We start from the raw sequence: 1153433 nt of genomic DNA, 5'->3' as shown, positions 1-1153433 counted from the left end.
TAATACGAAAAAATACAGTTCGCAGTCATTGTGAGAAGAACGAGTTTCGTGCCGAAAGAAAACAGTTACAGACGGAAATCAATATAATTTCTAATATCTCGGAGTTATAATAAGAGTACTTTGTTGAAATTGTGTATTGAACTTTGTAAAATACGAAAAACATGTCAGAAACCTATTTCGAAGAATAGAAGGTCTTACATTTGTCCAGAGGAAAAAAATACAAGCTTCTAAAACCCCTTGACTGCTTCACAGAACGTACTGTTGCTAGTCGTCTTCAGGCCCAGTTCGACGAGGACTCCGCCACCCCTCATTTTCCGTGTGGGAGACACCTCTGCTCCGTTGTCTTCACGTTTCATCCTGAAGCGGATTTCACTAAGGACTTCCACAAATGTGTTGCCTTCTCTGCTTGGCTCTGCTCATTAAGCCGACTGTCTAAACCTTCTTCGTCTCCTCGTCTTTTCTGTTACTGGGTTTTTGGTTTGTGGCGGTGAAGCCAGTTTTTTCCTTTTAACCTTCTTCGGCTTCCTTTTTGGGGCCCTGAAAAATACTGCTTCACAACTGCCCCGCATTTGCTGATGAGGCTTTCCTCTTCTGCTCTAACTGGGATGATCGACTGTACTTCTATTCGATTCGTCTCCGAGTCTACCTGCTTAGGACTAGTGATTCTGACTGGGCTTTTTTTCGGAACAGGGGCACTATAGGGTTTTGGAGTTCCTTGGATCCTCACACCGTCAGTCGCGCTACTTGGTAAGACTTCCTCTTTATATGAGCGTCCCGGTGTCACATCGGGTATTTTAGCCCTCGCTACTTCTTTCGCTGATCACTGCGGTGAATGACTCATTTGTGTGCTGCGCCCAAACGCAGTTAACTCTTCCTCCTTCCCGGTTATTTCGTCATTTTTTTGTGGGCACCTGATGAGATCGGGGGTGGTTTTTAGTTGGGATTAGAGTGCGTCCGTTCTAGCTCAGACTCTCTTGTGGCTGACCTGGAGCGGACGTGTTTCTCTAAGATTTTTACACCCTCGTTTACACAGCAAAAAGGACTTCTTGACCTTGAACTGAGACTTTTGCAAAATTGAAAACTTTACTAAACGGAAAATAGAGTCTACCATTTAATTTATTCGCTTAAGACGCCATAAACACTAACCATTTTAAACAAAACCGCCATTTTCCCTCCTTAAATCTGTAATAAGCACGTTACACCTTAATGAATCTATTTTCGGTACATTGCCCCGCAAGGCACCGTAAAACTTTCCCACATCCCCGACTACTGGATAGATTTACTTGTCGGTGAGTACGCAGCCACCTTGCCCACCTACCCAAGCAATTTCTCAATTCGTCAAAATGTGTCACTGTTATTGGCACTTAGTAAATTTATAGCCCTCGACGATCTGTAGCAAGTTATTAAAGTTTCTAATACCTTTTCAGATAGAGAGAATTACGTGAAAAAGGTTTTACACTTTATTGGTTTCTTTAATAAATCATTTTGGAAATTGTCTTGCTGAACAGGCTTCTCGCCGCGCCTGAACTCCTCCTGATGAATCCAGGAACCTGCGGAATACAGACGCACATAAGTATACCAAGGCCACATAAAAGAAGCTATTAAGTAAATTTGAAGGATAAAAAGTTTTTTATATTTTAATATAAAATTTTCAGGGAAATAACGCAAAGCCATTCTGATATTATTCGCCAGTTCCTGGGAACCAGAAGCGGTGGGCGAATGATCCCCTTTCAACACGGCGCGTTTCCGTCCCGACGTCACTTAGCATCCATCTATCCATCGACAGGTAAGCAATAAAATCAGTGTAAAAGGTGGCACTCTGAGAGCCGTTCGATTTATGAAACCGTCTTAACCGCCTGTTCTTATGATATGCCATTAAATACAAAATTATTTTCCCGGAAAATTTCTCATTTTCTCCGCCAATTTCCGTGAGTATCGGTATGATCGTATTCATAAAATTTCATTGTGTAGACGACAACAGTTGAGGGTTGGAACTGAATAAATTAGTAGGTGAATTTCGGATATTCGCAGTAAATCGCATAACAAGATTTCCGGGGTTCCTTCTTCCTGAAAGGATTTTTAATATTTAATTGGATTTGCAAGGAAAGTACGGAAAACCGCGTATGAAAACTGCACGCCTTCTTTCCCACCGAGAATGGAAATTTATTGAACAATAAGCACAAATTGGACATTTAGTCTTGAACTTAATTCTCCGGAAAGTACTTCGAATTATCATAAAGTTTTTAGCTGTCCGGCTTTTGATGGCGCGTAATCTTCTTGGAAGTGAAAGAAATGAACATAAATCAGAAGTGAATGGATGAAGTTAAGCCATTCTTGACAGAATAGTTCTAGTTAAGCGTGCCTTAAAGAATATCCCACTGAAGGCTCCGCTATCTTTAAAAAGATCCTCGCAACCAAGATGGGGGAGAACAGAAAAAAGTCCAACTTTCAGTGCACTTTACTTGGTGAAATTTACTACCCCATCAATAGCCTCCCTCCTTAAATATTTAATGAGCTCTGGAACATTCTTGCAGTACTACGCAATTTTTACAAACCTTAAATGCCACAACGCGCCCGTACCTATGGTGTTTTATTTAATTTAAGGACGCATTCCTCTTTGAAGGAGCTTCTTCCCTAGCCCTAAACAGAAGCACATTCGCCACTAGATGCGGTTGGGTGCGTTTTTCCAGTGGATCGTACGGTACCCCAACGTATGAATCAACGTTTCCTCCGAAGCTAGTGGAGTTCACCAGGATTCTCATGAATCATTGAGTGAATGCTATAAAACAAAAAGGTGTTGCGCTTATAGGATTTCGGCTCTCTTTGCTTTGACGGATAGTAACTCCTGCCCTTCACTTCAAGATATTAATTCGAAATCGAATAACTAATTCATGACTAGTGCAATTTTTGAGGGGAAGATGTTTTCCGAAGTGATACAAATCTCTGAACGCTTTCAATGACAGACATTTTGGTAAATATATTTTTCCGGTAGTATCCACAAGGGTGTCGTTTGACACTTTTTCAATTTATGTTGAATATTTGATGAAGATGGAGTCGTTTAGATGGGTAGAGTCTTAAAGGGAAGTCTATAGTCTCTACTGAATGAATTCACGTGGGATTGCCTAATTAGTTTTGTGCGAACAAAGCAGTTCTAAAATATAAGGGATGTATTGCCAAGAGTCTCCCTTGAATTTTCCATGAACTTCGAGCTCCGTAATATGTTACGGTGGGATACCTAAAGTATAACGCCAAATTTTTCTAGGGGTTAAGCAGTGAGCTACCGGATGGACTGATACAGAATACAGTCTCCTAGGAGCCAACCAATCTCTCTCTTTGGGGTTGATATACCTCTCGCCTAACAAGACCATCAGCGGATGGTGGTAGCCATACCCTGTGCGAAGTGAACCTACTATTAACAAAAGGCTATGGATCTAGACTGAGGAGTTGAAAAACACCTCTCTTAATCGAAGCTGGTATGCGAACCGTACAGTTTACAGTCGTGGGTAACTGACCGTATTTGAACGGAGCCGCGCTACAGGGGGCTATTACACGAGCCTCCTCCTGTGGTATTCAAATGAGTCCATCTGTAATAAAGAATTTGTTTGAAAAAACATAATAACTAACAAGCGGCGCCCAGTATGGAACATTTCCGTAACACTGAGAGCCTGGTGACTACACCGAAGGAGCGCGACGTTGAGGAATCAATCAGTGACTTCAAAGTCAACATTGGCCTAATGAGAACTCCGCTCAAAAAGCAAAGACGAGGAGGCATACGTCTGGGATCAGCGTATCAGACGTCATGAAGAAAGCAGGCCTCAGTGTTACCGGTGGTAAATGGGCTATTTGAAGGAAGGCCTGAAACCACCAGTTTTCAGCACCCGAACCAGAAAGAACAGCCCGCAAGAGGGGAATGTACCGAAAAAACACAAATCTCGGAGAGGTCAGGTTAAGGTAGGAGTCAGGCGACCCGGCGTTAGGTATACTAATGTTATAAATAGCATTCGACTGATCATATTGCCAACTCACTCATGAGGAGCAGTAAAAACTTATATGAGGGTTGGAGTAATGAGCTCGTTTTCACGCTTTCGACTAGGTTTTATAATGGTAGACTGCTCTACGAAGAACATGGCGAATTACCTTAGGACTATAGCCCCTACACTGCCAGGATGGAAAGGAACGGGGAATAATATACCAGAGGCACTCATAGTAATCGTCTGCTTTCGGTTAAAATGAGGAAGCTTTTACGCCTCCTCATCACTCAAAACATTGATCTCCAGATAGGGTTATGGAAAGTTTTTAGAAGCAAGGGAGAAAGCAAAGGCAAATTCCTCAAATTCGGAACGGATGACGGATTCTTAGAGGCAATTAAAGATTCATAACTGCCTCATCATTTATAGATTTGGTGACATACTAGTGCACGTGCGCAGGAAAAACAAGTCGGGAAACCGGAAGCTCAGCGCTTCAGGTATGAAAGGTTTTGTGTATTTCTTTTATAAAAAGATTTGAGTGTGCATTTGTCTCATTAGCATGTAGCACGTACAATATGCATATATTATGTGAAAATTTCCACTTTCAAGTAATATTTACATTCATAGTCTTGAATTTGCAGAGAAGCGACAGTTTTGACCTAGTATAACTTTGTTAGTAATAGTGTGATTTTCACCAAATTTGCTCTATGCTGTAGCCTACTTCTGCCCCTGCAAAACTTTGTGATTCTAGAGTGAACCTAAGGGTGGTTTTCCTGTCAATTACTAAAAATTATAGTAATGTATTATATTATTATTATTAACTTTATTTTAACAGGTATCGATATGGAGGGTATTTCGGAGCCTAGGCACCATTTAATAGCAGCCCCTTATATTTTTTAAAATTTTTCGGTTGGGTGGTTCTGAGAATGAGTTCGTTAAAAAAATGATCACTTTGAACCCCCCGCACTCCTCACCTTTTCAACAATGTCATCGGAAAGTACTAATCGAGACCTTTCCCAAAACCTTAAAAAGGAGGGATACTTCGGAGGACCAACCGGCTGAAAAGCCTAACAAAGTGTCCAAGGAATCGCGGAAGCCATAAACGTTGAAAGGGCGGAATCGGGCAATAAAGCGGACCTGCTACCATAAAAGAGGAGATAGTCGATCATCAAAACCCAATGCGCCCAAAGGAGGATAATACTCCGCTATTGGAGAAGAGCTGTATCTACGGGAATTGCGAGGATAAGTACCAAGGATAACATTGAAATAGTGCTGGTTCAAGAACCTTGGGTGTACCGGTGGCAGATTCGCGGTCTGCAAGGAGGAGGCATGCAAGTAATTTGTGACTCCTCTTATGAAAAACCAAGAGCTCGAATCATTCTCCAAAGAAACTTAAAGTACATATATCTTTCTGAGCCACTAACTGCAGATATTCGTAAGTTCAAGTATTACTGGAAGCCGGATAAAGAACTCGAGAAGCAGTCGTGGCATCAGGATACTTTCTAGGAGACGACACCCAGATCTCATCCAAATTAGACGTTAGATTGATGAAGATCTGCAAGAGGAAGCGTTACTTCTTCTATTCGGCCGCATTTCTAACGCCAACGAAGAGATCTGGTTACGCCCTTCGTGGTTGAACGTGAGTACCTGTCGAACTGACTTAACACCACGGTTCTTAAGACACAGATTAATTTGAGTGCATGGCTCAGCATCCATACTGTTCGATGCAAGACATACCTAATCTCCACCAAACTAAGAAGTACGGCACCCGTGTTCAAACGCAACACCTCGTTTGAGGCCCGAAAGTCTCTGTCCACTTGGACGTAACCACAAACGCCATGAAATTCTACTATAATCGCATTGGAAGCACTTGAACCAAGCATTCTCCTGAGATATGTGAATTTGGGGGCTATTCCGATACTCCAAAGTCGCAGAGAAGTATTCGACGGAATACACGATCTTGAGCACCCAGGCATCAGGACGACGAACTAGATAGTCACTGAAAATTCTTCTGGTTGTCCATGGATAAGCACGTGCGAAAGGAAATGGGTGTATTCCCTACGTCAACCAAATGCTTCCACGTCATCTATCTCGACATCATTGGCCCTTTGCGAAACTCGCACGTATACAAGTATTGCCTCACAATCATTCGCTTGTTTACGCGGTGTCTGAAGCAAACCTCTGTATCGAGGCGAGCAACGTCCGAGATGGGCCCAAGTGGATCTCCTTGTCGAGGCTGAACACGAACTGACGAAACCGTCAGTTGAATTTTTGATTTTTTCAATTCTTAATGCTTGGGGTGCTACGTTCCAATACTAGGGATCCATGGACTAAAAAAACGAGGAAGTAAGTTGCTCCTCATTTAGTCCGGTCCACCATCAAGTGGATGGAGACTTAGGATCCCGCAGATCCTAAACAACAACCTAGCTTTAGTCTAGCTTAGACTACAACGACTGGTGTTTTAAGTCCAATATAACTCGCAACCTTGTCGTGTTTTTGCGATGATAAAAGGGAGCGTCTTTCCACCTGTTGGCACTTTCGGTCACGCTGCTCCCAGGGCAGAGGTGAGGCAGCGTCTGATGAGTTGCCTCTGCCCTGGACGAAACCGTCAGTCGAATTTTTGATTTTTTCAATTCTTGAGGCTGAACACGTTCGATGAGCCGGCGACGCTTCAAGAAAGTGACCGCGAAGCATCAGATTCGTTCAGTGACCCCATGAGCGGGATCACGTGGTCAGTTTACTCCACTGAACCCATGCGGTTTCAACTGGACGCGGAGTAATCTGGCGGCCCACCTGAGGCACGAACCTGAACACCATCATAAATTCGCCTCTGCCGCCGCATTGAATGGCCGTGGAAACAACCGATGGCCTGACAAGAGCTTCGGGTGGCAAATGTCAGCAATGGCATTTTGTCACAAAGACACTCTAATCTTGTCCGTCGATCAGGGAAAAGCCATTCTTTCGAAAGGTCCAAAAAGTGAACGAATTGTAACGAATTTAGCAAACTGTAATGAATTTAACATTTCGGTAATCTTAGAGGCATCTGTGATAGTTTTACGGATAATTGTCCAATAAAGTGTATGATCGACGAAGAAAACGGATTTTTTAATATATTGGGGAAACCGGATTTCCAAACTTTGGGACTGTTGATAATTTCTCCTACCAAGGGTCGAAAATCACAACTGCTAACAGCTACGACGATGAAATCCGCGCACGTTTGTTGGCAGCCAACAGAGCCTATTTCAGTCTCGAAACGTCTCACCACAGGGTCAAAGCTCTTACAGTACAAGACTCTTGCCAGCCCTCATGTATTCCTCGGAGACTTGGGTTCTTAGTAAGAAAAATTGCAAACTCTTGGCCGCGTTCGAGAGAAGAAGAGAGAAGAATTTTTGGTCCCCTACATGAGGATGGACGAATCCGTAACTTACATAACGACGAAATCTATGAGCGATACAATGACCGTCTGGTTGTGGATAAAATCCGCCTGAATAGATTAATCCGTATGGACGAGGATGATCCCACCCGGAAAGTCTATAAGGGAATATCTATGGTAGAAAAAGAAGACGAGCCAGACCCTGTCTAAGATGGAGCGATGGCGTAGATCAGGACGCCAGATAGCTTTTAGGGATATCGAATTGGTGAACCTCGGCGCAAAACCGGGATGTCTGGAGTTCCTTATTAAGGCAGGCCTAGACCGGATGCTGTTTGCTGCACCTTTGGCCATGATGATGATGAATCGCGAATCGCCAGTACCCATGCGGTTTTTGTAAATCTAATACACTTTTTCTAGAATTCTAGAATCAGTTCATCTCTTAGCAGCTAGCACCAAAACCAGCAACCTTTCCAGACTCCAATTCCCCGGACGATAAGCTGGGTAAGGTACTATGTCAGTGGGTTGTTAGGTACTTCGCAGTTATACTGACAAAATCATACAAAATTTAGAAAAATTCACGTTGTTGATTATGGCGTTTGTCATGATAATTAGAAACTCTCATGCACCTAGCAATGAAAAATCGCTGAAATCCTTGGTAAGTAAAGTTTACATTTCACTTTTCAGGCAAACCCCGTCTATCGTAATTTATACTTTCTAAACTGACAAACTGCGTTCAGGTGAGCATTTCATTACATCGTTACGTGAAAGTGAAAATTTTCTGTCAACTCCGTATCCTGGCTGCGAAGCCATTTCAAGGATAACAAAATTTTCCCGAAAAAGAGTTTCAATGGCGGTTTGGATGTCTAGTCTTACGTGTTTAAAATTACGTATAAAGGGAGAGCATCTCCTTAGTCTGGTTCGATCCCGTACTGCTACGTCTGGAGGTCGGATGCGGACCGATAATCAAAGGTGAAGGGTTAATACAATTTTGTATCAAATTCACGTCATGACTTTTCAACTTTTACTCAAGATTTTTTTCCTTTTTATCTCGATTCAAAATTCAGAGCGAATCATCATCATCAGTCCATCGTTGTCGCTGTTCTCCCCTTAACAGTCTTTTATTGTGAGTCAATAGGGAAAACTTAGTTTTTACTTTTTTCCTATCCTTGTGAAAAGTTTAAGTAGATAAAATTATGTCTTAGAAAGTTTTGGAATTTTCGTTTATGTGTGGAACATTCTTAGAGGGAAGTGTCAGGTTCATATGTGTTTGTTGCTAGAATCAATCCGCTTTTTAGACATACCTAAATCATTAATCGATTAAAGGGAAATTATCTTTTTCCGTGTGTCCGGATAGCTGAGTGGTTAGAGCGCAAGGCTGTCGTACGGAGGGTCACGGTTCAAATCTCACTGGTGGCAGTGGGATTTGTATCGTGATTTGACGTCGGATACCAGTCGACTCAGCTGTGAATGAGTACCTGAGTCAAATCAGGGTAATAATCTCGGGCGAGCGCAATGCTGACCACATTGCCTCCTAGTGTACCGTTACGGTCTTGAATGAAGTGCTCTAACACACTTCAAGGCCCTGATCCAACATGGATTGTTGCGCCAACGATTATTATTATTATTATTATCTTTTTTTAGAATTGGGGGTCCTAAGTCCATATCAACTTGGACCAGACCAAATGAGAAGCAACTTTTTGGAGAATTGGTCACGCGGCTCCCAGGACAGAGGTGAGGCAGCATCTGACGATTTGCCTCTGCCCTGATAAGAAGCGACTGTGTTTCCAAAAGTCGATCTTCTGAGGGCATTCCCCGAAGAAGACATCCCCAAAACATCGGTGACAACACCTAACTGGTCGTATGGATCTACCGTGGCGACATTTGCACTTAGAAATGCCGACCGAAGCTTCCAGCGGTTTATGGACGAAGTCCTCAAAGGACTTGATTTCTGGACATGCTATTTGGACGAGTAATTTTGATACAACAAAGTGCATTTTCTGTGTCCCCAACTTAAAATATGTCGGACACATCATGGTCGAAAGAAAAAAGAATTTCCTTGGCGCATTAAACTTCTGTCGTCATTTCATTCGGAATTCTGCCAAAATGTATGCACCTCTGAACAAGTATTTGTCAGACGTTAAGAAGAGGGACAAAGCTCATATAGAATTGATCACTGAGGCAAGAGAAGCGTTTGAAAATAGTGAAAATAGTAGAAACAGTCTAGCTGAGGAAAGACTACCACGATGCAGCTTGTCGCTAGTCACCAATATATCTGACCTGGCCATCGGCTCAGTCTTGCAACTGAAACAGCATGGCCATTGGCCAGAACACGCATATTTCCAAAGCAGGCTCAGTCAAACCGAAGCTGTTAGCAGTGCATATCATGACGACCTTTGATTGGGCAAACTTTCACGTCGAGATGAATCATAAGTCTTGGTTTATGTTTTCCAGCTCCAGCTCGTCACGTCAACTCAGTTTCGTTTCACAATTTTCAACAGACATAAGACAACTGTGTTACAGACACTTTGTTCCGCGTGGATGCCGTATCGATGCCAACTTTCGTTGAACTTGTAAACCAACAAACTAATGAGCCTGAACTTCGAATTTTACTGGCTGCAGGCGGTAAAACTAGGCTATTTTGCGACGTCTCCAATGATCGTATTCGCCCCTTCATTCATGCTCATCTACGAAAAAAGATATTCCATACTTTTCACGACTGGTAGCATCCTCTTCTTCTTTTTCTTCAGCCTTTGTCCCGTTCACAAGCGGGGTCGGCTCGTCGTGATCGGCTTCGCCATTTGGCTTTATCGAATGCCTGATCTGGGTGCAATCTCGAGGCTTTCAAATCCCCATCCAGCGTATCAAGCCATCGTTGCTTAGGTCTGCCTTTTGGTCGTTTACCAGCGACTTCGATGTTCAGACCAATCTTTGCAAGTGAATTCTCGTTTGCACGAATTGCGTGACCATACCATCGAAGACGCCACTCTCGCAACTTTTCCACGATCGGTGCAACCTCATAACGATCGCGGATATCCTCATTTCGGATGTGATCTAAACGTGTGACGTCACTAGTCCAACGTAGCATCTTCGTCTCCATTACCGGGAGACGCCATTCATTGTCTTTTATGGTCGGCCAACACTCAGGACCATAGAGAGCGACTGGACGGACGACATTGCGGTAAATTTTAGATTTGAGACGTTCGTTGATACATCGATCACAAAGGACACCAGTTGTGGAACGCCACTTCATCCAGGTTGCGTTAATGCGTGAAGCAATTTCATAACGCAGCTCTCCATTGGCTGAAAGCGTTGACCCGAGGTATTTAAATCGCTCAGTTCTGGGCAGATCACTGCCGCTGACAGTGATTGTGCCTGTTTCATGGGGATCGGTCGTCAAAAATTCAGTTTTGTTTAAATTCAATCTGAGACCGTGTTGCATGAGGCGATCATTCCATTTTTGAACAAGTTGCTCGAGATCATTTTTGCTACCAGATGCTAGGAAAACATCATCTGCATAAAGCAGTGTGTAGGGCGCTGGACGTTGGATATCCCGTGTGACGGTGTCCATAACAAGGACAAAGAGGAGTGGTGAGAGGGCACTTCCTTGATGAACTCCAACAGAGACACGAAACGGTTTTGATACACCCGCCATACTTCGAACTTTACTTTTCGGATCGTGATAGAGCAATTGAACCCAGCGCACGAGTTCTTCTGGCACGAAGTGTTGTCGTAAAGCATACCAGATGAGTTCGTGTGGTACACGGCCGAACGCTTTCTCTAGATTCAGAAAGGCAATGTAAAGAGGGCGATGCTTCTCACGGTGTTTCTCCATGAGTAACCGCCCAGCGTGTATTGCGTCAGTAGTTCCGCAGTTCTTGACAAATCCGGCTTGATTCACGGTTATTTCAACGATTTCGCGAATACGGTTGTCAAGAATGCGTTCAAAAATCTTCATGGTATGGGAAAGTAACCGGATCGGACGGTAATTTGAACATTCTGCTGGGCTACCTTTCTTTTTCCATATTGGAACAGTGGTACTTTCTTGCCAGTCAGATGGTGTTCTTCCTTCCTGAATAACCCGGTTAAAGAATTCACTGAGCCACAGTGTTGGGTCCCAGCTCTTCGCTTTCCAGAGCTCAAATGCGATGTCGTCAGGTCCTGTTGCTTTCCCCGATTTCATTTGTTTTATTGCCTCCTCGACTTCAGTTGCGCTGACTGGTGGAACTGCTCCAAATGTCGGCAATGATTGTGGAAGTGGAGGATGGGCAAATTCTTCAGTTGAAATCTGCTCGAAGTATTCTCGCCATCTATCCGTTGCGGCTCGACGGTTGGTGAGCAAAGTACCGTTCTTGTCATTAACACAACAGAAGTGTGCGTTCATCACGGCTTTTAGGAAGTCGATACAGGTCTCTCTCGCCATCCCGAGTGTCCAGTTTATCGTAAAGATTTTTGAAATGGTTCGCTCGGGTGACAGCGACCGCTTTCTTTGCTTCCCGGTTGGCATTCTTATAAATTTGCCAATTAGCAGGCGTTTTATCGTCGAGAAATTTGTGGTAGAGGCGTTTGTTTTCACGAACCTTCATTTCAACATCATCATTCCAAAGCCAAGTATCTCGGTTGATGTACCGCTTACCCGGCTTGGTGACCCCGAGGGTTGCAGAGGCCGCTTTGTGGATCGTGTCTTTCATTTGGTTCCACGATTCTTCCACATTCGTAATGGTTGGCAATCGTATGAGTGAGACCGTTTCTTCTTTCTTCTCACCAAATCGCTACCATTTAATGCGCGGCAGGCCAGTGCGTTCCTCACGCCGTTTTATCGGTGGTTTAATTCGCAGGATAGCAATCAACGGCCGATGTTGAGGTGCGATGGTCTCATAAGGAACGACTTTGCAATCAGTGACAGTGGCAAAATGTTGGCGTCTTATGAGAATATAGTCGATTTGCGTTTTATTGTTCCCACTATAAAATGTGGGAAGATGAGACAATCGTTTGATGAACCATGTATTCATAAGTACAAGGTCATGGGTGTCCGCAAAATCGATTATACGCTCGCCACCTTCGTTGCGCGCTCCGAACCCCTTTCCCCCATGGCACCTGTTACCGTCTGCCTTTTCACCCACATGACCATTAAGGTCCCCGACAATGATTATGAATCGTCAGCAGGCACGTGACAAGTCTTTTCATCGAGAAGTTGCCAGAAGGCATCTTTCTCGGCATCAGGTCGGCCTGTCTGTGGTGCATACGCGGTGAAGAAGTGAATAGTGCGATCAGCTGACATAATGGTGAGCTTCATCAGCCGATCATCAAATCGTTCGACTTCTTTAATGGCATCACGGAAACCCTCTGAGATGGCAATGCCAACACCATATTGAGTGTGTGGGTTACCAAAATAGAGAAGTTTGTAGCCGTTTTTACCGCGTTCGCGTTCAATGTCGCAGCTTTTGGAACCAGACCATCGGGTTTCTTGCAGAGCGCAGATGTCAATGCACCTTTTCCGAAGGGCTCTTGCGAGTTCCTCGGTCTTTCCAGTTAGGGTACCAGCATTTAGCGTGCAGACACGTATTTGTTTTGTTCGTTGTGTGCGGACTAACTTGCTTACGTCCTGACGCCGTCCATGCGTCAAGAACCCTTGCCCATTTCTCGATAGGACCGGGGCCCGTTCTGCCGCGTCGACTGAGGTGGACGCCCTAGCATTTCTCCGAGGCCTGTGACTTAATCCGATCATCATGTTTGTAACGACATTCTATGCATTTTCTTGGTCGACCTGTCGCGGGGCCTCTCACCAAGAGAGATCAGGTAGAATTTAGCATAGTAGAATAACTCCAACTATACTCTATTTATCTCTTTCCCTGATCTCAGCATTTTATTTTTGTTTTACTGAGGATAGTACAGAGTACGTTGCCTCAAACCCTCCTCCTTTACCTGGGCTTGGGACCGGCATACTATGTTAATAGACTGATAGCATCCTAGTGGGCGATATCTCCAAAATTCGTCTATACTGAGATGCTAAAAGCTATCGGCAACTAGGCGGGTTCTTGTGTTGCATACCAACGTTCTAAAGTCATCCAGCATCAATGAAATGACTGTCAGTGGTTCATACTGCCGTCAGCGACGTTTGATGTTGTCCATCCTAACATCCTTGACTCCCTTGCTCGTTCACAAGGTACAAATACTGCCTTGCGATAGATCGATTTAAAAGATGGCCCGAAGCAATTCCATTGATCGCCAAGGCATTTTAAAACAGCTAGTGCGAATCTCAGTTCATTAAGCACTTAACAACGTTCATCGGTTGCACTCAAAATCGAACATCCTCTTACCACCCGGCCTTCAACGGCCTGGTAGAACGTTGGCACGATTGTTGAAGGAGGCGGCGGTGATTGGATTGGGTAGACGTTATCTCTACGGTGATACTCGGTGTTCGCGATGAGTTAATTTATGGCACTACACTTACCTTACCAAGAGAATTCCTTGTGCCTACTTAAAACAACGTAGAACCAAACATTTCCCTGGCGAGATGATGAAGATCGTCTGACGAGCCATGAGACCAATTCAGGTAACGCCAACTAACCACCATAGGTTGCGAACTATAATACTTTCATCAAAAAAGGTCTTGGAACATGCTCTAATGTTTTCTTACCCATTTACGCCATGCGCTTATCTAACCGTTTTCGGGACCTCACAGGATAATCAAACGAATTACTGGCAAACTTTATGCTATCAACGTCAATAGTCGGATTGCGGAAACCGGATAGCACATTCAATCAACCAGGGGATAGTACCAGAACTAACCAAAGCATCGATATAACTCCCAACACACCGCCAACGCAAAGTTAGCCGTCAGTCAAAGTTGACAGCAGCGAGACAAAAAAGCTACCTTTAGTCCTTTTCAAACCCGAGAAGTCCTTCCCTCCTCCCAAATTTTGAAAGTAAAAACCGAAAAAAAGTAACTTTATTACTTCGAAAAAGATCACGTACTTTCCTTAAAATAACTTTCCTGAACCATTTTCATTCCATTGGAATTTTAAGTCCCAAGAAGCGGGAATCGTTAAATATAGCGGAATTAACATTCTTTCAAGGTAAGTCCAATTGGCCGATGCCGTTTCCCAATCGTGGAACACCTGCTAAAAACGACACCCCTCACATCAATATTTGGCAAGTTTTGATTACTCGTAAAACAAGACATTCCCGCACCGGCGACTGGTCTCACCAAACAGGACGCTATATCGTTGAGTGCTTTGACTTAAATTTAATTAGCTTCCAATACGTCACGTAGCGTACGAAGGGAAACGGACTAGAAAAGTTCGGGAGCTGAAAACGGATCAGTGCAGGAATAGAAATATATAAACATTTACAGGCGTTAAGGGAAGAAAGTAAAGTCTAGGGATTAACTATGAATCCATTTGTCCCAAATAAGGATTTAAGCAATAAATGGGAAGTCCAGCAAACTACTCTGAACCTTGCATCATATATAACAAAACCAAAGAAAGACACCTTTCATGACCCCCTATTACCGATTTCATGTTTCTAGAAAGGTTCCTCTTCCTTCGAATGATTACACCTCGACCAACGGGAAGCAAAATTAGTAAAAACCTTGTGGACCTCCACAAATCCTCCGCACTGTACATGAGAATTTCCCATTCAGAAATAAGAACGGAATCATCAAACTAACACACTTTCATATGAAATGTTCACCAACCCACAACAAGGACGAATAACGCAATAGCCGTGAATCTACCCTGAAAGGTGATTTTCTTTTTGGTAGTCATGTCGTCCGCACCAGTTTGGCGGAATCGTCTAGGATTCGTCCTAGTCCATCAGAGCAAATTAGACAGCTAACGGAAGAAGCCGAACAAATAAAAGTGATATACGTTCTACACCGAATGAATATTAATGGAAATTGAAGATGGAAAACAATAATTTCAGTCGGACTAAATTTGAGGGGTGGCAAAGGTATGTCGAGGAAAATATGCTGAGGAACTAGGCACTGAGCAATCTTGTATTGATTAAAGGTATGATTGAAATCTTTTATTCCGAGGGTAGAATTTTTGTTGGGGATTTCTACGTTTACGAGCGGAAATAGATTCGAATAATCCAAATTTTACGAAGATTATTTTCAGTTGATAAATCTATAAATAGAAATGTATCTTTCCATTGGTTTGTCTATAGTTATGGTAATAGTTAAAGCAAATCATTCTCACTGCAAAGTGTGCGCCATATTCCTTTCCGATTTTAACTATGGAAACTACTCGCAAGCCTCACCGAAAAATGGGGGACAGAAGTCAGGCATTTGCGAACCTGAGAACATACCGCGGTTTTTTAATCTTAGATGAGGAGCTTCCTCATCTAAGATTGTGAGATGCATATGAAGTGCAGGGCCGTCTCTTCGTCTTCGTCATAATGGCTATATATTTTCCAGACCATGGCTCCAATTTTTCCATGTGGGGGTTTAAGAAGCATTGTCCTACTGGGGTTTTCATGTTCCACTTCTTAAGGGGCAACAAAAATTGGTTCCATTGGTCCTAAGTTCTTCCAAGTTTCTCTATTCGGATGCATAAATCCTTGCGATTTCACCTATCAGAGTAGACGCGAAAGGGGATGGCCAAATACCGAGCGCAGGGCCCACCATTGACCATACAGACTCTTCACGAGCGGCCTATTAAATACCAGTGATGTTCGAGTGCCTTGGCACCCACATCATTAATGTTTCTTTCAGTCAGCGAAATACCCCCAACTCTACACTAACTAGATTGATATGTGGTTGATATTTAGTGCTGATAATACTGCCCGACTGCCGGGGCAAAACCAAACCGTGCAAATTAGCTATTCTTACCGAAAAGATTCTTTTGCTGTCTGGACTATGGTCGTCACTTTTCTGAAATGTCAGGTCATTCCCATGATCGGATTTTCCAAGAGCCCAGCCCAATAGTGTATTCCATGACTGAACCCCCTGTGAAGATTAATAAAGCTATAATCTCAAAACATTGAAATACAGGTACAGCGTTGCGCTGTTGACATTGTCCATTGTCGGAATCCGAGTTGGACTGTGAATCACTAATAACTGGTACAGGAAGGCGGGGCTGTGTATAACTCTGGCTATGGCTAAAAAAACACCCTTCGCTAGGAAGGGTAACCTCAATCACTGGAGAGCCATTAGGTTACGTGGCATGACGTGAAACGCGCTACAAAACTCAAATATTTGGAAATCACACTGAGCCAAAGCTACTCTGGGAGGCACATGTTGAAAACAAATGTCGGACCGCTACAAGGACCCTGGAGACTTGTAGGTCCGTAGCAGAGAAAAAATAGCGACGCACCCCCAGGCCAATAATTACCTATGGGGCGATAATCCGAACAGACAACATGGAACTCAGTACAACAGCTGGGGAGTTACACAAACTTCAAAGACTAGCTCTTGTGTGTATCAATGGGGCGCCGAGAAGACGCTCAACGGCATTCCTGGAGGTCTTTCTGGGGTTGACTCCTTTCCATCTGTACATATAGGCGCAAGCAAGGAGGGCTTAGCTAAATATGTAAGGGCCATACTGTGGAGTCAGAAAATGAGTTCATGGCTACTACGTTCAAAGAGCAAGGGGAACACTGCTAAGGGAACTATATTGTGTGATCCCACTGGGAATGGAATAACTCCGGGTGATAATGTGGCTATACGAACCTAAGAGCTCGAAAGGTTGTTTGAGCCTCCCCAAGAAGAGTCTCATCAGAGTGGGAATACTCACTGGTCACAGCAAGCAAACTATCATATGGAGAAGCTAGGGACATCTAGAAACGCTGTCTGCAGATTCAGTAAGTGAAGAAAAAGTTCTTGGACACTGTCCTGCACTACCTCCAAAGTAAAATGAGGCAACTGGAAGAATGCTTAATACCAGATTCCAGCTTGAAATTCTTGGGAGCAGCCAATATGAGACAGAAAAGAACAGCACGGATCTATTAGCTGACTGAAAAGAATGAAAAAGGATTGCTTAGAAGCGGTGAATCTGCACAATGGCCAGGAAGTGAAATAACTTGAAGGAGTCTTGAGTCATCAATTTGAGATTGAGATTTTCTTCTTTCAGCTTAGGCCTGAATCGTGTTAGGCAATTTCTGTCCTGGATACAATGCATGCCCAAGACGTGTTTATCAATTTATATAAGGTAGGAAATAGTACCTTGTAGCCGCTGCTCGCAAATTTTGAAATTCTATTCTCGATTCTCAAAACTAATTCGGTTGAAAGCTGGACGAGCCAGGCGAATGTTACATAAAATACGCTAAGAGCAACTATTCTAAATCCACGAAATGAATTGAACTACTATACGAAATTTGGTTCAAATTTTGCTTATAAGAGCAAACACGTAATATGTGGTTGCCAGGATATAGTGCGCCAACAATACCTAGGCGCCATCATTTGCGGTTACCTGAAATGCGCTTCAGCTCTCTCCGTGGCTTCGGAGACGCTCACACTCCTCCTCTATTCTGCTGGGCCAAGTGCCCTTAGGGTGACCCACCCATCTTGGAAGAGCGGATTCCGCAGCTAAAGGTAGCCACCTCCACCTTCCGATCATATTGCGTATGGGGACAGTCTGTATACTGACCAAGTTCTTCATTTGTCGTACAAGTAGTTTCCGGACAGCGTATTTCAATGATACGACGCAGATAGGTGTTCACGAGGGCTTGGATCCTTTGCAATGAAATTCACTTTCCATGTGCTACTTCTTTATAGTAACACAGCAAGAACGTTAGCACAAAAGAGTCTCAGCTTGACCTTAGTATTCAGCTAGCTGCACTTCCAGATTTTAGACAAGGCAGTGAAAGCGATTCTAGCACTGTTAACGCGTGGGACAACATCCAGTCTGGTTTTACTGACGGCAGGAGCCAGGCTTCATATATACGCAAAGTGACCGACATTTTCAATACTCTGCCCATTAATGCAGATAGGGAGAGTGCGTTGTGCCGTCAGACTGAGAGCCATGGTTTTGTTTGCCTCTCTTTCGAAATCCAGAAGCATTTGGTCAAGGTCCACGACCCGAAGAGAGAGCAAACAGATGTCATGAGCGTAGTAGAGATGCTTATGGAAGAATGTCACCATCTCCCGCCATATATTCCGGACAAGGCAGCATGAAGAACATTACCGATAACAAGAGGAAATAATATTAGTGGCAGGATCCAACCCTGGCAGACTCCGCTTTCGACCTCAAAATCCTCCGAAATGTTACCTCGGTGCAGCACGTTGCATTTTGCGCCATTATATGTCGCTTTTATAATGGCTGTTTGTTTCACTGGAATGCCGTTCGTGTGTAGAGCACTCCAGATATACTTCCTATTCATGCTATCGGAATGGAGACCAGCCTGCACTCTCTACTCTATGTCGATCAAGCCTTCGAAATGTACTCTGATACGTTTCAGTTATTATCTTTGCAAAGGCAGGGAACACACGTGTGGCGTTTTTGCTCTTAATGATCATCTTCTTCTTCCATTCTCTGGGAGAGCTCTTGTATTCCTAAGATTTCAGTAGTGTATTCTGTCACTTCAGGTGAAGCGATACATAGCTCCGCGTCAAGCCCAAGGCTTTACTCAGTCTGAGTGCATTAATGGCCCAGATGATTTTTCTTCTTCTTGGATAAACAGTCCGTATCCTCCATTTCATCCCCAACATGAGAACATCACCGAATGTAATACGGTTAAGAACCGTGGTGAAGTCGACCGTTACTGTCGTTCAGAGAACCATCGAAAGTTTTGCGACCACATGCAAGCTCTTTCGTAATGCGCCTCCCTAACCAGCACAAAAGCAATTTCTCATTTGTCATGGCGTACACTACGCTGAACTTCTCGGCATTTCGCTTGGTATCGCAGTTAGAACGCGTTATGTCCCCCATCACTCGTAGCGGTCCACAGAGCTTTCAACTCCTTCCGTTCTTTCGATCCGTTTGAAACGAGTGCTTCAAAATGCGCTCCTGCAATCCTGGCCACACCACTAGTAGCAGGGAACAGCCATTCACCGCTATTGGAATCAGGTTGAAGAGATTCATAACACCATTTGGGAGGCATCAGATGATGCAGAGACAATTAGATACAACTTTGATTCTTATCTCCAACTAGAGCAGCAAGTTCAACTCACGCTCGTCGTGATAACAGAGACAATTCGCTGTCGACAGACCAGCCCGTTGCTAGCGACATATCAGGTGATATGTTGGCTTCAATAGCTTAAATCAAAACACAAATGATAACGGATTGCGGATTATTCAATTAAAAGTGTCACACGAAATGGTTGTCGGAAGTATCTTGTTTGCGCAGAAAACGGTCCATAAACATACGTGGGCCTCTCCAGATGGTACCACTTTCAACCAAATTGACCACGTGTTCATCGAACGCCGTCACCTCTCAGTCTTGATGAATGTCATAACATATAGACTCGGATCACTATCTCGTTGGCATGGTGCTCCAATTTCTCCTATCTAGAGTCGAAAATCACAACCGATAACAACTACGATGACGAAATCCCCGCACGGTTGTTGTCGGCCAACAGAGCCTATTTCAGCTTACAAAAACTGTTCCGCTCGAAACGTCTCACCATTGGGTCAAAGCTGTTACTGTATAAGACAATGACCTTGCCTATCCTCATGTATTCTTCGGAGGCGTTCGAGAGAAGAATCCTCCGAAGAATTTTTGGCCCCCTACATGAGGATGGACGATTCCGTAGCGTACATAACGACGAAATCTATGAGCAATACCACGACCGTCTGATTGTGAATATAATCCGGCTCCTCAGGTATGGATGAGGATGATCAGGTCAGGACGCCAGACAGCTTTTAGGGATATCGAATTGGTGGACCTTGGCACAAGACCGGGAAGTCTGGAGTTCCTTATTAAGGCAGGCCTAGACTGGATACTGGTTGTTGCGCCGTTGATCATGATGATGATGGATAAAGTGTAAAACCTTTTTCACGTAATTCTCTCTATCTGGAAAGGCATTAGAAAATTTAGTAACTTGCTACAGATCGTCGGAGGCTATAAATTTACTGAGGCTGCTAAGGGCAATTCATTAAGCTGTAACGTGCTTATTACATATTTAAAGAGGGAAAATGGCGGTTTGGTTTAAAATGATTAGGGCTCTAAAAAGATACGTCCGCTCCTAGTCTGCCTCGCGAACGTCTGAGTTAAAGTAGGCACGTGTGGGATTCGTACCAATTAAAAACCATCACGGATCTCTCCTGTCTCCACCCCAGCCCCACAGGACCACCGTTTAGGTATTACTTTGTGTACTGGGTATGACCGCCACTCACCACGGTGTCAAAATGGCCGCATATATCTCTAAAAAAGTCGCGTTCCTTTCCAGCGCTTGATTCAGGTTTTTCCTCTCTATTGTGAACATTGGGCAGTAAAACATCGTACAGGACAATTCGGCCAATCATCCAGGTCAAAGCGGTATAGTTATTGCTTCTAGCAACTACTGTCTCCCGCGACGAACTGGGTAACTGTGCACAACCACCTGAAACCCACAAGGAGGCTAAACGATGATAGCCGGGCCGAGAACATGTTTCCTAGGAATTCTCTCGGAAAATACGTATTCAGACGGTTACGCCGGTTCCCATGATATCAGATAACTTGAGGTGAGGCTTCATTGTAAGTGGTACTTGAAATGATCGATCTCCTTGTGCAGGGGGGGATTCGATAACTTTTGCATGGTACAGCACACTCATCATCAGCAGTAAGGCAGAATGGATCCCACCACTTCGGCGCGAATCAATCTCCGACAGTGTTTCACCTCACTAATGTTCGCAGCTTTTTTGTAAGTGCCTTGGTGGCGGTACCTTCCTTATGACAAGCATACTCTAGATGCTCCCTGAAGCTCAGTTTGGTGTAAATTATGACCCCCTGGTATTTGCTAATCGGCTTAGGAGCGAATGTACGTCCACCGACTTCGAAAGTGTTTTTCTTTCTTGTGTGTTCTGAGTTAATCCTGCCGGATGAGAAAATGGAATCGGTCTTAAGAAGGAACTATGGAGACCAATTTCGTGTTCTAATCCGCTAGTGTGGAACCAAATTTTTCTATCTAGGTCTTTACCCTTTTCACCGGCTTCAGCTTGTAGACCTCTGCATCCTTTGGGTACATTGTAATAACTACAGCCAAATTATTGACAAAGCCGACAATCATAGCTTCATCTGGGACGGTAAAAAGGAGCAGTCCATAATATAAAGTATCTCACTATAGGGGGCACAGTACCGCCACTACCACAATGTACTCTGTAGGGATCTTTTCCTTCCCGTGCAAGAGAAAGTACTCTCTTTGACAGATACCAGAATTAGTCTCCCCAAAGATCCAGGAACACCTATATCAGCTAATACGCCGATGAGCCATTTCCGACGATTCATAACAATCTATTATACATGACCGCATCTTCTCCCCCATTGGACCTAATAGACAAATCGACCGTTCTTTAGTTGGCTTAGTCAGTTTGAGAGGCGTCATCAACTTCTGCTTTCTCACTGTGGAGGGAAAACTTCTTCGTTTAGGCACGCCTCGAAGGTATAGGCAAACAATTTGTCTTCACTGCCAACTGCAAGGCTTTCCTGGGGATGTCATCCGAATCTGGGGTCTTATTATTTCTAATACTTCATATTTAACGCGATTGTTCTCCGATAACTGAAGACACCATGCACTCTTTGTGTTAAACCACCTTTTATCTTTCGCTGTTTTGATAATGAGGAAACAGAGTGGGATCAATTTCCTTCAAAAAATGCAAGCACGTTACCTGAGGAGATTCTTCCAGCCTTGCCATTGCCACGATTGTCTGAAACAGATCCTTCTGTTTTTGCCAATCGCATCCTTTACGGTGGAAGACGCGTCAGCAACCCTGTCGTCTGGACCAAAATCAAATGGCCGAGGAGAACCTCCACGTGGTGGCACCACGATACGCTGTACTCACTACGGTTTGATGGCCGTGATGCAGTAGCAAATATTCCAAAGCCCTCAGACCCGAGATTGCACGGGGACTTATCTGACGTGGCTTCGATCACGAAACCTTCAAAGGGGTGCACCGGGGGAACCGGGATAGCCCCTAAATTCGTATCTCTCAGGAGAATCCCCGTTTTATGTGAGTTCAGCTCGGTTATGGTGGTTGGCCCCCTAGTAGAAGTTTTTTGAGGGTTGTGGGTACGTTCAAGCGGACAAAGTCGTTCAACATGGGTGCAGTACTCCTTAGTTCGGCAAAGATTTAAATAGGTCTTGCATCCATTAATATAAATAAACTTCGCCGTGCACTCTATATAGACGTTGTGCTTGTCTCAGCAGGTCGTAGTGATTGTGCCTTTAGAAAACCGTGGGGTTAAGTCCACTTGACAGGTACTCATGAAACACCACAGGTGTAACTGCCCCTTAAGCTGTCCAGTCATGGATATTGTTGGATGATGCAATGCGAGTGGTCACACTCCTATTGAGGTCGTGCTGGTCGATAAGGGTGTGAATTTAAGTGATACTCCTACACTCACGTCAACTAGTTGGAATACGAATGGGTGTAACTTTGCAGAATATATTGCTCTCTCTCAGCCGCTCTCCCCTTTCTGAGTTTGTGAACCAACGGATGAGAAGGTTGAATTGCTAAATGATTGGATGTATTCCGTCAATGATCATATGCTGGTGAAGCCCTAACGGATGGCTCCAAAGCATGCCAAGTGGTGGACAGATGCTCCTCGCATTAAGCTACTCCAAAAAGCACGTCGTCAATCTGAAGTTGATACTCTTGTTGATGTTGACCAATTTAGGTTTGCTTTCAGGTCAGGTGTATCACCTTATAAGGAGTTTTTGTGGCAGTCTAAGGAAAGTGACTGGACGCGTTTCGTCGGCGAGCAAACCGATGGTGCTCGGGGAGGGGTCAACTAGATATGCAAAGGGAAATGAAGTCATGGCATTGCCGGTAGCAAGGTGGATGGTGAGCGCTGCGTGATAGTGTTTGCAAATTTGCTGAGTGGATTATTACCGAGATGCGAGCCTTGCGTATGTCTCGACGATCGCGCCAAAGGGGGCAAGGAATTCCATTCTTAAGGTGTTGTTAGATGGTAGAGAGGGAGGCGAGGCTCAGGTCTCAGAATTCGCCTGGTTGGGATGGGATGACTGGCGAGATGTGCAAAGGCATATGGCGTGCCGCCTCATCCCGTGTCCAGTGTCTCTATGATACGCCGAATTACTGGTCTAATAATCATCCTAGACCCTTTTCAGCTGGGAATAATTTGTTATAAATTATTAACTCCTCCTCTGCAAGTCTATAGTAAGATGGTTGTTGTTTCCATACTCCAGGAAAGATCACATCCAATAAGCATGCCAGGCTCAATTTATCAGCCAGAGAGAAATATTCCAAATATAACCCGAATACGGTCATTACTGTGAGTATTACAATCGCATTTAAAGGTCCCTGGAGACTTTTACCGCGGCTCCTAACCTGAGAAACAAACCCCCCAATAATTCTCAATAGGACATTGGGAGATATTCTCTGGTCACTCGATTGGCCCGATGCCACGGCGACCAAAGATCATACAGTTCAGCATGAGTTAGGTCTTCGACGATGGAAATTATAATGTATGAATTATAAGGGTGAATTATATGCCATCGCAATGCACACCTCCCTCTCCTTCTCCGAGGGTATTTCTGATATAGTGTCCTTGTCTATTTGTCCATCTATTTTTGTGTCCCATGCACTCTTATCGGACACTGTTACTGTCACTGAAACTCCGCGGATGGAGTTAGTGTCGTCGTTCTGTATAGAATTTTGGAGGAGGGTGTCCCGTCCCCGTGAGAGAATGTATCATTTCGGCAACTGTAGACATGTGGCATACAAAACGAAAAGTCGTAATTAGCATCTTCCGAAGCGGGTTATCATTTTTGCCGTCACATGTAAAGGTGAGAATGCGAGGGCTAAAAAGTGAGAAAAAGATCCCTTTTTCCACAGACCCATCCTCAAAGAGTGTCCCACCGAAAAATCTGAAAAAGATTATAATACTGCCCTTTACGATGTCTAGCCCTCAAAATACCCTCTGTGTCAATGCCTGCTTCAACAAATAATGCTAATAGCATATTGTCAGTTTTGAAATTGACTGTGTTGAGCTTCCTGTTTTCGGCCTTTTCTCCGGTAATGCGGGATGTAAAGTTTCTCTTTTCCATATTTGGAATGACTAATAAAATACCCATCTAAAGTAGGTAAAACAAATTTGGATTTCCCCAAACTATTAGACTTCTACCCCTGAAGCATTCTAGACGCACTTTAAGTACGTCAGCTGCCAAAACTTCCTTATTTTCGATTCATATCCTTGTTGGCATATGTTCAAATCTTCCAACCCGTCATTACATTCTACAGCTTCCCTGCTGTAAATGGCCAGATGCTCCTTGCACAGACCAAGGAAACGGTTCCATGGGTCTCTTCCTCTTTCAGATCCAGGAAAAATTAGACGAAATTAAAATTCAATTAGCGACAACAATTATTCCTTGAGCAGACGACAATTATCGGCAATTACTGGCTTAACTCTCAATTAACATCTTCCGGTTGGCTGCCTGAGTCCTTGCTGATTCCCTGATTCCCGGGCTCTGTGCTTTTCTTTCACCAACTACGCTCCACGTTCAGTGCTTCACGATATGCCTCTTGAAATTCAATTTGAGCTTGTGATTTGCAATTAATTATGGTACTAAATGCGGATTTTAAATGCTGTTTAGACTTTTTCCATCCTAAATCTGAATTTCCAAGCGATAAAGTGATTAGCCGAGAAATGAATTAGATGAATGTTTTGGTTTCGTGGTGAGTTTGATAGTTGGGATCTGTTTGTTGGGGGAAAAGTAGATAGGAAAATGGGCAATACAAACAAGAAAAATTTGGGCAAGGATATATTTTTAGTCCGGTACTATGACTTAGAGCGTTTCGAGATAAGGGCGAAATTATGAAATGTTATATCTATAATTAACTAGGTATATTGCATTAATCTGGATTAGTTTTTTCAAAGAACGTTGGTAGCCCCTAAAACTGAAATTAATACTGGAAAAGAAGAAAAAATTCTCCCTTACTTAGTAATAAAACAAAGGTAGAATAGATACTCTAACTTGGATGATTGAAAAACTCGGAAGAACAGAAATAGATGGAAATCAAATTTAGGCACATAAGCCGGACTCTCTCTACACTTCTACATTGTAATTGCCCTCATGGCAAAGTTACTTCCGGGTGGGCAATTATTTCTTGGCCAACAACCTGAATGTTTTCGAATGTAAGGATAATTGAAATGATACACATGCTTTCGATAAGAACAGATTTTCTGGTTAGAATTTTCCTCGAAAGAAGTGAATTTTACTACCGGAATAATGATATATTTCTTTATAAAGGCATCGAGGATCCTTGCAATTTTTGCCTTCTTCTATTTGGCTGGAAAGTCTTAGAATATCGGTTGGATATGAAAGGAAAATTTAAGTATCTTTGACCGGGCACATTTAAGACTTCCCCGCGAAAATTGGGAGAAATTATCTCAACTGATCTCCCAAAGTGAGAATTCGCATAGGGAATACGACTCGGACTCATTATGAAACAAATGTGACCACCTCCAGACGGGACCACTTCTTTCCAACGAATTGACTATGCGATAATCGACAGTTGCCACCTATCAGCCTTCATGAATGCTGGAATATATAAAAGAGTCAATATAAACTCGGATCACAATTGCAATGGAATGTCGCTCTGGGGCCAAATAACACCACACTCTCTGACAATCAGAATTGAAATGATCCAGAGTCAAGGCTTCCGTAACAATTGCAAAGCACTGACACTCATATAACGTTAATTTTGTTACCGCTGTGTGTGTATACTCAGAACGACTGGTTCAATAATAAGGTTAGGCTATTAATAGAACGGAAGAAAACTATGTACTGGGTAACGTAACAATATCAAAAACGTGACTATGGACAGAGACTTACTACGAAATTCTCCCTCGACGATTACCAACCTTGTCGTGGTGAGAGCTCAGTAAGGAAGATCCTCCAGGAAACGAGAGGTGACGTCTGAAACCAAGCGGTAATCAAAACCCCAAGCCAGGGTGTGACTACCGTGCCGAGGCCTGAATGGTCCCAGGGGTTAAGATGTGGCCGTAAGTGGTGAACTCTGGGTACCAGGCGACCCCCGATTTCAACTAGTCTTGTCTCTCCAAAATGGGGCTCTGACGAGATCTACTTACTTTCCCCAATAAAACTGGGAAAATAGAAAACAAAATTTTTTTAAAATACACAATTAAATCTCGATGGCGATGATCCAACCCCGAGTGAAGGGGCAACGTTTAGAGAGCCTGAGTTTACACTCTCCAGTTACTCAGGTGGGAACCAATCTAATTCTTAACGCAAACTGCCTCCGAACAAGCCGCCTCCGGGCGAATCAAAATTCGCGGGTTGTGCCTAGGTTGAGAAGAAAGGATCGTTCGGGGCACCTGTGGAGACTGAAGCGGCAGCGGTCCTCGGACGATCCCAACTCTTTGACACAAAAGGCAGCAAAGAGGGCGGCAACGGCCAGGCTTTCATTTGCCGCCAAGGCTACTGAAGCCGATGGGTCTTGTATGGCGACTCTAATCAATCTAGTTACGATACTGAGCAGTGCGAACAGCTTACGAAGAAACTCCTTCTAACTGCAAGGACTGCATCCTCGCAAGGTATTGAGCTTTGCTTTGAGTGGGTAGGTGTATACCGTAAAATGTTACGGCTAAACCTTGCTGACGAAGACATGGACAAGTGGCTCAGATAGTACTGCTGCTGCCTCAACGGTGTGTGGGAGGGTGCGCGACTAACGCAGAAAAGGGTCTCTGAGCTGCCATCGTTAAAAAAGTGCTTCCTCTGACTTCCACAAGAAGAGCGGAATGGCGCTAAAGTACTGGAACAACTTGGTGTGCAGAATAACCTCAGCACTTCCATCTGGATGCTGCTAGGCAGCAAAACAAGAGAGAGAGCCGATAGCCCGGGAATTTTTCTAGCATCTAAAATCGAATCTCGGGGCCGGCAGGTGCATAGAAACGAGAGACCGGAATCTGGCATGCAAAGTAGTATCACTGGAGCGAGTAAATTGGGCATTTAACTCGTTCCATAGATACAAGTCTGCAGTTTCGGATCGCATCATTCCTGCGCTAGTAATAGAAAGAATGTATTCCCTGGGTATATACATATTTGGAATATGTATCGTGCTGCCTACCACACGCTTATATTCCAATCAACTGGCGTGATCTGAAGGTGATATTTATCTCCAAATCAGGAAAACTCACCTACACAGACGCAAAAGCTTTCGGTCTAACGTCCATTCTACTAAAGAACTAGAGAAACTAGCAGATCGGTTCATAAGGGATACACTGATTCCTAAGTGGCCACTTCACCATAGGCAACAGGCCTACCAGAAATACAAATCCACTGTGGCAGCACTTCATGAACTTACAGAAAAAATTTAAAAGGCGATGTCCGAAAATAATACGCCTCAGGCGCATTGATGGACATCGAAGATGCCTTCAGTTATGCCTCATTTGCGGCAATTTATGATACGGCAAGCACAGCATGGAATCGAACTACAGTAAATCATTTGGATCCTTCACATGTTAGAGTGGCGAAAAATTCAGGAGGAACTTTCACCAAAACGAATACACTGGATGTATATATCCATAATAAACTCTATTTTGATATATGCATGCATCGTCTGGTGGCTGAGGCTGACTTTTGCTAACACAAGGAAACTGCTAACGCAGATTCGGAGGCTTGGTTGCCTAAGTGTTACTGTTATCCTAAATCTACCCCCATCCACTTGGAGGTGAAAGGGAAATTAGCCAACGACGCATATAGACTCGATACACTGAAGCGTGGAAAGGCGGTCATGCGCGTATCTGGAAATTCCTTGACAAACATCCGGTAGTTCTGATGTCAGCCGATCATATGGTTTCCAGATTCAGAAAAGACATACATTGTCGTAATCATTGGCAACAGAAGAGTGTCTGCGACAAAAATGGGGGATCGCACCATTCGAATCTGTTCCGACAGTCAGACAGTATTATCAGCACCAAAGAGCAGCGACATAGTAAGCCAGCTGGTGTAGAGTTGTCATCAGGTCCTGCCGAAACTTGAACGAAACACTCCTAAAGTGGGTGCCGGGGTACTCAAACATCGCTGGTAATAAGGAGGCTGACTGACTGGCTCGCCGAGGGTCTGAATCCACAATGGTGGCCCAGTACCAGCTCTTGGAATCCGGCCATCCACTGTCAAGTTTACTGTGAAGGGTGAAATTGCAAAGATTCCCGCAACCGAGTGGAAAAATGTTAACTCTTGCCAGCAGACGAAAGTGCTTATGAAAGAACCGGGGGTCCCCAAAGCGGCATTTTTATTGTCCCTTAAGAAGTGGAACATGAAAACCCTAGTGAGCTCTTAACGGGACACTGCTCCTTAAACTACCATATGGAAAAGATTGGGGTGGTGGTTTCGGCTATGTGCAGCCAATGTGTGGAGGAGGAGGAGGAGACGGCCCTGTACTTTTTATGCAGCTGTCCGGCCTCCTCAGATCTCAGACGAAGACATCTTTTCTTCAATGAAGAATCTGCACACTCTCTGCCTTTGGAGGCTGTTCTCATATTCGCTTAAGCCTACGAACACTGGCCTGAATGCTCGGCTGCGGCTCTCCCAGTAAACTAAACTAAATTAAACTACTGCGCCATATGAAGAAGCACAGACAACAATCCGAACTGTTAAAGTCAACTGAAGACAATGGTCAAATACCCTACCAGAAGCACTGGTTAATTGCAAGCAGTGAAGGTAACAGATTAAAACTTTGAAATCATTCGAAATGGCTGACATCATAACCGTTCTACTTGACATGTCAATAACTTTGTCAGCTCTCTTGTATTCGTCGAGAACTTGGGCGCTCAGCAGAATTTCGAGCCGCAGTCCAGAGGACAATCATTTGGAAAATTTAAAGCCCTTTGGCGCGCGTCATTCACTTTTACATCCCTTTAACTAAATTTTGGGCAACAGAGCAAAAACGAAGGGAATTCAATTTCCTTATCCCTTATCTTAACAACTATTCACAAGACTCAAGCGGAGCAAAATCATCGCCTTTGAGGGTCCTCTGGCAGAATCATTTCTTGCACTTCTGATAGTCTCTACAAGGTTTGTCATTCCATTTATTCAAAAGGCTTGGTAATTTTGGGGTTTTTGACAGGAATTGGAGGGAGGGGACGATTTGGAAAAGGGCACCCGTCTTAAGTGCAGTAATTGGAAGAGTGTTTGCGTACTTTCTGGCATGGAAAAGATTAATTATAGCTTAAAGAACGCTGGAACGCGTCAAGAAATACCAAGAAATCCAGCCTGATTACCGCTCTAAATTCTCCTATACTGATAATAATATCCGGCGGATCATTGTATCTAGAGTTTAGATGCCCGCTTTGATTGCTCTTCATCGATCTCAATTCAAGAATTCAAAGTTCAGATCTTAGTTCAAAAAGGGTTGCTTTCACCATGTCGGGAGCAACAATAACACCCCTGGGTGAGGAGAAGGTGGAGAGGGAGTCGGTATGAGGATAAACCCCAACAAAACCAAGGTTCTAAATCGGATGGGTTCCCACTCTTTCTATCCATATAGACAGGGAGACGGATAGACGGAATAGACAGTAAACCGATTCCAATGAAGTTTTGTTTTGAACAAAATCTTAGAAATGAGGCCCAAAAGGTTATTGTTTGGACCGCTATTTGTTGAGACCGTCCTTCGATACCCGTCCGTCCGCACCTTTATATATATATATATATTCTTCACTGCTTCACTTTCGGGTTTATTGAAATTCTTCCTAACTTCTTTGCGACAACGACCTTCATTCTTTACGAAAATCACACTATATTGCAATCGCTTAGTCTTTTCTAGTAATTTGTTGGCATTCTTCGGCACCACTCAATCAAATGATTCTTTACTGAGGAGAACAATCAAGGTCAAGTTTGCAAACGGTTCATCTGAAGTAGGTCTTGCTAGGAAGTCTCACCAGAGCAGCCCATATCGCGGGTAGGGCTTTTTCTCGGCTCAAGTGTGGAGTGGTGCTGTACAACTTGGACGCCATACCCCTTAGTTGCGACAGAGGTGTTAGAGAGGCCTGAGATTGTGCCTACAAGACAGGCAATCGCGCTAAACCCCGCGGACCTTCATGCACTTCTACAGGTTTTCCTATTTAAGAAACTAATTTCTTAACTCCTCTTTATGGGTTGGGCTAGTTTTGAAAGTCTTCCCTCAATCGCAGCTTTGGGGCAGCTTTTATAGGGAAGTGTTAAAAAATCCTGGCTACCTGAAATCATTGGCAGGCAGTGCAAGAGTAAAAACTGGGAATAAACGGAAAAATCCCCAAGAAAGGTGGCTGCCTTGAGTGTGATTATTGGAGGATTGTTTGTTTAATCATCGTTGTCGCAAAAGTAATACCTAAATTACTCCTTGAATGCATCAGGAAGCCTTTTGAAACTATATTTAAATCCCCGCTTGTCAGCTTATCATCAATTTCAAAAAAAATCAGCGTTCAACTGGATTGCCGATACAGTGCGTCTTTTTAAGGTTTTATGTGAAACAGAACCTTACTAGAATCTATTTAATGTCTGTCTGTCCGTCTCTTTTTGTTTTTTTGATTGAGGGAAATCCATCATGGATAGTCATTGGGAATCTAGGACACGCATGTCGGACTCTTACCGACTAAAATTTCCCATATTTTTTCCACATTCTCTCCGTGGGACCACCGTTTTAACATTGCTTCGCGGCGCTGTTCAGTTCTTAGATGTTAAGTCTAAATGAACTGCTAACGCTTTGTGTGGCGTTAATTGCAGTAACTTCCCTTCTATGTCTCCGTTGCGCTTTTGTTTCCTTCAGCTGCTGGTGGATCCGTTTCACCATTGTAACTACCGCGTCCCATGCCGTATTTGATTGCACTAGATCAGATTTTCCACTGTTAAACAAGTATTTAGCTCTGTTTCTTTTTGAGCTTTTAAATCTTGGGCAGGTGAAGAATTCGTGTTCCGCATCTTCGGCTGCACGTGTCACACGTAGGACAATTGGGCGATTCATGGAGACCAAACCTATAGAGGTACTTCCTGTACCCACCGCGTCCGGTTAAGAATCGAGTCAGATCGTAACTCGTTTCACTGGGGTTCCGCATAGTCACATGCAGTACTTATGCTCAGGATAAGCTTATATGTCCACCGGCCATTCTCCCCGTGGTCCCATGCTGTTTGCCATGCAGCCAATGACCTCATTCGTTCACTTCACTTTTTTAGGCTGGCTTCCTGATTCTCGTACAAATGGCTTCCCTCACCTGCTAGAGTTCCAGTGGGATCATCTCCACAATCATGCATACTGGATCATAAAATGTTGTTCGGTAGGCTCCTCATGTTCAGGGAGCGCTTAGCCGATATGCAGATTGAAGCTTGCGATGAAGGTAATGGTCGGCTGTGTTTTGGGGTCGTCTATATTCTGAAGCATTTTTGCCAGTGTTGTGTGGCTGATAGTCGCCGCTTTCAGTCCATTAAACTTTTAGTGGGGTTTAAAACTCAACTTGAAGCCGAATGTTACTCCCAGTTATTAGCTGAGAGCGAATAACATGCCCTCCGAAACAAATTTTAATAGTTTTCTGTTTCCGCCGCTTTGTAAAGAATACCAATTCCGTCTTGTTTTCGGAAAGCTCCAGCCCACAGTCTTTAAGCTACGTGGGAAGTTTGAAGGAAATCCATATTATTAATAAAGTTATAGAAGGTGAAACTTTCACATTTTATGTGAATTTCTGACTTTCTAATGTTTAATGTCCCATTTCCTTTTTGTTAATCTATCTCAATTTCGTTAGCAAGCCGCGACCACATTGGAAACGCCAGTGGGAAATGCTGTACTATACCTTTCCTTAATCCGACAATCCTGCCATTTTGGAAATATCATAATATACGCCTAATTGTCGATTCGGCGGCGCTAAATGCTCCTATAAATCAGGTTTCATCGTGGATATTTCAAAAGATTTCGTCTCTGTATCTAGCAAGCGATTATCGACAAACAATCTTCTCCCCTACCCCCTCCACATCTCTGAAATTTCGGCAGTCAAAATGTTGACTTTACAGAATATTACTGACTTTAACAAGCCTCGAATAAAACCAAGTTAGAAACCGGGTGGTCAGGTTTCAATGATTTTACATACGACGTTCCACTTATGTCTTGGGGTGCAGTAAAGCTATGCGAGAAGGCAAAATTTCGCGTACTATAATTTTGTTAATAATAGAACGGTTTACACAAAATGTTCCAGAATTGTGCTTCATATTATAAACGGGGTCGACAGTGAATTTTCGATAATAAATAAATTTATTTTAGCAGATCCAGTATATCGGTATCATTGTGGTTACCCAGATTTTTCGATGAGCCCTTGACTTAACTGTGCACTCGGTCACTACAAAGGAAATATAAATTTGAATGAAGTTAGGAAAATATCTTTACAGGGTTCCTAGCCCCCTAAGCTCTTGGTTTCTTAGATTGAACCCAACACAATCTACCAATGAGCAAAGAATGAATGAAACTCGTTCGTATCAATACAACAAATTCACTTTCTGTTTCAAGTTTAATGGTGGCGCCGTTAATCCGCATGACTACATTCTAAACAAAATCCACAACTTCTTATAAAAGTTGGGAAAGTAGGTTACGACATACTTATTTGCATAACCGGAAAACTTCACTTCACTTCCCGGAACATTAAACAGGCGAAATGTCATTAAATGTGTACAAAAAGGACGAGAACAAATCCTAGAATGCAAGGATGAACGTGGAGTCCTTTCACAATTTACAGCGTTAACAATGATTTCGTGGAAATGCGAGACGAATTGTGCAGATGCGGAAAAATGAATTAGATAAAATGAGAGAAGAAATGTGCCATGGTGGCACAGAGAACGGACGCAAGTTGTACTTGGTGCTCAAATTGACGAACACCTTGAAAAGCTTTCACCAGGAATGAGTGATCATAAAAGGAATTTCTTAATAATGGACTTCACAGTCAACTTCAGACTATGGAAGATGCAATCAAAAATGCTTGTGAAGATAGCATAGACTCTCGTTAACATATACGGTTTGGGCCTATTGTCGTTACATTTGGAGGAAGTATATGAACCCAGGTATTTCATAGGCATATAGTAAACATATAGTATACAGTGCGCGCAATTTCCCATATATTGCTCGTTGTGACTATATAGAAGCCTTGAGAAATATAAAATTTATATGATAGTAAATGTATCTTTATTTAAGTTCAATGTTCAATGAATGGAGTAGATACGAACTGATATGTACATTTTAAGCTAGGAACGATATTTTTTGCCAGTCGTCCCTAACAGTGTCTATGCTGGAGCTGGATCTGATCTTCCTACATTTCTCTTTAATTATTAGCATTTGGAATGTCACCACCAGAAGTTCCATACGTCAAGACGGTACAGTTTGTTATTACCAACATTACCTTGGCATCTTAGCAAATGCAACACTTCATCTACAGCAGGGCATTCCTTTTATTTCTAAGTATAGGCTTTCTGAAGAGGGTCTACCTGGTTCTTTCAGGTAAAGTCATCGGCCCATCGCAACCTTTTGAGTCTGAAGTATATCTGATGTGTGATGCTACCATTGGTGGGGAACTCACATAGAGAGTGTTCCGTGGATTCCGCTTCTTCAATAACAGGATGGGTACGTATCTTTTTGTAACCCTATTTCTGTCGTCAGATAGCGACATCATCTACTATAGCCCCTAGCAACTACTACGTTATAGTAGCGTTAATCCACTTAACTAAAGCAGCATCAACACTCTCAGGCAGCCCCACAAAACTTACGGAAGGTCATACGATGAAAAGCCTACTCAATGCCGACGAACTCTCCATTGCTTACTCGTCTTTTAGAGGTGTCTGACTAGGTACCCAGCTCAAAGTAAAACATGTTAGAAAGGTATTTCCAAGAAATCGCTATAGGTGCACTATGCTTTTAAATAATATCGGTGGACAATAGCCGTTCATGAAGGTGCTTTACTGTCCTTAAAAATTCAGCTGCTTCACTAGTAACTTCTCCTTTCGTTGGTCAGAATCTTTTGCAAAACATTCGCGTTGAAAAGCGCTACAGAAGCCATCAATTCACTCTTTTTCAACCCAACAACAACGAAATGAACCTGTTCTCCCGGATGATGAACTTCCAAGAAATTCTGGACTGATTTAAGTCTAGACATTATGAAAATACCATCCAATTTTCTAACAGATTTCAACTTGGCCGATTCATCTAGTTTAAGGAGCGTTGAAGTTTCTCTTTCACTTTCCAGTTCCTAGCAGTATATTCTCAAGCAACCTCGTTTCGAACTTGTAACGAATCTCTTTTCTTCCGAAGGTTTCCTTCACATCCTACTGCCAAAGACCTCGTTTTCTTATGATCGATTTCTCCCAGAATATTTAGTGGTGCAGCCATGTTCATTTCTGCATTCTCAAAATCTTTTATCTTCGTGGCAGCAAATTCTTTGTTGGCCCGCACTTATGGCTACAGGCAAGTAGACATAACTATAGCGGTTATCAGCACTTCAATATCTGGCGCAGACTTCCTATGCTAATTGTTCCTACTCTTCTCACCGCCCAAGCATTGGATGCTTGAAAAATGGACACTGAAAGACCAAGATGACTCTTCTCGAAGGGGCAATTGTAAAGAATTTGCTGCTTGTCTCGCGGAGCTGGTATACGGGGAGAAATTGAGACTCCCCAGTGACCCAGTATCCGACATTGAGGACTACGAACGAGGCCCACATCATTCAGTTTCGACGTTGGAGAGACGCTCCGTTTTAACTTGCGGCAGCCGAGCTGAGAGAGCCATATGGCGGATTGTTCCCAGAAACTCCTTTGGTTTCAGCTGGGAGGGGGGGGGAGTGCTTTGATGGGCCGGACAATTTGTGTGACAAGTGCACTCAGCGGTAAGCCCTAAAGAGAGTCGACCATGACTTTGTAAAAAAATGTGTTTGACAGTTTGTCATTAATAGAGTTTCCAAAAAACCTCGGCAAGGTTCCGCAAAATTTTCAAAGATTTGTTGTGTCTACATCAGAAGCTTTTTTTCGTTTTTCCTAATAGCGGTAGAAAAGAAGGTTTTGATAGGTAGGATTTAGTCTATAGGCCTACCTTCTTAATAATTGAAGTTTCGTTCTGACGTGATTCCCTCTAGCGTCTTTTAAACGATTTGGGAAATAAGGCCACACGCTGACCGTTGTCGGGTGTTCAATTCCCCCCACCGCCAGATTTCTCCATGCCTTCGACAAATTCCTCTATAGGGGGACATGCATCTGTTAAGACTTCTAAAACCCGCGGATTGGCTGCGACATGATTTTCTTACCACCAGGAGAGTCAGTATCCCCAGATTTCATATTCATGTTTCTGACATTCTTGGTATGGTAATAAGCTTCTACAAGTTACCCTACCATGTCGTGGTAGTGCCCAAGGATTGGAAGCTATGAGTGTATATTCTTAGTAAAATATATGAGCCAGGGGTGAAATGACAATCGAGGAGCAATAGACAGTGTTTATGAACACCATTTGCATATACACTGGATGAAACCTTTGTTGCATCGACAGCTACCAGAGAAAGCGATATCGCACCCGGTATTCCCATTAAATAATTCAAAATCACCCCTCCTACAGCCAACGATGCAAGCGGGAGTGAAGACACTGTTCGCTGTCATTTACAGGAAACAGCCTGCACTTTGAAAGGAGTATTTGTTACTATAAAGAACCCTTTCTGAGAAAGGAGAACACTTCTCTATAATACAGTCGAGATCGACCGAACGATGCCTCATATTCAAGTTCCACCAAGTCACATTGAGACTCTTCTCTCCACCGTACTTCCCCAAAGTGGATTCCAACATGTGGACCGCTTCCTCAATGGCATCAATTGTGGATCACCCCGCTCTAAGACTATATTGTATTGGTGAGTAGTCTCCCGTAGTACATATTGAGTCAGTCAATCCTGGCTTGATAAGCTTCTCCGGCTGTTTTCCCACTGCGACCAAAATACTGAGCGGGACGGAAAAATACCAGCTGTCAAACCATCGTTTAATGCCCAAGTAGCAAGTACGGCTTGTATTTACATACGAGTTTCAACACTTTGCTAGGAATACTCTTCGATCCTGTTGCTTTTTTGTCCTTTATGGACAGGACCGCCTTCTTTAGTTGCTTTGCAGTGAAAAGTGGGCATTTCTCAGTACTCACCCCTCCATCGATAGCGTCAATTCGGATGTGGTGGACAGGAAACAAGGACTGCACAATTTCTTCCGTCTTCGCTGCCGATTGGCGCCGAGTTTTTGGAAACCAGCTTATATCCGAGGCCCCATGGCTCTATGTTTACGTCGTTGATTACCTCTTGGCGTAACGGAGTTCCTTTTTTCCACTCTTATTTTCTGCGGTTCTAAGCATCACCTCATCTTGATCTCTTGCGCGCTGAAAAATCCGCCGAAGTCTGATGCAATACCCTCGAAGACTTTCAGTTTCAGCCGTCTCTCAGTACACGGGTAATTTCCTGCAACCCAGTTTCCTTTTGGGAGTTAATGCATTACAAGATGGGGTAATAAGGCTCATTGTTGAATGAATCAGCGAATCAGTTACAGTTCTTCTGTAGGTACCGGGGTCTTGCCGCAGATTTACCCCTTCTGAGAGAGCTTCGTCGAATTTTTTCACGTCGATTTTTCCAATGTTCCACGCGGTAGGTGTTTGCAATGCCAGATATATCGACATAGCACGATAGTGAGTTTTTTTATTGGTACTATTCACTGTGAAGCAACAAGTGAACTTTTCTTTCTAGCATCATCTGCCCATCGGATCGTGAACAGTTGCACTCCTATGCATGTTAGCTTGCAGGATGTAATCTTTCACATTCTGTAACTCTTCCTTGAAGACTTAATGACGGCTAGAACTGGGAATATGAGCCATATCTTCTTTTTTCCAGATCGCGGTCCTTGTGAAAGGACAACAGGACAGCACTTTGCCGAAGTCTTCGCTTTGTACCCGGGTTCGCGAAACTTGTAAGACAAAGTGGTTGTCTCCTGCCGCTTACAAGCCCCTGCTATATGTCCGTATGCTCAGCACTTAAAGCAGCGTATTGGAGCTTCCCTTCGTCTTATTCTGCAAATAATTCACCCGATCTTGATTTTTCCCGTAATGGAGAAGTTGGCTGAATTTGTTTTCTCCAGAGTTGATAGACGTAACTCCCCTCTTAAGGTTGTCCACATTCGAGTAATCGCTTTTTACCGCCTCCTTCACATTAGTGAAACAATCCAGATCCCTTATTTCAAGGGTGCACATGGGTTCTATGCTGGAAATCACTATCTTCGTGCCTAGGATACTCTGGACTGTGTCGTAGAACGTTCTCTTCTTTTCGGTCTTAAACCCAAGCTTTACAAGTATATCGGGTAGTTTGAGTCCGCTGGACAGATTTAACATCTACCCCAGCGTCTTGCGGTTTGGCGTTGTTGTGATCTTCTCGAACAACTTCCATGAAAGATCTCCCTTCGTTCGTCTTAATGAGAATGGTCTCTGACCGTTGTTTGCCCCTTCCCTTTTTCTTTAACGACGATATCGTAATCGACTTCGCCTTTGCTACAGTGGAACCACTGATGTTCCTATTCAACTTAGGTTGTTGTTGCTGAATTTTCCTTTGTTTTCGACGCTGCTTGGTCTGCTTGATTACCACCTCGCGCAATTCTTACTGCTGCGTCCTGGTCGGCAGATCCACGCTGCTTTTCCCTCGCGTCCTTTTGTGGACTTTCCGTTCCCCTTTTATGGGACTGAGGTCACTGCGGTTTGCGCGACTATAGGTTGCACTGCGCGTTTTCCTCAGCTCCTCTTCGGCTGTGTTCCAGGAGTTTCTTTGATGTGCAGGAAGGTCCAGCAGCCCTTCCGTCTCCATTATACCATTTTTGGCAGCCATTATGATGTTTCGCTTCATTTTCCGTAGGAACACCCCGCACGGCTTGAGTAGTTTCTCTTCCTGTACCCTTGTCTTTTCTTAATCCCCCCTATTAGCCTCTACGGCATCACTCCCTTTTTCACTTCCAGTTGCCTCCATCATAGGGATACTACTTTTTTAGTAGGCCATCGTCTTAACTTGGCGCTTCCTGCAAAGAGATTGGCGGTTGTGTTGTCATTTTAATTTGGGTCCCGGTTGCAAGAATGCAGAATGTCACAACTGTCAACTCATGCGCAACCTATTCCGAATGGTTTGCTAAATCATAAGTCAACACTGTGCCAGATTGTCGTCGTTGCCGCTGCTCACATTAGTTCACCATCAGATTGGCCAGTGGTTATCCGGAGCTACCAACTGGGAGGTGTGAGCAGCAGCTTTGTCCTGCCTACCTGAACCCATTTAATCCTCAACGTGAATGAAGTAGTAAACGGATGTTAATCGCTTCCTTATATGAATTCAGGAACACAATATAAAAGCGAATTATAGCCAAGGCAAAAGTCAGGCTGTTCCGCCCTAAGCTCAATTGGAGAAGTGAGGTCCTAAATTTGCATCCTTTATATCTGATCAGACCAAGTGAAGAAAATATTATTCTTTCTAAGATGGAGGAACTAATACAGTCAATTGCTAGAACCGCAGCCGAGACATTTCATCTTAAAAAGATAGCACCACGTCCAGTTTTAGTTCTTGCCTATTACGATACTCTGGTTATATATATACCTTCCTATTAGAGAGGAGTCACCATCTTTCAAGGCTAGGCTTAAAATTTTAGTCCAAAGTAAGTTTAGTTAAGGCTTTCAAGACAACTACCATTTTCTATCTTGATTCAGACAGTGCCAGCTCCCACTCGTTTCAACTTATTTCCTACAAAACACGTTAATGACGAAGGAGTACTCGTTCATGACAGCAGTGTCCATCATTGATTCCTCCTTAAGTAAAATCTGTTAGCATGACGTGCCTCAAGGGTAGCCCCATCCCATCTCTCCGGATACTTCCATTGGCTAAAAATGCGCTTGGTTTTGTTCGTTGTGAAATTATCTCTCGCCTTTGAAGTTTATTAGAAATTCAATTTTAAGTTGTTCCGAAGTTATATATATGTATGTACATGTAACGGCGTGGTATTCGCATGAATATTAATGAAGTCGCTTTGATTACAAGCGAAAAATTGCCAGCCATGTTGCTGGCGACGTTGCTCCTGCTCTTTTATGAAAAAGAACCGACGAGAGTGGCTTTATTACAGACAAACTGGCTGACGAACAGCTTGAGGCCATTCTACGAGTTGTTGCCTTTGAGTTGAAAATCCTTTTCGCACTCGAAATTAATAGAGAAAATTTTTTCCTGGTCTATTACTTGTTCTTTGTTTTTTCATTCCTTCGTTGCTTCTTTTCTTGTTGTTAATCTCAATGAAGAGGATAATCAAGTGAAAAGGTGGTGAAGTTTTGATTAGCTGGGATTAAATGGCTAAGACTATGAGCAAAGGACTTTGTCATAATTTTGAGAGGATATCTTGAGGGTTTTCAGGCATTTTCATAATGCTATGGTGTGGAGATACTTTTCAAATGACAACTGATGTGGAAGAAACTTCAAATGCTGGCACAATGATTTTATATCCCACCAAAAGGCAACTGTCAGCTATCATTCCGTATAAAGCGAACATTTTCCCCAAATAACTCTCATCATAAACCATTTCCTTGTCATCGTAACAGTTTGCTCCTTGAGCCTACGTGCCACTAAGTTTCACCTTTGTTGTTCCTTTAATGGGAGCCAGAGCACATTTTCGTGCATAATAAATTTATGCAATCTTTTTTCCAGAATGAGCAATTTGCCTTCGAAATGATCCCTTTTGAAGTACAATATTTTGCCCCTTTAAGTGTCCTTTATGGCCATTTCTGCAGTTGTCACTTCGGATACCCGTGTTACGACAAGTCCCATGTGCCGTCTCCGCTCTTGTACTTTTCACCTTAAAATCTTGCCGTCAAATAAAAGTGATGAATTTTTCATTTTTGATAGTCGTCCTGAAACGGGTTGAGGTCCAGGAGTTTTCCAACTTATTTCATTTTACTGCGATGTCCCTGTTGTGACTTGTTGGATTACTTTGCAGGCGGAACAGATGCTGAGAATTACAATTAGATGGGAGTTAATGGCTGCCTTTCAGTTATATTTGGAACGGGGGGTTTGTAGAGGCTAATTATGAAAGTGGACAGGGAACTTCCTTGTCCTAATAACTCTGTAAAGAATGCGAAGGCTGATGCCTATATTTACACCGTTGACGAAGAAATGGATAAATTCAAGTGAAGTGGAAAAAGGAGCATCTCAAAAAAAAGTTCAATACTTAATTAAATGATGAAATTTATTTTGAATTTTTAATTCTTCACTGATTCACATTTTTAGGCTCATTATCAAACAAATTCTCTGAAGATAGCTGCAATCCCTATTCTGACTAAGATACCTATTTTAGTTAGATGCAATGGCCCACCGTTGGCTCTAGTTCGAATTTCATTCGTCATGGATGTTTGTGATCGTTTGCTATGTATCGTTCCCTCCTGCTATAAAATGGCAACGTTGTGGTTGTATCAAATATTCGTCCATGATTTTCCACAACATGAGTACGAGGCTCTGAAACGCATTACAGACATCGACACAATCGAGAATGCTTCAAAGAATTTTGCACGGATGCAGACCAAAGACCCTGGGGAACGACGTACAGGGTGGTTATGAAGGAGATCAGATTGCGAACACCACAACTGAGCTGCCTGGATAAAGAGGAGCGCAAAAATGTTTAACAAAAGTTGAATGTCTACACCATAGCTCGCAGAGATTTGGCGGAGAATAGGTGATAATAAAGCTCCCGGCTTGGATGCTGTTCCTAGGAGAGCCCTTAATCTCATTGTTAGGACAAGACCCGACTGCATTACCAGCGGGTTTGAAACATGCATGGTAGAAGGAGTTTTCCTCGCGAATTCGAATAAGCAACCATCATCATACCGCCCGATTTGCATTATCGGAAATGTAGGAAAAATGCTCGAAGGGGCCATCTACAATAGACCTTTCCTTATCATAGAATATAAAGATGGTCTATCAGAGCAAAAATTTTGAACTTCGACAAGCCCCGAGACGCGATGTCTTCTAAAAAATGCTGTGGCGTGGTGACATTGAAGGCCAAAAAAAAGGTTCAATTCAGCCAGATGGGAGGGGATAAAAAGCTCATTGGCTAGAACGGATGTCCCTAATTACTTGACTAAGGTACGATTTGGATGATGGACATAAACAGTACACCGTCACAGCAGGATTACCACAGGGTTCTGTGTTTTCTCATCTCCTGTCGAACGTGGTGTACAATGAAGTCCCTGTTCTTCCAGGACCACGGTAATTGGTTTCGTTGATAGTCATGGTTGTTGTCACGAAATAGTCTGAAAAGGTTGAAGTGTACGCTAATGAAATCATTAGCGCTATTAACACGTGGCTGTAGATGCTTCAGCTTGACCTAGCGGTAAAAAAGACGGAGGCGGGCTTGAACCAACCGTATTCGTGTTAGTGGCCACAGCATCACTTCAATGCCGGTTATCAAATACTTGACGCAAAGATTAATTTCAAGGGACACCTGTTCGTATGGAAACGGCAAATACAAAGGTATCGCTAGCGCAGATGATGCCTAAAATTGGAGGCCCAAGATGCAGTCGCAGATTACTTGTAGCGGAATGGTTCCCTCAACACTATTATATGCGGCACCAGTTCGGGAAGAAGCACTAGCGTCTGAGAGCAATTGGAAACATGACTTATCGCTTAGCGGCGCTAAGGCTGTGCAGAGTCTTCAAAAGAACCACAGACGAGGCAGCGTGGGTTATTGCGGAAATAGTCCCGGTGCATATTCTGGCAAGCCAAGCATGCTGTCTGTATGAGAAAAAAGAAGAATGAATTTACCTGAAAGGAATTCAGAATACCGAAAGGCGGCAATGCAGGAGTCGCCGAAAAAAGTGGTAGCAACAGTGGGATGACTTGCGGAGGGATCGCTAGACCTACATTTTGATTTTCCGCATTAAGGACGCAGAAGGTCGCGGTCTTAGTGGGTGAGAATCACACATACTGTTTTGCGGCAGTGCCCTTTTAAGATTTACACCTCCATCCATAAAGAAAGCAAAAAAGGCAGATGGTAAACCGATTTTAATAAGGTTTTACTTTACACAAAACCAAATCTGAATCATTATGCCCATTACTTTTACAGAGTGTTTAAAATGGAGTCCTAAGAGTAAAAGAACCTTAAAGAAGTGTTGGGTAGTAATAATGGAGCTCGATAAGGAATATTTAAATTAGCTATATTCTACAGAAAAACGAGGTTCAAATTTGAATCGGTAAAGGTTGACCTAGAAACTTTAAGGCGGAGAAAAGGGCCGCTGCCCTCTCTTCAGCACCGATGAAGACTCGTAGTAGTCATCATCATCAACGGCGCAACAACCGGTATCCGGTTTAGGCCTGCCTTAATAAGGAACTCCAGACATCCCGGCTTTGCGCCGAGGTCCACCAATTCGATATCCCTAAAACCTGTCTGGCGTTCTGATAGATATTGCCCTTATAGACTTTCCGGGTGCGATCATCCTCAATCAATCCAATCATCAATTCATATGGATTAACTGACACGCCCACCGTAACCTATTGAGCCGGATTTTATCCACAACCGGACGGTCATGGTATCGCTCATAGATTTCGTCATTGTGTAGGCTACGTAATCCTCCATCCTCATGTAGAGGGTCAAAACTTCTTCGGAGGATTCTTCTCTTGAACGCGGCCAAGAGTTCACAATTTTTCTTGCTAAGAACCCAAGTTTCTAAGGAATGCATGAGGACTGGCAAGATCATAGTCTTGTAGAGTAAGAGCTTTGACCCTGTGGTGAGATGTTTGGAGCGTTTTTTTGTAAGCTGAAATAGGCTCTGTTGGCTGACAACAACCGTGCGCAGATTTCATAATCGTAGTTGTTATCGGTTGTGATTTTCGACCCTAGATAGGAGAAATTGTCAACGGTCTCAAAGTTGTATTTTTCTATACTTATTCTTCTTCGTGTTTGACCAGTGCGGTGACGTTGTTGGTTGATTCGTCTTCGGTGCTGACGTTCCCACCATATATTTTGTATTCCCTTCATTGATGTGCAGCCCAAGATCTCGCGCCGATTACTGCCTACTCGATCTGGATGAAGGCAATTCGTATGTCTCGGGTGGTTCTTCCCATGATGTCGATATCGTCAGCATAGGCCAGTAGTTGGGTGGACTTGAAGAGGATCGTACCTCTTGCATTTACATCAGCATCATGGATCACTTTCTCGAGGGCCAAGTTAAAGAGGACGCATGATAGGGCATCCCCTTATCGTAGACCGTTGTTGATGTCGAATGGTCTTGAGAGTGATCCTGCTGCTTTTATCCGGCCTCGCACATTGGTCAGGGTCAGTCTAGTCAATCTTACTAATTTCTTCGGGATACCGAATTCTCTCATGGCCCTGTACAGTTTTACCCTGGCTATGCTATCATAGGCGGCTTTAAAGTCGATGAACAGATGGTGTAACTGTTGTCCATATTCCAACAGTTTTTCCATCGCTTGCTGCAGAGAGAAAATCTGATCTGTTGATGATTTGCCTGGAGTGAAGCCTCTTTGGTATGGGCCAATGATGTTCTGGGCGTATGGGGCTATCCGGCCTAGCAAGATAGTGGAGAATATCTTATAGATGGTACTCAGCAACGTGATACCTCTATAATTGCTGCACTGTGTGATATCTCCTTTTTTATGTCTGAGACAGATAATGCCTCGTTGCCAATCGTCAAGCATTGATTCGCTGTCCCATACCTTGAGCACAAGTTGACGAACCACTTGGTGTAACTGGTCGCCGCCATATTTAACCAATTCGGCTGTAATTCCATCGGCTCCTGGGCGTAGTAGTCACCTGGTTAAAAAGCTAAGACCCCTCAAGTGGGGTTTTCTGACATCGTTATGGTATGGTTCAACCTCTCCCTTTGAGGGGGGATATGTAGGAAAAAGACGAAGGTCCCCCTTTCTCATCCCATTAAATAATTGTTCCTCTCACCGTGTTCCCCTGTATATTCACTGATCCTGCTGTCGCCAGTCTTTTAGTTTGTCCAACGTAGACCTGGTCGTATTCCGGACAGTCAATTTTGTAGATCCCACCCCTCTCATTATTTGGCAAGCGGTCTTTTGGGGAACCCAGTTTTTGTTTTAGCGCTTGTTTTCTACTTGTAGGCACCGGCAACAGGTTTGTTTTCTCCATTAATTTTTTAATGTTAAGAGGAGTCTACTTCTGTCCTCTGTTTTTGTTATAGTACGGTCAGGTGCGTTAGTTCCCTCCTCTCTAATTGCTTCTCCTTTCGTTTCATTGGATGCTTCACTGTTTATTTCTTGCAGCCGTTGATCTTAGCGGTGCTGAGGGTGCATTTTGTCTCCTTTTCGTAGTTTTCCTCATTTAGCGTGACCATATACATTTGGTGGATCATGAAGTTGAAGAGACCCGTTTTCTGACTTGATGAATAGTTAGAGGATATCGAGATGGTTCGTTGGGTGTGAGTGCTTTTTCTGTGGATGTTAAACTTCACCTTCATGTCCCTGTTTATTATTTTGACATAAAAAAGGCAGGTTGTTATCCACTTTCGTCTCCATTGGGTGTTTGTGGATAATGTTGAAACTTGCCACCACGGAGGTTGCCTCCTGCCTCTTGGCCACGACAAGAACATCCACATATCCTACGCAAAAGTGGGGAATATTCCCTTTATTTCTCTCCTCTCTTTTATTTTGCATGAAGATTTCTCTAGGTAGTAATGGCAGGAGGTTACCCATTTCAACTCCAGGGGTTGTCTTGTAGAAACTACCCCAGAAGGTGAAATAGGTTCCGCTCATACAGAGTGAAGCCAGTCTTATATATTGGTTCTTTCGTCCACTCAGCGTACCTTCTTACTTGAGAAGGCCTTCTTCTAGGTAGCAGAGCGCCTCCTTTATGGCTTTTTCCACCTGTTTAATCGATACTGGTAGGGTAGTTCATGGAAGTTACCATTGTTCAATTTTATCGTCACCGTGTCATCATACTCCTCCTTGTCCATGATTGCAATCGCATTTCCCTTGTGTACATTTTTATGCAAAAGACTGATCTTTCTTGAGACCCCTGACAATGGTGGCTTCTTTGTTCCTTTTTTTGTTCTTCTTGTCTTGGGCCTTTTCTTCATCATCATCACCATCATCATCAACGGCGCAACAACTGGTATCCGGTCTAGACCTGCCTTAATAAGGAACTCCAGACATCCAGGTTTTGCGTCGAAGTCCACCACTTCGATATCCCTAAAAGTTGTCTGGTGTCCTGACCTACGCCATCGCTCCATCGACTGTATTCGCCGAGGGACTGCCAAGAGCAGAGCCTTGCCTGGCCAATCCGTCAGCCGGCTCATTGCCCTCTATGTTCCTAGGGACAACCCTATTGTATTTATTTGCAGATATTTAGGGAGCCAATTGCTCCCTCCCTCAGTGCTTGATGCCATGTTTTTTTATGCACTCGTTTGAATATATCAATTAGGCTCTATGTAGGGACGAAGTGATCAGGTAGATTATCGTATCGCGTTAAGGGTCAATTCTAGCGCAACATTGCACCCCATGACTACCTTAACTGACTAAGGAGACGTTCAAGTTATTATCCTCCAAGAAAATAAACAATTATCCAAAAATTCCACACTCTATAGATGCGCCCTCATCGTATGCGAAAAGGTGTTCAACCTAAAATAATCGGCTTCCACTTAAACCCTCTGAACGGTATTCACCCTCGCTTTAATGCTAGCATGTGTAGATAACATGACACCATCCAGGAATTGGTTTCTGCGAAATAAAACACGACACGATTTCTTGGAAGTGTCCCCCGTTTCACACCTTCCTGCACGTATTGTTGGGCGACAAATTGCAGAAGTGTTTTATAATTATGCGGCTGAACGTAATCCTTGCAATTCCCGTTTCACACCTGCCAAGCACACAGTCCACTTCTGCGTTTTTCGTTTCAATGTCAAGTGAAGTGAATTGGCGCACCAGCCACCGACATTCCGAGGACAAGGCACTAGGACAAAACCACTGCGAAACGGGACAGATTCCAAGTGCTCGGTTCCACTTCAGGATCATGTAGTCGTGTTAATACGTTGCGTATACATGCATGTAAACGCGAAAAGAAACGGGAGAAGGACAATTCGCTCGAGCTTTGGAGCCTTTTTTTCCTTTTTCCCTTTTTTTGCGTGTAACTAAGGTGTAAAACTGCAATATAATATGCCGTCGGCGGACGCAACTTGAGACTTTTGTTTGAATTGTTGCTGCAATTTGTCCTGTATGCATATAGCCTTCACGAAAGTGTGAAGGATAACGGATACGAAGTGTGGAAAAAAATGTAAAATGCATAAACCTAAGAATTGAGATCAGCCATCCGGAGCGTGGTAAAGAGGACTCTTCTAGTCTAAGTGGTTAATGTCGGCTTATATCGAGACGTACTTTCAAGGATTATGGCACAGGTGGAATATTATTCCACGGACGCAAGTGCGACGAAAGGCAATTCTCATTGAAGGAAACGACTATGATGGGATCAATGTCAACAAATGAAATCTTTCCTACTTTGTTCGGGAGTATGCTTGGATGCTTCTTGTCTTCGTTGTCTTGGAATTCACTATGTCTTGACAAAATAAGCATAGATAGTAGATTCCAAAATTACTGAAACCTTTTCTTGTACAATCTACTATGAAATTCAGATCGGGTGACCATATACATATTTGGGGCTTAATAATTCGCTTAGCTCTCGGTTCTCTCATTGACTCTTTTCGTAGCTGTCAATTTGTGATTTGGTTTGGCCAAAATATCTTGCATATGCAAAAGTGTCTAGACAATTGTTCACGAATAGTTCCAGTTTTTAATGATCTTCTTAGTGAACCCGGATTTCGCTACCCCATAACCGCAGTGATTTGAACCAAGGGTTTAACGACTTTGCGATGGCCGAGATGGTTGGGGCGTTAGTTTCACTGGTTCCGCTGGTTCATCATCATCAACGGCGCAACAACCGGTATCCGATCTAGGCCTGCCTTAATAAGGAACTCCAGACATCCCGGTTTTGAGCCGAGGTCCACCAATTCGATATCCCTAAAAGCTGTCTGGCATCCTAAACTACGCCATTGCTCCATCTTAGGAAGGGTCTGCCTCGTCTTCTTTTTCTACCATAGATATTGCCCTTATAGACTTTCTGGGCTGGATCATCCTCATCCATACGGATTAAATGGCCCGCCCAGCGTAACCTATTGAGCCGGATTTTATCCACAACCGGACGGTCATGGTATCGCTCATAGATTTCGTCGTTATGTAGGCTACGGAATCATCCATCCTCCGCTGGTTCGCTGGAGTTATATTCATGAATGTTTGTGATTGTCTAAAAGGGTTAGTACAATGGGCCTACTAAGGGCCTGGGTGCTGGAACTACGGTTCCTCCTTTTTTTTGTGAAAAGAATTTAATTTCGAGGGGTTATAATCAGACTCTTCAAACGTAATTCCAGCTAGGTTCTGACTATCCTATCCTATGGTGTCCATGTCGATGTCAACTCTACCAGTTATAGGAATGATTCTTAGCAGGTATTTAAGTTCTCCTATTCTGTTCATTGTTATTGGGCTCATACATCAATTGTTAGGAATTTACATAGGTTCTCCCATGTCCACTCAGAGCCCAGCTCTTTCTATATGTTTAGCCTACAAATCTTATCTCTCATGTCTTCCAGAACGTTTTCATCACTTCAGAATGTGTTATATTTGGCTGCGCGCAGGACTCGCCTTGGAAAAACACATCCCTGTCATCAGAGATGTAAACTGGAACCGCTAGATACATTACTTCTGGTTAGCTTTTCCCTCTCCCGGCTTTGGTAGCCTTTAAGTTAGGGAATTTCTTTCACCAACGGGTGGGAAAGAAGGAAGTTGCTAATTCAAGAAACCCTTTGCCATCTGGTCCCTCCATTGGTCGAACTCAATCTTCTTCGCAATAAGAATCACCAGCACGGTCGGTTCTGAGACAGAGCGATAGGTAGGCACCATTCGCTAAGGTGCCAGCCTCTATACTTAACCAAGCCGCTTACGGTGCACCTTCTTATCAAGGCCATCAGCCCACATCGCCGGGCTATAGAACAGGAAGGACTGCACTGCACCCATAAGAAGACGTCTTTTAGCAGATATAGGGTCCCCGACATTAGCTATTAACCGACTCAAGGCCGAGATTCCAGCTGCAGGCCCTGTTCGCTGATGCTTTGATTTGCTCGAAGAAACTCATTTTCGCGTCGAGGATTAAACCGAGGAATTTAACGACAGGTTTGACTCTATAGTCAGCCCGCCGATCGATTTGGAACGCAGAGTGGGGATTGTCTTTCTGGTCAACTTAAATTTTTCAGGGCAACGCTGAAGCCATGAGCAGTCCGCTTACCTCTCGGATCAATCTTTCCAACAATGCGTCTGGTAATAAGTGCCATAACGTCGTCTGCATAACCGACCAAGCGTGACTCTTCTGGCATGTCGAGTCTTAGCAGACTATTCTTGAAGGTTTTCAGAGGTCCGGCCCTAGAATGGATCCCTGTGCTACTTTCGATGTTATCTCCATCCTCTTTGGGCCTTTAGCATCTTATAGAGCAGAGACCGGTTTCCCGGATAATCTCTCAATATTCTCAAGAGTTAAGTTAGCACATGGAATGAGTTTTCTAATGTACCCAGCACATTCGTCCCCCCAACGGAATTGAAAGCATTTCTGACAGTAAGCACTATGACTAGCACTATTCGTCGAGATACGCGGTCGTGTGCGGCTCCTTGACCCTTAGTCTGATCGATAGCCATTTAGTCTGGTCGATGGTGGCTTGTAAACTTTCACCGGGATGGCATCCGGACCTGGCGATGTCTTGTTTTTTGTGGTGAGAACTGCTTCTTCGAGCTCTCTTATTGTGAAAAGAGGGCGATCATCGACACTTTCCGCGTTGTTGGCATCAACTCGAACTGGATGTCTGGGGAATAATGCCCGTACAATACATCTGGTCGGGAGTTAGTATGCAGGACTTCGCAGAGCCTCAATTTTCCGGCCTGACAATTTTACAACCAAGTCTCCGCGGGTCCATATTTATCTTGTTCACCAGGTTCTGCTAGTTGCTTTTATTTATCGTGCTGCAGAATCTCCCTATACTCTCCCTTTATGGTGCATGCTTACTCGCGGGCTTGTAAACGTTGTACAAACGGTGAGGCTTATCACACTCCTTCCGAAGTACATCCTAGTACATGGAAGACTTGTCAAGTGTGGGGCATGGAAGGCGTATCAGTTTCATCACTGAGTTTACGACAATATCAGCTCCAACGCTACCAGCTCCCAAGGTGACCTCCAGTGCGACTCTACGTGATCCAGGAGCTTCGACGAACTTTCCGATGTTCACCCTCGCAGTATTCCAAACTTCCCCTACGGTGCACACCGATAAGTAGCCTTAAACACTTCGAATACGATGTATGGATTCAAGATGGCGTTGATATTCGAGCCCAGCGCACAATGCCAACGAGATAGCGATATGAGTCTATCTTAGCCAACCTTTATCTTCTAACATTCATTAAGGTTAAGAAGTGGTAGCGTTCGATTAGTCCGTGGTCAATTTGGTTGAACTTTTTTCGGCGCAAACCAAATACTGATAGTTAAATAATCGCCAGTCCGTAGGTTTAATGCGTTATTGTGGGAATCGGCGCCTGAATACTACGTAACCTTTAAAATTCCCCAGTATTATTTTGGTTACCTACTTAGAGCTGGCTTCGCTGCCTCGTTTGAGGTACCCTTCACGGAATCGGCAATATCCTCTGTATATTTCGCTGTTCGCTTATATTTTCAAAGCCTATGACAACAGGCTTCATTTCTAAAATAACTAGAGAGCGTACTACGAGCGCGTGGTTGGCTGCATGGTCATGGTGGTAATACTGTGTGCCTTTACTTCAGGAAACAGGTCCTTGTCCTGGTACTAGCCGTACTAGAAATATGAAAATATATTGTTGATTTGCATGGCCAGATCCGTCGTTGTAACATCAATTCGGTGCGAGGGCCTGTAACAAATTGTTGAGATTCGAACGCAGAGTAGCGAAATTGGGAGGCTGACACTCTACTCCTTCAACCATCGCGCAATCTGACTGTGTGGATATAATATACTCCACCGAGGAGTGAAGAGGCAACACTAACGTCAATTTTGCTGTGAAACGCTACGGAAACATCATTTGCATAGAATAGTGCGCAGTGTGATTATCCTTGAATATATGCGCGACAGCGTTTATAACAAATGTGAAGAGGAACAGCACTAGGTTGTTTCCTCGATGAAGAGATGAACAGTTTTAATGTATGCGCTATATTTTAAAATTTGGAATCGCAGTATAGCAGCTTAGCCTAACTTATGAGTCCCTGTGGGACGACATGTCCGGTTCGTGATGAAAATCCTTCACTTGACGAAGAGCACACTGAAGGGAGGTTTGTCTTCTTCTATGGAAATTCGAGTGGTGTTCACGTAGGTTGAATGCTTTCATGGGCAATCGAGCGGTGTATATATCTGCATAACCTCGGCTTGATTCTTGGTAACTTCAGCGATGTTCTCTCTAAAATTTATATCATATGGAATACCTATCAAATTGAACGGTAATTTGAACATTCCGCGGAACTGTTGTTCGAATCGGTATTGGTGAGGCCATGAATAACTCGTAAAAGTGACACTTACGAGCTTGTTCGTAGGTATCGATTCACCACGAGTATAGAATGGCGTCATTCGGTCTGAAGAGAACACATCGTATGATCAGAAGAAAATGACTACGATGGGATTGCCAGAGGCAACAGGGGTTTTTCCAAGGTGGAGTAGCATTCAATATCATCGGCAACGCGTCAAACAATCACGCTGAGTTGGGATATTGACCGATTTTTTTAAAACGACCTGAAAGCAGAAGGAGGCGATATATTAGAGCGTCAACCAACTCTTTCGCGAATGGCTGTCGGAAAATATGGAAATGTAACCTCAATATTAGGATACGCAATCCACCAGCGTCTCCATTGTCCTCCTTTGATTATTACGTACCCCAGGGGTATAGTTTGGCTTCCAAAGGGAGTTGACAGTTAAACCTTCCTCCTTCCCTTCACCTTTTTGCAGAGCAGTTACCAAAAATCGTCGTCCTTGGCATTGAGTCGACCACCTCTTATCAAATCTCTTACTTTCCTTAAAAAGATCTCAAGAACTCATGGAAATGTCAATACTGACATTATATTGCAGGTGTGGACTAGCAGAGTAGAGAAGCTTATAGAGGTTTTTGAAATTTTTACCGTTTGGTATCTCATAGCACCGTGCCGAAGAGAAGAGGCTAGATAGCATTTCGAACTGAAGAGTTATGCCGTTTTTTACGTCCTTCGCTGGTTTCAGTAATTCCTCTGCTGTTTACACCAGGATTATGTGGCCACTGAGTATAAAGTTTCAATGGGCGCCAGACTGTTGACCAGAAGGACTATGTTACGCTTAGGGCTTGGATCATGCCCTAGCCATCAACAGGCTACCGGTATTTCCAGTACCCGTACTTGGAATACACAGGTAAGTCTTGGAAAACCAGACGACTCGGTTTCACTAAGTGTATCCGGGAAAACCCACGGAACGACTCCACAAACGGTCTTAGATCCGTCAATGAAGAATACTGTGTCATAAATTTGCAACACCTCGCCGGTCCTCCACTGTGCCCTCGTTGGAAAGCCCACACCAAAGCTCCTCGTCAAGCCCGGCTTACGTATAGCGTAGTTCATAGAGAATGCCCAGAGTTCCAGAGGTATTTTGACTAAGATGTTACTATGACCGTAAAGCTTCGCTATCCAACATTTAGACTCACGTTGTCTAACAGCAACGCTGAGCGCCTTCTACCATACAATAGAGCCGTACATCGCTATCAATCAGAGCACCGGAGAGATAGTACCACCCCCGCCGTTCCTTTGCTCACAGTTTTAGTCAAGTAACTACCGTCCATTTTGGAGTATCTTGGACCCTTCTAATCCTATTCTAGTTGGAATTTCCTTGATGGATTCGGTACTAACGTTAATGAATACTCGCCCTATATACAAGAAGGCAGCTAGGGTATATTGCTTGAGGTAGGCATGCTGGGGCTTGAAGGAGGGCGTCCTCTCCATGATAGACCAGAATGGATGTCCACAATGCGGTCTAGGGTTTTCACCAGGAAAGTAGTGAGGCCGTTAGGCCGAAAGTCCTTCGTGGATTCATGGCACCCCTTCCTATCGGAGAATGATGGATATTTTCCGTCGGTAATTTTTAATCTATAGAACAGTTCTTCTCTTGTCTTGCATCCTATTCAGTTTTCGAACCTCGTCTACCATGCGTTCTTTCAACTTTTTCAAACAATTAATTCATCCAGAACCGAGCTTATCACTGAAAGCGTTTCAAATAGGTACACATGAAAGGTATACTGCACTTCTGAACATACTCATATAATTCCTTTTCATTAATGTACTCGCACCACTTATGCCAACGCCAACGGTCTACTGCATTGCTAATTATGTCTGAAAGCTACCAACTTCTGAAGTGAATTCCATCGCCCGCCTCTTGCCTGCTTCCCTCCATTATCCTTTAAAATCCTTCATGTCAGTTTGCCAGCAGAACCTCAAAAGATTACATCGAACAAGGAAATATTTCACAAGTTCCGCTTTTCTTTAGAATACCTCTCGTGCCTGAAGTAGAAACGGAGGTTTTTCCCTTTCACTGTAAAATGTCTTATTCACTGAATGAGAAATATATCAGAAGATTTTTTGGGGAAAAATTTCATTCTTGGCAATACTCACGTGGTGCCGTTTTTCACATGAAGCTTGAAGATGTTTTACTAGTGTTCCGGAATACCCCGCACCGCCAACAGTGTAACATGTGTGCATATGTCGGACGATTTAGTTGTATCTGTGTTCTCATTCGGTGCATGCTTACATCCTTACGCGCTCGCAGATGTACATCTATCTTCACAGCATATAAGATAGGACAGATTTACACTTCTACTTAAAGACATAAATTTCCTAATGTTACACTGAGTTTCCGCTCGCTCCCTTAAGGTTTTCTGTCTGTGGCTGGTTAGCGCTCAGGCTAGATCTCAGGGGGTGGGTGTAATGCTTCAAAGTGCTATGGCGTTGCAACCATATGCGAAATGTTGGTAGCACATTATCTCGAAGAAAGCATGAGTATATGAGAGCTCTGCACAATCTCTTGTTTTAGGCACGCTCTATATACCAAGATGAGATTAACAAGTAATCTCGAATATGTACCAGTGAGAAAGTACTTGCGGAAGGATATCTTGCAAAGTAGGTTGATAATATGGGCTAATGTATTGTAATTCCTTAAATAGAATGAGAATTTTGAAAATAGTAAAAAGCTTAGCTTTGGCTTGAATGAAATGCCTCACCAACAACGAGAGGCATCATATTGTCTCAATTATTAAAAGGTATTTTGGAAGAGGAAGTCATCCATCACTTCCCAACTAAATATTACTCCTCGGATACCTCGGATACCACTCTATCGTGGTGGGGGAGCCTGATACACTAAGGGTATTCAAATCACATGAAGATGGAAGCAATGGGTTGTAGCTCCCCAGGTAAGGAGTCACACACTTCGAATCCACCCTCCAATTTAAAAAATCAGGTCACAAGATTCATATTCCCCCATGGAGAAATCTGTGAAAAACGTGCTCTCCACTTCAGTCGAAAACCAGCACCCAGTGTCTCTTGCGCGGTCAGGCAGAAAGGATAGTACAGCAACTACGTTAATGAGAAGAAATGGAAACCTGACTACGTCGAGACTGTTGCCTAATTCTTCCATAAAATAGAAGAGGAAAGTTCGGCTGAAGGAAATTTCAGTCGGAAGGGAGAGAGAACTACAGGCTTGCCTATCAGAACCTTTTCTTCTGCTTTTTCCAGGCAAGCGGTCATGCGGACACAACTGATCTAATATCGGTATATGAAAACAGATCCATTCAGCCTGGACACCGTGAACCTGGAAAGGCCCCTAGCCGGCCTGCAAAAGAAGACGAAGTATCATGAGAAAGAGGACATGGGCGCCCCAAATGTGGCAATATGCAGAGAAATCAGACGCATGGAAGCAGCACTTTCGACGGATGGTGTGGGCAAGCGGGTGACCCCAGTGAGACCCATAGTGGACGCAGCAGACTTTTCAATTAGTGGCGGTTTTCACAAAACACTACACTTATACCTACAAACATAAGAGTTGGTCAAATTAACCTGCAGCACGCCAAAGCCTCTTTATTTATACTGGCAACAAGGCTGGCTCAGTTACAGGACGGTCATTATATGTTTCTGGTACAAACGCAATGAGTTAACAAAGTCTATGGAATTAGATCAGAAAAAAGTGACTTGGATCTTCTTCGACGAGAGACCCGCGAAACCGATACTCGCGTCATGTCACACGATGTCGACATTGTCAAAGGCAACCATAATGAGACAATTCTATTCACAGGACCTAGTTGGAGTCAACTTACCATTTTATATCAAGTTAATAGCAAGATGGTAAACGACCAAAAGGCAGACCTAAGCAACGGTGGCTTGATACGCTGGATGGGGATTTGAAAGCCTCGAGATTGCACCCAGATCAGGCATTCGATAGAGCCAAATGGCGAAGCCGATCACGACGAGCCGACCCCGCTTGTGAACGGGACAAAGGCTGAAGAAAAAGAAGAAGAATAGCAAGATGAGAAACATCATAGTTGCCTCTATTCACTAATCCTAGGAAAAAGGATTGGATACAGTATAATAAACTGTTGGCAACAAAGTGGAACTCCTTAGAGGCTTGTCCTATTTCGTGAGGCCAATGTGGTAAACGGTTCCACGGTGGAATGGAGAACTGTACAGACTCAGGAAATCAACCAGTCGACTTCTAAATCGTGTTTCCAAAAGCAGTAAAGATGAAGACTGAATTAACTTCCGAAACTCACAACGTGAATATAAGAGGCTTGTAAAACGTTCCAGACGAGATTCCTTAAGGGCGTACTGTGAGGATGTTAAGACGGTTTGGTCGCGTTACAAGTGTCGGTTCCTAAAGCCATTGAAAGAGACGTGCATAGGTGAGGTTAAATGTTTCTCAAAATTTGCAGCATTGTAAAGCAGCAAGTGCACTTACCAGTCGTCGGATCAATAACTAAAAGATATTTATATACCTCATACCTTTTTGTGAGGAAGTCACAGTTAGTGGATGAGGTGTATACCAGTGGAAGCGATAGACCCCGTTCCTGCATTCTGATTTTAAAAGATGTGGTGGCGACACCACAATGATGAAATTGACCGCTTTTTATGGTCAACAGTTTTTCTGCGTTTCCACATCTTCTGCTACATTCCATATCCGTCTATTATACGAAATCCCATCCAGGGGCTTCTCTAGCTCCATCAGCTTGCTTTTCACCCCTTTTCTGTTTATCTGTAGGAACATTGCAGGCGGCATGCGCTCCACAATTGCCGCACATTTCTTGACAAGCGTTTCCTCATCGGCTTTCACCAGAGTAGCGACCGGGCTCCCACTTGACTTATATTGGAAGCCAACTGGTTAATGACAGTAGTTTTCGGTGTGCCTCTTTCCGCGACAACAGCTCTACATGGTACTATCTGGGTTACCGTTTTCAACGCAGGTCTCCCTTGTTTGCGTATCTCGATGTCTCGCCGGACATTTCACCCCTTACTGCATCGTTCCTTGAGCGCTGGGGCGAGCGTCACATTTTTATACGTAGCTAACTCATTCTCCACTCCCACTAATACCTCATTTATGTTTCCTTTATTTGTATTTAAATCGCGCATCGTGATCAGGGGAACGGGCTGCTATAGTCAGGAAAGGGTATACCTACGGGGACAAAGCCCTTACCCCAGTTCCTGAGGCCTCATCTATGTTTAATCAACACTCGCTCGTCGCAACGCGGTATACTATCACCGCTTCAACGCACACTAGCAGACCAGTGCCTCGAAGGGTTAGCGGTTCCCCGCAGTAAGCAAAACTAACTTCCCTTACCTGCCACCGAACGATACACTGTGTAAAACAGAACCTTATTGAAATCCATTCACTGTCTGTCTGCCTGTCTGTCACATGCACTTTTCTTCAAAGCGGCTAAACCGATCCGAACGAAATTTGGGGGCATATGGGAACTATGAGATCCCACGCATACTGTGAGTGACATAAATTTACGTGCAGTTTAAAGGGGGCTCCCCATACATGTAAAGGGAGGATGTACAAATTTTTTTCATCGAACATAGTAATGGAGGGTATCAAAGGAAAGGTCTCAAGTAGTACTTTCCGAATCTGATATTAGTTTTGATGTGAATTGCAAAGTGCGGAATAAGGAATCAAAATGTACACACTTAAAGTGAGACAGGGCTCATTTTCGGAAACTACCCAAACCAAAAATCCAGGAAAAACCAGAAAGGTGCACTTAGATTATATCTAGGCCTCGAAATATGTCCCATTTTGATATCTGCTCAAATTGACTAAAAAACCTCCCTTAAATTCATCCTCGGACTACTACGCACCAGCATAGAGGACAATATTCCGTATATACATGCCAAATTTCATGGAAATATGATTATTAATACCAAAGTTATAACAGTTCAAACTTAGCAATTTACTGTTTCGCAAAACACGCAAATAAGATGATCACGTCATAATTAAGGACAATGTTTGGATATGAAATATTAAAATTCCATTCAGGAAGAATCTCTTTCTCCCCAGCCCTTTTTAAGGTTTTGTGTAAAACATGTGACATGAGTCCACGAGGAGAGATCCTGTGGGTTGAGTTGCTCTTTCCACGCGGGATGCTAGGGCGACGTAAGCATATATTGCTTCACGGTTTGAAGGATTAGTTCGAGAACTATTTCCTGCGCTTTGAGACTCGAGACTTAGGACGCGAACACACACTCAGTGGATCAGGCAGCTCAACATCAGCCTGCTTCAACTTGTGTAGTACATTTTGAGGACAGACGTGATGATGTACTGAATAGAGACAATTTTTACAGACATGACGATAGACATAATGGAGATTTTTACACGTGATGACAGGCCTGGCTCCGAGAACTTTCACGGACATGACAACAAATCCGGACTCGACTATATGTACGATTGTAACGACTCTGACGATGACGATTTGCCTTATGGATGCCATGAGTGACCGCTTAATACCACGTCAGCGTATCGTGTTTACACAATTTTGGCATCCTGGGACACACTTTTTTTCAGAGACAGAGCAGCAGATTGATACTGGGACTACCACCCGTCTGTCGGACGAATCAAGTGGACCTCTTTTCAATAGGCTCTTCGCCAACAGTTTAAGGATTCTCTAGATGACCGGGATATCCTTGAATTGATTCATGACCGCATGCAAGGTAAATCTGAAGATTTCGGCAGTTACTATAAAGCTGTTCATTCGCTAGCCAATAGGCTACGTCGTGGACTGAGACCAGACGTTCAGAGGCAACTTCCCTATTTTCCGGCTAGTACGGTTCACGAGCTGCGCAAGTTAGCGCAGGAGAACGAAATTTTAGAGGAGCGTCTCTCAATCAGACTCTCTAACCAATTGTGCAGCTATTCTGCTGAATATGAAGGGGTATTTACTTAAAGAACATCTCAGGAAATCCTCAGCCGGAAATCGAAGATCGTGATTTAGACTTGCTCTGCTGGAATTGTCGGTAGATGAGACATTTGTTTGAAGACTGTTGGAAGGATCCCAAAGTCTTTTGTTTCGGTTGGGGGCGCCCGAACACTCGTAAGTCCTTATGTCTAAAATGTCGAATTCCAGAGCCCAGCCCCAGTCACCAGGGCGTTCCTGCATCAGGCGGTCGTGACTACGCAGGCATTGTGACAAAGTCTTCCACAGTAACTACGAAAGTTAGATGTAACTTGCCCGGATTTAACTCCACCACCAATTATTTCGCGAAAATCGACGCTTTCGGTTCTGAGGCCGTTGCACGTAATGCTGCAACAATATCAAGCGGCCAGAAAACAGATCTTCGGAGTGGCAGAGATGACGGCGAGTAAGCCTAAGCGCTCAACACTTCGCTTACATCAATATTGGCGGCGAATAATACGCAAACGACGTCTCTACTACTCTGCCATTTTCACAATTCGCCCCAGCAATGATATTCGCCCGTATGTGGATATTACAGTCTTGGGCGAACGTGTTTCAGGACCGATTGATATCGGAGCCACTGTAAATTGCTTGGTTTCGGATTTCGCCCCGAAAATTATTAACGACGATCGGTACAAGTGACAGAGATGACGCATCGATCTCAGGACAACCGATGGGACCAGCCATTCAACATTAGGCAGTGTCGGCTGACATCACGTTTCGTGATTGGACGGAATCGATTTCGTTTCTCGGGGCTTGGGGTTGATTTTGTGTGCAAGTTCGGACTCGCACAGGACCTATTTGCATCTTCCACATATTCCATCGAAAATTTCGAGAACGTCAACACGAGTTGACGACACATCAGTGAGCAAGGCTCGAGGCTGTCATTGGCAATTTTCCGTCGGAGAGTCGGAGGGCTTAGGACGTACAGGTCTAACTACACACGTCATCGATTTCGGGAGTAATAAACCAATTAAACGGAGGCATTTCTCTGTCTCTCTCGCCATCGAAAAGCTCCTCTACGAAGAGATTGATCAGATGCTGGCTTTGGGAGCCATTGAAGAATCGCAAAGCGTCTGGTCTTCGTCAGTCACCCTTGCGGTGAAACCTGGAAAAGTACGACTTTGCCTTAATGCGCGTAAGGTGTAATCGTGAAAGACACTTATCCTTTACCTCTCATCGAGGGGATTTTCAGTTGTTTCCTCAAGCCTAGATTCATCACGAGTCTCGATTTGAAGGATGTGTTTTGACAAATTCCTCTGGATGATGCGTCTAACGATAAAACTGCTTTCACCGTTCCTGGGCGGCCGCTCTATCAGTTCGTGAACATGTTGTTATTCGATATATCTCCCTGCTTTGCTATCATGTTTAGCTCGCTCCTTGTGTGAAACAGCCACCTCTTCACGCGCATATATCCAATTTCAATTGTGGACCAGCCGATCGATTAAATATCATTTGGGCATCGCAAGCTTCCACTCTAAATTTTTCGCCAAACTCGCTGAATCGACAGGACTGTTTTGACTTCTCAACGTTCACCTTACCAACTTGCTGTCTTTGGCTACAATTAACATGGCAATTTAATTTTTTTTGTCTTTTTCGCTAACCTCAACTCCCAACTCCTCCAACTCTCCCACTTTAAGCCGGAAACGTATCTTCACTACTGCTTGACTCCGCACTGAAAAACTTTATTCAAAATTTCTAGCCAGTACGGTTGAGATTTCAGACTCCATACACAGCCTCACTCCATTTTCTCTTGCGAATTACTAAAACAACAACAGACTTCCTCTCTCAAAGTGTAAAACTTTGGCAATCAGCCACTCGTTTTAGAAACCCGGTAATCCCGGTCACGGAAAAAAATGCCACGCGAATCAAGCAGTTTCACAGCATTAAATGAAAATCTATCTATTGCCTGCACCTATCCGCTGTGTGGAAATACACTTGATGTCATGTTAGCATAGGCATGGGCAGCATAGTGATGTTATTTATCCGAAAAATGATCATTGTGATATTCGAAAGTATATGACTACAAAATACATAGCTAAATCGAAGGGTTTGAAAGGGGCAGGTTTTTTGGAGACTTCAGTTAGTTAGGTAAAGAAAATAGTGAGACAAAACGATTGGCATAAGATGAAATCGGCTATAATATCGACCGGAAAGTGGGAAATTGTAATGTAAGGCCTTTCGCAACTCATACAGGTAACAAAAAAGGAGTCTCACAGTTTTTCAAATTTAAAACCTGTGACATACAGGAATGACTTTGATTTGAACTTGACACTGCTAACTTGAATACTCAAACTTCGTAGCTGGTGCTCCTCCAAAGTATTAAATAATGAACTGAAACCCTTCATTTAAGTGGAAATAAATACAAAAAGGAGGCAACTATTCGCACAATTCATTTCCTTATAAATTGTTTCCAATTGAAAATGTCACTCCAATGTCACATTAGTTTCCCTCTCAAGACGGAAACCTTCTAGCCTGTTATTACGAAAGAACACCAGCCGAACGCGGCTCATACCGCCCGCCCTTCAGATGCATACTTCATTACATTAACGGTATAATTGCGAATTTAATTTCTTCTCCCGTCGGATAACGAACCTGACGAGGAAAGGCATCATGATTCCACCCACCCCTAATAGAAATGTTATAAATAAACTACGAGTCAGAACCGTCATCATTTAAAATCGTAATGTTTCTTGGAATTAAATTAGCTAGAAAATCTGGAAGTCTTTGAAGATTCCAACGTTGGCTACTCCCCTGACTCGGGGCTGAAGTTAATTTCGTGACGTGCTCCTAAAATCCAACGAGGAACATATGACACACAACCAACGCTCAGAGGAAGGAAACTTCAAGCAAGTTAGCGTTGGATCCCATCGCAGTCTTTATGAAGCTTCATCAAATATTAACCGTATGATTGTGTAATCATGGGGCTAAACTAACGAGGGTGGATTAGTGAGCGGTATTACTGCGAGGACAACAGATAGCGTTCAATCGATTGGCATTACATCGAACGAGGAAATTGCCTAGAATAAATGCGCTTTGGCCATTTGGAAGCCAAAACAAATGATCACTTGTGGTAGTGGTGACTGGGGCCCGTTTTCAGCTCCCAGTGCCAGATGTTAACATCCCTTAGTCTGTGCTTGGTGAAATTGATTTAGAAAATTTCGAAATACTCCGTATGTTTCCTATCATTATTCACGCAAAGCAGAGATGCACCAACTATTAAATTCTGCTTTTTAAGGAAGCACATATGTTCGTCAATTCCTACTTCAAAGAGAAATTATTCCCAGCATGGTCTGCCACAATTACCCTTTTGACCAATTAATCTTAAATTAGTCCCGCTCTTCCTCTACATATTTCCCTTTATTACTATTACCGACGCCACGCAAGAGCACAGACAATACCGCAGAGAATTTCGTTCACATGTGACATTCCTGGATTATATGTCCTTGGGGATTAGCGGTGTGCCGAAACAGAATACGTCCATTTGGGATGAACATGATACAAAATTCATGTCCCGAATCTTGTACTTCCTCTTAAATTGATATTTATGTCATTCGGGGCTTCCAGTGTCTGCCGTATTAGCATTGGCTCGTCTCACCTGACGCTGGAAGGACCCTGACGATGCTGGAGAGGGGGTAGTCTGCCGAGAGTGCCATTTCGAAGTGTTTTCCGTGCAATATTTTTACGTGCCGCTCTCGTAAAACTAAAAAGTATATGATGTAAGTGCATAAAGCACATTCTGTCATGATATCGGCGAAGGACAAATATGACGAGGTAAGGAGCACTCCATCCCGGTACCACCCTCCCTGGTTATGTAAATGCTCTAAAATCCTGTCAAGTTGAGAAAGATGGAAGAGATTTGACGCTTTACGCAATGTAATAATTTTCTTACTAAACTTGTAGTGACACTTTGCTGGGCGTGTGGGGAACTGATCTGAACTGTGCCGTGTTCACATGGCAGGGTAGGAGTGTAATATGTATATCCTTTTTAAACCCTCATGTGAATTATTAAAAATGAATGAAAAATGGCTTCATAGTTTTATGCGCCTTATGGATGGAAGCGGAGAAGCATGAGAAATTGGTAAATGGATAATATGGATGACTTACGATTTTTCCAAGTAATCCATTTGGATTTTGGGAATTGGTGGGAAATGTAATTCGGGAATGTATGATTTGCGACAAGAGTTTCGAGCGTTTCTTTACTGCCAGTGAACTTGAAGTTTAACGCTATTCACTTTTTAATGAATTTACTGATTTAAATGGACCACTGTGGAATTAATCCAAAATCGTATTCTAGTCAGAAGGAAGAAGAAAGAAAAATTCCGTGGGCACTATTCCCGGACAAAACAAATGACAGGTTTCATGACGCTTCTTAAATTTGCAGAAAATTAAGATAGTTTGCAGTGGTAATAAAATAGGGCAAAGGATATTTAAATTGGCAGAAAACAACTCTCCTTCAGATACTATAAGACAATATATGGGCATAGAACTTAGCCGACCCCTTCTACATTGAACTGATTTTGGGTCCATCTGAACTAATGAATTTTCCGAATCTAATTTCGGTATTCAAATCCGGAGCCATTTTATCAGTATGACATATTTCCTGTCATACGCTTCCTTTTGTTACAATTTCAATCAGTGAACCGTAACTGTTTTCTGAAATAATGTTTTGGGGAGATATGGCAAAGGATATATTCTATTTTGATTTTCGAAGAACCTAATGAATCGATAACAATAATAGTGTCAAGAGAAGTTGCCCCACATCCTAGAAGGCCTTCAGTGGTTATATTAACTTTAGTATTACGATCAATCTTACCACCGGCAGATGTTCCGTATTTCTAGGTGTTTCAGTTTGACATTTGTACTATGTACAAGTATCGGACAGTGTACCAGAACATGTTTCGTCACTCTCCTCACTGAATTTGTAGACAGTGCCCTAAGATATTCCTAGCTTCCCCAGGATATAATTTAGTCTATAATTACCAATGAATATACCAACTATAATCATAAGACTCTTCTTGGAGAAGTTTAGACAATCCTTCAAGAGCTCGCGTTCATTGTTAATTTTCTTCCGGTTTAGACATCGCGCCAGTCTTGCGAGTTTGTGCAACTCCCTAGTTGCTGCATAAACTCAGTGGCCGCTCCGAGGAGCTGTGATGCGCCGTTTGATGCCAAAAACTCCTAACACCTCTGTTATGAGAGAAGTCAGAGTCCAGCCGATTCAGATCTTCAGAGTCAGCCCGTAACATTCTCGAATAGAAGATGCCTCTCCTACCCTGAAGTTAGAAATCTCTCTGAGGTCCCGAAAGAATGGTTTCTCCAGTGTCCGTAGTCTGACTCTAGCTAGAACTCGGCAAGCGGGGAGGAAGTGCCTGAAAGCGAGGAGGAAGCTTCTCCACAGCTTCGGGAATGCGAATTCTAGGGTATGCCGAGGTTGGCGGCAGATCGCCGTAATCTGCTGCTTGGTGTGCGGTTGCTAATTGGTGCGAGTAGATTTCGCCTTTGACAGTCGCCAGTGTGCTATGAATGCCAAAGGACTGCTAAGAGCAGAGTTCCGCCTGGCTAATTCGTCAGTCCGCTCGTTCCCCTCTAAGTTCCTATGACCGGGGACCCTGAGAAGGGTGATCTTGAACGTGCCGCCTAGACTGTTAAGCGCGTTTTTTTACTGCCCTATCAGTTTGGAGGATATCGTTGCTGAATACAAGGCCTTACTCATCGCCTGGGTTTTGGGTCTCGAATCATGGTCCAGCCATCGACAGGATTCCACTATCACCCGTACTTCCGCTTGGAATACACTGCTGAAACCTGGTGGGAGAGACCATACAACTCGGACTCGAGAAAACCCCCGGACTGAATCCACAAACCCTCCTTGATCCGTCTGTGAAGAATATTGTGTCATAGCCTCGGAACACACCGCCGGTCTACAACTCCGCCCTGGTTGGAAAGTCCACAGCAAAGTTTGTCGTGAAGTGATACATTCCACCGGAAAAGGCCACATTTCCCGACGTACTTCGTACTTAATGTGGAGGTCTAGGAGAAAAAGATGCAAAAGTATAATAAGTTCTGTCGGTTTTCACAATAGATGGCGTAGCTTGTTTTTTATTCCATTGATCCACATTTCCAAACATTCATCGGAAAGCTACTGTCAATAGGCACAAACGTCAGTATAAATTATTTAATTGAAGTGTAAACAACAATACTTTTTTCATCAACGAAAATGGCCAATTTTGTACCAAATAATGTGTTTTTGCGGGGAGTTCTACTTCACTATTTCAATATGAAGAAAAAAGCAACCGAAAGTCATCGCATTTTGGTGGAAGTTTATGGTGACCATGCTCTATCTGAGCGAACGTGTCAGAGGTGGTTTGGACGGTTTAAAAGTGGCGATTTTGACTTGAAAGGCGAAGAGAGCGCCAGACGGCCAACAATTTTTGAAGATGAAGAATTAGAGGCATTGCTCGACCAAGATCCATCGCAAACGCAAGAAGAACTTGGAAAAACACTTGGAGTCACTAAGCAAGCCATTTCCCACCGTTTAAAAGCAATGGGAATGATCCGAAAGATCGGAAATTGGGTTCCGTATGAACTGAAGCCAAGAGACATCGAACGCCGTTTTTTCACGTGCGAACAACGGCTCCAACGACAAGAAAGGAAGGGTTTTCTGCATCGAATAGTTACTGGCGATGAAAAGTGGATCCATTACGATAATCCCAAGCGTCGGGCAACGTGGGGATACCCCGGCCATGCCTCATCATCGACGGCCAAAGCGAATATTCATGGTGAGAAGATCATGCTGTGTATATGGTGGGACCAGCTGGGTGTGGTATACTATGAGCTCCTAAAACCGAACGAAACGGTCACGGGCAACCTCTACCGACGTCAAATGATGCGTTTGAGTCGCGGACTCAAGAAAAAACGGCCGCAATACCAGCAAAGGCATGATAAAGTTATTTTGCAACATGACAATGCTCGTCCACATGTTGCACAGCCCGTTAAAACATATCTAGAAACGTTGAAATGGGAAGTCCTACCCCACCCGCCGTACTCCCCAGACATTGCTCCTTCTGATTACTATTTGTTCCGGTCGCTGCAGCCTGGCCTGGCTGACCAGCACTTCTCCAATTACGAGGAACTCAAAAAATGGCTCGATGAGTGCCTAGCGGCCAAGCCGGCCAATTTTCGGTGCGATGGTATCTATGAATTGCCTGAAAGATGGAAGAAAGTTGTGGCTAGCGATGGGCAATACTTTTAACAATGAATGTATAACCAATTTTTCACAATAAAGCTTCAAATTTAACAAAAAAACCGACAGAACTTATTTGTAGGCCCTATACATTGAGAGCATCTGCAGAACCCCGATTACACCTGCACACGTGGTTCATTGAGTCATATTAAGCTTCGGTCTATTGTACTTTTTCCCAAAGCCTACCACCATACAATAGAGCCGTACGTTAGGATGGGACGCTGCAGGCATAGAAGACCATCCTCAGTCGGATACCCCATTTCTTTGCAAAAATTCTCTTGCAGGCATAGAAGACTACACAGGCCTTCTTAACCCTCAGTTCTATGTTCAATCTCCAGGATTACACCCAGATACTTTACATTGGAGAGCAGAAACACTCTTTGTTCATTCAGCCGCGGTAAGTGAATAGCATCAGTTCCGTTTTGGTTGGGTTTATGCCGATTCTCCATCATGTAGCCAACAGGCTTACCTTTCCCAACGCTCCTTCTATGACGCATAATGGAGAGAAACCAGTTTTTAGTATGGATATAATCCAATGCGTAACATACCCTCCAAACTAATACTGGTCAAAGCTCCCTAAATACCAAAGCTCCCAAAGCTGCGGTAAATATCAACAAGCCAAAACACAACCCTTTCCTGCTACTTCTGTAGTATGACTGGCATTATGCTATCTGGACCCGGAGATTTATATGCGGAGAAACTTTTTATAGCCCAGTCGGTCTTTAAGACGATTTGATAGTCTCGCATGGCTGGGGAGGCTGCAAACCCTCCAAACAAGGCTCTGACTCACAGTCCTCCTCGCTCTCGGGAAAGCGTGTCGGAATCAGCAGCTCCCAGGTTTCACCAGAACATTTCGTCCAGGAGCTTTACGACTTTATAGGAATGGATGGGCTCCCATGTTCTCTAGACAGAATCTTGCTGAGCCTTGTGCATTCGCTGGTGGTTTCAATGTTCTCACAATAGTCCAACCAAGAGAGCCTCTTGTCGGTCTTGATGACCGACTTGTACTTCTTCAGGGAGGTCTTGTATGGCTGCCAATATTTATGCGTGTAGCAGATGTTGAAGATCTCCCTGATCCTCTTGAAGCTTGACAAATATTCATTACACCACGATGACAGTGTCTTCTTGTTGTATTTAGCGGAGACAAAACTTTAAAGGTGAATGCCCTTCCAGAGCCCCGACCTTTGACTCCAGTTCATCTGTTACGCCCGTCTTGCCAGTTTGTGCACCGAGTAGTTTGTTCTTGTTAACTTGACTAAACTTCTTCCACTTGATCTATCTGGTGTCTCTGGAGGGATTGAAGACCTCTGCCGTCAGATCTAGACTGCAAAATATGCAACTATGATCTAAAAAGGATCTCTGGACAGGTACTCTCTAGTTCCCCAACCTAAGAATTCCATTGTCGGTTAGTACGGTGATATCAAGGACCTCCTCCGAGCCGTCATAGTTTTCCGAGCCGTGAAAATAGAAGGCTGGTATACCGCTCCTGTTGCATACCGATATATTTGTATTAATAATAGAATGAAAGAATGACTTACCTATTTCGTTGCCCCAAAGCGTATGTCTTGGTTTGGTGCCGCAGCATACCAGGAGGTTTGTCTTCTTTGTTGCTTTGCTGGTCGTCAAATGTTGTAGTTCTTCTGGCGGAGCTAATTAGTAGTGAGCCATGTAAGCCGATGAATTATGCATATTCTCTGGCCCGCCTGCTACAATTTGAAAACGACTAGGTCGCGAAAACGCAGGTTCGGAGGCAGAAAAGCGTGCAGATTTTTTCTGGTAAGGATGAATTTTCTAGGTCTGTCCTGATTAGCGCCTCCTGTGCTGTGGAATAAATGATAATATTTGCTTTCGAGTCCTTTGATGGTTCCGTCGCCTCTGATCCAAGGTTCCTGCACTAATCCGATGTCGATATCTTCCCCTAGAAGGAAGATATTAGCCAAGATGCACTTCGAGTGCTGTACATTTATCTGAGTTGCCTTCAGCATGATCTGCTTGCGTAGGGGGTTCGTCAGAGTATTCTCTCTAATATTGGTCACTGGTTACTAATGATACCTCTTCGGTTGGTGTTCGGTTGGTGCCGCAACTTCCCTAGATTTAATGATGGGCATTCGCACTGCAGCCGAGGAGAAGTAGTTGCAGTTACTTTCACCAGTCTAGCGACTAATTGCTGTGGAATCCGGATGTCTTTTTTAGGGAAGTAGCCCAATACCGCAACAGCATCCCAGGTTCTCTCCCGGGCTTCCAATGAAACATTAGCAGTCACAGGGTTAAAATGGCGTTAAAAATAGTGCAAGTTAGCTGAGTCCCGGTACGGTCTTCGAGTCAGCACTTAGTAGCGCCGATTGGCTCCTTACATGCTTCAAGTTTTTCTTGAATGGCGGAATATTCTCCTTCGACATGGCACCTCCCTTTGTTTCGCTGACCACCTTGAGCCACGAAAGAATCAGGTCCAAGTCGTCCAGCTTTTCTTTCTCAGTCAGCAAGAGGTCCACTTTCCTGCTCGACCCTGCCCTGCGGGGATTTTGGTAGACTTTCCACCCGATGTAATTTCCGAAGTATATTTCCTTGGTTGTTGCCAAATTCATGGTTGATAAGTCCAGAATTGACCCAAAGGCAGACCTAAACAACGGTGGCTTGATACGCTGGATGGGGATTTGAAAGCCTCGAGATTGCACCCAGATCAGGCATTCGATAGAGCCAAATGGCGAAGCCGATCAGGACGAGCCGACCCCGCTTGTGAACGGGACAAAGGCTGAAGAAAAAGAGGAAGAAAGAAGAAGAATTGCCCCTAGGCATCGGTCATCAAGTTTATCTTTGCACTTTGCTTCGAAAGACTTTTAATAACCGCGAGTATGGATCTTTAATCAGAGCAATCAGGTGGCTCAAAGGATTTTTTGTCATTTGAGACTGAGGTCTTCAGGGGTACCACCGTGTCTTGCCTCGAACGAATAAAACATGGTCGAAATCCTATGCCGGTGGACACGAGCTCTGCATTACATCATTAGCACACCTGCATGACCACAAGGTCTTTCCTGCTTCCTACGAGGGAATATTTGCTCCGAAATAGTTCCGGCATTGTAGCCAGTTCGATGCCCTTCACCACACTAGTATAACTGACAATCTTTCTAGCTTCTACCTTCCTCCCTCTTGGTTTCGGTTTTGGCGTTTTTGGGACCACTCTCCATATATCATAGCATACACAGCGGTCGATATCCAGACGGCAGCTTGGGGTCACTTCCTCCTTTGCTGGTTAGCGCTCGTCACCTTCCAGTAACAAGGAAAAATATCCTCCTCCAAGAAAGCGTTGAACCCCCCCCGAGCAGCAAGTCTGGCCGTTGGCGAAATGCTTGTTTGTAAGCTTTCACTGGGATACCATCAGGACCTGGCGCCTTCTTATTTTTTCATGGTGGGAACTACCCCTTTGAACTCTTTCATGGTGAAAAAAGGATGGTTCTCGACGCCTTCCGAGCAGTCCACATCAACCAGTACCGAATGTCTTGAAGAGAATGCGGTCTATCTAGTCGGCACTTAGTGAGCAGGGTTTCCGAAGAACCCCGATTTTCGGGGTTAGAAGTTTATAGCCAAGTCCCCAAGGATCCCATTTACCTCATTGGCTGAATTTAGAACAATGTTAGCAGCAACGCTGCCATTTTCTAACTATACCTGTTCTTGCTTGCAAACTGACAAATAGCGTCAATATATCAAACGCGATGTTCTGGTGGTCATTTGCCTTCCACCGTCGGTGTCAGTGATTCCAACGCAAGATTTACTTTAGGGATGCTTCTTCGCAGCTTGGGTCTAGTTCCTACCGCCATTTCCAGAAGCTGTTCCTCTTTAGAGTCTGGGTGAGGCTTGCCAAATTCAAGCACCTTAGTATTAAAGTCGCCTTTTACCAGGGTTTGCTCCCTCCCCGTTCCCAAAACGGCGTCCGCAAGAGCATTTAGTCAGCTCGAAAGTTCGGCATCATTTCACTCGGGGTTAGATAAACGCTGAAAGTCATTATCCCTAACCACTGAATCCAGACAAAGCTACTCCCGCCGCGCCGAATCCAGATGGCAGCGGTGTCCGATAGATCGAATCGCCATGAAGCCGAGCCCGTGTTACAGTATTGCAGCTCTAGCATCAGCTTTTACCTCCGCAGTGAGCCACCAACGTCAATTTGTAGGATGTGGGTAATACTAATCTCGTTTTAAACCTTCTTAGTTCCGCCTTGAAAACTGGATACCGCTCCGAACCAGCAGTGTGTGCAACGCTTTCACCAGACCTGCCAAGATCCTTACGGAGAACACTTTCGTTGCAGTTTTTTACTATTGACATACCTGACCGCATCTGCGGCATGCTGCGCTCCTTTCGGGTCGCTGGCAAGTGGCTGACATGTGTCCATAGTCGTGACAAGAGGGGTTAACCGCATTCGTGGCCTACATACTACCCATCCAATTTTGTGTTGTCGTCAGGCCTACTTCAACGAGCACTCCGCACTCTGGGTTTTCCGTATGGAAGATACTTCTGCTCCACTGCGTAGCGGATTTCACTAAGAACTTGCGCAAATGTCTTGTCTTCCATCGTCTTAATTAGCAGAGCCAACGGTCAAGGCCTTCTTCGTTTTCTCGTGTTTTCTGTTTTCTATTTGTAGCCTCCTTGTCTTGGACAGACGGACTTCTGACGGCGGAGCGGGTTCTTTCCTTTTGTCCGTCTTTTCGCGTCTTCCACTGCTGTCCATATTCACCCGTAGAAGGATTTGCGATCGAATTCTTCCTCCAGTTCCATTGGCCCGTTTTTCATGCATTTGTTGACATTCTTCTGGAGGAATGTTGCCGACCGGGTATCTTTCACTACCTTCGTACATTTCCTGATTAGCCTGTCGACTCTAACTAGTCCGATCGACAGCATTTCCTTTCGGTTAGGGTCCGAATTTACCTGTTCAGGTCTAGCAATTTTGACTGGACTTTTTTCCATAATAGAAACACTACAGGGTACTGAAGTTGTCGTCGCGCTCCGGTAGCCACGTCACTTTCCAAGACTTGTTCTTTATGGGGGCGTCCCGTTTTAGCGCTAGCAGCCTGAGTGGTCCATTCTCTTGTTGGTCACAAACGCAGTCAACTCTTCCTACTTTTCTGTTATCATCGTTTCTCTTTTGACAAAATCAACCAATTAGAGGAAACTGAAATGATAGAGCTGAAATTTGGGGTATCTTCCAGGATGACCAAGGTAAGGAAATGGAGTTCCTCTGGAATCTAGTTATGTTCATCAAGTTTCATAAAGTTACGCCCACTACCAGATCAAAGCTAAAAGTAGTATCACCCCCTGTAAGCAGATAGAGTTACAAAAAATTCAGGGTTCAGAAAACGCAATTTCGAAAGAATATTTCTTTATGAAACTACTCCCCTTTGAGGTAGAGGTAATATTTATTCAATAAAAATCACATAGACTACTCCTCATCCTACCCCTTCCCGCATTCACTTTTGATCCTAAATATTATACTTACCTCCTTTGTTCAGATATCGAGAAATAATTTCACATGAAATTGATGACAAGCGGTTGGGTTCTTTATACGAGTATCTTGTGCCGATATACTTTATAAAGAAGGGTGCCGAAAATATTTTCAGGTGAACCTCCATGTGTACTTTTAACCCTTGCCGGAATTCAACCCCTTTCCGCGTGTTCTCCGAAGCAATATACATGTACGAGATAACAAAGGAAAAAACACGGACTACGCGACCCTCTTGTCGTAGATTTATTACATTCCATACTATGACTCGTGTTCAAGTTGAAGGTGTCTCCCACTCTCAGTCCGGATTTAATGTCAGAATGCACGATAAGCAGGAAAAAATTCAATTAACGTGTGGAGAGTCCGGTCAAGGTGTAGTGAAGTCCTTTTAATTGAATCAACGCAAAGGCAGGAAACTGCAGAAAGCATTGGAAAACTGTTGGACATGCTGAAGAACAATCATGGTGACCACCCCCATTTCAGAGATTTTCAAGTTATGCAACCTGCATGAAGAATACTATGACCCTTGAGAGGTACGGATGGCTTGAAAAATGGTAGTATTGAAATTAACTTAGCTCTGCACTGTTGGAGTTGTTAACTAATGTTTTAATAATGAATTTCCTGAAACCTTTTCCTGACAATACAAAACAAGCAAGCTCTTTCGGAATACACCAACAATCTTCAGTGTGCACAGGATCTATTCAGAAACAGAGCTAAGTCTAATCCTCCACCTCGAACTTGTCACGCAGGAACCTTTTTTCCCTCGTATTGCATACACAATCCGTTTGCTTTGACACCGACAGGATTTCAGACAAATTGTGCGGGGCAGCACTTGGTCACGCAACGACAACTTCCATTGACCAAAACACCCCGGGGTTGGAAACAATACGCTGATGGTGCTTTGAAGGATTATTTCCTTGAATACGGAACTGAATTGACAACTTCGAAAATGGATTAGAGTGTCTCGCTGGGAACTAAATTAATTATATTTTTAAGAAACTATGCTCACCTGATTAACTTCCCTTAGAGTGCTCCTTTAAAAGCGCATTTAAGGTTATTCAATCCAAGGATTCTAAAGGGAGCCAACGAAGACAGCGCTGTACTAATCATTATTTTCGCGACCACAGTATAGCAAAAGAGTCCATCCCATTTAATACAAACCCTCTCCCCTTCTTGTCAACTTTATTTATCTTATTCTCTTCGGAAAATTGTCCTAAATCCTTTCTGCAATCAAATTGCTCGCAAAATGTAAACTTTACCCTCTCACTTTATTTTCCTTTAATCTTTCTCATCATATGAAACTTCTCATAAAAGTGCAAGATATTCCCTACTTCGTTTTCATATTTTAAATATGCACACGACAAATAATAAGAAAACCTTTTACAAGTGATACACTTTCCTGTGCAAGCTAGTCGCTGTTTTCTCTTGGCACTTGGGAGTGAGGAAAATTCTGTTCCTTCTCTCTGTGATCCCAGCCCCTCTCCATAGTCACGACTCCTCGCTTTCATTTCTAAACGGAAAGTTATTAAAAGTTTAATATAGGGCATAGAGTTCTCGCTGGAGAGTAATACTGCATGGAGTGGAGAATATCCTGGCCCGTGCAGCCTTTGTTTCAGATAGTAATATCATTTGGAGCCTTTTGTAGTAAACAGAGGAACGAGGATGCAGCAAAGTGAAACCAAGTGAATGCAGTCGTTTTTCGTCGAGCAAATGTTTACATTCCTAAGGTAAATTTTCTTTATAATTTCGCTTTTTGGGGAAATATGGAAGCACAGGATATCTTAGAATTTTAAATTGTAAGTAGAATTTCGGCGCTTTGAATATTTTCCCTCGGATGAAGGTGAATACGATAGTGGAATTATCTGTCACGAGCCTTTGCGAATTCATAAAACCTATCTGGAAAAATTACTTGAAGAAAAAGGAGTTTTCATATAGAACACGCTAGAAACCGCAAAAGATACTTTTTCTATCTGGAGAAAAAAAGTAATAACGATAAACGCTGGGATCAAGCAGTGAACTAGAGGATAAATGGGTGCCGAATGTAACTCTCTGGGAGCCAACCTACCTCTTTCTGGGACTGGTAAGTGATTCATTTGGAGCCATGCTTCTCATCTTCCCAGACCGTCAGTGGGTGGCGATAGCCATACTATGCGCGAGGTGATCCCACTATTAAAAAAACACCACAAATCTAGACCGAGTAGTCCAAAAGCCCCTCCCTCAACTCAGAATGGCCTCACTGATTCATGATTGCTTGATGAATAAGGACCGTACCACGGATAATTATGGCACGGCCAACTTCCATTAGTTAGTTAGTTTAGTAAGGGGAGCCGCACCCCTAAGCACTCAGACCTTTGCTAGACCCATGGTACTATCCCCTGAGATCGCATATTCATCGGCTTGTGGTACTTTAAGGGGCAGTGGCCCGTTAAAATTCCTACTAGGGTTTTCATGTCTAACTTCATAAGGGACCACAAAACTGCCATTCTAGCGGCCCCAGGTTCCTTTACAAAGATTTTCGCCTGCCGGCAGAAGTCCAAATTGTTCTATTCGGCTACGGGAATCCTTGCCATTTCCCCCGTAGACAATAGACGTCGGATGCCAAAAGCTGGTTCTAGCTCCATCATTGTGAGTTCAGAACCTTGGGGAACCAGTCTGTTAGCTTCCTCATTATCAGCGATGTTTCGTTCAGTCGGCCAGAAGCATCTGATGGAAACTCCACACCAAATGCCTTGATATGTCGTTACTGTTTAGTGCTCATAATGGTGCCTGACTGTCGGACAGATTCGAATGATAGGACCCCTCAATTTTTCCGCCGCGCCTGGAATATGGTCGTCATTTTACCAAGAGATTGAGCCAGTTCAATAATCGGATTTCCCGAGAAAATCCCTGCGCCCGATCCGTTTACCATGACTGACCCGTCAGTGAATCACAAAATATTCTTGGCCATTTATCGATCATTCTTCTCTTTCGGCGATTACTACGGAGTATGTCTTTTCGAAGACGAATCTGAAGACCATATGATCGGCAGACATCAGAGCCACCTAATGTTTGCCAATAAATTCGAAGTTGTACAGTATCAAACCTATATGCGTCGGTAGCTGCTTTCCGGTTTACCTCCAAATGGAATGGTGGTAAATGTAAAATAGCTTCGATTACCACGGTCGGCGTACTACTTGTTACTCCAGTAATACTTGGGCAACCAAGCCCGCAAACTGTAAATAATTATTACGGCTAGATCGTCCCCAAATTCTTGTGTGAAGACCTTTGTACCGTCCATTACCAGTAGCCATAACAGAGGAGAGAGAATCCCTCCCTATGTGCAGGCATAATTGAAGGTGCCTTCGATGTCCATAAATGCGCTTAAGGCATATTCTTTACGGGATATTGCCTTCTCAATTTTTGCCGTTAGTTCATGGAGTGCCGTATGAATCGAGCTACTAGTCTGTCCAGTCCTTTTAGCATAAAAAAGTTAGACTGATCGGTCGGAAGCTCTTTTCGTCTGTGTAGATGGGTTCCCTTGTTTGGAAATAAATATTATCTTCACATTGCGCCAGCTGGATGAAATTGAAACTACACTACTCCCATCAAACTACTTTGCATACCAGAGCCAAATCTTCCGGTTGAGGGCCGAGTTGAGATTTTGGATACTGCCTGGGGGATGCACTTCAAGCACATGGTTTGTCGTTTCCTCACCGCTTTCTGTGTATCTCTCGCTCCGTACACGTCGATAATCTGAATGCTGACTACGTTCTCTGCCAAGGATCCGCTTTTGAGGTTGGCTTAAGAGAATTAGTCTCTTCACTAAAGCATCTCTATGATGGTCGTTAAGCCAACCATATGCTCGTCTTTAGCGCTTTTTAAGCCTCTTTGCACTGAATCCAGCAAGCAGCTGAATCAAACTTTAGAGCTCGGTTGGAGATCACCCTTGTCGTTCCTTTCCTTTTCGTAACGTCGTAAGGTAACTCGGGTGCTCAGTTCTGTTTTGTACGTCATCCAATTTGCCTTACGTAGATTCCGAAACGGAGTGGGTGAAGGTGGATCTATGCCTATTACGAAATCAATGCGCCTGTGATCCGAGGGTGTGATATCGTTTGATACTTTCCACTCTCCGACAAGAACCGCAATTTCAGGGGATACCACCGTGATGTCGATGATGTCTTGCCTGACCACGTTGAAGAAAGTGGGTTCATTACCCAAATTGAGGATCTGCAATTCGTTGCCTACCAAATACTCCAACAGTCTTGATCTTTTTGCGTTGATGTTGGAACTTCCCCAGCATATATGGTGGGCGTTAACGTCACATCCTGCTATTATTCCCATGCAATTACTTTCAGCATATTGGTTGAGTCTGAGGAAAATAAGCAGAGCAGCGCAGAATCTCCTTATATCCCTATGGGCTTTTTAAGATCAATTTGATCGTTGCAGTGTCGCCTTCACATAGGCCGCTAACCAAGATAACATGAACGTCTTTTGAAACCACCATGCAAGAACGGGAGCTATCACTTTCATTGGCATACAACAAGTCAACATGTCAGATGTATGAACCCATAATTTCCCTACAAACAACCCATGTTTCTTGCATGAGGTATATACATGTCTTGCAGCTATTGATCCGCCTACTGATAACTTCAGCAGCCGCTTTACAATGACGCAAATTTATCTAAGAGGTGTGGTACCTCATCTACGGTTCAGATTAAAGTGCCGTGGGTTGCACACGACATTTGTAATTTGACTGTCCTAAGCCCGTAGTACAGCCAGTAGCCTGTTTGTTCCCTAATCTTCTCCATATCCGTTTTAGGAACGCCGATAGTGAGAAAAGTTCCCAACCTATCGGCTTTTCCCCCTGATTTGCTACTTACTAGAATCCAGTTGGGGGGTTGAGGTCATTCTGGACTTCAAGTTATTCCAGGACCTCAGCACCATTACGCTCCTCTTCTGGTAGCCAGAGAAAGCACACTCTTCAGAGTCAATCACGCATCCTGCCACACATCTTTGGAGGACGAGCAGTGCTGTCTAAGTCACTCATCCCTTCCTTCTTCCGCAAAGTTTATCCGTAACATTTTACGATATACACCTACCGACTCAAAGCGTAGCATAATCCCTTGTAAGGATGCAGTTCTTACAGCTAAGGAGAATTTCCTCCTAAGCTGCTCATACTGCTCTGTATCGAAACCCGTCGTCATACAAGACTCGTTCGTCGGGTTCGAAAGCCTTGGCTGCAAATGAAGGCTTAGCCGTTGCGGGCCGAGCGTTCTTTGCAGCCTTTTAAGCCGAAGAGTAGCGATCGTCAGAAGACCACTACCACTTTGGTTCGCCTTTAGCCGCAGATGCCGCAGACGATCCTTTTCCTTCAACATAGGCACAGCCCGGGGGTTGTGTTTCTCAGAGGCAGTTTTCCCGGAGGCCGTTTGCTCGGAGGCGGTTTGCCCGAATGCTTTTTCCCGGGAGACATCGTTTTACCCCAAGGCTACTTGCCCGGAGGCTCTTTACTGAACGAAGGCAGATGCTTAGCCGTAGGTAAGACTATAGCCTCAGCAGGTGACGCTGATTGAAGCCCGGGGTTAGGAATTCTGGCAAAAGGTGACTGCTTCGGCTCGTTCGTTAAGGACTGAATTCCAATAAGGTTCGTTCCCAGTTTAATGGCGAATCTGAGTCTAGACTCTGATTCTTCATCGAAGAGCTCAGGGTTGGATCGTCATAATCAAAGTGCTGTTGATTTCTTTGGTTTTTAAAATTTTTAGTTTCTTCATAGTTGGCTGCCATGGCCTTTATTTGGCATAGTCCCTTTTGCCGAGACAAAGCTACCTGAAACTGGGGGGTTGCCTGGTACCCAGAGTTCACCGTTCATGGCTGCATCTTAACCCCAGTGACTCGGCCCGGTTGTCATACCTTGGCTTGGGATTTCGATAACCGCTTAGCTTAAAGTGTCACCTCTAGTTTCCCAGTTCCTTGCTGAGCTCCCTCACCACGACATGATAGGTAATGTCGGATTTGTCCTAACTCCCATACTCGTCAGATTCAGATGAGTAGACCTGGTGTAAAAAAGGCAATATTGAAAAATCGGGCAACAAACATGCAGGAACTGGTACCGCACACAAATTGGCCCATCAAGTGAAGGAATATCTTAGCCAGGTGGCTACCCCAAAGATGGGAAAAGCTGGGGTGTCAGACAATGGAGCCAAGATTAATATTGACTTACTGCGAGGACCGCAAACAACAATGGTCCCCGCTCAAAAAACAAAGACGAGGAGGGTAGGTCTGCATTTCGGACATCAGGAAGGAGACAGTCCCCCGTTAGCAGCAGTTTCCAAATAGTATTTGCACTATCAGAAGGCCTAAAACTCGAAGAGGCCATCAAGAGGATTTAGGGCAGACTTAAGCCTTCAGCATCGGAGCCAAGAAAGCGAGGAGCAGTGATGACCAGCCCGCAAGAAAAGAATGCTTCCAAAAACCCAAACCCGAGCCCAAGAGATAAGGACTACTGCTGAAAGTACTTCCGAAATAAACATCGTTATGTAGATATGTGAGGAATGAAAAAAGGAGCTCGTCTTCACCTGCATACGCGTTCGACCACCTTCTATGCTAGTAAACTGCGCGACCGAAGACAAGGGCAGCCTTAGGACTATAATCCTTAAATTGGCAGGATGGAGGGAAATGGAAGTATCGACATGAGCTTGGTATGATATACCACGGACACACCTGGTGACATTCTGCCTCTTCAAAGCCGCAGCGATCGAGACGGGGTAGAGTCTGCTCGAACTGATCACTGAAAACACCTCTGTTTCGGTTATTTTTAGAAGCAAGGAGGTGGAAAAAGGCAAACTTCTTACAATCAGGGTACCTGATAGATCCTAGAAGGCAAGTAAACGTCGCAATTGCGCCATAAATTACAGATTTGGTAGCATATCTGTGCACGCGCATAGTGAGAAACAAAACAAGGATACTTCGGAGAATACATGAGATAGAAACCTGCCGAAGTCCCAGAAAAAAATTGCAGAGGCCATAGAGTCTGAAAATTTAGGCCCCAGCAATGAAGTCGACTTGCTGCCCACAGAAGAGAAGAAACTGAACGACTTGGATTAAACTCGGATAGCGAAACGCAAGGAAGTGTTATGTCTTCTTCTTTTTCTTCAGCCTTTGTTGCGTTCACAAGCGGGGTCGGGTTTAGATTTGAGAGGTTCGTTCATACAGATATCACAAAGAACACCAGTTGTGAACCGCCAGTTCATCCAGGTTGCGTTAATGCATGAAGCAATTTCATAACGCAGTTGTCCATTGGCTGATAGCGTTGACCCGAAGTGTTTAAATCGCTCAGTTCTAGCCAAGCCACTGCCGTTATCAGTAATTGTGTCTGTTTCTTGTGGATCGCTCGTCAAAAACTCAGTTTTATTCAGATTCAATCAATATGTTGCTTGAGGCGTGTTGGACAAGATGCTAGAGATCATCTTTGCTATAAGATTAGGAAAATATTAACTGTATAAAGCAGTGTGTCCATAAAAAAACAAAGAGGAGTCGTGAGAGGAAGCTTCCTTGATGAACACCAACAGAGACACGTTCTTCTGGCACTAAGTGTTGTCGGAAAGCATACCAGATGAGTTCGCGAGGCACACAGTCAAACGTTTTCTCCAGATCCAGAAATGCACTGTAAAGAGAGCGGTGGTTCTCACGGTGTCCGGGACAAGGCGTACCTCACGCTGTTTTATCGGTGGAGTAATTCGCAGGACGACAATCAACGGCCGATGTTAAGGTGCGATAGTTTCATAGGGAACGGATTTGCAATCAGCGACGGAGGTAAAATGTCGGCGTCTTATGAGAATATAGTCGATTTGCGTTTTACTGTTCCCACTATAAAATGTAGGAAAATGAGATAACCATGTATTCATAAGTGCAAAGCCATTGGAGTTCGCAAAATCGATTATAAGCTCGCCACCCTCATTGCGCGCTCCAAACTGCTTTAGCCATGGCACCTGCTACCGTCTGCCTTTTCACCCATATGATCATTCAGGTCGCCGGCAATGATGATATAATCGTCCTGGGGCACGTTGCAGGGGTTTTCATCGAGAAGTTGCCAGATTTTTCTCAGGTCGACCTGTCTGTGGTGCGTACGCGGTGAAGAAGTGAATAGTGCGATCAGCTGATATAATGATGAGCTTCATCAGCCGCTTATCAAATCGTTCGACTTCTTTAATGGCATCACGGAAACCCTCTGAGATGGCAATGCCAACACCATATTAAGTGTGTGGGTTACCAAAATAGAGAAGTTTATAGCCATTTTACTGCGTTCGCGTTCAATGTCGTAGCTTTTGGCACGAGACCATCGGGTTTCTTGCAGAGCGCAGATATTAATGCACATTTTTCGAATATTTAGCGTGCAGACACGTATTTGTTTTGTTCGTTTTGTTCGAACTAACTTGCTTACGTCCTGACGCCGTCCATGCGTCAAGAATCTTTGCCTATTTATCGACAGGACCGGGGCCCGTCCTGCCGCGTCGACTGAGGTAGACGCCCTAGCATTTCTCCGAGGCTTGTGACTCAATCCGATCATCATGTTTGTAACGACATTGTATGCATTTTCTTGGTCGACCTGTCGTGGGACCTGTCACCAAGAGAGATCAGGTAGGATTTTGCATAGCGGGATAACTCCAACTATACTTTATTTATCTCTTTCTCTGATCTCAGCATTTTATTCTTCTTTTTTTACCTGTTTTACTCTGTACTTTACAGAGTACGTTGCCTCAAACCCTCCTCCTCTACCAGGGCTTGGGACCAGCATACTATATTAATAGCATGGCGGATTTGTATGGTGGTTTTGAGCAAAAAGCACAATAGAATCAAGCTTAAGGGGATTTAAAGAACCGCTTGTACAAGCGCTACCGGGCTCTGCATTCCTGCGCGGCAGAAGCTCTCAATATACTCCAGCATCTCCTTCCCCTAGAGCTCCACATTAAATACGCTATAACGTGCAGTACTGTCAGACTACGTGAGTCCGGATGCTAGACAGCGAAGTTCTACGGCCATAGTAATGTCCTAGACGAATCAGCTCGCGAAATCTGGGTATGCTCTACCGACTATGTCACACGCAAGCTGAATTTCAGCAGAAACTTTGCTGTGGACTGGTCTGTGGAGTCGGTGCGGGGGTTTTCCAGGATTCATACAGTGTACTCGAATAGTATGGTCTCCCAAGTTTGGCTAGTGTATTTCAAGCGGAAACACTGCCGTTACTGGAAGACTGCCGATGATTGGGACATGATCCGGGCGCGTAACATAGCCATTCTGACCGACATCAAGCGGCTATTAAGGTCTTGCACTCGGCGAAGCAGTGCAGAAATGTGCTAAACCGTTTGGGTGGCACGCTCAAGGTCACCCTTCTTTGGGATCCCGGTCATAGGAACATAGAGGGAAAGGAGCAAGATGACGGATTGGTCAGGCGGGGCTTTGCTCTTGGCAGTCCTTTGGGGGGTACAGTTGGAATCCTCCGGGCCACTGTTGCGAACAGCAGTATGCCACGGGCTGGGTCTGAAGATTTAAGCCAGTTGGACTCTGCCTCCTTGCTCCCATAACAGGAATCACGGTATTAGGAGTTTGTGGCATCAAAACGGCACACCGCAGCACTAATTGGGCTCGGAACGGTCACTGACACCTACCTATCCCAATGTCATTTCAATGGTATGTTGTGTTATCTGGGAATGGTCGAAATTTTGTCGTTCGCTGCTCCTGTCCTGACTTTGATAAAAGGATCATTCAATGGTAAGAGTATCTTCTTTATGTAAGCAGTTTGCGTACAGAGAAAAGGCCACCAATATTTTGGACCGCACACCTTGATGTTGGTCTTGTCTGAAACTGGTATCTTTTATGACCATTTATTTGGGAAATTCTAAACAAAATGTTTGTCGAACCGAGCGTAAATTATCTTTCGCCATTCCATTTTGTTTCCAATTATTCTAAAATGCAGTTGCAACATGGGTTCCATATTGAAAGCTAGACTACTACAAACTATTCGTAGGACAATAACGCTATGAATTCATTTTCGTGCAATTTCATTGAAACATGTGCTAATCCAATTTACGATCTAATGAAGCATTCTTATGGGAATTATTCGCCAGCAATAACAAATTCATGCATAAATAAAATATGATACGAGCCTGACGGGATGAAAACGGTGAATGCGCTTCATCCCCCCCCCTCTGCTCGCATTGTATTAGTTTCACTTTGAAATGCATACCTACGGCTAGAGGGTAGTGTTCAACCCCATTTTCGATTTCAAACGACAATTTACATTAGAAGAAAGAAATTATAAAATAGGGTTTCCCCTCTCGACGGCCATGCAAAGTGTGCCGACGTTACCTTTGTATCTTCATCCTGTCATCCACGACAACTACATTTCAGCTTCTGGATCAGGCACGGGATATCCGACCGGGTTATTGCCTCAAGTTATTGCATATCAAGTGGATAGATGTCACATTATGTCGTATAAATAAATGTCCGCCAAGGACGGTTGAAGTGAGTGGGAATTACGCGGGGATGAAATCTTTCGAAGAAAGACGCGGTGTCCTAATGATGACATTTTTAAGGGACTTTAAAGATTTAAGAGTGGCAGAAAGTAAACTGTCTATTCTAGCATTTCAGGTTTTCTTCTGTTCCTGTTTTGGTCTAGTATCGAAAAGGGACGAATTTTTCATTCATCATTCAAAATTACAAGTCTCATTCCCCTTGGTCCAATTCCAAACTATGCATAACTAAATAGCTTGAACAGCGAACTTCGGAGGGTTGATTTCAAGAAATGGGGACATGTGGAAATTCACTTTGAACCAGGAGGAACTGGTATTAAAAATTTGGCTGTCAGCAAAATGCATTTCCATATCGAGGATGACCCGTCATACATTGGTTCCTTAGATTCGCTATTAGGCGGTTGTTAAAATAAGAGTTCACTCACCCTTATTTTCGGGGGATATTCTGAGTATCAAAAAGCATCAATTGAGCCCTTCCTGTTCATAGCTTCAATGGCCATATTCTGTGAAAGAAGATTTGCACTACCTGGAAAGAATTTCTCAGATCGCGAATTAAAAAAGTCTGACTTCAAGAAGGGGAAAGTATTCAACTCGAAGCAATAAATGGTAACTTGAAGAGATAAGTTACGCCACTGTGGATTTACGTGAGTACCTGTCGAATTGACTTAACCCCACCATCTCGTTAAGATGCGGATTGATTTAATGACCACAATCAGTGCCCCGCTGAGACAAACACAACGGTACCAGTCTATACTGAGTGCATGGCTCAGAATTGGTGGATCCAAGGCCTACCTAAATCTCTATCGAACTAAAAGTATGGCACCCGCGTTGAAATGCAACGCCCGAAGGTCTCTGTTCGCTTGAACGTAGCCACAATCCCCATGGAGCTCCCACTAGGGGGCCAACTGCAACAACCGAGCTGAATGCATATGAAACAGGAATTTTCGTTAAATATGTGAATTCCGATGCTATCCCGGTACCATGGTGTCAGTAAGGTTGTATGTATGGTGTTGGTAAGGTTTCGTGACCTTCAGAAGAATCCCCGGGCGGACCGGGTCTGATCACCCTGATTAGGCCTTTGGAGTATTCGCCAACTGCATCACTGCCAGCAAATTATGGAGGTTCTCCTCGGCCACTTGGTTCAGTTTGGCCGACAGGGTCACTGCCCGTCTTACTCACCGCAACCATTGAGCACCACTTGAAGAGACCAAAAACAATGGAACAATAGAGTAAAACGTTTACAAGAATGCTGGAACCTCTTATTCCCAAAAAATACATCGCGTATGTTATATGTCTATGCCAATATTCACATATTCCCAAAATCGCAAATCCAACTACTAGAGGAACTTGGAACTATCAAAAAGCATTTGGGAGTGCCTGTTGACCAAAAGAAGAAACAAACTTTGGAAAACTACATCAGAGTATGAACGACTTTTTGGCCATAAAAGACCTCATATAAGTTCTTATGGACTATCGTAAAACGTAGGCACGATATGAAGCCAATGAGCTTTCCTAACTCCGCGAAAAGAGTAGATTCGAATTACATTCCCTGGTTCGTAATGATTACGGCTGGAACACCAAAGCGCGGAATCCACTCTCGACAGAGGGTCTCGGTACATGATTGTGCCGTAATGTCAGATAGAGGTATTGCCTCAGGGCACCGCGTAAACCTGTCAATGATTGTGAGGCAATACTTGAATCCACGCGAGTCTCGCAAAGGGCCAATGATGTCGAGATGAATGGCATGGAAGCCTTTGGTTTACCTAGGAAATACACCTACTTTTTTCCGTACGTGCTTGTTGACCTTCCACTTCTGGCATTTGATGCACTGTCTACGTCCTTGTTCATGGATGGACAGATTGTGTATTGCGTAAAATACTTCCCTTCGAAAATCTGAGGTCTCGCAGAGTAAGTAAGAGTTTGAGCCGAAAATAGGAAACTCCTTGAACTTGTGTTTGGAGTCTACCTTTAGGCTTTGAAGCGGTGATTATTATGATTATTATAAGCGAACGCGGCGGGGACTGTGACCTCCGAGATTCGAGACAAAGCGTCTGCAACAGCAGTGTTTTTTCCAGACAAGTGTTGGATATCGGAAGTGAACTGGCTGATATAAATCAAGTGCCGAAGTTGGCGAGGGGACGCTTTGTTGGACTTTTATCTAAAGGTAGAAATTAAGGGGCTTGTGGTCTGTGAACACGGTGAACGGCCTGCCCGCAAGGGCGAAACGGAAGTATTTTATAACGATGTACGCGGCGAGTAGCTCACGATCGTAGGCGCTATAGTTGCGTTGCGCTGGGTTGAGCTGTTTGAAAGAAGCTCAACAGTTGCCTCATTTTATTTCACCCATTGTTGGCTGAGGCATCGACGAACAGGGATAGGGGTGCATATGGCTAAGGAAATGTCAGTAGTGTTCCATCAACAAGCAGCTCTTCGACTGTCTCAAACGCGTCGATATCCTCAGCAGACCACGAAACCTCGCGGGGGAGTTTAGTTTTGGGCCCAGAAGAGTAGGCGCGATCTGACGTTGTTGGGAATGAAATAGCAACTCCTACCGACCAGATAATATACTGCAGGCAATTTCTTCCTACATGCCTTAATATTAAGAGCTTTCGTTCAAACTGGTGCTCCTCGACAATGTTAACACTGAGATATTTGATGAATGGCTATATTATATGCTATCCCGCAGGAAACTTTAGAACTTCTCTCAACGCACGACTGCTGGCTAATATAGCGTCGCTAGCTTGTTAACTGATGTTATACAAGTCATACATTGATCAGCCATCAGATTGTCCCATATTCTAGCCAACAACATCACGGGTGTTTATCTACAATCACAGCAATGACGTCAGCGTAACTTAACATTAAAGGGTAGGCTGCCCCGACGGTTTGATGCATAGCGCAGGCCATACACCACGTTCCAGAGTAATGGGCCTAGCGCCAATTTTTGAGGCATTCCGCCGGCTACCAAATATTTAACTATCGGTATCATAAAAGAGCTTTCTATCCAAGAAATAGTCCCTGATGATAAGCTGAATATACGTGGGCACATTCCGTTGGCTTAGTGATCTTATTGCATGCTGGTATTGCGCTGAGTTGAAAGCATTACTCACACCGAGGGTTATAACAACATTGCAATTCCATCCTTTGCCAGGTTGACCACTGCGTTGATAGCATCCACTGTTGATTGACCAGCCCGGGGGGATATGCCTCCTGCTTCCCCTACAATTGGGAGTAGCCTTTTGCATATAATGCGTTCCAACAGCTTTTCTATATTGTCCAGGGCCGCGGGGCACTGTCTGGCCCAGGAGTTTGCGTCCTTTTTTATGGACGGCCAGAAGTATTTTCCGGTGACTATCCAAGAGAATCGGCTACACTAAATGGCATAGGTTCCTTGTCTGAGGTCTCACAGAGTAAGCATGAGTTTGAGTTCAAGATAAGAAACTCCGGGAACTTGTATTTAGAGTTTGCCATCAGACTCTGAAGGTCTGCGTTGTCTTTCTGCGCTTTCTGCGCCAATTGCCGTATAATCGACCACGCTGGAACTGTGACCTGTAAGATTCATGACAAAGTGTCTGCAACGCGTTGCTGGGCTTTTGTTTAAGCGCGAAAGTAAAGGGCTTGTGGTGCATGCACACGGTGGACGGCCTGCCCTCAAGGGAGAAACGAAAGTATTTATGGAGAGGTACACGCATGGCTTCCATTCGATGTTTGACTTAGAAATAATATGGAGTAGAAGTGACTAGCAGCTATAGGAGAGATTAACGAACCCTTTCTTTGCAACAGCTAGCTGGAGTGATAGAGGACGCACCTTTGAGAAGATGGGGGAGCTAGTAGTGTTAATGTGGTACGGCATGTCGTGCCTAACCGGCTGAGAGAAACTACCTCAGAATTTTGGGACGTGTCCGCGAATGTGATGGTCGCAATGTCCTCGGAAACAATGGAAAGAGTGTCGCTTGAGTAGGTGGACTTTCTTGACGACTTAAAGGGGTTGCGGGGTCTATTAAGGCTTTACTCTGAAGGCCACTAACAGCCCACTCTGAGTCGTCGCCAAGGTATCCAGCGAGTTTATATTTTTACTGCATTGAAATTGCATCCGGTGGTGCATTTAGTCGCTTGCACTTCGAATTTACGTTGGTACCAGGAAATTTTCGGGGCAGAGAGGGTCCCGGGTTGCAACCACACGATCGCCCATTTTGGAAAGCAGACCTCGATCGTGGCTGCGATCAAGATCTATCTCCTGAACGCAAACTACCTACCGCCGCCGTCAGTTTGGAGACCGCGTCCGCAAGTGTGGTCACAATTGACCTAAGGTCTTCCACCTCCAGACGTGTATGTCTCTAGACACTCCTGCGACCATGGAGTGCGCATACACCTCGTGGACTTTGTCGGCTATTGCGGATAGCACCTCCAGCGACCCCGAGTCCATGCGGAAGCCGCTGCAAGGATTTCGTTTTCAAGAGATCTAAGCCGACCCTATCCCCATCCGGCGAGACATATTAGGTGTGAGTGAGGTGAAGGCGAACCTGACGACCGAAGCGAAAATTGAGGCAGAGGAGAAAAGAAAAGGTATTAAATTACGCCCCGCCGAAGCAATGGAACAATGCAGCCATACAAAAAACGACTCCAGCGGAGACCGGGGTGAAACCTTTCTCTTCCAAAAAGCTTGGGCTGGTTCTTACGCCGATTGTATACTTGGGCTTCTTTCGTTTGATGTAATTTTTTGGCTTTACAACTGCCCAAATATTTGCTATCATCTTTTTGTATTTCATTTGTGAACCTGGTTTGGAACCTAGACTTTGCAGTCCTCTCATTGCTGATTTTTTAAGCTTCTGTTTTTTTTTGGCTTTGGAAATTTAGCTGTACCCCAATGTCCTCCGACTCCCTTCAGCCCCTCTTATTGCCCGCAAAAGCTTCTCGCTGTGTCTGGATGACTCGCTAAATCTTTTTGGTAATACTAGGTACCCGCCACAATGAGGTTACCGCAGAAGTTTTTAACAGTGCTGTATTCGTAGAACTTGTTTTTTTAAGTAGTTTTCCACAGTAAATACTTTCGCTAGCATTGCATTATTTCGTCCTTGGTGTAAACCATTTCTTCCTTACAGTGCCCGGTACAGCCATTGCCTTTCAATGGTCTCCCATGAATCTGCACAAGTCTGGGTGGAGAACGTAGCATTTTACTACTTCAGGTGCATACGTAATACTTAAGTGAAAACACATTATATTGCTGGCGGACCTGTATAACCGCTTTTCGCTATTCTCACCAGTTTAGGTAGTGTCTCTGCTCGTAGCTGGTTTAAGTCAGCAGGAAGTCAGGTCCTGGCCATCCTCTATCATCAGCGATCATAACATCTTTATTCGGGCGATTCATCTAATCCAAGTCTATAGAGGTAATACCTGTATCTACCGTGACCGATTAAGCACCGAGTCAGATCGTAACTCACCTGCTTTCGCAGTCGGAAGTAATCAAAGATTATATTTAATATAAAAAATTTGGCGTTTGTGCTGCGATAAGCGCTTCGATGATATGGTTCCATCTGCCAGAATTGAATGTGTTCTTGATATCAAGAGTCACCAGTGCGCAGTATTTTCCTTCGTCGTAGGCTTTTCTGACTAGTTCAAAAAGCAGTTTGGTATCATCAACCGTTGACCGAGCCTTTTGGATGCCAAACTGCCTATTTGATAAATAACCACCACTATCAATTATTGAAGATAGCTGGTTATAGATTACCCGCTCGTGGACCTTGCCTATTGTATTCAGAAGGCAGATAGGTCTATAGGATGTTGGTTCACCTATTGGCTTACCTGTTTTCGGGATCAATACAAGCTTTTGTATTTTCCACTCTGCGGGAAAGGACCCTTCTTTTAGGCAGTCTGTAAAATCAGTGCGAACATGCTTGGTGACATTCTCATTCCCAGTTTCAGCGCCTTGCTGGGGATTCGACCAATGCCGGGAACTGCTGTATTCCGGACCCTTTTCAGACTTCGTCTTTGGTTAGTAGAGATATGTCTTCGGCGCTCATTGGTATCATTTGGGAGATTGTTGCCGGATGTTGGAGGAAAAATGTGGAAACTATCTGCCACAATAATCCAAGGCGCATAATAGGAGCGGACCTTTTGCCTTTTATTATCGACGTAACCGACTTGTACGCTCCTCTCCATGGATCCCAGTCTGCTTCATCACAGAGTCGCTTGACGCTTTTCGTGATGCCCACTGCAACATTTTGCATGCCTGTTTATATTCGAAGTACCTTTGTTCATACTCTGGCATATTTCTTCGGCATTGACTCCGCCTTCTGGCGTTCAAGCATTCCGGACGACACTACGCTATTTCAGTGTTCCACCAGTAGTTCGGGTCGAGCTTCCGGAAGTGTGCACGTCTTGGCATGGAAGCGTCACATGCTCGGTGAATCTGTTGGGTCAGCTGCGATGCTTTTTCTATTGGCGTTCTAGTAAACTCGGTGTTCCACTGCAATACCTCCAGTAATGTATCCTCATCAAGTGCCCTTGATAACCAACCTGTTTCTGGTTTCTTCAGGTGTTCTGGGTCCTTCATCAATAGTAATATATTTCGCCTGGTGGCCGCTATGTGTGTATTCTTCGCTAACATGCCAATGTAGACTCGTGACCAGCGAATCACTTACGAAAGTAACATCTACAATGGAGCCTAGCTCTCCAGGCCTAAAAGTGTTTACATTTCCGGTGTTAGTCAGGCTGACGTTTGGCAGGAGAAAACGTCCAGTAGGATTTTTCCCTTTCATTTGTTTTCTGACTTCAATAATTTTGGGGTTGCGATCTTTGGACTCTCTCCCCAGTCTATCTAGCATGTTACAATACTCTGGTATTGTCATACTTGGGGCGGTATAACAGCTGTATGTAGAGGTCATCGATCTTAATCCTTACAGAAGCGTGTTCGTGGTGCTTCATTGCTTGCTGTAAGGCTCGATTACTGCAAACCCACACGGCAGCCTTTCCAATTATGTCTGTTTCTCAAATGCCGTGACGGAGGCTTTTGTCCACAGACAATAGCAACATCGATTTGCTCTTCATATACTTTCTGTGGTAGCAGGTCCTGAGCGGTCTGGCAGTGTCTGTCTGTTTGTCTGTCGGTTTCACTCACGTTTCTCAGAAACGGCTGCACCGATTGACTCGAAAAGAGATGGTTCTTATGATGCAAGCGCCAATACAACGCTAACTCAATGATGCAATAATGACATCCCATCCATTCAGGCTCATCTGACACTTGTCAAAAGGAAGAATCAGGTCCAGCAGGATGAGGAAGAAAATCGGGAATCTCCCCTTAAGCCGGAGTTATCTCGGTGGCCTGGAATAGATAAACTAACAAAAATGATTTTCGCCTTAGATCGCTTTTCCCTCCTTACGACCCTGACAAAGGATTCAAAAGAATGGCGGACGCATCGGGAAAAATACTTCTGATCGGAAAAGGATTTGTGTTGAAAAAGGCAACAAAAGTGTAGAAAAGCTGTCACCTTTGTATTCTTTGGAACTACCGCAATACGCGGATTTTTATGTATGAATCCAAAGATATTGTTGCAACTTTCCATAGCACAAATGCTATATTTTGCAAATTGACGGCGAAGGACATGCAACCTTCTCTGATATGATACAATGACTTCTAATTGAAGCCAAATATTTTTTTTATGGGAATAGTATTCGCGTTACCTACATCTCTACTGGACTTCTCACAGAAAGGAAGGAAGAATTGGCCGCGTGAGGAAGCAATGCATGAATATTTAGGAGGAGATGTCATGCATATGGAACTTGGAAGAACTAAAATACTTTGTCAACTCTCCACACTTGGCCTTGTAGCAGGAGAAGATGAGAAGTTCCTGACTGCGCAGGATCAGATCCAGTCTGATTTCTCCTTTCTCGTACATGGGATTACCCTGGCAAGAATGGTTTGATTTTAGTACAACCCCGACTATGGGCTGACTTGCGCGGAAAATTCAATTTAGGTCTACCCCATTTGGAGATAAAGTGCCGGATTTAGTGAACGACTGGACGTTGTCGGCTTTTGTCGTGCGATTTTGGAAGCTCCCGCTTTGTATATTTCGTACGTACTTTGCACATTGAAGTTTCGAGGCGCGAGTTACATATACCCTTTGATAATCTGCTTAGCTAAAAACCCGTGCAATGGGAATGGTTCTATGCAATTCAAGCTCTCCTTGGTGAAGTGTCCATTGCTGAGTAATTGTGCGCAAGTGGTCAAGAAGTGAATATAACCAGATTTTTATATTCTTCGATAGTATACTGTACGTGTTTTCCCATCCTTAATGTGGACTTCATTTCCAATGATGGAATATTAGTTGTTGGCCTGTGTAGCAGATTGACTTGACCAGCAAATTGTTCAGCTCACGTTCGAAGGATTCATTTGTCTTCACTCCCAACTTGGTCCTGGAGCTGAAACAACTCAACTTTATTGTTTCGTTCTTGGCCCGGTTCCTTGTTGATTATTCTATAGTTCCATACGGTCCATATTTCTGGCACAATGTCCTAAACAAAGTTAGTTTGTAGATTGTTGGAAAATTTCAGTCTCTTTTTGCACTCAAACTTTCTCTGCACTGGACTTTTTAAGGATAGGCTCTTTGCTAAGCAAGATTAATGCCAGGCTGGCCATAAAATGATACCAAGTCGAGGCTATGCGGTGGCACCAGGTCATATCTTATGTATGAGGGAGTGAATGAAAGGGTACGAAAGCCGGTAAGATCGATGGCAGGAGAAGTTCCAGGATGTTTTGTTCTAATAAAACCATTTACTGGGACAGACCAGGCATGAAGAATGCTGAAGAAAACCGACACCACCTTCTTGTAGGATACGTCCCGGCCTTATAGAGTATTTGGTCAATTTGCGGATGATAGGACAGAAAGTCGCCTGTTGGTATTTTAAGGGAATTATTTTCATTATTGCATTCTTGCTTTACAATACATAGTTTTGGCATAATAATGACGATGATAAAGTCATTTGACGTAAGCGACGATGATGGCCGTGGGGAGGAATTTTGATGACGATAATATTTTTGTTCTCTAAGAACTTGTCAAATTCTTTAGCTTGAAATAGTGGAAGGACAATGGGGAAAATATTTTTGAGTTCTGTAAGGTGTGATGAAGGATTTCCTGGGGCCTTTTGACAACCCGATCATAGAGAGGGAGTAGAAATAAATCGAAATATTGGAGGTTCTTATCAGAGATAGAACCCAATATTTTCCTTGAGTTTTTAAGAAATAGTTTGAGTTTTAATCCGCGGGAAAGCTCATTATTGAAAAAGGATATGGTATGACCTACTTATGGTTAGGATGTTTTCAAATAGCTCTGGTATATAAATAGCTAGACTGTGTTTTGAGAGAGGAGGAACAGGGTCTTGATAATAACCCTGCCTTCAAGATAGTCCTTGAAATCAAAGTAATAGCCGCTGGTATGATTTGATTAGTATACCTCTGAGGGAAAAGGCCTACCTTTGGTATTCCCACTCGCTTTCTGGGTAATCCTTCCCTTCTCTGTTAATAAGATGGAAATGCCAGGCTAATCTTGTTGTGGTCAATTATTCATGTAATGTCCCTAATAACAAATAAATTTCATGACATTTACTGCAATCATCCCTAATCTTATTTAATTTGACAAAGTAAATTGTTGACATCTAATTCAAGAGATTTCAGCCCCATATGCTTACCAGGAACATTAGTTGACATGAATGGGTCATGTCCCTATACTCCGTATTGTATCCAAATTATGTGTACATTGCGTTCATGATTCAGAATTTATGAGTGGAATTACATATGAACTAAATCCACTCTGATAATGTAGGTTAACGGTAGATCTCAAGTTATAATTTATTGATTTGTTATTACGGGAAATCCACTATTTCAATGAATTACCTCCATGCAGGATTGCATAATTATTCCATGATGTTTCAATTGATGAAAGGAATTGTAGGGAATAATCAATTCAAGTGAGTGCAGAGTTGGCTAGGCACTATGGAAAGGACTAATTGAGCTGTAAGTTAAATGCTAAATTGACAAATGTGCTTGTTCCACTTAGTGATACGTGTAAGGACTTAAGCAAAGTAAAAGACGTTCACAGGAAGTGATGTGATTTCAAAGAAATTGATAGGTCGTGATTAAGGGACATTTTTGATACATCCTGGAGGTTTGTCTATATGCACTTTCCTCTGTCTTGAAAATTACGCATGCATAATTGAAACGTTTCATCGTTTTCCAAAGTTTCAAACTTGCTTTTCATAGATGCACTCAGGCAAGTTGTTTGGTTGGTAAGTAGTGGAACCAGATGCATCAGGAGGTTCGCTTTAGGCAGGACTGTCCTATGTTGCCCTAAATCTGTTCAGGCTTTGATTTGAATTCAAATAATATTGCATTATAGGGGTGAACTAATATGTACAGATCCATCAGGATATACATGGCCCCAAAATGCTATTATCAGGAGAAATGAAAGTTGAAGTTATTGGATTTAAACCTCGTTTGGCTCTATGTCCTCCAGAAACTGCTGGATAAGCAATCAATATTTGAAACTGATGTCTGAAAGCAGAAATTGGTGTTAACTTGAATGGTTTATCTAAATGACGTGTAATGCAACATTTTGTAGACAGTAGTCACCAGGACCATGCTGAAGTTTATGCCTACGCTAGTGAAAGTGTTTCCTTTGTATTCAACGACCACTAATTGCAGTAAGAACTTCCAAACTAAATATCGATTTTTTAAACAAGTAAAAGTGAAGTATGACCCTCGAAAAGGAGGTTTAATTAGAACCTCTAATTTAATTAATAACATATAACTATAATTTAAATAAATTGCGTACATTACTCTCTGTAAACTTATCCTCAAAAAGGGTATTCTCCTTCAAAAAATATGTAGTGACCGCCTCCTCCTCATTCGCATAGGATACCCTGAAGCACCGCATCCATCCTTTCTCGGCGGATCAACATAATTTTCTTTCTTTTGATACCCTCCTCTTACCAATCTTATTTTCATGTTTGTTACAAGTATGCCAATTGATTTGAAAAGGATTTTCCTATTGATTTTCATGTTCTACAGGACTAAAGGAAATATATTAATAATTTGAATTTTATGACCATGTTAAATTAAAAGATTTACTGTGAGAATATTTCCCAAAATGCCTGCTTTATCCCTAGGCAATTTATTACTTCTTCGGGGTGGACACACTTGAACAAGAAGGGGATGGTAAAATTTAAGATAGGATTTTTTGAAGATTTACGTATGATTTATGCGAGGCACACGAATTGAAAGTGTAAATAATTCTTATACCTTCACCTTTAACCTTTGGATTATTTTGAACTTTCCATTCACAATGCAGCTTTGGCTCTACAGATTAGCTTAGCTTTCCAAATATATATCTTACAATTGTTTTGACAACCTTAAAAGTCACCTAATATCGGCAGGGTCCTTCCGGTTTCTCAATAGCTTTTTCCCTAGTTGGCTTTTTCAAGGCGTCCCTTTCGGAATTCGACCTTCCACGCATTGGTTTTAGATGAATGACCTGTTTACTGCAATTTGCGGTATCCATGTTAAGGTAGACTTGGTAGCGGGTCGTCCAACAATTAGCGCAACTCGTGGTTGAGTAGACGGCCCAATGACTGACTTGCTCCTGGGCTCTAATCCTAATTCGTCAAGGGTGTTTATGTTTGCGTTTGTGCTAGTCTGCTGCTGTAGGCTTATCACTCGCACGACGTTGAGGGGGCATGTTAATAAAGCTGAAGCACGGTCATATTGAAAATGAATTGCTAAAGAAAAATAAATACCAATAAAATATTGGGAGCTATGCCCTCAACAAAGAACTGGAAAGAAAATATTCAGAGCGGTATCAAGTTGATCATACCACTGCCATCTTAATTGCACCGAATTTTTCGCTTAGATGCGTCGAACCCCTTTTTTTGACGTATGGATTAACATCCACGCCTCCGATCCTTGTAGCAACATAGAGTGTATACATATGATAGTATAGCCATAAGTTTTGTCAGTTATACAAATCTTTATTTCTCACGAAGTCATAAATCCAATCAATCGAAAGGTACACCATTAGAAAAGGGAAACATAGAGCTTCCAAACGAAAAAAAAATGGACGCTGGTAGCAGCTACAGTGGCCCGAAGTCTATGAGGCCATGCATCGATAGCTTCACGGTCGGTATAAAGCGGCATTTCGCGAGCTGCACGCACGATGCTGGCCTTCAAACTCTCCAAATATAAAAATGTAAATGTAAATTCGATCGGAGGTAGTCTCCTTTAACTTAGCCCAAAGGCTGTAGTCCAGAGGATTTAAATTTGGACTGCCTGAGGCCCATTCGTTCGCGGTTATGAAGTCAGGAACATGCGCTGCTAACCATAGCTGAGTTAACTTGGCTTTCTGAGCGGGGGCCGAGTCCTGCTGGAAGCACCACGGCTTTCCAGTGAAAAAAGATTGGCTTGGTGGCTCGACTACATCCTCTAACATCTTTCGTACGCGCTCGCATTGGTTTTGACGCCGTTCTCGCAGAAATGAATATCAGTTACTCCGTGATATGAGACACCCCACCATACCATGACAGAAGTTGGAAGGTGACGACGTTGGACTCGCGGAGCATTTTCTTTGGCTTCACAATCATTGTGAGCATATACTCGATCATTTTGTTGTTTGAGTTTTTCTTCGATGATAAAAATTTTTTCATCAGAAAATAGAATTTAGCGATATTTTTTACCGGGGAATCGTTACAGAAGAGCAGCACACCGAGTTTGCCGTATTTCCTTCAGGTTTCGCGTTAACATATGGCTAACGCACCGCCAGTACGCACCGAGACCGAGATCTTCTCGAAAAATATGACTCATACTTCTAGTTGAAGTGCCCTTTTTGCGCCGACATTCGTTTCTGCTTGCGGAGGAGATTGCGATGAACACGCACAGCATGCACGTTATTCGGGCGACGTACGGAATGCAGGCGCCCATCCCGCAGCCTGTCAGTCACATCAGCTGTTTAGCGGTATCGAGCTAATGTCCGAAAAAAGAATCGTTCGTTTACCGGCAGCTTTCTTAACAAACTATGAATCTTTTTCGGCGTATTCCCACATTGGTGCAACGTAATAATTGCGATTCCTTTTTCACTTCATCGTGCTGTCGTTCACGCGCTACTGGCCTACAGAACCTAAAAGTCTGACGGAACTGGGGTATGGTTAGATACTCTCCGCGCGCAGTGTTACCAGTTTCTGCGGCCTAACATTTTTCGCTATACACATCGACTGACAGAACTTATGGCTATACTATGTAAACTTTTGTTGCGACCCTTGGTGATTTAGCTGATCAAAACTGCATTCACCCATTGTAATCATCGTTTTCCAAGGTTAAGAGCTCAACTGCCAGAGGCAACGAATGGCCTACAAAAAGCTCTAAACGATAACTATAGAATATGCGAAATTGCCTCAGAGGTTCAACTTCGGCAACCGACATTGACTATTCTCTTTGGAAATTTTATAGAAATCTGAAAGGATCGAAACAAAATTCACCTGGCTTGTGCCTAGGAAATAGTGACTGGGCCCCAAGTGATGCAGAAAAAAGTGCTACACTTGCGACTCATTTAGAGAATATTTCCACACCAGTGAAAAATAAAATTCAACTTCCCTTGTGCTCACCCTCATTTGCCAAAACAAACTTCCGCTTCTGAGTTAAAATGCTGTTCTCATCATCAGAGAGCTCGGTTAAAAAAAAGCATATCGCCTTAACAGAGAGAAACATGGCAAAACAGAACAGGTTCATCCTACCGTTTCGGCAATAAGGCAAACTTTCAAGCAAGAAACATATTTTTGCCAGTCTGTCTCGATATTGCGCAGGCTCTCGATACAGAGCTATTGTACAAGATTAAAAAAAATCTACCGGAAACTATGTATGATATCTTCGAGTCCAATATAAATGGTCGTTCGTTCCGACTAAGATACCAAAGCTTCACATTCAAAGATCATCCTTTCAAAGCAGGTGTCCTCCAGACAAGCGTACTAGGGCCATTATTGCATCAGATCTATTATATGTTTGCGATCTGCCAGATGACGATAATCTGATTATGTCTACATTCGCTGACGACATGGAAATCCTCCGCTTTCACCCTAAGGATACCTCCAAATCCCGGGAAATTCGGGAATAGTTACTAACGGTGCAAAGAATCCGCGTGAACGGGAGCAAAAACTGTCACGTTACATTTATTCTGAATCAGAAGACATGCCCGCCCATTTGGTTAAATGGAGTGATGGATGATGGACATCTTACTTGGAGAAGACACATCGAAGCTAAACAAATGCAAATCTGACTAAAACTAAAAAGTATTTTCTGGTTCATCATCAACGGCGCAACAACCGGTATCCCGTCTTCGCCTGGGTTAATAAGGAATTCGAGACATCCTGGTTTTGCATCGAAGTTCACCAATTCGATATCCCTAAAAGCTGTCTGGGGTCCTAACCTAAGCCATCGCTGCATCTCAGGCAGACTCTGCCTAATTTCTACCTTAGATATTGTCCTTATAAACGGGCTGGATCATCCTCATCAGTCCTCTTACAGTGATTTACTATGGTCGATCGCGGTTGTAAAGCTATATCAAAGCCAAAAATTGTGAAAGTTGACCATGCAGGCACATAGTGAAGTGTTCTGTCAACATTCGTTTGCATAATTCCAAGATAGCCAGTCGCGGGAAGGTTAGAGGGTCGTTTCCAGACATTTTGGTCCTTCTCATGTTAAGTGAAAATTTTCAAACGGTTACATGGTCATCATGGTATACCGGGATTGAACCAGGACTCCTTATTACTGAGCAAAAGAAGGAACAAGTCAGGAAACCGGAAGCTGGGCATTTCAGGTCTGAAAGGTTTTATGTATCTCTTTTATAAAAACATTTCAGTGGACATTTGTCTCATCAGAATCTAGAACGTAATCTTCTTTTTCTTCAGCCTTTGTCCCGTTCACAAGCAGGGTCGGCTCGTCGTGATCGGTTTCGCCATTTGGCGCTATCAAATGCCTGATCTGGATGCAATTGAGGAGTCTCTCACGCAATTTTTCCACGATCGGTGCAACCCCATATCGATCGCGGATATCCTCATTTAGGATGCGATCAAAACGTGTCACGCCACTAGTCCAACGCAATATCTTCGTCTCCATTACCGCAAGATTCCGTTCATTGCCTTTTATAGTTGGCCAACACTCAGAACTATAGAGGGCGACAGGACGGACGACATTGCGGTAAATTTTAGATTTGAGACGTTCATTGATCGTCGATTACAAAGAACACTAGTTTTGAAATGCCAGTTCATCGAGGTTGCGTTAATGCGTGAGGCGATTTCAAAGCGCAGTTCTCCATTAGCTGATAGCGTTGCCCCGAGGTATTTAAATCGCTCGTTCCTGTTTCATGGGGATCGGTCGTCAAAAATTCAGTTTTATTCAGATTCAATCTGAGACCGTGTTGCATGAGTCGGGGGCCTTCGTATGGGGGCTGCAGCGACTTCCGGACAGCTGATTGTCTCTCAGCAAATTGCATTCCCTGGTCGGTGATGGTCACTGCAGGGACGCCAAAGCGAGGGATCCATTCTCGACAGAGGGCTTCGGTACAATATTGCGCAGTAATGTCCTTCAGAGGTATTGCTTCAGGCTACCGCATAAACCTGTCGATGATTGCAAGGCAATACTTGTAACCGTGCGAGTCTCGCAAAGGGCCTACGATGTCGAGGTGTATGGTATGGAACCGCTTGGTAGTGCGGGGAAATGAGCCGACTTCTTTTCTTACAAGCCTGGTTACCTTAGACTTTTAGCATGCGATGCACTTTCTAGCCCAGGAGTTAATGTCCTTATTCATGGAGGGCCAGAAGTATTTCTTGGTGACTGACATAATCCCTATTAGAACTTGTGGCTATTGGGCTTTGTACCATCCTTATTACATGCATAATAAAAACCATTCAACGTTAGTATCGAGCATTGTGCTTAACGCTCCAAAAACTCAGATGACATTGTATTGCACTAAGCCTAGTGGCGTGGGTGCCAACAACAGAATCCACCCTTTTTCTGCTGAATGAAATATCCAATTTTCCAGGTATGGTTTGAAAATTCGGCCTAGCTTTTATCGTTTAATTTAAAATTTATTTTAAAAGCCAATTCTATCAGATCCTGGGTTACCTGAAAAAAATGGTCAAACCACAAAAATAAAATTTAACAGCATAGCATTTTGTATTTTGGTCGACCGTTCGACAAAATTTGCGTCGCCGAAACATGAAATTGATATCCCAAATGAGATATGTCCTAGCACTTCAGAGAAAAAGCATGAAGCTGAGAAATTTTCCTCATAAGGATCTATCCGACCCACGGAAAACCTTTCTCTTCAAAAGTTTGTCAAGTACTGCTTGATTTTTTGAAAGTGAAAGAGCTTAAATGAAGGAAAATTTCTTGGGGAAGGGTGCATTTGGACTTCTTCGCCATTTTTAAGGTTTTGTGTAAACACAAAACCTTATTAAAATCGGTTTACTGTCTGTCTGTCTTTTTTTTTTTTTTCCCCGATGGAAGGTGGAAAACTTCAAAAGCTACCTCAGGCTCCTGCCACACGGTTATGTGGGACTCTTACCCACTAAAACCACCTCCTTCTCCTTCCACTCTCCCCGCGGGACTCCCATTTGGTATTACGTCGCGGGGCTGGATCAGAATTTATTCTGCGCTCATGTCAACATTCGTGTTCCTCTCGCGTTGATTTTTTCGGCTGACTTCCTCCTGCCTAAGCTTCTTTCCGATGGCTGTAATCACTTTTTCAACTTCGGTCCATATCCCTTTGGCTTTCACCATAAGCTCCATGATATTTTCGGGTGTAAAGTGCTCCCCGGTTGTAGCTTCTAATGTACCTCTTTGGGTTTCGAATCTGGGGCAGTGAAAAAAGACGTGTTCTGCGTCCTCTGGAATGTTTGCACACTGTGGGCAATATGGCGAATCATCACGCCCAAATCGATACAGATATGCTCGATAGCCTCCGTGCCCGCTCAAGAATTGAGTTAGGTCGAAACCTACTTCGCCGTGAGGTCGCTCGATCCATTTCCGGATATCCCATATGATTTTGTGAGTCCAACGGCCTTTTTCTGACTCGTCGCACTTCTCTTGCCATTCCGCGACAGTTTCAGCTCGTGCGAACTGTCGCCGACGGGCAGGAGATTCTCCGGTGAGGTACGTTCGATCGTAAAGTCGTTGTATTTCTTTCGCCAGAATCTCAATCGGGATCATTCCTGCTATCACGCAAGCTGCTTCATTAGAAATTGTTCTGTAAGCGCAACATGTTCGGAGTACACTTATGCGATACGCAGCTCCAATCTTTCTTTCTGTCTGTCTGTCTGTCTGTCCGTCACAGGCATTTTTCTCGGAGACCGTTGTAGCGATTGGCACCAAATTTTGTAGAAAGGTGGGAACTGTGAACGCTCATGCATATAGTGAGTTACATCCTTTTACGTCGAATTTAAGGGGGGGCGGGTCCTCATACATGCAAAAGATGGGTGTAAATTTTTTTTTCATCAAATATAGTCATGTGGGGTATCAAATAAAAGGTCTCAGTTAGTACTTTCTGAAGCCGGCCTTAGTTTTGACATTTGTTGAAAAGGTGGGGAGTGCGGGGGGTTGAAAGTGATCATTTTTTCAACGAACCCATTCTCAGAAACTACCCAACCGAAAAATCTGAAAAAAATCAGGGAGCTGCCACCATATGGTGCCTAGGCTCCGAAATACCTTTCATACCGATACCTGTTAAAATAAAGTTAATAATAGTGCATTACTATAATTTTCAGTAATTGACAGGAGAACCCCCCCTTAAGGCCGCTTTTGTATCGTGTCTTTTATGTGGTTCCATGATTCTTCCACATTCGCAATGGTTGGCAATCGTATGAGTGAGACCGTTTCTTCTTGCTTCTCACCAAATCGCCACCATTTAATGCGCGGCGGGCCAGTGCGTTCCTCACGCCGTTTTATCGGTGGCTTAACTCGCAGGACAGCAATCAACGGCCGATGTTGAGGTGCGATGGTCTCATAGGGAACGACTATGCAATCAGCGACAGTGGTAAAATGTTGGCGTCTTATGAGAATATAGTCGATTTGCGTCTTATTGTTCCCACTATAAAATGTGGGAAGATGAGACAATCGTTTGATGAACCATGTATTCATAAATACAAGGTCATGGGTCTCCGCAAAATCGATGATACGCTCGCCACCTTCATTGCGCGCTCCGAACCCCTTTCTCCCATGGCACCTGTTACCGTCTGCCTTTTCACCCACATGACCATTAAGGTCGCCGGCAATGATTATGTAATCGTCAGCAGGCACGTGACAAGTCTTTTCATCGAGAAGTTGCCAGAATGCATCTTTCTCGGCATCAAGTCGGCCTGTCTGTGGTGCATACGCGGTGAAGAAGTGAATAGTGCGATCAGCTGATATAATGGTGAGCTTCATCAGCCGATCATCAAATCGTTCGACTTCTTTAATGGCATCACGGAAACCCTCTGAGATGGCAATGCCAACACCATATTGAGTATGTGGGTTACCAAAATAGAGAAGTTTGTAGCCATTTTTACCGCGTTCGCGCTCAATGTCGCAGCTTTTGGAACGAGACCATCGGGTTTCTTGCAGAGCGCAGATGTCAATGCACCTTTTCCGAAGGGCTCTTGCGAGTTCCTCCATCTCTCCAGTTAGGGTACCAACATTTAGCGTGCAGACACGTATTTGTTTTGTTCGTTGTGTGCGGACTAACTTGCTTACGTCCTGACGCCGTCCATGCGTCAAGAACCCTTGCCCATTTCTCGACAGGACCGGGGCCCGTCCTGCCGCGTCGACTGAGGTGGACGCCCTAGCATTTCTCCGAGGCCTGTGACTTAATCCGATCATCATGTTTGTAACGACATTCTATGCATTTTCTTGGTCGACCTGTCGCGGGGCCTGTCACCAAGAGAAATCAGGTAGGATTTAGCATAGTAGAATAACTCCAACTATACTCTATTTATCTCTTTCCCTGATCTCAGCATTTTATTTTTGTTTTACTGAGGATAGTACAGAGTACGTTGCCTCAAACCCTCCTCCTTTACCTGGGCTTGGGACCAGCATACTATATTAATAGCATGGCGGAGTTTTAGAAATCATTCTTTTACAACTTTTAAATATGCTAACATTTCAAAAAACATTTCGTGCAGAATAGAGATAACACATCAGGCACTGCCTCATCCCTCGGGCCTAGTTGCCGTGTGACTGAGGACATGGGTGGGAATTTGGGGATTTTGGCGTATGTAAGTTCGCCAAAGTAAATTGCTCAAGAATTGGGGAGGTCCTTGAATCCTTATCCATTTTATGATGGACCGGACCATTTAAAAAGCAACTGGGCTCCACTTTTTGGGTCCAAACAACTCTGACTTTAGGTAATGTCGCCAGTTTTTTTTTAAATGCTGACTTGCAAACTGAATTTTTATCCAAGGACACAGATTTTCACCTTCGACTCATATTTATCTCAGGAGAACGTATGATCCACTTTGGTACTCTTCAATGACTCAAAAAATGTCAGAGTTTAATTTTTTGACGAAATGACTCAGCAAAATGTCAAAATTAAAACAATAAAAAACCTAGAAGAAAAATAAAACACTGTCTTCGTTCTTCACCTTAAACACCCTCGTGGTAACAAAATAACCCTGAAAAAAAGTATGCAAAAAATAAAGATAAAAGATGAAAATAAAGCAAAAAAAAAATGAGTCAACATCCTGACCAAAATGTTGATTGCTGGAAATTCGTTACACTTGTATGTGATTAAGTGAATGGACCGAAAATCCCCACATTTCCTGCAAAAATAATTCAGAAGAAACCTTGGCATACTCAGACAAGGAATCTAAGAATTTATGTCAAAGGTTGAAGCGTTTTTCATATGAGAAGGAGAAGCTGTTTTCAACATTTTGTGAAATTTTTCAAAATTGAAATTGCTTTCAAATTCGGCAGCACCCTTTGCACTTTTAAAAAAATATTTATAAAGAGAAAGCTTGGAAGTCCGCGAAGCAATAGCAAGAAATAAAATGGTTCGAAACTTAACATTTTCCTATGAACATTTTTCCACAAACTTCTTTAATGAAAAGAATAGAGATACCAACCTCACTCTAATCTTAGATTGAAATTGAACCAAACTCAAAACTCAAACATGAATTTCTGGAACTTTCTTGAATCCTTAATGCTAAACACTTTAGGACTAGACAAAAGAATCTCAAATTATTGAAAATTTTCCATATTTGAACTTAGTTCGACAACCTCGGGAGAGAAGAAAAGAAAATTAGCATTCCAAGATTCTATAAAGAAAATGTTCGCTTCTGTTGGAAATTATTGATTTTCTATTTAAGGATTATATTCTATGGTAGAATGCGAAATTGTCTCGACATTTTCAATGAAATTTTCTTTTTGGTTCTCATTTGAATATTCAGGGGTTGTTATATTTGATATCATTGAATGTCGTGGGATATCAAAATTCCGTACCAAGAATAAAGCCTTCATGCACAGGCTCAGGTTATTGTCATTATCTCGCTCGTATGTTGTTTTTTTAAATGTCTGCCAAGTAATTTAAAATGCGTGTATGATAGATACTCTTGAGAATATTCTAGGCAACTCAAAATTAAAGTTCGGTGAACTCCAGTGAAGGTTGTCTTACAATGATGGGGTGACGTTTATGAAATTTACATTGAAAACCAATTCCTTTATAATTTTTGGGAAAAACCCAGGGTCTTCCTTCTGTTATTGCCAAAAATATGTTTTGTGTACCTTTAATTTTCAATTCTTCACCAACGGGTTAGTCATGGAGGGCGGATCGGCCGCATGGGTGTTCTCGGGGAATCCGATTATTTAACTGCCCCGACCCCTCGGAAAAATGACGATCATATTCCTCGGGGAGACATATGCCATTTCATTGGCAACAGAAGAATGTCTTCGACAAAACTGGAGGGGTCGTAACTTTCGACTCTGTTCCGACAGTCGGGCGGCAATATCAACACTAAATACGAACGACATATCAAACCAGTTGGTGTGGAGTTGTCATCAGGTGCTACTGAAACTTGGCCGACTGAACGAAACATTCCTGATATGGATGCCGGGGCACTCTAACATCGCTGGTAATGACGAGGCTGACAGACTGGCTCCCCGAGGGTCTGGATCCACAATGGTGGGGCCAGTACCAGCTCTTGGAATCCCACCATCTAATGTCAAGTCTACTCTGAAGGGTGAAATTGCAAGAATTCATACAGCCGAGTAGAGAAATTTGAACTCTCGCCGGCAGGCGAAAATCCTGATGAAAGAGCCTAGGGTCACTAGAGCGGCATTTTTTTTGTCCCTTAAGAAGTGGAACCTGAAAACCCTAGTAGGGTTTTTAACGGGACACTGCTCCATAAACTACCATATGGAAAAGATTGGGGTAGTGGTTTCGGCTATGTACAGCCAATGTGACGAGGAGGAGGAGACGGCCCTGCACTTTTTATGCAGGTGCCCGGCCTCCTCAGATCTCAGACGAAGACACCTTGGCAACGGTTTCTTCAATGAAGAATCGGTACACTCCCTGCTTCTGGAGAATGTGCTCAGATTCGCTAAAGCCTTCGAACGTCGTAGGCAGGAAGCCGTTGAATAGGTGATTTACAGGCATAGTACAATGGGGCTAACAATGGCCTGAGTGCTCGGAACTGCGGCTCCCCTAGTAAACTAAACTAACCAACTGATTTGCACTAGATATATGTATAGGGGAGATTAAGGACTCGTAATACGGAATTTGATGAAGGGCTATAAATACCATTAAAAAAATTGCCTTTCCATTTAAATGTAGAGAAAGATTAGTTTGACTGCTAGCACAACATCTGGTATGAGAAGTTGCTTCAAATTCATTATGGTTCAACACATTTTGCTTGCTTTACCAAAAGGGGTCATTTTCCAGGGCGCGAAATGAAAAAAATATATATATTTTAGCGGAAAATCTTCATGAAAATTGAAAAATAGATTGTAATAATTCATTTTTATTGAAAGTAAACAAATTGTAAAAAGGATATATACATATGTGAAAAAAAGGAAACTGTGCTTGAAAGTATATTTGACAGTGCTTTCCTAATACCGCCTAAACTTTCATATCTCGCTTTTGGGATAAAAGTCTATTATCATACATAATCTTGACTGACGGTTTCTCCAGGGAAGAGGCAACTCATAAGATGCTGCCTCACCTCTGCGCAGAGAGCGTGACCAAAAGTAACGACAGGTGGTAATCGCTCCATTTATATATAATTGCAAACACGACATGAGTGCAAATTATATTGAAGCGAAGAGTTCAAACCCCCAGGCCGAAGTGTTTGTTTTGCTTTTTGTTGTGGATGCTGGGAGTCCTGAGTCCGCGTCCACTTTATGACGGACCGGACGACTTTCACTGGTGAAGCAGCATCTGATGAATTGCCTATGTCCTGGACGAAACCGTCAGTCAAGATTTTTGATAAACTTACGTGTTTAACCCAAAAAGAGAAGTCCGTGGACCACAAGAGAGGAAGTAAGTTGCTTCCCAAATGGTCCGGTCCGTCATCAAGTGGATGCGGACTCAGGACTCCCAGCATCCTCAACAAGAAAAACCAAAAGACTTTAAAAGGTTACTCTCTGTTAACAGTGTACGCTCCCGATGTTTTTGGTATCAATGATGTGCTAGTCGTTGACAATCCTTTCCGGTTGATGCTTTCTGCCCGACTATTCTTTCCTTTGTACAATTTTGGTGGACGCAGTCTGACAGCTGATTCCAAATTCACTGCGGTTCAAAATTCATACCTCGTAAAAAACTGAATTGTGAAGGTCACCGGCAAATGCTATCTGTTCTGGTGTTTTTAGAGAAAGATTTCTATGGCGATGATTGAATACATAATATATATCAGTCTTCCGACGCTTCGTCGTTTTCCTTCCAGGCTTCCGGGTATTTGATGGCAATTTTCTTTACGAACTGGTAAACCAATAGGGACTACGAGGAAATGTTTGGAAAGAAAACATTGAGGTAACGTAAGAACTAATTTGAATGGACGCAACAGAAGACAACAGTTGATCTCGTGATACGAGTCTTGGAACTGCGATTCCATCTTATTTGTCTAACTTTACCTAGTCTGCATCCTGCACAATTTTAGTATGAAAGATTTGTAATAAATTTGGAATTTCTAAATAGGCTTGATTAGAACATTAACTAATTTTAGACGTAATACTGAAGGAACAATGTACGCAAAGTTTCAAAAGAACTCGTGAGCCTTCTCAATACTGCAAGTTTGACCGCAAGATAGTCGAAGGGATAAAACGCCATCCTATCAATTTTAGTTGTCAAGGATCTTTGATTGCAATGTAAATAAGTATCGCTAATGCTAATGCCTCCCAACTCATCAGACCTGGGAGCAAATGTCAAATTGTAACCACTTCGGTCATGCTGCTCCCAGGGCAAAGGTGAGGCAGCGTCTGATAAGTTGTCTCTGCCTTGAACGAAACCGCAAGTCATATATTTTGCAACTTGGGTGCTTCCCCAAAGATGACTGTTTGGTGGACCACAACCAAGAAAGTATGTTGGTTTCCAACTGGTCCGGTAAACCATTAAGTGGACTTAGGAATCCCTCGGTTCCTTAAACAAAAATTTTTAGCCACAGCAATGATGTATGGGCCGCTACGTTTTCATGATAAAAAAAGATTTTATTTTTTCAAAAAATGCGGTAAAATTTGAACCTCGTTCTTCAAACTTCAGAACCACTCCGCTTTGTATTCACCAGTGATGCTTTTGCCCTTCTAAAGGTCCCAAATCAGAGTCGCATAACTTCATTCAGCGAAAAATCAGTTTTGCTTTCTGTTACCTGCCTACATTCAAGAGGATTACGTGGGATACTTAGGAAGCTAACTGGTATGTTTGTCAATGCCGCCTAGATGGTTTTCTTGTCAACGTTTCCCCATCCCATGCATCACATATGCGACACCTACACCGGAAAAAAATTCACAGAATTTTTCACTCGGAGGTGATTGAGGAACGTCTAATATGCGCAATGCTTTTCGTCATCATACAAATTCAAGCAATGCGCCGATAGTTGAATCTTCTGTATATACTCTTCTATCTGGTCCAATCCTTTGTTTTGATGTTGTTTGGTTTTGAGAGTGTAATAGTAAAATCAAGTTTCATCCATAGTTGTAAACCAACGCAAAAATTCGTCAGGATTTCGATTTTAGAGTGCCAAATTCGACAGCGAAATAATTTCCCGGTTCCACTTCTGAATGGATATTCACAAAAGCGGTACTCAACTGGCAGAGAGCTTCTCACTGAGTTTTGTCTATTTTTGGAAGTAACTAGAAATCACATGATGCAAGATTAATGGAGTATATCGCTTCCACGAATTCCTTTAATGCCTGATAACTCAATAAAATTATTTTTTCAGCAATGTGAGTTGGTCCATTGTCATAGTTTAGAAAGTAGCGTCACAGTACCATTTTTGGCTTGCCAGCAAAACAAATTTTCGAAAACTTGTGGTAAGCATGTTTTTGTGTATCACTTTACTGCGTTACTGTTTGTTTTCAAAAGAAGTTTCCAGAAGAATAGCAACTACAATCCTGGCCCTGATGAAATAAACTGATCATCTCGTTTGTAGCGGGCTTTTTTTGCCTTGCTTTTTACCAGTTGATTGCATACGCTAGGCAGTTAAACGAACAAATGTACAGCCAAAAAGGCGGCCAAACACACAGAATAAATGAGGAAGGGTTTTAGATATTATTTTAGACAAAACCTTAAAAACTTCAAATTAGTTCTCCTTTGGTTTTGTCTCCTCCAGCAGCAATTTCGCTACTTTCCTCAGACATATGCTTACTCTGGAAGAGCCATTATTGTTTCGGTCGGGCTTTGAGTCATTTCCCATCTACTTCGATGTTGAGACCCACTTTAACAAATGACTTTCATTAACGCGTATTACAGGTGCTTGCTTTCTCCAACTTGAGCGGGAATTCCAGCGATATAAACCACATTCTGAGCCTAAGCGAAGCACGATGGTGGGACTCGGAGGAGTACTCCTGCTCCTCTTGCGGCAATGTGTTTTTATAATCTGGAAAGCCAGGTGGTAGCAGACGCGAGTCCGGTGTCGGGTTGTTTCTGCCGGCTACGGCAAGACGCGCTCTCTTGACCTTGGAGCCGGTTTCTGACAGTATTCATGCAAAATTCCTGTTCAGATTGAGCATTATCACAATTGTCTAGTGCTACGTACTAGGAAAGACTTCCGATGCAGTAGAAAAGGAGGCTTTCTACGAACAATTACACGTAGTTCAGATGAAGGCTTTCTAAAGGTGACATTGTGATTGTGATGAATGATTTAAATGCCAAAGTCCGCTCTGACAACACCTTACTCGAAGATATGATGGGAAAACACGATCTTGATGAACGCAATGATAAGAGTGGGAGGTTTGTCAATTTCTGCAACTTCCACCGGCTCATCATTGGTGGTACATTGTTGGAGCACGGAGCCCGCCATAAGGTCAGTTGGGTTTCAACTGTTCGACGCCGCACGAACAATCAGATCTAACACTAGATTTAGGAGTTGCTTGTTGGATGTGCGTAACAAAAGAGGCGCTGACATCGGTGTGATAGTCGCTTAGGTTCAATTGCGTATTGGGTTCGTCACTTTTAGCAGAGAGCTGCGATCCCCTAAGTTCAACATTGACTGCTTGTAGGATGCAGCTCTGGCTCGTCATTAAGAGCGTTGTTTTGCTGATCGGACGACAGACATATTGAGTAACCCGCCTGAGAATATCGACCAGCGTTGGAGCGCCACCAAAAGCGATCTTTTCTCGGGTGCTACAAAGGCCGTCGGCCACGACCCGGCTTTCGCTCGACATTGAGTGGGTTATTTTGCTGATCGGACGACAGATATACTGAGTAACCCGCCTGAGAATATCGATCAGCTTTTTGCCGCTATTAAAAATACTCTTTTCTCGGATGCTACGCAGGCCACGTCCAGAAAGGGTGTCATAAGATCTGGTTGACTGCAGGGTCGTGAAAGCGAATTAATGAACGAAAGGGGTTGAAAGCCCAACTGACCACGGCGAGTGATGACGGGTGTGATACGCTTGAACGCCAATACCAAGCGAAATCCTGAGAAGTTCAGCATAGTGAAAGCCTTAAAAAAAAAGGGAATTTGGTAGATGCCGCAGATTGCAATGATCTCAGAACTGTATACCGTGTCATGAAAGGGCTCGCCTGTGGTCAAAAATCGTTCGATGGTCCTGTGAAGGACATCAACGGTTGACTTCTCATCCAAGATGATGAACAACTCAAGAAGTGGAAAGAGCATTTCAAGACGGCTCTGAACCGTACCACATCCGGTAAAGTTCCCACTCTTGTGGATGAAATGGCTAGTCACCGTGACATGCGGATACGGTCTGCATATAGGAGCAGAAGAGAAATCATTTCGACCATCAATGCGACAATTGCATTGCGAGCTAAGCCATGCAGTGGAATCACTCTCCCAAGATGGCCGAGCAGTGAGTCGCCCCAAGGGCACTTGGCGGAGAACAGTAGAGAAGGAGTGTTAACTTCTCGAGAAGTCGTGGGGGAGCAGAAGGACATTTCAGGTACCTGCGAACGTTGCCCGTGGGTGTGGTTGATGCGCTAAACCCCAGCAAGGGGTGAATGACAACCATATATAATATCATTTCTCTATGATGGGTAGACTACGTCGTTCCACCATTTTGGAATATTCTTTTGTCTTTGCGGTCAAAGCTTCTGGCTTACCATACATTTCATACAGCTCGACTCATTTCTGATCTGATCTGCTGCCAATATTGTCCGCCGGACCTTCTTTTCGAAGGAATTCAGTATTTTTATTCCTGCCTGAGTTAAGGTCCTTATTTAGCAGCCATAACATAGGATAAGTCTACTGATTATTTTTCCAGATGAGTAGTTTCATTTTCCTGTGTTTGCAATTCCTCACTATGGGGGACAACCGGATGAATTCTTGTCTTTATTTCGTCAATTTCTTTCGCTTATTTTGATAGCTTACTTCACAGGCATGCAAAATTGGAACCAACGGCCATTGGCGCAGAACAGTAGAACAGAAGTCATTTGGGGTGCTGAAGGGCATTTCAGGTATCTGCGAACGATGGCACTTCGGTGTAGTCTACGCCCTATACCCCACCAAGGGGCGAATGGCAACCACATATATGTATATGTTACGTCCTTTTTAAGGTTTTGTGTAAACACAAAACCTTATTAAAATCGGTTTACCGTCTGTCTGTCTGTCTGTCTGTCTGTCTGTCTGTCTGTCCGTCTGTCTGTCTGTCAGTCTGTCTGTCTGTCTGTCTGTCTGTCCGTCACACGCATTTTTCTCGGAAACGGTTACAGCGATTGACACCAAATTTGGTAGAAAGGTGGGAGCTGTGAACGCTCACGCATACAGTGAGTTACATCCTCTTACGTCGAATTTAAGGGGGGGTCCCCATACATGCAAAAGGGGGGTGTAATTTTTTTTTTCATCGAATATAGTCATGTGGGGTATCAAATTAAAGGTCTCAGTTAGTACTTTTCGAAAACGGTCTTAGTTTTGACATTTGTTGGAAAGGTGGGGAGTGCGGGGGGTTGAAAGTGACCATTCCTTTACGGGGGCCATTCTCAGAAACTACCGAACCGAAAAATCTGAAAAAAATCAAGAGGCTGCCACTATATGGTGCCTGGGCTCCGAAATACCTTCCACACTGATATCTGCACAAATAAAGTTAATAATAGTATATTACTGTAATTTTTAGTAATTCGCTGCAAAACCCCCCTTAAGTTCATGCTAGGACCACGAAATTTGGCAACAATATAGGGTGTAATATAGACCATGAGGTTACTAGGTTTGGTGGAAATCGCACTATTGCTAACAAAGTTATAATACGTCAAAGTTGTCGCTTCTTTGCAAATTCAAGGCTATAAATGTCAATATCATCTGAAAGTGGATATTCTCACATAATATTGTATATGCATATATTACGTGCTACGTACTAAGAAATGCACAAAACCTTTCGTACCTGAAGCGTCCAGCTTCCGGTTTCCCGACTTGTTTGGTTTGCTTTCATTTATCCAAATTTCGATTTGCTTCATTAGCAGGTCAAGGCCCAACAGCGTCTCTTTCGGAGAGAGAAAAGTTCGGGACAATATATTAACATCGACAGGGTATGACACTATCTGGTTGGACTTAAACAGTAGCGTCCTTTCTGGCGTTAGTGCACAGCTTTCTGATTACATGCTCCAATGCCAAATTAATAGCCCGTCTCGTTGTTTTAACCCGACTTGTTTGACGAATCAGTCAGAATTTGTTCTCTGAAAGGTTCAATGGTGTTCAAGGTGTTCAATGATCAGCTTTCTTGTAGTATACAAATATTTGCTTGCGGTCTGCAAATATTTACTTCGTACTTCACTGTCCTTGGTATGGTATAGCACATCAACCACATCTACGCGTCATCGCTTGCGGTTACTTGAAATGCTCTTAAGCACCTCCATGACTTTCCGAGACGCTCGCACTCATCCTCTACTATTTTGTGTGAAGTGCTCTTGCCGTAAAGTCGCCAATCATGTTTTCTGCCTAAGATCTAAGTCTGCAGTGCATGGTACCGCGATGCCTCTGTGGTTTTCGCAAACCATTTTTTCGCTTTTTCTTTAGGCAGGATGGATGATGCTTTCACACCACTCATCCAGCAGTTTCACTTTGTTCCTTATTTGCTGGATTAACATATGGACACAGCTACCACTACCGTTCCGGAGATCTGCGTATATGTTATCAATACCCAGCGGTTTCTTTCACGTTCACATAAAAAAATCCCTCGGCTGTTGCTGATAAACTGAAATGGCTCAAAAATTCTGAGAAGTAGGAAGTCCAACTTTTGCTTATTAAATTACTGCCACTGAATATGTCTTCCTTGAAAATCATTTTTAAATGCTCATCTGATGTTGTTTATCGGAAAAATATTGTCAATGCTCCGCAAGGTCTCGCCAAAATGTCTTCTCTTCTTATGTCTAAGCAATCGATTGGCTCTCCGTCATCGTGTTTGTCTTTCTTCTCCCTGGAAGGTCTTTCTTTTTCCTTCTAGTGCTACTTTACATTCGTCGTTGATTCCTGATTAATCTGTCTTAATGTCTATTCCATTTGGCTCATAGGAGGCAAACACATAGGTCCCCAAAAATAGAATTCAAATCCAAAAGATCAGAAGGCCGTCTCTACCTCACATGGTTACGACCCAACACGAAAATCGATATCTTGATAAAACAAAAACATTAGCCTTCATCAATAAGTCTTTCAGTCCTTAATGAAAATATAATACAAGCTACCGTGACTGCCTCCTGGTTTTTACTTTGTTGACAATTTTAAACCTTTCGTCTTGCTACATACCAGTGTCTCTATAATTTCGTCTGCAACCAAATGACTTCATTATTAAACAATGTACGAATGTTCGGCTATACCATGCATATATCCTGTAGAATTTCTGGTCAGGACAAATAGCATAGTACAACCTAGAATTATTCCCCAAATGACAATGTGCGCCCCATTGGCTTAAGGATGGAGATGTTTATATTGACCACACATATACGAACACCTTAGTCAAAACCAACCATAATTATGGTTAAAAAGGACATCCAATTTACAAACGTGATAATTTAGCGGTATCGTTATTGATTTTAAAACTATCAGTTTGGAGGAGTCGTTGTACTGAGCACAGGAATATTGGAACGAAGGAGCCTATGGGAATCCTAGTACAAGAAACTGCTATTAAGATAAATTAAATTAATTCTAGGCCATTAAAATACCGCATTGGACCTCGATGTCCTTGCTAGTATACATGTAGATTTGGGGGTTTCTCCCGCATAGTACCGCTAGGAGTGGAAGGTCGACAAGGTCGACCATCTTCACTTAAATTCTTTATGAAGTTTTCGTTCTGAATGCTAAGCTATTATCCTGGGTAAATTGCGAGGCAAGTTCGAATATAAAATAAAACCTTGAAATTCCATGCGTTCATTCAATTCCGTCGATTTTATATCTCCCATTTTGAACTGAATGTTGACATTAAGGGTGCTATATAATAATTTTGGTTCATATGATTCTTTGACAGCTCAGGAGTTCTCCTGGGGTACATAGAGACAATGCATCCTATACATTGCCATAAAGCATAGGTTTAGCCTAGAGCATAGTGCGTTAGTCTTGTTTATTGATTGTACCTTCATCTGAGCCAAGAATTCCAGAGAGAAGTGCCCTATGTTTAAAGGTTTATGAAAGTTCGGATCTTTTAAGCAGCAATGTTCGCGCTTAGGACATTGGTTAAAAAAATTTTGACAGTAAAGGAAAGGCAGACTGGCTTGCTGACATTGAACTAGTTATCACCGACAGCCGAATTAATGCTACAACTGTTTTTGCTCAACGTGTTCTGGCCATGGAAGGGTGAAACTGTCAGACAGGCTTGGAACTGTCAGCCTGACAGATAGGCTTCGTTGAAATATATTCAAAAGTATTACACCAAATTTTATTATTGCCCAGTTGGTTCGGTTTGTCTTCCAACGAATGCCCACTCAGAAGTCCTTCAATCCCCGAACAATATCTAATATTCCCAGTTTCGCAGAAAGTTTAGATAAGTTTGGACAACGAGGATATGTCAAGGGTGAGGTGGGGACCTTGATATATACTGAAACTTTTGACACAGTTAATCAAAATAAAATAAAATTGTTCATTCCGATAGCTTAATTCTGAAACAATTCCATGCTCACCTTCCATATATTCCCTTCCAACAAATTATCTGCAACATTTCGCATAAAGAGGGTCCTTTTTGTTTTCCACTCTACTCTTTCAAACTCCCAGCAATATTTCCTTTTCTTCAAAATACATCGATTTCCATTCGATAGGTTTATCATCACTACAACTGTCTATTCGATAACATTCTCTCAAACGACCCTCTTGTAAAAGCATTTCCATTTCACTGTGACAAATCGAAATCCCATTTCAGAGCCCTCCCTAACATATGTATGTATGTCCATATGCATATGCCACCTCTGCCACTAAACTACCCCCGTCTTCTCATGTTTTTTTCCAAGAAAAACAAACTCACTTGTTCGTATCATTCACCCTCTTCAATTCTATGCCGCCACTTGTTGTCATTTTACTGGAAATCGTCCCCCTTCATCAATACCATGTTGTTCCCGATATAATTGAAGTAGAAAAAGGAAACTTCTCATTTCAGAAGCTTAAGTATAAATCCTTACCCTTAATTATAGAATGGTAAGCCCATCATTTGGCCTGGCCATCAAAGACCCGTTTGGGTGCTCTGGATAAAACAACATTGGAAAGTTGGACGCATGTATAATTTCTATTTGCCAAAAAGATTGTCGTCAACTGGTAGAAGAATTAACCGAATCACCCCTTTTTATGTTTTTTGAGCCCTTGGTTAACGGGCGGATTGCTACTGAGCCGAATCATTCACACTCATGTTCCCGATTGTGGCCGGTGGAGAGGTGGCCGACAACCCTTTGAGGGTAAGGGACATAGGGTTGCGAAGTGTGCCTTAGAAAAAATGTACACATTGGAATGGTTTTCAAATAGATGTCCTGATAATACGAAATCGGATTGTTAATGGTAATATATGTAGAGAACTTTTATAGTAGGAGGCACGCTTTTATATTTTTGAGATATGAAATCGTAAGAGGAGAAAGCAGGACATCTGTGGTCTGGTTTGACTGACATAAACACGTATGATTCCTCGCTTTTCTAGCACCCATTGCATCTACTAAACGAAGGCATACTCTACCTCAAATTTGTACTTCAGCATAAGATTTGTTCAGCACATTTGTTTACCTCATTCCCCGCCTGAAAACTGGTCTGTTCAAGCAGCCACAATAATCCAAAATATCCGGCGGACGGTTGGAGCAAGAGTTTGAGGTGCATTTGAGCATTGTACGGTGTAGAGTAAATCAGGATTTTAATGGATTCTCTGTATCAGATGCAGCGGTGTTGAACTGCTTGTTGTTTTCTGCTATATTCAAAAATGTTACAGCTTCTAAGCATACAAACTAAACTAATTTCATTTCTATATGACTCCTCCTCTCCATTTGGTACTGCATTACAATTTTTTGATAGTGCGATGGCCGTGTCGGTTGAAGGTGAGCCTCCCGATCTATTTATGCCAAGTTGGAATACTGGTTCATTATAGATGTTTGTGTTCGTCTTTGCGTTGTCCTGTTATTGTAAGCTTATCACTTGCATCGCATTAAGTGTGATAGTAGTGAAACTCATCAAATGCTGCCACTTATCACATTGTTCCGTAGTGAGGCAGTGTCTGACCAGCTGCTTCTGCTCTGAATGCAACCACAGTTCGTTGCGTTTTGGAAGGAAGGGGGCGGGGTACACAAAAAAAAAGCGGGGGAAAGTTCTTCCAAAGTGGTCCGATCCGCCATAAAGTGGATGGAGGACTCAGTGCTCCTACAAATTCAAACAAACATTTACAGCAAGAACTTCTGAAGAAGCACGCGAAGCTAAAATTGGAAAGAAAACAAGAAAAAAGAAGTATCATGACCTCCCGCGCTGGTAAATTTGCCGTCATTAAGACCTCCGAAGCAACGTTTCCCCTGGCTCCAGTTTAGATGGAGGGCAGCAGTGAGAGTCCTTTTAATGCTTCGGCAAATCTCGTCGAAATTGTAAGTGGAGACATCCCTTTGTGTGATATGAGTTTTGCAGGGGGTTAGAAGAAGGCAGTGGGCAAGGAACTTCAAATTAAAGAACTGACATCATCAGTCAAGAACTGACATCACCAGTCCGGGATTGGCCCAGAAGGAGGCCCCAGCAGCAACACTTCCCAAAGTTTTCAAACTAACGCGCAGTGGAATCTGCTTACCAACATCAACAGCACAGCGGTATCCACCCTATGCCTGTCTTAATAAGAAATTCCAGACATCCCGGGTTTACGCTGAGGTCCACCAACTTGATACCCCTAAAAGCTGTCTGGTGTCCTGGTGTACGGTCTGCTTCGTCTTCTTTTTCATTTCCTCATTTACGAATTGCTCCCTGTGCAAGTTCACAGACCTGTTGGTTCTCCCAGGCTCCCTTCTTCCGTCTATGAATTAGCTTCTCCAATAACTGAAATAATAAAAACTTGTTTGCACTGATGAAGGGAACAAGTGGTTCCCGAAATATCGGTATTTGCAAGAATAAATACCCACACCAACGAAAAAGAAACAACAAGTTTTTATTATTTCAATTAATTAATCGTTGGAAACACCGCATAATTTCACTCTGATTCTCCAATAAGTCCCTGCGCGTGCCCGCGTTCTTCGAGAATGCAACATTACTTGGCATGCAGTATTCTTTCGTTCCGTGGTTAGTTTACATTCATCGTTCTTGTGGCCGAATCAATGATAACGTTCTTCAGGTGATTGGAAGGGTCATTTTTAGATGTTTCATCTCCAGGATCGGTCTTCACTGCGGTTATTATGGCATCCATTTCGTCCTTATAGATATTAGGGAGGGCTGTGCTGTTGTAGTTAACAACTACTACTCAGGTGTTGTTAGGGATTCTGGGTGGTGTTGTTATTCTAGCTCGGGGTTCCATTCCAGCGAGATAGTGATCCCAGTCTATATTGGCCCCCCTTTATGTTCTGACATTCATCAAAGCTGAGAGGTGGCGTCGTTCGATCAGCACGTGGTACGTTTTCCGTACAAATCAGGTACTTTTAACAAGCATTTCGTGTGACACTGCTAACTGAATAATCCGCAGTTCATTATCATTCGTATCCTTATATAAGCTACAGGAGCCAACGCTTCACCTGAATATTTGCGGGGGTATGATTTTGATATCATTCCTGTGGTAGGCTTCGAGGGTTCATTCTAACGCCTCGTAAATGGTATCCTCCAACTCTGCAGTCTCCTCAGTAGGGGCGTAAACGTTAATGAGGCTTTCGTTTACATAATTTCACGTAACCTCTTTCCAGTACACTGAGAAATCAGCAGAACGAATGTAAAGAGCCTAGCATGACCGTCATGTTGTGGATAAAAACTGGCTGAATAGGTTGCGGTGGGTGGGTCACTTAATCCATATGAATGAGGTTGATCCAGCCCGAAAAGTTCATAAAGGCAATATTTATGGTAGAAAAGGAAGAAGAGGCAGACGCTGCTTAAGATGGAACGATGAGGTAGGCCAGGACATCAGATAGATTCTAGGATATCGAATTGGTGGACCTCGGCTCAAAACCAGGATGTCTGGAGTTTCTTATTAAAGTAGGCTTAGATCGGATACCGGTTGTTGCGTTGGTGATGATGAATGTAGTATAATATCAAGGAAATAAAAATTTAACACCAAGTAAATTCCATCCATGATTCAACCTCAAATTGTCTTGAAAATAATCCTTGCAATGAGCTTGTAAAATACAATGAAATCAGTATTAAATTAGGCGCAGCTTTTCAGCACTAAAGTTTATGCATCTTTTCCTTTTCTTCTCCATTGTCAAAATTGTTCCGAACAAACTCAGCCGTGACATATACTGAACCACCAAATATGAGAATGATGCAGATTCTGGCGTCAGATATTAAGGCCCCCTCCGGTGCGAATGAATGCCAAAGAATTCATGCTAGTGGCTTCAGTTTTCGCATATGCCAAATCATTCAGCTACTCAGTGATCCACTGATGTTTTGTCCCCTTATCGTAACCTGGCTTTCAATTTTCTGGCCCAGGTCCATTGTGAGCTGTATGAGCAATGTTTCCATTCCCAGCAATACAAATTTAATAATGAATCCTGGCAAATAGAGAAATTTAGGTAGGCAGTTTCTCGAGCCTAACAAGTTTAAATGTATTAACCAAAATAAAGCAATCAAGAGGGTTATTATTGACAAAAGGGGAATATGAGAACACCTGTAACCACTAAGGTCTTACATTCGCAACTCCCATAATCCCGCCCAGTTCGCTCCCACTCACTCAAATTCGCTGGCACTCTGCTAAATCGCCGCTCTTTTTCCACAGTATAATATGTTCCCTCTGCTACCTTTTCTTCTCTCCGAAGAGTCAATGCAGCCTGCTCCGATGTCTTACTCACTTAAATTTTTATCCAGTTCTACTCTTCCTATTCTTTTCAAATCAGAGACGACAAGTTTTAAGACAAACCCAAAAATTCAACCTATTAAGAATGCTGAGCAAGTTCTTGGAGGTAGGACTCTACCCTATGAAGTAGGATGGAAATGTGGCTAAGCAACATTTGCTTCGTGTGGAAACAGTTTAGAAGACAAAATCAAAATTACGTGGAGCCTGTCTGGCAACAAATTTGAGAAACTGCCCATTCGGCAAACCAAAAGAAGCCAGGAACCGATAAAAGTTATCTTCACCAGGCTCCATTAGGTCCCACGTTGGGGGCCATTTGTAGCGAGCACGGAGGTCGGGGATGGCCAAAATGATTGTATCAGGACTTATTTCTTAGTATGCAAGTTTAACGTATGAGATTAGCGACCGTTTTTAAGAGATATCCCACTGTCGTTGCTATCTCATGTACAGCACGTTCGTAGAGGCTTTTCGGAAATCTGCCATTTCTTCACACAAATTTATTTTCTTTTCTGGTAGGAACAGCCTACCTTATTCGCTACGAGGTTTATTGGGACCATTCAGCGATTATACATACTGGTTCATCCGGCGCTATCCTGAATGCGCTGTAAATTCTTAGTATAATTGGTCGAGATCCGAAGCTCAGCTTTCTCCAATTCACCCGCTCCATTTGCAGATTTTGGATATATAATACTTTTGTCTCCGTGACATCAATTTGGGTAATGGTGAACTAGTCCTAACTGCTTTCCTTCGTTTCATAGTCTAAGTGCCTCTTGAAAATCAATTTGTCGTTTATCACTTAATAGGTGACTTCTTAATCATTCACCTAGATATTGCCAGTATTTTTTTCTTGCAACCGCCAACCAGGTTTAGTTAAAGCGCTTTAACTGCTGTTGGCCGAAGTAAGTGCACTTTTGTGCGACTTAGTATTACCACTGTCTAGCACTTGCCAACTAAGCGAGATCTGCAATCATTGATGTGGTTCTATTTCATCTTTTCCAACATCTTTTGCATTGATTGCAAACATGCCAATGAACCACTGGACCTGATTGAGGCTTGATATCTCCGATGCTTCGAATTCTTTCCCCATAAGGAGTACTTTTGTTCAGTGTGTATCAATCAGCTGGGGAAGAAAGAAGGCCTTTGAAGTAACTGTTCCATTTTACGCCTTTGGTTAGACACTAATAGAGCACACAACCAGGCGCCGAACAATACACCTAATCGTAAATAGTTTTCACTAAATGGAACTACAGGCAGGAAAAGTTTGTGTGTTTCCAGCAACATTTAGGCTCCGCTACCTGCCATTGTAGGAATCTTGTTCCCAGTTTATGAAAACAGCCTTAGCCCATGTTACTGATACCGATAAATTTCAACCTGTCTAGGAAAAGTGGAGCACTGTTCCTAAGCACATGCAAACTCTTTTGGTCTAGTTCGAACAGCAAGCTCAAACCCTCCACGTTTGTAGATTTGTCCTTCCTGGTATTCATGAACTTTGCCCTCCAGTGTCCGAAGTCCATACCCGGGATCGTTCTGTTCACCGAACATGCGGATAATGTCCCTGCCTTCATTCGAGGGCCCGGTGTCCAACATCCGACATGACAAAAGTGAACTTGGACCAACCGCCAGAAATCAATGCCGAGATTACCTGCTGAAGCCACTTTAAGGCACCCTCATCTGTTCACTCCAAATGAAGAAGCCCATCGCGAAAATCTTCATTGGTAAATCTTGGCTTCGTTCCAGGCTTCAGCATTTTTTCCACAGGCATTAACGGAGGACGATAAATTGTCTTCTTTTCCGCCTTCGTGTCTGTATTCCTATGTGAGGAACTAGCTTCGTTTAGATCTCGCTCGCTGATTTGTTCACCTCCCAGCACACCAGTCCTAATCCTCGCAGGGCGCGCGAATGTAGGTCCTGGTACGAAGCACAATATACCATTGTCCGTCACATATGTGATGATCTTACGCTTCTTGCGCGCATTACCCCTGGTGCATCCAGTGTGGGTCTCGCCGGGTGACCAACTTGTCCTTAACTTCCGCCGACCTAAAACTTGTAATGTCCACGTCACCAATTTCCCTTTTTCCGCTCTTCCTGGTAAGGGTGAAGGAGAAGGCAGGATTCAACCTATAGTTCTCCCGCCTTAGTGAATGAAGTTCCCTTCAAAGGAGTTGTCTGATGGGGAGGCAAAAGCCCTTACTTTTTTTCCACTATTTCGCTTGCTGAGATACTCAGCTTCCTTATGTTTCGTTCCATTACCGCACATCCCGCTGTGTGAGCAATGAGCCTACAACAGCCGGACAAGCACAAAGATAATCACAAATATCCATGACGCAATCAATATTCGCACCCTGCATGTAAGTTCGACAGGTTTCGCTTGATATTCTCGGCTAATGCAGCTCAACGTACCAAAATAGCGAAACACAGTAACACTTTTAAAAGTTTAGACATACGGTGCCTTACAATTTCCTTCATAATCGAATTTTCTTAGTAACTCCTTGGAGACATTCTGAAATAACCAACGTGCTGACAGGAGCATTGTTTGCACATTTACTTAACTGTGATGCTATCGTTGAATGTCATTTCAACTCAGATACAATTTTATCCCATTGTATCTTTATCTATAAGTGTTGTGTTTATAGCAGACTTTGTTGTACTAATTTTAATACAATATCTTGGGCTGAATCTATCATATATTTAGATACATTTATTTTTCGGCAGTCAGTCAAGGACATTCGTGTATCATGTTTCGGAAAAATACTACGCCTCCGACATACAAACCCATATTGAGTCGATTTTAATTTGTTTTGTAAATGTCACAAAGGATTACGATAAATGTCACGAAGTACTAAGGGTTCGATTAATCCTGTATTTTGTCTGAAAGGTCTTTATAAATTCACGGAAAGGTAATAAAATTTAGAAAGGATTGATTTGACAATATCCTTGAAACTAAACTCTAAGCCCTCCCTGGCATATTTTTAGGTTTAGTGCGAGGTTGGATGATGTGATTTTTTAAAGTTTCGTCCTTTAGAGTATATTGAAGTACCCTGTCTAGCAGGTGAGGTATATTTAGATCCATGTTAGGCTAATCGGGTTCAATTTATTACTTCTAGTAGAAGATGAAAGTACTATCATAAGAAAAGGTTTGACTTACCTACGAATTGGATCTCCAACTCTTCATCCTTCTCAAATTCAAATGGCACTCGACTGGCAAACAGTTCTCCCAATTTCGTCCGCCCAAAATCACAGTTTAGTGGCACTAATCCTATCATCATCACTACAACGAGCTGAGTGTGGTGAAATGCAGAACTACATGTTGGCCACCATCGATATCGTGTGCCCAACCACCACCAAAGTGCTTTCATTATTTTTATGCACCGGTGGACATTCCTCATTCAAACAGCGAGACGCGACGGTTGTGATGACGATGATGTGGCGCAACTTGAGGGCAGACAGACGCGAAGGCAAAAAGGACTCGATCCGGTATACTGATTCCTATTCCCGCATCGCATCGCGAAGGATGGTAAAGGAAGAGGTGTTCCTGCTTATGGTGGAGACAATACTGTAGCACCCTTAGAGCGTTATTTCCTTGTTCCGAAATCCTGAAATCCCGAGTACCGTCCGAAAGGTGACCCGACCGAAATGAATCCTTCGAACGCGACGAACGAACACAAACAACAAGGTCAAGCGCAGGCGTGTAGTCAGTTCGAAATGAAGTTCCACACTCTCTCGAACTTGGGGAGAGAATCTCAATCCTTAACCTTTTGTTCTCTTAATTCTCATTTCTAGGTACAGCGAGGATAAATGGGGTGAAAGTGGGTAATTATTGACAAAAAGGAGAAGGGTGAGAAGTTTTGTGTGAATTTCACCGGAGCCGAAACGAGAAGTTCTCTGTAGGTACAAGACACTATCAGGGGAGTGAGTGGGTGGGGTGTGGAACGCCTAGTGGGTTGCAGCCCACAGTGGACTGAATTCGTGGACAAGGACTCGCGACTCGTTGAACAGATGACTGGGAAAGTGTTTAATAACAAGTGATTCAAATGTGATTCAGTCAGTTGCAAAGCGAACTCGATGCGAGACGGAAAGTGTGTTACTAAAATGACGACGGTATCGAACGAGAACAGGTGGTAACTTACGAGAATAATTGAAATCCTGCCGATTGTCGTTCCTATTAAATCCCGTGAAATATCTTAGTTTTGCCGACTTATTCAACCTGTGAAGAATGACTCCTTTTATTAAGTGCTACCAAACTGAATCCTGCTTGATAATAGGTGAATATGTGAAAGGTGTCCCGAGCTCAGCACTAGTTATATCAGGAAACACATAAATCCCTGTGAACATCAATATAGTGAATTATATGAGATAATTTCCTGATTGAGGAAAAATGTTTCTCTACGGTTTTCGAGGAAAAATGAGCCCCGGCTGGGATGGTTGATATAATAACGTTTGTCCGTTTGAGTTTCAAGCCGGAAGTATTTGTGAATGCCCACCTTCAGTGCAGATAAATTGGAAGAAATTCTGAATAAAATAAGAAAAGGAAGAAAGGATTGAATTCATTCCTCGTGTTTTCAATACTAATGTAATAAATATCTTATGCGAAAATGTGCAAAAACGTGGTTAATTATTTGTGTGCATTTTTGGCGGTAACATTCATGGATAAGGCATCGTGTGACTACGAGAACACTTGGAATTTATACTACGAGCAACCATGCTGCGGTGGAACTGCAACTGGACAACATCACATCAGACATCATCGAGGTGAGTGCAATATTCATACTTCGTATACAGGATAACCAGCAGAACTCGTTTCTACCTTGACAACTCAAGAGTAGTAATTCTTTCCGCAAACTTATGACTATCTGCCTTTATGAGCAGTTTTGCCGGATTTGGTAATCCTTTTTCATTTTACTTTCGTAGCATTTCTCACCTGTGAGTCTCTCGAAATGAATAGTAGATGCTTCCCAACTGCATAGTTAATTCATCCAAAAGGACGAAAAACCTTGACGACCATTTTTCGTCCCCATTTTCCAGGCTTTTGTTTCCTTCCTAGGAAAGAGCAGTTTCGAGAGAAAAGGGCGAAAGGGTTAGTTCAGGAGTCAAGAGAATTCTTATTATTTTCAGCTTTTTTGAATGTCCAAGTTTGCGGTGAAAGTTTGTCCCGTTTAAGCTAGCAGGCCAGACACAGGAAGCGCTTGGAAAGAAAGACGAAGTTTTGAAGTTACTTTTTGATTATGATTATATTATTGCGAACGGATGATGGGAATGTAGGAGCCTTTTTTGCCCTTCATGGTCCGAACTATGAAAATTTGAGTTATTATGGGGGGTTGTGCAGTTGTAGAATTGTCTGGCTGTCATGTCATTTTCAATTGAAATTCCCGTCTAGGACACTAGCATCGAAATTAAAACCATTTTTTCGCAAGTACGAGAGCCTTTCTAGGTCTGGTCGACCTCCTTTTTGGATACCATTTTCAAATTATGGAACTCCGACTATATATAAGGTTGTAGTGGGGCTCAAAATCGCAAACAAAATAAATTAGGATCATGCAGGACTTTGGGATGTTTTTAATTTTAAAGGAATCTGTACTGTGAGAGCAATTTATCAAATCAATACAAGGCAATGTATCTTATTCTTGTGGAAATTTGAGGTAATTTGAAATAATGAAGAACTATGTCAGCGATTAAGTCCTTTTTAAAATGCTGGAGTGAGAGTAAATCCTGCTTCATTCTGATTGCAGATGAAGAGTTACTTTAATAATGACATTTTGGCATAGAAAACTCCCTTGAGTCTGGGAGGATTTATAAGAAAACTAGTAGAATTTCAAGAAAATAACTTTCTTGAAAAACAACGAAAAAGCTGACTGAAGGTTTCATCCAGGGCAGAGGCAACTCATCAGACGCTGCCTCACCTCCACCCTGGGAGCAGCGTGACCGAAAGTAACGACAGGTGGAAATAGCTCCACTAAATATAATCGTTACTTTCTGTCACGCTGCTCCCAGGGCAGAGGTGAGGTAGCGTCTGATGAGTTGCCTCTGCCCTGGACGAAACCGTCCGTTGAAAACTTGGGTTTTATCTCAAAAAAGAGGAGTCCGTAGACTACAAAAGGGGAGGTAAGTTGCTTCCCAAGTGGTCCGGTCCGTCACCAAGTTGCTGCCAACTCAGGATTCCCACCATCCTCAACAATAACTCTCTTGCCTGTAATAGTGACGCGAACAATATAGTGACTTCTCTGTTACTGATGATACCAGAATTTGCAAAGAATCTGAAATTTAGATACAGATGGGACAAAGTGCATTTGAATTTGTAGCTGAAAATGTCGGTTTTCCTTAGAATGTTAGTTTGAAAATTGACTGAAATTGGTACGGATCGAATTATTAAGTGTACATTGAAAAGAAAAACCTAAGAAACGTAGGCCCAGAACACAGGTCAGCTTGACTAACCTAGCAAGGATTCAGAGTGAATTTTGTTGAGGATGCTGGGAATCCTGAGTCCAACTTACTTCCTCTTTTGCACTCCACGGACTCCTCTTTTTTGAGTCAAACCGAAGTTTTCAAAAAAGAACGAAAAAGTTGACTGACGGTTTCGTCCAGGGCAGAGGCCTGGTTTAAGTCTGGAATTATGACGGAGTTCACTTGAATATAATTCGTAACCATTATGTGTTCGCGATTATATTTAAGTCGAGCGATTTCTATCTGTCGTTCCTTTCGGAACTCTGCCCTGGACGAAACCGTCAGTCAGCTTTTTTGATCCAGAGTGGTTAACACGCTAGCGAGATAAGTAATTTTATATTACCTACGGAAATGTCCATGTCCATGTTCCTGAATTCCAAGCACTATTGAGAGCTTTTGCTGATTGCAACACAATTACTTGCAGATGATTTTGTAAAACTTGGATGAAGTCATTTTTTAGTACCCACTTCGTAAAAATCTTCAGGATTACATGGTTTGAGCAGAAAGAATGGGCCCTTTGAGAAGCACTGCGGAATGGCATGAGTATCTTGTTGAAGTTTTAAAAAAAACGAAAAAAAATCTAGAAAATATATACTTGGGTGTTCCAAGCTATCAGGATAGAAAAATACGATAGTTTCGCTGTATCCTATTGAGGAGGGTTTTCCTTTACTGGTTAAGATTATTTATTAGAAATAAAAAATTCTGAATTTCAGGAAGCAACTCCCAGTATTTGTGATTTTGTTTAACCAATAACTAACAAATAACCTCCGAACCACAACTATATCCAATATTTATTTTCCGCAAAAAAAAAAAACAAATTTCGGAAATAAGCTACTTGTCAGTGGTGAGCGTTTCCCAAAATAGGGATCTCCTATTTTGGCTACAATTGCTTTATTAAAACAAATATCGTATGATCAAAAGGGAGGAAGGAACAAAATTGCGAAGTGAAATAAGTAGGAACTGATTCCCGGTATTACGGTTTTTGTTTTAATAAAGAAAATTATAGCCGGAAATGGAAACCCTTCCCTTTTCTTTACGCTGGACTGGCTAGCAAAGTCACTCCGAAAATGGCTAATTTCTCCAAATTCTCAAGTGAAGACCTCTTTACTTCCTAAGGAAGGAAAATAAGGAACTTATTTTATGAACCAATTTTCAAAGTGAAAGTGCTTGCCCTCTTACTGGACCTGTGCTTAAAAGATTTTTAATTTTCGTAAACAACGTATTTCGGGAACGAGTTATTCTTTTCTCAATATGAAATTTAAAGAAGTCGGGAAACCGGAAGCTTGACACTTAAGGTAGAAAAGGTTTTGTGTTTCTCTATGTGAGGAGCAGAACACAGTTCTCCATTGGCTGATAGCATTGACTTGAGATATTTAAATCGTTCAGTTCTGTCCATGGTAGTAACCTGCCCAGAACTGAGCCATTTAAATATCCCGTGTCAATGCTTTCAGCCAATGGAGAACTGCGTAATGAAATTGGTTCACGCGTTAACACAATCTGGAAGAAGTGGCATTCCACTTCCACTGTTCTTTGTGATCGATGTATCAGCGCACGTCTCAAGTCTAAAATTTACTACAATGTCATCCATCTGCCGCTCTCTATAGCTCTGAGTGTTGGCCGACTATAAAAGATAATGAACCGCGTCTTGCAGTGATGGAGACGAAGATGTTACATTGCACTGGTGGCGTGACACGTTTTTGATCACGTCCGAAACGAGAATATCTGCAATCGATATGGGGTTGCACCGATCGTGGAAAAATTCCGAGAGAGACTCGTCTTCGATGGTATGGTCTTGCAATTTGTGCTAATGAGAAGTCACTTGTCAAGATTGGTCTGAACATCGAAGTCGATGGTAAACGACCAAAAGGCAGGCCGAAACAACGGTGGCTTGATACACTGGATCGAGATTTAAAAGCCTCGAGATTGCAACTAGATCAGGCATTCGATAAAGCCAAATGGCGAAACCGATCACGACGAGCCGACCCCGCTTGTGAACGGGACAAGGGCATTAAAAAAAAAAAGGAAGATGTGAGGAGCGATGTGTGCATGAGAGCTCCGTGTCATGCAGCTAAAAATTCCATTGCCCTCTATTCTTTAAAAAGCTATTTAAATAAATCCTTTGTTGGAAAGCCCTGTGTTGATAATGTGAATATATTTGAGTGCAGAACTATCCAATTTGTACCTAGCCCGTTATCTATATGCATTTAGCATGTCAGACTACTCACTTTAGTGTGATATTGATATTTAGTTGCAGCAAATTAACACGGTTAAGTCAATTTTGAGCTACTGTAACTTTGTTAGTAATAGTATGATTTTAATTAAACTTGGGACTAACATGCTTCATAGTAGAATCTATATTACTACAAATTTTTATAACTCTAGGATCAACCTAATGAGGGTTTTTACTCAGTTTCACCATAAATATGGTAATATACTATTATTAACTTATTTTGAGGAGATATCGACATGAACAGTATTTTGAGGCCTATATGGTATAGAGGAAGTTTCATGATTTTTTCAGATTTTTCGATTGGGTAGTTTCTCAGAATGGGTTCGTTAAAGAGACCATCACTTTCCACCCCTCCCACTCCCCGTCTTTTTAAAAGAATGTCGAAACTATGACCGACATCAGAAAGTACTAATCGAGACCTTTCATTTGATTCCCAACATGACTATATTCGGTGCAAAAAAAATGTTATATCCTCCTTTTACATGTATGGGGACCCCCCCCCCCCCTTAATCTCAACGTAAAAGGATATCACTCACTGCATGTCTGGGCGTTCACACCTTCTCACCAAGTTTCGTGTCAATCTGTATAGCCGTTTCTGAGAAAAGTGCGTGTAACATACAGACAGATATTGAACCGATTTTAATAAGGTTTTGTTTTGCAAACAAACCCGGGCCGGGGGGAAGTAAATTCTTCATGAATGGAATTTTAATATTTCATTTGAATCCTATTAGTCTCGTTAATTATGACATCAGCATCTTATTTGTATGGCCTAGGATGCGGTAAATTCGCACGAAATGGGTGAGTTTGAACTGCTATAACTTTGACACTAATAGCTGGATTTTCATAGAACTTGGCATGTGTATGCACGAGACTGTCCTCTATGCCGGTCCAATTTAGTACACCTAGGATGAACTTAAGGGGAGTTTTTTAGTCAATTTCTAAAAGTTGGCAATATACTATTAGTAAGTTTATTTGAGCAGATATCTGCATGGGACATATCTTGAGGCCTACATTTCATCTAAGCACACCACCCTGATTTTTTTCGGATTTATGAGTTGGGTAGTTTCCGAAAATGAGTTCTGTCTCATTTTAAGTGTGGACATTTTGACTCCTTACTCATGCACTTTGCAATTCACGTCAAAACTAGTATCAGATTCGGAAAGTACTAATTGAGATCTTTCACTCGGTACTTTATACTGCGAAAAGTTTTGCAACAACAGAGACAAGTGATAATTGGAGGGTGCTAGGTCTGGGGAGTATGGTGGATATGACAGAATTTTCCAGCCTAGCTCTGCGATTTTCTGACGAGTAGCTAAAACAACATGCGGTCTAGCATATCATGATGCTATATAACATGCTTCCGGGGGCCTCGAGTCTCTTATCGCTTTATTTAGATCATCCATTTTCTCACAGGATCTCTCCAAATTGAGCTTTTCACTAGGTTTCAAAAGCTCATAATGGTTTGGTCGTTGGATATCCCACCATATACGCAACATTCTCTTCTTCAGGATCAAGCTCGGCTTAGAAGTGGAGGGGGAGGCTGTCCAGGCTTGTAATATCCTCTTTTCCTCATGATCTTTTCGCACCCATCTAGAACATTTATAGATCAATCCTAGCTTCTGAGTATGGTCAGAAATGGTTTGGTGAGTTGAACTCAGCTTCTCTGCATTCTCCGATGTTGTCAAAAAGGGAGCTTGCCCTATCATGATAATGTCATCATCGATCAAAGATGGCCGCCCTGTACGTGGCTTGTCACTAAGGTCGAAATCACCTGCTTTAAATTTTTCAATCCATCTTCTGCACGTTCTACCAGAAACTGCACCTGCACCAAAAACTTTCACTAAATTTCGACACGCTTTTGCAGCATTTTTCGCTAACGGTCCAAGGTTGTCGTTCGGTTTATATGACGCAAGAGCTCAAGTTTTTCCCTCTGAACGGTATGGGCTTCTTCGACTATGTGCGCTGTCGTTGATGATCTAAAGCCAGACTTTTGTTTCCGAACACTACTTACCGCTTCCTTAATGTGCTCATTAAATCTAGTCGTTATCAGGGGTTTAGTTGTCCTATGTATAATTTATTACAGTCACTGCGCGTTATTGGGTAGATCCCGCTTTTTTCCTCCGCGCCAAAGGATCCTTGATGCTTCCCAATAAATTCCGTAAGCTGGACGATCGACTCGAACCTACGACTTCCAGTTGAAATTTTTTTATCCAATTCCTGATGTTGTTAAATAGGTAGGAATACGGGATACTTATCCGTTTGGTGGTTGCCTTCTTCTACTGCGAGAATAGTGTTATATAAGCATGCCTATTGTGTTGCTTGATTTTCCTTCCGATCAGTGTCTCAATAGTCTGACGGTTATAGCCATTCTTAATGGCGGTTTCAATAATAAGCTGTCGCTCCTTATTGAAACCGGTGTGACGTTGCTGGTATCGTTCTTTACGTTCCTGTAGGCTTACGGTATATCTCGAATTTAAGCTTCCCGCTAAAGTTAACGATATTTAGATCTAGGAAAGGTAGAGCCCCATCCTTTTCTACTCAGAACACGTGGTTTACTGGATGGCCACCATAATATACGGTGTAGTGGCTCTTCTCCAGGAAACAAGCGTATCCAGCGAATTTCTTCCAATGTTATTACATCAGCCTTATATTGGTACAGGGTATCGGCTGTCTGCTCAGCAGCGTTCCATGAAAAAATGCGCAAATCCTTAATCCGTAGTCGCTGCCGGGTTCGTCGTTGTAAAATCCATCCTGTCCGAGGCTCCTTTCGTGGCTTCGTAACATCGGTTTTCCGTGTAGGGTTGTCAGCCCTACCCAACCCCCAACCTGGAGGACATTGGTTGGTACATTTTGTCCCGCTTTTAGTCGCGGGAGACTCGCCTGCATCCTTCTCCGTCTGCATTTTTTCATTAAGAAAGAACTTCCAGCAATTACCACCTAGAGGTGGAGATAGGGTTTGGTAGCAGAGCTGTCGGCGTTGGTTCAGCTGGCATTTTCTAGGTTTTAAGCTCCATTGTGGATACCAATCTATGTTTCGCCCATTGCTAACAATAAATCGCCATTTCTATTGACAGTTTTCTACTAATTCTTGCTCATACACTGATGCGAATCACCGCCACATCATTTTCCGTTGACGGGCAATCTTTTGTTTTTACCATTTTCCCAGTTATAAGGAGCGAATTGCGTTGGGGACTTAATGGCTACTTCTTTTCCCACTTTTTGCTGTTTGGGATCAATCTTTTCTTGAATAGCCCAGCCCCGATCAGATGATTGCATACAATTTTTGCATCAAAAATTTGGTTATAGTGAATTAACTGGGTAAAACTTTATGCACGGGCACATCCCTAAAGGTTGAGCTGTGAAGAATATACTAAGGTGCATAGAAGAATCTTTCATCCTTGTTAAAATATGCTCATTTCATCGTTGTGGATAGTCAGACGAATCATCTGTAAAAATAACTTTAGCCCTGTGGTGATCAATTAATCTTGAAGGTAAGCTGTCGTCTATCTTGTACTTGTCTTTTCAAGAGTAAAGGTTTTCTAATAGATCTTTAGGGACCATATTGTTTTCAAGGTGCTGATATTTTGTTGTATTCAGGCATAGATCGTCACCAAATTTTGACAGAATGTCACTGAGAACCTGGTGCTTTTCAGTTCAACAATAGATGGCAACTATAACTTTTTCGTATTGTTGATGGAACCTTTGCCCTAACTCCTTTATAGACTGGCAATACATCAAATATAATTCTCTCAGCTTCATTATTTGTAACGTCCCTACCGAATTTCATCATTTCACCATTGCATTGTTAAAGTAAACAGTTCTTGCCCCATTATGAAAGAACTCACACGTTGTTAGGTGTCTCATCCACGAAGTTGAGCAGTTAAAGGGGTAGAAGGAGCACCTGGGGATGATATTTCAAGCCACAATAACATGAAGATACGGAAGCGAAATTGGTTTTTTCCATCAACGAACCCAATCGGAGTGAAATTACCAGCCCTGCCCTAGTGGACGCCCCCTCATCCAGCGTTGCTGGGATTCTGAGATGTTTGCCAGTGAGAGTCGTTCTCCATCTTGAATGGCGCCACTGAAGGGCTATTTGAATACTAACAGCTGATGCAAAGATATAAGCTAAAATCATCCTGAGATGTATCGAAGAACTACTCGAAAGAATGAACAACAGAGAGTGGGCAGGTTTTTGCTCTGGACTTTCCTGTGCCGGCCAGATTACGTTTCCGATCATAGTAAAACCGTTCGCACAGTTCAGTTTACTTCCACCTATTTAACATTGAATGAAAAGACTTTCAATAATTTCAAGAGAAAGTGTATCTGGATTGCTATTCGCAGGAGCAGGATTTTTGAGAAACTGATAGCTTTTACCTGAGCGACTTATATGATGGCGCAAAATACCATATCCTCCATCGTGGTAAAATCTCAGGGGAATTCTAAGTCCAAAGCGAAACTTCCAGAGTTGCATTTTTCACCGGTGCATTTTCGTCTGACCTTCTTCTTTACCAAAAGAGAGAACATTGAGGAAGCGCTCTTTCGACCGACGACGGCGGATCATAAAGTACAATTTTGTTGCATCCACTCACTGAATGTAGAATCTTTAATAGATATTTCAGGTAGTTTTGTTGTCCAATAAATTTGACAACCAAGATTATGGAAGGGACGCATTCGTATCTGAACGGCCATGGTTCCAATAGAAAGACCATCGTGCTGAAATAGACAATATCGACGCAGATTATCATTCCATCGCTTGGTCCTTGTGAACTTGGTTGGTTTTTGTTTTAAAAGAACCTTATTAAAATCGATTCACTACCTGTCTGTCCGTCTAATCGTCTGTCTGTCTGTCACAGCACTTTCCCCAGAAAACACTTTGACAACTGACACGAAATTTGGTGTGAAGGTGGGAACTCTGTACACCATGCATTCGGTGAATGCGGTGTATTGAACTTGAGAGAGGGTCAGTTTTTTTTCACTTATTATAGTCATTTGGGGTATCAAATGAAAGGCCTTGATTAGTAGTAGTTAAATAGAAAGTGAACGTCAAATCGATTGATAAAAAGCGTTAAGGGAGGAAGGGAAAATAGAGTATCCAACCAATAATGTGAAATTCAAAACATATAAACGCGAAGAAAAATTGTGGAAATGTCCCAAAAACGATATATATCCAACTATCATTTGCCACAAAGAACCTTAATCCCTAAACGCTTTCAGTATTTTGTAAGTTGCTGACATAATTCATCAGAAACATTCAGTGAACCTTAAAGTCTGCAATAAATCTCTCATTTTATGAGCACGGAAATACGTAAAAATATATTTATTTACCGACAATACATATACGAGTACGTACATCCAGGATTGGCGTCGTCCCTAAACTCAGTGCGCGCTCCTTGGCTCATGCTTAGTGCAATATTTTTACTTCTCCATAGATCAGACCGCCATCCGTATGATTTTTTACAAACGAAATAACACAGAAAGCAAGGAGCAAGGAAACCGAGCTGGAATACCATGTCGGCGGAACATTATTCCCAGCACAATGTTAGGATTACCATCCCCAGCCATTGTTTGTACTCCTCTGTAACTCGCTAACAAGTCATATTTATGGTAATTTATGACACAAATCGTATCTTGACAATAGCGATGACGAAGGGGAATAAAGTAACGAACTAGTTGAGGAACAAACGCACATGGAGGAGATCCTTGTCTACGACGGCATGAATAGCGAGAACAGAAAAAAAAACCTCGAAAGTGTGCGAAATGGAAGCAACGACAGGGAAATGAAGCCTTCTGTTTTATTAGGTTCCTTGATTTCAGGTTCTGCTCTCGAGAACGGCTCTACTCTCACCACACCACCACCCTCTTGGCTGCCAAAAAGAAAACATGAGCACCACCTTCTCATTTACAAAATGTAATGAAATACAATATACAATTCGTGGTCTTCGCAATATTTGTAAATTTGTTGAACCCCTGGAAAATGATTGCTGGCGGCGCCGAAGGAACGCACGACGAATCCATTCCAATTTCTTGATACTTTGTTATGTTCTGTGAAAAGTTCATGAAGTGAGTGATGGATTGTTATTAGGACGGTGTGTTGACAGAAGTCGGTGTAATTGTAACACGCAATTCTTTGTCATTTCCAAACAATAGGCCATTTTTCAATGTGAAGATATGAGTATCCTTTTTGAGAGCAGTGGGTGGTTTGGTTCTGTTTAGTTAGCTGTTATCCGTATTCCGTATTTGTTTAGAATGGAGGGCGAGGGAAGCTCGAATATCATACTGTTAACCCATTTAATTTTATGCAATTCCTTTCTGCACATCTTTAACCATTTTGACAGTTATTTAGCCTTTGTTGCTTTTTGTGAGAATTTCAAACCTCTAACACTACCCCCACTTTCTCCTTTTTCCTTCCCGTGGAACCGCTGCAAAGCATTTCTTCGCGAAGAGGATTGCACTATAAGCGACAAAGCCTTTCGGTCTTTGTGTCTATTTTGCGAGCTCGGCCTTGCCTGGTTCCGACTATAACCTTTGACAATGTTCTGCGTCGATAGTTTTCCAAGGTCCCCTTTCTGAGTGAAATCATGGACATTAGGACATGATATCCTTCGAGTCCTCAGGCGTAGAACCACATTCAAGACGAACGGGAGAATTCTCCAACCTGCTGTAACCATTATATCCTGTCAAGAATTGCGCTGGTACCAGTTAATTTCACCTTGCAGTCACTGAATTCAATCCTTAATACGGTTAATGTCGAATCGATGAGTAGGTCTAGCGACCCCTCTGCGAATCACCAAACCATTTCTTTTTATTTGACTTTCGCCTTGCGGTATTTCGTATCCTCTCCAGATAGACCCGTTCTTCTTTTCTGCTACAAACAGCGTGCGTCGCACATGCTCAACCTCTTCCAATTGCTGTCACGCGTCAGTGATTGACCCCGGCGTATTGCCAATCATTCTGGCCGCATGTAATCATCGGTGTTAGATATATGTTGATATTTACCGCTTTCCCACAAAGATAAGTCCACATTTCCCCTGAAATTGATCTGAGTACTGAGCCCTGTGGTACTTCTGCCGTGATGACGTACTGCTTATGTCTTAATCTGTATCGTACTCAAGAGTCCTTTTGGAGAAGTAACTTTCGATAAGCTTTGTTAAGATACTATAGACACCAAATGAATTTCTAATCCATTCCCAGCTGGCTGAATTGAACGCATTTTGACGTCCAACGTAACCAAGACGTACCATTTATTGGAGAATACCGCGTCCTGAGCCAGTTTCAATACCTTGGTTATGGCGTCAATTGTAAGATGAGCTTGACGAAACCAAACTGTTGTTAGATGAGGCCATTCCTAATTTTTTTGATAAGGAAAAGTCTATTATAAATGACCCTTTCCAGGATCTACCAGCAAATCGAATGACATGGTTATTGGTTTCCTGGTGGCTTATTGCGTTTCGGTATCAAAACTTCCTTCTGCCTCCCCTATTCTGCGGAAAACTTCCTTCTACCGCGCACGCTTCACATACCCTGATAAGCTAGTTTGGTCTGACCTTAATAGTAAGATACTTTATCTTAGGTACGGCTTCCAAACCGGAAAATTCTCTGTCCCCCATTCACCGGTGAATCTCCACAAGTTCCTCTTCAGTTACCGAAAGTATGGTGAAGATGACTAACACTTATTTATACTTTTTTCGCCTCTTAGAGTGCTGTCACCATATTGAGAGGAAATTCTGCCGTAAGGTCAGTTTTAAGGTTCGCTTCTTTATAACAGCCCTGTAAGTTGTTTCCCAATACCTTTGCACAAACTTCTTCAAAGGGTTCCTGCTTACTGGAGAGTATAACTCCCTTAAGCCCACCTCGAAGGTTTGAAGGATAAAAGCAGACATTTTAGAAGCTCTATTGATGATATCAACCAAATTGGAATTGAAGCGAAGTTTGTCGTCGAATAATATACCCAGGTCTTTCAAGGAGGTCAGTAGTGAAAGGGGTTATCCACTGAGAAAAGGAAAAGGATGTTGGGGAGGGTTCAAGCGAATAGCACATCCAGTGGCATTTGTTGGCATTCAGTGTTAGCTTCTTGACCGAACACCAACGGACTAAATTATCAAGGTTGGACTGTAAGTGAGTACAGTCCAGAGGAGGCGAGACAGAGAGCAAATAATTTAAGGTCGTTTGCGTAAAGTAAATACGGACAGGTGAGGATGGAGGCGAGATCATTGACAAAAAACAGGAAGAATAGCGGGCCTAGAATAGAGCCTTGGGGAATACCAGAGGAAGGGAGGGAAGGAACAAGGTGAGTAACCATGAAACGAAACTTTGCAGGAACGGTATGAGAGATAGGAGGAAAGCCGGGAGATGACTGAGGGGGGGAAGTCTAGTAATGAAAGTTTAGAGGAGAATGTTATGGTCAAGGGTATCAACGGCTTTGCAGAAATCGGTATAAATAGCATGTACCTCCTGTCGTGAATTAAAGCATTCAGCAAGAAAGTTGATAAAGACCAGAAAGTTTGAAGCCGTAGACCTATGTTTCATGAAACCATGCTACTCTTTAACAATGAGGTGACCGAAGTCCGCGGTCAACCGCGGGGGGGAGGGATTCTGTTTTCTATAGTTAAGGAGAAAGGGGTTAGGAAGCACATTGGGGCCGCGTTCGACATTGGGGACAAGATTATCAATGAGGAACTCAACCAAGGAAGACGTAAGGAGAAGAATGGCCAGAGATTCGGAGCCGTCTGCAGTTATGAGGGGTGTAGAGGGTGGAGGGCTCGAGGCAGAAAACACTGAAGAGAAGTAGGTGCAGAGAAGATCACAGGATTGTTGTGGGGAGTTGGCAGTGGAGCCAACAAAACTGATAGGAGAAGGTAGAGATTAAGTGGGATTACGAGAATTGCGAGCATGAGACCAAAAGGGTTTTAAGTTACTGCGGGCAAGGGCAGCTTCCACGCTCAATAGGTACCTTTTACGCGCTTTTCTAAACATTGACTTCACAGTACAGCTTTATGTGTTTGGAAGCACCAAATCTAATTTCGCAAAACCGTGAGCAGGACACAATCTCTATTGTAAGTATTTCGACTACCCCAATTCACAGTCCACACATTGATACATTCATCAGCTTTGATTTTACACCCAATATTTCCCTAACTTTGTCTCGCTTGGTGCAGCATTTTTGCCTTGACGAATCCGACTTCTGAAAAATCCATCATTCTTGGATGACATAGTTTCCGCGCGCCCATATTGTCTCTTTGCCAGTTACATCCTGTGCCCGGTCCCCACTATCACTCTTACGATAAGGCTCCTTGATAGTGACCTTTTTGACTAGCTTTTCATAGATGGTCTGAGAGCGCCCAATAGCAATTTGAACCGACCTCATTTCTTCGTTGCGTACAAAACTCGCCAAATACTGGGCATCTGCTGCTGCCTGCGGCATGGCAATGCACGCTTCCTTTGCACCCCTTGACTATATTGAACTTTTAACTTAGTGCAGTTAACGCCTCTATCTGGCCAAATTAAAGGCGTTTGCAGCATCGTTGGAAGAATATTAGATCAGCAAATGACCTATCGAATTTCCACACTGCACAGGCAGCAGTTTGAGCGCGAAAAGTTGATATTCGCCGTTTGCATGTATACTTATGCTTTGCTGAGTCCCTTGTTTGCAGATTCCTGCAGAAAAAGTGATTTTGATGGTTTTCTTATCCTTGTTTCGTCTTAACTTCTTCAAGGTTTTTACATTGTTTGGTAAGTTATTGTTTCCTGTGTACCTATCATCGACCATGGCATTGGAGGAGATCGCAGCATGGTCGAGTTTTTCGAAATGGGTCCAGCACTAATTCAAGCAATGTCTCCCGACCATGACCAGCCTCCATTATCTGAGCTGACGAATGCCAGTGAGCCGTTTTCCCCGTAAAGCGCTTGGGCGAAATTTAGGATGTGCCAAAATAGGTTCCTATCGACCACTATTGAGTGTTGTTCCTTTTAGGTGTTCTATGGAAGGGTGCTGCTCAAGGACTATTTGATCGACACAATGATTCGAGCTGCATCATGGTGTCACATCATGTTCCGGTTCCGGTTGTCTGTTGTTTTTGTTAATTCGGTGATCCGCCATTCTTCTGGCTTCATCCGGGCAAGATATTTCCAGAAACTTTTGCAGAATAAGATGACATGGGGTTCCTCCTCCTCAATGATCGGATTGTTGATTCTAGATCTTCCGCTTGATAGGCAAACTGAGTTGTTGAATCTCGGAGACGACCGTCCTGAAGGTTTCAATCAAGTCCGCAGTCGGCTAAGCAATTTCTAGGTCTATGGGTTTAAGCACGTCTACTATTACATTTCTTCAAGCGAAATCATCAAAAGTCGAGGTTGAGTATGAGGCTGGCGATTCCGTGGGTGGCAATCGCTGTCCCACTGGAAGCTGAAAGCCCCCATCGCGCCTTCATCGATTGCCTTTGAAATTGGGGGCACGGATAAATACATATATCATCACTCATATCTATGAAGAAACACGTTTTCGTATTTTTGTTGAACATGAACAGGCGGCATGAAAAGGATACAGTGAGGTCGTTCACGACTTCCGGTGGCATTTCCCTAAGCTACACAGTTGCACGGTTTCGTGCATTTGTTGGCATCGGCATTAAATCTTAAGTGGCGTAGCATTCACGAAGAAAAGCAGCTTTTCCAACCGTTTACCACCTGGCCGTAGCCTGGAATTAGCTAGAGCTATTCAACCGTAAAGGAAGTGCCTGAGGGCTTTCCCCTCTTCTCTGTAGCTTCATCAATGCGAATTGTACGGTTCACACCATCGGACTTTGTTATTAGCGGGCCAAATCCTTCTTAACTTGGCTTATGGAGTGAGCCGTCGCCATCTGGGGTCAGCGGCTGCTAAGTAGGGCGGATAGATTCGACCATTCATAGTACCACCGGGATACACACTGCATCCGCCGAAGGACTGCCAAGAGGGGAGCCCCGCCTAGCCAGTATGTTCCTATAACCGGAAACCCAGAGGAGGGTGACGTAGAACGTGCCACCCAGACCATTTAGCGCGTTTCTTGACCGCTTCAGCCTGGAGGATATCCTCGGTGAGTACAAGGCTTTAAGCATCTGAGCTTATGTTACACTTGGGTTCCAAATCACGTCCCAGCCATCAACAGGCTTCCAGCATCGCCAGTTCTTCCATTTAGAATAGACTGGAGAAACTTGGAAGACTGTACGACTCGGATACACTGTGTATCCGAGGAAACTCTTGCGCTCACTCCGCAGACCATCTTCGATCCGTCGATGAAGAATACTATGTCGCTGCCTCGCAACACCGCCGGTCTTCCATTCCACAGTAAAGTTTCTGGTGAAGTTCGTCTTGCGTGTGGCGTAGTCCGTGGGGAATGCCTAGATTTCCGGAGGTACTTCATGGAAAATGTTACTATGACCGTAGGGCTTCGCTGTCCAGCATCCGGATCCACGTAGTCTGACAACACGAGACTTTGAAGGTGGTTTCGAATGCCTTTTCCAGAGTCCCCACCTTTGACTCCAGATCTTCTGTCGTTTGTTTTTGATAACTTGAGCCTCTATGCCGAGATCCAGACTAAAAAGTATCCAACTATGAACTGGAGAGGATTTATGGTCACCCTAAGAATACCATTGTGGGTAAATAGGGTGACATGAGGGACATTCTCTCTTCTACGAGCCAAGAAAATGGAAGTTTGGTGTACTGCCTCCATTGCACACCAAAAGGTTTGTATTATTATATTAAAAAAACCAAAGAATGACGCACTTTCTTCATTGATTTCTGAGCTGTTCCAAGACGTTAGCATTGGCATTGTAGCCTATCAACACGGTGGCCTGCTTTGCTGCTATGGTGGACATCAAATGTCACAGTTCTTCTGATGGAGCTGGTCGCTTATGAGCCATGAGACCCGAGGAAACATACACGTTTTTCGTTCTCTCCTGCTCCAGTTTGACAATGAGTAAATCGCGAGAACTCCCATCCGAACACAAAATAGCGCCCAGACTCTTCCTCTTAAAGATACATGTTTTACGTCTGTCCCGATCAACGTCTCTTTTTGCGGGATAATAAATTATAATATGTATTTGCTTTGGAGCCCTTTCATGGTTCGTTCGTTGATGTTTTCCTCTAGGAGGGAAACGAGCAGATTAGCCGAGGCACACTTCGAGTGCTGATGCGGATGATGATTTGTCAGCCCTCGTTGGATCGTCGATCCTCATCTCTTCCAACAGCTCGTTAGCGGCGTCAACTGAATCCAGGTCTTCGTCACGTTTCGCTGAGCGGAACACTTTCGCCTTTGCATTCCTGACTTCGAACCGCAAATTGTAGTGTGCCTTTTCCAGTGCCTCCAGGCATTCTCCGTTTATAAAGAGCAGAAAAGGTCGTCCATAGAAGTCCTAGCAGTGGAATTTGTATCGTGATTTAACGTCGGACACCAGTCGACTCAGCTGTGAATGACTACCTGAGTGAAATCAGGGTAATAATCTCGGGCGAGCGCAATGCTGACCACATTGCCTCCTAGTGTACCGTTACGGTCTTTAATGAAGTGCTCTAACACACTTCAAGGCCCTGATCCAACATGGATTGTTGCGCCAACGATTATTATTATTATTATAGAAGTCCTTCGGTTTTGAAGGTGCAAGGATTATCGTTATCCGTCGGCCGAAAAAGTTCCTGTAGAATTAGTTTTCGCATGCTACAACGGACCACCTGAGAGGAATCGAAGCAAGGAATCCGGTGTGTTCGCCTTTGTCGTCCCGAAGATGCTCGGTTGTCATCTGAGACAGCCGGTCCTAAAGATTGGTCCACACCTCTAGCGCTAGTTTGTCACTGGCAGAAATACCATCCGCCAGCCCAACACGTAAGTAACTACTGGCTACGTCGCTGAAAGTTTTCGCAGTTCGTTACTACTCGGCTGGATGTTGCTGCTTATCTGTTTGCAGCGGTTGCTCAGCGTCTGCTCCGCTCAGGTTTTTGTTCGACCTCCTCTTGAGATCGATTGCGTTTGAAAGCAGTAGACTTCACCTTCTACTCCTCTTCCAGGCGTTTCCTGTTATATATATATATATTTTTCAACAATTGCCTGGTATAAAGCGAAGCCCTTTTCATCCCCCTCGTCGGTAGTGCAGGCGTCCAAATTCTTTGCAATCTTGCTCAGAATATGTACGTCCTTTTTGTGCTAACTCTTGAAGAGGACACCAGTAAGTCTCGCTTCTTAGTTGGCATCGGGTGACATTCTTGCTAGTCGTTGCTGCTAATAGGGCCGCCGATGTCAACGGTTTCCGATTAGCAGAACTGTGGCTGATACCCGTTAAACCTAGCTCGACGGCAATGCATTCCAAGCTGGAAACTACAAGTCTGTCTCGGAAAGGTCCCTGGTACGACTGGCAGTGGCTGAACTTTCCTTTACGACAACTGTCTCCTGCCATCACTGCTTCTTCTTCTATCATCTGTTTTCTTTGTTTCTTGTCTGAGTCCATGTCTTGATCCCATGAGCAGTCCGGAGGAATGTTCACCCTAGCTAGCTTGGCCACCAGGTGAAGGGCCATATTTGAAACCGAAAATTTTCAAGGTATTCAAATTTCATATACTAAAGACCAAGCTCTCCATTGGCTACGCAACTCTTGGCATATGCTGTTCCATCTTGGCTTGGAGTCCTGTCAGCACCTTCACCAGTGCAAGGAGGACGATCCCCGGGCTGTTCCTCTGGTTCCCCCGCCAAATCCGCTTTCCCCTAACATATGAACAAGTCCAATTGCAGTTTCCAGCGGCCATCGAGAAAAGGTTGTGTGAGGACTTCCCGGATTATGCAACCTTAACCTTAAACTTAATCAGATCAGACTATTTTATCTCAGGCATCCATAGAAACATTGAATGCCTTTAAAAGGAGGGAGCCATTGCAAAATATTAGTAGCAGTTGGTCTTCATTGGCCTGGCTGAAAGGAAGGGATGGAAAATGCGAGAAGGGTAAAATTGAGGAAGAAGGCTAGTCCGAAAACCGAGGAAATTCGACCCCGAAAATGAAATTCTATCAGAGGTAAGAAATCGTGCGCATGGTCACTGGACCTAGTCAGTTGAAGCAAATGTTGAAGGAAGCCACCGCCGAATTGGGCTGTAGTATTGTGGAGAAGGGGAAGAAAGGAACAAGAGTGACAATTTCGAAATAGTGCCAGCACCAGCCAACAACTACCGCGGAAAAAAAGTTAGATGTTAGCATGCCCTTATTACCGGTGTATATGTATAATCTCATTTTATGGTACCACCGAGCAACTGATTCTTTCGTGGAAGGCATAGGTATCGGGCTTTTTATTATGTGATTCCCAACCTAGCACACAACTCGGGCCAATAAAATCCAACATAAAAAGGGGGTCATTAATCAAAATGCAGTGCACGCTTGAACCAAAACTTTTATTACAACTTGTTGGGTAACTGTTCAAAGACTTTTCAACTTATTTTTGAATAATCGATTCCACCCGGCAAAAGGTATACCAGTTTACAACGAGGGTCGTTCGCTCCCCTACTAAAAAGCTCAACTACCCCCATAAATGAATGACACGCATCTATCTAATATTAACACTACAGTAAAAACTTTAAGAACATAAATTCATTTTTATTGCTCCTAATTACACACGCTGCCTAGTATTAAGACCGACATGACTCCGCACTTAGGCGTGATTAAAATGAGAGCTCGTTGGGAGTCCTCATGCAATTTTTAACACATAATGAGCGCGTTTGTACCAGTCAATTGGTAGTTCGATATCAAACATGTATCCAAGTTTTTGTTTCTTCGAACGTCAGGCGTTGGGAGCTGTGCATTTGATGCGGTGAACCAATAGTTTCCCAACTATATTTAGGATCATGAATAATCTGTTTACGAAACATTACCCTAGCTTTGTGCCTAATGGATAAGTCCGTCGACCGACATGTCCAGGAAATTCATGAAAAATGCAAAATCTAAAGTACGCAACAGACAATTAGTTGGAAAGGACCTTTCGTGGACACCGGACTTTTTCATATTTCAACAATTCTGGTCGAAGCTCGACTTTTGATCGCCATTAAAGCGATGAAGTAATTTCGTGACGACTCTTGAAACTTTCATGAGATTATATAACTGGGTATCAAATGACATGAATAGTGGCGATGATTTTGAATATTTAATTTTAAATTTTATAGAGCACTCCTGGCATGCGAACCCACGCTATTTGGGATAGGTGTCAGCACAAGTTACATACTTTGCATAAGTCAATGTGTATGAATCCATGCGATCGGGTACATACTCCTCCATATTCCTCTCAAAACTCACAACTCAGACTCAGGTCAAGACGGTTAGAGGCCACCATGCTGAGACAGTTCTCTTTCCAGGACTTAGTTACGGTCATCATACAATACCAGATAAATGGCGAGATGAAAAACACCATAGTTGCCTCCGCCTATTTACCCTATGATTTTTTGTATCCTCCACTGACGCAAGAGCTTAGGGATCTGGTGGCGTATGCAGAATCAAGTGGTCTCGAACTCTCTCGAATGTTCAACATATTTGTTGGGGCAGTAGCAAATGCAATCCACGAGAAGAGAAGCTATTTGATTTCATCACTTCAGCTGGTCTTGTGACTGCAAACGTAGGGTGCGCCTCAAAAGCGTTAGAGTTGATTACACACTGGTGCTGGTGCTAGACAAGATCTCACTCTCAAATCACCGATACCTAGAATTCAATCTGAAAATTACGGGCGAACAGTCTGCAGTACAAAGACGGAACCCTAGGAAAACGGATTGGACCAAGTTCAATGAACTTCTTGGCAATAAAGCACAGTTCCCTAGGCGACTAAGGACTCCTTTGGCGCTGGAAGATGAATTGAAAACTCTGAACTGCACACCTTTAGAGTGCTATAAAAAGACTTCTCCTATTTCGCTAAGCCAAAGCGGTAAAACGGTTCCTTGGTGGAACCGGGAACTGTAAAAACTCAGGAAATCAACCAGGCGACTTCTGAACCGTCCTTGCAAAAATAATAAGAACGAAGATTGGTTACATTTCAGGATCTCACAGCTTGAATATAAGAGGCTCGTTAGGTGCTCGAAACGAGACTCCTTTAGAGCCTACTGTGAGGAACTGGAAGGCGAAAGAGAGACTTCAAGGCTATGCAGAGTCCTCAAAAGGGATGAGTCGGCCAAGTTGGATTCTCTTAGAAAACCCGACGGTGTTTTCAATTACTCCAGACTGGATTCAGAACAGACCCTCCTGGAAGTACACCACCTGGGAGAACGGGTGAGGCAAGTGGCAGAGGGAGAGTTGGCGGTTCCTGCAATCCTTTCAACACGCAAGTGCTGCAAGGGGAACTGGAACACTGTGAAAGCGGTTGTTACCCATGAAAAGGTGAGAGCTGCCATTCTGTCCTTTGAACATTTCAAAGCACCTGGCATGGACGGCATCTATCCGGCAATGCTAAAGAAGGGTATGGCACACTTAGAGCAACCTCTAAGAAATATTTTTCGAGGATGTCTTGCTTTGGGCTACGTGTCTTCCTCTCGGCAAAAGGTTAAGGTAGTTTTCATACCGAAACGTGGGAAAAATGACTATTCTAATCCAAAGAACTTCAGACTTCTATCCCTCAACTCTCCGAAGAAGTGAAATATCTGGGAGTCGCTCTAGATAAAAAAACTTCTTTGGAACAAACATGTAGAGGTGAAGATGCAACGAGCTCTCACAGCTTATGGGCTGTGCACAGGGATCTTTGCCTCGATATGGGATTCAGGCCTCATGTGGTAATGTGGATATACGTTGCCATCATTAGACCGATGTTCGTATATGCACCCGTAGTGTGGTGGCGTAAGCTGAGACAAAAAGGGTTTCACCGTAAATTAGCCGCATTGCAAAGAACTGTGCGTCTGGGTATCACTGGTGCCATGAGCACGACATCCGGCGCAGCTCTGAATACACTACTCAGTTTGCAGCCACTGGATATATTTATTCAAAGCATTGCAATGGGAGCAGCTCATAGACTAATTCGAATAGATCTATGGAGAAACAACGGATGTGGGAAGCACAGGGCATTGGAAGAGTTACTGGGAGGACGGAATATAGTTCTTACAATGCCTTTCGATTCTCGTGTCCCCATAAATCTGTCTGGCAGAAGATATGAAGTTTTCCTGAGGCGTAGAGAGGACTGGGAAGATCCAAAGGAATGCGTGGTGGGATATACCGAAGTCTTCAACACCGATGGCTCAAAAACAGAAGAGGGTTCTGGAGCTGGAGTCTACCTCTCGAATAAAAACGTTGGGACAATATGCAACGGTTTTTCAAGCTGAAGTTTATGCGACCCGAAGGGCGGCAGACTGGGTGATTGACGAGCGGTTGAAGGGCAGGCGCATCGTAATCTGCAGTGACAGCCAAGCTGCATTGAGGGCGTTGAGTAGCCCTTTGATCACCTTGAAAATCGTTCAGGAATGTAGTAACCGTTTGAACTCTCTAGATTCAATACGGTGGAACTACTCTGGGTACCTGGTCATTGTGGTGCAAAGGGAAATGAAATGTTGGATACTTTAGCGAAATAAGGGGGAGGGGGGGGGGGAAGCCGGAACCAGCAATTGGAGTATCAGCAAAATCTGTTTTCAAAAACTGGGAAGAAGCTTCCCACACTGACAGGTGGCAGAGCGTACATGCTGCTCGACACACCAAATTTTTCCTGCCAGAACCAAACATGCATGCCCCAAAGTTTGTCCTGTCGAAAAGCAGGAGGACTTGCAGGTGTATTGTGGGCATTCTGACAGGCCATAATTCACTAGGTGGGCAGATGTTCAGAACAGGAATTACTCAAGCTGATACGTGTCCCTCCTGTAATGAGGAAGTGGAATCCACGGAGCATTTCCTATTTGAATTCCCCGCCTATGGACGCATTGGGCATCAGATCTTTGATGCCGATGTTCTTCAGTTGCGACGGGTAGCATCGCATCCACTAACGGAGATCCTGCGATACGTTAACGAATCCGGGATATTCCGTTAGACGGGGGTGGCGAGAACAATGGGCCAAAACGGCCTGAGTGCTTAGAAGCTGTAGCTTCTCCCCACCACACACACACACAGGTTCCCAGCCAAAGAAGCCTTTGGTCTCAAATTCCCAACATCGAGAGAATTGCCAATTCTGCCCCAACTTTTACTTTATGTAATATTCAGACAGATTATCCCTGTCTCGCCTTATTAATCTATTGACTGGGCCAAATCCCCATGAAAGCAATTTACAATATTATTCACTTCACCGGATTCACCCCGAACAGAATACAAGAAAAATTCAAAAACTGGAAATGTCAACTGAAATAATACAAGGTACGGCCTAGACCCCGATCTAAGGCGAGCATTTTCATCCCCGTCTTTTTCAAACAATCTATCTCGCAAGTCACATCTCCTTTCTCTCTATCTTTGCAATAACCCCAAACAAGTAAGAAACGGAAAAGTAAAATTTATCTTTTAACTTATTTAAAATTGCTTGGACTACAAATCTGCTTCTTGTTCGTATCTTCGTACTTCGCGTGTAGCCGAGTATCTGTATCTTACAATTCCCCACAAGCTTTGAGAAAACTTTTAAGTAGGTACAGTGTAAGGGAATATTGGTGACCCGTTCCGGTAATCTCTCGTACTTTACTTTCCCCCCTCCCTCCGTATTTATTTCGTACCCCGAGTGTATCTTTCTCAAATGCATTCCGCACAAGTAATGGCATTATTGTCGTCGAAAGAAAAGAAAACCAACAATCCGCCATGGAACTTTGCTGATCATTTGAACCATGAAATCTGAGCTCTCTACTGAAATGCTTGGAAAGGAAAAACGTTCGTTTCCTGTTTTCCACTTCTTTTGCATTTTATGGCGATTTCTTGTCATGCATGAGTTGACGAGAATAGTTTTCCATTTTGGTCCCTTCTTCAAGTTGTTTCTTCAAGATTTCAAATGAATCTTTCCAATGAAATGAATATCTGCAGACAGTGATGAATTTAAAACTCTAAGGATATCTGAAGGAGTTTATATACTTAAGCACTGCTGTTACTAGAAAACCATTCAAATGTAATTTGACGAAATATTTCTGTAGTTGAAGAATTGAATCGCATTTCTCCTTAGCGAAAGATTTATCAGTTGAGTTTAAAGATTAGGTAGATACAAGATTGAAACTGTTCCGTCTTTTTACGATGCAGGGTTTCGGAAATTCAACCCAACTGGTTTTGTGAGTTGCGAAGCTCCCTTAGCAATGAGAGACTTGGCTATGGTGTACTTAGCGCTACAAAGAATAATGATGACGTGGAAATAACATCCTCACCCCTTCCTTTTAGGATGAGCTCCAAGCCTAGAATCTCACCGTCGAAAACAGTGGTTGAGATTCTGGAGGAACCTTGGAGGACAATGCGAGTAATCTCTGGGTTGACACTAATATTTTTGGTGCAAAGGGTGGAAGCAGTAGGGAAGAAATCGGAAAAGAAGTTATAAACTTGGGGAATACACAAATGAACTGTGTGAATCCAAGGATAGGAGGGGCAACCATCAAAATATCTGCGCTTCGATAAGGGACCATAAGTTTGAGCAAGAAAACGTCCAAATGTCAAGTCACGCAGAGAACATTGACACCTCCTCTAGATAAACTAGTCAAAATCGAAAGTTCTGTTTTACTTTGTCCAGTGTGCCTTTGTCGATGTTAGCAATAGCAGTGCGAATATACGTCTTCAGCATACCCAGGATACTTGGACGATTAGTATACACCAAGCATTTTGATTATTCCCATAAAAAAATCACATGGATAAGGCGTTCAGGAAAATGTTCGCCCAAGAGAACCATTGATGTTCGTACCGTGTGAGCTGTGGAACCATACATTCCTCAGATTCATTTCTTCAGGTTCGGGAAGAAAAAATTCTTCAATCATCTGGATATAACAGTCAAGGGTAGCTGTAATTGCCTTGTCGTTTTCTTTAAAAAATTAGGGTCCGAAAATGTCTGCTTTTGATAATGCACACTAAATAGTCCCACGTTCTGCATGTAGGGGCTGCTCGTGAAGTTCTCCGGAATTTGTGTCACTCTAATTTCGCACGTTTTTTTTAACACATCCTGACAGATGAAAAGGTGCCTCATCGCCAATGAACAATCAATTTTCAGTCAGGAACAGGACCTACAGGCGCGATTTTAATTTTTTTCCAAATGCATACTGTGTTGCGAAAAGTAAGTTGCCACGGCCAACGCACGCTCTTTTCTTGTCCACTACTAAACTAATTATACAAAAAACATTAGAGTGCGTCCTTTTGAATGGGCAGACGTCCATTCCCGTAAGATGAATGGCCACTGTGTGGGCTGCAATTCAAATAAGGAAGTTTCCGCATTGCACCCTGAAGGAAAAATTTTAACGAGCTCTTGAGGACTCACCAAAAATAAAACCCCTTTTTACCAACAAAATTTGGGCCTCCAAAAAATACCCACAAAAGCTGGCACTTTTTCGGTTGCGCCCTCAGCAGGGATAAAAGGGTAAGACTTGAATCCTGAATAACGCATCAGTGTGAGTAAAAATAGGCGAATAGGCACAAAAAATCGGCCTGGAAATAAGATTTACTCCCAGAAAAGGAAATATGCCACACGGAAATACATCTCCTGGTACTCATCGAGTGTCCTGGAATAGCGAGTTCCATTGCATGGGATAGCCTTTCTCAACATGTGACCTAGCCGCTGTCACCTCCGCCTTCTGATCAATACATAGGTGACAGAGTCAGAGGTAAGGAGGGTAAAGGGTGTGACAAGAGGAAACTGAGCTTGACTTCGACATCACGGGTAATAATCCGACGTAAGTTCCTAGTTGCGTTAAAATTGCAATTTTCTCAATATAAAACAAAACCAGCCAAAGGATATATTTTTTGTTTCGCATACGGAGGCGGAAAATCTTTGAAAGACACGTTTCTAGCTCCATCTCGCGAACGTCGGAGTAAGACCGGGTGCATGTGGAATTCATACCCACCAAAAACCACACCCGGTCTCTCCAGCCACAGCCCGCGGGACCACTATTTATGTATTACTTCACGGAGTGGGTTTGCCCTCGGGAACTTGTGCTTCTACTCCTTCCTCCTTTTTCTTTCTGCAGTAACTACTGTGTTTTTACGATTAAGGAGAACACCGTAAGTCAGTTTATATTCCTCCACTCCACAGCGAACCTTGAGCAAGGAAACATAACAGTCTCTGAATCCTCTAGTGTGCTACTGACTCTAGGTCAATTTGGTGAATCACCCAATCTAAAGCAATGCAGACACTGCCCGTGTGACAGTTAATTTCCCCATATTTCCTTTTAAGTCACACCCTAATGTTGGGAATGAGCCTGTATGTCCAGCGGTTTTTCACAAACTCGTCCTTTGTGGGTTGCAGGAGATCATTCGATTCGGACACTGTCGCATTCCTACCTTCTGTGTACTCTTCGAAATGTCTTGGGTGGTACAGCACGTCCTACATTGGCTCTGGTTGCACGTCGGATATATTGTCTGTAGGCTTCGTTCTTTGCGTCGAGTGATATTCTGCATTCATCATTAAACCAGTCCATTCGCATTCATCGGGATTTGTATATCACGATCTTCTCTGCGAGTTCCTTGATGCTGTCTTTAAGTTCTTCCCAGAAACTATACACATATGTGTTGCTAATGTGTCTATGCTACACGGGTGATAGTTTTTCCTCCAGGCGGCTGTATATATCTACGCCGTAACATCGCTCAGGAGTTTATCAGCTGCGAAAATTTTGGTAGGGCTGACTCCCGATTGGTGCCTTCGCCAAGTGGTGGTCTGAATCACACGCGCTGGTGTGAGAAGCATGTGCAGCTTACGACAAAATTTCTATTGCTGGCAAAAAGTCAATTGATCGGTGACCGTTATGACTGCATTCCTGTGTCCTCCAGTGGTTCCCCGATGCCAGCTTTCGTTTCGGATTTTCACAGTAAAGTCTCCCAATAGTATTCTGACCTCGTTTATTGGCAGAGAGTCAAGCAGTGTCTTGAGACGTTCATAAAACTCGTCTTTCACTGAATCTTCCTTGACTTCAGTCAGGGTTTGCACGTTAATGAGCCAGTGGTTGAAAAAACGAGTGTTAATCCGAATCGCACACAACCTTTCGTTGATAGGTTTAAAGTCGGCTTGAGCTGTTTGCTCACCATAAAACAACTCCAAAATTATTGTGACCCGATGGTGTCCCACTTTTAAAAATTGTCTAAGACAGGTGAGGCGTACAGCAGAAAGGATCGCAACACTTTCGCGAGTAGCAGCCTCCGACATTTTTTCGGCCCATCAAAATTCGGCAATATTTTTACAAGTGGGCTGTGATAACGGAGATATGCATACTCTAGTTGCTTCCTAACGTTAAGTTTGGCGTGAATCTTCATCCCCGGATATTTGATAGTCGGCTATGAGACGATGGAATATCCACTTCACAGTATTTTGCTTTTAAAAGTTAGTAATTAAGATCGCTTCGGTTCTTCCCGTCCGACAAGGACAGGCCGGCTCTTTCTTGCCAGGGTTTTACCGCTCTTACAACTACCGTTGCGTGGAAGTTCACATCCTCTGGGTGCTTTGTTGTAAGAAATACAGCCAGGTCATTCGCAAAACCCACAATCCTACCCTCTTCTGGGAAGGGAAGAGCACGCACCTCAGTATACATAACATTCCAAAGCGGAGAATTCAGCACCGAGCCTCTCACCGAGTTCTCTCTGACGTGCATTTCAACCAGACTGGCAAAATATCCAAGGATAACATAGGTGTCCTTGGATATTTTGCCACCAACAACAACACCCCTTTAATTCGATTCCAGTTGGCGGAATTGAATACGTTTTTGACATCCAATGCCGACACGGCACAGCAGCCGACAAAAACCAGCGCATCCTTTACCGGATTCACCACCATGTTTATTGGATTCACCATAGAGTGAGCGCGTCGAAAACCATACTGGCTTCGGCAAGCCATTACTGTTTTCGACCATGCGGAGGAGCTACCGCTTAAAGTAATTATGGCGAGTAAAGGCAAAAATTGGTTGAATAAGGCTGTGCACCAACGGAGGCTTTAAGACAGTGGGTCAATCAAACTTCGTAATCCAGCATAGTTTGTATCCACGGAAAATGCATTCAGCGCAGACATACGAGTATGTAGACCCATTGAGAGTGATGAGCCGCTGCTATGCCTCAAGAGGAGATCCTTGGTATAGCGGGGCCACCAAATCTGACATCACCCCGCGAGTTTCTACCAAGCCACAACTATTATAGCCACATGCGGGCTTATAGCAAGTGATAAGGATATATGGATATATATAAGGATTCTCCGTGTAGTAGAGCCATCAGGAGATAATACTGCGGTAGCAAATGGTCAATATAATGTTGGTTGTTAATTAACAAAGTCATTTCGGAAGTTTGCTTAGACCTCACGACTCGGCTGAATAATAGGGGTATTCGTGTAGAGGATGATGTTGATGTGTAATCCAAATACCAAAAAAGGCTCTGGTAACACCTTGCTCGGACATACTAAGGTGAAGACGGTGTTGAGAATCGCACAGATAATAGTGACGAATTCAGCCTTTTAGTATCGTTCAATGCACCATCGTCGGTGGAATGCTTTCCGAGCACAAAGCCTGCCATATCGTCAGTAGGGTTTCAGTTCACTGGCAGCATATATCTAATCAGATCGGCGGTCGATGAAGTCAGCTTCTGCATATAAGTAACAAAAGCATCTTCCCACGGGGATGGACACTACGTCGCAAAAAGCCTTAAAAAACTGGCAGACTGCGGGAATTTGAAGGCGATTCAACGGGCGTAAGGCTCTGAGAGCCACCCAAGTGGGAACAGAAGTGATATATTTGAGATCCAGTACCGGCACGAAGAATGAACGATTTGCATATCGTAAGGCCTTTAGGCAGATTTTGACTGACTTCAGTTAATTGGAGCATGCATATCGCACGGGATATTTCCTGCATCATGGAAACAGCAGAAACTGGTATTGTTGTTTGAGGCTAGTAAAACCCTTCAACAGATCGCGGTTCAAATCTCACTAGTGTCAGTGGGATTTGCATAGTGAATTGACGTCTGATACCAGTCTACTTAGCTGTGAATGAGTACCTGAGTCAAATCAGGGTAATAATCTCAAGCGAGCGCAATGCTGACCACATTGCCTACTATAGGATACTGTAATCGTGCAGTGTACTGTTATGGTCTTGAATGAAGTGCTCTAATACACTTCAAAGCCATGATCCAATTAGGTCGGCCAACGATTATTATCATTATTATTAAAACCCTTCAACCAGACCATCGCTCTGATGGATATTATTGGGAAAGATTGTTCTTAGCTTCTGAAAGCGAAAGGGATTATTCTGAACGGTAGTATAAGGTTTGTAAAATTGCATAGATTTTTGTTTGGACAGGGTAGATAAATGTGTTTTCGTACGGTACGCCGTCAAACTATCAACTAAATACCCACCGGTCTTCAAAGAACCAGCCTGGAATTGTTTGATACATTACTTCGAGCTGGCCCGTCCGCTCTCCCGTCATAGGGAGCTGTTCCAACAGGAAGAGGAAGTGAAATGTGAGTTCAAGGAAGCCCTCGTAATTCAGTCCTACTTCAGCTCGAGCTCAATTTTCCATTCAACAGAATCCGAAAGTAATGTGCAAGATGGTTTTACCTGCCTTCTCTCCTCATCACCTTTTTAACAATATTGTCCGGCAAGAGCTCCTCTGTTGTGAAGTTATAGAAAAATCTTCTCCTACCTTTCGTATCATGAAAAGTTGTGATCGGCGTCAACCACCAACCCGGTGCGGAACACACAATCAGGGGATCATGTCTTCCTAATCTTGTGCAGATGTTTCAAGGGCTTCGACGAATAGGCATTATTATTAATAGCTGCTTGCCGAGAAGCCTTCCACCCATTCACCAAAGGCACCAGTGGTCCCGACGCGGCGGTCACTTCTGGGTGCCCCCTTCGCAGCTTAGGAACCGAAACATTGTCCTGGATTCGGTGTTCAAAACTATTATCCGTTTTCCTCTAGAATTTGGATGAGGCAATCCCCATTCACTGAAGTCGCCTCCGATCGGGATCCGCCCATTCATACTCAAACTGAGATCCTCTAAAACATGTGTAGAAAATTTAGTATTATATCATCCGGTGCTTGATAAACGGCGGAAAACTTTATGCCTAGATGCCCAGTCTAAACACAGCCGTCGCCTCCGCCTTGGAAAAGAACAAGAAATCGAATGTCTTCTCGATCCCAAATGGTAGTGGTACCTGTTAAGTCGAGATGACTGTTTCTTCTATTATTATTGGCTGATTAAAACTTGATCAGATTTTACCTACTCGTGAGCGGTTGTACGCCTCAGATATCGTACTATTCTTTCTTGTCTTCGGACCTAGTACAACGACGACTCCACCATCCTTGAATTTCTGTATGGAAGACACTGCTGCACACTCCACACTTCAGACTTGATCTTATAGCGAATCTCGCTGAGGATTTTGGTAAAGGTGTTGTCTCCGCTAACCATTGATAGCATTAAATTGATTACTGGCCTAATCGATCATACAGTTCACGAAAAAGCTGGCACCAGCAAATATTATGTAGTGATGACCCTGGTCGTGAGAAATGCGTTTTTCGCCAATTATGATATACTTAATTTTTTGGTCGTCACTAAATACCCACGATTAAGAGGGATTGATAATACATAAGAAGATCAGTTTTAAGCTGGACGTGCAGTACGCTTGCCACAAGCATAATAATCATTGGCATAACAATCCAATTGGAACAGCGCCTTGAACGTTACTGCACTTCATTCAAGACGTACACCAGGGGGCAATCGGGCCAGCAATGCACTTGCCCTGATTTGACCCGGGTCTTCTTTCACACCTGAGTGGACTCCGCGGTCTTCTACATGTCAGGCTAGTGCTCCTCACTAAGCTGTTAGGATACGTAAAATAGTATGCAAGTATTCTTCTAAGAAGTATTACCCCGAACGTAGGGGTCTTCCTCATGCAGGAAGGCTGCTTACAACCAACTTATTGAGCTCCATCTAGGTTTTTACAGTCCCCAATTAGGGGAGTGGCTTTACATATTTTATGTAAAGCACATAAACGATGTGGGGTCTACATAAAAACAGCTCGAAGCGTGGGTTTTGGCTTCTGGTCCGTTTCAAATGATAAAGGGTCAGTTCTCCGATGGTTTTATTTGTACACAGCTCGCAGTGTAGGTTTGGCTATGTTAGACTATTCACTTTAATGTGGTGCTGACATTTTATGTTTTAAAGTGCAGTAATTTCCAGTGAATAAGGCAACTTTTTGCTGTTTTAATTTCGATAATAATGGCGGGATCCCTACCAAACTTGTCAGTATAGTTCTTCTAATTAAGGCCTACATTTTCCCGAAAATATATGATTTAACACACATCTTCACTAGTTAACCCCGTCTATGATGTAATATCCTACGAGTGCCTACGAAACTGAGGGAAATCTGTTTTGGTTTTGATGAGGAAAACTCTCAACCATTGCCAGGCCGTGTCTTCCGAAGATTTGCACTTCATTGACAAAAGGCAGACTGGAGTAAATCAATTCCAATTCCAATCAATTCCAATAAAGAAGTTCTTTCCACAGGTGCAAATTGATCGCCCTTGAGTTGCACGCTGCCGAATAGCGGACGTGGACAATTGGCATTCCTAAGAACGCCTGAATTCAATTGATGTATTTTACCAGGAATGGCGTCATATAATTTTGCTGAAGGTGGTTCGAAAATTTCGGCGGCATGATATTCTAGAAATATGTAATAATGAGTTCGTCAAAACTACATATTTAGCGATTCCGACAATTATACTATGGCTATGACATCTGTCTAAGGTTATATCAAAAACCTAGCTTTCATAATTAGCTGAATGCCGTACCAACCCTCCCACATCTTTTCGCCAGGAAAGGACGTTAACCTACAAATCTCCCTTATTATTATTCCGCTAACGAACACGTGACATGTGAATCATTCATTCTTCTCATATGATGCATGTCTTGGAAATTAACTTCAATTAACTCAACGCTATAAATTGCGAACAAGATGAATTGTCTTTTTTTTCAATTAACCTTCAGTGCGTACCTACATTCAGTCCTTATTTCCTGATCCTGCTTCATCCACGCCGCCTTACCACACTTCACATTTACCATTCGAAATTCGTAACTTACAACCCATTTGTTTACTCCTGCGAAATAATTGAAAACGGTGGTTTTACCTTTGTTGGGTTTTCCGCTGCCGAATCGCGGAAGTTACAGGGTTTCATCTTTTTCCCTAACTCCTAAATTTAATTTAAAACAATTTCCCTGAATATTTCCACTCACGTACATACGTGAGTAATTCCCGCAGGAAAATTTGAAAGGCAATTTTCTGACGAGAAGCCTATTCACGCTTGCCGGGACCCTGGTTTTTACAACGGTTTTCGGGGTACATTCCGATTTTTTCTACATGATCCGCATAGATAATTGTCTTGCTACGCAACACACTACCCACGCTGGCAAGGGGGATGAACCAGGAAATATGCTGTATGTTGAGGGTGAAAATGTTCAACTCCTAATTTATTTGGAAAGTATTCGCGGATAAATTCCTGTCGTGAAAGCTTCAACTGGATTCCACAACTGTGGCGTCTTAAAGCCAATTCCCCGGTCCTACCAATGTACATGGACAGCCCAATCTGCACTTATCGATAATTTGAAATCGACTTATCGAAAACTTCAACACCTTTTCCGAGAATTTACTGGAGAAGAATCGAGAATGCTGAAGGAAGAAAACTTTTGAATAATTGTCTGGGGAAAGTTTCTTTTAGCTCGGGAAAATCGTGACCTAGAAGCGGAATCAGTTGGAATAAAGCGAACACCGGGCGTAGTAGATAGACACGAACGAAAATATTAGGACGTGATTTGCCGAAATATTTCCATGACGTATTGTGCGAACAGGAAGCCTATTAAATAACAATTTTCGATAAAAGTTTTCTCCAATACGGAGCCGAACAGAACAGGACTTTCTCCTGCCGACTGTCTCCGGTGAAAGTCATTCATCAATCATTTTTTATAATGTGCTTTTATTTGATGCAGTATTTCATTTTATTCGAACTACGCACCTGTTATTAGTCCTGGAGAGTTAAGTGTTCACGTTCTCAAGATTGTCGGCTTCACGGTAGGTGAATTGTATCCTTCGGTAATCGTGCTGAGGTTGCGGAGGTAAATGGTCCATTGTGTTTGATGGATTTCTATTGCTCTTGTTCAATTAGGTGATATTTCACATTTTATATAATTTTTGCTCAACTTGGCTTATTTTGTGACTTGATTTACTCCTCAATGAGAAGCAATATAATCGCAAAAGGTTCAATACTAAGACAAATTATCTTCCTTTTCCTGCAATCATAATTTCGGTGAGATGCCTTATTTAGTTTAGTTTAGTTTACGGGGGGGAGCCGCAGCTCCTAGCATTGTACTATCCCCGTAAATTGCCTATTCGATGGCTTCCCGCCTACGGTGTTCGCATGCTGAGAGAGGCAGAGAGTGTGCAGATTCTTCATTGAAGAAAACCTTGCCAAGGTGTCTTCGTCTGAGATCTGAGGATGCCGGGCAGCCTTCCTCCGCATCCATTCCTTCTATTACTAGCGCAGGAATGATGCCATCCGGACCTGCAGACTTGTATCTATGAAACGAGTTAAATGCCCATTTCACTCGCTCCAGTGATATTACTTTGCATGCCAGATTCCAGTCTCTCGGCTGAAGGCTGTATGCACTTGTTGGCCCCGAGATTAGATTTTGGATGCTGCCTGGGAAGTGCACTTCAAGCAAATGTTTTTTCCAATTCTTCATCGCTTTCTGTGTACTTCCCATTCTTTCTTCCTCGGATTCCGAAATGGAGTGCGTGGAGGTGGATCCATGCCCATTACGAAATCAATGCGTCTGTTTTCCGAGAATGTGATATCGTTTGATACTCTCCACTCTCCGATCAGAGCCGCGCAGTCAGGCGATGCCACCATGATGTCGATGACCTCTCGCCTGACACGTTGAAGAAAGTGGGTTCATTACCCACATTTAGGATCTACAAATCGGTTCCTTCTAGATACTTCAGTAGTCTCGATCCTCTTGCATTGATGTTCGAACTTCCCCAGCATATGTGGTGAGCGTTGACATCACATCCTGCTATTACCCCCATGCCTCAACTTTTGGCATATTGGATTGCTGCGATGAATGTTCCACTGGACAAGTCTTCTGCGTCGTAGGGAAAATATCCAGAGCACCATAGTATCTCTTTATCTCCATGTTGACTTTTTATGGTTAGCTTAGCCGATGTGGTGTCGCCATCACATAGGTCGATGCCTTATACTAAGAGCAAATTTCTTCGGCAGCCATGAACGTTGCAATCAATCAATCAATTTATTCAATTTTTTAGCAAATTTATTAACACCCACTAACGGCAGCTGTTGAGCTAACCCCAACTTCTTTCGTTTATTTGCAGGTTAGTTGACTTTCTTCACTTTGCTGAGTAAGTAAGTAGATGCTATATTGAAGATAATCAGTAACGTTCAACGGATTTAGAATGTAACGTAAACTGGATGAAAATACGTTTCTAGAAACATAAGTTTAAATTTTCCGATTGTCAGTTGAGAATTTGAAATAATATGTTAACATCTTCACTGAACCCGAATAGAAGAGAATAATAACGATAATATCTATTTGAGTGCGAGAAACCGACCCGAGGAAGTTGGGTTTTTGTAACAAGCCTCTGTTCATTGGATTTTCTTTTACATAAGGAACTTATAATTTTTAAGGTTTGGTTGAAAACAAAACTATTGACTGTCTTCTGTGTGTCTACTCGCCTGTCAATCTGTCTGTCCGTGTTTTTTTTTTGTTTTGGTCACCCACTATGCCCACAGAAGTATCTATAGGCATTACATAGTGGGCCGGGTGTAAAGGCCCTACTGGGTGAGAGTTGTTCCCTCCCAGCCGCTTTTTCGTAAGGGCTCTATGCTTCAAAGATCCTTCTGAATACAGCTTATGGTGCTACTAACAGCATCCAATACTTCTTTGAATTCAGGCATTTGTGGCATGATCGACTACACCTTTAGCGGTCTCCTCAAGGGAAGTTCAAGCTGCTCCCTCTAACTTACAAATCTCTGGCATACAAAGAGGATATGCTCCGGGTCCCCATACTTATTTACACATTCAGGACAGAAGGGGGAATAATCATGTCTGAAGTGAAAGTAAATACCGGTGACATTCGCCATGCTCTGTGAGAAACTGGATCAAATGGTGGTGGACATCCCATGGCTGCGCATAATCCATGGCTGCATATTTGGATTTAGCCTGTGTGTCCACCTTCCTTTGTGAGAATTATCCCAACGTTACTGCCACACCTTGGTTTTGGGCGTTCTCTCATCCAGTCGTCGCTCTTTGGCTTTGTAGTTACCGCGGACCAACAGTTGTACAGTCTTTGCACCCCTTCAGCCAAAATATCAATGGGTACCATTCCCGCAAGAGCAAAAGCTGCCTCGTCTGACGTTGGTCGGAATGCGCTAGTGACTCTTAACGCTGTCAAAGGATATTATCTTACCTGCTTAATAAGGAACTCCAGACATCACGGTTTTGCGCAAGGTCCCTCAATTCGATATCCCTACAAGCTGTCTGGCGTCCTGACCTACGCCATCGCTCCATCTCAGGCAGGGTCTGCATCGTCTTCTTTTTCTAATATAGATATTGCCCTTATAGACTTTCCAGACTGCATCATCCTCATCCATACGGATTAAGTGACCCGCCCGGATGAAGGTAGACTGTACATCTCGGTTTGCTCTTCCCCTGAAGTAGTTGGGTGGACTTGCAGAGGAACCACTTTCTCCAGGGCCAGGTTGAAGAGGACGCATGATAGGGTATCCCCTTGTCTTAGACCGTGGTTGACGTTGAATGGTCTTGAGAGTGATCCAGTTGCTTATATCTGGACTCGCACATTGGTCTGGGTCAGCCTGGTTAGCCTTATCAATTTCGTTGGCATACTGAATTCTCTCATGGCCGTGTACAGTTTTATCCTGGCTATGCTGTCATAGGTGGCTTTAAAGTCGATGAATAGATGGTACAACCGATGTCCATATTCCAACAGTTTTTCCATCGCGGTGCCGCAGTGAGAAAATCTGATCTGTTGCTTATTTGCCTGGAGTGAAGCCTCTTTGGTATGGTCCAAAGATGTTCTTGGCGTATGGGGCTATCCGGCCTAGCAAGATAGTGGAGAATATCTTATAAATGGTACTCACCAACGCGATACCTCTATAATTGTTGCACTGTGTGATATCTCAGTTTTTATGTATGAGACAGGTAATGCCTCTTTGCCAGTCGTCAAGCATTGATTCACAGTCACATACCTTGAGCACAAGTTGACGAACCACTTGGTGTAATTGGTCGCCTCCACATTTTACCAATTCGGCTGTAATTCCATCGGCTCCTGGCGACTTATGATTTTTAAGCCGATGAATTGCATGGACAGTTTCTTCTATATTTGGTGGTGGCAGTATTTGTGGGTTGTCGGGACCTCTAAGTCGCCGATGTTCTGGTTGTTCAGTAGTTCATCAAAGTACTCAACGATCGCTCTAATATGCCCATTCTGTCGGAAATTTCCCTCCTTGTCTCGGCAAGATGAGCATCGAGGTAAAGAAGGCTTCATCCTGTTCGCTTGTTGGTAAAACTTGCCTGCGCCTGGTACGGTTCTCCCAGGCTTCCTTTTTCCGTCTATGAAGTCGTTTTTCACTCGCTGGAGTTCGCGATAAATCTTTCCGCGTGCCCGCGTTCTTTGAGAACGCAACATTACTTGGTATGTAGCATTCTTCCGTTCCGTAGCTACATTGCATTCATCGGCAAACCAGCCGTTCCGACTTTTCTTGCGGCCGGGGCCAAGCATCCTTGTGGCCGTATCAATGATAACGTTCTTCAGATGGTTGTGAAGAACATTTGTTGATGTTTCATCTCCAGGATCTCTGAAGACTGCGGTTACTTTGGGGTCCATTTCACCCTTATATGTGTTGCGGAGGGCTGTGTTGTGAATGGCTTCTGTATTTCCTATCAACTGATTGTCAGAGGGGATTGTAGGTGGTGTCGTAATTCGAGGTTCGGAGCACTATGCCAACGAGATAGTGGTCCGAGTCTTTATTGGCCCCCCAATATGTTCTAACATTCATCAAGGGTGAGAGGTGGCGGCGTTCAATCAACACGTGGTCAATTTGGTTGAAAGTGAAACCTAGTCCAAGCACATGGTTAACTGGATGACCGCTATAATATATGGTGTAGTGACTCTTCTCCAGGAAACCGGTCCCTCTCCATCGCATCTCTTGCAACGCTGTTACACCAGCTTTATATTGGAACAGGGTATCGGTTAGCTGCTCAACAGCATTCGGTCTATACAGGGAGCACACCTTCTATGAGAAAATGTGCAAACCGTTTATCCCTTGTCGTTGCGGGATCCGTCGTTTTGAAGTCCATCCTGTCCCAGGCTCCTTGCGTGCCTTCGTAACACCGGTTTTCCGTGTAGGATTGTCAGCCCTACCCAACCTCCAACCTGGAAAACCAATTGATACATTTTGTCCCGTTTTTAGGCAGGAGAGACTCGCCTTTATCCTTCTCCGTCTGTAGTTTTTCATAAAGAAAGAACTCCGAGCGATTCTTGAATATCCCGATTAATGAATTCAGTGAGCCTCAATGTTGGGTCCCAGCTCTTCGCTTTCCGGAGCTCAGACGCGATGACTTCAGACCCTGTTTCTTTTCCAGCTTTCGTCAGTTTTATTGTTTCCTCGACGGGAGACAGTTACGTCACCGGGTTTAACGTGGGTACCTGTCTTCTGGACTTATTCCCACGGTCTAGGAAGTGTCGTCTATGCCGATGATGACCTCAAAATGGATGCTGCCCGACGCATTAATAGCGCCAGGTCCTCTTCAGCTGTCCTGTCAATGAAAATGCAGTTATCTGAACATCAAGATCAAGTTGAGACTGTTCTGTGCTAGTGTTCTTTCTGTGTTGCCATATGAGGGTAGCAAATGTAAAAGTCAACTCCATTGTCCCCCCAAAAAGCTCCAAGTTTTCGTCAATACCTGTCTGTGCCGTATCATTGAAGTACGCTAGTCTGACACTATCTTAAATGAAGAGCTTAGTCGGCGCACGGACCTGGTGCTCGTATGCACTGTGATTGGAAAACGGTATTGATTTAGGTCACACATTAAGACTGGGCGACAATTACATTGCAGACTACACAATGCAGTGATATCCACTCTCTCAACATAGCCTACGAGTGGATCGCCCTATGGGCACTTTTTTTTATGATTTGGCAAATGGAAAGACTTAAAATTTACTACTGCCTTCGCTTACCCCGCGGGACAGGATCAGTTATTTGCTACTTTCCTCCTAAACTCCACCTTTCTCAGCAGATTGTGGATCGCCTGCATTAATTTTTCCACCGCCCTCCAAGATGTTTCAGAGGCTAGCATGTCATCTACGATATTTTCGGGTGTCAATCGCGCCCCAGGGTCAATTGCCGCTTCCGCTCTGTGTGCGGCGAACCGCGGGTAGTTAAAAGCAACGTGCTCGCATCCTCCCGAATCATCACGCATGTCGGGCAGTAGGGCGGTCAAGCGCGAAGCAATAACGGTTTGAACTCAATTGGTATGGGACTGCGATTTTTTCTATTCGCTTTTAACTTCAAAGACGATGCCCAGATTGGAACTGGGTAAGGCAAAATGGAGCTGACAGCTCTCCATATTTCGTAACATTCTTGCCAACAATGTAGCCAACCCGGAAGCATTCGTTGCTAAATTTTCAAGATAGGATTTGAATTTCAGTCTTTGGTCGACCTAGAAATTTAAGCGTTGGCTGCGACTATATGATGTATATCGATGTTTGCTTTCTTCACTTGGCGATCAAAATTACCTCAGTTTTATGCTCTGAGAGCATCAGACTAGCTTCCTCCAGCCAAAATCTAATTTTAAAAATTGCCTCGTTTGTGAGTACCCCGATCTCATCAAAATTTTGTCATCCCGATGTCGTCTGCGAAGACAATGTTTGTCACTCCTTCGGGCAGCTGCAACTTTAAAATTCTGTTATACATTATTGTCCACAGGAGAGGACTGAAGACTGATCCTTGTGAAACTACGCAGTTGTTCTATACGTCTTAGGTCCATCGTCCGGATCGTAACACAATAGCCTTTCTCAGAGAAATTCCATGTTTATGCGAACCACGTATTAAGGAGCGCCCAATTTGTCTAAAGCCACAATTATTTTGCCCCCTTTTGCCGTATTGAAGGCATTTTTTACATCGAGAGTAACTACCGTGCAAGATTTATTGGCCTCCATTGTTTTTTCCGCGACCTTACCTTTCAACTAGAGACCACCCTCCTTTTTTGTGATTGGTACAAGCCTATTGATGATAACCGGTTCGAAAAGTTTACCGATGCCGTTTAGCAGGCATATAGACCTATAAGACGAAGGATCACCGAAAGGTTTATTTGGCTTCAGGATTAGTACAAGCTTCTGTTCTTCCACTTTTGCGGGAAAATCTCATCATAAGGCACGTTGTAAATGTTTCAGCGAACCATCTTGGACAGCTACTGTCAGTGCTTTATTCGGAATACTGGGTAAACCTGCGGCTTTATTTTAGGCAATCTTCTTCGCGGCACCCAGGACTTCTTCAGTGGTTACCTCAGGAATTTCATCTGGATCTATCGGGACAGTGGGTAGGTCCGATTCACTTGAAACTTGGGGGAGGAGACTGCTAATGATATTCCGCAGCAAATCGGGGTTGGTGATCGGTGGTAAGCACAGACCCTTGATTGATGTCAGGATTGTCTTGTATGTGCCTCTCTATGGGTCGAAGCCCGCTTTCATGCATAACCTCTTGAAACGTTCAGTTTTACTTAGATAGCTGCGTGCAGTTCTTTCCTCGCCTTTTTATATCGGTTATGCAACTTCCTAGAGTCAGGTTTCTGCCACGTTGGCTAGGCCGTAAAAACTTCACCAAGTTCTTCCATTTCGGCATTCCACCAGAAGTTGAGCATTCGTTTTTTGAATACAGTGCGGCGGGGTATGGAAGCATCACATGCACGCTTTTTGTATCCTTTCAAGAACCTGCGTTACCTTTTCTTCTGTGTTTCCTACCGGCATTGCTTTCTGCAGAAGTATTTCCTCAAACATTTGCTTGTCCAGTTCATTAGATGTCCAATCCGCTACTGCAGTTTTTTTGATACGTTTTGCTCCTGTTCTACAATCCATCTGGGAGATGATTGCCATCTTTTTCTTTGTTCTTTGGTACAAATGGGGTTCCATACTCTTCTTCGGATGACTAAGTACTCCTTCGATGAATATATTCAGTGGTTATTTCAGTGGTGTTCTTTCCTTCTTACGTTTTAGAGTTCTCTGTGGGTATTCTATATTAAGAGTCCTTATTCCATTTGCGGGACCCTTATATTTTCTTCTTGTCCAGAGAACGACCCGCTACTAGTCAATCGTCTCTGGTACGTATTCCTGTAGGAGGTGTTGACTTCAGAGACTTTTGTGTTAATGGTTCAACGGTTGGCTTCGTTTTCTTCTTTTTCCAGGCTACGTTAGTCTAGAAGAACTACAAAATCCACATGAAATAAAAAAAGCAGCTGGGTAGGAAATGGTTGTTGAAGCATTTAAAATACTTCAAAATATGGAGACAAACCGACCCCTCTTCTAAACAGAACAAAGTAGTTACTTCAAATTTAAACCTTTTGAGGGAGAACCATCCTTTAGTGATGGTTTGATAGTACAATCTCCTCGAAACTTTCCCAAAACCCATACAATGGATTGCGTTACCATTACACAGTTCGTACTTGTAGCAGCTAACCAACGACTCCTTCGAAATGCCAACGTTTAAAGCATCCACTCCCCGTGCCAACATAATCGTAAACTTACCAGAAGTGATGATGTCATGATCAAATTACTATCTTCATACTGAAATTGCTTTCAAGCACTTCCTCATGTCGGAAGTGTTTACGAGCACGTTTTTGGTGAAACATAATCGCCAATCGTAAAATTAGTTTCGGACGAGATAAAAGCACCAGTTGATCCTTTCCATGCCACTATTGCCACGACAATGAACTACGAGTGCGCTTCGTTTTGCTATCCGCATTCCCTCAAACTTCCAACCCTCAAAAAGAATTCCCAATTTTTCATTTTGCTTCCTTTTCTGCTTGTGGAAATGCACAAGGATAGGACCCATCCTGGAGAAACTTTGTTAAATATCAATAAACGAGTTGGACTCCATTCAATAGAAAGGAGAACTATACCCTTCAGAAACGTTTGATGACGACATAATGTCCATAAAGGAACGCAATCACAAAAATTCCAAAAGGATAATATGTATGAGGGCATGGAAAGAAGGGCGGAACAGCACTGAACCGAACTCAAGCTGGTAGTCGTAACGGTTCGAAAATCCTCACACCCATAAACAATATCCTTCGAAACACCTTTAATACACATAAAATGATGTCTTTTGTGCTGCTTGCCTTCTATCCGGATTTAAGCCTCTTATCGGACGGCCGTGTGGAAAAAAGAAGTGACGGGGCGAAGCCGAAAAGCAGAAAATGGACAAAAAAGGACAACAGTCTAAAAATGGAAGACCGAAAGACTTCTGGGGATATCGCCGAAGCCTACACTAAAGTGTCATTTTTATTTTCTATTAAACGTACGAAGCGTAAACGAGCTTAAAGTTAAGAGAGCAAATTGTCTTGGGGATGGTGGTATTATTCCGACATCGAATTTATTGCTGCGCCTTAACATACTCCGGCGCTAGCCATTGGCCAAGATACTCAGGGATTTCGTCGAAATGCTTCAGATGAGAATTTACGAACAAACACAAAAGCACAATTAAATAAAGGATGGAACACGGAAAAGGTGAAACGATTGTGTCCTGATAAAGTTTCGCTGCTATCCTCCCCGGCTCCTCGTTTTCCATAGTCCAGCTTGGCAAATTGCACGTTGGGCAGTCGCTCGCTTCGCAGACGGGAACTCTGGGAAAGAAGTGGAATATAATGTAGGTCAAAGGATTTCGGACAATCGATTTGGAATGGAATAATACCACAAAGTTTTCGTGGTATTTTTCCTTATTGACCGTTCGCCGTGTTATTCTTAGCCTATACTTGCGCCATTCCTTGGGGACCGTCGAATGGAGAAACTTCCGAAAGGACGGGGGAATCGAAATTATAGGCCACATGAATACAATTTTGTTTTCAAGACAAACTCCAGAGAGGCCGACTGCCTCCGGTATAAAGGACTTCTATTTGAGGTCACTTTCGTGATTAGATGTCTGTCTTTTAATGGGTTAGCTGTCGGAGCACACCGAGCTGAAAGCTGATGCAATTGAAAGGCCATGTTGGCCCTCTTTCATTTTTAATTGGACAGGAGAACCCCAAGTGCAACGGGAGTCAGATAAGGCTCTAGTGCGATTGCTAGTAGTCTTGACTTTCGCCCTTTTAATGGAAAAGTCAAGGTCGGGGCTACAATCTAAAGAATTTATGAAATCAGTAGTTTCTCCGTATTCTAATCAGGGGGAAAAGGAGTAAAACTAAACTAGGTCCTTTTCTAAAACTGGAGCTTTCACTAACAATCGCTTAATTGCTCTTGGTTTCTCTGAGCGGTCGTTTATTCCGTCTGCATGTGAAACAACCTAACCATCAGCCAGACATCAGGAAGGTTGTCCATCGAAAGTAGCAAGCAGGAGCTGCTCCATTCGAACTACTCGTACGTGCAGGTTCAAGAAATGGTAGCAATGTCTCCCTTCGGATAAATCGATATGCTGACATTAAAGTGACTGAAGGCGATACTACGGTCCTTTCGGCATCGTGGTGGAACCAGCATGCTTATTGGGGAGGGAGCAGAAAAGGGACGAAAATCTTCTTGAAGCCTCTTGAGCTTTATCCAATTTCAGGTTTTACCTGCAGTTTGCTGGGTTATGCCGGCTATGGAATAAAATGGATGTTGTGGCAAATCCTGGCAACGTGCTTTTCGGGCATCTTGGCTAAATCCTCAGAATTCTTATCCTCTTTCAGCTTTGTGCTGATGTTGATACAGAGCTCGTATGTGTGCCCGGAACTAAGCAGCTTCGTTCAAATGTGCATACTATTGCGAGATAATCTTTTTGGCGAGTGTTACCGACATTATTTGCTTCATCATATGCGGGTTGAGTTTAGATCCTGTTTCGCTTGTGTTTTAAAAGAAAGGAAGCTCAATTTGTAGAATAGGATGCCCCTCTATTGTCATTCCTTTTTGATAGTATAAATTTACTCATCCAAAGTGATGGGGTGGACTTCATCCTAATCCCAACTCAAAATCCTTGAAAGAAAGCATCTTCCATTCATTCAGGACTCAGAAAGCCATAATTATTGGCCACCCTTCAACAACCGCTTGGTATCCTCACACATATAAACCGATAAATTATTTTTCGAGGCTTTAATAGAGACAAAGAGAGACGCACTGCGATGCTTACTGGATTTGTTTATCGCCCAAGGATTTTTCTCTTCATTGCTATCTATTTTGTTGTTGGTATTCCTTCCTCGACTTGTACTTGGTTTTTGTTCCTTTTTATATCGGCTTAAGATACATCCATTGCTCTCTCATTCACTAAACCGGATACGTTTTGCAACTTCTTAACAAGATGATCGTTGTTTTGCTGGTGGCTACTGTGAGCTCCTGATTACGAGAAAAGGATATCTCTTCTTTGCAGACACAATTGTTTTTTACTAGTTAGCTGGGATTTTCGCTCGGATTTCCGTCTCTTGCTTTTTTAGTCGCTTCCTGTGCAAGAAGATTATGTGATTGAGTACTATGTAAGGCGAAGTTTCATCAAATTTTGAGCCTTTTCCTTGATAAGTTTATTATTTCAGTGGATCTAGGCAGTTATTTAGCATTTCCGATGTGGTATGTAATGGGGAACTTTGACTATTGTCAAAAAAAGAGTTGTAGATATTGTTGAAGACATATGATATATGTAGTCAATTTTGTATCTAAGACAAATGCCTTGAACGATAGTACTACAGTCCACTGCTCTCCAGTAGGCAACCAAACTAATGAAGGAATTATGGAATTGCCGGAGTTATGGAATTTCCGGGGAAGAGACCATTAAAAAGAGCAAAAGGAGTAGCTTTAAACAGTTGCGCAACTATGCCGATATAAAACCTTGGAATGGCACCTCCAGGGTGGTAATGAAAAGGCTACCCGCGGCTCTTGACAGAAATTGTAGCTACTCTGTTTCATATCGATCAAAACAAAGGAAGTAAAGGATGCTCCAGCTCAACGAGTGTGATATACCTCTAGTAACCGAGGGACTGTGTGAAATCCGAACTTAAATGATTCCAATAACTATACGCTATTTTATCAAAATGTAAGGGGTCTAAGGACCAAGCTGTCGGATTTCAAACTGTCTGCCTTAGCATTCCAACATCATGTCATCTGCATTTCTGAAACCCGGCTGGATGACAGGATTTTAGATTCTGAGCTCCTCGAAGGTTACTCTGTTTTTCGTTGTGACAGAGACTGCGCTGCGCTTGGCAAGACATCTGGTGGAGGTGCCCTAATAGCTGTTAAATCCCCTCTCTGTTCCGAAATCATCTTTTCCTCCTCCTCCTCCTCCTACGATTCTGTTACCATACGTGTCCTTCCGCCAAACATATGTCCCTTTATCATATCATGTATATATTTAACCTGCCTAAGCCCGCCTTCTCTGTACGAGGATTTCTTCGACAGATTATCAGAGGGCCTAATCGTTTTGTTTCCCTCACTTCCTTTCATCCTCTGTGGCGACTTTAATCTTCCTATGTTCTTCTGGCCCATTACTCCTGGCCTTCCCTCCCTCCCTAATAACTCGGCCCACCCTTCCCTTCCTCTATCCACTTTCATGTACACCTGTGGCGCCCTCCAGTTTAACCTTTCTAGAAACCACTTAGATCGCACTCTTGACCTTGTCCTCTCTAACCTTCCTGTGCGTTGTCTTTCTCAATCCCTTCATGCTCCGTCTTTCGTTGCCCCTGACGCCTATCATCCTGCTCTCGAGTTCGATGTTCAGATATCCCGACTCCACTCTCCTGTCGCTCGCAAGCCTACCAAGTTCAACTTTCGTAAGGTGAACTTCGAAGGTGACTGAACTCAGCCCTGGCGTCAATCAACTGGGTCCCCCTTCTCTCTCTATTTACGTGTGACCAAGCACTGAACACTTTCTATACCATTTTATCTGATCTTCTTCCTTGTTACGTTCCCTCCTCTCCTAAGTGCTTAGGCTCTTTCACCGTCTGGTTCACCACTGAAATTCACAAAAACTACGTCAAAAACAGACTGCGAGAAAGAAGTTCCTGTCTTCTAGAAACGTTGCTGACTTAGTTTTTTTCAAATCCCTTCGTTCCACGGTCAAATCCTAAATACGTAAGTCCAGAAATGAATATTTGCAGCTAACTCTCCCCAACTATCTTGTGATTTACTGTGCCGCTACTTTTCGTCAGTTTATGTTCCCCCTCCTTCCTCCGAATCCCCCCTGCCCCGCATCGCCTACCATCCCCCTTCTTACCCCTTTCCTTGTCGAATACCTCATTGGCAAACTTTATGCTAATGTCGGACCTGGCTATGATGGTCTTCCAAACCTTTTTGCTCTCTTGCTCAAAACTGGTAAGTCCATTTCCTTTCCCCTATCTCTTATTTTCAACAAAAGCCTCGAAGAGAATCATTTTCCCGGCTTGTGGAAAGAGGCTCTCATTATCTCCATTCACAAAAGTGGCGATCGTTCGTTTGCCGAGAATTACCGTTCCATTTCCCTCCTTTCCTCCTGTTCCAAAATCCTGGAAAGATATGTTAACGACTGGTTGTCCCGCCAACACATAGTGAAAGAGCAACACGGCTTCGTTAAACGTAGGTCCACTGTCTCCAACCTGCTTGACTTTACCAACTTTGTCGCCAAATATCTAAATTCACGGCAAGTGCATACCATTTACACTGACTTCGCACTCCTTCTGTACTTCCCACTCCTTCTCCCCCTCTTCTGGCGTCTCATAGGGATCTATTCTGGGTCCTTTGTTATTTTCATTTTTTTATTAACGATCTTCCTCCCCACCTTACTTGACCCTTTTTGCTCTATGCAGACGAACCTTAAGCTATTTTCCGCTATATCGTCGCCTATAGACTGTGTTTCCCTTCAATCTAACCTGGACACTCTGATTCATTGGTGCTCGACTAATGGTTTAGCGCTAAACGTCAGAAAGTGTCACTAAAATCCTCACCCACTTATTTCTCCTACTCCCTTAACGAATATTTCTTATCCTGCTCAAATCCCACTCGAAACCTGGGAGTCACTTTCGACAATAAGCTCCGCTTTGACACCCATTGCCTCGATGTCATCAATCGAGCAGCAAAATTGTCAGGCTTCGCTCCACCTCTGATTTTTACTCCATCCAACCCTCCTTAGCTCTCTTCAATTCCCTCGTGAGGAATACCCTCGAGTATTGCTCCGTGATCTGGTTACCGTCCCGTAACTATGATTGTCTTGCCCTTGAAAATGTGGAACGTAAATTCACCCGTTCCCTCTTCTTTAAGAAAAGCTTCCCTCGTGCGGATTACGCGGGAGGCCTTCGCTTTCTGAACCTTCCCTTCCTACAACAGCGTAGATCCTATCTGGATCTATGCACATTCTTTAAACTTTCCTCGGGTCTGATAGACTGCTCCGCCACTGACGAGATCACCTGCCGTCCTGCGTCTTATAACACACGTAGCGCAGACATTTTAAACGTGCCCTTCGCAAGCTCGAAGTCTACTTTCATTCCCCGATTCCTAGGCTTTGCCGAAATTATAATTGATTGTTGGAGAACAGTTTGGTCCTTCTAACTTCCCTACTTTAAGTAGTTTTAAACGTAGGATAAGTTTTTTCCTTTCTCCTCCTCCTGAGGACAATAATTAATGGAATTGTTTGTTGTCCGTTAAATTAAATTTAATAAATAAATATTTGGTAAGATCGGGGGATATAATGCTCTTTAAGTTCGCCACCAAATATCTAGGGGTGCTGTTTCATGCAAACTGAGCCGAGTGTTGGTGAGCAGAAACACTGTCGTATTTTACCACTAGCGGGATTTAAGCGATTCATTCCGCCTAACCTGCGTCCTGTGTGAAGCAGGTGTAGTCTGTGTACACCTTATTCCCTCTCCCACGGGGAGACCAACTACCACATTTTTCGACTCCCCACGGACGCGTTTTCTACAGACAGTATCTGCTTTGGATTGAATGATTCGCTGAATTGCCCTGAATATGGCGACATGACAGACGATCCAAAGCAAGTGACGTTTCAGGCAACACAGGTCGCAATAAAAATAAAGAATCTTGAGCGCTGGGAAGGAACGTGAACCGGAAGAATATAGTTGCGGAGATACTGTGTCTAAACAGACCTGGTTTATGGTTTCCTCAATAATGCGCTGCTGAAGAAAGTGAAAAGAAAGCTGAAGTTCACCCCACGTAGGAATACCTAAATGGTGGTCTCGCAGGACTGCGTTTGGCGAGAACGGCGTGAGTTTCAGTACATCCGAATCCCACGCGCCACTGCTCTAGCTACAATGTTTGCGTAACAGCTGGTCTTATTCTGACCGCTTACCGCTGCGTACGGCCAAAAAAAGGCCACATAGTATTAACATAGGTCTTGAGGATACTTAGATGGCAAATCCAAGTTTGTAGTGTCCGCGGTTTAGCAACATAAGCGGCATCCGGTTCTTTCAAACGTTAATTTGACAAGAGAATGTATTTAATAGTGTGTAATATTCCCTCTGTTCCCACATTTTTTTACACCCCTTAGCTTTCCTGCTTACCTCTCTCAATTACATAAATCCCATTCCTCCCTTTCTTTATATACAACTTCTAACTTTTCAAATAATTAATTTTAATATTATTTTAAAGTAACCTAACAATTGGTCACTTTCCCCTAAATTCAAGAACCCAGAGAAAATTGACCAGGCTGATCAGACAGGTAATTGATCGATGTTGAAAGGAATTTGCCCCATAATACAACGCAATCACATTCAAGTCATTATAAGTTCACTAGAACCAATCGTAAGGGCAGAGCTATCCTAAAAGCAGAAAAGTGAGTAACATAGACCGAGTAGGTCCGTCAGCGCCGCTTATGGGAACGTCCTTTTGAGCACTTCAATTCCCCCCACGGTCATGTACACACAGGCTAACTTTTCTAAATAAACGCACCATGCCATAAAGTCCGCGCCAAGATGAATCTAGACTGAAAATAACCAAATTCGTTGACAAGCCCTTTGAAAATTCGATTACTACCGAAACGTCAACAACATCTCAGATAGGAACTGACCTTACGGTTGCGACCTTTACGAGATAAGCTGAATAATCTACATAAGCAAAGGAAGGGTTTTTTAATGACTGCTATCGACGACGCTGCCGGCCTGTCACTTACCTCTGAACAGTCCGCAATTAACCGGTGGCCGAAGTAGGCGAATGTTCCAAGGCTTAATAAAGGCTATCAGGCCCAAGTCTGCACGGGAACCCATCTGTGGCTTTGTGCGATAAAACCTTATCAGGGGTATACTAGTATCACAGGAACCGGGATAGCCCTCTGTATTAACATATCTCAAGAGGAGCGGTTGGCCACCTAGTCGAAGTTTTATGGAGGTTGTGGTTATGTCCAAGTCTACTAAGAGGCCTGCGGGCCTTAAATGAGGAGTTTCTTTTCAAGTCTGGTGTCGTACTCCTGGCTGGGTAGGTACTGCATCCACCAGTATAAATGCTGACCCATGCACTCAGCGCAAACTGATACCGTTGTTGCTTGTTACAGCGGGGCGGCAGATACTCACGTAAAACCATCAAGGACGTAACTGCACAAGAAGCCGGTAATCGATTGAAAAATGATTCTGGCTGGCCGAAAAGGAGATCAGTTAAACTGGTGCGTTTGTGGGTTGAAGCGCCCGGGTGAGCGTCGCCGGATATGAATCTAGGCAATGAACATTCCATTATAAATGGTCACATACAAAAATATCGCAGCTTTACGCCTCAACGCCTTTTATGGCCAGAATTGAACTGATAGTGTTGACCGGCTTGTCGGTAAGTGGATGGTTTCTTTAGTCCAGCAGGCAGCCCGATGGACTGTGGATTATTCAGAGGTAACTGCAAGGCCAGCCGGATTTTGTATAATAATAATAATCGTTGGCGCAACAATCCAACTGGACCAGAGCCTTGTGTTATTGCAACAAGGGTCAAAGATCTGTTCACTTGTGCAAGTTTTACCGCCTCGTCGCCTTCTACCTTCTGGGTCTGTCACTATGTCAGATGGATTTCGGTTGACTGATAACAAACATGTAGTCAAGACAGCCACGTTGCTCTCAGCAGTAGACTTAGAAGTCTTGTGAACGTGCGTAACAAAAGAGGAGCTGACATCAGCCCCGGAGGGGTCCACCATCTAATGGCAGCTTCGTGCGTGCTGCTATTACGGCTGCTCACAGAGGATCAGAGCGTCAAGCCCCAAATTCAATTCGGCCACCAAATTTTCACTTTCAAAAATGCGAATGAAAATCAGATACATCCCAAAAGGTCGTCCTAAGTCCGCTACGATGGAGGGTGAGCACGATGCGTTGGGGTTTCGCTATCGCGGAAAAGTACGGAAATGGACGTTACCAGTAGTCTTTTCATCCACTATGATGAGCAGTTGGAGGAGTAGTGGGAGTAATTTACAATGATTTTGAAGCGTATAACATCTAGTGAAATTTCACCCCTTGTGGATAATACAGCAAACAGCGAGAATACGCACTATTCCTCCGGAATTATATTCGCCATTTACACGTCCAAACGGAATAAAACCGTAACCCTTCACGATCTCTCAGTAAAACTTTTCTGGGCATTCGCTTTGGTCTACCCGGAGTTGCATTCATTCGTAAATTCTAGGATTTTGAAATCTTTCTCAGTAGGTGGAAGACGAGAATGATCGTTAAGAGTCCGAAGAACGGCACCCTCCTGGGACTTGAGTGCGGCAACTGGGGGAAGTGCTTCCTTGCTTTCTGCTGTCGCAACGATACAATGCATGAAGGACGCCTTGGAAACTTTATCTACAAAGAGAAGGCTGCTTTCTCCTCTGGATGATCGTCCATACATTACATTAATACCCTTCGTATCACTGTGCTGCAGTGTGCGGAGCTTACATGATAACTTCGCCTGCTCGTCATCGATTTGGAAGAAAAAAATTTAAAAGTGGTGAATGGAGAGGGTATTTGGAGTGCTCCACGCAGGAGGTGCAAAATGCCAAGTTCTGAATCGAGATAAAATTCCATAGGAATTTGACTCGCAAAGGGGAGTCTGTCACGATACGATACTTTTCCTTTTCGTTGCCGATGAAGTTCTTGATGTGTTTTAGCTGGAGGACGTTGGGGTTCAAAACCAAACAATTTTCCTTCAGACACCTCAGCAGCGAAGCTCACATCCTGAGTCTCCTGTTAGATGCCTCTGTATTTGGAAACAGATAGAAGCAAAGTTCGTATGAAATACTAATAAAGTCGAGGTCTTCACTCCTAGTTATCGCTGGACATCAAGACGTCGGACGATTTTGCTATCAAAACAGCGACGGCAGCATCAAGCTTGCTGTTACTTGAAACATTAGCAACGCTAAATCCACATTCGCCCTTTTGTCCAAAATCTGAAAGTGCCACTATGTAAACACCAATATGAAATTAAAGCTGTTCCTCCAATGTTCTATGGCGCGGGGGAGTTATACATCAAACCCACAACATCCAAGTTCTCATCAATTCATGTCTGCGTCGAGTCGGTGAAATATCCTAGACTGAAGACCACAGCGAATGAAGAACTTCTACAGTGTACGAACCAGCCACCCATAGACGTGTTGATGAAAAAGTGGAAGCGGTAGCGGATAGGTTACCTATTGACGTATTGAGAAAATAATTCCCTTCTGGGTTATGCCACGGAAAAGAGCGGTGACTGTATTATGGGGGTGCAAATGCACACTTCTAGTAATGTGTGTCTTTGGTCGTATTTAGGGGTAGGCTGGATAGGTAGGAAGAAACGATACAAAGCGAATAAAAATTGGTTATGGGGAAAATACCCAGAAAAAAACATGACAGAGAAGAGGAGAGAGAAAGTTACGGTGCAGGGATTCAGAAACCTTGTACTGGCGATTTTTAGAAGTGAACAAAAGTATATCCAACTACATCCAATGACCGCAGTGCCTCAGCAGTGGGAACCTTGGTTTATGTGGTGTCATATTTGACACCTGGGAGGGAGTAGAACTGGTTCTGTCGGCTAACCCTTTCAGAAGAAACTCGTTTCTTTGTGGATTCCCACCCATACAGAAAAAGCTCAGGCAATTGAAAGTCCAATCCTCTATAAAAGTAGTGTAGCCAGAAGATATGTTGTTCAACCACTCGAGCGATCTATGTTGAAGCGACCAAGTGGATCCTGTGTTTATCACATTGGGTAAAAAGATGAAGGTGATCTCCGAGTTTATCATGGAATGACAAAATGTGCATTAGAATAGAAAGACCATAATAAGAGACATCGCATGGGCGTGTGGCAAGACGCAGAGTAAAAGAGGAGTGAAAGCGTCGGTCGATAAATGGAGCCACAAAACGCAGATGACGCCCATTGAAAACACTAGACAGGAGAAACTGGGGGAGAGGCTATGTAAACACTTGAATGAATCAATAAGAGAGACAAAGCGGAAGACCATATCAGCAAGGACTGTAGAACTGAACCAAATTGCATACTGTGCAAACAACAGCAGATACACGGAGTACAGAAGAGCCCGTAACGTAAATCGTAATTAGCCAGGCATATCGAAATCACGGTAGTTGGATTTTAGCCAAAAACAGCACTTTGTGCTTCCGAAAACAGGCCTTCCAGGAAATAATGGAGCACCCGTGGAAGAGATTCATCTGAGCGAAAGGTGTTCGTCTCCACCCAGTGCTCACTTGTCGAGCATGCATATAATAAGCGCTCTACTTTTGGACGCGAAAAAGTGTGGGCCGAAAATCAGGGGGTCGGCTCTTAAATAGGAAAGCCAGACAACGAATGGCAAAAAACTTGTTTTGCGCGAAGCATTGGCGAAACTTGGCAAGTTAGTGTGGGCACCGTGATATGACGCCATGTTACCCTGATTAGCCAATGGGTGGCTCAAGTATGCGATGCTACTATGCTCAGAAGGCAACTTTTCTTCATTAGGTTACCCAATTATGGCAATTATGCAGTTTTGTGAGCCGCTTTTTTTTCGGACGAAGAGGAATCATCAGAGACTTGGGGGGAAACACAGTAACAACAATCGATAGAAAGTACACACGCAGATGACCTGTCCCTTTCTTATTGACAAAACAGACAAACGGTAGTCCATCTCAATTAGGCAGTGGTACATTCAGTTACCAAGGAGGAACTGTGGGAAGTATATGATAGGATTGGCTATAAAAACGGCCGAGATTTGGATAGCATCTCTAACAAAGCACCGCAACTGGCAATTAAAACTTAGCCCTACCTTTTCGCCAACATCTTTTAGGCGTGCTCTGCTCAGAAGAAAAAACAGAAGTTTGTGTTGTTCCCCAAAAGCCTGATATGACTATTGGATATAACGGGGGAGATAATAGAGAGAGTCATCTACAACAAACGTTTACCCTTTCTCGAAAGCGGTTTAGACGCCACTATTTTACGGTGGATGCAATAGGCATAGTAGTCGGCCTTAGCAAAATACATGCTGAGTTCTGACTGCTGCTGCGGGGCGTTGCTATTTGATGTCAAATAATCATCCAACAAACAAATTAACGGCTCATTGTCTGACATAGATGTTCCAGGATATTTATGCTAGTCTGACAGTACATCGTAACGGCAGGGATATCATCCTCTGTTATGGAATGTTCTTCACATCCTAGAAGAGGCTACGATTTGTGATGGCTCAGGTAATTTTCAGCACTTTCAGAATTACATCAGATGAGGCTTAGCTTGCGTGGGAATACGATTCACTTTGGACTCCCCCCTAACAAATGATGCTAGAGGCAGAAGATAGGTTCTACGTTGTTGTAGGAAGGGGAGGTTAAGGGAGTTGAGACGGTAGCATTGGTTCTCACGGAGATGTTTTTTAGCAAGGGGAACACACAGTTATGGGAGGGTAACTAGATTGCTCGAGTATACTTCAAACGAGAGAGTTGAAGAAAATTTAGGAGAGCTGGAAATTGTAGTAATTGTAGTATAAAACCCGACAAATTGGCAGTTCCACTAGTGACTTCGAAGCAGGGAGAGTCTAAGTGGAGCTTATTGTCGAAAGTAACTCGGAGGTCTTGAGTGGAGCTCTGATATGATAAAAGGTACCATCAAGAAAATAGGAAAAGGAGGTAAATGAGGATTTCAGCGAGTAACACATCGGAGTGTCTAAGTTTGATTATAAGGAGACATATAGTGGAAAACAGCTTAAGGCCGTCTGCACAGAGCAGGCAGGGACAAGTGATATTTCCTGCCGATCATTTGGAGGCAGTGGAAGCACTTTTAACGAAACTCTGTTGTTCTTTCACTCTGAGGTGGCCAACGTGCGTGGCCGGGCAATAGCTAACATAACTTTTGAAGATTCTAGAACAGCGAAATGGGGCGATGATTCTTAGCAAGACGGTAATCGTCAGTTTTGTGAAAGCGGATGATCAGAGTCTCTTTCTACTGGCTAGAAAGCTGGTTCCTTTGGAGGTTCTTGCTGAAAATTATAAAGAAAGGAAGGGAAATGGACTGACCAGTTTTAATCAGAAAGAGGTGTGAAAGGCCGTCGTAGTCAGAACCAATATTGGAGTCAAGGTTGCCAATGGAGTATTGGACTGGAAAACAGGTAAAGAGGAGATGGCAGGAGATACGGGGCAGGCTGTATCCAGCCGGGGGAATGAGGAAAATGACGGAGAGGAAGCATAGGCAGAGCGAATCACAAAGTTCTTGGGAAGAGAGGGGGTTTAGAAGGGAAGTCAATGAATTTGATGAAAGGAGGAGATAGTTGAGTGGATTGCGGGAGTTGCGAATGTGAGATCAGAATATTTTTAGGTTTTCGCGCTCTTGGTGATTTGCACGGGGACGAAGAGTTTAGGAAAATACGAAATAAACACATGAACTTCCAGAAGGTAGGAACTTTTTCTTAGCAATCACCTTTTGACGAAGTTTTTTGGGGACTTCAGTGGAAACTTAGGAGAGCAGGGAATGTAGAAAGGAAGGAGACCTTATAGAAAGATATAGAAGGTATTGAGTGCTCAGTCGCACGTTAATATACTGAAGAGAGGGGTCCTGCTGATTGTCGCCAGGATTTCACCCTACGAAAGTTAAACTTGGCAGTTTTGCGCACGACAGGTAAGTCGTGTGATATTTGCACAAAATTCAAGAGCAGGATGATAGGCCTCACGAGCAATGTAAGACAGGGCATGTAGGGATGAGGAGCAGCAACGAACAAGCATGCTGAAAAGAACAAAATCAATAGTTCGATTTTAGTGATTTATGGAAAGATAAGTTAGGGGGCAGCACATAGTCACAGGTGCTTTATTTACTTTCAGACCCAAAGACATAAGGGGGCGCCAAAATCAGTGTAATCCGTTTGCGATATTGCCAACTAATCCGTTGGTATTGGGTGAGTGTTGAGGAGATCCACAAAAGTGGACGCCCAAGTTTCATTCACTTGAGAAATTTCGAAACATCATAAGGAGAGGTACCTTTTAAAGTCCCAGGAAATGGTTTCCACATTGATTTTAGATTACTGCAGAGGGGACAAAACACTGAGAAGAAAAATTTTTGACAACAAAGGAACCCTTTCTTTTTCTTTTCTATTTGTCTCTATCTAGAGTATTTTTGTCGCTCACTATTGTCATTATTGCTCTATTACATACAACAAACAAGAATTAAAGTAAATATCTATTAATCTACGAACCTTCAGAACCGAATTGAAGGCGTATTTCCAACCACGAGCTAATAAAAATCTGCATTGTAAATGGCCATAGAATTGGCTTCTAAAAGTGAACTGCTGACAAAAGGATAATGTTTATCTTCATCGGAAGAATTCGAAAGAAATCGGATTTTCAATGTCCAATAGTCCATCAAGCCACTGAATTGTCACAAATCCACAGTCAAAAGTCCTTTCAAAGTATTAATAAGGGGCCGCTTGTTTCATCAGGAAATTTCTTCGCTTCACTCTGGCTTGACTTCCTGAAACCCATTCAGCAGTATGATTTTGTCCGCCCCCTTGAAGCCAGTGGATCCTTGACTGTCCTCTCGCGCTGAAGGAGTTTACACTCTTCGATTCATTTCGGTCGAGTCCGGCATCTACTTCTATCCAGGTGAATGATAAATGCACTTGAAGATATAAATCTGAGAAAAGTTTATTAAGACAAATGGCGCAAGAGATGGCGAACGAGATGACTTCGTCCTGGTCCTGATCCCCAGCAAATCGTCATCATCTTCTCGTTCTTTTTGAACAATAAGTTCGCTCACTTTCAATGCGATTTCTGTCTTATGGCAAATGGAAAGTTTATGTTACTCGCCCAGGAGAAGTGGGAAAATTGTGTTGACTTACGGATTGGTATGCCAGTGATTTGCTGACAGTTGACAAAAGAGGCCATTAGCAAAGAGCTAAAGTTCGGACGAGAAGAGAAGAAAATTTCCACTCTTCCACATTTTTTTACTTCTTCCTTCAGAAAATTTTCTTAGTCCCTCTTTTTTTCTAGAGGGTTTTAAGTTTGTTTTTCTTTTTTTTTTGTTTCTTTTATCTGAAATTAACTTTTCTAGACGTAACTTTGCCCCGGGCGAAGTGTGGCCACTGAATTGTTTTGTGGGCATTACGCTATTATGTATGCGTTACTTCGTACAGTGGGAAAGTTTTGACTGCCTGTTGATAGACTCGGGAGCCAGGGTAGGGCGGAATTCCCGGTACGTGAATACTTGATTACAGATCATTTGAATTAAAAAGTTTGCCCGACTGGGTGATGAAGAATAATGAGGAGATACTACAACAGAACGTACTTTGAAGTTTCCACATGATAGATACCGCCCAGGCAGGAATGCTATCTGCTGGAAAATTTCCATTTTTCTTGCTTGAAGCACAACTCAGTTGAGATACAATGTTTGGAGAATAATGTCTCCTACAAGGTGGAAGATATTTGACGTCTAGACACGCCGTCAGTGAATATAAATTATTTGATCGAAAGGAGAAAGCAAAGTCGTGTAGAAAGCAGGATTCTGATCTAGGTTTCAATCTTAATAGATTGTTGGGAAAATGTAGTAAGAGGGTTCCTACCTTTTCCTTTTTGATAACAAACAATTATCGATTGTTTCAAAGTGGATTTGAACTTTAATAAGTTTCTAGTATCCTTCGGGACATAAGTTTATACCTCTTTCCGTAAGGATTAATTTGGTGACAGCCAGACACTTATATTGGTTCGGAGCCTTCGTGAAGAATGACTACCTAACCAATCGCTAAGCGTATCTTTCAGTCAAGCAATATCTAAAAATATTTCACAAAGAATAGGACCTGGACTAATTGAAATGTAGAGCGCCCACGTACCCCTCTTTGACAGCGATAACTACACGTACGGAAGCAAGAACCTGCAATTCCTTTCCCCGAACTTTAGCACAAAACTTCATTCCTGAGCAAATATATTCGCTCATTTCAGTTTCCGTTCAAGCTGTATGACACACGTAGGCCTCCTTCCGCGCCGTACATACGCTCTTTGCTGAAGTCATGTACGCTAACTATGAATCAACTACGATATTAATTACGAAGGCATACACTACTTAATTAGTACCTTACAAAGTAACTTCGATAAGATCCTTTAAATATACGTACTCAAACAAGCTCCTTACGGGCCTTAGACATTAGCACGTAATGCGTAGCGAATGAAACGGCAAAGCTGACTAAATTAATTCACAGGACGAACTTGACTAAGCCTTTCTATAAATTCTCGCAACTGTAAGCACTACAATTAGCATATTCGCTTAAGTGCAAAATGCCTTCTAATAACATTTCTAATTCAATGTTTTGTGTATTTTGTGTCCTTTGCATAGAAGGAGAGCTTAGTGGATTTTGACAGAAGGGTACGTTTAGAGAGAACCTGAAAATAGAATAAGTTTGACAGATCTATTAGTGCGGTTGCCTAAATAGGTCGCGTAGACAGAACAGAACAATCCTAGTCCACTTCAAATTGAATCAGAACAGACAAATAGTGCTTCACTACAACCTTATTGACCAAATGCTCCTTCATTTCATCAGCCATAAAACAAAAAAGGTCCTGAAGAGATGAAGTGCATGTTACAATTCAATTGAACTATTTGCGGATGGAAGCCTTTTATTTTAAAAAGTATCCCTACCCTCGGAAGTATCAATTGCAAATTTCGTCCTTGCAAATCAAGTCCTGTTAATTAGAGAGTAAACGATTTTGGATTGCATACACGGCTTGTTTGCCTTACCTTGCCTTAAAATGCTGGAGGAAGAAGTAAACAAAGACGGAAATATGATGATTGAGGTTTATATGGTATTTGTATCAATTATTCTTTCGATTCTTCGCAGATCCCCGCCCAGATTCGTTTGGGGTACGGCCAAGCCCAGGATGAAAGAGGAGTAAAGGTGGCGCCCGAAAAAAATGGGTCAGGCGACAAAAGTGACACTCGTTCAAAACACGTTAGGGGAGAAACCGAGGAAGACGCTGCGCAGATGGTTGAAAATGTCAATAGGGCAGTAAACCCTGGAGGGAGAAAGATCTGAACTCCCAAAAAAGTGCCACAGGTTGCCGCATTTTTGAAGACAAAGTGGACCTCCTAAGAAGGATATGGAAGGAAGATGAGACCGAAGGTTATCACATCTCCAAACGTGCTGAAGAGTTATACGATGACATTTTTGGAAGTTAGACCCAGAATTCACCAATTTGGCCATTGCAGGCAACAGCAAGTACCCGAAATACAGGCAAACCTTCAACGCAAATTCCACATAAGGTTGACACAAATCAACCTCAACTATTACCAGGCGGCGTAGGACCTTCTCTTGCAAATCATTAGCCAGAAAAACATCGATGTGGGTATAGTTACTGAGCCATATCAAAATTACAGTGGTGGCACTTTGATCAAAGACCAAATGGGCCAAGCAGGGTGAAGGTTAGATTCGCGAGAGCAAAAGTCAAACGAATTTACTTATATTCGCCGAGTATGATGGGGTGTGCTCTGGTTCTGTACGCGAGACGCCGCTGGGTAACGAATGTAAGAGACCATATTCTGTTCGAAGCACTCGCGGTATTAGACATAGTACCCGCGAATATCAGAACCTCATACACTATCAGAGACAAGAGCACTGCTTTAGCCGGAACAGTTGCTTGGCAATTCAGCGAGGACTATCCTCACAGTGATCACTGGGCAATCTAGACGAAAATCAATGGCGAATTAACCTCAAAAAAGTGAAGTTTGCCCGCTTAACGGAGAAAGTTTTGAGAGGGTGACATATTCCTGTCACCCAAATCATCCGTACGATGCTACTATGCCCAGAAGGCAACTGCTCCGCAATAAGCAATCTAACTACTGGTTGACCAACGAAATTGCAAATTGGAGAGCGGCACCTTTCTGGATCGCTAGTATAGGTTTCGAAGTGCTTATTCCATGGTGGATGCAATAAGCATGTTGATGACTCTGGCAAAAGCATTAGATGTTAAAAATGAATTCAACTTCATCAACTGGAATTGAATGCGTTCCGGATATTGGACGGGTTTGGTCGAAAATTACTTTTCAGAGAGATACAGTCTCTGGTGAGTTCCCTAAAGAGTATGTTGTTACAGAGGGAAAGTACCCAGAAGATAAGGAAGCCTACGCCGTGGAGACAGTAAGAGCGGTGGCTAGAAAGACCTGGGCTAACCCTTGACGAATGAGAAAACGGATCGCGTCTTAATAACGGACCGCAGAAAGAAGAACACTGTGAAAGTGAATGTTGAAGGATATACGGTCGTCTCAAAGTCAGTTGTCAAATCCCGGGGGTGATATTCTCCTCTGAGGATTCCCTCTGTGGGAAGGAAGCAGTTGAATTTAATTCATCTGCTGTAATTCTGAGGGTTTGCAGCAATTCTAGAGGCACATCCAATGAGTCAGCACTGGTAGTGGCGGGGGTGACACCAGTCGACATCCTGACGAAAGAAATTAGTTTTCTCTATCAAGCATGGAGAACGTAGGAATGCAGAATCGTATGTTCTCTGCAATGCAAATAGGGCAAATGAGTCTTCGAAAGGTCGCTGGACAGTCCGGCTCATTCCCGATATTAGGGTGTGGCTTGAGCGGAATGATGGGGAGACGAAATACCACATGAAGCAGTTCCTCACGGCATACGGTAGTTGCTACATACATTATCTACATCGCTGTGGGTTAGACGAATCGCCAAGCTGCCCAGGATGCAATGGGATTGCGGAGGATGTGCAGCTGGTGATACTTTACTGGACAAGGTTTGTGCTGGAGAGAACAATCCTCAACGAAGCACTGGGAAGGGACCCCAGAGAATGTAGTTCGAGAGATGCCGTGGTCGTGCTTATGGTTTTCTTCACTATTTTAAAATTATAGAACGAGCAGCTGCAAGAAACACGAAAGAGGAAAGCAGAAAGGATCAGCAGCACGAGTGCCTAAAGGCAAACTCAATCTGCGAGGTAATTCATAAATGGTTCTCCAGCGGGCTAGGCCTGGAGACCGTTGTTTGTTCTTGGCGGGTTTGAATTCCACACGGACGCTCTTTAGCTTTAACGTTCGTGCAGCAAAGCTCGGTTGAATTTGTCGTTCTAAGAACTTTACACCTCATATACGAACAAAAAAAAATATCGTTGGCCATGATGCTCCACACTAATTGATATATTACCAAGCCCCACGAGGCACCTGTGGAAGCAACATATCCCTTGAGTTTACGATCAACGTCGTGCCAGAGCCGTCTTTCACCTGAGTAGCTATTAACAAAGCTACAAAATAATTATCATCACTAATGTTCTCCCAACTTGGTTCCAGTTGGCCGAATTTGATTCATTCCTCAGATCCAAACATCAGAGCCGAGCCGGGAAGCAAATCTGCCGTTTTAATAATAACATCTCTTCACGGGAGTTCGACTAACAATGTGAAGTGCTTCTCCGCTATAACAGACCACCAGTGATTATCCATAGCAATCATTATCTACTTTGCATTTTGCCCACAAATATATTGGGAAAATTGATTGGATTGCTTAAAGGTTTACTAGTTCTAGGTACCAACACAAGTTCTTGCCACGTATAATGATATTAAGATCTCTCTCCGATGCCTTATCTTTATTACGACCTTGAGTACTTTATTAGCTTTTCCATACGGGATTCACATCCCCACATCCTACTGAAAATTCACAATAGCTCTTCTCTGGTTACTGCGGATAATTTAATTGGGTATGTCCATCAGTTCTTTTGGTTTTCCCAAGTCGACACCTCTTTGGGATGCCGATTTTCCTCAATCTTATAAACGGTAAATAAAATAATATTTGAAACTTCCATGATTACTATTATTCGCACTTTTTTTATTTATATTTGGAGTGTGCATCTTCATTTTACGATAATCTAGGTTTTTTGTCAATTCATTTTTTACTTTACTATTTTTATGTCTTTTAGTGGTCGGCGGACAAGACTCGAGTATTTTAATGAGAATGTTGACAAGTGTCTGTTTTTGACATTTGTCACCCCAGTCTCATCTCAATCCGTCAGCTGTTTTTGCGGCCATTGAATACAGCGACGGAGGCGAATTTATAAGGTGTCTAGGTTAGTTCCTCCGATGTGCCCTCAGACCTCCAATCATTTACTACTTGCTAGCACGTACTGCATAAGATGTTAAAAGTCCTACGAAAGACACCGCTAAGGTCGGGGTAGTTGATCCCCATTATTAGTTAAGAATGAACTAGAGCACCTTCAATATGGAGATAAAATTCACTTAAGGATTTATTTACTATATGATTTCGATCTCTAACAGAAAGTTATGTGGCTTTCAAGTGATCATACCACAACCGTCTAGAGATCTACCAAATACTTAGGTTCGTCTTTGAGCAGAGGCCTTTCGAGAGTTTTCATTACTTCGCTAAAGGAATAACTTGAGGTTTCTTACTACTTTTTGTAGGCTGTCTTTTTCTTCCATAATAAGTTTTAAATATCGGTCTCTGGACAATTGTTTCGCCTCAATTGTCTATTGCATCAGAAGTTCGGTTTTCTGATGGAGAATGCACATCATTTGTTCACTAAAATCAAGAGTAGGAGTTAGGTGCTATTTTACCGAGTTCGCTAACACCTAAATGCGACTCGAAAGGTATAAACACTTGTTTGCCCCCTGCTCCGTAAAAGTTCATTTTTAAAGCCATTGGTAGCCTACTAATAAGTATAAGTAACAATTGGCTCTGCGAATAAAAAAGAACCTTATCAATACAGCTTTGTTGTTTCTTCGCACTCGTACTCCTATCTTCGTACAAAGAAATATAGGTGGCAAGTTATTGCCACCCACAGAAAGTAACCTGGTGAATGATTTGGGAAGGAGCTGGTCAATGTCGGCAGCAATCATACGCCAGCTAGTCTGCTATATATTACGTTAAGATAGCTTAACAAAGTAAGAGGCCTTCAATCCTCCAGGTTCTTTGTAGCATTGCACTGTCCTATCAAAACGCCTATGTAGTGACCTTCTGCCTGTGTTCATAAATCTAAGACAACCCTTGAGAAGCAGTTAGCATACGTCGTTGTAAGTGATTGAAAACATCCTTTCCATCTGAGGACATACGTTTCCATCTCTTCCTGAAATTGAGTACAAATTGCCACCTCGATGTCCTTCATATGAATGCTTAAAGACCAGTGTCGCGTTCAAACCCTACTAGGGTTTTCGTGTCAACTTCTTAAGGAACGATAGAAATGTCGCTCAAACGGTCTCGGGTTCTTTCAGAAAAATAATATCTTGAATTTAAATTTCATCAATCGGTTGTGTAAACGCTTAGTCCTTTACTTTTCAGAGGGGACATGACAGTGAACGGCTTAATGCAAGAAGCTAGCGTCAGTTCCGCCACTGAAGAGTCGTACCTATGGCAAGCCAATACAACCACTTCCTAATTAAAGGCGGTGTTCGAGTGCCCATCAACAACTTTTTGCTTCCTCGATCGGGTATCAGTAGCAGGTGGTCCACGTCAACTGGCTTTATATCGTATTGCGATGTAATGCTGATAACGCAAACTAACTGTCGAAATAGTTTGAAATGGTGTTAACTAGCTAGTTTTATCGCAGACATTTTTCTGATCTGAGATGAACTGATCGATCCTTCAGGAATTGGGCGGTGCATTAGGCTGGGATGGGGAGGAGGAGGCTGCCGAAGCTAGAGGACACCGTTTCTCAGCCAAAAAGAGCGGAAAGGTATCTTCCCTAGGTCAAGGGCCAATATCGGACTGTATTGCCATTGAAGAAGAATAAAATTGAATGCATCTCTACCTGGAATGTCATCGTCATGTTTCTGAAAGCTGGACGCTGTTCCATAATCGGATTTTCCCAAAAATAGCCCTTTGTTCGATACCCTTTCCATGGCTGACAGGTCACTCAAGGTTAGACCTCTATTATCCTAGACGAGTCAAAATCATTACCAGATAGTGTTCCCTTACGTTGCCAAATCTGGAAACCAAAAGGACCGCATGAATCAAAGCCATCATCAGATGACTAACAACTGCTAAATACGCAGTCACTTTTCCACAAGCTATGATACCAAGGCAAGATGAAATATGCGTCTTCTATTTTATCTTCAAATAAATGAGGTTCGATTTCCACAGATATTATGGTTTTCATCGCTCTAGGTAGCTGGTCCTTTAGACCTGTGCCAGCAGCTTCTTTTCTTAGCAAAGTTCAGCCTCGACCATCAGACCATGTTACCATCTAGTATGGTGAACCCATTTCTCCCCTTCCCTCTATAGTTCAACAAGAATATACAGGATTTCTGATATTCCAAAATATGAGGCTTTTGCTTGCATGTTAATTTGGGGTCGAGGTGCATTTCTAGCTATTTTAATGCTCGGATTAGTTGAATATCTGACCTCGGTAAAGTGGCTAGCGTGTAGTTATCCCACCAAACGTTATTAGTGAATACAAATAGTGCAATCTTCTCGCGGTTCGCCATAAGCTCATGTAAATCAGCCGTAAAATTATCCTCAATAATTACTACAGCTAAATTGCTCTTCCGTCCTCCAGAAGACAGAACAGGATAATTGACAATCAGGAGTAATAGTAAGAGAAAACTTTTTTCACTCTTGCCACGTATGACCACGAAATGGAACCTCATCCACGCCAGCTGATTATCATAGTATCGCATGCTGCTTTTCCGCCGCACAAATCGTTGTGAACGGCGTGTAGTAGAGGTCATGACCACAAATGCTCAAAAAGCGCTATCCTTTTCGAACATACCCTTCTTTCCTTCACTTCTTTGCTTTAAGCTCATAGAGTAGTCCCTCCGTGACTGCAATGAAGCGGCCAATGGGAAGCAAACATTTGTCTTATAAATTGGGCTACCGGTCTTCCAACCCTTCTAATAGGAGCGAAGTTTGATTGATTCATTCGATGCTTCATTAGCTCGTGTTTTGTCTGTTTGATATAATTGTTATCTTCATGGCCTTCTTCAGCCCCTGTCCCGTTCACAAGAAAGGTCGGCTCGTCCTGGTCGGGTTCGCCATTTGGTTCTATCAAATACCTAATCTGGATGCAGTCGTGAGGCTTTCAAATTTCCATCCACCATATCAAGCCACCATCGTTTTGGTTGGCTTTTAGCTGCTTCCAATCGACTTCGATATTCAAACCAATCTTGGCAAGTGAATTCTCGCTAGCGGCAATTGCATGACCATACCATCGAAAATGCTTCTTTCACAATTTTACCATGTTCGGTGCAACTCCATATCGATCTTGGATATCCTCATTTCGGAATAAGTCATGTTGCGCCACTGGTCCAACATAACATTTCCATCTGCATTACCGCGAGACAGCATTCATTGTCTTTTAAAGTCGGCCAACACTTAGACCATGGAGACTGACAGGGGGAATGACACTGCGGTAAATATTGGATTTGAGGCGTTCGTTGATACGTGGATTACACAGAAAATCAGTCATGGAACTCAAAATCAACCAATTAACCTTGATACGTTAAGAAATGTTATAACGCAGTTCACTATTAGCTGATAGCATCATATATGGTTGTCAATCACCCTTGGTGGTGTATAGCTCACGATGACCTGAAATGAGTTTCAGCTTCCCCTACGACCTCTCGAGACGCTCTCACTCCTCCTCTACTGTTCTGCGCCAGGTGCCTTTGGGGCGACCCACTCGTTGCATAGAAGAAAGAGGCCTACTTTGGGTGGTCTCTTATGGACAGAAATTTGAATCTGAAGAGCTAAACCGTTGCAGTTTTTTCTTTTTGTAGTTTCAAGGTTGGTTGCCATTCGCTTGCCCGGGAAAAGTAGGGCAATCTCGCCAGAGCCCTTTTGATAAGGCAAAGTTAGCAGCGGAAGGTCGCAGTGTTACCCAGAGGTCACCATATGGTGTCACATCTCAACCTCTGTGATTATTAAGCCCACTCGTTACTGTCACCTTACTTCGAGGTTTTTACCGCTCAACCTCATATCCACTCCCAGTGGATCTTACTTACTTGCCATGTAAGTATGGGAGGCTGAAGACTAGTAAATTCGGTGTTTCAGAGCACTGGGAACGTTTCCTAGGATTTATTTCAAAACTTCATGCTGCAAGGAAATGAATTTTAAAGCTTGAGGACTCAGGGAAAGAGTAGGTAGAAAGCAGATAAGATAATTGGGTATAGGGTTTTTTTCGACTACAGAATGGATCCATGGGATGGTGGAGATCCTTTTCAAGCTATGAGACTATGGGCCCCATAAGTGGCATTCTTATTAACAGAATGCCAGTTTCTTCTTTATATTTTGCCGTCTGCACCTTGGAATTAATCGGCAACTTTTTTGATTGGCAGTAGGGTGATCCAGCGGAGAATCCGATTATAGAACTGGTCCGACCCCTCGGAAAAATGACGACCATATTCCAGGCGGAGATATATGCCATTTCACTGGCAGCAGAAGAATGTTTGCGACAAAAATGGAGGGGTCGCACCATTCGAATCTGTTCCGACAGTCGGGCGGCATTATCGGCACTAAATTGCAACAACATATCAAGCCAGTTGGTGTGGAGTTGTCATCAGGTGCTGCTGAAACTTGGCCGATTGAAGGAAACATTCCTGATGTGGGTGCCGGGGCACTCTAACATCGCCGGTAATGAAGAGGCTGACAGACTGGCTCGCCGAGGGTCTGGATCCACAATGGTGGGGCCAGAACCAGCTCTTGGAATCTGACCATCTACTGTCAAGTGTACTCTGAAGGGTGAAATTGCAAGGATTCGCGCAACCGACTGGAGAAATTTGGACTCTTGCCGGCAAGCGAAAATCCTTGTGAAAGAGCCTAGGGCCACTAGAGCGGAATTTTTGTTGTCTCTTAAGAAGTGGAACATGAAAACCCTAGTAGGGCTTTTGAGGGGACACTGCTCCTTAAACTACCATATGGAAAAGATTGGGGTAGTGGTTTCGGCTATGTGCAGCCAACATTGCTGGAAGTAGTTTAAAAGATGTGGACCTTTGATTTAATTATATTTTAGCGCATTATTCATTCTGGATATTCGCCTGTTTCAACGGGTTATGTTTTCTGGACGCAGAAAATTCCTTAGTTTTTCCAATATTTACGGCATTTTTTGTTTCTCTATCAAAGCTTTATCTGGTTGATAGGTATACTCCAAAAATATCCTCTTTCTTTATCATATAAAAAGACCTAGTTGGAAGTGGCTGGTATGAAGTAGAAACCTGGGAAATTAGTGCCTATGGATGACCTACAGGAGCTCCTTCATTTCCTTTTCAACAATTAGCAATTTCATTTTAAACCTCGGCGTAAAATTAGGTTCCCTTCTCATTCTAAGTAAGGTGGAAGGACATTTATATATTCACGTGATATTCATTCATATGAATCACAATATAAAAATACAGAAAAAGGTTCCATCCTACAAGCTACCGCAGTCTTTTCACAATCCCAAAAACCCACAATATATCCGTTTGAACCCGGACTACCAGCAGCAGTTACATGAATTTCAACGAAAAAAGTCATCCTTCTCACATTGACACCTTCCCCACTCCCACGTGTCCTGTCGTTCAAATCTTCTACTTACGGTTCGACACGTTCGAGACGACGACAAGGACAACAAGGACGACAAAGCTGTTGCCCGAGAAGAGTGTATGTATATTTACATATTCCGGGATTGAGTAAATATTTTGACAGCTGTCAGGTCCTTTGCACGTGGAGTTGACTGGATGCCTTAGCGCGATGACAGGATAAGTGGAATTTCATTGATTTAAGAAATGTTTTTCCAAGAAAATCTGAACAGAAAGAGCAGAGTGCGTTGTTGATGCTTCTGACGCCTCTGTTCAAGCTTTGCTTGTATATTGACAGTAGCAGAGACGAGAAAGTCCTTAATGACTCCCGCAAAGTTTTCTGGGCTATTATATATATTGGTAAATTGAGAATTAATCTACACATTTTCTATGTATTCTATATGTGTACCGAAGGATATTTATATCCGCTGTACATTTTCATTTATTCGGATATCATTGGGTTAATATACCTCCAAGAGAAAGGGGCGGATGGAATACGATTGAATAAGAGGTAATCAGAGATCAAGTTGCTTACAAGGAGCAAGAGTGTTTGCCCAAACTTTGCCAATGTTTTTCCGTAGTTGACCTATTTGCGAAGGATTATTGGGAAAATGGTTGTCAGGCAATGTAAAAAGGAGAAGTTTGTCTTGTTTCTTACGTCTGCCACCAACCGAAATAATTGATATTTGCAGAACTTGCGTATATACTTGGAGTTCAAAAGGTCAACAGATGTAATAAAAAGCAGGCGAACTTGGCTTCTGGGAAATTCTCATTTATGGCTTAAAACCATGTCAGAGAGGATGGTTGATGACTACCGTGACCGAATCTTGAGGTACGAAAGGCAAATGATTAATTTGGCCTGAAGGACTATTCAATGTTGGGAATTTCGTATAAGCTGGAAGTTTGAACCTAAATTAGTTGACATCAAACGAGCTGTAATATTAACATAGTCCTTTGAAAATGTTGGGGATATGGAACTATTTTGAAACAAACTATCCCACTTTGATAGATAAAGTTGAGTATATCGGGTAGGTTAGAAACATATTGTGGTGCGTCATTCACTATTGAATATACTCTCCCTATGACAACGGCAATACGATTCGGGTAAACGTTTGGCTGTTTGACTTCTTAAAATAAAATCATTGTTCACTACGTAAAATAACAATTAAATTAAAGAAACCAATTCGAAGAATATTGTTCTTTACTAGCAGGAATATGCTATTTCAAATCTCAAACTCTGTATTTTGTTTGGGCATCGGAGTAGTCCTAGTGTATCATTCACTTGCCTTGTCTCCTCGTTGCCTACCAAATAGTCTGGTCCGCTACTAACTGATTGGCAGACTTAGGATGCCTTCGATTCCCCAACAAAATTTAGTTTAGCTTCGGCCGGCTTAGACCTGAATTTTATTAGGTGGTTACCCAAGCCAGGCTCACGGTCGCAGGTAGTGAGGGCCCTGTTCACCATATGAATTTGATGTCCGTCGCTTTTCGTGACTAGGGTTCAATTAATGGTGGTGTCCGGCTGTCCGGTACGTGCATGGAGTTTTCAGTTTATTACGCGACTGGATGGACTGTGCTCTGCTCAACCGTGAAAGCAGTCATACACGATCTGGCAGACCTGTCAGTTACTCCATGAGCATCGTGACCAACCCATAGCTACAGCAGATTTAGTATAAATATGGTACGCGAGAAACGCTGAATAAACTAAGAAGTAGTCTCCCGTAGGAATGACGTATTACCCAAACTTTTGCCATTCATACGGCTACCAGAAGAAGGTTATAAGTAGCCAGCTTGAGTTCTTTTTTTATGTCTACTTTGTTAGTCAGTCTTCCTTGAGAAGGCTGAAGTTTTTGCGGCTAATATTCAAAGGGACAAAAGGAAAAAATAGAAAGTTCGTTAATGCTGCTAACAACTGCTAATAGTTTTGCAACTTGAATATAACCATAAAAGGATGAAAGTGACAAAACCAGTTTTCCGCAAAAAGCATATTTCGATCTTGGGGTTCAAACTTGGAAGCATTCCGAAAAATCCATCCTGGATGTCAGTTGAATAGTCCATGATTGATTCTGACATTCAATCCTTTCGCAAGAAGGCACTTGTAATGCGTCACATGCTACAAATATTAAGAATGCATTACTTTCAATTTGTCTGTAGCCACTTTTGAAAACATCTGCTGATTGGACTTCAATGAACTTTCACGTGTTCACAATCAAAATTCCGATGTGCCAAGCGATAACGGTACCAATCTATACTGGTGAATCAATGACATACCTAAATCTCTACCAAACTATGGAGTATTCCGCTCGAGTTGTAAACGCAACTCCATGTTTGAGACCCCCAATGTAAACGTAATCACAACCTCCATTAAACTCCCACTAGAAGGCCAACCGCCAACAACCGGGTTGAGAGCACATGCCTCTGAACTCAGAGTGCTACCTCAGTTTACATTGTACCAGATAACCTCTGGTGAGGGTTCGTGGTCGAGACCACTTCAAATGAGTTCCCGTGCAAACTCGTGTCTTATCGCCCTAACCAGGCCTTGGAACATCCTCCTGCTGGATCACGATCAGCAAGTTGATATGAATGCAGCATTACCCGGTGCTTGGCTACTGGGTTTTGATTCAGTCGACGGGGTTGCTGCCCCGTTTACCTCCTCGCCATCTCAGAGCACCAGACTTCAGTAAAGTGTAATCACTCTGGCCTCATGGTTATTCTCTTTACGAGCATGATGCATGGTCAATGCTGAGGAAACGTGTTTGAATTATTGAAAAAAGCCCACGTTGTAATCTAACTATTTCTCTAAGATTTGTTTCACAAAAAATGTCTGGCCAACCATCTATTTGCCCTTAATATTCACTAATTATGTCCTTGGTAAAGGCCTCTAACTAGTTCAATATTTGTGAACTGAACTTTGTGACCTACAAGACTCTAAGCTCTAAGCTGCTACTACTCTTCTGCGAGCCCAGCTTATTTGAGGCCAATAAAGTAACCAAAGCAATAGTAACTGAGACCTTTAAAATTGAGTGGGATTACAAGATTTTTCAAAATATCAAAGAGGCAACCTACCTTATTTTAATTGTCATCAATGTCAACCCTCATAGAGGAGTGAATTCTCGACTACCTTCACGGTGCTCGAAGGTGACGGCAATCATTGACTATATTGATTTCCCCCTCCACCCCAAAAATCCCTTTTTCAAGGGTTGTAAGACAAACCTAGCTGACTCCTTTCAAGTTTGCTCGCTGTCCATGATTTACAAAATAAATCGAAGACGTTGAACCTAGATGTCGATCGAAGGAACCTGATAGTGAGACAAGTATTAATACGCATTATTCACAGGTCAATCATCAAACAGACGTAGACTCAACGGTCCTCCAATCCAAAACAAAATCATCAACAATTAACGTCTACCCAAATTGATGAACGTCTCAAATCTAAAATTTACCGCAATGTCGTCCATCCTGTTGCCCCCAATGGTTCTGAGTGTTGATCGACTATAAAAGACAATGAATGGTGTCCTACAGTAACGGAGACGAAGTTGTTGTCTCGGACTAATGACATGACGTGAGGGTATCCGTGATCGGTATGAGGTTACATCGACAATGCGAAAGTCGCGTTTTCGATGGTATGGTCACGTAATTCGCGCTAGCGAGAATTAACTTGCCGAGTTTATTCTGAACATCGAAGTCAATGGTAAGTGACCAAAAGACTGGTCGAAACAATGGTGGCTTAATACGCTGACGATGATGATTTGAACGCCTTGTGATTGAATTCATATCAGGCCTTTGATAAAATAAAATGACGCGGCCTGGATGAAGCAGCACTCTTTCGCAGAAGCTTAATTTGATGCTTGAATATCAAGGGTTGGTCAACTACTGTCAATTCTACGATAAAAAGATTGTCTGAGTTGCCTGTTACTGACTCATACTAGAGAAGCATATTAAACGAGTTAGGAAAAACAGGTCGCAGGTCGAGGATTTGGATACCATCAAACCTCATCTAGAATTTCCTTTAGATTTCTCCTTTCATACGCAAATTTCCGACATTGGGAGAATATGGGCTCTGGCTCCTGCGAGACTACATCGCCGTTTTCCCAATGTGAAGCATTGATTTGAAATATTTAAATGTCGTAGAGCATGCCAGACGAGCTTATGTGGCACACGACCAAACGCTTCCTCCAAATCCAGAAAAGCGATGCAAAGCGGGCGATGTTTCTAAAGGCGTTCCTCCTTGAGTAACGCCGTTGAGTAACCCCGTTGCGTGTATTGTGTAAGTAGTTCTGCAGTTCTTGACAAGCCCGGGTTGATTCACTGTCATTTAAACGATTTAGCGAAAACGGTTGATGGAGGGCTTTGTCAATAACTTTTTATTACAAATATTATCAATTGTTATAATTTATCTTCTCCACAATACTCCCCTTGTGAGCGAGTAAACTTCTACCACCAGTGTTTCCACTTCTCCATGCATCTGAAAAACTTGGTTTCATCTATGCTGTTTTGCTGTTCCAGCATTTGTTTCCTTGATCTCCTCTATCGTCTGAAACTGCTGTCCTTTCATTGGCTACTTGAACTTTGAGAACAGGTGGAAGTCACAGGGAGCCCAGTCAGGAGAATGGGGGTCTGGGGAAGGCTTGCCATTGAGTTTTTGGAAAAAAAAAGCAAATGACCAGCACGGCGCGGACAAAGGGAGTTGCCGTGGTGAAAACACTACTCGCCTGTTGCCTATAATTCTGACCTCTTCCGATGAACCTTTTGGCGTAAAGTACTCGATTGAGTGTTTCACCTTGAGGGAGGAATTCGTGATGAATGACACCCTTCGAATCGAAGAAAACAGTGAGCGTCACTTTAATGGTTGATCTCGCCTAGCGAGCTTTTTTTCGGTCTTGGTGAATTTTTTGACTTTCACTAGGACGACTGCACCTTGGTTTCTACGTCGTAGCCATAAACCCAAGACTCGTCGCATGTTATGATGATTTTCAAGAAGTTTCCATTTGCATTGGCCATTTCCAAGGCTCCTCACAAACCTCCAGGTGATGCGCTTTTTGATTCTCTGTCATCAGTTGTAGAATGAGTTTGGCTGCAATCCTTCTCATCTCCAATTGTTGTGTCAAAACCCCCTGATATGACGCAAATGAGATGTTGCACTCCTCTGCCGTCTCTCGAATCGCCAAAGGACGAGAAAAACGAACAAGGGCATTCATTTTGGCCACATGAAAGTCTTGAATTCAGGTTGAAGGCCCTCCTGAACGAGGGTTATCTTCCGTTGATGTTTTGCCTTCCTTGAACCATTTAGCCCACTCGTAACACCGTGAACGACTCATCACTTCATCATCAAAGGCTTGCTGCACCATTTGAAAAATGTCCGTGAACGGTTTGCCCATTTTAACGCAAAGTTTCACGAAAACACGTTGCTCCTCCTTCACGTCCATTACAAAAACCGCAGACCACGAGAAACAGACTTCACTAAAACAGCCGAACAATTGATTCTGAGAGGGACTAGAGCAACAAAACAAAATGAAGACTACTCAGGAAGGTTCCCGCTAAAAAATGAGGTTCGAACCAGCTATCGACGTGAATGTGAAGGCGCACAATTTCCTGGAACTTTTCGATCATACCTCGTAGAGTAAATTTGCTTGCATTGAGTATATTGGGTATTAACGAAATAACAACGACCAGATTTGTACGGGGCTTACGAGAGATCTTAGGGACATCCTTGATGTATGGGCTTCGGAAAGGCGTATATTTTTGGGATTTGTGAATGCTTAGAAATCAGACTAATGCCAAAACTTTTTGGATAACAGGATAACTTTTCATTGTAGACTAGACAAACGACGAAAGTGACGTGAAAATGTTTTTCTTATATTTTTGCGCTACACTGGCTATCGGTCACCAACTTAGTTAAGATATTCAGCCTTACTTCAATAGCTTGATCGAAATCTTCAGTAGACCCCTTTAAAGGTGTTAGGGGTAAGTCGGAACCTTGGCTTAAGATAAATTTCTAGGGGATAAAAAATATTTTCTACTTCTGTACTAATGTCTCGCATGAAGGAGGCTCTAATTTGGGCCGAAACGTTCTGATTAAATGACAAATCAAATTGGCAATATGGCCAGAAGATTCTACACACTAAAGAAATGAATTATAAAACCATTAAAATTCAGAATGTGCTTGAAATCTCGTCTCATCTGTTGTAGTGAACCTAAAAGAAATCGGTCCTGATCAAAGAGATTGGGATAACAAGCTGTCATTCATCAACTGTTCATTTCGTTCAGCGAAACACATCTCGATAGGGACTTCCCCCTATCACGCCGCTTTTGGGCAAACGATGGGCACCCATGGGAGTACCTAAGCCTTTTTTCGACTGAACGCCTTGCATGATGCCACCCTGGAAGTCTTTTCTTAAGATAATCTTGTTATTCTGAGAGCAGAGGTTCAGAGGCGCATCCTCTAAGCAAGAAGTACACAGGAGAGGCGTTAGAACTTGCGATCTTGAACTCATGAATTTCAGGACCGATAGAAGCGCGGCTTTTGCCTGTGGGGAGTATAAAGCCGTGAAAATATGTTGAAAGCCATACCGGCTCAAAAGATCGTTGACAGTCACGGATTTGAACTGTACCTTATTATTAGCCGTGATCCATTCAGGGATTCCAAATACAAGAAAGATTCTCTTCTCCAAATATTCAGTCACCACGTTCGCGGTAAACCGTTTAATCGGCTCCACAAATGGAAACTTCAAGAGAGAATCGAGAACGACTTGTTGCTTCTATATTTCCGACGCGAGGTCTCGGTTATGGGTCAATCAGGTCGATATTTGAAGCACCCGATCGGAAGTGGCAGGAGGAGAGTTGACGGTTCTTGCAACCCTGCAAAGGGGAACTGGAACACTGCGAAAGCGGTTGTTACCCATGAAAAGTGAGAGCTACCATACTGTCCTTTGAACATTTCAAAGCACCTGGCATAGATAGCATCTATCCGGCAATGCTAAAGGAGGGTTTGAAGCATTTAGAGCGACCTCTAAGAAATATTTTTCGAAGATGTCTTGCTGTGGGCTACGTGCCTTCCTCTTGGCAACAGGTTAAGGTAGTCTTCATTCCGAAACCTGGGAAAGATGGCTATTTTAATCCAAAGAACTTCAGACAGATCAGCTAGACTTCAATCTTGCTGAAAGGTTTGAAGAGGCTGGTGGAGCGTCACATTTGTGGAAATGCACTTAGGTCACACTCACTTAGTGAAAACCAACATGCTTACCAACGTGGAAAGTCCTATGAGTCTGCTCTTCATTCTTTGGCCGCAAAGATAGAGGATGCAACTTTGAATGGTGAGTACGCGATGGGGGTGTTCGTGGACATTGAAGGGGCTTTTGACTGTGTCCCTTTTCAAAAACTTTGTGATGCCGCCAGAGCGCATGGTGTTGATGATGCTTTAATTAAGTGGATCCATGCTATGCTAACGCAGAGATTGCTGTGCGCTGAGGTGGGTGTCGATCGCTACCTGACTGCAGAAGCAACGAAGGACTGCCCCCAAGGAGGTGTGCTTTCGCCACTTCTGTGGAGTATTCTGATTGACTGACTACTATGCGAACTGCATAATTTGTCAATACACGCTGAAGCTTATGCTGATGACGTGGCTGTACTTGCTGTTGACCGAGATCTTGCAACGGTGTGTAGGAATATGCAACGTGCCGTTGATTTGATAGACAGTTGGTGCCTCAGACATGGTTTTTCAGTTAATCCAAATAAAACCACAATGGATTTATTCACAAAAAGGAGAAAACTGGAAAAGGCTTTCATCGTAAACTAGCCGCACTGCAAAGAACTGTGTGTCTGGGTATCCCTGGTGCCATGAGCAAGACATCCGGCACAGCTCTGAATGCACTACTCAATTTGCAGCCCCTGGATAGCACTGGAAGCACTGCAATGAGACCAGATTAGATCTATGGGAAACAAAACAACGGATGTGGGGGCACAGAGCATTGGAAAAGTTACTGGGAGGACTGAATCCAGTTTTTACAATGCCTTCCGATTCTTGTGTCCCCATATATCTGTTTGGTAGAAGATATGAAGTTACCCTGAAACGTAAAGAGAACTGGGAAGACCCAGAGGAATGCGTGGCCGGATATGCGGAAGTCTTCAACACCGATGGCTCAAAAACAGAAGAGGGTTCTGTAGCCGGAGTCTACCTCTCGAACAAAAACAAGAAGTGGGTTTTTTCTTTGGGGCAATATGCAACGGTTTCTCAAGCCGAAGTTTATACGATCCTAAGGGCGGCAAACTGGGTGATTGACGAGTGGTTGAAAGGCAGCCGCATCGCAATCTGCAGTGACAGCCAAGCTACATTGAAGGAAATGAATAGTCCTTTGATCATCTCGAAAATCGTTCAGGAATGCAGAAACCGTTTGAAATCTATCTCTTGATTCAATGCGGTGGAACTACTCTGAGTACCTGGTCACTGTGGCGTGGAGGGAAATGAAATCTCGGATGCTTTAGCGAAAGAGGGGTCAATCTCCCCTATGTCGGGACCGGAACCAGTAATTGGAGCATCAGTAGAATTGGCTAAGTCTGTTTTCAAAAACTGGGAACAAACTTCCCACAATGATAGGTATCAGAACCTAAATGCTGCTCGACACACCAAACATTTCCTGCCAGAACTTAACATGCGTACCGCAAAGTTTATCCTGTCGAAAAGCAGGAAGACTTGCAGGTGTACTGTGGGCATTCTGACAGGCCATAATTCACTAGCTGGGCATATGTTCAGAATAGGAATTACTCAAGATGATACGTGTCCCTCCTGTAATGAGGAAACGAATCCACGGAGCATTTCCTATGTGAATGCCCCGCATATGGACGCATCAGGCATCAGATCTTTGGTGCCGATTTTCTTCAATTGGGACGGGTAGCATCACATCCACTAACGGAAATCCTGCGATATGTTAACGAATCCGGAATATTCCGTTAGACGGAGATGGCCAGTATAATGGGCCAAAACGGCCTGAGTGCTCAGAAGCTGTAGCATCTCCCCCACCATACAAACACCGCCGATCAGAAATGAACGCTTTTCCCATTAGAGGCTGGAGCGTTTGGTTAGGGGCTTTTGATGTATTGCACGTTCACAATTGCGGATATAGTCCTTCACCTATAAAACCAGATCGGATGATCAAACGACCATCCTGAGTAGCCGAGGACGACCTAGAAGAAAAAGGTCTCCTTCAAACCTAAAAAAATTGCAAAATTGGCCGTGAAGGTTCACCTACAAATAGTGGAGCTCCATCAATGTGCTCGGGTGACACGTTCTAGCACAGAGCATAGAGCTTCAGTATTTGCAGAAGGACCTTCACGGTCAAATTCCCCAATTTTTTTTAAGTTTCTGGGATAGCTTTTCCCTTTAGGTCGTTTTCGACAACTCAGAATTTCCTTTAAGCTCATTACACTGTTCATCATTTCATATTTGATTTGACTAAGTTCAACAATTACGAAGTGTCTACACACATAGCCTTGAGCAACTGACCCCCCCCCCCCCCCCCCCCCTATATTTTGCCTACCCACATTCCGCAGTAGAACTGTCTCTACTAAACAACAAAAGTCTACTTCCAAAATTAAAAAGCAACAAAGCAGCAAATCCGCCTGGAGTAAATTCAAACAAATAAATTTAGGCCCATAATGAGCTAAGGATAAGCATCTTGCATGCTTACATAGCGTCTTTCCCTCGTTTCATTAACGAAATTGGTAATTTCCCAGCCGTAATGTGCCTTCATTTTGATAGCATTAATCATAGGCGAAAGAAATCTAATCAAATCTACTCCCTATTCCACTGATCGCACATCATAATTAACTCCAAATCAGGTTATAAAGCACAATTATTAACTGATTGAGCCTCGGACCAGTGAACAAACACTATGCGGACACCACGTAATTACATTATGTCCTTTTGGAATGTATTAAAAAGGAAAGTAGTGTTTATTGCTCCTGATCGGTCGATTTTTAACCACTAATGGTCACATTCTGATAGACAAGCAACTGGGAATGAAGCCAATACCGTCAAAGGATAAAGGGAAATCTACCACCTTGATCAGACATCAGACATCAAACATTCATTATTTAATGCAATAAACCAAATTAAAGTTCGATGAGGACTTCACAGCCGATCCAATGAAACTTTTATGACCTTGCAGTCATCGCTACGCTTTCCATACGTAGCGCGAAATCAGCAAATCAGAAACAGTTCTTATAAACTTAGCCAGTTCCCACAACCCGACCCGGTTTTCGGGTCTCATCCTCATATGTACCATTGCATCCCCCAGAATCACAAGCAAGGCATCCACCGAAACTAGCCAACCTTGATACTAAACTTCTGCTCGTTTCATCCGTGACATTGTTGTTGAGTTAATCTATCGATCCGGAAAGGCTGCAGTGGTAACCACTAGTTGGGGTGGAACAAGGAGCGGGGGTAGGAAAGTTGGTTTTTAAAGAACGTGGAAAATGGCTGAGAAGATAATAAAAGCTTTATTCAAACCATATTTTTTTCGGCTGGAGTCATTGTCCAAAGACCACCGAGCAAGGGGGGTGGACGGACAGGTAACGGAAACCATCTCAGCCCTTTCATCCACCTGTACGTTGTTCTATTAGGGTAATAACTTTTGCGACCACCCACTATTGATTTATTGTTTTTGATGAATTACCTTTTCACTTGGCTCTTTCTTCTTTCAGATCACGTTCGGGATTTTAGTTGCGGGAAGCTTTTCTACAAAACGTTTCTATTCGATGAAGATAATAATGCCATCTTTGTGGGAGCAATGTAAGTATGGATTGTGTTTTGTACGTGTCAGACATATTAGTTGCTTGGCCATAATTAATGAATTTTCGTTAGGAAGCCCCCGTCATTTATATTCATGCGGAAGAATTTTGGAAAAAATCGAAGGCTCATTATCAACAAAGGAATTTGATTGAAGACAGTCGAAAGGGACTATTATTAAAAGGATAGGGTTTACCTTAAATACAGTAAAATGTTATACGAAGACGACCAATATAGGTCGGCTTGATTTTCCACCCTCTTCTTCCCCTCTTTAACATTTTCCTAGTTCACTAGTTGGCCCGGCTCGTCTAGATCAAATTCGCTATTTTCCTCGGTCATAGGTTTTGCCCATGTAGAATTGAAAGGTTCTCAAATTTCCATCTAGTGTTTCAAGCCGTAGTCGTTTCGGCTGCCCTTTTAGTTGTTTCCCGTGGACTCTGATGCGCAGTACACACTAATGAGCTCCCCCATCGCAAATTACATGACTGTATGATCGAAGACGCTTCTCCATCCTTTTTTCCACAATCATAGTGACCTCGGATCTGATCATAGCATATCTGGCCACATTTTTGTCTCTGTTATCGCGAGGCGCTATTCATTGTCTTTAAATGTCAGCCAGCAGTCAGAAACATAAAGAGCGTTAAGGCGTATTTGAGATGTTCATTGACGTATCAATGACAAAAATACCAGTTACGAAATAAATTTCGAATGTTGTTAGCCCTACTGCGGCACATCACTCCGCCACCAGATGAAACCTAGGGATTTCAGCGACTCAACCCGGAACTGAGTTCGCCATCATTCTGCGAAGCGAACGCGACGTTGATTTGGGGCGCACACGGGCTTCAGCCTGGAAAAGGAGACAGCCTTTTTATGTCCTCCGATCTCGAGCTGGAAGAAATGCTCTCCTCCCTCGAGAACACGGTGCGCGACTTCGTAAGGAAGCTACCACGATTTCCGGAGAGGCGGTCCTTGCGTGCGTCTCCGTTTCTTTGGAGGCTCTGGCCACGCTTGGGGCCAGTATGGCTGAGGTGAGGGCGACGCTGGACGCTCAGCGTTTGGACGACAGGTCACGACCTCGCTCGTGGTCTTCTGCTCGAAAAGGGCGATCGGGTAGCAGGTCGTCAGGACAACCTACGGAACGAAGCAGTTGTTTATACCATTGAAAATTTGGCGAAAAAGCCACCAGATGTACGATCCCGTGTAAATTTGCGCCTACCTCAAAAAACTAGGTCCGCAGGGGATACTGGCATCGGCCACCCAGAACGTAGCGCCACGTCGCCTAACAATTTATGACCCTCTCAGCAAACCCAGTTATCTTGTAGATACTGGTGCGGAGATTTCGGTTCTTCCCGTACCCCGGCACCATCGGCTATGCCCCCAATCTTTGAAACTTGCGGCAGCAAATTCCTCGCGCATTAACACCTACAAGTACAGGCAAGTGGACGTGAGTCTTGGCTTGCGTAGGACGTTCCCGTGGCGATTCATCTTGGCGGATGTCAGCTTCTCCATTTTAGGCGTAAACTTCTTATGTGATTATGGGTTGCTGGTGGACTCGCAGAACAGGTCCCTTATATACTCCACAACCAACCTTAATTCGTAAAAAATAATCTTTCCGTACTTTTTGAGGACATTACTGACTCTCGTATTCGGGCACTCCTCCAAAAATTCAGCCAGATTACTACCGAATGTGGTGTCTCTAAACCAGTGAAGCACAATGTGCAGCACCGCATTAACACTACTGGTTCCTCTATCTTCTCGAAGGTGCGTCCTCTACCACCCCAGGAGCTGACTATTGCACGGAACGAGTTTGAACAACTTATGCAATAGGGTATCTGCAGACCTTTCGGATAGCTGTTGGTCCCCCCCTTTCCTTATGGTCCTTAAGTCAAATGGCGAATGGCGCCCCTGTGGGGATTATAGAAGGCTAAACGCACAGACTGTTTCTGACCGATATGCTATTTCGCTCATCCACGACCTTGCGCATCATCTCGAAAACTGCCGCATCTTTTCGACCTTGGATTTAACCAAGGCCTATCACCAAATCCCTGTAGCTCCAGAAGACAGTGGACTCTTTGAGTTCACACGGATGACTTTCGGGTTGTGCAATGCGGCGCAAACCTTTCAAAGGTTCATTCACTCGGTCCTGCGAAACCTCGACTTCTGTTGCGTATATTGGGATGATGTTTTGGTCGCTTCTTCCTCAGAGTCTGAGCACTTAGCCCACCTCGATTGCAGTTTTCAATGTCACCTTGAGGCCGGTTTAACCCTAAACGTCGAGAAATGCAAATTTCTTCAGACAGTGGTGAGATTACTCGGGCACTTTATTTCCCCTGAAGGAATACAGCTCGACCCAGGCAAGGTGAAAGTGACCTCAAGCTTCCCGCGTCCGAAAACCGTGAAGGATATGCGGAGGTTCTAGGCCATGCTAAACTTCAATCGTCGTTTCCTGCCCAAGGCCGCCCAACATCAGTCCGTTATAAACGCCCGCCCAGTCTAGTTCCTTCAACCGTTCCTCCTCATTTCTTAGTGTCATAGCCATGAAACCGTTTCCGATTCTACAGAAGGGTTCTGGCCCATGTAAAGGCGTCCCTGCTCCCTTCTTGCCTAGTTCGTCCGCTGCCTCGTTGCCTCCCAACCCAGCATGTCCTGGAACCCAGAATATTCAGACCTTGTTGGACGAGCCGAGTGTATTCAGTCTCTCAAGGCATTCCAAAACCACTTTAGAGTTCACCTGGTTAGAAATAAGTGCCTTGATCGCTGCTTGGCTATCGGTAAGAATAGCTATGTTCTACCCCCTGTAGTTCCCAAAGGGGGCAAGTATATTTTCCTTGGACCAATGACACCGGCATTTGCTCCTTCTGTTGTGAGGGATCCGTTAGTGTACCAAGTAATCAGTTGCTGGTTTGAGCCGTATGTCGCAGCCACGCCGTCCCAGTTTGCCTTGTTACTTCAACGTGTTTCAAACTTTCTATCAAAGTGAAACCTCGTTGTAATTCGGGATACCGCCTAGAAAGAATGTCAGAATTCCTTCAGTTTAGGCACCTCCCGCCTCACTGATACTCCCGGCCATCCTGAATATTTCCCTCCTTGCCTGCATGTATGTGCAGATGGAGAGGTGTTTATTCCAGAAGGACCCCCTGGGATGCCGTTGGGCATGTCCTGATTGCCCCACTGATACACACGCAAGCCAGTCATTGGAGTTTGTGTAATTCCTTGGCTTATGCGCTGGGTCAGGTTTTTTCTGCCCAGATTACTGCTCCATATCCAAAGTAGTATTTTCGGGCTGCAACCCCATTTTTTGCTGCTATGGGCCTAAGCTACAAGTCATCAGAGCCCTCGTGGCTTTCTGAGAAGTGTTTCCGACATGTGTCTTCTAGAGTAATTTTTGGACGGCTTTCTTCGCAAACTTCTCTCATGCTAGTTGTGATCGTCTGGGTTGTTTTCTCAATTTCGGCAATGGATTTGTTGCGCTTCCCAGGTATCGTTTATACGTATTTTATATGTCGCCCAATCTGTTTCCCACGGATTCCAAAATGGAGTGGGTGGACTTGGATACATGCTCATTACGAAATCACTGCGTCTGTGATCCAAGAGTGTGATATCATTTGATACTCTCTACTCTTCGACCAGAGCCGCGATGTCAGAGGATGCCACCGTGATGTCGATGACCTCTCTCCTGACCACGTTGAAGAAAGTGGATTCATTATCCAAATTAAGGACCTACAAATCGTTTCCTACTAGATACTCCTGTAATATCCATCCTCTTGTATCGATGTTGGAACATCCTGCTGCTACCCACATGCCTTCGCTTTTGGCGTATTGGATAGCTCTGATGAATGTCCCAGTGGGAACTTCTTCTGCGTCATAAGGGAAATATGCAGAGCACCATAGTATCTCTTTATCTCCCTGTTGACTTTTTATGGTTAGCTTAGCCGATGTTGTGTCACCATTACTTGGGTCATTAACCAAATTAGCCTGGAAGTCTTTTGAGACTACCACGCAGGAGCGGCGTCGATCACCTCCATTGGCATACAACAGGTCAGCATGTTAGAAGTTAGGCCCCTGACTACCCACTGCTCTTGTATGAGGTACATAAATATTAGCAATTTGGGCTTCTGATGACGATGCCGAGGAGCAGTACTGACTGAGCCACTCGTTCGTGCCTTCGTCGGTAAAGGTTAGCCGTAACATTTTACGGTATACACCTACCGGCTGAAAGCAAAGCTTAATGCCTTGAAAGGATGCAGTTCTTATAGCTAGGAGGAGTTTCCTCTGTTCCCACTGCCCAGTATTGAATTGGATGGATTTGTGTCCGTCATATAGAACCCATCCATCGGCTTCGATAGCCTTGGCTGCAAATGAGGGCCTAGTCATTGCCGGACGAGTCCTCTTTGCTGCCTTTTGTGCTGAAAAGTTAGGATCATCCGAGGATCGCTGCTGGTTCGGTTTAACCTTAGCCACAGGTGAGGTCCTTTCCCCTCAAGCTTGGTACAGCCCGTGGGTTGTGATTTGCCCGAAGGTGGTTTGTCTGAAGGCGGTTTGCCCGAAGGCGGGTTGCTCGAAGACCGTTTGCTGACTGTGGACAGGTGCTTACCCATGGACAAGAATTTAGCCTCAGCAGGTGGCACCGATTAGAGCTTGGGGCCAGAATTGCTGACAGAAAGGGCCTGTTCCATTAAGGATTGAGTCCCAATTAGATTGGCTTGCACCTGAGTAAGTGGAGAATCGGAGTCTAGACTCTCATAATGGGCTGCCATGGCCTCAGTTTTATCGTGGAAAGTGAGTGGATCTTGACAGGGCCCCTTTTTGCCGAGACAAGGCTAGTTTAAACTGGAGGTCGCCTGGTACCCAGAGTTCACCGTTTACGGCCACATCTTAACCTTTGTGGCCATTCAGCTCTCGACCCGATAGTCACACCTTGGCATGGGGTTTTGATTGCCGCTTGGCTTCAGGTGTCACCACTTATTTCCTGGATGATGTTCCTTACTGAACTCGCGCACCACGGCAAGGTAGGTAATCGTCGTGGGAGCAGATAATCAGTTACTGGTTTAAGCCGTATATCAAAACCGTTTATTTAAAATGGACGGCAATATCCTGTTTTTCCAGACAACAAAAACTATTGCCAAAACTTTAACGTGTAGTTAAAACATTCAAAATGTCGTCCTAGGTTGGTTTGTCGAAACTTTGGCTTCTAACACTTTTGCTCAACGATGTGGACGCGAAGTTGCTAGGACTGTCGAGGAAGCGGGAGATTTCCTGCAGAGATGGAGTTTTCTTGGAAAGTCTGCGGATATAAACTTTAATAAAATTAGGTTCATTTTGAAATTCTAGGGGCGCTGGCATAACTATAGGGCTAGGTCCAAAGCGCCTATGTCTCTTGTTTTTGATTTACGAAAAAATGGCAATGGATTATGGCAAATCTCGTTAGTTATGAAATTCCGAAATTTGACACAACAGTTTTAAATTAAGGCAATTTGAAGAGGAGAGATCTGTACCTTGTAATCAATCAGGACAAAGAACTCTCAGATAGAAAGATATTCCAAAATAAGCTGTTTATTCAGACACTTAGTGCGCTTTGATTTTTCTGATCAATGGAAGTGATAACGAGGGCATACCTCGAACACTCCTCCTACCTATCCTCTTCAGAACAAATAGAATATTGTCCTCTCCTTGTGGAAATCGGGTGGAGTTACCACATCCCATTATTTAAGGTAGTATTGAAGTTGGACTCAGTCGACTGAATCGCTGCTTTCTTACTGCAAAGTCGCAAGGAGTATCATCCCGAGCCAGAGGCAGAGTTGCTCAGACTTCTAGCAATTCATAAACCCCCGAAGATTGTACTAATTTCTTCAAGTATTGAGTCATTTTTCAGGAAGAAGAAGGCTTCACTATGGTTCCAGGTTTATCTGATCGAAGCTTTTCTAATAGGGATCATCTAGGTGTTACCACTCATAGAATGGTCTGTTCTGACGAACTCAAAAGAAGTTATTCTGAAAGATGTTTGCAAACTTTGTAACCGCAGAGACGAGATAAGGTTCTGGGAGGTTTACAAATGTTATATAGGATCCTACATGGAGTTCGAAAAATGGATCATAATGATTTGACAAGATAAACGTCATTAAACCAGGGCTATAGGGGGGAAATTTGTAACAGAGGTGAAAACCGTGCGGGAAATTAGGCTCTAAAAAAACTTGGGGCCCGGGGCATTCACCCTCTTTCCCTCCTGTCTCGTCCGACTTATATGCTGTCAAAAGCAATTAACCTTACATTTAACAGCGCATTTACCTAAAATGCCTTTTACTATTTTGACACAAAGGACATTGGATAAAAGTTGGCAAAAGATAAGTTTTTTTAAAATTATGAGATGTGTACCTCCCGAAGTATCTTCTCTGAATGGAGTATTTGTCATTTCTGTTAATGATAATGTATCCGAATCTAATTTCATCGGTCGGATAGCTATCTTACTGTAAAATATAGACATAGGAGATTGATGAATTAAAAATATGATTAATTGATTTAGTAGAGTTGACTTTGAAACTTGGAGAACACACATCCTTGCTCCGAGCATCTGGCAGGAACTTGAGGCGCATAATTACCAACCATCAAACACCTGATCACTGCCATGAAATCACAACAATGAAAAACTTCTACGAGGGATCCATTCCCGTATGAGAAGGGAAGGCAATTAATCATATCTGAAACTCTGTACAGCCCTTCAAAACGCTCCATTTTTCTTTTTAAAGCGCCACCATTGTTGCTGTAAGCATATCCAATAACCAACAGGACGGCACTTAATACACACCGTCTAATTCAATAAGCCCAGCGAGCTGGCAGGCTGGCGAAAATATAAATAAATAAAATTCACGGACCAAGAAAAAAATTAAATGGCGTTCATGTCAAATTTTGACAAATGGAACTCTATCGTCTACTTTAGAATAATAATAAATTCACTTCGTATTAATTATGGCAATTACGCAGATTAATAGTGGGTCATTAGAATAAGGTCTTTACCGTTGGCATTATGGTTATCAACATGACCGCCAAGCAGCCAGCCAGCAGGTCCCTGGTTGAACCTTGCCCGGTATCCTGATTTCTTAGCTCCGGGTCCCCGATCATTTCAATATGCCAGAGTTAATTCTTGAGCCGATTAATCGACGGAATGATGCCAGGCCAAGTTCCTGTAATGAAGCCAAAAGATGCTGAAGGACGAGTGGAAGAGCTTTGTTGAAATTTTGTCTACATCACAAACCACGAACTGTCGGAAAAGTTATCCGGAATATCCATTAATCAATTCGTGGGAGGGCTTGTCTCTGCTTGGGCGCTGGGAATTTCTTTCAAGTCCGTGGAAAATGCTAGTTGTGATGGATGTTGTACAAAGGGGGCTTTCATGCTAACTTAAAGACAAATAGTTGATTTGATTGGACGTGATAAAGTGCTTGGCTAATCAAAAGTATGCTTCAATTAGCTTCGCCAAATAACGGAGAGAATTTAGAATAAAGCGAGAAAATTCAAAACAAAGTAAGAGGCCTTGTAGGAAATTTGTAAATTCAAAGTCCGGATAGACATGAAAGTAAATAGAAACGAAAAGAATTTTCACCCAATTATTTTGCTTATTATACTGAAAGAGCTTTTACTTAATTTTGTCGAAAATTAAAGCTGACTTTATTCAACTTATTCACGTCAAATGGTTAGGAGACCGCCCAAGATAAAAGTTACATGTAATTTCCATAGCTTGTTGGTTAAGTCCGCAAGGGTCTGAGGAGGAAACTCTTATCCTTTTATGTTTGGATGTGTTTCCTGGATAGGTGGTTAGAGATCTGAAATCTATGGGCAATTAAAGTCCATGAGTATGCCCCATAACTCAAAAGACTATCTCCATGAAGACTAATCTGGATTAGTTCATTTCAACCTGTCAATTCGCTCCATTTTCTTTGGGTACTAAAGCTGCTCCTGCAGGAAAATTGCTTTCAATTGTTTATTCTATAAACGTTTTTGTCCTAGGTTAACATAGAGGCTTTATTTACGAAATGAGAATTCGTTGAAAGAGCTAGGAACAGGTTAGATAATTATAACAAATTAATTGAAGTTTGCTTGTTGGTGTGAGACTAGGGTCCACGATGAGCCGAATCCGCATCTGATGTCTTTTTGGCTTCCGGTGTGCGACACAGCAGGCGTCGATGAAGCGCGTCCTATAGGTTCCCTACCTTGCCTTTGCATATTGAGGCCATTGAAATCCGCCAGTAGTTACGACGAGTAGAGAAGAATTGAGCTCTTCAGCACGTCGGACCGCAATGGAAACTGCATGGATTAGGACGAGTTCAAAAAGCATGTTTCCAGGTTCTCATGCTGTAGTACTAACTCATTATCATCACCAACGGCGCTACAACCAATATCCGGTCTAGGCCTGCTTTAATAAGGAACTCCACAAAACAAATCGATATCTCTAAAAACTGTCTGGTGTCCTGGCCTACGCCATCTTTCCATCTCATCTGCCTTATCTCTCTGCGAGAAATACATGAAGACTGGCAAGATCATTGTCTTGTACAGTAAGAGCTTTGACCCTATGGTGAGACGTTTCGAGTGGAACAGTTTTTGTAAGCTGAAATAGGGTTTGTTGGCTGCCAACAACCAACGCGGATTTCGTCATCGTAGCTGTTATCGCTTGTGATTTTCGACCCTAGATAGGAGAAATTTTCAACGGTCTCAAAGTTGTAGTCCCCTATCTTTATTGTACCAGTTTAACCGGTTCGATGTTGTTGGTTGGTTGGTTTTTGGTGCTGCCACCATATACCTTGTCTTACCTTCAGTGATGAGCAGCCCAAGATCTCGCGCCGACTGTTCGATCTGGATGAAGGCAGTTTGTAGGTCTCGGGTCGTTCTTCCCTTGATGCTAATGTCGTCAGCATAGGTCAGTAGTTGGGTGGATTTAAAGAGAATCATACCCCTCGCATTTACTTCAGCAACACGGATCACTTTCTCGAGGGCCAGGTTAAAGGGCACGCATGACAGGGCATCCCCTTGTCGTTGTTGATGTTGAATGGTCTAGAGAGTGATACTGCTGCTTTTATCTAGCCTCGCACATTGGCCAGGGTCAATTTCGTCGGGATACCATATCACTGGTCGCTTCAAACTCGATAAAAAGATGGTGCAGCTGATATCCATATTCCATCAGTTTTCCATCGCTTGCCGGAAAGGCCGCAGAGAGAAAATCTGATCTGTTGCTGATTTGCCTGGAGTGAAGCCTCTTTGGTATGGGCCAATGATGTTCTCGTCATATGGGACTATCCGGCCTAACAAGATAGCGGAGAATATCTTATAGATGGTACTCAGCAACGTGATACCTCTATAACTACTGCATTGCGTGATAACTCCCTTTTTATGTATGAGACAGATAATGCCTCTTTGCCAGTCACCAGATAATGATCCTCTGTCCCACACCTTAAGCATAAGTTGATGAACCACTTGGTCGCCTCCATATTTAACCAAATTTGTCAAGTTTATGGGTCCGATACTGTAACGATTCGCACAGCACAGCGTTGGTTTGATCGATTTCGTTCTGGTGTAGTGGATGTCGAAGATACACCCCGTACTGGTAGGCAAATCGTCGTAGAAACCGATAAAATCGTCGAAATCATCCAAGTAGACCGGCATGTGAGCATTCGCTCGATTGGCCAGGAACTGGGTAAGGACCATGAAACCATTTGGAACCATTTGCAGAAGATTGGATTCCAAAAAAAGCTGGATGTTTGGGTACCACACGAGCTGATGCAAAAAATTTCTTGGACCGAATCAACGCCTGCGATGCACTGCTGAAACGGAACGAATTCGACCCATTTTTGAAGCCGGTGGTGACGGGTGATGAAAAGTGGGTGACGTATGAAAATCTCAAGCGAAAAAGATCGTGGTCGAAGCACGGCGAGTCGGCCCAAACCATCGCCAAGCCCGGATTGACGGCCAGGAAGGTTTTGCTGTGTGTTTGGTGGGATTGGAAGGGAGTCATCCACTATGAGCTGATCAACTATGGCCAGACCCTCAATTCGGTCCTCTACTGTGGGCAACTCGACCGTTTGAAGCAGGCGATTGACTAGAAGCGGTCAGGATTGGTCAATAGGAATGGTGTTGTGTTACACCAGGACAACGCTCGGCCTCACACATCTTTGATGACCCGCCAGAAGCTACAGGAGCTCGGATGGGATATCCTATCGCATCCACCGTATAGTATGGACCTGGCACCAAGTGACTACCATCTCTTCCGGTCCATGCAAAACGCTCTTGGTGCTACTAAGTTAGCCTCAAGAGAGGCTTCCAAAACTGGCTATCGGAGTTTTTTGCAAATAGGGGGGGGGGGGGGCATTTATAAGAGGGGGATCATGGAGTTGCCTTCTAAATGGCAACAAGTTTGCGAACAAAACGGCGCATATTTGACTTAAATCGGATAATTCTATGTTAAATAAAGCGTTAAAATTCCATCACAAATATGACATTACTTTTTCCCCAATCCAATATTTATCGTCGAACCAGCCGTTTCGACTCTTTTTGCGGCTGGAGCCAGGTATGTTTGGGACCGTATTTATGATAACGTTCTTCAGGTGATTGTGAAACTTATTTGTTGATCCTTCATCTTCAGCCTTATAAATGTTATGGAAATGGCTTCAGTATTCGTTCTCACCTGATTGTCGGAGGGGATTCTGGGCGGAGCAGTTATTTGGGCTCGGTATGCTTCTCCGACACTTCAGTCTCCTCTGTAGGGGCGTGAACGTTAATGAGGCTTACATTTCTAAATTTCCGTCGGAAGCACAGAATGCATAGCCGTTTGCTTATATTTTCAAAGCCGATAATAGCAAGTTTCATTTTTTGGCTGACTAAGAAGCCTACTCCAAGCACATGGTTTACTGGATGGTCGCTGTAATATATGGTGTAGTGGCCCTTCTCCAGGAAACCGGTCCCTGTCCAGCGCATCTCCTGTAACGCTGTTAGATCAGCTCTATACACACAGGCTATCGGCTAGCTGCTTCGCTGCTCCATCTCTGTACAGGGAGCGTGGGTTCCATGAATAAATGCATAAATCGTTATTCCATTGTCGTTGCCGGGTTCGTCGTTGTACAATCCACCCTGAGCGTGGCTCCTTCTGTGGCATCGTAACGTTGGTTTTCCATGTAGGGTTGTTAGCCTTACCCAATCCCCAATCTGGGGTATCAGTTGGCACAATCTTTCCCGTTTTTAGGCGGGGAGACTCGCTTTCGTCCTTCCCCGTCTGCAGCTTTTCATTAAGAAAGAGCTACCAGCGATCACCACGTGGAGGTAGAGATAGGGTTTGGTAGTAGAGCTTTGTTGGTTGAGCTGGCGTTTCCCAGGTTTTATGCTCCATCGTGGGTACCAATCCACGCACGTTTGCCCTGGGATCTATACTACCCGTTGACTACCAACTGCTTCACCCTATTTACACCGGCGAAAGCGAGATGGAAAATTGCTCTGCTTGTGGTTTAGAGTGGCGCGTTAGGTAAAATGTGCTGGTGCATTGTAAAGTATCTGGGTGTGATCCTGGGTCCTAAGTTTGCTAGAAAACTAAAACCGGGTGTATGGGCTAGAAAGGCCTGTATAGCCTTGTACGGCAACCGGACGATTTTGGAAAGGAAATGGGGTCATTAGTCGAGGACGGTTCTTAGGATATACATACATAGCGAAAGTTCGTCCATTGTCTGGTGCCTAGCGCTACTGTGGCATTGCAGTCCTGCTTGAGAAATGCTCTCCTTGTACTCCTACACCCCCTCCCCATGGACGTCCACATTAAATGCGCTGTAAAACGCAGCGCTGTTTGGCTAGTGGAACCCCATGGCCATAGTAACATCCTCGGGAACTCTGGGAATTAGCAACGAATTATTCTACATGTAAACTAAGTTTGAAGAGGAATTTTCCTGTAGGTTTTCTAGCTAGGGCGGAGTGGAAAAAGAGCAATATTTTTCACCAGCGGAGCAAAGATAGTTTGTGAATTCAACGCAGAAGTTTTCCCAGATGCTCACAGTGTAGTCTAGTCATATAGTCGCCCAGGATCATGGTTGGGGCATGATTCAATCGCCAAGCATAACATAGTCATTCTGATTGACAAGCAAGCGGCCAAAACTCAGTTGCAACATGCAACCAGGTTGATGAGGTGGTATAGAGACATGGAAGGGAAGATGGGGTTCCGCTATTGATAGTCCCTCGGTAATGACTGTGAAGGGTAGAATCTACTCTTTTAACTTATCAATCGCTAATTTCTGATGGCAAAGTTTCACCAATTATGCCAAGTCAAGGAGGATTCGGCCATCCTATAACAAGATCCGATCGCAAAGGCTTTTGGGCCAGACGCGTTGAAAGGTGTAGGGGCCCAATATACATTACAATTTGAATTGCCGAAGCTGTGGAGATGAACGGTAAAACCTCAAGCACCTCTTTAGCGATTGACCAAACTTATAGTTAGAACCAAGTTATGAAAGTTATTTAAACAATTCTTTGGAGATCTCCTTCTCCTATGGGCTAGCTCTGGATGTAGTAGCCGGTTGGATTTTGCTCCATATTGCCTTAGGAGTTTGTGCAACCCAAACGAACCTTCATAGCGCTAATTTGGTTCATCGAAGCGGAAATGTACTTCCCTTCACCTCTCGATTTTCCGAGAAGCTTGCGTCTTGTTCAATTGTTCCATGTCACATGCAATTCACGGGGACTAACTCGTCAGCGGTAATGGGATAGTCGATTTCATTGAATAACATAACCCAAAATGGATTCTACATCCTTGCTCAATGTGTGTTTTACTTTCTGGCACTCCCACCTTCTTATCAACAAGCCCGTATTCGTCCCGTACACTAGTGAAGTTCTTGGATAGCTATTCTCTTAGGAAAGGGTGTCCCAATAAAACAAAGCAAAGATTAGATGATGAAAGATTGCAGTTTGGCGGAACAATAGCGGTCACTTTCTAAGTGCTACTTGCTGTTGACTTAAGAATTTACAAAAAAATAACAAAAGCTATTACCTTTATCTCTCCGGGTTGGTTCCAGATGAGAGCTTTTTGCGTCTCTGGGCACAAAGGGACTGATAGGACCACTTAAATGCTGACCTTTTTCAATTTGAAAATCTGATCTATACCATACCGTCCAGTAGCAACTATTATTGTCCAAGAGGCAGCAATCTTTACACACATCTTAAGGGAGGCAGATAACATTGTGATCTGAAGAACAAAAGTTTGCAGATTGTCCCTATTGCAGTCAGCGGTACATTGAGAACTCGAATAACTACAAGAACTCATGGAAGCCCCAATCAATTTAAAAGATCTCCACGAAGAGTGAACACTCCGAATTTCTAAGATAGTTGCTGCTGATAAATTGGATTTTAAAATGTGTTAGAAGGGACTTCTTGGTTGAGAAATCATGAGATTCCAACCTCTTAATCCTCTCTAAAATGAGGTGAGCTACTCTCTGATGAAGGACTTTTCCTTGAAGAACCAAGCGAGATTCTTCCTTTATACTCCCCTTTCGAATCTTACTTTCTCTCATACACTAAATTCGTGGCCACGTTCACACTTATGCTTCATCCAACGCTTCGTCGCAGCGGCAATCAAAGTACCCCGGCCACTCAAACACCGTCCAACTAATCCATTTTAGGTCTGCTTCAATTCATCAAAAAATCCTGTCCGTATCCTTATAAACCATTCTTGGATTCAGTGACCATAGCTACATTATCCTCAACATACTACTCCTTATTCGAAACATCCGCCCAGCGTCACTAACAATAGCTGGCTTCAGGTATGCCATGCACTGGATCCAGACTCACCAAATTTAATTTCCTCAAGACTGTCGTGTATTGAATCATCGGAAGTACATTCAGGTACTTCAGAAAAGAATTATCGAAACTTTATTACCTGATGTCTCCCGGGGTAACTATACGACCATAACTATACGATATGTCTCCTGTCCACTCTTTCTTTCATGGAATATAGGATACTCACAGAGTCTCTTATTGTCTTACAGCAGCGGGAGAGTAGAAAAACGACCCAATAAAAATCTACCCATAGATACATACTAGGAGCTACGAAAATAGCCTTCGCTACTTTCCCAAAATATTTCGTCTCCTGGAAATGTAAACGTAACTGACCTGTATTTTAAAGTCAATGGTAATCTGTCAATCACCACCCTTAACTTCACCATCACATATCCCCAAAAAGCAAGTTAGTCTGGATTTTTCCAACGTCAGTTATTTTCAAACAGACTTTCCGGTCGGATTTCACCAGTCGAAAATCCCTAACTATTATTTCGAATGAATACTATGCGACCACTAGAAGTTTATTGTTCTATTTCATCAACCACTATTGGTTAAACGCTCCATCTCAGACAGGGTCTGCTTCGTCTTCTTTTTCTACCATAGATATTACCCTTATAGGCTTTCCGGGCTGGATCGTCTGATTGAGCCAGATGTTATCAACAACGGTCATGGTATCGCTCATAGATTTCGTCGTTATGTAGGCTACCGAATCGACCATCCTCATGTAGGAAGCCAACAATTCTTGGGAGGATTCATCTATAGAACGCAGCCACATTTTCGGAATTATTCTCGCTAAGAACCTAAGTTTCCCAGGAATACATGAGGACTGGCAAGATCATTGTCTTGTATAGTAAGAGCTTTGACCCTATGGTGAGACGTTTTGAGCGGAACAGTTTTTGTAAGCTGAAATAGGCTTTGCTGGCTGCCAACAACCAACGCGGATTTCGTCATCGTAGCTGATATCGGTTGTGATTTTCGACCCTAGATAGGAGAGAGTATCAACGGTCTCTAAGTTGTAGTCCCCTATCTTTATTCTTCCCATTTGACCAGTGCGGTTTGATGTTGTTGGTTGGTTGATTTTTGGTGCTGAAGTCCGCTCTATCATAGGTCCGCTTGAACCGGACACTGGAAAAAGTGTAAAGAAAATCCGACTCAATAGGTTACGGTGGGCGGGTCACTTAATCTATATGGATGAGGATGATCCAGCCCGAAAAATCTAGAAGGGTAATATCTATCTAGAGGGGGCAAACTCTTGCTGAGATGAAACGATGGCGTAGGCCAGTATGCCAGGCAGCTTTTAGGAATATTGAATAATGTCTGGAGTTCCTTATTAAGGTCGGCCTAGACCAGATACTGGTTGTTGCGCCCTTGATGATGAGATATCCTTATAAGAAATGCTTGAAGCACCTCTTCAATGAGATTTGGGCACTGTTTCCAACCTGTCGAGGCTTTATGCCCTTTCCTCAAAGTGAGCGATATATCGTTCCTAGTTCCTCTCCTTCTTTTCCTCCTGTTTCCCCGGATGAGTGCTACATGCGTTGACTGCGTTACCGTCGAACGAAAAATTTGAGGGCTTTAGTTCAGTTTTTCTTTTTGCATCTTCCAGCGATTTATTGTACAGGACCCTAATGACTCTCATCATATGCTTGATTGCTTGGTATAGGTTTTATTTCCCTAATAATTTCCAACAGTTCAACAATTTTGGCACCAAGGAAAATGAAAGATGACTCTTCTAGGTCGTACATCTATTTAGCAGCCTTTTTCTTCACAGTCATCACCATTCTTGTTTTAACCCATTTTGGGGCGTTTGAGGAACACCTTGGCCTTGGATGCAATTGGTGTCATTACGACTTTTGACAACACCGTTCTCCTCTGAGTGTACCCTTTTGAGCTTTTGTTGAGACTGTGCTAGGTAGTGAGGGTATTCAGTTTAAACATCTTTTCTAATTTGCTTTTATTATAGCATTGGATGCCATGGTCGCCAAGCTGTCCATCACCGTGTTACTACGATTGTAGTATACCGATGCCTGGGTGTCTGCTTGCCCACTCGAAAAAGGTATTGGTATGCCTGTAAGTTTCCACCTATTCTCTTCGATCATATTGGTTTATTGCTGTGGGTGTCCTTCCTATCGCTCAGAATATTTCCTTGGCCTGATGGGAGATCTGTCAAATCTGCACAAAGTCCTCTGTCATTATCATCATCAACATCAGAACTGAAAGGATGAAATTCTTTTATCCTGAGTGATAAAATGCTGTTTTCGCGGAAAATGTGAACTTAGTCCCGCATATTAGCCTTCAAATTATAACTGCGAATGCCATGCTTTATCTTTAAAGGTATCGTCCTTCTGGAATCGACAGTTCAGATTCCCAAGGATATGTTTCCGCAGATTGAACCCCTCGAATTCTCGGTCTAAACTTCAAAATCCATTAAACTAATGATCGTCTCCTTGCCTCTGGCAAAACAAACACCGAACTTGCTCTTTATCATTCCCCTTTAATCTTATCGAGGTTGTCCTGACAGATATCTTGCTCAAATGCACACTAATTTCAAATTCATTCTCAGTCCTCGAGAGTTATATCGTGTATATCTTTCACTTATCCCCGATAGCTCCACTCCATCAGAAAGCTCTCAAAGCATAGTGTCCTTGCAAATAAATAAATAAATCAGTTCTACTATTTCTACGATTCCACTTCTTAGAGCTGTTCCCGGTGCCGGTTTTAATATTCAGTGACCCACTCGTCGGATGGATAAGTAGTTGTTCTGTTGAAATATTTATCCAGCAAACAGTCTTGGTAATTGCACACACAAATTGAATGAATGAATGTCTTTGCTCCATTTAAGATCCTCCACTGTCGTCGTTGATGGCGTCGCCTTAAACAGCGTGACTGGTACCGACATGGAAGCAGGCTTAAGCAGGGAACGAGTCCTTTAAGTCTTTCTCGTCAGGTGCGAGAAACTGGAGAACTTTAACTTAAATATAATGAAGGATGTTTATTTTTCTTCTGGAGAATAAACAAGATAAATTTGCATGGAAATCAAAGCAGAAGCTTAAATGATAATTTCCCAACAAATCTGTGAGGTGTTCCGTTAGTAATTGGAGACTTGATGGGGCGTAAATTCGTTAAATGTAAGATTATAATTAAGTGAGTTGCGATTCACTGTAAAATTGCTCATTTGGCTATATTTGGAAGGATTCAGGGCCTGGGACAAATATGTATCTTATCTGTCTCATTTTTGAACTGTCAACCCCCTCGAATTGTCTTTAATCTTTTCCATTTAATAAACACGATATTGTCTCTATTATTTTTATACACACCAGAAATATGTCTGCATATGGAAAACTCAAATATTTTCTTTTTGAAAATTTTCAGGGATCGAGTGTATCGACTTAATCTTCAAAATATTAGCCAATCTGTCTGTGAGGTAAGTGTTGCGTTGCTAAAAGTTTTCCTTCATCATCCCTTACTTTTCTATTTGATTTCCCAACTTTTCCAATGATACTGGGAATTTGACTGTCATCCCCTTCCTGTCCAGAAAGCCAGCCCTCCTTGTGCTATTCCCACGGTTCCCTTAACCTCTCCATCTCCCAGACAGGTAAGTAGAGGAGAGGTTAAACATAGCCTTAATGTCATCAAAAGAAAGATGGAAACTTTGTCGGGAATCGTATCTATCTAGCAAATATCTTGTGCATTTTAGAGACTTAGAATCTCGTTTGTGGACTTTTCTCAAAGACGAAGAAGAGTGTACACGAAAAGTTTCCGTTAACTCGAAGACGAATCGAAATTGAAATAAATTCTCCAACTGGCAGACGGCATTGGGAGTTTGGAAAATAGGAATGGAGAAAAAAAATTGAAAACGACGAAGTCGCTTCGGGCATGCGGAAAAAAAAATTTTTATAAAGAAAAGAATTCGAACGTGTTAAGCTGCAACCCCCAAGCCACACGGGCTCAAACAATTGACACATGCAATGCCGTCCGTGTCGCGGAGGGTTGGCCAAGTTTTTTATTGTGTCGCTCCCGTCTTGAGGGTGTCTCCGGTTATCGTTGTCTTACAGTTCAGTTTATTGAAAAAGTTTTTTTACTTCGTCCTCGCGATATATATGGATATAGACAGACAGTTTTTTTTATTCGCTCCTTTTGTGTTTTTTTGGGATCATTCCTTGACTCATGTTTTTCATTGTCTGAAAGTTGTTCACGTGCTCAGAATTGGTATTATGAGAAAATGTCCCCTTGGGGATGAGAATTATTGCCAAAATGAGAGCTATTTTTCGTAAGTGGCGATTAAGGACGGAGGAACAAAGTGGGCCGCACTATATGGTATCCTAAAATCACTTTTATCATCGAGAATGCTTATCCTGCAGTAACACAGAAATCATATGAAGTTTCCTTAATTGTCTTACCTATGGGAACTGCTTAACTTATGCCACATTCTACATCGGTATATGCCCGGACCTAATAATGCAACTATTGAACAAGGAAGGCAACTATGCTGGCGTGTGACAGTGCAATGATTGAGTTGGTTGAACGTCAACCCCTTGATCTCTTTGCTAATGACTCTAATCCCGGTTCGTCATGGATACCTGGGTTCGCTTTTGCGCTGTTCTGCTGCGGCGAACTTATTACCTGCCCAGCATGTGATGCAACGGTAATGTAACTCAAACACGTGCTTTCTAAAAACTAGGAATGTGCGGATGTCCTATGCTCCTTACAGGAGTCAACAGGAGTTAAATCATCTTTAATATCGCTTTTGGAAAATTACGTAGTGGACAAACGTAGCCTTTGTTAGATTTGTCAAGTTTGTATTTTGGCCTTGCCTAGATAAAAATCAACCAAGCCTCTAGCTAGTTGGTACGGGAAAGTGGCCGGTCCTTCAAGCAATTCGATCCATCACGTGCCATTGCACAAAAATTCACGTGCCCTGTCCGATGCGTGGGTACATACCGGATCCTGGAAATTCCTCAAACAGCTGGATTTGCGCGAGCCTACTGAAAAAACATGACGCGAGCTAAAGTGGAAAGTGAAAATAGAAAAAAATATTGGCTCGACCGTACGCATAGAGCCATAAAATTCAGCACACGAGGGCCATGATCAAAAGGGAGGATTCACGACGAATCGTGCCTTCGATCTATGTTCCTCTTGCCTCAGATATATTGTGAGGTTCCAACACTGTCTTGGCATCTTCAGGCCATTCTATTGGAGGATGATTCACATTGCCTAGCCTGGCTAGACATGGAAGCATGTGTCGACGGAGCTCTTTTATGGAGCTTCAGTATTTACAGTCGGAACTTCACGGTCTATTTCGTCATCTTTTTAGGTTTTCGGGATGGCTCTCCCCTTATTGATCTTCTTCGGCCACTTTTAATCATCGTCAAACCCATTTTGTTATTATAATACAACTCTAAAGCAAAAATAATTGATCTCCGCATGCTTTCTCTTCAGTCACCCCCGATGCCTGTATATCCAACGACCCCTCCTTGAATGGTCTCATCGCCATTGCTATCTACTTGCAAAACTTTCCATTTCGGCATTTTTCTCGCGCCATAAAGAAGAGATGGACTTCATGGTTTTCATATCGTCTAGCAGGACGCCAACCAGCATCATTTCCGAAATGATGCATGTCGCAACACCAGAGACGGTCTTTACGACACAACATTCCCTTAGGTCTACCCTTCTGTAGACCACCCTCAGCCTATATGTGTTACACAGAATATATATTACTATTATTCTGTTAAGGAAAGTCGCATCGCGTTCTTAAATAACTATTGTGCCCCTTTTGCTGTTTATAGTGTATCTATTAATCATAGTATCTCAAGCAAGCCCATTACCGTTAGGAACTTTAGTATATTCCCTACTTCCAGATCTTTCAATTTTGCATTTGGTATTAAGTCTCCCCCAGATGCCTCCATCTTTCTGGCACAAGTGCCGGACACTGTCCCAGAACGTGTATAGAGGTTTCATCACAGTCCACACAGAACCTGCAGGCAGTGTCTGTAGATATCCCTAGTTAACCGACAGTGAACAGTGAGAATTACTACTATGATTCGGAGATTTTTTTTGATGAGCTTTAAGCAATCTATTGTGCGCATGGGTTCTTATCCCTCAATAAGCACCCTGGACTGCTCCATCCCTGGTAGGCCCACCCAATATAGTTCCCTCAACCGTTCCTCTTCATTTTATAATGTCATGGCCATGAAACCGTTTCCGATTCCACAGAAGGGTTCTTGCCCGTGTAAAGGCGTCCCTGCTTCCTTCTTGGCTAGTTCGTCCGCTGCGTCATTGCCTTCCAACCCAACATGGCCTGGAACCCAGAGTGTCCAGACATTGTTAGACGAGCCGAGTGTATTCAGTCTCTCAAGGCATTTCCATACCAGTTTAGAGTTCACCTGGTTGGACCTAAGTGCCTTGATCGCTGCTTGGCTGTTGGTGAGAATAGCAATGTTCTGCCCTCTGTAGTTCCTTTGGATGTTAAAGGAGGCACATCTGTCTATGGCGTATATTTCCGCTTGGAATATGCTAACGTACCTGCCCATTGGCTGGAAGTACTTTTTCCTTGGACCAATGACACCGGCACCCGCTCCCAATGATGTGGGGGATCCGTCAGTGTACCAAATAATCAGTTGTTGGTTTAAGCCGTATGTCGCAGCCACGCTCTCCCAGTTTTCCTTGTTACTCCAACGTGTTTCAAACTTCTTATCGAAGTGAAGCCTCGTTGTGATGTTATCCCTTCGTATCAGTAATTCGGGATACTGCCTAAAAAGAATATCAATCTTCCTTCGGTTTAGGCAGCTCCCCGCCTCACTCATACTACCGGCCATCCTGAATATTGATCTCCTTGCCTACATCTATATATGCAGATGGAGAGGGGCTAATCCTAGAAGAACCTCCAGGGATGCCGTTGGGCATGTCCTCATTGCCCCACTGATACTCACGCAAGCCAGCCTTTGGAGTTTGTTGTAATTGCTTGGCTTGTGTGCTGAGTTCGGTTCTTTCTGCCCAAATTACCGCTCCATAGGTAATCATTGGCCTTACTTTTGCAGTATATATCCAAAGTAGTGTCTTCTGGCTGCAACACCATTTTTTTCCTGCTATGGACCTACAAGTCATCAGAGCGCTCGTGGCTTTCCGACAAATGTTTCCGGCATGTGACTTCCAGAGTAATTTTTGGTCTAGCGTAATTCCCAAATATTTGACTTCTGTTTCTCGTTTCACCTCCATATCATGTAATGTTATGGCTCTCAGGTAATCAAGCTTACGCCTCCTATTGAATGGTACTATGGGGGTTTTCGCTGGGTTGATCCATAGTCCAACCTTCCTGCATCAGGCACTAGCAACCCTTGGTCTAGTTTGAATTCTATCACATAGGATATCTTCATATTTGCCCCTACAGATTAAAACAATGCCGTCTGCATAACCCTGGACTTGTATTCCAGTATTTGTTAACGCGTCCAGGAGTTCATCCACTACCATACTCCACATCAGCGGCAATAGTACCCCACTCTGTGGACGGCCTAGAGTAGTGTTCCTGATAATAGAATTTGTATCTGTAGGTACTTCTATTTGCCTGCTTACTAGCATTTTGCCCATCCGAAATGCCAGGGTGTTTCCCACTCCTTTGCAGCTCAGGGCGCCTTGTATCTCTGTGTCCGATGTGTTGTCGAATGCTCCTTCGATATCCAAAAAACGCGCACAGTGCTATTCCTTTTGTTTCTATGGCATCCCCTAATACATCTGTCGGCTGATACAAAACAGGTTCAGTTGACCGTCCTGCCCGGTAAGCATGTTGACAGTGATGTCAGAGATTACGCTTTAGCACGCTAGTTCTAGTATAGTAGCCTATGACCTTCTCCACCGTTTTGAGTACGAACGATGTTAGGCAAATTGGTCTGAAATATTTAGGGTGAAAAGAATCCTATGACCCCGGAAAATGAGTTCTGAGAAGCAGGTGTACCCTGTCCTCCTCATTCTCGGTAAATGTCCCATCTTCCTTCTTCAAACTTACAAAGGATATTGCCCCGTCTTTGGCTACAGCCTTGTGAAGCCTGGTTGCTTCTGTGATCTGTTCGATCCCTTCACAGAATTCCCTGAAGCCGTTGCGTTTTGCTTCCCTGACCGCTTTGCTATACCCAGTCAGTGCATTTTTGTACCTCTGCCAGTCCTCGGCTTGTTTTGCCCGGTTGAAGAGTTTTCGTACCTCTGTTATCATTCCTGTTCAGGGCCCTGTTCCACCATGGGACATCCATTAAAGACTTAAGAAAATTGGTCTCATAATCGTCAAAGACGACCGTGTTGAGGTTTTCCACCACTGTTTCTAGTTCCGGTTCGCTCCTGATGTCACCGACCCCTTGAAACTGGGCAAAGTTGTTGCTCAAGTGCGTTGCATAGCAATTACCGCAGATGCAGCTTTCGTATGGTCCGGCTCCGTTATTGTTTGGAGCTCTTCTTCGCTGTCGGAGTATCGCCCTTCTCCTCCGACATGGTGCTTTCCTCCACGTCGCTGTTCACCCTGAGCCCTAGGAGTCCTAGGTCTAGGTCGTCCAGCTTCTGCTGGGCACTGGGCAGCAGGTTTATTTCCCTGGTTCATCCAGTCCTTTCCGCCTCTATGACCTTCGAGAGGAGAGGAGTTTACCCTTTCCCCCACCTCGCTTCTGAAGACTCCCCATAGTCGCGTATGGAGATCCTCATTCTGAACGATTAGGAGGGTTATAAGATCTTCCGTTTCTATTGTCGCGGGTTTTGGGAGAAAAACTGTCACCATGTGTGTTTCTGGTATATCATCCGCAGTACATGTTGACAGTTCTGCCCCTTCCCAGCCTGGCAATTTAGGAACTATGGTTCTAATCCACTCTGCAGTGTCTTTCGTCACGCAGTCCACCAGTATAAGGCGTGGACGAAAGCGTATCCCGGTCAATATAAGTTTCGAAGTCCATCCCATGCACATCTACTTGACAACCTGGTCTTCAATGGTTCCCTGCTCCTCACGAATGAGTATTTGCTCGGGAAACATTTTTGGCAGTATGGCAAGTCCAATTCCTTTGATCGCACTAGCATTGCTAATGGCGGGCTTTCTGAGTCCTGCCTTCACCCATGACCTGCCTGGGTGCCCCCTCCCCTTCCCTTGGGTTCACGTTTGGATTTTTTGGGAGTATTCCCTTCATGCGGGCTAATCGCTGCTGCTCCCCGCTTTCTCGGCTCCGGTAAAGATGACTTAGGTCTATCCTGAGCCTTCTTAAGGGCCTCTTCTGGCTTCAGATCTTCCTTCAGATAGCGCAGGTGCCATTTAACAGATATATTTATCTCAGACGTGCTTTTGCTAGTCCCTGCTTTTTGAGCAATGGCGTTTGTTGGTTGTTGTCCACGCAGTAAACCAATGTTAACCTTGAATCCACTGCTTCAAGTCGCAATTTCTCCCTTCTTGGGTGTAACCACCTGGCTCACAGTATTACAGTATTTCGGAGATGTGCCTCCTCTTGATTGACCAGTTTTTGTGCCGTATGAGGCCCCGATTTATTGGTTGCCGTTTTTTCTTTATTGTTGGTACTTATTTGATTCCCACGAGTATGGGGGTTAGGAGGTCCGCCGTGCATAGTCCCCAGTAGCACGGTAAGGTCTAACTTACTCACTGAGTCGCATAGATATCAGTGCGGCTCCGTTCGAATACAGTCAGTTACCCCAGACAGCAAACTATCAAATGGGCACGGTTCGCATGACACACTGGATTGGGGGAGGTGTTTTTCGACTCCCCAGTCTAGTTCCGTAGCGCTTTGTTAATAGTAGGGTCACATCGTATAGGGTGTAGCTAGCACCACTCACTAACGGTCTTGGTAGACGAGAGGCTTGCCCCCTGAAAAGCCAAGCTCCGCCCTTGAGGAGAGACAGCTCATCCTCAGAGAGAGAGATAGGTTGACCTCAAGGAACTATGTTCCACGTCAGTCTATCCTGCAGTGCTTATCCCCCTTACAGCCGTGTCATTGCACCCAGCGATTTTCATCTGTTTTCGAAGTTCAAGAAGCATCTAAGTGGTCAATGATCCGAAGCAGATGACGAGTTGCAGTACGAAGTTTCCAGGTTTCTCCAGTGCTAACAAATGGCAGTTCCATACTTAAGTTACAGACTCTTTTTCAGTATGGATTCATATCATTTGCATTGGTCATTGGTCAGTACTAAGTATAACTACGTAGAAGCTATAAATAAACTACACTTCCTTGCATTATTGCTGCTCATAGTCAATTTAACTCCGACTTCGAAGACTACCGAAGAATATTCTCGAATTCTGCCAAAGTTGTATTTAGGTATGCTCCCCTAAATCCATATTACTATAATAGTACATAGTTTAGCCACTAGGATTTCATATTGCTATTTCCAGTCTAATCTTTTGGTAACGTCCCTGCAGGTTTAATTGTGAAAATCGCCCAAAAATGGAATGACTACTCCAAGTTACGGTTTAATTAACATTATTTCCTAATGCCAGTTAACACCTACACCAGTTCTAAGTGGGTATTACGTGCGAAGAAAAGGAGGGTTCTTCGCATAGAATGAATTTGAGGTCCTTTGGCACCACTTGACAATGTGATTTTTGTCTCGAATCCTTCTGCATCGAACGAACCAGGAGACCAGAGAGACAATTTGGGGCCAGGGTGAATACATGCCTCACTATATTACCAAAACACCTACCTAGTTTTGTTAAACTTTCTATTCCGGGCCTCTGAGAACCCCAGGCCCGGGAGGATTTGCCCCCACCACCCCGCCTTCTCGTTAGATCTGAGTACAATGAAAGACACAAACAAGGGCTTATAGTCCATGTCCCACTATCAGTAAAGTCATGTCGATCCCTAATTCATCTACACACTGAGGTCGTGTTTCAATAGGGAACATTTAATTAACCAAAACAGTAAAGTATCAAATCCAGTGCGATGTGTGAATCATTAATCAAGAAGAGAACTAACCAAAAATTCACTAAAATTCATGCAGCCATTTTCCTTTGCCTTTTTGTTTAGAACTCTCTCCATAAAATTTATGAAGGTCAAGGCACTTTCGTTCCTGGTTTTCTTTGAAACAAAACCAGGCAAATGGGTTGACATATTACTCCTTCCTTAGTTACAACCAGGTTAGAGCCAGGCCGAATAATAAGACGAGAAAACTTTCCAAAGTAATTAATTAGAGTTTTAGTGGCAACCGGGAGGATACCACATACATTCACTCTCCATATTTTCAGTGTGTGTGTTGCGGTTTCCGCCAAGGAGCAGGAAATTTACTCCATGTGGAAGAAGATCATGTAAATTATTTAAAATGCTGAGACTCTAATGACAATGACTAGGGAAATTGCCGCCAAGTTTCGTTGCCATGGGGAACCTACCCAACCTACCAAGCCTACCCAACCCACACCACACTCACTACAAATTTGAGTTAAGGCTTTTTCAAATTGTTGTTCTGCTCTTTAATGGCTTTTTAACTATTTATGGTTTAGCTTGCACCCTTTTGAATAGTTAAATATCTGCGCCTAGAAGTAATGGAAGTAGGTCTCGGTACACCGGGAATAACCTGGAATGCGGTCCTTTGAAAAATGCTTATCATTTATTTAGGATATTTTTATGGTTGTTCGGAATAATTGGCTGCGTTTCGACTCCTAATGCGGTTATGATTCAGTGTAAATGACTTATTGTGACTGGGGTTCTATTAAAGGGTTTGTTTAGGCTTCGGCGTCCTGAAGCCGCGGTGATTACATTCGAATGATTCATCACCATTTGATTATGAATTCCGTCTGTAGTTGGATTGTTTGAAGCAGACAAAAGCAAGCTTGAATACTTACGGGCTTTGTAAATTATCTTCATTTTTAGTCTAAAGATTCCAAGCTCACACAGCTATTGCCAAAAGAAATGACACCGACTTGTTAGAAGAGACGTTACATTCATAGATGCTGGCTTTGAGGTCCTCCTTCGGTACTTTTGAGGTTAGTCGGGGCGTAGAAGATGGCACACCGTTCGTGCACCCGGATACCCCTGCAACACGGAAGTAACAACAGCGATTCCAATATCCTAGTAGAGGTAAGCCTTTACATTAGCTAACAGTTGGGTACACATCGTATTCGATAATGGTTTCCGGAAAACATGCATCAAGGGACTTCCCTCCAAGGGATAAGTGAAGTACATCGATGACCTATTAACAGCACAGAAGTCCCCTCGAAACATACAGAAGTCAGTACTCACACATACTCCGTGAAGACTAATCGCATCCTCAGAACATGGTGGAGTGGATAGGAAAGCTTTCCTCCCGAGAGTCCTTAGCTGGACTCGGCTTTGAAGATTTGATCAATAATTTAGGGTGTCTGTAACTGATAAAAAGAATTTCTATTGAGGAGAATTGGCCTACCAACTTACAGCACTGTATTCTCGGGCTCTTTGCCAAAGCTCCGAGACTTTCTTTCTCCACTTAAGTTGGCGAACTTAAGTCCTAAGAACTTAATACCGGTCTTTCGTGGTTCACTGCTTTAATAAAGTCTTTTCATTAAAACCCAATTTTCCGTCATCATCAACGGCGCAACAAGCGGTATCCGGTCTAGGCCTGTCTAAATAAGGAACTGCAGACAACACGCACTGAGGTCCAGCAATTCGATATCCCTGAAGGCTGTCTGGCGTCCTGATCTACGCCATTGCTCCATCTGGGGTAGGGTCTGCCATGCTTCCTTCTCCCCTTTTCTACCACGGATGCTGCTCTTATAGACTTTCCGGTCTGAATCATCCTCATCCATACGAATTAAGTAACCGGTAAACGGCAACCTGTTGAGCCGGATTTTATTCACAACTAGACGGTTATGGTATTCCTCATAAATTCCATCGTTATAGAGACAACGAAATCGTCGATCTTCATGTCGGGGCCAAAAATTCTTCAGAGAGCCCGGGTATCCAAGGAATATATGAGGAATACCACGATTATTGTCGTTTTAGTAAGTTGAAATAAGCTTTGTTGGTAGCCAACAACCGTGCGCCGGTTTCATCGTCATAGCTGTTATCGGTTGTGATTTTCGACCCTAGTTAGCCTTATAGTTTACTTACCTTAAACCACTGTCATTTGACGCTGTTGGTGTTTTGGTTTTTGGTGCAGACGTTATTGTTGAAAACCTTCGAGGGTGATGCTGCTGCTTTTATCTGGCCTCGCACATTGCTTAAGGTCTGCCTAGTGAATCTTATCAGCTTCGTCAGGATACCGAATTCTCTCGTGGCGTGTACAGTTTTACCCTGGTTATGCTGTCATAGGCGACCTTAAAGTCGATGAAGAGATGGTGCAACTGATGTGCATATTCCTACAGTTTTCCATCGGTTGCCGCAGAGAGAAAATCTGATCCGTTGTTGATTTACCTGGAGTGAAGCCTGTTTTATATGGGCCAATGGTGTTCTGGGCATATAGGGTTATCCGACCTAGTAAGATAGCGGAGAATATCTTACGGATGGTACTCAGCAACGTGATACCTCTATAATTGCTGCACTTATGGGTCTATATTTCTAAATTTGCTTCGCAAACGCAGAGTGCATAGCCTTTCGCTTACTCGTATATTTTCAAAGCCGATAATAGCAGCGTTCCAAGCCCGATGGATATACCAATTTTAATCGCGCAAGATGACAAGCGATCATATAGTGAAGGCATGTTCTAGTGCCGATGATAGGTCGAAGCTATGCCGGAGATGCGGAGCGGAGAGCCACATCTACAGCTGCTATGCTATGCTCTACACTCGCCTAGTATGAGTAGCTGCTTGCTGCTCTTGTTTTGATCCAAGAGGGCGTTGGCCAATCATACTTGCAAGCGACTTTAATCCATGGGCTCTTGAATGGGGCAGCTGGATCACTAATGTGAGGGGACATATTCTCACCGAAGCATTCACCGTGCTAGACGTGGTACTAGCGAATGTTGGGGCCTCTTTCACTTTCCGGGAAGGGACCTGGGGTCTTTAGTGGACCTGACATACGTGAGTGCCACTTTAGTCAGTAGAGTCGCTTGGTATGTCTGTGAGAACTATACTTACACCGACCACCAGGCAATCTGCATAGAAATTAAGGACGGATCGAGCTCGAAAATGAGTTCTCGCAGAATGCTGGGTCGTATCCTCGGCTGGACTGCGAAAAATTTGGGGGGGGGGGGCACGCTCAAACCCGATAAATCCTAATGGGGGACGGAGGCATTCGATGCTACTATGCCCAGGCGAATGCTCCCAGTACACAACCCAACTACTGGTGGAACAACGAAATCGCAGGCTTGCGAGCCGCACGTTTCCAGGTTAGGAGGCTTTGCCAGAGGCTCAGAAGAAAGCCTGGTAGTGACGCTCGAAAGGAAGCACAGAGGTAACTGCGTGGTCGCCTAAAGAAGTCATTCGGAAGAGTAAAAAGAAGTACTTCAAACAGCTGTGTGACTATGCCGACATAAACCCTTGGGGCGAGGTCTACAGAGTGATAATAAAAGACTGCAGAGATCACCCTAGGTGACCTGCGCGCGTCTCCTGAAACAGATAGTTACCACTCTGTTCCCTCGCCACGAAACTAGGGGAAGGAAAACGGTCGTCCAGCTAAATGCGGGCATAATACCTCCAGTAACTGTGGACGAGCTGCGGGAGATACAAGACCCCAGGTTTGGATGACATTCCCAACCGAACGTTGAAACTGGCAGTGAAGACTAGGCCCGAACTTCGCCAAAACTTTCGAGGCGTGTCTAAAAGAAGGAGTATTCCGTGCTCAGTGGAAAAAGCAAGAGTTGATGTTGCTTCCGAAACCTGGAAACTCAGCATCATATCGTCCTATCTGCCTGCTTGATACAATAGGGAAGATGATGGAGAGAAGCATTTACAACAGACTTCTACCCATCGTCGAATCCAGCAATGGCTTGTCGGAACGCCAGTTTGCTTTCCGACGTGCCCACTCTACAATGGACGCAATTAGGATGGTACTAAACCTGGCAAAATACTCACTGATTTCTGGTGGCTGCTGTGCCGTGTTCGCGCTGGACGTCAAAAACGTATTTAACTCGGCCAACTGGAATAGAATTAAAGGGGCATTGGCTGACATAGGTGTTTCCGGGTATTTGCCGAATTTGGTGGAAAACTACTTCTCAGAGAGGACTCTCTAGTACGGTATGGATGGAACCCCAAAGAGTGCATTGTCACACCCGGGGTACCAGAGGGATCGGTACTTGGTTCCCTGTTGTGGAATATGATATATAATAAGGCGCTTGCTCTTTCCATCCCAGCGGAAACTGCGATCGTCGGCTTTGCTTATGACCAAACTGTGGTTGTTACAGCAAAACATCCAGAAGATGTGGGGGTCTACACGACAAAAATAGTACGAGCGGTAAAGTCCTGGCTAGAAAGAGCCGGGCTGACCGACGCGAAAACGGAAGTCTGTGGATATACGGTCGTATTGGAGCCGGCTATCAAATACCTGGGGGTGATAATTTATATCTAATTGAGCTTAAAAGAACATCTAGAATACGCATGCCAGAAGATAGCCAGTGCCGCGGCACTTTCAGAAATATTGCCGAATATTGGTGGACCTGTCGCAGATTGCTTCTAACCGGAGTGGTGCGTTCTACCCTGCTTTACTCGTCACCTGAGGCGCTTGCAAACTCTCAGAAAGGGAAGCAGGTAAACTCGTTTTACCCGCTGATGCCTCTGAGGGTTTGCAGTGCCTTTAGAACCACATCAGATGAGGAATTATTGATGATGGCAGGTATGAGCCCTGTCGTCATTCAGGCAAAATAAATGAGTGCGCTGTACCATGCAAGGCGTGTGGAGAGGCATGCACAGCGTAGAAGTGCGAGAAGGTCAGAGTTGCATGATCTCTGGCAACGCAGATGGGACGAGTCTACGAAGGGTCAGTGGACGCACAGGCTCATTCGCAACATTAGGGTGTGGTTTGAGCGGAAACATGGGAAGACCAACTACCACGTTACCCTGTTCCTCATGGGACACGGGGGTTGTTATAGGAAGTATCTGCCCCGCTTTGGGTGGGATGATTCTCCGAATTGTCCTAAATGTGGTGGCATACCGGAGAATCCAGAGGATGTGATGTTTCACTGCCTAGGATTTGGAATGGAGGGGAGGAGCCTAAGCCAAGTGTTGGGCAGAGCGTGAGCCCGGAAAACTTAATTGCGGAAATGCTGAGGTCCGAGGAGAACTGGTTTACGGGTTACTCCGCAATCGCGAAAATGCAGTAGGGGTTGCTGAAGGAGCAAAGAAGGACGAGTGCCTAAGGGAAAACCTACCGCGCGAAGTAACACCTAAACGGTGGTCCCGCGGGGATGGGGCTAGAAGGACTGGGGGTGGTTTTTAATGGGTGCGAGTCCGACGCGCGCCTGCTGTAGCTCCGGCATTTGTGCGTCGGAGCTGTGGTGAATATTTGTTTCTAAGATTTTCCGCCACCAAGTACGAACAAAAAAAAAAAACAAAAAAGCTGATAAGCAAGGGCTGTCAAGGGTATCTGAGTTTTGATCAAATCGCCAAGGTAGGACAGAGTCCAATCTTTTTATTAAATAATTTTATTTTCTCTAATTCCAACTTGAAAATGTTTTTCCAATATCCTCATAAAATCAAGGAAAATTGTTTACCCGTTTCCTTTAACTGTACAAACAGATCGCATCAAATGTTTGACATAACTCCCCAAGCAAATAAAAACTCAATAGTTTTCATATTCCATTGAAAGCTTTCTTTAAAGAACTATCTAAATATCTGTTCACCTATCCATCTATCCATCCAGCCATCCATCCATTTATATATTTTCCGCTTGATACGATAATGACATTGAATGAATTTTTGCCTTTTTCTTTATTTTATCGTCTACAGAAAGACGTTATAAAATTGGATCCTACCGATGAGGATATCAATAAATGTGTATCCAAAGGAAAAGTGGTAAGTGATATATCCTTCCATTATTTTGATTCCTCTCAAGAGTTTCAAGAGAGGCGATAGAATGCATTTGAAAAATAAGGAATCCTTGGAGGCAAGACAGTTATAGTGTGGTTCCGTTTCTCTCACGTTTAGCCCTTCGAGTGCCGAAATCACATAAGAGTTATTCAGCCGATGGACGGTGGTCGGCGCTTGTATATATGCGGAACAAATGCACACAATCCAAAGGACCATGTTATATATGTGAGTTTTTCTTTTTGTGACTAAAGATAGATATCTGATATAGACTTAGGTTAGCGAATTTTCACTTCGCTTCCGTTTGAATGATACACTCTTGACTGAACCTTTTTAGTTAGTTGAGGCCGAGAATTTGGTATGAATTTTGGTGGCTTTTTCTTGCTTATTTGTAGTATCTGTAGATAAATCAGAAAAGATACAACCATAAGTTGGTCTTCATTTTGGGACCTTTATAAAAGCGAGATAATTTACATAATTTTCCTGATATGGTAGCTAGAAAACGGGCCCTTTAAATTAGGAAAGTGACAATAGCCGAAGAAGGACCTTTTTTATTCCCAACTCCTTTCTGATTTCTTGCACAGCAACACAGAAATTTTTGATTTATTCGGAGGGAAAGTAACATCAGCAATGCGTAGATATATCCTGGTAGCTTCGCCTGTGAATGAACAATGATGAGCAAATACGGTCCCGAATATTTGATATATATATTCTGTTTACAAAGGAAGTGAAGCACAAGCGAAAGCAACACTTTCAGCAAGAGTGTACTATTCAATCATCAATTCGAAAAGAAAGCAGAAATAGTGCAAAACTGACAAATATTTCACCCTTGTATGTTTCCTTTTCCTCTTTATATGCTTTCAGTCAAACTTAACACATTTACCGAGGACGGAGTTCGTGCCCGGAATTGGTACAGCCATCGCCAAATGCCCGTACGATCCTTTGGACAACTCGACGGCCGTGTATGTGGAAAAAGGAAATCCCGATGGTCTACCTGCCTTAGTAAGTATGCGTATATCTACATGCGTACATATATCGGTCGTAGAAATGTTTCTATTTTCCATGAAGCTGGCTCTAGCTGGAGCTCGCTTGCTGCCGAAAGGATAGTGGCGAATAGTGTGAATTGTCCATCCATTAAAATCCGTTAGGGTATTCAAGCACGCTTAGGTCGGTCTTGACCTCAAGTAGGCCCGGGGAAGGGCTTAACAAACGGACAGACGAGCCATTTTTCCATTCTGAAGTCCTTTGTATTGCCCGTTTTGCTTGACAGAATATCCTGTTGGGTTTTTATTGATGCGACGATTTTTTTTTTTCGGGTCGATTTGTTTGTGTACATTTTCGATATTCTTTTCATTTTATCTTTTTCAGTATTCGGGGACGAATGCAGAATTTACGAAAGCCGATTCTGGAATTTTCAGGACTGATTTGTATAACTACACGACCGGACGGAAAGTTCATAATTTTAAAAGGACTCTTAAATACGACTCCAAATGGCTGGACAGTAAGTTTTTTTCCTCATTAGATTTATTGTTATTCTCTGCATGAATTGATAAACGGTCAAAGGAGTGCCATAAAAATCTTTAAATGACAAATAATGAGAACCCCCCTCCCCTCTCCGAGCTCTGTGGATCGCAAAAGAAATCAGCCAAGCTTGGCCGACGATTTAAACGGACATTTGCATCCAATTTCCTTTCACATCTCCTGAGTTCGAATTTTCATCAGAAACAATGTTCCTCCTTCGTCGAGACTGTAGCTTGAAAACCTCGTTGCAAAGATAGCATACCAAGGACTTCGGCAACGAACGTGCCAATATATGAGAATCACTGCACCAGACCATCTCTTTTGGAAAATACCAAGAACTAGGATTTTCTTATCTAGTGTGTCGTTAGTTTCGCTGCGTGATTCATTCTGAAAGGAAAATCTTTCTTTCACTGCTATACATACGATTGATGTAGACTTTCTAGCAAGGACAGGACTCCCATGGTGAGCAGGTTGTGTGTAACGAGCGTAATCGAAACTCTGCCACGCTGCAGTTGGACTAAGTCCTATAACTGAAAACCTGCTTTCATACAATCTTTTTATTTTGATTTCTTGAGTTTCTTTTTTGAGATTTTCTATTCTACGTACGGTTCCTAGGTTCTAGGAGTTGGAACCAAAGCGGAAAAAACCTACTGACGAGTATGTAGTTGAGATGTCTCCAATTGATAGGAGCTATATTTAGAGCCACATGTGGCCAAGATATATCCTTTATTTCCCGTTTATTGGATGGAGTTCCGTATTGTTCGTGCGAATATGAAGCAAAAAGTCTTATTTAAATGCCTCACAATTGGAAGTCCTACATATGTACCATGCGGTGACGATAAGGAAATATATTTTTCATGTAAATTACCTGAAATGAGTAATTCATCTTATTAGGAATCTTTTTACCAAACAAAGACCTTGAATGGAGACGAGGTAGAAGCCGCTTATGTGCTTTATATTCCTTAGAATCATGTGTGTGATATAAAGGAAGAAAGATAAGATAATCAGTATGTCGTCTGCATGCGTAGGAAGCAGACAGGATCCCTAAGGCCAAAAGTTAAAGTTACAAAAATGAGATAGATACTTTCCCTCCGAGAAAGTTGAAAGAGAAATACAGTACTGATCTGGTATGTCTCTTGGATAGCAGTGGAGTTTAGGCCAAAGAGCACTGAAAACGAGGAGGAAATCGCCGAAAAATAAGAGTGACAACATATTGCTAATAATGGAGGTGCTGCACTTTAACGTTTTAAACCCAATGGAAAAGAGATTTTGAGGGAAACCACCAACCAGGCAAGATGTTTCATGATTTCGAAATTCTAGGGAAAAACCACCAAGATAGAGTCACACTCCAGGTTGGCATGAGAATGTGCAGGGACGAGCTCAAAGTCTTCAAATTAACTAGCCTCAAGATAAGAGACATTTTGGACGTCAAAAAGGGGGTAAGGGTTAAAGGGTTTGTAAGGGTTAAAGTGTTGAGAACGGGTTTGTCTAGAACTCTAAAGCCAAAGCGCTTCTTCTAAGACCCTTCATATCACAAAACTTCGTGTACGGATTCGGAAATATCAAAAAAGCCTCGTCTTCACGGAGAATGAGATCCCCCTGCATGTATCAGGCTAGTTAAAGTTTCACGTCTACACAGGACGAATACTGAAGCACAGAACACATATCTTCCGCCACAGTGGAGTTGACCCTTTTCAGAACGGAGCTTTCAGAACACATTGCCTTCGGGAACACCCGGATCCCCGCAGAATACTTGATCCCAAAATCGAAGTGATGCTCCAAGTTGGTCGCCTGAGACATACTACAAAAATGTGAAGTGAAAGTCAAATAATCAAAGATGTTTAATATGCGGAAAAGAGGGCAAATATGAGGAGACCTGCCAAAGGAAGTCATGTCTCTTTTGCGAAAGCTTTGAACACAACTCTAGGGATCCGGCATGCCCGCATGCGGGAACAACATTTGAGATTAGTTCAGCTAACGTCCATTGAAAACACCGCCGTTGGCAAAGCCAGCAAAACCTTCTCATCTCTTCCAAGGACTAAGGTCCCATATTAAGATATGGGCACATCCCTGAACTCCAATCCTGGAAACATTTGAGAAACTCTCAAGCCTATGTCGGCTATGTGTTGCGTGGTCCAACAATCTTTTCCCATATCGAAGAAATGAAATTGTCAGAAAAAAGCAAAAATCGCGACAGAGTTGACCTAATAGCCCCACTCACGCCACAGGCTCTTCCCCAGTTTTCAAAGGCCCTATCTACTCTACCGTCTCCGGATATAAAATGGTATCGTAAATTTTAAGACCTCAAAATAGTTAGCAAGCAACTCACAAAGCCAATATATTTTAGAGGCCTGTGAAAACTTGAAAAGTATTGCAGATAACCTAAATATCAACAGCGACTTGTACTTCATCAAGGTGGTGGTTGGATCCGCACCATAAGCCACACACAACATTTAAAGTGTGCCAAAAAATAAATTTATAGATAATTTGAATTGAACACCAACTGGTTTCGGCCTATTTCCCACCATCCACTGACAGGAATGTTTTTACCGCGGAACTCAATAAACTAATAAATTTCTTAGATTTCAGACCAAATGTACTTCAATTTGGGAATCTCAACGCCTGCATTGGGGACTTCACCAATTCCCCTAAAGGTCCCTGTCTTGCGAAAAATGTTAGCAGCTCCAACTTCTGCCTTGAAAACAATGGAAAACCTACCTGCTTTAAGTCCCCAGCTGGACCGAACCCTATCGGCTCTGACGCTGACATATCCTCACAAATTCAGTCTCGACAAACTGGCTCCAGGACGCACCAGAGGAAGAGATCCCCAACCCGCATTCAAAGAAGTACTCACTCACTACTTTTAAGTCAAACGACAGGGGCTCAATGCAAAAACGCTGACAACTCTCTATCCTCAGGGCTGCAGAGTGAAATTTCGGGCCCGGTCTAATCATCCCCTTTCTATTGCGGGCCCCCTAGAAAAGTCCAAACTCGGGGGAAGTCCACCCTTTTGTTATGCCTGCCTAGCTTTCATCGAGGCAAGAAACCACTGTACCCACGCAGAGAGGAAAGCCAAGAGGCTTTGTCACAGAACATATAGATGAACATTTCTGAGAGTAACTCCTCCAAAGAGTTTCGGGGACAGATTAACCAACTCAAACCACTCCAGGATTATAAGGACCACCTAGATGCCTGAGGCGACACGAATTGCCCCAACTGCTCGAACTTCTTGAAAAACCATTACTACACCGGTTTCGACGTTTTTCCTCCGGCACAGATATTTCCTCATGTTACGCAACCTTTCTTCATCGATGAGTTTTATTATGTCGTTTTTAAGCACGAAAAATGGTCTTCTCCTGGCACGGATGGAACCATATACACTTGCATTCAATGACTGAACCTTGTGGAACTGAATCAGATCTAGCCCAAACAAACCCCCGCCCCTTCCGGCCGATCTCTTTCCTGGCCTGGCTCAATCGAAGATTACCACATTCTTCCTAACAAATGCTTCGCCTATAGAAGGCACAGATCTACTACTTCCTGCCTTGAGAAGAGTCAAAAAAGTATGTCCTCAGTTTATTCATCGCCGTCAGCAAGGCTTTTGAGTGGATCAGTCCTTAGTTATGAACGTGATGTTAGACATGGATCTGCCTACCGACATTATCCTATGGACTTTAAGGAACATGTGCAACAGGAAACTGTCGGTGTGCACTCATCGGGCTTCGATAAACAAGGTTCTGCCCAAGGGATGTGTTCGGAGTCCCGTGCTATTAAAAATTCACATTTGACCCCCATGAGAAGTGCTCCATTAAGTGGAGATCTTTGGTATGGGGATGATTTCCTAATCGTAGTGACAGGGGACCAGCAACATTGTTGCTGTTTCAAATCCATTCGAGGAAGAAGCTGCTTAGGTTGATCTCAGAAACGATCACCATCTGATGGTTGCCTACATTCGCTTGCGTGTTCCGTCCATCACTTCTCGCAGAGATGGGAAGCTGCCACCTCTAAGTTCAACAGTGATCGCTTGTACGACCCAATTGTTGCTCGACATTGGGAGAGCTATCTTCCTGATCGAACGGCAGATCTACTAAGTGGCCCGCCAGAGAATATCGATGGGTATATTGGGCCGCTATCAAAAGTTATCTTTTCTCGGGTACTCTACAGGTCGTTGGACATGTCCCGAAAGTTTGTCGTAAGATCTGGCTGACTATAGAGCCTTGAAGCGTAGTGTACGCCGTGATAAGAGGGAATTTGCTATTATGGTGGTCAGGGAAGCGGAAGATGCCGCAGGTCACAATGATTTTAGAAGTATATCACGAAAGAGCTTACATTCGTTCGCAAATATTTCGATGGTTCTGTGAAGGACGTTAACGGTTGACTTCTCATCCACGATGATGAACAACTGAAGAGGTGGAAAGAACACTTCTCCAGGCTCCTTAACCGTATTACATCCGGGGGAGTTTCCTCCTCTCCACAAGCTCCTCTTGTGAATGGAAGAGTTAGTCACCAACATGCGGGTATGGACTATACCTCCAAGCAGAAGAGCAATTATTTCGGTCATCAATGCACTCAAATAGAGTAAAGATGCTGCGCTTGACGGTATCCCTGCAGGGTTATTTATTGCTGGACCTGCAGTTACTGAAGATTTTCTGCTTCCACTCGTACGAAAATCTTGAGAATCAGAGACCTTTCACCAAGAGTGGAAGAAGGGGTTGATCGTTAAGAGTGTTTTGAGTGTATCTACATGCTTCCAGCCGTCGCAAAGATAATAGCTAAAATAATCCTAGAACGCACCACAGAACATCTTGAAGGCTCGATCGACAAAGAGCAGGCTGGTTTCCGCTCCGGGTCCTCCTGCATTGAACCCTACGGTTCATTTCGGAACAGAGCGCGGAATTTAAATCTTGCCTGCAATGTTCAGCATCATCCTTGCCGCAGTGGCACTCATCATTACCGCTTTGTAGCAACCATATTACACTCGAGTTGTGTATCTGTCATAACATTCAAATGTTTGATAGCAGGATTAGAGCTGGTGATGTGATTCTTAATTCTACTGCGAGCGTAGTTAGTCTTACGACGCTTGGTGATAAGAACCGGTTCCGTTTTTTCCAATTGTCACTTCAGCAACATTAACAGCATTAAGTGTCTCGCGTGAGTACAGCTCAACACCCTACAGGTGCTTTCCAACTGCCTGGAGTACCAATCGTTGGCAAGGACTACCTTATAAGGTTCCAATTGGCTAAATTGAATTTGTTTCGGCATTTCATCAATGGTCTACACCATTTTTGTTGGTACTGGAAATTCCAAGGCTGTATTATCCACCGGTGTCCAATTTAATGGCATCAATGGTTGATCTGCCGCTATGAAATGCATCCTGCCACTCTGGAAGGCCATCTTGGTGCTCAATAACTATAAATATTATATCCCAGTATATCATATTATTTAAGTGTTCCGAAGACATAGAGGTCCATAGAAGAATGACTCGATAAAGTCGTTCTCCATTCTTGCAGTTTTTCAGTAGCCCATTCGCGTTACTACTGGCCTTTCCGTCGCATGTTTAAATTTCCGGAAGCCCCTCTTGTTGATGGTATAACCAATGGATAATCATCGGTAAGAGAGTAGTGTCCATAATCTGCGCATATGACTAGCTTATGTGTTATCATATTACAATAGCCACGTCTATAACCCTTCCGGTTTTATAACCTCCTATAAGCAGAGGTCCTTAAATAATTTCCTGCAGATTTCTTTACCGGGTTGCCCTTTCTCCCTTTGAAAGATTCTTACGGTGCACCCAGATATAAGGCACTCATAAAGCTAGAATTTTATGATGTCAGTTTAACATAGCCGTCGCATGGCGCTTGGTAGTAGAAAATGGTGCAAACGCTACCATCATTAACAAAGTTATAGTAAATTTAATTTCTTTTTTTTTCGTTAAATTTAACATAAGCTTAGATATTAGATATACTCTCATCATTATATTAGATATTCTCTCCTAAGACCGTGACTGATGTTATGATAGCAAGGAGGCAAAGTCCATCCAGGTCAGGTCTTCAGAGTCAGTCCGCAGTACTCACAAAGGAAAGCAGTTTTCCCACCCTGCGGCGGGAAATCTCCCCGAGCTCCCCAAAGAGTGGTTTACCCAGTGTCCATCGCCTGACTCTAGCTAAAGCTGGGCAACTGCAAAGGAAGTGCCTGAGAATTTCCCCTCTTCTCCGCAGCTTCAACAATGGAAATTATAAAGTATGCCCAGCCTGGCGACATGATCCCCTATGGGCCAGTGCCCCGTGCAGAGTGCCGTAATCTTGTAAGCATTTGCACGCATTTGTTATAGGAGCCCTCATGATCGGGTTTTGTTATAAGCGGGCCGCATCCTCCTTGACTTGGCACAGGTGGGAAGTCTTCGCTATCTGAGTTCCACGTCAGCTAAGTAGTGCGAGAAGACACAGACTCTATACGTCGAAAGGTTGCCAAGCGCAGAGCCCCTCCTGGAGCTTCTGCACTACCTCATCAGCCTGGAGAATGTCGTCGCTGAGTCCAAAGCCTTAATGGCTGTTTGGCTGCCCGTCTTCCACTCTGTCCTGATTAGAAAGTCCGCAGCATAGTTTCTAGTGAAGTTCAGCTTGCGTGAAGCATAGTCCGTAGGGAATGCTCAGATCCCACGCGGTATTATATATATATTTACTTTACTAACGTTACTAACGTATATAATGTGGAAGTCTAGGAGGAGGAGATGGAGGAGTACATTGGCAGTATGTGGCGGGCAGGACTACAGCGCCCTGGTAGTAGCTGTAAGCGTAGTTCTTTGAATCCTATTAAACTTGGTTCTATTGTACTTTTTGCTCAAAATTCTGCCGCCATATAATAGAGCCGTGTGTCAGGATGACATGCCCTAAATCTATGTACAGCCAGAACCTTTCTCGGCCGGAAACCCCATTCCTTTACAAATGTTCTCTTGCATGCATAGAAGGCCTTCTTAATTCGCAGTTTTAGTTTTGGATCGTGAATTACACCCAGATACATTACATTGGAGGAAAGAACCAAACTTTGTTCATTCAGCCGCGATAGGCGGAATTCAGGTACCCTTGTCTTGATGGTGAATAGCATCACTTCCGCTTTGATTGGGTTTATGTCGAGTCCGCATCTTGCGGCCTACAGGCACACCTTTCGCAAGTCTCCTTCCGTGATGTCAATCATAATGGAGGAAAACATCCTTGACAATAATATTACCAAGTCGTCGGCTTACGCCCCCACCTTAATTTCTTAACTGCTCCTGTCCAGCATTTAAAAAAATTCGTCAATCATTATTAACCAGAGCACCGGGGAGATGGCGCCACCCTAGGGGGGTGCCTCTGTTTGCAGCTGTGGTGAAGTGGTTGCCTCCCAAATCCGACTAGATCACCCTGGTTCTCAACATGATACTGGTCAAGACTTCTTTAATGGAGTTGGTATTATCATAGCATTGTTGAATGCTTCACCTATATTCAACAAGGCAGTGCAGTGATCGCTCAACCGTGCCAATAACCTCGTGGAGAAAGGTTTGTATTGATTTGTCTCTGAGGTAAGCATGTTGGGACTTAGAGAAAGGCATTCTTTCCATAGTCGCATTTAAGTAGACATCCAAGACCCGCTCGAGGATCTTCAATACGAAAGCGGTGAGGCTGATTGGTCGAAAGTCCTTCGGGGAGTCATAGCCGCGCCTGCCCGCTTTCGGTACAAAAACCACTCGTGCGCTTCTCCAAGACTGCGGTACGTATCCCAGAGAGATACAGCCCCGGTAAATCTCAACAAGCCACTACACAACCTTTTCCTGCTACTTCCGCAGTATTACGGAGAAGCTGTTTATAGCCCAGCCGATTTTATCCTCGGTAATTACCGATTTGATAGTTTCGCACGACTGCGGTGGCTGCAAATCCTCCAAGTAATGCTCTGCTTTACAGTCTTCCTCGCTGGCGGGAAAGTGCGTCTGAACCAGCAGCTTGAAGGTTGCATCAGATGATTCCGTCAGGAGCCCTCCGACTTTTCAAGAAAGGATGGTCAGAATTTTACTGAGCCTCGCGAATTCGCTAGTGCATTAAATGTTCTGGCAGTAGTCCAACCAAGACCGCCTCTTGTCATCACAGTTCTCAGAGCTGGGAAAGTGGAAGTTTGGTGTACTACCCCGTTACACACCGATAGATTTTCATTAATAATAAACTCAAAGAAAGATTCATCTTTCTAGTTGAATTCCGAGCTGAGCCAAAGCGTATGCCATTCATTGGCGCCGCAGCCTATCAAGAGGTTGGCCTCCTTTGTTGCTGTGATGGTCGCCCTCCTCCAGTTTGACCACTACTAGGTCACTGGAACTAAAGTCCAGACACAGAAAAGTATGCAAAGTTTCTCTCGCGAGGATACATGCTCTAGGTCTGTCCTGATGAGCGTCTCTTGTGCTGTGCAATACATTATAATAATTGCCTTGAAGCCCTGGTTCCGATTGTAGTTCCATTCTAAGTGAATCGAGATATCCAACAAACTGGACCAATACAAGTGTAATATCAAAAGAATGATATTTTTTTATCGTCGCTTCATAATTAAGTTTGAAAAGTCAAAGGGACCCTTCATTCTTGTGCAATGCGCGAAAGTTAATGAACTACGAATTCGATTTGTTCAGAAAATTATTCAGGTCGCAATTGCAAATAAATGCTTTGAGTTTCCAATTTCCAACAACCCTTGCCTCGTCGTTAATCCGTAAATTACTAGTAATCAGAAGTAAATGCTGATTCCTAATTAAAAGATTCAACAGACACGATGTTCTGCGCCATTGGGAAAATGAGTGTTTTTCTCCCATTAACAATGTAATGAAACCTCCCTGCGGTACTTGTTGGAATTCTCGGTCTCTTGACCCACATCCTATAGCAACATTCCTCAGGTCACATGCCTGCAACCCATCTTAACCGTTCATCAAATCGATATCTACCGCGTCGAGTGCGCTTTCCTCTCGCTCCAAATCGTCAGATACTTCGCACGAGCTTTAAACTCAATTTCATCGCAATCGAGTTATTTATTTGGTCATTAATTTTTCGATTCTGTCACCGCCCGTATATCCAGCAAACCCCATTTTCCTCGTGCACCACGTATGTCCTTTTTATTGCATTTTTTTCTAATAATGTTTTTTTCCTTCTCATTTCTTATCAAATTTTATTGTCTGACTTTCTTCTCCTTACAATTGCAGAGCCGAACTTTGTTGGATCCTTCGACATCGGGGACTACGTGTACTTTTTCTTTCGGGAACGTGCCGTCGAGTATATAAATTGCGGAAAAGCAATCTATTCGCGAATTGCACGAGTGTGCAAAAATGATAAAGGTGGAAAGTACATGATCAGTCAAAATTGGGCGACGTATCTGAAGGCTCGCATAAATTGCAGTATCTCTGGCGAATTTCCATTCTACTTCAATGAGATACAATCCGTTTACAAGATGGCAAGCGATGACAGCAAATTTTATGCAACATTCACAACAAATACCAACGGAATCGTCGGATCGGCAATTTGTAGCTACGATATACGAGATATTAATGCAGTATTTGCAGGTAAGTGCAATTCAGTGCGGGAGAACTCGGAAAATATGGGGAAAATGCAATCCAGGGCACGGTGTAGTTCACGATTCCAGGGTACACACGTGTATATTGCTGTGTTTGCAGTTCCCATTGTAACCAGGAAAGTAGAAAGTATTGCGCTCCTTACTCTTGAAAGGATATACATAAAGTGCCCCAGTCAAAGTGATGCTATTTATTGCTTGAACTAGATCTTGGATACACACATCCCAAGGACCAGATAGCTAATGCGATTGAAAGGCTGTCAAAGGAGTTAATATCATGGAATTAATTTTGTATTAAACTAGACCACCAGGTCAGGTATTGGCATTTGTGCAAATAAAATGATCGATCTGTTCTATTTACAAAGAAATCCACCGAGATCACTACTATCAGACAGGCTTTTCTATGGAAGTGGGTGTGAAGGGTCCCTAGGAGTTAAGTGTCAAGTTGACAAATCGTCTTTTATTCAGATTTATTTTTCATAGTGCTGAACCGCTGCCGTTTTAGAACATGCTGAACATTTTACCACCCTTTTTAATAGCTGCAAAAACAATCGAGGGTCGAAGTCACATGTTCCGAAAAGGTCCTTTTTCAGAACACGCGGAAAACAGATTTTCAACACATTAGACCGCTGAATGTAGAGCCGACTATAAAAGTCAATTTCACCCTGAAGGAGAGATGTAGGGAAAAAGTGTTTATACCATTCGATGCAGCTTGAAAATGGGCCATTTAGTATCATGCTTAATTGATTTAGGCAATTTTGGACAATGCGAACTTAGGAACTCCTCAATTGTTTCACTCTGCGTTGACAGATTGATCATGGTGTTCGTGATCCCATTTTCAACCCCGCTAGATCCTTTCCCTCCTATTTAATACTTTTTAGCATTTCTGTTATCCTCCTTCCAAAATCCTACTTCCCACCGCTCTATTAAATTATCACAAATTTAAGCTACTAAAAACGGAGCCCAACGTGGGGCTCATTCCGACTCCCAATTTGTTTTTGATATGTCGGATACAGAGGCAATAGTTTCTCCATCAATTTCTGGACCATCAGCTTCCAAAATTTCTGGAGTCAATATACAGACCACCGCTTTGTTGGCATTGACCATCTGAACGAACCCTCAGGATTATGCATACCATAGGATATCAAGCTCAATGGTTGTAGCCAATCTTTAGCCTCTGATTCGCGTGGCCCCTTTGTCCATATAGCTAGTGGTGGACTGAGACCTAGTGGAAGGTTTACAGCTCCACATAACAGCAACCGTCCTACTAGTCGTTTAGATTCCATCCTGTAACATGATCTTTTTGGTATTTTATCGATAACCCAGTTGTCTAATGCCCCAATCTCTTGTGGTTTTCATAGCCTCGAATTCGTCAATTCCAAGTGTAAGTTCTGGTTCGGGAAATGATGATTGGTATCTGTTCTGTTCACTGAAAGGCCCGGCGTAGTCTACGCCACGATGCAAGAATGGCGGGATTGGCGGGATCTGGACTGCTGCTTCTGTTGATTTGTGTATCTTACGCAGGTAATACACCGATGTATTTCGTCGTGTATCACTTTCCGATCATCCAGAATCCTGTAGCGCATCCTTAATAGATTGCAGACTGCCGTGGTGCTACCATGAAGAGGGTGCATGTGTGGTTCACGAATAATTAATTGCGTAACATAATGCTGCTCAGGTAGTAGGATCGGATGTTTACGATCTTCAGTGATATTTGCGTTTCGAAGTCGACCTCCGATTCTGAGCAGGCCCTGCTTATCGACGAATCGATGTAGTCTTTTCTGCAGTGGGTTTTTAACCGGGGGGCTGGATGGGCTGGGTAACCGCATTAATTTCTTCCGCCAAGACTGATTGTTGGAGAAACCGTAGAACTCTCCGCCGATTTTGCTCGTATTCGGACGCGGTGATCGGTCCTTTTCATCGTGAGGATAATCGAGTGATATATGGTACCACCCTTGCGAATTTCGAAAAGCTTGAATAGCGTTTCAACAGGTCGAATCCATCCAAAATTCCCGTAAAAAAGCAATTTCCGTCCGCTCTCCTCTATCAAAAAGCCATTGCGACCCATTTGACCATAAAGGATATTTGCGTAATCCGCTCGGGCTGATGTCTTGCGAAGCACAGTCCTCGGGGTTCTCCTTTGATCTGATATGTCCCCAGGTCTAGGTCCTTTGGCTAATATTCCAAATCTTAGCCACTAAATTTGCTATAATACATAATTATCTAGTTTCTCTGGTTCCTTTTTTATGCAAGCCAGCACGATCGTCGAGTCACTGTAATAGTACACGAGTGCCTCTTGCAGTTGCAAAGTGGATCTTGTAGTCTCCATGACTTCTGCTAACAACAATGCCCCACTGAGATCCAATCTCGGTAAAGCCATTTTTATTCTCAAGGACTTCACACGGGTTTTAGTACAGAGCAGCGACACCATTACCTCACCATCCAGTTTGGTAACCTTACTATAGATGACTGTGGCGTATGCGGATTCCGACGGGTCGCAGAACCCGTGTAGTTTGCTTCGTAGCTTCTCGGAATAACCAATCCAGCGAGGTACACGGCAATATTCCAATTGTGGTAACTCGGCCTCGATACCTTTCCAGGCAGTTAGAATTTCTTCCGGGAGGATGTTTTCCCATCCGATTCCCGTTTGTCAGATCTTCTGCATTAAAATCGCCTAATTTTAACAACGCCGTTATCTGCTTGATCAGGTTCATTGCTGCTATCATTGATTCCACACCGCTTAGTAAGTTATCCACGTAGAAATCCTCTTTTATATGTTTTGCCACCACAGAATATCTTGCCTTCTCATCCCCTGCCATCTGGTGTAATGTTCTGGCTGACAGGTACATAGGTGAGGACGTATTCCTCGGTAGGGTTCTGGCAGGGCTGTACAGGACCCGCTGAAAATTCCTGTGGGAAGGCTGCATTTTCACCATCCGGAGCATCTTTTCGATATGTCTAAGATCACGAACTCCCATTTCCTCTATTTTAGATCTGGGCCAAATCTTCTTGCAACTTAGGTCCAATATGCAGCTTGTCATTTAGATTTACCCCGGTCGTTTTTTTCGCTGACGCATTAAAAACCGGGCGTACTTTCGTTGTGCAGCTCTCTAGTCTCCCTCCGGGGGACTGTCTGAGCCGAAGAATTGTTGCAGAGCGCGGTTGAATTCGATGGTTGATATGTTTGATAACACAGTCTTCACTTGATTCTCTTTCGCGGGCCCTTTGCCTGATAGTATCCAACCTAACTTTGCTTATTACGCCATTAGCGGATTCTCTTTTTTCATGCGTCTTCCGATAATCTCTTTAAATGTATCGGCGCCTGGTATCAAATCAATGCTTGCTTTTGTGTTAAACTCGGGATGAGGGAGTCGCAGTCTATTCGTCCATTCAGGCTTGTCGAGCATAAAATTTTCATTTGGCAGAGTTGCTAGGTAATTCAGCACATATGCTTCTAGCCTCAACTGGAATATGGATTCGAAATTTGGGGCAATCCTTAATCCCACTGCCTTGCGGATGGTTACCGCATGTACATCACCGATTCCCGTTATCGATGCGAACGTTTTACACTTACCCAGTCTGTTGTTTGCTGCTTTTGATGATATGAATGAGGCTTGTGATCCTGAATCGATCAAAGTCCGCAGTGTAATGCTTCCTCCATCCGGGTCGGTGGTCCTCACTAGTGCTGTTGCCAATATAACGACTCCGGTATCTTGCTTGTTCGCTGCATTGGCCTGTACATCCTTCTTATAGAGAAGCAAGGTATGGTCGAACTTATTGCATTCCAAGCAACGGGTTTTACTGGTGGATTTTTTTGAACCGACGAAACGATTTATGGTGCTGTCGATTGTTGTTTGATGGCTACGAGACGCTGATATCTCTTTAACAAAAAAGCGCAGAGCTTGTCCACTGAGGAAAATCTTTGAGATCCCTCATATTCTCCTCAAAGATGTGAAGTATCTCGTTATCCAATTTCTCCATTGTCGGGTATCCCAGATTGCGGAGACCAGCCAGAAAATTATGATATACATGGCCATAGTATCGACTACGGACCTGTAGTCCAGCTTCTTCATGTCGAGGGTAGAGTCCATGTATTCCGTTGCCGCTTGCCGGGTATTCGCGAACCGTTCTTATAGGATAGCTAGCGCAGCTTCGTAGTTGCTGTTGGTTAACTGCAGACATGAAACCGTCTCCCTTGCGGCGCCTTGCAAGTACCCGAGTAAGTACTGCATTTTTTGTATATTCCTTTGCGCACGGCTCGAATGAATAACCGCTTTAAAAATCTGCCTGAACTGGCTCCATTCCTTGCTGGGCCCCGTGACTACCGGAATTTGTATAGATTCAACTTTGGTAGCTCCTGAGGTATGACATCTGCGAATTATCACCGTGTTCGCCAGTTATCCTAGCCATAACCATGTCGGCCCCGCTGCTTCCACGGTTGCGCGACCACTGACATTTTACTGATCCTTCTGGGACAAGACATTTACTGCTGCTAATTTTGCCTCCGATTCTAGGTAGATGGTAAAATACGGGTCCTCCGCTCCCAGCAATCGGGTCAACTTCTAATGGATGACCTAGTATTCATTCTTCAGTTCCTCCAATCTTCCTTTCGAGATATTCGGTTGTCTTACGCCCTATACCGTCCTTTCGGTAATTCTTCTCCAACGTCTCCACCTCCTTAATGATGTCTGCCTGCTCCTGTAACAGTGTCTCGGCCATGATTGGTTTGTATCCTCGAATATTTTGAATGGTCGCTTCTGTGAGGCGACTAGGAAAGTTGGAGAAAGTGGAAAAAAGAGTTGATTTTGATGGTTCTACGGACCAAATCCCCACCCCCCCCTCCACCTAATGCTCCGAAGGTAGTAGAATCGGATGTTTTTGATCTTCGACGACATTTGCGCTTCGAGGTCTACTTTCGACCTTCAGTAGGCCTTGCTGATCGCCAAGGCTGATTGTTGGAGAAGGCCTAGAACTCTTCGTCGACTTTACTCGTATTCCAGTGGGGTGATCGGTCCTTTTAATCGTAAGGAGAATCGAGTGATATATGGTACCACCCTTACAAGTTTTGGAAAACCTGAATAGGGTTTCAACAGGTCGAATCCATCCGAAATTCTAGTAAAATAAGCAACTTCCGTCCGCTCTCCTCTATCAAAAAGCTACTGCGGCCATTCCACCACAAAGGATGTTTGGCTAATTCCCTCGGGTCTCGCGAAGCACAGTATCCTTTTTTTAAGGATACTGTGCTTGTAAAACAAAACCTTACTAAAATCTGTTTACTGTCTGTCTGTCTGTCACACGCATTTTTCTCAGATTATAGCGATTAACACCAAATTTGATGGAAGGTGTGAAAGCTCACGCATATAGTGAGTTACATCGTTTTGGGTCAAATCTAAGGGGGAGGTGGTCCCCGTACATGAAAAAGAGGGGTGTACATTTTTTTTACCAAATAGCTTATATAACGCTGAAATCTACAAGCGATACCATAACCGTCAGGTTGTGGATAAAATCCATCTCAAGAGGTTACGGTGGGCCACTGGGTCACTTAATCCGTAGGAATGAGATGAAGCGATGGCGTAGGCCAGCACGCCAGGCAGCTTTTAGGGATATCGAATTGATGGACCTCGGCGCAAAACCGGGATACCGATTGACGTGACGAAACCTTCAAATGCCCATCCAGAATACCGACCAGCCTTTTGGTTGCTTATCATCGGCTTCAATGTTCAGACCCATCTTGGCGCGCATTACCTGGTAATACCATTGAACTCGCCTCTCTTGCATTTTTCTACGATCGGTGCTACGTCACTATCCCAACTCACTATTTTCGTCTCCATTACCGCGAGACGCCATTCATTGTCTTTTATAGTCGGCCAACATTCAGAAACCTAGATGGTGACAGGGCGGACGACACTGCGGGGCATTAAGTAGACATATAATCTCAAAACAAATTCGTGCCCTGTGCATGTACATATTGCTCGCCATCATATTGCTTTCGGTTCAGATAAATTTTCTTAGGTACCATGCGACCTTCATAACAAAACAAAGTTTGAACTTCCGAGTATCTTTATGAATTATCAAGTAAAGTTAATTACTTTGAGCGTTCAAGTAAATTCAATTTTATTCATTGAAAGATTTAACCTTGGAGTCAAATTCAATTTTCAGAAGGCAAGCATGGAGGTATATACATATTACCGTCGTCATAATGCACAATTCTTTTCTTTACAATCCCCTATTGTGCGATTCTTGGAATTGAATCAACTTCATTTAAAATCTTCTACAATTGACTTTGAAGCTTAATTAGGTCATAAGGATCAGAGGATAATATTAAAACTCCTCAATTCATGCTTGTGTGAATCGACATTTAAATGCTTTTACAGGAATTCCTCAAAAGGACCAAATTTTTGCCAATGATATAGATGAAAAGTTCCTTTTCAATGAAAATTTAATTAGGACTTTCCGTATTCTATTCACTGCGATGAGAAAATTATTTTCTAATGTTTTACGTCAATTTCTACAGAATTTGATGTTTTTGGAAGGATGATTTTCATGTTTCTTCGGAAGCCTCTCCTTTTGTTAATGTAATTAGGGTTATTACTGAATAAATGTTGCTATTATTGGATGAATTATCGCATGGACAAGGAGCAATATTGAATTTGAATTTGTTTATATCTTTTTATCATTTCCCCTAATTTAAGATAAATTTGAGCTACCAGCAAATAAATTGAATTTGTGAATATTTTTTGACTGTTAATTACTCGGTAAAGCAATATTCCCAAATTAAATTTAAGTTTCACTAGTTGAAGTTTATTGGAAGTGCCAGAAGCAATCATTTTCGGTGAAGCTGGGTGAGCAAGGTGAGGCTGCGACTAAGGGTTTTGGTCTACCTCGGATAGTAAGCTTTGGCGCAAGATAATCCCTTATTAAACTCGTTTTGCTGCCTGTCGAAACCAGGGTATGTCATCTCTCCGTGAAACAGTTTCGTATGTGACATATCCGTTACTATGCAGGTGCTCCTATTTGAAGTATGGCACGTGGTCCATCCTGCTGAAACCAAGTATTCCTGTCGTAGACTTGTGATTCTTTAGTTTTTTGAGCCAGAAAATCTGTCATCATAACGATGTACCGAGTCGCGATGGTCTTAAAAAATTATGGAATGGTCCGATGATACTTCATCTTGCCAAATTTTAACTTTTGCGGGAGTGAAATGGCTTTTGGTAGAATACCAGAAGGACGATGATTTTTCGCGGGCCAATACTGGCATTTTTGTTTATGAGACCTTTACCCTGGAAATGTAGAAGGGGGAGTAAAAGTAATCACTCTATTGGAAAACGCTATAACTTCTGTAAATGGCGCCAATTGTGAATTCGGTTTTGACATTTGTGAAGTAAACAAGCGCAGCATGGGTTTATTCGGCAAGAACGCGGAGTAATTGTTTCCATTCTAATTGATTTCCTGGCCGTCCGCCACCAGCTGGACAAACACTGCAGCGTTTGGTCACTCACCTTGAAGAGATTGAGACAACACGAGATCTTGCCAAGGCCGACTGGCATGTTGTGCTGAAAATATCGCTACTGTTGCCTAACATGTCGAAGAGGAGCCCGGAACATCGACCAGACGACATGCCATGCAATTGGGCATTAGCCGGCGGTCCCTAACCATAATTTCCACCTTAGCGTTTTCGTGAATAAATAATCGTTTCTGGGGCATCAAAAATCCGTGTATAACCCGCGAAAAGCCATTACACTTGCTCAAAGTTACTGCGGGGTATACTGTTAACACTGGAGGAGTCATCGGGACATTTTTCTCTGAGAACGTCGCAGGCCAAACGACGACTTTGGACGGCGCGCGCTACAGAGCCAGAAAGGATATTCTGAAGGAAGAATTTCTGGGTCGCCTAATCTCTCATTTTGGCAATTTGCACCGGCCGCCCAGATCACCCGATTTAACCATTCCAGACTTCTTTTTAAAGGTTTTTTTTTAAGTCGCGGGTTTACGACAACAAACGTCTTGAAGCCCTTAAGGAGAATGTTCGCCAGGAATGCGAGAACCTATCCCTCAAAATTCTGGCAAGAGTAATGGAAAATGCCTAAAATGGGCCCGATGTAAATATATGTAAATGCTACTTAGTGGATGTCGTAATTTCCACCATTCTATATTGCTCTTACTGGCTCGCCCATTATGGTTACTTTGATTCCCTTTTCATAGATCGTGTGGAAGAGTAGTTCCTGCGATGCTTTGCAATGGTTGATTTACTAGTATATCGTTCCTTTCTTCAATGCGTCCTAAACTCTTCTAAATGCTGGGTATTACATAGTGCCGGCGGTATGCTGAGAGCTGTCACTCTGCTTGTGATCTTCTCATCGCAGCCATCGGTCCAATTTTATCGTTATTTGAGGGGCACGCCTTGTAAACTGGTAGATAACCCAGGCTATTTTCGTTTCACTAACTACCAGCAGTTCGAGCGCAGTTCCTGACGGCAACCATCGGTTCGGCCATGACAGGAAGGACAAGGGTAAATAATCTAGTCGTTTCTGCGTTTATGAAGAATAGCAGCTCTCATATCCTACTACCAGAAATATCTTTGAGGTCCACACGGAACATAAGGTAGGATCGGCGACAACAAGGCCCAAGGTGTGGATAGCATGCCTAACAGAGCTTTGTAGTGGCATACATAAAACAAGGAATATTTCTTTCACAATGGTGGGTGCAGCTTCTCAAAGCCAATAAGCCACATGGATATCCAGCATCATATGGCCCAATCTGCCTGTTGCATACAATGGGTAATATGACGGGGAGAGTCATCTTCAGTCATATCGATACTGGCAATGACTTCTTGGATCGCTAGAAGCGATGTCGCCGTGACCACTTTACGGCGGATACATAAGTGCGAAGGTGAATCTTGCAAAAGACGCGTTGAGTTCTGGCGGATACTGTGCCGTGTTGGCAATGGATACCAAAAATGCAAAATGCTGCAAGATAGCATGAATTATATGATTATTATTCTCTCTGTTGCAGAAGAGGCTTTGCTGATGACCTGGCTGTGGTTTTTAGCAAAAGTTAACTAGTGCCACCCAGGCAATTGCAAAAAAGTTAATCGAATGTTGGCTGCCTGCTACTTTTAGCCAGAGTGTTGCCAGAGTAGTGCCATTCATTCTATCTACCGCGTCACCTGTTAGGAGGAGGCGCTTCCACACTCTCAAAGAAGAAAGGAAGTGGATTTAGTTTATCCCCTGATTGTTTCGAGAGTTTGCAGCGCTTTTAGAATTACATTTGAGGAGTCAATGGTGGCAGTGGCAATCATGATCTCAGTCGACATTCTGGCCGAAGAAATTAGTGTGCTGTACACTGCAAGGCAGTCAGCCCCACGTAGTTCACGATCTAGGACAATCAAATCCAAGTCTGCGGTAGGACACATCTTAAGTAGCCATGAAGCCTCAGCGGAATTTACCTGATACTATGGGAATCGAGTTAGCCCTCTGAAAACATATGTTGCAGGAGGGTTCCTGGAAGATGTGCTACCCGTCCGTTTATTTGCAGTTGGCCTCCTTAAGGGAGTTTCATTCTGGTTGTACCCATATCACTGGAGCATAGAATTCCGTGTAGTCTCGGACGTATAATGGCGCCGTTCAACTTGGGCGTCGTACCCCATAGTGGTCTTAGATAGTCCTCACATCCACTGGTATGAATGTTGAGCTTGCACTCAGTACATACCAGTACCGCTTTTCCACTCACAGTCGAGCTCTAATTGCTGTCATCAAATCATCTGTGTCTAAAGAGGAAAGTGAAATTATGCCAGCACAGTACCCTCCCATCGTTAAACCCCTAGGACTCTCATGTACTATGCAAGACGTATGGAGGGCACACAGAACGCCGAGTTCAACATTTACCCTACAATTTAACTTAGGATCCAGGATTACACCCAGATACTTTACCCACGGGAGGTGGAATTGGGCTACAATTGTCTTGAAAGAAGATGGTATCAGCTCCATTTTGGTTGAATGTGTGGCGAGTTCGCATCTTGCAGCCCTTAGACATACCTTTTGTAGCGGGCACCCTTTTATCTCCCTCATAACGGGAACACTTCAACGTTAATATTTTAAAGCTCACATCCCCAGAATTTTATCCCTAACTATCAACTAGAACACCGGAGAGATCGCGCGACGGGACTTTTTTCTACGTACGGCACTGACTCATTCCTCCGATAAATCTCTACAAGTCACGGCCCAGCTTCTTCTTGTTGTTTTTGAAGCGAGACTGACACTAAACCGTCTAGGCTCGGTGATTTATATGCGCTGTCAACTATTTATATCCCAGTTGACTTTGACCTTGGTAATTGATATTCTCAAGCAGCTGGGGCTGCATAACCGCCGAGCGAGGTTCTGACTCATAGGCTTCCTCGCTAGCGGGGAAGTGCGTCTGAACTAGCAGCTGGCATTCGTTATATGGATGCCATTATTTACTGCGTGTAATAGGTACTAAAACCTCCTTGGTCAGCTTCTTGAATTTTTTTTTCTGCCCCCAGTGGTTGAACAGATCTTCGTTCCCCCACGGTAGCAACGCCATTGTGAATTCCCCTCTGCCGGAGCATTTACTGCCCGTAGCTGACGACCTACTAGGAGGCTGCGGCGACAAATGTCGAGTATGAAATGTCAAGGATTACATTTGTTAACGACTGTATAGTCTCGTCTTATTAAGTGAATCTTTTTTAGCGGTTTCTTTTTTAGCAGACCTTCCAATAGCTATTGGTTCTCTCCACTTCATTTGGTCCCCAAACGGCGAATGGGGCCATGAGGAGATTATAGGCGTCTGAGTGCGCAGACAGTCCGAGACCGATATCCTATTACACTCATCCATGATTTTGCGTGGGTTACGAACTGCCGTGTTTTTATGACCTTGGATCAAGCCAAAGCGTATCATCAAATCCCTGTCGCTCCCAAAGATATTCCGAAAATGGCTATCTGCACACCTTCCGGACTCTTCGAGTCTACCAGGATGACTTCGGCTTGTGCAAAGCTGCGCAGACGTTCCAGAGGTTCATCCACTTTGTCCTGTGGTTAAAGTTCCACAGGACAAAGTGGTGTCTACTGTGTGTGTGTTTCGTCTACGTGCATGATGTTTTGGTCACTTCCTCTTCAGAATCTGAGCACTTGAAACATCTCGAGTGCATTTTTCAGCCTCTCCTTCAGGCTGGATTCGTTGAAAAGTTCAGATTCCTCCCGAGGAAGTTAAAATCTCTGGGCCATTTAATAACCCTTGACGGAATCCAACCTGACCCAGACAAGGTTGAGGCGATAAAGAGCTTTCCCTTACCAGCCAAGGTAAAGGCTCCGCGAAAGTTCTTGGGGATGTTAAACTTCAATCGCCGTTTCTTGCCTAAGGCCGCTCAACACCAGGCAATCCTGAACGCCTGCTTGTATGAGCCGGAAACTAAAGACTCCCGCGTGGTTACTCGGCTTGCTGAAGTCGTCCATACGTCTGAGTCGGTCAAACAACCGCTTGTTGACGCAACACTGGCGTCATTTCCTCAGTGAGATACACTCCTAGCTGTATTCGTCGATCTGGCAGCCGTTCAGCTTCATTTTAAAACAGCTCAACCCAGCTCAACGGAACTACAGTGCCTATGATCATGAGTTACTCGCCGCGTACCTCGCTAGAAAGTATTTCCGTTTTGCCTTGAGGGCAGGCCGTTCACCGTGTTCACGGAACGCAAGCCCCTTACTTTCGCGCTTGAGCAAAACCCTAACAAAGTGCACCCTCGCCAACTTCAGCACTCGAGTTATATCAGCCAGTTTACTTCCGATATCTAGCGCGTGTCTGGAAAAGACAATGTTATTGCAGATGCTTTGTCTTGGATCGCGGAGGTCACATTGTCCGACGAACCGGTTAGTCACCGAAAACTACTTCTGGCCGTCCACGAACAAGGACGAAAACTCTTGGGCCAGACAGTGCATCGCGTGCCAGAAGTGCAAAGTCAACAAGCACGTATGAAAGAAAGTAGGTGTATTCCCTCGGTCAACCAAGCGCTTCTACACCATCCATCTTGATATCATCGGCCTTTTGGGAGACTCACACACACAATTATCGACAGGTTTACGAGGTGGTATGAAGCAATACCTTTGTCTAACGTTGCGGCGCAATCATTTGCCGAGGGCCTATGTCGAGAATGGATTCTGCGCTCGCGACGATTCGTCGCAGTTGCGGTCTTTGTCTTTCGTCCTCCTCGGCTTCATGACAGCCCAACGAGGGGGGTTCACGACCACCCCTATGAGAATGGTGTACAGAGAGAATATGTGCCTCCCCGCCGACCCTATGCTGGACATCAGAGCAAGGTTAAGCGACTCAGGAATGCTGCCTCCGCTCAGGAACGCAGTTTCCGAGATGCGGCCAACTCCACCGTCGCGATACGCGACAGCGGAGGTGAACACCCCCAGGCACCCCAAGATGTGTGCCCAGATCCTTATTAAGGTGGACGCTTCTCGGATTCCGCTGTAACCACCATACGTGGGCCCCTTTAGTGCTCTGGAACGAGGCGAGCACTCGTTTAAGCTCCACGTCCGAGTCGGGCTCAACTTGGTCTCGTTGTCGAGGCTGAAGGCTTTCGACGAGGCAGATTCACCCAGTGACCCTCGTTGAAGGGATCAAATGGTCGGTTTGCTTCGCTCAACCCTCACGATTTCAGCAGGGGGCCGAGCGATATGGCAGCACATGGGAGAGGCAAACCTGAGCGTCATTGTGAATTATCTTCTGCCGCAGCATTCAATGGCTGTGGAAACAGCTGACGGTCTGACATGAAGCTGGGGTGACATCTGTCAAGGATAACATTTGTCAACGATTCTCCAGTCTCGTCCGTTGATCTGACTGGTACGTTTTTTATACTCTACCTTAATTTAAACCTTATTAATTTAATATTTTTCAACGATTTCTTGAAAATACAATAAGTAAAAGGCCGTGATGCATTCGTAATGAAGTTCTGAATAAATTGTAAATTAGAAGAACGAAATATCTTTCAATTAATTGGGGGAAATAACTCCAAAATAGACATCAGATATAGTCAGTCTTCTGTTCAAGCTGACCGGCCGTGAGCTAGTGACGTCGAGGAGATATACATATATATTCCCCGCTTTTGCTGCTCCGATTAGATAGTTAGAATTCAGGTCCGAATGCCGGCTTTCGGTTTTTTTCGATCAATGCCACCATCATCCCATAGTATGGGTAACATTTGCTTTAGAGTTCATTGATGGTTCGAACTCCTCTGATCAAGGACTCCTGTTTCAAAGCGATGTTGATATCTTCCTTCCGTAAACCAATAGTTTAGTCAGGGTGCACTTCAACTGCTGCATATTTATCTGCGTTACTAGAAGCATGGTCTGCTTGCGACCGTCGATCTTCATTTCCTCCAAGAACTTATTGGCGACGTCGACTGGAATTAAGTCGTCATCCTGTTTTGCGGAGAGAAACACGGACCTACGCGTTCCTGATTACGAAACGCGTTCTATAGTCTCCTTTTCCGGTACCTCCAAGCACTTTCCATTTATATGGAGTAGGATAGGTTGGCTGCGCACTTGAAGTTTTGTCTCCTTGATCAGCACCCAGTTGTCCAAGGGGATGTCAGGTTTCTGAAGGTTATGTTGGACGACCTTCATTTCTTTAATATTGACGGCAGAGGATATTTGGAGTCCAAGTCCTTCCAAATTTTGCTCTTCTTGCTCTCTTGTTCGACCTCATCCTGATATCGGTTGCGTTTGAAGACCATAGGTTTCCACTTTTATTGGTCTTTCTAGCATTTGTTAATTTCTATATTCCTCATCATCCGCCCGTTATCCAGCGAGGTGGTCTTAGTCCTGCTCATCGACAGTACTGTCTTTATCACTCCTCGTAATCTTGTTTGAAAGACAAATAGCCTTCTGATACGAGTTCTTGAGGAGGCCCTCAGCGGACTTCTGCTTTGCCACTGGTTTTCGCAAAGTGGCTTTCTGGTCGGTCTTCATTCCTTGGCGTCGTCCACAGAAGCCGATGATTTTGAGACAGGAGTACGATGACTGGTACTCGATACTTTCAGTTCGAAGACAGTGGCTCCCAGGCTGGAAAAAGTCAATCCGTTTTCCGAAATTCCTTGCTATTGGTTTCAGGACAGCGCTGGTAACCGCTGCTTTACCTTCGACGTATACTCTCACCGGGTTGGTTGCCAGGAGCTCGTCCTCCGGTGATATGAAGCCCTCGGCGTGGGCGGCTTCACTTTGGCTTTGAGATCTCTATGGCTTGCAGTTCTCTAAGGCTTTTGCTGTGGCCCAGACGGAAACAGATCTTCGTCGGTTGGACGAACCTAATCACGGACGTTCCCTGCGCTCTTCCGGTCTGCTCGAAGGCAACTTCTAGCTAGTATTCACATCAAGGTGAATCAAAAGTCATGTCGATATTCAAATAAGATAACAGTAGTCGTGCCGATTAGAGGGTAAAAGTATCAAGTAATAGGACGTATCTTTAGGAAGCACTAAGGGATTCCATTAGAAATTTAGAAGGGTTGGAGTGGGATGCATGCTTTTCTACTGTGAAATCAATTACAGTCCTGGCAATAGCAACAAAAGCAATGAGATTTAACATAAAAAAGTTGGAGAAGCTTCGTCCTTGGGCTAAAATATTTTTAAATCCGTAAACGTTGCATCTGATTAAATTAGTTATGATAGAAATACTAGACAAAAAGAAAATCATGCAGATGCTTCAAATACCGCCGGATGGATAGAAGGCACAAACAAGAAATATCCTTCACAGCTAAATTCACAAGCAGTTCTGGTAAAAAGCCTCTCTCTCAGCCTCCATCATTTCCTATTCCATACAAATTAATTCTATCCATGACCCAGCTTTTATTCGCTGCCCAAAATATAACCTAAGCGTACTTTTTTGTTAGTTACATCAATAATTCATGAAGCATTCATCATTTATCCACAGGAAAATTCAAAGAGCAAGCCACATCGACCTCCGCTTGGCTTCCAGTACTAAATTCCAAAGTTCCTGAACCGCGTCCGGGCGAGTGTAGTAACGACACAACTAGTTTGCCAGATACCGTCCTCAATTTCATCCGGAAACATCCACTTATGGACAAGGCGGTGGACCATGAATTTGCAAATCCCGTTTTCTACAAAAGGGACGTCGTCCTAACAAAATTAGCTGTGGATAAGTAAGTACTGAAGTTTTAGTAGAATAAATCCTGGTTTGCTTTCTAAAGGTCAGAAGATGATAATTTATGAAAATTGCTTGAATATTTTCCTGTTTATCCGATATCTGGCGTAAATGAGCTATTCCGTAATTAGGTCATGTGGTTTAGTAGATGTTTTTTGCAATCTTAAAGATAAAGAGCTGAATTTTTTGAAGGAATCAAGCGTTATCGTTATTAACTTCTATGAGTCGGCTGATCCTTACAAATGCATGACCCTGATATTTACAGGAAAATCCTTTTTTCCGAAGCATTTCGAACTGCATAAACAGGGATTCTTATAGATACTTTTTGGTATCTTTCCAGAATTAGAATAGACAGATTAAATCAAGAGTACTTAGTATACTTCGTTGGCACAACGACCGGTACCATCTACAAAATTGTCCAGTTCACGAAATTCGGCCAGAGAATGTCGAATCTGCTGGACATTTTGGAAATCGCTAAAAATGAGCCGATTAGGGAGATGGAAATCAGCCAGAAGACATCGTCCTTGTACATCGCCACCGATCACAGTGTCAAACAAATCGATTTGGCAATGTGTAATCGACGTTACGACAGTTGCTTCCGATGCATCCGGGATCCATATTGTGGCTGGGATAGTGACACGGGCGCTTGTAAGCCTTACCAGCTGGGGTTACTTCAGGTGAGTTGGGTAGTGTCCCTGCCCTATTTAACTGGAGTGTGATTAATTGATTCTTGATTTGCCACGGATCCTGCTTCATTTTATGTTACACTATTCAAAGAATTTTTTTTTGTTGGAAAATAGGACGTTGCAAACGAGACATCAGGAATTTGTGACACGAGTGTCCTGAAAAAACGCATCACAGCATCGTACGGTCAAACGTTGCATCTATCATGTTTCGTTCGTGTCCCGGAAGTGTTGCGACAGCATTCAGTTCGATGGTTCCATCATTCCACGGAGAAAGGAAGGTGAGTGTGGTGTCGAGTTCAAGGATGAGCGATGGATTGTTAGGTCATGATGTTATGAGGTAGTGCTGGGATTGATTCAAAGTACTTTTGCCTTTCTAAAGTCTCACTTTCAAGGAAGAACAAATGAGATTTTTGTGTAATATTAAATACGAGAATAAACGTTATCCTTGCCAATATACCGATACTTACCGTAATCTTCCACTGAACTACAGTCAAAGCATACAAGAAATATAGTCCTGTAAAGGATCACGAGCAAGTTAGAGCTATCTAAAACCATGGCCCATCTTTCCATTTTACGCAAGTGTCCAGGTTAGTGGGCAATTACAGATAACTACATTTTAGAACCGCGACTTATCTATTTCAATTAGAGACTTTAACGAGGCAATTCAACTTTATGGCCAATAATCCTTAAGGATTGCTTAATAATATTTCGCCTTCATTTCAATGATGATGCCTTTGGTATTAATGACTACATCCCTGGCTCGGCTGGGTGCCACTTTCTCTTCCATTTCTTACCAACAGATACGAAATCATCTACACACCGTCAAAGTACATTGAGACATCGGAAGGGGGCCTTGTGATAATATCGATAAATGAAGGGGACGGAGGACGCTACGACAGCTATCTGGATGGAACGCTTTTATGCAGCTATAGCGTTATGGTTGACGCGCACAGGTGGGTTTTATAGCCAAGTCGATATTCTTATGCCTTTTTCCACTTTTCTATCCTTCCTGCTTTTTCGGTTTTTCCTTTGTTGCGTCCCGGGCTCGTTAAGATTATCGTTCAATTTACATTCCGGCAAACGTCTGTGTGCTGGCATGGGACGAAATGCTCAGTTTAATAAGTTCACTTAATACTAATGGTCTTGTATCTTTCATTTTCGTTTCGCACATAGGTGTACGCCGCCCAGCAAGAAAACCGATTACCAGAAAATCTACTCGCATTGGTGTAATGAATTCGAGAAGTACAAGTCAGCGATGAAACAATGGCAGGAACGCCAGGAGGTGAGTGATTCAGGGTTATCGTTTGATAAGTGAAAGTGTGGTTTTTAGTAGCTGTCTGTGAGTAAGCGGTCCTTTAAGGAGTTAGTTGTATCGAAAAGGGGGAAAAAGGTCAAAGATACTGTGAAAGTTAGCTCATTTGATATGCTGGAGAGTATCTTTTCTTGATTGAAATCGTTGTAGATACCAATCTTGCATTACTTACTAGAGTAAATAATTAACTCTGAACTCTAAGGGGTGTAATCCGCTGGAGTAAAGAAGTAACGACAGAACTCAATTTGAAATATCACCCAACTTTGTGTCACCTAAACATTCATTTCGGAAAGAATCAACGAAAAATGCGACCTCCACGATCGTCAAGTAATACCATTTGGGCTTATCCTGGAAACCTAACTCTAAACGTGATGAGATTTATTAAAGGGTCATAGATATATCAGCATTCCGGCGTGGTGCAGTACAGGTTATATCCTTCCGGTCATCATCAAGATACCATCAGTATCGATTCAAGGTGTACGCGGTTTTCAAGGACTGACAGACTTTATTGGTTTGAATTGTCGAAGTGGATATAACTCCGCCTATAGGGTCTTTCTGTTCAATTTTGGAACACTACCTTGTGCAATCTTTAACTTTTTCATCGTGAGGAAGCTGTAGCGTTTAAACATGGGATGCCTAGCATTATGTATAACTTTTTTTGCGTATGGAGTTGAAATGTACAAAACGGAGACTCCTGTCTCAAACAGACTACCAACTAAAAGACTCTCCTGCTGAGGCGAGGATACTAGTTTAGTTTACTAGGTGAAACCGCAACTCCGAGCACTCAACCCATTGTTAGGCCCATTGTACTATCCCTGTAAATAGCCTATTCAATGACTTCCCGCCTATGGGGTTCGTTGAGCTTAGCGAATGTGAGAACATTGTCCAGAGGCAAAGAGTGTCTTGATTCTGCATTGAAAAAAAAACCTACCAAAGTGTCTTCGTCTGAGATCTGAGGAGGCCGGGCAGCTACATATAAAGTGCTGGGCTGCCCCCCTTCTTCCTCACATTGGTTGCACATAGCTGAAACCACCATATGGTAATTTAAGCAGCAGTGTCCCGTTAAAAGCCCTACTAGGGTTTTCATGCCCCACTTCTTAAGGGACAACAAAAATGCCGCTCTCGCGACCCCAGATTCCTTTACAAAGGATTTCGCCTGCCGGCAAAAGTTCAAATTTCTCCACTCGGCTGCGTGAATCCTTGCATTTTTACCCTTCAGAGTAGACTTGATAGCAGATGGCCGGATGAAAAAGGCTGGTTCTGGTCCCCCCTTTGTGGATCCAGACCCTTGGCAAGCCAGTCTGTCAGAGTCTTCGTTACCAGGTATGTTTGAGTACCTCGACACCCACAGATGACTGTCGGAACAGATTCGAATGATGCAACCCACCATTTTTGTCGTAGAAATTCTTCTGGTGCCAATGAAATGACATATATCCCCGCTTGGAATATGGTCGTCATTTTTCCGAGAGATCGAGCCAATTCCACAATCGAATTTCCCAAGAACACCCCTGCGTCCGATCCGTTTTCCTTGTCAGTAAAGGTTATTAAGTCTGTAATCCCAAAAAACTCGTGGCCATTCATCGACCATTCTTCTCTTTTGATGATTACCACGGTGTATGTCTTTACGAAGACACCTGACTTTTGCCAAGAAAATTCCAGATAGACGCATGACCGTAAGATTGGCCCCCTTTCCACGCTCCAATGGTATCGAGTCTGGATGTGTCGTTGGCTGCTCTCCGTTTCACCACCAAGTGAATGGGGGGTCGATTTAGGATAGCTTCAAGTGCCCCAGTCAGCGTAGTACTCATTGCTTCAATAATACCGAACCTCTGAATCTGCATTAGCATCTTCCTGATGTTAACAAAGTTCATTCTCGGCCACCAGACGATGCATGCATACATCAAAATGGTCATTTTTATAGATGTATATATTCAATGCATCCGTTTTGGTGAAAGTCCCCAGGTCTCACCTACCGTAGTCCTACAGCACCAGAACAATCGGCAGGATTTATAATATTGTCCCTGGATATGGTGCTTCCACGTTAATTTGGAGTCGAAATGCACTCCTAAAGAGTTGACTATCTGTGACAACTGGATTTCCGCCCCTGCGAAGGTCGGTAGCTCCAACTGACGTTCCTAGTGAACATAACTAGTCTAGTCTTCCTAGCGTTCACCGTGAGTCCATTGCGGAGACACCAACTATGGATTTCAGAGTTGCATTCCAGCGAGGATACTAGCGCAAACTCGTTTAACATATTGTTTCGAGCCAGCACTATTCTTTCTAGGAGTACACACCCCGTGTTTCGTGACCTATACTATCTATTACCCCTTTTGTGCTTTAAGAAAGCCTTGAGTGTAACGTGTCTTTGCTCTGAATCTGGACCTCAGTTATGGTATCTGGAGACCCTTGGCAGCCTTCTGCCGACAGACGATAGCGATAGGGCCCACGTTCTCCAGAAGATGTAGGTGTTCCAGACATTATCGACTACATCTTTACTGCCAATGCAGTCTGGAGCCACCATTTCTCGGTTGTCTGCAGATAAGACTAAATATCCCGTGTCCGGATCGTTTAAGTAGCAGCCAACGTCACCGTGCTTTCAATCGAACCACAACCACAGGCCATTGATGGGTAGGTCTTGTAAATTGGGACTGTGAGTAATTACGGTGTAGAAGACTACTCTACCTTCGGGATCAAAGAGGCTGGTTTGGGATTGTAGAAATAAGAATAGTTGAGGGAACAGATGAATACGAATAATATTGTCTTCAGCGTTCTCAATCGGCATGGTCTGGATGATAACAGGATTGGAGTGTGCCTGGCATTTGGTTAGGAAATTAGTGGCGTTACAGACGTGGACCCCGTCGAGGCCGGAAGAGTTGATTAGATATATATTTAGAATGGTATTCGTATTCGTATTCGTTTAGATCTTGGAGCACTGTCGGAGGATCTTCCCTTCGTTCTATCAGACGGAGCCTCTCTATTTGGGACGGTGAACTGTCGAACCAGAAGGTGAAGCCAAAAGTAAGGAGAGGTCTGATAAACTGTTCGGAACAGAATAGCTTAATTTGTGAGGGCGTTGGGGCCCCCAGGCAACATTTGTTCGGTTCAGTGCCTTCGAAATATGGGATACGTAAGAAAGACATGAGTTCATGCTCACCCCTAGGTAGGACACAGTGGGAATAGGCATGTCATGGATTTTGAGGGAAGGGACTGCAATTTCTCTCCTTATTTGTGGCGTGGTCCACATGTTTCCGCGAAACACAATTGTTTAACACTTTTGGGAAATAAGTGATAATTTCCAACGGGCAAAGTATCTATGAAACTCGTCCAAATAGGAATTGAGACGAGCTTGGTCGAAGGAAATATGTTTAGTTGACGTGTAAAGGATCATGTGATCCGCGTATTGTAGCAATTAAATGGGGTTAGGGTCAGGACTCCGTTTAGGTAGATCAGAAGTGAACAGGGAAAACCTTGTGGATGAAGGGTTTAAACATTGGGTAGTCCCCCCTGGACATATACTCGTATATGGCGATAAAAGGTGTTGTTGGATGTTGACTTGAGAGTTCCGCCCATCTAGAAAACTAGGGATTTGCTTACAAACGTGAGGGTGGAAGGACTTCAGAAAACTTAAAAGCGAGACCCTATCGCCGTACAGGGTAGGAAACTTTTGTTAGGTCTGGGAGGCAGGCTATGGTTGAAGCCTTTTGGCCAATGCCGAGAAGAGTGCCCGTAACGACAAGAAGTGTGTGCTCGACTGAGTGCTTAAGTCAGTTTGCGGGAAGTGTGCAATTGGAGTCACAGTTCTCATCGATAATGGACTTAATGGTCCCCTCGAAGATCTTGGTGGAGGACGAAAAAGTAAAGATAGGCCTGCAGTTGTTGGGATTAAGAGGGTTTTCGTTTTTTTTAGGATGAGAATTATAAGAGCACTCTTCAAATCAGTGGGAAAATGGGCAGCGGTTGATAAGAAGGAGGAGAAAAGACTAATCTGGACTGTTTCGTAGAACGTATTCCTCTAGTTTTCTTTTGCTTTGGCGGTGACATTTATCACCATAGTTCATCTGGTCTTTGCTACGGTATAGTTATTACCATCCCTATTCAACTTACACTACGGTTGCTGCTTCATCGGCATCTGTTTTCGTCTCATATTCTTCTATCATTGGTATGTTTCCCTTTGGGCGTCTTCCCGGAGTTTCGCTGAAATATGATAGCGTCCAGAGGGTTTCCATCATACAAGTTTTCACATTAATAGAGACGTTTCTCTGGACTATGGTAGAAGCCTTCATTTTCCGCAAAATCGCAAAGTCTTTATTTCTTGTTTGTGTTGTTTTTCGGACGAAATCCATCGTCTCTGGAGAGATATTTCCAAGCTTGCCATCCTTTCTCGTGGCCCTTTTTCCAACCTCGATCTCAATGGTATCCCTCTTTTTTAGTCGGAAGCACTACAACCTTTCATGATGCTTGACCGCTTCTCGCGCTAATAATGCCCTTCTCCACTGGGACAGTGGAAGTAGGTGACTGTTGTAGCTTCTTGCAAAGGCATGTATAGTAGGATTGCTCCTAGTTTTAAAAATTTCGGCTATTGAATAATGACTACTATTTTTGCTGTTATTAAATTATCTCCGCGTGGTTGTCTGTGCGAGCATGGAGTTTACGAGTGGGCTGGCATAGCCCCTTACAGCAGTTTGTGTATTCAATACTTGGATCAGGCTTAGACCATCTCAACTGAGCATACACTGGCAACTTAATGGTGTCAAAGCATTGGACCTACTTACGAAACAGACGAAATTACTATCGAAACTGGGGCAGTTGTAATATTAACCTGAAACCTCTGGTGTAATAAAGGAACAGAATGCCACACATTCGCAACCTATTCCAAACCGTTTGTCCAATCTTAAGTCCCGGTTATATCGGGTCGTCGTCGTTGCCGCTCAAGATGATTCACCGCCAGGTTGACTGGCGGTTATCTGAGGTTACCAATCGGGAAGTTGATTCAACTTCATTTGGGAATAAAGCATGGATCGTTGCCATTCAACAACATTGCCTTGTCTGTCTCGGTCCTATTTTGAAAGTTTTGTTAAAAAAAATTATTAAAGTGGGTTCACTGTCTGTCTGTCTGTCACACGCACTTTTCTCAGAAAGTGCTATACCCATTGCCACGGAATTTACTGGAAAGGTTGGGACTGTGAACCTCAACATTTGCGGAGAATTACATTGTTCCATGTTGAACTTAAGGGAGGGAGTCCCCACAAACGGGGGTTGCCACGGAATATATCCATGTAAGGTATCAAGTGGAAAACCTCGAGTTTTGAAATTGGTTTCAAATGAGGGGAATGCGGAGGTCCGAAAAGGGTCAATAACCTCAAGAACCTGTTTTCAGAAACCACCCGATCAAAAAATTTTTGGATGACAATGTTATTGGTTTTAGCCATTGAATATCTGGATCTGAACGATTTGGGCCCTTACCACCATGCTGCTGACTGGACTTATCCCCCTCACATTGACATCAGCTGGGTTTGTTTTTGATTACACCATTTTCCACTTCGATGCAGCTGACTGTATCCAAGCCAATACGACAATCGTCAGCCCAACAATATTTTGGCGCATCACTCCTGTCATGAGCTTTCACTTTTTGGGCCATGAGTTTGATTAAAAAAACTGCACCATACAATTCCAAACGGGGTATGGACTGTGTTTTGATCTAGGTTACCTGTGACTTCGACGCTAACAATGGCATGGTTATGGATAAAGGATTGGTTATCCTGATATAGATAGCAGCTGCATAGGCGTTCGAGAACACATCACAAAATCTAGCTCTAGCTAGTTTATTGAGAAATACCTAGTGATGGAAGTTCATTTTGTACAAGGAGGCAAGGAGGTCTTCAAATGTTAAAGTTTTTAGATTGGAACCACGTTAGTTTTTATGCATGGCTATTACCAACCGATTGGCCCGAAACTTCCACCAATATGAACGTTTTGTGCGACTTGACCGCTCTTGGTTGTAATCCACATCTATCGAGAAGAGAAATTCGTCCGTTGACAGGTGCCGTCGAAGGCTTAGCATTTTCATGTTTTCGGTGAGAGTCTGAGTGCCAACTTGGGTGTTAATTATGCACAAAAGTGAATGATGCTCCTTCCCACAACTCCGCAACTACGTTTCGAGAAGCATCTACTGGTTCCATGATTTGATTTGACTTCAAAAAATCCCGTGGAAGTATTGTACTCAAACAATCTGTGGTTTCCTTTCATTTTAAGTATGACCGATCATCCATCGACCGACCCTTATTTGCCTGATTTAAGCTGTTGTTGGTATGACAATCAATAGCTGAGACGGATTCAAGTACTGAATTACTGATGAACCCTACAAAGTGTGTCAATGGCAGAATCATGGTTGAGTTACTAGCATGTCTATTCTATTTCTTGAGAGACTTTGCATCCATTGTGGGATCATTTCTAAGTACCCTAAAAACTTTGTATGATTTCTTGTGAAATCATGCCCCAATTGTCGTGGCGCAAAAACGTTTTCCACATAGGCTCGTTGCCACCTCTCATAAGCTAAGGTAATTAAAAAGCTACTCTGCTTCGTTATGCTCTGAGTTTGGAAGATACGCGATTTTTATAACACGAATTGAGTTTTCAATAAAGCAAACAAATGGAAGTATGTCCCATTGGATGACAGGATCGTAAGTCTTTTCAGCTTTGTGCGGCTTCTGATTGAAAATATGGTAATGTAGAGTATCAAATAAAAGGACTCACCTAGTACTTTCAAAACGAGCCTAACGTTCCATATTAGCTGGAAGATAAGGGAATAAGTACCTGAAATATAGGCACCATAAGATATAAAGACTCTCATTCTAAGAGCCTATCTAACAATGATCCTCTTATAAAATCTAGACCCCAAACTATATCTCATTCCGATATCTGCTGAAATAAAATAAATAATTATCAAAAAGACTCACTTAGATTCATTCTAGATATTCATAATTTGGCATGAACATAAAAAGTGATGCAGGGCATGATAGTGGAAAGTTTGATGTAAATCCTACTACTGTTAACAAAGTTACAGTTTCAGTTTTCTATTTCGTGTCTACGTAAAATTTTTCTTTTTGACTTTTTTTCTTTTTTTGGCTATTTGTATATCAATATTTTAGGGTTTGGAAATACATGTGGGAAATATGTTGAATTTTTTGCTATGCAGGAATGGGAAAATGCGCATGAAAAGTTCACTAGATAAGAAAAACATACTTGAAGCGCCAAACTTCCGATTGCCGACTTAATTTTGTTCTAATCTGACCTGAAATTATTTTGTATCCCTAGCCTCCCCAAAATCGGCAATACTGCTCATCATCCAAACTTGTTCCAAAACCTGCTGAAAACCTTCTATTAATTTCCTCGTTTTGTTTCGTCTAATGACGTTGAAAACGATGACAAGATACCTATAGAGCCGTTTCAGCTGAAAGTTCCCTTAATGGTAAAACAATTAAAAGTAATGGAAAACGCTTTCACCATTACATTTATAATCCTCCAAAAAACAACAGGATTGACTACGGTAGGCGGAGTAGAAGGTGTAATGTGTGCAAATATGTTTCGATATATCATATCCTTTTATGTCCCATGCCTGTTCCTAGTGGTGTATGACTGAGCAACGCAATTTAGCGAGTGAGAGGTTAAAAGGAGTAATATCCTTAATGCTCATCTTCATTTGATCTCATTAATTATCAGAGGAACATGAACATTTATCGGTGAATGAAGTTCATGCCTGAGAATGCTTACATCATGCTATTATGTTCTGGAATTCTCCATACCCAGAGTAGTTTATCAGTTGGCTAACAGTTGTCGAGTTGGCGTCTTAAGCTAGAAACAATGTTTATAAATGAAGCGCTGCATGGAAATGTGTTGTTTCTTTTCTAATTGCTTTTCAGAGTATTCGAATGGCTTAATAATGTGGAAGCAAATTGAGATTAATTAACGAAATATGACAGAGAAGCCAGAGTTTGAAGACACATGAAAATTCTTGCCTCGCTGTATAACGCCAGGTCATCAATTCTGGGTATGGTTCAGGGGAATGAGTCGCCTTGTTTGGTTTTTTACCTTCTTTTCTTGTTGACTTTTCTATGCTCTTGTTATCAACTTTCCTTCAGGTTCCGAATCGCACATTTCAAGGACCAAACTTGAGTATAAATTTAAGGCACAAGATTCAGTGCACGTCTAACTAGTCCCAAGTACCAGACGATTAAAACTAACTACAAATAAACAACTTTAGTTGACAACCAGTTTTAGGCCTCAATTTGGTTCGAATACCAATCCCTATGCTTTGCTACCCATCAGTCTTTCCCTTCTCCTTTGCATTACAGCCTAGCTTTCCTCAATATTTGCTCTCAGTTGTTCCTATTTATTCACGACGTCAGCCGCTCCTTACACCTTCATCGTCAGTCTCAACTGCGTCTTCCCATGCTTTTTTCGGTTTTTAACTAGTCCACGCTCTCAAATTTTCTCCTTTAATACCCTTTCAGGCATTCGCCATTTATCGCAGCAAAGACAGGACATCGGCAGAAAATAGATTCAACTTGATATTGTATCTAGCTGCTATAATTGAGATAGTTGCATTTCCAGGTTTTTGATAAAGAAACGAACACGAATCTCCCTACTGTCAAGGATAAAGGATCCGCCCATATTCATAACCTCGGTAATTAAGTCCTTGAAATTCTGGCAGCTGCAAACTTTGCCACGTAAAATAGCGCCAAGTGCCTGTTTGGTAGTTGCAAAGACCTCGAATTTGAAAGATCCATTAAGAATAGAAAGATCCTCATCATGAAAGTAAAGGATGTGGAGTTTCGTCACCGGATGAGCAATAATGAACAATTGATAAGAATACCTTCCTTTTGAGCATCCCACTAAAGGTACCACTTCTTCACCTAAAGGAGTGGTTACTCAGACGCGCACAGTGCAATTTCTTTTGTTGCTATGGCGTCCCGTAGTACCTCTGTCAGTTGATACAGAGCAGTTTCAGTTGACCGTCCTGCCCGGTAAGCGTGTTGACAGTGATGTAGGGGATTACGCTTTAGAACGTTAGTTCTAATATAGTTGTCTATGCCCTTACCACCCTCATAAGAGACTCTAAGATAATTCCTAGGCCTCTCTGGATTAGTGCTGGGAAAATGCCGTCTACTCCGGGAGATTTCATTGGTCTAAAAGTTCCCACTGCCCATCTTAGCCTAGCTTCTGCTAGTTTCCAGCTCTCTTTCCTTCCCCTTTTATTCGCTGTGGAGGTGTCAAGCAGAATGTAGTCGCCTTTCGCCGTGGGCTAGGATCCCGGGAAATGAGTTCTGGGAAGCAGGTGTACCCTTTCCTCCTCTTTCTCAGTAAATGTAACATGTTCGTTCTTAAAACAAACGGAGGAAGTTGTCGCATTGCTGTATGCATTTTTGAATCTCGGACAATCCCCGGTTTGTTTTGCCCGGTTAAAAAGTTTACGTACCTCGGTCCTCATTCTGGCTAGGTTCCTGTTTCACCATGGTACATCCCTTGATGACTTAACTGTCTTAGCCGGACAGCTGGCCTCATATGTGTCAATTACGACTGTGATGAGGTTTTCCACTAGTGAGTTCGCTCCTGATTTCATCGCCCCTTTGCAGGTGAGCCATGTTGATGCTCAGGTACGTTGCATAGGAATCCCAATCCGTTCTCCTGGGATTTCTTATTATTCTTTTTATTACGGAGTTATTATTCTGTTATTCTGTTGTTATTATTCTGTGATCCTACATAGAGGGCTCATTCGACACCCTCCAACGACAGGTCAGCACCTGCCCGTTCATTAGGGTATTTTCTTGAGTTATGTCTAGTGCTGGTCACAAATATGGAAGTGTTCCTTATGTTATTTCTAACTTATTCATCATCAACGGCGCAACAAGTGGTAGCCGGTCTAGGCCTGCCTTAATAAGGAACTCCAGACATCCCGGTTTTGCGCCGAGGTCCACCAATTCGATATCCCTAAAAGCTGTCTGGCGTCCTGACCCACGCCATCGCTCCATCTTAGGCAGGGTCTGCCTCGTCTTCTTTTTCTACCATAGATATTGCCCTTATAGACTTTCCGGGTGGGATCATCCTCATCCATACGGATTAAGTGACCCGCCCACCGTAACCTATTGAGCCGGATTTTATCCACAACCGGACGGTCATGGTATCGCTCATAGATTTCGTCATTGTGTAGGCTACGGAATCGTCCATCCTCATGTAGGGGGCCAAAAATTCTTCGGAGGATTCTTCTCTCGAACGCTTCCAAGAGTTCGCAATTTTTCTTGCTAAGAATCCAAGTTTCCGAGGAATACATGAGGACTGGCAAGATCATTGTCTTGTACAGTAAGAGCTTTGACCCTATGGTGAGACGTTTCGAGCGGAACAGTCTTCGTAAGCTGAAATAGGCTCTGTTGGCTGACAACACCCGAACGCGGATTTCATGATCGTAGTTGTTATCGGTTGTGATTTTCGACCCTAGAGAGGAGAAATTGTCAACGGTCTCAAAGTTGTATTCTCCTATCCTTATTCTTCTTCGTGTTTGACCAGTGCGGTTTGATGTTGTTGGTTGATTCATCTTCGGTGCTGACGTTGCCACCATATATTTTGTCTTGCCCTCATTGATGTGCAGCCCAAGATCTCGCGTCAATCACCGCCTGGTCGATCTGGATGAAGGCAGTTTGTACATCTCGAGTAGTTCTTCCCATAATGTCGATATCGTCAGCATGGGCCGGTAGTTGGGTGGACTTGAAGAGGATCGTACCTCTCGCATTTACCTCAGCATCACGGATCACTTTCTCCAGGGCCAGGTTAAAGAGGACGCATGATAGCGCATCCCCTTGTCGTAGACCGTTGTTGATGTCGAATGGTCTTGAGAGTGATCCTGCCGCTTTTATCTGGCCTCGCACATTGGTCAGGGTCAGCCTAGTCAGTCTTATTAATTTCGTCGGGATACCGAATTCTCTCATGGCCGTGTACAGTTTTACCCTGGCTATGCTATCATAGGCGGCTTTAAAGTCGATGAACAGATGGTGCAACTGTTGTCCATATTCCAACAGTTTTTCCAATTGTTCGAACTTATTACTAAGAATAAATTCAAGAAGGTACTCACCTCTTCAATTGGTGCCGCTACTTCTCCGGACTTCGTAATGGGCATTGGCATCACAGCCGAGGAGAAGTGATAACGCGCTCTTCTCGTAGTACTTCACCAGTTTATCGACTTGTTCCGGTGGAACCTGGTTGTCGTCTCCTGGGAAGTATTCCAATGCCATGACTGCCTCTCGAGTGCTCCTTCTGACTTCCAGTGAGATTTGGATTACCACAAGCTCCTCGGTCAGGAACTCTGAAAGACATATATATTTTAAATTAAGTTTAAGAATTATGGAAGCTCTTGGTTTCTTTCAATAGGAGTTCCAAATTACCTGTATGCTGCCTCCTTGCAGATCACGAATCTGCCCCCGGTACACCTAGAGCTCCTGAACCAGCACTATGCCAATGTTTTCCTCCGAACTTGCCCTTGCAATTACCGCAGATGCAGCTTTTGTATGGTTGCGGTTTATTTAGGCTATCTTAGTGCTGGTGTCCGGATAGATGAGTGCGTAGAGCACAAGGTTGCCGTGCAGAAGATCGCGGGTAAAATCTCACTGGTTGCAGTGGGATTTGTAGTGTGGTTTGACATCGGATACCAGTCAATTCAGCTGTGAGTTAAATCAGGGTAATGATCTCGGGCGAGCGCAATACTGACAACATTGCCTCCTATAGTGTACTGTAGTGTAGCGTTACAGTTATGAAGTGCTCTAACACACTTCAAGGTCTTGACCCAATATAGTTTGTTTCGCCAACGATTATTATTATTATGTTAATGCTGGTCATTGCCTCCCTTATTGCTTGGAGCTCTTCTCCACTGGCAAAGCATCGCCTTCCTCCTCGGGCATAGCGCTTTCCTACTCGTCGCTGTCCACCCTAAGGCCTAGAAGAGCTAGGTCTAGGTCGTCCAGCTTCTGCTCTTCACTTGACAGCAGGTCAAGTTGCCTGGCAGATCTAGTCCTTTCCGCCTCTATGGCTTTCGAGAGTTCTTCGGGGACCTCGGTATGTTTTTCACTCGGCACAGGTATGTTGCCAAATCCATAGTTGATGTGGCAGGGATCCGATTGTGCGGAGTCTACCTTTGCCCTCCACCTTGCCTGTGAAGACTCTACATAATCGCATGTGGTGATATGCATTCTGAGCGATTAGGAAATTTTCGAGGGATAAGCTATCATTATGTGTGATCCTTGTATATCATCCCCAGCACACAGTTCCGCTCTTTGCCAACCTGGAAGTTTAGGAACTATGGCCCTAAGTCATTCTGCTAGTCTTTCGTCGCCCAGTTCACAAGTATATGACCTGGTTCGACCGATGAACACAAGTTTCGCAGTCCATTGCTTGCACATCTGCCTGACGACAGGGTATTCGATAGTTTTCTGCTCCTCGCGAGTGAATATTTGCTCGGGAAACATTTTTGGGAGTATGGTCAGTCGAATGCCCTTGACCGCATTAGCATAGTTAATGGTGGTTTTCTGATTCCTGCCTTCATCCCTGACTTGCCCGGGTTTTCTCCCCTCTTGGGTTCAGGTTTGAATTTTTTTGGGAGCATTCCCTTCATGTGAGCTACTTTCTGCTGCTCCCCGCTTTCTTGGCTTCGATAAAGATGGCTTAGGTCTATCTTGAGCATTCTTAAGGGCCTCTTCTAGTTCCAGGCCTACCATTTAGTATCTACGCCACTGAGATCTGTCTCCTTCCTGACGTCTGATATATTAATCTCAGACGTGCTTTTGCTTGTTGCTCTCAGTATTTTGGGGATGTGCCTCCGTCTGGTTAACCAGTTTGTGTGCGGTGCCGGGTCTCGTTTTTTGGTTGTAATTTGTTTTATTTCCTTTAATTTTGCAACATTACTCATTTGATTCCGATGAGTATGGGGTTAGGTCAAAGTTATCAATGAGGCTCCGTTCGAATGCAGTTGTTTACGCCCCCATGCAAACTATGCAATGGGCACGGTTCATATGGCACTCTCGATTGGGGAGGTGTTTTTCGACTCCCCAGTCTAGATCCGTAGGGTTCTGTTAACAATAGGGTCACCTCATACAGGGTGTGACTATCACCACTCACTAATGATATTAGTAAACGAGAGGTTTGGCCCCTAGAAAGTCATACGCCCTAGAGGAGAGACAGTTCACCCTCAAGGAAGATAGGTTGGCCCCAGGGAGCTATATTCCCCGTCAGTCTATCCTGCAGTGCACTGCATCATTGTTCCAAACTCATCATGTAACTCTTACTAAATTTAGAATTCGTTCCTTCATTACAGGAGTGCGCGACATCAGACAAAGATGCCAAGCACGTTAATGACGTTCTTAGCGAAGATACAAGCTCACTTACAACAAGGTATGATGACAAGTTAAGATTTTACGGGCAATAGTAGCTAACAAGATCGGTTCGTGAGAATTCATCCGTACAGGCTATGTTTCATCAACCAAAAGACTGAAATTTTAGCTTTGAAAGACAATATTGATTTCATATTTCTTTATTTAATTTTATTCTGTGTTTCGTATTAAACTATGAATACTACTAAAGGTAATCTAACAGAAGACGAGTGGACAGGAAAAATTTGAATAAAAACATAAAGTGAAAACGATCGATTTTAACAGTAAAGTGTAATTAGTTTTTCGCTAAGAAGCAGAGTTTTATTCAAAATTTTGTACATGCTTGATAGTGGCTTTATATGATCTATAATTTAGCGATTTCAAATAATATGAAAAAGATACAATTATCGATTTTTTATTGTAAAGATGTAAAGATATTGCTCTCTTGCAAAGTTTTTGTTGGCAATTTGAAAGTAGCTATTTCTCTCCTCCTATACTTGGTTATATTCTGTTTTGAAATTTTTACGATAAAAAATCGATAAACGTAAACTAATTTTCGAAAATTGAGGTGCAAAAAATCGACTTCTGCCGAATGAAAGATATTATACAAACTCGTCGCCTAAATCCTGATTTAAACCTGACCTGCTTCAATGACAAACTGAAATATGAAAATAGATAAATGGTACTTCCCATTCCACAGAAAAAAAAAGCGTAAAATCTATTTTGTGAAAAAAAAATTGCCATTTTAATGAGTATCTTAAATAGAAAAACACTTTCAGTTTCCTTTATAGTCGATTTCAGCACCCTCTCGATGGAGCATAAGAAAGTGACTAGAAAATTATAAACACGTTCACTTCTAGATACTTTAGCTGTACGCATATTGATGCATTGTTAATAACTCAACCTGTAAATACAAGTGATTTCCTAACGTAGATTAAATTTTAAGATAGTAGATTAGAAGTAGCCTCTGAAACTTTTCAACTTCGGTGTAAAATACAAATGACATAAAAAGACAAATAGACGACACTATTATATGTTTTAACAGAGAAAACTACGTCCTGATTACAAAGTAGGTTAAAACGGGTCTGATGAAACCGTAACATGGGAACAGAATAAGGTAGAACAAGGGTAAGGTTTCAGGCGAGCCTTACACGGAGGAATGGCGGTTGCATGAAAGTGGCGCGAGGTAATATAAACTTGTAAAAATCTATTAAACTTACCACTTTGAAACTAAGTCTATATGGGGTAGAACACATTTTTCCAGAACTAATTTATCAGATATATATTTATGGTAATAGAACAATAGATTCTAGCTACGAATAACTTACACATAATAGCATTGAAACAGAAATTTTGTATAAAAGTTATAAATTGCCAAAAAAGGGTAAAAGAGATTTATTATTAACGACCGAAATGAGACGAGCGCCCATCCGTGCGCGAGGTTCATTCGAACGCTTAACTATAGCAATAAAACTAAACTTAAACCTTAAATTTAGTATTATAAAAAGTAATTCGCAATATTACTTTCGACATTATGGAGATTATAGGGCACTGTAAATTCGTAGCATAAAACGTTGTAAATCTAAGCTTAGTGCGAGTAAAAATTAAAAAAAAGCAAATAAAACTATTTTACTCTATTGTATCTATTTTGGTCTATCAGTTTAGGTTTTCATGAGTAATGAAGATTTGTTTTACCAGTCACAAAACGTCCGATTGTTGTAAGGATGGATGGATGAATGAATGGCCCTGATTCGCTTAGAGAACACAATCCGCACCAAATTTTAATTGAAAGTGTCTGATTCGTGAGGAAGGACAAGCAATAACGGATGCGTCCTTGCAGGAAATGTTACTTTGAAAAGCTCAATAATCTTCGGCACAATATAATTTAATCGAACGCGTTACTAAATTTATCACACATGTAATGTCATCTCCAAAATTATCATACGATTGTATTTTCTACCAAAACAATATGAGCTTCGAACTATTTTATATACGCAATATTCTGTATTCTGAATACCAAACCATTTTCCTTTCCTTCCCTAGACGTTATTCGAGTCAAAAGAGTAATGAACCATATTTTCGTTCAAATTTTCGGATGAGTCCCACATTCCTACAAGTAAATAAATTCAACAATGCTCACATCACACTACATATATACCTAAAAGAAAATCCTTGCATATTTTTTCTGTGCGGTAACTAAAATGAACTAAAAGCAAGAAAATAACAAAAAAAAATGAAGCTTAATATTAAGGAACGGATAGCTATAGATAGACAGTGGAATGTATTATAATTTATGTGACATGTTTTGTATGACAATCACATAATGAGAAAAAAAAAACTTTTTTAAAAACAAAAATTAATTATAAAAAGAAAACATGGAAAAAACCTATAAAACTTGACAAAAAATAAAAAGAAGTCAATAAATGTGATAAGATTCCTTTGAAAAAAATTATGAGATGCGTTTTATTTACATCACCTGATCCTTTACTTTGCAGATTTTTAAGGTTTTCTGTGAAGGTTTTAGGACATGAAAGTCCTGGGAGTTTCACGTGCGTACCTGCCGTGAAGGCATAACCCCACGGTTCTCTTTGGACACGGATTGATTTTGGGACCACAATCAGAGCCCCGCCATGCAAGCACAGCGGTCCTGGTTTATACTGAGTGCAGACTCAGCATTCATACCAGTGGATGCGAGGCCTATCTAACACCTCTGCCGCAACTAAGGGGTACGGCACCCGAGTTGTACAGCGCAACTCCACGATTGAGCTCCGAGCAGCTCTGCCCGCGATGTAGGCATAACCACAACCGCCATGAAACTCTCACTAGGGAGCTAACCACAAATAACCGGGCCGGGAGCACATCCTCCAGGAATTCTCCTGGAACATATGCTCTCAGAGGGCCATCCCGGTTCCCATGGTACCAGATAAACTCCGGTGAGGCTTCGTAGCAGAGCCACTTCAGATGAGTCCCTTGCAGACTCGGGTCTGCTCGCCCTCCTCGAGTACGTGGGGACGAAACTCCCCAACGAATTAGCTGGAATCAGCCCGAGGCGAGGTTTTAGGACAATGGAAAAAAGACGTGCTCCGGGTCCTCCGGAATACCATCGCAGCTGCGACAGTTGGGTGAGCTGTCCAGAGGTATTTACGGTAACCGCCATGTCCCGTGAGAAAAAACTACGTGAGATCATAGTTTGTCTCACCAGGCGTTGATGCAGGGAATCAATCTGTGAGTCCATCAACCCTTTTTCGCCTGCTCCTATTGTTGTTGCTGCCTGCTTAACGATTCCTCCCTTTTGGCGGTTTTCACTTGCCGATCAGAGGAAGAATCGGATCCATTATAGATGTGTGCCATCTCATCGGCCAAAATATCGAACGGCATCATTTCAGCTACTGCATAGGCCACTTCGTCCGAGATGGTTCTATAACCACAGCACACCCTTAGGGCGATCTTTCTATAAACTGTACTCATCTTTTGAGCATTGCATGCGGTATACAATGCAGTTAACCAAATTGGCGCTGCGTAAAGTAGTATAGAGCTCACCACACCGCACAGCCTACGAGTGCTTTGCGGGCTTTCAACATTTGGCATCATCCTTGCCAGAGCCATGCTAACATTGGACGCCTCTGCGCAAACATTTTGTAAGTGCTGCTTGAAATTCAGCCTCGCATCTATCATCATTCCAAGGTATTTAATTGCTGACTTTGAAGTGATGATATGCTTCCCCATTCTGATATGGACAGGGGTTCCCTTACGCGCCTTTATGATAAGCACCACCTCCGCCTTTTTCTCCGCAAGTGCAAGACCTGCATCTAGTGATTGCTTCGTATGAATATAATTCCACATCTGCCAGATCTTTTGCAACAACAATGACCGCTATGTCATCGCTAGCAACTGGGACATTGAGGATATCATTGAACATGATGTTCCATAATAGCGATCCCAGAACAGAGCCCTGTGGAACACCCTCGGAGACAACGTATTCCTTGGTTCCATCGTCTGTGTCATAACAAAGCCTTCTATCTGTTAAGTAGCTATCGACTAGCGCAGTTAACTGTTATTATTATTCTGTTAAGGGAAAGTCGCACCGCGTCCTTGAAGAACTATTGTGCCCCTTTTACTGGTTATAGTGTACCTATTGATCATAGTATCTCAAGCAGGCCTATAACCGTTAGGAACTTTAGTATGTTCCCCAATTCCAGATGTTTCAGCTTTGCATCTGGTATTAAGTGTTCTCCCAGATGTCTCGACCTACTTTGCACAAGTGCCGGACACTGTCCCAGGACGTGTATAGAGGTTTCGTCCTCCTCCTCTCAAAACCTGCATGCAGTGTCCGTAGATACCCCTAGCTTCCCTAGGTGATAGTTCACCCGACAATGACCAGTGAGAATTCCCACTACGATTCGGAGGTTCTTTTTGGTGAGATTTAAGCAATTCTTTGTACGCATGGGTTCGTATCCCCCAATAAGCACCCTGGACTGCCCCATCCCTGGTAGGCCCGCCCAATATAGTTCCCTCAACCGTTTCTCTTCATTTCCTAGATTCATAGCCATGAAACCGTTTCCGATTCCACAGAAGGGTTCTGGCCCTTGTAAAGGCATCGCTGCTCCCTTCTTGGCTAGTTCATCGCAGCGCAGTTAACTAACTGGGTACACCAATCGCTACCAGTGACCTCCTTATAAGGCAAAGTGGCAAAGCTGAATGCATTTTGCACGTCAAAGGTAATCACAGCACAATACTTGCTAGTGCCACCCCTTCCATGCATCGCATTTTCAGTTAAGCCAGTGACCAGCTTAATGGTGTCGACCACTGATCTGGCCGTACGGAAGTCAAATTGTCGATCTGATCAGCCTCCCAGGCTTCCTACAGCTGGTAGCAATCTGTTGTAGATTATTCTCTCCAACATTTTCCCCATAGTGTCCAAATGGCGAAACCGATCACGACGAGCCGACCCCGCTAGTGAACGGGACAAAGGCTGAAGAAAAAGAAGAAGTGTCCAATGAACATATAGGCCTGTAAGAAGATGGTTCACCAGGAGGCTTACAGGTTTAGGCAACAACACTAACCTTTGTTTTTTCCATATATCAGGAAAGATCCCATCAGCCAAGCATGCTTCAAACAACTCTTTAAATATGTCTGGCTTTGACTTAAGGGCCAGCTTAAGGGCTTTGTTTGGTATGCCGTCGAGGCCGGGCACTTTGTAGTCTCCTAGCCTACTGCAAATCTCCAATACTTCTTCCGTCGTTACTGGGGGTATTACAGCCACAACTAGAGATGTCTGTAAACTGTAACCCTTTGTGTTCTCCTGAGGGAACAAGCTTTGAACGATTTTCAGTAGGAGATCGGAGCATGTAATTTGTGGGGCTGCCTGACTTCTAAATCTTACCATCACAACCCTGTAGCGGCTTTCCCACGCCTCTGCGCATAGTTGCTTGAAGCAGTCCCTCTTACTTTGCTGTATAGTCAGCTTCGGGTTTCTTCGAGCTTGCTTGTAAGTTCGATGTTTCACCTCTTGGTTAATTCTACCCATTGCTCTCTGAGGATGGACGATTCCGTAGCCCACACAATGACGAAATCTATGAGCGATACCATAACCGTCCGGTTGTGGATAAAATCCGGCTCAATAGGTTACGGTGGGCGGGTCACTTAATCCGTATGGATGAGGATGATCCACCCGGAAAGTCTATAAGGGCAATATCTATAGTAGAAAAAGCAGACGAGGCAGACCCTGCCTAAGATGGAGCGATGCCGTAGGCCAGGACACCAGACAGCTTTTAGGGATATCGAATTGGTGGACCCCGGCGCAAAACCAGGATGTCTGGAGTTCCTTATTAAGGCAGGCCCAGACCGAATGCGGGGAGACCAACCTGACGTTCTTCTCATTTTTTGACGGGCAGATTTTCAGCCTGCTCCTCAGGCCAAAGACTATTGCCTGGTGATCACTATGGGTGTACTTTTCACTAACGTTCCAGGATATATCGCGAGATAGTGAAGGACTAACAAAAGTCAAATCCACAACCGACCCGGACCCTCTTTTCCGGTAAATATTAACCTGACCATCGTTAGCCAATATGATATCTAACTGTGCGAACCCCTCCCAGAGACAACGCCTTAATGCATTCGTCAGTGAACTTCCCTATTCTGTGGCCCATGCATTGAAATCACCGGCGATGATTTTTGGTTTCTGTTCTTTTGCATCCGGAAGCAGTCAGTCCAGCTTGTTCTCGAATTCGGCCAACGTCAGGCTTGGAGAAGCATACCAGCTGTAGACGTATATGCCGTATATGTCTGTCGGTCTGTCACACGCATTTTTCTCAGGAACGGTTATAGCGATTAACACCCAATTTGATGAAAAGGTGAGAACTGTGAACGCTCGCGTATACAGTGAATTACATCCTTTTATATCGAATTTAAGGGGGGATCATCCTGGATTCAAAGGGGAGGGGGGTATGCATTTTTTTCACCAAATATAGTCATGTGGGGTATTAAATGAAAGGTATCGAATAGTAATTTCTGAAGCTGGTCTTAATTTATTACATTTGTTGGAAGGTGGCGAGTGCGAGGGGTCGAAAATGATCATTTCTTAAAAAAAAAAAATAAAGAGGGTACCGATGTTTGTTCAAATAAAGTTAATAATAGTATGCTACTTTGATTTTCAGTAATTGGCTGCAGATCCCCCCTTAATTTGGTCCTAGCACCGCGAAAAATTTTGCAGCATTATAGGCTTTAATATAAAGCATGATTGTTGGAAATCCCACTATTACTAACAAAGTTATAATAGGTCAAAGCTGTTACTTCTGTGCAAATTCAATGTCAATATCACCTGAAATTGTATATTCTCACATAATATACGCACATATTACGGGGGGGGGGCAAATGCACACTCAAGTGTCATTATATAAGAAATGCACAAAACTTTTCATAACTCAAGCGTCCAGTTTCCGCTTTTCCGACTTGTTTTATGAATGGAGGTGCAAATCTTAAAAAGACACTGCCGCGCCAGGTTGCAGCAGCTGTTCTGAGATTCTCGCCCCCCCCCTCCCACGTCAACTTTCTCCTACTTCCTTCCCCGCGGAATCGTTGCAAAGAATTACTTCGCGGGGAAGACAACGTGCTTCGCGTCCTTCTTTCGTGCTCCGCTTTTCCAAGTTCCTTCTTCACCATAAACCAGTTTCCCTTCAATTTCCCCGATGATGTTCTGCGGGCTTAGCTTGACTTTAAGGGTGTCTTCCAGGGTTTTCCACTCTGAGTAAAATCCCGGATAGTGAAATATAACATGCTTCGGGTCCTCTCATGTACAATCACATTCAGGACAAAAGGGGGAATCGTCAATCCTGAATTGGTGCAGATACTTCCTGTCATCACCATGTGCTTGCAAGAATTGCGTCATCCTGGGACGTGTAAAGCTGGTATTGAATTGCATCTCTTGGGCAAGAATAAAATAAGGATACTGTACATATTGATGATCCTTCACAGGCTTATGCATTCGGACTATTACCGTAGACAAAAATCGATCTGGAAAACGTCCAGCGGCGGATACGGATTACTATGTCCAAATTCCGAATGCATCATTCAAACTCTGCCGTGGAGCGGATGAACCTGTCTTCTGACATCGGAAGCAGGGGCGTGATTGACGTGGCGGCACAGCATCATCGCCAAATCGATTCGCTGCGCGCTTATTTTTAAGGAAGGATTGATCTTTCAATCCTCTGAGCAGCATAAAGACAAACTAAGAACGGATCGACGAATGGAAGCCGAATGCAATGCACGCTAAACAGTTGTCGATTTGCATTTATCAAACAGATGGCTGTGTGTCAGAGAGCTCTTTTCTGAGATGGAGGGATTCACGTGTGCCATTCAGGATGATGTGACCGGTGCAGGATTTGTAGTTCGGCGTTAGAGACGTTGGACCGTCTCATTTCTCAAAGAAATTTGGCGTCACGAGCGTGTGGTTGTAGTTCCCATAATATTGTTAGCCACAGGTATCGTACCCAAATCCCTCCTGGCTTCCCTTGACGTCCTGGGACTCTCATACAGTCTGGTTTAAATCATGCAGAAGTACACAGTTTCTCATATGTGCTCGAAGTTATCTTGAGTTCTCGACGGATTCTCCCACTAACCTACCACCTGTGTAAAACAAAACCTTATTAAAATCGATTTTTGTCTGTCGATCTGTCCATCGCAAGCAATTTTTTTTGAAGACTGTAGCAGCGATTGACACCAAATTTGGTGGAAAAGTGGGAACTGTGAACACTCACGCATACAGTAAGTTATATTCTGCTACGTCGAATTTAAGGGGAGGTCCCATACATGCAAAGGGGGGGGGGGTGTTATTTTTTTTTCAACAAATATAGTCATGTGGGGTATCAAATGAAAAGTCTCGGTTCATGCTTTCCGAAGTTGGTCTTAGTTTTGACATTTGTTGGAGAGGTAGGGACTTCGGGGAGCCGAAAGTGATCTAGTGAACTAGGGTCCGAAATACCTTCAATACTGGTACCCCTTCAAATAAAGTTAATAATAGTAGATTACTATAATTTTCAGTAATTGTCTGCAAAAGCCCCCTTAAGTTCATCCTAGCACCACCAAATTTTGGAGCAATATGGGTTTTAATATAGAACTTGATGTTACCAAGTTTGGTGAACATCCCATGTTAGTAACAAAGTTACAATAGGTCAAAGTTGCCGCTTCGTCGCAAATTCAAGACTGTGAATGTCAATATCACTTGAAAGTGGCTATTCTCACATAGTATATGCATATATTACGTGCTATGTACTAATGAGACAAATGTACCCTGAAATATCTTTATACAAGAAATACACTAAACCTTTCGCACCTGAAGCGTCCGCTTCCGGTTTACCGACTTGTTTTCATATGCTGTGACAAAAAAAAGTGAAACTGAGGATGGAAATAGCTTTGAGTCTAAAATGTCGGAGGAATCGAGGATCAATCAGTTTTAGTTCGCGGCCATCGCAGCAACAACATATACGAAAATTTCAGATCAAAACGTCAAATTGAGGTTACCTCCTGTAATAATTCGGATTTTTGTCCATGCCTTCCACTTATTCGTGCGTACTCTAGCTTCTCACCCGTCCGAAACTCCTGACTAATTTCCCATCAATCTTATTTTCCTCACAAGAAAGGAGTGTGTTTATCAAATCCTCCCGGCCTCATGACTCACTGTCCCTGGAAGGTGGCCAGACTCGCGTTCCCTTCTGTATACCGACCGCTGTATATGCTTGACACGGCCGAGAAATGTTCAAGAAACTCATCAGAAGTAGATTCGCTGAAGCGATCCACGCTGCCGGGGACTTATCCCCAAGGCAGTTGATGCGACGGGTAAGCGAATGGATGACTGCTCATGGTTTCAGCCTTGCACTGGAAGAAACCGAAGTAGTCATCTTGAACAGAAAGAGAATCCCGACTCTGCGTCCCATAACGACTGATGAGTTGACTATAGAGTCAGAACTAGCGGCTAAATAACTCAATGCTTCAATGCTCGACTCGAAGATAAGCTTCTTCGAGCAAATCAAAGCAGCAGCTGACAAGGGGGCTGTTGGAGTCTCGGTCTTGAGTCGGCTAATGACAAATGTTGGGGGCCCTATATCTACTAGGTGACGTCCCCTTATGGGAGAAACGCAGTTGGTTCTGCTCTATAGCGCGGAGGTATGGGCTAATGCTCTTGACAAGTAGGTGCATCGTAAGTGCCTTGCTCAAGTGTAGAGACGGGGAGCCTGGCAAGTGGCGTCTGCTTATCGTACTGTCTCAGAACCGACCATGGTAGTGATCGCGAGAGTGGTCTTCGTTGCCCTCCTTGCCAAGGAGCGTAAAACTACCTACCGCCGTAGGGGCGAAAACTTAAGATAGGTGGTTGCCCGTGAAAAACGTCAACGCACCCTTATCGAGTGGCAACTCTCTGGGCAAAATGAGCCAAGGGGCATATGGACTGAGCAGCTTATCGACAATTTAGACCCGTGGCTGAATCAAACGCACGGTATATGATTATTTCCTTACTTAACTGCTAAGCTGGTATGGAGATTTTCAGTTTTACCTGCACAGGATTCGGAAAGTGCAGTCTCCTGATTGTGTGTTCTGCAATGGAGTGACGGACGACGCTGAACACACCTTTTTTTCTTGCGAAAGATGAGCCAGCTTTCGTCAGCAGCTTTATGTAGACACAGGTGAAGTCTCTCCAGACAACATTGTCAGAGAAATTCTGACGAGCGCTGGAAGCTGGAGTCGTGTTGCGCATTATGTTCGGGCTCTTTTTATTGCGAAGAAGATTGAACTCGACCGGCGGATGGACCGGATGGCAGGGCTTCTCCAAACTAACAACTCCCTTCCTCCCCTCCTCGTAATGAAAAATTTCAGCCGTCCCCCAAATATTGCAAAATCGATCAACTTTTGTTAAAGCCAGTTCTGAGCCCGTGACAAAAAGTTGAACTAAGAGGAAATCCTCCCTTTTCCACTTTGGGAGGAGTGTTTCTTCTATTTCTTAGATAAAAACATTTGTCCCATTAGTACTTAGCACGTAATGGATTTGCGTATATTATGTTGGAAAATTTACTTCCTGTGCTACTGACATTCAAAGTCTGTTGCACTGTCTATTTTGACCTATTCAAACTTTGTTAGTAATGGTAGGTAGGTAGGTATCAGTGGCCGCTCCGAGGAGCCCAATTAACGCTGTGGTGTACCGTTTTGAAGTCACAAACTCCTAAGATTGTGACTGCTATTTTGAGAGCGGAGAGGCAGAGTCTTGCGGGCTCGGATCTTCAGAGTCAGCCTGTAGCATACATGAAGTAAAGCAGCTCTTCCACCCTCCAGCCAGAAATCTCTATGAGGTCCCCAAAGAATGGTTTGCCCAGTGTCCGTAGCCTGATTCTAGCTAGAGCCGGCCAATCGCAGAGAAAGTGCATGAAGGTTTCCCCTCCTTCTCCGCAGCTTCGGCAATGTATTGTAGGGTATGCCGAGCCTGGCGGCATGGTCCCCTATGGGCCAGTGCACCGTGCAGACCACCGTAATCTTGAATTCATTTGCATGCGTCTGACAAGATATCGTCGCACTGAGTACAAGTCCTTGATAGCCACTTGGCTGTTAGTCAAGATAGCTATGTTTCGCTTGCGGCTCAAATCTCGCTTCAGCCATTGAAACACTTCAAATATCGCCAGTACTTCCGGCTGGAGTAGACTGGAGAAACCTGGCAGACCATAAGACTTGGATACACTGTGTGTATTCGAGAAAACCAGCGCCCCGACTCCACAGGCCATTTTTGATCCATCGGTAAAAAATACTGGGTCATAAGCTTGCAACATGCCGCCGGTCTTCCATTTTGCCTGGTTAGAAAGTCCACAGTAAAGCTTCTCGTAAAGTTCAGCTTGCGCGTGGCAAAGTCCGTGGAGAATGCCCAGATCTCCTGAGGTCCTTCGTCTAGGATTTTACTGTGGTGGTAGGACTTCGCTGCCAAGCATCCGGACTCGTGTAGTTTGACGGCACTGCACCCTAGAACGTACTTAATGTGGAGGTCTAAGGGAGGAGATGAAGGAGTATATTGAGAAAATCTGCCGGGTAAGAATGCTGAGCCCCAGTAGCACCTGCACACGCGGTTCTTTGAATCCTATCAAGCTTCGTTCTACTTTATTTTTGCTCAAAGCCTGCCACCATACAATAGAGGCGTACGTTAGGATTGGACGCACTACAGCGGTATACATCCAAAGAACCATCCTCCGCCGAAGACCCCATTCCTTTGCAAAGGTTCTCTTACAGGCATAGAAGGCTATACAGGCCTTCTTAACCCTCAGTTCTGTGTTCAATCTCCAATTTAGCTTAGGATCCCGGATTACATTAGAGGAAAGAACCAATCTTTGTTCATCCTTATTAGTAATAGTGGGATTTCCACTAAACTTCTTAGAACTATGGTCTCTATTACGGAAAACATTTTCCTATTTCACACTAATTTCCTGTGGTTATTTGTCATAAAAGGGTAAAAGCGTCATCAATTCAACTGAAGGGTTATGTACGGCTTACGTGATGGTCTCAAAAGTGAACCTTAAAATCTGCAATCAAATAAACAACAAAACTTTGATGCGGCTACATCTGAATTCGATGTAGCCGCTGTCCTTTGAAAATTCCAAAAATGTTTCCTACCTACAGGTACAATTTCATTCAGATTTTCAATATGCATATGAACCACTGCGGAAAATTCGGCAACAATATAATGACCGTTTTACAGATATGTTTACAGCTTCCACTTGAAGCAAATATGCCACACATCACAAAATGAAAGTCCCATCATAAATCCTGCCCCGTAGAACGCAACAAAGGTAGACGTAGGTAGCAATTTATCTGCATTTTACATCCTGTAAATCACAAAATTGCGTACGAACCCCATCCGTCTACGGAAATTCCTTTCCAGGCCAGCAGAAGGATACCGAGCCGGCTCGATCCTATGCTTGGCTAGTTCGCAAATTTTCGACTAAAATCAATTCCTAGCTACGGGGTCCTGATTTATTGCACAACTCGTCATTTTATATAGCAATAAACTGTCCAGATTTGATATTCACTGCGTAATTCTTGTACACAAGCCGTCCTGAATGCTGGATTGTCCAAAGACTGAAATTGTTGTTCCCGTTCAGCCGAGGATGCTGTGCATTTGATCCAAACGTATGTTTACAATTTAAGTATATTTTTAATTTATTACCAATTTGAATCTTAATAAATGGATGGGGATGTACGTGGAATTGGGCTCTTCGAAGGATCGACATGCAAGCATGAATTGACAATTGCTCGGAGCATTTGAACCGTTTACGAATATTTGACTGACCAGTGGAATTTGCTCTGTTCCAGGCGCATCTTGCATTTTAGGCTATCGTTTCGTATTTGCACAGGCAGGTGCACATGCATATATAGACTTGCATTAATGTGCATCCTTTCGTTGGCGAACTCACAATCAAATCCCCAAATATTGGATGCCTCCTACAGAGATATGCACATATTCCCTATGACTTTGCTGCAATATTGCATTTGTTACGCGCCAGGGACTTACGACATGGGGAGGCACAATTGCAATATTTAGTTGCATCGTCCATTACGGCTCTGTTTGTTGTCTTTCAAACTTTTGAGTTCCTCCTATTAACTATTATCCACAGGGTTCACAGAGTATTCAACATTCCACGTTATTGCAATCTTGCCGGAGATACATATTATGAACACCTGGTGTTTATTCAATTTGGCTCGGATGATTCTATCTGCTATAAAGGGACTTCGGTGAAACAATTGGAGATAGTTAAGTAGAAGCATTTGCTTAACACTGGGTTCACTCACTGTCTGTCTTTTTTTTGAGGAGGTGGAAATCTTCAAAAGACATTGGTCTGGACACACCAGTGTGTGGGATTTTTACCGTGTCGTCTCTCCAACCGCTCCTTGATGGCAGGAATGAGGCTATGAGTCCACCGACCCTTTCCTGAGCGTTCCCACCGCTCTTGTTATCCATTTATGGATCTCTACCTCCCAGCGTTCTTCATCTGCGGTAAGGGGGAGATTAGCTTCGCATGGTATATGACCGCCATCTCATCTGCAAGATGTCAATCGACATCATCCCCGAGATGACGAATGCTACATCATTTGGGACAGTCCTGAAGGCAGAGCATACCCTCAGAGCTGTCCTCCTCGAGACTGCAGTTTGTTAGTGTTAACTGATATCGACAACGCCTGCCTCCCAACTGGGGTCGCATAGAGTATGTTTGCCTAAAGTTATAACGTGGCTTTCCTACGTTGGACATCATCCTTGCCAGGGCCATACTTCCAGTGGATGATTTGTCGCAAACATACTCCACATGTTGCCTATAACTGAGCTGCTTGCAAGCGTTGATATGATTTCTGAGTTAATACAGGCGTAATTTCTCTTCCGGTGCTTAGTGTTGTCTTCTTCAGAAGTGTGACACCAGAGCTATCTAGCCAACGTTTCACGGCACTGATTTCTTCGCCTGAGTATAACGCAGCATTTTCAAGTTGCTTTGCGACAACAACCAGCGCTATGTTGTGGTTTCCACTGGAAGGAGAAGATTAAGTACATCGTTGTACATGATGTTCCACAGTAGTAGGCCCAATCGGGAGCTCTGCGAGACACCCGCGGAAACAACGTACTCCTCGGGTCCGTCATCGGTGTCGTACCAGAGCCTCCTTTTAGTTAAATAACTATCGACGATAGCAGCGAGATAGACGGGAATACCAACCTTCGCTAGGGATTTACGTTTTAGATTCCAATTGGCCGAATTCAATGCACTTTTCACGTCCAGGATTACTTCCACGCAATATTTGCTGGTAGTTCCCTGTCCGTGGATTACATCTTTGGCCAAGTCAGTAACCAATTTGATGACATCAATGATGATCTGGCTTTACGGAACCCATACTTCCGATCTGAAAAGCCGTTTTGGTCCTCGGCAACAAGGAGTAATCTGTTATAGATTACTCGTTTTAGCATTTTTCCCACAGTGTCAAATGATATATGAGCCTGTATGAGGATAATTCACCTGCAGGTTTACCAACCTTAGGCAGAAGTACCAGCTTCTCCCGCTTCCATGCTGCTGGAAATATCCCCTTGGACATGCACGCTTCTAACAACTCAGCTAACATGTCCGGTCTAGATTTCACAGCAAGCTTAAGGGCCTTATTCGGTACTCCGTCCGGGCTTGGCGCTTTATTGTCTCCAATTCTATCGTAGATCTCCAGCAGCTCGTTTCAGGTGACTGCGAAATGGCCGTCACATTCAGAGGTGGCTGAAATGTGTGTGTCTCTTGCTGGGGGAATAATCCCCGAACACGTGATCCGTGGACATGAAGGGCCTTCAAACCGTCCTATCACAATTCTGTAAGCACTGCCCTACAGGTTTACGTGCGTTTCTGAACAGAGCTCCTTAAAGTATTTTCTCTAGAGTTTGAGGGTTTGCGGGTTGCCTAATAGGCGCACTCTTTTTGCCTCTGATCGATTCTACCTACGGTCCTCTGAGCCGCTCTTCTGGCTCACTGGCAGGCTGGTTCAAGTCTGGCCGGTTCACCATTCCACCAGTAGTTTGGTCTTCTACTGGGGAATGAGCACCTCCTAGGCATGGAGGCGTCACATGCTTAGGCGATGCATTGGGCCAGATGGACGGCTCTTTCCGTAGAGGTGTCTGCTTTATCAGGTTGATCAAACCACACCTGCTCTGCTCATCCAAAGCTTTTGCGGACCAGCCTGACATCTTTCCCAGTTTCGGGCATGATGGGTCTTGGCCTTGTGGCTCGACACATGTCTCAAAGAAGATTGCTTGGTGATCAATGTGGGTATAGTGTTCGCTGACGTACTAGGACATACCACGCGTCAGGGCAGGGTTGACGAAAGTCAGGCCTATAACCGAACCTGATCCTTCTTTCTGAAAAGTGTTTACAGGACCTTCATTAGCTAACCCTATGTCCATCTGCGCGAAAGCTTTTTATAAACCGCGCCCCCTGGCATTTGATTCTTTGCTACCCCATCATCGGGTCCAAGCATTGAAATCACCTTTGGACTTCGTTCCCTTGCGTTGCAGTTGTATAAATATACACCAGTTATTTTCACCCCCACAAGCGACTGGATGCCTAACTCGCAGTAGATTGTATGACCTGTCGACCGCAAGCATATATCGCCGATCCACCATTCGAATCTGTGACACATACGCCACCGTGACGGTTTCTACACGGTTCCCTGATGATGGCGATTTCTATTTCAGATTCGATATTGCTCAAGTAAATCCTGAGTGACCTTGCCATGATTGAGGTTAATTTGAATAAACCTCATTTTCTCATTGCAGTGAGCGCCTTCCTAAATTCCGGACAATTACCGTTGCGTCCCGTCTTAGTTTTTACATTTGTTAGAAAGGTTGGGAGTGCGGGGGGTTGAAAGTGATCATGTCTTTAACGAACCCATGCTCAAAAACTACCCAACCGAAAAATCTGAAAAAAACAAGAAGCTGCCATTATATGATACCTAGGCTCCGAAATATCCTACATATTGATATCCATTCAATTAAAGTTAGTAACAGTATATTACCATCATCTTTAGTAATTGGCTAGAAAATCCCCCTTAAGTTCATCCTAATACCACGAAAAAAATGCAACAATGTTGGCTATAATATAGAGCACACATGGAACTCCGGCGTGTGCTGGTACCACTGTAGGTTTGTGGATCAAGCCACGAAATATACCACCCCTTGCCATTTTAACGCTACTCCAAAAAAGCTGAGTTCACTGGGCGTGGCAACGTCTACCTGAAGCGCAGCAATACATAGTTTTACAGTGTACGACCCCCTCAGATGATCCAATTATCTGATAGACACAGGCGCGGAAGTCTCGGTCCTCGCGTGGAACGCGCTTTCGTGGCGCTTAATTTTGACTGACTTGAGTGTCCCTATATTAGGCGAAGACTTCCTCTGTCACTATGGGCTGCTGGTAGATATGCAACAGACCCCACAATCTCTCTACGGTCGCCAGGGAAAATGTCAACCTGTTCATAATAAAATCAGCACTCCTCTTATCATATTTGAGGATTTTGCCGATCCGCTCATTCACGCACTCCTTCAAAAATATCACAATATTACTACCGATTGTAGTTTCTCTCAGTCAGTTAAATATAATGTCCAGCACCACATCCACACTATTGGCCTTCCAATCTCCTCGAAGGTACATCCTTGACCACCCCTGAAGCTCGCTGTTGTGCAAAATGAGTTTGAACAACTCCATTTGGTCCTCAAGCCTAATAGCGAATGGCGACCTTGTGGAGATTTAAGACGTCTCAATGCACAAACTATTCCAGATTACCCCATTCCACTCAGCCAAGGCTTTGCGTCGAACATTTGGGAAAACTCGAGTGCATTTTCTAATGGCTCCTTGAAAATGGTCTAATTTTCAACGTTGGCAAATGTAAATTTATCTACTCTCTTCTTGGAGCTCGGAAAGCTCCTGGGATTTAAACGTTAGTGGGCAACGGCATAGCATGCGCAGGCCAATGGAATGTTGAAGTTGACATCGGACGCTGAAGGCAGCCACTATGGCGCGCGGCGACTCGTCCTGATCGCAGGTTTTGCCTTTCGTTCTACTTGGCCTCCGTACAGCCGTGTGCGAGAGCATGCTCCCAGCCCCCCTACGCTGGTGTACGGGGAGGACTTTCGATTCCCTGTTGGCTTGGTCGTTGACAAAAGAGACGGCCTTGAAGAGACCGTTACTTGCGCCTACTACTTGAGGCCGTATTGAAAGCTACCTCCACCATCTCGTCACACGCAGCCGGCGACCAACACCTCTGGGGAACTTAAAGTTTATATCCACGTTCCGACAAGGACTGATGCTCTGCCGAAGCCGCTGTAGCCACCATACGAGGCCTTCTAAAGGGTACTCTAGAGTGAGCAGCACTATTTCAGTCTGGGGGTCGGTGGCAAGCCCAAGACGATCTCCTTGGGCAGGCGGAAGTCTTTCTTTCAGGAAGAAGACGGCACTTGAAGGAAGCGAGAGGACATACTTTAGCTTTGAGGTTGCCTCAAGAAAATTGCTCTCTTCGCAAAAGCCTGCGTGATGATCGTTTGGCATACCTTATGCTTCTCTTTAGAGTGAGCCTCTTTGTACCGAATTCAACAAGCGACTAAGTCTGACTTTAGAGCTCGGTTGAGGAGCACCCTTGTCCTTCTCCTATATTTCGCCAAATCCCAGTTCCACCATGAAAATTTACACTTCCCTGGCATCATGAGTAGACAGCTCTCTTCGAAAACTTCTCCCATGCTGGTTGTGATCATCTATGTTCTTTTCTCAACTCTAGCAACGGATTTATTTCGTCTCCCAGAGACCGTAACTCGGGCGTTCAGTTCTGTTTCGTGCGACGTCCAAACTGTCTTATCGAGAGTGTGATATCGTTTGATACTCTCCGAGAAAAGCGCAATATCAGGAGATGCCACCGTGATGTGGATTATCTGTTGCCTGACCACGTTGTGGAAAGTGGTACCAGATACTCCAGTAGTCTTGGTCCTCTCGAGTTAATATTATAACTTCCCCAGCTTATATGGTGGGCATTAACATCACATCTTGCAATTATTCCCATGCCTTTACTTTTGGCATATTGGTTAGCTCTGGTGAACGTTCCACTGGGTACTTCGTCTACGTCATAAAGGAAATAAGCAGAGCACCATAGAATATCCTTATCTTCCTGTTGGCTTTTTATGGTCAATTTGATCGTTGTGGTGTCGCACATAGATCGTTAATCAAGATAACTTGGAGGTCTTTTGAAACCACCATGCAGGGGCAGGGTCTATCACTTCCTACGGTATACAGCAAGTCAGCATGTCGGAAGTTTAAGCCCCTAATTTCCCCACCAGCAACTCATGGTTCTTCAGGTATATATATGTCTTGCAGCTATTGATACGACGACTGAGAAGTGCAGTCGCCGCTTTACAATGCTGCAAATTTATCTCAGTGAAATGGCACCTCATCTATGGTTCAGATGAAGATGCCGTGAGCTGTACATCCCCCTCGATTGTTTTACGAGCCGACATTTGTAATGTGACGGTCCCAAGTCCGTAGTAGAGCTGGTAGCCGTTTGTTCCTGAACTTTCTTATTATTCGGTTCAGGAAAGCACATAGTGAGGAAAGCCCCCAGCCTACCGGCTCTTCCCCCTGCTTTGCTGCCAAGTAGCATCCAGCGGGGAGAAGTTGAGGTTATTCTGGACTCAAAGCTGTTTCAAGACTTCAATACCATTATGCTCCTCTTCTGGAAGGCAGAAAAGGCACTTCCTAAACGATGGTAATTCGGAAACCCTCTTCAGGGTCAGTCGCACACCGTCCCATATATCGTTGAAGGAGGAGTAGTACTATCTAAGTTATTAGTTACATTTTACGATATACACCTACCAACTCAAAGCGAAGTATAATTCCTTCCAAGGATACAGTCCTTATAGGTAGGAGGAGTTTCCTCCTAAGCTGCTCATACGGCTCTGTATCGTAACGGAAAACATTGTTGTCGTTATACAAGACCCATCCATCGACTTCGATAACTTTGGCTACAAATGTAGGTTTAGTCGTTGCCGGCAGAGCCTTCTTTGCAGCCATTTCAGCCGAAGAGTTGGAATCGTCAAAAGTCCCCTGCCGCGTTGGTTTGCCCTTAGCAGTAGATGCCCCAGACGATCATTTTCCTTCAACATTGGTACAAACCGGGGGTTGTGTTTTGCGCGAAGGGGGTCTGCCTGAAGGCGGTTTGCCTGGAGACGGTTTGCCTGGAGACGATTTGCCAGAAAGCGGTTTGACCGGAGACAGTTTGGCCGAAGGCTTTTTGGTCGCAGGCATTGGTTTGCCCATATATTGCTTGACCAAAAGCTATTTGCTGCTCGAAGACAGATGTTTATCCATAGGCAAGATTTTAGCCGCAACAGGTGGTGGCGATTGGAGCCCAGAGTCAGGAATGCTGAGAAATGGGACTGTTCCGGCTCGTCCGTTAAGGACTGGGTACTAATAGGGTTGATTCCCTCTTGAATAAGTGGCGAATCTGAGTCTAGACTCAGATCCTCCATCAAAGAGGGAGGGTTGGATCGTCATGATCAAAGTGCTGTTGAATTCTTTTGCTTTTAAATTTTCAGTGTTTTCATAGTTAGCTGCCATGGCTTTTAGTTTACCGGGGAAAATAAGTCGATCTCGGCAGAGCCCCTTTTTGCCGAGACAAGGCCATTTGAAACTGGGGGTCGCCTGGTACCCAGAGTTTGCTGTTTATGACTGCATCTTAACTGTTGTGATCATTTAGCCCTGAGCACGGTAGTCACACCTTGGCTTGGGGCTTTGATTACTGCTTAGCTTAGGGGTTGCCTATGGTTTCCTGGAGGATCTTCCTTACTGAGCTCCCTTACCACGACAAGGTAGGTAATCGTCGAGGGAGAAAAGTTAATTAAGTAATCAACATACATATGAGGCCATCGCGAACTGACAAAGGCATCTGACGGGGCAAACTTAGTATGGATTCGAGTTTTGGTAACTGCAAAAGGGTCGAAATATTTAGATAGAATTTCTGGAGAAAAGCTTTCCATACTGTTTTTCTTAATAATATGCAAGGTAATTTCTTCTGGTATCAGAGAATAACGAGAATTTTGAACACCACCCCATCATGGTGTTTTGAAATGAAAACGTCTTTCTTACTTGTTTTCGATAACCGCATTTCCCATAAAATCTTATATTTGAGCTGTCTTATCGCATTCCATTGTCGTTGATTCTATTGAACAAGTTTTAATTTGCCCAAAGAACATAAACCGTTTTCTTAGGATATGGGCCCCTTGCTGAAAATCTGAACACTCAATACAGGAAGGGGGTAAACTCCTTCATTTTCAAAGACAAAAACACATAAATTATCTTCGTTTTAACATTTTCACCAAAGACCCACGGTGGATGTTACGTACTATTACGATTATGAAAAACTTCGCCTTCATCGTCGAAATAATGAATCATTCTTTTGTAAACTTTATCCTTTTGTCGCTCGCTTAAGAATATTCCTTTGAAATGATTTTCCATTGTAAATCATTTGAAATTCACTCGATTTTCTTATCCTTAATTCAAATATTTACTCAACTTTCTCCCTTTCACGAACTTTCCTCGGCTGCTGCGGCCGTCTTGTTTCTAACGTCGTGGGCCGCCAGTTCTTGCCAAGGAAATCCTTTTGCAAGGGACGTATTAAAATCCTGATTAGCTTTGTTTAGTGTTCCGATTATAGTCTCTTAATAATACAGAAGTAAAAGGTCCCTTAAAATAATGTATGCATATTATGTGAGCAAACAAGTTTGCTTTGTACTTGCTCCTGCCGGTATTATCCTTGCACAAGGAGGTGTAGGTATGACACTAAACATGGAGAGACATTTCGTATTTTATATTACTCCTTTTGTGTGCAGAATGGAAAGTGCGAATGCAGTGCTTGCGCCTCATTGTTGTTGGGGTCCTTACGATTGTTCCTCGTCAGAGGCACACTTCATGCATAAGAAGGACTTCAAGACGCGAAGGATGACGGTTATGGAATTCGAAGATTGTAATCTGGGCAAGGATTATGGGGTAGAATTACAGTTTTAAAAGTAGAGGAGTGGGGAAAACATCGGTAAAAGAATAATTTAAGCAGGACTTGAAAGACAGTCACCGGTGGTTCAGTAATGCGATGATCCTGTTCACTCCTTTTGTGGAATATATGGTGTCCTACAATTTAATCTTATTATTTTCGTATTTCACTGGGACTAGATGCGGCAGGACGAAGACGAAGACAGCCCTAAACATCCATGGTTAAAATCAGGACTCAGTCTGGAGCACAAGAGGAAAGGACTTCGGTCAACCCCTATGGTCTTCACACCATCACTCATTGTCAATAGCAACCCGACAACTTTAATTGTGGCTGGCAAGTAACGAAAATTATAGACCTGAGAGTGAAGGAAATTAGGGCTCATTTTTCAAATCAAAAAACCAATCAAAGCATGTGGTATCACCCAATCCTGCTATACCAATTCCAGTACCCGCCCACCTTTACCCTACATCAAGCATCCACGGAGAAGATGTCCCTCGAGTTCATAACGTGTATTTCTTGTGCTAATTTAAAAGACATAAGGATCAAAAGGAGCGCGGCACGTACAGGTGAGAGGCACGAGGTCGCTTTTTATTGATGCCCTTGTTGACTCGCCCAGTGACTTTCCATACAATACGATGCGCGACTCAAGGGTTATTTTTCCCTTCAGTATTTTTTTACGATTCCACATTTCTTGGAAATAAGGAAAGCACCAAACAAATAGCAAGACATCGCTTCATCCTTCCATTCGTCAATATCCTCTCCGCAGTGTGTTGTTTCCTCGCTATAAGGGTTTTTTTCTTGGCTACAACTTTCCTTACGTATGCATAATATAAAGAAGGAGTAGTTCCAGTCGTAGTGAAATGTTTTCTTGAGGACCATGCACAATGTTTTATGTCGATTTTATAGATCTTAATTATGGATGATTCGAATCATAAACTTCTTTTGAAACTTTGTTGAAATGATGTCAAAGCGAATTGGTTTTTGGTTTGATGGTAAGACGGTGGTGGGAAGGAATTTCTGAATCGATTCGGTTCTTATGACAAAGTTGGAAGCAGAACCGCCGAATTTTATGACAGACTGAATTAATTAAAAAGGAGGTGGGACATTGTTGCTGAATTGAAGCCGCTCTGGTAGATATTGCTATAAATACTGCAATTATAGATAGGTAGCACGGCTGGTCCTTTTACTAATGCGCATGACATCCTCTAGTCTGCTCAAGATGATCCCAAGCGCGTTTGAACGAGGAGAGAGGACGGGTGGCGATAGCCTGAATGACCGTATAACATCCATGCATCTCAGGAAGTAGGCTGAGCCTTATTAATAGTATCACTAGGATCTGCCTCGTACATGGGGAAAACACTGGTATCCGCAACGATAATAGTGAGAGACCTTTGGGATTTCAGTAGTTTCCATTGACTCGCCATTGGTGGTATAATGTCCGAGAACAGAACATGACATAAGGTCAAATGGGTTTCAATCAATCGACCTTGATGACATCGGGCGCGAAGGAAATCATTATTTAAAGGTGGCTTGCTTTCGCTTTCGTGCCGCGATCGCTGCTTCTCGAAGGGTTGGTGAGCTCCAATCTCCCAAGTGCAACACCGACCGCTTACATGACCCAGCTATCATTCAACAGAGTCAGTACTACCTTACTAACTGGACGGGAAACTTCTTGAAAAAGGACGGCTGAAGGTCTCAGTTAGGGCAAAAGCAACTCGCCTCTACACTGGGACCAGCTTGATCAAAAGTATCTGCAGGTGGTAACTGCGACTGATTCCTCTTTTTCTTCAACCTTCGGCTCGCCGTGATCGGTTCTGCCATTTTATTTTATCAAATGCCTAATCTCGGTGCAATCGCGTGGCTTTTAAATCCCCATCCAGCTTATCAACCCACCGTTGTTTCGGCCGACCTTTTGGTCGCTTACCATCGACTTTGATGAATGGACCAATCTTGGCATGTGAATTCTCGTAAGCGCGAATTACGTGACCACATCATCGAAGACGCCTCTCTCGCAGTTTTTTCACGATCGATGCAACCCCATAACGATCGCGGATATCCTCATTTCGGATGTGATCAAAACGTGTCAGGCCGCAAATGCAACACAACATCTTTGTCTCCATTACCGCAAGACGCCGTTCATTGTCTTTTATAGTCGGCTAACACTCAGAACCATAGACATCGACAAGACAGACGACATTCCGGAAAATTTTAGATTTGAGACGTTCGTTGAGACGTCGATCAGAAGGAACACAAGCTGTGGAACGCCACTTCATCCAAGTTGCGTTAATGCGTGAAGCAATTTCATAACCCAGTTCTGATAGCACTGACCTGACATATTTAAATCGCTCAGCTCTGGGCAGGTCACTGCCACTGATAGTGATTGTGCCTGTTTGATGGAGATCGGTTGTCAAAAATTCAATTTTATTCAGATTAAATTTGAGACCGTGTTCCATGAGGCGATGATTTCATTTTTGCTATTAGACGCTACGAAAACATCATCTGCATAAAGCAGTGTATAGGGCACTAAACGTTGGATGTCCCATGTGACACTGTTCATATCAAGAACAAAAAGGAGTGGTGAGACGGGGCTACATTGATTAACATCAACAGAGACGCTAAGCGACATGATACGCCGGCCACATTACGAACTTCACTTTTTGGATCATGGTAGAGCAATTAAACCTAGCGTTCGAGTTCTTCTGGCACTAAGCGTTGTCGTAAAACATATCAGATGAGCTCGTGGGCACACTGTCAAACGATTAGATCCAGAAATGCAATGTAAACAGGGCGACACTTCTCACGGTGCTTCTCCATGAGCAACTGCGCAGCGTGTATTGCGTCAGTAGTTCCGCAGTTCTTGACAAATCCGGCTTGATTCACGGTCATTTGAAAGATGTGAAAGAGTTCAGATGCGATATCGTCAGGACCTGCTGCTTTCCTCGATTTCATTTGTTTTATTGCTTCTTCGACTTCAGTTGCTATGACAGTCTGAGGGTTTAACGTGAGTTCCTCTCATGGAGACTCTCCACAGTCCCACGGTTCCACGATCTTCTTGGTGGATGCAAGACCTACCTAAATCTCTACCGAACTAAAGAATACGGCACCCGTGTTGAAACGCAACACCACGCCGAGGCTCCAAAGTCTCTTCTCGCTTGAGCATAACCACAGCCCCCAAGAAACTCCCACTAGGGGGCCTACCGCAAATAACCGAGCTTTACTCATATACAACGGGAGTTCACCCAAAGTATGAGAGTCTAGGGGCTATCCCGGTTCCCATGGAACCAGTATACCCCTGGTAAGGTTTCGTGACCAATTACCACTTCAGATGAGTCCCCGTGCAGACTCGGGTCTGATCGTTGAGCACAGGTGGAACTGCTCCGAATGTCAACAATGGTTGTGAAAGTGAAGGATGAGCACCTTCTTCAGTTGAAATCTGCTGAAAATATTCTCGCCATCTATCAGTCGCGGCTCGACGATTGGTAAGGAAAGTACCGTTCTTGTCATTAATACAACAGTGTTCAAAAAAATTGAAAAAATCAAAAATTTGACTGACGGTTTCGTCCAGGGCAGAGGCAACTCATCAGACGCTGCCTCACCTCTGCCCTGGGAGCAGCGTGACCGAAAGTGCCAACAGGTGGAAAGACGCTCCCTTTTATCATCGCAAAAACACGATAAGGTTGCGAGTTATATTGGACTTAAAACACCAGTCGTTGTAGTCTAAGCTAGACTAAAGCTAGATCTGCGGGATCCTAAGTCCCCATCCACTTGATGGTGGACCGGACTAAATGAAAAATTTTTGATTTTTTCAATTCTTAATGCTTGGGGTGCTACGCTCCAATACTAAGGATCCATGGACTAAAAAACGAGGGAGTAAGTTGCTCCTCATTTAGTTCGGTCCACCATCAAGTGGATAGGGACTTAGGATCCCGCAGATCCTAAACAACAACAGCGTTCGTTATTCTGTGTGCATTCGTTTCGGCTTTTGGCAAATCGATAGAGATCTCTCCCGCCATCCCAAGTGTTCAGTTTATCATACAGATTTTTGTAATGGTCCGCTCGAGTGACAGCGATCACTTACTTTGCTTCCTGGTTGGCATTCTTATAAATTTGCCAATTGACCGCCGGGAAACTTTGGTAGATGCGTTTCTTTTTAAGGACCTTCATTTGAAGATCGTCCTTCTGAAGCCAAGTATCTCGGGGCCACCAAGCCAGGTAAGAGGTTCATCCTCTTACCTGGCTTGGTGGCCCGAGGGTTGCAGAGGCCGCTTTATGGATCGTGTCTTTTATTTGTTTCCACGATTCTTCCACATTCGTAAAGGTTGGTAATCACGTAAGGGAGATCATTTCTTCTTTCCAAAAGTTGCCAGAAGGCATCCTTCTCGGAGTTAGATTTCGCTGTTATGTAGGCTATAGAATCGTCCACCCTCATGTAGGGGGCCAAAAATTCTTCGGGGGTTCTTCTCTCGAACGCGGCCAAGAGTTTCTAATTTTTCTTCCTAAGAACCTTAGTCTCCGAGGAATACATAAGGACTGGCAAGATCATTGTCTTTTCCAGTAAGAGCTTTGACCATATGGTGAGACGTTTTGAGCGGAACAGTTTTGGTAAAATGAAATAGGCTCTGTTGGCAGCCAACAACCGTGCACGGATTTCGTCGTCATAGCTATTATCGGTTGTGATTTTCAATCCTAGATAGGAGAAATTGTCAACGGTCTCAAAGTTGTAGCCTCCTATCCTTATTCTTCCTGTTTGACCAGTGCGGTTTGATGTTGTTGGTTGATTTTTGGTGCTGATATTGCCATCATATATTTTGTCATGCCAGCTCCATCGTGGGTACCAATCAACGCTTCGTCCTGGGACCTATAATACCCTTGGACCGCTGGCATATTATTGGAAATAATAACTGTAGTTTTCTGCTCTTCCTCTCTTTATTGTGTTTGCTTTTTGTAATCACCAAGATGGGCCACATTCTCTTTATATCGCTCCTGACATTCACCATCTTGCCCTTGCATTTAATGGGCAAATCCATTGCCTTTATCCCTGTCACATTCATATTGACTATGCTAAATTTTCTTAGGAGGCTCATGCCCAGACCAGCGGGAGTACAAACGAGACCTGAAACAGCTTAGGTATTACAAGGGCACTATGATTACGCTCCCTACAATCATCTGGCTGAAGCTGGGAATCTATTGGGATAAATTTTGTTTTGTTTAGCTGAAAAGGATATATTCTATGATAATAACTCCCCTCGCTTTTCAAAAAGATCTCTAATTAAGGCATCCTATTTTGATAGCAACCTAAATGTTGCCATGACTACCCAATAACGAAGACTAGGTACAGTAATTATTCTTAGGAAATGTAGTTATAATATCCTCCAATTTTACAGGGTTCCTCTTTGACTAGCTATCCGGAGATCCTACATATAAAAGTTGGAGAAAATGGTGTAAAAAATTAGTGTCAAGAACAAATTGAACGAGCCTCCAGTGAGTCGCTAGTCATTGTAACCAGGAATAAAATGGACCTTCTGGAATACTACGTCAACGAAATTGCCCGGGCTTCCGATTTCCAAAACTCCTTAAATGCGAGGGTGAATAGAATGCAACGTCACTACATAGATAATGTGTTGCCTTACGTAACCCGAGCCCATGACATGTGGGCTCTAGCTCAAGAACTGTATAATGAGATTTGTGATTTAACCGATCTTCTGGGTAATAACTTGCGATATATTATGTACTTGGAAGAATGTGTAATGCAACCGGAGGTACTGTTGGACGCTATCAACCCCTTTTGGTATTATGAGGACGACGTTGGTTACTCATCAGATCGTGAAAACGTCTCACCTGATGACGCCATTTTACCTAACCTTTGTTCATCTGATGAGGATCTTTCATCCGATGATGACCTGTCATTATCGGATGAGTCTTCAGGATATGAAACTGATAGCGAAGTGGAAATTGATGCAGAAAATATACTTAATTTTTAGGCTGTAAATGTGTTTTTTTATTTCTGGAGATATGTAGTTCAAGCGGTTAATTTTTTATTTCTCTCTTGGGATCGATTTTGCTTTCAATGGTGGCATATTTAGCTAGTCCGGTCGCATTTGCGTTCACCATGGAAGCCGATACTGCAGAGGTCCGTATACCATTGTCATTGCTATTTTAGTAAGTGCCTAATAAAACATGGTGAAATGAATAACTTGGTTTTTTTATTAGAAAATTAGCGACTCGTCGATCCGCATTAAACTAATGGCGGACCAACTGGAGTCTTTCTCAACATCTTTTGTTCTCCCACTTTTTGACACACACAGACCGTCAATATACATAGTCAGCCCGTAGCTCACCTAAAGTAAGCTCAAAACAAGCACGATGAGGAGGTAGGTATCAGTGGCCGCTCCGAGGAGCCCAGTTAGCGGTGTGGTGCGCGTTTTTGTTGTCACAAACTCCTAAGACCGTGACTGCTGTTATAGGAACAGCGAGGCAGAGTTTAGCCGACTCGGATCTTCAGAGCCAGCCCGTTTCACGAAGGAAAACAGCTTTCCCAGTATGCAGCTAGAAATCTCTCTGAGGTCCCCAAAGAATGATTTAACCAGTGTCCGTAGCCTGACTCTAGCTAGGGCTGGTCAGTTGCGGAGAAAGTGCATGAGGGTTTCTCTTCCTTTTCGACAGCTTCGGCAATGCGAATTGTAGGGTATGCCGGGCCTGGGATCATGGTTTCCTATGGACTAGTGCCCCGTGCAGACCGCCGTAACCTTCAATGCATTTGCCCGCGTCTGGCACAGGAGCTCTCGTGATCGGGCTAGGTTATAAGCGGGCCAAATTCACCTTAGCTTGGTAGTATGCCTTCGCCATTTTAGGCCCGCGGTTGCTAGGTAGTGCGAGTAGACTCGACGGCCGTCAATCCGTCAGCCCGCTCATTCCCCTCTATGCGCGGGAACCCAGAGGAGCGTGCCACCCAGACGGTTCAGCGCGCCTCTGCACTGCCCCACCAGCCTGGAGATGTCATCGCTGAGTACAAGGTCTTGATGGTCGCTTGGTTGTCGGTCAATTGGGGCTTGTATCTCGTTCCAGCAATCGACAGACTGCTAATATCGCCAGCACTTCCGCCTGGAATACACTGGCGAAACCTGGCAGACCATACGACTTGGATACGCTGTGTGTATTTGAGAAAATCCCCGCGCCAACTCCACAGCCCATGATCAGTCGGTGAAGAATACTGAGTCATAACCTTGCAACACGCCAGAGACGAACAGCGATGTACATCCAGAGAACCGTCGTCGAATGGAGACCCCATTTCTTTGCAAAGAAGCATAGAAGGCTATACAGGCGTTCTTAACCCTCAGTTCTATGTTCAATCTCCAATCCAGCTTTGGATCTAGGATTATGCCCAGATACTTTACATTAGAGGAAAGAACCAAAGTTTGTTCACTCAGCCGTGGTAGATGGAATTCAGGTATTGTTGGCTTGGTGGTGAATAGCATCAGTTGCGTTTTGGTTGAGTTTATGCTTAGTCGGCATCTTGCTGCCCACAGGCACACCTTCGCAACGTCGCCTGTGCTGTGGATGGTTCGGTCGCTTTTGACCCAGGGCTCCTGTATTAGTGCGATGTCGATGTGACAAGCAGATTAGCCGAGGTGCACTTCAAGTGCTGCAGATTTATTTATCTGCTGAGGCATGATCTGCTTGTGTGGCGGGTTCGTCAGTCCCCGTTGAACCGTCGACCGTCATCTCCTCCAACAGCTAACCTAAGGTTTTGAAGGCACAGGAATTGGACGAGCTTGTCCTTATCCATGCAGATCTTCGGCCAGCAGATACGAGCGACCGGTCTCCTGGGAATCTCGTCGTAAGGGATGACCTTGAGCTTTACGCCCTTCCAAGCGTTGCTGATCTTAGCGCCGCACAAACCGAGAAAGTCCCTAGAGCACTGGTCCAGGCAAGCTATAACGTAGTACCCACGGACCACCTGAGAGAAATCAAAGCAGGGGATGAGTCCCGCATGTTTGCCTTCGGTATCTAGGAGATGCTCAAAGACCATCCCCGGCAGCCTGGCTTCAACACTGGTCCACACCTCCAGCGCTATTTTGCCGCTACCAGAATTACCATCCGCCAGCGCCACACGTAAGTTGTTCCTGGCCACGTCGCTGAAGGGTTTCGCAGTTCGTGGCCCGTCGATGGGCTTCGCCTTCGGCACATCTGCCGTCCTACACAATTACTGGTACTGGCTCTTGAGCAGGACACCAGTGGACCTTCGCTTCTTAGTCGGTTTCCGGCGACCGAGGTCCTAGTCGATTTTCACGAGGGATTCCCGACGTTGGGGGTTTTGGGTTAGGAGTCCTATGTCTGGTACACGCTACACCCAGTTTGACGGCAATGTATTTCAGGCTGGAGTCCATCTGACGCTCCGGAAGGTCCCTGCGGTTGGTTTCAGCATAGTGGTGCTACGATTGGCACCAAGTATACTGCTCTTGCCGGCTACTGTCTCCTGGCTAGAGGCCAGCAGCTCGTTCTCCGATGATGCGCTTGGCATCACCCCCCCTTCTTCTATCATCGTTGGGCCCATGTCTTGGTCTCACGAGAAGTCCAGGAAGAATGTCCACCCTGGCTGGCCCGGCCAGGGTAAGGGTCTTATTTGAAACTGAAGGTGGCCAAGGTATTCAGAGTTTGCAAACCAAAGACTAAGCTCTTCATTGGCTACGCAGCCCTCGGCGTATGCCTTGGCTTGGGTTCCTATTAGCACCTTCTCCGGTACAGGGAGGAAGATGATGGTAGATAATGGGATAATGCTTGGTAATGCGATGATGTCTAGTAATGCGGTAATGGTAGGTTATATTGTAATGTTCGGATCGCTCGGATTATTTCTAATGTTAGCAGACATTTTTATTTATTTTTGAATGCTGCAATGATAAAAGCTGGTGACGAATAAAATTTCACAATTCAAGAAGCGGATGATCAGAAGCCATATGTTGCTTCTGCTTCCGCACATTGGTCACAACATTGTGGATCCGCACCCCTTGCGAACTCTACCTTATTCCCAACAGGTGATAATTCCACATAAACTGGCTTGATATGCTGAAGCCAGTTAGTACTGATATCGCTGCCCAACCACCAGAACAGAATGTTGCGACCCCGCCATATTCGTTGCAAACATTCTTCTACCAGCGATAACGTGATAACGTCACTCATTAACCTGGAATTCTAAAGATTGCCGCAGCCGACATATTTGTATGAAGTACCTGATTCCCCGGATTCGTTTATATATTGATGCCACTACCCTTAATTTGATTCCTGCTGCGTCCATAGGAGGGCACATAGCAAATGTTCCCCGAACTTGGCTTCTGCGATTACAGAAGACAGTGACCACATTGAATTCAGATATTCAGATTGGTTTATACATTCCTAAATGACATTTGAAGCTAACAACGCCCTCAGAGTAGCTTCAGTACCGCTATGCTACCTGAGATCGTGCGCGTCACGCCGCCAGCGGTCAATAGACGCTTCAGTCTCTTCCGTTCATTGACCCGCTTCCAGGATTCTGCAGTCAATCAGATCTTTCTGTACTCTTTCGAGATGTTGACAAAGACTTGCGTACCATTCACGAAAAGAACGGCTATTTTTATTTTTCATCCATTCATTGCCGTCCACCTATTATAATAGCGGAAGTTCATCCAAGACCTCGGTTTAACTTTCGATAGTAAGGTCCACTACGAAAGGTACTGCCTGAATGTCTGCAATTGGGCTTCTAGAATCTCCATATTTCGTACCTAATCTAACCTACGCTCCTTAATAAATTTTAGTTTCCTTGTACGAAATATTCTTGAGTAGTACTTCGTCATCCGGTCCCATGCCGAAGGACGTTCATCTATATACCTACCCTATTTAGATCTACTAATGGTCTCATGGACTGTTCCGCCTCTACTGATATTACTGGACACTTGCAGCCTGCACAATGACGATATGTCGGTTCGACAATGCCTTACAGTTGGCCCGCTAGACCCTTCTCCTTTTTTCTCCCCTGTCTGCCATATTTCTCCAAATTTTGCAAATCCCCACCAATTCGGCGACACAGTCATCATGGAATATCGGAATATTCACTAGAAGATAAACACCATATTGAGGGGCATCGGGTTGGCGTACGGCAAGGACTAGGAAGAAAGTAATAGTAAAGGCGTCATGCGAAGAAGGAGTAGATGCCGATCCCAGTTACACCCATTGAAACATTGGAAAAGGGGAAGGACGTTATTATAACAGTTAAATGAATCATAGCAGCAAACCCCCAAGAAGGAAAAGGACTTAATTCCAAAAAAGTGGAGCACGTGAGGAGAATGAAATTCAGGAGGAAGGTCAGTAGTCTGACAAGGAGGACGTGGCAGACTGAAGAAAGATATCGGAAATATCTCCAAACGAGATGTAATGTCATACACTGACATTCTCAGGGGAGAGAATGCAGACCGGAAACTCTCCAACTCGGGTAATAATGTTAGCCGTATGTCACAAAAGAGACCAAATATCAGAGTTAGGCGGTTTCTCAAAGGAGACTTTATATTGGAGCCCAAGTCAAATTACAAAATCCTAGCAGGTGGGACTAAAACGGAGTTTTAAATGCTTTTGCCATTGGCTTGAAGGGTGCAACCAGACAGCAAATGGGGCCATGTTCTGCTCGAAGAGTGACCTCATACATTTTCAGAGGTAAGAGCCTAGGGTCTATAGTGAACCCCACATACATGAGCGCCACATTAGTTAGAATACTTGTTTTGCAAGTTAGTGAAAACTACATTCACAATGAACATCAACCAAGCTTAGAAAAAAGCTGTGGACCCTGTAGGAAGCGTTCTAGAGGTTTGAGCCTTGGATGGATCCCTATGCTATTCTCGACGTGATTACCATCCTCCTTGGCACGCGACATGAGTTTCCTAATGTACCTTACCAATCTTAGGGAATCGAAAACATCTGACATCAAGCGTTATGCGCACTATCCGCTAAGATCAGCGTTATGTGTCTCTGATCAATGATAGCCTTCATAACAGCATCAAGGTAGATCTCCCTGATCTGAATCCGAACTGCCTTGAAAATTAGTTCCCAGTATCACAGGTTGCTACAGCTAGTCTACAGTCTAGTCTTGATGAGCTTTTCAAACACTTTCCCTTTCCTGAATAGCGCGAACCTCGCCACTTTCCAGTGACAGGAAAATATGCCCTCCTTCTGGATAACGTTGAACGCCCTGGCAAACAAATCCTGAGTTGCACAGAGATGATATTAGGACCTGGCGCCTTCAATTTTTTCATTTGGGAACTTCCTGGAATTGTTTCGTGGTCAAAAGCAGGCTGGGTCTGGGAAGTAATGCCCGTCTGGGGGTTCTTGCTGCCATTTTCAGGATTCGTTTCCCTCCGAAGCTACATTCAAAGGCCCTAGCATTAAAGTGACTCCCTACTGGGATTGGTTCACGCGTGCCTAAAACGCCGTCTTTTAGGACATTGAGGTTGCGTCAAAAGTCCGACATCGTTTCATTCGCTGTTAGGTAAACGTTATTCCTAAATACCGAATGCAGAAAAAGCCATTTCTTCGGCCTTGGGTAAGAAGTCGAAAGCCTTCTCGAACCCAGATGACAGCGGTACCGCTTGAGACCTTATTTCGGTATTACTCAATAATTAAAATTAGATCAGCCTTTACTTCCGCAGTGAACTGAGTTTAAGGCTCGTGAGTGGTGGCATTTTGGTGCATGATAACTTGGCAGTTGCGGATCGTACTTGTTGCATCTTAGCCCATTCTAGTTCTGCCCTGAATACTGGACACCGGTCGAAACCCGTAATGTGTGCAACGATTTCACCAGACAGACTAAGATCTTTGCAGAGCACGCAACCCCAGTTTCAGTTGCCGGGCAGCGTTTGGTGACCTCCCTGACCGCATCGGCGGCATGTTGCTCTCTTGTCAGATCTCCGACAAGTTGCAAAAGTGTCTCCATAGTCCGGACACCTGCATCGTAGGGTGGGTTTATCTGCATTCGTTCTCTTCATACTACTCATTAAATTTTGATTTTTCCACTGTTAAGGAATTTCCTCACCTGTTGCTCGACGACTTTCGCCGACGCGGGTGGGGCCTGCTTAAAAGTGGTTCCCTGTGTGGTGGTAGTGGTAAAACCCAGAAGTCGGTGTTGTTTCCAATTAAATGTGCTTTTAGGAGGGCGAATATGTTGAAGGTACGATTGGTATCTACCAATTTCTCTGAATTTTCAGGACCTATCTTACCTGAATTTTTGAAAATATCTTCCTCCCTAGTAATAAAAGGTTTTTGTTAATGAGGTAAGAAAATAATTTAATTGGAGACGTAGTGTCCGATAATTACCGAACATAATTATAAAGTGGAAATTGATGTTTTTAAAAAGTGATCTTTAATTAGCATCTTTGAAATTCTGCCTATAAAAGCTACAGAAACTGGTTGTCAGTATCAGTTCCAAGCAATTTAAGCCAAGAGCTATTAGGACTTGTCATCAGTATCTGCTTATCCCCCGATCAGAAAGTAAGGTTAAAAATGGATCCTATGCAATTTTATATCGAGGAAATTGCCCGATGCAGACAGGTTCAGACGGAAATGGAAGCGCTTCTTGAGACTATGAACAATCAATACACGAATAAAGTACTACCTTACATAACCGAGTTTCCAGACAAGAGGGTCATAGCTCAGAAATTGTACGATCAAGCCTCTTTCCTAACCGATCTTATGAGAGAAAACCTGCAACAAATCCATTATATGGAGGAGCAAATTAATCATTTCCGAGAGTTCCTCAATCCACGTTGGCACCATGAGGACGATGATGGATACGCTTCAGGTGATGATGATGTCTCAGGGGACAATGATATACCTATGAATGAAGAGCATGAGTCTTCAGGATATGAAACTGAATGCGCACTTGAAATTGATCTTGGAAATATATAATTTTAGATTGTGTATGTGTTTTTCCTAGTTTAGAATAATTTTATTTTATTATTTTTAGTTTTCAAAATAAAGCCAATTTTCCCTAAAATTTGATTTTTGTTTCTCTAAATATTTTCCTGGAACATCTGTTCCTGTATGTGGTAGTCAAAAGGTAGTATACATCCCAAGGCGAAACGTGGGTTGGTTCTGAGGACGGAACATAAACATCTTCCCTGATGGAACGTGCGCTTCCTGTAGAGACAAGCAGGAAATACACCATACGGGTGGGTTTTGAAACCATCATCGAACGACTATGCACTCTGCGCTGGGGTATGATATCAAAATTATACTTGAGCACTTTAACAGCCCCCTAGGGGCGTTGGCTATCCTTGCTTACACTAGGATACCAATGATAACGGAACCACAAACGTGGGCCTCTGGGAAGAGGCAGTCCGCTTTAAAAACGACAAGTCGCTGGGAAAAGATGGAATTACAGCCGAACTGGTTACATATGAAGGCGAACAATTATACTATGGCATTATCTGCGCCATATACATGAAAGGGAGATATTACGCAGTACAGCAACTACAGAGCTATTACGTTGCTGAATATTCTCCCAACGCCCAGAACATCACCGGTCCACACCAAAGAGGATTTATTCCTGACACATCAGCAACAGCCCAGAGATGTGGCCATTAGTTGAACGATGTTTTCATCGACTTTAAAGCCATCTATGATAACATAACGTAACTGTACGCGACCATGAGGGAATACAATATCGCGACGAAATTAATAAGGCCGATTCGGCGGACCCTGACCAAGATGCGAGACCAGGTTACAAGGTCAGTCTCGATATCATTCAGCATCAACTACTGGCCTGGACGCTAGGGGGCCAGAGGGGGGGGGGGGGACGTCGGGAGTAGCGCAGGGATCCATCCTAGGGCCGGACCTCTGGAATGCTTCCTACGATAGTCTACTGAGACTCGATATGCCCGAAGAGTCGCGCCTGGCCGGTTATGCAGACGACGTTGCGGCACTTGTTGCCGGACGCACTGTTGAACAGGCGCAAAGCAGACTTGGCATATTGATGCGACGGGTAAGCGGATGGATGACTGCTCACGGTTTCAACCTTGTGCTGGAAAAAACGACCAGAAGGAGAATCCCGACCTTGCGTCCCATATCGATCGGCGAGTTGACTATAGAGTCAAAACCAGCGATTAAATACCTTGGTTTAATGCTCGACTCGAAGATGAGCTTCTTCCGAGCAAATCAAAGCAGCCGCGGACAGGGCTGCAGCTGGAGTCGCGGCCTTGAGTCGGCGGCTCTATATTAACTAGGAGACGTCGACTGTGATGGTGATTGCGTCAACGCACCCTTAACAAGCGGCAACTTTCTTGGCAAAATGAGCCAAGGGGCAAGTGAACTGCGAGAACTGAGCAGAAAGCACGGTGAGATTGATTACTTCCTTACCCAACTTCTAAGTGGGCATGGAGGTTTTCAGTCTTACCTGCACAGGGTTGGGAAGGCGGATGACGATGAACACACCTTTTTCTCTTGCGAGAGGTGGGACGGCCTCCGCCAGCAGCTTTATACAGACACAGGGGAGCTCTCTCCAGACAACATTGTCAGAGAGATGCTGAAGAGCGCTGGCAGCTGGAATCGTATTGCGCATTATGTTCGGGCTCTTCTTACTACGAAGAAGATTGAACTCGACCGGCATAGGGATCGGACGGTAAGGGGTTCCCTGAACTAACAACTCCCTTCCTCCCCTCCCCTCCCGTTGGTGAAAGGAATTCCCTGACTTGAAGGCTCCCAAAGCCGGGAGAGCGGGAGGGCTAGCCCGAAGTAATGTGTCAAACGGTTCCAGGTTAGTTCTCTGATGACAGAGAGGTGTTTAGTTGGTAGTCCGACAGCGTGCTGTTGCGGGAGTCCAACACTCTGTGCGTAAACGCATTCACCTACCCTACTTCCAAAAAAAAAAAAAAAACTACTAGCCTATGCTGGCGATACTGTCTGCCTTCATCCAGATGGAGCAGGCGGCGCGAGATATTGGGCTACACATGAATGATGACGAAGACCTGGGTTTTTGGAAAGATAAACTCATGGCCGCGTTCGAGAGACGAATTTCCCGAAGAATTGTTGGCCCCCTATATGAGGATGGACGATTATGCCACCCCAGGTTGCGGTGGTCAGGTCATTTAATCCGCAAGGGTGAGGATGATCATACCCGGAAAGTTCATAAGGGCATAAAAAGAAGAGGTGGCAGACCATGCTTGAGATGGATTGATGGCATAGGTCAGAACGCCAGACAACTTTTAGGTGTATCGAATTGGTGGATCTTAGCGCTAAAGCGGGATGTTTGGGGTTCCTTACTAAGACAGACCTAGATTGGATATCTGTTGTTGCGCCGTTGATGATGAAAAGTTAATAAACCCCTGAGCAAGCCAACATTTCACTGTTCAGTATATCTTTAACATACTATGATGAACATGCTTAGTTGTTGGTTGATTGGCAGCCGAAGATCCCAGCGCCAATTACCGCCTGCTCGGTCTAGATAAAGGCGGTTTGTACGTCTCGGGTCGTTCTTCTCATGATGTCGATATCGTCAGCATAGGCAGCATTTACCTCAGCATCAAGGATCACTTTCTCCAGAGCCAGGTTAAAGGGGACGCATGATAGGACATCCCTTGTCGTAGACCGTTGCTGATGTCGAATGGTCTTGATCTCTCATTCTCTCTCTCTTGATCCTGCTGCTTTTATCTGGCCTCGCACATTGGTCAGGGTCAGGCTAGTCAGTCATATTAGTTTCGTCGGGATACCGAATTCTCTCAGCCGTGTACAGTTTTACCCTGGCTATGCCACCCAACCCCCAACCTGAAGGACCAGTTGGTACAGTTTGTCCCGTTTTTAGGTGCGGGAGACTCACCTTCATCCTTAAGAAAGAGCTCCCAGCGGTCACCCCGTGGAGGTGGAGATAGGGTTTGGTAGTAGAGCTGTTGGTGTTGGTTCAGCAAGCGTTTCCCAGATTTTATGCTCCATCGAGAGTACCACCAACTACCCTTTGATCGCTGTATACATATATCCGTCAAATTCGATCAATTAGAAGCAAACTGGAAGGTTACTAGCGGCAATTGATATTCCCAGTTAACTCATTCCCGGAACGGGATTCGATACTGTATCCACTTCGAGAAGACACGGTAGTCGATTACGTCAAAGCTACCAGTGTTTGTAAATACAAAATATCCTGAGTATATCGAGGGATTGAAGACGTGCGCAGCGTTAAATTTCAAATAGTTCCTAATGATACTTACTGCAAAACATTCAACAACATTCAGTTATGATGTTGAAAAGCTTGAACACTCAAGGATCCTGTATGTTTGGAGACAGCAGATTAAGGAAACTAAATTGTCTTGACAAGATCCTTTTAAAGTTTGTGAATCGAGTACACCTTCTCCCAACTGACCCAATTCAACGAAAATCTTAAGTGAAGTCAGGAAACCAAAGGCGGAACGGATACCATCAAGCCTATTTATGAAGATCCGAGCAAAGATGCCCTCCTGGAGCGATGTGTCAAGGCTTCATCGCCTCTCAACAATGGAAGTTCAAACCAACTTATTTGGAAAATCTAACCAAGCCACTTGACTGCAGCCTTCGTCAGCGTTGAGATTGCAGCTTATGTGGCAGCCTGAATCTTCACCAAAGGTTCTTGGCTTTACTAACCTTCATGTAAGGCATGAGACTCTGTTGTAAACCAAGGCTCCGTGAATGGGCACGATGAGTCGGACGGAGCCGGGAGGTAAAAAACAGAAAGAAGGCAAGATTCGTGGTAGATAGAAACAAGAAGATGCTTTAAAAATCCTGGATAATACATCATCCTCTAAGGACCTAGCATCGATGATTCAGTGTAAGCTCAGAAGATTGAACGCGCTTATAAACGTTTTATTCCAATTTCTTTAGTGTTCAAAACTTCAAAGCGTTTTTGCCACAATTTAAACTTTGTTAACGGCAGTGGTCTGCCACTACAGGTGTTGACAAGAATTTCTAATGCAATGAGAACTATGTTGTCCATTGTGCTTCACAATGCTGGGCCAAATCAAGGATTTGACATCACATCATCCACTGGGAGTGAAATTTCACGAGGTTGAATGTAAAAATTTGAATCTCAGTCGGCAGGCGACAGAACCTGAGGCCTTTAGAACAGCATTTTTACTGCCCATTAAGGAGGAGAATATGAAAATCATAATTGGTTTTTTAATGGGACATTCCACCTTAAACTGCTTAAGCTGCTCGGCCCAATCAGACCTGAGGTGAAGAATCTGCACACTGTTCACCTCTGGGAGACATTCTCAGGTTCGCAAAAGCTCTGGTTTGGGGGAGGTCGACCCATCAAAGACACTGATCCAACAGATCTAGAGTATGTACCTTGACCAGCCAAACACAACAAGAATAATTTTCTCAACCCGTTTCGTTTTATTGGTAACAAGAAGACATTACCATGTCGAGTTAAGACTTCTCAAAACTCGAAAACTTGACGATGGAGGTCTTCATAATTTGCCACAGACACAAGATTGGCAAGAAATAGTCTTCGCTGGACTATGGTCAGAACATTGAAAGCAATAACGAGTCTTCAAAGAATCTAGACAAAGAATATCTTGTACTTTCTAACAATTCGAAAGGCTACTGAACTGAAACTTCTGGCGGGACCATGAAGCTGAACTTCCCCATCAACAAGGACTGGGAGTCAGACCTTGTCTGGAGAGCATCCAGAATTGGTAATTACCGAGAATAAAATCAACTGGACTGGAAGTGGATAAGTGCGGCCATGAGCCCGCGAAGGACTTTCAGTCAATCAATATAACCTTTCCGTGTTGAAGGCCCTAGGCAGGGAAGGCGAGTCTAGCGCTGCTAATGTGTTAGGAATTATCCATTTCTACAGTCTATTAAAGCAGAGAGAAAATACGATGAGACAGAGAACCTCCGTCATACAGAGAACTTTAGTTTGTGGATGTTTTCTTCAGTCCAAATATACCTGCCTTTAGAAACCCGTTTTGGATAAGGTCCATTACCCATGGAGAGAAAAAAAAAATATGTCGTCAGGGTAGTCGAGGTGTTTGAGGAATGATGTCTGAGTTCACTGAACTTCTCCAAGTTCTCCGTACAAGGCAGCATCAAGAATGTCACCGATGACAAGAAGGAATAATATCAGTAACAAAATGCAATTTTAACGGACTCCGCTTTGCACCTCAAAATCCTCCGAGATACCCCTATGCAGTACGTGACATTTTGCGCCATATTGCTGCAACACAGCAAAGAATACTTCAAAAGTTTGATTAACAGAGCAGGCTGATTTCCGCTCCGGTTCCTCCGGAATTGACCACATCAACATCCTACGGATCATTTGGAACAGTGCGCGGAGTTTAGATCTTCGCTAAACTTGCTCTTTATCGATTTCGATGACATCTGTTTGTTCTCTCACCGGGTCATGGACCTTGGCCAAATGGCCCTGGATTTGGAAAGAGAGGCAAGTAGAGCTGGACAGAAGATAAACTCCAACGAAACCAAGGTTCTCAGTATACGGGTCTTCGTACTTTCCTTATCTACATTAATGGAGCATCCAGGTGTCGATCACTTTGCATATCTAGGATGGGTGGTTTCTCCCGACAGTGGCACCGAACTGGATGTTGCCTGATGTATTATCAGAGGGAGGTCCACTTTCGTTGCCCTGTCTTAAATTTAGAAATACAATTACCTAAACACCAAGATCAAGTTGAGACTGTTTTGTGCTAATATTCTTTCTGTGTTGCTATACAGGAGTGCCACATGGAAAGTGATTTCCACTATTACCCAACAGCCTTCGTCTATATCTGTCTGCGTTGTATCATCTGAGAGCGCTGGCCTGATACTACCTCAAACGAAGAACTTGGTTGGTGGCCAGTGCTGCACGCACTATGATCGAAAGTGGCCCCCTCCCATATTACGGATGGACGACAATTTCGTTCGCTATGCAGTGGTATCCACTCTCTCAAGATTGCCAAGGAGTGAATCGCCTCAAGGGTACTCGGCTTAGAACAGTAGAGAAGGAGTGCGAGTGTCTTGGGATGTTATGGAGGGAGCGGGGGTGCTGAAGGGCATTGTAGGTAACCGCGAGCGATGGCGCACATGTGTGGTTAACGCACTAGACTCCACAAAGTGATGAATGGTAACCATATTTTCTTTAAAAGCCATCTCATTCTTCCGCTCTCGGGGAAAAGTCTCGGATTCCCAAGATTTATGTATGAATGCGAGTGGAGGTGTAGCAATAAATAACTCTGTGAGGAAACCATCAAGCTCAGCGGCTTTACTCTGTTTGAGGACATTGATTTTTCTTCTGTTTGGAGGCACGTCGCGCATCCTAAGATAAACAATTTCAGGAGGAGCTACCTTACCAGATGTGATACGGTTATGAAGCGTAGTGAAGAACCATAGACCACCTTTACAGCTGCTCGTTATCGTGAATGAAGAGTTAGCTGTTAACGCCTTCATAGGATCATCGGGAGATTTGTGACCACATACAATCTCTTTCGTGATGCATTATAGACTTCTAAACTCATTGCATTCTGCGGCATCTCAGCTAAGCCATTAAGAATATCATGAGGGCTATTAGAGCCCTTTATAATAAATGGAGAGGGGAAGGGGAAAGGAGTACTAAGGAGTGACGCCACGATTAATTTTACTATTGAATTACTACCAAATAAACGAGTACGCGAAAAAGAAGAATACAGGCAGAGGCAATCGCTATCAACAACAATGGCAATCTGTCCTACGGCGAAATACTCAAAAGGTCCCGACCTAAAAAATCTGCGCGAAAATGTGAACAGAATCGGAAGGACACAGAAAAAGGATCTCGTGTTTGAACTGAAAAATCCACTGTAAGCAAAACGGTTGGTTTTCGGTCTTAACAACTCACTTGGGGAGAATGCCCAGGTGCGCGCCCAAAAACAATGTAAGGATCTCGATGACATGACATCGAAAGGAGAAATTTCGACAGCTTTTTGAAAGAACAATTCAAAATGGAAGAACCCTCGGAGAAGTCCATTGCGATAGCGCAGAAATTGTTGGTGGCTAGAAAAGTTTGCATTGCGTGGATAGTCTACTGTTTAAGAGAACAGATTTCACCAAAAAAAAGCTTTAAATGCCTGATGTTTAGGCACTTCGCAAACGCAAGCGTCTGAGGTCCATGCCTTATTCTCCAATTGAAAACCATACTACTTGTTGAATGGTGAACTGTCCAGCGGTCCAAGGAAGAATTGATCAGAGACGAACAGAGTATGTCAAAAACGAAGCACAACCCTCAAACTCGTTTTCCAGCATAGCAAGAGGGAAAGCTTTAGGAACTGTAATCAACTTAAGGGAAATAGGATGGTCAAACATTCTGAGTAGCCGAAGATGACCTAGAAGGAAAAACTATCCCAGAAACCTAAAAAATTGGTGGAACTGACCATGAAGGCCCGCATGCAAAGACTGAAGCTCCATCAAAGTATTTGCTTGGCTCTCCCACACCTTTATGCTAGCCAGTATTAGGAATGGGGGGAGTCCTTTAAGCGTTTTGATCACTCACTTGTTATTGCTACAAAACTAACATGTCTCTACCGATGCGAGGGTCCGCACCGGATCTAAATGAGACAACGAGCAAAAGACGAAAAAGGAAAAAACCAAAACGCGAGCTACACCTGGCAAATAAAAAAAAACAGCTCCAGCGCGCGCGCAGCAGTGAGTCCCCGGATCCGGGCGCCGCGATCGAAAGGGAAGATTCACGACAGATCACAGTCCGGATCATTATTTCTTCTGTCTCTGCCGGTTGAGGTTCACTCCCGTCCATGACATCCTCAGGTCATTATTTAAAGGGAGGCCCTTATAAGATTTTGCGAGGTCGTACATGTCGAAGAACCTTACTCAGCCTCAGCGGAACTACACTGTCACTGAGCAGGAATGCCTGGCTGCGATGGAAGCTATGCGCAAATTCCGGGCGTATATTGAAGGCACAACATTCGCAGTGGTAACTGACCACGCTTCGCTCAAATGGCTGATGAACCTGTTCGACCTTCACGGTCCAGATGGACATTGAAGCTTCAAGAATTTTCTTTATCATCAAACACAGCAAGGGATCACAACATCTGGTTCCAAATTCTTTATCTCGAATCTATTCGACAGCGAAGGTGGATGCTTTGGAGAGAAGTGGGAACAACGCAGACGTAGATTTTGATTCACCACATTTTCGGTCTGTGGACTATTTGCAACTGAACTGAACCCGAAAGCATGATCATCCTCAAGGCCTAACTCACAGTCTGGATCTTTGACTGCCTTTCATCGTAGGTCACACAAACACTCAACCGGTTACCAGCACTGATTGCCTCACTGGTCATCCCTCGAGCGAGTTTCGGAAATCCAGCTGCCCTGTACGACGGGAACCGAATGTCATTCGCCTTTTTACTGAATCAATTTCCTCAAATAATGCATTCCATAATGTGCAATTGCCCTAATTTTCGCCGCAGATTGCATATTATTGAATGCATTCGGGCGAATTGATCTTGACAGAAGGGAATGTATGCGCACGCAAATGCTGCAGCATGAAATCTCGGAGTTCAATCAAGTTCAAGGTGGAATGCGGACCGGTTCGTAGGTGAACAGCTGTTCAACGGCCGGCGGGATTTCAAAATTTCATTGTTTTTGCTGGAGCCGTTGAGAGTGGAGTTGTCCAATCGCGAATGTTGGAAATGATTCTTTGGTCTCCCGAATTTCAGCTCCTTATAAGTAATATACTGGCATGAGCAAAGCATTCTACCTCCTGGATCCCAGGATCCTCGGTGGATCCCAGTGGATTTTTTTTTTGGTAAAATCACTGGGATTCTGGAAGGAAGTTGACGGGCAAGTGGGTAGATGTCCTGCTGAAAAGTCAGGAATTAGTTTTATGCGCTGGCAGTGCGTCTCTGATGTTGTGGCGCCGGGCGATCTTTTCTACTTTATAATTTGCGTTTTAAAACGACGTTAATCAAGTTTTGGAAAATTTCTACACAGTGTGTCAAGAACGAACGGAAAAACGTTTGTCAACGAATAATCGCATAGGGATTTTGTGGTAAAGTTTTAGTTTCGAGCCGCGGGATACCTGAATGTGCGACATCCATAGAATATGGGGTTTGTAGCCTCCAAGAATTTCTGGTCAGAGTGTGTGCGGGACATTTTCCCCCTCGCGTGTGCGTCGCTGGGAGGACCCCGGAAAGAAAAGCAAAAGTATTTGGGTATACTTTTTGCTTTAAATTCAGTAAGTTCCTATATTTAAAGCGCTCAAAGAACCCCTCCCCTCACGTTCCCGAGCCTGGTTAGAACAGAGGCGTGCAAGAACGTGTCAACCAAATACTGAAGCTTCAATCTTTGCGGCCGGACCTTCACCGCCAATTTCGCCAACTTTTTAGGTTTCTGGGATAGCCGTTCCTCTAGGTTGTCTTCGGCCACTCGGGAGAGTCGTTTGAGCGTTCTATTTAATTTAAGTTCATTACAGGACCTTTGCTCAGAAGCGGAGATAAACCCGTAGCGGAGCGCTTATAGGATCCATATGAGACGATTCAGAGGGCGACCAACTCAACTGAAAATCATCAAGGGATTATTCCCTCAACAAGAGAGGGAGATAATGGAGATCAAACTATTAAAAGCTGAGCAGGAGCGCGAGGCGTCTTACTATAAAACAAATAAGAAATGTTAGATTTCCTCTTTCTATCGTATGTAGTACAGATACCTTTTGTTTAGTTGAGGTTGGCAACCAGGATGTTGATCGCGGCTTCAAGTCATAGTTGCAGTAATTTGAAAGGATAATATACTACCATTTTCTTTCCATTTTGCTAGCGAGGTCTAAAAATGGGTTTTCCTTAAAATGTTCTTCTGGGTTCATTAAAAAGTTTCTTTTAAGGAAACTATCTAAAAGTTTCCAAGAAAATGGCCTGCCCCCCAAATAGCCAAGATGGCCTATTGGAAATATTCAAAAAAGCTGTAATTATAAAATTCAGAGTCCCTTGAAACTCTCCCCATAAAAGTTACGGAAAATATCCAGGAACCGCAGTTGCTGAAAACGGAGAACAAGTTTAATAAGTCATCGCTTTTTTTGCAGTTTAGCCCTAAATCAAAAATCAGCTTTACAATGGATCTTATTGAAGTATTAAGGAACCAAATTGAGCAGGCCTGGGAACGACAGTACGAAATGGAAGCGATGCTATCAGCTATAGAGCATCAGTACATGAATAATGTGTTGCCATACGTGGCTCAGTGTCCTCAGAAGTGGCTTATGGCTAAAGAATTGTATGATCAGGCCTGCTATGTAAGCGATCTTATGGACATCAACCTAGAGCACATTCAACAGATGGAACAGCGAAGAATGGCTCTTATGCAGGCTCATAATCCTCCGCGGTATTTTGAAGAGGATGTTGGTTACTGGTCGGATGTTGAAGACCTTTCATCCGACGATGACATGTTATTGCCGGATAGAGCTAATGACTCTTTAGGTTATCAAACTGCCAGCGATCATGGAATTAATTTTGAAGATTTTGTATTTTTAGATTAAATAAATGTGTTCATTCCCATTTCTGTGTCACTTTTTACTGACTTTTTAGGGGTATTGCTATCCTCGTACATTGAAGCAGGGATGCAAGGCACATTTTAGGTTATAGGACCTAATCGTTCTTTTAGTTTTACCTACTAAGCACTACTCCCTTAAAGAACTATTGTGACTCTTTTACTGGCTATACTGTCTAGTGTCTATTAACTATAGTACGTCAAGCAAGAATTTTAGCTTATTCCTTACTTCCAATCTTTCAAATTTGCATCTGGTATTAAGTATTCTCCAAGGAGCCACGATCCACTTCGTATAATAACACATATAGATGTTTCGACACACGCCGCGCAAAACCTGTAGACAGTGTCCGATGATCTCCTTAGTTCCCTAAGTGATGCGTTAAGTCGTACGTTATCTTGGTGAGACCTAAACGGTCTTTTGTGCGCTCGGGTTTGTATCCCCAAATAAGCACCCTGGTCTGCTCCACTCCTGGTAGACTCGTCTAGTATTGTTCCCCCATTTGTTCTTCTTCAATTTTTGATGTCATAGACATAAACACCTTTCCGATTACAAAAAGGGTTCTGGTCTATGTAAAGACGTCCTTGCTCCAGTTTGTCCGCTGCCTCAATGTTTTCAAACACAACATGGCTTAGAACCCAGAGTATCAAGACCTTACATTTTGAGCCGAGCATATTCAGTCTCCCAAAGCATTCCCATATCGGCTTATAGTTCACATGGTTGGAGCTAAGTGCTTTAATAGTTGCTTGGCTGTCAGTCAGAATAGCAATGATCTGCCCCCTGTAGTTCCTTTGGAGATTAAAGGGGACACATCTTTCTGTGTGCTTACCCAGTACATTTTCTTTGAACCAATGACCCCGGCAACGCCTAGAAAGAATATTAATCTTCCTTCACTGATCAACTCCCAACCATCTTGAAGATTGCCCTCCATGCCTGCATCTGTATGTACAGGTGTCGAAGGATTAATCCCAGAAAGACCTCCGTGGGGAGGGGTTGTTTCCAGAGTGACCTCCCGGGATGCCGTTGGCCGTGTACTCATTGCCCTACCGATACACATAGAAGCCAGTCTTTGAATTTTGTGTAGTCCCCTGGCTTGTGCTGAGTTCAGTTCTTTCTGCCAAGATGACCGCTCCATGCCATGGGATATATATGATTTCTGAGAAACAGGTGTACCCTGATAAATGTCTATCTGCCTTCTTCAAACAGACAGAAGATTTTGTCCCATTTTTGGCTATAGTCTTGTAACGCCTGGTTGATTCTGTGATTTGTTCACAGAATTCCCTGAAGCTGTTCCGTTTTGCGTCCCTGATCGCGTTGCTATACGCAGCTAGTTCCCGATTTGTTTTATCCGCCTGAAGTGTTTTCGAACCTCTGTTCTTATTTTGGCTATTCCAGCAGGGTACACCGTTTAATGAGTTAACTGTCTTAGCCGGACAGCTGGCCTTATATGCGCCAATGACGATTGTGTTGTCGTTTTCCACCGCTGTTCTAGTTCCAGTCTGCTCATGATGTCATCATATTGAGAGCTCATCCGACATTCTCCAATTCGCGACCAACCCGTTCATCAGAGTACTCCCTATGTCTAGTACCTCTTGTCTAGCGCGAGTCACGAATGATGGAACGTTTCTTATGTTATATATCTCTAACTTATTGCCAGCAATAAATTCAAGAAGGCTCTCATCTCCTGGATTCATGACGCTGTTACCGCGGAATTCGTGAGGAAGTACTCCAATGATTCGGCACCCTCTTAAGTTCTCCGGATTCCAATGAAACTTGGATAGCTACAAGGTCCCCAGTCAGGGACTCTGAAAGACATATATATTTCAGATCTTGGTTTTCTTGCAGGAGGAGTGCCAAATAAGCTGCATGCTCCTCCTTGCAGACAGCGAATCTGCCCCAGGAACACCCAGGGCTCCTGAGCCAGGTAAGTTTTCCGCTCGATGTCTTCTCCAAAGTGTTTTCCTTTGGTTTTTCCTTTTGCGCTTGCACAGATGTGATGCCAAATCTATAGTTGATATGGCAACTTCGACGTTTGATTGGTCATCCACTCCGATCGTGAGGAGTCTACTCTTGTCCTCCACCTTGCTTCTAAAGACTCTCCTCAATCGCGTATGGAGATCCTGATTCCGAGCGATTAGCAGGCCCATGAAATTTTGCGTTTCTATTATAATAATAATAATAATCGTCGGCGCCGCAATCAAATTGAATCAGGGCCTTCATCCAAGACCGACACGGTACACTACAGGATTACAGTACCCTGTAGCAGGCAATGCGGTTAGCATTTCACTCGCCCGAGATTATTACCCTGATTTGACTCAGGTATTCATTCACAGCTGAGGTAATGGGTTTCCGACATCAAATCACGATACGAATTCCACTGCCACGAGTGAGGTTTCAATCACTACCTTACGTGCAACAGCCTTGTGCTTCAACCACTCAGATAACCGTCTCTATTGATGCCCGTTTAGTAAGAAACAATGTGACCACGTGTGTTCCTTGTGCATCATCCCCAGCACATGTCGTCAGTTTTACTCCTTCCTAGTCTTTCAGTTAAGGAACTATGGTCATAAGCCACAATGTAGTGTCCTCCGTTACGCAGCCCATCAGTATGTGACATGGTCGAAAGCGCATCTCGGCGAACACAAACTTCACACTCCATCCCTTGAACATCTGAGCCTGATGACAGAAACGTTTTTGGCTAGTCGAATGCCCTTGACTGCACAAGCATAACTAATGTCGGGCTGCGTGATTCCAGCCTTTACTCCTACCTGTTGAATTCATGCTTGAGTTTTTTGTGAGCATTCAGATAACGCGGGAAAATTTAGCACTGAAGGCTCTCTCCTTCCTGAGACCTTGGATCCACTTTTTGACATCCCAACTTCTCCCTTCTTGAGCGTAATTTCGGATATATGCCTCCGCCTGGTTGGACAAAGGTCAAATTTACTCCCTGAATCACCAGTTATCAGTGAGGTTCTATTCGAATACAGTCAGTTACCCTCCCTTCAAACTATCCAATGGTCACGGTTCGCATGGATTTCTGGATTGGGGAGATATTTTTCGACTCCGCAGTCTAGATCCGTAGTGTTTTGTTGGAATTTTTATGTATCGGAAGTCATGAGGAGTTTTTTTTCCACAGCTGGTCTCAGTTCTGACATTGAATGCACACTCTCAGAGCCTAACTTAGTTAAGATAACCACAGAGAGGAAGTAAGTTTCTTCCCAAGTAGTCCGGTCCGTCATCAAGAAGATGCAGACTCAGGGCCACCATTCTCAAAAGAACACGGGCGTCTCCTTATGAGATTACTTTCAACCAGATAGACTATGTTCTCGTCACCAAAAAATGGGTGATCCAGCGCTGTTAGATCATTTCGAGGAGCAACGTACGACTCAAATGGCTATATGCAGGTGCCGAATCTCAAAGATATCCGGAATAAAAACCAACTAATCCGAAAATTTGAGCTTGGATAACTAAAAAATTATTCAATAGCGTAAGGGGACCAAGCAATGCACTGCAGGATAGACTGATGCGGAGTATATGCTCCTAGGGGCAACCTATCTCTTTCTGGGAGTGAGTTGCCTCTCTTCTTGGGTGATATGTGACTTTCCAGGGGCCAAGCCTTTGAATGATGGTGATAGCCACATCCTGTACGAGATGAACTTTCTATTAACAAAACGCTAGGGATCTAGACTACGGAGTCGAAAAACATGGCCCATTGGAAGGTAGTTTGAAGGGAGGGTATCTAAAACTATTCGAACGGAACCTCACTAATACCTAGTGTCTCAGGGAGTAAGTTTGACCTTACCGTGCTATGAGGGGCTGTGGCACGGCGAACCTCCTAATCCCCATACTGGTAGTAATCAAATGAGTACACCAGTTTTTATAAAAGGGTTGGGACTTCAAGCAATGGATCCAAGGTCAACATTGGCATACTGCGAGGGCACAACATACAAAGACCATTGCCCCTGCAGAAGCACATTTGAGATCAATATATCAGACGTCAGGACGCCTTAGTTGCGTAGGTGCTAAAATATGCCCACGTTATCTGAAGGTCTGGAATCAAAAGAGGTCCTTAAGGAGGCTCAATACAGACCGAAGCCATTTTCATCGGAGCCAAGAAAGCGCGGAGCATCGGAGATTAGCCCACATGGGGGAATGCTCCCAAAAAAGCCAAACCTGAACCCAAGGGAGGAGAAACCCGGGTATGTCAGGGGTGAAGACAGGAATTTGGAAGCCCGCCATCTGGACTGGACATAGTGACAAAAACGGAGCAAATACTCACTCTTGAGGAACAGAAATCTGTCAAAGACCTAATCGTCAGACAGATGTACTGCGAAACTTGTGTTCACTGGGGTGCGTATTCGACCAGTACTGAAGAAGGACACATGCTGTGTTCGAAACACGTGTCTGCAATTCCTAAATAAAATCTATAGGTAAAAAGTCAAAACAATAACGGAGCCAATGGTCAACACTCAGATAGTCCATATAAACCTGTAAAAGCTGCATCTGCAAGGCCAAGTTCCAAGGAGAACATTGGAATAGTGCTGGCTAAGAAACCCTCAGTGTACCGGGGCAAATTGGCAGTCTGGAAAGAGGAAACATTCAGGTAATTTAGGACTCCTCTTCCGAAAAACCAACATTCTTAAACGTAATCTAAAATATATCTCTCTTTTAGAGTACCAAACTTCCAAAAAAACATCTAAGATCTCGCCCTCTATTCTGGACAAAACTTTTAGGTTTACTAATTAGGACATCCGTTAATGATGTGATTAAAATAATGGCATGTTCCCAGGAATGTGGGATAACTATCCAATAACCAAGACAGCAGAGCTTAACTATTTTTAAGGAATGTACCTAATTATAAAATCCATGTTCTACCTATAAAAGATAGGAAAATCAGTGAGCACCCTCAGTTTCTGAAATTTTAAGCAAAGAAAAGGGTAAGCAAGCTCAACTGTCTACAATGGATTATCTGGAACTATATAACGAACAACTTGAACGTGCCAGGACATTTCAGAAGGAAATGGAAGCGATGGCGAGAGCTGTAAGAAGGTATGAGAAGAATTATTTGTCGCCATACTTAGCTTCGAACCCCGAACAGTGGCTTCAAGCTAGGAAGTTGTTTGACCAAGCGTGTGTTTTAAGAGACCTTATGAAGAACAATCTGCAACACATACATCGTGTGGAGCATCGAAGGTTGATGTTGCTACGGGGTGGCGATCCTCTCTGGTACCATGAGGACGATGCGGGCTACTTGTCAGGCGGTGATTATCCTTCATCCGACGACGCAAATGATGCTAATGAGTCTTTGGGATATGAAACTGAAAGCGATCATGGATATTAGATATCAGATAAAATATGATTAATGAATAAGGAATAAAAATTTTAAATTAAAATAATTTTAATAATTTTTTTGTAAATTTGTAAAATTAATTTAAATAATAGATGTATTTCGGGCACCAGTTGTAAATTAATAAAATTATCAGTTCAGTAAATAATCAACATTGTTGTATTTTATTATTTTTGGAAGGCAAAAACCATTCAGTTTCTTCCTTTTTGTAAACCAAACCGGTTGACAAGCATGTTTCCATGAATGTGCCGCCTCAACCAATCTCTCCAGACATTTCAGCGAAAATGATGTTAACCAGATTTGCTTGAAGTTCTTTGGATATGAACAGTTATATTTCCCAGGCAGGTATGAAAACCACCTTCACATTCTGCCAAAAGGAGGGCTCGTAGCTCTATACGCTCCTTTAGCATTGCTGGGTAACTGCTATCCATTCCACGTGCTTCGAAGTGTTCAGATGATAGTATAGCAGCTCTTGCCCTCTCATTAGCAAGAACCGCTCTCGCGGTGTCCCAATTCCCAACACCTTCGTGTTGGAAGGTTTGAAGAAACCCCCAATTTCCTTCTTCCCACCCTTTTCTTCTGTATGCTATACTTCCAAGAGAGGCTGTTGCAAAGTTAGGTAACAGTAGCATTGATAGATCGGTCCTAGTCAGTTTTCCAGCTCCTCTCATAGCTGCTTATACAGATTTCTCCGTGCGGGAATATGAAACTGGCCGCGGCCTAGATTCGATTTCTCAAAATTGCAGGTGAATTCGAAGTCTATTACACAAGTGGAACTTGATGAGTTACAGTCCCTTTTCTCTATCTTCATGCGCTTTTGGACACCTTTAGTGTAGTACTAAACTACCACAGGTACGCGGGTGAGAGCGGTCTTTCAGATAATCTCTCAATATACGCAAAAGATAGTTTGGCATGTGGAGTGAGTTTTCGGGTGTGCCAAACATATATGTTCATCCAGCGTTATAAGGAGCACTATCCGTCGAGATTGGCGGCTGTGTGCCTCGGTAAACCGCATACATGGCCTGTTCTGAATCCGGCTTCAGCGAGCATTCGAGTACTTTCCAAGCATACACAGCGGTCATGCAAACGGGAGCTCGGGGTCTCCTTTTGATCAGCGCGAGTCTTGTTACCTTTCAGTGACAAGGAAAAATGCCCTCCTTCACGCGAGCGTTGAACTCTCCGAGCAGAAAGTCTGCCCGCTAGCGGAACACCAGTATAAACTTCCGGCGGGATACCATCAGGGCCTAGCTATATCCTGTTTTTCATGGTAAGGACCGCTTCTTCGAGTTCTTTCATTATGAAGAGCGGGTAATCCTCGACGCTTTTCGCGCTATTGACATCATCCCGAACGGGATATCTGGAGAATAATGCCACACAATGCGATCCATCTGGTCGGTACTTAGTATGCAGTTTATAGCCAAGTCCCCACGGGTCCTCATTCTCCTCGTTGACCAGATTCTGCCAGTCGCGAGTTTTGCTTTCATTTATTGCACTGCGAGCTCTCCTTTTTGCTTTTTGCTCTCTGCCTTTATAGCGCATGCCCCCTCGTTTGCATATGAACGTTGTGGAACAGTGGAGCTTATGACACTCCCTTCGTAGGTCGGCAGTTTTAGCTGTACATAGAAGGCTTGTCACGACTGACGACCCTCTGGGACATGGAATTCTAAGATCATTGAGTTTACGATAGTGTCAGCTGCAATCCTAGCACCCCCCGAAACCCCCTGCAGCTCGACTCTGCCAGTTGCTTTGACGAACTTCCCGATGTTCATCCTCGCAGGTTCCACAGACGGGGGAACGCCGAGTTGGTGTACGCCGGCAGGTAGTGTCAGCCACTTCGAACGCGATATACTGGTGATCACTTGCCGAGAAGTCTTGGTGGCAGAGATTCCGTCTCGAAACTGATGTCAGGGATGCTTCCTTCGCAGCCTGGTCGCCAAAACTACGTGCCCAGTTCTCGCCGCCATTTTCGGGTTCTGTTCCATTTTGGAGTCTGGTTGAGGCATGTCCTATTTAAGATTCACCCCTAAGAGTCAGAAACGGCTTTTTCATCCCAAATCCAGATGGTAGCGGTAGCTTGTAAGTCAAAATGACATGAAGCCGGGTCCCTGTTGCGAAATTGTTCGCTGACTACCGGTAGATAAGCAATATTAGGTCAAGACGGGTTTACCGTTTTTTGCCAGGACAGAAGCAAATCGTCAGACGCTTCCTCAACTCTGCCCTGGGAGCAGCGTTACTGAAGTGGCTCGCTGATGTTGAAGGTTCTTTTATATAATTCGGAGAACACGATATGACACGATATGAATTATATTGAATGTAAATCTGCCTTTACCTCCGCTGCGAACGACGCTAGCAGCGTTTGCACTCCGGTGCATGTAGAATGCGGATTATGTATTCGCGCCCTAGTGTTTTCTAGTTCCGTGCTCTTGGACACCGTCCCGAGTCCGCAGTGCATGTGACACTCTCACTAGACGTGCCATGATCCCTGCAGAGAGGGTTTTCGTTTGGTGACCTACCTGATCGTATCTGTGGCATGCTGTCCTCCTGTCGGTCCTCTTGCAAGTTGCTGGCGCATGTCCATGGCCCAGACAGCTGTAGCACTTGATGGGGATTATTCGCGTTTGAACTCTGCAATACTACCCATCCAATTTTGGTTTTCCCGCTGCTAAGGGGTTTCCTCACACATTGTTCGTGGACAGTGAGTTTTGCCTTCAGCATTGACATCCGGCCGTTGGTTACCTCTGAACATTCGCATTTTATGGCCGCCACTTCGAGCTTTTCTGTGAGGCGTTGACTCTAGACTAGAAGCAAGAGCTTCCTCCCCGAATAACCCCTTGATCGCTTCGCAGAACGTACTCTTTCTAGTCACCTTCACGCCCAGTTCGACGAGCACCCAACCACCGTTCGTTTTCATGGGGGTTGGGTTTTATCCTCATCACTAAGGACTTCCGCAAATGTCATTCTTTCCGTTGGCTTAATGAGCAAAACCAACGGTCTAGTACTTCTTTCCTTCATCGTCCTTTCTGTTACTGGCTTTTGGTTTACAGCCTCCTTGTTTTTGAACAGGCGGGTCTCTGGCGGCGTAGCCAGTTATTTTCTTTCATTCTTCTTCGCATTTTCTATCTCTGGAAACTACTTTAATAGTAACCTTCAGGCACGTGAACAGGTTATGGTATACCAACACCAGCAGGACGCTACTCATTAAGTCGACACTGCATACGCAGATGACATTATGGATACATTTCAGTGGTTCAGAGGTTACCTAGCTTTTGAGCATATCTCTTTCGTTACTTATTATTACTACTCATTACTCCTTGGAGCTGTTTTCTTCTGTCGGAATATCCCCCACTTCGACATGGGCCCTTCTTGCATTTCATTGTCTACCTTGATTTCTAGAAGAATCAGCTCTGGGTCGAGTAGTTTAATCTTATCATTTCAGCCTTTAAGGCCTTAGAGATTCCTTAGTGGACCTATGGTAGAATTTCCATGCATTATCTTCTCTGTAGAATCATGCCTGGGCTTTTCCCTGTACACATGCACAAGAATGTTGCCAAATTTATAGTTGATATGGAAATTTCGTCGCTCAATTGCCTCCAGGGATCGGTCACCTACGAAGATCGTGAAAAGTTTGCCTTTGCCCTCCGCCTCGCTTCTGAAGACTCTCCATAATCTTGGAGAAGGTTATTTTGAGCAATTAAGGGGCCCATAAAATCCTCCACCTCTTGCGCTGCCGCAAGAAAGACTGTCACCATAACATCATCCCTATGTGTCCCTATAACATCATCCCCTGCAAACGTTTCTGTTCCTTTCCACTCTGGCAATTTAGGTATTATGAACCTAACCTATTCCACAGTCCACGAGTATATAACCTGGCCAATTGAGTAGAACCGTGAACAAGGTCTTCCAACTCTACTGGTATAGCTAATGGTGGGCCTCCTCACTCCAGCCTTCATCGCTGACCTACCCGGAATTTTCGTCTTCTTTGATTTTGGGTTTTTTGAGAGCATCTCCATAATATAATAATGGCTTAGGTCTACTCTGGGCCTTCTTAAGGATCTCTTTTGGTTTCAGGCCTTTTTTAAATAACACTGTTACCAGTTAGGAGCTGCATCGCTGAGGCCTGTGTCCTTCCTGACGTCTTAAATACTGATCTCAGAAGTGTCGCTGCGTTTTTGCTGAGCTTGGCTTTCCTGCTTTACTCCCCAACTTCTCCCTTTTTTCAAGTAATCAAGGCTCACAGTTTTGCGAAAATGTACCTCCGACTAGCGAAACCTTGCAGCGCAGCTTGTCTCAGCCAGCATGAGTCTAAACCCCATATCTTTTTGCAGAGAATATGCGACTACTCGGTACCTGCTCCTACCATGGTAGCAACTATCGCATCTTGATTTACTATAGGCACTTGGGAATACATAGACATGCCTGCCATAAACCATACAGACCATTGTATCGGGAACATTCGCTCTCGGTTCTTAACTTCAAAGAAGCTTCCAATCTTCGTCTATTATCTTCTTTCATGCAGTCGTTAGACTATTTCAAATATACTGGGAAGACGTTCCAGTAGCCCATACTGACCTTGGCTCTACTGGCATCGGAGTACTTCAGCCGAGCTGAACACATGTGGTGACGAATCTGCAGTGCTAATTTTCATTGCGAGCGCTTCTTGATTCTAGAGAGCAAGGAAGGTCATCTAGGCCATCTCATCTTCCATGCAGTCGTTAGACTGCTTCAAATACTGGGAAGAGGTTAACTAGCTACACTGGGAGAGGGTATGCATCTACACTGTTATTTTCAAAACATCTAAGTTTGAAAGTATATGCAGAGGATACAACCACTGGACCATATACTCACGTAATATACCTAAGAAATGCCATCCATTGTTTATGTGTTCCTGTCTCAGGACCAAATATTCCCTGTTAACGGAGTATTGAACTCAAAAATTTCGCCTGACTGCTCCATACGTAATCCATTCAAATATCAACGTTGCAATCATTTTTCGCTTTTGAGAAATGGTTCGTTGCACCAAATCAAGTAATGCTTTCGATTTCGATTCGATTCCTATGCTTGGGAAATTCCTCGACATTCACGTCTGCTTTTGGTCCTTCGATTTCCGCGCGATGCATTCATCCATCCGTCTTATAAAATGCATACTTTATTCAATTCCATCAAGCATAAACTTCAATATTTGTCGGAGCTTTTACGCTATATCTGACTCTGCTTCTTACTGTCTTGTGTTGCTTTCCGTTACGATACAGATGACCGGGAAGGAAAATACCAAAGCTAGAAATTTTGAAGAATTTTAGGAACGTGCTGCCATTTTTGTGAACATAGACGTAAGTTTTGGAAAATGAAATATGCACAGATCGGTTGCGGTCAAAGGACTTCATATGTGGAAAAATCTAATCCAGTGTTAAAGCTGGTGAAATTTCAGTCACATCCTATCTTGCTGTACTTTACTGAACATCTGACGATGTGATGATCTGCCTAATACCTATAAATGTGAGATCCTTCTGTAAAAAAATCGGGTAACTTCAACAGTAGTCATATAACATACGGCGAAGGATGCTATGTATATTCAGAGGTTAAACTAAGGCCTATGCTCCAGAGTGATATGGTAAACTAAAGGGTGAAGGCCGGTGGTAATTGCGTATTTTTAGCCTGGGTTGAGGCTGGTTGGTTAAGGTTTCGGAGTTCAGAGACGGGTGTATTACGGTTTAGTGGAGGTATGGTGCCTTAAACTAGAAGAAAAAGTATCTGAATTAGTCCAGCAAATCTGCGAGATGTAAAAGGTGAGCTAATTATCTTATTGCCACTATTGTGCTCCTTGGACGCGAGGCTATATATAAATCCAGGCCATTTAGCCGAAGGATAGAGAGGAGTATTACGCTGTTTCGGTCACAAGGGTAGATGAGTTAACAAATAATAAGGAGGAGAGGCTGACTCTGGATAACTTTAGGTGAAAAAAGCTATACTCTCTACCTAAGTTCGCGCAAACACATAGGCGCTCCGAGGGGTGGTAGCCTCGCAACTGACATCGTTGTAAATTCAGTGATAAACCTGAAAACCACGGCGAGTGATCCTGCCATGCCACCGAGGGGCCCCAGCCTGGGTAAGCCTTTTATGTACTGATAGACGGCAGAAACATCCGACCTAGAGAGGGAGTGTCATAAGCTCCGCTGGCAGAAAATTTACACGCGGAGGCATGCGCCATAAAGGTATAGTATAGATAAGCAAAAAGGAGACTTCGCAGCGCCATCAATAAAAGCACACCTGCGGCTAGAAGAACCTGGTCAACGAGGTGAAGGGGCACCGATGGGGACTTATAAGCTATAAACTTACCACATGGAAGATCGGGGCTCTACGGAAGCTCTGAATACTAAGTACTGACCAAATGTACCGCATTGTTACGGGTTGATATCAATAGCGCGAAGAAACGTCGAAGATTGCCCTCTTTTCACAATGAGAGGGTTCGAAGAAGAGATTCTCACAATGAAAAACAAGAAGGCGCCAAGTCCTGATGGCATCCTGGCGAATGCTTATAAACTGGTCTTCCGTCAGCGGCCAGACCTGCTGCTTGGGGCGTTCAATGCCTGGGTTGAGACGGAGTTCCCGTCTGCATACAGACCGCTGTGTATGCTTGACATGGCCGGGAAAGTACTGGACAAGCTCATCAGGAGTAGACCCGCAGAAACCATCCACGCTGCCGGGGACTTATGAGGTTGTGGATGCGGTTCATCGAACCGAGGTGCAGAGCCGCCTATCTCGACGGATAGTGCTCCAATAAAGTTTGATGTCAGAAACGCCTTCAATTTCATAAGATGGACAGATATGCTAGGCACAGTAGAAAACTCTTTCCACGTGCCAAGGTATCTCTTGCAGATATTGAAAGATTTTTTGAAAGGCCCTGCTCTATGAGCGCGGAGGTATGACTAACGTCCTTGACAAGGAGATGAATCGTAAGCGGCTGTTTATCGCACTACCTCAGATCAGGCTGTGAAGGTGATCGGGGGAGTGATCCCCGTTGCCTTCCTTGCCAAGGAGCGTAAAGCTATGTACCGCCGTAAGGAACAAAACTTAAAAGAGGTGGTGGTCCGTTAAGGATGTCAACGCAGACTAACTGAGTGGCAACTCAGTTGTCAAGAGGCAGATGGACGTACATATGCGTATGTTGAAATTGGTTATTTCCTTACCCCCCTTTTCGTATTACCTGCACAAGACGGAAAAGACGCGATCTCCTGATCGTGTGTTTTGCAATGGAATGGTGGACGACGCTGAGCACACATTTTTCTCTTGCGAAAGGTGGGACGGCTTTCGTCAGGAGCCTTATGCAGACTCAGGAGAGCTTTCTCTAAACAAGATTGCTGAAGAGATGCTGAAAAGCGCTGGCAGCTGGAGTCGTGTGTGAACTCGACCAGCGAAGGGACCGGATGGCAAGGAGTTCAATGAAGAACTCCCTTTCTCCGCTCCCCTCCCGTTGGTGAAAGGGATTCCCTGACTTGAACGCTCCCAAAGCCAGGAGAGCGGGAGGGCTAGCCCGAAGTGATGTGACAAACGGTTCCAAGCTAGTTCTCTGATGACAGGGAGGTGTTTAGTTGGTAGTCTACGCCAGTAGGTACGCCGGAAGAAAAATCTGCGCAAATTGACGTGTTCGTGTTCGCATTATGTGATACCTCTGTGTCCAGTTGCAGTAATAAAGCCCACAGACTATCGACATCTTGATTGAATTATGTAATCAGATAATTGCGTGCAGGGTTCTTGGCATAGAGAATTGCCATCCAAGAGAAAAAACAAAATTCCGTGAAGGGGAGATAGTGAAAATGTTATTTCTAAAGAAAGGCAGATGCAATATCACGATAAAAAGAGAGCGTCCCGTAAAGGGCATTTCAGCAACACAGAAGATGAGTTTACCATTGCCTGTGAAAAATGCCCGACTTAGAAGGAATACCAAGCTCAGAGGGGACTAACGGGCCCACGGACCCCTCGTTTGGGGCATGGCACCCAAGCGTTTAATTGGATTGGTTATTCCGTGCTTGGTGTGGGCAACATTTGTCCTACGTTGGTGTGACCTCCAACTCCTTTTGGACGTCGATGGGGTGATGTCAGCCTAGGTTTGCCAAGTTGATAGTTGTGGCGTATATCAGGAGGCAGCCCCTTCGGGACCTTGGTCGGCTAGTGTGCATTGAACCGGTATTAGTAGACCGCGTTACCCCGAGCGAGCGCTAATCCGTCCGTGAGTTCCGGGATCAGCTAATCGTAGGGGAGGGCTCAGTGAACTGGATAAGGGGCTTTGTCCCTTCCTCAATATTGCGGCCCGCTCCCTTGTACACGATGCGATGCGGCAACTGCAACGGAGACAGGAGCCCATGCAGTGCTATAGTTGCGGAATGAGGCACAGTGGAAACTGCCTAAACCAACCAAATTATTTAAAATATATGCCGAGTGGGAGCGTTGTCAACTACTCTGGGGCAAGCTGAAGAGAGAAAGAAATGTGCGGTAGTTATGAAACGCATGCGATATACTCCAGGGAAACGTCAGCAAAAGGATAACAAGTCGGAATACCGGAAGCTCGCGCTTCGGGTATAAAGGTTTTGTGTTCATCTTATGTAAGAGACGCACATTTTTCTGTCCGTATATAGCTACAAATCCAACATAATCCTTCATATTTTTCCAAAGTACGAGACATACGTACATATTAGAGCCATAGATATCACGCTCACCCTAAACAAACAAACTGCCTATTACCTACTGTACACATATATGCACGTATCTAAATTTATCGTACCCATATTGCCGATTTACGTCTTATATCTAACTGAATTAGGCACTACCCGCAAAGTTCATTAGCACGCATATATTATATACCTACATACACACATGTCTGGTTGACAAATAACTAAAAAACTAAAACAAAATAATTGTCTGCGACTCCATTCCTAAGAACTCATTTCGTTGTGATATTCACGAACTGATATGTGATGATGACGTCATGCGGGTTGTAGAGTGAACGAAATTCACAAAAAATTGTAAAGTTTCACCCCCTATAACTTTGTTAATAATAGTTGGATTTTCTTCAAACTTGACCAAACTGTGCATTATATTCTTCATTACACGCATGCCAAATTTTGTACTTCTGGGATGAATATAAGGGGGGGTGCCGGGTAAATTTCTAAAATGTGGAAATATACTATTATTAACTTTATTTGTGCAGATATCGGAACCGGATATATTTTGAGGCCTAGATTCCGTAAAGATGCACCACTGTGATTTTTTCCAGATTTTTCGGTTGGATAGGTTCTGAGAACGAGACCTGTTACACTTTTTGATGGTCATATTTTGAGCCCTCACTCCCCTATGTTTCACCCAATTTCAAATATTGAACCAGATTCGAAAAGTACTAATTGAGACCTTTCATTTGATACCCTACATGGCTACATTCTGTGAAAAAAAAATTTGCACCCTCCATTCACATGTACGGGGAGCCTCCCTTAAACTTAACACAAGATGGCGCCACTTACTGCATGTAAAGGGATCACCAGATTACATACTCTCACCAATTTTCGTGACAATCGGTCTAGCCGTTTCCGAATAAATCGGGTGTGACAGACAGACAGACAGACAGACAGACAGACAGACAGACAGACAGACAGACAGACGGACAGACGGACAGACAGACACCGTCTCGATTCTAATAAGGTTTTGTTTCACACAAAACCTTAAAAAACAGGCTGATGACGCAGGAGGAGGTCCTGGACATAATTTTATATTATAGGCGGACATGGAGAGTAAAAGAAAATCCGTGGGAAGTAGGAAGAACCGCGCCTCCCGGTGGGAACACTACGAGTACCAAACGGATCGCAGATAGTTCATTGCAAAGCGAACTGGGGAAAAAACGAAATGAGGAAGGGGCATCTGAAGGGGACTTCATTCAGGTACCCTCCGGGGCTTAAAAAAAAGGCGAAAATAAACACGAGATCATAAGAAGCCGCGTCATCAGAAAAACCTCTGCTTAAAATTAAGGTGGACAGGAAGAATGGGACAGCAAGAGAAAACATGAGGAGACAAAGGAGGGCCCTGCCAGCTCTGCTTATTAAAACGACAAAAGGCAAGACTTTTGCGGAAATCCACAGTGAAATCCGTTATAAGATCAAACCCGAAGTTAGCCGAGCAGAAGTCTCTTCTATTCGTAAAACGAAGGGTGGTGGAGGGAGGAGGCATACATCGTAATGACGGAGCGCAGATTAGCCAAAAGAAGACTCCGCAGCGCAATAAACAGGAGCAAAGTTCGCAGGATCTAGGGGAACAAGGTGGATGGGGACCCGTGGGGACTCGGTTACAAATTGGTAACCCAAAAATTCGGGGCTCTGCGGAAACCCTGTTCACTTAAGGACAAGCGCATGGACCGTATACAGGATGAGGACGTGGGCGCGGAAAGCCCCGAGGACTGTCCACTTTTCTCTATATACGAAAGAACAGGCAGTCCTATGAAGTCCGATGAAAAGCAAGAAGGTCCCAAGACCGAAGGTGGGGGAGCTTGCGCTGATCAGCAATGGGAAAGGCGACCCTGAGCGACCTTCATACCGCCCACGTTGTATGCTTGACACTGTTAGAAAAGGCTCGCAAATCCCATCAGAAGTAGACACGCTTTCGGAGACTCATCTCCACGGCAGTTCGGTTTTTGAGCAGGGAGATCCACAATTGATGCTGTCATGCAAGTTGTGGAAGCCGTTCGGCGAGCGGAGGCATATAGCTGCCGAACTCGACGAGTGGTGCTCCTCGTAACGCTTAACGTCAGAAACGCCTTTAATTCCGTTAGATAGAAAAACATTCTAGGCACGCTAGACAACACTTTCTACGTGCCGAACTATCTCTTGCGGATATTGAGGGAATATCTGAGGAACCGCTCCCTGCTCTATGAAACACTAGAAGCTCAGAGGAGGAAACGGATCACATCGGGGGTAGCACAGTGATTCATCCTAAGGCCGAACTTCTGAAGCGCTTCCTAGATAGTCTATTTAAAGAGTCGCGCCTGGTAGGTTATACAGATGATGCTGGACGCACTGTCGAACCGGCGCAAAGCACACTTGGTATATTGATGCGATGGATAGGGGGACTACTCATGGTTTCCTTTTTGCACTGGAAAAACCCGAAGTAGTCATCCTGCGTCCAATATCGTTCGGCGTATCGATAATCGAGTGAAAACCAACGATAAAGTACTTCGAGCTGAGTCTATACTTAAAGCTTAGCTTTTTTGAGCATATCAAGGCAGCAGCGAACAAGACCGCAGCTGAAGTTTCGGCTCTACGGTGCAGAGGTATTGGCTGACGTTCTTAGCAAAGAGGTATATCGTAAGCGTCTCGCACAAGTACAGAGATTGGGAGCTTTACGGGTGGCTTCTGTGTACCACACTGTCTCTGAACCGGCCGTGATGGTGATCCCTTGCCCTTCTTACTAAGGAACGTCAAGGGAGGTGGTCAAGCCATATACAAACGCAAGGGAGGTGGTTGCTCCTGGCGACGCACGCTAGACAAGTGGCAACTCTCTTGGCAAAATGAAAGTAGAGGCATATGGACTGCGAGGATCATTGGCAACTTAGATATGTGGCTGAATCGGAAGCATGGTTAGTCTGACTATTTTCTTACCCAGTTCCTAAGTGGCCATGAGGGTTTTTAGTCTTATCTCCACAAGACTGGAAAGGCATGATCTCGGGATTGTGTTTTTTGCACAGGAGTTGTGGATGACGGCCATTACACTTTTTTTCCTGTAGAAGGTGGGATGGGATTCGTTCATTTAAACACAGGCAATCTCTTTCCAGACAACATTTTTGAGGAGATGCTAATAAGTGCAGACGGGTGGAGCCGTGTTGTCCATTACGGTCGAGTCCGTTTTGATGCAAAGAAGATTGAATTTGATCGTTCGAGGAGCCTTAGGGTAGGGGGTTCCTTGGACTGACAGTTCCTTTCCTCCTCTCCCCTCCCATTGGTGAAAGGAATTCCCTGATTTCAATGCTCCTCAAGGCGGGAGAGTTCGGCGATTAGCCCGAAGTAATGTGATAAACGGTTCCAGGCTTGCTCTCTGACGGTGGTAACTTCAAGATCAGAGCTTATAGGTTTCGACCCTAAAAACCAGTCCCGGCTATTTAAAGGGGTTGTGAATTCTCTGAGCATTCAAGTTTTTACAGCCCTTGCTCCTGTTGGCTCCTATATCCATCACAATCTGGTTCAATTTTTTGACTGGCAACCCGAACTCCTCGCATAGTATAGAACACTATTTATTCCAATAAAAAAGAAAATAGCGAAAAACTCGCGAAATATTCGTATACTTTTACGGTACATAGCCAACATTTTAAAGGATGCTGCGCTTCCTCTGAAAATGCTTTTATGTCCTTGCAGAAGTTACTGTTGGAATATTTCGCTTTAAAGGGACGGATGCTGCTATGGGACATTTTATGCAACCGAAAGGAGTCTGACATGTCTGAGACGACTTCATTGCCACCAAAGCGAAAATATGAAAAGAAACAAGCGCCACTATTCGCTGCTCCTCTCATATGACGAACGGAAGGATAGCATCGAATTGGTACTTAAGATCAAGGAGTACGTCATTGCTGCGGTGATGCGGAATGTATTTTGTGTTTTTGTTAACCAACGATGACGATAACGAGGCAGCTAAACAGGCACAGGTGCAACAGAAGGCAGCTTTTATGTCTCTTTCGGGGTTTATCAAGTTTATAAGGACTGACGGGTAGCAGGAACCTATTTGCATTCTGCATACAGTTCGTGACGAAAGTTTCTTTTTATGGTATGACTCCATGTGTCTCTTCCTTTTATCTTGATGGGGAGGAACAGAATGGCGCAACACTTACAAAAATGTAAGGAAATTGATTTGAAGGGGATGCCGGATTTTCTTTTTGTCTAAGTGTTTATGCAGTCATACGATCCGTACATTTTCTCAAAGTGAACGCTACATTTCCCTTACAATGGGTGTTATGTTTGGAAGATTTAAGTGTCCTTCGATATTCAGTAGGGTTACTTGCGTTTTGTGAGTCCAAATTCCCAAGTTTTTCCTCAGACACTGTCTCGTGAGGGATACACTCCACTGTCTGACTTTTCGCAGTATCCTTTTTGTACACATCAGTGCGATCCCCATGCTCATCGCGAGGCAATAGAAACGAGAACATCTCGACTATGAAATTGTTCTTTATTTTCCTCAAATCACACAATCTACGTTCCGATGTTCGCCATATTGAGAGTATGTATCACTTTTTCACACCCGCATAAATAAGGGAGCGAAAGCAACTACTTCCTCTAATGTGTATTTATACGTGAAAAGGGATTGGCCCCATCTGCTCTTATTACTGGGATTTAGAGACGGTACACACGTCGACTGGGAAGTCAGATTGTAGCCGTGCGCCCTAATGGTGGCTGATCCGACGAAAAGAATTGCCACTGTACGCCTTGCGAAGGCCTCGATTTATATATCAGGTATTGGGAGCTAATAGTGAGATTTAGCACAGAAATCAAAGTATTTTATCACCAAAGCCAGAAGGTGCAACTGCCGAGCTAATCTATTTGATGGTTCCAGAATTTCTCATCGTCCCGTTCGAAATTTCGTGGAGCCTTCGACTGCTTCGCCAAAGAAGCTGAAGAATCAATTTCACAAATGATTGGAGGGGAAGGGATTTAATGAAGCCCTTATTACACCTTTGTGTATCCTAGAAAATTCTCAAGTTTATGCCCAGAATTTATGAAATCATAAAGTAGGAATTGAGCTATTACCAATTTCCGATATCAATTCCATCGAAGTTCGCCGGAGTGCTATTATTTGTAACGAATTTATGAGCGCCACTTACCCGTAAACTTTTAAATTGAAACTTAATGAACATATTCAAAGATACTCGCAATCGTTCCGTCCGGAAAGTTGAATATTAGTCCATTTTATCGCATTTCAACATGGTCAATTTCACTTCAAGTGCACTTTCAACTTCCAACTGAATATAAAATACAATTTCGCCATATTACTTCGCTACTTCTGGGATAATTTGAATAAAATGAAGCAATTTTCTTTATTGTCATCAGCAGCGCTGCTACCACCATCATTGCAGACAAATTCAGCTCCCATTCGAACAGGAGCAACACCAATGGAAAATGGGAAAAATGTGTATACTGCCAGTGGTTGAAATAAAAAAAAATTAAATAAAATAACAGGAAAAAGCGAATAAAAGGGACGAAAAAAACCCACCCCGAAATAAAAAAAAAAACGAAAAAAATTGTCTGCGAACTACACGTACCCCGAAGAACAGACAGACTAACATTTTTCGTACTACGTAATGATAAAATTAAATTAACTGAAGACTCAGGACTCCAAAGAGAGGAACTATTATAATAACGCGACGTTACGATACGCTGGCCAGAGAGATGAATGGACGCCATTTCCTTGACTTGAAGTTCTGCTTCTTTAACGTTTCCTAATCTAATTATTTACTTCTGCACAATGGCAAGCAAGAAATTACCTTGTCAAAGAGAAGAAGGAGAAATGCTTTCATACAATTTGAATTTGACCCGTCTTGGAACTGATGTTCGTTGTCGTTCTAATTCCACTCGGGCCTTTTGATATTTCGCTTTTATTGTGCACTAAATGACGGGAAACAAATTGCTGAGGAATGTGAAAAAATCTTATGTCATATTTCTTGGAAATTGTTTCGAAAGTATCTTTTCGAAATTTTTAGGAACAAATATCATTCATTTTTCAAAGGGTCCATTTACCTCGAATCGCTGGGAAGTCTTGCATTGCGTAAACGAATGTAATAAAACCATTACTCTTTGCTCTCAGTAATTCCTGTCCTTCATTTCTGGGAAACCGTCCAACAAAACGGGGTCGAATTTTGGTATAGATGTAGCTAAAAGCTGTAAAATTCGTTGGGTGCTGTTCGGAGGGCGGCTATGACACTAGGAAGCTCCCAACCCCCATACTCGTGAGAACCAAGTGGGTACATAAACTAAAAAAAAGGACAAACAAAAAATAAGCATGACCGCATACCGCATACAATCTGGGCCATCAGGTGTAGGCACACCTCTACTATACTGAAAATCAGGTGACTACACCCAGAAGATATATGCTATAACTCTCTCTACTCAACTTCCCGCTCAATCATCTCTTGATTTTCCTCCTACCTCTCATATCGCTCCTGCAAAGTTTCTTTTAATGGATACTCATCCCGGTCCTTCTCTTCTTGCTCTGGTGTTCCCCAAGGTTCTATACTTGGTCCCTTACTACTTCGGTTTTTAATTAACGACCTCTCCGCTATCCTCACCAGCCCATGTTTGCTGTACTGTGGCGATCTTGACTCATTTGGCTTTGTTTCTTCTTCGCTGGACTGTGTTTTATAATTTGGTCCGTTGGTTCTCTGTCAACAAACTGACTTTGAACGTCAAGACATGTCAGTGAATATGCTGTTCACTTAAATCCTCCTCAGTATCCATTCCCTACTCTCTTGGCGGACAACCTCTTTCACTAATGACCTCCTTTCAAGACGTTGGTGTAATTTTCGATCGCAAAGTTGGTATTATTAATAGAGTTTCCAAAACCTGCAGTTTCATTTAACGATTCTCTTCCGACTAAACCTTAATTCAACTCTCGTTGAACCTTTTCAGCTCCCTTGTCAGAAATTGAATATGAATATGAATATTACTGTGTAGTCTGGTACCTGCTTCGGTAGCCGCGATTGTTGTGCTCTTGAAGCTGTACTGCATAAATTCGCCCGGACCCTGTTTTCAAAACGAACCTTCTCCCCACCCTCAATCTCCCTTAGGGGAGCCAAGGGGCCAACCATAGTCTGTAAGGGGTGACCCTACTATTAACTAAATGCTATGGATCAGGGATCGAAAACACTTCCTACTATCTAGGATGTCATGTGAATTGTGCCCGTTAGATAGTTTACAGTCGGGAATAACTGACTTTATTTGAATGAAGCCTCACAGACATCTGGTTACCCGTGCTGCGGGTGAGTATGCCACGGCGGACCTTTTAACCTCTACAGTCGTCGGATTGAAAAGAGTACAAAACATAAAGACACAACACAGCAAGGGTACGTTTGAGATGAGAATATTAGAAGTCTAGAAGGGGATAGGCCTCAGTTTGCGGGCGCTAAATAGTATCTGTGTTGTCTGGAAGAAGGCCTCAAGCCAAAACAGGCCTTTAGGAAGACTCAGGACAGAAAAGCAGCCCGTAAAGGGGAAATGCTCCAAGGAAGCCTAAATTCGAGCCCAAGAAAGGGCCAATATCGGGCGATCAGGGATGAGGGCAGGACCCATGAGACACGCCGTTAACTATGCTGATGCGGTGAAGAGGATTGGACTAGCGATACTGCCGAAAGCATTTCCAGAGCTAATATTCGCTCGCGAGGAACAGGAAATTATTGAAGACCTCATCGTCATGGAGACATGTGAGGGATGGAATAAGGAGCTCGTGTGTACCGGCATGCTGATTCGATCAGGCCTTACACTGGTAGACTGCACGACGGCTGACACAGTGGACTGTATTAGGACTATAGTTCCTAAACTGACAGGATGCAAGGTAAGGGAACTATCGACATGGTCTGGAGATGACTTACCAGAGCCTCCCACGGTGGCGGTTTATCGTCCCAAGGCCGCTGAGATTGAGACGGGGAACGTGAATCTCTGAGAGTTTTAAGAAGCAAGGAGTAAGGCAAATGCAAACTCCTTACGATCGATCTCTGGAAACTATTAAATGCCGTAACTGCCTCATCAATTATATATTTAGTAGCATACCTGCCCTCGTGAACAAACAGGAATAAAGGAAGGATACTTCAGATAGAATCGAAGAGGTAGGACCTGCTGCCTACAGAAGAGGAGAAGCTGAACGACCATGACATCGAACTTAAAGGGCTCAGGTCAGAAATCAAGGAAGTGACATATCGGAGGAGGAGGATAATACTCCGACATTGTAGAAAAAGTTCCAAGTTCTAATGAACTTATGGTCAGCATTAAAATAACACAGGTAAACCATGCAAAAGCTGCATCTACAGTAATTGGAAGGGCAAGTTCAAAGGATAACATTGGAATAGTGCTGGCTCAAGAACCCTGGCTGTGTCATCATCATCATCATCAACGGCGCAATAACCGGTATCCGGTCTAGGCCTGCCTTAATAAGGAATTTCAGACATCCCGGGTTTGCGCCGAGGTCCGCCAATTCGATATCCCTAAAACCTGTCTGGCGTCCTGGCCTACGCCATCCATCTTAGGCAGGGTCTGCCTCGTCTTCTTTTTCTACCATAGATAGTTCCCTTATAGACTTTCCGGGTGGGATCATCCTCATCCATACGGAACAAGTGACTCCCCCCCCTCCCGCCGTAACCTATTGAGCCGCATTTTATCCACAACCAGACAGTCATCGAAATCTATGAGCGAAATCGCTCATAGATTTCGTCATTGTGATTAACCCTTCTTTCACGTCCGCGTCTGGCAGAATGACCTTCTGTCAGATCCGCGTTAGGTTGCAGAAGTGTGCTCATAATCCAAGTCCATGTTGACATCATGCCGCAGACGCTGTCAAGTAGGCCATAAAGCGAATACCTGCAACGAAAAGGAGAGTGGCGGGAACGGAGTGGGGAATCCTTAGAGCAGAATTGAGAAGGGTTAGGACGCGGTCAACATAATCCCCGTTCTACAGGTAAATATGCACCGGAGTGCAATCGCTCACGAGTTGCTAGCTCAGTTCACTGGGGGACCAAAGCTGATCTAGTGTTCATCAGTGAACAGTACCGAAACAAGGACGCAGCTTCATGTACCGCTGCCTTCTGAGTTTGGTATGATACTCACCGACGATTTTGCCTGGATTCGGTGTTTTTCAGTGTTTATCTAACACCGAATGAGATGATGCCGGACTTTCGACGCATGCTTAATACTCTGGAGTACGCAATCGTTAGCAAAGAGGGACGGATCCTGGTCGGGGCTGACTTCAATGACACGGTACCTGGATGGGGCATGCCCCGCTCAGACCCAAGAGGGAAACAACTTTCCGAAATGGTGGCTAAAACAGAACTTCTAGTTTTAAGCATCAGATCCACTCCAAAGTTCCTGTGCTCAGGCTGCGAGGGAAGCATTCTCGACGTAACCTTCGCATCAGAATCACTGATATCGCTGGTGGAAGGGTAGCGAGTTCCGGAAGATTTCTCGGCAAGCGACCATCAATATATTGCCTTCGAAGTGGTTGGTGTAAACTCTCGATGTCCGCGACTGGCTTATTCTGGGACTTCGACGTTATGAACCTGATAACGACGGCCTGCGGAACTTCCATTCCCAGGAAGGTATCGAGATGTGGATGTATTTATGTGGTGGGAATTGCAGAGTTCTGAAAGCAGTGTCATGCGGTAGGCAGGTAGGCAGGCACTCCTCGTAACGCTTGACGTCAGAAACGCCTTTAATTCAGTAAGATGAATAGACTTTCTAAACACACTAGACAATACTTTCCACGGGCTGAACTATCTGTAACGTATATTGAGGGACTATCTGAAGAACCGATCCCTTATCTATGGACGCTAGAGGGTCAGAGGAGGATGGAAGTCACGGCGGGGATGACGCAGGGATCGATCCTAGGATTGGGCCGCTTCCTATGATAGTCTGTTTAGACACGACATGCCAGAAGAGTCGCGTCTGGTCGGATATGCAGATGTTGTTAGGGTGCCTGTTGCTAGGCCTACTGTTGAACAGCGCAAAGCGGATGAAGCCTATTGATGCGAGGGGTAAACGAATGGATCATGGTTCCCGGCTTGCACTTTAAAAGAAATCGTAGTAGTTATCCTCATTAACTACCTGTGGTAGTTTACTATTGCACAAAGAGTGTCCAAAAACACATGAAGATGGAAGCAAAGGATTGTAACTCTCCAAGTGGTAAGAAGTCACAGACTCCGAATTCACCCGCGACTCTGCGAAATCTCTTTAAAAGTCTCGTGCCCCGCCAAATACAGCAAGGAGACATTGCCATCTTGGTGAAATGAAGATCTGTCGAGAATCAGGGAGTTGTCCAGGTGGATCTTCTGAGAGGCAAGTTGCGAACTTGGCATGAATCCAAAAAAAACTGGGCTAATGCTATTCACCACCTAGAAAAGGTACCCGAACTCTACTTCACGCGTCTAAATGAATAAAGTTTGGCTCTTTCCTACAATATGAAGTATCAGGGTGTAATCCAGGATTCGAAGCTAAATTGGAGATTGAACCTAGATCTAAGGATTAAGAAGGTGTGTAAAGAACCGTGCGTACATTTAGTATCGGCTGGACTCTGCCCCCCTTCTTTTACCAAAGCAGTTATAACTTTGGAGTGTGGCAGCAAAACCGAACCAGACTCCTCGGAGCGGTCACTGATGCATACCTATCTACCTATGCTCTTTGAGGTCTATCTTTCTGAGTCTGGTTGGGTTCATGATGTTTTCAATCTTTCGAATGTAATCCAGCTAATGTCGCCTCCTCACGGTCCTGATGGTGATTTCGTACAACTTCGTACAGTCCACGGACATATAACTGCCAGTATTCATGCCTATAGTAGATATTGATGACATCGTTCGTTATTTTTTTTAGAGTAAACAGATCTTTATTAAATCACAGTGGATCTTTTGTATTTTTCCTACATTTAGCTGGATACAACTCTCTAAAGGAGAGTCCCATGGTTTTTTCTAGTCTCAACTCATTGCATCAATTTTGTAAAAGTAACATCCAATAGCACTGGAAACTGAAAACAATAAAGGCAACTTTGAAACCGTCGAAAACTTCTTCTTTCTAGGACCAAAAATCACAACCCACAACCGCTATGAAGGTGAAATACGAGCTTGCCTGCTAGCAGCCAGCAGAGCCTATTTTAGCTTACAAAAGGGGTAATGGGGTGGGTGGGGATTATCCAACCTAGAAAGTCTGTAATACCTCTGGTAGAAAAAGAGGACGCGGGAGACCCTGCCTGAGATGGTGCGACGACGGAAGCGAGGACACCAGACAGCTCCTAGGGATATCGGCACAAAACCGGGTTTTTGGAGCTCCTTATGAAGCAGGATAAGACCGGACACCGGTTGATGGTGGAACCGATGGGTGATTGTGCGAATGGGAAGTGTAGTTCCATAAAATCTCTAAATTGTTTAGGAATCTCTCGGGCAAGGTTTAGATTAAAAACCATTTAGCGATGGTCACAGAAAGATGTCTCAATGAACACTATTTAGTTCCCCGTTTCAAAAGTCCCATTTGATGATGAATTAGGTAAACCCTCTATTTCTACCGATTCCAGATTAAGTGCGGCCAAGTCGTTCGAACTTGGGTCAAGACGCAGAAAAATAGTAATGGATAAAACCATGCCTCTCCGAACTTTAATCAGTTGCAATTGTGTCTGGATATGTCAGTGGTTAGAGTGCCAGGCTGTCATAGCGGAAGGTCACGCTTCAAATCCTACTGGTTGCAGAGGGATTAATGCTATTACTGGATGTTGGACACCAATCGACTCAGCTGTAAATGGGTGCCTGAGTCAAATCAGGGTAATAATCTCGGACAACCGGAAGACCCTCGGATTTATTCACGGAAACATAGCTGCAGTCAATAAATCAGAGACTAAACCGTTCCTTTGAACATATAAGCATTTTCCAGCAAAGACAAATTGCAGACCTTCCCCAGAAGACATCGTTTGAGCTAATGATTGTAACATTTGCACTGGAGCCCTTTTAGCGTTCCTGTATTAAGGCGACGTCAATGTGTTACTTCCTGAATTATACCAGAGGTTGCCATCGCATAACAAGTCGATGGAATCGCTTTCGGTTCCAAGAAATAAACTTCAATTCATCCCACGATTTTCTAAGAAACTTTTCACTCCTCCATCCTGGAGTACCATATGTTATTACAAGGTATAACCCTGATGCAAATTGTCACCATTCTTCAATATTTGACCTACCCACTGCCACTTTTGCCTGCTTATATATGTTCACCTACACCTTGTCATCTCTTATTCTCTCAGGCTTGAATACCCTGCGATGACCAGACAGAATGAGAAGCTTCGACAATTTCTTTTTAGGGATTGAGGAGTCCTAAGCCCGCATCCATTTAATGTCGGACCGGACCAAATGGTGAACAACTTGCTCCCACTCTTTATGTTTCACGGACTCTTCTTTTTGGGTTAACACCCAAAGTTGAAAAATGAAAAGAAGGAAGAAGGCGGCTAAGGTTTCTTACCAGGGCAGAGGCAAATCCTCAGACGCTGCCTACCTCTGCCTTTATTTCTTTTTCTTCTTTGTTTCGATGGAGTTCACTCTTCAGTCTGATTTGGCCTGCGACCTTCTTGGAGTCCAGAGCCATTTGACCAAGGTACCTGATTCGGTGGAAAGGCCAGCTGATGTCATCACCATAATGGAGATTTTTGCAGAAAAATGGTATCGTCCACTAAACCTCTTCACCTCCTGCAACCAAAGCAGCATGAAGAATCTCACCGAGAACTAAGATAAAAGTGTGGATTAGAATATATTGAGCCTTTCACCATGGATATCTGGATTGGTATCGAATGGTATAATGTTGGACACTGGTATGTGCAAGCTACTTTAGTTTCAGCCTTTCATGGTCCTTGATTGTTCCTGAAACATCCAGATTTCAAGTGAGCCGTGAACTTTACATCCCCAATCCTCTGTAGTTTCGTGTGAAAATAAGTTGGATTCTGTAGTTAGTTTTTAGATACTATTTATGTAGGATGCTTTCCATTTTAAATCTTCCCCATAAGATTTCAGATATTTCGGAAGTTTTCTGTTCTTAATGAGGAACATATTAGCTACCTTTTAAATAATTGGCCTTAAATCCAAGTCGATATGTGAATATGTTTAAGTTACCCAGTTTCGGATAAAAGGCATGCACTCCCTGGTCTAATGACATAATTTCCAAATAAATGTCGAGTTTCATTCAAACTATTTTCCTAATACATCATCTGCCTTCGCCCGTTCGCATAAACTGGCAAAAGAGAAAGGCTGACTGGGTCAAGACCATAATCGAAATAAATCATTTCACGTTGAGAAAATTTCGCCAAAGGAGAGCCCGGCCAGGACTAGGGAACGCGGAACGTTGACGTGACTTATTCGAATTTCTCTACGCCAAAACCAGCTCGATGACATAAATTTGCCTTTTTATCTGCGCGGCAATCAGTCTACCTTGTAAAACTTCCATCAAATTGTAATTTGGTGCTTGGCGAGTGATCCTTGAACGTACAAACACACATTCCCCGTTTGGCATTTCGCCCTTTCTTGCTCAGCATTCCTCTGGTCAGCGAATTTGCGATCATTACTCATTCAGTTGTTAAAGATTTGAATTGCGAGTTGGAAATGGCATAATTTCCTTACTCTTTGGTGGTCAGCTCGATTGTGGCACGTAATAAACAGCAATAATTTCGCTTCTATTTCGATACGTGAGTTGCCGATTCAGAGATATTTTCTAAGGTTAGAGGCGAAGGGTTCAATAAAACATTCCCTACCACGAACAACCAGTAATGGTTGAAATGAAATGAGGGAGATTTGTCAATCTTCAATGATAACTCCTATATGTATGTATTTCCTTTGAATATTATCTGCAAGATATTAGGATTTTATTAGAAATACCGGAAGCTTCTAGTACTTTCATTAAGACCGATTTGTGAGAGATACTCCTCTCAATGCTTCAAGTCCAATTAGGACTTTCTGAAAAGTGGATATTCCGCCCTAACTGTTCGGCAGGGCATCATTTTCAAATCTGTCTATTTTATTTAGATACAGGGTGCGCCAGCATAACTTCCTTTTTTAAAATGCGCGCCACTCAGTTAGTTGATGTCATAGCGGAGCGCTAGTGGTCTCGTTCAAGAGTGCCTTTGCTGTTGAGGTTTACTTTTCAAGCGGATGTTCGGTTATTGCAACACAGCGTGCATTTCGGAATCGCTTTAATTTAGCCCCGTTGGCTCCCGTCCCAGACCGCAAATCAATTGTTACATGGGTCACTAAATTCAGACAAACTGCAAGTGCGACAAAAGGAAGAACTGAACTCCCTCGGCCCGTTAGATCACCTGAGAACATTGAAGCAGTGAGAGCGTCAATGTTGCGATCGCCACGGCGTTCTGCGTGCAAACACGCATCTGTCCTTGGACTATCCGATCGTTCTGTGAGAAGAATTCTTCGTGATGATCTTCATTTTCATTCCTATAAGATGGCGATAGTGCAGGAACTTTCAGAACGTGACTTCAATTCTCGGATGAACGTATGTGAGCTTCTTCTTGATGTCATTCCCGAGGGTGCTATTGTTTTTTTTAGCGATGAAGCCCATTTTCATTTGTGTGGGTCGGTTAACAAACAAAACATGCGCTACTGGGCTGACACCAACCCTCGAGAATTGCATCAAAAGCCTTTGCATTCACCCAAAGTCACAGTGTGGTGTGCAATTTCCTCAGCTGCAATTATTGAGGAAAATGAGGTTACAGTGACAGTGAATTCGGACCGGTATGTAAACATGATACAGAATTTTTTTTTCCCACGGCTAGAAAACTTGGATTTGGGGGACACTTGGTTCCAACAAGACGGTGCAACAGCACACACTTCAAGAGCATCGATGGCTGTTTTGAGGGAACACTTTCCAGAGCGCGTTATCTCAATTAGAGACGATTTAGAATGGTCGGCACGCTTTCCCGATCTGTCCTCTTGTGATTTTTTTCTATGGGGTTTTTTGAAATCCCGTGTTTATGTGAACCGTCCAAGAACCCTACAAGATTTGAAGACCAACATCCAAGAAGAAATTGCCAACATAACACCTGCTATGCTAACAAGAGTCATGACAAACGCCAGAAATCGGTTTACGCAATGTATGGAGAATGGGAGACGTCACCTAACAGATTTGATCTTCAAAACAATGTAAATAAAAACTTTAGACATGTACCTACATTATAAAAAATAAATAAATATTTTTCGATGCATACAATAGTTTTTATTGAGTTTTGAAAAAAGGAAGTTATGCTGCCGCACCCTGTAGAAGAATGTCCGTGATAAAAATGAAGAGGTCGCATCAAACGAATATGTTCCGACGTCGGCTGCTGTTATCAGCACTAGACCGCAACGACATATCAAGTCAGTTGGTGTGGAGTTGTCATCAGGTGCTTCTAAAACTTAACCGATTGAATGAAACGTTCCTGATATGAGGGCCAGGACACTTATCGCTGGCAATGAAAAAGCTGACGGACTCGCTCACCACGATTCTGGATCCACAATGTTGAAGTTAGAACCAGATTTTGGCATCTGCCCATCCACAGTCAAGTCCTCTCTGAAGGGGGAAATCCCAAGGAACAAAGAGCCGCCAGAGCGCCAATTTTGTTGCCCCTTAACAAGTGGGCACAAGGCTGTCGTACGGAAGGTCGCGGTTCAAATCTCGCTGGCGGCAGTGGGATTTGTATCGTGATTTGACGTCGGATACCAGTCGACTCAGCTGTGAGTGAGTACCTGAGTCAAATCAGGGTAATAATCTCGGGCGAGCGTAATGCTGACCACATTGCCTCCTACAGTGTTCTGTAGTGTACCGTTACGGTCTTGAATGAAGTGCTCTAACACACTTCAAGGCCCTGATCCAATATGGATTGTTGTGCCAACGATTATTATTATTATTATTAACAAGTGGGACATGAAAACCCTAGTAGAGCTTTTAAGGGGACACTGCTTCTTAAGCTTCCACATTGAAAAAAATAGAGTGGTGGCCTCGGCTATATGCAGCTGCCTGGCCTATTCAGATCTTGGACGAAGATACTTTGGTAAGGTTTTTTTCAATGAAGAGCGTGCACATTCTTTATTTCTCCGATATGCGAAAGCTTGTAAACACCACCACCATATAAACAATAGGCGTAACAAAGGCCTGAGTGATTGGAGTTTTTTGGCTCCTCCAATTAAACTAAATTAACTACCTTTTCACTGAATTCCACATCCTTGCGACTCTAGCATTTCTGTGGTTTACTTTATCAATCATCGACGCCGAGTTCAAATCTTCCCCTTCCCCGCCAGCTGTCGAATGTAACGATAGAAGAAGTTTTAGCTGGGATGGAACATTATATTTTTCTTGTCACTATTATCTCCTTAAATACTTAGTCAGTCCATGACAGTTCATATTTCACCGTAGCCGAATTTGTTTCGTTTAAACATTTGGGCTAGATTTTTTCAATTGATTGGTTGATCTCTCTAAATCTCTCGGTTCTCAAAGAGCATGTCACCTGTTTCTAGCTTCTACAATTTAACGTCTGTCGCAACTATGCCAATCATCTCTTCAACCTCCTTCTTCCAGCATTCGTCACCATCGAGTCCCTTTGTCAATCAGTAATACTACTTATATTGAATTCAACTCCGCATTCATCCATTCAACATAAAAATGAGACCCTAATTTTCAAAATTCGACTTCTTCGAGGAATACTTATTCAAAATATCTTTCTAGAGAGCCTTCGAGTGGCAAGAATTTAAACTCTCGTATCCAATCAATCTCGCTTCACCCCCTTTTTAAGCCCATCTTTATCGACTCTCTCATCAACTGCGTTGATAGTAATAACCGCAATGGGCCTGATCGTTTTCCTATCCTTTTTGTGGAAAAAAAATATGAACAGTACATTTCTCTTCTTCTTTCGTTAATTTTTAACGTGAGGTTATCTGGAAGTACTTTTACAGGTGGAATGAGGCTCACATCAGCCTTCTACATAAAAAAGGTGAACTTAATTGACTGAAAACTGTGTAGAAGATAGTATTTAAAAGGAGCCTCCGTCAGCTATACTTTTTGCAAACAGGCCTCCACGTACATTGAAAAACCACTTCCACACATAAAATTTTCCAATAACACTAGAAAAATGGGTCATGTAATATATAGAGGAAACAACAACAAAAAAAGCTAATGATCAATTTCGGAAATTTGAAAGTGTCTTCCTAGTGCGTACCAACAAGTGAATCTCTCAACAGCTCAGTCTAAGAAAAAAACGGAACGATCGGAATGCTGCGAAGCCACAGATACACAGACCAACCGGGTTTCGAAAACCTGCTCAAGTAAAGACAGTAGAAGGCCGAAATCAGGTATCTATTGAATTCAGGCATTCTTCTGCTTTTATCTTGAGGACTTCCTTCCCCCTTTGTTTCTTGATAAACATTGTCTTTTTCTTGTAGTCTGCTACTTCCACGACCCTTGTCGCCAACAAAACTTTGAAAATTGAGACAGATTAATTCATTGGCAGCTCTTGTGACTTTTGGCAACCACCATTGATATGTCGTCCCTATATTCTACCACGGCCGCCATTCCCCACTAATGTCCTTCTCTTTATTTTTCCCTGAAACTAGGGTAATATTATGTAATTCAATCTGTTGTTGATCCTTGACCTCACTTATTCCTGCTCCAGCTTCCTTTATCCTTATGTGTAGACGAAGTAAATGTTTTTCAATATTTCCCCAACTTCCGATTTTATCATCAAAGTGCTACGACTTTCTGAAATCGGCAACTCCATACTTACACTATTGTAACTTACAGTACTACCGCATTTATGTGGAGCGTCCGCAGGGTGGCTCACTGCTTCACCAACTACCCTTATCAAACCCAGCCACGAACATGAACACCGAAAAAGAAACAGGACTAAAACGCACAGGTTAATTCGCAGCGAGCAGTAATAAAAAGTGCCAACAATCGTAAAAGCTGAAATTAAAATCCGCCGGACCTATCATATAATTAATTAATGCCTTGTTCAGGACCTATCACTGTTTAGCAATCTAATGAACATATTTCCATTTAAGGAAGTCTGATAACAATGGCAACGGTAACGGGAGCATTGTGCGTACCTTTGGGAACAGCGTCATGCCACGCCGCCATTCCTCCGATACATAATCGTTTCCCAGATAAATGCGACCCATAATGAAAACTGAGAAGGAGCACGCAACGCAATGGCTGCCAGCAGTTTCGCATTTTTCGGTAAAAGTGCGATGAAAGTTCTTACGGTCTATAAAACTTTACAATGCTACTTGGGCCCAAGTATTTATGGGGATTAAAGCCTTTCGCTATTTCGCAATTGGAGCGCAGTTATCACGGATTACGCTTGGATTAGCATTAATAAAACAAAATATTCGCCTTTTACAGTTTATTAATGCGAATTGGTCGCTCGAGCGGGAAAAGGTGAGAAACGGTCGTATTTAGATGCGAAAGAAAAGATTGTTTCATGATAGACAATAAACAGGAGCAATTAGGTGCTAGTAATATTGTTGGTGAAAAGGTTATGCATAGATTGTAGGTTATCTGAAATTGGAGTGAGGAAGGAAAGTTTTCTTTGAGCTAAAATTATACCTTTAATGGTGAAAAGCTCACGAAAGTTATTAAGTACTATTTTCTTCAAGTCTAGATCCACAAATAGGCTTGCGATCCTTGACCTCTCCAAATTGTTCTTTCAAATCGTTGCAATTCGATCCCAGGTGTGACGTTACTAAAACTAAAACATAGACTCGTTGAAAATCAAATAGGGAAAAAATGACAACACGAAAAAGGAACTGTGAAATGGTCCTTCCACCTTTTTAGCTGCTCAACCCCGTACTCGGATGGCTCAAGTAGTGAGAGCGCTTGGCTGTCATAGCGGAAGGTCATGGTTCAAATCTCGCTCATGGCAGAGAGATTTGTTATCGTGACTGGATGTCGAATACCAATCGACTCAGCTGTGAATGAGTCCCGGAGTTAAATCAGGATAATAATCTCTGGCAAGCGCAATGCTGACCACATTGTTACGATCTTGAATGTCCGTCAAGTAGTCGAGAAGTCGATCGTAAACATCCCTTATAAGGGCAGGGATGTGGCTTGCGGTAGAGAAATTATTATTGTTGGCTACAATTTCTTCCTTAGGTAATTCATTGATAGAATTTCTTTTGTCACAGCGTACGTCACAATAAGCTTCTCGTACTTTGCACAGTACTCCATCGCGTAACACTCACCACCGTCCGCAGTTGCCAACAAATCTCCCAGATCCTTAGGTTAATCGCTCCGCCTCGACGCTCCTACAGTTTGCCAGGTCTTTTAACGCACATAATCGACAATCAATGGTGGGGTATGTTCCCCTGCCGAACAACGCCGAGATAGCGGAGAATTTAAATTTGAAATGGAGGCGGGGCGTTGATTGTCCATTTCAAGGCTGAATTAACACCCCCCTACGATTCGGTTGTTGTGTCCTGCAACACTGTGCTTTCAATCAAATTGTTTGCAAAGCCCGCCTTGTCTTTAAGATCCATCACAATCCTCCTCCTGACCTATATGCAGTTGTTATAAAAGGTGTTCGTCTCACCTGTGTCTGGAATCTCCATTGGTGCCTAGTACTGTTCAATTGTGATACTCCTTAGCCTGGACCGGACTTTGCAGCCTAACACCTGTCAAAAGCTGGCTCTCATATTAGGAGAGCTCAAATTGCGGTAGCAGACTGTGAGTGTCTGACTCCGGGTGCGCGTCTGTGGCCTCCAGGTTTTTCCGAATTCAAAAGCACAGTGACGCAAGGAGAAGAGGAGGAGAGAGAGCAGTATCTCGAAATCTCACTTCTCTTAGGCTCAGAATATCTAAACGCAAGTAGTTCCGCTCGAGTTGGAGAAAACGATCATTCTGGAGCCATTAATACCATTTTCCAATACTGTGCGTACGTTTTATAAAGAAATCATCAATCGTTTTTGTCAGTCAAAAATCAATGCCGTGTGGTCCGCCCCTATAAGATGCGTTTTTGACGCTTCGGTAGCAAGAAAGTCTCAAAATTGTTAGGTGGCTGACCCACAAATTTTTATCCTCTTTAGCCCTTTTGACAAAAACTGGGTAGTGTATTCATAAACCTCCACTCACTCTTTACGTTGGACATAGGAGTTCCCCCTTCTATATCGCTCATCCTTTTTTTGTCTTCTGCCCCGCCAGACTATAATGATGACCTTACTCCCTGCAATCCCTGTTTTTCCGACTCTATGACGTAGGGGATTAACGTTTAAACTCATCTCTTGGAGAATGAAGCACAACGTTCTCTGAGCCTTTCAAAACATCTGGTTGCAGAAAGACTCTGGCGTAAAGCGATAATCAATTTCACCATATTTTGGATCTTTTGAATCAAACGGTGTTTCCCTCTATATTACCAGATTATGAAAGTGTCGAAATTTTTGTCGTGGGATCAATCCCTATTGGGGACGTTTCAAAGCTTAGTTGCTACTGAAACGGTAGGTAGGAATAAAGCTTTGAAATTTTGCGAATAGCAAGAAGGGAATATACTGAGTGCATTCTTAAACTCTACCTCAATGGGGCTACCTCATCTTTGGAAGATGTTTTCTAATTGTTACTTATATATGCGGAAAGCAGACCTAACTGCTTTCAAAATATGTCCTTGGTTTTACTTTTATTTTTGACTGTCTGCTCGTCGCTTTTTGTAATGTTTCATTTGATAGTTTGGGTGTCTGTGGAAAACAAGACCTTATTAAAATCTATTAGTAAAACTATCCATCTCTTGCTCTCGCTAATTTGTTAAGAATGTGAAAACTTCAACTTCACTGGCAAAGGCCAGTGTGTGTGATTTCTATCCCTTAAAACTACCTCAAATTCGACCATGTCCCATGAAATCAAGATTGATAGTTAGCTCACTCTAGTTCACAGTTCAACCTTTCTTGACTTTTCCCGGTCGAGGCTGGGTTCGTCCGATCATTGCATGCTACAAATATACCGTGGCGCTCCTATATTCGGTATCATTGCTATAGTCATTGTAAATGATTTGTCGCAAGCATACCCTGCGCACTGCATTTATCAGCACGCCCAATGTCAATTCCAGCGTAATTTTGCGACGCATGGTGACCACTTTCGCTTTTTCAACGACTAGTGTTAGTCCAGCACTTTCTAACTAAGTCTTAACAGCACTGATTGTTTCGCATGCCTACAAGTCAACATCTTGGAGATGCTTTATGATTGCAAGTAGTGCTGTATCGTCGGCGTAACCAAGTACCATAAGCTCCTCCGTGGCCATGAGCGAGGTTAAGTACATTTTGTATGATTTTCCACAGCAGTGTGTCTAGCACTAAGCCCTGTAGGACACTGTCAAAGTCTATGTACTGCTTGGGTTCATAGTCGATGGTATGCCAGAGCTTTCATTCTAAACTACTACCCTTTCTGTGAACTACAGGCCTCGGACACAAACATCTTTGGTTCTCAACAACTGAGAGCAATCAATTGTAGATTATTCACTCCAACTCATCCAATCATATGGTATCTAAGAAGCATTTAAGTTTGAAGGATCTTGGTTTGCCAGGAGATCTACTAGCCTTAGGCAGCAAGACTAGCTTCTGTCACCAGCGAATATCTCCGGTCTAGACTTAGCCATGAGCTTAAGGACCTTTTTCAGTATTCCATCTAGACCCTGATCTTTATTATTGCCTATTCCACTGCAGATTTGGAACAGCTCGTTTGTGGTGACTGGGGGAAATAGCGTCACACACAATGATCGCTGCTAGTCGTCTGTAGTGTGGGGGTAGTGGGGAATAGCCCCTGGATGAGTTTTAGCAAAAGAGTATGGTACTTTATCTGCGGCCTCTGAAGTTGCGCCAAGTGCGCGGTTGAAGTTTAGCCAATTCACTATTCCACCAATGGTTGGGTCTCTTCCTAAGGAATCTTCTTGGCATGGACGCGTCACATGTTTTACGATATACAGTCGTATATGGAGCGGTTTGGCTTTAGTCATACGGGCTTCCTTTATCTGTCTGTGACAAGCACTTTTTTAGAAACTGTAATACCTACTATCACAATATTTGGTGGGAAAGTTCAAACTATGAACCCACGCATATGCAGCGAAAAACATCGTTTTACGATAACTTAAAGTGTGAAAGAGGACTGTACATATTTTTCCTCAAATATCATCATCATCAACGGCGCAACAACCGGTATCCGGTCTAGGCCTGCCTTAATAAGGAACTCCAAACATCCCGGTTTTGCGCCGAGGTCCACCAATTTGATATCCCTAAAAGCAGTCTGGCGTCTTGGCCTACGCCATCGCTCCATTTTAGGCAGGGTCTGCCTCGTCTCCTTTTTCTACCATAGATATTGTCCTTATAGACTTTCCGGGTGGGATCTTCCTCATCCATACAGATTAAGTGACCCGCCAACCGTAACGTATTGAGCTGGATTTTATCCTTAACCGGACGGTCATGGTATCGCTCATAGATTTCGTCATTGTGCAGGCTACGGAATCGTCCATCCTCATGTAGATGGCCAAAAATTCTTCGGAGGATTCTTCTCTCGAACGCGGCGAAAAGTTCGGAGTTTTTCTTGCTAAGAACCCAAGTTCCCAAGGAATACATGAGGCCAAAAATTCTTCAAAGGATTCTTCTCTCGAAGGCGGTCAAGAGCACGTAATTTTTCTTGCTAAGAACCGAGGTCCCCGAGGAATAGATGAGGACTGGCAAGATCAGTAAGAGCTTTGACCCTATGGTGAGACGTTTCGAGCGAACTAGTTTTTGTAAGTTGAAATAGGCTCAGTAGTTGGCTGAACTTAAAGTGGACCGTGCCTCTTGCGTTTACCTCAGCATCACGAATCACTTTCTCCAGGATCAGGTTAAAGAAGACGCATGATAAGGCATCCGCTTGTCACAGACCGTTGTTGATGTCGAACGGTCTCGCGAGTGATCCTGATGCTTTTATCTGGCCTCGCACATTGGTCAGGGTCAGCATAACTAGTCTTATAAATTTCGTCGGGATACCGAATTCTCTCAGGGCAGTGTACACTTTTACCCTGGTTATCATAGGCTGCAGAGAGCAAATCTGATCTGATGCGGAGAGTAGAGTGAAGCATATGGTGATGTTTTGAAGGTATCTGACCTGATCTTATAGATGGTACTCAGCAACGTGATACCTCTAAATTTGCTGCACAGTATGATATTTCCCTTTTTATGTATGGGCCAGTTAACGCCTCGTGGCCAATCGTCAGGCATTGATTCGCTATCCCACACCTTGAGCATAAGTTGACGAATCGCTTGGTGTAATTGGCCGCCTCCATATTTAACCAATTCCGCTCTAATTCCATCGGCTCCTGGTGACTTATGATTTTTAAGCCGATGATTTGTACGGACTGTTTCTTCTATACTTTGTGGTAGCAGTAGTTGTCCGTCGTCTTCAGCTGGCGGGACCACCAACTCCCAGATGTTCTGATTGATGTTCATTAAAGTAGCTAACTCATCGCTCCAATATGCCCATTCTGACGAAAATAAGACTTTCCTCTTTGTCTCGGCAGGATGAACTTCGAGGTGTGTAAGGCTTCATTTTGCTGACTTGTTGGTAAAACTTTTCCAACAATCATTTCCTGTGACACTGCTAACTGAATATTCCGCAGTCCATATAAGCTGAATACGGGATATCACATCTGGGACAAGCTTCGAGGGTTTGTTCTACTGCCTCGTAGAAGGTATCCTTCTCCGACTCTACAGTCACCTCTTTAGGGGCATGAACGTTAATGAGGCTTATAGTTAGCAAAGTGCATAGCCGTTCGCCTTTGTTTTTAAAGCCAATAACAGCAGATTTTATTTTTTGGCTGACTAAGAAAGCTACTCTGAGAACCTTCTCGTCACCGTATCACAGAATAAAACGACAAAATGACGCCCATGCAACGAAGCTACCGATACTGCAGCGCCTTTCAAAATATTTATTCCGGCTTACCAAAAAACGCGTAATGAATACGATGCCACGGGGAGTAGTATTTCTTATCTCTTTGAGTCCTGCCTCTAAACAGGATTATAGCTTGACCGGAAGTAAGTGGTGTTATCAACTATAACCAAAATATATTCCTAATTCATTTCTTTTTGGTTTCCCATTTTCAATTTTACCTTATATTTAACACTTATATTGTGCTGACTGTGGTTGACGCTAGACAGGCATACATAGGTTGAAATTTAAAGAGATTTCCGGATCTGATTGACTGTTATTTCAGTAATTCATTTTGGGTGGTCATCTTGGTCCTGGAGATAACAACAATCAGGTAGACTGCCCTTTGGAGTCTATTATATTTTAGAGCTGATTTTCAAATTTAACTATAAGAATCAAGCTTCTTAGGGACATTTGTGGAACCATACAAATTAGAAGCATTTATTTCTGTAACACAAACAAACAATGACTTTCAATATAGAAATCATTTTACTCAAAGGAATGTTCTAATTAAAAGTTCCCAAGAAAAAATAATTCTTCAGAGAGTCCACAATTTTCTCCATATTTATGCCGTGGTTGTGCAAATCGTAAATTAAATATTTCATCCCCGCAGAGTCCTGAAACAAAAAGAGATAAGTTTCTTAATGTCTGTTAAGTAGTTTTAATTATTAAAAAAAAAACAGCAACAGAAGAACGGATCCACACCATTATATTCAATTAATTTCTTCAGTAAAATGTAGCGGAAACTAAGAGTGTCTGTCCGAACGTTAATTTGAATTTAAGTCATCGGTTAAAAAGGATTTGAGAAAAAATTTCGAGTCTTCTTTTAATAGTATACAAACGCTACTTACTTCTAATTTTTGTAGTAATCGTCCAAATTCCGGTTCTCGAATTTTATTGAAGAATGCAATGAAGGCGCCACTGCTATCCATTTTTTCGAAAAACATATTCAGTATCTCATCTTGCGGAATGACTTCGAGCACACTGTCGACCATAATATGCATCCCCCCAGAAAGTTCTAATTCCGTGTCATTACCGAATGTTAGCCCTGTGGAATTCAAAATCAAAAAAACATATGTATATATACTCGTATGTTAACAAATATTCATACAAAGATCCAGACGAGTTTCAGAAAAGTTATCGTAATATTGTATCTAATCAAGGAAGACTAGAAAGGCATTTTAATGATTTTGTTTTCAACAAAACCTAATTAAAATCTGTTCATTGTCTGCCCTGGTAGTCAAAAGGTAGTATAGGTCACAGGGCGAAACGTGGATTGGTACCCACGATGGAGCATAAAACCTGGAAAACGCGTGCCGAACCAGCCCCAATAGCTCTACTACCACACCCTATCTTCATCTCACGTGGTGAACGCCGCAAACGGAGAAGGATGAAGGTGAGCCTCCCGCACCTAAAAACGGGACAAATTGTACCAACTGGTCCTCCAGGTTGAGGGTTGGATAGGGCTGACAACTCAACGATGAACCCGGCAACGACAACGGAATCACGATTTGCACATTTTCTGTACGTGCACTCCCTGTACAGAGGTGGGGCTGGGAAGCAGCTAGCCGATACCCTGTCCCAATATAGGGCTGATGTAACAGCGTTGCAGGAGATGCGACGGACAGAGACCAGTTTCCTGGAGAGCAGTCGCTACACCATATATTATAGTGGCCATCCAGTAAACCATGTGCTCGGAGTAGGTTTCTTAGTTAGCCAAACAATGAAACCTGCTGTCATCGGCTTTAAAAACTTAAGCGAACGGCTTTCCACTCTTTACTTGCGGGGCAAATTTAGAAATATAAGCCTCATTAACGTTCACGCCCCTACAGAGGAGAGTGCAGAGTCGGAGAAGGATACCTTCTACGAGGCAGTCGAACGAACCCCCGAAGGTTGTCCCAGGTATGATATCAAAGTCATAGATTTTCCCTGTCCGGCAAGCGAAAAACTGTTGGAATATAGACATCAGTTACATCATCTTTTCATCGACTTTAAAGTCGCCTATTACAGCGTAGCCTGGGTAAAATTGTACACGGTCATGAGAGAATTCGGTACCCCTACGAAATTAATAAGACTGACTAGGCTGACCCTGACCAATGTGCAAACCCAGATAAAAGCAGTATGATCACTCTCGAGACCATTCAAGATCAAGAACGGTGTGCGACAAGGGGATGCCCTATCATGTGTCCTCTTTAACCTGGCCCTGGAAAAAGTGATTCGTGATGCAGACGTAAGTGGGAGAGGCACCATCCTCTTCAAGTCCACCCAATTACTGGCCTATGCTGACGATATTGACATTATGAAAAAAACAACCCGAGATGTATAGTCTACCTTTATCCTGATCGAAGAGGCGGTGAGAAATCTTCGGCCCCACATTAATGAAGGAAAGCCGACTTCCATGGTGGCAACGTCAGCTCCAACAGATAAAGAACGAACAACATGGAATTGAACTATCAAACGAAAACAATAAAGATAGGAGACTACACCTTTGATACCGCTGAAAATTTCTCATATCTAGGGTCGAAAATCACAACCGGTAACAGCTACGACGATGAAATCCGCACACGGTTGTTCGCTGCCAACAGAGCCTATTTCAGCTTACAAAAACCGTTTTGCTCGAAACGTCTCACCATAGAAATCTGGATTACTAGCAAAAGAAATTGCGAACTCTTGGCCGCGTTTGAGAGAAGAATCCTACGCAGAATTTTTGACCCCCTACATGAGGATGGACGATTCGGTAGCCTGCATACTGAAAAAATCTATGAGCGATACCACGACTGTCTGATTGTGAATAAAATCCGGTTCAACAGGCTACGGCGAGCAGGGGACTTAATCCGTATAAATGAGGATGATCCAGCCCGAAAAGTCTGAAAGGGCAATATCTATGGTAGAAAAAGAAGACGAGGCAGATCCTGCCTGAGATGGAGCGATGGCGTAGGTCAGAAAGCCAGACAGCTTATAGGAATATCGAATTGGTGGACCTCGGCGCAGAACCGGATACCGGTTGTTGCGCCGTTGATCATTATGACTTGCGGAGGGCGAAACGAAAGCGGCTCTTATCAAACAACGCCGTGAAAGAAACAATGCCCTTATTTAAATTGGGAATAATTTCACTACTACTAAGCCTGCCAGAAAATATTTGGGAGTGATGATAGATTGGAAGCTCAGTTATAAGCAACACGTACAGTATGTTTATGACAAAGCATCCACCACAAGTGTGGCCCTGGAAAGAATAATACCGAACGGGACGGCCACAGCATACTTCCAGGTGGCTTATAGCTAGGGTAGTGATTTCGATCCTGATCTATGCAGGTGCAGGAGAGAGGCTTTGAAAGTCGCATTCGACGCTAACAAACTGAATGCACACTATAGAAGAGCAACTTGCATTCAAGTCTGTCTCAGATGAAGCAGCATTCGTCATTTCGAGAATTATGTTCATTGACATCTTGGCAGATGTGATGACGAACATCAATGCGAAGAACGTCGAAAGGGAGAGATTTCTAAATAAATGTTGGAAGCAGTTGGGATGCTCTGGAGAGATCCGTGGACACACAGGCTTGTCCCTGCCATTAAGTGTTCGCAGAGACGACATGGTGGATTTTCTCACGGGGCATGGAGGATATCGCCAATACCTGTTCAGGTTTAACTAGATACCTCACCCTATTGTCCAAACTGCAATGGATTTCCAGAAGACCCCGAGTACATATTCTTCCACTGTCCAAGATTTGTGGAAGAAAGGAAGAATGTAGGGGAGACTCTAGGAGAGACGCTGGTACCAAAGAATCTGGTGGGAAGAATGCTCGCATTTTAGGAAGATTGGGATGGGATCAACCCCATGGTCGCATCTATCTAGAGCACACCGCGAAAGGCAGGGTGGAAGAGAAAAACGCGGTTGCTTAAGCCCCGTGGAGACGAAAGGTGACCAAACCAAAGTGAGCTGACTTCGCCCCATGATGTTAAACCTTCTGGTGGTTCAACCGGGCATGGGAGGTCGGGGGTGGTTTTAGTGGGTAAAAATCTCACACAACGGCGTGTACGGGCCAGTGTCTTTTGAAGATTTCCAAAGTGAGAAACAGACCGTAAACCGATAATAAAGTTTCGTTTTGCACAAAGCCTTAAAAATTGGCAACGGCACGTATTGGAAATTTCACAAACGTGCATAAGCAAAAATTTCTAAATTGCCTGTCTGAACCCGTCAGGCAAAATTTATCCCATGGTATACAATTTAGGAGAAACATTGAATTTTAGTTTTTCATTTGTGTATTATAATAAAATAATTACCAAATGGGATCTTGGTATTGCCGAGTTTTTGTTTTGATAAAAGCTTCGAAATGAAATTAATATGTAAATATTGTTAGTTTTTATTAATATTGAATGGGGTTGGGGTCTTGGAAATCGGACGTAGGGTAATGAATTGGCATACCAACGGCATACCAAAAAAAGCCCTTTAACTGGCTGTTAAGTCGAAGCTAGACATATTCGTAGAGTTGTACGGCCAGATCAACGGTCGACGCAATCAAACTGGTCACTGGTTTAGCTGAAAATGCGATGCACGGAACGGGTGGCACTGGCAAGTATTGTGCTGTGATTACCCTTGGCGTGCAAAATGTATTCAATAGTGGGTTACGCCGATGCAATAGCGATGATTGTTGTTGCAAAAGATGTGGCGAATGTGGAATTATATTCATCCGAAGCAATCACTGCTATAAATAAGTGGTTTAAAGGTGCAGGGCTTGCACTCGCGGAGGATAAAAAAGAGGCTGTGCTTGAGTGGTGGCGGTGAATGGGGAAACATATCATCACTTCAAAGCCAGCAATTACATACCTTGAAGTGATGATAGATGCGAGGCTGAATTTTAAGTAAAAAGTTTGCACCAATGCGTCCAATTGTAGCCCAGGCTCTGGCAAGGATGAGGCCAAATGTTGGGGGTCCGCGAAGCATTTGTCGACTGCTTAAAGCTAGAGTGGTGAGCTCTATACTGCATGCAATACTCAAATGATAAGCGCAGAGTATAAAACGACCGTACTACGGGGGGAGGGGGGTATGCTATGGTTATAGAACCATCTCGGACGATGCGGCCTATGCAGAAGTCGGCAAGATCGACATTTTGGCCGATGAGATAGCACGTATCTATGATGGACCTGATTCTCCCTCTGATCGGCAAATGAAAACGCCGCAAGGACGGAATCGTTAAGCAGGTGCCAGCAACGGTGGGAACAGTCAGAAAACGATCGATGGGCTCGCCGATTGATTCCCAGCATCAAGGTGTGGACGCAGAGAAAGCATGGTGAGATAAATTATGATCTCACGGGACATGGCGGTTACCGTAAATACTTCCAAAGTTTGAAACTGGACAGCTCACCCGTATTCCGGAGGACTCGGAGCATTTTTTCTTCTATTGTCCTAGATTCGCTGAAGAAAGGAAGAGGCTAGAGGAGACATTGGGAGGAACGCTAGCATAATTGGAAAGATGGTTGCATGCCAGGAGAGCTGGAATGTAGTGAATGACATGGTAGGGTGGATTCAGTGCAAATTAATAGAGGGCAAAGGAGGCGAAAAAAGCGCGATTGCGATAGCAATCGAAGGGCGAAGGGAGAGACCAGAGCCATGTCCATCCCACGACGAAATACTGTGGTGTTTCCACGGGGAAGAGGACAGGAATTAGGGGGGGGGTTTTGTGGGTAAAAATCCCACACACTGGAACATAGTGTCATAGTGTCATTGTAAGCCGGACCTCTGGTGTTCAACACTTTTAGTTATTTTCGCCTAATATATATCATTAAATTTTCCGCAAACTTCTTTATTCAAGCCCGAAACCTTTCTCCCTGTCCTGGAGCGCTGTATGTCATTAAGGGATCGCCTTATTTCGAGTTGAACTTAGTAAGTACCCGTTCTGCTTTACGCTCATACAGCGACTTTCTAACCAACTATCCGCAATGTCTTCAAACAACTTATTTCTTTCAAACCATAAAATCGGCGCTGTTCTCATATTCGAAATATTGATTGCACAATTAGATAATTAGCCACTAGTTACAAAAATCAAAGGTTCCCAAGGAGCCCAATAATCCCAGTCTCTGACAATGAACTAGAAGTTAATTACCGCCGCTCAATACAACTCCGTCTAGCTGCCTTAGGTCACTTCTTATCAGGCGACAATGAACATCGGCAGCTTCACAAACGTGCATACGTAAAAATTTCTCTATTGCCTATCTGGATCTGTTACGCAAAATGCATTCAATGGTATGCAATCTAGGAGGAACATCAAATTTTAGTTTCGCATTCATGTAATGAGATAATTACCATGTTGGGCTGTTGAGTTTTTTGTTTTGATAAAAGTTTGGGAATGAAATTAAGTTGGCCATTTGATATAATATGGGGTAAATGAATTGCAGAAACTTTATAGGAGAAAAGAGGAAAGATCGCATTTAGCTGAATTGGTTTCTCCGGCAACTCATATCAAGATAATAAAGAAATTGGTGATAGAACGGAGTTTCCTTTTGATAAAACAAACATTTTCTAATGGAAAATTTTATCAACAATTTGAATAAAAGCGCTTGTTATATAATGACAGAATATTGGAGGAACGAATAGAAAAATGGGAGAAAGGGGCAAGGGTAGACGAGTATTCGGCGCAGACACAAAATATGGCATCAAAACAGATATAAATCACCTAACTTTGGCAGGCTTACCTATATTCGTTTTAGACGTTGCATTCTTTATGGTTTCAATTCCTCCAATGAGGTCCAGAATTTGGTATAAAACCCCTTCCACATCAAGACCTGCTTCATCCAAGTATTGAACTAACAGATCAATTTCTGTGACATTCAATAGTCGTTGCAGGAAATTGCACTCTTTAAGATACATAAATCCTTCGCGCACCTCCACGTCATTTCGATAATAATTCCCGATAATTGCTCGCACCTCTTCCACCGGAATTAAGTTGATAAAGTCATTCACGTCACTACTAATGTTTCCAGGTTGGCTTGGCACGGCGGCACTTTTAACTGGGAAAAGTCCTGCAGCTTGAAGGATGAGTAGATCATTGTCGAATGTATTGTTGTATGTCAAGTTGTCTGGATTCATGTCTGCAAGGATGTCGTTCACGGGGAATGTTTCGGTCGAGGAACCAGTCGCGGTAAGTAGGCTAGGCGTTATCAGTACTAAGTAATAAACTATCATTTTTTGATGGTTTGACAGTAATTGAAACGATGGAGTAAGAGGACGCGAAAAGGATATTCCAATGTAGTCCCACGACACTACACTATTTTTGAACTAACTCTCGCGATCAATAGCCCCGTGAAAGTGGCGGGTGCGTCAGCTAAAATCGAGACTAACAACTTAAAACTAAGCACTGCTTTCCACTAATCAGCACCATCCCAATCAAATAGTTAGGCTTAATTCAATTATGGTCGTGGTCAGCGGAATTGGAGAATCTCAGCATATCTCGCATCGTCTGCGTTCCACAGTTTCTATTAACGTAGGGTGGATAGACACCCGCACTTAAACGATTGAGCAATGACCGCCAACTCAGAACAGTGGGTGGAAAAAGCATTCTACATATGAATCTGTATCTTTGTACCGATTTGAAAAGTATTCCTATTTCTGCCTTTCCAATAACATTACTCGATGGTAAATAATTCTTCATTAACAAAGGCTGGCAAATGGTGTTAGGTTCGAGGAGCAGTTGCCCATTTTTTTAAGAGAATGAGAAAAGCATCTAACCCAATCTCTGGATCACAGAACCTGCATCTGATGCTCTGGGGTATCTTAGGAATTTTATAGTAAATTTTACTTTCTTTATTTTTGAAAGAAGTGACGGTACACTGCGTAGGTGAGCCCCTCCCTCTATTTATTGCTATTACCATATCGTAATCAATTCAAATTGTATCTTTCGCCAGTCGTGTATCTTAACTAAACTGCAACAATGTGCACGCACTTGACTCTCGCAATTTATGAGTATCTAAATTGAAACCTGGCATGGAGTGAACGTGGATGTGATACACATGTAACCCGATACGGACAGCACATCTGAACAACTGCTAATCCCTGTAGGAAGGCTAACCTACGTCGAATCCGCATACCGCCAGCTAATTGTGCGCTGGTTTATTTTAGCCTAATTCCCCGGAGACAAGAAGTTCCCAACAAGGTGCCAGAATTAATTTCTGTGCAAAGAACAAACGTATTGTTACCCATAACTTACTTTTCCCACGTCATTCTGAAGTTAATTATATTCCATATTCCGAAAAAAGGACACCAAAAGGTGGAACTATGTATATTGGCTCCTTGCCTACGGGAATTACACCTACTTCGAGAAAACTCCTTGAAAATGATTCATGGAAATTGTTGAATGAGATTTTTGGAAAGACGTTACAGAACTTCCTCCGTCGGCTTAGTCGAATGTGTTTGGGGAGTAATTCATCCTTGAATTGGGGAGCCATGTAGGGTCTGGAAAATCATTTTTTCCGTGGATCTCTTTCATCCTTGTGAAAACCATAATCATTTAAGAAACTCACTTTCTTAGTTAATTTGCAAAACAATTTCGAAAATTTCTCATTTCCGAAATGTTCCCATACGCGATGAAATTATTCGGGCAGAACCGCTTCAGGATTATTTCCCAATGAAGCTGCAATTTACTGGGCTGCGAAATACTTTCCGAAATTATTTTTAGAAAGAAATGTAGGATGGAAAGTGAATTTAATGTGCGTATTTATGGATAAGTCAGTTATTGGCAATGGTTGAGCATGAACGCATGAAATGTCACGGTTTGACTATGAACGGCAGGTTAGGGGCTGTGCGTTCCCCCCTGGAACCATTTATAGCTGCGAAGGGTATTATTACACATATGTAATGAAAAGTTAATATATGTGGACACATTTACCTTACGCACGGTACGCAACCAATTATGATATTTTGGAGCCCCGCATTGGAACTACTTACACATCCCTTTACCGTACTATTAGGCTCGGAAGCGTAATTGAAGCGGAGCCACCTGGGATGTATGGTTTACGAATTCCCCATCCAATTAACGAGTTGGAATTACTTCTCTGATTTTACGGACCGGAAAAATAACTTTCAAGTTATTGTTATCGCGAAATTCTTAAGGATTTTACTTCCGCTTGCCCGGCCCATATCATCCCCCGTTCACTGCCGGGGTAAGCGAGAAAAACTGAAAAGCTCGGTTTCCACGCTTCACCTGCATCCCTAACTAAAGGTAGTCCCCGGGGAGAGTATCTTACGTTTGGAATGTAACGGAACCCCTCTTTTGCGGGGTGGCTTTTCTAAAACTTGTGTAATTTATAATGGGGTTACGTGAAATAAGTTGTTCGTCGTCGTCTTGGCTCGTCTGCTTCCACATATAGGTGGTTCGGTCCTAAGTCTTAAATGGCAAGATGTTTGCTTCCCTAAACCGTCTGCTGACTTGCCGCTGTGTGTCTTCCTTACCGTATCATCCGACAAGCACCGCCACCCCTGATATAAATACTTTGTTTTCTGATGCGTGCAGCCGGGGAAGGAATCTCTTGAGACGCATTTATTATTCACCTGGCTTCAATATATTCTGGCAATGGGTGAATAATTCAATGGAATGGTTTATTACGATGACCTTCCCTATTTACCAAACTGCTTGTATCGATTATCTGTAGAGTCCTGGCAGGATTTCAAATGAAGTTCGATTGGTGAGTGAGTGAGAGATGTTTGTGTACGATTCCGACTTTAACGCAATCAAAGCTAATATAATATGCGATTTGAACGAGAAGAGCTGAAAGTACGGAAATGAAAACGTTGATTGGCTACAGAGGTGCAAAAACTTTTGAGTTTAAATTTTATGTCCCAGTTTTACAACAAGGTCGACCAATTCAATGCTCCTAGCTGCTATCTAGTGTCCTGCCAACACCATCGCTTCATCTAAAACAGGGATCGCTCGTCTTCTTTTCCTAACATAGATCATCATCATCATCACCATCAACGGCACAACAACCGGTATCCGGTCTAGGCCTGCCTTAATAAGGAACTCCAGACATCCCGGTTTTGCGCCGAGGTCCATCAATTCGATATCCCTAAAAGCTGTCTGGCGTCTTAACCTACGGCATCACTTCATCTCAGGCAAGGTTTGCCTCGTCTCCTTTTTCTACCATAGATATTGCCCTTATAGACTTTTCGGGCTGGATCATCCCCAACTATACGGATTTTATCGCAATCGTCGCGTTCCCGGCATCGTAGCCTGAACATTTTTGATTTTCCAAAATCTGAACACCAACTGCATTTGCCGAAGGACTGCTAAGAGCAGAGCCTCGCCTAGCCAATCCGCTAGCCAGCTCATTCCCCTCTATGTTCCTATGCCCGGGAATCCAGAGGAGGGGGTTCAGCGCGTCTCTGCACTGCCCCACGAGCCTGGAAGATGTCGTCGGTGAATACGAGGCCTTGATGGCCGCTTGGCTGTCGGTCAGAATGGCGGTGCTTGGGGCTCGAATCTCGTTGCAGCCATCGACAGACTTTCAATATCGCTAGTAGTTCCGTCTGGAATACACTGGCGAAACCTGCCAGACCGTACGACTTGGATACACAATGTGTATTCGAGAAAATCCCCGCGTCATCTCCACAGACCATCTTTGATCCATCGGAAAAGAATACCGTGTCATAATTTTACAACACACTGCCGGTATTCCACTTTGCCCTGGTTGGAAGTTTCACAGCAAAGAAGTTCAGAAGTTCAGCTTGCGTGTGGCATAGTCCGTGGGGGATGCCCAGAAGATATTTCATCTAGGATCTTGCTGTGGCCGTAGGACTTCGCTGCCCAGCATCCGAACTCGCGTAGTCTGATGGCACTGCGTGCTGCCACATATTTAATGTGGAGGTCTAGGGGGAGCAGATGCAGGAGTAAATTGAGAGCATCTACCGGGTAGGACTGCAGAGTCCCAGTAGCACCTGCACACGCGGTTCTTTGAATCCTATTAAGCTTTATCCAATTGTATTTTTCTTGAAAGCCTGCCACCATGCAATAGAACCGTACGTTAGGATCGTACGCACTACAGCGGTGTACATCCAGCGAACCATCCTCGGCCGGAGACCCCATTTCTTTGCAAAGGTTCGCTTGCAGGCATAGAAAGCTATACAGGCCTTCTTAACCCTCACTTCTATGTTCAATCTCCAATTCAGCTCTGGATCGAGGATTACACCCAGATACTTTACATTAGAGGAAAGAACCAATCTTTGTTCATTCAGCCGTGGTCAATGGAATTCAGGTATCCTTGTCTTGATGGTAAATAGCATCAGTTGCGTTTTGGTTGCGTTTATGCTGTGAGTCCGCATCTTGTAGCCCACAGGCACACCTTTCCTAACGCTCCTTTCATGATGTCGCTCATAATGGACAGAAACATGCGCCACCACCTTCACCCCGCTGCTGTCCAATATACGTAAAATTTTGTCCGTTATTATTAACCAGAACACCGGTGAGATGGCGCCACCCTGAGGCGTGCCTCTGTTCACGGCTCCGGTCAAGTGGTTGCCTCCCAGATCCGACTGAATTATCCTGGTACTTAGCACGGATATAATCCAATCCGTGAGATACCCCTCCAATCCAATACCAGTCAAGGATTCCTTGATGGCGTTGGTACTGACGTTATTAAAAGCTCCCTCTATATCCAAGAAGGCAGCTAGGGTATATTGATTGTACTGCAGGGACTGCTCAACCGTGCCAATTAAGTCGTGGGGAGCGGTTTTAGTGAAGTTTCCTTTGATGTAGGCTTGCTGGGACTTAGAGAAAGGCGTTGTCTCTCTAATCGTAATTAAAGGAATGTTCAGGACACGTTCTAGGGTCTTTAGCACGAAAGAGGTCAGGCTGATCGGTCGAAAGTCCTGCGCGGACCATTCGTGCGCGCATTCAGGACTGCGGTACGTATCCTAAAGAGATGCAGCTCAAATCTCAACAAGCCACGGCACAACGCTTTCTTGCTGCTTGTGGAGATTTGTATGCGAAGAAGTTGGTTACAGCCCAGAAGATCCTATCCTCGGTAATTAGCCTGAAAATTTTTGAATTTCCGAAATCTGAGCCGCTTCCTCGTTCGAGCAAAGTATCGCCCACGGGAATCCGACGTTTTTGGCCATTATGTCGACCAGCGGGTCGTGACAATTTTCAATTTTCTTAGATTTCGGCCAGCCTTACTGGACCCCGATATTTCGCGATATCATGCGTGCCCGATATCGTAGCCTGAAAATTCTTGAATTTCCGAAATCTGGGCCGCTCCCCATTTGATCGAGGTATCGCCCCCGGGAATCTAAAGTTTTTATTATGCATATTGTTCTTTAGAATAACTACTCTTACCCATCTGTTGGCAATGGCTCTATACCAATGTTATTCCATTGTAACACTAAAAGAAGAAGAAGAAGAATATCTCAATCCAGCGCAAAGGACGCGTTGTGGCGCGACTGCTTTTATGCCGTGTTGTTATTATATATATGGGTTCCCGTTTTCATATTTACCACACGCTAGCGCTATCGTTAATGGTTACTTGAAATGCCCTTCAGTTCCTCTACTATTCTAGGTTAAGTGCCCTTGGGACGACCCTCTTGTCAGCCATCTTGGGAGAGTGGCGTAGCCCACAATGCTATTGTCGCTCCTCCTTACCGAATGGCCGATCCATTGCCACTTCCGATTTTCACAGCGCGTACAAATGAAAGGCCTGTGCGCCGACCAAGTTCTTCGTATGAAATAGTGTCATACCAGCGTACTCCGATGATATGACGCAGAGAGGTGTTGACGAAAGGGTGACGCTTTGAGTAACAGTGGAGTTCACTTCCCATGTGCTACTCTAATATAGCAACACTGAAATAAGACTTGCACAGAACAATTTCAACTTAATTTCGGCGTTGAAATAACTGCATTTCCCGATTTTAGACAGGGCAACTAAGTGGATCCTTTGTTAATGCTTCGAGCAACATCCAGTTCGGCTCCATCGTCGGCAGAAACTATGCTCTACAGATATACATTTATCGATACCTACGATGTTCTGGCCATTAATGCAGATAAAGGGAGTGCGATGACCCGTCAGACTGAAAACCTTGATTTTGTTGGTGTTTATCTTCAGTCCGTCGCTACTTGCCTCTCTTCCTAAATCCTGGACCATTTAACCGAGGTCAATGACCAACTGAGAGAGCAAACATATGTCATCAGCGTAGTTGAGGCGTTTGAGGAAAAATGACATCATCCGTTGAATTCCTTCACGTCCTTCGGAAGGACGTCACCGATAACAAGAAGAAATTCTATCGGTGACAGGATGCTACCCTGGTGCTGTCGACGTCAAAATCCCCAAGATTTTAGGTCGATGCAGCAAGTTACATTTTCCGGTATCATATGTCGCTCTGATAATGGCTATTAGTTTCGCCCGAATGCCCTGTTCACGCTGTTGAAAGCTTTCTCAAAATCGATGAAGAGCAGGTGCAGCGAAGATCTAAATTCCATGCACTTTTCCAAAATGTTCCCTTGGGTGTTAATGTGATCTATGCAGGAGGATCAGGTGAAGGAACCAGCCTACTCTCTATCGATCAAGTTTTTGAAATGTTATTTGATACGTTCCAGAATTATTTTAGCCATTATCTTTACAACAGCAGGGAGCACACAGACATCCCTCCCATTGTCACACTCAAAACGGACTCCCTTCGTTGGAACCTTGACAATCATACCCTTCTTCAACGCTCCGGGAGAAGTCACGGATTTTCAAGTTTTCCATATGAATAGAAGCAATAGATCAGCAGGAATTACACGTACAGTAATAACTCTGAGGGAATACCGTCAATTCTAGCATCTTTACTTCATTTAGGTGCGGTCGTAATGATTTCTTTTCGCATGCTACTGTGACTAGTCATTTCGACCACAAGAGGAGAACTTCACCAGCTGTAAAACGGTTAAGAACTACGCGAAAGTATTCTTTCCACCTCGTCAGTTGCTCGCTATCGTGAATGAGAAGTCAACCATTGACGTCCTTTACAGATTTCCCACGACATACAAGCTATTTCATGATGCGGTATACGTCTCTGAGATCATTACATTCTGCAGCATCTTCTGCATCCCTGACCAGAGCAATGGCAAATTTTGGTTTGGCACGGTGTATACTAGGCTGAACTTCTCCTGATTTCTCTTGATATCGGAGCGTATCACGAACGCCATCACTCAAAGTGGTCTATAAAGCCTTCAAACCCTTTCGCTCATCGATCCGCTTCCACGGTTCCGAAGTCAACCAGATTTTATGACGCCTCGTCGGAGCATTTTGATGGCAGTCCAATGCTCATCATTATTTTCAGGCAGGTTATTCAGTATATCTTCCGATCAGTAAGATAACTTCTTTTGGGAATTTTGTCAATCTAGGGGTCGTGAAAATTTTCAACTTTCTTAGATTTCCGCTAGCCCTACTGGGCCCCGATATTTCGCGATATCTCGCGTTCCTGGCATCGTAGCGTGAAAATTCTGGACCGCCTCCACGTTCGATCAAGGTATCGCCCACGGGAATCTGACGATTTTGCATTTTTGACAATTTTGTCGACCCCGCGGTACTGGAAATTTTCAATTTTCTTAGATTTAGGCCACCCTTACTGGACCCCCTGAATATTTCGAGATATCTCGCGTTTACGACATCGTAGCCTGAAAATTCCATCAATTTTCAAAATTTGGGCCGCCTCCCCGTTCACGCAAGGTACCGCAAACGAGAATCTGACGATTTTGCATTTTTGGCCATTTTGTCGACCCGGGATCGTGGAAATTTTCAATTTTCATAGATTTTGGCCAGCCTTACTGGACCCCGATATTTCGCGATTTCTGGCGTTCCCGGCTTCGTACCGCGAAATCTCTTTAATTTCCAAAATCTGGACCACCTGCCAATTCGATCAAGGTATCCCCCACGAGAATCCGACGATTTTACATTTTTGACCATTTTGTCGACCCGCGGGTCGTGGAAATTTTTAATTTTCTTAGATTTCGGCGAGCCTTATGTGATGGGAAAGAACGGCTTTGGCGACCGTTACGATAATGGTGGGAGCTGTGTCAACCTCTGCAGCATCCGCCGCCTCGTCATCGGTAGCACATTATTCTAGCACAGAACCTACCATAAAGTCAGTTGATTTTCAACTGATCGACCCCTACGAGCTACCAGATTGACCAGTAGATCGCGATCACCAGTAGATTTAGAAGTTGTCTCCTGAATGTGCGTAACAGAGCGTGCAGGGAGCAATGACATCGGCCTCAAAAGGGATTACCATCTGATGGTCGCTTACGTTTTGCATACACCACTTCTCGTAGAGTTGTCACTCGACAGTGGGATAGCTACCTTGCTGATCGGACCACAGTCATACCGAGTAATCCGTATGAGAATATCGATGAGCATTGGACCGCAATCAACATTTGATTTGATTTTTCTCGGGTGCTGCACTAGTCGTCGGCCATATCCCGAAAGGGTGCATAATATCTAGTTGACTACGGAATCGTGGAAGCAGATCGATGAACGGAAGAGATTGAAGGCTCTATTGACCGGTGCGAATGATGGTGGGCGTCACACGCTCGAACTCCGACACCATGTGAAATTTCGACAAGTTCAGTAGACTGGGCGCCTTGGCAAAGGGAAGCACAAGATCAGCAGAACGAAACGATTTCAGTAGTGTACACCGCATTACGAATGAACTTATATGTGGTCGCAAATCTTTCGATGTGAAGGACGTTAACGATCGACCCCTCATCCACGATGACGAACAATTAAAGACCTGGAAAAAACACTTCATCACGGTTCTTAACCGTATCACATCCGGTGATAGGAAAAAACACCTGTTTTGAGTGTGACAATTCTAGGGGTATCTGCCTTCTCCCTGCTGTTGCGAAGATAATAGCTAAAGTAATTTTAGAACGCATCAGAGAACATCTTGAAAGCTCGATCGACAGAAAGCAGGCTGCTTTCCGCTGCGGATCCTCCTGCATTTGCCAAATCAGTACCCTATGCTTCATTCTGGAACAGTGCGCGGAGTTTAGATCTTCTCTTCGCCTGCTCTTCATCGATTTCGAGAAACCTTTCGATAGCGTGAACAGGAAGTGTATCGGGCGTGCCCTACTTAGGAGGGGCATTCTAGACATATGTCACGTACTGCAGCCAAGCATCAAAAGATTTTGAGGCCTAAAGCGGAGTCCGCCAGAGTTACATCTTGTCGCCGATATAATTTTTTCTTATTATAGGTGGTGTTCTTCATGCTGCCTTACCCGAAGGACGTGGAGGAGTTCAGTGAACCATGACATTTTTCCTCAAATAACTCGACTGCGCTGACGACATCTGTTTGCTCTTTCACCGGATCATGGACCTTGGGCAAATGGCTCTAAATTTGAAAAGAGAGGTTAAGAGGGGTAGACTGAACGAAAGCACAAAAGAAACCAAGGTTTTTAGTCTGGCGAGTCATCGCACTCTCCCTATCAATCATTACTCCGTTGAATTTTTTACAGGGCTTTATCTAATTCACTTTTGATTTTGAAGGAAATGTTGTTATACTTGAGTATCTACGGTACATACTTTTGAAAATTCAACCAGTTAATTGATTTGGTAGTTTCCCACCGTTATTTCTCGTTCCTAGGTGCGTTTGAAAGTTTCATAACGATAAGCGAATGATCTGAAAATAGCTTATGGTATGGCTTATTGTTATCAGCTCAAGCTTCACATTTTTATCGAAGCTAAAATTAATCATTTCTCATTGATTTGCTGGCCAATAAATCAGTTGTCTAGGAGCGACAACGCCTAGTCTAGTGTTTCGAGCCAGCGTGTCCCGCAACCTTTATAAATGGCCAGTGTACGCTTAGCATTAAAATCCTTAGCGATAATAAATCCGTTCCCTAGAGTGCTAAAAGTTCTTCGAATGTTTGGAAAGTCAGCTTAAATTTTGAAATATGGAGGTTATCTCGTTAGTCCACTTCATTGAAGTTGCTTGTTCGAGGTAGTATTTTTAGTACTCTTCCAGAGGATAGTGCCCAATAAGGGATCTGAACATAAGTATTTCAGCGTTACTATGAAGTCTCTCTTTCGGATTTTGTCAAAGAAAAGCTTCCTGTCTCCAATTTGGGTTGACTTTGATGTGCTTACATTCACTAATTTAGTTTCGGTTAGTTCATTTATTTCTACTCAGGACCTGTAAGTTCTAGATCTGACTATGTATCAGTTTCTGCGTCATGTTTTGCATTGGAACCATAAATTGGTCAGTCTATGAAGAACCTTTTAGATTGTGGTGTGGGAGACCTATATTTGCTTTACTTTGAACGCTAAAACGCCAGAGTAAACTTTGTCGAACCACATTTTTGAGGCCTTCAGGCAGATACGCGGCTAAAAGTGATGTGTTCCCGGCATCGTAGCGTGAAAATTCCATGAATTTTCGAAATCTGGGCCGCCTCCCTATTCGCGCAGTGTATCGCCTAGGGGAATCTGACGATATTGCATTTTTGGCCATATTGTCGACCCGCGGGTCGTGGAAATTTTCAATTTTCTTAGATTTTGGCCATGAGAATCATAAGAGTTCGCTTTTTTGGACATTTTGTCAACCTAGCGGTCATGGAAATTTTCAATGTTCTTCGATTTCCGTCAGCCCTACTGGCCCTGATATTTCGGGATATCTTGCCTGAAAATTCTTGAATTTCCGAAATCTGGGTCGCCTCCCCGCTTAAACAAGGTATTGCCCACGGGAATCCGACGATTTTGCATTTTTGGCCATTTTATCCACCCGCGGATCGTGGAAATTTCATCTTCATGTAGGAGGCCAAAAATTCTTCGGAGGATTCTTCTCTCGAACGCTGCCAAGAGTTTGCAGTTTTTCTTGCTAAGAACCCAAGTCTCCGAGGAATACATGAGGACTGCCAAGATTATTGTCTTGTACATTAAGACCTTTGACTCTATGTTGAGACGTTTCGAGCAAAACAGTTTTTGTAAGCTGAAATAGGCTCTGTTGGCAGCCAACAACCATGCACGGATTTCATCGTCATAGCTGTTATCGGTTGTAATTTTCGACCCTTGATAGGAGAAATTTTCAGCGGTGCGATTCGAAGTTGTTCTTTCTTTTGGTTTTGGCACTGACGTTGTCACCATGTACGTCGTCTTGTCTTCATTAGTGTGCAGCCCAAGAACTCGCGCCCATTGCTGTCTAGTCGACCTGGATAAAAGTAGACTGTACATCTCGGGCTGGTCTTCCCATGATGTCGATATCGTCAGCGTAGGCCAGTAGTTGGGTGGACTGAAGAGTATGGTGCCCCTTGCATTTACATCAGCATCGCGAATCACTTTCTCCAGGGCCAGGAGAAACTTGGAGATCAATTATAATCTCACCCAGTTTCTCACCGACCATGAAGGATACCGCCAACACCAGTACAGGTTTAAATTGGATACATCGCATAATTGTCCTAATTTCCCAAACTGCGACGGGGTCCCAGAGGACCCAGCGGGCGTATTCTTCCAATGCCCTAGGTTCATAGAAAAAGGAAGAACCTAGACGAAACTCTAGGTGAAGTGGTATCACCAGAAAATCTTGTCCGGAGAATGGTAACTTGCCAAGAGGACTGGGATGCCACCGATTCCATGATCGCAATAATCCAGGATAAACTGCGAAAAGCAGAAGAAGTGGGGAAGGCCCGGTTACGAACCCCGCGGGTACACGAAAGGAGACCTAACTAAAGTAAGCTAACTTTTCCCCGTGATGTAATACCTAAAGATGGTTCCACCGAGTAGGCGGGGGGAGGGGGGGCAGGGCTGGTTTTAGTGGCTAGAAATCCCACACTCTGGCATGCCCAGGCCAGAGTTTTTGAAGATTTCCACCTCCTTAAAAGAAAACCTATACTCCGGACTCAGAATAAATCGAGGTCTTCTTCTATACCAAAATGTCTATCGAATTTTTTTTTGTTTCAGGCCCCTGTAAAACTCCGGCTGGCGAGAAGTACCCCCTTCTTTCCTTCCTTTCGTCATACCTGGTCCCAGTATACCTTGAGAAAATGTTCAGTGCAAGGAAGAAGTGGGCTTTTTAAGGAAGGAAATCCGATACGGTGCAAAGGGCAGTTCTTAAGAGTTGACATTGCTGTCGTAATCGGAGATCAGAATGTGAAGCAAAACTCTGACAATATCTTACAGAAGCCGCTGATAAGACCATATGGTATTAGTGGTCAATCATTGGCAGCGCAATCTGACTGGCTGGCAGTGATGTTCAAATCACCACTTTACAGTTGTTCGGAGATTTAAAGGTTGTTTCCAACAATATCTATCAATTTAAAAGCCCAGGAGGGTTTTGTGGATAAGAAAGGCAGATATCAAGAAAATCAAATTGGAAACTATCCGAATTCTATCCCCCTATTTTTCAACATTCGTACTACCATCACTTCTACTCGCTATCCTACTTCCAAGAGTAGTTTTGTACGCGCTTCCTGCGTTACAAAGCACTTCATCGATAACCGAAGAATAGCTTCATACGTGCAGAACTCAAAGCACGGATCCATGCACAAACACAAGAGGAGAACATACGAAATGGACTAGCATCAAAAGCAATCAAATGGATCGTTGCATCAATTATGAGGTTGATTAATCAGTGACTATTACTGTCGGTCAGGAGCGACTACCCAACCACTCACTTTGGCCACATTGGTTTCCATCTCAAAGACATCATTCTCCGACTTCACTTTAGGTTCATACCGATATCCACAATGAGGGCGTTTTTTGCTGCATATCTTCAACCCCAAGATTTAGCGCTGGCCACAGTAAAAAGCAGCTTCATCCCTGCTATTTCAAGAGCATTGCTACTGAATTATATATGAACACAGGTCCACGCTCCAGCCCGTTGCTTGCTTCCTTCAATTTGTTTGGGGGGTGGAAACTGGATTTTTAATTTTTAAGCAGCTTTTGCATTAAAGCGTTGTTCATGAATAGTGCTTTTGACTGCTTTAGATGTTCTATCAATATACAACTTCCCAAAATTTTCAATAGGGCCGAACTAACTACGGAGAAGGTGAACATTAACCGTAGAAAGCAGATTCGGGATGCATTTCAATTGGGGAGTAATGCATGCATACATGGAAAGCAAGATTAGGTTCACCTCCTAATGACCTTCATCAACATTTTACATTTCTTCTGAGCCACTTACTCTAATATGGCCGCGTAACACCAGCAACACAAACCCCCTTTTCCGAGAAACACTTCGGAAAAACAACCGCTTAAAATTCCAAATAAAAGCTGGAAAACTTTGCCATTTTCACTGTGCAAGGTTAACACTTAGTTTTCACACAAAAGTACATTCAAAAACATTTCAAGTTGAGCAATGCATTCAGAGTGCAATTTTTCTGCAAAGAGAAGGAAGCAAGTGCTCCAAGACTTCCGGACTACACCCAGTCACGGAGAAATTTCGTATTTCTCGCTGCCTCCGTTCAAGGCAACACGCCATTACTGGGCATTATGGAAGGGATGAAGTTGTTTTGGAGCAAGTTTTTATTGTTCCACTGAAATAACTGCAACGAGGTCAAGAGATTTTCAGAAAGTATTCACTTATTCAAAACTACAATCTGCACTTGTCTGTTGCAGTAGCGGGTTGCATCCAACGGGGTACAGGCAACCCAGTTTCATTAGGCCGGGCAGGCATTTAAAATCATCCAACTAAAATATGTATGCCATTTGGAATTTGAGGAAAGGATGGAAATGTGAATAGACGAGTGAAAATTTAACGTTTGTGAAGGAAATTCTTTCATAATACCGGTGCAAGCTGATATTTTTAACCAAGGACCTTCCTTTCAATTCAAGATCCGGGTTCTCTCTTTTTACGATTTAAAAATTTGAATGCTGAGGTATTTGGAATAGATTCAGTGGATCACTGGTTTGCTGCCTCCCTTAGAAGGGCCTTGCAGTTTTTAATGCAAATTACTCTGACAGATTGAGTGCTACTCCTTAAGACAAATACAGACTGCTCTTACGTCCTGCGAGGAGTTGCCAGATCTCTCATCAAGTGCGCACCCGGTTGGTGGATTGGGGCATACCTATGGATGGAACCCCACCACCAGCGGGTTTTGGGAGTGAGCAAACTGGCTTCCAATCATCGATATCCCTCGATCACAGTGCGTCGGTGATGGAAAAGTTGGCCACCGTGGCATCTAATATGCGACGATGCGACCACAGGGGGTATATCAAGACCAAGAAATTGAGCCATTCAGGAAAAGCTCCTCAATTCTTCGGTCTTCACCAATGGCTAAAATGACAAAAAGATGAAACGTAGGAGAACAGGTTAGATGCTACGGATGAAGGTGCGTGTAAAAGGAGTAATCCGGGCAAGACTCATAGAGAACAGAGTCATGACCCGGAAGAACTAGCTTTCAAGTAGCTTCGAGCAAAAATAGTTGACCTGTCCGAGTTCATCAAGGACAAACACAACGTGCACCAAGCTATTAAAAATATTCTGAGAGCTATTAGGGTCGTAGTTGGAAGATAGTGGAAACCTGATATTCAAAAGTGTCACAAGCGACCCAAGTGACACCGAACGGTACTGTTAGCGACATACCAGCAATGAAAGGAGTCAGGGAGAGAAACGGTGATCATTTAGGGAATCAGCAGTTGCGTATGAAGAAAAGAAGTACAATAGCCGTTCCAAAAAATAGAAATAAAAACAAGGAAGGTAAAAAAACCATGTGCCTCAAGTGTGAGCGTCACCAATCGAAGGAAAACGAAAATGGTGGATAGACGAAGGTCTTTAATAAAAATGCGAACAAGAAAACCAAAATGCAAATTTGCCCAGAGATAATCGTTATCTCCAGTAACGTCAATTTGTCGTACGCGGAGATTCTAAAAAAAGTGAAATCTGATTCCTATCTAAAAGATCCGCCCGAAAATGTCAACAAGATCCACTGCGTTGAAAGAACAATTCCAGTTGGAAGAACGGGAGGAAGGATACATCGTGACCTTGAGAAAAACCTGTGGTTATACTCAAACGCCCACAATGCGACTACCTGTGAAAGTAGTGCGGAAATTAATATCGGCTGAAAAGGTTCGAACTGGATGGGTACACAATACAACGCTCCAAGAGTGAGTCGGCTAGTGGTTTCGTGTGAGCGAAAATAAGCTTTTGCAAACATTTTTGGACTAAGGAGGGAGTCACAGGGAAGGAAAACAGCATACCTAAAGCCAAGAAGAACATCAGGTTGGTCTCCAAAGGCTTTGGACGGGAGAAGCTTTCACGAAGTGTGGCTCTGTTAAACTACTGAGACAAGCGGCCCTACGGAGAGAGCTCTCCATGTCGCACAATACATCGCCAAGGCGTGTGATGCGTCCATCCCTAGGAGGTGCTAAATCCGAACCCACAACTACTTGTGGAGTAGTGAATTGACCAGCCTTCGATCAGCCTGCCTCCGAGCCAGACGAACGACTTAGAGGGCAGTAGGCAAGAGTGATCAGGGAGTAAGGGAGCACATTTACAAGATAGCCCGCAAAAACTCAAGCTTGCCACCCAGCGGGGTAATAGAAAGTGTTTTAAAAACTCTGCTATTGTCTCTCTCTATAAAATTGTGATGAGACTTTTGGGAGGTCGTTCTTCCCCACAGATCACATGTCCTAGTCTAGTTGAAAATCTTCCATTAGCTCACATACTTCCGAGATCTCTGAATTTGACGAAAATTCCTGCAGTAAAAACGGACGAGTTGTTGCATGAGATCGCTATATAGTGCAAGGAACTAAATGAGGTCATTTCTAGGGCGGAATCTGCACTGCTTTGACGGAGCAGTTGAAGCTGCACGACTTTCAGGAGGCATCTAGTGTAAGCCTTAGAAAGATGTCGGGAAATTCCGTATTCGATGGGTAGTATGTCGCCTTATAGAGCAAATCTCATTGAAGAGATGCTTCAAGTGTCTTTCGTACGGATACCTAGCGAGAGTATGCACAAGTAAGGTTGATCGTTCTAGCCTATGCAGACGTTGTACTGAAACAGGTCACATTGCTCGGGATGGTAACAAGGATCCCAAATGCATGTTGTGTGATGGAAAGGAGACGCTGGACAGCGGGCATATCGCCGAAAGCGGCAAGTGTCCCGAGTTCAAAAAGGTGCTAAGTGCAGCGAGAAAATGAGGTTGGTCCAAATCAACCTCGCACAAGATTTGCTATCGCAGATCACCCATGAATCAAAAGTGCAAGTGACTATAATAAGCCCTATAGAAAACCCAACAATAATGTATGGGTAGCCGATCCAACAGGTGCGGCCGCTTTATGGATGGTGGCTGAATTTGCGGACATGCTGGAGAGATTGGTTCTGGATGCAAAAGGACAGAAGCCAAAAGTTATCGCCCGTGATTTCAATGTATGGGCCACAGAATGGGGAAGTTCACTGACGAATACAATAGGGCGTTGCCTCTTGGAGGAGCAGGACACTATACAAGGTGCACCCTCGAAAAGAGCCCTCCATATCACGGAGCGTATAGCGAAGGCATGCGACTCATCAATGCCGAGACGTTATACTTTGTTCAGTAGAATACCCATCTGCTGGTGGAATAGTGAATTGTCATAGCTTTGGTCGGTGTGCCATCCGACCCAACGAGCGACTTAAAGAACATTGGGTAGAATTGACCAGGAGGTGAAACATCGAGCTTACAAGGAAGCCCGAACAAACCTGAAGCTGGCTGTACAGCGAAGCAAGAGGGAGTGCTTCACGCAACTCTGCGCAGAGGCGGATATAGACCCATGGTGAGCACCTACAGGGTTGTGATTTGGAGATTTAGAGGTCAGGCGGCTTCGCAAATTACATGTCCCGATTTCCCACTGAAAATCATTCAGTGTTTGTTGCCTCAGGAGAACACAAGGGGTTACAGTCTACAGACATCTTTAGATATGACAATAATACCCCCGGTAATGACGGAAGAAGTACTTGAAATTTGCAGTAGGCTGGGTGACAACAAAGCATCCGGCCTCGACGGCATGCCAAACAAAGCCCTTAAGCTGGCCGTTAAATCGTGGCCAAACATATTCGTAAATTTATTTGAAGAATGCTTGGTGGATGGGATCTTTCCTGCGACATGGGAAAAACAAAGGTTAGTGTTGTTGCCTAAACCTGGCAAGCTTCCTGGTGAACCGTCTTCCTTCAGGCCTATATGTGTATTGGGCACTATGGTCAAAATGTTGGAGAGAATAATCTACAACAAATTGCTCCCGGCTGTAGAAAGTCTGGAAGGCTTATCAGGCTGACAATTCGGCTTCTGTACGGCCAGTTCAACGGTCGACGCCATCAAACTGGTCACTGGGTTAGCTGAAAATGCGATGCACGAAAGGGGTGGCACTAGCAAGTATTGTGCTTACCCTTGACGTGCAAAATGCGTTCAACTCTGCCAGTTGGAACCTTGTACGGAGGTCATTGGCGGCGATTGTTGTGCCGAGTTACTTAACTGAGCTAGTCGACAGCTACTTAACAAATAAAAGGGTCTGGTACGATACAGACAATGGAACCAAGGAATACATTGTCTCCGCGGGTGCTCCGCGGGGCTCTGTGCTGGAACTGCTATTGTGGAACATTATGTACAATGATGTCCTCAATGTCCCAGTTGCTAGCGAGGTCACAATAGTGGGTTACAATAATGACATAGCGATGTTGTTGCAAAAGTTCTGGCGGATGTGGAATTATATTCATCCGAAACAATCACTGCTATAAAGAAGTGGCTAAAATATGCAGTCTTGCACTGCCCGTTTCAGAATGGGGAAGCATGTCATCACTTCGAAGCCAGCGATTAAATATCTTGAAGTTAAGATAGATGCGAGGCTGAATTTCAAGCAGCACTTACAAAATGTTTGCACCAAGGCGTCCAATGTTAGCATGGCCCTGACAGGGACGATGCCAAATGTCGGGGGCCCGCGATCCGCTCGTAGACTGCTTATAGCTAAAGTAGTGAGTTCTATACTATTCTACGCAGCGCCAATTTAGTCAATTGCATTGCATACCGCATGTGGTGCTCAAAAGATGAGCGCGTTATATAGAAAGACCGCCCTAAGAGTGTGCTATGGTTATAGGCCTATGCAGTAGCCGGAATAACGTCGATCGACATTTTGGCCGATGAGAATGCACATATATATAATATGATGGAACCGATCCTTCCTCTGATTGGCAAATGTAAAGCGCCGAAAGGGAGGAATCCTTAAGCAGGTGGCAACAATGGTGGGAACAGGCAGAAAAGGGTCGTTGGGCCCACAGATTTATTCCCAGCATCAAGGTGTGGACGCTGAGAACGCATATGTTCTCACGCAGTTTCTCACCGGACATGGCGGTTACCGTAAATACCTCTATAGGTTTAAACTGAACAGCTCACTCAACTGACCCAGCTGCGACGATATTCCGGAAGACCCGGAGCATGTTTTCTTCCATTTCCCTAGATTCGCTGAGGAAAGGAAGAGTCTAGAGGAGACATTGGGAGGAACTATAGTAATTAAAATTACTAAGAACGTTCACCAAATGACATCATTTCATATTTGTCTTTTTTCATAATATATTTTATTTTAAATTATTGGTTAAAATAAAAATTATTTTATCATGGAGTAATTATTAAATTATAATATTTACGCAACTATTAAACTTTATTTTAAATTACTTATTTTTAAAGACTGACGGCAGACTCTACTCCTTGGTTCCTCTTTTTTAAGGTTTTGTTTGTAAAACAAAACCTTATTAAAATCGGTTCAGTGTCTATCTGTCTGCCTGTCTGTCCGTCTGTCTGTCTGTCTTCTTTTTTTTTTTTTTTGAGGATGTGGAAATCTTCAAAAGGCACTGGTCTGGACACACCAGCGTGTGGGATTTTTACCCACTAAAACCACCCCCGACTCCCTCCCTGCCCCCCGGAACCACCATAAGGTATTACATCATGGGGCGAAGTCAGCTCACTCTAGCTTAATCCCATTCCTTCTATACGCGGCGCACGTGACCGCGCTTTTCTCCTTTCCTCTGCCTTTCGCAATTTATCTTGAATAGATGCGATCATGGAGTTGACCGCATCCCAATTCTCTTGATGTGCTAGCATTTTCGGCACCAGATTTTCCGGTACCAGCACCTCTCCTAGAGTCTCCTATAGATTCCTCCTTTCTTCCACAAATCTCGGACATGCTCTGGGTCCTCTGGGACTCCCTCACAATTTGGACAGTTGGGTGAGGTCTCCAATTTAAACCTGTGAAGGTATTGGAGATATGCTTCATGTCCCGTGAGAAACTGGGTGAGATTATAATTAATCTCACCGTGTCGTCTCTCCAACCACTCCTTGATGGCAGGAATAAGCCTATGAGTCCACCGACCCTTTCCCGAGCGTTTCTACCGCTCGTGCCATCTATTTATGGATTTCTCCCTCTCAGCGTTCTTCGTCTGCAATAAGGGAGCGATTAGCTTCACATGGTATATATTCGCCATCTCATCTGCTAAGATGTTAATCGGTATCATTCCAGAGATGACGAATGCTGCATCATATGACACAATCCTGAAGGCAGAGCATACCCTCAGAGCTGTCCTCCTGTAGACTGCATTTAGTTTGCTAGTGTTAACTGACATTCGCAATGCCTCGCTCCAAACTGGGGTCGCATAGAGCATGATTGAGGTATGCTGTGGCCCTCCCACGTTCGGCATGATCCTCGCCAGGGCCATACTGGCGGTGGATGATTTATCACAAACACACTGTACGTGTTGGTTATAGCTGAGCTTCCTGTCTATCACCACCCCCAAATATTTGATGGTAGGCTTGGAAGTGATGATTTGATTCCCGATTCTAACACAGGCGTAATTTCTCCTGTCTCCTGTCTCCGGTCTCCGGTCTCTTGTCTCCTGTCTCCTGTCTACTGTATCCTGTATCCTGTCTTATGTCTCCTGTCTCCTGTCTCCTGTCTCCTGTCTCCTGTCTCCTGTCTTCTGTCTCCTGTCTCCTGTCTCCTGTCTCCTGTCTCCTGTCTCCTATCTCCTGTCTCCTGTCTCCTGCCCCCTGTCTCCTGTCTCCTGTCTCCTGTCTCCTGTCTCCTGTCTCCTGTCTCCTGTCTCCTGTCTCCTGTCTCCTGTCTCCTGTTTCCTGTCTCCTGTCTCCTGTCTCCTGTCTCCTGTCTCCTGTCTCCTGTCTCCTGTCTCCTGTCTCCTGTCTCCTGTCTCCTGTCTCCTGCCCCCTGTCTCCTGTCTCCTGTCTCCTGTCTCCTGTCTCCTGTCTCCTGTCTCCTGTCTCCTGTCTCCTGTCTCCTGTCTCCTGTCTCCTGTCTCCTGTCTCCTGTCTCCTGTTTCCTGTCTCCTGTCTCCTGTCTCCTGTCTCCTGTCTCCTGTCTCCTGTCTCCTGTCTCCTGTCTCCTGTCTCCTGTCTCCTGTCTCCTGTATCCTGTCTCTTGTCTCCTGTCTCCTGTATCCTGTCTCTTGTCTCCTGTTCTATGTCTCCTGTCTCCTGTCTTCGGTCTCTTGTCCTATATCTCCTGTCTTTTGTCTCCTGTCTCTTGTCTCCGGTCTCCTATCCAATGTCTCCCGTCTCTTGTCTCTGGTCTTCTGTGCTACGTCTCTTGTCTCCTTGATCCTTGGATTTAGGGTAGAGTGACCAATTGTTAGGTTTCTTTTCAAAATAAATAAAATTAATTATTTCAAATGTTAGATGGTAAATATCCGTATGCGAATTGGAAAATTGAAGGAAGTAAATTGGGAAAAGGAGAAGGGCGTTAGAACATGAGGAAATGAAGGAATATTGCATTTAATTAAATTCATTCTCCCATCAAATTGCCCTGGAGAAGGAAAAGGAAAAGTTGCATATGTCGCAAAGTCACGTGCACCACAGTTTTCGGCTTATCGTGCATATGAACCGTATATTCATGTACATTCGTGAGCCCGGGTACTGCGATCAAAGAAGGAAAATCTATTACGAATTATGTCCTTAACTTCATTCTGCTTCTACCTCAGTTAGTTATCAAGCCCAGCAGATCCGGTTGCTGCCTTACTTTGGGACCTTTTGATGGAAATGTGAACTCCGAAGGAAGCTGGGCGGATAAGAATGCCATGAAACAATAGAGCTTCTACGTAAAGCATTTAGCCAGGGGACACGTTCTCGTGGTATTTACCAGGAAAGGGATCGAAGACGATAACCACGGTTAATACCTACTTCTCCGTCCATTGCACCTACATTAAGACAACTTCTTCAAGATCCCGGTATAAAAAGCCAGGTTAAAGGTACTCCTTTTGTGGTAGAGCTGCTGGTGGGGCTATTTTCCACGTCCAGTTGTTTCAACTGTTGGTGCCGACAAAATTAACGATAAAGGTACGTCTGTTCTCCCAAAAAAATCCTTAAGATCTTCATAAAAGTATGCCATGGCCTAGTGTCTAATCTACAATCATTTCTGCCATTATGTGCACATCATCGTAGTCATTTAAAATGTACTTCCGCTTACATCACTTCCAGAAAAAGTGTGTCCAAAAATATCCTCATTTTTAAAGCTGCAACTCCCAACTTTCTCGTGCAAGTTACCCATAAAGAATTCAGAAGGAACCAAATGTTTTTATGTTTTTTGACTCTCACATTTTATTTACACTTTATTAATAAAATACAAACAAACACATGAAATTTTAACTACTCACCTCCATAGGCACTTGTGTGCGACTACAAAACCCATTTCGGCATTTCATTTACCAGATCCTTTTATTACGCGTTTCACGGACAAAAAAAAATTGAAATTTCCTCAAATGTTTGAGTTTCTAATCAACATATTTCAACCTATTTTACTCTTTTTGGGCAGAAGTGTGTGCTCGTGCAGTGAAAGGGGGAGGAAAACTTTAATTATAATAAGCAGCACATACAATCAGAAAAATAAAGTGGAGGAAAAATTAGGTGAAACTGAAACCGTGTTGTTACCACTCGCATTACATATTCACCTGAATATTTAGTTTGTTAGTTTGGGGCTGCTGCTTACCGCTTTTCCTTTTCGCGGCGGGGGTGGTTAAGAGAGGGCGGAGTACGGGTGAATTAGAATAGGAGAAAGTGGTGGCGAGGGGTCGAATAGTTAAGAAGGCCAAAATCAAAAATATTTAAACAATTTAACTATTATTGAAACAAAAGAACATATCCAGGGGTTGGGGGTCGAAAAATTGAAAGCGTGAACCTATCGGAAATTTGGAAGATTGGAAGAAATGATCAAACCTTTAACCAAACTTTCTTCTGCTAACTATGAAGTTTAAACTCGCTCAGTCGTTCTCAGTCCTTTCCAGTTTGCATCCCCATCTACTCTACGATCCGCTGTGCCCTTCATATTCATGACCAGGTGTGGTAAGCATTAGTTCTCAAAGTTTTTCCGTGATAAGCGAACATTTTCGTTTTTCCACTAGCCAAATTTCGCTTTTATTTAGTTACTCCTGAAATAATAACAATTTGTTTATTCAACTCATAAAAGCTATGTTTCTCCTTGTTAATTTCGGAGGACGATTAACTTGAATTTATACACTTAGATATGCAGAATATATTTCTTCCGGGAAAGTGTTCTTTTTAATTGTATATTTTTCTTTGCCAGGGAAATTGCGTTATCTTTATATTTTCTTGTTGTCGTTTGAATTATTGTATTGTTTTTAGAATTTATTTGGTAAGGAAAGCGTAATGAGATGTTTTTTGGCATGAATGTCAAATGGAGTGAATAACTTAAAGTACAGTCCTTGTGCTTGGAGTGGGGCGTGTTTGGCACCTATCGTTACTGTTCAACAACATGTTTTATTCTGCATTCTGAATAAAATTTCAATAAACACAATATAAATTATTCCATGTTTAACAGTTTGATTCGCCTTCAAACGTGAAAATGCCATAAATACAAAATATGCCGGAATATTACTTTTATTGTGGACCCCTTACAGCTAGTTTCTTCCTCAGATTCAATGTTCCTTAATATACAGACTTGGAAGAATATTTTACTTTGTTTGAGTTGGGGCTATATAGTTTTCTTTCAAATCAAAGGCAGTAACAAATAATTGAAGTATACGCTGAAGGGGAACATTTTTCCTTTTCCGCAGTTTCAATCCGTAGCAACGTTTCTCAAGTAAATACTCTAAGAATGAAGCTACTAGGGAGGCAGAGTCCAGCCGGCTCGAATCTTCACAGCCGCGAAGGAAAGCAGCCCACCCTGCAGCTGGAAATCTCTCTGAGGTCCCCAAAGAATGGTTTACCAAATGTCCGTAGTCTGGCTCTAGCTAGAGCTGGGTAATCGCAGAAAAAGTACATGAGGGTCCTCCACCCCTTCTCCACAGATTCGGCAATGCGAATTGTAGGGTATACCAGGCCTGACGACATGGTCTCTGATGGACCAGTGCCCCGTGCAGACCGTCGTAATCTTGAATGCAATTGTACGCGTCTGGCACAGGAGCTCTCATTGTGTGTGCGAAAACTCCACAGAGTATTTTCGATCCATCGGTAAAGAATATTGAGTCATAACTTGGCAACACGCCGCCGGTCTTTCACTTTGCCCTGGTTGGAAAGTCCACAGCAAAGTTTCGTGTGAAGTTTAGTTTACGTCTGGCATAGTCTGTGGGGAATACCCAGATTTTCTGAGGTACTTCGTCTAGAATGTTACTGTGGCCGTAGTACTTCGCATCCGGACTCACGTGGACTGAAGGCACTGCACGCTACAACGTATTTAATGTGGAGGTTCAAGGGGAGGAAATGCAGGACTTCATTGAGAGTATCTGCCGGGCAGGACTATAGAGCCCCAGCAGCACCTGCACACGCGGTTCTTTGAATCCTATTAAACTCCGTTCTGTTGAATTTTTTGCTCAAAGCTGCACCGACTCCGGCAAGGTGCAAGCGATTACAAGCTTCCCTCGTCCGAAAACTGTAAAGGATTTGCGGAGGTTCTTGGGCATGCTAAACTTCTATCGTCCTTTCCTGCCCAAGGCCGCCCTAGACAAATCCGTTTTGAACGCATACTTGTATGGCTCTAAAACTAAGGACACACGAGAGATCGTGTGGTCTGAAGAAGCTGTCCGCGCGTTCAATTAATCCCGACAGCAACAGGCTGAAATTACACTCTTGGCATTTCCTCTGCAAGATGCACCTCTAGCCGTTTTTGTTGATGCCTCTGACACCGCAGTAGGTGCCGCTCTTCACCAAAAAGTGAATCACGTCTGGCAACCGTTGAGTTTCTTTCCGAAGCAGTTGAACCCCGCTCAACGGAACCACAATACCTACGATCGTGAACTGCTCGCCGCGTACTTGAGCATCAAAAACTTTCGCTTCTCCCTGGAGGGCAGGCCGTTCACAGTGTTCACGGACCATAAGCCTCTCACATATGCTTTGAAACAAAAGCCCGACAAAGCGTCCCTTCGTCAGCTTCGACATCTGAGCTTTATAAGCCAGTTTACGTCAGACATCCGGCGCGTGTCCGGCAAGGACAACATAGTTGCTGACGCTTTGTCTCGTGTCTCCGAGGTTAACATCCCCGCCTCACTCGACTTCTCGGCTATTGCCAAGGCGCAGGAGGATGACGCAGTACTTCAGAGCCTCAAATCCAACCCCAAATACAAATTTCGGGAGTTGCCCATCTTCGGCTCGAACTTCTCTCTATGCTGCGAAGACTCGGAAAAGGGACCTCGGTCTTACATTCCAGCCACCTTTCGCAAGGAAGTATTCCACGCGGTTCACGACTTAGCGCATCCAGGCATCAGGTCAACAAATCGGTTAGTCACCGATAAATACTTCTGGCCTCCATGAACAAGGATGTCAATTCCTGGGCCAGAGAGTGCATCGCACGCCAAAAGTATAAAGTCACCAGGCATGTAAGGAAAAAAGTGGGCTCATTCCCCCGCACTACCAAGCGGTTCCACACAATACACCTCGACATAGTGGGACCGTTGTCGACAGGTTTACGTGGTGGTCTGAGGCAATACCTCTGAAAGACATTACGGCGCAATCTTGTGCCGAAGCTCTCTGTCGAGAGTGGTTACCTCGCTTTGGCGTCTCTGCAGTGGTCATCACTGACCAGGGAATGCAATTTGAGTCCACCCTTTTCTCGGAGTTGGGCAAACCCCTGGGGTTTAAACGCCAACGGACTACTGCATACCACCCGCAATTCAATGGGATGCTAGAACGTTTGCACCGGACGGTGGAAGCCGCCATTATAGCACGCGACGATCCGTCCTGGACCCAAGTCTTGCCTCTCGTCCTACTCGGCCTACGTACAACATGCCGAGAGGAATTTGCTGCCAGCCCCGCGGAGCTGGTATATGGGGAGAACCCGAGACTTCCAAGTGATTCGGTCTTCGACAAGAGATCGGGTCTCACAGAGTCGGGGTTGGTGCGTCAGCTGAGAGACAATCTCCGATGCATCAAGGCCACTCCTCCCACCCAACACTCGCCCACACCTGTCTGTGCGCCCAAGGAACTGGACACGTGTACACACGTCCTGGTCAGGGCAGCCTCCGTACCGCGTTCTCGAGCGGGGAGAACATTTCTTCCAGCTCGAGATCGGTGGACACAAAAAGACGGTCTCCCTGTCCAGGCTGAAGCCCCGCTCCTTCTATGATGTCGCTCATAATAGACGGAAACATCCCAGACACGAAAACCGCTAAGTCGTCGGCATATGGAACTACCTTCATCCCGCTGCTGTTCAATATTCGCAAAATTTGTCTATCACTATTAACCAGAGCCGCGGAAGGACGGCGTCACCCTGGGGCGAGCCTCTGTTCACCGGCCACCGGATTATCGTGGTACTTAGCATGGTTGTAATCTGATGCGAAAAATACCCCTTAAAATCCATTACTGGTCGAGGCTTCCTTGATGGCGTTGGTGCTAACGTTGTTTAAAGCACTCTCTATATCCAAGAAGGCCACTAGGATATACCGCATATAGTGCAGTGATCGCTCAACCGTACCAACTACCTCGTGGAAATCCCGTGAATTTTCCATTGAGGAGCACATGCTGTGACTTACAGAAAAGTGTTCTCCCTAATTGTCCTTAAATGGACTTCCAGGACGCGCTCTAGGGTCTCCAGCACAGCCCACGTGAGGCTAATTGATCGAACGTCCTTCGCGGACTCACTGCTATGCCTGCCTGCTTTCGGTATGAAAACCAGTCGTGCGGGTCTCCAGAGCTGTCGTATGTATCCTAAAGATATACAGCTCCGGTAAATTTCAATAAGCCACTGCACAACCCTTCACTGCTGCTTTCGTAGCATGACTAGTATCTTGGTCCGGAGATTTATATGCGGAGAAGCTGTTTATAGCCCAACCGATCTTATCTTCGCTAATTACCGATTTGATAGTCCGGCACGGCAGGGGTAGCCGCAAACCCTTCAAGCAAAGCTCTGACTCACAGCCCCCTTGTTAGTGAATAAGTACGTCTGAACCAGCAGCTCCAAAATTTCACCAGAAGATTCCGTTCAGGAGCCTTACGATTTTTTGAGGAAGAATGGACTCTTAAATTCCTCGGACAGAATCTTACTGAGCCTCGCGGATTCACTGGTGCTTTCGATGTTCTAACAATAGTCCGACCAAGACCGACTATTGGCGGTCTTGAGGGCCGATTTGTACTTCTTCAGCAGTCCTTGAATGGCTACCAATATTTATGCCTGTAGCAGATGTTGAAAATTTCGCTGGTCATCTTCCTGGGGCTGGAGAGATCTTCATTCCACCACGGTGGCAGTGTGTTTCTGCTGTGCTTAGTAGGGCATGAGACTTTAAAAGCGGTATCTAATGCCTTTTCCAGAGCCCCGACCTTTGATTGGCAATTTGCACACCGGAGAGTTTATTTGACCAAACTTTCACCACTCGATCTTACTGGGGTCTCTGAAGGGTTTGGAGATCTCCGCGGCAAGATCTAGACTAAAAAGTATCCAACTGTGATCTGAGAAAGATCTCTGGTCAGACACTCTCCAGTTTTCCACCCTAAGAATCCCATTGTCGGTTATTACGGTGATATGAAGGCCCTCCTCCCAACAGCCTTAGTTCTCCGAGCTGGGGAAATGGAAGGTTCGTGTACTGCCTTGCTACATACCGATAGATTTGAAGTAATAATAAAATCAAAGAATGACTTACCTCTCTCATTGATTTGCGAGGTGCGCCAAAGCGTATGCCCTTCATTGGCCTCGCAGCCTATCAACGGGTTGGCCTTCTTCGTTACTATGGTGTTCCTCAAATGTTATAGTTCTTCTGGCGGAGTTAATCGATCGCGAGACATGTAAGCCGAAGAAATATCTACATTCTCTGCCTCCGAATGCTCCAGTTTAACCACGGCTTGGATTTAGGTCGTGGTCCGGTTTTGCAGAGCGGAACACTTTTATCTTTGCGTTTCTGAACCGCACTTTACAATTGACCTTTTTCGTTTGTAAGGAGTGGAAAAGCTTGGCTGTTAGTCTGTCCATGGGAATCCTGGGGTTTTGAAGGCGCAGGGATTCGGCGAGCTTGTTCTTATCCATGCGGATTTTGGGCAACCAGATGGGAACGGCCGGTCTCCTTGGAATCTCGTCGTAGTGTATGAAGGGTTTCGCAATTCGTGGCTCGTCGGTTGGCTGTTCCTGCGTACTTTTCTTCAGATGTTGCTTAGCGGCCAAGCTCTTGCCCACTCTGCTCCGCTTGTGGTCTTTCTCGAAATCGTTTTGAGATCGATTGCATTTCAGAGCAATGGGCTTCGCCTTCTGCTCATCTGCTAGGCGTTTGCTGTTGTATTCTTCAACAATCGCCTGGTATTTGGCGGGGTCTTTTTCATCCTGCTCGCCGGTAGCACCGGCCTCCTTATTCTTAGAAATCTTGCTGAGAATATGCATGGCCTTCTGGTACTGGCTCTTGAGAAGGACACCAGTGGACCTTCGCTTCTTAGTCGGTTTCCGGTCAGCAACTTTCCTGTGGGCCTTCACTTTTGACAGATCCTCCGACGTCTGGTACTCGCTACACACAGGAGGAGGAAAGGAAACTTTTATTCAGTTCTAACATTTCGATCAAATTTCAAATGGGTGTAACCGTTTTGAAGAAATATGCGAGTGACAGATAGGCAAATGATAAATAGATTTTAAAAAGGTTTTGTTTTCCATCAAACCCCAATAAAAAGGAATGAATGTAACCGGAAGAGTGGAAAGGGAGTGATGTTTGGTTCCCATTTTATTCATATTTTACTAAAAAATCGTAAACCTGAAATTGTGTCTTGAAGAAGCTACAGGCTGTAATTTTTGAACAGTGTAGCGTGGCCCTAATTCAATAGATGCGGTCTATGTACATCCTTTTTTTTTTGAGTACCAAGTTGCCAACAGGCGTTGCACATAGAGTGTCGACGAACTTACCCCATAATAAATCATGAGCAACCTGACATATTATTTTTCCAATAAAATTAGAAAAATTTCCGAGATGCAATTCCGTAATTGTGTCTTTACAATGCCCAGGAGTGTAGGATGTCAAGAAGGTACACAACTCCACGAAGGACTTGCAAGCAATTTTTCAAAGATTAACACTCCCTTCCGATCCCATGCGCACTCTAATTGAAAAATTATGGTTCACTGGTTTAACGCTAATTTTCCTTCTTCGGATTGTACCCTCACCTATTTCATCGGCTGAAGTATTTCCCCCTATCTCACCCCCTCGTTATCCTTTCACGGGGTTTAAAACTTTCTGCGAAGAATGGCTAAGCTTCGACAGGACTTATGTGTGCGCATTAAATTCTGAAGGTAGTAAAGGGCACGAAAGAATAAATTGCGATATATCGCTCGCCGCCATTCTGTTCGAGAATTGAAATTATATTGCCCGGGAGAAGAGAGAAACCCTTTTTTGCAGGTGGAAATATGGCGCAAATTAGTCGATTTATATTCCGCGCGTTTCACGACGGCAATATTGAAGTTTCGGAAACAGAAACATCGCCGGTCCTGATTGGAATAATTTTAGGTGTTCGGTTTTTCATCAACGTTGTTCACTTCTTTGTGCATTCCCCGAGAATGAATTGAATGGTGAAAGTGAGAAGCGGACAACGGTGAAAGGAATACTTAAAACACTTAAAATGATTTATGCAAAGATGATATTCGAATATTTATTTCGATTCACCGGAAATCTTCGCTTGAGAGAATTTCATAATATAGCATCGAAGGTTTCACTATTATTTGCTTTGGAGCTCTTTGATGGTTTGGCCGCCTCTAATCTAGCCCTCCTGTATTAGTGTGCCATCGATGTCTTCCTCTAGTAACAGAGGTGCACTGCGAGTGCAGTAGATTTACCCGTGATCTCGTCAGTCCCCATCGGACCGTTGATCTGCGTCTTCTTCGAGAGCTGGTTTCGCGGATTGGAACACTTTTACCTTTGTGTACCTGATTTCGACCCGCTCCTTTTTGGCATGACTATGGCTATTAACCCCCATCTCTTCCATGGACCCCATATCACCAAGGCACTGGGCCATGTAACCGGTGTCGGTGACTATTAACCCCCATCTCTTCCATGGACCCCATATCACCAAGGCACTGGGCCATGTAACCGGTGTCTCTAGATGATCATCAGATCGTACTCTGTCTGGTTCACTACTGAAGCCCACAAAAAACTTCGTCAAAAACACACTGCTCCTGTCCTCTAGAACCTATGCTGACTTAATTTTTTTCAAAACTCAGCATTCATCGGTAAAATCTTTGATACATAAGTCCAGAATCCAATATCTGGCTAGTGTTGAAGGCTCATTGAAGCACGGAAATCTCAAACCTTTCTGGTCCTACATTCGCAAATCCCGTTATCCTTCCCAGCTACTCCCTCCGTCCATTAAATTCTCTCCTCAGTTACCTCCCCCAAATTATACAGTGACTTACTTTGCCGTAACTTTCCCTCCGTCTATGTTCTCTTTCCTCCCGCTAGTGGATGTAGCTTGCCCCGCATCGCCTACAATTCCTCTCCTCTTCCTTGTCGAGTACCTCATGGGCAAATTTGAAGTTAATGTCAACCCTGACTATGACGGTCCTCCGAATCTCTTTCTGCTTAAAACTGGTCAGTCCATCTACCTTCCCCTATTGTTTATTTTCAACATAGGCCTAGAAGAGAATATTTTTCCCGCCCTGTGAAAAGAGGCTCTTCTCATCCCCATTCACAAAAGTGGCGACTGTACTCATGCCGAGAACTACCATCCCATTTCGCTCCTCTTCTCTAATTTCAAAATCTTGTAAAGATGCCATGAAAGAGCAACACGGCCTTGTTAAGCGTAGGTCCACTGCCTACGAGTTGCTTTACTTTACCAACTTTGTCGCTGAATGTCTAAATTCGTAGCAGGAAGGGCATACTATTTACACTGACGTCTCTAAGCGTTCCCATACCACTTTGTTATGTCTACCTTTTGCCTTTACAACCGGTGATGCCGCATCTCTTTTGGTGATTCTGCATCCCGATCTTCCTCCCCATTCTCTGGCGTCCCACAAGGATCTATTCTGGATCCTTTATTGTTTTCATTTTTGGTTAACGACCTTCCAACCTCCTTGCGTAAGGGAGACGTTTTCAACATGCCCTTCGTAGAGCTCGAGGTCTACTTCTATTCACCATCCCTGAAGGTTAAACTTTATCTTCAACCAGATTTTGTATGACTCCTTTTAAACTCACCGCTGTCCTAGCCCTCAACTGGGTTGCGGTGGTGATGAGATTTGCACTTGGTTATTCCAGCCCACTCATTACTGAGGTCATGCAGATTAAGATCGTTAAAGAGCTTGTGAGGAATTTCCAGATCTTCATCAAGCGCGATCGAAGTCGGCTGTGTAAATATGTGTCCATGCACAATCGTTTTCAACTGTGCATCTCTGGTGCGAGGACCAATATGGCTATGGGAAAGATATCCAGAACCCAGAACCACTAGGAAAGACAAAAGAACGAGTGCATTTACGGTGCGGGGTACGGAAAATCAGTACTGGCGGGTTTTTCGAGGGAGCAAGTGTTTCGGCCGTCGATATCCCTCGACCGCAGTATGGCAGTGTTCAAGCAAAGTACCAGTTTACCGAGAAAACCAGTAACAACACAGATCGCTGGAGGACAAAAAATAGTGAATTGGAGAAACTACCGAACCGTATTTCCTTCGATAGGCAAACCTGGACAGCATTGGGAGAAGGAGGAGAGGCAAAAACAGTTGTGCTTTCTATTGAAAATACTGTAAGCGTCAAATAGATCGCAAGCAGCCCATTGAAAAGCAAACTGGGGAAAAAACGGAAAAAGGAAGACACGTCTGAAGGAGTTTTTATCCAAATAGTCTCCAGGGTTAAAAAAATGGCAAAGGAGGACAAAAAGAAACAACATGCTACGCCATCAGAAACCCGTCTGTTCCAGGACAAGGAGACTACAAATAGCAAATCACTAACAAAAAATGTTAGGAAACGAAGAAAGGCTAGACTGCCGGTTCTGATCATTAAACCGACGGGAGGCCATTTACCGAGGTTCTCAATGAAATCCGCTACAAGATGAAACCCGACGACAGTAAAGCAGAAGTCTCCTCCAGACGGAAAATGAAAGGTGGGAGAGTCCTCGGTAAATTAAGCTCAAAGATATCTAGCAAGAGTATGTTCTGTAGAACAGTCTAGAGGCTAATGTGGTAGGCAGCTCTCGTTTCTAGTCTTGAGCCTATGTGTTCTCTCGAAACCCGAGATCTTGACTGCTCCCAGAAAAGATCAAAGTGGAGAAGGCCATGAGTGTCCAGATCTAATCAATGACTGGATAGGTATCACTTCTGTGAATGCTCGAGGCCAAAAACTCACCGTGTCGGAAGTCCCCAGCATAAAAAACAGATAGATAACATTTCAGGGTAAGAATGCGGATAAGCCCCGCTAAGTGTTACATGTGCCTAGACTATTGACACACGTCTGCAACTTGCCAGGAACCCGATTGGAAGACAGCATACTGCAGATGTGATCAACTTCCTTTAATGTTAGGGCCTTTGAATGTTGTATGCTTCACCTAGACTCCTGAGTAAAACATATCCAGGAAATGATGGCGGGAACTGGGTTCGTAGTTTTAACGCCAACGTTCCGCCGCTCAGAGTACGAAGGAAGTATGGCTGACATAACTTATGCGTCGCAATCTCTGGCAACGTGGGTGGACGGATAGTGATTACTGGAAGACTTCTTGGCAACTATCACGTTCGAAGTAGTTGACGCTATTTGTCGGCGTATATCAACCCGGCGTTCCACTTACGTGTGGAACGTCGCGATGAGCGACATCGGTAGATTCGTCGAAGCCCTCGGAACCGGCAGAGTGGCTCTGGTAGTCACTTCGGGGGCAATCCACTGATGAACGCGATAATGACAGTGTGTGGAGCTCACAAGCCCCGGGGAGGCCCTAGCATTGACAAATTTTGAATGTACTAAGGGAAGGCAGAAATTGCCGACCTACAGAAGGGATGTCATAAGCTCCGCCGTTTGGCCCATAGCCCGCGAGGAGACATGCGTCAGAAAGACGAAGTACAGATCAGCTAAAAGGAGACTCTCATAATAATCGTTGGCGCGACAATCCAATTAGATCAGATCCTCGAAATGTGATAGAGCACTTCATTCAATACCGTAGCGGTACACTGGAGTGATTTTTTTTCACCATGAACGAAAATTTCGACCCTGCGTCCCATATTAATTGGCAAATCAAAACCATCTCTCCCCCCCACCCTCCGGAAAGAGGCCAAATGGAATCTACTGAAATTTGCCAGATTGCTTCGAATATAAGTCAATTGGGAGTGCTCTCGAATCCTTTCGCGAAGAGGAAAGGCTTACCAAAAGATGCGCGAGAGATGTGAATCGCATATGATGTGCGATTCCTCCAGAAAAGTGTTAGCGAAAGAGTGAAAACGAACTGATGAAACCGGTAAAGCTGTTGGATAGAATAACAGTAACGATAACAGAAGAAGCGCGACAAGAAGAACCAACCGCGCCACGCTCAAAAGAAGGAGGTGAAGAAAGACAAGAAGCAACCACAGACCGCGTCATCAGAAAAACCTCCACTTAAAATTAAGGCGAACACGAAGGATGTAGTACCGAAAGAAAATATGGAGAGACGAAGAAGAACTAGACCGCCAGTTCTGATTACTAACCCGACGCGAGGTAAAAACTTTACAAGATCGAGGAGCAAACAAGGAGCGAATGTGTCTTCCTTTAGAAAAACGAAAGGTGGTAGAAACTAAAAGTAGGTTCTGTGAATCAGTCAAGGGGCTACTGGAAGGTTTCTAGCCTGGAACTCACATGCTCTCTGGAAATCTAAGACTTTGACTGCTTCACAGGAAAAAGCGAGGGGCCATCAAACGCGCATATCCAGAGGTAACCAATGTCCGGATTGGAATCAGCTTTGCGAACGAGACCAAAAAAGCCGGTGTGTAATAGCTGGAATATCAGAATTGGTTGAGTAATATGTAGGATACGAACCTAGGCCCCCCTCCCTCAACCAAAATTTTACTAATGTTCGGTTTAATGGGAACACGTCTGCGATCTGACAGAAGAGCAAAATGCCGCAACTGCCGTCAGGCAGGCCGCAAAACGAATACCTGCAACGATTCTATGCAGGGATTGTCACGCGTCTGATGAGAGCATTGCGCGCATTGCGGGCGCGGGGTGGTGTCAAGTCTTCAGAGAAAAATTGCGAAGAGCTAGGACGCGGTCAACATGATCCAAATCCTACAGATAAATATGCACCGGAGTGCAACTGCTCACAAGTTGTTAGCGCAGTTTGCTGGGGGGACTGAAGCTGATCTAGTGTTAATCAGTGAACAGTACCGAAACAAGGACGTAGTCCTACGTATCAGGTACCGCTGCCATCTGGGTTCGGGATGGCGCCCACCTTAAGATTCTTACCCAAGGCCAAACGGATGCTTTGCCTGGATTCGATGTTTAGAGATAACGTTTATCAAAGTCTATCTAACACCGAATGAGACAATGGCGAACTTTCAGCGCCGGCTTAATGTTCTGAAAGACGCTATGTTGTTCACATAGACTCCGGAAGGAAACGAATTTGCGAAATGGTGGCGAGAACAGAACTTCTTGTTTTAAACTTCAGATCCACTGCAAAGTTCCGGTGCCCACGCTGGAGAGAAGCATTCCCGACGTAACCTTCGACGGGTGGCAAGTTCTGAAAGACTTCCCGACAAGTGACCATCAATATATTGCCTTCGAAGTGGTTGGCACATACTCTCGATGTGCGCAACCCCGGCGCCCTTTCTGTACCTCGAACATCGCGAAGGTGAACACCGGGATTCAAAATTGGCTTTGGGAAGTTGAACTTAGTAGATTTAAGCTTGGTTTTCGGTTTTAAACGAGTGAGCTAACTTCAAATTCAACCGCGGGGTGGTGAGCGTCAGTTTTGACATATGAGTATTAAGTAATGAGACTGATTCCATAAAATTCGTATATTTAAAAATGATTCTACAACTCCGCTATTCCCTTCAAAAGAATCCCCTTGGGCAGCTATATAGTGACTCCAGCGCGTTTTCCTCTCTTCGTAACATTTTTGGAACGCTTCGACTGGGATGTCCATGAGTACCCTCGTCACGGCTGCTTGGATGGATGTCCCTAATTGACTCACAATGGGTTCCCTTGACCACCGATTTTGTTCTAGGCAACAAAAAAAAGTCACAGGGTGATGAATGCGAATAAGGCGGCTGTTGCAACACGTCGATCGCTTTATAGACTAAATACTGGGACACGTAGAGGGCGGTGTGGCACGGCGCGTTGTTATAATGAAGGATCGTGTTACGAGCGATGTCTGGGCGCACCCTGTTGACTCGTTTTCGAAATCTTTCGACTAGTTGACAACGACTTGATTTACGGCTTGCCCCGGTGGAACAAATTCTTTGTGAACGATTCCACGGGTATCGAAAAAATAATAATCATCGTTTTCACCTTCGACTTGCTCATGCGAGCTTTTTTCGAGCGCGGGGCGTGCGGAGACAACCATTGTGAACTTTGGCGTTTGGTTTCCGAGTCGTATTGTAAAAACCAGCTCACATCGCCTGCAATAGCTCGATCAAGCAGCGTGGGGTCGTTTTCCGCTTGTTCTAGACAGTCTTCTACAACGGCCATTCGGTGCTCCTTTTGCTCCTTAGAAAGGATCTTTGGAACAAGTTTTTCATCTCGAAATCGCCTGCTAAAATTTGTCTGACTGTCTCACGGTTCATACCCAATTCCAAGGCCAACATTGGAACTGCTAAATGCCCATCTTGACAGATTAGGGCGCACATTCGCGTCAGTCCGCACCTCGACTGGTCTCCTGCTCCCCGCTTCGTTTTCCACGCTTTCAACCTCTCCTTAATCTATTTATACCATCGAAACCCCTAGGCACGACCAAGGCCACTATCACCATGCATTTTTACAATTTTAGCGTGCGTTTCGCCCAATCTGGCGCAAAATTTTATCACAACGCGTTACTCTAGATCTCGTTTCTCCATTTTCGAGACGGTTACTACCAACACACGTCTACTGAACACGACACAGCAGGCGAACTAAACAAGCTAAAGTGATGGCGAATATATCAATGGAGAGGGGAAGAATGCCGGGGAAAGGAAAGTGAATTTGAAGGTTGCAGGTTTACCACAAGCGCAGCAATAAAATCAGACACATTACTTAATTGTCAAACCTTGTACGGGGATGTGCAAGGAAATAAAGAGAGGTGGCGCTCGGGGAGGTTGGAAAGGAAGGGATCGAGAGTGCGGCCCAAGGAGTTTTTGGTGATGAAATGATGAAATTCAGAGTAGAGTAAGTGTTCATACAGGAAGAAAGTAGAAGGGAGGAATGGGAGAGGTTGTTGGAAGGAATTGGAAGGCTAGGATGATTTGGCCAGTGGAGCATGGGGAGATTAAAATCTCCGCAAAAGAAGAAAGGGAGGAAAGGGAATCTGACAGCAAGGAGTTCAGACAAACTGTCAAACAATTCTCCATACAGGTGAGAAGGGCAAGCATATGGGATGTATACACAAGATGCAATGAACTGGAGGAAGTTGGGCGGGGATGATGAGCAACACAATCAAAAGGAAAGCCAGAGCCGAGAAGACGAGTCGGACGGAGAGTGCATATTTTATTGCAATTACAACCCCACCGCCGGTAGACTTGCGAGATGCAACCCGGTCCCTGTCATAGCAGAAAGTGGAGTACCCTTCGGGGAGCTCGGAGTTTAATTTGGCATCCTCCAGCCAAGTTTCGGAGATACAGATGGCCAGAAAGAAGGGTTGTTGAGGACGTCAACTTCGTGTGGATAAATCACCTTGGAAGATGCAATCGGTCGGTGTTGCTGTCTTTTGTCAGTTTTGCGCAGGACAGAGGAGACTGTAGAAGTTGCGAACGCTAGACTAGAGATAAAGAGCTGTTTAGGTGAGGACGTCACCTTCAGCTTGGGGCTCGTTGTGGGTTAAACAGGCATATGTGCCAGTAAAAGCTTCTTTAGTCCTATTAGATATTATTTGGCCAAGTTTGGTAGAAATGGTCGTCTATCTACAAACTTTTCATCCAACTACTTTTGAACGATTCTACTTCAAACAAAAAAAGTCAAGCTTCCATGGGCGTATATATTCAGTGTAGTCCGAATAGTGACAATACAGAAAGGAAGCTAATTATTCTATTTGTTTCAATAGATGAATACAATAAATCTGTACCTCTAATATTCCAAATTGCTGGCCTGATCCTAACTAATACATTCGGATAGAATTCATCCCTAAATGAAAGGATAAAATTAGGTGAAGTGAAGATAATGCCGAACCAAAGCCTCATAAACCCCATCTACTTATGCTGTTCGTCTCAAAATTATCTCATATCTTATTCATTCATTTGTACAAATTCGGATTCCTTCTGCTTCTATTTGAAGTGATTCCAGTTCAACCTTGGCTCTCATACACAATCAGTCCAGAGCCTTTTATCGAATCCTAGTCGTTTTCCGTTTCCTTTTCTGTAAAACATGCGGCCATTGTACTTTTATCGAAGCGTTATGAGCATTGAATTACTTGCAGATGATTACTTTCTTATATTTTAATAAAATGTTGATAAGATCGGCTCTCTCGATTCTCCCAGTTAAATCATCTGAAAATTCAAACGTTCACGAAAAGGGGCGAAATTGAAAAGCGTTTCACGTTGAAAACTCACGTAGCAAAAGGTAATCAAATGTCTATAAATTGGCATAGGGGTGGGTTTGTGGAGCCAAAGAGAAAGAAACTGTCTCGCCTCCCCTCCTGCTTTCGGCTTCCATCTCCTTTCCGTATCAGCATCCCCTCTGGATATGTGCAGGTAAAGGTACAGGCTCCAATATAAATTTCATATAATATAATATTGAAGGACCTGCCTATGCGATGACGCCGGCAACGTTCAAGTGTATCCTATAATGTGAAACCTTCATACGGAAAACCGCAATATGCCACGTTGGGAAAATCAATAGGTTCGGTACAGGTGTAGTTGCAGGACAGGCACAGGCAGGGGGAAAATAGAATGTATTTTTAGAGATTCTGCCAAGGATTGATAAGTATTTGAGCAAATAATCGGAATAGATTCAATGAGCAGCCCAGCAATTTTTTCGTTCATTGCAGAATTATGCACCCCATCTTGAGGATGCTCGAGGTTCGGCATGATTGGGTATTCACAAAATGCCAAACAAACAAGTGACTTTTATGAGAGATCCTTGAAAATAACCTATAAAAGCGGGACATCTGTAATTAGCTGGGACTCAAAGAAAAGCCTAGCCTTGGATTCGCTCCGTGAAATAGACAATGACATGACAATATTTAATGACCTTTTCCTGATGTAATTGATTGAAACATGAAATATTATGGTTTATAGCTTATTGGCTGGAGACCTCCATCCGCATGTGTGCTCGCTGATGTCCTTTTTCGGAAACGAGGAAAACACGTGCCTCCAGCAATCTGAATGCCTAACCTTATCAGATATCACCGTTAAACCCTTCCTAGGAGCTCTGAAATTCCAGTTGAGTGATTATTTATGTAGATTAAATTGAGGCGGAGCACGGGAGGGCTATGCGAGGCAAACAGCGAATGTTGGCGTATCCTGGTGCAGCTTCATAATTTAATCGAAACATTTTTCTAGCCGTCAATATCAGACGTGGAGGTAATTAGCCGCTCGATAAAACCAGAGTGTGGAAATGTGAGACAGGACATAAATTATTACAAACCGTACTCTGAATGGCTACTGAAATCAGACCGAATAGTAAGTACGATTATCGAGTGCCGACAATCGCCTGCTGACGTTGTCGATTATTTCGACTCGCGTGTAATTAGTATTATTTGCTTGATGAGGAAAAAATTCCAGGTAATTTATCAATTTAATTTCGAATCGGGAGGCAATGGAAAGCAAAGACGATGGGGGTAGGTGTCATGAAGCCAACTCTTCGTGGCCAGAACCACTACTTCCCTTTTACTAAATCCATCAAGTTACTGGCATTTTTGAATTTTTAATAAATGACTTACCTGCAAGATAGAATACATAGATAGATAGATACATCTAGGATACTTAGATTCAAGCAAAAGTCCTCGCGAGCTTGTAAGGCCGTTGACTTCCCCGAACCCAGATTGCGCCTGCCATTGCTACTGCTACCGTACCTGCCTGACAACAACCTAATACGCAAATGAACCATTTGTCATGGAAATGTTTGTCACTCAAACCAATCCTGCACAAAATCAAACACAAATAGAAATCCACATCCAAATGGGGTTTATTTGCATAAATCCCGTTTTAGGACATTCATTCTTCACATGAAAGATGCTCTTGACATCTTTCAATATTTATGCATATTAAGAGGTATTTAATATTTGATCCATCATTGAAAACGGTTCAGTGAAAATACCACAAATCTGTCCCGACATATTCAGGATCTAGTTCGGGAGGTTTGCAGGTGATGCCGATTATTGGAAATTCGTATTGAAGTGGATGAATGAGATTTTGGTTGTTTATTTTTGGAAATTCAATTCTAATATTGACCCTGTAAGAGATAGTTCCATTTGGAATAGTATCCTTTCTCGAACTAGACCTTAAACTTCTTGGGAATTAGGAGAGGTTCATCTTCTACGAACAAATATCAAAGCAACATTTCCACAATGGATTTAAAGCAGATATTCTGATTATGAGATTTTGGAAAATAATCCCAAAAAGTCACAGATATCAAGTGATGGTATCATGCAGGGTAACTAACTTTGCCAAAAGATTCCCGACAAAAAGCTTTCTCTATAAAAAAAACTAGATATTCAGGATCCTTTCTTGTGAAATAACTGATAAATATGATAATGTTAATTGGAATAAGTTGAAATTGAAAAGTGAAGGACAAATTTCCCAAAGTCAAAACACAATCTTCGGGCAACGAAAGCGCAAAAGTCGCACAGCACCCTTACCCCCACCTATACTCGAAAAAGCCGAGGATGCATTTAAAAATCCCAGAAACAACAAAGCACCAAGTATGGGTGGAATATCTACCGGGAGACAGTGGCTGTCAAGGGCAGTACAGTTAGTGCCAGCAGTAGTACCGTAATGCTGGAAATAGCCGGCAAGAATGTAGAGAAACAAGCGAAGGAGCGGAGGTCCCTTGGAGTCCTGACCATACGATACATATTTTGAGCTAAATTGCGAAGAGTAAGGAGGCCGGTACGGCCGACGCGCGGGACAAAATGGACCTCACTAAATACCAGCTGAGGAATATAACAACAAATGCCTGTTAGAATAGCAGAAAGTAATGCGTCCGAAAGCATTCGATCCTAGGATGAGGTCGAACTATAAAACACGAAAAGCAAAGTATACAAGGGTTCGGACGCTCAGCAACCTCCGTAGACAGTGAAATAGCTAAAGCTACTCGGATCTTGATAAGGACAAGCTCGTCAAATCCATCCTTCAAAACTCCAGGACCTCCATAGACGTCTCTCGAAACCAAAAGACGGCCCAGACTCAATGGACCCCGCCAACGAGCAATTAGAGGAAGTGAAGATCGACGATACGATATCGACTGACGAACGCCGTACGCCAGCATATCATGAACGCGAATAAATCTGCACCACATGAAGTGAGGCTCAGCTTACATGCACCCGAGAAGCACTTCGAAACCCCATAAATTAAGGATCAGAATCATCAAAGAGCTCTAAAATATAACAAATAATATATTTTTTTCCTCAGCATAAGAGATATTGATCAGGGCGGACCTAGAGGATGTATCTTCGCTAGAAGGAGGATGTATCTTCGCTAGAAGGAGCCTGCACGTGCCACTTTGAGTCATAACCTGGGTAAGGTAAACTGTTGCAGGCGAAGGTGGAGAATAATTGTATCTTCTGGCTTACATAGCTCAAGAGACCGGTCTGTTTCATCAGAAGAACTACATCATCTGATATACACCATCGTAGCAAAAAAACCAACCACGAGGCACATGCTTTGGGGCAGCTCAGAAACAAACGAAGAAGGTGAGTCTTTCTTTGACTTGATCCTATCGATGTGTAACTAAAGCAGTATCCCAACCTTCCATTTCATCAGCTTGGGAAACTGTGACGGTTGGAAGACGTTCGTTGATATTACCCTATAAACCGACAATGTGCCTTTCAGGGTGAATAACAGAAAAGTGATACTTTTCAGTCTAAATTCCACCGCAAGAGTCCGCTACCCATTTAGAGATCTTAGGAAGGTCGAGTGGAATATACATATATTAATGATAACATGATAGCTAAACCACAGCTGGGGTTTCTGGAAAGGGCATTCGAAACGATGCTTAAAAGCTTGGCGGTATGGTCCCCTATCTTGTATATATTTACACGCGCCTGACATAGAAGATTTCGTGGTCGGGTTTTGTTATAAGTGGGCCAAATCCTCCTTGAATTTGCGTCTGTGGCCGCTAAGTGGAGCAAGTAGATTCCGCCCATGATAGTCGCCAGCGGGACACCGATCGTATCCCCCGATGGACTGCCAAGAGCAGATGCCCACCTGGCCAATCCGTCAGGGCGCTTATTCCTCTCTGTGTTCCTACCACCAGGAACCCAGAGGAAGGTGAGCTTGAGCGTTTCGCCCAGACTATCCAGTGCGATTCTGCGCTACCCCACCAGCTTGGAGAATGTTGTCGCTGGGTACAAGGCTTCAGTGACCGTTTGGCTGCCAGTCAGAATGGAAAGGTCTTGGATCATGCCCCTGTCATCGACAAGATTCAGGTACCGCCTAAACTTCCACATCGAATACACTGGCGAAACCTGGCAAATTATACGGCTCGAATACACTGTGCGTATTCGAGAAAACTTCGTAAAGAATATTGAGTCATAGGCTAACAACACCGCGCCCGTCTTCCACTCTGCCCTGATTGGAAGGTCCACAGTAAAGTTTCTCGTGAAGTTCATCTTACTTGTAGTATTGTCCGTGGGGAATACTCACATTTCCCGACGTACTTCGTCTAGGATGTCACTATCGCCGTAGGGTTTCACTGCCCAGCATCCGTACTCACGTACTCTGACGGCACTGCACGTTACAACGTATTTAATGTGAGTTCTAGGAGAAGAGCATCTACCGGGCAGGAATGCAGAGCCTTGGTGGTATCTGCACACACGGTTCTTTGAATTTTATTAAGTCTCGCTCTATTGTAGTTTTTGCTGAAAGCGCCATTACCATACAATAGAACCGTACGTTAGGATGGAATGCACCATAATTGTGTACATGTAGAGAACCAACCTCGGCCAGAGACCACGATTTTTTGCAAAGGTTCTCTTGCAGGTAAAGAAGGCTATACAGCCCTTCTTAACCCGCAGTTCTATGTTCAATCTATAATTCAGCTTTGTATACAGGATTACACCTCTGCTCTACTCAGTTGCGCATGTTGGAATTCAGGTCGGCATACGCCACTACCTTCACCCCGCTCCTGTCCAATATTCGCAAAATTTAGCCAGTGCGATTCGATATTGTTCGTTCTTTATCTAATTAATGTCTTACCGTAATTAATGTGCAGCCCAAGATCTCGCGCCACCTGTTCAAAGTAGACAGTAATCAGGTAATCATTCCATACACGTGTTTGTTTTGCTCGGACTAACTTATTTACGTCCTGAAAGCAGTTTTCCGAAGTTTGTTACTCGATCCGACCTTATTATTTATAACGACATTGGATACATTTTCTTGGTCGGCCTTTCGCAGGACCTGCCACCAAGAGAGATCAGGTAGGATTTAGCATAGTGGAATAACTCCAACTATACTTTATGTATCACTTCCCCTGATCTCAGCATTTTATTTTTGTTTTTTTTTTAAGGATAGGGAAAAGTATGTTGCCTCAAACCCTCTTTCTCTCCCTGGGCTTCAGACCCTCGAGAAGATAGTTCCATTTGGGATAGCATCCTTTTTCGAATTGGACTTTAAACTTCTTGGGAATCAGGACAGGTCCTTCTTTTCCAAAGCAATCTTTTAAGAATTGATTTTATGGAGATGTTCCTATTATCAATCTTTGGAAAATAATACAGAAGTCCCTCCGAAAGAAAGCCACAGATATCAGATGATGGAATCATGTAGGATAACCAACTTTGTCAAAAGATTCCTAACAAAAAGATTTTTCTATAAAAAACTAGATATTAACTCGGCATCATTCCTTGTGAAATAACTGATGAATATAATAAAAGGTTAAATGGAATTAACTGAAAAGGAAAAATTAACTGACAAGGAAAACTGAAGGGCAAATTTGACAAATCATAAACCAATCCTCGCACAATAACGTAGCAGAGGCTGTACAGAATCCTGTCAAGAATGCACTTAAAACGCCGGAGGTATGTGGGGCGCTAAGCGGAGCTTCATGCCAGGAGACAGCAGTTACTACAAGCAGTAAGGCCGCTACACTGGAACCAAAAGCATGGGCTTCTGGAAGTGAGGCGGCAGACAGACTAGCGGTTTTCTGTCTGAAACCACTGCCGTTGACTTCGAGAGTCCCCCAACGAGCAAAGGCCGAAAAGAATATCACGATGCCAGCGAAGTAGCGGAGGTTCCCTGGAGTACTGCCCGATAGCTAGTGTTAGATAGTCATCCATATTCGGAACAACAGTAAGGAGGCCCGTACTGTCTACGTGCGGGATGAACAGGAATTCAACAATGTATGCCTGGGAAACCAGCAGAAGATGAAACCTACTGCCCTCAAGCGTAATCGATTTCAGGATGGGGTCAAACAACAAAGCATAGGCTGAGACGCCAATGAACCCATGCAAACAGCACAATAGTAGCGGCTGGTCTGCAAAGCACATACTAGGAAACCATTTACGGATGGCGCTGGCAGATAGTAATTCAGCCAGCGGTATATTGGTACCCAATGTGTTCTATGTCAAAAAATGCGAGGACCAGTCCTACAGAAAATTGTTGCTTGCGTAGGCTCCAAATGGTCCTATACAACGAAGTTGACAATAGACCGGTGGCTCACATTCGGTTATCGAAGATCCGCGTGGATAAGGACAAGCACATACAATTCCAGCCTCTTCGCAACGCTAGGATCTCCATAAAAGACTGGGTGGCGATCAGGGAGGAGGAATTCCGGGAAGCAACCAACCTTTTCTACTCCGCATAAATGGAGAACGCCTGAAGGCACAGGAAAAGTATGTAAAGCTGAAAGTGATCTGTTCCTCGAAACTAGAGGACGGCGTAGATCCAGTTGATTCCGCCAAGGCGCAATGACGACTATTGATCCCCCTACGCAAGCAAATCATGCTGAAGTGTACCTCAGCCAATCTCCTGCTCTTCCTCCTCAGGAAGACACTATCGTCGCATAAATAATGGAGGAAGCCGAACCATTAAAGGGCTCCGAAGTAACTATTACAATGTTCTTCACGACACAACGGACACTGATCGAGACAGACTAGCATGTATCTTCGCCAGGAAAAATTTTAAGGCTTTTCGCAAACGCAACGCCCCCTGCAACCTTTTGAGCCGGATTTTATCCACAACTAGACGGTTGTGGTATCGCTCATTGATTTCATCTTTATAGAGGCTGCGGGATCGTCCATCCTCATGTAGGGAGCCAAAAATTACTCGGAGGATTCTTCTCTCGAACGCGGCCAAGAGTTCGCAATTTCGTTTGCTAAAAACCCAGGTTTCCGAGAAATACGTAAGGATTGGCAAGATCATAGTCTTGTACAATAAGAGCTTTGGCCCTATGGTGAGACGGTTCGAGCGAAACAGTTTTTGTAAGCTGAAATAGACTCTGTTGGCAGCCAACAACCGTACGTAGATTTCATGTTCATAGCTGTTAACGGTTGTGATTTTCGACCCTAGATAGGAGAAATTTTCAACGGCCCCAATGTGGTAGTCTCCTATCTTTATTGTTTTCGTTTGAACAGGAATGTTGGTTGGTTGGTTTTTTTGCCAGTTCTTTTTAAAGCAGGGAGGTCCACAGTTGACGCTGTCATACAAGTTGTGGATTCCGTGGGACAAGCGGGGGTACATAGCCGCCGAAGTTGACGGGTGGTGCTCCTCGTAATGCTTGACTTCAGAAACGCCTTTAATTCCGTAAGATGGACAGACATTCTACGCACACTAGACAATACTTTCCACGTGCCCATCTCCCACCACCCATCTCTTACGGATATTGAAGGATTATCTGAGGAACTGGACCTCTAGAACGCTACCTATGATAGTCTACTTAAACTCGACATGCCAGAAGATCGCGCCTGGTCGGTTACGCAGAAGATATCGCGGCGCTTATTGCTGGGTGCACTATCGAACAGGCGCAAAGCAGACTCGGCGTATTGCTGCGATGGGTAAGCAAATGGATGACTAGTCATGGTTTCAACTTTGTACTGGAAAAAACCGAAGTAGTCATCCTAACTAAAAAGAGAATTCAAACCCAGCGTCCCCTTATCGTTCGGCGAGTCAATCGAGTCAAAACCAGTGGTGAAGCACCTCAGGCTGGCTCTTGACTCAAAGAAAAGCTTTTCTGAGCAAATCAAAGCAGCAGCGAACAAGGCTCGATCTGGAGTTTCGGCGTTAATAATGCCAATGGCAAATATTGGGGGTCCTATGTCTAGCAGGCAACGTTCCCCCAATGAGTTTAACGCAGTCTGCCCTGCTCCACGGTGCAGAAGCATGGGCTGACGCTCTTGGCAAGGAGGTATATCGTAAACGTCTCGCGCAAGTACAGCGATGGAGAATTTTGCGGGTGGCGTCTGCGTACCCCGTTGTCTCTGAACCGTTCATGATGGTGATCGCGGGAGTGATCCCCATTGCCCCTCTTGCTAAGGAGTGTCAAGCTATATACAAGGGCAGGGGAAATGAGCCAAGGGAATTTGTTGATCCTGAAGAAAAGCAACGCATTCTAGAGGAGCGGCAGCTCTCTTGGCAAAATGAAACGTGAGGCAGATGGACTGCGCGGCTCATCGGCAACTTAGGTGCGTGGCTAAATCGGAACGATAGTGATACTGACTATTTCCTCACTTAATTTTTGTGGGCATGGGAGGTTTCACTCTTATCTGCACAATATTGGAAAGGAGCAATCTCTGGATTGTGCGTTTTGCAATGGAGTTATGGACGACGCCATAAAAGCTTGTTTTCCTTGTAGAAGGTGAAATGGGATTCGTCAGCAGCTCTATTTAAACACAGGAGATTTCTCTCCAGATAACATTGTTGAAGAGATGCTGAGGAGTGCTGACAGGAGCCGTGCTGCCCACTATGTTCAGGTATTCCTCGTTGCTAAGAAGATAAAGCTCGACCGGTGGAGAAGCGGGATGCCAGGAGGTTCCTTCCTCACAGCTCCTTTCCTCCCCTCCCGATGGTGAAAGGAAGTCCCTGATTTGAAGGCTCCGCAAGGCGGGAGAGTTCGGGAGCTAGCTTGAAGTAACATGACAAACGGTTCCAGGCTAGCTCTCTGACGATGGTGAAATGTTTAGTTGATAGTTCGACGACGTACCAAACCGAGAGTCCAACACTCTGTGCACTGCATTCAATGCATTCACCATTCACCGAGATAGTGAGCGAACCCCCTTATATGTTCTGACATTTATCAAGGAAAATTTGGTTGAAAGTGGTCCCGTCTGGTGGGGTTCACGCTCGTTTGTGGACCGCTTTCCGCGCAGACCATGTACTTGCATGAACCATTTCGCGTGACGATAACAGCAGGTTTCATTTGTTGGTTGACTAAGAAGCCTACTCCGAACACATGGTTTACAAGGAAGCCATTATAATATATGGTGAAGTGACTCTTCTCCAGGAAACCGGTTTCTGTCCAACGCATTTCCTACAACGCGTTTACATCAGCCCCATATTGGAAAAGGGTATCGGGTAGCTGCTTGGCAGCTCCATCTCTGTACAGGGAGCACACGTTCTATGAGAAAATGCGCAAATCGTTAGTCGGTTGTATTTGCCGGTTTCATCGTTATGTAGTCAATCCAGTCCGAGGCTCCTTTTGTAGCGCCGCAACAGGTTGTTTTCCGTATAGGACTGTCAGCCCTACCCAACCCCCAATCTGGAGGACCAGTTGATAAAATTTGTCCTGTTTTTAGGCGCAGGTGACTCGCTTTCATTCTATTTCGTCTGCAGCTTTTCGTTACGAAAGAGCTCCCAGGAGGAGGAGGAGGTGGAGATAGGGTTTGGTAGTAATGCTATTGGTGTTGGTTCAGTAGGCGTTTTATGCTCCATCATGGGTATCAATCTACGTTTCGCGAGACTTATACTTTGACCTTAGGTTCATTTATGATTAAGGTTGTAAAGATATGTCTCGTGGAAAGAAGGATAATGCCGGACCTTCTGCACCTCTAATTGCCTTGACAAGAAAGGTATCACCGTTATGGCGGCGGAACCCGGAGGACAGGTTCCTCCAACTAGAGGCCCAGTTCGCGCTGGTGGGCATCACTACCGATGCATCAATCCAATCATGCGCTCGGCGGCCTAGATTTGGAATCAGTCGCACTCGTCGCTGGTATTCTGGGCGATGACTCCTATCTCGACTTAAGGAACAGCATATTGGGCGTCTGGCGGTAAGTGAAACAGGAAAGCTAAATCATTGGCTGATGGACTTGATGCTTGGTGACGACACTCCAGACAGCCCGCAAGACCCAAAGAGTTTGTTTCTACAGCAGCTAAAATTAGCAAGGTACACGCTCATCCCAACCTACGGTTACAGGAAAATAGAAGTGAGGACTTTTTCGTGGCGCTCCAATTTAGGGGACATCAACATCCCCATATTAGGCGCAGACTTTTTATGTCAGTATCATCTGTTGGTGGATATACAATATAGGCAGGTAGATCGGCAATACAAACTTTCACAAGTTCTCAAGGAAACTTCCAAAGAGTTTGAACAACTCCTTAACCAGGGAAAATATGGACCTTCAGGCAGCTCTTGGTCACCTCCATTCCATCTGGTCTCCAAGCCCAATGGCGACCTTGGCGAGATTACAGACACAGACACCTGAATGCTCAGACGATTCTGGAGCGGTACTCTATTCCTCTCATCAAAGAGTTTGCGCTTTACTTAGCAATATGTTTTCTCGACCTTGGATCTCGTCACCAAATCCCTATAGGTCCCGAAGGTATTCCAGAAATAGCAATTTGCACACCTTTTTGTTTTTTGCAATGTGGCGTAAACTCTCCAGGGATCCATCTACTATGTACTGCGAAAATTGGATTTCCGTTTCGTTTGCTTGGATGATATTCTAGTCACCTCATCCACCGAGTTCGAGCATTTGGCACATCTCGAGTTCCCTAGCCTAGTTCTCAACATTAATAAAAAATGCAAATGCTTTCAATTGTATGTGGAATTTTGAGGTCATTTCATCATCTGTGATGATGCATAACCCGGCCCAGACAAGATACAAGTGGTCAGGGTCTTTCCACTGCTGAAGACGGCCAAAAACCTCAAAAGGTTCTTGAGCATGGTAAACTCCAACGGTCGTTTTCTGCTCAATCACCAGTCTCTGCTTAACGCTGTCCTGTATGGGCCTAAAACCAATGAAATGCGGAAGCTTGTCTGATCGCTAGCAAGTAGCTACAAGTAGGGCCTGGTAGACGCTACGTTTTTGGTATTCCCTCAACAGGATGCAGCCCTAGCCATGTTCGTATATGCTTCAGATATCGCAGTAGCACTGCTCTTTACCAGATGGTGGACCAACGTTGGCAACCGTTGGGTTTCTTCTAAAAGGAGATGAAACCCATTCAACGGAATTACAGCCCGTATGATCATTAATTATTGCCGCCTATCTCAAATACTTCCGCTTTTCCTTTAAAGATCAGCCGTTCAGTTGTCCAGAGACCATAAGCCTCTCATTTTAGCCTAAGTCCCAGCCGTCTGCACAAAAGGATGACGGAGTTCCTCAAAGCCCGCAGTTGGACTGCGAATACAAATTCAGCACCTTGGTGTAGGTATCTTCCAGAGGTTCAAATTTCATGGTTTAATAATGTAGGTAACAGGCCTAAATATTATCGACCAATTCTTATAAATTTCAGGACGTGGTTGGTTTACTGTCCAATGGGTTTTGAGATTTGTCCTTATTCCAAACTTAACCACGTTTCGGAGGTCTCTAAGTATTACTCACGGAAGGGACTCGATGGTCTCGAACATGCACTAATAAATTATTTAGCTTTTCCCATATATCCTTGACCATGATTCATGCTAGCGGATTCCGTTGAATTATGGTCAATATATTATCAATTTATATTGTAATATGGCGATTTTGCATTATATTCTGCCAATGACCGCAAACAATAAACAAGCAATCAACAAATTTGTTTCTATATTCAAATCTGCTCTGGATGTGCCCGTCCAATTATTTCTCTTCCCAAGTGATTAAGGTTGCTACGAAATAATCTAACTGAAAGGCTGCGGCATCAAAACAGATACATTAAAACGCAGAAGTCCCCCTTTCGGAAATTAGTTCGTGCGGTGACTGTTTAGACTGCATCCCATAATTGGCAAACAGGACATCACATCACAGTGGTCATGCTGTCCTGAAATAAATTTAATATATATCGTTTCATTACGCCATGTCTGAACATGCCATTCCGGCCACAATAACGAATTTTACAGGACCATATTTGACCAGATGGAATTTAATGTCGGTGCCAGTATGAAGCCGCGACTTGTTCTCTGCAACTGAGAGACAAACCAGAGGGAAGGTCGCAAGATGAGAGTTTGGACCATGCTGGGAATGATGAGTGCAGAAGTAGGAGAGCGGGGGTGATGAAGCTTGGTCGACCGTGTCCTTGAACCTATGCAGAAGGATCTAAGGGTTGAAAGCAGGAGATTCTAGTAAGGAGTTGATCTGATGTCTCTTTGGGGTCATCTTCTTAGACGGAGATCAGGTAAAAGTGAGTGGATCCAAAGTAGGTTTTGGTCAGCACCTATAAGTCAAACTTTCACAAGTTTCTCTCCTAAGGATGCACCGAATAAATTGAAACTGAAATGAATTTTTTTCCGAAATTTCCGTCACTGGTGCAGCGTTCATTCTACTACCCTTCAGCATGTGTGTCGCACCGGGGATGAGTTAAATAGACAGAATACACGGCCAAAGCCCACAATGAATCCATGCATTAGAATATTAATTACAGAATCGGGCACAGCGGGAATGATTGATTGCGTTTTTATGCCTCAAAATGATGGACTGTAATGGAAGCGTTTAAGTGCACACGATACGACCATTCATCAGGCGAGTGCGGAAAGAAAATGGCCACTTGTGTGTAGTTAAGCAAAAATCGAAAATTTATGTTCAGAGTTTAGTCCGCAGCTCGGAAACCTACTCGGTACGAGTAAATTTAGGATGTCTGGGACAAGGATTAGTGGGTTTTTGGTCATCGACCAGCGGCCCAACTGAAAGCCGACTAATTATGGGAGTTATGTACGCGGCGATAATTGTTTGTGCCAGATAAAAGCTCTCTGTTGATTCCTGTTATCACTGTAATGTCTCATTAAAGGGATTTTGCTGTGGTGCCTTTTTATTAGGATAATGTTTTATTGCGGCCATGTAATGGCCTTTCGGCTTTGTTCAGGAAATATTTATGGCTCCAATATGGCGCTTAGTGACTCAGAAGCTGGAGACAATGCACCAGGAAGCTTTCCTTCAGATGTGTGTGTGTCTGTGTTTGAGGTGGGGGGGGAGGCAAAGCCTCTGAGCACTCAGACCTTAGTGGTCCATTGCACTCGATTCCCCCGTCTAATGGAGTAACCCGGATTCGTTTATCTATCACAGGATTCCCGTTAGTAGATGTGGTGCTATCCGCTGCAGTTGGAGCACATCAACACCAAAAATCTGATGTCTGATGCGTCCGTAAGCGGAGCACTCACATAGAAAATGTTCCGTGAATTGCGCTTCCTCATTACAGGATGGACACGTATCATCTTGGATAATTCCTATTCTGAACATATGCCCAGCTAGTGAAGTATGGCCAGTCAGAATGCCCAAAATACTTCTGTAAGTCTTCCTGCTTTTCGACAGGATATACTTTGCAGTATGTTTGTTTGGTTCTGACAGAAAGAGTTTGTTCTGTCTGGCAGCATTAAGGCTGCGCCACTTGTCATTATGGGAAGCTTGTTCCCAGTTTCTGATAGCAGCATGAGCCGATGCTACCGACACCCCAATTGCTGGTCCCGTTCCGACGATGGGGAATGTTGAAGCCTCTTTTGCTAACGCATCCAAGATTTCATTTCCCTCTACACCACAATGACCAGGCACCTAGAGTAAATCCACCATATTTAATCTGGAAACAGAATTCAATCGGTTTATGCATTCCTGAATGACTTTTGGAGTGATCAAAGTACTACTCAAGACCTTCAATGCAGCTTGACTATCGCTACAGATTGCGATGCGCCTGCCCTTCAACCGCTCGTCAATCATCCTGGTTGCAGCCTTTAGGATCGCATACACTTCAGCCTGAAAGACCGTTGTGTATTGTCCCAAAGGAAAAGCACACTTCTCGTTTTTATTCGAGAGGTAGACTCCTGCTACAGAACCATTTTCTGTCCGCCAGCCGTCGGTGTAGAAGACGTCAGTATATCCTGACACGCATTCTTCTGATTCATCTCAGTTTTCTCTCCGTTTCAAGATAACATCATATCTTCTACCAAACAGGTGTATGGGGATCTGAGAATCGGAAGTAATTGCGAAAACTAGATTCAGTTCTCCCAATGACTCTTCCAATGCTTTGTGCCTCCCATGTCCATTGTTTTTCCATAGATCTAATGGAATTAGTCCATGAGCCGCTCTCATTGCAGTGCTCTGAATAAACAAATCCAAGGGCTGCAAACTGAGTAATGCATTCAGAGCTGCGCCAGATGTGGTGCTAATGGCACCGGTGATACCTAGACAAACAGTTTTTTGCAGTATGGCGAGTTTACAGCGAAAACTCTTCTGTTTCACCTTAACCCACCATAAGCATAAGCGAACATCGCCCAAATGATAGCGACATATATCTACACTACTACCTAAGGCTCAAGTCCTCATGTCGAGGCAAAGGTTCGCCTACACAGTCCGTAAGCTGTGAGAACTCGTTTCAGCTTTACCTTCTTCTTCTTGTCTAGAATAACTTCCAGATATTTCACTTCTTCGGAGAGCTGAAGCGTTGTACCACTCATCTCTGGAAGGCAAAGCCCATTCAGTTGCGTCCTTTTTGTAAATAATACCATTGTGGTTTAATTTGGATTTACTGAAAGTCCATGCCTGAGACACTAACTGTCAATCAAATCAATGGCGCCTTGTGTATTTCTAGACACCATTCCAAGATCTCGACCAACAGCCAGCACAGCCACGTCATCCGCATAGGCTTGAACGTGTATTGACAGATTTTGTAGTTCACATAGTGGTAAGTTGATTAGCACACTCCACAGAAGTGGCGATAGCACACCTCATTGAGGGCAGCCTTTCGTCGCTTCCTTTATTAAGTAGCGATCAACACCCACTTCAGCACACAACCATCACTGCGTTAGCATAGCGTAGATCCACTTTATTCGAGTTTCGTCAACACCATGCTCTCTGGCGGCATCACAGAGATTTTGGAAGGACGCACAGTCAAAAACCGCTTAAATGTCGACGAGCACCCCCATCGCGTACTCACCCTTCACCTTTGAAATGAGAGAATGACGAGCAGACTCACTGGACTTTCCACGTTGGTAAGCATGTTGGTTCTTATTTAGGGGGTGCGACTTTAGCGCCTCCTCGCGAATGTGATGCTCAACCAGTCTCTCCAGACATTTCAGCGAAAATGATGTGAGGCTGATTTGTCTGAAGTTCTTTGGATTAGAATAGTCATTTTTCTGAGGGTTTGGTATGAAGACTACCTTCACCTTCCGCCCAGAGGAAGGCATGTATCCCAGAGCAAGATATCTTCGAAAAATATTTCTTTGAAGTTTCTCTAAGTGCTCTACACCCTCTTTTAGCATCGCTGGGTAGATGCCACCAATACCAGGTGTTTTGAAGTATTCAAATGATAGTATGGTAGCTCTCACTTTTTCATTGGTAATAACCACTCACGCAGTGTCCCAATTCCCCTTGCAACACTCTTGTGTTGTAGCGTTTGCAGGAACTGTCAATCCTCTTCTTCCCACTTCTGAGACCTGTTCTTCCGGGTGGTCTACTTCCAAAACTCAACTCTGGAATTCGTGAAACTACCATCCAGTTATCTAAGAGAGTCCAACTTGGCTGACTGATCCTTATTAACGACTCTGCACAGCCTGGGAATCTCCCTTTCACCTTCCAGTTGCTCACAGTATGCTCTAAAAGAGTCTTCTTTCGAACGTTTTACGAGCCTTTTATATTCACGCTGTGAGTTCCGGAAGTTTAGCCAGTTTTCATTTTTATTGCTTTTGCAAGCACAATTTAGAAGTCATCTGGTTAATTTCTTGAGTCTCTGCAGTCCTCGGCGCCACCACGGAACCGTTTCACCACTTTGGCCTCGGGAAATAGGGCAAGCCTCTTCATAGCACTCTGAAAGCGTGCGATTCAGAGTTTTCAATTGATCTTCTATCGTCAAAAGAGTCCTTAGTCGCCTAAGGAGCTCAACTTTGTGGCCAAGAAGTTCAGTGAAATTTGTCCTATCCGTTTTCCTAGGATTCCGTCTTTGTATTACAGGCTATTCGTCTGTAATAGTTAGACTAAATTCTAAGTAACGGTGATCGGATTGTGAGACTTCATCTAGTACTCGCCAGTTTCCACTCAAATCTAACAACTTTGAAGTGCAGATTGTTCGGTCAATTACTTCACTTCTTCCCCCTCCTCCCACGAACGTAGGGGCGCACCCTACGTTCGTGGTCATCAAACAAGCTGAAGTGATAAAATCAAACAGTTTCTCCCCTCTAGGATTGTATTTGCTACTACCCCAACAAATATGTTGAGCGTTCGCATCACAACCCATTAAAAGTTCAAGGCCACTTCATTCTGTATACACTATTAGATCCCTTAGTTATTGCGTCGGCGGAGAGCACAAAAATCATAGGGTAAGTAGGCAGAGGCAACTAGAACGTTTGTCCTCTAACCATTAACCTGGTATTGTAAGTTGACCGTTCTTTTCCGTGAGACAGTCAAAGTCTCAGATTTCTAAAGCACACGTGGGTTCCAGGCTAGAAACCAAAGCTTTTTCTCCTAGAAGCCCCTTGACTGCTTCACAGAACGTGACTTTATTTATAGTCTTCGGGCCTAGTTCGACTAAGACTCCACCACCCTTCGTTTTACGTATGGAAGACACTTCCGCTCCGTTGTCTTCGGGTTTGATTTTGTAACGGATTTCGCTGAGGACTTCCGCAAAAGTCTTCCCTTCTGTCGGCTTAATAAGCAAATCTGGCGGTCTAGTCTTCCTTCGTCTCCCCACCTTTTTTTTTGGCACTCCGTCCTTCGTCTCCGCTTTAGTTTTAGGCAGAGGTTTTTCTGATGGCGTGACGTGTTGTTGTCTTTTGATCCACTTCGCCTTCTTCTTTTCAGCCCTGGAGAGTACCTGAGTGAAGTCTCCTTCAGATGTCTCTTCCTCCTTTCGTTTTTTACCAAGTTTGCTCTGCAATGGGCTGTCAGCGATCCGTTTTGGTACTCGTGGTGTTCTCCTCGGGAACCGCGGTTGTTTCTGCTTCCAGCGGATTTTGTCTTACTTTCCATGTTTGCCTATAGTATGAAATCCTGTCCAGCTCTTCCAGTTCCATTAGCCCGTTTTTCACCCCCTTGCCGACGTTTTTTTTGGAGGAACGTCGAAGATCGCATGTGCTTCACAACTGCCGTGAATTTCTTAATAAGTCTTTCCTCTTCAGCTTGCGCCAGAGTAATCGACAGTCCTTCCACTCGGCTTATGTTCGAAACCATTTTATTAGTTTCGGCAGTTTCCACTGTACCTCTTTCCCTAATTATAGTACTGTGTGGTATGATCTGGGTTCCTATCTGCGTTACAGGTGTCGCATCACTTTCCGAGTCTTTCTCTCCGTCTGCGCGTCCCGATTTCGTGCTGCGAATAAACGCAGCCAGCTCACTCTCCATTTCCACTATCTCAGCATGGTTGCCTTTAACAATTTTGACGTCAGAACGCAGGTCTCGAGGATCTTTCATCGAAGAAGATCCTGGTCCCCTTGACTGATCCCATTCCACAGATTCTGTTAAAACGAACCCATGGCTCTTGAACGAGAAATATATAAGGACAGCCCTGCAACTTTGCCAGCTTTGCCGCCAGTAGATAGGAAGAAGCTTTGGCATGCTGCAAGTTGATTTGACTATCTCTTATGTTTTTAGCCATAAGTGCAATCTGATATGAAAACCGCCGCTAATTGAAAAGTCTGCTGCGTTCAATGTGGATCTCATCTTCCACCGAAAGTTCCGCTTTCTTGCTTCCGATTTCTCTGGATATCGCCACACTTGGTGGTGTAGCAACGTGCATGTCCTCGTTCCCAAGAAACTTCGCCTTCTTTCGCAGTGCCTTCCGTTGTCGTCGGCTAGAAGCCCTCCCAGGTTCACGGAGTCCGGGCTGCATGGATCTATTTGCACATACCGGCGTTAGATCAGTTGCGTCCACATTACCAGCTTCCCTTTCTTCCGTTTTTCCAGGTACAGGCGGAAGAGAGAGTCCTGACAAGCAAGCCTGTATTCTCTTCTCCTTTGTGGTTGAACTTCCCCTTTGCCGAGCCTGCATCTCCCGTATTTTAGAAGAGCTAGACAACAGTATCACCATCAGGTCGGCCGTAATCAGATTTCCAATTCCTGTCGTTGAGGAAGTCGCTCTACTACCCTTTTTGGCTGACCGCACCGTTGGGAGTCCTGCAGCTTTGCGGCCAGTAGATAAGAAGAAGCTTTGGCATGCTGCAGGTTGATTTGACTAACTCTTATATTTGTAGCCATAAGTGCAGTCTAATACGAAAACCGCCGCTAACTGAAAAGTCTGCTGCGTTCAGTGTGGATCTCGCCGGGGTTACCAGCTTGTCCTCCCCTTCCACCGAAAGTTCCGCTTTCCTGCATGCGATTTCTCTGGATGTCGCCATACTTGGCGGTGTGGGAACGTCCATGCCCTCATTCGCAAGAAACTTCGCCTTTTTTCGCAGTGGCTTCTGTTGTCGTCAGCTAGAAGCCCTTCCAAGGTTCACGGAGTCCGGACTGCATGGATCTATTTTCACATACCGGCATTAGACCGGTTACGTTCACATTAGCAGCTTCCCTTTCTTCCGTTTTTCCGGGTACAGGTGGAGGAGAAGGTTCTGACAAGCAAGCCTGTAGTCCCTTTTCCTTTGCAGCTGAAGTTTCCTTCTGCCGAGCCTTCCTCCCCGTATTTTGGAAGAGTTAGGTAACAGTGTCACCGACAGGCCGGCCATAGTCAGATTTCTAGTCCCTCTTATTAAGGGAGTTGCTGTACTATCCTTTTTGGCTGATCGCACCGGAGACATCGGGTGTAGGTTTTCCACTGCAGTGGAGAGCCTGTCTGCCACAGATTTCTCTGTAGGGGAATATGTATTAGGTGAGGCCTCCAAAATCCGTGCATCGACCACGACCTGGTTTCTCAGAGTCGCGGGTGGATTCCAAGTCTGTTACTTCTTACCACTTGGAGAGTTACAATCCTCTGTTTCCATCTTCATATGTTTTTGGACACCCTTAGTGTAGTAGTAAACTACCACAAGCTCCCCCACCACGACAAGGTGGTGTCCGAGGGGGAGCCTTCAGATACTTGAGGTTGAAATAGGGTCACTACTTCGCCCAGTGCTGAGTGGGCTAAACTTGCAATTGGAATGCATGCATTTTCACGGCGAACTTCTTTGCACCCCTTAAATAATTGATACTCTAAACTGAAAACTTTCCCTCACTTTGCAAGCTTTCTAATCTCCTACAATTTCCATATAAATTTTCCATATTTATTGCAAAATGTCAGAACGGAGGAAAACTGAAACTACGTACATTCTAATTAAACATTGATGTCTGCATAAATATCGGAAAAGTTCTGTCTCGAACGAATTGACATATTCTAAAACTTTCCCTTGTATGCTTGCGATAAGTGGAAAGTTGAAAATAAAACTTCTGCCAATTTCCTCTGTCGTATAAACTCCCATTGGGAACCAATAAATTTTCGTATCTCGAAAATAATTTCAAAATCATCGAAGCGTATGATTTTCGTTGTTTTTCCACAAAGAAGTCTCTTTAGCAAACAAAACGACAATAGCGATCCCAATACTTGGCCACTGAACCATAAAACTTTCTAGGACTTGCCGTCTATACAATAATTTCGTTTCGGTATAGTCCTAGGGTCGGGTATGCATAAGTACATATGTAAGGATACTGGGTTTGTGCGGAATACCCACTTGTTTCAATAAATCCTGCATGTGATGCCGCCCGGTCCCGCTCCCGACCGGGTTCGGGGTGGACAAAAAGCAGGAGATGCACTTATTTTGGCACATACTCAACAGAGTGCACATTGTGGATAATCCTAAGAAGGATAACTGTTTTAGCTCCAGAACAGTCCATAGCAGCGCACAACTATTGAATATTACTATAACGATGTGTCTAAGTGGTGTATTCTGGCAGAACTGCAAATTCTGAGCAAGGGAGTTGTAATAAAACTTGAGGAAATGCATGCAAGGACATCATGGCAGTTTGCATAACAGAAAATGATGATACGATAATAATGCTCAAAAGTTATTATGGGGCCATCATCTCAATTCTCTTCAATTTGATAGTTTTATTAACTCCGGAAAAAATGATAGTGTTTTCTTAGATCCTCCTCTTCCACAATATCCTTGATATATGCGTTTTCCTTGGCACCGAGACATTGTGCATAGTGTTACGATACTAAGTAGATGCTGTCAATTTCAGATTTTAAATCCGCTTATATATTACATTTCAGTGATAATTGGCCGAGTATGTTTGTGGTGGGGTCAAGCAGTGCACTGTAGAATAGACGGACACGGAATATAGCTCACTCCCAGGGGCCAAATTGTCTCCCTTTGAGAGAGTGCTGCCTTTGTTCGTGGGTGATAAGCTGCTTTCCAAGAGTCAAGCTCTCGTTTACCAAGCAAATGGTAACAGCCACACCCTGTACAAGCTGACCCTACTATTAACAAAACGTGACGGATCTTGAGAAAGGGGTCGAAAAAACCTGCCCCAAACCAGGGTGTCATACGAACCGTGTCCAGTCGATAGTGTGCAGTCAGAGGTAACTGACTGTATTCGAATAGAACCTCACTGATACCTGGTCGCCTCACCTCCCCTTACCGTGGTACGGGGGGGAGGGATATGACACGGCGGACCTACTAACCCCCACAACCGTGGTAATCAAATGCGTGCACAAGAAAAATAAGAAGAACTACTACCAAACAAACTGGATACCGGACATAAACTGGCCAACCAGGCGGAGGCAAATCTCCGAATCCTGAGAGACAGGTTCTAAATGCTTCCTGCGTTATCTGAAGGAAAGCTTTAGACCAGAATGGGCCTTTCAAAAGGCTCAGGAGAGAGCTAAGCCATCATCGGAGCCCAGAAAGCAGAGAGCATCGGAGATTAGCCCACAGGGTGGAATGTTCCCAGAAAACTCAAACTTAAATCCAAGTCAGGAAGTCCGCCATTAGCTATGCTAGTGCGTTCAAGGGCATTCGGCTGCCCATACTGAGAAGAACGTTTCCCGAACAAAAACTCACTCATGAAAAGCAGGAAACTATCGAGTACTTTGTCGTCAAGCAGATGTGCAAAGGATGATTTGCGAAGTTTCCCACAACAAGAAAAAAGTGGACCTTATCCAATGGTTCAAAAGGACGTCTTCTTAATCCCCCGGGTGACCAAGGAGGAACTACGGGAAATCCGTGGACGAGTTGGGGACAATAAGGCTCCAGGATTAGACGGGATCCTGAACAAAGCTCTGAAGTTGGTTGCAAAAATCAGGCCTGCATGGTTCATAAGTACATTTGAATTGTGCAGTGGAAAAGGAGAGGTTGGTTCTACTACAGAAGTTCCGAAAACCACCTGGCGTACCCTCTTCATACCTCCCTATCTATCTTCTACACACTATGGGGAAGATGTTGGAAAGGATGATATATAACCGGCTGCTTCCGTTCGTCGATCTAGCTGGTGGTCTATCGGAGCGGCAGTATGAGTTTCGCAGAGCGCGGTCCACGGTCGATGGCATTGCAACGGTCGACTGGTAAATGCTCCGCCGTAGAGACGCTGAATGCTAGAATGCCTTCAACTCGGCCAATTGGGGTTGAATTAAGGGTGCCCTGACTAAACTGGGTATCCCTTGTTACTTAGCTCGGATAATCAGGAGTTATCTCACGGAGTGACTTCTTTGGGACGACACAGACGACGGCCGAAGGAATATGTTGTAACAGCTGGTGTTCCTCAATTCTCGGCCACTCCTATGGAACATAATATAAGATGGAGTACTCGACCTTCACCTTTGATTGGTTTTGCAGACAACTTGGCAGTGGTAGTGGTTGCGAAACACCACCAGGACGTAGAGCTGAATGTAAGTGCAACTATTCGTGTCATCAAAGCATGGCTCTAAATAGTGAAATTGAACCTAGCGACAGATAAGACGGAGGCGGTTCTTATTTCCAATCACAGGAAAAACAATACTGTCAAAATCTGGGTTGGTAATCACGAGGTCGTTTCAAAATCGATCCATAGATGCCTGAGAGTAATGATTGATGCCAAGTTGAGCTTCAAGGGGCACCTGGACTATACGGGCGAAAAGGCAGCAAAGGCTAGCTATCTCTAGTAAAACTGATCCCAGGCGGGCCAAAATCTAGTCGCCGGTTTCTTATCGCAGGAGTGGTGAAATCCACCCTGCTATACGCGGCTCCTGTCTGGGCGTGCGCACTGGATAACACAGTGAGCCAGGGAAGGGTAAGTTCAGCGTATCGGCCAATCGCGCTGACAGTGTGCAGTGCATATAGGATAGTAGCAGGTGAGGCAGTGTGTTCTATCGCGGGGATGATTCCTTTGGATCTTTTGAATGAGGCACACTGTCTCTACCAGAAAAGGAGGGCAAATCCGACTGAAGTGACTGCCGGCTTCCAAAAGGCCACTAGGAAAGAGCATATTGAGAGATGGGTCGAGCGCAAATGTGAAGAATTAAATTCCACCTAACGCAGTTCCGTACGGGACACGGTGGATACAGGGAATACCTGCATCGCTTCGGAGTGGATGAGTCCGCAGACTGCCCTGAATGTGCCACTACACCCGAAAGCTCGGAACATGTTATTTTCCACTGTCCAGTTTCGCGAATGAAAGAGGGAGGTTAAATGATGCCTCAACTGGGTTGTGCACCCCATAATTTCGTGGAGGAGATGCTGAGGTCCGCAGTAAACTGGAATGCGAAAAAAACACAACAGTAACTTCGATACAGGAGAAGCTGGATTACCTGGAACGAGCCAGGAAAGAGCGACGGACGGGTGACTTAGTTATGCTGGTGTAAACCAGAGCCCTCCTCACGAAGTAGTACTTCATGGTAGTCTCGCTGGGATATGGGCGGAGAAGTGGGGGTGGTTTCAGTGGGTGAGAACTCCGCACATCGCTGCAACCTGGCGTAGCAACGTCCTTCTAGGATTTCCACTTCCATCCATAAAAAAATCACCCGGAGTAGATGCCATTTTCCCAACACTACCCCATGAAGGCCAAAAAATCATTCAGGCCTCTCCTCTAGGGGCGATTAAAGGCAGCATAGCTTTAGGATATACAGCAAGAGCATGGATGCGGGCAAAAGCGGCTTTTATTTCCAAAGCGGGTAAAACGGATCCTTTTCACTACAAATCTTTCAGAACAGGTCAGTAGGAAGGAATCAATGGCCCCTCCGAGGACCCCAGCTAGGGCTATCATGCGCCGTTTTGATGCCATAAACTCCTAATATCGTGACTGCAGTTATGAGAGCAAGGAGGCAGAGTCCAGCCGGCTCAAATCTTCAGAGCCAGCTCGTAGCATTCAGAAAGAAAAGCAGCGCTCCCACTCTGCAGCTAGAAACCTCCCTGGGGTCTCCAAAGAATAGTATTACCCAGTGTTCGTAACGTGACTCTAGCAAAAGCTGAGCAATCGCAAACGAAGTGACTAAGGGATTCCCCCTCTTATCTATAGCTTCGGCAATGTGAATTGCAGGGTATGCCGAGCCTGGCGCCATGGTTCCTATGGTCTGACTGGGTTTTGTTATTAGCGAGTCTAATCCTTCTTGACTTGGTGCTGGTAGTGAGCGTTTGCCATCTGAGTTCCGTGACTGCTAAGTAGTGCGAGTAGATTCCGGCGTTGACAGTGCCAGCGGGAAACTGGCTGTACCATTTGAAGGACTGCCAAGAGCAGAGTCAGACTTTGATAGAGCATTACACCCAGATATTTTACATTGGAGAACAGAACCAATCTTTGTTCATACAGCCGCAGCAGGTAGAATTCATGTATCCTTGTCTTGGTGGTGAATAGCATCAGTTCCGTTTCAGTTGGGTTTATGCCCTCCCGCCTTTGCATGGCTACTTCGAGTATGCCACTCATAATTGAAGAAAACGTCCTTGAAACTAATATCACCAAGTGGTCGGCAAATGCCACCATTTTCACTCCGCTGCTACCTAATGTTCGGCAAATTTCTTCCATCATTATTAACCAGAGCACCGGAGAGATAGCGCCACCCGGGATGTGCTCCTGTTGACAGCTCTGGTCAAGTGGTTGCCTCCCAGATCTGAGTGGATTATACAAGTTCTTAGTATGGACATTATCCAACGCGACGATACCCCTTCAATCCAATACTCGTCAAGGCGTTGGTACTAATGCTGTTGAATGCTCCCTCTATATCGAAGAAGCAGTTAGGGTATACTGCTTGTACTACAATGACCACTCCGCCATCCCAATTACCTCGTGGAGAGCAGTTTCTAAGGATTTGCGTTTGAGGTAGGCATACTGCCACTTAGAGAAAGGCGTTCTCTCCATAATCGTCCTTAAGTGAATGTCTAGGACGCGCTCTATGGTCTTCAATACGAAAGAGGTGAGACTGATTGGTTGAAAGTCCTTCGCGGACTCATGAACACGCCTGCCCGTTCTAAATATGAAAACCACTTGTGCGTCTCTTCAAGACTGTCGTTCGAATCCCAATGAGATATAGCTCTAGTAAATCAGGATAAGCCACGTCACAACCCCTTTGTTCTGCTGCGGTACTGGGGTAGCCGCAAACCCTCCAAGCAGGGCTCCGACTCACAGTTTTCCGCTCTGGCGGGTTTGGAGACCTCTACGGCGGGATCTAGACTGAAAAGTATCCAACTATGATCTGAGAAGAATCTTTGGTCAGATCCTCTCCAATTCACCACCCTAGGAATCCCATTGTCGATTTCTAGGGTGATATCAAGACATTCTCATAACCGTCACAGCTCTCCAAGCTGGGGAAATTGAAAGTTGGTTTATTACCCCCGTTACACACGAATAGATTTGTATTAATTATAAAATCGAAGAACGACACACTTCTCTTGTTGATTTCCGAGCTGTCCAAAGCATTTGCCTTGCATTTCCATCGCAGCCTATCATCAAGTTGGCCATCTTTGTTGCTATCGTACTCATCAAATGTTGCAGTTCTTCTGGCGGAGCTGATCGGCCGTGAGTCATATAAGCCGTTAGACAGCCCCCGTCGGGCCGTCGATCCTTATCTCCTCCAACAGTTCGTTGGCGACGTCGATTGGGTCCAGTTCGTCGTCCTCCTTGATCACAACCTAATCGTCCATAGGAACCCTGGGGTTTTGAAGGCGCAGAGATTGGACGAGCTTGTCTTTATCCATACGGATCTTCTGCAACCAGATGCGAGCGACCGGTCTAATGGGAATCTCGTCGTTGGAAATGACATCTGGTACTCGCTACACCCAGTTTTTGACGGCAGTAGTTTCTAGGCTGGAAACTTAGGACACTTTTAGTATAGTAAAGAGCTATTACTGGTTACTTCACCACGGGAACGGCATTCTGGGCTAATAATATCTATTCTTAAGCCTGTAAGTTGATATCCCAGTGAGGTAGCGATTTCCTGTTAGTTGGAGTATTTAAGGTATATCTTTCATCTTTGTAGGCCAGCAACCTTCAACACAGAATTTTATTTAACCTTCCGGGATGGCTACCATGCCTAGCCGATAGACTGATTTCTCAGCTGTGACCTTCTCCTTTCGTCAATAGTTTCTAATTAGATTGCGGAAGATGCAAACAGTAACGCCTACAGTAGAACGCTAGCTTTCCCAGCGAAAATTCTAGTATGTATTATATAGATATTCTGTAGTCATATGCAGGGGTCGTTTACCATCCTCAACCGGCCACTCAGGAGACGGAAAGCGCCTAGGGTACGGGCTTTGTTCCCGAGGGATGACCCTTTCTTGATTATGGCGGCCATATTCAATCGGATACCATGTGCTGAAAAAAATTTCATGAATAAAAACCGGAATTCGGAGGCATAGTAGGGAAGGACGAAGAGTTGGCTGTGTTTGGGCACAGTGTGAAAATACGTCGTTTATCACAGCATCCAGCGAAGGAGGTACCAAGGGCTCAAACACCATGCGAGACAGCAAGGTAGCCAGAGCCAAATTCAAAAGAGACCTCACAAAGTGGAACGACTGTTGGTTAGAGGACGAAAACTCTAGTACTGTGAAGGTGAAAGTGGACTTTGGAAACTAATCATCCTTCGCAACGCAATGATGAATATGGACAATGCAAAAACAATAGAACATCCGATAAGAAGTAAAGAGAGACAATTGAATAGGAGGCAGCTAATACACCCAAGCGTAGGAAAGGGAGACATGGAAAAGAACGAAAGATTCCTCTACACTTACTTACTAGCACAGATAGCATTGAAAAACTAGCCCTGAAAACCAACCTAATCCCGATATCCACAAGCGAAAAACAGTTGGTTTTCTTTGCATTTCGTGTTTACTAATAAGTTTCCTCAGCTAACACCGAATCAGCTATGCTGGACTTTCGACGCAGGCTTGATGCCCTAGAGGTTCTCTTGAGAACCGAGCGCGGATCCTGTTTAGGGTAGAATTTAATACCAGGGTAATTGAGTGGAGGCTCCAGAGGAAATTACTTTCTGGCATGGTAGTGAAGACGTACTGCTGAACACTGGATTCACTCTATCGTTTCCGCATAGAAGCAACACGGCTGCGAATCAGGGTTTCCTGACGTAACCTTTAAATTTAACATGGGCCGTTATTGTGGTGCCTATTCTTAGTAGACCTAAGCAACTGCTGGGCGAGCTCCGAATGAACCTTCATGCCAATGTCAGCAGTAGGAAAATTCTAGCCCCAGTTAAGAGTGTGCTAATTTGGATGATGTAAGAGTAAAAGGAAGAGATGTGACTGACAAAGCAACTTTTAGTTCGAAGTATTTGAATTGTGCAATTTTTCATTTTCCATTTTTATCTGGCAACTTAATGTATTCAAATTTAGTCATTTTTATCCAATAAAATCCGATACAATTAGTATTCATTTTGTCAATTCAGGTGCTTTTATTTATAATTTTTCAATATTTTCACATTCGAGCGAGTCTATGAATTTGGTCAAACATGTTAAATAAAAACCAAAACACACAACAATTATGCAAGTTTACCAAGTGCAATTAATGAGTCAATAATCAAACATTTGTCGAAACAGAAATTTTTGCAGATTTACTCTGCTGTGTACATAGCCCGACCTCCCTTCAAACGAACCTGACCCTGCATATCACGTAATCACGTACTATTGTGCCAAACCTGATCCAACTGCCACATATGGGCTTGTCGTCAATCAATTCCGCGGATATTAAAATGCTAAAAATAATAATAAATAAAATCTGTTCACACATATTTAGTACATGGAACCACCCCCAGGAAAGCCCTTGATGATTAAGGAGAGTCGTTCGGAACGATAAACCGGGTCTCAAGCTGACATCTAGCGTTTCATTGCAAATGAATTAATTGTAATTATTTAAAATTTCTATTTTTCTCCCTTTTATTGTCAATGGTTCGCCGGCAGACTACTATCAGCCGCGAACAAGCGTTTTTTAGGAAAACTTTTAAAATAATCATCACATTGCACGGTCAAATGGTTTTTGATTTGCATTTTTAATTACAATGGGACGGATGCGAGCAAGGACACAAAGATTACAACTGGATGGCAATTACCATCAAAATAATTCGTCGTTGTTCAAGTTCAGGTTTACTGTCCTGCGGGCCCTGAAAGTGGGTAGAAAAAATGGTGGAACGCATAGTGATTGTCGAATTTGACAGTGTAACTTCTATATCTCCATCTTTTGGGTAGTATCTGTACATTCAAAAGGTAAGAAAGCGGGGGGAGGAATAGGATAGCTCTCGTAAGCTGTTATTTTCGGATATTGAGAGAAGTATGAGCGGCAACTATGAAGAAACAGCCGATAAAATGGGTGGACCTACCTAAACTAGCTCATCTGGTGGGTAACTTGACGTCCATGAATGGACGTTAAGATAATCGAGTTGAACATCAACTCCATCATCGGCCAAGCGCGTAGGCATGAGTTCGAGTTATTTCTTGGCGGGTACCACCCGAGATAGTTCTTCTGTATGAAACTACATTGAACTATAGATACAATCCACCTTTTCTCAAATTTCAACCTCCACTGGATTGACTAACCGCAGTCCAACCCGTATCTTCATCTCCGCCAAACTCCTATTCAAACAGCTGCTTCCAGCTACCAGCATATTCAAATCTCTTAGAGCAACCATCATCTCCTTCATGACCCAATTATCCACATTCTTCGTTGCTTCCGTATACTGTCTAAACCAACCGCTTGACTCCCATGTCTTTAGCTGGATCCAGTTCTTCTGCGCATCACAACACCGCTCTCCCGGAAGGTCCTGGTTTTTAATAATCAATGGAAACTTGAACGCCTAGTTTGATATTTGGTCAAACCCGAATGGGGTAAATCTCCATCATTTTCTAATAACTGTCTATCCCTCCATCAACCCAGCCACTACTACTACTCCTATCTCAACCACTTCTTGATTAGTAGTAACCTTTCAGTTGTTCCTAATCTGAACTCCTTCCTCTCCCCCAAAACAATCCCCGGCATCAGTGACCATGATCCCACCATTCTCAACATCAAACTCCTGGACAGAACCCCCCGTCTCACCCCTCATTCAGTGTCCGATTTCCAGCGAATAAACTGAAAACACATCAACCAGATCATTAAATCCAAATTTCATCCCCTTTACTCACATATAACTACACAATTTTCAATCCCACCATCGATCAAACAGTTCGTCAATACACTGAAGTAATTCCGCAAGTATGTAACGAACTGATCCCACCCCGCTCCCTAAACCACCGCAACCTCATTTCCCTCACGGGCGATATTTTAATGGTATTAAATTCAAAAGGACCCTCAGGCACTATTTAGAAGGAGGTACTCTCCGCAATCCTCCCATCTCCGTAAGGAAATTTACGACCCCGACTCGTCCATTTGCGCGAGAATCCTCACCCTCTACAGTCACTACCTCCGCAACTGCCTATCCAACATTGAACTTAACCCTGGCACATGCAGGAAACATATGAAAACCTGCCACGTTTGGGTAAATCAGTTCAGTAAAATATGATACGCCTCAAAATAAACCCTCGCAGAAAAGGTGAACGTTCTGGCAGACCACTTCCTCAAATTCCATTCGTATCCATGAACCTTGTCTTGAGAGCGAGGTAAGCGAAATCATCTCCCAACTGCTATCCCGCGCCACTTTTCAAACCCCCCCCCCCCCCCCCCCCCCCAGCCTTCCGGAAACCATTTCTCCCAACCGCTCACTGACCCAAGCCATCATCATCAACGGCGCAACAACCGGTAATACGGCCTAGGCCTGCCTCAAGAAGGAATTCTAGACATCCCAGTTTTGCACCGAGGTCCACCAATTCGATATCCCTAAAAGTTGTCTGGCGTTCTGACCTACGTCACCGCTCCATCTTAGGCAGGGTCTGCCTCGTCTTCTATTTCTACCCTTACAGACTTTCCGGGCTGGATCATCCACATCCATATGGATTAAGTGACCCGCCCTTAGCAACCTGTTCAGCCGGATTTTATCAACTACCAGATGGTCGTGGTATCGCTCAGAAATTTCGGCGTTATGTAGACTAAAAAAATCGACGGGCAAGAGTTCGCAGTTTTTCTGCTAAGAACACAGGTCTTCAAGGAATATATTAGGTCGGGGAAAAAGCAATGTCGTATTTTGTCAATAGAAGGCGATACTTAAACATATCTTGTGTTGTACTTATCGCATCGGGTCATACTGTACGGCGATTTGAAGACGACAATCTGCGCTACAGGTGTCTCTTTGATAGTTTTATGATCGTACGTTTCAGTCTCAAGTTATAGCGCGTCAAAGATGGAGTCCACCAAGCAAGAAACTCGTCGTATTTTACATTTTTACTACCTAAGAGGTAAAAATGCAACGAAGGTGGCCGAAGAATTTTGTGAAGTTTATGGACCCGATACTGTAACGATTCGCACAGCACAGCATTGGTTCGATCGATTTCATTCTGGTGTAGTGGATGTCGAAGATACACCCCGTACTGGTAGGCGTGTGACGTGTTGACGCAAAAAATCTCTTGGACCGTTCCAACGCCTGCGATGCACTGCTGAAACGGAACGAATTCGACCCATTTTTCAAGCGGTTGGTGACTGGTGATGAAAAGTGGATCACGGAGGAAAAACTCAAGCGAAAAAGATTGTGGTCGAAGCGCGGCGAGCCGCCCCAACCATCGCCAAGCCCGGATTGACGGCTAGGAAAGTTTTGCTGTGTGTTTGGTGGTATTGGAAGGGAGTCATCCACTATGAGCTGCTCAACTATGGCCAGACCCTCAATTCGCTCCTTTACTGTGAGCACCTCGACCGTTTGAAGCATGCAATTGACCAGAAGCAGCCATGATTGGTCAATAGGAATGATGTTGTGTTCCACCAGGACAATGCTTGGCCTCACACACCTTTGATGACCCGCCAGAAGCTACGGGAGCTCGGATGGGATGTCCTATCGCACTCACCGTATAGTCCGGACCTAGTACCAAGTGATTACTATCTCTTCCGGTCCATGCAAAACGCTCTTCATGCTACTAAGTTCGCCTCAAAAGAGGCTTCCGAAAACTGGCTGTCTGAGTTTTATGCAAATAAGCAGGGGGGTTTTATAAGAGAGGGGATAATGAAGTTGTAATGGCAGTATTTGTTCGTCGTCTTCAGTTGGCGGGACCTCCAACTCGCTGATGTTCTGGTTGTTCAGTAGTTCATTAAAGTACTCAACCCATCGCTCCAATGTGCCCATTCTGCCGGAACTCAGATTTCCCTTTTTATCTCGGTAAGATGGACATCGAGGTGTGTAAGGCTTCATCCTGTTGACTTGTTGGTAAAACTTCCGCGCCTGGTGCCGTTGCTCTCTGGACTTCTCGAGTTCACAGACTTGTTGGTTCTCCCAGGCTTCCTTGTTCCGTTTGAGAAGTCACTTCTCCGCTCGGCGGAGTTCGCGATAAGTCTCTGCACGTGCCCGCGGTCTTTGAGAGTACAACATTACTCGGTATGCGGCATTGTTCCCTTCCGTTGCTAGCTTACATTCATCGTCGTCAAACCAACCGTTCCGACTTTTCCTGTGGCTGCGGCCAAGCTTATGTCAACGAGGTAGTGATCCGAGTCTATATTGGACCCTCTGTATGTTCTTACATTCATCAAGTCTTAATCAATTTGGTTGAAAGTGGTCCCGTCCGAGAGCCCCACGTATGTCTGTCGATCACTTTCCACGCAAACTAGGCATTTCCAACAACCATTTCGTGCGATACTGCTAACTGAATAATCTGTAGTCCGTTAGCATTGGTATCCCTTAGTAAGCTATGGGGCCGAAAACGGACTACTTGACTGTTGAAACCTCCATATCATGGGACAGGTTTCGAGGGTCCGCTCAAGTGTCTCGTAGAAGGTGTTCTTCTCCGACCCTGCAGTCTCCACTGTGGGGGCGTGAACTTTGAATGGGCTTATATTTTTAAATTTGCCTCACAAGCGCAGAGTAGATAACCGTTCGCCTATATTTTAAGTAGGTTTCATTCTTTGGCTGACTAAGAAACCTATTCCGAGCACATGGTTTATTCGATGGCCGCTATAATATATGGTGTAGTGGCTCTTCTCTTCGAGTTGGAGATATTGTTTGGTAGTAGAGCTATTGGTGTTGGTTCAGCAGGCGTCCATCCAAAAACAAGAAATCGGTAGGACTAGACAAAATTCCTTTCACTGTTCTAAAAGACTGCGCTCCCGCTACCTCACCCATCAGGTCCTCCATCCTCAAATAACTGGCTCATAAACGCCTACTTTCCAAGAAATGGGATGAGTGCTGGAACATTTCCCATCCCAAAAAAGAACCAAAATACCCCAAATCCTAGTAGGTACAGGCCTATTTTGATTCTATCGTCCTCCGCCGAAAAAACTTCGAGTGAACCATTAAATCACTTATTCACGAGTATTTGACACTAGTCATTCACTCCCTGATTTCCAATTCGCCAACTGACCCGAGCATTCCTTTGAGCATGCACTCCTCGTGCTCAAATTGGACGTTGCTCTGGGGCTTAACCGGGAAACACCGACTATTGCCTGCTTTCTGGCAGTATGGACTTACGTACAAGCTCTGCGAAGTCTCTAAGTTCGATCCGTTGTCTCTGCGGATGTCCCACAGGGCTTTGTACTGGGGCCACCGCTGTGGAACATCATGTACAATTTACGATGTACTTCCTCTCCCCCTTTCGAGGAAGCAATGGTGATGGATTATGCGGACGACCTCCTGGTGGTGGTCGCAAACTATATCGAAAATGCTGAGTTATACTCATGTGAGCCGATCAGTGTTGCTAAGGGTTGGCTAGAGAGCTCTGATCTGACACTTGCGGAGGAAAAAACGGAAGTGGTCCTCATCACGAAACGTCGTAAAGGAAATTATGCACATATTAAATTTGAGAATGATATCATCACTTCTAAGTCTGCCATCAAATACTTGGGAGTGATGATAGACGTGAAGCTTAGCTATAATCAATACGTGCAATATGATTATGGCAAAGCATCTACTGCAAGTGTGGCTCTAGCAAGGATGATGCCGAACGTGGGAGGGCCGCGGCATGTTTCCTGGTCGCTTATAGCTAGCCTAGTGAGTTCGATCCTGCTCTATGCAGCTGCACTTTGAGTAAAGGCAGTCCAAGTTACATTCAACGCTAATAAACTGAGTTCAGTATATAAAAGACCAGCCCTACGAGTGTGCTCGCTATTCAGGACTGTCTCAGATGATGTAATCATGTGTCACCTCAGGAATGATGCCAAAATTAATTATAATTTCATCCAGTTTCTCACGGGGCATGAAGGATATCGGCAGTACCTGTTCAGGTTTGAACTAAATATTTACCTCACCCGATTGTCCAAACTGCAATGGAGTGCCAGAGAACCCAAAGCACGTATTCTTCGACTGTTAAAGATTTATGGAAGAAAGGAAGAACCTAGAGGAGACTCTACGAAATGTGTTCGTGCCAAAAGATCAGGTGCGAAAAATGCTACCATGTCAGGAGGACTGGGATGCAATCGACCCCACGGTCGCATCTATTCAGAGCAAATTGCGGAAGGTAGAGGCGACTAGAAAAGCCCGGTTAGGTCCGCCGCGTAGAGACGAAATGTAAGCAAGCTAAAGAGAGCTGACCCCGCCCTGTAATGTAATACCTTATGGTGGTTCCACGGGGCTTGGTGGGAGTCGGGGGTGGTTTTAGTAGGTAAGAAGATTTTCACTTCCTCAAAAAAAAAAACACACGGACAGACCGCAAACCGATTTTAATAAAATTTTTGTTTTACACAAAACCTTAAAAAGTGCGAGCTTTTGGGGGAGTCGTGGAAGGAACCAACAACGATGGATAGACGAAGTATGCCACGATTAGAAGTATTCATCCCTAATCTACACCACATGTGCTACCTACTTGCACGGAACCCTTCTTGGAAAGTTAGCTGCACAACTACTGGAAGGCTGAACAAGCTCAAGACGTATACACTGCCAAACAATAATATGAGTATTTTGTGAAGTGTACGTATACTTTTCATTCACACTTCATCAAAAGCCTTTATCAGGATTTGGTCGGTTTGCGGAATGCATCCATTAATAACAAAGTTATGCGAAATTGCGTCCGCAGATATTCCAGATAGCTTACATCGGCAAATTAATTCAACATTAATAACTCCGTAGCTCCCGTAACGAACCCGCATCCCCTATGCAATCATGTGTACGTGCGATAGTCCTATCAGCTTACAGCTTACCGTACTCCACATTCCCAGAAAAAACATTCTCTGATTTTATTTATTCAAATTTTATGGCTTCATAGTTTAGGACTTGGCAAAAATCAGGAGCCCGGTCTGTTTCACATTTTCTAACTTGGATATCACACAGGAAAGCAGAGACTGTGGCCATCCCGCACGGCGAACAATGGACGCAATTATAATATAAATTACACGATTTTAGTTTTGTTGTGCATTATCGCGGAAATCCATTCAAATAATTCAATTTTCCGGTCAGTAATTATTTCAATTTTTGTTCGACGAACTATGAAAAGTCGCACGGGTGGAAATACACTTTATCAAATCCAATCAAATAAATTCGAGGCTCGGATGTAGTTTATAGAAATGTTTGGCCTTTTTGATTTATTTCGGATGAGGGTGATGATGCCAGGGTGTTAATGGTGGACCTAAAAGTGGGATTACGGGGTCTTATAGGACATCAAATGTCATCAGTGGGCTGGGATCTATATGAGCATGTGAGAAGCAATGAAAGGCTCGCCAAGAAGCAGTCGGAAAAGAATTTTCAAAATTAATTATTATTAATTCTAAAGATGGTGCCCTTCAAGAATCGTTTGTCCTTCTGTAGATTGCTGTAGCTGAGATGTTTGCAGTTACCCTCCATATCGTCTAGCTGTTGGTTCGTTTCATTTCCACTGATTCTCATTCGCAGCTCGCAGGACATGTTGATAGTTATGGTTGATGCGCTTAGAAAACAAATTTGAGCCTAAGGTTTTCAGATCGTACTTTCATCATCATCAACGGCGCAATAACCGGTATCTGCTCTAGGCCTGCCTTAATAAGGAACTCCAGACATCCCGGTTTTGCGCCGTGGTCCACCAATTCGATATGCCTTAAAGCCGTCTCCTATAGCTTTAAAGCTGTCTGGCATCCTCACCTACGCCATCGTTCCATCTAAGGCAGGATCTGCCTCGTCTTCTTTTTCTGCCATAGATATTGCCCTTATAGACCCACCCACCGTAACCTATTGAGCCGGATTTTATTCACAACCTGACGCTCATGATATCGCTTGTAGATTTCGTCGTTATGTAGCCTGTGGAATCGTCCAGCCTCATATAGGAGGCCAAAAATTCTTCGGAGGATTCTTCTCTCGAACGCGGTCAAGAGTTCGCAATTCTTCTTGCTAAGAACCCAAGTCTCCGAGGAATACATGAGGACTGGCAAGATCATTGTCTTGTACAGTAAGAGCTTTGACCCTATGGTGAGACGTTTCGAGCGGAACAGTTTTTGTAAACTGAAATAGGCTCTGTTGGTTGCCAACAACCGGACGCGGATTTCATCATCGTAGCTGTTATCGGTTATGATTTTCGACCCTAGATTGGAGAAATTATCAACGGTCTCAAATTTGTAGTCTCCTATCTTTATTCTTCCCGTTTGACCAGTGCGGTTTGATGTTGTTGGTTGATTGGTTTTCGGTGCTCACGTTGCCACCATATTCTTTGTCTTTCCTTCATTGGTGTGCAGCCCAAGATCTCGCGCCCATTAACGCCTGCTCGATCTGGATGAAGGCAGTTTGTACGTCTCGGGTCGTTCTTCCTATGATGTCAATATCATCAGCAATCACAACTTTCATCTGGCTTCGCACATTAGTCAGAGTCAGCCTAGTCAGTCTTATTAATTTCGTCGGGATACCGAATTCTCTCATAGCCGTGTACAGTTTTACCCTGGCTATGCTGTCATAGGCGGCTTTAAAGTCGATGAATAGATGGTGTAACTGTTGTCCATATTCCAACAGTTTTTCCATCGCTTGCCGCGCAGAGAAAATCTGATCTGTTGCCGATTTGCCTGGAGTGAAGTCTCTTTGGTATGGGCGAATGATGTTCTGAGCGTATGGGGCTATCCGGCCTAGCGAGATACAGGAGAATATCTTATAGATGGTACTCAGGAACGGGATACCCCTATGACTGCTTCACTGCGTGATATCTCCCTTCTAATGTATGAGACAGATAATGCCTCTTCGTCAGTCGTCATGCATTGACTCGCTGTCATACACCTTGAGCACAAGTTGATGAACCACTTGGTGTAATTTGTCGCCTCCATATTTAACCAATTCGGCTGTAATTCCATCGGCTCCTGACGACTTGATTTTTAAGCACGGACGGACTGTTTCTTCTGTACTTGGTGATAGCAGTATATGTGCGTCGTCTTCAGCGGGCGGGACCTCCAACTCGCCGATGTTCTGGTTGTTCAGTAGCTCATCAAAGTACTCAAACCATCGCTTCAATATGCCCATTCTATCGGAAATCAGATTTCCCTCTTTGTGTCGGCAGGATAAGCACCGAGGTGTGTAAGGCTTCATCCTGCTGACTTATTGGTAAAACTTGCGCGCCTGGTGCGGTTGCTCCCTGTACTTATCTAGTTCACAGACCTGTTCGTACTGCCAGGCTTCCTTTTTGCGTCTGTAAAGTCGCTTCTCCGCTCGCCGGAGTTCGTGATAAGTCTCCGCGAGTGCCCGCGTTCTTTGAAAATGCAACATTACTCAATATGCAGCATTCCTCCGTTTCATTCATTGTCAAACCAGCCATTCCGACTCGTTTTGCTGCTGCGGCCAAGTATGTTTATGGCCGTATTTATGATAACGTTCCTCAGGTGGTTGTGAAGATTATTTGTTGATGCCTCATCTCCAGGATCTCTGTTGACTGCAGTTATTGCGGCATCCATTTCTCCCTTATAGGTGTTGCGGAACTGTGTTGCGAATGGCTTCAGTATTCACTGTCACCTGATTGTCAGAGGGGCTTGTAGGTGGTGTCGTAATTGGAACTAGGAGCACTGTGCCAACGAAGTATTGGTCTGATTCTATATTGGACATTCATCAGCGGTGAGAGGTGGCGCGTTCAATCAGCCGCAATTTGGGTGAAAGTGGTCCCGTCTGCAGAGGCCCACGTATGTTTGTGGACCGCTTTCCCCGCAAACAAGGTACTTCCAACAACTATTTCGTAGGATACTGCTAATTGAATAATCCGCAGTCCGTTATCAATGGTATCCCTATGTAAGCTATGGGAACCAACGAATATGGGCTTCATCCCTTCTTGACTGTTGAAATCTATGTATGATTTTGATATCGTACTTGGGACAGGCTTTGAAAGTCCGCTCAACTGCCTCGTAGAAGGTATCCTTCTCCGACTCTATAGTCTCCTCTGTAAGGGCGTGAACGTTTCTGAGGCTTCTATTTCTAAACTTGTCTCGCAAGCGCAGAGTGCGTAGCCTTTCGCTTATATTTTCAAAGCCGATAACAGTAGGTTTCATTTTTTGGATGACTAAGAAACCTACTCCGAGCACATGGTTTACTGGATGGCCGCTATAATATATGACGTGGCGGCTTTTCTGCAGGAAACCGGTCCTTGTCCAGGGCATCTCTTGCAACGCTGTTACATGAGCCTTATATTGGGACAAGGTATCGGCTAGCTGCTTGGCAGCATTCGGTCTGTACAGGGAGCACACGTTCAATGAGAAAATGCGCAAATCGTTTATCCGTTGTCGTTGCCGGGTTCGTCGTTTTGAAATTCATCCTGTCCGAGGCTCCTTTTTGTCTTCTTAACATCGGTTTTCCATGTAGGATTGTCAGCCCTACCCAACCCCCGACCTGGAGGACTAGTTGGTACATTTTGTTCCGTTGTTAGGGGCGGGATAGTCGCCTTCATCCTACTCCGGCTGCAGTTTTGCACAAAGAAAGAACTCCCAGCGATTCCCCAAGATAAGGTTTGGTAGTGGAGCTGTTAGTGTTGGTTCAGCAGGCGTTTGCCAAGTTTTATGCTCCACCCTGGGTACCCGTCCACTTTTCGCCCAGGGACCTATACTACCCTTTGACCGCCACCTCTAACACGCACGAATATGTGTTACAGGTCATCACATCATTGTCAGCTGCAGCATTTTCGGCAGGCAAACTTATCTTTGCCCATTCGATATTGCCTTGTTGGTTACTCTCCGAAGTACTGAAAATTGTCACAAGTGACAAGTAACGTAAAGATGTCACGCTTGTTGCCTCCTGCTTCCTCCACTACTAAAGCCATTTGAGAAATTTCTGTTGCCAAGCTAAAACCACAATTTAAAAGTAATTAAATCATTCAGTCTCACCAGTTTGGGTTCAGGAGAGAATATGGAACTGTCGAGCAAGTTCATCAATTGGCTTTCGAGAAAAGGTGTGTTTTGGAAGATAGAAAGTCCTACTTGTCTGTATTCCTTGACGTTGCGCAAGCATTTTACAATGTGTGGCATGAATCTCCCATTTATTAAATCAAGGAAAAGTTTCCTATTAATACCCATAGATTTCTAAGGTTATATCCCACTGGCAGGAAATAACGTCAAAGCGGGGATACTCCAAGGTAATGTCCTGGCCCCTCTGCTTTACTTGATAAACTGCTATAAATTGGTCCACAAACTAGCGTCTGTTTACTTCAACTTTCGCTGACGATGAGGTGATACTCTGCACATTTTCCAATTTCAATGTCACATCTCCAGACCTCGAGCTAAGTGGCTGTGCTGAGTACGCATTGGATGTCAAAAATGTATTGAACTTCGCCAACTGGAACCAAATTAAAAGAGGATTGGCTGACAAAAGTGCCCCCAGAGCGAATGTGATCAAAAATAACCACTCAGAAAGGATTCTTTGGTACGAAGTGGATGAGAGATCCAAAGAGTACGTCATCACTGCGGGGGTACCACAGTACTCGGCTAACCTTGGTGGATGGTTATTACCGTAGAACTTCGCTGTCCCACATTCGAACTAACTTAGTCTAACAACACTGCTCAGAGCATGTCAACACATAATATAATCTATAATATAGAGGGATCCGACGACCCATTATCCTTACAAAGGTCCTTTTGAGTTGATACAAGACTGTACAGGCTTTCTTAACACTTAGTTCTATGACTAATAGACAAGGGGTAGCTTCCTCCAAACTACAATTTTTGGTTTTAAACGTAAATATGTATTTCGGGAACGACTTACGCCTTTCATCAGTGCAAAGCTTTGTACTTGTGAATGGGGTAAGTCGCTCCCGAAATATATATTTACATTCAAAACCAAAAAAATATAGGTTGGAGGAAGCTTGACGCCTTGTTTATTAATTTTAAGCTGGACTACAAGTAGCAGATGAAAATCTAATCTCTTAGTTCTATGTTCAGTCTCTAATTTAACTTTGAACCCAGCATAACATCTAGACAGTTTACATTGGAGAACAGAACCAATCTTTCTTCATTTAAGGATGCGAAGTGAAATTCAGGCACGCTTATCTTGGCGGTAAATAGTATCAGCTCCGTTTGGTTAGATTTATTTATGCCAATTCCTAGCGCTGCCTCCGTGCTTTCACTCATAATGGAAGGAAACAATTCCGCCACCAATATCACCAAGTCGTCGGCATAGTCACCAACTCGCTTTTATTAAATATGCGAAGAATCTCATTTCTCACTATCAACCAGAATACCGGAGAGATGGGGCGTAGTTGTGACCAGATTTGGTCAAATGACTTCTCCCAGATCAGACTACATTATCCTAGTTCTAAGTATGGATATGAGTACTATGCAATGAATAAGATATCTCTCGAATCCTTCCTTGATTAGAGCTGTTGTTGAATGCCTCCTCTATGTCTTGGAAGATAGTTAGGGTATATTGCTCGTTATGGAGCGACAGCTTAACTGTCCTAACTGCTTCATAAAAAACGGTTTCTGTGGATTTGCCTTTGATGTAGGTGAGTTGGAACTCCGAAAGGGGCGTCCTCTCCATAATCGTCCTTATGTGAATGTCGAGGGTCCACTCCAAAATCTTCATCATGAAAATGATGAGACTGATTAGCCAAAGTCCTTCAAGGATTTATAGCCACTCTTGCCTGCTTTTGGTGTGGTGTGAAAACCGCTTCCTGAACGAGCTTTAGACCGAAAGTATTCAACTGTAATCTGAGAATGGTCTCCGGTTCGAAGCTTTCTAGGAGGAAACTCTACGTTACAAGGTGGGAAAGGAAATTGTGGTTTAGGAACACTTGCTTCCGGGAAAAAAGGGCATGAAACCTAGAAATGTGAAGGCAAGTGTATGTGGAGCCTAGCCGGGAACAATGTTGGGAATTTATTGATTCTCTGTCTGACACCATCAAACGAAGTTATGATCCGGAATAGGCTATCTTCCACTGATTCAGAAAACCTGTATGGTAATAGGCCTGAATTCAGGAAAGGTTGGGCCCCACGTTGGGTCCCATTTGTAAGATTCAGGCCTAATTTCTTATTAACAGGTTTTCTGAATCAGTGGAACATAGTCAATTCCGGATCACAACTCTTTCGTTTGGTGGCGTCGGATAGCGAATCAATAGATTGTCAACACTGTTTTCGGCTAGGCTCCACGTACACTTGCCGTCACATTTCTAGTTTTGGGTTTCATGCCTTTTTCCCCGGAAGCAAGTGTTCCTAAGCCTCAATTTCATTTTCCACCTTGTAACGTAGAGTCCTGCCCTATCCTAGGTAGAATACCATAAGAGCGACTAATTGTATTTGTCTTTGAGACTTAACATCTCGTAGGTGATTGCCTACCAGAAGTCTCTGGATCTACGGGCCTTTGCGGCTATATGCTGAGAGGTATTGCTGTTCGAGCTTCTGAGGAGTGTTCCACCCTATCTTTATGTCAAACGGCTATCTCTTAGTTTTAGAATCCCTCCCTTCTTCGTAGGGAGGAAGTGACGGGTGAGACGAATCATTGATGGAATACGTCCTCAACGATTCATCTTCACTTTGTTCTCTCACTTCAAACGAGGAAGATTAAATTCTCGCGATTCCTTTTGTTTGTTTTTTTTTATTTCATACTCTGCGACGGGGGATTGTTGTTTCTTCCTTAACAAGCACCATATGCGGAAGTTTTTCTGCAGACAGGTGAAACAATTTTTGATGTTGGGATGACATTTTGGCATCCGAGAGTCTTGCGGGAGTTGAGAATAAGGGGTTGAAGATTTAGGGACATCCTCTAAATAATGGCCTGAGGATGTCAAGGAAGGGAGGGAACCTTAGGAGCCGCATCTCAATAACGATCTGAACCTTCCCTGTCGATCGCGGCACTCTGGTCCGGGGACTTTCGGCTCCGCACGCATGGTCGAGCAGGTTTTTTTTTATTTTCCAGTTTTACCTTGCGTTCTGGTTTTCATTGTTAGGCCGTTGCGAATTTCTTTTTTAATGGTATATTTTTACATCCGGTGCGGACCCACGCATTGGTAGAGACACGTTTATTTTGTACTAATGACATCTGAGGGATCAAAGGGCGGGTGCAAGAACGTGTCAATCAAGCACTTTGATGGAGCTTTAGTCGGTGCGGGCGGACCTTCACGGTCATATTCGCCAACTTTGTAGGTCTCTAGGATAGCTCTTCCCTCTAGGTCGTTCTCGGCCACTTAGGATGATCGTCAGATCTTCCTATTTGTGCTAGGTTCATTATAAGATCGCACGCCGTATGTTGAGTGTGGTTCAAGACTGATTGCTCTTTCCTTTAATATCGTCACAACAAATCAGGAGTTGAATGTAATTGATGCCGCCTCTCGAATTCACATCAACATCACAGACAATATTTTCAAGTACCAGTTTAAAAAGGGTGCATTATAGTATACCCCTTGTCCTAGGTATCTTTTTTTTTTTGTGCGTACACGGAGGTGGAAAATCTTAGAAAGACACGTCCGCGCAGCTCGGCCGCCCCAACGGCGGAACAACAGCGGGCGCGTGTGGGATTCACACCCACTAAAAACCACCCCCGGTCTCTCCAGCCCCAGCCCCGCGGGACCACCATTGAGGTATTACTTCGCGGGGTAGGTTTGCCCTTAGGCACTCATCCTTCTCCTATTTGCAGCTTTCCTCCTTCTTTGTTCTTTCAGCAACTCCTCCTGCATTTGGATGATTGCGGAGCTAACCGCAAGCCACTTCTCCTCGGACTCCAGCATCTCAGTAACCAAGCTCTCCGGGGTCACGCTCCTGCCCAGCACCTGGTTTAAGCTCCTTCTCTCCATCGCAAATGGTGGGCAGTGAAACATCACATGCTTTGGATCCTCCGGTATGCCATCGCATCTGGGACAGTTCGGAAAATCATCCAACCCAAAGCGGTGCAGATACTGCCGGTAGCCACCACCGTGTCCCGTGAGGAACTGGGTAATGTGGTAGTTGGTGTCCTCATGTTTTCGCTCAAGCCACACCCTAATGTTGGGAATGAGCCTGTGCGTCAACCGACCTTTCGCAGACTCGTCCCATCTGCGTTGCCAGAGATCAAGCGACTCTGACCTTGCCGCATTTCTACGCTGTGCATGGCCCTCCATATGTCTTGCATTGTACAGGACACTCATTTCTTTGGCCAGAATGTCAACCGGGATCATGCCTGCCACCACCAATACTGCCTAATCTGATGTGGTTCTAAAAGCACTGCAAACCCTCAAAGCCATCCGCCGGTAAACCGAGTTCACCTGCTTCCGTCTCTGAGAGTTTGCAAGCGCCTCTGCCCACACAGGCGACGAGTAGAGCAGGATGGAGCGCACCACTCCGGCTAGCACCTCCGGCAATGTTTCGGCCCACCAATATTTGGCAACATTTTTGCAAGAGCCGTGGTGGCACTGGCTGCCTTTTGGCATGCATACTCTAGGTGCTCCCTAAAACTCAATTTGGTGTCAATTATTACCCCCAGGTATTTGATAGCCGGCTTTGATACGACCGTATGTCCACCGACCTCCACTTTACAGTATTATTTTTCCTGCGTTTCGTTATCAAGACCGCTTCCGTTTTCGCGTCCGCCAAGGTCAGCCCGGCCTTTTCTAGCCAGGACTTTACCGCTCTCACTGTTTCCGTTGCGTAAACCTCCACATCTTCTGGGTGTTTTGCTGCAACAACCACAGCCAGGTCATCAGCAAAGCCGACAATCGTAGTCCCCTCTGGGACGGGAAGAGCAAGCACCCCATTATACATGATATTCCACAACAGGGGACCAAGCACCGATCCCTGTGGTACCCCGGCTGTGACAATGTACTCTTTGGGGCCCTCATCCGTCCCGTACCAGAGAGTCCTCTCTGAGAGGTAGTTTTCCACCAAATTCGCTAAAGTATCCGGGGACACCTATGTCAGCCAACGCCCCTTTAATTCTATTCCAGTTGGCCGAGTTGAATGCGTTTTTGACATCCAACGCCACCACGGCACAGCAGCCGCCAGAAATCAGTGCACCTTTTGCCAGGTTTACCACCATGCCAATTGCGTCCACCGTAGAGTGGGCGCGTCGGAAACCAAACTGGCGTTCCGACAAACCATTGCTGGCTTCGACGAAGGGCAGAAGTCTGTTGTAGATGACTCTCTCCATCATCTTCCCCATTGTATCCAACAGGCAGATAGGACGATACGACGCTGGGTTTCCAGGTTGCTTGCCAGGCTTCGGAAGCAACACCAACTTTTGCTTTTTCCACTGGGCAGAGAATATTCCTTCTTTTAGGCACGCCTCGATGGTGAAACATCTCGAGGGAGGTCTTACAGCTTTTATCTAGCTATGGAAATGACGGTCTGGGCATATGAGGCTATTTGGCCTAGCAAGATGCGGAAAATATCTGGGCAGCGCTTTTGGCGACTTGTGATTCTTAAGCCAATGGATTACTTGGTTCGTTTCTTTGATAGTTAGTGTTGGCAGCATTTGTTCATCTCCAGGACAGATAACTGCCGTAGTTGTGGTATCCTTTTTTTTCTTGTAGGTAAATTTGTTGGGATCAGTTCTATTGCATATTTCCACTACACATGTTACTTAATACCAAATAGTAATGGAGACCTACTTTAAAAGCTCGGCCTCCTCTCCCACGTCTTTAGTTCACCCAATGTAAAGGAATTCCGCAAAGACCAATAACATTGGCCAAGTCATCAATTTTCCTAATTGATATTCCCATTAATTTTACGCCATTTTGAAGAACAAGTGGTCTTTTGTCCTAGATGAGGTTTCATCCTTGATACACTCCGTAACAATAAGATGATTATATTACTATATTAATAGGGTTCCTTCCAGTCGAGATCATATTCGTCATTTTAAAGACTATTTTACTGAATTCTATTGGAGGTGGAGGTAAATGTTTGCGGCTTTTGGATCCCCATTCTGAAAATTAACTTCATAGTGACAGATATTCGAGTAATCCAAATATCCAGTGTTTTGAACGTATTGATTTGTCATCCGCTATTTGTGGTAATTAGTGCCCTCTGATACTATTTGTTATAAGAGTGTGTCACAAGCGGCCTCTACAGCTCATATCCGGACTCTCGTGAGACCTACTTAGTTATTCATGATAAAGGAGTTAATTTCTTGGTCTTTCATTGGTCCTTATGGAAGTACAGCCGATGGATTATTTTGTCTCACTGTATCCTTGCCAGTATAACTCAAATTCAGGTTCACCTTACACAGGTAAGATGCATTGACTGTTGGAGGATAAAGCGTGAGGAGCGCCATAGAAAAGTTTAACTCAGAAATGAACAAAGTAAGTGTCCATTCGCTACATCGCTTGAAATCCTTATCTGCTTCCGGATCAGAAGCATCCTGTACAACCCCAGCCGGGTTACTTTAAAACTCCATCATCGTCGAGTACCTTCCATTTGAGAATTTATTAGAAATTAACATAACTTTAACGTGTCACTAGCCGGCTCACCCCCACAGGTCTTTGTGATTTTCAAGAGGGTGCACAAGCTTTGGTTCTGACCGTTCAATTGAGAATCCTGAAAATCATGGCACTTGGCATTATTCTAATTTCGCATGTATTTCCACCTTCTCGTCGTCAAGTGTCGGTGGTATTCGAGTATTGAAGTATTAACTTCATCCATCCACATCTCGGCATGTCTGGTGATGACTCCTCAAAATGAATTCAGCCATTCATGGAAAATCGGATTTGAATCAATCAGCAGAGGCACCTCAACAAAGACCTAATATGCGGTAACTTTAACCCTCCAGAACAATGTGCATGTACGTATATAAGTTGAGTTGAATATGTGTGTGCTACCCTTCAGTATCTATCCTGAGTCCTGACTGACTGTTTTATTCTGCTCGATAAGAACAGTAGAGCAAGCGAGAGCCATTTTGAATGCGGTCTGGCTCCATGGTTAGCTATTGGTTGGTTGAAGGTTTCAGCCATCGAAAGTTAAAGGTCCTGAAGAGCCCTAAGAGGATATTTTACGGTGCCAGTCGCAGGATCAGAAACAATCGTTATAATGTATTCCATACTGATTTGCATTTTACTCAAAGTTTTGATTGAATATGCAAAAGTACTTGATTTGAAGGTGAAATTGCATTTACTTGTGCTGAACGAATGACTTTAGGTGCCGTTGTCAGCTCCCAGATATTTTTGGTTTTACGTTCTGGATTTCTGTCGATGATTCCCATATAGTTTAGAAGTTTTACTCTAACATGTATGACTGGGTGTCAATCCTTTTGTGGGAATAAATTGTGAACCTTTTCTATGAGTTGAACACAATACTTTGTTTTGTTTTAGTTTTCTACTTTTGGAGCTGTGCATTGGACACTTTTCCATTTTAGACAGAGTTCTATGAAAATTAATAATGAATTTCAAAAGAGTAATAGGAATCAGAATCAGGGTACCATTCCTTTAACCGGTTTAAACCGTGATTAAGGAGGATCCGCGACGGATCATACCTTCATCCGATATCTCCCCTGCCTCAGATGCCAGACGTAGCCTTTGGAGTCCTCTTCCTGCCAGAGCATTTACCGATCAGTATAACTAGAAGTACCTATTTCCCGGAACATGCAAAAGAAAGAAAACCAAAAGCATAAGAAACACAACTCTCCCGCAGTCGATCCTAGACACGGTTTCGAAAGGAGGAAAAATTAATAGCTTAAGTCTTAATAGCTGTAGGACACTACAGCACCTCATGGGGTAGGTGAGAATAATGCAGGAGCTTTCTAGTTCTTCAGGGTACCAAGTGAGGAAGCTATCACCACACCTGCCAGTTAAGAATAAAATGCACCATACTACCAACATATGAGGGGTTGGCAACAATTAATGCGGGAGACGTCTGACTTGGTAATCCAGTCCACCTACTGTAATGGATAACACGGTGCCGTGCTACTAAGCACGAGGCGATTTGTGGTTTAGACGCTGCGGCGCCCAGGAGCATGCCTTCCCCTACTGCAGCTACTCCAACCCAACTTGTAACGACCACATCTTCTTCAGGGAACGTGTTCGACTTGAGGTCATCGTTACCAACAATTGTTGGGGGGGCAGAGGCGGCAGCATCATCCACCTCACCCTCCACGCCCTGGAACCCTTTGAGTACTCGCTGAAGAACACTTCACCTCCATCTAACTTAAGTCTCAGGTGAGGTTTGGATCGAATGGCAAAGGGCTTGTGTAGAATTTTTGGAAGCGAATCCTTTGCATAGGTCAGGTATTCCAGGCTCTATGCATCTCCTGCAAAACTGAAAATTCTTTCTCAAACCAAAGATGAGATTGCGTCTCGGCTATGTCTCTATTCCAACTGTAATCAATTGCGTATTAAGGTGCAGTTGCGGTTGTTAGGTTGCAAAGTCAGAAGATTCGCTTTCTTGTTAATGCTTTGAGTGACCAAAGATATCTATCGTTGGAAATTCATCTGGAGAGTCAGCATGACTCACTAAGGCAAAACATTACTAGACTGACTCAAATCAGAATTGGCATCGCTAGAAAATTGGTGAAGAATAAAGTGCAGAGAGTTTACTGAAACTATGCCAGCAGAAACTGAGTACATTACCGCCGAAGGCCCTCGCTATACCATTTTGTGGAGCATGAGTTTTGCGGATGGTTTTCAAGCGGAGGTTCGACAAGCTATAAACCGAAAGTACAACTGGCCGGGATTTCGTCTGGGTTGGATAAAAAGTTTCTGGGACTGATTCACCAATATGAAAAGTCGGTTTGCAAATAGTATTGACCAGGCCATTAGTCCGTCCTACGAATATATAATCTTCCTTATTGCTGAGAAGGGACGCGGTGCAGGGCCTCGCAGACATCAGACCTATTTCTTGCTTATCAACCTTCTACAAATTCATAACGTTCACAATTAGTGGAAGGATTACTGCGTTCTTCAAGGCCAACAAGAGCGTGTCCAAAGAAGAGAGACGTTGTGGAGTTGGTTCAAGGTGTTGGAAAGAGTAGTTCATTATTAGACAGCAACCATAGGCTAAAAAATCCCTTTACCTAGTATCTATAATAGATTACGCCTAAGCTTTTGACAAGGCCCCGCAATGTCCTAAAATTGTATCGCAAAGGTGATATTCACTTTATCAGGAAGTTCATCATCATTACCAATGGTTTTCTCTGGGAAGGAAAAAATCCGTTTCACCTTCATCTAAATTCTGCACACAGCGGATGAACCCACCTCGTGTCATCGAGGGAGGGGCGTGGTTGGCGTTGTGGCCACTATGACATACTATGTGCTTATTTTTACTGCACGAAATAGGTGAGTCCCTTGCATTCGGTTGTTTGCAGCGCAGGTTGCGGATTGAATAACCTAACTTGAAGGATGGATTTTTCAATCCTCTCCCTTTTGTTGAACAGATGGTTGTGTGCGAGGAAGCTCTCTGCTGAGACGGGAGGCCATTCACTACGGCGTGATCGGAACTTCTTAAAAGTTGAAAATGAAGCAGTGCATGGAACATCATCATCATCAACGGCGGAACTCAAGACACTACAGTTTTGCGCCGAGGTCCACCGATTCGATATCCCTAAAAGCTGTCAGGCATCCTGACTTATGCCATCACTCCATCCCAGGCAGGGTCTGCCTGGTCTCTTTTTCTATAATACCAATAGATATTGCCCTTATAAACTTTTCGGACTGGATCATCTTCATCCATGCGAATTAAGTAACCCGCCCCCGCAACCTATTGAGCCGAATTTTATCCACAACCAGACGATCGTGCTATCCCTCATAGATTTCGTCGTTATATAGTCTACGGAATCGTCTATCCTCACGTAGGGGCCAAAAATTCTTCTCGCGAACGCAGCCGACAATGAGCAATTTTTGTTGCTAAGAACCCAGGTTTCCAAGGAATACATGAGGACTGGTAAAATCAAAATTTTGTACAGCAAGGGCTTTGACCCTATGTATTGTAAGCTGAAATGCCAACAACCGTGCGCGGATTTCATCGTCATAGCTTTTATCGGTTGTGATTTTCGAGCCTAGATAGTAGAAATTTTAATCTTTATTGTTTTCGTGTGACTGCCTGTCTTACCTTCATTAATGTGCAGCCCAAGATTTCGCGCCGCCTGCTTGATCTGGATGAAGGGAAACTGTACATTTCGGGTTGTCCTTCCCATAATGCCAATATCATCAGCGTAGGTCAGTAGTTGGGTAGACTTTACGAGGATGGTGCGTCTCGTATTTACATCGGCATCGCGAATCGCTTTCGCCTCCCAGAGGACGCAAGATAGGGCATCCCCTTGTGTTAGACCGTTGTTGGTGTCGAATAGTCTCGAGAATAATTCTGCTGCTTTTATCTGGTCTCGTACATTGGTCAGGGTCAATCTTGTCAATCTTATCAATTTCGTCGGGATACCGAATTCTCTCATAGTCGTGTATAGTTTTACCCTGGCTATGATATCATAGGCGGCTTTAAAGTACATGAAAGGATAATGCAAACGATGGTCATATTCCAACAGTTTTTCTATGGCCTACCATCATCATCATCATCATCAACGGCGCAACAACCGGTATCCGGTCTAGGCCTGCCTTAATAAGGAACTCCAGACATCCCGGTTTTGCGCCGAGGTCCACCAATTCGACATGGCCTACCGCAGAGAGAAAATCTGATCTGTTGCTGATTTGCCAGGAGTGAAGCCTCTGGCGTAATGACCAATGATGTTCTGGGCTTATGGGGCTATCCGACCTAGCGAGATAGGGGAGATAGATGGTACCCAGCAACGTGATACGTCTTGCGGGAATGGAGACGAAGATATTGCGTTGGACTAGTGGCATGACACGTTTTGATCACATCCGAAATAAGGAGTTTGTCGATGGTAAACGATCAAAAGGCAGGCTGAAAAAACGGTGGCTTGATACCCTGGATGGGAATTTCGATGCCTCCAGATTGCACACAGATCAGGCATTCGATAGAGCCAAATGACGAAACCGATCACAACGAGCCGACCCCACTTGTAAACGGGACAAAGGCTGAAGAAAAGGAAGAAGCGACGTAATACCTCTATAATTCCTGCAGTGCGTGATATCCCCCTTTTGATGAATGGGACAGATAATGCCTCGTTGCCAATCGTTAGGCATTAATAATAAGAATAATCGTTGACACAACAATCCAATTGGACCAAAGCATTGAAGTGTGTTAGAGCACTTCATTCAAGACCGTAACGGTACACCACAAGATACGCTGTAGGAGGCAATGTGGTCAGCATTGCACTCGCCCCAAATTATTACCCTGATTTGACTCAGGCACTCATTCACAGCTGAGTCGACTGGTATCCGACGTCAAATCACGATACAAATCCCACTGCTACCAGTGATATTTGAACCGCGACCTTCCGTACGACAGTCTTGTGCTCTAACCACTCAGCTATCCCTACATAGTCCGGATCGCTGAGTGGCCGTTAGGCATTGATTGCCTGTAATCAGGGTGTTTGAGGAAAGATGTCATAGCCCATTGAATTCCTGCACGTCCTCCGGACAAGGTAGGGTGAAGAACGTCGTCGATAAGAAGAAGAAATGTTATCGGTGACAGGATCCAACCCTGCCGGACTCCACTTTCGACCGGAAATCTTCCGAGATTTTACCTCGGTGCAGCGCATGATATTTTGCGCCATCATATGTCGCTCTGATAATGACTATTGATCTTTCCGGAATGCCTTTCCTTTGTAGAGAACTGAAGATATAATTCGTTGCCAGGGCGCAAACTACGCTGAACTTTGCGAGATTCTGCCCGGTGCCGAATATGCCGAACAAAGGAGTAAGGCACCGGGTTGAAACGCAACTCCACATTTAAACCTGAAGGTCTCTCTATCTGGTTGGACGGAACCACAACCCAAATGAAACTCCCGTTGAGAACCCAGTCGCCATAACTGAGCTGAAAGTACGTGAACCGGGAATTTTCTTTAGACATGTAAATTCAGAGTGTTATTCCGCTTGCTATGGTACCAGTATACCCCTGATGGGGTTGCGTCAATTCAGATAAGTCCTCGTGCGAGCTTGGGTTTCATGGCTCAAACTAAGCCTTGGAGGATTCGCTTACTGCATTACGGCCAGCAAGCCAAAGTCAGTACAGCATTTCAAACCAGCATTCCAAGCGTCGATAGAACCCTCAACCCTTCGGTTCATCGATCTATTTGCACGAATCCGCAGTCAAGCTGATCGAGTCATGCCCCTGCGAGACGTGACTGAAGACCTGCGTACGAGCCGAGAAAAAAACGTTTTTGACGGCGGACTAATGTTCGTCGATATTCTCAGGTGGGCTACTCAGTATATCTACCCTCTGATCAGCAAGATGGTTCTCCCACTGTCGAAAGACCGCTTGATCATACAAAGGGCCGATATTGAACTTGGAATTATAGGTCTTACCGTTCCAAGGAGTGATAGACGCAAGCAACCATCATATCGTGATTCCTTGCGAGACCGATGCCAGCAACTCTTCTGTTATGCACATTCAGGAGACAACTCCTAAATCTACTGCTGCTAGCAAAGTGGTTGTGGTACTCTGAAACCCAACTAACTTTACGACACACTCTATGCTCAAACAATGTGCAACCAATGACGAGCCGGTTGAATTGATAGAAATCCAGGAACCTCCCATAGCTATGATTACGGTCGACAAGGGCGGATTTCGCTATGCATAGCATTGTACAATTGTGATGCTCTTTAATCTGGATCGGAATCTTTAGTTAGAAGTCTGTCACAAACAGATTCGCGACTGCTACCTTTTGTCTTTCCGTTTGTCCTCCTACAGAAACACACTTTCGTAAGAGGGAGTGAAGTACACTCCAAAGTTCCATCATCTAACTTCGGCTAAGCCCAGAATGTCTAGTTTATATCATTGGAACATTCGCTTAAGCTGGAGGAAGTGGTCTTTCCGTTGGCCGTTGGCACATTCCAGAAATCAGCGGGTGTGGTTGACTTGTCGGTTGGGTGCATGGACGAAGGGAAAAAATGGCCAAGTGACTAATTACATTAAAACCACTGCTTGTCTGTTGGGATCTAGTTGGTGCGGGATGGAAAAGCCCTTTTGCCAGCGTTGAGGTACCTTCTCCTCATGATCATGTTAAAGTTAGGGCACTTGCTATATTTGGCAGGGTGATCGCTTGTCCGATTTTTCACCACTTGGGACTTATATTCGGCGTCTCGTTTATTTATTTATTTAATTTAACGGACAACAAACAGCGTAAATTCCAATTAATTATTGTCCTCAGGAGGAGGAGAAAGCAAAAGACTTACCCTACGTTTAAGACTACTTAAAGTAGAGAAGTTAGGATAAAGTTGTTCTGCGTTGTAATTTCGGCAAAGCCTAGGAATCGGGGATTGAAAGTAGACTTCGAGCTCTGCGAAGCGCATGTTGAAAATGTCTGCACTACGGGTATTATAAGACGCAGGACGGCAGATGATCTCGTCAGCGGCGGAGCAGTCCATCAGACCCGAGGAAAGTTTAAAAAATGTGCATCGATCCCGATGAGATCTACGCTGTTGTAGGAAGGGAAGGTTCACAAAGCGAAGGCGGGAGTAGTCCACACGAGGGAAGCTTTTCTTAAAGAAGAGGGAATGGGTAAATTTACGTTGCGCATTTTCAAGGGCAAGACAATCACAGTTACGGGAGCGTGACCAGATCACGGAGCAATACTCGAGGGTATTCCTCACGGGGGAATTGAAGAGAGCTAAGGAGGGTTGGATGGAGTCAAAATCAGAGCAGGAGCGAATTATATAGTCTGACAATTTTGCTATTCGATTGATGACATCGAGGCAATGGGTATCAAAGCGAAGCTTATTGTCGAAAATGACTCCGAGGTCTTGAGTGGAATTTAAGCAGAATGACACTTTCTGACGTTTAGCGCTAAACCATTTGTTGAGCACCAACGAACCAGAGTGTTCAGGTTAGATTGAAGGGAAACATAGTCCATAGGCGACGATATAGCGGAAAACAGCTTAAGGTCGTCTGCATAGAGCAAACAGGGACAAGTAAGGAGGGGAGGAAGGTCATTAACAAAAAATAAAAATAACCAAGGACCCAGAATAGATCCCTGTGGGACGCCAGAAGAGGGGAGAAGAAGTGGGAAGTAAAGCCGTCAATAGAGACCCGGCAGGATTGGTTGGAAATGTAAGAGGCAAGCCATAAAACAAGTGCTATGGGAACGTTTGGGGACGAGAGTTTGGATAGAAATATCTTGTGGCTTACAGTGTCGAAGGCTTTAGCGAAGTTAATGTAAATGGTATGCAATTCTTCCCGTGAATTTAGACATTTGGCGAAAAAGTTGGTAAAGTCAAGCAGGTTGGAGGCAGTGGACCTACTTTTAACGAAGCCGTATTGCTCTTTCACTATGTGTTGGCCAAAGTGGACGGACAACCAGTCGCTGGCATATCTTTCCAGAATTTTGGAACAGGAGGAGAGGAAAGAAATGAGACGGTGATTCTCGGCAAGCGAACGATCGCCACTTTTGTGAATGGGGATGATAAGAGCCTCTTTCCACAAGCCGGGAAAATGATTCTCTTCGAGGCTTTTGTTGAAAATAAGAGACTGGAGAAGGGAGATGGACTTACCAGTTTTGAGCAAAAAGAGGTTTAGAAGACCATCGTAGCCAGGTTCGACATTGGCATCAAGTTTGCCAATGAGATGCTAAATAAAAAGAGGAATAGGGGGGATTCGGAGGAAGGAGGGGGAACATAGACGGACGAAAAGTAGCGGCAGAGTTAATCACAGGATAGTTAGAGATAGTTAGATAGAGTTAGCTGAGAAACCAGCTGAGAGAGGGAGGGGATAACTAGGCAGGGCAGCGGGAGTTACGAATGTGGGGCCAGAAAGGTTTCAGGTTTCCACGCTTTGGTGAGTCTTCCATGCTGGACAAATATTCTTTTCTGGACTTACGTATTAAGGATTTGACCGAGGAATGAAGGGATTTGAAAAAAACAGCAACGTTTCTAGAAGACAGGAACTTCTTTCTCGCAGTCTGTTTTTGATGTAGTTTTTTTGTGAATTTCAGTGATGAACCAGACGGGGTAAGAGCGTAAGCACTTAGGGGAGGAGGGAACGTAAAAAGGAAGAAGATCAGATAAAATTGTATAGAAAGTGTGGAGTGCATGGTCACACGTAAATGGAGAGAGGAGGGGGACCCAGTTGATTGACGCCAGGGCTGAGTTCAGACCTTCGAAGTTCGCTCGATCGTTCCACTCACCTGGCCCGTGCATGCCATTACATTGAACGCGGGGATACGTAGGTGCAGAAGATCCAGCACTGAAGAATATGTTTATTGATGATCTGGTCGAAGCGGACCTAGATGTGGATTTTTGCTTGTATTGATGTTAGGTGGTCAATTTCGAAGGAGGTGTTGAAGTTGGCGGCTTGATGTTTCTGTAGCAGCACCTCTATAGCTCTTCCAACGACTTCTTTTCCAGAGCCTCCTCTAGTTTGGATAAGAAGCTCGCGTTCCACTTCTTCATGGCCTGGCTTTCTGGAGGTGCAAGCCGTTTCACGAAAGGTCATTACTTTTACGTTTTATCACTGAATGCTTTTGACACCTTTTGGCTTTGTGAGTCACCTTACTGTGGCCATTAGTACACCATTATGCAAGTTATGAAATTTTCATTTGCCAATGATTCCTTGGTAGACATTGCCAAATGCAATTACACATAATTAAGCTAGAATTATTAAATATAATAGTTTAAAGAATTATCATGTCGTTAACCAGTTGACCAAGCAAACTTCGCCGTTCCAGCATAACGAGAATCGACAAGGCCTTCCTAACCGTAAATACTCTAGACAATGACTTTGCCCCACATCACAACGCGAAAGCAATCATCGGCATGCAATTCTGCCATTAACGCACTAGAATTCCGCAGAATACAGAATATTGAAGTAGGCAATTCCTATATCTACGTATCCAATAGATCCATCATGCAATTAAATGGCGAGCAGAAAATTGGCTTCTTTGCTCCACTTTCTTTTGCAAACATATCGTAAAGCGATACTTAAGCGGAGGAGGACTGTCAGTGGAGTGGCTAAGAGCCTATGGTTGGAAGTCGATTTCATCCCTTAGAAATTATATTCTCTTCCTGGACTTTGTTTCCCGTTTCAGATCACTAGTCATTGTGGACAAAGAGATCCTTTTTAACTTGCCAACTTTCGACTTTTCCTGGGCAATTTAACTGGATTTCGAAAGGAACATTACCAGCAAAACAGCAAAGCGCCGAGCAACTTATATCGAATTGTATGGAGTCGGATGATAAATAAAATCAGATTGGAACATTAAATATGATAAAGTGGAGCAGCCTCCATGATATGGGAAAAATGATACTAATCTTATTTCAGAAGCAAAACCTGATTAAATCATCACAGAACTTCCCTTTTGCAAGAGACCTATCCCATCCAACAGAGCTATGTGCGACGGTGGTGAATTTCTGTAACGTTTCCCTTCCTTCCTGTTATTCTTCCGGATCCTTTCGATTCTCCAACTTATCTCCAACATATTCTGTTTAGTTCCATTCACTTTCTATAGCGTTTCGTTCGTATGCTTGCTTTTTTCATTATTTATTTCTTCGATTTAGAAAATTTTCCCATCTCCAAAATCCTTGGAGTGTAAATACGTATACTCAGGGATGAAACATATGCTGGGAATATGGTGAACGAGGCGTCATGGCAGTATGCTGGCGGTACACATCCTAATAGTGTTTGTAAACATCTTGAAACGAATTTCCGATTGCACGAACCATGAAGTGAATTTGTCGCGGCAGCCAGGACGACACATAAAGGTTGCAAAAAAAAGGACGAAATATTCAATCAACGCGATAAATATAAAGCATGTATGGCGAAATGAACGGAATCTGTTGATTAAATTTATCGACAGATTTTCTCTCTGCGAAGAAATTTGGAAATGTTGACTCAGAAAAACTTTTAGCACTCAGAAGCAATGTGTTCGGCAAACAGGGATCCAGATGGAATCCTTCTAAAGTTCCTTTTAGTTCTTTACAAATATCAAATTAGTGTAGATGAAATTAGATTTGAAATAGCTGTCTTGCCTGCAAGGTGTTGTGAAAGGTTGGCTTCCATGGAACCAACTTCTAACGCTTTTATCGATCAATAAGGATGAACATTCTTTTGACCGACAATTTATCTGCACCTCGGATAATAGCTGGCTTTATCAACTTGTCTCGTTGGATCGGGAGTACCAAACAATTAAAAAGAGCTTCTTCCGTCTCTCATCCTGGAAAGAAATGGTGTAATCTGCTGTCACAGTTAATCTTACTGCAAGGAACTGATTATTGAAATTGACTATTCTTATGGTCACTCATGAGGGCAAAGTTGCCTCAAAAACTAAAAAACACGTCACTGTGTTAGCCAAACTCGGTCAATTTTAGGATTCTGTACCAACGGGCAAGGCACGATACTATTAAAACAGGTCTCTTTCTTTCGAATGCGGTGCTCTGAGGTAATGAAGAGGTAGGCGTGGCAACAATCCTGTTGACTGAATAACACCAAATGACCGAGGAGGACCTCCACTGGTCGTAATACACTATACGAATCGTCCAAGGCTTAATTAGGGCGATCAAACCCGAGTCTGCTTCGGGATTCATCTGAAGTGTTCTCGGTCGCTGTCGTCAAACTCGGATACCCCTCTGAATTCAGACGTCTCAAAAAAATTCCTGGGGCTTGTAATTTTAGCGCAGTTATTAGCGGTAGGTCCCCTAGTAAAAGTTTTATAGGGCTGCTGGTTACATCCAAACGGAAAAGGGACCCTCAGGCCTCAAGCGCGGAGGTGCGCTTACAACTCGGGTGACGTACTCCTTAGTTCGGTAGAGATTTGGGTAGGTCCTGCACCCATCAGCATGAATATTGAACCATGCACTCAGTATGAACTGTTCTCTTTGTTGCTTCTCACAGGGTGAGTTTGATTCTGGTCACAAAATCAATGCGAGCCTTAAGAAAGCCGTGACGTTAGGTCTTAATGACACGTACTCAAGTTACACTACTAGGCCTTAGCTGTCCTTCGAAAGCAGAGTCACTGATTGCCATACTATTTGTGGACTCAGTGCTCGCAGAGTGGTTATATGACCTTTTACTGATGTAACGAAATGCATTACCTGAACTGTGGGTCCCTGGTATATCCGGCCGGGTAAGCAAGTTAAATCGGATCCAGAGCTTAGGGATCTAGGAAACAGCGTCAATCAAATTAAGCGATCGCAAAAGGGAGACCCCATGCTGAATCTAAAGAAGTGTAATGACAAAACAGCGGAGAAATTCCTCGGTTAGGTGGAGAAATCCCTTGGCGAGCAGGCTGAAATAAGGACCCGAAAGCGGGAGGCAACTATTTAGTGGAAAGACATTGATGAGGTTACCTCGAAATAGGATGTTCGCGCAGCACTGGGAAAGAAGTTCGAGCTTTCGGGAATACAGCAGTCGGCAATCAAATCGATGAGAAAGGCTTATGGGGGGACGCAGACTGCAGTTATCAGCCTACCACCAGATACAGCGTTCAAAACACTAGCGACGGGCAGAGTGCAAATAGGCAGGGTCAATTGTCGGCTCAGAGAGTGGACATGAAGAGATGTTTCAGGTGTTTCGGCTTTCAGTACACAGCCGCAGCATGCAGCAACGCCCACAATAGATCAAAGCGGTACAGAAAGTGCGGAAGAGAGATACATATGGCCAAGGAATGTACAGCTGACCCGAAATACATGGTGTGCGAAGGAAACAAGGACATCGACAACCGACATATAACTGGCAGTAGCAGATGTCCAGTGTTCAAGAGAGCGCTAAATGCAAGGACGAAATGAGATTGATTCAAATCAATCTCAACAACTGTGAGGCGGCCCAAGACCTCTTCTCACAGACCATCCGAGAGAAAGGAATTGATGTTCCTATTGTTTATGAATTGTATCGCAACTACGGTGGTGGTGTCTGAACCAGGAACCAAACCAGTAAAGCAGCGATATGTGCGTGCGGTGCGCAGGCCATTCAGGAAGTTATGCAACGTCCAGAAGCTGGTTTCGTGAGAGAAAAGATGGGCGGGATTCATGTCTACAGTTGTTAGGTTCCTTCCAGCGCCATACGTGCGCAGTACAAGGAGATGCTGCACCACTTAGTGGGACCCCGAGTCATACCTCGAAAATCATAGCGGGTGACTTCAAAGCCTGGGCCTGTGAGTTGGGTAGCCGGAGGATAAACGAGTGAGGACGTTTCCTTCTCGAGGCATTTGCCGAGTTGGATGTTGTACTTACCAATGTTGGGAACTCATTTCCGTTCTGAGGGAGATAACAACAAAACAACATAAACCCCTGTGGCATGACCTACAGGCTGGTTATGAAGAAGTTGTAATTCGAGGTGGATGTAATACCTCGCGTTACCGAGGAGGAACTTCGGTAGGTCTGCGGAAGGACCGGCAAAGGCAAAGCTCTGGGTTTGGATAGCACCACTAATAAAGCACTGAAGCTGGTGGTGGGGACCAGACCTGATTGGTTCATAAATAAATACCTTCGAAGCGTGCATGGCGGAAGGCGTATTTCCTCCACAATGGAAAAGGCAAAAACTGGTGTTGTTGACCAAACCCGGCAAGCCACCGGGGGACCCAACATCCTATCGACCTGTTTATTGGACACTGTGGGGAAGATGTTCGAGCATATTATATACAATAGATTGCTCCCAATCGTGGAAAACGGGAATGGTCTTGCCGATGATCAATATGGGTTCCGGAAAGCTCGCTCTACTGTTAGTGTGGTGGGAAGAGTGGTGGACTTGGCTCGAGAGGCAATGCTTACTGGCAAGTGCTGTGTCGTGGTGACGGTGGATGTAAAAATGCATTCAGCTCCGGAACTAACTAAGTAGTCATTGGCGAGAACTAATGCACCTAGTTCCTTGGCTAAGCTAATAAAGAGTTATCTGTCGGACAGAGCTCTCTGCTACGGGACGGACGACGGGCCAAATGAATACATCATAACAGTGGGGGTACCACAAAGTTCGGTGTTGGGCCCTCTGCCTTGAGATGTGATGTATAACGGGGTGCTCTTACGTTCCGTAGCAGAGGAGACCACGTTGGTCGGTTTTGTTGATGACCCGGCCATACTGATCGTTGCGAAACTCCCGGAGGATGTGGGGGTTTACGCCACCGAGACGGTCATGGCTGTAAGGTTCTGGATTAGGGGAGAGGGGCAGACTGAGCCTGGCGGAGGCAATCCTCATTACAAATCGCCGGAAAAAAAATACGATCAGGGTTGGAAGTCATATGATTTTCTCAAAGCCGACAATCAAACACCTTGGCGTGACTCTAGATGCCAGGCTGAATTTCAAAGGGCATATATCGTACGCCTGTAAAAGGCCACCACGGCCCTTGCTAGGATGATGCCAAACGTAGGTGGGCCAAACATTGTACCAGGTTGCTAATAGTTGGGGTCCTGCGGTCCATATTGTTGTACGCGTCGCTGTGTGAGTGGAGGCTTTGAACAATGTACAGAACTGGAGGAAGATAAATTCTGCTTATCGTCTGATTGCGCTGAGGGTATGCAACGCATTTCGAACTAGCTCGGATGATGCGGTGTTCATAATCGCAGAGATGGTATCTATTGACCTGTTAGCGCGAGAGATGCGATGCCTATATGGACGGATTCGGGCGGATTCATCAGGAGCGGAAGCAGATCACCGGCGAACGGCAAGAGAAAGGTCGCGTAGACTTTGGCAACGACAGTGGCACGAGTCATCGAAGGGTCGGTGGACATACAAGTTTATTCCTGGTATTAGGGAATGGCTCGACCGACGACACTGGGAAGTGAACTACCACCTCACGCAATTTCTCACTGGACACGGTGGTTGCTACCAAATGTATCTGCATCGTATCAGCATGGATAATTCTTCGAACTATTACATATGTCGTGGAATCGCAGAGGACCCGAAGCATGTACTGTTTGAGTGCCTGAGTTTCCGGGAGGAGAGAAAAAGCCTGAGCGAAGCCCTGCGAGTCGCCGTGATCTCCCAAAACTTAATCCGGAAAATTCTCAGGTCGGAGGCAAACTGGACTTCGATCATCCACACAATTGTGCAGATACAGACTGCAGGCTTGGAAACATGAAGGCTTACGGAAGGCAAGGCCGCCCCACGAAGTAATGCCTAAATGCGGGGGAAAGGCAGGTGAGAAGTGGTCGTGCTTTTTTAGTGGGTGCCAATCCCACCCTACATCCATGCCAGCTTTGACGATCACACGGGAAAGCTGGAATGGGTGCGTCTTTCTAAGATTTTTTAACACCTACGTGTATTAGAAAAAAAACAGTCAATGGCATAGGCCCTATATGCGCCTGAAGAGTGGTTAGGATTAACAGCAACTACTAAGGGCCATGTGACGGTTGCATTAGAGCAACTGCAATCCGCATCCTACCAACTGGGTGGTGAAAATATCTGAAAGCACTGTCGATTACGCTGCTTCCTGAGTAGAGGTGACGCAGAGTCTAATGAGTTGCCTCTGTCCTTGACGAAACCGTGATTATCTTTCTACAAGTTTGGATGCTTAGCCAAAATTTAAGATGTTTGTGGACCAAAGAAATGAGGAAAAGTTTCTCATCAACTGCAAATTTTCTATTATCATTTGATTGGCATGATTTTTGTATCAATGGTTAGGGACGGTTCGTAACCTTCAAAACTAAAATAATCGACATTCGAATAACCATAAAAGAAACATAAACGTCAAAAGTAGATTTTCTTACTCGGGGCTTGAAAACGATTGAACACCTTAAGGCACCGTCCTTAACGGGGAGTTTGACTGTTCCCGCCATCTTGAAGGGTCATTAGTGGGGAAAGAGGAAAGTGAGGTGTCGGAAGTAAATCCAGGGGCAGAATTATTTCAAAAACCCAAAGAAATGGCGACATTTACCATGAAATAAGGCAGCTCCACTGCAGTGGCCTTTTTACAAGCACTTGGAGCCTCTGTGCTAGCCAGATAGGGTGATTTCCATCCCACAGACAAATGCCCTTCAGACAAAGATGTCATATCCCTTTTTTCAGTAGTTACGTCTGCGCGAGTGAAATAGGAAAACGTGAACTTCACGTTGATAATGATGGATGATGAGTTTTCTAGGCGAATTCGGGGGTGTTGGGAAAGAGAAAGGATCCACAAATCAAAGAATTACTTCTAAGAACTCGCCTCCCCCTCCATCCACACGGAAGTCTACAAACTTTGACGTTCGTTACGCTGGGAATTTAAATTTCAGTTTCAATATTTGCTTGAAAACTTTCAATCAATTCACTTAAATCAAAACTCATAATCTTGAATTTCTAGAAATTTACTGCTGAACTCTCATTCGCTGACTTCTCTTGTCGTCTGCCGAAGACAAAAGAAGCATCAGCGGTAGTTTGCTCAAGTGCGTAGAAAATAAATGTTTCGCAATTGCATTAGTCGATCCGCTAGGCAAAGATGACAAAAATGAATTTGCAGCACATCAGCATAGGCAGCGGCGGACGATGCAATTTGAGCTAGACAACTACGACAGGACCTTAAATAATATAGCGATTAGGTACAAGGTGTTGAAGTATCATCTAAAATTTTAAAATATCTCAGGAATACCGCATAACGGTTAAATCATCATCTTGCTCAGCTCTAGATGTATACAACGATTAGTTATTTATAACTTCAAGACCGATATTTGGCTTATGAACCAGCAAATTTTGAAACTTTATTGCTACTGAAACGCCAACAACGCCTTGGATAGGCACTGACCTCTGGTCAATGACCTTTGGCTACCGAAAACAGACTAGCATTGGTTTCTGGAAAACAGTAACAAGGGTCCTCAGAATGCTCGCTTTCCCAAGCTTGAGCGGGAATTCCAGCGATACAAGCTGGACATTATGGATCCAAGCGAAGTAGGACGGTGGGACTCTGGAGAGTACTTCTGTCCCACTTAAGAGCTTTTCAACTCTGGAAAGCAAGGAAAGATGGAGAAAGATGCTTCTTATGAGAAATTAAATACAGTTCAGGCGAGGCTTCCTAGAGATGATATTATCATCGCGACAAATGCGAATGTTGGCTCTGACAACACCAAGCTCGGATGTGTGATGGGTAAACACGATCTTGCCGACGGCAACAGTACTGATGGGAGGTTCGTAGTTTTCTGCAATTTCCACCACCCTGTCATTGGTGGTACATTGTTCCATTACAGAGCCTGTCACAAGGTCACTTGGTTTTCAAGCAATCAGATCAACCATTTCTCGATGAGTAGCTCTTTTTTGGGACCTACACAGGTCGTCAGACACGTTTCGAAGGGGCATCAAAAGATCTGGCTGACTGCAGAATCGTGAAAACGGGAGAGGTTGAAGGCTCGACTGACCGTTGCGAATGATGGCAGGCGTGACACGCTCGAACTCTAATACGAGCGAAATCTCTGGAAATTCAGCGTAGTGTACCTCGGGGAAAAGAGAACTTGCTATTGCGTTGGTCAGGGAAGCGGAAGATGCGCAGATCGTAATGATTGCATCACGAAAGAGCTTGCTTCTGGTCGCAAATCTTTCGATGGTCCTGAGAAGGACGTCAACGGTCGACATCTTATCCAAGATGATAAACAACTCCAGATATGGAAAGATCCCATCCGGTGAAGTTGCCCCTCTTGTGTATGAAACGATAACATGCGGATACGGACTGTTTCTCCAAGAAGAATATAAATCATTTCACTCAACAATGCACTTAAGCGGAGTAAAGTCACTAGGCTTAACGGTCTCCTCGCGAAGTTATTTGTCGCAGTAGCTGCAATTACAACAGCTCTGCTGCTTTCTATTGGTCCAGAAACCTTGGGAGTCCACTGCCTTTCCCAAAGAGTGGAAGAAGGGGGTGATCGTTAAGATTCCAGAAAAGGCACCCATTTTGAGTATGACAATTGGAGGGGTATCCGCGTGCTCCCTGCTGTCACGAAGATAATAGCTGAAATAATACTGGAACGTCTCAAATCTAAAATTTACCGCAATGTCGTCTGTCCTGTCGCCCTCTTTGGTTCTGAGTGCTGGTCGACTATAAAACACAATCAACGATGTCTTGCGATAATCGAGACGAAGATGTTGTGTTGGACTAGTGGCGTGACACGTTTTGATCACTTCCCAAATGAGGATATCCGTGATCGATATGGAGTAACACTGATCGTGGAAAATCTGCGGGAGGGGCATCTTGGATGGTATGGTCACGTAATTCGCGCTAACGAAAATTCACTTCCCAAGATTGGTCTGAACACCGAAGTCGATGGTAAGTGACCAAAAAGTGGACCAAAAAAATGGTGGCTTGATACACTAGATAGGAATTTAAAAGCCTGGCGGCTACATCCAGATCAGGCATTTAATAGAACCAAATGGCGAAACCGATCACGACGAGCCGACCCCGCCTGTGAACGGGACAAAGGCTGAAGAAAAAGAGGAATCCTGTAATGCATCAAAGAACATCCAGTAAGCTTGATCGACAGAGAGCAAGCTGATTTCCACTCGAGATCCTCCTGCGTTGATCACACCAACACCCCACCGATCATTTGGAACAGTGCACGGAGTCCAGACATTTATTTAACCCGGTTTTCATTGATTTCGAGAAAGTTTTTGATGGCATGAACAAAGAGAATATCTGGAGTGCACAACGTAGGAGGAGCACCCCTTCACCAATATTATTTCTTAATGTTATCTGTGACGTTCTTCAAGCTACCTTATCCGGAGGACGTAGATTTCAATTCAATTCAATGGATTCCTCAAATACCTCAACTATGCTGATGGCATCTGTTTGCTTTTTCACTGGGTCATGGACCTTGGCTATGGATTTGGGAAAGAGGCAAGTAGAATTAAACTGAAGATGAACACCAACAAAACCAAGGTTCACCGTCTCACGGGTCATTGCACCCTTCCTATCTGCATTAATGGCCAGAGCATCGAAGGCGTCGATTAGATTGTATACCTGATGTAACTAGATATTGCCCGCCTCATTAATAACTCTAGATCCGTTTTCGCTGCCCTGCTAAAAATCTGGAAATGCAGTTATCTCAACACCGAGATCAAGTTCTCTGCTACTGTTCTCGCTGTATTATTATATGGAAGCAGCAAACGGAAAATGAACTCTACTGTTGCGCAAAAGCTCCAAGGTTTCGTCAATAATGGTTTGCGTATCACCGGTGTACGCTGGCCTGACACTTTTCCAAACGAAGAACTTGGTCGGTGACACTTGAACGCACTGTGACCGGAAGATGGAAGTGGCAGTGGATAGATCACACCTTAAGGAGAGGCGACAAATGTATTTCGGGCTACGCCATGCAGTGGAATCCACTCTCCCAAGATGGCCGACGAGTGGGTCGCTCAAAGGGCGCTTAGCGCAGAACAGTAGAGGAGAAGTGCAAGCGTCTCGGGCAGTCGTGGCGAGAGCTGAAGCGCATGAAGTGTGGTTGACGCGCTATACCCACCATTGTAAGTTGTCAAAATTTACTTTCTTCTACTTGATAATCATTCGAACGCACTGATCACTCTCTCAGACTAGGGCTAGGACTAGGACTAGGTTTAATACTTGCAAAATTACAATTGTAATTTCCATTTTGGTGGAAGGTGTACAGAATGCTTTTATTTAAAAAAATGATGGTTGTCCTTATTGTAGACAACCACAGCAAATGCGTACATTAACTCAAATAGGAACCACAACAATGAAATCCAAAATTAATTTTCAAGTGCAGCAGCGGCAAGAAATTCAAGAGTCGATGCTGAAAGTATGTTAATTTATATGATAACATTCAAAATTTACATCAGCTTCCACCAATAATACGCATCCCTAAACTCATAGGCGTGAAATTGCTTTAGCTGACCATTTTGTTTGGCAATTCAACCAAACCCAAACATGTGTTGTGTTCGCATTTCCATTTGAATGTTTCCACCCAGGACCTGCAATATTACAATCCCCAGACCCCTGTTCGGTTCGTTTCTTTGAAAAATTCACCAAATGAAAACGTGTCCATTGGAAATTTTAATAAATGCAAATTACTCCAACATTTCAAGGACCTCTCAAGTGTCCCTATAACAAGCACTCTCAATCGTCCAACATTTCAATATTGTCCTTGTTGTCGTTATGATTACCGGACGGACGCCCGAGCCTTTACTTCTCCCTCCACTTTCTCAGCCCCACCCCGGAGAAATCGAATTCGATTCCCTCCAAACAGAATCGGAACAGACATCAAATCCCGGAAAACCCCAAAATGAATCCTGTGAATTTGACAACAAGCAATAACATTTAATATGAAAGGACTTTGGGCACTATGTGTTATGCCATGGGATGGCGTGCCATGGCGGCCGTTTCAATTTAACTCAAGTGTAAGGCATATTGATGATAAGCGTTGAGTACCGTAAATATGTTCGGATATTGGTCGCGTTAACATGTCTACATCCTGAGAAATGTGGACGAACCCTTTAACTTTTAAACTGCTCCTCGCCGTCCTCCTGCTTTTAATAGCTGAAAATTTGATTACGATGGACTTAGTTCTAGGCACAAATAAGATCCTTTTTTGATATAATGATTGATTATGGTATATTGTATATTAGATACAACAATCTGGTTTGAACGTTGACCAGAAGAGAGAATCTTAGGCCGGCATGCTTCATGGCAAATAAGAAGAAGTTAGGTGAGCTATGAGGAACCCACCTTTTGCAGGATACCTCCGTACTTTCTAGGACAAATGAAAATTGTATGAGCGCTCTTAAAGGTATCACCCCGGATGTAATCGGACAAATATCCGCAGTAACCTTCGCGGTGAGTTGAGCTCTCAATTCGAGCTCCATGACGAGTGTGTGTATGCATGTGAAATTGCTTATTCTCTAAATTTGACCCTCTTCGAGTGGTTTGTAATTGTTGTAATAAGCCAATTGCCGAACTCGTGTACTCGTGCAGAACAAGGTAGGATCCTCTTAACGAAGTTTAATTTAAAAGCAGGACGTTTGCATGATTATATTGGGAGATATAGAGACGTACGTATGCGGACTCTTGTTGAAGCACTTCAGCCCTTCATTTAATTTTAATTCAAAAGTTCCATGTAATACGGTTAATCCCCGATAAATTGGTGTTACTAACGGATGTGCGCTGCACTATTGAATGTAGCGCACTAAGTTTAGAAATGGAATTCAGAATAATTATGCTAATGTATTGCAGCTTCCATTGCAATTCTCTATTATTAAGTGATAGTAAATTTTGGGTGAACAAAGCCACAGAAAGTTCCGATGGAATAGATGCATATTTTCAGTTTCCTATTGAAAAATGTCGGTCACTTCATCGACCCAAAGAATCTTATTTTTACTTAAATACAGATTTAATTATATTGTATATTATACTTTTTCCGAGTTGTCACAATCCACCCAGATGCTAAGTATTTAGCCTCGGACGATTCTACCTACTTAAAAGATAATGTAGCTCTGGTGGCCGATGGTAGGTTAATGAGGAACCCGGTCGAAAACTCTTCGCAACATCGAGCACGTGTGTGTGAGAGTCCCAGGGCAGCAAGGGAGGTGCGAGAGATTTAGGTACAACACCTGCAGCTGACAATATTATGGGAACTATAGCCACACCCTCGAGGCGCCAAATTTCCCGAGCCAATGACTCATAATCCACCTTCTTCTCCACGTATTTCCGTTCAATGCTGCTACTATGGGGGACATCAATAATATACGCGGTGCGGTATGTGGTGATCAATTAAAACTTTGTCGGTCCCAACACATGCTATAACCAAAACTATGGAAGAATTTCTTGCGGCACATGTCGGTAAACCGAACATATTCCCGTGATCAGCCCGTGCTCCTATGCATGGTTTGCACACAGCATTATGACTGCTCGTGTATTGTACCGACGCAGCAACGCCTCAAACACCGAGACACACATTCCACAATGGTCGTGCTCTTCTCCTCTCTTTCAGCGGCCTGGTCTGATTATGCTTCAGGATTAGGTTGTATAATTCGGCAAATCCTCACATGACCTCCTCGCGATAACCATTGGAAACCATATATTAACGGGCCTAGATTGTGTAGGGCCGGTCTGTACTAGGCTCATCCAAATGGGAAGGATCTATTTGCTTGCTAGTCATGTGTTAGAGGTAAGCGGATTTAGCGGGAAGATAAGCCGAAGCAACAGGGATCGTCCTCAATGCCCTGGAAAAGGTGCCAACAGAACCCCAAAACAAGCTTGAGCAGCATATGCCGACAGCTGGGTGGAAAATCGAGAGCGTGGTCTTTAGTAAGCGAACTCTGCATACCTTGGCACCTGCACTTTTAAATAATACCCTCACCTTGGTGTCCGGAATAACCAGGAGAACACTTTTGCCAGACTATTCGTAGGACCACGATATGGACTCAAATAAAAAACATCAAAACAGTCGATTGAAGAGGTGGAAGTACCAGTTTCATCATCGGGGGAAAAGCTACTGGCACCCAGCCATCGAGGTAGTTACGAGCTTGAAATCTGAGCTGGGTGTAGCGAGTACCAGCCATAGTACCCCTAACCCGAAATCGTCGACGCGGGATCCCCCGCGAAAGCAAGGGTTGACAAGAATGTCAATCATCCGAAATCTGAGCAAAATTGCGAAGAATAAGGAGGCTGCTACTGTGGACGAGTGGGATGAAAATAATATATATGGTTGCCATTCACCACTGGCGGTTACCCGAAATACGCTTTAGCTTTTTCCATGATTTCCCGAAACACTCGCACTCCCCCTCTACTGTTCTGCGCCAAGTGTCCTTTGGATGACTCACTCGTCGGCCATCTTGCAAGAATGGATTCCACTGCATGGAGTAGCCAACAATGCAATTGTCGTCCCCTCTTAATTAGTGACCAATGCATTGTCACTTTCGTCTTTCGATGACAGTGCATATGAGAGCCAGGTCTATGTGCGACCTAGTTCCTTGTTTGAGATAGTGTCAGGATAACGTCCTCCGATGATACAACGCAGACGAGGTTTGACGAAAGCTTGGAGCTTTTGAGTAACAATGGAGTTCACTTTCCATATGCTAGACCCATATATCAACAAGGACAAAATACTAGTGATCTTAGCGTTGGGATAACTTCATGTACAGATTCCAGTCGGTACCTCCGCTGCAAGAATCTACGTTTCTTAAATATACAAATTTCTCTGGAATACCCCTGCTGCGTAGAGCACTCCAGACATACTCCCTGTTCAGACTATCAAAAGCTTTCTCGAAATCGATGGAAAGCAAGCGCAGCGAAGATCTAAACTCCGCATGCTATGGTGACTAGCCTTTTCATCCACAAGAGGAGGATGTGATACAGAAACAGAAAAAAGCCTGGAATATTTCCTTTAAGTTTTAAGCTTCAGTTTTCTCCTCCACAAGTGCGAGACCCGGACCTTCTAACCAAGCCTTAAAAAAATTTATTGCTTTGCGTGAGTACAAATAAGCATGTTCTCTAACCACTGTTATCTCATTGACGTAACCTACCACCTAACTTCTCCCGGAATCGGAAGATTAAGTACATCATTGAACATGATGTTCCACAGCAGTGGTCCCAGTATGAAGCCCTTTGGAATGTCCACGGGAACTCCTATTGTTCGGTATCCGTGCGAGATAGGGGGGACAATAGCATCGAGATAGGTCGAAATTCCAATATTTGCCAGCGATTTCTTTTCAGGTTCCAACTGGCCGAATTAATTGCACTTCTGACATTCAGAGTTACAGCCGCGCAATATTTGCTGGAACTATCATTTTCGTGAATTGCATTTTCGTCAAAACCAATAACCAATTTGATGATATCAATGGCTCTGTCGATTTAGAAGACTTCCTATTCTCTCAACAATGGGAGACAATCTATTGTAGATTACCAGCTTTAGCATTTTTCCCAAAGTGTGGGGACGGTATATGGCTATGTAGGAGAATTGCTCACCTGGAGGTTTACAAGTCTTAAGTAGCAGTGCTTGCGCTTCTATGGTACAGCAAGTACAAATACATAAAAAACACAGCGATCCTACCTGGTCTGCATTTTTTGACGAGTTTACGAGTTTTATTCGATATATCGTCCAAGTGCGAAGTTTTATTGTCGCTTATTATACCGGAGATTTCCAGCAGCTAGTCTTTAGAAGTGCAGTAATAGCTGTCACATTGAGAAGTTGGTGGGAGCTTTCAATACCCCCATCTTACCTGCTGAATAATCCTTGAATGATCTTCAAGAAGAGGATATAACATATGATCGATGGTATCGAACGCTTTTGAATCGTCCCATCACGCTTCTATAGGCGTTCCCCTATGGGTTCATGCCCTACTCCAAGCAGAGTTCCTTAATGTGTTCCTTCTTGTTCCGCTGGATAGTCGGCTTGAGTCTTCCTTATGGGATTTACCCTTCATTGATCCTACCGATTGCCTTCTGAGAGTTTCGTTTGGCTCAGTGACAAGCTGGCCGATTCACTACTCCACCAATAATTAAGTCTTTTACCTCTCTCAGGCATGGATTCGTCACATGCTTTGGCGATGCTTTGGATCCCATGCAGGGCTCCTTCAGTAAAAGCGCATTCTTTACTAGGTTGATCTGCTCATTTCAAGTTTTTGCAGACCAATCTAACAGCCTTTTCGATTTCGGGTGCGCTGGTTCCCTGCCCTGCAGTCACGGTGCTCAGAGATGGTGGTGAGGAAGACGGGGCGGCAACCCTGTCGGCCAAACTAAAATCAAGTGGCCGAGGAGAACCTCCATAGTGGTGGCACCGGCAGACGCTGTATTGCATTGGCTTCCCGGCCATGATGCAGTAGGCGAACGATTCAAAGGCCTAATTAGGGCGATCAGACCCGAGTCTGCACGGAGACTCATCTGAAGTGGCAGTAGTCACGAAATCTTACCAGGGGTATACTGGTACCATGGGAGCTCCTGGACTCACATACTTCGGAAGAACTCCCGTTGTACGTGCGTTCAGTTCGGTTATTTACGGTTGGTCCCCTAGTGGGAGTTTCATGAGGGTTGTGGTTACGTTCAAGCGAACAGAGACATTCGGGTCTCAGCGTCGTATTGCGTTTCAATACGGGTGGTTCGGTAGAGATTTTGGTAGGTCGTGCATCCACTTGGTATAGACTGGTACCGTTGTTGCTTGTCACAGCGGAGCTCTGATTGTGGTGGTTACAAAATCAATCCGTGTCTTAAAAAGACCGTGGGATTAAGTCCACCAGACAGGTACTCACATAAAACTCCCTAGGACTCACTGCCCTGCAGTCCCATTAATCTGCTTAATTGAGCCTGAAAACGGGACAAAATGTACCAACTGGTCCTCCAGGTTGGGGGTTGGGTAGAGCTGACAACCCTACACGAAAAACCGACGTTACGAAGCCACGGAAAGGATAGATTTCAAAACGATGAACCTGGCAACGACAACACAATAACGATTCTCATGGAACGTGGAGTCCCTGTACAGAGCAGATGCTGTTGAGCAACTAGCCGATACCCTGTCCCAATATAAGGCTGATGCAATAGCGTTGTAAGAGATGCGATAAACAGGGACCGGTTTTCTGGAGAAGAGCCAGTGCACCATATATTTTAGTGGCCATCCAGTAAACCATGTGCTCGGGGTAGGTCAGCCAAAATATGAAACCTGCTCTTATCGGCTTGGAAAATATAAGCGAAAGGCACTCTGGCGCTCTGCAGAGTCGGAGAAGGATACCTTCTACGAGGTAGTTGATCGGACCCTCGAAGTCTGTCCCAAGTATGATATGGAAACAATACTTGGAGATTTCAACAGTTAAGTAGAGAAGGAGTGCGTATTCAGGGGATACGTTGGCTCCCATAGCTTACGTAAAGATACCAATGATAACAGACTGCGTGTTAATCAGTTGGCAGTATCGCACGAAATGGTTGTTGGAAGTACCTAGTTTGCGCGGAAACCGGTCCGCAAACATACGAGATGAGAGTGAATACTGAAGCAATTCACAATACAGCTCTCTGAAACACCTTTAAGGGTGAAATGGATGCCGTAACAGAGATTTTGGAGATGAAGCATCAACAAATGATCTTCACACCCACCTGTAGAACGTTATTATTGATACAGCCACAAAGATACTTGGCCCCAGCCGCAAAAAAAGTCGGCACGGCTGGTTTGGCAATGAATGTGAGCTAGCAACGGAACGGAAGAACGCTGCGTCCCGCGTAATGTTGCATTCTCAAAGAACGCAGGCACGCGCAGAGACTTATCACGAACTCCGGCGAGCGAAGAAGCGACGGAAAAAGGAAGCCTGGGAGAACCAACGAGTCTGCGAACTCGAAAAGTACAGGGAGCAACCGCACCAGGCGTAGAAGTTTTACCAACAAGTCAGCAGGATGAAGCCCTATACACCACGATATTCATCCTGCCGAGACTAAAAAGGAAATCTGATTTACGACAGAATGGAGATATTGGAGTGATGCCACCACCAAGTATAGGAGAAACAGTCCGTGCAATTCATCGGCTTAAAAATCATAAGTCCCTAGGAGCCGATAGAATTACAGCCGAATCAGTTAAACATGGAGGCGGGCAATTACGTCAAGGGTTCATCAACTTGTGCTCAAGGTATGGGACAGTGAATCAATGTGTAATGACTGGTAACGAGGCATTATTTGTCTCGTACATAAAAAGGGAGATATCATATAATGCCACAATTATAGAGGTATCACGTTGTGGCGTACCATCTATACGATATTCTCCGCTATCTTGCTAGCCCGGATAGGCCCATACAGACCCTGCCTAAGATGGAGTGATGGCTTAGGCCAGGACACCAGACAGGTGTTAGCGATATCGAATTGGTGGACCTCGGCGTAAAACCGGGATGTCTAGAGTTCCTCATTAAGACAGGCCTAGAGCGGATACCGGTTGTTGCGCCGTTGATGATGATGATGAAAGAGGCTTCATTCCAGGCAAAGCAACAGATCAGATTTTCTCGTTGCGGCAAGCGATGGAAAAACTGTGGGAATATGGACATCTTTTCATCGACTTTAATGAGGCTTATGATAGCATAGTTAGGGTAAAACTGTACACGACCGTGGAAGAATTCGGTATCCCAACGAAATTGATAAGACTGATTATGTTGATCCTGACCAATGTGCGAGGCCAGATAAAAGCAGCAGGTTCACTCTCGAGACCATTCGACAACAACGATGTTCTATCATGCGTCCTCTTTAACCTGACCCTGGAGAAAGTGATCCGCGATGCAGATTTAAATGCTAGGGATACGATCCTCTTTAAGTCCTTCCAATTACTGGCCTATGCTGACGATATCGACATCGTGGGAAGAACGGCCTCAGATGCACAAACTGCCTTCATCGAGATCGAGTAGGCAGTGATCTGCGCGGGATCTTGGGCTGCACATCAATGAAGGCAAGACAAAGTATATGATGGCAACGTCAGCACCGAAAACCAACCAACCAACAACATCAAACCGCACTGGTCAAATGGGAAGAATAAAGACAAGAGACTACAACTTTGAGATGCTTATAGTCAAAAATTACAACGGATAACAGCTACGGCGATGAAATCGTCGCACGGTTGTCAGCCAACAGAGCCTATTTCAGCTTATAAAAACTGTTTCGCTCACCAATTTAATCCATACAACAAATAAAATCCAGATTTAACCTAGATTCTAAGAACTCGGAAAATTGGATATTTTCCACTGGAAAGCTAACAACTTATCGAATGTTCAAATTCAACGAACGAATTTTTTGCAAATTAACTGCATTAGAGATAATTACACTGATTTTTTAGAAACATTGTGTTTAACTGTCAGTTTTGGGAGAAGCCCAGTTAATGCTGTGGTGCGCCGATTTGATATCACCTCAATAGACCATCACTTCAATCAATTGGTAAGAGCAAGGAGATAGAGTTCAGTTTGTTCAAACTTTCCTGAGAACTTCACCTAATATTTGTAGCGTGCCTCTAGCTTAAGGTGAGGGTTTCTCCTTCTTCTCAGCACCTTCGGCAATGCAAGTTGTAGGGTGTCTAGAGTCTGCCGGTATGATTCCCTGTAGGCGATTGTTGTGTGCAGATCGCCATAATCTCTTAAGAGAGCTTTTGCGGTTGGGTCTTGTTATAGGCGGGTCAAATTCTTTAAGACTTATGCTGTTTGGAGTCTACGGCTGTTTAGTAGTGGGAGTAGATTCCACCCTTAACAATCGCCAGCGGGACTTTGACTGTGCCCCCCGAGGAACTGCCAAGATTGGAGCCTCGTCTGGCCAGTCTCACAGCCCGCACATACTTCTCCATGCTCCTATTACCAGAAACCCAAGGGACGGTAACTTTGATCCTGCTGCCCAGACTGGAGGACGTCAGTGCGGTTGAAAAGTCCACAGCAAAGTTCCTCGTGAAGTCCGTGGGGAATGCCCAGAATTCCATAGGTACTTCGTCTAGGATGTTACTATGGCTGTAGGGCTTCCTTGTGCGGGCTCACATAGTCTGAGAGTACTGCACGCTATAGTGTATTTTATGTGGACATCCAGGGGGAAGGGGTGTAGGAATACATTGACAGCATCTGCTAACAAGTACTACAGGGGCCCGATAGCACCTGCTCATGCGGTACTTTGAATCCTATTGAACTTGTTCTATTATATTTGCTGCTCAGCGTCAAAATAGGAAAGAGGAGCTCGAAAATGGAGCGTAATTCATTGGATATGTTAGGGAGTATGTAGTCTTTCACAAGATGCCAAGCACAAAATCTTCCTTTTCAATTGTTCATTCTACCTTTGGTCATTCATTTCTATGATTCCAGATGGATTATACTTACATTGTGACAGCAGGTGTACCTCAACGTTCTGTATTGGGACCACTGCTGTGGAACATAATGTACGAAGGAGTGCTTGGCCTACGCGTGCCGGAGGAGGTAACGCTGATTGGTTTTACGGACGACCTGACGGTAGTTGTAATTGCAAAGCATCCCGAGGATGTGGAACTTTATGCAAATGAAGCCATTCATACCATCAAGTCATGGTTACGAATGACGGACGAAAAGACGGAGGCAGTCCTCATTAGCAACCGCAGGAAGAACAACACTGTTAATATCCGGGTTGGTAATCGTGAGGTCGTCTCAAAATCAATTGTCAAATACCTGGGGGTGATGGTCGATGCCAAGCTGAGTTTCAAGGGACACTTGGGTTATGCGCGGGAGAAGGCAGCAAATGCCAGCTCATTCATTGCAAGGATGATGCCTAACATGGGAGGGCCGAAATATAGAAGCAGGCTACTCATCGCGGGAGTGGTGAACTCGATCCTGCTATACACGGCCCCTGTCTGGGCGGAAGCGTTGAACCACGCTGTAAACAGGAGGAAGATAAGTTCGGCATACCGACCAATTGCGCTAAGGGTGTGCAGCGCATTTAGGACGGCGTCGACGGAGGCAATGTGTGTCATCGCGGGAATGATCCCTATAGATCTTCTAGCGCGCGAGGCACACTGACTCTACCAAAAACGGAAGGTAAATCCAACCGAGGTGAATGCGGATTTCCGAAAAGCCATCATTAGAGAGTTGTGTGGCAAGTGGCAACAACGGTGGAATAACTCCGACAAGGGCCCGTGGACCCATACATTGATCCCGTGTATCGAGAAATAGATCGACCGAAAGCACGGAGAATTGAATTACCACCTGACACAATTCCTTACGGGACATGGTGGCTATAGGAAGTATTTGCATCTCTTCGAGTTGGACGAGTCTCCCAACTGTGCTGATTGCGGTGCTATACCCGAGGACCCGCAACATGTTATGTTGAATTGTCCCAGATTTCTGCAGCAAAAAAGGAGGTTGACAGCATCTTGGGGGCGGACAGCGAGCCCTTCAACCTGGTGGAAGAGATGCGCCGGAGACGCGACATGGACGAGCTGATGTAGCGAACCAGAGGCTCCCCCGCGAAGTCATACTTCACGGTGGTCCCGCGGGGAGGGGCGAAAGAGTCGGGGTGGTTTTAGTGGGTGCGAATCCCATACACTGCTGCAACCTGGCGGAGCAAGGTCTTTCTAAGATTTCCACCTCTATCCATAAAAAAAAGATGGACTATACTCAACACCAATGAAATTTGAGCATTATGTCTTCCAGAAGATGTTTATGCTTCACTTGTTGAATTGGCAATCAGATGTGGATTAATTATCCAAAAATTGTCTAAGGTGGACCAGAGTACAAGCACACTAATCTTCCATTATAAATTCGTGAAACATATGGTCTAGTTAGAGGTAAGGTGATTACTTGCTTTCTCAATACCGGATGGCTTACCTCAAACTTCCACAAAGTGCTTTCAGACTTATTTCACAGTTTCATAGGACGAGGGTATCTTTATTTTCATCAATGTGCTCATATGCTCCCTCCTACTCCATATGTATAAGCAATAATATGGTTCCTACCATTTACCGTCGTTTCCCAGCTTTCTCCCAAACAAGGATGTGAGGACAGGTTCTACTTAAACCTACATCCACCCTCTTCTAGCGAAAAGGAAATTTAATCGTTTCGATGGGTTATTAAAAATTCTAATCCGTTAATCCTTCTTGTCTAGGTTCGCTGTCGAGCAAATGAAAATTTTCAAGCACTTAAAAACAGGATTTTCTCGGTAAAACCATGATAAATTTCGCCACCTTGCCTTTGATGCAATCCCGATGTTTTGGTAGTCTGAATTCTAATGCCGAGTTTATGAGCCAAAAGCGGAAATTATGGTCTGTTTTACTGCACTCGGTTGCTGGCTAAGAGCATTTTGCTTGATTATTGTACGCAGGATGGCGGAGGGATAATGCCGGCACAGGACCATATGCTAAGGACAGGGAGAAGCCCAAGTTTAGGGCTAATAATGAACCTCTTTAATGGCGACGGTGAGCAACAGAATACATATGAAGCAAAAGAGTTTATTGAAATCAGAGGTGGTTGTGCGTTTTGGGAGTTGCCAGCAGGATTTCGAATTTTTTTATGAAAACTGAATCCTTTAGTGGTTCTCATTTAACTTTTTTAAGACCCCGGCATAAGGGGGGAAAGTGAGCGCTGTTTAAACCATAAATCGTCTTTATGCGAACCGCTTCCTTCTGCCGAATTGCTGTTTGTGAAACTTTGGAAATCAAGGACACAAATTAGCCGAGAGAACCTATCCAGAGTCTGAATAAACTTCACATCCACATCCCGAAAACGCACTTGGCAATACCTCCTGCTCCTCAATACACGACAGGAAAATAGCTGAAGGATACAAAAAATGAAAGTATTATTATTCATTAGCACGTAATTTATGGCTGTTGGTTTAGTACTTTGTGTTTACTGTTGTGATTTTATATGACAAACGGGTGCCATGGGTGTTACGATAGCAGCGCACATCCTGCAGGGAAGCACCCACCGTGACGCCGGGGTGGCATGAAGGATTCACGCCCCTATGAGCACTACCTATCTAAACTTTGTAATCGTTTATAAATTCATAGGTACCCAGTATCCACTACTCCGATACTCGGTCCCATGTATCTAGTGCCTTCCGTACCTCGTAAGTAGGTATGTAACAAGTTTGCAGAAAGTATAATGAAACTGAAGATTAGAAACGATAATGGTACAGAAAATTAATTATTTCGAGGTATAAGCATCGTAAATCATTATTTTATCGTAATTTCATGCGGTGGAGAAGTATTTTGGGGATGTGGGTGTCGGAAAGTTGCTGATTATAGGGAAAGTTTCTGTGTAGTATTTGCTTTCCGAGTTTTTGAGCTAATGATCAAGCGTTTAAAATAGACCCATTCGTTTCATATGTGGAGTCCTTAAGAGTTGGAAGCATTATTAAACCCTTCCGTTACTTAAGATTTGCTCCTTCGTGGCAATCCTTCTTAGTTGTATGGGAGAGCTATTTTCAGGCACCCATTTTGCTGTGATTATCTTATTATAAATGAATATGGGGGTCTGTAGGAAAGCTATGCCTATTAGACTCCACTGCTTCCTTGAATGAGGTATGAACGAAGGAACTTGTTAATTTGAATCCGATACTGAACAATATTTCATCGGCTTAGGCAGCGTCGTTTGTGCGTGACACTGGAACAAATCGGTAAACGCTGAACATGAGCCGAAAGGTATTTGCGTTTCGGCAAATTGAGGGAAGTTAAGATTGAACCCTTTCCAATATGATTCCCTACCAATTGTTGAGTTTGTAGTATAATATCATACATCTTTTTCTAGAAAGCATCATTTAGAGTGCTTGCCTACCAAATTATAAAAAGGGAATATAGCCTTCTCCGTCTCAAGCTAGAACTTCTCAACCTAATATAGCATGATGTTTTTCTGAGAAGGACACAATCGCTCAAGCTCAGCCGCGTGAAAGGCGGAGTTAGAGCAATCGCAGGTGGAATTCGCACTCACTAAAAACTACTTTCGGCCTGCCCAGCCCCGGACACACGGGGTCATTATTTAGGGATTACTTCGCGGGGTGGGTGTCTCTTTAAGCACTCGTGCTTCTGCTCCTTTCTGATTTACTCCTTTTGTCTTGCTTCAGTAACTCCTTCTGTGTGTTCTGTCTTCGATTTCAATATCTTCGCAACTATATTTTATGGTTTCCTTCCAAGCGCTTCCGCCACAACACTCCACCCCCAGCTGAAATGTTGGCTGAAACTAACAAGGTTTTAGCGAACAATCAGACGCACGGATGCCTCAACCCGGCTGCTGCAAGTCAAAACGGACGTGTCCCGCACCCCTCCTGCTTTCTTGCTGGACGAAAAGTTTTAGTCGAGTTAAGGAAACTCGTTTGACCGTGCCCCCGACGTGGAGCCTATAATGATGCCGGCCGGCTCGAGTACTTCGAAAGACACTCGTAAGGTGGCTGCACCGGCTTCCGCGAAGCGTCCGTCCTAATTAGGATATGCGTACACAAGTCGAGATCCCTGGGCACATCAACCACGGTTTTCGCGTGATTGGTGGTTGGTGGCCACTTCAGCTTTGGCACTGAGTCCTTGAGCAGATGTAACAGACCGATAGTGTTCAGTCCCGATAAGATTGTGCAGTAATACTTTTCGGAATGATTGTGAGGCAATAACTGAAACCGTGAGAGTTTTGCAAAGGGCCAATGATGTCGAGGTCGATTGTGAGGAAACGCTTGGTGGACCGAGGGAACACTCCTACCTCTGACTGGCCCAAAAATTAATGTCCTTGTTCACGGACAAACTGTCAGAAATACATCGCGGTGACTAACCGATTCTTTATCCGAATACCTGGATGCGCCAGATCGTGAACGTCATGAACGGCGGAAATTGGTTGGAAAATATGACTTTGGTACCTTGTCAGAGGTCTCGCAGTGCATACTGGACGTTGAGCCGAAAATAGGAAGTTTCCCAAATGTGTATTTGGAGTTGGTCCTCAAGTTCTCAAGAACTGCGTCATCCCTTTGCGCCTGGGCATTTACCGAAAAATCGCCGGTAGTAGTGATTTTGACATCTGCAACAGGTGACAAAGCGTCATCAACCACGTTCTCTTTTTTAGATACGTGTTGAATGCCGGAAGTCAAATGGCTGATAAAGCTCAAGTGCCGAAGTTGGCGGGGGAACGCTTTGTCGTGCTTTTGTTTTAAAGCAAAAGTAAGTGGCCCTGCCTTCATGGGAATACCGAAAGTATTTAATTGCGAGGTACGCGGCTAATAACTACTGATTAGAGGTGCTCTAGTTATCTTGGACGGGGTTGAGCTGTTTGGAGAGGAAACTCAACGGCTGCCAGATTTGATTCACTTTTTGATGAGAGCAACACCTACAGCAATGGCTTATGCATCGATGAATACGCATCTTCCTGAGGGACTGCCAGAAATGTAGTTTCCCCCGCTGTTGCTTGGTGGTCTCAAATGTCTGAAGAGCCTCTTGGAACCACACAATCGGAAGGGAGTCTTTGGTTTTCGGCCCAGATAAGAAGGGGCTAAACGACGATAAAAGTTTAACATGCTCAAGACCCTTCTCAGTTTTTGGAAGCGTGAAGTTTGAAATCGCTTGCACCTCGACTGTGTCCTATTGGATGACTCCAGTGGTAATCAGGGGACTACTAAACCGGCCTCAACGAGACGTTGAAAAATGCACTCGAAGTGTTCTAAATTCTCGGACTCTGAGGAAGACGCATCAACATCATTCAAATATACGAAACAGAAGTATAGGTTTTTCAGTATAGACTAGACAAATCTTTGAAGGGTTGGCACCGCGTTGCATAGCCCAAAAGTCATCCCAGTGAACTAAAAGAGCGATGCCGTTTTCTGGAATGTCTTCGGGAGCTACAAGGATCTGATGATATGCCTTAGCTAATACGGTAGTTTGCGATTGAGTGCGCAAAATCGTGGAGGAGTGGGATGGGGTATCGATCTGGAATCGTCTGAGCATTTAGACGCTGAAGTTGCCATAAGGTCTCCATTCGCCATTGGATTTAGGGACGATGTGAAGTGGCGGAGACCAACATCTGTTTGAGGGCCTGCAAGTACACTGCTTAACAGGTTCTTCGAACTCTTTCCGCGCAACTGCGAGTTTCTGCGTGACATGTTTTGATCATATCTGAAATGAGGATATCCGCGATCGATATGGGGTTGCACCGATCGTGTGAAAACTGCGAGAGAGGCGTCTTCGATGGTAAGGTCACGTAATTTGGACTAACGAAAATTCACTTGCCAAGAATAGTCTGAACATCGAAGTCGATGGTAAGCGATCAAAAGGTGGGCCGAAACAACGATGGTTTGTTACGCTGGATGGGGATTTAAAAGCCTCGAGATTTTACCCAGAACACGCATTCGATAGAGCCAAATGGCAGAACCGATCACGGCGAGCCGACCCCGCTTGTGAACGGGACAAAGGATGAAGAAAAAGAAGAAATGATGAAAACCAAAGCAGCATCACCTTGCTTTAATGGGTAGGATTCGTCGTTGTTCATTCGTACAAAGTATCTTGAAGTAATGGTGGATAATAAACTTAGTCAGAAACTACAGAAAATGGAGCTTGCGACCGAGATGGTTCCCAGAATGTATAAGACCATAGTGAACCCTATCCTTAGTTACGGTTCCATTGTGTAGTGGGATAACCTGTGCTGAAGGCTAAAGGCTACAATACGATGAAAGTCAACAGAGCACAGAGAACAGCATGTGCCGGCATCCCGACAAGCTACAGGGCCCTTGAATATTTGATTACAACTTCAGCCCCACGACTACTGTCTTAAATATACAGTAGCATGCATTGTTGTCCGACTTCGGGAATAAGGTACTAGAATTTAAGCCTTGTGGTTACGACACAGGGAAATGTCGGCTACTCCAATTCACTGTATTCGATGACGAGCTTCTTCTTAAATGGTACGGGCAGGCTCTGAAGATCGGAGCCGGCTGAACTCTGCCTCTCTGCTCTCAGAGCAGCAATTACGACCTTAGGAATTTGTGGCATCAAAATGTTGCTCCATACCGCTAATTGGGCTCGTCGGAGCAACCACTGACACCTCCCTACCTCCTTCTACTTCTATTAGTAAACTCTAGAGTTAGCAAGAGTTAGACACGCCAAGAGATATGTGACAATCATATATCTTATGAAAAAACTAGTAGTTACTAGTAGCTACACAGTATACAGATCATAGCCTATTTGGGGACCACACCGCAAAAATGAGCTGAGCCTGCAGCATGTACTGTTGCTGCTGTGGGGTATGAGATGAAGCCTTGCTCAATTCATATGCAATTGACAATCTCTAGCGAAAGTTTGATAGCCCACATGGGGAAGGGCTCTGCTAGACGGAGATCGCGCAAAGATCCTTCTGAAATTCAAATCCGTTACCTTTCTGGTGTGTGAAGCTGGCGAAGGATCGCTTTTTCGACCGAATGTCAACCTCTTTTCAAGTGACATATTTCAATGGCTTCGACATCATTACATAATCTTCGGTGTCGCCACAGGAGGCTTAATCAAGCCTGCCCTGCCGACCTTGAATGATTTTTCAGAAAGTGTAAACACCGAGGTGTCGCGTTTAAACTTATCCGTCTTAGCTTTCCTATACCATGTCATCTGATGCCTGGTAGAATGACAGGATTATAGATTCCGTGCTTCTCGAAAGTTACGCTATGGCGACTTTAATATTCCTATGCTTTCTTGCCCTAGCATGCTCGGCCTTCCACCTCTTTCCAATGACTGCTCCCACCCTTCCATCCCTTTATCCATTTTCATGAATACCTGTGCCAATTTAACCTTGCCTGAAATCTCACTCTTAATATTGTCCTTCCCAACCTTCCCTCACCTTGCTTCTCCTAATTCCCTCATGCCCATTTTTACGTTGCTCCTGACGCCCATAATCCTCCTTTCGAGTTTGACGTTTAGATCACCACGCTTTACTTCTCTGCCGTGCGTAAGTCTGCCACGTTTAACTCTTGGAAGGCGAATTTCAAACGTCTGAACTCAGCTCTGGTGGCAATCAACTGAACCCCTCTCCTCTCTCTATCATAGTAATGTGCGATCACGTCAAATATCCTTCCTTGTTACGCCCCCTCCTTCCTAAAATTCCTGCATGTTTGCCCGGTCTGGTTCACCGCCGAAGTCTTCACAAACCTGGTAAACATCACTGCTAGGAAAAAAATCCTGCCGTCTGTAAGCCACGTTGACTTTGTTTTACAAAACTCCGCGTTGTTTGATCAAATCTCTAATAGTGAAATCCAGAAGAAAGGAATATGTGGCCACTGTTGAAACGTCTCTACAGTATAGCAACCTGAGATCATTCTGTTCTCACATTCGCAGCTCCCGCAATCACCCCAGCTTTCTCTTCGTTGTATCTAATTCGCTGACTACACCCACCCCAACAATCTTGTGATTTATTTTTTCGCTAAATTTCCTTAGTTCTTGTTTTCTCTCCCCATCTTCTTCTCTTCCGCGACTGGATGCAACCTGTTTCCCTGTCCGCTCACTTTCGCCACGTCATAGTGGAGGAGCAATACGAACTGGTTAAACCGGCCTAGAGTTTAACCAACATTGTGGCCAAATGTCTAAATTATATATAGGAAGTGCATATTATCTATTAGGTTGTTGCATATGAAATGACCGAATTAGTACTGAAATTTGAAACGACTGTAAAGCTTACAAAAATTTATTTAATTAATCAAAATAGGTCCCAGTCGATTCAAAACACTTCTCCCAGCGAGATACAAGAGCAAGTATACCAGTTTCGTAGAAGTCCAATTTTCAGGGATTGATAAACTCGTCGAAGGCAATTTTGATGACCTCTTCATTCCTCAATTGTTATTCAGCCAAAAATGATCCAAATGCTTAAAAAAGTGGTAGTCGGTTGGCGAAAGGTCCGATAAGTATGGTGGATGAGGCAGAGTCTCATACTGCAATTCGTTGAACTTTTGAACCGTTGTTCAGGGTACATGAGGTCGTGCGTTATCGTGAAGTCGTATCGCATCATCTCTGTTGACTAATGTCGGCCATTGAATACTCAAGTTTTGGTGCATCTCCTCGAGTTGAGCACAGTATTTTTGTAAATTTATCGTTTCTCCAGGTGCCAAGAAAGAATAATGGATAATTACAGCTGTAGACGGCCAAACAGTCACCAATACTTTCTTCGGATGGAGGCTCGGTTTCGGCATATGCTTCGGTGGCTCATCAGCATCTAGCCATTGTGCTGATTGGCGACGATTGTGGTATAATATCCACTTTTCATCACATGTCACTATTCTGTACAAAAAGGGATCGCTTCTGTTGCGGGAAAGAATGAAACTGCAAAATTCCATTCGAAGCGCCATGTTTTGCTCCTTAAGATCTTGCGGAACCCATTTGTGAAGCTTTTCCACCTTTCCAAGTTCTTGCAAGTGCCGGGAAACTGTGGAATAGTGTACGCCCAGTTTCTCTGCAATGTTTCCCACAGACTGACGTATGTCGGATTCGACTAGCAAACGCAGCAATCGATGGTCCTGGATGTCCACGTGGCTCACTTTGAAGGTTTATGTCGCCTGACTGGATTTTTTCGAACCACCGCCGTGTGGTTCGTTCGCTTCCCGTATCAGCTTCAAATGCGCTGTTAATATTCCTGGTCGCCTTCACTGCTTTATGATCGAGTTCGAACTCATACTGAAAAGGTATACGTTCTTGGCTCTTTTCCATCCTTTTTTCCTTTTTGTTCACTATTATCACAACGATGGTCAAAACTGAAATGACTCCTTGATTAAATGAAGGAGTATTTATACTTCATTATCCAACACCAACAGCGCAACTGCTGGTTGTTTTGTACAGCAAAATCGCAACTAACTTCACTTAATTGCCAAATCGGCCGTTTCATATGCAACAACCTAATACAATGCTTTTTCTAAAGCTTTTTATCCTGTAAATCACACGATGCTTCTACCCAAGCTCACCTCCTTTAACGTCACCATATCACTTGTAACATGGTTTGCCTTGTACCCTTCCAACCGACTCTGCCGCATCCCTTTCGATGGCTGCACATTCCGCTCCTTTTATCCCTCTTCTGGTGTCTCACAAGGCTCTATTTCGGGTCCTTTTTATTTTATTCGCGAACTGGTTCGCAGGTACCCTACTGCTGAGTGGTTAGCCCTAAACTTTATACCCACTGCGTTGAAGTCATGCATAGGGTTCCCAAATCGCCTGGCCACCCGCCGTAACTGTGGAGAGAACTACCTCTCCTGCTTCCGCTCTCTTAACCTACCCTTCCAACAATAGCGTAGAACCTATCTGGGTTTATGCGCATTTTTTAAACTTTCTCCGGATCTGATGGACTGGTCTGCCTCTAACGACATCACCTACCGTCCTGATTCTTATATTATACCGAAAAGTACTCCTTTCTTGATGAACTATAAATAATAACCAAAAAATATCTTGCGTAAATGAAATTACCTGAATTATTAAGCGAAGGCGGGCAAGATATAACGGGTGGGCCTTTACTTACCAATTTGGATTCCGCCATTATTTTCATCCTACTCAGTCGGCTGAACATGATAATAACCACAAAATGCAGGCCAATTTGGATATATACGTATTTGTCAATTTCATCAAATTCACGAGCCTTCCAGTGAAAACTCCCTCAACTGTCGAGGCCTACAAAATAAGGGACATCGTTTCTCAATTTGCATGTTTATTAATTTTTTCGTACCGCTTATTTGCATATATTTGTCGCCCAGCTCATCATTCTTCCCTCCCCCATTTTCCTGGCCACATTATACGAGTTCCCGTACAACCTCATTAAGAGTGCAGTCATAAGACAAGACGGAAAGTGGCAGGAAGTGACGATAATTTCGGTTTGCCGAAGAGATTTACATCGCAAAGGATAAACAGTAATTACTGGGAAGCCCAAGATGCGGAGGCGCAACAAAAACCGGACAATCGGCTTCACCACCACCGCCTGAGGAGAGTTCTTCTGTTTTTTCTGCTTCCAAGATGACAAGGAGTGTTCAACAATCACTTCCCCACTCACTGTGTCCATCTGATCCTTTGCGAAAGAACTCTGCTCGTATCTCTCAACACGTTATCTTGATGCCACTAAATTAAGCACGTCATTAAGTCCGAATGTAAATTATACGGAATATACCCTAAAACTCAGAGAAAAACTCTCGACACTTTCTATCTTAATTGAGATGATTGCAATCTTGGGGCATAACTTACTCGGCGACAGGGTCGCTGCTAGGCACAGTATCGTATTGCCGTGCGGAGGCAAGGACTCAGTCAGGCGTTAAGCAGGACCAGTGGGGCTGATAACGGAAACCCACTCTTGCTCGGATTTTGTACACAATATAAACCTTAGGATAAAGCGCGTCGACGACCGTAAAATGGGGGGAGTGGGAAATTTAAAACAGGAAATTTAATTTCCCATACGCATAAATTTCACTAAAAAAGTTTCACACTTTCCCTTTTTGCCGAGAAGATGAACGACTTGCCACCCCCGACATGAAACGGGGCGGAGCGCAGCTTTTAATCAACTGGGTTGCACTTAAATCTTCAGGCGTGGAAGATTTATTGGTCGTTTGAAGTTTTGTTGTCTTTGTTCTCAATTTACCTTTTACACCGGCATATGCGTTATGCGTCACGAAATAAGCAATTAAATATTAGGAATGAGTTCGTCCTACGTCAATTCTGCCTTCGAGCCCTGACTCCTTCCTTACCCTGTTAATGGGAATCTCTAGGAATTCGTCGAATCAATTTTCGCTTCATCTCACCTAGTTAGATATAATCATTCAGCGAATATCTTCTTCTCAGCAACTTTCCCGTCAACCTATGTAGATACTCGAATTAAGGATTTGTGTTATCCCGGTTGTATCGTCAGCCCCGTCACCCTGCTTGCGCTGCGACTAGTCGCCACCCAGTCCCTCAAAAATTCCTGTGACACTCAGATTTCATATCCAATCACTAAACGGCACGTTCTGCAAATATTTACTTTAATCTCTTGTGATCTCTGCTTCGAATTTGTTGTAAAGGTGCAAAGTAAAAGGTCAGATAAGATTTTTGTCTATTTCAGTCTGTTCCATTTTGCTTTGTCGGTCGTCATCGTATTCCTTGCTGTTGTCGAATGTAATACAAAAACTAGATAATATCTACAAGATTATATGGATTTAGGTCAGCAGCGGGGGAAAACACCTATGACCACAAAAAAGCATATTTAATTGAGGAAGAGAGATTTACGGGTTGGTTTTTGCGGTGTAGGGACGAACAGATGGAAAAAGCTCATGGGATTTTCCTTGATGCTGGAGGGGTTGGAAATATCAATTTTCACTTTGTTTTAATGGTAAGTGTGAGTTTTCGGGATATCCTTATGTTTGTGTCAATGTTTCCGATTTGATTTCAATATTTGTCGGTTAAAATGGAGCTGGAAGTATCTTTGCCTGAAGGGAACTGAACGAAATCAGTAATTACACCTGTCGAAGTCAAGACTGGGTAGGATGTAATAGACGCAAAATTTGACTATAGGTAAACAGTGTGTATGTAAAGTGCAAGGAACTAAGGGTAGTATATGCCGTCCCCTCGGACACCACCTTGTCGTGGTGGGGGAAGCGTTCTGATGTCGAAATTGTTAGAGCAACCATGCTGAGACAATTCTGTTCCCAGGACCTTGTTGGGGTCAACTTCCAATGCTAGATTAATGGTAAGAGGAGAAACGTTATAGTTGCCTCTGCCTACTTACCCTATGATTCTTTGTGCCCTCAGCCGACGCAAGAACTAAGGGATCTGGTAGCGTATGCAGAATCAAGTGGCCTTGAACTTTGAAATGGGTTATGATGCGAACGCTCAACATATTTGTTGGGGCAGTAACAAATGCGATTCTAGAGGAGAGAATCTGTTTGATTTTATCACTTCAGCTGGTCTGATGACCGCGAACGTAGGGTACGTCCCTACGTGCGTGGGGCCAAGAAGAAATGAAGTAATTGACCTAACAATCTGCACTTCGAAGTTGTTAGAGTTGGTTACACACTGGCGAGTGTTAGACGAGGTTCACTGTCAGATCACCGATACATAGAATTCAATCTGACAATTGCGGGCGAACAGTCTGCAGTACAAAGACGGAACCCTAGGAAAACGGATTGGACAAAGTTCAATGAACTTCTAGGCAATGAAGTACAGTTCCCTAGGCAACTAAGGACTCCTTTGTCGCTGGAAGATGAAATGAAAACTCTGAACTACACACTTTTATGAAGAGGTTTGTCCTAGTTCCCGCGGCCAAAGTGGTAAAACGGGATTGCAAAAACTCAGAAAATCAGCCAGGCGACTTCTGAACCGAACTTGCAAAAGTAATAAGAACGAAGACTGGTTAAATTTCAGGAACTCACAGCATGAATTTAAGAGGCTCGTTAGGTGTTCGAAACGAGACTCCTTTAGAGCATACTGTAAGGAAGCGGAAGGTGAAAGAGAGACTTCAAGGCAGTGCAGAGTCCTTAAAAGGGATGAGTCGGTCAAGTTGAGCTCTCTTAGAAATCCCGACGGTACTGTCACTTGCTTCAGACTGGATTCAGTACAGCCCCTCCTCCTGTGAGGAGTGGCCAGATCTCCCATCAGGCGCGACCCCAGCTGGCGGATTGGGGCATACCTATTGATGTGTAAATATGTGCTCATGTACTTTTCTTTTCTGACTGTGCATGGGCTAGTGTTTGCTCTGGTGCGCGGACCAAAATGGCTATGGGAAGGATACCCAGAAAATAAAACCAACATGGACGAATTGAGAAGGAGTAAAGTTACGGTGCAGGGGCTGGGAATCCCAGTACCGGCGGCTTTTGGGAGTGAGCAAGTGGGCTCCTGGCCGTCGATATTCCTCGACCGCAGTGCCTCGGTGGTGGACAAGTTGGCTACCGTGGCATCTAATGCTACAAGTGTTTTAGATTTGGAAAAGGAAGCGTTCAAGCGAAGTACCACTCTACCAAGGACACCAGTAACAAAACCGAAGAAGGGTGAATTGAAACCAGATCGTTGGACAACAAAAACAGCAACAACATCGACCGCACATAGTCAAGAGGAGCAGCAACGGAGGTACTCCAGGACCAGGAAAAGGACCCATTCAGAAGAAGTTCGTCAACTTTGAGATCTCCGCCAAGGCCAAACATCAAAAAAGATAAAACGGAGGGAAGGTCAATGAATGCCAAATGTGAAGGAGTATTTAAAAGTAGTAATCTGGTTAGGAATCATCATGGAGAGCAGAGCCTTGAAGAAGAGGAATTACCCTTCACACAGCTTGGTGGAGTGGAGCTGTCTGAGTTCATCAAGGACAAGCACAACGTCCGCCAAGCCATAAAAAATATGGTGAGAGCAATTAGAGTGCTCTACAACAAATCGCAGCAGGAGGAACAAAATTCCAAGGGCAAGTCGAAATCTGTTGCCCCAACGGTGTTACAAGCGACCCAAGTGACACCTAATCGTGTTGCAATCGGCCTGCCACCAAACAAGAGAGTACGGGAAGGAGATGTGGATCCTCTGGGAAGTCAACAGGCGCCTAAGAGGAAAAAAGCCATACAAATAGTTCCGAAAAACGGAACTAAAGGCACCGAAGGGAGAAAGCAGGTCCCCCAAGTGCGAGCTCCGGCAATTGACTCGACGAAATCCAAGGGGAATCAAAAAGGTGGTTGGACCCAAGTAGTTAGGAAAAAGGCGAAGAAAAAGGCAAAAGTGCGGATTCGCCCAGAAGCGATTGTAATCTCCAGCAATGGAAGTTTGTCTTACGCTGAGATACTGAAAAAGGTCAAAGCTGACCCCGACCAAAAAGATCTAGGCGGAAATGTCAGCAAGAATCGAAGGGCCCAAAAGGGTAACCTCATGTTTGAACTGAACGAAACCAGCTTGGGGAAAACTGATGGCTTCCGAGCTCAGGTTAAGAGCTCACTTGGGGAGAATGTCACAGTACGGACCCAAAAACATGAGGTCTATATACAGTGCAAGGATCTCGATGAAGTGGCATCCAAAGGAGAAATTTGCACTGCCTTGATGGAACAGTTCAAGTTGGAGGAACTTGCCGAAGAGTCCATTGTGAGTTTGCGGAAAGCCTATGGTAATACTGAGACGGCCACATTGCGATTGCCAGTGGACGCCGCGCAGAAGTTGTTAGCGGCCGGGAAGGTTCGAATCGGATGGGTTGTTTGCCGTCTGAGAGAGCAGATTTCTCTAAAGAGGTGCTTCAAGTGCCTCGCCTTTGGTCGTTTTGCGAAGGCATGCAACAGCGGCACTGATCGGTCCGATCGATGCAGAAGGTGTGGGGAGAAAGGCCATATTGCCAAAGCGTGCAGTAGGGACCCCAAATGCTTATTGTGCGAAGGAAGTGAGGGACGGGACTACCGGCATATTGCCGGGAGTGCTAAATGCCCGGTATTTAGGAAGGTGCTGACTTCAATGAAAAAATGAGGTTTATTCAAATAAACCTCAATCATTGTAAGGTCGCTCAAGATTTACTCAAGCAGACCGTCTATGAATCCGAGGCGGAAATTGCCATCATTAGCGAACCCTATAGAAACCGTCACGGTGGCGTGTGGGTTAAAGATTCGTCGGGTGGAGCGGCGATATGGGCATGCGGTCGACAAGCCATATAATGTACTGGGAATCAGACATACAGCGGCTTTGTGTGGGCGACAATAAACGGGGTATATGTGTACAGCTGTTACGCCCCACCAAGTCTGACACTGCTCGAATTCGAAGAAATGCTTGACAGTCTTGTTTTCGATGCAAGGGGTCGTAGTCCAAGGGTGATTGCTGGGGACTTCAATGCTTGGGCCCGTGAGTGGGGTAGCAGAGAGACAAATGCAAGGGGCCGCAGTCTATTAGACACTTTCGCACATTTGGATGTCGTTCTGGCCAACGAAGGATGTGTAAACACCTTTCAAAAAGGGGGGTCTACCTCAATCGTAGACGTAACTTTTGTCAGCCCTACACTGGCACGTGGTATGTCTTGGTGTGTCAGCAACCACTACACCCACAGCGATCAGGCAATCTTCTTTGGGCTATAGGTGGAGTCACCGGGCATAAGATCATCATGCCCGAAACCGAGAAAGATGTCAGGCTGGTCCGCTAAAGCTCTGGATGAGCAGACCTTCATGGAGGTGTGATTAGACCAACCTAATAAAGCAGGCGCCTCAACGGAAAGAGCTGTCCATGTGGTCCAATGCATCGCCGAAGCGTGTGACGCGTCCATGCCGAGGAGGTGCTCATTCCCCAGTACAAGACCAAACTACTGGTGGAATGCTCAACTGGCCAGTCTTCGATCAGCTTGTCACCGAGCCAGAAGAGCGGCTCAAAGAGCGGTAGGCAGAATCGACCAAGGGCAAAAAGAGCGCGCCTATAAGGAAGCCCACAAAACCCTTAAGCTCGCCATCCAACGGAGCAAGAGGGAATGCTTTAAGGAGCTCTGTTTAGAAGCGGACGTAAACCCGTGGGGGAGCGCCTATAGAATCGTGATGGGACGATTCAGAGGCCGATCATCTTCGCAGATCACGTGTCCTACACTCTTGTTAAAAATCATCCAGGGGTTATTCCCTCAGCAAGAGGAGGGCGTAGACAGCTTCCAGCGACCTCTGAACGACACGGCAATACCGCCAATCACCAGTGACGAGCTGCTGGAGATCTGCACTAGGATAGGAGATAATAAAGCTCCGGGTCTGGATGGCGTCCCGAATAAGGCCCTTAAGCTTACCGTGAAATACAGACCGGACATGTTCGCTGAGTTGTTCGAAACGTGCATGTCCGGGGGGATATTTCCTACATCATGGAAACGACAGAAGTTGGTGCTACTGCCTAAGGCTGGCAAACCACCAGGTGAGCCAACCTCTTACAGACCTATTTGTCTTTTGGACACTGTGGGCAAAATGCTAGAGCGGGTAATCTATAATAGATTACTTCCGGTTATTGAGAGCCAGGGAGGTCTCTCAGATCGGCAGTATGGGTTCCGTAAAGCCAGATCAACCATTGATGCCATCAAAATGGTTACTGGCTTGGTCGAAAATGCAATCCACTGAAGGGGCAGTACTAGCAAATATTGCATAGTGGTGACCCTGGATGTGAGAAATGCATTCAATTCGGCCAATTGGAACCTAATACGGGAATCTCTGGCGAAGATTGGTGTTCCCGCTTATCTTGCAGCTATTATCAACAGCTATTTACAAGAACGGAGGCTTTGGTATGACACCGATGACGGACCTCAGGAGTACGTTGTCTCCGCGGGTGTCCCACAGGGCTCCGTACTGAGCCCACTGCTGTGAAACATCATGTACAACGATGTTCTTAATCTTCCCCTTCCGGAGGAAGTCACGGTGGTGGGCTACGCCGATGATATAGCGCTGGTTGTTGTCGCAAAGCATCTCGAAAATGCTGAGTTATACTCATGCGAAGCGATCAGTGCTGTTAAGGGTTGGCTTGAGAGTTCTGGTCTGACACTTGCGGAGGAAAAAACGGAACCGGTCCTTATCACCAAGCGCCGTAAAAAAAATTTTGCCCGTAATCAAATTGGGAATCATATCATCATTTCTAAGCCTGCGATCAAATACTTAGGAGTGATTATAGATGGGAAGCTTAGCTATAAACCACATGTGCAGTATGTCTATGACAAAGCATCCACTGCAAGTATGGCCCTGGCAAGAATGATGCCGAACGTGGGAGGGCCACGGCATGCTTCCAGGTTGCTTATAGCTAGGGTAGTGAGTTCGATCCTGCTCTATGCAGCTCCAGTTTGGGGAAAGGCATTGCAGGTTATATTTAACGGTAACAAACTGAGTTCAGTCTACAGAAGAACAGCCCTAAGAGTGTGCTCGGCATTCAGGACTGTCTCAGATGATGCGGCATTCGTCATTTCTGGAATCATGCCCATTGACATCTTGGCAGACGAGATGACGAATATATATAATGCGAAGTCTATCTCTCCTTTATCGCAGACGAAGAACGCCGAAAGGGAGAGATCGTTAAATAGATGGCAAGAGCGTTGGGAATGCTCGGGAAAGGGTCGGTGGACACACAGGCTCATCCCTGCCATCAAGGAGTGGTTGGAGAGACGGCACGGTGAGATTAATTATAATCTTACTCAGTTTCTCACGGGGCATGGAGGATATCGCCATTACCTGTTCAGGTTTAAATTGGATACCTCACCCCATTGTCCAAACTGCAATGGAGCCCCAGAGGACCCAGAGCATGTATTCTTCCACTGTCCAAGGTTTGTGGAGGCAAGGAAGAGCCTAGAGGAGACTCTAGGAGAGGTGCTTGTGCCAGAGAATCTGGTGCGAAGAATGCTAACATGTCAGGAAGACCGGGATGCGATCAACTCCATGATCGTATCTATCCAGAGCAAACTGCGAAAGGCAGAGGAGATCAGAAAAGCGCGGTTACGTACGCCGCGTAGAGACGAAAGGGGACGAAGCTAATATGAGCTGACTCCGCCCTGTGATGTAATACTATACGGTGGTTCCACGGGGCTTGGAGGGAGTCGGGGGTGGTTTTAGTGAGTAAGAATCCCATCCCATCCCATCCTCAAAAAAAAAAAGTACAGCCCCTCCTGGAAGTGAACCACCCGGGAGAACGGGTGAGAGAAGTGGCAGAGGGAGAGTTGACGATTCTTGCAACCCCTTTAACACGCAAGTGCTGCAAGGGGAACTGGAACACTGCGAAAGTGGTTGTTACCCATGAAAAGGTGAGAGCTGCCATACTGTCCTTTGAACAGTTCAAAGCACCTGTCATGGATGGCATATATCCGGCAATGCTAAAGGAGGGTATGGAGCACTTAGAGCGACCTCTAAGAAATATTTTTTGAGGATGTCTTGCTCTGGGCTACGTGTCTTCCTCTTGGCAAAAGGTTAAGTTAGTCTTCATACCGAAACCTGAGAAAGATGGCTATTCTAATCCAAAGAACTTCAGACAGATCAGCTTGACTCCATTCTTACTGAAAGGTTTGGAGAGACTGGTGGAACGTCTCATTCGTGGAAACGCACTTGGGGCACACTCACTTAGTGAAAACGAACATGCTTACCAGCGTGGAAGGTCCTGTGAGTCTGCTCTCCATTCATTGGTCACAAAGATAGAGGATGCAACATTGAATGGTGAGTAAGCGATGGGGGTATTTGTGGGGGCTTTTGACTGTGCGCCTTTTCAAAAACTTTGTGATGCCGCCAGAGAGCATGGTGTTGATGATGTTTTAAATAAGTGGATCCATGCTATGCTAACGCAGAGATTGCTGTGCGCTGAGGTGAGTGTGGATCGCTATCTGCCTGCAGAAGCAACGAACGGCTGCCCCCAAGGGGGTGTGCTATTGCCACTTCTGTGGAGTGTGCTGATCGACTCACTACTATGCGAACTGAAAAATTTGCCAATACACGCTTAAGCTTATACTGATAACGTGGCGCAGCTCTGAATGCACTACTCAATGTGCAGCCCCTGGACTAATTCGATTAGATCTATGGGGAAACAACGATTGTGGGGGGCATAGAGCATTGGAAGAGTTACTGGGAGGACTTACAATGCACAATATTTGGGAGAAGATATGAAGTTACCCTGGAGCGTATAGAGAACTGGGAAGTCCCAGAGGAATACGTGACGGGATATACGGAAGTCTTCTACACCGATGGCTCAAAAACAGAACAGCGTTCTGGATCAGGAGCCTACCTCTCGAATAAAAACGAGAAGTGGACTTTTCCTTTGGGACAATATGCAACGGTTTTTCAAGCCGAAGTTTATGCGGCCCGAAGGGCGGCAAACTAGGTGATTGACGAGCGGTTGAAGGACAGGCGCATCGCAATCTTCAGTGATAGCCAAACTGCATTGAGAGCGTTGAGTAGTCCTTTGATCACCTCAAAAATCGTTCAGGAATGCAGAAACCGTTTGAACTCTATCTCTAGATTCAATACGGTGGAACTACTCTGGGTACCTGGTCACTGCGGCTTAGAGCGAAATGTAATCTCGGATGCTTTAGCGAAAGAAGGGTCAATCTACCCTATGGCGGGACCAGAGCCAGCAATTGGAGTATCAGTAGCATTGGCTAAGTCTGTTTTCAAAAACTGGGAAGAAGCTTCCCATAATGACAAGTAGCAGAGCGTAAATGCTGCTGGACACACCAAACTTTTCCTGCCAGAACCGAACATGCGTACCGCAAAGTTGATCCTGTCGAAAAGCAGGAGGAGTTGCAGGAGTATTGTGGGCATTCTGACAGGCCATAATTCACTAGCTGGACATCAGATCTTTGGCGCCGATGTTCTCCAGTTGCGACGGGACGGCACCACATCCACTAATGGAAATCGTGAAATCGTGCGATACGTTAACGAATCCAGAATATTCCGTTAGACGAGGGTGGCGAGTACAATGGGCCAAAACGGTCTGAGTGCTCAAAAGCTGCACATACACATATGTGGTTACTCCTTTCAAACTACAAATATGCCTCTCTTTTTCCTCTACTTTCATACTCAGTCGACCAGCATATAACCCACGTTGTTAATTGAGTCCCCACATTTGTTCACAGGTTTTCTGCCTTAAGTTTTCATAGGCAACGATGCAGATAGAAGAGCTACTAAACCTCTTATTCCTCCAAATTGAAAGGTTTCACACACGTTTATGGGGAGTATTGAGAAGCACAACGGAGGCCAACGGCATGTTCCTCACCTTTAGGGCAGAGACTGGAAGCAATCAAAAGCCACGAGTGCGGCATTCAATATAGATTCGGTAAAATTTTGGTGTCTGTGTACAAGGAGAAACCGAGGAAGATCACATAGGGTGGAAAGGCTATGGCGGTCGCTGTAAGAATCATGGAAGTTATTCAGGCCAATAGGTTCGGACGCAGGGAAATGTACTTGCTGCTCATGGAGGATGAGAAGCTAGAAGATGTCGAGCTCGATGGATCTCCTAAGACGCAACGTGGACATCGAATCAAAGGAGAGTGCCATCTCGGAGAAGAAGAACGATACTCAAATATTGGAGAGATTCAAGGATTAATGGAGCCAATTATCAACGGCGCAACAACCGGTATCCGGCATAGGCCTGCCTTAATAAGGAGCTCCAGACATCCCTCGAACGTGGCCAAGAGTTTCTTGCTAAGAACCCAAGTTTCCAAGGAATACATAAGCACTGGCAAGATCATAGTTTTGTACAGTAACAGCTGTAACTTTACAGTGGAACGTTTCGAGCGAAACAGTTTTTGTAAGCTGAAATAGGTTCTGTTGGCTACCAAAAACCTTGCGCGGATTGCACCGTCGTAGTTGTTATTGGTTGTGATTTTCGGCTCAAAATAGGAGAAATTATGAACGGTCTCAAAGTTGTAGTCTCCTATCTTTATTCTCCCTGTTTGACCAGTGCGGTTTGATGTTGTTGGTTACGAGATCAATGCCACCAAACATGTAATGCCTACTGCCTTCCATCGGGGGCCGGCTATTGAACATGCCACATGCTCTGCATTGCCCAGTTTGACGTTCACAATGCTAAAATTTCGTCGACCCAAGCTTGAACATATTTACCGCAGACATTCTCGCACAATGTTGAATTGTCTTTGTGACATTTAGACGTCGTTAGAAGAAACATCCTCGGCGGGGGTAAAAAATGAAAATGCATACTCATACATACTCTTTATTCCCAGTTTTCTGTTAATATTCCTGCGGTAGGTACCATCTTAGGATGTCTTTAAGATCTTTTTAGATATCGCGGAAATAGGCCCTGCGAACCATGAACCATGAAGGAATATCTCGCATTTCTCGTACTGAAAGCACACTAAATTCATTTTATTTAATGTCATAATTTTTTTTTAAATCACGGCCTGCTCCACCACAGAGAACAACGATGGTGGCCACTGTCAATCGAGTTAACAATATTCGAATGTTGTTAACCCCGCTGCGCCACAAAGCGGTCCACAAACATACGTGGGCCTCTCCAGGCGGGACCACTTTCAACCAAATGGACCAGAAGAACGTTATCATAAATACGGGCACAAACATAAATGAGGATGGACGATTCCGTAGCCTACATAACGACGAAATCTATGAGCGATACCATGACCGTCAGGTGGTGGATAAAATCCGGCTCAATAGGTTACGGTACGCGGGTCACTTAATCCGTATGGATAAGGATGATCCAGGACGGAAAGTCTATAAGGGCAATATCTATGGTAGAAAAAGAAGACGAGGCAGACCCTGCCTGAGATGGAGCGATGGCGTAGGTCAGGACGTCAGACAGCTTTTAGGGATATCGAATTGGTGACCTCGAGGGAAAACCAGGATGTCTGGAGTTCCTTATTAAGGTAGGCCTAGACCGGAAACAGGTTATTGGATCGTTGATAATGATGATGGTGCTGATGCTTCGTGTTCGCCTTTATTTCAAGCAGAGGTTTTTTTGCGTGTTGTTGCTTCTTGTTCCTCTTCGCCTTCTTCTTTTGAGCCCTGGAAAGTACCTGAGTGAAGTCTCTTTCAGATGCCCTTGGTATTACATCAGTCCCCTATCCTCATTTCCAAGGAGTTTCGCCTTCTTACACAGGAGTCCCCGCTGCCGTGGGCTGGGAGTCTTCTCGTGTTCACGGTCATTTTTCAACGTTAGGCCAGATGCCTCCGCGTCATATTAGTTTCTCTTTCTTCCTTTTAGTGCCGGAAGAGAAAGTTTTGACAGGTGTCTTTTTTGGGGCTGAAGTGTGCTTTTGCCGTGCCTTAATCTTCTGTTTTCTGGAAGATTTACGCAATAGTACCATGGACGGATCAATTTTAGTTGGGTTTCTAGTTTCTTTCAACATGGAAGTTATTGCCTTTTCCTCTTTGGCTGACCGCGCCGTATGCATTAAGTTCATGCTCTACATTGAAGGTGATCCCGCTGTTATAGAGAATGAAACGGAAAATTGTTAATCTCATCTTTGACTTCCAATCATATTGAAGATGGCGGATTAAGAATATGGTCAAGGAGCAGTAAATCTAATTTGAAAGTTTTCTGCACAAGGTTGGCTGGGTAGTGATGCTCAGTTACTTATATCTAGTATGATTTCTAGGGATGATAGAGAGGGTGTACGAAAATTCCTAGTACTATTCTATATAGAATTAATATTCAAAATTAGCAGTTGGGACTTACTCCTTACTTCGTTACTATTGGTAGTATAATACTGTCTATACTCCTAGCGATACTCATTGAGAGGAACTTTAACCTCATTTCATTCCTATTGCGGCTATCCTGTAAGCTATGATAATTTCTTGGCTCTAAGGCCTTTAAATTATGGGCATTCAATCCATTTTCCAAACCCTTGTTAGTTTGGTAGTGATTTTCCAATAGAACTTGGAAGTATAGCAGAATCGCTAGCAGGACTCATTTCCCATATTATTGGAAGATTTTCTCTGATATTTACTTAAGTGTCTTACGGCGCCAAGAAGGTTGAAGCCATAAATGAAATCGAATATTCTACTTCCTTAGAGAATCTGTTGACTCAATATGGTTGACGCTTGAAACCTATATCGCCTTTTGGAATCACCTCAAAGTGGAGCAGCAGTATGCAATGTAGTATGTCCATTCCAGAGAAAGCATTAATAAGCTGGCATATATGTACATAGATGCACTTTCAAGGAATTGATTCATGAGTTCTCATTTAATTGCAAATTGCACAGATTCAAAGAGGTTGCATCTCCTCATTAGCCAAGAAATAACAATTACGGATGCACTATGGACAGTACACAGGTAACTACATCCTTAAACGGAGCACCTGAGGGTGTTTATCACTCTTCAAGGAACCAATGCACACCGATATCAAATAGGATTTCATAATTGACCTACATTTCATAAACACAAGTCCCCAGGATATCCTACATTGTGTTCCCATTGTTATTCCGAGAGTTTGAGCGCTTCCGAACAACGATATCCCATGTCCTTACAATGTAATAGTCTGCGTGTCTCTCGATATCCTATTTGTATATTTTGCGTGGCTGAGTGGCTGGGTTATGTAGATATGCGAAGTCACCTTTAATTTATATTATAATTTCGTGTGTTGCCAGAGTGTGTGTGTCGGTCGTATTACCAGAGCCGTGGGGCTCAGTAAACAATCATTTGCATGCGATATGGCCATTAACACGTAATCAATATCCGATACAAGGGACGATAGCATCGAAACCTATCCGATTAGGCTCAGCCTGTGAGCGTTTTTCCAGGAAAACGAGTGAACAAAAGGAACTCGATATTGGCTCTGGCAAGCTTTGAGGCCATCATGGACCTGAAGACTTGAATTGTTTATTTTTACGTTGGCTTTTGAAATTGTTTATCTGCATTTTGCCGACTAATGCTTGGCACACGGAATTGTGCGGTTGGGAAAATTGCTAGCGAACATTGGAAATTCTGGAAAATATATTTCATTGCTTAATATAGACTGGCAAGTGACGAAATGTTTTCTACGATTATTGCATTGTTACTTGAAATATGATGGCATTGGATCTGGTGAATTGTTTGCTGCCGTGCCTGGTGATAATGAACATTGAACACGATGTCACTAAATCCATAACAATTTTTCAATACAGGGTCTGGGAGATAAGGACTTCAGATAATTGAATTTCATCTTGTCAGGACGTTTTCGAGGTAGCTTCTAATAAATAACTGGAGCAAGAAAACAAAATTGGTAACAGATGCGTAATTAATTTGATAAGTTATCTGGTGAAAATATGTAAATGTATAGGCTCACACCAGACGGTAATGTCAAGGAAAATTGAAAGCGTAGTAGGTTTGTTAGGGTAAGTTACAAATGAAACTAACTTCAACAAGCATTACACGTTGATTCAGCACCAAATACCTTAATAGTAAACATCCCTCCATGGATAATACAAACCCACAGACAAGAGAGATTGAACGACGAAGGTGGCGACGCTGTCATTTTGAACACTCTAAAGTATATTTGACTTAATCTCGATCCCCTTACAAGCCAACTTTACGAGTATATTTTCTTCCGACTAGAGATGTGCGTATTATTGATAGACCAGCAAAACCAACAAGACAATCCTTGCCAAAATACGGGAATGTTTCGGAAGATATGAAGCCTACGGAGACAGTCTTTTCATCGTCGATAGAGTACCCGACCTTCCTCGTCATTCGCAATTGATTCCGCCTCCGAGTAATTCAATCCTGATCATCTGGCAGGCAAAATAGTAACCGTCATCTCGTTTTTAAGGTTTGTGTAAACCTTATTAAAATCGGTTTAATGTATCTTCTTCTTTTTATTCAGCCTTTGTCCCATTCCCAAGCGTTGTCGGCTCGTCGTGATCAGTTTCGCTATTTAGCTGTATCAAATGACTGACCTAGATGCAATCGCGAGGGTTTCAAATCGCCACCTAGCGTATCAAGCCTCCTTTGTTTCGGCAGGCCTTTTGGTCGCTCACCGTCGACTTCGATGTTCAGACCAATCTTGGCAAGCGAATTCTCATTGGCGCGAATTACATGACCATATCATCGAAGACGCCCCTCGTAGTTTTTCCACAATCGATGCAACCCTATGTCGAACGCGGATATCCTCATTTCGGATATGATCAAAACGTGTTATGTCACTAGTCCACCACAACGTCTTCGTCTCTATTGCCGCAAGACGCCGTTCATTGTCTTTTATAGTCGGACAACACTCAGAACCATAGAGGGCGACGGGACGGACGACATTGCGGTAAATTTTAGACTTGAGTCGTTCTTTGATACGCCGATCACAAAGAACATCAGTTGTGGAACGCCACTTCATCTAGATTGCGTTAGTGCGTGAAATAATTTCATAGCGCAGTTCCCCATTGGCTGATAGCATTGACACGAGATATTCAAATCACTCAGTTCTGGGCAGGTTACCGCCACTGACAGTGGTTGTGCCCGATACATGGGGATCTGTCGTCAAAAATTCAGTTTTATTTAGATTCAATCTGAGACCGCTGGGAGATCATTCCATTTTTGGACAGATTGCTCAAGATGATTTTTGCTATTAGACGCTAGGAAAACATCATCTGCATAAGACTGTGTAAAGGGCGCTGGACGTTGGAAGAACAAAGAGTAGTGGTGAGAGGGAGCTTCCTTGATGAGCCCCAACAGAGATACGAAGCAGTTTTGATACAACTCCGAACTTGACTTTCGGATCGTGGTAGAGCAATTGAACCCAGCGCTCGAGTTCTTCTGGCACTAAGTGTTGTCATAGAGCATACCAGATGAGTTCGTGTGGCACACGGTCAAACGCTTCCTCCAGATTCAGAAATGCAATGCAAAGAGTACGATGCTTCTCACGGTGTTTCTCCATGAGTAACCGCGCAGCGTGTATTGCGTCAGTAGTTCGGCAGTTCTTGACAAATCCCGGTTGATTCACGGTTGTTTCAACGATTTCGCAAATACGGTTGTCAATAATGTGTTCAAAAATCTTCATGGTAAGGGAAAGTAACCGGACCGGATGGTAATTTGAACATTCTGCTGGACTACCTTTCTTTTTCCGTATTAGAACGGTGGTACATTCTTGCCAGTCAGATGGTGTTCTTCAATTCCTGAATAACCCGATCAATGAATTCACTGAGCCACAGTGTTGGGTCCCAGCTCTTCGCTTTCCAGAGCTCAGATGCGATGTCGTTAGGTCCTGTGGTCTTCTCTGATTTCATTCGTTTTATTGCCTCCTCGACATCAGTGCGCTGACCGGTGAAATTGCTCCAAATGTCGGCAATGGGGGTGTTTTATTGTCGAGAAAATTATGGTAGAGGCATTTCTTTTCACGGGCCTTCGTTTCAACATCATCATTCCAAAGCCAAGTATCTCGGTTGATGTACCGCTTACCTGGCTTGAAGACGCTGAGGTTTGCAGAGGTCGCTTTGTGAATCATGTCTTTCATTTGGTTCCACTTGCAATCAGTGGCGCTGGTTAAATGTTGGCGTCTTATGAGAGGGAGTATACTTGCGTGTTTCCACTATAAAATGATAAGATGAGACAATCGTTTGATGAACCATGTCTTTCCAAACCTTTTTTCCCCATGGCACTTGTTACCGTCTACCTTTTCACCCACATGGGCATTAAAGTCGCCGGCAAAGATGATATAGTCATCAGCAGGTACGTGACAGATAAGGTTTCTTGCAGAGCACAGATGTCAATGCGCCTTTTCCGAAGGGCTCTTGCGAGTTCCTCGGTCTGTCCAGTTAGGGTGCCAACATTTAGCGTGTAGACACGTATTTGTTTCGCTTGGATTAACTTACTTATGATAGGACCCACACGTCCTACCGCATCGACTGAGGTGGATGCCCTAACATTTTTCCGAGATTTGTTACTCGATCCCATCATGTTACTTCTAACTTTGGATGCATCTTCTTGATCGTCCTGACGCAGGACTTATCACCAAGAAAGGTCAGGTAGGATTTAGCATAGTGGAATGACTCCTACTATACTTTATTTATCTCTTTCCCTGATCTCAGCATTTTATTTTTGTTTTACTGTGGATAGTAGGAAGTATGTTGCCTCAAACCCTCCTCCTTTACCTGGGATTGGGACCAGCAAACTACGTAAATGGCATGGCGGAGTTAAAATCGGTTTACTGTCTGTCTATCGGTATCTCTGTCTGTCTGTCTGTTTGTCTGTCTTTTTTTTAATGGTATGTGGAAAGCTTAAAAGCTAGCGATCACTTCTTCTTTCGATTATTTTGGACTTTTACCCATTAAAACTACTTCCTTCTCCATCCACCCTTTCCGTGGGACTGCATATTACGTCACGGGGTTCAACTAGTATTCAATTGTTATTCTTGATGGTGAGGCCCCTGTTTTCTTCCTTCTAAACTCGTCCTGGCGTAGTATTCCGTGGATATTTTTTATTGCTTGTAACACTCCTTTCCACACCTCAGTCTAACTCAACATATTCTCTACGATGTTTTCCGATGATGAGTTGATATTGGCTACCGGAAGAATTCCGTTCGGCATCCCCCTTTACGTACTCGCAAATCGGGCAGTTCGGATATCATGACCAACTTCTCGATAACCATCATGTCCGCCTGGAAACTGTATCAAATCCTAGCCCACGGAACCATGATTCGGTTTAGTCCAGCTTTCGACATTCGGTATCAACCTACGAGTTCAACCCCTTTCTATGCCTCGTTTCTGTCATTCTACCAGTAATAGATCCCTTGCTGATTATCGTCGAGCGGCGCCACCAGTTTCGAGAATCCGTACAGCTTTAATCGCCAAGATATCAATACTCATCAGCATCTGATGCCATTCACTAAAGACAGCAGGTTCGAAAGACACTAAGTCGATAAGCCCCTGCTATTTTTCTTCTATTGTTGATATTACCTAGGTTGGTTGCCCACACCGGTGCGTCGTACAATAACACCGAAGTAACCACACTTGCAAAGAGTTGTCAACGGCTTTGTCATGGGCCCCTAATGTATATTCGGTAGCATTCCTGCGATCAGCGAGCTGATGTTAGACGCCTCTTTTCGCTGCATATTACAGATGCTGCTTGAAGTCCAACTTTTGATCGAAAATCATCATCATCATCATTAACGGCGCAACAACCGGTATCCGGTTTAGGCCTGCCTTAATAAGGAACTCCAGGCATCCCGGTTTTGCGTCCAAGTTCACCAGTTCAATATTCCGAAAAGCTGTCTGGCCGTCCTGGTCTATGCCATCGCTCCATTTCAGGCAAGTCGGCCTCGTCTTCTTTTTCTTTTATAGAGACTGCCCCTATAGACTTTCCGAGCTGGATCATCCTTATCCATTCATTGAATTAGATTAAATGACCCGCAACTTATTGAGCCGAATTTTATCCACAACAGTCGTGGGATCGTCCATCCTCATGTAGGGGGCTAAAAATTCTTCGGAGGATTCTTCTCTCGAACATGGCCAAGGGTTCACAATTTTTCTGCTAAGAACACAAGTCTCCGAGGAATACAAGAGGACTGGCAAAATCATGGTCTTGTATAGTAAGAGCTTTGATCCTTGAACAGTTTTCGTAAGGTGAAATAGGCTCTGTTGGCAGCCAACACCCATTCGTGGATTTCATCATCATAGCTGCTATCGGTTCTGATTTTCGAACCTAGATGGAGGAAGCTTTCAACAGTCTCAAAGCTGTAGCCTCCTATATTGATTGTTTTCGTTTGACCAGTGCGATTCGATGTTGTTCGTTGTTTGGTTTTTGGCGCTGACGTTGCCACCATGTGTATCGTCTTGCCTTCATTGATGTGCAGCCCAAGATCTCACGCCAATCGCCGCCTGCTCGATCTGGATGAAGGCAGTTTGTACGTCTCGGGTCATTCTCCCATGATGGTGGACTTAAAGAGGAGCATACGTTTCGCATTTCCCTCAGCAACACAGATCAATTTTTTCAGGGCGAGGTTAAAGAGGACACATGATTGAGCTTCTTTGTCTTAAACAGTTGTTGATATCGAATGTCCTGAGAGTGACCCTGCTGCTTTTATCTAGCTTTGTATATTGGTCATAGTCAGCCTAGTCAGTCTTATCAATTTCTTCGGGATACCAAATTCCCTCATGGCCGTGTACAGTTTTGCCCTGGCTGTGCCCTCAAGGGACCCATTAAAATCGATGAAAAGATGGTGCAACTGAAGGCCATATTTCAACAGTTTGTCCATCGCTTGCCGCATAGCGAAAATCTGATCTGTTGCTGATTTGCCTGGAGTGAAGCCTCTTTGGTATGGGCCAATGATGGGAGCATGGGGTTATCTGGCCTAGGAAAATAGCGTAGAGTAAAGCCCATCGCTCCTATAGGGCCAATCTGTCGGAACTCAGATTTCATTTCAGATCCTTCCGAGACAAAGATGAGCGTCGAAGTGTATAAGGCTTCATCCTGCTGACTTGTTGGTAAAACTTCCGCGCCTCGTGGGATTGCTCCCTGTATTTTTCGAGTTTACAGACCTGTTGGTTCTCTCAAGCTTCCTCTTTTTAACTGTCAACTCATACATCAGCCTGATATTGGGACAGGGTATCGGTTATCTGCTGAGCAGCATTCGTAAATCGTTATTCCGTTTTCGTTGCCGGGTTCGTCATTGCAAAATCCATTTTGTGCCAAGCTCCTTTCGTGTCTTCATAACTTGAATTTTCCGTGTAGGTTTGATAGCTCAACCCAACCCTCAACATAGAGAACCAATTGGTACAATTTCTCCCGTTTTTATTTCTTCCTATCAAAAATCAATGGAGGGAATCTTCAGTCCAAAAGCGTATTTGAGAATTTCCTATAGAGGCAAAAACCTGTAGCTAAAACCAGGAATTCACGAAGGGATATCTTGAAAGCCCGAGCGAAAGTAGTCGTTGGTTTCTGTTCTAGATCCTTTCGAACACACCAGAAGAAAAATCTTCTGGTCTTCCACGATTTCGAGAAAGCGTCAGCACAGAATGTATTCGAAGTGTTTTATCCCTGAGAATTACTCATTTAAGGTTGCAATGTGGTAAGTGCTACATCGCGCAACGATCTTGGCCCGCTTAAATAAGAAACTTTTGACCTTCTGATTATGTGGTTTTGCGTGGAGCATCATTTCGAAAATCCTAGCGGCTCATCAACTGTCTGGGGTGTTGGACTATGCCATGGCTCCATCTTAGACAGGGTTTGTTTCAGCCATACCTAGTTGGATTTTATCCACAACGGTAGTAGTATCGATCACAAATGTTTCTATTTATATAGGCTACAGATAAGTCCATCCTCCCTTAGGGATCCAAAAATTCTGTTGGCTGCCAAAAACCGTGCGCGTATTCCGTTGCCGTTGTTGCCAAGGATATAGTCTGATTTGACCAGTGGTAATTGATTTTGTTTCTGCTTTGGTTTTTTGGTGCTGGCACTGCCACTGTGTACTTCGCCTTGCCTTCATTAATGTGCGATCGCCGCCTGCTCAATCTGGATAAGGGTGATTTGTTAATCTCGGGCGACATCGTCAGTGTAGGCCATTCACCATTACGGAACACTTTTTCAAGGTCAGGTTAGAAAGGAGGCATAATTGGGCATCCTTTTCCTTTGATAATAATTGGTCTGGAGGGTGATTTGGTCGCTTTCATCAGCCCTAGTTAGTCTCATTAATTTTGCATTAATGCCGCATTCTCTCAAGGCGGGGTGCAGTTTTCGCCTAGTTATGCTATCATGGGTTGCCTTGAAGTAGAAGAAGATATTTTCGAAATGATGACCGCATTCTAGCAGCTCTTGCATGGCTTGCCGCAGCGAGGAGATCTAATCTGTTAGGGATTCACCTGGAGTGAAGCCTCTTTGATATGGGCAGATCGTATTCTGCGCGTATTGGGTTGTTCAACTTGGTAAGGTAGCAGAGAATGTCTCACAGATTATACTCACCAACATGAAAACTTACATACTTACATCAATAAGTTCCAGTCGTGTCGCAAATATATGTGTGGCCTGACTACAATATTTTTCAGCTGATTGTGAGGATCATTTGTCGATGCTTTGCCTCCAGGACATCTGGTGGCTGCGGTTATTGAGGCATTTCCACCTTATAGCTGCTATAAAGTTCTCCGTTATTAATGGCTTCAGTGTTGGCTCTCATATGATTGTCAGAGGGGATTCGGTAGTACTGTTACAGGAGCCCAGAGCTCCATGCCAACAACATAGGGTTCTGAGTTTTTATTGGCGCTTATATGTTTTGGCATCACCATGGCTGGAGGTGGCGGCTTTCGATTAACATGTGGTCGATTTGGTTAAAAGTAGTCCCATTCAGACAGGACCATATATGTTTGTGGACTACTATCTGCGCAAATCAGGAACTTCCAACTACCATTTCGTGAGGTACTGCCGTTATCACTGGTATCCTTATGTAAACTATGGGAGCCCACCCATCGCCAGAATACGGGCACCATGTCTACTAGTTTGCCAAAATCTGAAGATAAGATTTTGACATCATATCTGGGTAGGCTTCTTGGGTACTCTTCACTGTCTCCAGGAAATCTGTCACTGCACAGCGTATCAGAAAGCTCCTGTTTTCTACATGTTCCTTGAGAAAATGTAGAAACCGTTGGCCATATTCGATTTCGACTCGGGTCGGCACTTTACTCAGTTTCCAACCTAAACAGCCAGTTGGTTCAACTTGTCCCATTTTTAGGTGCGCTTTAGTAGCAGAGCTTGGTTCAGGAAGCGTTTTCCCAGTGTTGTGGCTCCGTCGTATATTACCTAATGAATACTATATTCTTTGAAAATGAATATGGCATGTAGTTTCCTCAGATAGAAGTAGTGTAGGGTGCCACATTTTCTCGTTTGAAGTTATGTGTTGCATCACTGTTCTGATCCTAATCAAATGAGTTCATACTATAGAAACCCTGAGCTTACCTTTTTGTCTTCAGCACGAGCACAAGAACAAAATCTTCATTTCCATAGCAAACCCGATATTCAATTATAGCGATAACTATCCAATTTCCCATAAACCACATCAAACTATTTCCATTTGCTGAAGAAGTTAAAATTCAATTAAGAAAATCTAATATCTTAACGAATATCTTTTCTCGGAAATGAAAACTCAACTCTCTGGCTGCACATTTTTCCCTTGCCATCTGTCTCTCTCTCCACTAGGAAAATAACTTATCTAAAGTTTTCACTTGGAGCATACTGAACAATTCTCTCGGAAAAACCAAAATATCCTTCATGTCGACATAGTGAGTGAGTGAACGCCAACCCGTCGTCCTACACATGACTGTATATTATAATCTCATAATTGAAATTGTTGCTCGAGTTATTACGACGGCAAAGTTTTAACATTTGCAAGAACAACTTGTCAGCCCAATTCTTGGTTGATTCTTCTTGCTCAGGTACGAGATCTATCCAACTTACTTGAAACGGCATTTTTTGTACGTTGATACAATGTGTGGCTTTGGAAGGAAAACTATACACGCGAATGGTACCATGGATCCAAACTTAAGAATGAAAGTTTCTGAGGAGGATAATAGGAGACAGGAGAGAGTTTGAAGATTTTCCCTGGCTTTCTAAGGAGATTTCAAAATTGTCGTCCTAAAAGTAATCTTAACAATTCGAATTATCTTCAGGAGAGCCTTTTCATTAAATTATGTTGATTAGGATTCCTGTTCATATACAGATGAGTTTTTGCCTTTGCAAGGATATTCCAGCTTCCGCTTAAAATGAAACAGATCAAAACATTGCAATGTCAAACGATTCAGGGTTTTTTTTCTTAAAGCTCCGCAGTACACCAAAATGTCACGAAGTGAATCCTCGAAATGTTCAATATGTGCACACGCTCAACGTGCTCGTATACCTCCGGGACCAGTCCGCATATAGGCATGAGATAGATCGATAGGCGGAGGAGCTGGTAGCTTTCTGTCTGCATTCAAGTTCTCCAACGAAATCGCTAGCAGTGGCAAAACTTTTGCAACTGGCTTGCAATAAATAAGGCACAGTAGTCTGCATCGGCACCGTATAATTTATGATGAACTAAAGTTTTGCTAATTTGCGGTAATGTCAACCCCAACTCCGACATACAGCATCTACTATAAAAGCCTGTTCCGCTGGTTAGACCGCCTGCCTTCCGAGCCTCACAAACATACCCTCCTTCACTAACAATCCTTCTTGCCTCGAAGTTTGGAGTTTGCTTCCTTGCGCAAATATTTTTCTAACTTTGCCTGATACCTTACCGCTTTCTCCACTTCCTGTCGTCCTGACGCAGCCAATGTTCCATAGGCGCCCCCGATATTCCGCCTTCGACCGCAACTTGGCACTTTCTTGTTTGCCTTCAGCTGTAATCCATCGATAGACAAGCTCGAAGAGATATGGAAACAAAAAACTTTCCTATATTGGATTTTCGATGACCTAATCGAAAAGTGTGAATTAAGAATGTTGTTGTCGGTGTTCCTTGGCCATTTGTATTTCAGAATCCTAACTCATCCTTCGTCGCGCTCCGATGTTTTCCAGTGCTTGTACGGTTGGCTGATTAATTTATGGAGTTTCTAATCAATATCTTGAGATTGTCAGTAGATGCCAAGGAATTTATCGAACTTGATGTGACAGGTGAAGACTATGGACCTGAGCGAGAAAAGCTGCAGGAATAATGCAAATTGTTACTAATTTATAGATTGAATGCGGTAATCAAAAAATTGCCTTCTCGAGATTTATCTATAGCATCTTATATGACTTATAAAAATGGAAGAAAGAACTAGCTATTTTTCGAGTACTTTTTAATATAGACTGGCAAAAAGTTAATGATGCTAACATGGGATATCCTACACGAAATTTACTTTAGAAAACTGTCGCATATATATGTTGTAATGAACAAGGAGACGAGAGATAACCAACTGGTCGTATGCAATGACTAATGTTAACTACCAAAAGTGAAGATAATGAAGACCCAGTTGCACCCAATTGTAGTTTACTGACGCATGCGTTGACACACAATTGCTTTCCACTTTGCTTGGGAAGCTAGGCCTGACTAGGGCCAGTTCAGTGTCACTACCGGTATTTATTAGACGCAACCCCTACGGCCTCACTACCTTGATGCTTGTCGGCTTGGCCGAGGGGGATAAGGTTGGGGTTGAGCTTCTGAAGACGCTGTGGTTACAGCGACTCCCGGGGAGTACCCAAGGCCATCCCGAATCTGGCAGCCTTTCAGCTTCTTTTGCAAGAAGTTGAATACAGTTCAACAAAACTACAACATCTACGATCATGAGCTAATTGCTACGTACATGGCAAGGGAATACTTCCGGTACTCTCTAGAAGGCAGGCCGTTCACAGTGTTCAGGGACTACAAGCCTCTTACCTTCACATTTAACCAAAAGCGCGACAAAGCGTCCCTTCGCCAACTTCGGCATTTAAACTTCACAAGTCAGTTTACTTTGGTCATCCAATACGTGCCCGGCAAAGACAATGTAGTTGTCACGCGTTTCTAAGGTTAAAATCCCCGAGGCACAGAAAAATAATGCAGTGCTTCAGAGCCTCAAAAGTATCTCCCCTTTGGCTCATCCTCCGAAATATATTCCGGCCAATTTTCGCAAGGAAGTATCCCATGCAGCACACGATCTTGCACCCCCAGGCATTTGGACAACGAATAGGCTGATCACAAGCAAATATTTCTGGCCCTCATTGCATCACGTGCCAGAAGTGTAAGGTCACCAAGCACGTACAGAAAGAAGTAGACTCGTTCCCTCGGTCTACAAAGCGTTTTCACACGATCCACATCGAAATCATTGGCCTATTGCAAGATTCGCATGGCTTCAAGTATTGCATTACAATCACCGATACGCTCTCACCGGCCTGAAGCTATATATCTGGCTGACATTTGCGCACAATCGTGCGCCGAGGATCTTTGTCGAGATTAGATCCGTTTTGGAGTTCGAGCTGAAGTCATTATTGACCAGGGAATGCAGTGTACCCTGTTCTCGAAGTTGGGCAAACTTCTGGACTTGAAACGCTACCAGACGACTGCGTACCACCCGCAATCCAATGGGATGCTGAAACACGTGCATAGGACTTTGAAGGCCGCCATAATGGCACAAGATGTCTCTTTGTGGTCGTAAGTGCTGCCTCCCGTTCTATTTGGCCTACGTAGCTCATCGTGAACAGTTTACGGCCAGCTCCTCGGAGCTAGTATATGGGGAGAGTTTGAGACTCCACAGCGATCCTGTGTTCGATACCAGGTCAGCCCTTTCCCTCACTAGGCTTTTGCGCTTGCTCCGGGATACCGTGACTAAATTAAGGTCACCCCCATCCCGTCATCCTTCGGCGAAACCTAACACGCCAAAGGTCCTGGACAACTGCACACACGTTTTGGATCGCATAGATGATTCCCGGAAGGTTTTGCAACCATCATATGAGGGCCCATATGAAGTGCTGAACAGAGGGGAGCGTTTTTTTAGGCTTGATGTCGACGGCAAGCCCACAAACGTCTCTGTGTTCAGGCTAAAGCCTTTTGTTCCCGGAACTGAGGTCTCAGGGAAGAAAGGTGCACGGCATGTGACATACGATCTGGGCTCCTAAAATTGGCTGGCTAGGAATCAGATTTTGTAGCAGAAAAACAGTATCAGTTGGGGGTGGGGTAGTGTGGAGGCGCTGTAGTGTGGACTTGTTCCAAGCTCTACACCAAAGTAGCTCAACTCACCAAGACTCGAAACTCGGTCACCTGCGTGGCTCTTCTACCTGTAACTAGCAAGTTGACAGCCACGGACCCGGCGATGTAACCTGGCAGAAACAGTCTACCGTCAGCAGGAAAACTAAAGAAACAGAAACCCGGCAGCCAAAAAATAAAAAGAATAAACAATAAATTTATGAATTAAAAAATAATTTAAAATAAATATTAGTGAATTAACAAAATAATAAATATTTATGTTGTCGACAATCCCAGTTATGTAACTGGATATATCAATCGCCCCCAGAGACCTCCTTATAAGGTTCCAACTGGTCGAGATGTAATGGTAATCACTGCGCAATACCATACTTACTAGTGCTAAACTTTCTGAGCATCGCATTTTCACTTAAGCCATCGACCAATTCGATGGCGTCGATGGTTGATCTGGCCTTACGGAAACCAAATTGTCGGTCTGCCTCAACAGCCGGGAACAATCTGTTATAGATTATTCGCTCAAAAATTTTCCCCGAAGTATCCAATAGATAAATAAGCCTGTAGGAAAATGGTTCATCAGGAAATTTACCAGCAGCAAAAACACTAATAGATCCCATCAGCCAAGTATGCTTTAAACAACTCTACATATTCGTCTGGTCTCGATTTAACAGCCAGCTTAAGGGCTTTGTTTACCTTCGAGACCCGGCGCTTTGTTGTCTCCCAGCCGGCATTCTTCTTTCGTTGTTACAGGGGGTATTACGGCCATATTTTTTTCCCATTTTAATCCTCTGCGCCGAATTGCTTGCTCTTCGCTGCATAGTTAGCTGCAGATTTCTTCGAGCCTCCTTGTAAACTCTCTGTTGATTAATCCTACCCATTGCTCTCTGGGCCTCTCATCTAGCCTCATGACGCGCCGGGGGAACCACCAGCAGTTGTGATACACTCCGTGATATGGAGGGCTCTTTCCGAGGGCCTTCCTGGTATAGTATCCTGGCCCAACCACACATCTATGAAAGTTTGGTCGTCACTTGCTTTCGTAGACCAATTTAACGCTCCTTGACTTGCTCCTCAAGCCAATGAATATTGCCTGGAGATCCCTGTGGGTGTAGTGTTTACTGATATTCCAGAACACATCGCGGGCTAGTGAAGGACTAACAAAATTCAAGTCCACAAGCGAACCCGACCCCCTTTACGGTAAGGAATTAGGACGTCGTTAGCCAATGTGATGTCTAACTGCGGGAAAGCCTCCAAGAGACAACGCTCTCTTGTATTCGTCAGTGAACTTCCCCTTTCTGTGGACCAGGCACTGAATTCACCAGCGATGCCATTTGGTTTCCGTCCTATTACGTCTAACACCAATCTGTCCAACATGTCCTCAAATTCAGCCAAAGTCAAACTTGGAGGAGCATACCAACTACATATATGCCCTCTATTTTTGCGCATCCAAACCCACTTGTGGGCTGTCTCATACATTCCTGTATGGCTTGGTCCCCGGATGCCCATAAAGCCGCCCGACCTGTAGGATCGGCTTCCTACACACATTATTGTTAGGGTTTCTATAGGGTTCACTTATTATGGCATTTCGACCTTTGATTCGAGGGTGGTAAGTTTGATTTCGAGCGGCCTAATTTTCCCATTGCATTTAAAACTTTTCTGAACACTCGGGGTACTTGCGGTTGCAATACGCCCATTGCCAAGACTTTCCGTCTCATCACACAACATGCATTTGGGATATTTATTACATTCCCGAACTATGTGACCTGTTTCCCCACAACATCTGCATCGGTCAGACCGATCATCCGCCAGATGTCCATACAAGAGACACTTGAAGCATCTGTTCAACGAGATTTGCTCTCTAAGGTGATAGACTTGGAAAATACATTCCCGACTGCTAGCAGCTTGCGCCCTGCTTTTGTTGGTAGCCGGATGGTCACCGCAAGCAGTGCAGCTTGAACTACTCCGTCAAGAAGTGACCTCATCTAGGTCTTTGTATTGTATAGCGATCTCATGCTTTCGAGGAAGCACGTAAAGTAAATTTTTGACTTGACCTTGGCTATGGAAGCCTTCAACCATGTTCTTTTCGGGCCGTTTTCAGATCCAGCATGAAATCTACCTTTTGATTCTTCTTCTTGATGATTTCTCATATCTAGGGTTTGAAAACACAACCGATACCAGCTACGGCAATGAAATCCGCGCACGGTTTTTGGCAGTCCCTATTCGTATTCCCTATTTCAACTTGCAAAAACTGTTCCGCTCAAAACGTCTCACCATAGGGTCAAAGCTCTTACTGTGCAAGACAATGATTTTGCCAGTCCTCATGTATTCCTCGAAGACTTTTCTTTCTTGGCAAGAAAAATTGCGAACTCTTGGCCGCGTTCGAGAGAAGAATCCTTCGGAGAATTTTTGGCTCCCTACATGAGGATGGACTATTCCGTTAGCAACATAACGACGAAATCTATGGGCGATACCATAACCGTAAGGTTGTGGATAAAATCCGGCCCAATAAGTTACGGCGGGCGGGTCACTTATTCCGTATGGATGAGAATGATCCCACCCGAAAAGTCTATAAGCGCAACATCTATGTCAGAAAAAGAAAACGGGGCAGAACCTGTCTAAGATGGAGCGATGGTGTAGGCCAGGACGCGTTAAGACAGCCCTAGCCCCGATATCGGTTATTCCGTCGTTGATGATGATGTTACAGAAGCAGCAAGAAAGGGTTGTGCCGTTGCTTGTCGTGGTTTTCCGGAGCTGTATCGCTTTGGGATACGTATCATAGTCTTGGGGACGCGCGCGAGTGGTTTTCATTCTCCAAGTTCCGGTACGCGCACCTCAACAGGAAATCCACAGAAACCGCTTGCCACAAGGTACTTCGTATTGTTGAGCGATCACTGCAGCGCAAGCAGTATACTCTAGGTGCCTTCCTGGATATAGAGGAAACATTCACCAGGATTAGTACCAACGTCATCACGGAAGTCTTGACCAGTATTGTAATCAAAGAGTATTGTACGCATATCCATGCTAAGAGCTAGTATAATCCAGTCGGATCTGGAAAGTAGCTACTTGCTCAGAGCTGTGCGCAGAAGCACGCCCTAGGGTGGTGCTGTTTCTCCGGTGCCCTGGTTAATAGTGATGCACGAAATTTGACGGATGTTGGACAGGAGCAGGGTAAAGGTGGTGACGTAAGCCGACAACTTGGTGACATTGACGTCAGAGATGTTTTCGTCCAATATGGGTGTCATGGGAACATTGAGAAAGGTGTCCCTGTAGTCCCAAGATACGGACTTGGTATGAACCTACCGCTGCTGAATGAACAACACTTGACTCTTTCTTCCAGTGTAAGTTAATCGGATGTAATCCTGAAAATGGATTGAATATAGAACTGGAGGCTAAGAAGGCCTGTACATCCTTCTATGCCTGCAAGAGATTCTTTGGAAAGAAATGAGATCTTCGGCCGAGGATGCTTCTCAGGATGCAGATAGCTGTGGTACGTCTCATCTTAACGTACGGCCCTATCGTGTGGTGGCAGACTTTCAACAAAAGTAAAATACACCAATACTTAATAGGATTAAAAAACTGGGTGTGCAGGTGTTACCAGGGCTCTGCAGTCCTCCGCGGCAAATACTCTCAATGTATTCAAACACCTCCTCCCCTAGACCTACACATTAAATAAGTCGTTGTAGCATGCAGTGCTGTCAGATTTCGAGAGCCTGGATGTAGGACAATGAAACCCTACGGCCATAGTAACATCCTCGATGGAGTACCTCCCACAGTTTCCCAGGTTTCGCCAGTGTATTCAAAGCAGAAGTGCTGCCGATACTGGAAGCGTGCATGATGTAGGCCCCAAACGTATCATAAAAATTATGACCTACAGCCAAGCGGCCATAAATGCTTTCTACTTAGCGGCGATATTTTGCAGGCTTTCTGCAGTGATGTAACAATGCAGAAACGCGCTGGACAGCCCGGGCGGCACACTCGAGGTCACACTCCTCTGGGTTCCTTAAACTGGTTCAGTCTGTACCCCGCTAGCAAGTGTCAAAGGTAGAATTTATTCGTACCACTTACCAGCCGCGGACATCTGATTACGAAAGTTCATCACCTGCGTCAAGTCAAAAAGAATTTGGCCGGCCTTTAACAGAAGCCGATCTCGAGGGCTCTTGTGCCCGACGCGTGCAACTGTATACAAGATTACTACAACGGCAGAGTTGGTATACCCTACAATTCGCATTACCCAAGCTACGGGAAAGAGGGGAAACCAGCAGGCACTTCCTGGGCGATTGCCCAACCATTCTTAGAAGACCTCAGTAACATATCTAGCTGGATGGTGGGAGAGCTCCTTTCCTTCATAAATGCTACGGGCTGACTGTGAGGATCTGAGCCGACTGGACTCTGCCTCCTTGCTGTTATAATACTGGTCATGGCCTTAGGAGTTTTTGACATCAAAACGGTGCACCAAAGCACTAATTGCGATCCTTGGAGCGGCCGCTAATACCTACCTTTCAATTCTAATTAATACCTTTCGATCCTAGCAGTCCTACCCTCAAACAATCAACCAATCTGGATTTTTCTAGAGCCCCCACCTAAGAGACGAACTGACTGGTCGCAATATTCACAGACCAGGTGAGAAGTGAAAAGGTCGACCGAGCTTAACAAAACCCCTTCCTCGTTTACAAGCTAACATCCTTCCCTGCCATCCGCAAATCTATAAGCTAATATTTAACTTCCTAGAAAGGCAGTAACCCCAAGTAAAAGTTCAACAGCGACTGTTCTGTTCCTTACATCAATCCAGTTGGAATACCACAAGGCTCAGTCCTTTTCGCAATCCTTTTGTCGCTTTTCACTGAAACTCATCCAATCTAATCAAGGTCCTTCAATATGCCGAGCATCACAGAGGATATACACGGCGCGCATTCAACTTTCACTTCACTTCACACTTCCATCAGAATTCAGTGAAATAATGGAGATATCGCCGCTTAAGGTGTTTGATATGATTTAGTTCTTACTCCTTCGCTTTTTCAATCCCCACCTGCCATTTTAATTTCCTGTCAATTTTTCACCTCCAGTTGATAATCAACCCTTTGAGCCGAATAACGGAGATATCGACATTTAAAGGTTTCAATACTATTTTCGCCTTTTTCTGCCATCTTCCCCACTTTCTTGACTTTACATCCCAAATACTTGCAATAAGGAGCCCTAAATACGGTATATCCACATATATGGCTATCGAAGGAAGCTCCATTTTGCATTACCAGAAAATTAAATTGTTGGCTATCATATCCGCCCACATACCTACGTAAATATCATTCGGAATCAATTTCTCGAATCCGAGTTCCTTTCTTATGTAGTTCATCTTGAGTATCTCCAAGCTTCGCCTCGTTTAAAAGTTTGCAATCAATATCCACCCCAATTCAATAATCCTTGTAACTAATCTTCCAGTCTATTGGAAACAATAACGACGATGAAATCGGAAATTCAGCTCCTCATATCGATGTCGTCGACAAAGGCACTTGAACCGAAATCTCGACTTGATTAACATAACCATCACCTTATCTTTGTCCTGGCGCCAAATGGGGGTGTTTGGTTTTCCCTCGACTGTCTTCTTCACAGCTTGTTATCCACGTGAAACTCAGTTAATTATTTCGCCCTTATCGGCGAAAACATCACACAATAGCATCTTCATATCCTTCCTAGGCACTTGAAGCAAGATATAGTGGGTTCACTTCCCTTTCCATAAATCCGAAATATCGTCTTGCTATCAACCGTTAGAGGTGAAAGTGGATAGTGTGGAATTCGGGGAGATGTAATCATCGTTTGGGCGAAGTTCCTGCAGCCAGCTCGAGGTGCGTGTATGCTCGTACGTTGAGGAATTTACATATTATTTCACACTTTGATTGAATATGTAAATCCCGTCGAATTCAATTTACGATCATAAAAGGATGTTGGCAGACAGATGTATGGATTCCGAATCTTCTGCCAGGTCGAGGCGTTGTAAGGGATGTGAGTGAAAGCGTTAAACGAACCGCTCCGACAGTAAGAATTTTAAACCGCATCACCCTGGAAGAAGTGCTAATGGAAGGTGAACAGTGTAGGGTTGAGCCAACAATGCAGCAGCATCTAATTTTCTTTTTTATTTTTTCGTAGCATCGTAGAAGAAATCCTGCCTCTTACTCCATATCCTTTGATTTATTCAAAAATTGATTATTCTTTGTGGAGACGAAAATCTGCAAGACTGCGGTCGAACTGCAACCGATTCTTTCAAAAAGCCTTCATCGACCCTAAATCGAAACATTGAGTTACTTACGATCTGCAGAGATTCATCACGATTCCCCCATCCCAAATAGCAACCCAAGAGAGTTAACCGCTAAGCCCAAGCATAAGACATTGAAAGAAAACTTTTGATACACATCAAGTTCCGTCTCAAAAGGATCTGCTTTGGTTATTTTTTCCTCCCAAATCTTCTGATGGAACCTCGCCCTGCTTGTTAAGAAACCGCCAATTGCCACCTACCTACCCGCTTAGCAATGAGGATGGGCTTAAGTGTTCTGGGGATTATTTAAATTACCCCGGTATTCAGGGTGAATTGTAAACGAGTCGCCGTATCTCGTCCTGTACCAGCATCTTTCCTTGTGATAAAATACCCTCGGAAGTGACAAGGAAAAAACTGTGACTAGTGAAAAAAATAACATCAAGTAAAGACTATGCGGTTTAGGGTCGATTTAAGGGATATCATAACAAGTGTTATCCACCACACAATCCACATCCGGAGGCCAACAAGGATGTCATAAGATTTTTTTTGTCCTTTCTTATGTTCGCCTGTTTCAATTTGTTCAATTTACATCGGAAATTATGTAAATGTGTATAGAAACACTCTATGGCCGCGAGTCATGATTGTGGTATGTAAAATTAAGGATGAAAGTCAATGCATGGACGAGTTACCAGCTCTGGAAGTCATAACGGATTTTTATGAGGAGGATGAGTTCACAGAGATTAGTAGGTACTTCAAAAAATATGTAAGGGATGTGAGGAAAACATGGGGGCTCAGAGACATTTGGTGTGAAATGATTGCACTATCCAAGTATAAAATTGCAATTTAAAAGAATCACCAAAGGTCACATCAAGGATCCTGACAAGCAGAATGAGAGTCACCATTGTTTTTCAGCCCCACTTTAACTCAGATCTAGTGCATGAGTTAACTCATAAAATAGTCACCCCTCCTTTGAGCTTACGGACAGGATTCAGTGCGTGTGCTTTCGTCTGGTCGAAAACGATGGTTTTCCTGCAATGGCTTCTAAGTTGCGGAGTAAGGACTCGAATTAAATTTGAAAGGAGGAACAAGTAAGGAGAAGCCCTCAGACACTTGCTTTCGGGTGGCCTAGGTTCAGCTAAAGCCAGACTACGGACACTATGTAAACCACTTTTTGAGAACCTCGCTGGCTCTGAGGATCTGAGCAGGCTGAAATCTGGCCATTTTTTCTTACCACAGCGGGCATAGCCCTCGGAACTGGTGACATCGAAACGGCTCACCGCAGCGCTAATTGTGCTACTCGGATCGGCCACTGATACATACCTACCTAAATTTAAAAAAGTGCCCCATCTAATCGTTAGTCTCATTGAGTGTCTGATTATACTTATTATTCTAGCTGACTGACGGTTAATATAGCTCCCTGCTAGCCAAACTATCTCTTTTTGGCTGTGATATATGACTCTCCAGGAGTGAAGTCTCTCGTCTACCATAACCATTAGTAGGTGGTGATAACCCCAGCCTGTACAAGGCGACTCTACTATGGAGAAGACACTTTAAATTTAGACTCGGAAGTTGAAAAACACCTCCCCCATTTCAGAGTATTATACAGACGGTGTACATTGGATAGTTTGCAGTCGGGGGATATCATGTCGACTCGCTGGAGCGAACAACGAGGGGCAATGGCACAGCGGATCTCCTAAAATAATGCTTGTTAATTTCATGTGAGTAAGCCTACAAAAAAGCTTAAAGTTCTATGCCGTGTACAAACTAACCTACCAAGTACATTCCCGCAGAACTGAGAATCAGGTACCTACCCCCAAAAAAGAGAAGTTTGTAATGTCAAGCAACCAGGGTCAGCATAGGCGTACAGCAAAAAACGCGACCAGTAAAGGCCCTTTGCTCAGCAGAGATTAGGAAAAGGATCTCTGATGTTAGCATATCAGATGTCAGAAAAGGGACTGGCCTCAGTGGCGAAGGTGCTAAGTGGAATCCGCTCTATCAGCATGAAGGGCTGAAACCAGGCTCAGGAGAAACCTAAGCCCCCAACAGCGGAATCAAGAAAACGGGGAGCAGCCTAAATCAGTCCAAAACCGAACCCAAGTGGGAGGGAATGCAGGAGTCAGGAGGCCCGCCGTTCGCTATGCTAACACGGTTAAGAACACTCGGCTGGCTATACTGCCAAAAACATTTCCGCAAAAAACACCCGTGAGGGGCATTAAATTATCGTAGACTTTGTCGTCAAGTAGATGTGCAAGAGATGGACTTGGAAGCTAGTGTTCACCAGCACACGCTTTCGTCCAGGTAATATGTTGGTAAGCTGCGTAACAGAAGACACTACGGAATGGCTTAGGGCTATAGTTCCTAAATAGCCGGATTGGAAGGAAGCAGAATTATCGACATGTTCTGGGGATGATAGAAAATCCAGGAGCATAGATAGTGACAGTATATGCTCTCAGAGACAGAGCAACTTATTATCATCATCATCAACGGTGCAACAACCGGTACCCGGCTCCAGACATCCCGGTTTTGGGCAGAGCTCCACCAATTCGGTATCCCTAAAAGCCGTCGCTTTGTTTCAGATAGGGTCAGCCACATCTTCTTTCTCCACCATATATATTGCCCTTATAGGCTTCCGGGCAGGATCATTCACACCCATACGGATTACTCACCGCAACCTCTTGAGCCGGATTTTATCCACAACCAGACTACCATGGTATCGCTAATAGATTTTATTGTTATGTATGCTACGGAACCGTCCATCTACATGTAGGGAGCCAAAGATTTTTAGGATAATTCTTCTTTCGAAGAGTCTCCGAGGGAGACGTCAGAACTGGCAAGATCATAGTCTTGTACAGTGAGGGCTTAACGTTGTAGTCTGCTATCTTTATTGTTCTCGTTTGGCCAGTGTGATTAGATGTTGTTGGTTCTTTAGTTTTTGGTGAGGCCGTTGCCACCATGTATTTTCTTGCCTTCATTAATGTCCAGCCCAAGATCTGGCACTAATCGCCGCCTGTTCCATCTGGATGAAGGTAGACTGTACATCTCGAGTTGTTCTTCCCATAGTGTCAATATGGTCAGCGTAGGCCAGTAGTTGGGTAGACTTGAAAAGGATGGTGCCTCCCGCATTAACAACTACATCGCTGATCACTTTTCCAGGGCCGGGGCCTCCTCTTTTCTTAGACCGTTTTTAATGTTGCATGAGAGTCATCCTGCTGCTTTTATCTGGTCAGGGTCAACCTCGTCAGTCTTGTCAATTTCGTTGGAAAACCGAATTCCTTCATGGCCGTGTACAATTTTACCCTGGCTATGCGCGGCCTTAAAGTCGTTGAAAAAATGTTGCGATTGATAGCCATATTCTAACAATTTTCCCATTGCTCGGCTCAGAGGGAAAATCTGATCCGTTGCTGATTTGCTTGGAGTGAAAAGTCCTTATAGGCCTTCTAATTGCTAGAAAAAACTGATCGTCCTTCGCGATTATAGAAAAAGACCAGAGGAAAAATCCTAATTATCGGAGTAGACGACCAATCCCTGAAGACAATCAAATCACGAAATTACCTTATTAACTATAGGTTGAGTAACATACCTGTACATGTGCACCAGCAAATTTCGAGGAAATATACTTCGGAGGAGACATGGGGAGGAAAAGCTACCGGGGCAGGACCAGGCAGAGAAGACCTGCTGTCCAGTGTGGACGAAAAACTGGTCGATTTAAATCTCTTCTTACGCTGAAGCTGGGCAGCGATATGTAGGAAAGGACGACTTCCGAGGAGGATGATGACATTCATGACAGAAAGAATGGTTTCCAACTCTCCAAGAGCTGCATCTGCCGTGATTGCGTAGACACTCCCAAAGGACAACATTGGAATCGTGCTGGCTCCTTGGGTGTCCGTGATTAGATTCGCGGTATGTAAGTAGGGAGCGCGCAGGTAATTTGGGACTCCGCTTGCTAAGAATCAAAAACTTGCATCATTCTTAAACGTCATTTCAAATATATATGTCTTTCAGTGTTCATGACTGGAGAGGTGGTGGCTGTCCAAGTTTCACTGGAAGCCACTACCGGAGGTAGTCGTTTGACAAGTCAGGTTCAACGGGAAGAAAGCGTTACTACTTCTCCTTGGCTGTGCATAAATAAAAATGTGTTGAGTCATTGTGTTGGGTAGCATTGCATAATTGTGATGTTTCTTTATTTGCGAGATCTCGCAGGCAGGATCCTGCTAGAAACTGGTCGCAGATCAAAATGAGTCACCTTGCCGTTAACGTCCGCAAGATTCCGATGCTATATTCGCACCTGGTACCTCTGGTTTTCCAGAGTTCAAAAGCGCAGTGCTACTATTTCATTCGCTTCGGCCCAGAAAGTTTAGCCAGTATCGTTTGGGCTATCGCTCAAGTTAAAAAAGGTGAATATATACCGATACTGATACCGTTATCAAGAACCATCCGCACATTAGAGAAATTAAACCTAGACCGTTTTATTTCGTCAAAGTTTGTGATCCTGAAGTCATGCCCAATAGCTGGTCAATACCTTTCACAGGGTAAGGAAGTTCACGAGGTTACAGTTCCCTGTCCGGGTTATGAGTGCCTCCTTAGATAGCTCTTCTCTTTATTATTGCACAGTTTACCCCAAAATACGTGTAATGCGGCCCCATGACATCATCACTTGAACTCAGCTTTGCACATCACATGAGAAGGACTGTGCTTGAAAGGAAGAGAATATGACTGGAGGTTATTATCATCTCCAAACGAGGAGAAGGATGGTACGCTGTCATTCTCAGGAGAGTGAAGGCAGACTCAGAACTCATCACTCACATTAGACGGTCCCAAAAGGAGACTAGAGGAGGTTGGTTGTCCTAGAAGGATATGATGCTGGAGAAATCGCCCAGTTCAAGGAGCTGATTGGGACAGTATAAGGATACGATGCATACGAAGCTGGAGCTGGTTTCTATCGTGGCGATAGTTACCTCGAGGGATTTAAGGGCATTCTAGGGCAGAAACAGTTGCGTGACTAGGAATTTTTATTGGAGTACCCCTAGCAGTGTATGTGATTGATTGGCTTGCATAGTGTCTGTCGGTTCGGGAAAGGTTGAAATTGGGAAATGAGGGCTTATGACGGTAGTGAAGCCTAGTTTCACAAAGGAGAACTATTTGAATATTGTGATCATCGCGGAATAGTTCGAGTTCGTGTCTACAAATTGATGTTCAACTCAATGATTCTAGCGTCAACGTTTAGATGGCAGAAGATAGATCATTGTGTTGAACATTATCAGGAAGTGCTGCGATTGCTCGGCGAACTGACTTGTGCATCAGCGAATGAGATGGATAGTTGAGTGAAAGATAGCGTTGAGATAACTCGAGGTTTGTTCTTTTGGATCGGGTTAGTCAGGGATGGAGGGGCCCGTTTTTGGCGTTCCTCTTCACGACAATTTTGGCGAAGGAAGGGCTTTCGTCCGGCGGAGATTGCAGTTCGGCTGCGAATGGCCGACTCGCAGCCAGTTTGTGCACTGCAAAATCTGTTTGTTCATTATCCATTCAAAGCGAAACAAAGTGCGATTTATCGCCTGAATTGGGGTGAGATCATTGATCTCGAAGGTTGTGTCGAAGATGACTAGCCATAGGCTCATTCTACGACCCACTACCTACGCTTCTGCTGTAACGCAGAGTTGAACGGAAAGCACGCTAGAGATGCCTTGGGCCTTTAGGTCATCAGCGTTCTCCTAGACCACGAATAAGAAGGGATATGGCTTTCTCCGCGGGAAAAGTATAGGTGAAGAACTTCACCTGGTTCTTAACAAGAAGGTTTTTGATGGCTCCGTAATCCTCTTTATTCTTAAGGGAGGTTCGATTATTAGAACTCCCTAATTTCTTAACCAGAAAGCCTTTGGGGTCGGAATTTGTAATGGAACTGTGCCTAGCCCTAAAATCCTCTCGCGGTTCAACGACAACGATTGTAGGAACTTTTGTACTCACCTATTTCCGCCAAGGTGCTTGCGGTAGTTTTTATTGCGGCTTAAATAGCGCTGGAGCCTATTGTTTCTTGACAGATTTGTTTGGGGAGGTGGAACTAGGCATCTGTTTCTGCGAGACTATTGTCAGGCAGTTGGCTTGGGGCTAGGTCTGCCATATGTCCACTTTATTGTTCGACGCCTGCAGGCTGCGGATTAATCTTTTTAGAAACTTTTTTTATCAAGAGGTTCCTCAAGCATGCCTGGTTTTATTCTTTTTTAAGAAAACAATTTCCTCATTTACAGGGTTGTCTTGGCCTGCCGCAGAATCCATGTCACAAGACCGACTCCGTTGCTGAGGCATTCTCGTATTCCGACTCCATTTTCTCAGGAACCGGATTACCGTTATTTTTTTAATTTTAATGCGAAATGTATTCGATTACTGCCGTGTGACGACTGATGGTGTTGCTTTAATCCCCATTGAGAAGTTTCCCCTTTGGTGTTTTGTAAAGTTCTATACTTTCGACCACGTCTAATTTCCTACTATTGCTTATGCAGTTCACCAACCTGAATATTGCTTATGCAGTTCACCAACCTTACGTTCTCCTTCGAAACCCTGTGTTTATTTAAGACGATATGTCACTCTACCTTTGATCTGGAAGCCGATTCACCCTTTTTTCCGCCAATTATGCTTCCGCTAACTGTTCCCTAAAACATATTTCCAGATTCCTTCCAGTTTTTCCAATGTGTACTTCCCTGCAATCAGCGCAGGAAATTTCGTCTACTCCAGACTATTTGATCGATTGGATCTTTAGTCGATCCAGAAGGGTTTTGAGTTGGTTGTTCTTGCTGCTGAAGGCGACGTTCAAACCATGTCCCCCTAGTCTTCTTCTCAACGAACGGGAAATTTCGTTGAACTCCAAAGCTATTTTCCATCTGGCCTGTTGATCCGGAATCAGCTTTGTGAGTGCTTGCCGTTGGAGCATCTTCTTCCTTTTGCTAATTAAGCTGCTGATGGTATGGTCTTTCAGGCTGGAAACCTGAAAAAAATGCTTCGTCTCTTTCATCACCCCATCCGAGGAAATGGGAAGAGTTTGCATCTGGTGAATCATGTAGTAGAAAGAGGACCGTTTGGTGTCCGTCGGTTTTCTGTAGACTTCTAGATCCCAAACAGAACCATTCTGGGATCGGCTAAAGATTCAATCGGTGAAATGGCTAAGTTTGGGGCATACGAAATTTCGTGCGCTGGTTGCAGGGAAGTATATATCGGACAAACCAGAACACAACTTTACTCAAACGCTCTAAACGGAAGTTTTGTGAATACTCTGTAGGGAGCACCTAAAGTATGCATACCGAAGGGAGCTAGTGCCATTTCTGAAATTACAGGAATATTGGCGAATGTAAGTGGGCGCACATACTGACCAAAATTGCTTTTAGCTAGAGTGGCATGATCGAAACTGCGTTACGCATCCTCTGTGTAAGTGAGAAGGTGCTTGCAAACTCTCATATATGGAAGGAGGTTTACCAGCTCATGCCTCTAAGAGTTTCCAGTGCCTTTAGAACTACATCAGATGAGGCAGTACTTGTGTTGGCGGGCATGATCCCTGTTGACGTTCTGGCTAAAGAAATGAGTGCGATGTAGCGTTAAAAACGTAGTGGGGGTACACACAGCGCAGGAATGCGGCGAGATGAGATTGGTATGATTTCTGGCAACGCAGATGAAACGAGTCTTTAAATGATCGGTGGACGCACAAGTTTATTCCCAACGTTAGAGCATAGCTTGAGCGAAAATCCGGAGAAACCAACCAACATATTGCCCAGTTCCTCACGGGAGACAATGGTTGCTCCAGGTAGTATCTGCACCGCTTTGGGCTGAATGATTCACCGAATTGTCCTGTATGGAGCGGCATTCCGGAAGATGAAAATCATCTGCTGTTTCACTGCCTGAGGTTCGCAATAGAGAGATGATACCTGAATCAAATATAGGAAAGAAGCATGAGCCCGGAGAGCATAGTTTTGTAGACATTGAGGTCAAAGGAGGAGGAATTTTTGAAATGGAGGACGAGCTTGTGAAAGAAGTAAAGAGGAAGCCTAAAGGCAAACACCTAAATGGCGGTCCCGAGAAGCGACGGATGGGGAGACTCCGATTCGTTTTTACTGGGTTGCACCCAGTAAAAACCCCCTGATGAAATAAATAACGTAACAGGTGAAGTATCTTCATAATTTGTTTATTGTTGTCAAAGAGCAATGTGGAATCCGTTAATGTGCTTCCTATAACAAGCAGAGCGACAACCCTAGAGGTGCCTTAGCCATCCTTATTAGTGCTTCACTTCCATACATAAATCATAAACATAAACTACCCCCAATCGATAAAGTTTCTGCAGACAATCTCTAACATTATACCGTTGCAAATACACTAACTGAAAAATTGATACCCTCGTTGTTGCTCCACCAGCCCACAACCTTCCTTGTATACATTTTGGGTGCGAAACCAATTGCAAATTCAATTTGCCTTTGGAAAGAAGGAGGAGGTCCTGGGCCAGGCATGCAAGCCAACGTAGGTCGATTGTGACGAAAACCAAATCAATTTTCAATATACATACACCGAAGATTTGGCCGCAGGATAATGGGAAATCGAAAAAGGCATATACAAAATTGTCCTCCTTGCACCCTAACAATTCACCATGTCCAATGGGATTGGCGTCATCATCATCATCAGCTTCGACGTCGTCATCTTTCCTGTTGTCATCATTCTCATGTCCCCATTGACTTCCTTTCTTCTTGCCGGAACAACGAAGCAATTTATATTCCACGAAACAAGGATAAAAAAATTATTTTTATTCTCTCTAAGAAGAAAGGTGGGTGAGAACAAGGAATCAACAGAAGAATGCTCGTGTTCCGGTACGTGTATGTGGCTGAGTTTCGCTTTGTTTCAGGTGCAAAGTTCCATTTGTTTGTGCGACACGTTCACTCCGGAGATTGCAATTCACATGATTTTTTCATTGTTCCTGTGGACATTTGTGGTCCGGCGTCCTGGAATCGCTCGGGACCAGCAGTAGCGCAAGCCACATTCTACCAAATCGCAATTGAATTGGTCGTCCTTGCGAATAGTTCAGATTCTCGTGTCCCCAGAGAAAATCTAATTTCCTTTAATTTTGTTTTGTATCTTATTGGTGGCGAAAACTAGTGAATTTCCGGAGAGAAAAAATGCTAATAGTTTGATGTGCCATTGCGCCAGGACTATAAGTCCTTTATTTGATAATAATCTGGAATTCTTGGGAGTCGTTCGAATGTTGTGATCTGGAATTTCCTTTAGAGTCATACAAAGCACAAACGTTGAAATTGAAAAGTTCAGTCTCCTTAACGAAGAGAGATATCTTTACATTCACCCCCTTCGTACGCACTTGTAGATACCCAAAGAAAGTCTTTCTTTGCTTTCGTAATTAATTAATCATTGCAGAAATATCAATTACCCAAATGAGGAATCCAGACGGCTATCTTATTTTTATATAACCAATCAAGGTATCAGCTCTCTTAAGTACATTTATCCACTCAATCCTCCCTGGAGAGGCTGCTATCGCCGTAATTACCGCAAAAGTTTAAAAAAGATTTTCACTTGATGTAATTCGTGATGAGATCAGAAGTGTGTCCGTGCAGAGACATGCGACATCCTTGATGGGTCTCGTTTTATTTATAAAAAATCCAATCAGCAGACAAAGAAGCAGGAGCAGCCCGAATGCGGTTATTAACAGTCAATCAGGAACTTTAACCGCGGAAATGGTCAACTCGACTCGATACGTGTCCAAATATTTGCTAAACGTGTCTGACATACAATCCGGGACGAAACGAACAATGGCAGAAGGAATTGAGGGTGTAATTGAGAAGGACTCATGAAATCCGAACCGTGTTCATTCTTCTCTGTTAAGCGGGCACGCAAGGAGCCCAGCAAGAAGAACGACCAGTCGGGGGAGGGTCAAGCGGCTTTGTTGAGTTCAAATAACTCACGATGGGAACCGTTTGGGTAGGTGAACTGTGTAGAGTGAGATTTAGTTTTTTCCTTATATTGTGCTCCCCTTTCCTTGGTCTTTCCACAAACTGGTCTCGTGAACAGGATGATGTTGGGTGGTGATGTGGTGGTTGCCCTCTTTAGACAAGTTCTGCTTGAATCAGGCAAACATTTACTGAAGGTTGTTTGACGACTGTACACTGAAATCGTTTGTTGGGTGGTTGTTTGTTTGCTTTTTAGTTTGGCTCTTTGGAATGCAAGTTGTACTCTATTATTCCATGTCTAGGAAGAAACTATCGCGAGCATTGTCAAAGGCAGTACCTTCCCATCATTATGACATGGAAGGAAGAGTTCACATGTTTCCTCAAAGGCAAGCTATGCGGGCTATTAGGATACAGTTGACCTGGCATTTGGAAAGATAAATACATGTTGCATACAAATTAAAAAACAAATTGGAAAGTAAATAATGATTTCATGGTACGTGTACTTTTGTTACGTGATATGGTCTTACTGACATTTAACCAAAACGTTAAAGACAACTAGTTTTACGTAAGTGATGCAACACAATATCTTCGCCTATATAACCGTGAGGCAGCCATCATTGCTTTGGTAGTGGACTAACACTCCAAAACAGAGAGAGCTACGCTACGTTAGATCTCGAGATAGAATTTACTCAGAGTATTCCCCAAAAGGGGAGAGGTTTTTGGTCTAGCACTCTGCAACTTTCGCAACTGCTTCAGAAGCGACTACTATGGCTCAGAAACCAACTAATCTTTCGGGTTATTTTCGTCAAAGATTTATGATTGGATTTCAAAATGTCCGAACGCATTGTAATCGACGCTCTTCAAAAGACTTGCTTGTTCCGACTTCAATTGGAATTTCAAAGACGCAGGGTAGACATTCTGAGGGCAAGTGGGATAAGATGATGGGCAACACTCCTCTCCCTCTTGTGACACTGGGCTGTTGTATTGTGGCAAATCTCTTGGAAGTGAGGGTGAATATCGTCCTGAAATAACGCTTACCGCACCCGCAGTCCTGGAAACCAGTGTTATACAGAAAAATATCTGCGAAATTCTGATCCAGAAAAAGTACGCAGCAACAGCCAACCGACGAGCCACGAACCCTTCAGCAACGTGGCTAAGAGCCACTTAAGTGTGGTGTTCGCACAAGACGATCCCGCTGGTGACAAACTAGCGCCCGGAGGTGTGGACCAGTGTTAAGGCCAGGCTGTCGGAGATGGTCATTGAGCGTGTTGCACGTTATAGCTGGCGAGGACCAATTCTCCAGGGACTTTTTCGGCTCTTGCGTCACTTAGATCAGTGATGCCCGCAAGGGCGGAAAACTCGAATTCATCACCTACGACGAGATTCCTAGGAGACCGTACGCTTCTATCCGAATGTCGAAGATCTGCATGGATAAGGACAAATTTGTTCAATTCCTGCGTTTCAGAACCCCAAGATTCCCATGAACGACTAGGTAGTTGTCAAAGATGCAGGACCTTATATAAACAACCAGCTTTTTCTGCTCCGTATAAACGGAGAGTGCCTGCAGAGACTGGAAAAGGTAGACTGTAAAGTGCGGTTCCGTAATCTACATAACGACGAAATTTATGAGCGATACCATCACCATCTGGTTGTCGATTAAAATCCGATTTAATAGATTGCGATGGGCGGATCAATTAACCCGTGCAGATGAGGAGGATTCAGCCCAAAAAGTCTATAAAGGCAATATCTATCGTACAAAAAGACGAGGCAGATCCTGTCTGAGATGGAGTGATAGCGTAGGCCAGAACACCAGCCAGTTTTTAGCGATATCGAATTGGTGGACCTGGCGTGAAACCTGGATGTCTGGAGTTTCTTATTAAGACAGGCCTAGACCGGATATCAGGTGTTGTGACGTTGATGATGGTAATGATAAAGTGCGGTTCGGAGTCAAGAACGCAAAGATGCAAGTCTTCCGCTCTGTAAAAGCGGACGTCGGCCTGGATCCAATTAACGCCACCAAAGAGCAGTTGGAGGAAATAAGGATCGATAGTCCGATAAGGAACTAACGAGCTCCCTTGGATCGAAAGCCATCGAACCATAAAGGGGCTCCAAAGCAAATTTTATAATTTATTACACAGCATAGAAGACGCTGATAAGAACAAATCTAAAGCATGTATCTTTGCAAAGATGGGGCTGCACGCTTTTCTGTGTCCGCACCTAATTTCCAGCGACCTAGTCGTGGTCAATCTGAAGCAGGAGCCGGCAGAGAACCTGAATATTTCCTCGGCTTACATGACACACGACCGATCAATTCCGCCAGAAGAACTATAACATTTGACGATCACCATAGTAATAAAGAAGCCCAACCTGGTGATAGGCTGCGATGCTAATGCAAGGCATACGCCTTTAGGAGTGATTTTATTATTAATACAAATCTATCAATGTGACGGGGGTAGTACACCAACCTTTCCATGATATCCTACTACTACTAGCCGGTAATGGGATCCTTAGGGTACTGGGGACAGGAGAGTGTCTGACCCAATATCCTTTTAAGATCATAATTGGATACTTTTCAGTCTAGATCTCGCCGAAGTGGTATCAAAATTTTTCAGAGACTCTAGGAAGATTTACTGGAGGAAGTTTGGTCAAGTAGTCAAATAGTCGTTTGTAACAGAGTCCGATCACGAGAGCTCCTGTGCCAGACGCGTACAAATGCATATAAGATTACTGCGATCTGCACGGGGCGCTGGCTCATAGAAGACCATGCCGGCAGGTTCGGCATACCCTCCAACTGGCAGTCGAAGAGGAGGAAGAAACTCTCTGATCCAGCTAGAGTTGGGCAGTCGAAAAGGAGGTGCCTAGTCAGGCTACGGTGACTAAGTAAACCATTATTTGAGGAACTCAGAAAGATTTCTAGTTGCAGGGTAGGAGAACTGCTTTCCTTCGTGAATGCGATAGGCTAGTTCTGAAGATTCTGAGCCGGCTGGACTTTGCCTTATTGCTCCCATAATAACTTAGTAGTGTGTGGCATCAAAATGGCGCACCAGAGCGCTAATTGGTCTCCTCGAAACGGCTGCTGCTCCAGCGAAGAGTTTCGATGTAGAGGGGAGGGAAGCCTTCATTCAGCCATTCAGAGCAGTTCGTGAGAAGCTTCCCACATCAGAAAATGCGATTGCAATGGGAGATCTGGATGACAAGGTTGTTTTTAGTAAAACTTTCTGGTCGGAAACGTAATAGGGAACTACCCTATTGTGACTTTGATGACAATGGTGGGAGATGGGCACTGCTTCAGTACAGAGCTTGCCATAAGGTCAGTAAGGTCGATAACAAAGATCTAATCAGATTGGAGGTGTTCGAAGTTGAAATCGTTTAAGGTCGCAGTTTACCTAATTAACGTATTTCTTCAGGATTGCTCTCCTACTGTTCATTTTTAGGTAAACTTCCTTCACTGCGTTGTCAAACTTTACCAGCGCTTCTTTGGCACAGTCTTTTAGTCGTGGCAGGATATTTACATCATCGGTTAAGGCCATGATCTGGAATATTTTTTAAACAGTAGGATATCATTTAGATCTGGTGATTTTCGACAATGTACTCCTCAGTTATGTTGAATAATATCAGGGGTTAGCGCATTGCTTTAATGCGGATTCTGTGCCAAAACATCATATTAACTGGTTTACTTGCGCGCTAGACTGACCCATTAACATACTGATGTAGCAGAATTTGCCACGCTTCTTATAAATAAGGCAAGTAATGTGTATGTGTGTGTGTTTGAGGTGGGGAGAGGCAAAGCCTCTGAGCCCTCAGACCTTAGTGATCCATTGTACTCCATTCCCCCGTCTAACGGAATATCCCGGGTTTATGTATCGCAGGATTTCCGTTACCTGCTGAGTTGCAACACATCACCACCAAAAATCTGATGTCTAATGCGCGGGGCACCCACATAGAAAATGTTCCGTGAATTCCACTTCCTCATTACAGGATGGGCACGTATTATCTTGGATAATTCCTATTCTGAACATATTTTGTCAGAATGACCACAAAATTCTTTAAGTCTTCCTTCTTCTCGACAGGATAAACTTTGCAGTATGTTTGTTTGGTCCTAACAAGAAAAGTTTGGTCTGTCTAGCAGCATCAAGACTTCGCCACCTGTCATTATAGGAAACTTAATCCCAGGTTTTGATAGCAGCGTCAGCCAGTGCTACTGACACCCCAATTGCTGGTTCCGGTCCGGGCATGTGGAAAGTTCAAGCCTCTTTTGCTAAGGCATCCGAGATTTCATTTCCCTCTAGACCACAATGACCAGCTACCCAGAGTAATTCCACCGTGTTGAATCTAGAAACAGAGTTCGATCGGTTTCTACATTCCTGAAGCTATCAAGGTACTATTCAACGGCCTCAATGCAGCTTCAGTATCGCTACAGATTGCGATGCGCCTGTCCTTCAACCGCTCGTTAATCATCCAGGTTGCTACCTTTTGGATCGGATACAAAGCCCACGTTTTTATTCGAGGATAGACTCCTGCTCCAGAACCATTTTCTGGTTTTGAACCATCGGTGTAAAAGACGTCAGTATATCTAGTTCGTCCTTTCTCTTCGTTTAAAGATAACATCATATCTTCTACCAAACAGATGTATGGGGGATCTGAGAATCGGAAGGCATTGCGAAAACTGGATTCAGTTCTCCCAATAACTCTCCCAATGCTCTGTGCCCCCACGTCCATTCTTTTCCCACAGATCTAATTGAATTAGTCTATGAGCTGCTTTCATTGCAGTGCTCTGAATAAACAAATTCAAGGGCTGCAAATTGAGTAACGCATTTAGAATTGCGGCACCGGTGCTACCCAAAGACACAGTTCTTTGCAGTGTGGCAAGTTTACAGCGAAAACTCTTCTGTTCCACCTTAACCCACCACACTACGGATGCATAAGCGTACATCTGCCTAATGATAGCAGCGTATATCTACATTATTACCTGACCCCAGAGTCCCCAAGTCGAGGAAAATGGATTTACTGAAAGTTCATGCCTAAGACACCAAGTGTCAATCAAATCAGCGGCGCGTAGTGTAATTCTACACACCATTCCGAGATCTCGACCAAGAGCCAGCACGGCCATGTCATCCGCATAAGCTTGAACGTATATTGGCAGATTTTGAAGTTTGCATAGTAGTGAGTTGATCAGCATATCCACAGAAGTGGCAATAGCACACCTCCTTGAGGGCAGCCTTTCATCGCTTCCGTTGTTAGGTAGAGATCAACACCCACTTCAGCACACAGCAATCTCTGCGTTAGCATAACGTAGATCCAGTTTATTAAGGTTCGCCAATACCATGCTCTTTGGCGGCATCACAAGGCTATTGGAAGGGCGCACAGTCAAACGCCCCTTCAATGTCCATGAACACACCCATCGCGTACTCACCCTTCAGAGTTGCGTCCCTAATTTTTGAAACCAAAGAATAAAGAGCAGACTTTCCTTTTCATTTAGTAGGTGCGACCTTAGCGTCTTCCCGCAAATGTAACCATCAACCAGTCTCTCCAGACATTTCAGCGAAAATGATGCTAAGCTGATTTGCCTGAAGTTCTTTGGATTAAGATAGTCATCTTTCCCAGGCTTCGGTATAAAGACTACCTGCACCTTCTGCCAAGAGGAAGGCACGTAGCCCAGAACAAGACATCCGCGAAAAATATTTCTCAGAAGTTGTGCACCCTCCTTTAACATCGATGGGTGGAAGCCATCCATGCCAGGTGCTCTGAAGTGTTCAAATGATAGTATAACAGCCCTCGTTTTTTCATTAGTAACAATCGCTCTCGCAGTGTCCCCCCTTGCAACACCTTCGTATTGAAGGGTTTGCAGAGACCGCCAATTCACTTCTTCCCACTTCTGAGACCTGTTCTCCCGTGTGGTGTACTTTCAAGAGAGTCTGTATAGATTCAATTCTGGAGATCGTGCAAGTACCGTCCGGTTTTCTAAAAGAGTCCAACTTGGCCGACTCATCCATATTAAGGACTCTGGACAGCCTGGAGGTGTCCCTTTCACCTTCCAGTTCCTCACAGTATGCTCTAAAAGAGTCTCGTTTCGAACGTTTTACGAGCCTCTTATATTCACGCTGTGAGTTCCGGAAGTTTAGCCAGTCTTCATTTTTACTGCTTTTGCAAGCAAAATTTAGAAGTCGTCTGGTTGATTTCCTGAATTTCTGTAGTTCTCGGTTTCACCATGGAACCGTTTTACCATGCTGACCTCGGGAAATAGGACAAGCCTCTTCAAAGCACTCTAAAAGTGTGCGATTCAGAGTTTCCAATTGATCTTGTATCATCAAAGGAGTCCTTAGTTGCCTAGGGAGCTCAACTTTGTCGCCCAGAGGATTTGTCGCCTCTAGGAGTGCTTCTGCTACTGCCCCAACAAATATGCCGAGCGTTCGCATTACAACCTATTAAAAATTCAAGGCCACTTGATTCTGCATACACTTCCAGATCCCTAACTTCTTGCGCCGGCGGAGAACACAATCATGGAGTAAATAAGGAGAGGCAACTATGACGTTTCTTCTCTTATCATTAACCTGGTATGACCGCAAAAAGTTGCTGGGAGCAGAATTGTGTCAGGATGATTGCCTCTAACAATTTTGACATCAGAACGCTGAGGGTCTGCGTTCTGCCTCGAAGATCTTTCATCGAACAAGATCTGGTCCCCTTGGCTGATTTAATACCACAAACTATGTTTAAACGAACCCATAGCTCTTGAACCAGAAATATATAAGGACAGTCCTGCAACTTTTGCCAGCCCTACCGCCAGTAGATAGGAAGAATCTTTGGCAGGTTGAAGGTTAATTTGACTAACTCTTATATTTATAGAGATAAGTGAAGTCTAATATGAAAACCGCGGCTAACTGAAAAGTCTGCTGCGTTCAGTGTGGAGTTTACTGGGGTCACCAGCTTGTCCTCACCTTGCGCCGTAAGTTCCGCTTTCTTGCGTCCGATTTCTCTGGATATCGACACACTTGGTGGTTTACCAACGTCCATGCCCTCATTCCCAAGGAACTTTGCTTTCTTTCACAGTGCCTTCCGTTGTCGGCGGCCAGGAGCCCTGCCTGGTTCACGGTGTTCGGGTTGCATGGATCTGTTTTCACACACCGACATTAGACCAGTTGCGTCCATTTCACTAGCTTCCCTCTCTTCCGTTTTTCCGGTTAGAGACGAAGGAGAAGGTTCCGACAGGCAAGCCTGTATTCTCTTCTCCTTTGCTTGTGAACTTTCCATCTGCCGAGCCTGCATCTCCCGTATTTTAGAAGAGTTAGGCAACAGTGTCACCGTCAGGTCGGCCTTAGTGAGATTTCCAGTTCTTCTCATTAAGGGAGTTACTATACTACCCCTTTTGGCTGACCGCGCCATAGACACGGGGTATAAGTTTTCCACTGAAGTGGAGAGCCTGTCTTCCACAGATTTCTGCATGGGAGAACATGAATTAGGTGAGGCCTCCAAAATTCGTGCCTCAGCCATGACCTGATTTCTCAAAGTCGCGGGTGGATTCGAAGTCTATAACTTCTTAGCACTTGGGGAGTTACAATCCTTTGTTTCCATTTTCATGTGTTTTTGAAAACCCTTAGTAGGTGTAGTAGTAAATTACCACAAGCTCCCCCACCAGGACAACGTGTTGTCCAAGGGGGAGAAGGAAAGTGATACTTTCACTCCAATCTACCGCTATCATTTCGCTAAATTTAGCAGTGCTTAGGACCTCATCAAGGTCCATCTCCATACTCTTCGCTTCAAGCAATTCCGCAGGTATTCCAGCCATACACGGGGCTTTGTTCTTTCTAAGCATTTTAAGTGCATGGTTCACTTCTTTCAGGATTTATTCTTCTAGCACTCCGACATATTACGATGCTATTCGTTCTGAAGCCTGAATGATCCTGATATTCCCATCATTTGTATCAGGCATTGGCGACTTGTCCTGATGAAATAGATGGCTCTGTCCCAATTTGTCCTGCCGTATAAAGTCAAGGATGGCAGATGCAGCTCATTTCAGAATGGGGACGTGAACAATCTGACTGAGCATCGTCCCATCTGGTAAGCCCCACGTTCTGTTGTTAATCCTGTGGTGGGGAAAACAAGTCAATGAAATTATCATGTTTCCGCTGCTGTTGAATTGTATCAGCTTACTTTCGTTTTAGTTAGTTGTATCTTCCAGCATATTCTCCCCAATAGTTCCACCATGAAGCGTACCAATCCCTATTCTTATGAACGACAAAAGCTTTGATGCGTTCTCGCGTCCTAGACTCCTTGCCAAGATCATGGTATATATCCTCTACTCTTCAATCTGTTCGATGAGTGCTCCAAGGAAGCGGACGTTTCATGTGCCAAGCTCATAGTCCTTTTTCTGTTGCTTTAGCTATCGATATATTTTCGATCCGGCCCGAGGTTCAGTTCGTGGAACTGTGAACAAGTTCTCAGCATGTTGTATAACTCTTAACTTGCAGGACTCCCCTGCTACTTTGCATTATTCGGAGTTCCCAATGCGAAAGTGAGAGTGGAATCTGTAGTACGGCTCTAGGTGTTAAATCAGCATGAAATGCTCAGGTATTAGTCGAAGTTTACAGTACCGGATCTGCAAAAACCTCCTCAGCCACCGGAAACCCTGTAACCTGCGCGGGAAGTTTCATCGAGCGTGGAAGGAAAATTAACAAATTTTTTGTTCCAATCCTTGGTCCAATTAAAAGTGTTTTTTTTTCCATAGTTCACTCTTTTCTATTTTTAATCATTGAAACAACAGCTAAATAGCAGCTTCCGTGCTACTTTAAGTATTGAAGTTAGGAAACGCACCACAAAGCAAATATCCTTTTTCCTATTTCCGAATAAACTAATTAGTACCATCAACATGGATAAAATTTAATAAATTTCTGTTATCGTAAAAACATGTTGTCTCGAATTATTAAATTACACTAATCTGCTCCTGGAAGGACGTCTAACGAGTTTGTACCTTGGGGTCGAATAATTGATATGCCTGATATCATCCCAAAAGATGATGGTGAGAAATTGGGTGCAACACTGAGCATGAGCCCTAGCACAACGTTAGATCCCAGATAGTCTTCCCAAACGTCTGACGCTATCCGAATATCTACACCGAGGATAAAGTCCTTAGCCTGTTAAATGCCCTCAAAATATCATTATTCTTAAGCAGCCTGCAGATATAAGATATTACACACATACATACCCTCAAAATTTATACGAATATGGTTGGCATGATGTCATTAGACCATGCACTTTCCAATTATAAATAAACTTGATATGTCTCTGCACCCGAGGCTCGAGCGAGCAGGATATGGTGGATATGATACACAGGCAGGACCGGAAGGATCTTTCAAGTGAACTTGGATGAAATTATTCGTAGCTTACATTCCATGCTGAAGAACAACGAGTGCGATGGTCTCGATATACAGATTCACATGCACGAAGCGTTGCATATGTTTATACATGGCAAGCTTGCAAGACTTTCAGTCACGTTTGCAAATGTTGATTAAATTAATCACCAAACATAACTAGGTCTGATCAAAAGGATCTCTATGGTGAACTTTGTACCTAGCGCCTGTAATTAAATATATTATGGTGTTGGCTCCAGCATATTTACGAGGACGAAGTTCACGACGTTTTAGTGAGTGCAGACGTTTTTTTGCAAAATGTAGTTTTCAGGAAAGAACTTTTGATTAAATGAAATCTGAATTTGGATTAGAATTTATTTTAAGGTAATGACATGCATGCCAGGACTAAGTTTCATAATGGATGTGTGTGTAATCTGTAGAAAGTTATATATATAAACTACATTTTTCTTGGCTCTTAGCTAATCCATCTCATTTTCCTTAATGGTATTGAAAATATCTTTCGCAACTTTACCAAATATTCCACAACGGCATCTTTCTTCCTTTATTCTCTTCAACCACAGGTTTGAACCATTTTCCACAGAATGAATTTGGAGTTATGGTAACGCTAGATTTTCCAACAAATGGCGAGGATCCATATCGGTTTTCCTAAGGCGTGGAACGAGGAGTTGTTAGTGTGATCATTTCATCTCCTAGAGGGCAGCAATCTGGTGTCAAAGTAGCAACTGTCAACTACAAAAAAATTGTAAGCAATACCAGGATTTCCACCAAATTTTCCAGCATCACGTCCCATTTTAAAGCCTATATTATTGCAAAATCTTATGAAAGTATGATAAGCCCAAAGTGGGTGCGGGTTGAATAAGACATTGTTATTAACTTTATTTCAGAAAATATCCGGTTAGAGGGTAACTAGGCTAGATGGCACACGCGGGGACCAAGAAAATTTTGATCAGAATTTTCAACCGGGCAGTTTCAGTCAATGGGTCCTTGAAATAATTGACTTTAATCTCACCTCCGCATTCGTCCCCTTTACAACTAATGTCAAAACTAAGATCAGCGACGAAACCATGGTTACTTTCGATGGTAAATAATGTTACACCTCGGTTTTCCACGTAAACGTAGAACAATGTAGTTCAATGCGTGCGCGATGGTTTACAATTGGAACTTTCTTATCAAATTTCGTATCTCGTGCAACCGTTTCTGACAGACAAACAGACAGACAGGTAGATGACGCAACGTAGGTAATCAGAGGATGAAAGCTTATTATGTCCACCGAAGATTCAACTTGGACGAAAGTAGAATTGAAGACACGGCCATTCAATACTTCACAACAGATAAAAAAGAAGTCGTAAGGGAAGGCCTATCCAAAATCATATTAGATGATGCCAGGGACAAGAGTACTAAAAAGAGGAATAAAGAAGTTGCCATAGTCAAGGTTCACAAGGAAAAACTGTTTTTTTATATAAACGCAAGGAAGGGAAATGCGATTGTGATCAGAGACAAGGAACTAGACAAACAACGAATTAGTCATGGAAAAGCAGAACAATAGTAGCTTCCATGAATTAAGGAAAGGGCCCTTCCAAAATCGATCAAATAGGTGGAAAAATACGGTTAAGGAATGCCAAACTACCAATCCAATTCCAAAAATCAGGTGCTTGCCTAAAGTCCATAAAACTGAATAACAAATGAGAAAGATAATCGCCGCAGCAGATTCGCCGACTCAGAAACTTATGAAACTGAGCAGTTTGGGGCTTAAAAACTAATACGCGCAAGTACAAGACAAAAAGAGCTCATCAAATGGATCCAAGAAAACCTAAAGGAAAAAGCAAACGACGAAATACTAAAATGCATCAATGTAGAAACTCTGTTCCCTAGTATAACTCTAAAGGAGGCGCTCTGCTACCTGCATGAAGACCTCCTAATGAGCGAAGATTCGCCTGAGTGGAGAAAGGAGGTTCCCCAATATATAAAATTGGCTTCCCTATGTATGAGCAAAACCTATTTCACCTTCAGGGGTAGATTCGTCAAAACAACTTCAAAAGTTGCAATAGGTAACCCCTTTTCTCAGCGACTTGACGAAGAGAGGATGGAAAAAGGGGAATAGTCCCTTCTTCTTGGGTACGATATGTGGATGATGTCCTTGGCGTGGCCCAGCAACAAGATGCAACCTAAGTCTTGGGGAATCTCAATAACATTCACAAAAGGATTACTTTCACCACAGAGAAGGAATTGGACCACAGCCTACTTTTCTTGGAAGTCAAAATAATAAATAGGGACGGAAAGGTGGAGCTTCATGTCCGCGGAAAATCTACGCACATTCGACGAATCAATCCAATAACCTCTAACCAGTCATGGAGTCGCAAAATGGTTCCCTTCAACTCCATGACCCACGGTCCCGGTAAGTGAGGAACACATTGAAAAGTAGAGAGAATACATTTTCAGCACCGCTAAGATGAACGGCTGCAAGGAAAAAATAGTGAAGCGTCTAATGGGACGAAAAGCAACTGAAGTGGAAGGAACTAATACATCTAAGCGTGCCACAAGAAAACCCACAGGACAGAAATAGATTGAGAGACAAGGGTAGCTTCCTCCAAACTACTAGTCACTACAAAGCTAGGTAGGGGGTAAGTTGCTCCCGAATTATATATTTACATTGAAAACTAAAAATTGTAGTTTGGAGGGGGCTACTCTTGTCTATCAATTTTAGACTAGACAAATACCAAACAAAAATCTAATCTCTCAGAAATAGATTCCCTTGAATCTACTGAAGAGCAACGATTAACATTGAAAAATTAATAGAGACAAACCTGGTGCCGATCCCCACAAGTAGAAAATAGCAGCTAAGACAAAAACTGGGTTCCCAGAAGGACTGCCTGCAAAAGAATGAGAATATTGGGATCAACGCATGGGCAAAAATATGGCGAAGCAGTGAACCAGTGCAAGATGTCGAATACTGTTAGAGAAATTCTTGAAAGTGGTGCTTGCAAACGCTGGGGGAATTCCTGAGCAATGGAATCTACTCATTCCCAAGTCAGATAAACTATTATGTGACTCCTTCTCATATAGACTGATAGGTCTGGTCAATACCATTGCCATACTATTTCTTCATCATCATCAACAGCGCAACAACCGATATCCGGTCTAAGCCTGCCTTAATAAGGAACTCCAGACATCCCGGTTTTGCGCCGAGGTCCACCAATTCGATATTCCTAAAAGCTGTCTGGCGTCCTGGCCTACACCATCACTCCATCTTAGGCATACTAGTTGAGCGGGTAATATACAATAGACTGCTTGCTATTGCGGAAAGAAAGGAGGCCTTTCTGTCAATCAATTCGGGTTTCTCAAGGCGAAAATAACAATGGAGACTAACCTGGCTCAGACTGCAATTGAAGAAGACAAATGCTGCGCAGTGGTAACCCTAGATGTTAGAAACGTATTTAATGCTGCAAAATCGAAGAAAACCATCGTGGCGCTGCGGTACTTTGGGGCCTGTGGTTTGGCCCCAAAGTACAGTGTACGCATTGTAGTCGAATTTCCCCTGGGGAGAAGATTTTATTGCTATTTGGATGATGGACGAAAGCTATTCCCGGCCACTTGCCAGGGGCTACAGGGTTCTATCCTAGGCCCCTACAGTGGTCGGTCGGTCAGAATCATCGTTGCTATGTTTCCGAGTTCGACGCAGCGCGTATGGGGAAAGGAGACATATCCGACAGAGATCTCTACATTGGATGAACTGCTACAGTTTGTGACCCACGATGGTCAAACATGTCTTCTACGTACACATTGGCACTTTACAGTTTTTCGGGAGCTAGCATTCGTTTACGCGTATATCTTGGACCGAAAAGGTCGCGCTTACATCACTTTGCTGCGATGTGAATAAAATTAGCTCTTATAAAAATGGCACAGCGAATCATTTTACCTCAAGGGGGTGTTACGAATCCTAGGTTGGAGGAAAATCCACGCCCTCACTACCAAAGTGGCATACCAAACTATACAACACCCCGTAGAAGGCACACTTGGAGATTTTTGTAGGCATAGTTTCACGAGCCGTGCATATCCAGTTGGTCGAGAATCTCCTCTTATGTGTTTCTGGACGCATTCACGCTTTTTATCGATCGCTGAGGTTGATGCACTAACCTCAACAGCAATAAAGCTTTGCCGAATCTCAGCACGACTTGGCATTTCATCTTGACATGCGTTCCTTTCAAGAGAGGATTATAGGAAGCAACGGTCAAGTCAGTCAATTATCCCTTGACCGATTTGGTTGGTGGGCAGCCCCTCTGCTGGTGTAACTTTACACGGCGAGGCTTGTCCCAAATCCAGGCCCATCTACGAGTCGACCCAGATGATAAATTTGTACCATCTTCGGCTGATTGATTACTCCTTGCGGTTGCAGAACCTACAGTACCCGATCTTCATGCAGCGGTGACCTGCACATGAGGATGCATTAAATTAGGCCAATTGCGACCTTTCATATATGGAACTCTCTAGCAATGGTTGATGCTCCCATCTATCTCGACAATATTGTCGACAGCTAGTTTCAAAAATGTCGATGATGAACCCAAGGAGTATGTTGCCCCATCAAGTCCGTCCAACATCTTTCGGTTTCGGAGGAGGAGACTGAGGTGGGTTACTCTGCCGTTGATTCTGGTCGCAAACCATCTTGAAGATGCTGAATTTTGCTCGTGATATTAAGAATAGAGTGCGCTGGACTGACACTCGCGGAGCAAAATACGGAAGCGGTCCCCTTCAATAAGTGCCAAAAGAAAAATTGCGCTCGCAATAGAATTGGAAGTTATATCATCACTTTCAAGCTAGTCATCAAATACTTGGTGGTGATGATAGACGCGAAATTCAATTTTAAGCAGTACACAGAGTGCACATAGGAATAGGTATCAGCCACGGGCATGGCCCTGGCAATAATGATGCCGAACGTAGGAGGGTCGCGGCATACTCACCGGAAAGGAAAGATCTACAGGTAGATAGCAACAACCAAGGGTCGTTGATCCCTGCCATCAAGTAGGGGCTGTAGAGAAAGTAAAGACCAAATATAGGGGAGATGAGAACCCAGCTTCCCATAGGCCATGGTCAGTAGCTGTACAGGGGGAACTCATTGATTGTCCGAACCATGGTGGGTTTGGCTATCCCCAGCTGATTTCTTAATTTGTATATATTTGGTGAGAACTGTGAATTGTGATAAACTCAATAAATCGCGCTAGTCCGTAGCTTTAGTTGAAGGTTTCATTAAGGAAAAAATGTTGAGTCATTAGAAATTTACGGGAATGAAATGCTTTAACTGTTGATTTGACCATCGGAGTTGCAGTTGGGTTCTACGGAGGAGGAAGTGCCCTGAACTGTCACGTTTCCACAAGGACTTTCGCTTTTCAAGCGTCACTGCGGATCCCTCTTCCTTGTGAGAACACATCCTGGTTTTCTGGTGAATTCCTTGCTACGGAATTTCACCACCATTTTTCGGGTCATTGTGTTTGATTTTCCCTCTCCTCTTTTCTAAAAACCATTCAACGACACTCTCGAATGTTCATCTGCCCTACAACGGATATTTCAAACTTGGGGCTGTCAACTGATCATTGCGGTTTTCGGTTTGCTCACATCAATTGACGTATAAAGATGGGTCTAACACTACCGGAACAAACCGTCAATGTATCTCTTGATGTGTTAATTTACTTGACTCCGCAATACAGCTTAGGAAGCAACATATCTAAGGGGTAAGTAAGTATTTTCAAAAAAAGTACCATTTCCATCAATCCCAATGAGTGGATCAGCTTAGAACTATTATAATATAGCACACTACACCCGACGATGGTTGAAAGAGGTTCAGTTGTAAAACTAAATCCTACATTCTTCCCGTTAAAATGCTGGTGGAATTTTCGACGTAATCCAAAACATTGCTGATGCAATATTTCCATGCTTCCTGGTGTTCTATTTCTGAAGGAAACTGACTGAATGGTCTTTTCCTCTTAGTCTCTATATGTACGGTTACTCTTCATCCCTTGGTGGAGCACGGCCCGTCAACCACACCTACGAGCTATCATACCGGTTCGCTAAAGTTTGCACCAGCTCCTTTCAGGACTTCCCGGTACTCCCGAAAATTTTTCCTATTATTTTGTGCCCAGTACTCTCTCTCACAGAATAGCACAACCAGCATTGGAATTATCATACCTCCTTATTGTGTGATACATCCACTGCAACTTCCGCTTTGTGATCACATTACCCACAGGTAACCGGCTTGTGCCGCGAGCAGGTTCTTAGCTTAGTATCAATAGTACCGGGCTAGCGCGCTCCGATTATACGTCGTAGACGAGGGCTCACAAAGCTTGGGGAGCGTTTTAGTAGCAGTGGAGGTCGTTTTCCATGTGAGACTCTTTCTTTCACTGATCTGCAACACCTGTCTCGAGGGTCCATCCGTTGACAAACCATGGAAAGGCTCGCAAGGATTTGTCGCTACTACCACCTCCGCCATCTAAGCAACGCGTCTACTGGCACACGACGACACGATACAAAATAGAGTTGATGAAGGCTTGAGGATTTCGAGTAATAGTGGTGGTCGCTTTCCATGTGCTTATCCTACATAGCAACACAAAAACAACATTAGAACCGAACAGTCTCAACTTAATCCAAGAGTTGAGAAATTTGCCTTTCGAGATTTTAGACAAGGCACCGAAAACGGATATAGGGCTGCTAATGAGTCGCGTAAGTTCGGTGCCATCGTCGGCAGAGACAACGTTTCCTAGATATATAAATTAAGCAACGCCTTCGAGTTTCTGCCCATTGATGACAGTAAAGAGAGTACGACAACCCGTCTGACTAAGAAATTGAGTTGCGTTGGTGTTAATCTTTAGTCCAACTCTATTTACTTTCCTTTCCAAATCTAGAAGTATTTGGCCATGGTTCATGACCCGGAGAGAGAGTAAACAGATGGCATTAGAAGGTGTTTGAGGAAAGATATCATTGCCCATCGAACTCTTCCTCGTCTTCCGAATAGGGCAGTATCAAGAACGTCACCGATATCATGCAGAAATAATATCGTTGATAGGATGCAACTTTGGCGAACTTCCGTTGGGACCTCAAATTCATCTGATATTTTGCGGCCTCATATGTCGCTCTGATAGTAGCTACTAGTTTCCCCGCAATACCCCTTCTACATAGAGTGCGCTAGGTACACTCTCTGTTCGTGCTCTTCAAAGTTTTCTCAAAGTCTGCGCATCGTTCCAAAATGATATGTAGGGTGCTAATCTGGTTAATGTAGGAGAATTCGGAGCGGGAAAAAGGGTAACCTGGTCGCTGTTGATCAACTTTGCGAGGTTTTACTTGATGCATTCTGAGATGATGTCAGCTATTACCTTTCCGACTGCAGAGAGCAAGCAAAGACCCCTGAAGTTGTCGCACACGAGCTCGGCCCTTCTTTGCAATCATAACAATCTTAGCTTCTTCCACTCTCTGCGAAATGTCTCGGATTCCGTCTTATCAGCAAGAAAGCTTTCCCACTGTGGGGCGACAATTGGATCAGACAAGCGGCCGATGTTCAACCTGCGGGGCACAGCTTTTCAACTCAGCGGGAAGTGGCGGACATAACACGGATGATCAGATGGTTACCCCTTTCAAGACTGATGTCAGCACCTCTCTTGTTATACACATCCACCAGACAACTTCTAAATCTGAAGCTGATCGAAAAATGGTCGATCTGATTGTTCGTAGGGTGTCGGTAAGTTGAAACCCTCTCTTATGGGATGCTCTGTGGTCGAACAATGTGACAAACAATGACGAGGCAGACCATTATCGTTACGTTCGCCAAGATCGTGCTTCCCCATCACGCCAATTACGGCTTCCAGGTCAAGGGAGAGCGCCTTGCGTTAGACGTCCGAAAAACCCGACACCGGATTGGTGTTTGCTAGCACCCAGCTTTTCATAGTGCAAAAGCACATTGCCAGTACTGTGGCAAAAGAGGGGGAGGGGGAGTACTCTCCAGATTCCCACCATCTTATTTCGCTTAAGCCCAGAATGTCCAACTTATATCGTTGGATATCACGCTCTAGTTGGAGAAAGCGAGCATGACGAGGAGCCTCGTTACCATTGTGGAGGAGCATGTTGACATTCCAGTAACCGATCGTATTCCATTTTCGATAACCAAAGGTCGTAGCAGTTCTCTTTACCCTACTTGCAATCACACATTCAGAACTCGGTAGTGCTCGAAGTGTTCAACCCTATGGGAAACATAATTTTTCCTCTTCCTTGTAACCTAGCTGGAAAAAATGGTGGCAACATACCTCAAATAATGCAGGGCAGAAAATGAAAATGACTTTGTAATCTGTGCAATTAGTTTAAATCCATTAAATCCAACCGAGGCCAATCTAAATAAATTACTTTAATTTTTCAAACTTAGTTTTCAAATGTTCGCATAACGCAATGACTTCCGCTGGACTCACCCCCGTTTATTACTTGACCGTCAATATTCAAGGAAGTTGTACCCTGAAAGCAACCCCTATTCGAACAACGTCATCTACGTTGCATAATGGAAATGAACTTCTCACAACAATGATTAATGGAATAACCTGGCCGTAGACTATCTAAAGTGATTATTTACTTAACCTTAACCGCATAAATTCCGCCCTCCATAATTGCTATGCACTTTATATTATTCCCGCGTAATAACTCACTTACCGGAATGGAAGTGTGATAGTGGGGGTAGTGATGGTGATGGCTTGTACGTCGTTTCCACTTGGAGGTTAACTACCAAGGAGATCTGCCACCTAACACCCTTTCCTTAGACCACGGAGCATTGTCGCGTCTTAACCCCTCATTTTCATCAGGAAAATTTGTCATATCTAATTGGCGGGTTGAAACTAAAGGTAAATTAACTACGACACGGAAACAAGATGAATTTTCATGCAGAAAAAGTTTCCTGGAAAAATGAAAAATATTCCCGTCATTTGTTGCGAAACATGATTGGAAGGGAGAGCGGGATTGGGCGGAATATCAGAAATGGAGATAGAAGACATAGGGTGAGTTTGAGTCCTTTTTCTACTTTGACGGGTTGAATGCCCGATTCGATTTCAATGCAGAAGGGTACTTTTAGCGACAATGAAAAGGCATCCTGAATTCCTTTATCCATCCAGGAATTTCGACCTGCTTTTCTATGGTGTAGAAACAGTTAGTTCACACGCCAAAGGCTCCTTAATTTCCAACCACCCTGCATCCAAAAAAGACTGTCTGGCAAAAATTCAAAAGGTAGAAGCCTCCGCCCTTCGCTATTAGTCGCCTTATGACTTACTGTGAAACATTATTCTTCACTTCTGTATTTCCTCTGCCTTTTCCGGTTATTCTTCAAGACTTTTTTCGTATTCTGGATGCAAATTGGGGATGAACTTTTTTTCATATTCTCGAATATGATATTCATAGAGGGTGAATGATATCACGGATGCCATTCCGACATTTTGCCTAGACACAAAAAATGACGACAAGAGATGAGTCCGTAGCGTAAACACTTAGACCCCGACGTTAACTTTATTAAAATAAATGAAAGGGTCATTTCCCTAACAGCCGGCACTTTGAATTTCCATCGTACTTGGTTCCATTGCTACCAGGAGATGTGATGAATTTTATTACTTTGCAATGTCTTTTCGTAAAGGAGAGATTATAGGAGATGGACAGACAAGCAATCACTTCTTTCGGTCATATTTTTGCATTCTTGTCAGGAAGCAATTTGTGAGAAGGATTAGTGGAAGTTGAAGAAGGAGGTGGGGGATGAATTATAAAATTTGACATATTTAAGGGTTGCTACTTCATCTTGGATTACATCAGCCTCTTTTTGATTTCTTAGTGAATCTTGAAGTTATTTACATTATAGTAGGCATATCTACCAGAGCAGTACAAAAGTTTACAGTTCCTGTCAGGTATAAAGAAAATGTCTCCATTAAAATGGAATCCTTGCCTTCACATACTAGAATTTATAGTAATCATTCTGTTGGCACTTAAAGATATCCCTAGAAAGCAAGAGCAGTTGGAGCCTGACGCAGAAAAGCCATGTGAAATGAAAATGGGGGATGAAAAATTCGCTCAAAGTACTCATTCTCGGCCCTAGACATCCACTCAATGAAATAGAAGTTTGTTGCCAAACCTTGGCTGACCCAGGTTATCGCATAAGGACAAACACTGGTTTTCCCAATGTTTGTACCTTATTACAATGGTTTGCAGTGTTCCCAAATAACTTTATTTTTTTAGTTCGGACTAGGATTCCATCGTTCACAGTTGGGTGTTCTGGATCTCAGGGAATCTTTCAAAAGCATTAATCTCCCTTATCCATTGATTGACCATTGCATTTTCAAAAGCTTTCTAGAAGGACCGGTTGGCTCAATGTCAGAGATAATATATTGACATTTAAAAAACGCTTTCTCGTGCCCTGGGAGCAGGATAGCGAGATCCTGGTTTGAATGAGGAGCGGAACTACAAAAGATTCATAATTATATTTAAGGTTGCTCATGTTACAATTTGGCATTGGGAAACATAACAACAAAATCTTGTGTATATTCCAGTAATACTAAAAACGCCTCCTTTTAACGATCTTGTCCAATTGTATTCTCAAGTGGTCATCAAATTTGTCATACAGTCGAATACTTTCTGAATGTCAGGTTTTTTTTGAAGAGGTAGAAATCCACGAACGACGCTGGTCTGTACACGCCAATCTGTAGGATTTTTACCCACTAAAACCACCCCGACTCCGATGATGCCCCGTGGAACCACAATAAGGTATTACATGACGGGGCGGAGTCAGCTCACTCTAACTTGGTCGCCTTTCCTCTCTACGTGGCGTAAGTAACTTCACTTTTCTCGTCCCCTCCATCTTTCGCAGTTTGCTCTGGGTCCATGTAACCTACCACCGTGACTTATTCTGGAACCCGAAGATTGTGAATATCATTGTACATGATACCTGTGGCGCAGCAGGGCTAATAACATTCGAAATTTATTTCGAACAACTCAGCGCACATGTTCAGTTTGGATTTCACGGAAAATTCAAGGGCTCTATTGGTATTTCCTCCTGGTCCATTTTGTCTGCTATTTTACCGTAAGTCTCCAGGAATTGCCGTCCCATTTGGAGGTCGCTGGATGTTACCGGAGCCCTCCTCTTTCTGGGGCAATAACCCACTGATAATTTTTAACAAGGTCGAACGATGAACTGCATCCGGACCGCTACATCACGATTCCATAGACACAAAACGAGCTCCTCAAAACACACTCTCTTGCTTGGTTGGTTGACAAGTTTGGGAGTTCTACGGGCTTCCTCATAGGCTCGCTCTTTTTGCCCTTGGTTGATTCTATCTATCACCCTCTGAGGTACTCTTCTGGCTCGGTGGCAGGCTAGTCGAAAGCCGGTCAGTTCACTATTCCGGTAGTATTTCTACTAAGGAATAAGCACCTCCTAGGCATGGACGCGTCATATGCTTTGGGATGCATCGTAGAGGCGCCTACTTTATCAGGCTTAGCCACATCTCTGTGAAAGTCTGCTCATTCAGAGCTTTTGCGCACCAGCCAGATATCTTTCATGGTTTCAGCATGATGGTTCGATACTCTGTAGTTTTACCCATAGCTCAAAAAGGGTTGGCAGATAATCGCTGTACCCGTTTCCCTGCTACCCCACTCAAGAGACCAAGAATTAACGTTTTCTTGCGCCAAGAACAAGACTGTCAAGCATTTCCTCGGATTCGGACATTATTAGACTTGGTGGAACATAACAGCTGTGCACATATACCTCGTTTTTTCGACAACACAAGGCTGCTGACTGTCTGACACGTAGTACATTCTATGGCTTGTTGACAGCACGCTCACAATACCTCGGGCTCGACAGCCATCAATTTTTTCCAAGCTGGGTTTTTTCAGCCGAAACATGAGGTCACACTTCTAGATCCATCAAATCTTGCTGACATTTCCCTCTAGATCTTTCAGATCGGGGTCAGTACTGACTTTTTCGGCATTTCTGCGTAGTATTGCCACTGGGTGAATGCGCACTTTTGCTTTCTTCTTCGTCTTTTCGTTAACTACCTTCATCCACCGATCGTTTTGTTTCCCTTTAGATTTTGCCTTTTGCTTCTCCTCAAGTGCGAGCTTTGACGATCAGCCCACATGATGCTGCAATGCCGCAAACTTTAGATACACGTTGACACAACTATCTCACCTACATAGCATCATTCTCTTCACGTTCTGATTTCTGGTAAGTCTCCTTCAACAAAAACCCGATTTTACTAGCCAGTCATCCTAGTTTTTTTTTCACTTCTACGGCTGTCGCTTCCTTCATTGCCTATCTTCCCGCCTTAAGTCGGGAGAATACATTAAAACGAACTATCTTGGGAAGACAAACGAAACCGAACCTAAACCCGAGCCCGAGAATAAGTGGTCACAATGGTCAGCAAAAGAAGAGCTCTACCAAAATCGACTTATTCTTCCCAATGAAGGCCGCGACAGGTAGTTACCGGGAAGGAAGGCTTCATCGAAAACAACTTATCCTTATCCTTATTTAAGAATATAGCTATTTGAACAGCACCAATTGAACACGTTTCCATAGGAAGCGATGCTTACAGTATAAGGCGAAATTTGTTCCAAACGTTGGGGTGTGGATGAGGTTCATTATCGTCTAATGAAGCCACTACACTAACCAATTTTCAATAACGAAAGCATAACTGTCAAAATAATCATAAAAGTCAACAGGGCCGAAAGAATTTTTTTTTCTTTTGAAATGACGAGAATGCAATTCCTAATAGAATTAATTTACCCATTCATCCAATTAGCACTATGGTGCGCCTTTTTGATGCCGCAAAATCCTAAGACCGTGACTGCTGTTACGCAAGGAAAAGGGCAGAGTCCAGGTGGCTCGGATCTTCAGAACCAGCCCGTAGCATTTACGAAGGAAAGCAGGCCTTCCACCCTACAGTTAGAGGTCTCTGCGAGGTCCTCAAAGAAGGGTTTACCTAGTGTCTACAGCCTGACTCCAACTAAAGCTGGACGCTCCGCAGCTTCGGCACTGCGAATTGTAGGGTATGCCGGGTCTGGCGCCATAATTCCCTATAGGCTAGGGTTCCGCACATCTTGCCATAACCTTGTATGTATTTATACGCGTCTGGAACAACAGTTTTCACGATCGAGTTTTGCTCTAGCGGGCCAAATCGTCCTTGATTTAGACTTCGCCATCTTAGGTCTGCGGCCGATAAGTAATGCGAGTAGATTCCACCCTTGAAAGTCACAGCGCAACACAGACTATACTCGCCGAAGGATTGCCAAGAGAGCACCGACAGGCCAGTCCGTCAGCCCGCACATTCTCCTCTATGTTTCTATGACTGGGAATTCAGGTGAAGATGGCCTTGAACGTACCGCCTAGACTGTTCAGCGTGTTTCTGCGCTGCTCACCAGCCTGGAGAATATCACCGCTGAGTTCAAGGCCATAATGCCGCTTGGCTGTCGGTGGGAATGGCTATGTTACGCTTGGAGCTCAGATCATGCCCCAGCCATCGGCAGTGGTAAAACCTTGGGGACCGTACCAGCCTGGTACACTGTGTGTATTCGAGAAATATCCCGGACCAACTATACAGACCATCATTGATCCGTCGGTGAAGAATACTTTGTCATAGCCTTGCAACATGCCGCCGGTTGGAAAATCTAAAGCAAAGTTTCTCGGCTGCATACCCAGGCAGGAGCTCCAGGTGTTCATCAGAAAATTTCAATCCGAATTTCTTTCCGAATTTTTGAGAACGGATGGGCTCTTATGTTCCTTGGACAGAATTTTACTGAGTCTCGCAGGTTTGTTGATACTTTCAACATTCTGACAATAGTCCAAATAGGACTTGCTAGTTTTGATAGCCGACTTGTACCTCTTCAGCCAGCCCATGTGCGGCTGCCCATATTTATGCCTCTAATTGATTTGAAGGTCTCCTTGGTCAGCATCCTAAGCCTAGACAAGATCTTCATTCTTGCTGTATTTAGAAAGACACGACACTTTAAAGACGGCCTTTTCCAGAGCCCCAACCTTCAACTCTAGTTCATCTGTCCTAAGGTCCTTGAAAGGGGAAGAGACCTTAGATGGTTCAAAAGTATCAAACTGTGATCTTGGACTGATGTCAGACACAGCTCAGTTCTTCACCCTAAGAATCCAATTGTTAGTTAGTAGGGTGATAACAAAAGCCTCTTCCTAACCGTCACAGTCCTCCGAATTGGGAAAATGGAAAGTTAGATGTACACATCGATAGATTTGTATTTATTTATAAAATCAAAGGTTGACTCACCAATTTCGATGATTTCCTGCCCAAAGCATATGCCTTGCATTGGTATCGTAGTATATAAGCAGGTTGGCCTTCTTTTCTGCGAAGGTGTCTGATAAATGTTGTAATTCTTTTGGCGGAGCTGATCGGTCATGAGCCATGTAAGCCGAAGAAATATACACGTCCTCCGCTCCCGCCTGCTCCAGTTTGACCACGATTAAATGGCTGAAACTCAGGTCCGGACAAGAAAAGCGTGCAGTGTCTTCCAGCCGAGAATAGTTGCTCTCTATCCCGATCTGTGCGTCTTGGGCTGTGAAAAAAATTATAATATTTACTTTGAAGCCCTCTCCTGCGTGCGTTAGTGCAACGTCGACGTCTTCCTCTAGGACGAAAACAAGCAGAGAAGATGTGAAAAAAATTATAATATTTACTTTGTAGGTCGATCTCTTCCTTGATAACCACCTATTCGTCCATCGGAATCCTGGGGTTTTGAAGGCGCAACAATTGGACGATCAGTCTCTGGGAATAAGGAATGACTTTGAGCTTTACGTCCGTTCAGGAGTCGCTGATCTTACCGAGTCCCTAGAAAATTGGTCCTCGTATGCTGTAAGGTAAACGCATGGACCACCTGGACGGAATCGAAGTAGAGGCTGAATCGCCTTTACCTTATGATGACCAATGACCATTTCCCACTGCTTGACCTCAACACTGGTCCACATTTCCGGAACTAGTTTGCCGTCACTCCTCGCTGGTATAATATGGAACCCTGGACCATCTGGAATGAATCAAAGCAGAGGATGAATCGCATTTGTCTTCTAGGAGATGCCCGATGACTATCCCCGACAACCTGACCTCAACACTGGTCCACACTTCCAAGGCTAGTTTACCGCTAGCCGAATTACCATCTGCCTGCGCTATACGTAAATGGTTCCTAACTATGTCGATGAAGGGTTTCGTGACTTGTTGGCAGGCTGCTGTTGCCTACTTGTTTTCAGAGGTTGCTTGGCGTCTCAGCTCTTGCACACTCAACTCCGTTTGTGTTGTTTTTCGACTTCGCCTTAAGATCCATTGCATTTGAAGGCGATGGGTTTCAGCTTCTGCTGGTTCCCCAGGCGTTTGTTGTTACATTCTTCGCTAATCGCTTGGTATTTAGCGAGGTCCTATTCATCCCACTCTCCGACAGAACCAGTTTTCTTATTCTTTGCAATCTTGCTCACGTACTTACGTATGGCCTTCTGGGACAGACTATTGAAGATGACCAGTTGACTTCCGCTTTTTTTACCGGTCTCTGGTGATCAACCCTCTTGTTATCCCTTGTTTTTGAAGAAATTCCGACGTCTCACCGGCCTATGTCTTGGTCCCACCAGTAGTCCGGAAAAAATGTCCATTCTAGTAAGCCCGGCCACCATAGTAAGGATCCTATTTGAAAGTGAAGATGCCTAAGATATTTAGGGTTCACATACTAAAAACCGAGCTCGGCTTTGGCCATGCAACTCTCGTCGTATGCTGTTTTACCTTGGCTTGGGGTCCTGTTAGTACACCTCGTCAGTTGGATGCGCCTACTCCCAGGCCGACACACCGATACACGCTTACGTTCGTATTTCAAAATATATATGTAAGTAGTCATCATTCGGTATTAAAGAGCAGGATAACAAACAGTTGAATGGGATGGAGTTCCTCTTGAATGAGCTTTCAAGATCCTTACACTTTAAAAGTTATTCTAATCACTAATCAAAAATTGGAACAAACATCTGCAGATGCTATTTTTCCACGTTTGATAGCAAAATAAGTTGAAGAGAATATTCCTGCAAAGAATATTCTGTAGTCAAAAGCAGGACAACATCATCAAACAGGAAAATTGGAAGCATAACAAAGTTATCAGTCAAGAAAAAATTCGCCTGAAACAGCTTTTGAAGCAACTTTGTATTTTCTTGGGATGGAATACTGGAGATAAACAATCTAGGCCCCACGCAAACTATTTCATCCAAGTTAGTTTCTTTGCAGAAAACAATTTGCATGCGTTTCCTGACAAAAGATACTTTGTTTGTGTTATCGTCTCTTTTGCTTTTGCTTATCGCAAAAAGGCACATTGATTGAGTCCGGGTTGAGAAACTGACGTGATGTTCTTTAAAGTTCAATTGGGGGGCGTACATAGTCAAAACAATTTATTTTACTGCCATTTGCTGTCTATTCAAATTCTGTAGGAATATTTCATGATAAATTTTTCTTGAAATGAGCAAAGAAAAGATTCTCCGAAATTCGCCCAACAGCCACTTTCAGCTCGATCAGAATTTCTTATGGTTCATTTCTGGCTTCCTCAGTATCCGAAACCGACAATTATGCGCAATGAAGTACCGCGACTATGCTGTGGTGTCGTGATGTCTGCACCCCCCTTAAAGAATCCTTCAAACAACTTTTTCCTTGTTTATATTTTAAAAAAATGCCAAGTCCAATGCTACAGTCAAAACTCGAAAATTACAGCTCACCATAAAAAGATTTCGTGTTGAAAGTCGGAAAGTCCTTGGAAAAAATACTCGGGAAAAATTCACAAAGAAAGGAAAACTAAAAGCACTTTTCATTTGCAACGGTGGATAGTGAAAACCGTGCGGGATCCTTCGTGACGATAATTTCCACAAAGACCAATTTGCCCGAGGTTGTTATGCATCTGGAATGCATAAAAAATAACTGCCGAGTTTTGCATGAGTCGAGAGTGCGTTGCAGGTGGATTCCTTGGGGAAAAGGACTCGTAGGTGAGGGTGCATTCTGGTGGGCTGTTGTACAGTAACGATTTAGAAATGAGGGTCATGGTTGGGCCTATTCTGTTTTCAACTGATCCAAAGTTGCAAGTTCAGGACAAAGTCACATAATAGCTAAGCTAGTGGAAAAGGAGTCCATCCCCAGAATTTGGGGCAATCTGCTACCCCCGATATCAGCCAGTATCTTTTCAGTAAACTTCTGCGAAATGTTTTTGATCAACAGAAACTTTATCCCCCGACTTGCCGTCACGACTGTTAACTCCTTAATTACAGTCCTGTGGGCCATGCAGCCAGTCATAACCACTTAGTCGGTCGGTCGTGCTGTTTATCATGCAGTTTTATTCAACAATTTGTTCAACCGGTTTTTATGCAAAGAGATAAACTTCGGTACACCCGGTTTTCTGGCACATATCTTAAAATCGAAAATGTTCTTGCAAGCACAACACAGAACATGCTCGTCCTGGGGGAGCAGAATTGAAAATTCTTCAACTACTTCAATGTGTTTCGTGTTTTTCTGGTGGGAGCGAAGCTTGCACGAGCATATAAAGGGAGCAGAAGTGGAATGTCTATAAACCTGCTATTCAGGACTCAATTTCAACCCAACCACGTCATAAATTCTTGTAAAGCTCGTTTGGAGTTTTCCCGAGTAGCACCAAAAAGTTTTGCAACTTTGCCTTCGACTATTGTAATTAGTCCTGCACTGAACATAAATTAAGGATGTCAACTCGTTAAAATTTATGGACAGAGCTGGTTTCGACTAGTATGTCCCATTGCCATTCAGTCCAATTTTTTCCCCATTTCCACCATCTATCGTACGATATTCGAGAAAAACCCGCAGGTTTGGCTTTCGCAGGACTCATAACTACTACTACAAGTGGAGTAGATAATGTAGTTTGGCAGAACGCGGGACTAACGCCCCGACTAACGACGATATCGTCACCAAACTATTCAGGAAAATGGATGTGATGATATTTTCGTTGAGCATGTAGTTGTGTTGTTTTAAGCTGGAAACTTTTCTTCTGAATGGTGGGAAAAGTTTTAGAGTTAACAAAACACTAAACTTGTTCAGCATGAATTATGACACCGACAGCCGTTTTATTTTCGGGTCCCATTAAATGCAAGCTTGGCTGCTTTTTGATAAAGTTCCCAGCACAGAAATCTGTTTGCCAGTTCAAGTTGATTATGAGTTTGTCACATGGTGGTGGCGTTTATGTTTTCCTGCTTGTGCAGGCCATGCTGCTGGTAGTGGGAATTAAAATTAGAAGGTCCCAGGACTCTTGCCGTCGGTGACGGATAAATGAGTGTTATGAATGCAAATGTTTTACGCGTATAAGATGTTAACCAAAGCTTGATTATATTTCAGCAACGTAAAGGGACCGAGCCACAAATGTTAGATACAGCACAACCAAGAATTAAGTTGTTAACCTTTTTCTCCTTTTTCCTTAGCCTTCTTCGCGTTCGTTAGCGAGGTTGGGTGGTCTGGGTTAAATTTGTCGCATTTTTTCGTTGTTGATTGTTGAACTTGTTTTACGAGTTAGGGCTTAAAAGTACACTTAAAGTCTTCCCTACTTATCGTAAGAGACGACTAAAAGGGATAGAAATGTGTGGGCCACAAACCAAAACAACCAAATTTTGAAACTTTATTTTTATCGAAACGTCAATAAACCTTTGGTTAGGGGCTGACCTCAAGGCAGGCGGCCTGGTCTGATTATGCTTCAGGTTAATGTTGCACAATTCGGCAAGTCCTCACATGACCTCCTCGTGGTGGCCGCTGGTCTTCGGACGAGCCAAGAGTGTGTAGGGCCGGGCTGGGAGTAGGCTCATCCAACTGACGAGGATCTGCCTGCCTGCTGGCCATGTGTTAGGGGCAAGTAGATCTGGTGGGGGGATGAGCCGAAGCAATAGCCCGGGGATCATCCTCCCTGTACTGAGAAGGTGCTAGTAAGACCCCAAGCCAAGTGGAACAGCATACGCCGAGGGTTGCATGGCCAATGGAGGGCTTGGTCTTTAGTTTGCGAACTCTGAATACCTTGAACACCTTAAGTTTCTGATAAGACCCTTACCCTGGGGGCCGGGTTAGCCAAGATGGCCTTTCTTCCCGGACTACTCGTGGGGAAAAAACATGGACTCAATTTTAAACCGACTATGGAAGTCGAGGGGGCGATGCTAGGCACATCATCAGAGGACGAGCTGCTGGCATCCAGCTAAGAGACAGTAGCCGTCGAGAGTAGTACACTCGGTGGCAACCTTAGCACCGCTGTGCTGAAACCACTCCGCTCTCGGAGTGAGGTGGCAGACGGACTAGTGGTTTCCAGCCTAGAATCCACTGCCGTCAAGCTGGGTGTAGCGAGTACCAGATAAAGTACTCACTCTTAACCCGAAACACTCGACGTCGGGGATCCTTCAAAAGTAAAGACCGACAAGTACGTTCGTCGCTGCAAACGAACTAAGAAGCGAAACTCCACTGCTTTCCTCCTGAAAAGCCAGTATCAGAAGACCATGTATATTCTCGGAAAAATTGGAGGAATAAGGAGGCCGGTACTGTCGACGAGCGGGATAAAAAAAGACCCTCGCTTGTTAAGGAAGACAACAGCAAACGCCTAATAAATGAGCAGAAGGCAAAGCCCATCGATCCGAAACGCAATCGACCTCAAGACGAAGTCAAGCAAGATCACAAGCGGAGCAGAGTGGGTAAAAGCGCGGATGGTAAACAACATCTGAAAAAAAGTACGCAGAAACAGCCAGCCGATGAGCTACGAACTACGAAACCCTTCAGCAACGTAGCCACTTCCGTGTAACGCTGGCGGATGGTAATTCCGCTAGCGGCAAACTAGTACTGGAGGTGTGGACCAGTGTTGAGGCCAGGCTGTTGGAGCATCTGCTGGACGCCGAAGACAAACAAAGGGTATCCATTCCCTGCTTTGATTCCTCTCAGGTCCGTGAGTTCCACATTATAGCTTGCGCGAACGAATTCTCCAGGGACTTTCGTAAGTCGCTAAGGTCAGCGACGCCTGGGACGGCGTAAAGCTTAACGTTATCCCCTACGACGAAATTCCCAGGAGACAGGTCGCTCGCATCTAGTTGCCGAAGATCCGGATCGATAAGAAAAAACTCGTCCAATCCCTGCACCTTCGAAATCCCAGGTCCAATGGACGACTGGGTTGTTATCAAGGATTAGGAACCCCAGGTAAGCAGACAAATTTTTTTACTCAGCATAAACGGAAAAAGTCGACTATAAACTGCGGTTCCAAGTCAGAAACCCAAAAAAAGTGTCACGCTCTGCAAAACCGGACGACGACCTGAATTCAGCTTACGCCGCCAACTTGCTGTTGGAGGAGATGACGATCGACGGGGACTGATGAACCCCCCCGTAAGCACATCGTGCTGAGGGTAACGTAGATGAATCTGCAGCACTTGAAGTGCGCCTCGGCTAATCAGCTTGTCTTCCTCCTAGGATAAGACATCGACATCGCACTAATATAGGAGTCCTGAGTCAGAGGCGACCGAACCATCAAAGGGCTCCAAAGCAAATATTTTAATTTATTCCGCAGCACAGGAGGCGCTGATCAGACCAGACCTAGAACATGTGTTCTCGCGAGGAATAGTCTGCACGTCTGTGTCCGGACCTAAGTTCCAGCGACCTAGTCATGGTCAAACTGGAGCAGGCGGGGACAGAGAACGTATATATTTCCTCGGTTTACTTGGCTCACGACCAATCAGTTCCACCAGGAAAACTACAACATAGCAACTAACAAGGCGAACCTGTTGATAGGCTGCGACACCAATTAATGGCATACGCTTTGGAAAAGCTCGGAAATCAACGAGTGAGGTGAGTCATTCTTTCATTTTATTGTTACCTCAAACCTATCGGAGTGTATCAGGGGCAATTCCATTTCGGTCGGGAGGAGGTCCTTGATATAACCCTAATTACCAACATGGGATTCTTAAGGTGGGGAACTGGAGAGTATCTGACTAGAGATCCTTCTCAGATCGCAGTTGGATACTTTTCAGTCTAGATCTCGCCGTAAAGGTCTCTCCACCGATTGGAGAAACTTCAGTCAAGTAATTAATAGCAAACATTAACTCAACCTGAATGAAATGACATTCCACAACTGGTGTTCTTTGTGATCGACGTATCAACGAACATCTTAAATCTAAAATTTACCGCAATGTCGTCCGTTCTGTCGCTCTCTATGGTTCTGAGTGTTGACCGACTATAAAAGGCAATGAACGGCGTCTTGCGGTAATGGAGACGAAGATGTTACGTTGAACTAGTGGCGTCACACGTTTAGATCACATCCGAAATGAGGATATCGACGATCGTTATGGGGTTGCACCGATCGTGTAAAAGTTGCGAGAGAGGCGTCTTCGATGGTATGGTCTCGCAAATCGTGCTAACGAGAATTCAGTTGCCAAGATCGGTCTGAACGTCGCAGTCGATGGTGAACGACCAGAAGGCAGGCCGTAACAACGGTGGCTTGATACGGTGTATGGTGATTTGAAAGCCTCGAGATTGCACCCAGATCAGGTATTCGATGGAGCCAAATGGCGAAACCGATCACGACGAACCGACCCCGCTTGTGAACGGGACAAAGGCTGAGGAAAAAGAAGGAGACAAGCTGGAGTCAAAGGTCGGGGCTCTTGAAAGGCATTCGATACCGAAATCGATAATTACCGAGTATATGATCGGCTGGACTATAAACAGCTTCTCCGCATATAAATCTTCATGTCCAGATGGCATAATGCCAGTCATACTACGGAAGCAGCAAGAAAGTGTTGTCCCGTGGTTTTTCAAGATTTGTCGGAGTTGCGTCTCTTTAGGATACGTACCACACTCCTGGAGATGCGCACGCGTGGTTTTCATACCGAATGCGGGCATGCAAGTCCATAATTCCGCGAAGAACTTTCGACTAATCAGCCTCATCTCTTTTGCGCTGAAGGCCCTAGAGCGCGTCTTAAGAGCGATTATGGAGAGAATGCCTTTCTCAATGTTCCAACGTGCCTACCTCAAAGGAAAATCAACAGAAATCGCTCTCCACGTGGTAATTGGCACGGTTGAGCAGTCACTGCAGTACAAACAGTATACACTAACTTCCTTCTTAGATATAGAGGGAGCTTTCGACAATGTTAGTACCACAGCCTGTAGCCATTAAGCCAACGTTCCAGCAATCAATTGGACTGTGGATGGTATGCAGTGGTCCTGTGACGTTTGAAATCAAGGAGCTTGCCTAATTGTGAGAAAAGGGTACACTCAAACTGAAGGAGTAGACATTCCGTGGTCCGTGATGATTACGGCTGGTGCACCAAAGAGCGGAATCCTTTCTCGAAGAGGGCCTCGGCAAATGATTATGCAATTATGTCAGTCAGAGGTATTGTTTTGGGCCACCGCGTCAACCTGTCGATGATTGTCAGGAAATACTTGTATCCATGTGAGTCTCACAAAGGGCCAAAGGCGTCCTTGTTCATGGGCGGCCAAAAGTATTTTCCAGCAACTAAGCGGTTCGTCGTCCTGATGCTTCGATGCGAAGGATTATGTACTGCGTAAAATATTTCCTTTCGAAAATCGGCCAGAATGAATGGCCTACTTTCCTCGCAGAGTAAATAGCAGTTTGAGTCGAAGATAGGAAGCCCCTTGAACTTATATTTGGGGTTTTCCTGGTTCTAAAGCTCTGCGTCGTCTTTGTGCGTCTCGGCGATTGCCGTATAATTTTACGCGGCGGGGACTGTAAACTCCGAGATTCGAGACAAAGCGTCTGCAACGACCCTGTTTTTTTCCAGACATGTCGGATGTCGGAAGTAAACTGACTGATGAAGCCGAGTTGCCGAAGTTGGCCACAAGAGGGTTTATCAGTAAGGGGCTTGTGGCCCGTAAACACTGTAAATAGCCTGCCCTCAAGAGAGAAACGGAAGTATTTGGGGAAGAGGTATCCGGCGAGTAGCTCACGATCTTAGGTGCCGTAGCTACGTTGAGTTGGGTTGAGTTATTTCGGAAAGAAGCTCAACGATTGGTGAAGGGCGGCGCCCATTGCTGTGTCTGAGGCATCGGCGAACATAGCTAGGGGTGCATCTGGCCGAGGAAATGCCAAAAGTGTACCATCAACAAGGTGCTGTTTGACCATTCCAAATGCCCGGACGGCCTCACTAGACCAAATCTCGCGGGAGTCTTTGGTTTTAGGCCCAGACAAGTAAGCGTTGAGGATCGTTTGGTACTGAGCGGCCTCGAGCAAGAAACAACAATAGAAGTTTAGCATGTCCAAGAACCTTCGCAGAACCTTTACTGTGGTTGGTAGGGGAAAGTTCTTTATCGCCTCAACTTAGTTTGGGTCAGGTTGGATACCGTCAGGGGTTGTCAAGTGGCCGAGAAATTTTACCTGCCTCTGGAGGAGTCTGCATATTTCAACATTTAGGAAAAGTCCGGCCTCGAAGAGACGTTCCAAGTACTCAAATTCTGAGGATGAAGCGACCAAAATATCATCCATGTAGGCGAAACAAAAGCTCAAGTTTCGCAAGACAGAGTGGATGAACCTCTGGAAAGTCTGCCCAGTGCTGCAAGCCAAAATCCATCCTGGTGAACTCGAAGAGTCCGAAAGGTGTGCCGATGCAACAGAGATTTGGTGGTACGCTTTGGTCCGATCCAAGGTTGTGAAAACACGGCAGTTTATCAGTGAATGCGCAAAGTCAGGGATGAATGGAATAGGATACCGGTCGGGAATTGTTTGAGCATTCATTCGCCAATAATCTCTGCAAGGTCTGCATTCACCGTTTGGCTTAGGGACCAAATGAATTGGAGATGACCACCAAGGTCTGCAAATACCCTGTTTCATAAGATCGTCGTACTCTTTCTTTGCAATGGCTAGCTTCCGGGGTGATAGAGAAGGCACCTTCGAGAAGATCGGGGTAGCCGTTTGTAGTGTTCATATGGTGCTGCACATCGTGCTTAAGCGGCTGGGAGAAACTACTTTCAGTAGTGATGTTGCGATATTTTTTTGGAGTAGTGCATGAATGCGATGGCCGGCAATGTCCTCGAAAACAATGGAAAGAGTGTCGTTTGCACCTGTCCTGGCAACTTTAAAGAGGTTGGTCTGTCAAGACTTTGTTCTGCTGGTCCACCAACAGCTCATAGTGACACAGGAAGTCCCCGCCTAAAATAGGAGTAATAATTTTCGCCAAAACGAATCGCCACGGAAACGTTAAATGCAGTCGAGGCTCACGTCCATCTGCCTGTTGCCGTAAGTGTGGATGGAAGAGGGGTTCGCGGTATTCAGTCGCACAAGTTCTGCGCAATCAACGAGTTTGAACGGGGTACGGGGAGATCCGACACCTCAACGTGTCGACCAGAAAGCAACGGCTGCTCAAAGGGTCGAGGGTCTCTTTGGGTAGCGTCGCCGTTGCCGAGGCACCCAGTGAGCCTAGGTTTTTGTTGCATTCAAAGTGCATCCGGTGGTACATTTAGTCGCTTGATCTCCGTATTTAAAGTGGTACCCGCAACTCGTTGAGGTCGATGAGGGTCCCAGTGTGCAACAACCCAAACAACCTTTTCGGGAAGCAGACCTCCATCTCGATGCCAAACGGGATCCCTTGTGATTATTCTGGGATTTGCTCCTCTTGATTTGGGCGTACGGTTGCCTGCATAGAGAGAGAATATCCGGTATCCTGAATCAAAATGAAGTTTTATTTCGATGAAAAACTCCAAACACAATTGAGGAGCACGGCATGCTTGGTAGATGTAGTAGTGACCTGTGCTACTACATTTCGATAGACAGACGTCCCTATTTCGATCTCTAAAGGAACTACCGGAGGCAGCAAATTGCGATTCTAACTGGCAACCGGGTGGCTGTCAAGATAATCAAATCGAACCAAATGAAATCCACACTAGATATTGTGAGTTCCGGGCTGTATTGGGATGGAAGCAAATGAAGCAACTAGTGAACGGAAAGGAACCGAAATGCTGATCAACGGATTAAAATCCTTCTCTTGCAATGAGGTAACGAATCGCTGATGGAGAGCGCCTGTGAAAACATATGGGCCAAAGAGTTAACAATACTGCATGAACTACATCAAGAAAAGTCTTCGGATCAAAGTGAGAATAATACTAATCGGTCACGTCATACCACCTGGGGAAGCTGAGAATATCACTGGCATTGGATTCTGTTGGTAAAACAGGGAAATCCCCGTAGATATTCTGGAACAATGAATCATAGGTAATCGTACAAAGGAGGAAACCACATTTAGAAGCATAATTACTACCAGTCGCAAAGCAGCCAAAGTAACCTTTGTCACAGTCTTTAACCTACAGAATATATTCCGAAATTTTGCTTAGTTATAGCGATCAATAGTTCGCATACTTTAAAGAAATTCATGTGGCGTACACTAATTTAGTGGTGCATCAAAAACTATTCAAGCAATTGATTCTCTAAAGTAAACCACTTCAATCCGCAACATTCCGTACTTGATTAGTATTACATCCATAAACACACGCAGTTCATTGAATAGACCAGATGAAAGCCTTATTTTCCGTCACTACACCTAAACAGCATTTGATTATTGAAATATGAATGTGATATTGGACATTAACAGGGCCTCAGATAGCCGTTTAGGTCAGTCCTTAATTAAAGAGAAAATGCATGTGTGGACTCGGAGCGAAATGCAATGCCACAGAATGCAATCGTCAGAAATGGAGAGTTACATTGGGCTAAGTGACGTGCGGGGCATGGTGGCGATGCTGCTTATCCTGGAATTCTCTGTGCTTATCAGCCTCGTTTGCTAGAAGTGCACTCAAATTCTAGACGCTCGACATTCCTGCCTCGCATATGAGCGCTGCCACGCAGGGAACGAACCTAGCCCCGGGAAGTTTGAGTTTAGTCGGATACAAATAATTGAACGCATACGGCAATGCACTCCGACGTCTGCACACTCAGGTGTAGAGGCAATATGACAGGTAACTAAGTGGTCTGAGGATGCATCAATAATGCTATCAAGATTTGGTTTGACTGCACACTATCAGAAACAGACCGGGGATGGATGCAAATAACCTGCAGTTCAGAGGCCCCAGAACAAAGCGAATATCATGCAAGGCTATACTTATTAAATTTATAGGATGTTTGCCCGATGCACTTGGCAATAGCGAATGCATAAGTAGATATAGTCAATTGGTTCGGATTCAAGTATGCCGTTTTCATTATTTCAATAGTAGCCACTCGCCTGGCATGGCAAATTGCGTGAGGGCATAATTGTTTGGAATACATTTTCAAATTATATTAGAGGATAGTTCAGTCAATTTCCGATAACAAGCTCCATTCGGCTACTTGGCGAACTATGCGATGCAATTGTGAGGGGCGAATTAAGGGTGAAGATAGATAATAACATGGACATACTCATATGTACGCAAGTACGTATTGAAAATAATTCAACATGTTTCACCTTTGATAGTGAAGATGAACCTGAAGTGGATGAGATAAACTCGTCCCAACCGATTATTACCAATTGACTTCAAACGAAAGATCTAAATGTCAAGAAGTCAGATACTGAGATAAGGGTTGTACGACTGTTTCAGATTGGAATACTAAATTAGACCCCCAATTTGCCATAGAGAGAGGCAGCAGTAATGAAAAGCAGTCACTATGCTACAAAGAGACTTTAGTGTACGCCCACTTCATAGACACTTGAAATCCTATGTCTTTACCTTTTGAGAATGACTTCCAAACAATAAACTGTCCTTTTCAATTACTGGAGCGCTGGCGTAAATTGTGTAATTAGTAGAACTTAATCCATCGGCGCAGGTACATTATTGATTTTCGGCAGCATTTTGTTTTTTTTTTGGTGGTCAAAGGGTAGTATAGGTCCCGGGGCGAAACATGGATTGGTACCCACGATGGAGCATAAAACCTGGGAAATGCCTGCTGAACCAACACCAACAGCTCTACTACCAAACCCTATCTCCACCTCCACGTGGTGACCGCTGGGAGCTCTTTCTTGACGAAAAGCTGCAGACGGAGAAGGATGAAGGCGAGTCTCCCGCGCCTAAAAACGGGACAAATTGTACCAACTGGTCCTCCAGGTTGGGGGTTGGGTAGGGCTGACAACCCTACACGGAAAACAACCTGTTACGAAGCCACAACAGGAGCCTCGGATAGGACGGATGTTAAAACGACGGACCCAGCAACGACAAAGGAACAACGATTTGCGCATTTTCTCATGGAACGTGCGCTCCCTGTACAGAGATGAAGCTGATAAGCAGCTAGCCGATACCCTGTCCCAATATAGCGCTGATATAACAGCGTTACAAGAGATGCGATGGACAGGGACCGGTTTCCTGGAGAAGAGCCACTACACCATATATTATAGCGGCCATCCAGTAAACAATGTGCTCGGAGTAGGTTTCTTAGTCAGCCAAAAAATGAAACCTGCTGTTATCGGCTTTGAAAGTATAAGCGAACGGCTATGCACTCTGCGCTTGCGAGGCAAGTTTAGAAATATAAGCCTCATAAACGTTCACGCCCCTACAGAGGAGACTGCAGAGTCGGAGAAGGATACCTTCTACGAGGCAGTAGAAAGAGCCCTCGAAGCCTGTCCCAGATATGATATCAAAATCATACTTGGGGATTTTAACAGCCAAGTAGGGAAGGAGCCCGTATTCAGGCGATACGTTGGTTCCCATAGCTTACACGAAAAAACAAATGATAACGGACTGCGGACTATTCAATTAGCAGGGTCACACGAAATGGTTGTTGGAAGTACCTGGTTTGCGCGGAAAGCGGTCCACAAACATACGTGGGCCTCTCCAGACGGGACCACTTTCAACCAAATTGACCACGTGTTGATCGAACGCCGCCACCTCTCAGCCTTGATGAATGTCAGAACATATAGGGGGGCCAATATAGACTCGGATCACTATCTCGTTGGCATGGTGCTCCGAGCTCGAATAACAATACCACCTAGAATCCCCTCTGACAATCAGGTGAGAGTGAACACTGAAGCCATCCACAACACAACCCTCCGCGACACCTATAAGAGGGAAATGGATGCCGCAATAACCGCAGTCAATAGAGGACCTGGAGACGAAGCATCAGCTAATGATCTTCACAACCACCTGAAGAACGTTATCATGGATACGGCCACAAATATACTTGGCCCCAGCCGCAAAAGGAGTCGGAACGGCTGGTTTGACGATGAATGTAAGCTAGCAACGGAACGGAAGAATGCCGCATACCGAGTAATGTTGCATTCTCAAAGAACGCGGGCACGCGCAGAGACTTATCACGAACTCCGTCGAGCGGAGAAGCGACTTCACAGACGGAAAAAGGAAGCCTGGGAGAACCAACAAGTCTGTGAACTAGAAAAGTACAGGGAGCAACCGCACCAGGCGCGGAAGTTTTACCAACAAGTCAGCAGGATGAAGCCTTATACACCTCGATGCTCATCCTGCCGAGACAAAGAGGGAAATCTGATTTCCGACAGAATGGGCATATTAGAGCGATGGGTTGAGTACTTTGATAAGCTACTGAACAACCAGAACATCGGCGAGTTGGAGGTCCCGCCAACTGAAGACGACGGACAAATGCTGCCACCACCAAGTTTAGGAGAAACAGTCCGTGCAATTCATCGGCTAAAAAATCATAAGTCGCCAGGAGCCGATGGAATTACAGCCGAATTGGTTAAATATGGAGGCGACCAGTTACACCAAGTGGTTCATCAACTTGTGCTCAAGGTATGGCACAGCGAATCAATGCCTGACAATTGGCAGCGAGGCATAATCTGTCTCATACGCAAAAAGGGAGATATCACACAGTGCAGCAATTATAGAGGTATCACGTTGCTGAGTACCATCTATAAGATATTCTCCACTATCTTGCTAGGCCGGATAGCCCCATACGCCCAGAACATCATTGGCCCATACCAAAGAGGCTTCACTCCAGGCAAATCAGCAACAGATCAGATTTTCTCTCTGCGGCAGGCGATGGAAAAACTGTTGGAATATGGACAACAGTTGCACCATCTGTTCATCGACTTTAAAGCCGCCTATGATAGCATAGCCAGGCTAAAACTGTACACGGCCATGAGAGAATTCGGTATCCCGACGAAATTAATAAGACTGACTAGGCTGACCCTGACCAATGTGCGAGGCCAGATAAAAGCAGCAGGATCACTCTCAAGACCATTCGACATCAACAACGGTCTACGACAAGGGGATGCGCTATCATGCGTCCTCTTTAACCTGGCCCTCGAGGAGGTGATCCGTGATGCTGAGGTGAATGCAAGAGGTACGATCCTCTTCAAGTCCACCCAACTACTGGCCTATGCTGACGATATCGACATCATGGGAAGAACCACCCGAGACGTTCAAACTGCCTTCATCCAGATCGAGCAGGCGGCGCGAGATCTTGGGCGGCACATCAATGAAGGCAAGACAAAATACATGGTGGCAACGTCAGCACCGAAGACAAATCAACCAACAACATCAAACCGCACTGGTCAAACACAAGCACGAACAAGAATAAGGATAGGGGAATACAACTTTGAGACCGTTGACAATTTCTCCTATCTAGGGTCGAAAATCACAACCGATAACAACTACGATGATGAAATCCGCGCACGGTTGTTGTCAGCCAACAGAGCCTACTTCAGCTTACAAAGACTGTTCCGCTCGAAACGTCTCACCATAGGGTCAAAGCTCTTACTGTACAAGACTATGATCTTGCCAGTCCTCATGTATTCCTCGGAAACTTGGGTTCTTAGCAAGAAAAATTGCGAACTCTTGGCCGCGTTCGAGAGAAGAATCCTCCGGAGAATTTTTGGTTGTGGATAAAATCCGGCTCAATAGGTTACGGTGGGCGGGTCACTTAATCCGTATGGATGAAGATGATCCCACCCGGAAAGTCTATAAGGGCAACATCTATGGTAGGAAAAGAAGACGGGGCAGACCCTGCCTAAGATGGAGCGATGGCGTGGGCCAGGACGCCAGACAGCTTTTAGGGATATCGAATTGGTGGACCTCGGCGCAAAACCGGGATGTCTGGAGTTCCTTATTAAGGCAGGCCTAGACCGGATACCGGTTGTTGCGCCGTTGATGATGATGATGATGATTTTGTTTTTTGAAGATGGCGTCATCTCCAATTTATGGTATCCCATATGCGCAGTGTAATAAACCTGAATTGGCGCGCTCTAAGTTTGCGATGGTCACTGCGTATAATCTTACCATATCAATTGCCTAGGTATTCTTGCAGTATTCTTTGAGATAAGAGCAAAATTTGCCAACACAATATCATATCGCTATAAGACCTGCTGCGGTTCCACACAGCAAGCTTCTACTTTGGTACTGCAGTCGCTTGATATCCCTCTACCGACAGTATCAACTATCTATTCTGCTACGACGGCTGCAGCTGTTTCTATTTTTCCTTCTGCCAACGCCGACTTAACCAAGGTCAGCGATTCAGCACAATCACTAAATACCAGGGTTCCTTAAACTGCCTTTCTTATTCATCGGCCCCTATATTACTTGTTACGGTCTACTGAGTTTCTGATTCTATTTGGCTATTGTGGCTATTTCGCTCCATCATGCTTTAATGGGACAATATCCGCAGCCTCCCCATCTCGAATCGGAACACAGCCGCCCCACCTTGTGCCATTGTTCCCGTCGCCAGCGAAGCTCCACTTCCAGTCCCTGCTTAATACAGGGTGCGGCAGCATAACTTCCTTTTTTATAATGCGCGCCACTCAGTTAGTTGATGACATAGCGGAGCGCTAGTGGTCTCGTTCAAGAGGGGATACTGTAAAATTTTGTCCCGACATGGTTCAGTCGCCATCATGCGTTGGAATAGTGAGGAGCGTGCCTTTGCCCTTGAGATTTACTTTTCAAGCGGATATTCGGTTATTGCAACACAGCGTGTATTTCGGAATCGCTTTAATTTAGCCCCGTTGGCTCCCGTCCCAGACCGCAACTCAATTATTACATGGGTCACTACATTCAAACAAACTGCAAGTGCGACAAAAGGAAGAACTGGAGTCCCTCGGCCCGTTAGATCACCTGAGAACATTGAAGCAGTGAGAGCGTCAATGTTGCGATCGCCACGGCGTTCTGCGCGCAAACACGCATCTGCCCTTGGACTATCCGATCGTTCTGTGAGAAGAATTCTTCGTGATGATCTTCATTTTCATCCCTATAAGATGGCGATAGTGCAGGAACTTTCAGAACGTGACTTCAATTCTCGGATGAACGCGTGTGAGCTTCTTCTTGATGTCGTTCCCGAGGGTGCTATTGTTTTTTTTAGCGATGAAGCCCATTTTCATTTTTCGTGGGTCGGTTAACAAACAAAACATGCGCTACTGGGCTGACACCAACCCTCGAGAATTGCATCAAAAGCCTTTGCATTCACCCAAAGTCACAGTGTGGTGTGCAATTTCCTCAGCTGGAATTATTGGTCCCTGGTTTTTTGAGGAAAATGAGGTTACAGTGACAGTGAATTCGGACTGGTATGTAAACATGCTACAGAATTTTTTTTCCCACGGCTAGAAAATTTGGATTTGGGGGACACTTGGTTCCAACAAGACGGTGCAATAGCACACTCTTCAAGAACATCAATGGCTGTTTTGAGGGAACACTTTCCAGAGCGCCTTATCTCAATTAGAGGCAATTTGGAATGGCCGCACGCTCTCCCAATCTGTCCCCTTGTGATTTTTTTCTATGGGGTTTTTTGAAATCCCCTGTTTATGTGAACTGTCCAAGAACCCTACAAGATTTGAAGACCAACATCCAAGAAGAAATTGCCAACATAACACCTGCTATGCTAACAAGAGTCATGACAAACGCCAGAAATCGGTTTACGCAATGTATGGAGAATGGGGTCCCCCATTCAGTCACCTAACAAATTTGATCTTCAAAACAATGTAAATAAAAGCTTTAGACATGTACCTACATTATAAAAGATTTTTATTGAGTTTTGAAAAATGGAAGTTATGCTGCCGCACCCTGTACCTTGGCACCTCATTCACACGTGCCAGTGGCCTCTGCTTAAAGGTGGCCTCCCCAGCTATATAGCTTTCTTCTATGGACGATGTACTGGAGTTGGTTTACTTTCACCCCTATCTTGTGTCGAACTAGCAAAAGACAGCAACACAGACCGAGTGACAGCGTCTATCAAGGTCACTTATCCTCACGAATTTGACGTTATCGGCAATCTTTCTTTCTGGCTTAAAGATGTGTGTTCATCTATCCATAAAAGGGCACCCGCCTCGCAGAGCAATGTAATTGAATCCGTGTTCGCCATCCGTTTGTTCTATCAAAATACTGGGAGTTTAATAAACAAGCTGGGGGCCTTCAATTTATCCCCGCTTGATCAGCAACACCATGAATATGTATCACTGAAAGCTGGCTGGGCGATGACATATTAAACTGCGAACTCTCCAAAAGGTAGTACATCTTCCACCATCACAAGGATCGGAATGCATCTCGTAAGTACACTAGTGGTTGGGTCGTAATTGCAATGAAAGATACTTTTCACGCCGAACTCTTCTCCTTATGTTTGTTTCCAACTCCCTCCCGTTCATTGTATCTTTTATATACGTCCCCTCTGCCTGCCCTTCTCGCCTGTCTAAAGAATTGTTAGACAGTTTGTCGGAACTCCTTACTGTCAGATTCCCTTCCCTCCCTCTCTCCCTTTGCGGAAATTTTAACCTCACTAGGCTCCACTGGCCTAACCATCCTAGCCTTCCAATTCCTTCCAATAACTTCATCCATTCTTCCTTCCGTTATGAACACTTGCCCTGAAATTCAATACCACCAAAAACGGCCCCACTCTTGATTTTTCCCTTCCAACCTTTCCGAGCGCCAACATCCTTTTTTTCCAAAACTGTCACTTACCACTTGTCTCTCGTTCCAACTCAAAATCTGCGTGTAAATCCACAAAGTTCGACTTCCACAAAGCAAACTTCAGCGGTCTCAACTCAGCTTTAGCGCCTACCAACAGTGAGCACATATTATGCAATTCAAAGTGTCATCAAAATCTTAGCACCTCTTATAACATCCTGTCCGATCTTCTCCACTGTTATGCCCTCCTTTCCCTGCTAGCCTGCGTTCGTGGTTTACAACGGGGATCTTTAATAACATCCGCTTGAAACATACACGGCGGAAGAAATCTTGGGTTTTTAAGAATGATGCCGGCCTTTCTAACTTTAAGGCTATGCGTTCCGCTTTGAAGTCCACGATTAAAAAAACACATAGAAGCGCATATTTGTAGAGCGTCGAAGCCGCCCTTGCCCACGGTAGCTTAAAATCATTGTTGCCCTACACTATTCCCGTAATCCAACCCAATCTCCCCCTTTTTCCATCAGTTCTGCTCACTCTACTGCCAAGTCCGTACAACAATCCTGCGACTTTCCCTTCTCTTCCTTCTCTTCCGTTATTTCTCCTTCGACTACTTCACCCTCTACACATCTTCTAAGTGCAGATTGCTCCGAATCTCTCGCCATTCCTCTCCTCACGCTTTCCTTGGTTGAGTTCTCCATTGGTAATTTTGACACTAATGTCGAATCTGGTCCTGCTGGTCTTCCTAACCTCTTCTTTCTTGACTGTAAAAAACATGTGTTCTTCCCCCCCCCCCCCGGAGGGTAGTATAGATCAAAGGATAGTATAGGTCCCAGAGCGAAAAGTGGATTAGTACCAACGATGAGCCACAAATTCTGGGAAACGCCTGCTGAACCAACAGCTCTACTACCAAACCCTATCTCCACCTCCACGTGGTGACCGCTGGGAGCTCTTTTTTAACGAAAAGCTGCAGACGGAGAAGGATGAAGGTGAGTCTCCCCCGCCTAAAAACGAGACAAATTGTACCAACTGGTTCTCCAGGTTGGGGGTTGGGTAGGGCTGGCAACCCTACACGGAAAACAACCTATTACGGAGCCTCAAAAGGAACCTTGGACTGGATTGACGCAAACGACAACGGAATAAAGATTTGCGTATCTTCTCATGGAACGTGCGCTCCCTGTACAGAGATGGAGCTGCCAAGCAATCAGCCGGTAACCTGTCTCAATACAGAGCTGATGTAGGAGCGTTGTAGAAGATGTATTTGATAGGCACCGGTTTCCAGGAGAATAGTCACTGCACCATATATTATAGCGGCTATCTAGTAAACCATGTGCTCGGAGTAGGTTTGCCCCTGCAGAGGGGACGGCAGAGTCGGAGAAGGCTACCTTCTTCGAGGCGGTAGAACGAACCCTCGACCCCAGTCCCAGGTATGATATCAAAATCATACTTGGGGATTTTAACAGCCAAGTAGGGACGGAGCCCGTATTACGCCGATACGGTGGCTCCCATAGCTTACATCAAATTACAAATGATAACCGACTGCGGGTTATTAAATTAGTAGTCTCATGCGAAATGGTTGTTGGAAGTACCTGGTTTGCGCGAAAAGTGGTCCACAAACAAGTGTGGGCCTCTACAGATGGGACACTTTCAACCAAATTACCCACATAGTGGCCCTTGAGCTTAATGAATGGCAGAACTTATAGCAGGGGGGGCAATATAGACTTGGATCACTATCTCGTTGGCATCGTGCCCCGTGCTTAAATAACGACACCGAAACCCCTCTGACAATCAGGTAAGAGTTGACACTCCACTCCATCCAGAACACAGCCCTCCACGACACCTTTAAATGGGAAATGGACGCCGCAACAACCGCAGTCAACAGTGCTGCCGAGGCAAAGAGGGAAATCTGATTTCCGACAGAATGGACATGTTGGGACGATGGGTTGAGTACTTTGATGAACTGCAACCAGAACATCGGCGAATTGGAGGTCCCGCCAATTGAAGACGACGGACAAATACTACCACCACCAAGTATAGAAGAAACAGTCGGCGTAAATCGTCCGCTTAAAAATCATAAGTCGCCAGAAGCCGATGGAATTACACCCTAGCTCGTTAAATATGGAGGCGGCCAATTACACCAAGCGGTTCATCAACTAATGCTGAAGGCGTCGGATAGCGAATCAATGCCTGACGACTGGCAACGAGGCATTATTCGTCCCTTACATAGATAAGGAGATATCACGCCGTGTAGCAATTATAGAGGAATCACGCCGCTGAGTACCAACTATAAGATATTCTTTGCTATTTTGCTAGGTCCGATAGCGCCATACGCCCAGACCATCATTGGCCCGTACCAAAGAGGCTTCACTCCAGCAAATCAGCAGCACATCAGATTTTCTCTGCGCCGCAAGCGATGGAAAAACTGTTGTAATATGGACATCAGTTGCACCATCTTTTCATCGACTTTAAACCCGCCTATGATAGCATAGCCAGGGTAAAACTGTACACGGTCATGAGAGAATTTGGTATCCCGACGAAATTGGTAACAGAGACTAGGCTGACCCTGAGTAATGTGCGACTCCAGATAGAAGCAGCAGGATCACTATGAAGACCATTCGACATCAACAGCGGTCTACCTACGGCCCTGGAGAAAGTAGTCAGTGATGCTGAGGTAAGTGCAAGGGGTACGGTCCTCTTTAAGTCCACCCAACTACTGGTCTATGCTGACGATATTGACATCATGAGAAGAACCACCCGAGACGTACAAACTGCCTTCATCCACATCGAGCAGGCGGCGATTGGTGCGAGATCGTAAACTAATATGAGTGGAGTTTGTTACCTGCTTCTCGTCATTGAGGAAGATGAATACGATTGACAGCTGTCAAAGGTGGAAAATGAAGGTTTCAGGAGCCGTGCCAGTTTTGAAACTACTGTACACTCAGCATCCAACCCAATAATCAGATGAAGCGGAGGATCCTGTTTACGAGTCAGATAGGAACAATCCAGAATCCACTCTTAATCCTTTTATCGAAGAACTCCGTGACCTCCTGTGAGTGTGACGACAACTGATTGACCTGCCTTATGAACAGAGACATCTGATGAATCCATATTAATTATTCTAGTGATTGAATTCCCATCACAGTCAGTATTTAGTTTGTATAAACTCCAAGTTCGATGAGCGAAGACCATGCCGAAGTAATATAACTTCCTTCAATGTCAGTTTCCAAGTTACTTCCAGAATTTTTTCCCAGAAGAAGTTATTCAACTACTCTTGAGTAAAATTCAAATTTATTGACATATTTCTCTGAATTTCGTGAGCACACACTCATATATTTACCCGAACTTACCTACCTACACGTTCTCCAGTGTTTATGCAAAGTAATTTACCTGAAATCAACCATCAAATTCGACGTCGGAAAAATATTTGCCCTCCGAAGGCATTCACTGTAAATAAAATCCCATTTCAAAATCTATTTCGTATATCAAATAAACTTTATTCAAACTTTTTAGAAAAAATCATTCTCATTTTTTCACAAACATGTCACATACGTTGTAGCTCCTTGGAATCCGACTAGGTCCTGGTTTCGAATCGCAAACATTCATTCCACTCAATATCGCCCATATAAAAGGCACACATGGCAGGATTTTGTGTTGCTTGTTCCATGCGTTCAGCGGGGTCCCTTGCCTACTCCTTCCTGTTTATGATGTGTCTTACATTCATCATTGTTACAGGAGTGTCGCGTCTTGTTTTCGCATTTCCCCGGAGTATTTCCAAATATCCAGCGGCAACTTCCACACACACGGAACGCTTTTATCTTATAAAATGCAAACACTTGATAGCAGACAACAAGGATTCTGGAGCTGATTCGAGGACGGGACAATACGTTGACGGCATCCTTGAGAATTCCTAGGAGTTTGCAGATTTCACTTTCGCCGTCGATTTGCACGCAATTTTTCTGTGCCTTTACGTGGAGGGATGAATGGAAGCGCAACATCCTGACGTGCACTTGACACGAATTGCTTGCAAAATTTTCACACCTCCGTGTTTGATTTCCATTCGGGATTCAAGAGGAGTTTCCGAATCGGCGGCGTGCTGGTCGTACCCTCTTGGCTTCATTATTTATGCAAATGCCTGCTTTGTGCATATTAAGAAATTGCGGAACGAATGGCAAACAATATTGAATTTCATATTTTAGAAATACAAATAAGCCCTGTCAGGGTTGGGTAGTAATTTTTTACTCAACTCTAGGGAAGAGTAGGATTCTTCATACTCAATGCTCAAAAAAGGCAATAACTAGAGCTTATTCGAGGTATCCCTATACTGCAAAGTTTGTAATGTTTTTCTTTCTGGCAGAGATAAACCTATCGCATCATCCCAAGCCAGATCTAAGGTGGGTAAGGAAGAAGCATCAGTGGCCAGCCCAATTAGCGTTGTCGTATACCGTTTTGACGCCACATACTCCTAAGACCATGGTTACTGTGGGGACAGCATGAGGAGGAAAAGTCTTCTTAGATCTTCGGAGCCACCCCGTAGTATTTTCGAAGCTTACCCACCCTACAACTAGAGACTTCCTTAAGGACCCTAAAAGATTATGTCCCCAGTCTGTCTGTTTGTCTGTCACAGAAGAAATGCGTGAAGGTTTCCTCTTCCTCTCAGTCACTTTCGTAATGCAAACTGTAGGGTAAACAGAGACCTAAAACCCTGGCGGTTAAAACCGAGATAACGTTGAAATGAATAGCGAGGCACGACGGTGCGAGGCTGGGAGTTCAAGTAAGTACCCATCAATGGATGACAGTGGTTGGCCCTAGACACAGCAAATTGATACTATCAGGTGGACATATTATAGTAACCCAAAACCACTGATAGGTCTAAGAACCAGGCGTAGTCATCTACAGAAACATTTTCATACGATGGGGATCTGCAATGGAAGCCAAACATACAGGAAAACAGAACTCGACTTTATACATAAAAACTTTATGCTTTCATTCATCTGCCCATCCAGTCATTGCATCAGGATACTTCCCAGGAGACGGCATCCGGGTTGCACCGGAACCAGTCGCTAAACTGGTGAAGTACTGTGAGAAGAGGGCTTTACCACTTCTCGTCGGCTGCGATGCCAACGCCCATCACGAGGTCTAGGGAAGCAGCGACACCAATTGAAGAGGTGAGTACCTTCTTAAACTTATTCTTAGCAATAAGTTAGAAATATACAACTTAGGGAAAACTCCAACATTTGTGACCGACACTAGACAGGAGGTAATAGATATAACTCTGGGTAATACTCTAATGAGCGGACTGGTCAGGAATTGGAGGACGTAAAATGAGCCCTCTATGTCTGATCACAGAAAAACCAGATTCGACATTTAGAGTAACTCCCAAATAAAAAAAATAATAAGCAACCGAGGAGAACGGATTGGGAATCCCATGCTACACACCTGAGCAACAACATGGCCCAACTTTAAAGAGGCGGTGATATCAGGAGCGAACTGGAACCAGAAATAGTGGTGGAAAACCTCAACACAATTGTCATTGATGCATATGAGGCCAACTGTCCGGCTAAGACAGTTAAGTCATCAAGGGATATACCATGGTGGAACGGGAACCTAACCAGAATGAGAACAGAGGTGTGAAAACTCTTCAACCGGTCAAAACAAACCGGGGACTGGCAGAGGTACAAAATGCACCGACTGCCTATAGCAACGTGAATAGGGAAACAAAACGGAACAGCTTTAGGGAATTCCGTGAAGGGATTGAGCAGATCACAGAACCAACCAGGCTTTCCAAGGGTATAGCCAAAGACGGAACAATATTCTCTGTCCGCTTGAAGAAGGAAGATGGGGCATTTACCGTCAATGAGGAGGACAAGTGTGCTTCTCAGAACTCATTTCCCGCGGTCCTACCCCATGGCGAAAGGCGACAACATTCTGAATGACACCCCAACAATGAATAAAAGGTGAAAAAAGGAGAACTGGAGACTAGCAAAAGAGGTATGTTTAGAAGCGACGGTAAGGTGAGTAGTGGGAATTTTTAACCACTGAGTAGATGGCCTTTTCCCGGCACCCATCCAGAGAAGCCTAGGAATCATCTGAGGTTGGTAAGGGGCAGCATAGCACCGGAATATATACCAAGCGCATGGAGATGGGCAAAAGTGGTTTTTATTCCGAAAGTGGGTAAACAGGATCCTGTTCACCCTAAATTTTTCAGACCAATTTACCAAACATCGTTCGTACTCAAAACGGTGGAGAAGGTCATAGGCAACTATATTAGAACTAACGTTCTAAAGCGTAATCCCCTACATCACTGCCAAAATGCTTACCGGGCAGAACGGTCAACTGAAACTGCTCTGTATCAGCTGACAGAGGTACTACGGGACGCCATAGAAACAAAAGAAATAGCATTGTGTGCGTTTTTGGATATCGAAGGAGCATTCGACAACACATCGCACACAGAGATAAAAGATGCCCTAAGCCGCAAGGGAGTGGGAAACAGCCTAGCATTCTGGATGGGCAAAATGCTAGAGAGTAAGCAAATAGAAGTACCGACAGGTACAAATTCTATTGTCATGAATACTACTCAAGGTTGCCCACAGGGTGGGGTACTATCGCCGCTTATGTAGAGTATGGTAGTGGACGAACTCCTGGATATGCTAACAAATACTGGAATACTGGTCCAGGGTTACGCGAACGACATTGTTTTAATCTGTAAGAGCAAATATGAAGATATCTTATGTGACCGAATCCAAACGGGACTAAGAGTTACTATTGCCTGGTGCAGGAAGGTAGGACTGCGAATCACCACAGCCAAAACCACCATAGTATCATTCACTAGGAGACGTACGCTTGATCACCTAAGAGCCATAATGATAGATGACATGGAGGTGAAACGACAAACAGATGTTAAATATTTGCGAATCACGCTAGACCAAAAACTGCTCTGGAAACATTTGGCGGAAAGGTATGAGGGCTCTTATGACTTGTAGGTCCAAAGTGAGAAAAAATGGGATTCCATCCTGGAGATACTACCTTGGATGTACACTGCAATAGTAAGGCCAATGAATATCCATGGGGGGGGGGGGTGATTTGGGCGGAAAGCACTGAACTCAGCGCACAAGCCAGGGAGTTGGGCAAACTCCAAAGACTGGATTTTGTGTGTATCAGCGGGGCAATGAAAAAATGCCCAGCGTCATCCCTGGATTAACCTCTCTCCATCTCCACATACATATACAGCCGAGGAGGGCAATGTTCAGGATGGCCGGGAGTATGAGTGAGGCGAGGAGCTGCCAAAACCGAAAGAAGATTGATATTTTTTCTAGGCGCTATCCCTTATTACTGGTACCAAGGGATAACATGACAATGAGGTTCCACTTTAATAACAAGCTTGAAACACTTTGGAGTTACAAGGCAACCTTGGAGAGCGTGACTGGGGCTTATGGCTTAAACCAGCAACTGATTACTTGGTACACTGATGGATTCCTCACAGCAGAGGGAGCGGGTGCCGAGGTCATTGTTTCAAGGAAAATGTACTTGCATAACATAGACAGGTGTGTCCCTTTAATCTCAAAAAGAACTGCAGCGGGAAGAATATTGCTATTCTCACCGACAGCCAAGTAGCGCTCAAGGCACCAGGTGAACTCTAAACTGGTATGGGAATACCTTGACAGACTAAATACCCTCGGCTCGTCCAACAAGGTCTGGATACTCTGGGTTCCAGGCCATGTTGGGTTAGAAAGCAATGAGGCAGCGGATGAACTAGCCAAGAAGGGAGTAAGGACGCCTTTACACGGGCCAGAACACTTCTGTGAAATCAAAAACAGTTTCATGGCTATAAAATTAGAAAATGATGAGAAACGGTTGAGGGAACTATACTGGGCAGGCCTACCAGGAATGGAGCAGCCCAGGGTGCTTATTTGGGGATACGAAACTATATGCGCAAAGGATTGCTTAAACCTCAGCAGAAAGAACCTTCGAATCATAGTGGGATATCTACGGGCACTGCCTGCAAGTTCTGTGCGGAGCGTGATGAAACCTCAATATACGTTCTGGAACTGTCCCCGGCACTTGTGCAAAGTAGGTCGAGGCCTCCCAGATGCCTCGGCCTAAAAAAAAACACTTAATACCAGATGCAAAGTTGAAAGATCCGGAAGTAGGGAATATACTAAAATTCCTAACGGTTACAGACTTCCTTGAGATACTATGATTAATAGGTACACTATAACTAATAAAAGGAGCACAATAGTTTTTTAAGGACGCGGTGCGGCTTTTCCTTAACAGAATCATAATAATTGACTGCCATTAAAAATACTCTTTTCCCAGGAGCTACTTAGGTTGCCAGCACATCTCCTTTGAGACGTGTCATATAATGTGATTGACTGTGGAAACATGAAACGCACCGTTCGCTCCGATTAATGTCGAACTTGATGTGCGGGAGCTATAATATCATGTCAATATGTGAGGTGTGGTGTAGAACGCGCCGCGACAAAAAGGGAATTTGTCACTGTCGTAGATAAAGAGGCAGTGGTTGCCATCCTTCCCCATTCAATCCAAATTTAGCGAATTTATCGACTAATGTTCAGAGGAAGCAGAAACCGATCAGAAAAATTTCATAATTCAAAAAATTAAAAATATTTTGACTGTATGATAGCCCTGCTTGATGACCAAATCGCCAAATAGTGGCTTAGGCGGATGGTATCAATAAACTGATACACACAAGTGAGTGCGAACTAGACTCGGATCAAGGCCAAAAAATAAACGAAGGGAATATCAAATTCATGACACAAACTCGAAGAAGGATGGCAATCAGAACACTTTGGACCATTGTGATCAATGTGCGAAGTTCCTATCACCGCGTTTACTCTTTATCAATTTCGACAGCACCCGGAAGAGTCTGGTGCGTCCAGTGTGGATCTCACCGGGGTTTCCAGTTAACCCCACCTTCCGCCGGAGATTCCGCTTCCTTGCGTCTGATTTCTCTGGACGTTATCGCACCTAGTTCGCACCTAGACGAACGACGGCCTTAGTCGGCGTACGGGTCAGTTTCCCGTAGATATGTGATGAATGGGCAAAAACGGCAGGGGATAGGTCACACGGACGACGAGCGTATTTCTAGCTAGGCCACTTTCTGAGAGTGACCGACGACTGGGTCCCTCTAGAATCACATGGCGCAAAACAATAGACGAGACAATCCCGGCAAAAATCTGAAGAGGGTTAAAGCGCATTCCATTAAACAGAGAATGATCATGCGTAGACGTTGTCTATAGCTATAGTCAAATGATAATCAATCAAGTTCGCCAAAGAAAAGTTGGCAATTTTGGTTTTGTTTGACCTAAACGGAGGCAACTTTCATTTTTTTGCTTTAAACTCGCATTATTGGATAATCGAAATCAACATTTTTTCATTCATTGACGGCTATTAAGGTTTTCTGTGAGCAGAGATTTTACGGATCTGATTTGCTAACTATAGCTTGTCTGTTCTTCTAGGTATCAGCCAATTTTCCCATAATCATCCACTTACGAGCATCTCTCTCACTATTTTGTGCAAAAAATCCATAAGAAACTGACTGCATCAACAAGTTGAAAAGTTTTTAAATAAAATCACCTCGTCAATTTCCAAAAATTTTCTGAAAGAATTCCGTAACGCTCTTATCCGATCTAGAATTTTCCAAGCAATTAAATCGATGTCTTGCACTAAAAGAAAGTTAATACACCACCATCGTGTACGATTCCATTTCAATTAAGCCCCCAAACTATCCCGAGATCGTTCGCAATGAAATGAAAACTTCCCGCAATCTAATTTCCAGTACTCATAAAAACAATTATTAAAATCTTGATGTAGACGGGGAAAAACAAATCTTTGGCCGCAGTCTACGCCTCGCAAGGGAGGAAACAATTTGAGGTTAAATTAAAAGCCCTCTTCAAACCACTATTCGGGTTTTTTCGAGTATGAGTATCCAAACTTTGCGTAATTAATTCCTGATATCTTAGCACTCTCTTACATTTTACGTCCAACTGTTTCGCCCCTTGCGATTCCCTGTCCGGCGATCCGTGCTGCTGTCGACATCCTATTTAACTGCTCCCAACAAGTTTACCCTGCAATAAAGAACATTTCCATAATGTCTGCCAAGTGCTTTGCTACATCACATTGCCTGACTGAAAAATCAGAGTCTTGGAAACTTTCACTTTGGCAGCATGGAAGCATCGGAAAAGTTTTTTTCACCCCGTGCATCACTGGCGGGCAGCTCAGGCATAGCGCAGCTATCCTCAACTGTCAAGTATTTACTCGGTAAATTCCCCGCTCGGAAAAGGGCTTTAAGGCACTACGATAGGGACTACTTTGCACAAATTCTTCAGCGTAAGACTAGCAGGAGCAATAACAACAGGGATAACATGATCATAGAGGAAATTACGGATCCGAGTTACCAATTCACCCTTTATTTGGGGATGTTCTCAGTATGACGATTTATCAAAAGTGGGTTCCCTTTTGAAAATGTTAGTCCTCCAAAAAATCATAGTTTTGGGACAAAAAAGTTGCAATCCTCTTACAAATGGGCTTGTAATTTACAAATCATATCCTTCTATTGTATTTACATACAGCCAGTAAGACACCTTCCTTTTCTTACCGTTTGAAATCCTCGGCAACCCTAAAGTAATCCACACTAAAAATGAAGGTCCTGAAACGCATAAACTTGAGATTATCTCCAAAACTAAAAACTTCTCCTTTCAAAGTAACTTATGTTGAACATCCCCCCTAGATCCTAGTCTAGTCAACTTAAAAATGTCTTTTTAATGTCCTCCGCCCTGTGAAGCAGAGAAGGTCCTGCCACGTATAAAGAGTTTCTCATCATTTCCACAGTCTCCCCGGAACAGGACTCTTACGGCTCGTTTTCCAGGATGCGACGCATTCTGATAAAGGCAAAGTGTTGATGTGATAAAAACGAAAAGTGTCATTTCATGGTAAAAGTTTGAACCCCAGAGATCATTAATAACAGTTTTCAGGGACTCGTAAGTGCATAGAAAAATGAAAATGCGTATGGGAAATTGAATTTCCTGATGTCATATGCAACGAATACACCATTCAATTTATGAGAGTTTATGGGCAATATTTTCTTGTCGTTGGATGGGTCGGGACTTTTGTAGGCTGGGATACTGTCTAGGTGCGGACTGTTAACCAGAGGACTCTATACGACTTAATCAGACTGTGAGTATCCACCGGAAAAGTGCATATATATATTCGTTTGAAAGTGATTTTCCATAGCTAGGGATGAGGCTGGAATCTTGCAATTGCGGCGAGGATACTTATCACAGACTGAATGAAAAATTGGAAATCATGAGTACAATCACTGAACATGAATAGGAAAGGGATTGGAGTAGCATACAATGGAATTGTCTGATGATTAATAAAACGTTATTGTCCCACATTGAATTTCAATATAAAATGTTTTTATATTTTATCAATGCATGAGATAATGAAATTTAGTGATTTTTTCAGTATTCAATAGGAATATTGGACAATGGAACTAAGGCTCTGAAAACATAAATCCATAATATAAAGGGCTGGTCCTGGGGGTGTGTGAGCTTATCCACCAAAAACGCAGACGAAGCCATAAATGAGTATACCTTATCCAGCAGCTTCTTCTGAATATTACCTGGTTCGCTTGTTTTGAAATGACCCAGCAGTCGTCCTAACAATTTATTTATCGTAATTATATATTCACCCTGTTATCCTTCTGGAAAGGTAATCCTACATGCTGGAGCATTATTTTCAAAACCCGGTCAAATAATCGATAGTAGCAGCGAGTTGATTCCACCCTCGACAGCCGTCAGCGGAAAACCCACTGCACCCACCGAGGGACAGCCTGCTCGCTCCACTTTATTTTCCTCTGACCAGAAATCCAGGGAAGGGAAGCTTATAGCGTGCGACTATTCAGCGTGTCCCTGCACTGCCTCACCAGCCTCGTGAATGTTGCTACTAAGTGCAAGACCTTAATGGTCAAATGGATGTTGGTCAGAACGGCTATACAACACGGTAGGCTCAGATCATGTATGCCATCGGCACGCTTCCAGTATCGCCAGTACTTCCACCTGTAATACACCAGCGAATTCTGCGAGAACATACGATTCGGCCACGCCCAATATATCCAAGAAACTCCTCTCCCCTCCGTCGGTGAAGAATATTGTGACGTAACCGTGCAAATGTTGCTAGTTCTCCATCCTGTCCAGATTCAAAAGCAGCTGAGTTCCTCTTGAAGCTCGACTTGTATGCAGCATGATCCGTTGGGAATGTTCAGATTTCTTCGGATTATTATTATTCAGTTAAGGGAAAGTCGCACCGCGTCCTTAAAGAACTATTGTGCCCCTTTTACTGGTAATAGTGTACCTATTGATCATAGTATCGCGAGCAAGCCTATAACCGTCAGAAACTTTAGTATGTTCCCTAATTCCAGATCTCTCAACTTTGCATCTGGTATTAAGTGTTCTCCCAGATGCCTCGACCTACTTTGCACAAGTGCCATATACTTTCCTCACAAAACCCGAAAGCCATGTCCGTCGATCCTAGCTTCCGACAATGACCAGTGAGAATTCCCACTATGATTCGGAGGTTCTTTATGACGAGGTTTAAGCAATCCTTTGTGCGCATGGGTTCGTATCCCCCAATAAGCACCCCGGACTGCTCCATCCCTGGTAGGCCCGCCCAGTTTGGTTTCCTCAACCGTTCCTCTTCATTTCTTAGAGTCATTGCCATGAAACCGCTTCCGATTCCACAGAAGGGTTCTGGCCCGTGTAAAGGCGTCCCTGCTCCCTTCTTGGCTAGTTTGTCCGCTACCTCGTTGCCAACCCAGAATGGCTCGGAACCCAAAGTAACCAGACGAGCCAAGTGTATTCAATCTCTGAAGGCACTCGCATAGGAGTTTAGAGTTCACCTGGCTGCTTTGATCGCTGCTTGGCTATCGGTGAGAATAGCTATATTCTGCCCCCTGTAGTTCCTTTGGAGATTAAAGGAGGCGCATTTGTCTATGGCGTATATTTCCGCCTGGGATATGTTGGTGTACCTGCCCATTGGCTCGAAATAGAATTTCCTTGGACCAATGGCATGGACACCGGCGCCCTCTGCTGTGATCACCTAGCACCCAGTATTTCGGAGATGTACCTCCGCCTGATTAACCAGTTTTTACGCGGTACGGGGCCCCGCTTTGTTGGTTTTCGTTTTTTTCTCTTTGTTGCTTGCACTCATTTGATTGCCACAAGTATGGTGGTAAGGAAGTCCGCCGTGCCATAGCCCGTAGCACGGTAAGGTATAACTTACTCACTGAGGCAACCGGGTATCAGTGAGGCTCCGTTCGAATACAGCCAGTACACCCCCGACTACAAACTATCCAATGGTTCCCATTACACCCTGGGAAAGGTGTTTTTCGACTTCCCAGTCTAGATCCGTAGCGTTTTGTTAATAGTAGGGTCACCTTGTACAGGGTGTGGCTATCACCACTCACTAACGGTCTTGGTAGATGAGAGGCTTGGCTTGGCCACACACCACCCCAGAGGAGAAGCAGCTCATCCTCAAAGAGAGATAGGTTGGCCTCAGACAGCTATATTCCGCGTGAGTCTATCCTCCAGTGCACTGCTTGACCCTCAGCTACTGCATACTGCATTGCACTCTATAACGTATTTAATATAGAGATTCAGAAGGAGAAGGTGCAAGAGTATACTGAAGGCGTCCTTCGAACAGGTCTGCAAAGCCCTAGCTCACGTACACACACGGTTCTTTAAATTCTGTCAGACCGTACGTTGAGATGGGACGAACCATGACAATGTACATATAGAGAAGTAATATCGTGTCAACACCCCATCTCCTTACAGAGGTTCTCTTGCAAATGTGGAAGGTTATACAGGCCATCTTAACACTCAGTCCTATGTTCAATCTTCAATTTAACTTGGGATCCTGGATAACAACCAGATACCTTACATTAGGGGAGAAAACTAATCTTCGTTCTTTTGGCTGCGAGGGATGGAATTCCGATATCATTATATTGGTGACGAATAACATCAGTTCCGTTTTCGTTAGAGTTATGTCCGCATCTTGTAGTCCATACCGGCACCCTCCCCATTGCGCCCTCCTGACTCATAATGGAAGAAAACATCCCTGACACTAATATCGAATAGTAGTCGGTTTCGGATCAATGAGATACAGATGTAGGACATCCAGGTATGCGGGAAGCTATCGCCTTGGTATAATCGATATAGCAAATAAAGAGGTTTTTTTGGCCTCTAGTTGCTTATCCTACAACTACCGAGTCGATAATGAGTTGCTCTTTACAACCCCTTGACCCAACTCGACAGCGAGGTGCGCATTGACCTTTCCACTAATAATGGACGTTATGAATTTGTAATCGGTCTTGTGGCTGCGCGATCCTGCAACATGTCCTTCTTAGGGATAAGCTAGGTAATCTCCGCAGTGAGGAAGGGTTGAAATTCCTCCGGCCAACTCATGACCTCATTTACACTGCGTACCAACCGACTGTGTACGCTGGTAAATTTCTTATACCAGAAATTCTGCACCCGATCCAGATCTGGGCCCCTCTACTTCTTCTGGTAGCCGCAACTGCACCACAATACACAAGTGATTGTAGTTGCAGCAGGGACAAAGCAGCACACAGCCGAGATCAATCTCATCATTGATTTGAGATGGAATTCCTGGAGTTGCATAGAGCCTGGGAATACCTGGTCTATGCAAAAGATCCATTACCGAGAATTCTATACACTACCTTCCCTCAGTTGGACGGTGGAGAAGAGTGCTTCGGAGAGCACTGAAATTGTTACCTGCAGTGCAGCGTAGTGTTGTTAATGACGCCGCCTCTGTCCCCATCGACTCTCGGTCACCAGTTTCCCCGATGACCTCAAGTCGAACACGCTCCCTGATGGTGGCTGGGATTGTGTTGCTGCGAGTAATAAAGCGGTGCTGGTCTGCGACTCGCTGCACAGTCACGTGTGCGAATTGCGGGAAACGCTCGACGAATCTCTGGTGCAACAAAGGGCGGTAAGATGTTGTACCCGCCCCCGTCGTTATTTCGTAGTGGGAGCGGATGATGAAGAGGTTTATTCCTTCAGTCCCCTGCTGAAGGGGTCGCCACAGATTGTGGCGAAACAGCTGCAGCAGGCGCAGCAATGTTCTTGGTTCGTCGACCGATAATCTTGCACACTCTACTTTTTTGATTAAGCTGGAATGGGGTATAATGCTTAACGGGTTCAGAGAGATCACGCTCGATAGTAATGTTGCGGTATTTTGGAAGAAGTGTGCGAATACGTGGGTCGGCAATGGTCCATCTTCAAAAAACGATAGAGAGATTTCTTGTTATTTGCGGAGGTTGTGGGGTTGATGAGCAATATAGTATGCAGATCTACTAGCAATCACCAGTAACTTTGCACCTAATATAAGAGTCGAAATAATAAATAAATTTGTTATGTTCGACGTTTTTTCCAAGACGCGGGAGAATCGAGAATTTCAGGTTTCATCTGCTGGAGCGGAGCCACCTATCTGGTGCGCCATGCTTCATTTCGGAGCTCATCGATCCTATCAGCGGTGGCAGTTAACATGTGCAGCGGCAAAGACAGTAACACCTGTGTGCTTGCTTTGTCAACACCCAGCTTGTATGTCCACCTGCCTTTCGTCGGGCTATTCCATGAGGTCTAGAAAATTTTCTCGTCGTCTGCGGTTGTTATTCTCTTGACGGAAATTCATAACATCTCTTCAGCTAACACACTACACTGGCTAACATTGCTCTCTCAGAGAACATCTTTCGCGGCATCCATACTGAATGACCCCAAGAGCATTTCCTGATTTTCTTGGTCGTTAATGCTCCAGCCGAAATGGGTATGCATTGAGGGAGACCGATCAAATGAGATTGTCTAGACTAGATGATCATATAAATCCATCCTGCAGACTTGTTGGTAAAGCTTCTGTGACCGCTGTGGTTGCCTCACATATTTTCTAAGCGAGTCAGACAATTTTCTACATCGGTGCAACCGTTTTCGGAAAAGTACGTAGGACAGTATCTCCGGAAAACCTTAGAAATTAGACAATTAAACGACAGATTTTTTTGCTAACTAATCGGAAAGTCGTTATTTTGGGTTACAGTAACTTTACAGGGTCGAAAACACAACCGATAACAACTACGACAATGAAACCCACCCAAGGCTGACAACAGATTCTATAGCTTACAAAAACCGTTTCGTTTGAAACGTCGATAACGATAAGGTCAATGCGGTAGTACAGGACAATGATCTTTCCAGTTCTTATGTATTTCTCGGAGACCTGGGTTCTGAGGAAAAATTGTGAATTCTTGGCCGCATTCGAGAGAAGGAATCTCCGAAGAGTGTTTGCCTATATAACGACTAAAGCTATGATAGAACAAAAATATAAGGCATGCTCAGCCTGAGATGGCAGGGACATGGAATTGGTGGACCTCGGCGCAAAACTCGGGTGTCTGGTGTTCCTTACTGTGGCATGCCGGATGCCGGTTGTTGCGCCACTGATGATGATGGGGTAATGTAACTTCATCAGTAATGCTACGACTTTGCTCATGATATATGGTATAACATACCACATACCCCAAAACTATAACAAAATTGTAAATAAAGTTTTTATGGAAAATAATTTATATTTAAATAATTTTAACAAACTGTCTTTCTGCAGGACAAAATAACAATATATATCAAGACCGATACAACGATTCTGGAATTTTATTTTCTTCCAATGTAAAATAGGAAACTTCTCCACCTAACAGAGCGACGGTGCCTTCTGGAAACTTACGAACCTCTGGAGATGAACCCGCCGAATGATACCCGGACGAGCCAGATGAATCGCTGAAAGTCGGCGAGTTTTTTCGTGCGGCAGCTTCGATATAGTCTGATGGCTCTTCCTTAAGAATATTTTTGCTAAGCTCGTAAATTTGCTTCCTTATATTGAGTTCACATAGGCTCTCTTGGGCGATTTTTATTTTGGTGTCCATTTTATTTGTAAAGCTATCCAAATCGTTGGCACAAATTATCCGGAAAGGATTGGTCATATCTCCCTTCTCGATTTCGGAAATTATGGCATCTGCCTTCAACTTCTCCTTTTCCAAACGGCTTATTTCTCGGTGTAGGTATTCGACGGCTTGGTCACAAAATTCAGGTTCGAAAACATAGACCAAAGGTTGAAAAGCTTTTAGCATTCCCTTGAACATTTTGTTAATGTAAAAATACTTTTTTATTTCTCACTTCGAAAGGTCAAACGATATCTGAATGAATGAACATTCTAACTTTCATTATTTATACCTTGGAGTAATCTCTTCCACAAAGTTTCTAACCCATTTAGTAATTATTATAACCTAATCCTTAAATCATTAAGATATCCTTTTTAATTATCTGTTCCTTTATCGTCAATATCTTATTAGTTAAACTCTTGGGATAGTTTGATAGCCAGTTATTTTCCTTTAAGGAAAAACAATCTACTTTGCAGAATTACTGGAATGTTCCAAGGTTTTGTAATAAGTAGAAGTAGCAGAATTTTGTTTAGGAATTGAGGAAGTCCTATGTCGGCCATCCACTTCTTGGCCGTTCGGATGACCTGAGGATCAATACACTTGCATGGTTCTTGCACATGGAGCCCTCATTGTTGGGGAAATACTCAAGCTGCCAAAAATATGTGAATTGTGGTTTCGTTCAGGGTAGGAGCAACTCATGAGACGCTACATCACCTGTGCCCTAGGAGAAGCGTGACTGATGTGGCCACAAGGTGATATTTGCTTTTTTATATAAATTCAAAAATATGCATTTTTATGAGTTAAAGTCAGGGAAAAAACCGCCCCTAAGCTAGATTTTTGTTACTTAATTGAGGGAATCCTAAATCCGTCATCCACTTGATGACGGCCCAAACCAGTATGAAAGTATGTTGCTTCCTTCTCATTATTTATTTCTTTGAAGTAAGACTCAGATCACAACTAAAACCTTACTTGGATCATATTTCTTATTAATTATTATTAGCTCTTAATTTTAGGTCTCCAAATTATCAGGCGATCCTCTTGGTTCTTGTGTAGCACTATCATGAAGGAAGCCTGCATCAGGCGGAACGGTGCGTCGCAATTTTTGCACCAATGACATTTCACCTAGAGGATTTTTGAATCTTCCGAGGATATCTCAGTAATAATCTAGCTGTAGTTCCTTATTCATTTAGATTCAGCTTCTGAGATTGGTATTAGACAATCATTTCCGGAACCCTTCCCCGAGAAAGCTACCAAGATCTGAACAGTTAATTCCGCCATGCGGTTGGCGAAGCTTCCAAAATTAGCTAACAACTAGGCGTCACCTACTAACAGCATGTGTGATTGGTCAAGACAAGATAGCAAGACGAAATTACCTTGCAATATCGAGCGGGCTAGAATTTCATCTAGGTCTATTTACAGGGATTCTTCGATTCCTGCAAGTTTTATCCTCCCCAAGTTCATTATTTCCATTTTTTGATACGGAATTAGAATGGATCAGCCGTGGACCAAGGAATACGTCAGGGGAGCCGATGAAACCAGAGAAACTTCACTTAAGCTATCGGAAGCTTTCTCATGCATCCCTTTCTTCCACGACCTAGGAAAGATTTAATTCTCAAAATTTCCTTACGTTGCAATAGCAGAGCTGCTGTGACTGCAAGTGCAGCGATATATAACTCTGCGGTGGGACTGTGAAGCCTAAGAGCTCTACTCCGTTTCAGTGCTTTGATGGCCAAAATGATTTTTCCTCTACTTAGTGGAACAATCCGTATTCGAATCTTTAGTTTTAGTCAGCACAACTACTTTGGTTTTTGCCAGTGCAAGGTTGGCACCATGAGCAGTCCACCTGTTTACCCATAACATCAATATGCCGAGTCAGCTTTGCGTCTTCGAGAATACATTCGGTAACAAGTGTAGCGAAATCATCTGTGTAACCGACCAGGCGCAACTGTTCTGGCATGTCTCTTAGCAGACTACCATAAGAAGCCCTCCGGATCAAAGATGGGTTCCTGTGCTACCGCTGACGTGATCTCCAATCTCATCTGACATGCAAGCGTCTCATAAAGCAGAGAGCAGTTTCTCAGGTAATCCCTTAATATCCGCAAGAAATAGCTCGGCACGTGAAAAGTATTGCCTAGTGTGCCAAGAATGTCTTGTCGTCCTACGGTTTCAAAGACATTTTTGATATCAACCGTTGCGAAGAGCACCACCCGTTGAGCTCAGGGGCTGGGTACCTCCGCTCCATGAAAGGCCTGATAGCATCAATTATGAATCTCTCTTTTCAAAAGCTGAACTGCCGTGGGAATAAGTCTCGGGCAGTACGTATCGCTCCAGCGAGTCTACTTCCGATAAGTTTTTCGTGCACTTTTCTGGCAGTGTCAAGCATACAAAATTGTCGGTATGAAGACAGCAGCGCGAATTCGCTTTTTTCTTTGCTGATCATCGCAAGCGTCACTACATTCCAACGAGAAGTGGAAACGTTCTTTTTCAGGCAAGCGTTGAATGTGCCTACCAATAGTTTTGGCCGTTGTTGGAACACCAGTTCATATACCTCTGCTGCCATACCATTAGGTCCTGACGCCTTCTCGTTTTTCATGGAGAGCACTGCCTCTTTCAACTTTTTTATACAAAAGGGAGCAGTCCTTGGCGCTCTTCATGCCGCCGTCATGTGCACAGGGAACAACGTCGGTACAACGCGGTCCATCTGTTCGACTTTTAGTGAAAAGAGTTGCAGCAAAACCCCAATTTTTCAAGTTATCAGTTTGTAACTGAGTCCTTATGAGACCTCATCTATCTCGTCGACAAGGTCCTGCTTTGCTCCTATTTATTGTGCTGCGGAGTCTCCTTTCGTCTGATTTGTACTCTGTCATTATGGTACATGCGTCCTCCCAGTCGTTTGCACATTGTGGCGGCGGAGTTTGCAACACGCTTCCAGAAATTTGCAATTTCTACCGTCTATCAATACAGAGAAGGCGTCTTGATGCCCTCCTAGGCATGGAATCTCCTCAGCCCGTCGTTTAAAGATTCATAAATGAATTTACGAGGCTGTCAGCTGCAGCGCCATCACCGGAAAAGTGCCCTCCAGCAGGGGCCCTATTTGCTCCAAGAACTTTCCAAATTCCCTCGGTGTTCACCTTTGCGATATTTAATGCATGGAAAGAGCGCCAAGGTGCGCACACTGAGAGGTTGCTTCAATCACTTCGGAACCGATCTATTGATGGTCGCTTGCCAAGAAGTCTTCCAGAACTCGCTACCAGCAACACTAGATTACTTCGGAAATGCTCTTTGAAATTACAAGCCCTGCCCACGCCACAATTTCGAGAATTCGTTTCCCCCTAGCGTTTGAGTCAGGCGCGTTTCACTCAAATGCGCTGGCGCCGAAGGCACCCTAAAATCTGCCTCTCCGTGGGAGTTTGGCATCGTTTCATTTGGTACCCGCAACCACCAAATCTAGATAAAATACTCCCCTCGGCCTTGGACAAGAACTCTATATGCCGGGTTGCTGGGTATTCGTTTCGGAATTGTTTACTGATGAGCACTAGATCAGCTTTGATCTACGCAGCGAACTGGGCCAGCAAATCATGAGCGGTTGCTCTCCTGTCCATATTTATCTGTAGTATGCGGTTCATGTTAGCTGCGCCCTTGCTCTTTCCAGTTCTACTCTGAAGGCTAGACACAACACCAAACTCGATCTCATCAGACGCGCCGCAGTCTCTGAATGGAACGCAACTCACGTTTTCGTTGCAGGTATTCGCGCTACGGCCTACCTGACCGCGTCTGCAGCATCCCCCAGGTCCCGCTGCGCATAATCTAAGCAACTGTAACGTATGATTGGGATGGCCAGGATTCGTATTCTACATATTGCCCAACCAATTCTGATTTTCCGTAGTAAAGACGCTTTCCCCCGTACTACTCCGCAACTTCCACCACAGCGAGTTTTAGTCTCTGGAGTTCGCAGGTTATTTTGTGTGAGATACTGAAGATCTCAGATTTTCAGAGAGCTTGTGGATTCTAGGCTAGATACCAAAGCCTTCTTTCCCAGTAACTCCTTGGCTGTTTCACAGAATGTATGCTTATCTGTTGCCCTCGGGCTTAATTCGACTAGAGCTCCACCACTCTGCGTTTTCCGAATGGAAGACACTTCTAGTCGCTATCTTCAAGCTTGATTCTATAACATATTTTGCTGAGGATTTCCGGAAAGGTCTAGTCTTCCACTGGTTTAATAAGCAGAGCTGATAGTCTAGTCTTCCGTCGTCTCCTCCAGTTTTTCTTTTGGTACTCTATCCTTTGAGTCCGCCTTGATCTCAGGCAGAGGGTTTTTCTGATGACGCCACATGTTGCTCCCTCTTGTCCTTTTTTGCCTTCTTCTTTTGAGATCTGGAGAGTACCTGAGTGGAGTCTTCTTCAGATGCTCCTTCCTCTTTCTCAGTTAACTCTGCAAAGGGGTATCCGCGATCCATTTGGCGCTTGCGCTGTTCTCAGCGGGAGGGGAAATGTGCCGGTTGTTTGATGTATTAAATTGATGGATTGATGAATTTTAGAAAGACGCTGCTGCGTGAGCTTGCGAAAGAGTGTGGAATTCTCACCCGTACTTTTCCAACCATTGCAAAGTGTGACCTCACGGGGAAAGTCCTAGTCTACAAAGCACGATTAAGTCGCGCATCCGTCGCGCTTTCCGAGCTCGATATGTTTCCCGCAGCTTTTCGTGTATTGTAATTACTCGTATTGTTACGTTTAGCGCCCTCCAATTTTCTCCCGACATCAGCCTTTCGTCCCGATGTTATAGGGTTCGGTAGCTGCATTGGGGGGTTTTTTAACCTTCAATGCAAGTACCTCGTGTAACCGCCGTACCCTGCAAGGAACCGTGTATGGTGGTAATTTAATTCTCCGTGTTTTTGCTCTACCCATCTCTCAATACATCGGATCAGTGTATGGGTCCGGAATTATCCCACCATTGTTCACATCTTTTGTAGAGCTCTTTTCTAGTAGTTGTTTGGAAATCCGCAGTTACATCGGCCGCGTTTGCAACACTTTGATAGAGGCAGTGTGCCACCTTCACTAAAAGAACCAAGGGAATCATTCTCGTGTTGACACACACTGCCTCAGACGATAATGTCCATGATGCCCTGCACACCCTTAGCGCGGTTTACAGAACTCTTCCTCCTCCAGTTCATCGTGTTCTTCCTGTCTACCTAGGAGCCTCATATAGCAGGGTGGAATTCACCACATTTGCGATAAGCAGTCGCGACAATATTTTCGCCCTAAAATATCGATCATTACCCCTCCGTTTTTCCGACACGACGTTCAGTTTGACCATTCATAACCACGCTTTATGCTCTGGTGGCATGAATGGTTTCACTTCTATAAAGCTACACGTCCTCCGCGTGTTTCACAACTACCGCCACCACCAAATTGCCTGTGAAACCAACCACCTTTGCTTTCGTTGTCACGCGAAGACCAACCACTTCATCATTATGTTCGACAGCGAGGGTTCAAATAAGGACCCTTTGGGAGCACTTGCTGTGAAAACATATTCTTTTAGCCCATCATCAAAAGTTCGACACATCCCGAGCTAAATCCATGGCCATTGTCTTTGCATCGACCGTAGAACGGGTTCTTCGAAATCGTGCAATCCCGAAGCTTTAGTGCCGTCAATTCATTCATTAGATCTCTTGTAGTTCCTCCTCGGTCACATCGGGGATAGAAAAGAGCTTCTGTTAAACCGTTTGTTGAAGTCCAGTTTCTTCTTAATGCGGGAAAGGATTGAGATTATTTTGAACGAAAGCCGAAACACGTAACTTGGGGTGACTTTTGGCAACGAATCTTGTTTATTACATCCTTGTTAACAGCGTCCCATAGGTTTTTATTTGCCTGAAGGCACAGCTGTCTGTGGTAATTTTTTCAAAGACCACGGTATTCTCTTTCCGTTTACCGATGTCGCGGCTTCCCTCTTATCCTTTGGCAAGGTCTTCTGCTCTCAGGTACGACGACTTCAACAAAAACGATTGCCTAGTTCCACCAGCAGTTTGGTTTCTTACTGTGGTGGATACGCCATTGTGACCATGTGATGTAGCATGCATCAGTTACCTGTAGACGTACATGCCTTACCGTTCTTAACGCCGTTCCCTTCGGGCGGTGACCTCCTTTTAAAACCGCCAGGAATGTCTTCTTCACGAAAGCTCGAGTGGTCGAGTCAACTATCCGGGTTTTCCCACTTCTGTTGCGTGTTCAACTGTAACCTTCTGCGTTTCTAACGTAAAGGAAGATGGCATGCCGGAAACATGGATGCGTGCGATTCCAAAACCACTTCCGCAAGTTTCATATGGATCTGGAGAAATGCATCCGAAGTGCACTTCCAACGTATTCCATATCATCCCCTGAACTCTAAGCAAATCAAATTTCCAACTTTTTTTGCGAGAGTAAGATATATGTATCTTGGGCTTTCTTCTCTCGAAATTGACCATAAGCTCCTATCTGAACTGTGCAACGTGTATGTGAAACTGAGGGATCCTCCACCCTACACATGTTCAGTATTGATTGCCAACCCCCGGGAAATGTAAGAAAATGCACATTCCCATCACATCCGCTGAATTCATCTCCTTGTCTTGTAGCCTTTCATTAAATCAGCCGCAATCTAACGTTCAATATCACTTGCAGCCTTGGTTCGATGTCGTCGGTCACTAGTTGGCCGTTCTATCGCTTAGTCCGGATGAGGGTGGAACAGAGCAGGGTCGAATAGCGCCACGAATGCCATTCGTAAACTTTAATTCCTTGAATATGCTCGCATTTATACAGCAATCTGCTATCTTATGTTGGAAGTTACGAGTTAGCTTAGCTCGAGTCCGGAGTGCACTTCTTGGGTAAATAAAATTCCATCTGAACATTTCTGTCCATTCAAAGAGCGAGTGTGCTCTCCTTGGCCGTACGTGCATTTGTTTGTATTTCATTTGCCCAGAGAACTTAATCCCAGTGAAATTCCTGGATCACATGAAGGTGAAATGCTATCCATACACATGACTCCCATTTCGTTGGGCTGCGCTACACTTCCTCAGAATCTCTTGGACGGGCTCGTTTGCTCGTGAAAATAACTTCACCAACATCTCGCCGTGCAGACGGAAGGCATATCAGGATATCGTCCATTTCGGTTATACGCTGTGCATAAATATTCTATGGGATTAACACAAGATATTCCCTGGTCAGAGAGGTAGTTTTTTAAATAAAAACCTAATCGACATTATTCACCTTTCCCAAGCAAACGGATCTTTTTATTTCGGAAACTAGAATAGTCCCTGCGGTTCAGTGGCCGGTGAAATTTTAAAGAAGCTGAAATGGATTTGGTTATTTTAGTTTGAAAGCCATAAGTGGTTGGTCGACAGTGATGACTTATTCTCTGCAAAAGATATGAGGTCCAGTACAGGGTTGAGAGGAGCCAGGGGGTACTTCTTTGCCCGAATTTGCAGAGGAAGTTCATACTCCATTGAGAGATATTCTTGTAACAACTCCAATGATCCTTTCATCCATTTACTCGGGAATAAGTAAACAAACGCCCACCATTCAGAACAAAGGAAATTCTAACGATTTTCACCCCAATTACGTTGAACAATTACACTCAATCACTCTGATTTCCGAAAATCTTCAAGATTTTCGGTATTTCCTTATTCCACTTATTTCTGTATCTTTTCGTCTGAATTTGCCGTCATGCAAAAATCTTCAATTTCACTTCATCTGATTCAATTTACAACTACCGACCTCCGCTAGACAAGCTCAAAACATTCTACAGATGTCCTTCACTTTCTCCGTTACTCTGTCCTTCATCCATCGGAAAATTAAGTTTACTCCATCAAATTCGGATCGACTAGAAAGGAACAGCGTGAGGTTGTCCTCTCAATTTCGAGACAAGAAAACGAGGAGGCGTATTTTCCTTAAATCCAATAATCAAGTTCTTCAGAAAAATGTAGGACCTCATTTGTGTGTCTATACGACGTCGAATGAAAGCATTTTCGCTCATTTGCTTTCAGGGAAAATTGAAAATTTTCATTTGAAATTGTGTTTTCTTCGTAAAGTTGCATAAAATTTTACAGAATGTGGATTAGTTTTAGACAGTTTGTACCATTTCAGTGGTAGGATGAAAGGAATGGGCGAGCACCTGGCCAACCTGAAGACAATGTTGAACGTGTTGCCAATCTATTAAATTTGGGTAAAGCTGGCGGCAGGTCCCTACAGGCCAACGTTCTGTGCAAGCCGCCGTAGTTCCTCAATTTTCCACAGTCCGTGAGTCTTCCCCATTTGGGGTGACCGACTGTTAAGTAGGGCAAGCGGATTTCCTCTTTTCATTCGCCAGCGGCACGCTGACTATGTCTTCCGAGGGACTGTCAAGAGCAACACTCCGCCTGGCCAGTTCGTCGGCTCCTTTATTCGACCCTGAGATCCTAAGACCGGGAACACAAAACTTGAACTTTGAGCATGTCGCCCAATCTAACCAGTATGTCCCTGTACTGCCTCACCAATCTGAAAGATTTCATCGCTAGTAATGGCGGGTTCTACTGTCGGACAGGATGACTATATTCAATTTCGAAATTTTGCCCGAGCTATTGGTAGGTTTCCAGTATTACCAGAACTTCTGCTTGGAATACACTGGCGAATCCCGGAAGACCTTATGACTCAATTACATTGGACGAATCGAAAAAAATTTCCATACCAGCATCACAGATAATTTTTCATGCATCATTGAAAAACACAGCATCAAAATCTTGCATCTACTCACCAGTCTTCCACTTGACCTTGGCTGGGACACCCACAACAAAATTCCTCTTAAAGCTTGGCTTTAGTGTGGTGAAATCCGTTGGACCTGAGGCAGCGTCTGATGGGTTGCCTCTGCCCTGGACGAAACCATTAGTCCCTATTTTTCTAATAGGTTTGATTCTATTGTATTTCTTCCTCAACGCCCGCTACCACACAATAGAATAGTAACTTAAGATGGAACAAACCACAAATCATGCCCTTATGCGCAACTCTCGTCGCGGGGGAACATGGCCAAGAATTTTTCACTCCATACAATTTCAAAGAATGCGCTGGGAGTTCAATCTCCTGTATAGTCTTCTTACATCCCTCGAATCCTATTTCGTGTTTCGTTGTTGCATACTCCCTCTATATTCTGGAAGGTAGCTAGGGTATATTACCTATAGTGTAGCGAAGCAAGCGATTTCTGTGGATTTACTTTTTAGGTAGTCCCGCTACAAAGGATGTAAGGCTGATTGGCCGTAAGTCCTTGCGTACTCACGCCGTGCCTGCCCGTTTTCGACTTGAAAGTCACACGTGCGTGTCTCCAGGAGCGCGATACATATCCATTAACTTTCCTCTTGGTTCGGTTCCGGCGCAACAACTGATATCTGGTCTAGGCCTGCCCTACAAGCTGTCTGGCGTCCTGCCCTTTGCCAGCGCTCCATCTCAGGCAGGGTCTGCCTCGTCTTCTTTTTTAACATAAATATTGCCCTTATAGACTTTCCGGGCTGGATCATCCTCATCTACACGGATTAAGTGACCCGCCCACCGTAACCTATTGAACCGGATTTCATCCACATCCTGACGGATATGGTATGGCTCATAGATTTCGTCGCTATGTAGTCTACGGAATCGCCCAATTCTTCTGTCGAACGCGGCCAAGAGTTCCAATTTTTCTTGTTAAGAACCCAAGTTTCCGGGGAATACATGAGGGCAGGCAAGATCATTCTCTTGTACAGTAAGAGCTTTGACCATATGGTGAGACGTTTCGAGCGGAACAGTTCCTGTAAGCTGAAATAGGCTCTGTTGGCTGCCAAGAACCGTGAGCGGATTTCATCGTCGTAGCTGTTATCCGTTGTGATTTTCGACCCTAGATAAGAGAAATTACCAACGGTCTCAAAGTTGTATTCTTCTGTCTCTATTCTTCCCGTTTGACCAGTGCGGTTTGATGTTGGTTGGTTGGTTTTTGGTGCTGACGTTGCCACCATATATTTTGTCTTGCCTTCGTTAATGTGCAGCCCAAGATCTCGCGCCGCCTGCTCGATCTGGATGAATGCAGTTCGTACGTCTCGGGTGGTTCTTCCCATGATGTCGATATCGTCAGCATAGGCCAGTAATTGATTGGACTTAAAAAGGATCGTACCTCTTGCATTTATCTCAGCATCACGGATCACTTTCTCCAGGGCCAGGTTAAAGAGGACGCATGATAGGGAATCCCCTTGCTTATGACAAGTTGTTGATGTCGAATGGTCTTGAGAGTGATCATCATCATCAACGGCCCAACAACCGGTATCGGGTCTAGGCCTGCCTTAATAAGGAACTCCAGACATCCCGGTTTTGCGTCGAGGTCCACCAATTCGATATCCCAAAAGCTGTCTGGCGTCCTGACCTACGCCATCGATCCATCTTAGGCAGGGTGGGATCATCCTCATCCATACCAGAGTGATCCTCCTACGTTATTCTGGCCTCGCATATTGGTCAGCGCAACCTAGTCAGTCTTATCAATTCCATCGGGGTACCGAATTCTCTCATGGCCGTGTACAGTTTTATCCTGGCTACATTATCATAGGCGGCTTTAAAGTCGATAAAAAGATGGTGCAACTGATTTCCATATTCCAAAAGTTTTTCCATCGCTTGCCGCAGGGAGAAAATCTGATCTGTAGCTGATTTGCCAGATTGCGGAATCCATTTCTCTCTTATAGGTGTTGCGGAGTGGGTGTTGTGGATGGCTTCAGTGTTAAGTCTCACCTGATTGTCAGAGGGGATTCTGGGTGGTGTTATTATTCGAGTTCGGAACGCCATAGTGATGTTCTGACATTTATCAAGGCCTAAAGGTAGCGGCGGTTGATCAGCACGTGGTCAATTTGGTTGAAAGTGGTCCCGTCTGGAGAGGCTCATGTGTGTTTGTCGACTGCTTTCCGCGCAGAGCAGGTACTTTCAACAAACATTTCGCATAACACTGCTAATTGAATAATCCGCGGTCCGTTGTCATTTGTATTTTGATGTAAGCTATGGGATCCGGATAGGTGAGTGGTTAGAACACAAGGAAAGTGGTGGTTCAATTCTCACTAGTGGCAGTAGAATTTGTATCGCGATATGACGTCGGATACCAGTCGACTCAGCTGTGAAGGAGTACCTGAGTCAAATCAGGGTAATAACCTCGTGCGAGCGCAATGCTGACCACATTGCCTCCTGTAGTGCACTGTAGTGTACCGTTACGGATCTTGAATGAAGTGCTCTAACACACGTGAAGGCCTTGATCCAATTTGGATTGTTGCACCAGCGATTATTATTATGGGAGCCGAAGTATCGCCTGACTACGGACTCCGTCCCTACTTAGCTGTTAAAATTCCCAAGTATGATTTTGAGGGTCGAGGGTCAACTGCCTGGTAGAAAATATCCTTTTCCGACTGTGCAGTCTTCCTTGTAGGAGCATCAACGTTTATGAGGCTTGTATTTCTAAATTTGCCTCCAAAGCGCATGCATAGCCGTTCGCTTATGTTTTCAAAGCCGATAACAGCAGGTTTCAGTTTTTGGCTGCGGAAGATACTTACTCCGAGCACATGGTTTACTGGACGGCCACTATATTATATGACGTAGTGACTCTTCTCCAGGAAACTGGTCCCTGTCCAACGCATCTCCTGTAACGCTGTCATATCAGCCCTATATTGGGACTGGCTGCATCTCTGTACAGGAGGCGCACGTTCCATAAGAAAATGCGCAAATCGTTATGGCGTTCCGGGCTCGTTGTTGTATTATATTATTAGCCCAGTCCGAAACTCCTGTTGTGGTTTCGTAACAAGTTGTTTTCCGTGTAGGGTTATTAGCCCTACCCAACCCCCAAACTAGAGGACCAGTGCAACTTGTCCCGTTTTTAGGCGTGGGAGACTAGCTTTCATTCTTCTCCGTCTGCAGCCTTTCGTTAAGAAAGTGCTCCCAGCGGTCACCACGTGGAAGTGAAGATAGGGTTTGGTAGTAGAGCTGTTGGTGTTGGTTCAGCAGACGTTTCCCAGGTTTTATGCTTTTAAGCGTAAATAATGCACTAACTTCCTCCTCGGTCTGAGGATAATATGCAAATTTAATTTAATTATTTTTCGTTAAATAAGTAAATACAACTTCAACATGCAAATTTCAGTACATGAATTGCGGTAACTCGCAGATAACACGTAGGCCATTCAATAACCATGTAAGGAGAATCAGTGACATACGGAACCAAAAGCAATTCAATGAATCTTCTTGAAAATGCGGCCCCATATGCAGGTGGGTTTTGAGGTGCTGTGATCCACAGACAAGCGCCTTGACAAAATGATAAGCCACCCTTCGTGACTTTTGCCAAACATTTTACTTCTCTGGGATCGATACGGTCAGGTAAGACAGTCGTTGTTAAAAGCCTTAGCAGAATCGACATATGACGTTCAAAGGGTAGTGCGAGCCTCAGGGCGAAACGTGAATTGATACCCACGGTGGAGCATAAAACCTGGGGAACACCTGCCGAACTAACACCAAAAGCTCTACTGCCAAACCCTACTTCCACCTCCAGAATTCTTTCTTAATGAAAAACTACAAATGGAGATGGATGCAGGGGTGTTTTGCGCACCCAAAAACGGGGCAAATTACACCAACTGGTTGGGTTGGTTACGGGTTGAGTAGGTTTGACAATCCTACCTGGAAAATCACTTTCTACGAAGTCACGAAAAGGGCCTCGGACGGGATGGATTTTACAACGACGAGACGCGTTACGAGAGATGTGCTGGACAGGGATCGGTTTCCTAGAGGTCGGCGATTGTGCCACGTATTATAGTGGCCATCCAGTAGACCATGTGGTCGGAGTAAGTTGCCTAGTCAGCCTAAATTAAAATCTGCTGTTATGACCTTTGAAAAAATAAACGAAAGGCTTAGTACTCTGGGTTTGCGGAGCGAATTTCAAAGTATATGGCTCATTAACGTTAAGGTTCCTTCAGAGGAGACTGTGGGTTTGGAGAAGAACACCTTCCACCAGACGAGACTGCTTTGAACCAAATCTGAACCTTTGAAGCAAATTCAGCGATCGCCTCCCAGGATTGATAAATGTCAGAACACGTTAGCGTGTGTTCCCATATCGAATAACAATACCATCTCGAATCTCCTCCAATCGATTCATAACAGAGTCCTCCGTTACACTTGTAAAGGGAAAATGAAACGTTATCATTGATAAGACTACAAACATGCTTGGCAACAGTTCTAAAGAAAATCGGAACGACCGGTTCGAAGATGATTGTAAGCTAGCAACGGAACGAAGAATGCTGTATATCGGGTAATGCTGCATTTTGAAAGAACGGGAACATACGCAGAACCCTATCATGAACTTCGTCGAGAGGAGACAACAAGTATGTGAACATGAAAAATACTAGGAACAAACGCAAGGAGATATCACGCAGTGCAGCAATTATAGAAGCATCACGTTTCTGCATATCATCTGTAAGATAATCTCCGCCGGGTAGCGCCATACACTCAGAACTATATCGGTCCACACCAAAGGGGCTCAGATCATATTTTCTCTGTCTGGCAAGCGATGGAAAAGCTATTGAAATGTGACCATTAATTGTACTATCTTTTCATGGAGATCAAGCCCACCTATGAAAGTATGCCAGGGTAAAACAATACACAATTAATAAGACTGACCCGGCTGACCTTGACCGAAGTGCGAGACCAGATAAAAGCAAGCCAGAAAAATATCGAACCCACGTTTTAGAGAAAAATTCTCCGAAGAATTTTTGACCCACTACATGAGGATAAAAGATTCCGTAGTCAATATAACAACGAAATTCATGAGTGATACCACGACCCTGTGGTTGCCGACAAAATCCAGCTCAATAAGTTGCGGTGGGTGGATCACTTAATCCGTATCGGTGAGGATAATCCAGCCCAGCATGTTTTTGAGGGGAATATCTAAAGTAGAAAAATAAGACGTTACAGACCCCGCCTGAGATTGAGCGATGGCGTAGGCTAGGACGCCAAACAGCTTTTAAGGATATCAAATTGGTGGACCTCGAAGCAACACCGGGTTGTCTGGAGACCAGATGCGATAGGATACGATATGGCAACTAAATGGATTTCTTCAGCATCTAGTCGCCTGCAACTACCAAGTCAAAAACCAGTCGCTCCAGTTGTTCTTTGCAGCCCCTCGAACCAGTTCGGCATTCTTTCTGCTCCTTTGGCAAAATGTTGATGGTCAGACTTAATGAAGATATGGTGAGTCAGTAATCGATCTTATGTTAGTGGGGTGCTGCACCGTGTCTTTTTTATGGAGAAGATAGGCAATGCCTCCAGGGAAGAAGAGCAGCAACCTAATGACCTAATGGTTAAAATCTTGTACCAAAGTTTCTTCTTTCTTTTTACTTCGGAAACCAATCGTCCTCTTCGTCGGTATGCTGTCTCCTGGCAACTCATGATCATTGCTTTCCACAGGAAAAGGCTTTACCTACAGACTCCAGTTCCACGAAACGGGGAGTCGGCACTTCTTGGCCCCTCAAGCATAAACATTAATTCAAGAGTGGTCTGTAGCTGCATATCTGACCTAACTAATTATAGCGTGGCGCAGCAATAACCAATCAAGTCTTTGGTTTTATGAAGTCCAAGTTTTTATCCCCTGAATCAAGCCAGAAATCCATGTGTGTTTCCTGACGATACCGAAAGGAGATACTCCTCCAACGACAGTCTTTTGAGGAAGCTGCCTATAGGGAGAAACTACAGCTAGGGTAACGCAATCTCTGTAGACAATTCAGAAATCAAAAGAAGGTCCACAATTTATTATAAAAAGCGGATAATACCTTCGAATTTATGAAAGAACGACTTCACTTGGCAACACTCACTCCGGAACACAAAATCTCCACCAGATTTGACCTAGTCATAGGTAAGTAATCAAAGAGAGAGGACACCTCCGTTCCATTTAATCTTGTTCAAGTTTCTGTGAATCCAATTTCTTCCTCTTTCATTATTTGTTTTGTAAATACAGGCTCACCCATCGCCCCTTAAGCGGCCATTCTGTATTTGAGTAATCCACGAAGGACACCTCGACGTAAGCCCAGGTCTCTACTTTAATAGCCATTACCTGAGACTTTCCGAAAAAGATAAGTTAAATAGAGAAGTAGGACGGCAGGGATTCACCAGAGAGATAGTGACGCGGACAGGAAAATTGCAATTAAAATAATTTCTTCTTCCATTCCGGGTGGCTTTCATTTACATAAGAAAATATCCAATTTGCATACGTAGTCAGAAGTTCTTGTTACTAGCCGGTAGCCGGAACAGTAGTGACTTGCAACGGCGACAACTATCTTTCTCACTTATACGGAAAATCTGTAGGGTAAGGAAACGAGGGTCTAATTCGATGATTGGCGATAGGAGACATCGTCTTTTGTAAGGATACGATTCCTCAAGATCAAGGGTCAGAAATCATGTTTGGTTCCTAAAAGCAGACATTTTTAAGGTTTTGTGTGAAACAAAACCTTATTAGAATGGTGACGGTGTCTGTCTGTCCGTCTGTCCGTCTGTCCGTCTGTCTGTCTGTCTGTCTGTCTGTCTGTCTGTCTGTCTGTCTGTCTGTCACACCCGATTTATTCGGAAAAGGCTAGACCGATTGTCACAAAAATTGGTGAGAGTATGTAATCTGGTGATCCCTTTACATGCAGTAAGTGGCGCCATCTTGTGTTAAGTTTAAGGGGGGCTCCCCGTACATGTGAATGGAGGGTGCAAATTTTTTTTTCACAGAATGTAGCCATGTAGGGTATCAAATGAAAGGTCTCAATTAGTACTTTTCGAATCTGGTTCAATATTTGACATTGGGTGAAACATAGGGGAGTGCGGGTTCAAAATATGGCCCACAAAAAGTGTAACAGGTCTCGTTCTCAGAACCTATCCAACCGAAAAATCTGAAAAAAATCACAGTGGTGCATCTCTACGAAATCTAGGCCTCAAAATATATCCGGTTCCGATATCTGCACAAATAAAGTTAATAATAGTATATTTCCACATTTTAGAAATTTACCCGGCACCCCCCCTTATGTTCATCCCAGAAGTACAAAATTTGGCATGCGTGTTATGAAGAATATAATGCACAGTTTGGTCAAGTTTGAAGAAAATCCAACTATTACTAACAAAGTTATAGGGGGTGAAACTTTACAATTTTTTGTGAATTTCGTTCACTCTACAACCCGCATGACGTCATCATCACATATCAATTCGTCAATATCACAACGAAATGAGTTCTTATGAATTGGGTCGCAGACAATTATTTTGTTTTAGTTTTTTAGTTATTTGTCAACCAGACATGTGTGTATGTAGGTATATAATATATGCGTGCTTATGAACTTTGCGGGTAGTGCCTAATTCAGTTAGATATAAGACGTAAATCGGAAATATGGGTACGATAAATTTAGATACGTGCATATATGTGTACAGTAGGTAACAGGCAGTTTGTTTAGGGTGAGCGTGATATCTATGGCTCTAATATGTACGTATGTCTCGTAGTTTGGAAAAATATGAAGGATTATGTTGGATTTGTAGCTATATACAGACAGAAAAATGTGCGTCTCTTACATAAGATGAACACAAAACCTTTATACCCGAAGCGCGAGCTTCCGGTATTCCGACTTGTTCATATTGTTGTAGACATTGACCCATAGAATTCTGTAGCACTATCTTAGCAAATAGACTATATCTGAACCTAGTAACTCAGAGAGTTGGGGGCTAAGTAAAAATAGAACCACCTTCCTTGCCTCCCCATTGAGGAGACACTTTTACGATGCTGAACCGAGCACTCTGGAGCTAATTTTCTCCAACATTAATTTTGCTCAAAAGTACAAAGCCCTGCACATTGAGTCCTGGAAATCATTTGAACATTACAATTCCTTCATTTTATATGTTCCATTGCGATAAGATCGAAAAACTGTCTTCTGCCGCTATATAAGTCGTCCTGCGATAATGGGGAAAGTGCTTTCTTGCTTCATTAGATTTGTTTCTTTTCAGCACGACCAGAGCCTCGTCCTTATTCGCTGCAAAGGACTACATCAGACTGACTACAGCACGCTAGTGTTAAATAATTGTATTTCTTGGACAATTAATTTTTTATCGACCATTAGTAATTAAATCCATGAAGAAATTTTCGCCAGATTTTTTCTTTCACCAACACATGCCTGGCATAATAATTAAAAGCTTCGCTCTGCTTCGGGATTTTTCCTTGCTTCCTCTGCTTTCAATACTCCGATACGATGGCTGACTATGCGATGGATTGTAATTGATTTTTTAATGGAAATCGATTGTGAAATTGATGACTTTTGAAGTGATTTAATTTTGTTAATCAGGACAGTATCTTATCGGGCCAGTTTTTGTGATGATTTAACAAAAAATTTTACTCGGAAAATTCAGAGGAGCTTTGAGGTTTTTTTACATAATTTTATGGCGATTATTAGTTTTGATAAAATGATGGTGACAGCATGAACAGGATATTGAGTGATGGTTGAAACATGCTTCAAATTGAGTATGGATGGGATATGCTGGAATATATGGATAATGGACTTGATATGACGGGTGGGAAAAGTACCCATAAAAAAGTCAAGAAGGGGCGATTGATGTTGAAAGTTTCATCCTTTAAAAAAATTTAGTAGAATCCGCTAAAGATTATTATATCCGACGGTGGTAGAACAGGAGCCTTCAAAATCGAAGGAGACTTTATCTCTATAGTCTATTTTTCATTTAATTTCCTGAAGTTCCTAACATACTGAAATGCTTTGAAACTTTCAACAATTTAAAACAAGATTTTTTTCTAAACTCCTATCTGTGGTTTTTGGACAATTTCTAGATATTAGCATCGATCATCATCATCACCAACGTCGTAACACCCAGTATATGGTCTAGGCCAACCTTAGTAAGAAACTCTCGGTTTTGGGCCGATGACCACCAGTTCGGTATTCCTAAAAGCAGTCTGGCAGCCTGCCCTAAGCCATCGCTATATCTGAGGAAAGATCTCCTTTAGCATTCTCTACACATAATTTTCCCCCACTTAAATAAGAGGTGAAAGTTAAAGTTAAATTTTAGCCAATAAAGGATGCCTCTATTCGAATTTAGTTCTTTTGTTTAATCACTGGCTAACAAACAATTTCCAAATTTCAACTAAGAGCATGAGACTGAAGGTCTAGTTTACTATAAACTAAGGGTGTCCAAAATACATGAAGATGGAAGCAATTAAGGAGTTACAGACTCGGGGCAGGACCCCGACTCAAATTCATGTTCCCGCGCGGAGAAATCTGCGGAAGATATGCTACCCACTTTAGCGGAAAGCACACCCCGTGTCTACGGTTCAGTCACCCGGAAAGAATGGTAAAACATCACCCCTAATGAGTGGAACTGAAAACTTGATTACACCGGTTTGGCGATGACAGTGTTGCCTAATTCTTTCGGATAACCGGAAGGAGGACTCGGCAGAAGGAATCCGCAACCACAAAGAAGAGGGGACTACAGGTTGAACCTTGCCTGCCAGAACCTCCTCTTTCGCCTCTACCAGAGGAAGTGGAAGAATGAGACGCAACTGGTCTAATACCGGTATGTGGAAACAAATCCATGCAACCCGAACATCGTGAACGTTGTAGTGGGTACGGCTTCGTGAAGCGAGCACAATTTCATTCTCCTTTTTCGGGATTGATTTGCTCAGATAATGCATAATGTGTAAAAAGCCCTTTAGCTTGATGTTTCTTCCTTATCCCTTTAACTGCCACCATCTACCTTTTTTAAAATGTCTGTCTTTCTGTCACGCGCTCTTTTTTCGGAAACAGCTATACCGATTGACACGAAATTTGGTGAAAAGGTGGGAACTGTAAACACCTAAGCACCTAAGTGAGTGCCATCTTTCTCCGTTGAGATTAAGGGAGGTTCCTCATACCTGCAAAAAGGAGATGTAAAATTTCTTTATAGTCTTTATAGTCATAGTGGATATCAAATGAAAAGTATTGGTTAGTACTTTTCGTTGCATCTTAGTTTTAATAATTGTTGGGAAGTGGGAGGGGTCGAAAGTGATGATTCCTTTAAAGGACCCATTCTCTGAAACCATCATGAAGCTGCCTGTATAAAGTGTTCAGGCCTCTAAATACTCTCCGTAGCGATATCTCCTCAAATTAAGTTGGTAATAGTATATTACTATATTTTCGGCTCCCCCTCGGACACCAGCTTGTCGTGGTGGGGGAGCCAGTAGTAGTTTACTACTACACTAAGGGTGTCCAAAAATATGAATATGGAAACGATGGATTTAAACTCTCCAAGTGGTAAGAAGTCACAGACTTCGAATCCACCCGCGACCATGAGCAATCATGTCGCGCCCGAGGCGCGGATTTTGGAGGCCTCACCACATTCATATTCACCTACAGATCAATCTGTAGAAGGCATGCTTTCCGACTCAGTGGAAAGTTTGCACTTGGTGCCTACGGCGAAGTTAGCCAGAAAGGAAAGTACGGAAACTTTCAAATTGGGAGAAATTGGAAATCCGACTACGGCTGAATTCTGCCTGTCAGAACCTTCTCCTTCATCCTTACCAGGAAGAGCGGAAGAACGGGAAGCTGGTGACGTGGACACTACTGGTTTAACGCCGGTGTGTGGCAATGGATCCAAGCGGTCCGGACACCGTGAACCTGGAAAGTCCCGAAGCCGACGGCAGAAGAGAGCACTGCGAAGGAAGATGAAGCACCTTGGAAATGAAGACATGGACGTGGCTGTACCACTAGGCGCGGTAACGCCCAGAGAAATCGGACACAAGGAAGCGGAATCTCCGGCGGAAGGTGGGGATAAACTGGAAACCCGGTAAGATCCACACGGAACGCACCAGACTCTTCTGTCAGCGACAATAGACTAAGTTTATGTCGAAAAACATAAAGATTGGTCAAATCAACCTGCAGCATGCCAAAGCTCCCTCCTACCTATTGGCAGCGAGAATGACAAAGCTGCCGGATTTCCCCTATATCTTTCTGGTGCAAGAACCGTGGGTTCGATTTAACAAAATCTGTGGCATTGGATCAGTAAAGGGGGCTAGGATCTTCTACGACGAAAGATCCATAAGACCGAGAGCTTGCGTCCTGATGTCAAGACGGTTAGAGGCAACTATGCTGAGACAATATTGTTCCCAGGACTTAGCTACGGTCATCATACAATACCAGATAAATGGCGAGAGGAAAAACACCATAGTTGCCTCCGCTTATTTACCCTATGATTCTTTGTATCCTCCACCGACGCAAGAGCTTAGGGATCTGGTGGCGTATGCAGAATCAAGTAGTCTCGAACTCTTAATAGGTTGCGATGCGAATGCGCAACATATGTGTTGGGGCAGTAGCAAATGTAATCCAAGAGGAGAGAAGCTATTTGATTTCATCAATTCAGCTGGTCACATGACTGCAAACGTAGGGTGCGCCCCTACGTTCGTGGGACCGAGAAGAAGCGAAGTAATTGACCTAACAATCTGTACCCCAAAATTGTTAGAGTTGATTACACACTGGCGAGTGCTAGACGAGGTCTCACTGTCAGATCACCGATATCTAGAATTCAATCTGACTATTGCGGGCGAACAGTCTGCAGTACAAAGACGGAACCCTAGGAAAACGGATTGGGCAAAGTTCTATGAACTTCTTGGCAATAAAGTACAGTTCCCTAGGCGACTAAGGACTCCTTTGGTGCTGGAAGATGAATTGAAAACTCTGAACTGCACACTTTTAGAGTGCTATGAAGAGGCTTGTCCTATTTCCCGAGGCCAAAGCGGTAAAACGGTTGCTTGGTGGAACCGAGAACTGCAAAAACTCAGGAAATCAACCAGGCGACTTCTAAATCGTGCTTGCAAAAGTAACAAGGACGAAGACTGGTTAAATTTCAGGAACTCACAACGTGAATATAAGAGGCTCGTGAGGTGCTCGAAACGAGACTCCTTTAGAGCGTACTGTGAGGAACTATAAGGCGAAAGGGAGACTTCAAGGCTGTGCAGAGTCCTCAAAAGGAATGAGTCGGCCAAGTTGGATTCTCTTAGAAATCCCGACGGTGCTTTCACGAGCTCCAGACTGGACTCAATACAGACCCTCCTGGAAGTACACCACCCGGGAGAACGGGTGAGAGAAGTGGTAGGGGGAGAGTTGACGGTTCTTGCAACCCCTTCAACATGCAAGTGTTGCAAGGGGAACTGGAACACTGCGAAAGCGGTTGCTACCCATGAAAAGGTGAGAGCTGCCATACTGTCCTTTGAGCATTTCAAAGCACCTGGCATGGATGGCATCTATCCGGCAATGCTAAAGGAGGGTATGGAGCCTTTAGAGCGACCCCTAAGAAATATTTTTCGAGGATGTCGTGCTCTGGGCTACGTGGCTTCCTCTTGGCAACAGGTTAAGGTAGTTTTCATACAGAAACCTGGGAAAGATGATTATTCTAATCCAAAGAACTTCAGACAGATCAGCTTGACTTCATTCTTGCTGATTGGTTTGGAGAGACTGGTGGAGCGTCACATTCGTGGAAATGCACTTAGGTCACACCCACTTAGTGAAAACCAACATGCTTACCACCGTCGAAAGTCCTGTGAGTCTGCTCTTCATTTTTTTGGCCACAAAGATAGAGGATGCAACTTTGAATGGTGAGTACGCGATGGGGGTGTTCATGGACATTGAAGGGGCTTTTGACTGTGCGCCTTTTCAAAAACTTTGTGATGCCGCCAGAGTACATGGTGTTGATGATGCTTTAAATAAAGTGCATCCATGCTATGCTAACGCAAAGATTGCTGTGCGCTGAGGTAGGGGTCGATCGCTACCTGACTACGGAGGCAACGAAGGGCTGCCCCCAAAGAGGTGTGCTTTCGCCGCTTCTGTGGAGTATGCTGATCGACTCACTGCTATGCGAACTGCAAAACTTGCCAATACACGCTCAAGCTTATGCTGATGACGTGGCTGTACTTGCTGTTGATCGGGATCTTGGAACGGTGTGTAGGAACACACGGCGTGCCGTTGATTTGATAGACAGCTGGTGCCTCAGACATGGTTTGTCAGTTAATCCAAATAAAACCACAATGGTTTTATTCACAAAAAGGAGAAAACTGGATGGATTTTGTCTCCCTGAGATGAGGGGTACTACCCTTCAACTCTCTGAAGAAGTGAAATATCTGGGGGTCACTCTAGATAAAAAACTTCTTTGGAACAAACATGTAGAGGTAAAGATGAAACGAGCTCTCAGAGCTTATGGGCTTTGCAGACGGACCTTAGCCTCGACATGGGGACTCAGGCTTCATTTGGTAATGTGGATACACGTTGCCATCATTAGGCCGATGTTCGTATATGCATCCATAGTGTGGTGGATTATGGTGAGACCAAAAGGTTTTCACCGTAAACTAGCCGCACTGCAAAGAACTGTTTGTTTGGGTATCACTGGTGCCATGAGCACGACATCCGGCGCAGCTCTGAATGCATTACTCAATTTGCAGCCCCTGGATATATTTATTCAAAGCACTGCAATGAGAGCAGCTCATAGGCTAATTCGATTAGATCTATGGGAAAACAACGGATGTGGGGGGCACAGAGCATTGGAAGAGTTACTGGGAGGACTGAATCCAGTTCTTACAATGCCTTCCGATTCTCGTGTCCCAATACATCTGTTTGGTAGAAGATATGTAGTTACCCTGAAGCGTAGAGAGGACTGGGAAGACCCAGAGGAATGCGTGGCGGGATATACGGAAGTCTTCTACACCGATGGCTCGAAAACAGAAGAGGGTTCTGGAGCCGGAGTCTACCTCTAAAAAAAAACGAGAAGTGGGCTTTTCCTTTGGGACAATATGCAACGGTTTTTCAAGCCGAAGTTTATGTGGTCCTAAGGGTGGCAAACTGGGTGATTAACGAGCGGTTGAAGGGCAGGCGCATCGCAATCTGCAGTGACAGTCAAGCTGCACTGAGGGCATTGAGCAGTCCTTTGATCACCTCGAAAATTGTTCAGGAATGCAGAAACCGTTTGAACTCTATGTCTAGATTCAATACGGTGGAACTACTCTGGGTACCTGGTCACTGTGGCATAGAGGGAAATGAAATCTCGGACGCTTTAGCGAAAGAGGGGTCAATCTCCCCTATGCCGGGACCGGAGCCAGCAATTGGGGTATTAGTAGCATTGACTAAATCTGTTTTCAAAAACTGGGAACAAGTTTCCCATAACGACAGGTGGCAGAGCTTAAATGCTGCTCGACACACCAAACTTTTCCTGCCAGAACCCAACATACGTACCGCAAAGTTTATCCTGTCGAAAAGCAGGAGGACTTGCAGGTGTATTGTGGGCATTCTGACAGGCCATAGTTCACTAGCTTGGCATATGTTCAGAATAGGAATTATCGAAGATGATACGTGTCCCCCCTGTAATGAGGAAGCGGAATCCACGGAGCATTTCCTATGTGAATGCCCCGCCTATGGACGCATCAGGCATCAGATCTTTGGTGCCGATGTCCTCCAATTGCGACGGGTAGCATCACATCCACTAACGGAAATCCTGCGATACGTTAATGAATCCGGAATATTCCGTTAGATGGGGGAGGCGAGTACAATGGGCCAACACGGCCTGAGTGCTCAGAAGCTGTAGCTTCTCCCCCACCATACACACACACACACTATATTTTCGGCGAAATTGAGTAGAAAACCCCCTAATTTTATCTTACAGTTATAAAAGTAGTAGCATATAATTGTTAAGGATAAGTGAGAGATCCTAAGTCCACAACCACTTGTTGTTGGACCGGACCAAATGGAGAGCAACTTACTTCCACGTCTCTTTGATTCGCGGATCCCTCGTTTGGGGCATGGAACCCAAGCATTAAAAAATTATAGGACAAACGGTTTCGTCCAGGGGAGAGGCAACTCGTCAGACGCTGCCTCACCTCTGTCCTAGGAGCAGCGTGACCGTGAGTGGCATCAGATGGAAAACGCTCCCAAGTCTGAACATCCCCAAGTCTGAACATCGAAGTCGATGGTAGCGACCAAATTGCCGGTTAAAACAACGATAGCTGGATGGGGATTTAAAAGCTTCGCGATTGCATCCAGCTCAGACATTTTATAGAACCAAATGGCGAAACTGGTGGAGACGAGCCGAACCTACTTGTGAACGGAATGCGACGATGGGTAAAGCCATGAAGAGCAAAGAAGGGGCTGTTGATGTTGAAACTTTCATCCTTTAAAAAAATTGAGAAGAATCCGTATAAGGTATTATATTCAATAACTGTGGTTGAAGAGGGCCCTTTAAAATCGAAGGAGGCTTCATCTCCATAGTCTACTCTTTTACTTAATTTCCTGAAGTTGCTAACAATAACGCTTCGAAACCTGCAACATTGTAAAACAAGAATTTTTTTCTAAACTCCTATCTGTGGTTCATGAACAAAATCTAGACATTAGCATTGATTGTCTTCATCATCAAAGTCACAACGACTGGTATCCCGTCGTGGTCGGCCTTAGTGAGGAACTTCAGATATCTGGGCTTTGGGCCAAACTCCACCGATTCGATGCCCCTAAAAGCTGCCAGGCGTCCTGGCCTACGTCGTCGCTATGTCTCAGGTACGGTCTGCCACATTCTCTTAGCAGTATCTATTCATAATTTTTCCGCCACGTGAATAAAAGTTTATAGTTTAAGATTGGTCAAGAAGGTGATGCTGGCACGACTGCGGTATCAACTTTTCCCAGAAAAGAAACAAATTTAAAGAAAATTCACCTTTAGAGAGAGCGGACTGATGTACAGTATTTGACTGAAATAGAGTATTTGTGACTTGAGGAATTTTAACCAATAAAGAAAAACTATTTTCGAATCGGCTAACAAAGGATTTCAAAATTTCAACCAACAACGTGATAATTGAGGTCTACGATGGTGAGCATGACGCTGTATGGTAGGTGCAGATATGCCCCGCCAGACACCACCTTATCGTGATGAAGGAGGCTGCGTTACTGCTCGCTAAGGGTGTTCAAAACACATGAAAATTTAAACAACTCTCCAGGTGGTAAGGACTCACAGATTTCTCATCCATCCACGACTGAGATTTAAGTTCCCCCAATTTATAATATCAGACTAATGGTAAGAGGGAAGACGTCATAGTTTCTTTGTGTCCTCCCCCGACGCAGGAACTAAAGGATCAGGTAGTGTATGCAGAATCAAGTGGCCTTGAACTCTTAACTGGTTGCGACGTATACGCTCAACATATTTGTTGGGGCACTCGAATATGCAATCCTACAGAGAGAAGCTGTTTGATTTTATCACTTCAGTTGGTCTGATGACCGCGAACGTAGGGTGCGCCCCTAATTTCGTGGGGCCACGAAAATGTGAAGTACATGACCTAACAATTTCCACTATAAAGCTGTTAGAGCTGATTAGAGACTTATGAGTGCTAGTCCAGTAGCAGAAGTCTCAACCTCAGACCACCGCTAATTAGAATTTACTCTGACTATTGCAAGCGAACAATCAGTAATACAAAGTTGGAATCCTAGGAAAATGGTTTGGACAAAGTTCAGTTAACTTCTTGGCAACAAAGTAATGTTCGCTAGGTAGCTAATGGCTCCTTTGGCGACAGGGGATCAATTGGAAATTTTCATTGGTACACTTTTTGAGTGCTTTGATGGAGTTTGCCCTATTTCCCGAGGCTAAAGCGATGAAACGGTTCCTTGGTTGAAACAATATCTACAAAGGCTCAGGATGATAGCTTCTGAATAGCCACTGTCAAAGCAGTAAGAATGAAGACTGACTAAACTTCCGGAATTCCTTTAGAATATACTGTGACGAACTGAGGAAAAGGGAGCCTTTTATTCCGTGCAGAGTCTTAAAAATGATGAGTAGACCAAGCTGAACTCCTTTAGAAAACAGGATGGTACTTTCACAAACTCCAGAATTGAGTCCGCTGAGACTCTCTTGGAAGTTCACCGTCCGGGAGAACAGGTGACAGATGTGCAAGAGAGAGAGAACTGACAGTTTCTGCAAATCTTTTAGCACGAAAATGTTGCAACCGGCATTGGGAGATGGGGTTGTTATCCATGAAAAGCGAGGACCGCTACACTGCTCCTTGAATTCTTCGAACATGCCAGATGGCATGTATGGAATGTACCCTGCCGTGGTAAAGAAGAGTATAGAGCACTTAGATCAACTTCTGGGAAATTATTTCTCGAGGATGTCTTGCTCTGGGCTATGTGCCTATCTCTTGCAAGAAGGTTAAGGTATTCTTCATACCTAAGTCTCGAAAATATAATTATTCAAATCCAGAGAACTTTAGACAAATCGGCTTAACATCATTCTTGCTGAAATGTCTGGAGACACTAGTCGGGGGTCACATACGTGGTAAAGCGCTAAATGAAAACCAACATAGTTACCAGCGTGGAAAGTCCTGTGTGTCTGCTCGTCATTCTTTGCTTTCAAAGATAACGTTCAGTACACGAGGGGGGTGTTGGTGGACATTGAAGGGTTGTTTGACTGTGCGCATTTCCGGAAACTTTCAATGCCGTCAGAGCGCAGAAATTGTTGTGTGTTGAAGTGGGTATGGCATTACTCAATTTATAGCCCTTCGGTTTGTTTATTCAGAACACTGCAGATTAATTTGATAAAATATATGGGGAAGAGTTACTGGCAGAATTGAATTCAGTTTTCGCAATACTTTCTGATTTTCGGATCCGTATCTATATGTTCGGAGGAAGATATGAAGTTATCTTGAAACGAAGAGAAAACTGGGGCGAACCAGAAGAATACGCAGGAGGATGCACTGATTCGAAAGCAGGATTCAAATTTTCTTCTTAAAATCATATAGATCTGGAGCGAAAGGGACCAATTCGTACCTTTTAAAAATGACTAAGCACCAAAAAATTTCTTTTTATTGTGAACTTGCCATGCTCTGAATGAATACACCCACTTGCATCAGGACAGGTATTCAAAGGGTAGTATAGGTCCCGGGGCGAAACGTGCATTGGTACCCACAATGGAGCATAAAACCTGGCAAACGCCTGTTGAACCAGCACCAACAGCTCTACTACTTCCACGTGCTGACCGCTGGGAGCTCTTTCTTAACGAAAAGCTGCAGACGAGGAAGGGTGAAGGGGAGTCTTCCGCGCCTAAAAATGGGACAAATTGTATCAACTGGTCCTCCAGGTTGGGGGTTGTGTAGGGTTGATAACCCTATACGGAAAACCGGTGTTACGAAGCCACGGAACGAGCCTCGGACTGGACGGATAACACAACGACGAACCCGGCAACGACAAAGAAATAACGATTTGTGGATTTTCTCATGGAACGTGGGCTCCCTGTACAGAGATGGAGTTGCCAAGCAGTTAACCGATACCCTATCCCAATATAGGGCTGATCTAACAGCGTTACAGGAGATGCGTTGAACAGGGACCGGTTTCCTGGAGAAGAGTCACTCCACCATATATCAGAGCAACCATCCAGCAAACCATGTGCTCGGAGTAGGTTTTTTAGTCAACCAAAAAACGAAACCCGCTGTTATCGGCTTTGAAAACATAAGCAAATTGCTATGCCCTCTGCGCTTGCGAGGCAAATTTATATATATAAGCCACATTAACCTTCACGCCCCTGCAGAGGAGACTGCAGAGTCGGAGAATGATACTTTCTACGAGGTAGTTGTGCGAACCCTCGAAGCCTGTCCCAGATATGATATCAAAATCATACTTGGAGATTCCAACAGTCAAGTAGGGACGGAGCACGTATTTCGGCGATACGTTGGCCCTCATAGCTTACATAGGCAAACCAATGATAACGAACTGCGGATTATTCAAATGGCAGTATCGCGCGGGCCACAAACATTCGTCCTCCTCTCCAGACGGGACTACTTTCAACCAAATTGACCACGTGTTTCTCGAACGCCGCCACCTCCTAGCCTTGATGAATATCAGAATATTAAGGGAGGCCAATATGGACTCGGAACATTATCTCGTTGGCACGGTGCTCCGAACTCGAATAACAACACCACCCAGAATCCCTTCTGACAATCAGGTGAGAGTTAACACTGAAGCCATACACAGCACAGAACTCCACATCACCTATTAGAGGGAAATGGATGCCATAATAACCGCAGTCAACAGAGGACCTGGAGATGAAGCGTTAAGAAATGATACTTGGTTTCGCTTGGAGTGATGTTACATTCTCAAAGAAAATGGGCGCGCGAGGGGACGGACTTATCGCGAACTTCGTCGAGCGAAGAAGCGACCTATCCAACGGAGAAAGGACGCCTGGGAAGACCAACAAGTCTGCGAACTCGAAAAGTACAGGGAGGAACAGCACCAGGTGCGCAAGTTTTACCTTATACACCTCGATGCTCATTCTGCCGACACAAAGAGGGAAATCTGATTTGCGAGAGAATGGGCACATTGGAGCGAAGAACCATAACATTGGCGAGTTTGAGGCCGCGCCAACTGAGGCCCATGGACAAATACTGCCACGACCAAGCATGAAACAAACAGTCCGTGCAATCCACAAGCTTAAAAGCCATAAGTCGACAGGAGGGGATGGAATTACAGTTAGTTAAATATGAAGGCGACCAACTACACCAAGGGGTTCATCAACTAATGCTCAAGGTGTGAGGCAAGGAGTCAATGCCTGATGACTGGCAAGGAGCCCTATCTGTCCCACACATAAAAAGGGGGATAACGCAGTGCAGTAATTATAGACATATATCGTTGCTGAGTACCATGTATAAGATATTATCCGCTATCTTACTAAGTCGTATAAGCCCATACTCCCAGAAGATCATTGGCTCATACCAAAGGAGGTTCACTTCAGGCAAATAAGTAACAGATCAGATTTTCTCACTGCTGCTCTGGAAAAATTTCTGGAGTATGACCATCAGTTGCACCATTTTTTCATCGACTTTAAAGCCGCCTATGACAGCACTGCCAGGGGAAAGCTGTACACGGCCATGAGAGAGTTCAGTATCCCCACGAAATTGATAAGACTGACTAGGCTGACGCTGACCAATGTGCGAGGCTAGATAAAAGTAGCAGGATTACTCTCGAGACCGCACAACGTCAACAACGCTCTAAGACATGAGATGCCCTATAATTCGTTCTATCATATTTAACCTGACCCTGGAGAAGGTGATTCGCGATGAGGGTGGCAATGCAAGAGGCTTCTCTTCAAGTCCATTCAACTATTGGCTTACGCTGACGATATTGACATTATGGCAAGAACAACCCGGAACGTACAAACTGCCTTCATCCAGATCGACCAAGTGGTGATTGGCGCGACATCTTAGGCTATACAGCAATAAGGCAACACGGAATATATGGAGAGAAAATTTGCACCAAAAATCAACCAAACAACATTAAGCAAACCGCACTGGTCAAATGAGGATAATGAAGATGGGAGACTGCAACTTTGATACTGTTCATAATTGCTCCTATCTAGAGTCGAAAATCACAACCGATAACAGCTACGACGATGAACAGAGCCTATTTCAGCTTACAGAAACTGTTCGCTCGAAACGTCTCACCATAGGGTCAAAGCTCTTACTGTACAAGACAATGATCTTGCCAGTTTTTTTGTATTCCTTGGAAACCTGGGTTTTTAGCAAGAAAAATTTCGAACTCTTGGCCGCGTTCGAGAGAAGAATCCTCCGAAGAAGTTTTGGCCCATACATGAGGATGGACGATTTCGCAGTCTACATATCAACGAAATCTATGAGCGATACCAGGACTGCCAGGTTGTGGATGAAATCCGGCTCAACAGGTTGCGGTGGGCAGATCACTTAATCCGCTTGGATGAGGATTATTCACCTCGAAAAGTCTATAAGGGTAAACAGAAGACGAAGCAGACTTTGCTAAGATGGAACGATGGCATCGGTCAGGACGCCAGACAGCTTTTAGGTATATCGAATTGATGGACCTCGGCGCAAAGCCGGGATGTCTGGAGTTCCTTATTAACGCAGGCCTAGACCGGATACCGGCTGTTGCGCCGTTGATAATGACGATCTTTTAGGCACTATAGGCTAAAACATTTAAGTGAGTAATGGCTGATCTGGGTTGCTGATGCAATCTAGAGATCTAGAGAAGGCGTTTGACCGTGTACCACACGAACTCATCAAGTATGCTTTACGACAACACTTCATGCCAGAAGAACTCGTGCGCTGGATTCAATTGCTCTACCATAATCCGAAAAGTAAAGTTCGAAATGTGGCGAGTGTATCTGTTGGTGTTCATCACGGAAGCGCCCTCTCACCACTCCTCTTTGTTCTTGTTATGGACACCGTCATACGGGATATCCAACCTCCTGCGCCCTACACACTGCTTTATGCAGATGATGTTTTCCTAGCATCTGATAGCAAAAATGATCTCGAGCCATTTGTCCAAAAATGGAATGATGGCTTCATGCAACACGGTCTCAGATTGAATTTAAACAAAACTATAATACATTTTTGACGACCGATCCCCATGAAACAGGCACAATCACTGTCAGCGGCAGGGAGCTGCCCAGAACTGAGCGATTTAAATACCTCGGCTCAACGCTATCAGCCAATGGAGAGCTGCGTTATGAAATTGCTCCACGCATTAACGCAATCTGGATGAAGTGGCGTTCCACAACTGGTGTTCTTTGTGATCGACGTATCAACGAACGTCTCAAATCTACAATTCACCGCAATGTCGTCCGTGCAGTCGCTCTCTATGGTTCAGAGTGTTGGTCGACCATAAAAGACAATGAACGGCGTCTTGCGGTAATGGAGACGAAGATGTTACGTTGGACTAGTGGGGTCACACGTTTAGATCGTTATGGGGTTGCACCGATCATGGAAAAGTTGCGACAGAGGCGTCTTCGATGGTATGGGCACGCAATTCGTGCAAACAAGAATTCACTTGCCAAGTTTGGTCTGAACATCGAAGTTGATGGTAAACGACCAAAAGGCAGACCTAAACAACGGTGGCTTGATACGCTAGATGGGGATTTGAAAGCCTCGAGATTGCACGCAGATCAGGCATTCGATCGAGCCAAATGGCGAAGCCGATCACGACGAGCCGACCTCGCTTGTGAACGGAACAAAGGCTGAAGAAAAAGAAGAAGAGTTATCCACTGGATGCACTTAAAGGAAATATTATTTCCGGGGGTACACTGCCGGCTCCAGTATTTCACCATCTTTTTTGGCGGTTAGCGTTGATCGTTAGCGTTGGAAACTATTTCTAGCGCGGTATACTTGCAGGTTACTCAGGTCTTAGGAGAGGTTGACTAAAGATGATTTCCTTTCGCCCAGAATTTTCTCGCGGTCCTAAAATTGAGATATACGACGCAAAATTTTCATCCTGGATTCAGATTTTCTCGCTGCGGACCTGTTCACTGAACATTACATCATTGACATTCAATTGTCCAAATTTTATCAAACTGCACTTCGGTAGTTAATTGACATGATTTTCTTGCGTTAATTTGCTATAAGGCATATTAACATTGATTAGCACGACCAGTCTCTAAAGTAAGCTAAATTTCTGAAATTCAGGAAGCCGGAACTAATCTTAATTTTTGTCCTTTATAATTGATCGTAAAAGTGTATACAGGTATACACTTTATTGCACCTTTGGAAAAACCCATTATCGGAATAGAAAGAAAATTTTAAATGAAAAATTGTTCCCCCTTTCACAAAGGGCTTGGTTTTACTGTGAGTATTCAGCTCTAATGGTCTCTTAAAAAAATCAATAGGGACAGGGGAGCAGTCACCCTCTGTTTATCTAAAGCTGTCTTATTGCATTTCAATCCAACTGAATGACATTGTTGCAAACTAAGTGATTTTTCACAGTCAAACTGGAAATGTAAGGAGGGTTCATAGCTACTAGGATCCAGTCTCAAACTCATATTGAAATCGAACGAACCGAAAATCAACCCCTCTCGGGTTTGGCTCTTATAAATCATATCCTAATTTTGTTTTATGTTCATGACACTCTCCAGAGATTTTCAATTTTACAGACCCCATCCGCTAGAATTGAGTCCTCCATAAACTATGGGATTCCATGCAGGGTTGCTCCTAATGCTGCGCTGACTTTTGGGTACATCAGGCAGACTGTTGCTTTTCCGGGTTGGCCTTGTGCTCTTTGCCTCCCAGTCGCGTACCATCTAGCGACGGATTTACTTCTGTAATTGATTAATGGGCACAGCCAATGTTCGGTCAAAGGTTATTACACATATATATGATGTACCGGAGAGAGTTGGCCGCGCTGTGGCCCCTTCATGAGATGGGATGGTGTTGTCAACTTTGAAGATTGCAATCTAGGAAGCACGAGAAGCATTACTTCATTAACAATCAACCAAATCTGATCGAATCTGATATTTGGAAAGGAACTTTTGGAAGACAGCTATGTCGTCCTTTTTGAAGAGGTCAGAAATTATTAATAAGACTTAGCTGTAGAGTGCCGAAAATACTTTGATTTCAGTTGTCTTCCCTTTCAGTATTGGTTGATTCCTATAAAAATGGTGCCGACAGATGGAGAAGCGGAGAGCCTCACCGATGGAGTCATCTAAAATGCTCCCCATGCCCAGAAGTTTATCTTGTGTGTAATCTCGTAACATAAAATCGGTAACACCACATAACAAAAGCTAAAAGCGACGAGCATACCGTAACGTAACATTTTTCTATTTGACCGAAAATTGATTTTCCAAGGAGCAGGGGGTAATATCACAGTCCGACCGGTCAACATGGCAGGATACCAGACATGTTATGACTTTACTACATTATTGACGTAATAATTTCCTAATGGCAACAGTATCGTTTATCATTTAGTTCCTCTCTCCTGGGGCCACATCGCCGCATGTTGTCCTTGGACGCGTTACAGGATTGTTTTATCCCCCCCACCATCGTCAACTGATCTTTCGAAGGTATTGTGTCGTTTTTTGGATAATGGCTTGATAGGAAAGTGAAGCACGAAAGCCTGAACACTTGGAACTCAGGAAACTGACATCGACCATTACTTAATCGATTCTATAAATTGTTCCACGAATAAGCAGTGTTCTTGCACGGATGGGTAAATTTTATCGAATTTGCAAGGATATATTTTATTTGGTGGAAATTTCTGGCATTCTGCAGTTGACTTTGTTCTGGGGATGTATAGGGTGTAATCGTCCGTGTGATGCCGTGCAGGTACGATTTTCAAGGCTACGGTGGGAAGGAGCTATTGTCTCCGAGTAGAGTCAAAATGTTTATGTTATTCTATTATTTGTCTCCGAATGACTTCTAAATAGGAACGCTATTAGCCGGAGTAGCGTGCAGTCAGAATAAATATTGAATAATTTAATCATAGTCTTAAGGAGAGAGATTGTCGTCAAGAAGAGTTGCAACTATATTACCTTAACAAAGGGTATGGTCATAGGACTGTATATTGATTCAGCGAATAATTTGTCTAGCCTAGACTACGCACCATTCCTTCATGGACAAATTACCCTTTATCATTTATAGAAAGGATTAGTTAAGTCGCACCGAAAAGATAATATTATAACTGTAAGGGTGGAAGTTTTTGCGTTTGTGGTAGATATGCAACCTGACTTTCTCTACAATTAATCTGACCTCTATTCAACCGCCTCTTCGGTGCATTTACCGCTTCACATTTGTACTTTGTCTCGCATCCTTCGAAAGTAAGCCAGGAGCATACGTTTTTAGTAAGTGCTCTCTGATTATCATGATTGCCCTTCACTCTTGGTGGGGTATAGCGTGTCACCCACACCTACTATCATCGTTCGCTGTTACATGCAATGCGCTTCAGCTCCCTCCACGATTTCCTGAGGCGCTCGCACTCGTCCTCTACTGTTCCCCGCCAAGTGACCTTAGGGCGACCTACTCCTCGGCTATCTTGGTACACCATCATCATCACCAACGGCGCAACAACTGGTATCCGATCTAGGCCTGCCTTAACAGGTACTCTAGACACCTCGGTTTTGCGCCGAGGTCCACCAATTCGATATCGCCAAAAGCAGTCTGGCGTCCTGACCTACGCCATCACTCCATCTCAGACAGGGTCTACCTTCTTCTTTTTCTACCATAGATATTGCCATTATAGACTTTCCGGGCTGGATCATCCTCATCCATACGGATTAACTGACCCGCCAACCGAAAGCTATTCAGCCGGATTTTATCCACAACCGGAGGGTCATGGTATCGCTGATAGATTTCGTCTTTACGTAGGCTACGGAATCGTCCATCCTCATGTAGGGACCCAAAATTCTTCAGAAGATTCTTCTCTCGAACGCGGCCACGAGTTCGCAATTTTTCTTGCTAAGAACCCAAGTCTTCGAGGAATACCTGAGGACTGGCAAGATCATAGTTTTGTACAGTAAGAGGTTTGGCCCTATGGTTAGACGTTTCGAGCGAAATAGTTTTTGTAAGCTGAAATAGACTCTGTTGACTAACAACACCCGTGGACGGATTTCGGTAGCTGTTATCGGTTGTGATTTTTGACCCTAGATAGGAGAAATTTTCAACGGTCTCAAAGTTGTAGTCTACCATCTATATTCTTTCCGTTTGACCAGTGCAGTTTGATGTTGCTGCTTGATTGGTTTTTGGTACTGTCGTTGCCACCATATACTTCGTGTTGCTTTCATTGATGTGCAGTCCAAGATCTTGCGCCAATATCCGCCTGCTCGATCTGGATGAAAGCAGTTTGTTCGTCTCTGGTCGTTCTTCCCCATGATGTCGATATTATGACCATACGCCAATAGTTGGGTGAACTTAAAGCGGATCGTACCTCTCGCATTTATCTCAACATCATGGATCATTTTCTCCAGGACCAGGTTAAAAAGGACACATGATAGGGCATCCCCTTGTCTTGGAGCGTTGTTGGTGTCGAATGGTCTTCAAAGTGATCCTGCTGCCTTTATCTGGCCTCGCACATTCGTCAAGGTCAGTCTAGTCAGTCTTATCAATTTCGTCGCAATACCGAATTCTCTTATGGCTGTGTAGAGTTTTACCCTGACTATGTTATCATAGGCGGCTCTAAAGTCGATGAAAAGATGGTGCAACTGATGTCAATAGTCTAACAATTTTTCCGTTGCGTATGGAGAAAATCTGATCTGTTGCTGATTTGCCTCGAGTGAAACCTCTTTGGTATGGGCCAATGATGTTCTGGGCATATGGGGCTATCCGGCCTAGCAACATAGAGGAGAATATGTTACAGCAACTTAATACCTCTATAATTGCTGCTGTGATACCTTCCTTTTCACGTACGAGACAGATACGTCGAGACGTCGTCTTCGGTTGGCGGGACCTCTAACTCGCCGATGTACTGGTTGTTCAGTAGGTCATCAAAGTACTCAACCCATAGCTCCAATATGCGCATTCTGTCGGAAATCCGATTTCCCTCTCTGCCTCGGCAGGATGAACATCGAAGTGTGTAAGGCTTCATCCTGCTGAGTTGTCGGTAAAACTTGCGCGCCTGGTGCGGTTGCTCCTCTGTACTTTTCTAGTTCACAGACTTTTTGGTTCTCCCAGGCTTCCTTTTTCCGTCTGTGAAGGCGCTTCTCCGCTCGACGGAGTTCGTGATAAACATCGGCGCGTGCCCGCGTTCTTTGAGAATGCAACATTACTCGGTATGCGGCATTCTTTCGTTCCATTCCTAGCTTCCATTCATCGCCAAACCAACCTCTCCGACTTTGTTTGCGACTGGGGCCAAGTATCTTTGTAGCCGTATCAATGATAACATTTTTCTGGTGGTTGTGAAGATCTTTTGTTGATGCTTCATCTCCAGGACCTCTGTTGACATCGGCATCCATTTCCCTCTTATAGGTGTTGCGGAGGGCTGTGTTGTGAATGGCTTCAGTGTTAACTCTCACCCGATTGTCAGAGGGGATTCTGGGTGGTGTTGTTATTCAAGCTTGGAACACCATACCAACGAGATAGTGATCCGAGTCTATATTGGCCACCTATATGTTCTGACATTCATCAGGGCTGAGATGTGGCGGCGTTCGATCAACACGTGGTCAATTTGGTTGAAAGTGGTCCCGTCTGGAGAGGCCCACGTATGTTTATATACCGCTTTCCGCGCAAACCAGGTACTTCCAATAACCATTTCGTGTGACACTGCTAATTGAATAATCCGCAATCCGTTATCATTTGTATTTTGGTGTAAGCTGTGGGAGCCAGCGTGTCACCTGAATACGGGCTCCTATACTTGGCTGCTAAAATCCCCAAGTATGATTCTTCGAGGGTTCGTTCTACTGCCTCGTAGAAGGTTTTGCATGTAGGGTTGTCAACCCTACCCCATCCTAAACCTGGAGGACCAATTGGTAGAATTTGTCCCGTTTTTAGGCGCGGGAGACTCGTCTTCATCCTTCTCCGTCTGCAGCTTTTTGTTAAGAAAGAGCTCCCAGCGGTCACCACGTGGAGGTGGAGGTAGGGTTTGGTGTTGGTTCAACACGCGTTTCCCAGGTTTTATACTCCATCGTGAGTATCAATCAAAGTTTCGCCCTGGGACCTATACTACCCTTTGACCGAGGTAGTATAGGTCCCTGAGGAGTCGCTCCTCTTAAATGTGTGACACATACACTGGGACTTTCGCCTTCCTGTACATCGCATACGAGTGAAAATCCTGTGCGCTGACCAAGTCTTTGGCATGACATACTGTTAGGCCAACGTACTCCGATTACTCGACGCAGACAGATATTAACGAAAGTTTAGAACTTCTGAGTAACATTAGAGTTAATTTTCCATGTGCGACTTCCAAATAGCAAGACAGAAAGAACACTAACAGAGAACAGTCTGAAGTTGATCTTAGTATTGAGATTCCGTATTTCCAAATTGTAGACATGGCAGCGAAACTGGACCTAGCACTGTTAATGCGTCGGACAACATCCAGTTCGGTACCGCCGTCACCAGAAACCACGCTTCCTAGATATACAAATTGACCGACTTCTTCGAAACTCTGTCCATTAATGCAGATAGGGACATTGCGATGACCCGTCAGACTGAGCATCTTGGTTTTACTCTGCTTATCTTCAGTCTAACTATACTTGCTTCTGGCTCCAAATGGGCAATAATTTGTCCATGGTCATGACCCTGTGAGCAAACAACCAGCTATTATGAGCGTAATCGAAGTGTTTGACGAAAGATGTCATTGTCCATTGAAGTCCTTCATGTCCTCCGGAAAAGCGAAGAGGAAAAAAGACACCGTATAACAAGAAGAATTTATATCGGTGATACGATGCAACTCTAGTGGGCTCCGCTTTGGACTTCAACGTCCTCCGCGGTTCGATTTCGATGCAGTGCGTGATATTTTGCGCCATCATATATCGCTCTGATATTTCGCTATTAGTTTCTCCAGAATTCCCCTCCTACGTAGAGCACTGCAGATTCACTCACTGTTCACGCCCTCGAAAGCTTTCTCAAAATCGATAAAGAGCAGGTGCAATAAAGATTTAAGATCCGCGCGCTGTTCGAAATTGATACGTAGAGTCTTGATTTGATACAGGGGGTTCCAAAGCGGGAGTCAGACTGCTCTCTGTCAATCAAGTTTTCGAGATAGTTTTTGCTGGATTCAAGGATTATTTTAGCTATTGTTTTTGTATCGGTAGAGAGTACACAGATACCCCTCTAATTGCCGGACTTAAAACAAGTTTCCTTTTTTAGAATCTTCACGATCATCCCTATCTTTCACTCTCCAGGAAAGGTCTCGGATTTTTTATCCACATGTTATGACGACTAGCCATTTCATCCACAAGAGGAGCAATCTCACCGGATCTGATACATTTAAGAACCGCGGTGAAGTATTCTTTCCACTTCTTCAGTTGTTCATCAGCGTAGATAATGCTCTTCACAGGACCATCGCAAGATTTGCGAGCACATGCAAGCACTTTCGTGACGCGGTATACAGTTCTGAAATCATTGCGATCTGCACTGTTTTCTGTTTCTCTGATCAGCATAATGAAGGTCCTGTGGGTTTAACGTGAATACCTGCCGTGTAGGTATAATGCCGCGGCTCAAGGGGTCATAAATTGTGAGGCAACGTCGTGCTGCGTTCCGGGTAACAGTATTTTGCTGAGAAGAGGAAGGGCAGGGCAGAGGCTGGTACGTTCCATAGACTTCTCAACAAACATACGATCGTACCAGTATGGGCCAGTACTTGCCGGAGGTCCCGACGATCTACTATCTGATCGGCCATTTTGGGAAGTGGATATAGGCTTTGATTTCGTCCTACTTCCCGAACACAAAGCACAGATGGCCTCCGCCAACTCAGAGGCAGTAGCTTTCAGCAGTGCTACCATCTGCTACATCTGAGCCACCTGGCTTGATGTCTGCCGAGACACATCGCCAACCATGGGTCGCACGTGGCGAATTTTGTCTGAGATGACGGCTAACGTATCCAGAGATCTGGAACCCGTAGATGCTACCATGGCCTGTGTGCTCTCCGAGAGCCTCTACAGCCCAAAGACTGTAGCAGATCAGCGTCGACCTTTTCACCACCTAACTACTTCGTTTCACGCAGCAGTCGTGTTTGAACCAAATGGCGTCCATTGTGACGCTAGCTGAAGTGAATTGGTCCTCGGGCTAGAGGGCTGCCAAGCTCCTACGCTAAAATGGCGGCACCCATACAACTCCGGCAGTTGAAGAGGGGCATGCCTCTATTCCGGTGGACATCGTGAGTGGGAGCCTACAACCCATAAGAGATCGAAAACACGCAAGCGGAATAAGTGCAGAAAAGAGCAGTGAAGAAAATGGTCCTGTGCCTTCTCTTGCGTTCTTTTTTTATATTTATGTCCTTTTTAGAAGAGGAAGAGGTAGTGCCGACTGTTGACGCCTGACGTGCTTTACTTTAATAACACAATAATAACACGAAAGGAGAATAAAGTTTAAACTGTAACTAGGCCTAAACTTATGGAATCCGTTGTGACCATTGGTGCTGCCCGAACATCTGCTCCGAGAATGTCGCGTAAATTAGCTCAGTTGCTTCTTTCCGAGAACGTTCCACTCATCCTGGTACCCTGGCAGTCGTCGACGGAGCTGTCGGGCTAGTGCTCCTAGAGTTCAATCTGCTGCTGGACCATTCAATCTGCTACTGGACGTGCTGATTTAGTTATTTTGATTACTCATTTGCGTCAAACAACCAACCTGATTCAAAATTCTCCGTCCGGCAGCACTTTCTGCGTTGCTCTGTCATATTTTCGAGGTTTGAATAGTATATTGCTCATCAGATTGTTGTTCTAACGCAGTGTAGACTTCCCCTTTAAATGTGACTTCATCGAGATCCTTGCAATGTATTTACATGGTTTGTTCTAAAAGTTGTAGGAGTGTTTTTCTCGGATGAACAGGCGGACGCAGAAGGAAACCGCCAGCTATTTCCGAGTAAATCAAGTGTGACAGACAGAGAGACGGACAGACGGAGCGGCGATATGGGCTTGCGGTCGACAGGCCATACAATGTACTGCAAGTCAGGCAGCCAGTGGCTTTGTGTGGACGAAAATAAGTGGCGTATACGTATACAGCTGCTACTCTCTACCAAGTTTCACGCTGTCTGAATTCGAGGAAATGCTTGATAATCTTGTTCTCGACGCAAAGTGTGTCCAAAGGTGATTGCTGGTGATTTCAATGCTTGGTCCCTAGAGTAGGGTAGTAGAGAACCAAATGCTAGGGGGTGCAGTTTATTAGAAGCTTTTGCGCAGATGGACATAGTTTTGGCTAACGAAGGTGCTGTAAATACGTCTCAGAAAGGGTGGTTAGGCTCGGTTGTAGACCTGACCTTTGTCTGCCCTGCGCTGGCGTTTGGTATGTCCTGGTACGTCAGCGTACGCTACACCCACAGCGATCACCAGGCAATCTTCTTTAAGACATGTGTCGAGCCACAGGGCAAAGAGCTATCATGCCCGAAACTGAAAAAGATTTCAGGCTGGTCTGCAAAATCTTTGGATGAGCGGTGTGGTTAGATAGTTAGTGATAAAGCAGGCGCCTCTACGGAAAGAGCCGTCCATTTGGCTCAATACATCGCCAAAACATATAACGCGACCATGCTCATTCCCCAGTAGAAGATCAAACTACTGGTGGAATGATGAACTGACCGCTCTTCGTTCATTCTGCCACCGAGCCAGAAGAGCGACTCAGAGGGCGGTAGGTAGAATCAATCAGGGGCAGAAAGAGTGCGCCTATAAGGCAGCCCGCAAAATCCTCAAGCTCGCCATCCAGCGAAGCAAGAAGAAATGCTTTAAGGAGCTTTGCTCAGAAGCGGACGTAAACCCGTGGGGGGTGCTTATAGAATAGTGATGGGACGATTCAGAGGCCATTCATCTCCGCAGATCACGTGTCCTACCCTCTTACAGAAAATCATCCAGGGGTTATTCCCCCAACAAGAGGAGGGCACCAACACTTTCCAACCCCCTCTGAATGTGACGTCGATTCTACCAGTCACCAGGAACGGGCTGCTGGAGATCTTCAGTCGAATAGGCGACAGTAAAACTACGGATCTTGACTGCATACCGAATAAGGCTTTCAAACTTGCCGTAAAATGTAGACCAGATATGTTCGCGGAGCTGCTCGAAATGTGCATGTCCGAGGGTATCTTTCCTGCACCATGGAAGCGGCAGAAGCTGGTGCTGCTGCCTAAGGCTAGCAAACCTCCAGAGGAACCGTCCTCCTATAGACCCATATGTCTTCTGGACACTATGGGGAAAATGTTGGAATAGGTTACTTATAATAGATTACTCCCAGTCGTCGAGAGTCAAGGGGGCCTTTCAAATAGGCAGTATGGGTACCGTAGAGCCAGATCAACCATTGATACCATTAAAGTGGTTACTGGCTTGGCCGAAAATGCAATTCACGGAAGGGGTTGTACCAGCAAATATTGTGTGGTGGTGACCCTGGATGTGAGGAATGCATTTGACTCGGCCAATTGGAACCTTATACGAAAATCCCTGGCGAGGATAGGTGTTCCCACCTACCTCGCGCTATTATCGATAGCTACTTGAAAGTGCGGGCGCTCTGGTATAATACCGATGATGAATCCCACGAGTACGTTGTCTCCGCGGGTGTCCCACAGGGCTCTGTACTGGGCCCACTACTGTGGAACATCATGTATAATGATGTACTTTACCTCCCGGTTCCAGAGGAATCCACGGTGGTGGGTTACGCCGATGATATAGCACTGGTTGTGGTCGCAAAGCATCTCGAGGATGCTGAGTTGTACTCAAGCGAAGCAATCAGGGTTGTTAAAGCTTGGTTAGAGAGTGCTGGACTGGCACTCGCGGAGAAAAAGACCGAAGCAGTCCTCATCACTAAGCGCCGCAAAAGAAATTACGCCTGCATTAGAATCGGGAATCGTATCATCACTTCCAAGACTGCCATCAAATACTTGGGAGTGATGATAGACGGAAAACTCAATTTTAAGCAGCACATATAGCATACTTGTAAAAAAGCATCCGCTGCAGGTTTTTGGCAATGCAAATAAACTGAGTACGGTCTAGAGAAGAGCAACCTTAAGGGTGTGTTCTGCCTTCAGGACTGTCTCAGACGATGGAGCGTTCGTCATCTCGGGAATGACGCGGATTGACATCCTGGCAACCGAAATGATGAGCATTTGTAACACTAGTTCCATCTCTCCTTTATCGCAGGTCAAAAAACCGGAAAGGAAGAGATCCAAAAGCAAATGGCAACAGCGATGTGACCAGTCAGAAAAGGGTCGTTGGAACATTGATCCCTTCCATCAGGGAGAGGCTGGAGAGAAAGCATGGGGAGATCAATTATAAGCTCACCCAGTTCCTCACCGGCCATGGAGGATACCATCAATACCTGTACAGGTTTAAATTGGACACCTCACCTAATTGTCCAAACTGCGACAGGGTCCCAGAGGCCCCAGCGCACGTATTCTTCCAATATCCTAGGTTCGTGGAGGAACGGCGGAACCTAGAGAAAAACTCTAGGTGAAGTGCTATCACCGGAAAGTTTTGTCCGGAAATGGTAGCTTGCCAGGAAGACTGGGATGCGACTGCAGGTCCATCTGGGATTAACCCCTCTCCATCTGCACATACAGATGCAGGCAAGGAGGGCAATGTTCAGAATGACCGGGAATACTAGTGAGGCGGGTAGCTACTTAAACCGAAGAAAGATCCCTCACAGCAGAGGGAACGGGTACCGGCGTCATTGGTCCAAGAAAATGTACTTTGAGCCAATGGGCAGGTACACTAGCATATTTGAGGCGGAAATATACGCAATAGACAAATGTGCGTCCTTTAATCTACAAAGGAACTACAGGGGCAAGACGTAGCTATTCTCACCGATAGCCAAGCAGTGATCAAGGAACTTAAGTCCAACCAGGTGACTCTAAACTGATATGGGAACGCCTTGAAAGACTTAGTACAATCGGTTCGTCCAACAAGGTCCGGATAGTCGGGGTTCCAACCCATGCTAGGTTGGAAGGCAATGAGGCGGCAGACGAACTAGCCCAGAAGGAAGCAGGGACCGTTTTACACGGGCCAGAAGCCTACTGTGTAATCGGAAACGGGTTTGTGGCTGTGACATTAAGAAATAAACAGGAACGGTTGATGGAACTATACTGGGCGGGCCTACTAGGGATGTAGCAGTCCAGGGTGCTTATTGGGGGAAACGAACCCATGCGCACAAAAAGGATTGTTTAAACCTCACCAAAAAGAACCTCCGAATCATAGTTGGAATTCTCACTGGTCACTGTCGGTTAAACTATCACACATGGAAGCACGGGATATCTACGGACCTCTATACAAGCCCTGGGACAGTGTGCGGCACTTGTGCAAAGTAGGTCGAGGCATCTGGGAGAACCCTTAATACCAGATGCAAGTTTTAAAGGTTTGGAAATAGAGAATATACTAAAGTTCCTGACGGTTGCAGGCCCGCTTGTTTAATTAATTTAAGTCGATTTGGTAATAACCGTGTAAATCCGATAGATATCACCCAAATAAAAAGTCACCCCCCTTAAAGAGTTTGACCGTCTAATCACATGAATTCAATCTTCCTGTATTTAATAATGAAATAGCCCCTAAAGGTGTGCACATCGCCATTACCCACCTAATGCATTAAATAAACAAACGGCAATACTTCTGCATCATATATCCCCTGATGTTTTCCAATTATAATAAAAAAAAAATTGCATAAAATCCAACGGTTCGTAACATCCACAATGAACATACCCCACCGGCACCATGCTGCTTTCTACCTAAATCGTGACGCTAATAACTAAAGTGCTTTGCAACATGCAGGAATGCCACACCGAATATTATCTGGATGTAATTCATTTCCACCCCATATACTCCATTGCCTATGCTCCTACGATGAACGCACACACTTAATCACCCAAAGGAGTCAAAAACGAAACCTCCTGCTTGCGGAAACGCCAAAGATATGGACATCTGATAACGAGCCATTCGAGCCCCTTCTCGTGCCAGTTAACCCATCAAAAATCGTAGGAAACGCGTTAAAGACACTTCACGACCAAAATAAAAGTTCGCTTTCCTGTAACCAATATCGTCATCTCCTTGTTCTTATCCTTATCCTTATTTCAGCTATGATAATTATGCAAAAAACGCAATATTGCGTGTGCATCGATTGCGTTTGAGGTGGCGTGTGGATTGTGATATATATCCTGGTTGTGCGGTTGAATGATAGTACAGGATAGTTTTCAGAGTGAATTGCCAAGGGGTGAATTTTAGGGGGTTTTGGGAGATCTAGGTTACACAGTCCTAAGTCATAGTTCTGCGAATTAGTTCAGCCCTTCAATAAGGATACTCCGAATATTTCGTTACCCCAGTAATTGTAGACACTTTTCATAAACGCCTACCGTTTTTAGCAAGTGGTCGCATAGTGATAACATTGTCGAGTAGTTCCCATGCGTGCGAAATCCTTTGGAAGAAGTTGAATGTTACAACCCGCACGTGCTGCACATAAAATACAGCAACTATGCCTGGATTTCGGTATGGCAATTGACACAAAATACGGAATATCAGAAATGATACACCCAATTAATTCGATCATACCCGTTTACGTCAACTCCAATTGATGAAGCGTGAGATATTTTTAATACCAAAGGCGCTTTAATTACAAGGACCCAAATTTTTTTATATTTTTAGGAAAGTTCTCAGAACTTCCGAATTCCTATCCTCACCTTCTTCAGAACCACAAAATAATCAGAAACTCTATCGCTTACAGGGAATACACGAACACTCTCATGGGTCATCCTTGTTGCTTTCCTTACGGTGTCCTTTACATCTAAACGTCTGGGGAATGCCGGCTTCCTAAACATTGACAATGACTCGTACAAAGGATGAGTAATAAAATTGCGGCCATCACTCCTTGTCGTCTGAAACAACCGACCAAGGGATATCCCTAGCGTGTCTATTTGTTTGATGGCGACTGGTCGTCGTTTTTGGCTCTTCTAGCCCATCCACCCATTGAAGGTCACCGGATTGCAGTCATAATAAACCGGAGTTCATTTAAAAGGGCCACAACTAATGACCTGTGATGGGATTATTGTTTCTTTGTCCACTTTCTTCGGCCCATATGCCTAATGTTGTATCCATTAGACACATTGTGTTATATTATTTCGAAGAGGACACGGCGAATGGGGTGATCTAAGTGCCTTCTTCCCATTTATTATGACTGTCTCTTTGACTTTCTTTCTTTGTCCTAATCAATGGAAACACATAGCATAAGATAAGAATTATGGAAGTAATAAGCTAATGGGGTTAGTTAATGCTGTTATGTGATTTTATGGTAAATGGATTTTCGGAGTAAATATGGAATGGAAATGGTATAATTAGGATTGAATTAAAGGACGAAGAATAGATGAATTTGAAAATATCAAACGGGTACCAAAGGACGACGAAAGAATCGACGTCCCCCATGTTTTATTTATGGGAGTGAAAATGAAACCAGCAAGGCCATTTAGCTAGTCCTTGCTTACAGCTAAGGAAAGGTAGCTCTCAGCCCTTGCAAAGGTCTTCCTAGAAAGGCCGCGCAGTGGATTTCTTCGAAGACAGTTCACACGGACACTGTCACAGAACGTCTATAGACACTCCACACAGAACCTGCAGCAGTGTCCGTAGATATCCCTAGTTTCCTTTTTTTTTGAGGAGGTGGAAATCTTCAAAAGACAGTAGTCTGGATACACCAGCGTGCGGGATTTTTACCCACTAATACCACCCCCGACTCCCCCCCCTGCCCCGTGGAACCACCATAAGGTATTAAATCACGGGACGGAGTCAGCTCACTCTACCTTAGTCACCTTTCTTCTATACGCGGCGCATGTGACCGCGTTTTTCTCCTCTACTCTGCTTTTCGCAGTTTATTTTGGATAGATGCGATCATAGAGTTGACCGCATCCCAATTCTCTTGATGTGCTAGCATTTTCGGCACCAGATTTTCTGGTACCAGCACCTCTCCTAGAGTCTCCTCTAGATTCCTCCTTTCTCCCGCAACTCTCGGACAGTGGAAGAATACAGGCTCTGGGTCCTCTGGGACTCCATCGCAATTTGGACAGTCGGGTGAGGTCTCCGATTTAAACCTGTGAAGGTATTCGAGATATCCTCCATGCCCCGTGAGAAACTGGGTTAGATTATAATTAACCTCACAGTGCTGTTTCTCAAACCACTCCTTGATGGCAGGAATCATCCTGTGAGTCCACCGACCATTTCCCGAGCGTTCCCACCGCTCTTGCCATCTATTTATGGATCTCTCCCTCTCAGTCTTCTTCGTTCGCGATGAGAAAGAGGTTGGCTTCAAATTGTATATGTTCGCCATCTCATCTGCCAAGATGCCAATAGGCATCATTCCAGAGATGACGAATGCTGCATCATCTGAGACAGTCCTGAAGGCAGAGCATACCCTCGGAACTGTCCTCCTGTAGACTGAACTTAGTTTGGTAGCGTTCGCTGATATTTACAACGCCTCCCTCCAAACTGGGGTTGCATAGAGAATGATTGAGTTCACCACCCTGGCTATAAGTAACCTAGGGGGCCACGGCACCCTCCCACGTTCGGCATCATCCTTGCAGGACCATCCTTGCAGTTGATGATTTGTCGCAAACATACCGCACATGTTGCTTACAGCTAAGCTTCTTGTCTGTCACCCCCATTGGCTCCAAGTACATTTTCCATGGAAAAATGACCCCGGTACCCGCTCCGTCTGATGTGATAGATCCGTCAGTGTACCGAGTAATCGATTGCTGATTTAAGCCGCATGTCACAGCCACGCTGAAAGGCAAATTTCCGTTCTCTGCAAGGATCGTGTCACGTTTAGTGAGAGCGTCGCACACACTGCGGGCTCGGGACAATGTCCAATCTTTAGGGCGGATCTAGATTCCGGCCTTTCGGCGCCGGCCTGATGCTCTTGAGGACGCCGTTTCGGGCACGAAGGGGCGAATCCTTGTAGGCGGTGATTTTAATGCTAGGGCCCTTGAATGGGAAATGATTCAGCCAGACTCCAGAGGAAAATGGATTTTGGAATTGGGGGTGAGAACCGGACTGGTAGTTTTAAACACCGGATCCACGCCAACGTTTCGGCTCCCAGGCCATGAAGGAACCATTCCTGGCATCACTTTTACGTCGGAATCTCTTGCGCAATCGGTGGACGATTGGCGAGTCTTGGAAGACTTCTCGGAAGTGACCACCAGTACATTGCGTTCCACATGGTTGGCGCTACTTGCCGGCGACCAGCCACGCAACCTGCCCCTGCTTGTGGAATGTCGCGAGGGTGAACATCGGGAAGTTCGTCGATGATCTTGGAGCAAGCACAGCCGCACTGAAGGGCGCTCCGTAAGGTAATAGCGTCGCAGCTTCAATCGTAAATTCAATGATAAATTTAATAACAACGGCCGGAGGGGCCCCAGCTGCGACAAACCTTCTATGTACTGGTGGACGGCAGAAATTGTCGACTTGCGGAGGGAGTGCCATTAGCTCCGTCGTCTGCACAACGTTTACACACCAACGAGGAGGCATGCACCATGAAGGCCCCGTATTGATGAACCAAACCTCGCGGCGGACAGAACCTGGTCAACGAGGTGAATGAGGACCCGTGAGGACTTGGGTATAAGCTTATTACCCGGAAAATCGGGGCTATGCGGAAGCCCTGCATACTAAATACAGATAGACCTCATTGTACGGACATTATTCCCCAAATATCCTGTACGGGTTGACGACAATAGCGCAGAAAGCGTTGGGGATTGCCTGCCTTTCACAATGAGAGAGCTCGAAGAAGTAGTTCTCAGTATCAAAAACAAGAAGGCGCCAGGTCCTGATGGCACCCCAACAGAAGTCTCCAAAACTGGCGTTCCGCCAACGGTAAGATTTGCTTCTTGAGGCTTGAGCTACTCTCGCGCTGATCGGCAAAGGTAAAGAAGTCCCGGAGCTGCCATCTGCAGCAGGAGTAGACTTATTGAAGCAATCCGTGCTGCCGGGGCTTATCCCCAAGGCAGTTTGGGTTCAGAACAGGGGGATCCCCAGTAGATGCTATTACGGAGGTCGTAGATGCGGTTCATCGAGCCCAGGCACACAGCCGTCGATCTCGACGGATAGTGCGGATAGTTTGAGCCTTGCGCTGGAAAAAGCCGAAGTAATCATCTTGATCAGAAAGAGAAAAAAAAATCCCGACCCTGCGTCCCATATCGATTAGTGAGTTGACTATAGAGTCAAAACCAGCGGTTAAATACCTAAGTTTAATGCTCGACTCGAAGGGGGGTTTCTTCGCGCATATCAAACCAGCAGCCGAGACTCCGGCCTTGAGTCGGTTAATGACAAATGTTAGAAGCCCTATATCTATTAAGAGACGTCTCCTTATTAGAGCAACGCAGTCGGTTCTGCTCTATGGCGCGGAAATATTGCCTGATGCCCTTGACAAAGATGTGCATCGTAAGAGCCTTACTCAAGTGGAGAGACGGGGAGCTTTGCGAGTGGAGTCTGCCTTCGCACTGTCTCAGAACCAACCGTGATGATATTCGCCGGAGTGATTCCCGCTGTCCTCCTTGTCACGGAGCGTAAAGCTACCTATTGCCATAAGAGCGAAAATTTAAGAAAGGTTAAAAACGTCAAGACACCCGTACCGAGTGGCAACTCTCTCGACAAAACAAGCCGAGGAGCAAATGGACTGCGCGGTTCAACGACAATTTAGACGCGTGGCTGAACCGAACGCACGGTGAGACTAATTACTTCCTAACTCAACTTCTAATTGAGCATGGAGATTTTTAGTCTTACCTGCACAGGATTGGGAAGCCCGCGATCTCCTGATTGTGTATTGTGCAATGGAGTGGTGGACGACGCTGAACATACCTTTTTCTCTTGCGAAAGGAAGGGCGGCTTTCGACAGCAGCTTTATGGTGACACAGGAGAGCTCTCTCCGGACAACATTATCAGAGAGATGCTGAAGAGCGCTGGCAGCTGATGTAGTGTTGCTCATTATGCTCGGGCTCTTCTTATTACGAAGAAGATTGAAGTCGACCGGCGGAAAGACCGGATGGACATGGGTTCCCTAAACTAACAACTGCCTTCCCCCCCTCCCCTCCCGTTGCTGAAAAAGATTCCCTAACTTGAAGGCTCCTAAAGTCGGGAGAACGGCCGGGTGGGCGGCTGAAATTGCAAACCAATGAAGGAACTGATTCAGATTTTTTCGCAGATTGTTGGCGCGCAAGAGGCCAAGACGAGATGACGCTAATTGTGATGAAAAGGAACCAATTAAGAATCAACAGGCAGAAGGCGCCCTGCCTGCAGATGCTAACCAATGGCGTAAACATAGAGTCTTGGGGTGACATCAAAAGCGGCTCAGGGATCTACTTTTGGTCCGGACCTTTCGAACCCCTTATACGATAGTGTTCTTTGGCTTGAGATGCCTGATGAGTTACATCTGGACGTAACCACGATTAAGCCATCACACAATGGAAATTGTGGTGCAGCGAGTAAGCGGATATATTAGATAGAAGTATGTTTCTCCGGAGCTCAGGAGAAACCCGAAGTCGGCGTCCTGATCAAGGACAGGGTTTCCACCGTCCTCTTTATTCAGGTGAGTGAAACCATGGTCTTGCCGAAGTCGACGGTGAATTACCTCATCATCATTATAGACACGAAAATGAGCTTCTTCAAGCAGATTCGCAAGACGACAGGCAAGGCTGCGGTTAGAATGTTTGCGATCTAGCCACTGATATTCAATGTCGGGCCTCCCTTATCCAAAAGCGTTGCTTGCGGTTTAGTCCGTCCTCCTTTACGGTTCTGAAGTTTGGGCCGACTTCTTCAGTAAGGAAATGTACCGTAGGTGTCTAGCGCAAGTACAAAGACAAGGGGCTCTGCGATTTGTGTCTGCCTGTCGTACCATTTCGGATCCAGCTAAGATGGGGATCGCGGGAGCTGTTCCGATTGCTCTACATGCTACCGAGCAGAGGTTTATATACATCAAGAAAGACGAGGGAAATAAGGAAGCTGTCGCTTGTGAAGAGACGCGCATGGTAGCAGTCTTGGTAAACAGAATCGAGAAGTAGATGGGCTGCGCATCTCATAAAAACGTACGGCCGTGGTACAATTGAAACCACTGTGAGGTTGACTATTATCTAACCCCACAATCGGAAAATCACGGTCGGTCGACTGCATTCATTGCAAAGACGTGCTGATGACTTCTGTTACACCTCTTTTCTCTGCAAAAGGTGAGTGCGGAAGGAAGGATGCCTTGCGTTCTCGGACACCATAATTAAGGCCATAAGATGAGCTTCTTCGAGCAAATCAAAGCAGCCGCGGACAGGGCTGCAGCAGGAGTCGCGGTCTTGAGTCGGCTAATGGCGAATATCGGCGGCCCTATATCAACTAGGAGACGCCTCCTCATGGAAGCAACGCAGTCCGTCCTTCTCTATGGTGCGGAGGTATGGGCTGATGCCCTGGACAAGGAGGTGCATCGTAAACGCCTCGCTCAAGTGCAGAGGCGGGGAGCTTTGCGAGTGGCGTCTGCTTATCGCACCGTCTCCGAACCGGCTGTGATGGTGATTGCGGGAGTGATCCCCGTTGCCTTCCTTGCCAGGGAGCGCAAACCAATCTACCGCCATAAGGGCGAGAACTTAAGAGGGCCCGTGAAGAACATCAACGCACCCTAACCAAGTGGCAACTCTCTTTTCAAAATAAGCCAAGGGGCAAATGGACTGCGCCGCTCATTGGCAAATTAGACCCGTGGTTGAACTGAACGCACGGTGAGATTGATTACTTCCTTACCCAACTTCTAAGTGGGCATGGAGGTTTTCAGTCTTACCTGCACAGGGTTGGGAAGGCGCGATCTCCTGATTGTGTGTTTTGCGATAGAGTGGCGGATGACGCTGAACATACCTTTTTCTCTTGCGAGAGGTGAGACGGCCTCCGCCAGCAGATTTATGCAGACACAGGGGAGCTCTCTCCAGACAACATTGTCAGAGAGATGCTGAAGGGCGCTGGCAGCTGGAATCGTATTGCGCATTATGTTCGGACTCTTCTTACTACGAAGAAAATTCAACTCGACCGGCAGAGGAATCGGACGGTAAGGGGTTCCCTGAACTAACAACTCCCTTCCTCCCCTCCCCTCCCTTTGGTGGAAGGAATTCCCTGACTTGAAGGCTCCCAAAGCCGGGAAAGCGGGAGGGCTAGCCCGAAGTAATGTGTCAAACGGTTCCAGGCTAGTTCTCTGATGACAGGGAGGTGTTTAGTTGGTAGTCCGGCAGCGTGCTGTTGTGGGAGTCCAACACTCTGTGCGTAAACGCATTCACCTACCCTACTCCCAAAAAAAAAAGGCCATGCTCCAGAGCGAGAACGCACGGAGCCAAGTGGCAGGCTGGACTCAAAGCATTCTTAAGATGGAAAGAGGGAGATGGATAAGGGAGATGCCAAGGTAGCTGAGACTTCCTGAATCTGCAAGGTTTTGTTCTTATACTGAATAGGCCTGACCTGAGACACTCCAGGGGTATTTTAGCCGGTAGTCTATCTGAGACAGAAATTCGGCAGTTTGTGCGTAAATTCATCTCACACTGTTCTTTATTTCGAGTGCAACTTGTGGTCAAACCATTTTCAGTTCTCCTTATATTCTTCTTTTATCAGTTCTCGGTTTTTCTTCATTTTGGTTTTCTTTTTAAGGTTTTTTGTAAACACAAAACCTTATTAAAATCGGTTTACTATCTGACTATCCGTCTGTCCGTCACACGTATTTTTCTAGGAGGCGGTTGTAGCGATTCACACTTAATTTGATAGAAAGGTGGGAACTGTGAACGTTCACGCATATAGTAAGTTACATCCTTTTACGTCGAATTTAAGGAGGAGTCCGCATATATGCAAAGGGGGTTGTACATTTTTTTTCTATCAAATATAGTCATGTGGGGTATTAAATTAAAGGTCTCGCTTAGTACTTGTCGAAGCCGGTCTTAGTTTTGACATTTTTTGGAAAGGTGGGGAATGCGGGTTGAAATTGATCATTTCTTTAATGAAATAGTCTCAGAAATTAATTAACGGAAAAATCTGAAAAAAGTCAAGAGGCTGCCACTGTATGGTGCCTAGGCTCCAAAATACCCTCCACACTGATTCCTATTCAAATAAAGTTAATAATAGTACATTGCTATAATTTTTAGCAATTGGCAGGGAAACCCCGCTTAAGTTCCTCCAAGAACCACGAAAAACCAGCAATGTGGGCTACATTATAGAGTATTATCTTGCTAAATTTGGTGGAAATCGCACTATTACTAACAAAGTTATAAAAGGTCAAAGCTGTCGCTTCTGTGCAAATTCAAGACTTTGAATGTCAATATCACTTGAAAGTGGATATTCTCCCATAATATATGCATATATTACGTGCTACATACTAATGGGACAAATGCACACCCAAATCTCTTTATAAAAGAAATACACAAAACCGTTCATACCTGAAGCGTCTAGCTTCCGGTTTCCCGACTTGTTTCTAGCAAAAACTCACCCAGTTTCCCCCCTTCAGGATATCATTGCCGAACTTATCACTACCGAAACCAGCTAAGCTACCTCGTCTGGGACATCTGTCATCGCCTCTGGTTCAGTCAATATGATGGTTTTCTATGTCGTCCGTGCGGATATATTCACCGCCTAAAACTTGCTCGCCCTCAAGGCAGTCCGGTTCCTCCATGGCTGCGAAAGTATTCGAAGAAAGCTTCACTTTTTTCCTTCCTGCCTTTGGTGACAGCGGGTCCGCCTCCCTAGGCATTTCGTGTACTGTAAGTTTTCCACTCGTTATGGACGCTAGGCCTTGTGGTGGGAACCGGTCTAGCCGGCCTCCCGTCAACGACTCGACCTCATTCCCGTCAAACAATTAACAAGTCGAAAAGGATTTTTTGGTTAAAATGATGGAACTAATATTGAACACTCCTTAAGCACCATCGTTGAATTTTCCGAATATTAAATTAACAACTGATAAGTCAACACAAATGGCCGCAAGTGAGCTTATGTTTTTAACTCGAAGTATCCTTGCTCCACGCAAATAAGCTTGTGATATTTACCTGTAACGACCCTTACTGTCAGAACGAAACATCTCCTTTGCATACACTTTCGAGAAAACATTTTTATATTTTGACATTCCCTAAAAACCGCCTTAGAAATTCTAATCTTCTAAAAAGCAATCCTGCCAGGAGCTATAAATTCTCCTTGAAGATGTTCTCTGCGCCAACACTCCCCCGTATTATTTACCAATATTCTGAACAAGTGAATCTTATCCTCTTCATGCCATCTTACAATGAAGTATATATTCTATGGATCATCAAAACAATCACAAAAACCCAATTAAGGACCCGTTTTGGTGAATTAACAAGAAAGCAGAAAAACCTGAATTACACCAACCCCCAGACAGGTAAAAACGGTTCAACTTCTTCCTAGCGAAATTCATTGTCAGTCCAACGCTTAACGTTACAAATCCGGCATGGAAGAGCGCCTCTCCTTATATCCAAATCGTACAGACGCTTTCCCTAGAAAATGTTTCATTTTCATTTCCACACAACCCTTCCCAGTTCACCTAATAAGTTTTACCTGTAAAAATGGATGGAAATATGCCCTGACGCGGATGAGTTGAAAGGGAGACGAGCACACACTTCCATCCGCTCATACCCATGATCCTGGCGAAGGATAACAGAATGTCCTCAAGTGGTAGTAATAAGGCCAAGATACAAGAGTGTCATTCACGAACTGCAAGTTGCCCAGGAAAGACGTTCTTTCCGTCGAGGGGGTGAATTTTTTGTTCTATTTTTCCGGTAGTTTCGGAGAGACGATATACCCGGGAGCGAGTACTGTATGAGTGCGGTGAATGAATTCTGGACACAGGCAATCCGCCGTGCGTATTGCTCAAATGGAGGGTGCGCACATTTGGCAGAAAGTACAAGGACGTAGATGAATGTCAAGGGGCTGTTGATTTGTTACTGATGAATTATGTATGGTGACCATTGTGCCGTTGAAGCTATTTTTGATTTTATCATTCTTTTTATGCCGATGCTAAAGGTCAAGTAGAAATTTTCGCTCCACCCCACCAAAGGAATTATATTTTTACTGGAGCTGTATGTGTACATGATTTAAATGTATTTGATACCAGCAAAGGTTACCCCAACCCAAAACTAAAACTGCTTCATATTCTGTACAAAACCGCTGTCCTTTCTCAACAAGCGGCTTAATGTTTGCCTACGTTTCCGTAAATGCCATTCATTCAAAACGATCTCAATTACTAGTGATCGACCCCGAAGGTTTCATCCCAATGCCAATATTTAAGCGCAGGTAACAAAAGTCCAGAGTGAACAGCATTTTCGACAAGAATGCTACGCCCCAACGGGGACTTCCACTACAAAAGACAAGAAAGCCTTCCTTCAGAAACCCAATGCAGTCCAGGAGAGGCTTGTGTGATCTGCATGCAATGGTGGGCATGTGGTTTGAAAATACGATCTTGAGGGCCATAATGTGTGGATTCTTGCAGCTTTCACCGCCCGGGTCACTGAGGCCGTATTATTTGATATCAGGGCCCGCCAAATGGCAGATCTCCTCATCCATAATGAAGAACAGGTTATGGGGAGATAGGAGCCCTTAACGAATTGTTGTTGTACAATAGCTGACCACCGAAACATGAGAGTGTGAACTTGTTCTCAAAATAGAACTCAAATATCCGTTCTATCCCTCTGCTGAATCTGAGCAAATTTACTAGACTGGATGGTGTCTCTGATAAATTCGTCCTAACGACGTGGTAGACACTATATTTTCGGCTGCCCAAGCTGCGTAGAGGAGAAAAAAATTTTCCGACACTTCCTTTGCAGTTGCTCAGTTCTGGTTAGAACCAAGTTCCGGCACTAAGTAAACCATACTTTGGGAACCTAAAAGTGATCTCTGATTGTAGCGTGGGGGATTGCTGTTTTTCATAAATGCTACAAAATGGCTCTAATAACCATAACTGGCTAGATTCTGCTTCTTTTGTCCTTCACAACGCAGTCACGGCCTTAAAACTTCCTGGCTCGATGCAACCACTGGTACCTGTTTACCTACCAGTGAAGCCAGAGCAACCCCTTTTGACAAACCCATTTTGCCACGAAAGCTGAAGACACTCCTTGAAACTAATTGAATCAACGGAAATAAACACGTAAACCGATAATGGACTATGTACCTCTTGGATCCCGGAATGTAAAATCCTCGAGTGAGATGAAAAAGAGAGTTGGAGTGACATCCCATGTTGGTCAAACGCTCAATCAATTTGCCATGGATGTTAAGTCCCTTCTCCTCAGCGAGGTACTGCATATGATTCGAATACGACGATGCTTTCTAAAATATAAATATAAAATATAATAATAAAATAAATGCTCCTAATCACGAAGAAAAAAATGGGTTACCAAAAGTGGCATCTACGGTCATCTTGAAATTTGCTGTCATTCACTTTCTTACAACAAAGTATAAATATTGTTAGGATATCTTAACACCTCAAGCGAAAATGAAAACGAGCAACGAGTATCAACAGGGGGGGGGGGGGGGCACAGCCTTTAATAATAATCGTTGGCGCAACAATCCAATTGGATCAGGGCCTTGAAGTGTGTTAGAGCACTTCATTCAAGACTTTAACGGTACACTCCAGCACACTGTAGGAGGCAATGTGGTCAGCATTGCGCTTGCCTTTACGGGGCCAATAATGACAATCGACAACACTTCGTAGGTTTCGTCTCTAGTAGGGATGTTTTCCATATAGCCGCACACACAAAAGAACCTGAGCAGAGGTGGAATTTAGAATCACACAGACCACGTGCTTATTCAAAAAATATGGTCCTCTAGCATCTTCGATGTTCGAGGAGTGAACTGCAAATTTGATCACTACCTAGTGGAGCCACCTATTGGTGCCGCGCATCTACACCGTTCGACCTTATTAAGAGACCAGAGTGTTTCTACCCTGCCAAAGAAATGAATACCCATTTTCATTGACCCAGGCCTAGTTTGGGCCTGATCAAATGAGGCAGATTTAACATGGTTATCATTCGAACTCATATCATGTTTGCGATTGTACATAAAAGAGCGATTAACACTAGTAGCCACTTTTGGTCACACTGCTCCCAAGCCGGAGGTAGGGCAGCACCTGAAGAGTTGCCTCTGCGCTACACGTCACCTTCAGTCACTCTTTTTAATTTTTAGGTACTCAGCTAAAAAAAGAGGGACCCGTGGACCACAAATGTGGAAAAGAGTTTCTTCTCAATTGGTCTGGCCCGACATCAACTGGATGCGAACTTAGCTCCCACAATACTCGAAAAAAAAAACAGAAATAATCTTCTATCAAACAGATGAATAAGGAGGCATTACAGGAACTGGATTCAGTTCTCCCAATATCTCTGTCGATGTTCTACGACTTTTACGTCCGCTGTTTTCCTATTGACCTAAGTAAATTAATTTATAAGCCGCTTTTATTGCAACGATTATACCCGGAGTGGTGTTAGTTCATTTCAGCAGCAAGCTAGCTTACAGTGAAAACTCTTTTGTCTCGCCTTAGCGACCACATTGCCATGCGCATAAGAGAACATTCGATTACTGATAGAAACATACCAAATGAAACCTAAATCCACATGTCAAGGTAAGGGCCCGTCAACATAGTCAATAAGATGTCAGAGCTCGCTTTATATTTACCTCAAAATGTATGTTCTAGACATACCACTTTTTTGGAAAGTTGAGTGGTTGTACCCCTCATCGTATGAGTTACTCTAGTGGCAGATTAAATCGGAGTGGAACCACCATCTACTTGCTTTAGCTCGCACTGGTTTCTCCTTTCTTAGTTTATCAACTTAAAGTTTCGCGGTTTCCCTTTTCGATATATCAAGATATCGAATTGGTGACCCTCAGCGAAAAACCGGGATCTCTGGAGATTCTTATTAAGGCAGACCTAGACCGAATACCGGTTATTGCGAAGTTGATTATGATGATGATGAAGTTTGAAGGTTGGGCTGATTTTCGCCTGAATTTTGAATTTTTACATGTGTAAACGTTATTACTTGGTACCTCTGAAATTGCTTATTCTTCAGTGTACGCTTCCGGCTTTGGCAGACTTTTGCTAATCTGAGACGGTTCTTCAGAGGCAACGAGTATGTACCCAGATTTTCTAAAATTGCGATTTCCATCAGTACCGAGGCAATTCATCAGACGCTGCCTCACCTCTGCCCTGGAAGTAGCGTGACCGAAGTGGCCTTACCCAAGTGGCCTTACCCAAGTGGCTGTATTCAGGCTTAAAACCGGCCGTGAAAACTGAATTTTGTTTGGGAATTGTGGTAGTTCTAAGTTCGACACCTACTGAATGGCAGACTGGGGGGTCCGTTAACCGTCAAAGTAAGTTCTAACTAGTTCAATCCGCCATCAAGTAGGTGGCAGACTTAGGACTCCCCCCATTCAGGGCTGCTTCTTCCACCGTCTTACACTGATGACAAAATCATAACCCCGCTCCTTTCAATGTGGTGGTTTAAGGAGCACTCTCCCTTTAAAAGCGCAATTAGGGTTTTCGTAACCCTTCTTAAGGAGATATAAAACTTCAACTCAAGAGGAGCCCAAAAAGTACTCTGGAAGACGTATTCTTTTTAGAATGTCCTTTTTAAGACTTTACCCACGTTGTTCGACATAATATCAGCAAGTAAAACTTTTCCGATTGTCCATCAAATTTAAACCGTAAACTCCTCAAAAACAATTATCGAGATGAGACCGTGAAGTGTTGATGTTTAACTGAGTCAAACTGGACCATTCCAGGGTAAATATGTAAGAATCAAGATCTAATTAAACAAACTATGTTCTAACGAGCGATGGTTGGGGGAGTTAGAGCCCTAGCCTCTCTCTCTTCGTTGCCCTGGTTCACCCCAGTCGTCATAGATGCTTGCGCTAGTCTGGCTGCTCTGAGTCCAAGGTTTTAAGCGCAATAATAATAAAACTGAAACACTAACTAACTCTGTGGTTGCCCTAAACTCCACAAAGGAGTAAACAAGAAATAAATGAACAAAACGCGTTCCCAAGAGTACCTATTTTTACGTTGAAGCGTCATCTGCATTGCTTGCTGATTTTGGCACATCAGAATTACATCAGTTGGCACGATGTTTACAAGTGTTCTCCTCTCTATGTTTGTATATTGGGAGGAAACTAACAGTGAGTAGATCACCTCGGTGGATCAGTTCACTGAGATATCGTAACCGAGTTTCAAGATGAACAAACTATTCGGCCATCATAAAGTATAATATAGGATACAATTTTATGCCAAAATATGCTTCATTCTGGGAAAATGATCATGACAACTACTTAGACCCCTTCCCCGACTTATCGAGGTGCCATTAATAGCTTTTATGGCAAAGGCATTGCATTATTTCCAAAAGATAATGTGTTTAAAAATCCGAGCCAAAATTAGAAAATAATCAGATGTATAGACAGACAAACAAAACTGAAATCAACAGTGAACTTTTCTGAATTTCCTAGTCCTCTTTATTCTTCGGCACAGAGCTTCCCGATTTGTATAATATTTTCGCTCATCGTCGGAGTACAGGGGCCATATAAAATTTCGAATGAAGAACGCCCTTGCCGTATAGGCCAAGAACCGGTACATGTGCCAATTAAAAGGCAAAAGTGCCATTGGATAAGTCATATTTCAAGAAAAGACGGCAGCGCTATTACTGGCTGTGTCATACAATAAAATCTACTATTCTAGAGGGGGTTGCCTGAAAAGTACGAGGCGTAGTGCAGTAGACGAAGAGCGTAGTCTTCTCTAAAAGACCTTCAAAACACTAAAACACTTCTCTGGAAACCGGACGCAATGTCTCGTCCTTCGCAGCAGTAGCACAAGACGGCCAAAAATACGAATACTAACGATTGCAAACTTATGATTAAGCACTAGACAATCTCTACAATTGATACCGATAGCACTGCTGCGGGCAACAACGTCAGAAGCCCGCGTTACTAAATTTCAACATGTGGCCAACTAGCCGACCCCATTGAATTCAAAGGCTTCATTCACAATATTCACTTCTGACATTGCGGACCCTTAAAAACCCAGAGATTGCCATAACTTCAATCAGGGTCATATACGGTATATTCGTTCTTCAGCTTCAGCAACCAACCATAGGTCCTGATAAAAGTGGTTTACTTAGGAACCACACATACTTTTTGTCGACGGCCCCACATTTAGCTAACTATCTACGTTGCCCCACTTCCGCTCGATTCCCCAGCATTTAATACGAATATCACTAGTGGTAGCAATGAGATTGTCTTCCTGTCGATTATACCGTTTGTCTAATAATTGAAGTACAAAAAATTACTGATTGTTCCTTGCGAGGTGAAGGCAGCATTAATTCCATTTTCAAGGTTTTTCCTCAAAGAAAAGCTTATTAAAATCGATTCAATGTTTGTCTGTCCGTCTATGACAATTGCTGGATAAGCCTACTATCGTACTTCGCTATCCTATCTTCGCAAAAGTCGAGGAAGGACCGCCTTGGCGGTGTCCTTGCCACAAAGTGCGCCAATTGCTTAATCACAATGCCACCGAAAGTTTGCCGACCCATCTTGGCAATGTTCAATGCAGTACCAATCCATCATAAATGTAGGGATAATTGTTATTGTATGACAGCGGATCGCGATTCAAAAGTAAACCTGCATTTTCAAATTAATGATAATCGTTAGCGCAACAATCCATATTGGATTAGGGCCTTGAAGTGTGTTAGAGCACTTCATTCAAGATCGTAACGTAACACAATACCCTATAGGAGGCAATGTGGTCAGCATTGCCCTCGCCCTGACGTCAAAACATGATACAAATCCCACTGCCACCAGTGAGATTCGAACCACGACCTTCCGAACTGCAGCCTTGTGCTCTAACCACGCAGCTATCCGGACATTTTCAAATTACAACTTTTTAATAACTGACAGACACCATTGTATTCAAAGTCTTCATTTTTACCGGAGACACCACAATACTCGCCTCCAGCAATCTATTGGTAATGAGCTATTCCTATTTTTAAATTACCTCAAATCGTCATACCTCTCAGCTGTCTCAGGCAATTCTTGGATTGCAAAGTGATCACCATCATTCCACGCTTTCGTTGTAATCAAGTCCCAATTCACCTCACCACATAAAAACGCTTAACTTCTTTAAGGACATCAAGGAAACCCCCAGATATGGCAATGCCAACACCGTATTGAAAGGTTTAACTTTGCAATGTTTCATCACAGTTGGAATCGTTGATCACCTAATGCAACACGATCTCAGATTAATCTGTATAAAACAAAATTTTTGACGATACCGAGGTTTTTCCTGCCCTGAACTGAGCGATTTAAAGATCTCGGGGCAATGCGATCAGCCAATGGAAAACTGCGTTTTGAAATTACTTCACACATTAATGCAATTTGGATGAAGTGGCGACCCATAACTTTGTGTTCTTTGTGATGGCTCTGACAGTTGGTCGGCTATAAATGACAATGAGCGGCGCCCCGCGATAATCAAGACAAACATGTTACATGACGGCCAAGTAACATGCCTTGATTGTAGCCGAAATGAAGATATCCTCGATCAATATGGCGTTGCCCGGTTGTGGAAAATTGCGAGAGAGGCGTCTTCAATAGTATAGTCGCGTAATTTGCGCTAACGGGAATCCAATAAATTCCTACTTACCTGGTTTCAACGCTCGCTTTCATAGCCTGGTAAATTAATGTTATCATATTAAATCCGGGTTGAATCCTTATTTCGATGTGAAAGTATGGAAAAAGATCCATATGTTAAGCTTAAGGGACCAAATATCCAACTGAAATGACAATTTTCTTGAAAATTAACCGTTAAATGTTGATGGTGCTCAATCGAGCTTTCGAATTTTTTAAGAGAACGATTTATTCTTCACTTATTTTTGTTTGAAGATTAAGGGAGTCCTAATTACGCAGCTAGTTGATGTCGAACCGGACCAATTGGGAAAAAACTTTCTTCTACAGTTGTGGTCCACGGACCCCTCTTTTTTGAGCTAATCCCACAAAAATTCTAAAAGTGACTGACGTTTTCGTTCAGGGCAGAAGCAACCCTTCATACGCTGTCTCACCTCTGCCCTAGTAGCAGCGTGACCGAAAGTAGCTGTAGGTGGTAATCGCTCCTTTATGTACAATCGCAAACACCACATGAGTGCAAATTATAACCAAGTAAAAATCTTTTTATATATTCAGGCCCAAATTAGGCCGAAGCGAAAACAAAAAATTCCCGTCTGAAGAATTGCCTCTGCCCTGAACGAAGCCGTCAGTCACTTTTTGACTTGTTTTTCATTCTTCACGTTTTTATTTGGGCGATATTTTTCGACTCTGGAAAGAAATCCTCTTCTTGATGAGGTACTACCCCGCTATATTGAAAGACAATTAAAAACTAAAGCAAGCGATCGATGCTATGGCAAAAAGTTCGCTCTAGAAACCGATTTTAGATAAGATGCTGCCTACAAAATTTTAATCTAAAATTAGCAGGATCACAAAAGTAGGACACCAATGAAACCTCCCACTCTAAAAACCCAATACAATCCAAATGATCCTTAAGGAAGATGATGTTATTATCAGAATCTCCATACTAGTGGGAAAATATCTTAGTAATGGACAAATATCTTGAATAAATATATACAACTTACAAATAAGTGCTGACTAGTAGAATTTAGGTGCAACCCAACCCAAACAGAAGACAATCATTATCGGCAAGGCTGCCCAAAGCAAGTCTGCGCCATCAGAATACGTCGTCTACAACAATCTCAGTCTGCTGACAGTATCCAGTGGTTATATATCGTGGCCTCCATTCTTTTTGTGGACTTTCTTAAGGCCATGTTTGTCGGGCTCCACCTGCTAGCGTTCTTTTGAAGATTCTGCCGTCGTCCATACACTCAACTTGGTATTTTCAGATGCTTTGTTATTGTGGTTCAAGCTTCACAACAGAACCCCCGGTCTGATGATAGTCCTGTATATTTGGAATTCGGTCCTCCTGCGTACCTTCTTTAATTTCAGGATCGGGATGACCAGTTAAAGACTTAGTTATTCGCTCCCAATTTCGTCGTTTTCTCTCCCATCCTTTTTCAAGTGTATTCCATGTATTGCCATTGTTTTGTCACTGATTTTCTTGCGTTGGGTGTAAATTTTACTTAGATTTCGTTAGCTTCCGTTGCTAAAAACTCCAAATCTAGGAAAGCTTCTTTGTATTAGAATATTGAGCGTACCATGATGTTAATGTCATTCGCATATGCTCTTAGCTGACAATATCCCTTTTCAGATGGCTTGTCCAGAGCTATATTGAAAAGGTTGGAAGTAAGACCGTTTCTTTGCTTCAAGGCCGAGTTTGTGCAGGAGTTTAGTGCCAACTCTCCTTGAATCTTGAACTGCGATTCAGGTTCGTCATTCGTTTGTCAGTTTTGGTAGGGTTTCAAAGTAAGCATTATTTTATACAGTTTGTGAAAATCTACGCTATCGAAAGTTCATTGGAAGTCTATAAAGCTCTAGCGTACATTGTGGTTAAACTTTCAGCTTCTCAAGGACGAGGACGGCTTACGGTTTCGTTTAGAGCAACGGCAACTCCTCAGACACTGCATCATCGCTGCCCTGGGAACAGCATGGCCGGAGCGAACATGATTGCGAATTATGACCAGCGTAAATCCGCCATAGTTCATCCAAAGCTTGCTCGGAATTAGATTTTTTTTTGCTCTCCGTCTGGATCGGTTCAACATCAAGCGGATGTGCGTTTAGGACGCCTCAATCCCCAAACAAACAAAATTTCAGCATTTCTCAAATACTAGGTTCACTGAGAGCAATCGGTCTATTATAGCCCGCCCAATTTAAAAACCATCTTAATACTTACCCACAACCATTGCCAAATACCACCCCAATTTTCTCTCGATGATTTTCGTCAGGATTTGGTATGGCAAACGCAGTCCTAGAACGCCTCTGTAATTGTCGCAGCGGACATTTCCCCCGTTTTATATAAAGGAGATATGTTTTTCATTCAGTTGTCAGGTATTCTTTCATGAATCCAATATCATAACGATCAAACTGATTGGAAGAGTTGTTAAATACGTTTCACCTTTCTCCGATAGCAACATCCGTATTTTACCAACACGAGAGGCTTTGTCACCCCTCTGGTTGAGTAAGGTTACTTCAATCTCATGTAATGATGGTGACTGTGGACAAACTTCATCATTTTCGGGGGTTTCTGAGGTTAATGTTTGGGTGGAGGTTCCCGCTGGAGTAGAAGTCAGCAGCTCCTCCAAGTAGTGAACCCATCTCGTTTTGGCATCATCTGGGTTCTTCGTCTCTGCAAAGATCCGTGTTTTTTCATATGTACCCCCACTTGTTTGACTGATATGTCTATCTCCGCCAAGTTTTGTCACATATTCCGTTGCTACCGAGTTGTTCTTCAAGTTGTGCAATTCGAGTTTTCCAGTCCTGCTTGTCTGTAAAATCTGACATGCGCCGAAATTGTGATAACTCGGAAAAAGAGAAATCCAAAATAATATGAAAATAAACAAATAGAAGAGATCAAGGAAATTTGTCTGGAATGTCGGCGCGGAATGCTAAGACTGGACAGGTGGGTCAATAACAAAGTATAGAGGGTTTATCGAAACTATTCAGCCTCAGTGAGAAGCCTTTAGTTGAAATTCTGGACAGACACACCAAAGTATTATAGAACCTTTCTATTGTGTGCAGTCGAAAGCGAAGTTATTGGGAAAGTTGCTGCAGACGTGTTGAAAATACGATGCAGGCGAGGAACCTGCGCAGTTTTTTCAGATCATGCAACAAATCCCCACAGAGCGACCAGGAGGTGCAATTTTTTTCAAAGTTACACGTGCAGAATGCTGCACATACTAGGTAAATTACCGGGGCCCCCTTCATGCCATTATGCCAGAAGGGCTGTCGAGTTGGATCGAGGAGTTGCAAAGAGCAATTCATTACTACTCGGTAGATGTAGGAGCCTAAATAAATCTCTTTAGTTTAGTAGACTTATAAAGGTTTTGGCGACTCCTTGTTAGTGCATTTATCTGAGGGTACCAACACCTCTGAGATGATTCGCATACGAAGAGGCACCTCCCGAGGGATTCAAGTCTCCTTTGGTTTTGTACAGCCTGTCATGTCCGGTGAGTAATGCTAGAGTGCATCGCTTTGCAATTAAATATGGGGTACGAGCTAAGTACTAACATGACATCAAATAATATGCTAGTGTTCATGAGAAGTCTGTTTCGGATAGTATATATGTTCAGCGAAGATATATGGACGGAATTTGGTTTACGTTAGTGTAGAATCCAAGCCATCCGTAAAGGTCATCACGAGTCGCATACTACACATAGCATTGTCAGCCTCTGTATCCAAACTATAACCGAAACAAACTTCTTCAAATATTTTGGTATTTTGCAAGAAACTCATGCTCGAGTTAATGAAATCACATCTTTCGTGGAATAATCAGGAAAACGTCCATCGTCAGATACGGACTGCTATTGTATAATCAAATTCCGAAAGCATCACCTAAATTATTCCATAGAGTCGATGAACCAGCCTCCGAACATCGAAGACAGAGGTATGGTTAATGTTGCTGTACAATATCACCGATAAGTCAATGTCAATGTCTGTCTGCTTATCTATCCGTACGTCTATTGTTTTATTTTCATCATTGGAAGGCACATAACTTCTGTAAGGTGTCCGGGGCTTAGCTACATAGGCAACATTTTCTTTGCCTTGTGCAGAGACAATCTGACGGTTGAATGCATTTAATAATATGCAATATTCCTTTAATTTCTTCGGTCCTATCACACCTCAACTTTCCCAATTTACCAGTTCCCATCCCTATTTTCCAATTTTAACTATGAACTTCAACATTTAACTTTTAAAATAAGTAATTTAATTTATTTTGCAGAAAACCTAACAACTGGTGACTTTCCCCTAATCTCAAGAATTAATTTACATTTGAACAATACCAAATTTTATTTTGATTTCCCAAATAGTGCACGCCAATGTTGAATGGTGGAGATGTACAATTACCTCGTTTGCTAGTACCTAATTTAGGAGACCACCGTGCTGTTTGTGCAAGCTCCAGCCGTTCTTCTGTTTTTGAACGAGGCATGGGGTGCTGCTGTTTTCATTGAGTATGAACTTTTACTTTCAAGGTCACGTTTAGCGGATTAGTGATTAGCAGAACCGGGACCAGCTGATTGGACGGACAGCTGATCAACTGGACAGGGGATTGGAGTTGAGTGCTGGAGGAAATCGTTTTTGGCTGTTGACTGAAGTAGATCGATTCGGAGTGGTGATGCGTGAGGAGACTGCCGTTGGAAGACGCCCAGATAGAAAAGAACAACAAAAGATACAATGAAAGTGAATTGGGATGGGTTTGTTCGAGTAAAGTCTCGGCAAAGAATAATTTGAATCAAATTATTGCTAATTTCAGGTGCATGTATTGGAAAAAAGATAAGTTTTTCATATGTATTGTTGACATGTTTTGCAATACAGCAGCGATATCTCTCCCTTATTAGATACTACTCTGAGTTGCAATTCATCCAGCGAAAAGTTCTAACATCTAATGCGTTGTTGACGGTCCTTTTTACATTTAGGATTTGATGAATTTGGTTGAACATACGACAGTCCCTTAAGGCCCACGTCCGTTTGTAAATGTTTCCATGTAGGGAAGACGTGGAGTTTTTAACCGAACGAAGTAGACCACTACTGACTATTGTACATACTTATTAGTTTTGTGTTAACTCCGCATTCCTCTATGGCTATCCTCGGATCAAACTTATTCATTTGAAGCCCCTAGTACCAATTGTATATCGTGTGAGGGTTATTCATAGTTTGGTCTTTCTAGGGTACTGTCTTATACGTTCTCGGTTGCTTCAAACTGACAGTTGAAAAATTTTAGCTTTAGATAAATTGCACATAATAGCTCGCTGAAGGGTTTGAAGTGTGTCATAAGATATTTAGGATGTGCACACTGAACTTCATTCAAAACTCTCTGCTTTCCGAATCGTTTCCACTGGAAGGACAACTTATGATCGCGTATAATTTATTGCACACCCGAGCTCTTCCGTTTTGGCAAGAAAAAAGGGCAATGCTGATCGTTGAGACCCAGAAAAATGGCTGATATTTAGATTGCAATGATCAGGGAACTAGCTATAATCACTCACATGTTAGATATCGCCTTCTGTTTGTAGTTAAGTCCAAAATTAATAGACCATTAGCTTAATCCCAACTACAATTTTATTTTATTATGTATATATATATTTCGGGCGCAACTTACTCCCTTCATCAGTACAAAGCTAATACTTAGCTTTGTACTGATGAAGGGAGTAAGTTGCTCCCGAAATATATATATACATAATAAAATAAAATTGTAGTTGGGATTAAGCTAATGGTCTATTAATTTTATAATCACTCAGCTATTCGAAAATAGAAGACGCAGATATACTCCTGCCTGTCTTGCTTTTAGGACAGTGATATCTGTTCACCCATTTACTAAATTTTAGATCTTGACCAAATGATGATCAGAAAGAAGAGGCAAACATTACCGGATTGAAGATTGTAACGATGGAGTTGACTGCTACCAATCTGGCAATCTCTGGATAACCAGATATCTCTGGCTTGAAGGAGTTTCAAAAGAATTATTGGGAACTAAATGGCTCTATTCACATAACAAAATTTACTTCTGTATTCAGATGTCTTGAAGTTATCTCTTTTGCTTGACCTTAAATCATTGCGAAACCACAATACATTGACGGCAAAATCAAATTCTTCCTATTTCTGGATTGTAATATAAACTCCTGCATGACCATTTGCTGCCATTCGTAATCAATTGTGGATTTGTCTTCTCATTTCCCTCAGGTCCTGACAAAACAAAAATCAAATTGAATCAACTTCCTTTCTATCCTAACCGAATCTCCCTTCAATAAAACGAATCGGTTTCCCTCCATTCAGGATATGTGCTCTCCTGCACTGCACCACCCTGGGTTGAAAAAGTCCTTTGAGCGCACGGCCTGGTGCGTTCTCCAGTCTCGAAACGAGTTGCTGGCCGTGTGTCGTTTTTGTGTGCGAATTGCGTTCGGGATAGATTTTTTTGCAAAAAACGCGAATTCTGTGAAAATAGGGCGACTTTGCCCTTCATACTATCGCGTAACTTGGCGAAACACCTTGGCCAAATTTTCATTTCGCGAATAATCTAGCGGAATTTGGTGAATTAAAATCGTTAAGAAAGTTAATATCCTCTCAGTGGTGCCCGTATCGTGTTCGTTTTTCGTGTATTGTCCTATTCGTGTTGTGTTCACCCCGTTCTGCGCACGCGGACTGCAACCCCGTGTGTCAAATGCTTGTCCTGTTAGTGTATCAAATCATATAGGAAAATTTGTTTGTTTGATGGTGTTAGTGTAATATCCTAGTGCAACCAAAACAAAAATAGTAATTAGCATACAAGAAAATTAGTAAACAAAAACTGGCAGTGGCAGTCCCAACGGTAACTAAGAGGCTGCATATGAACCTTGGTAGCCTTCCTGTCTGGAAGTCATTCAACCCCCGGGATTGTAAGTTTCACTCCACTTATATGACATCATTCAGTGTTATTTGCAAGTTCTACTACCCCCATTCAAATTAAGAAAGGACTGATCCTCATTAGATACGCAAAACCAGCTTCACACCTCCGAACTATGAATTTCCTGAAAAAAAGTAGATAACATGAACACAATTCAAACAAAATCCACAGTGGTTCAACCTCTACCCCTCCCCTCTGAAGCACACATAACCTAAATCCTGAAACGTCAAAAAGGATTGGCGCAAAGCCACTCCAATCATTTCCAGCATTTCACCCTGCTGGGCGATTCCCTATGCAAATTTATTAGTTTGAGCGAGTAATTTAGCTTTAGACCGCATTTTGGTCATTTTATATAAAATGGGATCTCCCATCAAAACTCCTTTTTTCCCTGATATCGGATCAAGCTTTTTGTTGCGATTTAGCGTATCCACCCATACATACACACGACTATAGTTGACATTTTCCCGAGGACGATATAATGAATATTTATAGCGATAAATAGAAAGTCGTGAGCGAATTGCTGTTTACATCTGATACGAGTTTTTTGATTTTGTTGATTCAAGGAAAATTGTATGCAAACACCGGACCCGATTTATTCGTTGGAGTGGGGAGGCATGGATTTGTAGGACTGAAAGATTCCAATGTGAGTTCTCCCAAAAACATCATATTCAATATGAATTTCAATTTGCCTGGTTGGATGAATTCCAGCAGAATTTTGGTGCACTTCATTTATCGTCCTTATTGGCTCTTAATATTTATTAGATTGGAATGCGCGAGGGTTTTTAATTTGCTGCTGCAAAAACTACCAAATTTAGGTCAACTGGGTATTTGAGACTTCATTATTAACATTTTTTGATTGGTTGCAGTCCGAATAAATCTACTAATTACCTCAGTCTCAGGTCCAGAGAATCCAGTATTATTCAATCTGCTAAGATAATATCCCTCCTTCCTTAAGGAGCTGCCCATTTAACGTCCTTACCCAACGCTGGCATCACTCCTTCGCGAAAGATACGCCAAACAGGGACCTTTTTCCTAGGAAATAGTAGATTGGTTTTCCTAGTTAGCCCGAATCGATTTCGAGAGTATGAAAAAGAAAATTTGAGAGGATCAGCTTCGAAAACGTGCACACTTCTACAGAAGAGACTACAGCATTGAAGAAGGATACCTTGCATAAGGCAGTGGAGTGAACTAGGTAAGCAAAATAGAGGGAGAACCAGCAGTAATGACAATTGCGGACCATCAAACTAGCAGTTTAACATGATGTGGCCGTTAGAAGTATCCTGTTTGCGCGGACAAAGATCCACGAATAGTCGGGGAGTCCATCCTGGGGAGACCTTTTACAATCAAATTAACCACCTGTAAATCGAAAGCCACCTCCTCTCCGTAACCGGTTGATATTGACCCGGATCACCACTGCGTTAATATAGCGCTTCGGGCTTGAATAACAACCGCCTCAAATCCCCTCTGATAATGTGGAAAGAGTAAACACTGAATCCCTCGATCCTTAACCAACATTTCAGTTTAGCTTCGGCAAGCTTAGGCCTAAAAATTTTAAAGGCGGTCACGCTGCTTCCAGGGCAGAAGTGAGGAGAGTCTGATGAGTTGCCCAAGAATGAGGGTTCCGTGGACTACAACCGTGAAAGCATGTTGCTTTCCAACTAGTCTGGTCCGCCATCAAATTAATGGCGGACTTAAGAATTCATCGATCCTTAAACAAAATATCAGTAAACACTGAACCCATCCGGAACAACATCCCCCGTAATATCTACACATCCATCAAACGTACTGGATATGAAGCATAGAAAACTGAGCTTCACCACCAGCGCAAAAAGATTGTCAATCGGATGTCCAAGGCAGGAAAGTCAGAACAGATGGTTTGCATATCCCGGCATATAAACACGATGGACAAATACGGCATAGAAGAAAAAGTCCCTGCAATTCATCGGCGTAAAACCATAAGTCGCCAGGAGCAGATGGAATTGCATCCGAGCTTTCTAAATAAAGCCTCAAACTTAGAACATAAGTTGACGAATTGAGGCTCTGCTCTAAGTTTGGGGCAGCGAATCTATATGAAACCAGGCATTATCTGTGCCCATAAAAAAAGTCATATATCTCTCCGTCCAATAAGAGAATTTATTGTTTGGACCATGTGCAGTGTGCTAGGCCAAATCATCCCAGCGCATCCAGAGTAAACCAGCAACAGATCAAACAACAACCAGTTACTCAATTTTTCGTCCACTTCAAGGCCGCCTAAGGTATCATAACCAGGGTAAAATTTTACACGTCTGAACTTCATACTGAAAAGCGGAGCTACGAAGTCAAGAATGGAGCGTCGAACAGGGGTGATCTTAGAATGACGAAACCGCGCATTTTCTCATGGAACGTGTGCTCCCTATACAGAAATGGACCTGCCCAAAAGCTAGCCGATATCGTGTTGCGATATAAGGCAGCTGTAACAGGTGTAACGCTGAGATGCGCTGGACAGGAACCAGTTTCCTGGAAAGGGGCCACTACATCATGTAGTATAGTGCGTAAATCATGTGCTTGGAGTAGGTTTCCTAGTTAGCCAAAAAATTAAACCTGCTGTTACAGGCTCCGCTTCAAGAAACCTGGAACAACGACGACCAAACAGACATTTGAGCTGATCTTGGAATGTACGCTCCCTGAACAAACCAGGGGCTGTCAAGGCGTTCCTCCAACAGGTCGAGATTTACAAATTGAGCATGATTGCATTCCAGGAAACATATTGCATTGCTAGCGAAATAAGCGATATGAATTTGCACACAATTTTCAAAAGTGGCAAAACAACGGATCACAAAGAGTTTGGAGTTGCATTAATAATGAGGAAACAACTCAAGCCGACTTCAAATCTATCAACGAAAGGTTGTGTGCGACTCGCAACAGGACTCAGTTTTTAACCTGTGGTTCATCAACGTGCACGCTTCGACTGAAATCAAGGAAGGTGCAGTGAAAGACCAGTTTTATGTACGCCTGGAGACACTGTTTGACTCACTTTAATGCAAAAATCGCAAACGAAAGTTGTCTTCGGTGAAGCACCGGAGGACAAAGCTTACATGAGGAATGCAATGATAACGGTCAACGATTAATTGACTTCGCCAGCAGTAGGAACCTTTTCGTACGCTCCACAATTGCTTCCCACACCGGCGCTTTCACAAACAAACCTAAAAACTAACCAAACTGGCCACGACCTCATTGGTAAAAGATGGGCGCCCAGTGTATTGGATGTACGATTCTATTGAAGAGCGAACTGCGACTCAGGCCATCACTTCGTGAAGGCAACAAATCGGTGCAGAATCTTCTCAGTGCACCAACTGGGTATCAGCACTTCCAAAATGTTCGCGGCTGATTAAATGCTGAGCAATACCACGATGCAAGCATATACACCCACCCTGAAGGAAAACCTACCACCTATGCCACACAATATCAGTAACACAGATGTACACAGGTTCTGGGGAAAACCATCATGAAAGAAGTCGCAGGGAAGGTCGTGGGGTACAAATCCCGGCGAACGCGAATTGACTGGTTTGACGATGAATGCAGTATGTCACTCGTCGCAGAGAAGGGAGCCTGCTGACAATATATAAAACGTGTAACCAAAGCCAAAGAAAGTGTGTGACGAGCTACGGCAAATTTCGAATCGAGTAATTGAAAGTAAGAAACGGGAGTATTTTGACGAGTAGTTGCTGAACACAAATGAAAACCTAGCTAATGGATGTACCAGACAAGCATATAGACTAGTGAATACAATTAAGAACGGTTATCAACTTGAGACTAACCTCTGCAAAGACAAAGATGGAAACATCATCAATGCTGACATGAACAAACGCTGGACATCCTACTTTGAAGAGATTTTTTTTATTTCAAATAATTGAATCGCTAGAAATACCGCGTAATTACACTCAGATACGATCAGTGGTATGCTATGGGTGCAAAAACTAAACCCGAACTCAAGCCTCCGAAAATTTTCAGAACACATTCGAAAGGAAATTCCTTCGGTGAATTTTCGGGGCAATTCGCGACCGTGATGGATGTCACATCAGGTACAACCATGAGTTGGGTGGTCGACGTCGGGGTGTCGATGGAGCAAGACTACGAGGAAGGCGCGAGCACAGTGGGAGAGCACAATATATCCGGACGCCGAGCAACTACTGAGCTTTCAGCTTGGGAAAACGCGGTCACGTGACCGAGATAACGGACAACGATCCAGGGCCCGACGTCGGGCTCTAGCGGCACGATGACGATGAGCTTATAGGCGTTGAAAATATAAACGAAAAGTCACGCAGCCTTAATGAATGACAGAACAATGATGTCTTCTCAACGAACGTGGGGTTGGGTGAAGAAAACCTCACAGACAGAAAAGGAAGTCTGGGAGAACCAACAAGTCTGTGAACTCGAGAAGTATAGAGATCGGATTTTCTAACTGGAGAGTCGTCCCAAAAACTGCCACTATAGTCACCCAGTAAACCATCTTTTCATCGACTTTAACATCTTCGTTGATAGCTACCATGGTGAAACTTCCCACGGTCAAAAGGAAATTCGGTACTCCAACAATGCTAATAAGACTGACACCAAGTGCGGTGAAAAAGTGGTTCACGTTGCAGAAGTGATTGCCTGAGGTACTATGTCTCTCGAATCAATTCAATTGCCTATGCTGATATTGGTCATATTGACATCCTGAAATGTACAAACTGCCTCATCAAAATCGAACGGATGAGTCGAGATATTGGGTTGAGAGTTGTACATTATGAACACTGTCAAACGGGACATCTAACGTCCAGCACCTTATCCACTACTTTATGCAGATCATGTTTTCCTGGCAGCAAAAATTATCTCGAGCAACTTGTTCAAAAATGGAATGATCGCCTCATGCAACACGGCCTTAGATTGAATCTGAATAAAACTGAATTTTTGACGACTGATCCCCATGAAACATTCATAATCATTGTCAGTTGCAGTGACCTGCCCAGAACTGAGCGATTTAAATGCCTCGGGTCAATGCTATTAGCCAATGGAGAACTGCACTATGAAATTGCTTCACGCATTAATGAAACCTGGATGAAGTGGCGTTCCCCATTTGGTGTTTACCGCAATGTCGTCCGTTCTGTCGCTGTCTGTAGTTCCGAGTGTTGGCCGACTATAAAAGACAATGAACGGCGTCTTATCGTAATAGAGACGAAGATGTTGTGATGGACTAGTGGCGTGACACGTTTTGATTACATCCGAAATAAGGATATTCTCGATCGATATAGTGTTGCACAGATCGTGGAAAAACTAAGAGGAAGACGTCTTCGATGGTATAGTCACGGAATTCGCGCTAACGGTTATTTACTTAGTGGCTTGATACGTTGGATGGGGATTTAAAGCCCTCGCATTTATATATGGACTATTGCTCAGATGGTGGTCATAATCAAACAATGGGGCGGAACAATGCCACACACTGAGCAATGCAGGAATATCAAAGAACGAGCGCACTAACCGAGGCTTAACGTAAATTCAGATAAAATCGACTGGATGTTGTATATGTGTTTATGAAACGGGGAAACCTCTGAACACTCAGACTGTAGTGGTCCATTGTCCTTGATACCCCTGCCTTACAAAATATCCCGGATTGGTTTATTTATTACAGGATTTCCGTTTGTGGATATGATGCTATCTCCCCCCTACAATACTTCTCGAAGTCTTCGTTCTTGTCGGCGGGATAAACTTTGCAGTATGCCTGCTTTGTTTTGACAAAAAAAGTTTGGTATGTCTAATAGCTTGAAGTCTCCACCAACTGTCATTGTAGGAATCTTATTAGTTCCGGTCACAGCATGGGGTAAATTGAACCCTCTTTTGCTAAGCTAATCGAGATTTCATTCTCTCCTACACCACAGTAACCAGGTATCCATCTAGAAATAGAGTTTAATTGGTTTCTATGTCCTTGTACAATTTTTAATGGCATAGAAGCCCTCAGTACATGTTTGACTATCGCTGCAGATTGCAATACGCCTACCCTACCATCGCTTGTCAAACACACAGGTTGCTATTCTAAATATCGCATATACGTCTCCGAAAGTAATTTGCACATTGTCGTACGGGAAAAGCTCACTTCTCCTCTTTATTTGAAAGATAGACTTTTATTCCAGAACCCTGTCCTGTTTTTGAGCCATCGATCTAAATTCCTCGATATAACTTGCTACGAATTCTTACGTATCTGCTAAACAGATGTTTGGAGTACCGAGAATGAGAGGGCATTAAAAAAAACTGGATTCAGATCTCCCAATAATTCTTTCACCACCCCGGGCCCTTGACGGCCGTTGTTTTTCCATATATCTGAACGAATTAGTCTATGCGCTGTTCTCATTGCAGTGCTTTCAAAGGCTGCAATTTGAGTAAGGTTTTTGTCTAGGTGCACAGAAAAGGTCTCTTCAATGTCCACGTGCACGCCCGTCATATATTGACATTTCAGGGTTGCCTCCACTATTTTCAACGCCGAAAAATGACGAGCAGGCTAACACTGCCAATCATGTTGGGGTTCATTTTGTGTTTAGTTTAGTTACAATTCCCCATGCACTACTTTCGTGATCGGTTCGCAGAAACCGCCAGCACTCTCGCTGCATTTCTGTTACCTGTTCTCCTGGATGGTGTACTTCCAAGAGAGTCTGTACAGTTCGTGAAAGTTCCATTCGATTTTCTAAAAAAATCCAATTCGTTCGGCTCATCGCTTTTAAGAACACTAGACAAACTTGAAGCCCCTCCTTTGCCTTCCTGTTCCTTAGAGTTTGTTCTAATCGCTTCTAATGTTTTACGAATCACATATATTCGCAATGTGAGTTGCTGAAGTTTAACCAGTCTTCATTCTTCTTGCTTTCACAAGCGAGAAAGTTGTTTGGTTCAGCTGGATCACTTTTGATACTTTTTGTAACCAATAACGATCAAGGAAATTGAGAAGCTCTATCATGCATCCCTTTTAGCCAGCCTTTGAAAAAGTGATTCGTAATGTTGAGGTGAGCTCCAGAGGCTTTTTAAATTGTTCGTGTTGGATTGCCAAAGGTCTCCGCCCGAGACGTTTTCGGCGTTTCGGTAGCAATAAAGTGTCAAAATTTGCGAATTGCTAGCTCACAAATTTCTATCTATTTAAGTCGCCTCTTGCAATAAACAAGGAAAACTTTGAGTGTATTCTTTGAACTCCAACTCACAAGGCACAACTAAAGACATTGGGCGAGTGCAATCAACAGCCAGCATAGAAGAAAAAGTCCCAGCAATTCATCGACTTAAAGACCATAAGTCGCCATGGGCGGATGGAGTTACATCCAAACTTATTATATATGGAGTTAACCAGCCAGCAGCCAGCAGATCAAAGTGTCTCTTTGAGGAAGTCGAAAAAGAAAAGCTGTGACAATAAGCAATTACTTCACTTTTCATCGACTTCAAGGCGCCAAAGGTATCGGATTTTATAGTGGCAATATCGAGGTAACATTAGGCCAAATATAACTGCTGAGTAGTTCCGAACCTGCCAATAATATGGAAGCACCTCAGAGTGAGCCATCCTTACGTATAATCCACGAATTATAAAAGGGAGCGTACAACACTTGCGAGCCGCTTCGGTCACGCTGTTCCCAGGGAAGAGGTGAGGCAGCGTCTGATGAGTTGCCTCCGCCCTGGTACGAAAGCGTTCGTCTTCGTCCCTCTTTTCAAGAAAATGTACCTCTCAAGTAGTGTGACAAAATAGGAGTGAAAGGGAGGTTCTTCTCTTTCAGCTTTCTCCCGTTTAGAGGGTGGGTCTGTTCATCTTGATCGGTTGCTCCATTTTGTTCGGTGAAAGGCCTGATCTGAATGCAATCACGGGACTTTCATATCGCCATTCAGCGTATCAAGCCACCATTATTTCAGCAGAGCTTTTGGTCGTTTTCGATCGGTTCCGATGGTTAGACCAATCTTGGCAAGTGAATTCTCTTCAGCGCGAATTACATGAACATACTATTGAAGACGCCTCTCTCGCAATTTTTCCACCATTGGTGTAACCCTATATCGATCGCGGATATCCTCATTTCGAATGTCATCAAGGCATGCCACGCCATTTATCCAACGTAACATCTGCTTTCCCATTACCGCGAGATGGCGTTCATTATCTTTTATAGTCGGCGAACAACACTCAGAACCATAGAGGGTATCAGAGCGTACGACATTGCGATAAATTTTAGATTTGAGACGTTCGTTGATACGTTAACGACAAAGGACGCCAGTTCTAGAACGCGACTTCATCCAGGTTGCGCTAATGCATAAAGTAATTTCATAACACAGTTCCTCTTTAACTGATAGCATTGACCTGAGATATTTAAATAACTTAGTTCTGGGCAGGTCACTGCCGCTGACAGTGATTGTGCATATTTCAATCTTCTACGGTGATGCATGAGGCGATCATTCAATGTTGGAAGAAGTTTCTTGCGGTCAGCTTTGCTATGAGACGCTAGGAAATCATCATCTGTATAGAATAGTGTACAGGACCCTGGATGTCCTGTGTGACAGTGTCCATGGAACAAAGAGAAGTATTGAAAGGGCGCTTCTTTGATGAATCGCGAAGGAGACACGAAGCAATTTTGATATGCCGGACACTTTACTTTTCGGATTGTGGTGGAGCAATTGACCACTAGGTCTTCTGCTGTTTCCGTAGAACCTACTAATTGCACGTTTGACCGTAACGAGAGCGATGGGGTCGAGTTAAGAAACATAAGATTGCCCGAGATCAAAATGGATATTATGGAAATGGAGTTAGTACAAACGATCAAAAGTTAGGCTAAGTGGGAAAAGTAGGGTTCAGATCGCCGTGAAAAACTGACAACTGGCAAATCCTGAATACAGATAACAGTCGCTCACACATGGAAGTATCAAAGGAGTAATGGATTAAAAACAGGGACAATAATACAATCGTAATAGGAAGCGTAAGATGGTCTAGTGGAAAATTAAGGCTCAAAATTAATGAGAGCTTTCCGCTGCATTTTTATAACAAAAGTCTTTCCAGGACACGAATCTGAGTGACACGGAGTGCAAAGGAAGAGGAGCTAACAAAGCGAAAACGAAATAAGAACGAAGATTTTGTATAAAGAAATAAAAGGTTCGTAAGCAATATTTATGAGCATGAGTGCTTCTCTTTCTTCTCCAAAGGCATCATTTCACTGGGAAACCAATAACATGCACAAAACCAGAAGCTGCCAAAACTTTCCTTTTCCCTCCTTGAACTAAACCCACAATCAATTATCACTTTGGCTAAGTACTCATATCTGGACTTCCAAACGTGATACGAATTACAAATCTCTCTCCGTTCTGTAGATGATGAAGTGGTCCAAAATTCATTCCACGTTTTAAAGTTCAAATATGCTCTGCAGGGAACATCATTTAACAAAACAATAAAATTGCAGAGCATCCTATTTCAATAATGAACCATTTCCATAGAATTCCGTCTTCCCTATTCATTTCCAGAAACTCCCTGTAGAAATCTGCTGTAAAACCAGATAAAAACGACAAGAACTCCAAAGTACAGTCCATTTTCAGGTATCCAGGAAGTATTTTAAACTCGATATTAATTTTTATCAGGAAAAACCAAAACCAAGTAACTGCAAAATGAACATAGGAATGAGCTTTTAAGACCAACCTATTAGAATTCACAGGACCTAGTTGGAATCATAAAAAATATTTTAATTGCCCCTTAAGGATAATAACATTAGGGAGTCAAGTTCTGAATTTTAATGTCGATTTTATTTGAAAGACGATAGGGACAAGGACGACGGAGGAAAGTATGAAGAAAAACAGGAATTCTTTCCGGTCCTGGTGGACGGTTTCTTCACAGATGTATGTATGTCGATATATGCTTTCTTACATACATATCCTTTTGAGGAGGGAGATTCCCTATGCAACCTTGTTGGGATCGCTGAAAGCATCTATGGAAAAGGAGCTTTAACGTTCGGATATTCCCGACCGGTGGGAAAAGGTTCGATAATTAAATTTCCATGGAAAGAGACACGGAGGCATCTAATAAGGTTATCGGCAATTGGGAAATGTACGACTGGAACTACCAAACTAGGGAAGTGATGACAAATAGAAAACAGAAAATTTCTTGGTTCTCTTTTGCACAATATTTGATTTATCTGTTACGTCATTTTCATTCAATACTTAGGGGTGCAGGTTAGCATAATTTTCTAGGGCCTAGTTAGGGGCATCTAGTACCTTCAAGGGATGAGCTGGTAATCGATGATGGAAATGGGATTATTGGTTTCAATATACTACATTTGAATTTTGAGGAGGAAAAGCAGACTCTAGCCTGGGAAAACTATAACCACTGACTTCCATGTAATTATGTTTCTATCAACTAATGTTTCCGAACGTAGTTTTATTATTGTTGGAGAACGCTTTTATTGCATTTTTATTCAAATTTCTTATAGATAAATTGATGATTAAATTTCATAGCCAATCACTACAGCACAGAAATGTAAACTCCTCATGAAGATTTTCTCAAAATATCTTCAGTTTTTTATATTCATGTCAGTTTTAAGGCAGAAACCAAATTTCACTTCACTAATTTCTCACGCACCGATTGTAATCAGTAACTGTAAAACAACGCTGTGGTGCACCGTTTTGATGCCACAAACTCTTAAGACCGTGACTGCTGTTATGAGCATTTGAGCATTTGAGCTCATTCTTCTCTATGTTCCTATGACCGGAAACCCAAAGGAGGGTATTCTTGAGCGTGCCACCCAGATTGTTCAGCGCGTCTCTGCACCGCCATCCTCCAGCCCGGAGGAAGTCGTCGCTGAGTACAAGGTCTTAATGACCGCCTGGTTGTCAATCAGAATGGCTATGTTGCACTTGGGGCTTGAATCATGCCCCGGCCATTGACAGGCTTCTAGTACCGTCAGTATGGGAGACCATACGAATCGAATACACTGTCTATATACAAGAAAACCCCCGCCCTAACTCCGCAGACCATCTTGGATCCGTCGGTCAAGGATATAGTAATGCAACACGTCGTCGGTCTTCCTTTCTGCTCTGGTTAGAAAGTCCACAGCAAAGTCTATCGTGAAATTCAGCTTGCGTGTGGCATAGTCCGTGAGGGATGCCCAGATTTCCCGAGGTTCTTTGTCTAGGATGTTACTATGGTCATAAGGCTTCGCTGTCCAGAATCCGGACTCGCGCAGCCGGATCGCACTGCACGTTTCAACGTATTTGATGTGGAAGTCTAGGGAGAGATACAGGTGTACATTGAGAGTACATGCCGGGCAGGTCTTCAAAGCATCGGTAGCACCTACACAAGCGATCTTTGAATTCTATTAAGCTTCATTCGATTATACTTCTTGCTCATAGCCTGCCACTTATAATAGAGCCGTACGTTAAGATGAGACGCGCCGCAGCTGTGTATATTGAGATCCGTCCTCGATTCTCTTGCATACATGCTATGCAGGCCTTCTTAACCCTAAGTTCTATGTTCAATTTCCAATCTAGCTTTGGATCCAGGATTACACCAAGATACTTTACATTGGAGGAAAGAACCAATATTTGTTCATTCAGCCGCGATAGGTGTAATTCAGGTACCCTTGCCTTGGTGGTGAATAGCATCAATTCCGTTTCGGTTGTGTTAATGCCGAGTCCGCATCTTGCAATCCACAGGCACACATGTCGCAACGCTCCTTCCCTGATGTCGTTGGACGGAAAAATCTCTGACACTAAGATCACCAAGTCATCGGCATATGCCACTACTATCACCCCGCTGCAGTCCAATATTCGGAAAATTTTGTCCATCACTATTAACCCGAGCACCGGAGAAATGGCGCCACCTTGGGGCGTACCTCTGGTCAAGTGGTTGCCTCCCAGATCCGACTGGTTCCTAGCATGGATATAATATAATGTATACGATACCCCTCCAATCCAATACTGGTCAAGGCTTCCTTGATGGCGTTGATACTAACGTTGTTGAATGCTCTCTCTATATCCAAGAAGGCGGCGAGGGTGTACTGCTTGAACAGCTGTAACCGCTACACCGTGCCAATTACCTCGGGAAGAGCGGTTTCTGTGGATTTGCCTTTGAAGTAGGCACGCTGGGAATTAGAGAAAGGCGTTTTCTCCATAATCCATAATCGTCCTTAAGTGGATGTCCAGGAGGCGCTCTAGGGTCTTCAACACGAAAGAGGTGAGACTGATTGGTGGAAAGTCCTTCGCGTATGCCCGCTTTCGGTACGAAAACCACTCGCATCTCTAAGGCTGTGGTGCGTGTCTCCAAGACTGTGGTGGTGTGTGCCCCAAAGAGATGCAGCCCCGGTTAATCTTGACAAGACACGGCACAACCCTTTCCTGCTGCTTCTGTAGCATGACTGGCACTATGCCATCTGGACCCGGATATTTATGTGTGGAGAAGCTGTTAATAGCCCGGCCTATCTTATACTCGGCAATTACTGTTTGATAATCTCGCACGCCTGGAGTGGCTCCAAATCCTCCAAGTAAGACTCTGATTCATAGTCCTCCTCGTTAGCTAGAAAGTGCATCTGAACCAGCAGTTCCAAGGTTTTACCAAAAGATTCCGTCCAGGAGCCTTCTGAATTTTTAAGAAAGAATGAGCTCCCAAGCTCCTTGAACAGAATCTCACTAAGCTCCGGATTTGCCGGTGTTTTAAATGTTCTGACAAAAGTCCAACCAATACTTCTTCAGGCCGTCATTACATGGCTGCCAATATTTATGCCTGTAGCAGATGCTGATGATCTCTCCAGTCAACTTGCTGAGGCTGGACAGATCTTCATTCTACTACGGTGGCAGTGCCTTCTTGCTGTATTTAGCAGGGCACGAGACTTTAAAGGCGGTGTCGAAAGCCTTTTCAAGAATCCCTTCAACTCCATTTCATCAGTCTTGCCAATCTTGCCAATTTGCGCAGTCGATCTTTCTCCGTTCTTTGAAGGGTTTGGAAACCTCTGCGCCTAAATTTAGACTAAAAGGTATCTAACTATGATCTAAGAAGGATCTCTGGTAGGGCAGTCCCCAGGTCTCCACCCTAAGAATCTAATTGTCGGTCACTAGGGTAATATTGAGGCCTACCTCCCAACCTTCACAATTCTCCGAGCTGGGCAAATGGAATGTTGGTATTCTACCGTATTACCAACAGATAGATTTGTGTTAATAAAAAAATCAAAGAATAACTCTCCTCTTTCGTTGACTACGAGCTCCCCTAAATCGTATGCATTGGTGTTGCAGTGCATCAGTAGGCCTTTTTTGTTACTATGATGGTTAGTTGTGGTTCTTCTGGCAGAGCTGATCGATTGTGAGCCATGTAAGCTGAGGAAATGTAGACGTTGATGGTTTGGTCGCCTCCGATTCAAGGCTCCTGTGCTAGTGCGGTGTCGAAGTCTTCCTCTCAGAAGTAAGCGCTGTAGAGTCATCTTCGTTTCCCTCGGCATAATCTGCTTGCGTGGAGGTTCGCCAATCCCCGTTGGAACGTCGATCCTCACCACCATCAACAGCTCGTTGGTGGCGTCGACTGGATCCAGGTCGTCGTCCAGTTTGGCAGAGCGGAACATTTTCAGCTTTCCGTTCCTGACTCCGAATCGCACTTTACTTCTCCAGTGCCTCCGCCTTGATAACTACTCAGCCGTCCATGGGAATTCTGAGGTTTTGAAGGCGCAGGCATTATACGGGCTGGTCCTAATCCATGCGGACCTTCGGGAACCAAATACGAGCGACTGACCTCCTGGGAATCTCCGCAAATCTTATCGATACACAGACCGTGAATATCCATGAAGAATTTGTCCTCATAAGCTATAACGTGGAACCCACGGAACACCTGAGAAGAATCAAAGCAGGGGCCAGTTCTCGTGTTTGCCATTGCCGTCTAGGAGGTGGTCAATGGCTATCTCCGACAGCATGCTATGGCTGGTACTCGCTACGCTCAGCTTGACAGCAGTGGATTCTAAGCTGAAAACCACAAGTCCATCTGTTACGTCGTTCTGGGAAATCCTTGCGATTGGTTTCAACACATCGACGCTACGACTGCCACCGATTGTACTGCTCTCAATGGCTACTGTCTCCTGGCTGGATGCCAGCAACTCGTCCTCCGACGGTCTGCCGTCTAACATCATCACCTCTCGTTCTCTGGTCGGTTTATTTTGTTTTATTTTTAATAATTGAGAAAATGTCTTGTTTCCACAAGTAGCCGGGAATAATTTCCACCCTGGCCAGCCCGGTCATCAGCGTAAGGGTCTTTTTGGAAGTCAAGGTGTCCAAGGAATCCAGAGTTCGCATACTAAAGACTAAGATCCCAATTGGCAACACAGCCTTCATCATATGCTGCTTCACCTTGGTTTCGGGTCCTATTAACACCATCTCCAGCGCAAGGGAGACGATCCTCAGGCTGTTGTTTCGGCTCATCCCCCCGTCAGATCCACTTGCTCCTAAGACATGACCAGCAGGCAAGCGGATCCTCGTCAGTTGGATGAGTCTACTCCCAGCCCGGCCCTATATACTCTTGGCCCGTTAGGAGATGGTTTCCAGTGGCCATCACGAGGAGGTATGAGGACTTGCCGAATTCTGTAACTTTAACCTAAAGGGTAATCAGACAAGGCTGCCTTCTCAAAGTAGGCGACACGCCTTTTTGCTTTTAGGAATATATATGGTTGCCTTTCACCCTTTGGTAGGGTATAGCGCGTCAACCACACCTACGCACCATCGCTCACGGTTACCTGAAATGCACTTCGGTTCACTCCCCTATAACTTTCCGAGTCTCTATCAGTTCTCCTTTGCTATGATGTACCAAGTGTTCTTGAGGCGACCCACTCGTCGGCTAACATCGGCTATACCCCGCAATGTAATTGTCGCCCTTCCTAATGTCTAACCTATCCACAACCACTTCCGTCTTCCTATCACATTGCATACGAGTGCCAAGTCTGTGTCGCTTCCTAGATATACAAATTGATCGACGTTTTCGATGCTCTCTCTATTTGAATTAATGAGATAGGGAGAGTGTGATGGCCCGTCAGATTGAGAACCCTGGTTTTTTTGGCTTTTATCTTCAGCCCAATTCTACTTGCCTCTCTTTCCAAATCGAGAGCCATTTCGCCAAGGTCCATGATCCGATGACAAAGCAAATAGATGTCATCAGCGAAGTCGTGGCGTTTGAGGAAAGATGTCATCGTCCATTGAATTCCTCCACGTCCTCCGGACAGGGCAGCATGAAGAACGTCATCGATGATAAGAAGAAATAATATCGGTGACAGGATTCAACCTTGGCGGACTCCGCTATCGACCTCAAAATCCTCCGAGATTTTACCTCGGTCCACCTTTTGATATTTTGCGCCACCATATGCCACTCTGATAATAGCTATTAGTTTCTCCGGAACAGCCCTCCTATGTAAAGTATTCCAAAAACACTCCCTGTTCACGCTATCGAAAGTTTTCTTGAAATCAATGAAGAGCAGGTGCAATGAAGATCTAAACTCCGCGCACTGTTCCACAATTATCCGTGGAGTGTTGATGTGGTCAATGCAGAGAGCTTTTAAACAAAACCCAGCCTGCTCTCTGTCCATCAAGCTTTTGAAATATTCTTTGGTAGGCTCCAAGATTATTTTAACAATTATCTTTGCGACGGCAGGGAGCACGCAGATACCCCTCCAATTCCCACACTCGAAACGGATGCCCCTTTTTGGAATTTTAACGATCATCCCCTTATTCCACTCTGCGGGAAAGGTCTCGGATTCCCAAGATTTCCGTACGAGCGGAAGCAGCAGATCTGCAGTAACTGTAGGTGCAGCGATAAATAATTCTGCGGGGAGCCTGCCAAGCCCAGTTCTTTCCACCTCTTCAGTTGTTCATCATTTTGGATGAGTAATCGACCGTTAGCGTCCTTCCAGCTCCCCAATCTTACAAGAAGTGCCGGACGCAACACGCAAGCGAACGTAAACGACCATCAGATGGTGGTCCCTTTTGAGGTCCATGTCAGTGCCTCTCTTGTTACCCACATCCAGAAGACGACTCTTAATCTATTGCTGATCGCGAAGTGGTCAATCTGATTGTTCGTGCGACGTCGGTCAGTTGAAACCCAACTGACCTTATCGTAGACTCTTCGCTCGAACAGTGGTGGAAGTTGCAGAAAACGTCGGTCGCCAAGACTCTCCCCCTCTCTTCTCTTTTTTATTCGCCCATCTGTACGTATACGATTGGATATCACCTGTGCTGACTGCGATACCGTCGGAGGGGTAGCTTCAGGACTTTGTGAATAACCTCCATTCCAATTTCTGCAAATTTTCAGTTGGAGGAGCTCGACTCAAGTCTCTTGCCGAAATGGCTTCTCTCAAATAAAAAAACCGGATATAACTTTCTCCCGTTGACTCTTTAAGCCAAAAATAGTTTGAGTTACTGGTAGTTCTGAAATTGAAGGTATTCATCCGAATTGTCTGAAAGATTAGTCTTGTATCCCTTTTCTGCCATTGGCAATCAACGCCAATCACAATTTCAATGCTGTAAATTCCAAAAGAATTCCATGGCTATTCCGCTAAATGTTCCTTCCCCACCAAATTTCCATATATTTTTACCAAAAGAGTTAGCTCATACGTTGAATTGAAAATCGATCCTTTATCATAACTTGAGGCTGTAGAGCAATAAAAATTCCTCTGAATTTCCATTCTACACTTCTAATCATGGCCAATTTGGACCCATGTCAATGGATAGACACCACACAGCATGTGTTCACACATCCATAAACTTCCATTTCGCCGATAATTTTTCATTTTCTGCCTAAATGCTAGACAAAGTGACTCCTTTTGCTACAGCTTGGGATGACGCCAGTCATGACGAAGGACCATCGAGTCCGTATGGGGATACTTCATACATTTCACCTAACCTTGTATCCGAAACTCGCACTTCCCGGAGTTAAAATTTGTTGCCGGTACAATTAAGGGAAATTGGGGAGCAGTCCTGATATGAACCAACTTTTATGGTTTTAAATGGCTTTGAAAAGGAGTAATTTATATTAAGGACTCTTCTACAGTCAGTCTGGAAAGTTTAGATAGAATTGCCAATAGATAGGAGTCCTGGAAAGTATGCGTTCTGTTCTGTATAACTCACAAAAAATAAAAATATGTAACAAGTGAGGATCAATTCTGATATAAGGATGTGGTCCTCATATCTCCAACTACTTAAGTGCTGAGAATATTACTACACAGAACGAACATTAAGTTGAGGGAGCCATATTCACTATATCAATTTGTCCTCCACTTGAACTGCTCCCCTTTTCACAGAGCCCCCTTCTCCCCTTCCTGCCGAGGGAGCCCCCATGCTAAGCAATCTAGAAGCCTGCATATATGGGTCTGATAGGATACTCGCAAAAAATATTCTAAACTAGCAAGTAATTGATTTAAAATCCTCGGGATAACGCACACATAACCCTTTCTGTCAAAACCATATGCGAAAAAGGTTTTTAGCATGCACTAGAAAATGAACACGAAGCTGAAGGACGACCATGACGTGGTCCTACATTCATCCCCATATGTACATATGACTCCAGGAACCAAGCGTCGGACCCAGAGCCACGATGGATGGGTACAGGATGGCTTGCAAGCTGTTCAAAATTTATTCCGGCCTGATCCAATGAAATCCCAGTACATATTTTCCTTTTTAGTTGTTACTGTTTGTTGAAAATGTTAATGTGTCCGTCAATATGACAGACGACAGAGCGAGAGAGAATATTATGAATTTTCACGAATAAATTTTCCAAAATTGATTTTCAGATGTTCGGCGCGATAGCTGGCATCGGTTCGAGGCGAGGCCATCCAATATGAATTAGCTGGGACGTATTAGTAGTGAGTGCATGAGTTAATTGAACCGGAACGCAGGACCGTGTGAACCGCCGCTTGTTGTTCCAAACATTCTCTAATACATATCCTTAGTACCTCGTCCGGGAGTTGTCTGCACTCGGCTCCGCGCGCGTCATTGGCCTGGAAGTAATGTCCAGCCATTGAGTAGCCGTCGACGTGATAAACGAGTCTGGAACGCATCTGCGAATGCAGTTAATTTCTCTGCCGTAAATTACAGCCACAACATTGCCCGAGGAACTGCATTACGCTTGAGAGGATTTACAATTCCTGGAAGCAACAACAGGCCCAGGGCTTGCAGCTCAAGGTAAGTTGAAATATTGCCCACACTCGTCTTCAGGTTGTAGATGGTACGCCTGCTGGCGGTAAGCCTGCAGACTCCCACGATACCCCATGACCTACGGCCATGCAATAAATGTAGAGTGTAATCACGTATGTCCTCTGGGGACAGGAAGATGGGAAGCTTACATGTTTGTTAAATGACAATTTGTTGCAATATGTCTTAGGACAACTCATCTCATTAAGATTGTTTGCGGAGGATTGCCAATTGTGCACGGTCTCACATGTGTGTACGTAGCTATCGAGGTCGACTCTGTTTTTAACTTTCATCCCACTTTGTATGCAGTTTCGTCCTTCGTGAAAACATTGTACAAGCTGCAGACAGGATCTAATTTGCGGCGCACGAGCCACCAGGATGGTCTGCCCCAAAACATAATTCTATACTTTTTCCAACTGTCCAGTACGAGGCCAGTGGAAATTATCGCAAATTTATATTCAATATTATCTGCTTAGTAGTGGTTAGTAACGATGAGACCATTTTAAGATAATTAATTGCGTACCACGCTGGCTCAGCAATAGGGAAAACTTGGTAAGGCAGTTTGGCACTACGCCAACTGGGTTGAGGCCATGTTAATATTTTGTTAACATAATCCGAAAGTGTAACGAGAAGTGAACAGCCACTGTGAACCACGACCTGATTTCTCCAAATTATTAATGTTTTTTTCTTGTGTTTATCTAAGTCTATAAAATGTATGTACTCAACATCCCTCGAACAGGGCCTGAAGGCTGCAGATACTTATGACATTTGCCAGTTTATGACATTTGCCAGTTCAAATATTTTCAACACTTTAAAGTGGGAGTACATATTGGAAGATTCGAAAAAGTGAACCATTGAAACAGACGTAGGAGGACATAAAGTGAAATTAAAGGACATGAAATAAAACCATATCCTTTAATATCCCACGAAGGAATCCTTGAAGGGGGGGGCGAGGGGTGACTTTAGGGAATTTTCCCGTTTATCATAACATAGTCAAATGGCATCCAACCAATGAAATAGTTAAGAAAAAATGGTATTTACTAAAATCATATCGCTGAAGGATGTGGCACGCTAATGAGGGACATCAACTTCTCGCCACTACATACCGAACTCAATTGCCTAAATTGCAGCTGCTGGAGACGGTATAATCACATCTAAAAAGTAGTCCAAGTGGGAAGGTCCGGGGGGTTTAATCCCACGCATAATCCCACGATCCTCTTCTGACACGGATTTATTTGGAGGCCATAATCCATGACTGGCTATATTGAGTACAAGTTTCATAATCACAATAGTGGATGCAAGGCCAATCTAACACCTCTGCCTCAACTAAGGGGTACACACTTGAACTTGAACGCAATACGGGCACAACCGGGTCAACTACAAACAGTCGGGCAAAAAAAAAACATTTCCCAGGAATTCTCTTGGAATATCTGCTCTGGGAGCAGATCCAGATCCAGAATCCTGATTCCCATGGTACCCGCTGATAATCTCCGGTTTCGTGGCAAAAGCCACTTAAGATGAGTCCCTTTCAGACTCCGGACTGATCGCTTCCACTGGTAGGCGGGTAAGGCACTTCCCAACGGGTTGACTGGAATCAACTCGGTACAGAGAACTACCCCCAAACCTTTCCACCGGTTAATTCCCGCTCGGCGTATAGTTAAGTCCTTGAGTGTTTTACCTGAGCACCTGGCTGGAAGACTTAATCCCACGGTCTTCTTAGGACACGGATTGATTTTGTGACCACAATCAGAGCCCCGCTGAGACAAGCAACAACGGTACCAGTCTATATCAAGTGCATGTCTTAGCATTCATACTGGTGAATGCAAGACCTACCTAAATCTCCACCGAACTAAGGAGTACGGCACCCGTGTAGAAACGCAACACCACGACGAGGCCCGAAGGTCTCTTCTCGCTTGAGCATAACCACAACCCCCATGAAACTCCTACTGGCGGGCCTACCGCAAATAACCGAGCTGTACTCACATACAACGGGAGTTCACCCGAAGTATGAGAGTCCAGGAGCTATCCCGGTTCCCATGGTACCAGTATACCCCCTGGTAAGGTTTCGTGGCCAATTGCCACTTCAGATGAGTCCCCGTGCAGACTCGGGTTTGATCGCCCTAATTAGCCCTTTGAAGCATTCGCCTACTGCATCATGGCCGGCAAACCAAAGTGAGTACAGCGTCTCCCGGTGCCACCACTATGGAGGTTCTCCTCGGCCACTTGGTTTTGGTTTGGCCGACAGGATTGCCGCCTCGTCTTCCTCACCGCCACCTCTAAGCACCCGCTTTGCATACAAGTCAATGCATATTATATCGCAAGACATCATAAACAAAAAATACATGAGACTAGTGGCTGTCCACCACGACCACTATCACCATTCGCCTATCATGCTGCAGATGATGCAGCGTTGAGGAACTCCCTCCTTTGTCAGAAAGCAGCACGCGCATATGCGTTAGCACATCGAATCGTATTACTGCTAGCAAGGCACTGACTAAAATCAAAGATACCGTCGACTACGTGAACGCCCATGTCATCTAGATCCCGTGTGTCACAGTACAGGGCAGACAACCAGAACTGGAAGCCAGTCCTCAGAGTCTGCCCCGCAAAGAGTACCACTCTGACGGGAGGCAAGGTTCTGCGAGAAGAGAAACTCATTCAGGCTACCATGCCCTGTTAGACGGAAGCTCTTCTCAAGCTCAAAATCCACGACGGAACTTCCTCTGGGAGACACACTTTTAACATACTTGTAGCCCAAGGAAGAAAAAACAAGTCGGGAAACTGGGGGGTAGACGCTTCAGGTACGAAAGGTTTTGTGTATTGCCTTTATAAAGAGATTCGAGTGTGCATTTGTCCCATTAGTATGTAACACGTAATATATGCATTGGTTATGTGAAAATGTGTCCAGACAGCTGAGTGGTTAGAGCACAAGGCTGTCATATGGAAGGTCGCGGTTCAAATCTCACTGGTGGCAGTGGGATTTGTATCGTGATTTGACGTCGGATACTAGTCGAGTCAGCTGTGAATGAGTACCTGAGTCAAATCAGGATAATAATTTCAAGCGAGCGCAATGCTGACCACATTGCCTCCTACAGTGTACTGTAGTGTACCGTTACGGTCTTGAATGAAGTGCTCTAACACACTTCAAGGTCCTGATCCAATGTGAATTGTTGCGCCAACGATTATTATGATTATTTGAGGGGTTAGTCCTGCTGTTTCGTAGAAGATGTAGTCCTGCAACTCTGCAGTCTTCTCTGTAGGGGCGTGAACGTTAATGAGACCTATACTTCAAAATTTGCTTCGTAAACGCACAGTGCCTAACTTTTGCATCCTCCGACAGCCCTTTTTTAAGTGGCTCCGTAGTTGTCTGTATGTTTTCCCTCGATCGTCCCAACAGCGCTTTCGTCTAAGCCTTTGGTAAAACCTCCTTGCCCGCAAAATATACGGCTCACAGAGTTGCTATTTCGTTTCTCCATCAGTTGTCGGGTTGGCTACTGGGGATCAGTCACCTTCTGGGCATTCTAGCATCGTATGCTTTCGTTACCCATTGAGTGGTCAAGTTGATTTTTTCTCTGGTAACACCATCCAGGGATATATCCGGTATGAAAACTGCAGACAACTTATTTCCATGTAGATTGGCAGGGGGTTACTTTGAGGATAATTTTCACTGCCGTGGCTCTGCTAGCTATAGCTGCACTCACGTATATCAGGTCCATTATAGAACCCAGGCCCTTTCTTGTGATAGTTTATGTGGTTCTGATATTCGTGAATACCACGTCTAGCTTCGGGAGTGCTTCTAGCAGACCACTTCGCCTCGTGCCGCATATTCGTTGTCTAGCTGCTTCATTCAAGAACGTAAGCGTTAAATTCGGCCGCTCTGATTTCCGGCCAGAATCAGCGCGCTCAGTAGCTCATACTCAGCATGTGTAACGTTTAATTCAGCCTAGCAGCTATATATGTGAATTCCTATCACTTTTGCTCTGAATCCATTCCCCGAATGCTCCATTATTTCCTGTAAGAGTTGCTTTCCGCAAGCCCATAGCGCTTTTGGAACAACTAATTACGCGACATTGATGTCTTGCTTTGTGTTTGTTTGACGAGAATAGGCTTTGCGCCACCTAGCAGCGGTTGAGCGTGATTTCAATCAACCTCATCTATTGTTTGCATTACGGGCTTCGTGTGTTCCGGGCACCTAGTGCTGCCTGAAATGTGTCAGCCGTCCTTCACTTTCCATATTGAGCAATTGGGATTAGCGTCACAACCCTTGCTGATATGCCCTTCCGTTTCGTGACCGAAGCCAAGGCATCTAAAGTATTGCATCAGTGTCACCTGCTTTTTAAGTCGACACATAACCCTATTCTTACTCTCCTTGCTGCCAACAGTTTGAGTACTGCTCTATCAGCGGTGGTAGACAGAAGAGAGGGTTGTGTTCCATAGTGTTTTTACCGCTGACTATTGTAGTCCAATAAGGTCGAATTGCTTTTCCAAGGCCTCGCAATCTTCCTTCTTGCTAAATGCGGTTGATACTGTCTCCCAAACTGATGGGTTCTAGATCTTCATTCAGTCTTCTTAGAATGTCAGCATATGACCCTTCATCTATTTTGAAGATGATGACAACCACCGGTCTTATCTTTCCTCGATCTCATCTTTTCTCTGGTACCATCTTTTTCCAGGCTCCTGCATCTTGCTTGTTAGAATCACTCCATATTTCCAGAATATCAGCTATGTGAGTTTCGCTTCAGCCGTCTTCATCTGCTCACATTTTATGGCCTTGCTAGTTTGCTGGCCTATTTGTTTCTTTAAGCTACCTCTTTTCTGATTTCTCCTCTATCGTGTTTTAGATGGGCGTCACTTTTCTCGCTAGGTCTGCTTTTTCGCTCGACATTTTCACTCCTCTTTCATCCCGGGCCTTGTCATACGCCGATTGAACGCCTGTTATCAATGCCCTTATATTCTGATGAATACTACAGTGTTCCTTAATGAATTCGCACAACTCCTTTATATTTTTATCCAGTGCGATTGGTCCTGATTGGTCACTGCTTAAATCGCCCAGGTCGTTTGTCCCCAATGTTTCTTGCTTTGCTTATTCATTCGCGGGGGCCTGTTCTTATATGGGTGAACATCTGTGAAAAATAAAACTTCTTTTGAACGGGTACGGCGATGAAACCGTGTGAGCCCAACTATGGTAGCAGGAAGTCACAGTTTAAATCTGACTAGTGGCAGTCGACTCAGCTCTGAATGAGTACCTAAGTGAAATCAAGGTAATGATGACTCCTACAATGTACCTCCTGTAGTGTTTATTATTATTGCATCAGTCACTGTGTTGTCTCAGTACTTTGAAATTGCTCAGTTCTAAGCAGTAACCCAAGGGAAAGGTCCTGGGTTTTAACGTGATTACCTGCCGAGTAGGCATAATTTCACGGTGCGCTTCTCGCACGGATTGATTTGAAGATCACAATCAGAGCCCCGCCCTGAATTGCACAGCGGTACTGGTTTATACTGTGAGGCCTATCTAACACCTCTGCGGCAACTAAGGAGTACGGCGCCCTAATTTTACCACACAACTCAACACTGAACCCACGACAAGCTCTGGCCGTAATATGAGCACAATCGGGCCAAAAAACATTTCCCAAGAATTCTCTTGGAACATATGTTCTCAGAGAGCCATCCTGGTTTCCATGATGACAGATAACCTTTGGCGTGGCTTCGTAGCAAAATCCACTTCAGATGACGTGCTTGAAGACTCCGGTCTGATCGCCCTCCTCGAGTACGTGGGGACGGCGCTTCCCAACGGATTGGCTAGAATCTGCTGAGAGCGGAGAACCGCAGCCAAACCTTTCCACCAGTAAATTGCCGCTCTGCATACTGAACATCGCATATTAGATCACATGACATCACTAACAGAAAATACAATAAATTGGCGGCGGTCCATAATGGCCATTACGCTGCAATTGAAACAGTGTGGAGGAACTCCATGGGCAAACGCGTTAGCACATCGAACCGTATCACTAGCAAGGCACTCGTTAAAATCATAGATACCGTTCCCGAAAGTCCTCGAGGAAGCTCTGGCAGACACACTTTTAACGCACTTGTAGCCCAAAGGGGAAATAAAAAAACCTTAAATTAAACAACCTGCTCAATATGTCATAGGTTCACGTTAAAGAAAATCTATCCCCAGATTTTCAGAGAGTACGGCGTTTGGCTAGGATTATACCGTTTTCGAACCTACCACTTCCGCAATTGTTCAATTTCCCTTTTCCTTGGCTCTGTCTATTATTGGGCTGTCAGAATTAATGTTATCTTCGTGCGCCGTGAGATAGGATTTCAGCAAATAAGTTTCGAAACGCCTAGGCAGAAGAGATTTTTCTGTCTTTCCAAGGATGTTAGTATATATCGTATATTGTAAACTTCTCACTTGCTGCGAAGGGTAAGTTGAAGAATATACCCATCTCTTCGATTGGTATACCAGCTTCCCGAAGTCGTTGCATGTGATGGCATCACAGTTAAGGAGAACGGGTAACGCCTTCCGCTCACAGTACCCTATCAGTGTAACGACTTGTTTCGGTGGGATCAGGATGTCGCTTGCTAGAAAGTGGCTCAATGTCATGATCGCCTCTCGAATACTTTGAAAAACATGTATATTTTATTTTGAATTTAAGAATGATACAATCACTTGGTTTTTAGTAAAGGGAGTGCCAAATTACCTTCATACTTCCAGAGAATCTGCCCCCGGTACACCCAGGGTTCTTGAACCAATGTTATCCCAATGTCAACCTCTCCTCATCAACTAGCAGCATAGAATATCAGTAGGTGTTCCAAACGATATGTGCTCCGAAGTGTCGGCTTCTGCTTAGTCAAATCAACGATTACGACCTCTATCCAGGAACACCTAAGTCAGCCATCCCCCCAATTCAGTTTTAGTTGCCAGAGTCGAATGCGTTTTTGAGAGACAAGCGTACCTTTTTTATTGAATCCATTGTAGATTGGGCACGCCGGCAACCATACTGGTGCTACGACAAGCCATAGCTGATTTCGACTAACAACAGTCTACCATCATCATCCAATCCAGCCAATGTCCTAGAACCCCCAGCTGATAAGCACACGAGGTCCATTGGACGAAACCGCAACAACTACCCTCGGCGTAGGGCCTGTCGTAAAATAGAGTCTTCGGTATGAATCCAACAGAACTCTATCCTAAAGACAGTCAGCATTGGCTTGGAGCCCAGAGTAGATCTCGGTTAATTTGAATCAAAATTATCTACAATCTGGGTCCTATATTTCAGTTATCTGCACCATGCTTCCCTTTGCACAGTAAACAATTTGGGTCAGCTCCACAGTCCTTGCTAATTTGGTCTTCCGCCCCCATCTCCTACGTTACTTCTTCCCTAAATCGACGCAGAATTAAGCTTATTTTTACTGTTCCAGCTGGCAATAGTTTGAGTGTTGCCACCACTGGTTGGCTGGTGATTGCGGTTTGTGCTCCCCTTAAGCTTCCTTCAGCATTTTCACCGCTGACTCTTCCGTTTTCTGAAAATGTCTAGGAGAAATTTGCGTCTATAGGAAGATGACTCACCTGGAGGTCTACCAGCCTCAGGCAGCAATATCAGCTTCTGCCGCTTCCATGCTGTAGAAAATATTCCCTCAGGCATGCATGCTTCAAACAACTCAGCGAAGTTTCTTTTGAGATTGATGCAAGGTCTTGGTCTTTCATAAGAGGAGTCCCAAATTACCTACATACTTCCTTCTTGCAGTCCGCGCATCCACCTCCGGTATACCAAGGGTTTTTGAGCGAGTACGATTCCAATTATTAATTATTTTTGGAACTTACCTAGCAATTACTGCAAATGCAGCTTTTTCATGGTGGAGGTTTATCTGGGCTATTTTGGAGCTGCTCATCGATTCCATTAGTGTTTAGAACTATTCTACAATGTCGGAGCGTTACCCTCCTCCTAGACCATAATCGTTGAGCTTCTCCTCTTCTGTGGACAGCAGGTCCAGCTCCTTGCCCGGTCGTGTCCTTTCAGCCTCTACTGAAATCTCGGTGGACTTTCCACCCGATGTGGCTTCCGAAGTGTCCTTCCTCGGTTGCTCCCTGTGCTTGTGCTACCAAATCTGTAATTGATGAGACAATCGCACCTTTTAATTGCCTCCGGCGATAGGCCATCAACCCCGATCGTGAGGAGTTTGCCTTTGCCCTCCCCCTCCTTCTAAAAACACTCCATAACCGGATGTGGAAATCCTTGTTTTTAGTGATGAGGAGGCATATAAACTTCCCCGTCTCAATCGCTGCGGCTTTGGGAAGGATAATCGTCAGCATATGTGCCCCTGATATATCATCCCCAGTACGAGTCGACAGTTTCGTTCCGTCCCATCCTGGTAGTTTAGGGACCATAGGCCTAAGCCAGTCCGTATATGACCATCTTCATTACAGGTATCTATTTTAGAAATTGACTGGGGAGCTCCTTAAGTTCATTCTGGAATCATCAAGTTCTGCAGTAATATAGGCTATTTTGTAGAGCATAATACTTCTGCAGAATTTAATGCACTATACGCCTTCATATTATATGCATATAACACGACGTTAAAGGATTCCGAAGAAAAAGTTAGGGAGTCAAGGTTACCGGCTAAAAGAAGTTATAAAGGAACCTGTTAAATAGCAACAATGTGGTCATGCCCCCAAACTTGAACTCTATTTGTTTTGAAATATTTCATCACTTAATAACTGAGGAAGTTTGCTACTCCCATACTCTCCCCAATTCGCCTCCCCCTAAAAAACTTGTTTTCGATTCCTTAGTTGAAATTTTCAAATTAGCGCCTCGTTCATTTTCACACCAACTGACAGATATTGGGGCAGCCAAGACACAAATTAGCTCTAAATCGCGGATCAGATTGAAATGCTTATCTAGGTCATCTTTCCCTTCATAAAAATATCAACAATTTCGTTTTCCTCCCCAGCATTGGCTCGGTGTACTCTAAGCCTCTCTACTTAGATGCTGAGGTATTCATAGCCGACGTAAAGTGCTATTCAAGTTGACATAATGACACCAGGTGGAAGTGGAAGGTTTCGTGGCCATCATACGCCATAAACATTGAATCCTCCGCCTTTCCTGTTTAGACTTTCAAATTTTCCATCATCATCGTCGCCGTACACGTTTCACGTGTAATAAGGTTTTCGCGGCTAGATTCAGCCATAAAAGCTTTCTGTGTTCCAAGCTGTCAAGTTGTCAGAGTTTATCAAAAAAGACGGCACCAACAATAACAAGTTTTGCAACAACGGCAACAACAACGCCAACACAAGAACTCGAGGATTAGCAACAACAACAGGAATTTTGAATGTTTAGCAGGTAACAGCACTTTCGCGGCATTACCCGTTGAAATTCGCCGAATGCAAGTGGCTTCGGCATGGCATCTCCTGATGCTGAGCATCATAATAAAAACGTCTGATGCAGGCGAGCAGAGTATCTAATGTGCTTCTACCTCAGAAAGTGTTCGCCTTCATCAAGTAGAGTGTGCACTAAAATAGGATTCCGGAAATATCCTAGAACGTACTCTGCTCCTACGAAATTAAGTTATAGATTGGATTGTCGGCATTCCTTAGCAACCTTTTCGAACTATGTCCCTGGTCCAACCTCAGAAACTAAATCAACTCCGTGACTTACTAACCCTATCTCAGTTGTACGATTGATTGAAATATTTCCAAAAATGTCCTTATAAAGCCCGAACTGAGCAGTTGTCGTTTTTTTCTCGAAAACTGGACATTTTCCTCAAAATGTTACGAGTCAGCTTACAGAACGTGCTGTATCCGGCCAAACATTCAACTCGCATATGAACCCCCGCCTGTATGTAGTTCAAGTAATTTTCCTATACTGGATCCCTGCCAGAGTACATCCTTGAAGCCTTTCAGACCAGTTTATTAATTAAGTACAAGGCATCAACCCCTGCATATCATGCTGCAGCCATGCTTCTCATGCTCCGATACCACCCCTCTTCCAATCCGAACTGTCTGTGGCGTTTTTCCTGCAATTCTACTAGTCCAAGGTTGATAGGGGGAATTTTGTTTTGGAACATTGTGATCCAAGAGAAATTAAAATTCTATAAAACTCGTCACGTCATCAAGAGCTTTTATGGATTAAACCTGTCCAATCCAGTGAAAGTAGGGATTATATGAACTTTTATCATTTTTGAAAATACAAAGCATGTACTTGTCTCAGGTTGTAGAGAATTGCGAACGGAGGGGGGTGGAAATAAAGTGGACCAACATGATTGCTCTCAGCTAAAAGTTTCGTTCACATGGAATTTTTATTGATTGCAGATAACACTTAGAATCTGACCTGGTATTTCGATGCTTCCAAAAGTGTATGGAAAGTTTAATGTGTTTTTAATCTCAGAGAGAAATAGCTGGAAATTTCAAACACGGTAATGGGTAAAGCTTGAATAGTTTGGCGAATTCAAAAAAATATAAAACTATGTCTAATGAGTCAACAAACTACGTATCTGTTATCCTTAGAGAAACATTATTTAATATGCAGAGTCGCAGAAAGAAAATACGGGCTAGGATATCCCTTTCGCTGATCTATTTCGTTTGATGTTGCTTTTCGGACCTCAGAGGGAAATTGCCCCTTTATCTCTTCCTCCCACCATGCGTAAATCACAAAAATATCGCACACCTCCAGCATTCAGACATTATTTCCTATATATCCCGTATCCCCCCCCCCCCGCTCCGCAACATTGTGGAAAGTGTGAAGTATTACCTACTTTCCACAATGAGAGAGCTCTAAGGGGCACCCCCCTCTCGTCAGTCGGGTAATGTCCAGTATCCCGGTAAAGATATGTGAACTGAGGTTTTACCATCGGCCAGGTGTTCCAGTTTATCTGACGGAGGACACTTTTATTGTTCGTTGAAAAGTGGTGAAGCCCGTGCTCAGGAAAGGAAGAAGAGACGTTAAACTGCCATCTGCATGCTTAGCACAGTCTAGAAAGTGCTCGAAAAGCTCAACAGCAGCAAATTCCCCAAAGCGATGCATAGTGGTTGGGAGTTGCCTCCAAGACAGATCGGATTTAGAGCGGGGAGAATGGTGTCATGGAGGTCTGGGGGCATTTCACCGAGCTGAGGCATACAACCGCTTACCTGGACTAATAATGCTTGCTGTCAGAAATGCCTTCAATTTCGTAAGATGGGCTGATATATCAGGTACATTAGAAAATGTGCCGTGTGCCGTGCTACCTCTGGGAGACCCTGGAAAGTTAGAGGAAGAGGGAGATCACGTCAGGGGTAGCACTTGAATCCATCCTAGAGCCGAATCTACGGAACGCTTCGCATGATAGTCTAACAAGGCTCGCCATGCCAGAAGAGTTGCAGTTACTCGGTTATGCAAATGACGTCACGACACTTGTTGCTGAGTAAACTGTTGAAAAGGAGTAAAGTAGACCTAATGTGATGGATGGGCATGCATGATTGCACTGAAAAAAAGCAAAGTAGTCATCTTAACTAAAAAGAGAATCCGAACCCTGTCTTCCATATCAATCGGCGCGACCATTATAGACTCAAATGCAACGGGTAAGTACCTTGGAATTATGCTCAACTGAAAGACGAGCTTCTCAGTAAATAAAAGTAACAGCCGACATCACCAGGAACGGAAATTGCGGGAGAAAAAATCCTCTCATAAGGTCTGATGTTAGTGCCGTGTATGTGATGCACCGTATTGGCGTGCGCTCACATGGTTCCAGGCACGTGGCATTGCACAATTATTTATTACTTACCACATAAGATGTGGAAACACATACACGAAAACCATCTAAGCGCCATCGGCACAACAATACATTTACCACATGGGTCAAAGATACACAATGCCATTCCCTTTCGCTACTGGTTTTGCTTCCCCTGCAAAGCTCTTGGCATAGGGCTGTACCGTGAGCACATTGCGCAATTGTAGAGATGGAGGGTCTTGTACGCTCACCGTACTGTCCCAAAACTAGCTCGCATACTGATTGCGGCAGTAACTTCCTTTGACAAAATGCGTCAAGAGGTAGATAGACTGCGTGGCTCATCGGTAACTAAGAATAGGAATCAGTGGCCGCTCCTATGTGGTACGCCGTTTTGATGCCACAAACTCCTAAGACCGTGATTGCTCTTATGAGAGCAAGGAGGCAGAGTTCAGCCGGCTCGAATCTGCAGAGCCAGCCCATAACATTCATGAAGGAAAACAGCTCTCACACCCTACGCTAGAAATATCTCTGAGGTATCTAAAAATTGTTTACCCTCTGTCCGTAGATTGACTATTCGCAGCTTCAGCAACGCAATCTTAATCTCCAATCAATCTCCAATTTAGCTTTGGATCCTGGGACTACACTCAGATACTTTACATTGGAGGAAAGAACCAATCTTTGCTCCAAGCCAGGTGTTTGCTTTTGTATTCCTCAGCAATCGCGTGGTATTTAGCGAGATCTTTTTCATCCCGCTCATTGACAGAACCAACCTCCTTATTCTTAGCAATCTTGCTAATAATATGCATAGCCTTCTGGTACTGGCTCTTGCCCAAGACACCAGTGCACCTGCGCTTCTTAGTCGCTTTTCGGTGACCAACGTCTTCACTTTTGAGGGATTTCCCGACGTTTAGGAATACTATTTCTGGTACTAGCTACACTCACCTTGACGGTAGTGGATTCCAGGCTGGAAACCACTAGTTCATTTGCCGTCTCGCTCCGGGAGGTCCCTGCTGTTGGTTTAGGCAGAGCTGTGCTGCAGCTGGCACCGAATTTGCTGCCATCGACGGCTACTGTCTCCTAGCTGGATGCCAGCAGCTCGTCCTCCGATGATGAGCCTGGCATTACCACCTTTCCTTCTCTGGTCGGTTTATTTTTTTTTTTTTTGTTTCAGGATTGAGTCGATATGTTAATTCCACGAATAGTCCGGGAAGAATGGTCACCTTGGTTAGCCCGGCCGCAGGTTGAGGGTCTTATTTGAAACTGAAAGTGGCCAAGGTATTCAGAGTTCGCATACTAAAGACCAAGCTTCCCATAGGCCACACAGCCTTCGGCGTAGGTGGTTCCACCTTGGCTTGGGGCCCTGTTAGCATCTTGTCCAGTGCAGAGAAGACGACCCTCCGAGCTATTACTTTAGCTCATTGCGCCGCCAGATCCAATTGCCCCTAACACATGACCAGAAGGCAAGCAGATCCTCATCAGTAGGATGAGCCTACCCCCAGCCCGGTCCTACAATCTCCTGACCAGTTCGATGGTTTCTACCGGTCACCGCGTGGACGTCATGTGGGGACTTGCCGAATTATGTAATTTTAACCTAAAGCATAATTGGCAGCGTGTTAAAATGAATTACCTCCTTACCTACTTTCGAAGCGGGCACAACGATTTTCCGTTTTACCTGCATAAAATTGCATAAGACTACGTGTTCTAGAGTGGAGTACTGAGCCAATCATACTTTTTTTTCGTGTGAAAGTTCCAATGGGATTCGTCAGCCTTCCTGTACAGTGTTTTTCATAAATGTGTCAGACGGTTGAGTACATGGTCATATAAGACACTGCATAATGTTGGACGCAATACGGAGCCCTGAGGTATACCTACATAGAATCATATACTCTCTAAGTCATTCGTCAGTGTCTTACCAAAATCGTTTTCCTCCGGATAGGTGTCAACAAAAACCACGGGATTCAGCAATGATTGGAGATTGTCTACTTTGGCTCCAATCGACTGAAATCGATGCATTCCTCATATCCAAACAATTCAAGCCGGTCGGTATTCAGTGGTGAAATCTGAGAAGCTTTCATGTCGCTAACTGTGCAGAACAGCCGCTACTTTTTCAGGACTCTCCCCATACTGCTTAAAATATGCATGAAACAGCTATAGGATAATGTACATGTAGGTTTACCAGTTTTGGGTAACAACACAAGCTCCCACTGCTTCTACAGTACAAGCTAGATTTGTTTCCCAAGCCATGATCCGCTTAACTCAGTAAACATGTCCGGCCCTGTGTTTTCCGTGTGCCGGAAGGCTTAACTTTGAATAAAGTCTTGCTTTTCCATGACTTAGGCTTTGTTTTTCTATGACTAATTATCAATTTTCTTGGGATCTTCTCTGATTGTTCAGAATATTACTAGCTCCTCCCAAGCTTCTTACGTCTGTTACGATTCCCCTCTTGCTAGGAGAATAAACCCTGCGCGACTGCACCAGGTTAGCTGAAATCACAACCCTTTGGAGACATATTGCAAACTATATTTGTTTCTGAGCAGTGTCCCTTCAGAAGTTTTCTTTCACCGTGCAGCACTTACCAGCGGCCAATACCTCTCGAGCCGGGTCCACTACCATTGCTATTGCATCGGCAGTGAACCGTGCTCTGCGAAACCCATATTGCCGCTCCGATAGACCATCCGCTAGTTTGACGAACGGAAGCAGCCTTTTGTATATCACCCTCTCCAACATCTTCCCCATAGTGTCTAAAAGACAGATAGGGCGATGTGAAGAGGGTGCGCCAGGTGGTTTTTGGGGCTTCGGTAGTAGAACCAACATCAGCTTTTGTAATGGCCCATGCACGATTCAAATGTGTCATGATTCACATGTGTGCCTAATTTTAGCAGCCAAATTCAAGGCTTTGTTCGGAATCTCATCCAATCTTGGAGCCTTATTATTCCCAATTCGTCACGAATCTCTCATAGTTCTTCCTCCTTCATTTATGCAGCGCCCCACGGATTCGTATTTTTCTCAAGACACAACTGCTTGTTGCAATTCCACTTACTTTCTCGTGTAACCTCCTTAAGGCTACTCCGAAGATCGCGGTGTTCTTTCTGCGACTACCAATGTTCTGGCTTGCCTCTTGTCTTTGGCAAAGCCTCCTCGCACGCAGACAGGATGCTCTCAACAGCGCGATTTCTTGGTTCTACCAGTAGTTTGGTTTCCTACTGTGGTGGATCTTCCGGCGTGGCATTGTAGAGTCGCATGCCTCAGTTATTCGCTGACATAGCTGACTCACTTTTTCCAGTACCGTTTCCTTCGAGGCATGACCACCTTCTAAAGCCGCCAGGAAAGTTTCTTTCACGAAGCTTCAATAGACGACCCAGCTATCCTGGTTTTTCTACTTATGTTTCTCACCGGACCATCACCGCCGAGAAAGATGGCCTGGTGGTCACTGTGAGTGTAGTGTTCACTCACCCGCCAGACTATCCCTCTCGGCAGCGAGGACTTAGGTGTGTCTGATAGACGATTGAGTCCAGCGCTCTACCTCGGACGGTGGGCACGCCTCCAGCATTGACTAGTACGATCTCCAGCTCCGGAAAAATTTCAAGCAAGATTTGGCGCCAGGTGTTCGTAACTCAACTTCACCGGACTAAGGTAATGATTTTGGAACTGTGGTCTCTAGCGTCCAACACCAAGCCCTCTAAAGTCTCCTCATATTTCGTTAATGTTGCACCAGAAGGGGCATAATTGCTGTAGATATGGACGCTGTTAACTTTTGCCCTTAAAAAACCGACCTACGGAATGCCATTATTTCTTGAGTAACTGACCGCCCGTATGCCCATAGCACCACATTTCCAGATGAGTTCTTCTCTCACGCAGCACTACCGAAATTTCGGTAAGATCCACATATTACCGCCATGTCCACATTCGACACTCGAATGGTTTGCGAAAGCAAGTCTTGAGCTGCCTCGCAGTGGTTGAGGTTAATTTGTATCAAACTTATTTAGCCCGACGATTCAGCTCCTCTCCTGGAACGTGCCGGTCGTCCACACCCTTTCGTCCTTTGCACAATATGCATCGCAGATCTCCAGTGCAGTTTTTGATATGGTGGCCCTCATCTCCACACTTCCGCTTTATCGCACTTTCTTCTATTCCGCTAAGGTTTAATTGTCCCCTTGTGATGTGAATTTGTCTGGGCATTCTTCAGCTTGCTCATCTAGCACCTTCTCCACCTAGACGGGAAAACTATGCGCAGCATTTTCACTGGATTTTTTTAGGTCCACCATGTAATTCTCCCTCTGCGTACACCTGATATGACCCTGCCGCCCAGGTCTGTCAATTCCGGATTCGCTTTGACTTTCCGAGAGATATGGGCGTAAGACATATCTCCTTTCTTGGAAATAATTATTATTTCTGGCCGAATTTTTTTTTCTCCTTCTGCCCCTTTCTGCGCCACCTTTTTCCAAGGTTGGGCCCGTAGTTGAAGACCTACCCGAAACTTTCTCTGGCGCAGCTTTCTTCGGTGAAGAGGCTTTTTTCTTCATGGCCGCTTGCTGACCACCAAGGGGTTCACTAATTCCGTCCCAACTCTATTTGACCGCGTTCTCACCTACCTTATGTTGAAGAGGCGTCACCTGCTTCTCGCGCGTGACTTCGCCACATGACGCTTAGGTGTTTTTTGCCTCCACCGCCCCAGTATAGGACAACTTAATCCCACGTATCAGAGCCCCGGTAGTTTGGAGGATATTATGCCTCCCCTTGATGAACTCACAGAGTTCATTTATGCGTTCCTCTAGTGAAACAAACGCTGCTGCAGTTTTTTGCCTTCTACGCCCGTCTTTTACAGCATCGGTAATTAAATCAATCCAGGGACTATCCAAGTTCTTTTTCGAGTCCTGCCAAGAATCCGACTACCTAGGCACAATGTTACTCTCAGTGGTGATCTTCCAAATTTTGAGCTTTTGCGAAAAGGATCTGGTGTAGATTTCATTTCGACTCCACTAAGATCTATTGTAGCACTAGATGCCAAAATAGTCAAGTTTCCCACTACTGAGGTACTGCGGTCGCTGGATATCGACCGCCGGAAGCATGCTTCCACACTCTCAAAAACCGCCGGTGCGAATCGCGTCTGGGTATCTTTCCCTTAATAATAATAATAATCGTTGGCGCAACAATCCATATTGGATCAGGGCCCTGAAGTGTGTTAGAGCACTCCATTCCAGACTGCAACGGTACACTACAGTACACTGTAGGAGACAATGTGGTCAGCACTGCGCTCGCCCGAGAATATTACCTTGATTTGACTCAGGTACTCATTCACAGCTGAGTCGACTAGTATCCGACGTCAAATCACGATCAAATTCCACTGTCACCAGTGAGATTTGAACCGTGACCTTCCATACGACAGCCTTGCGCTCTAACCACTCAGCTATCCGGGCACACGGTCTTTCCCATATCCAATTTTTACTCATAGGTGGGCGGTTGTTGCCCACATACCCGGCCTGCGGATAAGCATCCCTATGCACGTACATCTCCTGATGCGTGCATGCCCATAACGCACCCACCCAGTGTTCCCTTATTCTCATGAAGGGGAAATTTGACAACTCCTCACAGGCCTTTCGTATGTATGGGGAGTGCCCTACAGACTTAACATAAAATAGCGCCACTTGCTACATGTAAGGGGATTTACAGGCCACACCTGCTCATCAAATTGTTTTACACATAACCTTAAAAAATAGATTTCCACATTAGACAACCCCTTTAACGAAAATAGAGAAACTAAGATGATCCGATGATGCAGAACTGAAACCATTCTATCCCCTGTTGATCAAGTTTCCGAGGAGTTTTTAGCTATTATCTTTGTGACGGCATGGAAAAACCAAATACCCGTCCAATTGTCATACTCAAAGCGGGCCCCCTTCTTCGGGATCTAGACGATCATCCCGTTCTTCCACTCTATGGGGAAGGCCTCGAATTCCCAAAATTAGCAGTAGCAAATCTGCAAAATTTGCAGAGCCAGCGATAAATGACTTTGCAAGAAGACTGTCGAGCCCAGCGGCTTTACATCGTTTAAGTGCATTGATGGCCGAGATGATTTTACTTCTATTTGCAGGAACAGTCCATACTCTCTACGGTGATAAGCCATTTCATTCAGAAGAAGCGGAACTTCACAGGTTCACAGGTTCTTTCTTACTTTCCAGTAGCTTGTCATCGTGGATATATCTTATGACGCCCCTTCCAGATGTGGCCGACGGCCTGTGGAGCACCGGAGAAAAGAACATTTTTGATGGCGGCTCAATGCTTATTGATATTCTGCGGGTTACCCAGTAAGGACCGATCAGCAAGATAGCTCTCCCACTGTCAAGCGATCACCCTGCTGACATTTCCCCCAAGCCTTTGAGGTCCGGATTAGCTTTCACCTTTCATAGTATTTTTGCAAAGGACATACTAAAGTAGATGAAATGATAATCGCCTCAGGACTAATCCTCATTCCCTCTTTCTTCGCTTTAGTCTTGGCTCAACCTTAGTTCCACCGTCACGCACTTCTTGGTGGCGCTAGTGTTTTTTACACGATTTTTCCGCCGACCAAGGTTTCCTCAACGTGGGTTACAGGCATATCTTTTCACGAACCTTATTTTTCCTGCCCAACCACGAGTATACGATTGGTTGTTACGCACGTTGACTCTGTTATCGCCGGACTAGTATTTTTAGGGCTCGTCTTCAATTGTTCTGCATCTTCCCGCGATTTTTTTTACAGAACCCTGATAGTTCTCACCATGTGATTGATAGATTTCGACAGGTCAACAATTTTGTCTCCAAGCAAAAGGTGCTCTTCTAGCTCGGACTCCTGTTCAACAGCCTTTTTCTCCACAGTGACCTCCATTCATGTTTCTGACCATTCCGGGGTGTTTACGAAGCTCCTTTGGCATTGGTTTCTTACCACCTTGGATATTGATGGAAGTCTCATAATCATTGAGTTTCTCGTCAACGTGTCCGACTCTCGATCCTGAGAAGCTTGCCATGACCGCTACGCTCAGATGCTGTGATTCTCACTACGCCCACCATTCTCTCCTGGGGGCATCCTTCTGCTCTTTTGTTATGCGTGTTCTAGGGAGTGACATACTGGGTTTAAATAACTCCTTGTCCTAGCTCCTAGTAACATTGGTTTCCGCTATGAGTTTGCGAAATTTTCCTGGCTAATTAATTTCTGAGAAACTGACATAAATTAGACCAAACGCAATTCTCATTTGACCCGATAACCCGGGGAACTGTCGATTACGAAATGACAGCCACCACGGTGCCTGCATAGTGGGTTATCATGGGAATTTTGCGGTCCATCTAAATAAGTGACGCAAGTGTGATGGTTTATATTTAGATAACACCAATTTTTTTAAGTAAATTTGTCAACTTCAATAAAATTAATGAATATTTTATAGACAGACATCGAGCTTTCTTTTTCATTGATGGCTCCCCCCTTGAAACACCTTTTACATACATTCGTAATAATAGTATTAAATATCCTTCGCTTCGATTTTATCTAGAAAAATCAACCATCTTTTTCTTATTTCTCCGAAATAAGTTTAACCGCGAATAGGATAAGTTGGCAAACTTCAGGCTCTATCATCTTATCGCCGGTCTTCCACGAGTTCTTTTCTTGCTTGAAAGGATCTTGAACCTTATAATTGATTTCCGGAAGAAATCCTGTGAATATTGATGCTAACAACTTCATCAAGTTACGAGATTGGATTTCCTTGGAAAAATTTTGGATTCTCTGCCTCTAATATGTATATCGAAGTACAAAGCAATGAACTCAAAGAAACGTATAAGTGAAAGGTTTCGTTCATGACTCGTATTATGTAGATTTCATTGCCAACGTGTACCTTAGAAAAGCATTTGATCAATACTGACATCCTGAACTCATCAAAATACCATGAATAGTGGCTTCAATCCTACAATTTAAGATAAAATCTACTCTGATTTCATCCAATCGTTGAAAATCCACGTTCCAAATCAAATAAGATATCAAATTTCATTTCGATTTCCTTCGGGAGTGAATTCCAGCCCTCTCCTCGTTACAGGACTCGGTATTTTCTAATCGGACAGGCTTTTATAAGGGAACACTTCACTTTAATGGAAAATAGAAACTGAGAGTTCTCTAAATTATACAAATGTTTGTTTGTCATGCATTTGACATAAAAACTCGCTCTCCTGTGCATCCTTTGGCCCTACAGCAATCAGGGAGCCCCGAAAGTGAGTGCACCGAACATCGATGTAAAAAGAATAAGCGACAACAAACACAAATCTAATAGAATTCCCCGTGTCAAATAAACTGAAAACTGTATTTGCTTTCACAATCCCAGCTGTCAGGACGTGTGCTTTTACGAGTCCTGTATGATTGAACCCCGCGTCGAATTCAAACTCGGCCACCAGTCCAGTCCCCACTCGGTTATAATCTGTGCATTTTATTGATGCGTCAGCCACCGTAACCCGTAGTAGCTGAATTGGCTTTTAAGAGGACAACTCTAATATTTTGATTTAGGGGTTGGAACATTTTAAACATTAGCCCTGTTCCCGGTGATGGTTGATGGCAGACAAGAAGGGGAGAGTCATGAAGAATGATTTTTAAGTCTAAAAGGTTTCGACAATTTGATCTCGTCTTTATCAACTGCCAGGATGAATGCACGTTCGCAAGTGCTTCATCCTTGCTGCAAAGGAGACGAATCCGGTGCTGTTAGTGAGGGGACTGTGATTTTATCTTTTCGTTTAAATGAGGTCTGTACTTTTTGGGGATTGACACTTAGGAAAAAAGGAAGCATTTTTCGGTACTTTGATTTTGAATGTGGAATTCACTCCCTTTGATGTAACTGAAGTTGACTTTTTTGAGCAATTGGGAATGAAATTTATAAAAAAAAAGTATTTTAGTTCAAATTAAATCTGAAATTCCACTAGATTTTCATCTATTAAGGTTTGGCTTTAATAATGAATACCGAAGGACAGCTAGAAAATTCGATTAAGAAATTGCTACATTTCGAAGAATTTAGGGGTTTTTCCCTTTGTAACTCGATTTTATCCGTACCCAGAATACGGACAGCTTCAAAATAGATTAGCCTAGCTGTAAAGTGTTCAAATTATAGCTTGGCGTTTAATAATTTACAAAATGCCCCAAGTATCCTTGTCCATCCCTTTGGAATTGACTCCTCTCTTCACATACAAATGAAACCAAAGGGGCAATCTTCAGAATCCCTGGATGGTGAAGAGCAAGAAGAAAGAAGATTGACATTCTTTCCAGGCGGTGGTTTCCCAAAATACTGAAACCGAGGAATAGCAGTGACAATTCAATTCCATTTGAAGAGGCAGACAGGTAAAGCATGACAGTGACCTCCGGCTTAAACCAGCAATTGATAACCTGGTACATTGACGGATCCCTCATAACAAAGGGTTCGGGTACGGGGTTTATTTTTTTTTTTTTATGGATGGAGGTGGAAATCTTAGAAAGACGCTGCTGCGCCAGGTTGCAGCAGTGTGTGGGATTCACACCCACTAAAACCACCCCCACTCTTCCGCCCCTCCCCGCGGGACCACCGTGAAGTATTACTTCGCGGGGGAGGCTCTGGTTCGCTACATCAGCTCGTCCATGTCGCGTCTCCGTCGCGCCACCTTCCGAGCTCGATCCAACTCCAGGAGTTTTGTCTGCACCACGGCTACTGCCTCATTTACCGCCATCCAGTTTCCTCCGACTTCAACATCTCTTCCACCAGGTTGGAGGGCTCGATGTCCGCCCCTAAGATGCTGTTCAACCTCCTTTTCTGCTCCAGAAATCTGGGACAATGGAACATAACGTGCTCCGGGTCCTCGAGTGTAGCACCGCATTCAGGACAGTTGGGAGACTCGTCAACTCGAAGCGATGCAAGTACTTCCTGTAGCCACCGTGTCCCGTAAGGAACTGTGTCAGGTGGTAATTCAATTCTCCGTGCTTTGGGTTGACCCATTTCTCGATACACGGGATCAATGTATGGGTCCACCTGCCCTTGTCGGAGTTATCCCACCGTTGTTGCCACTTGCCACACAACTCTCTCCTGATGGCTTTTCGGAAATCCGCATTCACCTCGGCTGGATTTGCCTTCCGTTTTTCGTAGAGTCAGTGTGCCTCGCTCACTAGAAGATCTATAGGGATCATTCCTGCGATAACACACACTGCCTCCGTCGACGCCGTCCTAAATGCGCTACACACCCTTAGCGCAATTGGCCGGTATGCCGAACATATCTTCCTCCGGTTGACAGCGTGGTTCAACGCTCCCGCCCAGACAGGGGCCGCGTATAGCAGGATCGACCTCACCACTCTCGCGATGAGTAGCCTGCGACTATACTTCGGCCCTCCCACGTTAGGTATGATCCTTGCAACGGATGAGCTGGCATTTGCTGCCTTCTCTCGCGCATAATCCAAGTGTCCCTTGAAACTCAGCTTGGCATCGATCATCACCCCCAGGTATTTGACAACCGATCTTGAGACGACCTCACGATTAGCAACCTGGATGGTAACCGTGTTGTTCTTCCTACGGTTGGTAATGAGGACCGCCTCCGTCTTTTCGTCCGCCAGGTCCAGCTTGACCATTCGTAACCATGACTTGATGGTATGAATGGCTTCATTTGCATAAAGCTCCACGTCCTCGGGATGCTTTGCAATTGCAACTACCGCCAAATCGTTCGCAAAACCAATCAGCGTTGTCTCCTCCGACACGCGAAGGCCAAGCACTCCGTCGTACATTATGTTCCACAGCAGCGGTCCCAATACAGAACCTTGAGGCACACCTGCTGTCACAATATACTCCTTCGGCCCGTCGTCCGTCTCGTACCAGAGAAGTCTGTCCGAAAGGTAGCTCTCGATGAGCCGAGCCAAGTAGCTAGGAACACCCAGTTTGGCCAAAGTGCCCTTAATCCAGCCCCAGTTGGCCGAGTTAAAAGCATTTTTGACGTCCAGCGTCACCAGAGCACAGCATTTGCCAATGGCCATTGCATTTCGAGCCAATTCCACGACCTTTGCTACTGCATCGACCGTAGAACGGGCTCGCCGAAACCCATATTGCCGTTCTGAAAGACCACCCGCAAGCTCGATGAACGGGAGCAGCCGGTTGTATATCACCCTCTCCAACATCTTCCCCATGGTGTCTAAGAGACAAATAGGGCGATATGAAGAGGGCACGCCGGGTGGTTTTCGGGGCTTCGGTAGCAAGACCAGCTTCTGCCTCTTCCACTGGGCGGGAAACACTCCTTCCTCCATGCACGATTCGAATGTGCTTGCGAACCACCTTGGTGTGGCCTTGACCGCCACCTTCAAAGCCCTGTTCGGAATTCCGTCCAATCCCGGAGCCTTGCTGTCCCCAATACGTCTGCAGATTTCCCAAAGTTCTCTCTTCGGTAACATCAGGGATCGAGAAGACGTCCTGCTGAGCTGCCAGTTGGGGTTCTCTTTCGTCCTGCTCCGTACGGGGTTTATCGATTCAAGGAAATGTACTTCAAACCAATGGGTAAGTACACAGTACAGTAGTATATTTGAGGAGGAAATATACACCATAAACTGGTGTGCCTGCCTTGACCTCCAAACGAATTGATAAGGGGCAGAATATTGCTTCTCCGACTAACGGCCTCAAACTATCTCTGCATGATTCTTCCTTTCCAGACCGCGAATCTGCCTCCGGTGCTCCTGAACCAGCACTATTCCACTGTACTTCTTGGAACTTGCCCTTGCAATTATTGCAAAAACCGCTTTTACATGGTGGCGGTATACTTATCTTAGTGTTGGCCATTGGCTCCGTTATTGATTGTAATTTTTCTCGGAGTAACCCTCCTTCTCTGACATACCGCTTTCCTGCACGCCGCTATCCGCTCTTTACTGAGCAGCAGGTCTACTTCCCCGATTGCTCCAGCCCTTTTCGCCACTATGACGTCCGAGATTCCTTCGGAGAGGTTTTCCACCCGATTTCTTCCCCGAAGTGTCTTTCCTCAGTTTTTCCTTGCGCACGTGCACTTGTATGTTGTCAAACCTATAGTTGGCAGCTCCGACGTTGAATCGCCTCCAGGAATCGGTCATCCATTGTGAGGAGTCTACCCGTGCCCTTCATCTTGCTTCTGAAGACTCTCGATAATCGCGTATGGAGATCCTTAACTGAGCGATCAGAAACTCCATAGGATTTTCGGTCTCTAGTGATACGGATTAAGGAAAAAATGTTGGCACCATGTGTGCCCCTGGTATGTCGTCCCCAGCATATGTTGACAATTCTACAACTTCCCCGCCTGCCAATCTAGGGGCTGTGGTCCTAAACCATCCGGCAGTGTCCTCCGTTGCGCCACTCACCAGTATACGATCTGGTCGAAGGTGTATCCCGGTTAATACTAGCTTCCCATATCTGCCTCAGGGCAATATCTTCGATAGTTTTCTGCACTTCACGAGTGAGTATTTGCTCGGGAAACGTTTTTGGTAGTAAGGCAGTCGAATGTCCTTGACCGCAGTGGCATAGCTAATGGCAGGCTTTCAGATGCCTGTCTTGCTTTCAGACGTAGGGTTCAGGTTTGGGTTTTTTTAGAGCATTCTCCTCATGAGTACGAATCTCCGCTGCTCTCCGCTTTCTGGGCCCTGATAATGACGGCTCAGGTCTATCATGAACCTTCTTCAAGGCCTCTTCTGGTTTCAGGCTTTCCTTCAGATAATGTTGACCTTAACTTCACTGCTTGCTGCCTCAACTTCTCCTTTTTGGGTATAATCACCTGACTCTCAACTTTCTGGAGATATATTTTCGGTTGGTGGGCTAGATTGCGTGCGGTACGGAATCCCGCTTGTTTGTTGTTATTTAACTCCTTTATGTTCTTGATTTTCTTACTCATTTGATTCTCACGACTATGAGGGTTAGAAAGTTCGCCATGTCATAGCCTCCTGTAGCACGGTGATGTTAAACTCACTCAATGAGGCGACCAGATATCAGTTACACCCTAGATTGGAGGAGGTATTTTTTGACTCCCCAGTCTAGATCCGTAGTGTGGTCACCACATACAGGGTGTAGGTCACCACATAGAGGGTGTGGCTATGGAGGCACTGAACTTCCGTCGACACATCTAGTGGCCTGGCACGAAGCCGGTGCGGTACTTTGCTTTACTTTTGAGTGCTCTAACAGTGGTGACGCTACCAGTACGTACGACGAACGGCAAAAAAGTGAAGTTCCGTGTCCAAAAAATTTGGCGTTCTGTTTTCTGGACGTGCCGTGAATTTGCTGCGGAGGATATAGTACAGACCTAGCACTGCCACGATAGACCCGCACGCTCGCAGAAAATCGCGATTTCCCCGCTGCAAAAGGAGTGTAGAAGGAAGTGTTAATTCCGCCTTTAGTGATTCGAGGCAGCCCGTCGCTGCCGGTGTAATTCAGGCTGTTAACTTCATGGATGCCAGCTTAATATAAAACCTATACCCTATACCTATACAGCTTAATATAAAACCTAGAGCAAGTAATGGCTTCATTTTCGGACGCAGTTTCCAAACTGACAGCGACAAAGAGTGCTTTGCGTTCGGGAAGTAAATCTCGATCGCAGGCACGGCCGGGGTCTGCTTCCCGAAATGGACGTTTTGGTAGTCGCACTCCGGGACCTTCGCGGGCACGACGATGTGCTGGAACCACCGTGATTTCGTAGATTAAACAATTAAATGTACCATCGGATGCAATTTCAAAACAAAAAACTAGGCTTGTTAGGTGCCTCAGCAGCGGCTATCCAAAGTGCAGTGCAACGTTGCCTGACAATTTTCGACCCTCTAAATGGACGTTGCTTTCCATACCATGTCCAAACACGTTAATACCGCAAAACTTGTGACTGGCTGCCACAAACTCCTCCCCGATCCCCACTTACGGCTACAGACAGGTGGACGTGAGTTTCGGATTGCGCCCAACGCTTTCGTGGCGATTCATTTTGGCTGACATTAGCACCCCCATTTTAGTGGTAGCCTTCCTGTGTCACTATGGGCTGCTCGTGGACCCGCAGAATAGAGCCTCGGTAGACCCTATGTAGATTACAGGCGACTGAATGCTCAGACAATTCCCGACCGATACACAATTCCACCCATCTATGATTTCGCGCATTATCTGAGAAAATGTCATGTTTCGATGATCAAAGCGAATCATCAAATCCGTGTAGCTCTCGAATACCAAAAACGACTATTTGCACACCTTTCGGACTTTTCGAGTTCACCAGGTTGACATTATGTTTGGGTTACCTTTTCTTCCGAATGTGGATCATATCCAGTGCATTTTCCAACGGCTCTAAAAAGCTGACTAAGCGAAATTGCTCCGCCACATAACCACCATGATGATGATGAGTGAACTATTTCCAAGATCGATGTTTCCTGACGGTTGCGCTGAAGGAGGGAAAGAAATTCCTGCCTTGAAGTGTTGTGAGATCGAGGAAGTCATCTGGTTGGGATGAGATGACTTTGTTGTCCGTTGTCAGAACAAATATGCCCTCGGAATCTTTGTAGATTTCAAAGGCGCATTTGATTACCTAAGTTGATGGACCATATTATCGAGACTGTGAGTGTGAGTATGACTACCAGGAATTTGGTCTGTGGAAGAACTACTCCCATGGTAGGAAAGCATTCGTCCAAGCTGTCAGGTTGCGTGTGTGGGTGAATGTGGAGCCCGGCTGCTGGATCCATTTATGTAAAACTTTTCCTTGCATATTCTACGTATGGGTCCCCCATGTTGTTTGCGATGACGGCACAGAGCAGGAAACTGTTCTACGCTTATCAGCAAGTGGCGCTATTAGCGTGTCTCCCTGTATGTCATACGGTCTCGACTGGCGCCATACAAGTCTTATTCGGTATTCCTCCTCTTGTTCCGATGGTAGTCCGGCGTGTCACGGCCTACAGGCTGCAAACAGACTTAGTAAGTGTGCATCAGATCAGTCTAAAGGATGTTAGATGAGAGTGTAACATCTAAGTGGCGGATTAGATGGAAAGAATGTGGGAAAGATCGGGTCACGTATGAGTAGAAATGTGTCTGCCAGAGGAGGTTTCATCGTGGACTTCCGGCTTAAGATGGGTTTCCTCCTGACGGGGCATGAAAGCTTGAATGAGTCTCTCTTCTCGTGGAACCTTGCCTCCAGTCAGGGTTATGATTTGTGTGGTGTAGAGTCAGAGAACTGGTTCCATGTCCTCTATGTCTATCCAGCGTACTGTGACATCGGAAATATAGACGGCATATGCATTCACGTGGTGAACGGTATCTCCGATTTTAGTCAATGCCTTACAAGTAGTGATACACTTGAATATGGTAACGAATTCGCGCGTGCTGCCTTTCGACGAAGGAGGGAGTTCCTCGACACTGCTTTATCTGCAGTATGATGGGCGACTAGCTTTAGTGGCCAAAAAACCGCTAGTTGATACGGAAAATTCACCACTTGCGAGGCCCCAAGAAATCGAAGAAAATTAAAAATTTACACGACCCCTGGCTAGGAAAAATGGCCAAAAATGAAAAGTCGACGGATTACTGTGGGCGATACCTCGTTCGAAAGAAGAGGCGACCCCGATTCAGGAAGTGCAAGAATTTTCTCGCTACGACGTCTGGGAAGCAAGATTCCGAGGAAAATGCATCGCCTGCGAGGCCCCACGAAATAAAAGAACCTTTCCTTGATCAGATGCACCACTAGACGTGTTCGTCGATGCCTCAAACACAGCGGTAGGAGCCGCAGGAGCGTTAGAGCCTGAGGTCAGCCTGCAAATACAAGTTCAAGGGGTTTCCTATTTCCAGCACAAATTCCTACTTATTCTGGGAGATCTCGGACAAGACACGTAGGCTATTTATTCCGGATGATTTTCGCAAGGAGGTATTCCACGCAGGACACGATCATGCGCACCCAGGCATCAGGACGACGAACCGGTTAGTAACCAAAAATATTTCTGCCCGTCCATGAATACGAACGAACACTCTTGGGCCATACAGTGCATTGCGTGCCAAAAGTGTAATATCAACAAGCATGTAAAAAGGAGGTAGGTCTACCAAGCCGCTTCCACACCATCCAGGTCGACATTGTTGGCCCTTGGCGAGATTCGCACGGATACTAGTATTTCATCACAGTTATCGATAGATTTACCCGGTGGCCTGAAGCAATATCTTTGACCAACATTACGGCGCAATCATGTGCCGAGACCCTCTATCGAAAACGAATCCCGTGCTTTAATGTGCCAGCCGAAACAGGGAATGCAATCTGAGTATATCCTTTTCTCGAAGTTAGGCAAGCTCCTGGATTTTAAATGTCACAGGACCATGGCATACCACCCGCAGACCAATAAGATGTTGGATCGTTAATACTAGATACTAGTGACCACCATAATGGCTCGCGATTGTCCATCATGGTTGCAGTCTTTGCCTTTTGTCCTCTTATACCTTCGCACAAACCACCGAGAGGAATTCTCAACCAGCTCCGCGAAGATAGTATACGTGGAAAACCTACGGCTCCCCGCCGACCCTGTACTAGATATCAGAACAGGCTTCGCGATATATGAAGTCGGAGGTCGACACCCCGGGGACCTGAAAATTTGCTCGCAGGTCCTTATTACGGTGGACAATTCGCGGAAGCCGCTCTACCGATCATATGGGGACTCCTTTAATGTCCTAAGCGCGACGTCCGGAGCGGGCCTCCTTGTCGAAACTGAAACCTTCCACCGAATCGGGGGACGCTCCAAAAGAGTATCTGCGAAGCGTCAGGTCGGCTCGGTAAAGACATTGGCGGCACGACCGTAACCTCCACCGATGCAAGACGTGCAACTTTTCTTAAGCAATTCGAGTATTTACTTTGCTTTACTTTTGAATGCTCTAACATGGCTCTCTCTACCCACTAACGGTTTTAGTAGAGGAGAGGCTGGCCCCTGGAGAGCCAGATATCAGTCTTCAAGGGAGATAGGCTGGCTCCTAGCCACATATTATCCTCAGAGAGAAGCAGGTTGGCTCCCACGGAGCTATATACCGCATCAGTGTATCCTGCAGGCCACTGCTTGATCCTTAGTATGGCATGATACGGGGCGATGGTTTTGGAGGGTAGTGAGTCAGTCTCCAAATCTTTTTTATGTTTGTGTTGTGTTTGTCCTGCTGCTGGAAGCTTATCACTTGCTCAGCATTAAGCGCAGCCTCATTTAGGATTTTTTGGATCAAAACTGCACTTGGAACGCTACAGGACAGATTTCTGGAACTCATATCCTTAGAACTTTGTGCTCCTCAAGCCGGAAGACCTAGATTACTAGGCTCTGAAATACTCACTTTGTCCTAATATAATTTACGCTGAGGGTATCCTTGCTCGAGTAATAATCCAATAATAAGGAAGTTCCATTCGTTCCCATTCAAGCTGGCACCCGAAGAACTCCTTTAAGAAGATTAAAATAAATCTTCTTAATAGCTCGCTGACTTGTTAATAACATGCTGATTCAATAACAATTAAAATCAAAATAGCTCTTCCTACGGAGAAGGGCCGTATCATCATAATAACGAATCTAAAAATGGATTAATCTCCCACTTCACATCACCGAATCGCTGTCAACCCCCCCGACTTTTTCCTTTTTTCCCATCCGGTTCCCGATTTTTCCTAATTTTCCGTCTCTATCACTTTTCTAATTTAATTTACTGAACTATGTGAGTCTGTGTCGACTATTTAACTTTCGTATTGAATTCTGATTTAAATCAAGGAACGGGAGTTTAAGGAATTGGGAGATTCCGTCGAAATACTCACCACGCCGTGTATACACTTTCAAGTGGCTTCTGATTTCTTTTCCAAACTAAAATGGAAGCGAAAAAATGTTTGCATTTACTTTCGTTTGATTCTTGCCGGTTACCAAGCTGATGGCTGACAGGATGACTAGATGACGAAATAGAAAGATGGATTCAGGCTGGATGGGACCAAGGACCAAGGACCAGGGGAAGAATTGTGATTTGGATAAAAAGTAAATTTCTTTTTTTGCGATTTTATGCTTTCTGGAAGTGAGGATGTTTCATGTACTGCGAGGAGGGGGCAGGGTCCTCTCATGAAATGGCATCGTTTAATTCCATCCAATGTTTATTTTGAGGGGAGATTTCAACTGTAAATCTTCTGGTTTTTACTCTGCATTTGATTTAAACTTTGAGATTTCGTTCAGTATTTGACTTATCCCTAGTCAATTTGCATTCCGCTCTGTGAATATAAGTGAGGTGGAGTCCTTCTAGCGGAGTGTGGGGAATTGGGCATGCTTCCTGAGAGAGTGGCCGTCTAGCCTTCTTAGGCACTTTTGCATTTATTTTTGATTCGGTACTTTCATTTGAGGGTACATATCAAGGAGCAAGTCAACCTGTTTGGTGGATTTATCTGAAGATGTTTCCTTTCCTTTTCAAGTAAGTATTTTCTAGGAACTTTGTAAGGAAGAGATACTTAACAGTCTTGAACTTTCAAATTTTCCTTGGTCAATTTCCAACTTAGACTTAAGCTGGAAAAGCTCGTATTTATATAGGAAATATGCAGATACATCCTCATCTTTCACTCATCACTTTTGCCCCATTAGACATCAGTTTCCGTTTTAAAGTCCATTGACTTCGTCCTAAAAGGAAGCTCTTTGAAAATTTCCCAATCAAATAAGACTATGAAGATTCCCTCTACTGCCAAGTTCCTTTCTATTTCCAAACTCTACTTCATCACATCTGCAAGATACATCTAATCTCATATTTGAATACCCCAGAGTGGAAGCAAAATTCACTTCCTACGCTTCGTCTCTACTATTTGGATCACACTGAACGAACGTGTGAGGATTTCTTTACTACCAAACACCGAGGGACACAGGACTAGGGAGCTCTCCTTCCTTCGTCAAGTGTTATCCTTTGGATTCGCCTCAAAAGATAATCGCATGCCAAAGCATTTTCTGATTACATTTTGCACGTGACACAAGCAGAAGCGATTTAGTGTTTACCGAAACACCATAATTAGAAATAAATAAACCTTTTCAAGAGGCATTTGACTGGATTGTATAGCCCAAGATGGAAGAACAGGGTGGAGGGTTTGATAGGTTTTCAGTGATTTATCGCAAGGTGCCGACATCCAAATTCATTTTGATTGATTTTCAAGTGGATACACACAGTGAATGGGGTGCTTGGGACATTGGCATGCCTAAAAAAATAATAAAATTCCAGGAAAAAAGTGCACCCTCTTCAGGATAACTATCTGAATTTATAGCCTGAACAGAAAATTAAAAGTCAAGGTTTAGACAACAAAAGTAATAAGTATTGGTTATAATATTTTCCGACAATATTGGGTGGAAAGAGGGGGTTCCCCTCGGGCACGGGTTGTTCTCGGAGTTCTGCAAAAAAATTTAATCGAAATAGGGATAATAGCGGGCCCTGTAATTTTTATGTCAAACATTTTCTTTTCCCATACTCCACTCCCACCTGACACCAAGACTCCCTCAACTCCCCCCTGGTCGCGTTTTCTTGCTAGACGGTTTTAGTCAAGTCAAGGAGACCTGTTTGACCGTGCCTCCCACGTTGAGGCTACAACGATGTCGTCCTCGCTTGAGAACTTCGAAAGAGCCCTCATAAGGCGGCTGAAGCGTCTTCCGAGGAGCGTCCATCCTAATTAGGATATGTGTGCAGAATTTGAGATCTCTGAGCACGTCAGCGACAGCCTTTGCGTGGTTGGTGGGTGGTGGCGGCTTCAGCTTTGGCATTGCATCCTTGAGCAGACGCAACAAACGGTACTGTTGAGTCCCGAACTGATGTCGAGAACAGGGTCCCCGGAAAGTATCATGTTCTCCCCATATACCAGCTCCGTGGGACTTGCAGCAAATTGTTCGCAATTAGCTGTCCGCAGGCCGAGTAGAATCAGTGGCAGGACCTGCCACGAAGAAGGGTCGTCTTGGGCCATTAAAGCGGCCTTGATCGTCCTGTGCTACCTTTCGAATATCCCATTGGACTGCAGATGGTACACGGTTGTCCGGCGTCGTTTGAAGCCATGGAGTTTGCGCAACTCTGAGAAAAGGGAGAACTCAAATTGCGTTCCCTGGTCAGTGATTATAATTGCCGGCGCCACCAACGCGTGGAGTCCAATCTCAACAGAGAGCTTCTGTAAAAGATTGTGCAGTAATGTCTTTCAGAGATATCATTGCAGGTCACCACGTAAACCTATCGATGATTGTGTGTCAATACCTGAAACCGAGTGAATCTCGCAAAGCTTCAATGAGGAAGATTATGTGAAAACGCTTAGCAGACTGAGGGAACACTCCTACCTCCTTCCTCACATGCTTTCTAGTTTTGCACTCCTGGCATGCGATACAGTGTCTATTTTTGTCTTTTTTTTTGGGAGGTGGACATCTTCAAAAGACACTGGTCTAGTCACACTATTGGGGTGTACTTGATAGCCAACTCTGCCTGCTTCGTATCTTTCCCAAATTTAGTAGTTACCAGCCTTTTTGTTTGTCCGATATACACCTTCGAACAATCTGAACAAGCAATTTTATATATACCGCTCATCTCCTCTACCGTTTTTCGGTCCTTTTCTCTAGCCAGCTAAGATTTTAGCTGGTAGATACGACTTGATCCTACCAGTTGTATGTCGAACCTTTTCAATGTCCGTTTTATATGCTTGGACATATTTGAGAAACTGACACTTGATCTTTTCAATTAGGTAGAAGTCGATTGATGGGTGTACAGTGGTGAGATTAGTACGTTCTATCCTTCATACGTATCTCCTGATCATCGTGCCTATGGTGGCGCTAGTCCAGTGACCATAATGTAAAATTTTTCGCTCTGGTAGTCTTCCTCTGTGAGTGTGATTGTTAGAAGGCGGTGGATCATCGTGCCATAAATTGCCATTTTATGCTGGTAATTATGAAACGAAGTGACCGGGATTGTCCACTAGGTGCTGGTGGGTTTCCTGTAAATAGAAAAAGAGAATTATCTGTTTTGACGTTTGATTAAAATATTTACGAAAGGCAATTAGTTATTAACTTCAATCTCATGAGTGGAGGTTATTTTAGGGTGTAGCGTGTTGATGTTATCCAACATATTCTGGATATTTACTCCCGGGATCACTGCCAAAATATCATCCTCGTACCTCAACCATATATTTGCCAATAATCCATCCTGCTCCATTTTCTCCTCCAGTGATGACACAAAACTTTCACTCAGGAGTGGGGAGCGAAGATTGCCCATCACTACACCTGAGGTTGTCTTGAAGTATTTTCCCCTGAATGTGAAATAATTTTCTTTCATGCAGAGGGAAGCCAATCTCGTATATTGTTTCGCCTTTCTCCTCCATTCTGGTGTCGAACAAAACCGTAGTAGCCACCCTTCAAATTTTGTTATTGCCTCTTTTACAGGCGTACTGGGAAATAAAGCATCAAATGACACTAGACGTTCATTATCCCCCAAAGCCCCGACTACACTCAATCTTTCAATCAATTCTTTCGAATTTTTGACAGATTGGTTCCCGTTGGTAGACCCCAATTTTTGGCATTCCTCAACGAACCACTTCGCAATGTAGTAAATAGGGGAGTTAGAATCTGCAATAATCTCCCACATATCATTACCCGATTTGTCTATTTTTGGTTGGCATCGGATTTTGGGTAAAAAGGGGTTTGGCGTCCGGAGCCGGGCTGGGTTATCAACCACTAGAGAGCATTCTTTTAGGGATTTCTTTACTTGTTTATGGATCCTGGTAGCGGGTCATTCCTCAATGGAAAGTAGTTTCGTCCAACCAACTTTTCCAATACTAATTCCATTACTAATTCCATAATTACAATCGCATTACCTTTGTCTGCTTTTGGGTATACCGGCTTCTTCTGCAGTTCTCGTACGATATTGGTTTCCCGCTGGTTATCAGACTTTTCAATTTTAGTTTGGTAAGCGATGATTTTGGATAGTTCGTGCCGGATTTTCTCCCTCGCTTCATTGCCCTTGAATTTTATGGCTCCTTCCACATCTACAAAAACATATTCAACTGGCAAGTCGGTCTTTTCGGCATAGTTCCAGCCCTTGTTTCGGAGATCCATTTCCTCATTGCTGAAACTAATAGATGATTTATTAATAACTTGATTACGAATAGTACTTACCGTTGTTTTCTCCTGTCTAGTGCGCGGCGAGTTTTTTATTAACAGATTGAACTTCTTCCTTAGCAATGTCCGTTTGCATTCCTTTTCAGATTCGTAACCGCGTTGAATCTTGATGAAGGTAGATTCCGTATAGCTTTCTGTTGCTCTGGTAGATGCTAATTTTGCATGCAGCTTTTTTACACCAGATCTGATTAAGGTTTCTTCGATTGATCTAATAAGATTAGAGGGTAAATTTTTTTTGGGTGGATGCGATCATGGAGTTGACCGCATCCCAATACTCTTGATGTGCTACCATTTTCGGCACCAGATTTTGTGGTACCAGCACCTCTCCTAGAGTCTCCTCTAGATTCCTCCTTTCTTCCACAAATTTCGAACAGTGGAAGAATACGCGCTCTGGGCCTTATGGTACTCCATTGCAATTTGAACAATCGGGTGAGATATCTAGATTAAACCTGTACAGGTATTGACGATATCCTCCATGGGCCGTGAGAAATTGGATGAGATTATAATTAATGTGCGTCTCTCCAACCACTCCTTCATGGCAGGAATGAGCCTGTGAGTCCACCAACCCTTTAACGAACGTTCTCAATGCTCTTCCCAACTATTTGGTGATCTCTCTTTTTTAGCGTTCTTCTGTAGACTAAACCCAGTTCGTTAGCTTTAAATGTAACCTGCAATGCCTTTCCTGAAGCTGAAGCTGCATAGAGTAAGATGGAACTCACTACCTCACTACTCTAGCTATAAGCAACCTGGAAGCATGCCGTAGCTCTCCCACGTTTGGCATGATCCTTACTAGGGCCACACTTGCAGTGGATGCTTTGTCATAAGTATACTGCGCCTGTTCTAGCTAAGCCTATCATCCGTCCCAAGTATTTCATGGCAGGCTTAGAAGTGATGATATGATTACCAATTTGAATATGGCCATAATTTCTTTTACGGCGCTTGGTGAGGACCGCTTGCGTTTTTCCCTCCGCAAGTGTCAAACCAGAGCTCTCTAGCCAACTTTTATCAGCACTGATCGCCTCGCCTGAGTATAACCTTCAAGATGCTTGGCGACAGCAACCTGCGCTATGTCATCACCGTAACCCACCGCCGTGGCTTCACCGAAAGAAGAAGATTAAGTACATCGTTGTACATGATGATCAACATTAGTGGGCCCAATACTGAGACCTGCGGGACACCCGCGGAAACAACCTACTCCTGGGGTCCGTCATCGGTGTCATACCAGAGCTTCCTCTCACCTAAATAACTGTCAATAATAGCAGCGAGACAGGTGGGAATACCAATACCGATTGGCCGAATTGTATTCATTTTTCACATCCAGGGTTTCTACCACTTACTATTTGCTAGTACTACCCTTTCCTTGAATAGCATCTTCGGTCAGTAACCAATTTAATGGCATCAGTGGTTAATCTGACTTTACGAAACCCATACTGCTGATCGAAAGACCGCCTTGCTTGTCAACAACCAGAGGTAATCTATTGTAGATTACCCCCTCTAACATTTTCTCCACAGTTTCCAAAAGACATATAGGTCTGTATGAGGATGGTTTACCTGGAGGTTTACCAGACTTAGGCAGAAATACCGACTTCTGCCGGTTCCATGCCGCTGGAAATACCCCTCGGACATGCACGCTTCGAACAACTCACCGAGCATGTCTGGTCTGGATTTCACGGCACGCTTAAGCGCTTTATTAAGTACTCCGTCCAGGCCCGGGGCTTGATTATATCCTATTCTACCGCAGATCTACAGCAGCTTGTCTCTGGTGACTGGCGGAATTACCGTCACATTCAGAGGTGGTTGGAATACGTCGGTGCTCTCCACTTGCTGGGCCAATAATTCTTGGATGATTTTCAGCAAGTGGGACACCTGATCTGCGGAGATGAACGACCTCTTAATCGTCCCATCATAATTCTATATCCACTCCCCCATGTGTTTACGTCCTCTTCTGAGCGGAGCCAAAAGCATTATAGGCGCGTTCTTTTTGCCCCTGAGTGACTCTACCTACCGTACTCTGAGCCGCTCTTCTGGCTCGATGGCAGACTGATCAAAGGCTGGCTAGATCACAATTCCTCCAGTATTTTGGTCTTCTACTGAGGAATGAGCACCTCCTAGGCATGGACGCGTCACATGCCTTGGCGATGCATTGGGCCATATGGACGGTTCTTTCCGTAGAGGTGCCTGCTTTATCAGGATGATCTAACCACTCAACATAGTTTTTGCAGACCAGTCTGAAATCTTTCTCGGTTGCGGGCATGATTTATTTATTTTATTTATTTACTTAATTTAACGGACAATAAACAGGATAAACTTAAATTACTTATTGTCCTCACGAGGAGAACCAAGGACCAAGCTGTTGTGCATTGTAAATTCGGCAAAGCCTAGGAATCGGGGAATGAAAATTGACTTTGAGCTCTGCGAAGAGCACGTTGAAAATCTTTGCGTTACGTGTGTTATAAGACGCAGGGCGGCAGCTGATGTCGTTAGCGGCGGACCAGTCCATCAAACCCGAGAAAAGTTTAAAAAATGTGCATAGATCCAGATAGGATCTACGTTGTTGTAGAAAGAGGAGGTTCAGAAAGCGGAGGCGGGAAGGGAAGTCCACACGAGGGAAGCTTGTCAATCACAGTTACGGGAGGGTGACCAGATCGCGGAGCAGTATCCGAGGATATTCCAGACGAGGGAGTTGAAGAGGGCTAAGGAGGGTTAGATGGAGTCAAAATCAGAGCAGAAGCGAAGTATAAAGCCTGACAATTTTACTCCTCGATTGGTGACTTCGAGGCAATGGGTGCCAAAGCGTAACTTATTGTCGAAAGTGACTCCGACGTTTTGAGTGGACTTTAAGCAGGATAAGGAATGTCCGTTAAGAGAGTAGACGAAAGAAGTGGGTGAGGATTTTAGGGAGTAGGATATAGAGTAACATTCTCTGACGTTTAGCGCTGAACCATTAGTCGAGCACCAACGAACCAGAGTGTCTAGGTTAGATTGAAGGGCGACGATGTAGCGGAAAACAGCTTACCCTCGTCTGCATAGAGCAAACAGAGACAAGTAAGGAGAAGGTCAGGTCGTTAATAAAAAATAAAAATGATAGAGGGCCCATAATAGATCCCTGGTGGACGCCAGGGGAGAGGCGAAGGAGCGGAAAGTGCAGCCAACAAAAGAGACGCGACAGGATCGGTTGGAAAGGCAAAAGGCAAGCCATAAAACAAATGGTATGGAAACGCGTCGCGCGAAATCGAAATCGAATTTAGAAACTTGGTGATAAGGTTGGTAAAGTCAAGCAGGTTGGAGGCAGTAGACCTACACTTAAGAAAGCCGTGTTGCTCTTTCACTATGTGGTCGCCAAAGTGGGCGGACAACTAGTCGCTGACATATCTTTCCAGGATTTTGGAACAGGAGGAGGGGAGGAAAATGGGACGGTAATTCTCGACAAGCGTAAGATCGCCACTTTTGTATATGGGGATGATGAGAGCCTCTTTCCACAAGCCGGGAAAATGATTCTCTTCAAAGCTTTTGTTGAAAATAATGGATTGGAGATGAGATTTAACAGTTTTGAACAAAAAGCGGGTTGGAAAACCATCGTAGGCAGGTCCGACATTGGCATCAAGTTTGCCGATGAGGAGGGGGTAGAAAGGGGAATGGTAGGCAATGCAAGGCAGGCTACATTCACTATCGGAAGGGATTCAGAGGAAGGAGGGGGAACATAGACTGAGGAAAATTAGCGGCAGAGAAAGTCACAAGATAGTTGGGGGAGTTAGCTGAGGAGCCAGAGAATTTAATGGTAAGAGGGGATAACTGGGCAGGACAGCGGATGTTGCGAATATGGAACCAGAAAGGTTTAAGGTTTCCGCGCTTTAGTGAAAAAACTAAGTCAGCGTAAGCTCTAGAGGAGAGGAACTTCTTCCTGGTAGTGTGTTTTTGACGAAGTTTTTTGTGGACTTCAGTGGTAAATCAGACAGGGTAAGAGCATAAGCACTTAGGAGAGGAGGGAACGTAACAAAGAAGAAGATTAGATTAAATGGTACAAGAGATGTTGAGTGCTTGGTCACACGTTAATGAAGAGAGGAGGGGAATCCAGTTGATTATTACCAGGGCTGATTTCAGACCTTCGAAGTTCGCCTTACGAGAGTTGAACTTGGTAAGCTTGCGCGCGATAGGAGAGTGGAGTGGGGATATCTCAGCATCGAACTCGAGAGCAGGATGATGGGCATCAGGGACAATGTAAAATGGGGCACGGGGATTGGGAAAGGCAGCGCACAGGAAGTTTAGAGAGGACGAGATCAAGAGTGCGATCTAAGTAGTTTCTAGAAAGGTTAAACTATAAGGCAACACAGGTGTACATGAAGTGGATAGAGGATGGGAAGAACAGGTGGAGTTATTAGGGAGTGAGGGAAGGCCAGGAGAGCGGTTGTCTTGCCAAGCGCACAATGAAAGACAGAGTAACCTTCAAGGAACCTGCAATCTAAAATCTTGTCATCCAGCCAGGTTTCAGATATGCAGATGATATGATGTTGGAATACTAAAGCAGACAGTTTGAAATCAGACAGCTCCGACATTTTGATAAAAGAGTGTAAAGTAGTCGGAATCATTCATGTTCGACGAGGTAGGTGGACGGGCCGGAAATTTTCACGAAGATTAGTCCTCTGATAAGGCTTGATGAAAACCCCCTGTCCGCAAAAGGAAGGTTGGACGATTGCATCGAAGTTGTGGCGATATATCACTTTGAAAGTAGCTATCAGTTGGTCAGGAGACCCATCCTTCGTCAGCTTCACACATGGGTTGGCTTTGCTTCTGATATATGCCAGAATTTCGTCAGACGTGGTGGAGTAACATGAACAGCTGTTTTGGCGGCGATGCGACGTTCAATTGATGCCCACTCGCGCGACATGAGTTCGGAAGGGCCTGCGGTCTAGCAGTGGCGGGCGTCGATGATGCACTGGAGGAACCGTGTGAATTAGTCGACTGGGGCGACTTAGGTATGGCGCCTGTATTGTTGGCCGCAGTCGCCGGCAGGGTATAAGCAGAGCCAGTCAGCGGCGTCTCAGGAGCTGAGGCTACGCTGGTGCTCGATGAAGCAGCAGCTTGAGGGAGCGATGAAATCACCAGCAATCACCTTTGGACCTTGTCCCCTTTCGTCAAGAACAAGATTATCAAGGATTTCCTCGAATTCAGACTTAGTGGAGCGTAGTAGCTGTATGCATATAAACCATTTATTTTCGCCCACACAAAGCCACTGGTTGCCTGACTTGCAGTAAATTGTATGGTCTGTCCGCCGCAAGCCCTTATTGCCGCTGCACCAGTCTTATCTGTGGCCCATATGTCACTATGACGGGTTTTATACGGTTCACTTTTGATGGCGATTTCCATCTCAGATTCGAAAGTGGTCTGCTCAAATAAATCGTGAGCGACCTTGCAATGATGGAGGTTTATTTGAATAAACCTCATTTTCTCATTGAAGTGAGTCATAGTCGGCCTTAGGATGTGAACCACACATCATGATCACGATGCTACCATTGGAGAATCTCTCCGCAGTTGCGTGCAATTCCTTATACATTCCATTCTTCCTCCACTGTATCAGAAATCATACCACCATACAATTGTGATACTCCTAAACCTGGGCCGAAATCTTACATTCAAGATTCTGTCAGAAACCGGCTCCAAAGTTGGGAGATCGCAACTTATGCTAGTAGTTTCTCTTGAGAGTTTCACTATCTCACCTTGTTGGAGCGAGCATGCTGGAGGACATCGGTAGGCAGGAGTCGTCGCTCCAGAAACCAATCATAAATGGTTTTCGACAGTTACGTCCTGGTAAAATAACGTGCGTACCTGTCGAGTTGACTTAATCCCACGGTCTTCCTAGGACACAGATTGCTTTTGTGGTCACAATCGGAGTCCCGATAAGACAGCATAAGGGTACCAGTCTTTAGTGAGTGTATGGGTCAGTTTACTCATACTGGTGGATGCAAGACCTACCTAAATCTCCACTGAACTTTGGAGTACGACACCCGTGTTGAAACACAACACCGCGTTTGAGGCCCAAAGGTGTCTGTTCGCTTAAACGTAACCACAATCCCTAAGAAACTCCCACTAGAGACACACATGAGACAGGATTTCTCCTGAGACATGTGAGTTGTGGGGCCATCTCGGTTCGACTTCAGATGAGTTCCCGTTCAGACTTGGGTCCAATCGCCCTGATCAGATTTTTTGAGCATTCGGCTACCGCATCAGGGTCAGGGAATCATACTGAGTACAGCATATACCGGTGCCACTCCGTGGAGGTTCTCCTCTGCCCCTTGGTTTTAGTCTGGACAACAAGGTTACTGCCCCCTCTTCTTCGCCGCCAACTCAGAGCACCATCGTTGTCGACAATACAAAAGCGTAGCTCTGATGACAGTTCCTCTCCATAGGATTGTTGACATTTCGGTAAGATTGGAGTTTTGAAATTTGTAGGTTGCCAGCCTTGCAAGCTTACTAAAATGTATTTGCAAAAGGAGTAAGCAATGAAAAAGTCATCAAATTTCATGGCTCGATTGTAACATCATTTCCTGAATTAGCCTTGACACTAATGAAGCTGGAATAGATGTTGCAGTTTTTCAATTTTGAGTTGACTGAATCAGAATAAGCCGATCGGCACGAGCAAAGAATCAACCAAACATATTGACTCCTGGCACATGTTACCCAACCAGTGGCTTTCCGCCCATGTATAATTTATTGGCAAGTTGAACAGGGATCAATTATGGCTCCTTCCGCAACTTTCTTAATGGAAACCGTAATATAATAATAGTTTTAAATCGATTTATGTTCCGTGTGCTCGGCAAGGCTCTTTTTGCTTATGACATGTGCATAATATAGTACTCCATAGAACAGGCCTTGGTATTCACAAACTGGGACAGGCAGTATTTTATCGAACCCTTACATTTTACCTACCCCGGGTACACTATTATCTTGTGACTGTCGGTAATAAACCACATAATATGCTAATGTAAGAAGATAAAGTAAAAGCACTCTGCCGCATAATGCCAATTTAATGAGAAGTACGGAAGGGAAGAAAGGACTCGAGTGAAGCGGAGATGCAAACGAAGACGTCGAGCATAAAAGCACTTGTTCTTCACTTAATGCCTAACCATATCCATAAGCCCCGGATCCACTCACTCACTGCCATTAATATATGGCAAGGTGAATTCTACAAAATAGATATTTTCCTTTGGAGGAAAAACATTGTTGTGCGGCTCCTTCGGGAAGGAATGGAAGGAGCAGCATATGTAACGTGTCACTGTGGGAATCCTTGAAGAAGCAGAATTGCAGTGGGCGAGGGTGAATTGAAAACCACTTTGTCTTGGTCAAGTCTTATCAAGTGATTCCGAAGTGCAAGTTATTGCTGTTGCTTGAGTTCTCGGCGAAAGGGGAGGAAATTGGGAGTTTAAAAAGTTTATCGAATTCATCTTTTTTGAAGTAATCTGCAATTGTTTCTCGACAAATGCTAAAGGCCTTTGTCATCCGTCCAAAACTTATCTCTTCATTCAAAAATGCTTTCTATTAGACTTATCCCATTTGATAAGTGGATCATATGTACATCACATATATTCCCGGGTAAGCTCCTTTACATAATGGATTGAAATCTTAATCCCTGGTTCTGTAAACGAGACCCACTTAGATGAGTTTCTGCTTTGAGTCGGCATGAACTTACCTTAGACTCAGATAACTAATTGAACAAAAGGGTGAAGTGTGCTAGATAGAACCATTTTAGGCATTCGAAAATGTACTCCTGACTCTGTTTGGCGAACGTCATAATTGAAGGGACAACATCTATTTTGAACTGACCTTAAAGTTGCGATGAACCTAGAATAAAATTACAGGAACGGATTGAATAATTATGCAGAGTATCAGACTATCATGTCATTATACCAATCAAGTAACTGCATCGAAACGTCAACTTCTTCGCGGTTGAGATACTAAAAAATAATCAGGATCGAATAGTATTACTTCGGTAATTTTTTCGTCACGCAAGGGGTCGTCTTTCAACAGAAATACACTGAGATGCAGATACTGGAAAGGTTAGGTTTCTATATCTTAATCAGTATATAAACTAATGTCAACTGCCAAGGTCAGTGAATCGCATTTTGTCAGGAAGCAACCTGCCCCCAGTAATACTCCCGTTCTTGGTTGTGCTTGTTTGTTATACATCTAATATATCGAGGACGGAAGAAAGACTGGGATTAGTCTCAGAAGCAGAACAATTCAGCTGTGATCGAATGCACTGCATAACCCCACCTACATGTGTAACAATTTTCGTTAAAAAAGGTAAACTTCAGAGCTAAGAGGAAGACGAAAAGAAGTCGGTTGCTTTCTTTAGGAATTGGGAAGTCTTAAGTTCGCATGCACTTAATGCCCGACCGGACCAAATGGAGAGCAACTTACTCCCACTCCTTATGATCCACAGACTCCTCTTTTTGAGTTTAGCACCCAAGGTTCAAAAATTTAAAGAGGGACGAAGACAGCTACGGTTTCGTACCAGGGCAGAGGCAACTCATCAGACGCTGCCTCACCTCTGGCAAGGGGCAGCGTCACCAAAGCTGTTCGCAGATGTTATACGCTCCCTTTTATAATTCCCAAAACACGATAAGTGTCGATTGAATTCTGACCCCTTAGGACCCGGAAAGATCTGGAATTGAGAGAGATGATTTGTCAACTATTTGGAAGAACAGACAGTATCCACTTGTTGTGCTGACTAGCCTTTTCATTCGCAAGAGAAGCAACTTCATGGTGAAGTGTTCCTTCCATCGCCTCAGCTGCTCGTTATCGTGGATGAGAAGTTGAACATAAGCAACCCTCTCAGGACCATCAAAAGATTTGTGAAAAACGTACAAATTTTCTTCGTGATGGGATATATACTTCTGTAATCATTACGATCTGCAACATCTTCTACTTCCACGATCAGCGCAATAACAACTTCGGCTTGTCGCATCCCGGACTACGCTGAACTTCCTAGAATTTCGCTCAGTATCGTAGTCCGATGGGCCACACTTGCTATCGCTAGCAGTCTTCAATCTCTTCATTCATCGTTCAGCTTCCATGATTTGGGCGTCAGCCAGATCTTGCGAAGCCCCTCTGAAGCGTGGTTGACGACCTGTGTAGCACCCGAGAAATGAGCATTTCTGATGGCAGTCCAATGCACGTCGATATTCTGGGGGAAGTTATTCAGTATATCTTCCATCCGGTCAGCAAGATAGCTCTCCCATTGTCAAGCAACAGCTGGATCATATAAATGATCGATGTTGAACTTGGGGAGTCGCAGCTCTTCAACCCTACAAGAGTGGCGGACGCAACATACAAGCGAAAGCAAAAGGCCATTAGATGGTGATCCCCTTTAAGGCAGACTTTGTGCGCGGACAATGTGCCAGCACCCCCCCACGATACTGGAAATCTACTGATGCATAACACTGTACAATTACCTCGGAACGAAATCTTGCGATCAGAATCCTGTCAGACACCAGCTCCCCTTGAAGTAACGTGCCGTCAGTACCCATCACCTTACTCCACTTAGGCTCGGAATATCCAGCTTATTTGGTTGGAATTCTCTCTCGAGTTTGGAGAAAACGAACATTCTGAGGGCTTTCGTTACCGTTGTCGTTGTCGCACCTTCCAGAAACCAGTAAGGATCTACCAATATCCCAGTTTTTTGTCGGAGTGCATCAATTCCATATCCTTAGCAGCTGGAAATCTGCACTACGCCATCGCTCAATCTGAAGCAAGAAATAACTTTTCTCCTTTCTTCCGTAGATATTTTCCCTATAGAGCTCCCGAAGCAGCTTCATTCATATGGATTAGAATCATCAAAGTCATAGATGGCGGCATATTTAATCGGATTTTAGCGGCATCCAAATTGTCAAAATATTGCCCCTACTCTTCTCCAGCCCCAGCCCCGCGGGGCTGGATATCACTTTGCAATTATCTCCTCACGCTTCCCTTTTTTGGCTTCCCTCCTCTTTACTTCTTTTAGCAATGCGTTCTGTTTTGCAGGGCTTGCGCTTCTCCCCAAAACTTGCTTGAGGTTCTTTCACCTCATCGTGAATTTTAGGCAGTGAAACAGCATGCTCCCTACCCTCCGAATTTATCACCCTGTTGAAAGCCATTTGGCAAATCACACATGCTCAATCTGTGCAGATATGTAGCAATCATTGTGTTCCAAGGTGAACTGGGTAATACAGTAGTCGGTCTATCCATGTTTCCGCTCAATCCACATCCTAATATTGAGAATGAGTCTGTGGACCGACCGACGCTTCGAATAATTGCTCTATCTACGCTGCCGCATTCCTGCGTTATTCCTTGTGTAATACACGAAGTCTTAGCGGTTCACTTGAATACCTGCCATGTAGGTAAAATCCCACGGTCCGCTTCAGACACGGAATGATTTGTCGAGCTTCGCCGTCACTAGCATAGTCAGACAAGTTTATACTGAGCCACACCAATGGATGCGTGGTGTATCTAGGACCTTTACGGTTACTAAAAGGTACGGTGCCCGAGTTATCCAGCGCAACTCGAGGGAACTCTCCCCGGGATATGGGCACAGTCGTAACCAACATGAAGTCCGCACAAGAGGGGCCCAAATATTTGGACCGGGGGCACATCCGACGGAAATTCTCCCAAAGAATATGCTCTTAGGGGACCATTCCGGTTCCCAGATAGATAATATCGGGTGATATTTTGTGACGAGAGCTACTTCAGATGAGTCCGATTCGAGTACACTAATTCATTTCACTAGAACATCGACAAATATCATCCTCGCCACCACCAGCACGGTCTCATCTATTATAATTTCGTTCTACGCTGCAAATCATCAAAGCCATTAGTCCGCAAACCGAATCCACCTCAGCCTCTGAGAGTCTGCAAGGACGTCTGTCCACATAGATGACGCGGAAAGCAGAATGAAACACACCACTCTGGTTAAGATCAATCGTCCGCAAACATTCGGCATCATTCTTCAAAGTGGTACTAGCTGCTTTTTGACACGAACACTCTAGGAGCTCCCTAAAGCACAACTTAACGTCAGTCAACACCCTCAGGTATTTGATAGCCAGCTCAGAGATTTATGTTCACCGACCTCCACCTTGATATATATAATATAGCATCTTTTTCCACAAGGGCCAGCCCGCCTCTTTCTAGACAGAGCTTTACTGTAACAACTGCGGCCAGGGTATCGACAAAACCGGCAATTATAGACCCTCCCAAGACGCGAAGGACAAGCACCTCATTATCATCATCACCAACGGCGCCACAACCGGTATCTCGTCTAGGCCTGCCTTAATAGGAACTCCAGATATCCTCGTTTTGCATCGAGGTCCACCAATTCGATATTCGCCTACGGCATCGCTCCATCTTAGGCAGGGTCTGCCTCGTCTTCTTTTTCTACCATGAATATTGCCCGTATGGACTTTCCGGCTGGGATCATCCTTATTCATGCGGATTAAGTGACCCACCCACCGCAACTTATTGAGCTAGATTTTATCCAAAACAGGTCATAGTATCGCTCATAGATTTCGTCATTGTGTAGGCTACGGAATCGTCCATCCTCATGTAGGGGGCCAAAAATTCTTCGGAGGATTCTTCTCTCGAACGCGGCCAAGAGTTCGCAATTCTTCTTGCTAAGAACTCAAGTTTCCGAGGAATACATGAGGACTGGCAAGATCATTGTCTTGTACAGTAAGAGCTTTGACCCTATGGTGAGACGTTTCGGACGGAACAGTCTTTGTAAGCTGAAATAGGCTCTATTGGCAGCCAACAACCGTACGTGGATTTCATCGCCATAGCTCTTATTGGTTGTGATTTTCGACCCTAGATAGGAGAAATTTTCAACGGTCTCAAAATTGTAGTCTCCCATTTTCATTGTTTTCGTTTGATGTCCTTCGTTCTTTTGGTTTTGGCGCTGACGTTGCCACCATGTACTTGGTCTTGCGGCGTCTTGCATCTGGCGGCTTTAAAGTCGATAAAAAGATGGTGCAACCGATTATCATATTCCAACAGTTTCTCCATCGCTTGCCGCACAGGGAAAATCTGACCTGTTAATGATTTGCCTGGAGTGAAGCCTGTTTGGTATGAGCCAATGATGTTCTAGGCGTATGGGGCTATCCGGCCTAGCAAGATAGTGGAGAATATCTTATAGATGGTACTCAACAACGTGATACCTCTATAATTGCTGCACTGCGTGACATCCCCCTTTTTATATATGAGACAGATAATGTCTCGTTGCCAGTCGTCAGGCATTGATTTCCTGTCCCATACCTTGAGCATCAGTTGATGAATCACTTGGTGTAACTGGTCGCCTTCATATTTAACCAATTCGGCTGTAATTCCATCGGCTTCTGGCATCTGATGGTTTTTAAGCCGATGAATTGAACGGACTGCTTCTTCTATGTTTGGTGGTGACAATATTTGTCCCTGACCTCCAACTCGCCGATATTTTGGTTGTTGAGCAGTTGATCAAAATGCTCAACCCATCGCTCTAATATGTCCATTCTGTCGGAAATCAGATTTCCCTCTTTGTTTCTGCAGGATGAGCATGCAGGTGAATAGGGCTTCATCCTGCTGACTTGTTTGTAAAACTTCCACGCCTGGTGCGGTTGCTCCCTGTACTTTTCGAGTTCACAGATTTGTTGGTTCTCCCAGGCTTCCCTTTTCCGTCTGTGAAGTCGCTTCTCCGCTCGACGGAGTTCGTGGTAAGTCTCTGCACGTGCCCGCGTTCTTTGAGAATGCAATATTACCGGGTATGCAGCATTCTTCCATTCCGTAGTTAGCTTACATTCTTCGTCAAACCAGTCATTCCGACTTTTCTTGCGGCTGGTATCAATGATAACGTTCTTCAGGTGATTGCGAAGATGGCGGGTGTATCAAAACCGCTTCGTGTCTCTGTTGGTGTTCATCAAGGAAGCGCCCTCTCACCACTCCTCTTTGTTCTTGTTATGGACACCGTCACACGGGATATCCAACGTCCAGCACCCTACACACTGCTTTATGCAGATGATGTTTTCCTAGCATCTGATAGCAAAAATGATCTGGAGCAACTTGTCCAAAAATGGAATGATCGTCTCATGCAACACGGTCTCGGATTGAATCTAAACAAAACTGAATTTTTGACGACCGATGTCCTTGAAATAGGCACAATCACTATCAGCGGCAGTGATCTGCCCAGAACTAAGCGATTTAAATACCTCAGGTCAACGCTATCAGCCAATGGAGAACTGCCTTATGAAATCGCTTCACGCATTAACGCAACCTGGATGGAGTGGCGTTCCGCAGCTGGTGATCTTTGTGATCGACGTTTCAACGAACGTCTCAAATCAAAAATTTATCGCAATGTTGTCCGTCCTGTTGCTTTCTATGGTTCTGAGTGTTGGCCACCTATAAAAGACAATGAATGGCGTCTTGCGGTATAGAGACGAAGATGTTACGTTGGACTAATGACGTCACACGTTTTGATCACATCCGAAATGAGGATATCCGCGATCGTTATGGGGTTGCACCGATCGTGGAAATGTTGCGAGAAACGCGTCTTCGATGGTATGGTTACGCAATTTGTGCTAACGGGAATTCACTGAACATCGAAGTCGATGGTAAACGACCAAAAGGCAGGCCTAAACAACGGTGGCTTGATACGCTGGATGGGGATTTAATAGCCTCGAGATTGTACCCAGATGAGACAGTTGATAAAATAAATTGGCATAACCGGTCACGACGAGCTGACCCCGCTTGTGAACGAGAGAAAGGCTGAAGAAAAAGAAGAAGAGAAAGAGAGCGAACGTTGTTGTCACGAGGTCAATGCCAAGAGTTTAGTCATTTTTCCCGACAAGCAGTGAAAGCAACAACTGGTGTTGGGCCTAAGCCAGTCTTAATAAGGAACTCCAAAAATCGCAGTTATTTGTCCAGTCCTTCAACTTGATATTATTAGCAGCTGTCTGGCATTCTGACCACTCCATCGCTTCATCTGAGGCAGACATCCCTTCTTTCCATAAATATTCCCCCAATACACTTCGCGGATCAGAATTATTTCATCCCTACGGATTAAGCAACCCGTAGATTGCGGCCTATTCAACCAGGGCTTAGTGGCGTCAAAATTTCCATAATATCGCCCATAAATTTCTTCATAATATAGGGTAGTAAATAGTCCAATTTTTCGTGGAGATCGCAAACTCCTCCTGCGAATTTTTCCCTCGAAGAAGTGTATGAGTTCGCAATTTCTTCTACTAGGAACCCAAATCTACGAGGAATAAATGAGAACTGGCTTGAAACTTGTCTTGTGCATTTGGAACTTTGTTTCTAAGGTAAAACATTTCGAATACAAATATGTAGACATATATGTATATACACAGAGTAGTTAAAATCTTAGAAAGGCTTGTCTACTCCAGTCCAGCCACGGGAGTGTGTGTGGGGGATTCATATCAACTTAATAACACCTCCTTACTTCCATTAGTAACCATCGCGCCCCACGAGGAACTGGAAAATACAGTAGTTGCTCTCGCCATGTTTTCGCTAAAGCCTCTCCTTGATGTTGGGAATAAGTCTGTGTGTCCACCGACGCAACGAATACTCGCTCTATCTAAATCGTTGAAGATCATGCGACTCTGATTTTGCCGCATTCCTTCGTAACTTCTTGTATGAAACATAAAAGTCTCGGTCTCAGTTCACATGAGTACCTGCCATGTGGGTATAATCCCACGGTCTGCATCAGATGCGGAATGATTAGGCGAGAAAAATATGAGTCCAGCCGTCACTAGCGCAACGAAATTAATTTATACTGAATGCAGGCTCAGCATTCATATCGGTGGATGCAACACCTATCTAGGACCTTTGCCGCTCCTAAAGGGTACGGTGCCCGAGTTATACAGCTCAACTTGGGGTGCTCCCCCTGCAATATGGACACAGTCAGAACCAATATGAAGTTGCCACGCATATCCTCCAGGAATTCTCCAGCAGAATACGCTCGTTGGGGGTCATTCCCGTTCCCATGGTAAAAGATAATCTCTGTTGAGGCTGTGCGACTAAAGCCACTTCAGATGGCTCCTATGCAGATTCGAGTTAAATCTTGCCAAATTATCGACAAGGAACTTTACCACTCTCACTGTCTGCATCGCGTAGATTTTCATATTGTCTGGGTGCTTTCCTACAGCAACTAAAGCCAAGTCATCGGCAAAGCCTAAACTCATAGGCTCTTTCGAAACGGGAATAGCAAGCACCCTATGTAAATAACATTCCATAGCAGTTTACCCAATACGGAGCCTTATGGTACTCCCGCTGTGACGATGTACTCTTTGGGGCCCTCATCCATCACGTACCAGAGAATATCCTCTTTGATATAATTGTTGACCACATTTGCGAAGTATCCGGGAACACTTGTGTCAACCACTGCCCCTTTAATCCAGGTTCAGTTTAGTTGAGTCAATCGGTTTCTTGGCATTCAGTGCCAGCACCGAACAATAGCCGCCAAAAGTCAACAAACATTTTGGTAGATTCACCACCGTGCTTATTGCATCCACAATAGAGCGTACCCGAGACCATAGTGGCACTTTGACAGACCTTTACTTCTTTCGCCGTTGGGCAACCGCCTGCTATAGATGACCCTTTTCATCATCTTCCTCCTTGTATTCAATACGCCGATCGGGTGTTAAAGTGCTGGATCTCCAGGTACCTTATTGGGTTTAAGAAGCAACATCAACTCTTGCTTTTTTTATTGGGCAGGGAATTCCTTCTTTTAAGTACGCCTCGAAATTGTTAGCGAAAAGTAGGACCTAATCTTCACTGTCGACTTCAGTGCCCCGTTTGGTTTGCTAAACAAGGCCGAGGCGTTATGTTCGCCGATCATACCACACATTTCCCGCAGTTTCTGCTAGGTTATTGGAGTTATCATGCGCTCATTATTCTGAACCACCGTTCGTCTTTAGTTGTTTTGTTTGTGAGGAAATAAAGTGGCGGCGATCCTGTTATAAAGGGTGGGCAAGTCACCTGAGGTGGTCAATTTTTTCATTACCACTATTTCGGCGCCACCCCAACGACAGCTGTTTGAGGCAGATCTTTTTGCTGCTCCGAATGCCCTCCTGCAAGTGGCTCCGTAGTTGTCTTTGCTTTCAATCATCGCTTCAAGACTTTTCCCTAAGCTTCTGGTAAAGGTCCCCGAAAATATGTGGCTCGTGAATGTGCGGTTTCATTGTTCTATCAGTAATTGATTTGCCTACTGGAAAACAATCGTCTTCTGGGGGTAGTAGCATCGCATGCTTCCCTCATCCATCGCATTATTTGGTTGGCCTTTACTCTGTTTATGCCATTCCGGAATATATCGAGCATAAGCACCACGAAAAACATTTCCCCCTCAAAAACTTTCACCATTCAACCGGATAACTCACCGGGCATTCTGCGACAGCTATTTTTGGTGTTCGATTCGCCCTTGCTTTCCATCCAAATTGTCTGTTACAACGAGTATCGTCCTCATTGACTTGCCAAGCACATCTACTGGCTTTCCGCTATTCACGAGTATCATACCTGACTTCATGAATACTTCGAGAAAAACACATCCTCTCAGATTCCTTGTCTAGCTGCCCCATTCAAAAGCCTCGAGTTGAAATTTCCTGCTATGATTTTCGGCCGAAGTAGCGCGCTCAGCGTCAGTTCATACTCGGCAAGTTAACGCTGGGTGGAGCATGGTAGTGAATTGCTTTCATTTTCATTCCATACTCCATTATTTCGAGGAAGGCTTGCAACAGAGCACGGAAAAAAGGACTTAGTACGGGGGACTGCTGATGGCAACTAAACCCAAACCGTTGCTTGGCTCATTTGGTTCCTGACCCAAACACGCCTACCGTGATTTAGGTTATGCTCACTAATTTGCGAGAGTAAGCTCTAGGTTCCCTGGCAGCGGTTGAGGTTGCTTTGCACTGCAAGCGATTTTGGTCAGCTTTACAGTCCTTACTGATATGGCGTTCCCCCGCATCTCCTACATTGCTTCGACCTATAAACCGAGCTATGACCGAAACGATGATATCTAAAGCAACGCTTCAGTGCCACCTGCTATCTAAGCCGACCCAAACCCCCGCCTATTATTACCCACCCTGCTGACAACAGTGTGATTGCTGCCTCCACTGATGGTGGTTCCTATTTCACCGTAAACATCCCTTAGAGTTTTCACTGCTGACTCTTGTAGTTCAATAAGGCCGAACGACTGAAACAGAGACAGTAGATACAGAGAATTTTCTACTGTCCTCTGAATGGTCAGGTTCGTGTGACAACCATCGTTTTTTCAGTTTACCTTTAGTTCAGCTAACCTAGACAATTCTTTCACCTCAATCTTGGTACAATCCGAAAGTTGTGGTCTACCAGGAGGCAGTTTGCTCGAAGGCTTTGTTTTGACAGAATTTTCTTCTGCAAAACAAAGCCTTCGAGCTTACCCGTTAGTGAGATTGGAACCCAGATTCAGAAAGATTCTACTTCGCCTCATTCGTTAAGAACTTGATCCTAATTGGGTTGAAGAATCTAAGCCTGAACTTTCTAGGTCGGCTAGGGTTGCCTCTGACTGCTTGGGGTCGTCACGATCGAAATTTAGTTCTTGTTTTTTATTTGAGGTTCCCTGGCTGGCCTCTGCTTTATTGGAGAAAGCAGGACGATCTCGGCTGAGCCCTGTTTTACATCCAATTAATTTATTTACCTTTTAATTTAATCTAAGGAACAGTGCACCCATGGTTCACAGAAGCAAGTAGACTATTCTACGCTCAAAATTTAGGAGAGGAATAGAGTCAATGAAATCATCTCTGCGTGTACTACGGGAAGCATTGCGGAAGATAATATGCGAATATGCAAATATGGTGGCCAACAGGCAGCTGTAAATGGGAGGGGGCGCATTATGGAAGGGAGATTGATATTGCGGGAACGGGAAGGATAGTCCATACAGTTAAAGTTATTTTCAAAAAGAGGGATTGAGTGAACTTGCGTTGTACACTTCAAGTGCGCGGTAGTCAGGGTTGCGGAAGGAAGACCAAACTTTAGAGAAATATTCAAGAATATTTCTATCGAGGAGCAGGAATTGAGGAAAAGCTGGAGAAGGAACCTAGGAAAAAACCAAACATTGTGGAAGCACGGTTGACAATATCAACGAAGTTGTAATTGCAACTAAGTTTATTGTCGAGGCGTAGACCTGCGTTTTCAAGGAACCTTAGAATTGATAAAGGTGCTCTACCAAAGGAGTAGAAAAAGGAACTTTGGGAAGGATTTAAGCGAGAAACAAATTGAGTGATTTCCGTGCAGAGTTGGGCCGACACAGCTCCGCTATAAATTTAAGGGTTGACTGATGAGCGCTGGTTTTGATGTACAGGAATATATAGGGGAATAGGGAGAGGTAACGGTCGGAAAGCCTGATCAAGAGCGCGGTCCAAAAATACTTAGCTCTAAGCATGGTAGTCTTTGGTTTGGCCTTTGATTACCGCTCAATTTTAAGTTCCTCCAATTATTTGCCAAAATGGGAACAAGCTCTCTTCATTACAAGGTACATACTTGCCGAAAGAGTGGTAGTAGCCAATTTCAATAATTGTTTGATCATTTTTCAACCCGAAGGCTCATTACGAAATTCACAACAAAAGCGGAAAGGAATCCGTTTACTAACCAAGCTCTGCAATAAATAATATTCACGCCTACACTCACTCATTGAATAAGTTTCGACGTAAAATCTCAGCACTATTTTCGACTCATCCACTTCAAAAGAACAATCCGTTTCCTTGTCCACCACACGCAGCAAATCCTGCTCGCGGTAACTTACAACCAAAAAAAGGATTAAAATGATTGTTGGCTCCACTAGCTTCCAATAAGGACAAAGCGGCTACGCCCTAGTACTGAGCGTAGTAATGAGTGGATCGTCAACATCCCACAAGCATATTTTCACTTGTTTCCTTCGAGGAAATTATCCTGCCCACGACAGAAATTCAAATCGTAAATGGATTTCGATAGCAGAATAAATCGAAATGCCGCCGGCATTGTTTCAATTAAAACGTTTGCAAGTTATCAAAGAGTTTTACGATAATAATTATTGGGTGGGCTTTCACTGTATTGCGACTCAATGCTCGTGACAATTAATTGAATGGAAAGGTTTTTTACACGATGCTACCCCGGAGGTATCTTTTATGAATTTGGTGAAATGCAGTTTTTTCCGTGATGAAACGTAGCAACACGGTTGGTTGGGTTCTGTACAGGAGCAGCTGTTGGTAAATGGTTTTCGGGGAATGCATACAGCAGAGGACGCGGAATTCCCAGGTACTGTTTTCACTGGACCACGTGCATATATGCTTTTAACATCGTTCCTAACACAGAAACTAAAGAATCGGATGTAGACGAACTTTTGTTAAAAAAGCCCCATTTCATGATTATTATAATAAAAATCTTCATCTGCAGCTTGCTCCCAAACCAACAGAGTGAGAGTGAATCAAGACAAGTCACACTCCGTCCTACCAGAACGTCTTAACTATGATATGCTGCTCACGCCTACCACCGACAGGGACTTTCTTCAATATTCTCCCAGATGCCTCAACCTACTTTGCACAAGTGCCGACACATGTCCCAGAACATGTGCGGAGGTTTCGTCACTCTCCTTACGGAATCCACAGACATATCATCCCATATCAGTTTAGAATTCACGCTTAGCTGTCGGTTAGAAACGTAATGTTCTGTCCTCTATAGTTCCTTTCAGTGTTAAAATAAGCACCTCTATCTATGGCATATATTCCCGCCAGGAGTATCCTAATGTTCTCACACATTGATTTTGCGTACGCTTTCCTTGAACCAATGACCTTTGCTATAAGGGACCCATTAGTGAATCGGGTAACCAAGTGCTAGTTTAAGCCGTAGTTCACTGCCACGCTCTTCTAATTTTCGAAGTTACTCCAACATGTTTCAAATTTCTTGTCGAAATGAAACCTCTTTGTCATGCTACTCCTTGGAGTCAGTAGTTCTGAATATCGCCTAGAAAGAATATCAATCTTCCTTCGATTTAAGAAGCCCCCCCCCCCCGCTCATACTCCCGGAGATTCTGAAGATCGCTTCCCTGGCCTGCATCAGCATACGCAGATGGAGAGGAGCCGATACCACACGGACCTATAGAGGTGCCGTTGGGCATGTCCACATTGCGTTGTCCATATAACCGCCCCATAAGCAATCTTAGGCCTTATTATGTAGTGTATATTCAGTGAAGAATTTTTGGGTCGCATCCCCAGATTTCACCAGCTATGAACCTGCAAGGTATCAGAGCCCTCGTTGCTTTCCAGCATTCCGTCATTCCGAGTAGTTTCTGCTCCAGTGTGGTTTCTTAATATTTGACCTATATTGCTCCTTTCCCCGCCATACCATGCAATCTAATGGCTTTCAAGTGATCAAGTACCACCCTCCTCTTTAGCGGTAATAGTATCCCGTCCTATGGACAACTTTGAATAGTAATCGTAACAATAGAATTTGAACCTGTCCACACTTCTATTTGCCCACTCTCAAATATTCTGTACATCCAAAATAAGGATCTGGACATTTCTTATCTCAGTATATCATGCGTCCAAATATGCACAAAGTGTTTTTTTTTATTTCAGTGGTACCCCAAAATACAGCTGATACAGAGCAGTTTCGGTTGAACAATCTTGCCGGTAGGGGATTACCCAGTAGAATGTTTGTCCTAATATAGTTTTTTGTGACCTTCCTCACCATTTTTACCCACTTTCGGAATAAATCCCCATTTTCTCGGTCTCCATGCCCTTAAAATATACGGCTGCCCTTTACCACCCTTAGGAGCGAACCTAAGATGTTTTCTAGGGTCCTCTGAAAAAGCATTCCAAGGTCCTCTGAAGGGTCCAATGGAGAAATGTTGGAAATTAGTTCTGAGAAGCAGATGTACCGTGTCTTCCTCATTCTCGTGCTCTAATTTTCCTTCTTCAGACAGATAGAAGATTTTACACTGTCTTTGGCTACCACTTTGTATAGTCTGCCTGCTTCTGTAATTTGTTCGATACCTTCACAGAATTACCCGGACCTATTCAGTTTTGCTTCCTTAATCGCATTTCTATATTCAATCAGGCATTTTTGTCCCTCGGTTAGTCTGCGAATTATTTTGCGCAGTTGAAAAGTTTTAGGACTTATGCTCTCATTCTGGCAAGGTTCCTGTTCCACCCAGGTATATCCTTTCCTGACTTAACTATTTTAGCCAGACAGCCGGCTTCAAATACGCCAATGAAGACTCTGTTGAAATCTTCCACCACTGTTTTCAGTTCTATTCCGCTTCTGATGCACCTGTAAATGAGACACGTTGTCACTAAGGTGCGTATTACAGTAGTCTTAATCTGTTCTCCTGAGATTCCTTACTACTTTTTCCACTTCGGAGTTGCCCTGAATGTCGAGCCTGATCACTCTGTTGTCCGGCATATAGGGCTTATTCAACACCCTCCAATTCTTGGCCATCTCGTCCATCAGTGTGTTCCCTAGGGTTATGTCTTGTATCTTTTGGCCGGTGCTGGTCACGAATGTTGGCGTGTTCCCCAAATGATATATTTCTAACTAAATGCTAAGGATAAATTCAAGAAGGCACTCACCTCTTCGACTAATATTGCTGCTTTCCTAGATTTCATGGGGCGTTGTCATCGGAACCGCGCCTTCTTCTCGTAGAGCTTCACCAGACTAGTAACTAATTCCGGTCGCATCCATCGATGCCAGGAGTACCTATCGAGTTCCTCCTAGGCTTCCGGTGAGACAGCCATGATGTATCCAGTCAGAAGCTCTAAAAGGCATAACTATATATCGTTTCCATTTAACGCGTCAATCACATCTACACGCCATTGTTCGTGTTTACGTGAAATGTGCTTCAGCTCCCCTACGACTTCCTAAGACGCTGGAACTCCTTCTCCGCACTCTACACTCGGCCGTTATCTTAGGGTAGTCGGTACCTCTGCATGGTGAAGCCAGCAATACATTGTCGCACCTCCTTAATGTGTGAATAATGGATGCTTCTCTCCACCTTCCCACCACATCACGAACGAGTTCTCCGTTTGAAATAGTATCAGGCCAGTATACTCCAATGATACGACACAGTCGGGTGTTGACAAAGGCCTCGAGTTTTCGAGTGACAGTGTAAGTCACTTTGCATGCACTACGAACAGTAGCACAGAAGAGTCTCAACCTAAACATGGTGTTGCGACAACTACATTCCAGATTTTAGACTATGCAGTGAAAGCGGATCTAGCGCCCCTAATGCGTCGGGCAACATCCCGTTCGGTATCACCGTTGATAGAAACTACGGTTCCTAGATATAAAAATTGATCAACGTTTTCGGTGCTCTGTCCATTAACGTAGACCGAGAACTTTGGTTTGTTGATGTTTGTCTTCAGTCCAACTTTACTTACTTCTCTTCTCAAATTCAGAGTCATTTGCCCCAGATCCATGACTGGGTGGGAGACCAAACAGATGTCATCAGTGTAATCGAGTGTTTGAGAAAGAAATCCAATGCCCATTGAACTCCTTCATCTCTTCCATACAAGACAGCAAGAAGAACATCACTGATGACAAGAACAGATAACGACGGCGAAAAAATACGTCCCCAGTGGACCCCACCTCTGACCTTAAAATCGTCAGAGAATAGTTGCTCGTTTTTCCAAAATGCGCCTTCCGCATAGTATTACAGTGACCAACCATTTCATCGATAATAGGAAGAACCTGACGGGAAATGATACGATTAAGAACCGTAATGAAGTGCTCGTTCTACCTGTTCAATTGTTCGTCATGTGATGTGCTTCACAGGACTATCGAAAGAATTGCGGCAAGCTCTTCCGCGATGAGGTAAAGGACTCTGTAATCATTGCCTTGTGCGGTATCTTCCACATCCTTGACCAGCACAATAGCAAATTTACTTTTCTGATGGCACACACTACGCTAAACTTCCCGGGATTACGTTTGGTGTCGAAATTCGAGCGCATCACATCCATTGCGATTCAGATCACCCATCACGATCACAACGGAACGCTACCCTAAACTGCATGTAATTGCTCGTAGAAAGCATCATTCTCCACTATATGGAAAGCCTCCATTGGTGCATAACACTATACAATTGTGATGCTCCTTAACCTGGACCGGAATCTTGTAGTCAGAAACCTGTCAAAAGGCGACTCTCTAGTGCAACCAAACGGCTTTCCAGAGTACAAAAGCACATTGCCAGAGAAGAGAGAGGAATACTTCTCCCGAGTTCCACCATTTTGCCTACTTCACTTACACCCAGAATGTCCATCTTATATCGTTAGAATTTTCGCTCAAGTTGGAAAATGCAAATATTCTGAGAGCCCTCGGTGCCGTTGTCGAGGAGAGAATGCACATTTCAGGAACCAATTATCCATTTAGTCCATTTAGGATAGTTAAAGGTTCTCGGCGTGACGGCAGTCCCTATCTGAGACATTGTTGACACTGCGGGAGCAATAAAGTTTCAAAACATTAACTTTGTCCGCAAATTTCTATCCTGTTTAGCCGTCTGTTGTAGCAAGCAGGGTAGATATGGAGTGCTTTCTTAAGCCCCAACTCGCACAACAGTAGAACCTATTGCTACGGATAAACTCAATAAAGGTAAAGACCGATAAATATCGCTACCAGGATCACATGTTGATCGTTAGCACCGCATTCGAAGAGAAGTGGTGGCGTCTTCACCGCGAATCTACCCCCTGTAGGGTTCTCGAGCCAGCACTATTCCAACGGAATCATTGGAGGTATGCCTGGGCTATCTCAATCCCAGCTATTGGCGCCATTAGTGCTTGAAATTCTTTTCCAATATCAGAATATCATTCTCTTCCTTCGACATGGCGCTTCCCTGCGTATTTCTGTTCACCTTGAGCGTTATGAAATCTAGGAATAGGTTGTCCCGCTCCTCTTCAGGCAGCTGATCCATTTCTCTGCTCAGTGCTCCTTCTCTTTCCACCCGATGTGTTCTCTGAAGTATCCCTCCCTGTGCATATGCACAGGTATGCTGCCAAATCCGTAGTTGATGAGGCAGTTACGGCGTTTAGTTGCCTCCAGAGATCGGGATCATTTACCCAGATCGTGAGGAGTTTGCCTACGCCGTCCTCTATACACCCAAAAACTTTCGATAATCGTGTGTAAAAACACATATTTTGACCGATGGGGTGGCCCAAGAGCTCCCCCGTCTTGATCGCTGCTTCTTTGCTCTAATGTATCATTCCCAGCACATGTCGATAGATCTGTTCTTCCCAGCTTAGCAATTTTGGGACTATCGTTCAAAGCCAGCCCGTTGTGTCTTCCATCGCGCAGTATAGCCTATGAACATAGGCCCCTTACTTCATTCTTTACACATCTCCATAGCCATGAGACCTTCGGTGATTTCCTGCTCCTTACGAGTGAGTATTTGCTCCGGAAATACTTTCTGCAGTATAACCAGTCGAATGCCGTTCACCGCATCAGCATAACGACACACCTTCATCCCCTTGACCTGTCCGAGATTATTTCCATCTGGGTTCGGATTTGGGATTCTTCGGAGCATTTCCCTCTTGTGCACTTATTTTATGCTGCTCCCCTTTTCCTTGGCTCCATTTTTGAAGGTTTAGACCTATCGTGAACGTTTTTAAGGGTCTCTTCTGGTATCAGGCCTTCCTTTAGATAGCGTAGGTACCATTTAGCACCTGCATCACTGAGGCATGTTTAATTTCTGATGTCCGATATACGAACTTTCCTGTCCCCTTTCCAGTAGGGGTTTTTGTTGGTGGCAGACTTCACGGTAAGCCAATGTTGGCATTGGCTACATTTTTGACTTCCCAATTTCTTCCTTTTCGCGTCAATATCGTCGAGATGTACTGTAGGTGGCGAAGCATGATGGGAGGATATCTGTGTTGCGCTTACGGAACAATTCAATATCAACGGAATACAGGAGAGTGCGATAAAGAAGAAGGCGTATTCAGGAACATGTGCCGCTATTATTAGCTTGCCGGGATTAAAATTATTCCCGGGGGGCAAGTTAGAAATAAAATAGGTCGTCGGCCGACTTAGGAAGATGTTTCAGATGCCTCTACTTCGGTCACTTTTCAGCAGCATTGGACACGATCGGTCAAAAAAGTACAAGAAGTGTGGAGACAAGGGTCACCTTATCAAAGATTGCGCTTGAGATTGACAATGCATTCAAAATGAAGGAAAGAGTGGACTACTGGCGCTTTGCATTTGGTGGCAGGCATCCCGCATACAAGGAGCTGAATCGTAGGGCTAAATAAGATTGATACAAATCAACATCAACCATCACAAAGCAGCTCCAGACTTACTCTCGCAAACCATTAGAGAGCCGAATGTGAACGTGGCGGCTATCTATGAACATTATCTGTAATTACGATGTGCTACGTTGGTGAAAGACTCATATGGAATCCCGACAATATGAGCATGCGGATAGAAACCCATTCAAGAAAGAATGGCCTTTCCTGGAGCCAGCTTTCTAAAGGCAAAAGGACCTACAGCTGTCACGCTCCTCCGAGTGCAACGTTAGTCCAATATGAGAGATGCTAAACGTCTTCGTGTTGTACGCTAGAGATCCCAGCTCCAAAATTATTGCCTGCGATTTTAATGTGTGGGCCTTGGAAAGGGAAGTCGATTGATAAACACCAGAGGACATCGTACTAACCAACCTTGGATGCGTGCCCACCTTCCGAGGCAGACGACTAGGCTTGATCGTGGACTCGACTTGCCTCAGTACCTCGTTAGCAAAAGGGATAGTCTGGCGAGTGAGAACCACTTGTTTTCTTTATCTTGTTAGCACTGATGAAAGGAACAAGTGGTTCCCGAAATATCGGTATTTGCGAAAATAAAACATCAACACCAGCGAATAAGAAAAAACAATTTTTGTTATTATTTCAAAGCCCTCACGTTGGCTACTAAAATTAGACCCAAATAGTTCAAAAGCACATTTGGATTGTGCATGGTGGAAGGAGTGCTTCCTGCCCAGTGGAAGACGCAGAGATTGATTCTGCTATGGAATTCCCAAAAAACACCTGCCGTTCCCTATTCATGTCGCCCAATCTGTCTTTTAGACACTGTGGGGAAGATTTTGGAGGGGGTGAGAGAGAAAAGAGATTTTTTCCTTTCGTTGAACTAGCGGGTAGTCTATTGAAGTAACAGTAGGGGTTTTGGAAAGCCCGTTCTACGATCGATGTAATAGCAACGATTATGGACCTGGTTCGGAAGGCATCGGTCGCTGGTAAGTGCTGCACGGTGGTGTCACTAAGGACTTTAGCTTGTTCTACTGGAGCTAGATCAAAGGCGCCCTGACTTTTTGATACGGACTATGCGCGTGGAAAGGCATCACAGGCTAGTTCATCTCAAGCAAGGAAAATGTCTAATATTGAAGGGCCAAAATCTAGTCGCCGGTTGCTTATCGTAGGGATAGTGGGATCCATCCTACTGTACGTGGCTTTTTTCAGAGCGGGAGCACTGTATAACACGATAAATCAGAGGAAGCTGAGTTCAGCGCACCGGTCAATCGCACTGAGGGTGTGCAGAGAACCCGGTCGATATGACTGCGGACTTTCGAAAAGCAAGGAGCTGTAAAGGAGATGGCAGCAACGGTAGGATAATTCCAAAAAAGGCCGCTGGAGCCGTACATTGATCCCATGTGTTGAATTACCATCTAAAGTCCCCAGACTGTCCAGAAAGCACCGCTACACCCGAAGACCCGGAGCATGCTTTTTTCCATTGCCTGACCGCAATTGGAAACAACGCCCTCAACGTAGTTATCTGATCCCATAATGTTGAGCTCGGAACCAAATTTGAGCGTAGTGAACACAGCATTGACTACGATACACGAAAAGTTGTAGGAACTGGATCGAGCCCGGAATACGCGTCGGAGGCGTAACCTAATCTTACTTGTGAAAACCAGAGCCCTCGCAAAGTAATATTTCATCGTGTGCCCTTGGTTTTAGCGAGTAAAAGTCCTACACACTGTTGCAACCTGGCACAGGAGCGCCAGTAAAAAAGAGGACGACAAACTTGTCTCCTCAAAAACCTGATATGCGGTTTTCCAGGAGACAGCCTGGCTCCAAGGGAGCTACATTCCGAATCAGCCTATCCTGCAGTTCACTCCTTGAGTCCTTTTTCCAGCCAAGCCCACCATGGAGACCGCACTTACATGGAGTCCATTGAAAATTTTCTGACTAGAATTTCCCTGAGGAACTTCCTTTGAATCTCGTATGCATTGCGGCAAAAGAGCCGGGTTTTCTCACCTTACTTATGCAGTGCACATTCATTATCATCGCAACATTTAAATCTCCGTGAAACCAATATAAACCAATTTTAATTGAAACATAATTAAAAGTTTTATTCCTGAAGCAAAATTTAATGCTGGTCGTATAGCATATCCTTACCGCAGACTTACCTATTTTTCAAACAATTCAGAATATTAAAAAGGGAAAAAGCTGCAACTAAATTAATTTTGCAACACAATACCGCTCGACGGCGATGAGGTACCTGTGCGGACGAGGAACTGCTGGAATCCTTGCCGTGAAAGACTGAGAATGTGTTGCGGACATAAAGGGCAGATTGTAAATTCACCTGAAAATCCGAAAAATGCAATTTTCTCCATTGTTCCGTTGCTTTAGAGAGTTTTGGCGGCAGCGTTGGAGTTACTTCTATATTTGTATGAATGTATTTCGCCTTTGGCAGGAATCCCCCGCGAGGCTTCCATGAATTCAACTGTTCACTTTCTTTTCTGTTTTTATATTCGTCGTTGCTCAACGGGTACGTAATATTCCCTCGACAGGACAGCGACTCTGGAACTCAGTCTGGTTAAGTCCCAGAGCCTTCTACTTCCTAGTTGGCTCCTCTACATGTTACTTGGAAATGGGATAGCTGAAATATCTGCAGAGAATTAACACGGCTATTACGGTGCTACCTAACTGCCACCAGACCATTTCACAGTCCATATATGCTGTGCAGGTAACATTTGGAAGTTCCTGTAAATACTGTCTGGGATGCATAGATACATCCGTTTTGAAATTTAAAAAGCGGGGCATGTTTGGTTCGGATTATCCAAGTGTTCTGAATAAACGCAGCAAAATATCGAGGTAACCTGGCTGAAAAACCATGTTAAAGACCTTTAAGATAGAAGGGATAGATACTTTTACCACCCAAACGCCTATGGCTCTCTGAGTCTGAAAGTGGAAAGCTGCCTTGTTTTCATAACTACACATTTTGCGCTCTGTTCGATTATTGCCCCGTTTTCCAGTTTTTCTGAAAACTAACATCTTCTCCGAGTGAAAAGCTTAGTCATAGTCACCTGCTAACCATTCACCCGAGTATGCTACAGACCTAAGACATCCTTTTGCTCCGATATCTACGACACAGAAAAAAACAGAATGCGAAGTCTGCAGAAAAGAAAACCAAAAGCTACAACGTTCCTTGTCCTTTTTTGTTGCTTTCCAAATGTTACAACTAGAAGTCTTCTTGTAGAACATCCTTCCGACTCCATGTAGACATTCATTTTTCCTTTTTTCGTTTCTTTTCCTTTTCGCAGGAAATCCGAACGCGAAAATTTCTTTTGTTGTTGCTGATTCAAAATTTTTGTAAACTTAACGGAAGCAGGCCACACTTTCTCGCGATAGCATCATCATCATAGTCCCAGGACGAAGGGAAAAAAAACAAAACCGTGAGAAAGGGTATAGCGAACTTTTTGTGCATCGGAACGACCGAGAAATCAACTGCAACTGCAGCCCGGCTGGCTACTGCAACAATAAGGAACCAGGTTAAGGACGGAGAGAATTCCAGGAGCCAGCACTCTTTATTTTGTTCTTCGCATGAACAGGATAATGGTCCGGAACCAAGCAATACTGTTGCTAGCTTTTGTGTCTACGATTCGTGGAATAACGGAGGAATTGTCGCCAGGTAAGTGCTCTTTTAATTATTGCACTTGCATTCAATTGCAAGGGAAATTGTCAATGTAGTGCGAATGTAATTTTCTATGAATGCTGTTTATAAGGTAATTTGCTAATGACTTTAGGAGCTAGCGCAATTTATTGCAGAAATGCAAGGAAAAGGAAATCTTTCGAATTACATATCAACGGCAGATTAGGGATAATTTGCATATACCGTAGATGAATAAACTCGAAATGAATCCCTCATTCACAAGGAAAGGTATTACGAGGGTAAACCTACAAAAAGCGGGACCATCTTTAGATTCCCATTAGATGTAATTGAACTTGTATCACCAATATATGTCTCAGAAATGCATCTGCTGTAGCGGAATTTAATATGTTTGGTCCTAGCTTGGGGTAGTAGCTGAAGGACATAACTAGAAACCGTCAACGATATCTCCCAAACGATGCTGGCGGACTATATTACATACCCGGCTTCATGGCAATCAAATACAAGATTCCAGCTTTGCCAGGTATGTTCTGACAGCCTCTCTTAAAGGGTTGAAGAGTTAAAATTTACTGAACATTAGGCTAGAATTATAGGTGCAAGAGCAACGCGATACTATTATACCTCATTGCCGTAGAGGAGAATTACGTACCAGAGCCACGTTACATGTTTTCATCCTGGCAAATATTGGTTGCCCTAACTAAGCACATGCTTGTGTTCTTTTTAAGGTTTTGTTTGCAAAACAAAGATGGAAAGGTGAAATCTTCAAAAGACTTTGGCCTGGGCACGCCAGAGTGTGGGATTCTTACCCACTAAAACCACCCCAACTCCCGCCTACCCCGTGGAACCACCTTTAGGTATTACATCACGGGGCGGAGTTAGCTTACTTTAGCTAGGTCTTCTTCCGTCTACCAGCAGCGTTCATAATCGCGCCTTCCTCACTTCTTCTGCTTTTCGCAGTTTATCCTGGGTTACTGCGATCATGGAATTTATCGCATCCCACTCTTCCTGGCAAGTTCCTATTCTCCGGACAAAATTCTCCGGTGATAGCATTTCACCTAGAGTTTGCTCTAGGTTCCTCCTTTCTTCCGCGAACCTAGGACATTGGAATAATACGTGCTCTGGATCCTCTGGGACCTAGTCGCAACATGGACAATTAAGTGGGGTGTCCAATTTAAGCCTGTACAGATATTGGCGGTATTCTCCATGACCGGTGAGAAACTGAGTGAGATTGTAATTGATCTCCCCATGCTTTCTCTCAGGGCTGACACAAGTCAGATCTACAATTGACCCAGTTCCCCCTTTCCGATAAGAGTTTACATCGCCTTCAATGGCCAGAACAACATCCAACTGGACAAATGCTTCTAATAAGCGGCGCCCACTTGCTTTAGTCTGTTTGCTACCCCACTTGATAACCCACGCATTAAAGTCACTGGCGATGACCTTTGGACCTCGTGTCTTTGTGTCAAGAACAAGATCGTCTAACAGGTCTTCTAACTCAGGCAGTGTGAAGCTCGATGGGGCGCAGTAGCTGTATACGAATGTACCGCTTATTTTTACCCCCACAAAGCCAGTAGTCGCCTGACTCATGCTATATTGTATGGTTTACGCTCATATCGCCAGTTCAGCGGTCGAATATGTGACCCGTACACCACCGTAGAGATTTCTGTACGGTTCACTAATGATAGCAACCTCTATCCCCGATTCGTAAGTGGTCTGCGCAAGCAAATCTTGTGCGACCCTGCAATGATTAAGGTTTATTTGTATTAACCTCATTTTTCACTGCAGTTCACGCCTTCCTAAATTCCGGGCACTTACCACTTCCGACAATATGCCGGTTGTCCCGCCCCTCTTTTCCTTTGCACAAAATGTATTTGGGGTCTCTATTGCACTCCTTGGCAATAAGTCCTTTCTCCCCACACCATAGACATGGATCCGACCGATCAATTTCGCTAGTGCATGTCTTCGCGAAATGTCCAAATATTAGGCACTTGAAGCACCTCTTTAAAGAGATCTACTCCCTTAGCCGACAAACAACCCATCCAATCTGAACCTTTCCTACGACCAACAACTTCTGCGCTGACTCCACTTGCAGTCGCATTTTGGCCGTTTGAGTACCCCCATAAGCTTTTCTTAGGTCCACGACAGATCCTTCGCTGAATTCCTCCAACTTGAACTGTTGCTTCAAGGCAGTGCCGATCTCTCCTCTGGATGTTACCTCATCGAGATCCTTACACTGGATATAGATCTCATGTTTTTGGGAACAAACCGCGACATTCTCCCCAAGTGTCTGTCTGTCTGTCTGTCGCACGCACTTTTCTCAGAAATGTCTACATTGATTAACACGAAATTTGGTGAGAAACGCGCAGACATGCAGTGAGTAATAACCTTCTACGTTGAAATTTTGGGGGGAGGGGTCCCCATACATGCAAGTCGGTTTAGTTTTGAGATTTGTTATAGAGTCGGGGGTGGGAGGGGTAGAAAGTGATGATCTCTTTAACGGACCCATTCTCAGAAACTACCCAATCGAAAAATTTGAAAAAAAATCATGAAGCTGCCCCTATATGGTGTCCAGGCCTCAAAATACTCTCCATATCGATATCTGCTCAAATGAAGCTAATAATAGTATATTACCATATTTTCCAGGAAATTGAGGAAACCCCCCCTTAAGTTTATCCCAGAGTTATAAAAGTTGGTAGTACTATAGAATATAATAAAAAGCATATTATCCCCAAGCTTGATCAAAATCATTATATTACTAACAAAATTACAGTAGCCCAAAGTTGACTTTGCCGTATAAATTTACTGCAAATGTCAATATCACACTAAAGTGAGCGGTCTAACAAGTTAAACGCATATACATAACGAACTACGTACAAATGGGATAATTCTGCACTCAAATATATTCCCAGAAGAAACAAACAAAACCTTTCATACCTGAAACGCCGAGCTTCCACCTTTGAGAACCCTTACTTTGAGAACGTTCATGTTAGCGCATTATCCCCTGCAGAGGCGGATAGCGCCCCGATACACACCCGCGCGTCATCCTACACTTCCATCCCTCTTTTTCTGCACCACCTGTTTCTAGAGTGGCCATTTCGCTATAGCGCGAGTTTGTACCCTTTCTTATAGTTCAACCTATTTACTGTCTCTTCCGCCTTCTAATTAAGACACCTAGCAATAACAATTCCCTACGTCCGAGAACATATCTAGTCAGAGTGCAACAATGAAGAACATGTAAGCTGCAAATACCGACAATCCTCCCACCATTATCAATATGTTCACCAGGACCTAAGACCCCATTGCACGCCGAGCTCGATGTTTCCGAAGCCAACCTGCACCTTTAGATGACCTTACATGATCCCGCTATAATTTTCAGAAAGCATTTCCTGGACAGCATTAATCCGCTCAAAAACGTCTTCTTCTCTTCTGCATCGGAAATCTATATTGGTGTATTCTGCGGGTAGACAGTGTCTGTTCCGCACTGTTTTGGTACCCCAAGCGCCCCAAAGGTTGTGACAGCTGTGAGGAGGGCGAAAGAACAGAATTCGCCCGGCACAGCTTTTCAAAGCCAGACCATAACGTTTATAAAGGACAACAGCTCCCCCACCACAATACTTCTTGAGCTTCCACAAAAATTGATCACCTAGTGTCCATAGCCTGGCTTTATTAACAGCCCTACAATCGCAAATGAAGTGCCTTCGGGTTTCTTAGCGCGGCCAAACGTGGTCCAGTAGTCTGAAGAATGTCGCCCCTGAGTACAAAGCCCCATACAATAACTATGGGCTCAAATAATTATGCTACACTCGCGGTTCGGATTATGCCCCAACAATACAGTAGCGAATTCCGGAAGACTGTATGACGGTACTACAAAAAAAAATCTCGCATCAACTTTGCAAACTGGGGGAAGAAGGTGTAAGAGGGGTTAACCGGGCAGGAATCTGAATGAAATTAAACTTGGTTCTACTGTATTTTATTGCTCAGCGCCGGGTACCAAACAATAGTTTTGTACGTTGGGATGGAGGCCAGGGCAGTGTACATCCAAAAATCATCATCATCATCAACGGCGTAACAACCGATACCCCGTCTAGGTCTGCCTTAATAACGAATTCCAGACATCCCGGCTTTGCGTCGAGGTCCACAAAATTCGATATCCCTAAAAGCTGTCTGCCGTCCTGACCTATGCCATCGTTTCATCTTAGGCAGCGTCTGCTTTATTTTCTTTTTCTACCATAGATATTGCCCTGATTGACTTTTTGGGTGGGAGCATCCTCATCCATACGGATTAAGTGACCCGCCCACCGCAACCTATTGAGCCGGATTTTATACACAACCAACCGGCCATGCTATCGCTCATAGATTTCGGTCGTTCTTCCCATGATGTCGATATCGTCAACATACACCACTAGTTAAGTGGATTTAAGAGGATCGTACCTCTCGCGTTTACTTCAGCATCATAGATCACTTTCTCCAGGGCTAGGTTGAAGAGGACGCATGATAGGGCATCCCCTTGTCGTAGACCGTTGTTGATGGCGAATAGTCTTGAAAGTGATGCTGCCGCTTTTATCTGTTCTTGCACATTGGTCAGGGTCAGCCTATTCAGTCTACTTAAATTCGTCGGAATATCGAATTCTCGCATGTCCGTGTAAAGTTTTACCCTGGCTATGCTATCATAGGCGGCTTGAAAGTCGATGAAAAGACGGTGCAACTAATGTCCATATTCCAACTGTTTCTCCGTCGCTTGCCGCAGAGAGAAAATCCGATATGTTGCTGGTTTGCCTGGAGTGAAGCCGCTTTGGTATAGACCAATGATGTTCTGGTCGTATGGGGCTATCCGGCCTACCAACATAGCGAAGAATATCTTATAGATGGTACTCAACAACGTGATACCTCTATAATTGCTGGACTGCGGCATATCCCCCTTTTTATATATCGGACAGATAATGCCTCACTGCCAGTCGTCAGGCATTGATTCGCTGTCCCGCACTCTGAGCACAAGTTGATGAACAACTTGTTGTAATTGGTCGCCTCCATATTTAACTAATTCGGCTGTAATTCCATCGGCTCCTGGCGATTTATGATTTTTAAGCCAATAAATTGCACGGACTGTTTCTTCTATACTTGATGGTGGTAGTATTTTTCCGTTGGCGGGACCTCCAACTTGACTATGTTCTGGTTGTCCAGTAGTTCATCGAAGTACTCAACCCATCGCTCCAATATGCTCATCCTGTCGGAAATTAGATTCTTCGTCTCAGCAGGTGTGTAAGGTCTTATCCTGCTAATTTGTTGTTAAAACATACGCGCCTGGTGCGGTTACTCCCTGTACTTTTCAATTTCCCTGACCTGTTGGTTCTCCCAGACTTCTTTTTTCCGTCTGCGAAGTCGATTCTCCGCTCGCCGGAGTTTGTGCCCGCCTGCTTTGAGAATGCAATATTACTAACTCACTAAGAAGCTGGATAAGAAGGCAATCAATCTCACTATGCTTTGGGTTCAGCAACGGATTTAAATTGTCAATGAGCCGCGCAATCTATTTGTCTTTCGATACATGGTGCCAAGAGAGTTGCCACTCGGTAAGTCTCCTTTGACTTTCCTTACGTGAAACCACCTCTCTTAAATCGTTGCCCTTGCGGTTGTGGACAGCTTTACTCTCGTTAGCAAGAAGGGCAATGGAGATCACTCCCGTGATCACCATGATGTCCGGTCCTGACACTCGCAAACCTCCTTTTTCCTGCACTTGAAAAACGCGCTTACCATACCCCTCCTTGTCAAGGGCATCACCCCGTGCGCCCCATAGTGCAAAACGGTCTGCATCGTTTCGATAAGATGACGGTCTTGGTAAAAACAAAGCCCCCAATATTAGTAATTAGCCGACTCAAAGTCGAGACTCCCGTTGCAGCCCTGCCTGTTACTGCTTTTATTTGCGCGAAGAAACTCATCTTCAAGTCTAGCATTGAACCAAGGTATTTAACCACTGGTTTTGACTCTATAATCAACTCGCCGATCGACATGAAACGCAGGGTCGGGATTCTCTTTGTGGTCAAGAATGCTGCTTCAGTTTTTTCCAACACAAGGCTGAAACCGTTAGCAGTCATCCATCCGCTTACCCCGCTTGCCTTCCTTCAAGCAAACGTTGAATGCCTCAAGCAGCAAATTTGGCCGTTGGCAGAACACCAGTTTGTAAAGTCATTTACCTCTTTGATCAGGTTCTGGCAGCCGCGAGCTTCGCTTTTATTAATGGCGCTACGGAGTCTCTTTTCTGCTGATCTATACTGTGCTTTTATGGCCCCTCGTTGGCGTGTGAACGTTGTGCCAAACGGCGGAGCTTATGACACTCCTTCCGTATGTCGGCAATTTCTGCCGTCCGCCAATTCATAGAAGGCTTGTCGCGCCTGGGGTCTCTCCGTGGCATGGAAGCCTCGCACGCCGTCGTTATCAAGAGCTTCAACGAACTTTCCGATATTCACCGTCGCGACATTGCAAAGACAGGAGGAGCGTCGGGTTGGTGCTCGCCGGCATGAAGCGTCAACCAACTTGAACGTGATGTACTGGTGATCACTTGATCACTTGCCGATAAGTTTTCTAGGACTCACCACATGCCCCCCAAAAGTGATGTCAGGAATGTTTCCTTCACAGCCTGGCCGCCGAGAAGTTGGCATGGAACCGATTTTGATAACTACGAACCCGGTTCTCACCACCATTTTCAAAATCTGTCTCCCTCTAGAGTCTGACTGACCCATGGCCCATTCAAGAGCTCTGGCATTAAAATCACCGCCTACCAGGATTCGCCCCTGCGTGCTCGAAACGTCGTCCTCAAAAGCATCAAGCCGGCGGCGAAAGTGCGGAATCGTCTCATTCGGTGTCAAGGAAACACTAGAAAACGTTATCCCTAAACACCGGATTCAGACACTTTCCTCGGCCTTGAGCAAAAACACGAAGTCAAACGTCGTCCCAAACCCGGATGGCACCGGTGCTCGATAAGTCGGGATGCCATGAAGCCGGGTCCCTGTTTCTATACTGCTTGCTAATTAGCACCAGATCAGCATTTACTTCTCCAGCAAACTGTGCTAGCAACTGGTGAGCGGTTGCACTCCGGTACATGTTAATTTGTAAAATGCGGATCATACTATTCGCGCCTTAGCCCTTTCCAATTCCGCCCTAAAGATTGGACACTGTTCCGAGTCCACAGTGTGCGCGATGTTCTCACGAGGTGCGCTACGATCCCTGCAGAGAACGCTACTTTCGGTTTCGTTGCAGGTCTTCAACCTACTTGGTAGCATTTCCGGCATGCTGCCCTCCTGTCCGGTCTTTTGTAGCACTTGGTGGGGACTTTCCGCATTCGCACCCTGCGTACTACCCATCCGATTTTGATTCTCCCGCTGCTAACGAGTTTCCTCGCATATTGCTCGAGGACTTCCACCACGGCGAGTTTTTGGATGCCAGCATTTACAGAGGTGATACCTATTCTGGCATTGGTTACCTCAGGACATTCAAGCGTTATCGCTTCCTCCACTTCGACCTTTTCTGTGAGGCAGTCAAGATCCCAGATTTCTAGAAAACTCCTGGTCTCTCGGCCAGAAACAAAAGCCTTCTCCCCCAATAACCCCTCGTTCGCTTCGCAGATCGTACTCTTGCTAGTCGTCTTCAGGTCCTGTTCGACGAGGACTCCGCCACTTCTCCTTTCCCGTATGAAAGACACCTCTGCTTCGTTGCCTTCGGGTTTCATTCTATAGCGGATTTCAATACGGACTTTCGCAAATGTCTCGCCTTTCGTCGGCTTAATGAGTAGAGACGACGATCTTGTCCTTCTTCGTTTCCTCGTATTTTTTGCTCCTGGCTTATGATTTGCAGCCTCCTTCTCTTTGGACAGACGGGTCTCGGTAGTCTCAGTAGCCAGTCTTTTCCATATTTCCTTCCTCGCCTTCCTTTTTTGGGCCCTGCAAACTACGACGATAAAGTCTCCTTTCAGACACGTCATCCTCGTTCCGTTTTTTCCCCAGTTCGCTTTGCAGTGGGTTATCTGCGGTCCGTTTGGCGCAAGCGGCGTTCTCAGCGGGAAATGCGGCTGTTTCTACTCTCCAATCGTCTTTCGCTGCTCTCCCTGCTTATAGAAGAAGATGCAGTCCAGTAACTCCTCCAGTTCCATCAGCCCCTTTTTGGCGCGTTTGCCGACGTTCCTCTGAAGGAACGTTGCCGACCGCATACGCTTTTCAACTACCGCGCATCTCCTGACGAACCTTTCCTCAACGGCTCTAGCCAGGACGGCCGATGGCACTTGCACTCGGTTTGTGTCCGAATCCATCTGCTCAGGAATAGCAACTCTGACTGTGTTTTTTTGGAACAGGAGCACTACAGGGTATTGGAGTTGCCATCCCCGCACGGTCAGTCGCGCCACTTGATAGGGCTTCCTCCTTATTTGGGCGTCACATCCGGTATGTCAGTACTCGCTGCCTCTTTCGCCAATCGCAACGGTGAACGACGCATTTTTGTGCTGCGCCCAAACGCACTCAGCTCTTCCTCCTTCTCTGTTATTTCGTCAATTTTTTTTCGTTGGTTTATGTGTATCCTCTATGGAAAATTCTCCAGCGCATCGTATGCAAGGGAGCGGGCCGCAATTGTCAGGAACAGGTGTTCCCTCGGGGAGCAGCCCCTAGTTGCCTGAGGTTGCCCCCCAGTTGCCTGAGGCCTGGCCGGAATTCACGGACGAATTAGCGCTCGCTCGGGACAACGCGGTCTGTTAACTCCGGTTGAATGCTCACTACCTGGCCAGGGTCCGGTAGGGCATGGCTCCTAATACCACCTGGGTAGAGCTAGGCTCACATCACCGACGGCTCCGGAGACTCCCAGTTTGTCTCGACCTGTACCGGTCATTCTCAGTGCGCTCTTCACCGAGAAGCTTTCTCAAGGCCACTTGGCCTTGAACTTGAAGTTCATGCCGGACTCAGCATCAACAACAACGTACACCATTGTGTTGAAATGTGCAGCAGGTCATTCCCCTCCACCACGACTAATTGCCTCCCTGCACCCAATAATGTGCAATATGGACAAATTGATGAGGGTCAACGAACGGTTGACTCGGTCATTTCTGGCTTGCATCATTGCAAAATTATGAAGAAAATGAAATTTGAAGTGGTTTAATTGAATTTTGATTATGGAGTTTAGGGGAAAGAGACCAGTTGTCGGATTGTTTTTAAAAAGAAATTTTAAATATTGTATCTAAATGAAGGACGGGTTGGGAGTTGTGAAATAGAGAGGGATAATTAGGAAAACTAAAGGGATAGACAAAAATGAGAGGATAAAGGGACTCTTACACATTATTGAATGCATTATTTGGCCAATATACACTGAAAAAAAATGAATAAAATGCAGCTCCTGTCGCTAAGTCGCGGATATTGCACGCGGTTTGGTTGCTAACGCTTGTATCTCCTAATTTTTTTCTTCCTGTTCCTATCTGTTCTACCCCCCAAGAATCTCCACGATGCACTTATGTATCTTACTCAGGCCTACTGCGAATGCCTGATTTAATGTGGGGGCTTAAATGCACATTCTACTGTTAGGGAGCCAGTAAAAAGTTTTTGTACTAGAGTCTTACGCAGATTTGTTTCACGGACTTTAGAGTTTGGATAATATACAATTATGAACCATCAAATATAATAGATATAGGAGCCTTAACAGTCGAATTTAGAGCAAATTGACAGATAAAATTCTGTTCAACCATCAACTATTTACCAAGGGATTTACACCCCCAGATGCTTCAATGAACCTTTATCCTGTCACAAGAGTGAATTCGCTTTGGCCCAAAGCAAGCCAGATAAAAGAAAGAACATCTTCGGTGGGATAAGACTTCCTTCCAACCCAGTTTCTATGGATTGAAAGGCTGAATTGCTACCCACATGGCTAGCTGTCCATGAAGGGCAGAGATTTTCTCATTATATATTTCGCTCACTACCTGCAACCCACTTCCGATCCGAATATAAAACATTAATTCCCGCAGCCTCGTCTGGTCTACCGTACACACCATGAAGCAATTAATGCGATTCAGAAATAAAGCAGGATATGAACGGTTATTAACATGCCAGCATTATTTCATCTTACGGTTAATTTAACCTCAGAATTTTCTTTCAACGTTACAAGCGATTTCCTCTCGCTCAACATCAAAGAAAGCCAACCTGAAATCTAAAATGAAAATATTCCGTCCTCTTTGATTCCGTCTCGCACTCGTTTCCTTCCCCCGACCCTGTCTATCAGGGTAAAAACGAAAAGCTTGTAACACGAGTAATTACATTCAATTTTCCCAACCTTTTTCCATTTTCCATCACGTCAAAGCATTTAGCTATCCAAATACAATTTACCCTAAACGTATGGCTTGCCCTTAATGCCATAAGTTAATTTTCTTAAACTCATAGTGTATCTAAAGGACATCACCTTCTCATGGCGTGGCAATAAACATCAAAAGAAAGGAAGAAAAAAAAAATACAAAATACCCAGGAAGAGGAGAAGAAAAAGAATCTCAGGAAAACTAAGAGAAAAAAGGAAGGTAAGGAGAAAATCACGGACTCGAGATGGATACTTTCCCAGATAGATGTCGTCATCGTGCTGTCGTTCCAGCTGCCCCAGGGGCAAATCCTTCACACTCTATCTAAATGTAGATTACGTGGAAATAGCATTAGTCGTGGAACGGTATTAAGAAAGTGCGAGGCTTTCTTTCATTCTCTCGTCCTTTCGCCTTTCAAAGTGAAAATTTAATTTTAGTCAAGGAATATTAGAGGTTTTGGGGAGATTGTAATCTATTTCAAACGATGTGAGAGCTTCAATGGAGCAGGCGGAGGGCGGGGTGGCCATGGGGATGTGGAGTGGCATTGGGCTCGAAGAACAATTCTTCAACGACTGAGGTGTTATTCAACAGCATGTCAAGATATTGTACTGAGTCCCTGAATTGTGCTTTGGAGAGTGTGTAGGGAAAACTGGGGCGTTGGTGACGTATCTGGTTTAGGATCAATTGTTTTTGTTTTCACAACAGAAGGAACAGGAACTAAGGAAGGCCAATCTAGGAAACCTATTGTAAATATATTTTGATTCACCAGAAATATGGTTTATACAAGTATATTTTAAGAAATAACCCACTTGGGGCTTTCTCCTCCAGTAAGGGATGATCCGGCCTTCGTGCATCGCGAAATACTCCAATCCGAATCTCCTGTATCTAAGCGAAACTCCTCAGATCCAAGCACACAATATCTCTCTAGTGAAGTTAAATTGCACCCTCACTGATCCCTTTCATTTTCACGTCACACCCCCCAAATTAGAAGGACATATTGCGAAGGTACTTACTATCCAAAGTCTTAAAAGAAAAGTTTCAAGATTGCGTACGCTCCCACCGTCGTCACTCTTGTTCCTTGTCTTGACGAAATTTTATGAACTTCAAAAGTACTTCATGTCGCGCATATCCTTGTACATGCGAGGTGTATCACGCACTCGATTCTATGTTGATACTTTTACTATGGGATAACTGAAAGTATCCAAGGACTCAAGAGTATAATGCCATCAACGACATTCACCATGCGAAGAAAACATGAAGGATCCCCTTAGCCTGTGATAGATTGAACGAACGAACCGGCAAAATATAAAGCAAGTACGACAAGGATAATCAGATCTCGCGCTTTTATCATACAATTGCTGACACAAAGTGCAAAAATTGAAACTTGTCGACTTTTAGTTAATAAAAAACCTCCAACGTTATACGAAGTGTGTTCCTGATGTCGATGGGCCGTGCTCTGATTGACGTTGAGTTGAATGTGAATGGAAAGTTAACTTTTCAATTTTCAGGAAGATTTCCTTTTAGAATTTTCTTTCACTTTATGGTGAGGAAAATTTTCTTTCTCTTTGTCGTGAAGAAAATTTTCTAATGCAAAATTTTCATTTCAATGGGAGAACTCTAAGAAAGCATTTCTAGGAGGCTCTTGATAATGAGTTTTTTTTTCGAGAAAACAAATGATGATGAAAATATGCACGTTTTTAAAGAGTGCACAGACACTAAGGAAGAAACATTGAAGGCTCAGAAAGTAAAAACAACAAAGTGAAGGATATAAACATAAATTTCGAAAGATTTTAAGAAGAAAAAGAGATTGATTCTGTAAATACTCACCCCCTGTGAGGTAATAACCCAAGAGCAGAGAGTGCAAACTCGCTTCAAAACAGGCTAATTGAGTAAAACCATTCAAAGGACTAGTATTTCAGAAAACTCCTAATGGGATAGAATTTTCAGTGCACTCCACCTGCGCAACTTCCTGAATCAGATTCTAGTCACCCCCAACCACCTTATCTGATGATTCGTAACCACGTGGTACACACTTTCCAGCCATGTTCATTACAAAGTAGCGACCAAAATGGGATCCTGAAATGGTACCTTTCACAATTATGGTACCCATTCTAGGACTAAGATTGGCGGATATGCTTATTTGTTCATAAGTTACCACTATTTCGGCAACCTATTGCTGCCATCAAATGACAAACAAGTAAGCTCGAACGGTCTGCGGTACATGGAACCATAAAAACCAAGCACTTTGTTGGGGTGTCGTACAATGTCTATCACTAGTTAGATTATATTATATTTTTATTAAAATGAAAGCAAAGCTTAAATCTTTGGTCGGCGGACGAGACTAGACTGTTGAAAATAGTCATTCTTAACATTTGCCACCGCAGTCCCAAGTCAGGCCGTCAGTTGTTTCTACGGCCGTTGAATGACAAGGCGACCCACTTGGGCCTGCCTCGGACGTTGAGCTTAAACGAGTGCTCGCCTCGTTCCAGTACTTCAATGGGGCCCTTGTATGGCGATTGCAGCTCCCGTGAGCCGTAAAGGTGACCTTCAGCGTCTGGTGCCAAAGTTCTAGCATAACATTGCACATGGATGGAGTCCTATGCCATTTGAAAGCATGGAGCTTTCCTAACTCCGAGAAAAGAGTAGATTCGAGTTGCATTCCCTGGTCCATGATGATTATACCTGAAACACCAGAGTGCTGAATCTACTCTCGACAGAGGGCCTCGGTACATGATTGTGCCGTAATGTCGGACAGAGTTATTGCTTCAGGCTACCGCGTAAACCTGTCGATGATTGTGTGGCAATACTTGAATCCGTGCGAGTCTCACAAAGGACCGGTATTGTCTAGATGAATGGTGTAGAAGCGGTTGGTTGACCTAGGGAATACAGTTACCTCTTTTCGAACGTGCTTGTTGACCTTGCACTTCTGGCAGGCGATGAACTGTCTGGTTCAAGAGTTTACCTCCTTGTTCATGGACGACCAGAAGAATTTTTCAGTGACTAACCGGTTCGTCGTCCTGATGCGTGGGTGTGCAAGATCGTGTATTGGTTGAAATATTTCCCTGCGAAAATCGGCCGGAATGAATGGCCGAAGTCCCTTTTCTGGGCTCTCCTTGAATTTGTATTTGGAGTTAACCTTCAGAATCTGAAGCTCTACGTCGTCTTCTTGTGCCTGGGCGATTGCCGTATAATCGAACGCGGCGTGAACCGGAAATTCGGGACAAAGCGCCTAAGACAACATTGTCTTTTCCAAACACGTGTTCGATATCAGAAGTAAACTGGCTGATAAAGTTGAAGTGCTTTTATCTAAACGCGAAATTATGGGTCTTATGGTCCGTGAATTCAGTGAACGGCCTGCCCTCAAGGGAGCAACGGAAAGATTGTAAATCGTATAGCCATGTACGCGGCGAGTAGCTCACGATCGTAGGCGCTGTATTTGCGTTGAGCTGGGTTGTTGAAGAGCGGCGCCTACCGCTTTATCTGACGCATCGACGAACACAGGTGTATCTGGCGTAAGAAAAGGCCAGCAGTGTTGCATCAACAAGCTGTTGTTTGACCGATTTAAATGCATGGGCAATTTCAGCAGACCGTGCGACCTCGCGGGAGTCTTTAGTTTTCAGCCCAGACAAGTAGGGGTTAAAGATCGTTTGGTGATGAGCTGCCTTGGTCAAGAAACGACGATAGAAGTTTAGCATGCCCAGGAACCTTCGCAAATCCTTTACCGTACTTGGTAGAGAAAAGCTCTTTATCGCCTCAATCTTGTCTGGCTCAGGTTGGATACTGTCAAGGGTTAACAAATAGCCGAGCAATTTTACCTGCCTCTGAAGGAATCCGTATTTCCCAAAGTTAAGACCAAGTCTAGCCTCAAGGAGCCGTTAATAATGCAATCAAGATGTTCCAAGTACTCAAATTCTGAAGAGGAAGCGACCAAAACATCATCCATGTAGACGAAACAAAAGCTTCACAAGACGGAGTGGATGAACCTCTGGAAAGTCTGTGCAGCGTTATACAAGCGAAAAACCATCCTGATGAGCTCGAAGAGTCCGAAAGGTGTGCAGATAGCCATTTTCAAAATGTTTCGGGAGCGACAGGGGTTAGGCGATACACCTTGACTAGATCCAAGGTCCCAAATATATATATCGCTCTGGAACTGTCTGAGCATTCGCACGCTTATAATCTCCACATGGTCGCCATCCACCGTTTGGTTTAGGGACCAAAGGAAGTATAGAGGACCAACAGCTATTGGAGGCCCTGCAGATACCCCGTTTCATCAAGTCTTCAAACTCTTTCTTCGCAATATCAAGCTTCTGGGGATAAAGTGCTTTTGATAAGATTGGAGAACCGCGCATCATGTTTAGCTGGCTTTGAGAAACTACTTTCCGTAGTTCCGGAGTGCGCGAGTGCGGTGGTCCGAAACGTCCTCTGAAATTATCGAAAGAGGGTCATCCTGGCAGATAGAAATTTTCCCTAACGTCTGTAATGAGGTTGTGGTGTGTATCAAAGCCTTCTTCTTCAAGTCTACCAGCAGCCCATAGTTACACAAGAAGTCTGCGCCTAATATGCTAATGCCCGCCAAAACGAAACGCCATGAAAACGTTCGTTACCGTCTGAGAGTCCCATCCACCTGCCTATAGCCATAGGTGCGGATGGGAGTAGAGTTCGCGGCCGAAGATTGTGAGGCGATATGGTACTGCGCTTCGGATAGCCGTCCCCGAAGCAGTCAGCGTGCCTAGATTTTTGTTGCGCTAAACGAGCATCAGGCGGTTCATGTAGTCACTTGAGCTCCGCATTTGCGATGATACCAACAAACCATAGAAACCAATTATGGTCCCGACCTGCGGCTACCTAAAAGCCCTTTTTGGGAAGCAGACCTCGACCATGATGTGCCGATGTTATTTAGACCTATAATCGACAGGAACTTTACAATGTTCCTCTGTGTCAACTATTCTCCCAGGTGCTTGAACTTACTTTGCACAACTGCATTTTCCCAGAACATGTTGAAGTTTCTTCACCCACCTCACAGAATCTGCAGACAATATCCGTAGACATCCCTAGCTTCCTCGGGTTGTAACTTATCCTGCAGTGACCCACTGTTATCAGGAGGCTACTCTTGATGAAGTTTAAACAATCTTTCGAGCGCTTGGGCTCTGAGTTAAACTTAGGTGCCTTAATAGGAGCGTGGCTGTAAGTTAGAATAGCAATATTCTGTCCCTATAGTTCCTTTCAAGCTTGAAGGAGGTACATCTACCAATGATGTATATTTCCACCTGGAATATTCTAACTTTCAAAGTGTTTTACCTGCAGCAATGACGCCGGCACCAGCTCCCTGCACCGTGAAGGATTCGCCAGTATATCAGGTAATCAGTTGATGGTTCACCGCTGGTTCACTACTACACTTTCCAAATTTGTCCCTTGTTCCAAAGAGTCTCAAACTTCTTATCGAAATGAAACCCCGTTGGAACGCCATTCTTTGGTATCAGTAATTCAAGATCAATCTAGGCAGCTTCCTTCCCCACTGATATTTCCGGACATTCTGAAGATCACCTTCTTTACCTGCTTTTGTATGTGAAGATAAAAGTAGTCAATTCCAAAAGTACCCTTAAGGAAACTGCTAGGCATGTCCTCATTGCCCAAATGACACATATGCAAGCCAGTCATTGAAGTTTGTATAACTCCCTGGCTGGCAATTCTATCTGCCCTTGCAGACCTTTCTATTGCAGTGTATATCCAGTGCAGCATTTTTCGGGGGTATCCACATCTTTACCTGCTATGGACCCACAAGTCATCAGAGCCATCTCTCCTAGGAGTTTGTCAGCTACCATATTTCAAACTAACAATGATAATAGCCCACCCAGTAGACAATCTTGAGTGGTGTTTACAATTTACCTGATCCCTAACATACTGCCGATCTAGAAGGCCATGGTGTTTCCCACTTCCTTGCCGATGACGCATTACGTTAGTTTAATTATTAATTATTTTTCTTTTCTACCGAAATGATGTACTCGTTAAAAGTTAACTAATTACTAGAGGATTAAGTAGAGCAGTCACTCGGTAAAAGAGGCGGCCTACTCACAGCTCTAACGCTTTGAGCACCTCTGAGATGCAGGTCTGATATTGTGGGTTTTTTATTGAATTTCTGCTACCAACTATTAAATTTACCTAGTAATTCCAAAATTTACAGTATAATTGCCTATGAGCTTTTCCAATGTATGCTGCGGCTTACCTCCCTTAGAAAAAAACCCAAGATGGCTTCCAGGCCTCCCTGAAGTAGAGCTGGGAAAATGTCATCCACTCGGGGTGATTTCAGTTTTTCAAAAGCTCCCAAGGCCCATGTTACTCTAACCTGCCAACATACCTTTCTTGCTAGTCTCCAGTTCTCCTTTTTAAGGTATTGTCGAAAAAGGTGAGATTTTTACTGAATAAAAGCACCTCGCTTATCCCGCCGAGTTGTCATCTCGATATTACGTCGCAGAGCAGAATCAGTTATGAACTGCGGCTTGTGTCTTTACTTGCTACTTTCCTCCGAAGCTCCTCCTTTCTCAGCAGATTGTAGATCGCCTTTATTAATTTTTTCATCGCCATCCAAGTTCTTTCCGAGACTAATATGTGATTCACGATATTTTTGGGTGAGAACCGAACCCCGAGGTCAATTTTCGCTTAAAGTCTATGTGCGGCAAACTTTGGGCAGTTAAAAGGAACTCAGGAATCTTCTCGTATTTTGGGCAATATGGGGACTTGTCACGTCCGAAGTGATAAAGATATGCACGGTACCCTCGCGCGTGACCGCTTAGGAATTGAGTAAGGTTATAACTAAGTCCACCGTGCCTTCGTGTGATCCATTCATCCAGGATATGAAGTAATCTTGTGAGCTTCCTTTAGGTAAATCATCCCACCTTTTTTGCCACAACAAAGTAGCTTCACTTCGTGCCGACGATAGGTACAGGACTCGCCAATTGCATATGATGAGTCATAGAGGTGTCAACCCTTGTTCGCTAAGATGTCGGTGGAAACCATACCTGCTATCACATCCACTGCTTCGTCTAATGTTATACGATAAACACACGATGTTCACAATGCATCTGATCGATATGAGGCTTCGATTTTTCTTCCATTTGCTTCTAGCTTCAATGACGACGCCCAGACTAGAGCTGCATAAAACAAGATATAGCTGACAATTCTCGAGATAAGGAACTGACAACTTTGGCTAGGGTCACATACATTCGGTAATATTCTTGTCGAAAATTTAGACACTCCGGAAACTTTTGTTGCTAAATTCTCAACATGGGGATTGATTTTAAGCCTTTGGTTAGTCATGATTAATAATAATAATACTCGTTGGCGCAACAGTCCATAGTGGATCATGGCCTTGAAATCTTTTAGAGCACTTCATTCAAGACCGTAACCGTACAATACAATATACTGTAGGAGTCAATGTTGGCAGCATTGCGCTGGCCAGAGATTATTACCCTGATTTGACTCAGGGACTCATTCACAGCTGAGTCGGCTGGTACAGAATGCGTAAAGTACTCCAGATACACTCCCTTTCCACTGGGTCTTACGAGCGGTCGATGTTGAACTTGGTGAGTCGCAGTTCTAAAACTTTGCGAGAAGTTGCGGATGCAATACACAAGCGAAAGTAAGCGACCATCAAATGGTGACTCCTTTCGAAACCGATGCCAGCGTCTCTCTTGTTACGCACATTCAGAAGATAACTATCTATATAAATCTAATGTTGATCACAAAGTGGTTGCTCACACAGCATCGGTCGGTTGAAACCTAACTGACCTTATGACAGGCTCTGTGGTTGGACAATGTGACACCGGTGACGAGGCGGTAGGAGTTGCAGAAATCCACGAACCTCCTACCATTACCGTTGCGGTTACCAAGATTATGTTTCCCAATCATATGTCCGCGCCAGGTATTGTCAGATCCCACCTTGGCATTCAGATCACCCATCACGACCGCAATGTCACCTTTAAGATGCCTCCTCTGAACTGCGTTTAATTGCTCGTAAAAAGCATCTTTCTCAACTATATCGGAGGTCTCCTTGGTTGTCATGTTACCCTTGGTATCAATAATTCGGGGTACCAAGTAGAAAAAATATCAATCTTCTTTCGATCTAGGCAGTTCCTCGCCGTACTGACCAGACCGGACCATCGTGGAGATTGCCCTCTTTGCCTGCATCTGTATGTGTTAATCCAAGAAGGACCTCCAGGGATACCATTGTGCACGTCTTCATTGCCTCACTGATACACACGCAAGCCAGTCTTTGGAGTTTGTGTAACTCCCTGGCTTGTCTGCTGAGTTCAGTTCTTTCTACCCAGATTACCACCCCATAGGTAATCATTCTTCTTCTTTTTCTTCAGCCTTTGTCCCGTTCACAAACGGGGTGAGCTCGTCGTGGTCGGTTTCGCCATATGGCTCTATCGAATGCCTGATTTGGGCCCAATTTCGAGGCTTTTAAATCCCCCACCCATCCATCCCAATGCCTTACTATTTCAGTGCAACTAGTATCTTCGGGCTGCAGCTTCATTTTTTTCTCCTCTTTTGGACCTGCAACTCTTCAGAGCTCTCGCAGCTTTTCGACAAGTGTTTCCGACATACGTTTTTCAGAGTAATTTGTGGTCTAACGTAATTCCCAAATATTTGACATCTGCTCTCGTTTCACTTCCATGTCATGTAATCTTATGACTCTCAGGTGATCAGGCTTACGTTTTCTAATGAAAGGTACTATAGTGGTTTTGGCTGGATTAATACGCAGTACCACATTCCTGTACCACTCGCTAGTAACTCTTAATCCTGTTTGCATTCTATCACATAGGGTATTCTCATAATTGCCCTTACAGATTAAAACAATGAAGTCCGCATAACCCTGGACCGGCATTTCAGTATTTGTTAGTGTGTCTAGGAATTCGTCCACTGCCATACACCACATAAACGGTAATAGTATCCCGCCTTGTAGACAACCTTGAGTAATATTCGATATCCAAAAACGCACACAGTGCTATTTCACACTGCCCACCTTACCCTAGCTTCTGAGCATACCTCTTTTGCTAACTTCCAGTTCTCCTTTCTTCCCCTTTAATTCGTTCCTGGGAATGTCAGGCAGAATGTAATCGGCTGCCGCCGTGGAGTAGGTCCCCGGGACATATGTTTTGAGAAGCAGGTGTACTCTGTCCCCCGCATTCTTGGTAAATGCCCCATTCTCCTTCCTCAAACAGACACAAGATATTGTCCCGTCTTTGGCTACAGGTTTGTCAAGCCTGGTTGGCTCTATGGTTTTTTTGGATCCCTTCAGAGAATTCCCAGCAGCTGTTCCGTTTTGCTTCCCTGATCCCGTTGGTATACGCAGTCAGTGCATTTTTGTACCTCTGCCAGTCCCCGGTTTGTTTTGCCTGGTTGAAGGGTTTTCGTGCCTCATTCTGGCTAGGTTGGAGTGTTCTCTAAGTTATATATTTCTAACTTATTGCTAAGAATAAATTCAAGAAGGTACTCATCTCTTCGATTGGTGTTGGCATTGCAATCGAGGAGCACTCTTCTTACAGTGCTTCACTAGTTTAGCGACTAGCTCTGGTCGAACCCGGATGTCGTCTCGTAGGAAGTATCCCAATGCCCCGACTGCCTCTCCAGGGCTCCTCTCGGCTTCCAGTGAGACTTGAGTAGCCACAAGGTCCCCGGTCAGAAACTCTGAAAGACATATATGCTTTAAATTACGTTTATGAATTATGCAAACTCTTGGTTTTTCACAAGGTGGGTCCCAAATACCTGCATGCTTCCTCCATTCAGAACGTGAATCTACCTCTGGTAAACCCGGGGTGCCTGAGCCAGCAATATTCCAATGTTCTGTGAGGACTCCACCTTGCTTCTGTAGACTCTCCAAAATCGCGTATACAGATCCCCATTTTGACAGATTAGGAGACTCATGAAATCTTTCGTCTCTATTGTTGCGGCTTTCGGGACAAACACTATCACCATTTTTGCTCCTGGAATATCATCCCCACCGCACCCTGGATTAGGGGAAATATTTTTCGACTCACCGAGCTAGATCCATAGCGTTTTGTTAATAGCAGCGTCATCTCGTACGGGTTGTGAGTATCACCACTCACTAACAGTCTTGGTAGATAAGAGGCTTTGTCCCTGGAGAGTCATACATCACCCTAAAGGAGGGACAGATCACACTCAGAGAGAGATAGGTTGATCCTAGGGAGCTGCATTCCGCATCTGTTTATCCTGCTGTGCGTTGCTTGACCCGTAGCTGTTGCTTACAATTACAGCCAAATACATTCACCACAACCATCGACTGTAGTTATGCACCACACATCTAATTGTCGCTTAGGACAGCGATACATAGCACAACAGAAACAAAACCCATAAATGAACATTGAGCAATCATAAGATAAACGGGCGTACAGTGGTGGAAAACGGGAAGCTTTAAATTAATTTTGAGATCAAGTATTGAGAAGAAAGTAGATTTCAATCATGTGAGCTCCAGAAGGAAATAAAGTACAGAAAGAAAGGGAATGGGGATAAAGGGAGCCTACAGGAACATGTTAAGGGGAAGGAAAATTATGTGGTTAATTAGGTGGATTTTCCCGCGACTGCGGAAGGCAACGGAAATTTTTCACTGACGTTAAAATATAGAAGACTCTTAGCTGACTTAGTTCGGAATTTTTCAAAACCGGTTCTGGGCTCAGCAAGGAGGCAAGCATGCTTCACTTGCATAATTAAACTGCCTAGGAAGTAGCACTGTTTCCCGTTCCGTCCTCAAAGCAAATCAGAATGAAATACTTCGGCCTTTTAGAGCCTCCTTTCGATCCCAAATCGTCATTTTACCAAAATGTAAAACGAGGGCCTTTCCTTAGCAATGCGTCCGCCGATTGGTAACTTTTTTGAAAATACTCTGACTTCGCTGACATTCAGCCTTAATTAGATGGAAGCTTCCTTAGTAGACCTGTAATACAAAGTCGACCAAATCTGGCAAAAATGTTTCTTCGTGAGTGTTACTTATTGATAAGGACACAATTTTGAAAGGATCGTCTTCTGGCCTTTCTTATTTATATTTACTTACTTTTTTCTCAAATTTGAAAACTGGAAGTGTCCGCATTCAGTACCGGAGTCGGCCCTTCGTACCGAATGCTTAGAATGTCTTGCAATAGATCTTACTAATCAGTAATAATCAAATCTTTAATTTAGAGAAATTTAACCCAGGATCGCTATTCGTTAACATCCCCCAAAAGTAGATGTAACAGCGATAATCAGTACAATCTGACCTCCGTAGTTCCATGAACTCAAATCATTGAAAACTTTGTTGATAACAGGCTGCTACCCCAAAAATTTCCATGAAAACGTATCTTGCACATGCATAAATCCTATCCCTCCTTTGTTTAATCGGCTTTAATCCGCCCGATTTGTTTCACTCACAACAATAAAACGTCCACTTTAAATCTAACATCATAATTACCTCCCTCGACTTAAGTGAAACATAAAACAACAACAACTTCACCACACTCCTTAGAATTTTCATACTTTCCCTCATAACAGGCAAAAATCTTCTGGAAATTCCGAAACCACCATTCGCCACTTAAGGAATGCATTGTAACAGGTGCGGCTTATTACCGTACGAAAACAGAACTCGTCGAAATAGCCTAAAGGGCTGCTCACTCTCCTCTCTCGACGAACGCAATAATACCCAGAATATCATCCCCTAATGCTTTCATGTGCATAGACACTAGACGAGCCCCATTGGACCTCACTTCGTTCGTGTCAAATCTTCTCTCGTTGCTTCGCCAGAAGTGACTGTACTGAGGAAAGTCCTTGCGAAAAGTTGAAAGTAAAGAAGACATTTACATGTTTAAAAAGGCTCTTCATCGCTGATGGCTTCCTGTGAGGAATTTCTGGATTGCAGGCGTATATCATGCGACGTCCATCAGCGAGGAGCCCGCTGGCGTGCAAGGACAAAGTTATGTTCGTGGTTAGGGGGTGGCCAGTTCAGGTTGACGTAAATGTACTCCTTTGAAATGAACAGTTTTGGTTCAAGTTTTTTGAGATTGCTTCCTTTCTGTTGGTTTACTCCGAAATTGGAATTTCAAGATTTTTTTTATTTACACAGTCGGAGATTGCGTTTAATATCTGAAGGTCGCGTCTTCTTGGAACTTTCAAGCCCCCAGACTGGGAAAACAAAAATAAGTTGTTCTCATTCTTCAAGCAAGCACTTCTGTCTAGAGCCGGTGTTACTCCACTCAATTTTCCGCTCTGTGAAAACTCTGCAAAGGCTACAAAACGGTTACACTGTCTGCAAAAGAATGTAAATAAAAAAAATCCTGGTAAAATGTAAAATACCTCCCGAACGCCCAGCAAACACGACGGTATGCGGTGGCTGGCAATACATCACATTGGCAAAGGATATCAGAGAACTCCGGCATAGCCGGCAGTTCAAGGAGTCAGGCAAGCATGAGGAGTATGTCAGCTTTTGAATCAACCGCACCGTCACCGACCCGGGCATGGCAAACACCCGGCACCTCGTCCTGTGCCTTAAATGCATTTTTATGGAGTTTTATAAAAGTTGCAACATATTGCGTAATGGAAATTTATGTTCCCTGTTTTGAACGATATTAAGACATAACGGAAATTTTCAATTAGACGTGAAAGCTTGAGGGCGAGATTGGAAGCAATTTATTGCACTTTTGGCGACACCAAACCAGAAGGGACGACAACGCGCATAAGTTCACGCGACTTGGCAAAAACTGTATGTGTGTAACGTGGTACCAGGAAACATGGAAGCAAAATGAAAAGTGCCGGGAAGGTGGCTTAATTTTATGGGTGCCTAGTTGAGTGGAATGAAGGGAACAGGGTTTTTGCAATAAGCAACAACTCTTTACTTTGTGGGCGAAGACTATGTCGGTGTTGTCCTTGTCCCTGCTCCCTTAAGACACTACTTTCCGCCTCCAGTGCGATAAGGACGTAGTGGAAATTACACTGAATGGGATTCAGTTCTCATTTAGTTCTCTTCTTACATGAAATAGAGTCGAAGCAGCTGGAGGTAATTGCAATTTGTCAAACTATTCAGAAAGGGGGAGTTTGGTTGCACTGAACGGAGGAGAGTAAGCGGGCATTAAGATTAAATCGTCTTATAGCATAACAACATAATTCCTTAAACTGAAAGGAAATTTCGAATATTCTTCCAATATGCTACGTCAATAGTGGACGCGTATTGTTAGGGTTGATTGGTAGTTACTTGATTTTGACGACTATATTGTAAATACCATCAGAGTTCAATTAGATCAAACGGCACATTGCAAATAGCAGCAAGTCCCCAAAATGCAGTTGGTATAAATTATCCTTAAACACGACCACTATACGGCGCAGAACCAGCGAGGACGACATCGATGTGGCCATAAGTAGAGAACCATATCGAATTCACCAGCACCAGAGTGGGTGTACCAAAAATGATGGCGCGCGATCTCTTGGCTGGCGCTACCAAACAACGAATGCCAGGGGGCGAATTCTGATGGACGCCTTCGCAAAGCTGAATTTGCTACCCATGGATATTGAAATCTAATGCACTTTATGGAGAAGATGCCAGGCATCTATAGTGGACCTGACATTTCTAAGTGGATGTTGCGTTAGTCGTTTGACATATTAATGTCCACTATGCTCACAAAACTACCAGAGAAAATGCATCAAGATCGACGGAAATTGACCCCCAAAAGAAGTTCTTGTAGACTAAGTGTTGGGATGGGCCTCTGCCGGCGAACAGTTCCTCTAACTGGAAGGTTTTTGAAGAGGACAAGCTTTCGTGACGTTCGAGGCCGATGTATCCTTAAACGGAACGACTATAAAGAAGGCCACGGAAGCAAACGATACTACCGGGTCCAGGGAAAAGGATGTTTTCGAAAAGATCATCATTCGCTTATTGCTGACTATATTCAGTGCATTGGTGGTACATTGCCATTTGAATGGGAAACCACTTTAGTTGAGGTATTCGTGTAGACGGTTCGCCGAGCAATCCATAGACTTCAGACGTGATTCACCGGCATAGGTAGTGCAATTAAAAATAGTGACAACGGTCGGGTCAACGTGAAGGCCATTCCAAATCAGTGGTCCAGGAAAATGCTGCCTTAAAAAAGCTACTGCTGCTCTTTATATATCGTATGTTGCTCAATTTTGCTGAAAGAAGACTGTGTTATATGTTAGAGTTCTGCGTTGTTTTCTTCATCTTCCAGGAAATAATTGCACGGCATCATCAGATAGCGATCTGTGCTAACAGTCGCTATTCGTCCATTTGCTCGAAAAAGAATAAGCATTAATCGTTCAAACGGAACAGGTGGAAACGACTCCACCACGCATGTTAGTTTATTCAAAAACACCTTACTCCTTTGGTGGGCCTTGTATCATGCCTAGAAGACAACTCCAACAGGCAACCTAATCATAATAATGGAGGTTCCATATTTTCTGGAAAGGAGACCTTACAAGAAGCCTAGAGCGAAACCCGATAGTTACGGTCAAAAAATAGCATATGGACAATTGCAAAGCAAAAGAGGCAATCGGACAAACCAATAAAAACTACTTCAAGCAACTAGCTAGAGCCGCCGACATAAATCTTCGGCGGAGCTTGCAATTGGGTAATGGAGAGGCTACGAGGGCAAAAATCACTTGAGGTGGCTTGCCCAGGTCTTTAATGTAGAAGTAGCTATTGCTACTCTATCTGCCCACCAGAAAACAATAAAAAGCCAGACTATGGTCCAATCCAACATGTGCGCGGTACCTCTACTAACCAAGTGCAACAATAAGGCTAAGTTTGGATATCTGCCCACTCAACCACTCCATTGTGGTTGCAACAAACGTGATGGTGAATTTGACAAGAAACGAGCTGAATTATAGGCGATGCTGTACATGTTCACCTTAGATGTCGAAAATTCATTCAGCTGGAAAAACTAGAGTTTTTGACACTCGACATCCACAGAGGGTGTACAGCCCCCGTAGGTATGCCAAAAGGCCAGACACACGACTATCAGCCTCCAGATATCCTGCAGTCTCTGGTACGGTAACAGTAAAAGAAATGAAGTCCTGACTGGAAAAGATCCTACTTGATGAGAAAGAGATGAGCGGGTATGATTTAGTGTTTTCTGTTGAGTATATGATTCTGTGTTTAGTTGAGTATAGGGCATCCATACAGTCTCTTATTGTTACTGGTTTTTTTTTCCTCCATTTTTCATTAAGAACAAGCTTCAGATTAATATTGTATCATCGCACATATTGCAGTTCGAGCGATAAGCTCACAGCACCGAGACGAACACAAGACGAAGACAATTGGGATGACCACTTTAACCATCGCGCCTGGTCGAAGTCGGCGAGCAAAAGACCAGATTTCATAATCAAGCTATCAAATCGTTAGGGAGTGCCTTAAGAGGATATCCAGAGTATATTAACCAAAAGATAGCCAGCATCACCGCGGGACTCGTATGAATGTTGCCGAATGTTGGCAAAAAGGAACACTATTGTGTGGGCGGAGCCGCTTGTAAACTCACAATGACTGAAGCAGGCGAACAAGGTTAACTCTGAGGGTTCTGAGGATTAAACCTGTTCGTCGGACTCCTGCGATTAATGAGTGTGTTGTAGCGTATCAGATATGCAAATGTATTCACAAAATAAAGGAATGTAACAAAACCGAAGTCACATTATCGCTGGTATTGCAAATGTCTGCGAAAGGTGGTTTATTCCTTACATTAGAGAATGGTTCAAGTAGAGAATTGGAGAAAATTAACTGCAATATTCCTTAGTCCCTTGCGGGACACAGTGGTTGAAGCAGAAAGACAGCTTCTGAAGTGCCGTATTTTTATAACCTACCTGGAGGGAGCTCGGAAAGGTAACTGAAAGACCTTTCCGAGCTCCCACTTTAGAATTTTACCTATTCTGACCTCACGGAGATGATCAAATTGATGTTCACTGATGAATAATTAAAACACGACGTCACTATTTCGTAAACTATAAATGAATTCTCCGTAACTTTGGGTGAGAATTAAAGTTGAAAATTTTCAAATTTCAAACTATGTGGCGTTGCAAATGATAGTTATACAATCTGTTTGTCCTTGAATATCACTCCTGAGTCACTCTCCCCGAGAGCACCAATCCTGCAACATTCGTTCCTCTGATACAACCTGTTTTATACACGATGGCACTTTGCACACTAGCCTGTGCTCCCATGGTTGGAAAAATACCTTCAATGCTAGTTCCTCTAAGCAGAGACTGTCCTTGTCAAGTTGGAAGTTGTGGTGACTGCATACATTTTAATATTACGAGGAGGACCTTATCTTCGATACTTATTAACCCATCCTAGAACCATTCGGTGACTGGGTAAGCGTCAAAGATTCTATCCGGTTCCCAAAACTCTGGCAAGATTATGTAGGAAATCCCCCTTGAGATCCTACTCAAATATTTCCTTAATTTCTTTGTAGGTCGAAAATCCTGCAATTGTTTAGCTTAGCTGTAGTTTCCGCCAATGATTCTTTGATTTCTCTGAAAAACTCCGCAATCTACCAGCTGACCATTGACTGACTTTGAAACTCCATCACCCAATTGACCTGTCCTTCAACTCTAATGATGCTCGGGCACAATATCAACCTGACGATGCGCAATAGCCTCTAAAGCGTTGTGAATGGCTATGTTCCGATTGCAAAGTGGCTGTTGTTGTGCTTGTCACCAAACCAGTGAATCAGCCGTTTAGATCCCACGTTCCAGCCAATAGACCCAGCACTCTCCGTGCATGCAGAATTTTCTTGGACAGCTCCCTTCTGGATTTCTTGAGTTCACCTGCTTTTATTGACGTACTATAGAGGCTCAGGTTCATTAGACACTTTGTCCTCCGATGCTTTACGAGCAGTGCCCTGAGGCTTCTTTACACGGAATATCCTTTTAACAGATCATCCATCCCAAAATAATGGTTTTACTGTCACCACTTGTGTTATCCTCTACCGGTTCATACTTAACCTATTCCATTCTGCCAGAGCAAACAGATTCGCCTTTACATTCTGGCAACGTCACTAGAATACAAAAATTTAAACGTGCATTTTCTAACCAGAAAATCGAAGTTATAGTTCCACAATTTTGAATTAAGGTAGGTTACTTTATTGAGAGTAGTTCCATTCAATGAAAGGCGTTGAGGTGACATTCTAGCGTAATACACCATTATTTTCCTGTAACTCATTCGAGCCTCTCACATCAAATCGAACACTTACTTCTAAACTCATCCGAAATCCGGTTCAGCTCAACATCCTTTGTCGGACTCTCCTTTCGGTCCAGACCCCATACTACTCAATGAAGGAAGCCCTCGAGCTTGATCTTATCCCGCGCCAAAGAGTTGGAACTGCTAACCAACTTTTTGCAAACCAAGACAACTATGAGCGTTCTGTACCCGAAGATCTCTGTCGTCTAGCACCCACTGTCAACGCTTTCGCTTATAGGGGATCTTTGCTTTGGACTGAAGCTCAATAATGGTCGGATTTTGGCGCCACTCCCTATATTGTCCCTTAGAGAGAGAGCGAGAGTTCCTGTAGTTGCCTCTCGTTTCACCTGCTATAGAACCATGTTGCAGGAGCTGCACAGGAGATGGCAACAACGGTAGGATAGTTCCGAAAAAGGCCACTGGATCTATACACTGATCCCATATAAAGAAAGATAAGTCGAGCGGAAACATGGAGAATTCAATTACCACATAACGCAGTTCCTTACGGGACACGGTGGATACAGGAAGTACTTACATCGCGTCCAATTGGATGAGTCTCCAGACTGTCCAGAATACGCCGCTACACTCGTGGACCCAAAGCATGTTATGCTCCACTACTCAGATTCACGAATGAAACAGGGAGGTTATACGACGCCCTCAACGAAGTTATCGGACCCCATAATTTCGTGATGGAGATGCTCAGGTCCGTAACAAATTGGAATGCGATAAACACAACAGTAACTGCAATACAGAAAAAGCTGCAGGCACTAGAATGAGCCCAGAAAGCGCAAGGAACGCGTGACTTAATTGTGCTGGTGTAAACCCGAGCCCTCTTCGCGAAGTAATACTTTACGGTTGTCCCGGGGGGATATGGACGGAGAAGTGAGCGCAGCATTATCTTTTTAAGATTACCACTTCTAGCCACAAAAAGACATAAGTATAACCCAATATGAAAATTTTACTAACTGGAAAGTCTGCTGCTTCCAGCGGTGGACCTACTGGGTTTATTAATGTGTCTCCATCTTCCGTCGAAAGCTTCGTTCCCTTGCATCCGATTTTTTTGGATGTTGTTTCACAGTTCCTCATTCCCAAGATGCTTTGCCTACTTTTGCAGTACGTTCTCCTGCCATCCTTGGGAAGCTTGTCAGGTTTACAGTATCTGATTTGGACGGATCCGTTTTCATATATTAGTGTTAGTATAGATCAGTGGCGCTCACATCACCAGCTTTCCTTTCTTTCGCTCTTCCTGGTATAGGCGGAACAGAAGGTTTTAACAGACAATATTTAGCCTGTAGTCCTCCTTCCTTTGCGACTGAATTTTCCTTCTGCCGAGAGGAAAGGTTTTCTGGAAGAATAATTCGACAATGCCACCAAGAGACCGCCTATAGTTAGGTTTCCAGTTTCAAAAAACAGAGGCGGAAAGGTTAGTTTTCACGAGGGAAGTTTTTCTTAAGGAGGAAGGAACGGGTGAAGTTATGTTGCACATTTTCAAAGACAAGACAATCACAGTTACGAGAAAGTGACCAGATCATGGTGTAGTACTCCAGGGTATTCCTCACAAAGGAGCTGGAGGGAGCTAAGGAGGGTTGGATGGAGTCAAAATCAAGGGAGGCGGGAAGTATAAAGCCTGACAATTTGGCTACTCGATGGCAAGGCAATGGGTATCGAGCAGAGCTTATTGTCGAAAGTGACTCCGAGGGGTATGCTAAGGGATGTCCGTTAAGAGGATACGAGAAGGAAGAGGATGAGGATTTATGCGAGTGGCACATAGAGTGACACTTTCTGACGTTTAGCGCCAAGCCATTAACAGAGCACGAATTAGAGTGTCTAGGTTGGATTGAAAGGCAGTCCATAGACGACGATTTAGCGGAAAACAGCTTAGGTCGTCGGCATAGAGCAAATAGGGGCAAGTAAGGAGGGGGGAAGGTCGTTGATAAAAAGTAAAAACAATAAAGGATCCAGAATAGATCCCTCTGGGACACCAGAGGGGGGAGAGAAGGAACGAGACGTGCAGCCGTCAAAAAAGATGTGGTAGGATTGGTTGGAAAGGTAAGAGCAAACCATAAAGCAAGTGGTATGGGAGCGCTTAGAGACGAGAGTTTAGATAGAAGTATCTGTGTCAAAGGATTTACCAAAGTCAGTGTGAATGGTATACACTTCTTGGCGCGAATTTAGAAATTAGACGGCAAAGTTGGTAAAGTCGAGCAAGTTGTAGGCAGTGGACCTGCGCTAAAAAAAGCCGTGTTGCTGTATCACTATATGAAAGTAGGCGGACAACTAGTCGCTGACATATCCTTCCAAGATTTTTAAACAGGAGCAAAGAATGGAAAGGGGGTAGTAATTCTCGACAAGCGTACTATCGCCACCTTTGTGAACGGGGATGATGAGAGCCCTCTTTCCACAAGCCGGGAAAATGGTTCTCTTCGAGGCTTTTGTTGAAAATAAGGGATAGGGGAAGGGAGATGGACTTAACAGTTTCAAACAAAAAGAGGTTTGGAAGACCATCGTTGGCAGGGCTGACATTGGCATCATGTTTGCCAACGAGGTATTCGACAAGGAGGATGGTAAGAAGGTAGCGATGCGGAGCAAGCTACATCCACTGGCGAGAGGGAAGAGGAGGTAGGAAGGAAAATAAACTGGGCAAAAGTTGCGGCGAAGTAAATCACAAGGTAGTTGGGGGAGTTAGCTGAAGAGCCACAGAATTGAATGGACAGAAGAGATAGCTGGGCAGGACAGCAGAAGTTGCGAATGTGGGACCAGAAAGGTTTGAAGTTTCCGCGCTTTTGTGAGTCTTCAACATTGGTCAGATATTCGTTTCTGAACTTATGTATTAAGGATTTTACCGAGGAACGCAGAGTTTTGAAAAAAACTAAGTCAAGCTCCAGCTCGGGTAATAGGAGAAGCCTTTCCCAATCACTCTAAAAGTGTGATTTAGAGTTTCCAGTTAGGGCTGTATTGGAAAAGAAGTCGCCGAGAGAGTCCGTAGTCGCCGAGGGAGTCGCACTTTGTAACCAAGTTGGCATGGCATGGATATTGTCGGAGCCATCTTAGACCAGATTGAATACACTCCTAACTGGCTCGCAGCGGCTTATCTCTCCTTGAAACAAACAGAAATATGGCAACTTTTTACTGGGTTGTGGGCAATAGTCCCGACTTCAAGAAGAATTGCGATGTCGGGGCCATTGCTCCCTGATAGAAGGTTATAGCCCACGCCCACGCCCACGCCTTGTGGTTGTCTCCAGCTAGATTCATGTACGTATTGGGTTCTCACTTAAGCTTCTGGCCATCCCTAAATTTCTCAACCCTTTGAGCTACAAAAAGCTGTCGAAGCATCTGCTCCGCTTGGTTTGACTGATGAGACTGATAACTCCTCTATAGAAGCCTTACCGGCATTTTATCCTTCCGGAAATAAACCAGGTTCTCCATGGGATTTTGCATCGTGATCTTCCAGCAACTCCGCGTGGTTGTAGAGATGGTACGAATGCAGTGGGGTGCATCCATTGAAGTTTTTGTTTTAGTTGGGATTAATTATAGTTAATAGTATATGCGGGGAGCCTTTAAGGATTGGTTTGTATGCATAGTATGGATTTCAGTTCTGAATATATACTACCTTTTGCAATCCTGGCGTATAGAGAGACACTGTAGTAATGGTTTTAGTAAATCTCTTTGGCTCTGAACGCTCGTAAACGCATTTAAATTTCCCTTCCAAAATGCGAATGCCACCATTACTGCCAAAAAGCCGCAGTGCAAAGTAAAGTGCATTACCGACATTAAATTCAGTAAATACGTGCAAAATGTTCGCTACATTTAAATGCTGACATCCCTTTTGAAAACTCGCGGGCATATCTCATTTCAACTTCCAATTTTGTGGTGCCGCTTCACATCAAAAAGTCATCATCAACATGTCTCGCAGTATCCCTTGCCTATATGGTCGTATCCTGCACTAGTCCTGACGCTGATGCTGTAACCATTTTCAGTCCCTTCGTTTTACAACAAATTAAAAATGCATTTATGAAAATGGCAATTAATATTTTATGTCAACATTCTGAACGTTGCACATCTGTTTGTCGGCAGATTTCAGACAGGACTTTTTCAGATTGGATGTACTCCTTCACTGCCAGGACAACAATAATTGCTGAAACGGCGCAATTAACTCGAATGTTGCTGGTAAAATCAGATTTGGACTAGTTATCCTGGTTTTCACTGAATCCGGAGAGCTGAAGGTGTATGTAATCACTCCACTCCCGCATTCTATGAATATGTAACTCATAAAACTCAGCACTATTTACTGCTGGTTGAATGCGACTGGTTTAATATGATTATTTTTCAGGTACGGATTCAAATTTATGCAGGGGTGTTGTCGTATTTCATATTGCATGAGGGACAAGTATTTTCGAAGATATAGTCCAGGACTACGGTAGATCTAAAATGGAAGACATGCTGCCCCCAAAATTTAGAACATAATTCGGTCCCTTCCGCCCCATGCAACTACGTCCTAGGCTCCCACACATAATCCTGTCAAGAAAGGATCCTGATTTAGACTACATGGAAGTATCAAGAAATATTTCATGTCATTCATAAATATTGATGGCAACTCAAAATTTAAAATCTGCTGCACTTCACCAGGAAAAAAAGCCTTCTACTCCTGCAAAAAGCATCCATCAGTAACAGCCCTCAAAGCTGCAAGACGAACTGCTCCGGCAACGTCATCAAATATTTAAATTAGAGGACGAAATTTACTGGGTGCTCGTAATGTACCATTTTAGGGATGAATGGATTTTTGTAGCCTCAATTCAAAGCCACTAGTGCCACTGTTTTATGGTCATACCGCACATTATTTCGTCCTTTAAATTAGTCGATTTTAATATTTTCATAATTTCCATTTGATTTGCTTTTCATTTTCCGGAATGTCCTGGCTAGCTAGGCCTAACTGTGTATGTTGATATTGTGTGTCCGGAAAATGTAATTTTGCCCCCGAAAAATTTCTGTGATGAATTTTAATATTTATGCCTCTGCATTTTATGATTTGTAACCAATTATCTATGCGTGGATGCATTTTAATAGAATGGTAATTAGATAGTCGATTGGGTCCATGATAGTTCATTTTTCCGCAGATAATACATATTACAAATTTGAGAGCAATTAGGAAGGAAATATGATATGGGATTTAGACAACGATTCAGTAATGGAAATTTGAAATACAATATAAATCAGCGTAAATTCAATCAGTATTTGCTAATATCTATTTTAGATTTCGACCCTAGAGGTAAATGTAGGTTAAATGCGGATAGGCATACAATTCGAGCGATACCTGATAAACATTTTATTATAGATCTAATTGGGATAATAAAAAGTATTCTCACTATTCTCCCAGATGCCTCGACCTACTTTGCATAAGTGCTCCTTTCGGTGAGGTTTAAGGAATCCTTTATGCGTATGGGTTCGCATCCCCCAATAAGTACTCTGGACTACTCAATTCCTGGTAGGCCCGCCCTGCATAGATCCCTCAACCGTTCCTCTTGATTTCTTATTGTCATAGCCATGAAACCGTTTTCGATTCCACAGAAGGGTTCTGGCCCGTGTAAAGGCGTCCCTGCTCCCTTCTTGGCTAGTTCGTCCGCCGCCGCGTTGCCTTTCAACCCAGCATGGCCTGAAACACAGAGTATCCGGACTTTGTTGACGAGCCGAACGTATCCAGTCTCTCAAGGCATTCCCATACCAGTTTAGAGTTCACCTGGTTGGACCTAAGTGCCTTGATTCCTGATTGGCTGTCGGTGAGGATTGTAATGTTGGCCCCCCTGTAGAGGGGTTAATGCCAGAAGGACCTCCAAGGATTCCGTTAGGCATATCCGCATTTCCCCACTGATACACACGCAAGCCAGTCTTTGGAGTTTAAGTAACTCCCTAGCTTGTGTGCTGGGTTCAGTTCTTTCCGCCCAGATTAGCGCCCCATAGGTAGCCATTGGCCTCACTATTGCAATGTATATCCAAAGTAGTATCTTCGGGCTGCAACCCCATGTTTTTCCTGCTGTGGACCTACATGTCATCAAAGCCCTCGTGGCTTTCCGACAACTGTTTCCGGCATGTGTCTTCCAGAGTAATTTTTGCTATAGTATAATTCCAAAATATTTGACCTCTGTTTCTCGTTTCACCTTCATGTCATGTAACCTTATGGCTCTAAGGTGATTAGACTTACGCCTCCTAGTGAATGGTACTATGGTGGTTTTGGTTGGATTAACACACAGTCCCACCTTCCTACACTAGGCACTAGTAACTCTAAGTCCAGTTTGGATTCTATCAGATAGGGTGTTTTCATATTTGCCCCTACAGATTAAAACAATGTCGTCCACGTAACCCTCGACCTGTATTTCAGTCTTTGCTAGCACATCCAGGAGTTCGTCCACTACCGTACTCCATAAAAGCGGCGATAGTACCCTGCCCCGTGAACAACCTTGAGTAGTATTGATAACAATAAAATCTGTACCTGTCACCACTTGTATTTGCCAACTATCTAACATTTTGCTCATCCAGAAAGCCAGGGTGTTTCCCACTCCCTTGCGGCTCAGGGCATCTTGTATCTCTATGTGCGATGTGTTGTCGAATGCTCCTTCGATATCCAGAAACGCACGCAGTATTATTTCTTTTGTTTCTATGACATCCCGTAGTATATCCGTCTGCTGATACAGAGCAGTTTCAGTTGACCGCCCTGCCCGGTCAGCATGTTGACAGTGATGTAGGAGATTACGCTTTAGAACGCTAGTTCTAATATAGTTGCCCATGACCTTCTCCACCGTTTTGGAAATGGTCGGAAAGGTTTGGGGTGAAAAGGATTCTTTGAATCCGCTTTCAGGATAAAGACCACTTTTGCCCGTCTTCATGCCCTAGGTATATATTCCAGGGCTATGCTCTCTCTTTCCAACCTTAGAAAGGCTCTAAGGCCTCTCTGGATTAGTGCTGGGAAAATGCCATCTACTCGGGGTGTTTTCAGTGATTTAAAAGTTCTCACTACCCACCTTACCTTAGTTTCTGACTGCTAGTGCTAGTTTCCAGTTCTTCTTTCTTTCCCATTTATTCGTTGTTGGGGTGTTAAGCAGAATGTTGTCGCCTGCCGCCGAGGGGTAGGGCCCAGGGAAATGAGTTTTGGGAAGCAGTCTACTCTGTCCTCCTCATTCTTGGTAAATGTCTCATCTTCCTTCTTCAAACAGACAGAAAATATTGCCCCATACTTCGCTACAGCCTTATAAAGCCGGTTGCTTCTGTGATCTGTTCGTTACCTTCACAGAATTCCCTAAACTGTTCCGTTTTGCTTCCCGGGTGAAGAGTTTTCGTACCCATCCTCCAATCTGACTAGGTTCCTGTTCCACCATGGTACATCCCTTGATGACTTAACTGTCCTAAACACAAAACCTTATTAAAATCGGTTTACTGTCTGTCTGTCTGTCCGTCACACGCATTTTTCTCGGAGACGGATATAGCGATTGACACCAAATTTGGTAAAAAGGTGGGAACTGTGAACGCTCACGCATATACTGAGTTACATCCTTTTACGACGAATTTAAGGGGGGTCCCCATACATGCAAAAGGGGGGTGTAAATTTTTTTCTCCATCAAATATAGTCATGTGGGGTATAAAATTAAAGGTCTCGGTTAGTACTTTTCGAAGCCGGTCTTAGTTTTGACTTTTGTTGAAAAGGTGAGGAGTGCGTAGGGTTGAAAGTGGTCATTTTTTTAACGAACCCATCAAGCTTCCGGTTTCCCGACTTGTTATATATGGGATAGACAATACCTCGCTGCCAATCGTCAGGCATTGGTTTGTTGTACTGCACCTGCTTGATTTTATCAGTTTTTGTCCGTCATATTTAGTCGACGGGACCTCCATCTCACCGATATCACTGATCGAGCAGTTAATCAAAGTATTCAACATGTCCCTCCAATATATCCATATGGTGAGAAATCAGATTTCCCTCTTTGTATTGCCAAGATGACCATCGAGGTGCATAGGGCTTAATCCAGCTGACTTATTGGTAAAACTTCTGCGCCTAATGCGGTCGTTCCCTTTCTTGGGTTCACAGTTTTAGTTCTCCCATCCATCGTTTTTCTGTCTGTGAAATCGCTTTTCCACTCGGCCTAATTTCAGATAGGCATCTGCGCATTCTCGCGTTCTTTGAAGGTGCAAACTTCTCCGGCATGTAGTATTCTTTTATTCCGTTAGATTCATCATTGTAACCGCCATGAATGTTTGTGACCTTATCAATGATAACGTTCTTCAAGTGGTTCAAAATCATTTGTTTATGCTTCATCTCTAGCACCTCTGTTAACTGCCGTTATTGCGGCACCGATTTCGCCCTTATAGGTATTACGGAAGGCTCTGTCAGAGGGTAATTCGACCCCGGAACAACATGCCACCGGGATAGTGATCTGAGTTTGTATTGTCTCTCTTAGATGTTCTGATATTCCTTAAGACTGAAAGGTGGCAGATTCAGTCAACACGTGGTCAATTTTCTTGAAAGTGGTCCCGTCTGAAGAACCCCATGCTTATTTGCGGATCACGTGCAAACCAAGTACTCCAGCAACCTGCAATAGTGCTAGTAGGAAAAACCGCAGTACGTCATTATTGGTGCTCATATCTAAAATTGATAGACCAGTAGCTTACTCCAAATTACAATATTTATTTTTCAGTGTAGATATATATTTCGAGAGCAACTTACCCCCCTTCATCAGTACAAAACTACGTAAGTAGGGGTAAATGGCTCCCGAAATATATATCTACACTGCAAAATAAATATTGTAGCCTGGAGTAAGCTACTGGTCTATCAATTTTAGGCTATACTACAAATAGAAGACAATATCCATCCTCTTGGTTTTTACCTCAGCTATGGGACTCGAAGTATCGCCTGACCACAGGCTCCCTACTTGATATATCATACTTGGGACTGGCTTCGAGAGTTCCCTCAACTGTCTAGTAGAAGGTATCCTTCTCCGATCCTGCAGTCCCCTCTGTAGGGTCGTAAACATTAATGAGGCCTGTTTTTCGAAATTCGCCACGCAGACGCAGAGTGTATAGCCTTCGGTTATGTTCAAAACCGACAACAGCAGGTTTCATTTTTTGGCTGATTAGGAAACCTACTCCGAACACATGATTTACTGGATGACCGTTATAATAATGGTGTAGTGTATAATCCGAACGTCATAAAAGTATAAGACCTGTCTAGCTCATAGAAAATATTTTCCCAACAGAATAAATCATGCTTTTTTTTGTCTTTTCCAGGTAAGCTCGAAAGTATTACTAAATATTTGTAACGATTTTCAAACTTATAAGCGGTGAGTGTCAAAATATACCAAATTTTTCCTGAATTTATTGGACTCTATTCCATAAGATGCAAAATGCGACTAGATAAATAAATCATCGCTTGTCCTGCACTTAAACTGCATAAAACTTTCTCAAAATCGAAACGAAGACATCAATTGAAAAATGTACCAAACTTCATAACAATGCAAATCCGATTTAGTGAAAAAAACTTTCTTTTCTAAAATAACTCTTGGAAGCTCCACAACGATTCAATGGATAAATAGATCACCACAAATAGAACTTCCTTAAACAAACTTTATAATTTTTCTTCTTTTTTTTTGTTCATTCTCTGGCTCCCTTTCCATTTTCGGATATTTCTCCAAAAATAAAATCTATTTCCCAGTATGAATAGGAAATCAGAGAAGAGAAAGTTTCTTAAAACAAAGACTATCTTTCACTTCCTGAAATTTCCCTATCTCGAAAAAAAATTCTTCCTAATATGATGTCAACGAGGCAAATCAATAAAACAAAAGAAAAAGAATGGCACGAACCAAGGAAAGGAAGCTATTGAATTCCAAATAAGAAAATATTTCAACGGAAGATTTTCACATTAAGTCCTGGAAAAAGTTGGGAAAATGATGAATGGAGGAACTTCCAGGACGATTTTCACTTGGTATTTTTACAAGAAAATCGGAAGTAGAATGGAATAGATATTCGACTTAGATGAAGAAAAGCAATCAAACCATGTGGTCGGAAAAATATTTGCTGAAGTTCACAATAAAGCGACAAACTTTTAATTAAGGAGACCCAAGCTATCTGGAGTAGCTTGACTGATAAGAAACTAATATTGAATTTAATTGAAGAAACGGTGGAATTATTTGTATCTAAGGCTTCACCAACAAGAGGGGAGTCAAATTCAACCTTCTTTGCAACAAGAAGAACCTGAAATCAATGCACAACACAACTCCATCTACCACGACCCCTCAGCATCTCTCTGGCAGTGGTCAGCCGAAAAAACTCCCAAGGATCTGCTTAAAGTACTAAGGAATCCTGTCACACCTTTCACAAAAGAAAAGGATATGATCAACGTCGTCGACCATCCCATAGCAGAGCACAAAGTCAGGAGATCGTGTTTCCCGAATCTTGTTCAAGTAAGACTGAAAACCTCCATACCAACTTATTCACTCAATTTCACGGTGCTTTTGATTGTTCCACGGATCTAAATTGTCGTCGGCTTATTTTGCTAAGAGGGTTGCCACTCAGTTCTCCCTTTCATCTGTAGATGGCTTTAGGTTCCTTGCCAACGAGGGACACGGGGATCACTCCCGTGATCACCATCATGGCGATAGGCAAAAGCCACCTTCTTGGCAAGGCATTGGCCCATATCCGATGGGCGCAAAGAAAGACAGACTACTTTGCACCCTTAAGAAGATACTTACTGGTAAATATGAGGCCTCCAAGATACGTCATTAATCGACTTGAGGCCAAGACTCCAGCTGCAGTTTTTTTAACTGCTGCTTTGATTTGCTCTTTGAATCGAAGTTCTTAACCATTGGTTTTGACCCTATAGTCAACTCGCTGATATAATAAGGCAGGGACGATATTCTGCTTCTGGTCAAGATGACTACTTGGTTTTTCTTTTCAATGCTAGAGTGAATCAATGAGCAGTCGTATATCCGCTTACCCGTTGCATCAATGTGCCGAGTCTGCTTTGCACCTATTCCGCAGTGCGTCTGACAATAAGTGCCATAACAACATCCACGTGAATCTTCTGCGTGTCGGATTTTGCTTGCTTCCAGAGAAGCCAGAATGAAGTACGTGATCCGAGAACAAGTACCTAAGCTGGTGACAGAACGCAGTCCTCACGGACGCTATTTTGCAAGTACCGAAGTATTTTCTCTCTTCACACAGGCGCCTGCTGCTTTTCGTCGATATAATCACTAAGGCTACCTTCATGACGGTCAGCAAAGCGATGGTGGTCTACATTAGCAGGTTATCAAATGGCCGGACTGCTTTAACGGCACCTTAAGATCCCTCACTAATAAGAATTCCAATACCTTACTGAATATATGGGTTGCCTAGTTAGAGTAGTCTATAGCTTTTCTTACCGCGTTCACAATATATGTCGCAACTATTGGCACCAAACTATATAGGTAGATATCGACACATGACATTCAGGGGGTCTTACAGGTTACTCTACCATACTGACGAGAGTACCAATATTCGGTGTACAAGCATGAATTCGTGTAGCTCTAGTCATCATCATCAACGGCGCAACAGCCGGTATCCAGTCTAGGCCTGCTTTAGTACGGAACTCCAAACATCCTGATTTCAAGTCGAGGTCCAACAATTCGACATTCCTAAAAGCTATCTGACATCCTGACCTACGTCATCGCTCCATCTGAGGTAAGGCCTTCAACGTCCTCTTTTTCTACCCTAGATATTGCCTTTATAGACTTTCCGGGTTAGATTACCCTGTTATCGGTTGTGATTTTCGACCCTAGACAGAAGAAATTATCAACAGTCTCAAAGTTGTAGCCCCTTACTTTTATTGTTCTCGTTTGACTCTCGTTTGTTGTTGGTTCTTTTCTTTTTAGTGCTGACATTGCCACCATGTACTTAGTCTTGCCTTCATTAATGTGCAATCTAAGATCTCGGCCCTCGTGCTCAATCTAGATGAAGATAGACTGCACGACTGGGGTTCTGTTTCCCATAATGCCAATATTGTCAATGAAGGCTAGTAGTTGGACGAACTGAAAGAGGACAGTGCCGCTCGCATTGGGATCAGCATCACGGATCACCTTTTGTAGGGCCAGGTTAAAAACGATGCATGATAGGACATTCACTAGTCTAAAACCCTTGTTGATGTCGAATAGTTTTGAGAGTGATCCTTCTGATTTTATTTGGCCTCGCACATTGGACAGCGTCTAGGCAGTCTTATCAGGTTCGTTTCACCCTGGCTATACTATCATCGGCGGCCTTGAAGTCGATTGAAAGATGATGCAATTGATGGCCATACTCCCACGTATAAGGAATCCTTCGCCGACTTCCCATCGAACTACCACCTTGTCGTGGTCAGGGAGCCAAATATGAATATAGAAGCCAAGGATTTTAATTCTTCAAGTGGAAAGAAGTCAAAGATATCGAATCCACCCACGATCATGTGCAATCAGATCGGATTGGATCTTGGAGACCTCTCCAAATTCATGTCCCACTATGGAGAAATCTGTAAAAGGTATGCTTTCCGACTCAATGAAAATCTTGCATTTATTATCTACGGCAACTCTCAACTTGGGAGAAACTGGTAATCCGATTACGGCCGGACCGTTAGCGGTACAAAAGCCCAAATTTACCCGTAAACGGCAGAGGAAGCCTCGGTTGAAGGAAACTTCAGCCACTAAAGAGGGGGGACTAGAGGCTGAATCCTTCCTGTCAGAATTTTCTCCTTCGTCCTTACCAGGATGAACGGAAAAAGGGAAGCCGTTGATGTAGACGTTACTGGTTAAACACCAGTATGTGGAAATGGAGCCAAGCGGCCCAGATACCGTGAGCCTGGCAAGGTTTCAAAACCAACGGAAGAAGAAGACACTGCGAAGGAAAGTAGAGCACATTAAAAATGAAGGAATGTGCTGCGCCACTAGGTACGATTATGTTCAGAGAAATTGGACACAAGGAAACACAATCTTCGACGGAAGGTGGAGACAAACTGGTAACCATGGTGAGACCCCCACTAAGTGTATCTTTCTCGTCTGTCACCGGTAATGCACGCAAGAAGCATAAGACCAGGACGTCTGTGGTGGGAAATGATTTATTATGGTCTCGACCAGGGCCCAGACCTGCGTGTCCTGCATGATTAGGACCGGTATATCTTGAGGTGATCAAATCTGCGAGAGCTATCTCAACGAAGCTGGTCCGTCCCACAGGACTACGGGCATTAAAGCAGGAAGAGAAGGATGACAAATTGTCAGACGGAAAATTTATCATAAATAAAAAGCGAAGACGCCTCACGGTTTCATACGAGGGCGGAGGCAACTCGTCAGACGCTACCTCCCCTTAACCCTGAGAACAGCATGGCCAACACGGATGTGAAATGCTCATTTTATATAATTTGTAGAACATGACATGACAACGAAAATGTATTGACTGTAAATTCGCCAATATGTGGACCAAAGCGACATACGGTTCTAACAGTTTTCCATCACAAATTAGATTAAGTTTATGTCGAAAAACATAAAGATTGGTTAAATTAACCTGCAGCATGCCAAAGCCTTCCCCTACATTTTTCTGATATAAGAGCCATGGGTTTGATTTTATAGAATCTGTGGCACTGTATCAGTAAAGGGGGCAGGGATCTTCTATGATTAGAGATCCATAAAACTGAGAACTTAAGTCGTGATGTCAAGACGGTTAGAGGTAACTATGCTGCGACAGTTCTGTTCCCAGGACTTAGTTACGGTCATCGCACAATACCAGCTTAATAGCGAGAGAGAAGGGAGGGAGGCATAGTAGCTGCCTCTGCTTATTTACCCTGTGATTCTTTGTTTCCTCCGACGCAAGAACTAAGGGATCTGGTTGAATGAACTTCTTGGCAATATAGTGTAGCTCTCTGGGCCACTAGGATTCCTTTGGCTGTTCAAGATGAATTGAGAACTCCGAATAGCTCATTTTTAGAGTGCTACGAAGAGGTTTGTCCTATTTCCCGAGGCCAAAGCGGTAAAACGATTCCTTGGCGGGACCGGAGGGAGAATTGTGAGAACTGCAGTTTCCGGCATACCCGCTGCTTCGAAAAATGAACCAGCTGGGTGGGGATAAGTTCGGTTCAGAGCTTTTGAAAACGCTTTGGTAGCGACGGCTCGAGGAGAACACCTTCGCCATCTTGTCCTACGCGGACTCGAAGTCGCTGGAGGTATTGCCCGCCACGGTCGATAACTCCACGAGGGGTATGCATGCTCCGTGGTCGCGGAAGTCACTAGAGACACTCGTCGGGAGGTTGAGGTTCTCAAGCAATTGGTGACGACCCTTACGGACGTAGTTTACAAACTTACAGCGGCGGTAGGCACTTTGCTTTTGGGAACTAGATCTCGATCACAGTCATGGTCGAGTTTTGCTTGTCGAAAACGGGGTTCGTTCAGAGCTCAAGCAACTAATTGTACCATCGGATGCAATTTCAATACAACAAAAAAATAGGCTCACTGGGTGCCTTGGCGGGGGTACCTAAAGCGCAGTACCACGTCGCAACTGCAACTTTCGACCCTCTGAGCAGACGTTGCTTTCTGGTCGACGCGGTCGCGGATGTGTCGGTTCTCCCCGTATTCGTAAAAACACGTTCACAAGAGCATTGGCTAAGGTTGCCTTTATAAACTGGGAACAGGCTTTCCATAATAACAGGCAGAGCCTAAGTGCTGCTAAACACCTCCAACTTTTCCTGTCAGAACCTAACATAATAACATTGATAGTCATTGCGTAACAATCCGTACTGGACCAAGGCCTTGAAGTGGGTTAGAACAATTCATTCAAGGCCGTAATGTGGTCAGCGTTGCCCCCGCCCGAGGTTATTGCACTGATTTGACTCTAGTAGTCATTTAGAGCTGATTTGACTGGTATCCGAAGTCAAATCGCGATACAAAGTCCACTGCAATCAGTCAGATTTGAACCGCGACCTTCCGTAAGACAGATTTGTGCTCTAACCACTCAGCTATCCGGACACTAGAAATTAACATGCATACTACAAACTTTATCCTGTCGAAAAGCTAAAAGACTTGCAGGGATATTTTAGTTATGCTGACAGGCCATACATAATTCACGAACAGGACGTATGTTCATAATATGAAATATTCAAGATGATTCGTGTACCTTCTATAATGAGGAAGCGGAGTCCACGGAACATTTCTGTGTTAATGCTCTGCCTAAGGACGCGACAGACCTTTGGTACCGATGTGCTTCAGTTGCAACGGGTACCATCACTTCCACTAACGATAGTCTTGCGATATATAAACAAATCCGGGATAATCTGTTAGACGGGATTTCAAGTTGAATGGGCCACCACGGTCTGCGGGCGCAGAGGCTATAGCTTCTCCCCCACCCGTAACAGACGGACATCCTTATCCAAGGCCGTAGTCGTGAAAACTAAGGAGACTTACATTTCGAAATTGGCCTCGCAAGCGCGGACTCTATAGCCTTTCGCTTATGTTTTCAAAGGCGATAACAGCAGGTTTCATTTTATGGCTGACCGGGCAGCCTACTCCAAACGCATTGTTTAACAGATGATCGCTATAATATATGACATAGCGGCTCTTCTTCGGGGATCCAGCCAGCGCTCCCTGTCCAGTCCATATCTTGTAACGCAGTTACATCAACTCTATGTTGGGACAGGGTATTGGACTACTTTGCAACTCCTTTTATGTACAGGGAGCGCACGTTCCATGACAAAATGCGCAAATCGTTTGTCGAAATCGATACCGAACCTCCTTTCATAACTCGTTAACTTTGGTTTTCCATGTAGGGTTTTCAGCCCTACACAGCCCCTAATTTGGAGGACTAGTTGCTTCAACAATTTGGAATCAATCCTCTCCTGTTTCCAGTAGTCTTTATTTCAACCACTGACCTACAAGCCAAAAAGGGAGAAATCGTCCTTAATTTAAAATCTAGCGTTTGGAAAAGATATTCAAGACTTCCACATTCTGAGCCTTTCCATTAGCCACTCCAATATCTAATTCAAAAATCGATCAAATTTAATCGACCTTCGCGTACCTTCTGCATTTCTGAATGATATCTCCTTACCAAAGATAAAAAACTGAATTTGCATTCAACAAAAACAGCTGAAATACCAATTTCCAATTGACTTACAATGCCACCATTTAGAAGCTCCACCACTCCCGGCCAGCAAAACTTAAATGCTATCCTGGCATCAACCCCCGAAATATTCACTTTGGAAATTTACACCTTCTTAAACATTTGACATTGCATAAATAACGTAAAAGTGGAAATCCAATTGAATTTTCGTCCTTTCTTGGTTCGATTCAAAGCTGCATCTTCGTTCCATTCTACTGAGTGACTTAAGACGTTTCTGTAATATCAGAAACGAACAATCGCTTCTTCCGTTGTAACAACAATAGACAAGATACGACCAAGCGGGAGCGCAAAAAATGCTGGGTTGATAGCACATAAAAGCTGGAATTGCAGGCGAACGGTGGAAATATGTAACTTAGATGGGAGCGAGACCATGGGAAATATGGTCATGGAAAGCACGACGGTATCGATATTTGCAGCCAAGGATATTCGGGAGAGTGGGAGACGTTTGCTACCAGTTGGGAGCTTTGTGAAGGATATTTGGGTCACTGGTGGAGTTCTTTAAAATTGGACAGATTGGTGGAAGATGGCCTCTCTTTCAACTGGAGGAGTTGAACCTGAGCCATCGAAATGAATGAGGGACTTTAAACCTGATTATTTTCGAGGAGGTGTTGCTGAGTCCTCCCTAAAGCTACTAATGAGTGTGCTTCCACATGGACTTATTTCAAAACTAACTCAACAAACTCCAGCCTCGCCTATACCTTCCCAAAACTCCAAAACTGAACCCGTCCAACTCCCAACCAAAGGACGCAGCGATGAAATGAGAAAGTGCAGTTTCGGAAGCCAGAATTCGAATCGAGCTGATCTAAAACGTATGGTCCCCCAGGATAAATTGCATTCTTGCAACTGTTTGAGGAATTAAATTTATTGCAACCGATTGTGTAGGTAGCGGCTGACTACGAAAGAGGAATTTCGTTTTCATGCCTGCCACCTCCAGACTGATCCGTTTCTCCCCTTTTCTATGTGAAAATCGAAAAAGCTGGCGAAGTAGAAAAACGAGAAATATTTCGCAAATCTCGACATTTTTTGGTATTGTTGTTGGCCAAGTTGAATTAAATAGTGTGTGGTTCATCGGATAAAGTACGGATACAATGCACAAGGTTCGTTTGTGAGTGTCATATAAAGGGGCTCTCCTGCATGCAGAAAGGATATTTTGTTCGTCCGTTCCGGATTTCAGTGCAAATGTAGTAAGTGCATCGCAGAGTTCTTCAGAAGACTTTGAAAGGGTAGCTTTATCTGTTGGGCTTTGAGATAATCTATTGAAAATGGTACATCCTGTTACCTCCCTACGTATGATCCTGACTTGTTTAATAAAATCACGAACGGTTGTTGTAGACGCTTGGCTTGGTTTACACCAATTGTTCTCACAACATTCACCCTTCGGCAAGACGTATCCCCTTAACATCTAGTCCCATAAAAATAATCCTTTCGAGTAGATGCACGATAGTAGGGATCTGCAACTTGGAGTCTTTCGAATGCAAGGCTTTATCTCATGCTTTCGTCGACAAAATTTATTAGGACTTTTCAGAGTACCGTTCTGTAGCTGTTATCAATTATACCGAGGAGCGACGTCGGTGGTGAGGATGGAAAAAGGAAATGCAGAGAACTATTGTTAGATTTATTAGAAAGGTGAGTCAAGTGCACTTTCCTATGATTACTTTTAGATTTGTCCCCGTTTGTGTAAAGGAGAATATTTTGCTATTATTGAGAACACCTTAGAAGGTAGTAACAACGAAAGTTAGGAGTCAACTCTCCAAAGAAACTATAAACTACTATATTACGGAAGCTAAGAAAAATGTATCTATTTTCTGATTGGAAACTCTTCTTTTGAACCCCTCCCTCGATGAAGCCTTCTTTTAATCCCACCGTAAGCTTGTAACAAACATTAGATGCCACAGTAGCCAAGGTTCACATTACTGAGGCATTATGGTAATTGGGTATCGACGGCCAGGACCTCACTTACACACCCCCAAAAACCGCCAGTACTGGGTTTCCAAACCTCTGCTCAGTGATTAGAGCGCTAGGCTATGGATGCGGAAGATCGTGGTTCGGTCACTGGTGGCACAGGGGTTTGTATCATCACTGGGTATCGGACACCAGTCGACTCAGCTATAAATGAGTACCTGAGCCAAATCAGGGTAAGAATCATTGGCGACTACAATGCTGATCACATTGCCTCCTACAGTGTATCTCCAGTAGTGTACCAACACGGTCTTCAATGAAGCGATTATTATGGAACTCAGAGGTAAAATCGTCGCCTTTAATAGCAATTTGAAGCTTAACCCCTTGTACATGCAGAATATTCGACTTTTCGAAAAATGGCTGGGGCACCTACGCGGTGGTTTAGTTTAGGTTAGTAGAAGAAGCCGCAGCTCCAGGCACTCAGGGCTTTTCTTAGTCTCATTGTACTACCTCGGAAACTTGCCTAATCCGTGGCCCCACCTGCAGTGTTCGCAAACTTTTACGAATCCGAGAATGTTCTCCAGAGGCAAAGAGCACGAAGTTTCTTCGTGGAAGAAAACCTTACCAAAGTAACTTCACCTGAGATCTAAGAAGGTCGGGCCACTACTTCTGAAGTGCCGGGATGTCTCTTCCTCCTCCCCATATTGGCTGCATATAACCGAGACCATCCCTATTATTTCCATGTGGTAATCTAAGGAGCAGCCTTCCGTTAAAAGTCTAGTACTAGGGTCTAAAACTCCCAATTCTTAAGGAACTGCACCGGGTTCTTTCAAAAATATTTTCGCCTGCCGGTAAGAGTCCAAAATTTTCTACACGCTACATGAATCCTTACAATTTTACCTTGCGGTAACCATTCGGCTCTGGCCCCTTCATTGTGGATCCACACCTTTGGCGAGCTAACCTGTCGGCTTCCTCATTACCAGCGATGCTTCAGTTTCCACATGAAGAGAATTTCGTTCAGTCGTGCAGCTTTCTGTATGACCTCCAAACGAATGGGAGGTAGATTGAGATTAGTTTCACTGTCGATGTCTATGCATGCACCTAAGGCGTATTCTTTTTCCAACATTACCTTCTCAATTCTAGCAGAGAATTCAAACAACGGTGTCTTTGTGGATTTTCCTTTCTGGTAGCCATGTTGCCTACAGGAAAGGGGCCACTTAGAAGTGTATGTATCACTTGGAACCGATCTGCCAATCATTCCAATCCTTTTAGTAAAACGGAAGTTAGATTGATCGGGCACAAACTCTCTGCTTCGGCTTCCCTGGTTTGAGAATAAATATCGTCTTCACACCATCACCATCAACGGCGCAACAACTGATATCCGGTCTAGACCTCCCTTAATAAGGAACTCCAGATATCCTGGTGAAACGCCAAGGGCACTAATTTGATATCACTAAAAACTACCTGGCATCCTGATCTACGCCATCGTTCCATCTTAGGCAGGGTCCGCCTCCTCTTCTCTTTCTACCATAGATATTGCCCTTATAGACTTTTCGAGCTGGATTATCTTCATCCATACAGATTAAGTGACCCACCCCCCAACGTTGCCTATTGAGCCGGATTTGATTCACATCCTGACATCCTGATTTCGTCGTTATGTAGGCTACGGAATCGTCCATCTTCATATAGGGTGCCAAAAATTCTTCGGAGGATTCTTCTCTCGAACGCGACCAAGAGTTCGCAATTTTTCTTGTTAAGAACCCATGTCACCGAGGAATGCATAAGGACGAGCAAGATCATTGTCTTGTACAGTAATACCTTTGGCCCTATGATAGAGGTTTTGAGCGGAACAGTTTTTGTAAGCTGAAAGAAGCTCTGTTGGCAGCCAACTACCGTGCGCGAATTTCGTCGTCGTAGCTGTTATCGGTTGTGATTTTCGACCTTTGATAGGAGAAATTCCCGACGGTCTCAATATCGTCAGCGTAGGCCAGCAGTTGCGTGGACTTGAAGAGGATGGTGCCTCCCGCATTCACATCTGCATCGCGAATCACTTTCTCCAGGGCCAGGTTAAAGAGAACGCGTAATAGGGAATCCCCTTGCGTTAGACCATTGATGATGTTGAATGATCTCGAAAGTGATCCAGTAACTTTTATCTGGCCTCGCACATTGGTCAGCGTCAGCCTAGTCAGTCTTATCAATTTCGTCGGGAGACCAAATTCTCTCATGACCGTGTACAGTTTTACCCTGGCTATGCTATCATAGGGGGATTTTAAGTCGATGAAAAGATGCTGCAACTGATGTCCATATTCTAACAGCTCTTCCATTGCTCGCTTGCCGCACAGAGAAAATCTGATCTGTTGCTGATTTGCCTGGAGTGAAACCTCTTTGGTATGGGCCAGTGATGTTCCAGGCGTATGGGGCTATCCGACCTGGCTATCTTGCTAAGTCTTATAGATGGTACTCAACAACGTGATACCTCTATAATTGCTGCACTGTGGGATATCTCCCTTTTTATGTATGGGACGGATGATGCCTCTTTGCCAGTCGTCACGTTAAGCATTAGTTGATGAACCACTTGGTGTAATTGGTCGCCTCCATATTTATACGATGATTTTTATACGGATGAATTGCACAGACTGGCTCTTTTATACTTGGTGGTGGCAGTATTTGTCCGTCGTCTTTAGTTGACGGGACCTCTAACTCGCCGATACGTTGGTTGTTGAGTAGTACATCAAAGTACTCAACCCATCGGGCCAATACCGTCGCAAATCATATTTCTCTCTTTGTCTCGGCAGCATGAGCGTGTGCGAGTGTATAAGGCTTCATCCTGCTGACTTGTTGGTAAAGCTTCCGCACCTGGTGTGGTTGCTCCCAAGCTTGCTTTTTCCGTCTGTGAGTTCACTTCTCCGCTTGACGGAGTTCGTGATAGGTCTCCGCGCATGCCCGCCTTCATTGAGAATGCAACATTACTCGGTATGCAGCGTTCTTCCGTTCTGTTGCTAGCTTAATAAAATTCATCGTCAAATCAGCCGTTCCGACTCCTTTTGCGGCTGGGACCAAGTATGTTTCTGGCCGTATTTGTGATAATGTTCTTCACGTGATTGTGAAGATCATTTGGTGATGCTTCATCTCCAGGATCTCTGTTCACTGCTGTTATTGCGGCATCCATTTCCCCTTTGTAGATGTTGCAGAGAGCTATGTTGTGGATAGCTTCAGCGTCAACTCTAACCTGATTGCCAGAGGCGATTATGGGTAGTGTTGCTATTCGAGCCCGGAACAGCATGCCAACGACATAGAGATCGGAGTCTATATTGGCATCACTATAAGTTCTGACATTCATCAAGGCTGAGAGGTGGTGGCGTTCGATCAACGCGTGGTCAATTTGATTGAAAGTGGTCCCGTCTGGAGAGGCCCAGGTTTATTTCTGGACCGCTTTCCGCGCAAACCGGGTACTTCCAACAACCATTTCGTGTGACACTACTAATTGAACAACCAGGGGAGGTAATTGGTATGGATAAGTAGACGCTACACCGCAACCAATACACCCTGACTGCCTTTCTGGATGGAGCATTCAACAGCGATAGTTGGATAGTTGGAGGGTAGACGAATGCATTGTAAAGTGTTAGACTTCCGCAATGATACTACCAACTGAACCCCCCATCTTATAGAGCTAGCCTGGAACGGTTTTTCACATTACTTCAGTCTAGCCCCAAACTCTCCCGCTTTGGGGAACCTTCAAATCAGGGAACCCCTTTCACCAACAGGAGGAGAGAGGAAGGAAGGAAATGTTGGTTGAAAGTTCTTTCCAAAGAGAAGAACTCGAACGTAATGTGCAACATGGCTCGACCTGCCAGTGCTTCTCAGCATCTCCTCGAGAATTTTGTCGGGGAGAGAGACCCTGTGTTTAAAAATAGTTGCCGACGGATCGCATCCCACCTTCCACAAAAAAGATTATCACTCCCGCGATCACCGTCACGACCAATTCCAAAACAGTACGGAACGAAAACACCACGTGTAAAGCCAGCCGCCTCTGTACTTGCACGAAACGCTATGATATACCTCCTTGCCAAGACAGAGAGAGAGAGTGCGTTAAACTCATCAAGAGAAGTCACCTGCTAGACGCAAGGCCGCCAATGTATATTTGCCATTAGCCGACTGAACTCCGAATTTGCCTTCCTCGCGATTGCCTTGATTTGCTCGACAAAGCTCATCTTTGAGTGAAGAATCAGTCCAAGCTAGGGAGCGATTCCTCAGATAGTCTTCCTTAGTTTGCCTAGAATGTCTTTCCACCTTACGGAATTGAAGGCGTTTCTAACACCAATCGTGTCGAGCCAGTTTGTGCACCTCTGCTGGGATACCCTCGAGTCATGGCGCCTTCTTGTTTTCCATAAAAAGGACTGCTTCTTTCACCTCTTTTTTAGAGAAAAATCAGCCGTCAGCATCTCGTATGGGGTGCGCAGGGAATAGCGCCCGTAAAATCCGGTTCATCTGCTGGGCCTTAAGTGAATAAGGTTTCAGCAGAGCCCCGATTTCTCGGGTTACCAGTTTATAACCGAGTCCCACGTCGACCAGATCCTACCAGCAGTGAGCTTTGCGCCACGTCTTTGTTGTACTGCGGAGTCTCTTTTGTCTGTTCTGCACTCAGTCATAATGGCACAAGCTTCTTCCCGGTAATTTAGACGTAGTGTCAAGCGGCGGAATTTGTGACACGCATAACCAAATTTACGACAGTGTCAGCTGCAGCGACACCACCCTCAGGAGTACGGTCTAACACATTCACTCTTGTTTCAAGAGTTTCGACAAACCTTGGCGAGGTTCCATACACAGAACGAGCGCCTGAGTGGGGTCAACCACTTCGAAGGCAATGAAATGAAGGTTACATATGGAATTCTTCCCTCGCAGCCTGGGCGCCGAAACGTTAAAATAGATCAGATGTTTAAAACTACAAGTCCTATTCTTCCCGCCATTTCGAGAATCCGTTTCCATCTAAAGTCTGGGTGAGTCATGCCCCATTCAAGTACCTTGGCATTGAAGTTACCCCTACCAGGATCCACCCCTGTGTGCTCAAGGTAGCGTCCTCCAGAGTAATAAGTCTGTGACAAAAGTCCGACATCACCTCATTCGGTGTTAGATAGACGCTGAAAAACGTTACCCTTAAACACCGAATCCAGACAAATACGTCCCCTCAGCCTAGATTGCAGCGATACCTGATATGTCGGCGTGCCTTAAAGCTGGGTCGTTGTTTCAGCGCTGCTCACTGATGAGCACTAGATCAGCTTATTCCCCACAGCAAACAGCGCTAGCAACTCGTGAGCAGCGCTTTCCAGTTGCTCTGAAAACTGAACACCGCCCCGAGCCCGCAGCGTTTGCAACGTTCTCATCAGACGTATCGCGGTCCCTGCATAGGACGCAACCCTCTTTTTCGTTACTAGTATTCTCTTTATGGCCTGCCTGACCAGATTTGCGGCATGTTGCCCTTCTGTCAGGTCCCGACAGGTAGCAGAAATGTTCCCATAATCCAAAGGTTGTTTGGTTGGGCAGCGCGGAATCGAATCCTACACACTTCCCAACCAATTCTGACTTAACCGCTGCTTAGAAGGTTATTCGCGTATTGCTCCAGAACTTCCACCACAGCGAGCTTTTGGGCGAGGGAGTTCGCAGAAATGATGCCAATCTGGACATTGGTTACCTCCGGACATTCGCGTTTGATAGCCTGTTCTACCACTTTCTTTTCTGTTGCTGTTCTGTTGCTAGAAACCAAACCTTTCTCCCCCTTTCACAGAACGTATCTTTATTTATTGTCGTTGGGCTTCGACTAGGACTTCACTACCCTCGGTTTCCGAATGAAAGACACTTCTACTCCGTTATCTTCGAGCTTGATTTCGCTGAGAATTTCCGCAAAAGTTTTACTCTCCGTCGACTTAATAAGCAGAGCTCTAGTCGGTCTAGTCTTCCTTCCTCTCCCCACTTTTTCTTTCAGTGTTCCATCCTTCGTGTTCGCCTTAATTTTAAGGAAAGGTTTTTTCAATGACGCGGTGTGGTGTTGCCTCTTGTTCCTCTTCGCCTTCGTATTTTGAGCCCTAGAAAGTACCTGAGTGAAGTGTCCTTCAGATGCCCTTTCACCAGTTCGCTCAGCAACGGGCTATCTGCGAATCGTTTAGCGCGGTATTCTCAGCGGAAGGTGTAGTTATTTCTGCTTTTCGCACATTCTCTGTTACTCTCCATATTCGCCTGTAGTACGAAATTCTGTCCCGGAGATCCTTCAACTCAATCAGCTCGTTTTTCACGCCTTGGTTGGCGTTTTTTTCGAGGAACGTCGCCAACCGCATACGCTTTACAATTGCCGCAAATTTCTTGATAGACCTTCCCTCTTCAGCTTTCACCAGAGTAGTCGAAAGCGCTCTCGCTCGGCTTATATTCGAAACCATCTAGTCAGTTTCAGCAGTTTTCACTGTATCTCTTGTCGCAACAACAGCACTGCATAGAACTGGCTGGGTTGCAGTCTTGGACACAGATGCCGCATCACTTGGCGAGTCTTCTTCTCTGTTTGCGCATCTCGATGTCTCGTCGGGTTTTTCAGCCCTTGCTGCGTCCTTTGCCTATTCGTATTATTTGTGCTCGCCATTAAAATTTTGACCAGTGCATCCCTAGAGCGTGGCCTGGACTTGAGGATGAGTAGGTAATTAGTACTGATGTGAGGAGACTACACCACAAACAATACACTCTGACTGCCTTCCTGGATGGAGGATTCAATAACGATAGCAACAAAGCCATCACAGAAGCTCTAGCCAGAATAGGCCTGGAGGGGTATCTAACACATTGGATAATATTCATGGTTAGAACCAGTAAAATTCAATATGATCTGCGAGATAGGCCCCTGACCAGTTGTGAGTAGAAGGAAGTCCCAGATAGGCGCCATATCTGCGGTGCCCTGCTTCATAATCATAGATGACATTCTACGCATATCAAACAAAGGCAGTGTAAGGATGGTGACATATGAATATGACTTGATAATATTGATATCAGGAATGCTTCCTTCCTTATGAGTGAGATCATGGGCAGAGCTTGGGAGAAAGTGCGCCTGTGGGCTGCAATATGCCAACTCGGCATAAATCCAAACCGAAACGGAGCTGAAGCTCCCCATCAGAAAGACAAGAGCAACCGAGTTCCATCTCGAGTGGCTAAATTAACAAAGATTGGTTCCTTCGTCCAAGAGTATTTGGGTGTGATCCTGGATCGTAAGGTAAATTGAGGACTCAGGATTAAGAAGGCCTGTATAGCCTTCTACACGTGCACGACGACATTTGCAAGGAAGGAGACTCTTCCATCGGGGATAGTTCTCGGAATGTTTACAGCTGTGGTCCGTGGTCCGCTCCATCCTAATTTTCAGTTCTATTGTATGGCGGAAAATACTGAGCGGGAGGTAAAATAGAACCAAGCTTGATAGAATTTAAAGAACAGCGTGTGCAGGTGCTATCGGTGCTTTGAAATCCTGACCGGAAGATGCCCTCAATGCGCTTCTCCATCTCCCCCTCTTCCGAACTGTTAGACTGCGTGAGTCCGGCTATTGGACAACGAAACCCAACGACCATAGCAATATCAAGTGGAAGCCTCTCGATGGCTGGAGCATTCCAAGAGCCCATTAAGGCTTTATGCTTGGTCGCAACATCTTTCGAGCTGGTTGTTCCGTGCAGGGACGCGCTCAATGGTCCGGGTGGCAAGCTAAAAGTCACCCTACTTTGAGTTCCCGGTCATATTCGCATAGGGGGGAATGGACGGGCTGACGGAGTGGGCAAGCGGGGCTCTGAATTGGCAAACTCTCCGTGGGTGGAGGAGAATTTGGCCCACCTATAACAACATCTTGTCGCAAGAGCTTTTCGAGCAAGCGTGCGCAAATGCGTATAAAATTACGACGATTTGCACGGAGTGTAGTCCACGTGGGGCCAGGGAGAGAGACTCTTCATACCCTACAATTTGCATTACCCAAATTGCAAAGAAGGGGAGGCATCCTCGGGCACTTCCCTTGTGACTGATCAGCTTTAGTCAGAGGCAGGTCAGGCACTTGGCAAGCCATTCTCTGGGATCCTCAAAGAGGTTTCCGGTTATAAGGTAAGAGCTGGCTCTAAAGATATGGGCCGATTGGACTCTGCTCCCCATGTTCTTACAACAGCAATCATAGTCTAATTGGACTCCGTGGAGCCAATCTAGCTACGTACCTTGAACCTCCATAGGGTTTAGCAACCGGGACACTTTTGACATTAATTGAAGTAAGACCAAGGCATCCGACCTTTTCAGATAAATACAAAATCCTTTATTCGAATGAAGCTGTATAGCTTTTGTATGGCCAGAGAATATTAACTTGGTGGTTAACCAGGACTTTGCAGTTCCTATTTAAGGACAAGGAAAGGAGGTCTTCCAAGCTGGCAGCACAACTTACTATAAACATAAATCGCTGCAGCACTTACGTTCTTAGAAGTTACTTCTAGAAGCCCTCATTTAATTCAAAATAGCACCTCCTCATTTCCTGACAGCCACTTGACTTCACTCACTCCTTAATCATCCATTCAGTGAAAATAGCAAATAGAACGTTCAAATTAAGTACCTCATTAGTTTCGCTAATATGCATATGCATATAAGTAAACCTGCTGCTTTTCCCATCCAACCAACTGTTAATGCATTATTCAGGCTTTCGAAAGATCCTCCATTATTAAAGTACCATTCAATCCCCTTTCAACTTAAGCAGACACAGTGCACTCACCGAACCATATTCATAAGCTCCTTAGACAAAGGTTCCGCTTTCTTCATTATTCAATCACCCCCTCAAAATCATATCCTATCAGCATTTCTTGCGTAAATTTGTACAAAGGATTGATCTTTGTATAAGCCGACCATTAAAAGCAAATGAAAGCGAAACAAGGACCAAAGAAATCAGACGACGTAATCAAAAGTCCCGAAATATGGAAATGAACCCCTACCTGATCCCCGGGAAAACTTAATACCAAATAGCCGAGTATATAAACGGTAGGAGCAATACATCAAGTCATATCGTAAGTAAAAACGTGCGGGTCGAAACGGGAGGACTAAAATTGCAAATTTCGAGACCATATCCTGGCATCCTTGAGAGCTGAAAAAATGACGAAGTTGTAGTTTGGCAGAACATTCTTGGATTATTACTCACAAAATCAATGTCCACTCGTGCGGTAAATCATTTTGAAAACCGTAATTTAACCTGGGTATACCCGGACTGAGGGATACAGGGACGGACACTGCTGGATCTTTGATTGGATCAGGGAACATTTGCAAGTATGAAATAATTTCTTGATTGTCATTTTATTTATGAAATGTTTTAGTGATAAATTGGTGTCGTTATCTGGGTCATTGTTCATCTCCGGTGTGTGTGTGGTAGAAGCGAATGGACTCCTGACCATCTAGGGGGAGAGTGTTACTGTAACCTATTTTCAGAGGCTACAGGAAGACCGGGAAAATTCGCATGAAGCATACCCAATTTTGAAATTAGAAGAAAGGTGATACCAATTGTTCGGTGTCATAATCAGGACCAAAAGATTGAACTGCACAGACCTTCAAATAGAGAAAGGATTGAAAGTTCGACTGAAGGATTTTGAAGAGACGCTATAGCCAAATTGTCAAATTCTGCGTAAACCCTCCACTTTACTGGAGTTATGAGTAGAACCGTTCCTATTGAAAGAAGCTACCGCAACATTGGTAACCCCGGACTTTCCCTAAACGAAAAACTAAAGTATGTGGAACATCAACCGATTACCTTCCCCACATATTAGATCTCAATTTCGCCCCAGAAAACCAATTTCCCCAGCACACTACTTTCCAGGACGAATCTCAAAATGGTAATGGCCATAAAAATCATTTTTTTTTCGGCCTCTGGCTCGACCAATCGAGAGTGGAATTCAACGGTCCGTTACACAAGGATATCATGATGGTAAATTAGTCGAAAAATTTGATACTTTAATGGGCTTAATAATGTTTACAAGCGAGAGCCCGGAATGCCACGCTATTCATCATTTTTATACTCTTTTCGGGATCTTTTTTTTTGCAAAGCATTTATTAACATCAAGTATCGACCGGGACCGGGACCACAGCCAGGCCATAAGGATGATACGAAATATCCTTGACTGAATCAAGTGAGGAAAATGTCGGGTATCCGTTCCGTTCATATTCGGGTCAAAACCGAAATTATTCACGTGAAATATGATTTAATGCTTAACAGGAATTTCCACTTTATTTTCGGGTCAAAGTATAAAGCGCACAAGTTTATTTTCGGTGAATTTTCAATCCTTGTTGGTTACAAAGATGCGGCTCTATCTGCGAGCTCTTTTTCATCTGGTTCGATGGCTCGCAGGATGGGGAGCGGGAGGGAGGCTTCGTGCGAAAGGGAACAGGGATCAATGTGGAATGATAATATTCCAACCCTCATCATTTTCTGTCCGACACTTAGGGCGTCAAGTTACTGTTGTTCGCAAAAATCCATGGACATATTATCATATTTTGAAAAATTAGCTGTAATCAGTTACTTGGGATTGGTTCCGAGCGAGCCGACGTGATTGATATTTATTCCAGGGCCATGATAGCTTCCTGAACTAATTTCGCCCACAGGGACATACCCTTTCCAGTCCCCCTTAGTCAAAACATTCAGGAAGCAGTTTCTACTAAAATTTAGATGACTTAATGAATAGATACCCCCGAGGTGACCAGGCACTTCCAGCAACCAATTGACCCGCCATTGTATTTTCCCAATAAACAGTTCGAAATAAGGACATGCTACTGTCCTTACATCTGACAAGTCTTACCACATAAAATTTACGCTCTAGATCCTCTTCGGCGGCATATTTTTCTTTCCACTTTTTTTTCCGGTATTTTATGATTTCCCACGTAAGAAAATATGTTAAAGGGAAATAAGAACATTTGGTCCTTTTCGACCTCATATTTCTCGTAAAATCATTTTATACCGAGATAATATGTGGCGGGTCCGACGGAATAGTCCGGTCATATATTCTTTGAAAAATTTGCATTATTCGGATTTTGGGGATTTCGAAAGGTGGAATTATTTAGATTTGTTATATTTTTTCAATTTCCCTAAATTTTTGAGTTATTTATGCGTCGTTGAACTGTTGAATTATGAAGTTTTCGTTTGGATTGGTAAACAGCGCTGGATTTAGGGATAGTTGGTTTATGCTGTTCCGATATTAATGAGCTTGTAGATTGGGGGAGGATTGAAGGTCTTACTATGATATAATATGTATTCACTGGTAACTTTAGCCTTTATTATTAGAATGGTGGGCAGGTAGGTTTCAGTGGCCGGTGGTGAGGTTTTTCCATCCGAGGTCCCTGCTTGCTAAGTAGTGCGAGCAAATTCTAGCCTTGACAGTCACCAGCGGGGCACAGACTTTACCCGCCAAAGGGCTGCCAAGAACCTGGTCAACCCTCTACGTTCCTATCACCGGAAACCCAGAAGACCTTAAGTGCGCAGACTGTTCACCCTGTTTCTGCACTGCCCCACCAACCTAGAAGATGTCGCCGCTGAGTAGAAGGCTTTAATGGCCGCTTGGCTATCAGTTCGAATGGCTATGCTACGGTTGGAGCTTCGATCACGTCCCAGTCATCGACGAGCTACCAGATTCGTTAATACTTCTGCTTAGAATAGACTGGCGAAACCAGGGAGACCATGCAACAACAACTGTATGTACTCGAGAACCCTCCCATACCAACTTCCCAGATCATCTTTGATCTGTCAGTGAAGAATACTGAGTCAAAGTCTACCAATACGCGGCCGAGTTTACAGTCTTTCCTAGTTGAAAAGTCCACCGCAAAGTTTTTCGTGAAATTCAATTTGTATCGGGCGTAGTCTGTAGAGAATGCCCAGTTTTCCAGAGATCTTTATCTTGGATGTAACTATGTTTGTAGGACTTCGCTTTCCGGTATCCAGGGTCACACCTCTAACACACTGACACCCACAATATGCTGTCTAGGGGTGCAAGGGTGTCTTGAGAACATACACCGGGTAGGACTACGTAGCCCCGGGATGGGATGCGCTGCAGCTGCAGAATCCATCGTTATCGTTCGAGACGCCAATTTTTTTTTATTTACCAAGCCAGTGGCTCATCTCCTTCTCCACGTATTTCCGTTCGATGTTGCTGTTATGGGGGATGGCAGCATCAATAATATTCGCGGAGCGACCCGTCTTATCAACTAACAGTATGTGATGTGGAGGTCACCAATGCTATGTCCGACATGCGACTCTTGATGACCTTTGCGGATGGCTTGGATTCGACATTTATCTAATTCAAACTGCATCCGAATATCACGGCTGTACAAGTCTATTATTCTCAGCAGACTTCTGAGGTGGTCGACAGAACCAGCATATAGCTTAATGTCATCTAAGTACATCACATGTGTCAGCTCGCACTTAGCACGTAGGCCATATTTTATTGCAAAACCATGCCCTCTAACATCTTTCAATAGCTATGAAAGGGGGTTCATGCCATGCAAAGCCAAAGGGGCTCAAAACATCCCCCTGGAAAATATTCCTCAGTATATGGATAGGCTCTGAGGTATTAGCACCCTCAGATGTACGCACTGATAAGGTGGTATCTCCCAACTTTGTTAGTTTTGGATCAATGTGATACAGATGTAGCACACCGATTAGCCAGATATGTGGAACGCTATCGAGAGCCTTGGCATAATGGATATAGCAACCAAAGAGGTTTCTTTGGCCTCTAGTTGCTTGTCGGTGTCCTGTTACGAGTCCTTCTTAGGCAGTGAGGGTGGCTGGATAATCCACTCAGCTGGATGGGTAATTCCCAAAGTCCATCCCAATATTCGTTTTCTTCCGTCACCGAAATCTGCACTGTCTGGATGCTCTGTTAGGATTCGTTGAGAGATCTGAAAAAGCTCCGCTCGATCCTCTCGTACGTTCCATTCTGGTAACCGACTGAATACGACAGAAAATTTCTGCTTTGGTGTGTCCTGAATTTCAACTACGGGTGCCTCACTGGGGATGGCATAGTTTCTGTAAACTCTCTACACTTTATTCTTCACCCGTCCGCTGACATTGTCAGAGCTGAATTAAGTCACCAATGTCCTGCCTTAGTGAGTCCCGCCGACGCTCCAGACGAATTAGGCATGATGGATCTCTTCGGTCACTCAAAGCAATAACGCGAAAGCGAATCTTCTGACCGTGCGATCTGACAGCCGTAACTGCACCACAGCACACAAGTGATTTTAGTTGTAGCAGTGGCATATCAGCACACAGTCGAGATTCGGTCTCATCATTGATTTGAGATAGAATTCTCGGAGTTGCTGGAGATGCATAGTTCGGCGTAAAACAAGCGAGGACAAGAGAAGAGAGGATAGAGGGGAAGTTGTTAATAAAGAATAATAATAAAAGAGTTCCTAGAATGGTTCCTTGTAGCAAACCAGAGGAAGGGGTAAAAGGACTAGAAGTGCAACCATCAAAAGAAACGCTACAGGATCGGGAGGTGTGGTAGGAGGCAAACCACGTAATAAATGATAAAGGAATGTTGAGAGAGGCAAGTTTGGACAATAGTATCTTGTAGTTAACGCAATCGAAAACCTTAGAAAAGTCCCTGTAAACGACGTGGACTTCCTGCCGACATTTGAGACACAAAGTTGGTGAAGTCCAGAAGATTGTAACAGTGGATCGACGTTTTATGAAGCAGTGCTGCCCTTAGCTATAAGGTGGCCGAAGTAGGTGGTCAACCAGTCATTGTGAAGGATCTTGGAGTAGTTCTCAGCAAGAATATATGTATAGGAAACATAAGAACTTCTTTCCATAGGCTGAGAAAATGACACTCTTTGAGGTTCTTATTGAAAATTAACGTAGAGGTTTTAATCAGAAAGAGGTTGAGCAGACCATCGGGACCGGGTCCGACATTGGCGTCAACGTTGGGAATGAGGTACTTCAACAAAGAGAGTATCAGGGGAAGAATGGCAGGAGATAACCGACCACGGCGGGTACTGTGACTTCCGAGATTCGAGACAAAGCGTCTGCAACAACATTGTCTTTTCCAGACACATGTTGAATATAAGAACTGGCTAATATAACTCAACTGCCGAAGTTGACGTATCTAAGTGCGAAAGTAAGGGGCTTGTGGAACACGGTGAACTGCCTGCCTCGAGAGAGAAACGGAAGTATTTTATAGCGCGGTACGCAGCAGATCATGAGCGCTGTAGTTGCGTTGAGAGGTTGAGCTATTTTAGAAAGAAGCTCAACGGTTGCCACATTTGCTTCACCCGTTGGTGAAGAGCGGCGCCTACCGCTGTATCTGAGATATCGAGGAACACAGCTGCCAATGAGGTTTGCATTAACAAGCTGTTGCTTGATTGTCTCAAACGCATGGACGACCTCAGCAGAGCACGCGAACTCGCGGGAGTATTCAGTTCTGGGCCTTCGGGATCGCTAAGTGATGAACGACCTTGCGCAAGAAACGGCGATAAAAGTTTAACATGCCCAAGAACATTCGTAGATCCTTTGTCGTGGTTGGTTGGGGAAAACTCTGTATTATTTCAACTTTGTCTGGATCAGGTTGGATACCACCAGGGGTTATCAAGTGGCCGAGAAATTTTACCTGCCTCTGAAGGAAACTGCATTTTTCAACATTTAGGATAACTCCGATCTGAAGGAGACGCTGAAAAATGCACACGAGATGTTCCAAGTGCTCAGATTCTGAAGAGGAAGCGACCAAAACATTGTGGCGCGGCAGGATTCGCAGCATTCGAAATTTATTTCGAATATTGCGAATGCGAACAAATAGATGGCGCGGAACTTTCCACTTTGTAGAGCTCGCCACGGGAGTGGAGGACTGGCGAGAAAAGTGTGCCAGGAGTTGGGGGCAGAAAGAACCACATGGAGACGGTTCGTTCTCTTCTGCCTCCAGCCTTAAACTCCGACGGATCGCTCGCGTTGTTCAAAAAGTGTTTCCGTTATTCTTTCCTTTCTTAAATTATTTTCGATTGTTTGAATAAAAGTTTAAATTCGTAACGAGGTCATTTGTAATTACCCCGTGCGCTGGTCTCATTGTGTTTTTCCTTTCAAATAAATTGGAATTACAATCGGAAATCGTTAAGCAGACTAGTGCAATTGCACAACATCATCCATGTAGACGAAAGAATAGTTCAAATTTCGTAAAACAGAGTGGATGAACCTCTGGAACGCCTGCGCAGTGTTGCACAAGCCGAAAGGCATCCTGGTGAATTCAAAGAGTGTTCTTCATGGATGAGTGAAATAGGGTATGAACCTGCAACTGTCTGAGAATTCAGACACCTATAATCTCCACATGACCGCCATTCGCCGTCTGGCTTAGGGACCAAATGAAGTGGAGAGGACCAATAGCTGTTGGAGAGTCTACAAATACCCTGTTTCATTAAATCATTGAACTCTTTCCTTGCGACAGCAAGTTTCTGGGGTGAAAGTGGACGCACTTTTGAGAAAATTGGAGAGCCAGCAGTGTTGGTTGATGTGGTGCTAGACATCGTGCCTAACCGGCTAAGAGAAACTACTTTCCATAGTAATGTTACGATACTTTCTGAGGAGAGCGAGAATTGGTGGTTGCATCGTTTTCGAAAATTATGGGAAGAATGTCATTTTGGCAGGTAGAAATAGATGTCTGTAATGAGGTTGCGGGGTCCATCAAAACCTGCAAATCCACCAGCAAGCGCACCCACCAATCGTAGGTTTTGCGGGATTACAGTGTTAGGACGGGGTACTGGGAGAACCGACACATCAACGGCCGGGTTGAAGATTGTAAGACGACGTGGTAATGCGCTTCGGGTAGCCGTCATCGAGGCATCCGACGAACCTAGTTTTTCGTTGCGTTAAACGTGCATCCGGTGATACCTTTAGTCGCTGGAGCTCCGTATTTACGATGGCAGCATCCAAATCGTGTAGGCCCATGAGGATCCCGAACGCCCATTTCGGAAAGCAGACTTCGAACATGATTCCTTTCGAGATCTACCTCCCGAACGCAAAGTACCAACCGTCGCTACGAGCTTTCTCCCCTAGTCGGCCAGTATCGCCACCATGGTCTTAAGCTCGTCCACATCCCGGGTTATGTCTCGGGAAACTTCCGCGACCACGGACGCGCGTACACCTCGTGTACTTTGTCAGCCGTGGCGGACAATACCTCCAGCGACCCCAAGGCCGCACAGGCCAAGATAGCGCGGGTGCTTTCCGGGAGTCGTTGCAGCCAGAAGAACTTAAGCAGTTCTAAGGCAATCTTATCCCCACCCAACTGCCTCATTTCACCAAGCAACTGGCTGGGGGCTCATTCAGCAAGTGATTAAGCTTTGCTTCCTCACTTACTGAAAGGTGCGGAATCAGCTGCTCCTTCGAGTGGACGTATGACGAGTCCAATGATCTCCTCGTCCAGACCGATGAAGGCGTGGTTGGAGCGGGCGTGTCCGTCATGACACACGTCAACGGAAACTACGCCTCCAGTTCGCGGAACCACGCAGCCGTATTGGGCGGGGACAGAGGCACCCTAACCGAGACTGCCACCAGCGGTGGTATCGCGCCTTCCGTCGCGTGGGCACTATAGCACCGGCCTGACCCGTGGGAAAGCGATGAAGCTATGCTCCTCATTTGTTATCCAATTGAGCCACAGTAGTTTTCTTGCTGCTCAAGAGGAGGGCAGCTTTTCAGCTTCTCCAGGATTGGAATAAGAAGGATTGCTTCTTAGCTTCTCCAGCTTCCCCACGAGTCAGGCCAATGCACTGGAAGACGAGTTAAAGTTATTTAGCTGCACGCCCCTGATCCCGTGTTTACCACCACACCTGGCTAGAGCTACAGCGCCTCATGCTGCTCTAACCCGTAAATCGGGATTATCCAGTTGCGGCTAGGATACCAAACAGTATTCTCGTCCACGAAACATCGAATTTATAATGGCACGTAGGTTTGCGCCTCTTTTTGTTCAATTTTAGAACAAAAGCTCATTTTGATTGAAAATTCTATAATTCGTTATCAAAGCGTATTGAAGATTCATTTTTAAGCACCTTCCCTCATAGTTGTGGTTTAATTTCAGGGAGGATGTTTTCTTTCTTGGTTCTAAGTTCTTGTCATCAAAACAAATCGTCAAAAATTAAAAAGTTGTATGACGTAACTCTCAGCGTAACCTATTCAGGAAAAAAGTCCTTCCAAGTAGACCCTATATTTTGTTTTCATAGATTATTATTTGAACTTTTCTCTCTTCCAATTATGCTGAAAATATCGAATTAAATCCTCGATTTCAAATGATAACTGATTTGGGAACATTAAAACTTACTTTTCCCTGGAAATTTTCATCCCCGACTTTAGTAACAACAAAGCCACTTTGTTTGTAATCTAATTTCGCTTGAAAATAATTTTGTAATCGTTTCAAGATAAATTTATCCAATTTTGGAGGATCTTGATTAATGAATTACAGAAACTACACCAGACGCATAAATTTACCAGAACAAGCACAAACAAATTATGCAATGCTGCGCTGAAAACTTGGAGGTACAATTGGATTCCCGGCAATAATTCAAAGTCAGATTGCAACTTTCATGAGGTTCCATACAGCGCGGAAAATAGAGCCATGCGGAGCAAATAAGATTCTAATTAAGTCGATACGCCTCGCACTCGTGTGTAATTTCTAGCATTCTCAACTGCTGCGCTCATTAATTAGACACTTCAACAACTTGTTTGCAATCCTAGCGCTCCATGCATGCTGCAGTCATCAATAACACGTAGGAATTCCACGCATTTTTCAAAGCTGATTCCAACTGCATTTCGAAGCATTACTCGCCACATTAACGTGAGATGTTACTTCGAGCAATTCACAGCTTCCCGTCAGATTTTCCCGGAGCAGACATTTCTTGGATTTTCATCTCATTTGCACATCTCATTAGAGGTCATTTCCTCAATTCCATTGTGCCAAGAGGAAAAAACAGAAGGAAGCAGAGTGGCAAAGTGGCACTCCATCCACTGTGATTACCTAAAGGATTCAGGAAATACCGAGAGCTGGTTTATGTCCATGAATAGTTGAGTAGACATCAAGTCATTGCCACAATTCCCTGGACGACGAATGGCAACAAGATTTTCGCATTAACTACTACTGTGACTGGGGCTGCCACGTCACTGTGCGACTTGCTGAGCGAATTGATGTTCCAAGTCCAAGTCAATTTTGCGGCCTTGGGAAATATAGGTAGCGAACAGGATAATGGAAATACATTCGATGTAGCATTCGCGGTGGTCACCAGCTCATCTATCTCCGCAGAGAAATCACTAGAAATGCAAAGATGATTTATTCATATTCATTACTTGCAGACAGCATCCTAAGTGGGGTTGGAAATAATGCTCAGAGCGAGAAATTTCCTTTGTTGATTCATTTCTGAATGGTATGCAGGCGTGAATTTAGAATTTGCTGACAGATATATGTCAGCGAAATTCCATTTTTCAAATTTATGGCAAACCTTGTAAAAGCATCCTCTTTCAATAAGGCCGGAGAGAAATGATTACGGCATCCACTAAAAGGTAAAGTCCATCTTGACTTCAGCTTTTCTGAAAATACTGGACTGCCAGTGCACTTTAGGCCAGAAAGACTATTTCTAAAACTTCATACTTTGCACAACCGCTGAACACTGTGAAAGGACGTTCTAGTCACTTTTAGCCACTCTCCTCACAAAATCTGTACCCAGTATCCCCAAACGTCCCTAGCTTCCCTAGGGAATAGTTTAGCCTGCGTTACCCAGTGTTTACTCCTTCTATCATCCTAAGACTTTCGTTGGTGTGGTTTAAAGAATCCTGGAAGTTCATATCCCCCCCTGGGCTGTTCCAGTCCTGGTAGGTTCGCTCAGCGCTACCGTTCGTCCTTATCTTGCAACGTCATTGCCAAGAACCCATTTCCGTTTGCATAGAAAGGTTCTGGTTCGTGACCAGTTCATTCACCACATCATTCACCTTATTGCTATACCAATGTGACATGAAACCAAGAGTATAGAGACAATATTGAACGAACCGAGTTTATTCAGTCTACCTTTGAAACAGCTTGGTTCTCAGTTAGAAGTGCAATGTTCTGCCTTTATACTTCTTTTCGAAGTTAAAGAAGGCATATCTACTTATGGTGTCAGATATCGAATTATCATTCTTTTCTGCCAACATGGTACATCCTTCCGTTTCGCTGTTCGCCTTGAGCCCTAGAAAATCTTGGTCTAGCTCGTCCAGATCCTGCTTTTCAGGTCTACTTCCTAGTTCGGTCTTCCTCTTTCTGCACTTACACCATCCGCGATTCCTTGGGAGATCTTGTTTGACTTTCCACCCAATGGGTGCTCCGAAACATTTTTCCTTGGTTTCTCTGTGCGCAGGTGTGTTGCAAAGTCCATAATTGATAAGGTAGCTACCGCGTTTGCTTGCTTACAGAGAACGATCATCAACCTTGACCGCAAGAAATTTGACTGTTCGCTTGCATGTAAAGACTCTCCATTATCGATCTTTGTTCTGAGTAATTAAGAGGCGCAGAAGCTTCTCTGTCTCAATTATTGTGCTTTGGCAAGATAGAGTATACAATCCCTATCACATGTCGATAATTCTGCTCCACAGTAGCCTGCCAATTTGGGAACTATGGATGTAACCCAATCCGCCATATTTTTCGCCTCTGGTCAACACATGCACCATTGAGCAAGAGCACCTTACACCATCCCTCCCACATCTGCATGACAACGAAGTCTTCAATAATTTCTTGCCATTACGAGCGAATATTTGGTCCGAAATAATTTCGGCATCATAGACAGCCGAATGCTCTTCGACGCACTTACATAGACAGGACGGTCCTCCTGATTTCCACCTTCACCGTTGAATTTCCTCCCTTTTGAGTTCGGATTTAAGTTCCTCGGGAGCACTCCCTACTTATGGGCTGATCTCCCCTACTCCCCTCTTTCTGGGGTCCATTGTTGAAGGCTTAGGTCAATCCAGATCAACCTGACATACTGACCTCAGACTTACTTTTGGAGGTCCCTTCTGGGCTAAGATTTTTATTTTTAATTTGTGTTCTCATCTAATTCCCACGAGTATGAGCTATAGCGTCCTGCTATACGCGGCCCCTGTCTGGGCGGGAGCGTTGAACCACGCTGTCAACCGGAGGAAGATAAGTTCGACATACCGGCCAACTGCGCTAAGGGTGTGCAGCGCATTTAGGACGGCGTCGACGGAGGCAGTGTGTGTCATCGCAGGAATGATCCCTATCGATCTTCTAGCGAGCGAGGCACACTGGCTCTACGAAAAACGGAAGGCAAATCCAGCCGAGGTGAATGCGGATTTCCGAAAAGCCATCATTAGAGAGGTGTGTGGCAAGTGGCAACAACGGTGGAATAACTCCGACAAGGGCCGGTGGACCCCGTGTATCGAGAAATGGGTCGCCCGAAAGCACGTAGAATTGAATTACCACCTGACACAGTTCCTTACGGGACACGGTGGCTATAGGAAGTACTTGCATCGCTTCGAGTTGGACGAGTCTCCCAACTGTCCTGAATGCGGTGCTACACCCGAGGACCCGGAGCACGTTATGTTCCATTGTCCCAGATTTCTGCAACAGAAAAGGAGGTTGAACAGCATCTTAGGGGTGGACATCGCGCCCTCGAACTTGGTGGAAGAGATGCTAAAGTCGGAGGAAAACTGGATGGCGGTAAATGAGGCAGTAGCCGTGGTGGAGATAAAACTCCTGAAGTTGGATGGAGCTCGGAAGGCGGCGCGACGGAGACGCGACATGGACGAACTGATGTAACGAACTAGAGCCTCCCCCGCGAAGTAATACTTCACGGTGGTCCCGCGGGGAGGGGCGGAAGAGTGGGGGTGGTTTTAGTGGGTGCGAACCCCACACACTGCTGCAACCTGACGCAGCAGTGTCTTTCTAGGATTTCCACCTCCATCCATAAAAAAAAGGGAAGTAGACATAAAAAAACTTGCTGCACTGGGTTCAAATCCTACTCACCATAGACGTTTTGTGTTTGTCCCACTGCTGTGAGCCTATCACTTGCATAGCGTCAATTGTAATTGTCAAACTGAAGAACAGTCTGACTCCATGGATGCTCTATTTTTGGTGGCAGGGGAGGGGGGACTAGGGAAGGTGAATGCATTTACGCACAAAGTGTTGAACTCCCACGACAATATGCCATCGCACTACCAACTAATTTCCCTGTCATCACAGAACCATCCAGTTGGCACATTACTTCGGGCTAGCCCTCCCGCTCTCTCGGCTTTGGAAGACTTCAAATCAGGGAATACGTTTTACCAATGAGAGGGAAGGGGAGCAAAGGTGTTGTTGGTTCGGAGAACCCTTTGCCATCCGGTCAATCTTCTTCACAAAAAGGAGAGCCCAAAGATAATGCGCAAAACGACTCTATCTGTCAGCTATTCTCAGCATCTCTCCAGTGAGAGCTCGCCTGCGCCCACCTTGCTGTGTATTTATGTACATACTCTTTTCAGAGACAAAGCAGCAGATTGGTACTGGGACTACCACCAGTCTGTCGAACGAATTAAATGGACCTCTTTTCGTGAGGCTCCTCGCCAACAATTTAAGGATCCTCTAGATGACTGGGATATCCTTGAACTAATGCGAGATCACATGCAAGGTTCATCCGAAGATTTCGGCAGTTACTATAAAGCTGTGCGTTCACTAGCCAATAGGCTAGAAAATTCCTTAACAGAAGACAAGTTGGTAGAATTTCTACGTCGTTGACTGATACCCAACGTGCAGAGGCAACTTCTCTATTTTCCGGCTAGTAAGGTTCGTGATCTGCGTATGTTAGTACAACAGAGCAAAATTTTAGAGGAGCGTCTCACAAGCAGGCTCTCTAATCAATTGTGAATCTATTCTGCTGAATCTCAAGAGGGTGTTGACATAAAGAACATCTCAGGAAATCCTCAGTCTGAGATTCAAGATCGTGGTTTGGACTTGGTCTGCTAGAATTTTCGGCTGATTGGACATTTGTTTGAAAACTGTTGGGAAGATCCCAAAGTCTTTTATTTCGGTTGCCGGCGCCCGAACACTCGTAAGCCCGTATGCCCAAAATGTCGAATTCCAAAACCCAGCGCCAGTCATCAGGGCGTGCATCGGTCGCACGTGACTGCGCAGGCATTACAACAACGTCTTTTACAGTAACCCCAAAGGTTATCGTGTTGAAGCGGTTAAATATGACTTACCCGGATTTGACCCCACAAACCATGTAGGAACATTCTCTAAATAATGGCCTGAGAATGTCAAGGATGGGAGGGAAACTCAAGGGCCGCGCCTTAATAACCATCTGAGGCAGAAGAACCCATGATGGGGACTGCCATCCGTCGTAGATCTTCCTTCAAGATCAGGTTCATTAAGACTAGGACCGTTGAAATGTCAATTTTGGGTAGGATCTCCATCTGTCTCTTCTGGAAATATCCTTTAGGGTGGAACACTACCAATCATAATGAAATAGTCCCCCATGGTCTGAAAGCATTAATCCGAGTTAAATTGCTCAATTCTGGTCACGATATTGCCATTGACAGTGAACTGGCGAACCACGGTATGAAATTGTTTCACGCATTTGCGCAACTGGGATGAATGCGCGTGCCACAACTGGCGTTCTTTGTGATCAATGTATAATCGAAAGTCTTATATTCAAAATTTACCGCAATCTCGTTCGCTCTGTTGCCCTCTGTAGTTCTGAGCGTTCGCTGATTATAAAAGAAAATGAACGGCGTTTCGCGGTAATGGTGACGAAAAGGTTGCGGCTTAAGACGTCATGATCACATCTGAAATGAGGATATCCGTGATCGATATCAGGAGGTCCACCAACCGGCCGCGTAAACCGATCAATGATCAATGTCTCGCTAAAGGCCTATAATGTCGAGGTGTATAGTGTTGTAGAAGCGCCTTGTCGTCACCTACTTCCATCCTAGAATGTCTAGTTACTTTACACTTTTCGCATGCGATGCAAACTTTGGTCCAAGAGTTCACGTCCTTGTTGAGACTAGCCGATTCGTCGTCCGAATGCCAGGATGCGCAAAATCGTGCACCGAACGAAACACTTTCTTGCCAAAAGTAGTTGGAATATATGGCCTAGGTCCTTTTCTAGAGATCTCACAGTAAATAGGGGAATGTGAGCCGAAGATAGGGAACTCCTTGAACTTGTATTTGGAGTCTAAATGCAGGCTCTAAAGAACTGCGTCATCCTTCTGGGAAATAGTGATTGCCGAAAAATCGATTGCAGCTGGAATGTTGATCTCGGAGATCCGGGACAAAGCGTCAGGCACTAAATTATCCTTACCGGGCACATGTGGAATGTCCGATGTGACCTGGCTGATGTAAACTAAGTGCCGAAATTGGCAAGGGGACGCTTTGTAGGGGGGTCAGTCAGAGTGTTATGGTCCATGAACAAGGAGGACGGCCTGCCTTCAAGGGAATATCGGAAGTGCATAATACTCGGATACGCGGGTAGTAATCCACGAGCATAAGCGCTAAAATTTCTTTGAGCCGGGTTCCACTATTTTGGGAAGAAACCTAATGGTTGCCAGCTTTTATTCACCCTTTGGGGAAGAGCAGCACTACTGCTGTGTCTGAGGCATCGACGAACACTACTAAAGGTGCACCTTATTGAGTGAATGCCAAAATAGTAGCGTCTTCCATCTGTTGCTTAATGGTTTCAAATGTTTAGAGGCTACACAACTACTCACGAATTCTTGGTCTTAGAATCAGACAGGAAGGCGTTAAGTAATGCCTGGTGACGAGCGACTTTGGCAGAAAATGATGGTAGAAGAACTAAGAATCTTCTCATCCTGAAAGCAACTGAAAGCTCGCAATCGCTTGCACTTTGACTAGGTCAGGTTGAATGCCGTCGGGGGTGATGGAATGCCCTAGAAATTTCACCTGCTGCTGGAGAAATTTGAATTGGTCAACGTTGAGAATTAGATCATTTTCAAGCGGCGTTGAAAAATGCACTCAAGATGTGCTAAATGGTTGGACTGAGTGGAAATCGCCACCAGAATGTCGTCCAAGTAGACGAAACAGAAGTCTAAGCTTCGTAATACAGAGTAGATGAATCTCTGAAAGATTTGCGTCGCATTGCACAGGTCAAAGGCATTCGTGCGAGCTCGAGGAGTCCAAAAGGTGGGTAAATTGCTGTCTTTGGAATAACTTGAGGAGCTACTGGGATTTGATGGTAAGCCTTGGCGAGATCCAATACGACAATTTGCCAAATAATGCAGAAATTCTTGGATGAGCGAATGGAGTTGCCGTCCGGAATCGTCTGGGCACTCAGGCGTCTGTAATCTACACAAAGTCACCATTTGCCATTGGGTTTGGGGACCAAATGGAGGGGAGATGACCAGCTGCTGTTAGAAGGTTTGCATCCAGCTAATATGGGGGCACTGATGTCAGCCAAAATGAAGCGTCATGAAAAGGTCCGACCCACGTCAAGGCTCACGTCTACTTGCCTGTAGCCGTCAGTTGCAATGGGCGTGGAGTTTGATACCGATTTTAGCTATTAAGAAATAGTTTGTTGGGTCTGGAGACGAGAAGACTTCCACGCCTATGTCTACTAGATAATTGCATCTACTAAGAGGGTCGTAAGGCGACATGTTCCCGTACTTCGGATAGAGGTCATGTTAAAAGTGTATGGGGTGGTACTTATCATGGTTTGATCTGCAAACCTGGTGGTACTAGCACACACCTGAACCTGCCGAAGCAACGTTGGGTTGATACGGTGGATAGCAATTTGAAAGTCTCGCGACGGCAAGCAGATCAGCACTTTGACAGAGTAAAATAGCGAAACCGATTGGCATGACCCGACTCCGCTTTTCAACGGGACAAAACTGAAGAAAAAGATGATTGATTTATTTTCTACCCCTGGTAACCGAATGTATCTTAAATCGTTGGAAACCAACTAGGTCATATATAAAATTATCTTTGTTAGGATAAGGCATACCTTGCAAAATCATTCCCAGAGTATATTTACCTTCAATATTTTTTCAACTGCCATTCTTGTTCAAAACCTTCACTATTTCTATCACAATAGGGAAAACTCAATTCATTTGCAATAAAAAGGACAGCATTCACTCCTTCCCAAAACATTTCTAATCCGATTTTAAATTTATTGCGCCAACTTCTCTATCTCATTTTTCTCCGCTCGTCACGTCCATTTCAATTTTATCTGAAATTCGAAATTTCGCTGTCTAGAAAACTGAATCTATTCGATGGAAATTGTGTACAGTTTACGAGTACGAATGCATGCATTGCTATGCATTCCGCTAGGTCTGCAAAAAGTGCCATGGAGACCATTGCGAGACTATGTAACTTGCTCGCAAAAAACTGGCTAACAACAAGGCCATCGAAAAATGTCATATGTGGTAAGGCTAGTGAACCCTAATGAACAAATTTCGATGTTAGTTTTGACAGTAAGGGCCCGGTTTTATTGTCGTAGAGCATTGCTGGCTGTAATGTCCAAAGGACATGCTCAGGATCCTATTAGGGTTTTCATCAGTTACTGCATGGTATCTAATTTGACATCATGCTTCACCTACTTCATACACATGACCATGTGAAGTAACATCGTTAGGAGTTGCGAATTCATCCTTTCTCTTGAAGTGTCCGCATCGGTTGAAGCATCCTTCGAATTCACAGGGAATCTAAAATTACTTTGAAAAGGACCAAGGAAGAACACGAAGTTCTTACCTGGGAAACCAGACTCTTCTTAGCCACGAATGGCATGGAAACTTGATCACTTTCCCCCAGCTTCCTCTACCTTTCCAATTCCATCCAATACGATACAACTAAAAAATATATTTGGAACGATGTGCAATTAAGTATTGAACTATTACCATTACTCCTACTCAAGCGATGGCAACATATTTCATTCTATTTACACTGGATCGACTCGACAAACAGGTCAACCATCGGAAACCCCGTACAACCCCCGTTGTTACGCCACGGGGGAGCAACATTGAGCTGACTGTGCACTTCCGTTTTCAACGAAATTGCATATAAACAATTTCAATTTGGTGAAAACAGAAAACACGAAACATGCTTGTATCTAAACAATGGATGGTACTAATTCCAGGGTAGTTCCACTAGTGCATCAGCAGAGCTGCCGGTTTGCAGCTATAGGAATGATATAATCTGTATCGAATATTTACATTTGGGGATATTCTGGAATAGCTGAAAATATGCAATGCCCGGAGATAGTAGCATGCACTTGCGATCGCTGCTAGGAAAGTTTTTCAATAATTAATTGAATACTGCGGGCGAAGACGTTTTTATAAAAGTGTTTTTAAAAATGGAGAACACAATTTGGGGCAAGTAATTAAGAGCAGAAATTTAAATTGGAATTTCAAACCGAAAAAAAACCTATCTATCGTAATAATATGTGCAGAGGGATTTACATCTCACAACTAGCTTAGAACCCTGAGTGAACGGAACTACCTATCCGTATGAACACACATAATTTTTGGAGTTGGAGATCAAGGGCTTGCAGCATCTTAGATGGGGTAACAATTAACAAACGATGTACTCTCTGCACTATAATCAAAGCTTACATTCAGGAAGCTATGATGCGGCTTACAAAAGCCCTGATGGTAAACACAACACTTCTTCCACCCATAGCCTTCCAGAGAGCGAACTGCAACCTCATTGATAGGTCTCCATCTTCGGAACGATTCAGCAAATATGCAACTAACTCGGATCGGGAGTCGGGATTGTTCTCTCAACTACCATAACCTATTTTGCCCCCTCATTCAAGGAAGTCAGATAACCCAAAAAACCACAGTCCTCTCCCAAAACCTTTCCTCTCCACAAAAGATAAACCTCCTATCCAAACCCTTCCTACAAGCGTGTCACTGCTCCCTACATATTCACGTTTGGAAGTAGTAGTCCCTGAATCCATTACTTAACCCTAACACACCCCAATAGTTTATCTTGAAAACCAAACTCCAACCCACCCGAACCTACAGGAAAATATCTCCCATTTTCTTTGTCAGTCCAAGTGCCTTTGACACTTCAATTGCACCTTCAAAAATTTTCAAGCACTAACATTTCAAAAAGAACCTGAACTCGCTTCATCCCCACAACTATAGACCTATCACTATTCTACCTTCCCCTACCAAAATTTTCGAGTGAACCATTGACTCCCCCGTCGACGAGCTCCAGGACTCCAGTAGTGCTCATCCCGAGTTCCATTTCAGCCGCGGAGCTAAACGCTGCACTCCTTATTCTCAAAACGAATTCTATTTTTGGTATCAATCGGAGCACACCTACCATTGCCTGCGTCTTGGATATAAAGAAAACTTTCGAATTTACAATATAATATGGACTCAAAATCCTTCCAAACTTCCATCTGAACCTCTGCAATCTAATTCATCCTTAATCCAGTTTTAGCCACCTATTGTGCTATATTTCGTCTGCAATACCTTCCTACATCAGGGTTACCTACACTGGCTCTACACCCCTGATCCAGCGGCTCCTATGCGTACAGCTTTTGACATCGTTCCTGTTGCCAACGAAGCTCCCCTTCCCCTCGCTGCCATATATCCTGGCACTTCATCCACCCATACCAGTGACGCCAAGCAAAGGGTAGCGTCCCCACCTAAACAACTCTTTATCTGTAACCTAGCGTTCACAACTTCTACGATGTTCTGGAGTATATAAAGAGCAAAGTTGGTTTACTTTCTCGTCTCTCCTGCGTCAAACTGACAAAAGACAATAACACCGACCGGGTGATTGCATCTTTCATGGTGACTTATTCACACGAAGTTGAAGTCCTCGGTAACCCTTCTTTCTGGCCTGAAGGTGTATTCATCAAGCCATAGAAGCCTCCCAATTCGCGGGTAAATTTCAGGGCAACCCGCCTGCCTCGCCGAGCTATATAACTAGATCCATGTTCACTGTCCATGTTATCAGAACATTAGAGGTTTAAGAACCAAGCTGGCTCAGCAACACCATGCCATCTGTATCTCCGAAACCTGGCTGAACGATTCCATATTGAACCCCGAGCTCCCCGAAGGGTACTCCTCTTTCCGCTGTGACAGGGACCGGGATACATCTCGTAAGTCCACGGACGGTGGGGTCCTAATTGAAATAATAGATACACTCCCTGCCGAACTCGTCCTCTCCTTCTCTGGCTTTCCTTCTGATTGTGTTGCTCTTCGAGTCTCCCCGCCCAACTTCCTCCCGTTGACTTGTGTATATGTCCCCTGTGCTTGTCCTTCTCACCTGTATGAAGAATTGTTTGACAGTTTGTCTAAACTCCTTACTGTAAGATTCACTACCCTCCCTTTCTTCCTTTGCGGAGATTTTAACCTCCCCATGCTCTACTGACCTAATCATCCTAACCTTCCAATTCTTATAACACCCTCTCCCATTCTTCCCTTCAACTTTCTTCGTTTATGAACACTTGTTCTGCCCTGAATTTCAAAACCACCAGAAACTCCTGGGGCCGCAATTTCGATATCTTCCTTTCCAACCTCCCCGAGCGCCACCCCTCTTTATTTCCTTGCAGATCTCCGTATGTCAAAACTGACGCTCGCCACCCCCCACTTGGATAACTACGAGCTCCACAGTCATTAAGTATGAAACACATGTATATAAAAAGAAGGCAAGGTAGACCCTGCCCCAGATGGAGCGATGGCGTGGACCAGGACGCCAGACAGCTTTTAGGAATATCGAATTGGTGGACCTCGATGCAAAACCGGGATGTCTGGAGTTCCTTATTAAAATAGGCCTAGACCGGATACCGGTTGTTGCGCCGTTGATGATGATGACATGTATATATACTTCAAGCTAGATTTAAAAACAATGCAAGTTCTTGACTTTCTTGACTTTCTGGTCTTCCCCAGACACACTGGGAGTTTTTAAAAAACACTATTCCAATATTCCAATGTTATCACTGGAAATGGCCCTTTTAGTTACTGAAACTCACTTATGACTCACTGTCCGCCTTAAGCCTTAGAACAGCCAAGTCGATATCGTTTAGCTTCTTGCCAAGGTGGGGCAGCATAGGTCGAGGGTTGCGTGGTCAGTGGGAAGCTTAGTCTTTAGTATACGAACTCTGAATACCGTTTTGCACCTTAATTTTCAAATAAGGCCCTTATCCTGGTGGGTGGGCTAGCCAGAGTGGACATTCTTCCCGGATTACTCGTGGGGCCAAGACAAGGACTCAATCAACAAAAATAAAAATAACAAACCGATGAGAGAAGAAGAGGTGGTGATACCAGGCGCATCATCCGAGGACGAGCTGCTAGCATCCAGCCAAGAGACAGGAACCTTCAAGAGCAATATATTATAATTGGTGCCAGGTGGAGTACTGCTGTGCTGAAATCAACCGCATGATGAAAAGGACTGTGCTTAACACCAGGCAATCGTTAAGAAATTTGAAAGAAAAACGCCTGGCAAACGAGCTGAAGGCGAAGCCCACCGCTCTCGAATACAATCGATTTCAAAATGAGGTCGAACAAAAACACAAGCGGAGCAGAGTGGGAAGAGCTCAGACGCTAAGCAACCTGTGGGGAAAAGCGAACAACAACATCCAGCCGACGAGCCACGAACTGCGAAACCCTTCAACTACGTGATCAGGAGCTACTTACATATGGTCCTGGCGGATGGTAATTCCGATAGCGGAAAACTGGCGCGGTACAGACCAGCAATCAAACCAGGCTGTTGGAGATGGTCATCTCCTGGACGCCAAGGGCGAACACACGGTATCTATCCCCTGCTTTGATTCCTCTCAGGTGGCCCGCGGGTTCTACGTTATTGATTGCGAGGACCAAATCCCTAGGGACTTTCTCGATTCGTGCACCGCTATGATCAGCGACGCTTAAGAGGGCATAAAGCCCAAAGTCATCCTCCTACGACGAGATTCCCAACAGACCGGTGGTTCGGATCTGGTTGCCAAAGATCCGCACAGATAACAACAAGATCGTCCAATCCCTGCGCCTTCAAATCCCCTGGATTCCCATGGCAAGGGAGCGTATATATTTCCTCCCCTTACATGGCTCACGACCGAACACCTCTGCCGGAAGAACCATAGCAACATTGACGCCCAACCTTTGCTGTGACGCCAATGCAAGGCATACGCTTTGGGGCAGCTCGGAAATCAATGAGAGAGATGGGTTATTCTTTAATTTTATTATTAATACAAATCTATCGGTGTGTAACAGGGACAGTGCACCAACAATGTATACCAATTATGACGGTTGGAAGAAGGTCCTTTATATCACCCTACTAACTGACAGGAGAATAAATAGAGTGGAGAACTGGAGAGTGTCTGATCAGATATCTTTCTGAGATCATAGTCGAATCTTTTCAGTCCAGAGCTCGCTGCAGTGGTCTCCAAACCTTTCCGAGACCCCAGGAAGATCGATTGAATTGATTGGTCAAGTTATCAAGAACAAACTCTCTGGTGGGCCAATTGACAAGGTTGGCACGACAGATGAACTCGAGTCAAAGTTCTGAGCTCTGGAAAAGACATTTAATAACGTCTATAAAGTCTCGAGCCCTGCTAAATACAGCAAGAAGACATTGCCACTGTGGTAGGATGAAGATCTCTCCAGTCTCAGGAAGCTGACCAAGCAAATCATGAACATCTGCTACACGCATAAATATTAATAATAATAATCGTTGGCGCAACAATCCAATTGGATCAGAGCCATACAAGGACTGTCTGAAGATGTACAAGTCGGCCATCATGACTGCCAAGAACTATTGTCAGAACATCGAAAACGCTAGGAAATCTGCAAGGCTCAGTAAGATTATGTCCAAGTCGGAAGGCTCCTGGACAGAATCTTGTGCCGCTGCTGGTTCAGGCGCACTTTCCCGCCAGCGAAGAGGACTGTGAATCCGAGCCTTGTTTGGATGGTTTGCAGTCACCGCAGCCGGGCGAGACAAATCTGTAATTACCGAGGCTTAAGATCGGCTTCTCCACATTTAAATCTCCGAGTCCAGATGGCATAATGTCAATCATGTTATAGAAGCAGCAGGAAAGTGTTGTGTCGTGCCTTGTCGAGATTTACCGCAGCTGTACCTGTTTAAGATACTTACTATGGCCTTGGAGATGCGCACAAGTGGTTTTCATAAGGAAAGTGGGCAGGCGCGGCCATGAACCTGCGAAAGACTATCGACCAATTAGCCTCACCTCTTAGTGCCGGTCCTGGACATCCACTTAAAGTTAATTGTGGAGAGAACGCCTTTTTCTACGTCTCAGCATGCTTACTTCAAAAAGAAATCCCCAAAAACCCGCTCTCCACGAAGTAATTGGCACGGTTGAACAGTATCTGCAGTGCAAGCAGTATACCCTAACTGCCTTCTTGGATATAGAGGGAGCATTCAACAATGTGGATAACTACGCCGTCAAGGAAGCCTTGACTAGTATTGGATTGAAGGGGTATCTTACGTATTAGATTATATCCAAGCCAAGAACCAGGATAATTCAGTCGGATCTAGGAGGTAACCACTTGACCAGAGCTGTGAACAGAGGTACCTCCCAGGGTGGCACCATTTCCACGGTGCTCTGATTAAAAATGATGCACGAACTTTTGAGAATATTGGATAACAACGGGGTGAAGGTGGTTGGGTATGCCGACGACTTGGTGATATTAGTGTCAAAGATGTTTCCGTCCATTATGAGTGATATCACGGAAGGAGCAAGATCTCAACTCAACATGACGTCAACCAAAACGGAACTGATGCTATTCACCACCAAGACAAGAGTACCTGAATTTCGCCCACCGGGGCCGAATGAACAAAGATTGGTTCTTCCTTTCCTCCCATGCTAAGTATCTGGGTGTGATCCTAGATTCAAAGCTAAATTGGAGATTGAACATAGAACTGAGGGTTAAGAAGGTCTGCATAGCCTTCTATGCCTGTAAGAGAACCTTTGCGAGGAAATAGCATCTCCGGCCGAGGATGGTTCCCTGGATGTACACAGCTGTGGTGCGTCAAATCCTATAGTACGGCTTTATTGTATGATAGTAGGCTTTGAGCAAAAAATACAATAGAACCGCGTGTTCATGTGCTACTGGGATTCTGCAGTCCCGGTAGATGCTCTCGATGTACTCCTGCATCTCCTCCCCCGGACCTCCATATTAAATACCTGGTAGGGTGCAGTGCAGTCAGACTTCGTGAGTCCGAATGCTGTACAGCAAAGCCCTACGGCCATAATAACATCCTAGCCCAAGTTACTTGAAAAATTTGGACATTCCCCACGAACTATGCCGAGACACTTTGCTGTGGACTTTACAACCAGGGCAGAGTGGAAGATCGGCGACGTGTTGCAAGGCTATGACACAGTATTCTTCACCGATGGATCAAAGATGGTCTGCGGAGTCCGTGCCAGGGTTTTCTCGAAAACACAGACATAAATATTGGCAGTCATAGGGTCTCCCAGGTTTCGCCAGTCAATTCCAAGTGGCAGAACTAATGATACTGGAAGTCTCTCGATGACTGGTAAATGATCCGAGCCCCAAGTTTAACACAGCCATCCTGACCGACAACCAAGCGGCCATTAAGGCTTTGCACACCATCCTGTGTGTTCCCGATCATAAGAACATTGAGGGGAATGAGCGGGCTGATGGATTGGATAGGCGGGGCTCTGCTGTTGGCAATCCTTCGGCAGGTACAGTCGGTGTCTCGCGCTGGCGACTGTCAAGGGCGGAGTCTACTCACACTACTTAGCAGCCGCGAATCTCAGATGGCGAAGGGTCACGACCTATGCCGAATTAAGGAGAATTTGGCTGTTTATATCAAAACCCGATCACTAGAGCTCCTGTGGAAACCACGTGCAAATGCATACAAGATGACGGCGGTCTGCACGGGGCACTGGTCCATAGGACTCCTGGAACATATGGAGTTTGCCTAACTGCCCTCTTAACAGCAGTCACAGTCATAGGAGTTTGTGGCCTCAAAACAGCACATCACAGCGCTAACTGGGCTCCTCGGAGCGGCCAGTGATACCTACCAACCCTACGTCATTCTATCCTGTCCTCAATTTCCAGCGTCAGACCTGTTCGAACGTATATTCTAAAAAACAAAAGCATAGCATTCCATTTTTTATACCCAAGCCTAGTGATAAGGTTCGCAATTTTACCTGCTCTCGAGTTAGTATTACCTCCGGGAAGAATCTGGTTAGAACAGCCAGTCTAATATCTTTGATCGCGCTTGAACAGCTAACGCCGGATCTTCTGATTCTTCCCTTCTTTCCCAACTATCCTCTTTCGCGCTTGGGTGCAGTCTTGAATTTCTTCCTCCTCTTAGCTAGTGAGATCTCCGTCCCTCCCTCCCTCCCCTATTGGAGTTTAAGTCTCTCTTGCGCCTTCTTAAAGGCTCTTCTCGTTTCAAGTCTACCTTCATTGAAAAAATCTTGAATCTTCCTAGCATCTGACGTATCAACCGTAGACGTGCTCTTGCGAGTCTTCGATGACTATGATCATTATAGCAGGCCAACGTTGATCTTGAGCCTGAATTGGGAAGGGCGTTTTTCGACACCGCAGTCCAGGTCTGCAGCGTTTCGTTGTTGCTTATCGCTCCACGCTGATGATCCTGGCAAACGAGAAGCTTCGGTACTCTGACTGTCATATTTCCCATCCCTCCCCAAGAGACATCTTTCGTATTGCCATCGCCTACTCTATAGTTCGAAACCTGAGCCCTCCTTGCATACCTCAATCCGCTGCTTGATCCACATTGAAAAAGATGAAATCTAAACTGACGTAACGAATCTATTCTTTTTGATATTGAGGATAGTCTCGGCGGGTGCGAAGCTCCCTGGAGCCATAATCTGAAAAAACCTAGAACAGATATAAATTGATCCTAGGATGATTCAAAAAAGTAGCAACTGAGTCCTTTTACGTAACAAGATTTCCCAAAGGACTAGCTTGAAACCTCATTGTGAAACAAGTGCAAAACTTTGAGGTTCGAGTGGAGTCAGATTAACGCCATGTTTTCTGGTAATTTTTTTCAGCAACCAATCCAATGGAAAAGCGTTGAATTATCCTTAAAAACTGGAAAATTTTCTAATCCATTTGAAGATGCACAAAAAGTTCATTTGATCCACCCACTAAATAATTCATAGAAAATACCGTGTTAGGGTGAATAAAACATTTTAACCTTCAGCCATTTTCATAGAAAATTTTCCCTAAAAAAGAAAATCTGTAAAAATATAACTCGCCTGAGTCTACTGGTCCTTGAAAATGAATGAATTTCCTCGCAGACAGTCAGCAGTCTGCGATTCAGGTGACAGTGCTATTGTACTTATAAGTTAACCCTAGAATATAGGCTCAATATCTTATCCTGTGGTTGTATCTATCTTTTTAAGTTCAGGATACTTTGAGGTAGCTTAAAGAGTTCGAAGATCCTAGTATGAAATTTTAGAGGAAAAAGAAATATGGTTTACCGATTCCTTCCAAATGAAGTTACAAAGAATAGTGAAACAGAAAACACCACAAATTGCAGGATCACTTTAAAGGATCCTTCATCGTAGCATCAAATTCTTTTCAAGTGGAAAAATGTAAACTGTAAATGGCTCCCTGAACGCTTTTCCGAAAAAAAACTAAAAACGTGTAAATGGCACACCAGACAGATTTATTCTGAATTCAGTGAATCAAAATCGCGAGATTGCTTCTGTTGGACGAAGGACGACTGAAAAGCTGGCTGGAAGCGTATAAAAGATGAAAACTAGTGTAAGGCTTCCGCAACCGCATGGCAAAGGATCCTCCGTCTTGCATGCCCAGCTATGGATACCCCTCGGAAGCAAGGACTCAATGAATTCGCCGATTGTGTAGTTCCTTTTGATTGCGACATTTGCTTTCTTTCATCGAGGGCGTTTTATAGCACTCAGACATGATGAATAAGTCAGGAAGCTTAAAGTAGATGGCGATTTAATGAAAGAAAGGAGCGCCTTCCTAAAAGAAATGTAGCGGCAAAATCGAAATGAATTTCAAGGCAATGAAGCCTTGATTGAATCGAATCTGAAAGGAGGCGCTTGAGTTGAGATTTTAATAGCTTTTAAGATGCCTTTTTATAGGCTATTGAGCTGACTCCTCAAATTTTTATATAAATTTCACATTATACGCACTTAAGATGCAACTATCAAACCGATATACAAGTGGCAGACAACCCCCTAACGACCTTTTATCCTCTCGTTCCAGGTAAACATTTCAGCTTCTTCCAATCCTAAATATTTCAGATGTCGGTAAGTTGAACATGCTATCAAATTTCCATATGAGAGATGACATTACACTGCAGAGCGAAGAAAAGATGAAAATTGTGACTGACTGGTGGCTCATAAGATACAGGACATTTAACTTATTCATGGCGGGGTGAAACAAAACACAAAATTTTACAACGCAAGATGAATAATCTTTTTAACATGATTCCCTGAAAAAAACAATTGCAGTCATGAATATATTTTTGCGCCGCAGAAAGTGAAAAATTGTCATCCCTTACCGTGACTTTGTAGTTGGTGCAATTTTTATTTTATGAATTATTGAATATACCATTTGCACGGTACTAACAATACTGACTACAGGAAAATTCAAATTTTCGTCTGAAGGATAATTTTGAGTGAATTAAAAAAAAAAGGTTTTCTCTTGAAGTTCTGTATCTCTGTATTGCCCTGATGACGGAGAAATGGTTGGTGAATAAATAAAAGTGCATGAAAAAATATCCTTTTTCGGGATGTTTCGTGATTTTAAGGGATTACTAGCGGAAAAGTAATTTGTTTAGCTACCATTATTATGTTTGATAGAGTGTTTTACAAAAAGATACAGATTTTCGTGGAAATGAAACCCAACGGAATTCCTGTTATATACGTTTGGATACTCGAAAGATATACTGGAAAACCCAGTAAGGGATAACTTCTTGTATCCTGCATTATTGAACTTTTGAAAAGAGCCTCTCCGCCCCAAGATTTCTTACTAGCGACTATTCGGAAGTCCACAATCACATCGGCCGGTAAAAACTGTCTTCCTTCTTCACCAGAATATCAGAATTCCCGCGATAACACACCCTTGACGTTATAGGAAGCCATGCTGAACTCAAGCTCTTCCGGTTCACTGCGTTGTCCTCCCAGACAAGAGCCAGGTATAGCAGGATCGATTTCACCACCGCCCAATAAGCAGCCGTGGACTATATTTGGGTGAAGGCCAAGCACTCTGTCATATTTCATGTTCCACAATAGAGGCCCAAATTCGGATCCTTTGGGAACACCCAAGGTCACAACATATTCTTTCCCCACGTCATCCATCTCATACCAAAGTAGGGTCTCCGAGAGGTAAATATCGAAGTAACCAGAACACCCACATTAGCCAAGGTGACTTGAATCCAGTTGGCTAAAATAAGGGAAACCAAAACCCATACTGTGACTCCAATAGACCACCGACTAGTTTGGCAAACGGAGGCAGTCTGTTATATATCGGAAGTGATATGGCGATATGAAGAGATATGAGGTTGTTGCAGACGATTTTTAGGGCTTCGGTAGCAGAATCATCCTCTGCTAAGCCTCTTTTCTTCGTGTTTATTGAAAAGAATTATTTTGAACAAAAGTTGCAGGCACATCACTTAGAATGATTTTTGCCCACGAATCTTGTTCATTATAGCCTTCTAGGGAGCGATTCTTAAGGCACCATGATTATGTCGTTCTTGACAACCTTCCCTTCCATTAGTCACCTATTGTAGTTTTTCCAATTTCGCTGCGCATCTAACTTTAGCCAAGTCCTACAGTTTACCTCCCTCTCCTCGACCGGACAGTTTCCACCACCTGCAAAGTGCTTGTCGTCCACTTTCTCTTTTCCTTTACACAATAAGTATCGTGGATTTTCAGCAAAATATTTGACAAGATGGCCCACTTCCCAACCTTTTCGTTCTGTCGTGATGCTTAGCTTTCCTTTCGGTCGGCTAACACCGACTCTGCCTTCCAGAACCCGTTTAGGAATCCTTCCCTCGTGCATTCTTTTGATGCAGACAGCCCATTGCAATTTGCTGATTTCAACTAGCGTCAATTCATGCTTGTATCTGATTCGCCAGGCATCTCGTTCCTTTACGGCAAAGAAAATCTTTTGGAGGACTTTTCTCTCAAAGATATCGATCTAATTTTCCGACATTTGCGTCAAGGTCCACGTTTCGCATCTCTTCAGCAGCACGGGACGAATTAATGTTTTGCAGATGCGTAGTTTATTGCGTCCGCCTAAGGTAGCGGGTCAAATCCTCCTTGACTTGCACAGGTCATAAGTAGTAGTAGTGTGAGTAGATTCTCTCCTTGGCAACCGCCAGCGAGACACCGATTGTACCCGCCGAAGGACTGCCAAGAGCAGAGCCCCCCAGCCCAATCTGTCAGCCTGCCCATTCCTCTCTGTTCCTATGATCGAGAACCCAGAGGAGGGTGACCTTGAGTGTGCCGCACAAACTATCCAGCGCGTTTCTGCGCTGCTCCACCAGCCTGGAGAATGTTATCGCTGAGGTCTATTCCTTAAAGGCCGCTTGGCTGTTGGTCAGAATGTCTTTGTTACGCGTGGGGCTCGAATAATGCTCCAACCATCGATAGACTTCCAGGATCGCTAGTACTTTCGCCTGGAATTCAATGGTGAAACCTGGCAACCATACGACTCGGATACACTGTGTATATTCAAGAAAACCCCCGCAGCGGCTCCACAGACCATCTTTTATTCATCGGTGAAGAATACTGTATCATAACTTTGCAACACCCCGCCAGTCTTCCACTCTGCCCTAGTTGGAAAGTCCACAGCAAAGTTCCTCATGAAGTTCAGCTTGCGTGTGGCATAGTCTATGGAGAATGCCCAGATTTCCCAAGTCACTTCGTCACATTGAGAACATCTACCGGGCAGGGCTGCAGAGCGCCAGTAGCACTTGCACACGTGGTTCCTTGAATCCTATTAAGGTTCGTTCTATTGTACTTCTTGCTCAATGCGAGCCATTATAAAATAGAGCCGTGCGTTAGGGTTGTACGCACCACAGCTGCGTACATCCAAAGAACCATCCTCGGCCGGAAACCCCATTTCTTTGCAAAGATTCTCTTGCAGGCATCGGAGGCTATACAGGCCGTCTTAACTCTCAGTTCTTCGTTCAATCCCCAATTAAGCTTTAGGATCCAGGATTACACCCAGATATTTTACATTGCAGAAAGAACCAATTGTTATTCATTCAGCCACGGTAGTGATGAATAGCAACAGTTACGTTTTGGTTGGGTTTATGCCGAGTCCGCATCTTCCGGCTCATAGGCACACCTTTCTCAGCACTTACACTAATATCACCAAGTCGTCGGCATACGCCACCACCGTCACCCCGCTGTTACCCAAAGTTCGTAAAAACACTGGTCCACACCTCCGGCGCTAGTTTACCGCTAGCGGAATCGCCATCCGCCAGCGCCACAAGTAAGTGGCTCCTTGCCACGTAACCGAAGGGGTTCGCAGTTCGTGGCCCATCAGCTGACTGTTGTTGCTTGCTTTTCTCTAGAAGTTGCTTAGTACCCGAGCTGTGCTGTTATATTCTTGAAATATCGCCTGGTATTTAGCGAAGACCTTTTCATCCCGCTCATCCACTGTATTGGCCTCCTTGTTCTTAGAAATCTTGCTGAGATTATGCATGGCTTTCTGGAGCTGGCTCTTAAGCGGACGGTTTCCGGTGACCGTCGAGGTCTTCGGGTTAGCAGAATTATGACTGGTACTCACTACACTCACCTTGATGGCAGTGAATTCCAGGCTGGAAACCACTGATTCGTCTGCCGCCTCGCTCCGGGAGCTCCCTGCTTTTGGTTTCCGCCATGCTACGGCTGGCACCGAGTATGCTGCTTCCGACGGCTACTGTCTCCTGGCTGGATGCCAGCATCACCACCTTATTCTCTCGTCGGTTTGTTTGTTTTTTTAATAATTTAGTCCATGTCTTCGTTCCACGAGTAGTCCGGGAAGAATGCCCTCCCTGGTTAGCTCAGTCACCGGAGTAAGGGTTTTATTTGAAACTGAAGGTGCCCAAGGTATTCAGAGTTCGCATACAAAAGACTAAGCTCCCAATTGGCCACGCAGCCCTCGGCGTATGTTGCAGTTTTCAAGCACTTGGGGTGGGGTGCCATCGACTCCGGGAGCTGTATGTGATTTTAATTTAAACAAAGTTACCTCTACTTCGTACAAAATCGGAAGTATGGGCAATTGTTCGGATCATCCGGGATGACATTGGAATGGAAATATGTCGTCGTAGGGTTCAAAAGATCTTGAAAATTCGTTACGGTTCCTCCGTTACAGCAGCACTCTCGATGCCATCCTTAATTTATCGCAACACTTAATCCCTACTTTCCACTTCCACATTGATTTTAGGAGTCCAGTTCCTGCGGCTGTTTTTGGTTATTCGAAAACGCTATTTTACTCTAACTAGGAAATGGTCCGAATCACAAGTAGTACCTTTTAGAGTCTTCACGTCCAATATGTATAAGGCAGCTTTTTTTCGACGAGGACGTGGTCGATTTGAGTGAATGTCTGCCCGTCTGGCGCTAGAAGCAAGTGGAGCTTACGACTAAATTTTTGGTACTAGCAAAGTCGATGAGTCTTCGGCCATGATCGTTTGTTCTGTTATGGAGGCTCTACTCACCTGTTATGCCTCCATGGAATAGTTCGTTTTGTCGTTTTAGCTTTGAATTCTCTCAATAATTCTTCGATATCATTGGAGCCCAACCCGTCAAAAATTCGCAATCATTTATTTCGCTCCCGGCCCATTTCGTTGCTTGCAGCGTGAGGATGTTAATTTTGTTACGGGATACTTCCTGGAGAAGCTCCAGCAGTGCAGCCCATGCACTGATGACTCAACACAGTAGTCCATTTTACTTTGCCGAAGGCGTTACCGTTTGATCCGCGCCTAGAATTGGCTGTATCCTAGGTTCCTGGCTCGTTGATGTTTTTCGAGAAAGTGTTGTTTGCGCTTTGCTCAACCCCCTACCAGGAAGGCCGGTCTAGGTGGTTTCTTTTCGCTTTAAGCTGCAGAATGCTCGCTTTCTCTCCCCTTCGTCTTCCGGTTTGGTGGCAATGCACTCAGTGGTGACACCGTGGAAGTGAAGGTAGTGGATTCGGTGGCAGCCCTCAGCTTTTCTTGGCAGCTTGCTGATGTACCTAAAGATAAACGTACAGAAGTAAAAGAGTACTATCACCGATGCCTATGACAGAGCTTATTCTATTCTCGTCCATTCCTCGCTCTAAAGTCGGGTGTTTTGGGTTTCCAGTTTCAGTGACGTCCACGATATTCTCGATCAGTATCCAGACACAACCTTTACCATCTTGACCATCCCTCTGGTTTCATCAACTTACAGAACGGTATCGTTCCACATAGTGACAAGTGGTTCCGTGACATGCAACTGATCCTTATATTGCTGGTTCAAGCAGTTTACGATCAGCGACTCATGCAAATTTTACACCTGAATACGCTGGACAATTTTGTCATATTCCGATGTGAACAGCTATCATTTATTTCAAGGGGGTTTCGATGCTTCCATTGCTCTATTCAGTAGGCAGGGGTTAGAACTTCGTCTCACCATCTACCCACCGCGGCAGACCGGAGTTTAGTCCATATGCACTAATTTGCGAATAAGTTGACAGATTCAAATAAAACTTATCCTGTATTCATTAAGAAATAGTACCATCTTTTGAAGTATAAATCAACAAACCCAATAGCGCTAGCCCTAATTGAATGGCAAAACTTACTGAACAATCTAATGTCTAAGGAATATTAAAACTCATTGAATGCCCTGAGATTGGCTACTGTCAATCCCTGCCTTTATTATTAGTTTATTCCCCTTTATTCAATTTCAAGGTCTGACAGCAGGTTTAAATGTCAAACTAATGACCCTAATCAGTATCGCTATATAGTGGTTCATTTATTATCTTTTTTCGCTTATAATTACTATTAGAAGAATTCAATCTGCCAGTTTAGATTCTAAATAAAATCCAATCTTTAAATTTCCTATATGGAACGACGAATTAGATGCGTCAACTGACATTCTCGTTTCTGGCATTACTCAACGCCAGCTTCTAAGCAAAGGGAAGACAGAATGATATTTGACATATGATTAGGTCACATCTAAAAATTGGAAAAAAGAAATGAAATTGTATCTTTTTAAAACAAAACTAAAATGCATACCAAGAAAAATGTGTCTTCCTGTGATAAGGATAATCGTGAACTCAGAGAAACTAGACATTCTGACGCAAGATCAAAATTTCATTTGTTATTCGAGCACATGCCCCAAAAGTGCTATCACTTTTGGTCTCTATAGTCTAATTTATTGGCATCAGAAAACAAAATAACGGAGGAGGAGGCTTGCCAAACAGGAAATTTCAATATCTTTAGACTTTGATACCAATGAAGAGTATTTCGTATCTCTGTGTGCAATGTGTTGTCGACCGTTCCCTCCATGTCCAAAAAACACGTAGTGCCATTTCTTTTGATTCGACGGCATCGCTTAATGCACTCATCAGCTGATACGGGGCAGTTTTGGTTGATCATCCTGTCTGATAAGCGTGTTAACATAGTTGCAGGGGACTATGCATATTAACGGTAGTTCCAGGTCTGCTGTTGTCCTTCGACATGGGATCCTGTTAAAAGAGTTCTGAGAAGCTGATGCACCATGTCCTCTTCATTCTCGGTAAGTGTCCCATCTTCCTTTTTCAGACACAAGAGATTGCCCTGTCTTTGCCTATTGCTTTGTATAACTTAAATACTTCTGTGGTAAAGCTGTTTCACTTTGCTTCCCTGATCGCGTCGCTATACGCCATTAGTGCGTTTTTGTAAATAGGCTTTTCTTCGGTTTGTTTCGCCCGCTTAAAGGATTTTTGGAACTCCTTTCTCATTCTGGGTAGATTTCCGTTCCGCCAATGTACGCCCCTAAAAAATGTGACCGCCTTAGTCGGACAGCTGGACTCATATGCTTAAATGACGACTCTATTGAAGTCTTTCACCAGTGTGTCATGTCCTGGAAAGTATTCTGATGCCGCGACCATCTCCGCCTTTCATTGAGGCTTGCACCACCACGATTTCTCTAGTCAAAAACTCTGAAAGACATATATATTTTAAGCTTCTTTTGAGAATGCTTCAAGCTCTTGGTTTTTCACAAAAGAAATCCCAGATTATCTGCATGCTTCCTCCTTGCAGATCACAGATCACAGATCTGCCCTTGGTACACCCAGGATTCTTGAGCCACTTCACTATTCCAATGTTATCTTTGGAATTTTCCATTGCAATTACTGCAAATGCAACTTTTGCGTGGATCTGGTTTACCTAGAGTATATTAGTGTTGGCCATTGGCTCAATTTGTGCTTGGACCTCTGCTGCAATGTCGAAATATTATTTTTCTCCACCGGTATGACACTTCCTCGGACTTGAGTGCTAGAAGGTCTAGATTGTCTGGCTTCTCGTCTTCAGTGGGCAGCAGTTCCAGTTCCCAGCTCGCTCCTGCCCTATCATCCTCAATGGCCTTCATTATTATTTCGGGGATCTCGATAGGCTCTTCACCCTTGTTTCCCCCAAAGTATCCTTCCTCGACTTCAAAGACATGCAGAGGTATGCTGTAGGTATCTGTAGCTGATCAGGAAGTTACAGCATTCAATTGACTCCATTTGCTTCTAACAACTTTCTTTAATCGCTTACTGTTTTACGAGTAATGAGGAGGTGCAGAAGCTTCCCGTCTCAGTCGCTGCGACTTTGGCAAGACAGACTGTCACCATGTATACCATCATTCCTGAAATAGCCTCCTGTCCATGGCTGTCTTTATGATTCACTCTATCATATCCAAATCAAACGTTCTTAGTTTCGATTTTAATTTATTCTTCTGTATTCAACGGCAAGGTCTGACAGCAAGTTTAAACGTCAGTCTGGTGATCCTAATCAGTATCTTGAAATGAGTATTTCGCTATATAATGTTTCCTTTTTTTTGGTTTATAATATTCTTTGTCCCGAATCTAGTGTGGGGAAGACATGACAGCTGCACTGCCATTAGAGGAATTCAATCTGTCAGTTTAGATTCTAAACAAAATTCAATCTTTATATGGCCTATATGGAACGACGAATTAGATGCGTCAACTGACATTCTCATTTCTGGCATTGCTCAACGCCAATTTCCAAACAAAAAGAAGACAGGATGGTGTTTGACATACGATTAAGTCACATCTAAAAATTGGCGAAAAACTGACCTTTTTAAAACAAAATTAAAATAGGTACCAAATAAGTGTCCCTTCCCGTGATGAGGATAATCATAAACTCAGAGAAACTAGACAGTTCGACGAAAAGCACTTCAGGATCAAAATTTCATTTGTTATTCAAGCACATGTCCCAAATGTGATAGAATCTAATTTGTTGGCATCAGGAAGCATACTAACGGAAGAGGGAGCTTGCCAAACAGGAAATTTCAATATCTTCAATATCTTTAGACTTTGATACGAGTCAAGAGCTTATATTGGAAGTAAATGAAAATCCCAGTTACTCAACTTTCATATCAATCCATTCCTACTCAATTCTCTGTATATCCTTTCCGGTTCGCGTATCATCCCCTGGTTCACTTTCATGACGCTCTGTGGCCCAAGCATTTCCCAAATCAAATAATACGGTTTGTCCTATTTTCATCGCTCAGATCGTTGGTCCACTCATCTAATCCAAGTTAGTACATATGTCAACGAAATAATTTGGATTGAATAAACAAGTCATGTCAGATGCAGCAGTAATTAGCCTTTGAACTGACAGGCGGTAATCCCTTTCCACGTAATGAAGGTATTCCTAGCGAAAAGGATACGCAACCATATCAATTAAAATGCCCCCGGAAAAGGAGGACTAAAACAACGATTGAGCGACGGACATAGTCTCATGTTGTTGAGAACCTGAATCAGGATAATTGTTGTTTATCCGAAGATGGATTTGCGAAATGTTTTGCGAAGCGGATCGCATGATGCAAATATATACGCGAAATTTCATTTTGGTGCGATTTAGATACATTTGTGCGTAGAGAAAATGTTACGAGGGTTGAAAGATGCTCTCGGACGAAAGACATTTTGATTGATAAACTTTACGAATTTATCCATTGAGGAGGAGTCAGGTCCTTTTTGATTCGAAACGGAATGCATGAAATGGTGTTATCTTTTCCTAGAATATTATTCTTCAAGTAGTTACGAGACCTGCCTATCTGTCATCTCTTTGCCTGTAACATGAGTATACTCAGCAAGGGTACGACTCATAACTTTCATTATATTTTGGTAGACATGTGTATGTCAAGTTAGCTCCAATTCAAAACATTTGTAGGATAAATGACGCACAAAGGACTATTTTTAGTCCACCTTCTATCGATGTTACATCTTAGATACTTCTTCTGTACAATTCCATTGGAGGTTGACTGTCAGTTGTGCAATCAACACTCCAAACGTGGCCATCACTCTTCACTTTTGTCCTGGTCTTGATGATATTTTGTCATCATGGTTGTAGCAAAGAGATTTGCAGAAACTCAAACAATTAGAGTTTGGGCGAATTGAGGTCTATTCCTGGTTGGGGACAGTTATCGGATTTGTGATGTCGAGCACAGAAAATGAGAGGAATATTAAATTGCCAAGCGGAGTATAATATTATTGTGAGGTGGACACCGGAATGGATCCACATAATAACGGATATCCAATGTAGGCGTCTATGTTGAAGCGACAATAAAGGATAGCATAGGTCAGAGGAAGGGAATGGTAAATTTACTGCTTCACTGCTCCATGGATTGAGGCTCTGTTATGAGTTTGGTAGATTTCAAGTGGCTGTGGACGACAAAAGGACACAGAACTTATTTCGGATTAGGCACATTTCCAGTTGAGCTTGTTACGAGTATGACTAACGCTAGTCGTCCCGTTGACTATTTGGATGAGGACATTATCACTAATTTGTTACGCAACAGCCATGGCGGAGGTATATTTGTCAGTTTAGATGAGATGCAACAAGCTTCAACGGACTAATAATTTCAAAGTCATAGAAGCTTGGAAAAGGTCATGTGATCCTTTCTTCTCTGAAATGGAATCAAAGATCTTGGAGAAGTTACCATCGCTATTTTTCCTGAGATTAAATTTGGTAGTGATGTGGTGTCCAGGAATAGCCTAAAGATTACAGTATCGGTGGTAGTAATGGAAAACTAGAAGCCGCAAATTTCTCTAACTCAGAAGTTGCCGTCAGATTGGTATATCCTTTATTAACCGGCAATATTCACTAAATCAGAACGACCAGTTGAATTGTCTATTGAACGTGCATAATAAAATAAAATGAATATCGAACTCTGGCAAAATTGTCACTCCCTCCTTGAAGCAGGGCCATTATGCTGAAAGGCTTATGACAAAAGCGTTCAACAAGCTTAGACTTTTCTATATTTGATATCCCCTTTGTGCTGTTATATGGTCGCAGTTATCCCATGAATAGGGCATGGTCCAGCAAACAACTAAAGCACTATCGGTATTGGTTTGGTGAGATTTACTTCAGCTTCCTCCAGGTCGCACCCCTCATCAACTCTTCATCACCACGTGTTTCTAGTGCAAACCACACGCCAGCCTTTAATGGAAAGTCACCCTTTCCTAAAGTATGGCCTATCCACCGCTACTTTTGCATTCCGTTTATCGACACCTGCTTGGTACACCTATGTAATTCGTCCTCCGAGATTATTTCGAACCAGAGTACCCCATAACACGGAAGAAACAGACGTCAATGGTGGCTGGAACTTTAGATTACCAGATGCGCTTAATTCCTCTATGTGCCTTCCTCCTGTAAGTTGGAACCACAGAGAAAACGTTAGCACGGAACGACCTCAAATAGATGATGACATATCTGTATTTGCAAATTTCGGGCAAAACAGCGAAGGTAAATGTAGAGATATTATTGAAAAGGACAACCTTAAGTTCGGCACAACGTCAGCGGAAACAACGTAACTGAGACCGAAAGATAGATTGACGCCTACAGTACTCCGTCCGTTAATTCATATAGCAAGAATCATTACTTCGTTATTGTTTGTTTTCAGTCTGCCTCTAACTGCTTCCGTCTCTGAACCCATGGTTATTTTGCTAAAACGCACGACTCGGTGAGGAAGTAAATGGCGTCAGCGTAGTCGAGGTGCTTGGGGAAAGATGTCATGGTCAGTCGAAGCTCTCCATGTATTTTGTACAAGGCAGTATGGAAAACGTCCCTGATAAAAAGAAGGAATAATATTGACCGTAAAATGCAACCCTCAGGAGCCCTGCTTTCAACCTCGATGCTTTACGTAAAACTTTGCACCATCTGTTGCACTGGTAAAATATGTTAGTTTCCCCGTAATACCCTTCCTCAATAAAACTTTCCCAATGCACTCCCTATACATGATGTAGAAAGCCTTCTTGAAATCGATAAAGAGCAGGAGATCTAGGAGTCGAAATCTTATCTCTTGCTGTTCCACGATGATTCGGATGGTATTACTATGATCGACTCAGAGACAGGTGTCATTGTGGTTGGAAGATACTGCAGTGGTTGTAAGAAACAGTTCCGTAGAAAGACTGTCAAGTCCAAAGGATAGCGCAGAGAAAATATCCGTCACCTTAATTTCCCCAGCTCTGGCCTAAACTAGTCATTTTAATTCTTTGTAGAATTCAACGAATTCGAAATGTTGGGTGTTGTTTGTTGGCTAATGTGTCCTGTTGTAGAAAATTACATCGCTAGATGGAGCTTGTTGAGGCCGTCCCACTTAGCAGGAGAGATGTCGTGATTGGGCAACACAATCAATTAAAGGTCATGAACTTCCTGACCCTTAATATGCACATATCAGTCGGCAAACCGTTTTTGATCACTCCGATTGACAATGGTCGTGAAATCGAATCGACGTTACCTGAACTTTAAATGGCATATTAATGACGATAGGAAGTTGTTCGATGGATGACAGAGGAGGCCGAAATAGACCAAGATTCCACGGATCCAAGGATTGTCAGGACCGATTGCTGAGAAGACTGACTTCAATCCTTTCGTGAAAACGCTTCATTGTTGACCATTGGAATCGACTCTGCAGACTTTGGCTCTTACTGACGCGGCGTAGTACTGTAAATAATTGAGCTAACCGGCGTCTTGGTAGAGGCTACTCTGACGAATACGCATGGGTACAAAGGCCTTCTGTTGCGGTGAACTATAGGTTTTAGTAGAACCTCCGTTAGAAAAAGTTGCAATTTATTTAGGGGGGTTTGTGGATCGCTGTCGTTATTGTCATCCAGAAACAACCAGAGCAGTAGCAAACAATATATCAGGAAAAGAAGGTTTCCTTTTTGACGCTGGTACGTAGGCCGAGTAAAATCATAAGCAAAACATCAACTGAGAGTGGGTATTCTTCGCAATACATGATGGCAACCTTCAGGGAAGCATGTCAAAACACTTGTCGGAACTTTCGGACGACTTGTTGTATGTCTTCCCATTTTGGACGTTTGGCAACTAACGCATGTGAGGACTCAAAGACGTATATCTCCTCGCATGATGGGCTGCTTTTTGTAATAAGCTCGCATAGCGCAATATGTCTTGGTTGTTCAGCTATTAGCACATCTGTATCTGTATCTGATGTCTGCTGCCAGCAGCTATTTCCGTCGAAAACCGCGATGTAAAAATAAAATGTCTCTGTCGGCGGGGACATATCTTATTGTTTTTGTAAAGTATATTATAAGTGGCTTGGGGTTGAATTGTTGAGTTTGCATCTTCTAGAATCTGCCGGAAGTGGCGAACGCAACACAAAATTTCTAAAAACTCTCTGTCGTAAGTAGGGTAATTTTACCCAGCAGTAGGCAACTTCTGTCGAAAACAGGCGATTGACAACCTTGCAGTTGAGTCAACCCCGACACTCAAAACATCTATCGAGAGAACGAGTCACTGATTCGGTTGATAATGGACAGGGAGGGTGGCATCTAATAAGTTGTTCCTACGGTGTCGAACGCTTTTTCAGTGTTTGCGGATCCACTGGATGAGTAATTTATCTTCTATTGGGCGTCAAAACGGTACACTCAAACGATCCGAACGATATAATAACTGCTGCCTTTGGAACTTCAGCATCTATATTGGAAATTTTGCGAAATTCACGGTGGAATTATTTGAAATAATAAAAACTTGATTTTCCCATTCGCTAGTGTTGATACATTTGCCTTGCAAATACCGATATTTCGGGAACCACTTGTTGTCGGACTATCAACTAAACACGTCCCGATCGTCAGAGAACTACCCTGGAACCGCCGTTCTTCACGAGCAACCACCTGCCTTGGCTCTTCTCCCTTGGCTTGTATATGGCTTGACGTTCCTTAGCGAGAAGGACAACGGGGATCACTCCCGCGATCACCATCAGGACCGTTTCAGAGACAATGCGATACGCAGACTCCACCCGCAAAGCTCCCCATCTCTGTATTTGTGCGAGACGCTTACGATATACCTTCTTATCGAGAGCGTCAGCCCATACCTTCGCGTCGTAGAGCAGGGCAGACTGCGTTGAACTCATTAGGAGACGTCGTCTGCTAGACTTTGGACTCCCAATATTTGCCTCTAGCCTACTTAACATCGAAACTCCAGCTGCAACCTTGTTTGCTACTGCTTTGATTTGCTCAAAGAAGCTAATTTTTGAGTCAAGAGTCACTTTGCCGCTGGTTTCAACTCGATTATCGCCTCGCCGAACGATATGGTATGCAGGATCGGAATTTTCTTTCTAGCCAGAATGACTACTTCTGTCTTTCCCAGTGCATGGTTGAAACCATGAGTAGTCATCCCTCCGGTTACCCGTCGCATCAATATACCGAGTCTCCTTCGCGCCTGTTCGACAGTGCGTCCAGCAACGAGCGCTGCGATATCATCTGAAAACTCGACCGAACGTGACTCTTCTAGCATGTCCAGTTTAAGTAAACTACCATAAGTAGTATTCCAGAGGTCCGGCCCTGGAATGGATCGCTGTGCTACTCCCGACGTGACCCCCATCATCCTCTGATCCTCTAGCGTTTCATAGAGCAGGGAGCGAGAGATAGTCCCTCAATATCCGTAAGAGATATTTGGGCACGTAGAAAGTATTGCTAGTGTGCCTAGAATGTATCTCCATTTTACAGAATTGAAGGCGTTTCTAACGTCAAGCATTACCAGGAGTATCACCCGTTGACTTCGGTAGCTATGTGCCTGGCTCGTCGAACGGCAATCATGACTTGCATGGCAGCATCAACTGTTGATCTCCCTACTCTAAAACCAAACTTCCGAGGAGATAAACCTCCGGCAGCGCGTATCGCTTCAGCTGCTTCTGATGAGCTCTTCGAGCACTTTTCCAGCAGTGTCAGGCATACATAGTAGGCGGTATAAAGATGGTAACCCGGGGTCGCCTTTCCCTTTATGGATCAACGGAAGCCTCGCCATCTTCCGACGAGCAGGAAAAGTGCCCTCTTTCAGGCAAGCGTTGAATGCGCCGAGCAGTAGGCCTGGCTGGTGTTAGAATACCAGTTTGTATGCCTCTGATGGAATACCATTGGGTCCTGGCGCCATCTAGCTTTTCATAAAGAGGACTGCCTGTTCCAACTCTTTTATAGAGAAAAGTAGACAGTCCTCCGTTCTCTCCGCGCTAACGTCATCATCCCGTACGTGCCCTAACAATGTGGTCCATTCTCTACGCCTTCATTGAACATGGTTTCCGCCCCGATTTTTCAAGCTCCGGTGTTGCAAACCGCCATTCCTGTTCTCACCTCCATTTCCAAAATTCATTTCCCTCTGGAGTCTCTGTGAGGCATGCCCCATTCAAGTGCTCTGGCATTGAAGTCACCCCCGACCAGGATCCGCCCATCTGCGTCCAAGATAGCGTCCTCCAACTCGAAACTCCTGCATCGTCTCATTCGGCGTAAGATAGACACTAAAAAACGGTATCCCTGAACACCGAATCCAGACAAAACCGTCCCTTCGGCCTTTGGTAAGAACCCTAAGGAGGGTGCTGTCCCGAACCCAGATAGCAGTGGTACCTGATATGTCAAGGTGCCATGAAGGTGGGTTCTTGTTTCGGTACTGCTCACTGATGAGTATTAAATCAACTTTGGTCTCCGCGCGCTAGCAACTCCTGAGCAGTGGCACTCCGTGCGCATTGATTTGTAGGGTGCGAGTCATGTTGACCGCGTCCAAGCTCTTTCCAATTCTGCTCTGAAGACCGGACACCGCCCCAAGCCCGGACTATGCGCAACGTTCTCATCAGTTGCACCATGGTCCCTGCATAGGTGCATACATTGCAGGTGTTCGCTTCATGGTCTAACTCACCGCATTTACGGCATGTTGTCCTTCTGACAGGTCCCGGACCGATTACAGAGCTCTGCCCATAATCCAAACATAATATTTGGTTGGGGTGGCCCGGATTCGTATCCTACACACTTTCCAACGAATTCTTATTTTCCCGCTGTTTGGAAGCTTCCTCGCGTTTGCTTAGCAACTTCCACCAAAGCAAGTTTTTGGCCTCGGGAGTTCGCAGAGATGATACCAGACCGGGCATTGGTTATCATTTGTGTTTGGTGGCCTCTTCTACTTCTTTTTCTTCTGTGAGTCAGCCAAGGCCTCGGGTTTCCAGCGAACACGTGGATTCCAGACTCGAAACCAAAGTGTTCTCCCCCAGAAACCCCTTGACTGCTTCACAGAACGTAACTTTATTTAATGTCCTCGGGCCTGATTCGACTAGGACTCCATCACCCTTCGTTTTACGAATGGAGGACATTTCTGCTCCATTATCTTCGGGTTTGATCTTGTAACGGATTTCACTGAGGGCTTCCGCAAAAGCCTTGGCTTCTGTCGGCTTAAAAAGCAGAGCGTTTCCCCACCTTAATTTTAGGCAGAGGTTTTTCTGATGGCGCAACGTGTTTTTGTCTCTTGTTCCTCTTCGCCTTCTTCTTTTGAGCCCTGGAAAGTACCTGAGTGAAGTCTCTTTCAGATGTCCCTTTCTACTTTTGTTTTTTTTTTTCAGTTCGTTCTGCAATGCACTATCTGCAATCCGTTTTGGAACTCGTAGTGTTCTCGTCAGGAGGCGCGGTTGTTTCTACTTCCCGCGAATTTTTTCTTACTCTCCATCTCCGCCTATAATATGAAATTCTGTCCCGGAGCTCCTTCAGTTTCATTAGCCCATTTTTCACCCCGTTGCTGAAGTTTTTCTGGAGGAACGTCGCATAACTGCCGCGCATTTCTTAATAAGCCTTTCCTTTTCTCTCTTTCCTCAGCCCGACCAGGTTCCCGAAGGGCTGGCTCCTGATACGTGCCACAACTACCTCCTTGGCAGAGCTAGGCTCACATCACCCCATCAACGTCGCCGGGGACTCCGAGTGTACATCGGGGTGTATCGGTCATTAACATTTCGCTCTTCACCGAGAAACTTTCTCGAGGTGACTACCTAGAACGCAGGTATTATTTGAACTGGGGGATCAGAACTACTCACTCTGGCACTTACTACGGCACTCCCCGTATCGTAAGCGACCCGTTAAAAATCGTTGACGACCCCTGATGTTGGACGACACCAAATGGGAAACAACTTACTCCACAGCTTCTTCCTCCTAGTAGGAAACCGTAAAGCCGCCTTCGCCTAATATTTTTTTAAGTTTCGGTACTAAGTCCTAAACGAGGGGTCTGTGGACCACAAAAAGAGGGTGTAAGTTGGTCCGCATTTGGTTTAGTCCGACATCAAGTAGACGCGGACTTAGGACTCCCTCAATCCTTATAGAAAACAGTTTCATAGTTTTGGTCAACGGTAGTAATGAAACCGACCTAGACCACCCAACTCCGTTACGAAACAACTGAAGGAGAAGAATGACGGTACCAACTTCTGGCAATCCTACAGCTGGGCGACAATATTTTGTCTATACCTTAAACAAAATGTGGCCTCATGGAATTCCTTTTGGACTATTGGTGAATATAATGAAGAAAATAAATCATTACTTATTCTTGTAACGCGACCAAATAGGTTACCCATATATAGGACGAATCCATAGCTAAAGTTACTTTTCAGTTCTTTAATTCTACAACATTTCGCTCCTCACATTGCCAAAAGCGTAAACTATTCATTATTGTTAAAGAAGTGCCACGCACACGCACGATAAAGAACAAAAACGGTAACCAGGCTCCCTAGCATCCTAAAAAAGGAACTACCAATGTTTTTGCTGTGGTCTCACCCCCTCCTGTTCCGCCTGTCAACCAGAATCTGCAAAGAGAGCAACATTTCGATTAGCCTGGAAAACATATCACAATGACAAATGACGTGTCCTGCAGAATAGGTGTCGGCAAATAAGATAAAAATCTTCTCACCAACCTTTTGCATTCCTATATTTTTCGGTTGTCCATAACTAGATAAAATACATTTTCGTGTTTTTAATGGAATATATCTCACACCTTTCTGTCGGCCGGATGTCATGAGATAGTCCCATCCTCTAATATCCTTTGGAAAAGGAGAAGGACATATATTATAAATATATTTATGTTCGGAAGGTATGTCCATGGCTCTCTAATCCTCCGGACATTATTTATAGCAAGGGGTTCCATATTTCAGTGAAAGAGGCAATTTTTTATATTAAATGGACATTGTATTGTGAATACGGCCATTACACGGTCTGTGTGCTTCCCAGTGAATATAGTATGTCCTCCGTATATCCTGAATAGTCGTTCAAATCGTAGGATTTTGCATTTGTTCGTTTTAGCGCCGGCAATGCCACAGTTAAACTCCTGGCCGCGTCCGTATGGATCTGTATGGACCTTCTATGACTCTAGCCTCTCGCTTTAATGCCCGCTAGTCATATTCATTCAACATTATGAGATCCTTTTGTCCATTCAACGTGTCCTATATTTACCTGTCCGCTAGATAGTCCCCTCCGCCTCGGTCTTTTCTTGCTCCCCGCTTGCGACTCTTCCGTACAGAGGCCAACATGACAATTCAATTTAAATAAACTCGAGAGTGTACGGTGTTTGATTTCGCAGGATCTGGAAAACTTTTATCTGCCCCAAAGTAATACAGACTTTAATTTATATCCTGGCTCAGCTAGACGCCGTCCACCGCACATGAAATCGTAAAAAAAAGCTCCGTCATTTTTTATAAACGCTGTAAAATCAAGTGGCATGGATAAGAGGGTGGTTACGGGAGAAAGTGAATTTGAGGATTTCATCCTGTAAAGCTTCCTTGCTTTATGAAATATTGCAGACGAATTTGGATTTTACAATTCCCTCGTGTGTTCTTATTAAATTGCGGAAAAGCAAGAAAAATCTGAAGTCATCAAAAATAATTAATTAGTTCCAGATTTCAGTCTGTGTATCTTTTCGACTAATTTAATTTTATGTAGGCTACGTTCTCTTGTTTAGATGGATGTTCTTCGAATTCTCTTGAAAACATTTTTGTTGAATTACATTTCATTCGTCAGAATTACCAATTTCATAGGTGGTAGCGATTCTCTCCGTATGATTGCAGAGTGCATGACGAAGTTGTTCCAGTGTATCTCCTTTTCTGCTGATTAAATTACAGCCACGTAAACGTCAGCAGAATTATCTTAATTTTTATCTGCCCACCATCATAAGGGAATATTCCTTGTTCCACCTCATCTCTGTTAGTGACACACTTTGGTTCGTTGTCATTACTTTAGCACTCGATCCATAAACCACGCCTACACCTATATAGTTAGGGTGAACCATTAAAATTTGAACTGCGAGCATACGCCGTCGACCTGTTTTTCCCTGAACTTTTTTGAGCCATAGATCTCTAGAGACATTTATACCTCGCCACCGATATTTTACTGTATCTTTTTATTATGAAGCACTTCCACAAAGTAGGTGTCCTCAATTTGTGTAGGCTTCTGCAAATATCTTTTATTACCACACATGTGAACCTTCAGAGAAGTGGAGAGATGGTTATCCGAGACCCCATTCCTGGGGACAAAACGCTTAGACACGGAGACGCTCGTAGGCCTGCCGACGTCAAACCTAAAGAAGTTCTCCCCTCGGTTCAACGCTTGATATCAGCCCTCATATGGTGGCTGCAAGGACTTCTAGGAAACATCCGCCCGAACCAAGACGTGCATGCAGACATCCAGGTCCTTGGAGATGTTACCCACGTCGAAGAATGACAGGAAGGTGAAGGTGACTTTAATTTGATGTCCCAGAGCAAACGCAAAAGCCCAGTAGTGGAAAGGCCTGAGTTGTTATCGAACACAGGATCGCTGGAAAGTCGCAAATTCTACCCATATACCAGCTCGGCGGAGCTGGTGGCGAACCCTTCACGTAGGCCAAATAAAACTGAAGCTAGAACTTGCGACCACGAATAGTCAATTATAGCGGCGTTCAGTGTCCTATTTTAGCGTTCTGGCATCCCATTCGATTGCAGGTGGTACACAGTCATCTGGTAGCGTTTGAAGCCCAGGAGTTTGCCCAACTCTGAGAACTGGCTAGACTCTAACTGTATTCCCTGGTAAGTAAAGACTTCGACCGGAATTCCAAAGAGTAGGTTCCATTCCTGACAAAGGGCATCGGCGCTCGATTGTGCTGAAATGTCGGCTAGAGGTATTGCTTCAGACCACCGCATAATCCTATCGATGATTGTGAGGAAACATTACTAAGCCATGCGAATCTCGCAAGTGGCCAATAATGTCGATGTGGATCGTGTGAAAACCCTTTGTAGACCGAGGGAATGAAACTACTTCTTTCTGTACATGCTCAGTGACTTTACATGCCTGGCTCAACAAACCGGCATAGAACACTTCCTAGCAAAAAACGGCCGGATTATATGGCCTAGGTCCCTTTTCAAAAGTCCCACATAGTATTTCGGAGGTCGAGCCAAAAAGGGAAAACTCCCGAAATTTGTACTTAAGGCTGTCCCTGAGGCTTTGAAGAACCGAGTCATCCTTCTGTGCCTCAACGATTCCCGAAAAATCGACCGTGGTAGGGATTTTAACTTCTGAAACGCGTGACAAAACATCTGAAACATTATCCTTACATGTACTGGATGTACTGGATGTCCGAAGTAAGCTTGCTTATGAAGCTCAGGTGCCAGAACTGGCGAGAGGACGCTAGTGTTATTTATTGGTCTTGCAAACACCGATATTTCGGGTAAAACTTGTTCCCTTCATCAATGCTAAGAAGTTGCTCTGCAGAAATATTTGTATTTGCAAGACCAATAAATAGCATATGGTGTCCACATGTCTTAAAGCAACACCTGTCAAGAAGTGACATAAGATAGGGATTCCCCCCTGACTCGGAGTTTTCTCGGGGCCCCGAAATAGAAATTTTTATGAAAAAAAGGGGACAAAGGAAGGGGGACGTACATTACATTTTAACCCAAAGCGAATAGAATAGAAAAGGCAAATTTTTAATTATTTCAAATGATTTAATCGCTAGAAATACCGCGTAATTACACTCAGATGGGAAAAGAAGCTCAACGGCTGCCAGATTTGGTTCACCTTTTGGTGAAAGGCAGCATATACCGCGATGTCTGAGGGATCGTCGAATACGGCTAGGGTTGCATCAGTTTAAGTAAATGCCAGGAGTGTAGCATCGCTGAGCTAGCTCCAAAGCCTAGACAGCCACCATAGACCATCCAATCACGAACCTTGTCTAGATCCGGTTGACTTCCCTTAGCGAAAATCTTGAGACCTAAAAGCTTCACCTGCGTTGAAGGAATTCACACTTTTCAACGTTTATTACAAGACCGGTCTCAAGGAGACGTTGGAAAATCCATTTGAGATGTTCCAAATGCTCAGACTGAAAGGAAGAGGTGACCAAAACATCATCCAAGTACGCGAAACAAAAGTTAAGGTTTCGCATGGATAAACCTCTGAAAAATTTGCGCCGTAGCGGAGACCAAAATACATCCGTGTGAACTCGAACAGTCCGAAGGGTGTGCATATTGCCGTTTTCGGAATATCTTCGAGAGCTACAGAAATTTGCTGGTACGCCCTGGCCAAGGTTGCCCGCAAAGTCGTGGATGAGTTATATGGATTAGCGATTTGGAATGGTCTGGGCATTCAGATGTCCGCAATCGCCACATGATCTCCATTCGCCGTTGGATGAAGTCCAACGGACCATGTGTAGTGGAGAAGACCGGCAGCTCTTTGATGATCTGCAAATACCCTGCTTTAAAAGTGTGTAGAATTCTTTCTTAGCAACTGCAAGCTTCTGGTGTGGTAATGGAAGGAAGAAGAAGAAGAACAGAGCGTGCAACCAGTAGTGCGGATGTGGTGCTGCACATCATGTTTAACTGACTGCGAGAGACTACTTCCAGTAGTTATTTTGCTAAATTTTTGAAGACTTCTTACTTCTTCAAAAATGATTGAAAGACTGACAGTAGTGCTGGTGGCAAGTTTTCCTGAAGACCTGAGCGAAGTTGCGGGATCTATAAGAGACCCATTCTGCTGATCCACTAGCAATCCATAGTGGCCTAGAATGTCTGTGCCTAATATGAAACTGCTGATGTCCGCAACAACAAACCCCATGAAAATGTTCGTCGAAGCCCCAGACTTACACCCACTTGCCTGTAGTCGTAAGTGTATATAGTTGAAGAGTTTACCGTCGCTAATTTAAGTTGGTGCGGAACCAATTTGTGATTCCGTGAGACCAGGAGAACTGAAAAGTCTGCGATTGTGTCTATCAGGTAATGGCACTTACTCAAGGGGTCACATATTGCTCAGCGGCGTCAACCTGCGTTCTGGGTATCCGCCCCCAAGAGCTCCCAATGAGTTCGGTTTTTTTTTGAAGCCGTGAACGTGTAGGACCTGATATATTTCTTTGCTTTGTCGGAAAAAATGCGGTGGTACCAGTAAATTGCAGAACTCGTTGAGGTCCCCGAGGACCACTCGGTCGTCCATTTCGTTTGGCGGACCGGGACCTGCTACCCAAACGCGAAGCTCCTACCATTTCTGCCAGCTTAGAGACGGTAACCGCGAGGATTGCCACCATCTGCTGAAGCTCGGAAATTTAGCCCGTGGCCTCTCGCGACATTTCACTGACCACGGAGCGCGCAAGCACCTCATGGATCTTATACGCGGTGTTTACTAACACCTCCAAGGATCCCCACTGACCAAGATGGCCTGGGTGTTTTCCGGAAGACGCTGCAACCACAGCGACTTCAGAAACTCAACCCCGACCTTACCCCTGCCAAGGTGAGTGCCGTCAACAAGTCATCCAGCTTTGCTGACCCACTGACTGATAGTCGTCAGATGAGGGTTGTCGTTGTGATACTGTAGACCAAATATTGTAGGGGCACTCCGAGTGTCTGGAAACCCTTGTTAGCATGCACTAAAAGGAAATCTGTAAGTACCTTGAATTACCTAACTTGCGGATGCCGTTGTTCCAGCTTCTATTGTTGCTGTGCCAAACCCCAGCGGGTGACAGAGATTGTGGCCGTGATTTTCTGTTTCTTACTTCTTCGACAGGGGACTTCAGCGCCAAACACGCAACCCTTCAGAGTTGTCGCGTCAAGCCAAGGGCCAATCGAGGTGGATTGTCAGGAAACGCTGGGTGGGCCGAAAGAGAACACGCCTACCTATTTCGTTATATGTTTTGCTGTCTTGCACTTCCGGCGTGCGATGCACTCTCTAGCCCAAGAATTAATGTCCTTGTTCAAGGACGACTAAAAATGCTTTACGGAGACTATCCGATTTGTTGTCCAGATGCCTGGATGCGCTAAATCATGAACAGCGTGCCGGGATATACACCCTTGGTCCCTTGTATGAGGTCTCGAAGCATATACTGGACGTTCTGCCAGCCGAAGATAGGAAACTCCCTAAATATGTATCTGGAGCTGGTCCTTAGGCTAACCGCGGTCTTCTTTGCACCTCGGCGATTGCCGATAAACCGGTCGTGGTGGGGATCTAGACCTCCGCAACACGTGACAAAGCGTCAGAAACTGGGTTATCTTTTCCAGACACATGCTAATTGTCGGAAGTGAACTCACTGATAACGCTTAAATGCTGAAGATGCCGGAGGAAGCGCGTTGTCAAGCTATTGTTTCAAAGCCAAACTGAGCAGCTTATGGTCCGTGAACATTATAAATGGCCTGCCTTCAAGGGAATATCGGATGTACATATTTACTTGTGAGGTATGTGGTTTATAAGTTCCGTTGAGCGGAATTCAGCTGTTTGGAGAAAAAGCTCACCTTCGCCTTTTGGTGAAGAGCAGCACGTCGACATCGGCGAATATCGCTAGGATGCATCTTGCTGAGGGAATACCAGAAGTGTAGCACCCGCCAGCTGTTGCTTCGCGGTCTCAAGCACCTAGACCGTCCCAAGAGACCACACAATCAGTCAGGAGGATTGACTGATGATGACCGGTTTTGAGCAAGAAATGGCGATAGAAATTTAATATGCCCAGGAGGCTTCTCAGATGCTTAATTGTTTTCAGAAGCGAGAAGCTTGAAATCGCTTTCACCTTGGCTACGTCCAGTTGGATGCCTTCCGGGGTGATCAGGGCATCGAAGAGTCTCACCTGTGGTTGTAAGATTTTACTTTTCTCAACGTTGAGTACTAGACCGGCCTCAGGAAGACATCAAAAAATGGGTTCGAAGTGCTTTAAATGCTCGAACTCAGAGGAAAGCGCGGCTAGAACATCATTCAGGTAGACAGAACTGTAGGAAAGGTTTCACAGCATAGACAGGATCAATTTCCGGATGCCACAGTGCCAATTTCATCTTAGTGAACTCGAAGAGTTCGAATGTCTTCGGGCGCTACAGATATACCTTGACTAAGTCCAAGGTCGACAAAATACCGCAATTTGCGATAGAGTGCGCGAAATTGTGGATGAATGGAACGGAGTATCGGTCTGGAATCGTCTGGACATTTATATGTATGTAGTTACTACAAGTTCTTCACTCGCCATTGGGTTGTAAAGTAGTAAAGACCAACAACTATCTGAAAATTTGCAAATACACTGCTTAAGGAGTTCTTTTAACTTTTTCGCGTGACTGCGGCGTTAATGGACGGACCTAAAAAAAGATATGGGAGATGATAGTGTTAATGTGGTGCAGCAAATCGTTCTTAATGGTAGCGACGTCGCGATATTTTTGAAAAAAAAGCACGAATCCATGGGCCGGCAATGTCTTCAAAAACGATAGAGGTAGTGCTAGGTGTGCAGGGTGAGATTCTTTCCGATGACCTAAAGGAAGCTGTGGGGTCAACGGTTGTCGAAGTCTGAAACTCATCTCTATCGGCCTGCGAGGAATTTGCTGCCGCGAGTTTGAACGATGACGCTGTTAATTTATGATTCCGTGATACAAGAAGAAATGAGACTCCAGCGCCTATATCGACTAGGCAGTTGTGCCGGCTTAAAAGGTCATGAATTGTGGGACAACGTGGTGCTTCATTTCAGGTAGCCGTCACCAGACTTCCCGGCACGTCTAGTTTTTCTATGAGAAAGTGCCGGGGCTCGTACATTTCGTGGCCTTTTAGGCGAACCTGCGATGGTATCAACACGACTCGGTACTTTTTCAAAGTCCTGACGGCCTACCATTCTGTCGCCTCTTTCGAGAGGCGGACCCAGACCATGATCTAGTCCTACCTCCCGAACGCAAAGCACTGAAAGCCTCTGCCATCTTAAAAACGGGGGCTGTTAACGCTGACATCGTTTCCTGCAGCTGAGCCACCTGGCTTCACACCTCACGAAACACCTCGTAAATCATGCATCGTTTTTGAACCTTTTGGATTTTGTCCGCGGTGGTAGCTAACATGTCCAAAGACCTCGAATCCACACATGTCAGTATGGTCTGAGTGTTCCGTGACGACATTGTCAAAACCCAACTGTGCCATTTCACGCACAGTTAACTTGACAAATGGTCACACAGTATAAGGTCTGTCAGTAAATCGTTAAATTTGACTGTCGCACTTACAGACAATTGCTTTATGAGCTGCTCATTTAGCAGTAATCGCGTACATCGGAGACAAGTTCAATTGTCCCCTCATCTAGCCCGACCAGCCCGTGATTGAAGAGTGTGGCGTTCATTATGACGCTAGCCAAAGCGAATTGGGCCTCGAGCTGGCGAATCTACACTGCGGGCACACATGCTGCCACGGTAGTTACTGAGGGACTTCATTCTATCAGTGGACATGCGAAAGAGAAGCGGAACAGTCCAGAAAGACCTACGTCCCGCAAACGAAACGAGGACTGACCGAAGTGGGAGCAAAAGAGTGGAGGAGAATGGTACTGCGCCTCTTGTGCGACTTTTTTCCTTTATTTATGTTTTTCTTTCTGTTCAGTTAAGAACAAATTTGGATTCCATTTACACGGGAAGGAAACTGACTGGTAATTTCCCTTAACGATACATAAAAAAAAGTGTACTCCAGATTGCTCATTCTTCAACCTTAGTAGTCCTTGCCTAGATAACTTGTAAATAATGTTGGATAAATTCTTTGGGTAAATCCTTTTAACGAAATTCTTCGACAACGATTGGCAGATCTTCAGGCGTTCTGAGATGACCGATAAGGTGATCAACTAGGATTGGACGGGATTGAAAGGCTCTTACCAAGGTGAAATAGAAGTCGAAGTTTGTGTAGTATTTAAATTGAGATGTCCTACCTTGTACAGCTAGTTGTTGATGTTTTCGATGCGCCCGTTATAAAACTCAACGCACTGAAGACGATGAACTTGCAGTTCCTGTACCAGGAAATAGTTTTGTGTCGCTTTTTGAGTTCGGGGTCACCTAAAAAGTAAATTGAGCAAGCAGCTTTCGTCTCAAATTTTTAATAATGAAAATCATATTTCGAAGTCTTGGCCAACTCTATCGCTATTGCGTGGGTTCGATAGGGAAGTGCTTAAAGCGAGCTCAACACAAATCTAAACTCGTCCGGTTCCATAAGTTAAGCAGTGTTAGGAATGAGTGGTACTTAGATGGGGGACCAAATAGAACTCTCACTTACTTAAGAATGGCAAAAAAAGCACAAATGCACATAACACTTTTACCATGAGCGTATTTGAATTCTAAATTCTGTAAAGCGGATACTGGCATAAGTGATCTGTCCTCGATGATGGGCGGACCGTGTAAACCGGTCCTGGAACATAATCTAAAGCCAAAGTTTTAGGTCCATACAACAGTCGTCTACTCTAAGATCTCACACAGCGGAAGGATAGACCCTTTCATACTTGCAGAGTGCTGCTTCCGGTTTCCGGTTTCCTTCCGATTCGAATGATTATTAGCTGATTTGAAAGCAGCAATTCCTTTTTCGTAAGGTGATACATAGTTGTTTAAACATCCTTAGATATACCTAATACGAATGTCCTTTTTAGCAAACGAGGTTATGCAAGTTATCAAAAAACTAAAGTTCATTTCAAACATGATTTAAGCTAGCTCTGCAAACTGGGAAAGGAAAGGGGATTGATTAAGGCATCATTTCTCGAGCTATCCTCCGGGAAAGGATCTGCCATTGAATGTTCAATATACAGAATGTGTGTGCAGCAAATTCAATATACTAATGCACATCCTGCAGTAAAATCCTGATATCAACTATTACCGAAATATATTTAAAATGGAGGAAATTATCATAAATATTTATTCTCTCCCAGCAGGAGCTACTCTCGCTAAAATATCCTTCCTGACGTTACCAAAAGTACTCCCTAATCTTACCATTCTCATCAACTCTCCAATTCGACTGCAATCTAAGACTGTTTCATGTGCTTCCAAAACGCGACTACAAAGGATGTTTCCCCATCATTGCCACCGATGGAGTTCGATTCGGTGGATGCTACCGGAGAACCTGCTCTTTTAGTACACTTCCACATCCACCTTTGTGTTAACCGCCAAGGGGAATTCAACGATAAAAGAGCAACAACATTCGATTGCTGGGGGTTGTTGATTGTGGGTGAGAAGAATACATTTACCGATAGCGGGGCCCGATAGGAACCTTGTTGCTGTTGCCGATATTGACAAGAATGGGGAGCAAAGACGGGTGCCCCACTTGGAATTTCTTTCCCAATGCCGGTACTACAGTGGAAATCAGTTTGCCGCGACAGCTGGCGCAGCACGTTCGCCCGGATTCAGCTGTATATCAGCGTCGGACGGTACATGCGCGCTTTCAAAATGTACGCGAGTTTTCCGGCATTCCCGGCTTTTCCGAATTACCCAAAAGTACCGAAGTGTTTATCGTCGCTGTGTTTTCGTTCCTAGTGTCCATTCGCGTTATGTTGTATATCTTATATCCTTTTATAGGTCGAAGTGCGTCGGTCTGAGAAAGGTTCATTGCATGGAGTGGAACCGACTTCAACCTTTTCCAAATGCGAACTTTATATGTAGTTTAAGATGGTGTGTGGATAGGAATAGTGGTTTGGATGGGTATTGTATGAAAGGTAAAACGGAGGAAAGGACAATTTAGTTTGTAAAACATTACTGTAAGGGAATAGTCAATGTCTGGAAAGTTTTTTGAGGATTCCCTTTCTTTTTTTTTATCAACTTCTGTCAATGATACTGAATTTGCTTAACAAGCTTTACTGGCATCACCCTTTTGTTGATCAGAAGGATTCTGAAATAAGTCATGGTCTATCATGCACATATCGGATGGTATCCCCTAGTTACAAAACCTATTCATGTTCCAGCGATTTTGCTGGATTTTTAGTCAAATAAGGGAGTCTGCATTGACACCCAGTCTCAAGTATATAACTGATCCTGAGCTCCTAGGTCTTCCTATGTTAGAAACCTGACTTCCTGCCCGAAGCTCCTTTAAAATCTTTTGCTACACCTTTATCCTGATTGCCTTTCGGCCAACTTCACAGTTGACAACCACTTCCAACCAAACTATGCGTGTGCCATTCCACAAAAGCTCGTGCTACCTAGTCAACTTATCGTCGACAGGGTGATTTTTTTACCCAGACTACTATAGGGGGTGGTGTAGCGCGTGGTGATAACATTAGGCCTTACCTGACGTCGATTACATAAAGACCGACAATTTAAGTTTAGCGACGGCACGAACAATGGTGTTTGCTGTCATACCTGAGCCAGGATACCAACTCTTCTTCCGCCACACATCAGGAAGATAGAAAGGATGCACCTTTGTCGTGTGACTCCGAGGGAGATTATGGGATTCGAAAGAGAAACGGATTTACGACGTTTCACATCTAAGTAGTCACTGCAGTGTAGCAACAAATTGAGGAATGGACGCACAAACAACAAACAATATCTACTGTGGGAGAAAAACAACATTAAGGGATGAGGATTTTGTTTTTATTTCTACCATACCGACTTGGGGGCTTTTATTAGGTATTTCTGTTGTTATTTAGCTGAAACTGCGCTCACTCCTTGCGCCGAAAAACAATTTGTTGTTTGAAATACTAATCCAAGACAATTGTTTACATGAGGGTTGAATTTGATAAAGGTCAATGTCATTCTGTTTTTCTGATGAAGAGTATTGTCTTGAAGGTAGTATTGTGCCTAACCTAGTGTTCTATTTGAAAGGCCATGTCACTGCGAACCTGCTTTTCTAAGGTCAGCGCTTTTAGGATATTCTTTAGGCCTTTTTTATTTTATTCTTTCTGATTTCGTTCATGATAGGACCTAAAAAACTATACCAAACATAACCTTTCTAAAATAATACCCTATTGTCAGGGTTTTCACCTGTTGTCCTATCCTTGAGTTTCAAAATCGGAAAAGGATGTATGAAGGGGACTGACTTTTATATCTGATACAATATATTCACCGGTTTCTTTCGATTATAGGGCATCCATATATCTTTCGTTGAATATAGCGGTCAATGGTATCAAATAAAGGGCATGAACTAGTAGAATAGTTCGGAACATCTCTTCCTTATGATGGATCAACTAATGTGGCCACAAAATATTAAAAAAAAAACCTGTGATGATGCTTTTATATAAAATCTACCCCGCAGCGTACCCTCCTTTCTTTCTTTTAAGGGTGGGGTTGGTGAATGCGTTTACGCCCAAAGATTTGGACCCCGCAACACTTCTCCGTCATCAAACAACTAGCCTGGAACCGTTTGGCACACTACTTCGGCCTAGCCCTCTCGCTCCCCAACTTCAGGAGCAAGGGTGTTCTTAATTCAGGCAACCCCTTGCCATCCGATCGAGCTCAACCTTCCTCGGAACATAAGGCGCAACACGTCTCCCACACTCTTCAACATCTCTCCAACAGTGTTCTCTGGAGAGCTCACCTGTGTCTGCTGGCGAAAACCATCCCACCTTTCACAAGAGAAAAAGGCCTCTTCAGCGTCGTTCGACACTCAATTGTAGAACACACAATCAAGAGATCGTGCCTTCCCAATCTTGTGCAGGTAAAACTGAAAATGTCTGAAATGTCCTCCTAGAAATTGGATGAGGATAAAGTCAGTCTCAACATACTTTCAACACAGATCTAAATTGTGGATGAGCCATGCAGTCCACCTGCCTCTTGCCTCATTTTGCCAAAAAATTTGCTAATTGATGATTGAATAGAAGTGTGCTTGATGTTCTGCACGGCAGCAACCTGTATAAAATCTTTGCTCTTGTGGCTGTACATGGCCTTACCTTACTTAGCAAGAAGGGCAATGGGGATCTCTCCCGCTATCACCATCACGACCGATTCTGGGATAATGCGACACACAGACGCCAAACGCCGCCTCTACACATTGGCAAGGCGCTTACGTTGCACCTCCTTGTCAAGGGCATAAGCCCATATCTCTGCGCCGTTGAGCAGAACAGACTCTGTTGCTCTCATAAGAAGACGTCCCTTGGTAGATATAGGGCCCCAACGCCTTTAGCCAACTCAAGTCCGAAACTTCAGCCCCAACCTTATCCGCCGGTGCATTGACTTGCTCGAAGAAGTCATCTTCGGGTTGGTTATTAAATCCAGCTATTTGATGGTTGGTTTCACTCTATATATAACTCGTCGATCGAAATAGGGGTCGGGGTTGGGATTCCCTTTCTGGTCAAGATGACTACTTCAGTTTTTTCCAGTGCAAAGCTGAAACCATCCGCATCCGATTACCCGTCCACACCGCATACCAAATCTGCTTTGCGCCTGTTCAACAATGTGTCCATGCGCCACTCTTCTGGCCTGTCGAATCTTAGCTGACTATCGTAGAAAGCGTTCTAGAGGTCCATCATAGCAAACATTCTAGAGGTCCGGATTGATCCCTGTGCTACTCCGCACAAGAAATCCATCCCCTCTGGCCCTCAAGCGTCTCATAGAGCAGTGGGCGTCTCGTAGAGAAGAAAGCGGTCTTTCCGATAATCCCTAAAAATCCCCAAGAAATAGGTTGGCACATGGAATGAGTTTTCTTATGTGCCTAGCATATCTGTACATCTTAAAGAATTGAAAGCATTCTTGACATCAATCGTTATGAAAAGCACTACCCGTCGAGATGGGCGGCTGTATGCCTTGGCACTCCGAACCGCATCCATGACCTTTATAAAAGCATCTACTGTGGGTCTCCCTGCTCTGAACCCGAACTGATTTGGGGGCAAACCCCTTGCAATATTGATCGCTTCAGTGAGTCCACTTCTGATGAATTTTTCGGGCACTTTTCCGGCAGTGTCAAGCATATACAGCAGTGGGTATGCAGATGGCAGCTCAGGGTCTCCTTTTCGTTTGCTGACTAGCGCGAGTCTCGTTACCTTTAACTGACAAGGAAAAATGCTCTGTTTCAGACAAGTTTCTCCGTTGGCGGAACACCAGTTTGTAAACTTCCCCCTGGATGCCATCAAGTCCTGGTACCTTCTTATATTTCATTCTACTTCATCGAGCCCGTTCATTGCAAAAAGGGGGCAACCGTTGACGTCTTCCACGCTGTTGGCATCAACCCGTGCGGGATGTCTGGGGAACAATGCCCGAATGCGGTCTATCTGCTCGGCACTTAGATTGCAGGGTTTCCGCAGAGGCCCCGTTTTCCGCGTAAGAAGTTTATAGCCAAGCCCCCACGACTTCAGACTTACCTCGTTGACTTGGTTATGCTAGCCGCGAGCTTTATTTCTATTACCGCGCTACGAGTCCGCTTTTTGTTGGTTTAGCATGTAAACGGTGTGACATCCCTTCGGTAGGTCGGTAATTTCTGCCATTCACCAAATTACATAGAAGGCTTGTCACGCTGGGACCTCTCCGGGCATGGAAGCTTCGCAGGCTATCAGGTTCATCACTGCATTTACGATAGTGTCAGGCCCATCACTACATTTATGATAGTGTCAGTTGCATCGTTACCACCCCCAAAGTACCCTCTACCTCGAATGTACCTGTTCCAAAAGCTTGGATGAATTTCGCGAGGGGTTGGGACATGATTGCAAGTAGCGTCAACCTTTTCGAACGCGATATACTAGCGGTAAATTGCGGAGGAGTCTTCTAGAATTCGGCACCCGTCCACCGACTGTGCGAGAGATTTCAATGCAAAAAGGATGTCAGGGATGCTTCTTTCGCAGCCTGGATGCCAGAACGTTAACGCGGATCTGGTGTAAAAAACTACGAGCGCGGTTCTCGCCCCTATTTCCAGGGTCCGTTTCCTTCTGGTGTCTGGTTGAGACATGCTCCATTCAAGGGCCCTAGAATTAAAGTCACCTCCTACCATAACAGCGTCCTTCAGAGCATCAAGCCTACTCGATGTCTCGTCCGGCGTCCGGTAAACGCTAAAAAACATTATCCCTAAATACCGAATCCAGACAAACCCATTCCCTAGACCTTGGGCAAGAAGGCGAAGTCGAATGCCGCCTCGATCCTATTTGGCAACAGTGCCCGATAAATCCAGATGCCATGAAGCCGGGTCCTTATTTCGGCATTGCTCGCTGATTAGTACTAGATCAGCTTTTATCTCCGCGTTAGCAACTCGTGAGCAGTTGCATTACGATTTATATTAATTTGTTGGATGCCGATCATACTTGTCGCATCCTAGCCCTTTCTACTTCCGCCCTAAAGACTGCATACCGCCCCGAACTGGCAATGTAGGCCACGCCTTCACCAGACGAGGAAAGATCCTTGCAAAAAACGCCATTTGCGCTTGCTGACCCACCTGACCACACCTGCGGCATGTTATCCTCCTGTCGGGTTCCTTGCAAGTTCCTGACATGTGCCCGCAGTCCAGGCACCTGTAACACTTGGTGCGGATGATCCGCATTCGTATTCTGCATACTACCCGTCCAATTTTATTTTTCCACTTCTAAGGTGTTTCCTCGAAAAGTGCTTAACGATATCCACTAGAGAGACTTTGTGGTCTCGAGCATACCTATCCGAGCACTGGTTAACCCTGACATTCAGGCTTTATGACCTCCTCCACTTCGATCTTTTCTGTGAACCAGTAAAAATTTCGGGTTTCTAGAGAGCACATTGGCTCTAGACGATAAACGAGAACGTACTTTACCGCTTCGCAAAACGTACTCTCTCCAGTCATGTTCGGGCCTAATTCAACGAGGTTTCCACCGCCCTTCGTTTTCCTTATGAAAGACACTTCTGCTCCACTATCTGCGGGTCTCATTTTGTAGCGAATGAGGACTTCCATAAATGTTTCACCTTTTACTGGCTTCATGAGCAAAGCCGATGGTTTATTCGTTCTTCGTCTCCCTGTCTTCTTTGTTAGTGGTTTTCAATTCTAAGCCTCCTGTCTTTGGACAGCCGGGTTTCTGACGGCGTAGCGTCCTTTTATTTTTATTTTGTCCCCTCTGAACTACCTACTTGGATAAAGTGTCCTTCAGGCCGCCTTCCTTTTTCCTCTTTTTCGTCAGGCCGCTTTCCAGGGAGTTATCTGCAATCCATTTGGCGATAACACGGTCTCAGCAGGAAATGCGGCTGTTTCTGCTTTCGCTGTTGTCCATGGTCGCCTGTAAAAGGAAATTTGGTCCAGCAGTTCCTCCAGATCCATCAACCATTTTTCAAGCCTTTGCTAATGTTTTTCTGATGACCGTGTACGCTTAACCACTGTCACGCACTTCCTGATGAGCCTTCCTTCTTCGGCTTTAGTTAGGACGGTCGATTTCAACCAAATTCATGTCCAAATCTACCTGCTTAGGTCTAGCTATTTTGACTGAGCATTTTTCTGGAACAAGAATACTACAGGGTACTGGAGTTGCAGTCCGCGCACAGGCACAGGCATCACTTTGTAAAGCTTTCTCTTTATTTGTTTGTCCGGTGTCACATCGGGTATTTCAGCCCTCGCTGTGACTTTCGCTGGACGCTGCGGTAGGCGGGATACTTTCGTGCTGTGCCCAAATGCATTCAACTATACCTCCTTCACCGCTATTTCATCGACTTTTTGAGTTTTTTTATTTTTGTTCTCCATGGAAATTTCACCAGTGCACCGTATGCAAGGATGCAATATTGAGGAATGAGTATACCCCCAAGGACAAAGCCTTTACCCCAATTCCCTGAGGCCTGACCGAAGCTTTGCGACGGACTCGCGGACGGACTCAGAGCGGCGGAGAGCTGCTCTAAGGCCATTTGCGCTTCGCTCTTCAACGAGAGGCTTTCTCAAGGCTACTACTACCTATAACGCAGGTATACAACCAGCTAAGTGGTCAGGACAACTTACTGGGACACCTCGGGGTGGACTGGACAGATTGCTACAAATCACAATTTTCCTAATTCAGGCCTAAATCGTGCTTAAACCAAGTCCAAATTACCAATTACATACAAAACTTATGCCCCATTAATAAATATTGAAAAAAATTTAACTATCTTAACCCTAAGAGCGGAAAAATATGAGCAACCCTCGATCACACATTTCCTAAGTTTGACTTCCTGGTGCTACTCTAGCACCGTAAAGCCGTCATCGCCAGACATTTTTTAAATTTTGGGAGCTAAGCCCTAAACGAGGGGTCCGTGGACCAAAAAAAGAGGGAGTAATTTGCTCCCCATCTGGTCCGGTCCAGCATTAAATTGATGCGGACTTTGGACCCCATCATTCTCAAAAAAAAAATATTTCCGGTTCAGGTTAAGAAGTATGGCCATCGGGCGGTGCTATGCACCAACGGAGATTTCCAATATAGTGAAGAAGGATGCTTTTTGCGAGCAACTACACGCAGTTCACGGGAGACTTCCTAAAGGTGACATTGTGATCGTTATGGTTGATCTGAATGTCAAAGTGGGCACTGACAATACCTTGCTGGGACATGCGATGGGAAAACACAGTTTTGGCGACTTTAACGATAATGGTGGAATGTTTGTGAATTTCTTCGGCTTCCACCACCTCGTCATTGGTGCTCTTCATCAATTTCAAGAAAGTTTTCGATAGTGCGAACAGGAAGCGTATTGGCGTGCTCTACTCAAGAGAGGCATTCCGGAGAAACTAACATGTAGCTATTATCAAAGCGACATATGGTGGAACAAAATATCTCGTGCTGCATCGAGATTTTGAGGTTGGAAGCAGAGTCTGCAGGCATGCATGCTTTCACCAATATTATTTCTTCTTGTTATCGGTGACGTTCTTCATGCTGCCTTGTCCAGAGGACGTGGAGGACTTCAATGGATGATAACATCTTTCCTCAAACACGTCAACTACGCTGATGACCAAAATGGCTTTGAATTTGGAAAGAGAGGCAAGTTGAGTTTGACAGATGATAATACGAACAAAACAAAGAACTTGGTCGGTGCACAGACCAGCCACTCGTACGGAATGTGATCGGAGGGCAGAACTGGCAGTAAATAGGTCACACATTAAGGAGGGGTGACAATTGCGTTGTTGGCTATGCCATCCAGTGTCACCCAGCCTTCCAAAACGGCCGACCAGTGGGTCATTCCAGGGCACTTTGCGCAGAACAGTAGAGGAGGAGTGCTGGCGACTGAGAGAAACCGTGGAGTTCACACAGGGGCGGAGTCATATCTTTCGAATAAGAACTAGAAATGGGTTTTTGCTTTTGGACAATATGTAATGGTCTTTCAAGCTGAAATATATCCGGTCCTAAGAGCAACAACCAGTGTGAATGCCAAACGATTGAAGGGCAGAGGCGTCACACCCTGCAACGGCAGTCAAGTTTCCTTGCGGTTGTCAAACAATCTTTCGACCGCCTGAAAAGCCAGTGTGGGATGAATCGGTTTCCGATTGAACTCTGTCTCTAGATTCAAAACGGTGGGACTACTCTGGGTGTCTGGTCATTGTGACTTAGAACCGGGATCAGCAATTGAGCAAATCATTCACTGGATGTATGTTCAGAGTAGGAGTATCACAAGGTAATACGTGTCCATCCTATAACGAGGAAACGTTACACATCAGATTTTTAATGCCGATGTACTCCAATTGTAGTGCGTAGCATCAGTTCCACTAACAGAAACACTGGTGTTGATAAGCAAATCTCAAATGCTCTACTAAATTATAATGTGAGTGAAGTACTATGATCTCGGTGTTCAGAAATTTAGGCCCTTCCCAGAGTTCCACTTAATATATGATCATATCCAGTTATGCCCCTGAATCAGCAATAACCTCACCACCTTTAGGGCAAGGCTGCGTTCATTACTTTTGGGGGCTGACAAGCACTAAGATTAAGGGTAACTCCGATGAGGAAAATTCCTTTAAAAATGTGGGGCACCACAACTGTGGAAAACGGACAGAAAGATAATCCTCTTTTTGTCCTTACTTTGGTGACATATTCTGAACCGCAAAGGTTCATGGTTGAACATCCTCGTTTGAGTCTTGCAGTTGACTTTTAATAACCAATTCGTACCAGGAGGTCCTAGTCTGATTTAACAGTAAATGAAAATCATCAATAATTTAGTAATTTCCCTGCGGTTTAGCACCCAAGTGTTTTCTGTACGACCATTTTAAGTAAAAAATGTCTCCTTTAAAGAAAAGTAACTCTTCAATACCTTCATATTCCCCCTCTAATAAGGACATGATGAACTTCCTCAGCAACTTTTTCCTGCAATAAATTAAAACGTTGTTTGAAGAGAGGCAATCAGTTTTGAAATGGCAGTGCAGCCTCCCTCGGTTTCATTTTGTTATAATTCAATTTTCCGCCCTTTCCTTGTGTCCAGAAGAATAATTAAATGCAATAAATTATCCAAACTTCTTCCTGCAATCACTTACAAAATTAATCGCTTATAAATCCGATAGTCTTAATCGTAACCAAATGTTACTTTTGTTTCACTAACGACCCACCCAGCTTCCTACGGCTCGTCAGTGTGTCCTTGGTAGCCCATCCCACCCAATTACAATTATCAAACCCCCCGTCATAGCATGCCGCATGTATTTAGCAGCATTGTAGTCGGTAATTATGGCCAACTTAGTGAGTTCAGTGCTAATCTACAGTTAAATTAGACCAGCGTTTAGCTCTTTCCTCCAGGATAATTGTGTAGTGCAAAGCAACATAATTTATGTGGAAGGATCAGATCAGCCGGTGAGTGTAATGCATACTGGCTCCAACCGCTGATGAAGAAATTGGGTGGATGCAAGGACTAAGTGTTCTTAAGGAGATGTTGTTGACAGTTTTGTACAGGATATGAGAGGGCAAGGCGTCAGGGATTCGGTAGAGAAGACTTCTTGATAGCAGATCCTTCGGATGATTTGATTCATAGCTGATGAAATTATGGGAGATTCGACTTCTATTTTTTTTGTTTTGTCAAAAAGGACATGGTTTTGCCTTAATCCTGCTGCTGCTTTGATTGCATGTCTTCATATCCTTTTACAGAAGACAGACCACCCTGAAACCCAAAGATTCTTCTCCCCTTTATACTACCTCACAAATAACACCTTCTTCCACCTCCTTCAACATTCCGATGTCTTTCTATTCTACTTCAAACGCAGTCCTGCTCTTGACAAGAAGGACGACATCATAACGATGAGGAACGCATTCAGTGATTAAATGCACATGTCACCGTCGCGATGACTTTTCATAATATGTTTCCCGTCAAGTGTAAAATTGAAGCAAGGAGGGCACTGAAAAGGAGTAATTAGGATCGTCACCGTCTTTAAGGGTTTGGAACTGTTGCATTCAAAATTGATGAATGAAGGGAGCTTGATTGTTTCTTTTACGGATGAAATAGTATGGAATGCGTAAGGACAGATGTTTCGGGAGATGTGGGACTGATGAAGTAAGTGAAAAATTGGGCCTAGATTCAAAGTGACGTAAATTTCAAAATGACTGAAAGATGGTGTATAGAAAGGATTCTGTATTATTTTGATGTACCAGGCTCGTACCGGATTTGTTCAAATTGAACCTTTTATTTATAGGAGATGCGGTAACAATGTAACAAGCTTTTGTCGGTACTTATTATGTCACTTTGACATTTAAGGCAAGGATACCTTCCGTTTAATCCCTTCTTCTACCAAAGCTACTTTGGAAGGATTCAATTTGAAAGTGCTCCCTAAAAACAAATAGCTGTTCAACATCAACTGCAATTAGCATCTTAGAAAACCTACATCCCCCAGTGATGGTATTCGATGGAAGACTTTGTGCACGCTTTTCATCATCCCCGCGGAGTTTGCAATAAAATGTAGTCAAATACTTGGAACTTTTCTCAACTGGTTTTTGTGAAAAATGCTGATAGGATTCGATTTTCATCTCATTTCCATGAAATTTAATTAAAAATTGCTGGAAGTTGACTTTCAAGGAGCTCCAGTTTTAGCTTAAGGATGAATTCCTGAAATATGCCCCCCAAAAATCCGAAAGGATTTTCATTATAAGGTAAACGTTAATTAAACCGCTAAAAATACTGAAATTGACTTCGGCCACTTTCGCTGCCAAATTCAAGGATAATTTCTTTATTCGAGAAAATAAGGAAAAATTTGAAAAAGTTATTTTTGATGCTTTTATTGAGTGGGACTATTCAAGTTGATTCTCTATAGCCCATGGCATCTTAAGATGGCACCCGACTTATCCAGGAGTTATCCAGGAAGCTCTAACCAGAATAGGATCGAAACAGTGTCTTACAGAGGTGATGCTATTTACCAGGCAAAGATAGCCGGAAATAAAAAGTAAATTTATAACAGCGCGAGGAAATGAGACCTGCGGCCAAGGTTGATCGTTGGATGTTCACAGTCAGGTTTTAACCCCATCCTAACGTACCGTTCGATTGGATGATGGTAGCCGCCTAGCAAGAAACATAATAGGACTAACCACAATAGAATTCAAAGAACCCCACCAGGGTCTCCTGCCCTGCCCAACCAACGTCCTTAATATACCCCCACAGTTGCTCCGTTGTATCATGCAGTGCGCGAGGTCTAGAAGCCCTACCTATAGAATCGACGGCGACGGAACGACCAAAACTCTGGTTATTCCCAACAAACTACGCAACCCGCAAATCAGGCTTGAAGAGGATCTTATTGAAGGGACTTCGAGAAAAGTAGGGTTGAATACCGGTGGTAATTGCGCCGTATCAACGCGGTATTCCTTACAGATGGACCGAATATGCGAAATCGGGGCCGGAGTATTCTCGGTTACGCAGAGTGTAGCAAAGGTCTTCCAGTATACCCCAGTGTGTTTCACATGGAGATGTTGACAATACTGGAAGTCTGTCAATGACTGCAGCACATCCGAGCTGCTTGCCTAGCATAGTCATTCTGACCGATAGCTAAACGGCTATTATATTTGTACATGGCGGTGAGGCCCTTCAAACTGGTGGGAAAATGTGGACATGTGCTGAACAGGCTAGATGACACCCTAAAAGGTTACCTTCCTCTGGGTCCCAATCATAGCCCGTCGGGGCCCGGCTCTTGACAACTCCTTGGTAGACGCAGTCTGAACTGTGAGTAGTAGAACCTACCCGCACCAATCTACAACCGCTGATTTCAGTTGGTAAAAGCTCACTATCTCGGCTAAGTCAAGAGGAATCTGGTGCTGCTGCAACAAAACTCGGTCAAGAGAGCTTTTAGGCCAAACGTGTGCAAATGCCTATAGAATTATAGCGGTTTGCACGGGAACGTCAGACTCTGCACACAATTTGCATTGTCGAAGCTGTGAAAAACAAAGAAAGATGGTTACGCTTTTTCATTGGCAATTGCCCAGTTTTAACTAAAACCGCCCCACGGGCACAATTTAAACAATTCCTTAGGAACCTCATAGAACCACTAGCAATGGGTTTACAATAAATATATTATTGCGACGTTTCGCGGGCTCTTTTTTGGAACGTCCTTTGGTTCAGTGAAGGCCTTCAGCCTCGCCAAGGCGACCCAGTTGGACCCGCCCCGAATACCGAGTTTGAAGAGTGCTCCCGTCGCACGAGGACTCTAAAGGGGCCTCTTATTGTGAGTTTAGCGGCCTCCGGGGAGCGTCCATCCTAATAAAGACCTTTGAACATGTCTCGAGGTTCCTGGGGTGTCGCCCTCCGGCGTCTTGTGTCGGACCCTGCTCTGATGTCCAGCACAGGATCAACGGGGAGTCGTAGATTCTCCCCGTACACCATATTCGCGGGGCTGGCCGTGAACTTCTCTCGTTGGTTTGTGCGGAGGCCGAGGAGAACGAAAGGCAAGGAGTGCGACCACGACGGATTAGCGAGCGATGAAGGTGGCCTTTATTATCCGGTGCCAACGTTCCAGCATCCCATTGAACTGCGGATGGTCTGTAGGAAACCAACGAGCTTGCCCAACTTCGAGAAAAGGGAAGACCCAAACTGCATTCCGTGGTCCGTGGTGATTCCGGCTGGTACATCAAAGCGCGAGATCCACTCTTGACAGAGAACCTCGGTGCATAATTGTGCCGTAATGTCAGTCAAAGGCATTGCTTCAGACCACCGCGTAAACCTGTCGATGGTGTATGTATCCTCGCGAGTCTCGAAAAGTGCCAATGTTATCGAGATGGATGGTGTGGAAGCGCTTGGTCGACCGAGGGCCTACGGCTACTTTCTTTCTTACGTGATTGTGCGTAAGATCTTGTACTGCGTAAAATACTTCCTTGCAAAAGTCAGCCAGAATTAATGGTCTAAGTTCCTAGTCTGAGGTTTCGCAGAGTAAGCCGAAAATAGGAATTTCCTTGTACTTGTATTTGAGTTTGCCTTTAGACTCTGAAACTGCGTCGTCTTTCTGTGCCTCGGCCATTACCGATTGTGACCTTCGAGATTCGCGACAAAGCCTCTGCAACGACGTTGTCTTTTCCAGACATGTGTTAGATATCAAAAATAAACCGGCTGATGAAGCACAGTTGCGAAGTTAGGGAGAGCACGTTTTGTCGGGCGTTTGTTTAAGCGCGAAAGTCAAAGGCTTGTGGACACTGTGTACGGCATGTCCTCAAGGAAGAAGCGGAAATATTTGCGCGGTGAGTATCTCACGGTCGTAGGCGCTGTAGTTACGCTGAGCAGGGTTCAGTTTTTTCGAAAAAACCCAACGGGTGCCAGCTTTGATTCACCCGTTGGTGAAGAGCGGTGCCTAGCGCTGTGGAAATGCCAGTAGTGTAGCATGAACAAGTTGTTGTTTGATCGTTTCAAATGCCTCAATAGACCACGAAACCTCGCAGAAATCGTTGGTTTTGGACCCAGACAAGTAAGCTTTGAGGATCGCTCGTTGATGAGCAGTCATGGCAAAAAACAACGATAGAAGCTTAATATGCCCAAGGACCTTCACTGATCCTTCGCCGTGGTTGGCAGGGCAAAGTTTCTGATCGCTTCAACCTTGTCTGGATCAGGTTGGATTCCAACGGGGTCACCACTTTAGCTGGTTGTACCTACTTACTTACAGGATGCGGAGTCTGCTTATGGGATCGAAAGATATCCGCAAATGTGGCGCTGACTGGAGCATAAGTACTATATATGAGAATTCCTTTCACTTTATCTCTGATACATCCATTCTCCGGTTGCTCCATGATTTCATGGAAGGCTTGCTTTCCGCAAGCTCATAGCGCTGCTTGGTCTCCTCTGCGATTTGCGTTAATTGTCATCCTGCATTCCGGGCACCTGTTGCTCTCTGTAATGTGCCGATGGTTCAAATCATCCTTTCCTTTGGACAACATACAATTTCAATCCGCTCCTTCGTCCTTGCTGATATGGCCTTCTGCTCCGCATCTCCTGCATTGCTTCAACCTGTGATCCAAATTTGTACATGCTTTCGCAATGTGACCGAATTCAAGCCATCAAAAGCATCGCTTCAATGCCACCTGCTTCCTAAGCCGACCCATAACCAAGCCTGTTCTTTTCTCCCACTGCAAATGGTGTGGATGCTACCTCTACTGATTGGTTGTTGATGGTGATTCGTTCTCCCCGTTGGCTTTCCGGAGTATTTTCATCGCTAACTTCTTTAGTACGATAACATCGACCTGCTTCGAAAGGCTTCGCGAACCTCCTCCTTCGTGGTGACTTCAATTATATCTTTGCAAATTATAGCGATATCCGGCCTGCCAGCCCTTATGTCGGCTTCCTACCCTAACGACTTTCCGACTCAACTCAAGAATTTGTCCGCGCTTATATCCTTGGATATCTTGAGCTTTAATGTAAGGTCTCCTTTCTGGAACCGTCTAATGTGGCTGACATTATCTTCCAAGCTGGTGATAATTCACCTCGTTTGGAAATGATAATCATCTGACATATTATCTGCCTCCGATCGTTTCTTTTTCGAGATGCCATCTTTCTTCAGGCTTCCGCCTTCGCCTTTAGAGATCCGCTCCCTTTTCCCGAAGCCGCGGCTGCAACAGTTTCGCCAGCAACTTGACCCGTCGTGCTTACTTGTTCTGCTTTTTTGAGAGCTGGGTTATTTTCTTCTTGAAGTTGGCTGGCCTGTTGATTTGTTCAACTTTTCGTGCAGCCTCTTCCCCAGCTTCACCCGTCTCCTGTTTTGAGTGACCGTCACTTATGTCGCCTGACTCACTTTTTTATTAAACGTCTGCACTCCTCTTTTATCCTCGGCCTTGCCCAAGCTGTCAACCCAATACCTTTTATCATGGCCCTTATATTATGGTAAATATTCCGCCTTTGCTTGAAGAAATGAGAGAGCGCGTTCAGTTTCTACATCCTACATCACCCAGGCGTTTTGGTGCCAAAGTTGCCCTCTTTGTGATTCCTCCAGCTAATGTCAGGCTTTGAGAAAAGAGCGAAATATAAGGAAGCTTAACAGAATTCAAAGATTCGTGTATACTGATGCTACCGGGGCCCTGCAGTCTTGCTCGGCAGATGTTCTCAATGTAGTCCTACACCTCCTCTCCCTAGACTTCCACATTAGATACGTTGTAACGTGGAATACTGTCAGATTACGTAAGTGCGGATGCTGGACAGCGAAGCGTCAAAATGAAATCCTAGATGAAGTACCTCGGGAACTCTGGGCATTCACCACCGACTGCACCACACGCAAGTCGAACTTAACGTGAAACTTTGCTGTGGACTTCCCAACCAGGGCAGAGCAGAAGACGGGTGGCGGCTATAAGACAGTATACTTCGCCGACGCATCGAAGATGGTCCGTAAAGTCGGTGTGGTAGTCTTTTCGGATACATACACTGTTTCCAAGTCGTTTGGTCTCCCAGGTTTCGCCAGAGTAATCCAAGCGGTAGTACTGGCGATACTGGATTCTCATCGACAGTCAAGCGGCAATTAAGGCTTTGTTCTCAGCGAGGACCAATGCACAAACTCATAACATGCTCCAGATCACTTTCCTTTGGGTTCCCAATCATAGGAACAGAGAGGGGGAAGAACGTGCTGATGGGCTGGGTAGGTGGAGCTCTGCTCTTGGCATTCCTTCGGCGAGCACCCTCTGTGTCCCGCTACAGGCTGTCGAGGATGGAATCTTTTTGCACTACTTAGCAGCGAGGGCCTCAGATGGCCAGTCGAGGAGAATTTGGCCCGTTTATAACAAAACACGATTGCGAGAGTTCTTGTAGTAGACTCTTGTTGCATACAAGATTACGGCAGTCTGCAAGGGGCACTGACCCATAGGCAACCAAGTCCATCCCTCCCGTGTGCTTGTAATATTATATGCCAGAGTAACCAAGATTTCCACCACTGAGGCGCTGTGGTTATTGGATATCCTGAGAGCTTGAGTTCCAAAAAGAAATCTGGATGGTAAGCCCTCATGCCTGATATTTCAGCATTGTGAGAGTTTTACAGTGGTTTTAGGTGTGCCAATATTGTAGGTAGATATCCTTATGGACTCAAAGTGAGCTGCATATCTCCCCAGACCTGTATTTAAGATTGATAAGTATGTGTCTTCCTAACTGGAACTTTCTTTAAATGTCGCCAATGTAATGAATAGAGTGGACTGATCCAAATTTCTTCTTCCACCCATAAAATCAAAATCGAGAAAGTATCTGCAAATTTAAACTGGAAAGATAGATTTAACTGAATTGTCCTGAAAATCTTACACGATACATTCTTATGCCAGTCACTGCCCTGTGACTTTATTTCGAGTTGTACTTAAAAACGTTTTAAAGGTTTTGTTTTGTTTTTCTCCTCTCCTCTGCCTTTCGCAGTTTGGTTTAGATAGATGCGATCATGGCGTTTACCGCATCCCAATTTTCTTGATGTGCTAGCATTTTCGGCACCAGATTTTCTGGTACCAGCACCTCTCCTAGAGTCTCCTCTAGTTTCCTCCTTTCTTCAACAAATCTCGGGCAGTGGAAGAATACATGCTCTGGGTCCTCTGGAACTCCATCGCAATTTGGACAGTCGGGTGAGGTCTCCAATTTAAACCTGTGCAGGTATTGCCGATATCCTCCATGCCCCGTGAGAAACTGGGTGAGATTATAATCAACCTCACCGTGTCGTCTCTCCAACCACTCCTTGATGGCAGGAATGAGCCGGTGAGTCCACCGACCCTTTCCCGAGCGTTCCCACCGCTCTTGTCATCTGTTTATGGATCTCTCCCTCTCAGGGTTCTTCTTCTGCTATAAGGGAAATCTGAGACAGTCCTGAAAACAAAGCATACCCTCAGGGCTGTCCTCCTTAGACTGCACTCAGCTCGTTAGTGTTAACTGAGATCCGCCTCCCTCCAAACTGGAGCCGCATAGAGCATGATTGAGGTTAACACCCTGGCTATAAGCGACCTAGACGTATGCGGTGGTCCTCCCACGTCAGGAATCATTCTCGCTAGGGCCATACTGGCAGTGGATGATTCATCGCAAACATACTGTACGTGTTGCTTATGGCTGCACTTCCTCTCTATCACCACCCTCAAGTATTTGATAGTCGGCTTCGAAGTGATGATATGATTCCCGATTCTTATACAGGCGTAATTTCTCTTCTGGTGCTTTGTGATGAGGACCACTTCTGTTTTTTCCTCCGCCAGTGTCAGACCTGAACTCTCTAGCCAACTTTTAACAGCACTGAATGCCTCTCTTGAGTATAACTCAGCATCTTCGAGATGCTCTGCGACAACAACCAGTGCTATGTGGTCAGCGTAACCCACCACTTTGGCTTCCTCCGGAAGCGGAAGATTAAGTACATCGTTGTATTATACATGATGTTTCACAGTAGTAGGCCCAATGCGGAGCCCTATGGGACACCCGCGGAAACGACATACTCCTGCGGTCCGTCATCAGTGTCGTACCAGAGCCTCCTTTCAGTTAAATTACAATCGACAATTGCGGCTAGATAGGCGGGAATACCAACCTTCGCTAGGGATTTGCGTATTAGATTCCAATTGGCCGAATTAAATGCATTTTTCACGTCCAGGGTTCTACCACACAATATTTGCTGGTACTACCCTTTCTGTGGATAGCATCTTCGGCCACGCCGGTAACCAATTTGATGGCATCAATGGTTGATCTGGCTTTACGAAACCCATACTGCCGATCTGAAAGGCCACCTTGGCTCTCGAGAACCGGGAGTAATCTATTATAGATTACCCGCTCTAACATTTTCTCCACAATGTCCAAAAGACATATGGGGATGGTTCACCTGGAGGTTTACCAGGCTTAGGGAAAAGCACCAGCTTCTGCCGCTTCCATACCGCTGGAAATATTCCCTCCGACATGCACGCTTCGAACAACTCAGCGAACATGTCTGGCCTGGATTTCACAGCAAGCTTAAGGGCCCTATTCGGTACTCCGTCTAGACACGGTGCTTTATTGTCTCCTATTCTACCGCAGGTATTCAGCAATTCGTCTTTGGTGACTGGAGGAATTGCCGCCCCATTCAGAGGTGGTTGGAATATGTCGGTGCTCTCCTCTTGCTAAGGGAATAACCCCTGGAGGATTTTTAGTAAGAGGGTGGGACACGTGATCTGCGGAGAGGAACGGCCTCTGAATCGCCCCATCATGATTCTATAAGCACTCCCCCACGGGTTTATGTCCACTTCTGAGCAGAGCTCCTTAAAGCATTTCTTCTTGCTTCGCTGGATGGCGAGCTTGAGGGTTTTGCGGACTACCTTATAGGCGCATCGATCGACTCTACCTACCGCTCTATGAGCCGCTCTTCTGGTTCGGTGGCAGGCTGATCGAAGACCGGTCTGTTCATCATTCCACCAGTAGTTTGGTCTTCTGCTGGCGAATAAGCACCTCCTGGACATGGACGCGTCACATGCTTTGGCGATGCATTGAGGCAGATGGACGGCTCTTTCCGTAGAGGCGCCTGCTTTATCAGGTTGATCTAACCACACCTCTATGAAGGTCTGCTAATCCAAAGATTTTGCAGACCAGCCCGAAATCTTTTTCGGTTTTGGGCATGATAGCTCTTTGCCCTGTAGGTCGACACATGTCTCAAAGAAGATTGCCTGCTGATCGCTGTTGGTGTAGCGTTCACTGACGCACCAGGACATACCTCGCGTCAGCACAGGGCTTACAAAGGTCACGTCTACAACCGAGCCTGACCCTCCTTTCTGAAAGGTGTTTACAGCATCTTCGTTAGCCAAAGCTATGTCCATTTGCACGAAAGCGTCTAGTAAACTCCGCCCCTTGGCATTTGATTCCCTACTACCCCAATCTAGGGCCCAAGCATTGAAATCACCAGCAATCGCCTTTGGACTTCGTCCCCTAGCGTCGAGAACAAGATTATCAAACATTTTCTCGAATTCAGACGGTGTCAAACTTGGTGGGGCGTAGCAGCTGTGTACATATACACCACTTATTTTCACCCACACAAAGCCACTGGCTACCTGACTTACAGTACATTGTATGACTTGTCGACCGCAAGCCCATATCGTTGCTCCACCAGTCGAATTTGTGACCCATATGCCACCGTAACGGTTTCTATACGGTTCACTTATGATTGCAACTTCCGTCTCAGATTCGAACGTGGTCTGCTCAAGTAATTCCTGAGCGACCCTGCAATGATTGAGGTTTATTTGAAGAAACCTCATTTTCTCATTGCAGTGAGCGCCTTCCTAAATTCAGGACATTTACTACTTCCGGCAATATGCCGGTTATCCTGTCCCCGTCTCAATTGCTGTCTCTTCCGCCTCAGATCTTGTATGAGGTGCGGCCTCTGAGGCCTAAAAAGGGACATCCTCAAAGTGAATAACTGGCCTGAGGATGTCAAGGAAGGGTGGGAACCTCAGAGGCCGCGCCTCATACATGATCTGAGGCGGAAGAGACAGCAATTGAGACGGTGATCCGCCGTGGATCTTCCCCTCCTTGATCGCGGCACTCGGGTCGGGAGACTTACGGCTCCACGCGCGGTCGAGCCAGTTTTTTTTCTCTCTTTTCTATTTTCCAATTTAGTTCGCGTTCTGCTTTTCATTCGATAGGCCGTCGCGAAATTCTAATTAATGTCTATTTTAGAATCTGGTGCGGACCCGCGCATTGGAATAGACACGTTGTTTTGAGTAATGAAGCGAGAAGGATCAAAGCGCTCAAAGGACCCCCCCCCCCCACATTCCCGAGCCTCGCTAGCACAGAGGCGTGCAAGAACGTGTCTACCGAGCACTTTGATGGAGCTTCACCCTTTGTGGGCAGACCTTCACGGTCAATTTAGCCAATGTGTTTAGATTTTTGGTATAGCTCTGCCCTCTAGGTCATTATCGGCCACGCAGGATGATCGACCTGATCTCCTATTTCCACTATTATCATAACAGTTCTTTCAACTTGAATTGCTCCTTCAGAGCAGTACAAATTGCTCCTTTCGACGTTACTTCATCGAGATCCTTAGATTGTATATAGATCTCATGTTGCACGCACTGCGGCATTCTCCCCAAGTGAGTTTTTCACTTGAGTGCGAAAGCCATCAGTTTCGCCCACGTTGGATCTTATCAGCTCGAGCATGACATCCCCTTTCTGGGTTCTTCGGATTTGGTTCACATTTGCGCTCATATCTTTTAGGTCGGGATCTGCTTTGACCTTTCTGAGTATCTCCGCGTGGGACAGACTGCCCTTACTGGAGATAACAATCGCATCTGGACAAGTTCGCACTTTTGCTTTTCCTTTCGTTTTTTTTTCTGGTAACCTTAGTCTATCCATCATTTCCGTTTGTCTTGGGCTTCGCAACGCTGGTCGACCTTCCTACATTCGCTGTACGCTTTCCTCCTTCAGAGCTATTAGTGCTGGTTTTCAGAGTTTCATGTCCGTCTTTTTTTCTCTTAGGCGCCTGCTGGTTATTTAAAGGATCCCCCTCTTTTTCACGCACTCGTTTATTTCGCCCGGATTCGATGGTTGTACGGTTAGGTGTCACTTGGGTTGCTTGTGACACTGTTGGCACAGCGGGGTTCGGCGTATCCTTAGCATTCTTTTCCTCCATCTGTGATCTATTATAGAGGAATCTAATAGCCCTCACCATATTCTTTATGGCTTGGTGCACGTTGTGCTTGTCCTTGATAAACTCGGACAGCTCAAATATTTTTGCCCCAAACTGGGTGAAGGGTAATTCGTCCGGATCGGGATTCTGCTCCCTATAAGTCCCGGCAGAGTTACTCCTTTTACACGGTCCTTCACTTTTGGCGTTTATTGCCCTTGCCTGTACTTTATTCTTCATCGTCTTTGGCATTGGTGGAGATCTCAAAGTTGATGAGCTTCTTTTGAATGGATCCCTTCCTTGTTCCTGGAACACCTCCTGCTGTCGAGCATCTTGGTGCGTGTTGTCACGGTTTTTGTTGTCCAAAAATCTGCCTTCAGTTCATCTTTGTTTAGTCTTGTTAATGGTGTCCTCGGTAAGGTCGTACTTCGCTTGAACATCTTCTTCTCCAGATCTAAATCACTTGTAGCATTATATGCCAAGGTGGCCAAGTTGTCCACCACCGAGGCACTGCGGTCGAGGGATATCAACGACCGGGAGCCCGCTTGCTCACTCCCAAAAGCCGCCGGTACTGGGGTTCCGAGCCCCTGCACCGTAAGTTTCCTCCTTCTCTCGTCTTCCAGGGTGGTTTTATGTTCTGGGTATCCTTCCCATTGCCATTTTGGTCCACGCACCAGAGATGAGCAAACACTAACCCATGCACAGTCGGAAAAGAAAAGTGCATGAACACATATTTACACATCAATAGGTATGTCCCAATCCGCCAGCTGGGGTCGCACCTGATGGAAGATCTGGCCACTCCTCACAGGTCCATCTCTCGGTCTGTCTGCCCGTCACACGCATTTTTCTCGGAAACGTTTGTAGTGATTGACACCAAATTTGGTAGAGAGGTGTGGACTGTGAACGCTCACGCATATAGTGCGTTACATCCTTTTACGTCGAATTTAATGGGGGTACCTGAAGCGTCTAGTTTCCAGTTTCCCGACTTGTTATGTTGCTCCCTAAGACCTTTTTTGAAAAGTACACATGACCCACAATCCGTTAGGAAATTAGTGATTTTTTCACACAATCAATGAAATGTCTGAATATTTGGATAGTAACTGAATCGCTTTTCCCCATCTCGTAGATGGAGGAGTTGAATATTTGAAATTTTCGATGGATTCTACCTGCTGATATACTGCACATGAGTTTTCGCCTTAGGTCCCTTAGCCTTTTTCAGTCATTCATATTAGGGAGTCCCGTCCGTCCCACTTCTTTAATTTGGTCTTAGCATTAGAAACTGCAGCTCTAAGCAAATTATGATGATCAACTTGCCAAATTATGAGCACATCCCACCCCCGCCCATTGCTTACAATATTCACGATTCAGTTTTGCCTGGATCTCATTCCTTCTTCCTGATGTGGAGTGAAGTCCATAGATATTTTGATATCTTATGCGGTAAGCAAATGTTTGATCAAAACCGTTTTTTCCAAAAGTACATTTCCACTTTCTTGTTTACAACCCATTAACCGGCACGTGTTAGCTAATTAAAAGCCACGAAACATTTTCTTTTAAAAGCGGCCCCAAATGTTTCCGAGGTCCTTTATCAAGATTTCACGTAGTCATTGCTCTACCAAATGACCCTTTCAGTACAAGCAATTTGCCTCCTGCTGTAACTGCATTTCATTATAATAAATGAGTTAAAAAGTGGAAAAAACAACAAACCCCTTCCTTGGGGCTAAGTTTTGCGCCCACCCCCGTGCCAAAATGTCTATCCCTCGCCAACGGCAACGCTTTAACCGGATTAACTCCTGACTGGTACCGCTGAAAAAACAAATCTTTGGTTCATTTGTTTATTTATAAAACAGAATAATATCCCGTTTTACAGGTACAACTAGAGAACAATGCACCCTCTTCCGTCTCACGAATGTACCCTTGTGCTGCCTGCTTTGTACCCTTTTAACTGGTGCGCTCCCATTCCCACCAGATACAATGTACCGGTGGCGCATACAACCCCCAAAGAGACCACCACCGAAAATACACCAGACAGAGCTAATTTGTTTGGAAAAACCGCTGAAATCTCATACTAACCGGAAAACCATCCTCTTTAAAACAAATTCTAATTAAAATTTTATCCTTCTTGTACGTCTTGTACCTGCGGATAATGTTCTTGTGTTGAATGTTGGTACGTTCACTGCAGACACTCGTTCGTAATGTTCTGCTTGCGTGTGCATTATGCTTCCAATTCGTGGTGAAATGGGTAGATGTTTCGGTGTTCCGCGGGTTACCACATTCAGGACAATCGCTCTTCCAAAGGACTCGAGGAGGAGGAACAAGGTCACTCTATTTCGAAGGAGGCAAACTGCTATTCCAGCAATAAGTTCTCCTTGAACAACCAGGTAGTCCTAGTTAGGGATATTTCTTGCAAAAGTTTAGCAGCCAACCCCTAAGGAATCAATACTTTCTCCCGAAAGTTAAATGCGGAACTTTCTCTTTTGCCGGTTTCCCAATAATAATGCGGAATTGCGAGAAAGGCTGATCTGTATCATGCTTGGCAACACAACCGTGAAACGCTTCCCTTACTAAATTTCGTTGCATTCCCAGAATGTGAAGAATATGAATGGCTGAGGGGAGTTTAGATGATTAAAAAATAAACAGATAACCGCAGTCAGGGAGCAGAAAAAACAACATTTAAAATGTCGGGTGGCAGTAAAAAGCATTGACTTCATAAAAGTGAATGAGAACCGCGAACGAAACTCCACGGAGAAGCCTTCCTGGAAACTAATCTGAATAATCATGGCTAGAACAGTAACGGCTGCTTTATTTCAACCGCAACTGATAGCGTCATGGGGGCTGACAAGTTAATGGTAGCAACCTGTGACGCGACGGGGAACCTTTTCAAATTATCTACGATACGATATGTTATCCGCTAAAGACGTATCCACTCGTAGATATCCGATTTTGATCGAACATACATGTATAGACGGGACACAGTTCTGTCCATGGTCAAGTCGCATATTACATCCCTGTGGGGGTGGAGAATAAATTTATCAGGAAAACAACATGATATTTGTGTTGGGAGTCTAGCGGTGAAGTGAATGATTGAGTAGTTTGAAATGGTATTTAGCTTCGATGGGTGCATTGTTCAGGGAATTGAGAGCTAAGGCCATGTTGTTGCCAATGAGTTCCAATGCAACAAACATGCTACGTATCTGCATATCAACTGCAGCCAGCTGTCAGCCAATTCGAATTACAGAGGAAGATGGACATGCCGAAAAGTAATTGTTATATAGAATTCCCAAGGTTGCATGGGTAAAGAGGGAAGCTCTGTGTTGATAAATATGTTTATATGTAACATCCCTCTTCCCCCTTCCATTTATAGATAGAAATCAAAGGATTAGGGACCTTCCTTTGAAGAGCTTCCAGCCATTCGAAATGCAATAACTATTTAAGGATAAGTGCTCTCCTAGGTCGCCCCACATTTCCATATTAGATATGAAGGAAACAATATGAGGGAGACGCTCTTCTGTCCTCGTATATGACATCTGTCAAATATAGTTTTAAGGCATCTATTGATCATTCAAGGTTTATTGATTTTCCGCAAATTTTTTAGCATTAAAGGACTAAACTTGCCTTGAGTAATGAGGTGCAGAATGTTTTTGATGAATCCATCTAAATCTTAAATCGAAGCAATCTACAGCTCCATCTGACTTCAAAAGCTTGTCGTAGTACTTCAGAAATCACTAAACATGAAGGAAGGGGATAGGCCGAATGGATATTCAATTTGGGTATTGGTCGCCACTAAGGTAGAGTTTTCGACACACCGAAAAAGGAACGAATTTCGACCGTTCAGATTCACCAGAACCAAACTGGAGCTTCAGCGAAGCACCATGTCCTTACGCGTCTAATTGTTTCCTTGCTAGCTAATTCGAAAAGGTGAGATGAGTTCTTAGAACTACATTCCCTCACACATCCTTGCTAAAAATCGAGTAGTATTAAATCCGCATCCAAACTTCAAAAGACGCTGACACCTACGGTCTTGAATGAAGTGCTCTAACACACTTCAAGGCCCTGATCCAATATGGATTGTGGCGCCAACGATTATTATTATTATTATAGAATCACTCCCATACCCTGTCCTCTTTCCCATGAATCCTTGAAAAGTGTTACGTCGTGCTACCTCACCCTTAGTCCGTCAATTTGAGTCGCAGTCGCACCTTACTCACCTTTCCTGTTTCCGCCGGGGGTAGAATGACTCTACCCTACTAAATGGTTAATTCTATTAGAGTTTTCTTACCATACTTTTCGATGCTACTATCCTTTCCAATGTCCTTCCAAGCTCTCAATTTACTCCATAAATTTAGAAGAATGGAAGAACGTTGCGAACATCATCACACATAAGATTCTACAATAGTGGTCCCAGCATAGAGCCCTGTAAAACTCCTGCGGAAGCAGCATTTTGCTTGGATACATCGTTCATGTTAGATGGCTATGAATAAGCCCAACTAAGTAAGTAGGTGCACCAATCATCACCAGAGACCGACTTAGTCCGAGGCATTTCCTCCATCAAACAGGTCTTGAACAACTCCACAACTCTGTTCGACCTCGACTGAACATCCAACTTAAAGGATTTATTCCCTACACCCCTAGTCTGTGCAATGAAAAAAATAGACATTGCGATGGTCAAACAACCATCCGCAGTGGACGGAGGCGACCAAGAGGGGAGAACTATCTCTAAAACCTAAACAAATTGCCGAAATTGACCGAGAAAGTCCGCCTGAAAATTTCGGAAGCTCCATCGTAGTGCTTGCACGTGATCCCTTACGTGTCATTGCACAGAATTTACGTGTCCTTTCTGGCACGTGAGTCCGCGCACCAAACGAAATGAACAACACGCTGTAAATGAAAAAAAAATAGAAAAACTACGACGCGCGGCCTTTCAGGTTCCCCAGCTGCCTTGACGCCCTCAGGCCATTATATTGAGGGATTATCCCCATGCCTCGCTTAAAACAAAAGAACGACTATAGCATGCATCCAACATCGTCATGATCTCTTCGCTATGCGGGAATGTCGTGTTGCGAAAACAACAACAAGAACGTTCCAACATTACGTAGGTACAAACAAATGAGGTAAATGTCACGCCTACTCGTGTATCTGTACATCTGTGTACATCTACCTTTCTGTTCTCCGAAAGAGGAAACCTTTAAAAGACGATGGCGCACATGTTACCGCTTATGTGATTTTTACCCATCAAAAACCATCCCATCCTGTATTTTACCACACGAAACCACGACAAAGAAATACGACACCGAGTGAGCTTAGCCCATCCCTCATCGATTAGATTTGCAACCCTACTCTGCTCGCCCCTTTTGCTTTCCTCAACAATACATTGAATCCCCTCTATCATGTATAATAGTTAACTGCATTCTAGTTTCTGATTTCTAGACTTTTCGATGCTACCACCCTTACCAATATCTTCCTTACACCCTTCCTTTCTCCTATGAATGTAGGACAATGGAAAAACCTGCTTCTGGTACCAGCATAACTAGTGCCCTTTTCTCCCATTCCCATTGTTGTTACCATTTACACAACTCGCCATTTTTCGTATTCCTATTGGAGGAGATCCAAACCCATCAAGGAAGCACGTCATTCCATCGGGTAGGATGTGGGTTTGTATCATTTCAACTATGGCTTGTGCTGCATCGTCCGAATCAGTACCGTGAGGTCCACATCCCGCTAGGTCATCTTTCGGGCATTGCATGCGGTATGCGGTAGAGCTCTTCACTCCAGCTATAAGCAACCTATAAACGCAAGGCGGGCATATTGCAAATGCGACTACTTCAACGTATTTTCACGTTGGTTTTTGAGTGGCGCTGTGGCTCCCTATTCTAATGCGAGTAGCAGCCTCTTTATAAAATTTTGTGACTATTACCAGCATCACGTTATCCTACGTAAGTTCCGCGTTTTCATTTTTTCATCATCATCATCAACGGCGCAACAACCGGTATCCGGTCTAGGCCTGCCTTAATAAGAAACTCCAGACATCCCGGTTTTGCGTGGAGGTCCACCAATTCGATATCCCTAAAAGCTGTCTGGCGTCCTGACCTACGCCATCGCTCCATCTTAGGCAGGGTCTGCCTCGTCTTCTTTATCTAGCATAGATATTGCCCCTATAGACTTTCCGGGCTGGATCATCCTCATCCATACGGATTAAGTGACGCGCCCACCGTAACCTATTCAACCGGATTTTATCCACAACCGGACGGTCATTGTATCGCTCATAGATTTCGTCATTATGTAGGCTACGGAATCGTTCATCCTCATGTAGGGGGCCAAACATTTTTCGGAGGATTCTTCTCTCCAACGCGGCCAAGAGTTCGCGATTCTTCTTCCTAAGAACCCAAGTTTCCGAGGAATACATGAGGACTGGCAAGATCATAGTCTTGTACAGTAAGAACTTTGACCCTATGGTGAGACGTTTCAAGCGGAACAGTATTTGTAAACTGAAATGGGCTCTGTTGGCTGACAACAACCGTGCGCGGATTTCATCATCGTAGCTGTTATCGGTTGTGATTTTCGACCCTAGATAGGAGAAATTGTCAATGTTCTCAAAGTTGTATTCTCCTATCCTTATTCTTCTTCCCGTTTGACCAGTGCGGTTTGATGTTCTTGGTTGGTTTTCGGTGCTGACGTTGCCACCATATATTTTGTCTTGCCTTCATTGATGTGCTGTCCAAGATCTCGCACCGCCTGCTCGATCTGGATGAAGGTAGTTTGTACGTCTCGGGGGTTCTTCCCGTGATGTCGATATCGTCAGCATAGGCCAGTAGTTGGATGGATTTAAAGAGGATCGTATCTCTTGCATTTACCTCAGCATCACGATCACTTTCTCGAGAGCCAAGTTAAGGAGGACGCATGATAGGGCATCCACTTGTCGTAGACCGTTGCTGATGTCGAATGGTCTTGAGAGTGATCCTGCTGCTTTTATCTGGCCTCGCACATTGGTCAAGGTCAGCCTAGTTAGTCTTACTAATTTCGTCGGGATACCGAAATCTCTCATGGCCGTGCATAGTTTTACTCTGGCTATGCTATGATAGGCGGCTTTAAAGTCGATGAATAGATGGTGCAACTGTTGTCCATATTCCAACAGTTTTTCCATCGCTCCCTGCAGATAGAAAATCTAATCTGTTACTGATTTGCCTGGAGTGAAGCCTCTTTGGTATGGACCAATGATGTTGTGAATATCTTATAGATGGTACTCAGCAACGTAATACCTCTATAATTGCTGCACTGTATGATAGCTCCCGTTTTATGTATGAGACAGATAATGCCTCGTTGCCAATCGTCAGGTATTGAAAGCCATTCGAAATAAAATACCTATTTAAGGAAAAGTGCTCTCCTAGGTCACCTTAGATTTCCATATGAGTGAGACCTTTTTCTGACCCCGCATATGTCACCTGTGAAATATAGTTTTAGGACATCTATTCGTCATTCAAGCTTTATTGATTCTTCGCAAATCTCTTAGCATTAAAGCGTTGAACCAGCCTCGAGTAATGAGGGGTAGAATGGTTTTGACGAATCCATGTAAATGTTAAGTCTTAGCAGTTGTTGAGTGTTGGACCGAAAATTAAACAGAAAAAATAGGAGATTTCACCACGACCAAAACTGAACAGCTCGTTAACGCTAATGGCCCAGTGGAGGGTGAATCGACAGTAGGTTGCATCCTCATTTGAGACCATCCTCGTTTTTCCCCAGCTGTTATTGAGGTGGAGCCTATGGCACCCCACCCTGCCTTCGTACTTCTCCGGAAAACCTTACCAAAATCTGCTCTCTGTTTGATCTATCTGTCTGTCCACTTGACAGCCTACTTTTTTTCTTGCTTTTTCTGGAGATGAAAATATTCAAGAAACACTGACGGAGATTCTACCATCTTAACTCTAGCTACCTGACCCTGTGCCCATTGATCGCCTCCCTGTTTACCTTGCCTTTTCTGCTATTGTCAATCATTCATTGACATACATTACTTTCTTTCATGAATCTTGTACAATGTAGGAAAACTTGATCCGACGGCCATTGTAGCTAGGGTAGTTAGATGAACTGCCAGTTTAAACTTCTCTAGATATTAGCAGCAACCTTCGTGCCTCGTGAGAAATTGCCTGAGATATCATTCCGCGCCTTCTCTGTATTGAGAGCAGAATGATTCTGCAGTCATCGACCCTTTTCAGCCGGTTTTCATCATTTTTCGCCATCTGATCAACGATTCGACCCTCTCATTGCCTTGAAATGAGCGAGGTCGGCGCCATTCTTAGAAGCCCGAAACTTCTTCCGCAATGCATCTTTCAGAGGAATGTTATTAAGGATCTCAGTTGTGAAACGAGTAGGGTGCGAATGCAGGCAAGCAGGGGAAGAAGGGACATAACAGAAGAGGAGATCGGACAGGTTATTGTAAAAGGTGCTAAGAGCTTCATCACTCATTGATATATTAACCAAATCTGTGAATCCAATTGATAGACGCTAAAGCTAACTTGAAAACGCCAAAGTTGGCCTTGCAGAAGTTGAACTTCTAATTCAAGTAGGGGGGGGGGGGGAGCGATGAGCGTCAATTCTGACATACGGGCATGTGCAAGGAAATAAAGTATTGGTATTGAAATTCAAGGCGGAACAAGCGTTCAAAGGGGGAGGTTGTTGGAAGCAATTGGAAGGCTAGGATGATTAGGCCAGTGGAACATGGGGAGGTTGAATTCTCCGGAAAGGAAAAAAAGGAAGGAAAGGAATCTGACAGTAAGGAGTTCAAACAAACTCTCAAACAATTCTTCGCACAAGTGAGAAGGGCAAACACAGGGGACGTATATAAAAGATACAATGAAAGGGAGGGAGTTGGGCGGGGAGACACGAAGAGCAACACAGTCATAAGGAAAACTAGAGGAGAAGAAGACGAGTTCGGCGCGGAGTGTATCTTTTATTGCGATTAGGACCCCACCGCTAGTGGACTTATGAAATTCATCTCTCTCCCTGTCGCTGCGGAAAGTTGAGTACCCTTCGGGGAACTCACAGTTTAACATGACATCGTCCAGGCAGCTTTCGAGGATGCATATGGCATGAGCCAGCGCGGAGAAATAGAAGGCCCCCGGGCCTGTTTCCCTAACATTCTGATTCTAACATGGACAGTAAACGCGAATCCATTGACATTGCTGCACTTTTAAGGTTTTGTTTGCAAAACAAAATCGGTTCAATATCTGTCTGTTCCTCGCGGCATCAAAAATTTCCTTTTCTGCCACTACAGGAATTTCGTCGGGGTTTACATGGACTTTAGGCAGATTTGTGTAGTTTACATCCTCTGGGAAGAGAGCGTCCACTATGTTTTGTAGTAATTTAGGACAGGTAATCGGTAGGGAGCGCTTGCCTTTCAGTGATGACATTACAGACCTGTAGGTTCCACCCCATGGATAAAAATCAGCTTCAGTACACATCCGCTTGAAATGTTTGGATTTACTCTTCGTGATAGCTACTTGCAATTTTTTTCTCGCGTTCTTATCATATATTGCATGTGTAGCTCAACGAATTCAGGTTGATTTCTTCTGCGCTGGGAGCATCTCCTAGCTTTGAGGCGGTTTTTCCGACATTCCTCAATTTCTGAATTTCACCAGAAATTGGGATTTCGTCTTCGGAAAGTGCTACGCCGTGGCCTAGAGCTGCAATTTTTCCGCGACCTGTCAAGCATTGTCTTGTGCAGTTCCCGATAATAATGTGTCATCAAGAAGTACCTCCTTGAACATTTTTTCATCGAATTTGTTAGTTACCCAGCTCATCGTTATTCTTTTTGGTGGCTTCATATAATTTCTACGCGAGGTTTGGAAGACAATAGCCTGATGATCGCTGTGTGTGTACTCTTCACTAACATGCCACTGTAAGTCTTTGATAAGGGTGTCACTGACGAAAGTGAGGTGTTGGCTCCCCCAGAGTTCGCAAGTACGACATTTAAACGCGAGAATGTCTCTAACGGTATTTGACCCCTTGCATTTGTTTTTCTGCTTCCACATTCTTCTGGTCATGAGTTGAAATCGCCGGCAATTATTTTGGGATTATAGCATCTGGCATCACAGGATAATCTCTCAAGGAACAAAGTGAATTCCTCCAGCGTGAGGCTCGGGACTGCGTAGCAACTATAGATATATATACCTCCTATCTTGGCACGTGTAAATCCGTTCTCTGGATGTTTCTCACATCTTTTATAGCAAGACTTCCGCAGCTTCATATCGCGGCTTTGCTGCTTTTGTCAGCTACTCATACTTCGCTATGCAGATTTTCATATTGTTCGCATACAACAGCTATGTCGACATCATTTTCGAACACGCTCTGGGAGGTCTTGGGCCGCTCGACAGTGATTCAGATTTAGTTGCATAAACTTCATTTGTACTTATCTATGAACTCCTTTCTGAACACTGGGCATTTACAGCTTCCTGCAATAGGGGCGCTGTCGCTATTTTTCGTTTCGACACAGAACAAGCATTTGGACTTTCCGTCACAATCCTTTGCAAAATGGCCTTGTCCTCCGCACTTGCGGCACAGACTAGATCTGTCTTGTGAACTGGTACAGGCTTTCGCAATGTGCCTGACCTGCAAGCACTTAAAACATTTGCGCACTTGACTTTGCTCTCGTATCCGGCAAACAATCCATCAATACGAACTTTGTCTGCTGCTATCGCCTTTTTTGCTGCTTCGACAGGAAGGCTTATCGACGCTATCTGTCTATCACCGTACGACTTCCTAAGTCGTAACACATTGGCCTCGCTCACTGATTGTAGTTCTAATTGAGATTACAAGGCTTCACAGATCTCGGACTCCGTTGCTATTTCATCCAAGTCCTTACATTCTATCACCACCGAATCTCTGCTCATTTTGATGGCCCCAGCCTCGTCGTCGTCGGTTTTTGCCAACATCTTCACCCCCTTTAAGCTCCAGCAACAGATCACCTTCTGCGTACGTCGATACGCATAACATTACCACTCAGTTCAGTCAGGGAGATATCTGCTTTTACTTTACGCAAAATTTGCGTGTTCGCCAGCTCGCTGGTTTTTGTTATGATCAGCGCGTCCGGCCTGGCTCTCCTTTGCACCCGTTTCTTATTTTCTAGTTTGGTCCAAATAGATTCTTCGACGCGGTTAGGGGCCTTTTCCAGGTGGGCCGATAAGCTTCGGTCTCCTGTCTTCCTAGGTTGGGCCGGCATTGGTTTCTTCTTTTTGCGTTTTGCTGTCCGTTGGGGTGATTGTGCCTCTTGGTTTCGATCTCTTTGTCGCTTATTGCGCATTGCTGAGATGTAAGGCTTAGTAAGAGATGTATTCAGCATAGTTTGTGTTGCTACGATAACCATCCCTTTCCTTTGGCTGCTCGGCAGTATACCTTCTTTGCGTGATTTGACGTCCTCTTTAACCTTAAAGTACGTCGCCCTAATAGAACGTACCCGGTCCTTGATACCGTGGTGGACATTATTTCGCTGACCAACGTACTCCATTTGATTTTGGATCATTGATCCCAGCTGTGTGAACGCGTCTGCCTCATTTAACATCTATTTTTCACTCGATTTCGCTGGGGGTGATGGCATTAATTTAGCGCTCCGTCTCAAAGGATCATTAAGACTAAAAACCGTCAAAGGCGACTCCCCACTAGCCGTTTTGCTAGTGGGAAGCCCCCGAAATTATCGACTGTCTGTCTGTCACACGCACTTTTCTCAGAAACAGCTTTACCGATTGACACGAAATGTAGTGAGAAGGTGGGAACTGTGAACGTCCAGATATGCAGTAAGTAACGTCTTTCTACGTTGAGATTAAGGGGGGGAGGTCCGCATACATGCAAAACGGGGGTTTAAAATTTTGTTTCACCGAATATAGTCATGTTGGGTATCAAATGAAAGGCCTTGATTAGTACTTTTTGATGCCGGTCTTAGTTTTGGCATTTGCATTTGTTAGAAAGGCGGGGAGTGGGAGGGGTGGAAAGTGATGATTTCTTTAACGGACCCATTTTCAGAAACTACCCAACCAAAAAATCTGAAAAAAGCATGTAATTCTCAAATTTGATCAGTTACAGTAGCTCGAAATTGACTTTACCGTGTAAATTCACTGCAACTATCAACATCACACTAAAGTGAGTAGTCTGACATACTAAATGCATATACATAACGGGCTGCATACAAATGGAATAGTTCTGCGCTCAAATATACTCGCAGAAGAAGCAAACAAAACCTTTCATACCTGATGCGCTAAGATGTCGGTTTCCCGACTTGTTTTCACTGCATTTAATCCTGAGCTCCTTATGAACGTCTGTGATAGGCTAGTAGAAGTAAATTTTGGCACTAATTGCAAGGCAGAGGAGTAAAAGGTTAAGAAGGCACACTCAAATCTTTGCGTGTTTTGGTAAGAGTATCTTCTTTCTCCTTTCGTTCATTTCCAAGTTTGGATTTTTTAAGCAATCTCTTTAAGCCGAGGAACTTTGCAATGCTTCTGCTCGTATTTATTTACACTGGAGCTTTCTCTCTAGTTAACTTGTAAAGATGCGGTTCCAACAAGCGCAGCATGCTCTACCTGCAGAAAAATTGTCTCCAAGACAGCTCCACAAACCACTTTGCTTTACGACCACGTCCTGCACATGGTTGAACCTGGGAATGACCCCACTTCAGCTGTCAGAGCTTTTGGAAAATCTGACCGGGTGTCTTTGCCGTCCATCTGTATTATCCTAGAAGGATGGAAATGATTTATCTAGCAACAAGTCCTTCGGGTTGGCTTTTTTCGCAGTTATATAATATTATTCGCTCTTCTCTGAAGCCGTACTGACTAGGATATGGTGATATGCCGCTTTAATATTGGCTGCAATATGAATTGACAAAGCTAAATTCACTGGCAGTGTCTTTCGCGCTCTTTCCCCTGCCCTTGGAATAAACTGGACCACACGGCTCACTCGTAGAAGGAGGCAAGACAGCATCGTGAGGAAGGAAAACACGAGGCCGAAGACTTGATTCTGCTTAAGTCCTTCCTATTCCGAAACATATTTTGGGCCATTCTATATTGAATGATAATAATTAAAACTTGACCCCACACTATTCAGCAAAAAGGGCGCTCATGAGTAACGATACCATTACCAATTCGTGAGTGGAATTAAATGAGAAACTGTCAAAATAGTCTTAAGAGTCCGTTTTAGGTACAAACGATCGAATGCTGTTCTAAATAGTCCACCATCCACCATCGAGCTCAGCATTCTACGGAAGGCTTTGAGGAATTTCACTGAGAAAAATTTAGGGGATTGTCAAGGGTTTGGAGTAGAAATTTAGAGAATTCCAAATAACCATTTTTTCCACGTGCATTGCAAATCGCCATTCCACACTTTTTGACTAAGTTGGCCCATGGACGACTGATACCTTTCCAAACAAATTGACATCTACTCCTAGTCACTTCCCTCTGTCCCTAAATGTCGTCCAGCAGAATAAGTGCCAATTCTGGATGCGGTCACAACAAAGGATAAGAACACAAGAGATTTCGCAATTAGAGAAAAATTAGGCACTAATCCAAGGAGTGTTGTGCTGAGCGACGGTTACTCGTTACGAATGCGGTCATTCTTATAAGGGAACAAAATGCCGGTTTCTTGTATAAACAAATTTTCAAAATTTAAATCTAATCTACTCACACTTCTCTTCTCTTTATGGTTGCCAGTTGAGCACCCGCTTTTCTATTTGCTGAGATCTAAAGGTAGTGTCCAACCCCATGCAGCTTGCATGTTATAATTCTTCCTTTTCATAGCTCCAAGTTCTCATTAATTCTAAGGCAATTGCTGAAGATTACTTTCACTTCCTTAACCTATTTATTTATCCAATTGCCAATGGACAGTATTTGAGTAAGCAGGGAGCCTTGTTCAGCGCATACATATGTTCAGTCAGAAGGCTCGGTTAGGCCGCCCTTTGTAGTATCCAGATCCTTTTAGAGGGCTTAAAGCTGCAATATTTTTTGATAGTTAATTACTGCAGTTTCTCGCGTCATCCTTCATAACGAATTAGCGTTTATTATATATTTCGAAAAGAAGGTATTGGTTCTGTACTCCAACTTTGTTCGAGATTTGAGTACAGGGTTCTAGCCCCAAGAGTGAAATCAGCTTTTGACAGCTCTAATCCTCCTTCCTTTTACACAAAGCCTTAACAAGATACCTGGAACGGTGCATCTCAATCCAACAGATTCCTACGTAATTTTATACTCCCGTTTAGTATGGGAATAAAGTTCAAATGAAGCACACCTAACTTATGACAGAATTTATTCATTTTACCCGCATAAAGCCAGCAAGGCTGCTTCCTCAATATTGAACTCCAGTGGCACCTTCCAAGGTATCACCTTACATCCACACTTGTATGTTTTCAATGACTACCATTATGAACATTCTTAACAGTTTCGCTAACAGCTTGTTCCGTGTAGTATTGTAATAGTAATGTTATTGCTAACACTATACTCACCCTCGAGATTTGACTCCTCCGTCACTTCCCCCACTCAGACATTCCCAAATGTTTTCTATTGTGTCGAGGCGTGAAACTGAATAAATGTTGTTCGACAAGCATTTCCATAACAATAAACATTCGATGTTTGAGTGGCTGTAATGCCGGAAAACGTTTTAAGAAAATTGATTTCATGTAAATCACATGCTGCAATCTATAAAACAATCTTCAGAAAATCTGACAATGTGTAAAATGTTTGTAAGGTGTTCATTGAGCTGGATTAAGTGCCCGTTAATTTTTTCCTGGAAATTTATTTTTAAATAGGGATGAAATTCGAAATGTTAAGGGTGAATTTTTAAGTCAGAATAACTAGGCTGTGTGGGATATATCTTAGCTCAAAAATTTCATGATCCAAGTAAGAGTCAATATTTATTTAACATGATTAAGTATCTTGCACAGTATTTTCCATTGCATTCCTAGCAAAAGGCCTCCCTTTTCGAAACCCACTGCAAACTCGTGGTAGTCATCCTCTCTGAAAAAGTTATGTTTCCCCATATTGGGGTTGTTTTAATATCAGTCATAATAAGTGCATTGACGAAGTAATTAATTACCCGTCCCCATCCAGTTGGGAACTACAAATTTGAGGAGAGCGACTGCCGCCGCTTTTAAAAAAGAATGACGAGGGAGGAGGCTATCCTCTGCCTGATGCATACTTTTTCTACTCCGTCCAATTTGGCAGTCTAATAGCTAGGTAGCATCGGTTGAAAGAGTTACCGATAATATTCCAAACATCAAGGGAGACTTAAGTATTGCAGCCGATCTGAAAGGGATGTATTTATATATCGTCTCCAGATTTGAGCGCGGTTAGAAAAGGATAGCTTTCCTCCTCCCACTGCATATTTGTGCCATCTTTTTTCCTGCTGGAGGTGGGGTTGGAAAATCCAATACACTCCTTCCAATTTCCTTATTCCCATTCTGACATTCACTTATATAAAAATAATATTTTTAAAATATTTATTTCAATTTTTCATTTTCATAATTTCATTTGAAAATCCTATCCCAATCCATTTCAACAGTTCGAAGTTTTAATATAGTAATTTTACAATATCCCAAAAACTATCATTAACCTTTTTATTATTGTTTTCACATTGGCTTACTCACGCTGCATTTTACTAAATGCATTCCTAATGCCTGTTTCTGGCTAAGGCGAAATGTATGAGAATTTAAATTAATTCTATGGAGATTTGGTTGTTATAATGAGTTGTTATTGTTGTCCTAGCTGGCGAGGAATTTTCACCCCATGATCTGGGCCGAACAAAATAACCGGGACATTGAACAGTTGCGTCGCGAGGAGTGAATTGGGAGTTGCTTATTTCACCATAAACCGAGCCATGGGCTAATGATTATCTCACCTGATACCTGGCATATAAACAGAGTCGATTAAGCAAATTAAACATAACGCTGCATGTAGACAAGTCCCTGTAAATCCCCAGCGAGTATGATGATTAGACAACGAACCCGGCATACCATTCCGTAGCCTTTTTCTTCATTGATTCAAGATGATCATTTTACCTGTCTTACTGACCACAATTTTTTTGTTCTTTCGAGTTATGGTAACCTCGGGAAATGCGGGATTTTACTTAATCCCAGCACCAAGTGCTGGGGCGAACCTACCAAACTTCAAATACGCTGGGGCTCAGGTGGTGGTGACCGGTGGTAAGCTAATTGGAAAATCCATTGAGAACTCCCAGCAACATCCAACAGGTTTTCACAATGACGTACTTCTGCCTGGTTTGAACCAGGTGATGTAAGAGTTCCAGGACTTCTAGGGAAGCCTAGGTGATTTAGATACAATACCTGTAACTGACAATATTATGGGAGCTACATCCACCCTCTCGAGATGACAAATTTCTTTGATATCCCGAGCCAGTGGCTCATAGCTCGCCTTCTTCTCCACGTATTTCCGTTCAATGTTGCCATTATGGTCGTGGAGCGACCAGCCTTGCCAAATAACAGCGTGTCAGGCTTGTTGTGTGGCATATGGCGATTAGTTAGAATTTGCCGATCCCAATACATACCGTAAACAGAACAATCGAGTACTGTCTGCAGATTATATTGAAAAAAGGACATGTTCCCATGATCAGCCTATGCCTGTTTCTGTATTATACCGACGAAATAAGAGTGCAGCCGGAAATGAGATAGTCTAACGTCTCTAACGCCGAACCACGCATTCTGTACTGGTTGGTCTACACTGGGTCTTTGATTATGAGTTTTTGGAAGCTTGGATAGCGAACTCGCCACCCTGAATGGTATGCTTAAATCCCTCTGTCTCAGCAAAGAGCTCCCCAACACACAGCCATCTGATCCGACTTCACCCCGCTCAGAGGATTGAAAGATCGATCCTTCATGTTAAGTGGAGTCAATCCACAGTCTGCCTTACAAACAGCCGGGAGCAAGAGACTCGCCTGCTCCTTGCTGTAAAAAAAGCGCGTAGGAGGTCGACTTGGCGATGATGTTATACAGTCGCCTGAACCACGGCCCTGCCTTCGATGTCACGAGGTAGGTTCATCCGCTTCATGGCAAAGTTTGAATGATGCATTCGAAATTTGGACATAGTAGTTCGCATTCGCCGCTGGACGTTTTCCAGATCGGTTTCCGTCTACGGCATTATTCCGAATGCATAAGCCAGTGAAGGGATAGCGAATGCATTCATTGCGTTTATTTTGTTCTTCCCCAAAAGATGCGGTTTCAGTACCAGCTTTACAAGTCACACACATTTCGACAGCAGAGCATCGTTCAAATCGCCAAATCAAGCATGGGTTCCTTGGGGAATTCCTAGGTATTTGTAAAAGTCTTTCTCGGAGGTAGCTTCGATGTCGAGGTCATCAATGCTATGTCCGACATATGCCTCGTTATCACCTTTGCGATTCGACACTTGTCTGATAGAAATTCCATCCAAATGTCACCGCTGAACATATCTACTATTCGTAGCAGACTTCTAAGGTGGTGGTCAGTACCAGCATACAGTATGATGTCTTCTAAGTACATCAAGGGTGTCAGCTCGTTCTTAGAAAGTAGGTTATATTTGATTGCGAAACCATGCCCTCTACCGTCATTCATAAAAAGGGTTTCAGTCCCATGCAAAACCAGAGAGGACGGATCCTCTTGGAAGATGCCTCTCCGTATATCGGTACGCTCTGAGGTATTGGCACCCTCAGATGTAGGCACTGAAAAAGTAGTATGCCGCTCTTCCATGCCGGTCGCCAAAACGTTATTACTTAGAGATACAGACGGAGAACATCGATTAACCAGATATGCGGGATGCTATCAAAAGCCTTGGCGTAATCAATATCAGCAACTTAAAAGATTTTTTTGGCTCCTAATTGACTGTCCTACAACTACCGAGTTGACAATCAGTTGCGCTTTGTAACCCCTATACCCAATCCGTCAGCCCTTCTGCTCCTCGGACAGAATGTTGTTAGTCTCGAGGACCGCATTGACCCTTCTAATAATAATGGACGTTATGAACTTGCAGAGAGTTGGTAAGCAAGAAAACGATGTTTTGTGCTCGGGGTCCTATACCGCGTCATTTTTAGGCATAAGGAAATTAACCCCCCAAATGAACTGTAATGGAAATCCCTCCAACCATTAATGACCTGGTTTATGGTGGTGGTAGACTTTCTTAATCGGAAATACTGTCCCCGATCCAGACTAGGACCCCATCTAGTTCTTCGAACTGCTTGCGGCTCGTTGAACTTCCTCCTCGGCAACATCCACAAAATTCATGTTCAGCATAGTAGAATCGCGATTGCCGTCAGCGGTAAACCACTGAGCATGCTGGGTGCGTAACCCAATACTCTTTTGCTTCAGTTGCCGAAAACTGTACTGTTTGGACGATGTGCTAAGATTCGTTGAGTGACCTGAAAAAGCTCCGCTGGTTCCCCGCGTACGTTGCATTCTGGACAGTTCTGGAGTGACTTCCACCATACCGTCGTAAACGACGGTGCACTTTATTCATAACTCTGCACTTTATTCCTAACCGGTGTTCTGACATTTCCAGAGCTGTTTTCCTTCCAAACGAATTTTCCATGGTTGATTTCTTTGGTCACTCAAACCAATAACGCAAAAGCGAATCTTCTGACAGGGCAATCTGACAGCCGTAACTGCATCACAATACACAAGTGATTGTCGTTGCAACAGCGACACATCAGCACATAGTCGAGATGCAATTTCATCATTGATTTACGGTAGAATGCTCGGAGTTGCTGGATATGCATAGAGCTTGGCAATACCTGGTGAATGCAAAGTATCCATTTCCGAAAATTAAATTCAAACTCTAAGTAAGATGTTATACCTGCCCCCGCCGTTGTTATCTTATAGTACGAGCGGATGATAAAAAGGTTCATATACTGCTTACTTACGGTAGCCCGACCCAGTCACCAAATCAGACGACTCCCGCCGGTTATCCGTACCGGACCTCAAATTGCTCCTTCTCCTCAGTTTTGGGTTTTTATTTTATACCTAACTTGCAGATGCGATGATAGCTTCCTCAATGAGTAATCGGCAATACTACAAAGTTGCTTGACACATGAGGGACTGATGTGTCCAAAAAACCCCAACATTCCCGAACCTGGCTAGCGAAAAGGCAAGCAAACAGGTGCTGATGGAGTAGTTCGATGGAACTTTAATATTTGCGGCCAGGACTTCACAGATTGTTTCTCCAATTTTTTGGGATTTCTGCGATAGCTCTTCCTCTCGGAAGACTTGTTCTTATGATTATATCTCTGTGCTTCTCATTTCATTCACCAATATGTATTTCCGATGCTTCAAGCGAAGTAAACGTAATTGTAAATACCGTTTCTGCTATTGTTAAACTTTTTTATTTCGCTGTCTACCGACGAGGAAAACTAGGAAAAAACATTTACTCTTACAATCTAAACATTTCCTTTAACCTTTCCAGCCGGCAGTGGAATAGCTTAAAAAGGTTTACGAAGGAAGTATACGGATATGCTGGGTGAACCTAGAAAATGTGATTAACCTTATCCTTAGTGACCAATCGGCAACTCTCCCTGTTCAAGAAAAATTCCTTTGAAATTTATATAGGGCCCAATATTAGGAGCGAAGAGCTGCTGAAGCTGCATGCTGTGAAAACTTGTTTCTGCCTGCCTATCAATTGTTACTACGCCTCATTATAGATTCTAAAGTGCTTGCGGGTCGATCGTAAATTAGAAAATGGTCAACTTTGGGGCAGAGTAGTTTTTAACGATAAGGAAATATATATATATATAGTTCAAAAAGCCCACGGACCCTCTTCCCGCCCAACCGGACCGAGGGGCGACCAACCTAAGGATGGGCTGAAGGCAACATCCAAAGGCCCGCATCACAGCGATGATGCGTTTTAACGCAAAGTGTGTGCGACCATGCGAAAATGTATTGCTACATCCCGATTGTCGCAAACACTTCAGCCAATGACGCGGAGGTCCTACACTACAGAGACATGGATCTTATATTGAAGACAGTGCGGATCAAGACTGAAACCCATTAGGTCAGATTGTTACCGGACAGGACTCTTCGGACCATAGCACAGGTTGCAAGGATAACTGCTTTTTGCATCTCCATGTATAGTCCAGCCCTAAGATCGAGCGTTTTCAGCGCTTTATGTAAGTTCTGCGGGACTAATCCCGTCGCTGAAATTATTACTGGGACTACTTGGATCTTTTGTAGTCTCCAAGTCTGCTTCATATCGTCTGCCAAGGGGCCGTAGTTCCGGATTTTTTCGTGCTGTTTTTCAACAGTGTTCCGGTCCAACGGTACGGCTACATCGATTATAAAGCACGCTCGTTCTTCCTTCAGAAGCAGAACTAGATCGGGTCTGTTATGATTTACACTGTGGTCGGTGGCAATAGTGTGATCCCACAGTAGTTTGACCCGATCATTTTCCAAGATTCTCTGCGGAGTATACTTATAGTAAGGATGGTAGGTTGCCACTAAGTTATACTTCAACGCAAGGTTTTGATGGAGAATCTTGCAGACGGAGTTATGACGATTGGTGTACTCGGTACCGCTCAACATCCTGCACGCAGATGTTATGTGCTGGATGGTCTCCTCTTCACAGTTGCATAACCTACAACTGGAGTTGGTGATTGAGGAGTCGTGAAGAATGTACCGTTTATAATTTTTTGTTGGGAGCGAAGCATCCTGAATTGAAGTTAGGAATGCTTCGGTCTCATAGAAAAGTACACCATTTGTCAACCATTTGTTGGAGGCTTCGATGTCAATGCCTGACAACAACAAATTTTTTATATGACCTCCGTGAATGGGTTTCTCTTTCCACATGTCGATCTTCTGTTGGACTGAAGTAACATTCGACATGGGATCCCATTCTCTGCTTCTCAAGTTCAAAGGAGATAATTTATTATCTGCCATGACGGTAGCCTGATGTATTTGGCTAGAGGATTGTTTCTCATAGAAAAACTCACGAAGAGAATGCACTTGATTGTAGTGCAACGTTTTTAAATCAAGTACCCCCCTTCCTCCCTGATGACGTGGGATAGTGATCCTCAATTTTTCGGCAGCTCTATTGTGCATGTTGTTGTTTGCAAGAACTACCCTTACCCGTCTATTGACAGATTCTAAATCAGTATTACTCCACTGTATCACACCGAAAGTGTATAGAAGGACGGGAATGGCAAAGGTGTTGATTGCCATGATTTTATTTTTCCCGTACAGCTCAGTTTTAAGGACAAGATCCAGACGCCGCTCAAATTCCCCCAGCAACTTAGATTTAATTATTGCTACAGCAGGTGTTGTTGCTTGCAATATGCCGAGGTATTTGTAGACGTCGTCCGAATCCATGCCCTCAATTCGGATGTTATTTTGGCTGTATCCTTCGTTGTCGGTGTGTTTTCCCCGAACAATTGTTTTTATGCGACATTTCTCCAAACCCAACTGCATGCCGATATCCCTGCTGAACTGGATGGTGATGTCCAGCAAGGAGCGAAGTTGGTTCTCGTCTTTGGCATACAATTTGATGTCGTCAATGTACATCAAATGGCTTAATGTACATTTAGACAATATGCCATGCTTGACTTGGAACCCGTATTTGCTTTCATGCAAAAGATGGGATAGCGGATTCAAAGCCAAACAAAACCACAGTGGGCTTAGAGAGTCGCCTTGGAAAATGCCACGCCTGATTGGTATCTCTCCTGATGTTTGCGAAGATACCGATAGCTTCGTGCTCCAATTCTTCATTACTGTTCTCAGTAGAAGAACGACATTCGGGTTAATTTTATACAAGCGTAACACTTGTAGTAACCACGAATGTGATATGGAGTCAAAGGCTGATTTATAATCGATGTAGGCTGTCGAGATGTTTCGTTTTTGGTGGACAGCCTGCTTTACAGCTACCGTATCGATTATAAGCTGTTCTTTGCAGCCTCGGGAGCCTTTTGCGCATCCTTTTTGCTCCTCAGCTATCAATTTATGAACATCAAGATGTTTTGAGATGTTCGCGCACAGAACTGAAGTGAAGACCTTGTAGATGGTAGGAAGACAAGTAATTGGTCGACATTTTGAAGGGCAAGAGGCACCCTGTTCCTTGGGGATGAGGAAAGTTATCCCCTTGGTGAAAAATGGTGGAACTAAATCAGGATCGGCAATCATCTGATTAAATTGATTTGCCAATATCCTGTGAGTGCTCTTGAACCGCTTCAGCCAGAAGTTGTGAATCTTGTCAACTCCTGGCGCCTTCCAGTTACCTGCCTTGTCAAGGACTGCTTTAACGTCGACTTCAGTTACGTCAGGCATGGTCATTTCGGGGAGGGCCTCGCATGAACGCATAAGGTGTGGGAGCCATGCTGCTTCTAAATTGCAACGACTGGATTCGCTCCAAACACTTCTCCAGAAGTCTTCTGCCTGATCCATATTGAGGTTACTTTCCCTACCTGAGTTGATGAGATTTTTGTAGAATCCTCGTTGGTTCTGGAAGAACAAGGTGTTGTCTGTCCTTCGCTGAAAGCTTTTCTGATACCTACGGATGCGATTGGAGCATACCGCAAGTTTCTGCTTCAGCACCTCGAGGATTTCTTCGATTGGCATATCATTGGACAGATGGTAGTTTCCAATGATGTTCGCAACGCATCTGTGCACTCTTGGTGATGGATTTCCAAGGAGTGCTTGCGTCACACGACCAATCTCCTTTCTCAACTTTTCGACTCTTTTGTTGAGTCGAAACACCCAGAACGGTAAAGTCCTTCTGCGCATACCTCTGTTATTCGCTCTAAGATGTTGGTTATGGAGACGAATAACCGTGGCAGCTGCAACGTAGATCAGGCTGTGAACCTCTGTAGCAGTAATCTCGCTAGCCAAACGATCAGCCAAAATTCTGTCAACGGCAGCAATGATGTTAGTAGTTGCCGAAGTAAACTTCAGTTTTGGGATCCTTGGCCTAGCGTCTGGGAGAATCTCAGCATACTCTGTGAATGCGACCTGGAATGCGGTCAAAGCCTCATTATAAATTGGGTCGACATCCCCAGTTACTAAGCTTCTCCTGACTACTGGATTCATGGAGTGCCTTACAGGTGGAGTACTTGTGTTACTCCTTTGACTAGTCCGGTAATTTGATGACTCCAGCCCGAGCTCAAGTGAAACCTCTTGGAAGATTTGTTGCCTAGTTGGTAAGGCAACTCGGTTGTTATTCACGATCACTCGGTACTGGTTGACGACGTTCTGTTCCGGAACATGACTTAGCTCCGGAAATCGGGTTATGAACGCGTCATGTAGTCGATGTCTGTACCCTGATGGATTCCGTTCCAAATCCGTGACACGGTAATAGGCGCGGACGATAAATTCGTTGAGTTGGCTCGTCCAAACCATACGACGCCTAGGTCTCCCGTCCCTGGTGGTTGACGGCATAACCGCCAAAACATCCAAGGGCGAAGAGCCGCTCTGATGTTGTTGAACGACCCTTATCCGTGTTGGGTACTGTCTTCGTGTCCCTGGGGTCCCATTTAAAGAATTTAAACCAAAGTCCCCAATTTTATTCCCACGAGTAATGGGGAACCAGTCAGCCCTGCAACAGAGCCCCAATGTTGCAATGCCCCATGGTTACCTCCAAAGGTAGGGAAGGTATTTGGAGGGGAGCCGCTGAAATACAGTGTAACGTCACTGCAATTCATCCGATAGGCGCGTCGATCCCTTCACCCCGGATTACGGATTTGTTAAGGTATATATATATATATATACGTACCTGGCGTACCAGGTTTATCCTCACCTGAGTTGCAAACGCAGAGCTGCATGCGACCAGGCGCGTGTCATGGGTTGCGGATAATGACATGACCCACCGGGTCAGCTACGAATATCGCAAGTTAATCTTGTAAATAAGTAGCCGCGGACAAGCAGAACGTTTCCCTTTGTGTTCGTCCTCCCTTACCGATTCTTCCCGTTCAGGGGGAGGTGAGGATAAACCTGGTACGCCAGGTACGTATATATATATATATATATATATATATATATATATATATATATATATATACCTGGCGTACCAGGTTTATCCTCACCTGAGTTGCAAACGCAGAGCTGCATGCGACCAGGCGCGTGTCATGGGTTGCGGATAATGACATGACCCACCGGGTCAGCTACGAATATCGCAAGTTAATCTTGTAAATAAGTAGCCGCGGACAAGCAGAACGTTTCCCTTTGTGTTCGTCCTCCCTTACCGATTCTTCCCGTTCAGGGGGAGTAAACCTCCTTAACAAATCCGTAATCCGGGGTGAAGGGATCGACGCGCCTATCGGATGAATTGCAGTGACGTTACACTGTATTTCAGCGGCTCCCCTCCAAATACCTTCCCTACCTTTGGAGGTAACCATGGGGCATTGCAACATTGGGGCTCTGTTGCAGGGCTGACTGGTTCCCCATTACTCGTGGGAATAAAATTGGGGACTTTGGTTTAAATTCTTTAAATGGGACCCCAGGGACACGAAGACAGTACCCAACACGGATAAGGGTCGTTCAACAACATCAGAGCGGCTCTTCGCCCTTGGATGTTTTGGCGGTTATGCCGTCAACCACCAGGGACGGGAGACCTAGGCGTCGTATGGTTTGGACGAGCCAACTCAACGAATTTATCGTCCGCGCCTATTACCGTGTCACGGATTTGGAACGGAATCCATCAGGGTACAGACATCGACTACATGACGCGTTCATAACCCGATTTCCGGAGCTAAGTCATGTTCCGGAACAGAACGTCGTCAACCAGTACCGAGTGATCGTGAATAACAACCGAGTTGCCTTACCAACTAGGCAACAAATCTTCCAAGAGGTTTCACTTGAGCTCGGGCTGGAGTCATCAAATTACCGGACTAGTCAAAGGAGTAACACAAGTACTCCACCTGTAAGGCACTCCATGAATCCAGTAGTCAGGAGAAGCTTAGTAACTGGGGATGTCGACCCAATTTATAATGAGGCTTTGACCGCATTCCAGGTCGCATTCACAGAGTATGCTGAGATTCTCCCAGACGCTAGGCCAAGGATCCCAAAACTGAAGTTTACTTCGGCAACTACTAACATCATTGCTGCCGTTGACAGAATTTTGGCTGATCGTTTGGCTAGCGAGATTACTGCTACAGAGGTTCACAGCCTGATCTACGTTGCAGCTGCCACGGTTATTCGTCTCCATAACCAACATCTTAGAGCGAATAACAGAGGTATGCGCAGAAGGACTTTACCGTTCTGGGTGTTTCGACTCAACAAAAGAGTCGAAAAGTTGAGAAAGGAGATTGGTCGTGTGACGCAAGCACTCCTTGGAAATCCATCACCAAGAGTGCACAGATGCGTTGCGAACATCATTGGAAACTACCATCTGTCCAATGATATGCCAATCGAAGAAATCCTCGAGGTGCTGAAGCAGAAACTTGCGGTATGCTCCAATCGCATCCGTAGGTATCAGAAAAGCTTTCAGCGAAGGACAGACAACACCTTGTTCTTCCAGAACCAACGAGGATTCTACAAAAATCTCATCAACTCAGGTAGGGAAAGTAACCTCAATATGGATCAGGCAGAAGACTTCTGGAGAAGTGTTTGGAGCGAATCCAGTCGTTGCAATTTAGAAGCAGCATGGCTCCCACACCTTATGCGTTCATGCGAGGCCCTCCCCGAAATGACCATGCCTGACGTAACTGAAGTCGACGTTAAAGCAGTCCTTGACAAGGCAGGTAACTGGAAGGCGCCAGGAGTTGACAAGATTCACAACTTCTGGCTGAAGCGGTTCAAGAGCACCCACAGGATATTGGCAAATCAATTTAATCAGATGATTGCCGATCCTGATTTAGTTCCACCATTTTTCACCAAGGGGATAACTTTCCTCATCCCCAAGGAACAGGGTGCCTCTTGCCCTTCAAAATGTCGACCAATTACTTGTCTTCCTACCATCTACAAGGTCTTCACTTCAGTTCTGTGCGCGAACATCTCAAAACATCTTGATGTTCATAAATTGATAGCTGAGGAGCAAAAAGGATGCGCAAAAGGCTCCCGAGGCTGCAAAGAACAGCTTATAATCGATACGGTAGCTGTAAAGCAGGCTGTCCACCAAAAACGAAACATCTCGACAGCCTACATCGATTATAAATCAGCCTTTGACTCCATATCACATTCGTGGTTACTACAAGTGTTACGCTTGTATAAAATTAACCCGAATGTCGTTCTTCTACTGAGAACAGTAATGAAGAATTGGAGCACGAAGCTATCGGTATCTTCGCAAACATCAGGAGAGATACCAATCAGGCGTGGCATTTTCCAAGGCGACTCTCTAAGCCCACTGTGGTTTTGTTTGGCTTTGAATCCGCTATCCCATCTTTTGCATGAAAGCAAATACGGGTTCCAAGTCAAGCATGGCATATTGTCTAAATGTACATTAAGCCATTTGATGTACATTGACGACATCAAATTGTATGCCAAAGACGAGAACCAACTTCGCTCCTTGCTGGACATCACCATCCAGTTCAGCAGGGATATCGGCATGCAGTTGGGTTTGGAGAAATGTCGCATAAAAACAATTGTTCGGGGAAAACACACCGACAACGAAGGATACAGCCAAAATAACATCCGAATTGAGGGCATGGATTCGGACGACGTCTACAAATACCTCGGCATATTGCAAGCAACAACACCTGCTGTAGCAATAATTAAATCTAAGTTGCTGGGGGAATTTGAGCGGCGTCTGGATCTTGTCCTTAAAACTGAGCTGTACGGGAAAAATAAAATCATGGCAATCAACACCTTTGCCATTCCCGTCCTTCTATACACTTTCGGTGTGATACAGTGGAGTAATACTGATTTAGAATCTGTCAATAGACGGGTAAGGGTAGTTCTTGCAAACAACAACATGCACAATAGAGCTGCCGAAAAATTGAGGATCACTATCCCACGTCATCAGGGAGGAAGGGGGGTACTTGATTTAAAAACGTTGCACTACAATCAAGTGCATTCTCTTCGTGAGTTTTTCTATGAGAAACAATCCTCTAGCCAAATACATCAGGCTACCGTCATGGCAGATAATAAATTATCTCCTTTGAACTTGAGAAGCAGAGAATGGGATCCCATGTCGAATGTTACTTCAGTCCAACAGAAGATCGACATGTGGAAAGAGAAACCCATTCACGGAGGTCATATAAAAAATTTGTTGTTGTCAGGCATTGACATCGAAGCCTCCAACAAATGGTTGACAAATGGTGTACTTTTCTATGAGACCGAAGCATTCCTAACTTCAATTCAGGATGCTTCGCTCCCAACAAAAAATTATAAACGGTACATTCTTCACGACTCCTCAATCACCAACTCCAGTTGTAGGTTATGCAACTGTGAAGAGGAGACCATCCAGCACATAACATCTGCGTGCAGGATGTTGAGCGGTACCGAGTACACCAATCGTCATAACTCCGTCTGCAAGATTCTCCATCAAAACCTTGCGTTGAAGTATAACTTAGTGGCAACCTACCATCCTTACTATAAGTATACTCCGCAGAGAATCTTGGAAAATGATCGGGTCAAACTACTGTGGGATCACACTATTGCCACCGACCACAGTGTAAATCATAACAGACCCGATCTAGTTCTGCTTCTGAAGGAAGAACGAGCGTGCTTTATAATCGATGTAGCCGTACCGTTGGACCGGAACACTGTTGAAAAACAGCACGAAAAAATCCGGAACTACGGCCCCTTGGCAGACGATATGAAGCAGACTTGGAGACTACAAAAGATCCAAGTAGTCCCAGTAATAATTTCAGCGACGGGATTAGTCCCGCAGAACTTACATAAAGCGCTGAAAACGCTCGATCTTAGGGCTGGACTATACATGGAGATGCAAAAAGCAGTTATCCTTGCAACCTGTGCTATGGTCCGAAGAGTCCTGTCCGGTAACAATCTGACCTAATGGGTTTCAGTCTTGATCCGCACTGTCTTCAATATAAGATCCATGTCTCTGTAGTGTAGGACCTCCGCGTCATTGGCTGAAGTGTTTGCGACAATCGGGATGTAGCAATACATTTTCGCATGGTCGCACACACTTTGCGTTAAAACGCATCATCGCTGTGATGCGGGCCTTTGGATGTTGCCTTCAGCCCATCCTTAGGTTGGTCGCCCCTCGGTCCGGTTGGGCGGGAAGAGGGTCCGTGGGCTTTTTGAACTATAACTATATATCAGAAAAAGACTTCAAACTGGTGACCAGCGCGAGAGCTAGAAAACCAAAATTAAGGTAAAGGAAAGGGAACACGAGGACAATAAGAATAAGGCAGTTAACCCTCCAGGCATTAAGATTATCGATACCGAACTCACCGCGAAATGCACAAGCCCGGTGTTGTTAAGGTACAGAAACCACCTTCGCCACGACTGCCAATCAACTCTTGGATCTTAACCAGCACGCAATCCAAGTTTTCTAGAAGTGTAGTTTTCTGCAACACAAAACCCTCTTAATTTACTTATGTTCTCATCTACACTACAGATCGGTAAAAACGACCTGCCCGGCGTCCAATAGCTAATGCTCAGCAGTAATTTCACTTGAGACGATACTCCACGTTCACAATCGCCCTTTCCTAATAGAACCTTTAAGTTCTCTATTAGGATTATACCCAACTGGTTTAACGACTTGTCTGAGGCATGCATGAAAGTAGTTTTCCTCGTTCAGTGAGAAATGCAGAAAATAGTTTTGCTTCCGAAGCCCAATAAGGCACCCCCAAATCTGTCTTATACGCAATATAGCCATTAGTTCTGTCATTAAATCGTGAAATGTCGTAGCGAGAGAAATAAGAAACCAAAAAGAGTGGCAACACTCTGAACATGGGATCCACTCTTACCCCCATTAAGTTTCAGATCGCCATAGGTAGTTGCTCGTGAGCAGCGTAACGATGACATTCAGCAAGTACGAGAAAAGCCCGGCTATTGTCACCTTATGCGAATGTGGAAAGACGAGCAAAAAGATTCATAAAACGCTTAAATCACTACCCATAAGTGAACGGTTCGTATACCGAACATTGCAAGGGTACGGAGAAAGAGACGGCATTGAAGGCCGAGGTCTGTACGATAGCCGAAAGTTGTGCAGGCTGTTCATGAAAGAGTTTATCGGAATCCACCACGCAAGCAGAAGCGTCTAGCGAGCGAAATAAACATCTCCACGCGTACCATGGGTCGCATTTTACGCGGCGATCTCCAGTTAGGGCCCTTCAGACCCTGTAAAAGCCATTTACTTACGCTTAAATTAAAGGAAACCGGTCTTCGGCGACTCAAAAACTGATAAAACGCTACGCAAAAATTACCATCGTAAAATCCTTTTTATGGATGAAAAAACCTTTTCTATTGACGAAAAATGCAATCTCCAAAATTATCGGGTGTATGAAGATAATGTTATCAGGCTAAGGACCACGCGACCCTCCTTCTGTGATGGTGTAGTGGAGAGTTTTCTACCACGACGCGAAGGACATTCGTTTTTGTGGAACCTGTGCCAAGACCAACTCAGCAGTGACAGAACAAATGTTAGAGACCGTAGTTGAGCCTCTGAATGAAAACTTGTTCGAGGGTAATGGTTAGTGCTCTCAGCAGGATTTTGCGCTAGCCCTCAAGGCCAAGAAAATTCACAATTGGCTATCGGTGAACGTGCCAAATTTCATAGCGTCGGCTGACTAGCCTTTTGGAAGTCCAGACTAAAATTCATTGGATTATGCTCTGTGGAATAAGTTTGAAGAGATCGCTTGTCGTCGTCGGCACGCCAATTTGGCAACTTTGAAGGCTGGTATAGTGAAAGCCGCGCGGGAAATGTCGCTGGAAACAGAAATAATTTCGAATAACCACCAAATAACTTACTTATTGGACTATTTTGTACCTTCTGGCATAATTTCTACGTTTTGCTGTACTGTGGCTATACTGTGTAAATAAGATAGGACAGATCCTAAAGACAGTCATCTGCAATCTCCTATCATAAAATACAGGAATGGTCCATAAGAGAGACAGTTTGGTTTCGCCAAGCCCACTGTACCGTCGACTCCATAGACCCGGTATTGAAGGTGGTTGGAACGCGATGTACGATAGAAATCCTGGCGCCAAAACAAACATTCCCAGCTTTTCTCCCGGCAACAACACTTGGCGCCATTGTATTCACACGCTTCGAGCAAAATTTCTCAAGCATCCCGCAGCAAAAAGATTAGCGGAGGAATGCAAGGAAATCCTTAAAATTTCGACATAGTTTCCATTTATAGACATTTTTGAAATGAAAAAAAAAATGCTTGGAATAAGAAGATAAAATTATTTGGGGAATTTGTCAAACTAACCCTCCCACGACATTTCAAGCATTCCACTCAAGTCCCGGGTCATACCGACGCGGTCTTATTTTCATTCAAGTTCTAGTTGTACATTTGTATCTTGGTGAATTCCCAGGAAAAAGAATGTATCTTCTGGGTATCATAGTTGTGAGTACTAAGCAAGATTGATTCACATTCATCACGATCAAACGATTTTTCTCTCTAAAAGGGTTTAGGAAGCAGTTCCAGCTAATCGATTCTTCCAAGCGTCAAGCCAACAAGATTGTAAAAGACGACATTTCAGATAAAATGGGAAATCCATAAACTTCAAATTAGGGTAGTTAATCTTTTCTTTTTCTAAAAAATCTCAAAATTGTGTATTTTGGCTTAAATTCACAGAACTGCAGAAAAGTGAAAAGTTTGGAATTTTATCAACCCCGAAAAAGTTCGACCCCAATAGGGGGTTCTCTATTGAATCCCCATGAAATATGTATATATCAAAAAGTCACTACTACCCCGTTCCCTACAGAACAGGATATTCAACACTTCTAGCAAGTTATTTTATTATATTGAACTCCGTATCACGTAACACTATTCCCGCTTTTGTATGCAAAAAATAGAATCTCCTATCCAAAATCTATTTTAGCTTCTATTGTTGATCCATTCATTTTGAAATCACTTTCAGTTTTGCCTCATAAATAACATCTATCCTTTTTTTTAAGATTTTATTACTTGAATTTACATAAAATCTTGTTCAAAATATAAATTTTATTTTAATTAAAATATCCCCAGCTCAATCAATTCCATCTAAATGGACTCATTTATAAATCGACCTATCCAAAACCCACACATTCTTGGGGCAAAGAAAAAATCCACATGAATGGCTTAATTACGAATAGGTCGAGCCAAGATTCAAGATTTAAGATTTAAGATTTCTCCACTAGTTTCCCTCTTGTCCAGATCCAAATACTCGAATTCGTGACTCACCTTATTCTTTGAACTGAGCAACAACGTGGATTCAAGTAACCTGGGCTTTGTCAAATGCCAAAAAACTAAACCCAGAGGAAGACTGGCATACCTGAAGTGCATGAAGGAAGGTGAGAAGGTAAAATAGATACAACAACCGCCACAAAGGCAATCCGCAACAAAACAGGTCTCCGCGAAGCCGCAATGCCTAGAGAGAGTTCAAGATTCTTGCAAACCGGTTTCGATCAGGTACTCAAGAGTTGAAAAGATAGCAACATGTTGATGATGGCGGTTAGACGAATTATAAACTCTGCTAACGCAACAAAGAATGCCTAAAATATACTGTCGCTTTTACCTGAAGATCAAAGGTATAGGAATAAATGATTTTGACCGAGTTTTTGAGGGAGCGAAGGGTACTACGGCGCATCCTTCCAAACTGCTTATGATATATAAATATTTTACATCCCCTCTTAAATATCTTTATGTGCCAAGTTGAAAGTTAATTTTCAAATGCATAATTTGATAAAAGATGCCAGCTTCTTTTCAATCATTTTTCAAAATTAGGAAGAATGCTATTGGTTGAAATTAGAGTCTTTTTTTGTAAGAGCGAAATTATATTCAAATGAAAAGTCGGTGGTTAATATCTTAAGCTACAAATGGGAAAAGATACCATTCGTACACTTTCGTCTGACAAGAGGAGGGTGGAAAGGGGGCGATTTCCTCCGGCCCGGACTATTTTGAGGCATATTAAGGGGTGGCCGCTTAATTTTTACCCCAGCCTCGTATATCTTTCACCACGGCCCCATTTTTCCGAATAATTTTCAATTTCCGAATTTATGTGAAGTTTTTTGGGTTTGAATGAATGAAGACTAGCCTAATCTTGTGAAAATAGGTAAGCATATAGCCCGGAAGAAAACACGTCCGGAGAATATTTGCTAGAATCTAGTGCTCTGCACGTTCATTTAGCATCGCTGGATGAATGCTATTCTGACACGTGCTCTTAATTACTCGAACGGCTGGGAACTAGTGCCAACCTTCATGCTTAATGGTTTGTAGCAGCCGCTAATTTCTTCACGCCCAATTGTATTACATGCCCTCTCCGATAATGCGCTTTTCAAAGAGTCTGGACAAATTCAACTCTTGAATTCGAACCCTCGGTCCTCTTAGAGGGCTTAGCCGACTTATCACGCTAAAGACACTGTACAGTCCTCAAGTCTCTCTTTCGCTTTCCAATTCCTCTGAGTATGTTTTAAAGGAGCCCCGTTGCTTCTAGAGGCATGATTTAGAAGTCATCTGGTCGATTTCTTGAGTTTTTGCAGCTCTCGATTTCACCAAGGAACTTATTTTACCACATTGACCTCAAGTAGTAATACACGCATTTCATAGGTACTCGAAACATGTTTGAGACTTAGAGTCTACAATTGAGCTTCCACGTTAAAGAAGTCCTCAGTTGGCTAGGGAGGTCATAGTCGGGTTTCTATAATAGTTTCTCTGAATAATAGAGCTACAGTACTCTCCTTTCTGGATGATTAGCTTTCCACAAAAGTGAAGAGTATGTGTTTCTCTGATTTATCCGTGGAGAAAAACAGCCTATTCAAAGTGAGGCCTCCCAAAATGCCGGCATTGCTTACCGACTTTGAAGTGTAATTTGGCGGTGATTCTAGCGATTAAATTATTTGTTAGCACTGATGAAGGGAACAAGTGGTCCCCGAAATATCGGTATTTGCATGCATAATACATATCACTGGTGAATAGAAAAAAGCAAATCTTAATTATTTCAAATTAGCCACTTCATTGTTGAAAGTTGTGGGTGGATTCGAAGTCTGCGACATCTTAAGACTTGGGTACAAGTCTTTAACTTCCATGTTACCATTTTCTGCAGTCTAGATTGAATTACTACACAAAATCCGGCTCAATAGATCGCGGTGTGCGGTTCACTTGATAGATGAGGATGATCCAGGCCGAAATATCTTTAAGGGCAATATCTATTGTAGAAAAAAAAGAGTAGGTAGACCCTGGCTAAGATGGAGCGTTGGAATAGGCCAGGAAGCCGGACAGGGATGTCAAATTGATGGGCCTCGGGGCAAAACCATAATGTATGGAAGTCCAAGCAGGCCTAGATCGGATATCGGTTGTTGCGCCGTTGATAATGATGATGCGGCGCCCTTCGAATAAGTAGTACGTCGTTCCACAAAAGTGACGCACATCTTAACATTTTCGCGTTAAGATTGTTCAACATTCATTGTTTCTTTGAGATTCTCTTGTTAGGGGTCTTCATATTTCGAGTCCCTCGATGGTTTACGTTGACCTTCTTCCAAAGAATCTTTCCATTTCCAATACTTGAGTTGTCATAATCTGTTGAAATCCTGTGAATCAATGCAACTGATGCATCAAAAGGGCATTGCAATGTTGTAATTGCTTGGGGGAGACGTTTTTTATGTCTAATTGTGATATACATTTGAATTAGAGATGGTCAAATCTATTCCTGATAATGTGTTCTCTTGAAATGAGATGAATTAGTATGCTCCGCAGTCAGAGGGTAAGTTCCACTTTGCTGTGAAAAACCTAGCCTCCTTCATAGTAAAATTCTCTTTGAGCGGTATAAATAAACCATTCATGGTCAACAGAGCCAATATTAAAAATCAAATGCTAGTTATCATCGGTGCCCGTGTGTGTCTCTTGGGTTTGTTTCGCTATTGTGAGCTTATCACTTGCGCTGCGTTAAGTGTGATGATGATGAAACTAAAACAGAGTCCCATAGAAAAATGAAGGGAAAAAATATAGTGAAAAATCTCATGGGTGGACACCGACTGTCGAGCAATTTTTGTCCGCTCAAGAGGCGTGTCTGTCCATAAGGAGAAATAATATAATTTCTCGAAAATATTCTGCCGTGGAATGTCACCAAGCAAGCAAGCAAGCAAATGAATAGACTTTCTAAAGATTGGCAAGCATTTTTAAAGTTTTGTTTGTTGGGTCCCCATACATGTAAAAGGGGGGTGTAAATTTTTTTTTCATCAAATATAGTCATGCGGGGTATCAAATTAAAGGTCTCGGTTAGTACTTTTCGAAGCCGGTATTAGTTTTGACTTTTTCTGAAAAGGTGGGGAGTGCGCGGGGTTGAAAGTGGTCATTTTTTTAACGAACCCATTCTCAGGAACTAGCAAACCAAAAAATCTGGAAAAAATCAGGGGGCTGCCACTATATGCCACTATAGGCTCCGAAATACCCTCCATATCGATACCTGTTCAAATAAAGTTAATAATAGTATATTAAAATAATTTTTAGTAATTGACAGGAAAACCCCCTTTAAGTTCACCCTAGAATCACAAAATTTTGTAGCAATGTAGGCTATAGTATAGATCATGATCCTGCCAAATTTGGTGAAAATCGCACCATTACTGACAAAGTTATACTAGATCAAATCTGTGCTCCTCTGGAAATTCAAGACTATGAATGTCAATATCACTTGATAGTGGCTATTTTCACATAATATATGCATATTTTACGTGCTACATGCTAATGGGACAAATGCACACCCAAATCTCTTTATAAAAGAAATACACAAAACCTTTCATACCTGAAGCGTCTAGCTTCCGGTTTCCCGACTTGTTATTTCATTCTTTATCAGGCAAAACTTAAGCTAAAGATTTATTCAATTTTTATTTACATTGCATTACATTGCAAACTCGGAAATTGTGGACATGTTCTGTTTTTCTTCCAAGAACAGTGTTTGCAAACGTCCCTCTAAATTTTTTAAATGCTCGAAGGCGATATAGTTGTTTTTACAAAAAAAACTTTAAGGTTGGAATTGTTTTCAAAGCAGCCTGGTTTGACAGCACCTCTGATGCTTCTTCAGGCTATTCAGTGTCGAAATCCTCTTCATCTAAGCAGCTTTCGCTACCGGAACAGTCGCTCTCATGCTCTGGGAGTGTTGACGGGGACTCAGCGGCTCATTCTTTATCAATATTGAGGAATTCCGTTGCGTCAGCATAACCCTCCCCAAATGTTTCTGCTAACTGAAAAATAGAAGACAACATTGGTAAGGGCAAGTCATCATGAGGGATGAATTCTCCTGATTCAGAATCATTTTTGTCAAATCCAGTTTTTTTAAAGCGGTTTATAATTGTTACCAGATCCAACCATCTTGTTTCTAACGGCATTGGATGCATTCTCTTGGTCGGCCTGTCGCAGGACATGTCACCAAGAGAGATCAGGTCGGATTTATCATAGTGGAATAACTCCAACTATACTTTATTTATCTCTTTCCCTGATCTCCCCATTTTTGTTTTACTGAGGATAGTCAAAGTACGTTGCCTCAAACCCTCCTCCTTTACATGGGGTTGCGACTAGCATACCAATCTAGGGTACTTTTATAAAATGCACAGCCTCCAAGAACAAGAAGTATCATTGCTTGCCAAGATGTGTTTAACATGCATGCTTCGATGGTGAACTTTCAAATTTTGAATAAAGTTCTGATCTAACGACTGGCAATCGTGATGTCGTGTTGCCTGGAAGAAAAATAATTTGTATATTTTGTAATTGCAAATCGCGAGGATGCGAAGTTGCATTGTCTGGGAAAAGCAACATTTTCCTTTTTTCCTGCTTACTTTTTTTGTCGAATTCCATTAGCCACTGAGTCATTAACTCGCGTGCCATCCACGCCTTTTTATTAAAATGCCAAATTATTGGTAACTGCTTGATGTCCATGGAGGCTTCTTTTTCTCCTGCTAAATTAGCGCACAGTAAAATCACACTTATCCAATTTGAGAGCAAGGGTTTTGTTGCGTAATGCTTTGAAGAAAAGACCTGTTTCGTCGGCATTGTAAATGTCCTGGGGTATATAACCAATTAGAAGTGCTGGAAGTTTTCTTAAAAATTATTGAACGTCTTCTGGATTAACAGCAGAGGCTTCACCACACAAACATCGAAATGCTATGTTGTATCTACTGTGAAATCTTCACAGTCAACCGTTAGATGCAGCGAAATCTTTAACTCGAAAGCTTAAAGATATTTCCTTGGCATTTCTCTTGAACAATTGGTCCCAATAACGGAGTGTTTTGACTTCCAACCTTGCAAAACCAGTCATAAACCGTGGCGTTAATATTTTTCCCTTTTGATTTAATAAAGTTTCTTTTACTACTGATATTTTCTGCAGCAATTCATCTGGCCCATAATGGCTCTTTGTTACGTACAATAAAGGAAGCTTGCGTCTTTCCTATGTCAAATCTGGTTGAGACACGTCAAATTAATTTGTCAATATTGAAACTGTTTTAGACTATTTGCTTATAGTTTTACCTTTTGGCTAGGGCACGCACCGATGTATTTTAAGGAGAGGACGTTCCTCTCTGACATTATTAATTATTTTACCTTTTAAACGTTTCACTTCAACTTGTTGTGATTAAATGAGACAATGTTGTGCTCATAAATGAAATCAGCACACGCGTTTCTTATTAGGGGGGTCCCCAAATTAGTTTGTGGACTTTTACGTTTGAATTCCTTTGCACAATTTTGTTGCGTCGTGTACGGTTTTAAACGTTCGTGTCCGGCTATGGGGTTTTTTTTTTTAATTATAAAATCTATTGCTCGCGTCCGGTCAAACGATGTGTCCATCCAATCCTAATCAGAGAAAAATTGTCCGCCGGTTAGGGTCATCCGCCTATTGGGGGTGTCCGCTAAGAGAGTCGAGGAGATAGAGATACTAAGGAGTGAATAGGGGACACTAAAAATAAATAGATCATATCCAAATTTTTTTATTACCAAAGCACCACAGTTTCCCCTAGATGGAATTGAAAAACGAAGCCACATGTTCTCAGCATTATCGTGTTTCTAAACCATGATACTATCTCAGTACACAGATATGGAAAATTAATTCAGTGAAATGACGAAAATGGTGTCCTAACCATTAATTGGAAATCATGACATGCTTGATTGTTACCTTTCGATCATGTAATCATAAACCAACGATCTCCGCCCAGAATTTACAAAAGATACTCCCTAGCAACATTTCGCAAGCAACACGTTTATTAACAACACTACTTGGTATGTGTCTCGACTAAATAAAGAAAAGATACAAGATACATCAGCAAATGGCCGCACCGTGCCTTTCCGAGTATGCAAAAGACGTTCCTATTTTAGTGATCGTTGCCCAGCGGATCGCGTTCGACGCTACTTGCCCGTCTGGGGATTTCATGTGAATCACGTACCGTCGCCGGTTAGTTGCCGTGTCTTAGATTTTGGTGGCTGTCAACATTCTCACGCAAGTATGGCTGCGGAGTAAATATTGACATGTTCCTATCAGTGGCTTTGTGTAATTAATCCGTGATGTAAGTGTGATGTGTGGCTTGATGGAAATTAATTGAGTTTGGTGAAAAGTGCGTGACGTGATCTGTTAAGTTCACGGTCCATGTGTCAATGCCCTGCGTGTTGCAGACGCCAAACAAACAGCGTCTTTTTGGATACTAGATGCGCTGCTGCCGTCAACATGAGTACATCAGCAATGGATCTTGCCGATGTACCGCCTCGATCAGTTTTTAGATAAACGCCTGAACATGCTTGATGGAATCAATTATTGTTTAGATTGCAACCAAATTGTGTTCTTTTCCGGGAATTCAGTAATTACTAGAGATTCAAAAATAGAACGTCTTCAAGTCATTTTATGACTTTGGCTTCTTGACTTTTTAATAAAAGGAGGGGGTGTGCCTTGGAAGGCATGTGTTCAGAAGAATTATAATTTTTTAATGAAGAGATTATATCAGGTTTCATTATGCCGCTATAAAGGTTTCTAATTGATCCAAACAAGGGACATTTTTATAGCATTGACTGATGATATTCGGACTTCAGTTTCTCGATCTTGTATCGCGGGTTCGAATCCCGATTCAGTCATGTATATTTGTGTTTGACTTTCTTCTTGCTCTACCGCTGTAGCTTCACCACTTCTACATCATTCAGGGTAATGATAACGAAGCTGGAGGACCGTCTCGTAGGAAATAAAATAGAGAATAAATAGGGGGAAAAATAGCAATAGCAAAGGCTGACACTGTCTGGACACCCTAAGTATACTCCTCTATGCAGTCGAACTTTTTCTAGCATTTTACAACAAAGTTGATCTGCAGCACGCTCTGTTTTATCTGAATAAAACAGACTTTTTGATGACCGTGTTGAAGTAGGCCCTATCACCATCAGTGCCAGTGACCTGGCCTAAGCAGAGTGATTTAAGTATCTTCGAATCAATGCTATCAGTCAGTGGTAAACTGCGCTATGGTTCTGAACGGTGACCGACTTCAAGAAGGAATGAACTGTACCTCGCGGTAATGGGACCGAAAAAGGATCACTGGCATAGTACGGTATGATCGCTTCCAAGATGAGGATATTCGCGATCGAACACCGAGGCCGATAGCAGGTGACTAAAATTGACCGAAACAACAATAGCTTGGTTGTTGGTTAGGATCTGCGGGATCCTAAGTCCACATCCACGTGATGGTGGACCGGACTAAATGAGGAGCAACTTACTCCCACGTTGTTGGTCCATGGATCCCTAGTTTGGAACGTAGCACCCCAAGCATTAAAAATCAAAAAAATCAAAAATTGACTGACGGTTTCGTCCAGGGTAGAGGCAACTCATCAGATGCTGCCTCACCTCTGCCCTGGGAGCACTTGCGAATTTTTGCGATGATAAAAGGGAGCGTCTTTCCACCTGTTGGCACATTCGGTCACGCTGCTCCCAGGGCAGAGGTGAGGCAGCGTCTGATGAGTTGCCTCTGCCCTGGACGAAACTGTCAGTCAGTTTTTGATTTTTTCGAACAATAGCTTGATAGGCTTGACTCTGATTTGCGATTCGGCCGACCCCTCTCGGACTAAGTCCATCTCTGAGAAATGTGGCGAATCAGTTCTGGACAAAAGCTAAAAAGAAGAAGATTCCTATTGATATTTACTCATTGCTAGTAGTTTCACTGAGTGGCTGTTCAGCTTTGTAATCCAATTTTGCCAGCAATGGTCATTTTTAGAGTATACCCTGTACCGACCGCGCCGTTGTAAATTGCCAGCAACATTTGACGCGTTGCGCAGGAATTGAGGACTTGGGCATGGGAAGGATCGGGACAAGTATGCGTGATGGTCATTGAACGAACTGAAAAGGGTGTCGATCAACGGTAAGTGAATTAGTACCTTCTGAGGATCATCAATAGTTCAAAACTTTCTTTAACAAATCGGTTTACCGTCTGTCTTTCTTTTTTTAAGGTTTTGTGTAAACACAGAACCTTATTAAAATCGGTTTACTGTCTGTCTGTCTGTCCGTCTGTCTCTCTGTCTTTTTTTTGATCGTTGGAAGGTGGCAAGGTTCAAAACCTACTGCTGGCTCCTGCCATACAGTTATGTGAGACTTATACTCACTAAAACCACCATCGTGGGGCTGGATCAGTTCTTAACTGCGGCGCATTATTGTTCGCTCCCTTTCTTGCTTCCTTCGCAGTTCTTCATGCCTTAGCTGTTGATGAATCATTTTCAGCTCCATTACCACTTGATTCCAAGCCTCCGTTGATTCCAACATAAACTCCGCTATATTTCCAGGTGTCAAGCGCCTGTCTGCGATCGCCTCCAGCCTAGTTCGGTGTGCTGTAAACCTTGGGCACTCAAACACAACATGCTCAGCATTCTCAGCCACGTTACCACATCTTGGGCACCATGGTGACTCGTCGTGTCCAAATCGATAAAGATAAGCCCGATAACCTCCATGTCCACTTGAAAACTGTGTTAGCTCGTAGCTTAGTTCCCCGGGATTCCTTTCCATCCTTCCATCCATCTTCGAATGTGTGGAATGATACGGTAGGTCCAACGGCCAGTTTGTGCCTCGTTCCATCTCTTTTGCCAGTTTGCGATGGATTCCCGCCGTGCTAGTTGCCGCCGAAGTACAATAGACTCCCTGATTGCGTACATTTTGTCGTAGAGACGCTGACCTTCATCCGCCAAGATGTCTACGGGGATTGTCCCTGCCAGTACATATGCTGCCCCTCCTGATGTTGTTCGATAAGCACTGCATATCCGGAGTGCACTTAGTCGATACGCCATTCCTAGTTTTCCGCAGTTTGATTTGTTTTCCAGAACGGTTGCCCAAACTGGAGCTGCGTAGAGTAGCACGGAACTAACTACCCTTGAAATAAGACGACGTCGACTTTGTCTTGGTCCACCAATGTTCGGTAGTATCCTCGAGATCGTTACAGCGATGGAAGATGCTTTAGTTGCAGCGCACTCAATGTGTTTTTTTAAAATTGAGTCTTTTGTCAATCATTACTCCCAAATATTTAAGCGACTCTTAGGAGTAAATTGTTTTTTCACCAACTTTAATTTTCACGGTCGTGTCTTTCCTTCTTTTGCTGATTAGCACTAGTTCCGTTTTATGTTCAGCAAGTGATAGACCGGACTTTTTCAACCAGGAATTGATCTCCCATATCGCTTCATTTGCATAGATTTCCATCTCGTCTAAGCGTTTTGCCACTATTGTTACCCCAATATCGTCCGCAAAGCCAATAGTTGTCACGCCGTTAGGAAGGCGTAGCGTCAGCACTCCATTGTACATAATTAACCACAGTAAGGGACCTAAGACAGACCCCTGTGGTACGCCGCACGTCATTGGGAATAATTTCTCTCCATCGTCCGAGTCACAATATAATCTTCTGCTGTCTGTCTGTCTGTCCGTCACACGCATTTTTCTCGGAGACGGTTATAGCGATTGACACCAAATTTGGTAGAAAGGTGGGAACTGTGAACACTCACGCATACAGTGAATTAGATACATCTTTTTCCGTCGACTTTAAGGGGGGGTTCCCCATACATGCAAAAGAGGGGTGTAAAATTTTTTTTCATCAAATATAGTCATGTGGGGTATCAAATTAAAGGTCTCGATCTTAGTTTTGACATTCGTTGGAAGGGTGAGGAGCTCGCATACAGTGAATTACATCCTTTTACGTCGAATTTAAGGGGGGGTTCCCCATACATGCAAAAGAGGGGTGTAAAATTTTTTTTCATCAAATATAGTCATGTGGGGTATCAAATTAAAGGTCTCGATCTTAGTTTTGACATTCGTTGGAAGGGTGAGGAGCTCGGGGGATTGAAAGTGATCACTTCTTTAAGGGGGCCATTCTCAGAAAATACCAAACCGAAAAATCTCAAAAAAATCAGGAGGCTGCCACTGTATGGTGCCTGGGCTCCGAAATACCTTCCATGCCGATATCTGTTTAAATAAAGTTAATAATAGTATATTACTACAATTTTTTGTAATTGATTAGAAACCCCCCTTAAGCTCATCCTAGTACGATGAAATTTTGCAGTGATATAGGCTATAATATAAAGCATGATCTTACCAAGTTTGGTGGGAATTGCACTATTACTAACAAAGTTATAATACCTCAAATTTGTTGCTTCTTTGAAAATTGAAGACTATGATTGTCAATATCACCCGAAAGTGGGTACTCTCACATAATATATGGATATATTACGTGCTACGTACTAAGAAATACACAAAACCTTTCGTGCCTGAAGCGTCCAGCTTCCGGTTTCCCGACTTGTTTAATGGATGGAAGCGGAAATCTTACAAAGATACTGCCGCACCAGGTTGCAGTAGTGTTTCGGATTCTCACGCACTAAAGCCCCCAATTTCTCTTTCTTCCTCCCCCGCGGAACCGCTGCAAAGCATTACTACGCGGGGAGGACTGCGCTTTAAGTGACCAAAACTTCCGTTCTTCGCGTCCTCCTTGCGTCTACGGCGTCTCTCGTTGAGTGTCCTTGTCGAAATCCAAATTGTCGCTCCGATAGTCGGTCCTTATATTCAATGATAGGGGGCAGTCTATTGTAGATAGCCTTTTTGAGCATCTTTCCTACTGTGTCGATGAGGCAAATCAGGCCGTATGATGATGGATGTCCTGGGTGCTTATTCGGCTTTGGGAGCAAAACTAGTTTTTTCCCATTCAGCCGGTCGGGGAAAACTACTTCTACCATGCATTTTTCAAATACGCTGATAAACTAGTCTGGTCTGGTCTTAACAGCGAGTTGGCTCTCGCTATGCGCCCCATTATTTGCTCTACCTTTCCTGTAGCCGCACCACCGGAATTGTGGCTTCCCAATAGCATCTTTATGAATGCGTCCTCTTCAAACTTTTCCACAGATCAGCCTTGATTTCTAGCTCCACGGTAACGTACATCGCGGCATGGCCCATATTGGAGGAAAATTGCCTAGTGATTGCTATGAGTATAATCCTCACTGACAAACTATGCCATTCTCCCCGTCAATGTGTTATTCACATATGTCAAGACGACTATTGAGCCCGACCTTGTCCCCCAAAAGTCTGGCTCTGCGAAAACTTCGAGGTTTCGACTTCTTGCATCCGAGACTAGCGTACCTAGCATCCCTTCGAATTATGCTATTGTCGCGCTTGGTGGGGCATAGCAACTATATATGTAGATACCAGCTATTTTTGCCCTGATGAATCCAACTTCTGGAAACTCCATCACTTCTTGAATGGCTTGATTTCCACACAACCATATTGCCGCCTTGCCACTTAGATCTGCAGTCCAGGCACCGCCCTGTGTGCCATCAGTCGATGCCCTTTTTCCCTTCCAAAGCACATATTCAGGCTCAGCCTTCTACTCTCTGAACATATGGCCTTCTCTTTCACATTTTCTGCAATTTTTTGACTTGTCACAATCACCGGTGCTTTTCACCGCTATGTGGCCAAATTCCAAACATTAAAGCAGCGCTTGAGGGGCGCCTGCTCCCTGAGTCGGCAAACGACCCAACTTATTTTTACTTTCCCCTTAGTTGCGGTAGAGGTATTAAATAGACCTCGCATCGACTGGTATGACTGCGGAACCTGCGCTTAGTATAAACCACTACCGCGGTGGTAGTTTCGGCGGGACTCTTATTGAGGTCTCGAAATCAATTCGCATCTGAAGAGGGCCGTGGGATTATGTCTACACGGCAGGTATTCACGCGAAGCCCCCAAAACTATCCATCCAGTGAACCTAGGAAAGAAGGCCTCCCGATTCTAGTTTATTCAGGGGTGAGATGCATTTGTTAAGGTGGTCTTCCTTGTTTCTGAGCGATAACCCATGGGAAACCGAGGAATCAAATTTCGCAGCGTAACCCAGGAATCAGGTTCTTCTTTCTATGAGTGTGCGGTGTACATTCAACTTCTATAATAGTTAACAACGGTAAAAATAACAACAAAGTTTAATTTATCGTTTTCTCCCAATGCCACTAACAATTTGCCTCTTGGCCTTTCAGATAGCGGCTGATTTTCGCCATAAATTTCAGACAAATTTCGACAACTATCCGTCGCTCACTCTGTGTTCGAATTCGAACTCATACCGTGAACACTGCTTTAAATGAGTTTTATCGTCTTCCATGTTTAGGACGTCGCAGTTCATTCAAGTCTGGGTCTAGGGAACAACTACCCCTACCTTAGCAACCCGTGTCAATTGAGCTTCTCCCACCCTAGAGCGGACCTAGGAGGTAGTAAAGAATGGCCTTTTTTAAAATAGGGACGGCTTGAGAGACTTCGTTCATCGTTCGTTGGTTTCCGTATTCCCTCACACCTCAGTGTGTCTTGTGTTGGAATTAAGGATTCAACAGGTTGCTTTCTTACGTATGGCACTGGTACAAGAAGTTACATGATGCAACTCCGACGGTTGCAAGTCTAAGAAATATACAAGTTTCCTCCCCCCAGCGATTTCAGTTCGACCATGGAACCTAGGTCCAGACAGCGAAAAGTATATAAGCGCTTCCTTCCAAGAGACTTAGAGATTTCTCCCGATTGACATGTTTTGAATAGTTTGTTTCCAATTCAGGCCTCTTACATTAGACGATGTCGATGTCTTCTTCCCTGAGGAAAACTAATAGAATAGCTGAGCGGTATTACTTGCTGGGCATCCCCACTGTAACGTTAATTTTCGTCTCCTCTAGTATCTCCTTAGTGATGTCGATTGGCTCCTGGTCGTTATCTGATTTTCAGGATCAGAACTCGTTGACTTTAGCATTTCGAATCGCAAATTGTAGTTTGTGGTCCGCCATTAATGGGAAGTAGGAAGGGCAGAATATTTTACTAAGGCTTTTTCGCTTTAACACCACACAGTCATCTTAGGTGACGCAGGGTTGTCAAGGCGCGGGCATTGGACGAATTTGTCAATGCCAAATCCGAGGTCTACGAAAAATCTTTTCATATGGGATCAGTTCGAACTTACGTTCACCAAGGCTTCGCTGATTTTAATGACGTAGGAGTTGAGAAAATGCGAGGAGAATTAGTCGTTATGTGTTATGTTGCGGTACTATGGACTTACTGAGAGGAGTCGAAATATGAGGTGGGCCTCCCCTGATCTGACACACTGTCCAGGATTTACTCTTAGTCTCCACACTTTTGCGCACTTCGGACGATATATTGCCACTGGTGGAATTACTGTCTACCAGCCGGATCTATAGGGAATGCTTATCCACCTCCAAGGGCTTCGACAACGTCTGCTGTCGAGCGGTCGTTGTTATTTTGTTTTTTTTTTTATGAGTTTATGGAGCTGCAACCCTACTCCGCTCGTTATCATGATCGATCTCTTCTTAAGATGCTTTGGCCTCTTCTTTTATTGACTAACTATCGCATTATACTTAAAATCAATCTTGTCGTCTCAACTAGTTTGACTCAGATGGTCTCCTGCTACTGACTTTTGACAAGGACTTCGCGGCAACAGACGTCCGTTCCGTTTGCAGTTTCATAGGCAGCCCCCGACATCGATGGTTTGGGGTAGGTGTACTATAGCTGGTAACGTGTTGTGTTTTGATGACAATGTTTTCCAGGCTCGTAATTGACAGTCCGTCTCTCAAATTTAACAGAGAGGTCGCTGTGAGTAGTACCCGTTGCACCGTGATTGCAGGCGTTGTCCCCTAACTGAATCCAACAAGCTTGTCCTCCAACGATTCGTCTGGCATCACCTCTTCATCTAACGTTTCCGTTTCAGTTTGTGTTTTTAAAGTGGAACACATGCTTTATCCAACTATTATTTCGGGGAAGAAAAATCACTCTGACAATTCCAGGCACATTGATCTAGAGATTTCGAGTAAACCCCAAAGTGGCTAAGGTATATGAAATCTGCGTACTCAAGACCAAGTTCTCCTTTGCGGTGGGGGTTTCCAGCAATTTTCACAGTGTAAAGAGGGCCGCCCTCCTGCGGCTTCATCCATCAGTTAGCTCCATTTCACCGTAAAACTTGACCTACTTCTAGCCCGGTGCGACACACTCTTGACCTGTAAGAAGACAGTTTTTAGCGACCACCTTGGGGAGGTTCTGTGAAAAGGCATCTACTAATTCAATCTTAACTTAAAAAATAGCCCGGCTCGGCCCCAAAGATGGTTATTTGTTTTAAATCCTTCCAACCCTTACAATATATACTTTATGAAGTGGAGAGTGCATACCATTAGTTTATTATTTAACATAAGGAACTCCAGGTAACATTCCATAGCGTCTGCAACCAACATTCCTTACCTGTAAAATCCTAACGAAAATCGCCATCTTAAATTTTGTAAATTCTAAAATAACCCCCAATGGTGTCCAACGCTCAGTTTCAATTAATAAATTCTTGCGGACCTGTTAAAAAATCTCCCTAATTATAATACGGGAATATTAGATCGAAAAAAAATCCCCTGTGCGAATTCCACTTCGCCTGTGCTTTACTGGACCCAGTTTGCAAGGACCAAGCACCGACGAATGGCCGCGGAGCCCCAAGGCATTCACGAGTATATTTGAAAATATGCAACTAAAAATTCCTTCCCTATAAATCTCGTCTCCATTTTATCGCAAGCAAAATACCAGGTGAGCATTTCACATAATTGTTTCACTGGTTATTCCTTGTATAATCGTCCTTTTAGGAGTTTAAAATTGATGATGGAGGTGGTACGCGTCCCACACCTGCAATTGCTGTTCGGGGACCTGTGAAAACTGCTTTCAGGGCTCGACCTTCAGGCTGTGGAGTAATTGTAAATGGTTCTATCTTTTGAGGCCGTGGGGAGACAATGTATTTGTGAAGTGGATGGCGATGGTGTCCTTGGGACAAGTGGAGAGGATTTTTCCTGGAGCAGGATAATCGAATTTCAAGCTATTGCATGAAGGTGGGTTTTTATGAGAATTTCAGAGAGAGATTTTCTGGTCTTGAAATTCTGGGGCTTTACGCGGTGGAGATATCATTTGAAGATCTTCATATGATTCACATTTATTTCCTCTCGGAAAATGAATCTATTTTAAAAGGAAAAATGATAAATTTCACAATTTTCAACCACTTCTGAATAAAAATCTGATGCAGACACTTATCCAGGATAATTAATTTGATTCCCCGAACTGGAATTTGGCATTAAACCGTTCATGTCTGTGTCTGTAAATTGAAAATAATATATCTGTCCATTAAATATTTGGGGAAAAGTGCATACATATATTTTCATTTTCCACCATGTCCGCCAAAAAAAAAATGTTCACTCAACATCCCACGGAAGCCGCAAATTGCAAAATGAGACGGCGCCTCGTGGTCATCTGTCGGGGGAACACTTCAGAAAAGTTATTATTTTTTATTTTGACAGATGCCCGCATCTGTAAATGAAAATTCGGAAATTTATTCGATGGAATCTTTATTAATTACGTCGGGGATTAAGAGAGGCCATATCAGATTCGTGGCTCGCGGACGGTGATCAGGTCTGCTGGTTTGTGCAGGACATTGTCTGCTGTAAATTCGGGACGAAAAAAAAAATTAATTTATTTACATCCCCTGTTTTCTGTGAGGATATATTTATGACAGGCTTACATGGAGCCTGGAGCGGTTTTTCCTTAAGTGTTTTTGATATGGAGATGTGCATTTTCCCACAGGTGGATTTGGAATGACGCGGGTGAGCTCGACGCAGGGTGTATTCGATTGTTCGTCCTTTTTGGGATGATGGCTTTTTTTGTGCGAGTAAGGTAGGTGAATGCGTTTACGCTCAGAGTGTTGGACTCCCACAACACACGCCGTCGGACTACCAACTAAACACCTCCCTGTCATCAGAGCCGTTTGACACATTACTTCGGGCTAGCCCTCCCGCTCTCCCGGCTTTAGGGGCCTTCAAGTCAGGGAATTCCTTTCACCAACGAGAGGACAGGGAAGGAAGGGAGTTGGCAGTTCAGGGAACCCCTTACCATCCGATCAATCCCTCCGCCGGTCGAGTTCAATCTTCTTCGCAATAAGAAGAGCGGGAACATGATGCGCAATACGATTCCTGCTGCCAGTGCTCTTCAGCATCTCTCTGACAATGTTATCTGGGGAGAGTTCCCCTGTGTCTGCATAAAGTTGCTGACGAAAGCCGTCCCACCTCTCGCAAGAGAAAAGGTGTGTTCAGCGTCGTCCGCCACTCAATTGCAGAACACACAATCACGAGATCGCGCCTTTCCAACCTGTGCAGGTAAGACTGAAAACCACCACGGCCACTTAAGTTGGGTAAGGAAGTAATCAATCATGTCGTGCATACGGTTCAACCACGGGTCTAATTTGTCGATGACCCGCGCAGTCCATCTCCTTGGCTTATTTTTCAAAGAAAGTTGCCAGTGGGTAAGGGTGCGTTGACGTTCTTCACGGACCACCTCTCTTATGTTCTCGCCCTTACGGCGGTAGAAAGCTTTGTGCTCCTTAACAAGGTGGGCAACGGGAATCACACCCGCGATCACCATCACAGCCGGTTCGCAGACGATGCGATAAGCAGCTGCCACTCGCAAAGCTCCCCACCTCTGCACTTGACCAAGATGTTAACGATACACCTCCTTGTGAAGGGCGTCAGCTCATACCTCTGCGCCATGGACCAGAACCGACTGCGTTGCTCCCATAAGGAGACGTCTTCTAGTAAATATAGGGCCCCCGACATTCGCCATTTGTCGACTCAAGGCCGCGAGTCCAGTTGCAGTCCTGTCCGCTGCTGCTTTGATTTGCTCGAAGAAGCTCATCTTTGAGAACCAAGGTATTTAATCGCTGGCTTAGACTCCATAGTCAAATCGACGATCGATATGGGACGCAGGGTCGGGATTCTTGTTCTGGTCAAGATGACTACTTTTTTCCAGCGCAAGGTTGAAACTGTGGGCAGTCATCCATCCGCTTACCCGTCGCATTAATATGCCGAGTCTGGTTTGCGCCTGATCAACAGTGGGTCCGGCAACAAATGCCGCGACGTCGTCTGCATAACCCACCAGGCCCGACTCTTCAGGTATATCGAGTCTCAGCAGACTATCATAAGAAGCGTTCCAGAGGTCCGGCCCTAGGATGGATCCCTGTGCTACTCCCGACGTGATTTCCATCCTCCTGTGGCCTTCTAGTGCCTCATAGAGCAGGGAGCGGTCTTTCCGATAATCCCTCAATAAATAGCTTGGCACGTAAAATGAGTTTTCTAATGTGCCTAGCATATTTGTCCATCTTACGAAATTGAAGGCACTTCTGACATCAAGCGTTATGAGGAGCACTATCCGTCGAGATCGGCGGCTGTGTGCCTCGGCTCGAAGAACCGCATCTACGACCTTCATAACTGTGGATCTCCCTGTTCTGAACCCGAACTGTCTTGGGGATAAGTCCCCGGCAGCGTGGATCGCTTCACCGAGTCTACTCCTGATGAGCTTCTCGAGTACTTTTCCCGCCGTGTCAAGCATACATAGCGGTCGGTATGCAGACGGGAAATATTTTTTGAGAATTGTGGGGTCCTAAGTCCTCATCAACTTAATGCCGGTAAGAAACCTAACCGCCTAATTTTTTATGCAGACGGGAACTCTGGGTCTCTCTTATCCTTACTGATCAACGCGAGTTTGGAAATGCTCTCCTTCAAGCAAGCGTTGAACGCTTCAAGCAGCATTTCTGGCTGTTGGCGGAATAGCAGCTTGTAAACTTCCGCCGCCATGCCATCAGGGCCTGGCGCCTTCTTGTTTTTCATAGTGAGAACCGCTTCTTCGAGCTCTCTCATTTTGAAAAGGGGGAAATCCTCGACGATTTCCGCGCTATTTCCATTAACCTGTACAGGGTGTCTGGGGAACAATACCCGCACAATGCACCCCGATTTTCCGGGTGATAAGCTTATAGCCAAGTCCCTACGGGTCCTCATTCACCTCGTTAACAAGGTTCTGCCAGCTGCGAGATTTGCTTTTATTTATAGCACTGTGGCGTCTCCTTTTTGCTGATCTGTACTGTGCCTTTATGGCACATCCCTCCTAGTTAGCGTGCAAACGTTGTCCCAAACGGCGGAGCTTATGATACTCCCTAGAAGGCCTGTCGCGGGTGAATTGACGACGGTGTCAGCTGCGACACTACCACTCCCCGGAACGCCCTCCAGCGCGACCCTGCCTGGTCTAAAAGCTTCCCGAACTTCCCGATATTTACCCTCGCGACATTCCACAGGCAGGGGGAAAGTCACGTTAGTGCTCGCCGGCAAGTAGCGTCAATTACTTCGAATGGGATGTACTAGTGATCACTTGCCGAGAAGTCTTCTAGGATTCGCCACCCGTCCACAGATGATGCCAGAGATTCCGACGCAAAAGTGATGTCTGGAACGCTTCGTTCACAGCCTGGGCGCCGAAACATTGGCTTTGATCCGGCGTTTGAAACTACGAGCCCGGTTCTCGCCCATGCCCCATTCAAGAGCCCTGGCATTAAAATCCGTGCTCGAAACGGTGTCCTCCAAAGCATCAAACCGGTGCCGAAAGTCCGGCATCGTCTCGTTCGGCGTCAGGTAAACGCTAAAAAACGTTACCCCTATACACTGGATCCAGACAAACCCGTTGCCCTGGCCTTTGACAAGAACGCGAAGTCGAACGCCGTCCCGAACCCAGATAGCTGCGGTGCCCGATAAGGCGAGATGTCATAAGAGCGGGCGCTTGTTTGGGCCTTGTTCGCTAATTAGCACTAGATCAGCATTTACTTCCGCAGCGAATTGTGCTAGTAACTGGTGAGGGGTTGCACTTCGGCGCATGTTAATTTGTAAAAGCAGATCATGCCATTCGCACCTAGCCCTCGCCAATTCCGCCCTGAAGATCGGATACCGTCCCGAGCCCGCTGTGTATGCGACGCTCTCATCAGACGCACCACGATCCCTGCAGAGAACGCAACTCTCGCTTTCATTGCAGGTCTTCGCTTGATGACCCACTTAGCCGCATCTCCGGCATGTTGTCCTCCTGTCCGGTCCCTTGCAAGCTGCTGACGTGTGTCCATATGCTTCATGCTTTATCGCCTCCTCTATTTCGACCTTTTCTGTGAGGCAGTCAAGATCCCTGAATTCTAGAGAGCACATGGGCTCTAGGCTGGAAACATGAGCCTTTTCCCCCAATAGCCTCTTGATAGCTTCGCAGAACGTACTCTTGTTAGTCGTCTTGGGGCCCAGTACGACGAGAACTCCGCCACTCTTCGTTTTCCGTCTGGAAGACATCTCTGCTCTGTTGTCTTCGGGTTTCATCCTGTAGCGGATTTCACTGAGGACTTCCGCAAATTTCTTGCCTTCCGTCGGCTTAATGAGCAGAGTTGACGGTCTAGGTCTTCTTTGTTTCCTCGTCTTTTCTGCTCCTGGCTTTTGTTTGGCAGCCTCCTTGCCTATGGACAGACGTGTCTCTGGTGACGGAGTAAGTTGTTTCTTTTTTCCTTTCTTCGCCTTCTTTTTTTGGGCCTTGGAAAGTATTTCGATAAAGTCTCCTTCGGGCAAGTCGTCCTCTTTCCGCTTTTTCCCCAGTTCGCTTTACGGTGGGCTATCTATGGTCCATTTGACGCAAGCAGGGTTCTCAGCGAGGATTGCGCCTGTTTCTGCTGTCCAATCGTCTTCCGCTGCTTTCTACGTTTGCCTATAGAAGGAGATGCGGTCTAATAGCTCCTCTAGTTCCATCAGCCCGTTTTTGACGCCTTTGCTAACCTTCCTCTGGAGGAATGTTGCCGACCGCATACGCTTCACCACTGGCGCGCATTTCTTGATGAGCCTTTCCTCGTCGGCTCTAGCTAGGATGATCGACTGCACTTTCACTTGGTTTGTGTCCGAATCTATTTGCTCAGGACCAGCGATTCTGACTGAGTTTTCTTCCGGAACAGGGGTACTACAAGGTATTGGAGTTGCCATCTCCGCACGGTCAGTCGCGCTACTTGATAAGGCCTCCTCTTTATTTGGGTGGCCCGGTGTCACATCTGGTCTGATTTCGCTTATCGCTGCGGTGAATGACGGTTTTTTGTGCTCGGTCCAAATGCACTTAGCTCTTCTTCTTTCCTTGTTGTTTCGTCGATTTTTTTTATTAATTTATGTTTATTCTCCATGAAAAACTAACCAGCGCATTGTATGCAAGGGAGCGGGCTGCAATAGTCAGGAACGGGTGTACCCTCGGAGACACAGCTCGTACCCCAGTTCCCTTAGGCCTGACCTACGCTTAGCCGATCCCGGAATTCACGGACGAATCAGCGCTCGCTCGGGGCAACACGGTCTACTAATACCGGTTCAATGCACACTATCCGACAAGGGTCCCGAAGGAGCTGGCTCTTGATACACGTCACAGCTACTACTTTGGCAGAGCTACGCTCACATCACCCCGTCGACGATGACAGAGAGTTGTCGACGGCTCCGGAGACTCCCAGTGTGTCCCGACGTGTACCGGTCTTAAAGGTCGCTAACGACCCTTGAGGGGGGGGGGGGGATGATTGCCTTGGAATATGGGTTTAGGGCCTCTCGTCTCTCGTGATTTTGGCAATTGCTGCAGTTTACAGTGTTGAATTTTGTGTACAACCTTGGGGCCACATTTTGACCTGACTTCAAGAGTATCTGAAATTCGACAATCAAAAGGATCCTTTCGTCCCATTCATGGTCTTTTCTTCGCCGTCTATACTCCGCAGTGGTCGTATGTTACCAAACCCACTGAATAAGCATCCTGTCCTCCACAAATTAAGGACCATGCTAATTTATGGAATATACCCAAAAAACGATCCCACGGAGCCATTTTTCACTCCATAACCCTTCACCGAAAAACTACCCCCTTCAGGCTAACTATCCAAGCTGACGAAATCCGGAAAATTGATTTTTAATTTCAATTTCGAGCATTTATTTCTCCAACGATGATTTTTGAATTATTTGCAGTCGCTTCACTCTGTCGAATATTTTGGGGGTCGATTTCAACCCTCCCCGTTCTCCCAAAAAAGGACGATTACAGCCAGGACGTATATATTTTCCGCTGTTTTACTGAATTTTTGGTTGCAATTGAATAATTTTTCCTCCATTTGAATTATGCTCGTCTGGAATGTTAATATGATTTTCCGATGTTTCCATTAAGAGTCGAAAATGAAGTTTTAATGGAAGCGGTCCAAACACTTGACGAAATTCAAGCATGAGAGGGTGATGCCATTGATGCGAATTGATAATTGTTTGCTACATGAATAATTTCAGTTGAATGTTTTCTACGTTTTCCACGTTGCTGTTAACATTTTCCGGATAGTGTATAAATAGCGGTTAGTGCTCAAGGGGAGTGTAAAAGCCTGTGAAGTGACGAGTGCTTGGAAGTATACCAATCGAAAAAAAGCAAGGATAAAAGCGCAAAAATATATCCATTCAACAATACATTTATCCTTATAAATCGGCGGTGCTGAATTTTTTGGGTGTCTAGCGCCGTCAAGTGTATCCTGGAGCCTGAATTTGAAGGGTGTGAGTGGAGGAAAGAGCAAAGGCTGTAATATGATAGCTCCCACCGATTTAGTCCCGTTCCTGGTTGTTGTATTTCTGGCAACTTTCGTCGGAAAGTCCTGTTGTGATTATGCGAACACGTGGAATTTCTACTACGAACAGCCGTGTTGCAGTAACACAAATGGAATCACTCATGCACGACATCATAGAGGTAAGGTCCTTTGAGTTTATGTTTTATGTAGACTTCTGGCAACTCGCTGGAAATTTAGTTTTCAAATGGCAAATTCATATTTAAATGGTCTGATCAATTCGTCGGGATTTTTGTTTACAGTGATGTGAGCGCTGGAATTGCTAGACCGTTAGTATTTGAGAGGCGCTTGAATTCCAGCAATAAGCGGCCTCTGACTAAACAATGTGTAACTAATGCTCAATTGTTTCCAGCGTAGTGTTTATACCACTTGATGACTTAGTGATTTTTTTGCTTGGCATATTTTTTTTACAGCGGCGGTCTTCACAGCACTCAACCTCCGCTGAAACCAGGGGGGCGAAAGTCCCAGGGATACCCTCCTCAGCAACTCGCGCTTTCTCCTGGGAGTATTTGTCTCCCGAAAAAAAGGTTTTAGGCGAGCTATCGAGACTTTCTTGGGCGCGCCTCAGACGTCGAGTATGGTGCGCACCTCGCTCAAGGACTTTATGAGGTCCGTCGTATGGTAGCTGGAACGGCCTCCAGGAGGTCTCGGCCCTTATCAGGACGTCCGCACAGGACTCCAGATCCCTGTGCACGCTGGCAACGTTTTTCTCACGGTTTGCGGGTGACGGTGGTGTGATCAGCTCACAGCATCTCTGAGCAGACGCAACAGACCGGTTCGATTTATGTTCAACCACACATGGAAAACTGGGTCGCCTAGGAGTTTACCTAACTCCGAGAAAAGAGAGGATTCTAACTGCATTCCTTGGTTATTATGATCGCCGGCACACCAAAGCATGGATTCATTCTCGGCCGTAATGTCGTTTAGAGGAATCGGATCAGGCCACCGCGTGAACCTATCGATGATTGCGAGGCAATAACTGACACCGTGCGAGTCTGCCAATGATGGTGTGAAAGCGCTTGGTGGACTTGGGAAACACACCTACTTTTTTCCTCGCATGCTTTGAAGTTATACATTTCTGACATACAATGCACTGTCTGGCTCACGAATTGATGTCCTTGTTCATGGACGGCCAGAAATATATCGCAGTGACTAACCGGTTCGATGTCTGGATGCCTGGGTGCGCCAGATCGTGAGCGGCGTTAAGTATTTGCTTACAAAAAGCGGCCGGAATGTATGGCTTTGATCCCTTTTCTGAGATGTTGCAGTGAAATGTAGAGGCCGAGCCGAAAATGAGGAACTCCCTGAAAACGTACTTGGAGTTATTCCTCAGACCCTAAAGCACTGCGTCGTCGTTTTACGTTTCCGTGATTGCCGGGAAATCGATTGTGGCGAGGATCTTGACCTCTCTGGCAAAGTGCCAGAAATTACGTTTTCTTTTCCAGATGGTTGGATGTCGGAGGTGAACTGCCTTATGAAGCTCAGACACCTGGGTTAACGAGGAGACACTTTGTTGGGTTTTTCTTTCAAGGCTGTGAATCCTGTGAGCGGCTTGCCTTCCATTTCATTGCGAGATACGCGAGACTAAAAACTCAGATCGTGGGTACTGTAGTTCCGTTGGGCGGGGTTCAACTGTTTCGAGAAGAAGTTCCACGGCTGCCAGCTTTGGTTCACCTTTTAGTGAAGAGCAGCACTTACTGCGATGTCTGAGGCATCGGTGAAAACGGCTAGGGGTGCGTCTGGTTGAGGAAATGCCAGAAACTTGGTATCCACTAGCTGTTGCTTGGTTGACTCATATGCCTGCAAAGCCGCTGTGGACCACTCAATCAGTCGGGTGGTTTGGTTTTCGGCCCGGATAGTTGTTAAAGCACGATTGATGGTGGGTGGCCCTGGGCAGTAAACGACGGTAAAAGTTTACCATGTCTAAGAACCTTCTCAAATCCTTAACAGTTTTAGGAAGCGGGAAGCTCGCGATTGCTTGCACATTGTCCGGGTCTGGTTGGATGCCATCAGGGGTTATATTGTGGCCGAGAAATCTCACGGTTGGAGAAATTTGCACTTTTCAACATTGAGAACAAAGCTGGTCTCGAGAAGACGTTGAAAAATGCACTTGAGGTGCGCTATATGCTAAGACTCGGAAGAGGAGGCAACCAGAACGTCATCAATGTAAACGAAAGAATAGTTTAGGTTCCCTAGAACAGAATGGATGGATCTCTGAAGCGTTTGCGGCGCATTAATAATTGTTGGTGCAACAATATTGGATCAGGGCCTTAGAGTGTGTTAGAGCACTTCATTCAAGACCGTAACGCTACACTACAGTATACTGTAGGAGGCAATGTGGCCGCTCGTCCGATATTAGGTACTCATTCACAGCTGAGTCGACTGGTATCCTACGTCAAATCACGATAAAATTCGGCTGCCACCAGTCCAAACGCCACAGTCCAAAAGTCATCCTAGTGAACTCGAAGAGTCCGGAAGGAGTGCACATTGCCGTTGTCGAGATGTCTTCAGGACCTACAGATATTTGGTGGTAGGCTTTGGCTAGATCCAAAGTAGAAAAAATACGGCTACCAGCGAGAGAATGCGCAAAGTTCTGAATGGACGCTATGTGATACCGGTCCGGAATAGTCTACGCGTTTAGGCGTCTATAGTTGCCACAAGGTCTCCATTTCCCGTTTGCTTATGGACCATGTATAGTGGCGAAAACCAACAGCTGTTTGAGGGTCTGTATATACCTTGCTTGAGGAGCACTTCTAACTCTTTCTGTACAACAATGAGCTCCTGTGCTGGTAGTGGACGCATCTTAGAGAAGATAGGAGAGCCGGTGGGGATGAAGTAGTGGAGAACATGATGCTTTACTGGCTCGGAGAGGCTGCGCTCGGTAGCTATGTCGCGGTATTTTTAGGAAGTAATCGGACACGTGGGTCGGCAACGTCTTGAAAAATGACGGATAGAGTGGATGGGCTGGTTGAGATTGTCCTGGATTACGTAAGGGGGATCATTGAGGGACTTGTGTTGCAGATTCACTAACAAACCGTAGTGGTATAGGATATTTGCACCCAAAGTGGGAGTGCCAACGTCCGCTAAAATGCCACGAATACGTGCGCCGAAGTCCCAAACTCAGGTATACTTCCCTATAGCCATAAGTGTGGATCCACCATAAATTTGCTCTTGTCGATTTCAAAGCCTGAGGCATTAATTGATGGTATCTGAATACAGGGAGAACTGCTACTTCAGCGCCTGTGTCAATCAAATAGTTGCGTCTGCTCAGGGGGTCGTAAATGGAAAGGCAACGTGCGTTATGCTGCGGGTACCTGTCGCCAGGACTACCGGCAGGTTTTGTTTTTTGTTGCAAAGGCGCCAGGTCTGGCACATTTTCTGTTTTTTTTTCGCGGACATTCGGTGGTACCAGCATACCCCAGTACTTGTCGAGGGTACTGATGACCTACTACCCCTACTTTGAGGAGCGGATTTCGCCTGATTCGCGAGCTTCGTCCCGGATGGAGAGCAGCAATGGTGTCTACTTGTTTTGCTTCCGTGGTTGCCAATGTGATCATTGAATGTTGTAGTTGCGCCAGTTTATCCAGCGCGTCGCTCGACACCTCACCAACTATGCCGCGGGTGCACTTCATGGATTTTGTCAGCGATTGCTGCCAGCATATCCAGCGAAAAAGAGCCCGCGCACCCCAAAATGACACGAGTACCCTCCCGAAGCCGCTGTGACCACAAAGATTGGGGCAGAGCCGGTCCAACCATGCCCCCAGTCAGCTGCTGCATTTCCCTAAGCAGTTGACTGGGTGTCTGGTCGCCCACCGTGAGTTCTGTCAGGAAGTGATTCACCTTGGTTGTTTCACTCACTGACAGATGCCATATTAGCTTCTTATTTAATATTTCATGTGGGCCCTGCTCCAAAACGTCGAAGATAAGCCCAATAGATACCTCGTCTAGTCCGACCAGCGCATGGTTGCAATGTGTGGCGTCTGATGTGACGCAGGCCAGCTCCATTTCCGTCTCGAGCTGGCGGAACCACGCCTCGGGGCTCTTGCGCGATAACGGTGGCATGCGCACGACCAAGAAGGCCACGGATTATTGGGGCCTTGCTGCCCCCTTTGGTTCAGTGGTCATCGCTAGAGCACGTACCAAAACAACTGTAGAAGCGAAACTAAAAGAACCGAAGCAAAAACTGCGACAGCGGAGCACTGGAGCGGAACACACTACCAAAAATTTTGCACCGACTTATTTTAAGTCTTGTAAGTCGTCAAATATCCAAACCACTCCTCTGCCTCTCTTTATGTCCTTTGGTTCTCCGCTTTCAGCTTATTTGACTGGCTCGATGTATGCAATATTTTATCACAGTGTCTGAAGAGATCCTGACGATTCTTTCTCTCATCGCTTGTACAGTTACAGTTAAGCAATTCAGTGGTGATTCGTATCTTTCATCTATATTTTGGTAAGGGCATTTACCCCGAATTCAGACATGTGCTCCCGTTTGTGGATCAGTACTGTGAAAATGGCGAGCTTTTTGTCTTCCGCCATTACTTTCCGGAGCACAGTCCTTGCTTACCAAACAGTCAACGGTCGTCGAAGCTCCCTTAAGCTTCAAAGATAATTCCCCCTTTAGCTTCATGGTTCCACTGACGAGTGGGGTCATTTGCATCAACCACTGCACTGGGACACAGTCACTGCTAACCAAGCTTCACATGCCAACGATTTCTCGTCTTTCTATTCAGAATGTCCTCTCGATAGTTATTTTTGCCCAAGACGTGCGTCTAAACATGTCTCACCGCCAGAATTCGTTTATTCACATGAATTTTTGGCCTAGTGATCTTCAAATTTTAAAACTTTATCACTACCGATACGTCAACAACGTCTCGGATAGGGACTGACCACATGGCAACGAACTTTGGCTATCGAAGACGGACTGTGATTGGTTTCCGGAATGTCCTCAGAATGCTTGCTTTCTCCAACTTGAGTGTGAAGTCCAACGATATAACATGGACATTCTGGGCCTAAGCGAAAGTACTCCTTTCCCTCTTACCATACTTATGGCAATGTGCTTTTGTACTCTGGGAAGTCAAGTAGTAGCAGACACGAATCACACACAAGGCTCGCTTTGTTTTATCTGGGAGCCGGTTTCTGACAAACTTCTAACTGCAAGAGTCCAGCCCAGGTTCAGGAGCATTACAATTGTATGTAGAATGCCAAGCACGAACAGAGACTTTCGATATAGGGGAGAATGAGCAATTAAACGCAGTTCAGGGGAGGCTTCGTACATTCTGGCCGTGATGGGTGATCTCAGTGCCAAGGTGGCATTTGACAACACCTTGCTCGGCCATATGATGGAGAATCACTCTCTTGCCGAGCGCGACGGTAATAGTGGGAGGTTCGCGGATGTCTGCAACTTCCACCGCTTCTTCATTGGGGACACATTGCTCGAGCACAGAGCCTGCCATAAGGTCAGTTACGTTTCAATTGAACGACACCGTAGAGCATTCAAATCGATCGTTTCGCGATCAGCAGTAGATTTGGGAGCTGTCTCCTGGATGTGCGTAGCAAGAGAAGCGCTGACATCGGCTTCGATAGGGGTCCCATCCCTATCAGCACTAGTCGCTTGCGTGTTTGGTTCATCACTTCTCGCAGGGTTAGGTAGCTGTGATTCCCTAAGTTCAACATCAACCGTTTGTATGATCCAGCTGTCGCTCGGCCGTGGAAGAGAATGAGAATATCGATTAGGATTGGATTACTGTCAAAAATGCTTTTTTCTCGAGTGTACAGACCACTTTCCGAAAGGGCCTCATAAGATCTGATTGACGGATCAACGAACGGAAGGGGTTGAAGGTTCTATTGATCGCTGCGAGTAATGGCGGCCGTGACACGCTCGAAATCCCAGACCCAGCGAAGTCCCGAGAAGTTCAGCGTAGTATACGCCCTGACCAGAAAGAATATTCTCTTGCGTTGGTCAGGGAAGCAGAAGATGCCGAAATCTTTCGATGATCCTGTGAAGGATGTCAACTGTCGATTTACCATCCATGATGATGAACAACTGAAGAGGTGGAAGGAATACTTCACCACGGTTCTGAACATCCCGTAAAGTTCCTCCTCTTCTGGATGAAATGGCTAGTCGCCGTAACATGCGGATACGAACTATTCCTCCAAGTAGAAGGGAATCATTTCGGCCATCAATGCACGGAGTAAAGCCGTTGGGCGTGACGGTCCTCCCGCAGAGTTATTCATCGTTGTACTTGCAAATCTACTGCTTCTACTCGTACGGGAATCTGAAACCTTTCTTAGAGAGTGGAAGAAGGAGATGATCGTCAAAATTTCAGAGAAGGGGATCGGGCGGAGGATATCTGCGTGCTGCTTGCCGTCGCAAAGATAATAAATAAATACTCCTGCAACGCATCAAAGAATATCTCGAAAGCTTGATCGACAGAGAGCAGGCTGGTTTCCACTCGAAATCCTCCAGCATTGACCGCATCAACACCTTACGTATCATTTTGAAACAGCGCGCAGTTTAGATTTTCGCTGCATTTGGTCTTCATCGGTTTCGAGAAAGCTTTTGAAAGCCTGAACAGGGAGTGTATTTGAAGTGCTCTGCTCAGCAGGAGCGTTTCGGAAAAGTTAACAGCTATTATCAGAGAGACATATGATGGCGGAAAATGTCACGGATTAATCGAGGTAAAATGTCAGAGAATTTTGAGGTCCAAAGCGGAGTCCGTCGGGTTGCATCTTGTCATCCATAGTATTTCTTCTTGTTGCCGGTGACGCAGCATAAAGATGCCGGCTTGTCCGGAGGAAGTGGCGGAATTTAATGGACGATGATATCTTTCCTCAAACACCTCGACTGCTCTCTCAGCGGGTTGAGCACCTTGGTCAAATGGGTCTGTATTTGAGTTAAACTGAAGATAAACACCAACAAAACCAAGGTCCTCAGTCTGATTGGTCATTGCGCTCTCCCTATCTGCGTTGAAGGCAGAGCATCGAAGGCATCGATCCATTTGTCTATCTGGAAAGCGTGGCTTTTGTCGAAGGTCACACGCTCACAATCCTGCCACTCATTAAGGAGGGCAATTGCATTGTGGGCTTCTGCATGCCGTGAAATCCACTCCTCCACGATGGTTGACGAGTGGATCATCCCAAGAGCACTTGGTGCAGAAGAGTAGAGGAAGAGTGCGAGCGTCTCGGAAAGTCGTGGGGGAGCTGAAGGGCATTTCAGGTAACCGCGAGCGGTGGCGCGTAGGTGTGATTGACGCGTTATACTCCGCCGGGGAGTGAATGGCAATCATATATACATGAAGAGATCTGCTTAATGGAAGATTCGGCAACTCAAGTGTTCGTGTTCGTGTGCCTGTTGCACGCATTGGTACGAACTTGTCTGGAAATATTGGAGCAGTAAGCATCCAACGATGTTGGGAATGACATCATTTTACGCTGAGTTGAGTTTTCTCCAAATATGATCATCTGGAGTATCAAATGAAAAGTCTCGATTAATGCATTACCGAGAAGAACTATGTTCGCTTGAAACCGTTTGCCCCCAGGGGGCTCCTGCGAAAGAACTACAGAATGGTGTTATTCACTCAAATGCCATACATAAATTTTGAAGTAATTTACCTGGAGGTTATTTGGTTATGCAAGCAGACACATGTAATTGCATAAACGCTGATAAACTGCTTAGTAAAAAGCTTACAGATAGGTTCATATGCATGCACATGTGACTGAGTAATCCTAGTTCCACCGTCATTATTTGTTTTGTTATGCAAACAAAATTTCATAAAGGCATACATTCTTGTCAATTTTCCGCTGATATCAAAGTATTACAAACGACCCGGCCATCAAAGTGATATGACTAGTTTCCAGGGGTTGCTTCTACCATGAAAAATGCATCCACATGACGGAAATTCAGTTGACCCCAATCGCAGGCAGGTGATGTTGTTTATTTATTTATTTGTGTATTCGTACGTTTGATTGTTTGTTCTCTTTTCAAAGTGCCTGGTTGGCACAAACACAGTGGAGTTGTTTTTCCGGAAAATCACAACAAGGACGCTAATAATTAATGTATCACTAGCTGCCTATTTCAATGGTCCCTGCCGTGGCGAGGTGAGAAGCTGTCAATGCTGACACACTTCCATCTTGATACCCTCTCGTCCTTTTTTGCAATCTCCGCCTGTCAGGCGAAAAGAGTTCGTCTTCCTTCCAAATTCTTTTGAATAATTAAAAGGACGTTTTTGTGCAGACGAAGAACATTAACGTGTAGCGCTAAGTTCACTGTCTGTAACTATAAAATGTTAATTTTCATGAAAATGTCATCGTAACCTTTTCCGAGATGCTCTGAAAAGCCCCTTTGGTGTGAGCGTTCTTGCTTTTATGGGCTGTAGATGCGGACGTATTGCCCGGACATATACAGATGTTCATTTATATATGATTCTAATGCTCATTCTCGTTTGAATGCCATTTCGACAACGATAACCGTGTTGGTCCTTTTTTCGTGGAATCTCTTTTTTCTCTGTACAGTCGATGTTGTCGTTTTCCTTGTCGACGGAATCGTCCTGTGAAATGACAAAACGATGAAGCGCAATCCTCTCGGGGACCATTTAAATTATTGACGACAGAGCGAACATGCCGAACATAAAATTTCACGAAAAGACACAGGACGTAGTGACAATTTGTGCAGATCGCCATGTACTGAGTTGTCCTGAATCGTTTTGCATGTGTTCGTTTTTCTGCCTGTTCACCGTGTTAGTTCGTCCGCTTGTTCGTCTGGCTTTACTGGGAAGTGTCCGTAAGGCATCAGAATCTTTCGAGTTTCCTGGGGCATTGAATTTCAACCAACGTTCGGATGTTGCTGGAAAATGACCATTTCTTTCCTTACATTGGCAGGTGGAAGTCCTTGAACACTTTTCACAGTTTTTTCAAAGAATTTTGCTTTCATCCTAAAGCTTTCTTCCCCTGTTTCACATCAACAAAAAACATCCAATTTGAAATTAAAAAATCAGTACTTGCCTCATCGATTTTGCTTTTTGGGATGAATGTCAAAAATGTCAGAATGGCGATGCAGGAACTCTTGGTCCTTATCACATACCAGTGAAACTTCTGAAAGACTGCTGATGAGGAGCTGGGAAAAAAGCGAATGGCCAGCGCAATCTTCTAGCTTCGCAAAGTGCAGAAAGGATAGCGACGGCAGTGACTCCACCGTAGCAAACTCGATGTCAGTTACGATGACAACATTAGCGCCAAAGAAAAGGAAACAGCAACCCTCTTCATCAAGCCGAACGAAGGGAGATCTTTCACCGAAGCTCTTCGAGAAATCCGCATCAACGTCAAACTACAAGACAATGAGGTAGACGTCAAATGTATTCGGCGGAATCGAACCGACGGTATACTTATCTAACTTTGGTCGAAAACTGACAAGGAGAATACGTTGTTCGTTACAGTCCAGAGCATCCCAAGCAAGAAATATGGGGCTTCCAATCTAGAATTCATGTTCACCCTCGAAATAAGGGATATCGACTGTCTGAAGAGCAAAGATGTGGAGGAAGCGGTAAAAGGGAAGACCCATATATGAACATCGGAACAAGATGATGGGGTTGCATCTGTCAACCCGAGAGATCAAAAATTGGGCATTGTCGCCGTTCTTACAAAGACAGCAAGGCAACTTGTTGATTGTGGATTATCAGAACAATTCCGACCCACTACTTTAAGTGCTGGGCCTACTGACATATAACTCGAGTCTACAAAGGGTAGGAGAGACGCATTTTATGTTGGAAGTTCAGCGAACGCGGTCACATAGCGAAGACTTCCGCGTCGGAAAAGCGGTGTCACTTTGCAAGGATAGCTGGCTGCTTAAAGAAGATGTGTCTTATCCTCCCAGTTCCTTGCGATGCTAGATTTTCAAAGAACGGTTGCAAAAAGTGAGAAGCCAAGTAGCAAGCTAACATGCAGAGGGTTGCAATTCCTCCTGATCTGAAATAGATAGTGCAAGAAAGAAAAGTTGACTTGTTGCTTTTCTGCGGGCAGTACTGAAATAAAAGTGCACCATCCTGGCATGCCTATGAATCTTGCAATGCTATCATCTAGATGAGTGATACCGTCAACTTGTGAGTGCGATATTTGTTTGGGTTCGTTGAGTGAAAGCAACTTTTTTCAGCGTTCACCTCACACCGAACGAATCTTTGTAAAATTTTTCTGAAGATGTGAGGGATTTTTGAGTCCGCCATCCATTTGATGGATCGTACCAGATGTAGACACTTCGGTCACGACCGCAAGTCGTCTATATTTTTTTAAGAATCTATCGAAGTCCGCTTTTCGGAATGGGCTCGGATGACAGAATTAGAAACATGGAAGGGAGAGTTCTGACTTGACCTTGGAACGATCCAGGGCTCTGGAAGATTCAACGACCAATGATCATCTGTACGTTTCCCGCGAAATAACGAGGCGCCCTTACCAATGTTTCGACGTCCTGCAAATACCCAAAAAGTAGAACATCGGAAAAGTCGACTTTAGTAAGTTTCCTGAAGCTCTCCCAAAAGGGATAAACTAGGGTCAAGACCCGGTTTCGCTTGTGACCCTCAATGCGAATGGTCCGGTCTGCTGATATATCGTGTTTCCGCTTGGAACTTGTCCTTGCGTTATTGCCAAGTTTCTTTGTCAGGTTTTACGTTTGTTTAGCTGATTTAACAGTAACGGTATTTTAATATTTAGACCACAGCATAAAGGTTACTTAGAGGAATCTCCCTTCACGACTTAGTGCTGACAATGTGGAGGCGGAAATTAGGCATTCAGTCGAGGTTATGCTGGCTCGCGTCTCAAGACTCCACCCCGTGGTCACGGGCCATTGCTACCAATCTAAGCCCCTTTAGTGTAACTTTCAATTCCGAGGTAGATGCCACTAAAATTTCTTAACTAAAAACGATTCCGCATATGTGAATTAGCTGGAAGAAACCCAGAAAAAGGGATGTCACTCAGTATTTCAACTGTCAACAATTTGGCCAGTATCTGCAAATTGTGACTACAATCTCAGATGTGTTAAATGCGCAGGAGCACATGTGTCCAGGTGTTCAAATGCGAAAACCGACTCTCAAATGTGAAAACTATGCCAGCTAGGTCACCCGGCTAATTTCTATAAAAGACTCAGTAGAATAGAATCAATTTAACGTAAGTCCTTCCCACCTATCTTCTTCATTTCCCGCCCAGATAGATACTCCCCGGCCGGCGACTCTCCCCCAGTCCTTCTGCCTCTTTTTAGTTGGATGACCCCTGACAACCTATTACCCTCCAGTTGCCAGAGTCAAGAGTTTTTTTCTCAAGGAAACTAGGTCTCTTCTCAACATATTTGATATCTTCTCTTTCTATCTCATATCTTCTTCCTCCGGATCACAATCTGTGGCTTCTATCACAACTACCTTCGTCGTGAAACTGAAGATAAACCCGAAGCATACTTATAATTTCTCTTCAAGTTGCTAGATAACGAAAATAACAATCGACAAACGTTTCTCCCTTCGCAGGGGAGTGAGGACATCGATACCAATCTTGTCCTCCTGAGCGAAAATAAGCTTGGGAAGCTCCAAATGTGACACTATACGTTCCCGGGTACATTACAGTCCGCTGGTAAAGGCACAGCCATCTTAGTCAAATGGAAACTCAGAGCAAATATAAATGGATTCCCTTGCTTCAAATTGTCCGTACTGCCAGCAGTCGTTAAACTACCTGTCAGGAGTGGTGGTGTCCATCGAGTTTTAATCGCTTCTCTTTACTTTCCGTGTGGCACAGGCCGCTGCATCTCCCCTGTTCTGTCCGCATATCCGTATCAGTGAAGAGCTAGCCACTTACACTAGGAAATTCACCTCTGCCTTCGATTTCACAATCGAATCTTCAATCCTCATCTTAGTCCGCGCCAGTAATAGACTTCTTCAGCGAAGATAACGCATTTTAACAGATGTAATGTTCGCTGCCTTCTCTCTGAGGTCATTAAAAACCTGTCCCGCAACGCTAATAGTGCTATCAGATCTGCACTGAATGGTTTCTATAAGAAACTTCTTATGTCTCTTAAACGGGGCCCTTAAGTTTTTTCAATAATTAATGGACTGTCTGGGAGGAAAAAATCCACTCTCCCCGATACAAATGGTCAACCTTCAGTCTGAGGAAAAACTATTTTCCTGCTTAGCTAATTTTAGCCACTTATTCAGGTCACCCACAGACCCCATCTGATACTTAGAAGTCGTCATTGCTGTTAACAAAAAAAGGGTGGGTATAGTAGGTTCCTTCCTATGCTCTTTTCCCCCCAGTTGTCCGGTCGATATCTCCAATTCGCCATCTTTTTTACCTCTCAAGAAGAAGTTGAACTTGCAATTACCCGGTCGATCAACAAAAAATCATCGATCCCAGACGGTATTCTCAATTTCATCTTAAGGAAGTGCACCCCCACCATCAGCGAGCATCTGGCCGTTCTCTTCAAAAACTTTGTGGAAGTCAGCTCTCCTAATAACTCCTATTCCTAGGAAGGGTTGTTCTGGCTACCTCAGAGATATGAGGCCCATCTCTCTTCTATCTTATATTGGGAAAATCTTTGAACGCATTTTACTAATGCACCTCAACAGGCACTACTCTTCTCTCATTCCACTAAGACAATCATCATCATCAATGGCACAATAACCGGTATGGTGGTGTGTGTATGGTGGGCTTCTGAGCACTCAGTCTGTGGTATCACATTGTACTGGAAGACAGGTCTGCTCTACTAAGGAACTTCATACATCTCGGTTTTGTACCGAGGCTCATCAGTTCCATATCCCTAAAAGTTGCCTGACTTCCTGGCCTACGCCATCACTCTATCCATGGATATTGCCCCTATGCACTTTCCAGGCTGGATCATCCTCACTCATACGGATTAGGTGAACCGCCCTCCGCAACCTGTTGGACCGGATGCTCAACCAGATGGTCGTAGTATCACTCATCGTTATAGAGGCTACGGGAGACAATTATTTCATCGTTATAAAGGCTACGGGAGATAATCCTTTTTCGAAAACTTCGGATTCACTGAACAGCCAATCGTCTGTCCTATAGAGCGCATCCTTAGTCCTATGTGGGGCAGACAATGCACGGTAGCATGTGCCTTAACCCTTGAAAAAGCATTCGCTTCAGTGTGGAAAGAAGGTGTGCCCTTCAAGCTAATCCAAAACTAATTGACTATTCCCCTTATTTAGAATGCATGTAGGTTTCCTTTCCAATGGAGCTTATCACGTGCGCTTCGATAAATTTCCTTCCATCAACTTCCCTGTAGACTCAAGAGTCCCACAAGGCTCTATCCTAGGCACTGAACTTTTCAACATCTTCCTCCATGATACATCCTTTATATCCCGTGAATTTCTCCCGATTCCAACTGCAGTCCAGGCTGCGCCACCCTATGCTCGCCCTCTGTCCATCCAAAGGGATCTTCTTTGCGGATTTCGAATCTCTGACCAATGGAGCCATAGCATGTAAAAACCTACCAATACGCATTTCCAGAAAAGTTGACTTATGGTTTCGTCCAAGGCAGAGGCAGAACTCATCAGACGCTGTTTCACCTCTGCCCTTTGATCAATTCTGATTTATTTCCTAGCATGGGCTATCATGTCTCCCAACGTAGCTAAACCCTCCAGCGCTTCGAAAGGACAATTCTCAGGAACTACACGGCCAAATACAGAGGGGCGAATTTAAAATTTTAAAATAATTCTTTCCCCTGTGCTCTTTCTGGGGTTTCTCCCATAATCCCGCATATGATCAAACTGTTGCGCGTGGGAAAAAAAAGTGGTTATCCCACCTTAATCCGCTGAAACAAAATTTTGCCATACGAGACGTCGCTGTACGTTGGGTGAGCGGAGGTACTATGTCTCAGAGTTGATCCTCCTCTCGTACAACAATTCATCTCGCAACCATCATGTTTAACCTTCCTCTTTTGTCCCTTCCTTTTATCAGAGGTCCTCTCCAGACTTTTAAAGAGGCTAATTACAATCGGTCAAGGTCCGGCAGTCAACCCTCGCGTAGGTGTCGATCACCTATTTCGTCTTATATTGCTTAGTCTAGACTAAAGTAGTTCTAGCGGTAAGTTTGTCACTTAGCTAGTCGCATAAGATTACTTTTGTTAATCTCTTCCGCGAATTAAGGCCACTAGATTGAAACCATTCCTTTCACTATCAAAGTTCTAAGAGTAAAACGTAAAGTTCTAAGAGCAAAACGTAGCTCTTTCTTGGGGTGCTAATACTGACACGAGAAAGGACTGCGCTTTATTCTAATCCCACCTCTCAATTTTGACTTGAACGCGAACTCAACAATGAGTCTTATCACGCAGCTGTCGAAATACTAGATGCATCAAATTGCGGGCCTATGCAGGAACTGCGTCAGACTTTGGCGGACTGCACAGCGTATATAAAGGCCAAGATGAGGTAACCCCGAGATCTGCAGAATACAGGAGAGCCAAAAAGGAAGTCTGCCATGAAATTATTAGCTAAAAAGCACGTAGCTAGTTAGTGACGCTCATAGCTGACGCCCTTAGTATAACGCCCCCAAGTATAACCAGTATAACCTTGCTACTCGTGTATGATTGACAGCGAGCCTCCCGCTGGAGGCTCATCAGCAAGGGCAAAGGTGACCCCGCGTCACAGTATATTGGACACAGAGCTGGGAAACTGCGATCAGAAGCTCTTCAAGCCAAGGTTGACTGACGCAATACGAGGGGGGAGGGGAGCGAGGGATTTCTCACCAAAACAATATGGCGTTAGAACGGGGCAATCTACAACTGATGCGATTGAGGCAGTAGTCCAGTGCAGAGGCAAACAGTTCCCATTATCGACAAATCGTGCTTCTTGTGACATTTGATGTAGGAAACGCTTTCCATTCTGGGTGATGCGATATGCTCAAGGCGCTGAAAATTTGATTGCATGTTGCAGGGTACCCTTTGGTAATATTGAGGTACTATTAAATGGACTGCACCTTGCTTTCTGGGGAAAGTGCAAGCTGAAGGTCAGATCAGCGGCGATTCAGCGACCTATACTTGGCCTCGACTTTTGGAACGTTCCATACGATTATTTGTTATGATGGATCGCGTCTGGTCGGAAGGACGGAAAATGCAAAGTTACGCGACCAAAATGAATACCTGAACATGAGATTTCCCCCTAGTTTTGGAGAAAACTGAAGTGGCCGTCCTGAAGATTACCACATTCCTCGCTATTCAATTTGGTGAAATGATGGTCTTATCGAAGCGGGCGATGGCATACCGCAGGATGATGGTAGACACGAAGATAAAGTTCTTCGAGGAGATTGGGAACACCGCGGACAAGGCTAGAATGTTTGTTATTTGCAGGGTGATGACCAATGTCGGATGTTTTTTATCCAATAGGTTTGTTTACTGCTGAGGGTGGTTTAGTTCGTCCTTAGTCCGAAGTATGGGCCGGAAGGGGCAGCGCATGCTTCGGAAGGAGATGTATTCCAAGCGCTTAGTGCATATACAACGGTGAGGAGCTTTGCGTGTTGCGTCCGCCTTTTGTTCCGTATCGGAACCAGGAAGTGATAGCAAGAGCTGTTCTGATCCCCCTCCACACTGTAAATCGGAGGTTTATATACCTCAGAAAGTGTGGACAAAATAAGGAAACCGTCGCTTGTGAAGAGAGAGCTCGCACTCTCGCATGGCAGGCATTTTGGGAAAGAGAATCAATGGTTAGATCGACCGTGCATCTCATCAAAGACGTTTTCCCATCGTTCAATCGAAAGCACGGTGAGGTTGACTTACACCTAACCCAGCTGTTCATTGGAGAGGTATTCCCAGTCTTACTTACCCGCAGTCAGGAAATCATGGTCGTCCAACTGCATTTACTGTCAGGATTTAGTGGATGATGTCTGCTACAACTTTTTCTTTTGCAAAAGATGGGATCGTCGTCGCTACCACCTGTCGGTGGAAGGTATCGAGCGTCTCCAGACATCATGATTAAGGCCATGCTACAGAGCGAGGACATGTGGAAGAGAATGACATGTTGCACTCAAAGCATTCCTCACACGAAAAAGTAGTAGATGGATACGAGAAACAGGAGGTCAGCTGAAGCTCCCTGAACCGCGGGATGTGCGCTCCTTTGAACAGACTCGGCCTAATATCAAACAGTTCCTGGTCCTGGTCCGGTAGTCTATCTGAGATAAGAACACCGAACTTCGTGCGTAAATAGATTTCACTTCTCTACCCCCAAAAAGACTGTATTTCGGGAAGCAGTTATGGAGGACTGGTTCCCAAAAAACAGTAGATCTGACAAAATTAAAAACTTTCTATTTCAGAAAGAAAACATCCTTTCCCTACTTTTGGCAAAAATTAATACTAGGCCTTGGAAGATCTTTCAGAATGCCACTGTTCATCCCGAAGAATCTCCAATCGCACCCAAAAAGGATAACTGAGAAAAAACGTAACAGCAAGCATTCCACCTTTAACTACACATCACATCATCGTGTACGGTCTCTCATATTCGACGCTTTCGTGGCTTCCTACGCTCAGGAGAACAGCGAAAAGGACATCACATCGGAAGCAACATATTCTTCTCCTATATGCTGCGGCGCTAATATAATATTCATGCAAAGATACCGGTCTGAATGCCTCGCTAAAATGTCCTTCCCGTACCGCTTTCATGTGCGCTATCGTTTTTCCCGAAGACCATCTTATAATTCAGACATAGTATAACACTTTCGATTACGTGACTCGATTCCTTAAATATTTTTGCGAGGCACGAAAACCGGATGAAAAGTACCAAAATAAAGGAATCATGGTCCGGAGAGAGAATGGATACAGGCGAGCTTGGCCGTTCGTGGATGGCTTCGAGCAGTTGCGGGGTATATTAAGGTGCAATGGGTGTATACCGATATGAAACTAGCAAGACAGGGGAGGGGGATGAGACTCGAAAAACGTACAGGATTCTTTGTCGATGTGTCGTGGAAAAAAAGATTGTGTAAAGGTTCAGGACACGTTTTGGATTGATGTGCATGTGTGAACACACGAACTACATGAGGATCAAATTTCGTGCTACCTCATTTAGTTGTTAGGATCGTTTTCTTAGTTAAAGGATGCCGACCCTATTATTCCGGATACATTGGATGTATTTTTTGTAAAATTACCTGGAAATTTAGAAAGTTGGATCAGCTGGACTTGTAAACCTATGAAAATATAAATTATGTACATTTGGAAGGTGTGCTCACCTGAAACATGCCAGCTTTTGGGGAGGCAAATGAAATATTAAAAAGCTCCACTCCATTATCAGAGGTTTGTCACGAACATAGGATTGAATCTAGAGACATCCTTCGCTTTGGCTGTCAAAACTGGCCCCTGCTGAATGGAAGTCATTATTTGATATTCTTCGGAGAAAAATGCAAAAAATAACCTCTAAGACAAATCGAATACTTGATAGACCCTGTGAGATTAGCAAAATATACCAACGAATTCTACCAATCCAGAAACTGCTTTCGAAAAAGTTACTCAGCACGTGTTGTCCTTCCGCCTTTCGGTTTCTCCCTAATGGACCTTTATTTCCTCTTTGAAAAGTTACCTGACAATAGTTTTAAGTCCCTGTCTCGTTCGTTGGCAGGGGTCAAAGGAGATCCCTAACATAGGCATACCATGTACCTGTTCACACAGGACGAACCAAACTAGCCATCCCTAATGGTATGGTCTCACACCATTTCATTATCCTCCTCAACGGGATACTTTTCTCAGGAAGATATTATATTTTGTTTAAGTTCTGGCCTACTACGAACAGGAGCCAAAAAAAGACTGTGCATTATATTACCGAAGGGACAGGTGGTAATAATGACACTAATTAGATAGAGAAGATGTTACGTATGTTACGTGAAAAATATGTTACGCATACAGAATGCCAGAAATGATCATTTTAAATGGAAACGAGCGTACATAGTAATTAGGATGTGCAGGAAGTTAGTTAAATAAATTTCATTTGTTCTGAGATGTGTGAGGTCAAATGGGAAATCCTATTAGGTTTGAAGTGGTGGATGGAAGAAGTTCCTTTTTTTCTAGGGGAGACTCATTGTGATGCATACGGGCTGAGCACGACTTCTGTTTCCCAAAAAAGTTGATGGTCTTGCATATTCATGGAGTTGATGTGTTCATGTCCTAATTTCAAATTACTTTATATGAGGAAGAATGACGACAGAAGAATAAATTGTTTATTTAGGAGTCAGAGAAAAATACAGAGAAAAATGACCCTTGTTGTTGATGAGCCCCTAATAATGCGCACTAAATAGAAAGGGTTATCACAAATGCGATTTCGAAACATGGTGGATTTCCGCGCATTCCATCTATCTATTAAGCAGATGTTCTGTCACATAAGGACCTACCTTGAATGACTATGAAAGTTCGAATGTAATCTTGGCCTTGGATCCCACATCCAACTGAAAAGTACAATTATCTGCTGCAGAAAGGTCGAGTCTTTAGGATGAGAATGGGAAATTTGATCCACATTCCTCACCGAAGAGATCACAATACCAGCCTTCGACAAGTTCCTTACTATCATATATAATTCTTCCCACCTGCTAATGCCTTCTGATTTCAAGAGGTGACATCGCTTAAATCGAAATCACGCCCAGTGTAATCCCCGTCTATTGTCCTATACAATTCTTTGGCCTGAACGATCTCTCCATCAACCCTGCCTAGCTGGCAGATGGGATTCGCTAATCTCAGGGAGCGACTTGAACACCGGAAACATCTTCTGGTTTGACTCCTATGTTAATAAAAAGGATCATCGGCTTCAACGACTGGCTGATAAGAAGTGCCACTACATGAAATATCTCCCAGTTCAACCCGGCACTCCCTACATACAACAGAAGTAACTGCTGCTCTTACCTTGACCACTTCCTGATTAGCAGCAACGTCAACATAAAGCCAAACCCAAACACATCCCCATTCCTCCAAACCGTCTTTGATATCGGTGACCATGATGTCATTATCTTCAAAATGTACCCCCCGATCCAATCATCTGCTCACCGTTGCTAATAGGAACGAACCTCATGATTGCGAACTGGCAGGTTTCAACAAATCCCTTAGACTCAGATTTTCCACAATACAACTTCCATCAAGGTGCCGTATATCGAATTAAACCAATTCAGGGAATATGTGACGCACTCTCAATTGCCGCAAATTTATCTCCCACTCAGACAAGTTTTTTCATCATTCCGCTCTCAGCTGAAACCGCGCGGTTTCAGCGAAGCAAGCCGACTGCGTGATCCCGCAAATGGGAGTCATCGGACGAATCTGACGCTTCGCGGGTGCTTTTTCGGAGCGATCGCTGGTTCGAAGAAGGCCTTCAGCCTCGACAGGGAGACCCACTTGAACCCGTCCCGAAGGTCGAGGTAGAATGAGTGTTCGCCTCGATGTAGCCACCGAGGGGCGTCTACTCTGATAAGGACCTGGTCACACGTCTCGAGATCCCTAGGGGTGTTGACCTCTGATGTCGTGTATCGGGATGGTGGAGTCGGCCGCATCTTCGAGACCGCGTCCCTGAGCAGACGCAGCATTCCTGAATCATTTAACCCTGCTTTGATGTCCAGTTCAGGGTCGGTGGGGAGGCTGATTATTCTCCCCGTAAACTATCTCCACGGAGTTGGCTGCGAACTCCTCTCGCTGGACTTTATGGACGCCGAGGGGGACGAAAGGCAAGGAGCGCGACCACGGCGGATCGTCGCGATCAACGTTCCAACATACCATGGACTGCAGATGGTATGCAGCAGTCCTATGCCGTTTGAAGTCAAGGAGCTTTCCTAACTCCGTGAAATGAGTAGATTCGAATTGCATTCCCTGCTCCGTGATGATAACGGCTGGAACACAAAAGCGCGGAATCCACTGTCGACAGAGGGCACATGATTGCGCCGTAATGTCAGACAGACGTATTGTTTCAGGTCACCGCGTAAACTTTGCGATTATTGTCAGGCAATACTTGAAACCGTGCTTGTAACGCAAACAGCCGATGATGTCGAGATGGATCGTGTGAAAGTGCTTCGTTGACCGAGGGAAAACACTTGCCTGCCCTGAAAAGAAGCTCAACGGTTGCCAGATTTGATTTACCCGTTTGTGAAGAGCGGTGCCTACCGTAGTATCAGAGGCATCGACGAACACAGCTAGGGGTGCGTCTGGCTGAGAAAGTGCCAGTCGTGTTGCTTCAACAAGCTGTTGTTTGACTATTTCAAACACAAGAACGGCCTCAGCAGACCATGCAACCTCGCGGGAGTCTTTATTTTTGGGTCCGGACAAGTAGGCATTAAAGATCCTTTGGTGATGATCGGTATTGGGCAGGAAGCGGAGATTGAAGTTTAACATGCCCAAGAACTTTCGCAGATTCTTCACCGTAGTAGGTTGTGGAAAGCTCTTAATCGCCTCAGGTCAGGTTGGATACCGTCAGGACTAACTAAGTGGCCAAGAAATTTCACCTGCTTCTGTAGGAATCTGCATTTTTCAACTTTAGGACAAGTCAAGCCTCAAGGAGACGTTGAAAAATGCACTCGAGATGCTCTAAGTGCTCAGATTCGGAAGCGGAAGCGACCAAAACATCATCCAGGTAGACGAAACAAAAGTTCAAGTTTCGTAAAACAGAGTGGATAAACCTTTGGAAATTCTGCGTCGCGTTGCACAAGCCGAAAGTCATCCTAGTATACTTGAAGAGTCCGCAAGGTGTGCAGCTAGCCGTCTTCGCAATGTCTTCGGGAGCTACAGGGATTTGGTGGTATGCCTTCGATAGATCCAAGGTCGTAAAAACACGGCAGTTCGTGAGTGTGCGGAATCATGGATGAGTGGAATGGGATACCGGTCTGGAACTGTCTGATTGTTCAGGCGGCCATAATCTCCTCATGGCCGCCGTTCGCCGTTCGGCTTACGGACCAAATGCAGCGAAGAGGACCAACAACTGTTTGATGATCTGCAGATACTCTGTTTCATCGAATTTTCAAACTGCCTTCTCGCAACAGCAAGCTTCTGAAGTGATAGAGGACGGGGGTAATGATGCTTCACCCGCTTGGACCCATAGTGATGTTGCGAAACTTTCGGAGGAGTGTGCGAATGCGATGGTCGGCAACATCCTTGAAAATTATTGAGAGAGTGTCATCTTGGCTGGTAGAAATCTTTCCTGACGTCTGCAACGAGGTTGCGCGGTCTATTAAGGTCTTGTTCTGTAAGTCAACCAGCAGCCCATAGTGACACAGTCTAATATGGGGATGTTAATGTCCGCCAAAATGAAACGCCATGAAAACGTACGGCGCAGTCCAAAATTCACGTCCACCTGTCTATTGTCATAGGTGCTGATGGGAGACGATGAGATGTGTTTGGCGGCCGGGACCAAGCGCAAGTTTTCCGGAGTAAGGGTGTTCGGACGGGGTACAGGGAGAATCGACACCTCAGCGACCGTGTCGACCAGAAAGCAACGTCTGCTTATGGGGTCGAAGATTGCAAGGCGACGATGTATCCCGTGGTACATTTAGTCGTATTAGTTCCGTATCATCTGAAAGACCATCAAATCAATCGCTGATGAGTACTGTTTGCCAACTGAACAGGTCACCTGGTTGAAGGTTCCTTTTGTTTTACTGGAAGTACTGGAAGCAGACTCCTGTCAAACGCAACAGCAGCTTGCTGACGCATCGATCATCGATTGCATACCACCTAAAAGCTATGTGGAAGATTCAGATATTCACCATCAGACGACCATTTATTTTGGTCGATGGCCTATGGATTAGCTAACCAACGTTTTGAGTCTGCACCAAGTGCCAAAAGCTGAGTATCGCCAGCAAAGATGAGGAGCTCTTTCGACGCGGAACCTGCTATAATATTTATATATATCTAGTAAAATTGTCATTCCTAATGTATTATTTTAAAATAAGTGAAAGTCGGGGTGGGAAGTCAGAAGTTAGAAGGACGGCAATGGAAGTGTTGAATGATGTAAAGTAAGAATATGCATATTAGTAAGTAACTCTTTTGACAGTTCGTCACAGGACAAAGCAAAGGAGATGATGCACCTGCTGTGAGACAATTTTCCGGTTCGTTCTGTTAATCCGTTTCCCGCCTCCTTCTATTCTCAGCCAAACAATTAGTTCCACTTTGGCCAGTTTAGACCTGAACCAGGCGGTTTTGTTACAAGCATAAGCGAGCACTGCTCACAGGCCAGAGGTGAAGCCGCGTCTGAAAAGTTGCTTTTGTCCTGGGTGAAACCTTCAGTCCTCCTTTTTGCTGGTAATTAAGGTCATAGCACCTTTGATTGATAATCTGCTGTCATGAGGCCATGAAAGATGCGGGAATTTAAAAAACCTCCAAAAATATTGTTGTAGTCAATAAGGACATGTTTCCTCAACGCAGGGTTTGTTCCAGCAGAAGATGACCAAAGCAACTAAAGGTATTTATTACAAAGAACACTTGACGCTGAGACATCAACTGACGATTGAACCTGTACTTGGGTCCTTTATAGATACGACATCGTTATTATCTTGAATTTTAGTCCTTTTAGGGCCCTTTTAGGAAACCCAGCAAAAATGATCGTGGACAGAAAATTTCAGTACTGAATTGGATTTCAAAAGGATTTCCATGGATACATCTAGGATGAGAAAAAATTAATTTTTACAAAAATTAGCTTTTTGACGGAGGAATTTCAGGGCCGTAAAGACGGCTCATTTGGTTTCCGCTTGGTATCTCCGAAGCTTTCACATTATCTTATTTCCTTCAAAGTAAAACTAATTCCTCCTTTTAATCCTATTTTTCCCTTTCTTTCCAGGTATGTAGAAGTCCCCATATGCATGATTTCAGTCTGTTTTCATCACCATGTAAGTATACCCTTTCTAAAAATAAATATCCTGGAAAACTGGAATGAAAATATCACTCGTCAAACTGGACATTTTCACTGAATTATTCAAACTATTGCTGAGAAAACGATACCATTGGGAGGGATAAACTCCTTCCCAGGATTCGTAAGTGAAACGAGCAGAAGTGATAAGTTCCCAAAGAGTCCGCCCAAACATTTAACCCTGCATATTTTGGTGTCGTCTGACAGCCTCATTCTCTCTTCATTTGTGATCCATGGAAATGTTATTCTTGGAAAGTTTCTACACTTTTGTGGTCCATTATCTGCTCCAGTATATTTTCTTTTGTGCTCCATATAATCCACGTCAGTTGGTTTAGAATTCATATTGTATGTGGCTGCCATTGGAGCTGTATCTGGTTTTGTATTTGAAGAAGGCATATGTGAATTTATTTTTATTTCATGGAGAAAATATGAGTCTATATTGGCGTCCATCCGGCACGTTTTTTTGCGAGACCTTTCGAACCAGTTTGCATGTCTGATTTCACTGAAAATATCTTAGAGTGCATGGGAAATGTCGGTGATAAAAGTAAATTCAAGATACAATGGAAGGTTACAATTTTTGCAAGAAAATTTATTGCACTTATTTCTGTTGTTGTGTCGAGTAAATGTTCCTGTGGTATTAATAATTTGGTAATTTTAAAGGTGGTCTTATTTACGTGCGTATCTACTATTCAACAACGTTTGTTGCTGCGGGAATAATGCAGGTTTCTGTTATCTGGGCTACTAGCAAATAAAAGAGTATCACTTTCCACTGACTATATTATCGATAATTGATGGAGGTTAGATCATCTTGGTAAAAGGTGTTTCCAGCACCTAACAGTGGCCGAAAATTTTCGTTAAGAAGCAATTTAGGATGGTTTGCCAAGACCTTCTGAGGTGAGCCAATGCATAACTATCGCTCAGGGATATCTGGGAAAATAGGCTAAACTTTCTCAATGCTCCTTCATCGACGAGAAATCCAGATCAAAACTGAAGTTCTCCGAGAAAGTTTTCGATCTACAACATTCCATGAGAAGGAGTTCAATTGTTTGACCTTCCGTTGTCTTCTATTTGGTTGGCTCCACCTAAAGCTTAGTACCAAGTGACCAACCCTCCACTCCCACCTCACATTATGCCATAATGGAGACGAAATAAGTCAAGGTGACAGTAGAACTTGCAAGAGAAGGCTGTTCAAATTTGCCGACCAAGGTATATCATGGAATCCCCTCCTACCTACCTATAGTACAAAGGTTGATGATATCTCTCTGATATCTCAATTCTTCAATTTCAGTTTGGCCGCTGCTACAGGGGTCAGTTTGCGCCGGCGGTCCAATCCAGAAGGCCGGCCTCGTCCGAGGCGAATTCACCACGGCCGTGCAGTCGTGGTTCATGCCTCCGATGTGCCGCCAGACTAGTATCTCAAATTGAATATTGTTTTATTGTAGGGTGATGTGTAAATTTTGTGAAGGTGGGTTTAGAAAAACCTGCTTTTTGGGGTTAGCAATCTAATATTATACCGAGAACCAGCTGAAATTGTTTGGGATGTCTTCGCACCTATTTTCATGGAAGTTACTCCATAATAGAAGGTTTCGTTTTTCATATTCATTCGTCATATCATATTACGATACCGCAAAGACTATCGTCCCATCTTTGACTTATAGTCCACAGTGAAGTGTGGTTGTCTAAAATCAGACTACCACTGCCATGGCCGATCCTTTATATCCACGATGGACTATAGCGTTTTTTAGATATTACTCTCTTTATCTGCCCATTTCACATAGCAACCCGCTAAGGCGATGCGGGGAGGGGGAGAGGATGACTTTTTTCAAGGTTTCTCGAATCCCCATGAGTAATGACACATGCAGGTTATAAATTGTACGGCCACTGAATTATGACTCAAACAATTGGATCGTTTCAGTAGATGGGGAAGGCGATACTTACTGAGTGGTCAGCAGCAAGTAGACGAGTCATTACCATCACGTTGAAGGTATCTACCGCCGGTACCCTGAACCACCGCCGACACATCTCGTGGCCTATCCGAGCGGAATCGTGCTTTTTTGTCGTAACTTCCGAAGGGTGGATGGATTTTATGTTCAGGATGTCAGAATTTCGAGCAACCAAGACCAAGGAAGGTACTAATGTGTTCAACAGTTTCGCCCGGTGCTAAAAGCTGTCCATGAAATCAACAGCCTTGATTACACCGACAGCGACGGACTGTCTCTCATCACGAACGGCGAACTGAACACTTCCTTCTACACTCCTTTTGCATCGGTTCCCACCGAACTGAAATTAGTGCTCCCTCGAGAACGCAGCAAATTTCGGGGTTCTTTTCGGTGGTCTTGTCGGAACGACGATCGACCTTGTCCTTAATTTCGGAGAATTTGTGAACAATGTGGCCGGTGTGACAATACAACACTGGCGAACACGATGACTTGGGTAGTGAAGTCAGCATTTCCGTAGGGTGAGTTCTTTCTCGAATTGCCACCGTTGGCTTGGTTGGGGCGAGGGTGACGATGATGGAGTCGTCAGTTACGTAGTGGCGGCGCGAGTACACAACGCACTCACAGTCGCTGTCAGCTTCGAAACTGCGGTTTCAGGGAAGCCACAATTTCTTTCAGGTCGTCAACCTCTTGAAGAGTCTCTGACAGCTTTTGAACATGCTAAACTTGTACCATAATTTCCTGCTCAATGCCGCTCACCATCAGACGATTCCTGACGTTTACTTGTCTGGACCCAAAACAAAAGACTCTCGCAAGGTTGCATGGTCTACAGAGGCCGTCCAGGCATTTGAAAGCGTCAAACAACAGTTGGTTGATGCTTCTGTCATTTCTTCGGCCAGATGCATCCCTAGCCGTGTTTGTCGATGCCTCAGTGATTGGCGTTATTTTTCACCAACGGGTGAACCAAACCTGGCACAACCGTTAAGCTTCTTTTCTAAGTAATTAAACCCAGCTCAACACAATTACAGCGTCTTCAAACGTGAGCAACTTGCCGCGTGCCTATCCATAAAATATTTTCGCTTCCCCCTTGAGGGCAGGTCCTTCCACTGTGTTCACGGACCACAAGCCCCTTACGTTCGCACTGGACAATAGTCCGACAGAGGGTCCCGTCGCCAACTTTGGCAGCCGAACTTCAACAGCCAGTTCACTTTCGACATTCAACACGTGCCTGGAAAAGACAACGTTGTTGCAGACGCCTTATGACGAATCTCGGAGATTACGGTCCCAGCCGCGGTCGATGACACGGAAATCGCAGAGGCGAACAAGATCGACGTTGAGCTTCAGAACCTGAGGAAGAACTGCAAATACAAGTTAAAGTAGTTTTCTCTCTTCGGCTCTAACTCCTACTTATTCTGCTAGACCTCGGAAAAGGGACCTATGCCATTAATTCTGGCGAAATTTCGCGAGGAAATATTTCACGTAGTACACGATCTTCTACACCCAGGCATTACGGCAACGGCTGGCTAGTCAGCGGAAAATATTTCGGGCCGTCCATGAATAAGGATGTAAACTCTTGCGCCAGAAGTGTAAGAGGAAGTAGGCGTATTCCTTCGGTCGAACAAGCGCTTCCGTATCATCCATCTCCTCATTACTGGCCCTTTGCAAGACTCGCGCGGTTACAAGTATTGCCTTATAATTATCGACAGGTTTAGGCGGTGGCCTGAAGCAATACCTCTGAGTGACATTGCTGCACAATCATGTGACGAAGCCTTCTATGGAGAATCATCACAGACCAGGGAATGAAATTTAAGTCTATCCTCAGGCAACCTCAGTTCTATGTTTGGGGCGGGCCCAAATTGGTCTCCTTGTCTGTCTCCATTTGTCGAACCGGGGGACGCTCCAACAAAGCGTTTACGAAGCGTCAGGTTCGCCCGGTAACACCATTGCCTGAATCGCGTCCGGGGTTCCTCCATTGAACCAGCGTGGTTATATCTGGGATCGGAATGGTGTGGCAAGGCAGTGTAGATGTGAATCACACACTGCATTACCATCGTATAGAACCCATCTACCGTTAATGCACTGAACCTCCAAGCTCATGTTACCTGGGGTAGAATAGTGTCGACTACCATTCTAACTGTAAGCAGGCTACGAATCTTAAGGAGCGAGGGTATTTCGGAGCCTATGCACTATACAGAGACAGCTTCCTGATTTTTTTCAGATCTTTCGGCTGGGTAGTTTCTGAGAATGGGTCTATGAAATAAATGATCACTTTCGACCACCCGCACTCCCCACTTTTCCAACAAATGTCAAAACTAAGACCGGCTTTGAAAAGTATTAGCCTTTCATTTGATAACCCACATGGCTGTATTTGGTGAAAAAAATTTACGCCTTAAATTCGAAGTAGAATGAAGTCACTCACTGTCTACGTGAGCGTCCATAGTACCTAACTTTCCAGCAAATTTGGTGTCAATCGCTATAACCGAGAATAATGCGTATGACAGACAGACAGACAGACCGTAAACCGACTTTAATAAGGTTTTGTTTTACACGCTCATAATAGACGGAAACATCCTTGACACTAATATCACCAGCCTCCGGCATATGCCTCTACCTTCACCCTGCTGCTGATGTCCAGTACGCGCTGTAGAATCCTCAACATGAAAGAAGCGAGGCTGATTGGTCGATAGTCCTTCTCGAACCCATGGTCGCGCCTGCCTGCTTTCGGTATGAAAACTACTTGTGCACATCTCCAAGACTATGGTACGTATTCTAAAGAGATACAGCCCCGATAAATCTCGACAAGCCACGGCACAATCCTTTCCTGCTGCTTCTGTAGCATGACTGGTATTATGCTGGATCCGACGATTTATATGTGGAGAAGCTGCTGGTAGCGCAGCCGATCTTATTCTCGGCAATTACCGACTCGATAGTCTCGCACGGCTGGGGTGGTTATAAAACCTCCAAGCGAGGTTTTGACTCACATTTCTCCTCGCTGGCGAGAAAGAAGAAGATTCTTGGGCATAATATTACTAAGCCTTCTTGCAGTTTTTAGCAGGACAGGATACTTTTAAATGCTTTTTGCCGAGCCCCGACCTTCGACTCCAGTTCGTCTGTCGTGCTAATCTTGCCAATTTGCCCACCGGAGAGTTTGTTCTTGATTACTTGATCAAATAGATGGTGATATCAGGAACTTCCTCTCAACCGTTACAGTTCTCCGAGCTGCCGAAATGGAAGGTTGGTGTAAAGCCTCTGTTACACACCGATAGATTTGCATAAATAATAAAATGAAAGAATAACTCACCTCTCTCGTTGATTTCTGAGCTGCCCCGAAGCGTCTGCCTTGCGTTGGCGTCGCAGCCTATCAGCAGGTTGGTCATCTTTCTTGCTACGGTGCTTGCTTGGTGTAGTTTTTCTAGCGGAGCTGACCGGTCGTGAGCCATGTAAGTCGAGGAAATATATGTACGATTAGGTCGCTGGAATTCAGCCCCGGACACAGAAAAGCGTGCTGACTCTTCCTCGCAAGTATACATGGTCTACGTCTGTCCCGATCACTGCCTGTTCTGTGGAATAAATTATAATATTTGCTTTGCAGTCATTTGATGGTTAGGTCGCATTCGACCCTGTAGTAGTGGGATGTCGATATCTCCCTCTAGGAAAAAGACTGTCAAATTAGCCGAGGCGCAGTTCGAATACTGTAGATTTATCTTGCTGTTTGCCTGGGGTTCCTTCTCCTTGATAACTATTCAGTCGTCCATGGAAATCGCGAGGTTTTGAAAGCGCAAGGGTTGGACGACCTTGTCCTTTTCTATGCGGATCTTTGGCAACCAGATGCGTGCGTCCTGGGAATCTCGTCGTAGAAAGTCCTTCGAAAATTGGTCCCTGCGAGCTATAACGTAGAACCCATTTGACCACCTGAGAAGGATCAAAGCAGGGATGGATCTCGTGTATCCGCCGTTTGGGGTCTAGGCGATGTTCAATGACCACCTTCTTCGGGGGAGTTTACCGCTAGCGGAAGGAAGGAAGGATTTCGCAGTTCGTGGCTCGTCGGCTGGCTGTTGTTAATTACTTTTCTCCAGAGGTTGAGCTTCTCTCACTTTTGAAGATCTGGGGCAGCGGAAGCATCGATTGAGGATGTGATCCCTCGTGGGTTTTTCTTCTCGATCGCGGTACTCGAGTCCCAAGTTTTTACGGCTTCATGTGCGTGGTCGAACCGGTATTGTATCTTTCACTTTTAGCTCCATGTGTTTTGTTTCGATAGTTCCGGTTGATGTTCTCTGAATTGCTTCTCTGATTCCGGTATGGTTTAAGGACATGCGGAGTTTTGGTAGCAAATGACATGTAGTGATTGTGTCCAAAAGGATTCACTCCACATTTACATGCTTGGTAAGTCCAGTGATGTGCAAGCGCGTGTCGACGCAAGTCTTCAGTCTGACTAAAAGTAGTTCCCTGATTATTTGGCAGCGTCCTCCCGACGGTATCAGCTCCACCCTCATTTTCCGTTTACTTTCGAAATGCAGTAGTGTAAGCATGAGAGGGTGATATGCTCTCTGGGATCTTATAGTGAGACGGTACCTCTCTAGGAAAGGCTAAAAACTCTTTCAGTTGAATCATTTATGAAGACGGGCGTTCTAGTTCTTTGAGCTATTTAAAGTTCTTCCAACTTACTCCTATGTACATGGACCTGCAATTGATGATGGGGGTAAGTACATCACGAGGTCCGCGGGGACAATGCATCCGAATGCTCGGCCTTCCAGAGCTCAATTCGATCCTCATTCGTTGGGATTTGTCTAGGCGTGTTGCATTCTGGAGACTTCTGGGGTGAACCTCACTATATCGCTGCCGATTGTGCATGGGAGAGAGCTTCCCGTTCAGGATTTTGGCCAAGGATGGATCACATCAGAGGTGGTTTAGTGTTTTTAAATCTTTCTCATTATGTTCTGTGAATCTGATTTGTCGTCTTCAGGCTTACTGCTTTGCAATGCTCTTGTAAGGATGTCGGAGCGGGGTTGAGGGTGCTGTGGTGGAGGGTGCTATATGAAGTTCGACTTCGCAAGGTGTGTTCGCGACTCATAGCAAAGAATCTATTGTGTTTTTAATTACAGTATGTCCTAGTCAAGATTTTTTCTATAATGAGGATCGTATTGTCCTAAACCTCATTCTCTCCGTTTAGATTTTCCATCCGGTCCCATCCTTTCTATGGAAAAAAACACATTCGACGATAGAGAAAAACAATTTCCCACCACATTATCCAGCTCCACAAAGCCCACAACCTTCATTTACAATTTCCTTTGATGGGACTTTCGTCCTTATATTTCTGGATACAGCTGAGTTGGATGGCTGCAAACCGTTGCATATGCATGCTCAACATTGTCGTCCTCGTCCGCTGTGCTGCACACTCTCATATATATTGAAAGCATTCACAAAGGTGTGCATAATTCAGTTAACTTTAAGTAGAAAACTTTTATTTCGGTATATTAGTTGCCTTTTAATACGTAATAACTTTTATGAAAAGTTTACTTGAAGCGAAGTTCGTGTCTCTTTCACCTTCTCTGTCAGCTCGGGGGTGTTCTGCTCCTGTTCTCCTTTCTTCCTGTACATAATCGGCGAGCGCTTCGACGTTCCGCATAGGAAAATTTCACCCTGTCTGGAAAGTAAGCGAAAAATGCATTTCACCTGAATAGCTCTCGCAGGACAAAGTCATCTCGTTGTGTAAAGCACCGAAAAGAATGTCCTTTAAACTGCAGAAATTTAATATTTTTTTCTGGAATGCCGCTCTGTCCTTCCATGTCGGGCGCATTTTTTTTCTATTTATAAAATTCTGAAGAAATTACAAAAAAAAAGATTGAAAATGTTCGATTAAAGCTTTTTAATGAGGAAATAACATTTTTTCTCAGTGGGTGGCAGTCTGGCTTAGAAGGCACCATGTGGCTTCGCCTGTTCCTGTCCAGTTATTTTCCTGCTGCTCTGGAACTTGGAGCCAATCTAAGAAGCTTACAGAAATGTTGAACTGAAAAATGATTAATCTTATCAAAAGTGGCTGAGTACCTTCGAGATATCGATCGGAAATAGATTGCACTAGAACTAGGAAAGAGCCCTCTTGAGAAGACTAAGCTTCCTAGCCGCTTCCCTCTGCTTCGTCTAAAGCAGGGGAGCCCAGCATCTGTCCTAGGCGACAGATAAACGTGAAAAATCGTTTATCGAGATCTAAAAGTCATTAAATTATTTTAAAAGCACCATTAAGAGAAGTTCACGTCTCCGGCGACATGCAATAAATAGTTTGCCGGAACTTGGTCCTGGTACAAATGACATGTTTTTTATGACTCTTAGTTTATGAGGCACTTCATGGCCCCGTTTGAAGCTAGGGGGAGGAGTAGATCTTAAGAAGTCTGACTGGGTGACTTAATGTTTCTAACACAATGAAAACCACATAACTTTGGAGAATTTAATGAGAGTAATCTTGGTTGAAAATTAATGATTTCCTTGTTCAAAGATACTTTGCCTTTCCTTATATTTAAGGAGAATTCATGCTGATATTTGGGAAGGAAGAAGGGAGAACTTAAATGCCGAATATGAGTCGGTCATCAAAGGACAAATTTCCTAACCGAACTATCTGAAAAAAGAGTATTAACAGCTGTTGAATAGATTGGTGACCTAATTTAAGATGAAAGGCAGAAAGTGAAAAAGGCACTGATAAAGTTTAGGGCCTCTAGAAGGTTCCATGTTTATGAAAGATCAAAGAAAAAACGGCTTTCATGTTTCATGTGTCTCTAGGATTGGGGAATAAAAACGTAACTCAGTACATGTAGCATAGTCGAGATATGCATCTCTTAAGGTCTTCTGACCATTTCAGTTGACCTGTTCACCGCAAGCCCCGAAACATATGAATAATACTGTGTGAGTCTGCTGTCATCCAAATATAGCCACACCGAAATTATAAGGAGGGTGCATGCCACTTTGCGATCAGTTCGCCGAGAAGTTTCATCTATTCCAGGTTATGTACCAAAAGTCATCTGTTTAATCTTGAAGGAGAAAAAGTGTCATGACCATTTTCAAATTCCATTTCAGGCAGGGTCTGCCTCGTCTTATTTTTCTACCATAGATATTGCCCTTATAGACTTTCCGGGCTGGATCATCCATTTCATCGTTATCTAGGCTACGGAATCGTCCATCCTCATGTAGAGGCCAAAAATTCTTCGGAGGATTGTTCTCTCGAACGCGGCCAAGAGTTCGCAATTCTTCTTGCTAAGAACCTAAGTCTCCAAGGAATACATGAGGACTGGCAAGTTCATAGTCTTGTACAGTAATAGCTTTGACCCTATGGTGAGACGTTTCGAGCGGAACAGTTTTGGTAAGCTGAAATAAGCTCTGTTGGCTGACAACAACCGCGCGCGGATTTCATCATCGTAGCTGTTATCAGTTGTGATTTTCGACCCTAGATAAGAGAAATTGTCAACGGTCCCAAAGTTGTATTCTCCTATCCTTATTCTTTTTCGTGTTTGACCAGTGCGGTTTGATGTTGTTGGTTGGTTAGTTTTCGGTGCTGACCTTGTCACCATATATTTTGTCTTATCTTCATTGATGTGCAGCCCAAGATCTCGCATCGCCTGCTCGATCTGGATGAAGACAGTTTGTACGTCTCGAGTCATTTTTCCCATGATGCCGGTATCGTCAACATAGGCCAGTAGTTGGGTGGACTTAAAGAGGATCGTACCGCACGCATTTACCTCAGCATCACGGATCACTTTCTCCAGGGCCTTGTTAAAGAGGACGCATGATAGGGCATCCCCTTGTCGTAGACCGTTGTTGTCGAATGGTCAATGCGCAAATCGTTATTCCGTTGTCGTTGCTGGGTTCGTCGTTGTAAAGTCCATCCTGTCCGAGGCTCCTTTCGTGGCTCCGTAACATCGATTTTCCATGTAGGGTTGTCAACTCAACCCCCAACCTGGAGGACCTGTTGGTACAGTTTGTCCCGTTTTTAGGCGCGGGAGACTCGCCTTCATCTTTCTCCGTCTGCAGCTTTTCGTTAAGAAAGAGCTCCCAGCGGTCACCACGTGGAGGTGGAAATAGGGTTTGGTAGTAGAGCTGTTGGTGTTGGTTCAGCAGGCATTTCCCAGGTTTTATGTTCCATCGTGGGTACCAATCCACGTTTCGCCCTGGGACCTATACTACCCTTTGACCACTGCTGACAATGCCCTGAGATATCCCTGGCTCCTCTAGATGAAAGTTTGTAGTGTGAGGGTTTTCACTATGATCTTAGCCCTGGGCAGCTCTATTTCTGATAAGCTCATCTAGTATAGTCTTCTCGATCGTTACCGCTCTTTCTTCAGTGTCATGACCGTGGCCACCATTCCACTTCAACTTAAGAGTTTTTGTCCATAGAGCAGAATTTCTGCGCCTTTCCTAACCGCGGCTTAAGTGCTTTCTATCCTAATACTGACCAGGACCTAAAAATCTAAGCCTTATTGTAGAAGCGCTTCTAATCTATCAAGACATTTCCATACCAGTCTAGAGTTCATCTGGTGGAGTGCACTATTACTACCAGGTACAGCGGCTCGAGCCGAAAGTTTCCAAATTCTACAGTTTCTTCGGAGGTTCAAGGAAATACACCTATAACGTATGTTTTCACCTGAAATATGTTGATCCGCTTACTAATAAGCCCGGTTCTCTCTATTGTGAGGGATTCATCAGTATACTATCTAATTAATGAGTCCTGTAAGTAGCTGGTTACTTCTACATTGCCTCAGTTTGCTCTGCTACTCATTCGTGTTTAATTTTCTTTGGCCAAATGAAACACGAATCTGCAAAATATGTTTAATCCTACGTCACTGTTTTCAGTATGAAGGCGGCTAGACTAGTTTTTGTGAAGGATTTACGGTAAAAAGAACTCACTTTTGTTCTTTGTCGGAATGAGATCAACGTTTGGCTATCCCTATACGCTGTCGTATCTTGGTAAGTTGCCTGCTTTGCAAGTGCCCTGATTGGCTTCCAATGGACCTTGAATAGCTACGAAATTTTCAGCAAGGGACTCTGAAAGACACGTATATGCTCTGTTTTGGTCGACCAAGGTAAACATGATATTTAGAAGTGAGGATGGCATTGATTTCGTCTTCGGTGCGGTTCCAGGATAGTGGACTGTTACCACATGTGACTGGTATATCATCCCTAGCACATGTCGACAGTTCTGCTTCCATAAGCCTTTTTGGTGTATTCTTCATCGTGCAATCTAGCTTTGGCTTCCTCCCAATTGGTTGTAAATTTCTAGGGCTGATCCTCCCTTTTTGGGGTGATCTCTACAGTTTATCTATGCTTCCACTCTTTGAAAAATTTCGACTAGGAGGTTCTTCTTCTTTGGCTCGCATCCCGTTCCGGTTAGTCTAGATTGCGCCATTTTGCTTGGTCATAGGCCTGATCCGGATGAAGTCGAGAGGCTCTTGAGTAACCATCTAACGATTAAAACATCGTTGTTTTGGTCGGCCTTTTGGTCATTTTTCATTGATCTCGATGTTCAGATCAATCTGAGTTCTTGTCAACGCGAATTACATGCCCATAACAGCTCTAATCCATCGCGGATTCTTCATTTCGGATGTGATCATGTGTACCTTACTGATCGAACGTAACATCTTTGTTTCCTTTACCGCGGGACGGCGTTTATTTTCTTTTATAGTCGTCCGGCACTTAGAACCCTGCAGGGCGACAGGACGAACGACACTGTGGGAAACTTTGGATTGTAGTCGTTCACTGATGCGTCTATCCCAAAGGGTATGCATCAGTTGTGGAACTACCCTTCTTCCAAAGCAATTGCACATTGCAGTTCGCCATTGGCTAATAGCGTTGATCCGGGATATTTAAATCACTTAGTTTTTCGGATCGCGATATAGAAATTTTAATTCAGCACTCAAATTCTTCTGACACTAGATATTGCCGCATCAGATGGGTTTGTGCAGCATACGGTCAAACACCTTGTCTAGATTCAAAAATGCGATGCTCTAGGGTAACCACGCAGCTTGTATTGCGTCAGCAGTTCCGCAGTTTTCTACGAATCGGGGTTGATCCAGTGTTATTTCAACGATGCCGCCAATACGACGCCCGGGTAACAGTGATTGATTTCTTTGCCGTCCGATGTAGTCCTCGTCAGGCATGTTACAGGTCTCTGTGTAGTGTAATTGCCAGAAGACATCTTACTCGTAGATGAAAAAATGGATGGTGAGATCACTTGATATAAGTGATAGTGAGCCTTATAAGCCTTTAAAGACGACATCATACTCGTTGCCAAAATATAGAATTTACTTTTACCGTTTTCGCGGGCTTTTTTGTTGAGCATAAATACCAACGCGCCTCCTCTGAAGTGCTTGGTGAGTTCTTTCGTCTTCTCGTCGGGGTTGGCTGTCATTCATTATCATCAACGGCGCAACAAGCGGTATCCAGTCTAGGCCTGTCTTAATTTGGAACTTCAGACACCCCGGTTTTTCGCCATCCATCCTGTCCGAGGCTCCTTCGGTGGCTTCGTTACTTTGGTTTTCCGTGTACGGTTGTCAGCTCTACCCAACACCCAAGCTGGAGGATCAGCTGGTACATTTCGTCCCGTTTTTAGGCGCGGGAGACTCGCCTTGATTCTTCTACGTCTGCAGTTTTTCATGAAGAAAGAACTCCCAGCGATCACCATGTGGAGGTGGAGATAGGGTTTGATATTAGAGCTGTTGGTGTTGGTTCAGCAATCGTTTTCCAGGTTTTATGCTCCATCGTGGGTACCAATTCATGTTTCGCCCTGGGACCTATACTGCCATCTCTCGCCCAGCCCAAATTGACCGCGATTGGGTAGCTGGAACTCAGATCCGAACATAGAAAGGCGTGTAGGCTCTGTCTCTCGAGGAAATATGTTCTACGTCTGTGGCGGTCGGTGTCCCGTGTGCTGTAAAATAAATTGAAATTTTTAGTCTGGAGCCCTGCGATCCAGAGCTTCTGTCAGTGCGGTGTCTTTCTCTGTCTCGGAGGAAAACCAGGGGACTAGCTGAGGCACACTTGAACTGCTTCATATTTATCTACGCTTCCTTCAATATCATCTGCTCTTTTAGGAGTGTCATCAGTCCCCATTGGCCTGTAGATCTTAATAACTGTCAAGAACACGTTTCCGGCATTGGTCGGATTCAAGTCGTCGTCCGGTTTCTCGAAGTGGAACACTTTTGCATTCCTCGTTCCTAAGAGGAATTAAAACAGGGTATGCATCCGTGCTGTTCTCCCCAGTTGGCCAGGAATATTCAATGATCATCTGCGGCAAATTGGTCCACACTGCCCGCATCAAACCCATTCGTAAAGGACACCTGCCCACATCACTGAAGAGTTTGGCAATGTGTGCGTCGTCGGCTTGTCGTTGCTTGATGTCCCAAGTAAGTAAGTAAGTAAGTGATGTCCCAGCATTTGCTCTTCTTGTTTCTTGGGTGGAACTTATCCTGAGATCGATACCGCTTACCGGGCGATAGCGGTAGGTTTCACAGAGAGTTTCGTCACTGTATTCTTGGACAAACGACTGGCATTTAGTGAGGTGATTTTCATGCCGCTCGTCGACAGAACTGGCCTTTCCGGGAGTTCTATAGCTGGCAGCCACTACGTCTAGTTCGACGAGAATGGCCTTGGGCGGGAAACCTCTAGTCCATCTGCACGCTCGCTCTAGGAGGTCGCTGCTGCTAGTTACAGCAGGTGTCGAGTCTACTGCTCTCTATTACTATTGTCTTCTGGCGTGATGCCAGCAGCATCAAAGAACTCAACCCATCGCTTCAATATGTACATTCTGTCGGAAGTCAGATTTCCCTCTTTGTCCCCGCAGGATGAGCACCGAGGTGTGTAAGGCTACCTCGGCGGCACTTCTTAGCCGGCAGCCACTTTGTTTAGGAATCTACTTAATATCCGGTTCAGGAACGCCATCAATAAGGAAATTTCCCGACCTAACGGCTCTCTCTTCTGCTTTGCTACCTTTAAGCGTCCAGGTGGAGGTTTTAAAGTTATTTTGAGAACCAACCTGTTCACCTCAACGGCATGTTGTTGTTCCTCCTCTGGAGGCTTCTTTAAATGATGGCATTTCTGAGGCTCCCCCCGCTGTTAGTCGCGCATCTTATCACAATCGTGCTTTCGTCCTCAAAGTTTAGCCATAACATTTTACGATATACATCTATCTACTGGATGCGAAGCTTGATGTCCTATGATGACAGCTCCTAACAGCTAGGAGGAACTATGTCGCAACTGGATGGATTGGTGTCGTCATACAAGATGCATCCATCGGCTTCCATAGTCTTGGCTGCAAATGAGAGTTTATCCTTTGCCGGCTGAACCCTCTTAGCAGCTTTTTGAGCTGAGGAGTTTGGACCGTCAGGGAACCGCTGTCTTTTCGGTTTGCCCTCAGCCGCAAATGTTTCATAAGTTTCTTCGCCCTACCCCCTTTCCCCCTTGCTTGCTTGCCCGGAAGCGATTTATTCGGGGATGGTTTGCCCGAAGGCAGCTTGTTTGACATTGTTTTGCCAGATGGCGGTTTGTCCGGAAACTTTTTGCCGCTCGAAAACAGATGCTTATCCGTGGGTAAAACTTTAGCGTCAACAGATGGTGCTGACTAGAGCCTGGTGTTACGAGTGCTGGCAGAGAGGCCTGCTTCAGTTCGTCCGTTAAGGAATCTGAGTCTAAACTCAGGTTCTCCATCGATGAGTTCATGGGTGTTGCCTCACTCAAGGTTGGATCGTCATGACCAAAATTTAATTTGGTTTTTTATTTTTAGTTTTAGTTTTATATTTTGTGATTTGTCATAGTTTGCTGCCATGGCCTTTGTTTTACCGGGGAAAGTATATCTATCTCGGCAGAAACCCTTTCTGACTGTTAAGGTCTCGGCGCGGAAGTCGCACCTTGGTTTTGGGTTTTTATTTGTGCTTAGCTCCATGTTTCACCACTGGTTCTCTAGAGAATTTGGCTCTCTACAAGATCTTACCTACTGGGCTACCTCATTACGGTAAGGTAGGTAATCATCAAGGGGATAATCCTCTTCGGACAAATAGGTGTATCCTGAAAGACTAGCTGGAACCTTTGGTTTCACTGAGTAAAATGATCGCCCTTTACCCTTCCTTGCCTATAGGTTTACGTTTGTCATTTCTCTTGACCTTTCGTCATTTCAGTTATGAAAATCAAGGGAAAGCCTCTTCCACTATCTAAAAGTCACCACAATCCATAATCATATTTTCCCCATTACACTCACTAATTCATTTACTTACCCCCAAGTCTTAATTCTCAACTGATCCAATCCAATTTCTCAACTTTTCCTGTTAAAAAATAATCACTTGTCCTAGGAATCCTTGAAATCGTCATGGCTGTCATCCTATGGCGGCTAGGAAACTTTTCATCGCCTTTACGCTGGGCAAATAAAAAGTTTTTAATTTTTCTTATGTCGCGTGACGAAAATGTACAGAACAAGTTGTTAGTGAATGGAAAAGCGGAAAAGGGAAAACTGCGTAATGATATTTTTCTGGTTTAATTCGATTCCCTTTTTGCATAGAAATAATTTTGAGTTTTGTCCTTGGCGCTTTGTCGCATTGGAGTTTTTTTATGGATGGATTAAGAATTAACCCTTCTTTAGCTTTCATCAGGCTTTATGCTTTATCCTTGGCCTCTACTTAGTCCGGCAAGGACTTAATTCTCCTTCATTCATAAAATACATGGGATTTAATATTTAGCAATTATGTTATGAAGGACTTAATCTTATGAAAATTGCAAACTAGGTTTATGCATTCGAACCGCAGACGTCCCTCATTTTCAAGTTTTTTAAGACTATCAGCAAGGATTAACGCTTATTTAAGAACCAGCATAAAGGAGTACCCTTAAAATCTCCCTAAAAAATCCACTATGCATTTTCTACCTTTCATGAAAATAGAACTCAAGCAGAATCGCATTTTGTAGGCAAACCTAAAAAGGATATACTCCATACATTGACGTCTATTTTTCCCCGAGTTTCGACATCTATTTATACACCAGCAAATATTCCTTCTTCCTATCCTTGTTGTCGGATAAAGGATTTATGATTGCCAGAGTTAAGAGAGTTTGCCGCCCGCTGAGTTCATTGCCTCTGGGCCTAGTGATTGCAGTTGTAGCCTGGACTATCCGCTAATGAAGGGAGATGAAGCTAATTAGTGCACAACTTGGTGGGAAGGAAGTTTGTTGAAGTTAGTTTGGAAGATTTATGAATGACATGAATAATCACTGCACCTTTAGTAATCCTATAATGGCTGTTTGTCAGGAGGATTTGATTCAACTTCCTGGGTGCAAGGTTTTTTAAAGGGCGGTGGCTGGATTTCTTCTTTAGAGTTTGCCTGGATTAACAGTGAATATAACAAATGCTACTTTAGTCCTTGCAGTCACCCTAATTCCATCGGGATGGTTTACCTCAGCTTGAACTTCCTCACTTTGAGGGAAGTGTGTTGTCTAGTCCTTCGTCTGATTCATAGGGTAAATGTGAAGAATGCCGCTACTACAGCTTTCCTGAGTTCTGTTGAAGTACCGTGACGTTCCCAGAGACCCTTTTCCTTCCAACACCATGCAGAAGTAGAGTATTCAGGACGAGTAGGTAGGTATGTATTCTTGACATTCACGACTTCATAGGAGTACCATGCCAGTGTAAGTAAGCCGTACTAGAAACCCCTAATCGCTCTTTGTGAACCCATTTTGAATGCCTCAGTAACCTGAGCACGAAAATTGGATCTGTAACCAATTTCCAATTTCCTCCGAAATGTCACTTAACATTGAATAGTCAGCACGGAGTTAATGTGTCAGAATTTGTATCTAGGTATGCCTAAGCCTCCTTGTGTTCAATTAACCTTAAGACGATTTGCATATTTGAATAAGTGCATTTGTCTGATGGTCGGGACTATGATGTTGTTCTTACCTACACATGGCCAATTTCCAGTCTCGATTCATCAATCGATTTTCCAATCAATTAATTTCATGATGTAAAGTGCACCGTATACAAAACTCCATTAGCATGTATCCATTTTGTGAAAGGGTACTTCCTCTGCTGTTCGACTGCCCCATTGGGATGCTACCAGGTTTCAATACTGTCGCTCTCCCGTCATATATCCACGTCTTTATCGTGCCTGTAAACGTTTTGTGCCAATTAAACTGACGACTATTTTCCCGATTAAAAAAAAAGGAATGTTTTCAAATTCTGTTTATAGGAAAGGCACACTTGATATTTTGAATTTATCCCAATATTGATGGCTTTTTTGCAGATGATTGCGTTTTTAGGGTTGAAGAATTTTATGGTCTAAGTGAAAATCGATGAAGTTTCAATTAAATGATATGCATCAATTTAAATTTTTGAGTAGGAAGATGATGTTGAGTGCATTAATTTGACTTTCGGGGCCTTGATGATATCAGGTTTTTCCATACGCTCATTGGTTCCTTCCTCACTTTGATTACGATCACCATAAATACTTTACGAAGTGGTCCTCAATCCTTCACGCTGATTGCATCCTGATTTATCAGGCTACGCTATGACCTTCTCAAATAATATCATGACCTATCTTTAATCTCGATACACAAAATACGCAAATCTGGACGCACTTTTGATTTACTGACTCAGCAGACCTATAAAGTGAAAATTTGAATGTTAGCAGTTGTCTAAGTATGAAAACATTAAACTCAAAACGTTTATCATAAGATTTACTAAAACGTTGCGTATATCGTCAGATATATGGTTGCCATAGACCCCCATGGCGTCATAGCTCACCAATCATACGGGTTATCGCTCTCAGTTTCTGGTAAGGTGCTTCAGCTCTTTCCAGGATTTTCCGAGGAGCTTACACTCTTTCTCTACTCTTCTGCGCAAAGTATATTGCGGACGGAAATATATTCTATTGACAGTTGAGGAGGGTCTGCAAGAAAACTGACGCGGTTGCATCTTTAGAATCTGTTCTGACAGTCATATATTATCAGCACTAAATAGCAACGCCATATTAAACCCATTATTAGGAAGCTGCACCAAATGTTGTTTAGGTACGATAACGTTGGTAATGAAGGACCTACTAAATTGGCTGGGCAAGGGTCTGGCTTCACAATATTAACGTAGGAGCCGGCTTTTGGCGTTCAGACATTCATTGTTAAGTTAGCTTTGAAGAATTAAGCCGTAAGGATTCATATTGCGAATGAAGGAATTTCTACTCAGGAGAAAATTTTGACGGAAAAAAACTGAGCTCAGTAGAACGGCATCTTTATTCTCCCTTAAGAAGAAAATCGTAGGAGGGATTCTAAAGGGACATTGATCCCTAAATTACCATTTGGAGAAAGTCGGAGTGGTAGGATTTTCATTCACAGCCTGTGTGAAACAGATAGGAGTCGACCCTGCGCTTCATATGCAGCTTCTTATCCTCGTTAGACGTAAGGAGAAGATATCTTAAAAAAGCCTTTTTCAATTAGAAATCTGTACGTTTTCTGTCTTTAGGAATGTGTGCGTGTGTGTTTGAAGTGAGGGAGAGGTAAAGCCCCTGAGCACTTAGACCTTAGTGGTCCATTGCACTCGATTCCAGAATATCCCGAATTCGTTTATGTTACGTAGGATTTCCGTTAGTGGATGTGATGCTACCCGCTGCAGTTGGAGCACATCAGCACCAGAAATCTGATGTCTGATACGTCCATAGGCGGGACACTCACATAGAAAATGTTCCGTGGATTCCGCTTCTTTATTACAAGATGGACATGTATCATTTTGGATAATTCCTCCTTTGAACATATGCCCAACTAGTGAATTATGGCCAGTGAGAATGCCCACAATACTTCTGCAAGTTTTCCCGCTTTTCGACAGGATAAACTTTGTAGTATGTTTATTTGGTTCTGACAGGAAAAGTTTGGTCTGTCTAGCAGCATTAAGGCTTCGCCACCTGTCATGATGGGAAGCTTGTTCTCAGCTTTTGATAGCAGCATCAGCCAATGCTACCGACATCCCAATTGCTGGTTCCAGTCCGGGCATGGGGAAAGTTGAAGCTTCTTTTGCTAAGGCATCCGAGATTTCATTTCCCTCTACACCACAATGACCAGGTACCCAGAGTAAATCCACCGTATTGAATCTAGAAAAAGAATTCAATCGGCTTCTACATTCCTGAACGATTTTTGAAGTGATCAAAGTAGTACTCAACGTCCTCAGTGTAGTTTGACTATCGCTACAGATTGCACTGCGCCTGCCCTTCAACCGCTCGTCAATCATCCAGGTTGCCACCCTTAGGATCGCATACATGTGTGGTGTCCCAAAGGAAAAGCCCACTTCTGGTTCGTCCCAGTCTTCTCTTCGTTTTAAGATCATCATATCTTCTACAAACCAGATGTATGGGGATCTGAGAATCGGAAGGCATTGCGAAAGCTAGATTCAGTTCTCCCAATGATTTTTCCAATAATCCGTGCCCCCCGCGTCCATTGTTTTTTCATAGATCTAATCGAATTAGTCCATGAGCTACTCTCATTGCGGTGCTTTGAATAAACAAATCCAAGAGCAGAGAATTGGGGGATTGATTTTGTGACCCCAACCAGCCCCGCCGAGGCAAGCTACGACGGTACCAGTCTGATTGCCCTGATTAGGCCTTTGGAGCATTCGCCTACAGCATCACGGCCGGCAAGCCAATGCGATACAGCGTCTCCCGGTGCCACCACTATGGAGGTTCTCCTCGGCCACTTGGTTTTGGTTTAGCCGACAGGGTTGCCGCCCCGTCTTCCTCACCGCCACCTCTGAGCACCACCCAGATACACAGTTCCTTGTAGTGTGGCAAGTTTACAGCGAAAACTCTTTGTTTCACCTTAACCCACCACACTACAGATCCATAAGCGAACATCGGCCTAATGATAGCAACATATATCCACATTACTACCTGAGGCCTAAGTCTCCATGTCGAAGCCAAGGTGTGAGAGCTCGTTTCATCTTTCTCTATATGCGTTTGCTCCAAATAAGCTTCTTGTCTAGATTGACATCCACTTCTTGGGAGAGTTGAAGGGTAGTACTCCTCATCTCTGCAAAGCAAAGACCATTGAGTTTCCTCCTTTTTGTAAATAATGTCATTGTGGTTTCATTTGGATTTACCGAAAGTCCATCTCTGCGACACCAACTGTCAATCAGATCAATGGCCCGTTGTGCATTCCTACACACCATTCCGAGATCTCGACCAACAGCCAGCACAATCACGTCATCCGCATAAGCTTGAACGTGTGTTGGCAGATTTTGCAATTCGCATAGTAGTGAGTTGATCGGTATACTCCACAGAAATGGTGATAGCACACCTCCTTGAGGGCAGCCTTTCGTCGCTTCCGTTATGAGGCAGCGATCAATACCCGCTTCAGCACACAGCAACCTCTGCGTTAGCACAACGTAGATCCACTTTATTAGAGCTTCGTCAACACGATGCTCTCTGATTCCATCACAGAGCTTTTGGAAGGGCGCACAGTCAAATGCCCCTTGAATATCCTTGCACACTCCAACGCGTACTCACCCTTCAGAGTTGCATCCTCTATTTTTGAAATCAAAAAATGAAGAGCAGACTCACGGGACTCTCCACGTTGGTAAGCGACATTAGCGCCTTCTAGCGAATGTGACGCTCAACCAGTCTCCTCAGACATTTAAGCGAAAATGATGTTAACTGATTTGCCTGAAGTTCTTTGGATTTGAAAAGTCACCTTTCCCAGGCTTTGGTATGAAGACTACCTTCACCTTCTGCCAAGAGGAAGGCACGTGGCTCAGAACCAGACATCCTCGAAAAATATTTCTTGGAAGTTGCTCTAACTGCTCTATACCCTCCTTTAGCATCGCTGGGGAGATGTTAGGTGCTTTGAAATGTTCAAATGATAGTATAGCAGCTCTCGCTTTTTCATTGGTAACAACCACTTTCGCAGTGCCTCAATTTCCCTTGCAACACCTTTGTGTTGAAAGGTTAGCAGAAATCGCAAATTCTCTTCTTCTCACTTCTGATACCGGTTTCGCGGGTGGTGTACTTCTAAGAGAGTCTGTATAGACTCAACTCTGGAGTTCGTACAAATACCATCCGGTTTTCTAAGAGAGTCCAACTTGGCCGACTCATCTTTATTCAGGACTCTGCACAACTTGAAAGTCTCCCTTTCACCTTCCAGTTCCTCATGTAAGCTCTAAAAGAGTCTCATTTCGAACGTTTTACGAGCCTCTTATATTCACGCTGTGAGTTCCGGAAGTTTAGTCAGTCTTCGTCTTTATTGTTTTTGCAAGCACAAATTAGAAGTCGTCTGGTTGATTTCCTGAGTCTCTGCGGTTCTCGGTTTCATCATGGAACCGTTTCACCACGTTAGCCTCAGGAAATAGGGCAAGCCTCCTCGAAGCACTCTAAATGTGTGCGATTCAAAATTTCCAATTGATCTTCTATCGCCAAAGGAGTCCTTAGTCACCTAAGGAGCTCAACTTTGTCCCCAAGAAGTTCATTAAACTTCGTCCAACCCGTTTTCCTAGGATTCCGTCTTTGTATTACTGGCTGTTCGTCTGCATTAATTCGACTAAATTCTAAGTAACGGTGATCTGAGAGTGAGACATCATCTAGCACTCGCCAGTCTCTAATCACTAATAACTTTGAAGAACAGATTGTTAGGTCAATTACTTCACTTCTTCTTGGCCCACAAACGTAAGTGCGTACCCTACGTTTGCGGTCATTAGACTAGCTGAAGTGATAAAATCAAACAGCTTCTCTTCTCTAGGATTGCATTTGCTACCGCCCCAACAAATATGCCGAGCGTTCGCATCACAACCTATTAAAAGTTCAAGGCTACTTGATTTTGCATACACTACCAGATCCCTTAGTTCTTGCGTCGACGGAAGGCATAAAGAATAATAGGGTAAGTAAGTAGAGGCAACTATGACGTTTCTCCTCTTACCATTAATTTGGTATTGTCAGTTGACCGCAACAAGGCCCTGGTCTCAACATGGTTGCCTCTAACAATTTTGACATCAGAACGTAGGCCCTCGGTCTCGAGGATCCTTCGTCGAAGAAGATCCTAGTCCCCTTGTCTGATCCAATATCACAGATTCTGTTAAAACGAACTCATGGCTCTTGAACCAGAAATATATAAGGATAGTCCTGCGACTTTGCTAGCATTACCGCCAGTAGATAAGAAGAAGCTTTGGCATGCTGCAGATTGATTTGACTAACTCTTATGTTTGTAGCCATAATTGCAGTCTAATATGGAAACCGCCGCTAACTGAAAAGTCTGCTGCGTTCTGTGTGGATCTCACTGGGGTTACCAGCTTGTCCTCACCTTCCGCCGAAAGTTTCGCTTTCTTGCCCCCGATTTCCCTCTCTTCGTCCATGTCCTCATTCCCAAGAAGCTTCGCCTGCTTTCGCAGTGCCTTCCGTTGTCATCGGCTAGAAGCTCTCCCAGCAGTCCGGGCTGCATGGATTTATTTTCACATACCGGCGTTAGACCAGTTGCGCCCACATTATCAGCTTCCCTTTCTTCCGTTTTTCCGGGTACAGGCGGAGGAGAAGGTTCTGACAGACAAGCCTGTAGTCTCTTACCCTTTGCGGCTAAAGTTTCCTTTTGTCGAGCCTTCCTCCCGTTTTTTTGGAAGAGTTAGGCAACAGTGTCACCGACTGTCCGGCTGTAGTCAGATTTCCAGTTCCTCTCATTAAGGTAGTTGCTGTAATATCCTATTTGCCTGACCAATCTGCTGTTAGACACTGTCGGTGCTGTTGATCTAACTGTGGTCGGTTGATCTGCAAATACATGGTCAGTTAATGATGGCATCACTACTTTTAACTTTGATTCAATCGATTTGACGGAATCCTCCGTCTGCTCGGGTGGCATAGTCAACTCCTACACTATTCCATCATCTGGAATCTTTTTGGGGTGAAGTATTTCGTCGTCGTTTGAACACTTCGTCATTGATCTTAAGTACCGCTGGATATCCAAATATGTTAATAAAATTTCCAACATTCAACAAGATGTCCTCTTCGTTTTATCGTTAGCGTCAAAAGTACGCAACTGGAGAGTTCAGATTCATTTAATGGCACAAGCTTCACTAGCAGTCATCCTTGATAATTGGGTGTTGACTTAATGGTTAAACAAAAAAAAAACATTGTTTTGTTGCGTTTGGTCATTTCCCGGCGGAATTCGCGTTTGATCATTTACAGGGGGAAATTACCACAGGGCCCACCCAAGGCTCTGCTGAGTCCGGTGGTGCGCGGGCCCCCTGGAGCACCCTTCTTGGATCTGTTGGTTGGTCCGGCGACAGTTACAGATGCACTCCCGACTATTATATCATCATTGCAATGCACAACACAACTGCAACTTAGGCTCGGTTCGGCCACTAGAGAGGTGGTCTTTTCACTCGAGAGATCTTTTTTTCTCCTTCCGGGCCAACCGGAAAGAGATACTATGTCATCGTCAAAATTTGTCATTGTTCCTTAGGTGTTGCTCACCACTTGCCCTATAATCAAAAAATGCCGGAAATTTTTAATTTAAATGAACTGCATATGTCAGTACCGGTTATTTTCGGATTTTTTTACATTGGTACCACCTTAACTGACGTACATATCAATATTTTAGTGCCTCACCTTTTACCTTTTGTGGCACTAGGTGATCAACTCAAATGTATTTGGAAATTAAATAATTGATTAGAAGAGGTCTATTTTCCTTTGAAAATGAAACAATACTTGCGTCGAGTCTACCGACTTCCGATCTTTCTTCCTCCTCCCCCAGGTCCCGCTAATTTTGCTTCAGTTGACCCCTTCATCTCGAATTTACAATTCAATGTCACCGAGACCATCGAAAACTGCCTCGAATTTTTCCGCTAGAAAAAGAAATTCCCATTCGCCCCTGCCAGAAACAAACGTTGGATATGCTCCTTATAATATGCAGCATGGACAGATAATATTAGGAGATTGGTATGTTGAAATTTGAAGTATTTGAATGGAAATGGGGTTTGTAGTTCTGAAGGAGGAAATGGAGGAGGGGTATTTAAACTTGGCGCGAGTGAAGTATTTTTCGTCAATTGATCTTGGCACGCTTCGGGATCATTACTGCAAAGTTGTACTGAAATGTTAGTGCAATTCCCGCTTCGATGTTTGATTAAAATTCTGGACTTTTGGAACCCCTTTGAGCTCTACCGCCGATCACGTTCATTACAGGATGCACTTTGGCCCCGGCGAGACTATTCCCGCCATTTTACTCATGGCGTATTTTATTCGAAAAATCTTAATTCTACTGTTTGGATTAAGATTTAATTTTTAAGGACTTGCCAAGACATGGGATATATTTACCTTGTCTTGCGGCAAAACCAACAGCTTCTAGTATAGTCATCGTTATGAATAACAAATTGTGGTAGGGGTCCCGAATGGGTAGAGCTGCAAAACGTTGCTTAAGTCTGTTATTTTGTATTTCGACCTGTAGTCAAACTTCAGCGTCCTGTGAGCTTGTTTATTTTACTCACATTTCTTTTTTTGGATGTTTTATCAAATTTGGCTCTGCAACAATGAAGTGTTCACATGCTTTTGCTCCAGCTAATCTGGCTGCCAATTGATTATGCCATATACACATATAGACCTACACAATTTGCACAGAATCGCATAAACATAGCCAACCAACCGAACTTAAATGAATATCAGCAAGTCGACGTCTGATATCTACAAAGTACCAAAATTTTAACCGAAAACAACTAAGATAAACCCTGAAACGTATGACTATGTATCAGCACAAAAGCCTGCAAACCTACGTTTTGGCTGCGTACGAATTTCGTCGAAAGTAGGACAGGAAATATGCAAACAAAAGGCCAACGTGGAAAAATTTGTTTGTACTGTAAATAGGATGTTAGAGTTAGAGGATATGTTCCCATGTATCCCACACGGCTAATATGTGAACATATAGGAGGAGAGATAGTCTGGCTCGATGAAATTTGCAGCTCCTCCATGCTCTTTTGCAGTGCCGAGAAAGTAACAAGTTCTGTTTTAGTTGATGGGGTAGGCAAAATGGGAACTTGGGAAATTTTCGTGATGAGGCTGTCTGGATGCTTGCTAGCTGGCTGGATCCTGCCATGCGAAAATGTTGCTGATATGCAAAAGTGAAGGCAATAGTATTAACGGTTGAACTTATGCTGTGTCAGCTTTCATTAGAGAAGACATACAAATGTATCTGGTAAATATTTTATCGTAAAATTGCTTGGCTGGGTTTTAGCTTGATATTCGTTGATTAAAGTTCGGTAGAATGAATTACTCTTGGTTTGGTAAGAACTAAATGAAAAAGGAAACTATTAAAAACGTTTCAAAAGCAGGTGGTTCGGAAGGATTCGAAGGAAGTTCCTGTCATCCGTACTTTCACCATCTATCATGATCAAATAATGTACAAGATTTAAACTTTTTGTCTTTGGACATTGTACTCAGAGTATCGGGTCAAGCCATTGGGAAGTATCGTCCTCATGTATTCGGGGAGGACGATCAGACAAGAGTCTCGAAGGGATTCTTGCCACGAAGCCCCACCGAAGACTATATTTCCTGTTTTAAAGGAATTGAAAATGGTGCCATAAGACACTGGCCTGGACCTGCCAGTGTGCGGGATTCCTACTCACTAGAGTTAGCTTACTCCTCGTTTCTTCTATACCCGGCGTTCATAACCACGCCCGCATGGTCTCCTCTGCCTTTCACAGCTTGCTATGGATAAATGCGATCACAGATATGATCGCACCCCAATCCTTCTGACATGCTAAATTTTCTGCATTCGATTTTCTGGCGCCAACCAGCTTTCCTAAGGTTCCTCTAGCTTCCTCCTTTCTTCCCTCCAGCTTAGTAGACTGTGGAAATTTACGTGCTCTGGGTCTTCTGGGACTCCATCGTCGTTTGGATAATCGGATGTGGTGTCCAAATTAAATCTGTACAGCTACCGACGCTACTGACGATATCCTCTATACACCAAGAGAGACTGGGGGAGATAATAATTGATCTCACTGTGCCGTCTGTCCAACTACTCCTTGATGGCAGGAATGAGCCTATGTAGATCAACCCTTTCTCGAGTATTCTCAACGCTCTTGCCATCTTTTTACATATTTCTCCCTTTCGGCGTCCTTCTTTCCTTCGATAAAGGAGAGGTTGACTTTGGCACCATCGTTGCCAGGACCGTACTAGCAGTGGATTGTGTATGTGCTGTTCATAACTGGGCTTCTCGTCTTTCATCACTTTCAAATATTTGATGGTCGGCTTGAAAGTAATGATATGGTCCGCAATTTGAATGCGGGCATCATTTCTTTTGCGGCACTGGTTGATGCGGACCGCTTCGTTTTTTTCCTCCGAAAGTATCAAACCAGAACTCTCTAGCCAACTCTTAACAGCGCTGATCGCTTCGCGTGAGTATAACTCGGCTTCGACCACAACCAGCGCAAGATCGTCGGTATAGCCCATCACCGTGGTTTCCTGTGGAATCGAAAGGTTGAGTACATGATTTTCCACACTAGTGAGCTCAATACGAAACCCTGTGGGATACCTGCAAAAACAACGTACTCCTGGAGTCTGTCATCGCCGTCATACCAGAGCCTCCGCTCTTGTGAATAGCTGTTGACAATAGCCGCGATATAGACGGGAATACCAATCTTCGCCCGGGATTTCCGCATTAGTTTCCAATTCACCAAATCGACTGCATTTCTTTCGTCCAGGGTCACCACCACGCAACATTTGCTGGTACTACCATTTTCATGAATTGCATCTTCGATTAAGCCAGTTACTATCTTGATGGCATCAATGCTGAAGCATGCCCAATCAAGAACCCCAGCATTAAAGTCATCTCCTACCAGGATTCGCCCCTCGTTGTCCGAAATGTGACAACCACCCGAAAGTCCGTCAGGTAAATGCTAAAAATACCGAATCCAGTTGAAGGCTTAATGAACAGAGTCGACGGTCTAGTCCTTCTTCATTTCCTCCTCATTCCACGGACGCATCAGCGCTCGTTCGAGGTAACGCGGTCAATTGTTCAATTTAAGACTATCCGACCAGGGTCCCGAAGGGGCTGGGTCATGACACACCTCACATCTACCACCTTGGTAGAGCTAGACTCATATCACCCTATCGACGTCTGTCGACGGTTTCGGGGACTCCCAGTGTGCCCCAACGTGTACCGATCATTCACGGTTCAGGGTCTTCGCATTGGAGTCACCGACAGTCATCTTTAGACTAGGTCCACTTGCTTTCAGAACTAGATTGCCAAGGATTTCCTTAAATTCAGATAGTGTCAGATTTGGTGGGGTGTAGCAGCTGTACACAACTGCCCTGCTTATTTTGGACCGCTGAAATTCACTGGCTGCTTAATCCAAAGTATGGCCTTGCTAGATTCCGAGCATTTACCATTTAACAGCAACAGGCCGGTTACCCCGTCCCTCTTCATCTTCGGATAACAGGCGTTTTGTGTTTCGCTCGGATCAATCAATGCCGCTGCTGCATACCTTCTCGAGGTGTCCAATCATGTGGCATTTAAATTACCTGTTTCTTAAAATTTGTTAAAATCTTATCCGATCCCTTTCAGCTGCCAACAATTTCTGCGCGGGCTCGTCTGGTAGTCGTATTTTGGCCGCTTGGGTACCCCTAGGCTTGAGTCTCTGGGGTTTAGCGACATAACCAAAGAGAGAACAAGAATGCATTCAATAACGTGTAATAGTTCCTTTCATCCTCACATGCGCGAAAGAATTTCGCACCCCTTTTGCCTTCTCAATGATTCCTCTCTATTTCGTGATTCCTATTCCGTCCTTCATTTAGATAAATACTTCTATTTCGATATGTTATTTCCATAGTTGGACGCGAATCCCTGTCTTCGTAATTTTCCTTTCTTTTCAGGATCCGGTGTGAGTTTGTATAAAATGACACATGACGGATCGAAGTGTTCGAACGACTCCTCCTCCGCTAGCACAGATTCACGCAAGCACGTGTCGACGGAACTCTTAGTTGGGTGGACCTTCACGGTCAACTTCATCTTTTTAGATTTTTTGATTGCTTTCGGCCACTCCGAACGGTCTTCTAATTATCGCTAACTTTATTTTGTTAATAGGCTCCGCCGCAAACATCTCCAAATGGAGTTGTTCTTTTAGGGCTCTCCTTTCGATGTCACTGCATCAAGATTCTTATATTTATGTAGATCTCATGTTTTTGGGCATTTACTGTGGCACTCTCCGAGCGCGTTTTTAATTTGTGTACGAAAGCCACTAGTTTCGTCTCCCTTTGATTTTTTCACCTCGAACAGGAGATCCTCTTTTTGGGTTCTTCGAATTTTTTTGACATTTCCGCTTGGACCTTTTAGGGATCAACTTTCATCTTGTTAATTTTCCACGCGTATGACAGATTTCGCTTGACACGAAGTACTCTTGCTGCCACCCATCTTGAACAAATGCGGTGGGTGTTGTTATCGTTTTTGTAGTACAGGGATCTGCTTTCAGCTCATTTTTCTCATTGCCAAGTTGTGCACTTCAGAGGTACTGCGGTCGAGGGATATCGCTTGGCTACTCTTGCACAAGCAAGAGCCGACTTGCTCACTCTTGAAAGCCGCCAGTACTAGGGTTCCGAGCCAGTGCACTGTAAGTTTCCTCCTTCTTTTGTCTTTTATGGTTGTTTTATGTTTTGGGTATCCTTTAAATCACCATTTTGATCCACGCATCAGAGATGAGCAAACGCTAGCCAATGCACAGAGGGTCGTGTCTGATGGGAGATCTGGTAGCTCCGCACAGGCTACCGGAGACTATCTGTTGTCATGGGAACTGGGATGACCTGAGGATATACGTTCCTGGAAAATTCCTGGGGGATGTCCTTCCGTCCCAACTAATTATGTTTGACCTCCTTGTGAGAGCCTCATGGTGGTCGTGGTTGTGCCCCTATTGCGGGGTGTGCGCAAGCGTGGTGTTGTGTAAAAGTTGGGCGCCGTACTTTCGAGTTGCAACGGAGATATTATACTATCTAACATCCACTGAGTGAATAGTGAGTCTGTACTCAGTACAAACTAGTAAAGCGATGTTAGTCAGAGCAGGGCTCTGATGGTAGTCTCCCAAGCAATCCGTGTCCGAAAAATACTATGGCATTATGCTTACACAGTGGTACTCACCCTTCCGGGGAGGTACCCAGGACTTTCATATCATTGGTCATATTCAGGTTAGAAATCCTTGGGCTACTTGGTTTTTTCCTTAAATCTTTGGGAAGAATGAAATTATCTTTTGAACGATATCATTTAAGTTTCAGTCAGGACTTTATCCCTAGATAAGATATTTACCTTGGCTGCTCTTGCATAAGCAGACATCTTGAACTTTTCTCTGCAGCTAGTTTCAGTTCAAAACTAGGAGGTACCACAGATGTTAGCCTCCTTGGTTTTATGGTTTTTAAGTATGCACATGCAGTATCCGCATTAGCCATAATCGCGCGTTTAATTTCATTCTTCATTTTCCGGGAGATTGATTGCTCTCCGCTCTTAAGATACAGCTTGCAATGCTGCGGCCCATAAATTTAGTTCTTCATCAAAAAGATAATAAAGATTCAATGAAAAGCACTTAGTTGATTGTGCACAATTGGAAAACAGCAATACCATTTTCATTTGAGTTTGCAATGATGGAAAACATTCATTTGATCTTTCTTGCTTAAATGATATCATAAATAACATCAACAGCTATAAAACTGCATTCAGTGAATTACTCGAGACGCCATGAAGTAATTTGCAGACTTAAAAGAGTTTCTGTTAAGTTTCAAGCACTTTTTCTTACTGAGTCCAGACAATCATTTCAATTTCACGAAAATGCTATGAGGATAGTCTGATTTTAACCCGGATGAGGTGGAGTGTTTTCCTTACGTTGTTTCTAGGAAAATGGTGTCAATATTGTTCATGAGTCTTTTATGTAGCTCGGGGTTCATGCTGCGGTTCATATTTCAAATAAACTTTCCAAATGAGGTGTAAGTAAAGGGTGACAAGTGGTTCTCCTTTCTAGGTATTAGCAAGAGAAGTTCCAGTGCTTTTTGAGATACTGAAGGTCCTTATTATCCACTTTTCTAGTCAAGCTTATATTCATATTCATATATAGGCCCGAAATGTAAGTCCTGCTTAACTCGCGCGAATCCATTACTCGGTCACGTTTGAGTTTTGCGGTAACCTCCACTCTGTTGAAAATCTAAATAATTTCAAATTTTAATCCTAACCGGAGGTGTTACCCCCTTAACAAATTATTTTGCATCAAACTGGATATTTAATTTTCCCTTCATGCTAAAATTTAAATTTTCAACTTACGCCAGCATGCGAGATGGGAAGGGGCGGTCACGTTGGAGGAAGAGATAGATCTCTCCTTTTTAGCCTGGTCGCATGGGTGGCCCCCTTAAAATATTGGCGCCTGAAAGTGGGGTTGGAGAGTGGGGTCACCCCTTTATGCCTCCATATTTTCTCGGCCTCTGCAGAGGTGTATCTGAGAGTACGACCTTTAACTTGGACTTGTTACGATAGGATCAATAACATTTGCATCAACGAAGCAGGAATTTTTTAAATTACAACAAGGAATAAAAATTCGTCAAAGAAGGCAGAATGTTCTCTCCCAGACGAATAACAAATCAGGGACTATGGGAGGACTCAAGATAAGAACCGGTTGCAGTTAATATTGGAAGATGACTATGGATTGAACACACCCTGCAAGGCCACCAAGTTTAGCAAAGCAGGTCTTACACTGGCAACCAGAGAAGATGAGAAATGGGAGTCGGTTCCTAGACCATATCTGGCAAAAATTGTGGAGAAATCCCGCGAGGACAGCCGATGGAGAAACCTTGGCGGGGGTTGAGAGCGGCGAGAAAGAGGTGGAGGTCGTTAAATTAAAAGAACACCTACATTAGCGAATTCATTGAAAAATACTACATGGACATCCTTGAAGCCTAAACAAAGCAAAGAAGCAAATAAAAATATGAGCAAGCAGCGCTTCTTTCCCAATTTACCCAACTTCATCCCTTGCTCGGGTTACCGAAGCCGATTCCCCCGCTTCACTTTCTACAAAACTGCATAGCTGCAAGGTTGTTAATACAGGCAAATAGCCTTTAGCTTCTAATTAAGTGAACTTGTTGGAGATAGTGCTTTTCCGCTCCAGTGTGTCGGATAGAGATGCAAAAGTTTCTCAATGTTGTTCCTGGCTCAACGTTGACTTCTTCTTCTAGGTAGCTAACACGCCTTGTTGACCAGGAAGCAACTATTCCTTATCCGACCTTGGTAGTATACCTCAAGAGATTATCATTCCTTCTGTTCGTCTTGGTACTGGACGTCATAGCTAATTTTTTATTGAGAGAGACTGAACTGTCTGAAAGGACCGCTTCCCCTACCTTAAAAATCCTGGTTAATGCAGAGTGTGCACTTCAGTGGAGTTGGAACCAGGTGCCGGCTGGATAGTCAACTTCGCCACTTACTTTTTAAGGTTTTGGGTTAGTTCTGCCCAGGTGGTTGACCATATAGAACCCGGATCGCCACTTTGGTCACCCTCCGGATGATCGTTATGGATTTTCTCGTGAATTTTCTTACGAAATTGTTGAGGGATGAAGATTTGTCCATCACTAAAAATGTAATCTTCGTTAACTGCCTTACCTTAGCAACGCCACAGCACCTGTGTTTCTAAAACTTCGCTGGATGGTAACATTTTGCATACTGAGCTTCCAGAAGGCCATTCGAGCTTTCACTGTGATAGAGATCGCGCAAATACGAATAGGGCAAAAGATGGAGGCGCTCTAATCGTCTAATCATAAAATCAGCCTCTCATTTCTTAATGATTGCATTATCCTGCGCATTTTTCCTCCCAATGCAAGTACATGTGCCATTTCTTATGAATATTTTTCCCGTTTTAATCCCGCTCATCTGCATGAGAAATATTTTGACAAATTATCGGATATCCTAGCTTAACCTCCTCTTCATTATTTGAATTGAGTTTAATCTTTCTACCATATGCTCACCTGCCGTAATGTCCTCAACCTTTCATTACACCTAGAAACTCCTGGCACCCTTCTCTTCCCTTTCCTTCCCTTTATGAACACTAGCGCTTTTCTTCATTTAACCCTGCCGCTCTACGGGTTTCAGTGAGGTCACTGATATCTATGTCTAGGAAAGAGGCTAGTGCCGTTTTTCAGTATGACAGAAGATTTAGTTGGAGCTAAAAATTCGTTCTGTTTCAAAATCAAATTTTTTTTAATACTAATCGACCAGTATAAGAACGGAACTTCGCATCCGGTTGACCATAGAGCCAGCAATAGCATAACAATACCAAGGAAAAAATGCCGACCGTAGGCTTGATCTGGTTGCAACCCAGGGACTTTTAAATCACCATCTACTATTGCTTCATTGCCCTAGCTGGAATACTGAACATGACGATAAAAGCAAGGCCGGAGTGGTTTATTTCCACTTTCAATACCTGCTGGGGGGATGGCAACTTTTCCAATCAGTGGAAAAAGCAGATGTTAGTGCTACCACCAACGAGTGGCAAATCATCTGGTGAATTATCGTCATACTGTCTCGTTTGTTTACTGGACTGTATGGGCGAACAGTTAGACCGCGTTATATGCAATAGGGTTCTCCCAATTTTTGAGGAAGCGGAAGGCATGTTCAAGCAACAGTACGGTTTTCGGCCTGGCCTATCAACGGTGGATACTATCAATCTGACAGACGAAGCAATTGCAGGTATAAGGTCGATCACCGTCGATATAAAAAATTCTTTCAGGTCATCGCAATGGCAGCACATAATAAGATCACTAAACCTTCTTAATTGCCAGGGACTATTTCGTAGATAACAAGCTACTCTATTACATCGACTTAGGCCCAGTTGAATATTTAGTAACTGGCGGGGTACCTCAAGGATTAGTGCCGGTCCCACAACTCTGGAACCAGATCTATTACCATGTGCTACTCATCAAACTCCCGCCAGAAGCTATACTTATTGGCTATGCTGACTAGATTGCAGTCATTGTTGTCTGGACATGTGCGACATCGGTTAGGCTGATTAAGGAATAGTCGTTATCATATGGTCTAAAGCTGGCATCAGCCGAAAGAAGTTCTAATTTTTTTTGTGGCACAACATATGATAGACTCCAAGCCCTATATCAACTACCTCGGTATTTTTTGGTCCACAGATCTCTAGTTTTGGACATTGCTCTCAAGTGCTCAAAAAAAGAAAAAGACGACTAACAATTTCATCCAGAGGCAACTTACCAGACGCTGCCTCATCTCTCCTTCATATCGCCCCCCCCAAAAAAAAAACAAAAGTTTTGGCCTAACTTGGGCTGAGTTCTGGTGGTTTTAAGTTGGATATAATTCGTACCCACGTCAGGTTTACGATTATGTAAAAAGGGGCGATTTCCATTTGTCGCCACTTTCGGTCACGTTGCTCTCAGAGCAGAGGTGAGGCACCAGTTGATGAGTTGCCTCTGCCTGGATACTAGTTGAAGTTTAAGATCGGGTTGACTGCATAGGCTACGTGCCACGGGAATGAAGGGCTGAATGAAAGGCAGCGCACGTTAAGCAATTTCTTTTATTACAAATAAAAATTGAGGAAACAATTCCACTGATTGAATTCATTCGACAATGTTGGAATACTCTTGTGGCTGCGTTGACAGGTAAGACGGAAGATATTGAGATCCCCGACTCAGGAAGAAAGGCTCGCGCAAGAAAAGCACATGCTCGCGCAAGAAAAGCACATGCTAGCGCCGAGAGCGCCGCGGACGCCGGAAATAGTCGAGGCGTGACCCTTCCTCTCCAATGACCTTCACGTTGCGCGAAGGGAGCGAAAAAAGTGACCTTCCTAGTCGTGATGAAAGGCTGACGGTGCTGTCAAAGTGACAACTGTTGGGCTGGCTTCATGAAAGCTGGCTTGAGGTGGTCTATCGAGAGTGGTTTCTCGGCGCCTTTAACATCCACGAGAAATGTTCGGTTGTTGAATCTCCGAACTACCCGGCGCGAGCCTCCGTAAGGCAGCTCCAGCTGGCTTCTTAACAGCATCGAAGCGGCGGAAGATCAATTCACAGGTGGTCAAGTCTTTGAAAACGAAGGCATGATGTGATATGTATATAACTGGCGGTACTGCACGGATAGCGTTCAGGAGCTGGCGGAGTACTGAGGCGAAGTTGTGTGGAGTAAGCTCGGTGTAACTCTGTGGCGCGATGAACTCGCCTCGCAGCGGTGTGCCAAACACCATCTCGGCCGGTGATGCTTGCAAGTCCTCCTCAAAGGTGCTGCGGAGAACCAGGACAGCCAGAAGTGCACGAAGTCAGTACAAGGCGGCCTAGATGAGACATCAGCTCTGCTTCGAATTGGCGGCCTTGCTCCCCTATGATCTACAGTGGTGCACCAAAAACGTAAATCCAGTGGTCGAAGGGGGCTTTGGCGACCGTGGAGGCCTCGACGTCTCGTGCGGGAACCGTTTGAGGCCAGCGAGTGTAGCGGTTGATGATCGTGAGGCAGTTCTTGTACCTCCCGCAAAGTGGCATCCCTCCCCCCTTCCGGAATTCGAAAATTGCTTCTGCTCGAATGGGGAAGCTAGTGTTTCGCATCGAAAGCTTGACGACGAAGGGAAGGCGACTGGTATGGCTTGATGTTCCCATTGAGCTCCGAATAGTAGCCATCGTGGCGCTCGAGATTGAGTTCAATTTGAGGCGAGGATTGGCGAGGAGGTGAGGAAGCTGAATGTCCTTGGCCTGGGTCTCGCTGATGATCTTTGCAGATATCGCTGTGACCATAGAGACGGTCTTAATCCGTGAGAGATCGTTGGCGAACACGTTGTCCGCGCCTGGCGTGTATTGCAGGCGCGCGTCGAACTGGCTAATAAAATTCAGTTGCCTACTCTGTGTGGGCGAAGCCTTGTTAGAGCGCTGTGCTGGTGCGAAAGTGAGCAGATGGTTATCGGTGTAAATGACGAAATTCTGCCAAGATTGCACGGGAAGTACTTAATTCCAGTGAAGACTGTCAAAAACTTGTGCTTGTACGTTGAGTATCGTTTCTCGGCGTCCGATAATTTTCTCGAAAAGGAATTCAAGAGGAACCAAATGCTGTTAGTTCGCTGCTGATCGAGTACCGCACAGGGAGTTGTTTTCGAGGCATCGGTCCAGCGAGCCAACGGTTGGGGAGGCTTGAGAAGCCCGTCGTTGCTGCAGATGCTATGCTTCTTTTGAAGCGTTTGAAAGTTGCATCGACATCCGATCTCCAGTTTATCTTGCACCGTCTGGTTTTGCACGCTCTTAGCAGCTCAGCATGAGGCACCTGGACCTGGGAGGCGTATGGAATGCAACGCCGGTAATAATTGATCATGCCGAGGAAGGACCTAATTTGCATTGAGTCAGTCGGTTCCGGAAACTCAATGATAGTACGCGTCTTTGGTGTTGGTGGGCGGAAGCCTTCGCTGTTGATAGAAAATCCGGCGAAAAGGAACTATGGGAGACCGACTTGACACTTGGCCTAGTTACTCCGGATCTCGGCTTGATGAAGAACTGACGCAGGTGACGTTCATGCTGGTAGTGACTGTTAGAAAGTGCTAAGATGCTGTCGGTGGCCCTGAGCAAAAAGGAGGTAGTTCTTGGTGCGGTGCTTGGTCTGCGTGGCGTCTTGCAGATGCCGTACGGGGCTATCAAGATCTGGTGGAAGGCTTTCTCTGGGTCGATAACCGTGAAAACCGAACCACTGACGCCCTGGAGGAGGTCTTCTGTGATGGGCAGCAGGTAACGATCCGGTCTAATATGCGCATTAAGTTGGTGGTAGTCGCTTATGATCAGCCACTTGCGGGGGCCCTTGGATATTAGATGAAAGGGCTAGCGCATGGGCTTGACGATGGCCGGATGACGCCGTGCTCGAGAAGGTGTGGGTACGGCGCTGATGGTGTGCACGCCGGAAGCGGGGCGTGGAGAAACTGGTAAGCCCGTCCAGGAGACGTCCTTGGCGCAGGTTGATGAGAAGTTCGTAGTGACAAAGAGCATCAGCTCCCAAAATGGCCGTCTGTACGTCGGCGATGGTGAACGGCCAGTGAAAGAGCCGGCGTAGTCCGAGATCGAGGGTGAGTTGCTGGGAGATCGAGTGGGGGTGTCCCATTGGCGGCTTGCAATTCACGCTCTGCTTCTGAATGGGTTTAGTTGCGTACCACTTCGGGACGACGGAGAGAGCAGAGCCTGAGTCGACTAGGAAGCGCATCTTCGTGCTGCGGTCGGAGACATAGAGCCGTTTCTACGATGTTTCGCCGGCGATGGTCCCAGCGTACAATGCCGGCGACTCTAGCTTCCCTGGGAGCAGGAAGAATTTTATTTGAATCGGTTACATCTAGTTTACCGCAATGCCAACAATAGCTTAATAACAAGAAAAAATTGTATTTAAAGGACAAATTCTTATGGGAAGTTAAATGGTAAATTCGAGAAAAAGTTTAGGAGAGGTCCTGTTAAGTACGAGTGGATCACATGTCGTTAAACATATGATATTGACCTTATTATCGACGCACACTTCGATTGCGGTCACTAGAGTTTTGGTCTAAAGACTTTTCAAGATTCGACGCCTTATCTTCGTAAAATAAAGGATACCTGCTTACTTCCGACACTAGTTAAGGGTTAAATATCCTTGTATATCCAATATCTGCCATACTAATCACTAAAACGTTCTATCCGCTAATTACGAAGCCTTTGAGTATTGCTTTCTATCATGGCATGGCGTTTCCTTCGTCGGAATAAATATCCCGTCTCCACGTCATCGCATTGTCTTAGTTCCTGTCCAGGATGAAATGCGATATAAAAGTCCTTACGCGCGAGCCATTTAACGAGCGTACAAGGGCATTAATTAAAAACAAATTTCGTGAAAATGTCGGTGGAATTCCTTCAGGCGTCTGTCTACTACCGAACAACGGTTTCAACGACATCTACATGTCTCCTAGCATCGCAATACAACATGGAAGAGGAACTGGCGGAGACAGGGACATGAATGGAAACCTGGAACCAGGATAAGGGCTTTTATTAAGGCACAAACATAAAGTTTAATCGTTATTCTGATGTTCTCCTGTATTTCAGCTTCAGGACTCGTTTTGCGAGTAGTTCGCCTGGCACTCTTAGTGTCATATCACCATCATGAATTTTGAAAAGGGTTTACGAGTCGGAGATATCATTGGAACTCGAGGTTGTAGAAGTCACTGGCAAGTTTCGCCAGTTGCTAGGTGACTTTTGCGTGTAGATTGGAAAAAAAGGCAAAAGGATTCTGGAGGAAAAGTCGACGGTCAAATGCGTGGTACAATTGAAAAGTTGGCTTTTCTCTACTTTGACTGTGAATTGTCGGGCAAGCATAGAAATGGGTTAATTTTTTTTGTGTTGTAGGAAGTGATCTAATTTAATCACGAGCTAATATGTTTGTTGTTTCGTGCTGGGAATTTAGAGTAAGGATGAATTTCCAATTATGGATATAATCAGAAGATGTGTGCGTGGGAGCTGGTTAACATGGATTAGATGATTATTACGGATTCAATATATGGTAACTCCTATTTCAAGTAGATCATTCAAAATCTTAAGGGTAGCAAGTTCAGAATATTCCAACTTCTTTGGGGTAGTTTACTTATTCCCCGTTGCTTGGTTCTAATAAGTAATACAAGCAGACTTAAACTGCTCATCACTGCCAGCGGGAACAGGAACTGCGTCCGTTGGAGGACAATCAAGAGCGGATTCTCTTCTCGCCAGTTTATCTCCGAAAATTGTTGGGTTTATCTGAGAAAACTCCTGCTCTAACTCTCCAGTTGATTTAGCCGATATTCCCTTTTGCTGATATCCGATGTATATTTAGGGTAGTAACAGCTCCAAGATTTATAGATAGCTTTAGGGCCTTTTTGTCTAGTGTGTTGATTTTTTGAACTGCCCAATGTTTTTTCAAGTTGCGCCCGCTAAATACAATCAGTTCTCCCCGTTGCTTTCACCAAACCGACCCGTCAACCTAAACCCTTTACTGCTCCCAAACCTGAGTCCCACCATTCTTCCTATGCATCCATAGCTAGGAATGCTACTCGTTCCCCAAAAGCTTACGATCTAAACTCAGAGATCCAGGTCCTCTTCAACACGTCCACCTCTCAACTTGTCTCCCAACTCAGCTCCTTCCTTTTCACTTACCACACCCTCTCCTCTAAAAGAAGCGCTTAGCGTTACCCTCCTTTCTCTATTAGCTCTACCCGGACAATGTATGCTGCCATCTTGGTGGGAACACCATTTCAGACCCAACAAATTTTCATTCCCGCTACAATCCCTTTCCCTTGATTGAACTGTCGTCTCCGCCTCCACCCACTCATTCGTCATATTCCTCCCCAATATCTATTGTCCTAATCAATCCCTAGATCCAGCCGATATTACGCAACTAGCATACCACACCAATAGCCGCGGACAGAATGTTGTTGGTCTCGAGGTGCGCATTGACCTTTCCACTAATAATGGACGTTATGAATTTGTAGAGGGTTGGTAAACAAGTACTCGGTCTTGTGTCTGCGGGGCTCTGTACCGTGTCCTTTTCAGGAACAAAGTTCGTAATTCCCGCAATGAGACAGGGTGGAAATTCCTGCGGCCGACTAATCATCTGATGTATCTTTGTACCAGCCGACTGCGTATACCGCTAAATTTTTTTTACCGGAAACTCTGCACCCGATCCAGACCTGGGCCCCTCCAGTTCTCGAGCGGTTTAGGGCTCGTCGAACTTCGTTTCCGGGGACATCTGTAAAATTCATGCCAGGCGTAGTGGCATGGCGGGCACCTTTGGCGGTGATTCATTCGGCATGCTCAACATGCTGGGCGGGTAACCCCCAAAATCCACCTTAATATTGTTTCGCTTTCGTCACCGAAAACTACTCTTTAGACGCTTTGTTGGAATTCGTTGAGTGATCTGCAAAAACTCCGTTGGTTCCTCGCATAAGCTGCATTCTGGATACGTTTGGAGTGACTTTCGCCATACTTTTGCAACCGATTGGATATGACAGAAAGTTTCTGCTTTAGTGTATCCTGAATTTCAACTACGGGTGTTTCACTGGGGATGGCATAGTTCCTGTGAACCCCCTGCACTTTATACCTGACCCATCTGCTGGCATTGCCAGTGCCGATTTGAATCAGCCTAGCAAAGTCCTGTCTTAATGGGTCCCGTCGATTTTCCAGATGAATTTTTCATGGTGGATTTCTTCGGTCACTCAAACCAATAACGCGAAAGCGAATCCTCTGACCGTGCATTTTGACAGCCGGAACTGCACCACAATACCCAAGTGATTGGAGGTGCAGGGGTGACATATCAGCTAACAGCCGGAATGCAACCTCATCATTGATTTGAGATAGAATTCTCGGAGTGGCTGGAGATGCATAAAGCCTGGGAATACCTGATCTATTCAAAGGATCCATTTCCGAGAATTCTATTCGCGATCTTTGGGATTCGTTGAACTGAAACTGTTCTTGTAGTGCGGCGTGGTATTGTTGGTACTGCCGCTTCTGCGCCCATTGACTCTCGGTTACCAGCTTCCGCGATGACCTCAAGCCGAACACCCTCTCTTATGATGGCCGGGATTGTGTCCCTGCGAGTAATAAAGCGTTATTGGTGAGCAATTCGCTGCGCGGTCACGTGTGCAAATTATGGGAAATCCTCGACGAATCCCTGGTGCAACAAGGGACGGTAAGATATTATATTATTATATTATACCTGCCCCCCCCCCCCCGTTATTTCGTAGTTGAAGCGGATGATAAAGAGGTTCATTTCTTCAGTTCACTTCAGCCGCGAACCTGCTGATGTGGTCACCTCAGGTTGTGCGCAGTAGGCGGAACAATGCTCCTGGTCTTCGTGATGTCTAGACGTCAAACCGCCACACGACTAGCGGTTTCGACGCCCTTCTGTCCATTATTGGAGCCCGACTCAGTTTTCAAGTCAGACGACTCCCGCCGGTTATCCGTACCGCACATCAAGTTTCTCTCTCTTCTCATTAGATGGGCTTGCATTTTATACGTAACTGCCAGGTGTGGTGATAGCTTCCTCGGTGAGTAATCTGCAAGACTGCAAAGTTCCTGCACTATTCTCACGGTGCGGTGGTGTACAGCCATTCAGACTGAAGCTATTCATCCCTTACAGCTGGGCTTTGGACCGCCTACCGCGGAGTTCAGAGTTATTTATTTATTTGCTCTTTTTGTTTCATTTTATCATTAGTATTTTGCCTATTTCTTTATAATTACATTTCGCTACGTTTGGTGGGAGTTAATCAGCTTTTTTGTAATTTTTTCCCTCCGGTCTCTACCAGACAGTTTTCTGCGTGGCTGCGGAGATTGTTGCGTCGGCGGACACAAATTTTTGGACCACACATCTGTTTTCCGCTCTGGTGTTCCGTCTCTTCTGTCTTTTCGCTCCCCTGAATCAATATGAATATTTTGCGCAAGGAGAAATTCCCGGAAGCCGCGATGCCACTGCCTCCCTTTTGGCGACGCAATTTGGCTGTGTGGTTTAGACAGCTGGAGGCGCAATTTGCGGTGGTGGGCGTCACGGCGAACGCTATCCGCTTAACCACGCCCTCATCGGTCTTGGCGGGAAGACCATCGGGCTTATTTCGGACGTACTGGCTCGTACGTCCGTTTGAAAGAGCAGATAATTCGGTGCCTGCCAGTAAATGAGGAAGCACAGCTTAATCATTTGTTGAATGACCTGACGTTAGGCGTTGTTGTTTTTAAGGCTGATCAGCTTTCGTAGCGATGGAAAAAACTGTACACGGCCATGAGAGAATTCGGTATCCTGATGAAATTGATAAGACTGACCAGGCTGACCCTGACTAATTTGCGAGGCAAAATAAAGGCAGCGGGATCACTCTCAAGGCCAGTCGCCATCAACAACGGTCTACGTCAAGGGGATGCCCTATCATGCATCCTGCTTCGAGAAAGTAATCCGTGGTGCTGAGTTAAATGCGAGGGGTACGATCCTCTTTAAGTTCACCCAACTGCTGGCCTATGCTGACGATATCGACATCATGGGAAGAACGGCCCGAGACGTACAAACTGCCTTCATCCAGATCGAGCAGGCGGCGATTGATGTGAGATCTTGGGTTGCACATTAATGAAGGCAAGACAACGTATATGGTGGCAACGTCAGCACCAAAAACAAACCAACAAACAACATCAAACCGCACTGGTCAAACGGGAAGAATAAAGAGAGGAAAATACAACTTTGAGACCGTTGAAAATTTCTCCTATCTAGGGTCGAAAATCACAACCGATAACAGCTACGATGACGAAATCCGCATTGGTTGTTGGCAGCTAAGCTTCAAAAACTGTTCCACTCGAAACGTCTCACCATAGGGTCAAAGCTCTTACTATACAAAACAATGATCTTGGCAGTCTTCATGTATTCCTCGGAGACTTGGGTTCTTAGCAAGAAAAATTGAGAACTCTTGGCCGCGTTCGAGAGAAGAATCCTCAGAAGAATTTTTGGCCTGTACATGGGAATAGACGGTTCCGTAGCTTACATAACGACGAAATCTATGAGCGATACCATGACCGTCAGGTTGTGGATAAAACCCGACTCAATAGGTTACGGTTGGCGGGTCACTTAGTTCGTATGGATGAGGCTGATCCAGCCCGTCTATAAGGTCTATAAGGGCAATATCTATGGTAGAAAAGAAAACTAGCTGACCCTGCTCGAGATGGAACGATTGCGTAGACCAGGACAGGAGGCAACTTTTAAGTATATCGGATTGGTGGACCTCGGCGAAAAACCGGGATGTCTGGAGTTCCTTATTAAGGTAGGCCTAGACCGGATACCGGTTGTTGCGCCGTGGATGATGATGAGTTTGCCATAGCCTTTCTGTGCTAGGTTGCTTAAAGAAGAGAGTTATTTGTTGGAGTACTTTAATAACTGACTCTTTGCTTGACAGTTCCCAAACAAGCGCTATGGCTATGTTCTCTTCCTCAAAAGAGCCCATAAATTCGCTGAAGTATACCTCAAATGTGGAGGGGTAACCTGTAGTCTTCATCAGCGCCGGTTTCAGGAAGTACGCTTAGCATTCTCACTAGAAAGGTCTTCTCGATCGACATCTCTTCTTGCAAGATATTTTCGCTGTCAACAGGGTTGGGATTTTCATCTGAATTTGCCGTTGGGAATACCTTCATTTCAATTGTCTACTGTTTTCAGGCACTCGTTAGTGCGAATGAGAAAAGGGCCTAGATCGACTCTTTCTTGTTAGCTGTCCAGAGATAACGTATTCTGAAGACGCTGAAATTGGAAGAGCTATGAGCTAGCTTGCATATCGCAACAGTTGCTTTGTCAGGGGTCAGACCGTCGACACTTTTTAGCTTGGCTCCGACTATCTGTTTCTTGTTTGACTAAACGCAGTGACTCTCCTGCGATCCACTTTATTGAATTCTTTTTTTAGAAATTGGGATAGATTATTAAGAGCATGAACTCCTAACGTCAACTGGAAGAAAAGTCATGTAGTAATGACGTTGATTATTGTTATCTATCCGAAGAGTGTGTTAGCTTTGATAATGGTGAATCCCATTCTCAATCATTAAGCTAGCGGCTCGTGGGAACAGCAAATCTTGGCTTCCTGGAAGTATACTAACATTGGGGTGCAAATATTGAATAAGAAAGTGAGATAAGGTACTCATTTCTGTACAAATGTCCAAGCGTCAATTAAATGATTGATAAATGAAGAGAGCCGGCCTTCATCATTCATTCGGGGCTCACTCAGATTTCTCGGCACCTTTCCTTTGTGTTTATGATTAATTTACAAAATATTATAATTCCCAACTGAATAAATGACTACAAGCCTCCACGCCAAGACACTATTTACAATACCAAATAATTCCCATTAATTCACTCCCATCAGAATTTTCATACGAAACAAAGCTAACCCTCTCCCCGTGCACAATTACGCAAACCTTAAATGTGCGGAGTTCATACAATGAAATTCCTTCGGTCAGAATTAATATTCCTTAGGCAGCGGAGGTTACAGGTATTTCTGATGGTCATTTTCCACTTCTTTCTCGTCTTCCTTTTCCATTTGACCTACTGCAAAATTACTTTCTCATGAGCAAGTCATTAATTACACGATTTTTGCCCTCGAAAAGTCATCTGAGTGAAGGTAGGATTGGAAGCTGGCTCCCTGGCTCCCTGGCTCCTGCTATGCGGTAGTGCAAATGAAAGATGGAAGACGTAATATATCAATTCTTTTCTTCAATTTGGGACGTGCTAGTGTGTCTTTGGCCCGAGTTTTTACTCCCGCTCTGACCTATGTACGTAGCCTTCTCCTCTGGACCAGCACAACAACGACATAATTAATCCCTGAGACTATTAAGTATTCTTATGCTGTGTGGAGGTCCTTTTTCTGTCTACTCACGAATCTCATCTCCAGCACTTTGGCGTCATTGTCTTCGGGGTATTGAGGAAGCGAGATGAGATTGGATAGGGACAAATCAGGCGGCGATAATGGATTTTAGGTTGGAACATGGGAAATATTTCAAAAATCAGAGAGTCCTGAGTTTGGGGATTGATATTGCTAACTCTGAAATAATCGCCGCAATAGTCATTAATATCCGAACACCAATCCTTATCGTATTTACCAGAAAAAAAAACAATTTTCCGTAACATTTCACACCGTCATCAAACAATGTTTAAAAGCTTAACAAAAGTATAAAATCCTCCGTGCACAGTCATTCTAAAGTTGGACGGAACAATCCGTTACCAACCCCCTGGAGCCAATTGAAGCAATCGCAATGCTAAGGAACGGAACAATTGTCGGATAAGAATGCAAGTCACCGACTCTAATTCGAGATCGTGAACGGAATTAATTGGCCATTCTTGGTTCTTTTGAAACGCTGCCTGACTGGTGTTGGTTTTCGTCCTTGTCACTTTATCGCGAGATTTAAACAGAAGGAAAAGGAATTTAAGGCGATAAGAATTCTTCACTTCCTTCTGCCTCAACTCATCGCAAGACGGACCGGGGGTGCATTCACTTCGACAGTGAAAAAAGTTCTAGACATCCTAAATGAGGTCCTCTTAAAATTGCCACAGTGGCTGCCCCTGCTATTTGTTTGATACATAGCTTCCAGGCTGGGAAACCAAGGGAGTGCTGTGCCGCATTCTATGAAATTCTATTTTATGGAAATTTTATTCCGGATTTTATTATTCATCTTTCGATCTTAGCGCATAAAACTGACTTGCTATGCAGGATTTACTGCTGTTCTCGCGAGATATCCACTCATTCTGATAAAAATATCGAGTTCACTGGTCCGACTATGTCTTCAAAAGCCGCGTGTTATCTGAACGCATTTTATTGCGGAAGTGAAGTGGAGTGACTTCATTGAAACTTCCTACATCAAAACCGCACTGATAGCGAAAGTGTGCCTACGTGATGAAGAGCGCTTATCAGTTTACGTAACGCTAAAAAAAGCTGCATTTTTATGAAAAAAAGATTCTTTTTCATGCGCAACGTTCGTCATTTTGTAGTTCTGACCTTCAATGCTGAATTCGGTAGAATGTGCCAAATATGGCCGTTGATGAAAAGTGTTCGATTAAGGATAAAAAATGAGAATCAGAATTTTTGGGGCTTCCCCTGGTTGAAGTACTTTTTTGTTGTCCATGTCCGAAGATGGAAAATTCTCCAACGACTGCTCCGTGGACCCACCATTTCGATATCACTTTGTGAGATGGGTTTGGTTTCTGCTCCTCCCTGCTTTCCTCCTTCTTACATCTTTCGACAGCTAATTCTTCTAACTTTAAGATTGCGGAGGTAACTGTAAGCCAACTCTCCTTCGACTTTGGTATCTACGCAACTATATCCTCCGGGCTCACGCTCCTTCTCAGCGCTTCGTTCAGATTACTTCTGTTCATCGCGAACCTTGACCAGCGAAACATCACATATTTTGATTCTCGTTATGCCACTGAATCCAGGATAATTCGGCAAATCATTCAACCCCAAGCCATGCAGATACTGTCTCTAACAACTACCGTATATCGTGAGGAACTAGATAATATAGTATTTAGGTTCACCGTGTTTCCGCTCAAGGCATACCCTCACGTGGAAAAGAGCCTGTGCATCCAGTGACCCTCCGTAGATTCGCCTATCTATGAAGAATGATCCAACGCATGCTTTTCTTTCACAAGAATGCCGACTGGGATTATGCCCCCCCACTACTGCCACATCTCACTTGGTTCTAAAAACGCTGCAATCCTTCAAATCCACCAGCTGGTAAACCAAATTCATCTGCTTCCTTCTATGAGAGTTTGCAAGCACCTATGCCCATACAGGCGACGTATAAAGTAGAATGGATCTCACTACTGACAGTGTTTCTTCAGTTTTCAACATTTCTGAATGCGCCGCAGTGGCACTGGCTGCCTTTTGACGTGCATACTCCAGGCGTTTCTTAAAGCTCATTTTCACCCGTCTTTGAGAAGGTTGCCCACCAATTCCACTTTTAAAATATTCTTCCTGCTACGTTTCGGTCAGCCCGGCTCTTCCCAGCCAGGACTTTACCGGTCTCATCGTCTCCGTCACGTAGACCTCCACATCGTCTGGGTGCTTTGCTATAATGACCACAGCCAAGTCATGCAAAATGCCGATAATCGAAGCCTCTTTTGTGACCAGAAGGGTTATCCTCCATTATACAGAACATTTCACAACAGAGGATCCAGTACCGAACGCTGTTGTACCACCGTTGTGGTGCCGTACTCTTTGGAGCTCTCATCCCTCCCGCATCAAAAAGTCTTACCTGAGAGGTCATTTTCGACCAGACACGTTACATATCCGGGAACCAACGCCCCTTTCGTTCGTGCCTGGTTTGCGGAGTTGAATGGATTTTCAACATCCAATGCCAACACGGCTCAGTAGCCGCCAGAACCTCACACGTGTTTTCATAGATTTACCACCATGGCGCGCTGAAGCTCATACTGCCGCTACCACAAATCATTGCTGTTTTCTTTAGCAGCCTGTTGTAGATGACCCTCTCCATCATCTTCCCCATTGTATTGGGAAGAAACCCAAACTTTTGCTTTTTACACTGAGAAAGGAATATTCCTTCTTTTAGGCAAACCTCGAATGTGTTAGCGAAAGATTAAGACTATGCTACTTATGCCACCCTAACCTGGGACCTTGTTGTCGCCGATCTTACCTCACATTTACCGCGTTTCCTCCTGAGTTACCGGGGATATAACGCACTCGTTGACCTGGGTCATGGTTTGCCTTCCGCTAATAAGGAAACCGAGTGCCAACAATCTCTTCTAGGAAATGCGGGAAGGTCAGGTCAGGCACTACCCGAAAGGTTCGATATGGTCGCATAACTTTTTGAATCAGTTCATTTTGCTCCTCCGAATGACCCCTTTCTGTTTGTTTCCTCTCCATCATCGCAATTCTTATTTCTTCTAAGCCGCTTTGCCAACATGGGTCTCGCAAAGTTTCTATTTCGTCACTCTAGCAGTAGTTGGATTGCCTACTGGGGTGCAGTCGTCTTCTGGGCATCGCATGTTTCCGTCGCCCATCGGGTGATTTGATCGACTTTTGTATAAACATATCCAAATCAAAGACTTTCGTAGACCACCCAGGCATACCAACCGGCATTTAGCTAGAACTTCCTTTACAGCTCAATCCGCCCTTCATTTCTATCCAGATTGCCCGGTGATCAGTGTGATTATAGTCCTTACTGACTTGTCAAACAACTTTACCGGTTAAAGGAGCTTACACATGTCAAGCCCGTTTTTTGAAAGTATATGAGGTGCAGACATTCGTGAATACCATGTCTAGCTCCGCGTATACTTAGAACAGAACACGTCATCTTAAATTCGTTACCTGCTTGTCGCATTCAAAATGATTTTCGGTCAACATCTTCTCGTGTCCAGAACCAGAGTGGTCAGTATCTGCTCATACTCAACAAGTGTAGCGTTGGGTGGATCATAGCAGCTATATAAGTGGATTCTTTTCACTTCATCATCTTCCGGATGCGTCATTATTTTCTGAAAGGCTTGTTCTCCGCAAGCCCTTAGTGTTTCGTCTTTGACCCCAATATCACCACCGTGATTTCGACATCGCTCGCAAACTATAGCCACATCGATATCTTTATCGCGGACGGTTTGTAACAGAAGGTCCTACGTCCTAGCACTGGTTGATGGTGTCATTGATTTGTATCAACGTCATCTGCGATTTGCGTTGAGGGCTCTCTTGTATTCCGGGATTGGTCACACCCTTCCTCTTTTTTTTGGACAATACGCAATTTGGGTGTGCTTCGCAGTCCTTACTGATGTGGCCGCTCTGTGTCTCTTGCACTACTTTTACCTTTCATTTGATGGTGGGTGCACGCCTTGGAAATGCGACCAGATCCAAGACATTGCTTGAGTGCCACGTGCTCCCTCAGCTGCCACATAATCCAGTTTATTCCTATTCTGCCTTCTGCCAGCAGTTTGAGTGCTGCGTCTATTGGTAAACTGATGATGCACTGTAAGCTTTCCTTGGTGTTGTTACCGCTGATTCTAGTACATCGATAAGGTTTCCAAGGCTTTTCGAAGACTTTGCTCCTTCGCGGTGATCCCATCCATATCGTTGGAGGCTCCAGAGATCTCCGGCCTGCTTGCCCTTCCGTTCGCTTCTTATCTTAAGGTCATTCCAATTTGGCGGAATTACATCCTTGAATTGCTTAAGCTTCAGTTTTAGTTCTCTTTTCTGGGACCGCGTAATGCTGTTAACATCTCTCATATTGGTGAGTTCTAGATCTGAAGATAACTCCGGTCTTATCTCCCTTCGATTTCCCCTCAGGGAGCAAGAAATCAATGCTTTCGAAAGATGAATCTACAGGATAAGCATGGGCTCAGTTGCTCCATTATACGGCGAACCGGAAGCGGCACTCAAGACTTGAAAGCTCCAGTAGGCAGGCCATGTAGACCATATGGTCGATCGAGGAAGGTAATTTGTTTCAGATAATGAAGAAGTGTGGCTAGCAGGCCACCCATCCTCGGCTTCTCAAGGCCTAAAATTTTTATTGGGCTGCCCGTGGGAGATCTATCATACCTAGCCTTCTATTGGGGAGGGAGGGTTTGAACGAACAAATCATATCATCATCACCAAGGGATTAAATGTTGAAACATACGGAGATACGTACAGGTACCAACTCAGAATACCATAGTTGACGTAGGGGTCACTGTTAAATACCGAACAGAGGGTGAAATGGAAGTAAAAAAGAGTTCCTTCCGGAATTACTTAAAAATACTATATACAAACTTATAAGGGCAGTCTGGACTGGTAGAAAAATCCTCGAAGGAAACCGTCGACGAAGAACAGGGGCGGGCTACAGTATATAGTCATGTGAAGTGTCAAATGAAAGGCTCTGATGATTTCTTTCCAAGACTGATATTAGAACAAAACATGATGATGGAAACAAAATGTGCACACACAGGACTCATTTTCGGAAACTACCCAACCTAAAAATCTGAAAAAATCAGGCTGAATCTAGGCTTCAAAATATATTCAGCTACTGAAGATGAAAACAGTTCACCTTGTATCGGACAAATAGTTTGGCTCTCCAATAGGCAGTTCTGTCTTGTTGCATAATCAGCCAATGCTCAGAACCCTAGAGGGCAACAGGACGGACGCCAATGGGATAAGTTTTAGATTTGAGAGAGGTTAGGCTAATCCGTGAAACAATTTCATAACGCAGCATTGATTTGAGATATTTCAATCGCTCAGTTCTGGGCAGGTTACTGCCATTGACAGTGATAGTGCTTGTTCCATGGTCGTCAAAAATTCAGTTTTATTTAGATTCAATCTAAAGCCGTTTTGTATGAGGCGATCATTATTAGAGGCTTGGAAAACATCATCTGCATAATGCAGTGTATTGGACGCTAGACGTTGGATGTCCCGTGTGACGGTGTCCATAACAAGAACAAAGAGGAGTGGTGAGAGGGCGTTCCCTTGACGAACACCAACAGAGACACGAAGTGGTTTTGATACACCCGCCACACTTGGAACTTTACTTTTCGGATCGTGGTAGAACAATTGAACCCAGCGCACGATTTCCTTTGTTACTGTTTGTTGTCGTAGAGCATACCAGATGAATTCCAATGGTACATGGTCAAACGCTTTCTCCAGATTCAGAAATGCAATGTAAAGAAGGCAATGCTTCTAACGGTGTTTCCCCATGAGTAACCGCGCAGCGCGTATTACGTCAATGGTTCCGCAGTTCTATGATAGATAAACCCGGTTTTGATTGCTTCTTTGTCTTCAGTTGCGCTGACAGTTACGTTCTGGTAATTTTACATGTGGATCAAACCCGACGGTCTTCCTCAGACATGGATTAATTTTGTGACCATTAGACCCTCGCTGTGAGAAGCAACAACGGTTCCATTATAATCTGCGTGCATGGCCCAGCGTTTACACTGGAGGATGCAATACCTATCTAAATCTCTACTAAACTAAGGAGTGGGGCACCCAGGTCGAAATGTAACTCCACGTTTGATGCTCGAAGGTCGCTTCATCCGCTTGGAAGTAACCACATCCCCCATGAGACTCCCACAAGTGGGCCGGCTGCTAATAATCGTGCTGAAAGTACATGAACCAAAAATTCCCCTGAGACATGTAAATGCAGAAGTTTCCATGGCACCAGTATACCACCAGATTTCCTCGCTTCACTTCAGATCAATCTCGTGCAGACTCGGATGCTCAGGTGACACCGATCGCTTTCTTTGCTTCCTGATTGGCGCCCTTCTAAATTTGTGTTTTATTATCGAGAAGCTTATGGAAGCCATCTTTCTCGGCATTTCGTCGACGGGTCTGTAGTGCGTAAGTGCGGATCATCCAATTATCTGATAGACTTGTTGTCTAGGTTCTAATTAAAAGATATTCTTTATCGTGCGCTGAATAACAGAAGCTTGAAATATGCAAAATTCGTCAAGTAATCTAGGATTATCATCACGGAGTGCATGTCCTTGTTATACACACCGGATTAAGTTCAAGGGGCACCTTTGGACCCTCATATGCGTACATAGTATATATGTCAAAGTGATTGATGGGGAGTAAATGGGTTTTAAGTAGAAGGGCTGCAAGATTTGTGCGTGCGGACCTATTCGTTGTATGTGCTACCTGCCATACGGCTCTCCCGTTAAATGCACGATGACGATCATTGGTACTGTATGCGTACGTCACACGATTTAAACTGACCCCATGCGGGTACTGTGGGATGTTCCTCCTCTTGATCAAGAGGTTGTCTAGAGTTCCACGATCTATGCATTCCGAATGGAGCTCTAACCGGGATAGGCTTTTCTTCTCTCGAAACTAAGCTCCTAGTTCAGCTGGGTTATGGGGGCGGAATCTTTGTAGTTACATTCCTTTAGTGACTGATAGCTTTGATGTTAGTCAGTACCTCTTCACTTCCTGTTATTAAATACGGGCGTGCTCCTTTCTGGTAACGAAGGGAGTTGCTCGAAGCGGCTTCTCTTCTGAAGTATAAAGAGTAAACGGTCTTGTGGTCTTAACATAGTAGGCAGCCAAAAGTTTCACATGCCGAAGTAGTGAAAATTCCAGAGTGTCCAAAAGACACATCTATGTAAAGTAGTGCTTTTCGAATCAGGGTAGCTCTCTAAGAGGCAAAGGGGTAGCTCTCTAAGGACCGGCAAAACCTCGGATCGGAGAGTGAAAGTAAATCTCGAGCTCCGCGAAGGATACATAAAAAATGTCCGCATTACGTGTGTTATGAGACGAGGCGATACAGAAAGTAATATCCGACTTGGCGGAGGAGTCCATCAGACCATTGCAGAGTTTGAAAAGAGTACACATATCAAGGAAGATACGGCGTTGCTGTAGGGAGGGGAGATTGAGGGTGCGAAGTCGTGACGGATAATCAACCCGTGGAAGGTTCTTTTTATAAAAGAGGGTCCGGGTGAATTTGCGTTGTACAGCTTCAAGAGCGCGGCCATCACGGATGCGGTAGGGGGACCAGACTACACAACAATATTCAAGGATGTTTTTGACAAGGGAATTGAAGAGTGTTAATGAGGGCTGGATTGAGGTAAAGTCGGACGAGGAACGTAGGATAAAACCAAACATTTTGGAAGCTCTATTGATGATGTCAACGAAGTGGGAATTGAAACGAAGTTTATCGTCGGTTATTACACCCAGATCTTTGAAGGAGGTCAGTAGTGAAAGGGGTTGACCACTGAGAGAATAGGAAAAGGATGATGGGGAGGGTTTAAGGGAATAGCGCATCCAGTGGCATTTGTTGACATTCAGTGTTAGCTTGTTGACCGAACGCCAACGGGCTAAATTATCAAGGTTGGATTGTAAGAGAGCACAGTCCAATAGAGACGAAACAGAGGCAAACAATTTAAGGTCGTCTGCGTAAAGCACGGGCAGGTGAGGATGGAGGCGAGGTCATTGATAAAAAACAGGCAGTAAAGGGGGCCAAGTGTAGAGCCTTGGGGAACACCAGAGGAAGGAGAGAAGGAACCAGATGAGTGACCATGAAAATAAACTTTGCAGGAACGGCATGAGAGATAGGAGGAAAGCCAGGAAATGACTGAGGGAGGGAAGTATAGCGATGAAAGTTTAGAAAGGAGAATGTTATGGTCAACGGTGTCAAAGACCGAAGTGCGCGGTCAACCAGTCGTTGACGTATCTTTCTAGGATTTTGGAGCAACAGGAGAGAAGAGAAATGGAGCGATAGTTCGCAGTAAGGGAAAGATCTCCGCTCTTGAGGATAGGAATGATAAGGACCTCTTTCCAGAGACGGGGAAAGTAGCATTCATCTAGACTTTTGTTGTAGATTATACACAGGGGAAGGGAAATGTGTTTTCTACAGTTAAGGAGGAAGAGATTAGGAAGCCCATCGGGGTCAAGGTTACCAATGAGGAACTCAACCAAGGAAGGCGTTAGGAGAGGAATGGCTAGTGATTCGGAGGAGTCTGTGGTTCTGAAAGGTGTAGAGGGTGAAGGGCTCGAGGGAGAAAACACGGAAGAGAAGTAGGTGCAGAGAAGGTCGCAGGATTGTTGTGGGGAGTTGGCAGTGAAGTCAGCGAAGCTGATAGAAGAAGGGACAGATTGAGTTGGATTACGAGAGTTGCGAGCGTGAGACCAAAAGGGTTTTAAGTTACCGCGAGCAAGGGCGGCTTCGACGCTCAATAGATACCTTTTACGCGCTTCTCTGACCATTGACTTCACAGTAGATCGTATAGTCTTAAAGTGAGCAAGGTCGGCGTCATTTTTAGAAGCCCGAAACTTCTTCCGCATTGTATGTTTCAAGCAAATGTTAATATGAAGTTCCGTTGTGAACCAAGTTGGGTACGAACGTAGGCAGGGAGGGGAAGAAGGGACATAACAGGAGAGGAGATCAGATAGGATATTGTAGAAGGTGTTAAGAGCTTGATCACACGATGAATTACTTAATATATGTACTCAGTTGAAAGACGCTAAAGCTGAGTTCAGACCGTCAAAATTGGCTTTGCGGAAGTTGAACTTAGTGGGTTTGCGCATGGTTTTGGGTTTTGAACGAGGGAGCTCCGCTTCAAATTCAACAGCGGGATGGTGAGCGTCGGTTTTTACATACGGGGATGTGCCAGGAAATAAAGAGAGGTGGCGCTCGGGGAGGTTGGAAAGGAAGAGATCGAGAGTGCGGCCCAAGGAGTTTTTGGTGGTATTGAAATTCAGGGCAGAGCAAGTATGCATAAAGGAAGAAAGTGGGAGGGAAGAATGGGAGATGTTGTTGGAAGGAATTGGAAGGCTAGGATGATTAGGCCATTTGAGCATGGGGAGGTTGAAATCTCCACAAAGGAAGAAAGGGAAGGAAGGGAATCTGACGCTAAGGAGTTCAGACAAACTATCAAACAATTCTTCATACAGGTGAGAAGGGCTAGCACACGGGACATATACACAAGAAACACTGAACGGGAGGCAGTTGGGCGGGGAGACACGAACAGCAACACAATCAAAAGGAAAGCCAGAGGAGGAGAAGACGAGTTCGGCGGGAAGTGAATCTTTTGTAGCAATTAGGACCCCACTGCCGGTGGACTTACGAGAAGCATCCCTGTCCCTGTCACAGCGGAAAGTGGAGTACCCTTCCGGGAGCTCGGAGTATAATATGGCATCGTCTAGCCAGGTTTCGGAGATACAGATGGCATGGTGTTGCTGAGCCAGCGCGGATAAATTGAAGACCCCCAGCTTGGTTCTTAAACCCCTGACGTTCTGATAAAACAGACGGACAGTGAACATGGATCCAGTTATATAGCTCGGCGAGGCAGGCGGGTTGCCCTGAAATTTACCCGCGAATTGGGGTAAATTTCAGGGCAAATTGGCTTGATGAATACACCTAGACACCAGCTTCGTGTGGATAAGTAACCTTGAAAGATGTAATCACCCAGTCGGTGTTGTTGTCTTTTGTCAGTTTGACGCAGGACAGAGGAGAAACCAACTTTGCTCTTTCTATACTCCAGGACATCGCTCGTAGAAGTTTCGAACGCTAGCCTTCAGATAAAGGGCTGTTTACCACCTTTAGCTTGGGGCCGCTGATATAGGTAGATGAAGTGCCAGTATATATGGCAGCGGCGGGAAGTGGAGCTTCGTTGACGACAGGAACGATGTCAAAAAGTGATGTGTTATAATAGATAAACTTTCACTGACTAAGATACACTGGAGGAAGAAATTCTAGTGGGATCTACGGCTACTTCCAAAACTTTGAAACTCATTTATGCTTACGCTGCATTATAGGTTTGCTGCCCTTCCGGACACTTCCATCCATATTTTGTTATCACTATCTTCGCGGTGAATCACAAACTATCTGAAAATGACCATAAACACCGGAATATGGATGAGCCCGATCAAACAGAACTATTTCACATGCTGAATCCACATTAGATAAGATTTCCAGATAAGAATCCAGTCGAGACGTTTTATTAACATTCGGTCTCGCCTTCGATGAGCCAGTTCAACTCCCAACAGAAAAAAGAAACTGAATCATCAGATTGTTTACGTCCAGATAAAGAACGATAATCTTTTAGCAATTCATTGGAATGAAGGAGTAGCAGCAGCAGCTTCAGCACGCGTAACAAATCAAATGCTCATTATGAACATAGTGAAAATTTGCCGGATTACTTTGCAGGACCACGCAGGGCAAAGCCATTGCCGAACGGGGGATGAATCCGGGAGTGGGCTAAAAAAGCCAAACGCACCAAGCCAGTCGCATTACCAAGTAATCCCCCCAAGTGAATTCTCGGTAACCTACCGAAAAGTGTAGTGAAGATAGATAGCAATGGGTGTCCTCGGAGAAATGACACGAGGAAGATATTAGGGATGTTCCATCCATTCATTTTGAGTTGAAGAGCAATCCGGAGATAGCATCGCCGCCTACTCTCGTGTGCAGAAAGAAAAGGGGTGGCAACGCGAGCAACTGCCTGTCTATGCATTTTCTGTTTATCATTCGTAATATTAAAATACTCATGCATAAATCTGAGAATGATATCGAACATTTCGTGATGTTTCGAGCTAATACGCCCCAGGGAGCACACTTCAATGTTTACGTAACATACGATTGTAATTTTCGTCCAATTTCAGTTCTTAAGGGGTTGCTAAGTGGAAAATGGTGAATACAAGATGTATGCGGGTGGGTACAGTGATTCATTGGGGAAATTGACTGGCTAATTTTAGTTTGTTGGGTGTATTTAAGATTGCAGGCTGGACCGATGGAAATAGTAGACTTGGTAGTGGATTTCGAATTGTTTGCAGGGGTTGCATTGCATTGATCCTCCAAACGCCGAACGGCGGATTCAACTTATCTCTGGCTTAATGAAATTGAAACAATATTCAATCTATCTTGCGATGGTGTAGTAACCTTATTCTGCATCGATGAATCTCCAAAGACTCCCTTTGGGAATTCTGTTCTCTCGCCCTATCGAGTAATTTATGGCTTCCCGTCTGCATAGCTGGACCATTTCTAACAAGATGTTCTGTATTCCAAGGATTCAACGAAAAAGGAGATCAGAACTCCGAACTTACGTCATTTTCTCGTTACCTCCCAAGTTCAAAGTATGCTTCATATACCATATGCATGAAGCACCCTCGCTAAATTCTTAGCGCTCAGATAAATTCCCTCCTGCATTCACTCCCCCCTCCCCCCTTTTTCGAATGCCTATGGTAATTGAATTCATTTTCATTTTCGGTTGTTTTTTGGTTTTTCAAATTTCTGGCTTGGATATCTACACTAATGATCAAAAAAAAGTGGCCACCTACCTGGTGTCGAAAGAGTGTCAAATATTGCCGCCGCATGTAATGTTTCGGAGTTTTTCGTAATTTTGCAATGAAGCAGGTATAAAAAGGGACATCAGAACATCAAAGGACATCAGTTCCTAACAAACAGACGAAGTGCAAGGATACAAAATTTAGAAATAGTGAAAAATCATTCAAAGGTGGAAATAGTGCTTGAAATACATTTTTAATAATTTGTCGAATTAAAATGTCTCCAAAACAGTGGTAAGTAATTATTATCATTAACTTAGTAGAAAAGGATAGTAAGAAAAAACTCATCAAAAATTAGGCTTGCCTCAAGGACTTTTCACAAGGATAATCCTGGTAGACTCCTGGAAGCAAGCGGAGAAATCAGTTTGAAGATTAAAAATTCATATATTTGAATTATTTTCAAAAAATCATTTTGTTTGAAAAGAAACTCAAGAAAAGTGTATACATTTTTTCTACAAGCAATTAACGGAGGAAGAAAAAGGATGCATCGTAGGACTAAGCGAGTCTGGTAAATCACAACGCGAAATCGTGAGAATTTTAAAAAAATCGCATGTCGAAGTTTCGAGAAGCGGCGTGCAGCAAGTTTTGCGACGTAAACAAGCAAGCGGCAGTGTAGCACGTAAGAAAGGCTCCGGAAGACCACGAAAAATGAATAGCAGAGACACGAGAGCGTTGGAACAACACGCGCTGAGGAATCGGAAATCGTCGATCGCACAAATATCTAAAGATTTTGTGCCAGCCAGCGGAAACTTAGTAAGTCGCCACACGATTTCACGCCGTTTGAAAGATGTTGGCGGCGCTGTCGAAAAGTTCCGGCTCTTAAACCGAGGCACAAAGCTGCAAGATTGGTTTGGGCCAAAGACCATCGAAACACCGACTGGACTAAAATCATTTGGTCGGACGAATTAAGATTTTGCCTTCGATCGGACAGGCCGCAACGCTGTCTTCGTAGGTCAGGCGAGGAATACAGTGAGGATTGCATCCAGGAAACGCAGAAAGGCAACCCTGGAATAATGGTATGGGGCTGTTTTTCCTCAAAAACAGTAGGTGTACTGCACCGGGTACCAGTGAATACAAAAATCAACTCAGCTGAATATAAAAATATTTTAGAAACATCACTGGTACCAAGTCTAGCGAGGTTCAGAACACCTCGCCTATTAACTTTCCAACAAGATAATGCACCATGCCATAAGACAAGGCTCATATCCGATTGGTTGGCCCAAAAACATATAAGGACTCTTGATTGGCCTGCTCAAAGCCCTGATTTAAATCCCATCGAAAATATATGGGACGATATTGATCGTGAGATTCACGACAAGACAATTAACAACTTAAACGAGCTATGGGAAGCTGTTTTGGGTGCCTGGAATAGAATCTCCGAGGAGTATTTAGAAGTACTAATTAATTCTATACCAAACAGAATTGATAATGTTATTAAAAATAAAGGAGGACATACCTCTTATTAATAATAAAAAATTTGTTTTTTATTTATAAATAGCCTTTACACTTCCTACCATAGTATTTGTAAAACAGATATTTGAAATTGTTATCAATTGGGGAGAAACTAGGGTTCAAGTTTGGATTTTCGGAAAAAGTTTGGGTGGCCACTTTTTTTTGATCATTAGTGTACATACAAAAATTCCGAACCTGCGATATGGTCGCTTGCAGGAAGGAATAGTCGAAACGGAGCTCCTGCAATGAAATAGTGGCAGAGACCATCTCCAAGTCAGCAACAGCAGCAGCTCAGCACGAGGACGTAGGTAGAAGCGAACCCTAACCCTCTCTAACTGAAATGTCCTTCCGTCTAAATATGTTTTGATTTACTGCAAATGGAACTCGGGATGGAAAAAAAGAGGGTATGAATTATTCATTGTACTGACGTTAAGCTTAAATGGTCGTTAAAAGCTACGATTGAGAGATTTAGCGGGGCTGTCTTTTGATAGAACCCTCCGCTGAGAGCGTAGGCTAAGCTGAGGTAGTGTTTCAGGATATGAAAGTGCATTATTGATTTGCCTTGACTGGTAGTGGCTTTGTGGACTGTTAACGGATGAGTGATGATTGAGGGTGGTGAATTTGAAGAAGAAAAAGTAACTCTGGCCGGGTTTGTTCGATCCAATGTCGATTTTGACATACATATTTCATGTGGAATATGATGGTGAGGTTTAGCAGGTTATTTTGGAATTAAAGGATAGGTATTGCGATGAGTTCTTTTCTAAAAAAGAAGGATGAAAAAGAATCGATGAATTATAATTCAAAGAATCGGGAGATTCAGGAGAATGACCTATGTAGCCATGGCTTTATTACCAATCCGCGGTTGCACAAGAGAGTTCAAATCATGAACATATATTTTTTGGGTTAACCGAACAGAATTATTGCAACAATTGCAGCGACTAGCGATGCGAAGTGCTGTGAGAGGGATTGACGCCTCCAAAGGACCCAACACTTAACACTTCGACCCAGCCTGGCTCGCATACAGCTATGCAAGTGACAATCGACGAGGCACTTGAATACTCATAGTCTTGAATGGGCTGTGTGTGTGTGTTTGAGGTGTTGGCGAGGCCCAGCCTCTAAGCACTCAGATCTAGTGGTCCATTGTACTCGATTCCCCCGTTTAGCGAAATATCCTGAATTCGTTTATGTATCGCAGGATTTCCGTTAGTGGATGTGGTGCTACCCGCTGCAGTTGGAGCACATCAGAACCAAAAATCTGATTTCTGATGCGTCCATAGGCGGGGCAGTCACATAGAAAACGTTCCGTGGATTCCGCTTCCTCATCACAGGATGGACACGTATCATCTTGGATAATTCCTATTCTGAACATATGCTCAGCTAGTGAATTGTCAAAATGTCCACAAAAGTTCTGCAAGTCTTCCTGCTTTTCGACAGGGTAAACTTTGCAGTATGTTTGTTTGGATCTGACAAGAAAAGTTGGTGTGTATAGCAGCATTAAGGCTCAGCCACCTGTAATTATGGGAATCTTGTTCCCAGTTTTTGATAGCAGCATCAGCCAATGCTACTGACACCCAATTGCTGGTTCCAGTCTGGGCATGGGGAAAGTTCAAGCCTCTTTTGCTAAGGCATCCGAAATTTCATTTGCCACTACACCACATTGAACATGTGCCCAGAGTAAATGCACTGTATTGAATCTGGAAACAGTATTCAATCGGTTTCTACATTCCTGAACGATTATGAAGTGATCAAAGTACTACTCAACGTCCTCAATGCAGCAATAGATTGCGATGCGCCTGCCCTTCAACCGCTCAATAATCATCTAGGTTGCAGCCTCTAGGATCGCATACACTTCAGCCCGGAAGACCGTTGTGTATTATTCCAAAGGAAAAGCCGACTTCTCGTTTTTATTCGAGAGGTAGACTCCTGCTCCAGAACCATTTTCTGTCTTTGAGCCATCGGTGTAGAAGACGTCGGTATATCCTGACACATATTCTTCTGGTTCGTGCCAGTTTTCTCTCCGTTTCAAGATAACATCATATCTTCTACCAAACAGATGTATGGGGATCTGATAATCGGAAGGCATTGCGAAAACTAGATTCAGTTCATCCAATGACTCCTTCAATATTTGTGTAGGCTCCCCCCAGTTAACTAAACTAACTAACTAACTTGTGCCCTCCACGTCCATAGTTTTCCCATAGATCTAATCGAATTACCGTATGAACTGCTCTCATTGCCGTGCTTTGAATGAACAAATCCATGGGCTGCAAATTGAGTGATGCATTCAGAACTGCGCCGGATGTTGTGCTCATGTCACCGGTGATACCCAGATACACGGTTCTTTGCAGTGTGGCTAGTTTACAGTAAAAACTGGCAGCTCGTTTCATCTTTATCTCTACATTTGTTCAAAAGAAGCTTCTTGTCTAGAATAACTTCTCTTCTTCGGAGAGTTGAAGGTTGTACCCCTCAGCTCTGAAAGGCGAAGACCATTCAGTTTCCTTCTTTTTGTAAATAATACCATTGTGGTTTTATTTGGATTTACTGATGCCTGAAGTACCAACTGTCAATTAAATCAACGGCGCGTTGTGTATTTCTATACACCATTCCGAGATCTCGACCAGCACAGTCACGTCATCCGCATAAGCTTGAAGGGGTATTGGCAGATTTTGCAGTTGGCATAGTAGTGAGTTGATCAGCATTCTCCACAGAAATGGCGATAGCACACTATCTTGAGGGCAGCCTTTTGTCGCTTCCGTTGTTAGGTAGCGATCAACATCCACTTCAGCAGACAGCAATTTTTACGTTAGGATATCGTAGATGCACTTTATTAGAGTTTCGTCAACACTATGCTCTCTGGTGGCATCACTGAGCCTTTGGAAGGGGGCATAGTTGCATCCTCTATCTTTGAAACCAAAGAATGAAGAGCAGAATCATAGGACTTTCCTCGTTGGTAAGCATGTTGGTTTTCATTTAGTTAGTGCGACCTTAGCACCTTGTCGCGAAAGTGGCGCTAAACCAGTCTATCCAGACATTTAAGCGAAAATGATGTTAATTGAAGTTCTTTGGATTTGAATAGTCATCTTTTCCAGGCTTTGGTATGAAGACTACCTTCACCTTATGCCAAGAAGAAGGCACGCAGCCCAGAACAAGAAATCCTGGAAAATAATTTCTTAGAAGTTGTTCTAAGTATTCTATACCCTCCTTTAGCATCACTGGGTAGATGCCATACATATCAGGTGCTTTGAGATGTTCAAATTATAGTATAGCAGCTCTCGCCTTTTCGTTCGTAACAACCGCTCTCGCAGTGTCCCAGTCTTGCAACACCTTGGTGTTGAAGGGTTTGCTGAAACCGCCAATTCACTTCTTCCTACTTCTGAGACCTGCGGCCCGGCGGTGTACTTCCAGGAGAGTCTGTATAGACTCAACTCTGGAGTTCGTGAAATTACCATCTGGTTTTCTAAGAGAGTCCAACTTAGCCGACGCATCCTTATTAAGGACTTTCCGCCGCCTGGAGGTCTCGCTTTCATCTTCCAGTTCTTCACAGCATGCTCTAAAAGAGTCTCGTTTCGAACGTTTTATGAGCCTCTTAATTTCACGCTATGAGTTCCGAAAGTTTAGCCAGTCTTCATCTTTATTGCTTTTGCAAGCACGATTGACAAGCCGTCTGTATGATTTCCTAAGTCTCTGCAGTTCTCGGTTCCACCATGGAACCGTTTTACCAAGTTGGCCTCGGGAAATAGGACAAGCCTACTCAAGGTGCTTTAAAAGTGTGCGATTCAGAGTTTTCAACTGATTTTCTGTCGTTCTTAGTCGCCTAGGCAGCTCAACTTTGTCGCCAAGAAGCTCATTGAACTTCGTCCAATCCGTTCTCCTAGAATTCTGTGAATGGGCTACTTCAGTAAGTCTCTAATGTTTTCCATTCACGTTAATTTTGGGCATTCCCCACCTTCCTAGTTATTATATAACGTTAGGGACAGTATACAATTTGCTTTCACTGAATAGTTAGCCATTTGGGCTGGGGCTTAAGCAGGCGCGCAAGTTTTACCAACAAATCAGAAGGATAAAACCCCGGTGGTTATCCTGCCGAGACAAAGAGAGAAACATCCTCCTCCTCAAACACCTCGATTATGGTGATGAAATCTGTTTGCTCTCTCCTTTCTAACCTTGGCTAAATGGCCGTGGTTCGGGAAAGAGAGGCAAGTAGAGTTGTACTGGAGATAAACACCTATGAAACTATGATTCGCAGTCAGAGAAGTCATCGTACTCTCGTAATACCAAAATCAAATTGAGACTGCTCTGTGCTAGTGTTTTTCCTGTGCTGCTACATACGTGGTAGTAGAATATGGGAAATGATCCCACAAACGGAGAACTTGGATGGCCCGCAGGCCTGACACCTGTGCGCAATGTGAACGTAAGATGGAAGTGGCAATGGCTAAGCCATGCATTAAGAAGGGGGGTCAATTGAATTGCGGGCTACGTCATGGATTGGAGTCCACTCTCTCAAGATCGCTGACGAGTGGGTTGTTGGATTTAGCAAATTCTCAACAAATACCTGGATAATACAAGGTAATTTAATGCCTACAATCCTACTACCAAATTCTACTCCATGTAGGCTCACAGGATTGTCTTGAAACTGAGGCCCAGATCGGATTACGAACTACGAGCTTGGAACCTAAAACGTACGGTCCCTATTCAGGACTGGTGCTTTAGAGCGTTCGTTGAACCAGTCCGAAAGTACATGTAGATATCTTGGCGGTCCAGGAAACGAAATTATTAGGCAGCGTGGCATTTGGCTCCCGATCGAACACTGTTCAAACGCTGCGACATCACAGACTTCAGATCAACCAATGGAGGAATTGGTGGACTTAGAGTGGGAATTAAATTTTTCAGCTGTTGGAACACATACCAAATGGCGAATTAGAAAGTTACATTGAGTCAGCATTTGATTTTCTCTCTGGCTATTACCAAACTTTTAGGAAGTAGATCACTTTCGTCGGCTTACATCGCTCACGACCGATCAGCTCCGCCAGAAGTTCTTCTGGCACAACATCTGACAAACACCATAGCAAGAAAGAAGGTCAACCTGTTGATAGGCTGCGACGCCAGTGCAAGGCATACGGTTTGAGGCAGCTCGAAAATCAACGAGAGAGATGAGTCATTCTTTGATTTTATTTTTATTTCAAACCTATCGGTGTGTAACAGGGGCAGTACACTTCCATTTCGCCAGCTCGGAGAACTGTGACGGTTGGGAGGGGGTCCTTGATATCACCCTAATAATTGAAAATGGGATTCTTAGGGTGGAGGACTGGAGAGTGTCTGACCAGAGATCGTTCTCGGATCACAGTTGGATACTTTTCAGTTTAGATCTCGCCACAGAGGTCTCTGAACCCTTTAGATACCCCAGGAGGATCGTCTGGAGAAGGTTTGATCAAGTAATTAAGAACAAATTCTACGGTGCGCAAATTGGCAAGATTGGCGCGACATTGTTAAAACATCGTAAATACCAGTGAATCTGCGAAGCTAAGTAAGATTCTATCCAAGGAACATAAGAGTCCATCATTTCTTAAGAAGTCGGAAGGCTCCTGGACGGAATCTTCTAGTGAAACCTTAGAGCTGTTGGTTGAAACGCACTTTCCCGCCAGCGAGGAGGACTGTGAGTGCTTTCAGGGTTTGCTGACACCCCAGCTGTGCTAGACTATCAAATTGGTAATTACCGAGGATAAAATCGGCTGGGCTATAAACAGCTTCTCCTCATATAAATCTCCAGGCCTAGATGGCATAATTCCAGTCACGCTACAGAATCACTAGGAGAGTGTTGTGCAGTGGCTTGTTGAGATTTATCGGAACTGCATCTCTTTAGGATATGTACCACAGTCCTGGAGATGCGCAAGAGCGGTTTTCATACCGTAAACGGGCGGGCATGAGTCCACGAAGGACTTTCGGGCAATCAACCTGGACATCCACTTAAGGATGATTATATAGAGAACGGCTTTCTCTAAATCCCAGCATGCCTGCCTCAAAGAAATACAGAAACCGCTTTCCACGAGATAATTGGCACGGTTGAGCGGTTGCTGCAGTACAAGCAGTTTATCCTAGCTGCCTTCTTGGATATAGACGGAGCTTTCAACAACGTTAGTACCAACGCCATCAAAGAGGCCTTAACCAATATTCGATTGGGATAGGGATTACATCCATGCTAAGTACCAGGATAATCGAGTCGGATCTGGGAGGCAGACACCTGACTATAACTGTGAACAGAGATACGCCCCAGAGTGGCGCCATCTCTTCAGTGCTCTGGTTAATAGACGAAATTTTACGAACATTGGACAGCCGCGGGTTGAAGCTGGTGGCGTCTGGCGACGACTTGGTGATATTAGTGTCAGGGATGTTTCCGTCCATTATGAGCGACATTATGGAAGGAGCGTTGCGAAAGGTGTGTCTGTGGGCCGGAAGATGCGGACTCGGCATAAACCCAACCAAAACGGAACTGATGCTATTGACCACCAAGACAAAGATGCCTGAATTCCACCTACAATGGCTGAATGAACAAAAATTGGTTCTTTCCTATAATGTAAAGTATGTCGGTGTAATCCTGGATCCAACGCTAAATTAGGGATTGAACATAGAACTGAGGGTTAAGAAGGCCTGTGTAGCCTTCTATGCCTACAAGGGAACATGAGGAATGAGGTCTCCGGCCGACGATGGTTCTGTGGATGTACACCGCTATAGTGAGACCGATCCTAACGTACTGCTCTGTTGTATGATGGCAGGCTTTGAGCAAATATGTGGCGCGGCAGGATCTGCAGCATTCGAAATTTATTTCGAATGTTGCGGATGCGGACGGGTAGATGGCGCGAAACTCTCCGCTCGCTCATTTTCGGAACGCACCCGGGGAGTGGAGAATTAGCGGTGGAAAAATGCCGTTGGTTGGGACAGTAAGGACCGCATGGAAATAAGCCGGTCTCTTCTGTTCCCAACCGCGGCGGCGAACACACGAAACACAAAGATCCCAGTTGGATTGCCCTAATTCAGAAAGTGATCAAAGTATTGTGATAAAGTTAATCTTTTTGTGTTTTAAATAAACTAATTTTATTTATTGCTAAACAATAGGATGAAGCTTAATAGGATTCAAAGGACCGCGTGTGCAGGTGCTACTGAGCCTCTGCAGTCCTGCCGGCAGATGCTCTCAAAATACTCCTGCATCTAAACCTCCACATAAATACGTTGCAGCGAAATCCTACGGCCACTGTATCATCCTGATTGAAACGAGAGAAATGAGAAACTTTGCTGTGGAGTTTCCAACCAGGGCAAAGCGGAAAACCGGCGGCGTGTTGCATTCATTTCATGATTCATTATTCTTTATCGATGGATCAAAGATGACTTGTGGAGTCGGCGCATGGGTTTTCTCGAATGCACACAGTGTATCCAAGTCGTAAGGTATTCCAGGTTTTGCCAGTGTATTCCAGGTGGAAATATTGGCTGTCTGGCGATGGCTGGAGCGAAATTCGAGCCGCAAGCGTAACATAGCCATTCTGGCCGACAGTCAAGCGGCCATGAAGGCTTTGTACTCAGCAGGCAGTGCAGAGACGCGCTGAGCCGTCTGAGCGGTACGCTCAAGGTCACCCTTCTCTGCGTTCCTGGGCATAGGAACACATAGGGGAATGAGCGGGCTGACGGATTGGCCAGGTGAAGCTCTCCTCTTGGTAGCCTTTCGGTGAATACAGTCTGTGTTTCGCTGGCGGCAGTCAGGGGCGGAGTCTACTCACACTACCTAGCACCCGTGGGCCTTAGATGGCGAAGGCTTACGAGCTGTGTCAACTCAAGGAGAATTTGGCCCGCTTACAACATAGCCCGGTCACGAGAGCTCCTGCATTCAAGATTACGGCGGTCTGCACGGGGCACTGGCCCATAGGGGACCATGCCGCTACGCTCGACATACCCTACAATTCGCATTGCCCAAGCTACGTAGAAGGAAGGAAAACTCTCATGCACTTTCTCTTCGATTACCCAGCTCTAGCTAGAGTCAGGCTACGGACACTGGGTAAATCATTGTTTGGCGTCCTCAGAAAGATTTCTAGCTGGAGTTTGGGAGAGCTGCTTTCCTTCGTGAATGCTATGGGCTGACTCTGAAGATTCGAGCCGCCTAGACTCTGCCCCCCCCTGCTCTCATAACAGCAGTCACGGTCTTAGGAGTTTGTGGCATCAAGTTGGCGCACCACAGCGCGGAGCGGCCACTGATACCTACCTACCTACCCAGATCACTTCAGTAGAAAGGAAGGCAAGTGTCTGGAAGTAATTAGCACCGCCACACTTTCCATCTGGCCAATCTTCCGAGAAGGTGTGTCTAGTTCATCAGTCATTTGAGCGGAGCGTATCCTGTTACCAAGCATCGCTGTCATTGTTACTGCTCAGTATGTAATATTATAGTATAGTTTCGTTGAATCTGAATATGCTTCTTTGACATGCACTCTAAAGGACTTTCATCGTCCTCCTGTCTTTTGCATCAAAAGCGCTGGCATCGCAAGGTATGGCGAAAGGTTTAGAGAAGTCGGGACTATGCAATATTGGAGCCGAAAAGGGGCTTTTGGAGCATCGACGGCAAAAATCGCTTCCTCAGCCCAGAGATGAACTGATGCTTTTTTTGCAGCATGTCTATGAACGGTGCGAGCAGCGAAAGATAATTGGACATAAATCGCTGATACTACCTTCACGTTCCTGAGTTTACCTTCGATAGAGGCGTCCAAGGACATATCGACGGGATACATTAGTGAAGCTGTACATAGGAGCCGGCGTTTCTGAACGGGTACCTTCCGCCACTACTTCTGTTTTTAAGATAGCTCTGCTCTCATGGTTGATTAAAGTCAACTCGGAAGGTCATTGTGGCTATCTTAAACATTTACGTTCATTATCACGAGGTCATATACTGCACTAATCAAATGCAGCAGCATCCTGTTAATTTCAACAGGCTTTGATGTTGGTTACAATAAAATCTGAAATCATAATTACAACTAGTTTTAGAGTTTGACGAATTCTTGGCTGGAATAAGATGTATCTCAGGCAGACCCATTTGCAAGAGCTCAACCGCAGATTACCTGATGAGCAACGAAGCGATGGGACGACGTAATAAAATATCCTGTTGCTGGCAACCAACCCTTACCTATTTGTAAATATAGCCCTGTTACCTCATTGTTTACAGTATTGAATCAATATCTTAATAGACACCAAACAAGCATCTCGTCAAAGGCCAACCCTTGAACTAATAAACAAGCAAAGACGAAAGCCGAGAACAACAAGTAATTCAAGGCTCTCCTTTCTTCCATTCAAATGTTGTTTACAACCAGCAATCACAGAAACTCCATAAATCCAATAACTATATTTTGTCACCTAATCTCATTTACATCACCAAATGATCAAGATAATTACTTGGCCCATATGTGCAAATTGCGATACACATCTGCCACGATTCCCTGGAAAACTTCTGATTAATGGAGCCTCCTCAACCCACATAGCACCCATCCCTCCCACAATTGGAATTGTTTTGCATAAAGGCTCGGAATAGAAATATTTATGGATTTTTATACTTCAACGCTTGGTTGCGTTTAATAGCGTGATTTGGCGTCTTCGGGGTCTTATAAATCATCGAATGTTTAGACAGAAGTAATGGCAGAGTCTGCTTTTCGTTAGTTCTTTCTCGTTATGCCAATACTTCTTGCTCTTCCAGGAGGAAGTTGGAGGCGTGGGGGGCTCCGCCTTATATGCATAGACGATTGGAGCACATATCGTCTTCCCGAGAAAATATTATGCTATAGTGTCATTATATGAATGCTTCGGCGTACATCTGTTTACTGAGCGAAATGCATTTGTACCACTGCGTTCCGGGCTATAAAAAGTCCCGCAGTTCCTTCAAACTGAGCCCCTCATTTCCTTGAAAAGACGAGATTTCCAGAGGAACAGCATATGAATGGAATAGTCTAAGAAATACTATTTTAACTGCCAGACATTCATGGAGAGCTCTCCTATTCAACGGCTGTTGGTATCAAGGTTTGAATCTGCTCCGGAAAATAATAAATGTATGTGAGGGAGAATATCAGTAAGTTAGCCATGCGAGCCGATAGTTCTGGGAAGGGCGATGAAATGTACAAGAAATATCGAAGAATTAAAGCCGGTAAATATTACAGGAGTCGGTTGCCTGCATCTCCTAATGCAGAAGAGAGAGGTTCCTCCTTCCCTCTTAGAATTCTGGTTGAAAATAGCTCAAAAACCAACGGAGCCGAACTTCGATAGTTCCCTCAGTCAACCCTAACATACCGAACACACCTATCTTCTGCACATATGCAAGGGACAAATAAGATTTCATTCGAGGCATTTTATGCAACATAAAACGCACGACACTTTGCAATCGGATAGTACCAGATGGTTGGATTCCAAGCATATTGTGGCTGCACGTCATTTTATTGCGCGCTCTCATAAATCGTTTTCGCCCCGGCAGGCGGGGGTGGCTTTATGCCCTACAATTGCTGCCGCTGTACTTTGCTCATATAAAAAAGAATATGATTTTATTATCTTTCCTTATAACTACCATTGTATGTTGTAGAACGACCGACGGGTGAATTACTTTGATGGTATCGATAGACAATTCCAGGTCCTGTTTGAATCCTTCCCGTATGTATTTATGTCTGAACGGGAATCAAATAAAATCTGATATGATATTCATAAACGGAATGTGCAATAAAGTTGAAATTGTTTGATTGATATGTGGGCGTGTTTGGAGGTTTATTATTTATAAAGGTAACAGGGATTCGGATCAATTGTTTGATCCTGTCTGCAATTAAATGCTAGACCACAAAGAACATTGGAGATTTGCAATTAGCTCCTGCCTTTTTAGATTGAGTTTAAGAATACCCTCAAATTATTCCCCGCTTGTCACAAAAAGCAACTAAAAGGGATGGAATTGTTTAGGCTAGCTGTTTGAAAACTCTAAGGCTTTATTACAACAGCGATGCCAAGAGGACCTCGAAAAAGGAAGGATCTGAGGGTTACAATCTTTGACTGTTGAAGACTGTCTAAGACCAATTTCTGGAATGTGCGCACATTCCTCAACAACGTTATCGTGGGTCCCCAGAATTCAGATTTTACTGAATTTCAGTAATATACCTGGACATACAGGACCTAAACGAAGTGATATAGTGGAACTCTGGAGAGCATTCCTTTCTCTCGTGCGACACTCTGCATCTGTAGTCTGGAAAGCCAAGTGGTATTTGATACGAATTCAGTGTCGGTTTCTCCTAGGATCCACGCTTTAATGGAGATTTTAGTGGAGATGGATGCTTTCCATGAGGAACTACACGCAGTGCAGGAGAGGCTGTAATCATAATGGGTGGTCTGTCACCACCTCACTCGGACATGTGATGGGAGGCATTGCCTTGATGACCGTAGCAACAATAGTCAAGGACTTGTAGATTTCCAAAGCTTTCTCCGCCTCGGCGGGTGTCACGACGGAAGTCACCCGGTTCAACGACGCCCTCATCGGTCTCGACGTGGAGACAATGGTCTCCTCGTCACGAACGTGCTTGAGGAGCCCGCTTGAGGGAGTAGCCGATTCGTTATAAGTGAGGAAGCAAAGTTTTATCACTTGCTGAATTAGCTGACGTTGGGCGACCGTACCCCCAGCTAGTCGCTTCGTGGAATGAGATAGTTGGATGGGGATAAGGTCGGTTTTGAGTTGCTAAAGTCCCTCTGATTGCAGCGACTCCCGGAGTGCACCCGCGCCATCTTGGCCTGCGTGGACTCGGGATCGCTGGAGGTGTTGGTCGCCACGGCCGACAAAAGACACGAGCTCCCCGTAGTCGCGGAAGTTTCCCGAGACACAACTTCAGAAGTGAAATCGCTTAAGTTCATGATGTCGACACTGGCCGACGCGGTCACAAAGCTCGCAGCGATGGTTAGTAGTTTGCGTTCGGGAAGTAGATCTCGATCGCGATCACTATCGAGGTCTGCTTCCCGAAATGGGCGTTCTGGTAGTCACACCCCGGGACCCTCATCCGCGTCGACGATCTGCTGGTACCATTGCAAATACGGAGCTTCAGTGACTAAATGTATCACCGGATGCACGTTTAATGCAATAAAATAATGAAGGTCGCTGAGTGCCTCGGCGACGTCTACCCGAAACGCAGTACCATGTCGCCCTACAATCTTCGACTGCCTGAGCAGACGTCGTTTCCTGGTTAACACGCTGTTGGTCCTCTTAACTTCATTTGATCCCTAAGCCGAACGGTTAATGGCGACCATATGGAGATTATAGACGTCGGAATGCTCAGACAGTTACAGACCGATACCGCATTCCACGCATCCATGATTTTGCGCAATCGCTAACAAACTTCCGTGTTTTTATGACCTTGGATGTAGCCAAGGCGTACTACCAAATTCCTGACTTTCAGCTTGTACTTGTACTCGCCACGTACTTTCATTCACTTTGTCTTGCGAAACTTGAATTTTTGTTTCGTCTACGTGGATGCTGTTTTGGTTGCTTGCTCATCACAATCTGAGCACCTTCAGGCCGGACTCGTTTTAAGCCTTGAAAAATGCAGATTCCTCCAGGGTGTCTAATCTGATTCAGACAAGGTTGGGGCGATAAAGAGCTTTCCCCTATCAACGAAGGTTTTTTGGGGATGTCAACCTTCTATTGTCGTTTCTTGTCCAAGGCGGCTCATCATCAAGTGATCCTGAATGCCTACTTGCCTGGGCTCAAAACCAAACTCTCGTGAGGTTACGTGGTCTTCTGAAGTCGTCCATGCATTTGAGACAGTCAAACAACATCTTGTTGAGGCAATACTACTGTTATTTCCTTAGCTAGATGCACCCCTATTTATGTTCGTGGATGCCTCCGCAACAGCGGCTGGCGCCGCTCTTCAGCAGCGGATGAATCAAATCTTGGAACCGTTGAACTTCAGCTCAACCCGGCTCAACGCAACTACAGCGCTTACGTTCGTGAGCTACTCCGCGTGTACCTCACAATAAAATACTTCCGTTTCTCCCTTGAGGGCAGGCCGTTCACCGTATTCACAGACCATAAGCCCCTTACTTTTGCCCTTAGACAAAATCACGACAAAGCGTCCCCTCGCCAACTTTAGCACTTGAGTAATATCAGCCAGTTCAGTTCTGATGTCCAACACGAGTCTGCAAAAGACAATGTTGTTGCAGACGCTTTGTGTCGAATCTCAGAGGTCACACTCCCCGACGCGGTCGGTTATACGGCAATCGCCGAGGCACAAAAAGACGACGCAGATCTTCAAAGCCTGAAGGCAAACACTAAATAGAAGTTCAAGTAGTTTCCTATTTTCGGCTCAAACTCTTATTTACTTTCAGAAACCTCTGATAAGGGATCTAGCCCATTCATTCCAGCCGATTTTCGTGAGGAAGTATTTCATGCAATGCACCTGGGTGTCAGGACGACGAACCGGTTAGTCACCAAAAAATACTTCTGGCTGTCCATGAACAAGGACGTAAACTCTTGGGCCAGACAGTGCATTGCGTGCCAGAAGAGTGCAAAGTCAACAGGCACATACGAAGGGAAGTGGCTGTATTTGCTTGGCCAAGCAAGCGCTTCTACACCATCTAGCTCTGCATCATCTGTCCTTTGCGAGACTCCCACGGATGCAAGTATTGCCTCACAGTTACCGACAGGTTTACGTGATGGCCTGAAGCAATACCTATGTCTGACATTCGCTGCATACCTGAAGTAATACCTCCGTCTGACATTTGGTGTTCCAGTCGTAATCATCACGGAGCAGGGACTGCAATTCGAATCTACTATGTTCGCGGAGTTAGGAAAGCTCCTTGGCTTGAAACAGCATAGGACTACTGCATACCATTCATAGACGAATGGTGTGCTGGAACGTTGGCACCGGACGCCGAAGGCCACCTTAATGGCTCGCGACGATCCGTCGTGGTTGCGGTGCTTGCGATCCCGACACGCGACATCGGAGGTTAACATCCCAGGGATCTTAAGACGTGTAGACAGGTTCTTATTAGTGTGAACGCTCCCCGAAGGCCACTGCAGCCACCATACTAGGGCCTCTTTCAAATGCTAGAATGAGGCGAGCACTCGTTCAAGTTCGACGTCGGAGGCGGACCCAAGTGGGTCTCCTTGTCGAGGCTGAAAGCTCTCGGTGAACTGGCGGCCGCTTCGAAAAAGCGCCCGCGAAGCGTGAGATTCCCCTTTCCCTTTTTCTACCATAGATATTGTCTTTATAGACTTTCCGAGCTGGAATTTTTCTCATCCATACAGATTAGGTGACCCGCCCACCGCAACCTTTTGAGCCGGATTTGATCTACAACCAGATGGTCGTGGTATCGCTCATAAATTTTGTTCTCATGTAGCTAGTCTATCCTCATTTAGGGGACCAAAAATTGTTCTGAGCATTCTTCTCTCGAACGCGGCCAAGAGTTCGAAGTTTCTTTTGCTAAGAACCTAGATCTCCGCGTAATCATAAGGACTGGCAGGATCCGATGGTGAAACGTTTCGAGCCAAATAGCTTATGTAACCTAAAATAGGCTCTGTTGGGTGACAACAACCGTGCGCGGATTTCATCGTCATAGTTATTATCAGTTGTGATTTTCGACCCTTCCTATCTTCATTGATTTCATTTGACCACTGCGGTTTGATGTTGTTCGTTCTTTGGATTTCGGCGCTGACGTTGCCACCATGCACTTCGTCTTGTCTTCATTAATAGATAGCCCAAGATCCCGCGCCGCCTGCTCAATCTGGATGAAGGTAGACTGTATATCTCCAGTTGTTTTTCCAATAATGTCAATATTGTCTGCATGGGCCAGTAGTTGGGTGGACTTGAAGAGGATGGTGCCTCTCGCATTTACATCTGCATCGCGAATCATCCAAGCGGGAGAGAAATCCTCTCGGCAATCAATGCACTTAAACAAGGTGACGCCGCTGGGTTTGATGGTCACCTTGCAGAGTTATTTATCGCTGCCCCTGCATTCCTGCAAGTCTTGTGAGAAAGCTTTCGACTGTATGAACAGGGAGTGTATCTGACGTGCTCTGCGCAGGACCCCTCCTTCCCACTCCGGAGGAAATAATAGCTATCATCATAGCCACATATGATGGCACACGCATGGCACCGAGGTAAAATCTCGGAGTGTTTTGGGGTCCAAAGGGGAGTTCGCCCGAGTTACATCTTGTCACCGATACCATTTCTTCTTATTACCGGTGACGTTGTCGATGCTGCCTTATACGGAGGACGTGGACATCTTTCCTCAAACGCCTCGACTACGCAGATCACGCCTTATCTGCTCTTTCATCGGGTCATGGACCTTGATTGATGGGAAGGCGAAAGTGGCAATGTATAGATTGAATATTAAGGTTACCAACAATTCTATTGCTAGCTAGAAACCCACTTTTCTGGCAACACAGGACGATAATTTTGGCAAGTAAGATAACAAAACGGATATAGGCATTGGACCTAGCTATATTCTGCATGTAGTTCAAGACGTGGGGTCTGTGGGTTGGTGAAGCTATGAAGGTGCCCTCAACAAATATGTTCAGGTAGTGAGTTGTCTGCCAGAGATAGATGCTTTGGATGCGGATGACCCAGGAAAGCTACTGGTAAGCAAGACAAGAGGGTTGAAATATTAGTCCTTTTTTTCTGGGTGTTTTTTTCTTGGCGTTTTATCAGGTAAGGGGAACATTTCGGTTTGTTGCTTTCGTTGGTTGATGTATCTCCCCAGCGATTCACTGCGAATCAAAGGCAGTGCTCTTTTAAAAGGATCATATTCTCCTACCAAAGTAATGTCTCAATTTTAAGCTTTTTTTGGGATATAAACCCTCTGGGGCCGGAACGTATCAAGCGCTGTGTATGCTATAATATAAAAGAAGCCCCCATTGACATTATCCCTTTTAATTGGTAACGCAAAATTTTGGATCGTATTGAAGTCCTGCATTGCAATACTAAAATGCATTGACATGGCTGCTTTTGCGAAAAATTACTACTCCCGAAAGCATTTCATCGTTTGTTTGCATTGTCTTATGTAGCCTCCGTACAGAAGGGACTGCACACTAGTCTGGGTACACAAACCAAATGACAATTCCCATATTTGCTTCGTCGTGTCATGCGAAGCAATCGACCTTTAACCATCATTCTACCACCACCGAAACCACTTCCATTCGATGTCCTTCAATCCGTTCATTTCGCTTTCCTGCCCCACGGAAAGTACTCAAAACAGAGAAGCAAATAAACAAGAATCATGACCATGCATACGCAACATTGCAACATTAATACTGAGAGTATGAACCCTCATGATTCCGCCGGGTACATCCTAATGGCAGCCTGGGCAGTATTTTAATGGAAGTTTTATTTACAAATTTATGTCTCCTAGATTCGGACAGGATTTTTATTAGGACAAGGCTACAAATATGCGTGTTTTGTTGGAAATAGAACAAATGTTGTGTGTTCATGCTCAGTCCCGCGCCACCCTCACTTCCTTGTCAAGTGCTTCAGGGTTGATTACAAGGATTCAGGAAGGAGCAGAGCTTAGGGCTTGAGAGGTGGTCGACTAACAACAATGAAAACAGTGGACATTGTCCAATGAGCAAACAAAACCTTCGAAATTGTCTAACCGACGATGAAAGGGACAACAAGGATACCTACGGTAAAAAGAATAAGGACGAACGGAATGCAAACAAACTCTCTTCGATCCAAACATTCAGACTTCCTTCATGGAATCCCTTCATTTTCCATTCAACAAATGTTTGACTTGAAGCTATTTTACAGTTAAGGCTTTGGGGGTGGGTTCAGTGTGGCGGTAGGGACCCAACCATGTTGACTATTGTGGAGGAATCTCAGCCGTCTCGTGTTGTAGCGCGGCCTGATACAAGGAAGTAGACAATAAGCACTTGGAAAGAGGGGGAGGGTTTATGTGTACATTGGGATCATTTCTGATCAGTTATATGTGAAGGAGCCTGAAATTGGAAAAGCAGCTGGTGTACTTTTCATGTTTGTTTATTACTGGTGGTAGCCTTGAACCGGAAGGATATACGTACGGCTATTGTTTGATCGGGTTTGTCATTAGCAGTGTCGTGCGTTGATATGCCTATCGGTGCATTGCTGGGTGATGTATGCACCCCGAGAGATGCAATCCTGCCACTTATTTTGCAAATGCAGTGCAGTGGAAACAAGGACTTTCATTTTTCCGGTGCCGCAAATAGACAAAAAGGGGCCCACTTTGATGAGAAATTTCGGGAGGTTTTGGTAAGTAAACAAGAAAGTCCGTTTGTGTATCAGACTATGAATCCGCCTCTAGAGGTTCAGCTTTAATTAACAGAGGGTCAATGTCCTAATCGGTTTCAGGTTTTCTGGAGTCTAATCATGACACAGCAAAGTTGAGTCTTCGGGCCTAAAAGTTTGTTCATCGTTGGTGGCCTATCCGCACTTTGGATCCCTTTCCTCTAAAATCCATTCGCAGTCGGTACGTTATCCTCGCGTCCATCACTACAACTTTTGTCATCATCAACCCATAAATAAGTTTCTCGTCGTCGTCCTTCCTTGAGAAATTCGAAAGGGTCATCGGTACTTCGGCCTTTGGATATTTTCTTACCAATTCTCTGGTACACAGGGTACGGTCGTTGTCACATAGTCCTTGAACATGAAAAAATTTGCATAGCAATTCCTTTAATGTCCCGGTTTTATTCAAAAGAAAAAAAACCTTGACATGCATTACATGACCAGGAAACGATGATGTTTGCTGTTTGCAACTTGTTTGCATAGTTTGAAGGTTGTCCTGCAGGACAATTGAGAGACCGAACCGGAGCTGCGAAGTCTCGCAATGGAGCAGGACTGGAAGTGTAAGACTAAGATGGCTGGGGTCGGGGTTAACTCATTGTAGGACATATGTATGTATGGAGTTGGTCCTAGTTTTTCAGTCCTGCAGACGGCAATGTTGACGCTCAAGTCGATTACATGGACGATGAACGGTAATGACCATGAATGTGAATTGTCATGGCCGTAGACAGTGGCTGTATGTCGGGTTTATTAGCTGAATTGAGGCAACGCTTGCAATGGCGCTTATTGTACTTTTTCTCTAAATTTAAGGAAGTTATTTAAGCTGTGATTGCATGGATGAATGGTTATTTTCTTTATTGTTCAGGACAATGGTTTTTGCCGTTTCCGTCTGGAAATTACGTCTGAAAACTTAAGAGCCTTCCATTGTGAACATGAGTCTGAATGCTGGAAAGTTGGGGAAAGATTTTTGGGACGTAATCCAAATGTATTGTGGCAATGTGGGGTCAAACGTTCATTCAACATGTTTTAAAGTATCTCTAAAACCGAACAAAGGGAGCTGAAAAAGTCCCTGATCCTGTATTCATAAATTTGACTATTTGAGTCTAGAGTTTTGGGGGAGGGTTCACTTCCCTTACCCACTTCATTAGCAACAATAACTTTATCGCTTTGGCCTCAGATCTCAGTAGAAACCCCGGCCAGAAGCAATTACATCGTTCAAAGGAAACCATCACTAAGTTTCGTAACTGCAACCGATTCATTCTACATAAAAATTTCCTTTTATTGCGGAATCATTTGGAAGCTATAATAATTTTTTTGCAACCACGAACCCTGACTGAACGTCCGCCAGTTGAGCGTTCATAAAAGGAACTTAAGTTTCAGACAAGAAATATCTAGTAGTAAAAATTTACTTTGCATTCAGATAGTTGGCTAGAAGTTGCCTGCGAACAAGCAGTCCGGCAAGCATTGTAGAAAGCTGATAGTAACAAAGGGCATCGAGTATTACCGACCAACTATTCAGCGCTCCTTGACACGAGAGAGGGTGAAACAGGGCTTTCACTAGCCGCATCGTTTTCCTATCTGCTAATTTTTTTACGTTCCTCCGTCGCTCCTTCCTTCCTTTTTTCATCCCCGGCCCCATTGAAAACCAGAAAAAGTGAAAAAGTGCCGCAGGATACTTAATCAAAGAATTATCCTTTACGCTGATAAAACAGGGAAAAGTAGAACGCCCGAAGTACACAGTGTAAGCGGGAAAAAAGGAGTTGGAATTGTGTTAAAGCGAAGGTCTGTCTTGGGACTTTTTACTGATTTCTTTAAATTTGTTCTTTGGTAGTCCTCGGTTTTCCGAAAGATGAAAAAGGGACTAAAACATGAGATAAGGGATCATCTGGTAAGAAGGGGTTACTTGTTTCGGCTTCAATTTATTTTTTTTTGTCCTTCCTTTGGGCTTTTTTTCCAGTTTGCGTGCGATGAAAGATTAAGGCTTTGTCGAGGAAAGTAAATTGAACTCAGGAACATGAAGAGTTCATTAGACCTTCACGGCAGGTTTCCGGTTTTTGTTTTTCCGAGAGAAATTATGAATTTCGATAGGGAATTCCTTTGAAGTATTGGGAGGCAATAGTTGTTTCCATTTCTTTTTGATTTTTGCAGTGTGCCCTTTCGCAATCACTCAATTTCTCTGATATGCTAATTAGAAAGTCCCTTTAGCCCCGAAGACAAAAAATTAATAGATTTTTCTGCATCAAGGAATTTTGCAGTTGATTTTGCGAAAATGGTGTTGATTTTCAATTTGGTCTCTGTGATTTTGGAATTGTGGTGCTTATTTCCCCTTTGCTGATGATGCGTTTCTTTTAGGCATAGAACGCACAAGGTACCGGATTCTTGTCTCAGACAGACCAACAGCTGAAAAACCCCCTGCTATGTCTGGGGCTCTAACTCGAAATCGGTTGGCACAGTGGACATCCAACTTTTCTGGGTTCTATTTTATCCAATCCAAGACTATCGTTGAATGATACAGGTCCACCCTTTCACTCTTCAACCTTGGAAGCGTACACTTTCTTTTCAATGGCTTCACACGACTATCACCTTTCCATGACTATCTTCTGTCTGGCTGTAGACGACTGAGGCATTCGCTGCCTCCGAGGCATCATGAAGCTCACGCTGGTACTTCTGTGAATAATGAACCCAGTATACCATCCAAATAGATTCCAGCACTGGAAGCTCGGCTTCATACCGTCGCCAGTCTGTCAATATATCTTTCGGCGGAAGGTCATCCCAGCCAACTTCAGATTGCCAAGTCTTCATTCCTATCTTCATTGCAGTAATATTTGTTAATACTTTCCGATTGGTTAGGATGGATGGATTTGATGGATTCCATGTGTGGGGCAACAATTGCTTCTGCCATGATTTTATAGAGTCCGGCTTCCTTTAAATCGGCCGGAGCAATCCAGAATCACTCACAGCCCGCTTTCTCAAGTTGAACCTGCCTCTTAGAAGATTAATCATTTAGTGGATAAGCATAGCTGTTTAAGCTTTTGTCTCAGCTCCTCTTAGAAGGTTATCAACGAAAAAATCCTTCTTCAATTTCTCCACAGCACATCCCTTTCATTTATTGCCAGCTGATACATTGTCCTGACTGAGAGGAATGTGGCAGTAATTTCGCTAAATGAAACTGGTGTGAAAACGAACCGGTCTAGTCTTTGTAACCGCTGGAAATATCAATGACTTGGCTTCATGTTACTTCCTCCAGCTCAACATTATCGTGAACCCTGTAGTTTGCGCACTGTATGAAGTCGGTAATTGAAATTGATTATGGATGAAGTCTTCATCGAAGCATCGTACACTGGTCGGTAACACTTCAGTTTTTGACGACTGTGTTATAGGCAAGGTAGTAGACATCCTTATTCCTCCCATGAAGGGACTTGGTGGTAGGGGAAGCGGTCAAAGGGTAGTATAGGTCCCAGGGCGAAACGCCGATTGGTACCCACAATGGAGCATAAAACCTGGGAAACGCCTGCTGGACCAACACCAATAGCTCCACTACCAAACCGTATCTCAACCGGTGTTGGTGACCGCTGGGAGCTCTTTCTTAATGAAAATCTGCAGAAGGGGAAAGACGAAGGGAAGTTTCCCGCGCCTAAAAAGGTGACAAATTGTTCCAACCGGTCCTCCAGGGTGGAGGTTGGGTAGGACCGACAACTCTACACGGAAAACAACTTGCCACAAAAGGAGCCTCGAACTGGATTGACAACATAACGATGAACCTGGCGACGAAAACGTAATAACGATTTGCGCATTTCCTCATCGGACTTGCGCTCTCTGTACGGAGAACGAGCTGCCAAGCAGCTAGCCGATAATAATAACAATCTAATTGGATCAGGGCCCCGAAGTGTGTTAGAGAATTCATTCAAGATCGTAACTGTACACTACAGTACACTGTAGGAGGCAATGTGGTCAGCATTGCGCTTACCCGAGACTATTATCCTGATTTGGCTGAGGTACTAATTCACAGTGAGTGGCATCCGAAGTCAAATCACGATACAAATGCCACTGCCACATTTGAACCGCGACCTTCCGTACGACAGCCTTGTGCTCAACCACTTAGCTATCCAGACAGCCAATACCCTGTCCAAATATAGTGCTGATATAACAGCGTTGCAGGAGATGCGTTGCACAGGAATCGGTTTCCTGCAAAAGAGCCACTACACCATATATTATAGTGGCCATCCAGTAAACCATGTACTCGGAGTAGGTTTCTTAATCTGCCAAGAAATGAATCCTGCGGAAAAATGAGGCCTGGGAGAACTAATAAGTCTGTGAACTCGAAAAGTACAGGGAGCAACTGCGGAAATATTAACAAGTCAGCGGGATAAAGCCTTACACATGTCGGCGCTCATCTTACCGAGACAATGAGGGAAATCTGCTTTTCGGTAGAATGGGCATATTGGAACGATGGGTTGAGTATTTTGATGAACCGCTCGACATCCAGAACATCATTGGCGAGTTGGAGGTCCCGCGTCCCTGAGTACCATCTATAAGATACTCTCCGCTATGTTGCTAGGCCGGATAACCCCATATGCCCAGAACAGGCTTCACTTCACGCAAATCAACAACTGATCAGATTTTCTCTCTGCGGTAAGTGATAGAAAAACTGCTGGAATATGGCCATCATTTGCACCATCTCTTCATCGACTTCAAGGCCGCCTATGACATCATAGCCAGGGTAAAACTGTTGACGGCCGTGAGAGAACAACATCGAATCGTACTGGTCAACATCGAATCGCGCTGGTCAAACGAAGACAATAAAGATAGGAGACTACACCTTTGAGACCGTTGATAACGTCTCCTATCTAGAATCGAAAATCACAACCGATAACAGCTCGAAACGTTTCACCATAGGGTCAAAGCTCTTACTGTATAAGACTATGATCTTGCCAGTCCCCATGTATTCCTCAGAGGCCCGGTTTTTTGGAAAAAAACTGCGAACTCTTGGCCGCATTCGGGAGAAGGCTTTTTGGCCCTCAACATAAGAATGGACGATTCCATAGCCTACATAACGAGCGATACCACGACCCCCTGGTTGTGGATAAAATCCGGCTCAATGGGTTCCGATGGGCGGGTCACTTAATCCATATGGATGAGGGTGATCCAGCTCGGAAAGTCTGTAAGAGCTGTTTTGTAGAAAAAAGACGAGGCAGACACTGCCTGAGATGGAGCGATGGTGTAGGTCCGGACGCCAGACAGCTTTTAGGGATATCGAATTGGTGGACCCCGGCGGAAAAGCGCCCATCACAAAGGCTGGCCTAGACTGGGTATCGGTTGTTGCGCCATTTATGATGATTTCCCTGTTACATAATCAGTCGAGGTATAATCAAAGGACATAATTCACATTTGGTGGAAAACTGTCCTTTTCTTAACACTTCAATTCTTGCATGGTTTTTAGCATTGCTCGTAACTTAAAGTGGAAACTCGCTCTCCAATAATAACGCTTTCTATTCAGCCAGGTATGCATTCATCGGATGCTCTGTTCGTTATACTGGGATTCAAATTCAAAATCATTGCACTGATCACTGACGTTTTCTTTCCCTTTTGCTTTTTCGGCAGATTTTATGACGCTGGGAATTAAATCATATTCAAGTTTTGTTTTATGGACTTCAGGAGCATTATATTGTGTCTAGGTATGAACACAATGATGTGTGTGCTGCTAAAACTACTACCAATTTTATAAATTTCAGAAAACCCTCAAATCTAGATGTATTCATTGGATATTTTCTAAAAATTCGTTTTGATATTTCGTTCAGTGAAGGTAAACCTCCCATCTATCTGGTCCATTGTAAGAAATTTACGTACTTTCTGACACATATATTGATAGAGAAAAGAAGGCATCCCTAACTCGGTACACATTAAAAGCCCCCAGAGCTTCCGGAGCATTTGAAGCGCGGATTTAGCGCCGTTAATGCGTCGGACAGCATCCAGTTCGGTGCTGCCGTCGTCAGTAACCACGCTACCTAAATATACAAGTTGATCGACGGGGGAGTACGATGACCCGTCAGACTCAGAACTTTAGTTTTGCTGGTGTTTATCTTCAGTTCAACACAGCTTGCCTCTCTTTCCAAATCTAAAAGCGTTTCACCAAGGTCCATGACCCGATGAGAGAGCAAGCAGATATCATCAGCGCAGTCGTGAAGTTTGGGCAAACCTGTCATCTACCATTGAATTGAAACTTGATGAGTATTACCTATAACAAGAAGCAGTAATATTGGTGAGGGGGTCCACCCCTGGCGGACTCCATTTTGAGCCCCAAACTCTTCCGTGACATTTCGCGCCATCATATGTCGCTCTGATAATAGCTGTTAGTTGTGCCGGAGTGTCCCTCCTGCGTAGAGCACTCCAGATATACTCAGCTTTCTGAACTTCGCGCACTCTTCCAAAATCATCCGTCGAGTGTCGATGTGGTCATTGCAAGAGGATCCCTTGCGAAAGTCAGGCTGGCTCTGTCGATCGAGCTTTCGAGATTATCTTTGATCTGTTCCCGGATTAGTTTAGCTATTACTTTTGCAACGGCAGGGACCATGTAGATATTCCTCCAACTGTTACTTTCAGAATGTGTTCCCCATCTTTGGGATTTTGACGATTATTCCCTTCTTCCACTCTCTGGGAAAAGTCTCGGATTCCCAAGGAAGTATCAGGTCTGCAGTAACTGCAGGCGTAGCGATAAATAACTCTCTGGGGGGCCGATCTGCGGTATCCTCCGCTTCCTTGACCAGCCCAATAGTAAATTCTCTCTAAGCTAAACTTTTTGGGATTTTCCTCGGAATCGAGTTCGAGAGAAACTGTAATGACAAAATGGGATTGATGATCGTCAAAAGATCATCTTAAGTGGCCGGAGAAATTGACCGATATTAAAGCTCCATCGAAGTGTTTCGTCGACACGTGCTTGCAAGTCTCGCTAGCCAGGCTCGGGAATGTGGGGGCGAGGGGTCCTTCGAACATTCCGATTCATGATTTTTTGGTGCTTGATAAAACTCCGCACCCGAGTGCCCCGTTCAAAGAGCAGTATCCATGACGCATCGCATCCTCGGTCGATATTGCCCCCGCCTTAGATGTATTGATGAAGCGCGGCCTTCGAGATTCCCTCCCTACCTTGATATTCTCGGTCCATTCTATTGGGGGATGCCCTTTTCATGATCTAAACGAAAACTCCCCACGTCCTCAACTAAAGACGAAGAGAGACCGTTTAACTAAAGTTTAGTTTTTATTTCCGTTTTGGAAATTCACGCCGGGTACGGGTATTTTCTTCTTCTTGTTCTTCAATGGCACGACAGGCCAAATCGGCTCTTGACCTTTAGGATTGATTTCCTAAGGCCATCTCGATACTTCGATTGCGTCCTCCAGTTGGAAAATTTCAGCAACTTTTAACTGTCTTCGTCCACGAAGTCTTCCCACTGTCTGTGTGCCTACTTTGTGATGTCCTTCCGGTATGCCTTTAAATGTCTTCTTAAGTATTTGCTTGTCGTCCATCCGTTCCACGTGACCGCACTGCAATTTGAGTAGCTTTACCACCACCGATGCTGTTGGGTTGTCATAGAGCTACTAAAACTTATAATTGTATCTAATTCGCCAGTCAACTCCATCTTTTTTCGGACCGAGTATTCGACGTAGACCTTCACGTCCCAATGTGTCGACTTCTCTAATGTCTGCGTTAGAATCCACGTATCACAATCGTACATTAACACAGGTCGTGTTATGGTCTTGTAAATTCGGAGCTCATTTTTTTTATTCACCCTTTTACGTTTCATTGTCCGTGGAATTGGGTAGCATGATTTGTTGGCCATCAGTATTCACTGAATTTCGTCTTTTTCATTACCATACTTTGCTAATCCTCTAAGTAAACAAAGTTGTCCACGTCCAAGATTTTAGATTTTCGTCTGCTACTTGTAGTCCAGCCTAGTCCACGTTTCCAAAATTCAAGTCGCCCATTGTTAGCTTTTGTTGTATTGGCCTGTCTTCTTGATTGGGTCATGAATTTTGTCTTCTTTTCATTAATTCTTACTTCCTTGGCGTCTGTAATTGAGCGTGCCGTGATGTTTATTTCACTATTTGTGGAGCAATGTTCGGTGGTACCTAACACCGGCTTGCGGATAACATATTCAAGGGTTAGGTTAAAAAGCCTGGGGGCGAGTCCATCTCCCTGCTTTAATCCGCATTTCGTTTCCAAGCATCGCGTTAGCCATCGACAATGCGGTGGTTCGTACCAGTTTTTCTGTTAGGCGACCCCGGTACACGATATGATATAATGCTTCTCGTTTGATGCTATCATGCACCCGATTCGATATTCGATTCAAAATAACAATAGTACCTTTAGTACTGTCTTGTTACATAATTTTCCTGGGTCCTGAGAGGTTTCGCAAGTCTCGTATATAAGGATCTGACTTGTTTCAAGACATCAAATGAACTCCCCAGGTCCAGCTGATCGGCTGTCCATCCATCAGCCAGTCCCGACCCCGTTTAGTGGTTACAACACCGGCACACTGTTCACCTCCGAACCAGTATCAATTGCCTGCCTGCATCCAATAATGTGGATCATAGGCAAGTTCACGTGGCCCAACGAACGTTTGGCCCGATCAATTTTTACTTCCACCATTTAAAAATTTGAAATTATTAAAAAATGGAAATTGAAATCGTTTAAATGAAATTGGGTTATTGAATTTAGGGGAAAGAGACAAATTGTTGGTTATTTTTTAAAATAAAAAAAATTATTATTTTAGATATTGTATTTAAATGAAGGACAGGATGGGAGTTATGAAATTGGGATGGATTATTGAGAAAGCTAGGGGATGTAAAAATGGAACAAGAAAAAAGGGAATATTACGCATCATTGGGTTCATTTTTTGGTCAAATTGATCCCGGAAAAGGCGGATGAAATACCGCTCGTGCCGCTAAGCCGCAGACACTAAACGTCCCTTCGGGACGTGGCCAACGACCTGTGCAGCACCCGAAAAAGGAGCGTTTTCTATAGCCCATCGATATTATCAAGTTACTCAGTATATCTGTCGTTCGATCAGCAAGATGGGTCTCCCACTGCCGAGCGACAGCTGGGTTGTTTACGCAGTCGATGTTGAACTTAGGGGGTCGCAGTTCCCCAACTCTGGGCGAACTAGTGGACCCAACACCCAAGCGAACGTAAACGATCATCAGATGATGATCCCTTTCCAGGCTGATATCAGTGACTCTTTTGCTACGCAATGCGGTGGAAGTTGCAGGTATCCACGAACTTCCCACTATTGCCATTGTGACCACTAAGACCGTGTTTCCCTATCACATATCCGGGAAAGAAGTTGTCACATCCTACATTGGGATTCAGATCACCCATTACGATCACAATGTCACTCTTACCAAGCCGGTTTGATATTGCTGGCATTATGATCAACTGGATTAACGGTTCAGATATTGGGCGGAATGAATCTATGGTTGCAATACTGAGAATCATCTGACTTTTGAATGGTATGACGAGTGAAATGTCCTACTCATACACTCACCCACTCTGGTGCCAACTAACGGTTGATTGACTGGAACCGGGCTCGATAGCCAACCTGAGAATGTTAATGACCAGCTCAAGTCATCACTCCTACAAATATCCTATTTATAGTATTACCCTGACCGTGTCTTATAAAAAAACCCGGAGTATTCAGGTAGTAGTTCATTAACGCTAAATAAGGCTCAAATGTATAACATCCCAATTCAATTAACGTGATGGTACACGGGAATAATGGCAGCCAAAGAATCAAAGAAGTTCCTGCTCTCTGATGTTTGTTTCTTTAGCTCGGCTTTTTGTTTGGCATGTTCGGGGCAAGTATTTCCGTCGGTAATATTCTGAAATTTTATGAGAATGTTTCAAGTGATGACTTTACCATGAGCTACCAAAATTTTAATATTTTTGGTGGTGAAACCTAATTTAAGCTGCTTACACGATAGAGGTTGTTAGAGTCAATCGACCTTACACATCCACCCTGATTTGCTAGTAAATTCTTCATCAACAAGAGTCTTTATGTTATTCCTTTCTGATGCTTCTGATGGATACGTTATCCTCATTCACTCAAACTGTAAGTTAATTTGGTGCATTTGGCTGACTCAAACGTGTCATAATCCATTTTTGCTGTTCTTTTATCTTGAAAAGGGGAAAGCCAAAGATTTTACAACATAAAAAGAATCGCAGAGGCTCCCCTAAAGCAAACTTGCGTTATTGAATTTGACTGATTGCTTTGAAGTGCATATTCCATTTCAAAAACGATTTCAGGGAAAACCATTCAGGCATCCCACCGAGCCCGTTTTGAACCGAACAAACATAGCCGTGAAGTTCACAAACCATCTTAGCATAATTTTCCAATATATCCTTCACGCACAGATGCAACGACTTTATTAAAAACGCTCCATAACCTAGAGATTGGAAACAGTCAATTACATCCTGAAAGGAATGCTCTCCAACTGGATTTCAAAACTACATCCTTCATACTTCCTTGCGTCGCTCACATGCCCTCCATGACAGAGAGGAAAAGTGCGAATAATCGTCAAAAACTGATTGAAATAGGGAAAAACTAAACGAATATGTTTTAAACGCACATAAAAACTGCGATACAAAGACAAATGGGAACTCGCAACTGTAGCAGGAAAATATTTTTGGTTTCGCCAACTGCCACTGCTCCGTGTCAACTCAATATGTTACGGTCTTTAGCTTTTCACTGCCGCAACATTTTGCATACAGAGTTTTTCCTTTCCGTCGACACCGTGGTCTTTTGTATTCGGATCCAGAGAGAGGAGCGAAATACAGATCTGAATAGGGAATTGCATCCTTTTTTTTTCTCGTGGAACACGTTGCAGCCACACATAATGGATTTGAAAAGTAGAAATGCAACAGAAATCTATTGAAGGAGCAGCGGCTGGACAACTTTGCTGGGAGCACAAATTTCGGGGCTTTACTTTGGATGTGGTTTAACTTTTGCCAGGTTTCCGAAGGACCTCAGAAATGCAAAGACGATGTAACACAAGAATCCAGGTAATCAGGATGTCGGGACTTCTAAATGGAATAAAGGATCATACCAGAGTTTTTACTCTCAAAAGACATCCTTGGAAGAAACCAACCAACCAGGTTGACAGATAGGTTCGAGAACTCTGGAAAACTGCAAACCAACAGAAGTTTCGTAAAATATGCATACACAAAAGATAAAAACTGTACATAGAAGAGTACTCTTTTTCATGTCGGCGGTAATCCTTTTTCCAAGTGACAACTGCATGGTTAGATCCCTGGTGTACATCCAGCGAACTCCCCTCAGATCTATTATTCTTTTCTTAACATGCACATTTAGGATGTCTTATATGCAAAACTGTCACTTGAATTTCACGCTATGCTTGTTATGTAGAGTTTCGAATGTGTTTCGAAATCTAAATACTCCAAGTAAAAGATGGAGGAGGAAGTAGTGAATGCATGTGAAGAAAACTAACTTCTTTTGAATAATATGGAAAAAGGAGTTAGAAGATAGTATCCTAGTTCTCCATACTGACGTGTCTTCTTATGCTTCTGTGGTGAGATTCGACATATTTGGTTAATGTCACCGATGAATATCGTTGTTTTGAATATATTAGTGCGTACTTACTACCCTCCCTAGAGGTTTGCTTTGACATCTTTGGATAATGTCAATAATGTTTTGAACTTCGCGGTACTAAAGTAATATGAGCATTAGCTTCCAGCACAAATTTTCTTACCTTTCCGCATCGATGTTAGATACAGATTGACTTGGTGGTGTTGACAATTTTTGGAAATAACTTACAGAAGACGCTTGAGTTGGTCGGTTTCGTTCTCGAGAAACATATTGACGTAATCGTTTCCTTGACATATCATGTGCTTATCATTGTCATATAGTTTTCAGCAAGTGGTGAAACAGCTAGTACTTTGTTAAGATTTTCTTTAAAACAAAGCCTTATTAAAATCGGTTTACTCTGTGTTTGTCTATTTTTTTTTTTTGTTTTTTAAGGAGGTGAAAATCGTTAAAAGGCTTCGACCTGAACACGCCAAAGGGTGCGATTCTCACTCACTAAAACCACCGTCCACTCGCCCTCCCCTGCCCCGTAGAACCCCCATTAAGTATTAAATTACGGTGCGGAGTTGGCTCTCTAGCTTGGTCTCCTTTGTTCAATCCGCTGCTTTCTTAACTGCGCCTTCCTCACGTCTTTCGCTTTTCGCAGTTTATCCTGGAGTACTGCGGTAATGGAGTTGATCACGTCACAATTCTGGCAAGCTGTCATCCTTCGCACAAATTTTTTCGGTGATAGCATTTCACTTAGAATTTCCTTTAGGTTATTCCTTTCTCCCGCGAACCTGGGACATTAAAAGAAGATGTGCGTTGGATTTTCTGGGATCCCAAAGCAGTTTGGACAATCAGGTGAGGTGTCTAATTTAAACCTATATAGATATTAGTGCTATCCTCCGTAACCGGTGAGAAACTGGATGAGCCTATAGTTTATCTCTCTCTGCTTATGTAGTTAGTTGGTTTAGTTTAGTGGGGGGATTCGCAGCTCCACGCACCCAGACATTTGCTAGGCCCATTGTACTATACTCGGAGATCGCCTATTCATCTCTCGCCGGCGGCGTTCGCGGGCTTTTGCGGCTCTCCCGAGGCAGAGAATGCGCAGACTCTTCGTTGAAGAAAGTTTTACCAAGGTATCTTCGTCTGAGGTATATACGAAGTACCGGGCCGTCTCTTCTTTCACAAAGATTTTCGCTTGTTGACAGAAGTTCAAATTTCTCTATTCCACTGCATGAATCCTTCCCATTTCCCCTTCAGAGTAGACTTGACAGTAGATGTCCGGCTGGCCAAAGCTGATTTTGGCCCTACTATTGTGGATTCAGAACTTTGGCGAGCCAGCCTTACCAGCGATATTTGAGTGCCCCTGGAACTCCCATCAGAGTCGGCCAAGTTTCAGCAGCACCTGATGACAACTGCGCATCAACCGGCTTGATATGTCGTTGCTGTTTAGTGCTGATAATGGTGCTCGACTATCGGAACAGATTCGAATGATACGACCCCTCCATTTCCCCGCAAATATTCTTCTGTTGCCAATAAACTGGCATATATCTCCGCCTGAAATCTGGTTATCATTCTTCCGAGAGGTGGGGCAGTTTCATAATCGGATTTCTGGAGAACACCACTGTGCCGATGCGTTTTCCATAACTGATCCGTCGGTAAAGATTATTAAGTCTGTAATCCCAAAATATTCGTGACTATTTATCGACCATTTTTTTCTTTTGGTGATTATGACGGAATATGTCTTTTCGAAGATGAATCTGGATACCATATGATTGGCGGGCATCAGAGTCACCTAATATTTGCCAAGAACTTTCCAAATGGGTGCTTCATCGTATGATTGACCGCCTTTCCATGCGCCAATAGTATCAAGCCTATATGCGTCGTTAGCTGCTTTCCGTTTTACCTCCACATGGATTGGGGTAAATTTAGAATAGCTTCGAGTGCCACGGTCGGCGTACTACTCATCGCTCCTGTAATACTTAGGCAACCGAACCTCTGAGTCTGCGTTAGCAACTCTCAGCTGTAAGCAAAGTTCAGTCTCTGCCACCGGACAATGCACGCGTACATCAAAATCGGTTTTATTGTACAGGCCCAATGAATCCGTTCGGGTGAAAGTCTCCAGGTCTTACCTTTCGCAGTCCTACAGCACCTCAATCTTGAGGCTTTTGGTATTGTTCCTGGATATGGTGCTTCCACGTTAACTTGAAGTCAAAATGTACTCCTAAATACAATATTTGACTATTTGTACCGGCTGGATTTCCGCCCCTGCTCAGGTGGGTAGACGTAATCCACCGTGGTCTCCTCCGGAACCGGAAGGTTAAGTACATCATTGTGCATGATTTTCCGCGGTAGTGGGTCTAGTACGGAACCCTGTGGGACCCATGCGGAAACAATGTGCTCCTTGGGTATATCATCTGTCATATCAGAGCGTCCTCTCTCACAAGTAGCTACCGACAATATGTGGAAACATCAATCGTTTGCACGAGACTTTCGCATAGGGTTCCAATTGGCAGAGTTGAATTCATTCCTTCTCTCCACCACAAAATATTGGCTGGTGCAACCTTTTCCGTGAATTATATTTCGGCAAGCCAGTACCCATTTGGTTGGCATCAGTGGATGATCTGGCTTTACGGAATTGCCGATCTGAAACACCTTCTTCGCTCTCGACGACCGGGAAGTAATCTATTATAAATTACCCGCTCCAGCATTTTTCCCATAGTATCTAGTAGTCATATGGGTCCGGGAGAGGATATTTACGAGCCTTAAACTGCAGTACCAGCTTGTGCCGCTTCCATGATACAAGAAAGATCCCCCCGGTCAGGTACGCTTCTAACAACTCCGTGAACATATCCGGTCTGGATTTTATGGGAAGTCTCAGGGTCTTATTCGGTATACCGGGCAGACCAGGGCTTTGCTATCACCTGTTCGACCTCAGATCTCCAGCAGCTGACTGGTGATTGTTGGAATCGGTGTCACATTCAGGGGTCGCTGAAAGTTGTCAGTACCTTCCTTTTTCTGCGCAAATAACCACGGGATGATTTTTACCCAGAGAGTAGAACACGTGATCTGCGGAGATGAACGGCCTCTCAATCACCATGTTATGATTTTATAGGCGCCACCCCAAAGGTTTATGTCCACCGCCGAAAAGAACTCCTTAACACATTTCCCTTTGCTCTGCTGGATGGTTTGCTTGGAAGTATTTGCGGTCTTCCTTGTAGACATGCTACTTTTTCCCTTGATCGACCCTACGTATTCCCTTTTCAGCTATTCGTCTGGCTTGCTGGTAAGTCGATTGAAGGCTGGCCATTTCGCTATTCCACGAGTAGTTGGGTCTTCTAGTGGGGAATGAGCACCACCTAGGCATCGATGCCTCATGTGCTTTGGCGATGCATTGAATGTCATGAATAGTTCTGCCCGTGGAGGATCCTGCCTTGCTAGGCTAGTCTAACCATACCTCCCTGAATGTTTGTCCATTGCTTTTGCAGAGAATTCTGCCGGTCTTATGGATTTTGGATTTCGGCGCTTAGTTCTCCTTCCTTATGGCTCCGTCTCTAGTTCAGAGGTAGGCAATCACCTCTGGTGGTCGCTGTGCATGAAGTCCTCGCTAACTTGCCAGGACGTATTACCTGCCAGCGCAGGACTGACTGAGGTCAGATCTACAATTGAACCGGACTCTCCTCTCCAATAGGTGTTGATATCATCTTCGTGGGCCAGAACTATATCTCACTGAGTGAGTGCCTTCTTGCTTTAGTGTCCCTGCTGCCCAACTCGATGGCCCACGGCTTTCATCTTTGGACCTCGTCGGTGGTGTGTAGCAGCTGGCTACGAAAATACCGTTAATTTTTCTCCCCACAAAGCCAGTAGCTGCCTGATCCATGGGGTACATGCAGTATGGCTTGACGACCGCACGACAATATCGTCTATCGGTCGATTCTGTGAGTGTAATTTGTTTGTGTAGAGCAAATCCTGTGTGTCCTGCATTAGTTGAGATCTATTTGTATTAATCTCATTTTCCACTGCAATTAAAGTCTTCCTAATTCCGGGAATTTAACACTTCCGGCAATATCTCTTACGCATAAAGTTGATGAAGTTGTAGCTCACATTGCTGACTAGGAAACATAAAGAAGAATTGATGATTGTAAGTAGCTGGGGATCTGTTGATTACTGTAACCGAGAGTGAGCCTGATGCGCTGCAACTTGATATCAAGACTGCACAGAAATACAGAAAAGACAATAACAACGATTTCGCCACCATATCGAAATCGATTGGAAAAAGAAAGCGAGTCCTTCCCGAAAAAAGGCATTTTTTCGAGTTCGGGTTCAAAACAAGGCATTTTTTCGGGTTGACGGAAGTTCCCGTGCTCCGTTCTCTTCAAAGTTTTCTCTGCGTCTGTACCTGATGTACCGGTTAAGTCTCTCTTTTTTTGTGCAATGATTTGTTGCTTGTCGAGTTTAGCAGTGACAGTTTCACCAGGTTTAACAGGCTTGTAATAAACGACAGTGAACTGGTCCTGTCACTTAATCCCTCACTTAATCGGTGCATTACTGTGTTCATCGCTGGAAACAGTGTAATGCAGAAAATCTCCTGTTTTTGTCACTAAAATAAACTTCTCCGCGTTATTTTTCGGTTACCTCAGGCATATGCTCGTTATTTGATTCAAACTTCCACATTCGATGTTCGTAGTAAACCTTCAGTGGTTATGTAGTTTTCACGCTTGTTGGTACCGCAAAAAAATGACCGTTTTATCATCGACAATAACCAAATTTGAAGTGTTGACCAGATGGCGGAAATGGCAGTAGATAGATCCCATGTTGAAAAGGGTGAGAACTCCATTGCTAGGTATGCCAAACATTGAAAACCACTATCCCGGAAGGGCCGACTCGATTCCTTGTCTTCCATTCTGGTACTATTTTTTTTTCATTTCGTTTTTTGGACCGCTTCTCTGGTTTGATGGTAAGCCGATCAGAGGTTTGCCAATTCTTCATATCACCAGTGGTTTAGTTAGGTTCTCGGTTGGGGAATGCGCATATCCTTGGTTAGGATGTGTTGGATGAGAAGCATTGTGTTATACGGGAAACTTTATCTGAAGGGATGCTTGAGATATTAGGCTAATGCTCCTCCATCACTTTCGCTGCCCAAACTGAAGTCCTTCATTTAGGGCGTGCTGGTCTTGTGCCTGGAGCACACGATTTGTGCCTGGTGGTCACTGTGAATGTGATCCTTGCTAACTTGCCAAAACATGTTAGAAGTGAGTGTAGCGCTGGCAAATGTTACGTTCGATATCGTCTCTCCGGTAGGTAGGGACTCAATCTTCGTTGACGGGTGGTCTATTCAACTGCACCGAAATTTCAAATAAACTGAGCCATTTTTCGTTTGTTTCTCAACTTTTACATTTGATGTTGATGAAAGCTGCTGGCAATCGCCCTTCGACTTCGTTTTTTTCCATCGAAGGTTAGGTTGCCTCAATTTTTACGAATATGCGACCTGGTGGAGCTTAGCAGCTGTGCGTAACTTATTTTCGCCCAAAAGATCAGTGGTCAGATGTTCTTAAATTTGTTAAAGCCTGCGAACGCTGTCGGCGAGAGGACAATGAATAAGCCATCTGCGGGGATTGTACAATGGGCCTAGCAAAGGTCTGAGTGCTTATTACAAACACCTCTACGCTTCCTTGATTGCACCAATTAACGTACCTTGTGCATATCTTTGGGAAGTATTCCTTAGTGAGCCATTTGAAGCATCTCCTAAGTTAAGCCTAATCTTTGAGAAAATGTTATTCCGGAAACCTTTGTCCATGCAAGACGTTTTCAGCTCGAACGTAGAATTTCCTTCTGAGTCGGACGGACCTTGCTGATAATTTCGCCTAGGTCTTTTAGGTCAAGATAAGTTTTGACTTTTGGATCACTTTGGCCACATATGACAAAATGTCCTTTTTCCAGGTAACGGTCGTGTTTGGAATAAGAGGGGAACTCGGAATTGACAAGCTACCCATGAGCAATCAAAGAGCTCTCCTCAAGTTTATTTGGCATTGAAGGAGAATTCAAAATTGTCAAGCCTCCCTTACACGACTGCAACTAATGGTCTTGCGGTTAATTTGATGGGTCCCATAAACGAATGCGTGGCTTTTTGCAATCAAGTGCTTATCTTTCACCGCCTTACTTACAGCGAAAAACTCTTTTCAAAATCGCTACATGTCAGGTTAAACAAGTTATCCATGGCCTGGACATTGCAGTCAAAATCGTTGATAGCTAAAGGTCTTTTGGTGTACTACGAAACGCCACATTGGGGTTCAGCGTTCTTCTGCACCCTTTAGTTCATTCCTTATCTTCAGAGCTCTATTTTCTTTCAACCTGAAACAAAGCGTGTGAACACATATTGACATATTAATAGGTATGCCCCCATCCGCCGCCTCAAGCTGCGCTTGAAGAGGCGACCCCTTCCAGGTTAGTCTGTCTGTCATACGCAATTTATTCGGAAACGGTTATACTTATTGACATACAGTTTGGTAGGGATGTTGGAACAGTGGGTGGAAGTGGTGAATGGGTTCATTCTGCGGAGGTTTCCTACGCATGCATAGGAAAAAGTGCAACATCCACCTTATCTAGAATATGCCAAATGTTCACCGGGATTAGGATAATGGATGGAGCCTATCAACACGATCGAGCATTAAACAGTGAACGGAATACGTGTGGCGTTTCGCACGAAATGGGGATCATGTGCAGAGGTACCATGCCGCCATTTTCTAGACGACTTTTGTGCTTCCGTCCGGGAAATTTGCATAACAGTTTCCTTAACAGAATATTTCTACTAAAATCTTCACTCGATGGACAAGGGGCTCGCAAAATATGGGAGGTCGGCGGTTTTTTCGCTTCGTGCATCTGCTACTACTCCAAACTCAGCACCGCAGATGATGTCGCAGCGCTTGTTGCTGGACGCACTGTCGAACAGGCCCAAAGTAGACTCGGCATATTGATGCGACGGGTAACCGGATGGATGACTACTCATGGTTTCAACCTTGCACTGGAAAAAACCGAAGTAGCCATCCTGACTAAAAAGAGAATTCCGACCCTGCATCCCATATCGTTCCGCGAGTCGATGATCGAGTCAAAATCAGCGGTTAAGTACATCGGGTTGACTCTTGACTCAAAGATGAGCTTTTCTGAGCAAATCCAAGCAGCAGCGAATAAGGCTGCGGCTGGAGTTTCGGCGTTAAGTAGGCTAATGGCAAACATTGGGGGTCCTACGTCTAGTAGGCGACGTCTCCTGATGAGCTCAACGCAGTCTGTCCTGCTCTACGGCGCAGAGGTATGGGCTGGCGCTCTTAAAAAGGAGATATATCTTAAACGCCTCGCGCAAGTACAGAGACGGGGAGCTTTACGGGTGGCGTCTGCGTACCGCACTGTCTCTGAACCTCTCTGCCCTTCTTGCTAGGGAGCGTCAGGCCATATACAAGCGCAAGGGAGGTGGTTGCTCGCGAAGAACGGCAACACACTCTAGACGAGTGGCAGCTCTCTTGGCAAAATGAAACTAGAGGCAGATGAACTGCGCGGCTCATCGGCAACTTAGGTGCGTGGCTGAAACGGAAGCATGGTGAGACTGACTATTTCCTTACCCAATTTTTAAGTGGGCATGGAGGTTTTTAGTCTTACCTGCACAAGATTGGAAAGGCGCGTTCTCCGGATTGTGTGTTTTGCAGTGGAGTTGTGGACGACGCCAACCACATTTTTTTTCTTGTGGAAGGTGGGATGGGGTTCGTCAGCAGCTCTATTTAAACATAGGAGATCTCTCTCCAGACAACATTGTCGAAGAGATGCTGAGGACTGCTAACAGGTGGAACCGTGTTGCCCATTACGTTCGGGCCCTTCTCGTTGCTAAGAAGATAGAACTCGACCGGTGGAGGAGCTGGATGGCTTCTCCCCTCCTGTTGGTGAAAGGAATTCCCTGATTTGAAGGCTCCGAGTTCGGGAACTAGCCCGAAGTAATGTGACAAACGGTTCCAGGCTAGCTCTCTGATGATGGGGAGGTGTTTAGTTGCTAGTTCGACGACGTATCGAATCGGGAGTCCAACACTATGGGCGTAAATGCATTCACCTACCCTTCCCCAAAAAAAAAAACAGCACCAGTTTTCGGGAAATTTCAGACGACAACCACCTCCTATACTTTACTTTTCGATTTTCAGAAGTCACAAAACTAGGCCACTTTAGCAGCAGATTCTAACCAAAACTTTCTGCTTTCGTTTTCAATTTTGAAATCCACAAAGACCTTCTTGTTCTAGAAACATTCCGAACAAAGATCTTCAGAAATAGAACCGTAAAAACACAAACCAAACCACGATACCGAACCTGACTGCTTTGCGTGCCACCTTTCTTGTTCATCTCCATAATTGCCCTTTTTCCTTCTAAACTATCACAAAGCACTAGCTTAACCGTCCTTCCTCGATCCGTCATCTGCCTAATGTCACTCATGCTATATCCCAGCATTTGCATTCGTATTCACAATATTTCGCCTTAGTCAGAAGCAGACGTTGAAAACGAATTTAATATGTAATATGATTAGGTCCATATGAAAACAACAACATAAAATAGTTAATGATCATTTTTGAAATGTGAAAATTTTTTATATTAACCTTGAAAATATTTAAATGGATTTTATTGTTTTGGAGGAGTGAGCATATGTAACTAGTGAGGAAGTGAATATGGGGATAGGAGGAAGTTAAGAAGAAAAAAAGATGCTGCATTCAAGGAAATGAATCTCTCGTCTTCTTGTCACAGTACAAAGTACACGAAATGATGTGGATGCAATAATTGTAAACAGTAGCGCTCAGATGAAAATTTAATTTTTGACATTCAATGTTATTGACACATGCAATTGAATCTCTGAGTATGGCGTCAAATTGATTTTCCTCATGCCCAATTCGCCCCCTCCTGCAAACATTGATATTCTCAAGCACTTCACACAGGTTCGTCCTTACAGACTGCTTAATTTGCCACATTATCCTTCCTTTAATTGTATTCAATCTCATTTCCGATTCCGAGACACTCTCAGCCCGAGCTTATTTCCGAATCCCAGAAACAGATTATAATTTTCTATCAACATCATAATATAAAATTAAACCATTGAAATGGAAATATATTTGAATTACCCTTAAAACGCTCACAGAATGAATTCCGTATTACATCTAGGTCTAAGAATTCTCGTCTTGAGAAATCCACTTTAGGGATTACGAATTCCATCCGGGCAAGGAAAAACCCCCGAAAACCTAAGAAAACACATCTCCAGAATAGATAGAATATTTACATAAGGAAAAATGAACTCTGAGTAGTCTATCCGCTCGTGCCTCTTCGTCCTTAAAAGGCACAAGCAAGTGAATATTTTAAGTGAAATTATGTGTGAGTGGAGGGGGCACGAGGTGTTGCTACTATATATACTCATCACGTCTGTAATAATATCATCACTGGGGCAACATTCTATTTGGAGGCCAACCTATAGGAGCCATTGAGAGGCAACGGAGACCGTCAATTGAGGAGAGGAAAGGCATATTTGCAAGGGATTGGGTATTGTACCTACCCAAAAACTAAATTGTTGGATTTCAAAATCCACGTTCGAAATGGAAACGGAAGTTTATAACGAACATGAACTGGGTTTCCAAGCAGTCAGTTTTAGGACCAACTTATTTTAATATAGTCCTCCATTTGGTGGCGAAATTTGACGTTTGTTCGAGGATTAGATTCCTTCGACATTATATTAGGAACATTTTTCAAGCACCAGTTGTTATTGCATGTCATGTTCTTCGACATTGATTGCTTGACAGGAGCGTAAGAAATTTTTAGTCCAGATATTGAGGGAACTGTTTATTGAGGATGTATTACGTCTGAGGTTCCAAATTTCGCAAATTGTGCATCATAAAATGGTTAAATCAATATCAAGTGAAGAAAGCGGTGATAGCATTCCTCCCCCCTTATTTTGATTATTGTTGCAGGAGGTCTTATTTCAGTTTCATTAGAATTACCAAGTAGTAAATCTTCAGGAGAAATGTACACTCTGCATTCACCCATGGGTGGGAGGACGACGTCCGATCACTTTCGATTTGTCTCGTTAGTTTTGAGTACACAAGAAACTTGGTCATTTTACATTAGTTCCTCCTGGGGTGAAATTATTGTTGGAAATCACCCACCAATTGAACTTCGAGAGAGTAAGAATGTTTGTCTCCTGAATCCTGTAATCATCCTGCTCTATACTCACATTAACCACCCGGCAAATTGCATGGAGATTAAGGGCGAATCGAGCTTGAAAAGAAGATCACGCAGAATGTCGGGAGCGTTGTACGGTGTGGACAGCGAAAGCTTTCGAGGGGACGTGTTCCCTACAGCGCCCGAGCCTGATATATCCCTGAACACTGGGCCTATGGGAAACCCCCAAACGGCAGTATACGATGCCACAAATCACCAAATGACGAGTACCCTCCAGTAGGCAACCCAACTACTGGTGGAATAATGAAATCAGAACTATGCGGGCCATAAGTTCCCATGAAAGGAAGCTTAGGGGAAAAAACCTGGTAGCGACGATCGAGGGGAGACGCACTGGCAACCTCAGGCCCACTTAAGAGAGATGATAAAAGCACTACTTCAAATAGTGATGGAAAGATGTCGATGTAACATTTGGGGTGGGGCTGATAAGGTGGTGATGAAAAGGTTACAACGATCACTCCACGTGTCCTGTCTGTACCTTATGAAAGAAATTGTGGCCGCTCTGTTTTCCCACCATCAAGGCAGGGCAAGTGAAACAGTGGTCCAACCTAATGACCTAATGACTGCATAATATCCCCACTTATCGAGGAGGAGTTGTAGGAAATATGTGATAGAATCGGTGATAATAAAGGCTAGGCTTGGATGGCATCCCTATCAAAACTTTAAAGTTGCTAGTGAGGCCTAGGCTCGACCCTTTCGCCAACACCTTTGAAGCGTACCTAAAAGAAGGAATATTTCCTCTCCAGTGGAAAAGCAAAAGTTGGTGCTGCTTTCTAAACCCAGTAAGTAACCTGCAGATTCATCATATAATGTGATCTACCTGGTGGATACAATGGGGAAGATGATTTAGAGAATGATCTACAACAGGCTGTTATCCATCGTCGAGACTGGTAATGGGCTGTAGGTACGTCAAAATGGATTTTGACGCGTGGTAATGGCAAAGGCGAAAAGCACGGTAGTGAGCCTGCCAAAAGGCACGCTGAATTTTGTTGGCACTAGATATCAAAAATGCATCGAATTCCGTCGATTAGGATTGAATTTAGGGAACATTTGTTGATATAGGTGTTTTTTGATATTTAGAGACTCTAGCCGAAAAACGCCTCTCAACGAGAATTCTCCAGTAAGGGACGGATGAGGGCCTCAAATGAATGTAATGCCACAGCGGAGGGGACCACAGGGTCTGGTTCTGGGCCCCCAGCTGCAAAATGCCATGTATAATGGAGTGTTTGTGGTTTTGCATCCTAGAGGGCCTGGCTGGAGTTGTTGCAGCAAAGTGCCCAGAGAATGTGGAGGTTTATCTGATGGAAACCGAAAGACTGGTAAGGATCTGGCTGCCAAACGCCGAGTTTACCCAGGCGGCTGAGAAAACGGAAGTGGTTTCAATAAGAGTAAATAGAAAAACATAGTGAAGTTAGAAGTTGATGGTCGTACTGTCGTCTCTTAGTCGGCTAACAAATACACTGGGGGGATAATTGACGAATTAACGAGCCATTAGGAGCACTTAGAGTGTACATGTCAAAAATCAGCTAACGCTGTTTAGCGGTATCATGCAATCCAATTCACTGCCCAAACCTCACTATGTAGAATGGGAACTTGAATCAGCCCTAGGAGGCAGAATAAATCTAGAGGGTATAGATATGAAAATGTTGCGGCTGAAAGAGAGCGTGCCTAGGAGGTAAGAAAAAGGAAAGCGGAGGACGAGGAGAGTACGAAAAGCACGAGTGACTAGCGGCAATTCTATACCCCCGCAAGGGGGGGGGGGGGGGGCTGGGTTTGGAGAGACCGGTAGTGGTTTTTAAAACAGGCAGAGTCAGCGACTAACACAAAATCTTTAAAGGACCCTAAAACGTAATCTTTTCTGGGATGAAAAAAGTTCGTCCTAAAACACATCTATAATTCAAAGAGCACAGCCCGCGATTTTATTCTTTATAACGAAAACATCTAAATCTCAATCGTGTTGTGGTGAATAGTATCCCTAAAAACGCAACAGCAGGCATTTGTCACAATCCCCATGAAGTTCATTTCAATAGCCAGGTCTTGTGCATAGCATGGAGGGGCTCAGAGTAATTTGTATTTAGCCCACATATGGTAGGTTCACAGTTTCCCTACAAAGGATTTTATCCACATACTTGAGTCCTGTGGCTCAGCAATTCAAGAGTGTAGTTCCATTACTATGCTATGAATTGGCCGTAACAGAGCGAAACCAGAATGCGACTCCTTTTATTATCATATGGAGTTGATGTCAACACTATGCTGACCACAATTATCATTGACCAGACGAACCTCTTTCCAGCGGTGATACTTTAAGGGGATATCCTGTGTATATGCCCAAATTTCTTGATGGCTACTGCAATACTCAATCACCGCCATCCCACTGATAAGGGCGTACAAGTGTCTTCGGATTTTTGTTTTATGCGGGATGGCTTAAAGAGTTGGACAGCGTTTTTGGATCGTATTTTATCGACAAAAATTGAACAGAGGTTTGGGGATGAAGCAATGGAAACTACGATAAGGGATTGATCTTCTCACTTTAAAATTAGCTGCTAATCAGTGCTGAGTGAAGTAACCCCTTGTATTCAGTAATATTGTTGTCACTATTGTCGTAAAAACCCCGGTAATGCAGAATCGTTGAATAACAGACAGAAAGTTTGCGACTGACGAGCATTAGTTTAGGACTTCTTTAATATATTTTTATTAAGATTTTGGTGCGCTGGAAGATCTTAATAAAGGCTGTGCCAAAGTGGCTGCCAATTGGTCAAAAACAGCTTCGGCTGGAGAGTGCGGAGGATATGTTGGAGATTATAAATGGGGATCCCAATTTTTTTGACACTGTGATTACTGGGGTCTTGACTTTATGGGTACCACCCAGAATCTAAGTTCTAGCCATAATAAGCAGGCCAAATTCCCGTAACTTGGTTTATCATGGGTCCCTTCTGCAAAACTTTCGCCGAAGGTTATATAGAAAAAAGTGGCCACTTCACGAAGTATGTGAAATGTGTGCCACTTTGAAGGTACACATACCAGACGGTAGAAATAAAACATGGCGGGCTCTAAATCTTTGAACCAGGCCGAAAGTTAAACAACAGGCAGTAACTCTCTTATCGTACGGTTAAAGATTTCTTTGAAGTATTCATACTGTAAATCTAGTGTCCTTTGCCTGACTTTAGCGAAAGCTGGGTAATCGCAAAGGATGTGCATGGATGTCTTAACCTTTTCCAACAACTTTGGCGTTGCGTATTATCGGATGTGCCAAGTCTGACGGATTATCGGGCAAAGCGCCAGCATTCACATGTATCCAACCCAAAGTGCCTTTGTCCGAGTTTTATCATAAAAGGTCTAAATCTTTCTGAATTTAGTACATGTGGTAGGCATACTCTATCTGGAGCCAGGAACTAGCATGTCAGTAGAGAGATTTAGCTCGTTGGGGGGCAGTCGAGAGTGGAACTCCTTCTGGCTTGTTCCTCTATATATTACAATTTCTGGGACTTTAAGAAGAGGATGTCATTACTGTTACTAAACCTTTGATAAAGGCTTGACTGTCGGCCAAAATACTTATATTTTACTGAAAATTCGGATCGTACCTAGTCTGCTGACAATCCTACTGTATTCCTGGTATCTTCCATGCTGGCATATCCTGCAAGATTGTCCCATTCAGATAGTCAGTCTATATTCGAGAAGACTTCCGCTCTAAGTCTAGAGTCCTTTTTTGATCATCATCATCAACGGCGCAACCAGTATCCGGTCTAGGCCTGCATTAGTAAGGAACTTCAGACACCCTGGTTTTATGCCGAGGTCCACCAATGCGATATCCCTAAAAGCTGTCTGGCGTCCTTACGTACGCCATCACCCATCGCAGGGTCTTCTTCGTCTTCTTTTTTCATCCGTCAGTTAGAAGTACGGTGTTATAATCATTTAACACATCATCGATCTGCCACTCCGCCCTGATTGGGGCGCCTACAGCGCAGTTTCTTATGAACCCCACGTTGAAAATACCCAAATCCTTCTTGGTGGCAGGTCCAAGATGTTGCTCTGGCTGTATGTTTTCCCGAATCCAGAGAGCATTGGTTTGAGGATGTCCGTTATACATGAGGCGAGACCGGATAGTCCCTATAATGCCCGAACACGTGGTCTCCTGTATGTTGTTGAGCTTGTTTCTATTATACTCCGTATTTAGCGCAAATCACCACGCAATAGAACCCTAAGTGAACATTGAGCAGATTATAGCTGCCCACAGCGATAGAATCATTTATGAGTGAAGCACCCACTCTTTCAGTCCGTAGTTCGGGGTCTAGATCACCAGTTTCTTTTTCTTCCCCCTTTTCTGGTAGAGCTCAAGAAGAAGGTTGCGGCAGGCAGGACTTAGGCTGTGGTTCTCCTCTTTCCTTCTGCCATGTCGTCCTTTTCCATTTTTGGGGAAGCTTTATTCAATTTATTTATTAGCCACGGACTGAACAGTCATGGTCAGATTTTCACTTTGTTCCATTATGGAAGCTGGTTTTTGGCCGGCGACGCGGAAGGCGTAACGTGCTAGTTAGTTTAGTTGAATGGGAGGAGCCACAGTGCCAAACATTCAGACTAACGGCCTCTCGCCTACGGCAGACTTTCGCAAATCTGGGAGCATTCTTCAGAGGCAGGGAATGCCCAGACCCTTCGTTGAAGAAAGCCTTGCCGAAATATTTTCGTCTGAGGTCTGAGGAGTCTGGGCAGCTGCATACGAAGCGTAGGGCCGTCTCTTTCTCATCCTCATATTGGCTGCATATTGCATATGCCCGCCTCCCCCATTTCCCATCTGGTAGTTTAAGGAGCAGTATCCCCTTAAAAGCCTTACTAGGGTTTTCATGTTTCACTTCTTAAGGGACAACAAAAAAGCCACTCTAGGCCCGCAGAAATTTTCGCCTGCGACAGAAGTTGAAATTTTCACCATTCGGCTGCGTCAGTCCTTGCAATTTCTCCTTCAAAGTAGACTTGGCAATGGGGCCAGGAGCAACTTTAGGCATCCGGCCATCTGGATGCCTAAAGCTGGTTCTGGCCCCACAATTGTGGATACTGAACCTTGGCGAGCCATTTTGTCAGCTTACTCATTACCAACGATGTTTGAGTGGCGTGGCACCCACATTAGAAATGTTTCGTTCCATTGGCCAAGTTTCAGCAGCACCTGATTACAACTCCACATCAACTGGCTTGATATGTCGTTGCTGTTTAATGCTGATAATGCTGTCCGACTCTCGGAACAGATTTGAATGATGCGAGCCCTCCATTTTTGCCGCAAGCCTTCTTCTGTTGCCAATGAAATGGCGAACACCTCTGCATGGAATATGGTCATAATTTTTCCGAAAGATCGACCCATGTTCATTATCGGATTTCTCGAGAATGCCCCTGTCGCCCCGTCGGTGAAGATTATTAAGTCTGTAATTCCAAAATACTCCCAGCCATTTATCAACCTTTGTTCTCTTTTGGTGATTACGACGGAGTATGCCTTCTCAAAGCCGAATATGGAAACCATATGATCTGGCAGGGATTAGAGCCTCCGGAAGTTTGTCAAGGAATTTCCAGATGGACGCATGATTGGCCGCCTTTTCACTTTCCAATCGTATCAAGCCTATATGCTTCGTTGGTTGTTTTCCCTTTCACCTTCAAATGAATGGGGGTGGATTTAGGAAAGCTTCGAGCCTCCGAATCTGCGTCATCAATGAAGCCGTTTTGGTGGAAGCATACTGTGCCCGCAAATGCTTACGCGAAGACCCTTGTGTTCTCCAGGAGCCATAGCAACTGTACGGCATTGTTCCTCAGACAACCTGTACGGGTTAATGTCAATAGCGCGGAAAGCGTCGAGGATTGCCCCCTTTTCACAATGAGAGAGGTCGAAGAAGCGGTTCTCACTATTGAAAACAAGAAGGCACCGGGTCTTGATGGTATCCCGGCGGAAGTTTATAAACTGGTGTTCCACCAATGGCCAGCTTGCTACTTAGGGCGTTTAGCGCTTGATTGAAGAAGGGCAGTTTTCCTTGTTGCTTTATATGAGAGATATGTCACTTCATCTACGATTCAGGTGAAGATGTTGTGCTGGACGTCCCCTTCGGTGGTTGTAGGCGTCGACACTTGTAATGTGACGGTCCCACGACTGTGGTAGCACCGGTAGGCTGTTTGTTCCTGAATCTTCTTAATATTCGCTTCAGGTATGATAGTGAAGAAAGTTCCCGGCCTATCGGCGGCTTTCCCTTCTGATTTGCTGCCTAAAAACATCCAGGTGGTGGTTTTGAGGTTATTCTGGACTCCAAGTTGTTCCAAGACCTCATCATCATTACGCTCCTCTTCTGTAAGCCAGAAGAAGCACTTTTTAAACGATGGTAGCTTGGAAACCTTCTTCAGGGTCAGTCGTGGACCCTCCCACACATCATTGATGGTGGTGGAGTACTGTATAAGCCACTTGTTTGTGCTTTTGTCGGCAAAGTTCATCCGTAACATTCTACGATATACACCTACCGACTTAGAGCGTGATATAATCCCTTGCGAGGATGCAGTCCTTACAGCTTGGAGGAATTTCATCCTAAACTATGTTATTGTAACTGGATAGGTTGGTGTCTTCACAGAAAGCTCATCCATCGGCTTTCATAACCTTGGTTGTAAATGAAGGCTTGGCCGTTGTTGGTCGAGCCCTCTTTGTAGCCGTTTGAGCCGAAGAGTTGGAATCGTCGAATCTTTGTCGCTCTGGTTTGCCCTCAACCGGAGATGCTCCAGACGATCCTTTGTGTTTTGCCGGAGGCGGTCTTGAAAGCCATTTGCTCAGTGGCTGTTTGCTGCCCGAAGGCAGATGCTTACCCGTAAGCAAGACTTTAGCCTCAGCTGGTGGCGCCGACTGAATCTGAGTCTAGACTTAGGTTCTCTATCGATGAGGTCAGTGTTGCTCCTTCGCTCTGGGTTGGATCGTCGTGATCGAAGTGTTGTTCTTTCGTGCTTTAGGTTTTTTATTTTACCGGAGAAAATAGGTCTATCTTGGTAGAGCTACTTTTTGTCGAAAAAAGGCTAGTTGAAACTGGGGGTCGCCTGGTAGCCAGAGTTGACCGTTCTTGGCCATGTCTTAACCCCTGTGATCATTCAGCCTTCGGCACACCTTGACTTGGGATTTTGATTACTGCTTAGCTTCAGGTGTCACTTCTGAACGAGGTGACGATTTGAGAAAAAGAAGAAGAGATTTCTACGTAATGGGGTGGTCCAGTTACTTGGTTACTTTCATTATTCATATCTGAGATTCTCAGCTCCTTTTCTACCAAAACCTCGTCTGGACCAAATTTTGCAATTTAAATTCCTGTTTTTATTTTCCCCATGAGGGAAGCTCTGAGGGTGTAAATTCTCGTCTACCATGTACTGTACTTTTATCCATCCAAAATAAATTCGATTCAGCATTCAACGGGGTGGTATGAGACAGCAAAATTGATAGCAGTGACGACTATTACATCAACAACAACAGCAATGATCCCGGTGATACACGCCAAACTTCCGCTACAATTTGCAGAATCTAATTACATTTAATTTTATTTGTGTAGCGACGAATTACATTTGATTGACGGTACCCTTGAAAGTTAGGGCCAATTGAGGGATGAAAATTGAGCAAAGGATGTTTCCAGCTTATGCTCTACACGCGGAAGTTGCCAAGATATCTCCTGTTCAATGTTGCGAAAAACATTCTCTGAAATTTCAGCGAGTATGACAGTGACTTGTCGTGCTGTCACACTAATTGCAAATTGAAGTACATATCCTTGAACGGAGACGAGATGCTAAACCACAAATCAAGAAATTTAATCCTGCTTGAAACTTGTCAACTCGAGAGAGCAAATTCACTGGCGGATTGTTGTCGTTGGGACAAAGTACGACCCGGCTTAGGTTTTATTGGTCACATCACCTCGCTCCCGAACTCCGTACGTCGGTTGCCATGTTCCTGGGAACAGTATCGAACCGCAAAGGAGTTCTGACCTCAAATTCCTCTTCTAGCTCCTTCGCACAAATTGAAGGAATTTCCATGGGAACAATTTGAATGGCTAATAAGATTAGTGAGAGTCTTAGTAGCTAATAAAGGTTTTGTTGTTACAAATGTCCAATGGTTTTATGCAAATTTCAATTGCAAATTGCTAAGTATGTTGTCAGGGAAAATGCTAAGTGCCGTTTTGATAATTCGTTGAAAATAAAAGATTCTTTGTCGGGAAATTTCGGGACAATAAAGATATTGATGTAAGTAAGGCTTAAATTGCAGTTGGGAATTTAACGGCTTCACGGAATTAAGTAGGAACCAGTTGTTATTGCTTGCTTAAGGACCAATTAGAATTACTAATCTATGTCGAAATGGAAATCCCCTGATTATGCATTCAATTCATTCAGGAATTACAGGTACAAATATATGCGTTCATCTTTCTAACAGTTGGACTGCAAACTGGGACCGTTCCCCTATTTCCTTCAACGAATATGGCAAGGTTCGTCTACTGACTGTGGGAAAGGTGCCTCAGAAAAATATCCTTTTTTATTTTAAGAAGAAACCACAAATATCTCAGCAACTACTAAGTTGTGTATCTTTTTGTCTATTTTCAGACCATGTCCGCGAATTCACATGTGGCCAACTATACTACCGCACATTCCTGCTGGACGAAGATCGGGACTCGCTGTTTGTCGGGGCTATGTAAGTATATCCTTCCTCATTAGCTTAAATCTGCATTGAGATTTATTTTCCGGGAATAAAGAGGACGTTCATACTTAAGCTTGAAATCCCCTTGAGTTAGTTTTCAGTAGGCAAGAATTTCAATGCTGGTTTTTGTAAGGGAGAATCGGGTTGAAGTTGAGTTTTGAAGAAGTTGAGAAAATGAAGCTTGATAAGGTCGTTTGGCAGTTCATGTAAGGAGTCTCCAAACTGAATACTTGAAGCAGCAGAACAGAGACCTTTTGGTCATCCGTAAAAAATAGGAAATGCCATAACATTAATAATATGTACAGTAATTTGAAGGGACTAAAAAAATCCTTTCGGATCTTGTGATCTGAATTTCGTTCCCGGTGATTTATCATAGGACAGCATGACTAAGGTACAACTAAGATAATCCTAACCCAAGGTCTGAAATCTCATTCAATTGTTGGGTAGAACCTTTACAGAAAGGGTCAAACAGCTCTAAAAAAAGGAATCAGGTCGCCTAAGCGATTATCATGGAGACGTCTACCTAAATTGCTTGAGGGGACCTTCAATTTGAAACGGATCCTTGTCAAAGAACATAGCTGACAGCTGAGTAACCTTCATTTACAATGCACAAGGTACACAGAAAACGATGGGAAAACGGAAAACTATTAGGTTGAAGTAGATCCTAGGAAGCGTCTGAAATTACAGCTCATGAATAGTAGGCATATACAGCTCTGAGCCCAGAGACTGGTGTGCAAATACCAGGCGATTCCCTGGCTCAAGTGATAAAAATTTCCAGGTCTAGATGCTATCATTCCTACTCTAGTAGTAGAAAGAGTGGATGGCCCGAATTCATTTATTGGCATACCCGATTGAGGGTGCCGAATCGTGATGGATAGTCAACCCGTGGAAGTTTCCTTTTATAAAAGAGGGTCCGGGTGAATTTGCGTTGTACAACTTCAGTAGCGCGACAGTCACGGATGCGGAAGGGGGACCAGACTACACAGGAATATTCAACGATGTTTCTGAGAAGGGAATTGAAGAGTGTTAAGTAGGGGGTGAATTGAGGTAGAGTCGGAAGAGAAACGTAGGATAAAACAATTCATTTTGGAAGCTCTGTTGATGATGTCAACGAAGTGGGAATCGAAACAATGTTTGTCGTCGAATATTACACCCAGGTCTTGGAAGGAGGTCGAGGAGGTAAAAGGGGTTGTCCACTAAGAGAATAGGAAAAGGATGTTAGGGAGGGTTAAATCAGCTTGTTGACCGAACAAAAAACGGACCAGATTATCAAGGTTGGACTGCAAGAGACCTCAGTCCAGCGAAAATGAAACAGAGGCAAATAATTTACGGTCATCTGCATAACGCAAACACAGACAGGCAAGGCTGGAGGCGAAGTAATTGATAAAAAAACTGGAAGAGTAGCGGGCCAAGTATAGAGCCTTGGGGAATACCAGAGGAAGGAGAGAAGGAGCGAGATGAGTAACCGTGAAAAGAAACTTTGCAGGAACGGCATGAGAGATAGAAGGAACGCCAGGAGATGATTGAGAGAGGGAATTTGAGTAATGAAAATTTAGAGAGGAGAATATTGTGGTCAACGGTATCAAAGGCTTTTAAGAAATCAGTATAAATAGCATGTATCTCCTGTCGTGGACTAAAACATTTAGCAACGAAGTTGGTAAAGGCTAGAAGGTTTGAAGCCCTAGGTCTATGTTTCACGAAACCATGCTGCTCTTTGACAATGAGGTGACCGAAGTGGGCGATCAACGAGTCGTTGAGCAAGAAGAGAGAAGAGAGATGGGGTGGCAAGAAAAGGGTCCACCCTCTCCTGAAGATACAGATGATAAGGGCCTTTTTCCAGGGATGGGGAAAGTAGCATTTTTCTGAAATTTTGTTGTGGATATATTGAGGGGGAGGGAAATGTGTTTTCTACAGTTAGCAAAGAAGAGGTTAGCAAGGCCATCGGGGCAAGGTTACCAATGAGGAACTCAACCAAGGAAGGCATAAGGTGAGGAATGACCAGAGATTCGGAGCAGTCTGCCGTTAGAAGAGGCGTGGAGCGTGGAGGGGTCGAGAGAGAAAGCACGGACGAGAAGTAGAGGCAGAGATGGTCGCAGGATTGTTGTGGGGAGTTGGCAGTGGAGTCAGCAAAACTGATAGATGAAGGGAAAAATTGAGTGGGATTACGAAAATTAGATTAGTGGTAGACCAAAAGGATTTGAAGTTACCGCGGGCAAAAGCGGCATCGACGCTCAATAAGTACCCTTTATGCACTTTTTTAATCGTTGACGTCACGGTAGAGTGCATGCCCTTAAAGTCAGCAAGGACGGCGTCATTCTCAGAAGCCCGAAACTTCTTCCGCAATGCATGTTTGGGGTCAAACATGGGCAAGCAGGGAAAGAAGGGATATAACAGGTGAGCAAATCGAACAGGATATTGCAAAAGGTGTTTAGAGCTTGATCACACGTTGAGTTGTTTAATATATCTACCCAGGTAAAAGACGTTAAAGCTGAGTTAAACGTGAACGTCCGGTAAATTTTAACTCATCTACATGCTGAGACGCCTAGGTCTGACATGGCTCCTCGCCTATATGGCCTTTTTCCGATAAGAAGGTGAAATACATTTACGCATAAAGTGCCGAACTCCTTTCTCAAACAGACTACCGGCTAAAACAACTCCCAGAAGCATCTAGGACTCTAATCTGGAGCCATTCAGTGTAGGAACAAAACCCCATGGTCCAGGTATCTCTCCCATCTAACTCCCTTTTTTTCACCTTAAGAATACCTTGAGCCTAACGCGCTACTCAGCTCCACGTGTCCTCGTTTTATAACATGACCTCAATTATGATGTCCGGGGACGTTTGACACCCTTCTGCGGAAGAAAATGGGCTGGTAGGCATCATTCACCCCACATCCTTGCAATAAATGCAATCGGGTGACCATGATTTTCCGATTGTGTGCACGTAGGATTAAAAATACCCCCTAACCGGTTGACCGGCCAGGTTAGGTAATAGTCAATGCAACCATGATCTTGATTGAAACATGGCCGAACGTCTTTGATGAGATGCGCGGTCCATCTTCCTCTCGACTCTCTTTCTCAAGATTGCTGCCATGCGTAGAGAGTAGGCTCTCTCTCTCTTCACAAGCGATGGCTTATTATTATTCCCCTCTCCTTCTCTGAGGTATATAAACCTCCGCTCGACAGTATGGAGAAACATCGGAATTACTCCTGATATCACCATTTTTGTTGGCTCCAAGACGGTACGATTTGCGGATGCAAATGGCACAGCTACTTGTCTTTATACTTACATTTCCTTACTGAGTGAGTTAGCCAATAGTTCGGAACCGTAAAAAGGGACGGACTGAATCGCTCCAATCAGCAAGTGTCGTCTGCTTGACAAGGGACCTCCGACATTGAACATTAGCCGGCAAATCGGAACTATTTTGCGAATTTGCTCGAAGAAGTTCATATTCGTGTCTGTCATGTTGCCGAGATATTTCACCGCCAGCTTCAACAAGATCATGCTTCCACCAACCTGAATAGGGAGGACTGTGGGGCAATGACTTCGATGTTCTTTAGAGCTAGGAAGAACCCATGTTCAGCCATCCATCTGCTTATTTTTTGTATCACCATTCTCAGTGTACGCTGGGGTTACTTATCTGCTGACCGTGATAACCAGAGCCGCAACACCACTCGCGTATCCGACCAGATGCCATTCATCAGTCATTTTGAGTCGTAGAAGACTATCATATAAGGCGTTCCAAAGGTGCGGGCCAAGGATAGATCCCCGAACCACGCCCGATGTGACCTTCATTCTGCACTTTCTTTTCCGGGTTTCGTAGAGTAGTCCTTTAAATAAACCCTCAACAACCGCAAAAAGTAGTATGTCATATGGAAACGATTTTCCGGTGCCTCAAGTATGTGGCACCGCATCGCAGAATTGAAGGCGTTTCTTACGGGTATGGTCACAAGGAGCACTAATCGCCTACTGTGACGACTGCGCGCCTCAGCCAGTTTCATCGCATGGATCAGCTCCTTAATCGCATCAGTTGTGGATCGCCTCGCTCTGAAACCATGTTGGTTTGGTGAGTAGTCTCCCGTAGCACGTGTTGCGTCAGTTAATCTTGGTTTGATGGGCTTCTCCAGCAGCTTTCCCGCTGTGTCCAACATACTGAAACGACGCGCCTTGGAGTCGCTTTTGCCTTGCTTGTCAGCACAAGTCTCGCAACTATCCAGCAGAGGAAAACACACTCGCCCAACATGCGTTAGGTGCATAGCAGGTTTGGCTAGTATTTACGTACATACAAGTTTCAAGACTTCGCTGATGATATCATCTGGACCTGGTGCCTTTTTGTCCTTCATGGACAAGACCGCATATAGTTCCTTTACAGTGAAGAGTGGGCATTCCTCCTTATTGACAGCTCAGCTGGACAGAAAGAAGGGTCTGTATGATTTCTTGCATGGAACAGGGTGACCGATGGGGCTTGGGACCAGTTGTTTCGGAATTAATGGTAGCCTCGAAAACATGTCCCTTGTCCCTCTTTTTCGTTTCGCGGTTCATCCTCTTAGTTTCCTCGTCTAGCAACCTATTCTTGCCAAAAGCCTATTATTTAACCGCTTATCAGCAGAACTTCGAGAGGATTAGGGAATGTGTTGTATTTCGAAGATATCGTAAGCTATAAATGATAATCGGTAACCAATTCTTCCAAGGTCGTTTCTGTTGGTTGAAGTGCTCGAGTGAATTTTTCCAAGTTGCGAAAGTGGTTTGCCAAAGTTCATGTTGCAGCATTATATTTCATACTAGACTACAGTTTATGAACTGTCTATGTAAGTTGGCAAAGTTTCTTCTTGAATTCTAGTCTTATTTCAAGCATAAGTTGTTTATTAGAGCCTGACCTTCCCATAAAAGGTGCAGATAAGAGCATCATCAAAGAATGATTTTTTCTTTTTTAGCCTTTGCCTGGTTCGGTAACAGGGTCGTCTCGTCTAGACCGTGTTCGTCATTTCCCGCAGTCGTAAGTTTGGTCCGGGTGAAGTTGAAAGATTTTCAAATCATTTAATGTATGAAGCCATCGCTATTTCGACCTTGATGCTTATTTTACGAGATGCCATCAGCATAACTTCCCCTCAAAGACCTCTCTCCCGCAACCACTCCATAATAGGTGCAAAGATATAATCGTTCGTAACGAATAATTCTAATGGTCTAGTACCACATCTTCATCTCTATTATCGGGAGGTGGCGTTCATTGTCTTTGATGGCCGGCTAACATGCGGAACCGTATAGGACAAACGACGTTGCGCTTGATTTTCAATTTGAAACGTTCATTATATCATTAATGAGGCATAAATACGAGACTTAGTCCTACGGATCGCAAAGTAGAATTATTGCTAGCAAGTAATCCCTAACAACGAAAGCATCTTGTTTTTAAATAGAAAGATTAGTTAAATGAATGAAAAGCTAAAAAGTCCTCCTTCAGTATCTTTCTGATCTAATTACGAGATTCAATGAAACAAATTCACAGAAGCAAAATGGGGTGGCGACAAAGGTCAGACCATTTACGTTATTTTTATCTCAAAACATACATACGTGTATGAAAAAAATTCGCCATCTAACTTCACAAAAAAGTCAATCTGAACCTTTGCATAATGAGATGATGCGGGTTATTTTGCTAAGAATACCTTGAATGCTGAATGAAACATTTTTATAAAAACAAATCCGCTGCTTTGAGCTGTTGCTAACTGGATACTACGCTCGTAGATATTCCTGAAAAATTATATTTATCTTACTTAGTTGATCTTTTATATCAAAAGTAGATCCTTTTACTCCTATTCATATGTATTCATTTACCCTTACGACATTAACGAAGAAAAACTCAACATGTCACCCCGATCTCTCTAAAATTCGTTTTTCCTCCTTTTCATGTCTCGACAAAATGAAAATTTTTTTTTACTCCTTTCTTTTTAGGAACGGCGTCTATCGGCTTAACCTGAAAAATATTAGTCTCTCAGGATGCGAGGTAAGTGGAGTCTTATGTTCCTACTCACTTTATATCAAATCTCATTAGAGTCGTAGAAGGCCATGGACAGATGTTTGAATAAAACAAGGAGACAAGGAGACAAGGATAAAACTGACTTTATATCCCAACTGTATGTACATGTCGTGCATGTGCCGTTTATTTATTCATATAATACTCACATCCTTCAACTTTATCTCTATTTAAAAAATTCAGTTCAAAGTCCTTTTGCTTGTACCTACAACTTGTCTATTGGTCTTGTAGGATTTGATACCAGGACGAAATAGGAAGACTCATGTCCTTTTTACGGGGAAGTGATATATTTTAAGAGAAAATATAAATAGAGAATGTAGTGATGTTCCTGGAGAATGGGCTGCGAATTTTACAGTTGTCAGGAGTATGTGGCCTTATTTGGTGGGAAATGTTTCGTTTAGATACTTGCCTAGGTGTATCCGTCTTCAAAGCAACATAAAAATGGAAAATAATTATCTCACATCGTTTGGTTCTAGGTAAATCCAATATACGTAATGGTTTTCCATTTTTCAAAAGGTTTTTTACCAAAAAGTTATCTTTCTTGTAAGAGGAATTACCCACCGCAGATTTTATGGCTTTCTGCTGTCCTACTAGAAAGGCAAATATTTCCTTGGAAGAATAGACTGTCGTATGAGGTTACGTGAGTAACCGACAAAGCCATGAGTTTATGTGTCGACTAAGTATCTAGTGTTTCCAGAGAAAAAGTTTGCATGCTTAACATGTATACATAGCAACAAAGAAGGCCAACCTGTTGATAGGCTGCGACGCCAATCCAAGTCATACGCTTTGGGGCAGCTCGGAAATCATCGAGAGAGGTGAGTCATTCTATGATTTTATTATTACTTCAAACCTGCCGGTGTGCAACAGAGGCAGTACACCAACGTTCCATTTCCCCAGCTCGGAGAACTGTCACGATTGGGAGGAGGTCCTTGATATCACCTTGGAGGACTGGAGACTATCTGATCAGACATCCTTCTCGGATCACAGTTGGATACTTTTCAGTCTAGATCTTGCCGGAGAGGTCTCCAAACCCTTCAGGGACCTCAGGAGGATCGATTAGAGATAGTTTGGTGAAGTAATTAAGAACAAACTCTCCGGTGCGCAAATTGGTAAGATTGGCACGGCAGATGAACTGGAGTCAAAAAACGGGTCTCTGGAAAACGTATTCGATAACGCCTTTAAAGTCTCCTGCCCTACTAAAAGCACACTGCCACCGTGGTGGAGTGAAAATCTCTCCAGGCTCAGCAAACTGACCATCTGGTACAGGCACAAATATTGGCAGTCATACTAGGACTGCCTGAAGAAGTACAAGTCGGCCATCAGGACCGCCAAGAGGCGGTCTTGGTTGGACTATTGTCAGAACATCGGACGCACCAGCGAATCTGGTGTGAGTAAGGCTCAGTAAGATTCTGTCCAAGGAACATAAGAGCCCATCCTTTCTTAAAAAGTTGGAAACCTTGGAGCTACTGATTCAAACGCACTTTCCCGCCAGCGAGGAGGACTGTGAGTCAGAACCTTGCTTGGAGGGCTTGCTGCCACCTCAGCTGTGCGAAACTATCAAATCGATAATTACCAAGAATAAGATCGGCTGGCCTATAAACAGTTTTTCTGCATATAAATCTCCAGGCAGCAGGAAGGGGTTGTGCTGTGGCTTGCTGAGATTTACCGGAGCTACGTCTCTTTAGGATATGTACCACAGTCCTGGAGATGCGTACACGTGGTTTTCATACCGAAAGCAGGCAGGCGCGGTCATGAGTCTGCGAAGGACTTTCGACCAATCAGTCTGACCTCTTTCGTGCTGAAGACCCTAGAACGCGTCCCGGACATCTACTTAAGGACGACTACTTCAAAGAAAAATCCACCGAAACCGCCCTCCACGAGGTAATTGTCACGGTTGAGCGGTCGTTGCAGTACAAGGGGCATACCCTAGCTGCCTTGTTGGATATAGAGGTAAAGTATCTGGGTGTAATCCTGGATCCAAAGCTAAATTGGAGTTTGAATATAGAACTGAGGGTTAAGAAGGTCTGTATAGCCTTCTATGCCTGCAAGAGAACCTTTGCAAAGAAATGGCATCTCCGGCCGGCAGATGGTTCTCTGGATGTTCACCTTCGTAGTGCGTCCAATCTTACCGTATGGCTCTACTGTATGGTGGCAGGCTTTAAGCAAAAATTACAATAGGATGAAGCTCAATAAGATTCAAAGAATCGCGTGTGCAGGTGATACTGGGACTCTGCAGTTTTGCCTGGCAGATGCTCTCAATGTACTCCTGCATCTCCTCCCCCAAAACCTCCACATTAAATACTTTGCAGCGCGCCGTGCCGTCAGACTGCGTGAGTCCCGATGCTGGGTAGCGGAGTCCTTTGGCCACAGTAACATCCTAGAGGAAGTACCTGAAATCTGAGCATTCCCCACGAACTATGTAACATGCTAGCTAAACTTCATGAGAAACTTTGATGTAGACTTTCCAATCAGGGCAAAGTGTAAGACCGGCGGCGTACTGCATGGTTATGACTCAGTATTCTTTACCGATGGATCAAAAATGGCCTATGGAGTCAGCGCAGGGGTTTTCACGAATACACACGGTGGATGGTTTCGCCAGTGTATTCCAAGCGGAATTGCTTTCTATATTGGGAATCTGTCGATTACTGGAACGAGATTCGAACCCCAAGCGTAACATAGCCATTCTGATCGACAGCCAAGCGGCCATCAAGGCCTTGTACTCAGCGATGACATCTTCCCGGCTGGTGGGGCAGTGCAGAGACACGTTGAATCGTCTGGGCGGTACGCTCAAGGTCACCCTGCTGTGGGTTTCCGGGCATAGGAACATAGAGGGGAATGAGCGGGTTGATGGATTGGCCAGGCGAGGCTCTGCTCGTGGGAGCCCTTCGGGGAGTACAGCCGGTGTTTCATTGGAGGCTGTCAGGGGCGGAGTTTACTCGCACTACCTAGCAGCCGCGGGCCTTAGATGGCGAATGCTTACCAGCTGTGCCAAGTCAAGGAGAATTTGGCCCGCTTATAATATACAATCACGAGAGCTCCTGTGCCAGACGCGTACAAATGCATTCAAGATTACGGCGGTCTGCACGAGACACTGGCCCATAGGGGACAATGCCGCCAAGCTCAGCATACCCTACAACTCGCATTGCCGAAGCTGCGGAGAAGGAAAGGAAACTCTGATGCACTTTCTCTGCGATTGCCCAGCTACGTCAGGCTACGGCCACTGGGCAAATCATTCTTTGCGGACCTCAGAGATATTTCCAGCTGCAGGGTGGAAGAGTTGCTTTTATTCGTGAATACTGCAGGTTAACTCTGAAGATCCCAGCCGACTAGACTCTGATCTCATAACAGCTGTCAACGTCTTAGGAGATGGTGGCATCAAAAAGGGCGCACCACAGCACTATCCCTGACAAATAAGTATGATGTTGTTTTATTTGCATATCTTGAAAGATTTAATTTGTGTTTTAATCTTTTAAGCAGAATGCTTTATCTCCTCCCTTTTTGGGTACCAGTACCAGCTTTCCCGCTTTCATTAGTTCGGAAAAATGTTCTCTGACATTTGTGGCACAAGAGGGCCCTGGAGGCAGTCCAATGGTTCCCTTGGAGGTTTGCCTGCCTTAGGCAGCAGCACCAGCTTCTGCCGCTTCCATGGTGCAGGAAAGATACCTTCGCGAACATATCCGGTTGACATTTGACGACAAGTTTAAGGGCCTTATTCGGTATGCCGTTCAGACCCAGGACTTTGCTGTCGCCTATTCGATTGCAGATCTCCAGCAGCTCGTCCCTGGTCCCTGGAATCGTTGTTGCCATTCAGGGGATAATGGAAGGTGTCAGCACCCCCGTCTTGCAGGGGATATAACCCCTGGATTATTTTCAACAAAAGCATAGGGCACGTGATTTACGGAGATGATTGGCGTCTGAATCGTCCTGTCACGGTTTTATAGGCGCTTCCCTACGGATTTATGTCTGCTTCCAAACAGAGCTCCTTAAAACATTCCCTCTTATTCCGCTGGATGGTGAGCTTGAGGTTCTCTCGAGCGTCCTTATAGGCATGCATTGCCCTTGATCGATCCTACCTATTGCCTTCTGAGCCGTTCGCCCGGTTCTGTGGCAAATCGATCGAATACTGGCAGGTTCACTATTCCACCAATAATTGGGTCTTCTAGTGGCGAATGAGCATTTCCTAGGCATCGACGCATCAGATGCTTTGTATAACATGAAGAGCTCTATGTGTTGGGGTGCCTGCTTTGGTAAACAAGTCTAGCCACACTTCCATGAATGTTTGCCCATCCATCGCTTTTGCAGACCGTTCTGGGGTCCTTTTGGATTTTGGCTTCCTGGGTGCGGGCCTCCTGCCTTGTGGTCCCGTCCTTAGTTCAAAGGTGATTGCCTGGTGGTCGCTGTGCTTGAAGTCCTCGCTAACTTGTGAGGAAATGTCACGTGCTAGCGCAGGGCTGACAAAAGTCAGATCTACAATTGAACCAGATCCCCCTTTCCGATAAGTGTATTCCGCTTATTTTTGCCCACACAAAGCCACTAGTCGCTTGACTCATGCTATATTGTATGACTTGATGACCGCACGCCTATATCGCCGCTCCACCAGTCGAATTTGTGACCCAAATGCCACTGTAGAGATTTCTGTACGGCTCGCTAATAATAGCAATCTCCATCGCGGATGCGTAAGTGGTCTGCGCAAGCAAATTTTGTGCGACCCTGCAATAATTGAGGTTTATTTGTATTAACCTCATTTTTTCACTGCAATTGACGCCTTCCTAAATTCCGGGCATTTACCACTTCCGGCAATATGCCGGTTATCCTGCGCCTCCTTTCCTTCGCACAAAATGCATTTGAGGTCTCTATTGTACTCCTTGGCTATATGTCCTTTCTCCCCACACATTCGACATCGATCGGACTGATCGATGCGGCTACTGCATGCCTTCGCGAAGTGTCCAAACATTAAAGAGATCTGCTCTCTTAGTCGGCAAACACCCCATCCAATCCGAACCTTCACCACGGCCAACAACTTCTGCGCTGACCCCACTGGCAGTCGCATTGTGGCCGTTTGAGTATCGCCACGATAGATTCTTCACTGAATTCCTCCAACTTGAATTGTTGCTTCAAGGCAGTGCCGATCTCTTCTCTGGACGCTACCTCATCGAGATCCTGGCACTATATATAGATCTCATCCCCAAGTGAGTTTATAACTTGGTTACGAAATCCATGAGTTTTCCCCACGCTGGATTTTTTTTAGCTCAAACATGAGATCATGTTTCTGGGTCCTCCGGATTTTGCTGACATTTAGGCCTAGATCTTTTAGGTCCGGGTCAGATTTCACCTTTTTCAGTATCTCCACATACATTAGATCTCCTCTGCTGGAGATTACAATTGTCTCTGGGCAAATTTGCACCTTTGGTTTCTTGTTTATTTTTTTATTCACGACCTTAGTCCAACTCCTTGTTTTCCTTCGGTTTCGCTTCACTAGTCCACATTCCTACTTTGGGCATTTTGGGCCTTTCTGAACTTTCAGTTTCATTTGTTGGACTTGTCAAGATCCTTTTCTTCCTTTTTGGTGCCTGCTGATTCCCCAAAGCTTCCCCCTTTTTGTTTCGCACTCTCCTGCTTGATCGAAGATCGATGACCTTGTGTTTTGGGTCGCCTGTGACACTGTCGGAGCTGGGATGTCTGGCTTTTGCTTAGGCTTTCTTACTTCTTCCTGCGACCTATTGTAAAGCACCCTGATGCCTTTCACCGTATTCTTAATGGCTTGGTGCACGTTGTGCTTGTTCCTGATGAATTCGGACAGCTCAACTATTTTAGCTGAACAGTCTGGGCCGAACACTCAAGGTCACTCTTCCCTGGGTCCCCGGTCATATACAGGGAAATAAGCTGGCTGACGGACTGGCCAAGCGAAACTCTTCTCTTGACAGTCGTCCGGTGGGCACAATCTGTCTTCTGCTGGCGACTGTCAAGAGCGGAATCTATTGGCATTACCCCAGCAGTCGCGGCCCTCAGATGACGAAGGATCAACACCTGTCCCAAGTCAAAGTAGATTTGGCCCGCCTATAACAAAACCCGACGTGTGCAAATGCCTATGAGACTACGGCGGTCTGCACAGGGTACTGGCCTATAGGGAACCATGCCGCCAGAATCGGCATACAATTTGCATTTCCGAGCTGTAGAGAAGAGGGAAAAAGTCCCAGGTAGGCTACGGACACTAGGTAAATCATTTTGTGGGGATCTCAGAGAGATTTCTAGTTGCAGAATGGAAGAGCTGCTTGCATTCGTGAATGCCAGGGGCTGCTTCTAAAGATCTGAGCCATCTCAATTCTGCCTTCTTGCTCTTGTCACAGCAGTAAGGGCTTTAGGAGTTAGTGCTATCAAAACGCCGCACCACAGCGCTAATTGGGCTCTTCGGGGCGGCCATTGATACCTAACGGCGCTACCATCCTAAGAGATTCTATAAAGGACAAAGTAGGACCAGCAAGAGTGACGCATTCTCGACATCGTGATACTATAGGCACAGTTGGCATTCTATTCACTTAATAGTTTGTAGCCTCACATCTTACAGGACTGTTACTTGAGTCCTTCCATTTTGGCTTTGATACCTTTTCTAAATGTCTACCAAAAAGCTTCCTTTGTTCGCATTGCTAATCCTTAGGTGCTAAATTACCCATAAATTCCATAATAAGTGCAGCTAATTCGTCCCTCTAACTTCAGTCGACTCTTCAAGGACGAGTGCATTATTTATTTGCTTTCACTCCGGCTGAGATCAAAAGACTCCCGTCCTTTTGTTCATAATCCTGTTTCGATTCCGGAGTACCACTTATCATTCAACATTTTTTTTTCACATTTAAAGAATTCCATTAACTTCAACTGGTATCACACTACAAAGGACGAAGACAAAACCATCCTTTCAATGATAAAATTTTCATGTTAGAATGATAAAATGGAAGATTTGGAGAGGTTTCGCGTGTAGACTTGAACTGAAAGATTAAGAAAAAAGAAAGGGTTTCCTGTCGCGAAATCCTTTGCATTGTGAGTCAATTATAATTGATGATCATCGAAGCTTGGAAGTGTCAAGGATGCCGTCTTTTGATAACTGCCGCCGGCGCCTTGTGAGTGCATTTTAAGTGAAAATCTTCTTAATTTTGCTTGTTCAACTCTAGTGAGTGTAGGTTTTCTATAAGATGGGGGTGGAAACGTACATATTTGTTGTATGCCTTAAGTTCGGGGTTTCTTTACATTTGAATTTGGGGGGGGGGGGGGGCAGCTATAATGCAGGAAAAACTTTAATTGGAGTAGAATTTTCAAGTTTTTCCAGCGACAAGGACGAAGAAGTTCCTTTGAGACAACTTGACAAGCCATTCAGATTCAACAGATTAGCGACATGGTAGGGCACGGAACCTATCAAAAACCACTTTCCCATACATTCAACAGACCACACTGTCATTTGTTTTTATCCTTTTCAGAATTGTCGTCTATCCTTTCGCTATTCTTTGACTAATTAAAAGCTTAACGTCGGCAAGATAGGGGCAAAAGAAGGGAACATGGCCTCCTCATATTTGAGGATGCATGCGAGAGGTGTGAATGACATACACTTGTCACATTGTTGGCTAATTGGAAGGACTACCAAGCAGCTCTGGAAAAGGATTCAGGAAGGCATGATACCATACTTTTCACTTAATGAACTAAATGCGAGAAGTGCGACTGCTGCATAGTTTCACTTGCATTTTTGTGTTAATTGTTCCACACACGGTCGCCATGCAGTTGCGAGTTGCTTTGAATGCGGATTTTTGAGAGAAATGTACGTCTCGAAAGTTTCTAGTGATTCGAAAAGTTTTGAAAAGGGAAAACTTCTCTCAACATGCTAATTAGATTAGCGGTCTGGGAATAATTGATATGAGTAGAGTCGTTTCGTGTTGACGAGAAGTTCACCGGGTACACGTGTAGAAGTGGGAATTATAAGGAATTGAGGGAATTATAATGAATGCGGCTTTGCAAATTAGACATTTGTGTGATATGGGAAGGAATAATATAGTCCTGTGGGAGGACTTCGATAATAATATTTCCAGGGATCGGTTTATATTAATCAAAATTAATGAACAATTCTCAGATTCAATTTTAGTCCAGGATATGTTATTACTTGAAGTAAACGAATCACTATGCCTTAATTGGGCTGTTGGCCATAGCTTCGACCTTTCAATATCATTTTCCTTGGAATTCATATGAAATTGAAATATATGATATCTATGGCCATCCGTAGCAGGATCTTCAACTAACGTGCTAATTGTAGTCTCTGTGATGTGGGAGAAAAGTTAGGATAATAGTACATAAATTTCATTAAAAGGGAACTCTCGACTGTTTGGGAAATCAGAGATTGACGCATGTCCTGAAAGTTAATATAGTTAAGTAGTTCAGATCTTGCAAAAGCACTTCAGGTTAGAAAATTTCATAAATTACTCTCCAACCACAATTTTATACATAGCGCATTGAAATCCCAGAACCGCGCGGATTCTGCGGAGGAATCTGGGACAAGACCCCGCCAATGGGGTTACTGGGTGGCCCTGATACTTCGAGGGCGTTTGTTTAGAGCGGCACTCGGTCCCGCGAATGCTTTCAACCTCGACAAGCAGATCCCTTTGGGCCCGCCCCAACTTCGAGCTTCCGTCGCTCCAGGACTTTAAGTAGGCCTTAATGTGGTAGGCCTCCGAGAAGCGTCCACCCTAATGAGGACCTCCAGGTTCCTATGAGTGTCGACATCCGGCGTCGTGTGTCGGGAAGGTGGAAGGTAAGGGCCGAAGTTTCGAGCGGCATGCGATAGCTGAGTCTAGCAAAGGCCCAATGATATCGAGGTGGATGGTGCGGAAGAGCTTGGTCGACCGTGGGAATCGTCTCCTTCCTTTTTCACATGCTTGTTGATTGTACTCTTCTGACAGGCGATGTACTGTCTAGCCCAAGTGTTTACGTGCATGATCAACGGCCAGAAATATTTTCTGCTGACTAACCGATTCGCGGTTCTGATGCCTGCGTGCGCAAGATCGTGTACTGCATGAAATTTTTCCTTGCGAAAATTGGTCGAAATAAATGGCCTCGTAGAGTTAGTAGAAGTTTGAGCCGAAGATAGGAAATTCGTTGGAGGAGGTTCTGAAGCTCTGCGTCGTCTTTCTGCGCCTCGGCGATTGCTGTTTAATATACCGCGGCAGGGACTGTAACTTCCTAGGCGCTGTAGTTACGCTGAGCTGGGTGGAGTTGTTTAGAAAAGAAGCTCAACCGTTGCCAGGTTTGATACATCCGTTGGTGAAGAGTGGTGCCTACCGCTGTGTTTGTACATCTGGCCGAGGAGCGTAGCTTCAGCAAGCTTGTTTGAAATGCCTGGACAGCCTCAGTAGGACATGCAACCTTGTGGGGGTCCGTGGATTTGTCCCAGACATGTAAGCGTTGAGGATCGGTTGGTTATGAGCAGCCTTGCGCAAGAAACGACGATAGAAGTTTAACATGCCCAAGAACCTTCACAGATCCTTCACCGTGGTTGGCAGGGGAATTTTTTTCATTGCTTCAGCCCTGTCTGGGTTTGGTTGAATTCCGTCAGGGGTAATCATGTAACCAGGAAATTTTACCTGCTCCTGTAGCAATTTATATTTTTCAACGCCAAGGATGAGCCCGGCCTGAAGGAGACGTTGAAAAATGCACTCGAGATGATTCAAATGCTCAGATTTGGAAGATGAGGCGACCCAAACATCATCCATGTAAACGAAACAGAAGCTTAAGTTTCGTGGGACAGAGTGGATGAATCTCTGAAATGTCTGCACGACATTGCATAAGCCAAAAGTCATCCTAGTGAACTCGAAGTGCCCAAAATGTGTTCAGATAGCCATTTTCGGTAGTCTTCGGGAGCAACAGGGATTTGGTGACACCCTTTGGCCACATCCAAAGTCGCGAAAAGACGGCAGTTTGTCAATGAATGCGCGAAATTATGGATGGGTGGAATAGGGTACTGGTCGAGAATTGTCTGAGCTTGTAATCTCTACAAGGCCTACATTCACATGTTGGCTTAAAGACCAAATGGAGTGAAGATTACCAACAGCTATTGGAAGGTCTATAAATACCTTGTTTCATGAGATCATTGAACTCTTTCTTTGGAACAGCTAGCTTCTGGAGTGATAGAGGACGCATTTGTGAGAAAATCGCGCGTCTCATTGAAATTGCATCCGGTGGTACATTTAGTTGCTTGAACTCCAAATTTACGGTGGTGCCAACATATCGATGAGGGTCATAGAGTGAAACTACCCGAACGCCCTTTCCGGGAAACAGATTTCGACCGTGACTGCGATCGCACACATACAGTCGTCGCAAGTTCTGAATATTCATTTCTGGATTTACGTATTAAGGATTTGACCGAGGAACGTATAGATTTGAAAAAAACTAAGTCACCATCGTTTCTAGAACTTCTTCCTCACAGCCTGTTTTTGACGTAGTTTGTTGTGAACTTCAGTGGTGAACCGGACGGGGTAAGAGCGTAAGCACTCAGAAGAGGAGGGTACGTAACAAGGAGGAAGATCAGATAAAATGGTATAGAAGATGTTGAGTGCTTGGCCACACGTAAATGAAGAGAGGAGGGGGACCCAGTTGATTGACGTCAGGGCTGAGTTCAGACTTTCGAAGTTCGTCTTACGACAGTTGAAATTGGTAGGCTTGCGTGCGACAGGAGAGTGGAATCGGGATATTTGAGCATCGAACTCGAGAGCTGGATGATGGGCGTCAACGGCAATGTAAGACGGGGCATGAGGGGATTGGGAAAGGCAGCGCACGGGAAGGTTAAAGAGGACAATGTCAAGAGTGCGATCTAAGTAGTTTCTAGAAAGGTTAAACTGGAGGGCGCCACAGGTGTACATGAAAGTGGATAGAGAAAGAGTAGGGTGGGTGGAGTTATTAGGGAGAGAGGAAAGGCCAGGAGAGCATAGGAAGACTAAAGTCGTCACAGAGGATGGAAGGAAGCGAGGGAAACAAAGCGATTAGGACCTCTGATAATCTGTCGAATCCTCGGGCTTAGGCAGGGAAAATATGCACACGATATGATAAAGAGACGTATGTTTGGCGGAAAGACACGTATGGTGACAGAATCGTAGATGGAGGACGAGGAGGAGGAAAAGATGATTTCGGCACGAAGAGAGGACTTAACAGCTATTAGGGCACATCCGCCAGTTGTCTTGTCAAGCGCTGTGCAGTCTCTGTCACAACGAAAGACAGAGTAACCTTCGAGGAGCTCAGAATCTAAAATCCTGCCATCCAGCCAGGTTTCAGAAATGCAGATGAATGATCTTGGAATGCTAAGGCAGACAGTTTGAAATCCGACAGTTTGGTCCTTAGACCCCTTACATTTTGATAAAAGAGTGTATAGTTGTCGGAATCATTTAAGTTCGGCGAGGCAGGCGGGCGGGCCGAAAATTTTAACGAAACTTAGTTCTCTGATAAGTCTTGACGAAGATCCCTTCGTCAAGCTTGGCTGGTGTGATGTCTTCACACCAGTTTAGAGTTCACCTGGTTGGACTTGAGTGCCTTGATCACTGCTTGGCTATCGGTGAGAATAGCTATGTTCTGCCCTCTGTGGATCCTTTGAAGATTAAAGGAGGGACATTTGTCTATGGCATATATTTTCGCCTGGAATATGCTACATTATCCTTGGATCAATGATACCGGCAGCCACTCCCTCTGCTGTGAGGGATCCGTCAGTGTACCGAGTAATCAGTATGCCTTGTTACTCCAACGTGTTTCAAACTTCTTATCGAAGTGAAACCTCGTTTGTTATGTTATCCCTAGGTATCAGTAATTCGGGATACCGCCTAGAAACAACATCAATCTTCCTTCGATTTAGGAAGCTCCCCGCCTCACTCATACTACCGGTCATTCTGAATATTGCCCTCCTTCCCTGCATCTGTATGTGCAGATGGAGAATTCCTTGGCTTGTGTGCTGAGTTCGGTTCTTTCTGCCCAGATTACCGCTTCATAGGTAATCATTGGCCTTACTATTGCAGTATATATCCAAAGTAGTATCTTCGGGCTGCAACCCCATTTTTTGCCCGCTATGGATCTGCAAGTCATCAGAGCCCTCGTGGCTTTCCGACAAGTGGTTCCGACATGTGTCTTCCAGAGTAATTTTTGGTTTAGCGTAATTCCCAAATATTTGACCTCTGTTTCTCGTTTCACCTCCGTACCTTATAATCTTATGGCTCTCAGGTGATCAAAATTACGTCTCGTAGTGAATAGTACAATGGTGGTTTTGACTGGGTTGATCCGCATTCCCACCTTCCTGCACCAGGCACTAGTAACCCTTAGTCCAGTTTGCATTCTACCACCTAGGGTATCTTCATATTTGCCGCTACAGATTAAAACAATGTCGTCCGCGTAACACCGGACTTGTATTTGTTAACACGTGCAGGAGTTCGTCCACTACCATACTCCACGTTAGCGGTGACAGTACCCAACCCTGTGGACAGCCTTGAGTGGTGTTCGTGACAATAGAATTTGTACCTATCGGTACTTCCAGAATACCAGTGTGTTTCCCACTCCGTTGCGGCTCAGGGTATCTTGTATCACTGTGTGCGATGTGTTGTCGAATACTTTTTCGATATCCAAAAACGCACACAGTGCAATTTCTTTTGTTCCTTTGGCATCCCGTAGTACCTCTGTCAGCTGATACAGAGCAGTTTCAGTTGACCGTCCTGCCCGGTAATCGTGTTGACAGTGATGTAGGGGATTACGCTTTAGAACGTTAGTTCTAATATAGTTGTCTATGATTTTCTCCACCGTTTTGAGTAGGAACGATGTTAGGCAAATTGGTTTGAAAAATTTAGGGTGAAAAGGATCCTTTTTACCCGCTTTCGGAATAAAGACAACTTTTGCCCGTCTCCATGCGCTTGGTATGTATCCCAGTGCTATGCTCCCCCTTACCACCCTCAGAAGAGACTCTAAGATAATTCCTAGGCCTCTCTGATGCCATCTACTCCTGGAGATTTCAGTGGTTTAAAAGTTCCCACTGTCCACCTTAGCCTAGCTTCTGAGCATATCTCTTTTGCTAGTTTCCAGTTCTCCTTTCTTCCTCTTTTATTCATTGTTGGGGTGTCAGGCAGAATGTTGTCGGCTGCCACCGTGGGGTAGGACCCCGGTAAATGAGTTCTGAGAATCTGATCTGTTCGATCCCTTCACATAATTCCCTGAAGCTGTTCCGTTTCGCTTTCCTGATCACGTTACTTTACGCAGTGCATTTTTGTACCTCTGCCAGTCCCCGGTTTGTTTTGCTCGGTTGAAGAGTTTTCGTGCCTCTGTTCTCATTCTGATCAGGTTCCTGTTCCATTATGGTACCACCATAATGACTTAACTATCTTAGTCGGACAGCTGGCCTCATATGCGTCAATGACGACCGTATTGAGGTTTTCCACCACTGTTTCTAGTTCCAGTTCACTCCTGATGTCGCCGCCCCCTTGAAAGTGGGCAATATTGTTGCTCAAGTGCGTTGCGTAGGATTCCCAATCCGTTCTCCTGGGATTCCTTAGTATTCTTTCTATTTCAGAGTTCCTGTGATCGGACATAGAGGGTTCATCCGACACCATCCAATTCGTGACCATTCCGTTGATTAGAGTATTTCCTAGAGTTATGTCTAGTACCTCCTATCTAGTGCTGGTCAAAAATGTTGGAGTGTTCCCTAAACTATATATTGGTTGGGGGAAAAAGAAAAGTCGTATTTGTGATCGAAATTTGACGCTTTAGAATTATCCGATTTAAATCAAATATGCACCATTTTATTCGGAAACTTGTTGTCATTTAGAAGGCAACTTCATTATCCCTCCCTCCAATATTTGCAAAAAAATCAGACAGCCAGCTATCGCAAGCCTCTTTTGAGGCCAACTTAGTAGCACCAAGCGCGTTTTGCATATACCGGAAGAGATGGTAATCACTTGGTACCAGGTTCGGACTATACGGTGTCCGCGATACGACATCCTATCGGAGCTCGCGTAGCTTCTGGCGGCTCATCAAAGATGTGTGAGGCCGAGCGTTCTCCTCGTGGAACACAACACCATTCCTGCTGACCAATTCTGACCGCTTTTGGTCAATCGCTTGCTTCAAACGGTCGAGTTGCTCACAGTAGAGCACCGAATTGAGGGTCTGGCCATAATTGAGCAGCTCATAGTGGATGATTCCCTTCCAATCCCACCAAACACACAGCAAAACCTTCCTGGCCGTCAATCCGGGCTTGGCGATGGTTTGGGTCGGCTCGCCGCCCTTCGACAACGATCTTTTTCGCTTGAGGTTGTCGTACATGATCCACTTTTCATCACCAGTCACCATCCACTTCAAAAATGGGTCAAATTCGTTCCGTTTCAGCAGTGCATCGCAGGTGTTGAGATTTTTTGCGTCAACTCGTGTGGCACTCAAACATCCAGCTTTTTTTGGAATCCAATCTTCTGCAAATGGTTTCAAACGGTTTTATCGTCTCTACCCAGTTGGTGGCTAATCGAGCGAATGCTCACAAGCCGGTCCATTTGGATGATTTCGACGATTTTATCTACGACGATTGGCTTACCTGTACGGGGTGTATCGTCGACATCCACTACACTAGAACGAAATAGATCGAACGAACGCTGTGCTGTGCGTATCGTTACACTTTCGGGCTCATAAACTTCACAAATTTTTTCGGCCGCCTTCGGTGCATTTTTACCTCTCAGGTAGTAAAAACGTAAAATATTGCGAATTTCTTGTTTGGTGGACTCCATCTTTGACGTGCTATAACTCGAGACTGAAACGTACGATCATAGTACTGTCACTTGTAGCACAGATTGTCGTCCTCAAATCGCCGTACAGTATGAACAGTGTCGCCATCTATTGACAAAATACGACATTTCTTTTTCTCCAACCCAATATTTCTAACGTATTGCTAAGAATAAATTCAAGAAGGTACTCACCTCTACGATTGGTGTCGCTGCTTCCCCAGACTTCGTGGTGGGTGTTCGCATCCCAGCCGAGGAGAAGTGGTAACGCCCTCCTCTCACAATACTTCGCCAGTTTTGCGACTTGTTCCGGTGGAGCCCGGATTTCGTCGCCTGGGAAGTATCCCGATGCCACATCTGCTTCTCGAATGCTCCTCCCGGGTTTCAATGAGACGTGGATAGCCATTAGGTCCCCGGTTAAGAACTCTGAAAGACATATGTATTTTAGATTACGTTTAAGAACTATGCAAGCTCTTGGTTTTTCACAAGAGGAGTCCCAAATTACCTGCATGCTTCCTCCTTGCAGATTGTGAATCTGCTCCCGGTACGTCAAGGACTCCTGCCAGCACTATTCCAATGTTCTCCTTGGAACTTGCTTTTGCAATTACTGCAGATGCAGCTTTCGCATGGTGGAGGTTTTGTCTGGGTTATCTTAGTGCTGGCCGTTGGCTCCGTTCTTGTTTGGAACTCATCTCCACTGTCGGAGTGTCGCCCTCCTCCTCCGACATGGTGCTTTCCTGGGCATCTCTTTCCACCCTGAGTACTAGGAGTCCTAGGTCTAGGTCGTCCAGCTTCTGCTCTTCACTGGGAAGCAGGTCTACTTCCCTGGTTGATCCAGTCTTTTCCGCCTCTATAGCTTTCGAGACTTTTTCGGGAACCTTGGTGTGTTTTTCACCCGATGTCTCCTTCGAGGTATCTTTCCTTGGCTTTTCCCTGTGCACATGCACGGGTATGTTGCCAAATCGGTAGTTGATATGGCAAATCCGACATTTGATTGCCTCCAGGGATCGGTCATCTACCCCGATCATGACGAGTTTATCTTCCTCCCTCCTCCACCTTGCTTCTGAAGATTCTTCATAGTCGGATATGGAGATCTTCATTCTGGGCGATTAGGAGGGCCATAAGGTCTTCCGTTTCTATTGTCGGGGCTTTTGGCAGAAAAACTGTCAACTTGTGTGCTCCTGGTATATCCTCCTGAACACATGTTGACAGTTCCACCCCTTCCCAGCTTGGCAATCTAGGAGATATGGTTCTAATCCATTCTGCAGTGTCCTCCGTCGCGCAGTCCACCAGTATAACGCCTGGTCGAAAGCGTATCCCGGTGAACACGAAGTTTCGAAGTCTATCCCTTGATCATCTGCCTGACGTAAAAGGTCCTCAATGGTTTCCTGCTGCTCATGAGTGAGTATTTAATCGGGAAACATTTTTGGCAGTATGGCCAGTCGAATGCCCTTGACCGCACAAGTATAGCTAATGGCGGCTTCCTGAGTCCTGCCTTCACTTCTGATCTGCCCGGGATTTCTCCCCCCTTGGATTTAAATTTTTTGGAAGCGTTCCCTTCATGCGGGCTGATCTCTGCTACTCACCGCTTTCTCGGCTCCAGTAGAGATGAGTTAGGTATGTCCTGAGCCTTATTAAGGGCCTCTTCCGGTTTTAGGCCTTTCTTCAGATAGGCACAAGTACCATTTAACAACGGCGCCAATAAGACCTTTCTCCTTCCTGACGTCTGTTATATTTATCTCAGACGTACTTTTGCTAGTCCCCTTTGAGCAGCGGCGTTCGTTGGTTGTTGTCCACGCAGTATATCAACGTTAACCTTGGATCCACTGCTTGACGTCCCAACTTCTCCCTTCTTGAGTATAATCATCTGGCTCTCAGTAATTCGGAGATGTGCCTCCGCCTGATTATCAGCTTTTGTGTCGTACGGGGCCCCACTTTGTTGGTTTTCTTTTTTGTTTGTACTCATTTGATTCCCACGAGTATGGGGGTTAGGAGGTCCGCCGTGCCATAGCCCCCCATAGCACGGTAAGGTCTAACTTACTCATTGAGGTGACTAGATGCCAGTGAGGCTCCGTTCGAATACAGTCAGTTACCCCCGACTGCAAACTATCCAATGGGCACGGTTCGCATAACACTCTGGATTGGGGGAGGTGTTTTTCGACTCCCCAGTCTAGATCCGTAGCATTTTGTTAATAGTAGGGTCACCTCGTACTGAATGTACGGTCTTGGTAGACTAGAGTCTTGGCCCCTGAAAAGTCACGTATCGCTCCAGAGGAGAAACAGCTCATCCTAGAGAGAGATAGGTTGCGCGTCAGTCTACCCTGCAGTGCACTACTTGACCCCTCAAATATAAGCAGTGTTCTGTTCCTTATAAGTGGGTCTTTTTACTGTTCCTACGAAGAAACTGCTAAAAAACTTTACTGACTCCTTTAATGAAGATAAAGACATAAATCGAAACGAGCAACGCATCCATCTCGGAAAACTTTATTACATAAACTGAAACACACTCGATGTTATTCCATCACCAAAACTTCCAGAATTAAATCTCAAAAACTTTTCCCATGATAAATCCACCAGAAATTGCATTCGAATGTCATTGCAATGTGGCATTCAAAACAGCCAAACTGTTTCAAATTTTAATTATATTTCGAGAATATGAAGAGCAATCAACTTTACATAAACAGCAGCATCCTTAGCATCACTTGCAAATTCAAAACCCACCCCGCACACGATCGCATGGCGTCCCAGTTTCCAGAGCTTCCCCCGGATATGTATGCATCCAAAAGCCTGGAAAGCAGGAAGAAAGCAGCAGAATTTCCGCTAAAATCCCAAAAGAAGGAATGGAAGAGTTAAGCTGTCAAGTTTTCTCAAAAACTTGCGAAATTTTCTTTGCATTTCTGAGCAGGGATGGCTTGTTGGCGTGCAGGAGCTGGCTGGAGTCCTCAACCATCGAAATCATGAATTCTCCCATTCATATCCGAATATGTGCATATGAAAGATATTTTGGCGAAGTACAGCATGTGCATTGCGAAGTCAAGTAAAGTTTGCTTTGAGTTAATACCTCGGCTATGCAATCAGGAGGAAATTCAATAATGTTACATTCAGTCGAAGGACGCGGGAATGGAGCTGCCTCCACTGTACAACCTCTGGGTTCGCGTGTAGGCAGCCACCTAGAACGCTCCGGAACTATTCCGCTATTCTCCTTTAGGTGCTTTATGGCACTTTGCGCGCAAGGATATGTACCTTCTTCGTCGAGGAGAACGTCATTTACAATTTGTAGTTTTCTTGAGCATCGCAGAGATAAAATAGGTGAATAGCGGAAAGTTTTGAAGAGCATCACAGGACCTCATATAGTGGCTGGGGCGCTGTTGTACATTCATAAACCTCACCCATAAATGTGAAAACATTTCGGCATTATGAATATATGAGACATGCGGAAGATACACTCGAATGGCTCCCCAAACTTAACAAATATCGCACTTGGAGCCTGACAGGGTTGCTGGTGGAGCCTGACACTCAGGGGTGGTCTTGAGCTGCAGCGGGTCTCAAATGCTTCATAGGAAGGATTGAAATGACTGAGAGGGAATTGTTTTCAGGCAGCTACCACTTGGTTTCCTAACAATTAAGTTCGCTCTCAGTATCAGCGGATTTCGGGGGTTCAGCTGGAGCTGGCAACTCGATTTCCTGCTCCCAGAAAGGAAGAAACGAGATTCCCATCCGTACGTACATATGCTAACGAAATACGGTTGCTCCGCATAGAAGTAGTAAATTTTTCCGACATCAACTCTGTGAAAACGCAAAAGCTAGTTCCCCCGACGTATGAAAGATGGTAGTAACTACCTCGAAAATATTATGTACACCAAAATAATGCAGAAGGATACATGGCGTTCAATGGCGGCATGTGATAGCTCCTCGTTAAAACCGGGGAGACGGGCGAACCTGAAATCATATGGTATGGAGCGATTTCGGATGCATAAATCCTCCTAAATGGAATGAAAGTTACGCTGAAATGACTTGAACGAAGCCACACACACGTTGATGGAAGATTGCCGGATTTTAGTGAACCGAAAATGTGCGGTTTTATGAAGCAGACGGCGTAGCTACAGACAATAGCTTTTATCTTTAGGTTGTCATACATCATCTATCTAATTGACAGTGAAATAAGTATGTACCCCCAGTATCTATGCTGCCGCACCTACGCCACCTATCTCGGGAGAAACTACGTAGAAAATGAGGTGTATGCAAATGGTGTCAGGCAGGCATCACATGAAAATGTATTTTAATAAAGGACACAAAATGGATAGCACTTTTCCCAGAAATTCGGGCATTGAGCAAGTTTCATCTTAACGCACATACGTTCCACATATGCTTAAGATATGTAAATTTCGTAGAGTAAGTGTCGAAATTAGTGTCAACAGTGGATTTATTTCGTTTCTATGCAGGAAGACTGTGTGTACCTTCGCGTTAAGGACATCAAATTTACATATTCATAAAGTTGATTAAGGATAGATGAGCAGTAGATGAGGTGGAAAACGCGTGTATAAACACTCGAAAACAGCCTCACTTAAAAATGAATGTTGGATTAGTGGCGGAGTGGCTTGTTAAAATTTTCAATGCGAGTTGATAAAGTATATGATGATTTAATGGATTGGAAGGTTTTCTAAGGACGAGAAGGAAATGCTTTTCCATAAGGGTAGATTATAGGCTTACCTTAATTACGGCATTTTACTATTATTATCTTCATTTTACGTATGAGATGTCTTATAAAGTCTTAATTTTTTATGGAGATGTCACCATGATTTTTTTCCGACCCCGCTTGTAGATGAGATAGAAGCTAACAAAAAAAAATAAGACCATGATTTTTTGGTTCGATAATTTAGTCTCAGATTACGTCTTGATTCACTCAAAGTCCGTACTTTTTGGGGAGATCAGTGGGGTCGAATATAAGAGGCAAAGCTCCAAACCCCACGTCTGCCAGTTGGTAGCCCTGGATAACCACTATCTAGCCTCGTGATGGACTAACGTGAGCGGCGATGATGATGACCTGGCCTGACAAGCTTCTACAGATTCGAAATATATTGCATTTGACCTGAAAAGGCTTCTATTTAGCACTATCTATCTAGAGTTCGTGTGCCCTCGAGCCCTGGTATACCAGATTAATTCCGACCTGAGTTGCAAATGCAGAGCTGGATGCAACCAAGTACGCGTTGTGGATTACGGACACTAACATAATCTACCGAGTCAGCTACGAATATTTCAAGTTAATCTTGTACATAATTATCCGCGGGCATTCAAACGCGCCCATTTGTGTTCGTCTTTCTAAACCCCTTCTTCCTTAAAAAATCCGTAAACCGGGGTAAAGGAACCGACGCGTCTATCGGATGAACTGCAGTGACATTACACTACATTTTAGCGGCTCCCCTCCAAATAAGTTCCCTACCTTTGGAGGTAAACTATAATATTGGACAGTGTGTGGGATTCACCGTGAAGTATTACTCCGCGCGGAGGGCTCTTGTTTACACCAGCACAAGAATAAGTCACGCGTCCGCCGCGCTTTCCTGGCTCGTTCCAGTTCCCGCAGCTTCTCCTGTATCGCAGTCACTGTTGTGTTTATCGCACTCCAATTTGCTGCGGACCTTAGCATCTCCTTCACGAAATTATGCGGTCCGATATCTGCGTTGAGGGCGTCGTTTGACGTCCTTCTTTCATTCGCGCATTTCGGACAGTGGAACATAATATGCTCCGAGTCCTCGAGTGTAGCAACGCATTCGGGACAGTCTGGTGGCCGGATTCACCCTCCTTCTCCGGTAGAGACAATGTATCTTATTCGATGGAAGATCCAAGGGAATCATCTCCGCGATGATACACACTGCCTCATCTGATACCGTCCTAAATGCACTGCACACCCTCAGCGCGATTGGTCGTTATGCCGAACTTACCCTTCCCTGGTGCACTGTGTTATTCAGTGCGCTCGCTCAGACAGGAGCCGCGTATAGCAGGATCGATTTCACTACTCCTGCGATAAGCAGCCGTCGACTATATTTTGGCATTAGGCATCATCCTGACTCGAAATGAGTTCGCCTTGGCTGCTTTTTCGCACGCATAGTGCAGGTACCCCTTGAAGCTCATTACCCTTAGGTATCTAATGATCGGTTTTGAAACGACCTCGTGATTTCCTTTGGCACGCGAAGACCGACCACTCCGTCGTACAGTATGTTCCACAGCAGGGATCCCAGTACGAATCCTTGGGAACACCTACTGTCACAACATATTCCTTCGGATCGTCGTCCGTCTCGTACCAAAGAAGTCACTCCGAGAGGTACCTCTCGGTTATCTGAGCTAAATAACTAGGGACACCCAGTTTAGCCAGAGTGCCTTTAGTCCAAACCTAGTCGGCCGAGTTGAAGGCATTTCTGACATCAAGCGTCACCACCTCGCAGGACTTACCAACGGCAGATGCCTTCCCGAGCCAGGTCTACGATCATTTCAATGGCATTGACCGTGGACCACGATCTACGAAACCCATATTGCCACTCCAATAGACCACCCACTAGCTCGACGAACGGAGATTGCCTGTTGTGTATCACCCTCATCTTCCCTATGGTGTCTGAAATATAGGTAGGGCGATATGAAGAATGTGCGCCAGGTGGTTTTTGGGGCTTCGGTAGCAGAACCAACCTCTGTTTTTTCCACTAGGCGGAACCCACTCCTTCCATCATGCACGATTCAAATGGACTTATGAACCACGGGGGCCTGATTTTAGCCGATAATTTTAACACTTTGTTCGGAATCCCATCCAATCCTGGAATTGTATTGTCCCCAATTCGTCCACAGATCTCCCTTAGTTCCTGCTCAGTCACTCCAGGTATTGGAAATAAGTCCTGTTGAACTATTAGCTGAGGTCCAATTTCTTCTTCTTGTGGGAAAAGGATTGCTATTATTTTGAACAAAAGTTGCGGGCGCGTCACTTAGGGTGATTTTTATCCACGAATCTTGTTCATTACAACCTTGTAAGCAGCGCCCTACGGGTTCGTATTTACCTCAAGGCACGACTGCTTCCAGTCATTCCGCTTACTTTCCATATAGCTTCCTTGCTTCGAAGATCTTTGACTGTCGATGTTCTGGCTTCCCTTTAGTCCTTTGACCAGTAGCTTGGTTGCTGCATTGTAGAGTTGCATGTTTCAGTTACCCGTTGAAATAACTGGCTCACTTTTTCCAGTGCTGTTCCCTTCGGGTCGTAACCTCCTTCTAAAACCGTCAGGAATGTCTCTTCCTCGAAAGCTTCAGTGGACCACCCAGCCTTCCTGATTTTTCCGCTTCTCTTACTCACTTTACTGTCGCCTCCACCGTTTCTGATGTCGAGAAAGATGACCTGGTGGTCATTGTGCGTGTAGTGTTCACTCACCCGCCAGACCATCCCTCTTGTCACCGAGGTACTGAGGTAGATCAAATCGACGATTGAGCCTAGCCCCCGGCCTGTGTACTCACTAGTACATGCTGCCGCAAATGAAAGAAATCGAGGCATCTGAAATATCTGTTGAGAGATACTTGCTCCCTAAGTTGGCACACGATTCAAACTATTCTTACCTTGCCCGGGGTAATTAGTTTAATCCCTGATTCCGCCGGTGAGCTAATAATAGCGGTCTGTGTACCTCCATGTGTTCCATATTCTTCATTCTTTTTATCACACTTTCTTCTATTCCACTAAGGCTTCCCTTAGCGCAGCACATATATCCTCTAGTAATGTGACCTCGTCTAGCACTTTGTACTCGATTACTATCTGTTGCTTTCGAGTTTTCACGTCAGCTTGTTCACCTAGCACCCTCACCTGACCGCGAAAACTATCCACTGCCTTCTCGCTAGATTTGTTTAGCTCCAGCATTAGATTCCGGGTCGGCTTTGACTTTCCGAAAATATCGACGTAGGACATATCTCCTTTCTTGGAAATAATGATTATTTCCGGATTCCCCCTTCTGTCGCTTTATGTCGCCCACGTTTGTCCATTGTTCCGGTTTATGAGCTGCAGGCTCTTCTCCTTTTGTCAAAGTGGGGGCTGTATTCGAAGAACTACCCGGGATTTTCGCCGACTCAGCTGACTTCGGCGAAGAGGCTTCCATCTTCTTTGCCGCTTGTTGAACACCAAGGGACTTATTCCATATCTACTCCGTTTGCTTGCGTTGTTACCGACCTTATATTGAAGCGCTTTATACCACGTGCCTGAGCCCTGATATTTTTTTGGATAATGCCCCTCTCCATAATGAACTCAAAGAGTCATTTATGCGTTCCTCCAGTGAAACACTGTTGCAATTTGCTGCCTTCTACGATTGTCTTTCACAGCATCGATAATTATGTCAGTCTGGGAACTCTCCAAGTTCCTTTCCGAGTCCCGCGACGAATCTCGATTGTCTAGGGGGGTAATATTGGCCTCAGTGGTGATCTCGCAAGTTTTGAGCTTTTGCGAAAAGGATCCGGTGTAGATCAAATTCCCCTTCGACTTCGAAAAGTATGTACTAATTGAGACCTTTTATTTGATACCCCACATGATTATATTTGGTGGAAAAAATTCACACACTCCTTTTGCATGTATAGGGACCTCCCGTTAAATTCAAACCTTCAAAGGGTGTAACTCGCTGTATGCGTGAGTGTTCATAGTCCCCACCTTTCTAGCAAATTTTATATCAATTGCTATAACCGTCTCCGAGGGAAATGCGTGTGACGGGCAGACAGATAGACAAACAGTAAACCGATGCAAGTTGACGTGCATTTCAGCGAACCTTGAACTATGACGTGTAGGCGTGGATAACCGACTATGCCCCATTTAGGAGTGAAAGGCAAACATATAATGCGGTTCATTTCTAGATTATATTCTACTGTAGTCGCTTTGGTCTTGATTTGATCCTGCCTTGGTTTTGGGCGAAAAGGTACCTTGGTATACCTCCGTATGTCCTCCCTACCATATTGGCTCCATAAATTTGAACTAGTTGTTATGGAATCCTCCACTCCTGGCAGCTAGGTCCCATCTGGATTGACCAGTTTCAAATGAGTTTATCGCCCGTTTGACCTTATTCAGTATCAAGACAGGGTTCCCAAATTTCCAATCTTTATTCATTGTATTATATTGAATCGTTTCAGATCTCTATAAGGTATTCTTCTCGAGTTTTTGTATATAACCCTTCAGGTCTCTCCAATGACGACGGGATTAGCTAGCGTCCTTTAGACGCACATTCATTCTGAAAATGTTTGGAATTCCTCCCAGAATTTCCTCCATGAAACCCCTTTGCTTTTGGTACCTCTGTATTTTACTGGGTAAATATTTTATTACGTTTGTAGCAACGTGCTCGCCCTGTGGAAGGTTCGACGTGCTTTCCGCCATAGGTTTACATGATGGTCCTTCTGCCAATTTGAATACTTGCTGCTAGCATTTCTTGGTCAGCCATTAGTTGTTCTCAAACGAGGTGATAATAGGCTTGTTTAGTTTATTCATGGTTTCACTTCGATATCGTATGTTTTTCTAATCATCCTGATTACATAGCCTGCTGTCTTACGGAGGTACATCTCCTTCCAAGTAGCTACTCGTGGACTGAGGCTCAGTGGAGGATCCATACCTTTACAATTCAGACAGAATAGTCCTTTGCACTATCTGGTTTAACTGAGAAATAAGCCTTTCTTCCTTCTACCTTTTTTCCACCATCCCCACTTTCGCCAGTCGCTTCCATGCGGGTTTGTCTTGGTTCTGATGTCTAATGCGTCCGTAGACGGGGCACTCACATGGAAAATGTTCCATGGATTCCGCCTTTTCATTACAGGATGGACATGTATCATCTTGGATAATTCCTATTCTGAACATATGCCCAGCTAATGAATTATTGCCCGTCAGAATGCCTACAATACTGGATAAAGTGTGTCGTATGTTTCTTTGATTCTGACAGGAAAATTTGGGGTGTTTAGCAGCATTAAGGCTTCGCCACCTGTCATTAGGGGAACCCTGTTCCCAGTTTTTAATAGCAGCATCAGCCAATGCTGCTGACACGCCAATCGCTGCTTCCGAAAGTTGAAGCCTCTTTTGCTAAGGCATCCGAGATTTCATTTCCCTCTACACCACAATGACCAGGTATCCAGAGAAAATCCTGACAGGCATGCCTGTAGCCCCTTCTCCTTTGCGGCTTAAGTCTCCTTCTGCCAAGCCTGCCGAGCCTTCCTTCGACAGGCCGGCCGTAGTCAGATTTCCAGTTCCTTTCATTAAGGGAGTTACTGTATTATCCTTTTTGGCTGACCGTGCCGTAGAGACCGGGTGTAGGTTTTCCACTGAAGTGGAGAGCCTGTCTTCCGCAGATTTCTTTATGGGGGAACATGAATTAGGTGAGGTTTCCAAAATCCGCACCTCAGCACAACCTGATTTGGTGGATTCGAAGTCTGTGACTTCTTACCACTTGGAGAGTTACAATTCTTCGCTTCCATCTTATGTGTTTTTGGACACCCTTAGTGTCTCAATAAACTACCACAGGCTCCCCCACCACGACAAGGTAGTGTCCGAGGTTAGCTATGGATGGATATGGCTACTCTCACCATTCTGGGGATGGTTGCATTCAAGGCTTTGACCCCAGAATTTGTGCTACGTCTATTTTCTACAGGTGACGATGGTTGGGATTTTGTCTCACCCTGAGCTGATCATAGATTTACAGAGGCCGCTTTTCACTTGGCGCTCAAAAGATGATTCGATTGGATGTTTTATTGTAATGATTGGTTCGCATGTGGTTCTATGGCGGTAATTCATGGTCCCAGTGGTGAGTGGTCCCCACAGGCAAGCAAGGCAGGTTACTCTAGAGATCGCTCGGTATCCCAAAGGTTCCGTCCGTGGCAGTACTTAACGCAGATGTTACCCATTTATTCGCACAGGTCGCATAGCACTTTGGATTGTGGTTTTTAAACCATTGCTTAGTTTCTTGCTATCCTGGAGGTATCTACTACTAGGACGCATCGCAGAAGGTAAGGTGAATAGTTGAGGAGTTGACAAAGGATTTGGCTGCCTTGCGAATTTTTATTATTGATAATTGCCTACGCCTTTGTCCTTCGTTATGTCCTTTTAATTCATACAATAGAGCTCTCTCATGGTCTTCCTAATTTGAGCCATTTGCTAGTATCCTTAATAAACTAATTCATTATTGACTGTTAAAGGACATTTTAAAATTATTTTATACTTTCCTTTTTTACAGAGAGATCTTTTCTCACTGAAACCGTCCAGCGATGACAAACGGAGCTGTGTGTCGAAGGGCAAAAGCGAGGTAAGTACGAGTATCTTCCCTAAGTTCGTGCTTCTGCGGTTAAGCTTTCTTAAATTACTTTTCTCATTGTGGACGCAAGTGGCAGTGACACAGTTACCTTGGGTCCATAATACCCATATGCTGACAAAAAGGAATTATCAATTTCAATTTGTCCAAGATGATACGTGCCTGCCATTTTATTCATGTCATCATGTTGCATCCACCATTCTCGTATTAACAGCACACGGAGAACGAAGGACGCAGCGAGATTTATCCTCGCTTTCAATTTTATCTTTATTTCCGCATTTATGCTTTTATTATTTTATTTCAATTTTCATCTGATCTCATATGTGTGCATCCCGCTTCCGTTCAGATGAGTGTTATTTTTATACGTTTTTCCTTTCGTTCGCAGCTCTTCGACTGTCAGAATCACATCCGCGTTATTCAACCAATGGACGGTGGCAACAGGCTTTATATTTGTGGAACGAACGCTCATAATCCCAAGGATTACGTTATATATGTGAGTAGCAATTTCCTCTAATCCCATTTTTGTATCAAAAACTTAAATCCTGCATGAAATAAATTCGACTCGTCCGTCTGCGTCTTTAGTTCTATTGACGAGTATCGTAGGCGGCGGGGATGATGAAGGTGAGGTGGATGAAATGTGACGAAGGATCCTTGAGCTATTGAGGATTTCGAGTATGAGTAATTTCACAGATTGTAGCAAAAGCGTTACGGATATGCCTCTTCTTGTGAAGAAGCTCTGTTAAACGGAGTACATGCGAGGTTTTCCCCAACGAAAGCAAGAGCAACGAGGACTAGATCCTTCTTTGGGGATTAATTTTTCAACAAGGAGAAATTGAAATATCAAAATATTCGCACCATTCAAAATATAATTTTCACTATCAAACTTTCAGTGGTATCCTCTCCTGAAGCTAACAATGAATATTTAACCAACCCTCAGCCATGCATCCCCCGCTTTTTCGCACTATAAACTGTACCATGCCTCAATCAGATCCTGCGGCTTCATCCGCTAGTATAGCGTGGGTCCCGAATTGAAAATCCTATGAGAAAATTGCAGTGCAACAGCAGTTGTATGTGACTGTAGCGGGAAGAAAATAAAGTAAGACTCACGTCTCGGAAAATTGTTCTCTTGTTGTCGTTCGGTTTTTATTAGAACCCAGGATATACGTGCTTGGCTTTATCATTCCACGTTCTAAATCCGAGCGAGTAAAAAGAGGTGGATAGTGAACCAATACTGAATCTATCATTTGAAGGAGGCGAAGATTCCCTGCCTGCCCCCACCCTATCCCCACTCTGCCTAGGCGAGCCCCATTGCCAGCAATTTTCATCCTTTTTCACACATCCAGCTCACATTTTTTGCCTTTCCCATATTTTAGTTGTGTTTGCGGTACGTGTATTGCGCGCTACTACTTTTTATTATTTTTATATTTTCCTTTTTTCAATGTTTTCCCCTCCTTTTTGTGAACGTGAAAATTTCTACATTGAACATTTTCCCATTCCAGTCGAATCTTACCGATTTACCGAGGTCGGAATTCGTGCCGGGAATCGGTTTAGGAATAGCAAAGTGCCCATACGACCCACTTGATAATTCAACAGCAATTTATGTGGAAAGAGGAAATCCTGGCGGTTTACCTGGTTTGGTAAGAAGTTTTCATATATATGCTCGGAAAATGATATTTACCGTAAATGTTAAGAGTAAGTGGACACTGGTGAGTAAGCTTGCACTCATGCCTCCGAGAGCAGTTTCAATTTACGACTGGATATCGGTTTCCATCTAAGTTTGTACCCAATATAACTTTGTATCGATGGCGAACTTTGCAACATAAATATTTCATCTTTCTCCAGAAAAGTATCTAGTTGTAATTTTACCATATGGAATATGTTATTTTTCAATCATGTGGAGTTCCTCAGATGGAACTTTGGACAAATTTTCTTGGTGTTGTTCAGATACTCCGACAATGCAGTGTTCACTTGCTTTTAGCTCGCGTTATATTGTGACAAGGATTCCCACGATTTATCTTTTTTCGAACCTTCTTCAAAACAGAAGCAATAATAAAATGGGGATGAGAATTTTATCCAATATTAGCTGGTGTAAAACTTTGAGGAAAAGTTCGCATGAAGTCAAATTGGTGGGAAAACTTGGTCACAGGCAGCATGCATGCGAACAATGAACACGATCTGGTATCTTTTTATAAAACTTCTTTATCCTTTTTGTGTTTTTCGTGTTTTTAGTATTCAGGAACAAATGCAGAGTTTACAAAAGCGGACAGCGTGATCTTCAGGACGGACTTGTTCAACATGAGCAACGGCAAGAAGGAATATAGTTTTAAGCGGACCCTTAAATACGACTCAAAGTGGTTGGATAGTAAGTATAACACTAATTATTTTACGGTGTTGTAATTTAGGATATTCTAACTCTTACATTAAAGGACATAAAATAGTCCTTTATGGCCGGTGTATTGTCGACAGAAATGGAGGATGTCGATGATATCGTCTCCCTTTTCGTCCACGAAGATGTAAAAATTTTAGAAAGGCACGTCCGCTCCAGCCCAACCATGCAAACGTCGAATATAGAGCGAGAACGTATAGAATTCACATCCTCTAAAAACCACCCCCGGTCTCCCAGCTTTAGTTACGCAGAATCACCAGCATCTTCGCAACTCTATTCTCCGGGCTCACGCTCTTTCCCAGCAGTCTCCATCTTGATCTTTGAGCAGTCAATCCTGCTGTGAATCCCAAGTTATGCCACCGCATCCAGGATAAATCTACGAATCAGCCAATCCAAAACGACGCAGATACTGTCTGTAGCAACCACAGTGTTGCTTGCAAAACTGGGTAATGTCGTAGTTAGTCTCGCCGTGCTTCTGCATTACATATGCCCCTCCATGCCTCGTGCACACTAATTTCTTTTTGTTAGAATGGGGACTGGGATAATGCCTGCCTGCCTTATCCGATGCGATTCTAAAAGCGCTGAAAAACCTCAAAACCATTAGCCGGTAAACCTAATTCACCTGCTCCCCCCTTTTAGAGTTTGCAAGCGCCTCCGCCCACAAAGGTGATGCCTGAAGCAAAATTGATCGCACCACTCCCACTAGAAGCAATCTCCGACAGTGTTTCGTCCCGCCAACATTTGGACTTGCCGCGATGGCACTAGCTGCTTTATGTCATGCATAAAGGCCGATGACCGATCGACCAGTTTCCACTTTGTCAGTATTTTTCTTTCTTCAGTTCGTTATTAAGATCGCTTCCGTTTCCTTATCCGCTAAAGTCAGTGCGCTCCTTCTAGCCGGGACTTTGCCGCTCTAACTCTCTACGCCGCATAGACCTCTAGATGCTCTGAGTGCTTCTCTATAGCAACAGCCAGGTCATTCGCAAAGTCAACAGTCATAGCCTCTTCTAACACGGGAAGCACAACCATTCCATTATGTCCACCTCATCTGTCTCATACCAGAGAATCTTCCCGGACTGGTTATTTTCCGCCGAGGTAGGTAGGAGAGTATCAGTGGCTGCTCCGAGGAGCCCAATTGGCACTGTAGAGCGTCGTTTTGTTGGTACAGATTGTTAAATCCGTGACAGCTGTTATGAGAGCAGGGAGGCAGAGTCTACCCCGCTCAGATCTTCAGAACCATCGCGTAGCATCCACGGAAGGAAAACAACTGTCCCATCTTACAGCTAGAAATTTCTGTGAGATCGCCAAAGAATGGTTTACGCAGTGTTCGTAGTTAGAGCTGAGTATTCGCAAAAGAAGTGCCTGAGAGTTTCCCCCCTTCTCCGGAGCTTCGAATTGTAAGGTATGCCGAGCCTGGCGGTATGGTCCTCTATGGGTCAGTGTTCTGTGCAGACCGCCGTAATCTTGTATGCGTTTATTAAAAGTAGGCAAAATCCTCCTTGGCTTGACATAGGTGGTGAGTCTTTCCCATCTGAGGTCCACTGCTGCTTAATAGTGCGAGTAGATTGCGCGTCTGACAGTCACCAGCGAAACACCGATTGTACCCGCCGAAAGGCTGTCAAGAGTAGAGCCCCGCCTGGCCAAATCGTCAGCCAGCTCATTCCCCTCTATGTTCCTACGACCGGGAACCTAAAGGAGGGCGACCTTTAGCATGCTGTCCAAACTGTTCCGCGCGCCTGCAAGGAGTTGCCAGATCTCCCATCAGGTGCGTCCCTTTTTGAGGATAAGGGGATGCTCAGCAGATGCGTATGAATATGTATTGGACGCATTCGGAGATCTGCGTGCATGGGCATGTTTATGCACAGATCGGGTAGGTGGAAGAAAAACGCCCACCAGTGGATAAAAAGTCCTATGGGAAGGTTACTCAAAATGATAAACCAATATGGACGAAGAGAAGGTACATAAATTTACAGTGTATGGGCTCGGAACTACAGTAATACTAATAATAATCGTTGGCGCAACAATCCATATTGGATCAGGGCCTTGAAGTGTGTTAGAGCATTTCATTCAAGACCGTAACGGTACACTACAGGATTATAGTACCCTGTAGGAGGCAATGTGGTCAGCATTGCGCTCGCCCGAAATTATTACCCTGATTTGACTCAGGTACTCATTCACAGCTGAGTCCACTAGTATTCGACGTCAAATCAGGATACAAATTCCACTACCATCAGTAAGATTTGAACCGTGACCTCTCGTACGATAGCTTTGTGCTTTAACCACTCAGCTATCCAGACACACACATTTTTGTTTCTATACTTCACTATAAAGTCAGCCTGCACATATAGGCCTATAGACCTACCATCCTCTGGGAGCTTGGCTATAACAGCAGCCAGGCCATCCGCTAAGCCGCTAGTCCTAAACTCTTCTAAGACAGGAAGCACAAGCATCCCATTATGTCCACCACAACAGGGGACCTCATCCGTCTCACCACAGACAATCTTTCCTGACAGGTTATTTCCGATCAGACTCGCCAAATATCCTTGGATAACTATGTTAGCCAATGCCCCTTTAATTGGGTTTCAGTTGGCGGAGTTAAATGCATTGCTGATATCCAATGGGAACGCGGCACAGCATCCGCCAGAATCCAGAGTGTCTTCTGCGAAATTCACCACGACGCTTATTGCATCCACCGTAGAGCTGACATGGCGAGACCCACACTGGCGCTTCCACAAACCATTTCTGCTTTGACATTGGACAACAGCCAGTGCTAGATGATTTTTCCCCATGGTATTCAAGGAGGGAATATTCCTCTTTTTAGTCATGCGTCGGACTAGCGGCGTGACACTTTTTGATCACGTTCGAAATGAGGATATCCGTGATCATTACGGGGTTGCACAGATCGTGGAAAAATTGCTGGATTTTCTACGATATCTCGCGTTCCCGATGTCGTAGAGTAAAAATTCTTGCATTTCCTGAATCTGGGTCGCCTCCCCTTTCGAACGAGACATCACTTTCAGAAATCCGACGATTTTGCATTTTTGGCCATTTTTACGACCCGGGGGTCGTGGAAATATTCAATTTTCCTCGATTTTTCTTAGGCTCTCCGACCATCAATTTTCTACGATATCTCGCGTTCCCGATGTCGTAGAGTAAAAATTCTTGCATTTCCTGAATCTGGGTCGCCTCCCCTTTCGAACTAGGCATCACTTTCAGAAATCCGACGATTTTGCATTTTTGGCCATTTTTACGACCCGGGGGTCGTGGAAATTTTCAATTTTCCTCGATTTTTCTTAGGCTCTCCGACCATCAATTTTCTACGATATCTCGCGTTCCCGATGTCGTAGAGTAAAAATTCTTGCATTTCCTGAATCTGGGTCGCCTCCCCTTTCGAACGAGACATCACTTTCAGAAATCCGACGATTTTGCATTTTTGGCCATTTTTACGACCCGGGGGTCGTGGAAATTTTCAATTTTCCTCGATTTTTCTTAGGCTCTCCGACCATCAATTTTCTACGATATCTCGCGTTCCCGATGTCGTAGAGTAAAAATTCTTGCATTTCCTGAATCTGGGTCGCCTCCCCTTTCGAACGAGACATCACTTTCTGAAATCCGACGATTTTGCATTTTTGGCCATTTTTACGACCCGGGGGTCGTGGAAATTTCCAATTTTCCTCGATTTTTCTTAGGCTCTCCGACCATCGATTTTCTACGATATCTCGCGTTCCCGATGTCGTAGAGTAAAAATTCTTGCATTTCCTGAATCTGGGTCGCCTCCCCTTTCGAACGAGACATCACTTTCAGAAATCCGACGATTTTGCATTTTTGACCATTTTTACGACCCGGGGGTCGTGGAAATTTTCAATTTTCCTCGATTTTTCTTAGGCTCTCCGACCATCAATTTTCTACGATATCTCGCGTTCCCGATGTCGTAGAGTAAAAATTCTTGCATTTCCTGAATCTGGGTCGCCTCCCCTTTCGAACGAGACATCACTTTCAGAAATCCGACGATTTTGCATTTTTGGCCATTTTTACGACCCGGGGGTCGTGGAAATTTTCAATTTTCCTCGATTTTTCTTAGGCTCTCCGACCATCAATTTTCTACGATATCTCGCGTTCCCGATGTCGTAGAGTAAAAATTCTTGCATTTCCTGAATCTGGGTCGCCTCCCCTTTCGAACGAGACATCACTTTCAGAAATCCGACGATTTTGCATTTTTGACCATTTTTACGACCCGGGGGTCGTGGAAATTTTTAATTTTCCTCGATTTTTCTTAGGCTCTCCGACCATCGATTTTCTACGATATCTCGCGTTCCCGATGTCGTAGAGTAAAAATTCTTGCATTTCCTGAATCTGGGTCGCCTCCCCTTTCGAACGAGACATCACTTTCAGAAATCCGACGATTTTGCATTTTTGACCATTTTTACGACCCGGGGGTCGTGGAAATTTCCAATTTTCCTCGATTTTTCTTAGGCTCTCCGACCATCAATTTTCTACGATATCTCGCGTTCCCGATGTCGTAGAGTAAAAATTCTTGCATTTCCTGAATCTGGGTCGCCTCCCCTTTCGAACGAGACATCACTTTCAGAAATCCGACGATTTTGCATTTTTGGCCATTTTTACGACCCGGGGGTCGTGGAAATTTCCAATTTTCCTCGATTTTTCTTAGGCTCTCCGACCATCGATTTGCTACGATATCTCGCGTTCCCGATGTCGTAGAGTAAAAATTCTTGCATTTCCTGAATCTGGGTCGCCTCCCCTTTCGAACGAGACATCACTTTCAGAAATCCGACGATTTTGCATTTTTGGCCATTTTTACGACCCGGGGGTCGTGGAAATTTCCAATTTTCCTCGATTTTTCTTAGGCTCTCCGACCATCGATTTTCTACGATATCTCGCGTTCCCGATGTCGTAGAGTAAAAATTCTTGCATTTCCTGAATCTGGGTCGCCTCCCCTTTCGAACGAGACATCACTTTCAGAAATCCGACGATTTTGCATTTTTGGCCATTTTTACGACCCGGGGGTCGTGGAAATTTTCAATTTTCCTCGATTTTTCTTAGGCTCTCCGACCATCGATTTTCTACGATATCTCGCGTTCCCGATGTCGTAGAGTAAAAATTCTTGCATTTCCTGAATCTGGGTCGCCTCCCCTTTCGAACGAGACATCACTTTCAGAAATCCGACGATTTTGCATTTTTGGCCATTTTTACGACCCGGGGGTCGTGGAAATTTCCAATTTTCCTCGATTTTTCTTAGGCTCTCCGACCATCGATTTTCTACGATATCTCGCGTTCCCGATGTCGTAGAGTAAAAATTCTTGCATTTCCTGAATCTGGGTCGCCTCCCCTTTCGAACGAGACATCACTTTCAGAAATCCGACGATTTTGCATTTTTGGCCATTTTTACGACCCGGGGGTCGTGGAAATTTCCAATTTTCCTCGATTTTTCTTAGGCTCTCCGACCATCGATTTTCTACGATATCTCGCGTTCCCGATGTCGTAGAGTAAAAATTCTTGCATGCGTCTTCAATGGTATGGTCACGCAATTCGTGCCAACGAGAATTCACTTGGCAAGATTGGTCAGAACATCGAAGTCGATGGTAAACGACCAAAAGGCAGGCCGAAACAATGGTGTATTGATACGCTGGATGGGGATTTAAAAGCCTCGAGATTGCACCAAGATCAGGCATTCGATAGAGCCAAATGGCGAAACTGATCACGACGAGCCGACCCCGCTTGTGAATGGGACAAAGGCTGAAGAAAAAGAAGTCGTGCCTCCAAGGTGTTAGCAAAAAGTTGGGCCTAGTCTTCGCTGTTTGCTCCAAAGCTCTGACAGCGATGCCATCCAAAGCTACGGCCTTTTTGTCGCAGCTTTTCGCGCAGCTCCTGCTAATTTTCTGGCTCCTGCCCACTCGCTGAGCGATTGTCTGCTTGTTAAGTTGGACCATCGTTCGCCTTCCTGTATGGTGAGTTTCAGTGGTGAGGAAATAGTGTGGTAAAATTGTTTTCCGGGAGGCGTGAGCAATCTCACCTAAGGTTATCTTTTGCAGCCTTTTCATTACCACTCTGTAGGTGCCACCCCAAGGGTTCATATTGATATGGTCGCGCAACTATTTGAAGCAGCTCTTTCGACTTTTCCGAATCATCATCATCAACAATGCAACAACCGGTATCAAGGTTTGCTCAATAAGGAACTGCAGAATCCCGGTTCTACGCCGAGGTCCACCAATTCGATATCCCTAGAAGCTGCTTGGCGTGCTGGTCTACATTATTACTCAATCTGGGGCAGGATCTGCCCCGTCTTCTTTTTGTATTATAGATATTCTCCTTATAGACTTTCCGGGCTTGACCATCCTCGTCCATACAGATTAAGTCACCCACCCACCGCAACCAATTAAGCCCGATTTTATCCACAACCAGGCGATTCTGGTATCGTTCATAAATTTCACCGTAACTTTCCTTGCTAAGAGCCCAAGACTCTGAGGAGTACATGAAGACTGGCAAAATCATTGTCTTGTACAGTAAGAGCTCTGACCCTACGGTGAGACGTTTCGAGCGGAGGAGCCAATAACCGTGCGCGGATTTCATTGTCGTAGCAGTTATCGGTTGTGATTTTCGACCCTAGATAGGAGAAATTATCAACGGTCTCAAATTTGTAGTCTCCTATCTTTATTCTTCCCGTTTGACCAGTCCGGTTTGATGTTGCTGGTTGGTTGGTTTTTGTTGCTGACGTTGCCACCATATATTTTGGCTTGCCTTCATTGATTTCCAGCCCAAGATCTCGCGCTGATCGTCGCCTGCTCGATCTGGATGAAGGCAGTTTGTACGTCTCGGGTTGTTCTTCCCATGATGTCGATATCGTCAGCATAGGCCAGTAGTTGTTTGGACTTAAAGAGGATCGTACCCCTTGCATTTACCTCAGCATTATGAAACACATTCTCCAGCGCCAGGTTAAAGGGGACGCATGATAGGGCGTCCCCTTGTCGTAGATCGTTGTTGATGTTAAATGGTCTTGAGGGTAATCCTGCTGCTTTTATCTGGCCTCGCATTTTGGTCAGCGTCAGACTGGTCAATCTTATCCATTTCGTCGGAATACCGAATTCTCTCATGGCCGTGTACAGTTTTACCTTGGCTATGCTGTCACTGATGTCCATATTCCAACAGTTTTCCCATCGCTTGCGGTAGAGAGAAAATCTGATCTGTTGCTGATTTGCCTGGGGTGAAGCCCCTTTGGTATGGGCCAATGATGTTCTGAGCGTATGGGGCTATCCGACCTAGCAAGATAGCGGAGAATATCTTATAGATGATACTCAGCAACGTGAGAGTGGAGATAGAGTTTGGTAAAAGAGCTGTTGGTGTTGGTTCAACAGGTATTTCTCGGGTTTTATGCTCTATGGTGGATACCAATCCACGTTTCACCCTGGGCCTTATACTACCCTTTGACCACCAACCGTTAAAAGAGGATTTGAACGAAGTTGTCACTCTTTTCTACGCTTATCGCCCCTGGAGGAGACCGTGTCTTCCTGGGATTTTTACACCTTCATGTAAGAATGAAATAAAAATCTCTCGCAACTTTGGCAATATAAATTGTATGGTGTCGTGGTCCCGTGACAGACCCTGCAATCTTATACGCATTTATACGCTTCTGGCCCAAAATCTACTGTAGTCGATTTCCGTTGTAGGCAATGCATATGTTCCTTGACTAAGCGCTTCTGAAGTTTACGGTTGTCAAAAAGTGCGAGTAAATTCCAACTTCCAGGGTCACAAGTAGGGCGCACCGGGGGACTGTCAAAAGTGAAGTCCCGCCTGGCCAGTCGGTGCGCTTCCTTTCTATGTTCCTGAGCGTGTCATCCAGACTATTCAGAGCGTTTCTGCATTACCTCATCAACTGAAAAATGTCACCACCGTTTGAGTATCGACTAGAGTGACTATATTGCGCTTGGCGCTCGAATCATGCTTCAGTCCTCGATAGGCCTCGAATATCGCCAGTACGTCTGCTCGGAATACACTGATATACCCTGGAAGAGAGTAAACTGTGTGTATGCAAAAATACTTTCTATCTTCGACCCTTCTGTAAAAAATACTGTGTCGGTAAACTGCAATAAATCGCGGTCTCGTAAGCAGATTCGAGGAGGATCTCTCTATGATTTTTCTTAAGTGAATGCTCAGAACCTACCCTAGAATACTGAACATGAGGAGGATGAGGTCGATGGGTGGAAACTCATCTGCATGCCACGTGCACGCTGTTGAAGCCGCAAAATAATCGTCACTGGCTGTTTCTGGTTGGCGTTGCACTGTAAGCCCAGCCGAAAACTCTAAAGGCGGGTTTCAAATGTCTTCTTTAGAGCTCCAATTTAGTTTGCCTGCTGTGTAGATCTTACCGTTGAAGGTTTGTTTCTGATAGCCTGACCGAAGTACCTCCAGTCGATCTGCCTTTTCGAGGGATTTAGATTGAAAAATACCCAGCTATAATTCGAGAAGGATCTCTGAGCAAACACTTTTGAGTTCTCTTCCCTGAAAGTCTTACTATCAGTCGTGGAGTGATATCGAGAACCTCTACGCAACCATCACAATTCCCTGAGTAGGACAAGTGAAAGGTTAGTGTGTTGCTTCTGTTATACACCGTAAGGTTTGAGTTAATAATCAGGACGAACTAGCATTGGCATTCCGCTCGATGTGATGATACTCGTATACGTCAGATGTAATTCTTCCATCCTGATGATAGCAAGGCTGGGAGGCCGAGGAGATATTATTCTCCGCCGCCGCCTGTTCAAGTTTGACCAAAGTATGGTCGCTGGAACTCAAACCGGATACAGAAAGGCGTCCATGCTTTCCCCTGTCTGAATTTTCATACTGACTACATCGCTGAAACGCTTTACAGCGTGTACTCTGTCAGCCGGCGGTTGTTGCTTCGCTCTCTTCAGGTTGCTTAGTGTTGAAGCCCCTGCAAACTTTGCCCCTTTTGGTCTCCTGGTCGATCTTATCATGAGGTTGGTTGCATTTGAAAGCTGTAGTTTTCACCTTCTACTGATTTTCCAAGCGTTTGCTCTCACCTTCATCAATAATCATCCGGTCTTTGGCGAGCTTCTTTTCGTTCTGCTCGTTGACAGTACCAGCCTCCTTATTGTTCACAATATTGTTCAGAATGTGGATGGCCTTCCGATACACGCTTTTGAATAGGACTTCATCGAACTTCCGTTTCTTTATTGTCCTCCAGCAGCTAGCATCCTTGCCGTTCCTCGTTCGCAGGGAGACCCCTAATGTCAACGATTTCAGGGGAGGAGAACTATGACTAGCACTCGCTGCATCCAGTTTGCTGACGGAGGTTTCCAGCCTTGAAGCAACTGGTTTGTCTGCCACCTCGCTGTTGGTTAGAGAGGTGTCGGTTCCTGCTGTATTGTCTTAAACGGCCACTGCGAGGAAGTCCTGCGAGAACTTGAAAACACTGAAACATAATTGGACCAGGCCAGGAATGATAACCTCTTTAATTTGGTGCTTCCTGGGATGCATTTGGCACTAGTTCGATGGCTATGTGTGCAACTTATCAGATATATTCGACGTATCTCTGGCCAAGCAGGGCAGTGTTTTGTTTCTCGACAGGCTAATACTAAGCCACGCGGGACTTAACCGAGGGTAGCATCCTTAGGATTGACATTGTGTTCGCTGATTGATCTGACTAAAGTTGGTTCGACTACCGAGGAGTTTCAATACATACACTCTATAGAATGTAACACTCCCTCAGAAATTGACTAACGAAAATGTTTGAAAAATTGAAAATACTGTCCCTTATTAAGTAGATGAAGTGAATTCAGGACCATCTTCAATCGAAAAACTTGTTAAAGATGGTGTTTCGAAAAGAAATCTATACATAATGATAAAAACGTTCTAATCTTCACTAAGACTTATTGAATTAATGTTATCCTACATGCTCTATTCTCTGAGAAATCCCCCTTAAATTCTTTCCAGGACTACCTGTTCCCTTTGAATTCTGCTTCCTTTGCCTATATCCCAATTCAATTCGGAAGATATTCTAAAATGAAAATCTCAAATTCAATCATAAACAAGGAAGAAATGCAAACACAAATTTTCCCTTCCTTTTGAAATTATTTCATAAAAATGACGTAGAACAAGATACCAATTACAACCTTGTTTTCCTATGCCAATCAATTATCTCTGCAGACCTAATTAGCTTTTTCGTATTTTCACAATCCTCCACGTTGTTCCGCCAGATGTTGCGTAATTAATAGCCGAACGCAACTCAGAATCAAGAAAAGAAGCAAAAGAAATAACAAGGACCAATGGAAGACTATTTTCCTTTCATACAATTGGAAAATTCACAGGATTTCCATCTTCGCGACCACGGTAAGATAGAGGGAAAAAAATACTTTCGCGAGTCCTGCCTAATCTGATTGCGTACGTTCAGGAGGGGGATGTGGTGCAGGTTATGACCTAGAGCATACTATTAGGATCGACTGTGTCAGTAACAAATTTCATAGCAGTCATTTCCTATTCCGGGCATATAGTCCGCGTCTGCTTCATAAGATACATCTGTCTCGGAATAACAAGGAAGAATATTTCGGATTTTTTCTCATCTCTCCTGGCTTTTACATGCTAGGGTAGTAAAATAGCCCCTAATTCTGTTTTGGACGTCTACGTAGCGGAATTTCGCACATCGAAGAAGCATCATAATTTCGAAGAGGCTAAGATAGAGAAAATTAATTATGCAAATCAGGAGGAACGGAAGGAAAAGTTGGGCGACGCATACTTTTGTTAGTATTAAAATTGGATGCGAGATTTGGGGTGGATATTGTGGTTGCAGAAGTTATGTCCTCGCACAATATGCGTGTGCAAATTTGTGTGTGTGTTGTGAAGATATGTTCATTAAAGGTCTCAGTTCTTCCTTACGTTTCAATTAATTCTATCTATCTGTCCGTCCGTTCATCTGTCTATTCATTCATCTTTAGAAGGTGAAACAGTTCAAAACCTCTCGCTAGTTCTTACTATGCTGTTTTGTGAAGCTCAAACCCAACCCCTCTTTCAACCCTCTGCACGGAACCACTCGAAATACTGCGTTCCGGGACTGTCAGCCCCTAACGGGGGTTCAACGTTGTTCTGTCGCTTTATTGTTTTCTTGTGAATTCTTCCTGACTTAACTGCTAATGAAGCACCTTTTGAAATTAGTCCCAAACCTCTGTTGTCTCCAGCATGAACTTCACAGTACTTTTAGATGCTAAGTGTCTTTCTGTGGCTTGATAGCACACCTCAGGCAATATGGTGAAATGTCGTCACCAAAGCGATGCAGGTATGGTCGATAACTTCCTTGTCTGTTCAAAAATTGTGTCACCTCGTAGTATAATTATTTTTGATTCGTCCAATCCATCTTGGAATGTCTGAAATGATGCAGTAAGGGCTAATCTGTAATTCGACATGACAACAATGCATACTGTACATTTTTTGGCCTAGGGCTTTGAAGATTTTCTTTCATCGTGCATCTAGGGGTGCATCGACAGTTGGTCTCCCCTTGAGAAATCTGAATGTTTGTCAGAAAGGCCTCCTTTCTTCTCTACGCCCTAGCTTTGGATGTCATCGCCAACCGAGCTTTGAAACTGGAGACTAGGCTCGACCTTTTTGACAACACCTTCAAGGTGTGCCTAAAAGAGGGAGTGTCCAGTGGAAAAGGCAAAAGTTGGTGTTGCCTGCGAAACTTGGCATACCACCTGGAAACCCAGCGTCCTATCTCCCTGCAGTATGCAATGGGGAAGATGATGTATAGAGTCATCCACAACAACCTTCTACCCATCGTCGAAGCCAGCAATAATTTGTCGGAACGCCAGTTTGGTTTGCCGCGTGCCTGCTTTACGACGAACGCAATTAGCGTGGTGGGGCAGTCAAAAGGCGCACTGATTTCTGGCGGCTGCTTGCCGCGTTGGCGCTCGGCCAATTGGAACAGAATTAAAGGCCTTGGCTGATATAGGTGCTTCCGGATATTTTGCGAATTTAGTGGAAAACTATCTTTTAGAGAGAACTCTCTGGTACGGAATGGATGAGGGCTACGAGGAACGGGGTACATTATCACAACCGGGGTACCACAGGAATCGGTACTCAGTCCGCTGTTGTGGATTATCATGTATAATGGGGTACTTGCTCTTCCCTTCCCGGAGGGAACTACGATAGCCGGCTTTGCTGATGACCTAGCTGTGGTTTTTACAGCAAAACACCCAGAAAATGAGGCGGTCTATGCGACGGAAACAGTAAGAGCAGTAGTCCTAGCTAGAAAGAGCCAGGCTGACCTTGCCGGATGCGAAAACGCGAAAGTCGTAAAACATTGGATTCACTCACCGACTGTAGCACTAATCGAGACTGTGAGGCTTCGTGGACTCCGAACTTTGTGCTGATTTCGGCCAAGTCGTTGCATTCAATCACTACCGCATCCTTGTTCACTTCGATCACTCTAGATTTTCTTGCATTTCTACTCGCTCTATGTAAGTCCTATAAGCGTGACGTTCCCGCTCAGGTATGCACGTACGCTCTTTAGTTTTTGTTACAATAGCCACGTGGGGTCTTTCTCTGTTTTGCAACCGCTTCCTATCTGGTACTTTGTTCCCGGTCGAGTTTTCGGTGCGATTAGTAGCTAGCTTTCTAATTCTCGCTGACGCCGGTTTGTCCTTTTCCTGCTTTGTCGTTCGTTGGGGAGATTACATCTCTGTATTAGGATTTTTTGTCCGGGATATCCTTATCATCCTGAAAACATTCTGCTACGATGTTAACTTCTTTGGTGAAGAGCTTCTTGGGAAGCTTTCCTGAATTTAAAATGGGGAAAGCATGCCACGTATTGATGAATTGATGTCAGAAGAAACAAAGGAGACGACCTTGACGATAATGAAACAGCGGTGGGGAGCCGATCCATCCTGACAGGTGGTTGAAGGTGGAACAAACTCAGCCGTGACATAAACTGACTCTTCCAATGTGAGATGAAAGGAGTTCCAGGCATCACTGCATAAGCTCCTCTGTGGGGTGAATGTGAGTCAAAGGGCTCGTGGCACTTGCCTTCTATTCAGTTCCCCTGAAATATTCCACTATAATTATTGCTCCCGAAAACGGAAGCCTTAACCTTTTCCAACTTGGACAATTTGAATTTCTTCTGCGTCACTGATAGGACCTCGTCACTTTCGGTATCCAACGCACAATTCATTCATAAGGGTTTTTTGAAGGCTTTCATATAAAGTCCCTGTGACCACAACGATAAAGCTGGATGTCATTCTTCCATCTGGGAATGGAACACCTTCAACTTTTGTCATGTATTCTGAAGGAGAGATATGGATGGATGTCTTTTGTGATATTCATCTTCAATAGATGTTCTGCCCTGCTTAAACTCCTTGGTCCAGCATGCAACTATGTAATATAGACGAACAGGGTCTCTCAACGTCCCTACTAAGTTGCATGTCTTTGATAGACATTCTTTTTTCTCCAATTTCGTTTTTTCCATTTTCATGTTAACTTTTCGCCTGATTGTATGAATGCAATGCCTGATTGTATGAAGCTAGGATGGGCGCTAATGACGGTAAAACTGGGATTGGAAGTACTCTACTACGCTACCTTGAGGATCAAATGCGATTTTGGGATTGAAGTGTTCACAGCAATGGAGGGAACAGATGAGTTCGTAGAAAATACTCTTTAACGACCTCGAGCTTCATGGAGCTAGTTAATGAGTGACTTGGGATGGGATTAACAGTTAGTGAGGACATTGAGGCCTTGATGGTCTTGGACAGGATTGATCTGGGGAGTTTGACAGAAGTCGTACATGAGACTAGAAATAAAGCCAAAAATGAAGAGGGGTTGAACAAACTATTTGTTGCAAAACAGCTTAACGTTTTGGGGTGTTGTATTTGCAGATAAGGCATAAAAATCTAAAGGCCTTGGTGATATGAGATACATAGCACAGACCGGAATACATAGCCACCTCACGATAGGTGACTTTTTTGACAGTTGAGATGGGAGTGTTGTGAATTTCGAGGGATGTGTCTTGTAGAGGTATATAGGATGTGGTCGCCGGCGTATTGGAGGACTCCGACGATCCTTGTAGATCTTGTCAAAAGATGTAATTTTATGTAGATTTGTGGTGCTCTAATGTGAGGAGGAGGCAGACGAGGCAGCAACTTTCTTGTGCGAATCAAAACCAAGTTGCCGAGCAGAACCTCCAGGTGGTGGCACCGGAAAACGATGTATGCACATTGATTTGATGATCGTGATTCAGAACACGAATGTTCCAAGGCCTAGTAGGGCGGTGAGACCCAAATTTAAACGGGGACTCATCTGAAGTGAGGATTATCTGGTACCATCGGAGCCGAGATAGCCTTGTGAGTTTATATGTCTCTCAGCCCGGTTATTTGCGTTAGTCCCTTAGCGTAGGTTACATGAGAGTTATTGTTTTGTCTACAGGGCCAGTAACCTTCGGGCCTCAAGCATGGAGTTGCGCTTACAACTTGGATGCCGTATCCCAAAGTGCGGTAGAGATTTAGGTAGGTCTTGTATCCACCAGTCGCAGCGGGTCTCTGAAGGTGGTCACAAAATCAATCCGTGTCTTATTAAGACCGTGAGGTTAGGTCTAAACAGAGAGCATAATTGGCAGAGGTCAGTCCAGTGTTGGAGGTAGTTTGTGTGGAGCATCAGAACCCTATTGTCGATTGATCCGTCTAGGGTGAATGATTCCAAAGAGCTTCGATTCGTGGTTTATTTGTATGATTGCTTTAGCTGAGCTAGCAACCAAAGAAATAAACTGAAAATTATTATCATTACTTTTGGATCACTACTCTTAAGTGGTGCGTTGTGAAGTCTCTTTCAATGGTTCTTTTTTGACTCCATTTTTCCTGTTTCTGGGGTCTCCCAAGACTTCATTTCTGGTTCAATCCTATTTTCGGTCGTCCAAAATGATTTTCCCTCCTTATTTACTTGTCCCTGTCTTCGATATTCTCAAGATCTAAAAGTATTTACTGCCATTGATTCCCTACTCAGTAGCCTTCATACCATGATACTCTATCTCTTTTATGTGTTCAGAAAATGTTAGAATTTAACGTTAGTAAATGTTATAGTTATGTTTCTCATTGAAAACGTTCCCTCCGATATCTATCCATTCACCAAGGTAGATCAACTTTTAACAGCGATTAAGTCTTGCAAAAATCACAAGGACGTTTGACAGCAAGTTTCATTCTAATCTCCAATGTGTCGATATCCAAAACCTCTTATACCTGAAGCACTGACCTTTCGGTTTTGGACTTGTTTCGCTGATACGATGGCAAAAGTGATTGATCGAACGGCTGACTGGGTTCGAGTCCTGGTTCGGTCATTGATGTTTTTGCTTGGCTTTGTGTTGGTTCTGCGTTTGAAGGCTTATCATCATCATCGTGATCAGCCTGGCTTAATAAGGAACTCCAGACTCCCTGGTTTTGCGCGGAGATCCACCAATTCGATATTCCCAAAAGCCGTCTGACATCCTGACCTACGCCATCGCTCCATCTCAGGCCTGGTCTGCCTCGTCTTCTTTTTCTACCATAGATATAGCTCTTATAGGCTTTCTGGGCTAGATTATTCTCATCCATACGTATTAAGTGACCTGCCCACCGCAATTTGTTGAGCCGGAATTTATCCATAACCAGACGGTCGTCACTCATAGATTTCGTCGGCTACGGAATCATCCCTCCTCATGTAGGGGGCTGAAAATTCTTCGGAGGATTCTTCTTTCGAACGCGACCAGCAGTTCGCAATTTTTTGGTAAGAACTCAAGTCTTCGAAGAATATATAAGGACTGGCAATATCATAGTCCTGTACAGTAAGAGCTTTGACCCTATGGTGAGACCTTTGAAGGGGAACAGTTTTTATAAGCTGAAATAGGCTCGGTTGGCTGCCAACAACCGTGGACGGATTTCGTCATCGTAGCTGTTATCGGTTGTGATTTTCGACCCTAGATAGGCGAACTTTTCAATGGTCTTAAAGTTGTAGTCTCCTATCTTTATTGTTTTCGTTTGACCAGTGCGATTCGATGTTGTTCGTGCTTTGGTTTTCGGCGCTGACTTTGTCACCATATACTTCGCCTTGCCTTCATTAATCCTGCACCTGCAGCAGGAGGATGGCACATACCCGAACAAAATGTCGTTCCACTAATATCTCTATAACCCCTTTTTGCCGGTGCTGGAACATGACTGGCAGTATACTGTTGGGGTCTGAAGATTTATATGCGGAAAACCTGTTTGTATCTCAGCTGATTTCCCTCGGCAATTGCAATTCGATAAACTTATGTCCGGGTCTGCACACCTTCCAAACTGGGCCTTGACCTACAGTCCTCCTCGCTATCAGTGAAGCACCTACTTACTGAAATCTCCAGGCTTTCACGAGAATAATTAGTCCAGAAGCCTTTCGACTTTTCAAAGGAGGATGGGATGCTTCTTCGGCCCGAATCTTATTGAGTCTGACAGGTCCCCTGGTGCTTTCGATTTTCTGAATATAGTGCAGCCAGGACCGCTTCCCGGTGATCTTGGTGGCCGACTTGTACGTCTCAAGAAGTTCTTGTATGTCTACGAATATCTGCATCTGTAGCTGATGGTGAAGGTAATGATGAAGTCAACTTCCTGAGATTGGACAGGTCTTTCTTCCACACGGTGCAAAGCCTTTTTTGCTGAAATTTCCAGGGCACGAGACGTGGTTTTGAATGCTTTTTTCTGAGCTGCGATCCTTGACTATAGTTCGTCTGTCGTGCCAATGTCATAACTCGATCGAACTTCTCCCAGTCGCTCCTTCCGGTATCACTGAAATCTAGGCATTATGAGACATTTATCTATCTCTATCAAATTTATCTATATCTATCAATTTAGATTAAAGTTCGAATATTATTGGCAAAGTTTTAGGGGTCGAAGTTTTCTCTGTTCGAATTCAAATCCCGCTTTCGTCATTAATGTTTCTATCCATCTTTGTGTTGGCTCTGCGCCTTAAGGCTTATTATTTGTATAGCGTTAACTGTGATTTTAAATAAACTGAAACTCAGACCAGGAAAACTAAGAATGAATGAGACTGTGGGGGTGCTCTATGCTTCACAACAGAATGAAAAGGGGACTTATTTTTAAAAGTAATATTACATTTTAATTAATAATAAAATCATATTCCTTTGCTAATTGCTGTTTTTTTTGTTCTTTTCAGAACCCAACTTTGTGGGCTCATTCGACATTGGCGAGTTCGTCTATTTCTTCTTCCGAGAAACAGCTGTTGAATACATAAATTGCGGCAAAGCAGTTTACTCACGAATTGCTCGTGTCTGCAAAAAGGATACAGGTGGAAAGAATATCCTGTCACAAAACTGGGCCACGTACTTGAAAGCACGACTTAATTGTAGTATTTCCGGCGAATTTCCATTCTATTTTAATGAAATCCAATCTGTCTACCAACTGCCGAATGAGCCCAGGAAATTCTATGCAACGTTCACGACAAGCACAAATGGACTTGTCGGGTCAGCTGTCTGCAGTTTTGATATAAATGAGGTCCATGCAGCTTTCCAAGGTTAGTAGTGTGTCGGAAAATTTGATGAAGATATGAAAATAGTGCTGTCGGAATAGATACAATTTTGGCAAAGGTTTCTTGAATCCAAAATCTGCTTGAGTAACTCGTGTACTATACAAATGCCAATATTCGATTAAACCACCGCATGCGACTACAAAAAGGTCACACGGCAACAAGGACCTTCTCTGATGATGCCCACAAAAGGATGAAAATAACTCTTCATTTTTCATTTTCAGGAAAATTCAAACAACAAGAAACATCAAACTCCGCATGGTTACCCGTTCTGAACTCTCGAGTACCCGAGCCTCGTCCCGGTGTCTGCGTGAACGACACCGCCAGCTTACCGGATAATGTCCTGCAATTCATCAGGTCAAACCCACTTATGGACAGAGCCGTCAATCACGAATACAACAATCCCGTCTACTACAAAAGGGATCTCGTCTTCACCAAATTAGTGGTGGACAAGTAAGTACTTTGGCATTCAATCAACTTTTGGAATTCGCAATTAAGTTTGGTTTTACGTCATGAATCCTTTTACAAGGGTCACTGAAAAAATAATGTTGGCCAGTTTTGATGGTTACGTGCGTGGGATTTTCTGTTTTCAGATGACAAATTAAGAAGTTTGATAACGAGGAGAAGGTTAGATGGAAAAATCCTTTTGGTCCCTTTTCAGGATGAAAATAAAAAAGTATTAATATTTGATGCCTGCTTGATTTGAGCTGACAAATTGGCGAGCTTTGTCATTAAACGAAATGAATCTGTAAGAATAGTGTGAGAAGGGCCGACGAAGAGGCTTACCTGTGCGTGGCTTTCAACAGAAAAATTAGAAAATTGCATTTATTTCGGAATTTCGGGTTGTCAAGGGATGGCACTTTTGTGTTCTCCTTAAATTTGAAAGTGCTTTACCCATACCGCCAATTCGCGACATCTTGTTCGGAACAAAGTTTGCAAAGTTCCATCTACGTCATCGAATAATTCTTTGAAAATTGAGTAGTGGTGGCCATCTGTTGGTTAGAAGAGCTGCAAAACTGGCGCTGAATAGCCTTTATTTTGATAGAGACCAAATGTAACATTATTTGCCAAGGTGGTAATGGCTGGCTCAAATTATCCTTTTAGTTATTACAAAAGGGCATGCTAAGTTTTCGGGTTCCAACTTCTGGGTATAGCCTAGCATTTACAGCTCACAGGTATACTTTCTATGCAAGAGCTATCCACTCAAGATACCAAAGGAGGTAAAATTTCTTGGTGGAACTCGGATTTGGGCAAACAGAGGAGAACGACAAGGGTGCTCCTCAACCGACCCCTAAAGTCCGATTCAGCCGCTGACTGTAATCGGTACAAAGGGGCTCAAAAAGCTCTAAAGAAGACCATAAGGTCGGCCAAATGATCATCATGGAGACGCTTTTGCGAAGAGACCAACTCTCCTGAGGCAAACTCGAGGCTGAAGCAGATCCTTGTCAAAGAACGTAGCCAACAGCTGTGTCTACGTTTAGCAGAAGGCACAAAAGAAGCGATGAAGAAATGGCATGCCATTTGCTTAAAGTCCACTTCCCAGGCAGTATCCAAATTCTCGTGTCGGAGTCGACAAGTGCACACAGTCCTCAATCGAAATATTGAACTCCCACAGGCAAAGTATTATCACTGGAACGAGTGAAATGAGCATTTAACTCATTCCATAGGTACAAGTTTGCAGGTCCGGATGACATTATTCCTACTCTATTGAGACAGATAGAGGGAATGGCTGCCCTGAAATATATACTGTGCTTGCCAAGTACACGCTTATATTTCAATTAACTGGCGTGTTGTGAAGGTAATATTTATTCCCAAACCGGGAATCCCACCTACACAGAAGGAAAAAGTTTCCGACCGATCAATCTTAACTTCCTTTCTGCTAAAAAGAGTGGATAGACTAGTAGATCGGTTCCTAATGGATCCTTAGGTGGCCACTTCACTGTAGGTAACATACCTACCAGAAAGACAAATCGACGGAGACAGCACTCCATGAGCTAGCGGAACAAATTGAGAAGACGATGTCCGATAAAGAATGCGCCTTAGGTGCATTCATGGCGGCGATTTGTAATCCGGCAAGACAACATGAAATCAAACTGCTGTTAATCAGTTGGATCCTTCACATGCTAGAGTGGAGAAAGATCCACATATTGGTCGGACACAAGTCTATTGAGGCAGGATGTCTTAGGGGTTGCCCACAAGGAGGGGCTCTCTCCTGTTTTTCCTGTTCTTCCTTTTGTTTTTTTTGGGAGTAGGGTAGGTGAATGTGTTTACGTACAGACTCTTGGACTCCCGCAACAGTACGCCGTCCGACTATTATCTAAATACCTCCCTGTTATCAGAGAACTAGCCTGGAACCGTTTGACACATTACTAGCCCTCCCGCTCTACCGGCTTTGGTAGCCTTCAGTCAGGGAATCCCCGTCTCACATTTCGCATGAAGAACACACAATCAGGAGATCGCGGCTTCCCAATCCAGTACAGGTAAGACTGAAAACCTACATGCCAGCTTAGAAGTTGAGTAAGGAAGTAATCAATCTTACCGTGCGTTCGGTTTACGATGCAGCTCCTTGTCAAGAGCATTAGCCCATACCTCCGCTCCATTGAGTAGAACGGACTGCGTTGCTTCCACAAGGGGACGTCTTCTAATAGATGTAGGGCCCCCAATATTCGCCATTAGTCGAGTTAAAGCCCTGTTTGCTACTGCTTTGATTTGCTTGAAGAAGCTTATCTTCGAGTCGAGCATTATACCAAGGTACTGAACCGCTGGTTTTGACTCAATAGTCAACTCACCGATCGATAGGGGACGCAGGGTCGGTATTCTCTTTCTGGTAAAGATGATTACCTCGGCTTTTTCCAGCGCAAAACTGAAACCATGAGCAGTCATCCATCCGCTTACCCATTGCATCAATATGCCAAGTCTGCTTTGCGCTTATTCAACATTGCGTCCGGTAACAAGTGCCGTAACATCGTCTGCATAACCGACGAGTTGCAACTCTTCTTGCAATTCAAGCCTCAGCAGACTATCATAGGAAGCGCTCCAGAGGTCCGGCCCTGGGGTGGATCCCTGTGCTATCCCCGACGTGATTCCCATCCTCCTCTGACCATCTAGCGTCTCATAGAGTAGGGAGCGGTCTTTCTGATAGTCTTTCAATATCCGCAAGAGATACCTTGGGATGTAGAATGAGTTTTCTAACGTGTCTAGCATTTTTGTCCATCTTACGGAATTGAAGGCATTTCTGACATCAAGCGTTATGAGGAGCACTATCCGTTGAGATTGGCTATGTGCCTTCGCTCGATGCACGACCTCCATAACAGCATCCACTCCCTGTTCTGAACCCGAACTGCCTTGGGGATAAGTACCTGGCAGCGCGGATCGCTTCAGCGAATCTACTCATGATCAGCTTCAAGAGCACTTTGCCAGTCGTGTCAGGCATACAAAGCGGTCGGTATGCAGACGGCAGCTCTGGGTCTCCTTTTCCCTTGCTGATTGGCGCGATTGTGGTCACCAGCCAGAAGGAAAAATGCCCTCTTTCAAGTATGCGTTGGACGCCCCAAGCAGCAAGTCTGGCCGTTGGTGAGACACCAGTTTGTAAACTTCCACCGGAATGACATCAGGACTTGGTGCCCATACAATGGGGTCCATCTGGTCGGTACTTAGTTTGCAGCGCAGCTTATAGCCAATTCCCCAAGGGTCCCCATTCACCTCGTTGACCAGGTTTTGCCAGCCGTGAGCTTTCCTTTTATTTATCGCACTACAGAGCCCCCTTTTTGCTGATCTATACTGTGGTTTTATGGCGCATGCCTCCTCTGTTATGGCTCCGAGTTATAGACATTTTGCTATGACTCCTGGAGGACACAAAGGCCTTCGCCTAAGCATTTGCAGATGATCTAACTGTAATAATTATCTTCAAGTTTACGGGTACAGGTGCTTCCATAAATTACGGTCAAAGCTAGGACGTCTGGACTAGTTATGTTCACTAGAAACATCAGCTGGGGCAGCTACACACTACGAACTATAGCAGGGGTGCAAATCGAGCTGGTACAAACAGTCAAATATAATATTTAGAAGTACATCTCGACTGTAAGCTAACGTGGAAGAACCCTATCCAGGAACAATACCAAAAATCTTACAGATTGCTCTGGTGATGCATGGTTATGATAGGTAAGACCTGGGGACTTTTACCATATATACATCCATAATAAAACCCATTTAGATGTATGCATGCGTCGCTTGATTTACAGAACTGAACTTTGCTAATAGCAAGAAGCTGCTGACGCGGATTCTGAGGCTCGTTTGAATATTACTGAAGCAATCAGTATTACGCGGACCGCAGCATTTGAAGCTATTCTAAATCTCTCTCTATCCTAGTCAAACATTTCTGGTAATGAGGAAGCTGGCAAACTGGCTCGCCAAAGTTCTAGATCCACAATGGCGGGACCAAAACCAGCTTTTGACGTTCGGTCATCCACTGTCAAATCCACTCTGGTGGGGGAGATTACAAGGATACACATAGCCGAACGAAGAAATTTGAACTTCTGCCGGTAGGCGAAAATTTTTGTTGTCTCTTAAGAAGTGGGACATGAAAACCCTAGTAGGGCGGGACACTGTTTCTTAAGCTATCACGTGGAAAAAATGAAGCCAATGTAAGGAAGATGACGGAGGAGGAGGAGACGGCCCTCCACTTCATATGCAGCTGGCCAGCCTCCTCAGACTTCAGACGAAGATACCTTGGTAAGGTTTTCTTCAACGAAGAGTGCGCATTGTCTGTTTGTGTAGAATGTCCTCAGATTGACGAAAGCTGGCGAACGCCATAGGCTTGAGGCCGTTGAATAAGCAATCTGCGAAGATAGCACAACACATGCTTCATTTCGTCCCAAGGGTTTCTGACAAGCTGTCATGCATTATTTTGTGTTACCTACTTTTGGGCCGACATACCTGACGGCGTCCCTTGCATCGCTGAGTATATTGGAATTGTTGTCTTTTTTCAAAGCGAGACCTATCCAGTCCCACTTTGTATGCAACACGCTCATTGATATGTCGTCGTATATTAGTTATTTTCCTCATTTAAACCTTTGGCTTGCATTCATACTTCTACATTGCTTTGCATCGACGTGGATGCCCCTCCCCACGCTGATCATTAAAGTCGTCTATCTTGCGATATCTCCACAATACGTGTTGCATATCGATCGCGAATATTTTTATTTCAGACGTGATTATAATGTGCTATGGCTTCTCGCTCCAGCACAATATCATCGTCTTCGTAGCTGTGAGGCGACGTTCATTGCTTTTAGTGTCCGATCAGTGTTCATAGGGCAAAAAACAAACGCGGCTACTGTGAGTCGTTTCGAACTTGAGACTTTATTTGAAGTGTGGATTCCAGAAGACACCAGTTATGGACCACCACCTTATCGAAGTTACGCTGGTATTTGAGAGGAGAGAGAGAGAGCGCCGATCTTAGGTACTTAAACCGTTCGGTTCGGCACAGGCCGGTATTACTGACGGTGTTTGAATAGGTTGCATTGGAGTCCATTGTCACAAATTCTGTTTTCCATAGATTTAGGCGTCAACCATTATGCACGAGGTAATCATTCTACATTTGGAAAAGTTGCTCGACGTTAGGTTTATTATGCGGCACTAGGAAAATGTTATCGGCATTGAGTATTACATGTTTTAGTTGCCATAATCCCTTATATGGGCCATGACTTGTCAACCACACCTAGGAATCTACTTAAGTTTCTTTCGGAGAATCTGCATTTTCATTTAAAGTGTAACATGCTCCTTTTGTTGCTGCTCATCATCACGGATGGGAAGCCCACCAAAAACGCCTCTCATAGTACCATCTAAACTGATTCCCAGCAAGCTTTTCCGCGATGCGATATCTGGTGGGCGACGTTGTAGTTATTTACGGTAGCTCCTACTTCATTCACCAACTCAGTGGAGGAATTCTTTTTGCCACCTCCAATCGTAGCGACAAAAAGAACTTTCAGTCCAGTTCATCGATCCGCCTCTTCGTTTACGCAGTCCAAGTCTCGTAATGCCCTTTAGAGGCATACCCTACAGCTTCACCTGCAGCAAAAATAAAGATACTTTTGACGGTGGATGATCATCATCGATATTCTCGAGTGGGTGGTTTGAAGTATCTCTTGCTCAGAAAGAAAGTTTTCCCACTCCTGGTTAAGAACCAGTCCGTGGAAACGGCCCATATTGAATTTTGTTGATTCCCGGATCTCCTTCGAGCAGGCACACTAGTGACTCGGAAGCAAAGAAAAGTGACTTCTTATGTGCATTCAAGAAGCAGCTCCTTAATCTACTGCTGATCGCATTGCGGTTAATCTGATTAGATGTTATTACCAAGCCAATCGAAAGGCAAATGACTTTATGGCAAACCCTGTGGTCGGACAAAGAGGCGGTAAAAGTTATAGAAATCTACAAATATTTCTCCGTTAGTATTACGGTCACAAAGATCATGCCTCCCCATCAAATGCCCGAGCAAGATGTTATCAGGCCGCACCTTGGTATTCAAATCACCAATAACAATGTTAACTTTGGGCCTCTCCTGAATAGCGTATAATTGCTCATAGAAAGTCTTCTCCGTTGACAGACCGAATCTCACTTTCAAAATACTGTCAGAAGCCGGCTCCTGGGTCGTAAAAGTGCCGCAGGAGTTTGAGTCCGAATTCATGTCTGCTGCTGTCACTAATCCTCGCTTAAGTTGGAAAAAGATCTGATTCTGGGGCTCTCGATATCGTTGTCGAGGACCAATCCAGAAACCAAATTTAAATCGTCTTCGATAGGCATTGGTCATAGCCGTTAGGTCAACCCTTATCCGAGACCTTGTTGACATTTCGGCAACAAGAAAGATTTGAGATTCGTCTGCAAATCTGTTTTTTACTACTAGTTGGGAACACTTTGAGTGCATCTTTAGACCGCACCTTAATGGCTGAAATTAATCCAGCTTTCGGAGATGGAAATCTTCAATAAGATTCTCTTACATGTTCTACTAGCTGGTATCATTTTTACTATTTCAAACACCTTTCTCCAATTTAGCACCTGCGCTATGTCGGGATATAATAACTTCTCACTCAATAATTATGGTCACAGCTGTGTTATTCCTTCCTTCTTCCCTCACTCTACATTGGATGCAGTCTGTCATGTGGTTAACTTCATTTTAGTTTTCGTACCTCAATAACATTCTTCCATCTGGATTTTCCGACGCTATTGCACATATATATAGATGCTACGCTCTTCCAGATCTCATTTTGACACAGTTTAAGAGGATACTTCGATAGCCTGCTCCTCGACTTCTGTGATTGCTGATGACCAGCGGAAATGCCAAGAACCCACTTTGTTGTTAGATTTTTCTCAGTTGCACATGGTACTGGCCAACAAAATTGATATGTATAAATAGGTATCCAAGAGGAAGATCTGGTCCAGCTGTGTACTGACATTTTATGGCACTGCGCCGGTTGTAATTTTAATCCGCCTTGAGAGAGCCTCAAAGGCCAAAAATAAGGAAGCTTTCGAGTTCAATGGTCCAGCAAATTTTTTTAGAGATGTGGTTAAATCAGGTATTCACAGCTATACTGAACAGAATGCGACTCAGTGTTGGGAGATTGCACTTTACCCAACAGAAAAGCCAACTTCTAGTGGAATCTAGCATCTCACAGGACTTTGTACTGCACCCTCTTTTATGAGACATCAAATGCAACAATGCAGTCAACTTTCACCAAGCCACGGTAATGGGTAACACCAAAGATAGGGGTAATACGAAAGATAGAACTGGTTGTACAAAATATCTGTTCGGCAAAACATCTTGAGTATGAAATAATACAAAGCACTGTAATAGAAATGAAAATAAAATTTATCAGCAGTGGGCAAACTCAGACTCCTGTGGGTTACTCGCGGAAATAGCATGCTCCTTGGGTCAATCGTCATCATACTACTAGAGATTTTTTGTGTTACATAGAGGTCTATCTAAGTGCGGATGGGCAACTGGGTACACAGACCCCCACTGGGAACTTCTTCATTTGGCACTTATTGGTTGCATTCGCCTATCAAGCGAGTCACAATGGTGTCGACAGCGAATCTGACTTTGGAGAAACCAAATTCTCTCTGTACGATGATGCTTTGGCCTAAAAAATTTGTCTGGCCTCCACTTAACAGCCAGACTTAGGGTGTTGTTTTGGTATATCGTTCCGTTCTCGTCCTTTACTGTGTCTCATTCTATTGCAAATCCCCAGCACTGCTTTCTTTGCTAGTGAGGGTATCACTACCACGTTTAAGGATGACTTAAATCTATGTTCATTCCCGCCATTCTAAGTGGACAACCAGTTAATAATTTTCAGAAAGTAATTAGAGCATGTGATCTGCGAAGACACCGGAGTTGTCATTACGATTCTGTATGTTCCTCCCTTCGACTTCGCTGTAAAACTGGCTTGAGATTATCGCGAGTTTCCTTGTAAATATGCTGAGACTGCACATCATTAAACTCCGCGAATGAAAAGTTGGGAGTGTAGCAACCAGAGATATATATGCTGACTATTTTTGCCAACATTTAGTCGCTTACCGCCTGGTTCATACGTTACTATATAGCAACGCTATCGCCGAATCACCTGCCAAACCGTCCCCAGATATATTATTGAAAATGGTTCCATTGTACTCGCTGTGACCCTTTCCTCTACAGCTTCTGATACTTCGGTCCGATCGATTGATAGCAGTGCCCCTACATAATGAAAATTTATTCTTGAAAATTCTCTTAAAAAGCGAGCAAAGCGACGATGATAGCGCCAAGTAAAGACCTGATACAAAAGAAGGATAACATGCGGAAACACACATAATCAGGCGGTGAACGACCTATGTTTGTTTCCGGTGAAATCCACAATATTTCAGGCCTATCAGGCCGTGAACGACCTATGTTTCCACGATACTTCTCCCCTATCAAGCACGCCTGAAAATAAAGATCCGGCCGGCGAGTACCTGCGTATTCTCAAGGTTCTCTTCGGACACGGATTGATTTGGAGACCACAATCAGAGCTCCATTATGACTGGCACAGCAGTACTGGTATATACTGACTGCAGGTTCAGCATTTATACTAGTGAATGCGAAGCCTATCTAAAACCTCTGTCGCAACTAAGGTGTACGGCTCTCCACACTTGGACCAGAAGGGGGCCACCCGCCCATCCCCCAGAAATTCTCCTAGAACATATGCTCTCAGAGAGCCATCCCGGTTCCTATGGTACTAGATAATCTCCGGTGCGGCTTCGTGACAAGAGTCAGTTCAAATAAATCCCTTGCAGATTTTGGTCTGATCGCCCTCTTTGAGTACGTAACCACGGCAGGCACGTCTGGTCAGTAACCAGTCCAGTCGGCCGTCTGTTGTACTGAAAACACCATCAACGTACCGGCAAGCCGAACGACATCGTCTGTTTAACTTTGGCCGTCAAAGGTGTTGAGACCCAAATCAGAGATATTTTTGTGTTTGAGGATTTCATTTGATACCCAGCGTGATTATATTCGATGAAAAAAATGTTATCGCCCAAATAAAACACCGTGAAAATCTCGCCATGCTTTTAACATAGTATGCTGGTCCCAAGGCCAGGTAAAGGAGGAGGGTTTGAGGCAACGTACTCTGTACTATCCTCAGTAAAACAAAAATAAAATGCTGAGATCAGGGAAAGAGATAAATAGAGTATAGTTGGAGTTATTCTACTATGCTAAATCCTACCTGATCTCTCTTGGTGACAGGCCCCGCGACAGGTCGACCAAGCAAATGCATAGAATGTCGTTATAAACATGATGATCGGATTGAGTCACAAGCCTCGGAGAAATGCTAGAGCGTCCACCTCAGTCGACGCGGCAGGACGGGCCCCGGTCCTGTCGAGAAATGGGCAAGGGTTCTTGACGCATGGACGGCGTCAGGACGTAAGCAAGTTAGTCCGCACACAACGAACAAAACAAATACGTGTCTGCACGCTAAATGTTGGTACCCTAACTGGAAAGACGGAGGAACTCATAAGGGCCCTTCGGAAAAGGCGCTTTGCAAAAAACCCGATGGTCTGGTGCCAAAAGCTGCGACATTGAACGCGAACGCGGTAAAAATGACTATAAACTTCTCTATTTTAGTAACCCACACACTCAATACGGTGTTGGCATTGCCACCTCAGAGGGTTTCCGTGACACCATCAAAGAAGTCGAACTATTTGATGATCGGCTGATGAAGCTCACCATTATATCAGCTGATCGCACTATTTACTTCTTCATTGCGTACGCACCACAGACAGGTCGCCCTGATGCCGAGAAAGATGTCTTCTGACAACTTCTCGATGAAAAGACTTGCCACGTGCCTGTTGACGACTATATTATTATTGCCGGCGACCTTAATGGTCATGTGGGTGAAAAGGCAGACGGTCACAGGTGTCATGGTCGAAAGGGGTTCGGAGCACGCAATGCGGGTGGCGAGCGTATAATCAATTTTGCGGACACCCATGACCTTGTACTTATGAATACATGGTTTATCAAACGATTGTCTCATCTTCCTACATTTTATAGTGGGAACAGTAAAACGCAAATCGATTATATTCTCATAAGACGGCGACATTTTACCACTGTCACTGATTGCAAAGTCGTTCCACATGAGACCATCGCACCTCAACATCGGTCGTTGATTGCCATCCTGCGAATTAAGCCACCGATAAAACAGCGTGAGGAACGCACTGGCTCGCGGCGCATCAAATGGTGTCGATTTGGTGAGAAGAAAGAAGAAACGATCTCACTCGTACGGTGGCCGACCATTACGAATGCGGAAGAATCGTGGAACCAAATGAAAGACACGATCCACAAAGCGGCCTCTGCAACCCTCGGGGTCACCAAGCCGGGTAAGCGGTACATCAACCGAGATACTTGGCTTTGGAATGATGATGTTGAAATGAAGGTCCGTGAAAAGAAACGCCTCTATCACGAATTTCTCGACGATAAAACGCCTGCTAATTGGCAAATTTATAAGAATGCCAACCGGGAAGCAAAGAAAGCGGTCGCTGTCACCCGACCAAACCATTACAAAAATCTTTACGATAAACTAGACACTCGGGATGGCGAGAGAGATCTGTATCGACTTGCTAAAAGACGGACGTACACAGGATATCGAACACTTCTGTTGTGTTAATGACAAGAACGGATGCGGATAGGTGGCGAGAATACTTCGAGCAGATTTCATCTGAAGAATTTGCTCATTCTCCACTTCCACAATCATTGTCGACATTTGGACCAGTTCCACCTGTCAGCGCAACTGAAGTCGAATAGGCAATAAAACGAATGAAATCGGGGAAAGCAGCAGGACCTGACGACATCGCATCTGAGCTCTGGAAAGCGAAGAGCTGGGACCCAACACTGTGGCTCAGTGATTTCTTTAATCGGGTTATTCAGGAAGGAAGAACATCATCTGATTGGCAAAATACCACAGTTTCAATATGGAAAAAGAAACGTAGTCCAGCAGAATGTTCAAATTACCGTCCGGTCCGATTACTTTCCCATACCATCAAGATTTTTGAACGCATTCTTGACAACCGTATTCGCGAAATCGTTGAAATAACCGTGAATCAAGCCGGATTTGTCAAAAACTACGGAGCTACTGACGCAATACACGCTGCGCGGTTACTCATGGAGAAACACCGTGAGAAGCATCGCGCTCTTTACATTGCCTTTCTGGATCTAGAGAAAGCTTTTGACCGTGTACCACACGAACTCATCTGGTATGCTTTACGACAACACTTCGTGCCAGAAAAACTCGTGCGCTGGGTTCAATTGCTTAACCACGATCCGAAAAGTAAAGTACGGAGTATGGCGGGTGTATCAAAATCGCTTCGTGCCCCTGTTGGTGTTCATCAAGGAAGCGCCCTCTCACCACTCCTCTTTGTTCTTGTTATGGACACCGTCACACGGGATATCCAACGTCCACCGCCCTACCCACTGCTTTATGCAGATGATGTTTTCCTAGCATCTGATAGCAAAAATGATCTCGAGCAGCTTGTCCAAAAATGGAATGATCCCCTCATGCAATATGGTCTCAGATTGAATCTAAACAAAACTGCATTTTTGACAACCGATCCCTATGAAACAGGCACAATCACTGTCAGTGGTAGTGATCTGCCCAGAACTGAGCGATTTAAATACCTCGGGTCAACGCTATCAGCCAATGTAGAACTGCGTTATGAAATTGCTTCACGCATTAACGCAACCTGGATGAAGTGGCGTTGAACAACTGGTGTTCTCTGTGTGTATCAACGAACGTCTCAAATCGAAAATTTACCCCAATATTGTCCGTCCTGTCGCTCTCTATGGTTCTGAGTGTTGGCCAACTATAAAAGACAATGAACGGCGTCTTGCGGTAATGGAAACGAAGATGTACTTTGGACTAGTGTCGTGACACGTCTTCATCATATCTGAAATGGGGATATCCGCGATCGTTATGGGGTTGCACCGATCGTGGAAAAGTTGCGAAAGAGGCGTCTTGGATGGTATGGTCACGCAATTCGTGCTAACGAGAATTCACTTGCCAAGATTGGTCTGAATATCGAAGTCCATGGTAAACGACCAAAAGGCTGACGTAAACAACGGCAGCTTGATACGCTGGATGGGGGTTTAAAAGCCTCGAGATTGCACCCAGATCAGGCATTCGATAGAGCCAAATGGCGAAACCGATCACGATGAGTCGACCCCGCTTGTAAGCGGGACAAAGGCTGAAGAAAATGAAGAAGAAGAAAATGTCTGCATTATAATTGGATAGTGTGTAAATAAGATTTTGGGTTTGGACAGATGGCATCAAAATTAAAATAATCATTTATAAATTAGGTACTTGCTGATTAACGAAAGGTTCCTCTAGTTTTTCCATGCCCTTTTAATGACTTGTATATCGATGATAATGTAGTGAGGTTGGGTCGTCTGTGATCTTGAGAGAGTAAATCTCAGCTATTCTTTGAGAGGTCTTTCTTTCTCCTGCAACCTGTTGCAAAGTATCTTAATGCTTCTTGCCAGATTTGCTCCAAGTTGTATGAATGCTAGCTTATCCAGATGAAAGCTCTGTTTTCTACGAATCTGAGCTGATCCTGATTATGGAAGAAGGTGCTTTTGGTCTCAAAGGGGACTATCTGAAGAATTCTTATTCGGGATGTTTTTCATATAGTCTGTGAATATTATGAATGAAATGCAATTAAAACAATCGGCCCTTTCCACAATTTAAAGTTGCAGTGGAGTTTTGCATTGTCTAACTTTCACTAACTACAAAGACAATATCCATTATTTCTCTAATGCAATGCAGCGCAGTTTATCATATCACCACACGCTTCAACATTTCCAGTGAATAAAACATGACTCCACTAAGTGATACATGACCACTTCCACGCCCAATCTACAAAGCCGCACTTTTCAAAAATGCCAAAAGAAACCGCCCCCTCCCCTCCACGCCGCACAGGTAGCATTTTTAATTAGAGTTATTTATTTGCGGTTATTGTTGCAATATTTACCTGAACCAGTAAAGCGCCTCCACGGTAATGCAACATGAAATACATTTTAACGTTTTATTGAGATTCGATTAATATCACAACTGCCGCTTATGTGGTTTTGTTTGTATCGGGGTAGCATTCAGTGGCCACCCCCTCGGGACAGGTAACGCAATTTTTCTACCGGACACACAAAATTAAAATTTATTGAGCATCATGTTCGGCTCCTGTGAAATATAATGTTGGCATATTTATTGGCACCGCAAGTGCCACCCCCACCTCCGCCGTTCAGAGTTATTATGTTTTGAAGGATCGCCAGGACATGCAATTCCAAGTGCTGCCGGCCAGAAAATATTTTATTGCCAAAGAGCTGAGGAGACAAAGGGTTGAATTGCGTCGATAGTGCTCCAAGTGAAATTAAATATGAATGTTTGTGATATTTAATAGTTTGCGGGTATTATTTTCAGTTTTCAATAAAACTGCATCAAATTAGTCATGTGATTGAATCATGAACTTGGGGCAGGGGTGGGGGCAAGCACCGTGAAATTTAATCATGTTTCGGCTGTTTGCCGTGCGGGCGTATTGAGTGTGTATCCTGTTTGAAGCGTGAAAACGTTTAATGGAAAAAGCAAATCGCTTTGAGGCTGCATTGAGTGTCATTCAGGTGGATACGATTTGAAATGAGGATATTTTTCATTTTCTATTTTATCTATCAAGTTCTGTTGTCTCTTTTTGCTTTATTTCTATCGATTCGGGATTGTGTATAGATCATTTGCCGAGTTGATTGCGTTTTCAACTTCAATGGAGTCTTTCAACATAACACAAGAGCTCGGAAATTGAACCGGGGTTGGAAATATCTAGATTACACCTTATTTGGTTAAAAATCAATTTTCTGATTGTCAACTTTCAAGTTCAAAAGATATTTTTGCAGAGATAAAATCTGTAAACAATAAAACCCTGTGTCCTCAGCTCCACGATACGAGATGTCAAATACGTCTGGTAGGATCGATTTTCACCATCCCTCAATTCAAAAAGTAGTCGGCATAAGGGTCTACCAGTATCTACGTAAGGTTTTCCAGAAATTATTGTCATCTGAATATACCTTTCCTAGCCCTCTTTTCAACGTAGGCAAAGCCTTATCTTTCGCACTCTATATTGCTTATCGACAAACTGAAAGGAGTAATACGTAATCAGTCACAGTAAAATCCTCCAGCCTCTATATCGGATCGAATTTTGAACCAGATAAGAAAAAACTGAAAAGAGGTGAAACAGGAGTCTTTTTCAGAACCACGCATATAAAGTAGACCCTTTCAATGTCAAAATTGTCAGGAATTTGGCCATACAAAAGGCTAATGCAGATTGCCCAAGAAAGAATAAGGAGATCCCTGTAATGACTTATGTGGATTGCCGGATGGTCAAAAGACTATCTGAATCGATCGGATTTACCCATGAGGGTAAAACTATTTTAATAACGTAAAGAAAAGCCGAAATAGATACTAAGGATTCCTCCGAAAATACTCGACTGAAATATTCCGTTGACACACGCTTCCATGCCTCTGTGCTAGCCACGTTTGGGGATATGGGTTCGTTCTTTTGAGCGAGTCCTTGAGTCGGTGATCGTCATGATTGGTGTCGAGTTTTCCCTCGTTTATTAACAATAATAGTCTTACTTAATTTGTTTTTACGTACTTCTAACGCTGTCACCATTTGTAACGATTTCCTTTACGTAATCCCGTCGCTGACACTAATTGTTACGTTCTTAGCTATTCGTACTCGTCATTAGTTAGGTTACTTGCTTTACGTAGGCTCGTATCACTGGATTGCGTAGCACTAAACAAAAACCCGTTCTATAACTATAATACAAGCGTTTACCAACGTACTGCACAATTAATTTTGGAACCTTCCTTGAACTAGTACAATTCGAGGCATATTTATAATCGACACGATCTGTTCTAACACTAGAACTAGACTGACTTTGTGGGTGGAGGTCTGGCCCTTTTATACCCCGCGGAATATTCCAGAAAGGCATGTAACCACTTTACTAGAAAACTACTTTACGCCTTTGACAAGATCTCTTGCCGACATTAGAGTCATCTGTTAACAATTATCGTAACTAAATATTCGTCGTACTGTTTTGGCGTCTTGGCTAATTGTCATAACTACGATTTACATTGACGTCACACATAATTTTCCAAAGTGATTTTCGTCACAACAGCTTCCCTTGCATAACAGACTTTTCGGGCTGTGGATCATCCCTCCCCCTTCATTGATGTCCAGCCCAAAATCTCGCGCCGCCTCTTTCATCTGGATGAAGGCGGTTTGTACGTTTTGGGTCGTTCTTCCCATGATGTTGGGTGGATTTAAAGACGATGATGCATTTACCTCAGCATCACGGGTCACTTTTTCCAAGGCCAAGTTAAAGAAGACGCTTATTAGGACATCCCTCCTTGTCTTAGACCGTAGTTGACGTCGAATGGTCTCGAGAGCGATCCACACATTGATTAAGGTCAGCCTAGTTATTTTTATCAATTTTGTGGGGATATCGAATTCTCTCATGGCCATGTACAGTTTTACCCTGCTTATGCTATCACTGGCGGTCTGATGTCCAGTTTCCAACAGTTTTTCCATCGCTTGCCGAAGAGATAAAATCTTATCTGTTGCTGATTTGCCTGGAGTGAAGTCTCTTTGGTTTGGGTTAATGATGTTCTGGGGGGCTATCCGGCCTAGCAAGATTATCATCATCATCACCGTAACCTATTGAGCCGGATTTTATCCACAACCTGAAGGTCATGGTATCGCTCATTGATTTTGTCATTATGTAGGTTACGGAATCGTCCATCCTAATATAGGGGGCCAAGAATTTTTCTGGGTTTCTTCACTCGAACGCGACCAAGAGTTCGCAATTCTTCTTGCTAAGGACCGAAGTCTCCGAGGAATACATGAGGACTGGCAAGATCATTGTCTTGTACAGGCGGAGAATATCTTATAGATGGTACTCAGCAACGTCATACCCTATAATCGCTGCACTGCATGATGTGTCCCTTTTTATGTATAAGTCGGATAATGTCTCCTTGCCAGTCGTCAGACATTGATTCGTTATCCTACACTTTGAGAATCAGCTGATGAACCGCTTGGTGTAGTTGCCTCCATGTTTAATCAATTCGGCTGTAATTCCATCGGTTTCTAGCGACTTATGATTTTTAAGCTGATGAATTGCACGGACTGTTTCTTCTATACATGGTGGTGGCAGTGTTTGTCCTTCGTTTTCAGTTTGCGGGACCTCTAACTCGCCGATGTTCTGGTTGCTGAGCAGTTCATCAAAATACTCAATCCATCGCTCCAATATGCCCATTCTGTCGGAAATCAGATTTCCCTCGTTGTCTCGGCAGGATGAGCATTGAGGTATATAAAGCTTGTCCTGTTGACGTGTTGGTAAAACTTGCGCGCCTGGTGCGGTTGCTTCCCGTATTTTTCGAGTTCACAGATCTGTTGGTTCTCACAGGTTTCTTTTTTCCGTCTGTGAAGTCGCTTCTCCAACTGACGGAATTCGTGTTAAATCACCGCGCGTGCCCCTCCCTTTGAGAATGCAACAATGCTCGTTGTGCGGCATTCCTCCAGTCCGTTGTTAGCTTACATTCATCGTCGAATCAACCGTTTCGGCTTTTTGGCGACTAGAGCCATTTCTAAACTAATATTCATTTTTGCCGCTTCGTCAACTCAACACAGAAGTTGACGCGTTTTATTTTCTTGTTTCCCTGGGTTCAGAAAGTTATTCGAATACAAAGTAATGGTGACAGTTGGGCATAGTACCTCACTTTAGTCCCCCGTTTTCAACCAAAAACCTGTAGACTACTAGCTTATTTCTCGCCAGGCAAAACGAAGTTGGTGGATGGAGTAGACTATCCTCCACAGGTTACTTCGACTAAACCTAGTAGAAGCTGCCCACGTTGGGTGTCAACTTCAGAAGTAGTTAACCCATGAACGAGGCGAATCAAGAAACCTGTTCTTCCTTTAGCCTTTGTGCTAATTGATAACGAGATCAGGTCGTATCAAGCTATTCCTTTTTGCGGTTGTCCTTTGGATCGTTTTCCATAGAACTATAGATTGATAGATGATATTCGAACGTTTATTATTTGCGAAAGGCAGTCTGTAAGGAGTTAGGGTCCCCATGACAACGAACAGGAGTGGTAAGAAGGTGGTGAATACCAAAGAAGACGCGAACAAATTTCACAAACCATACTTCGAACTGTGTGCTTCGGGATCGCGGCAGAGCTGGTTAGCCCAGCGGAGATACCCTAGCAGTAGATATACATTCTTTATGGCCAAACACCTTCCCCTAAATCGTGAAAAATAGTGTGAAGTGGAGAGTTCATGACATGGAATAATAACTGAATTGGAAGGTCAGAAACATTTCACCTTCCTTTACAATATCGGATCGGCAGTGCTACTTTGCTGGCTAGAAGGTTCTCCATCCTGCTCAGCGCCGCGATCTTTTTCTTCTTCTACAACGTCACCTATTTTTTTTTCTGTTTCATTCTCTTGATTGCTTGTTCAGTTTGTGTAGCGCTGAAAGGCGCACTTTACCGACGATATTTCCTTGAAGTATTTCCACCATCTGTCTATCGCGGCTCGTGGTCAATAAGCAAAATATCGTCCTTCTAATTAACGGAGTTGAAGTGTTCGACATTTTAGATGCATAAGTAACCACTTTTGACATGACGATATAGATCTCTCTCGCCGAGTTATAGAGCGCAAATATTGAAGGGTTCTTGCAGGTGTAAATGGTGGCTCAGCCACGTCAACTTTGGTGAACGTCCTAGCATTTACAGGACGAGCACAAAGATGGACACAAACATCAATGACACAAATGGGATTGGAATGTGCAGCATCTGACTTTTAAAAAACTGAAAAACATTTATTTACAAAATGAAGGACATTACCAAAATGACCTTAAAAGCTCGTATTCAATTGGACCCAGCCCAGGGGAGTTTTCCTTTATTGTAACTAAAGACTTTATTTCCATTAAGGCGTTCTGGTGACTAAAATTTGCTGGATTACCTTCCCCCACTATTCTGTCCTGTCAAGGTCCTATACTTAGTGTTTGTGATAAAATTGAGCACCTGAAAATGCTATTATAGATTTGAGATGTAAAAGGAGGTTAATTGTTGGTCTGACTTTGATATGTAATTTACTTTTTCCATACACTTCACTTCACATTTTACAGATACACATCAAAATCTATTCCTTTTCATATTTCAAATTCCACTTACAAAGTATCTTTTTCTGTTTTCATTTACAGAATCAAAGTTCCGCTCCTCAACCAGGAATACACAGTCTTCTATGTTGGCACGAATCTAGGACGTATCTACAAAATTGTTCAGTACTTCCGAAATGGTGAACCAAGATCGAAACTCCTGGATATCTTCGAAATTGCACAGAATGAAGCGATTCAAGTGATGGAGATAAGTCAAACCCGAAAATCCCTCTATGTTGCTACCGACCATCGGGTGAAGCAAATTGATTTGGCCATGTGCAACAGACGTTACGACAATTGCTTCCGTTGCGTAAAGGATCCGTACTGCGGCTGGGATAAGGAAGCCAACACTTGCAAACCATATCATATTGAATTACTGCAGGTAAAGTGAACATGGATTTATATAGATACACACATGTACGTGTGTAATTCGTATTTAGTTTTTAGTTTAGTGCCTTTGACTAGTTGAGAAAGTTCCAGCATGGATTTGAGACTGAATTAAGGATTTCATGTCCGGCCAGGCAAAGATAGGTCCATGTTTTGTTATAGTGTCATAGCTTTATGTAGAAACAGATGCGATATTCTGATAGATTGGAAAAGTAGTTAGATATATAAACATGAAATCTTCCACTTTTCGAGGTTAGAGGTAACGGTGAAACGGCAAAAAGGCGAATGTTATTGAAAATAAGATGCCATGCTTCAGTCAGGATTTTATGGACGGCAATTGACCCTGTTTCCGATTCCCCAAAAGGGTTCTGGCCCGTTTGAAGGCGGCCACGCTCCCTTCTTGGCTAGTTCGTACCTTGCCGCATTGCTTCCCAACCCAACGTAGCCTGGAGTCCAGAGTATCCCGACCTTATTGAGGGAGCCGATTGTATTCAGTCTCTCAAGGCATTTCCATACCAGTTTAGAGTTCACCTGGTTGGGCCTAAGTGCCTCGACCGCTGCTTGGCTGTCAGTCAGCATAGTAATGTTCTGCCCCCTACAGTTCCTTTGGAGATTAAAGGAGATACATCTGTCTATGGCGTATATTTCCGCCTGGAATATACTAGTGTGCTTACCCATTGGTTCCAAGTACATTTTCCTTGGACCAATGACCCCGGCACCCGCTCCCTTTGCTGTGAGGGATCCGTCAGTGTACCAAGTAATCAGTTGCTGATTGAAGCCGTATGCCGGGCCAGTACTCGGTTTTTTTTGTCCGGTTGGTGAATTGTCGTACCTCTGTTCCACAACTGTTTCTAGTTCCAGTTCGCTCCTGTTGTCACCGCCCCCTTAAATGTGAACCATGTTGTTGCTCAGGTGAGTAGCATATAAATCAGAATCTGTTCTCCTGAACTTTCTTATTATTCTTTTTATTTCTTAGTTGCCCTCAATGTCGCATCTGATTATTCTGTGATCAGACATAGAGGGCTTATCCGACACCCTCAAATTCCTGCCCAGCCCGTTCATTAGAGTATTTCCTAGAGTTATAGCTGCTTTCCTGGACTTCGTGATGAGCGTTGGCATCGCAGCCGAGGAGAAGTAGTAACACCCTCTTCTCAAAGTACTTCAGCGACCAGCTACAGTGGAACCCGGAAGTTGTTTCCTGGGAAGTAGCGCGATGCCACGACTGCCTCTCGAGCGCTCCGCGGCTTCCAGTGAGACTTGGATAGCCGCAAGGTCCCCGGTCAGGAACTCTGAAAGACATATATATTTTTGAAATTACATTTATTTATTTATTTAATGAGGACAATACACAGAAAGCAAATTTCTTATTACATATTGTCCTCAGAGGGAGGAGCAAGTAAATGGCATATTTTGCGCTTAAAGCTAGAGAGGGACATAGAGTCAAAGGAACCAAGCTGTAGGGCATTGTAGGACCGGCAAAACCTCGGGATCGGAGAGTGAAAGTAAATCTCGAGCTCGGCGAAGGGTACATCAAAAATGTCCGCATTACGTGTGTTATGAGACGAGGCGATACGGAGAGTAATATCCGAGTTGGCGGAGCAGTCCATCAGACCATTGCAGAGTTTGAAAAGAGTACACATATCAAGGAAGATACGGCGTTGTTGTAGGGAGGGGAGATTGAGGGTACGGAGTCGTGACGGATAATCAACCCGTGGAAGGTTCTTTTTGTAAAAGAGGGTCCGGGTGAATTTGCGTTGTACAGCTTCAAGAGCGCGGCTGTCACGGATGCGGTAGGGGGACCAGACTACACAGCAATATTCAAGGATGTTTTTGACAAGGGAATTGAAGAGTGTTAAGGAGGGCTGGATTGAGGTAAAGTTGGATGAGGAACGTAGGATAAAACCAGACATTTTGGAAGCTCTATTGATGATGTCAACGAACTGGGAATTGAAACGAAGTTTATCGTCGAATATTACACCTAGGTCTTTGAAGGAGGTCAGTAGTGAAAGAGGTTGACCACTGAGAGAATAGGAAAAGGATGATGGAGAGGGTTTCAGGGAATAGCCTATCCAGTGACATTTGTTGACATTAGCTTGTTGACCGAACACCAACGGGCTAAATTATCAAGGTTGGATTGTAAGAGAGCACAGTTCAATGGAGACGAAACAGAGGCAAACAATTTAAGGTCGTCTGCGTAAAGCAAATACGGACAGGTGAGGATGGAGGCGAGGTCATTGATAAAAAACTGAAAGAGTAGGGGGCCAAGTGTAGAGCCTTGGGGAACACCAGAGGAAGGAGAGAAGGAACGAGATGAGTGACCATGAAAAGAAACTTTGCAGGAACGGTATGAGAGATAGGAGGAAAGCCAGGAGATGACTGAGGGAGGGAAGTCTAGCGAAGAAAGTTTAGAGAGGAGAATGTTATGGTCAACTCTGTCAAAGGTTTTGGAGAAATCAGTATAAATATGAGTATAATAATCAGTATTGAAGAATTAAGCAAGCTCTTGGCTTTCGTAAGGTGAGTACCAAGTTACTTGGATGCTTCCTCCTTGCAGACCGTGAATCTGCCTCCCGTAGCCAGCACAATTCCAATTTTCTCCTTGGAACTTGCCCTTACAATTACCACAGATGCAGCTTTCGCATTGTGGAGGTTTATCTGGGCTATCTCAGTGTTGGCCGTTGGCTTCGTTATTGTTTGGAGGTCTTCTTCACTGTTGGACTATCACCCTCCTCGTCCGATATGTCGCTTTTCTGCGCATCGTTTTTCACCCTAATCCCCCGAATATCTAATTCTAAGTCGTCCAGCCTGTGCCCTTCACTGAGCAGCAAGTCTATTGCTGACTAATCCAGTCCTTAACGCCTCTATGGCTTCCGAAATTTCCTAGGGGACCTCGGTATGCTTTCCACCCGGTGTCTCCTCCGAGGTGTCTTTCCTCGGCTTTTCCCTGTGCACGTTGGCAAATCGATTGTTGATAAAGCAACTCCGACGTTTGATTGCCTCCAGGGATCGGTTTTTTACCCCGATCGAGAGGCAAGGATAGACTCTTGCCCTCCACTTTCCTCCTGAAGACTAATCATAATCGCATGTGGAGGAATTTCTTTGTGCCAGCTTTTTGAGCAGTGTCTTGATGGTTGTTGTCCTCGCACTATGCCAATGTTGACCTTAGATGGTTGACTTCCCAATTTCTCCCTTCTTGGGTGTATTCACCTGGCTCCCATTATTTCGGAGATGTGCCTTCGCTTGGTTAACCAGTTCATGTGCGGTACGGAGTCCCGCTTGTTTTGTTGTAGTTTTCTTTATTTTTGTAATGTTGCTCATTTGATTCCCACGAGAATGGTGGTTAGAAGGTCCGCCGTGACATAACTCCCGTAGCACGGTAAGGTAAAACTTACTCACTGAGGCGACCAGGTATCAATGAGGCTCCGTTCGGATACAGTCAGTTACCCTGACTACAAACTATCCAATGGGCACAGTTCGCATGACGCACTGGGTTGGGGGAGGTGTTTTTCGACTCCCCAATCTAGATTCGTAGCGTTTTGTTAATAGTAGGATCACCTCGTGCAGGGTATGGCTATCACCATTCACTGGAAAGCCACACATCAACCTAAAGGAGAGATAGTTCACACTCAGAGAAAGATAGGTTGGTTGCAGGGCGCTATAATCCGCGTTAATCTGTCCTGCAATGCACTGCTTGATCCCTGAAAAATAACCGTTAGTGAAATATTGCATTTAACATATAGATTAGGCCGCTACTATGAGAAAGCGTTTGAGCTGCACTTATGAGTCTAAATTCAAACCATTTTCATGCTGCCGTCCTCATTTCTCCTTTGCGGTTTTCCGCACAGTGCCTCTTTTTCTTGGGTCCTTTCCTTTTCTGTCTGGATGTAGCGTGGGTTATCTGCTTTCTGGGAATATCTCACTGCCTTGCTATTAAAATGATTACCTAACTTATATAAAGCGTCTTGAGGAGAGGAGAAAGAGCTTGATAATCAAAAAAGAAAATGCCTAAGTGCCGCCCTCTCCTCTGAGTAACTTAAGTGATTCTGACAGCTTCCCTACAGGCAAGTGTCCCATGCGAACCACCACCACATATTGTACGCATTAACAAATGTCTGGCCCAAAAGTTCTCGCAATTGGTTCTTGATATAGAAGGCCCAAATCCTCCTTGGTGACGGCTTTCTTGATGGGGACTAGGGACTAGGGTATGTTGCTTGTAGTATAGCTTCCTCTCGACCGCGTTTATTACCTCCTTAAAAGTGGTTTCAGTGAGTTTCTCTTCGAGGTAATTTAAATTTAGAGAAGAGTGACAATTTCTCCTATCTAGGGTCGAAAATCACAGCCGATAACAGCTACGATGATGAAATCCGCGCACGGTTGTTTTCAAATAACAGAGCCTATTTCAGCTTACAAAGACTGTTCCGCTCGAAACGTCTCACCGTAGGGACAAAGCTCTTACTGTACAAGACTATGATCTTGCCAGTCCTCATGTATTCCTCGGAAACTTGGGTTCTTAGCAAGAAAAATTGCGAACTCTTGGCCGCGTTGAAGAGAAGAATCCTCCGAAAAATTTTTGGCCCCCTACATGAGGATGGACGATTCCGTAGCCTACACAATGACGAAATCTATGAGTGATACCATGACCGTCCGGTTGTGGATAAAATCCGGCTAAATAGGTTACGGTGGGTGGGTCACTTAATCCGTATGGATGAGGATGATCCCACCCGGAAAGTCTATAAGGGCAATATCTATGATAGTAAAAGAAGACGAGGCAGACCCTGCCTAAGATGGAGCGATGATGTAGGTCAGGACGCCAGACAGCTTTTAGTGTATCGAATTGGTGGACCTCGGCGGAAAACTGGGATGTCTGGAGTTCCTTATTAAGGCAGGCCTAGATCGGATACGGGTGTTGCGCCGTTGATGATGATGAAGAGTGACCGCTCTATGGTCTTCATCACAAAAGAGGCAAAGCTGATTGGGCAGAAGTCCTTTTCTTATCCATGCTCGCGCCTGTTCGCTCTCAGTATGAAAGCTACATGCGCGTTTTCAGGAATACGAAGCGTATCAGAACGCAATAGAGCTACAATAAGTCTCTATAAACCGCGGCACAATTCTCCCTTGATCCTTCTAAAGATTTATATCCGGAAAATCTGTTTGCAGCCAAGCTGATTTTATCGTGGATAATTAACGATTTGTTAAGCTCACAGGACTGGGACTGTATACCCCCCAAGCAAGTTTCTGACGCACAGTACTCATCGCTGGCCGGGAAGTGCGTATGGACTAATAGCTCCAATCTCTGACCACAAAATCCATTCCAGGGGTCTCTGAAAGCGTAGGAGCAGACGTCTGCAGTGATATTTTGACTGAAAAGTAACCAACTGGGATCCCGAAAGTCCCATCGTCGGTTAATGATTTTAAGAACAATCTCTCATCGCAGTTCTTCGAGCTGGAGAAACGTCAGTTTGATATACCGTAACCCACCCTATAGATTTGCGTTAATAATAATGTTGAAGAGAGGCTCGCCCCTTATGGTGATTCTCGAGCTGCCTTAATGCGTGTGTTCTGCATTGGTGTCGAAGCCTATCAACAGTTTGGTCTTCTTTACTGTAAGGTGGACGTCCAATGTTATAGTTTTTCTGGTGGAACAAATCGGTCTTGAGCAATGCGAACTCAAGATATGTACACGTTCTGCGGTCTTGCTTGCTCCAGTTTGACCACGGTCTGGTTGCGGAAACTAAAATCCAGGCGTATAAAGGCATCCAGACTCTTTCTGGTGGGGACACATGCTCTACGTCCGATGCAGAGCTCCTGTATTAATGCGACGTCCATGTCTTCCCCCAAAAAGGAAGTTGGGCACATCAGTTGAGGCTCGTTTCAAATTGTGTTTTTTAGACGCAGGGATTGGACGAGTTTGTTCTTATCCGTTCAGTTGGGGTTCCTCCTCCCTAGTCAGCACCATGGGGATCCTGGTGTTTTTTAGACACAGGGATTGGACGAGTTTGTTCTTATCCAGGCGAATCTTTGCCAATCCGATGCGTGTTACTGGTTTCCTTGAAATTTCCTTGTAATTGTAATATGGGAGAAGCGGGCTATATACCTTCTCAGGCGGCGCCCATCGCAGGGACCCACGAACTGAAAAAGTTCCTAGAGAATTTGTCATCGCCTCCCCTTTACCGTACAGGATATGCTTAATGACCATCTCGGTCAGACTGACACTTTCTATCGTGGAGTACAAGATAACAAACCAAAACATCAGGGACCTGCGAGAACTCAGTCTTCTTCGTTCAAAATCCGATAATAAATTGAGGATGAAACTGAAAATTGAAGACGGACGCTTCATCAAAAAACAAATAATATGATAATTTTCAAAGAATTTAACGAGAGAGATCGATGCTTTACACAAAGGTAGGAAGGGATATTCCCCAGAAGTTCGGATGGCACCTACGAGTCCTGGCTGACGAAGACCACAGAGATCAACTACTCTATTCTGCCTAAATGGAAAGTGCCTCGAGGCACTGGCAATGGCTCGGATGACTACCTGGAGCCTTCGGACGCCTTCATCGAGCTCTTAAAGAGCATGTGAATCGACAGTGACTAACCCTTCAGCTAATTTGCCGGTCGTATTCCCAGAGGAAGGCGTTAAAGTCGCATTAATACAGTATTCCTGCACCGGAGCAGACCAAACCAGCAAATGGCTCCAAAGTAAATGTAACAATTTATTCTACAGCGCAAGGGACACTGACTGTGGCAGACTTTAAGCCTGCATACAGAGTGTGCGACTATATTTTGGTCCCAGCAATTTGGGAAAAATGTCTGCCTAGGCAAGACAGTTTTCGGAGTTTTCATACTATCCAGCCCTGGGCGTGCACTCTTACATCTCCGTTTCGGGTTGTATTAGCATCCTTTCCGGTATAGGATGGAGGGTTCCTGCCCTGTTGCTTCGGCTCATCCTTTGTCAGGTCTGCTTTTCCCTAAAATTGAACCCACAGGCCAATATATCCTCGTTGGTTGGATGAATCTTTTACAGCGTCACGGTTTCCGCGGCGTTCAAACCCGACGTATCTCTAGAATGTACGGACGTATAGAAAGTCACCCGGATTACCTAACAAATGACGGAAGCATCTGATTTCATTATTGCCAGAAAACGACTGTCCCGGTAGAATACGGAAGCTTTTAAGCGGTCACGATTTCTGTTGTGCTCAATGCCGACGTATCCCTAAATGGTACGACCTTAGAGAAGGTTAAAGTCAGATCAGCCGAAAAGAGACGGAAGCACCTCATGTTACTATGCCCAGGAACTGACTGCTGCCCAGAAGGCAACCCACCTATTGAAGAAACAACGAACCTGCAACTTTCTGATCCGCGTGTTTCTGTGCAGGGAAGCTTTACCAGAGGTTTAGGGGAAGACCAGCAGTGACTATTCGCCAATACATTCAGGGCGTGCTTAAAAGTAGGAATGTTCCCTTCAGTGGCAGACCCAGAAGTTAATGTTGTTTCCAATTTGATCTGTTTTTAGGTGGGCGAATATGATGTGTTATGCATTTCCACCGCAGTAGTTGGAAAGGTTCACCGGCTAACACATCTCACCAATTCCTGGGGTAATATTTGCAGGACCTATCCCCGCTGAACTTTTGAAAAAGAGGTTTCTATTAAGGATGTAGTAAAATAGTTTAAAGGGATACGTAGTATATGATAATGACCAAATATAATTATAAAATCCAAAATGGATCCTCTTAGCATCATTCTGACTATAAAAGCTACAGCAACTGGCTGTCAATAACAGTTCCTAAAATTAGATAGAACAATTAGAACGAGAACGTCCGATCAGAAAGCAACATTAGAAATGGAATTTTATAACAACGAAATTGCCCGATGCAGACAGGCTCAGACGGAAATGGAAGAGTTTTTCGAGACTATCAAGGATCAATACATGAAAGTGCTACCATATATAACTGAGTTTCCGGAAAAGAGGGTCGTGGCTCAGAAATTGTATGAACACGCCTGTTCTCTAGGCGACCTTATGGCGACCAACCTGGAATATATTCGTCGTTTGGAGGAGCGAATTATTCTTTTACAAGCGGCCGACAATAGACGTTGGTACTATGAGGACGATGTTGGTTACTCTTCTGCTGATAATGATATCTCAGCTGACAGTGATGACTTATTGGATGACGAAATGTTATCCTCGGATGATGAATATGAGTTTTCCGAATATGAAGATGAAAGTGGTCTTGAAACTGATCTTGAAATTGAAATAGAAAATATGTAATTTAATATTGTAAATGTTTTGCATTTTAAACTAATTTTTACTAAAGGAGAGTTTTAAGGTCAGTGATTTTTCCTCTAAATTAATTTTAATTTCTTTATATATAGGCTTCGACGACTCGAGCACCCGCGCCATTTCGGCCTACGCGGACTCGGGATCGCTAGATGTGTGTACAGTCCGTCAAGCTCCCTGCGACAGTAGGTACATCGACCGCGACGGTTTGTTGGTATCATCGGAAATACGGAGCCGGTGCGACTAAATGTACCACAGGCTGGTTGTTCCCTGTACCCCGCCCCCATTATTCCACAAATCTTGCGTTTGGCGTCGCGACCCCATCTCCCATCAGCACATATGGCTATATGCGTGCGTCTCGGGCTCCGCGCAACGTTTTTTTGGCGTTTCGTTTTGGCGAAGCTAATGCCCGCATATTAGGCGCAGAGTTCCTGTGTCACTATGGGCTGCTGGTTGACTTACAAAGCAAGACCTTGATAGACACGGCAACTTCATTGCAGACGCCAGGGAAGATTTGACACAGGTTCTTCAAGTCGATCAAGCACGATGTGCAGCGCCATACATTTTACAATCTTCTCAAAAGTGCGTCCTTTTTCACCCCAGAAGCTTGCTTTTGCGAAGAGGCAGTTTGAAAATTTGATGAAACAGGGTATCTACAGACCATCAAACAGTTGTTAGTCCTCTCCGGTTCATTTGGTCCCCGTTCATTTAAGATTTCGCGCACTCATTGACTGCTGTGCTTTTATGACCTTGAATCTAGCCAAGACTTGCCGTCAAATCTCTGCAGCTCTCGAAGGCATTCCGGAAATGGCTACTTGCACACCTTTCGAACTCTTCGAGTTCACTAGGATGACTCTCGGCTTGTAAAATGCTGAGGTTCATCCACTCTATTTTAGGAAACTTAAACTTTTATTTCGAATCTGAGAACTTATTGCATCGCGAGTGCATTTTTAAGGTTTTGTGTGAAACAAAACCTTATTAGAATCGAAACGGTGTCTGTCTGTTTTTTTTTTGTTTGAGGAGGTGGAAATCTTCAAAAGACACTGGTGGACACACCAGCGTGTGGGATTTTTACCCACTAAAACCAACCCCGAATCCCTCCCTGCCCCGCGGAACCACCATAAGGTATTACATCACGGGGCGGAGTCAGCTCACTCTAGCTTAATCCCATTTCTTCTATACGCGGCGCACGTGACCGCGTTTTTCTCCTTTCCTCTGCCTTTCGCAATTTATCTTGAATTGATGCGATCATGGAGTTGACCGCATCCCAATTCTCTTGATGTGCTAGCATTTTCGGTACCAGATTTTCTGGTACCAGCACCTCTCCTAGAGTCTCCTCTAGGTTCCTCCTTTCCTCCAATTTGGACATCTCTCAGCCTTCTTCGTCTGCAATAAGGGAGAGATTGGCTTCGCATGGTATATATTCGCCATCTCATCTGCCAAGATGTCAATCGGCATCATTCCAGAGATGACGAATGCTGCATCATCTGAGACAGTCCTGAAGGCAGAGCTGTCCTCCTGTAGACTGCATTCAGTTTGCTAGTGTTAACTGACATCCGCAACGCCTCGCTCCAAACTGGGGTCGCATAGAGCATGATTGAGGTCACCACCCTGGCTATAAGCAACCGAGAGGTATGCCGTGGCCCTCCCGCGTTCGGCATCATCCTGGCCAGGGCCATACTGGCAGTGGATGATTTATCACAAACATACTGTACGTGTTGCTTATAGCTGAGCTTCCTGTCTATCACCACCCCCAAGTATTTGATGGCCGGCTTGGAAGTGATGATATGATTCCCGATTCTAACACAGGCGTAATTTCTCTTCCGGCGCTTCGTGATGAGGACCGCTTCTGTTTTTTCCTCCGCAAGCGTCGGACCAGAGCTCTCTAACCAGCATTTGACAGCACTGATTGCCTCGCTTGAGTATAACTCAGCATCTTCGAGATGCTTTGCGACAACAACCAGTGCAATGTCGTCAGCGTAACCCACCACTGTGGTTTCCTCCGGAAGGGGAAGATTAAGTACATCGTTGGACATGATGTTCCACAGTGGGGCCAATACGGAGCCCTGCGGGACACCCGCGGAAACGACGTACTCCTGCGGTCCGTCCAGTGTCGTACCAGAGCCTCCTTTCAGTTAAATAACTATCGACAATTGCGGCGAGGTAGGCGGGAATACCAACCTTCGCTAGGGATTTCCGGATTAGATTCCAGTTGGCCGAATAGAATGCATTTTTCACGTCCAGGGTTACTACCACGCAAAATTTGCTGGTACTACCCTTTCCGTGGATTGCATCTTCGGCCAAGCCAGTAACCAATTTGATGGCATCAATGGTTGATCTGGCTTTACGGAATCCATACTGCCGATCTGAAAGGCCGCCTTGGCTCTCAACTTAGGCAGAAGTACCAACTTCTGCCGCTTCCATACCGCTGGAAATATTCCCTCGGACATGCACGCTTCGAACAACTCAGCAAACATGTCCGGCCTGGGTTTCACGGCAAGCTTAAGGGCCTTATTCGGTACTCCGTCCAGACCCGGTGCTTTATTGTCTCCTATTCTGCCGCAGATCTCCAGGAGCTCGTCTCTGGTGGGATTGCCGTCACATGTGTCGGTGTTCTCCTCTTGCTGGGGGAATAACCCCTGGATGATTTTCAACAAGAGGGCGGGGCACGTGATCTGCGGAGACGAACGGCCTCTAAATCGTCCCATCACGATTCCATAAGCTCTCCCCCACGGATTTACGTCCGCTTCTGAGCAGAGCTCCCTAAAGCATTTCCTCTTGCTTCGCTGGATGGCGAGCTTGAGGGTTTTGCCGGCTGCCTTGTAGGCGCACTCTTTCTGCCCTTGATCGACTTTACCTACCGCCCTCTCAGCCGGTCAGTTCATCATTCCACCAGTAGTTTGGTCTTCTACGGGGGAATGCGCACCTCCTAGGCATGGACGCGTCACATGCTTTGGCGATGCATTGAGCCAGATGGACAGCTCTTTCCGTAGAGGCGCCTGCTATATCAGGTTGATCCAAACACACCTCTAAGAAGCTCTGCTCATCCAAAGATTTTGCAGACCAGCCTGAAATCTTTTTCGGTTTCGGGCATGATAGCTCTTTGCCCTGTGGTTCGACACATGTCTCAAAGAAAACTGCCTGGTGATCGCTGTGGGTGTAGCGTTCGCTGACGCACCAGGACATATCACGCGCCAGCGAAGGGCTGACAAAGGTCAGGTCTACAACCGAGCCTGATCCCCCTTTCTGGAAGGTGCTCTGGAAGCACTTTCGTTAGCCAAAACTATGTCCATCTGCGCAAAAGCTTCTAATAAACTGCGCCCCCTAGCATTTGATTCCCTACTACTGCACTCTAGGGCCCAAGCATTGAAATCACCAGCAATCACTTTTGGACTTCGTCCCTTCGCGTCGAGAACAAGATTATCAAGCATTTGCTCGAATTCAGACAGTGTCAAACTTGGCGGGGCGTAGCAGCTGTATACATATACACCACTTATTTTCGCCCACACGAAGCCACTGCCTGCCTGACTTGCAGTACATTGTATGGCCTGTCGACCGCAAGCCCATATCGCCGCTCCACCAGTCGAATCTTTGACCCATATGCCACCGGGACGGTGTCTATACGGTTCGCTTATGATGGCGATTTCCATCTCAGATTCGAACGTGGCCTGCTCAAGTAAATCCTGAGCGACCCTGCAATGATTCAGCTTTATTTCTCATTGCAGTGAGCGCCTTCCTAAATTCTGGACATTTACCACTCCCGGCAATATGCCGGTTATCCTGTCCCTCTTTTACTTCACACAATAGGCACTTGGGGTCCCTATTGCACTCTCTGGCAATATGGCCTTTCTCTCCACACCTTCTGCATCGATCGGATCGATCAATGCTGCTGGTGCATGCCTTCGCGAAGTGTCCAAACATGAGGCATTTAAAGCACCTCTTCAGTGAAATTTGTTCCCTTAAACGGCAGACAACCCATCCAATCCGAACCCTTCCGGCAGCCAATAACATCTGTGCTGCCTCCGCTAGTACTCGTATTGTGGCTGTTTGAGTACCACCATAGGCTTTTCGTAAGCCCACAATAGACTCCTCGGTGAGTTCTTTCAACTTGAATTGCTCCTTCAGAGCAATACAAATTTCTTCTTTCGATGTTACTTCATCGAGATCCTTACATTGAAGGTAGATCTCATGTTTTTGGGCACGCACTGCGGCATTCTCCCCAAGTGAGTTTTTCACTTGAGTGCGAAAGTCATCAGTTTTGCCAACGCTGGATCTTTTCAGCTCGAACATAAGATCCCCTTTCTGGGTTCTTCGGATTCGGTTTACATTTCCGCACAGATCTTTTAGGTCGGGGTCCGCTTTGACCTTTTTGAGTATCTCCGCGTAGGACAGATTGCCCTTACTGGAGATAACAATTACATCTGGACGAGTTCGCACTTTTGCCCTTCGTTCCGCTTTTTTGTTGGTAACTTTAGTCCATCCATCGTTTTCGCTGGTCTTAGGCTTCGCAACGCTGGTCGAGTTTCCTAGATTCGCGGTACGGTTTCCTCCTTCTGACCTGTTGGTGTTGGTTTTCCGGATGTCCTGTCCGCCTTTTTTTCTCTTAGGCGCCTGCTGATTACTTAAAGGATCCCCCCTCTTTTTCACGTACTCGCTTATTTCGCTGGGAGTACTTGGGTCGCTTGTGATACTGTTGGCACAGCGGGGTTCGGCGTGTTCTTATTATTCTTTTCCTCCATCTGTGATCTATTATAGAGAACTCTAATAGCCCTCACCATATTCTTTATGGCTTGGTGCACGTTGTGCTTGTCCTTGATAAACTCGGACAGCTCAACTATTTTTGCTCCAAGCTGGGTGAAGGGTAATTCCTCCGGATCGGGACTCTGCTCCCTATAAGTCCCGGCAGGGTTACTCCTTTTACATGGTCCTTCACTTTTGGCCTGTACTTTTCCTTCATCGTCTTTGGCATTGGTGGAGATCTCAAAGTTGATGAGCTTCTTTTGAATGGATCTCTTCCTTGTTCCTGGAGCACCTCCTGCTGTCGAGCATCTTGACCATGTGCGGTGGGTGTTGCCACGGTTTTTGTTGTCCAAAAAGCTGCTTTTAGTTCATCTTTGTTTGGTCTTATTATTGGTGTTCTCGGTAAGGTCGTACTTCGCTTGAATACTTCCTTCTCCAGATCCACTCCTCACAGGTCTGTCTGTCTGTCTGTCTGTCACACCCGATTTATTCGGAAACGGCTAGACCGAAAATTAATGAGACTATGTAATCTAGTGTTCCCTTTACATGCAGTAAGTGGCGCCATCTTGTGTTGCGTTTAAGGGGGGGCTCCCCATACATGTGAATGGAGGGTGCAAATTTTTTTTTCATAGAATGTAGCCATGTGGGGTATCAAATGAAAGGTCCCAATTAGTACTTTTCGAAACTGGTTCTATATTTCATTTTGGGTGAAAGATAGGGGAGTGAGGGCTCAAAATATGACCCCCAAAAAGTGTAACAGGTCTCGTTCTCAGAACCTATCCAACCGAAAAATCTGAAAAAAATCACAGTGGTGCATCTCTACGAAATCTAGGCCTCAAAATATATCCGGTTCCGATGTCTGCACAAATAAAGTTAATAATAGTATATTTCCACATTTTAGAAATTTACCCGGCAACCCCCCTTATGTTCATCCCAGAAGTACAAAATTTGGCATTCGTATAATGAAGAACATAATACACATGCTAGTCAAGTTTGAAGAAAATCCAACTATTACTAACAAAGTTATAGGGGGTAAAACTTTACCATTTTTTGTGAATTTCATGCACTCTTCAATCTGCATGACGTCATCATCACATGTCAATTCGTCAATACCATAACCAAATGAGTTCTTATGAATGGGGTCCCAAAGAATTATTTTGTTTTAGTTTTTTATCAATTGTGTATGTAGGTATATAGTATATGCGTGCTAATGGACTTTGCGGGTAGTGCCTAATTCAGATAGAAGAAGTAAATCGGAAATATGGGTACGATTAATTTATATACGTGCATATATGTGTACAGTATTCGGAAAAAAGCAGTTTGTTTGTTTAGGGTGAGCGTAATATCGACGGCTGTAATATGTATGTATGTCTCGTAATTTGGAAAATATGAAGGAATATGTTGGGTTTGTAGCTATATACGGATAGAAAAATGTGCCTTGAAATTTCTTACATAAGATGAACACAAAACCTTTATACCCGAAGCGCGAGCTTCCGGTATTCCGACTTGTTCTTTCCTCAAACGCTGAAAAATGCAGATTCCTACAGAAGCAGGTGAAATTTCTTGACCACTTAGTTACCTCTGACGCTATCCAAACTGAAACTGAGCCAAGGTTAAGCCGATTAAGAGTTTTTCACTAGCACTAGCACGCGTTTGAAACGATCAAACAATAGCTTTTACTTCAGCCTCTGTCCCTTTCACAAGCGGAGTCGGCTCGTCGTGATCGGCCGTCCATGTGCCAAGAACCCTTGTCCATTTCTAAACCAGATCGGGGCCGGGGATCCTGCCACATCGGCTGAGGTGGATGCCGCAGCATTTTTCCGTGGCTTGTTACTCGATCCGATCGTGTTGTTTTTGTTTTACTGAGAATAGTGCAAAGGACGTTGCTTCAAACCTGCCTTAGCCTGAGCTTGGAACTAGCATACTGTGGTAATAGCATGGCGGAGTTGGTGATACTTTAAACTACCCAGCTCTCTTCCTTTCCGAATGGATTGCGATGTTAGCTTTCCACATTTTCCGGTATAGGTGCTTCTCCTAAAGTTTCCTCTAGGTTTCTCCTTTCGTCTTTGAATTTAGGACAGTGGAAGAATATGTGCTCTGGGTGCTCGCAGACTTCCATGAACAAAGAGGTACTGTCGATATCTCCCGGGCCCCGTCAGAAACTGTCGGTGTAGTCCTCCCTAAAGTGCCAGAACATACCAGGATTGGAAGAAGTCAGGTCTATGATTGAGGAGGACGCACGCCCATATCGCCGCTCCACCAGTCGAGTCGGTGACCCATACACCACCGTCACGGTTTCTGTAGGGTTCGCTTATGATGGCGATTTCCATCTGAGATTCATAAGTGGTCTGCTCTTAAGTCTTAACTAACCCTGCAATTTATTTAAATAAAAATTATTTGAATGAATCTCATTATTTCATTGCAATCAGCGCCTTCCCGGATTCCGGATCGGATCGATCAATGTCGCGGGTGAATGCCTTCGTAAAATGTCCAAACATGATGCACTTGAAGCACCTCTTTAATGAAATATTCTCTTGCAAGCCATCCAATTTGAACCTTTCCATCGACCATTTTCGTTCACCTTTGGTTTCCCCTTCGGTTGTTGACGCTTTTACTTGGACACAGGCCTTTTACTATCCGTGCTTTTAGTTCCGTTCTTCGGAAATCCTTGTGCGTTTTTTTCCTTTTAGGTACCTGCTGATTCCCTAAAGGATCACCGTCTTTCTTCCGAACTCTTTTCTTTACTGACAGGTCACTAACACTACGGTTCGGTGTCGCTTGGCTCACCTGTGATACTGTTGGAATGGCGGGTTTCGGCCTTTCATTGGTATCTCTTTCTTCCTCCTGCGTGGTCGTCTTCTTGGACAAATTCATCCTCCTTGGACAAATGCGGTGGGTGTCGAAACAGTCGGGCAGTGCTCCAACTCCAAATCACCTGTAGCATTAGGGGGGATATCGACTGCTTGCTCATTCCCAAAAGCCGCCAGTACTGGGGTTCCGAGCCCATGCACCGTAAGTTTCCTCCTTCTCTCTGCTTTCATGTTGGTTTTATTTTCTGGGTTTCTTTCCCACAGCCATGTTCCTCTACACACTAGAGATGAGAAAACAGTCCATGCACAGTCAGAAAAGAAATTGCGTGGACACATCAATAGGTATGCTCCAAATCGCCAACCGGGGTCGCACCTAATGGGAGAACTGGTCACTCCACAAGGTCCGTCTGTTTGTCACACTTTATTTCTCAGAAAGGATTACTCTTATTGATACGGAATTTGGTAGAAAGGTGGCATCTGTAATTGCATGCAGGGAGTAACAAAGTTCCACGTTGAGTTTGAGGGGTGGTCCACATAGATGTAAAACGGGGGTGTGAAATCTTGTTTCACCGAGTGTAGTCGTGTGGAATATCAAATGAAAGGCCTCGATTATTATTTTACAAACCGGTATTAATTTTGGCAATGGTTGCAAAGGGGGGCGCAACTACCTGGAGAAAAAATAGTGATCTATGCACGTGGTATTTAGGCCTTAAAATACCCTCCATACCGAGACCGGTTTAAATAAAGTTGATAATAGTCCATAACTATATTTATTATAAATATATATTTTAGAAATTGACTGCTACTGGGAAGTCACCTACCTTGGGGTGACAATGAATTCCCGCCTATCCCACCTAAGAAAGTCAAGTTATTTTGCTACAAACAGCTTATCCGTCCCCTCCTCATTTTTGGCTTTATCTTCTGATCCGACACTTCCCCCTACCAAATCAAACGACTCCGTCTCAAAGAGCGCAGAATCCTACGTCACTGTTCCAACATCTACAAGAACGAAGACCGTTCCAAATGCATCTCCAACCAGATCCTCTACGACCCCTGTCAAACGCCCCAAACGGTTGGGATGGTGGATCTTCGCGGATTTCGGCGAGGAGGTGAGAGGATTGCGGGTATGGGATCAGCTCGTCGCATACTTGTCGAATTGCTTCGGACTTCTGCTGACGGATTGTTAGGTCAATGGAGTCGTTGGGAACTGTACAGTTGGATGGCAGTAGGAGAGGCTGAAGTTTGGTTTTGAGGGCCAAGTTGATGTATTTCCAGTTTGCACGCTAGAAGTCGGGACCGAACGAATCTGGCCGGGAGTTTTATGTGAAGGGTTATAGCGTCATGTTACTGCTAATCAGGAAGTGGTCTCCCCGATAAACGGGGACCATTGTTTACTGACAGAGCGGTGTTGGGACGCGTAGCGGGACTTGATATGGAGAAAGTCGAGGGATTGGTTGGGACGGTAAACAGAGGCGACGAAAATCGAAGTTGATTGAAATTCGAAAGAGATTAGGGTGGTTTCGATCGATTTGAAGGAGTTGACAAGTAGATGGATTTGCGTGACTTGAAATTTGTCGGAGATGAGGACGGCCGTTCCGCCACATGTGCTGCGACCTTGAGGATTGGACTGAGGTAATGTGCATATATGAGCAATACTGCAAACCTTTTTACCTGAAACGTTTAGATTCCGGTATCTCGACTTGTCTTTAAATTTGTTTCTACTTTTGCCCATAGTCTTTTAGACGCCTTAATAACGAAAATCATTTCTAGCCTTTCTCCTGGTCCAATCTCCTGAGTTCTCAGGGCTGAATAAAAATACGCCTGAAACTACAACTGGAGAGACATACAAAATACTTGCTCGGTCATATGCGTGGAATAAAAAAGCCCAGATCTGAGTACCGCAATTGAGATGGATGGTTCAACGAAAGATCATATATTCATTCGCTGTTTTCCCTGCCTCAGAAATTCAGGAGGCGGAGTGTATGGGCTTCCTTCTATTCCTTGGCATCCTTAAGCAGTAGGTGTGGACGATGTCCCTTCTCAAAGTTGTCAATTCCACTCATATGCCGCGGATGCACTGATGGCACGAAATGCCTCCTCAGTCCCAAAATGTGATCATTCCATGTGGGCAGGAAAAGCTGGCGCGTCATGGACCTTAGTCGTCCGAGGAAACATCAAACGGGTTTCTTCCCGTCGTGGAGTACAAGTTGACAAATCAAAGCCGGTTCACATAAAGGCAGGGCTGAAAATCCCTAGATATTCGTGGAATAGGTCATCTTTCATTGATTCACTTATTCGGAATCAAACGAATGAGGTCCTCTAGTTGGGTGCAATTTTATGGTCCGAGAATGCCAGGGAATGCTGGAAACTCGTATGGCCATGCCTCTTAAATATGTGAGCCAAAGGAGACATCGATTGAGGATATTGATAATGCCTGCCAGGTCGCGAGTTTTCCGGCTCCATATGAACGCTCGAGTCGATACATTCCCGCGCGTGTTTTTAAGATACATTCCTTGTTGGTTTTCCAGGTTGCGGTGTGGTCTCACGTATCGGTAAAACAACACGTAAAATTGCAAGCGCATATCGACAGGACACTTCAGTGGCACTTTAGTATTTGTGGGTGGGGACCTTCACGGACAATATCTCTATCCTTTTAGGTTTTTGAGATATCTCTGCAAATATTAAATTCCTTAAATTCATATTCACGTCTCCCGCTGAGTTTAATGCATGCCCTCCTTACTTGTTCCTCAATTTTTATCCCACAAAACTTGAAAACTCCAAGGTCGGTCCCAGCTCTTCTCCTACAAAAAAGGGAGTCTAGTCTAAGAAATCTAAATTTCTATAATTCCCTGCTCAAATCCACGCCGTCAACTTCAGACTTATTTATTAGATTTCAGATATTTCCATTTGCCTTTTCCATTGCTTTGCCACATATTTTCCTTCTTGGATCATACTAAACTTGCACCAGACTCATATGTATGTCAAAAAATTTAATTTCAGGATGTCGGCAACGAGACCAGCGACATTTGCGACACGAGCGTATTGAAAAAGAAAATTGTTGTAACGTACGGACAAAGCGTACATCTTGGATGCTTTGTGAAAATTCCCGAAGTGCTTAAAAATGAGCAAGTGACATGGTATCATCATTCCAAGGATAAAGGACGGTAAGTTTTGTTGTAAATAATTTTGATTAAAAATTGATTGAGAATTTGAAAAGCGAAAGAAGCGGGAATAGACGAGTTCATTTTGGACAGTGCTCTATCTATCATTAATAATTTACATGGCTTAATTTTCTGTGGATTTTTGGTATTGCTATTTTTGAACCGGCGTGGGGTGGATGGGTTGTTCCTGTCTGATAACTATCACGAAATCTAACCCATCTCCTGGATTTCGATTGATTTGCAGCAACATGTAACCCATTTTTGGGATGCGATTCCCGGGGTGAAAAATGGTCTACCACGGTAAGGAATAATTGTCCTTCGCAATAGGCGAAATCGACGAAATCCAGATGTGCGTCCTTAAATTTGGATGATGGTGGAATGAAAACCCTGAGCGATTCAGTTGCATAAGGAATCATTTTTTTTCTATTGATGATGATGAAGCAGCAACAGCCGGGATCCGATCTAGGCCTGTCTTAGTAAAGAACTCCAGACATCCCGGTGTTGCGCCGAGTTCTACCAATTCGAAATCCCCCCTCCCCTCCAGAGCTCAAATACTTTGTCATCTAATCTCTAAACACATCTTAATGGAGTCCAAATGAGATCCATACCGGATCCTTTTCCAAAGAGCTCAAACTTTGGAAGGTCACTCCCAAGAGTAACTTTATCCGTAGACAATTGAGAGAACAACGATAGTGTCCGGATCGACATGAATACTGTTGTTGTAAAAGACTTTGATAAAAGTGGAAGAATCTTGAGTTCGCAAATCCGAGCAATGGACAAAGGTGGACACCAAAAAGTGGCAGAAGGAAATAATAAGTTTCGTCCGGAAATAATCATCACTTCCAAGAAAGGAGATATGTCTTACGCCGATATCCTTTAAAAAGTTAAATCCGATCCGGAGTTCCTAGATCTGGGCGACGGTGTAAGTCATATCAGGCGCACGCAGAAGGGGGATGTCATGTTGGATCTAAACAAATCCATGGAGAAGACAGCAGATTGTCTCTACCCCCAGGTGGAAAAGGTGCTAGGTGAGTAAGCAGAAGTGAGAGCTCGAAAGCAACAGATAGTAAACGAGTACCAAGACCTAGACGAGGTCACATCACGGGAGAACATCCTTCTTGCGCTAAAGGAACAATTCAACCTTGGCCAAATAGAAAGTGCGATAAAAAGGGTGAAGATGGTATATGGTGGTACATAGACCGCTGTTATAAGCTTGCCGGTTGAATCAGGGATTAAACTCATTACCGTGGATACGATAAGAATAGAGTGGGTCAAGCGCTCGACTTTGGGAGCAAGTATCTCTCAAATGCTCCACATTCCTCGAGTTTGGTCACTTTCTAGTACCATGTACTAGTGAGCACGATGGGCTGGAAAGGTACAAGAGATGTGGAGCAGAGGGCCATCTGATCAACAGTTGCGCTGGAGAATCGCGATGCATGCAAAGGGAGAGGAGTTGACGACCGGCACGTTACAGGTTCTGGCAGATGTCCGGCATATAGGAGCGAGCTAAATAAGATTGATACAAATCAACCTGAACCATTGCGGGGCAGTTCATTCGAGAATTTATTGTGTATGTAGCGGTAATCTGCGAACTTTATGAAAATTGCTCGTTGATTCGACCTGCCTCAGTATTTCGTTGGGAGAGGGATGGTCTAGCGCGTGACTGAATACTAGACTCACAATAACCTCGACAGGCGACAGTTGAATGGACAAACCAGGATAGCTGACTAGCCCTCTGGCCCTTTCTGGGAAGAGGCATTCGTTTTCGGCTTTAGAAGAAGATCACGACCCGGAGGGAACGGCGCTGGAGTGTGAGCAAGCTGTCAGCGGGAAACAGAAACATGCGAATCTACAATATCGCATTAGAGGTTTCACCATCACACAACCAAATTACTGGTAGAATCAGGAAATCTCGTTGTTGAGATCATCGTGTCTGTGAGCGAAGAGGCTTTGCCAACGGATAAGAAATGGGCCAGAACAATGACAGACGGAGAAAGTATACCGGGATCTTCGAAATAGCCTTAAAAAGACTATATCGGAAATTAAACGGAATTGCTACAAGCAGCTGTGCCTTGAGGCAAATACGAACTCGTAGGGTGCTGCTTACGAGGTTGTAATTAATAAGACTCGTGGACAAAATCACCCCATGTGACGTACCGGGGCCTCTTTCTCAAAATAACCCCAATTCTTTCCATACAACAGAAAAAATTAACCTCAGCAAATGGTTAAACAGGACGTCTTCTAAATCCCTGGGGTGACCGAGGGGAAATTACAAGAGTGGACAAATTAGTGATAGTAGAGCTTCGCCATTAGACGGGACTCCGAACAAAGCTCTGAATTTGGCTGTTAAAATCAGGCCCACATGACTCACAGGCACGTTTGATTCGTATTTGGTGGAACGAGTGTTTCCAACTCAGTGGAAAAGGTAGAAGTTGGTTCTCCTACCGAAGCCCATTTTGGAGGTGTGCTCAAAGGAAGGAGTATTCCCTGCACAGTGGAAAAAGCAAAAGTTGGTGTTGCTTCCGAAACCTGGCAAGCCACCTGGAAACCTAGCATCGTATCACCCTATCTGCCTGCTGGATACAATGAGGAAGATAATAGGGGGAGTTATTTACAGCAGACTCTTACCCATCGTCGAAGCCAACAAGCTTGTGGGAACGCCAATTTGGTTTCCGACTAGCCCACTCTACAGTGGACGCAATTGACATGGTAGTAAACCTGACAAAAGGCTCGCTGAATTCCGGCGGCTGCTATACCGACTTGGCGCTGAGTGTCAAAAACGTATTCAACTCGGGCAACTGGAACAGAATTAAAGGGGTGTTGGCTGATATAGGTGCCCCGGGCATTTAGCGAATTTGGTTTGACACTGCCTATCAAAGAGGACTCTCTGGTACGGGACGGAGGAGGGCCCCAAAGAGTACATTGCCACAGCCGGGGTACCACCGGGGTCGGTACTTGGTCCCTTGTTGTGAAATATCATTTATAATGGGGTGTTTGCTCTTCTCATCCCAAACGGTACTACGATTGTCCGCTTTGCTGATGACCTAGCTGTGGTTGTTACAGCAGAACACCCAGAAGTTTATGGAGGTCTACGCAACGGAGACAGTAACAGCGATAAAGTCCTGGCTAGAAAGAGCCGGGCTGACCTTCGCGGATACGAAAACAGAAGCGGTCCTAATAACCAACCACAGGAAAAATAACACTGAAAGTGGAAGATAGTGGATATGCGGCCATATCAAAGCCAGCTATCAAATACTTGGAGGTATTAATTGATACCAAATTGAGCTTTAGGGAACACCCAGAATATGCATGCCAAAACGAAGCCAATGCCACTGCGAGACTTGCAAAAATGTTGGCGAATATTGATGGGCCGCAACACTGTGGGAGGTTGCTTCTAGCCAGAGTGGTGCGTTCCATTCTGCTTTACTCGTCACCTGTATGGGCAGAGGCACTTGCAAACTCTCAGAGACGGAAGCAGGTGCACTCAGTTTACCGGCGAATGGCTTTGATGGTTTGCAGTGCCTTTTTAGCCACATCAGATTAGGTAGTATTAGTGGTGACAGGTATGATCCCTGTCGACATTCTGCCAATAGAAATGAGTGTGCTGTACCATACAAAACATATGGCGGGGCACACAGTGCATAAAAATTCGGCAAGGTCAATGTCGCATTATCTCTGGCCATGCAAATGAGATGAGTCTACGAAGGGTCGATGGACACACAGGCTCATTCCCAACATTAGGGTGTGGCTTGAGCTAAAACATGGGGACACCAACCACCAACCTACATTACCCAGTTCTTCACGGGACACGGTTGTAGCTACAAGCAGTATCTGCACCGCTTTGTGTTGGATGATTCTCCGAATTGTTCTAGATGTGGTGGCATATCGGAGGATCCAGAGCATGTGATGTTTCACTGCCCAAGATTTGCAATAAAGAGAAGGAGCCAAAACCAAGTGTTGGGTAAGAGCGTGAGCCCGGAGAATTTAGTTACGGAGATGCTGAGATCCGAGGAGAACTGGCTTACGGTTTGCTCCGCAACCGTGCAAATACAGAAAGAGTTGCTGAAGGGACAAAGAAGGAGGTAATCCGAAAGGAGGAGCAGGGCGAGTGTCTAAGCGCAAACCTACCTCGCGAAGTAATACCTAAATGGTGGTCCCGCGGGGCTGGGACTGGAGAGACGGGGGCGGTTTTTAGTGGGTGCGCCCGCTGTAGCTCTGGCATTTTTGCGATGCAGTTGGAGCGGACCTATCTGTCTAAGATTTTCCACCTCTGTGTTCGAACGAAAAAAAGATAGGCCTCGCATCCAATGTATGAATGCTGAGCCTGCATTCAGTATAAGCCAATACCATGGCTCTGGCTATATAATTAGACTGTTCAAAACATCCTTGCCTCCGGGAGGCTTGAAAATATGCATATATTATTCAAATTCATATTTTGTCACTCCTGCCTCCTGTGATCGTTATAAACCTAAAAGTCAATTCGGTGTTTTTTTTAAATATCTATCTTTTATCTTTTCCCAGGTATGAAATCAAATACACGCCAACTAAATACATCGAAACTACAGAACGAGGACTGGTTGTCCTCTCAGTGAACGAAGCTGACGGAGGACGATATGATTGTCACTTGGGGGGTTCATTGCTCTGTAGCTACAACATCACCGTAGATGCTCACAGGTTAGTAATTTTCTTTGAATTTTCCTCATTCTACTTCTACTATCTCTTCTTCTTCAACCGTTAAATACAGTATTATTCTTTCAATCACGTTATTAATCACGTAATGTTGAAGAAGAACATCGTCTACCATCGCTACCAGTGAAACTTATAATTGGAAACTTTTTAATTGCAGATGTACACCACCGAATAAGAGCAACGACTACCAGAAGATATATTCGGATTGGTGTCACGAGTTTGAGAAATATAAATCAGCTATGAAATCCTGGGAAAAGAAACAAGCGGTATGTGATGAAATTAATTTTTAATTGTATTGAACTAACATTGAGTCGCAAGGACTCGTTTAAACTTTCCTCTAATTTGATGAATTTAGTGTAATTCTATGTAATTGGGGTAGTTTCAGGTTCAGTTTTCTGTGATTTTAGAAAAATATAGAGTAAAACATTTAATTAGGGAAAGACTAACGCATTAAAGTTTGTTTAATTAATGCGGGAATGACTACAGAGTTTGTACAGTAATTTATCCGTATCTATGAACGGTGATTATTGGAAATTTATATGAATCCCTTTGTGCTCCAAATCATCATAATGCTCTCTATAAACGTAGTTTTAGCCAATTTTTACTCTACGTCGTTCTCAACCCCCACTACTGCTCTCACAGTGTACTCCTAAGGTATCTCATCCATATCGTACCAAAGCATCTTTTCCGAAAAGTAACTAGGAATATCCGCCCAATGAGTTGCTAATTCATTCCAGACATCAAATGTCACCACGCCTATAGGTTGATGCTTGAACGGGCTTGCTGAAAATCTAGTTGTCACTGCCGTAGGCTGCTATAGATAATCCAAAAGCTTAACAAAATCGCTTCAATGTCTGTCTGTCTGTGTGTCTTTTTTTATGGATGGAGGTGGAAATCTTAGAAAGACACTGCCGCGCCAGGTGGCAGCAGTGTGTGAGGTTCTCACACACTAAAACCACACCCATTTCCGCCTGCTTCCTGTCCCGACGAACCACCGCAAAGTTTTACTGCGTGGAGAGGACTGCGCTTTAAGCAACCAAACCTTCCGTTCTTCGGGTCTTCCTTGCGCGCTCAGCTTTTCCAAGTTCCGCTTGTATCCTTTTGATTGCCGGGTTCACCGTACACCAGGTTCCCTGCAACTTCAGCATTTCCCCGACGATGTTCTGCGGGATTATGCTAATTTTCATAGTCTTCCAGGCTCCTTATCTCTGAGCGAAATCGTGGACAGTGGAACTTAACATGCTCCGGGTCCTCAGGCGTGCAACTACATTCAAGACAAAAGGGAGAATCATTCAACCTAAATTGGTGCAGATACTTCTTGTAACCACCATGCTCTGACGGCATTGCATCAGATGGTAGTTCATCTCACCGTTTCGTCGCTGGATCCACTCCTCCATACGGGGAATCAATGTGTGGGTCTAGCGACCCCTCTGCGAGTCATCCAGTTGCTACCACTTTTCCAGCGACGGTTGCTTTGCCGCCTTTCAGTATTCTGTATCCTTTTCTGTAGATTCATTCTCCTTTTCGTATACAAACAACGTGCTTTACTTGCCAGAATATCCATCGGGATCATTCCCGCAATAAAACATGCTGCTTCGCCTGAGATTGTTCTGAAGGCGCTGCACATCCTTAGCGCCACTAAGCGGTGAGTCATGGTTACTCCCCTTTGATTACTCTCACATGCAAATGCTTCCTCCCAAATTCTTGCCGCGTTTAATAGTGTGGAGCGAAGCCCACCGGTGACAAGTAATCTGTGACTGTATCTTGGATCTCCAACGTTAGGCATCATTCGCGCTAATGATACGCTGGTATTTGCGGCTTTTTCTTAGGGATAGGCCAGGTGTCCCTTAAAATTGATTTAGGCGTCAATCATCACCCCCAGGTATTTAACAGCCGGCTTCGAAATGATGATGAAGCCACCAACACGAATACTAGCCGATTTCGCTTCCTACGATTGGTAATCAAGACTACCTCCGTCTTTTGTTCCGCAAGCTCATCCTGAACCATCTCCAGCCAGGCTTTTCTGGCGCTAATGGTTTCGTTAGCGTCCACGTCCGCGTTTTCAAGTTGTTTCGCGACGACAACCACGGCTAGATCATCTGTGAAACCGATTATCGTGGCCTCGTTGGCACAGGAAGGGCAAATACCCCATTATACATCACGTTTGAGAAGAGGACCCAACAATAAGCCCTGTGGTCTCCTGTTGTGATGGTGTACTGCTTGGATCCTTCATCCGCATCATACCAAAGTGTCCTCTCCGAAAGGTAACTTTCGACGAAAGTAGTAAAATAATAAGGGACACCTGTTTTAGTCAGTGAGTTTTTTATTCACTCCCGGCTGGCTGAATTGAAAGTAGTTTTAACGTCCAACGTCACCACGCATTTGTGAGACGACATCGTGTCTCGAGCCAGCTTCAAAACAACGTCAATGCGTCGATCGTTGAGTGGGCTTGTCGAAATCCAATTTTTCACTCCAGTAGTCCACCCTCATATTCTATGACAAGGAAAAGTCGGTTGTAGTTGGTCTTTTCATTCATTTTCATTTTCGTACCATGTCGATAATGCAGATCCGACGGTATGATTATGAATGTCCTGGTTGCTTATTGAATTTGGGGGAAAACCAATTTTTGCCTCATCCGCTGAGCGAGTAAAACTCCTTCTACCATTCATGTTTCAAATACGCTAATAAAACAGTCGGGACTGGTCTTTGCAGTGAGTTGAAAAACTCTATTGAGAACAGCATCCAAACCGTGAGTGTTATCATCGAGCATTCACTGACGAACCAGACCTTTCTCCCCGCCAATGTGATGCTCACGTATGTCAGATCGACTATGGAGTCTGACCTGTCGCACGGAAGGTTGACACATTTCTTGTATTCGCGGGTACCAAGTCCAGCTCTGCCAAAGCCTCGAGTAGGATACGGCCCCTGCTGTTCGGAGTTCCACTGCCCCAATCTACAGCCCACGCGTTGAAGTCACTCGCTATGATTTTAGGGTTGCATCCGATACCAGCATTTCCTCGAATTCTGCTATCATCGCGTTTGGTGGAGCATAGTAACTATCCATGTAGATGCCAGTTATTTTTGCCCTAAGGAGAGCAACTTCCGGAAACTCCCATCACTTCTTGAATGGCTTGATTTCCACATACCCATATTACCGGCTTGCCAGTTACATCTGTAGCTCAGGCACCACCCTTTTGTTGGGATAAGACTTGCTGATTATGGCGGCTTCGATTCCCTTCTCGTAGATGGTCTGCGAAAGTAGGTCTTGCGCTACCTCGCAGTGGTTGAGGTTCATTTGTATCAACCTCATTTCTACTGCATCCAAGACTCTCCTAAACACTGGCCATCTGGTGCTGTCTGCAACGTCCCGACAGTCGGCGACCTTTTTCCCCTTGCAAAGCATAGATTCAGGCTCAGCCTTCTGCCCCACATTTTCTGGATCAATTTCCGGATGTCTGGACTACAAATAAGCAAACTGGAAAGACAAAACACTGAATGATAACAGCCTTGAATAAATTGAGGGCTAGCTAGTTGTGACAATCACAAAAGGGAATAATTAAAGCGACGAGGTCACGGAGCCTAGCTTGCTCCCTAACTAACCTTATTACTCATGCTGCGAAAATTGAAAAATAGAAATGTACAAGCAGAGCAAAACCAATTATCTATCAGACACTGATTCGGCCAATCCTTTGCTGAGGCAGCGAAGTCTGAACAGTGAATCAAGCCTGGGGACATACGGTTAACAACTTCAAACGGCGAATGTTAGACTTAGTGGGAGAAGATGGCAGATTGCGAACCACATAACACAAGGAGTTGTACCACATCAAAATTCTGAACTTCCGGTGCATGTGGAACGGATGGGTGATGGGGGAACTTCTAGACGCCCACCTAAAGTCCAAGTAGTGTGGCAAGAAGAAATTGATCTCGATAGGTAGAGCTACTTGTTTGATGTCGGCGACATCTTCGATTCCGTAAAATGGGTAGATGTCCCAGCCACACTAGAAAATTATTTCCATGTGGTGTGGTATTACTATCGGATATTGAGGGATTACCTAAAAACCGCTGAAGGTTTAAAAGAGAATAGAAATCGCAGTTGGGAGCCGCCTTCGAAACAGTTCCTATGATAGTCTACTAAGACTCGAAATGATGGAAAAATCGCGCCTAGTCGGTTGTCTAGATGATATTACGGCGCTTATTGCCAAACGTACTGTTGAACAGACGTAGACTTAGCATATTGATGTGACGGGTAAGCGGATAGATGACTAGGGGGGGCTATGATTTTAGCGTTGTATGATCAGCTCTGTGACCTCGATCTGTACCATCTCCGAGACTCTTTTTTTCCTGCTTCCGAATGAAGGAGGTCAGCTGTATCATGTGAATATACATGGCTGTCGGATTCAACCGTAAAAAGCTTATGGCTGTCGATGTCATGTTCCCGGCTGTAGAGAACTTATGGTGCTCGCCCAGAGATGATAATTTGATTATTGTCGGTGATGGCTAGATGGAGAAGCTCAAACTATTTAGTGAAGTCATTGATAACCGGGCTTTAACCAACGGCTTCAGGCGAAGAAGGAGTAATGTCGGCTAGCTGTTTCCAAGCTTGAGAACTTGCGCAGCTCCTAGCCTGCGTAGATGGTTAAACGTTTTGAAATCGCGACCTTGAGGAAGTCTTACTTGCCTCTTTCAGGTGGATTCAATAGTACCGTCATTGAGAATTGAAGCGGCCTGTTTGAATTTGCTAGTCCTCCAGCGTATTTTACTAGCACACCTTCGGGTTCGCTTTCCAAAATGATGGCGAGTTGGTCACAGATCACGCTGGGGATGTTTTCTTCAGCTGCTTGCCGTTGTCATTTTGTTTTGCGATTGTGTCCTGAGTTTGCGATCCACTGAATGGTTGACCGGACCAGTTCAAGGAAAGCTGTATCCAATGGTGTTATGGTCCACTGACCCTTAACTCAATAGAATAGTCAATATTATGCTTGTATGATCGCTTCCAGGTTCCTGTTTCAAAAGTGCCGCATTTCGTCCTAAAAGAACTATTGTGACTTTTTACTATAAACTATAGTATTTCCTTTAAGCCTATAACAGACAGGAACTTGATTATATTCCATACTTCCAAGTGTTTCATACACTGGCAACTGGTCTTATGTATTCTCTCAGGTGCCTCGACCTACTTTCCACAAATGCCGGACACTGCCCCAGAACATGTGTGGAGGTTTTCATCACTCTTCCCACCGAATCTAAAGACAGTGTTCTTAAATATAGACCAATTCTCCTGGTGATAGTTTAGCTTGCAGTGACCAGTCAATATTCCCACTATGATCGGGATGTTGTTCTTGGTGAGGTTTGAACTCTCTTTCGAGCGCTTGGGTTCGTATCTCCCCATGAGCCCCTTGGACTGGTTCTCTCCTGGTAAGTTCGCCCAGTACTGTACTCTTAGCTGTTCGTCTGCTACCCCACAGAATGGCTCTGGCGCATATAGAAGGCATCCCTGCTCCTTTCCTGGCCCGCTCATCTGCTGCTTCATTGCCTTCTAACCCAATGTGGCCTGGAACCCAGAGTATCCAAACTTTCCCGTACCGGTTTTGAATTCACCTATTAGGACTTAATAGCCCCTTGGCTGTCGGTTGGAACAGCGAAGTGATACCCTCGCCAATTCCTTTCTCGGTTGAAAGAGGCACATCACTCTATGGGGTAATTTCCACCTGGAATACCCATTAGTTCAAAGTAAGTTTTTGTTGGCCAATGACCCAGGCGCCTGCTGCTTCTACTTCATTGTCAAGCTATCCCTTGGAATCAGTAATTTGAGATGCCGCCTAGAAATAACACCAATTTTCTCTCGATTTAGGCAGCTTCAAGACCTAGTGGCACTCTCAGGTATTCTTGTCATCTGTATGTGCTTCGAACCAGCCAGTCTTCGAACTTTGTGTAACTCTCTGGCTGTGATCCGGGTTTAGTTCCGTGTACCCAAATTATCGCCCCATATATAATTATTGGCCTTACTATTTCAGCATTTTCGGGCTGCATCCCCAGTTTTTTCCTACTATGGACCTACTAGTCAGAGCGCTCATAACTTTCCAACATGTGATTTCCAGAGTAGTTTTCGGTCTAGTGTGGTTGTGGCTTGTGATATGTTATCGAATGGTTCTTCGATGTTTAAAAACGCTCACAATGCTATTTCTTTTGTGAGCTGATACGGAACAGTTTCGGTTGATCGTCCTGCCCGGCAAGCATGCTGACATGGATGTAGGATATTACGCACTAGAACGTTAGTTCTAATATAGTTGTCTGTGACCTTCTAGACCGTTTTCAGTACCCACGGTGTAAGGAAGATTGGTTTCAAAGATTTAGGGTGAAAAGGATCTTTTTTACTCGCTTTCGGAATAAGGACCACTCTTACTCGCCTCCATGCCCCTAGTATATATCCCCAGGCTATGCTACCCTTTTACCATTCTTTGGAGGAATGCTAAGATGATTTCTAGGCCGCTCTGGAGTAGTGCTGGGAAAATGCCGTCTATTCCAGATGATTTCAGTGGTTTAAAGGTTCCTAATGACCCTCCTACCCTATTCTCCGAGCATACTTGTTTCGCTAGTTTAAAATTCACCTTTTTCTCTCTTCTGTGTATTGTTGGGGTGTCAGACAGAATGTTGTTGCCTTCCACCGTGAGATAGAGCCCTTGGACAAGAGTTCTGAAAAGCGAATGTACCCTGTCTTCTTCATGCTCGGTAAATGTTCCATCTTATTCCTTCAGACAGAAATATTGCTTTGTCTTTGACAATAGCTTTGTCTAGCCTGGGTGTGTACACAATACAGCAAGCACAGTCTATTCGCCTGGGGTTCCTTATTATTCTATCTATTTCCGTGTTTCCCTCAATGTCTATTCTGATTATTATGTGATTATTGACCCAGCCGCTCATCATTAAGTACCTCTTGTCTGGTGCTGGTTACAAATATTGGCGTGTGCGCTATGTTAGGCATTTCTAGCTTATTACAAAGGATGAATTCAAGTAGGTACTAATCTCTTCGATTGGTATCGCAGCTTCTCCAGATCTCATAGTGGCCGCTGGCATCGCACTCGAGGGGAAGTAGTAGCGCCTTATTTTCAAGGAACTTAGCGAGTCTAGCTACCGATTCCGATGGAAGCCAGGTGTCGTTTCCTAGGAGGTATCCTGATGCAACGACTGCCTCTCGAGGTGTTCCTCCGGCTTCGAGTGAGGCTTGGACAATCACGAGGCCATCGGTTAGAAATTCTGAAAGATATATTTATTTTAAGTTTCGGTTGAGAATGATGCAAGCTCTTGGTTTTTCACAAAAGGAATCTCAAATTACCTGCATGCTTCCTCCTTCCTGACCACGAATCTGCCCTGGGGATACCGAGGGTTCTTGAACCAGCACTTTTTCAATGTTATCTTTGGAACTTGTCCTTACAATTATTGTAGATGCGGCTTTTGCATGGTGAAGGTTTACCTGAGCTATTTTAGTGCTGGCCATTAACTCCGTCAGTGCTTGGAGCTCTTCCTCTAACAAGGCGCCTTGTGTTTTGCTGTCCGCTCCTTCTGTGGGCAGCAGATCCACTTCCCTGCTCGGTTTTGCCGAGTCTCTGTGGCCGCCATTCTCTCGGCGACCTTGGTAGGTTTCCACCCGATGTAATGGTTTCCATGTGCTATGTGCTATGCCACCAAATCTGTAATTGATGAGACAGTAACGCCGTTTGATTTTCTCCAAGGATCATTCATCTACCCTGAACTTAAGGAGTTTGGCTTTGCTCTTCTCCTAAAAACTTTCTACAGTCTACCAGTATAAAACTGGGTCAAAAGCGTATGCTGATGAAGAAGAGCTCCTTATTCCATCCCTCACACATCTTCATGGTGATGAGGTCCTCACTATTTCCTTACCCGTCGCAAATTAGTGTTTGCTCCGGAAATACCTTCCCAGTATGGTTAATAGTATGCTCTTTTACTGCATTAGTATAGCTAACGGCGGATGTTCTGGCTCCCAACTTTGCCCATGATCTCCCCGGGATTTTCCCTCTCTTGGGCCTGGGTTTAGGTTTCTTGGCAGCATTCCCCTCTTGTGCGCTGATCTTCGCCGCTCTACGCTTTCTTGGTTCCGATGCTGAAGGCTTGGGTCTGTCTTGTGCCGTCTTAAGGCCTTTTCTAGTTTCCGACATTTCTTCAGATAGCACAGATACCATTTGGCTCCTGTGCCACTGAGGCCTGCCTCCTTCCCGATGTTTGATGTTCTGACCTTAAATGTACCCTTGCTAGTCCCTGCTTTTTGACCTGGGACCTAATATCCCCGACTACAAACTGCCGAGTGGGCACGCTTCACATAACACTCTGATTTGGGGAATGTTTTTTTCTATTCATCAGTCTAGATTCGTAGGATTTTGTTAATAGTGGGGTCACCTAGTAAAGGTTGTGCCTCTGACCACCCACCAATGGTCTTGGTAGACGAGAGGTTTGGGCTCCTGGAGAGCCACGTATCAACCCCAGAGAGAGATAGGTTGGCTCCCAGTAGGCTGTATTCCGCATTAGCTCAATCTGCAGACCACTGCCACCACCACTGCGATTACTGTTGTCACACTAGTACTTAAGGGCTCGTTAGGGACGGAGCGTGCTAGTTCACTGTTCTTTCGTATTGCTTGTTTTCTTCCTGGACGTTTCCAATACTTAAGTTACTTCACTGAAGCATGTTTTAATTCACATCCTTATCTTTCTTCCACAGCAATGCGCCGCCCGACAAAACTACAGTAATCAGCATCCAAACGAAGTGTTCCAGAAAAACTGATACTAGAGCCGAATCAGTGAACTCATGACCAGCATACACCATACACAGAATTCGTCCGTAATAAACCTATTTAAAGTAATTTCCTCCATAAGTAAGTAAGAATACGAATAATCTGCTAATGAAATCAAAATAGAAAGGATAATGGAAACCAGCTAAACTCAACAGTCCCACATTTTTCGGCACCAACAATATTTATATATATTATATAAAGAAGAGAATATAACGCAATTGTATCAGTACAGGCAACGAACTGATAGACTAAGTTTCGTTTTATTACAGCTAATCAAGCTGAACGAAATGTGAAAGTAATAATAAAGATTTTCAAGATATATTACGCAATTTTATATGGGGGTTTCAAAGAAGGAGCCATATTGGATAAACTAGATTTTGTAGCGACCACTGAAGAAGCAATGCAACGGTTTTCAGCGCAAGTGAATGAAATGAAAAGGAATTTTCCGCGTTTGGAGCTTGGTAGTTGACATTTTCCACTAGGCGCCATTCAATAACTCAGTATTTAGCGAGTAAATAATGACTTTTGTCCATTTATCAAAGTGAAAGTTATTTGCATTAATAGAATCTGCAATGCTCAACAACGCTACCCCAATTAATCTAGACTTGAAATTATAATACGTACGCGAAGTCTGCATTCTGTAGACTTTACATAGGCCTATGTCCGATATGATTTCCTTGAAATCACCCCCTAAGAGTTTAGCCAACGTACACATACATATTTGAAGAAACTCCACAAATCATTCACAAATTTATATCACAAAACTCACCCGTCCTTATCATATGGTGAGACCTATCATCCCTTCACGACTCTTTGGTTTTCCTCATTGTTTTTTTCTTTTTCTCATTCTCACTAGAATCTCGTAATATAATTAAAAATTATGAAAATTTAAAGGAAGAAAAATTAACTTTTTTTATTAATCCTAAGCAAAAATTAACAAAACAAAACAAAAATATCTAAATTTAAAGATATAAATTAAAGAAAATATTACTACATAGGATAAAAATGCTAATAATGATAATGTGAAAGGAATATGAGGGAAATAGATAAAAAAAAACACGAACGGAACGAAAACATGGAAACAATGTAATAATCAAGCAATGTGATGTTAAGTTTTGATAAATTTATTTATCGATAGAATTTTACTCAAATCATTTTCAATTACGTTTCAAAATCTCATTTTCGAAATTCGTCGATTTAATTTGATAACGCCAAGCGCATTTTTTCATCAAGTATCTTTAGTTTGAGTTTTGGATATTCAGTGAATTTTGAAGAAAGAGAATTTCTCAATTTTGCCAGAATTTTTAATTTGTACTTAGTTTTTTTGTTGCCTTTAATTAAGGCTAGAGTAAGGTTCAATGTGTACTTCATTTACTTTCAATCGAAACGTTCATTTCATTAGAAGTGTATTAAGTTAGATTTATGCAATTATTATTTTGTCTCGAATAGTAATAAAACTGTAATAAATTTGGAAATTATTCCGTCTTTGAATTAAAAAGAAAGAAGGTCTTTTGAGGTGAGTAATTATAGAACCATTGATCATCGAAAAGTTTTAAGGGGGGCTCCTCAACGACTTTTCAAAACAAGTCGAGGAACCGGAAGCTAAAGGCTTCAGCTATGAGAGGTTTTGTGTATTGCTCCTGGTACTCTCCCCCTTTGCAACCAATGTCAAAACTCATACCGGCTTCGTAAAGTATTAATCGAGGCCTTTCATTTGATACCCCACACGACTATAGTTGGTGAAAAAGATTTTACACCCCCCTTTTGAATATATAGGGAACCCCCCCTAAACTCAACGTAGTATTGGGGGGGATTCATAGGTCCCACCTTGCCACCAAATTTCGTATCAATAGGAGTAACCGTTTCAGAGATAAACTATGTGACAAGCAGACAGACAGGCGGACGGCCTGTGCGCAGTTACTAGATCTCCCATCAGGCACGTCCCTTCGTGCCGATAAGGGAATGCTCCCCGGATGTCAGATAGGTAGGTGGGAGAAAACACTCACCCGAGGACAAAAATGGCTATGGGAAGAACAAGAAACCAATATGAAGGAAGAAAGAAGAGTGAAAGCTTTCGAGAGTGGACAAACAGGCTCCCGGCCCCCGTCGATATCTATTACTGCAGTGCCTCGATAGTGGATTTCTTGGCCATCGTTACATCTAATACTACAGGCGATCTGGAGAAAGGTCCATTTAAAGGGAGTACATTACTCCCAAGGAAAGCTGTTCCAAAGGGACGAATAGGTGCTTCACTGACTGGGCATTTGTCAGCTCATTGTGATGGTGACTACTCCTGCTCCGGTGATCCCGCAGGAACTAGTGCCTGAGCTATTTAGAAGAAACTCGACGATCCTGCGATCTCCCTGGAAGTCAATGGCGCTGAAGGATGGAAATCAGGGACGCTCTCGGAAAGCTAATAAATGCGAAAGTGCACAACGGGAGACCAAACAGAGAAACAGTGTTTGAATACGAATGAATCGTTGTTCGTCCTACTCGGAACGAAGGACAAACACAATGTACATTAGGCCATCAGAACCGTGATAAAAGCTATTCGTGATAAAAGTGCCTCGAAGGAAGCAAGCATGACTCAAGCTACACAAGTAATGCCAACTCAAAGTCCAAGGGGCGGTGAACTTCAAAAGAGGAGTAGAAAGGTAACGATCGACTCTTATGAGTTCTCACGGGAATAGGCAAAAAGTCCTCTGACTGGAAAAGGGAGCGGCCAACAAAGAAGCCAAAATCCTGCCGACTTCAATGAACCTAAGAGGTAAGAGATAAGGATCTAAAGAAAAACCAGGGAAGCGTGGAGAAAGGTTGGCGGATAGAAGAACGGGGCACGCAAAAGAAAATTGCGGCCTCAATTAATCGTCATTTTTAAAAAAGGAGATATTCCATACACAGATAATTTTAAGAAGGTCTAATCCGATCCATAATTGGTGGACCTTGCAGAATGTGTCAGCCGGATCAGACACTCCCAAAAAGGAGATTTTATACTGAAGCTGAAGAAGTCTCCGCGTAAGACGGCTAAAGATTTCCTCGACAAGATAGAGGTTTTTTACAGGAAGAGGCACAAGTATGGGCTAAAAAGCGGGAGATTGTAATTCAATGTAAAGTAATTGATGAAGTCACTATCAAGGAGGACATTCGCAAGGCCCTAGAAAAACAATTTGGACCACACGCTTTGCAAGAGCCCGCAATCGGAGGACTCAGGATGGCATGCGAGCGGCACGCAAACGGCAACTATAAGCTTACCAGCTGAAGCAGCATTAAAACTGCTGGCAGCTGGAAAAGTAAAAATTGGTTGAGTCGCTTGCCGACTCAAAGAGCAGGTGTTCCTCAAGTATTCCTTTAGACGCCTCGAATTTGGCCATATAATGCAGCGGTAAGGTATAGGAGAAGACCATATATAAGGAGTGCAAAGCTGACCCTGAATAGGTACTTTGGAAATGAAAAAGGGCAACAGTCAACGCCATCGCAGACAGCAGCAGTTGCGTGTTCAGGCGAGCCCAGGGCCCCAGAATGAAAAAATGAGGTTGGTACAAATCAACATCAACCGTTGCAGCGCAGGACCTATCTTCAAAAACAATCTATGAGAAAGGAATAACCGGCTAGGCGGCGATGTACGCATGCGGAAATCAAATCATCCGAGAAGTGATGGAGTTTCCAGAAGTTTGATTTGTCAGAGCAAAAATATCTGAAAAATATCTGGCGTCTACATATATCGCTGTTAACTTCGAATGCAACAAGTCGAAACCCTAAAATCATAGCGGGTGATTTTAATGTGTGGGCTGTGGATTGAGGCAACCGAACTGCGAACACCAGACGCCACATTTTTCTCGAGGCTTTTACGGAGTTGGACTTAGTAAAATGTATCCATTTTGCCAGAGACAAGCTCGGGCTCCATAGTTGATTTGATATATTTGAGTACCGCTTTGGGGGGGAGAATAGTTTGGTTCGTCAGTGAGCACTAAACTCATAGCGACCACCAGGCAATTTTCTTCCAGATCAGAAATGGGTCACGCAACGATGTGCGTTCCCGGGGAGTTGGAAATCAGGGCTGGTCCGTAAAAATCTTTGAAGGGGATACCTTCACAAAAATGCCATAGGGACGCCATGATCCCGATGAAATGGTTTCCGAGAAGACAGCACAGAATCTGAGGCGCATAACAAGAGCATGTGATGAATAATAGGCGGTCAAACTGTTAGTGGAATGAAGAAATTATGTATGCTTCCGAGCAAGAAGGATCTGCCAAAGATCTAGAAGAAGACCAGACTTGTAGGCTGGCTATACGGACCTGCAAGCGAGAATGCTTCAAAATAGTTTTGCTACCGAAACCCAATAAGCAACCAGGACATCCATCATCATACCGCCCGGTTTGCCTTAGGTAGAAAGATGCTTGAAAAGGTCATCTACAATAGACTTCTTCCCATCACAGAATATGGGGATAATCTATCGGAGTGACAGTTTGGTTTTCGTCATTCAACGATCGATGCCGTAGACGGTTTTGTAGTTTTGAAGCTGACTCGAGTCGCCATGGCTTCTAGTAAATATTGTGCCCTTATAACATTTGACGCTAATGCGTTCACTTCAGCCCGCTGGGATTGGATAAAAAGCTCACTGGCTAAAACGGGTGTCCCTAGTTATTTGACTAAACTCGTCTAAAGTAACCTCTCTGAAAGGACATCTTCATGCGATATGGATGAGGGGCCTAAGGAATGCACCGTCACATCCGGAGTACCACAGGGCTCAAGTATCGGGTCGTTTCCTGTAAAACGTGATGTCCAACGTGCTAAAGGAGGACAAGATAATCGGTTTTGCAGATAATTGAGCCATGCTTGCCGTCGCAAATCAATCTGAAGATATCTATGCTAGCGAAACTATCTGCACCATTAAAGTGTGGGTGGATGTAGTTCTGCTTGATCTTGCGGACCAAAAGACGAATGCTGATGCGGACGGTTACCAACCGTAGGAAAAGAAATATGATTAGTATTCGTGTTGGTGATCACATCATCACTTCAAAGCCAGTTATCAAATACCTGGCTGTGACACCTGATCAACTTCAAGGGATACCTAGACAATGCCTGTAAAAAAGAGGCAAATAACATCGTATCGTTAGCACGGCTGATGCCCAAAATCGGAGCTCTACCGATGGCCGGAGTGGTTCGCTCTACCCTTTTAGACGCGGCACCAATCTGGGAGGAAGGACTATCGTGTGAGAACAATCGGAGGAGGATAAACATAACTTGCCGCTTAGTGGCACTAAGGGTGCGCAGCGTCTACAGGACAATCTCAAGCGCAGCACTGTGTATTATTGCGGGAATGATTTAGATGGACATTCTAGCAAGCGAGGCACGTTGTGTGTACGAGAAAAGGAGAATGAACCTGAAAAGGATACATAATGCTGAAAGACGGCAAGGCGATTATGGCTGAAAAGTGACACAAACGGAGAGGTGACATAAAGAGGTGTCGCTGGACCCACACTCTAATTCCCAGTATCGAGGAGTGGCTTCAGCGACGACATGGCGTGATTAACTACAACTCGACTTAATTCATGTCAGGCATGGTAGTTACAGCAAGTATTTGTCCCGATTCTGGTTGGATGATTCACCCTTTCCACCCCTTTAGTATGTCATGGGGCAGGATCAGTTACGAACTGTGGGTCGTGTCGGTGCTTGTTAGTTTCCTCCGAAGCTCCTCTCTCCTCAGCAGATTGTGGATCGCTTTCATAATTTTTCCACTGTCCTCCAAGTTGCTTCACTATTTAACATGTGATCCACGATATTCTCGGATGACAACCGCGCCCCGCATCAATATCCACCTCCGCACCATGCTCCGGGGAGTCGCCATGCCCGAAACGATAAAGGTATGCACGGTACCCTCCGTGTCCGCTTAGGAATTAAGTTAGGCCGTAACTAACCTCAATGTGCCTTCGTTTGATCCATTTTGAGGCAACTGGATTAATCCTGTATGTCCAGCGTCCTTTAGGTGAATCATCCCAGCTTTTTGCCATTCCAAAATAGCTTCACTTCGTGCTAATTGTCGACGTTTGTAGGAATCGCCGATTGCGTATGATGGATCATAGAGGCGGCGACCCTCGTTCAGCAAGATGTCGATAGGAACCATGCATGCTATCACACACTCTGCTTCGTCTGATGATGTGTGGTAAGCGCACGACGTTCGCAATGCACTCAATTGGAGCCGTGATTTTCCTTCTATTTGCTCCCAACTTCAAAGACGGTGCCCAGACTGGAGCTGCTTAAAGCTATTATAGATGGACCTGACAACGCTCGTGATAAGGAGCCGACGGCTTTGCTTTGGACCACCTATATTTTGTAACAGTAAAGTGTACACAGTGTAGCCTCTCCGGAAGCTTTCGTTGCTAAATTTTCAAAATGGGACTTGAATTTCAGTCTTTGGTCAACCAAGACTCCTAGGTATTTAAGCGTTGGCTGCGACTGTATGATGTGTTCACCAATCCTGATCTTTATCGACATTTCCGCTTGGCAATCAAAACTACCTCAGTTTTGTGCTCCGCGAGTGTCAGACCAGCTTCATCTAACCAGGACCTTATTTCAAAAATTGCCTCGTTTGTGAGTACTTCGATCTCATCAATATTTTGTGCCACGATAGTCACTCCGATGTCGTCTGCGAAGTCAATGATTGTCATTCCTTGGGGCAGTTGCAACTTTAAAATTCCGTCATACATTATTATCTACAGGACAGGACCGAGGACTGATCCTTGTGGAACCCCGCAGGTTGGTCTATACGTCTTAGGTCCATGGTCCGAAACGTAATACAATATCCTCTCCCCGGAGAAATTCCATGACTATGTGCACCAGATATTTAGGAGCGCCCAATTTGACTAACGCCGCAATTCTTTTGCTCCATTTTGCCATACTGTAGGCATTCTTCACGTCGAGAATAACTCCCGCCCAAGATTTATTGGCTGATCGCTGATCGCATTGACAGTAGATTGTGCCTTTTGGAATCCGAACTGCCTGTTTGAGAGACCACCCTTTTTCTGTGATTGGTACAAGCCTATTGAAGATGACTCGTTCGAAAAGTTTGCTAATGGCGTTTAGCAGGCATATAGGCCTTTAAAACGAAGGATCACCCAAAGGTTTATTTGGCGTCGGTATTAGAACAAGCTTCTGTTTCCCCCACTTTTCCGGGAAAATCCCATCTGTGAGCAACGTCGTTAGTGTCTCAGTGAACCACTTTGAAACTGTTTTGACGGTCACTGTCAGTGCTTTATTCGGAATGCCGTGTAAACCTAGGGCTTTATTTTCGACAATCTTCTTCTTTCTTCTCTTATCACCAGTCCCATATCCCGTCTCCAAAAAGTACGGACACTGAAAATACTTCGAGCAATATGAGGCCTCCAGTTTTTTGTTTCGCGACTACCCCAATCTTCGGACATCTGTAACTGCCTGTTTCTCTGCATAGCGGACATTTGGGATGCCCATTCCATTCTTTGGTAATATGCCCTTCTTCTCCGCATCTTCGGCACAACTAAAAATATCGAACTTGCTTAAACAGTTTCTCAAAATGTGTGCAAATTTCCGACATTTGAAATACCTCCTTGGCCATATCGGTTCTCGCAGTCGACAGCTGACCCAGATGACGCGGATTTTGCGATAGAAATAGCCATTTTTGCTGCTTCGGATGGTAAGGCTATTGTGGCCGTCTGAGTACCACCATATGCATTACGTAGCTTTATCACATTGGACTCAAGCATCAAATCCAACCCGAGCTGAATCTTTAAGGCCTCAGAAATCCCCGCTTTTGTGTTGATCTTATCTAGGTGCTTGCATTCAATCAGCATTGAGTCCTGGCTCACCTTTACTTCCGCTGCTTTGCCCAATGACGACTTGATCTTCTTATGTAGATCGTGGGACTTACTCTTCCCAGGCCTAAGCTCAATTATTATTATTCTGTTAAGGGAAAGTCGCACCGCGTCCTTGAAGAACTATTGTGCCCCTTTTACTGGTTATAGCGTACCTATTTATCATAGTATCTCAAGCAGGCCTGTAACCGTTAGGAACTTTAGTATGTTCCCCACTTCCAGATCTTTCAGCTTTGCATCTGGTATTAAGTGTTCTCCCAGATGTCTCGACCTACTTTGCACAAGTGCTGGACACTGCCCCAGGACGTGTATAGAGGTTTCGTCCTCCTCCTCACAAAACCTGCAGGCAGTGTCCGTAGATATTCCTAGCTTTCCTAGGTGATAGTTCAGCCGACAATGACCAGTGAGAATTCCCACTATAATTCGGAGGTTCTTTTTGGTGAGGTTTAAGCAATCCTTTGTACGCATGGGTTCGTATCCCCCAATAAGTACCCTGGACTGCTCCATCCCTGGTAGGCCCGCCCAATATAGTTCCCTCAACCGTTTCTCTTCGTTTCTTAGATTCATAGCCATGAAACCGTTTCCGATTCCACAGAAGGGTTCTGGCCCGTGTAAAGGCATCCCTGCTCCCTTCTTGGCTAGTTTATCCGCTGCCTCGTTGCCTTCCAACCCAGCATGGCCTGGAACCCAAAGTATCCAGACCTTGTTGGACGAGCCGAGTGTATTCAGTCTCTCAAGGCATTCCCATACCAGTTTAGAGTTCACCTGGTTGGACCTAAGTGCCTTGATCGCTGCTTGGCTATCGGTGAGAATAGCTATGTTCTGCCCTCTGTAGTTCCTTTGCAGATTAAAGGAGGCACATTTGTCTATGGCGTATATTTCCGCCTGGAATATGCTAGTGTACCTGCCCATTGGCTCAAAGTACATTTTCCTTGGACCAATGACACCGGCACCCGCTCCCTCTGCTGTGAGGGATCCGTCAATGTACCAAGTAATCAGTTGCTGGTTTAAGCTGTATGTCGCAGCCACGCTCTCCCAGTTTGCCTTGTTACTCCAACGTGTTTTAAACTTCTTATTGAAGTGAAACCTCGTTGTCATGTTGTGCCTCGGTATCAGTAATTCGGGATACCGCCTAGAAAGGATATCAATCTTCCTTCGATTTAGGCAGCTCAGCCTCACTCATACTACCGGCCATCCTGAATATTGATCTCCTTGCCTGCATCTGTATGTGCAGATGGAGAGGGTTAATCCCAGAAGGGCCTCCAGGGATGTCGTTTGGCATGTCCTCATTGCCCTACTGATACACACGCAAGCCAGCCTTTGGAGCTTATGTAATTCCCTGGCTTGTGTGCTGAGTTGGGTTCTTTCTGCCCAGATTACCGCTCCATAGGTAATCATTGGCCTTACTATTGCAGTATATATCCAAAGTAGTATCTTCGGGCTGCAACCCCATTTTTTCCTGCTATGGATCTGTAAGTCATCAGAGCCCTCGTGGATTTCGACAAGTGTTTCCGACATGTGTCTTCCAGAGTAATTTTTGGTATAGCGTGATTCCCAAATATTTGACCTCTGTTTCTCGTTTCACCTCCATTTCATGTAATGTTATGGCTTTCAGGTGATCCAGCTTACGCCTCCTAGCGAATGGTACTATGGTGGTTTTGGTTGGGTTGATCCGCAGTCCCACCTTCCTGCACCAGGCACTAGTAACCCTTAATCCAGTTTGGATTCTATCACATAGGGTATCTTCATATTTGCCCCTACAGATTAGAACAATGTCGTCCGCGTAGCCCTGGACTTGTATTTCAGTATTTGTTAACACGTCCAGGAGTTCATCCACTACCATACTCCACATCAGCGGCGATAGTACTCCACCCTGTGGACAGCCTTGAGTGGTGTTCATGATAATAGAATTTGTACCTGTTTGTACCTCTATTTTGCCCATCCAGAGTGCCAGGGTGTTTCCCACTCCTTTGCGGCTCAGGGCATCCTGTATCTCTGTGTGCGATGTGTTGTCGAGTGCTCCTTCGATATCCAAAAACGCGCACAGTGCAATTTCTTTTGTTTCTACGTTAGTTCTAATATAGTTGTCTATGACCTTCTCCACCGTTTTGAGTACGAATGATGTTAGACAGGCCTAAGCTCAAAGAGCAAATCGCCATTCTGCGCGCGTCATATTCGGTTCACCTGTTCACCGAGGTTCAGGAGGGAACTGTTTGTCTTTATTTTCCCCAAGATTTCCGCGTGTGTCAGCTCGCTTGGTCTTGGCCAGATGCGCTGATTATAAAATCATCAGCGCATTTGGCCAAGATCTCTTTTGCGGCCTTCCTTTTCTCTCTACTTTAATCCAAGTACAGTCACTGACGGGCGGGAAGTTTATTGATTGCACCTGATGTGTTTTACTCTTCCTTCACTTTGGAATCCGCTCTGAGGACTCTCTATTAGTGTCCCTATGTCGTTTGCGGGGCTCTACTATTTCTTTTTCGTTACGAAGGCGATCCACTGCTAGGTTATTAGATCTAGTCCGAGTTCCTATCTTTACTATAGCTTTTTTTTCTTAAAGTAATGTATCTGGCTGGGGTGTCCAAGCCACGAATATTGAAACGAAGGATTTAAACTCTCCAAGTGGTACGAAGTCACAGACTTCGATTCTACCCGCAACCTTGGGCAATCACCACCGAGGCTCGGATTTCGGAGGCCTCACCACATTCATACACCCCTATAGATAAATTTGTAGATGCCATGCTTTCTGACTCAGTGGAAAGCTTACATTTAGTGCCTACGACTCTCAACTGAACGGAGAAACTGAAAGTCCAACTATGGCCGGCCCGTCCGCAGCACTACAGCTCAAATCTACCCGCAAACGGAAGATGAAGGCTCGGCAGAAGGGAACTTCGACGACTAAGGAGGGGAGACTATAGGGTGAATCCTGCCTATCAGAACCTGTGAAGGAAGATGAAGCACCTTGCGAATGAGGACATGAAATCGGACGTTAGGAAGCGGAATCTTCGGCGGAAGGTGGGGATAAACTGGTAACCCCGGTGAAATCCACACTGGACGCGCCAGACTCTTCTTTCAGCGGTAATATCCTGTGTGGCCAAAGCTTTATTGTGCTCCGCACTAGGAGCATTAGAACCGGTGTGCCGGGAGGTGACCAAGTCAGCGAGAGAGATCTCAATGGAGCTGGTCCCTTCCATAGATATACGGACACGAAGCCGGAAAGAAAGAGGACGTATGCGCAACCTGCAGCCTCAGTTCTGACTGCTGATGTCGGAGTTTTCTCCAAGGATGGTAAAATGTCAGAGGGACAATTTACCATACTACGGGAATGCCTGTGGAAAAGTTTGCGGTACATTAACGAATTCAAAGCCATTGCCTGAGAGGCTGGAAAGCAGTAGCCAGAGACATCAATCTATCCTACAGTGCACTGCTTGGTGCAACTAAGGGGAAAGTAACCATGTGCAAGCCATGCTTATTTTTTTAAATATTCTGGAGGCAGTTTCTTTACATTTTGTCAATCCAACCGACCAACTACTGGTATAACTTTCAACCGTGAAAAAGGATTCGCCCACTATCTGTTTACTGCGGCAGTACAAGTAACATTCAACCCCTGTCAACAAATATTTACAAATTTTTAAATATTGACACAAAGTCTCATTGCATCCACGCAAGCAAATGACGCATAGAATACAAACATATGCACATACATATGTTTGTCGAAGCATGTTTACATCATGTTTGTTGTCATGGGAAAAAGAGTTCGGCTTTGTTACTCCTCCCACTCGCATCGGCCGGTAATCTGTGCATACACATGTTCCCAAGCATGTTAAAATCCATTGGGGCTGTTATTACGCATTTGTTTTAATTCAGGACATGGGGAGCGCTAGGGGTGCCTTTTTACTGAAATCCATCAAGGAGCCAGGATATATTTTCATACAATTATTTTACGATTTCCATTTCGAGTGCACTAAAAGCGTGAAATCGATTGATTGTATGCACTCATTAGCTCGTTGTTAATTACGCACAGTTTAATTCAGGGAAATCTGGTTACAAAGGATAGTTTACAGTCAATTGAAGTCATTATTTACGCTGCCGGTTGACAAATACAAGGGTGGCTCCAGTCGTGCTGAGTCGCCATCAAGTCATTGCGGAGTGCGCTTTTGTCGTTTTCGCGCTTTTGCCATTCGAGCGAATATTCTGCAAGTGGAATGTCCTTGTTTTGTGTGGCAGGAACAGATTAAGGTCGTCGATAAAGTCAGGTTCCTCGGCTCCAAGCAAATTCAATTAACCTCGGGCACTTGTCCTCCCAGCATGCCTAGCAATACGTTTAGATATTCAAATAATAATTGGGGAACCCTCTGACATGTTATTAGTTGTCTCCCATTACCGGTAATAACAATAAAGTACCCATAATAACAGCTAATAGTTATGAATCTACAAGAATCCTTGAGTAGTATGTCACATAAGTCCTCTCACTGGCTGCACTCGAGTGGAGCGGAGCCTCTCCTGCAGATTACATGCCTTGCCGTGTACCTGTACCTGGAAACCTGCACATGCTGTACACCCGAGCATAGTCCTGGCTACAGAGTAGTAGTTTAGATAAGAGGCGAGCACTTTAATGAATATTTGATTTGCCACTATTGCATCCGACCGATATGAAGCCTGGAACTCTCGAGCTCCTACGAACTCAATAAATGGTATCGGATACAGGATTCCTTACTAGGGAAATCTAGGGGACATGTGTAGCGAGGAACAATGGCAATTTATCTAGGACATGTGATAAATTATGAAGGAACGTGCTCCACATACTGTCAATCAGTTTCACCAGCAATTTAGGAACAATTTCAATTTGCAATTTCGAATGATTTATGCCGGGGCTGGTGAGGGAAGCTTTTGTTCCTTTGTATACATACATATATAGATAGTGAGCACAATAGAGGGCTGTTGTTTTTTAAGCGAAACCAAAGAAAACTCTGAAATTCCTGACGAAATAATGAATGGTTCGTTCCAATATCGCTCCCAGGATAAACATTTTACGAATTTGTCTTTGAAGCAGTTTGGGGGTTGTGGATAAATTGTCGCAGCGAGAGTCAATCGAACAGCGAAAAATTTTCGAGGGTGATTTACCAATTGCTTTATCCTGTCGATATGGTTAAGCCCTTGAAGTACGTTGATGGTATTATAGCCATCCACTCAGAGATTTTTAAAAATTTGGACAATTGTATGGACCCAAAGTTCAAATTTGCTCTCCCGGCATTGGGAACCTTTAAGTCAGGAGGAAGGGAAGAAGGGAGTTGTTAGTTCAGGGAACCCCTTCCCCTCCGGTCCAACTCCTGGCCGGGTTCAGTCTTCTTCGCAATAAGAAAAGCCCGAACATAATGCGCGACACGACTCTAGCCGCCAGCGCTCTTCAACATCTCTCTGACAGTATTGTCAGGAGAGAGCTCCCCTGTGTCTCCATAAAGCTTTTGATGAAAGTCATCTCAGCTTTCACAAGAGCGTCGTCACACACAATCAGGAGACCGCGTCTTCCCAATCGTGTGCAGGTAAGATTGAAAACCGTCCTGTCCGCTTAGAAGTTGGGTAAGGAAGTAATTAATTAAGGAAGTAATTAATCTCCCCATGCGTTCCGTTCGGCCAGGGGTTTAAATGATTGACGAGCCGCGCAGTCCATCTCCCCCTTGGTTGAGTTTGTCAAGAGGGTTGTCAATTGGTAAGGGTGCGTTGACATTCTTCGCGCCAACCACGTCACTAAAGTTTTCGCTCTTATGGCGGTAGATAGCTTTGCGCTCCTTGGTAAGAAGAGCAATGGGTATCAGTCCTTCGATCACCATCACGGCCGGTTTTGAGACAGTGCGATAAGCAGATGCTCTCCATCTCGGCACGTGAGCAAGGTGCTTACGTTGCACCTCCTTGTCAAAAGCATCAGAGAGCTCATACCTCCGTACCATAGAGCGGAACCGAAAGCGTCGATCCCATAAGGAGACGTCGCCTAGTAAGCCCCCAACATTCGCCATTAGCCGATTCAAGGCCGAGATTGCAGCTGCAGCCCTGTCCGCTACTGCTTTGGTTTACTCGAAGAACCTTATCTTCGAATCGAGAATTAAACCAAGTTATTTTACCCCTGGTTTTGACACTGCAGTCAACTGGCCGATCGAAGTGAGACGCAGGGTCGGGATTCTTTTTCTGGTCAAGATGACTACTTCGGTTTTTCCCTGCACAAGACTGAAGTCATGAGCAGTCATACATCCGCTTACCCGTCGCATCAATATGCCAAGTCTGCTTTGCTCCTGTTCAACAGTGCGTTCGGCAAACAAGTGCCACAACGTGGTCTGCATAACCGACTCTTCGTGCATATCGAGTCTGAGTAGTCTATCGTAGGAAGCGTTCCAGTGGTCCGGCCCTAGTATGAATCTCTGTGCTACTCCCGACGTGATTTCCATCCTCTTCTGGCCCTTTAGCGTCTCATAGAGTAGGGAGCGGTCTTTCAGATAATCCCTCAATATCCGCAAGAGATAACTTGGCACATTCCGTTGAGATCGGCGGCTATGTGGCTCGGTTCTACGAACCGCATCTCCATAAAAACATCCCCTGTCTGTGATCTCTATGTTCTTAACTCGAACTGCCTTTGGGAAAAGTCCCCGACAGCGCAGATAACTTCAGCGGGTCTACTCCTGATGAACTTCTCGAGCACTTTCCCGGCGGTGTCAAGCATATACAGCAGTCGGTATGCAAGCGGGAACTCCGCATGTTCTTTACCCTCGCTGATCAGCGCGAATCGAACCACTTTCCAACGACAAGGAAAAATGTCCTGCTTCAAAAA

At 44.2% G+C, this 1153433-nt stretch overlaps 3 protein-coding genes across 5 annotated transcripts; 2 read left to right on the top strand and 1 right to left on the bottom strand.

Moving 5' to 3' along the window:
• Window positions 1-89267: 89267 nt before the first annotated feature.
• LOC119646503 (semaphorin-2A-like) lies at window positions 89268-271797 on the top strand. The gene is made up of 15 exons (XM_038046959.1): window positions 89268-89511; window positions 120105-121073; window positions 196898-196985; window positions 214149-214200; window positions 227596-227661; window positions 227794-227901; window positions 228538-228675; window positions 229042-229174; window positions 238403-238759; window positions 253711-253939; window positions 254282-254618; window positions 254742-254905; window positions 255428-255580; window positions 255801-255909; window positions 269294-271797. The coding sequence occupies exons 2-15, from the start codon at window positions 120917-120919 to the stop codon at window positions 269402-269404; spliced, it is 2202 nt and encodes a 733-aa protein (XP_037902887.1). The 5' UTR covers window positions 89268-89511; window positions 120105-120916; the 3' UTR covers window positions 269405-271797.
• An 80583-nt stretch (window positions 271798-352380) lies between these two features.
• On the bottom strand, window positions 352381-359359 carry LOC119660319. The gene is made up of 3 exons (XM_038068800.1): window positions 358615-359359; window positions 352776-352972; window positions 352381-352541 (listed from the first exon to the last, which is right to left on the bottom strand). Exons 1-3 carry the CDS (start codon window positions 359102-359104, stop codon window positions 352431-352433), a joined length of 798 nt encoding a protein of 265 aa, XP_037924728.1. The 5' UTR covers window positions 359105-359359; the 3' UTR covers window positions 352381-352430.
• A 286311-nt stretch (window positions 359360-645670) lies between these two features.
• LOC119658193 (semaphorin-2A) lies at window positions 645671-1140241 on the top strand. Of its 3 annotated transcripts, XM_038065472.1 has the most exons (16): window positions 645671-646187; window positions 663952-664342; window positions 726673-727040; window positions 1035047-1035134; window positions 1041085-1041136; window positions 1067139-1067207; window positions 1067599-1067706; window positions 1068713-1068850; window positions 1069443-1069575; window positions 1086787-1087143; window positions 1087380-1087608; window positions 1105949-1106285; window positions 1125116-1125279; window positions 1129798-1129950; window positions 1130123-1130231; window positions 1138694-1140241. In XM_038065472.1, exons 3-16 carry the CDS (start codon window positions 726953-726955, stop codon window positions 1138754-1138756), a joined length of 2088 nt encoding a protein of 695 aa, XP_037921400.1. In that variant the 5' UTR covers window positions 645671-646187; window positions 663952-664342; window positions 726673-726952; the 3' UTR covers window positions 1138757-1140241. The 3 variants fall into 3 exon arrangements, with proteins under 3 accessions (XP_037921400.1, XP_037921390.1, XP_037921396.1); XM_038065462.1 differs by lacking the exons at window positions 645671-646187; window positions 663952-664342; window positions 726673-727040 and adding exons at window positions 892328-892525; window positions 907629-908073; XM_038065468.1 differs by lacking the exons at window positions 645671-646187; window positions 663952-664342; window positions 726673-727040 and adding exons at window positions 892353-892462; window positions 907629-908073.
• The last annotated feature ends 13192 nt before the right edge of the window (window positions 1140242-1153433 follow it).

The sequence above is a fragment of the Hermetia illucens genome, chromosome 1 (genome assembly GCF_905115235.1).
Source record: "Hermetia illucens chromosome 1, iHerIll2.2.curated.20191125, whole genome shotgun sequence".
Lineage (NCBI taxonomy): Eukaryota > Metazoa > Arthropoda > Insecta > Diptera > Stratiomyidae > Hermetia > Hermetia illucens.
Note: the sequence above shows the minus strand (reverse complement) of the source record. Positions and strands in the feature narration are given on the sequence as shown.

What these genes read in the sequence shown, in the direction of transcription:
- LOC119646503 (XM_038046959.1), top strand. Translation starts at nt 120,917, where the DNA reads ATGTGCAAAAACGTGGTTAATTATTTGTGTGCATTTTTGGCGGTAACA. An exon ending in TCACATCAGACATCATCGAG is followed by an intron (nt 121,074 to 196,897) that starts GTGAGTGCAATA and finishes TTCTTCTTTCAG; the next exon opens with ATCACGTTCGGGATTTTAGT. An exon ending in AATGGCAGGAACGCCAGGAG is followed by an intron (nt 255,910 to 269,293) that starts GTGAGTGATTCA and finishes CCTTCATTACAG; the next exon opens with GAGTGCGCGACATCAGACAA.
- LOC119660319 (XM_038068800.1), bottom strand. Translation starts at nt 359,104, where the DNA reads ATGATAGTTTATTACTTAGTACTGATAACGCCTAGCCTACTTACCGCG. An exon ending in AACGTCTAAAACGAATATAG is followed by an intron (nt 352,973 to 358,614) that starts GTAAGCCTGCCA and finishes TGAATTCCACAG; the next exon opens with GGCTAACATTCGGTAATGAC. An exon ending in GATTACTACAAAAATTAGAA is followed by an intron (nt 352,542 to 352,775) that starts GTAAGTAGCGTT and finishes TTTTTGTTTCAG; the next exon opens with GACTCTGCGGGGATGAAATA.
- LOC119658193 (XM_038065462.1), top strand. Translation starts at nt 907,914, where the DNA reads ATGATAGCTCCCACCGATTTAGTCCCGTTCCTGGTTGTTGTATTTCTG. An exon ending in TGTCGAAGGGCAAAAGCGAG is followed by an intron (nt 1,067,208 to 1,067,598) that starts GTAAGTACGAGT and finishes TTTCGTTCGCAG; the next exon opens with CTCTTCGACTGTCAGAATCA. An exon ending in CCAAGGATTACGTTATATAT is followed by an intron (nt 1,067,707 to 1,068,712) that starts GTGAGTAGCAAT and finishes TTCCCATTCCAG; the next exon opens with TCGAATCTTACCGATTTACC.